Raw genomic sequence first — 1,153,433 nt, forward strand, 5'->3', positions numbered from 1 at the left:
AGTGTTTTTGTTTCCAACCTGATCCTGAGTCTATTTTTTCAATATATTCACTGTACACACTTTACTTCCGCGTTCGAATGTGAAAGCGTTGGTATGAAAGCGAACTAACGAAGCCAATTCCGGAAAATGACTCTTTCCTCCAGCAGCATGTGTGTACTCATTTAGATGTTGCAAAAATTTTCAGTATAAGACTTATTTACCTTTTAAGAAAATTTATGTTCGCCACTGATCAGTGCCGTAACAATGAACGGTGTATCGCACCGGGGCCCCCAAACCTAGGGAGCCCCGTCGAGCAGTGCTGTAGTCCTAAAATTTTCAGAGGTTATACGCTGGTTTGTGATTACTATTTTATAGTCTAAAAGCATTTCATGCTATTTTCTTCATGACGCTCCTTACTTAAATCACACCATTAATTACATAAAAGGAAGGTAAGGTATAAAGGAAGAACCAACTCACTCCGCGGAGAAACAGAAAAAATTGCGCTCGATGTGCCAGAAGTAAGAAAATTGTGCCCAAATTTAACTATAAAATCATTAAAACATGATTATTTTTCAATTAATATGTTCTGTATTGCTCGAAGTTACGTATTACCATTGGCGTGATATTGAAAATATTCATGCCTTAGTTTTAAAATATCGAACAGTTTGGTTCTCTTCAGCGGAGAACAAGGTTTTAAGGAACTGAAATATCACAGCCATCGACCTTCAAAAAGTCAGAACGAAAATGCGCCATTTTGCAATGATCTATCCAGCTGATCCTAAAACTAACAATTTTGGGTTTTAATTCTTTCCTGTATAATAACATCCAAATATTAGTAGCAAGTAACAACAGTAACAATGAAAACTTTCAATAAAATATAAGGCGTAACTAATCTTGATCTAGTTAATAACTAATCTTGATAACTAATAATTAACTAGTAAATTAAATTTTTAGGACTAAATATAAATGAAAAACTAACTTGGGAAACCCACGTAAAAGAAATATAGTAAAATTAAATTCCAAACTTTATGCATTCAGGATACTAAAAGAAACATTAAACACTAAAGCTTTGATCGAAGTATACTACAGGTCTATACACCCTATACTAAATTACGGCATCATTTTCTGCGGCAAATCTTCAAGCAGCAAAGCAGTTTTCATGAAACAGAAGCAAGAAATACGGATAATATTTGGTCTACACATGAGAACATCATGCAAAGATAAATTGAGGGGGCGAGCGCAACAGTGGTCTAACCAACATTTTTAAAAATGGAGAAAAATCAAGTTAAACACATATCGTTTTTTGTACAATATATATATGACAATGTATGACACATTCAACAATTTGTGGTTGCCTTTGGTATATTGTACAAAAAGCATATCAGTTTAACTGATTTCTTTTTTTTTTTTTTCATTTTAAAAAATGTGTCTTAGACCACTGTTGATCTCTGACATTAGTACCGGTTACTGTTTAGTTCCAAAATGATCACTATCCTCTTAGGTATTGATCAACGCCAATATCATCTCTCTATGATGACTTAAAGTTCCCGAAATATAACTCCTTAAATCTCCCGAAATCGGAACTTTTTTGGCCAATATCTCTGGAACTACAAGAGTGACGTGAAAAATTCCATCACTTTCTCAGATAGTTTCTGATGCTTATCGAATGGAAAGCTCAGAATTGAAAAAGTCGCAAATAACAGACACACACACACATACAGAATTCAGTAATGAACTTTTTAAGTTCGTTGAAAAAGTGATAGTCATGGTCCGATTAAATAAATACAAATGAAACGAAAGTAGAAAAATATACGGAAGGTACACTCTAATAACTAGGATTAAGCAGACGGTATACGGCGTATACCGCCGTGTGCTCTCGACTCCAGCTAGGGCTGTGCGATATCGCCATTCGATATTTTTCTGATATCTATATCGATATCGACAATATCGATATCCAATATCGACAATATCGAATATCGATATCGACATCAAATATCGATATCGACAATATCCAATATTGATAACGATATAATCAAATATGGATATTCAACATATTGATTGGTCTTGAATATTAATGTTGATATAGACAATGTGGTCTCAAAAGGTTTCAATGGCGGATATCTTAGAATACTTTGTTATTCACAGAAAACAGACTTGTGTTCCTTCTAATCCATCACTCTTTCCTCAGAAAAAAAGTTAATGAAAATAGTCATTTAATTTCTTTCCCAGCTATCATATTGGTCATCATTGCGGAAATAATGAAAGTGAAACAGGTAACATAGAATATGTGTATTTTATTTGTGTGTAGGTGTTTATTTCTTGTATGTGTATTTGTGAATGTGCACGTGTGGCGGTATGCATTTCAGAGAGAGAGAGAGAGAGAAGCTCTTTCTATAACATAACACGTGCGTGCGTCCGTTGTATTTTAAGCTCACGCACAAACAATACTTGATCCAGATATGGACGATAGGGGCCGCGATGGCTCGGTTTCGGCAGCGAGGGCGATGGTGCGAGAGGGCGAGGACAAGCTTCGATGGCGAGGGTGACAGTGCGCGAGGGCGAGGAAAAGCTTCGACGAAGAGGGCGAGGGTGCGCGAGGGCGAGGACAAGTTTCGGCAGCGAGAGTAAGGATGCGCGAGGGCGAGGACAAGCTTCGATGGCGGGGGTGAGGGTGCGCGAGGGCGAAGAATTCAATAACGAACTTTTTAAATGAATTAAATGTAGACACCGTAAACTGATAACACGTAGTGTAATCCACTTCATCAAAGTCAGTTATTAGTTGATCAATAATTTTAATTGATCTTAAATTAGGATTGTCTTATAAATCACTACTGTTAATGGTTTAATTGAATTGTCAATTTTGTAAATAAAATCTCATTCTAAGATAATTACGTTAAGTGTAGATCGCAACTATCTAGGCCAGCCCACAAACTGTTTTTAATTGAAATCCTATCCGTTTTCCAAGTACCCAGTTACAAAACTATTAAGTCAATACTGAAAACTAAAAACGAAAATATTTATTGCAATTAAACGATTAACATGATTGGTATTATTGGACGGGAGCACATTGACTCACTGCTACAGCCAATCTCTGGTTTCAGGGGTCACTCGTTCGATCCCAGGCCAAGCGAGTTTGTGGAGGACGATAGCGTATACTTGGGTTTTCTCGGGATTTTCCCGTTTCCTCCCGTTTTCTCATTCCACCTATTCTTTCATCATCATTCACTTGCAATTCCATCAGTCACCTTTAGCCATCGATGGCATAACCGTTGGATGTTAAACCAAAGATTTATTTTTTTTATTTTATTTTATTTATTTATTTATTTATTTTTAAGATTGGTATCTTTGAAAGCGTTTTTAATATAGTGTAAGAATATGCAGCGCACAGTCTTGAAAAGGGAGACTATTTTGGGCGTCCAGTAGGCTTCTTTCTGTGATCTGTTACCCTTCATTATCGACGTTTTTATTATTTTTTTTTTCGCTAAATAGGATATTAAAATAGAATGATTTGGTTCTATATCACAAGTTTTAAAGCTCCCTGACAACTGATATTTAGTCAGCAAAGCATAGGAAAACTTAGAAATAAAGAAGCAAAACTACCTGAAGTATTCGGCTATGGTTCATCTAATCATGGTCGTCGTAACGAGGGGCTTGGGTGGTCGCGTTCCTCCCAGATTTTCGTCACACGTATGGTAAGCAAACTAAGAAAATAAAACCATATATTCAGGGGTGTAGTCGAGAGTATACGAAGGTGTATTGCTCAATCTTAGTCGTTTGCGCATACTTTCTGCTTCAAGGCGTGTAGTACTATATTCAAAACTAGCATGGGGCCGCGGTGGTTCAGTGGTAGAGCGTTTACCTCTGGTGCTTGGGGTCCCGGGTTCGATCCCAGCCCCCGCCAAGTGAACTTTGTGGTGGACAAACACCGTAACTAATGGCGACTATTAACATGTTTTAAACTATCAAATGCGTGACTGACAGACTGCTACGTCTTGCTTTTATAAGAACTAATTCATTTACAAACCCTCGGATCATCAAATGATTAGTACACTGAACCACAAAAGTATCTCCTCCTAAGTGCTCTAATTCCATTACTTGGGGTCCAGGTCATTTGCAGTTGTCAGAACGCCTAGACAGATGCAACCCAGCTTACACGTAACTTTTCTCGGCACTGACAGCAGTTGATAGGTGTTTATGCAGGTAAAATTGTAAAGTAGGTGAGTAATGAAACAATTCTCCATTCTAAGATGAATCTCTATGGTTCGGATCGTGTTTTCCAAAGAACACCATTTATTAATTTCAATATTGCTGTGTATATAATGTATTATTTCTTTATATACTGTATGTTTAGAGAAATAAAAATACTGACCATGCATGAATCAGGAAATGCTTGAAAGTAGCTGAAAATATCAAATTTAGAATAAATGCTGGGTATAAGTTTGCAAATGATTGCCTCCATTGAGAGACCTTCTCCAATTCTTCTCATTCCAACATCTTTTTCTTTCTGGAGGAGAGATCTTGCTTGTCACACTGAGTATGCATTGAAATTGAAACGTTTGAAAAAGTTTCAACCTTACTCGAACGCGGGTCCGCCGAATAGAAGTTCAATACGCTAACCACTTACCTACTGTAGAAGGCCGAGTGCCTTTCTCCTTCATCTGCATATCAAAATGCAGATGAGTGCACATTTGCATATCAATATTTAAATATATAGTAATTTGTGGTCAAATTTATTGCTTATTAATTAGCGTTTATGTTAAAGATTATCTTATTATTATGAATATTAATGGGTAAACACCGAGCGTAATACGAGAGTATTAATACAATATTGATGTATATTGTATGTATGCATGTATTTTATTTCCTTTATAGGCTATGAATCATTTATTTCCTGCGTGGATCTCATTAATGGGACATTTTATTGTATATATTACCTGTGTTAATGAAGTTATATAGTCATCATACTATTCTACATATAATTAATAAAAGGAGAAATCATATCATATGCAATGGATGCTTGTATAGAAGCTTGAACTTTGGGGCTACAGAGCTAGTTGGACAGAGAATTTTTTTTTCTTGGCGACACTATTCCGCCTTGAAACTGCATGTGAGGTCTATGACAACTCACGAGGGAAGAAATCCCTGAACGACCAAGGAAGATGACTCATTAAGTATAGGAAGTACACTGTTAACTTCCTCTTGTATAGCAATGATGAGGTGGATACATTGCTTACAGACGCTCTCCAGGCTTTGTTGAAAAAGTCGTAAAATTTTTAGCGTCAACATGATAGATTCTGAATTTCTAAAGGTGAGATATTCACACCTTTTAAAAGAATCTCACACGTCGCAAGCTCTTGGCTTCGCTTCACCCAAAATTCGTTACCCGTAAGCCAGCGGATCTAAGTATTTCTCCCAGGATGCACTGCACTTTTGAAAACATGTATTTTATTTTGACTCATTTTATGTGTAAAATATTAATATTAACGTATTACGCTCACTAGTTCTTGGAAAGACCGTTTAAAATTCATGACTATATTTGTCAACGTGTTTCCCTTCGTTCAAGACACTTAGTTCTTGTATATTTTCAAAATTAATCATAACCTAAGATGTTTCTTCTCTCTTCGATGAGGGCTACCGGGGTTGGTAGCAGACAGTTTTGAGGGAAGCCAGAGGAAAAGAGACTTCCTACAAATACTCAGAGAGATGACAGCTGTGTATATTATTACCAATGTATTCTGTATATTATTTACTTTATTTTTGTATATTTAATCATGTGTACCTATTATTCAAAATGTTGATTTCAGTGAAAATAGCAAATGTTTATAATGCTATTGTGATGGACTTCTGTTTGGTGCAGGAGCTTTTAAATCGGCCGCTCTCAAACGTGATGGCAGCACCTACCAAGAGGTGTCTGGTTAGGTGTGCAGGCAGAAGCTAGTTTCTGTGGTGCTGGATGTAGGAGACCACCCACGATATTTCGCCTGAAGCATCAAACCCTTTGTGGGAAAATTCTTAGAAGAGCGAGTCGACTAGTTTCTTAGAATTGTTGAGTTTAATAACCTGTTCATGTGCTGAGCAGGGGCAGTTGTTTCATAGACACAGAAGAGTTTCTTTCGTAAATATCGCGTGTGCAGTTTCAAACTTCTCGAGTATTTGAGAAGTAACTACCCAGAACATGTGTGAAGGTTCCGTTCTTCCCGAGGAGTTCTGTGATTTATATACATGTACCGACATGTATCGGGCAGCAATTCTTATTAGTGGACAGTGCTTACAACTATTAATTTTATTGTGGAATTACTACGAGTGCTACAGAACAGTGCTATTCTCCAAGATTGCAAATCACGTCAGGTGCGTTTGTTTCACCAAAATTCAATCTTTTCAAATATTGTCTGAACTATGGCTATTTTGGCTAAATCTAGGCCAGCATTGCTAAGTAGCAGGTATTTTGCCAGCAGAACTTATTAACAGTGCAGTGGCACTAGTCTAAATTCCTGGTATGGAATAGAAAATTCCTTGTCAACTCTCTATTTGATATTACTAGGCCTGTCACGCAATTCGGCAGTGCCATCCTTGAACATTTTAAAACAAGGAGACTAGCAGTCATTTAGTATTGCCACTATGCTGACATTCCTTGAGTCAGTACCACCGACATAGTGACCATCCAGTTGGTCTGCTCGCCACGAACATTCTCAATTTTAGTGGAACTTTTAGTGGAACTTTTGGAAGAAGCACGCCCAAAGAACTTAAAAGACACAGTTATGAGTATAAAGAGTGATAAACAGGCTGCTACCTGTTTGTTTTAAATTTTTTTATTAACCTTTGTTTGATGCTGAAACTCTTTATAAGTAGCTGCTAGACCGTAACTGTTGTCAGAGAATACCCTGAGATTTTTGTTTGTTTTTATTTGTTTATTTATGCTCTACCGACAATTAAACGTGGCAGTGGCGGCTTCTATAGGAGATCACTATTATTTCTCCAAACAGGGATGTACTTATGCAAACGCATATAATTTGCATTCTTTTTAGATTTACATAATTATTTAAATATCCCTAGCCACTCCACCATACTTTATTCATCATTATTGTGGTGGTTTTTCGTTGGTATGCATAGCTTTACTCTATAGCTACCAGCAACTCACACTACCGTGTAACTTCATCTTTTATCTAAAATTTAGCTAGTTAAAATTTACATGTAAGACTATACAAAATACTAATGCTCGTAAAGGAGACGTTTCTTATGAGTGTCACAATGACTTACTCGAGATTTTCTTCTTTAACTCAAAAACAAGTGATATACACCTTCGTCAATGAGGAAAATATCACGAAACGTTCTTCAAGTTGAGGCTACCTCATAGTTTTAAACTGCTCCCGATTTACATTACTACTATTCTTCCTCACAGTAACTTCTAATTTCCAAAGAAGAAAAGCCGGCAGCATTTTCACCGATCTCAAGAGTTTCAGTATACGCGCGCTACCCCAGCCTGCTGTTTGAAGTTGGTCATGTAAAATGTACAGAGAAAATTGGACAAGAGAACAGAACCTAACCAACCACTGCGGGGCTTCTAACCCGTTCCTATTATTATTATTATTATTATTATTATTATTATTATTATTATTATTATTATTATTATTATTATTATTATTATTATTATTATTATTATTATTATTATTGCCACTACTTTTACTATGGATCATTATAGTAGAACTGCAAGCTTATTTTAATGAAAAAGTGTTATGAAAATTTTAAAACAAGAAAAAAATCCTTGGCAGGGTTTGAACCCACCCGAAAACGATTTACATTGGCAGCATGTTGCGCTAGCACGCTGGTTACGAGCACCGACAGCAGTTGACCTTTACTTTTCACTATATGTAGATCATGACTCTTTATGTCCTATCTGTATCAGTCAATAAGATCAGAGGATACCTGAAACTCTTGGGACCCGCGAAAATGCAAGCCGACAGACATTATTTTCGCATTCTTTGAATTGCATCAACACGTGTAGAAAAAGAAAGTTCTATTTTTATATTCCGTAACTACTAGTTTATTGTTTGATATTTGTATGAGGAATTTGTGGTAGATTGACAAATTCTGAAACTCGTATGGCAGAGACAAGGGGTTCGACTCCCGTCCTGGCAATCATTTTTTCTTAACTCGAAGGTATTGTTTACGTAATTGATATTGTAATTCTATTATTCCTTATTATTATTATTATTATTATTATTATTATTATTATTATTATTATTATTATTATTATTATTATTATTATTATTATTACAGAAGGAAAGAAAGTCACATAGTCAAAGCTATTCATAGGAACAGAAAAGATATACCGGATTCTATATCTACGGGAAGTACCCTAAAGGTTTTCATGATCGTAAAATAGTAAGTGAATAAGTGATGACAGATGAGATCAATGAACTTTGCGTTATAACAACATTTAAAGTATCGGGTTGTCGGAAAAGTCATGATGTATTTCGGTAAAATATGACAAATGATGATTTGTGGATATATTAGAGTTATTCGGATTATGCAATAGTTACGCCATGAATAGTTAAGATGTTGCGAGTATTGTGTATCAATATTGCTCTTTGTATGGTTTAGTTTTACAGATTTAACCTGAGATGGCGTGGGTCAATGAAAACTTGACCCACGACGAACTAACCCACAATCCACCGTGACCCATTCTGAACCACGACCCACCATTACCCACCACTCACGGAGACCCACTCTGTCCCATGACACACCAAGACCCACCACCCACCGTGAACCGCTCCGGGCACCAACCATCATGAACCACTGAAACACCAAAACACATCGTTATCAACTCTGACACATTATCCACGGCCTCTTCTCTACCGATTAAAGAGTTTACACTTGTAATAAAACCAGGTTTTGAAATTTTAACTAATCGGAGTTTGAATGTGTACGGTCAATCGCTCAAGCATCGCTCTGTTACAATAACGATGGATCTGACCTTTTCGATATAAAATGCTAAAGTGCTTGTCATGGGCAAAATTGCGATGGTTTTCAATTAAATTATCATGATCTATTTCTTTGTTGAATTATCGATACTTTTCAGTGGAAAAACGGATGAAATTTGGAAGTCCCAAATTAAGGTAAGTAGACCAATGTACAGGAGCTTACATTACAAATTTTATGTCTATTTTTCGGATCCCCACTATCACTTAGGATATTATTATAATCAGTGGTGCCCACCCCCCCTCATGTCCATGACGCACCCCCCTCAATTGCCTATCCGTAGATGTTCTTCCGTGAAAAAAATTTTTTTTTCGATTAATTTTTACGCCCTGTCAAACATATTTATATAGATTTTTAACCCCCCCCCCAAATATTTCAATGACGCAGTTTGCGTCATAGCCCCCCCTTGTGGGCATCCCTGTTATAATATAAGCAATATGATAACATAACAGTTTGGACAAAGGCCCATTTACACACCCAAAGCCGTTTTATTTGACTGCAATTTGGGCGTAATGATTAGGCGCACACAGTTACATTCATTTTTATATAATAATTTCTAAATTACAGTGATTCAAAAATGTAAAATGTATTATTTCCAGTAGTTAACTCCTGTAAAAACTCACAGGCTGTGTGTCTTGAAAGCCAAGTAGTAGTGTAAGTCATAATGCTATTATTACAATCACAAAAATCAATATCCAAAAATGCCTTAAGTTCTTTTTTCACCTGGAGATACTCATCTCAGGCAAATAAACAGAATGAAAGTAAAACGTAAACAAATTCACCAGTGTTTAGAAGCATATTTTTAAATCATGCTCGACCTGCACATAGGAGTAAAATACACGGTTTTGGTTAATTGGAGTTATCCGTTTCTCGCCACGTAGCATAAATATAGTAGAAATGGAGTATTTGTTACTGGTGGTCTTCGTGGCCGAGCGTACTAGCGCAATGGGCTAGTGATTATAATTGCTTTTGGTGTGGGTTCAAACCCGGGCCAAGGAAAATGTTTTATTTTCTAAATTTTCATAACACGTTTTTCATTAAAGTAAGATGAAAATAATAGTCAAAAAGTGATTTACTTACTTGTGCAGTTTTGCTATACGAATCCACAGTAAAAGTAGTAGTAGTAGTAGAGAAGTAGTAAGAGTAGTAGTATGAACGGGTTAGAAGCCCCGCAGGGCTTGTTTTGTTCCACCTTGACTGACATGATATAAGTTTAACCTCAACTGCTTCTTCAATTTTCTTCTTTTATTCCAACAGTGACAATTTTATTCCATTACTACTATAATACACAATACATACACCAGAAGGTTTGGACAATCGCAAACTGCAACCAATCAGAAAAGTAATTAAAGTTTCTATGGCTAGAATCGAGGGTGAAAAAATATGGTGTTCAGAAGATGCTATCTGCAATTCAGTGATCAGAGTGGGTCAGAATGAGTGATGAGTCAACGTGGATGGTGGGACGCAGTGGGTCACGGTGGGTGATGGGTTGCAGTGGGTCACATCCCACTGACCCACTCAGAAAACTCGACACTTTTCACACACTGACCCAGCGTCCCACCTAAACTCTGGATTTGACAACACATAGAAAATGGAGGACCAAAAATTGCATTTTCACCATATGTTATTGTTTTACTTCAGGCAAGAAAAGAACGCGCAAATAGTGTTTGTGATTTTTACTCTTCTCAATGTTTCTGTGCTTTAGTTCCTGTTCATAAAGAGTTACTGGAAAAACTAGAAAAGTGAGTAAAACGCGTAAAAATAGGAAACATAAAGTACTCAGGAAAGGTCGTTAAATTAGTTAACTTTTTGAAAGAATAATGCAGTCTAATGAAACATTAGATTCCAATTAATATGAGTATCTGTGTCGTCTTAGAGTAGTAGCTTAATCGTTAGTCTCAACGTTGATGTCGTGGGTTCGATTCCGGTTGAGACAATTAAGGAAGTTTTTATAATTTGCAATATTGATACTTCTGATGTATACTAACGGGACGCAGACAAGGTTGGACGACGACAAGCCTGGACACTTAATTTTGGTCGCTCCCGACAAGGTTGGACAACGACAATGTTGGACGACGACAAGCTTGGACAACGACAAGCTTGGACACTTCTCAATTTATCCTCTTGCGCCAGACTCGAACGAATTCCTGAGGTGTCCAAGCTTGTCGTGGTCGATCCCGACAAGCCTGATCACATCTCATTTTGGGTCGCTGACGACAAGGTTGGTCGATGACAAGCCTGGACACATTCCTGGGGTGTCCAAGCTAGTCGTGGTCGACCCCGACAAACCTGGACACATCTAATTTTGGGTCGCTGACGACAAGGTTGGCCAACGACAAGCCTGGACACATAGTGTTATCAATGTACAAGGGCAACTGTTCCCTCTGATTATACTGCAGTGTTATTTTTATAACACCGTGATATTCATAAAAATCGTAAGAAGTACCACAGACATGATTATTCAATTACAATATCATATATCAATACTGAAAAATAAAACCCGGTTTAAATTTAAAAAAAAAAACGAGGACTAAAACCCAAAAATGCTTAGGGTTCAAACCTATTCAAGCCATCAGGCTTTGGGGCCGCTACGTTTCGACAACACCGTTTCGGCGCCAGCTCAGTTCGGCGAAAATTTTATGTACAAGGGCACACATCCCATTTGATTAACATAAGCGCCGAGCTGAAACGATGGCACCGAACTGAGCGGGTCCGTCAGGCTTTAACGCAGCACCTAGTCACAATTAACCGCACATGCATTTAATACAAAAGAGAACGCTAAGACTGCGGCTATTCGCCGTGAAAAGCAATCGCAGAAACTTTAAACGTGTTCCCCTCTAGTGTTTGTGATTGTATTACGTGGTGAACTTTTTGGAGTTCCAATTCAAAATAGAATCAATTTCCAACTAACGTATTCGTTGATTTTTCGCGTCTGAAATGTAGAATGGCGACGGTTTTCTACATGCTTTCAATTTATGCTTTAAATCATGTTCACTTTCACACGCGATCACCTAAGAAAATACAATGTTACGCATTTGATTTGCAAGATATCTTGATCAAAAGTTGTTAATACATTCTCCTATCCTTCGACAATAAGGATATAAAACTAAACTATGATCACTCTGGCGGTTTCTTATACATTTTTTGTCCGTGCGCATCTCAGAGCGTTTAGTTCCTAGACCCGGGCTTAGTAGGCCTATTGGGAAATCCGGGTCTGCAGGAACAGATAATGAAATCTAATTGGAAACTTTCGAAATGTGGGCATAGAGAGAAAGGTATCAGACAAAATATATAATGAAGGAGAGCAGAAGAAATTAAGTGCTGTAACAGCAATATTAAAAAGATGGAATTAAAGATAAGTAGAATAGGTGAGACTACGCACTAACTGAAGAATGTGATAGGCCAGGAGGAGCGAGAAAGAAGCTTAGTATTAATTCAGACTCTTTAGATCAAATCTGTACCACTTGTACGAAAAGCAAGTATCAGCATTTAGCTGCCCGTCTGTCTCATTTTCCTTGGATTAGAGTCATAAAACTATCCACTCTTTCATACACTGATATGAAGCAAGAGAGTTCCACACAGAATTTTCTCTACCATTCAAGACTACATCTGTATAGCTTAAACGATTGCTTCAATTTTAACATTGCAGTTTGGAAACCCACACTTGTAACATTGTTCTCCATCGAGATGGCGTCCGTAGAAAAACACACTGTGCGATAATGGAATATTCTTGGTTTATATTTCAAAATTGCTCATGTTCTCATAGTCCGAAAATAACATCAAGATTAGCACAAATACTTGTTGTCCTAGCCTAATGCTGCTATGACACTGTTAGTTTCCTTTATTGTAGTTACTGGTTTAAATAAAATACAGTGATGCACCAATGAAAATATCCTAAATATGGTCTATACCCTCCTCAAAATATTCTAAATATGGCCTATACCCTCCTCAAACCAATCCTGGGCACGGCCCTCTTCAAGACGAACCCCATTTTCAGCTTTTGAACATCTTACTAAGAGGCACGCAAACAAAAATGCCCTACATGGTCATAGATCATGATTTTTTTTTATATTCCTTGTTCTATCAGATAGTCTTCCAGAAACCAGATATACTTAATTTGCTTACGATTGCTCACCAGATGATATCCCCAAATAACTCACTTCCATATTGTTCATCAAAAAAGTCCAAATTTGTTTGCGAAGTGTAGGCCTACTCACGCTAATAATTGATTCACCTCCCGTAACGAAATAAGCGTTTTCACGAAAAGAAGTTCCTAACACTAGGAATTTAACCTGATCAAAGAAAGCATTTAACCTGATCGATGTTTAAGAACGCGCCCCTAGAGTCAGCGGTGCATGAAAACGTGGCTTTCACGGCAGAGTCACACGGTCCGTACTTACCATGATTTTTTGGGGAAACATTGCAACGATTGCTAAATACTGCTTGTAATTTTTTAAGTAAAACGAAAATGTTGTAAATAATAATAATCTCTTTTAATAAAAGATAAATAAATTTAAAATAATTCGAAAATCCTCTAGTAGAGGGCAGTAGCTGACTGGTGAGAAACAGCCAATAGCGATATAGATGCGAGCCATGCAACTCTATATTGAAGGGCATGTACTCGCATGCGCAAAAAAAAAAATTGCGCGTATACTGTAACTGAAGATTTTTCGTATTTATTCCATTTTCCTTACGTTTATAGGTAAAATTCAGTTATTAGTATGTGGAGATAATAGAAAGCAATCCATCTAAGGAGATATTTCCAAAAAATATAATAAAATAATAAAAATATAAGCAAAAAACAAAATTATGCTCGGTTTTGTGTATACTGGCAACGATGATTTCTAGGGATTTTTTCAGTAGCAGAGCATGGTTGCGGAGGGAATTCAGTAGGGGAGTCGAGGAGTTGGATCAAGGAACTAGATAGTGGACTAAATTGTTGCATTTATTGGTTAAAACCTAGTGTGTAGATTGCCTGCCAAATATAAATTAGCTTCTGTAACTAAGATGTACGAAAATATAGAATTAAACAGAAAAACTCTTATCTTAAGGTTCGAAGCGATACGGACCATGGTTATGAAGATTATTTCTTAAAAAAAAAAAAAAAAAAAAAAAAGCTAACACCACGTAACCTCCGTGGTTAGGTGGATAGAGTGGCGGACTTGTAGTTATTTCATTATTTTGACACCACATCGAATCCCATCCCATCCCATCCCATTTTTTTTTTACAAAACATTATAGGAAGTGTATAATTTTGATGTTAATAAGAACCGAAACAATATAATAAGGAAATAATTTATTGATAGTATCCTTTAATCGACGTATTTATTCTGTATTAGAATACGTGTACTATTGGAAACAGTTATTGTTTTCAGTTTATAGTCTTGTATGTTACTTCCCATTCTTGAACAGCAGACAACTCACTTCGGGTTTGTGTGTCTGGAACAGGAAAAAGAACATACGCGACCTTGACAGCCTATCCAGTCTTACCCCTTGTTACATCGACCTGATGTTAAATTATCGTTTATGTGTGTGTGTGCTTGTGTTTTTTGCTTTTTAGAGTATTGACTTTCTCTATCTATTTTTTTTTCATATCCACAAGTGCAAGAATGCTTTCGTTGAACGTAACTAAATTTTACAGATCTATGTATGCGGAACACGAATATTTCCAAAAGGTAGCATGAATATGAACGATAATCATACCATATTTCTACATTATATAGTAGCGTGAAAAATTGATATTAAAATGATGTAACAAACAGCCATAAGCTTTTTTTTCTAGCATGGCAACACATTAAACGTAACTCATTAAATTTTGGGAATTACAAATTATCACCTTACGTGTCATTGTATTCCTATTCTTTTTCACGTTCAAGCGACGAAAGAAGAAATTGTAGTAATAGTGATAAAAATCGAATTCGAGATTTCAATGACTTCAAGTTTCACGTCCCCACATATCGAAAAAGTTATTTTGATGTCTGTCCATCTGTTCGTTTGTCGGTTCGTCACGCTTTTACATGCATTCAAAAAGAGGCCATACTGTTCGACGTATCTGGACCGAATTCTAGACGAATTTTTTATAACACTTTATCGTTTCGAATTCTATATCCTCCGACACCTAAAAATAAGGGTAGTTTACTGATGAATGAAAATTTAAAATAATTAAATTGTTTCAAAAACAGCTGTAAAGATTTTGCTTATTTTTTTTTACAAGTATAGTATGAATCATTGCTCTGAAAAAAAAATACATAAGGTGTAATTTACTGTATGGGATGCGTTTTTTCGAACAATTTTCTCAATCACATTTCATAAATAATTGTATCATTAATAACCTAACAATATGACACAACTCGTTCGTCCTGTAAACATTCAGAAGGGGTAGTTTACTCTTCTCCGACGATTTTCCCATTAACGCCTGACGCAATTTTGTTCATATTTCATAAATAAATGTTACATAAATAACCTAACGATATGGTATAATTCCATCATCCTAAAAAGCTAGAAGTGGTATATTACTTTTCGGAGCAAGTAATTACCCTACGATTACCCTACGATTTTGTCGAGAATGACTCTGGCAATTTTGTTCGTATTTCATAAATAGCATAACTCGTTTATCCTAAAAAGATACACAAGGGATATTTTATTCTTCGGGATGACTTTTTTGACGATTTCGCAGAAAGTACTCAGACGCTTTTGCTCATAGTTCACATACAATTATTTCCTTAATAATTCTAATATATGGCATATGTTATTTCTAACAGAAATATGACCAATGGGTACTTTACTTTTGGACATAAGTTGCTTTGAACAAAGTTTTCCAAAACACATTATTTTATTCGCATTTCTCAAATAAATGTTTCAGTAATAGCTGCAGCCTAACACGAGTCACTTTAAGAAATTCGAGCGAGAAAAATCAGTGCGTTTCATCCGTACCCATTCTTAAATATGGGGTTCGCGGTGGCTCAGTGGTAGCCGGTGGGTGTAGCCGAACGGTCTGAGGCGTTAGGCTGATGATCGTAAGGTGAAGCCCATTGGGGGTTCGAGTCCCTCTGAAGAGCAAGGGCGGAATTTTAACTGTCCTCGATGTTTCTGTGTTCGTGTCCCTGTCGTGTCCAGTAGTCCTGAGAAGTGGTTAAAATAGAAAAAAATAGTCAGGAAGTTTAAACAAAAAAGTGGTAGAGTGTTCACCTCCGGTGCTTGGGGTCCCGAGTTCGATCCCAGCCCCCGCCAAGTGAACTTTGTGGTGGACAAACACCGTGCTCGTGGGTTTTCTCGGGGTTCTCCCACTTTCTTCATTCCACCATTTCACTCATCTCTCATTATCACCGTCTCCTTTAGCCTAATCGGCATAACCGTGGGACGTAAAACTCAAAGATTTCATTTCATTTTCATTCTTAAATATATTTTTAAATGTTACACCTAATCACAATTTTCCTAACAAAATCGAAACTTCTATTTAAATGTGCCTTGTTGTGGCCAAATGGTTCAAGTGCATTGGTTCTGGATTTGATTCCCGGTGAGAGTTAGTGTATTTTTATACAACGTTAAGGTATAGGTAATAAGTAGGTGCAAAGAGAAAAGTGTTTAAACAAGCTTAACCAAGCTAATGAATAATACAAAGAAATAATACAATATTACGAAATTATAGAAGAAACGTTGTTAATATTAGATATTTGCGTGTGAGATATCCAAACGATGACTGTCAACTCCAAAGGTAAAAAAGTGAAACATCCAATACCAGGTTAATCAGTGGTCTCTAGGTAAAGCTATCCTACTAGGAAGTGATTGAGATACCAAAAAATGTAATCGCTGAGAGACATGTTAGGAGCATACATTGGGTGAGAGACTTTAACTCATGAATAGTCTGCACCTTTTGTTGGTGTATTGAAGTGCGTAGGTGGTGTGTGTTTGGCACATCGAGTTCCTTTGTTGTTAGTCGCAGCTTTCTAGACCAGATGCAGTTATTCCCGGTAGAAAATACAAGAAAATATACATTTCTATTACTATTAAAGTAAATAATTACACTCATTCCCTCAATGTGACACTTGTTTGTTTAACTGTGTACAGACAGCTGATCCGTGGAAGAATCGTTCATAATAATAAATAAAATAAACTCGACAAATATTCTTGTAAATAATAGGTAAAAGTTTGCGTCACACTGTTCATTTTGCTGGGCACGCCAGTGTGCCCCGTTATCCGGCTGTGGCACACTGGAATATAGGGTATGGCTTTCTAATTTTTCCCAACTATTTTAACTGCTTCAATTGAAATGAATTTATAATAATAAGAGAGTGAATTTAATCTTCTTACCCTTCGATTTAGAAATAAGGTCCGCTAGAATTGTATATATAAAAATAATAATACTCAGAATTTTATAGAGTAGTTTGTTTTATTCGAAATGACATACTTCCTGCAACTGTTTGGGTTGGAATTATTTGAAGTCAAATCTTTAAGTTTTACGACCCACGGTTATACCGGCTAGGCTAAAGGACACGGTGATGAGAAATGAATGCAATGGTGGAATGAAAAAAGTGGGAGAAAACGGGAGAACCCCGAGAAAACCCATGCACATGGTGTTTCTCCACCACAAAATTCACTTGGTGCGAGCTGGGGTCGAACCAAGGATCCCATGCACCAAAGGTGAACGCTTTATCACTGAGCTACCGCGGCCCCTCTGAAATTATTTATAGGAGAGAGTGACTACTTTATAAAAACTTGATATCGAACACATTTGTTTAAAAATACCAGCTTTTTGAGAAATATTGCTTAATATTCAGAAAAACCTGTCAATAAAATAATAATAATAATAATAATAATAATAATAATAATAATTATTATTATTATTATTATTATTATTATTATTATTATTATTATTATTATTATTATTAATTAGCTTAAATTAAAAACTCTCTGGACCTTGTGCATTGGCACAATTCCACGAATTAAAAAGAATGTGTTTACTTCTCATGTAAGTGTAGAAGGACTTAATCCCGGTTGCTTTCAATATACGAAGAAAGAGTCCAACTTTCAAATGATATGCTACATAAAATGCCCTATGCAACATAATGTAGTATAGAGTCATCATTTCAGGTTGCCTAAAGAACACTTTCGTTTTAGCAAGAAAGGAAGAAAATAGAAAATACTGAGTTTTAACCTAATAGAAAGTTTGCAGATTTAAGGGAAAATGCACAGAGTTGTTGGATATAAAATGTAGTTCGGATTAATGGAGTAAGACACCGTAAATAGTTTATTGTTTGAAATATACTGGGAGTGACCAAGCCATTACATATGGAAATATCGAAAGAGATACGTTAATGGTGTTAGTTGCAAACTGTTTTAGAAATGAAAAATTTAAGGAAATCTCTAAAACTCTGATATCACAGATCCAAGTTGACTGACTAAGTAAAACTGCTAAATCTGAGTAAAGCAAAAAAAAAAAGTATTAATGACCTGTGGTACAGTTTCAGACATATCATTCTCATATCAAAACTACGATAGAAATAAATTATGAATAAAGGTGTATTCACAGTTCTGGAATACCAACAAATGATTTTGCTAGATGTAAATTTTCGGAAAACTTTTTTTTATAAGGCTTTAGACTTATTTTTTGTTTGTTTATTAGCTTCCCCATGCCGTAAACGTCGCCAACTCCTAGTGGCCCACTTGCCGGTAAATGGCGATCGTCGATATAGCGACGCGTCGAAGGATTGCCGCTAGTGTGCCACTAGTGGCAGGGTTTCGTCGAGTCAAAGCAGATATCTAGAATCGGGGGTATCGGGAGGAAAATATTTGCAACCCATCGCATTGACAGCAGAGGAAGATATCGAACTAACGGACAACGAGGAAGTTGAAACAATAATTAAGAAACTAAAAACTAAAAAACTCCAGGATTGGATGGTATAGTAAATGAGATCTACAAAAATAAAAAGGATATTTGGACTCCATATCTAACAAAATTGTTCAACACCCTACTTAAGAAGCAGATATTTCCCTCGTTGTGGAAAGAATCGAAATTGCTAATTTTGTTAAAAAGTCAGGATAAAGATTTAACAGAAGTGAGTTCTTAGCGTCCAATCTGTCTTTTGAGAAACATCTCAAAATTATTAGAAAGGATAATAGCAAATAGAATTCGACGAAAGCATAGAAATATCGAAGATGATAGTTTACAATATGGTTTCAGGAAGGGCAAATCTACGGAAGATGCCTTAAATGCATTTGTGTATCAAGTTAAGGAAAGTAGCATGGAAAGAAAATATGCACTGGCCCTGTTTTTTGACATAGAGGGAGCGTTTGATAACTTATGGACACCGTCTCTCATTGAAAGGTTAAAAGAGCTAAATTTATCACAATATTTAGTAAATATAGTTAGGGATTACTTCTTGAATAGACAGATCATCATCCATGAAAACCTGGAAAATATCAAAGTTACTGCACAAAAGGGATGTCCGCAAGGATCGATCTTAGGACCATTGATGTGGGATTTGGAATACCAGCCGTGTTTAGAAAGACTAAACCAATTAGAGGAAGCTGAACGAGTAATTGCTTTTGCTGATGATTTGGCTGTAATAATCTCAGCAAACTCTAGAATAGAATTGGAAAGAAAATCAGCACGAATTATAAACGAATTACTTGATTGGTGTGGAAAGTCTAAGCTAAAAATCTCTGAGAGGAAAACGAAATACATGATTTTTTGGAAGTAAATTATTAAGAGGACCAATAATTAAAATAGGCAACAGTAAGATCGAGAGGGTATCAGTATTTAAATATTTAGGGATTATGATAGACGATAAACTGAATTTTGGAGAGCATATTAATTATGTTACTTAAAAGGGTCATAAAGTAACTAATAAACTCATTTCATTGGCTCAAACAAATTATAGGCTACCGAGAAAATTAATTAAGACTTATCAGGAGGTAATCCTAAGCGCCTCGATGAACTATGCTTCCAGCGTATGGGCACATTGATTATTAGAGAATAACTCCTTAAAAGCAAAAATAAATCGCCCATAAAGAAACATTTTAATTCGGCTCATTGGCGCCTTCAGCACGACACCACACAGCGCGTTGTGTATTTTGATGGGTTTCAAACCAATGTATTTAACAGTAATCCAGAAAGCGGCAACATATTGGTATAAAAAAGGAAATTTAAATAAGACGAAAGAACTTTTAGGGACCAAAGCACAAAAACTCGATGAAATAGAAAGACAAATTCAACAAAAATGGACACAGGACTCGCAAGTAGACAAAACATCAAGAAGATTATTCACGTTTATTCCAGACGTTGGAACGCGACTCAAATGGAATTACTTCAATCCCAACAAAGGACTAATTCATTTCCTAACAGGACATGGTCCCTTTCCAACCCATCTTTATAGAATCAACAAAAAAGAACATGATAGCTGTGAATGTGGAGAACAAGGGACACCTGAACACAGTGTTCTGTGGTGCCCGTTCCTGGAGGAGTACTTGCGAATTCGTGACCAAATTAGACAGAAAGATATAAAAGCTATCTTGGAAGATGAAGAGAATTATAGAATCCTGGCACATGTAGCATAGGAATACTCAGAACTATGCAGAAAACATTTTACAGAGAAAACACAAACTAAATGAACATAAAATATGGAAAACAGAATGAATGAGGATTCCTCCCTCCTGGACCGAAGGAAACTTCTGGAAGCGCTGGATCTCCGCGCCCCCAGGAAGGAGGTTGAGCGATGGTGTGTGAGTGCCTAGAGCATTCTCGGTCTTTGACTGGTAAGGAACTCCGGATGCTCTGGGAGCGTATTTGTGATGCGATGGTGACGGAATGAGTGTTAAATCTAGAGCCGTGGGAATAAATATACACTAATATGTAATAGAAACAATCATATAAAAATATCCCAATTTTGACATGAAGACTCGGAAATAGAGCATCATCTCGAAGCCGCTTCGCGATTTGGTTACGATAGCGTGCGACTTTCGGTCCGTGGGTACGCGGTGGCGGACACAACTGATCAGGGCCCGCACTAAGTGCTCCGAGTGTGTCCTAGGCCTCATGTCGATACTCACGGTCCGTTTCTGATGTGTAGGATGAACCGAGATCAATGAATAATACAGCTACATCAACAAATACAGCCATAATCAAAATTTTTAAAAAATCAGTGAACCAACTTTATCGATATGACACTTAAATGCATTATAGAAAAGTTGTGTATTAGTGAAGTAATGTGTAGTGTAGTGTTTAGTGAAGTGATGTATATATAGTGATTATTAACCACACAGGGGAAACCGTGACACAGGAGAGGAACGCACATACAGGTGAAAATCATTTAGGTGAGAAACCAAGATTAGGAAGAGTATCAGCAGTCAGCAGTAAGCAGACACCGAAGTTATCAGAGTGTGATAACAGGAATTTTTCGTGTTATTTAATAAACTCTTAAAATCAATAAGACGAAAATAGAAAATGTATATTTTGGAAATATTAAACAATTGTCAACTTACTATATATGACAATTTAGGTAGTAGCTAGATAGCAATCAAATTTGTTACGTAATACGATAATAAAATTAGGTAGGAATTAGATAGTAATTTAATTCTTGTTTACTTAGTTAATATTGATTAGATAGCTCAAGTCCTTTTGTTTTTCTTTTCGTTTTTCTTTTTGTTTTTAAAATTTTGTTTTGTTTTATTTGTTGTTCATTGTTGTTGGATGTTGAGTGTTATGGTCTCGTTCTTCCCATCGTTTTCCTTGTTCCCTGTCTTCTTTCCAATTATTGCAAATAAAGGATGATGAAAAAGGCTAAAGAAAAACAAAACGCGATGATGATAGCCTGTTTCGGTTAAAGTCTTCAGATGCCGAAACTGAAGAGGCAGGTCTGAACATTAAAAAAAAAAAAAAAAAAAATAACGGGGGTATTGAAGTTACCACTACGTAAGAACGAGGACTTCATTTTGGTCCGCGCTCGTTTGATTTGTCACGGAGAATCGTAAAGGGGCCATCATGAACTATCACCAGTCATTTGCATGCGGTTATTATTATATATTATTTTTCGCTGGCGAATTGTTATTATAAGGAGAATACTTGAACTCCAGGGGTCAAGAGTAACTCCTGCCTTTACATCATGAAGTGAAAAATCTTGAGATGGGTGCGTATAATTGTATGAATTTAGTTGGCAACTATCGCCGATCACTAGCAAGTGAATATGGGAGAACTATGAAAAAAGTAAATAGACGCTTGCCATTTTGTTATAAAATTACATGACGAGTGCATTTGATCTGATTCCAAACAGTTATCTTCAAATATACATGGTTAAAGGAGCACTCTGATTAGAAATATTAAAAAGACTTCAACGATTTATCACTCTACAAGCTGTGTCTTCATAGTCGCTTCCGTGGCGAGTTCGGAAGATTACGCAACTAGTTACCCTAAGGTTGATGGTTCACGCCCAGCTCACGGCACTTTTGTTTTATTTTTTAAAAAATGTTTTTAGACACCTTGATGCAAAGAAATTACGCATATAGGCGATTTAACGTATTTTAGGGGAATAATTTTGTGGTTCGTTGGCGCCCCGTCGCTTCTCTGCCGGTGGTGGTATAATTTTCAAAACGGAAGTGTTACCAATTTTTGGCTGCGGGACCGCCAATTTTTGGGGACATGTCACTAGTTGCCTATCGGTGGTTCACCGACGCTTACGGCATGGGATTTTCCCAGGTCCGTTACCCCCCTCCCCCACATTCAAATAGTAGAATATTTTGTAGTCAGCTGTTATGTGCGTCTTATGTGCGCTTATGTGCGCCGAGTTTCAGCTTATGTGCGCACATATTTACACACGAAAATGATGATAGAAAAGCGCACTCCAGGGTAACGCCTGAGTGCAACATTCGAATTCAGACTTCAAATTTCTGTACCAAGTAGTATTCCATATGTGCGCTTATGTGCGCATAAAATTTCCATTTGTGCGCGCACATGAACGAAGAAAATCCGTAGACAAAAATGTACAGAAAATTCATGACTTTCTCTAAATCAAAGAATAACAACTTGAGATTTCTGCAGCAAGTAATACTCCATATGTGCGCCTAAGTGCACATAATATTTTTAGTGTGCGCACAAACAAACGCAAGATGTATCTTATTAAAAATTATAAATCAGTGAAGTTCAAAGAGCGCACTTAAAGCAATGAAATAAGATAACAACTTCCAACAACATTTGTTCTTTTGTGCGTCATATTTGCCTTTATGTGCGCTCAATATCATTTTCTGTGCGCACATACTAACACATGAAAACGACGATAAAAGTGTACACCATCAGGGAAACGCATAAGTATGATATTGGAATTACGACTTCATGTTTAGTTGTCAAGTAGTATTCCATATGTGCGCTTATGTGCGCATAATATTTCCATTTGTGCGCGCACAGGAACGAAGAAAATCCGTAGACAAAAATGTACAGAAAATTCATGACTTTCTCTAAATCAAAGAATAACAACTTGAGATTTCTGCAGCAAGTAATACTCCATATGTGCGCCTAAGTGCACATAATATTTTTAGTGTGCGCACAAACAAACGCAAGATGTATCGTATTGAAAATTGTAAATCAGTGAAGTTCAAAGAGCGCACTTAAAGCAATGAAATAAGATAACAAATTCCAACAACATTTGTTCTTTTGTGCGTCATATTTGCCTTTATGTGCGCTCAATATCATTTTCTGTGCGCACATACTAACACATGAAAACGACGATAAAAGTGTACACCATCAGGGAAACGCATAAGTATGATATTGGAATTACGACTTCATGTTTAGTTGTCAAGTAGTTTTCCATATGTGCGCTTATGTGCGCATAATATTTCCATTTGTGCGCGCACAGGAACGAAGAAAATCCGTAGACAAAAATGTACAGAAAATTCATGACTTTCTCTAAATCAAAGAATAACAACTTGAGATTTCTGCAGCAAGTAATACTCCATATGTGCGCCTAAGTGCACATAATATTTTTAGTGTGCGCACAAACAAACGCAAGATGTATCGTATTGAAAATTGTAAATCAGTGAAGTTCAAAGAGCGCACTTAAAGCAATGAAATAAGATAACAAATTCCAACAACATTTGTTCTTTTGTGCGTCATATTTGCCTTTATGTGCGCTCAATATCATTTTCTGTGCGCACATACTAACACATGAAAACGACGATAAAAGTGTACACCATCAGGGAAACGCATAAGTATGATATTGGAATTACGACTTCATGTTTAGTTGTCAAGTAGTATTCCATATGTGCGCTTATGTGCGCATAATATTTCCATTTGTGCGCGCACAGGAACGAAGAAAATCCGTAGACAAAAATGTACAGAAAATTCATGACTTTCTCTAAATCAAAGAATAACAACTTGAGATTTCTGCAGCAAGTAATACTCCATATGTGCGCCTAAGTGCACATAATATTTTTAGTGTGCGCACAAACAAACGCAAGATGTATCGTATTGAAAATTGTAAATCAGTGAAGCTCAAAGAGCGCACTTAAAGCAATGAAATAAGATAACAACTTCCAACAACATTTGTTCTTTTGTGCGTCATATTTGCCTTTATGTGCGCTCAATATCATTTTCTGTGCGCACATACTAACACATGAAAACGACGATAAAAGTGTACACCATCAGGGAAACGCATAAGTATGATATTAGAATTACGACTTCATGTTTAGTTGTCAAGTAGTATTCCATATGTGCGCTTATGTGCGCATAAAATTTCCATTTGAGCGCGCACAGGAACGAAGAAAATCCGTATACCAAAATGTACAGAAAGAAATAAGGAAGCACGTCTTAGTACGTAAGTTCAAACACATCCAATCCACGGAAGTCGCTTCACAAGTAAAAAGTTAGACATCTGTAGGATGTGACCTGAATACACAATACCAAATTCTAATAGGAAGATTTGTCGCAACACCCTCTCGATTCACATGAACTTGACATGATTTAATACACAAGATTCAGAGGTCGTCTGCACCTGGTCAGTTCCTAAAATCTCAAAGTTACGAACAATGCAGGATGCTTGAGGTCCAGTCGTTCCAGTCTGTCTGACGTCTAACAACTTGAATCCAACCCAGCTGAGTCAAGTAGGTTTTATTATTGTGGGTAAAAATAACGCTAAAAGTGGTACTCACAATCTTTTATTGCACCTAACAACTACCACGAATATCCGGTGTCTAGTCTACTCGGGGATCTGGGTTTCAGTATGTTGATCCGGCTTTTGGTTCAAAAGCTTTTAAGGGGTGCCGATAGATGGATAGAACACTCGCAGTAGCTCTAAGATTTTTCAATATGTCGCCAAAAATTAACTTATAATTACTATTATTAACCCTTTCGAGACCAGGCATTTTTTTCGCGTTTTCGTCGACTTTAAGTTAAAGAATGATAACTCAAAGACTATTTACCCGACTGATTTACATTTATAATACAAAGTTCAAGAAACCAAGAAGGTTTATTTTATTTGAAAAATAAAAAGTAACCTTTTCTGGGAGGGGCGATCGGGGCAATTGCTCCTCTGGATCCGCGCCTGGATGAAGCACATTAGTGTATGCAGCTCACCGGTTGCGGAACACTGGGCTTGTGTTGACGACTTCGGAAGCTTCAGAATTGACTAAGCAACATACTGGTATAATTCTAAATAAGTACTAAAGTCATTATCAAAACTCTTTTTAGTAAGAACGTTAATAATTATTCCTGAAATTAGCATATTAATAACATGTGATTTCCTGTCCCCGATCCCCCGCTCGAAAAATGTTTATGATGTAACAGTCAGAGGCGTAGCCAGGATTTCATTTCTGGGAGGGTCCAGGTCCCTTCCAAGAAAATATTTGGCAATGTGTAAACAGAAAACACAGTTTTTTGCTATATTTTAAGGATCCTTGCGAATTCGAGGGGTCCGGGGATCCTGCCCCATTTTGTGGGGGGCAATAAGTAGACTGCATATGCAATTTAATCCTTATTTTAACAACTTTTCAAAGTTTTGAGGATGTCCAGATCCCCCGGACCCTCCCCCTGGCTACGTCATTGGTAACAGTCTTTAGTTCCCCAAAGTTGATTGTCTAAATAAAACATTTCAAATTTCAAGTTAAGTTTATGCTGTACAATTCAGAGTAAAGTTCATCAGACAAAAGAAATAATACATTAGATTATCTTAAGCAAAGTTATTTGGAGGGCTCTACTCCCATATCTTTAAGATTGGGGTGACTCAGTACTCATCATTAACATTGGAGGAATCTCGGGCACCCCCAAGCCCCATGAAGTCGGCGCCTATGCTTTGGCTCAACCATATTTGGCATAGAAACAATCTTCCAAATATCTTAATTAATGTTCACACAGGAGAGGATTAAATACGCGCCAGGTCGGTCTCGTAAGGGTTAAGGCAATAAAAAATATATATATAAATCGCAGAGTCTACTTATCTCGTATAAAAAAGCAGCACCTTTGTACGGTAAATTGAAAGTCAAGTGAAATAAGTTGTTACAATTCAAACACAGGAACAACAAAATTTTCGACAGCAATGGGATCTTTATCTTGGAATAACTTATGTTTTTAGACTTATTGTGTAGCAGAGCAGACAACTACAAGACCAGCACTAGCCAATATATATAACTTTCTGAAGAGCGAACTTACGAGTTGCATAAACATACTGCAGAAAGGCGCCAATAACACTGCTCAACAAATTTTCACTTTTTATTTTTTACAGAAACGAAAGTAGCCAATCTTTATAGATTTCGAGGCGCTGAACACGAATATCACACTTAAAATTAGCTGGTAGATCAGGGTTGCCAGTAAATGTGGAATTTACCTTTAAATAATTCATGTTTTTCACATTTATTTTGTTAGGTTTTACTCAGGAACGTATAATTACGTCCCTATTTATCGTTGCGGAATGTGTTATACCTTTTTCTATTCATCGATGACAGTACTTTCTGAAAATTTAACAATCGTTCCGGTAACCGGTACCGTTGGGAAATTATATACCCATATATTCGAAAATATTCCTTTTCTAGAGCAAACTCCGATTTTTATTTTTACTGGCAACCCTGCAATAGTAAAATTATAATTTATATTTGAAAAACAACCTGTCAATATTGGGAATGTTTCCTGCAAATGTCGTCATGATCGAAGCGAGCCGAACTGTGAAAAAAAATATTATCCCTTCTACCGAAATGCCGAAATTTTCCCTACCTGTACAACATGTACATTAAAAATGTAATATTGACTTCCGTATGCCGAACAGAACTATAGGACAATACATTCTGACAATGTAACTATCATTTCGGTATTCTGTACTGGGATGGGGGATTTTATGTACTGAAATATTGCATGAAAAATTCCCTTTCTGCAAAATTCCGTCTTTTTCTGCCTACAGCTGGCAATCCTGCAATAAATAACTGGATAGAATACTGGAAAAGTTATTCTAAGACTGGTAACATTATGTGCCATCAAGAAGACCGAACAGAGAATAAATATTATCCTTTGAACTGAAATACCGCAAATTTCCCCTGTCTACTACATTTTTGTGTTTTCAGTTTACACATTGCCAAATATTTTCTTGGAAGGGACCTGGAACCTCCCAGAAATGAAATCCTGGCTTCGCCTCTGACTGTTACATCATAAACATTTTTCGAGCGGGGGATCGGGGACAGGAAATCACATGTTATTAATATGCTAAGTTCAGGAATAATTATTAACGTTATTACTAAAAAGAGTTTTGATAATGACTTTAGTACTTATTTAGAATTATACCAGTATGTTGCTTAGTCAATTCTGAAGCTTCCGAAGTCGTCAACACAAGCCCAGTGTTCCGCAACCGGTGAGCTGCATACACTAATGTGCGTCATCCAGGTGCGGATCCAGAGGAGCAATTGCCCCGATCGCCCCTCCCAGAAAAGGTTACTTTTTATTTTTCAAATAAAATAAACCTTCTTGGTTTCTTGAACTTTGTATTATAAATGTAAATCAGTCGGGTAAATAGTCTTTGAGTTATCATTCTTTAACTTAAAGTCGACGAAAACGCGAAAAAAATGCCTGGTCTCGAAAGGGTTAATAATAGTAATTATAAGTTAATTTTTGGCGACATATTGAAAAATCTTAGAGCTACTGCGAGTGTTCTATCCATCTATCGGCACCCCTTAAAAGCTTTTGAACCAAAAGCCGGATCAACATACTGAAACCCAGATCCCCGAGTAGACTAGACACCGGATATTCGTGGTAGTTGTTAGGTGCAATAAAAGATTGTGAGTACCACTTTTTGCGTTATTTTTACCCACAATGATAAAACCTACTTGACTCAGCTGGGTTGGACTCAAGTTGTTAGACGTCAGACAGACTGGAACAACTGGACCTCAAGCATCCTGCATTGTTCGTAACTTTGAGATTTTAGGAACTGACCAGGTGCAGACGGCCTCTGAATCTTGTGTATTAAATCATGTCAAGTTCATGTGAATCGAGAGGGTGTTGCGACAAATCTTCCTATTAGAATTTGGTATTGTGTATTCAGGTCACATCCTACAGAAGTCTGACTTTTTACTTGTGAAGCGACTTCCGTGGATTGGATGTGTTTGAACTTACGTACTGAGACGTGCTTCCTTATTTCTTTCTGTACATTTTGGTATACGGATTTTCTTCGTTCCTGTGCGCGCACAAATGGAAATTTTATGCGCACATAAGCGCACATATGGAATACTACTTGACAACTAAACATGAAGTCGTAATTCTAATATCATACTTATGCGTTTCCCTGATGGTGTACACTTTTATCGTCGTTTTCATGTGTTTGTATGTGCGCACAGAAAATGATATTGAGCGCACATAAAGGCAAATATGACGCACAAAAGAACAAATGTTGTTGGAAGTTGTTATCTTATTTCATTGCTTTAAGTGCGCTCTTTGAACTTCACTGATTTACAATTTTTAATAAGATATATCTTGCGTTTGTTTGTGCGCACACTAAAAATATTATGTGCACTTAGGCGCACATATGGAGTATTACTTGCTGCAGAAATCTCAAGTTGTTATTCTTTGATTTAGAGAAAGTCATGAATTTTCTGTACATTTTTGTCTACGGATTTTCTTCGTTCCTGTGCGCGCACAAATGGAAATATTATGCGCACATAAGCGCACATATGGAATACTACTTGACAACTAAACATGAAGTCGTAATTCCAATATCATACTTATGCGTTTCCCTGATGGTGTACACTTTTATCGTCGTTTTCATGTGTTAGTATGTGCGCACAGAAAATGATATTGAGCGCACATAAAGGCAAATATGACGCACAAAAGAACAAATGTTGTTGGAAGTTGTTATCTTATTTCATTGCTTTAAGTGCGCTCTTTGAACTTCACTGATTTACAATTTTTAATAAGATACATCTTGCGTTTGTTTGTGCGCACACTAAAAATATTATGTGCACTTAGGCGCACATATGGAGTATTACTTGCTGCAGAAATCTCAAGTTGTTATTCTTTGATTTAGAGAAAGTCATGAATTTTCTGTACATTTTTGTCTACGGATTTTCTTCGTTCATGTGCGCGCACAAATGGAAATTTTATGCGCACATAAGCGCACATATGGAATACTACTTGGTACAGAAATTTGAAGTCTGAATTCGAATGTTGCACTCAGGCGTTACCCTGGAGTGCGCTTTTCTATCATCATTTTCGTGTGTAAATATGTGCGCACATAAGCTGAAACTCGGCGCACATAAGCGCACATAAGACGCACATAACAGCTGACTACAAAATATTCTACTATTTGAATGTGGGGGAGGGGGGTAACGGACCTGATTTTCCCCTCACGAGTGAGGCAGATTGTAATCGACCAAGAGTGTTTTGGAAAAATGGGAAACATCTTCCGACTTCGACTTCTGAATAATACGTTTAGGATCAAGTCGAATCAAGGCTGCGCCACGGGAAGGTAGAACGAGTGAGGCAATCGTTCCAAGCACTACGCTCGAGAGCTTCCGTCTCATTCAAGACTTAGACTCTTCAGAAAAAGTAACAAGTTTATTACTTGTAATTCATTCTTTGAGTCAAAGTATTTTACAATAAACCATCGTTTTGTAAGATATTTTTACGATTGTATACTATTAATTTCGAAAATTGTACTCATAATATAATTTCCCATCATGGATTTCAAAAAATCAAAATTGGAACAAAGAAAGATCTTCGATCCACATGTCTCTTCATGTTTGATATGGAAGTCTCATCTTCATTATTGACCCTTAATTTATTTCAGTCCTAGGCAACGCGAATCGACGGGATGGCTCTAAGTGAAAACATTCATTTAGATGGTTAAGTAATCAGGAAAAAAACACAATTTTGCTTACCAGGGGGAGGGAGTAAATCATCTGCATACGTTTTCTTAACTAGGAAGAAGGCAAGGGCGCCGGGCCCACCCAAAGCTCATGTAGGCCACCTTTGTATTTATGAATATACAATATTTGGCATAATTTGAGTGTCATTTGTCTTAAAATCCTCATATATATATATATATATATATATATATATATATATATATATATATATATATATATATATATATATATATATATATATATATATTCTGCATTTGAAGCCCCCCCCCAAATTTACAGAGAAATTGGCGTCCTTGGAAGATCTAGTGAAATGAATAAAAATTTGATAACGTAATACTTGAATAACTCTATCTAATGGAGGAAAGTAAATTAGTATTCAACACTTCTTTCAATTTTAAGCATTTCAAAGATTCTCGTAATTTAGTAGCGTCCCGGATTTGTATTTTTGAAGTACGGGAACTTTATCTATACCTTAACGTGGGAATCGGTTTCGGACCATGCACTTAAGCCGCTTTGCCATAGAGGCACATAGGAGTTTTTCTTTCGATTTCCTTAGGAACATTGCGAATGGTATGACTTAAAACAATGTTTAAAAAAGAATACACATCGACACAATAAGATGATAATCTGATATCTAGGAAATATATTCAATTGTTTTTAATTTGTTCTCACGCTACCAAAACAGTACTTACGCTTTTTTTTATTCCAGCCTTTTAATATAAGCATTTCACACTATTGTCTGTTCTAGGATGATACAATTCTAGTTCATGTATATGCTAACTTTGGAAATACAGTAGAGTTTCGCTTATCCGACATAAACAGGCAGTCAGAACGCTGGATAATATGGATGTGTTAAGGAAAGACCTATTAAAAGTAAAACTTATGATATAATTTTACATATTACGCATCTAATAATAATGTTTTATAACAAATAACTGCACTGCACTGAATCAGGGACGTATCCAGCGTGAGAGCCTGAGGGCTGTCACTCTCCGAAACTCAAGCACTTTTTAATAAACTTTTTTTTAACCCTTTTTAGGTTCTTTTATATCAGTTTACTAGTAGTCAGTGTCCAAACTTTGGGCAATGTGCTGTTGTCTTGTTATAATTCTAAGAACATACCATAATGCCATTATACCAGGTGGAATTAAAAAACAGTTTTAAATAGGATTAACATTTCTTTTCCGTTCTGTTTTTAACTTTAATATATTAGAACGATACACTCAATGTCTTCTTGCTATTTTTGTTATGCGATATACGTAGCAGACAGTTTTCTTTAGTTACATTTTTCTCGAAAATATGTTTCATTTTGTTTGTGCTATAATGCAGTTTACAAAGTAAATGTAAAGTAAATGCGGTTTATAAATTAAGAGTAGGAAAAAGTTTAAGAGAAGTACAGAACTGTTGCATTATTATTATTATTATTATTATCATTATTATTATTATTATTATTATTATTATTATTATTATTATTATTATTATTATTGATATTGATATTTTTAAAACATTAAAATTACGTGCTTACGAGGACGTAATTCTACGTAATTAGAATCATACGTGTTGGGCCCACTCCGAATAGAAAACCTGGATACATGTCTGCACTGAATGATAGACGTATGAGTCAAGGTGTAGAAGGCGCGCTAGACGATAGACTCCAGAGCATGAAAAATAGATTAAGACCACAACTTGCAGTTCTTCTTGCCGATTGGTGCTATTTGCAATGATATATCGGATCATACGGTATGTGGAACAAAGGATGGTCGGATAAGCGAGACCATGGTGTATTGGTGTTTCACGCACCACCTAAATCTGTAAAATGTTTGTATAAACATTATCTTTCACTCCCTAGCTAAATTTGTGGGTATGATCACACACCTTGCCTCATAAAGTATAGTCTTATAAAGAAAAAAAATTTTTTAGCTAAAACCTAAACAAAAGCCAACTTCAATAATTTAGTTTTTTTTATAATAATGGCAAACTAGTCCATTTCATCACGATAAATCACTTTTGGTACTAAGATGTCTTCTTCTGTCCGTATATATCCTTCACACTTCGTTGGAGACAAAATTGTTCTTTCCCCAAGAAAACAGGATGAGAGAAGCTATACAACAGCATGAACAGAAAACAATAGCTATTAACAATAGTTCTCTAATCCTGGATAAATACGTCATTACAGCAAAATATCAGTAAGTTGTCCTTATTATATTGCTTCGGTTCTTATTAACATGAAAATTATAATGTTTTGTAAAAAAAAAGGAATGGGATGGGATGGGATTCGATGTGGTGTCAAAATAATAAAGGAAACTATAAGCCCGCCACTCTATCCACCTAACCACTGAGGTTACGTTGTATTGACTCTTTTTTTTTAAAGAAATAATCTTCATAGCCATGGTGCGTATTGCTTCGAACCTTAAGATAACAGTTTTTCTGTTTAATTCTATATTTTCGTACGACATCTTAGTTACAGAAGCTAATTTATATTTGGCAGGCAATCTACACACTAGGTTTTAACCAATAAATGCAACATTTTAGTCCACTATCCAGTTCCTTGATCCAACTCCTCGACTCCCCTACTGAATTCCCTCCGCAATCATGCTCTGCTACTGAAAAAATCCCTAGAAATCATCGTTGCCAGTATACACAAAACCGAGCATAATTTTGTTTTTTGCTTATATTTTTATTATTTTATTATATTTTTTGGAAATATCTCCTTAAATGGATTGCTTTCTATTATCTCCACATACTAATAACTGAATTTTACCTATAAACGTAAGGAAAATGGAATAAATACGAAAAATCTTCAGTTACAGTATACGCGCAATTTTTTTGCGCATGGGAGTACGTATGAACTGGAAACGCCTTAACTGGTAGAGTTTGTTTGAACAAACATTTCAAATTGGGTCGTTGACGACAAGCCTGGACACATTACTCAAGTGTCCAGGTTTGTCGCGGTCGATCCCGACGAGCCTGAACACATATCATTTTGGGTCGATGACGACAAGGTTGGACGACGACAAGCCTGGACACATTCCTGGGGTGTCCAAGTTTGTCGTGGTCGACCCCGACAAACCTGGACACATCTAATTTTGTGTCGCTGACGACAAGGTTGGCCAACGACAAGCCTGGACACATTCCTGAAGGTGTCCAGGCTTGTCGGGATCGACCCCGAGATGCTTTGACATATCTCATTTTGGGTCGCTGACGACAAGGTTGGCCAACGACAAGCTTGGACACAAAAAGTGTCCAGGCTTGTCGTTGTCCAACCTTGTCGTCGTCCAACCTTGGCGCGGTCCCATACTAACATGAAAAATATTGAATTTCTCTGGGTCTCAACTCTGAGACTACTTCCTTCACAGGTGAAATGCCAACAACACAAAATTACGTCATTCGTATCAACCTTGATTCATACTGTTTGGGAAGTAATGTTTTTGAACAAGAATTGATGAATAGATAAGGGCTAAACACATGCTTACTGCTGTGTTATGGGCCGAAAATGAGTTCCTAGCTGTGCACAAATTGCAAATACTGATCGAACTTACAACTCTAGTCACGAGAATGATCCTATTTAACATGCCACCACATTTTTCTGCCTAGAAGAAGGGCGAAACAAAATGCATTACTGGTATCAGCTAACAAATATTTATATTCCATTTCCTGTTGTCATAAAATGATAATTCCATCTGTAAATCCATAAATGTCATAAATCCATAAATGACATACTGTATATCTTTTCTGTTAATTTGAATAGCTTCGACTATCTGACTTCTTCTTTCCTTCTGTAATAATAATAATAATAATAATAATAATAATAATAATAATAATAATAATAATAATAATAATAATAATAATAATAATAATAATAATAAAGGAATAACAGAATCACAATACCAATTACATAAACATTACCTTCCCATATCGAAAAATTAATAATTGTCGCCACTGGCACCTAATGCCCTTTCGACATATTCCAAACATTACCGGACACGAACACAAAAATACCGAGGACAGTTAAAATTCTGACTTTGCTCTTCAGAGGAATTCGAACCCCTAATGGATTGCGCGTCATGATCAGAAGCCGAACGCCCGAGATCACTCTGCTAGTGCCACCAGCCCATTTTGCCACAAATTTCTCATATGAATATGAGAAAATAAACTAGTAGTTATGGAACATAAACATAGAACTGTCTATTTCTACACGTGTTGATATAATTTAAAGAATGTGAAAATAATTTCTATCATCTTTTCTTCTTTGGAAATTAGAAGTTATGGTAAAGAAGAAATGTAATGTAAATTGGGCCATCCCTGAAACTGATGACACAGCCTCAACTTGAAGAACGTTTCGTGATATTTTTCTCAATGAGGAATGTCTATATAACTTATTTTTGAGTTAAACAAGGAAATCTCGAGTAAGTCATTAAGATACTAACATAAGCATTAGTATCTTGTGCATATTCTTCCATGAAACGATTTTAACTAGGCATTAGTTGGGGTGGAAGCTGAAGTGGCGCGGTAGATGAGTGCTTAGCGCATTGAATTTTTATTTGTTAGACCCGGGTTCAAATTCTGACCAGGCTGCAAAGTTTTCAAATGTTTCACTTTAAATGCATACTCAGTGTGACAAAAAAGATATTCTCTTCCCTAGAAAGAAAAATATTTTGGAATGAGGAGAATTGGAGAAGGTCTCTCAATGGAGGCAATCATATGCAAACTTATATCCAGCAGTTGTTCTAGATTTGATATTTTCGTCTACTTTCAAACATTTTCTGATACATGAGTGATCGGTTTTTTTATTTCTTTGAATATACAGTATATAATGAAATAATACGTTACATACACAGCAATATTGAGATTAATATATGGTGTTCACTGGACAACACGCTCTGAACCTGAGCGATTCATCTCAGAATGGAGAAGTGATTCGTGCATCATCTACTTACAATTTTACTTGCATAAAGACCTGACTCAGTACTGTCAAGTGCTGTCAGTGCCGAGAAAAGTTACGTGTAAGTTGGATTGCATCTGTCTAATTGTTCTCACAACTACAAATGACCTGGACCCCAAGTAATGGAATTAGAGCACTTAGGGGGATATACTTTTGTGGTTCAGTGTACCACTGATGCCATTTGGCGTCAAGAAGTAGTTCTCATCTTAGATATTCTCTGTAAAGTGGCACGCAGGTACAGAGCTTTTATATTCTGGTGACACACAGTGTTGGCCTGGTCATTTTATGTATTATGCTTGGTTTCTGCTAGATGTGGCTAGTTTGTTACAAAAGGCTAAGTGTTGCAAAAGTGTAGGTGGCACATTGAGTTGGGGTACTGAAATTAGAGTGGCAGCAAAAGAGTTAAAAGGGTTTGACAGACTAAAATGTCAGGAAATACAGGCAACTCCTAGTGTAATCTATTAAGGACTAAATTGAACTGACTTTCATGATTTTCAGTCGAAATTTAAGTTCAAACTATTTATTAACTTTTCTCCAATCTTTTATTTTTATCTCTAACTTTCAAGGAAAGTGAAAGTCAGTATAGTTCATCTCTAAAGACCAGAAATTAGAGCAGAATTCTTTTTTCAGCATTGCAGCATGTGAATACACAAATATCTTTACAGTGCGTAGAATTAAAAAAAAAAAGTCGTTTTTTCTTAGAGTTTATGGGAATTTATTTTCCTAAAGTCCTGGAATATCCCTGGAAGATAGAATTTCCATTACCATGCAATCAGTTTCCAGTTGTTTCTTTAATATAACGTTATACTGTAATTCAGGATCGTGGGTTCAAAACCCAAACATGTCAGTATACCTTTTCAAATCTCACACTTCATCGCTAACCATTCTTTTTCTTTTTTCTTTTTTAAAAAAAAGACATTATGTGATTTGTTTAGGTCACACTTTTGGTTCATTAACATAGAGGAACACATTCTCATTTTCATCTTCCAACTAATTTGCATACGTAACGTCATATACAAGACCAGAACAGTGGCTCATCAGTCCACAAACAATTTTGGCACTAGGAACGGAGATTTCAATAGTGATGCTCATAAAACAAATTGTGGCAGTCAGCCTCACCACCGTAATAGAAAATTGGCTCCTGCAAAATCGAGTCGAACACCCCCACACAACTGCCTTTTTATCCTTTATAACTGCCCGTTGTAGCACGGAAATAGGGTTAGAAGTTCTCCCTTCTCTTTGCAACTTACGTTAGATAGAGAGGAGTTTTTTTTTCGCTCAGCTATAAAGATTGCAGCTAGATAGTCTATATTAGGTGAGGAGTAACCAGTTGAAAACTAATGTCTTCCCTTTAGTTTCTAATGGCCGGTTTTAGTGAATCAAGTTACAAGCGTAAGCTCTTGCCTTGCTTGTGTGATGCTTTCCCTTGACTTCTGTATTTTTGCGTATTTCTGACTTGGAATGTCCGCTTATGTAGCCAATCATCTTCATGGTGCTCGTGGAGACGTGTCGAAAGGTCTCTTCGTGTTCCGGCGGAGATGATAATATCCGTCATCTGCTTGCTAGCAATGGCGTTGAAGCACGTAGCTAGCTTTGTTTATCAATGAGATATGTGATGGTCAGTGTCAATACGAGGCGATATTGCATTAGCGTTTTCTGGGTCGCAGCAGGCACGTAGCCAGGATTTCGTAATAGAGGGAGTCCGTAGCGAAATACTGTGGTTATCACACCAGGGGCTCGATCATTCTAAACTATTTCACTGGCAACATATATTGGTTCAATCCAGGATTTCGTAATGGGAAGGGAGGCACGTGACATGAAATACTGTGGTTATACACCAGGGACTCGAGCAATCTAAACTATTTTGCTGGCAATATACCCATATTGGTTTGTTAGGACAATAAAATGAGGATATGTTAGTATTTTAATAACAAACTAATGTAAGAAGAAATCTCGAGTAAAAGATTTAAAAAGTATTGTTATATTGCGAGGTAATTTGAACTCGGTTTTTCTTGCCTTCTTTCTTCTTTCTCTTATCTTCGTTTAATGCAACAAGATCTCTTTCGGCAGTAAAGACATCCTATAAAATGGATTAGTGTTGCTGAAAAATTGAAAACATCTTTAACAAGTGTAAATGAATCTTCCAGGCTCATATTATTGGTGATTATGGACATTTCTGAAGTTCTACCTGAGAGTCTATCTGATCGAAACGGTTCTTAGATCGTCATTTGCAGTCCATAGGATTAGCAATGAGCTAGATGGAATTCGGAATGCCCCGATTACAATAATATCCATTTTTAACTTGACTTTCCCCCGTTTCCTCCACACAAAGCTCCTCATAAGAAAGAGTACCCAAACGTTTGCTTTAGCTTTTTATTTTTAAAGCTGGTTCTTCTTTTTATTTCATCCTTCCTTATTTTTTTAAATTTCTGGTTTCGAAGGGTGGGGGGTCCGGACGACTGTATAACCCATTGTCAGGAAGGAAGTTGGGGGTATGAAAAACTTGTCTAAAATGATCGATATTAGTGTCAAATTCATCGTCTTTAGCGTCACCGAGATGAATAGTAACATTTCTGATGCCGTTCAAATTTAATTTTAGCCCGGTTTGGTTTGTGGAGGAACAGGAAAATTCGGTGTACAGAAAATTCGGTGTACGGAAAACTCGGTGTGGGGAATGTTAGGTGTAAAGAAAGATTCGTTGTAGTAGGCCGTAGGATTTATTAAAAACTCAACTTTGAGGATAAATGAGTGTATTAGTTTGAAGTTCAAATTTTGTGTAGAACGTACTTTTACTGTCTACTATCATTTTTACTGTTCACTATCTACTTTATATTGCTTTATATTCAATTGTGTTCCTGAAATTATTGGAATTCTAGATTTCGAGGGATTTTAACATTTTATGGCCCTTACATGACGAGAAATTTGTCCTCTAATCAGACACTTTAGTCCTCAAAGTCCTCCAATCAGACACTTTAGTTTGTTTACCTTAAGGCAAACAAACTAAAGTGCCTGATTGAAGGAGAAGTCAACTATTTGTACAACTATTATCTGATAAAACCATCCTGCTTTACATTGCCCTTTCCATTAAGGCTTTTTTGATCAATACATTTTTGCATCTTACATATGTATATACAGAGTGATTCTTTGAAAACTCACGGATTTCATTTGGCTCTAGAATTTCTAACTGAAGTCAGATTTTCATGCGGTTTGCTGCAAATCATCAAGGAGAGTGGGAGATTTATGGGACTATGTTTACTGGTTTAAATTCATCCGAGGTAATATAGAGCAGGCCGCAAGAAAAACAGTAAATATTCGCCATTGTACGTTACAGTTCGAGTGAGATATTGGATATTTGAAGCGAAATCACATGTTGAATGGAGATTTCTTGAGTGACTTAGAGTCGGTACCTGACATCTTTCACAACACCCGCCAGCGAGGTCCGATGCCTCCCTGTCTTCCTCAGAAGCGATCCTGTTTCCTGCAATTTATTCACTAACGACCATATTATGTTCTGGGGCAGAACGTGACGCAAAGTTGCGTGTAAATGCACTTTGCGTAGCAATAACAGATCTCGTTCTCCAAAAACTTTTTAACGATAAAATCATGTTGCTCCAAAGAGTACATTATTGTAACTGTGTCCTGATCATATTGATACAGTAGCACAGCATAATTCTCAATACAACGGCCCAGTTTCTTGTTTCTTATTGACCGTCGCGAGGTTGCCATCTAACGAAGAAACTCAAATCTCCACACCGCACCTCACCTAATTCCAATTCGATACAGTGGCGAATATTTGCTGTTTTTCTAGAGGTGTGGCCGATATTACCCCAAATGAATTTAAACCAGTAAACATAGTTCCATAAATCTCCCAACGTTCCTTGATCATTTGCCACATACCGCATGAAAATCGGACTTCAGTTAGAAATTCTAGACTCAAATGAAATCCGTGAGTTTTAAAAGAATCACCTTGTATTTGTTCTATGATGTACTATAGGAAAGGTGTTTTTAGTTGTTCCTATAACTATTCTCTGAACTTATAATTGTTTTATTTCTGACAAAAAGTGTCAGCTTCATTGTGTAATGAAAAGTAGTTATAGTAATACCCCGCGAAAAACATGCAAGAGGTAGTGGACTGAAGGCAAAAAAAAAAAAAAAAAAAAAAAAAAAAGTTTGCTTTCCTTGAAATAGGAAATAACATTTTATTCGTTACATTTTATGGTTTTCGTTTTCACAATATGAAGTGTCGTAAGTTATCGTAAGTGGTAATATTCAATGTGTATTACACCGAATCTACCTTACACCTAAGTTTCCGTACACCGAATTTTCCTAGACCCGGCATCTGGTGTGTGAAAAAATATGTCCATGATGACAAATATTAGTATCAAATTTGTTTTGGGGGCTCACTGAGATGAATAATAACATTCCCGACGCCGTGCCGTTTAAGTCTAACTTAGCCCCATCGTCGGGAGGGGGTTGGGGGTTGGGAAGGTGTGAATAATATGTCCAGGATGACTGATATTAATATCAAATTCATAGCTTTCAGAGTCCCTAAGATGAATATTTACACTCCCCTCGGCGTTGAAGTCCAACTTTAGCTCCAACGTCAGGGATGCTAGGAGTCAGTGGCGGCCGGTGGATTGTGGTTTCGGGTGTTGCAGTACGAGCGATAAGAGACAGAAGATATAAAGTTGACTCATTGACTAATCAGCATAACTATATACGCACATGCTATGTGACATGTTAAATTAAATAAAATTCTGTTTTTAAAAAATAAAAAATGCAGAACATTTTATCCGATTAATCACCTTTAATTAGTAAGTTCATTCTCCTCTCTTTGATTGGAGCAAATCTGTCTAATACATGCTGGTTGAACTCTGGTATTCTTATTGTCAGGTCTTTTTCGATGGAAAGCATAACCAATGGTGATAACCTTTCTTGAGACATTCAATTCCTTGAAAGTGTCAATTCTTTCTCAAAAAACTTTTCGTCTTTTGCTGACGCCATAGGTACTGTTAATATTAATTTCAAAGCTTTGTAGATTTACTAAATATTTTTTCTAGATTATTGCGAACGATTCATTCTAGCAAACTCAGTACTTATGACAGTGATCCGAATTCCTCTTCAGCGTAGACTGAAGAGAGTTCGTAGCAGAGATTAGTGTTATAAAAAAAAAATGTACATTGAACACACTTTATTCACAGTTTATCCAGGAAAATTTAAAATAAATTGAGGAAATGTATCTGGTGCAAACAACACTACTGCATAAGATATCCTGTAAATTTAAACTGGATTTTTTTCCGAGCACTCTCCTGAATTGCCCTTTGCTTGTTTTGTCTAAGCCTTAATTGCAAATTTTCCTCAGTTGAAAGCTGGTCAATGTTTTTTTGTAAGTTATTTACAGAAGTCATGGTATACAATTCATTCAGAATTTGTAGGCTATTTACAGAATTAAAGCACACACAATAAAATTAAACCTAATAATTAAAAACCAAAACAGCTGATACAAAATAGGTACTGGTATATGAATTCCAAATGTCACATATTCATACATCAACACACACACATGTGCGTAAAAGAAAAAAACTACATTCCAAATTATCCGTCTTGCTTGTTACGCAATGCACGATGAACACAATATACTTCCACATGAGGCGAAACAATGCCTACCAATGTGATATGTTATGGAAAGGAAACCTCGAAACCCGCCAAATGAAGGTTCAGCATGTAACAGAAAAAAAAAAAAATCAAAGAACATCAAAACAAACAGCTGCCAGTTCTACACCCAGAAATGTTAACTGGGAGGGGTCCAAAGTATTTGAGGGAGGTCCAATACGTCTACATAATATGGAACCTGTGTTATACTGCACCGGAAAAGACGATAAGTAATTCTTACTTACTGTCATCTATATTTTTAGAAAAAAATGATAGAACGATTATTTTTATAAGAAAAGAAGAGTACATGATGAGGCGTAAAATAAAAAATTTAGCCTATATCAATCGTTTCTGTGTTAGAAAAGTATAGTTTATTAAGAAAGTCTACAAATGTTAGTCAAGTTTCAAAATTTTTGGGAGGTCCGGACCCGGTGTACCACCTCGTGGCTACGCCTCTGAGCATTGCTAATTAGTCCCAAATTCAATGTGGCGTTCCCCACCATAAAGTTTTATCAAGAGTATAAAATATATTTATTTTATAAAAGAAATACGTGTATACTAAAATAATATCCACAGAAAGGGGGATTCTACATACTGACTTATTAATATTTGATTCAAATTACTGTAGAAGAAGCCTTCATTATCAATATAAGCTAAGAATTAACTTGTAAATGTGGGTCTATTTTCATTTGTTTTCTCCTCTACTAGATATTTTCTTTCTTATTTTGTAATTTTACAATCACTTTTTTTTTTTGTCATTATATTGATTTGCTTCAGTATGGTCCCGTAATTTAAAAATATGAATGCATAAAAACAAATTCCATTTGTTAATTGCTAGTGAAAGAAAATTCAGAAATCTTATTTAGCGTAAAAAAAACCTTCTCGTTCACTGGAAATCGTGCTGTGTTGCAGAAGCACTGCAACGACCAGTCCCTTTAACTTTTGAGATAGGGAAAAGGAGACTTAACATTTGCTCCAATTCCCGCGCTGAAGGAATCTGGTCGTTGCATGCTCGCTGCAACACAATGTAAATTAGAGACTCTGTGACGGATTATTTTTCGTTTTTTAAAATGGATTAACGGAACGGACAGTTACAGAAGTAAAAGATAAGTCATTTAAAGTGTATATATGCAAGTATTAAAAAGTATTTTTTCTGTTCTTTACTACTATTGATAATATTTTTTTTCTTGAAATACTTTGGTCGTTGCGCAACGCTGCAACACTTACATTAGCCGCCAATGCTAGGAGTATGAAAAAAATGTCTAAAATAATCGATATTGCTATCAAATTCATAGTTTACGAATTCGCTGAAATGAATAGTAACACTTCCGACACTGTTCAAGTTCAATTTTAGACCCCATCGGCATAAGGGTTGGGGTGGCTGAAAAATAACGTGTCTAAAATGACCGATATTAGTGTCAAGTTCACAGTTTTCGGGATCACTAAGCTGATTGGTGACAATCTTGATGATATTTGAGTCCAAGTTTAGGTAATACGGGACATGGCAGCTGGTCTGCAAACTGACAATACCGTCTTCGGTATTTCCCTAATAGCAGAGAATGTGCTGGAAAAGTTCCGTGGATATCTCATGGGCGTCACAACATAGCTACATAGAATGTTCATGGAGCGTTCCAGGCATCTCTTTCCTTCATTCATATTGAGAGGGACAACGCCAAAGGCGTCACTATGTACTTATTTATTTCACTGATATTGACAGGGGATACGTCAGAGGCGTTGCTCTTGATTCCCCCCTGCTCATTTCCTTACCTTTATATATGATATATAGTACAAACCTTATCCTCCAGTGCGGAACTCCCTCGTGGCTAATAAGTGGTTAGCGTAGGCGCCTTTGCCATGGAAGACCCGGGTTCGATTCTCGACGGAAGCTCGTGTGATTCGGATTCCACGTTAAGCTGTAGGTCCACGTTTTATATACATTCGCTACTGAAAGGGGCGCTAAACTGAAAATCAAATCAAATCAATTATCCTCTCTGTGCGAAGAATGGACATTTCAATTAGTGTTTATAGTAATAGAAATACGCTGGCTACAGATAGTTTCGCTTTCAAATTAAACCGGATGCGTGCTATTAACCTGAAATGTTTCGCTACCACAACTCACCCTTTTTATGAAATGTTCTATCATACGATAAATTACCTTTTACAAAGATGTTATTTACGGGATGACCCTGTTTCAAATCAAATGTATGGCGGGATTTACTAGGCTATATAAAATCTTGTTATTATATTTATATGTACGCAAATATTAAAGAAAGACAGGATTACTAACCCAGTTTCACTTGATTTAAATTTTAAATTCGATGAGTATTAAAAAAATTAAAACAATACTGAGTAAACACATAGTATATATTAAGTGTTAGATGTGAAACGACTTAAGTTCTACACTTCACGCGTACACTTCCGCGTACAGTGTTTTTGAGTTTGGTTTAGAAGATATACGTACTAAGAAATATATTTTAAACAAATTACTAAACCAAGCTAAGTGTCAGTAAATCATTTTAGAACTGTTTTTGGGTGTAAGCATACAGACGATTGTTGTTGGTATTTGGATGCTGTGTTTTGATGGATTTGAAAGGAGTTTTTATTTGAAACTATAGGTATGTTGCATGTGAAATTTTTAAATTTTATATGTAAACACGTTTTTCATATCTCTCATGTAAAATATTTTTGAATTATATTTGGGATATACAGATTTTGATGGAAATGGTAAGTTTCACAATGAAAATATTAAAGCAATGTTCCTTCATGTTTCATGTGTAAGTGCATTTATCGCGCGTAGTGAAATTATGGTTCCTTGCACTTTATTGTCGAGTAACAACTATATGCAAATTAAAGAACTCTGTAATTTTCTGGGTAGAAGTGCAAAATCTTTCTAGGTGTTTCGTTTCTTAGTACAGTTAACGAAATAAAAATGGAGGAATTTGTAATGGAATGTTATGATAAAGAAAAGTACTAGTACAATTCATATGGTTGAGGAATGTAGAATATTGTTTTTGGTTTAATTGAGTGTTTGATTAGAAAAGAATAAAGCTACTTTCAAACTTCATGCAAATATGTAGCTACTATAGTAGAATTAGGCTCTAAAAATTCTTATAATCTTAATCTTTACTTGCGTATTTCGGTTTTACTTGCGTATTGGTATTCATATGGCGGGATATTACGGAAGGAGAAATAAGAAACATTAAACTAGATTCCGATAATCGATTTTAAGCTTACGTAATTTGTTTATCTTCAGATTACCTTGTTTATCGTCACATTACATGCAGCCAGCCCTCCCTGGGGGTCTGGTTACTATAGCGCGCGACTTTGGTGCATGAGATCCCGGCTTCGAATCCCAGTGAGCCTTGAAATTTGAACGCGTTCAGATTTCACCTTAAAACTGTAGGTCCACGTCTCGTATAGCCTCAGTGCTGAAAAAGGACGCTAAACTCTTAACCACCAATTTACATTACACTAATTGTTGTCCTTACGGAGACACGGAAAGTAGCGGTGATTTAAAAGTATTTTGCGACAGATTGCAGTATTGTATCTTTACAGATAAAGCATGCCCGGCACCATTGTGCTAATTTCCACTAATCTGTGCTAGGTGATTTCTACTAACTAAGGTTGCATTTAATCAGGTGCAGGGCGTGGCGAAACATGCAGGTCAACATTATAGCGTAGGGGTCCGTTCGTAGGGAGCAGGCGCGTTAGTGAAGTGAGATGCATATAGCCTAATGGAAGATTCTTTTGAGTTAACATCTGATACGGTAAGCCCCGCCGCGCCAAACCAGTGTATTAAGTAAGTAGACGAAACTAAATCAAATCTAACCTAACGTAACGTAACGTATTTATAAATCATTATTGTAATGTTGAAACATTGGCAGGGGTTAACGGAAGTTGTCTTTTTATGTGTGTGTGTGTGTTTTTTTCTTCCAACATTTTCTAATACGACTTGTTTGTTCTCATTTTTAAATGTAGTGCCATTGTTTGTGTTTGCGTAAGTATCCTACTAGAGCGGAGTTTGTAAAATTAGCCATTCCAAAGTTGGTCGTCCGTTTCTAGCAAAATTTTGAAAATTTACTGGGAAGAAATGGATAATTTGCTCGTTTGTGTCTCCTTGATAATATGCAAGGAGACCGGAAGTCGTGTTTATTTTTCTTTACAAGCAGTTATAAATATGGGACTATTTGGCAAGTGGAGGGAACTACTTTGTGCAAGATTACCACATGGTTGGATCATGAGAAAGTAACGAGCATATTGTATTCTCAACATGGCTGCAGGTGTACAGAGACGCTCCAGTTGGTATCCTTACGAAGCGACGAGGAATTACCCACTGTTAATTTTAAGTGTCCAAACTTTTAATCCCTAAGCTAACCTGACCCTACCCTACTTTATTACACCCTTTTAAAGCGGTCCTGCAAATTGATGATTTTTAAATTTTCGTAGCTGTTATTATGCTATTTGTCGAAAACCAGGCGGACGACGAACTTCGGATAAAAAGTCTAGTTTGTACAGCAATAACCCTTCGAAAGATTACATTTTGCTTTTTGCCATGAACGCATTTTAATACAATGGTATTTAGTATATCCCATAAAATTATCGACGGGCCCGAAGCTGGTACTCTGACTTCTAGCGAGCCATTATAAACGACCTCGTTTATGCGAATACTCATAGTCGCCGACGCGCCTGCTTTCTACGGGCGCACCCACTCGGTGTCTCTCGAGCCTCCCAACTGCGTTCGTGCTCCGACTCAGTTAGATACCATTCGTACTTTTTAGTGGCCACCCAGCACAAGTTGCTTCATGGTTTATGCATTGTAGTTTTTATGACGTACGTCGACAGTGTATTTATACTCATCACGATTAAAAATATATCGAATTGTAATCACTATAAAGTTAGCCAGAATCACCAGGAAGTGATTTTAAGAATTAACTAAATAATACCTCTTAAAGTTTGTTTTAATTAAGTGTGTGACTCACTTCATTTGGGTATTAAAGAGCAGATATTTCGCAAAATCCACTGCTTTCACATTTATGTAGACAATATTTTCAATGTTGTTTCAAAAAAAAAAAAAAAAAAAAAAAAAAGACGAAACCTTTAATCTCCGTCAGGCGCATATAATCTGTGGAATGAAGAGTAAACATTTTTATTTGCCAAACTTACAATTTTTCTGGGAATGGCACTGATTCCACTGAAGCTTCCGTTTTTGTTTCTCCTAGCGCAATGTAGTCTGCAGAAGTGAGTTTGTAAGCTTAAATATTATTTGCGCCCGATCGTGTCAGTTTTCAGTGTTTTTCTTTGAACTGATATACCATAATCTTGAGCACCAGAGCTTGCTCTGTGTCAAGCCTTTTGTGTGAAACTAATTGAGAGGTCTGAACGTGTGCTAAACATTTTGTTTAGTGATATGGCTTGTGAGCAAAAATTTTTTTACACTGTCCGACGCAACTAAATTAGCAACATTAATATTTGCTAATTTCACTTCTAATAAACTGAAAGAGTACTAGAAATATACCTTTTTTTCCTGAAATTATTTCTGTCGTGAAGAAAATGAAAATTGCTTGAGGTTGGTAACGATTATGAAAGACCAATTTTGAAGAAAGAAGAAGACAAAAAAGATTCTAACGGATGTTTTATTCTTCAGATTGGGTTAAGAGTTAAATTCCATTAAGTCCTGTCGCGGTTAATGTGTCATGATGAACCGAACAAAACCTAAACTAACCTAATCTAACGTGCGTTTTACAAGCTGGTGAAGATTAACGGGATTTCTGCTTTTATGTCTAATTTCTAATGTATAATTTAAATAGGCCTACATTTAATTGTGTTAGTAGCCTTTCAGCAGTGTTCCCAGCTACCTGGAAATCACTGAATACCATAAAATTTTAAGGGAATTTTAAGTTTGGAGTTTTACTTCTCAGAATTCATTTCTGTTTTTACCTTACCCACCTGTTTGGTAGAAGGTATTTTATAGGTGTGTAGGTAGGGAAGTTTTCTACCTACACATTCATTATACAGGGTAGTGTTGTAAATAGAAAAAAAAAAGTTCGTATTTTTTCAGAAATGTACGTTTTTTTTAGAAAAAAAACATTGCCTCTCGTTTCTTTTCTAAATTTCGTTTTTTTTTTTTTTTTTTTTTTTTAGTCATTTGTAATGCATCTTACGTATATTTAAGTATGAAATATTTTTATGTACGTGTAACAACCGTAAAATGCAACATAAATTAAACGCTAGATACTGATACGCTACAAATGTTTTACAATTTATATGAATAGCATACCTACTAACAATTCGGGTTTCAGCAGTTTTCATCAATATCAACTAAGAAATAAAAGTAGAAATTAAATTTTGTTTTTTCGGAAAAGCAGGCCTTTATTAAGTACGAAAATAATGTCACGAACAGTATAAAATTCAAATAAATTGTCTAAAGGTAAAACTATAGTCCAGAAGCTATAACGTCGTTAGCTTCCCGCGCTTGGACCTGCTCGTCACGGGGGATGTGGTAAGAGGGTAGCCATCACCACCAACCGTCTACTGCGCTCAGCGACCCACGAGTAAAGAAGCTGGCCACTCCCTATAAACGTCCTACAACTTTTCGCGGGAAGCCAACGACCGTATACTTTCCGTACTATAATACTAATTTCCCTACTAGTATTTTTTTTAAATGTCATATATAAATAATAAGTCGACTAGATATATATGATATGCAGAGCCGGCTCTACCATATGTGCAACACGTGCATTTGCATGGAGCGGCAAGTTTGGAGCTTCCGGCAAAATCTGCCATATGTATCTTATTTAAATTAAATATATCTTGTTGGAAACAGACTTCATGATGATAGTTACATTTACTAAGCTGACCTATTTGAATACTACTTTCATAAATTATATTTAGGTCGCAATTAGTTTGTCACATGGACAATGCTAAAGCAAATGGTCAAATAAATCCGAGCACAAATTGCTTGATTGTTGTCAAATGCAAGAATTCAATTCTCGAATAGTAGCGAATATCTGTTTCATTTAGTTAGTTATCACAGTTTTGATATGACAACTAGTCTTGTTTTTGTCACAAACAAGTTCCTTATCATTGAAGATAGAAGCAAGTTTTAATAAAATGTTAATAGATGCAAAAGAAAAATCAAGAAATAAAGATAAAAGAGCAAGTTGCACTGGAATTGCAAACTGATACATTGCGATTGAAGCTTGATATCGAATTCTATAAAAAGGATTACCATCTTTCATCTGCAGGTGTACTTGCTTTATCTTTCACTAACATATTTAAAGAAAACAACAGACACAACGAGATTGTATTTTTAGTTAGTATTTAAGCCTTTCTGAGTGCGACTGCACTTACCCTCAGTGTTCATGCTGGAGTAGCATACTTAAAATCATGACTTAAGATTTGTTCTTTTTGGAGAAAGGGGGAGGCAGCAAATTATGTCATTGCACGGGGCGACAATTTGCCTAGGGCCGGCCCTGATGATATGTATATAGAAGACATGAATATAGAATGACACAATTTGAAGTAATGCAGGGTGTTTCAAAATTAATATTAGGGTTTTGAAACTTGTAGTATCTATTACAATTAACTTCAATTATAAATATTATATCAAATGAAAGAGCAACTCAAACAGTTCTGTACGCTCGCATGCACATGCATTGTTTCTTCTGTTTGCCGTTAGAAAGAGCAAGTAGCAAAGATGGAGACTAGAAAGCAGAAAGCTTTTTGTGTTTTGATAAAAACTGAATCTGTAGTTACAGTGCAGCCGTCTGTGTGAAGAATATTAAGGAGACGCTTCCAACTACATCCTTATCATTTGCAGTTGCTACACATCTAAAGCCTACGGACTACGGTTTACGTGCCAATTTCGCAACTGAAATATTGCTGCATAACAATGAAGGTTTTCTGGATCGTGTCGTCTTCAGTGATAAATCGATTTCGCCTAAGAGCTAATGTGAACACTCATAATGTTCGGATCTGGCAGTCAGCAAATCCTCAGGAGATGTTACAGTTGAAACGAGACTCCCCTAAATTGAATGTGTGTCGTGTGACGAATGAATCTCACATCGAACACTTGTAGCAAAGACTGTTTGAGGTGCTCTTTTACTTGATGTATTGTTTATAATTGTACGTAAAAATGTAATAAGTACTACGAAGACTTAAAACCCCGATATTCATTTTGAAACACCCTGCATTTCTCACAACAGTGTTGGAACTAAGATGTAAAAAGGAGAGAAAATTTTCTTTACAAAGTTACTGTTTAGAACAACGATATTATTATTAGTCGAGACTATAACTACTACAACAACACGGGTTAGTAAACAAACAAAAAGAAAAGTAATCAAATGTGCACTCGTAACCCTTTCGGAGCCAGGTGGCCAAAGTGGCAAACATGGGTGTGTCAGTTTTTTAATCCGCTTCAATGTGAACACTAATTAAGATATCAGGATATTATTTTTGCCAAATATGGTTGGACCATAGTTAATCATATTAATTTCTTTTTCTTCTGACTGTCGAATTTCCTTCTCAAATTTCACCTGTCAAAAATTTTCGAATTTCCTTTACTTCTTTTTCCACTCTAGCTTCCTTCGCTGTAGAGAGACCTCCTTAAGACTTGCCAGGTAGATACCTCGGATGGTTACCTAACTGTTGACATCAATTGGACGGGCCTGCGCGCAGTGTTGCCAATTAGGAAAATTAAAATTCCCTAAATTTGGGCACAAAAATCGAAATTTTTGTTTATAAATCCATACCTATACGTTCGAGTGCAAGTCAACTTACGCCAGTCGAACATTTGTTCTTACTAAACAAACGCTGGTACAGATCGTTACAATGGGGTAATTAGAAGGCGCACGAAAAATTCATATTTAGGTTCTAACCCTTGATTTTTCTAGTTTTTTCCTACTTTTCTGTTTACTGTAATATATTTTTGGTAATTAGAAGCTTTGTTCATTAAATATCGCCATGATATTTGTAGTATATATTAGTGGTGTACCTATGTTTAATTTAAGATAGTTTGCGTCTGTCTGGTAACAGTGTTGCCAGCTACAGAAAATTTTAGTTCCAGATTTTAGGGAGAAATTTTGGAAAAATTTCCTTTTTTGTTTCTATTTCGCTCTTGTTAGCTACATTCGGACAAACGTATCAGTGTCTAAAAGCCTTGTCCTTAACCTACACAGCGCACCATAAAAAGTTTCACTAGAATAATTAAGGGAAGTACAGTTGAGGTTTATAATAAACCATGTTCTGTAAATGGTAAGAAATTGTGAATTTCTGAGGTAGAAAAGTATATATATATATATATATATATATATATATATATATATATATATATATATATATATAATATAATATAATTTAATTTTATGCTTTGTTAGATATCGCCAAGATTCTTGTAGGATATATTCTTGGTACCATGGTTTATTTCCAAATAGTTTTTGTCTGTCTGATGGCAGTGTTTCCAGCCAAAACAATTAATTCCCAAAATTTAAGGTGAAAAATTCGCAAAATTTCCATTTCCCCCTCTGTTATTTCCCTCTTGCTGGCTACATTGAAACAAACGTACCACTATCTGAAAGCTTCCTGTTTGGCCTACAGAACGCACTATAAAATGTTTCAATAAGATAATTAGAGAAGATGTAGCCCCGGCATATCTGCTGATTTTTGCTTCTGAGGCGTAAGCAAAAAGTGTCAAAATTTCATGTATATGATGACAGAGAATTTTTTCTTTCCCTCTTTGAATGGAAGCCAGCGACTTCAGGATTTCGCTGTACCTTGTAAACACACCAAAGATATTTTTTAGGTGACTTGAATCCATATGGTAGCAGTGGTGCTAGATACAAAAGTTTTGAAATTCGGTTAGGGATTCTTTTGTAAATTTTCACCCCTACATTTACCTCAATAATTTCCCACCCGTTGGCAACACTGCAATGCAACAAAAAATAGCCACATCCATTTTCTAAAGAAACAAGACCTTAACCATACCAATCGAATAAATGGTTTTTGAGCAATAAGTCACTAACTTAAAATGTAGGAAAACGACAAAAATGACCTGGGTCCGAAAGGAATAATCACACAATTTTGCCCGTATAGGTACAAAGAAACAAACGATTTGTAAGTTACGAGGGTTTCGACTCAACTTCTGTTGATTATTTCAATAATCAGCAACATAAATCAATAAATAATAGTTGCCAGAAAAAAAAAAAACAGACATTTGAAAAAAGCATGAAAAAGAACGATGTTTTTTATTAAAAAAACTTCACAGAAAAAAACGTTTTTTTTTTTTTTACAACACTAATAGAAGGTGTTTCAAAATAACCGACAACGTTCGGGAGGTGATTCCTGACACCAAAATAAGACGAAAAGTATAGACCAATTTGGTTGCACAAATGCTTCCTTTCTTAGTTATATGGTACTGAAATTATGAAAGAATGAACTTTAAAGGTTCATAGCTCCAAAATTATTGGACCTAAAGTAGTCGGATCCAGACTTTACTTACGAACTAATATGTGCCCTATCCGAAAATCCATGTTTCCGAATCCTGCGGTACATCAACAACAATTTTCACAGAGGTAGTTTGTGAGTACTTCAAATTACATGCCCGTAGCCAAACTCCCTCTATAAAAATTGTTGCGTGAGTATCGCAGGGTTCTGAAACATGGATTTTCGGATAGGGCACATATTAGTTCGTAAGTGAAGTCTTGACCCGCCTACTTTAGGTCCAATAGTTTTGGAGCTATGAACCTTTAAAGTTCATTTTTTCATGTTTTCGGCAGCCTATAGCTTCGAAAGGAAGCACTCGTGCACCCAAGTTGGTCTATACTTTTTTTCTTATCTTGGTGTCAGAATTCACCTTCCAAGCATTGTCGGTCTTGTTTTGAAACACCCTGTACACATACACATACATAGCAGATGAGAAACCCTCTGGCGGGGAAAAATATAGTTGCTTTTTTTTTAACGTTATATATATACTTGGAATTTTTGTAAATCGTGGCCAGGGAAAGTCAGAGAATTCGTGCTGCCAAATAAGTGGGATCCCTGTTCAATCTGTTGCAGTAAAATTATCAAATATTAATGTTAATCATGCAGATTAGCTGCCCCCGATGGTGTTACAATTCACATTACACCTGGCGGAAGATTGAATTTTTTTGCGCACAGTTTTGCGTTTAATGAGGACGTCAGTGAAATCAGATAGAACCAGTCAACTAAGATCAGGTCAGATGGTATGACTCTGAAATCATCAATTTGCAGTACCAAAATTCATTCAAGGTTTTCTCGTAAGGACAATTCCTACTAATCTGTTTGAGGTGACACTAAAAGGTGAGATTATATCTCACCGACACCAGATAAGATTCAATAAAGGAAAGTTTGTCAGTACGAATGAAACAAAGAGGGACAGTGCTAGGGTGCCGGAATTTGCAAAATTCGGAAAGAGCAGATATGAGAATGGATGTGGAATAGCCGCAGGTGTTAAGCCACAAAATACAGAGGATGGTAGCGTCCAGAACGCAGATGATGATGAAACAAATAGTAAGAAGCGAGCATTGTTCTGAAGATGAACTAGAAGAAAGAAACCTCTCGAAAGATAGGATTGCTTAAAAAAACAAAATAGTATTTCTTTTGGTCTGACGGGGGATGGACATTGGGGTAAAATTATCGGACAACGTATTGTTTTAGAGCTTTTAGTATATACTGTGATTGATTTAGAGTAGTGTTCGTTTTATCATGGGATATACTTATAAGTTGGCTTGGCAAATGATGATGCTTCACCCTAAGTAAAATCATGATGGATATCAAAGGATGGAAGTAAGTTATTCGTGTAGCCACAATATAAAGTTAACTCAAGAAAGATAATATATTCCAAATTGGGAAGAGTCGAATAGTTTTGATCGAAGCAGTTCTTTTGTGTTAACATGAGTAATAACTACGAAGGTATCTGAAGTGCAAGTGAAGTACTAGATCATTAACGTACAGCAGAGCAGATACAGGAGCTTAAATCTGAGATAGAATATTGTTGACTTCAACAACAAACATTGTGATACTAAGAATACTGCCTTGTGGGACACCATTTTCGTGCAGGAATCGCTCTGACAAGCAAGGGGCGCGATATCGAGACTCGAATTGCGCAATAAGAGTTACATATACTGAAAGAGCATCAGGTAGTTAGTAAGTTACCAAATTATTAGCTGCAGTCCGCCAGTAGGGAAAAAGTTATGGGACTGTAAAGTTCAGAGCCTGGCGTACGAAAACCACAGAAAACTTAGCATTTGGTTTGTTCCTCTTTGTATTGAGAAGAGATAATGAACTCTAACGTATTCCCATCACAGAACATGATGTTTGACATAAGAAAATCTGTATGAGAAGCATTGCCAGTGTTGCCATCCATAGAAATAACAGCGTTGCCCGAATAAGAATACCGCGAAAAGCTTGGTTTGCAGCGATTGATCCCGACTGGATGTACAGGCCTGGTGCAGCCCTTGGACGTGTACTTTTTTCCGTCCTTACAAGAACTTTGTCAAGTTCGTCACTGACACAATTGTCTTATCGCAGGAAACGAACATCTGGCACCGTGACAATTTCCTGCGTCTCCAGCAGTTCACGCTGTACCAATTCTGCGCTCCCCTGCGCCGCAACATGATTCGCTTTGCTTTCTATAAAGCGGGATACCTGGACATCGCTCCGGAAGCATTCCAGACACCAATTCAGTAGTTTTGACTCCCCTACCACAGAAATGTGTTATCACTGCGCGTGGATGGCTATCGTCCGATGCGCATATTGTACTAACTGTTTTTGATTGGATCACTCGATACTTACTGCTCCTCATATCAATTGTGTGGCTTAACTCTGTCATTTACATAGCTATCTCCCTTTCCCAAAATAATGCCATTTGCTATTGCACACACAAACAGGTTATTCTTCTGTTTGCCATAGTCTCTCATGTTCATTTTGCAGCCCCATAATTTTGCCCTACTGGCGGACTGTAGCTAATAACGTGGTCACTTCATGCTTGATGCTCTTTCAGAATATACTTTATAACCCGTATTGTGTAACGCAAGTCCCGATCACGTACTATTTGCTTGCAAGCTTTTCGAGGTATTCTTATTCTGGCAACACTGTAATTTCTATGGATGGCAACACTGACAATTCTTCCCATACAGATTTTCTTATGTCAAACATCATGTTCTGTGATGGGAATACGTTAGAGTTCATTATCTCTTCTCAATACAAAGAGGAACAAGCCAAATGCTAAGTTTTGTGTGGTTTTCGTACGCCAGGCTCTGAACTTTACAGTCCCATAACTTTTTCCCTACTGGCGGACTGCAGCTAATAATTTGGTAACTTACTAACTACCTGATGCTCTTTCAGTATATGTAACTCTTATTGCGCAATTCGAGTCTCGATATCGCGCCCCTTGCTTGTGAGATAAGAAGCCACGTGCACCTTAAAATAACGTTCAAGGAAAATAGGTCACGTGAATCCCTGGTGACGCACGTAAGGCAGAGTCGAACTTGAAAGTTGTGAATGAAACGTTATAATTCTCAATATTAGAGCCACGAAAATCTAACAAGTTCCGCTCGATACGAGTGCGAAAATGATTAAACTTCTCAGAAAAGGGTGCAGATTCAGAGATATGAGAAAATTGTTGGCCAAAAACATTGGCTGTATCTGTGGGGTTAGTCCCGAGAACTCCACTTATTGTAGAGCAGGCACACCAAGCGTAATACTTAGATGTCCGACCATTGAGGGACTATATGTAATCGTTGCAGCTTTGGCGCTTCTGTAACTTAATAAGTCAATGGGCACGAGCATGCATTGAATGCTGATTAAAATTGGCTAGAGCGTGGCGACGAGCAACGATATCCTCATGGATGTCTTCGCTATCGTAGACTGTTCCCTCCGCATTCTGGAATGGAACCTCGTGCAGCATATCTTACGTTCTTGTCAACTAGGCTTACACAATTAGCCATAGAGAGACCAGCAGGAGGATTAAATTCACTCTACTCCTGAAATTGGAGCGTTTACTATGATCCAGATAGGCAGCAGTTGCAGACCTGTAGTAAGTATTGGGAAATGATCACTGGCCACAGAGATCTGGATATATTCCAGCTTAATGAACCAGCAAGTTCCCTGGACTGTACAGAGAAGGGTCGTACATGAGTATGTGCCAGAACTAAGAGAAGTGAGTAGGACTGTCGTTGTTAAGAACAAACGTCCCACTATCAAGGAAATCAGTAACTGGCGACCACAGTCGCCGCAACATCACACCAAAGCGTTCATGAGAACTAACACTACTTCTCTAGCAATTGTGTAGGCACGCTCTCACTGAAAAATTAGCGTGAAGGGAACGTGGTCAAGGAGAATGAGAAGTGCACTAAACCTTCATCCCCGTCGACAGAACACATTAAACACACACATGCCCGAGAATAATAATAATCGATGAGAGGGGATAAAATAGAACAGGTGTCTAGTTTTCGATATATGGGTATTATTATTAGTAATGATATGAAGTGCGAACGTGAAATAAAAGCGAGGATAGGAATGACGAAAGAAGCCTTTAGAAGGAAGAAAAGTGTTTTGTGAGACCTTGAATAAAGAGTTGAGAAAAAGATACAAAATGCTTCGTATGGAGTATTGTGCTGTATGCAGAGATATAGACCTTACACAAAAATGATGAAAAACGAATGTAAGCTTTCAAAATATGTGTGTGGAGAAGAATGGGGGAAATAGTTGGGTCGAGCGGAAAAGAAATGAGAGGGTGTAGGAAATGGTGGGGGAGAAAAGAACAGTTTTAGATATTGAGAAGAGGAAGAGAAACTGGTTGGGTCATTGGCTAAGAAGGAACTGTATCATGAGGAACGCTAGAGGGTATGGTGGCAGGAAAGAGAGGGAGGGTTGAAGAAGGCTACAATTGATTGATGATATCAAAATAGAAATATCGTACATGAAGACGAAGAGGTTAGCAGAAAACCGTGTATCATGGAAGCTTTTCAATAGCGGCAAGTGACCTGTCAATAGTGGCAGAATAACATACATATGATGATGATGATGATGATAATAAAAATCATGATGATAGAAAAAAAATCTTGATAAAAACATTAATTAATTAAGTACAACACTTACAAACACAAAACAAGTAACAAATAAAATAGTGCTGATTTTTTTTAAATATTTTGTATTTTTATACATTTAAAAAAAATAGATTTAAAAGTTTTAAAACTTTATTAAAAAGAAATGAACTTACACAAAAGCTAGGACGGAATAGTGCACATCCATCTCTGACAGGAAGACACCCCCATTCCTTCCTCTATCAAGTCTCCCACCAACCACCCGCGAGTCCAGCAGCGACATTCATAACGGAGAGGACAGACAAATAAGAAGAGTGATAAAATGAATGATAAATGAAGCTGCCCTCTCAGCCCCCAATGATGAAGGGGGAATTCATAGATGATATGGTGTGAAAAATATGGTGGTTTCCTTTATTTATCCTATAATAACTATTAATTAATGTACAGAGATATTAACTTTCACAGATTGATATTCCTCCAGAAGTATGCTCACTGACTTTGTATATTTGAGAAGAAAAAAGGAAAAGTATACTATAATATGTGGTAAGTTAATTGAAAATTATTGTACGTTTTTATAATCTTTATTTTTTCATTTGAACACTAGTCACTTTAGCTTCATATCCTGAATTAATCTTTCTGTTACTGTCTTTATGTAATTACAGGTGCATAGTCTTTAGACGGAATGAGGAAGGAACAGTTTGACAAAGAAGCCTGGGGATGGGCTGACACCGTAGATCCATCATGCATTACAGATGAACATGTAGAAACTGCATATCGAGTAAAGTTCAAATATTGCAAGTTCCAATCGTGCAAGTAAGTTTCGTGATTGTTGTTTAAAGCTTTATTACAATGAATATCATTTTGTAAATGTAGAAAATTCAGTGTAAGTATAACTCGACTTGATCGCTGGCTAAGTTGAAATCACATCTAAGTATACCGGATCAAATTTTCACAAATACCAACATAGTAGCCAAGTCCAGCAAGTTTTGGGACAGAATGGTAAAGGAAGCCTATGTCATTGGAAAGTAGAAATTTCATAGACACAATGGATTCTATTCAGCCCTATCTGTCGACGCTTTTCAGGAACAAAAGCAGACATTCAACAAAGCCATTTCTTGTATCCAAAACAACAGCCAATCAGGAGGCAGCATCCCTCAGCCAATCAGAAGCCAACATTCCCTCAGCCAATCACAACGCCCCATTCATAGTTCTACCCCTAAATAGTCACTATATATATATGTCTGTCTGTCTCTCTTTCTCTGTCCCTCTTCATTACAGTCCCTGAAGATGAATGCAGTGTCTGCATTCGAAACATCGTATGTCAATATCTTCACCTGGAAGATAGCCCGAGAAGACTTATTAAAATTGTCACATAGTCAGATATCAAAGGCAATAGCTAAAATTGATTCATTATCAATGAACAGTTCTAAATAGATATCAATACAGTGCTGTGGTGGTTCCTGCAGTCTACTCCTCAAACATCAAGTTAGTTATTGCTGTCGAACTTATATGTTGATTTGATAAAATTGGGTAAATATTCAGAAACTGTCCGAATAGATAATAGTAGGGTGGATTGATTTAAATCAGTCTGATTTATATCAAGATTTAAATCATTTGATTTTTTTAAATAAAAATTGTTGATTTAAATCTAATTCCGAAAGAAATTAATTTAAAGTGAAAATAAGTAAAATCTCGTTTCTGTTCTGTTATTTCGATTATGGAAGTTTATAATCATAATACAATGAGACTCAAATGTACAGTAGTATGAAAATAAGTGTCATGCAGAAGATGATTAGGGAAAATCCCGTTTTGAACAGGTAACAGAGCAATCCTGCTTTCTTCTTTTCGTAACATTGGTTTTGGGGTTTAAAATCGTTAACTATTCCAACGGGGAAATCACCATCGGCATTTAAGACGAAAGTTCTTTTTTGTGCGTATTCGTTTGTTTGTTCCCAGATAATAGGGCGTATTTAGAGGAATCCTATTCCCTCTCTCAAAAAAAAAAAAAGTTAATTTTATAACTTTAGGCGAAATTTATGTATTTCATGCCACAAATTTATGTAGTTCTGAGCTTTTAAAAATAGACCTCTGCCAAATAGTAACTTTTGTGACAAAAAATGTCATTTTGATAAACGTTGCTGTACTTTTTCCTTAATGCTTAACCTTTTAAATTATATCACCTATTTTTAGGTGATAGGGTAGAATCTTCATTATTCGATTAAAAAAAGTACCAGTAAGGCTTTTTACTTCGTTTTCTTCAAGACTGGAGGCATTTTAGAACACGTTACGTATGCTTTCACGCCTTTCTGCATTGAGGCATAGTGTGTGATAACGTTATAAATTTAAAAAGATATTTTTTGTTATGATTTTTTGGCGGGTTAAATTTTGCATTCAGAAGACTGAAATTTTGCACACTCGTTCAGTGCACCCCTTAATAATTTTCAGATGTTTTCAGATCTCTGCGTGGAAACAGCGGGGTCCAGAGGGGAAAAAATGTTTTAAAAAAGGATTTTTTTTTAAACAAAAGATAGCTTTTTTCGTGATTTTCTCGCCTCAGATGGAAAATATAAATGGTACCGTTTGAAAGGCTGTTCTATTCTGAAGAAAATGATGTACGTACTAGGGTAAATAGGGATGTCTCAGGAAACTGTTATCTGAGATCCTGTTTTATACGGGAATCTGGGGTATTTGGGGTATATTATTTTTCGCGAGCTTACTTTTGCACCTACAAAATTGAAATTTTGCACATTTACTCAGTGCACCCCTCAGTATTTTTTTAAAGATTTGTTTCAGGTCTCTGCCTTAAAACAGGGGAGGGGTCCATAGAGGTAAAAATGTATAAAAGAAAGATATTTTTAACAGAAAATTCCTTTTATCGTGATTTACCCGCCCCAGATACATGATGGAGACATTTGAAGGGTACCGTTTGAAAATTTGTTTTATTCTAAAGAGAATAATGTACAAATCATGATCCTAGGATAAATAGGGATGTCTGAGGAAATTTTTATATTACGTCCGCGTCATCTGGGGCATTGTAGGAATGTTCTTAACTTTTTGTTAAATAGTTTCCTCATCCTTACTACTCAAGATAGAAGCTTGAAATTTTGTACACACATTTAGTACACCCCATAGTATTTCCCAGTTGATTTTGAGATCTGTGCGTTAACACAGGGGAATCCAGATGGGATCAACATTAAAAAAAAGTAAAAAAAAAATATCGATTTCTCTCAAAATTTTCCGCTTCAGGGACATGATACGGAAATGTGAATGTTACCGTTTCAAAAGCTGTTCTATTCTAAAGAGAGTGATGTATGTACCATGATCCTAGGATAAATAGGGATGATGCTGTAGTTGCTTGACTGAAAGTCTATAATTTACCTTTAAAAAGACCCATAGTTTAAAAGGGTTGAGAAACATTGTTTGGGATTGATATAAGTTAACGATTAGGGATAATTCAAAATTCAACCCCAATACTTTCACTTAAATGGGATAATTAGCATTTAATACTAATTTCTAAGTTAGCATTTAATACTAATTTAATGCTTTTTCTTCAGTTCGCGACTTGTATTATACGAGGAACAAGATTTGGTTTAAATAAATAAATAAATAAAAAAAATCAACAAAAATGTTTTCTTTCCACCCTGGATAATAGTAATGTTAACATTGAATTCGTGCTAGCACATTTGTCACATAGGGATTAAAATAGAAAACTTAACGATTTTCTTAATTTCACATTTAAATTACGAGTATGCTACTATGAGGAAAAATGTATTTACAAAATCACAGCATTGTGAAGAACTTCGTATCCTATATCGATAATTAAAATTGGAAATGGATGTAGCTTGCAGCGATTTTAGTGCGCTTTTGGCGCACGTGTTCCAGGTACAGTTCCCAGTTGAAGAACGTTCCGTCTCCTTTAGCCTAAAGGACATAACTATGGGATTTAAACTTTAATTTTTTTGTCTTAATTTCGTCAGTAATGAAACAAAACAATTAAATCATGTTCCTTAAAATAAACACGATTTAATTGCTTTGTTTCATTGGTGTGTTTGCCAGTTCTTCTGCACAGTATTTTAATTCCATCTAGAAACCTTGTCTTCCTATTACAACACTAGAAAGTTATTACATAATAGGTTCTTACGTATTTTAGTCCGCAAATACATATGATAAAAAGTAGATAGAATTGAGTGTGCTGAAACATTAACTAATGTGGAAAAGACTATATGTCCCGATGATCAGTTTCTGTACATATTCAAGAAAATTTAGGTCTACTAGAAGTGAAAACTAGTCGACGCGTAGTATATTAACTTTACTTATAAATCCTTCGATGCCTCTGCACGATGGGAACGGGTATCATTGTTTCGTAGAACGAATTCCGTTCGCTAGTTTTGGAAGAAAATTCAGTTACAAATTTGAGAACAGTGTGTCTAATGTATATGTAGAGTAAACTGAATGAAAACGTGAACTCCTCCGTGGCTAAGCGGTTAGCGTACGCGTCTTTGGCGTGGGAGTCCCGGGTTCGATTCCCGGCGGGAGCTCATGTGGTTCGGATTCCTCATTAATCAGTAGGTCCACGTCTCATAGCCTCGCTGCTGAACGGGACGTTAAACTCAAAATCAACTGAATGAGAACGAGTAGCATCCGGGAAGCATTGACAATGCCATCATAAAGGCGGTGAAATTAGCTTTTGAATGGCATGCTTTAGATCCAAAATGTAGATCACTGTGCAAAATAAATTAAGCTCATCCGTGAAGAAACCTGAGTTCCTGTTATCACGGCATGGCTCATCCTCAGGTCGCGGATCGAGAAGACCTCTAGATATAGAGGTTCGCTACGAATATATTGAATAAGCAGTTGCGGACGGACGCCAAGGGTGGTCCTCCATCTTAATAGTTTGGTGTGAGGCCAAGCAGCCTTATCCTGTAAAAAAGGTACTATTTTAGAAAGATTCCTAAGCTTCAGTCCAGGACTGATAACTTGACACGACCTCAGCACAAAAATGGACATGAGATTTGGAACGTGGAATATAAGAAGTCTTTATAAAGCCAGTGCGTTAAAATTCGTACCGAGCGAGTTAGAGAAATAGGATGGATCTAGTAGGAGTTCAGCAGCGGGTAGGAAAGTTAAATGGAAAGGAAAGAGAACAGTGCAGTCCGGAAATTTTGCGTTCTTTTATGGAGAAAGAAACAAAAATCACAACTAGGAACAAGGTTTTTCGTTCACAGATAAATAGTATCAACACATAAACGAATTGAATTTGTCATTGATAGACGTTCTTTTATTACTCTTCAAGGTCGGTGGTGCAATATTTTTCTCCAACAGAAGATAAGGATGGTAGTGTAAAGGGTAGTTTTTACGAAGAAGTAGAACATGTATTTGGTCAACTCCCGCGATTCATATGAAAATTCTATTAGGGGATTTCAATGCGAAGGTAGGGCGAGATGATATTTTCAAACCGAACAGAAATAGAAAGTGCTGTAAAGAAATTAAAGAAACACAAATCTCCCTGTGTAGACGAAATTTTAGCTAGAGGGGAAAAATTATCAAACGAGATCCACAAACTCATTCTTTCCATCTGGAACAAGGAGGTATTGCCAGAAGAGTGAAATAATCAATCATTGTTCCAGTTCACAAGAAAGGCGACAAAACTGATCGTAATAATTATCAAGGCATCTGTCTTCTGTCAGCATTCTATAAAATCCTCTGTTAGTAAGATTGACCATATATGCCGATCAAATTATTGGAGATTATCAGTGCGGATTTAGGCAGAATCGATCTACTATCGACCAAATATTTACCAATCATCAAATTCTCGAAAATAAATGGAAATACTATAAACCAGTACATCAATTATTGCCTATAACTCGGTTAGGAGGGAGCATTTTATAACATTCTTACGTAATTTAGAATACCGAAAAAGCTAATTAGATTAATTAAGATGTGTTCAAATGAGTCCCAAAGTAAAATCTGAGTAGAAAATGTTTGTACTTGAGCTTTCACGTTGAAAATGGTGTAAAACAAGCGGATACGTTCTCTATTTTGGTCTGGAATAGGTTATAAGAAAAATCAAAGATAGCAAACGTCCTAGATCTGAATAGTACTCACCAGATTATGGCGTATGCTGATGTAAATCTGTGGCTCCGCATAGTGTAGTCGCCAACGCTCTCCCCTTCAGTGCGAGCGGTCCTGAGCTCGATTCTGAAAGTGTTCGAGAATAAAATCCTGAGGCGAATATTCGGACCTAAGAAGGACGAGAATGGGTAATGGTGGTAACTTCATAATGAAGAGTCGCATAATTTATACCGTTTACCAAACATTCCTAGGGTCATTAAGTTTAGGTGGCTCAGGTGGGCATGTCATATAGCCAGAATGGAATAAACTAGAAAATCTTACAAAATTTTAACTGGAAACAATTGAAGAAAGACAATTAGGAAGAACCAGGCTCATATGGGAGGACAATATTAAGATGGATCTTGTAGAAATAGGAATATAAAATAGAAAATGGATCCACTGGCTAAAGACAGGAGTTAGTGGAGGGGTTTTGTGAGTGCGGCATTGAGTGAGTTAGTGAAGAGAACTGCAGAGATCATTCGTAATTATTCCTCTACCATCTGTAGCTCGCACGTCGGACACACTAACTACTGAACAGTGCTTCAGTAAGCCGACAGTTTCTATAACTCCTTATCTGCATGTAACGATTTTTGTTATCTCGAAGTGTACACTTGTTAGTAATGTGTAAAATGCCGAGAACATTACTTGTGTGCCTCTGATTTTCTTTGCAGTTGTAAACAGAAAGGTTTCGTGTGCGCTTAAATATTGAGTTGCGTTTGACTATACACTAGGATGAGAGTAAGCTACATGAAAGTTTGAAGTTCATGAATTTTTAAACTTCAATCTAAAATGTTAAGTTTACAGTTTTACAGTTATGTTCAGATAAATATATTTCTTTCCTTTTTTTCTCATAAATTATGGTTTGTATCAAAGTAGTGTTTTAACGAAGGCGTATAGACTTAGTTTAAATCCTGTGTAGTATCAGACTATAGTATAACATATATAGTATATATTATCAAACTATACTACTGCGGATGCAAATACAAAATTTTTAAAGGTAAGATGAGTGTTCAAGCTTTATTTGAACATTACTACATCTTATACATCTGTGTGGCATAAATATTGCTAAATGGGTTCATGCGAACTTCACGTGGTGGAGATAAAGTAATAAGCACTTGACGAAATGTGTTATGAAGTCTGTAGTATGGAGATATAAAAATTTTTCCATAAGTTTCTATTAGTTTTTATTAACGTAAAATTTATACTGACTACATAAGCACGTAAATGTTGCGAGAGATCAGTTATGACAATATTGCTAAACTTTTTTTTCATAACATATTTATTTAAAAAAATCTGTGGATTCAGTTCTTTTAAGGGAACTTTCGTTATTTAGATGTTGAAAATATGATAGTGGAGCTTAAAGAAATGTATATGAAGGCAGACGTTTGATTTTATTTCAGGCGGAATTGTAAAGGCAATCCTCACTGTCTGTCTGGATTAGGAGAGAAGAATTGGCTAGGCGATGTGCCTGACGAAAATTGGCACAATATGGAGGACCCAAATTTAGAAAGGAGACAGGCTAACGGTTTTGTTGGTTTAAAGAATCTTGGAGCAACTTGTTATATAAATAGTCTGTTGCAGCTTTGGTATCACAATTTGGCATTCAGGTATGTATTACACTGAAAAGTTTTTTCTCTGTCTCAAGAACTCTGATAGGTGAATATAATAGTATTGACAGTGGCGATTTCAGATCTGATTTTAGTTTTTCCTGTCACCCACAGTTTTGATGAAACAAGAGAAAGAAATGTGTACTGCGGTTCATGTAACTTGCGCATGCATGAAGGTGCATTTCCAATGAAAACATGTTGAAAACTTACGTTTAAAATGTTTGAATATATGATTTTCTTCTGTATTTGACGTCAGGAATATCCCTCTGCAAAGTTCAGGTATAATCAGCTTACATGGAGGGCATCCATTTTCCCTGGTGACGTTTCTCCATTTCCGCAATAGCATGATAAAACCTCTCACCATGCTCGTCATTCACAGCTCCAATGTTTGGGGGAAGAAGTCTATGTGGGAGTCCAAGAAATGAGTTGAGTTGATTTTAGTTTAGCGTCCCTTTCAGCAGCGAGGCTATATGAGACGTGGACCTACTGATTAACGTGGAATCCGAACCACATGAGCTCCCGCCGGGAATCGAACCCGGGTCTCCCACGCCAAAGGCGCGTACGCTAACCGCTTAGCCACGGAGGAGCTCAGTCCAAGAAATGAATTTTAAGGTTCATGTTGCACCCCAGTGCCTGATAGGCAGTTGCGGATCGGACACAGCGTCGCGGAAATTGTCGGACCTATGAGTCCTCAAGAAATATTTGCGTATTATTCTAAATGCCAGCCATGCATTTTTCTCGAGCTTATTAAGTTTGTCAACTAACTGCACATCACGGAACAGTTCCCTGATCTGAGGGCCTACAAAAATACTCTCTTTGATTTTAGCATCACTTATTCTGGGAAATTTAGTTCTTAGATATTGGAAACCCCTGCCAGTTTTGTCCATGCTTTTGACGAAGTTCTTAATCAGACCGAGTTTTATGTGTAGAGAGGGTAGAAAGAGTTTTTGAAGATCAACTAAAAGAAGATTCATGACGTTCTTTTCCTCTGGAGTCAGTGAAGTTCGTTTCGGCCATACTTTCCTAACACAGTGATTCTGCCTGTCCCGACTGTCCCATTCGCAAAGGAAGGACAAGAACTTTGTGTAACCAACATACATTCCTAGTACAAGTGCGACAACTTTCAAATTGCCACATGTATTCCACTGAAAGTCCTCATATCTAATCTTCTCTAGAATTAGTTTCATTGATTCATATTTTTCTTTTAGAACCACTGAAACTTCGGGTAACTTGTTACCATTGTGGAGTAGAACCGCTTTTAAACTTACGCGTGGGAGGTCTATGAAGAGGCACCAGTCGTGTGTATTAAAGTCATGGCAAAGTTCCATCATAATGGATTTTGTCATTACAAAACACAATACGATCTTCTAGAGAGAAGAAATCTTTAAAAGCACGTTCCCGATTGCGAAAAAAATAAACCTTTGTTTCAGGGTGTCAACGTTTTAACCGGGAGGCTAACAGTTCAGATTGCTGCTTGGAGAATTTAAAATCTCGTACGAGGTCATTAAAATCGGCCTGACTCAACAAATGCGATTCATTTGAATGCCTGCTTACATCATATGGTGTATCTGCAGCAATACTATCCTGCTGAGCATCATTTGCACCATCAGACTCATCACTCACCATCAGATTACTAGGGGTTTCGGGCACAGACAATTCTTTACTTTGAGGCACGGGTCTTGTGGCAGACGGTATATTTTGATATGTTACTGTGTGTTTCAATTTTGTTGTTATACTCTGAATATTCGCCATACAAAAATAACCATCTGTGGTGTGATTTGTTGTGGTTCCCTCCATACATTGGGACTGCAAACGGCATGTGACGATACCCTTTTGCCCATGCTGCGAAACGTCTGGAACATGACAGACAACAAATATGGGGAGATTACTAAGGTCTTGATCGCCTACTTTGCAACCAAAGTAATACTCGTAACATTTTTGAACGAACGGTGTCAAATTACTCCTTTGCGATTTGAATATCAAATCATCACATATGTAACAAAAGTTATTGGGAGTACTTATATTTACTCTTGGCATTGTCATGAGAGTAAGCAAAACAACACTTCACAAAACACACAGACATATATAGGTGTTCACTTCCACTGAGTGTCAATCCAACACAATTCCATTACGGGACAAACACTAGTATCTTAACAGTCTGTAATTGATACGGAACTTCTACGAACACACAGAACGGTTTGCGTGCAGTGTTGCCAGTTCTATTTGTGAAACTCCTGAGGGCCGTTCTAGAGGGTACAAAGTTTCCAAATGGGAGTTTTGTCAGACAATTCAGCGCGTTATCATCAAGTTCCCTGTGCACGTGCATCATGCACATATGCGCTGTGCGCATGGTGCCAGTTCAAAGTCTGTTTCATTCTGCAGAGAATGAGATACGAATCATGATTTTTGGATGAATAGTGCAGTATTAGGAAATGTTTCTGCCGTATTTATTCCTTATTTATATATGATATTTTGTATTGTCAACGAGGATTGCGAAATATTTTTCTTTCCCTCATAACGATTCAAGATACTGTAATGCAACTTGGTACACAAATTACTTCTAACCTATAGTATTTTTCAAGATACATCATATTTTGGTACCTGTAGCTGGGACAGATCCATAGGTGTAAACTTTACCAATAGGGATTTTTTTAAAAGCAGATTTCCCGCATTATCCTTAATTTCCTGTTTTGCGTACATCATGCACATATGCACATGATACCCTTGGAAAGCTTGTTTCATTCTGAAGACAATGACGCACGAACCATGACACTCAGATGGATAGTCCTGCAGCAGGTTTACAGGGTTAGTTATATATATATATATATATATATATATAATATACTGACTGACAAACTGTGGGTGGTGGATAAATTTCGAGTACGGATTCAGCTTCAGGAAGCAAAACTATATAAAAATTATTTAATTTCAGCTCTGACATGTGAGACAAAACCTTTGTTGACCAGTGTTATTTGTATTGTCTGATTGATGTGTCCGCGTATTAAATACGAGGGCTGTCTAAAAAGTATCCGACCTTTGGCCAGAAAAATAGTTGCGAATACCTGACAGATTTGGGACCCTAATCCCCTTCAAAGTAGGCCCCTTGTGCTTCCACACACTTAGCCCACCGATCCTTCCACTGCTGGAAACACCGCTGGAAGTCTTCTTTTGGAATGTTGTTCAGCTCCGTCGTCGTGTTCCGCATTATGTCTTCTCTACTCTCAAAACGGGATCCCTTCAGAGGCGTCTTCAATTTTGGAAACAACCAGAAGTCACAAGGAGCCAGGTCTGGAGAGTAGGGAGGTTGGCGAACGGTTGTAATTCCATGTTTGGCTAAGAACGTGTGGATCAATTGGGATGAATGTGCTGGGGCGTTGTCATGATGGACGTGCCAGTTCTTCGCTGTCCACATGTCTGGTCTTTTGCGCCGGACTGCGTCACGGAGTCGCCTGAGAACATCTTGATAGTACTCCTTTGTCACTGTTTGTCCTTCCGGTGCGTACTCGTGATGCACAATTCCACGGGTATCGAAGAAAACAGTCAGCAACACCTTGATTTTGCTTCGCACCTGCCGCGCTTTCTTCGGCCTTGGAGAATCGGGATGCTTCCATTGAGACGATTGTTGTTTTGTTTCTGGGTCGTACCCGTACACCCATGACTCATCTCCAGTTATCACGGAATTCAGATACCCAGGATCAGTGTTGGTGGTGTCCAGAAGGTCCTGTGCAACGTCAAAACGGGTGTCTTTTTGTTCCTGAGACAACAACTTGGGTACAAATTTAGCAGCCACTCGTTTCATGTTCAAATCGTCACGCAAAATTGCATGTGCAGAATCTACTCGCTCCAACATCTTCTGCAATCTCCCGCACTGTCAAACGGCGATCTGCCATCACCAAATTTCGCACCCGCTCAACAACAGCTGCATTCCGAGCAGTTTTGGGCCTGCCGCTACGCTGCTCACTCTCGACTGATGTGCGGCCATTTTTGAATCGGTTGAACCATTGTTTAATTTGTGTTACACCCATCGCATCTTCTCCAAACACCTGCTGAATCTCACGAATTGTTTGGCTTTGAGAATCACCCAGCCTTTGACAGAATTTGATGCAGTATCTTTGCTCAATTCGTTCAGTCATCTTGCGAGAAACACTAAATCCGACGAACACTACCAACAGCACCTCACTTCGCGACCACCAGCTCACGATTGGCACACGCGAACGCGGTGAAAAAATTCAAGCATGCGCATTAAGGTTCCTCCTTCCACTGTGCACGGTGGCGCCGCCTGAGAATCACTACTTTGCGTGGAAAAAATTAAGGTCGGATACTTTTTAGACAGGCCTCGTATCATAGTAACAAATTTGCCCCTTTATCAAATTTGGTCACTGTATTATTATTATTATTATTAGAAACAAAGTAGCAAACAAAACAATAAGTTTAAAACTTTCAAAATTACTATAAACTTTGTTGTGCATTCAGAAAAGAGTAAGATATTCTTCTTCTACGGTATTTTCTCTCTGGTGACAGCAAGGATTCGGGAATCTCGTACATAATTCTCTAATAATCACAAAACAGATGTGTAAGATCACATTTTAACTATGAACTTCGGCAAGACGTGGACATACAGCTCTGTAAGGTATGGTATCAATAATTTATCTCACAAAACTAGTTATAAAAAAAACTTCCAAATAAAAAAATATTTCCAAATAAAAAATTAGTTCCAAATAAAAAATAACTTTCTCTATTGTTTATCATTATGGGCTGTCAAACCTTACGATAAACAAAACCTCAGTGTTCTAGTGGCTAGCTCTTCTGTCGTTAATCTGCGGGTTTCCTGAGAGTTCGATTTTCATTGGGAAGCCTTGAAATTTGAACGCGTTACGGTGATTCGGATTCCACTTTAAACCGTAAATTCTCGTTTAATGTACCTTCGGTGCTGAAGAAACGATAAACTCCAACCAACCAAATCAAAAACGTTAGTATTTGTGAGCTATTGGAGTCAAATGCAATTTTCTTACTACAGTTGAAGTAGTGATTCCAAAACTAAGTTATTTTGGCCCTATATGCGCCAACAGTTTTTCTTGTCGTAAACGATACTATCATATAAGATTGTATATCTTTTTTGGACGCCGTGTACAGTTGATGAACGATAAAATTAAAATAATGCAAGGCTTTCCCTTGAATTGTTTAAATATTTGTTTTCAAACTTGGAGTATAATAGGAAATTTTTCATTATGGTTCCTGGATCTTTAAGTTCCTTAATCCATTTTGTATTCTTTTGTATTCATTCTTGTGTATTTTCCGTTTTCTTTTATCTTCCTGAATTTTAATGTAATATTTCTTTCTTCCAGGAAAGCAGTTTATTTATGGAATCCCGAAGAAGACCCAGAGGAATGCAATAACCCTACTTTACAAGCCGCGGAATATGTGCCTGCTACAAGTATTGCGCATTTACAGCTTTTATTTGCCTTGTTACAATTCGGAAATAGGAGGTAAGTTTTGATGACTTCATGTCATTCGGCAGCGAGACCGTTGAGTGGATGGTTTGAGTTTAATATCCTTTTTCAGCATCAAGATTATATGAGATATGGACTTCTGTTCTAGATGTGTCAGAAGTCAGATCGCTACATGTTTTCCTTCAATATTTTAAGTATAACGATGGCAATGAATCTCGTGAGACCAGTCATCAATTGAGGAGAACAGTAAAAAATATAACCCGAAATTGTAGAAGATAAAAAAAAAAAAAAAAAACTCAAGCTTGCATATTTTAACTACGACCAACAAAGCAAAAAATCAAAATCACAATACGTTTTAGTATGTGAGCCTCAAACAAAATTGTTTGGTAATAGTAATGATAAAAACATATCAAGCTTTTAAAATCATAAGTTTGTGAAGATAGGGGAATGCGCTGCAACAGCGAATTTATATTAGGAATTCTATTGTTGAAAACTATGTTACCTAAGGCATCAGCGTATGCCCCAGTGAATTAACAAAGAGGAATTTGGACAGACGCCAGATTTCATGTGCATTGTTGTTGATGAATGCACAGTTCATTGTATTTCGTAAGGCACCATTTTTTTTTTCTGTGATAAGGGGAATCCGCATTTTTATCAGGACATTGAAACACGAGAAGTGAGCAAGGCAGTGTACAAGAGTTAGTCATAAATATTGAATATTCTGGTACACAACATCCGCAATTTATTACACTGCAATGAAAGCAGGTTAACATTCAGAGTACAGCTCCTCGTGTTGGAGACACCTTCCTGCCTGTTCCGTCATTTTACGCCGATACTACGTCTTGCCCTGACAGACAAAGAAGCAATTACTACTGTTTCCACCTCCTGCTTGTTGGTGAAGCATCGTGGTTTCGTGGTTTGAGGAAGTGCACCATGAGCTGAAACAGGTGGTAATCCAAAGGTGCAAGGTCAGGAGTATATGCAGGGTGTGGTATTTGTTCGATGCCATTAAGTTGCTGAATTTTCTGTTGCGTTGCTGGAGTCGAGTGTAATTTGGCGTTTTGGCGTTATCCTTTTGGAGCAGGGCAAGCTTTCGGTTCACCAGTGCAAAATATTTTGTGCGTAATGTAGCATACATCCGCTCCAACTGTTTGGGACACAGATTACCATTGATGGTACGACCATTAGGAACAAACTCCAAGTGAATTATCCTTTCATAATTAAACCACATACAGAGTAGGACTTTATGTTCGAAACAGCCCTGTTGACTGGTTCGGAAGTTGGTAGAATAGTTAACTACTGTTTGTACACATTCGGATTTCGGAAAAAAACTCACTTTTCATCACATGTGACAATTCGTTTCACGAAACTCTCATTACGCATGTTGTGCACTTGTTGTCAGCAACTTATGTGGCACAATGGGGCAGCTTCTGGTAGTTTGCTGAACTAAGTAGAAGTGTCGCACTACAATGGACTGGGACATGCCGAGTTAGTTTGACAGTCGTGTGCTGGTGGATGGATTTGGTTCGTTGATCATGTACAACTTACCAGTGTAAAAACACGAAAGTTCTAAGAGCTACTAGAGCATCTTAATTGGCTGTAGTCAACCTGAGATCTAACGTGAAATCTGTCTGCAAACGGGAGAACCAACTCTTAAACAGTTGCCGAGAAGCCAGCAGCAGAACGACTACTAGCGATAAGAGCACCAATTAGAGGTAGTTCAATAACTCAAAATACAGTAAGCTCATACCTCTCTAAACCAATAATTCTCACACATATTACTCGAAGTTTTCTCTTTCGATGATTCTACTTATAGTGTGTTTCCTTTTCTTTTTGGTTTATATTGTTCAAAAAAAAAAAAAAAATGGTTTTCTTCATGAACACCACGGTTAACACCACCAGTGGAGACCTTGATTCGTGGGTTATTGATCAAAGTTGGGGTTTGGACTTCACCAGATTTTCACAAAATATTTCACTACTTGCTGTTTATACGCGATCGATGAAACTTACCCTATCGTGACCAAATTTCGCATCTTGGTGGACCTTGACGAGCATAGTACACACATGAAAAAGAATGGTGTGCAAATCTTTGGTTTCTGTTTTATTGGCCGTTAAACTTGGGATTTGATTTTACCAATCAGTTCAACGAAGCAAATACATTGTATACTTAAAGATTTGCTAAAAATTAACAAAGGACGATTTTTTTCTGCTATAGAGAAACTTGCTAGTATATCTAATATTTATTAATAGTAAAGATTATTTATGAAGTATAACATAATTACATTTGCATGTAATAAATATCTTCTTTAATTTGTCATTCGTATGCTTTATTTTTTATGGTCGTAATTTCTACATTGTAATTACCTATAAACGATACGATATATTCTGTATTCTTTTATCTTTTTCATATATGACACTAGGTGCAGGTAAAATCCCAGTTCTAGGAAACACTTGGAACATTCATGCTGCCTCACTTCTAAGCAGTGGAACGACGAAGGATACTTGTGATCTATAAAGATATGCTACAAGCTCGTATAAATGGAGGTTGACCAGCAAGTAGCTGAATGAAACAAAATTGGGACGTTAAATCTTTTTTTCTTTCTTTTTTACGCTTTGTAACATTAATCCAATCCGTTTTTGGTACGCATTACTACACCCATCTATGCTATATATCGTAAACGTCAAGTAAATAATTCAGTCTTACACTATCTCAGTGTTTATGAGAGCTCCGTCCCAGCTATATTGTTAAGCATACCTGCCTTCGGCGCTGGATAACCTAGTTGATTTTTGGTAATAACTCATGCGGTTCAAATGACATGTATGTCTACGTCACGTATAGCCTCGCTGCTGAAAGGGACGCTAAACTCTAATCAATCAATCAATCAAATGAATCCAGTCTTCATTTGGTTAGTGTGATTGTCCTTTACGTGGTGTTTAAAAAGAATAATACTTCGAATACGTGAAGAAAACAAAGTCCATTCATAGCTTAATTAATTCGTCTGGACTAAACTTTCAAATATTTTGAAGTTGTATATTGTGAATGGGGAGCCTTAATGGTACAAGTCTGTTCATATACTTTCCGGTAAGAGACATAACTAGTAATATGCAATACCAAAGCCTCCTGTATTTTGGGACAAAAGACTCTTAATGGCTATGTTCCCTTAGTTTTCTGCTTGGATTCCTTGACCTTTCGAAGATTATTCGATGAAGGTACAACTTAACATGTTTTAGCAACGTTAGCAGCATAGAAGCGCCTTGCTTCATTGCTGCTAGTAATAAGTAGTTTCATATCTTTGAAAAAATACATGATCCGCAAAAATTATACCAAATTAAGAAATTGATCATCACAAAAAGAGTTGGCCGAGTTAACATTTTACTGTTTGTTTCGTTTATATATAAAATATATTAGTGGTGGGCAGAAAAACCGTTTTTTTCTGTTTTTTTTTTGGAAAACCGGCTCGGTTTTTCACCGAAACCGGTTTCGGTTTTCTTCAAAATTGATTCGGTTTTTCACCGGATCCGGTTTCGGTTTGTGTTTAGTTGTTCTCCGGAAACCGATTCCGTTTCCACAGAAATAGTTTTATGTGTTTTCCAAAAGTTTTTACCGAACCGGTTTTGGAGAAAACCGGTTTCGGTAAAAATAGAACCGGTTTTGGAGAAAACCGAAACCGGTTTCGGTGAAAACCCGAACCGTTTGTTTTAGAAAACTGAAATGTTTTTTCTAGAAACCGGTTTCCGGTTTTTATAAAAATAGGTTTTACCCATCCCTAATATAATATGTATATATAATATATATACTAGCCTTCGGTTAGTCTCCAGATCTCCATATTTGCTTGGTCTACGGCCTCGTATCTCTTGTGTATCAGCGTTTACATCAACAGTGAATTTCCTGCATTTGCTCTTAATATTTCCTGAATTTGGCCAGGTAGGGGCTTCGTCCCCAGATCCCCGCCTTTGCACGCCTACGGCCTTGAACCTCTTAAACCCACAATTTTACCGAATTTCAACTTTATTTTCCTATTTCAACTATCTAAAAGTTAAGATTTGGTATCCCAAGAAAAAGCCTTTTAAATAACATGGGAATTTCTTCATCTCCCTTTAAACCCCTTAAAAACTAAAAAATATTTGCTTTCGGCAATTGTCTTGTGGGTCATGCCAAATTTTATCATTCTGATCCTGCCGAAATTGCCTAAACATTTTGGGTTGTAGAAGATGTTCTATATAAACAACATGGGAAAGATTTTTCAGTTCCCCATAAAACCAATACAAAGTTGATTTTTTAAAATTATTTTTGATGATTTATTTGGGTACTGCTAACGAAAACGTACAAGCATACTGAATTTTAAGTTTATACTCCCAATTCCAAGTACCTAAAATATGAGATTATAGATTCAAAAAGAGGCCCACTTAAAAAACGTGGAGAATTTCTTCATCTTCCCTTTGTGACAGTTGCATCATTACCATTTTTATTTAATTTTTAAATAAATCTTTTAAACCCAATTTTGCGTATAATTATGAACATTAGTGCATATAATTTTCATTTTCATTTTTGTTTGTTTAAAGAGCCAAAGAACATTCTCTTTATTTTCCCTTACTATCCGAGAAGTAACATGTTTTATTTTTTTTTCTGTATACCTGTCCGCGCGGCGAGGACAGTTGAAAGACCCTTCCATTGTCTCTCAATACCACTGCCTAAGCCACACACGTAGAAAAACACACACAGCAGAGTTCCCGGCGTGAACGCAAGAAAGAAGAACAAAACAGCTTTTAGCATCTTTTTGTGAAATTGAGAAAAATAATAAAGTCCTAACACGTTGAATAGAATCCAAGTAGAAATATAATATCTGCGAATTTGTCAAAATCACAGCATAGACCATATGTCGCCACTCAGAACCAAGATAAAATTTTAACATAGAACTGTGAAATGGTCCAAAACCACGCACGAGACGACTAGGTGCCAAATCAACTCTCATAAAAATTTTCGATATAACATGTGAAATTTGAAGGAAGCACGTACGTTAGAGAAACGACGCCCGAAAACCGTAAATAGGCGGAGACCAAGAGAATCAAAATTTAGGACACCAAAATAAGTTAACGAATAAGAGAGCAGAGACGAAATCGAAGACACCGTTAGAGGCGTATCCAAAAAGATCGGCCGGCTAAAAAAATTCAAAACTCCAAGTCAGTCGTAAAATAATTCTTCACCGGGAAACCACGTACCACCGCAACACAAAAACATACCCGGAACTTACACACACACTACATTCATAATCAAAAGTTAAGTTCACAATAACGATGTGCGGCTAAACTTACCGAAGCCGAGTGTACGAAATTACAATCTTTCCTTAGCATAGTAACCTACACATTGATCTTCTTCAAAATATATTTATATATATAAACATATATATATAAACTTTGTAACGCTGCTAATATATATATATATATATATATATAGATCGCGAAACGCCTACAAACATTGTTTTTGAGTGACAGAGTTTCGTACTTATAAACATAATCATGAGCTATTACAGACAATTAGAATAACCTACATACGCACCGAAAGCACTTGAACTAGTTTTTAATCATACATAATCAGTTTTGAAGTATTATACACAATGCTTAAAAACAATAAACACTGTTTATCCGTGTAACACTACACTTTTAACACCGAGAGTGATGTTGGTGCAGTGTGACGTCTGAAAGTGCTTTTAGTGAGAGTGCATCCTATCAGAAATGGACCAACAGAAGCCCCACCTTGATGGATCAGGAGACGCCCAAGAGCGACGCCCCTTCCAGTTTGAGAGGAGGACGCAGCGGGAATCGAAGAGAGGAACTCCGAATCCAGGACACTTCGCACGAAAGAAGGAAGCCAGTAAACGCAGGGACATCTGTATGTGTGTGCTGAGCTTAGTGGTGAGCTTAGTGGTGAGCTTGGTGGTGAGAGCAGTGTGTACGACGAAAGGTAGGACCCATCCAAATTATTTTTTGTTGATTCCAAAAGGGAAATTTTCGTCATTGAATAAAATGCAAGACGTTCGCGATATAAAGTCGGAACTATTTGAACACTGTTAATGTATTTACACCGCGTGGAGAAAAGATTTTCCAACTCGAACTGTAATTGCTAAACAATTAGATTTTTTTTTCTTTCTTTTTGAGCAAGGCTTATTAAAATAGAGATATTTTTTTTTAATGATACTTATATATAGATATTCTGTGACTTTAGTGAATATGTCGTTGTTTTTATTAAGGAGATAGTAGTTTAGGCCATCACTCTATTTGTCACTTAGATTTTTTTGATAACATATAAAGAAAGTTAATTTAAAAGTAGATCGAATGGCAGGTTGTAGACCTTTAACGATGAAAGAAGTACTTACTTTAACATATGGAAATTTGTATGAAATAAAAATGCATCATCTGCGCTATGTACATGTAATATGAGAACTGTAAGATAATTTTGAACAAGACATAATAGATATTCCTAGAAAATATATTCAAGACATTGTTTCAATTGTCCAAAGATTATAGTGTTTGTAAAGTAATTTTGCATAGAAGTGAACGTACTAAATGAGTCTATTTCGATCTATATACTAGTAAAACTCTACTAAATAATATTGTAATGAGTCATCAAAAATATGTTACGTAAGAGAGCTAAAGGATTAATTAGTAACTATGATGTATATGCGACTAGTCTCGCAATTAATCATTTTCTTGGTTGGAGATACGTAATCCATAAATAAAGCGGAACCGACATTAGTACAGTCAGGTAGAATACAGATGAAAAATACGAAGTAGGCTAAGTAAAGCCGCAATTATTACGTCAGTCTGATCCTCTAACAATCGAGCGATCAGACGTTTATGCGCATAAACTAGACGAACAAACATAGAGGAATACATGAAAATGTCCGGCCGTATACCAATCCTATTAATGATAAAGAGAAAAATCACGAAAAACTCAATATATTCAGATTAAAAATCTCGAGAGACGTCTTGACATTTATTATTAATATTCATATGTTACTTGATTTTTATGTATGTATGCATGTATTTACTTATGATTTTATATATATATATATATGTATGTTTGTGTCTATTAATTTTCTACTTGTGTTAATATGAGTATATATATGTAGCCTTTATGCATAACGAAATGGTAATGCTACGCTCATTGATTTTATGTATTTGATAGTGTATGCTTGTTAGGTAAATGTCCAAGTGCATATTTAGTGCACTTATTCTCATTCTCAGTTATTAATTTAAATAATTAGAAATGGTTAGCAGTCAGGCAGTAGGTTTATTCAACTCCTTTGGATCATTCTATGTTTCTTTCATACTTCCCACAAATCTCAAATCAAAGTCATGACTTGTTTCTCAATTTATTTTATTTTAGTTCAAGTTACTTCAACTCATTTCCACTTACTTCAACTAGTTTAACTCATTTTAAATCATTTCAATACTTAGCATGCGATGTCAAATAATTAGGTATTTTTCAAATACAAAATTGTAATTTAACCAGTTGGGTATGATATCTATGTAAATCAGGAAAGCTATATATATATATAAAATGTAAACAATGTAAGATTGCATCTAGCACTGGTTATAAACATCAATTCCACAGATTGTTTATTATTATCAGGTTAATGATAACAATTCATTCGCTACATAGTTCAATGTAATTTACTTAAATTGATTTTTTTTGTGTTAAGGCCTTATGCCTTATTCTGAACATTTGTTGTCAGAAAACCCAAAATTCAATATTAACCTTCAGCTTGCTTAATTTTTTTTTTTAGAAAACATTTTTTTGTTATTGTTTTCATTTGCTCATTAAAACTTTTATTACATTGTTAATCAAATTCGTAAGCTTTTTCTTTCATAAACAAGTTGTATCCCTAACCTTAAGCATAACATTGGTTTCCAAAGGATCTGTTAGGCAAATTAGGCAATATTAGCATTTCTCGACTATAGTGGGGATTAGACTGATTTTCAGAATTTTCAACTAAATTCTAAATTCTAGATATTCGTTTATTTTCTGGTTTTATTCTTCTTACTACTATTATTATTCAGTCCACTTGGAAAGTGAGAGTCAGTCTAGTTCGTTCACACAAACCAAACATTAGAGCAAAATTCTCTTTCAGCGTTGCAGCATGTGAATTCAGGATACGTATGCGAGTAATATCAAGTTTCATTTGCTTACACGGTTTTAGAGGGATCTTATTTCCCTAAAGCCCTGGGACACCGCGGGGAGATAGGATTTCCTAACCGTGAGATCAATCCTTATCGAGTCACAAACCATTTTAGTGCGGGGAACGAAGACTTTAACGGTGGTGCAAGGGAATAAATAGGGACAGACGGAATGTGAACCCAAAACCCGCTGTCTATTTTTTTTATTTTTATCACTACAAAACCTGGCGCTACAAGCGATCACCACCGGCATCTTTCTCTTTTCATTTTTCAAATTTTACACCTTTAGAGCCCCTAAAAATTAATATTCACTTTCGATAATTTTCCTGTGGATTACTCCCGAAAAGCTACAATTATGCCAAATTTAATGATTGTAGCCCTACAGAAAGTGTCTAATAATTTTGGGGTGTAGAAGATGTCCCATATAAATAACATGGGAAGAATTTTTCAGTTCCCCATAAAACCACTGTAAATTTAGAAATGTTTAGTGATTTTGTTAAATAATCGTATAGAAAACGTACAAGTATACCAAATTTCAAGTTTTTAATTCCAATTCCAAGTACTTAAAATACGAGATTATAGGTATATATATATATATATATATATATATATATATATATATATATATATATATATATATATATATATATATATACGCCCATTTAAATAACGTAGAGGATTTCTTCATCCTCCCTTTAGACCCCCCTAAAAATTAAAAGTATTCACTTTCAGCAATTTTTCTGTGAGGAAGTCCCGGAAAGCTATAATCATGCCAAATTTTTACTTCCCACGTGAATCGGAAGTATCATTTTATTTTATTTCAGTTATTTCATGTAGTTTTATGTATGAGTGAGTTGTAATATGTTCTGCTTTGTAGAATATTGCATACGATGATAATGTGTAAAGGAACGATGATGAAGGGAAGTAGCGAAATGAAAAAAATGAGGAAAAGACCACCAAGATCATGCGTTACTTGGAGAATCAGTATACAAATCAGGTGAAAATAAAGTCTTCAGAGGTCAAATTTTTAAGAATTGTTCAGAGGTTATCATCGGATCAGGAGGTTTAATTAAGACAATTTTGAATAGAAAGCTATATTAGAAAGTTTCTTCAATAAACTTATTTGAGATCGAAAATAAATTTTAAGAAAGGATCTGTTGTAACATGTGCATATTAGTGTAAATATTATTTGCGTTATTGTCTGCATATTTTATTTTCTTATATGATTTCCTATTCTTATTTAGCTATTACCTTGTTCTCTATTTACTTAGTAACAGTTAATTATTGAAAATATAATAAAATATTAAATTCCGTTAATCAATTATTATTATTATTTTAGGTACATTGATCCTTCGCCGTATGTTGGATCATTAGGAATTGACGCTATGATCCAGCAGGATGCTCAAGAATTTTCTAAGCTTTTTATATCAATGTTAGAAGCACGTTTGGTACATCAAAGTTTGTCACATGTAAGAAATATGGTCCAGGAACAATTTCGGGGTACCTATTCATACATCACAACGTAAGTACTTAAGTAAAATTTAAAGAAATGGTGGTAACTTTTTCACTTATTAAAATACCTCGTAAACAAGAGTAAAGCTGAATACGAATTCACGTAAGATTCGAAATGAATTTAAGGAAGTATATGTAATAAGAAATTTATTACATTTTGTGTAAGAAAAATGTGCAGCACTTATCTATCTTAAAATATTACCATTATTTAGGAGAATATGCACAATTCTCTTGCTTACATTGTTTTTGGTCAATTCTTAATCATGGTCACAATCCTACACCGTTACTACTTCTACATTTATCATTTAGTTATGGGGGCTGCTAACGTCCTCATTAAATATCCAAAAATCAACCAACCAACTATTTGGTTATATTGTTATGTAGAAATGCAAACAAGCCGGCTCTTTGGAATGGAGGGTTTTTTCTCTAAAAAGCTGGATTTTAAAAATGCTCATTTGGATTTTTGTGACTTCCTTATTTAAGTACCACCACTGTTTCCCTGTAGTAAACTTTGCAGTTTAATATGTGTTCTTTTGGTTAGTTCTGAAACACAATTCTTCAGTTTACTGCAAGAGTAAGTTGTTCAACGCAACATAAGTAGTGACACTTTGGTTGCCGAACCACGCTATCTTGTCATGTGTTTTACGGGTTGCCTAAAGTCAAACTGAGAGACAAGAAATAGTATATCATAAAACAAGAAACAGATTCAAAAGCAATGTAGTTTTACCACGTTTAGCTTCCATTTAGTTCTCTATTGGGAAACCATGTTGTGAGCTTTAGATATTCTATTATAACCTAACATAAGTTCATTTTATGAAATGAAAGCTGTTAGCTACAATTTGGGGTAGGATACTAATTTAACGGTAGTAAAAGATCATTATTTACAGAACTCTTCTTTTGTTAGTATTATATCGTGTCAATATGTTTGAAATAGGAAACTTGGGTATTGCACTTTAACCGTCTCAGGAAACTTGGGTATTGCATTTTTGACCGTCTCTCTCGAATAGCCTCAAATTAGCCCCCTCGTCGCTATGTGGATAGCATACGCGCCTGAGGCGGGAGACCTATATTCGATTCCAGAAGGGAGCCCATGGGATTTGAATGCTAAACTCGTATATATCATATAAATGATACCAGAATACAGTAACAGTGTTATTTAATGTTAAAGGTATTATTTGATGTAAACCAGCATGCATACCTTTGCCTTCTGGGTAACAGTGTTATCTTTTTACCTAATTTCATTAAGATTAGGATTAGGAATTATATTTCTGAGCGTTGGGCATATATGGCGATGTTAGCCCGTTATGTGTGGGAGTTGACGTCCCTCGGCAATCACACTACCCGGGTAATAGGGAAGGAAGAAAGGAATAGTGAAGGAAGGAAGCAACCTGGGTCCATTATGTTAAGGTACCATCCTGGCATGTGCCTGGTATGAATGAGGAAAACCTTACCCAAGATGGCTGGTTTGAAAAAAACTCGCTTTTTGGATCTTGTGTCCCCTCCGAAAATCGAACCCGGGACCTACTTAATTCCATGATGTACATGATATCTATATATATAAAAGAGAACGCACAAAATCCTTTGTCCGCTCATCACGCTAATACGGCTGAACCGATTTCTTTCATTTTTGGGGGGTTGTTAGGATTTGGACCCTAGATGGTTTTTATCATATCACTTTAATTTTCAATTACCAGTGTCTTGAGATAATTGACCAATCAGGTGTAAATACGTAGAAAAAATCCTTTGTCCGCTCATCACGCTAATACGGCTGAACCGATTTCTTTCATTTTTGGGGGGTTGTTAGGATGTGGACCCTAGATGGTTTTTATCATATCACTTTAATTTTCAATTACCAGTGTCTTGAGATAATTGACCATTCAGGTGTCCATACGTAGAAATCCTTTGTTATTAGTTCATCATAGGTATAAAAATAAACGTATTTATATGCAACCCGCATGACCCTGTGACTCGGCGGGTTAACATAACTAACAGGCGCTATAAATCACTTGAAAGCGAAAAAGTAAAAATTATCTAAGTAACAAAGTTTATTGCGTTCCGGGGTGACCGCAGCGAAGCGGGGTGAACGCTGCTAGTATATATATATATATATATATATATATATATATATATATATATATATATATATATATCAGTACTTCAAATGGAGCTCCCCTATAATACCATGTATAGAGCGATTGTTTGGGTGTGTGTACGTAAGTCTAAGTCATCCTGAGATTGCAATATTTCGGATACAAACACAACTAATATTCAAATTCTTTTAATAGAAGTTCTTGCCCTCCTTGACTTCGATGTTACTTGAAAGCGTGATACTTGATTACAAACAAAAGTTCTGCTCTTCAAGACGACATTGGATCGTACAAGGCCTGAAACAGTATCAAAGTAGGAACAACATGTTCAGTACTAGGCCTACAAATTCTTCGACTTAAAATCTGTTGAACATTTTTGGGAATATTAGGAACAGTGGATGGAAAGTTAACAGAGGCATTTATGCAGTCTGAATGAACACCAGATCTGGTGCTTTATGAGTTGTCAGAAGTGCTTGATATCTGCAACCTTCTAGAGCCTTTAACAAACATTATTCGTGTGCTTCTTAAGGCAGATAGCGGAGTAATTTGTTCCGGGTGTTAGGCTATATATATGTAGATATTTGTAAGTTAATTATGTAGTTACTATTAAAAAAAAAAAAAAAAAAAAAAAAAAAAAAATCCGAATTATGAGATCTTGTTTTTATTTTTACAGATGTGCCGAATGTTCGACAGAGTCCACATGTAACTCTACCTTCTATGAACTCGACTTAAATATCAAGGGAAATAAATCTTTAGAAGACTGCTTGAAAGAGTTTCTTCAAGAAGAAAAATTAGAAGGCGTTAACCAGTATCACTGTGCTATATGTGATGAGAAGCGGAATGCAACCAGGAACATTGAACTGCAGCACCTCCCGCCAGTTCTGAATTTGCAGCTGCTTAGATTTGTTTTTGACAGGTGAGTATTTTCTGTAAGTGTTGTAATTGTGTATGGAAGTGTGAAATAAATACTTTTCTGAAGAGGTCATTGGTTTGTATATATTATTAACACAGTTGTTCGAAGTAGAGGTTCCCCGATTTTCTGCGCTACCCTTATGTCATATTTTCCCTACGTCACTTTTTAAACAGAACATAATCACGTACATTCCTAGCTTGTATTATATTAAATACAAAAATACGACTTAGATTAAAATTATGGAACATAATAAGAAAGGTTTTTTAGTTTTACGTTCCAAAGTCTCCATTTCTCATAGTTTCCTTAGGTTAAAGGAAACAAATGTTTAGTACCGGTGACGGGCAACTTTTGCAGTCACCAGCCTAAGTACAACGAGTCAATAAGATGTTGATGAAATATTAATAGTTTCGTTGTATTAGTAGTTTAAAAAGTAGAGAGCCTTTTGCACATGAGAGAGCGTTAAGAGTCCCAAATTTCAGAGTATGTGACTCGCAGCAGATCAGACCTAAGTCATTAGACAACTATTAGCTAAAGCTAGTACATGCAGAAAGTGTTGGGAGAGCGATTTCATGTGAAATAAATAAATAAATAAATGAATAATAATAATAATAATAATAATAATAATAATAATAATAATAATAATAATAATAATAATAATAATAATAATAATAATAAAAATGAAATGAAATCTTTAAGTTTTACGTCCCACGGTTATGCCGGTTAGGCTAAAGGAGACGGTGATGATGAGAGATGAGTGAAATGGTGGAATGAAGAAAGTGGGAGGAAACGGGAGAACCCCGAGAAAACCCACGAGCACGGTGTTTGTCCACCACAAAGTTCACTTGGCGGGGGCTGGGATCGAACCCGGGACCCCAAGCACCAGAGGTGAACGCTCTACCACTGAGCCACCGCGCCCCCCTAATAATAATAATAATAATAATAATAATAATAATAATAATAATAATAATAAAACTCGTCGTCTCAGAATTTGATGAAACTTCGTGTATATGTAGGCCCCTATGAGAGATGATCATGCACCAAATTTTAGTCCTGTACCCCTTGTAGGTTGAGAGTACAGGGTGGTAAAAAAATGGACAAATTTGATGTTTTTTGTAGAACCTTGTTAGCTTCAATTGGTCGTATCTCCCATAAATATTGAGCTAGAGAGAAAAATAATATATCATTTTGAAGAGGAAAGAATAGGCTACAAGATAAGTGAGAAGCATTTATTTGAAAATCTAAAATAATTTTCGGCAAATTCAGGAAAATTTTTGATCAGTAATATCTCAGAAACTGCCCATTTGATTTCCTTGAAATAGGGTACCAAGGTAGCCCCATATGTCCGGTGTAAGTGTGCCAAATATCAACTTGGGCCAAGATGGCATAGGGTCTACAATCATTTTCGTGTGACCATGTCGGGAGAGAGACCTGGGATGCCAATGTGACAACTTGCCAATTTGTCTGTACTGGTGAAATAAGCTGTAACTGACCTAGCAGTAATGTTTTTCTGGCGCAGTCTGTAATTCAGTAATCATGTGAGGGTACTTGTAGCATTCCATTATCAATCATAGCACATTGCATTGACCTAAATATGTGAACATTCTGGGAGGTTCTCGAATCATCTGGAACATTCTAGAAAGTTCTAGAACCGTCTGGAACATTATGGCAGGTTCGTTACCTGTGTAAAAGCAGAGGACATTGACGCTGCATGCCAGTAAACTCTTAGCTCTTGACTGAACAACAAGTCTAGCTGGAAGTACCTATATAGTGTTCAGGCATAGCTAGTGAGATCACAGTGACTATACAGCACATTTCCGAGTGTCAGTAGTGGATAGTCCCGTGATCCAGGTGCAGCATTACTTGTAACTTTGTGCATTCAAAAGCTGCATTGCTGCGTAGATGATTCCAACATTGTCCGGTATGTCAACATTGCCACGTCTCTGCTGTGCCAATCCATTTTTCAGCCATAGCAATAAGGTGAGGGTTGGACTTCGCCCAGTGCAAGCGTGGATGGCAGAACTGGCTCTACAACTCAAAGCTCGGAATCTGAGCAAGGTATGCAACAAGTGCAGGATGGAACTAAGTACGCGCCGTTCCAGAGCAGCTGACGTACAGGCAAGTGATGACCAAGAATCGTCTGATGGGCCGTCTCTAAGTGCAAATCCTGATCAGCCTTTCATATCACCTAACGCAACAATTGAAGTATTGAATCAGAGACTTCCGGTACTTGGTGCGTCACCAATTCAGAAATAGAGGCTGAAGAGATTGGCACCCCAGGTCTCTGTCCCGACATGATCACACGAAAATCATTAGGACTCTGCCCATTCTTAGCCAAGTTGACATTTGGCACACTTATACCGGACATGTGGATTTCCTTGGTATTCAGTTCACCTCTGGTGCATGGGGTCCCGGGTTCAAACCCTGCTCCTGCCAAGTGAACTTTGTGGTGGACAGACACCGTGTGCGTGGGTTTCCACGGGGTTCTCCCGTTTCCTCCCACTTTCTTCATTCCACCATTTCATTCATTACTCATCATCACCGTCTCCTTTAGCCTAACCGGCATAACCGTGGGACGTAAAACTCAAAGCTTTCATTTCATTTTTCCTTTAGCCTAGCCGGCATAACGTGGGACGTAAAACTCAAAAAATTTCATTTCATTTTTTCCTTGGTATCCAATTTCAAGGAAATCAAATGGTCAGTTTCTGAGATATTACTGATCCAAAATTTTCCCGGAAAATGATACTTGATTTTTAGATAAATGTTCCTGACATATCTTGTATCCTATTCTTTCCTCTTGAAAATGGTATATTATTTTTCTCTCAAGCTCAATATTTAAGGGAGATATGACCAATTGAAGTTAACAAGATTCTACAAAAAATATCAAATTTGTCCATTTTTTACCACCATGTACTCTGAAACTACAGGGGTTACAGGGCTACAATTTGGTGCATGATTATCTCTTATAGAGGCCTACATTTACACCAAGTTTTATCGAAATCTGACACCATGAGGTTTTGGGCTTGGTTCATTTTACATGGTATGACCCGAGATTATTGTAAATAAACAAAGGTATTATTTGAAGTTGAGTGAGCGTTCTGCGAAACCCCTTCATTTCGATAGTTTCGAGTTTTATTTCGATAAAGGCGGAAATGCTGTGCAGACCTGTGAAGAAATTGGGGCTGTATATGGGCAAAATTTGTTATCGAACGCAACAGCCAAATCATAGTTCAGTCGCTGCCGTTGTGGAAATTTCGATATTCAAGATGCTCTTCGCAGGGGTGGCTAATCATAGCAAAAGTGGTCGTATTCTGGCAAAAGTCAAGCAAACAGTTACGCCATCGCCAATGGTGTAGCCATTCATCACCAGATAGTGTTAAACCATTTGGAGAAAACTGGCCACAAAAAGAAGCGCGAAATTTGGATGCCACATGATCTGATTCAGAAATATTTACTCGATCAAATTTCTATCTGCGAATCTCTACTGAAAAGTAACAATCTCGATCCATTTCTGAAACAGCTGATCACGAGTGATGAAAAGGTAATAATTTACAACAACAATGTGCGAAAGAAAAATAGTGATCGAAACGAGAAAGAGTTCCACAGCCTCTTCCAAAATTCTCACTGACTGTGCTGTGCGTTTGATGGAAGTGGAAAGAGGATCGTGCATCGCGAGCTTCTGCCGCGGGGTAGAACGATAGATTCGAATCTGTACTGTTGACAATTGGCGCAGGTGCACCTAAGAATTCAAAAGAAACGACCGAACCTTGTCAACAAGAAGGGTGTGTATAGTATGTTGATAACGCCAGATCACACACGTCTTTAACAATCGTCAGTAATTGAGAGAACTTGGCTGGGAAATTCTAATGCATCCACCATATACTTTTGACTTGGCAGTCAGTGAGTATCTCAGTGTAAGCACATATTTCGTGAATGATTGTCTACAGTCATCATTTTTGTCTTGTTTTAAGCAGAAATTTGTAAGGTACAGGAGAACTGTGAAGAATATTGTATGTAAAATGAAATACTTTGTACTGGAATATCTTCAGGCAAACTTAATAATGGTCTTTGTATCAACACCAGTTATTTACTATAGAAAATCCGTATTTTTTTTTTTTAATTGGGTTTGTCTACTTAAGGAAATCTATAGTAATGCATGTTAATTTTTCTTAATTTTTGTGAAACTTGCAATTTTTCATAAGACATATATTACATACGTGCTTTGTAAGCTATTCATTTGGATGTCGTGCAAAATCATTTGTATTGAAACAACACTGTTCCTATGCTTCTAATTTAAAATTCGTCTTTGGATGTTATTTAAACTGACAATTTGAAACTACTTGCAAAGAAATACAGAGAGCTGTTTTGCTTCGTGTCGGCAAAAGGGTGAACTAATAGGGTCCGTTGTCAACGAAACTTTTACTCATTGTTTACAGTTTTCAAAGTACTTCACTCAGTGACATTCTGGATATTTATGTGCACTTTTGTTTTATTCTTGCTCTGAAAGAATTTTGATTTTGAAAGACAATTGTGAGAATCACAGTAGAAGACAAACAGATTCATGTTGAGTATACACCTAGATCTTATTTCCTTCGTTTGGAAGTTAAAGATATTGAGTATGACAGAGAGGAAGAGAAATTAATGTGTGGAGCGTTGTGTAGTGACAGGCAAGATATATAATTACTACATGTAGTATTTTTCTTATATTGCAGAAATGATTTTTACTGTGTCTTATTGGTTAGATAATAATTAGTCACTGCATTAGTAATTGTTTTTAAAGTCCCACTGGTTTTGAAAGCATCATGTATTGCGAACGGAGAATAGTATCAACATGAAACAACTTATAAAAGAGCCCTTAAATTTCAAATTTTGACTATAATTTCCTTCAAGCGTGAAATTTTGACGAGACAATACAGCTATTCAACGCCCGTTCTCCAACTGTGCTCCATTGACGTTCAGACATACTTGCAGTCATTTCCTGAAGCCCAAAATCGAATATTGACCATTTTAATTTATAATCACTTGAATAATTGTATGAATTTTCTATTTAGATCATTCACATTTAAAGGTTTCTCAGCTAACACTTCTAACATTTTCTTCGTACAACCAGATGTGCAGGAGAGGGTCAGGGTGGCTCAGTGGTAGAGTGCTTACCTATGGCGCAAGGGGTCCCTGTTTCGATCTCAATCCATGTAAATTTTTGGTGGACAATACCATGACCGGAGGTCTTCTTGTGGCTCCCATTTTCTTCTACATTCTCATTCCAACAACTCCATCATTATCATTCACTTTTATTAATTATCCGTCTTCCTAAGCTTAAAGAGCATAACTGTAGCATGTAAAGCTAGACATTCATTTTATTTGAGAAGTCACAGGACTCGAGATCTGGAGATCGTGCGAAACAAGAAATGGTTACCTTTGATCAATCAACCTGTCATTAGTTCACTTGAAAGACGAAGTGAGAGGATTCCCCATGTTCTTGAAAATAAAGACCATTAGGTATGGTTCTCTCCGCCGGTCTACTGGCTAGTGCGTGCACCTTTAGTCCCAAATTCGGTTGTAAGTGGGAAGCACCAAAAATTTACTTTCACAATCATTCATTCTCATTAATTATCAGTCTCCTTTAGCGTAAAACTTTATACGTTGGACGTTAAACTAAAAGATAAAAGTTCATTTTACCATTGTGTATGCCTCTTCTCTGCTGCCACGCTCTTAATTTTGTAGACCTTGTTCTGAAAGATATTTTGGGACTTGGAGTATTCTTGTTGCCTGTTCAATCACTCCTTTATTGGCTGCCATTCTACCACTATGTGTTAAATCAGTGACACTTCAGTTTCCACGAAATTCTAAAACTACCTATTAATGTACCTGTCATCTCATTGGGTTTTTAAATTCAACAAGCACAGAACACACTGTACTTTTTCCTAAACCTTCACCATTTTGTACTCAATTTGACTGTTTGTTATTCGTGAGATGCTGACGTCACAATGTTGCCAATTCCAAAATTTTAAGTTATCACGTCCATTTTACAAGTTATTTCGTGTTGATATAACTCTTCACCCAAAATCTATGACATTAGCAAATTCAGAAGATGGAAAATACTCTGTGCATGTATTATGATATTAAATTTTTTATTCAAAACTCACTACTGTTTATAAATTGGGCATTGTCTAAGTTATCCACTTTTCAGTGATGCCAGTAGTGGTAAATTTCTCATATTAATTTGAGTTGTTTTGTTTTTCGTAGACAAACTGGAAGAAAAAAGAAATTGAACACTGGGATTATATTTCCAGAAGTATTAGACATGTCCAGGTACCTGAAACTTGCTGAAGGATCACAAGTATATAATCTAAGTGCGGTTTTAATTCACCGAGGGCCTACTGCCAATTCAGGACATTATGTAGGTATGTTGCTTAGAGATAAAGAAGAGATGTGATCAACATTGTGTTACGCAGTTTACCTTTTTACAGCGTAATGATATTTCAAAATTTTCGGCGTGACCAATAGAATATGATTTGGTAAAACTAGTGACAGTTCAATTATGTATTAATCTTACTATTATTCTTATTTTTTTCTTTTTTAAGTTTAATTATAAAGAAGACAAATTTTGTTGTGTGATTGGAGTTTCAACAACAGTTTTATATTATTCTCAAGTATGCGTGAGACGTGGACTTCAGTAACATGAGATTTGAACCTTATTTAAAGTTAGATTTTTGTAATATCTGGTTTCTTGTTAGATAATACAATTGAATCAAAATCAAACCTTCTATTTGAAGGTGGTGGCTTTAAGAGAAATTTAAAAGGTCAGTTTCTGAATCCGATTTTAACGGTATGCGGCAACACAATCAGTACTGAAATCACATCGTTGACATTTATTTATTTACTTATTTATTTATTTATTTATTTGTTGTACAACATATGACACATAAGAAATGTTATCAAATAGATATCAACTAATTGTTACTCAACATATGTTGTAAATTTAAGAGGAATCGCGCTTGTACATCATGTGTTCAACATGTTGACCCTTACTCGCACACATTCATCATAGCGGTCCTGTAGATTGAAGAACATGTTAGTGAACACATGTTGCTGGAACGACAAAACAAATGACTGAATCTTCTCTCCTAACTCCGGTACAGTGGTAGGGGATTATCTGTTCGGAAACATACTTCCTTCAACGTACCCTATATGTAGACATCTGGAGCCGTGAGGTCAGGGGAGTGGAAAGGATATGGAAAACCCGTTTCACGGGAAATCAAGCGATGTCCAAACTCGGGTGCAGATGGCCAAGTAAATCACTTATATTGTGGGCAGTAGCTCTTTCTTGCTTCATCCATTGTTGTAACGACAGATTATTGGTGCGCAAAAACGACGCAAATCCATCAAGAATCGGTCAATAATCAACTGTCGATTAATGTAGCGATCAAGGTACACATGGCTCATCATTGAACCATATATTGCTGATGAAATCTTCATCTTTGTTTCATAGCCTTAGAGCAATACAGTAGATGTACGCGCTCATCTGCTGCAGTGAGATGCTTCCCCACACCATATAAGTGGAAATAGTGCTCGACAATAAACATGTTCTCCTGTTGTGAGTAACATTATCTTTGCGCCAACTACACATACATACAACACATACAACTAAACACACATGTGGCACTCACAGCTCATAGCACTTGTACCTGTGCGCAATCCGTACGCGAATTTCAGTACTGTTTGTTTTCCCGCATACTGTATGTGCTCGGGAAATTGAATCCTGTTTTTCAGCACTTAAGACGAAAATGCTAAATGGGCACTGTACAGTCAAGAGGGAGCTCGTAAAATATCATGCCCTCGCAGTCAGTTTTTTCTTTTGTTGTTGTTTTCAAAGTAAACAACAAAGTATAGTATTACAATTCGGAGATCATAACATCCTAGAACATAGGAAGTGCAATGGAATAGACGGAAATCTTTACTTCGTGTACCTATAATACTTCGTTATTCTTCTGGGAACACCTGCCAGTTGTTTATTCGGTAAAGCAGTCAAGCTAAATGTGTGGATCAAATGCTTAACTAACAATTGAAGGAGGGAAAGCTGAGAGTTATCAAGCTCTTTAAGTCAAAATATCTGGTTGATGGGATTTTTAAACATGAGAACGTAAAATTCTCCAATGTAATATAAAAGTAAATCATCATTTAAATTGCTGTGATCTGTATTTAACTTGATATTTATAGATTTTAATAAAGAGCAATCCTTAAATTTTTGAAGTACGAAGTACGCTAACCTGTCGTATTAAATGTGCTGATGAACCGGAAATGATCATGTTGCTTCTTTTAGCATCTTCGTTATCTTTAATCTTAGCTATAGTATTTGTTTTTTGTCATCCTATACAAATTTCATCGCAACTGAATGTGGCTTTGTAAATGCCTGATGAAGAATCTGATTCTGGCGTTTGTATGTTTATCTGAGACTTGTAACCATTTCATGATATTGCTTTTTTACCTTGTTTTTTACCTTGGCAACTCAGTTTTAACTAAAACTATTTCTGTAATAAACAATGAGAGATTCATTACTCAGCTAAAGAAATTTGTTCATACGTTAACCCTTACATGATAAATGTTTGACTAAGACTCACATGTGTATTGCAGTCTTAATGTATAAATTCACATCACTTAGTCACACTTTCAATCAGAAATGCACCACACTTTTTGCTTAGCTCAGAGAAGTGACTATAAAATCGGAATATTACAGAAAAGCTTAGGTGTCCTTAACCTTTTATATATTCTTAAATTACTTTATGCATATTAACAGGCATGGGGACTCTATAACAGAGCACTCACCTTTGGTGCAAGAGATTATTTACTCGATCCTAATCCATATGAACTTGTAGTGAGTAACATCCTGTCTGAGAGTTTCCGGGTGATGTAGGTTCAGACCACATTTTTTATTAAACTAAGTGTTCCATAATCATTCAATTATGTTTATCGTTCACATCCTTCAGCCCAAAGTATAAAGATTTAATTTCATTTCAACTGTCTCAGTTTCTTTCAGTAGCCACATGTTTAATTTTGCGAGAACATAAAGTGATCGAGGCTGTACATTGCATTAAAATACGAGAATTTTTTTTTTTTTTTTTTTTTCATTATCACCAAGGTTTATATTTCGAAAGCATTAACAATATTATATTAATGAAGACGAAACAACCTATTTAAACGTATTTTTACATACCAAATCCTCTGTAGGTGCGAATTCAATAATATACAGAGTGAGAAAGTGCACGACTGAACTGGGACTCCAACCCGAGATCTTCGGCGTACCGTGACGATGCGTTAGCTACCACAGACTGGCTGTTATGCTTGGACAAATCTAGTGTCTATGTTCAGAACACCGCTGACGGTTATATTATCATTATATTAATAAAAGAAGGAAACAACTGATTTAAACTTATTTTTACGCACCAAATCCTCTGTAAATGTTAATTCAACAATACACAAAGAGTGAGAAAGTACACAACCGGGACTCTAACTCTGAATCTTCGGCGTATCGTGCTGATGCGTTAATCGAAGAGTGGGAGAGAAAGTGGCTTTCTGGGAACGGATTGGGTAGCGTAGTGATTCACGTATTGTCACGGTACGGCGAAGATTCCTAGTTCGAGTCTCGGTCCAGTCTTGCACTTTTTCACTCTTTGTGTATTACATTATTAATATATTTAAACGAATTGTTTGTCAAATAATAGTGAATACATAATCACACACACTGAAACGTATAGTATAAACTTTTCTACGAAGAACAACAGCGTGGGGGTGCCTTCTTCAAAGCCCTTTTTTCAATAACCAAAACCTGACAAGTACATTTAAGACATCGGAAGATTTGGCAAGGATGGACGAAAGGGGAATGAGGGACAACCAGTTTTATCCATCTTGCATGCCATAGAAATTCGAATAAAATTGCTGTTACTTTGTCAGATTACTTAAATTGTGAAAGTAAGCGTTTCTGTCGTACTATGTGGGATATGGAAAGGGAAGATTTTTCTCTTTCGGAAGTATACTTGAATCACTTTCGCATGGGTTGAATATGGGCAATTGACTGTAAACACTAAATCATTTACTATATGGAACTGAAAACTTTTCTCTGCATTCATTCATAGTACGCTCTTTGTGTCTTTTCTTTGATGAGTAACATGTGGCTTTGGGATCCTTTCTATCGTCAAGATAGCGCAGGCTTTATAATGGAAAGAAACCATTGCCATTTGCCGTTGCTAGGTACTGTTCACTAGACTTCACTGTTCACTGATAAACTACTCCAAAGTATGCTGAACTTTTCACTTTGTGATTCGGATTGTTTTTGCCTTTTCATGCTTTTGTCCTCTCCCCGGCATATTGCTTTGTGACTTCTTGTATCGTTTCGAAAGAGCATATTAGATTGCATATTTTTTTCATGCTATTCACAAACGTAAAGTAAACAATTATTATTATTTTAAAAATATTTTGAAGTTAAATATGTAATAATTTTGATTAACATTTACTAACTTATATATTTATAATTTATTTATTTATTTATGAATTTCAGCACACATTTGCGATAGCACCTCAGGGATTTGGTACAAATTTAATGATGAATTAGTAGAGAAAATGGGTGGTAAAAAATTAAATTTGGCAACTGAAGAGGAGATTGAAGGAGGTAGGTTTATTTCAAGTAGTCTATGCTCATCATTAGTAGGCATTATAGCCTATGATAAGAAAAATGAAGTAGTAGTGGAATCTCTTTCAGCTGACCATCAAAATTTTCTGTAAAATTGGTAGTTCAAAGGAGTAGTCTTTCTGAAGGGATCCAATGATATACGAGGTATTTTCAAAATCGGCTGCAAAACTCATAAGTGAGTTTAGTTACAGGTTTTATTGCAACAGGAAGGTTGCACAAGTTTTATTTCTTTTCATCTTATATATATATATATATATATATATATATATATATATATATATATATATTCATCTAACAACAAATGTTAATGGCAAGTTTTAAAAAAATAAATTTTTTAACGAATTGGTAGACGTAGTCTCCGCCAGACGGTAGGCGAAGGCTCCCCAATTAATTTCAAACTGAGTTGCTTTTGGGTTTAACGTCCTTTTCAGCAGCGAGACTATATGAGATGGGACCTACCGATTAACTGGAATTCGAACCACGTGAGCTTCCTTCGGGAATCGAACCCTTGTATCCCACGCCATGGGCGCGTACGCTAATCGCTTAGCCACGAAGCTCTTAATAAAATTAAGATACTTACAGAACTTACCGCTACAGGGTTGCCACAGACCTGGAAAGTCAGGGAAAGTCATGTAATTTGAAAGTGGTCAGGGAAAGTCATGGAAACAAGGTCAAAAGGGATGAAAGTCATGGAAAATTGTATGAAGATGTATGTTTTAAATTATTTTGCTGTTTTACTACTTTTTCACAGACTAAGTGGGTATCTTAGTAATGGTAATAGTACATAGTTTTTGTTTGTGTGACAATAATAATAATAATAATAATAATAATAATAATAATAATAATAATAATAATAATAATAATAATAATAATAAGTCTTCTTGAAATTACAACATACGAACAACCCAGTGATGACAGAAGAAGTAATATGACTTACTGTTTTGCTGAAAGTTAATGTTGTAATGCATATAAGGGTTAGGGGGTGTTCACGACGAAGAGATAAAACTCTGACGAAGAGATCGCTATGATATGGAAACGTTATAGCTATAATAAATATTTTTTTTTATTTAATTTTAGCTTTGATGGTTCTGAATTTTTTTTAAAATTATTTTGCTATTTTTTCACAGAATATCTTTTTTCAGAATGATTTACTTAATGTTTTTGTTGTATTTTTTAGTAACATCACAATGGAAAGAAAGAAAGAAAGAAAAAAAAAAAAAACTACATTCAGCAACCAGTGGCTGGAACCGTCATTATATCCTGCATTTGTTGGATGGCTGAAGAAATCAGAGGACATACATCATTCCTATTGCAGCCTGTGCAAAAAGGATGTTCTTATCTAACATGGGAATAGCTGCAATCACATCCCATGCAAAGGGATCGGGTTACCAAAAGATGCTTCTTCTCAAGTCATCACAACCGACCGTAGGAACTTTTTTCAAATCCAGGACTGACTGCAATAGTGGTGAAAACAGTGCTGAACAAAGTGCAGTTCAGGGTCCTTCGACGTCTACCAGTGACACAAACTCGCACAACGTTCTGTCAAGTGTTGCGCATGCTGATATAACTTTTGCGGAAATCCGATGGGCTTTGAAAGTAATGGAAGATAAATTGCCTCATAACTCCTGTGAAAAGATTAGTGACGATTTCAGGTCCATGTTTCATGATAGTGCAATTGCCAGCAAATTTCAGCTGGGTAGAACAAAGTGTTCATATGTTATAAATCATGGCCTAGCTCCATACTTTGATGCTGAACTGAAAGACAGATTGAGGTGCTGTGAGGACTTTGTGATTTGTTTTGACGAAGCCTTGAATAATGTTGTCCAAAAGACTCAGTTAGACCTGGGTACGAGGGTCACTACGAAAGTTTTGAGATGCGCATTGTTGTGGTACAGTATTTGGATTCCAACAATTGCGTTCGGTAGTGGTATCGAGAGCGAAGAAGCGAAGCAAGTTTCAACTCGCCTCACTTATTGGCGTGGCCATATCGCTTTCACTTGTTTGTTGATGTGAGCAGTATTCGGCTGTCTAGAATGGAGCTCGAAAGGGAACATTTTCGGGCAATGATCCTTTACGATTTCAAAAGTGGTTTGAACGAGACACAAAGCCTTGACCGTTTGCAGGGGCATTTGGGGACCTTGCTCCTTCCCGTGCTACAATTTTTCGGTGGTTTGGTGAATATAGAAGAGGCCGGACATCGCCTAAAGATGAACAGAGAGCTGGACGTCCGGCAACAGCTGTGTCAGATGAAAACATTGCCGCTGTGGAACAAATGATTCGAGAAAATCCTCGAACAACTTTCAAGGACATTGAATCTACAGTGAACATTGGATCGCCAGCAGTAACAAAAATTCTTCATGATCACCTTCGGCTCAGGAAGGTTTCATCTCGTTGGGTGCCTCACACTTTGACTGAACAGCAGAAGCGCATGCGTGTGGAATGGTTTGAAGAAATGGTTGCAAGATTTGATGGAGGAAATTCTCGACGCGTCTCTGACACTGTTACTGGTGATGAGACTTGGATCTATCAATTTGACCATGAAAATAAACGCCAGTCTACAGTTTGGATCTTTCCAGACGAAAACCCACCCACGAAAGTGAAGCGACCGCGAAGTGTGGGGAAGAAGATGGTCGCAACTTTCTTCTCCAAATCTGGCCATGTTGCAACTGTTCCACTTGAAGAACAAAGAACTGTTACTGCTCAGTGGTACACCACTGTTTGCCTAACAAAAGTGTTCCAGAAGCTTCGGGAACGGCTTCCAAGAACTGGATTGCGTGGGATTCTGCTTCATCATGACAACGTGTCCGCACACTCGGCCATCACAATTCAGTTTTTAGAATCTACGGAGGTCAAACTTATGACTGATCCGCCGTATAGTCCTGACCTGGCCCCGTGTGATTGTTTTCTGTTCCCCAGGATCAAAGATCGCATGCGTGGGAAGAGATTTTGCAGCCTTGAAGAAGCCGTAGTGGCTTACGAGAATGAAGTTTCAACGCTTGAAGAAAAAGACTGGCAACACTGCTTCCAAAAGTGGTTTTCGAGTATGCAAAAGTGTGTACAGTGTAATGGTGAATACTTTGAGAAAATGTAAGTGTTAAATTGATTTTAAGTATGTAAGTTATTTCACATCTCAAAACTTTTGTAGTGACCCTCGTATTAGGTATTTCGTCACTAGCAGGACCCTTGTGTATACACAATACTTGAACATCATATTTTTGAATAGAACCACAGCAGGTGACATTCTGGGAGCCTATACTCGTGGCATAGCAGATCTACCAAGAAGAAGTGTGTTGCAAGTATCCATGGACGGACCTAATGTGAACTTGAGTTTCTTGAAGAAATTGAAAGAGGACATGTTTGTGGAAGATCCACATGGAAAGCAGCTATTTGATATTGGCATTTGTGGGTTACATGTCATTCATGAGTGTATTGGTACTGGAATGCGGGGAGTTGGTTGGGAGGTGAACTTATTTATGAGAGATTTGTACTATATTTTTAATAACTCACCAGGAAGACGTGGGGAATATACAGCAGTTACAGGTAGTTCAATGCTCCCTATGAAGTATTGCGCAACAAGATGGCTGGAAAATGAAAAATGCACTGAAAGGGCATTGTAGATATTTGAGGATGTAAAAAAGTACATTCATGAAACAAAATCATTAAATTCTGAGCCATACAAAAGGGTTACTCAGCACATGCGGGACCCCTTTCTGAAGTGTAAATTGAGTTTCTTTAAGACCATCTCATGTGATTGCCAAGGCTTTTTGAGAAGATTCCAGACTTCGGATCCACTGTCGCCATATTTGTATGGAGAGCTTTTGTATCTGTTGAGGGTCCTTATGACTCGAATTGTCAAACCAAGAGTAATGGAAGAAGCTACTACTGTCAAGCACATGGATAAAGAGTCAGATGCCTTGCTTCTTGCCTCCAAAGTAGACATTGGATTCGAGTGTGAAAAGTTTCTAAAAGAAGTCAAAGATGGAAAAGATGTCAGTGTTTTACAGTTTCGAAATGAGTGTAGGACATTTCTCATGAAAATGGTGGACAAGTTAAAAGAGAGATGCCCCCTTCAATATCCTGAAGTGAGAGGAATGTCTTGGTTTGATCCAGCAATTATAATGAACGAACCTGATGTAGGGAAATCTAGAGCAAATGTTCTCCTTAAGAGGTTCTTCAGTTTAAACAGAGTAAGTGGGAAGTGTTGCAGAGAAGGCAAAGCATCAATATTTTCAACTATGTTTTGAGGCAAGCGGTTCTTTGAAGAACATATTCGAAGAACATGCTAATAAACCACAACGATTAGATGATTTCTATGTACGTATTCTTCAGGACAAGAAGTATGCTGAACTGTGGCAAGTTGTAAAGCTAGTGTTGATTGTTTCACATGGTAATGCATCTGTGGAGTCTGGATTTTCGGTCTACAAAGACTTCATGGTTGAGAATCAGAGTGAGTTCAGTATCATAGCACAGAGAATTGTTTGAGGCCATTCAGTTTCACGGTGGCAGAGAACATGTAACCATTACAAGTAAAATGTTCGGATCTGTTCGAGCAGCAAGACAGAGGTATGAAAGTTTTTTGGAAGAAGAGAGAAAGGTCATTAGGATGAAATCCCAGATAGAAGAGGAAGCAGTTGCAGAGAAAATCCGACGGTTGGAGAACAAAGGAAAACAGTGAACCACTGTTATTCATAACAAGTCACTTATTAATACATAACAAATCATTTAGACTTCATATTGAGCATTCAAGACAAGAATTTTTCTTGCTCTCACACAAAACTTATTGTATCCAGAAAAGTGAATTATTGTTATTCTTAAAACGCATGTTAAAACATATACTTAACGAATCATTTAGACTGCATAGTGATCGTTTTCTTTCTCTCACACAAAACATATTATATCCAAATGTTATATGCATGTAAATAAATATATTTTGTATAGTGTACAAAAGAAAGAAAGTAAATAAGGTGTGCGTTGGGTGGCTATGGGGATAGTGGAGGCCGTAAAAAAATATGTATTATTTTAATTTTTCATTTAGCGGTCATGGAAAATAAGTACAAAACAGCTGGAAAGTCATGGAAAATGATTGTAAAATTTTGTGGCGACCCTGCGCTACCACTTTATAAAATTCAACCTAGAGACACTGTGGGGAGACGGAAGGGACGATTAATCATGTATTATTTCAGTGTCAATTAATGTAAAAATCTAGAGACAGTATGGTAACAATTAGACATGAAAACGTGACACAGGGTCTATATTCATTAAAAACTTGGTTAGCGTAGAACAATGATAAAATCAATACGCAAATTCTTTTGTACCTACAAGAAAGAAAAAAAGTAGAACTCCTTGAAAAAAAAAAAGACTAAAAGAAAGAAGAAAAATATATTATTAAAACGTAAGAAAAAATTGGGAAAGTAAAAATTTACAATAAAATCAGGGAAGAATAAAAAAATAAAAGAGAGTAATAATAAAAGTACAGTCATAATGTAAATGGCGATACAAAATACTGTTTCGCGCCAATATAAAAGCTTTTCTTTCCTCTTAGGAAGAGAACTGGAACTGGAAAACAAGTCTCGCATTAGCTATGTCTGTTCTTTCTTGAATTTGAATGTTATTTAAATTTAAAGAATCTTTAGATTTATACTTCATCTTTCTACATGTGTTGTATATATTTATGATAACCGAAGGCTGAAATAATCATTGATATAATTTCGTGAGCGAGACAGAGTCAAAGAATTAGTCAGATTATAAGTACAAATAGTGTGCTTTTTCGTTTTATACATATACACACCGTGAATTCTTTCTAATTCGAAGTGCAAGGAGACACGAAAAAACTTCGTTTATCCAAAATTCAAACTATCCAAAAACAAGGATTTTTAGAAACCTAATAATAATAATAATAATATAATAATAACAAACATGCAGTAGATTTTATCTCCAAGTGATGATATCATTTGAGTGAGCCAATATCGCAAACAAACAATCGACACTTAGTCGCAAATAAATTAAGCCACATATACCATGGAAAATAAATTTAAGTACAGTATCACAAAATCACAACCACCTTAATTATCTGTTCACTTAGAGAAGTTTGTGATTTTCGTTTGATTTTGTTTTGGATACACGGTCAACAAAAATTTCAGTTTCATTTATTCATGAAATACGTTATTAGTATTATTTGGTTGACATTCAGTAATTTTCAAGTATACTTTGGTATATTTTCAAGTATTTCGAAAGCTTCAGGTGAGGTTGACACACGCTCTTCCTTTACTTCACCGGTGATCTCTTCTTCATGTTCTTTATCTTTATTATCGTCTTCATGTTCTGTTTCTTTTTCATTCTTCCTTTCTAATATCTCTGGATAACTGAAAACCAGTTGAAACTGTGTTCTTGTGTTTGCAATTTGTCCAACACTAAAAATTCTTCTACTCTAATAACTTCAATTTATGCAAACAGGAGGTTATTTACCAACGATTTTTACCACTGTTTTAGCACTGTATTTTTTTTCTTATCAGCTAGAAGCTTGCCGATTTTAAGCAGAGCAGCAGTAATCTTGAACTGCTTCCTAGAGACATCGGAAAGTTCGTTTAGATGAAATATTGCTTCTTCCACAAAATCAATGTGAACATTAAAATATCTATATAGCATTCATAGATAATTCTCAACAACCTTGTTATATCAGTTGAGGTTATTGAAATTTATAGCTAATCAGGTTTCACCAACTAGTAATTCTATAAATATCTGAACTGAAGGAGCACATACACATATGTATAGTAAAGTTGTCGTATAAAGGAATAATAATGATAAAATCTGCATTCACTGATCTAGAATAGGAGTGGTTTCATTTGATACAACTGAACTTCCTATCCCTGCTCATTGGTGTAGTGCACATGGTCCTTGGTTCAGTTCCCGGTGGAAGAGCAAGATGAAAGCGCGTAAGAGCAACGGCGATTGAAAATAAAGAAATCTGTCAAATAACGAAGAGCAATGCCTGTAGCGCTGCCGTCCCGTGGCTAGGCGTTATCTTGTCATTTTCAGGGCAACGCCGAGTGAAATGAATGAAGAAGACAACGCTTTTAGGCAGGGTTGGCTGGTTCAAACCAGCTTTTTTTTTTTTTTTTTTTTTTAATCAACTGGTTTAAACCAAAAAATTAAAAGAACGAAAAATGCGAATCGTGTGAACTTCATGGTGACGTTTCCACATATCAAACCATCTGCATTAGTTATATCTCCTTTTCACCTTTTAATCAAGATATCCATGTTAAATTCCCGGTCAAACCACAACCCTTCTTTCAAGTGTAAACCAAGTAGCGGTTCGGATGTCACTTTAAGCGGAAGTCTTCTTGATAACCTCGGTATTACGTAAGGATGTTAAGCCTAAATATACCAAACCATGGCGATTGAAAATAAAGAAACCAAATTGTATATTTCTGCTTGCCTGAGTGTCTGTGTTTTATAAAGAAGCCAAGGTTGCTTAAATATATTGATTGAAATTGGCAAAATTTATCGACTGCCTACGTTGCTTCCCAACATTAGCTTGGATTAGACTTTCAGTTTTAATTTTATTGGATGATATCTACATACTAAATTTGTAATTTAATACCTTAGTTTTAGCGTACTGATTATGATACGTTGACCTTAAAATTTTACATGCAAAGCAGTAACAGGATATTCCCGTTATTGTTTTGCATTTAAAGTAATGACAGGGTTTTCCCGATGGTTAAGGCAGGAGTTCCCTGATTTAAGAAATTTGCTGACCGGACTTCTTAAGCTTATGTGACCCCTTCCAGCATAACCCCGTTGTTGTATAACAACACTAAGGCCAAAGAAACTTATTTTTGTCCATATGTAATATAAATACATAGAGCAAAACATTAAAACCCAAAAAACAGATTTAAACTAAAAAAAAACCTGGTTTAACCCCCTCCCCCAAAAAAACAGATTTTTTTTTTCGAAAACAATCATAGTTTTTGCCAACCCTGCTTTTAGGGTTGCCCCCTTTAGAGAGAAAGAAGTGAACGAAATAAATAACGAAGAGCAACAACGTGGTTGTAGCTTCTGTCAATTCCCAGGCAAAGCCAAGTGAAATTAATTATGAAGAACACCACCACTCTCTGGAAATGAAATATGTGAAATAAATAACAGAGAGCTACACCTGTGGCGTTGCCGTCCCCAGGCCTTCGTGTAAGCCAGTGGTTCTCGAAGACGCGTTAACGACCCAGGGGACGTTCTTTTTCCAAAAAGTGCACTGGAACAAAAAGGGATGATTGGGGGATGATAGGCTACCTAGGGAGCGTTTGAGATTTCATCACCTGTTAGACTTTTTCTTATAATTGAACGAAAGCCATTGTGAATTTTACAGATTATCAAAAGTTTAGATTCTTTTACAATAATAGTACCAATAATTGCAGAAATAAAATATTCTTTCAGTTTATATATCAACCTTGAAGAATGATTCAGAGTTAGTTTTAAAAATTGAAGCTTTTTTGTGGTTTTTAGACTGCTTCGTTCGTTCAGCTTTATGCACGGGTGGATTGAGCTAAGGGGACGGCGGGCGCTCAGGTCAGGACAGTCGCAATCATGCAAGGGAGCATGACTTCAAAAGGTTGAGAACTACTGATGTAGGTAAAGAAGTGAATGAAATAAAGGAAAAAAAAGTAACGCATGCGTTGCTCTTGTGAATTCGTGTCATTATTGAATGAAATTAATAGCTAAGAGCAACAGCAATGGCCTTTCCCTTTAAAAACAAGGAGATGAGTGAATAAATAACGAACGTACGTACGTTTTTATATAGATATATACTCCCTTTCCCGCATTAAAACGGAAATTTTCAGAAACGCTTGGACATTTGTTCATTTATTTCTAATGAGGAGTTTATGTACAAAGTTTCATCTTCGTAACTTGAAGGACTCGTGAGATACTTAATTTTTCGCTTAAATCATGACACACGCGCTCCTCCTCAGAATATATATTTTAATTAATTTAATATCATATGATCCATGGAGGTGGGGAGTAGGATAAAGATGATAATTATGAGAAGTATCATTTCAATTGGTTATTGCTGTATATTAGCAGACAGAAACTCACTTTCGCTTTTATATAATATATATTTTTTATTAATGCCTTTATTAATTTGCATTTTTAAATCTTTCTCGTCAAAAATTGTTTATTTTTCTTTTTATTTATTATTTATTATTTTTATTTATTATTCCTTCACTCCTGCCGACTTGCCTGTTTCATTAATTTTTGTTTTCCTCTTCTAAACCTGATCTACTTGTTTCGCTACGTGCACAACTGGCATTCACCTGGACTCTGTTCAGCCTTTTCTGCTTTTAAGGAGCTTATTTACCAAAACTTCTTCATATGTTGAGTCTGTCTGCCTGTATGTGTGTGTTTGTTCAGAAGAGAAAAACTTTTCAAGAACTACATGATTGATCATTATCAATTTTCTGAAGCACTAGTGATTGGCCAAGGTGTAGAAAGTCGAAAGTTATGCATCGAATACGCTAATGGAAGTGGTATTTAAACCAGAAATCGTAGAAATGAAACTAATTCCGGTTTTAACATTGATCACCATAGAACAAAAACGGTTTCAACATTGACTTACGTAGAGGAAAAAATAAGGGAAAGTGTAAAGCTTTTTTTTTTTTTAAATCTATTTAGCGCTCTAAGAGTACCATCTTCTTTCCTAACCCTCTATTCAAACTATCTATTCACTCCTATGTGTTTTTCTTTTCTTTTGTCCTTACGTCTTCAACTCTTTATATGGCAGAAATAAGAAAACAAATTGCAATTAGCACAAGACACATAACTCAGGGCCATAAGATTATTTTCAGTGTCTATTGGTAAACAATAGACTGATACGTGGATTATTTGAGGCAAATAGCCGATTAATAAACAGGAAATATGAATTGAAACAGCTTTTCGGATAACATGCTTTTAAAGCATTTAAGATTCATAAGGTATTTCTTACAGCGGTTGAGTTGTAACATCTTGAAACATTCTGCTTATGCAAGTGATTGCGTGATTTAAATATTTTGTTGTAGTTTCGGAAATTCTGACTATAAACACAAAAATGGTTTTCGAAAACATGGGTTTAAAATCAAATAAAAGATGAATAAAAACCAAAACCATTAAGTTGTTACATGTTTATCTTTGCGAGAACTTTACAAACTGTAAAATGTTTCATTTCTTTTAACACGAAAACCGAAAGAAAGAAAGGAAAATCTTCTGAGAGTCATTAACTCATTTAGAAGTTCGACGAGAGTTGATTGTGACGCGAGCTATAAAAATGTTGATCATGAAAATACCGTTGGTTTTTTGGAGTTTAATGTCCCTTCTCAAGTCAAGTTTGCATGAGATGTAGACCTATATTTGAACGTGGGAATCGAACTGAAAAATAACATGTATTGTAGGGATTATGTACCTGTAAATATCTAAGTAAATATTTATACTAATGCAATTGGCAGGCAGAGATCATTGGTAATTTCTTTAAAATTTTCACATACCTCTCTTTTGTTGCGATTTGTCGAAAGCTTTCAAGAGTCTGGTATAAAGATGAAGGAGAACGATTTTTTGCGTCTCGTCATTCTTAATAGTGGTAATGTATTTTTTCCCCCGTAGTCAGTTTTGTTCTTAATTACTGATCGGGTTTTGACCTGTAGAAGTTATGATTGCTTATAAATATTAAGTGGAAGATATTTTTGTTACGTGAAACTTCTGTGTGTATCTCCGACTTTCAGTATGCGTTGTCCTGGTCTAAATTGTCTTGATTGTTCAGATGAGAAAGCGAAAATTGAACGCGTTTTGGAGAGAAAACTGAAATAAATTATTATCCTGAAAGGTCGAATTTTTTATTCTAGGATCAGGAAAAATATGGCAATACAAGCTAATAATAATAATAATAATAATAATAATAATAATAATAATAATAATAATAATAATAATGACAATAAAAATGGAGTAACATAAAATTGTTTTTGAAGTACGAAAAAAAATCATATCGACTTTTGTTCCCTCCAAACAGTCTTGAAGAATCGCTCACAAAGGCCATATATGAATGTAAAGAAACTTACATATAAATGACAAAGAGGAATATATTAACTAGATTTAAAGGAATACCAGGAATTCAAGAAATAAACGCAGCTATTTTACAATTTGCGAAACATGTATACAGGTTTTTTAATGGATTTAAAACACAAATTAATAGAGCTATTTTTGAAGCATATAATTTTAATGTGAAAAATTCTACACTAAATTTGGACCAGGGCAATCTAAACACAGGAGTTCAATGTAACACAAAAATCTTGAAAATAATATTTTAAAGCGTTCATCTTTATTCCAGGCTAAAATCTAATCACAAATTAAGGAGAACATAACATTCTTATCCTAAAAGATCAGATTGAAGAGGAAATTATTCCTCTGAAAATAGTGAATAAATAAATTATAATAATTCAGATTCAGTAATAATGATAATAATAAGAGGTATATTCAGTTTCTACCCTTAAGAAATTCCCTCAATAAAAACCGTTCTCTTTCATCTTCACACTCGACTGAAGGAAATAGTCATGTGTGTTGAAAGCTTTCGGACAGTTGAAGCTAACAACAGAGATGTGAGAAAAGAGTAATTAAGGTATTTTGTGTTAAGTATACTTTTTAAAAGAAATCTGTTTCTGCTTAGTTACAGAAAACACGAATTCCAAGAAATCAAAACAGCCTCGAGTTCCAAAGGGACACTTAAGTTCTAATAATGCCTATATGCTTGTGTATACTCTGAAGACACCTTCACCGAGTGATAACACTGCGACCGAAGAAACCTGGCAGATACCAGATAGGATCCAGGACTTAGTACAAAAAGAAAACTCAAAATTTGAACAGTGGGTTTCCGATGTCTTAGCGAATAGGGTAAGAGAGAAATATATTTCATTCATCTATAGGGTTGTAAACACTATGTGTAAAGATGTAACTTCGTGAATCAAAAATACAATTAAAAAATAAATAAATAAAAAATAACACTATGAATAATTTATGCGGTTATTTACACTGATATTGGCAAAGGTCCGTGACATCATATACAACATTTATTCAGTCGAAACTGAATTGTTTCAATTTCTTTTAGACGTTATCATAATACTTAAGTCAGTAGTCAGTTTTGTTCTAGAGCAGTGGTTCTCAACCTTTTTTTTTTGACTGACGACCAGTGGCGAAGCGTAATCCCACGACTAGGGTAGGCCCGACAAACTAACACAAATAACATTTAATGTACCATAAAATGTTTAAAATTACAGTCAAAATTCTGTTTTCCTTATTGAGTTAAAAAAATTCTCCCAAATCTACTTATTTTAAAGAATTTTCTTAGCTGTATTTCTAACACTGTTTAAAGTCGAGTTTATGTGCATGTATACATGGTAGTTTTGTTGTTGTTGTTGTGGTTTAATTTAACAAGAAAGAATGAATATATAAACAAACGTAGATGGAAAGTAGTCTATTATTATTATTATTATTATTATTATTATTATTATTATTATTATTATTATTATTAAACAAATATTTACATGAGGAAAACACACAATATGTATTAATGGTACATTCCCATTTAGCTCCACTACAAATATTTTGAAGCGCAGTCCATACTTTCTTCTGTTTGGGATTTGCAGGGGGGATGAGGGGAATTTCCACCTCACTTGCTATTTTCATTTCCTGCATATTTGAAAATGGAGGGAGAGAGAAAAAAGTACATTCTTACAGTTAGCTGTCGAATTTCTTGCATAAGCGTTTGTTACTTGCATCTCCCACTTTAAAGTAAGTACAATACTGCATTTAATTATTAATGCTTCACGTGATAATGACTTCACTAGAAATGTTAATTTAATGCTCAGAAGGAAATTTATGTGAATCAATGCAAGATATTTCATACCTACTGTATTCTACGGAGTGGCAAATTTAAAGAGGTGCTGAAGCACTCAACGAAATTTTATCGCAGCTTTTTATTGTTTTATATATATATTACAGAATTTTCATATTTCCAAGAATAAAGTTAGCAAAACCCTTCCGAAACAAGCAAACCCCCTCGAGCAAAAACGTAAATATTCCATCTAATTCTATGAAATGGAAACCTCAACTAAAATTACACACAAATATAATTATTTTATCCTGTACAGTAGCGTTTCGTAAATTTATACATATGTTTAATGTATCAGACTTATATTTTATAAGCTATTATGGATGAGGCCCCATGTAGGGGGAAAAACAGCTATTCTCAATAACTCCTGAGAGTGTATACCTAAATTAAACAATTTATCACTAATAGAAATACATAATTCAACACAGAAACTTCTTACTCTGTGTTAAGGAAATCATTTTATAACATATTAGCATTGAAAGATGCCTTCAACGCTAAAACTAAACTACCAGAGGCGAGCCTTCGCACCTTGCCAACAACGCATGCAATCCCCAGCAATAATAGCTTCGCTCCCTGAGCAGCATAGCCCGTAAACCTGTCTAGCGAGCTGGTGAGACAAAGACGGAAGGGACTCCGAGTGTTTCCAACCTACTATTTTGTTACCGAAAAAACCGAAATGTTGAAGTATTGACTGTATTTTATAAGAAATCAAAGACAAAGAAAATATACGGTAAAAAACAGGGTAGGCCCGGCCTCAGAGCCTCATGGTACGCCTCGCCACTGCTGACTACACACTTTACTGAACGTCCAGAACAGTGGCGTATTTACGATTTTGTTTCGGGAGGGGCTTTGCTAACTTTCGGGGGGGGGGGGCTTTGCCTGGAAATGTGAAAATTCTGCAAGATATTTCATTTAATTTACTATACTAAGTAAGATTTCGGGGGGGGGGGGGCTTAAGCCCGGAAGCCACCCCCCTAAATACGCCACTGGTCCAGAACATCGCAACACACTTGTTTGATATTTTTATTATAAATAATAATAATAATATTAATATCTATTATAATAGTGAAACCACTTAGTTTTTATAATGACTATGTAGCACTGAGCATTATTGCTATCGCCGGAGGTGTTGACTGGTACAGTCCGCAGCAAAAACCCTGCAACATGAACATGCAAGTTTATTGTGTAACGACGAAGTCTTTTGTTCCAAAATAAGTGTGCAGGGGAGGACGCCGAGGTTTCCACTGGCGTGATTCGTGCCACTTAGACGTCGCTATGTTGATTCCCTGGGCTGTTAGTCCAGTTTCACATCGGTTGAGAACCCTATGAGAGGACTAACGTTTCAGTTTGATGATTAAATATATTTGGCGTCTGGAGTGAATCAATCTCCTACCTATGCAGAGTTATGGAAGTGAAAGAATTATTTTCGGGTAATTAGTCAGACAAAATTTGTTTCGTAGTTCTGTTGCAAGAGCAGACATTGCTTTTGTCTTCAGAGTCGATATGAGGAGACAGATGAGAGTGTCGATTTATATAGACAATACCAGTGGTAGTTTTATGCAGTGTCATGTTTTTGTTTCAGTTATGTAATGTTTACCTAAATCGATTAATTTGTCTTTGGTCAAGTTACCTAATGAGAGAAACTACCATTGTTTCAGTTGATAATCAGTATCGTTCAGTTGCCACTGTATTGAAATGTCAGTTTTTCTTTATTGTCCTGCCTCAAGTTATCAGAGCATTTTGATATTAAATGACATTGGAAGATAATGCTTTTGTGATTCTTATGGTAAGCACTATGTAATGTATATCGAAAAAGAATACAAAGTTTCCACGTTCGAAAGAACAATAAGAAGCTTGCACTGATGTTAGCGTGGGGTGACAGTTACGAGTGAAATCTTGTCAAGAATAAAGACCACAGGTATTACAAAAGTGTGATTCAGTTAGTTTGTGTTGTATTCTTGGCTCTTTTAAGTGTCAGATCAATTTTCTATTGTTTGAAGTTTCAGACACACACGCATAATTTCTTTGCACTTCAGTTGAAATTCATAGCACAATAAGAGATTCCAGTTTCTCAGTCTCTTTCGTAATCAACTTTTATGTTTTTTCTTTCTTTCTTTTTTCCTTTCTACTGCTAATCTCCGTTTTCTGTTGGTAGAAGTAAACATTTTGCACAATGTTCGCTGATACATAGAGTGTTAAGGCACTTTTCTTCTTAAGGGTCCATATACAGTATTGGTTTATTCCTGAACCATATTGAAATTCTGGTGTGTGTTTTAAGAGGTGGGACTATGGATCATAAGATCAAGGATACTACACTTCGATAGTCATCCTTGAAGTTAGTATTTGATATGGAATGATAATATTGGAGGGCGCGTTTATAACTCCGACGCACTAGGCAAGTGAACCTGGGATTTAACTGATCGGGGCTAGCCATAACTAGGTCCGTGACTGACTAATAACGTATACCCCTTAGCACAACATTATACTTGATGCCCGATACAACGTACGTGGTTGCTGCTCACAGTTACGGAGTAAGATTCCTCGAATTCAGAGGTTCGAGATACGAGCTGCACTGATCGACTGATCAATGTTGGCAGTTCATTCTCAAAAGCACTCAGGTTAAATCACCTGTATGTACATGTAAATCGAATATGAAAAAGAATTAATGTTAATTTTAGTCCACTGGCCACGACGCAGAAGACATTGCGGTAATTTGATGGTAGGAACGTTCAAATAACGAACTGGTAAAGTGATGTGGCTGGCTCTGGTGCTCAGACACCTGGTGTGCTTTGGATCGCAGTATTTCCACTTAATTCAGTTCCAAATAACCATAGAACATACTCTTTACATATTAATAAGTCAGGAAGAAACGCTGAACACCTTCGTCGCTCATTAAAATGTTCTCACCACAAAGCAACGTTTTAAATATATATATGAATAAACGATAAAGATTTCTTTGTCCTGTTGCGTGGGAAGAAAAAGTTCCTATCGAAGAAAGAACTTATTTGCGTCGCAGAATAAAGTATAAATCGAAAAATAATTACTGTCTTTACGAAATATACAGAGCGTCCACGAAAAATATTTCTATAACCTGGTGACGGTTATAAGGCCCGTATGTAGTAATGAGGTATCATAACTGTTAGATATTCAGTATTTTCATTTTAATAATTTCTGTTTGATTGACTGATGAGTGGAATGATATGTTAATTCGGAGAATCTGGTTTATATTGGACTATGTCCGTAGGGTTATGTATGTCTAATTCACATATACACGACGGTACATTGGTTTTGTTAGAATTTTTCACTACATTAATTAATGATATACAATTCGCAATATATAACTAGAAAATGCATATTAAATGTTTATATTGACTTTTTAATGTTTGAGAACGATTAGTGCTAATAAATGTTAATGTATTTGCTCTGTCACACTACAAATATAATGATAAATCTTTGATCATGGCTGGGCTGCCAGCTTCCAGCCAATACTACACAGCGTCCACTTGCTGATTGTTTTCAGTTGGAATTTGAAAATATAAAAAACAAACTATCCCTAGCTGGTTCCTCCTTCTTGTCCATTATCCCTGCAGTAAAAAGAGAAAGTAGATGGAAGACGGTGAGAAGTTGAGGGACCGTTGGGGAGAACGAATGTCTAGAGGTTTCTTGGTAACACAACAAATACAACACACGAAAAGTACAAAGAATAAAAGTACAGAAATATGAATGTTATGCACTATTTATCCTCAGACATTAGATCCCTCGACTCTTCTGCGCATGACCGAAGTAGAAGAGTCCATTACAAAAGATGGGTATGTGTATGTACGTACAACGAGTTTTCATTTTCTCCTCTGGGAGCGAGAGAAAGAAGGTTGAAAGTTTAAACATAGTTGCCAGCCTACGTAAATTGGTTCCAGGTCAGCAGTACAATCTGGTCAGGCGATGATGTCACGTAGTGAACACAGCGCGCGCATTTTAAATGCAGCCTAGCATTGTGTTTGAAATAAAATTTTTAAGTTTTACGTCCCACGATTATGCCGGTTAGGGTAAAGGAGACGGTGATGATGAGAGATGAGTGAAATGATGGATTGAAGAAAGTGGGAGGAAACGAGAAAACCCCGAGAAAACCCACGAGCACGGTGTTTGTCCACCACAAAGTCCACACGGCGCAAGCTGGGATCGAGCCTAGCGTTGTGTTTTTAGGGGCTTCAATATTCGGTTGATTGCACTAACAACTTGCGGGAGGACATAAGTTATTGTCTTTCTCTACAGTAGACATACGTTTGTGCAGTTTACTGTATTTTTCTAGTTCTTTCTCTTATTTGTTTCGTGTTTATGCTTGCGTGAGCGTATGTGTATGTGTACGTGCGTCGTTTTGTATATATTTTATTATGATGGAGCCAATATAGTTAACCAATGATCAGTGGCGGCTTTAGCGGGTAGGCTACCCACAAATTTTGAAAAATATATAAACGCTAAAAGATATAGTAAAGAGTAAACATATTTTCCACTATTTATATTAATGGTAAATAATTATTTAACAGGTAGCATCAACCACTTTTGTAAAAGTAATTTCCTACTGTCATTATCAATCAAATTTGTATATGTATCCATAAGCGAAGGAGCAGGCCTACCCAAAATTAAAATCCTAAAGCCGCCCCTGGCAGTGATAGTAAAATCTTAGGCAAAATATTGTGCTTATCTCCTCCTTCAGATTTTGGATTTCTTTATTGTTTCTTTATCTTTCATTTCATCTTGCACCGTAGATCCCCAGTCATGCCCTACAGACAATAATAATCGATTATCGTGCTTTCAGTAATGTAGGGCCACTTGGATTTCATTCTCATATTATTATTTATAAAATCTTATCAGCTATAGATTTACTGTGCCGGATTGGTAACACTGTTCAAACAATACCTTTACCGCCGACGCGAATAACCAACTCCTTCCTTCCTTTTTTTCTTACATTTTTTCCTTTCATTAAGATAGGCTATCCTTGGCAGTCTGCCAACTAGAGGTCCCAGCCGAATGGTCAGACAGTACATGAACAATTTCCCAAGAATGAATTTGAAAATATGTCACATATACGGAGAGAGAGAGAGAGAGAGAGGGGGGACTAGATAATAAACGAACAATTTGATTTCAATCTGTTCGGCTTGTTAATTAGTATTTTATCAGTTTTTGAGAATACGAGTAGGATATTCGTTGTAGTTGATAAAGTTTATGTTCCAGGTTACTTGTTTTGTTTTTCCTAACTTTTTTTTTTTTTTTAATACAAATTCCGTGCTTTTTCTTTACTAATTTCTTCTTGTAGGACAAAATCGTTGAAGTTGGGAAAGCAAGGCAAGCCCAGATAAAGAGCTTGTATGAAATGCTACCTGCAAATACTGAAGAGAACTTCGATTTCATTACCGTTAGTTGGCTGTCCAAGTGGCTGACAGGTGATGATGATGAAATTTTGATAGATAATAAAAGCTTGCTGTGTAGACACGATAGGCTGAACCCAGAACGAATGTGTGAAACAAAATGTATTAGTTCTCAAGCGGTAAGTAACATAATGCAAAGATTTATTTACTTCGCAATTATGGTTATGACTAATATGCATGTTTTCTCTCAGTGGTCAGACATTTATTTACTAATGTCATAGTCCAATGTTGGTTGAAAGTTTCTTCATCATCTCTCTCATTCACTTTTCTTTGATTTTTTTCTTTCTTAATTCGAAGCTGTGGCATTACAGTATGATGTTTGAATGTATAAAATTCGAATTTGTGGTGGAGTAAATCGCACATATATATAATAAATGGTATACATATTGCATATCATTAAATTATACATTTATCATCTGTATTGTCAACTTTAGTTTATAACGTTTAGGCAAATTGATGCTTATTAACTGGGAATCCAACTAATTTAAAAGAGAATTACATAACAATATTTTTATATTTCAATTTTCTCATGGCATTGAAGAAAGTATACTTTCGTTGATTTGTTTATATACAAGTGTCTTTCTCTTGGATTTTTAATACAGTATAAACATACATTCTTTGTATTCTGTGTTCAAATTAATGTATTTCGATTTCAGGATAATAATATATAATATAACAGTATCAGTGTTATAATATTCATTATTCAAAATGACTGAAAATAATACGGCCTACTATTAATATTCTTTTCGTCTCTTTTCTCTACACCTCATGTGCAAGTCTTTCGAGACTTAATGCTAAGCGTTTCTATGTAGTGCTTTTTTTTCTGCTGTAATTAACCATACAATAATCTATAAATAAGAGAATAAATAATTTTCACGTACGTGCTTATGTTTCTTTTAATAAAATACTAATATTTCGATACCTATTTCAGCGTCACTGGATCTTCTACGGAGGACGTACCCTTATAGTGTTAAATCAATTTGATATTCACATAGTGCTTTTCACCATTGTTTGACGAACGCAGCTTCTCAAGGCATTGCAATATTCCCTCGAACTTACATTTTTACATATAAAATGCACCCGAAAACTTCTGAAAATAATAGAAGTATTTTCTTATACATGTATTTACAGATTGAACTTACTGTAATTCAGAGTTGTCAGTCACTATATTATAATATTACTTATAAAGAATTGCTAAAAATGTTCTTGTAAATATGAAAAATCTAAGCATATACTCAAAACCAATATAGTTGGTTACTGTTTGTGGCGTCACATAGCATAATGATATAATTCCAACTTTTATCCAGCGATTCTTGATCAAGATTTAGTTCCAGCTTCCTAGTCTTAAGTTAACGTAGTGTGATTCATAGATGGATTTCCGATTTGTGAGGAAGTCTTAGGGAGCAGCTGAATCATGTTAATGATGTGCTTGGCTGAAGACAAATGTTTAGGTAATCCTAATATCACAAGATCTTGATCCTTGGTCTCTTACTGTTATTTAATTTTCACAGGTACATTTCATTTTATCATTCCGACATATGTTTGGTTACCAAATACGTGTTTGAAGAACTTTGATTATCCACATAATAGCTTTTGTATCCCATGAAGTCACTTTCTGATTTCATCGGTGATTTTAGCGCTACACTGAAGCCATACTTGTTAGCAACTTTCCTTAGTCTGTATGAAAATTGAGGCCAGAAAGGGAGCGAAATCCATTTTGTTGAGTTACCATGACCCGTTGAATTGTTTATATGTAGATTTGTAACGCTTTTAATTTTCATTTTTCTAACGTAACCCTGGAGTATCCGTTTAGTAGAACAGTTTTAAATGGTTCTGTTTGTGAATGTTTTAGCTGTTCTAAGTTTTCTTTCGATGACACTTATCTGTATACTCTATGCATTGGCTTTGATGGTTGATCTATGGTTGGCTTTGATGTTAAACGGGTAAGCTGATTTGTTGTGAATATAAAGAGACTCTTAGTTTCCTGGAAATGCATGTATGGAATTTTCCTTTCCTAACGATTATAATATCTGAGAAAAAAAAAAAAAAAAAAAAAAACAAACTAATTGGTTATCTTTTTCGAGTTTCACTTTGAATCTTATTTTGTTTTGTATTTTATTTAATTCCTCCGCTAGAAATTTCAAATCTCTATCCTTTTTGTAAATCAGTTACGTATCATCAGCAAACCATAATATCTTACGTAATTAAGATCTTCCCTTTTAAGAACTTGCGTGTCGAAATAATTTATGACTATATTTGCAAGAAATATAGACAGGAACTACCCATCGCGTAGCCATCAGTTCGGTTGTAGTATTTGTCTTCCATTAGAAAATAGTTTATAGCAAAGCTCAAGTATTTTTGTGAAATTGTAGATCTCCAAATCACGGATTTTATTATCCTCCAACCAATGCTAGGCATTGATATAAACCCAATCATATCCAGCATATCGATTGAATCTTGTTTTAACTTGTTAGCATTTGCTGACGTGCACAAATTTCTCTGTAATTCATAGCTGTTGTTTATGGAAAATTTAAATTTTGTCGGAATTGACTAACTATTTAGCGATTTTGTAAGTCGCATGAGATTTACGAGGTACTATCATTCTTAACGGAACATTAGCTGTGTACAATTTAGATTATCCATATGTAATGAGTAGACTGGATGGATCTAAAGTCGAGACATTCTATTGGTCCCCAATAGGCTTCCTTTGTACTCAAGCAGAAAATTTACCCTAACTGCCTTCATAAATAACACTCCAAAGAAGTCATAAACGGCACGTGTTTGGTGTCGAGGTGATGCGTTATTGCCATTGCTAAACTTACCTTAACGATGGATACTTAAGTGATAATAATAATAGTAATAATAATAATAATAATAATAATTAATAATAATAATAATAATATCACTAACATTACAATCATTAAAGGAATCCTATATAGTAGTATGGACAGGGACGCTTCAAGGACGAACTTCTGGGAGTGGCAACGAAAGATTATATTTTTTCTCATCGGGCTTTTGCAGCACTGGTGCCTTACGTGGGGGGGAGAAGGGACGAACAACTTTTAACATGTTTGGTTCGTACAAGCGTTATCGTTATGGAAGTTACACAATATTAGCAATATGCTATATTTAAGAGTAAAATAAGCACACATCATGAAACTAATTATTGATTTCGTTTTTCATTACAACATATCCAAATTGAACTGAAATGAAATGAAATATTTCAGTTTAACGTCCTACAATTATAAACTTTAAGTTAAGGGAGACTGAAGGAGGAGGATGCAACGGAAACAAAAGTAACGAAAAAAACTAGATATAATAAAACTTGAAAAGCAAAAAGCACACACGCACAGTCTTTCATGCGAAGACTACTAAAGGATCACTAAACAAGAGGGTGAAAATTGCAACATCGCTTTCTTTTTCAGCAGCTCAACTGGAAGGTCACCCTCAACTGGAAGGACTTGTTGAAATATCCCTCTCATGTAACAAAGAAACATGGTTTTCTTCAGTTGTGTTCCGCTTCCTTTAAAGCCTCCTGAGGACGGTTTGGGCGATTTTACTTTATGCGAATGTGTTTAGCTATAGAGTCGCCAATCAATCAAGATTCTTCAATTAGTATATTCGTCTTACGTAGATGTTGGGTAAAGAATTTGTAGTTATTTTTACATAATTAGAGCTCTTAATATTTAGTTTTTTTTTTTTTTTTTTTTTTTGTTTTCTTAAATAATTATCCTTATTCATAGTTGGGAATGAATTCCTTTCATCTGCTTTCATAAAGTGGTAATTATTATCTTTAAGTTGTTTTTTAAACACATGAACTATTTTTCGCGATTTACAGTTAACTAAGTAATTCCCCAGTGTAAAAACATTCGTATTTACATTCGTTAGTAAAAGTTACTTTCTTTTTAACTTCTTCAATAACGTAAGCCGTTTTTTCGATAAAGGAAATAAAATCCGATAATGTATTCGTGAAATCCGGTATAAACAACCCACAAAGCTATCGTAAATGTTCACGATAATTCAACAAAATGAATTACGCTCCTTTTATTGTTTAAACTTTCATTCAGACTACGGAAAGCTACTAATAAGTATAGTTTTAACATAGTGCTAAAATCAGCGATGAAATTTGAAAGCAATTAACCAAACACATATCGGTATGACAAAGAGATGTACTTACGAGAATTAAATAACATGTGAGACACATCAAGGATATGAAGATCGTGCGGTGTCAAGATTATGTTAATATTTGTCTTCAGCCAAGCAGATCTTTAACAAGATTCAGTTGCTCCATATGACTTCTTCACAAATGGGAAACACCATCCACATATCACAGGCTAGGGAGTCGGAACTAATCTTGATCAAAAATCGCTGGATAGAAGTGGGAGTTACATCATTAAACTATATAATACCACAAAAATAACTAATTATATTAATTTCGAGTTGAGTTGAGTTGATTTTGAGTTTAACGTCCCTCTCAGTTGCGAGACTCAATGAGACGGGACGTACGGATTAATATGGAATCCAAACCACATGAACTCCCGGTGGGAATCGAACCCGGGTCCCTCACGTCAAAGGCGCGTACGCTAACCGCTTAGCCACGAAGGAGCTCAGGTTAATTTCGAGTATACGCTTAAATTTTTTGTATTTATCAGAGAACTTTTTAGCAATTCTTCATAAGTAATATTCTCTTACAATGACTGGCAACTCTCAATTACAGTGGCGAGTTGATTTTGTAAAAACATGTGTAGGAAAATATTTTACTATTCTCAAAAATTTTCAATAACTGATAATTTAACTTCGAGAAAAAAATTTAGGAATAACTGAGAAGTTGTGCTCGTCAAACACTGGTGAAAAGCATTATATGAATATTTACTCGATGTAATACACTAAATTTATGTCCTCCGTAGAAGATACGAGTGATGCTGAAAAAGATATTGAAATTATTAGTATTATATTAAATGAAACACGCAAGATATTTGGAAATGATTTCTCTTATTTATACATAGTTACGTATAAAAATGAGTGCTTTAATGTTTGATTTTCATATTTCCACGCTGAAGCTCCTTTTTTCTAACTGATATTGTATCGGCAATAGATATGTCGTTGTAATCAGTAGAAATCTCGGACGAATAAGACAGATGATTGATGCCTTTGTTTTGGGTACTGATCATCTTGGGATTTGACTTTCAATTAAAGGATTGTTTCGAGGGCAAAATTTCGAAACTTAACAGCTATTTCAGAAATAACGAGATAGGTATGAGATTATCTTTTAATAAATATAATATGATCTTAGATTATTACCTCCTTGCAGATCTTCTAATCATAATAAACTTTGTTTCAGGCGAATGTATTATATGAAAAATACAGTGGTGGTCCTCGTCTTACTCGTGAGGCGATGTGTCGTGACTGTGTCCGAAATAAGTGCATTCGGAGACAACTGGAAATTAAACTCTCTGAAGAGAACAAACACATTTGCAATATATTGAAATCGAAATCAGATTCGTAAGTATTCCTGATTGAATATATCATACGTAGTCTTTTTACATTTATAAATCGAATTGACATTTCCTCTCTTTTCTTTTTCTTCCTCTCTCTTCCTCTGTCATACATCAAATTGATGTTGGAATTGCTAGTATACAGAAGTAATAATAAGCGGCGTAGCATCTTCGTCTAAATATTTGTGAAAAATATACAGGGTGGAAGATAACAACACCGAAAAACTTTGTGAGGTGATTCCTTATATGAAATGAAAGAAAAAAGTTCTAATAAACATGGTTCGAAAAACATCTTCTTTCAGAGTTATGAACCGTCGAAAATTCGAAAAAACCACGTTTCAAAATGCCCTGGCTTAGAAACTATAGGACCTATCCCAAACGGTTTAAGGAATTATACAGAAACTAGTATGCGAACTATCTAAATATCCATGTTTTACCATTGCTATTCCTCAGCCCGCCCTCTCTCTTCTTTCCTATCCATCCGCCACCTTTTATCCACAGGAGTAACAAGTAATGTTGGAAGAGAAGCTTAAGCAGGAATCTTGCTTCTTTAGCTCTCTAGGGGTATGTTAAAGTAATAAAAAAAAGTAAAAAAAAAAGAAGCCAAGATTCATAGATTACGGGAGGAGTGCCTCCCCCTTCGTCGCTTCTCCAGCCTATCAAGGAAAAAATTTATAAACATAAACTAAGGTCAGCAAAAGAGTATCAGCTTAAATAAAAACATGAAATTGCCCTGGCATAACTCTTTATTGACTAGTTAAAACAAAGTATCTGTACCGTGAGGTTACTCGCTCTGTAACCGCAAGCTCTCCTAAAGGCAGAGACCTCCACTATTAGGCCTGCTGTCTCCTAACAAGATTCTCTAATTTCTCTAAAGAACCTTAAATCATTATTATGGACTCGAACAGGAACTCAAGCCTCACTCCAGCCTTCGTGAATTCCCGGGCCCTTAAAATCATCCGAGAACCTCATTAAAATTCTCATCCCGGCGAGCACCGAAAAGGTAACTGCCCAAGTCACTCTCTCAGACAGAACCAGTGCCAGCATTAAAATCTAAAGAGAAACCCTCAATACGGGCTTCTCTGGCCTATATCCCTATTTTATATATATATATATATATATATATATATATATATATATATATATATATATATATATATATATATAAAATAATAATAATAATAATAATAATCTAGCTATCATTTACAAAGTCGCAGGCTTCATCACTTAGAAACCTACTCAAAACTATCAGGAGCAGCTCATTCCGCCCGCTCCGTCCAAAAATTACTTAAAGTAAAAAAAGTACTTTATTCACCTATCTCTGGACATAGAGACAACTCTCTTACCGGAACAAGAGAGTCCCCGAAGAAATTCTTAAAAGAAATGAATCCTGGAAGAAGGGGTGGGTTGACTTATATAGTCTCAAGCCTCTCGCCAAGTGGTCAGCTTTCCACACAATCTCCCCCTTCTTCCCTGTAAAAGAAAAAGCAAAAATAGAAAGCGAAGATTCCCACGGCGTATAGGGGAGTCAAGTCCAGAGCTCTTTTCGTAACTTTCTAAAACTGCTTAAAAAAAAAAAAAAAAAAAAAGAGGCATAACAAGAATTCATTTACACAAAATTCATTACATTTTAAAATACATAAAGCAAAGCAAAAAATTCGCACTATATACATAAGTACCTTGGCCAAGGATTTTTTTATACTATTAGAACAATACTAATATTATATTAAATACTAATTTAATTACAGAAAAAAAATATACATATGAAACAGCTATACACCAAGGGTGCTATAGCATACCTCCTTAAGAAAAAGGAGAAAAAAAAAAAGAAAATTCTCTGTATTATAGTCCAAAGTCCTTGAATTCATTCTCAATTGTTCATTATTTTAAATAATTTCTTTTTCACTGTCTTATTCACTGAAAAAAAAAATGTATATAAAAATAATAAAACACTCGAACTAATACACTTATCAACTCAGTAATTGTTCAAAGTCTGATTCAGTTCTATATTTCACTACATTCTTATCTTAATTTCAATACACACATACACTTAGATAATTGTTCCTACTGAACACAGTCACTAACACCACTGTAGAGTCCGTGTAGCAGAGATTTTCCCGGAGTCAAAATTTCAGTTTCCTTCTAGCCGGAGAATCAGTTATAGGGACATCTTCAACGTCAATGTCACGTCCTGGAGTTAGTGGAAGAAAATCTTCGTCGAAACAGAGGCAAAGAACATCGTCGTTCCCTGCTTCGTGGTCGTGTGAAGGAACTCGACCGGGGGTCGAACCAGTTCCCTCAGATTCCGGAGTCGGAGCCGTATCTTTTACAGTTTGCAGCAACCTAATCTCCTGCAGCGAACATGTCGACGGGTCTATTTTCTGGATCTTATGGTCGGGGTTATTTTCATCTGATCGTTTTAATCTTCGCTTATTGTTCTTGTTAGAGTCCACATTGAACAGGAGTATAAATTCTATAGGATTAGCAGGATCCGGTCTGGCTGCGCAAAATACATGTCTAACAGACTTTTTCGGTTTCTTAAAATAATTCTTCTTCTCCATATTTAGACTGAACTCGGAGAAGAATCCTCAGGGTTTATCTCGGTCAGACGTAAAAGCAAATATGTCCAGTTTTCTAAGTTCACAATTCTTATATCACTTTTTTTTCTTTAAAAAAAAAAATGTGGAAAAAGGGGGGACCACAACAAAATCAAAGAAGGCACTGTACAACGAATGTCCACCCAACATTAGAAAGTTAAAAAAAAAAAAAAAAAAAAAAAAAAAAAAAAAAAAAAAAAAAAAGAAACTATTTCCCACTCTTTCCTATTCAAGCTTAGTTACTAATGACAATTGACGGCAAACTAAAGTAGTGAACAAAGAAAAGAACTATTTTGACGCCAATAACGAATTATAGATGTGGAAAGTTTGTCTTTTCAATCCCTATATATACTTTTGTTCCGGGACTTTCAAGCGCGTGTGTCCCTCACAACTATTGTTAACCTTTTTCCTCGGCACATGGTAGTCTTCTTTCTGTTCAGGAAGATGTCTTGCAAAGGCCGGGGGCTCATAAAATTTCTTAAAGAAGTCACAATTGACCCTTATTTCCTTGTTGTCAAAGACATTCCTGACTAAATAAGTGTTTTCTGCAAGCTTCGACTTTATTACGTAAGGACCATCGTATTTGGGTAAGAACGACTTCGTAACAGATTTCGCTAGGCAAGAAAGCCTGACTGATTTCACCCACACCTTTTGTCCGATTCTGAAGGGGTTAGGCAAGCGCGACCTGTCATAAAACCTTTTCTGAGTGGCGTGTCTCTTCTTTTGAATTTCATTTGCACGCTCAAAAGCCCGTTTATCCCTAGACTTAATTTCCCACGCATAGCGGGGGTACGAATCCTCGCTCTGTTCTTCACTTTCAACTGGAGACAAAAGTGGGTCCAAGGGAGAAGATACACTGCGACCATAATGCAATTCAATAGGAGTATATTGAGTGGCCACACATGTTCTCGAGTTTAGAGCAAACTCAATAAATCTCAGATCTTTCGCCCATTGGTCATGCTCTTCATTATACATGGCCAACATCATCTTGCAATCCTTAACTTTTTCAGATTTATTCCCCTTTGGCCTGTATAGAGAAATCTTAATGCTCTTCGACCCTAATATACGTAAAGTTTCCGTCCACAATTTCCCAGAAAAGCTTCGATGGTTGTCACTGATGATCTTTCGGTATACACCGTGTCTGCAAAAAAATTCCACCAAGCACGACGAAACCGCTTTTGCTGTAATCTTCCTTAATGGAAATAAATTCACATATCGGGTGAAGCTGTCAATAACAATAAGGCAATATGAGAAACCTCCGTTAAAAGCGAGTCACGGGTCCAAATGTATCTACATAGGCCGTACGGCCGGCCACACACTCCAGTGTACTGGACATTAAACCAAATTTACGTTTGCCATAGTCCTTGTACTTAGCGCATACCACGCAACTTTTACAAAACTGCATAATATCCCTATGCATTCCCAGCCAAAAATATCGTTTTCTAATTCGAGAAAACGTCTCCCTGGGATGAGGGTGTCCGGAAAATTCAGCGTTGTGGGCTCTATCACAAACTAGGGCTCGCAGTGAAGCGGGGACCCACACACACTGAAACTCAATTTCATCAAAAAGCATCTTCCTAATTAAAATTCCCTCGTCCGATATAAAAGTTCCCTTAGACCAGTTTTTAAATTTCTTCATCTGCTTCTTGGGAATAGCATTTCTTTCACCTCTAATAAAAGACAGCAATCTTTTTAGAAAAACATACTTTCCCTGATGCTCGACTAATCTCGCAGGAACAATAATGTCCTCGCAATTGAGAGAATCGTTTCTTTCTTCGTCGTCCCCTTCTACCTCCACTATAAGACAGAAAGGTAAGACAGAAAGCATTTCTCTCTTCTCCCTGGGACTAACTTCTATGTGCCTAGGAAGCGTCCTCATACTATCCCTCTTTCTTTCTCTGAGTTTCCTCTTAACCTCCTTAATATCTTTACTAACTTGCTTGTCGATGATAAAAATCTCCTCACTCTGGAGATCTTCTGCATCAACAAGCCGTCCATCTTCACCTAACACTTTTAAGAAACCAGCGTCGGTCTCACTTTGAAGTGGCAAGAGCTCATTAGAAATTTCTGAACCTTCAAAGTCTCCTGGTTCGGTAAAACCGTCTTCGATGCGGCTTAAATAGTCGACATAGTGTTTGGCGCCTTTTACAAATTTGAGTACCACCGGAAATCTAGAAATTCGAGTAACCCACCTAGTAATCATAGGTCGTTTTTAGAAGCGAAAGAAGCGATCGATGATCTGTATGGACAACTACCATCGGACTGTGCATAATATAAAGTTCGTGACGCTCTAAACCAAGAAGTATTCCAAGTAGTTCACGATGAGACGTGCTATACTTCATTTGTACTTCATTGAATTTGCGTGACCCAAATGATACAACACAAAGTTTTCCATTTTCATCCTTCTGTGCCAAAACATAACCGGCGGCAGTCCCGCTCGAATCGACGAACAGATGAAAAACTTCGTTAATTCGGGGCAATAAAAGCTTCCTATTCTGCGCAATCTCCCTTTTTAATGCATTTAGTGCGTTTTCATGCTTAGCTTCCCATTTGAATACACTGTTTCGCATTAAAAGGTCGGTCAACGGGCTTACTATTTTTGCCATGTTTGGTATCTGAAATCTAAGATATTGGCAAAACCCAAGAATTGACTGCAGTTTCTTAACATTCTTAGGCCTCTGTAGCTGTTCGGCCATTTTAATTTTCTCATCAGTACATGATATTCTTCCGTGATAAACACGGTAGCCAAGAAACTGAATTTCTTCCGTAAACAGTTTCGTCTTAGATGGACTGAACGTTAAGTTTGCTCTCTTAAATCTTTTTAAAACCTCCGAGAAGAGTTCTAATAACTCCTCCTTATCATTCGAACCCAGGATTACGTCATCATAATATGTTATGACCTTCGTATAATACAGTTCCTTAAGAACATCTTACATCAATCGGTTCAAACTAAACGGGAGGGAGCTTAACCCGTAAAATCCTCGAAGAAAGTGGTAAGTCCCGAAATGAGTTAAAAAGGTTGTGTATTTTTGACTGTTCTGTGCTATAGGAAGCTGAGCAAATGCATAGCTGAGATCCGTAGATATCCAGTACTTTTTATCACCTAAATAAGAAAGATCCTCCATCATCCCCGGAATTCCCATTGTAACCCTTTCCGTTGCTCTGTTCAAGGATCTGGAGTCCATTTTTAAAAGTTCCATTTTTCTTCTTGTGAAGAATGGGATTGCTAACCCATCGAGAGTTATTACATTTCTTAATGATTCCCTTTGCCTCCATGTCATCAAGGAGTTCCTTCATAATCATCTTCTTCTCTTCCGAAAGAGGGCGTAACCTTGCATTAAAGGGACGGGTATCCTTCAACACAATTTCGTGTTCCAACAAATCAGTTAGACCGGGGTCCTCTGAAAAAACTTCTTTGTTATCATAAAGAACTTCCTTCAAACGCTCAAAGAGGTCTGGTTCCAAATCTACGCTCTTAAGCATTTCAGCTATTTGATCAATCTCCGGCTCTAAGGCAGCGACTTCCGAGCATTTTTGTACGTTCTCAGCCTTAGGAATGTCAAATAAACAAATAGAATCCTCGCCGCTACTGATTGACCATCCGGATTCCAAAATATGAAGAGCGATTTTTGCGTTAGACAAAAAATCTCGGCCAGTTATGAGGGGTCTTGTACACGAGGAGAGGACGTGAAACTTTTGTCTCACCCTGTACTTGCAGAAATTAACATATACAATAACGTAGCCTTCTGTTTCCGTCGTTCCAGAGGCAAGAGCTATCTTTAAAGGTTTTCTCTTCAATTTAACGCCTTTATTTATCCATTTATTTGCTATCTCCTGTGATACTACACAGATAGAGCTTCCAGAATCCAAAAACGTTAGATATTCATCCCCTAGGATCTTACATCTTAAAAGAGGCTCTCTTAATTGTGCTTTCCCCCCTCTGCAAGCGAGGAGAGAGTTCGTCCGTTTTTTTGTATTTTCTTGAAAAATTGTCTTTTCCCATTTCCTGGTCTGGGGCGACCTGTTTGTTCGTTTCTTTCTCCTTCCCCCTCTTTTCCTTGTGAGGGCCTAAAATGAGCTGTCTGGGTAGCTTCCCTCCCCGTGCTTTTTATGACTTTCTTCTTGGCCGAGGGACTCGACCCAGTAACTCTGTTTTGACTATGGTTAGTATTTACAAGGCTTTTCTTGCTTGCTTGTATCCAGCCTACTGAAACTGGAGGCAACCAGTTTTTCTTTTCCTCTTCTCTGGGAAACACAAAGGGTGTTAGGAAATTTTCGTCTTCGAATTTCCATGCACGTTCCCTCAGAAAAAGCGAAATACCTGCTTTTGATAGTAGATCAAAACCTACAATAACCGGCAATGCCAGACTTTCTAAAACGTAAAAGGTGTGGACAAACCGCTTGTTCTTGATGCAAAACGGGATTGTAATCTTTCCGACGCAAGTAGCCCTTCCGCTTGCTAATTCCACCGTTAAGTTATCCTTCCGTAGCTTGGCCCCCCGTTGAATCCACTTAGAAGCAGAATTTTCATCTACCAAACTAATAAAGCTGCTACTGTCCAGGTACATGAAGGTCTTATTTCGCTGTATGTAACCATACAAAAACGGTTCCCGGTTTCTTTGGTTTAGAGGGGTGATTTTCCTAACAGAAGCTGGAACTTTCTTCTCGTCTCTTCGTTCTCTCTGTGCTTTAAGACATTGTTTCCGACGGTGACCATAGTTACCACATGAAAAGCATTGAATCTGCTTCTTCTCCTCCCCCTTTCCTTCCTTGTTTACTTCCTTCTTACCGGAAGCGCTTATTTCAGAAGTCCGGCGAACGAACCCAGGGTCCAGAGCTTTTAACGTAACTGGTGGTATTCCATTTTCGTTTTCCTTTGCTTTTTCAAACCCAGTAAGCGCTGCGACTGAATGCTTAATTGACTTGCTTTCCTGAATGTTATACTTCTGGGTGTACGTAAATTCAGACAATAGAAGGGACTGAATCTTCAAAGATTCCCGTTCTAATTCCTTCAACGTATCAAAGCTCTTTTCGAAAAGAAACTTCTTGTAACTCGGATGTGCCTTCTCAACAATTTTCGCCACTTGTTGTTTCTCAGGCAAAGGATCTTTTACACGAGAGAACAAAACGGCCATCTCTCTGATAAAGAATGACAGAGTTTCGTCTGGTGATTGGACCCTAGAGTTAATTAACGACTCTATTTCTGATTCATAGGTGAAACTAAAGAATTCTTGCAATAAACTATCTTTAAAATTACTAAAATTGTCGAACGGCTTTTTGAAATTATACCAGTGGTGCGCATTATCTGTCAAAACTCTGGGAATAACGAACTCGAGTAAATCATCCAAACTAAGATTCTTTTGCTTCGCATACTCAGTTATCCCGTCTAAAGACTCAAAAGGTAACTCCCCTTTCTTGCCAGAAAACGTGGGAGGTGCCAGTTTAAGCTCCGGCAGATCTAAATTGCGCCGACACCTGCATTTGGAGGCGCTGTCATCGCTTCCACGTGAGCTGTTCACTTTCAGCCTCCTAATAGCTTCTAACAATTTTTCAGTACTAGTATTCTCATCTCCTTCCAAGCCTAACTCAGAGCTTAAGGCACTTAGATCAATCTGACTCGCCATTTTTTGCCCTCTTGTTTTACCTGACCTTAAAATCATAGGCTAAAGAAAACAACCAAATATCAATTAATCGAAAAACACTAAAACCCACAAGAAACGAAGGAAGAAAATAAATCTTCAAATCTTAATTATAACTGCGAGGTTATAATCCCGGAAAAGAGCCCACACTTCTATGCTATTCCTCAGCCCGCCCTCTCTCTTCTTTCCTATCCATCCGCCACCTTTTATCCACAGGAGTAACAAGTAATGTTGGAAGAGAAGCTTAAGCGGGAATCTTGCTTCTTTAGCTCTCTAGGGGTATGTTAAAGTAATAAAAAAAAAGTAAAAAAAAGAAGCCAAGATTCATAGATTACTGGAGGAGTGCCTCCCCCTTCGTCGCTTCTCCAGCCTATCAAGGAAAAAATTTATAAACATAAACTAAGGTCAGCAAAAGAGTATCAGCTTAAATAAAAACATGAAATTGCCCTGGCATAACTCTTTATTGACTAGTTAAAACAAAGTATCTGTACCGTGAGGTTACTCGCTCTGTAACCGCAAGCTCTCCTAAAGGCAGAGACCTCCACTATTAGGCCTGCTGTCTCCTAACAAGATCCTCTAATTTCTCTAAAGAACCTTAAATCATTATTATGGACTCGAACAGGAACTCAAGCCTCACTCCAGTCTTCGTGAATTCCCGAGCCCTTAAAATCATCCGAGAACATTAAAATTCTCATCCGGCGAGCACCGAAAAGGTAACTGCCCAAGTCACTCTCTCAGACAGAACCAGTGCCAGCATTAAAATCTAAAGAGAAACCCTCATTACGGGCTTCTCTGGCCTATGTCCCTATATATATAAAATAATAATAATAATAATAATCTAGCTATCATTTACAAAGTCGCAGGCTTCATCACTTAGAAACCTACTCAAAACTATCAGGAGCAGCTCATTCCGCCCGCTCCGTCCAAAAATTACTTAAAGTAAAAAAAAAAAAGTACTTTATTCACCTATCTCTGGACATAGAGACAACTCTCTTACCGGAACAAGAGAGTCCCCGAAGAAATTCTTAAAGAAATGAATCCTGGAAGAAGGGGTGGGTTGACTTATATAGTCTCAAGCCTCTCGCCAAGTGGTCAGCTTTCCACACAATCTCCCCCTTCTTCCCTGTAAAAGAAAAAGCAAAAATAGAAAGCGAAGATTCCCACGGCGTATAGGGGAGTCAAGTCCAGAGCTCTTTTCGTAACTTTCTAAAACTGCTTAAAAAAAAAAAAAAAAAAAAAAAAGGCATAACAAGAATTCATTTACACAAAATTCATTACATTTTAAAATACATAAAGCAAAGCAAAAAATTCGCACTATATACATAAGTACCTTGGCCAAGGATATTTTTTATACTACTAAAACAATACTAATATTATATTAAATACTAATTTAATTACAGAAAAAAAATATACATATGAAACAGCTATACACCAAAGGTGCTATAGCACCATCCTCCGTTATCGGCGAAACGAACGCGTTATTAGTACTTAAAAAGAGTATCCCTACCTCAATTTCCTTTTTACAGTTCAATTCGCTGATAACGGAGGATGGTAAAACATGGATATTGAGACAGAACGCATACTAGTTCCTGTGTAATTCCTTGAACCGCTTGGAATAGGCCCTGTAGTTTCTAAGCCAGGGCGTTTTGAAACGAGATTTTTCGAATATTCGGCGCTTCATAACTCTGAAAGGAGACTTTTTCGAACCATGTTTATTAAAACTTTTTTCTTTCATTTCATATAAGGAATTCTCTCCCAAAGTTTTTCCGTGTTGTTACCTTCCCCCCTGTTAATTGTGCAGTTGAATTTTGAGGGACGTTTGTATTCTTGGCAAACAGAGGTAGGTAACAAAGATGCAATCGCAGACTTAAAGGTAGTAAGCAGGTCCAGCACGTCCAAAACAGACTACCATAATGGTCAGATTAAATTAAGACTAAGATAACAATGAACAGTCGAGAGACATTTCAATCAGGTGAGCAGTTCAACGAGTGGTGCATGTTACATGAATTGCAATAGCTTAAAATTACTGATGATCTATAGGATAACGAAGTCCTTAAATGGTGTCTAAATGGTTTTCATTTTCCATAAAGAAGCATTCTTTTGCATTCTTCAGACGCATTTAGAAAGCCATATGTCTTTTACTTTTATTACTACTCTTTATCAGCTTTGAATGTCAGTTCGTATTCCAGGCGTAAAGTTCAAATAAGCGCTTTATATATATATATATATATGGTATTTCAAAACAACACCGACAACGTTTGGGAGGGGATTCCTGATACCAAGATGAGACAAACGGTATAGACCAACCTGGGTGCACAAATGCTTCCTTTCGGAGTTATAGACTGGTGAAAACATGAAAAAATGAACTTTAAAGGTTCATACCTCCAAAACTATGGGACCTACCGTAGTCGGGTCAAGATTTTATTTAGAAACTAGTATGTGCCCTGTATAAATATCCATGTTTCAGAATCCTCCGGTACTTCTGCAACAGTTTTTATAGAGGTAGTAGGAGAGTACTTCAAATTATATGCCCGTAGCCAAATTCCCTCTATAAATATTGCTTCGTGAACACCTTAGGATTCTGAAACATGCGTTTCTGGATAGTGCAGATATTAGTTCTTACGTGAAATCTTGACCCGACTACGGTAGGTCCTATAGTTTTGGAGCTATGGACCTTTAAAGTTCATTTTTTCATGTTTTCGGCAGCCTATAACTCCCAAAGGAAGCATCTGTGCACCCAAGTTGGTCTATAATTTTTGTCTTATTTAGGTGTCAGAAATCACCTCCCAAACGTTGTCGGTGCTGTTTTGAAACACGATATATATATATATATATATATATATATATATATATATATATATATATATATGTGTGTGTGTGTATGTATAATACGAAGGAATTACATTCTCGATTTTGTAATATTAAATCAGATTGCCTAAAGAGTATTGAGGCTTTGGAGGTCGAAATTGAGAATACGTTTATTGAGATTCGAAAATAACATTACAAAACCACATACGCACAATTTTGTTCGATGACCTTCTGCCGTTTTTCCGGCAATACCATAATATCTTCACTATAGGTACTCTTGTAATTTCTGGTAAAAAAAAAAAAAAAAAAAAAAAAAAAAAAAAAAAAAAAGCTTTCATAGGCCTCTTTTGAAACTAACTGAACGCATTCAGGGAGTCCTGCAAAGACCGAAACAAATGATAGTCTGGCGATGCAAAGTCCAGGCTATACCGTGGATGCGTTAAACGCCCCAACCAAGTTTTCTTAATTTCTGGAACTAGTATCAAAACTAAATCCGGAAATTAAACCCCGAAAACTGACAATCTATATGAAATAGAAGAAAATAATCAAAACAACGTAACAAGTACAGATATTAGAGTTTCGTGCATAACGTTTGGTACCACCTTTAATAATTGTCTTAATGAAGGGTCATTATGCTGTTTATAGTTTCAAAAGAGATGGAGAAGGCATGTAATTGCGCTGGAGTGAGCAAATGTCCTGCAAATCTAGGATTGTGCCGCCTTTTTAATTCTGTATGTGCGAATACCGTAAATTTGCTTTCCGGACTTGTTATTTTCCCTCCTGGTTACTTTAACAATACTTGTGAAGTACGAACCATAATATACAGTGCTGAAATTGGCGCAGCTGAATCACACATGCGCGTTTGTCGACTGGACAGAACTGCATCCGCAGGTGTTCCCAGTAATAAAAAGGAAATTTTGTTACGAGGTGTCGTTGGATATAGGTCTCTCGACGGAGGAAAAGGTGTTCATAGTTGAGATATTTTCGCTGATACGGAAGCGGTCGTTAAAAGGGACCGAGTTTGAAAAAGTATCACAACAATCCCGATAGAGGTTTTTTAAGCTGACACCAATTCTTCTGTTCTTATACCACCTGATGACTATTTCGGGGTATGTTAGACGAGAATGTGTTCAGCTGTTAAGATTCGACAAGAACTATACCTTCATTACACGAGAAAATCGTCTCCTTTTGTCAGAGTCGGCGTCAATTTATTCCGGAATATGTTTGGGGATCTGCGAGAACAATATGAACACTGTCTGTATCGAAGCGGTACACATTTGGAACACTTACATTATGCATATCGAGCTAAATAAACACGCTAATAATTTGTGTGTTAGTTACTGGTGTCTTTCAGGAGAAATAAGATCATAGATGACAACAACTTACTATTCTTCTTCTTTTCATTTCAGTACATATATATTTTGGAGCGAATTGTATTCTAAGCTCACCTGATGACCTTTTCGCAACGTGTTTCTTGATTTAAGATATTCTAACGTTTTTCTCACAAATCATTATTGGCAGCACTGGCTTATTTAGAATAGCAAAATTTAGCCGACAGAATGGTTTGTTGTTCTGTCTACGTAGGTTAATGTTTATTGGTAATTTTCGACAGGTAAACAGTATATTGTTTTCAGAATCGTATGTTTTCTGTATGAATTTAGCCTGTTCAGATTTTATTCCTTGAGGTACCGCAATCACTTGAGAATTTAGAGGGCGTCCAGGATTTTCGTTTCATGAGTTTTATCACCGTATATTACACCAGCAGATGTAGTTCAAGAAGAACGTTTAAATGAAACAACAGCATATCCAGCGGGAAAAAAACACCCAATTTTTTTCTATTATAACAAAACACAGCCACAGCTCTCGAAACGCTGCTATCCCAGCACACTTGAGGACGAAGATTGGATACGAATTTTTGCCTCATCTTCCATATTTACCAATTTAAACACCCCCATACTTTTTTTGGACCCCTTTCAACAAAGAAAAATTTAATTCTCGCGACTACGAAGTTTAATATTTATTTTAACGAATGCATTTGTGGAATTGGAAACTTATATGATCTAAGCAAATTTCTTTCTACCTTTCTGAACATTTGATGATCGTTGGAATCACCGTCAGCCTACGTCATTGAACATATGGTTAGGACATAAATTATAACGTCATTTTTAGATTACATAAAGAACTTCTACATTGTGAACTAGCTTTACTGGTAGTATATTTGCAAGATTTTATCTTCTAGCAAAATGTTGTTATTGCAATAGAAATATGAAGAAACATTTCTAGTTAATGTAGTTAATGTACTTTATATCTTTTTTTTTTAACTCCATGCCAAGAGTTATATGATTAGTTGTCAAACCAATGTAATGCATTTGAATTGAATTATAAAATCAATGTCAGGTGAACAGAATCGAGTTTTTACGTTGCCTTTCGTATAAGAACACAGATAAAGTTGCTTACCTGAGTGAATACACGACGGTGAAGGTTATGATTCATTATTTGAAAAGAAAGAACACTTTTCAGAAATAACTTGTTCAAAATTAGAATTTTATGCAGGGTAACTTTTTTTTAATGAATAAATTCAGGGAGCAGACTGGATAGCGTAGTGGCCAACGCACCGACACGGTACGTCAAATATCCCGGTCTCAAGTCCCGATCCAGTCCATATTTTTGTTACGCCAGAGGATGAAGTTCAAGAAGGACGTTTAAATGAAACAGCAGCGTGTCCAGTAAAAAATATGGGTGGGATATAAGTTACATAAAGAAGAACTACTATATTGTGAATTAGTTTTACTGGTAATATATTTGCACGATTCTATCTTTTAGTAAAAATGCTGTACTGTAACCACAATAAAAGCATGAAGTAACATGTCCAAGGTATTTTAGATTTTTTTTTTTAATCCATGACGGAGCTATATGATTAGTCGTTGAACCAATGTAAGAATGTACTTGGATTGAATTGTAAAACCAACGTCAAGTGAGAAAAAAAATCGAGTTTGTATGCTGCCTTTCCTATAAGAACTAATGTAAAGTTAACACACAAAAAGTGAAAAAATAACTGACTGGACCGGTACTCGAACTTGGGACCTCCGGCATACCGTGCCGATGTGTTAATCACACGCCACCAAGCCCGCTTCCCAGAACAGTCACTCACTCTCGAGGTTGGTACTCTTGTCTCTGACCGCATAGGTTGTAGCACAGACTCCTGCTGTAATTAGGCAATCCTGTGTCCGTATACCGAGCACCTTGTGATGGTTGTGATTTCAAATATACTAATGAAAAGAGGAAACAACCGATTTTCTTAAACACAGATCCTCTATAGGTGCGAATTCTAGAACACACAAAGAGTGAAAAAGTGAATGACTGGACCGAGGCTCGAACCCGGAACCTCCGGCATAACCGTGCCGATGCGTTAACCACTACTCCACCCAGAGATGAGAGCACCGACCTCGAAAGTGAGTGACTGTTCTGGGAAGCGGACTGAATAGCTTTGCCAGTTTTATCTAATACTCTGCTTCGGTAAGACCGTGGGGTTTCTCACAAATTATCTTACCAGTGCAATTTTCGACAAATGAGGTAAAAAAAAAAAAAAAAAGAAAAAAGAAAAAGAACTCAGTTCTCTAACTTGTTTGTCTGTGATGTGAGAATTAAGTTTCAGTGAAAAAATTTTTGGTGATATGATTTTCAGATACATTTTAATTCCAACAAGTTTCACCACCTTCATGTAGCGGACTGTCATCGTCGGGAAGGAGTGAAACTGAGAGTGCGTTTTCATTTGTCACACATGCATCACCCCTCATCCGCATGCCCTCTCAGCCGCGAATACCGCTACGGGACTTGCGGTTAGTCGGTAGGAGTCTTGGAAAGTGGATTGTTCGTGAACATCTTTTTCCATCTGGGATGGCGTGCACATATCCCGGCCTGCTGTTGTGTGCGTCCAGTGGTTGTGTTGTCCGGTGTGCTGACAAGGGATCTTGTTCTGGTGTCACACGAAATGTGGAATGAGACTATGGTCAATCGATTTGTGTTAGTGAACAAGAAAATCCATAGGCGGGATAAACCCTTGATCGCAACCGTTCTGTACTTATGCGGGGATGGGGAGTAGGGGCACTGGCAACGCAAACACGTGAATGAGACGAAATATGGACCGCGTTCGATGAAAATATGCATAGAAACCAGGGATGGCAAAAACCATGGTTTTTATTGAAAAAACAAAACTTTTTTTTTTTTTGTTTAAACCAGGCATTTTTGGTTTAAATAATTTGCTCTATGTATTTATATTACATAGAAATAAGTTTGTTTCGTCTTGATGTTATGCTACAACAGGGTTATGCTGGAAAGGGTCACATGAGCTTAAAGCGGAATCAAAATCACTTCTCGGCTTACATCCGAGAGAAAGTCCTCCATTTGGACTCGAAACCGGGACTAATCGGCCACAAATGCGGTAAGTCTACCGAATCACTCACGAAGGATTCCTGATAAAAAATACGTTGTACTGATCCTTACATACTTGTTAATATAATTGTCAAGAGTCATTTCAGAAGGACAAAAAGATAAAGTTGCACAAGTGAAAACACTATACAGAATTATAAGTAAATCGGGAAACTCCCGCCTTAGCCATTGAGAAAAGTCTGTTATTACTTCAAATGCAAAGCACCCCATTATTGCTTTGCATTTAAAATTTTAAGGTCAACGTATCATAATCAGTACGCTAAAACTGAGGTATTACATTACAAATTTAGTATGTAGATATCATTCAATAAAATTAAAACGAAGTCCAATCCAAGCTAGTGCTGGAAGCTACGTAGGCAGCCGATAAATTTTGCCAGTTTATATCAATATATTTAAGTAACCTTGGCTTTTTTATAAAACGCATTCAGGAAAGCAGAAATATACAATTGGGTTTCGTTTCGTATGTTTATGCTTAACATCCTTACCGACGTTACCAAGTAGAAGACTTTCACGTAAAGTGACATCCGATCTACACTTGACAAAAGGGTTGTGGTTCGACCGAGAATTGAACCTGGGACATCTTGATTAAAAAGTGGAAAGGATATAAAACTGATGCAGACGGTCTGATATGTGGAGACGTCACCATGAAGTTCACACGATTCAATGCATTTTTCGTTTTTTTTGGGGGGGGGGGCACGTAACGACAGAGGAGGGGGTAAACGTGGAATATAGCGTAGGGGAAAAGTTCCATAGACGGTATGAACATATACGAGCCGGACTTGAGGTGAAGAACATAGTAATATATCATGGGCATGGTCAAGTACATGGGTGGAGAGTAGAAAGGCGAGGGGCAACGGCCTCCCACCTTTCTGAACTGATCTTTCAATGTATAGCGGTGCATTAGACTTTCTCTGCCTTGCGCTCCCCCCTCATCAGTGTCAGCATTCAAATGCGGCCCTTCGTCCCTGCCACTGTAGCATCAAATCGCCAGCAGTAAACAATTAAGTCACAAAAATAGAATAAATCACAAACGATAGTCAGCCTAGAGACGATACTTTCTTATCAGACGTTATCAGAGCTATATACATGTGCACAGTGGTGTTATTTATCTGCAGTGCATTCATACAGGGGCGTATATTATTGTCTTACTTTCATGTCATCATTATCATCAGAATCAACCATTGTCGATCCACTGCTGGATGATCTCTTCAATACTTCTCTACAACCATCTATCGTGGGCTGTCCACACTAAATTGCACTACATTTCTTTGTATCCTATATTTTTAGTCATACTTCTCGATCATTCTTATTCATGTTCAACGTATACTTCAAACCAAGCACGTAGCAAGTCAGGACTTTAGGACGAAGGGAGGATCCTAGCAATATTGAGGGGATACACAGACCGTATCAAGTGTGAGTAAACATATGAAAGTGAATGCTTACATGTATACACATCGGACGTTACGAGGAGATGGGCTCCGGATTCTACGGACAACCCCTCCATAGCTCTCTTCCTTCCATTTCTGCTTCACGGTGTCGTTTCCAGGCTGTCTATAGTTTGTGATTTTTTACTTGACCATATATTATTACTGTACCATTCCCCTGACGTCTTGCTCTTCCGTTTCCCTAAATTATATGACCACTTTTACTTGCGCTTACCTGCCCCCTCGTCTGTCGTTACGTGCTATGCCTCTGCCCTCATTTGTTAGAGTATTGTCGAATATAATGTCACATTGTAGTATATGTTTAACTGCTCTTCTGTGCATATTTTCATCGAACTCAGTTCGTATTTCGTCTCATTATCCATACCGTGTTTGTGTTGTCAGTGTCCGTACTCTCCCTTATAAGTACAGAACGGTTGCGATCAAGAGTTTTTCTCGCCTATGAATTTTCTTGTTCACTAACATAAATCGATTGATCATAGCCTCGTTCCACATTTCGTGTGACACGAGAACAAAATCCCTTGTGAGTCTGAAGGTAACAAATAAAAATAAAAAACGCACCTTCTTGTTCTTTTGTGGGCTGGTGGGGATTTAGTTTTTCGTTTGACCAGTTTTCATTTCATTCCCCGTCTTCTGCGGGAGCCACATGCTTTTGTCGACGAAATGATTTTCTTGCACACCCAAGCAAGAAATAACGGCAACAAAAGGATTACTCTTGACCGCGTAGGCCGCACGCTGATCCTACGGTGAGGGCGTGCTTATGGGATGGCCAAGGAAGTAGCGTAAGTTCTCCTCGCAAGCGCCTCCGTTGTGAAGTTGAGGTATTCACAGACATTTTCTATTTATAAATGTATATTTAATAGCAACTTTTTATGGATACTAAAATTTAAAATCGAGTCCTAGCTCACTGTCTCGTAAAAAGCCCAAAACAAGCAAGAGCAAGACAAACTCTGAAGTTGTAGATAGTATGAAAAAGACTAAGCATCGCGACGCCTGTAGTCTGATATCTTGTAACTAAAGATAAAGATGCTGATAGTATGGATGATGAAGCTAATCGTCCGAGTGCTATTAAGGGCTTGTCCTCTTTCCTAATTAATAAAGTTGTTACTTATAACGCCGAACAAATTAACAATGCCAAGAAATAACGGAATGGCACTTAATTGGTGGAAACAGTCGACGAGAAGCAAACAGCGAAGCTACTCAAATTGACTAACATTTGACCACAGAACGTGTCGGTAGAAACCCTATCGTCTATTTAACGGCTCTCGCTGCGTGATATCATGTTGGTACTTCCTAAATGCCACCGAGGAGGAGATTAAATCGGAGCTGGCTGACCAACATGTTGTAGAGATAGTTCGCATCAAAAGTAAGAAGTGAGGTGAACTCGTCGCTACTCAGTTTCTGACTCTTACTTTCAGTTTACCTACACTTGCGGACTACGTGAATGCTGGTTATTATTAACTTAAGATCCTTTTCTATATTCCCAGTCCCCTGCGCTGTTTTAAATGTCAACTCTTCGGGCACACCAGCACGTCGTGCCATGCGAGTACTACTATTTGTGCCAATTGTGGCCAAGTTAGTCACGGTGCGGAGCACTGTACAGCGACCAAGTCCTTTTGTGTCAACTACAGTTGGTCAACGTGAGAAACGTATCCAAAGGCTAATGGCTGTTGAGAAGATCTCTGCTGCCGACAAGTGTCGCTTAAACGAAAGCATTGCTTCCTCGCTTTCTGTGACCTTTGCTACTATGCAATTACTTCTTGTAAATCTGTGGCAACCCGAACGTCTGACGCTTCTATCCAAAGAGATCTTATTCCCGATATAAAAGTCTAGCTATTCAGACCCCGGTCGCATTGACTAATGAATCCCCCCCTTCAAAAAAAATCCACATGTTTCTATTAGTGGTGGTTTCCGGCGAACTCCAGCTCATCACCACTCACCTTATATCGCCGGCCTAAAACTTAACCAGCATATACACTGGCTCAATGATACGGTTCTACGTGCAGTTTCTTTGAAATCTGACGTGATGGAAGACGACCTGGTGGATACTGAATGGACAGTACGTGGCCCACAAAGCACTTCTTCAGTTGAATCTCAATGACTTTAGTAGTCACCTTGAGTAATTAACACAACTTCTCTCAGGCCACTCACCAGTCCTTGTCTTTTTGCAGGAAACTCATTTCAAACCTATCCAGTCCTCTCTGGTTATACTGTTTATCTATGTGATAAGCCTGCTGCTGTCGGCATGGGCACGTGTGTCTCCGATTCTCTTCTTTCTTGAATGATTTACATAGTTTTCCGACTGCAAGCATTTGCGTTGCGAGTTTTCTTTCCTTGCCCGCTTACCATGTGTTCCTTATCCATTCTTCCATCTAAAGTCTTTAGGAACGCTGATCTGCTTCAGCTTTGTCATCAGCTTGAACCGCCAGTTTTGCTTGTTGGAGATCTTGATACCTATCACCGTCTGTGGGGCTCTGTTCTCACTGACGATTGTAGAACGTACATTCTTGAGGAGAGTGGGTTGTTCATCCTCAACGATGTAAATTCTACCAATTTCTCCACTGCCTATGGTACGTATTCCTGTATCAACCTCTTCATGTGCAATGCTTGTCTACCTCATTGACGTTGAGAATGCATCCTGTAGCAGTGATCATTTTCCGTTGTTCCTCGAAGGTCTCCCTGTTTTCCTCAGTTTCCTCTCCGGAGCTTCAATCTGAAGCGTGCTGATTGTCCTAAATTCCGTGAGAGCTCAGTTGTGAGTTTCACTGTCGTAATGATCTCCTTTTAGCTGTTGTAGTAGACGTTTTTAAGCAGACTCTTTTTAATGCTACCTTTAGTTTCATTCCAGAAAGCGGTGGCGACGATTCCTTTCGGCCAGTCCCTTGGTGGTCTGCGGAACTCCGTGAGGCTATCTGGGCTCTCGGTGAGCTCTTGATACATTTAATCGTCTCCATCTGACAAAAATCTTCAGTAATTATGGGTTCTGCATGCTCGAGTTTAACGCCTTGTAAAACTCTTGAAGCGTCTTAGCTGAAAAAAAAATCTTGTGTTGGTGTCCCTTCTTTATCTCTGGATGGTGTGTTAGAGACTAACCCTTCAGACATAGCTAATACTTTAGGCCACTACTTTGCCTATGTCTGCGTTTACGCACTATTCTCTTGCGTTTGCTCGTTTTCGGGCAAAACTAGAACGGAACCGTTAAATCCGTAACGTCAACAGAGAGCGCTCGTGGCTAACCGGTTAGCGTACGCGTTTTTGACGTGGGAGTCCCGCGTTCGATTTCCGGCGGGGGCTCATGTGGTTCGGATTCCACGTTAGTCAGTAGGTCCCGTCTCATATAGCCTCGCTGCTGAAAGGGACGCTAAACTCAACTCAACAATTCACCTTTCACGCTTGTTGAGTTTGATTCTGCTCTCCGTGAATCGTTCAATACTACTCCAGGACTTGATCGCATCTCCTATGATATGCTGCGCAATCTCTCCCGCGATACACAGCTTGCATCGCATCTGGCTAGAGGAATTTCCCACCTCGTTGGCTTGAGGCTATGGTTCTTCCCATCTTGAAATCAGGGAAAGTCGCAACTAGTCCCATGAGCTACAGACCTATTACGTTTACGAGCTGCGTCTGTAAGCTCTTTGTACGCATGGTAAATAAACGCCTGATGTGGTATTTGTAATCTAATTTGTTCTTGTACAACTGTCAGAGTGGATTTCGCTCTTGCTCTTCTCGAGGGGCAGATTCATGACACCTTTCTCGACTGGGGACATCTTGTTGGTATTTTTCCCACTTAGAAAAGGCGTATGCCATAACTTGGCGTTACGGTACATTGAAAAAAGTATATGACTGGATTCTTCGTGGGCATATGGCTCAATTTATTGTGAATTTTCTTCAATAGCGACATTTCAGAGTACATGTGCGATCTAGCCTTTCAGAGCGATTTGTCCAAGAAAATGGTGTTCCACAAGGTAGTGTACTTAGTAGTATGTTATTTGCTATTGCCATCGACAGTGTTCTTTCGCATTTCCAGGCTCCTGTCCATAGTCTGCTTTTTTGTGGGCGACCTTGTAATTTATTGTCGCTCCCGACACTTTCACGGCATTATTCGTCAGCTTCAGCTGATTCTACATGGTATTGCTCGTTGGCCGAACGAGACAGGACTTCACTTTTTCGCGGAGAAATCTCAATGCTTCTACTTCTGCCGCTAATCCACTTGGTCTTATATACCCGGACTTGTATTTGGATGGCTATAGTTTGTCGTCCATTGATACGATTTGTTTTCTGGGTCTGCTCTTTGACCATCGATTGACGTGGGCACCGCATTCGTTATCGTAAGTACTCTTTTTTGTCTTCCCGCTCTGAATCTCCCCGTGTCATAGCCTGCCGCACGTATCGTATTGTTCTGCTCTGTTTATACCGTAGTCTAATCCAGTCCAAGTTAGACTGGCTGTGTTGCTTATCCGTCTGCTCGCTCTTCTCTGCTGAGACAACTTGGCACAATCAATCACCTAGATATTAGATTAGTTACTGGCACCTTCCGTACCAATCCCGTTGCAAACCTTTATGTTGAGGCCAACGAACCTTCGTTAACATTTCGACGTGAGAGACTCCTCCTCGATTATTCTGCACATGTGCACTGTATTCTTTACCACCCCTGTAGATTTTGTCTCCGTGGTGGGCAGATTTGCGAGCGTCATGCTGCATGTCCTCGTGCTATACGTCCATGGTACATCCGTCAGTATGAGGGTTTTCTCTCTGACCATTTCATGTGACTCCCTCTCGTTGCTTCGGTTTTGTGTTATACCACTATAGAGGCTTTGTATACCGAGACTTAGTTTGCGTTTGTCTTTGTATTTGAAATAGCGCACCAATTCCCAGCTATACCGGCAGGAGTTTTCAGCATTGTTAGAGCGTATTCCGGTATTAATGTGTTTTATAGGGACGGTTCTAAGGAATGGGATTTTTATTGACTGTGCTTTTGTCACCAGCTGAATTCTGAGACCGCCAGACCTCCTCGTTTGCTTGGCCTATGGCCTCACACCTCTTAAACCCACAATTCTACCGAATTTCAAGTTTCTTTTCGTATTTCAACTATCCAAAAAATAAGATTTTGTATCTCAAGGAAACACCTACTTAAATAACATGTGAATTTCTTCATCCCTCTTTTGACCCCTTAAAAACTAAAAATATTTACTTTTGGCAAAGTTCCTGGTTAGTCCCGGAAGGCTACATGCCAAATTTCATCATTCTAATCCTGCCGAAAGTGCATAAACATTTTGATGTGTAGAAGATGTCCGATATAAATAACATGGAAATTTTTATTTTGGGGGATTTACTTAGTTAACGCTAACGAAAACGTACAAGCATGGTGAATTTCAAATTTTTATTCCAAGTATCTAAAATATGAGATTATAGGTTCTAAAATTGGCCCATTTAAATAACATGGAGAATTTTATTCCCCGTTTAGACTCCCTAAAAATTAAAAATATTCACTTTTGGCAATTTTCCTGTGAGTTAGTCTCGAAAAGTTACAGTCGTGCCAAATTTAATCATTGTAGCCGTACAGGAAGTGCCCAGTAATTTTGAGTTGTAGAAGATGTCCAATGTAAACAACATGGAAAAGAATCTTTAGTTTCCCAAACCACTCAAAAGTTTTTTTTCTTTTTTTTCTTTTTTTTGTGATTCACTTAGGTAAAGCTAATGAAAACGTACAAGCATACTGAATTTCAAGTTTTTATTTCTAATTCCAAGTACCTAAAATTTGGGATTATAGCTCCAAAAAAAGACTCATAAATAACATGAAAAATTTCTTCATACCCCCTTTAGACCCCCTAAAGATTACAAATATCTGCTTTTGGCAATTTTCCTGTGGGTTAGTCCGAAAAAGCTACAATCATGCAAAATTTCAACTTTCCACATCAACAGAAGTACCCGTTATTTTATGTCAGTGAGTGAATTCATGTAATTTTATATATAGTTAGGGTGTTGAATATGCTGTATTATAATGTATATTTACAGGTACCTGGTATTTTCCACTGTTAGATTGGATAGTGTGCTTGATTAATTAAAAGTACAATATTGCATTATTTCTCCTTTTTTCTTAATGTAATTGTGGGTATTAGTCAGCGTAAACTTTATGGACAATAGACAACCGTTAATGTCCCCTTTTAGCTTGTTAAAAGGAGGTTGAGTGTACGTATACTTTATTTTTCTTGACTTTGTTAGTACTAGTTCTTTATGAGTAGTAAATCAAAATAATTTATTGATAATTGTATATATTTTAGTTCCTTTAGGGATCAGCCTTCCTTCTGGGTAGGAAAACAGTCATTAAGATATTGGCGGCGTTTGATTCTTGAGGCTAGAGATGAAGAATTGTCGTGTAGTGCCAAATCCGGGGAACAGCGTAACTGTGATAGTGCGAGCGAAAGTGACAGTGAAGCGAGGACTACAGACAATGTAAATGGAGTGGGAGACAATCATATCCAGACTAATGAGATGGAAGTGACCAGTAATGAGAAAAGTACTGAGTTAAGTGATTGTCCTATCGATGTAGCTGAAATGGGAAGAAAATTAAGGCTACAGCTGCAGCGAGGTGCAGATGAAGATATAACTGTGAATAATGACGTAAAACAAGTGTCTAGTGAAAATTGTCAAAATTCTTGTGATCAATTGTGTAATGGTTCGACTAAGAAGGAAACAGATAGCATGAAAAGTGCAGATGAAGATGATGATGAAGAGCAACAAGGATTTAATGAAGACATTGTTTGTGAACACGGTAAGTAAGAATCTCTCGTATATGCTGCCTTGGATATTCTAAGTAATCTGAGATCTCGTGTTCTTGGAAGATAATAACGATGTGTCCGAAAACGGTAAATTTGTCATACTTTTCCGAAACGTTTTTCACACTTAAAAGGTCCATGATTAGATATTATACTCGACATCCCTAACTCTTGCATTAACCCACCATTAAGTTTTTAGCTTCCAACTGTGTCACTTTTCTGTGGTGTCTATTAGGTGGATGAAAGTTATTTAAAAGGCACGTGCCCAGTTGCTTTAGATTTATTTTTATTGGATATAGTTTTCTTTCTTTCTTTCTTTCTTTTTTTTTTTTTTTTAATAGGAAAAATTTTAGTTTCGAATCGTAATAAGTATTGTTAGGTTTAAGTCGTAATAAGTGTTGTGGTTAATTAGTAATCTTATGTTGAAATAAAGAGGAAAAGAGCTCTTAGAAGCCTTTAAAAAGAATATTAAATGGTTGAAGCTAATATTTAATGTTGCTTTGTTCTTGGTTACAAGTAGTAATAGTGTATGTTGTTGCCCATTGAGTATGCAAATTATGCCTTTGGATATATCATTTAGTGAAACAATCAACATATTAGCCCAAATGTAAAGCAGCTTTACAGTGGCCTTTACTGGTAACTTCTGGCCATGAGTGTATTAAAAATTCATTTTTGGACCACCTAGTCATCTAATAATCCAATTATTCAACTATCTGATTAATTAAACGTCTTAACTTCAATGTTTGATGATTTGATAAATGAAAGTGATGTTTAATTATAAACGACGGTATTACAGTTAAAAAGATTTGTTAATAGGAAATATTTTAGGGTCTTAATATTTCGGTGGTTGTATCCATTATGACTTCTGTTCAAAGAGATGTAAAGAATCGAAATATCGCACATTTAAGCATTGCGAACAAGCTACTTTTCCATAAGAAAAGTGCGGAGTCCTTTATGGTATTTGTTGTATATATATAGTGGTATTGTATTTCTGTTATAATATACAGAAGGTTATTTGCTTTATATCCTATCATTTTTGACGGGTACTTACCTTAAGAGATACTGCGCCGCCACCACCGATCATCTTCTGTTGGGCTCTCAGCATTGTGGACTATTACACGACATCACAGTTTCCATTGCAGCAAGCTCCGGAGCAGAACAGGCATGGGAATTCTGTCCCACTACTCCTTCACGCTTTCCATAGACCATCCAAGGTGCGCGGGCAGAGATGTTGAAGACGTCGTTTTGACAGTCCAAATGCGCAAAAATCCATTGAATTGGCATCTGGGCTTTTCACTGGAATGTCTTCAAGCGGAATGACACGAATTCCTAATTCCTCTGCCATTTTCTGATAAAAACGTATTAATCTGGCGGTATGACTCGTAACCTTGTCCATATGGATCATCAGCTGGTTTCATTCCATAAAATTGTGGGATGTATCTCTGATATATAAGTTTCAGAATGGACTCTTGGAAGCATCTTACATTCACCTTCACGTTTTTGTCCACCTTGCGTATCATCAAATTACCCTCATACCCGAATTCCGTAACAACCATAAAGCCACGAGGGAAACTTTCCCTATACTGACGAACAAAGTTGGTGTGCCTGTTGCCATCAATGTCACGGTATGTGATCGTCCGAATGCGACCACCAGCAGTGAGGTGGACATATGATTCATCTATTGTGATAATTTTCTTCCATTTGGAACTCGCCAGGTAATTTCATACAGTTTTCTGCAGTTCGTCTTACGTTCGGCAATGTAACGCGGTAGCAGGTAGTGTACACGAGCCTTCCGCACGTACTTCAATCTGAGAGCTTTCGAATTGTTTTGTTCACAGTTGACGGTGCGAGGCGTCACGTTGCGTTGGGGGATTTTCTTGGCACGCCAATCGATGGATCCTCCTTATGGCACGGGTGTCACTTTGCTTGCAGCTTTTCTGGTTGTTTTCGTGGGTGTATGTTTCGCAGGGGGAGCCTGTTGTGTGTAACGAGCCACAATAGCTTTCGCAGTCGTCACTCTGAGTGTCAGTTCATTCTCCCAACACTAACAATGTGTACGTGTACGAAAAGTTAGCATGGAAAAGGACCATTACGTAACCCTCCCAATACCGGTTGATTTTTGGCGCCATTTCATAACACACGCACCTACAAGGTCAGACACAACACTGCTTCCGCCAGCAAACCCATAGTTTCAGCATGATACCCATAGTTGGCAGCACTGAATCGAAAATAGACGGATAGACAGCGAACAACCTTTGTACACTAGAGGTTTGTTACATGACTATTTAGAAATACTACAACTTTGGAAATATAGCAATTTTGACCTTGAGAAATCAGTATGACGTTAAGCTGTCACGTGTTTCAATTAAAGCCTTTATATGTTGTGGCGAATCAAATAGGCGCTGGATGTTTCTGAGTAATCGTTTGCTACACTGCTTGTATGCGAGTCTATAAGACACCGTTGAATGATCGTGATTAACAAGATGCCGACTAACGGTGCCCCATGTTTGATGTGCAGCGAAACCGGTCGTTCCTTGAAGAAGACTTTCACTTCTAGGTATTATCTCGCTGAAATATGGTGTTCGGAGTAATCTCAGGAAAGAATATGACCTCGATCTCTGTATATACTAGTTGCCGCCAACCGAGATTACGAGCAGTTTTACACAACAATGTCCCACTCTTCACTCAGTTCAATGCTGCGAGATTGTACTTAGCACAACAACGTCTAACGCGTTTGCAGCTATTACTATAGGACAGCTTGAAGTGGAACTAATCTAAATCACGACCACCTGCTACTCAACGCGTGGGCGACGGTGTCCATGTTCTCAGTGGAAAGTAGTTTGTGATTTTAAGCGAGTTGAAGCGGACGCAAGGTATGCGTGCCACCAGTTTAGCGCTTACCACACGCCGTCGAACCGGTGGAGCAGACAGGTCCAGACCTGTTAACAAGTTTCAATGCGAGTTAACATTGTAGACGATGCTGCGGTACGGTTCGGCAAGCAGAAGATGATGTCGGTCATCCAGTGGTGTAGACAGTACGCGGTCCACTGCCTCTTCATCGCTGCGTTAGATCCTTTTCTATTCATTCCTTCAATACTCACATCACTTTCTTGGGGGCATGCTTTTTGCGTGAACCAATTTTGCGATACGAGAAGTCGCATTCCCGTATGCCGACCATGCGGTCCCATCGGGACTCAGTCATCTCTTTGCATTGCGTTCATTGACATCGACGATCCGTAGCAACGATTGCACACACTTTCCCTGTTCACTTGTCTATGTTTCTCTAGCTGAGTTTGCGTAAACTCCCCTCTCGTGGTACACCCCTGCACACCAAACCGAGAGCTCGACTCAGCTCACACAGGACTGGTGCCTATCGCTCCAGATTTACTGTTCTGCTCCCCAAATGTAACTTTCTCCCCCGAAATTTACCAATCTCCAGTTTAATTATACCATTTTCAATAATAAATTATACCCTCCCAAATAATCTCATAGGCGCAACCTGTGCCCTAAAACCCTCCTGTGGACTCCTATGAACTCACTCATGTGTCACTCCGCTAAAATTGTAGTCGTTGGTACATCTCTGCCAGACAAATCTTGTGAGTTTGGGTATATAATTCTGCTTTGACCTAAGCAAGTAATTTTCTGTATATCACTGAAAATAGTATTCCAATTGGACAATTCATTTGTAAGGTATTGATAAAAGAGCATGTTGGGTGTGCACGTAATTTTACTGGCGATTGTTCAGTTAAAGGCATTGTATAACCCTCTAGTTGAGCAATCACCAAAATCCTTTAGCTGAACCAAATTTAACGTTTATTTTTATCAAAAAATAAAATTTTAGATCTGTGCTTAGGAGACCTCGAAATTATTCTTTATTTTAAGTTTACGTTAAATAACTAAGCCAGTAGAAGGATTTGGAGTTTAAAATCAATTCCGAAGAACTTTCTTTGTACTGTTACCAGAATCCAACCGTGTACTACGGCATAGATATCACGTATGAAAGCTGCTGGACTATTTACTATTTCAAGTAATAAAACATACTAGAATGTTCGTTGTAGCCTGGCCTCTGAAAAGGTGAGATCTCACGAAGAGTATATAAAAATCACTCGATTCCACAAGATCTCAAATTCGAAATTGCTTCTATTAGTGCAATATCTGGAAAAGAATAGGTATTACCAAGTGCAAAATTTTCGTTCTTAATAATTCAAATTGCTGCTTCCAGGTAAGTAACTGAATAGAAACAGGATGCAAGAAGAAAGGACTTACCTTTCTTTGTTAGTAAGTCATGTGACTTCGCAAGGTGTGAATTCGGTAAGTGCTTCGTCATGCCTTTGTCTTTTCACAAAGACGCCAATAACAACTCAGATGTTTTCTCGTCCAAACCAGATAGTATATATTTCTACCGTCGTTCATTACCCAGAAGCCGAATAAGATTGCAAACTGTGTGAAAAATAAGTAACTGTTTCATTGTGTTTATTAGAAGCAAGAACTGTAGAGACCAAATTATAGTCGAGCCTCTTTAAACCGAATAATGGTTTTACCACATTCTTTAATAAGAGAGAGAATATGACCATGAAATTTTTATTTTATTTGTGAAGAGTCATTGATGAAGTCGAATATCATGTGATCTTGACTCCAGAGTGACACTTTGATATCTCTTCTCGGTACCAGGACCCAAAAAGCAACTCTTAGTTACATTTTACTGGTACTCTCATAATGAGACGTAATTTATAGTAATATTAGATGTAAAAAAACCCTGGTACCCTGGTTTTTGCTGGTAACCGGATTATATAATATGGTTTGCGTCTGAAAAGTGTTGCCGCGGAACAAATCCACTGAGCTGCCTTTCAATTATATAGCAGGCGTACGACTCGAAGATCCAAAGCTTTTCTATCAATGTAAGTGGTGGCTGTACTTCAGATAGTTCAATTAACAAATTATGCGGCAGCTGGTGAGTACCTTACTTCACTGTCACTGATCTAATGTCGAGCTGGCCCATAACGATGTCACCAAGCTACGTAGTGTTGAGCATCGTGACACTAAATATTTTTTCGTCGCTTCAATAACTCGGAAGGTGAACAGCGTTGTCCGCAGACGTTCACCAAGTTGTTCTCAGTCAGTCGGGTGAACCTAGGTTGAGAACCGTTCGCCTTGGGTGTGACTGACTCAAGAACGAAACGTTGTACAAAGAATAGAACTGAAGCCCAAGCGGCAGGATTTTAATGCTTGCAAGAAATTCAGAGGTTTTGACTTCAAAGGGTGGTAGACCAATACATCTGGATAGCAGTGGCATATGGTATAAGACTTCTTCAAGGATGCAGGAACGTTCTACTACGAAGTCTTGATAGACATCGGGTCAATAACAACCTGAAAATGATAGAACCAAGGAGTAATGTGGAACAAGGCTTTCTGTAAAGTTAGAGGAACAACATATAAGTGGCCACCGCAGTGGAAACTGAAGATTCATGTTCGACTACTTCAGCCGGCAAATGTTTAAGGCCCCATGAAGCTTAATGTCGGTCTCGCAAAGGATTCTCAGTCTACAATACGGAGGCATTTACGTAAGTCAGGGGGAGGGGTAAGGAAGGGGAGTCTGCGTTACAGATGGAAAGAATAATTTGGCTATGACAAAGAGATTTGGGAACTTGGACTAATTCACAGCCTACAGTATTGTACCTCGACTGTGAAAGAAGAAAGGAAGACACCTCGACTGTGAGAAAAGAAGCGCAGAGTATTTGGGTACGATTCACAAAGTACGAGTCAGAAGTGGAATTTAGGATAGTTATAATAGGAATCCGCAGCTTACAAATAGCTGTCACCGATAGTCTGATAACTAGTTCGCGATGCACAGATTCCAGGTGCGACTCCTGGAAATTTAAGCGCATTACGGTGGTTTGGTAGCCTTTGTGCTGAAAGGGATGGTAAACTGTCTGTTTAGTAAATAGTAAATATGGTCAAAAGTTTCCGGACAGCTCAGAAAACAGTGATATATTAAGTTAGGCTTGTAGTTGTAAATTATTCATTGTAGCTTTGGAAAATTCAGATTACTAATAAAATTCCAACTGATCAAAGCAGTATATATATTTTAAGATTATATATTTGTGTTAGATAGCAGAAACTGTAACACACATATATAATCTTAAAATATATATACTGCTTTGGTCAGTTAGTTTTATTAGTTACTCCAGGAAAGATAAGCAAAATATAGGAGTTGTATCGGACTAATTAAATGAAAGCTCAATTTCTCAGTATTGGTAGTTCATACTAAACCTTAAAACATACTAAAAGTCCCCATCGATCCCATGTCGGCTTCACTTTCAAAATGGCTTCTAAAGATGGCGGCACAAGAAGTCGTTACTCTCTCACATTTGTTCCTATATCTTGAACAAATATACATGTATTTTCATCTTTTAAACGTTTTTTCACTTTCGTTTTCTTTTTCTTAATTTTAAAGTCTACGTTCTAACTATAAATAAAGATTCACGTCACGGGAGGATAAGATTTATTGAATTTTTTGATTAACCCTTTCGAGACAGGGTGGCCTAAGTGTTACTAACGGTAGTGACACTTACTTAATCCTCTCCTGTGTGAACACTAATTAAGATACCGGGATGATTTTTTCTGCCAAATATGGTTGAGCCATAGTTTATCCTGATGGTATTTTTGTTTGAGTGTCGAATTTCCCTCTCAAATTTGAGCCCAAAGTCAAAAAAATCAAGATTTTTCGAGTTTGGAATTTTCCATTTAGATTTTTCATTATAACTTCCTTCGTTTTAAAGATCTACTTAGGACATGTCAGGTATATACCTCACATAAATATTTAATTTATAGACCAATTGGTTCAACTCACAATCAGTGTTGCGAACTAGGGAAATTTATATTTCCCTATTTTCCGGTCAAAAAATTCGAAACTTTTCGAAATTTATGTTCATAAATCCGTACCTATACATACGAATGCAAGTCAACTTACACCAGTCCAACATCAGTCCTTACTGAACAAAAGCAAGTACAGATCGTTACAATTGGGTACTTAGGGAGCGTACGAAAAATTCCAATTTAGGTTCTAAACCTTGATTTTTATTTTATTCTTTTCTTTACCATAATCTATTATTTTTAAAATTACAAGCTTCGTTTCTTAGATATCGACATAACAGTTGTAGAATATATTAGTGGTGTACCGAAGTTTATTTTAAGATAGTTGCGTCTGTCTGGTAGCAGTGTTTCCAGCCATAGAAAATTTTAATTCCCTGTTACAGGTGGAAAATTCGGAAAATATCCCATTTTTGTCTGTAATTTCCGTCTCACATTTGTAACTTTAACAAATATACATGGATTTCCATCTTGTAAACGCCTAATTACGCAAAGTAAAATGAGTTATCCAATGTTAATTATTAAATTAAGATAAATTTTTAAAAGAAATTATTTACTTTCCTTCAAACAAAAATCTTTTATTTTCTTTCTTTTTTGTTTGTAAATATAAATGTCATCTCAAAATTGTAAATAATAAATTGTAATTTCAAGTACATTTTCTAAATTTTTAGAAAGTTCGATATACTTGTTATGAATAGATATGTTTACAATAGCGCAGGATGTATTAGAAATGATTTAAGATAATAGTTCATAATTGCATGGAGCTACAAGTGTAGTTTATAAGACCGTCGAAAACTTCATTTGGTTCATCAGAAATAACTTCTTGATCATTAATGCAGGTCATTCCACTGCAGTTTTGCAGAATTTAGTACAGGACAGTCCATTTTTTGACATTCACATCTGGAACAATCACTACGAAGAGATATTTCACATTGGCAACTAATTTGATTCAAGAGTTCATCAGGTATCACTAGAAAAATTATTAATACTGGAACCAATTTTTCATTTTTCACGTATTAACCCCATTTTGTGAATTCGAGCTTATTTCCAAACCAAAACTGGATTTGAAGGTATGCTCTTAGCAAATGTTGTCTGCAGGGTTGGCTGGTTTAAACCAAGGTGGTTTAAACCAAGGTTTAAACCAGCTGGTTTTTTCAAAAAAACCAACTGGTTTAAACCAAAAAACAAAAAAATATTCGTAAAAGTGTAAATGTTTGTAAAATCTTGATGAACACACATTTGTGGGTTATCACGTTTCACTCCCGTATATTATTCGTATTATATTCAGACCTAAATTCCCCATTCATTACTCAAAAAGATTATACTACAAAAGCACCTTTTTTTTTTTTTTTTTTTACAAGTTTATAAATGTTTATTTTGTGATTTTTGTGTAGTTGTTATTATTGTTATGTAACTGCAATCAAAGAAAAATTCTAAATATTGTTTCGTTTCAATGTTTACTATTGACAAAATACATCGAAATGCCGTACTTTTTTTTGTGGGGGGTCATACAGGACCCCACGAGAGGTATTTAGTGAAATGAGAAGTATCTTTGGTATCTATTTATGTATAAATGAGTCTGAGCCAAAGTGGACTCAATTCGTATCTTTATTCACTTTTCTTATTGATATGCAGATTAAGTCGGTGTATTTCTTTAATTTGGACCAATAAAAGACGTCGTTAACTAACTTGAACTAAATTAGTTCTTCTGTACTCTGTAGTACTTTGAAATTGTTCATATGTAATTCTGTGTAATGGTTTCACTTGTGCAACTGTTTATCTTTTTGTCCTTCTGAAATGACTCTTGACAGTTATATTAAGAAGCATGTAAAGATCAGTACAATGTATTTTTTTTATCAGGATTCCTTCGTGAGTGAATCGGCAGACATATCACATTTGTGGCCAATTAGTCCTGGTTCTGAGTTCAAATGGAGGACAATTTCTCTCGGATGTAACTCGAGAAGCGGTTTTTATTCCGCTTTAAGGTTGTGTGACCCCTTCCAGCATAACCCGGTTGTTGCATAGTAACATCAAGGCGAAACAAACTTATTTCTGTCCATATATGATATGAATATATAGAGCAAATCATTTAAACCAAAAAAACCTGATTTAAACAAAAAAAACCTGGTTTAAACCAAAAAAACCGTTTTTTTTTTTTTTAAATAAAAACCATGGTTTTTGCCAACCCTGGTTGTCTGGCAGCTGCAGACTTTAGAGGCAGGTTCGCAAGATCAAAGGTGGATAACAACAACAGTCACCCAAAAGTGTTTTTGTATACCTATATCAAAGGGAATCAAGATTCTCACTTTCCTTACTGCCGTACAGACTCGCCAAGAATTTTTCTCCTGTAACCATTATAAGTTCAGTATCTTAATTTTTAAAATTAAAAAGAGTTAGAGAGTGAGCTAGTTCGTTATCTGTTTGAATCAGTTTGAGAGCAGACTTTTTTTCATCTTCTTGAAAAGAACTGATGATGAGTCACAGCCTGTTAATGCATGTAATGCAGGTATCGTCTGGTTTTGTACGTCCTATCATAATTACCAATAAATCCGTGTCTGTACCAACAATAGCAACTGACTGCTGTGTGACATTTGCTGTCGGCACGATCATTTCATCAGTATCTCCCTCCGCTTGCAAAACGTAAATATTCTGAGACAGCAGCAATGAAGTAAGTTTATCAATGAGACATGTCTTACACAGTGAATTGCAGAGAGTTTGTTGTCAAGATGTACATAAAACCACTCCATAGAGGGGTTGGAGACAATTAAGAAATGCATGCTTAACCATATATTGTGAAGAAACGCTAGCTTCTTAACATCAAGTTTGTCATATGTTCCTGATAATACATCCTTCATTCCCAGATTAACTCAGTTGGCCTTTTCTAGACTTTGATTGTTTCTTTACAAAGACTAGCAACATGTTCAGATTTGGGAACTTCAGTGATTCTGGAAATTTCAGTTCTTTCAACTACTTCTAGAGGTGTGCATAATTTTATTACTGCCATACTTTGAAACGTAGTGTGACAGTCAAGTATCATTGTATTAAATCCTGCATTGTCAAATGCGAAGTGAATAAATGAACTTATTTTTGTTGACTCTTCTGCATTTATTTTTGAATATTTGTATCGTCTTATCACTTGGTATGGGACAGTTATTCCAAGACTAGTTAACTAAATAACTTATTCCAATATCTGTTAGTTGTCTAGATACATAGTGACGCAGGCAGTGTACACCTGTCGTTAGTTTCAAGGGAGAAATAAGCTATTTAGGCCGACAATCTGAAATGATAAGCTGAGCTATCACCGAACGCTTAGGGTTAGCCTCTGAATTGTCATCGTTGTTCCTCTTTATTATTTCACGAATCAAAAGTTTTAAGGATTTAAGAACCAGTTCGTCACAACTTATTGTATGTTTATCCAAAAGTGTATAGTATTCAGTATTGTATGGTTGAATTTGGATGTCTTCTCTACTAACTTCTACTGCTTTTGCACGATTCGAAGAAGTTCTTCCTATTTTATTATTATTATTATTATTATTATTATTATTATTTAATTTGTATCGCTACCATGCTTCATGCATAGCCTCTAAATGTAAATATTACTTCTTTACCATATGAAGTCCAACCTTCTGTTATGACCAATCTCTCTCCGTAGTGATAAATAAGCTTTTTCTTCAACTGGTTGTCAGAGTAACCACACATGCATCATACTATCAATATGTTCAATCCAAGCCAAATATATTGAACGCTTGAAGTCTAATTTCATTTACAGGTTTCTTAACTTGGTTGATTTTCTCGCTAATAAAGAAGCTATTGTAACATATATGATTATATTTGGCCTCTGCTGCTACAAGATCAATGACACTTTCGACTCTTTCGATTACTTTTTGACCTTCACTGTCTTTCCGGGTTTTCGCCCGGAATAAAACACTTATCTGAAACTCGAGTGTTCGGAAATTAAAATTTTCCGTGGCTGGAAACACTGCTACCAGACACGCACACCTATCTTAAAATAAACTTTGGTACACCACTAATATATTCTACAACTGTCATGTCGATATCTAAGAAACGAAGCTTGTAATTTTAAAAATAATAGATTATAGTAAAGAGAAAAGTAAAATAAAAATCAAGGTTTAAAACCTAAATTGGAATTTTTCGTACGCTCCCTAAGTACCCAATTGTAACGATCTGTACTTGCTTTTGTTCAGTAAAGACTGATATTCGATTGATGTAAGCTGACTTGCATCCGTACGTATAGGTACGGATTTATGAACATAAATTTCGAAAAGTTTCGAATTTTTTGACCGGAAAATAGGGAAATATTAATTTCCCTAGTTCGCAACACTGATTGTGAGTTGAACCAATTGGTCTATAAATTAAATATTTATGTGAGGTATATACCTGACATGTCCTAAGTAGATCTCTTTAAAGCGAAGGAAGTTATAATGAAAAATCTAAAAGGAAAATTCCAAACTCGAAAAATCTTGATTTTTTTGACTTTGGGCTCAAATTTGAGAGGGAAATTCGACACTCAAACAAAAATACCATCAGGATAAATTATTGTTCAACCATATTTGGCATAGAAAAAATCATCCCGGTATCTTAATTAGTGTTCACACAGGAGAGGATTAAGTAAGTGTCACTACCGTTAGTGACAGTTTGGCCATCCTGTCTCGAAAAGGTTAATCGAAAAATTCAATAAATCTTATCCTCCCGTGACGTGAGATCTTTATTTATAGTTAGAACGTAGACTTTAAAATTAAGAAAAAGAAAACGAAAGTGAAAAAACGTTTAAAAGATGAAAATCCATGTATATTTGTTCAAGATATAGGAACAAATGTGAGAGAGTAACGACTTTTTGTGCCGCCATCTTTAAAAGCCATTTTGAAAGTGAAGCCGGCGTGGGATCGTTGGGGGACTTCAAGTATGTTTTAAGGTTTAGTTTGAACTACCAATATTGAGAAATTGAGCTTTCATTCAATTAGTCCAATATCAAAGCATATATTTCCTGGGCTAAGTAGGCTTGTAGTCAGGGGTGTCATTTAGAGTGGGCAGGGAGGGGCATTTGCCCCCCTCCTCTGAGTTTGAGATTTATATAGATTTTATCAATAGAGTAGTAATAAATGAGTGAAAAACGCGAAATTCTACTTATATCAAGGAGTTCCCTCCCCCCCCCCCCAAAGCAAAATCTGAAATGACGCTCCTGCTTGTAGTACAGTGTAATTGTGGACATAATACTTGGTAGTTCACAAACACAGTGGTAGTTTTAACAACAAAATAGCGTATTTACGCTGTTCAAGAAAAATCGACAAATTTCTTAAATGTTGTTCCCGTCAAAGAAATTGCCTCTCGTCGCTATCACACGCTACGTTAGAGTGTCAATCAGTCAGGGAAAGTCAGGGAATTTGTAGGGTCAGGGAAAATGTCAGAGAAAGTCAAGGAATTTCATTGTGTGTCAGGGGAAATCTTGCCCAGGATCTTTCTAATGGGAACTTACCTAAGGCTAGCTGGAGGGCCTTCGCTCCAAGAACCTCGCGCTAGCTCGGGCTACGGTCTCGCACCTCTTAAACCTACAAGCATGCCAAATTTCGTCATTATGGCCTACCGCAAGTACCAACATTTTGGGGGTGCAGAATATGTGTCACTTCAATAACATGTGAAAAATTTTTCAATTTCCCATAAAACCCACCTAAAATTGATTTTTTTTTTTTTTGTTGCTTGGATAACGCTATCAGAAACCCAGGCCTCCCATCTGTACTCTTTTCCTATCTTTTTCTATATTTTGGAAATTCGTGTATATTTGTCCTATATGTGTCCCATATTTTAATCTTGTCCTTTATTTCCTGTATTTTTCAATCATTGAATTATGAAAAATACAAGCGAAGGGCAGTTCTAGTGATGATTTAAATTGCTACATATTAGCAATATACTAAATGTGTCTTAGCATTTTTTTTTTTTCTGAGGACTAGTCACTAATTCTCACTATTATTATTTTTTTAAATTTGCTTTTCCTATCCTCCCATGTCCAATCTTTCTTTTTCTTTCTTTGTTTCCTATGTGCTTGTTCTTCCCCAGCGAATCTTAACTGAGGAACCTTGCCATGCTCTAGTTTTCTATAACGCAAGCTGTATTAGCGTTTTCTTTCACCAATGTTTGCAGCAGTAGTGGCTGGCCATTGATGTGTGTTGGTATTCACCAACTTTCCCAGCACCTTCCAATATTGCTGTACATAATTACAGCAGATGAAGTAAAGATGCAATACACATCTTTCCCCAACCTTGAAAGTTAATTTAAAGTCCTTTTCAAGAAAAGCAGACAGGTTAGATCAGTTATACTCACAACTACTCAAAGGCAAAGAGGAATTTTAAACAGCTGTATCGTTTTGAAAAGAAATGCCTTATTATATCTCATGAAAATGCCTCTGTTGAGTCTAGCAGTAAAGAAAGATATCTTATTACATAATTTTCAAGAAGTGTCACTTATTGCACAACATCTAGTGTATGATAGCGTTCTTAAATTGGGAGGCATTCTAAACATCGAAATAACGAAGCCCATGATATATTATATGCGAAATGCATCACAAAAAAGAAAGGAAGCATTATCAGAAAGTCATCATCAGAAGCAGCAACTGAAGGACGAACAATCAGAGCGAAAACGAACGGCTCAAAAAATCAAAGAACTTGAAGCGAAGAAAGCCAAACTTCAAGAAAACTCTGAGCAGGAGATTGCTAAATTAGACAACCAGATAGAAGTGTTGCAGAAACTGTAAAGAATCTGACCAACGTTTGTGAAGTGCATGTAAATACAGTTTTAAGGTGTATATTTGTTCGTGAACATTTAATACTACTCAGTGAGAGTTATGTATGTAAGTGGAAAATTGTATAACGTCTATAATAATGGGCTAAGTTAACCATCCGTGTAAACAAAAAAGTCATTGTATAGGAAAACCCATTTCCAAAAGTTTTTGCATTTAAATTCTATTATAGTGTGATGAATAAGTAATAAAAATAAATAGGAGTGGAAAGGGTGGCTGTGAGGGGTGAAGGGAAGCCACTAAAATAGTCATAAATTACAGATAAATGAATTGGTTCGTTTGTACGTTTGTAGAATATTGTACAAGCATATAAACAATGATGAAAACTTATAGTTCACTTTAAATATTATTTTTCAGGGAATTTGATTATGCTTGCTTGGCAGACACCCTCTGCACCAATTGGGTCATGCGGTTTAAAGTTTTTGCAGACACTCATCTGAAATATTATTCCAGATTTTCGAATATATCATCAGCAGATGTTGGATTGTCTTTTCGTACACTTTTGTCAAGCACTTCCCAGAGAAGTTCGATGGGGTTAAGATCTGGAGACTGGGGAGGCCATTCTATGATACAAATATTTTCTTTGGCTTGTTTCTTTTAAAGATGATTAGAACAAATTTTGGGTGTATGTTTTGAGTCATTGTCTTTGCTGAAAACTCAATCCGTGACCAATCAAACACAATCCTGAAGAAATAGCATGCGTGTTTAAAATAGAATGACAATCATTTTTGTTCAGATTTCCTTGTATCCTGTGAAGCCAACCAACTCCAGAATTTGTGAAACACCCCCAAACCATCACAGAAGACACTCTATGTTCAATAGTCGGGGTTACACAATCAGGATGCATCTTCTCTGTAACAGATTTTCGAACATCAACTCGACGTCGCTTTTCAAAAAGTTGAAAATTTGACTCATCCGTCCATGACACGCGTTCTCCACTGCTCTATTGCGCAATTTTTGTGCTTGAATGCCCATTGAAGACTCTTCTGGTTGTTTCTACGCCACAGAAATGGGTTTCTGTACAGTAACTCTTCCCCAGAGTCCAACTACCCTCAAACGTCATTTCACAGTAATAACTGAAATTTTTGTAGAGTGACTACGCGTAAATTCTGATTGGAGTTTCGGTAGACTAAACTTCCTATTTCTTTCGACAATAGTATGATCTTCAGCACGTGAAGTGATACAAGGCGTTCCAGGTCGACTTTTGTCCACGTCCTTTCGTGTTCACTGAAAACGTTTGATGGAATCAACAACAGTGGATGCAACCTGTTTCAGTTTGAAAGCTGTTCAGTTTGATAGAAAAGTCCGCATTATAAAGCGCAGTGACTTCAGCGCGTATCTCTGTACACTTTAGATATTACATCTGTCCATGATTTGTAACAATTACAGCAAAAAATACTCAGAAAAAAAAGAAAAAAAAATCACACGAACACCGTCCAAGACTTTTAACCGTACAGCATCTTATAATACTGTTCACTAATAATGTAAAATCCTGATAATTTTTTCTAACAGGGCACGTCTACCACAAGTATATTTCAGACGTTACTATAAAAAGGAATAAGTTGCTAACAATTAATATAGCTACTTCGATCAGACAAAGTTATTTCATGATCTTAATCACGTTATTTTAATTTTAAATAATCTCCAGTTTTACAATAATTCAATTATCTCTTTTTTCTGCTAGATGTAAATATCTTACAAAAGGGAGAGACATCCATTATCCTCCTGAGACATTATACAGACTTACACAAAGATAATATTTCAAATTGGTAGTTTTTCTTATCGAAAAATATGTTGATTAATTCATTGAAATGTAAGCTAATGCCCCTGTCCGGAAACTTTTGACCGGGAGTGTAGTGTATATATATATATATATAACCTGCTATTAATGAAAGAAAGAAAAAGAATGACTCTTCATTCTCTCTTGTGTTGTTTCTGGAGGTCGCGCCAGAGGTCAAATAGGGGACTATTACTTAAACGCATACCAAAGAAGTAAATATTAATACAATAAAACAGAAAAAAATGCAAAATTTCATGTCCGCTAAAATACGTCGGAGAATAATAATCATGGTTTTCGTTAATGGTTGAAGCTGTTTCTAACCATAGTGTATTGAAAGTTATTTGATAAATATTTTTAATCAATTGGATTAAAAAGTAATGAAGTTTTTGATGAATTAAATAGTTAATTTTTATTCCAGTCAAATATATATAAGCGTATAAATACACCGAGCGAGTGTGAGTTAGTGGTGAGTGTTCTTCGCAATTACAAGGTCCCGGCTTTGAATCTACTGATCGGCTGTTCTGACTTAGGTTTGCAGGTTTTTTTTTTCTATTTCCACCAGGCGAGTGCCGGGATAGTACCTCTAAATATACTGTAGGTTGTGTCCGACTTCCTTACCCTTACATGTTGTTTTATTTGACGTATTAATGTTATTGATTTTAGTGCAAATTGGTCGCGCAGCTGCATTTGGATGATGGTTAATAAAATATTATTTGTATTAATGTTAGTATTATTTTCATTGGGTTTTTCTACTCTTTCTTGCTTTTTTGCTAATATTGTAAGAGACTATAATCCAGCTTCAGAAGCTGTGAAATCTCATTTTTAGACTATACAACCAGTGAATATACTTACATCACACGGTATCTAATTGCTTTTCAGGGAACTTGTGTCTTGAAGTGAGTTTGAAAAGGAGGCTTGTGCCGGAAGAAACTTGGCTTTTGTTCAAAAATTACTTTCCAAACGCCCCTGAGTTTCCAGCTGAATCACCAGTATGCTCAGAATGTCAGGTATGTTAAGTGCTAACAACTGTCTTTAGTAGTGTAAATTCTTATTTTCTTACTGATAATTGTCATAAAAATAGTGTTAATTTATATCACTATACTTGATTTTCGTGCAGATGGTTATTAAAATAATGGAAGTATCTTAAGAAAATACAACTTATCTTATTAACGTCTGATTACGTCTGACTCGTCGTGAAACGAAGGCATTTAAGTTAGGAATAGTTTTTAGAGGAATATTGTACAATTTCTTATGTATTGCAGCACTGTCAGGGTATCTGCTCCCGATTCTGAGCTCCAGAATGACCAATTTTTCAATAATGTTGAAGTAAGGGGATTGTGCGAGGCAATGTGTTGTAGTTCATCCCAATGTTCATGAAAGTACACCTCAACTTGAAGTGTGACTGGACTCATTGTCGCATGTCACATATCACAGTGTTAGTGACATTTTCACAGTAGAGAGGAGACAGTTCGGAATATAAGCTTCTTTGGGCGTCCACTATACATAAACATAGGATGTTTTTGAAATATTTTGAATGACTCCTGAAGCCATTACTCATTACCAGTCATTGGTGGTTCACTTCGTATGTTCTCGATAGCGTTCTCTTCACGTTGTTAGCGATGATCAGTGGTTTGGAAATTGCAATCGGAGCGTGGATGTTCAGGGTATGGAGTCGAACTTCGATTGGCGCAATAGACTGTTTCAATTGCTGATTCAGATTCTTCATAACTTAACAACATTTGCTGTACGGTACTGGTTAACAATCTTTTTCATTGCTCAACGATGCTTGTCACTAAGGCTTCTTTTCTGTTCACTATTACTCTTCTCCGAAATTTTGCCATGAGGTCTGTAGACCGTCATCACCTCTGCCTGCTTCAGCACACGCCTCTGTTCTACTCCGCGTAACATACTACAGGCCATCAACTAATATATCACTTTAAAAAGCCCAGGCGATGCACACAAATTCTCAGTATTATGTGCTCACATATTACGTGTTCCTAACTACAGGTGTTTCCGTTATGTGATAACCATTTTATGATGTTTTGTTTTGTTTGTTTCAGATATTAATATACAGTTTATATTATTGTGGCTTTTAATACTTCTACATGCTGTACATGTGAAGAATTTTCACGAAAATTCAGATTAGGGAAAGTTTTGTGGTTTTATGTAGTAGATAATTGTAGATCAAAGTTGGGATTGTTTTCATATACTTAAAAACAGAACTATTCATTGTTTCACTCACTTTAAACCGTCCACACTATCATAGACAACAGTCTTAAGAAATATTATTTCTCATTTTTTTTTTTCTAGGCTGCATATAAAATATTTTGCACATCGCTGTTCAATTCTCAGTTTAGAATTACATGTTTTATGCAATATAAACTATAGGATGAAGTCAGAGTTTACTGTAGCAAATATGATAACATATACTGGGCATTGTGGTGGACAAACACTGTGTGCCTGGCTTCTCTCGTTTACTTCTACTTACTTTGTTCGATCACTGCGCCTCCTTAGCCTCGGAGCAAATCATGGGACGTTATACTAAAAAAGTGTACTACATACCGCAATCAGTTCTCTAGATAGTATTGACAATAGTAAACGTTCATAGTGTTTATTTGCTGCATCGTTCGTTTTCTGTATGTGCAGTTTTAGAATCTCAAAGGCTCGAGCACTCAAATAACGCGAAGATAACCTTCCCGCTGGTAAAGCCTATCCGGTAATGCGTTCTACGACGTTGCCGTATGTCTTTCCAATGTCAAGCAGGGTATGTTGCATAAAACGAGATCTGGTGATCAGTGGCTATTTTTCCGCTTCCTTTGTCAATATGTTTCCTTCTTTGTTTCACAGTACTCTTCTTGAAAATGCACCTGAAATAACGGTGTTACCTTTGGCAGTATTTATGGATTTGTAACATAAGAAAACAGTTTATAATAAAGAATTTAATAATTACCAAGTATATACAGTACATATCAGCGTTTTATGTAAGCGGTATCGCACCGAAGTGTGCTATACAATATCATAGAATTGCGATGCAAACAAAAAATTACATAGATTGCTTTTCGGAAACTAGATCACTAGCAAAATCATAAGATTCTACTGAAAATAAAATAAAAAAGGGCAAGTAGCATTTTGCTACAGTATAAGTTAGAAATATAGACATTTGTGTGAAATCGTGTTATTGTGTTTTTGCCATAATTACGAAGGTTCACTTCATGCATAATTTCAGTTCAGTTCATTTTTTCGTAAAGTTATTGCGGAAAAGTTTCATATGGATTCATTTGAAATCTGTTTAGACAATCTGTAGGACAAAGTCAATAGTTAGTTATTTACTTACTTACCTTCTCCTCTTTTTCTTCTTCTTCTTCTTCTTCTTCTTCTTCTTCTTCATAATAATAATAATAATAATAATAATAATAATAATAATAATAATAATAATAATAATAATAATAATAATATACTTCACTGCTGAAAATGCTACACAAACGTATGTGCAATTGCTGTGCAGATTTCACGGTCTTCTTTAGCCTAGCCGGCATAATCATGGGACGTAAAACTTAACCATTTAGTACTGTGCAGATTTAAGAGTTTCACTGTTTGCTCCGCAAAAAGCAAAACCTAAAATAACGCTGATATAACTCTTTGCTCGTAGCACAAAATTCATAGCTAGGCCTATTACTATTCTTATTTAGTGTGCTTCTGTTAAGATTACTAAATTTGGTGACACCTCCATCTGCAGTGTCTGCATCGTACAGCAACTGTACATGAGAATAGCGAACGAAATATACGTGTTTTGATGGAGGTGTGGACATTAGTTGAAGGTCTCACGTCAGCATTGCTTTATGCAATTGAAAAAAACTCAAAATTGAAGTTCTTTTTTTTTTTTTTTTGTTATTTTTATCGTAAAAATACGTAATGGAAGAAAGTTTTTCTCCTAAGAATACCTAATGGAAAGAAGTATTAACACTGTTTTTACTTCATAGATTTTGGCAGTGGCGAGTATTGGTGTGTGTGTAAGCGGGGGGAAGGGGGGGCTTAGGTATGTATGTCTCGTTGTCTTATATTTAAGCAAAGATATTCAGATCCTAGAGACCAGACATGGTCCCCGTTGTCCTCCCAAGGACGGATGTCCGTAGAAATAGGTGTTGTTGAATTTTATTTCTAGTTCATCTACATGTTACTTGATAATATACGCTGTTTTATTGTTTTGTTTTACTTATAGGCTTTAGCAAATGAAGGAAAAATTGCGAAAGAATCATTTCGCCAAATGGCAGTAAAGCAAAAGGAGGCATTGTATGATTTGTACCAAGAACGAAATCGACCATCGTGGACCAAAAGTATTGTTAATCGTGTTCACTTATTATCATCACAGTTCGTAAATGATTGGCGGAAATTCATAAGGTAAGTATCAGTTGTTATTTCAAAACTTTCGGATTAGTAGAAGATATATATCGGTTCCTAGACTTTATTGTAGTTATGTACCATTTATAAGTAGCAGGTTGTCGTATGCAGAAGACTGAACGAAGTTAAAAACAAAATTATTTAATTAAATAAGCCATATATTATTTGAAAAGGGAGTCCCTTTTTCGTTCTTGTCGAGTTGCAAATTTTTCTATTGTCTGCTGATTGAAATCTGGAATGATGATCAACAAGTCTCTGAATAGGGAGAAGCGCTAACGCAGATAATGCTTCTTCTGTCATGGTGTTCTGAAAGAGATCTTAGTTTTCTTTACAGCAGAGAAGCTCTTCTCTCCTCCGCTGATAGGAAATTTATATATATTGTTATCGCTGGTGTGGAAGGTCGCTTCTATTTATCCTTGTACTCAATAACCAATATACATTGTAAGTCTCCCAATCATCTTCCTCCACCGAGATACATAACATGCTTTGCCAACTGTCACTCAAATTTGGGACGATTTGAGTGAGAGTTGGTACGCAACGTGGTCGGACGTGTTCGAGCTATCTGTGTGTGATGATTAACACTATAAGTCCTCTTTTTACCTTTTGGACTTGGTGCGAGGGATAGCAGACTGCTCCTGCAAATTATCAGAAAGCACGTACCACAACCTACGTCCTCGCGATATGAAGGATTGTCAAGTTCAAAGCTAAATGATTACGTCAGTAATATATACATTTAAATGATCATATTTCAACTTCAAAATTATCTGAATTACGTATTTCTGCTTTAGATAAGTAACCTAACATACACATCAGAACACAATAAGAAATACATTTGACATTTTACAACAAGAACTACTCATTCGGCCGTGAGAAGTTTCAAAATAAATTCTGTTCTTCTAACTAAACTTTTTTCTTTTCTTTTTTTCTTTTTTCTTTCTTTCTTTCTTTCTTTTTTTTTTAATACTTAAAGATCGATTAAACCAAAATATGTAAATTCGACTCTCGAATCAGATGGCTTATTCGCAAGATAATGTGTATAATGAATCTTACTTTTTACTTTTGTTTTTCTTTTAACAAATTCGTAGTAGGCGTGCTGGCTATTTGAAGTGATTTTAGATCTTAAACAATTGAAGAAACATAGCTCTGACGAGGGATAATTCGCTGAATATTCCTGTCGCTGTCTCAGAACAAAATTGGCACTTTACTTACAATTGCATCCAGGTAAAATTCCATAGAACAACGTGTCCTGTCGAGAAGTACGATGAAATAAATGGTCCTCTGACGATTTGATATTCTCCCAACCCTCTTTGTACAATCACAAACGACTTATATTCAAAAACTACCAAAATAATGTTCGTCGTAACCTGTCGTTCGATTAAAGCACTTGACTTAATTGTCCACTATTAGTTTGTCGGGCTGCTCTCTACACAACCTCTTCGCTGTGGAGGTTTCAGTCTGTTGTCCGACTTCTTTCGCCCAATTTTTCCTCCCGTAATGGGGGCTTCGCTGTTTGTCGCCAGACTAACTTGTGCTTCTTTTGGTCACCGTGGGCCACGTGAATAGCAACCACTCACTGAATATAACATTGTGCACTATTGGTTGATGACCAAAAATTGTCCAATCACAAATTAGTTTAGATGTCACTTAGACACTTGGGGTAACTTGCTAATTTTCGTTCTCATGGGAACTGAAGTAGAAAAAGTCTCTCAGCAACTTTTCGAACAAAGGGTTATTGTTCTACGCACATACACATATAGAAATAAAGTTAATTTTGTCGTCTTCAAGTCGGGGTTGAAGATAGGACGGATCTCAATGTTTCCAACTAGCGTTCTATTCACTAAAATTAGCTGGAAAAACTTAATAAAATAAACGTTTTAATTTTCTTGCTTCGATGAGCGTCCCGCTGTCGATAGCAATATATATATATTTAAAATATAAATATAGGAAACAGAAATGTAATTTTCAGTGACCATGTATTTTTGTTTATTGTTTTACTGGAAAGAAGCACGAAATCTAAAGACTTTTTCCTTCGAGACTCATCTAATAAATATTAATATATGGAGCGATTACTGTTCTCAATCAATAGGAGTTTCCATGAATTGAAAAAAAAAAAAAAAAACCACTATAAATTTGATTCTGAAATTATTCTGAATGTAAGGACAGGTAAGAAGAACGACCTCCGGAATACGTAGCCCAATGAATGGTATGGGACTGGAAGGAAAACGAGCGCGAGGTCGACCAAATGAGAAGTGGGTAAATTGTGTGAAGAACGATATAGTGTAGTGTGGGCCACAGTGGATATGACACAAGGTAGAAATAGGTGGGGGACAGTGAGCCAACCCCAGCTATCTGGGAAAAGGATTTAGAAGAAGAAGAAGAAACTTACAGAAGGCATGAGAATTAACCATTCAGTTTATTTGAGAGATTTCTCAGAGCTTTGCTTTCAGCACTGATAGGCACAACTGCGTTATGAACACCAATTGGGTCGTGCTTGGTGGATGTATCTGCTGAACTGATCCCACACCGCAGTCTTGGACTGCATGTTATATCACGAAACACCTCAGAGGTCACCACATTTGGTCAAAGAGGGGTAAGAGATAATTGGTTTGTGTGTTCATGTTAAAATAGATAAACACACAACAGCAGTCAACTCTTTTTTTCTTGAATGACTTGGGACGATGTAAGCTAGCCCAAAAATTTCAGTCGCCAGAAATTTCTGAGATTAGAGTTTGCCTTATTGTATGTACACAAGAACTGTTCAAGAAATACAAGCTAAATGTTTTTTTCTGAACTGTTTGTTACTCTTACTCAGTGTTACCATAATCGTTTTCGTAGCACTCCCCATCCATCTTAATCCACTTATTACAGTATTCCTTGCAGACTGCTGTAACCAAACTCTTGGCATAAGTTTTTTTTTTTCCCAATATATTTGAGAATCGGCTTTTACATCGTTTTTACACTGCCATAGAACTGAAAGTGATGGCCACGTAGTTTCGCTTTTAATATTGGGAAGAGGAAGAAGATCGGGGTGTGAGGTATGTGTTACCTAACTTAAGGTATATTTAACCCTTTCGTGCATTACGTCCACTAGAGTAGACACTGCTGATTTGTTAGAATTGTGCTTTGTCAGAACTCTCCACTCGCAACCAAAGTGCGTTGTTTTTCAATAGAAATTACCTGGGTGGCCTGACGATTTGAATTTTTCTGCCACCTAGCATGAAACTTTGAAAGCAGGGCGTTTTTCAAGCCTCGGTGCATGCCTGAAATACGCAAGAAAGAGGCATGTCCAGTTCTTCTGGAATATCTTCTGACATCATGGAGAGTGTGACAAGCGATATTTTTTTTTCTTTTCTTTGTTACAATGTCTGAAACAAGCTGACATCATGATGATATCAGGTTTTGTTTTTTTATCTATAGAAATCATACAAACAGACATGTCCCATGTAGTGGACAGCTGCATTTGAAGCAGATTTGTCTGCAGCAATTTGTCCACTGTAGTGGACTTCATGCATCTAGTAAAGATATGATTGTTTTTGCAAAAAGTGTTACTTGCAACGTACCAAAATATAATTGGAGCCTGTGTAACGCAAGCTTACACAACCCCACATTATTTGAGGGAAGTGCCAAAAGGAACTGTGTTTAGGGAATGCGATTTTTTAACAAAAAAAAATTCTTCTGAAATAATAAATGAAATAAAAATTACATATCAAATGTAAGTGATATTAATAACTAGAAAATGTTGATAGAATATATCAATATTTAAAATTGTTGTGTATATTCACATTCCCTAGCTTTCGAACTAGTGGGTTCTTTTTTTATGGTCACTTGCCCCGTCAGTGACTCCTTCCAAATACATGGCTTACTACTGCCCACTGTATATATGGATGTCTTCCACCATCAGACAAATTTATATTATTAATTACTTTGATTCCCGGAAGGAAATCACACCTCCCATCCTGAAAGAGAGACAATACAGGATAAAAATCTGTACTTACCACACAGCCCGATGAAAAAGGATTCAAGAAAAAGAAATAATAATAATAACAGTAATCCTCTTTCCTGTGAATGACTACAAAATCACTTTTATTCTTGTTTATAAACCAATATGATTTAGAAATGCCCTACAAACGTCTTCTATCTGAAACTAATGTTTATTATTCACTTGTGATCACACACAACAAAACAAAAAAAGGTTTTTTTTTTTTTTTTTTTTTTTTTTAACTGTTCGTGCGCACTATAAATTGAAATGTTGGACATAATCCTTCTTGCAGTGTCTCAAAGAAATATAAATGGAAGTTCCTATAACCTGAGAGTTTATGGAGTAGAGTATTTGTTCAGCTAAACACACTTATTTTCGATTTTATCACACATATTAGACTTTTTATTTTATTTAGAAATATTTTTTTTTTTAAGTCTGTGATGAGTCCAGTTTCTGCAGAAATACTAACTGATGCTCTGCGACTAGTAACACTGTTTGTTAACTAATTACTCATTTTTATGTTTTGAAATATTCACAGTTTTTTTTTTAAAAGCACAAACTTTGCCACCAAGAACACAGGCATTATCCAGTTTTCTGAAGTCGCATTGCCCGTTAACTTTCACCATAGTCTGCTGGTCAGTTTTCTGTGAGGAGACCTCCCTCTTCACACTTCAAACAAAAACACACCAACTGACCCTCGTTTCTCCCTCCAGTCATTTCTTTCAAAACTGTCGCTCTCTCTCTTCCCCGCGACTCCATTCCAGATATCCTATTTTGGAAAGGGACGCTGTATGTCCGTTGGTTTCTTTCATGCTTTCTTAAAAAAAGAATCTTGTGGAAAACTTTAGGCTTTTCTTCCTTGCATTATTAGAATGTCACTTCTAAGTAAGTCACTCCACATACAGAAGTTCTATACTAATTGATATATATATACTCAATATACTCACTTCTATCTATTTGAAAAACATTTTTTTTCATTGTTTGTAGAAGTCCGGTTATTTGTTTTTTTTTTAAATTTGAACTAGGCACTGAATTTTCTGATTATATTTAGTTATATGTTTAAAAAAATAAAAATATTATAGAAAACATGTAAAAATACTCATATAGACTAACATAGCACATCTAAATACACCTGTTATCACTTGAAAGTGATTATTAGGTTGAATTCTTTTTCGGCTGGGTGGCATCGTTCACTCTCAGGTGAGAAGCACAACAGTCCTTCTAGATGCCAAAGTAATTACTTTATGAGATGAAATTGTACATTTACTTGAAATGAATGAGGGCGCGTAAGGGTAATATATATATAAGTACGGCAGTTCCAAGAGCATTTGGAAATTCATCTATTTAATTATATATCAAATAAAAGAAATATCAATACGTTAAATGCAAAATTAAAATATCAATAAGTAAATAGGCAAGATTTGCATATTGAAAAATAATAAAATTGCATATTATTATCAAATTGCACTTGGGAAAGGTGTGCCTTTCACAATCCCCCCTTTGAAATTTTAGAATATTATGAATATAATCTTATAGAATTTCACCATTGGTAAAATTAAGGTATTTTAAATGACAAAATAAGTTTTTGAAAATCTTATACATTCTTATAATATACACTGTAGTCGTATATCTCATATGCAATATAAATAAAGAAATTGTATGTAATTTTAAAATGAAAACACTAATACTGATAATAATAATTATTATTTTACTCATCATTAGAAATTGAAAAGTTACTTATTAAACTACACAAGTCAATTAATTAGCTTACAAATTAAATACCTAAATGAATATATCAACCATTGTTTTTGCTATATCTATGTAACTGAATTTTTTTTACTACTTAATGAACATATATACAACAATACTACTTAGACAATAGTAACAGTCCCTTCTTACTTATTACTATCCTTCCATTTCCATTTATTTCTTAATTTTCTTCTGCTTTCTCTTGTACTTCTCGTTGATCGTACTTTTTCAACAGGTATGCATTTCTTTTGATAGTTTCCTGTTCTTTATTAGGATTCATTAAAGTGTACACATTCGTATCTGTTCTGCTGACTATTTTCCAAGGGCCTGAATATAACAACATTAATTTCTTTGACACGCCTGCAAATGCATCAGATTTTGGAAAAACTCGTACCAGAATCAATTCTCCAATTTCATAGTGTTCAGTTCTATGGTGTGCATCGAAATATTTCTTCCTGGCCATCTCTATGTTTTATGAGGAGGGATACTAGCTTGGGCTTCTGAGATTTTGTCAAATTTTCATATGCATCAACGTGGTTAATTATATCATCGTCGGTGGCCTTCGTCTCGACTCTAAGCCAGTCAGACGGTGTCAAGACAATAGTCTCCAACTCAGAGGCGGTTGGGAATTTCCGTACATCCAACCTTTGTACTGGGGGGCTTTCACTTAACCTGTCCCCAAACGTACACAGGGCCACATTTTTAGTTTCTGTATGTCTTTCTAAAGCATACATATCATCATGAAATTGGCCTGTATCTTGCATGTTACCACCGTCGAGAACTTCTTCGATATTGCGTAATACAAGATCATGATTATCAATTTCCACATCTTTGAAGCTAACTTCGACTTCATAGGGTCGCTGCAAAACTAGAACCCCTCTCCCATAATCCAAGATGGCACTTGATTCTGCGAAAAATTGAGAGCCAATAATAAGATCTCTATTTAGACCACTGACTATTATCCCTACAGTCTGAAATGTTTTCCCATTAATGGTGATTTCTAGCATCGTTTGTCCTTTTATTACTGCAATTTTCTTACCAAATGCTGAGGTAACTTTCATATTGTTCGCCTTTAAATACGCAGGTGGTGGAATACAGTTCCTTACAGTGTCCCATAGCTTCTCACTGATAGCTGAAATCGAAGATCCAGAATCCAACAATGCATTAACTGAGTGAGCAAAGATTGACACGTTAATTTCTGGCAAAGTTATTATGTTATTTCTTGCTACTGGTTCATCTCTTGTATCTAAAAGTTCGTCGAAAATTCCATTAACATGGTCAAAAGTTTCTTTATTCAAAGGGACTCTCTTCCCATTTCTTAATATTAAATAAAGATCATTTTGTTCCGAGCTACATGATGTTTCAAAATGTCTCTTGTTCTTTATTTGTTCACACATATTACATTTTATACAACTTTCATCCAACGTGGACTCTACCTCTTTCATAGACGTTTCGTAACTTTTGACACCCTCATTTGTTTTTTCTAGCACACCCTGGGTTGAGTAGTTTGCCAGCTGGACATTTTGTGAAACACTCTGTACATCCGTATCCTGCTGTTCCCAAGCGTGTGCTTCTCTTCCTCACTGGTTGTTAGAAGAGCTGTTGCTGGAATTTCCGCTATTTGCATACACTTGACCTGTCTGGGACTCACCCTGTGAGTCATATGTTTCGAGTAACTGAATCTGCTCATCATCTCTATAGTCTCCTCTATTATTTTGACCCCTAAACCTATTTCCACGCTGATTTCCTCTCGAACCTCGCTGATAATTTCTGTTTGAATGTCCATTATGATTGTAACTAATATTATGGTTTCTTACAGTACGTCCACGGTTACTGGTACTGGCCTCAGAATTTTGCGTATGTGTTTCATTTCGTTCTGGTCTCCTATTGCTGTTCCGATTGTAGGGTCTATGATTATGTCTATCATTTCTTTCATATCGACGTGGTTTTTGATTTCGGTTCTCACGAGTTACTTGCATCATATTTAGACTCTTCTTTGACTGGCAGCTGTCACGTTCTCGATAGCTGGTTTGGATTTCGTTTACTACGGCAAGCATCTCAGATATACTTTTAGGTTTAGCTGCCACCACTATACGAAACATCCACTGGGGTAATTGTCTTGGAAGAATTTTAAGTAATGTTTCTTCATCCATTGGAGGATCCAGCACAGAATTTTGATGTAACAGATTCAACAAGTAATCAGAGGGTTGCTGCTTGTTGACCTTTGGATCATAATGGCTGGTAAGTATATTTGCCCTCAGTGTTGCCAGCCTCTCATGATTCAAGTACGTAGATTTGAATTGGGTAATAAACTCTTCATATGTTGTTATTTTGTTCTGCATTACCTTAAACCAACACAACGCAGAGCCCTTGAGAGTCCTAGGTATAAAAGTCAAACGTAATTCTGGAGCTACACCTGTTAACTCAAAATAATTATCCAAATCAATCATAAACCCATAAGTTTGAGCTTCATCTTCCATGCCTTTGTATACTGGTAAACTTAAGTCTCTGTGCATAAACGAGGACATGACTGATGTAAATTGGGCTAGATTGCTGTCAGTCCGTGTGACCGGTGATTCTGGCGGCGGAGTTACAAGTGAAGGAAATACATTTTCAGGCACAGTTCCAGAGCTTGACGGAACTGACTCATTTCTTGGTGTCGCTGACGTCACAGGTTGTGACACGGAACTGCTTGTACCTGGTCCCAGTTTCGTTGAAATTAAAACTTCCGTTTCCCTACGAATTGTTTCCTGAAATTTCGACATCGTATTATCGACATTACTATACAGTGCATCTATCGAGTCTTGCGTGTTGGAAGCAATATCTCTCATTCTGTTATTCATACCTTCTTCCATATCATTTAACTTTTCTCCTAATTGTTCTGATACTGTTGCCTGGGCAGTCAGAATTTCATTTCTGAGCTCATCGCGTAACTCGTCCTGACCAATGGTAAGCTCGTCTACTCGGTGGTCAAATTCGATTCGTGAACGCTCTAGCCTGGTCTGTAAATCGGTAGTCCGCTCATCAAGATTACCTAACTTAGTATTAAATTCTGACCTAATTTCTTTAATCGAATTTTCCAATGAGGTTTTCAACTCGCAATTGGATAACTCTAATCTCTCATGCACGTCATTCAATGAATTCCTAAGGTCATCCTGTAATTGTCGAGTAGTATTCTCTAAGGATTCTTGTAATTTATTTTCCAAATTTTTGTTGGAGTCACGCAACTTACTCTCTAAATCTGTACTAGTCGTTTGCAACTGAGCTTCTACTTTTACCAATGAATTTTTCATTTCAAGCAATAGGCCTAATATCTGATTCATGGTGGTGGTATTCGATTCTTCCGATCCTGACTCCGTATTTCCCGTTTCCTTTTCACTATTTCCCGCAATGCTGTCATTGCTAAACATACTTTCCGCATTAGTTGCGTTTTCTAAATCTTCTCCCCCCTCGGGACTGACATGCTGCGCGTCGTCTAGATTTGATACTTTTCCCTCCATTTTCTTCAACTGTAACCTAGTTGTTACCATAGAGCAGATCTAAGCTAGTTAGCTAAACTCTAATACTCTAAAAGCAAACGTTTTTTTTAAACATGTACTTGTAAAACTTTTTCTCTCCCCCCTTAAACTCTACTTGAGTTCAATAACTTCGACACATGACATAGGTGCAAAAATTTCCACTAAACACAGGCAAACATTCAAAACAATACATTTTTCAATAAACAAAAGCATGAAAATACACTACACCAATTTAGAGTAAATGCAAACCATCAAAACATACTAGAATAATTTCTCATGCTCTTGGAATTGAATTTAAAACGATATTCATAATCCTGAAAACTTAGGCCAAAACAATGTCTGATGGATTTTCTTAGCTTCACGCTAAGGGCGCCAAAATTTTTGTGAATGCAAGCTTACACAACCCCACATTATTTGAGGGAAGTGCCAAAAGGAACTGTGTTTAGGGAATGCGATTTTTTAACAAAAAAAAATTCTTCTGAAATAATAAATGAAATAAAAATTACATATCAAATGTAAGTGATATTAATAGCTAGAAAATGTTGATAGAATATATCAATATTTAAAATTGTTGTGTATATTCACATTCCCTAGCTTGCGAACTAGTGGGTTCTTTTTTTTTATGGTCACTTGCCCCATCAGTGACTCCTTCCAAATACTTGGCTTACTACTGCCCACTGTATATATGGATGTCTTCCACCATCAGACAAATTTATATTATTAATTACTTTGATTCCCGGAAGGAAATCACACCTCCCATCCTGAAAGAGAGACAATACAGGATAAAAATCTGTACTTACCACACAGCCCGATGAAAAAGGATTCAAGAAAAAGAAATAATAATAATAGTAATCCTCTTTCCTGTGAATGACTACAAAATCACTTTTATTCTTGTTTATAAACCAATATGATTTAGAAATGCCCTACAAACGTCTTCTATCTGAAACTAATGTTTATTATTCACTTGTGATCACACACAACAAAACAAAAAAAGTTTTTTTTTTTTTTTTTTTTTTTTTTTAACTGTTCGTGCGCACTATAAATTGAAATGTTGGACATAATCCTTCTTGCAGTGTCTCAAAGAAATATAAATGGAAGTTCCTATAACCTGAGAGTTTATGGAGTAGAGTATTTGTTCAGCTAAACACACTTATTTTCGATTTTATCACACATATTAGATTTTATTTTATTTAGAAATATTTTTTTTTTAAGTCTGTGATGAGTCCAGTTTCTGCAGAAATACTAACTGATGCTCTGCGACTAGTAACACTGTTTGTTAACTAATTACTCATTTTTATGTTTTGAAATATTCACAGTTTTTTTTTAAAAGCACAAACTTTGCCACCAAGAACACAGGCATTATCCAGTTTTCTGAAGTCGCATTGCCCGTTAACTTTCACCATAGTCTGCTGGTCAGTTTTCTGTGAGGAGACCTCCCTCTTCACACTTCAAACAAAAACACACCAACTGACCCTCGTTTCTCCCTCCAGTCATTTCTTTCAAAACTGTCGCTCTCTCTCTCCCCCGCGACTCCATTCCAGATATCCTATTTCGGAAAGGGACGCTGTATGTCCGTTGGTTTCTTTCATGCTTTCTTAAAAAAAGAATCTTGTGGAAAACTTTAGGCTTTTCTTCCTTGCATTATTAGAATGTCACTTCTAAGTAAGTCACTCCACATACAGAAGTTCTATACTAATTGATATATATATACTCAATATACTCACTTCTATCTATTTGAAAAACATTTTTTTTCATTGTTTGTAGAAGTCCGGTTATTTGTTTTTTTTTAAATTTGAACTAGGCACTGAATTTTCTGATTATATTTAGTTATATGTTTAAAAAAATAAAAATATTATAGAAAACATGTAAAAATACTCATATAGACTAACATAGCACATCTAAATACACCTGTTATCACTTGAAAGTGATTATTAGGTTGAATTCTTTTTCGGCTGGGTGGCATCGTTCACTCTCAGGTGAGAAGCACAACAGTCCTTCTAGATGCCAAAGTAATTACTTTATGAGATGAAATTGTACATTTACTTGAAATGAATGAGGGCGCGTAAGGGTAATATATATATAAGTACGGCAGTTCCAAGAGCATTTGGAAATTCATCTATTTAATTATATATCAAATAAAAGAAATATCAATACGTTAAATGCAAAATTAAAATATCAATATGTAAATAGGCAAGATTTGCATATTGAAAAATAATAAAATTGCATATTATTATCAAATTGCACTTGGGAAAGGTGTGCCTTTCACAAGCCTCTGTGGCAACCAATGAGCTTCATCAAACGTTCTGACTAATATATGTGAAATCCGGGTTCGATTTCTAGTTGATGTCTCTATATTTGACTCCAACACGTTATGGCAGACAAAATTAGTATGTTCAGAACACCTCCCAAAAGACCATCATTCCTGAAATCAGAACATGTAGACCTGTACACAAAACCTGCCATGAGCAAATCATGCCATTTAAATGTTAACTTAACATAAAGAATATATACCCAAGAAGCCGAAAGCTAGACGCTGAAAATTTTTGTAGGGCATGAAGTAGTGTTTACATGCACGATTTTGATGAATATGTTGACTTTTAACTCTTTATTACTTATACCAAAATCACTTTGGCAAGTTTTCTACCATATAGCGTTTATTCCATTTACTTTTAGTGGAATTTTCCAAACTTTGTGTGTCACAATTCAGAAATGATTATCTTACCCAAAATTCATGAGGTCCAATTAAGTGGACAGATAAAGATAATTATTAGAATCTGCAAGAAAATATCAATTTCAAAATTTTCTGTTTTACATATAGTACATCAAGAACAATTTGTAAGACAGAATCATCATCGTATGTCAGTGAGTACATAATTCATGCATAAAAGGGTTATTCAAATGTTCCGTTACAATATGTGATCCATAAGTCTCCCATTGTCTTGGTGAAGGCTCCATCCATTCCGATGAAGTTCTAGTCATATCGTAGAAGTGTGCTTCTTCAGATTCTCTAGAACCAACGTTTAATATTGTCCTGTAACTGTAGTATGTGGTGAAACTTTATGTTGGTAGATTATTCCTTAGTCAAAGAAGGTGATCACCAGTACTACCTAGAGGATGGAACAGTTTTAGCTTTTTTGGGTGTTGGAGATAATGATTTCCATCACTACTCTCTTTTTTGTCTCAGGGCAATAATGATACAGGAACGTCTCGTCACTAGTGATAACTAATTCCATCAATGCATCTTCTCTATTAGCAAGATAAACTCAATACCTCAGGGCATGTCTCAACTCGAACAGCCTTTTCCTCTGGAATCAATAACCTGGCATATATTTGACATAAACCCGAGTCACGTGTAGGTAATTCGTAAAGAATTGTAAAGGCTCTTCCAATTGGAATTCATGTGGAGCTTTCACGGACAATCACAGTTGTGTTGATGTTCTGAAGCTCTAGGTTCATCTTATTTCACTGTTGAAGGTATACCTTCTAACACAGAAGACCAACGTAGTGAGTGCATGTTCTTCATACGTTCATTGCAGCTTTTTACATGTATTGGTTACTGTGTTTTGAAAGGAGACAGAATTTTACTTCTGTGTACTGCTTCCGTGCCCCTCCAGTGTTGTTAGGCTTACCTGAAACAAGACAACAAAGTGCAAGAAATCACTACAAACAGCGGAAAACACGCACACTACCTACATGTACTAAAGCCCTTTTCAGATAAAACAGTTGCAATAGTAAAATACAGGGTGTTTCAAACAACACCGACAACGTTTGGGAGGTAATTCCTGACACCAATATAAGACAGAAAGTATAGACCAACCTGGGCGCACAAACGCTTCCTTTCGGAGTTATAGGCTGTCGAAAACATGAAAAAATGAACTTTAAAGGTCCATAGCTCCAAAACTATGGGACCTACCGTAGTCGGGTCAAGACTTCACTTAGGAACTAATATGCGCCCTATCCAAAAATCCATGTTTCAGAATCCTGCAGTACTTCAGCAACAATTTTTATAGAGGTAGTTCGTGCGTGCTTCAAATTTTATGCCCGTAGTTAAACTCCCTCTAGAAAAATTGTGGAAGTACCGCAGGATTCTGAAACATGCGTTTTTGGATAGGGCACATATTAGTTCTTAAGTAAAGTCTGGACCCGACTACGGTATGTCCCATAGTTTTGGAGCTATGGACCCTTAAAGTTCACTTTTTTATGTTTTCGGCAGCCTATAACTCCGAAAGGAAGCATTTGTGCACCCAGGTTGATCTATACTTTTTGTCTTATCTTAGTGTCAGGAATCACCTCTCAAACGTTGTCGGTGTTGTTTTGAAACATCCTGTATATATACGGAGTACTCCCAAAAAAACAGTATATCCTTTCTTGAATAGCTCTAATACATATGTAAGCATTTTTTCGTTAAATTTAGCTTGAGTTTGGTTTTAAAAGTTCAGGTTCCTTATTTTTTTAAATTTAAAAAAGAAAGTAGTTGATCATAAAAATAAAACATATTTCCAAACTACCTTTAACAAAATTATTGTTTTTAATAATAATTATTTATTACCATAAATACATTGATTTAAACCTATTTTGTAGGGTTCCAAGCTTACAATAAAAGATATTTATTGTAGACAGTAATTTTTATAACTATTGATTGTAAACTTTTTTTCTGCAGCCCCAAACTTGGAATGAAAGCTATACGTATCGTAGATAATAAATAGCTTTTAGAACTTTGCTTTGATTTTACTTTCCGAAATATATTGATTGTTAATACTTTCGATCCGGGGCAAATCAGACCATATTTATTCTAGAATTCGGGGATTTTTAAGCCTTTTTAAAAATTCATAGCACGTTGCTAAATAATGATAGATGCATGAGAAACATTGCAGTTAAATTTTTGGATTTTAGATGCTTTATGAGTATATCATTTGGTGTTGTAAAAAGGGGTGAGTTTGCTACACTGCTGGTTGAAATGTTTGGTTTTTGAATAATAGAGCATGCTACATACAAACGTAAAAGCTTAATCACAACACTCAATCTGCAAAACGTTCGTTGACTCTCCACTACATATCAGGCAGAGTGTTTCTCTTAGAAGTAAGCTTCAGTAAGTATTTCACACAACCGACACTCGACCGCATTACACAGTAAGTTACCTGGGGGCTATTACGTAAAAACCGAGTTAGACTCGGGCTTGGGCGTTTAGGAATAAACATAAAAACCCGAGTCTGACTCTGGCTTCGGATCGAAATTATTTTTTCTAGTTCCAGGCTTGCAGTAATACATATACTTACCGTAGACAATAGTTTTTATAACCAAACTTACTATACTTTTAATTCCTATATATATTAAGTTTGTACTATTCTTCTAGAGTTCTAAACTTACGATGAAACACATTTATCGCAGTCATTAGCTTTTACAACCAAACTCGCAGCACACTTAATCCGTCTACTTCGTACGAAATAGAAATAATCGTCCTCATGCTTCTTCTAAATATGTTATCATATTAAACTAGCTTTTATTCTGTATAGATATAATGTGATCTGAATGTTGGGAATATTGGCAAGATGGATTGAACTAATTGTATCATTATTTGGCAAGTGTGTTATTAGTGCCAGCAATTTTGGTACTTGGATAAGGAGTTGAGTCTGTTATTGATATTGATTTCCAAACTTGATATAATGGTTTTAGAGTATCTATATTGTAATTGGTGCGTGATTAGTGGGTTGGAATGTTATAGTGTACAAGTATTGTATTTATTGTGGAATAAACATATTGGTGCAGTGTTAGAAGTCATTGTACATTGTACTCCAGTATTGCTATTAAGGTTAACAGTATTATTGAAGAAGTCAAAATGGTCCAAAATGACACATCTGAATATATTTCAAGCCTTTAATGTGATTGAAGGTCGTATTCAGTCGTACATAGAACGTTTTGAACAGCGTTACATTGCATCTCAAATACCGGAGTTAGTGAAGGTACCAGCATTTTAAAGAATTAACGAAGAAGCATATGATCAACTGAAAGACATGCCGGCTTTATCGTCTTCAGAATCGTTTGATCAGCCTAGACTTCTAATGAAAGAATATTATGCTACAACTACGAATTATATTGCTCAGTGATACCACTGCCACTTACTAGAACAAAAAGAACATCAGACAATAAAAATGTTTGTATTGGATTTGCGGAAACAAGCATCATGTTGGTTAAAAGACAATATCAGAAACCAGATTGTTATCGGTATCCATTGCAGCTACTAGACGACAGTTGTTGAATACAGATCAGACATTGCAGAAAGCCATCGATATTTCAACTTCCATGGAATCTACCAATCAGCAATTGAAACTCTTTAATATAAATTCAGCGGACGAGTTAAATCTACTGTATTCCAAACCAAGAAGAACAAATTCTTCGTCGTCTACAGGTTTGCACGCTTCCTCGAGCAGTGTTTCCAAAAACCAGAAACAACAGGATGAATGTAACCTAAAGCACGCTATGGGAATATGTCCAGCTTGGAGGAAAACTTGCTTAAATGTTCCAAGTTATACCACTTTACATTAGCCTGCCCATCTTGGCAATCGTCAAGTTGGATTACGAGTTCCACATCAAATAATTCGATACAGAATAGCTATGAAGTGACGTCGACAGTACAAGTTTGTAATGATACCCTTCATTCGCAACATTTAATTCGACCTGAAGAGTTGGCGTGGGAGACCCGGGTTCAATTCCCGGCGGGAGCTCATGTGGTTCGGATTCCACGTTAATCAGTAGGTCCACGTCTCATATAGCCTCGCTGCTGAACGGGACGCTAAACTAAAAATCACCTCACCTCACCTCGACCTGAAGAGTTACAATGTATCGCTGATTTGATACAACTTTATTAATTTTTTTTTTAATCTCACAGAGCGAAGAATAACAAGAAGAGTGCTTAGAAAAAGCATCATTTGGATTATTAAGCATCTGGAATCAACATTATGCTCAAAACCAAGAAAACAATGTAGTTGGATTCAGCAGTATGAACAAGACAGTGGTGAAGCGTCTCAGGAATGTACTCGGCATGATAGCTTTGACATAAAGGAAAGTTTTGGTGTGATGTCGGGAATTAAATCGTCCAAGTAGGTAACTGAAGAGTTTCCTCTGTGAAGGTGAATCAACTAGGCGTGAGTCAATTTTATCTTTAGTAAAAAGAAAATCCAGTAAGATAGGCAGAGGCTTCCGAAAGGATAAACAAAAATCTTCGTCTGGTGCTTCGGACGAATCCGGAAAAGAAAATAGGAAGAGAATATTTCGAGGAGGAGAAGGAAAGGAGGATAAAGCTCATAGAACTAAGAATGGTGGAAGTATTAGAAGGGACGTCGATAATTTACAGCGAAACGAGTTTCTGAGAGATATATTCGGTAAGTTGTTTGAATTGAAACAGCTGTTGTATCAATTATTATGAAAAAGAAAGTTTGTATTGTGAAATAATAATAATAATAATAATAATAATAATAATAAGAATAATAATAATAAAATAAAAAAGTTGTGTTTTCTGCAGGCTCTTATAGAAGTTGTTCATTATTCAAGCTGTAGGGGAGTGAGTGTTGGGAATGTTGGCAAGATAGGTTGACCTAATTGTGCCATTATTTGACAAGAAAGACTATGTTATTAGTGCCAGCAATTTTGGTACTTTGGATACGGAGTTGAGTCTGTTATTGGTTTTGATAACCATACATGATATAATGGTTTTAGAGTATCTATACTGTAATTGGTGCATTATTAATTGATAAGTATGTTATACAGTAGTGTGTAAGATTGTATTTATTATGGAATAAACATATTAGTGCAGCATCAGAAGTCATTGTATATTGCACTTCAGTATTGCTATTAAGGCTAACGATGGTATATCATAATCATTATTTCCGGTTTCACTTATCACTGTGAAAAGACTTCAATACGTTAAGTTCAAATGCTCAGCTAATTGTAATTGCAATAAATGTTGTTCCCAGGACATTGGCATTCAGTTGAATTTTTTTATTATTATGAAAGGAATCTTTCTTCGGGCCTTTATTATTCTCAATATTTATATTTATATATTATTCTCAATTAGGGACTTACCAGAATTAAATCAGTGATGCATGTATCCTCATGTATGGTAATAATTTAGAATTGTAAAATTATCAGGTGTCTAAAAATTATTGAGGCTTTGGAAGTCAAAATTTAGAATACATTTGAAGGGTAAGGGAAAAAAACAACGATTGTCCATGTGTGTGCTTTAACGGGTGCTTTGTCTTATCTGTTGGTGACTCTTGGTACTATTTGACTGTATATGCCATACATGCATAGATGTAGAAATGTCCTCGTCAAAAGGAACCAAAGATTTGACTAACCCTATTCATTTTGCACGCGGTTTCAATATGAAAAAGTTGTTTTCTCGAAAATACAGGTTTGTGATATTCCTTTTTTCCCCTCCTTCTCTTCATTTATTGTTATTCGAAGAAAACGTTAGGAAACCACATATTCACCGTTTTGTTCGATGACCTGCCATTTTCTCAGCAACATCATAATACCGTCACTGTAGAACTCCTGTGGTTTCTAGTCAAAAAATGGGTTTCACAGGCCTTTATTGAAGCTTACTTAACACCATTCAGATAGTTCTGCAACGGCATTAGGTTGAGTCTATACGGTGGATGCATTAAAATTTCCCAGCCAAGTTCTCGCAATTTCTGACAGGTTGTTGAAACTGTATGTTTTCAGGTGTTATCTTGGTATACGACACCTTTCCGTTGATTAGTTCTGGTTGTTTCTTTTGAATTGCTAGGTGCGCTTGCGCTAATTGTTGACAGTACAGATCTGAGTCTCATTCTGCCCGGCGACATCAGCTCCTGATGCACGATGGCGTACTAATCCCTTCCTGTGCGTCAGTGTGAGCTTTGCGCATAGTGTGGATCATCCTCTCGCTTGGACCACGATTTTTTTTGGCACATTGTTGTCATAACTTGTGAGCAATTGCTTCGGAAATTGCTCGAGGTTATTACGTTTCAGTAGAGATTCGAAGATGAAATTTAATCGAGTAAATGTTTTTGAGGCAAATTATGCGATACCCCAACACCGAGTTTTTGTAGTCAGCTTTCTCCAAATAGTTTAACACTATTTGATGATGGATGTTTAAGTCCTTGGCGGTGTTATGACTGCTTACATGCAAAGCTGGATTTAGGTTTGGTGGGGCCCTTAGCTATTGAGGGTAATGGGGCCCTTTTTGTGTTTTGATGAACGTAGGCGTCCTCCTATATACAGAAATGAAGAAACTAGTGATATTTTAGGAAGAAGGCTAGCAGAAGGGAGCCTATTACTTGCATCATAGGACTTATACAACACGAAGCACTGTTGCTATATGTAGATTTTATCTTATTTACTGTTTGTCGTATATTTTGGAAATGTAAATACACTTTTTCCTTTATTTTTTGGGAGCCCCAAGAGAGTGGGGCCGTAAGCTATAGCTTGTTTAGCTTATACGTAAATCCGGCACTGCTTACATGTCAGTCCTATGTAGCACAGTTTTGCGGAAAGTTCACTTAACTTCACGGCGCAATTTCTTACTTCTGATTCTAAGAATTCCAGCACCTTTTCACCTCTTTCCTTCAGGCAGGGGTAAAAGTGAGGGGAAACTCTATTTCTTCCAGGAAATATCAATGGCGTCCTCCCACTGCCTAAAAAAATTACAATGGGCACAGATAGGTACAGGGCGCAGCGTGACGTTATGCATTCCGTTACCTTTTCATATCCGCTTTTACCCCTGCCTTCAAATATCAACTGTCAAATGACTTTAGGCCTGACTCGCTGCGACTCATACCGTGAGATTTGGGGCAATAACGACATCTCGTGCGCAAAAGTCTCAGTACTTTTAGATTACCTGATTTTTTTATGTATTATTACATAGATGGTCTTCAGAGCTCCTTAGATACAGTGGCCAGCTGGGCTAATCGTAAAATAACACACACACACACACACACACACACACATATATATATATATATATATAAAAGAGTCATGCACAAGAAAATGAAATTATAAGGTGATAAGATATTGTATAAATTGTGTAAATCTAGGAAAAGTTAAAAATATGAGACTTAGCATTAACATTTGACGTAAAGAATTCGCTTTAAGAAATGTTAAGTGAGGAAATGTGTAGAGGTACTATAAAATCTTTAAGCTTCTCTTAACTGAATAAAAGTTATAAGAGTATTGACACGTGCGACGTACACAAAAATAAAAATATTTTAGATATAGTAGTTATGGGTGCACACCCTGTACAATAATCTTAAAACTTCAAGTTTTCTGTGTGAAATATAAGGCTTCGGTTAAAGAGCAGAGAGAATTTGATTTTTTAATAATTTTGTAAATACAGGACCTTCGTTTCTAATAATAATTTATATAAATAAATTAATGGTATTTTTAATTTTTCTTTCACTTTTGCTGGAATGTGATATTGCTTTAACCAATTTATAGAGAAAAGAACGAAAAATTAATATCTCCTCTACAGAGAAATGAACCTCAACTGTCTTGTTGATAGGTGGACTCCTTATCAATTGCGCCACCAGGCTCTATATTTCAGTAAACCATATAAAAAATCTGTCCATCCACTCAAAGATTATTGGCAAATCATATTTAACAAGATAAATTATGAGTAGTAAATGCATTGTTTAGTTACGTGGTAAACCTTCTGTTGTATAAAACATACAGTTTTCATCTTTGAAACTTTACGGATACGAGGGTAAGTCAGTAAGTATCTGGAATCAACTTTTGTTATTTATCATCACAAGAGTACAACATTTTTATTCATATCGTTTTCCAACATATTTGCCCTGTTTTTCAATGTACCTGGTCCATCGGTACCCTCTGCGAGAAAGGGTTTTGGTTGCGCAGTAAGCCACGAATGCACCGCTTTCACCACCCGTTGATCGGACCTGGATCGACAGCCTCTGAGAGCATCTTTAAGTGGAGCAAACAAGTGGTAATCCGACGAGGCGAGATCGGGACTGCATGCAGGATGCTCCCAACACCACGTAACGCAGCGTTTAATGAATTTGACGGTGTGGGCGCCGGTATGTGGACGTGCGTTGTCATGCAACACAAGAACACCTTCCAAGAATCGACCTCTGCGTTTATAACGAATTGCAGGCTTCAGCTTTTTTACCAGTATATCACTGTACTTTTACTGTTTGTTGTTGACCCCTTTTCCAGGTAATGTTCCAGGATTGGCCCTCGTGAATCCCAAAACACTGTGAGTATCACTTTCCCTGCAGAAGGTTGACTCTTGAATTTCTCTTTCATGGGAGATCCTAGGTGCATTCATTCCATGCTCTGGGTTTGCTCTCTGATTCAGTGATGAATCCACATTGCATCTCCAGTGATGATTCACCTGAGAAACACTTCAACTTCATTAATATAACGGTCTAGTAGTGCTGACATATTCTCACACGGTTTCGCTTGTACTCTTCATCGATTTTTTTCTGAACCCGTCTCGCACAGACGTGAAAGTTGAGCCTGTTATGCATGATGTCATATGCGGAACCATCACTAATCTGCATATGGTTGGCCACTTCATCAAGAAACACTTCTATGTTATTCAGAATCAACTCACGGACTCGTTCAATAGTGTCATTAGTTGTTGCTGTAGCTGGATGTCCTGCTCGTTCCACCAGTTTTGAACTGTTAATCCACTGGTAAACACTTCACTGTGGCAATTGCATTGTCCCCGCATGTGTGCTGAAAGTCTTCTGTGGATTTTCACTCTGGGTACGCCTTCAGACCACAAAAAACGGATGATAGAACGCTGTTCTTTGGTGCACACAGTGTGTGGCGCGGCCGTCTTTACTTCGCAACAGCGCAAAGTGCACGGATGTGATAACGCTACACCCTATTACAGGCGAAGCCAACGGTGACACCTAGCGTCTTGTAAACACATAATCCCATAGAACTAACCTGAAAAGAAATAGAAAAATATTGCAGTTACTTATTGGCTTACCCTCGTATAATCACTAAAGTATTATAGTGTATTTAACTTGGAGCAGAAGACTTCTATAAATGATGGTCCTCTTAGTAGCAAATGTGTTTAGAGTGCACGCAAGCTAATGTATACCAAAGTTTGCTTATAACCGTGAAAGCGCTAGGGAACTGAATTTATATGTATGGAGTATAATTGTCAGTTTACACGTTGTTAAAATTTGCTGTTGTTTACAGTTCTTTTCTCAGTTTGTTTAAGAACGTGCCTTATATACGCTTATGAAGTTATATATTCAGAAACATCGTTGATTGCATGTGGTGATAGTAATTACTGTGTTGTAAACTAATTCGTGTGCATACCGTATGTTTGGTTACAAACCAGTCTAGTTGACCTCCGTACTCTTCGGCTTCTCAGTTAAGGCGCAGGTACCCTTAAATTAGGTACATCAGTCTGGCACACAAGGCGACGAAGTTTTTGTGTTAATTAAGAGACCAACTCCTTTCCAAAACATGTACACTTTTTCTCTCCTGAATGGCGACTTCGAAAAAACGGTGATAAATGGAAGCTTTCTTCAGACCGAACGAAGGAGTAATCTTTTTCTCACAGTTCTAAACGTTCTCAGAAAACCTATTTTTCTACTGCAGAAACTCTTAGTGTGTAGAAACTGAGCGCATAGGAAATTACTAGATAGATAACTGTTCGTTTCATACTTCAGTTCTTAAGCATTAGTTTTGACAGTAGTTTAAAGGAGGAACCTGTGTGTTCGCTGTGGTCTTGCACTTTTCAAAATGGGAAAACATACAACTATGACTAAACTTCTAGTACTTAGTCATTAGACGCTGGATCGCGTCAGTGCACACTTGATTGTTTCAAGCTTCCTTCGAGCATTCCGTATGAATAATTTAAAATTATTTCTTATGAGTAATTTTAAATTATTATTACTAGGAGCACTACTTTAAATTACAATCTGGATATTATGATACATTTCTAAGCTCAGGCTCTTTTTCTTAATTGATTGATGGGACATCATTTACTTTTATGCTAATTTCGATCCTGATTGATCAAGTCATTATATAAGAAGAGAAGCCCAAGGATGTACGGTATGATGGGAGTCTATAGTAACGGGAACCGTTAAAAGTTATATGAAGATGAATACATTCTATGGGCACTTAATTTGACCCCTCCCCAATCTCCATGAATTATTACTACAACGAACGGTCAATAAAATTATATCTAGGTTAACAAAATCTCGGAAAATACTGACCTGGTTATCGAAGCGTAATGCGACCTTGTCTCTTCAATTATGACCAATCGGTCAAATTACAATATACCGATCTGTCAAATTACATCCAGACAAACAACGTTCAAAAATACTGAACCAGGTAAACTACTAGTACATTATCTTCCGCTTTGCTAAATTCAGTTCTCTACTGTTTTATTTTAAGTGAGAGCATAGCTATTGTATTATTATGTGGAGCAATTAACATAACATCCACATAGGGGCCGCGGTGGCTCAGCGGTAGAGCATTCACGTCTGGTCCATGGGGTCGTTTGTTCGATCTCAGCTCACGTCAAGTGAACTTTGTGATGGACAAACATCGTGTGCATGGATTTTCTCGGGGTTCTCCCTTTTCTTTCCACTTTCTTCATTCCACCATTTCATTCATATTTTATCATCACCGTCTCCTTTAGCCTAGTCTGCATAAACGTGGGACGTGAGCTCCTTCGTGGCTGACCGGTTAGCGTACACGCCTTTGCCGTTAGAAATCCGGGTTCGTTCTCGGCGGCGCTCATGTGGTTCGGATTCCACGTTAATCAGTAAGTTCCGTCTCATATAGCCTTGCTGCTGAAAGGAACGTTAAACTCAAAATCAACTCAACTCAATAAATGTGGAAGGTAAAACTTTAAATATTCATTTGATTTTCATTTCGTAATATTCATATAGTATGAAATACAATGCTGTATGCCTCAGTTCCCGAGTCGGTGTCCGAGGCAATGTTGCCAAGTTGGAAACGAACAAAATAAGAAAACGAATATGTTTGTGGGGAAATTTTCAGTTTCCCTCGTGGGGAATATTTTTCCGAAATTTTATGGAGATATTCAAACTAAACTTATACCAAAGGAAAGACCACTGAATTGTAATTCAAATGAGACATAAATCCTCTATCTGCTTTAATTGGAAGTTATTTACCTGTCCGTGTGTCCGTCCATCCGCAAGACGAAAACATCTCAATGATTACTTGATTGATTGCCACCAAATTTGTTCAGTGCGTAGAGGGCCAAAAGTTAGGAAACAAGTTTCAATATTCAAACCAGCAGTAATGAGAGAGAAAAAAATTTCCGGTTTTTGTGTTGATCACGATCGAGCAAGAAGGGTAACTTACGGATGTGGAGAAGCGATTTTCTATAATGGATTAAGCATCCTAAGAATACATTTCATCTATATCCTTTGCTCTACTAAAACCTGAAGCAGTAGAAGTTCAGTACAACTTTCGGTTTCTGTATTGATCTACAAAGACCAAAAATGATAAAATATAGCGAGATTCGTTTTCTAAATTGATTTAGCGTTCTAAGAGTAGGAAACATATTTTGTTTTAACCCCCTTTTAGACCAGAAGTTTCAGATATATACTGCTTTCAGGTTTAACATTGATGTCAAAGAATAAACAAAAACGTAATAGATAGCGAAAAGTGGTTTCCTGTGGCACAAAGTTGACCACTTCCGGTTTTACGGTGACCGCTATAGAGTAAAAAAGCTGAAAGATACCAATTCGGAAAAACAAGCATATGTTTCTCCGTCAAGCTCAGTACGACCATACATTATAAAGTAATAGTGACACGTATATACCACGAAAAATAGTGGCACACACACACACACACACACACACACACACACACATATATATATATATATATATATATATATATATATATATATATATATATATATATATATATATATATATATATATATATATATATATAGACCGGATCCTGAATTGTCTGACAGGGGTTCACCAATAACTACCAAAATAACCAACCATACTGAAACTCTTCAAAGTAACATTTGACAATATTATTTATCCCTGACAACACTGATGCATAGAGAAGAAGAAAATATTTTAAAAAGGGTCGCAAGCGGAATGCAGAAAAAAAAAAAAATCTCTCCTCCTGCCTTCTGTTTCTTCCCTACTTGACAAATGTAATATTTTGCTTGGCGAATCCTTCAACCTTCAGAAAATCAACTTAAACTATTGCTTCTGCAAAGCTCTGCTTTCTTTTAAGCCCCAAACGGAAAGATGATGGCAGATAGTTTCGGATGTGTTGCTATTTTCACTTCTAGCTTCTCATTTTAGATAGTGTATATTTACAACGAGGGGGGGGGGAGGATGCACGTGCACCTTTGCACCTCCCTAAATCCGGCCCTGTATATATACAGTATGTGATGGCTGGGCGTATATAGATAAATTCATCCCTCCTGAAGAAAAATAATCAAGCCAATTAAAAGCCAAGGTTACAATTTTAGAGCCAATTAAAAGTTTACGTTTTGTAAAGAAAAAGTGGGCGTGTCTTGCATCCAGATTGTATATAAGCTGTCAAAATTGGATATTTCTCTCATAGTGTGTCTGAGGAAAACTATATTACATAGCTGAAACTGTAACACAAATATATAATCTTAAAATATATATACTGCTTTGGTCAGTTGGAGTTTTATTAGTAATCTTGAATTTTCCAAAGCTACAATGAAAAATTTACAAAAATAATCAATTCGCACTCTAGTTGTTCCTCATTTTTAAGTACTCGGACGTTATTCCAAACATTTTTAACTTTCAGTGAGTTCTTCCATTCTTCTCTCGGTCAGTTTAAATCAGTAGTTCGTGAAGTTTGTGTCGCTTTTCCCCGGTGCTTCTTGACAAGTTTAAGTAGACACCGCGAATTATGTAATTATGTTATTACAAACTTATACAGAGGTTGTTCAGCCTACATTAGGCCGATTTCATTCCTTCCCCCTCCCGGGCAGAATGGACTCACCTGGCTCCTGGCGTCGTGCAGTGTTGTGCTGTGGCTTCCTGGGAACGGAGTTGTTTTTCCGCGCGGACGACAATAATGCACAAAACAGGACCATTCTTGTGAGTGTTGTGTTAAATTTGTTTCCAAGTGTGTGAGTTTCCGCTCTGTGACTAAAATGCCGCCCAAACTAAGCCGGTTTTGGGAAGGCTATGTTGCGGCTCTTTATGACGCCCACTTTAGTGTTTCTTTCATTAGAAAACAATGCAAGAAGAATGGTTGCAACATCAGTTTAAGTGGAATAAAAAATGTTATTAAAAAGTACAAGGGCAACGAAGCTCCACCATTTGGATCACCAACGAAGTTGTCTAGGAATCGGGTATGCACCAAGGCCACCTCCACCATGCAGAGGAAATTTCGCAAAATGCCAATGCAAGAAAATCCGCCAACACAAAGGTGTATGGCTAATCGTCTTGACGTGTCTTTTGGGACTGTGAGTTGGACGTTACACCATCAACTCAAGCTGGAAAAAGCCATCAAAGTTGCGGCCATCTTCTCACGATTGCCCGCCAAAAGGAACGAAAGTGTAACGCCCGGAAGGTGTACGAACGGCATGTGGCAAAACAAAAGTGGATGTACGTCGTAACGCTCGATGAAGCATGGATTTACCTTTCCGACTGCGGGAAACCGAGAGCCATCACGTACCGAGAGAAAGGCGCCAAGAACTTCAGAAGGTGGGTCCGTGTCTGTAAAGAATCCTTCCCAAAAGGGTTCATGGTCGTTACTGGCTACTGTTACCGAGGTAAACTGAAGATTCGTAGGGTGGTGAAGAACTGCAAATAAATTCGCAGTATTTTCAGGAGCAGATCATACGGCCGATCTACGAGCATGAGATTCTAACAATGTACGGAAATGACGCCAATCTGGTGCGCATTCACATGGAGCGCAAGGCCTCATTACATACCTCACCATCGTCCCTCGCATTCTACAGGGAGATGGAGGAGGCAAGTGGTATACAGGTGATACCTTTCAATGAAGTACCTGTTAAATCTCCAGATGCAAGTCCTATGGACTATTGTGGATTTGGATTGCTGAAGCGGGCCTTGGGAAAACGGCGTGTGACAACTGTGGAAGGACTTTGGAAAGCTGTGCAAAGGGAATGGGAGATTCCCCTCCCAGTTCTTCAGAGAAGCCTATTACAGTGGAAATTATGCTGCCGGGCTATTATTAGGAACCAAGGGAAATACATCGAGCACTTAGGTACCTGGCGCCGTTGATTCTTCTAAAATTTTAGGTAAGTCGAAATTGGGCAAATGTAGACTGAACAACCTCTGTAATTAATATTTTTGACAAAGAATTTGTCAGTTATAACTAGTGTTCGCTTATTTTTAATGTTTAAACCAAATTAACCCATACCATACACTAGGCAGACTTGTTCTAGGTGAAAACCGCGCAAACAATAACAGCGATGGTCGAAAACAGCGCGTGTAAATACAGCGTGGGCAATAACCACGCATGAAGAAACACCGCACAAGGACGAAAACAGTGTATGCAAATATCGCGTGGACAAAAACAGTGCATAAACGAAAACCGCGCAAGGACAAAAACAGCGCATGCAAATACCGCGTGATTGAAAACAGCCCGTGGACGTTTTGCCCTGAACCATAGATGAACATTTGCACTAAGTTCGCTCGCGCTCGAGTTCACTCCCTTCAACTGGGGTCGCGATCACTTATCTCAGTGGGGCTCGCGCTCCCCTCTCTCGACTGGGCTCGTACTCATTCAGACTTGAACTCACACGATCTTGCACTCACTATTCTTAACTGGGTTGGTGCTCACTCGACCTCAAGTTCATTTCTCTCAGCTGAGCTCGCACTCACTCGGACTCCTGTTCATTTCCATCAACATGGTCGAGCTCGCGATCACTTCTCAACTGGGCTAGCGATCACTTCCACAAACGGGGCTCGCGCTCATACGAGCTTGGACTCAATTCTCTCGAGTGGGCTTTTCGCTGAATCGTAATTGGCTCGCGTTTACTCGGATTCGCGCTCACCCAGACTCACGCTAAACTCCCTGAACTGGGCTCGCGATAACTTCCGGAAACGGCTCGCACTCAGTTCTCTCCTATGGTTCGCTCTTACTAATCCTAAGTGGGGTCTCGTTCACTGGGACTCGCACTCACTCGGTCTCGTATTCATTTCTGTGGACTGGGCCCACGATCAGTCGAACTCATGCTTACTTATTTCATTGAGGCTCGGGCTCACACAGACTCGTGCTCAATTATTCAATCGGAGCCCGACTGAGCACGAGTTCCGAGCTCACGACCGTCGGGCTCGCTAGTTTGGACACTTATGACAAAAGCAGCGCATGCGTGGCCCGCAATGCTCATCCTTTCCCAAAGCAAACATTAAGGCAATAGTTGTAAGACTAATCTTTCAAAACACTAGTTCTTGCGCTAAATCTGCCTCTTAGCTGGATCGCGTTGACTTGCAGTATTTCAAACTTTACTATAGACTTCATTTTACTACTGATTCCTACCAGTCAGGACTATCTTAACAAGTAACACTTCCCAATAGTAACACTGATTTTGATCAAATTTGGCAGGTAGATACTACAAATAAAACAAACGAATACGTATTTTTGTAAAAATTTCTGCGTCAAAACGTTTCATGGAGCAAAAGCTCCCACCCAAAATTTTGAAAGTTGACGACCGGAAGGCAATAAGTTAACCAAAGTGAATGAAACTGTATACAGATATTGTAAACGTAAAATGAGGGAATATAGGTTTCGTATTTTCCACAAAAGAAAAAAAAAAAACGGTTGGGTGGGCCACAGACCTAAACCGTTGATTAAGATATCAAAAGTGTAAATAAGTATACGTCAGAAGTTCCTAAACGATATAGAGAATTGCAACGAAACTTCGTGTAGGGATAATTTGCAAAATAATAAACGAAACGTGTTTAAATTTGTGCGGAAAAACAGTGTTGGGGCCAAGGCCCCCTACGAAAAAAGTAAATATTACCGTATTATTGCAGGAAGGAGTGGACCAAAGCAAATGAAATTGTGTGTAGATATTATTATATGTAAAGTAAGGCCTTTCGTCTTTCTCAAATGTCCCTATCCAATTTGCTTCAAATTTGGCACATCAACAGAGAGGAGGAAATAAATTGACACGTGTTTTTGTTTATGCAGAGAAACATTGTAAAGGTTAAAGGCGTCTCCTGAAATACTATAAAATACGCTATACTGTTTGTGCTTACTGTTGATCTGCCAAATTTGAAGAAATCGGATCGGGACACTTGTGAAACACGGGAGGCCTTATTTTACATATACAATATCTACACAATTTCTTTCGCTTCGATGCACTCCTTCCGCCACCCAATTCTCGGCTCACCGAACAGTTCTTTTTTCTTTAGAAAATACGAAACACGTATTCTCTCAATTCACGTCTACAACATCTGTGCACAATTTGGTTCACTTCGGTCCACTTCTTTTTGCCTTTCGGGCGTCAAATTTCAAAATTTTGGGAGCGGCTTTTGCCCCCTAAAACCGTTTTTCCGCTGAAAGTAACTCGTAGTCGTTCATTTTTTTGCTTATGGTTCGTACACAAAGTTTTGTCCCAATTCTTGTCCTTTAGGCACTTCTGACATACTGTTATTAGCATTTTTGATATTTCGTGATCAAAGGTCTGGAGGGGTCCATGCTCCACAACCGTTTTAGCCAGGAAAATACGAAACACGTATTCCCTCAATTTACGTCTACATTATCTGTGCACAATTTCATTCGCTTGGGTCCACTTGTTTTCGCCTTTCAGGCGTGAACTTACAAATTTTTTGGTGCTGGCTTTGGCCCCTAAAACCGTTTTCCGCAAAAAAAAAAAAAAAAAAAAAACGTGTTCGTTTATTTCATGTGTTGTATTAACCTGCCAAATTTTATCAAAATCGGTGTGTTACACTTGGAAAGTGTTACTTGTAAGTCACGCGTTTCGGAAAATGGGACAAGTAGAGGATCCGAGATGTCAATGCGAAAAAATAGGCACACCAGACACGTATTACAGTGTCCATTACTGGAAGAAAGGCTAGAGGGTAGAGATCAAATAAAAAGGAAAGAAATAAACTAAATTATAGCTAATGAGGACTATAGGATATTAAGCAAAATAACGACTAATCAGAAGTAATAAGGGGACAGTATACTAGGACAAATGATTAAAATTGTAAACAAAACGGAGAAACACCGACATAGGAATGATGTTTATAATAGTTAGCTGAATGAATTTAAGAGTGACTGAATCTTGCTGGGCCGGAGGACTTCTCTAGGAACGTCAGCATTCCGCGTGTCCCAGAAAGAAACTATGCTTGCACTCGACATATCCCCGGGTAAAACCGAATACCAACTCCAGATATATCGAAAGAGTGTGTGTGTGTGTGTTGGGGGGGGGGGGCGGTGTCGGAAAGTGTGTTTTGTGCAAATATTAAATTTATAAATACCTTTAATGAAAAAATGTTTTGGGAACGAAAGCACAATCCAGTATCCACATTGCCCTATTCAAATGACATGCAAATCTCATAAGGAACACACATGAACGTGTCGTCTGGATATCCGAATCAAACCTAATCCATTCGATAAATATAACAAAATATGTTCATGCACAATGGAATAAGTCCCTCGAGCCCATTAATCCTGTTAGCATAAAATGTAGACTCGCAGTGAAGAAGATATTGCATCAACACCGTTCATTAAAAAGTTGTGCTTTATAGTTCATTTCTTCAGCATGAAACAAGTTCTCTAGAGATGGTATGTATTGGCGCCCATAACGTATTTGGAAACGGAAAATTGGGAAAAATTCCCTCCAAAAATACCATCAAATTTGCCCCTCTGGAGAGGCCCCAGGTACAATCACACAATCCAAATGTATCTTGAAAAATATTACAGGGGTTAAAAATGAGAGTACACGGTTTCGTTTTGATAGAATAGATATGAAGGGAAAGGTTGTATACCAATACGCTATGTATATACAAAACCGAACCGATGACGACCTGTAAAGGGAAGACAATATAAAAAGTATAAACGCAATACTATTTATTGAGATAACAAGAATTGTACGTTTGCTTTAGGAAAGGATGTGCATTGCGAGCCATGCATGCACTGCTTTTGCCATAGGTGTCCAAACTCACGAGCCCGACGAACTCGGCACTTGTGCTCAGCTCGGCTCGGGCTCAATAATTAAGCCCAAGCCCGAGCCTCAATTATATAAGTGAGCACAAGTCCGAGTAAGAGTGAAACCAGTCAAGAGATGTAAATGCGAGCGCGAACTCAGTTTGGGGAAGTGATCGCGAGCCCGAGTGAGCGCGAGTCGAGTTGAGAGAAGTGATCACTAGCATGAGCTCAGTCGAGAAGTGAGCGCGAGTTCGAGTAAACGCGAGCCCATTCAAGGGAATTTAGTGCGAGCCCGTGTGATCGCAAGCTCAGTTTGGGGAATAATCGCGTGTTCAGTTGAGAGAAGTGATCGCGAGCTCGAGCTCGTTTTAAGGAAGTGAGCGCGAACCCGAGTGAGTGCGAGCTCATTTGATAGAAATGAGCGTGAGCCCATTCGAGAGAAGTGAGTGCAAACCCTAGTGAGAGCGAGCTCAGTTGAGAAGTCAGCGCGAGTCCGAGTGCACGCGAGTTCATTTAGGATTAGTGAGCGCGAGTCCGAGAAAATGTAAGCTCACTTATAATTAGTGGTCGTAAGATCGAGTGAGCGCGAGGCCATTCGAGAGAATTGAGTGTGAGCGCAAACCCCGTTTGGGGAAGTGATCACGAGCCCAGTTGAGAGAAGTGATCGCGATCTCGAGCACGGTTGAAGGAAGTTTGTGCAAGCCCGAGTGAGCGCGAGCCCTGTTCAAAGTGTGCTCGAGAGCGAGCGAGCCTAGTGCAAAATGTTTATGATTTTTCTTCACGCGGGTTTTTCCTTGCTCGGTTTTTGGCCATGCGGTATTTGCATGCGCTGTTTTTGTAGACGCTGTATTTGTATGCGCTGTTTTTGTCCTTATATCTATTGAACTAGGAAGAGTATCTGTCAATTATGCAACCTGAAATTCAGTAAATACATTTGGATTGTCAAACTTAAGGGACTTCTGCTGTAATTGTTCCTGACATCTTTCCTAAGGATGTCTTTAAAGATTGTAAAGTCTTTGGAAGTGGTTCTCAACCTAATTCCTACCTTGATCCGCTTGTGTGAGTGCAAGCCCGAGTGACTACGAGCCCAGTCGAGAGAGGTGAGTGCGAGCTCAAGTGACCGCGAGTGGTTGCGAGAAGAGTCTAGCGATGCGGTCGGAAGCGCGAGCCCAATTGAGGTAAGTGAGCGCGAGCCCAATTGAGGTAAGTGAGCGCGAGCCCAGTTGCAAGAAGTGAGCTCGGGCGGAGCGAGCCTAGTGCAAAATGTTCATCTATGGTTTTTGTCCATGAGTTGCTTCCGCTCACACGGTATTTGAATGCGCTGTTTATGTCCTCTCGCGGTTTTTGTTCATGCGCTGTTTTTGTCCACGCGGTATTTGTATTCGCTCTTTTTGCCGTTGCACGGTTTTTGTCCATGCGCTGTTTTTGTCCTTATAGCTATTTAACTAGGATGAGTGCCTGTATTGTACAACCTGAAACACAGCAAAAACATTTGGGTTGTCAAACTTAAGGGACTTCTGCTGTAATTGTACCTGACTGATTTTTCCTAAGGATGTCTTTAAGAATTCTAAAGAGTCTGTGTCAGTGGTTCTCAACCTAATTTCTATCTTCACCTGTTCATGTGAGTGCAAGCCCGAGTGACTACAAGCCCAGTTGAGAGTGGTGAGTACGAGCCCGTGACCGCGAGGGCAAGTGATTGCGAGAACAGTTGAGGCAAGTGGTCGGAAGCGTGAACGCAATTGAGGTAAGTGATCGCGAGCTCGAGTGAGCGCGAACCCAGTTGAAAGAAGTGAGCTCGAGTGTGAGCGAGCCTAGTGCAAAATGTTCATCTATATTTTTTTGCATGGGCTTTTTTCGCTCACGCGGTATTTGCATGCGCAGTTTTGGTTCTCACGCGGTTTTTGGTCATGCGCTGTTTTTGTCCATGCGGTATTTGCATTCGCTGTTTTTGTCGTTGAACGGTTTTTCATGCGCTGTTTTCGTCCTTGCGCGGTTTTTGTTCATGCGCTGTTTTTGTGCACATGGTATTGGCATTCGCTGTTTTTGTCCACGCGGTATTTGCAATCGCTGTTTTTGTCCTTGCGCGGTTTTTGTTCATGCGCTGTTTTTGTCCACGCGGTATTTGCATTTGCTGTTTTTGTTCATGCGCTGTGTTTGTTCACGCGGTAGTTGCATTCGCTGTTTTTGTCCTTGCGCGGTTTTTGTCTACGCGGTATATGCATGCACTGCTTTTGTCCTTGCGCGGGTTTGTCCATGCGCTGGTTTGACCGGATACCGGCAGACCTATGTTGTGACTTTTGCGCACTGGTATTTTAGCACATTTACCAAGGTAGTTCAGTGATAGTGTGTTCACCTTTGGTCCATAGGATTCTTGGTTCGATCCAGTGTGCGAATTAGATAATCTATATTGGGGGGGATAAAATTAGGCCAAAGAACATAGTCTGAAAGTTCAAATTTCAAAATGAGACAGTAAATGCCTTACCCCCCATATATATATATATATATAATGTGTGTGTGGGGGGGGGTGACCTGTAATAAATGAGAGATTTATTAATTTAATAAATCTACCGACAATAACTATGCACATATATATTGTCTGACATACACACACCCCACTAAACCTTTCTGAACGTGTTTTAATGTTGTACTCACTCTTGTCCCCGTAGCTCTCTAAGGTTTATTAAGTTAATAATTCGCCTCGAGCGATGATCACAAGCATATGTTAATTTTTCCACTCATATTGAAAGCTTCCACTTTGCATTAATACATACAGGTTGCGAAAAGAAACCTACTTCAGTCTTGTGAAAACCACTAAAATTATCAGTTAAACCGGAAATTTTACTTTTATTATTATTATTTTTTTAAAGAAAATCTAGATATTAGCCTATCAAATAAGAAATGGATTGTTGCTGGTCCCGATTTCTCACATCAAGGTCAAATCGAAGGCCAAATATTTAAAATCTCTCAATTCAAATTTCGAGCTTGTGCTTTTACTTCCCGCTAAAGCTGTGCTCATCACGACTTTTTTTCTCCAAATATCGATTCCGTGATGGGCACGGAAAGTCAACACTTAAAAATTACTTTACTGTTAGGTTGAAGATGAGTTGATTCACTATGGGCTACGTTATTCAAATAAAGTAAAACATTACACTGAAGTTTTTCAGACAACATTAATTGCGTGGACAGCAAACTGTACAGCGAAAAGATGGAAAAATGAAGGGTTAACTTTAAAAAAACCCGCTCCAGTTGAAATGCTTATACAGACACGGACAATGACACGGAGAACCAGTCGTATTAACAAATGCTGAAACAAATCTTGAATTATTCGCTTATTCACCTAACAATCACCTTCATTAACATGTCTGCTCACTAGGAGCGTATCCCCCAGCGTGTACGTTAACATATACTTACGAGAGAATACCTATATCTCAGATTTTGAGTACAGTTTCAAAATTCCATTTCCTTAAACTGTAAAAGCAGAGATTACTATGCTAATTATCACAAATTAAATGCAACTTTTGAGTTGCATACACACAACCTACTAGGGAATGAAGACAATGTGCTAACAAAGAGTACACTGAAAATTAATTAACATGTTATAACAAAAATTAAAATAAGATGATAATCGATACAAATATAGAGGATGAATAAGACATATCCGAACTTCGCCAAGTGTGGTAGAAGAAGCTATTTGTTTACTTCTTTTTGGCCAACCGCTAAGAACATTTATAAATCTATATGTGGCTTTGTTATACGCAATTAGTACATTCAAATTCACAAACGATGACGAACTGAAGGGTACGAAGGTACAGTTGCAAGTAACAACCGTAGTCATAATAATATAGTTCTACTAAACAACGTTGAAAATAGTGGGTAATTAGGTGGTAAGTAGAAATGACCAAAACTGAACAGTTTACATCGATCATTTCGGAATACAGCTAGAAGATTAAATTTACAAGAAATAACAAAAATCAGTGAAATTTGGAGTTACACTAAGCATAGTTTGAGGGGGAAAGCGAGCATCCCCGGTGGGGATACTTCAGCTGGCTTCTTTGGGGGGAACAAAATGTGATTGAGGGGGAAAATCCCCCTCATCCCCCCCGGTAATTCGCACCCTGGTTCGATCCCAGTTCGCGCTAAGCTAACTTTGTGGTAGACAAACACCATGTGTGTGGGTTTTCTCGGGGTTCTTCATTCCACCATTTAATTCATTTCTCATCATTATCGTCTTCTTTAGCCTAGCCGGCACAACTATGAAACATGCAACTTGAAAATTTTATTTCATTTTCATTTACCAAGGACACCGGTGCTCTTGATACAAGGATCCTGCAGAAAGATCTAATATACTAAAAAGCACCTAAGGGTCAGTCCATATATAATCACCGATATTAGAAAAAAATCCCCAGTCGACCATCAGGGATTTTGATGAAATGTGACACACAAGTACCCATATCCCTCGTAAGAAAGCCTGTAATTTTTTATTCTCCTGTCTCTACCAGTTCCTGAGAAATTAACTTAGAAGCGAGGCAGTCCGCATCATGACTTGCCGAACACGCTGATCGTTTAAGTTTTTAATGAGCAAGAATTCGGTTATTAATTATGTTATATGGGTCAAACTTTTTCTACAATAAATATATGCATCGTTGTAATGCAGTAATATGTTGAAAGTGGCATGGCCGTTTTATATTCGGATATATAAACTGTCAAAAGTCAGCACTTTTTTACATTACCGTTTATAAAGCTCATATTTTAACATGTCACAGATTTCCTACATAAAACAACAAATGACTGTGTTTGTGTGTAGTACCTTACAGGGTTGTGAACTATATGTACCAGTAATGCAGAGGTCTTTACACTTTATTTACAGAATTTATGGGAGGTTAAATTTGGTATCACTGCACGAAAACAAATTTTTTGCTTATTTTCAGAGCTCTGTTTAACTATGTTGACAGTTGAATATGAGCGTGATATTTTGGATGAACATTGCTACTTATGTAACAAATAGCTTGTGTGAATTTCAAAACCCTGATGCATTTTCTTCCATTTTAAATCTTCGCCTTTGTCAACAGGTGTCGGTAGTCTTTCAGGTTGAAAACGAATATGGAGAATGGAAGTAATTTTATTTTCAGAGTCCCTCTCCACTCTGTATGAGAGCAAAATCAATGAGCTTCGTGTTAACCTCGTGCCAGGACCGAAGTTGTGCTGAACATGTGTTAGATTGCCAGTGCCAGAAACAGCAGTGATGATGATACTAAGTATAATCCTAGCTACACACCACACACTGTTCACTAGGAGCAACTAAACGTATCTCTCAAACCTGTAGGCTGCTCACCACTGAAAAATATGAGAGACAGAGAAGGACACAGCAAGAGAAAAGTGAAGCAGATAACAAATGTCGTACAGGAGAAAATAATAGATGTTCTTGGAATACCGAACACTACGTTTCTCTACTGAAAAGACATGTGACAGGTGTGCTGATTTCTCTATGCTTATACAGCAGCTTGTAGAAAAGTATCACAAAACATTTTCCTATAAACAGAAAGTCCAAATCTTAACACTTGCTCCTGCAACTTGGAATATCAGAAAAACTGCACAGTTTTAGGGCCTCATATTATTTAGTGCGAAAAGCAAAGAACTTAAGATGAGAAAGGAATCCTATCATTTCAAGAAAAGAAGCCTCGGAAAATAATTCCCCAGGTAACAGTGAATGAAGTAGTTTCATTTATGAAAGCGACGGATGTTTTAGAATCTGTCCTGGAGTGAAAGAATGTATGTATGTGCATACAGAAGAAGGTACAGTTCAAATTTTAAAAAAAGCTACTACTAATGAATATAAATGAAACATATGATGAATTCTGCTAACAGAAACCACAGTTTAAAGTTGGGTTTGCGAAATTTTTTGCCTTAAGGACGAAGTGGTGCATTACGGTTAAGGCAAAAGGCACTTATTCAGTGTGTGTGTGTGTGTGTGTGTGTGTGTGTGTCAATATTACCTAAACATGAAACTGATGGTCGATGCCCTCCCTGGATCAGGACACAACTACAAGACACTGCTGAACATTGCAGTGTGTGATGCAACGAACAGACACTGTGTGTTACATTACTGTGGCAACTGTGGAAGGAAGGAGGCTGTGCAAGATTATCTACTAAAACGCTTTGATGATCAGTTACTTGAAGGTGATGACTGTGTTAAATTTAAAAGCTGGGTTCACACAGACCGGTTGACATTACAAATCCTTCAGCTCTCTGTGAATGAGTTTTGTGACACATTGACTCAGGGAATCGATAGTCTTAGACAGCACCATTACATAGCCAAGGCTCAAGCTGCATAGCTGAGTAATATAAAAACTTCACTTCAGAAAGCACAGCTAATTGTTTTACTGGATTTTGCCGAAAATTACACGTTCGTTATACATGATGAGGTTCACGGGTACCATTGGGAGAAATCCCAGGCAACTGTGCATCCTTTCGTGGTGTACTTTAATAATAATGGAACCCTGCAATGTATCACTTTCTGCTGCATATCAGACAGTTTACAGCATAATGCTACTTCTGACTATATTCCTAAGGCACTTCATGATATACCTGACAAATCCTTCAAGATAGGTAGATAAATAAGGTAATTTACTCTAGTGATGGTGCTGGATCACAATATAGAAATTAAAAGAACATTTGCAATCTACGTCAGCATGAAACTGTCTTCGGAATCAAAAGCAGAATGGCACTATTTTCCAACACCCCACGGCAAAAGCTCATGTGATAGTATAGGAGCAACTACAAAAACATTGACAGCCAGAGCCACTCTTCAATCACCTACCAGACAGGGGATGTACGAATGGGCTGACAGTAACATTAAGTGCATACACTATTTTTGTGTGTTTGCTCGAGATATCTCGAGGGAAAGTGAATGCATAGAAAAGCAATACACAAAATTAAAGACCATTCCTGGAACTAGCTCTCACAATGCATTTATACCAACTGAGACAAACACAGTCCTTATGAAGATAATTTCTGCAGACGAGTTTGGTATCACAGTGTCTGGTGGAAGCAAGAGAAGAATGGCAACATAAGCTTCTTAGTGGTGTGTACGTTGCATGCATGTATGACAGAGGTAGGTTGGTATGGTCAACGAAGTGTCATGTGAAAATAAAGATGTACGTGTGAATTTCATGGTACCAACTGAGTCCTCTGTGCTGTCATGGCCACTGCGGAAAGATGAAGTCTGGATACCATTTTATGATGTTATCTGTACCCTGGAAGTACCTTTATTACAAGGTAGCAGTGGACGAACATACAGACTGGATGATAATAGTTACCAAAACGAATTGTATGTCTTAGAAAGTAAAGAAAGGTACGTTGTTTTGCAAAGTGTTAGTTCATATAAGTTTCCACAATTTGAAATAATTTATGTTTCACAACATGCACGTATCATTTGCTTACGTAACCTATTCCACAGGTTTCTTTTCACTTTGTGTGCATGTTTCTTTATTTATTTGAACGTTCAATTTCTTATTACTAATACTGAACTGTAATTTTGACCCACAGAATTCTACTATTTTGTAACAATTAATTTCATTATGTGGCAGATTGTTTCTTCTTATAGTCCCACAATATATGTTTTCAAGTGCCCAATCAGTGTAAATGATTTCCCCTTGCGCATACGTACTTCTTTACTTCCATTCTCCATATCCGTTTTAAACCTGAAAGACTACCGACACCTGTTGACAAAGGCGAAGATTTAAAATGGAATGAAATACATCAGGGTTTTGAAATTCACACAATCTATTTGTTACATAAATAGCAATGTTCATCCAAAATATCATACTCATATTCAACTGTCAACATAGTTAAACAGGGCTCTGAAAATAAGCAAAAAGTTCGTGTTTTTACAATGATACCAACTTTAACTTCCCATAAATCCTGTAAATAAAGAGTAAACAGCTCTGCATTACTGGTGCATATAGTTCACTATCCTGTAAGGTACTGCGCAAAAACACAGACTTTTGTTGTGTTACCTAAGAAATTTGTGACATGTTAAAATATGAGCTTTATAAACGGTAATGTAAAAAAGTGCTGACTTTGACAGTTTATATATCCGAATATAAAATGGTCATGCCACTTTCAACATATTACTGCATTACAACGATGCATACATTTATCGCAGAAAAAGTTTGACCCATGTAACGTAATTAGTAACCGAGTTCTTGCTCTTTACAAACTTACAAAAACCAGCGTATTCAGTAAGTCACGATGCGGACTGCTTAACTTCTAGGTCAATTTCTCAGGAACAGGTAGCGACAGGAAAATAAAACATTACAGACTTTCTTAGGAAGGATGTAGGTACTTGTGTGCCAAATTTCATCAAAATCCCAGATGGTCACCTGGGGACTGTTTGACGATTTATAATGGAATAACCCCTAACTAGATTTCTAGGTTGCCACCAAATGAAATCGTTTGCGGTCCTTGACGGATCTCCTTTGGAAGAATCGGTTCCAAATATTGAATTAGTTGCATCTATGGATAGCACTTTACAGGTCTTGAAAAATTGTAATTTGACTAGACAGCGTCGTGCTGTCTTGAAAAATTGTAACTTGACTAGGCAGTGTCGTGCTGCGAGTAGACCAAGGTGAGCATTTGCTCCAGATCCCGAGCTATATGGATTCGACGCTATAGGAAGAGGACTGTTTAAAAAAAAAGTAAAAATGTACTCTTTCTGATTTATTCTTGGAAATAAATAAATAAATAAATAAATTAGAGATGATGGACTTTGCAAGTGTTATACTATTAATATTGCGAAACGTACTCATGAAGTTTACATATTCTACCATAAAGATAACTGTGATACATATGCAATTTAACACTGCGAAAGTTTGTTAGAAACATCACGGTACTATATAAGAATTTGCAGATTATTGAACTCTAGATGTGGTTGTCCTGTATTCAATACAATAGAACTCTGCGTATAACAGTGTTTCTGCAAAGGAATTCACCGATAACTTACGTTACGTTAAGACTGGAACGATCGGTCCAATCATTGTCGCACCGAATGCCACAGCGCTTGTTATTGATCTTATATGATTTTTATCGTAGTAACATATAACAGTAGCCTGTCGGATCATTCTTACCATTTCTATTATTGCTGCATCTGGGGAAAGCAGTTTTCAAAGCTAATAATAATAATAATAATAATAATAATAATAATAATAATAATAATAATAATAATAATAATAATAATAATATCTAAGAACATACTTGAAGCATCATCACTTGAATGGACCGACTAATTTCTATTCAGAATAAAATAAGAAAGAAATCCACAGACATGAATTGGTGTAGGATTTACTTAAAAAGAAGATGACGACTACGACAACAAGTCCCTTTCTTTCAAGGTTTGGCCCTTTTGGGTAAAATAAACAGTACAGTTCATTTTTTCTTTTTCTTTTAATGAACAAGTAAGTTGAGTACGGTAGATCCAGAAACTACTGTGTGCGCAAGGAAAGGTGGCTTCTGACAGTTGGGTAGAGCACGTGGAGTATTGGAGGCGTTGTTGTCAGAGGCTCCGCAACAGAGACAGCATCTCTGCCAATAAACTTAAGATGTTTAACAAGTCGTTTCAACTACTGGCAACAGCGCGGTCAGTGACCTTCGTTGCCTAGAAACAGCGTGAAAAAATACTGCTGTGAATAATTCTTGGCGAATAATTCTCTCTCTCGTTTTGTTTGCAACATGTGCAGCTATCTGTCAGAGGGCCACCTTTCACTAACTCGATAATATGAACTTCAATATTAAAACCAAAAGTTGTATATTTATAGCTTCCGATTGCAATAGAGGGATAAGTTCAAAGATTGAACTTGTTCTTCACATGTTGAATCCGTACAAAAGAATTTTCTCTATCTATTACAGTTTTTGATCCAAGAGGATCAGTATTGAAACCAGAAGTTAAATAGATTGATAAAGTTTCCATTTTTTTTAAAATAAAGATAAGGGCGCAAATAGAACCCACATTCCTACGATGTGAGTCCATATATTCATTTTGTTTTAATTCGAATTGATCTGATGCAATGTAATAGGTAACGAATGCTGTTTAGCATATACAAAGTACTATGTGGTATTGTTTTGGGGATGTTGTTATAATTATTATTATTACTGGCCCTTTGTATTAAATATTTAGAGAAATATCATTGTATTTGGCATAAATATTTCAAGCTAGCACAAAACATTTATTCATGATAGATACAGAATTCTCACCTACATCATTGGCCCTATAATTTACGAATTTACTTTTACCTCAAGCTATGAAAAGGCATGATGAAGGAACAGTGTAAAAACAAAATAAAAAATAAAATTAAAAAAAAAAAAACTGTTATTGATTGCCTTTAAAAGAAGGATATGACTCAAAAAATCTCATCTTGATATGTCAATCGTTGAGGAACTACAAATTCTAATGTTACTGTGGGAAATTAAGTTGCATTTTTCCAAAAGTGTCAGACATTTGTTGATGATGAATTTCGCTCCAATATTAATCATGAAACAGCGATATCACCCATGTCATCATTAGAAAACATTGATGTCATCCATGACATGGTATTGCAGAATCAAAGGCCTTTGTCATTTTCGTATAAGAGGTTAACAATATCTATTGACGAATTGCTGAAAACAAAAATCTGTGGCAGAGCATGAGGAATATATCGGCGAAACAGGTTCCCAAGGGTCTGAATGCTGAACACAGTCGGCAGCGAGTTCAGTGTTCTTTCGAGGTGTACTTCGTCTCCTCTCTGCTCGGAATTGAAACGTCGCCCTACACCGGAGCTAAAATATATCAAATAGTGTCTAAGTATGGTCCTAACTAATTTTGATTTCTCCCCGGACAAACTTTTCTATAGAACATGAACGAGTGCTCACTTGTGAGCACATCATTTATCTTCATAAAAAGAATACAAGCAGGTTTAGTAAAATTCGTAATTCAGGATATGACTTACATTCACTATTTTGAACCTAAGACAAAACCAGTTTGAAAACAGTAGAGAACACACCTAATATCCACTCCCAAAATACTCATGTGAGATTGAATGGGTAAGTTGATGGCCGGTGTTTTATGGAACTCTGAGGACACTCTTATGATAGACTCTCTAGCAAACGGTGATACATAACTGTAGTATACTATTGAAAACTATTAACTCGTTTAAGTGAAAAATAATAAAATGTGAGATCGCCGTGAAAAACTCAAAAATCATTCTGATGCACCAAGACAACATAAAGTTTACAGGTGTAACAACAAACCGCGAAGAAATTTAATACCTAATTTGAATCGTTTTTCTTCCTAGCTTAATAATGATAAAGAAATACACTCTAGTAGTGTAAAAGAGTTATTATGGCTGATAGTGATTTCCTGAACGCTAGAACTTCGGATTTATTTGCAGGTTTACGAAAATCTTATGGATCGATGTAAGAAGTGATTTACACTAAGGAGAAATCATATAGGGATTTTTACTTCTGTGCGATTTATTTTTGGATATATTCGAAAGTTATCAATCATCCATGCATATACTATAAGACTGTACGGCACGAATAACTGAAAAGTTACAAAATATAAATAAATAAAATCACTCAGTGGGATTCGAATCAGGTTTAAAGTATTAAACCTCCACAAAACTATGAGTATCGAAACAACTACAAAACTTTCCTGACTTGTATGGATAGATAACGAGCTTCTTAACAATCTTCCTTGTTGTCTTGAACGATTTTTGTGATCGGAGACCGTGGGTGTTTTACCTAGGTCAAAATTTTCTGCATTTGCAATGTATTATTTTGTTCTTAAAGTATCATTACGTTAGGTAACCCTAGATAAGCAAAGTACAAAGAGCCAACAGTGAGTTGTATTCGGAAATGTCGTTATTTCCTTCTTCCCCTACTATTACTTCCAATACTTGTTGCCAAACTGACAATTTTAAGTGGACTTAGAAAAATTGATGCTCGCAATTGTATTTCGAAGAAGTGCACATTATGCGTCGAATAATGGGTTGGAAACGGGTGATTTAGACTTACAAATTTCTCTGTATTTATTTTCATTTCATTTTTTTCCATGTAAAATAACCGTAAGGGGTGTTTCCTCTCTCAAAAATAAGGGAAGAAGTTTGTTTCAGAGCTAGGGCTGTCCAAAATCGTGGAAAAGCGAAATTTCAACACACACTGTTTCTAATTCGAGAAATCGCGGAGTGGCAGTCCATAACTGCATAAAGCAAATCATACATACACGATTCAAAAATACGCATTTCAACAATGTACAATTGGTGTGCAGGGAATTCCCTGCAGGTTATAATTCCCAGATCTGCTCTGAGACAGAATTTTCTGGTATCTCAGACTTTAAAGTTTGTCCAAAGTACCAAAAGATACGCCTTGACAGTAGTAAATACTGAAGGCTTCCGCGGGAACTTGGATTAGGGACTGCCAGCACCATGATCTCTCATGTTGAGTATAACGCTTATTGCAATGTTTTGTTTCGCGCTTATAGATAAAAAAAAAAAAAAAGTGAAATATATCGTGGCAAAATACTTCGCAGCACGTGTTAAAAGAACAGGAGGAACCGTGGATCTGGTGGTTCCTAACACTTACGACGTCCCACTGAAACATTCTGTGTCCATAGTAGCTTGCCTTTTGCCTACGTTGGACCCATCTTGAAATCAAAGCATATCTGAAAATCCTGTCGAGAGCATTTCTGGGAATTTTACCTTGTAGCTTAGCTTTTCCACAATTTTGGCCAGCCCTAGCTCTGAAACTATGCACTTTCCCCATAGGTCCATCTGTATTGTCACGAATCACACCATAGCGTGTTGTTTACGTCAATCAGCTACTGCTACTCAAATTAATCTAGAACTCAATACTGCTGGTATCAAGCAATTTATGGCCTATTTTGTATTTACGATTTCCATTTGTTAAAATTGGCATTTTTACATACCTATAAATTTCTTAACTTGTTCTGAAGATCCCTGCTCATGAATTTATTTGGTTAAGCAATTGTTATTGCCGATGAGTAGTAGTCAATGACAACGTGTCACTTGAAACGTTTTACTAATTGCATTTCAATAGACGATAATGCGACAAGCAGCATTCCCAAATCCCACATACACAGAGGTGTTTATATGTTGGATTGTCAGATACAATTTGATCTTGTTCTTTTCGAAGCCGCGTCTACACCAGAATTCAGAAACTATTAAAAATATCGATATGAAATTTGATTCATGTTGTTTAAGATACTGATGATAGTGCTTAAAATTGATATTGTATTAATGAAGAGTTATTTCATGGTAACCATTTTTTAGCTTAAGAATTACCAATATGAAATACTACTATACAAGGCATTCAAAAACTCCGTAGATGATCGTTGTTGCAATAAACCTTCCATCCGGAATGTTGCTCTTAAGAGTCTTCATCCTGGCGAAATTAAAACACCGCTAATTTTACAGTAATTATGTGATATCTTCAAATAGATAAAAGATAATCGAAATGTGGAACAAGAGCGCCCTAGACAATATTATTTTACATAAGAAACCGTTATCACGACTCACTTATATGCTTTCGATTTCGAGCCATTTTGAAAATCGGCATTTATTTTCGCTTTTCTAAACAGCTGAAAACGGAAAGCCACTAGGTGACTTGTGATAACGGTACCTCACGCAAAATAATATTGTGTAGGGCGCTCTTGTTCCATATTTCAATTATCTTTTATCTATTTGAAGATATCACATAATTACTGTAAAATTAGCGGTATTTTAATTTCTGCCGGAATGAAGACTCTTAAGGTAAACCGTGTTCAAGTTGGTAACTGATAACGAATCAAATCCTAACGCCTAATCAAATCCTTCCTTAATTTCTCGACCTGAATTCTGTTGTTGTTAATTTAAATAGCTTCCAATTACGACAGAACAGTGGGTTAATCCCGAGGCCTTCATCGAGAATTGAACCCGGTAATCATAAATCTGGATCCGAATCCTAGACCCAAGATCTGGTTCTCGAATATGATTACAAATTGTTTCCAAATTCAATGCAATAAATTTTTAATCAATGATATCAGGCTTATTCGATAATACTCGACGTGACGTCATTTATTATTATTATTAGTAGTAGTAGTAGTATCTCCTGATAGATTAGATAGAAATATCCCTGACAAACCCTTCGGATGAAAATGACCTAAGCCAGTAGCAGTAGTATCTTCTCATAGGTTGGATAGAAATATCCTCGAGGGACCCTTGGAATGAGAATGACTTAAAAATCGTGTCCTTTGTGTAGGAAACTGGAATAGGAACTTTACAATTAAAGAGTTTAGAAAATCTAGATAATTTTGAAATCTGCAATCGTGTATAAAACATTCTAGAATAGAGATTATGTTGAAGTTTAGCATTCCTTTTTAGCTTTGAGGCTATGAAAGACGAAAATCTATAACAAAAGGTGGAATCCAAACCACTGTAATACGTTTAGTGCTCTCATCCTGAAAATTGAATCCTAGGACTGGCATCAAAGACACGAGGTAGCCACTAGAGCAGCAGAGGGAAGCGGGGCAGAGTAGAAATGATGTTAATAAAGAAGTTTTTTTTTTTTTTATTAATATCTTTCTTAAAATGTACTATATGACAATCAAAAAGGTTTTAAATTTAAGCGCTATAAACGATAAGATCAAACGACTGTAATTCCATCATACGCTAGCATTGCGTCATCCTTTGCTTACGCAAAGATAACTAAAGCTAAAAAGTCCAACTTGTACTATGTTCAAATGAGGAGGAGGAAATCGTATCCAGACACAGATCCAAGTCTCGATCCACTGACAACATTCGGGCGAATGTACTTACAATGTCACTACCTGCCCCTTGTTTATAGAAGCCATGAATAGAAATACAATAAACCTGGTATTTTTTAGGGGTGGATAGATGGAGGTTTTTCCCCTTAAAACCAACTTTTTCGAAAAATACTGAATGTTTTGCTTTTTTTTTTTTTGGCTGGGGTGGTGATGCTTTTTGATAAATTTCTTATTAAAGTACAAGCTTTTGTTTCCTGTCGTGAATTCTAGAATTATTATTATTATTATTATTATTATTATTATTATTATTATTATTATTATTATTATTATTATTATTATTATTAAAAGTGTCTACAATATTCAGTAGCTGTGAGTACTTCCCGGGTTCGATCCCAGCCTCCGCCAAGTGAACTTTGTGGTGGACAAACACCGTGCTCGTGGGTTTTCTCGGGGTTCTCCCGTTTCCTCCCACTTTCTTCATTCCACCGTTTCACTCATCTCTCATCATCACCGTCTCCTTTAGCCTAACCGGCATAACCGTGGGACGTAAAACTTAAAGATTTCATTTCAAAGCTGTGAGTACTATGCTCAGTTCAGGGCCATTAAGTGCCATTATGTGCCATTAAGTTTAAATTATGCAACCCAACATAATCAGGTGCAGGTTTGGTTGCCTAACAGCCTTATCAAATTGCTAAAAAAATATACATCTTGTAGAGTTGTCTAAATTCAAACTAGCAGGCAAGGAAAATATACCATAAACCAAGAAACATATACACATCCATTTTTGTTTTGGTATAAAAAATTTTGTACATCTCGCACTTTGGCCGGGAAACTGTTTATTGTGAGTTTCAGTTATTCTATTACAACTTAATGAGTACACTTCACAAAATTAAAGATATAAACGACCATTTTGGGTTCGATGTTTAACACAGTAGTAAAAGGTTTTTTTTTTTTTTTTTTTTGGTGTGTGTGTGTGTGTGTGTGTGTGTTGTAGAGTTTTAATTTGGTAAAATAAGCATTGAGTTTAGTAACATAAATATCAATTGACTACATAAACATTTCAATAATAATAATTCTTATATATAAACAAAACATAAATAAATGAGTTTTCCAGTGCTAAATTTCCATATGAACCTATTTACAAATTAAGACAGATGTCCATTTTCATTCCTTTAAAAAAAAAAAAAAATCGATGTCCATCACCATGGTTTTACAACCATGGGTTTTCACAGTACTGTTTATACTACTTATTTTAAGTAAAAAGAATTTTCCAGCTCTTGTGCTGATGGGAAGGATTTTAAAATGCTGACTGCCATTCCTGTCTGTATTGCTAGGCTTATTCGCTGTAGTAAATAGTGTTTGCTTCTTGGGTCGCCTGACTTCTTAATTAAAGTTGATCGTAATTCTTTCAAAAATTCACTGGCTTCTTTGCTAAAAACCCCCATCGTTTCTGTAGCAAAGGTAACAAAAAGATTATCTTATTTCAGTCTGGAATACTTTGTATGTTTTCGTTTAACGGCTGCTTCTGCTGTATTTCCTGCTTCCTCACAAGTTATGTATGTATGAAGGAGCGAAAGTATCAACACATATTACATCCCATACAAGATTCTGGCCCATTTTCCAAGGGATTAAAGTTACTCCGTCCGGTCGTTTACCATAATTTCGAAACAATCCTTGTGGCTCTATGATGCTAGGAACATCAATGCTGGTGAGTGCTCGTTTGGTTATTTGGTTTAATTCCGTGTGACGTGTGATTCTACCACCACTTCTAATGCAGCTCAAAGCATGTAAGTCTTTCTCGTCCACTCGATCTTGGCACGTACATGTGAATGGGTGGCAAACATTTAGTCCCAAGCGTAATGCTACACAAAATTTTGAAAATATTATCGTCTAAAAAAGTTCCGATTTTTTTTGAAGGTGTGACCAGGCGCCAGACTCTTATTTTCTGAAGTGCTTTTAGGCAAGCAACGTCAAATGTATTTTGTGAAATTACCTCCTTTCCAGCTATCTCGTTTAGTAGGATTTCATCCAATTTTCTTTGTGATTCTCTGGCCTCCGGAATGGCATTACTATTGATGCCTTTCCATAATTCCAATGCTTCCAACAGATGAGGGATTTTCACTTCAACTGAAATTTTCAAAATGTTGGAGACTAGTGACAACACCCCACACCAAGAAGACAGAAACGCAGGAAGGTTCAAACTGGATGCTCTTCGAACACCCAAACCACCGACCCGTATTGGCAAACTTGCCTGAGCCCATTGACTTTCATCCAAAATCTGATTTATTATTGATTGAAAGTAAAAGTTTATTATTCTGAATTCTTTACTGTTGTGTCAGTGTGTTTGAAATAGGAAACTTGGGGATAGTTCTTTAAATTTTCTCCCCTCGAAATTTAGTGATCTATACTTTTTCATTGTATGCTTCTACATAAAATGTGTCTTCAGCTGCTGAAAAGTACTACTGATTGAAGTTTTAGTTTATGCAAAAATTAAATGATAATTATGATTCACGAAATGTAGAGGATGATGCGAACTAAATGTTCGCTTGGATGTTTGGTGGGAAACTCACTTCAGCGTCACAGCACAGGGAAAGACTTACGCGTCTAACGTTACAAACTCGGTACACACACAGCAAGCAGGCTGGGGTACCCTGGCAGTCAGAAAATTATAGTGTAAATATTTTCACTACAGATTCAAACTGGGATACGAATATTCTGTACAACAAGAAGAAACATTAACAGTTCCTTTGGGCCAACAAAGGCGAATGAACGCACTATTAGGCTTTGGTTTGTAAAATTTCATTCCGGTGACACAACATTGCAAAATGAGCCCCGTCAGCACCGACCAGAATCATGTTCGGATGAGTTCCTCAGGGACACTGTGGAAACAGACCTTCGGAAAAGTGTTTGTGCTATTGTAGATGAGTTAGGCATACGTGTCGTTCAGCAGATCCTTGCAATTTGGAAGATGGACTCATTGGTGCCACATAAGTTTACCCAGACCAACAAGAATCGCTATCTGGAGGTGTACATTCTCTGAGTATAGTGAATAATCGGGAAATTTTCCCGTATCGGATTATCATTTCAAATGAAAAATTGATCTGCTATGACAAAAAAAAAAAAAAAAAAAAAAAAAAAAAAAAAAAAAAATCGGGAGAATGGATTGAGATCAACGTCTAAGGGAGGTTTCCTAAGCCATCTCTTCATCTATAGAAGGTGTTGTGGCTGCTGGAAGTAATCCATCTTGTCTTTCTTAGGTTAGTGAACTCAATGGAATGCAGGACAAGTACCGTGTGCGTTTGTTTTCTCGGGGTTCTCCCGTTTCCTCCCACTTTCTTCATTTCACCATTTCATTCATTACTCATCATCACCGTCTCCTTTAGCTTAACCGGCATAACCGTGGGTCGTAAAACTCAAAGATTTCATTTCATTTTTCAATGGAATGCATCGCAAACTTCCAGTAATGGTTAACAGACATGGTGTCGTGATGTTGGACAACAATGCTCGCAAAGGACTGTGGAGGCCCTCCATAACTTGGAGTATGAAAGTCTCTCTCATTCATCCGTCTCCCGCAATCTCTCTCCCATTGACTACCATTTCTTCTAGCATCATCATCACTTCTTAGGAGAGAAGACCTTCCCTGATTGGACGGTGCAATGTACAGTTGAGGACTTCTTCGTATCACAGAGTCCTAACTTGTTTTCTCCACGGAATCCAGTCGGCTGATGGATTACAAAAATTACAGTGAATATTTTGATTACCCAGGTAGTTTTTTAAAATTTATTTTTGGGAATACACACATGAGAAAACATTTCGTTCGCACCAACTTAATATTAGTTTCAGAACCATTATTGATAACACTATTCATCTCTCAACTACAGCATTTTCGTCGTTGAACATCATTCTACGAGGGCTATCCAGAAAGTAGATTACGTTTTGGAATAAAAAATCAACAAAGTATAGGAAACAAATTTTATTATATACAGATGAAAGCCACACACAAATACTACTTTTCGACATAGTCACCATTCAAATTAAGGCATTTATCGTAGCGATGTACGAGCTTGGAGATTCCTTCGTCGAAAAATTCGGCCGCCTGCGACTTCAACCACTTCGTTACCTCTTCTTGCAGCTGTTCGTCGTCATCAAAACGCTGCATAGCCAGCCACTTCTTCATTGCTGGGAATAGGTGGAAGTCGCTCGGTGCCAGGTCGGGACTGTACGGCGGATGAGGAAACAACTCCCACTGAAAAGATTCAAGAACTTCACGCGTGACATTTGCCGTGTGGGGCCGGGCGTTGTCGTGAATCAACAAGATCTTAGAGCTCAACATTCCTCTGCGCTTGTTTTGAATTGCTCTTCTGAGGTTTTGCAGAGTTTGGCAATACCTTTGAGCGTTTATTGTAGTGCCTCTTTCCAGGAAGTCCACCAAAATCACACCTTTTCTGTCCCAAAAAACAGTCGCCATCATCTTCCTTGCCGACATTGTTTGCATGCATTTCTTGGGTTTTTGGGGAGAACCTGTGTGCCCCCACTGCATTGATTGCAATTTCGTTTCACAGTTCACGTGTTTCACCCATGTTTCGTCACCAGTAACGATGCGATCGAGTAAAGAGTCACCATCCTTATTGTAGGCGTCCAAAAAGTGCAACGCTGCAGCCATTCGCTGATTTTTGTGGTCCTCTGTCAAGATTTTTGGAATCCATCTTGCACAAAACTTGTGGTAACCAAGCTTTTCGCTGATGATTTCGTGCAACAAACTTCGCGAAATTTGTGGAAAACTCAAAGAAAGTTCCGTTATTGTGAACTTTCGATTTTCACGGACTTTAACATCGACTTTTTCGACAAGTTCGGCAGTCACTTTGCTGGGTCTCCCACTTCGATCTTCGTCCTGAACATTGGTTCGGCCATTTTTAAATCTTATGACCCACTGTCGCACTCCACCTTCAGTGATAATGTTGTCCCCATACACTTCACACAGCTGCCGATAGATTTCTATCGGTTTACAGTTTTTTGCTGTCAGAAACCTTATTACTGCACGCACCTCGCAGCTCGCGGGATTTTCAATTAACGCAGACATTTCAAACCGTCACAGTATCTTAACGGAGCACAGCACGAACCTCTCACTAGCACGGCTAGATGCCGACTGAGCTGCGCAACGCTCTGACCCCAAGATGGCCGCGCTAGCCCCGCCCCTAGCGGACACAGACGAAAACGTAATCTACTTTCTGGATAGCCCTCGTAATACAGGCCTGTAGCCAGCCCAAAAATGTAGGGGGGGAGCGATCCAACCATATTATAGTTCATTTGCCTACCGTGAAAATTTTAGGGGGGGCAGTCAAAATTTAGGGGAGCCTGGCCCCCTAGACCCCCCTGGATACGGACCTGCTCTAATACCGTATACGCTCGCGTAATGTCCGCATTAAAAAAAAAAAAATACTAAAATCGCTGTGTCAAAATGCAGGTGCGGACATACGCGGGTCGTTCAATAAACGCACGATTTTCAGTCACATTTTTTTTCGAAGTAAATTTCATTTTGAACTTCCTTCATAATATCGGTAAATAATTAAATGAAAAGCAAATGAGGACCACTAATTGAAACAGATTTATGGCATTTAAAATCAGTATACAAATTATATCTTACCTTTATTTTCTCATCGAACATAATTTTCAACCACGTCAGCACACACTTGATAGTAAAGTCACAAACACTACGCGCCTTTGGCGTGAGAGGCCCGGGTTCGATTCCCGGCGGGAGCTCATGTTCGGATTCCACGTTAATCAGTAGGTCCACGTCTCTTATAGCCTCGCTGCTGAACGGGACATTAAACTCAAAATCAACTCAACTCAAAGTCACAAACACAAACAATCATACATGTAAAAATAGTAAAATAACTTGTAAGCAGTTTATTCCACTCGAAAGAAACAAATGTTAATAGAGGTCTTTTAAATACTTAGAATGTCTGGTGCCAGAAGTACGAAAATGTGCTTTTTTCTTTTCTAAAAAGAAATAAAACAACACGTTTTTATTATAGATATTATTATATGTCATATACTATCGGTACTCCAATTGTTATTCTAGAAATTATTATTAAGGTTGGATTCAAGGGGTTGACTCAAAATCCATAAAGAATATTTAGCTAGTACATAAATTATTTTATTTAGCTTAAAATTATATTTTACACAAAATAAAATAATCCACAATTATTTTGTATAATTTATTCTAAATTTTTAAACAGAGTGTCTGGTGCCAGAAGTACGAAAATTAGTACCGTATTAGAAATACCACAAGACGCAACTTAGATTTTTAAGCTGTGATTTTTAGGGTGCGGACATTACGCGGGTCACTTCCCCCCCAAAAAAAATATATCTCTGAAGTTGGGATGCGGACATTACGCGAGCGTATACGGTAGCTTTACAGATAACTCGTTGGAATTAGAAAACAAACCGATTTGTTTTTTTTTTCTCTCCTTCGTATCGAATGGCCAATTTCCTTTAATCTTTGAATCTATTCATGTTTTTTCTTGAGAAAACAATAACTAAGTGTCCTTTCTTGTTACATTGAGAAAACAAAAGCTGAAAGTACTATTATTTCTGCATTACAATTAAAATGTTTTAAGAAGTCTGAAATTTCCCAAGCAAAAAATGGAAATAAATTTTTATTTTTTTAAAGCCCTTACATCGAGACTCATAAAGTTCTCGGTTTGACTTACGTGAATATTACAGGATATATATTTCTGTCGTTATTTAGAGAAGTATCTGTTTAGTATTGGTTAAATTTTGCTAATCTTAAAAGACAGAAATAGTAACTTTCGGAGCCGATGCTCTGATTCATGCACCACTTAGTTGAACGGTCAAAGCCTTTCATAGGTTGCAGAGCCGTATGTATGGGGGAAAAGGAGAGGAGCCTGGTGTTACGACAATTTTCAAAAATCTTATTAAACAAGCCCAATAGAAAATTGATTCGAGTCAGTCCTAACAGCTTGCCTATTTTCATTTGAACAATCTATGACAGAAATACTAGAAGATTTGTAAAAGTCGAGGAAATTTGCAGTGACGCCATTAAAATAATTCTTTAAATTCTTGTTTTAGTTTCTGTTTTTAAAACATTATAATGTGTGAAAATTACTAATAAGGATACAATGAAACTATTGAAAATTGATTTATAAATTAATACATCTGGCCACCCTGCATAATTTTGGAGCTTGGAGGCCACTTGGTCATCAGGAGAACTTTCATCAGAAGCTGGAAAGAACGATTGTACTTCCGGCGAGCAAACGATGACACATCATCTCCCGCCTCCATTCCATGGGTGGAAGCTGTTTCATTCTACTCGTACCATAATGTCATTCGTGGTTACCTGATTTATGGCACCGCATTGCCCCGAGTATTAAAAATATTAAACTACTACCGTTTGGAGTTAAAAAGTTGAGATGAGACGGCATTTGTACTTTCAGGGCCCAGATGTCATATTTAGGTCCTTTGAAGGAAAAACAGCAATAAATTGGAAGTCTTTTTCTCTACTTTTCTTCTCTCGTCCCTTCTTTCCTTCCCCTTTTCCTTTTTCTTTGAGATTGCACTGAATCGTTCTCTCTCGCCCTCAACGTGCTTTTCTTTTCGCTACCTTCTTTTTCGACATCGACTTCTGGACCGTCATGTGATGAATGGTCTGCTTGATTCCCTGATGGAGGAGAGGGGGCTTGAGTTATAGCCAGCTTTGCGATTCACAAGATAAATCATGCCTTGCTCAGGCATAGTTGGGGTATGATCATTGGCCTTGGTTTTATCTCCCCCTTCTATAAGTAGTTGCAACTTCACATGTTTTTATGTTGATTGTTTATAATGGTAGCTAGTGTATTGCATCATTTGCTTTTTCATATACCATTAAACTTCTGTTTCAGTTCTGATAAGTAAAATTTATATTTGCAGTAATACAATTAGTCAAATAGAACTTATCTATTTTAATATAATCATGAATGATTAGATCGATACCAGGAAAATATGGTCCTGCATAGGTGATGTACTTTGACTGACTTTTCCATCTCATCAAAATGAAATGAAATGAAATTTTTCATTTTACGTCCCACGTTTATACCATGTAGGCTGAAGGAGGTGATGATGAGAAATGAATGAAATGGTGGAATAAAGAAAGTAGGAGGAAACGGGAGAACCCCGAGAAAACCCATGCGCGAGGTTGTCCACCACGAAGTTCACTTGGCGTCAGCAGGGATCAAAGGACCCCACGCACCAAAGGTGAACGTTCTACCGGTGAGCCACCGCGCCCCCTTCCATCACATAAAATAGAATGTAATTTTCAAAGATATTAGAGAACAGTGAATTACTTTATTGTCTATTTTTTTTGACTATTTGAATGATGTATTGAAAAATAAATACTTGAATGGTGGAAAGTTTTTTTTTAAATAAATAAAATAAACCGATAATAGTTTTTCGTGGATCTGTAAAAAATATTCACTACTAGTTTTCTGTAAGTTGGTATAATACGAGCAGCAGTCGCTTAATTGGGCATACAGTATGTTAGCTAATAACCTAAGGACGTATTTTCTTTGCATCATATCTCTTCATACAAATTTTCATATCATTCAATTTTAGTAATGCTGTTTTAATCGAACAAAGTTACGAGATAAATGAGTGCAGGACATTTCAGTGTGGCTGCATATCTTTACCTATCAGTATTTCTGTCGTGTATTTGTATTTTTACTCTTCGTATACCATCCCCATGTTAAAAATCCTCGTCTTAGAACTTCAGTGCACTAATTTTTCCGTCACCAGGGACGGGAATATCAGTCACGAGTTTCGTTACCGCCGCTTCATAGACGTCAATCCACTATTGAAAGTGAGCTAGCAAAACTTGGAAGAAGAAGGGAGAGAAATTTTGAGTACTTATGGAAGGTTTGAAATTCTGGCAAACGACCTTCTATTACTGCTGACGGAAATCCATTTACGGATTGGTTAGTGTGGTAGCGCGAAGGAGCTCTTGTATAAATACCATAGCCATATATTCATATTTCCTTTGAATTTTTCATCATTCAAATAACCAATAAAAAACTTCAATAATTCAGTTTTGAAAGCCAGGAATAACGTTACTAAGTTACTTTTAGGTGTTTTTCAAAATCCCTTTTACTGTGCGCTCAACGCAGGTGAAACCTTACTTAAATAGCTTGACGCTAGTATCGCTGCCTGTCATTTATAAAGTTCGCTTCTATCATTAGTAATTTTAATGCAGTTGGAGGCTAGTTATAAACAAAACTAATATTCTCTCTCGAGCAGGGACGCACATGGAAAGATTATTCTGCATTTTTATTTCACATTTTACTTTGTTGTCATATTGGATTGGGAATGGATGAAAAGGTACGCAAGTTTTTCTCGGTTTTAAGAATGCCTTGCCTATATGCAACCATCATTGCATCGTGTTGTGCGGGCTTACATAATAGAGGATACCCAGGCAATGAAATGGTTTTGAAGAATTTAAGATTTTTTGTTTTGATCTAGGTTCTGAATTCAGACTTGGCAGCGACGGGTGCTTACAGCTAGTACTAACTCACTCCCTCACTCTGTGGCCTTTGGAACCCGGATGTTCATTGACGCTCTCCACTGAATTCTATCCTTAGCCAACGTTATCCAGTTTCTACTTTGTATTCCTATTTCTGCGAAATGCATCTTAATATTGTCCTCCCGTCTATATTTAGGTCTTCCTAATGGCCGTTTTCAGGTTGGTCTTCCAGTTAAGACTTTGAAAGCTTTCCTACTCTCTTCTATCCTGGCTACATGACCTGCCTCTTAGACTTGATGACCCTTACGATGTTTGGTAAACCGTATAAATTATGTAGTTCCTCGTTCTGAAGTTTCCCCCATTCCCATTCGTCTTGGGTCCGAATATTCGTCTTAGGATCTTGTTCTCAAATACTTTCAGTCTATGTTCTTCCTTCCAAGTAAGTGACCAAGTTTCGCAACCATACAGAACAACAGGCATGATTATCATTTTATGTATTTTAACCTTCAAATTCTTCGACAGGATTCGGGACGACAAGAGATTTTGAACCGAATAATAACACGAATTCCCTGCTTTTAGTCGACATTTAATTTGTTCGTGAATATGGTTTTCGTCTCTTAATATTGATCCTAGATATTTAAAAATATCCACTTTATCAAAAGTATTATTCGATATTTTAATGCATCTATCATTTGCCGTAATTCGATCCCGACAAACTTCCATGTATTTAATTTTCTCTGCATTTATTTCTAAATCCACGTCCCTGCAAACGTTCAATAAGACTTCAGTTGGTACTACGTAAAAGAATTAAGTTTTGATATTGTAGCTGTTAAATCTTATTATTTAGGGACTGTAAATCTCGAGAAATGTTTTGATTTTTGAAAACAATATTTGGAAGCAAATTGTTTATATTAAAATGTTAAACGTCAGCAAGAGGGCTGGGGGAAAAATCAACCTTAGAAGTTGTAAAAGCAATTTCCAAAGGGACAGGAGGAACTCTTGGGATTGAATAATCTTCGTAAGTTGCTAAATTTATTTATTAATTTGTATCAAAGCGAGCTAAGTTTATGCTCAAACTAGTGTTTAAAAGAAATTATGTCCGACTACATTTGCTTAAGCTACTCTCAACCTGTACTCGTAACGTCGCAAGACGAAATCATCGAAATGAGCAACTACACCAAACGTGGTAAGTTTAATTTATTTCCTTTTCATATTATTGGATTGAATTTTCTGGTTCTTATGTTGTTGTCTCGACGGAGAAAAACGTGATGGATCGCTCCCGCTATAGATAAAATTGCCAATTATGGGGAGGGTTTTTTTTTTTTATAAGGCTTCCTGCTTAAACATGATTTGTAGGAAATATGTGTAACTTCCGGTAATGCTGTACAGAAACCTTGTTCGTCTATTCTACACATGGAAATGTGAGAAAAAACAATAGTCACAGAATAAAAAAAATAAAAACAAACAGTATTGCTGTTCCCCATATTAGGCTACCGGGGTTCCTAATATGGGAATGCTGGGGTTCCTAATATGGAGCTATGACATATAGATGCTTACATCAATATTACTTGCATAAAGCAAGGACACACAACCTTTCAGAGAAACTATTGTGATAAATACAGGAAAATGAAATAAGAAGAGAAAATATGAAGATATACAGTGGAGTCTCGTTAATTCGAACTTGGATAATTCGAACAGAAGTTTATTCCCCTTAAAAACTGTATTGAAAACAATAGTAAAAAATCGTGGATAAATCGAACTTTTGAACCTATGTTTTGGATAATTCGAAGTAAATACAGTTGAAAATTTTTAATGTTAGACAGATGTAAACAGAGAAATACAACGTGTTTCCAGTTATCGAGATGCTACCATGGGGAAGAGTAATACAAAAGATAAATAGAAGATCTATATAATGATAAAGATGAAGGTGAGTTTGGGAAGAAGTAAAGATAGAGAACGTGTGCCATCAGAATTGGTTGAAAATTTAAGATGAATTATTGATAAAGTCAACCAAGTGTTATTAATATCGTATTCCACGCAATACATGAAATTCAAGATTTATTGACCGTACAAAAACAATCAAATTTAAGCAAATGAGGTTTACGACTTCCTAAAAGTGAGAACAGAATATTCAAATTGTTATTGATGTTTAATTGTTTGGGCTATTCAATGTATGTTGTAGAGTTGTACGTAAATATATATTTTCCATTGTACACGTAGTTTGAATTATGTGGAGTCAATGTCGTTTGTTAGTTTGCGGTATTCGATCACGCAAATAATAAGCTGCTTTAAAGCTAAAGTCTACACCATATGAATATATTTTGATGCACAGTACTTTGGTTTCTTTGTTGTTATATATGTGAAAATAAATGTTGTTGGATAATTCGACTTTTGGATAATTCAAAGTTTTTTCGTGTCCCCTTGGACTTCGAATTAAAAAGAGTCCACTGTAATATGATTGTATTGACGTTATTGTTGATCAAAAATAAAATAGATCTACATTGTTCTAAAGCTGGAAAAACATTAGGTCTAATACAAAACGTTAATATAAATCACTATGCCTACATAAATGTGAAGAAAAATAATTTCAGGTGCAGAACACAATATCTTGGAACTATTTAAAGAAACAAATGCATTTATAATAAATGGTTGTTTGAAAATAGTTTTTTATAAAAAAGAAGTCTTTTTCCATTTCTCGTTTTCAATTAAATGATAGACGAAACATAAAAAATGTCTCTTCCTTTTTACTGAAGTTGGAAATCTAGAAAAACTTAAAAGCCTTATACTTTTTCACTCAAATTGTAAATCCACAAAAAAAGTCATCTTCTTTTCATGTATACTACTTAAATTATAAATCTACGAGAAAAAAAGAAACACTGTTTGCTTTGCACTGAAATTAAAACTCCACAAACCATAATTTTACTTAGAGCAACATCTTTCACAGACGAAAATGTCATCATCGACGCCTGCACAGAGAACATGATCCCACCGTGAACACACTACACATTGAATCCACTCTTCACCTTCACGATCTTAGGAAAATAGTCCATTGCAATAGAAACACTCGGCTTCTTCTTTGTTATCGTCGTCGGACAAACCGACAATGGACTACTGGAATCTTGTTGTGGCAAAGAGCTACGCTGGAATCGTTTACTTTGTAAATTATCCGCTTCTCTGCACTCTTTGGCTGTCTTCCTTGGCTGCTTCATCTTCTCTATTTGTCTTCCGAGGGATCCTCCTTTCTCGTCGATAGAAGAAATATTTTGCTTGAAGATGCCTTTCCTTTTCTTCGATGCTGAAGTTCCGCATTCTGTTCGTTTTTTCGTCTCTATTTTGGTTTCCCTTTGGCATTCTAAACCTCGTTTGTAAAGTGAACTTGTGATAATTTGGGCTGATCCAGTTCGAGATTGCTTGTAATTTTGTCGAACAGGACGTGCTAGAATAGGGGAAATATCATGTGCTGTCACAGTACATGTAGGTGATGGCAGTTGTACAGTTCTACTTGAACCTGGTGTGCTTGGCTCACAAGCAACGCACAGAACAAGGCACGATCAGATCCGACTCAAACTTCGCCCAGAGAACACATATAGAAAAGAAGGAAAAATGCCAAATTGGAGCTGCCCCCATCCAGAAACACCGGAGATATGCTCCGCAACATAACGCACCACGCGACAGTATAAGGTAAACATAGCAAGATACCAGTTTATGTTGGAAACGGAAAGGATGGGCAGCACCAGGATATCAAGATATTTGATATGCTATAACACTGACTTGGCGGCCATCTTGAAAGCCGCCATCTTGGATATAGCGTAAGGTATTGAAATGAGAAGCGGGGTGTATATCAATGTAAGGTAAAATGCAAAAGGAAAACCAATGATGTAACCGCGAAAAACATATGTGTAATGGTATGGACGGGACGAAGTGTAGAAGACTCGGGCGAAACAAACGTGTATTCGAAGGGCAGAATAATAGGGCAAGACCCCACGATAAATAGTACGCGACAAGTAACTGCAACAGTGTCTGTGCATGGAAGTGCATCTGCCTTGACAGATTATGCCTTCCGAAGATATTGGTGCCTTTCTCTGATATTGTGACTGTTTGGGACTGTCGTGAAACAGTGTAGCAAACCGTGCAAAGGAAAAGATACGTTCGTAAAGAAATGTAAGCTAGAACAGGGCTGGCCTTTCCCATCCGTACGTACTTTGTTTCAGATTGTGTTGTTTAAACAAACGTGGGCCGAAATGTCTCTTGTTCACACGAAACAGCAAGAAAATTGAACAAGAAACGTACAAAACGGTGTCCAGAAGTGGGCTTCAATCACAGGTAGGTCGCGCATTTGATCACCAATCCAAGATGATATGTCCTACACTCCGGAGTGAGGTGCCGAATTGCTGTTCCATAAGAGGTAGTCCTTTGTACAATATGTAGTCTCCAAACGGAATCCCAATATCCTCGGAAGGCATAATCTGTCAAGGCGGATGCACTTCCATGCACAGACACTGTTGCAGTTACTTGTCGCGTACCATTTATCGTGGAGTCTTGCCCTATTATTCTGCCCTTCGAATACACGTTTGTTTTGCCCGAGTCTTCTACACTTTGTCCCGTCCATACCATCGCACATATGTTTTTCGCGGTTACATCATTGGTTTTCCTTTTGCATTTTACCTTACATTGATATATCATACACCCCGCTTCTCATTTCAATACCTTACACTATATACAAGATGGCGGCTTTCAAGATGGCCGCCAAGTCAGTGTTATAGCATATCAAATATCTTGATATCCTGGTGCTGCCCATCCTTTCCGTTTCCGACATAAACGGGTATCTTGCGACGTTTACCTTATATCATATTGTCGCGTGGTGCGTTATGTTGCGGAGCATATCTCCGGTGTTTCTTGATGGGGGCAGCTCTAATTTGGCATTTTTTCTTCTTTTCTATTATATGTTCTCTGGGCGAAGTTTGAGTCGGATCTGATCGTGCCTTGTTCTGTACGTAGCTTGTCAGAAGGGTTTCGGGCCTCGATGGAAGTCCTTTCTGGTTCTGGTGGTGTGGTAGCAGATACTGACCTACATGGATCGGATGTGTTTGCTTCGGAAAGTTGCCCGTCCTCGATGGAAATCCTTTCCGCTTGGGACGTTATCGTAACAGCTACGGACCTACAACTATCACTTGGTGTTTCATATTGGAGGAAGTCATGAGTTCTGAAAATATGTCTATTAGTCGGAAATAGGGCTGCTCTTTTGAAACCACTGGCTGCATTTTCGGCTGTTGCTGCTCTCATGTACGCATTTCCAAATAATTCGCCAACCTTATATATAGTCACAACACGTCCTGGATTCATTCGCAACTAGCGTTCTATTTCTTGCCTGTAATAGCACTTTAATGGACCCCTAAATGTTAGATCCAAAGGCTGCACTTTATGGGTGGAACGTGGCGGTAGCGATATAATGGTAACATAGTTCTCGCGTCCTAGATTTATGACATCTAAGTTTCGTACATGCGAGAAATGGCCATTAAAACCAGAACCACTGGATCTTCTTCTGTAGGCTTGATATAGTTTATAAAATGTCGTAACCACTCTGTAAATATATCACTTTGTATCCAACCAGATTGGTGACATGCATAAATAGAACCAGGTGGGGTTCCATTCATCAGTTCAATTTTCATATTCTTCCGTGCGAGTACGAGTAGCGGTGGAACGTAATTTCCTGTAGGGCTCATGCATGTCACTACTGTGATAAGAGTGGCTCTTTCAGCCGACTGGAGAGCAGAAATCTGGCGTTTTCCTTTAAGAGCAATGACTTTGGTATGTTTACTTAGCACAACGGAAATGGCAGTTTCATCGCAATTAAACAATCTTGATAGAGAATGCTTGATTTTATCCATAGCCGGTTCAAATAAGTCAAAAAATTTATCTACTGCTTCAGGAGTAAATGATGTAGCTCTAGAATGTGAGAGACCTTGTGGCGTTCTAATCGATAGCTGAGGGTGACGTTTAAGAAATTGTTTCAACCATTTTTTACCTGCCATCTTCTCTGTCCGGGAAAGAGGATTCGGAATTTCATTTCTGACTGCCAATTGGCACGCCAAACGTCGTACATCCGTCATTGACAAGCCAAATAACTGTTTTTCCATACTAATCCAATGATTCACAAGGTCCTCTCCAATATGTAACGAGAGAACGTGCTTCCTATCTAATTTGGTTACCCTCGGCGCAGTATCCTGGCCTGATTCAATGGCTTGGGTTACATATCTTTCTAACGTTGTTTGTGGTACATTATAAATACGAGAGGCCTTGAAACTTCCCATTTCCTTCTTTATCACAGAGGAAACAGCTGCATTCATATTCTCTTGCTGCCATTGTTTCCTTTTCGGCATCTAAAACAGACAGAAAAGTATCCTCAATTTCCAGAATAAATTAAGGGTTCGTAATTTGGGAAGCCCCTTATGAGGAACTTCTCACCCCCCCCCCTCACAATAGGCAACTTTCGTTGACATTTTTCTCACGCATATATCAACAATTAGTAAATCTAGAAAACACGATATACACTATTTACTATGAGCTTCGTTTTCTACTCAAGCGCGTAAGATAGTGGAATTGAATATTTCTTACCTTTACAGCGACACACAGACGTTACTTCCGAGACGGTGCAAATTTTCTTCTGCACACCAAACACTTCCATTCGACTGAGACAATGAAACTAATTGCGACGCCACCTACAAGGTGTACAACTTTGCTTCCGCCGCTTTTCGGAAGGTGGCTACAACGGTAAGTAGCGGTCGAAATAAACAGATCGCAGACGTCAGGCAGTTAGCTTGGACCTCTGTCAACATAACCCCATTCAAGCATTAGTCGATTTGTGTGTGCATTGTAAAGTTATTCTCGATTGAAAATGTCAGGTTACGAGCCAAATTCTCGCTATTTGCGGGAGGGTCTTCTTTTTTGTTTTAATATGAAGAAAACTGCGGCTGAGTCTCATCGAATGCTCTCAAGTACTTATGGTAAGGACGCTATTAGTGAGAGAACGGTGACTTTAACGTCGAAGACCGGCATAGTGGTGGAAGACAGAAAGTTTTCGAAGATGCAGAATTGGAGATATTGCTGAGTGAAGACTCGCGTCAAACTCAAGAAGAATTGGCATGATCATTGGGAGTGACACAGCAAGCCATTTCAAAACAACTCAAAGCCATGAGTATGATTCAGAAAGAAGGAACTTGGGTCCCGGATGAGTTGAAACCAAGAGACGTTGAACGGTGTTTGTGTTTTTGTGAACAGTTGCTTCAGAGGCAAAAACGAAAGGGATTTCTGCATCGCATTGTGATCGGGGATGAAAAATAGGTTTATTACGATAACCCTAAACGCAAAAAATCATGAGGATATCCCGGCCATGCTTCCACGTCGACGGCCAAACCGAATATTCATGACTCCAACATCATGCTCTGCATTTGGTGGGAGTAGCTCGGCGTCGTGTACTATGAGCTGTTAAAACCAAGTGTAACAATCACAGGTGATCGTTATCCAACGCAATTAATTCGTTTGAGCCGAGAATTAAAGGACAAACGGCCGCAATACAGCCAGAGGCACGACAAAGTGATTGTGCAGCACGACAACGCTCGACCCCACGTTCCAAAAGTGGTCAAAACGTACTTGGAAACGTTAAGATGGGAAGCCCTACCCCACCCGCCGTACTTTCCAGACATCGCTCCTTCTGATTATCACCTGTTTAGATCAATGGCGCATGACCTGGCTGACCAACACTTCCGATCTTATGAAGAAATCAAAAAAGTGGATGGATTCGTGGATCGTCTCCAAAGATGAAACATTTTTGCGACGCGGCATTCGTACGCTGCCCGAAAGATGGGAGAAGGTTGTGGCCAGCGAGGGACAATACTTTGAATAATGCCTGGGTAAGCAATTTGTTTCATTAAAGCGTCATATTTTGGGGAAAAAACGGCGGAAGCAAAGTTGTACACTTTATAGCTTAGGCTATGTTGCCAGTTCGTGACACTAATTTACCGTTCACGCAATTTCTCTTCCACAAAATTCCCTCGTTTATGAGAAATCCCACCTCCCCATATATAGCAACTTTCCTCTAACCATATCAGCAATATCTGGGTGGAGGTGTGATTTTGGAAACAGTCGTAGACGTTGATCACGATCGAATCACTGTCCTGACCGTTTACTATTGTTGTAGCAGATCCATTTTTGATCAGAAGTGACAGTGCTATTGCAGGAAACCTTACCAGTTATTCCACACATTCAAAGAACTGCACACTTCAGACACCCGTTCTTGTTGGCCGGTATCAACTCATGTGGCATCCACAAATCCAGCCTTCTCCCCCCCCCCCCCCCCGATTGCGTGGAGCTGCGAACAAGAGTTGTACGGTGAATGGCTAACTCGTCTGCAGTTTCACGAACAATTTTCCGAGTGTCCGGTTTGATTCTGCTCTTGAGGAGTTCATCAGATGATAGCGCTGGTCAGGGGCATCGGTGCTCATTTTGCCTTGCGGTATATCACTAGCACGAAATTTCACGAAGGTCGTATGGTGCGTTCGTTCAAGTGCATGGACAGTCTGAAGGATGTCTCAGTTTGAACTAGTAAGGAAAAATCACTTCCAGTTGGTGTGTTCTTAATGGTGCTCTTTTATGTGGTCATGTTCAGTAACACAGTGCCACCTTGCTGTGTGGATTCCCATCCCGTTTTCTGAACCTGTAGGGAGATTGTAACGTCGTATGCTAAACTTCGGTCCATCCACTGAATGCTTTGCATAGGTGGTTTTTCACGGACAAAATAGACATTTCAATATTTATAATATTTACACTAATGCACTAATACAATATTTATAATATTTTGCAAAATAAAAACAGTAAATATTTTATGAAAATGTAAACGTAACATACAATCTTTATACGTTCGTAAAATAAATTTCGTTTCGATTTTTTCCGCGGCAGCGCTACGATCGCAGTTCAGCTCAATCACACTAGTTACTCTGATCCAAGCAGAACGAAATGATGCCATTTTGAAATCGCTCTGTGTTGTGTGTCGTTCGTAGTGATTGTTTATAATATCAGCGTTTGATCAAAAATCCTCTCCGACCACAAACTGTGAATGTGACCAAACAACTCCTTGAAAGCTATGGCTGCGACGTTCTTGGCCATCCTCCGTTTAGTCCCAACCTCGCTCCTAGCGACTTCCATCTCTTTCTGCGTCTGAAGTCTTTCCTTTGTGGTAAATGCTTCAATAACCATGAAGAATTGAAAGAACATGTTACCACATGGTTGACAACACAGGTGGCAACATTCTGTGACGCAGGAATACATAAAACTTATACTACGCTATGAAAAATGCCTGGAAAATTACGGGAGCTATGTGGAAAAATAGTGTAAATGTTATTGGTTTTTGTGCAATACATTGCTTTCTTTATCTGTACTCGATTTCTTTTTCTTTTTTTTTTTAAAAAAAATACCAAATGGAACTTTCAGAACGAACTTCGTATTTAGCGAAGAAAGGTGTTGGGTATATAGTTCTTGTTTCTCCCCTCCCACTCTTAAAATAATAGTATTCCAAGAATTTATTTTCTTCATAATATAGACAATAGTGTATCTTTCAAGATCAAAGTATATGTTGATCAAATGAAATCAGTGTTTCAGGATCAAATGAAATTTTTAGTTTAATGTCCAGTGGTTGTGCTCTATTAATGTGAGTGAGGGATTATGAAAGATTTGGTGGAATTACAATGTGGGAGGGAACAGGATAACTACCGAGAAAACAGAATGTTTTCCACCAGAAACTCGGTCTGGGATCGAGCCAGATTGAGCCACCGCGCCCCTAGGATGAAAGAATAATTCTTTCATATAATATAAACGTTGCTTATCTTAACCTTCTCACCAGTATTCAGTCTATCCATCAATTGGAAAATTGCGGTGGAACAATTGGCGTACTTGCGTTGAAAAGTCATGAGTCTTTATTTCTCTTCCTTTCTTGTATGTTGGCATTAATGGTTGGAGGTCTGAAATTCCTTCCTTCCCAAACGTCGTTTGTTCCTCCTCCTTTGTAAGATCACGCATTGGAATGCAAATTTGTGAAAATGAACGATGAATTAATGGAAGTTTTTAACTTCTTCTTAAGCACATTCTGTAACTTTCATTTGTTACCTGACAATGTAAGTGATTGATTTGATTTTAATTGTGATGTGGGCTTCCGACAACTGGAAAGGTGGTTTTCGCGCCAGTCCCTTGCCGAGGAAATGCCTGTTAGCTTTATTTTATTTCACATTCAAATTACGTGCTAAACAGCAAAACTTATTAGTGACTTGAATAAATATAGGTGACTTTGAGAAGACAGATGAGGAGGGCCTAAGGTAGTTATTTCAGCAGATAGGCTTTAGATGTTCTCTCTCTTTGCCAATTTTAATTTTATCCTCGCAAAATCGTTTTGTTGAAAGCTAATAAAGGTCTCGTGGGAATAATAGGCATAAAGCCACATTGCCACGTTAGAAGAACTTGTAGCTGTCATAAAAAAAATCTTGAAACCCTACCATATTTCACCATGTACACATAGTCTTGAAAGGGTCATAAAACATTTTTCCATCTTGCAAGGATTTGAACGATGCAACGATTTCCATCTTGCTTGCTACCTGCTATCGCCCTCCCGCTGACATAAAAGAAAGACCAGTTTCGCCGCTTCCGAAACAACGGATTCTTTTGGACAGGGAGGGGAAGTGCGCCAAATTACACGATTTTAATGAGGAGGTTCATTGTTTTTCCACTAGAGTGCAGTGCTGCATGTGTGGAGAAACATTTCTTGCTTTCAAGAAGTTGTAACATGTAAAGAGATCGGCTAACGAGTTTTAAAGAGTTGTAACATGTAGAAAGATCGGGTTGCATTTTTTTTATGACAGCTACAAGATTCATTTAACGTGGCAATGTGGCTTAAGGACTATTAAGATGAAACGACCTTGGGCAAAACCGGATTCTCTTAACATAGCCAAATTGAACAGTACCTGCACTCGTGTGCTGAATTATCATAAATTTCATTTTTACTAAAATGTAAACCTTTCGTGAAGTGTTTGGCTCACGAGGTTAGGATTTAGGATATCCTCTGTGATCACCACAAGTTCTTCTTTTAAGTAATATTTTAACATCTTAATCATAGACAATCCACGAATTTTGGAACAGATTTACAAGCCTCAGATACAAGACTTACGCTTGTTCAGGTATCATGTAAAACAAGAAAAAATATATATATATATATATATATATATATATATATATATATATATATATATATATATATATATATATATATATATATATTTTCCGTCGAAATTGAACGTGTAATTGTATAACCAACAGAATAAAGTGAAATAGATCGAATAGGATATTTATATTTTATATATTTGGTGCCAGTACATTGCATTCAGGATGGAAGAAAATCATTTTTGCTGATTTTTTTGATTTAAATCGATTTTTTAAAATTTAAATCAAATCTATCTTCTCGCGTAATACAAGTCACGAACTGAAGATAAAACATTAGGAATTAATATTAAATGTTAATTATGCCATTTAAGTAAAAGTATTGGGCTTGAATTTTGAATTGATTGCCAGTCGTTAACTTATTTCAGTCCCAAATAGAGATGCAAGGGTTCGAAAAAAAAACGTCTTTTTTTGGGGGGGGAGAGGGGGGAAACTCGTTTTTTTCTGCTTCGCTTTTTCGCTTGGGAAATTTTGGGCTTTTTTTTTTTTCCAAATTCTGCTTTAAATTGGTAAAGTAGGTTTTGTTCGCTTTTCTACAATACAAAAACTCATTTAAGAAGTAGTGGATGCAGATAATAACAAAACCTCGAAAATAAACATGAATTTCGAAAACATACTTCAAACAACTTTAATTTTTATTATGAATCCCAAAAGTTAATCCATGTATATAATAAGTTGCAGTTAAGTTTTAACTTTCATATGCAGTATAAGGTCATTTGACAAATGCAGGGCTACTGGAACTAAAAGGAAATGATTTCTGTTCTTGAATGCCAGAAATGTCGATTATAGAAACCATATGCTGACCGCACATCACGCAATTTGAGCTGACTAATGCTATAAAATTCGAATAATGGATTTTAGAATATTTGAACGGTATTCATTACTCGAACAGCTATTCGGATAACGAATAATTATTCGAATAACGGTTCACATATTCAAATATGGGAATAACAGCAGAAAAAATCGAATAATTTTAACAACGCTAGTCCTCACACAATTAACAAGCTCCCAGACCGGCCAGTCTTTTGCAGAATATAGTTCCTAAAGTTGTTAATAATGTTCAGTATTGAATATTAATGAAAATGCGATATTTTGATGACGGATTAATCACCGTTATTAAAATATTTATACCAGAAATCCATTGATATAGTGAATCTAGTCCGTTTGTTAGATAAACCTTACACTCCAAATTCCAATAGTCAAAGAGGACAGTACGATTCTTGCTGATGTTTGGAGTTTTCTTAAGTAACGATAGTGGTGATCACAGTCATTTTCTCCGAATCCATACGAATAGAGAGAAAAAGTAGATAGTTGAACTGGGCGGGGTGCTATTTTGAGGAAAAGACCTGAAAAAATGATACATATAAAAACGTTTCCTCCCGGCCCATGTAGCCCATCTGTCAATGCCAGGTCGGAAATAGTCATTAGAAAACTAGAACTGGTATGGTCTGCGTAAAAAGCGACGCCACCAACACTTCTGGAAGGAAAGAGTTTTCGAAGTACCGATATTCCTCAAATGGACGCACACTGCTATAAATTTTCTTGTGAGTTGTCTCTTCTTGCGCGGATACTTTTAATCCCATATGTGCCGCCCGGCTGGTCGAAGTCGACGCCGACGACTCTGGCGACAACTCGGTGTACTGTTGTGTTTTCCACCTCATGTTCTTGTGTCTTCTCTTCCCCTTTCGCCCTCTTAATCTATTTCTCTTTCTCTGTCCAACAAGAGTTTAATCAGCGCGAATGATAAACGTTTGGAACGAGGGTAATTTCATTTAGTGCAGCGACTCACAACTTGTGCACAAATACGAATCTAACGAGGAGTACTTCAGGGGAATTAGGAACTGAGTAGTCGGTTGTCCGAGCACTAGAACGAGATCTTCTCTTTGTGGTCAACGCTGCTGCAAGAAACACTGGACACTTGTGGGCTTGATGAGCTATAGGCAATTCCGTAACGAAGTCTTTTGAACGTGCCTTACGTACATCACAAGAATATACACGAGCTAGAGGGAGGGAATAGCATTACATTTTCTCGTGTATATTTAGTAGATGCATGGTAAAGTGTCTGTTCTGAATTATGATCCTGTTCAAGCTGATATACAATTGCAAAGCTATTTTTTTCCCTCAGACCTTTCGAGAAATTAGGTATCATGTTAATAATTCTCATCTTGGCTTTTGTGTTTTCAAGTAATATTTTGGTATACATTTTCGGGTGTCTAATAACATTAACAACAAGACTAGAAATAATACAGTTGACTTAGAAAGCATTACATTAAACGCCTCATGTTCATGCTCAGCAGTTTCCACTATTATTATTATTATTATTATTATTATTATTATTATTATTATTATTATTATTATTATTATTATTATTATTATTGGAATATAAAGTTTCCGGGAGCGCAATAGTTGAACAGTGTTATGTATTAGAGATAAACTAGCATGTTTTGTCTGTTTTATTTAGCAACTGCTTCACAGATCTTTGTAGTAAGAAGGTTGGTTTTATAATGTTGATCAGAAACAAGCAAGCAAACAAAGGCTTCTAAATTTGTATTTTTTCCCCCTTTTCCTCCATTCGTTTCCCATAGTTTTTAAATTTCAGTGGCAAATCAAAGGGCACGAGGAAGCGATATAGTAACTTCGCGCCTGATAGTACCGATAAAAAACATTCGGTGCAAGGGGTTTTGGAAGGAGTAAAAGTAGAGATGAGAGTCTTTTACTTTCATGAAATTGAGCACACGTTACCCATGATAATAACAACCATAGATTTGAAATGTAAACTATTTAGAAAGAGGTCTGGACTCCAAATCTCACTTGGCACTTCGTTTATGGTTGCAACATTATATAAGTGACACTACTGAATTATTCAGATCTTGAGTTTATTATTGATATCTATGTAGTTGACCATATGTGGCCAACCGTGTGAGATTGTGTACTTCTGGAAACACGAAAAAAAAAAAAAAATGTTTGGAAAGTAGTGCTCGGAAAATGGAATTGATTTTGGACTGCTCGCCCGTTGAATCGATATTGCACTATGAAACGGATTAACCCGTTAGACTCTTTTGCATCATTTGATCCGTTTGGACCGTTTAACCTATTTGGGCCATTTGATCCGTTAGACCTGTTGGACAAAACTTGTAAACCTATTGAATACTTTCTGAATATTGAAATTGAAAATTTTTCTGATCTTTTTAGTGACTGCAAGAATTTCAAACTAAAAAATTAAAAATTTTTCGAACTAAATATTTGAAAAGAAATTTTCCAACGAGAATTTTTCAAAGTTTTCAATGAGTTCAAAATATTAAACTAAAAGAATTTCAGTGTGTTAACCATAATATTCAAACTAACATTTTAGAAAATCTACTAGTTCAAAGATTTTCAAACAAAAAATTTTAATGAGTGCAAAAAATTCAGAGAAAAATTTCCAGGAAATGCAGAAATTTTGAAACTAAAAATTCAGCGAATGCAGAAAAATTAAGCAAAAATTTGCAACAAACTTCAAAACAGATTTTCGAACCAAAAATTTCAGTGCGTGAAAACCTTTTCAAACAAAAATAAGTGGAGGAATTTTCAGACAAAATTTGAAACAAAAATGAAGTTTTCTGTAACTACATAAACAGTTTAAGAACTCAACTACATTCTTTAGCAAAACATTGTCAAGGAGAAATATGATCAGACGCTTCACGGTTACCCGTCTAACTTTATCCGGTTTTCATCTCGTTGGCGAAAGTTACGAATTCCGAGCTTCTGATCTGTAGTACACTGCATTGGTCGCAAAAATATGAATGGTGGCCGTACTGGTGGTAGTTCCAGCATACCTGAGGTCCCACTGCAGTCTGGGATGCTTTCATTGTAAATTGTCTGGTCGATAATTATTCCAAATGATATTAGTCTGTGAGCTATTTGAGAAAACTGATGGGGGATAGTGTGCCTCTCTATGAGTAAATTTTTGTGACGTTCTTGAAATCAATTTTTTGTAGCTTTATCACTTCGATGGTCTGCATCTCCTTGAGTGTATATAACGCATGGGAAGGTTGGGTGTTTTTTCTTCTTCTGTTAGGTGGGGAGAAGGGGATTGCTGAATCTGCATACGTTAGATTCTTCTTTGTATGTAAGGTGTCTTCTGCCCTGTTGTTAATGTTCCATGCTGCTAAAGGCGGCTTTTAAGCCTAAATCTTTTGTATGTTTGTTCAGGAAGATAGGTATATTTTCTTTCGTCTTGAACGTTATTTTGAAGCAGCAGGGATTGTCTTTGTCGCCTGAGATTGTAAATTCAGTTGCTTGTTTGGTCATCTTCAGTTTTTTGTAAATGCCATTTTCAACCTTAACTACGTCCTCGTAGAAGTAGCCTTCTTTTGCTGTGTTGTTTATGAGCCAGGTTGTAGGGAGATCGAGCTGGTCCTCCATTTATGCTTCAAAATGGTCCTATTCTATGTATGATGAAGGGGCTCGCGCCAGGTTATAACTATCTTTACTCCTCCACTTCTGCGCAAGGACATCCCACTCAGTACACGCGGGGCATGTTCGGACATTTTCGGAACCGACATTTGCAGCATGTGCCTGGTACAAGTGTGAAATGATTACATTTACCGCTTTGAGCCATATATGACAGCACCACGAAAGCCTAACAAAGCTGAAACCATGGACGTCCAGAACGACTGCGACATTACGAAGCATGGAGAGATGAGTTCTTTAATTATGGGGTATGGTAAACTATCAATCTACAGTACGTTGCCAAAGCTTATTAACTATAGCTGAGAAAGGTCGCTTGTGTGCAATCCAGACTTACTCAATCGACGATAAGATGAACGCGCAGACCTAGAAAGGAGTGGGACATCCAGTAATAAAGGATGTTGTATGCCACGTGCGACCGCACTTTTATCTGTTGGAAAGTGACTCCTTATAGGACCTGCAGTAAAGGTTCAACATCTCATTACAGCTCAGAGGCCTGTCTGCATATTAGACATGAAGCAAAGAATCCAGTGACACCCGATAGCAAAACGTCCGTTATGATACTGCAGACAAAAGCAGTATTTCCCCTGGAACAAAATGTATCGTTTGGCTCAACTTACAGGGTCTTCACCAGTGCGCTCATTGCCACGTATATCTATGTTGTCGAAGTCAGACTATTCGTGGGAATACTAATCGTTGCTGCGAATAAATAAATAATATAAATAAAAAATAAAAATGTGTACCGTTGTTCGGGATTGGATGTCCAATGCACTGTAGCCATACAAGTATGTCTTCTCCGTCCATAGCATAATGTTGTCCTTGGGATACAGGATGTCGTTGTGTACTCCCTTTCTGCAATCATCGATTCCATACTTGCATTACTGTGGCTATATTTTGTCCAACACATAGAAAGATAACCCATAAACTAGGGTTATCGTTAACACCGTCAATTCTGGTGAAAATGTTTGATTTATTTCTTACCTTATATTATAATACGTATAATAAAAACTAAATAAATAAAAAACTATAATACCTGGTAAATCAAAAATTACAATGGCAAAAGTGTTCGGTCCTCGTCTAGAACTACACATTTTTTGCCATCTCTCAATCAACGATTAGATTTTGTGGAGAGGGACCTCTGGAGACTATGATGAGAAGAATGCATGTTGCACGCCCGATTATCAGGGAAGGTCTTCTCTCTCAATAAGTGATCGAAATACCAGAAGAAATAATAGTCAGTGGGAGAGACGTAACGAGAATACGGTGGATGAGCAAGAGTTCCATACTGCAATTCATGGAGAGACTGTAAGTTTCTTTGCGCGACATTTGCGCGTGCACTGTTATGCAAGGTGACTTCCCCGCCTTTTTTTTTTTTTCACAATTTCTGGATACTTACAGACAATGTTGCTGTGCTTGTCATGGTGTTCAGCATTGTAACGATCCACAGTGATGTTTTCGCTTTGACGGAAAAGGAGATGATGAATCAACCCGAACAAAAATCACCCTATGGTCAATATCATTTAGTTTTAGAACCCGTCGTGGTCTTTAACCAACTACTGTCCTGATCGTTTATAATCGAAGCAGATCCATTTTTCATTAAAAGTGATAATCCGATGTAGGAAACTTTATCGTTTATTCCTTAAACTGAGAGAATTGCACTCTCCACACGATTCTTGAGGGCCGGTCTTAACTCACGTACCACCCACAAGTCCAACTTTTCACTTTACCGATTGAGCGGAACCGTTGAACGACAGTAGCATTGTGCATGCTTAACTCATTTGCAATTGCACGAACACTTTTCTGGTGAATCTGCTTCCACGATGTCCCTGAGAAGCTAATTAAAACATGATATTGATTGGTGCCCACAGATCTCATTTTTCAACGCTGTGTCACCGGAACGAAATTTGGCAAGAGGCGTATGGAGTCCGCTCCATTGCATTTATATAACATTGATTTTAGAAAACGTTTGTACATACTGATAGCGGATTGAACTTCAGTCAGAACCAAGGTTCGCTGAAAACTGTGCTTTGAGCCAAATTTTCACCACTAATTTGCTTTGACAAGAAAAAAAGAGGAGGAAAAGCGTGCTTAGCCTTGAAGCTGATGCAAAGTCCCTGGGTTCAAGTAAGCTAGAACTCCAGTTTAGACATAAAAAAAAAAAAAAAAGATTTTTACTATTTTTTTTTTTTTTTGATAGGCCCGTCTTTCAGAACCGGTATCTGAAAATTAACACCGGCACGGGTTATCATCATTGCCTTCTATTTTTTTTCCTTTTTTTCATTTTGGTATTGGTAAAAGGGGATTTGGATAAGAGAAAGAAAACAAAACTACGAACAGGAAACAAAAAGACAAAACAAAACAGAATAAACTATGCTAAACTCAACTGTTGGCTAATATAATTTCCAAAGTGCCATAACCATTGAGCTTGATCCTAACATTCTAATACTAACTATGCAAAACTTAACTATCGACTAATTCAATTTCCGAGGATCCTAGCATATTTTAATATTAAATTGATTACAAATCAAATCAAAATTATCTAAATTCCATCTGATCTATCCTATTATTTCCTACCTTTGTTTGCTATTTTTATTTATTTAATCCTAATCCTAGAAATGTATAGTTAGTTACTCCTAACTATTTAGCTACTTCTATTTTTGGGGGGTATTTATATGCCTATATGTTATTTATATTATTATTATTATTATTATTATTATTATTATTATTACCATTTTTAAATTTATTTATACGTTGTTTCTTTTTTAACTTGGTTGAGTCCATGTTTATTGGCTATGATTATTATCTTTTAATATTTTCTTGTGCTTCATTTATTTATTGTTTCTTATTTATTTGTTTATTTTTGATTAGATGTTTATTTAGTGTTTAATTTTTATTATTATATAATTTTATTTATTTTTTGTCGACTTCTTCTATCTTCAGGCTTTCCCTGTATGACCTTGGTTTTCACCTGCTATTTTATGTTTCTTTCGTGTGATCATGTTTAATTCTTTCATTATTTATACACTGGTTTCCCCTGTATGTTTTATTTAATTTTGCCCATTTTGCACACTAAAAGCATTAAGAATACTAACTTGACACTTACTCCATATTCACCAAACCACACCAAACCACACTAAACCACACTAAAGTCTACACTAATCCTTAACGCGTTCCTCTTGATAGTCCTTTGGGTCTTCGTTTATTGAATGTTCTCGTGGTTGCAATAGATTTTCTCCCAGTAACACAGGTTTGAGGTCCAGGGCCCACTCAGAGTACTTAGTGTGGACCCTGGTCTGAAGTATCCTTCCACCTGTGCCGATTAGGGATCAATCTTTATTAACATGCCGTAATTGAGCCATTCACGAAGTCAAACTTGTCTAATATGGGAACACAGTCACAACCAACATGCACACGGTCACACCAGATCAACCCACCACCCGAAGAAAAAACACACTAGTGCGTCCGGAGTTCCGCTCCAAGGCATGTATACCTGAGGACGCACTAGCACAACCACACTCATCCTCCCAGATACGAAGTTTGTGGTGCATTTCGTGGAGTTTGTAACGATCTGAATTGAAATTTAACTTTGCCTGAAAAATACATGATGGATCATTCTCACCATAGATCACCATACCAGTAACAAGACCCTCGTTCGGTGAAGAGATGGTGTAGGAAATCGTGTTGAATGTAGATCTTAATCTAACCATTGTCTTATTCGTTTACAGTTATCATAGGGGATTCATTTTCCACCTAAAGTTACAATTTGATGCAGAAGACTCGGTTATTTCTTACAGTCAGAGAATTGTACACCACCAGACAGCGATTATTGTTCGCAGGTGCCAACTTATGTATCATTTTCAATTTTTTTTCATCTTAGTGATTGTACGGACTCGCGGAACGACGTTTGTATGATGTTTGCTTAACTCGTCTGCGGTGTCACGAACACTTTCTGAGTTCTGTCTCACTGAATTCTTGAGGAACTCATCCGAACATAAGGTCGGTCAGTGCCAACGTGACTCATTTTGTAATGTTGGTGTCACCAGAATGAAATTTAACGAACCAACGGCGAATGCTGCAATCATTCGTCATTCAAGGTTCAAATTCACCGTTAGTTTATTTATTTTTTTTACTTACTTACTTGCTGTGCACAATGCCCCGGTTTGAATTCGTAAAGCAAAATTACTCGTAATTGTGTGCAGGGATGAATTCAGGGGGTAACCCGAGGGGAATCTCCCCCCCCCGGAGAAACTCAAAAAATTTCAGCCACAAAATGTAGAAATTACTTCACCCAATTATTTGCTTTTCTTTCCGTGCACGTGCAGACGAAATCCGATCTCTCAATATACATATAAATGACGCAGACCCATTCTATATAAATATTAAACATGTAACATCTAAGATAGGATACCAAATAGTGAATAAAACCTGTATTTCTTAACGCTATGACGAGTTTGGCAGAACATGAAATCGTTAACTGTTGAAGAAAGGTTTGTATTTTAGTAGGTACTATACTCTCGCCCTATATTATATATTAGTAGGTAGCACTACCACAGATTGAGAAAGGAAAGGAAAGATAGAGAAGATCTTTCGATCATTCTATATGATCTCTGATGTCAGCAGACTTCAGTTCTTGAAAATGTACAGTTCTTGCATTATCTGAAATAGAGCGCCTAAGTCCCATTTCTCGCATCGGAAGTAACAGACGTGATGTGTTTTACGATTGTTAAAGTAAACACACTTTTCTTTAATTAAAAATAAGTCAGTTAAAGGGTGAGATTCAGAGGGCGTCATTGAGAGGGATCAGGGAGGAACAGTTATCCTTCCTGGGTTAGAGATTTATATAGAATTTATCAATATAATAGTAGTATATAAGTGAAAGATTGCTATTGAAGATCCTGCTCAATGCCGTGCCATGTGGGAGAGGCAAGCGGGGCGACGACCCCGGGCGCCGAAGTAAGTGCGATGTGGGCATGTGCACATACATAAAATGAAAGGAAAAAAGTAATGAAAGGTGCTCAAAATCAAGGAAAAGCAGGGTTTACTTTTTAAAATTTTCTTACCTTTCGCGGCTGGTCCGTCGACCCCACTCATATATACGGGGGTGCCTTCGTATATACTCGCGCCAAGCGCTGATTTTCCACGACACGGCACTAATCCTACTGAAGATTTCGTAAACTAAACTATTGATGTGTATGCAGTGAAGAAACCAAGGCTAATATGCTTGATTTAGAATCAGAAGTGTGAGAAAGAATGATAACTTTTTGTTAAGATATTCCTATGTATGTTTGTTTTAGGACAAAAAATATTTGAGTTAATTTAAATCTTTTTAAAAACTTCTACATTAGTAACAAACAGTAACTACTGAATATAGGAAATAATAACAAAAATAGCTACTGTAAATAGCAGTTAAAGTTTAGTCTAAAATATTTTTGCCAGTCCTTATTTAATGTTTTAGATAAAATTAAAGAATTGTTTTTTTTCAATTGTAATCTCACATAGAATATTTATCAGCAATTAGTCTCACAAGGTACATTCGCGAAGTGTCCCCTCGGGATTAATGTAAAACTGATTTAAATGCGGAGTTCTCCATGGCCTAATGTGTATTGTACTAATTTTAGCAGCCCATATGGGTAATTTGCATATTTATGAGCCTTTATATACCCGGAATTCAATCACACACTACTATAACGCTCGGTCACAAAATTGCTTTTAGTTTCTTTAGGTGTAACTGAACATGAATGTGGGCATATGGAAAACAAATAGGATCAAGTACTGCTTCTCTGGCACGTGTTATCCACACCGGCCGCCATCTTGGATCCGCAATATTGAGTTCAACTTTCGATTTTTCATGGGAATAGATGCATGTGATACATCAAATTCATATAAAATTTTCTCGGAAATTCATTGGTGTAGCGAGCTTTACGGTAGCTTGTACCATTTGCGAGATATTACATGTTAAATCCCTCTAGGCACTTCGCGAATAGACATTACAGAGTAATGCGAGTTACGCTTACGTTTTTGATGTTGACAAATCAAAACAATTTCTAACTGGAAAATACTGTAGGTATAAACAAACTTACTACAACATTGGTGTCATAATCTTACATTTCTGTGAATGATTGTTATTACTTCCATGTTATTCTACGAACAAGGAAGTATTGTATTACGAACATAATGCATAATGTAAATCTAGATACGACCTGATTTTGGTGAACATCTACCATATCCTATTTACGTCTGTGTGTCTGTATGTATGTACGTTCAGAAGACATTTCGTCAACAATGAATCACGTAAAAGATCACATATTCATACGAGGCCCTGCACAACTTTTTAATGGTTGAATTTGTGAAGTGCCTCACATTTAACATGCAATATCTTGCAAATGGTACAAACTACCGTAAATCTCACTACACCAATGAATTTCCGAGAAAATTTTGTATGAATTTGGTGTATCACATGCACCTATTCCCGTTTGAAAAAATGAAAGTTGAATCAAATATGGCGGATCCAAGATGGCGGCCGGTGTGGATAAAACCTGTCAGAGAGGCAGTACTTGATCCAATTTGTTTTGCATATGCCCACATTCATATTCAGTTACATCTAAAGAAACTAAAAGCAATTTTGCGACCAAGCGTTATAGTAGTGTAGGAATTCCGGATATATAAAGGCCTATAAATATGCAAATTACCCGTATGGGCCGCTAAAATTAGTACAATACATTTTGGACTGCGGAAAACTCTGCATTTAAATCAATTTTAGACTAATCCCGAGGGGACACTTCGCGAATGTACCTTGTCAATATTAGGTAAGATGTGCATGTGAATGGAATTGTTAAATATACTGCTTTCTTGCAAAAATATAGAAAAACAACCCTCCCCCCGAAGAGTTGACATTCCCCCCGGGTGAAAATGTCTGAATTCAACACTGATTGTGTGTTCACCATGGTGCACTTTCCAACAACACTGCCTGGGTACTTCAGGCTGTTTGTTGGGGTGAGTTTCCCACTAGACGTCAAGCGGACATTTCATTCGAACCAACCTAATAGTTGGAAATTCTATGGCAAAGAAACCTAATCCAAGAAGGTGGAAGAATAATATAAAACGAGGTATTAAGGATGTGAAAAATAATCGACTAAATTGGTTTAGGAGCATATGAATCAATGATGACATTTTTGATCAGAGTCGATAAGCCTTTAGTGGGCCTGTTACAGGCGTGAAGAGCAAGTGAGTGTAAATTAATAAGAGTCTTTCTTACTAATTCGTAATTTTCATTCTTGAGTTTCCATTGAAGTTGACAGTATCGTGGAACACGTGATAAATACCAGGGTATACCTTGACTTTCATCTCAGTTTTATTTTTTCTTTCTTGACGTAAGTATATTCATTTTCACTTTGTTTTTATGACGGTTTTTAAAATTTTTTTAAGTGAAGAGTGATTGTTAACTTGTGACCGGCACTGTATGCAGTCAGAGGATTTCAAAATACTAATACTGTGCAAGATAGTTACTATCCTGTTATTGTTTCTCGTTTTAAGGATTGTTTTGCTATCCCATCACCTTTGTGTCAAAAATAATTTCTCTTTTCTGTCTTTAATGGGTGTACACTTTACAGTTTTGAATGAAAGCCAGTTATGAAGCTTGCGGCTTAGAATGAGAAACTCGCGTGAAAGAGGCGGGGTCCTTTTCTGAGACTGGAAGCTGGTTTTGGCATGATGTCGATCACGAACTGTTCCGTAGCCCAGTTTCATTGTGCAGGACCGCATGGGAGCACCGCCTAATAGAGTGCATCATATTGTTTCCTTTAGCTAGGCTTGACTTTGCTATAACACGGCTTGTGATTAATTGTGGCGAAGTTGAGACTTGCCACAGCGCTTGCAGATCGGCTAATGACAGCCCCTGTCAGTTTTCTGTTTTTCCTTCTCCCATTTCCCTTGACGTACCACCCTCTTTCAACATTGTATTTACCACGTATTAATCATGCCAAGTGCTGTGTGCATTAGAAGCAAGAAAATTATTTCCGACTCCAGCATTTTATAGTTTAGCACTGAGGGTAAGCATGAAGTTCGTATCAAGAATTTTAAATCTAGTGTATGAAATTTAAAATAAGTTCTTTAGGAGGTACCTGTAAGTTAAGAAAAAAGTTCTCCAAGAACAGTTTCGTAATTTTACGATTTTAGTTTAAGTAGAGAACAGTACATCGAATCCACTTAAATAAAAGGGTTCATGAGTGGCAAGACGTGCGAGTTATCTGCAAAATATTAAAAAAGACACACGGCATTTCTATTCTTAATCCTTACCTCTTCTCATGAGTGATACAGATTTCACTAGTTAACTTTAAATATGTTTAGAGTTCAGAATTTTATTGCGAGGTAATTCAAGCTACACATATTTCGAATTATGGTTTCAGGCAGTGTAACACCCACATGCCAGCATTATGTATAAGGGAGAGTACTAGAGATATATAAAATATTCTTTTCAGACTCTTTCCGTTTAATTAGTATATAATAAAACTGAGTACGAAGAAGAAAAAAATGTATTCATTTATTTATTTAGTGCACCGAGAAGTTGTTCCATAGATTAGAGCCAATCCATAAAATTGTCCGAATTCCTTACTTACAAAACCCATTAGTTTTACTTTAGGTGCCTTCCATTTCAATTCAGGCAGAGCATGTACCATCACCATCTCAGATATTGTTGAAACTTTTTTTATAGCAACTAGACATGTTTTTAAGAGACCCATATTTTTTTGTTTTGTCGAAAAAAATTTTCCCGCCAAGTAATGGGCCATCAAAGACGGGGAGTACAATTTATGAATTGTAGAAGACATGGAAAATGGTCAATTTCGGAGCCTCACCATTCGACTATGGAGACAGGTAGAGTTATAATTCTTGTTGTGGTATGTACATAGGGATATAAATAAACTACATTTTATTATAGTTTGGTTTGCGCATGCGTATCTTTTTGTACATAAATTAACAAATGAACGTCAATTTATCTGAAAAGTCGAAATTTGCGATTTTTTTTCGAGCACTTCCGGTTCGAATTTTAAAATTCTGTTTTCACGGTTGGTAAGACCTAGTTACCCGCTTTCCGAAAAAAAAATTTGTATCGCTTCTGTGGTCAACCGTTTTGTCGCAAAAAATTCGAGAAATTGTAAAATTTTCAAAAATTGCCATTTTTGGGCGCCATTTTCTCAAAAACACCATTTTTTAAAATTCTGAAATTTTGTAAGGTGGTTCAACTTTACCTGAATAATAAACACACCAAATATCATTCTCGACCAATGCTTCATGGATTAACTGCAGCCTTTTAAAGTTAGCGAAGTTTCGCTAATTTTGATGTCACAGTTAGCAACACTGGGAACAATAAAAGTGCAATGATTTGATGATGTTTGTGGTTCATATTCATTAAATGAAGAATAGAAGGTTTTCTTGACTGTTTTTTTTATATTATTATTTTGAACAAAGAGGCTCTCTGAAATAGTAAAATGAGCCCCCCCTACTCCATTTTCTTAAACTGAAGTAATCTGAGGTGGAAATTACGATTACGAAACACACAAATTTTAAGTTTACTTGAAATGGCCATCCAATGAATTCTGATGATCTATAAAAGGCCTAAACTATTACCTCAGTATGTTTTGGAATGCTCCAGACAAAGTCTCAATTAAGTGCGATGTCATTACAGTGATCGAAAAATGACAAAAAGTTAAAAAAAAAAAAAAAAAATCGAAAGGTTTTCTTACGCGTTCCAAAGAAATTTACTGAATTTTTAAACAGAATAATCCCAGCATAAAAATGGGTCACTTGGAATTTTATAGTATTCGACTAAAGTGTGTCAGTCCGCAACCTGAGAGGGAAGTGTGTGTGTGTATTGTGCAAATTTTAAGTTAGCTGCTACTGCGTTGCTACAAATCAAAGGCGCAGCCTGTCATGAGTGACCTATTTCCTTTAGTAGTATGATCCGTAGAAAATGACAGCTGTCTTCTTCAAGAATGTGGTGAATGTCCTGGAGTGGAAGAAATAAGTGTGGTGTCTTTAATTATTGATCCTGATGAAAATGAAAGTGGTTACGTATGCCATATAAGAGAATAATGATCTCGTTAAAAAAAAAAAAAAAAACTGCCACTTTCTGTTTTCGTATCGTACATTGCCGGTTTAACTGTAAGAATTGTAATTCATGACTACATCAAGAGAATCAATTGCTACCGAAAACCGTATAAAATTTCAAGATACAAATTCTATTTTACTTCATGTGGACTTCGTTGAAAACTGGACTGTTATTCTGCAAAGTGAAATTCAGAGTTATCGCCGAAATATGAAACAATTGACAGTTTTCTTGTAATAAACGACGATAAAACACACGATTCGGCTCATGTACTCATAGTCATAGACAAGATTCTAAACATACTCGAAGAAAAGCAAAAATATATTTTATAGAAAAAGGTTTGAATACGTGAAAATAAGTGTCTACAATTTCCCAAACCGTGTCAGTGATTTCTGATGGTGCTGCATGCCACTTTAAAAATCGCTTTCAGATGTTCGAGATGCAGACAGGTCCGATAAAGCGGTTTTTGCAGTGAAACCGGCCATGCAAGGGTCTCTGTGACGGTAGTGGGGAAGGGGAGGGGGGGGGGCAAAGAATGTGGCAACGCGCCATAGCCTTAGGCTAAAACAGATACACAGTATTAAAACCGCAGAAGAAAAAAATGAAATGAAATCTTTAAGTTTTACGTTCCACGGTTATGCCGGTTAGGCTAAAGGAGACGGTGATTATGAGAAATGAATGAAATTGTGGAATGGCACGAGCTGGGATTGAACCAGGGACCCCAAGCACCGGAAGTGAATGCTCTACCACTAAGCCACCGCGTCCCCACTAAAACCGCAGGAGAATTCGTGAGTATAGTGCAAGCACAAACTCCGGGTATTACTCTCGTTTTGTTACCTGAAAATGAATTCGACGACTTCCGGAAGAAAAAAGGGAAAGTATGCGACCGGTAACTGGTATTCAACGAAGTTATCTTTGGCTTTCGGAAAATTGCGAAGTTTTTATGGCAGTAACGGGTCACAATGAACTAACTTCATACTTCCCCCAAAATCGAACTTTTGCAATTCAAAGTGTAGATTTAAGAAATCTGCAAAAAGGAACTTTTGTTATATACATATATGTATGATAACCAGTGGTGCGTAGCAGAAATATTATGAATAAATCATGAATTACGTGAAGTCTAAGTGCTGTTTATGCTTCCACATGAACCTTCAGCAGGATACAGGTTTCCAGAAGAGCATAAGAGAAGTGAAAATAAGTGTTTTGTGACTATCGACAATGTGCTACGCAGGGGCGGATCCAGGACGGACTTCTGGGGGGGGATTGTAATACTGCTACTTAGAGCTACTTTTAAGAGCTCCAAACTCTGGGATGGGTTTTATTTATATATAAATAAGAAAGTTTCTTCTTCTGGGGAGGGGGGCGGCAATCGTCCCCCTAGCTCCACTCCTGGATGAGTTATGAGTGAACCACCAACATCTATTGGAGCATCTGCACGGATACATGCTATTAGCAAAGAAGACAACAACCAAGCAAATAATTGGTCCATGTAACAAAAAAAAAAAAAAAAAAAAAAAAAAAAAAAGTGAAATTTTGTTTCCGAAGACCATTTTAAGTAAGTGAACTTGAAATTTGTGTGTTTCGTAATCGTAATTTCCACCTCAGATTACTTCAGTTTAAGAAAACGGAGGAGTAGAGGGAGGCTCATTTTACTATTTCAGAGAGCCTTTTTAATCAAAATAATAAAAAAAACAGCCAAGAAAACCATTTATTCTTCATTTAATGAATGTGAACCACAAACATCATCAAATCATTGCACTTTCATTGTCCCCAGTGTTGCTAACTGTGACATCAAAATTAGCGAAACTTCGCTAACTTTAAAAGGCTGCAGTTAATCCATGAAGCATTGGTCGAGAATGATATTTGGTGTGTTTATTATTCAGGTAAAGTTGAGCCATCTGACAAAATTTCAGAATTTTAAAAAATGGTGTTTTCGAGAAAATGGCGCCCAAAAATGGCGATTTTTGAAAATTTTACAATTTCTCGAATTTTTTGCGACAAAACGGTTGACCACAGAAGCGATACAAATTTTTTTTCGGAAAGCGGGTAACTAGGTCTTACCAACCGTGAAAACAGAATTTTAAAATTCGAACCGGAAGTGCTCGAAAAAAATTCGCAAACTTCGACTTTTCAGATAAATTGACGCTCATTTGTTAATTTATGTACAAAAAGATACGCATGCGCAAACCAAACTATAATAAAATGTAGTTTATTTATATCCCTATGTACATACCACAACAAGAATTATAACTCTACCTGTCTCCATAGCCGAATGGTGAGGCTCCGAAATTGACCATTTTCCATGTCTTCTACAATTCATAAATTGTACTCCCCGTCTTTGATGGCCCATTACTTGGCGGGAAAATTTTTTTCGACAAAACAAAAAAATATGGGTCTCTTAAAAACATGTCTAGTTGCTATAAAAAAAGTTTCAACAATATCTGAGATGGTGATGGTACAATTTTATATTTTTTTGCCTGAGTTGAAATGGAAGGCACCTTTAATCATTCTGCGGAAGATTATAATCATATTCCTTATTTTATGTTTCATCGTATTATATTAATGGGTAAGTAAAATAAAGCTGTTATTTTATTCACAGAACGTTTGTGTCATATAAATAAACAATGTAGTCTTGTAATTTATCACACACTTCGGTGCCTTATGTATTTAATTTATATTCGGAACATCAGCCAACAGTCTGGAATACATCTAAATTATGTCCAATAAAAATAATTGACTAGGCTTCCTTTCGCACGTGAAATATTATTGTAGTATTTATCCTTTCAAAATTCTGAACATTTGGTTTGTTATAACCTTTTTGAAATTATTAATGTCAGAAGTACACACACTAAACGGAAGAGTCGCTCAGCAGTTGTTGGCTACTCTCTTTTACACACTGGATTACGATATACTTTTTAAAAAATTATATTTTTCGTAAACAAATCCTTTTATTACCTCTCTCCAACATGGTAACCCATCCCGATGTGATATACCTAGCAACTACTCTTTTCCGTGGATTCTCTTCAGAAGGGCACATTGACGAAAAGTTTTGTTAAATCTCTTCTCCCGATATTAAGACAGCAGTTGGTTTATATATTATTAGTTGAGCTATATCTTGACTGTCAAGAGAATTGATCTCAAATCCTCGGGTCGAAATAGTGTATTCCAAATTTAGTATATAAATTAATAAATAAATTGCAATCCTCATCCCACCAGTTGACAACAAATTTAAGTTAATACTATTGGATAGGATGCAATCACCGAGACTCAGAAGAAATTTTGAAGGGATATTGATTTGTACAGAAATCAGGCTTGTTTATGAGAGTTTAGAACGGGGAAAAGCCTTCCTGTATAAAGGAGGAATTTCAAATTAAAATTGAATGTAATATATATTATACAGCTTTCATCTACGTCAGCGTTTCCAAACCTTTTTCAACTTGCGGCACACTACGGGTGTTACTTGGATTCTCGCGGCACACTTATAGATATTATTTGTAAATATAAAACACAGTGGTATTTTTTCTGTGATTATTGATCTCCTCCTCGCAGAGAAGAAAACTCTATCACTTGTTTTTCCTCTTGGTAAATCATTATGCTTATTTTCCATTGTAACTTTAAAATAGAAAACAATTGCAATGAAATATTGGATTCAGGTTTTTAAAAATTCTCTTTCTGTTCAAAAACTGTATCCAACCTTTTACTAAGAAGGAAGATCACTAAATAACGAACAAACAAACAAACAAATCTCTTTTACTTTTAAAACACAAATGTAGGTAATTTGTCGAGAGGATTGAATGATATTATGAATTTTCAAGTTACGAAATAGTCTGCAACAATAAAGAAGCAATAATGATCGTAACAATGATAAAAAATACTTTTTTTTTTCAACATTAGAAATGCAAAACAGTAACCCGGTATTCATAGTAGAGGTTCATAGTAATGTGAAATACAAATATACATTTTTCCCTACGTTTAGCAGTTTGATTGCTATAAAATTAATAATTTTGTTTCGATTCCTCACGGCACACCAGCGGCCCATTCACGGCACACTGGTGTGCCGCGGCACACCGGTTGGGAAACGCTGATTTACGTGATTAAATTTCTTGCTGGGCGAAGTAGTGAACAGGTAAAAGTAGAGATGCAAAAAAGCCGGCTTTTTTGAATCGATGGTTTTTTGCACATAAAAAGCCGGCTTTTTTGGGGAAAAAACGAGAATTTTGGAAATTTTGGCTTTTTTTCATTTTCATGATTTTTCTATTTAAATAGCTTTCTTATAGTATACTGTAAAGTTAAATAAGATTTCATGACTTAAATGCTATATTTCGCTCAGGAATTCACCATCATGATGGATAGAACACATGTTTTATGAATTAAAGTAAACATAAAGTACGTAGTATTTGAGGGCAACTGTAGAAGATATTTAACTTTATTTTAACTTCTGAGTTATCGACTGTTTCTTTCTTTTCTACATCATTTCTTTTTAGTCAACCATGTTTCATTTCCTAGAGATTAGTAGGCCTACTGTAGCTTCTAGGACATAAGTTAAACTTTTGTTTTTCAATATATTCCTCAGAGCGTACGTTTGTCAGTATATCTGTCAAAGCGTACTTCCACATTCTTGTTATACTGTAGCTGTGCAATGATTTAGCAATAATCTTCCGAATACAAACTTGAATACCATTTTATACAAATAATCAGTAGCGGATTAGAAAAATATTTTGGGAGGTGTTTCTCTGCTTAATGTTTGTTTTGTTTGTATATTAAGCAATAACCTTCCGGATAAAACCTTGAAGACCATTTTATACTGATAATCAGTGGCGGATTTAGAAAAATATTTTTTGGGGGTGAGGTATTATTGATGTTTAGTTTTTCTAAAAAAAAATACCTAATTTTTATTTGAGAAGAGCTTGAAGTTTATGAGTAAAGGCATAACAATTTTTTTTTTTAAAGAAATTCTGTAATTTCGGGGTACAAGCTTCACCCGTAAAACATCCCCACCCTAACCCCCTTCGCAAGTCCGTCACTGCTGGTAATTAGTAATAACAACGATTTATAAACGATAAGAAAGGAAGTCGGCCACAACTCACAGTACACACATTATCTCTACATTCACAGGTAAAATTAAGGAAAACTTTTGTCAAAATGGTCGAACGCGGGGTTGAATCCCGGACTTCCCGATAGAAGCGCAAAAGCTAACCACTCACTCATGGTTGTTGCAGTTGTGCTTAACTTAAATATATTCTCTCTCTCTATGGTCTATGGAATCCGAAGGTTCAATGCCGCGTTCACAAAGGCTCTTCACTGGTTTCAATCCTTAGCCAACTGGATCCAGTTTTTACTTTGTATTCCTATTTCTGCGAGATCCATTTTAATATTGTCCTCCCATCTGCGCCTAAGTCTTCCTAATGGACATTTTCCGATTGGATTTCCACTTAAAACTTTAAAAGCGTTCCTACCTTCTTCCATTCTGGCTGCATGACCTGCCCACCTGAGCCTCCTAGACTTGATGACCGTCACGATGTTTGGTAAACCGCATAAATAATGCAGTTCTTTGTTATAAAGCTCCCTCATTCCCGTTCCTCTTGGGTCCGAATATCCGTCTCAGGATTTTATTTTCAAATACTTTCAGTCTGCGTTCTTCCCTCAAGCGACCATGTTTCACAACCATAAAACACAACAGGCATGATTATCGTTTTATATATTTTAAGTTTTAAATTCCTCGACAGAATTCACGAGGACAAAATACTTTGAACTGAATAATAACATGAATTTCCTAATTTCAGTCGACATTTAATTTCTTTGTGGATATGATTTTGTACTGGTGATATTGATCCCAGATATTTAAAAGTATCCACTTTGTCAAAAGTATTATTTGATATTTTAACGCATCCATAATTTGCCATATTACGATCCCGGTGAACTTCCATGTATTTAGTTTTCTGTGCATTTAATTCTAAACCAATGTCGCTGCAAGCGTTTAGTAAGGACTCTGCATTTCTTTCTATTGTTCTCCTATCATCCCCTATTAAATTTACATCATCAGCACACGCCGTAACCTGGAGAATACAATTCAGCTCTAGGGCCTGGCTGCTATCTTTTTTTTTTTTTTTTTTTTTTATATATATAGCGTACTCCGGAACAAAGCTGAACAATAATGGCGATAACGCATCTCCTTGTTTCAGGCCATTCTCAACGTGGAAGCTCATGGACAAAAATTTTTCTGCTCGGACTTTATTTTGGGACTCATTTAAACACATTTTAATTAATTAATGTAACCAGCTTTTTCGGTATTCCGAATTCTGTAAGAGTGTTGTACAATGTTTCTCTCCTATCCGAGTCGTAAGCCTTTTTAAAACTAATAAACAGCTTATGTACTGGGTAATATATTCCCATTTCTTTTCGAGTATTTATCGAATAGTAAATATTTGGTCGATAGTTGATCGATTTCCTTAAATCCACAATGATTTCGTCTGCGTATGGAATCAGTCTTGTTAATAGAATGTTAAGAGAAATGCCTTGATAATTATTACATTCAGTTTTGTCGCCTTTCTTGTGAATTGGAACAGTGATTGATTCTTTCCACTCTTCTTAAATGTATCCCCCCCCTTTTTTTTTTAAAGTTTCGTAATATGTTGAATTCCTGTCGTTAAAAATTCAGAAACCTTCAAGGATGGGTAAACCGTGATGGTAAGTCTAGGAAACCACACGATCAGATGAACAGTCTATTACGCATATGACCCATTAACAGAAAATTTGGTACTTTCTCGATTCTGAACAACCTTAAGAAACAGTCAATGCATTATAGAATTCGGAATTTTACCGATTTTGCAGATTCCTAGCACCTGATAGGTGGTAACATTATTACGTATGTGATCAATGAATGAAAAATTTGTTCGAAATATTCATATAATGTATATGAAAGTTAAAACTTAAAAATTTCGAAAATGTACAGAACCACCCGAAACCAAGCTCTTGATGTGCAGCTTTTAAGATCATCATATAAATGTATTTCTCTCACGTTTTATTTTTTGTTTCAAAAAGAGGGTGTGTGATATTTTGAAGTAAAAATACTACATACAATCTTGATAGATATTTGTGTATCATTTTTTTTAAAGCACTTATTTTTGTGTATAAGAAGTTAAAAAATTATTATATTTATATTGGTTAATCCTTTGAAATTCATAATGTAAAGTGTTAAGAATTTAAAAAAAATCTTTTCGGAATTCATGGTTTATTTTAGAGGTTCTGTATTATTATCTACATCAACCACTAACAGGGTGTCTACTGGTCATGAAAGTCATGAAAGTCATGAAAAAGTCATATATTTTGCTTAGTGGTCATGAAAGTCATGAAAAAGTCCTTTATTTACCCAACTGGTCATGAAAATCTGAAATCTCAAGAGTATATTTTTATACTTCATACTTTTATACCTCATACTGCATGTACTGAATCAGTTGTATCAGGTCAGTAATTGTGAGAATTTTCCCCACCAGTTAGTGCTGGCTAACTGGTACTTTACTGTCTTCCTAGCTGCTCCCCATTTCATCTTCTAGTCTCTGTAATATAGTAACAACTTTTTACTGTCCAACTTTGTGATCTATTTCTTTACTTCTAAGAAATGTAAATTGTGTATTTTTGGGCCTTTAGACTTATGCAAATAATACTATTCGTTTGAGTTTGCAGATTTTAAATTTGATGATCTATTTTTTTAAAACGAATTTCTTTTATAATTTGTTTTGTCTTTGGGCAGTTCTCTGAGTGCTTAATTTTAGACAAATTTCTGCTAGATGGATAATTATACTCAGAATTAAAACTTAAAATACAGTATAGAGTGATTAACTGGTAAGAGCAGGCCCGTATTTAGGTAAGTGCTATTCTGTGCTCGAGCACAAGGCGGCAGAATTTTAGATTCTTTCTTTAAGATTCACAATAAGTGATATTTAAGACTAGCAACCCGTATAGTTCCGATGCACCACTGATGGTAGGGGTTTATTATTACTAATGGTAAATTTTTATCGCCATGGTCATGAAAATTTGAACAAAAATGTCATGAAAAGTCATGAATTTACTTTCTGGTATTCCAGTAGACACCCTGACTAATCAAATGAGTTCTTGTGCTGTAGAGAAGCGAAACAAAGTATGCTTTATCAATTTAAAGCAAAATTTTGAAAAAAAAAAAAAAAGTCCAAAATTTCCAAAGCAAAAAAGCTAAGCAGAAAAAACAGTTTTTTTCCCTAAAAAGCCGTTTTTTTTTCGAGCCCTTGCATCTCTAGGTAAAAGGATTCTGACTACCGTAAAAGGCCCCAACATTACGGGATTTTTTCATATATTTGCCAATACATTTTTGATTGAATACATTGGTGCTGACATTTGCTGTTCGAGAACATAGCAGACTACAAGTCTCACAATGTTGATATGGGACATTGACATACATATTGTAGTAGTGGTATATTTACTTACAAGATCATAACACTCATTATTTTTCATTACTATATTTATGAGTAGTTCAAAAATGGAATAAATACCACGTTCTGAAAATTTTAAGAGATTACGATTTGAACAGCCTGTCTCCCTACATAGTTGTATTTACATGTGGCATTTACATACAATAATAATGATTCTTTGTGAGACCAAGTCTAGTGTTTTTTATTTTCAGATTTTCGAAGAGTATATTCTCGAATATTTGTTACTCGAGGACTCAATTGTTAGAATAATAGTTCGAATAATTTTAACAACATTAAATAATCCGTATTTTATACTTTCACAAGGAAGGGTTAACATAAATTTTGAATTTAAAGAAAAGCTTCCTTAAGATTCTTTAAGTATTAAGATGTATTTATTCGTGCATACTACTTATTGTATTGTGTCTTTTTTTTTTTATTTTGTATTGTATCGTATAATTACGAAAGCCATATACCTATTTCTGTTGCACAGGAGTACCGGGAGACGTGAACCAGTTACAGATATTTGTAATAACGATCTTCTCTGTCCACACGGAGGCCTTCTGTTTGACCCAGAAGTTGAGACACTTGATGACTCCTCAGCGTGAGTAATTGGTTTATTTTTAAGTAGATTTTACAATGGAATGTAAATGCAGTTATGCATTATAACAGTTGAACTTGATTAATGCACTTTTAATGCATTAATATTAATTTTATTTTGTCACATATGCAAGTGACACACTCAGTCGACCACCCACCCATATCTTCCTAACTGTATTTTGAGTAAATTGAAATTACTAATTTTATAAGCATTGTGAGCAACATAGAGCTGACGATTACCAACCTAAGTGTGTGTTACCAAAAGTTAAGACAGATGTATCTCTGCCAGGGGAGTAGAAGAATTTTGTTTTGTCGGTAGAATAATCAGCATCTAAGTATACATTCAAAGATAGAAGTATATGTTACCTTCCAACAGGAACCTGAAATTTTGTATGATCGATCAAGACAACACACTTTCCCGTATATTTAAGAAAAATACCAAATGATTGAAAGACTATAGTGGGGGAGGCCAGGGTTATTTGAGTCAAACTAAGAAAAAAAAATACTGTGTGGATCAGAGCCATAAACTCCTTACTTCTGAATTCGTTGTACACATGTAACAGGTTAGTAGTTTTGTTATTCTCAATTTATTCAACAGTTGCGGGGAATGTGATTGTCTTTTTGTTGCAACACGTAATTTTTTGACCTTACGTAATCCTATATACGCAGTAGATAAATGTGCCGAAGCTGTGTGATTAGATATATTTACTCGAGCGTTTACATATGTATACGCGTATATCTGAATACTGCGCACGCAATTTCGGCACCTATCTCCATCAGTCTGTATCATTTTCTTATTGACAGAAGTAGATAACTCACAAGGAACGGATATGAACATGTCATCTGGACATCTGAATCAAACCTAGTCCATTCGATAAACATAACAAAGATATGTTCATGCACAAAAAAATAGGTGCTATGGACAACGGAGTAAGTCCCTGGGGCCCATTAACCCGGTTAGTGTAAGGAATATCGTAGACTCGCAGTGGAAAAGCTGTTACATCAACACTGTTCATTGGAAAGTCATGGTTTATAGCATGAAACAAGCTTTTCAGAGGTGCTTTGTATTGGGGCTCATAACGTACTTGAACAGGGAAAATTGGTAGAATGTTGCGAAAATTCTCTTCAGAAATCCCTCCCATCAACTTTGGACCCGTCTTGAGTGACCCCAGGTAAAAACATACAGTCCAAATGTATCTCGAAAAATACTATAGGGGATAAGAAATGTGTGTACCAAGTTTTGTATTGATAGACGGAATATATGTGAAGGAAAAGCTTCTATACCAATTCACACTTTCCCCTCATACCTATTCTATCTATCAATACAAAACTGGGTACATACATTTCTTAACCACTATAATATTTTTTCGAGATACATTTGGATTGTATGCTTTACCCGGGGCCACTCGAGAGGGGTCCAAATTTGATGAAATACATTTCTGGAGGGAATTTTCCCGACATTCTCCCAATTTTCCCTGTTCAAATACGATATGGACCCACGTAGAACCTCTGAAAAGCATGTTTCATGCTGAAGAGAATGAACTATAAACCATGACTTTCCAGTGAACAGTGTTGATGCAGTAGCTATTTCACTGCGAGTCTACGATTTTCTTTATACTAACAGAGTTAATGGGCCCCAGGGACTTACTTCGTTATCCACGTCACATAATTTTTTGTGCATGAACATATCTTGATTATGTTTATCGAATGGGCTAGGTTTGATTCGGATATTCGGATGACACGTTCATGTCCGTTCCTTGTGAGTTAAATGAGTTGTAAAACGGTGAGCCATATGGGTCAGATTTAAAAGCCTGATCTCTTCAAGCCTGATGCCAATTTTCAATATAAATATCTTTCCAGTAATGTATTTTCCACAACTGATTGTGTAGACTGTAGATTAGCAAGAACAGTCTCTTTTTGTACAAGTCGCTCCTTATAAGCAAATGCAGCATCTCCATTTCAAGTTACTTGGTAGCTGAAACAGCATCTATCCAACCTTCCCCACTAATCAAATACCGGTAACTAACGCACTCCTTTGGGGCACATGGTTTCGGGTTCAATTTCTAGTTGGAAATCATTGAAATGTGAACGAATCATTGTGGTTCTCATTCCCTGTAATAGGTCGAACCTTTAATTGTAGTAGGCTACGTCTCATACAGCCTCGGTGCTGAAAAGTGGCGTTAAGCTTCAATTAATAGAGTTACGTAGAAAAGAACTCAAAAAAGAACGAAGGCTTTTTCGTCAAGTTCGCGTCTTCTTCAGTTTCAACAACTGAAAAATGTTGGGAGCAATTTCCATAATCAACACCATTGTACTCAACATTGCCACTTTCTGAAGTTCTTCCTACTCCGACGAAAAGTATCAAAATATATCCAAGAAGAAGAAACAAACAAAACTTCCTAATGGTAAAAAGTATAAATAAATAGCCTAAATAAATAATAGATTAATAATAAGAGAACTAGACGAACTGTGGTAACCAATAATAGACATGGTGAATTTGTGTTGTTTTTGCGACGAAAATGAGTGAGAAATTTGCGTTATGTGATCTATGACAATTGAATATTACTCCCAGGGATCTGTATGGAAAGGTTTGATTCGCTGTCATGCATGTAAATAATGGTATCCTGAGATGTGTGTAAGCACTCACGGGAGTAAACAGTTTGTGCCTGACAAATTAGTTTAGCGTCTAAATCGAGCAATACTTAGGGGATGCAACTGATATATTTTCATTTATGGGCCCCTAGGGAACGTGAAACGGCCTGTTGGCATTCGTGAATTTCTAAAATTACGTCAGTAACCGCCATTTTGTAAAATGATGGCAGTTGTCAGAAATACGCTACTTTATCTTTAAATATACATGAAAGCCGTTCAATATATGCATATTTATTATATGCTTGTATGATATGAGGTTGTATAAGTTAGGATAAATTATTTAAAATGTGATACTAGAACGCATAAAATATATTTTCAATATGGCGGCCAAGAATTTTGAAAATGGTCGTTATGTTTTTGCTTGTTAACATAGCCACGTTTAATATAAAAAAATGTTTTAAAGGATGCAAAATTCAATGAAGATGCTTAGAATGAAGCAAAAAGCATGTGAAACAAGATTATGAATATTTGTTCATCAATTTAAAATTATGCACCCAGTTAAAGCTCTTATTACTGAATCAATTTCAAATAAGAGCCCTTCCTTCGAAATTGCTATTATAGCACTGTGTGATAATCGTACGCATAACAACAGTGAAATATTAATAACATGACTCAAATGAAAGCAGATACAGAATTTGCACTTAATAGTTAGTCCATATGTATAAATTGTCACTTTACGATTATATGATTTTAAAAAATGAAATGAAATTTTTGAGTTTTACGTCCCAGGGTTATGCCGGCTAGGCTAAAGGAGACGGTGACGATGAGAAATGAATGAAATAGTGGAATGAAAAAAGTGGGAGGAAACGGGAGAACCCCGAGGAAACGGGTGTCCACCACAAAGATTATATAATTATTTTTTAAATATTAAAAATTCTTTTTTTTTTTAATTTACTTGAACCAGCTATTGTTCTGTCTTCTAGAAAACGAGCTCATACATCTGTGAACTGGAAGAGATGCGTCATTTGCCAAAGTGAAACATGTAATGGTATTAGTAACACTGGCGCATACCCCGGGGGGCTGAGGGAGACATGTTCCCTGCAAAATGGGAACTGGGATGGACTGTCTCCCCAATAATCCGATTTGAAATATGTTTTCTTTTGGGGGGAAGGGAGAAATGTGATGATTTGTGTCCGATTGCCAGAAAGGAAAGTGAGATGAAATTGATGTGTCCGCAGAATAAGCCTCAAATTTTCCCGCCTTCCAATGTTGAAGACAACTCTGCTCCCCTGATCCTCCACAGCATTGTTTTCCAACTTCATAAATACTTTGAACATCGCTTAAAAAAAAAAAAAAAAATACGGAAAAGGTCTAACCCTCACCCCCCGAATGTTGAAGACAGTGCCTCTGCTTAGTAAGCTTGGGGGACAAGGTGTCCTGAAACTGAAAGAAGCTGTAAAGGATTGTATCAAGTACCAGAATCAGAAAAATGTGGGTATTTTGGATAGACTTGAAGAAATTGACTTAGAAGGAAAGTGGAATATCATCGTCGCTGCTACAACATATAACATAAATAACATATTATTTTTTACCATCGTCGCTGCTATTCTGACATAACCATCAAAATTAATATCAAGAAGAAAGCTCGAAAAATATCACAAAACACCACTAACACCTGCTACCTTAAAGGAGGCACGTATATTAGGAGTTTGTTTTATAATTTTAGGCATTGTTGGATTACAGTCCACAGAGTGTTTTCTTCATGAGCAGCAGCATTGATAATTGGCACACATCCCGCTATTGTTAATAACTTTTGGCCGATATAAAAGACAAAGCGTTGGACTCTGTCCACGAAGGAATCTCCTGGGCGTTTCGATCATTCATTCTGCAAGGTATCCAGGCAATGTCTTGTGCAAGTGCCTTATCAGCTTCCGCACTTCCATTAGTTGTGAACAGTGGTCGAAGTGAGATGGTATGCGGTGGTATGACATAACGCTTCTGATTTTTCAATAGTGAGGACATACCTTCTCTTTCTTTTCAGTGATCAAGAAAATATTTAAATAGCTGGTATGTTGAGCCAAAATCAACATAAGACATACCGCTTCTGCTTTTTTTCCACTTCGAACACTGGTTATGAACCAATCTGACTTTAGTACTCCAGGTGAATATACAGAAATTAGTCGGATTTGCCCCCCATAAGGTGCTTGTATTACTTGGTTAGGAAGCAGCTTAGGAATTTGGAAAGTTTTATTCAAACTGTCTTAAGTTCCTCCTGTTGTTCTTTTTCTGCAACAACTGAAGACTTAACATGATATGCTACCATCTGCGTTGCATTTGAAGTTCCCGCACCATCAAGAGTTTCCTCAGTATCAATATTATCTGCTGCGAAGTGTTCAAAATTGCCTGCTTGAAGATCAGCAGGAATTTCTATATTTCCATTCAGACCAAAGTTTTCACACTCTTTTTGTGCTAATGTTGTGCTGATTCACTGGACCTGATCGTAACTGATAGTATTTCCCGCTTTATGCATTAGCTCAACAAGTGACTTTGATTTAGTAGCTTGATGGACTGCCATGTCAAGGCCAATATGTTTTGCAGTTAATATATTACCTTTAGAAATATCCTGACACAGGCTGAGTAGGGTCTACACTTATATTATCTTTGGTGTTTGTAGTATCTTCATCCCATGCATCATATGTAAGAAGGGTATGAACAAACATGTATAGATTTTCAGGAATCACTTTCTTGGCTAGATTATCACTAACATGGTTATAATTATGATATGTTGGCAGTGGCGTATTTAGGGGGGTGGCTTCCGGGCTTAAGCCCCCCCCGAAATCTTACTTAGTATAGTAAATAAAGTAAATGAAATATCTTGCAGAATTTTCACATTTCCAGGTAAAGCCCCCCCCGAAAGTTAGCAAAGCCCCTCCCGAAACAAAATCGTAAATACGCCACTGTATGTTGGTAATGCTTGTACATCTGTTTTAATCTTGTTTGCACCATGATATACAGTGGGAAGGATTTCTGATTTGCAGTTGGTCATATGTGCTAGTTTTATGTGTTTGTTTGTTTGTTTGAGATTCTGTATTCCATATTTTTCATCTCTTAGTGCGAGGATGATTTGTGGTTCATTCTAATCAACCTGAGAGGCAAATGCAATCTCACCGGGCATAAGTTTCGGCAATTTTTCTTTGAAGCGGCGTTTCGAGTTTTTGTACATCCCTACTGTAATACCTTGCTTTGCCACCAGCGCCTCGTAGTATTTCCACACATTCAACAAATCGATACTTGCTCTCTTGCGATTCCTGCACGAAGAGAATTGACGACCTTGGGAAGACAAATTTCCTGTGGATTATTTAAGACAGCACTATTTTGGTACTGTCCGTTTTTCCTCACATAGCATGGAAGAATGTATCTAACGTCACCTGCGATCAAATCAAGAATTCCTGATAATCGACTATTAAGAGTTCCATCTCTTCTTGTTATTTCTAGTATTGTATCTGACATGGGTTTGGTCATAACAATTTTTGTTGGTTTCCCTGTGTCAGTTTGACAGAACATACACATGTATTTGTTAAACGGTTGAACATAGCGACGGGTAAATAGCTTCGGATCTTCTCAGTAACGTAGCTAGGATGTGTGTTTGGGGGGCAAGTGCTGTTATAGATACATATAGAAAAATTACAAACAAGAAAATATATAAACATAAAAATATATAAAAAAATTACAAACATCAAAGTACCAAAGTACATTGTCGGACCTCTTTGGGGGGCCCGGCCCCTCTGGGGCCCCCTTCCCTACGCCACTGGATCTTCTAATACATGTGCCTCCTTTGAGATAGCAGGTGTTAGTGGTGTTTGTGACATTTTTCGAACCTACTTTGTAATCTCTTGATATTAGTTCTATTAGTTATGTCACAATAGCAGCGACGGTGGTAAAACATAGTGTTATTCCACTCTGCTTCTAAGTCAACTTCTTCAAGTCTATTCTAATTATGTGCTTTTTTCTGGTCATGGTACTTGATACGAACCTTTATAGCTTCTTTCAGGTTCAGGACACCTTGTTCCGTAAACTTGCTAAGACCATTACATATTTCACTTTGGCAAATGACGCACCTCTTCCAGTTCACAGATGTATGAGCTCGTTTTCATGAAGATAGAACAATAGCTGGTTCAAATAAACTAAAACATAAAGAATTTTAATATTTAAAAAATAATTATAAAATCGTAAAGTGACAATTTATACTTATGGACTAACTATTCTATATCTGCTCTCATTTGAGTCATGTTATTAATATTTCACTGCTGTTATGCGTACGATTTCACACAGTGCTATAGTAGCGATTTCGAAGAAAGAGCTCTTATTTGAAATTGATTCAGTAATAAGAGCTTTAACTGGGTGCATAATTTTAAATTGATGAACAAATATTCATAATATTGTTTCACATGCTGTTTGCTTCATTTTAAGCATCTTCATTGAATTTTGCATCCTTTTAAACATATTTTTTTGATATCAAACGTGGCTAGGTTAATAAGCAAAAATACGACGACCATTTTAAAAATTCTTGGCCGCCATATTGAAGATACATTTTATGCATCCTAGTATCAAATTAAATAATTTGTCCTAACGTATACAACTACATATCATACAAACATATAATAAATATGAATATATTGAACGGCTTTCATGTATATTTACAGATAAAGTAGCGTATTTCTGACAACTGCCATCATTTTACAAAATGGCGGCTCCTGACGTAATTTTAGAAATTCAAGAATGCCAAGAAGCCGTTTCACGTTTCCTAGGGACCGCTTAAATCAAAATATATCAGTTGGCACTCGGTAATATGTTGTACCCCGTAACTCAATATTTAGGTTTTTCAGAAAACGCCGCCAGACTATATGCCTGTGTAGTAACTATTGTTAAACTTTCTTTTATTATGACTTCATTGCTATGCTGATTCTTAACTTTCTTTTGCGTAAAAGAATTATAATTTCAATTAACTATTCCTAATTCATGCAAAAATATTTTGCGTCTTAAACTAACTCGGTAATAAATTCGCAGTTGCTTTGTACTTAATTTCGTTTTCATTTATAATACTTCTATTTCAAACGTTAGTGTAGAATCTAAATGTTATTGCTATAATATGTGTTTTCCAACTAAAAACACGTTAGAATATTTTTTTTTTTTGCCTCCTGAACGTACGTATTGTTATTTTCCGATATTTTACATTTTTATTTCGAAGATAATAAGATCTCATAAGGTTCTAACTTTATATATATAAGACTTCTAATTGATAAGGAAATAAAAGCTAAAGAAAAGGTTAAAATTTCCTTGGAAACCTTTCTCTAAAATAAATGTTTATTATTATTTTGTAAGGTAGTGTGAGATTTACATCAAGGACTAAAAGTTGGTGTGAAGCCTAGAGTAGTTAGGGCGACATGCTGCTGTCTCACGCAGTCCCATAGAATGTACCGCGAAATTTTATAATGTGAACATTATGATTAATTTAATGATTAGTTAAAATCAGTTTTGAGGCAGACTAATAATCAACATCCCCAACGGCAGTGACAGTTTTCAGTACTATATAGAGTCGATACTTCATAGTAATTTAGGGCTTAAAATGCTGTCATTTGTAAAAAGGTTGGGAACCATTGACTCACAGCATAGCTCTCTCAGAAACTCATGTAGCCCCGTATTTTTTTGAAGTCCTATTTTAGGCTTTTTTCATTTTTATGTCGGTTTTGCAATAGAACTTCATTGTATGTAATTATATATAAAGCAAAGCTTGTACTTATGGAAAATAGAACTTCAGTTTTAGACTTCCAAACTATGCTATGCATAAGTGTCGGAAACTCTTTACAGAACGGCTTTGTCCGTCCGTCTGTCGACATGTATCGGAGCAAAAAGCGGTAAAAGATGTAGAAATTCTGGTTTTTGGAATCGATTAAGCGTTTTAAGGGTAGATTCCGTCTCCTCTAATTATTCTTCATTCAAAACATCAGTGGTTCAAAGTAGTCATTTCCGGTTTCAAAAATTATCGCCATAGAACAAAAACGATAACAGATAGCGAGAGTGATTTTTCGCAAAAGGTTTAGTGTCTCAAGGCAACGTACCACAACTATCCCGAACACTCGACCAATACCGGAAATGGCTCAAACTTAATGTTTCAGTTTGAATACTAATTTCCACAGAACAAAAGTGGCCAAAGTCATCGATATTTTTTTTCCACATTCGATTCATTGTTGCAAGAATAGGTACCATATTCTTCATTAATCTTCTACTCAATTCTGAAGAGGTTTAAGACAGCCATTTCCGGTTTCAACACATCATCGAACAAAAATGGTAATAGATACGTGCAGACGGTTTTCAAAAACGACTTTGAGTGTCAAGTGAGAATGTGACAATCCGGAAAACTGTACCTAAACCTAAGTGATTGAAATTTACTACTTCCGGTTCTAATACTATTTTTCATGTAGGAAGAAAGGTAAATATATCCAGATGCAGTATTTGCAATTGATTCAGGGTATAAAATAGCTTCCATCTTCTCCGTGAACCCTCTATTCAAACAGGAAGTGGTTCAAATCAACGATTTTCGGTTCCAACATTTTCGCCATACAACAAAAGTGGTAATAGATAGCTACAGAGGTTTTCTGCAGTTGATTCAGAGACTCAAGGGGACATACCATCACAACCTACAACACTAACAAAACCGGTAATGGTTGAAGTTTACTACTTTCGGTTTGAATACTGAGTTCTGCAAAGGAAAAAAAAAAAAAAAAAAAAACTAAGAGATATTGAGGTGTTTTCTGCAGTTGATTTTGCTTCCTCTTAGTTTCGATATTTATTGCCATAGAACAAAAGCAGTACATCATAGCAAGTAATGATTTTTTTGGTATGTATTCATCTTCCGAGAACAGGTTCTAGCTTTGATCTTAATAATCTGTTACAAGTAGTAGTTACAGTTGTACTATTTCAAGTTTGCGTACTCAGTTCTCATATTTTGAAGTCTACCATAGTTTCACACTGTGAAACGAAACATTTGTTTTAGACGCACAAACTATGCTATGCATACGAGTTGGAAAAATAATACGATTTTGTCCGTCCATCTATCTGTCGACAGGTAACAGAGCAAAAAAGCAATAGAAATCGAGAAACTTTTTTCGCAATCGATTCAGCGTCTCACGAATAGGTGCCATCTCCTGTGTTAACCCGCTATTGAAATTAGCATTGGTTCAAATTAGCAATTTTTGATTTCAACGTTTATAGTCATAGAACAAAAACGGGGGTAGATAGTGAGAAGAGGTTTTATGCAAACGATTTAGCGTCTCAAAGCAACGTACAATGAATAACCACAGCATTCTGCTAAAACCGGAAATCGTTCAAATTTACTATTACTTCCGGTTTCAATACTGAGCTTCACAGAACAAAAATAGTAAGAGATATAGAGATGCAGTTTCCTGCAATCGATTTATTGTCTCAAGAATAGGTTTCATGTTCTCCACAAACCCTCTATTCAATCCCGGAAAGAATGAAGTTAGGCATTTCCGGTTTCAACATTTATCGTAATAGAACACATATCATAAAATGTGTAAAGCGGTTTTCTACAATCGTCTCAGGATCTCAGGAGAGGATATTATGACAGTCCGCAACACTACCAAAATCGAAACTAATTGAAATTTACTGCAACTTCCGGTTTCAGTATTGATTTCTATAGAGTAAGAAAGGTAAGAGATAAGTTTTTTTTTGCCTTTGATTCAGGCTCTCAATAATAGATTTTGTCCTCTCCGTTATCCCCTTATTCAAACTGGAAGTAGTTCAAATTGACAATTACCGGTTTCAATATTAATTGCCATAAAACAGACAAGGTAATAGATAGCGACAGACGGTTTTCTGCAATTGATTCAGTCTCGGTTCAGACGAGCAGAAAAGTCTGCTGCGGGCCCGCGCGAGCCGGAAATACATTGGTTCTTATCATTCATGCCACACTAGCTGCAGACCCGCGCGATTCTGCTGTGGATCCGCAGCGGGCAAAAATTGAGTCCCCGCCAGCATTGCCAGCAATCCCCGCAAGGTGTACTGGCAATGAGTCAAGCCACACGAGCAGACTTCACCGCGCGTGTAGAAATGCAAATCGAAGAACTCTTTATAAACGAAATTCAAAAATATCCCGAGATAGGTATTTAAAGTGTGAAAAATACCGAGACAGAAATAAAAAGCGAGAAGCATGGAACAAGATGTGTGAGATCGTAGGCCTATGTGCAAAATTTAATGAAAAAACAAAAGAAAAAACTGCATTGATATGTATTATTATTACTTCTTAATGTAAGGATCTAATATTCATGTTGTGTTACTAGTGTCATAGTAACACCTTAAAACTAGAGGCAATATATCGTTAAGTCTTGTTTTGTTTTTCTTTTTGCTTTGTTTTGTTTTTGTTTATCAATCCCTGACCTTCCCTTCCCTTTCCTTTTTTCTCCCTTTCTCATTGAAACATGTTCCATTGTTTTTATGTAAGAGTTCATATTTGGAATTCACATCTTTAACTTAAGAGACTCTCACACTAGGGCGTGTCATTTTTGAGGGTGAAATATACTTTTCGCAATTTTTCATGATGAGGGGTCTTAAAAGTATGTTTTTAGGTATGAGAAATTCAAATCTGTACTTAGTTTTGCGGTTAAATAAATTTTAGCTAGGTAAATCAAGGTTTGAATATAGCACAAGAGCAGTTTTCGGAATTTCATACTGAAATACTTTCGAAAATGCTATGCAATGTTATAAAATAAATTATTTTTCCGTATGAAACATTTTATTAATCATCGAACATATTAATAAAGCTAGAGGTACAGTAAGAAAGAGTAATACTTTGAGAAAACACTCAATAAAATTTCTGCATACATAGATGTATGTACTGAAATACTGTATATTATTGCATTGCAGTTACTAAGAACAGAAAGCATTATTTTGATTACGTACTATTATACTTTATAATTGTTTTAGTAAAAACATGTAACATTCTCCATGTTTGAAGTGTGTAGCTTTTGTTACAAATCTTGAGAAACACATTTTTCATTGATTGTAAAAATACCTTACTCAACCACATTGACAAACTATTAATTTTCAATTATAATGAATTATTTTGTAAGTGCAGCATCGTACAGTTCATACACTTCTTACTTACTACTATAGTATTACTATATATATGCTACATTTTGTGTGCTGTCCTTGTTTTACTTAATACAAATGTATTCAAGAAACAGCAACGAGTAAGCAACACTATTAACGCACAAGTTATTCACAAAACAAGTTTCATTATGTCCTGTTTTGATTCGTTTTCGGACATCATCTGTGCACTTGCTTCTTGAACTCTCATGTACCCCTCACGTTTCTCATGCGTATAGACTTTTGCTGCTGCCTCTGAGACTTGTTTCGTACACCTTTCTATAGGTTGAGCGTGATATGACGACTGTGGTACTTTCATTGGAACGTCTACAAATTTCTTTACTACTACTGTTGAAAGTTTGCATGTCAAGGGAGGTTCATAAACACCTTTAGACCAGTCGATCATCTCTAGCACGAACGAGGCATTGGGGTCGATGACTCTGAGGCATTGGGGTGTTTTCTTCGAACGTACAGGGAGATTTCCTTGTGCTGCTTCACCTCTCAAGTTAAGTATCTTTTGAAGTACAGCATCCATAAAAATCTTCTGCATTTTAAGTCACTGCAGCTGAAACAAGATGTGGTGTGACCCTTTCTCCCAGCAATGCTTGACTTTGATATTGAACCAGCAGGGTAATAGACATCAACAATGTATTCCACTATCCACCTAAAATTTATGAGATATTTGCCGTTAAGTCCATGTTTAGAAACTCAGAAACGACGTAGTCTATTTGCTGTGGTCAACCATCTTGAATGACTGACTGGACCAATTTCAAGAAGTGCCAGGTCCCATGGAGGTTTTCCAGTAAGGATGGCCTGTGTAATCTGATATCCGTATGCTTGATCTGTAGATAAATCTTTTACGATATTTTCACTCATCGCAATAAGAGGCTCTCCAATTGGAAGTTTTTGCTATGAAGGATCAATTTCAAGCTCAGTAACTGCGCCTAGAATATCTGTAATAGTACCTTGCCACTGATTGCTAGATAAAATTATGCCATCCAGGGTTGTGATTAAGTATCGAAAGGCAACCCGTTGGTGTGAAGAGCGCACATTAACCAATTTAGCTTACGACCGAGTTTGACTTCTACCCAATGCATAGTACCACCTTCCCAACCAGTGTTGACGTTAGTAAAATCACCTCCAACTGCTTGTAAGATTTTATCAATGCCCTTCATAAAATGTACAAGATTATCTGCAAAAGTTTTAGCTTGCTTTTTATTGTCACAATCTTTCTGAGGAGTGAAATAAAGGTAGCGTCAACCTGGTTCGCTGTAAACAGAATAGTGGTGATTTGAATTTTCTGCTACCAACATAACGTTCGTAATACCTTCACGGCCGTCAAAGAAGATGCAGTCGACTTTATCTTGCTAACAAAACTCATCAAATTCTTGGTCCACGGATTTCATTACTTTTTTCTTGTGCTTTCTTCACTTTATTGTAATCAATCACAAGCCTTTGGTCTTTGCCAGTGATAAAGCCAACATCCATAAGGGCGGCATTAGATAAGGCAGCTGTGGCACGCAAGCCAACACCATACTAAATGCTCTGCGTGGCAACATAGCTTAATGACGGCAATTTCAGAGGGTAACAATTCTTTGCCGGTTCCAATCAAATTACTCATATGTGTAAATATATTAAGTATTGTTTTTGTCTTAGAAGTCATTGTAAAGAAACATCAAGAAACCACGATGTTAATATAAGGACTAGTTGAAAAAGTTTACACACTCAAATTTGAAGCTCTCAACCTTATACCCTTGGAGTTATTATTGCAGGTGTTCAGAAAGTAACTATGCATTGCCATATTATGGTGTGTTAAGTGATTACTGATATGATTGTCCATTAGTTATACAACATTTTCCATTGTTTAACATATTTGAACCCAATTTGACCAGGTATTTATATTTATTCAAGGTCCGGTTAAATTGAAGACCAACGTCTTGTGTGACATCATTGTGATCCAGGTCATGAACTGCATAATTACTTTCTGAACACCCAATATAATAAATGAAGGGTACGGGGGAAAAATAAGGAATGTCCATGTATGTGCTTTTTCGGGTGCTTTGTCCTAACTGTTGGTGACTCTTGCCACTATTTGACTATATATGCCATGCATGCGTAGATGTAGAAATGTTCATGTAAAAAGTGGCAAAAGATTTCATAATCCTATTCTTTGTACGCGGTTTTCAATATTAAAACGCCGTTATCTCGAAAATGCAGTTTTGTGACATTCCTTGTTTTTTCCCCTTACCCTTCAAATGCGAAAATTTTAGCACCCGTTCAAAATTGAAAATACATTTAATTTAATGATTGTAAAATATAAATTTAACATAATATTAAAACTGTAATTCAGGTGCAAATAGATAAAACTAATCTTAACAAGCATATATATTTCTGCTCAATAAATGAAATAGAACGCTGGCGCCATCTATGAACAACAATAGTAAATTTGTAATAAAAAAGAACGCAAATGACCAGATTTTGGACTGATATTTACCTAGCAAAACAACATTGTATCAAATTTGTAAATATATGCTTCGAAATACAATGTCAAGTCTCAACTTTTTAGCACCCCTCATTTTAGGATTTCGAAAATTGAAAAAATCGACACGCCCTACTCTCACACATGGCAGTGTGAATAAATAAAGGGAAATGTTAGTTATAAAAATATTCCCCTTTTCCCACCTTAGAAGTGGACTATTCGGAAACACTATTCCAATATTTTTATTTAAGAGTTTACATTCGGAATTTTACATCTCCAATTTAAGCGAATCCTCGCATTGAACACTTTCTCAGTGTATAAAGGGGAATTTCACTACTATAGAAATGAAATGAAATCTTTGAGTTTTACGTGCCAAGTTTATGCCGGGTAGGCTAAAGGAAACGGTGATGATGATAATGAATGAAATGGTAGAATGAAGAAATAGAGATAACCCAAGCATACGGTGTTTATCCACCACAAAACCCACTTAATGCGAGGTGGGATCGAACCAGGGACGTCTCGCACCAGAGGTGAACGCACTACCACTGAGCCACCGCGACCCTACTACTACAGAAATCCCCTTTCTCCTCTTCAAGAGAAAAAAAATCAAAAACGCTGGAACCGGGGGAGGCTGTGCTCCATTATTTTTATTTAGGGGTTTACATTCCGAATTTTACACCTCTAACCAAAGTGAATTCTCGCATTCGGCTCTTTGTGATAGCCTAGTATAACTAGGAGGTGAACCTGGACATAATTGTTGAATTTCCTAAATAAATGAATTGGCCTCTATTGGTAGAGTATCCACAATACTCTACCATTAAATTGCACACACCGGATGAAAAAAAATACCATTAGAAAACTGACTATATATTGTCGATCCAATGCCAAAACCGCAAATGTGCTAAATTTGACTTTGAGCTATAAGAATTTTAATATTCAACTTACTACGAAAAATGAGTATATAGACTTAGGTACATGTTTTAGGAATTGACGGTAACTTCTAATATACTCATATTTCATAAATGAGACTTTGATATTGGAATTTGTGTGCATCAAATATATATATATATATATATATATATATATATATATATATATATATATATATATATATATATATATATATATATATATATATATATATATATATATAATATGTATAATATATTGAAAAACCAATCTGCAAAGGAATTGACTGATATCGAAGAAATAGGAAGAGTGAACAATAAGTGCAAACTCTTGTCTCTCAATCTTATCAACAGTTCGTAAGAGTTGGTAGAAAATTGAAGATTCTCAGCTTGAATTTGATATCAATCATCAAATTATCGTACAGCCAGATCACCATCTAAGAAAACTTGTTATTGAGCATGAACATATACCCTAAATGATTGCTGCATTCTGGATGTCAGTTACTCCTAGCAGCACTAAAACACAGGTATTGGGCCCCTAATGGTAAAAATGCAATTAGTCAGTTATTAGAAATTGACTTACATGTCAAAAGATTAAAGGCATTTGTATCACTATAATTAATGAGACAATTACCAAAACCCGGGGCGGAAAGTTTAATTCCATACCTTTCACAAATTCTGAAACTCATTAAACCGGTTCAATTTATATCAAAACCAGCACCTGGAAGTAAAAAAATACGTAGCAGTATTTGTACGTCTAGTACAAAGCTGTCCAGCTCGAAATTGAGAGCTCGAATTTGAAAAGATTCATATCTCGTCGAGGTAGATGCAAGCATATCTATAGCGATAAAGGAGCTAGTTTATTATAGCCAACAAGGAACTTCATGAAGTCAGAAAGTTGTGGCATTCGGATGAACATCAGGAAAGGATTAGGATTTTCAGAATTAGTGAAGGTATTTAGTGGCATTTTATCCCTCTAACGTTTGTGGTCGTTGGGAAGCTGCAGTTAAAACCTTTAAATACCACTTACGAGGACTAATGGGAATGCCATACATACCTCACGTTTGACGAATTAACGGATCACACAAACAGAAGCTTGTTTAAATTCACGACCTATTGTAGGGTTTTCCAATGATCCAGGAGTATTAACTCAGTCATTTTATTATTGGTCAACCATTTACAGCATTGTCAGAAAGCGATTTACAAGAGAAAGTCAGCTTAGTTAAAAGATAGCAAAGAATCCAACAGTTTCAACACTTTTGGAGAAGATGGTACATGGGACATTTATTGCAACTTCAAGAAAGAAATATATGAAAGACAATCTGTGTCAACGTAAGCTCAAGTCAACTTGTAGTTCTTAAGGATGATAGTTTGCCATATCCAACGTGGGAGTCTTCAAGGAAGTACATCCAAGGCTTGATGATTTGGTTAGAGTGGCTATTTTTAAGACAGCTATATAAAGATGCAATTGAGTGACTTCGTGTGCTACCGAACAAAAATGAATCATAGTGTAATTCATGTTAGTGTTATTTGATTTCATATTAAAGTATTAGTATTTTTATTTGCTGTGTTATGTAAGATTTATTTGTTTGAAGAAAGGTTATTAGCCCTTTTCGGCGGGCAACATGTTAAGTCTTAGTAGGTTTAGTAATAGTTCTTGAGAACTGGAAACAGTGTATAGTTGGAATGCAGATTTCACTTTTTTATTATTTAAAAAGATGATTGCTCAAGAAAAGACGTGCATAAGGCACGAACAATGCAACATTTGCTCCAATAATAAATAGTTTTTAAGAAGTGCAACAAATATTAGTGAATTCATGATATTTCGTACTATGTACTCCTTCTTTACAAGCGATAATCAGGGAGTAGTGATTACAATAGGTTACATAGAGACATTCGAACTCTTCATTATTTAACACAGTCCACAGCCATTTAAAGTAGGTTATCGAGAACATATTATACGCTCAGATATATGAACTTTTAACTTATATGAAGGACGAAGATCGCAGTACCGTCCTGTCACGAAGAAAAGATCCGCAGTACTTGCGGTACTGCGCAATAAATTGATTATATAAATATCGAGTTTTGCTATGCAATGTTTTATTTTACATTATTTTGTACAGTTGTTTGGGAATGGAAAATTCCATTATCTCTTTAAGTGCATTTTGAGATATGAGAAGCATTTTTTTTTAAAAAAGAAAGCATCAATATTTAAATGGTAATGATTATTAGTAGCAAAAGCAAAATTGTGTTTTATCAATACTTTAGTTTTAGAATGAATGAAAAAAGTCCAGGTTTCTTCGTAAGGCCCGATTGTGATTCAGATTCTACCTGAGATTGCATGCTCATGTCTTATATAGTGTTAGAGTTGGAATGGAATGTTCATCCAATCAAAGAAAAAACACACATCGTCGTATTATAATATAGGCAACCCCAAATGATGTGTTGCACAGATCCGTGAATGTCTCGCAAAATTTTAGAATTAAAAAAAAAATAAATAAAAAATAACGCTGTCCATACTTTACTCAACTTATTTCATTTCTACCGTGATTCCTTGAATTATAAATTAAAATCAATTTTGAGATGAGAGTTTTCTATCTTAAACATGTGTTATGATGTCAGGGTTCAGTAAAGTGTGTCGTCAGTGATGAAAAGTTGGAAAGCATTCCCGTAATATCTTATTATAGTATAGGTAATAATTAGATGAAGAAACATTTCCTGCGTATGCTATTTATTGAGTAATGTTCTCACTTTTCTTTCGCGGCATAAGGGATATAAAGTATAATGAAACAACAAAGCATTTTCTATTCCTTGAACAAACTTCTTGTTCCTTCTCTCCGCCTAAGCTCTCGAGACGAGCAGGGAAGTATATCTCTCACATTGTCGCCCATTAATCTCTATCATTAACACATCTCCATTCTGTTCCCAGTCAATAACACAGGGCAGCCTCGTTTTCACCACCCTGATTTATAAGCCTCAAGAAGAAACTTATTTGCATGAATTATTGTGTCGGGGGACTGCTATCGATTCGTAATTATGTCTTATCATATTCACTTTAAATTTGCCATAAGCAGAAGTATTACCATAGTAATGCCTACCGAACGAGTAGTTCTGCTTTCTTCTCAGAATTGACACTGGTGCGTATGAGCTGCTTCTAGAAAGGTTTTGTCTCGCCGACTGATGAACGACTATCGACTTCGCCCCGAAATCTCTTCACACAATGAAGAGCTTTCTTACCGTAGCTTTCATAGCGACTTCACAGTTGAAAATGACATGTAGGTTTCGATATATATTATCTTTTCTTCGTTCAGTATTTGTGGCTTAGTTCTGTAGTATAAGATGCGTGTATAATTAAAAGCTATATTCAACTTTGTATATGTCTTAGGGCGATTTACGGATAAAAATAGAAATAGAAATTAAAGAAAAAATCATTTATACAGACAGTACTAATTAAGATGGATTTTTATAGATCTGCGTAAAATTAAGTTCGAGATTTAGTTTGAACGTTGATTAGTTCATTCTTGAGAAAACCTGTCACCCACCTCTCTCCTCCATAAGTGGAAATAAAATAATATGAATATTTTTGGCTATTTAAGATATTTATCTGAAGTCAGAATACAAACTTGTCTTAATACTTTTGTGTGTTTGAGTGTTTTTACACACACATACACACATGTATATATATGTTGCAGATAAGTGTGATGATTTGTTTCCGACTGCCATAAAGGAAAGTGAGATGAAATTTGTTTCTTTTGGCTTTTACATTTTTAATGAAATTGAAGGTGTGCGACTGTGCGTGACGTAACCTGATATGAAATCTTACATCCTCCTCTCCCCTAGGCCCTAGCACACGAAGAGTATATAGACTATCTCAGTACAACCCGCCTTTTCAGTAAATTCGCATTTCATCTATTTGTAGTATCAACCTAGGCATTTACTCATGCTTCGTAAGCTAACTAACTCTATAGCCTATGGAACCCGGAGGTTCAATGCCGCGTTCACAAAAGTTCTCCACTGACTTCTCTCCTTAGACAACTGGACCCAGTTTCTACTTTGTATTCCTATTTTTGCGAGATCCATCTTAATATTGTCTTCCCATCTGCGCCTAGGTCTGCCTAATGGTCGATTTCCGATTGGTCTAACCGCTAACACTTTGAAAGCGTTCCTACTTTCTTCCATACTGGCTATATGTCCTGCCCACCTAAGCCTCCTAGACTTGATGACGCTAATAATGTTTGGTAAGCCGTATAATTTATCTAGTTCCTTGTTATGAAGTTTCCGCCATTCCCCATTCCCGTTCCTCTTGGATCCGAATATTCGTCTGAGCATCTTCTCAAATACTTTCAGTCTATGTTCTTCCCTCAGAGTAAGCGACCATGTTTCGGAACCATATAGAACAACATATATGATTATCGTTTTATATATTTCAAGCTTCAAATTCCTCGACAGAATTGGCGACGACAAGAGATTTTGAACTGAATAATAACACGAATCCCCTGTTTTTAGTCGATATTTAATTTCTTCGTGAATATGATTTTCGTCTGTTAATATTGATCCTAAATATTTAAAAGTATCCACTTTATCAAAAGTATTATTTAATATTTTAACACATTCATAATTTGCCGTATTACGGTCCCGACGCACTTCCATATATTTAGTTTTCTCTGCATTTACTTCTAAACCCTTGTCCCTGCAATCGTTTAATAAGACCTCTGCATTTCTTTCAATTGTTCTCATATCATCCCCTATTAAATTTACATCATCAGCGTACGCATAACCTGGTGAACACCGTTCAGCTCTAGGCCCTGGTTGCTATCTTTGATTTTCCTTATAGCGTATTCCAGGACAAAGTTGAATAATAATGGCGACAACGCATCTCCTTGTTTCAGGCTTTCTCGGTAGGAAGATTTTTGGTGAAAGCTCGTGGCCAAAAATTTTCCTACCCGAACTTTACTTTGGGATCCATTTAAACATGCCGTAATTGATCTAATTAGCTTTTTCGGTATTCCAAATTCTGTAAGAATGTACAGTGGGGGACACTTCTAAATGGTACAGCCATATGGAGATTTACGGCTAAGGTGTACCATTTAGAAGTGTCCCCCGCTGTACAATGTTTCTCTCCTAACCGAGTCGTAAGCCTTTCTAAAATCAATAAATAGATTATGTACCGGGCTACTGTGTTCCCACTTTTTTTCGAGTATTTGGCGAATGGTAAATATTTAGTCGATAGTTGATCGATTTCGTCTAAATCCGCACTGATAATCTCCAATAATTTCATCTGCGTATGGGGTCAATCTTGCAAATAGAATATTTGAAAGGATTTTATAGGATGTTGACAGAAGAGAGATGCCTCGATAATTATTACAGTCAGTTTTGTCGCCTTTCTTGTGGATTGGAACAATGATTGATTCTTTCCACTCTCGTGGCAATTCTTCCTTGTTGTAGATAAGGAGAATGAGTTTGTGTAACTTGTTCCACAAGTTTTCGCCTCCAGCTAAAATTAACTCAGCCGGAATTTCGTTTACACCCGGAGATTTGTGTTTCTTTAATTTCTTTATAGCGATTTCTACTTCTATTCGGTTAACTAACTAACTAACTAACTCTATGGCCTATGGAACCCGGAGGTTCAATGCCGCGTTCACAAAAGCTCTCCACTGACTTCTATCCTTAGCTAATTGGATCCAGTTTCTACTTTGTATTCCTATCTCTGCGAGATCCATCTTAATATTATCCTCCCATCTGCGCCTAGGTCTTCCTAATGGTCGTTTTCCTATGGGTCTACCAGTCAAGACTTTGAAAGCGTTTCTACTTTCTTCCATTGTAGCTACATGACCTGCCCACCTAAGCCTCCTAGACTTGACGACCCTAACAATGTTGGGTAAACCGTATAAACTATGTAGTTCCTCGTTATGAAGCTTCCGCCATTCCCCATTCTCGTTCCTCTTGGGTCCGAATATTCTTCTCAGGATCCTGTTCTCAAATACTTTCAGTCTATGTTCTTCCCTCAGAGTAAGCGACCATGTTTCGCAACCATACAAAACAACAGGCATGATTATCGTTTTATATATTTTAAGCTTCAAATTCCTCGACAGAATTCGCGACAACAAGAGATTTTGAACCGAATAGTAACACGAATTCCCTGCTTTTAGTCGACATTTAATTTCTCCGTGAATATGATTTTCCTCTGTTAATATTGATCCTAGGTATTTGAAACTATCCACTTTATCAAAAGTATTAACTAATATTTTAACGCATCCATAGTTTGCTGTATTCCGGTCCCGACGCACTTCCATATATTTAGTTTTCTCTGCATTTACTTCTAAACCCATGTCCCTGCAAGCGTTTAATAATATCTCTGCATTTATTTCTACTGTTCTCCTATCATCCCCTATTAAATTTACATCATCAGCATATGCCATAACCTGGTGAATGCCGTTCAACTCTAGGCCCTGGTTGCTATCTTTGATTTTCCTTATGGCGTATTCCAGCACAAAGTTAAATAATAATGGCGACAACGCATCTCCTTGTTTCAGGCCATTTTCGACGTGGAAGCTCGTGGACAAAAATTTTCCTACCCGCACTTTACTTTGGGATTCACTTAAACATATCTTAATTAATCTAATTAGCTTTCTCGGTATTCCAAGCTCTGTAAGAACGTTGTATAATGTTTCTCTCCTAACCGAGTCGTAAGCCTTTCTAAAATCAATAAATAGTTGATGTACCGGGGTATTGTATTCCCACTTCTTTTCGAGTATTTGGCGAATGGTAAATATTTGGTCGATAGTTGATCGATTTCGTCTAAATCCGCACTTCGTCTAAGTCCTAACTTCTATTCGGTTAGGTTCTGGAATATACGTTTCTGCGGTGTGTATCTTCCTTTCTCCACGCACATTAGTTTTTGGCTGCGTGTTAAGCAAATCGTCAAAGAAATCTTTTCATCTATTTAAAATGCTATCTGTATCAGTGAGAACTGTTCCATCAGTTTTCTTTAATATAAGCACGAGGTTGATAGCCTTTCTTGAATTCGCCCTTTATACATGTCCCTAATGTTTTTATTTTTAGTATTATCTTCAAGTTCCTAAATTTTAGCTTTCAAAAAATCGCGTTTCTTTATATTATTATACAACAATTTTAACGTGGATCTTTGTGGATGCCTAATTAGAAACATACCAATTAAAAATATGCATGTATTGAGATTTCAGTGTTCACGGCAGTGATTTGTAATAATGTTATGTACTACTACTTCATCTACATCGCCTAATATATAATATACTCTACAACAGTTACTGAGATTCATCTACCGTAATATGAATTTCATCTCCCTTCTCTAGAATAACCTCAAATCTGCCCAGCTCCCAATGTTAAAGACAACCAATGGCATATTTAGGATTTTGTTTCGAAGGGCTATGCCCAACACAAGGAAGAAAGTGGGCAATTGCCCACCTGAGTTTGAGAATTAAATATATTTAATTTATGCATAAATTGAAGTTATAATGACAAGAATTGCAGTCCGATAAATCCTATATGATATGATACATAAATTTAGGAGTGAATCTAACTCTTGATTTTATTCATACAAGAAAAAGAAACATCCTCTTGGCCTTCCTTATTTCCCGGGCTAATTATTCCCCCGTTTTGATTTTCTTTAATTCAAACATTTCCTTCTTTTAAAAATAACGATAAACGATGTAATTTTTCCTTTGTTATAATAACTTAAGTTCTGTCATGTTGATATCCGCGCAAGTTGGTGTGGAACACCAGTTTCGTTTATCAACTCCTCTTAGTTTTGGTGTTACTGATGACGGCCGACTTGAATCACAATTGAGAATGGTCGATAAAGTATGATAGGCGAAATGAAAGAAAGTAACGCCAAGAAAAAGAAACAGAAAAGTAGAAAGGACCAAAGAAAGAACAAAAGGACGCAGTTCTTACATGGAATGAAATTTGACAAATACAGTATTATTTATGAACAAAGAGCATAAGAAAATCAATGACATTCTTAAAAATAGTAAGAAGTATTATTGTTGTACGTGGAATGCGAAAAACTAACAATTTATTTCGGGGGTAGCTTCTGCCCGATAGCCTCCTAAATACGCCACTGAAGACAATTCTACTTCCCTGATTTTTCACTTCATTGTTTTTCAACTTCATAAATATTTTAAACATCGCCGTCGCCATCGCATATATATATATATATATATATATATATATATATATATATATATATATATATATATATATATATATATATATATATATGTGTGTGTGTGTGTGTGTGTGTGTACAAGAATGCATAAAGAGACGTCAAGCATGTTCTATATACTCCTTAAATATTGAGTAATATAAGAAGTTGAGTTTTTGACCTAATATTGAAATTAAACACACCATATCGAAGCACCAACATTTACATATCATTCAAAAACTCGTTCTGTATTGTGTAGGTACTTGTTATTGTGACAAAAGTATTGAAACATTCACATTTTTCCTTGTTGATGTGTGTGTTATATTATGCAGATATCCGACACAAATAGGAATGAAGCTACACTTTAACTTTCACCTCAATAGAGACGTATACTTAGGCTTGCAATACGTCCCGGTTTGAGAGTGTAATCCCGGTGTCCTGCCGGGTTGCCGAAATGTCCCGGTCAGTGCAGAGAAGCTAGCTATTTTAGCCATGCAGAGAGACAAATCAAGTGCCACTGATGTTGCAGGTGCACTCCAAAATTTGGAAGAAAATCTGGAAGAAAGAATAAATTATAATTTTGTTCCTGATAGTGAGAACTTTGGGAGAACAGTTTTGGTGATGCCAATTACTTTGCCTGGATAAACATATTGTATATTGGCATGATATAGAAGAAAGCGCAGAAAAGATAAACAAAAATGTTGGTAAAGCTATGACGAAGTTGTCATTATTAAAAAATTTTGGACTTCTAATGTGGGAACCTGGGAAAGAGAAGAGAAAGGAAACAACGAAAAGGTATCGAGTGAAGAAGAATGGATGCAATTCTTTCAGCTATGCTAAGCAAAATGGCATCCCAATGGGCAATCTTCAGTTGATAGTTGAGGACATCTTTTGCCTTCCCGGAACATCAGCTCCAGTAGAGAGGGTTTCCTCGTTAATGAATTATGCTTGGGCAGATGACAGAGATTTGATACATGAACATGAGTCAATAGTATGCGCATTGATGCTGTGTAAGTAAATTTTGGACTTACTAGCAGTGAATTTTATAACAAAATAAAAACAAAAGAGGACATATTGAGAAAGGTGCAGTCAATTGAAAAATATAATTAACAAAAAAAAAAAAAAAAAAAAAAATGGTGCAGTCAATTGAAAAATATACTTAACAAAAAAAAAATCTTAATAGAATTGCTCTATTGCATGTATGTAGCCGACAGACAGATAGTCCACTCAAGCTTGCTTGAGTTTGGCCAAATGGCTGGCAAGCTCTTTGGAATTAGCTTTAGTTGAGGGGCATATTGTATAAATGTGCCCAATACTGTAATAGAAAAAAGCGGCAATGTAATAAACATTGTGGCGTATTTTAATCCCTCTTTTAGTGTCCCGGTTAGTCAACAAAAAATTATGGCAAGCCTACGTATACTGTACAATAAAGACTTCGCCTTAATATTGTTTAACTAGTTTTGCTCAAAGGTCGGGCAGAATTATGTTGAGTCTCAGTAATCAGTGATACGTGTGTCACAATGTTAACAATGGAGCAATAATTGTTGTTTGTTGTTGAACAAGTGTTTCGTGGGGGTGACAAATATAGAGAACACATGAAAGATCATTAATTCAAAAGTAGTTACATAGTATTCGTTGAACAGTACAGGATCGAAGTAAAACAATTAAAGCATTGAGGGAGTCTACCCTCTATAAGGTATATAAATTTATTGTTTATCAATCTTTACTTCGAATGTTCATAAAAATGTGTATAAGGATTGGCTTGTACCTTCAAGTTAATATATACGAATATATTAGGGGCGTACTATAATGATTTACACTTTCTTTTCTCATTCAAATTACATCGGACCATTGAAGTTGGGAAGGGAGTCACAGCAGGCCCGTATCCAGGGGAGTCTAGGGGGCCGGGCCCCCTAAAATTTTGGTGGCGCCCTAAAATTTTCGCGGTAGGCTTGCAAATGAACTATAATATGGTTGGATCGGGCCCCCCTACATTTTTGGGCTGGCTACCGGCCTCAGTCACAGACACATAGGAACTTCATATGCCAGTTGGGAACGTCACTGGAAAGAGGACGATTACAACGCCCTGTGCAACTCATTTCTTGAATCCCTGTGAGTGTTAGTAACGGACAACATGGGAGGTGATTATAGAGGACAGCGCTGGACATTGTGGTGCCTGTGGAAACTAAATTCACTAAATTGCCTGGTCGCTGTTGAAATCCATAGGCGATTTATAGCAGTGTGTGAAGAAGATGCACTGTCGCGGAAAACAGTATACAACTGGGTAGAAGGTTGGAAAGTGGGTAGCACCTCAACGAAAAACAGGAGCAATTCTGGAAGGAAAGTGACAATGACAACACCAGCCATCATCTCCGTGGTAGAGAGGATCATTCAAAAGGACACAAATGCATCACATTCTCTGAAACGGAAGGTGCCACATGGCTAATCAGAAACACCCTGCAGCACATCATGTACGATCACTTACATAGGTTGCTAGTGGTCTACTACTGCCACGCTTAGTTGCATGCAAGGAGAGCATGCCCGCGACCGTTCGGTCTATTTGATGGACGAGTCCCGCTAAAATGTGTCGCACCCCTCTCGTAGTTCCTCGATACTTTATTGTATCCACGTGCACGTGGTGCACCGTCAGAATTTGTCCCCTTATTCTGACTCGCCTAAGCGATGTAACCCCCATTCTCTGAGGGAGTTGGATACGTCCACTGCGCGGCTAGACCAAGTCCTGAGTGCCTACCAGTGAACGTACTGGTTGAGGCAGACTGCTAGCGAGCCAGTCCTACAATGCCCTGCAGGCATGGTGCCCGAGCGTTATAAGGCAAGCTCACCTCCCGCCGGTGTTCACCGTTATCCAGATTCCTGGGATTGGCTCCCACGATATGACCACAGCCCGGCAGAGTCCAACCCAATCCGGGAACCCCAGGCAATGCCCGAGGGGGCTCAAGTCCAGGCCCTACCTACCTCTATCGTTCAACTGGCAACCGCCTTGTCGTGTAGAGGTACCACGCACACGTCGAGATACTCCTGTATCTCATCCCGGACCCAATGGTACGTGTTAAGTCACCATTTGAGTTTGGTGCCGGCCCATATCCTACAGAGTTTCCTCCCTTTGTCGGGATCAGATCCGTTACCCAGATTCCTGGAATTGGCGTTTCCCCCACCTCCATTTGGTCCCCCAGCAGGCAGGAATCCGACACTCCCCCCTGGCAGGGTCGTTCAAACAATACCGAACTACCTCTTCTTCCGTGAGAGGTCAACCGTACATTACCAGATCCAGTGGCTGATGTAGACTGTCTACCTTTAAAGACAATGGCCATTTGGGAGCGACGGCTCCCCTGGTAGGGTCGTGGCTCCTGCACCCAGTGAATGTGCAAGCCTGGGACGAAGGAGTGGCTCACTTCCTCAACCCTGCTGAGGTACGAGTATGCGTTAGGATACTAGGTATCCCATCCCGGACCCAAGAGAACGCATTATACTCTCTTTGAGGGCAGTACCTACATCATCCTCCCGGTAGGGTGCTGGATCCGCCCACACTCTTGGCACACCAGCTACCCACTTTTTTTTTTTTTTTTTTTTTTTTAAAGCGTGTTGGGGTAGAGGCGGCAGTTGAAAACTACCTACCTCACTAAGGACGTGATCCAGATCCAATGGCACGAGTTAGTCGCCCAATTCGAAGGATACCCGAAGGCTCAGCTCCGCCGGTAGGTTACAATCACTTACAGTTGTAATATCATGCCAAATTTCATCATTCTAATCCTGCCGGAAGTGCCTAAACAGTTTGGAGTGTAGATGTCCCATATAAATAAAATTGGGAAGATTTTTAGTTCCCCATAAAACCTCTGTTTTTTTTATTTTTATTTATTTACTTAGGTAACGCTAACTGAAGCCTACAAACATATCGAATTTCATGTTTTTATTCCAAGTACCTAAAATATGAAATTATAGAGCCCATTTAAGTAACATGGAGAATTTCTTCATTTCCGCTTTAGACGCCCTAAAAACTAAAAATATTAACGTTTTTCAATTTCTCTGTGGGCTAGTGCTTGAAAGCTACAATCATGGTAAATTTCAAGTTTGCACGTGAACCGGAAGTACCCTTTTATTTTATATCAGTTCATATAGTTTTACGTATATAGAGGGTTATTATAAATGATGGACCCATTTTTAAAAATTCGTAGTAATTAAAGTACAAATCCAAAATGAACGATCTTTATACCAATGGAAAGAGGAAGGTTGAAAGTTTCGGTGGGCAATGAGGTTCCCGAAGCGGCCGGTAGAGTTCGCGCAGCAAAAGGCCACTATTCGTTGTGAGTGAGATGGCTACTGTGGATCACCAGGTTTTCTGCGTTCTTGAGTTCGCAAGAAGTGAGTCACAAATTGTAGTGCAGCGGGCATTTTGTACAAAATTCGGTATTGAACCACCACTAGAAAAAGCATTAAGGAAGCTGTTTACGTCCCACCTCTACCAATAACTCCGGACGATCTGCAGAACCGTCTCACAGCTACACTGCACTCAGTAACAGTAGATACACTTGCTCGTGTGTGGGACAAGTTCAGCTACCGCATAGATGTTTGCCGTGCAGCAGACAGTAGACACATTGAATATTTATAATATATTGCAAAAAAAAGTTTGAAACTTCCACTTTCCATTGGTATAAAGATTGTTCATTTTGGATTTGTACTTTAATAAATACACATCTTTAAAAATGGGTCCATCATTTATAATAACCCTGTATAGTTGGGATAGATGTAACGCAACCTAGTGAACATATTAACTTCCGTATCTGGGATTCAATCTCAATGATACATTGCTGATACATTTTAAGTGCCTTAATACCGCGGTCCAGTTCGACGATGGGTGTCGTAAGTGCAAGGGGGAGCTAATCCCGACCATATTGAGGTGGCAATGATCATGGAGCTATAAAGATGGCACTCGGAAGCTTTTGCACAACTCAATACAAATAAAAGTTGGCCTAATGCTGAACCATGCATAGTTTTTGAGATCTAGCATGAAACATAATCAAAACGTTTAAATTTTTCTGGACTACGACCAACGTCACGCACGTGCTTTCTTCGCGCTTTTACCATGTCCTCACTTCTTTCTCCATGTAATATCAGTCATGATTTTTTTTTTTTTTTGCAATACCTTATTCACATACAGAATTACTTTGTGCCCTAAGCAGCAATTTTTAGCACTTCGCCCTCCGGAGATATTACGCCCCAAAAAATAGCTTCAAAATCACAAACTTCAATTTTGGGACACCCATAAATCTACAGTGTCAGTAGTATCATATTTGTGGACATTTCTGCAGACTCTTTACATGCAATAGTATTCAGTCCAAAACTTATGAACCTCCAACTTTATGCCATTCCAAAATACAGTCCCTTTAAAGGTGTAATTTTCTGTAATTTTTCTGGTGATTTTATGTATTGGTTTGCAACTTTGCATATTTTTTTAGAAGCAAAAGTTTATATTCTCCGTGTACCTCAGTCTCACCTGTAAACATTTTGTGTGTGTGTGTGTGTGTGTGTGTGTGTGTGTGTATGTGTGTGTGTTCGTCTGAGTTGTATGTTCTGAGCAACTGTAGTTTTCGTAAACGCTTGGAAATGCAAAAATTGGTACTCCATCGACAACAAAGATGGCCGCCATACTGGAACACTTGTATATATGACAACGTGAATGTTATTGACCTTCTCATACACAAGGTTCGTCACATTCAGATTTATATAATTTTCGAAAATGTCATTTCCCCCATCTTTGGACCACTTCAGATGGATTGACCCAAGACTGAAAACTTTCGAAATGTTAATGTGGAGAAGAATGAAGAGAGTTAGGTGAGTCGAGCGGAAAACAAATCAGAGAGTGTTAGAAATGGTGGGGGAAAAAAGAACAATTGTAGATACAGGGGCGGATCCAGGACGGACTTCTGCACTGAAAAAAGCAAAGTCCAGATTTACGGAGAAAACGAGGACAACATGCTTTCTGTTGGGAACACCAAGACAAGACGTTGGGAACACCAAGACAAGACGGTGGTGTCTATCGTAATACTGGCTGAAACACCCTTATTTCGTGTATCGACGTACGTCAATAAGTGAAGCGGTGCTTACTGTTTTCATAGAAATAATTGGTGCTCTCGCTTACTGACGTAAGTCTCTATAGGGTATAAAGGTGTTTTAACCAGTATTAGGATTGACACCAACGTCTTGTCTTGGTGTTCCCAACAGAAAGCATATTGCCCTCATTTTTTCCCTAAATCTGGACTTGGCTTTTTTCAGTGGTTTGTGTGTGTGTGTGGGAGGGGGGAGTTATTTCTTACGTTTGTGCATTTATTGCCCTCCACAGCGTTACTGGCCCAAATCAGGAACTGCATTCGAAAACTCTTAAAAGAATAGATTATAGCTATTTGGTCTAGGAATTAATTCGTACGGTTTTTAATAAAAATTGAAGCTTTATTTCAAAAACAAAGTAAATGAATACGTTAATAAAAATATTGTCCATCGCTAGCCACTACTTTCTCCCATCTTTCAGGCAATTTACGGATTCCGTGTCGAAAGAATTCCTCATCTTTTGACGCAATCTAATCAAAGATCCATTTTTCGATATTTTCTGAAGAAGTGAACCGCTGTCCAATCAAATCGTTATTCATGCAATCGATCAAGTAGTAGTCAGACGGAGCAGTGTCTGGTGAATATGGCGGGTGGAGTAACACTTTCCATCCGACATTTTCCAAATAGGTTTTGACCGGTTTTGCGACATGTGGTCGAGCCTTATCATCTTGATAAATAAGTTTATTATGCCTGTTATTCCATTCTGGTCGTTTTCAGGCCAGAGCTTGCTTCAAACGCATTAATTGTAGTCGATAGCGGTGTCCATTAATAGTTTCACCAAGTTTCAGAAGTTCATAGTACACCACACGTTTCAAATCCCACCATATATACAGCATAACCTTTGCACAATGAATATCTCGTTTCGGTTGTGAAGGACCTGGTTCACCTTGCTTCACCCAGGCCTTTTTTCGTTTAGGATTCTCGTAATGAATCCACTTCTCATCACCAGTTACAATTCGATGCAAAAATCCCTTCCTTTTCTGTCTTTGAAGCAGCAATTCGCAAACGGTTTTTCTTCTTTCAACGTCTTTCTTTTCAATTCATGTGAAACCCAATAAGACATCTTTTGAATCATTCCTATGGCTTTGAGACGTTTGGAAACTGTTGTTTGCTCAACTCCAAATGCTTCTGCAAGTTCGTCCTGCGTTTGACACGAATCCTGATCAAGCAATGCTCTCAATTCTTCATCTTCAAATTCTTTTGGCTGTCCAAATTGCTTTTGGTCTTCCAAGCTGAAATCACCACCTTTAAACCGTGCAAACCACTTCTGACACGTTCGCTCAGCTAGAGCATGGTCACCAAACACTTCCACTAAAATATGATGACTTGCGGTAGCACTTTTCTTCATGTTAAAGCAATGAAGAATAACTCCCCGCAAAAACACTTTATCAGGCACAAAATGCGCCATTTTCAGTTGAAGAAAAAAAATGTTGTTGTTTCCGCTTCAAGCAACTGATATATACTAAACAAGATGCTCAATGACAGTAGTTTTCAACGCATGTTTGGATCAACGAAACTATGGGACAATAAGCTAGTTACGCCATCTTTTGTAAAACCGCACGAATTAATTCCTAGACCAAATATATGCATAGAAATTTAGTAACCAATAAGATACTGCTTTGGCTTATTATTAGTACTAGTTGTTCCCTCAATCTTCGACTCATCTGCAAATTATCTGAACGCTAGCGACATCTCGTGGGTGTCAGATAGTAGGAAACGCAGCTAGCAACAGCTACTAGCTTGGCTGAACTATTAGAAATTGGCGTGACTGACAGACTGAGGTGTCTTGGTTTTGTAATATGGATTAAAAGTATCTAAATATTTTCGTCTAGATGTTTATTCAACCCATACTTAAATGTTGTGTGGTTTTGAAGGATTTGATAATAAATTGCTTGTGAGGTAATGCGTGTTTTTGTCTTTCAAACACGCCTTTTTTGCCAATTAAGCACACGGCTCATTTAATTGAGTATGAACAGAGTTTCAAAGTGCGTCCTCTGTGGGTACATTTTTCCATACCATCATCTGACAGATATTATTCCAAATACGGCCTAAATATTTATCTGTTGCTTGTTTGTTCTAAGTTAACGCCTTTTTCAACTTGGAAGCTATGGAAGGCATGGATTTTAACGTGGAATTCAAATCACTTTGCTCCCACGCTCACCGCAATATACGACTGAGCAAATAGTACTGTTACATTAATTACCTACTAGATTTCCTTAGCACAGTATCTTTATCCTCCGTTATCTTAGAAGTAGAAAGATTAGTTACTGTAGATTGAGAAACTCAAATGTATTTTGATATGAAGGGTAAGGGGAAAAAAGAAGGAATGTCACAAAACTGTATTTTCGAGAAAACGGCGTTTTAATATTGAAAACCGCGTAAAAAAGAATAGGATTAGTCAAAACTTTTGCCCCTTTATACATGGATGTTTTTACATCTACGGATGCTTACATATACAGTCAAATAGTACCAAGAGTCACCAACAGATAGGACAAAGTACCCGATAAAGCACACACATGGACATTTCTGGTTTTTTCCCCTTACTCTTCATATACTCTTAAAACCGATTGTATTATCTTATTTTATTAAAAACATGTACTCGCTATTTTCTCTGCTGTAGTTCGTAAGACATTTGCACGGAAAAATAATACAGCTTTCTGGGCAGCGGTCATATTTGCCATAATCTTGTATTTTTGTACCAAATTTCACAATAGTAAATCCCCACGTCAAGCGGATTTACGTATCCAGGCTCGTAACTATGAAAACATTTACGATCACTCCAACCCCAATCATTTCACAGATTCAACCTGTTGCATATAAGTTATTTGGACGTAAAATTGAATGTAGTTTATACGAAAAAGACCTTTATGCATTGCAAGACCTGTAACGCCCAAATATTCACCACAAACTTATAGTGGTATCGACATAAACAAAAAAAGTGTGGAGCAGGAAACTACTTTACACAAAAGTCTACAGAAGCTCAGTGAAGAACGGTCAAGCGGTTTGGGTCAATAGTCTATCAATCGTAAGTTTATGTGTTTAGTCTATCAATCGTAAGTTTATGTGTTCAAACCCTGTAGGAAGTATTGTTTTTTTTTTTCTTTCTTAAAAGTGTGTTCCTATTTTCATCAGAGGACTGAAAACATTTCTTTGAATAAATCTTTGGCAACTACTTTTCTCTCAAATTCGATTAAAAGGGAACATTATATGAATTGCAAATCTAAAATCCAAAGCTGAAAACAAAATATTAAGTATGTTCAATATTTCATTATTATCCTTTGATTTGTAATGAAAAACTAATTATAAGCATTGATGATTTCAGAAGATTCTCCCCAGCTAATGGTCAATATATGAATGAGAGGAAATTGATAGAACATTATTAGTCCTTTTTGGGCATGATCGAAGATATGGCCACAAATTTATGTCGACAGGGTCTCAAATTCTCCCACAGGTCATGCCCTGAAATCATCACTATTTCACTATCATCATCACTTAACAAATACCTAGGTAGAATATTACATTTATTTCTCGTTCTACGTTTTGAAATGACAAAATCAATTTTAAAGATAATTATAATACGATAAGCATAAAGGTTTATAGAACTAATGAAGTAAATGTAGTGTTGTGTAAGTTATCGGTTTCTAATAGGATTAAAACTAGAATATTCGTTTGCATCACACTTTAAAGTAAATCCTCTCTCTATATAATTCTTACTGAAAAGAATGTTTAACTCCAATTACTTAATCAATATTTTTAATAATATATTTTTATTGTAATATTTTAACTATTCAATGTCGTATACACTTCATTTTCCAAAGCAAAATCTCGCAAATGTATAGTGGGCTAGTGAATATTATCAAATAAATTATCATTTAGTTTACGTAAATACTGCCTCGTTGTTTGGTCTCATGAACTTTCCTAAAATGTTAACCTTACACTGATGTTATGCTTTACTTTGCTGATAACTTGGAACAAATCGCCCGGAAACAGGCTTTCAGTTTCAGGAGAGAAACCCCAGATAAGCGAGTGGTTTTTGCTAAGTTTGCTTCTAATCGTGCATAATTGGCGCAGAATTTGTTGCTCAACGTTCAGGTGCTTCTTCTGTTTCCCAACTCAATTTCCTCTCCTCTGCGGAGTCTCTTCAAACCCCTTGATTAATTACTGTCTGTCCGGGCCACTTTATATCGGATTCAATGGCTAGTGTAGAAGTTGATGTTCTCCTCTGAGGCCGTGGGAAGACGAGTATTCTGTTTGCGGAATCCACATTACTTTTGCCTCTCACGTTCTGACCTTCCTTCTAGCCGAGCAAAACATAGTTTCTTGTGTGTTGGTTCGAATTGAGAACGAGAATGGACACAAGCAGTGCCTGGTCAGCTTCGTGGTCGTCCATCGTTCATCCTGTCGTTTGACGTTTGCTCACATCCTTCTAATGATAAAACAGTTTAGTTTCCATGTAATGTTTTGCGACTGTTTTTATACTTTGGTTGTATATTTCAAAGTGGAAGTTTGCTCTTTAGAGTAGCAACGTTTTCACATAAATTGTACGAATTGGGAATAAGTAGAGTTGTGTATACAGTTCTGATTATTTTATACACTTTTTGCTGTCTCGCTTTCTGCGAAGAGTTATACTAATAGTAACAATTTTATCAAGTAAAATGTCGGGAAATCTTTGATGAATTGTAGGTAATGTATAGTACATGTTTCACGTTTTATAATGTTAGTAGCCCATCCAAATAAACAAGGAATCTGAACGATATAAGCGTTACATGGTAGAATTTACATTTCGAGTGTATTTTTTTTTAAATCTACGATAACTTTCGTTAAAGAAATAAGTATTGCGTATATTGTGTCTGAGGCTTTCCAATCATCCCCATTAATTGGGTTTAAAATCACAAAGAATGATGGAGTGAATTAACCATTTCTCCATTTTAAAAATGTGTATCACGATGAATACAGTAAAAAAAAAAAAAAAAAAATCTCAATTAGGAAATGGGGTGAATTTACCCCTTTAAAAATAAGTGCACAATAACTGTCGTAAAACCAGATTTTTTTTTCAATATGGTGCATATTTTTTTTTTTTTTTTCTGAGGCTTACCACTCATCTCGACTGGTTGGAATGGAAATGGCTTAATATTAAGGGTGTGAATTTATCTTCCACATTAAAAAAAAAGTTCCGCGAAAATTTTATTTTTAAAAAAGTCAAATTTTATGAACAGAAGACCTCTTTCCCTAGCGGTTTCATCAGCACAACGCAAAATTTGCATTTTAGCTTGCAATAATCGGCGTAGTAGTTAAAATTGCGTATTGCATTTCTTGCGTTGCGGTACGTTGCGATTCGCAAGTTTTGCGAGGATTGATAGGAAATAATATGTGTGTGTGTGTTTTGTTTGAAATTACTTATTATTGCTGCTGTTTGGGTTGAAATTTAGTGATGAAAGAAAACATGTTAACGATAACTTTCCTTAAAATGACCAGATTTTCGTGAAACACTGCATACGCTTTCGTTTCCTTCGGATTCCCGATTAGGCCTATTTGTTATGGTTAGCATCACTCAAGAGCAAGGGAGCAAATTCAACCCAGCTTGGTAGGATCATATTTCAGGGTAACTGATTTTAATGAGTCGTAGCGTGTATTTGTAGGGAAGTTAAGAAGTGTTTTTGATTGGGATTTAAATTGAAGTTTAATGAGATATAAATGTCAGATAATAAGAATAATAGTAAAAACTTTCGCTGGCTTCTATAATACACGACCATTTTGCCATTGATGTTGACATCCATTACATGATCAAAAGTCGTTAAATAGGTTACAATTGCTTTATATTCAAATGTTCTCAACAGGGGGAGGCAGTGTGAAAATGGCTACTGCGTTGAAAGAGTGTACGTTAGGAGGGCAGGTAGTTTTAATTACTATTGTGTGAGTGAATAATCTTCCTGTGAACTAAATCTATAAAGAAGTGCTACCCGTCTCTGAAGAAAAGTGTTTGTCGCCACAAGTAATGCACAACTAGGTCACGAAGTTCACTGCAGAATGTGTGAAGTGTAGTGAACATCGATCTGGACGCCGAGTAGAGATTGCAACTGAGGAATCATTGCGGCAGGTGGAGGATATGGTTCATGAGGATGGAGATACGTTGACTCACCTCATTGCATCTACAGTTGAGTATTCAATGGATTAGCCTACAGCATAGTGGACAAACAGTTAATAGTATCGTTACAGGCAATGTAATATGGGCGCGTGATTCCTAGGCTGAAACAATGCGTGCACTAATCCAGTGGAGAGAGAGAGAGAGAAAAAAGTAAAAAGTTGTACTTACCATGTTCTAGGATCGAGAAGGCATTTTGTTACTTGTTCATTTACAGAGGTGAGGGGAAGGCTGTAGCTGCCGCATTGCACTGTGTTGTTGTGTTGCATCTTTGGGCCACCATTCACCGAAAGTATCCGGCACTGTTTATTCGATATATTGTTTCATCACAATGGCAAGCCTCATGTGGTCCAAACAACCCAGGGTCGTCTTGCTGAATTCGTTGACAATTTCTTCAACATCCTCCGTTTAGCGTCAAGGTATTTTCATCTATTTGATCTCCTGAAATCACACTTTGGCAGCACATATTTCGCTGATGCTTAGGAAGTGGAGCGGGAGGCATTTTTGCCGATCCCAAATGTTTCAGTATTCGCTCGCTACCCTGTATTATATTCGCGCGCTACCCTAGCCAGCTGTTTTAAGTTGATCATGTAAAGTATACAGAAAAATTTGAACAAGTCTTTAATTTGCCCATTTAATGTCAAGAACAGAATCCAACCAACCCCTGCGGAGCTTCTAACCCGTTACTACTACTACTACTACTACTAATCAACATAATAATAATAATAATAATAATAGTAATAATAATAATAATAATAATTATTATTATTAAAAAGTATAGTCAGAATTCTATTTTCCTTATTGAGTTAAACAATAAACCACACAATCTATTTACTTTAAAGAAGTTTCTTAGCTGTATTTCAAACACTTATTTGGAGTTAAATTTATGTGCATGTATACCTAGTACTGTTTTGTTGTTGTTTAACAAGAAAGAATGAGTATATAAGCAAAAGTAGACGAAAAATAGTCTTATTATTAATTAACTAATTAATTAATTAATTAATTTATATATTCATTTATTCAACAAATGTTTACATGAAGGAAAACACGCAATATGTATTAATGGGATATTACTATTTAGCTCCACTACAAATATTTTGAAGTGCAGTTCATATTTTCTTGTCTGGGACTTCCAGGGGGGTTGAGGGAAATTTCCTTCTCAGTTCCTCTTTTCAATTCCTGCATATATGAAAATGGAGGAAAAAAAAAAGAAAGTACATCCTTACACTTACCTGTCAATTTTCTTGGATAAGCGTTTCTGCATTTAATTAATGCATCACATGATAATGTCTCCACTAGAAATGTTTATGCTCCAAAGGAACTGCATTTGAATCAATGCAAGATATTTAATATTGTATTCTATGGAGTTACATATTTAAGGGGGTGGATTCCGCGCTTAAGCACTCACTGAAATTTTATCGAAACTTTTTTTTTGTTTTATATACATTACAGTATTTTCACATTTTCAGGAATAAAGTTAGCAAAGTCCCTCTCGAAATAAGCAAAGTCCCCCGAACAAAATCGTAAATACCCCGCTGATTTTATGAATTGGAAAACTCAACTAAAATTGCACACAAATATAATTATTTTATCCTGTACGGTAGCGTTTGGTAAATTCTTGTATTCTACAAGCTATTATGGACCAGGCTGCATGTAGGGGGAAGAAATACCTATTCTGAATAACTCCTGAGAGTATATACCTAAATTAAACAAATTACACTAGTCGACAAAAAAAAAAAAAAATCTCTGGCACACGTAAGAAAATACCTGATTCTAATAGAACTTTTCACGTAGAATTCGAATCTGCAATCAGTTTTCTTCAATCACCCTCAGTTTTCCTCAATCACCCTCAGTTTTCCCGTGACAGAAAGGTTTTCGGGAAATTTCCCTTTTTTAAAACTATTTTCATACCTGTAGCTCGGGTACCCTTAGGTATATAAACACACAAATTATATTGTATGTTAGCTTGATTTATACTTAGTAAGCCCTCTAAGTTTCATAAGAATCGCATTATTCTTTCTATAGAAATAAACATATTTATATAAAAATATGCTATGTGTACTGTTCATTTTACCATATTCATTAGTGCAGATAAAATCACATATAACTTCCACGAAAATTACAATATAAGCACGGTTTATACCTCATTGGATTTGAAATAAAACATATTTTCAATGATTTATACATCGTGTCACCATTTTTAGTATGAGGGAATTTCTAGAGGGATTTTGTGGGAAATTCCCTCCAAAAAGTAGTTTATAAGATTTTCTTGTCTTAACTTGCTATTTGTATATAGTGATACAGAAACAGGAACTGCACTAAAACAATTGTATGTCTACTTAATAAATAATACAAAAGAAGTGAGTGGTATCTTAATAAATGAACACTTACTTACCTTAACTAAAATGTTTTAATTGTCGACTTTCTTTTGTGTTTGGCTTCTGGAACATCTCTTTTGAGTTTCCAACAGTAATCTGCTAGCATTTGTGGAATTCCACTGTCCCTGGTATCTCTTCTCCATGGAGGAAATGTTCTGATGAAAACGTTCCCCATGCTCCACTAGCAGCACCAAGGTTTTCAGGAAAGAAATCCAGGTTGGAGTCTGGAAAGTGAACTTTAAGGGACATGTTGCGACCCATTTCTTTGAATGATTAGAGGAAATCACTCACAATTTCACGGTAATTTGGGGCTTTCTGGTTTCCTAAAAAATTCTTTGTTAAACATTTAAATGAATACCAAGCTGCTTTCTCAACCGGAGTTAAGAGATCCTCAAATTTTTGATCACGAATCAAACATCTTATTTGAGGGCCTACAAAAATCCCTTCCTTGATTTTAGCGTCACTAACCCGAGAAAAGTTTTCCTTGTAACAAAATCCTGCATTACTTTTGTCCATTGTCTTAACAAAGTTTTTGAAGAACCCCAACTTTATGTGAAGAGGAGGTAGAATTATCAGGGCTCACCAGTAAGGAATAAACAACATTCTTCTGTCGAGGAGTTAATACACGCTTTGGCCATTCCTTCTTGATGTAATGTACCGCTTTGCTTCTGCTGTCCCATTCGCAGAGGAAACAACAATACTTCGTATAACCAAGTTGCAAACCCATTAACAAAGAAATAATTTTTAAATCATAGCAAACGGTCCCCTTGTATTTCTCATACTGAATTCTTTCTAACACTATTTGATGTTTTCATAGGTTTCCTTCGTATTGGTTGTATAAGCCAAAGGCACTGAAGGAAATTTGTTGCCATTGTGCAAAAGGACAGCCGTCAAGCTAGTTTTGGAAGAGTCAATAAACAATCTCCACTCTGTACTTATATGTGCATGTCCGAGTGTATCTATCACAGCACAGACATTATTACAATACACTAAATCATTTTCTTGAGAATAGTAGTTTTGAAACTCTGTATGACAGTTTCGAAAAATACACACTTTAGTGTCACGATGGAGCAGATTCCAGCCTTTAAGTCTAGAAGCAAGAAGTTCTGCCTATATCTTGGAGAGTTTTAAATCACGTACGAGGTCATTTAGTTTACCCTAAGTTATCAGATGGGTACTGCGAAGTTCATGTTTCGTTCACCATTTCCCCACCCAGTCAGACATTTCACGCAAGTACAACAAATGTAGTGAGGAGCCCAATTCTTATCTTGGTCTCCTACATAGCAACCAAAATATAACTGATAACACTTCCTCACAAATGGAGTAAAACATCGACGTTGCGATTTAAATGTCAGCTCCCCACATACATAACAGAAATTGTCCGGGTGATTTACACACTTCCTCGGCATCTTGTATCCTGTAAGGTATCACACACACATACACACACGAATCTACTCTCCATCAATCATGAAGCAGCACAAACGTAATCTAACTCAGTGCATCACCACACAACACAATCTATTCGAACTCCACAATGCACAAACACTTCAACTTACACGCGGCCACATCTAAAACACGTCCAGCTTGGACCGTCACTCAACGCTACTAACAGTCATCAGGCTACGTGAGTCGTCAATTTTTTGTATGCATTGTTGCCAGATTAAAATATTAAAGAGTGACTTATTTTCCACAGAAAGCATGCGTGTGTTTGTGCTTGCATTTGAGTATCCATCTATGTGCCGACAATAATACGTCAACGTTAGGGTTTTGTGTTTGATAAAAGTCTTGCATAGTATATTGTTTATTACCTATAAATAGACACAATAGTTTATATCTCTAGACAGAATAATGTGATTCACATTAAATTAACATTATTTATTAAGTAGACATAAAACTGTGTTTTAGTGCAGTTCCTGTTTCTGTATCACTATATACAAATAGCAAGTTGAGACAAAAAATCTTATAAACTACTTTTTGGAGGGAATTTACCACAAAATCCCTCTAGAAATTCCCTCATACAAAAATGGCGACATGGTGTACACATCATTGAAATTATGTTTCATTGGAAGTCCAATGAGGTATATATAAACCGTGCTTATATTGTAATTTTTGTGGAAGTTATATGTGATTTTATCTGCACTAATGAATATGGTAAAATGAACAGTACACATAGCATACTTTTATATAAATATGTTTATTTCTATAGAAAGAATAATGCGATTCTTATTTGAGGGGAGCTTTTATAACATATTAGCAGTGAAAAATGCTTTCAACGCTAAAACTAAACTCCCAGCGGTGAGCCTTCGCACATTCCCAACAATGCGTGCAATTCCCAGCGATAATAGCTTCGCTCCCTGAGCAGCATAGCCCGTACACCTGTCTAGCGAGCTGGTGAGGCTCAGACGGAAGGAATTCTGAGTGTTTCCAACCTGCTATTTTGTTAACGAAAAAACAACCGAAATGTTGAAGTATTGACTTTATTTTATACGAAAACAAAGAAAGTATAGGTAGAAAACAGGGTAGGCCCGGCCTCAGAGCCTCATAGTACGCTTCGCCACTGAGTACAACACCGGGACCGTCCACTCGCCCTCAGTTTACTCAATTTGACTTTAAACGACAATGTATCTTTTGTGGTGAAGTAGCAGATGCAGAGGCAGAAAGGAAACTGTCATGGCAATATCGAAAAAACATCAGTAAAGTAACTCTTACAGATAAAGGAAACTTTCCATAAGTGGGCTAGTGTTTGTGGAGACAAGTAGGCAGCAGAAGTGCAGTCACGCTTTAATAGTACCGTCGATCTTGTTGCAGCCGGCGGATGATACCACCAACAATGTTAGAAGACATTCCTTAATCCTTATTCATTACCTCTACTATCCTTTTGAGTATCGATTAAGTCCTTGCAAAACATTGGAAGACCAGTAATGTCGGTAAAGCAATAACTTTTGAGAACCTGTGTCAGTTCATGAAAATTGAGGATGCGTGCCAATATTCTATGGATGAGTTAATGGAGAAGATTATTGAATTTGGAGGTGATAATTTGACGTACATTGAGAAGCAGCTGAAAAGGAAACTTATGGACTACTTTGGAGATCGCGTAATCATTACAAATCCAAGAAGAAGCATAATGACTGAAAGATGCAACAGCTAATATTCTGAACGATGCTTGATATTGTGAACGTAAAGCAGACCCTACGAAAGAAAAAGAGCGCATTATACTTATTGCGGTTCAACTTATTAGACAAGATATACAGGGATGTACATATTCAGTGGATAAATACCTAATAACTGACGATATGAAGAAAGGAGGCGCTTCATCCATCCCAGCCTGTCTTCACATATTTCTTCAAGAAATTGTAATGAAGACGAAAAAAGACAAGGCATCATGGGGAGGAAAATGCACGTCGATAGGCAATTGGATAATATAAGAAACCAGACCTCATTCATTTATATGCCCGCTGCTTCTTGCTATAAGAGTTAATGTTTATCGTCGGTACGCATTTCGCCAACTGGTAGACTTCCTTCACAGTATCGGTTTCAGTGAAGACTATAATGAAGTTATGAAGCATGAAACACCTGTTCTATCACGTCCTGCAGAAGTTCCTTTAGAACCAAAGACTTTTGTACAGTTCGTGTTTGACAACGCCGATTTTAATATCAGAACCATAGATGACCAAGGAACATTTCACAGCCTTGGTAAAGTTCAATGTATAACGCCAGGTAGTACTGTCAAGTTTCTTACTGATGTGGAGCGGACAAAACAAACACCAACTGCGGCAATTATTGGGGAAGTCGGTGCTATTCCGGTTTTTCCATACAAAAGTCCATGCCAGAAGAGAAATTCCTACTGTTGGCTCGCACTGATCATACGTCGGACACTTGTCGTTATTTCATGTATAAGAAACATGTAGCAAGCCAACAACTGTCTTCAAACGTCAGCATTGCCGCGCTTCCACCGAACACAGATGCAAGTAAACTCCACTTCTTGCGCATCTATCATCAAGTGCAGATGTGATTAGGGAACAATTTAAATCCAAATGAATGGGGATGAAAGAATGTGAATGGACAACTTCTTCCAGTTCCGCGCCTTCAACCGTTAGCTCCAGACTCTCGTAAATTAGTTTTTGTGCATACAAAACTACTGAATGCATACGTTGTTCATGTCGACGTGCAGGTCTTTTATGTACAAGTTTATGTACTGTCGTGGTATCACCTGTGGAAATTTTCATACCTACAATGAATCTGAGACGAAAAAATCTGATGATGAAGTCTGTGACGAAACAAATGTGTATTCAGAGAACGATCCCGACGTCAAGGGAATAAAGTTAGCTGTCCAGTAAGTGGAATATTCTTGATAACTCAATTTGTTGAATTGCTTTAAAGTACAATTTTACGAGATACTTTTGTTTAAGACAATATTCAAAAATAATCCAAATGTGTGAGCGGTCTGGGTGGCCAGACAGTTATTGATGAGGTCCGGAGTTCGACTCCGAGCATGAGGTGTTTGTGAACTTCAAATAAAAATGTTGTAAAACGGAAAAAGAGCCAGTAAGTTACATACCGAATTTCTAGTAACTAGAATGACCCATAAATATCACAGTTAATATTCCAATATAATCTATGAATGCATTTACATATGTTATCTTACTTCGACTTTTTCATTATTTTGTGACAACTTCTGACCAATGTGTACTTTAATAATATACTTCACCTCATGATAAGCTTTGATGTATTTGCTGAGAGAGAGACCCAGTATAAATGGAAGAAATAGCCCGATAAAACACAAAATTGGACGTCCCGTAAATGTGGTTGGCAGCCATGTTGGATTGACCATCGTACTGGATGAAGCAAGAGAGGGACAGGCACAATATTTTAATATGTTGTTATATACATATCTCTTGGGGACTCCGTGAGCAAGGTTTCACAAACTCAACAATTATATTCGGGTTCATCTCCCAATTATACTGGATTTTACGTGTGGTTGGCAGATCCGCCATATTAACTGAAGCAAGCGACGGGGACTTTTAATATGTTGTTATACATACCTTAGAGAGACTGTGTACAAAATTTTAGAAATTCAGCAGTTATGTCCAGGTTCACCTTCTAGCTATACTGAGCTATAATAAGATCAGAGGATACCTGAAACGTTTGGGATCCGCAAATATGCGAGCGGTCGGTTTGCAGGTGTATTCTACGATGACTAACAAACTTTTACACAGCAGTACCGGGACATTGATACTTTGATGAGGAAAATGTTTCGATATAGATGGAAATCATGTGTAAAAATGAAAGTTTTTTTTTTGGTGGTTAAAGCCCTTACTGGTACTAGAGAAGAAATAATTTTGCATGATTCATATTTTATGTGAATTAGACTTCTATCATTATTGAATCAGGCGATATCAACTCAAAACACGTGATGTAAGAATGGCCGGAATAGGATAAGAAATGACTAATATGTTAACACTTTCAACATAGGGAATTCGTTTGTTTGATAAGACTGGAGCCACTATTGCACACGATATTTCGTAAGTAGTAGACTCAAGGTAGACTTTAAAAAAAAGAAAGAAAGAAAGAAAGAAAAGAAAATAGCGGTGAAAACGGTTTCAAATTCGACGAGTGGCACATTCAAATCTGCAGATAAAAATAAACTTTTCATGAAGTATATGTTTCTATGGATTATCCATTCCTACTCTGGACTCACTATCAATGAAACGGAAGAATTGTGAACCGTAGAAAATAATTGATATTGCTTGAATTTTATTACTTTTAAACATATTAATCTTTTAAATTATTTAATCTTTATTTAATTTATTTATTGTTGATTGTTTGTTCAACCAACCGTTTTAAATGTACGTTGCTAAATCTATAAATTTAAACTTAACTTTTTCTTGATAGTTTCATTTTTTCAATTTGGTGATTTTTTTCTTGATAGTTTCATTTTTTCAATTTGATGATTTTTTTCTTGTTAATGACATTCTTTTAATTTAGTGTCTTTCACACAATGTTTGGTTATGTTGGGCTACCAATCTGTTACCAGTATCTAAATGATATTTGCATAATAGGATTTGATTTCATCGGCAATTAATAACAGCTTAGTACTGGAGACACATGTGCTTCACAATGTGTTGCCAGTGATTGTTATGTATGTTTGTGTGCTGTTGTGTAGAAGGAAGTCACTGTTTGTGGAAGACGATTAAATCTTTCTGATTTGGCGGCATTTGTTTTTATTATTTGATTTCATTTTTTTTTTAAATCTAAATTTTAGTAGTTGTCCTGGCCTCATCACTCGTTTGAGCTGTCTACATTGCTTATAAGTAAAGGCAGTATATCCAGACAAGAAACCTACGTAGTTAGTGTTTGCGTACCTCTTAATATGTAAATGTGTTTACTTATCCAGAATGTTGCGGAAAATTTATAACAGATTTGTGAAAGAAAATATGGGGATAGGGCTTCTATAAATATTCTCTCTCTCTCTCTCTCTCTCTCTCTCTCTCACACACACACACACTCACACATACACACAATAATATATACGATATATATATATACGTACAGGCGCGGATCCAAGATTGGCTATAGGGGCTATCTTCAGTATTATTGTATAATTGTATAGAAAATTATACGTTAAGAAAATACAAATAGTTGTTGTCGATTTATTTCGAAGCTATTCACAGAATATGTAATGCTGTAGATTTTGTAGTTATACCTTCAATATACATGATATACGTATAATTAATTGAAGGTTTCATCTAAGTTTCACGTCGCACGACAAGTGGCCAAACCTAATTACCCTTGTAGAGAGATGCAAAAAGGCTGACTTTTGGAACGAAGTTTTTAAAATAAAAGACGGATTTTTTAATACGGAAGTTTATTTTCCCATAAAAGCTAGTTTCTTAAAAAAGATAAAAACGGAAATTTCACCTTTTTTCGCGTAGGAACTTTCGAGACTTTCTCATTCAAGTACCTCTTTCGTTTCCCTGTAGTGGATTCTATAACAACACTATCCATAGCTTTGGATTGGATATTGTCAGAAACACTCACCAAAGCTTCAATACACACTATATTTTAAACTATAATGTGTTACAGTTTCGGATATCTAACATATCCTTCATCAGACACTATACAGACAGTGTTGAAGCTTCGGGTTCTATAATTAACAGAGTGCTTTTCCAACACACATTAATAGTGAGTTATGTTTTCAGTTCAGGATTGGTTATCTTGATTGATTTCCAAACTGGCATTTCTCCGGTTTCCAGCAAGTGTAAATTATGCAACCCAATGTATTACAAGTGCCAGTTTGGCTGCATAACTACGTCATTAAGTGTGTCGTTATACATCTTGTTATATCATCATAATCAATTGATGAATTTAAAATTTTGCGATTTTGAGTCGACTTGGGTACGTTTATGTGCTTTTACGATATCGATCGCTCTGCCTTCTCGTCAATTCGACATTTCAGAGATAAATCTTCCTTTGCCGCTGATTTTCATAATTCTTGCAGCGATCTGTAAATCTCGAAAACTCACGTCAAAACGGAAATTTTGAGATACACCTATTGGTTATGCCAATGATGTTTTACACGTTTTCTAAATTCAAACTGAGATACAAGCAAAAAGTGTCATAAACTAGGAAACAGTTACAAAAACAACTTAGTATTGATATAAAATTTTGCTTACATTTCGTTCTTCGTTGGGAAACGCTATTGTGGGCTTCAGATATTTAATTAGAAGCGGATTAAGTTTTTTAAAATAAAATATTAATGGATAATTTACTCGTTCCATTTAATTACCTACATAACATGTGTTCTTAGCTCTTAAAATCTTAGTAGCTGGGGTTTTAGTTTACATAAGTTGTAAACGATATCTTTGTTCTACGAAATTACTACATTTTCTGAACACTTATTGCTAACACCATTGAACTTTTTACTAAAACATTTTTGTTGTTCAGTATTACTTTAATAGCTCTACAAAAAATTCGTTCAAACTAGAAATCTCAGTGCTTTCATTGATTTGCGCTTTTTTCTTTTCTATCCAATGACCTTTTTTCTATGATTCTTGAACTTTTGTGTTCATTTTATTCAGAATAGAGTATCTGAATATCTTTTCTTGTTACAGGGGGAAAGAAAAATGGAACGAACTGTTATTTCTTCATCAAAACCAGAATATTAAAAAGCTTAAAATTTCTTAGGCAAAAGAGCCACAAAAAAGAATCACTTCATTTTTGTACCCCCTCGAAAAAAGTGTTTTTGAAGTTTTGCGTATTTTTGGTCAAATATTGCATGTAATTAAAATGGGATATGCTTCGAACCCGCTCCTTTTCTGTTTGATGAAAGAGGAGAAATTACTATGATTTGTCGGAACAAGATTATTTTTTTTTTTTCTTTTGACCTTTTGCTGTCAATATTTGCACCAGAGATAGGGATGCGCACGAGTCGAGATATGTTTCGAATCTCGACTCGACTTGAATGTCTCCAGAATATTTCAGAGTGCATCGCCCCCCTGCCCGGAGTTTACGGGAATTAGGTGACCTGCGTATGCACATGTGGTGCCAACTCTCTCTAGCTACCTACCAAGGATCATTGCGTTCATGCCAAATTCCCTCTCTCTAGCTACCTACCAAGGATCATTGCGTTCATGTCGAATTCGAGTCGAGTCGAGACAGAAACATATTTTCGAGTCGAGACCATTTTCTCGAGACGAGTCGAGACAAGCTTAAATATCAACTCGACTCGTGCGCATCCCTAACCACAGATAAATACGTTGTCCATGGTAGAGTATAGTCCCCCTCCCTCCAAATTTTTGTATACACACTTTATGCATATAAATGTTTTTTGCAGTTCATCAAATTTAAAGGACTACACTAATGTACATTATGTGCCGTCATTCTTTACCATAGCGAAGTTGTTGTACGCATCAGCAGTAAAGTAAGTAATGCGAAAACATTAGCAGATCATTTTAATAAGAAAAGGAGGGAATACCTTCCGCACATGTATTACAAATGTGCTTACCTCTTATAAATCTGCACGTGTTTTATGGTAGTGTGAAGAAATGAGTATAACAACAACACAGCCGTTTCGCTACAGTTTCACATTCAAAAATAATACGAAAGGTTTATAATATCGTAGTACGTTATCATATTTCTCCGTAAATATCACTAGTGAACTGAAAACTTGGAAATCCTTTATTACATATTAGATAATTATTTTTTTTCTGAATATTCTTGAGTATGAATATACAATATGCTTGATATGAAGTTCGCAAATGCAAGCATATTGTTTCTGTAGAGATTTCGTATTGATATGAGGTGAAAACACTCTGTTGCTCATTTGATCTCTCACGAATAAGTTCAGATCCATAACATAACTTCCATTCGGTATTACTATGGCAAGACACTCGTTATAAAGCTTTTTCCTTTCTTTCCTCTCCTTTTTTTTTTTTATAACCCTTACATCTCTACCCCTGAAAGACAAATTTCCTGGTGTTTGAAGGGGGAGGGGGAAGGCTAAATCACTACAAAATCAAATCGGAAAAGTTAAAATTACATTTACAAATAAGAAATAATGGGCTCAAATCTTAGGTAAAAGCGCTCCAGTTAGATTTGTTGTATTACACTTTCTTTGGTCTGAATGTTTCCAAATATTGACTGTTTTGATGTAAAAGTTTGAGTGTAAACATATGTGGAATTAGGATTTCTAAAACAGTTCTTTTTTTTTTTTTTTTTTTTTTAATTTTTCAACAAACTGACAATTACACATTTTTGTTTACAGTCGACTGGTGATGATAACAGATGCTGAATGGGATGCAATATGTAATCATTTCTGCGTAGACACCGATATAACTGTCGCTCGAGCTGATGATGGATCGCATCTTATGAGTAATCCAGGTTAGTACATTTTCATTTATTCACGGAATTATATTCGAGGGTTACTGCAAAAGTCATGGCAGTTTTTTTTTTTCGAAAGTGATAACTAATAAGAAAAATCCGCAATATTCAAATGGAAGGTTAGTCCATATGTAATCGTTAACATGTAGAGAGTTGGATGAATACATATATCACAATCACGATATAGCACGAGAAAATGATGCAAGAAATATTGTCGCTTCATACTTTTGCTGTACTGGCAACATTACAAACTACTCATATTACACTTACGAGTACAGGTTAGAAATACATACCCGTAACATGTTAGGGTCCCTCGAAGTAGTCTCCCAAAGAATCCACCACACACTGCCAACGCAATGAAACACACACACACACACACACACATATATATATATATATATATATATATATATATAATATTTCTTGTGCTATATCCTGATGGTATACGCTGGTGAAGTAAACGTCATTTCCGCTTCCTGTTCAGCTAGCTGGTTACAAACAAACCAGCTTTAAGCGGGTTATATGAAGAAGCTTACACGGTACTCGCCTATGAAAATGATTTGTTTCGTTTTCGGATATAACCATAACAGTTTAAGAGGTACATGCATTTTTTGTTTGCTTTCCCAAGAATGAAATTAGAAATATTGTACTATATAACATATTAAAGAGAAACAAAAACAAAGACACACTGTACAACAAGCGATATAATGATTAATTACTTATTGGGCGAACAGATATATCTCAATCTCTTTGAAGAACACTTTCTCTCCTTGCATATTCTGCCAGAAAGAAATTAAAATACACATATATTTAGCAAAAGCTCCCTTGCTCTATCTTTTTTTTTTTTTCGTTTGTTTGTGATATTTTTAGGCTAATTTCACTGTTTAATATATATTAATACTCAGAACACTGTAAAATCATTTCTTAGTAAACTGATAATTGAATCACACTTTTAAAGGCATACTATAATCTTCGACAATGCCTGTCCCAGCATGGAGTGGGATTCTTACCTGCCTCCGCTCTTTCCGATTCTCACCAGCGTAAGTTCGATAACAATTTTACCTTTGTGGTTACAAATATGTGTAAAAATTTGAAACTCTTGATACAATTGAGATTTACAGGTAATGGATGATTTTAAAATTGGTAAATGGCGTTACACATATATGTAAGACAACCGCATTTAAGTAATTACAAGCTAACCTAACCTTACCATATGAATGTTGGTACAGGTAATATAGTAAAGTTTAAACCGGACTTGTTACTTTGTCTCATCCCGTTTGATATAAAATATAATTGCTCGATCCTATCGATCTACGCTAAGTATGCATGAAAAATACAGGATCATTTTTGAAAAAGTATATGTAAAATTTGTCTAATCTACGAAAATACTTCTGTGCAAGAAAATTATATATGTAGAGGGAGAACATAGAGACAGCGTTAAAAATGTGCCATGGTTACTAAGAAATTGAAATACAAATCCACTTGTAGTGATTACTAGCCCTGGCTAGTGTACGCTTTTCGTACCTGTCTTTCTTTCACGCATATCCAACTTCACTGATCTACCTGATCCCTACAGATGCATCCTTATATCACTTGAGCTTCAAGCTGCTCTTAAATATCATAGATGTAGTGTTACGTGAAGTGACCACCCAACGTAAGTTGGTACGTATTCTCCTTATGAATTTTAATACGTGTATAGTCTGGAATGTTACAATCTGTACGCCGTTTGTGGTAGACGCCAAAAAAAAAAAAAAAAAAAAAAAAAAAAAAAAAAAAAAAAAAAAAAAAATATCATTAGGACATTATATAGGATAGTTAGAGAGTTATACCTTTTAAATTATTTCATTATTTCTGGTGACGCATTTCAACTTTAACAGTGCCAAACAAAGAATGGACATCCGCTAACAAAAGGATGAAGAATAAATTAGGAAATTATTTCCACGAAGATGCTAAGTTTCTGAGATTATGTATTCGTAATTGTATATTTTAAAATGCATTGGTTATTCTAGCGCTGCATTCCTTTGTTCCGAATATCTGATCACTAATTTTATAAAAATCAAGTTTCTTCCATATTAAACATTTTCACTGAAGCTAAACAAACAATATGACAGAAGTATATAGCATAACAATTTTCAATAATTTTAAGTGAACTCAATCTAAAATTATTATTAAGGGGCGCTCATATACATGCGTGGGATTCTCACTCACTTTTTGTCCAGCAAGTTATTGGCGATTGAAGGAATTAAAATGTAGAGCAATTTTGTTTCATATTATGATAAATACGGCCTTTCTGTAAGTATAAAGTAAATATATTCACTGCTATTCGTTAAATATGTAGCCTCATATTCATAATTTTAAGTTCGTCTTTCACAAGACTCACAACTGCCACAACAACGCCATTGAAACTGCCATAACAACCACCTTAGCAACGGATAGTTTGTAACCAATATGGCTGCGCCCAGTAAAATTCACAGCAGACGACTTCAGCAGCGTATTGTGTGTGTTCAACCAACTTCCTACATGTAATGATTACATATGGACATATGGAGTAATCTTCCATTTGGATATTTAAGATTTTTTATTCGTTACCATGTATATATAAAACAGTAGCTCATATATAGCAATAGACAGTGTACTACTTACTAGGAGAGATCGCAAATGTTTCTAACGCTGTTGCTGAAGGCACTTTTGTTTCGTATCAAAAGTCCAGAGCCATAGACCGGCTCTATTATTATTAGTAGAGATACGAAAATGTGGAAAGTTGTGGAAATAGATGGTTTCTAATCTAAAAAGGTGGATTTTTTTTCAATCTCAGTAGCCATTTGTACTTCATACTGGTAAGGAATTCTATGTTAAATGAAAACCATTGTTTTCACTTCAAGAGGCTGTTCGAACGGAACATAAAAGCGCGCAATACTGACACTTGAAACGTGCACATTGTTGTGTAAGGAAACCTAGATCACCCCGCACCCGCACCCCTGAATCTGTTTCCCAACAATGTATTGTTAGCATGGTAAGGGTCTAAGAGAACATTCTGCTGGACTGACAACGTTGCTTATTCATTTAGCGTAGGTCACTTTACTAGTGTGGAGCTTTTTTGCACTTTCCACTTGAAACTTTCATCTTAAGCCCTTAAAATAATATAACGACATGTTAACGCTTTTCACTTCTCCAAAAAAATAATTTCCATTCTTTTCATACTACTAACTCAGCGTTCAGTAAGTCCCGGGAAGGTTGTGGACTAACCCGCAGATGGCGTTAGTAATATCAACTCGACTTCGTTCCTCGAAAGAAGTAACCTTCAAATGACACGTGTCTGATTTTCACGTCAATCGAACCATAAACAGCAAAGCTACTGTGCTGAAAAGACGCTACGTGTGCATTTGTAAAAAGGAAAAAAAGAAAGAAAGAAAAAAAAAACGAATTTCGTGTGTTGATAAAACATTGCTATTTAATGGGAAAAAAATACGTGCAAGTTCAGCAATGGATTGAAAAATGTTACCCAGACTGCTCCATCAAAAACAACGATTTGCCGGTGGTATGCTGATTTTAAGGGCGGTCGCACGGATACAAATGATGTGGAACGCTCGGGCAAGGGAACGCCGATTTCTCTGTAAATTTGGAGGGGGGAGGGGAGAAGCATTCAGATGCAGAAGGTATATATATATATATATATATATATATATATATATATATATATATATATATATATATATATATATATGAAGATTTTAAGACAAATTGCACTCAAATTATGCCAAATATTGTATAAATACAATAGTGGGCCCACATGAGCTTTGGGGGGCAGGTCCCCCAAGGATTGGCGCCCTTGCGCTCGGGTAGGCCAAATGAAGCAGTTACTCCGGAAAATGTGAAACAAGTGTTGAAAATAGTGATGGATGACCGCAAAGTGAAAGTTCGTGAGATTGTAACATCAACAGGAAGTGTGTGTAAGATTTTACACGAACAATTGGGCATGAAAAAAGTCTTTTCCAAATGGGTGCCGCGTTTGCTCGCAATGGAACAAAAGCAACAACGAATCGACGATTGAGAGAGCTGTTTGTCACTGTTTACTCACAATAAACACGATTTCTTGCGTCGGTATGTGACAATGGACTAAACATGGATTCACCATTTCGCTCCGAAGTCGAAGCGGCACACAGTGTTAAATGTCAGCAATCTAGGTAGAAAAAAATCAATTTTAGTAAAGAATAGCCTAGTCGACTTTCCAATGTTAGAAATATGGTAGTTGTGACACTAAAAGGAGCTTTGGCAAGGGGTTTTCAGTTTAATACAAAATGAAGAATGTAATATGCTTACTACATACGTTCATTGAAAATGATGGTGAATTACACGTTTGTGGGACCCCAGAGTGCCTAAATCATAAAAGACTGTTGTAATCAAAACAAGTACGAAATGCAAAAGCAGCAAAAATTCCTGACAAAAGTAGGTACTGATTTATATGTGGGAAACTTCGGAGACTTGCTGTATATACAACTAAGGTGTAAAGGAGTCGATTGATTAAGTCCGTGTTTATACTCACTCTAGAATTCGCGTAAACCTTCTTCTTCTTGAAATTTCTTGCTTCTTGGGTTTCTTCTGGAAATTTTCGTATTGGCAATACACGTATCGCAAGTATCTCTCTTCCTTGCAATAATATTTTATCCAGGCTCACAGGGATTGGGTACCAGGTGTACTTTTGGAGGTATAGGTCCATAGTATCTTTAGCAAATCATTGAAATTCGCCAAAATTAATTTTCCTATCAGAATTTATGCACTCGGGTATAGTGCTTAAACGCTTAATGAAATCAAGATTCGCTCTAGTGACTTGCAGCCTGCTCGAGATTTCTGAAAATAAATGTTGCCATCGCTTGTGTTGCCACTTCGTTGCTTAGGCATATCAACTAAAAGACCTAGTTCTTTTTTTCTACAGCTTCTCTTGAACTTCTTCCTTCTTCATGGTAATTTTGATCTTATTTTCAGAACCCCTTTCTTGCCACGTTTTAATATCTAGCCGGTAAGATATATGGAGAATGTATTCGAAGAATATAATCCAAATTTAAAGAGGTGATATACCGATCGAAAGGAATTCGGTTCGTACTTCTTTTCTTGTGATCCCATCCAACTTATTCATTTCACTTTGTTTTACTCCGCATAGATAACACATTTGAGTGGAAGACATGCGGACACATCATTACACATTTATCCATCCATCACGCAGAAAACCAAATTTAGCTTTAGGATTACTTCCGTACAGTTAAGAGTGATTTTAGTGTCGATCAGTGTATCTGTTTGCTGTTTGATTTTATCAACTTCTGTGATAACTAAGTTAGCCGATTCCTGTACAAAAATAAATTTAATAGGGAGCACTAGTTAGTAAAAGGCATGGCAGGATTTTGCCAGAAGATCGTGTCTGAGGCGTTTGTACCATCACACATTTGCAAGGGAATCATAGAAATGCTAAACAGATTTGCATCACTGAATGTTCTTCAGCGAACTACTGTTTGTACCGACTCTAGTTCAGTCCGTTACATTCCCACTTGAATGATCATGTGAAAAGCAGAAATTGTAAATAGATGTGATTTCTCACTGACCTCTCCAGTTTGACACAAGCGAGAAACCATGTGATTGATGAATGACTATAGAGGTACTTCCCCTGAAATTTCCGTAGTAATAATGTCTCCTGGATAGCACAAGTGCTTCACCTCCTTAACTCTATGATCGAAGCGAATATAATTTAGAACCCACCTTTTCGGCTTGCTCGCTAATTCATCGATACTGACGAGTAAATAAATTAGTGTCTGCCATTAAGGCGATAGCAGTGATCTGTGTTGACGACGCTGGCTTTTGAAGCAAGGATACTCGAGCGTTCTTAATTATAGTTTCTCTGTTCAGAGATACAGTGAAGAGTTCTTTGACAACAGCCGCACGATCACGTCTGCCTTCTTTCCTTAATTGTACTGCAATAGCGGTACCAAGTTCTTCAATGGATGACCGTACAAGATGTTTGACTTTAATCGTTCTAGCCTTAGGACCACACACAGAAAAAGGTTTTCTTGACCGACCAGATCCTACCGTGGACGTTCGTCATGTGCTAGGAACATTGTTAACAATGTCATCGGAAATAGTGACGCACCAACCAAGGCACCGGGAATGACAATGTAGAAAACGTTGTCTACGTCTTTTTACCTTCTCCCATTTGCGTCTGATTTGCTGACACAGATTTATTTTGTAGTGTTTAGGTAAGTACTATCATGTTCAATATCCACTTTATTACCTATTTCTTGCAAGACATGAGTAATAAAATGGTCAAACTTTGCCTCCTTTGGACCCCTATTTCAAATCAGTTTCTCTCGGGGAAGCCAAAGTGTTATTTTGGAAGAAACAAACTAAAGAAGCAAGTTCGCAAACATTCGCAAGATCTATTTTGATATATAGAATCATAAGTGTCCTAGCTATAATATTAGCACAAACACACAGCTGAATTCAGATAAATTAAAAAGTAATACCTGTGCAGCAAAATATCCCTTATGACTCATTACATTGCACACAAAATATACCTTTTTGACGAACCTTAACAAGCCGAAAACTTCAACTTCTGTTCATCTAAACACACCACTAGCTAAGTAAGTGTCACAGATTCACACAACAACTGTTTCAAGTTTTAACACTCAACAGACAAGGAACACAGGTGAAGCAAACTCTTTGCTCTAATTATACGCGGTTACAGCTGCCTGGAACGCAAAGATGTTAGTGCATGTTTGGCACAAGTGCGATGTGCTTGTAGTACTTCGTCTGGTCGGTATTCGGCGAACTAACATCGTTTTATTGAGCATTGGATATCCTAGAAACAAAATATAACGCTCACCAGAAGTTCTCATTAAGTAGATATTTTGAATTTTTTCCATCTAGATTGCTGAAATTTCACACTGTGCGGCAGTCAGCTGAGTGGCGTGCAGCCGGTGAAAGCCGTCTGAAGCGTCCGAAAACGCAACAGTCAGCTGGCAAAATCATGGCGTCGATTTTTTGGGATGCCCAAGGTACAGTTTACATCGACTACCTAGAAAATGGAAAATCTATCAATAGCGACTATTATATTGGGTTATTGGTGCTTTTGAAAGACGAACGACTGCACATGAAGAAGAAAAAATCATCTTTCATCAAGACAATGTACCGTGCCACAAGTCAATGAAAACAATGGCCAAATTGAACGAGTTGGGCTTCAATCTGCTTTCCCGCTCACCATACTCTCCAAATCTAGCCCCCATCGACTACTGACTGTTTGCTGATCTCAAAAAGATGCCCCAGGGAAAAAGATTTGACTCGAATGATTAACTCATCGCTTCAAATGAAGCTTATTTTGAGGACAATGACAAATCGATTTACAAGCATGGTATCGAAAAGTTAGAAAAGCGTTGGAATGATTGTATAGCTCTTGAAGGTTATTATGTTGATGAATAAAAATGAATTTTGCGAAACAAATGTTGTTTCCTTAGTCCTGAGACTTATTGAACGATGTGTTCTGTTATGTAATAAAAGAGATCATCATTTTCTGTCGATTAATGAATTGTATTCGGTTTGGAAGACTAGCCATTCTTCGCTTGGGTTGAACGGGTTTATTGAAAATAGTATTTGAGATCTATTTCCCTTTAGGATACCCATTTCAATATAACTATACTTTTAGAAAACCTATTAAGATACCATATTTTGAAATAAATTTTGAATTGCCCTATTGTTTTGATGATGATCAAGATGAGAGATGTTGAAAAAAAATAAATAAAAAAAACGTAAGTTAGGTATTGTTGTCCAAAATTAATTTCAAATGGGTTAGCAGGTTTCCGTGATGTGATCGCAAACAACAATGTGAATCCAAAATTAAAAAAAAAAAAAAAAAAAAAAAAAAAGAAATACCGCTCCCTCTTTAAAACCGAAATTGTTTTAAATATTGGGTAAAATGTCTGGTTATTTGCAATGAGTAGTTTTATAGAATGTCATCTTCGGAACTTAAAGGTCCGTAATATACTTTACTTTTTCAGTAATTCTGAGCCCCTTATGATACGATCTTTAAAAGTCAGTGATGTTCCAATATTCATTTCAAAGTTTTTTTTAAGCCGCCTTACCGCGATGCGACCATAAACACCAGACAACTTCGCTTGCAATGCAGAAAAAGAAATGTCCCTTTCCTTTTAAAACGGGAACTTCAGGGATTTATGTGGTACTCTATTCTGGGTAACACACTTAAATCCCCATTACCTCCACTAGCATGCGTATTCGCAAAAATCTTTTTCTTATTCATTGGTGTTCTAACAAAAGAAATCTTCTGTCCAAATATCATACTTTTAGATGTATTTGTATCAGAGTTGTTGGAATTTTCCCCAATGGGGGTAAAGCCCACATAGAAAACCAACAATAAAACCTAAAAATCCCACCTCGAAACCTATTACAAAACTTTGATTGGAATGATAATGTTTATAATTACTCTTATACTTTGAGTTTATTTCTTGGTACACTCCTAGTTTCAGAATGGCTTACGTGTATTTAAGAGATCATCATCAAAACAGAATAAATTAAAAAAAAAAGTGTTTGGGAATCACACATAACAAATTTTGTCAGCGCTTGATCAAATTTACTGTAATACGGTTCAACTATAATTCGTTAGTTATATAAAAATAAAAAGGATCTTGTTTATGATCGCATCTCGAGGAAACGGTTAAACTCTTTTATGTGAACTTTTGGATGTAGTTATCACGTATCAACCTGTGTTTTTGTCATGTTACTTCGATTAAAATGCGCATTCTAAGGAGGACAGAGTGTCAAAATCTATGCGAAAAATTTAGTATCTCATGATTCTTTCAAGTTCGGAATTTCATTAAAAAGTTCAGGTTCATTAATAATAAATAGACCCGTGCCCCAGCGTTTTTGAGAATTCCCAGGCCTTTTAGCTAGTCTGGAAAAGAAAGCAGTGTGACTACATTCCCCTTGTTCTTGTAGTACAAGTTGCGTTTATATGCCAGTTACTTACAAAGCGAAAACATTTCACTTAAGAAAAGGAAATTACTATAAAGATATACCTCTATCTTCTCAATATTAACGGTAATCAAATCGTTAAACTTGCGAATCCTTCTTGTGTATGTGGTGGAATGTGTGACGTATAGTATAATTATCTCTCTATAGTATAGTTACGTTGTAATTCTCTTGTGTTATAAAGGCATTTTTATGTAAAATCTATATTAACAAAGCAAATTAGTGATTAAAAATGGGAATAATAATAATAATATTTCACTTCTTAAAAAAACTATATTTTAAGAAAAAAAAACATCAATTTGATAAAGCGGTTTTTTAAATCTGTTCCTGAATTTGAGACACTATCCCAATATTTGCCTAGCATGTTTTGATGACAACTAAAGAAATCACCAGACAGCTGGCTCAGGGATTTGAATTCGGAGCGTAATAGGGTATTTTATTCCTCTTTCATGTTACGTAGAATTACCCACCTCTTTGTTGCTGTACATACACTCCATTTGATACAGCTAGTCCTTTCTAACAGTTGCTTTTCTGTTTTTTCCTTCTTGCACGTGATCATAACAATCAGACAAGAAGAACTGTTTTTATGGCAACAGCACGTTCAGCCAATTGTAGTAGCTCACTTCTCTCGCTCTGCAATGGTATACATTCCACCTTTTGCACGTTGCCAATTTGAATATAAACAAATGCACGTTGTTTTAGTAGAATGCTAACTTGAGTAGTGGACCTGCTGCTTATTGAGAGCATTCTTTTTAGTTCTTTTTTGTGTTATTTAGTTTTATAAAACTGAAATTTACTTGCAGTGAATAATTTCGTGTTTCAATACCCGACGCAAAAGCTGGCAACACAGCATTGAGCACCACGTGCGCGCAGCGAGCTGTCAGAAAGGACAAGTAGTATCAATTGCAGTGTGTCTACTTCGTTCTGTCTAGAAATTGAAAATATGAGCGAGTGTCAGTGATGCAAATTGTGCCCTACAGAGCGTGGATAGTGCCTCACGTATTTTCTTGTGCGACATTCCCCCCCCCCTTTTTTTTTTGTTAGTTTTAAGTTCAGTTCAATTTCGCACGCTTATGCACCGAGGCTGAGGGAGATAGTAATAAGATGGATGGTAATGGTGGTATAAAGAAAGTGGGAAGAAACTTGAGAACTCCGAGAAAACCCACGAACATGGTGTTTGTTTATCACAAAACCCATTTCATGGGAGCTGGAATCGAACCAAAAACCCGCGCCAGAGTTAAACCACCGTGGCATGCTTATGTGTACAATAGAGTATGAATGCTGAAATGATAGTTTGAACAGAAGTATGGTTTTCAAAATACGTACAAAATGTAACGAAACCCAGTTTTACCTAATAAAACCCACTGGGCTGGGTTTTTCACAACCCTAATTAATATGGCCTGGGCGTTTATCAGCGAGTCACTGTAATATTGCTCCCTTTTTCCCCCTTTCAGAAGCAGAAATTTCAAAAATGCTGCAAAAAGTATTTCATTATTATTATTATTATTATTATTATTATTATTATTATTATTATTATATAAGAGTATTTATACTGTTTTTCAGATCTCAAACTTGAACTTAAACGAATCCTCATATTGGGCACTTTCTCAATAAAGGAACATAAATTTGAAAAATGAAATGAAATGAAATCTTTGAGTTTTACATCCCACGGTTATACCGGTTAGGCTAAAGGAGACGGTGATGATGAGTGATGATTGAAATGGTGGAATGAAGAAAGTGGGAGGAAACGGGAGAACCCCGACAAAACCCACGCACACGGTATTTGTCCACCACAAAGTTCACTTGGCGGGGGCTGGGATCGAACCCGGGACCCGAGCACCAGAGGTGAACGCTCTACCATTGAGCCACCGCGGTCCCGAGCTGAAATTTGAATATTACAGAAATTACTCCTTGTTTCTTCATTAGGAACAGAATTTTCGAAAAGGTTGAGACACGTGTTCCATTACTTTTATTTGGTATTTTGTATTACAATTTCACATCTTCAAAGAGCAATGATATGATTAGCGTACGCGTCTTGGCGCGGGAGACGGGATTTTGAGTGAGATCTCTTGTGGTTCGCATCCCTCGTTAAGCTGTAGATCCACATACTATACAGTTTCATTGCTGAAAGAGACTGGAAACTCAAATCAATAACATTCATGTATCTCCAGCTTAAGAGAATTGCCACATTTGGCAGTTCGTGAATAAATAAAAGAGAAATTTCAGTATTATAGACTTTGCCTCTCTTTCTCTTTTGGAGCGGAATTTTGATGAATGTTAAAAGATGTATTCTCTTATTTCAAATTTAAGAGTTCATCTCTTCAGCTTAAGCAAATCCTCATATTGGGCACTTCCTCAATAAAGAAAGGACCTGTAGATATATAAAAATTATATATATTATAGAAATGATACTCTTTTCCCCTTAGGAATGTTTTATTCAAAGCACTGAAATACATATTCTCTTATTTTAGTTCATATAACCGCGTTAGAACAGCGTTCCGTAATCCGGTTTTTGAGCAGTGAAGATGTGAAACCAATTGAAATTCATCACAGGATTGCAGCAAAGTATAACGATTCGTGTTTGTCCGTACAGGAAGTATACGAATAGCGTAGTAAGTTTAAAAGTGGCATATCATCTGTGGAGGATGCTCCGGGACTGACCGCGTAGTGACCGACAAAAACATTACGTTAGCGGAACAGCTTGTAAAGGAAAACAGACATATTACCCTGAAAGAAATCGCCACAATTATGAATATTAACTTTGGTTCAGCTCAACAAACCGTGCATAATGTTCTGCATTTCAATAACGTGTGTGCAAGATGATGATCCATGTCAGTTGACTGGTGAATAGAAAGACCTTTTGCGTCGTGGAGAACTTTTGCGTCGTTTCAACGCCGAGGGTGATGCATTTCTGAACAAGATTGTTACAAGCGATAAGACCTGGGTTCACAATCATCAACCAGAAACAAACAAACAAAAACAAGAAGAGCAAGGAATGGCGGCATAGCTCTTGGCCGAAATCAAACATAAAATTCCACACTCAACCATCCCTAGGAAAGGTCATGCTCAGTCTCTTCTGGGATGCAAAGGAAGCAATTTTGGAACAGTAGACGGGAAAGGGAGTGACAGAAACCAGTACTCGTATTCAAATCTGCTGAAAAATGAAGTTCGTCGTGCAATCAGGCGTAAACGACGAGGATTTCTGTCCTCAGGTGTCCTACTGCATGATAACGACCGACCACATACTGCCCGTTTGATCGTTGAGACTATCGATGACATCAAATTTGAGTCCACATACACCAGACTTGCCCCCAGTGACTTTCATGTGTTTGGATCACCCTGAAGAAGCGATGGGAGGCAAGCATTTCAATAGTGATGAAGAGGTGAAAAACGCAGTGCAGGAGTGGCTGCAATCACGACCAAAATAATTCTTCCAACGTGGTGTCCATACACTTCCGATGCGGTGGAATACTTGCATTTAACATCAAAAGGACCGTTGAAAAATAAGAGGTAAGATTTCTTTTTCATTGTTACATTCCAAACTGTATTGCACTTTCAAGGTTTACATTTGATTCTCCCTCGTAGTTTGCCCTTATGTTAGAAAATTTGTCGTTAATACTCCAGAAAACGGAAAGCATCACCTTGGCTGCAGACTTCTGCGCCCGTTCCTATTTAGGTATGGGGGAGGAGAGTGTTTCCATCGTTTATTTGTTTCTTTTGTTTCTGGCTCTTAAAGATGAACCCAACTTTAATGCATTGTCACTAGTCTACCGAAAAAGTCCTCTTCATCCACCCCAAAGCGATGCAATTTTTCTTGCAGCGTTCTCGCGATTTCTCTTCTGGAAAGGTGTGAACAGTCGTAGTACTCACCGTGCTGATACTTTCTGAAGATGCAGCTGGTTGTGAATGATATTCCAAGCAGACGCATAACTCATACCTATTGCACACATTACACTATCAGTGGTTATTCTGCTGTCTTCCATTTTGATCTTCCCAACTTTCTCTGTCAAGGAAGCATCATCAATGAAAGATGATCTTCTAGATCTAGAGGCGTTCGCGATCATGTGTCCAGTTTGGAATTGCTGTTTTCACTTAGATACCATCTCATAGGTAGAGCTTTCTTTCCCATAAACTTCTTTCGTCTCTTCTTCGATCTGCTTTGCTGATTTCTCATGAACATGGAGGAACTTAGTGACGCTCCGTGTCTCAAGCGTAACTCACTATAAAATACATGTTCAAAGAGGTTCGTAGTTCGTCACCTCCTAGGTGATTGCACGAACTTTTTGATAATCGCTCGTATTTACTGTGTATCAAAAACTATTATACCAAATTTTCATGCATTATGTTCACTGCAGAATTGTTAAAATTTGTACAAGTGAATGTTCGTTAGGATTAGATTTCTGGGCTTTCGGCACCTATGGCCATGATAGCCCATCACACGTATGAGGGATGACGTTCCTCGGCGATCACACTACCCGGGCAGTTGGAGAGGAAGAAATGAATGGGGAAGGAAGGAAGTGACCTGGGACTATTATGTTTGGTACCATTCCGACATTTGCCTGGTGTAAATGAGGAAAACCCTGGAGAAACTTCCTTCAGGATAGCTGACCTGAAAAAGGTGTTACGCCTATTCGACCGAATGACCCCACTGAGAATCGAACCTGAGACCACTCGCTCCAAAGACGAGAGCGTTAGCGACTACGCTACACCGGACCATCGAATGTAATGTTCTTATCGTGTGTATCAAACTCTTTATGTACCAATTTTTGTGCTTTAATTTGCAGTGTAATAACAATAATTTTAAAAGTGTATATTATGTTTTCCTCATTTGCTGTCTATATTTTTGTAGCGAAATTTCCGAAAGATATACAAGTGAAGGACTAGTTCGTATTCGGTGAATGAAAAAGCTCACATATATCATATATAGTGTTTTGCGGTTCGGAAAAAACTTGTGATGATAAATCAGTAGCATCATATCAGATTTTGCTAGAAACAGGGGGATGGGAGGGTGGGGATGGAAAGGAAGATGCACCATCGACATAAGAATTTCGATTTTCTATTACTATTGGTATACATCGATTAAAAAGTATGAACTTCTTAAACTCATGGCGTGGCAATTACCCCCCTGCCCTCTCCAAATTACGGCTCTGTAATAAATAAGTTCTTCTAGCATTTTCAGGTGAAATTTTCAAAATTTGCGGTTCGGCAGACTGATGTTCACGTATTCTGAACGAAAAACTATATCGGTTTTCATTCGTTGTTCCACTGATTCAGGAAAAAGCATTTCTCTCCTTTCTGTCAGGCATATGAAATTCGTGAATGATATATTTCTATTCTCTGAAGAAAGATACACCTTATATCAAATTTCGTACTTTTGTGTCCAGTGATTGAAAAGAAACGTGTATTAATATTGAAACTGTCCACGTATTAGCGCACTAACACCAACTAATACGTGGACAATTTCAATATTATTACGTGTTTCTCCTCAAAACTTGTTCCACTTTGTACACGAGTTGACAGTTCGATGTAATCATAGTGATGTTAGTTATATAACCATTCCAAGATTACAGTGAAGAAATTGATGAAGGTTTCTTTGAAACTCTTCCCCTTCACCTCAAAATTTCTGAGACTTTAAACTTCAAGTATACATACGAGCACATACATGTACCGCATGCGTTAAGAATTACTTTGTATTAATATAGGTACGAAACAGCAGAGTAACCAGGGAGATTTCTGTAAGGAAGTTCTACCGTAATTCGAGGGACATGTGTCAACGGTAGAAAAGAGAAAAGAGAAATTTAATTAATGGGGAATATTAAAAACCTTACGTCAAGACGTAGATAGTGGTGGTGCCCCAAAGTACATTGAAGTTGCTGATTTGGGACGATAGAATGCATACGATGATGTGATTTTAGAATAGTAGTTGTCCTACTTTATTATTATTATTATTATTATTATTATTATTATTATTATTATTATTATTAAGAAAACTACATTACTTTGTGGTTTAAAATCTGTTTATTTTTGGTATTGTGAGAGATATGTCTGGTTACTTTAAAATAGGGAAACTTGAAATAATCACAGTGCAATAATAAGGATTCTACTAATGAAGTCATCAGAATTTTTCTTTATATAAAAAAGTAACTTTCGTACATTGTCTTTCAATTTTCATTCTTTATTTGAAAGCGGCGTTTTTGTCCAGTAGTTTTGAACTCGAGTACAGATACGAATAGTCAAATCTTTAATGCAAGAATGCCTATACCATTGTAAAGTGTGGTTTACGGTTTGAACTCGAAGAGTGTTTTCCATGAAGATAGCATCTGAATTATTGCGCACCTCAGATAACGTGAGCTGCAGCTTGGGGATGGGATAATCTTCTCTTCGCTTGGCCAAGCTCTGTTCTGGTGACTGATGCTTCGTAATGTCCGACCCGCTCACTAATGACAGATCGGATGAACCGGTGAGAAGATTCCGGTCCAGATCGCCGACACAAGCAACGAAAGAGGGAGATGGAGTGAGAGAGATGCTGACGATGTACGCCCATGAATCACAGTGCACCTGCAAATGATGTGTGTCTTGCTCCGTTGAAGGATGTGGCCATTAACATGATGAAGTGTTTTTCTCCTCCACCCATGAGTTCCTGTCCTGTCTGTGTATTTCTTACCAACTTATCATCCTTTTCACTCTTCAAGTTTTGGTCTTTCTGGATATCGTCTTTTCTTGTGCTGGTGTCTTGGACCGATTCGATTTTGAGTATTATTAATAAGTTTACAGTTAAAAATACAGTTGAAACTACTGTATATTTTAATATTCTTTCCAAATAACTTCCTTTTGAGAGTGCATGGCTTTATATGCTACTTAAAAGTTTTAATTCGATTCTCTTTCCTATTGATTTTCTTAGCTACTTCCGTCTTGAGTCTGCATGCTTTTCTGGTATAATCTTAATTTGGATATAATGATATCTCGTTGTTTCTGCAATAATCTGAGTGGATTACCGTAATACTTGAAGGACACCTGTTTTCCTACTGACAGTGATTTAAAATACATTGAATACTATAATGTAGAAAAATAAATTATGTGCTATAGATGAAACATCATCATCATCATAGGTATCTCGAAGGTCATTTGCTGCAAATTGAGAAACTTCCATGCATTGCTGTTCGTAGCTAACCTCTTCATCTTCACGGAATAATTTTATGTTTTAATATCGTGCATTAAATGTGGCCTCTTTCGCCTCTTTTCTGTATTTTCCTTCACAGTACTTTGTGTCACGTCCCTCATGATTCAGTTCTTTCTGAGGCAATGTCTCAAACGGTTTCTTTTCCTCTTTTCAATGAAATTTAATATTATTTTTTTTTCATACTAATCCTAACACTTCATTCGTTTTCTCTTATCCGGCTTTCTCCATTCTTCCCCACGTCCACATTTCGAAAGTGTCCAGACATCAGTTCTGGAACATGTTTCTGTCTCGTGGAGTACAGTACTCCAAATGTAATGTTTCATGTGTCCTTTTCCGAACTTTATACAAGGATTCAGAAAATTGACTTTCCGTTAAATAGTTATTTCGCAATTCCTATTCCTTGTTTTTATTTGATACTCACAGTTTATTCAGTCACTATTAATACGACTCAAGTACCGAAAATTACTAACTGTTCTATCTTAATCTTTCAACTTTTGAATTTGTTGCAGATATGTTCTTTCCGATCACCAATGCTTTTTATCTTTCTAACGCTCATTTTCATTTCTCCTTTCTTATTCCCCTTCTAATTGCGCTCAGGTTTAAGTTTGTTGTTCGTGTGAAAGAGTGGTGTTTTCCTTATCCAAAATTTATTCAACAGTTGCTGAGAATGTGAATATCTTTTTAGTAAGGTAATTTGCAACACCTGTTTTCTTGGTCTGATGTAATGTTGTTGTAGTAGTTAACAAGATGTCAAAGCTGCGTAAGTGCATATATTCACTGAAGGGTTTGTATGTGTGTAAGACAATATTTATATATTTTGGATGACATTTTGGCATCTTTCTCCGCCACGTCAGCAAGTGATACTTCCTTGTTCACAAATATAAACAATGAGGCTATTGGAATCAACCGAACTTTGAGAAAAAACATGAGATTGAAATTTTTTGTTTACCACTGTACGGTGCTCACGAGTTACAAACATTGGCGAGACCAGTTTTTAAACCAATAAAAAATTCAGGCACTAAAAGGGTAGAAAATAGTTTCTCATTATCAACATTCAATTTGCATGTAAGACGAATTGCGATTTTTCTTTTCTTTTCTTTTTCTTTTTCTTTTTTTTAAATATCTAATATTATATTGGGAAGAGTAAGAGGATATCTCGAAGACAAAGAGAATGTATTAAAAAAGTCCCTAGACAATCTGTGTCAACAAATAATATCCACGACGAATGTTACGATGTAAATCCTAGAAAGAAAAAAAAAAAAAAAAGAAATTGTAATGCGAACTGTAACTTGATGTAATTACCCAGATTTCGAAAGTAAGCGGAAAGCTACCTGGGAATATCTTTGATAAATTGTCAGAAAGTATTATTGGATTCGTTGCCAAGCATGTAAATGATATCTTGAGTCAAAACAATTTGTGACAAATGCTTATAAAGTGAGCATTTGTTTAATATCTTTTAAGCTCTTTCGGTTCATAACTTTCGTAGTACGATAATTTTGATTTGTAACTTACTATTTCGAAAAACTTCTAATTTTGATAATATACCGTTCTATGAAATAATTACTCTCATGTAGTTTCACGAAGTAACTAACATGAGATCTAGAACGCAGTTTTTAAAAATTAAAATAAAATATAAGCAAATTCAGTAATGACTCAGAGACCCAAATAGTAGCTACTTTAGTATACTAAGAGATTTTTGCATGATTTGCGTGTTTTTTTTGCAAGATTCATTTTCCGCCATTTTCACTTTGAGAGATATATATAAGGGATGGTCAAAATTTTTCGGAATCGGAAACTTAACTTTCCAGAATTCGGAAAATTTCCATAATTTTTCCGAATTCCGCAATTTTCCCTCCGAATCGAAGCTCGAAATATGATCTTAAAAAATACGAAAACTGTAGATGTAATGAGAACCAATGAGAAGTGATAGTGAAGAATACTAAGTAGTTAAAAAAGGAAAATGAAAAGAAGCTGGCTTAGGGTATTATTTGAGCAGACATGGAAGGTATGATTGAAAGATTATAGAGGAAGGTGTGATGGAAAGTGAATGAGAGAAGAGAAAAAGAATACAAAAGATAGCTGTTATGAGGTCAAAATTAAAGAACCATTGGAGAACGGTAGTAGAAGAATTTAACTTGTGGTAGGTGATCGATTTTCCAGTGGTGATAAAACACTTATGATATGATAATGACTAAAATAAACAATCAATCTGTATGATTATAGAAGCAAATTCTGACTGTTGTTGAGTTAGGAAAGAAGAAACATGACCTCTTAATACGTAAGGAAATTCGTATATGAAGTACCGTATTGCTAGTTAACTTATAAACAGTATTGGATTATATATATATGTATCCGAATATTTCCATGTAATACCATGAACGTTTTACCGAGTTTACACCTTCGTGCTGCTTCTATTTTTTTTTTTTTTTTTTTTTTTTTTAATACGATGAAGTTAAATATAAAAGCTTGGTTTTAGCTTAATAATAATCAGAGAGCGAAAAATCATGTTCTTCCCCCTATTCTAGTGTGACTATGTGCGAGTAGGTAGATCTTCATGAGTGTAAATAGTAATAATATTTATAATGTTAGTTACATTTTTTAAATCATTAGCAGCGACATAACGTTAATTTATATTTAATAATAAATAGGAAGTAATATGGTTGTAGTTGGCAGATGGAATAGATTTCACTTTACGCACTCCCATTTTCTCCCGGTAATAGCTGAAATATTAACTTAGTCACCATATGTTCGTCTCTGTGTTATCTCGACTTTGATGCTTTCCAATCTGCTATTGAATGTTTATTAAACATTTTTATTTAACTTTTTTAAGATATAGCTTTATTTCCTTTTGCATATATTGTTTCTGCTCCGAGAGAGAGAGAGAGAAAGAGAACATTTCACGTTAGACGTGTAGAAAGTTGTCGTTATTTGATATAGAAAAGTTTTAATGCACTTTCATGTGTTGGCATTCAGTAGTTGTTTCAGAGAAGAATTGGCATTGTTTTGTCTCGGTTCCGCCAAGTCTGGGTGTCGTCTTCCGGAATATCGCCCTAAAGGGGCTGTTGGAAAGTTTCGACCTTCCTAACGTGCCCCAGAAGTGCTGTACTTTTACGGCCTAACAACTGCTAGACGAATTGGATTGTAACATATTATTTGTGTGGAGGAGTCGGGAATCTAGTTTCTGGTATGCTTTAAATAACAGAAAAACAAACACGGTGATTTGTGTGTGTGTGTGTGTGTGTGTGTAAAAGAGAGAGAGAGAGAGGATGGAAGAAGACAGAGGGAAGGAAGAAGAATAAGAAAAAAAAAAGAAAGTATTGGATAGAGGTAAATATTTGGTTTGTTAGTGCAGTTTTTTTAAAAGATTTTCATGAATCTCTCTCTCTTTCTCAGTGTAATACAATTCAAACTAGCGAGTTAACTTGTAGGCGGGTGTATGTTGAAAAAAAAAAAAAAAAAAAAGACCACGATATTAGATTATTATTTTGTCCACATACATAATAAAAGCATGTAACTTGGAGTTTTACTAACTCTTAATCATCACACTTATGAGGACACTACCACTGCCATCACTACTGGTGTCAGTTCAGCACTGGGTAATCTATTCAATTCTTTTCGATAGTTATCTGTCTTGGATAGTTGTTTTTCACGTTACTCCCTTTGCTTCTAAATTTCATTCATGCATTTTGTGAAGAGTTTCTGAAGTTTCTTGATGTATGTTGATTTCCAGTCAAGGATTGCTTTTGTCCACCAATCGTTGTTTCTCTTGGAACATGCGTGTCCCACTGTCACTTCAATATTTGTAGTCATAGAGATTCCAGATTTTCAGACAAAAAAATAAAATAAAACAAAACAGAACTATGAAAATTTATAGTTTTACACCTGGTTTTAGCTGAAATATCAGAATTAATAGGTCAATAGTCTCCGAAAGCCAGTGACAGAGAGTAGATTATTAGTTAGTAGTTGAGTATCGAGTAAAGTTGTTCCTATTAGTTGAGTGACAAATAAAAGTGATTTAAAAAAAAAAAAAATATCACACGAATGATACTAAGTTTTTGGAGAAAACCGGAACATTTGGAGCTTTAAACAATTTGTGAGGGGAAGGAGGTAGTCGATGTGAAGCCTGGTCTTTTCCGGTTAAACCGGACGTTTGGGAGTCCCATATGCCCCTTTCCTATCTTTTGTGTGATCTATGTAATTCAATTTGTATGTGTATGGGTAATACCCAGGGGGTGCTCTTAACCTATGTTCCGAGCCTCTAGTTTCACGCTCTCTTCACAGTGACGTCACCAGCGAGGAACTTAGAGCTTGTCGTCTGCTTGGCGCGCGAAGATTTGCTAGTAAGACCACAAACAATTATTTATTTATGTTGGGTTTTTGCTTTGTTGAATTGTGTTGCTTTCTTTTCTAGTGGTGTACGTGGACGAATATTATTTAAGAGAGAAAAGGTCTATATCTCGGAAGATTTCTTTGCGTGGGCTTGGCTGTACAGACATGCAATATTGCAAGATAGTGTGAACTTGAGTACGTGTGTACTAGTACATATGTATTTTTACGTGTATTTGTCTTTCATCTCCAAGTGTTCCACATTATAGAATTAGGGATGTACCGATATATCGGTATCGGTAATATCAGCCACTTTTGGGAGTATCGGTATCGGCATTGGCAAATAAACACCGATATTTACCGATACATTTTTCAAACTATTTTCAGTTTGTTTATATTAACAGTGACACTTATACTTCATCGGTTTCTTTTAGAGTTAAAAGTTGTTCTAAATTATTATCAATAGTACAATCAATCTATTTCTTTATGCATGTATACAGCTTTGATTTGCACTATTCATACTTAACTGATAGTTTTAGTCCCTCCATGCCAAAGTAGTGAAGAAAAGACAAAGGTCCTCAGTCAGGATCATAGGCACCCGAAGAAAATTTTCTAGGGGGAGCCGATTTCCCGATTTTAAAGTAAAATAAAGTAAGTTTATTTTTCTTATTCATTTTCATAAATTTCTATGTATGCATGAAGTTCATAATTTAAAATTAGTTTTCGATATTTTTTTCTGCTTATTGGTCCTCTAGATGTTTATTTGAGTTAGAAATCAGAGTAAAACTCCGGGACGTCGTGTGGGTAGAACAGGTGGGGCTGTTGCCCCACGCCTTGCACCACAGAATGGAAAAGTTTGACCGTTGAGGAAAACTAGCAAGTTAACTATTTCTAATTCATTGTTGATATTAGTGTTGTCCACGAGACGAGACCGAGGCGAGAAATGTCTGGTCTCGTCTGCAATTCGGGACGAGAAGAATCTTTTAAATTCGTTTAAATTTAGAAATATGGGAGTTCTCGTCTCGTTTTCGAGGCAAGATGAGAAACTTCACGAGTCCCATTGGCAACACGAGTTCACCCAAGTATTAAACCTTAAACACTGATTTAGTGTTGCATGGTTCATTGTTTAAAAAAACGAACTATAAATTGATAAAGCGATTGTAAGAACACAATGAAGAGCATTCAAAGATACACAAGTCATTACACAATATACTCCAATAATAGATATGATTTAAATGATGTTATATCTCATCCTTCGTGGATCTTTCAGGACTTCAGGAAGTCAGGACAAATTTTGTACACAAATTTATACAAGAGGCTAGAGAAACTTCTAGGCGAGAGGAAAAGAGCTTTTTTTTTTTTTTTTTTTTTTTTCGAAAATCGATTCTATAAGACGAGAAAACCTAATTTCTCGTCTCGTTTCGATTCCTAACACTAGTTAGCATACACATATTTAGATATAAACCAAATATATTTTTCCGGACTGTGTACTATTAATGTCACGAAGTGCAATCATAGCGTCAACAATGGTTACATTAAATATAATCTGTGGTGGATAGTCGACATGACGTTTAACACGGATGGGTTCCGTTTTAATGATCATGTGGAGAAGATATGAATTGGCAATTTTAAACTTTAAGCCTGAGTGCAATATATTGAACAAAATAAATTGCTAGGCATCAAAGGGCTTCCTCAACTGAATGCATCGACGATCTATTATTATTATTATTATTATTATTATTATTATTATTATTATTATTATTATTATTATTATTATTATTATTATTATTATTATCCATGGTTTTAAGTATTTATTGAGATATTCCTATCAGTAACCACAAAATAATCTATTTATGCCGGGTGTGGAACTCACCTTATCATTGGTTCCGCAATTACTTTAACTCCAGGCACCGGAAATTTTAGAGATTGCCCTGGTAAAACACATGTTTATCTGCAACTTTGCCTAAATACATTCACAGTAACATTTCAGATATAAATACATTTAAAATGTAATTATAATTCAACAATTATCTATCTCATCAAAAAATAAATAAATGATCATGCAACACAGGTACATCGTTAATTTTCCATAATATAAATTTCGTTAAGAAGATGTTCTATTTATTGCTGGCTTATTTATTTATTTATTTATTTATTTATTTATTTGTAGTTTGTGTGTAGGAGAATGTTGTGACAGCGAAAATGTTATGCATAAAGAAAGAAAAAAGACATTCTGGCTGCTTCGTACACCTCTATACCTACTTGCTGCTCCTCGCTGGTGACGTCACGCAAAACGAGGAGCGAAGCGTCTGTGCGTATAGCCCAACCTTTCCTTCTAGTAACCTTGGGTAATACCTATCACACTTCTCTCCATCTCCGGGTAGAGAGAAGTAATCAGCAGTAGTAGTCAGCAAAATATGAATGCCTTTATTGTTAGTAGACATGTCTACATTTAGATATAGTACCGATCCATAAACAGACGTTTTTAAGTCGAGATGGCACCGAGACAGACATAAATCGAGACGAGACCAAACTGTCTAGAAAGTGTCGGTTTCATCTCGAATATTGATAAAAATATCCAGGTTTTTTACATTTACTCAAAATGCGTTTCGTCTGCGTTCGTGCATGCTCACATGTAAGATGTGGAACGTTTACCTGAGGAATACAGGAGTCATGGATGAGCGCACGAGACCGAAATATTGGAAACCATTTTCTACAACGCACAGTTTCGAGCTGGCATTTATTTATACAGTACCGTAAGACGGAGTTAACTTTGCACAAGATTTAAGCAATTTTAAAGAAAATCGCATGTAACTTACAAACGTAATGATTTAGAACACTGTATTTGAAACATATAATAGCTAAATATATAAGGAAAACATTAGTGCAAGTTCATTAATAAACATTCATAGGACCATACTTAATGAAATATAAACTTTGGTGCAAAGTAACCGCATTGCTGAGGTTACTTTGCACAACGCACAAAAAAGTATGTTCAGCATACGAATATAACGTTTCTGTGCAATGTTTTCCCTTCAGTATTTATACATTTTACTTTCTACACAAAACTGCATGCAATCTACTAATATTGATAGAATGATGGTACTGGTATCAGTGCTTAGTTTGAATTATCGATATTTGTAAAGGAAATTATGTATTTTCTGGTACCGGCACAGGAACCGCATTCTAATAGTTTAGCATATGTCCCACAAAAAGGCCAACTCAGGAACAGAAAAAAAAAAAAAATCCCCGTGAATTGATTTGCCTTGGTTATTCCTTACCTATGTCCAGGAATATCATCCCAACCGTAATCAGTGGAAGATTTATGGAGTTTGGGACTTTCAGGCTGAAGCCAACCCAAATTGCATGATTTTTTTTTTAATCTGATGTTTTTCGTTCCCATGCGCATAAGCTGCAAGCCCCTGGCCCCCCCAAAAAAGGTCTAGTGATTTCTAATAAAAGAACGAAACCTTTGTGAGTGAAGCCCCTCTCAAACTACTTTTCTGAATCCACCACTGTTCATAATTTATTTACCAACAAGAAATTCATTCCGGCATCTACCTAAATAGGAAATTTACCTAAATTTAGAATGCAGGAGGTTCCGGTAGTAATAATTTCCTATCTAAGCGGTATTTTGGATCGGTGCAAAGTAACCCTGAGTAGAGGCTGAGACCGCCTTCTTCCAGTTTTATTTTTTATGACTTTAAAACATTTCACATTTCAATTTCAACTATTGCATCAAAGTCCCATTATACACAGTAGTATTCTACGAAACTGACTTAACTTTGATAGAAATTCTTGTACGTGATATCTTTCAAATTTTGGTGGTCTATACAGTGACTGCTTTCCATACGGCTACAACAAAGAACCCACCCGGTAATTAGAACTGATGTTAACCGCGAACATTATAGCGATAGCCAAAATACAGTTAAATGTTGTATCTTACGGTGGCAGTTGAAACTTCCTCTTTACTGTTCATGGTTTTACCGACAGAGGGCTGTGAAACTGTGAAACTTTTTTTCATATTTTGTGCATTGTCTTACGGTAGTTATTATCTTTCCTGTTATTGTAATTATCCATAAAGGTTGGGCATTATATTCCTAATCTGAGTTTGTGAAGGAAACACAGTTCAGAAAGCTCTTTATTTCGGGTTCGGCTCTGTCTCTCTAAGGAATTACAAAGGGCACTAGGAAAGTTTTGCAATAAAACAGAACGGACCATCACAGGAGTTTGCACTTTAGTGCGTGTTTAGACATGTTCAAACATGCACTGAAGAAGCTCTAGTCATTGTCTTAGTGTCAATTGATTCTCAGCTGTGGTAGTGAAATGTCGTCGTGGTCAAAAACTGAATACCGGGCAATTTTGCGCTACAGTTTTGCACATAGTTTAAGCGTTGATCAGTGTTCAGAGAAAATGTCTTCTGTGCTTGGAGAGAATTGTCCTCATCGTACATGATATTTAGGTGGTACCGAGAGTTTCAAAAAGGAAATTTCAGCCTTGAGGTCGGTCCAAGGTCAGGTCGGCCATATTCATCCGTGACTGAACAAAACATTGCTTCAGTAAGGAAAGTGGTTGAAACAGATAGACGGGTTACATACCATCAAATATAGGCATGCTTGGACACGTTCTTGTTACAGGTGACGAAACTTGGCTGTATTACTATGACGTCCCGACCAAGGCTCAAAACAGTGTGGGTGTTCGAAGATGAGGATATCCCGTGGCTGTTCGAAAGTCCACATCAATGAAGAAGAGAATGGAGGCGGTACTTTTTAGTGTGTGGGGAATTGTCTAGTAAGTTGTGTTAGAAACACAGAAGACAGTCACAGGAAAGTGGTATACCGAGAATGTCTGCCTCCAGTTCTTACAGCTCCCAAACAGTTACGTCCTAACTCAAGGATGGGCGCATGGTTTCTTCACCACGATAACCCTCCAGCGCACCGTTCGAAAGTTTGCTCAGAGTATTTGACCAGCACTGGACTAAAACTGTTAGAGCACCCTCCGTACAGTCCAGATATCGCTCCCTGCGACTTTGCACTTCCCTCCACGTGAAGACCAGACTGAAAGGAAGGAGTTTTACAAGCGATGATGCCCTATTAAGGGCTTGGGACGATGAGTGTGCCCAGATCTCTGCTGAAAGATCACAGAGTTTCTTCGACGACTGGTTTCGAAGAATGAAAAAGTGTGTAATGTATGGTAGAAAGCACTTTGAAAAAATGTAAGAAATAAGGTCGTTTTACAAAACTTTCCTAGTGCCCTTTCTACTTATTTAGAATATTTATTTCACTACAGTCATTTATGTGAGTGGTGGTACCGAATTACCATTGAACTTACGGCACAAACTTCAGATTAGAATTACTATTATTTATACGTTTTTGAGTTCTACGTTCTACAGTTCTGGTCTTCAGGCATTACAAATGACAAGAAATGAACTGTGATAGATCAATATATATCACTCGTGCTGGAACCCACAACAGGCAGCTCCTGTGATCACTAATCTAATTCTTTACACCATCTCACCATGCCACAGACTCTGAATAGAATGGGAGCGAAATATTGATTGCTGTTATCATTGGAATAATAAGATATAACGTTATGATAGTGGAAGTACTGCTTCACAGAGTAAGTACGAATAAGAATAGCAGTATATAAGCAGTCGAACATGATTATTACGTGAAATACAGAAAGTTTATAGAGAATAAGTAAAATATAAATAAGAAATATCTTAGCTAATGTGATAAAGTAGCAATAAAATATCGAAATTTAGGTTGGCATGTGCTATTGGTTTTATGGAATTATCTCAAAAGATCGTATTCTTCTAACGAGGGAACCTATCCAAGTGTAACTCTGACTTCGAGTCGAGACTATGGCCGTTGGATACCTCGTCCCAAAAGAACACAACACGAAAAGGGATACATCCTCGATCGCAATCGTTGCGGAGATATAAGCGTGAAAAGTTAGAAATTGAACTCCATACTATACATTACAAAGTCAGATTCCGGGTCAGATTTTTCGGAAACTCAGCAAATACCTATCAAATTAGTGTGGGGAGCACAGCACCTTTTGAATGAAAAATTTATTGTCCCCGGGGCACTCGCAGGGTTCCAGGCAGGGTCCAACTCAAAATTTGCAAATGGAACCGGGGGTCAAGTAGCATATTGTATGAAAGCTATTGTTAAATAAAAGAAGAGAGAACAAATCTCAATTCTCTACGATAACCTTGTGTAAACGAGCAACTGGTCAAAATGTCAATACAACCTACATCAGAAAATCTATGGCCACGCTTCTAAATCGGTTAAGTTACGACTTTAACAAAACAGAAAAACACGTTTAAAGTGCAAGATATTGAAGTAAAGCAAATTGCTGCAGAGTCTCTCTCTCAAAAGCACCCTCCGATATATTTTATTTCTATACCATTATTCCAGTTTTCTCCAACCCCACTCCTCTCCAAGTTGCCTCACAGTTTCAAGGTTATTCCTTTTCGTCTTTACCATCATGTTTCTCGTTCAGCAAATCCCCGATAGAAATTTCACAGTGCAATCTGTGAATTTGGGGTCCCGATGCGCGAAGCATATACTGTTCCCTTTTGACCTTCTCACCCTACACGACGATTGCGATTGACAATGTATCCTTTCTCTTCTAGGACACGAAATTCAATGGTCATGGTTATTCTATGGTTCATTGGTCATTCGAAGTCACACTTATACTTGGATAAGGTCCGTTGTGCGACTCTGTGAGAGACTCTGCAGTAATTTGCTTTATTTCAATGCGTGGCCAGATTTTCTGATGTAGGTTGTATTGACATTTTGACCAGTTGCCCGTTTGCACAGGGTTATCGTAGAGAGTTGAGATTTGTTCTATCTTTGTATTTAACAATGGCTTTCATACAATATGCTACTTGACCCCCGGTTCCATTAGCAAAATTTTGAGTTGGACCCCGCCTGGGACCCTGCGAGTGCCCCGGGAACACAAATTTTTTATTCAAAAGATGCTGTGCTCCCCACACTAATTTGATATGTATTCGCTGAGTTTACTTACTCGACCGTTTCCGAAAAATCTGACCCGGAATCTGACTTTGTAATGTATAGTATGGAGCTCAATTTCTAACTTTTCACGCTTATATCTCCGCAACGGTAGCGATCGAGGATGTATCCCTTTTCGTGTTATGTTCTTTTGGGACGAGGTATCCAACGGCCATAGTCTCAACTCAAAGTCAGAGTTACACTTGGATAGGTTCCCTCGTAAGTGTTGGGTAGGTGAAAAAGGTTTTATATAATGCACGTACTTTGTCAGGTAAAGGGTAGTCTGTGACTGACTAGGGATGATTCTATTCCGGGACCAAGTACCTGGAGAAAACCTATATATCGTGTGAAAGCTCTTGCCATGAGAAGTACGAAACAGTTTTCAAATCACGGGCAAACCCGCAAACTGACCCTATATGAAGGCAGTTTGTTGGTGTTTGTGTCCTTATGTATAGTATATTCGACAGAAATAAAAATGAATGTTACGATGCATCACACGTAAGCCCCTGAGCATATCATGTTCCTGTTTAGCTCACTGCTAGAACGTGACTCGGGTAAAGGTTTAATAATGTCACTTTGCACCCAAACATACCCATTTCGTCAGTGTTGCCAACGAATTCTAAATACAACGTGGCAGATGGTTTCTGTACCACTCGATGTATATCCATGAAATGTATAAACATAAACATCATTCGTCACTAGAGAAAATATATGTCGGACATATTCCTCTCCCAAAGACCCCAGTTTGTCAGTGTTGCCAACCAAATATAAAAATAAAAAACTGTAAAATAGGTTCCGTTCATACACCAAGCTTGACAGGAACATCACACGAACTATAACAAAGATGTTGAGTGTGGCCATCTCCCAACCATTCTAGGTTGTCAGTGTTGCCAAAAAGTGTAAACATCACAATGTTGAAGTGGCGTGAATGTCATTGAACGAATATATGACAAAAAAGATAGAAGCAGCATTGGACAATGGAAAACATAGTGTGAGTGTCCCCGTCTCCCAGGCATCTCAGTGTCGCGGGTATAATTAGACTGTGACCCATACTAGGTTTGTAGTATGTTAGTGAACCCACAAGTACCCATGTTGTCAGTTATGTCCGCCGAAGGGGTAAACTTCATGCGAAAATCTTGAATGTTCGCATTGATTGGCAACACTGCCACACTGGGGTGCTTGTGAGACGGGGACATACACTATGTTTTCCATTGTCCAATGCTGTTTCTGTCACATTTGTCATATATTATTTCAATGTCATTCACACCATTTTCAATATTTCTATATATTTACACTTGTTAGCAACACTGACAACCTAGAATGGTTGGGAGACAGCCACATGAACATCTTTTTGCTATAGTTCGTGTGATGTTTCTGCCAAGCTTGGTGTATAAACGTCTCATCGAACGGAACCTGTTTTACAATTTCTTATTTTTATACTTGGTTAGCAATACTGACAAACTGGGGTCTTTGGGAGAGGAATATGTCCGACATATATTTTCTCAAGTGACGAATAATGTTTATGCCACGTTTCATGGATATGCAATGAGTGGTACAGAAATCATCTGCCACGTTGTATTTAGAATTCGTTGGCAACACTGACGAAATGGGTACGTTTGGGTGCAAAGTGATATTATCAAACCCTTACCCGAGTCACGTTCTAGCAGTGAGCCAAACAGGAACATGATGAGCTCAGGGACTTACGTGTGATGCATCGTAACTCATTTTTATTTCTGTCGAATATACCATACATAGGGTCAGAAACACGAACAAACAGTCCCCATATGGGGTCAGTTTGCGGGTTTGCCCGTGATTTGAAAACTGTTTCGTACTTCTCATGGCAAGAGCGTTCAAACGATATATAGGTTTTCCTCAGGTACTTGGTCCCGGTATGGTATCATCCCTAGTGAATTGTTTATTGTGATTAATTATGAAGATTCATGTAATTTAGGTATCAGAATATGTAGAATTGAAGTAGTGAAATAGTTGTAACAAATTATATTCTCGATATATGTTTGAGATTTTATAAACTAATTAAAAGGGTGTCATATCAGGTCCTCGAAAGGGTGAACTCGAAAAATGGATTTTTTTTACCCTTCGCATCAGACAGGTCTGGTCAACACATAGATACAGCGTTTTGCCGTAGTTCGTCCTTAGTATTCTCACAGTTACAAGATAAACAAAGATTCCTCCTTGCTATCTTAATGTACTTGCAAAACTTTCAGCTTGATTTCTCAACACCCTGCTTTCAGGATTCGCCCTTTCTCTTCCAAGGTCTTAAGACAAATTCTAATTAGTGAGTATTTGATATTAAATACTATTCGGTATATTTGTGTTCATATTGAAAATTAAAGTAACTCGACTATTATGTTCAAATAGTATGGTACCGGTACAGATTAATTTTAAAGTACCATCCTAGCTAATGAAGTATAATAATATTAAGGTTATAAGTAGAGGCACGAGTTTTTCGCAATGCGCGATAAAATGAAATGCGTCAGAATTAAGTAATTTTCAGTTTCTTGACGTTTTATGATATTCTATGTGTATTTTCGTTGGTTTCTGTTACGCGATAAAACGCGAAATTGGCAGTTTTGCGCGAAATTTCTAACACGCAAAATGACACGAAATTTTAAAAATATCTATTCATTGATTTGAAAACGCCAGTTTTCCGCTGACGGAACGGTAGAACGTAGCATGAACGGTGCATTTTGGGTGATTCAAACATGGCTATAGAGAACATATTGTACGTTAGCTTTCATCATCGCAGCTGGATGGAGAGGAGCCATTTTAATTAGCTAGCCATAAGCGACAAACGTACAAGGAGGAAAACGTGGAAAAATTATCATGCTTATGTTTAATGCTTAAATGTAACTTGTGTGTTTTCAGAATACAACAAAACTTTCCTATTCACAGTAAGTTTAGTTATTGATTATCCTTCAGTTTGATTTAAAAAATATTACTTTCTATAAGTGAAATTTACAATGTCAAATTAAATATTCAGTGTATTTTGTTTTTAGGTAATTAATAGTTTATTTCTGTACTGATTTATGAATAAAAGAAACGATTGTAAAAATATCAGGGAATATCTTTTCTACAAGAGCTACAAAATGCGGAACTTTATTTGGAAAATGCGACAAAACGCAAAATATGAAAAACGAAACGCGAAATTTTCAAATTCTTAGTGCGAAAAACTCGTCCCCTGGTTATAAGGTTATTGGTGTAACTTTTATTCTTTTTTACATTAGATTTTGTATTTATCAATTATTGACATCAATCAGAGAATGTGTGTGGCTAATAATAAAATATCATGAACAAATTCGTTTCTTAATGCGAGAGATATTTAGGTATGTTTGGAATTCAAAAGTAGTTGTGATCGTTATTAAATACTATATACCACCAGTAAAATAATTAGACCTATTTGTAAGTAATATTTCTATTTGGATTTTATGCTTGTTACTGCTTTTAACAGTTAGGCTCATATCTTTATTTAAAGAAGTTGCAGATAAAGTAATAAGATCTCGTTATGCTTAGTACAGCAATATTGGGGGTAGGAACAATGTCTGCTAAAGTCTTTGTTTAAATGTACCATCCGAACATTCGTCTTGTGAAATCACCTTATAAACATTCTGAGTTGCCACCTGTGGGATTCGAATAGCAGAACTTGCGAATTGAGAATCCTAACCATTCATCGAGGCATCATCAATAAAATCGGTATGTTAGATTATCAGTGACGTTATATGGGGGTGTGGTTGAAAAATTCGACAACCCTTATTGTAATCTTCTATTTACTTTATGCACTTTCCTCGAAACAGTTTCATCCTCGTAACATTTATTTACAATTTAGGCATGGATAGTCACTGAATAAAGATAAATTAATAAGAAAAGTTCGACTAAGTGGCTAGAAGGCGCGAATTAGTATATTGATAAATTACTTCAGTCACATTTACCCAGCAATTTGTTTCTTCGGGATTATCAACTTTTTCGACCACAACCGTAAAGTATCTGCTATGCCAATTAGAAATCAAAGTGACGTCCTATATTGAAAGTTTATCGTGTGAATACATTTTCTTCTTTTTTTTCCCCTACCTAACTTAACTTTTAGCCCCTTAAAATCGCAAGAAGTAGGCCAAAGACAAATTTTTTTCTGAGTCTCTCATTTTCCTCGTTTCCTTTGCCACGCTTTCAATGCTTGCATTTTGGAAGTTTTAGAAAAGTTCACGTAAAATGACAAAATCAATAGAGTGCGTTTCCGTCGTGGGGAACGAAGACACAGAAGGGTGGCAGGCCCCATTTTTCACGGGCCAACTTAGTGAATCGGGCGACGAAGAGAAATGGAAGCTGGGCGAGTGCGACGAAACGTAAAGATTGCGAAGACGCAGCAAGAAACGCAACCACTTCTTTTATTTTCTCTGTTCCTCTTTCCACCGGGACAACTGAAAACCGTCAGATAATGAAACAAAAGAGAGCATCGTGGGATGAGCGGAACTGGGCAAGGAACCAAATGTGACGCATCACAGGAAGTGCAAGGATTTCTTTTTGTGAATTTCTCTTTCCCTCGTTTAGTTTTTCCTTTCTCTCTCTCCGAATGTATCTTTAGAAATTTGTTCTGTGTTCAGTAACTAATATGAAAATATTTGAAGGAAATAACATTAATATGGCTACGCTAAGATTTGTATAGTATGTATTATAATTAAGAAAATAGTCAGTTATAAGCTCACACTTGACACGCGTGTTACATGGTTCGATTTTCAAGATAGTTTCTATTACGTAAAGAAGGGATGCATACTTAAAGATTCATTTGAACAGAAGGGTGCTTACTAAAGTCTTGTATGTAAGAAATACAATTTCGATCAGTTAATATTAAAATAGGTGCATGTATGTGCATATTTTAAATATTATAATGTGCAAAAATAATACTTCATCGTTTATTCAGTGTTTAGTCATATAAGATATAACTAATCGAAGAGAAAGTAGGATAATTAACTGATGACGTAAAATATTGAAAATTAAATTCCACTATTTAACTAACTCCATCGTCTGTTTTTTCGTTGCAAATATGCATGTACTGAATTTCTGCTCTTGAAGTTCCCAATGCTGTTAGTGTAAAAATACATTTTTAACTTATTTACTTTCTTCTGAAATGTTTCCGAGAATATAAAGAGGTTCAGGTACCATTAATTCATTTCTAAAGGTAAACGCTTATGCCGCAGCCGTAACTTTCGATTCTTATCCATCCTTTGTCATCTCATTATATATTACATAATGGTTCTTCCTTTTGAAATGAGATATTTTCCCTCACCCTCTGAGCTTCCCAACAGTTTTCCTTCAAAATGCAAGAAGATAGATATCCTGTCACAAAAGATGCTGAATGAACTTAATTCTTCTGTTCCTAATTACAATTTTTTTTTCTTTCTGGATTTCATGTCTGTAGTGCTTAATTGGGTTTCATTGCATCAACTGGTCCTTGTAAACTTTTTCTGTCCATTTTTCTCCTAGAGACACATCTGTATAATAATATACTGCGCACGAGAGTTTTAAGAAATTTCTTCACATTCTCAACATTAATGGGATAGTATTTAAGTGTCAGTAATATTTTATTTAAAATTTTAGCATTTTACTTAATTCTTTGTTGGAATCTGGTATGAATGCCATATCATCAGCAAAATTAGTGGGGTAAATTTATTAGCAATCAATTTATTAGCAATTGTTTCTTTATCTTTTATTAAGGATGTTGTCTCTTTTATGAATAAATGAAATTATATGATAATGGATAACCTTTGTCGCACTTCCTTTAGTATTTTTGCTTCTTCTTTGTGCCAATTTCTCGGTCGCTTTCTTCCTCAATCAAGCCCTAATATGTGCATTGCTTGAAACAGGCTATTTACTAGTCACTATCAAACGACTCCTGTTAAGTTCTAGTTATGATCAAAGTCTCTTTTGGCTGTATGATAAACAGTTATGTGCGGGAGACTCGGGTTCGATTCCCTATAGGAATTCGTGTGGTTCGACTTTAGGATTAAGCAGTAAGTCTATATCTTGTATACCTCGATGCTGAAAAATTACATCCATCAATTCCGGGATGAATACAAACAATGTTACAGGCTAAAGGTTGTCTAACACCATATACATGCAGTGTATTAAGATATTTTATAACGATATTCTTCTGTTAAGACTGAAGTTAATGTGGATACAATGCACCCACTAAGTGGCTGCCTATGATTAGAGTGATCCCACACGTGACTGGAAAATATGTAGAGGATAAAAGGACGGTAAAATGATCAATAATTAAGCTTCACGGCACATCCCGTGCGCTAGCCTTGCCCTCCGGAAACTGCAACTGGAACAGGCCAAGGTGGTGATTTTATTAGTGGCCATGTGGCTGGATGGTTCACCTATGCATCGTCGCCGAGTCCAAAGGCAATTTCTGCAAGTTTCTGCCTTTGGCCGCGGAAGAATTGGGCTATATCGGATTTGCTGATTACCCTTCGGAGACATTGTATCCATTTTAGGTAGAATACTGCCAATAGTAATGCTAATATGAAATCGATGATCCGGGAAGTCAATACACAAGAAGTGCAGGATCACAATGTCTGCATTAAGCCTCCGTGAACAAGGATAAATTTACTGTGACGGATTGGACAGTCATTCAAAGAGAACTGCAGCAATTTCAGATTGTTGCGCAGGGACCACCATTCCCATGAGCTGTACGACATCGCTTGTTGAGCCGGATCACATGTCAATGGCGCATATTGCTGCGGCTCATTTTTACTGCATAACATAGGTGTGGCTGTAGATGTGGTGCAAACATCGCGTATGCAGAACCGAATGACTATCATCTTAGATAATGATGTGGAGAAGCGGGATTTATTATGAAAATTTATGTATTTTTTGATTTCCAAATATCTTAGATCTTAATTATTTTGATTGTTTTTAACTAATAGCTGACGCAAAGAAAACAAAATAACCCTATCTTTTTATGCGTTGTTTGTAAACAGTAGCATGAAGCAGTTGCCTTACTGAAATTTTAAATTCAGTATTGTGACTTCAATAATGTCAACAGGCTAGATGACATCTGCATTCTAGTTCAAGTGTCATTAGATTTTTTATATCCTCACATGTAGTGCGCACGATACACCACTGAGGTTTTGGATCTGATGTGATCTATTTAGTGCAGGTTCTACATAGTTTCCAACAAGATTACACGCGACCGCATACAGCATACATGATTCGATACTTCCTGGATTACACAATTCAAGTTCCATCGTCGGTTCATTCACATGATATTTCTCGAGGTAAATACGTCTAAACCATGGTTTCACAACTTCTCTCAAACCAGAGACATCCTTAAGCTTAAGTTAACTAACTTTCGCAGCGTATTTGCTTGCTATATCAAAGGAGGACATTCTAGGTCTCATCTTCTCTATGTCTTCTCGTTTCGTAGGTTTTCTTTACTCCTATGGTGAATCCACATACAATCGACGTCTAGAATATCTGCTAGCCTGGGCAGTTACTCATACCATACGATGGGAAGTGTAATCATTTCACACTTTCACCATACCGAATAGTATTAAGGACCACTTTGAACTCTCCTTGTAATTCATAGATCTGCTGCAATGTGGCGTTTGTATTGCACCAGGATCAACTCTAATGGAGTTAGCAAAGGTCAGTCAGCTACACGAAAATATTTAGTTTTTTTTTGTCATAATAACCAAATGGCTTTCTACAAATTATACTCATATAATGGAAAGAAGTTACGCTGTTGAAGAATGATGAAAATTTGTGTATTATTTGATTTTCAAATATTTGAAATCTACATGATTTTCATTATTTTCTTGTAATGGGTGGCACAAAGGGAAAAAATCCTCTTTATTTAATGTATGTAAACAGTAGCATGCAGGCAACATGCCACAGCCGTTTCATCCCACTTTGCCTAATTCCCGTTTCGCCGAACACTGTCACCTGTCATTCACAATTAAAAATATTGTCCTCCATTTAGGCGAAGTGGACATTCCCATTTCGCCTAATGATTTTATTAAGTGGAAACTTCATCTACAGAGAAGTATTAACAGTGTTTCTACAGCATTTTATACTATATCCTTACTCTCTGTTTATAGTATATCCTTACCCTCCGCTTACCGCTAGTCATAATTGTAATCCTGAACCATTCAATTACAAGTAAAGTTTCACATTATCAATTAACAACAATATCAGCTACAACCATTCTGGCTATCGCCATGATTTCCCACCTCCAACAGCTGCATGATTCTCTCGTTTTCGGCCTGTTTTATCTTCATTAGTTGAAGGGAAAAGAAAATATTCGGATGATGCAGTGTAAAGTGGTTGTTCCATTTATGATGCCATCCCTCTACCTTGTTCGTCATTATCTGTTGGCCACTCTCGAAGTGATTTCATATTTCTCTAAAGTAATAAATAAACAATGCCGGGACAACGTCAGTTCCTGAAGAATATCCAATTAGATTTTTAAAGTAAAGATAAATGCAGTACATCTTTACGTAACACTTTGAAGTAATCAGGAGGTTAACGCAGACACAGCAAGCTAAAATGTAATGCTGACTCTTGATGTACGAGCTCTGGAATACACAACATGCTTTTCCAATATCATGCACTTTTTCAAGATGAAAAAAACAATAAATAAATAAATAAAAACAAAAAAGAAAGACTTGCTAAAATAGACAGTCACTTAAGATTAAAACTTATCATTGACAAATCAAAATGTTTATGAAAAAAGGTTAACATTGCAAAATATCATGGCCATTAAAATATAGTATTCTGCATAACCCTAGGCTAAGCCTAGTAATGTGCTGGTAATAATAATAATAATAATAATAATAATAATAATAATAATAATAATAATAGGATTACTTACGGCGAAAATGTTGCATCTGCATTATCAGTCCAAGCTCTCACAATGTAGTCATGGAAATCTTGCTTTTTAAAAAATTATTTATTTGTGGCATTTCAGGAGCATTTTAATGTCGCACAAGGAGATTTATCACCCACCGATTTGAATGAAACTTTGCACACTTGTAGAACATCGAAAAATAATCGACACGTATTTTTTTGTTTCGGCAATGGTGAAGATTTAAGGATAGAAACCACCCTGTGAACGTTAGGGGTGGTCTCCAAGCATGGACAAAAAACAATCATTTAATATAGAAGAAAACATACTGCCAGGAGGATTTTAGGACAGCTGATTCAGAATCTGACGTCAAAATTACAAAATTCAAAATGGCGGATCCATACGAATACAAAATGCCTTCTGATTTGAATTTTTTTGCACTTAGCCAAGAACAATTATAGTTAGCAGGGGTTACTATGAGAAGGTTGCAAACCGATTTGAAATCTCTTTCTATTGATTTTAAGCCCTTATATTTTAACGAAACGCTTGATTAAAGTGAGTCTCTACACCTCTCTCTATTCGGGGTGTTATATATAGTGAGTTCCTTCGCCTCTCACTATGTCAGAACATCACATATCCTCTATTGTTATAATTACGAATGTATTGAGGAAACGCTTTACAGGAATGATATTTGGTTAAAAAAGAAGTGTGTGATGCATAAACATTGTTTACACCAAGCTCACCTTATAACTGTGACAAATCGCAAAATGCAGCACAATCTTCTTCCAAATAACTGTCCACGCATATCTAGTAAGATTTGCAAATCTGGGAGAAGAAAACTGATTATGAATCAGTTATCGGGATCTAAATTATATTATTACGGAGATGAAAATTTATGTTATAGTTGTAGAGGACAATATCAGTAAAATGTCTCAAGAAGTTTTTCCACGGCCTAAAGACGAACACATCAAGAGACTGAATTCTACTAGTTGTTAGTGCCGAATGGTTTGTATTTTGAGGTACTCATTTGTTCGTAAAATAGGTTGAAAAGTTGATTGTGACCACTCCACGAATCTAATAACAAAATAGACTTTGCATTAGACGCTGAGAGAAAAACCTCTCGAAACCATGATCTCACAAGACATGTTAATTTTCCCGAATTTGATGCTTTCACAAGGACACTTGCAGATTAAAAGAGGTTGTTTTGGACTATAGGGCCAAGTGTTCCGTTATTTTCCTGCAAAATAATTAACAACGGTGATAACACCATTTTCAGAAATTAAAGACTGTATAGTGTAGCTGTGAGTCATAGATTTATTAACTGTGCCACACTTTCTACTGTTTGTGTCTCTGTAAACGCTATAGTGAGAGATGCAGAGACTCACTTTAATCAATCATGCCATTAAAATGAGTACAGAAAGGTCTTTCAAATTGGTCTGCAACCTCCTCGCAGTAATCTCTGCCAGCTATGACTAACTGCAGAGAATTTCAAATCAGAAAACATTTTGTAATTGTAATCACTATATTGGATCCACAATTTTGAATTTTGTAATTTTGACGTCAGATTCTGAATCAGCTGTCCTATTCCCCCCTCCCCCTTTCAGTATGTGTTCTTCTAAATTAAATCGTTGTTTTTGGTCTATTCTTAGAGACCACCCGTAACGTTCAAAACGTGGTTTCCACCCTTAAATCTTCACCATTGCTGAAACAAAAGAATACATGTCGATTATTTTTCGATGTTCTACAAGTGTGTAAAGTTTCATTAGAATCGGTGAGTGACACTTCCGCAAGTCTTCTTGTCAGTTCTACTTTTATTTCTGATTACAATATTGATTTAATAGAGTAAAAACGTTGAATGCTATCAAGATGCGGTTTCTTGAATCGATTCAGCGTCCTAAGAGTAGGTTCCCTCTCCTCCGTTAACTCTCTATTCAAACCGGAATTAATTGAAATCAGCCATTTCCAGTTTCAACTTTTATTGCCATAAAACGAAAACGGTAACAGATAGCAAGATATCGTTTTTGCATACGATTTAGCGTCTTAAGACAACATAACATTAACTACAACACTTTACCAAAACCGAAAGTAGTTCAAATTTACTATTATTTCCGGTTTCAACGTTTATTGCCATATAACTGAAATGGTAATACTTAGCGAGAAGTTTTTTTTTTTTTTTTTTTTTTTTGCAACAACATATCATGATTATTCACAACACTACCGAAACCAAAAATGGTTCAAATGTACTATTTTTGGTTTCAGTACTGATTTCTGTAAAGCGAAAATGGTAAAAGATATCAAGAAGTGTCCCAAGAATATGTGCTATTTCTTTCCTTAGCCCCCTATTCAAACTGGAAGTTGTTGAAATAAATGATTTTTTGTTTGAACCTTTATCACTATAGAACAAAAACAGTAACAAATAACGAGTAGAATTTGAAAAAGTTTGGACAATTGTACATTCAGTCTTACCAAAGTAATAGGAACGCCTGAAAGAAATGCAGCTTATCTGCTTAATATGGAGTGGGACCATCGTTAGCCTTCATAACATTTCTCATTCGTCGCGAAGTGTAGGCATTATATCATGAATTGTTTCATGATAGGAAGGAGACTCTTTGGAGCATAAGCTTTTGTAGGCATTCAGTATTCCTAGATATAGTTTGCTATTGGAAATGGATACGGTAAAGCAGAAGTAACCAGACTATTACGCATTTTCAGTCACCAGTAGTCCACTTCATATGTTCTTAGTGCCGTTTACTTCACACTAAAAGGGTTGTTGGCGTTGATCAGCGATTTGAAAATGGCAACCTGATCGCGGATATTCAGGTTGTGTAATGCGCGTCAAATTGCGATTGCCGCATTAAGCTATTCCAGATGTAAATTGAGTTCGGCAGTGACTTAAGCCACTTTTGCCTCACGATCGTTGGTTCACTTGGACACAATTCCTCACCATTCGTCTAACACACTAGCCACCTTAATAGGGAAAAGTCACCAAAGTCGGACCCGTCTTTTGTTTTTGAACCATATCTCTAAATAGTATGATGTTTTTATTTGCATTTCATTGGAATAACAACATTAGACATTAGGCAATTCAGCATATAGGTCATAAGATTTTGCTAGAGAATTATTTAATGTAAAATGACAAAAATGGCGTTTATGAAAAAGGTCTCGAAAGTCGGACGCCCCGTAGTTGCTGACATGAAAGTTACAAATAAAGTATCAAAATAGCACAAAACTTTATTTTACAAATACGATATAAATTCCTGAACAATAGAAAAATACACGGTACACGAAGTCAAATGGAAAACAAAACAAACCTCATTAGTCGTTCCCTTTACGACAAAAGTCACAAATGTATACTTCACGGTCATTTCCTGTGCATGCATCGTGTGCCCACATATTTACACATTGCACACTGTGCCCATAATTCATTCCTTCCATAGATAACTTCTCCCCACAGAACAAGCAGTCAGCATCATTATCGTTTGTCACTCCTGCTTGTAGAATATCCAAGTCGCTTTCTCTGCCAGAAATGAACGAAACGTGGCCACTCTCTCAACTGTCGTCGTCCCAATCACGAACTGTCCACGTAAGATCTCTAGTTCGCTTTCTACATCCTCGTGCTTATAGTGCGTTGTCTTGAGAAGTGTTGCTTCTAATAGCATTGCCTTTTGTTTGGGACATAAACAATATGTACAATGGCTTTGGTAACACGCTGCAATCCTTCGCTTGCAATACTGGGATGTCTTGTACAAAGAAATCTGGGACCCAACTTTGGACATGATATGGGGTCCGACTTAGGCATTTCCCTCGACATTTAACCAGTTTCAACTGTATGTACTGCCGAACAGACAGTACAGTTACAAAGAATAGTACTTTCTAAAGATTAAACTGCAAAGTCTGTCCACTAACTTTCTAAAAACTTTCCCAAATGACAGGTTTCTGCACAGACGTCAGAACTTCCCTCCACACCAAAACAAAGAATACCTCAACTTAGTGGGTGTTAGTTGCAGTTTAGTGCTCCATCCTTCACATCCGACTTACGGGACGGGTCCGAATATGGTGACTTTCCTCTATACTTTTAGAAACTAATTGCTTACCCAGGGGACTTTTGCTTTTGTATTATGGAGTATATCATAATTTTTAAACCCTCGTTTTCCATTCTAATATCTGACTACGATAATAAAATGCACTGGATTTCGACTGTTAAACTTAACAAAATATTTCAGGAACATTATTCATTTAGGTTTACTTCACTGTAATATGTGTGGACTTAAGGGAGAGTATATATTTTCATCAGTAAAGTGAAATGGCTATCTAGAAAGAAAAAAATATACACAAGTATCTATCATGAAAATAAGATCCAATTAGTACAATGAGCGAATTTTGGAGAATGATTTCACTTCTTTAAAACGAACTTGCACTGATTTCAGAGATTACGTGATAAATATGTTCAGATATGCATATTAGAGAATATGCTTACTCTTTAACATATTTCATATTGTTGTTGTAAGTTACTTTCTTACTGTTCTAGAGGATCTAGATTATCTTAGTTGTTGAAGGAGTAGACGCCTCAAAATAAATCCGGATTTGTGTAATTAAAGGCCTGGAATTCTCTTCTTCGTGTTCTAGAATGAAATTTACAGCTAGTAATAAAGGAAGAAGTGAGCGAGCGACTATTTAGCCGTCAGAAAGAAGTCCTAATGGATATGGATAATGCGCCGCTCTCGTGTTGCAGTGACAGTAAGGAACATTTAAATTTGTTGTTGGTCAAGTAGTGCTATGTGTTCACTGTTAGAGTTTTGCTAATCTCATTTGGACAGAGATTGAAAAAGAAAAATAAATTTTTACACAGTGGGTTAAACGCGCACTGATGTGGATCCATCGCTGTGTATATTTGTAATGTTAATTTCTATTGTGTGACAAACGCAGAAAGTTCATAGTTCATAGTATAGAGTTCATAGTTAATGAATACGATTAAGTCAAAAATAAAACTCAAATAGAAATTATTAATGAAAGATAAAACACAATTTGTTTCGTCAAAAGTTTTAGGTTAAGGGCTTTCATTATGCCGCCCATCACTTTTCAGAATTTTAGTGAGTAACTTTAAAGATGAAATGGATACTATCTCCAGAAATCGACTACATAAGCATATATTTGTTTTCAAGTTTTTCTTATAGGTCAGAAATTTATAGCAATATTTGTCACGCATTCAAATTTCTGCGCAATATGAAAGACTTCAAAATAACTATTCCATTTAGTTAGTATTAAATGGTGTATTTTCCAAAATTACAGTGCTGTTATCTATTTTTGTGTGTGTGTGAAGTTGGGATCGTAGGTAAGATCATTAATGTAGTTTCGATGTGTAAGATTAAGGCGGCAAGTGATTGTATGAGAGTTAGTGAGGTGAGAAAGTGCAAGGAAACACGAAAATGCGCAGAAAACTTACGGATAAATCATTATCCATAAGTTTATATGCGTTGATATAAGCGCTATGACCAAAATGAGTATTCTGTCTCTGATACATCATAGTCCCAACATTATGTGGTTTGCAGATCTAATAAAAAAAAAATACCCACTTCAGCGATTGTAAAACTTTCTAATAGTTACATAGTTACCTTGGTTTGCTTAGTCCCTAATTCGTTGTTAGATCGGGTACCGATTCCATAATAACGCCACATGGATGAGCACTTATCATTTCACTAAGTCTACAGTGGCTCAGTGGTAAAGCACTCACCTCTGGTGCGTGAGGTCCCTGGTTCAATCCCCGGCCAAGTAAGTTTCTGGTGGACAACATCGTGTTGGTGGGTTTTCTCTGAGTACTCACGTTTCCTCCCACACTCATTCCACCAATTCTTCCTTCGTCATTAACTTACGTAATCATCCGTCTCCCTTAGCGTAGAGGGCATACTCATGAAACGTTAAACTGAACGATTTCATGTTTTTCCTTCATTCAACCATCAATCGAGATTTGTGATTTTGTATTCATTTTGAAGAAACAATAACTGAAAACAGTAGTATTCAGTTGGTCTATCAGTTCAGGTAAATCAGCATTTCGAATGGAAAAGGTTCGACCAGAAATAAAAATGGGTGAAAGTGCTCAGAAAAGTGCACCGTATGATAAACGAAAAGTCCCAGGATATGCCAGCTGTGGAAGATTTTCTGTGACGTCATCATCATCAATATGACGGTCGCTGTCAAACTAGTTACCCAGATAAATAACAATGTCTCAGTTACAGTTCAACGTAGATAAATAATGTTGGTATCAGACATGGCGTGAATCAATGAAAACTTGAACCACGACCCACCACTCACCATGATCCACTCCGACCCACCAAAACCCATCGTCACCAACTTTGACCTATGATCCACTCCCTCTTCTCTACTGACTAAAGAGTTTACACTTGTAATAAAATAAGGCTGTGAAATTTTCACTAATTGGAATTTGAATCAATCGCTCAAGCACTGCTCTGTTACAATAACGGTGGATCTGACCTTTACGATATTGTATTATTATTATTAGGTATTCTGCCTTTTGGCAGGTCCTGGGACTAATGAGTTTTTTTTTTTTTTTTTCAATTTTAGATTTGGGCCTGAAAATGTTCCTTCCATTTCCATTTTCAGCTTCCTCTTTTAAATCTCAATATTGTCTCCTATCTTTCAAATTATCGATCAGCTGTGTTCTTCTTCTTCCTATTCCTCGCTTCCCTTCCATCTTTCCTTCTATGGCGGTGTGAAGAAGACAATTTCTTCTCAAGATGTGACCAATCCAATTGGCCTTTCTACGAAGAATGGTAGAGAAATGTCCTCTTCTCTCCTATCCGTTTTAAAACGTCTTCGTTTGTTGCTCTCTCTCTCTCTCTGTCCATTTTATCTTCTCCATCTTTCTCCAACCCACATTTCGAAGCTCTCCAAATATTTCTTCTCTAAATTCCGTAATGTCCAAGTCTGAATCGTACAGTCCAATGCTCCATATATAGCACTGGACCAAGTTCTTAAGTCCAATATTAAACCTGCTACTTAAGAGTGATTTTTTTTTTTTGTTTTGTTTGTTGTTGAATGCTTCTTTAGCTATGGCAATTCTTGACCTGATCTCTTCGGTGCAGTAAGCCTCTCTCGTCAAAATACTTCCCAGATACTTGAAATTATCGACCTCTTCAAGTTCTCTTTGTTCTATTCTGATCCGTAAGGGCGTGTTTCCACGGGATATTGCCATGACTTTCGACATTTCGATGTTAATTTGCATTCCATACAGTTTTCCAGTGTCAACTATTTTGTCAATCATCTCCTGTTGTCCTCCTTCGGTTTTAGTTATTATAACCATATCATCTGCATACCTGATCTTGTTAATGATCTGTCCTCCAATCTTGAAGTCTCCAGTTCGTTCCCATTAATGCTTCCTTCATTAAACATTCACTGTAAATGTTGAATAATTGGGGCGACAAACTACATCCTTGTCTGATTCCTCGTCCAATCTCCACTATATTGGTTTCACCTTCATTCAAGCGCATCTTCACTTGTTGTCCTATATGCAGGTTTTGAATGAGTCGTCGATCTCTCTAGTTGTCTCCGATTTCTTTAAGTATTTTCAGAAGTTTTATCCAATTGACTCGGTCGAAAGCTTTTCGCCAGTTGATGAAGCACAAACACAACTCTTTCTTTACATCAAGAATTGTTTCTGATATAATTCTCATCAATCCAATAGCATCTCTGGTGCCTTTTCCTTTCCGGAATCCAAATTGATCTTCGAACCTTCCATCTATCTTGCTTTCCAGCCGCCTGTTCACTATGCGTGCAGTGATCTTTCCAGTGGGGGGAATCAGGCTAATGGTTCTGTGATCACTGCACTTCTTTGCTTGATTTTTCCTGGGCAATGCAATCATTGTGACATCAAGAAAATCCTTTGGCCATTCTCCACTCAGGTAGATCTTGTTAATAAGTGGGGTCAGTATTTTCATTGCATTGTCTCCTAATTCCTTGAGCAAATCTACTGGTATGTCATCGTCTCCAGTGGCCTTTCTCTTCGTATGTCTTTGATTGCTTGTACTACTTCACTTTTCAATATACTGGGTCCATTTTTATCATCATCCACATCTTCCTCTGCTTCGATCGCAATATCTTCGGGGCTGTTCTTCTAATCATACAGATCTTTTATGTATTCCTCCCAAATTCTAAGGATTCTTTGATGGTCAGTGGTTACATTACCTTGTTGATCTTCGATGCCGAACGTTCGTATACTTTGGTTAGCTCTCTCTCCTAATTCTTGTGCTTTCTGGTACATCAGATCATATCTGCCGCGCCGTTGAAGTTCCATTATTTCTTCACATATCTGCTCCATGCACACTTCTTTGGCTTTGTCCGTTTCTCTTTTCAGTTCATTATTTCAGCCTTCTGTATTCATTGATGTCCGTGTTTTTTACTCTTCTGCGTTCCTCCATCTTCTTACGCATTGCTTCAGTTATCCATGGTTTTCTCGGTGCTCTTTCCATCCTACCAATATTATTGTGGAGTGTGTCAAGTAGAATCTGTTTAACTTTTCCCCAACTATTCTCTATATTGTCAACCATATCTCCCATTTCACAAAATTCTTCTTCAATCGCTCTATATTGTCAACATATCTGCTCCATGCACACTTCTTTGGCTTTGTCCGTTTCTCTTTTCAGTTCATTATTTCAGCCTTCTGTATTCATTGATGTCCGTGTTTTTTTACTCTTCTGCGTTCCTCCATCTTCTTAAGCATTGCTTCAGTTATCCATGGTTTTCTCGGTGCTCTTTCCATCCTACCAATATTATTGTGGAGTGTGTCAAGTAGAATCTGTTTAACTTTTCCCCAACTATTCTCTATATTGTCAACCATATCTCCCATTTCACAAAATTCTTCTTCAATCGCTTCTTTCACATCATCGTCGATATTTCTTAGTCGCTCTAAGTTCCATTTTCGATTTCTCCTCCCATTTTTCTTGATCGATTTTAACCAGGTTTGCACTTCCGCCACCAGTAGATTGTGATCCGAATCAATGTCCCGCTCCTGGCAGTGTCTTTACGTCTCGTACACTATTCCTAAAACGTTGCTTCACAAGAATGTAATCGATTTGGTAGCGTTTCTTATCTCCTGGACTTTTCCACATGTACAGCGTGGTTTTTCTTTTCCTAAACCACGTGTTCATCACCAGCATATCATGTTGCCTACAGAAGTCGATCCTCGTTCGTTTCCAAACGATCCCGCTACCTTATTCTCAGCTCCTTCTCCTACTACGCTGTTGAAGTTTCCCATTACTATGGCGTTGACCTTACCTCTTCCTTCCTGATGTAATATGTCACTGATCTGATCATACATTACTTCTACTTCATTATCACCATGGTCGGTTGTTGGCATATCACTTGTATTATCACAATATCCACTAGTTTTGCATGTAGTTTTAGAAACACCAAGCGGTCACTGAAGTATTCCACTTTCGTTAAACGTCTTGCTACTTCGTTCTTCATTGCTATCGCGACACCATTCTCGGCCTTATCGCCACCCGAATAGTATATTCTGTAATTTCCCGATACTATCTCATCTTTCCCTGGCCATCTCACTTCACTCAAGCCCACTATGTCCACTTTACATTTGTCCATTTCCATCAAGTTTTCCCTCACGTTGTAGAGTTCGTATGTTCCAGGTTCCCATGCTGAAATGAAAGTTACTATTTTCTCCTCTGACGATTCTTCCGGGAGTAGTTCCCACCCGGAGATCCAAAGAGGGACTATTTTATCTCTGGAATTTTTTACCTAAGGAAGAACCAGGGTCGGATTTAGGGGGGGTGCAAAGGTGCACGTTTACCCCCCTTCGTTGTAAATATACACTATCTAAAATGAGAAGCTAGCAGTGAAAATACCAACACTTCCCGAAACTTTCTGCCATCATGTTTCCGTTTGGGGCTTAAAAGCAAGCAAAGCTTTGCAAAAGTTTAAGGAAAAGGGTTTTCAAAAGGTTGAAGGAAAAGGATTCACCAAGCAAAACAATAGTGTTTGTCAAATAGGAAAGAAAACAGAAGCCAGGAGGAGAGAAGAAATTTTTTTTTCTTGCATAACACTTGCGACTCTCTTTAAAATATTTTCCTCTGTTCTGTGCATCAGTGTTGTCAGGAGTAAAGAATAATGTCACATGTCACTTTGAAGAGTTTCAGTGTGATTGGTTATTTTGGTAGTTGTTGGTGCATCCCCCTTCAGATAATCCTGGATCCGGCCTTGGGGAGAACCATCATATTTATTTATTCTCTGGTAAAATGTTTGCCATAGTCCAAATTACGATGAATTTCAATTAAATTATCATGGGATAATTATTTCCTTGTTGAATTAGGGGCCGCGGTGGCTCAGTGGTAGAGCGTTCACCTCTGGTGCTTGGGGTCTCGGGTTCAAACCCTGCTCCCGCCAAGTGAACTTTATGGTGGACAAACACCGTGTGCGTGGGTTTTCTCGGGGTTCTCCCGTTTCCTCCCACTTTCTTCATTCCACCATTTCATTCATTACTCATCTTCACCGTCTCCTTTAGCCTAACCGGCATAACCGTGGGACGTAAAACTCAAAAATTTCATTTCCTTTCTTTTTCCTTGTTGAATTACCGATACTTTTCAGTGAAAAAAAGAATGAAAGTTGAAAGTCCGAAATCACGGTAAGTAGACAAACGTAAAAGAAAATAGTGTAAAATTTTCCATATAATTAAGCGTACTATACACATTTAAAATTTTCATGTAATTAAACGTATAGTAAAAATTTTATGCCTATTTTTCTCACAACTTTATGGGTTAATTGCCTTGTGCTCTAGCGCTCTATACAATAAACACAAGCTCCAGCAATTATTATAGTGGAAAGTAGTGGATATATAAAGCGAAGCATTGTATTTTTTGTTTCTCAATTAATAATTGTTTCTAAATTTGTTTCTCAACTAATATCGATCATTTTCGATTACTTTTACAAATTAACTCACTAACAATTTCCCATATATAGAAAGTGACCCCCCCCCCTCATTAAAAGGGAATTTAAAAAAGTGCTAGGACGTGTTCTATTTATTTTTAATAAAGAGTTAATATATTGAATTTCAGCTGCCTAAGCCGAATGGCTTGTGAGATACTAGATTTTTTTCGCGAAAATTCGGACCCCTACTATCTCATTATATTATAATGAGAGCGATATGATAACATCCCAGTTTGGATTAAGGCCTAACTATATACCAAAAGTCATTTCATTTGACTTTGCAATTTGGCCGTAATGATCAAGCACACATAGTTACATTCAATGTTTTATACAATACAGGTAAATATATATAGGATTCAAAAATGATTTTTTTCTAGTAGTTAGCTCCTCTAAAACATCACAATCGTGTGCCTCAAAAGCCAAGTAATAAGTACTGTTGCTAATATTACAATTACAATTAATATCAATATCCAAAAGTGCCTTAAGTATACAGAAACAAAATGAAACATTTAATGAAAAACGAAGAGGCCTTGAAAGTAAAATGTGGACAAGTTCACCAGTGTTCATAAGGTGTTGAGTGCAATGCACTGAGTAGGTCGGTAGGTCAGAATCGGTCAGTGGGTCACACCCTGTTGACCCATGGCCCACTCTAAAATCTTGACTTACTGACCCACTCCATCTCTAGTTGATAACACTCTAGAAAACATAGACAGGAGAGTATTTTATGTAAATACACAATTTTTCATAAGACAGATACACTTAGAGATATTTAGGTCTAAATTTTAAACTTCAGAAAAATGAGAAAAGCAAGAAGGCTAATACTCACCGCAAAAGATATATAGTTGAGTTTTCGGTGAGTATTAGCCTTTTTGCTTTTCTCATTAAATATCATTACCGCTTGCAATACTGTGATATTAAGAAAGATAATTTACCTCTTCTATTTTCAACTTTAAATTTCTCATAAACGTCGAGAAATATAAAAATTCGACTTGAAATAAACCTAGAAGTACATTATATAAGTTTTCGAATTTATGTCCATTCCTGAGCTTCTTGGCTAAGCGGTTACGTACGCGCCTTTGGTGTGGGAGACTCAGGCTTGATTCCCGGCTGGAACTCATGTGGTTTGCATTCCACGTTAATCAGTAGTAGGTCCACATCTCATACAGCCTAGCTGCTTAAAGGGACGCTAAACTCAAACTCACCTCACCTCGATTTTATATCTAACGATTTGTGGTCGAATGTGGTAAGGAATCAGACTAATTCAGGACTAGTTCCGTGATAAAAGAGTGATATCTCCATCACGATTGAATATAAATAAATTATGTTGGTGTCATTTTAAACAACAAAGAAAGGACGATATTTTATATAGAGATTAAAGTTTTCATATACGTCATAGGTTTAGAGATATTTAGCTCTAAATCGTAGAATTAAAAAAAAATATCTCTTGTTTCAACTTTCAACTTTAAATTTCTCATAAACAACGGGTTTATAAAAAAGTCTTCAAACAAACCTATAGGAGAATTATATATGCATTGTTATACAGAGGTTGATTCAGTTATATGGAGCCAAATTCAATATGCAGTGTACCGCGTATGCACAACCCATCGCCGTGAGATTGCCACGAGGCAAGCAGCAGTATCTCGTTAGTGACGCAATAGAGCAGCGCGGCGATCGTAATCTGATACCACCTATACAGAACAGATTCTGGGGGGGGGGGGGGGTCATTGTGACCATTTCCGATCCTAAGCTTACGGCGTTGCGCATCGTATAATGTGTGAAAGCGTAAGTTTTGTGTAGGTCGTGCCACTGTGAACTGTATTATGCGTATTATAGACTCCTGGGCCCACCTCACCGACCCGAGCAGCTAGAACCGTTTTCAGAAGTGTTCATGATTGTGGCTGGTTTCTCGTACAGGGGCAAACTGCGTTTCCTTAAGATGAAGCGAAACGTCAAAATAAGTGCTATGTACTACCAAACTCATGTCCTCATTGAAAAGTACGAGCATTGTACGAACAAGAATTGAAAACCAAGTTGAACTGCACCAAGACAAGGCTTTCAGCCATACGGCGAAAACCTCGCTGGAACTCTATCCTCATATGAAACAGGAGTTTCGACAATTCCCTTCTCTGGCATCCCTGTATATAGTCCAGATGACAGTTCAATGAACTATTGTGTTTCCGGACTCCTCAAGCAGTGCCTGTCCCCTCGTCAATTTCTCACTGTCTCCGACCTGTAGAAAGCCTGTAAAGAGGAGTGGGATGCAGTACCCATGGTCCAGCTGCAATGGAAACTTCGATGCGAAGCAATAGTTAGTAGAGGTGGCCTGCAATTTGCAAATTAAACACATCCGGTGGGAAACAAAACATTTAGTAGGTAAGAAGCACATTCCAATTCGGCTCAATATAATTGAATCAATCTCAGTACTTTATAAATTTACTCCCTCGTCTGTTTATAAAGGACACCGCACAAAAAGCATGCATTTCCTCGTCTGTCCAATTTTTGGATACGTTGTAGCTAAGAATCTCCCAGTCAATTGTTTATATGGGGCCAACTCCCTATCATCAACCCTGTGACCTCCAGAGGTCACCAAAGGTCACACCGTACAAACAGGATTGCATTTCCTCGTCTGTCCGAATTGGGAGATTTTTGTGTATGTTGTAGCTGAGGACCTCCCGGGAAATTGTTTATATGGGGTCAAGTCCCTATGACCAGCTGTGTGTCCTCCAGAGATCACCAAAGGTCACACAGTGGGTGTTGGTAGAACTGGTTCAAACTTGGCATACAAAAATTAGTTGTGTGTTATACTGGGTTACGGCAAATGAGGACAGTCCATGTAACGGTGTGACTTTTGGTGACCTCTAGAGGTCACAGAGAGTTGACCCCACATAAACAATTGACCCGGGGGTCCTCAGCTACAACATATCGAAAAATCACCCAAATCGGACAGAGGAGGAAATGCAATGCTTTTTGTCTTGTCCTTTACTCCCTCATCCGTACTTCCATATTACCACGTATTAAAGTTTACTTGAAAGTGATCGAGAGTTTTGTGTGTGGCTGGGTGAAATGGATATTTTGACCAGAAGCATTATTTACGAAGTTGTTATTATTCTACTTTTTTTTTCAATCTTTAGCCAACCAGACCGGTAATAATCTGCTCGCTTCTTCTGTATGCATCAGAAGAATGCGCAGTCCATATGCGTTGTAACATTCGACCAGTTGTTTTTGTTTTATGGCGATCAACGTTGAGATTAGAAATGGTTATATGTTACAACTTCAATTTGAATAAAGGGTTAACGGAGATATAACCTATTGTTGGACAGTTAATCAATTCTAAGAAACCATATTCGCTGTCTCTTACTGTTTTTATGGAGATCAGCACTGAAACCAGAAGCTACAGTAAATTTCCTGTTTTAGTAAAGAGATGCGGGTAAAGATGCTTTTTTCTTAGTTTCTTTCTTTTGTCAGACACTGAATCGACTCCAGGAAACCGCTTGTCGCTTTCTGTAAAAGATTTTGTTCTATGGCGAGCAACGTTGAAATCAGAAATGTTTACTTTCTACCTTTCTCTGGTGTCAGAGGTTGCTGGTTTTATGTCCGCGCACGTGAGGTTGTGCTGGATAATATCGCATCACTAAGTTTTCTCGGGTTTTCTTTCTTTCTTTTTTTTTTCTACATTCTTATTCCACAAGTTACTTCATACTAATTCGCTTTCATTAATCATCCTAGCTTTCATCAAATGAAATTGTTGTGAACAATCACTGGGTGCGTTACTCGGGGCTCTTATGGTTCCTTCCACTTTCTTCATTCCGGCATTATCATTCATCTCATTATCGTCTTGCTAGCCTCGGAGCATAATCGTGCGACGTTAAATTAAAAACGAAAGCAATTAATTTATCATCCATCTTCTTTAGCCTAAAGGGCATAAGCGTGGTATATAAAACAAGATATTTCTTTTTGTTTTGTGAACGCTTCGTTTTATGTTGCGGCGACCACACACAATTTTTTTGTTCCATAATGTTTCATCTAAACACCTATAAGTACATTTATATGTGTAAAAAATCCGGGCTCACTCTCTCGTAAAAAGCCCAAATATATTTGTAGAACCCAGAATGGTACCATATTGGTTATAACTTGAAGCTTTTCCGTCGTTTTGGCATATGATTAGCGTCATACTAAAGGTCTGACTACTCTAGGAAACATATGTTAGTCGAATTCTTTAGTATGACACTAGGGTGGGTCGTTTTGCCACTTTTTGTTCGGAACGAAATGTAATACCTGGCAAAAGTGGCCCACCCACACGGACATTACAGGTATAGATTTTTTTTTAAATCAGATAATATCTTCTGTGAGAACTATTGCCTCAAAGTTTCAAAATTTCACTGAAAATTACAAAAAATACCAAAATTGTTCATTATTTTTAGTTATGTTAAAGTAAACATATTTTTGGATTTATACATGCCAGATGCTATGAAAACTGACATTCAAGTCTCAAAATGCCAGTTATATGCCCCTGCTTTGGGATAGGGGTGCCTCCTCTGGGGCCGACAAAGGGGGCAAATTCAGTACAATTAAGCGTTTCTACAGCTATTTTCGTCCTTGCCTTTTCCTTCTACTGGTGGTTCATAGTGGTAGCAGAGCATTGCTATTTTTCTCCGTGACACTCCCACCCCTCCACCTCACAATACTGCAACGCCCTCTCCTGTCCCGATCTGCGTAACTCAGCGTCACTATCAGGAACGAATCGGATACGCTTCAAATTGGGCGACGCTATATTTGGTTACTGTTGCCTTAAGCTTATATGAATTGGCCGTTACAGATAATAGTTTGCTAAACACTATTTTAACAGAAAATTCTGTATTTCTTTTTAAAAAAGTCAATATTATTTATTATATCACAAAAATGACTTCAGTGACAATCATGCAGACCTTGAAGAGAAAGCAGAGGAAAGCTCTTCTGAGGAAGAGACCAAACCCAGAGACAGAACATCTAAACCGAAGCTAGATTTGATTGAAACTGCTATTATTGCTTAAAGACACAATGTAAGCGAAAGTGCTGCGGCACATATAACATCAACTTTGCTTCAGGCAGCTTTAAAGGCTGAAATTATAACTACATAACAATCTAGCAACATAACTCTGCTGTAATTGTGGACAGGAGCAAAATAAGGCGTGCGAAAATTAAAATTTCTCGGAATTTAAAAGAAAGTTCTAGAAATGATGATCCCATTAAAAGCCTATACTTTGATGGTCAAAGGGAATGCACTAAAACACACGCAGGCATCGTTAGAGAAGAGCACTTATCACTTGTTGCTGAACCTAACTCTCAATACGTTGGTGACGAGACACCATCCTATGGCTCTGGCAATGACGAGGCCACGGCTATTTTCGAGTACATCATGAACCAAATCGTAGGTAGCTTTGATGAAGTTGAGGTTCTTGGGTGTGATGGAAAAAACATTAACACTGGTTGGAAGGGAGGTATTCGTCGAAAATTAAAGGAACTAACAGGCTATTTGTCCCTTGCATTTTAATGAACTGCCTTTCCGAGCTCTCTTCACGCACATTGGCGCTAATTCAAGCCTCTATTCTTACACAGGTCCCATAGGTTCAAAAATATCTGACTGTGAAAAGCTTCCAGTGGTGTCATTCAAACCAATAAAATGTGACATAGTCAGAAGAGTTCAGAAAACTCAGTAAAGACCTGAGATACTTATCTCAAGTCTTCCATTGCTAATGGTCCTCTTCACGACTTTAAGACCATTCATAGGTCTAAATACTTACCAAATGAATACCAGGCGGTAATCCGTTCATCCATTCAGACGAATGTATTTCTCGCACTTCCAGAGAATGTTCTTTTCGCCATGATGACTGATGGTCTACTTGCTGTCCGACAAGATGATTTACATAAGATTCTTAGTGCTCGAAAACACGAAGCAGAGAATCTTCATAACACTATTAGATATATCATCATTCATAGACTGAATTTTGAGGCGAAAGATTACACTGAAATGATCTTTCGGGAAAGCACTGATGTTTCAATAACTGTACCACCAGTTCTAAGGAGGGTATCAAACAAATATCTCATGGACAAACTTTCACTTTCTGACAACACTGTGCCAGAATAGTCCTTCACCGTCTATCCATGCCACACGGTGGCAGTAGAACGGATAGTGAAATTAGTCACTGAAGCAGCCTCTCGAGTATGTGGCAGTGATGCTAGGGACGCGATCATCAGGTCAACCTTACTTTCTAGGCAAGCTGTGTCTAAATTTCAATCAAAGTTCCAATTTGTGACAATTTTTCCTGACAGTGACGAATTGGATTAGTTCATCCGTCCCTATCTATGGTTAGTTGGTTGGATAGGGCTGGCTCAGGAGGGCCTAGGTGCAGCCGCCTCCACGGGGTAGACTCTGGGACGCTTGGACAGGCTATATGACCAGATGAGCGAGGACCTGCACAACCGCTTAAATGTACTGAATTGGCCCCCTTTTCTGGCCCCACAGGAGCCATTTCTATCCCCCCTAAGGGCACATAACTGGCATTTTTATACTTGAATATCAGTTTTCTAAGCAACTGACATGTATTTAACCAAAAAATGTTTACTTTAACATAACTAAAATTCATGAAGAACTTTGGTATTTTTTGTAATTTTCAGTGAAATTTTGAAACTTTGAGGCAATAGTTCTCACAGAAGATATTATCCGATTTGAAAAAAAATCTATACCTGTAATGTCCGTGTGGGTGGGCCACTTTTGCCAGGTATTACATTTCGTTGCGAAAAAAAAGTGGTAAAACGCTGCACCCTAGTATGACACTAATCACGCATCAGAACGACTTAGCATAAGGCCTTCTATGTCTGTTTACGCGATATAACGTTTTGAGGAAACAGTGAAGTCCCAAGTGAAGTTGACTGGCACGAAAATAAAATCTAAGTTCTCGATTACAGAGTTAAAAGTTCGAAGTATAGTGCACTGTGTTAAAAAAAAAAAAAAAAAGTTCAGCATTATAAATTGTTATTGGATGATATTGTTGGAGAATGGAGATAGTTTATATCATAAAAGTATACTCTATAAGAATAATAAATGTATCTATCTTGGAAGATAAAATTAGGAAGTTCTTTTCTTTATTGGATAACATTGTTGGATATATTGTAGTAATGTATGCATCTATCTTGGAAGAGAAAATTAGAAACGGATAATAATTTTTAGACAAAAATCTTTCATTACTTTTCTCTTCTTTTCCTGCTACACAAGAGAAGTGCAGTGAAATTGGTGAATGAATTAATAGTGTATTCTTAAGTTGTAAGTGTCCAGGGACCGTAATTTGTGACAGCTTTTGCTTGGAACTTTACATCTCAGAGTGTCATTTATTTAAACTTGAGTGTCCAATTCTCTCTTTTCTCACGCGGAAACAAGAATAACTGTAGGGAAGTGATCGGTTAAAGTAATGTTGTTAGTGGCAGGGGGCATTGTGTATGGACGAGGAACGACCTCTTGGAGGAAAAGGTCTGGAGGGAAAGCTTAGAGAGTATGTGTTTGCCTCGACCTTAATTAATTTTCGCCGTTAATCACGGCTTGTCGTATGGGTTACATCCCCCATTAGATCTTTAGTAGTGGTGATAGTGCTACTACAATCGTGGCACTGGACATCTCAGAAGAGCGTAGATGTTCATGAAATATGACTCTTCTTTTTCTGCACTGTGTAAACAGGCCAGAACGATTAGTACGTAACTTGCAGCCTCGCGGTTATCTGTAGATTTATAGTATCCATTTATGTTATTTCGCATGTAATATTAATCACAACAAAACGCACTTTTAATGTTGAGTAAGACGATATTGTACGTAGTGTATCTTCTGCTAAACTCACTGTACCGTTTTCTTTTTCTTGTTATTCTTGCCAGTTGCAAAATACCGAGATATTATATGAACTTTAATAGCCAGTAAATTTAAACTTTCTCGCAAAATTTTGTTTTTGAATTTTGTGATATAAAGGTGATTTGGTTTAAATAAGGAAAGCAGGTACTATAGTTATATATATATATATATATATATATATATATATATATATATATATATATATAGTTATATATAGTTATATGTATTATGTATAATATAAGAAGTTAATTGTTACCAGTTCGTTTTTACTAGTAAACTTAGTAGACCTAATCATACATTTTCAAAAGTATGCAATATGGTATTCAAGGCTGCAGTTGAGAGGTTGCTTTGAGGCAGCTTTTTCTTTTTCTTTCTTTTTTTAAAATCAGTATTTGAATTTAAATTAATGAACTAAAGCCGCGAGGGAAATAAGATTTCAATTCCTGATGGAAGTGGAATTTATTTTCCCTTTTTACTCTCGTCTAGTGCAGTTTAGTGTTCATCTAGCCTCTGTCAAGTTAGTACAGGGAAAATACAGGAGGCATATGCGCCCGGAATGTACACACCACCTCTTCTGTATACCGCGAGCTAAGAAAGTGGAGACTTACCTCAACACTTCTCTTGGGCTACATTTACCTTGCTGGATGGGATCGGGAGACGACATTTATATACAGAGTGGCCCAAAAGTAGGTATACAACCCTGTATTGATCAAGTATGATATTTTAGTTTACTAAGATGAGTTTATTTAGTTCAGTCTATTTCGAGTTCAATGTATGAATGAAAAGAAATTAAAAACAAATAATAAACTAAACTTGTATGGATAACAATAAGTAAATTATATAAAATGCCATGGGTCGGTCAATATGGGACTGTATATATATACTTTTGGACCACCCTGTACAATAGTACTGAATCCAGGTATTGTTCGTATTGTTTCGTCATGTCCTTCCTTTTCTGAAGTTCTTAGATATTATTTTACTTACGAATAAAACTTTCTTAAATAATAATAATACAAATAGGAAACACAAAATGAAGATCGATGTGTATTTACGTGAACGTAATCTGGAAACTAAATGCCATTGAGTTTGGTAGTTTGCAATTGTTAAATTAGAGTTGAACGTCTTCTAGCACCGATACTATTTGAGACGCATACCTATAGTTTAAATTGGAATTCGAACCACGATAATTCGTTCATATTTTAAGGCTCTCTAACCGAGAACCGAGCTAGGGACCCTGTGCACCAAAGCTGCGTGCACTAGCTACTAGACCAGGCAAGGGGATCGTGATTTGAAATGGTATACGTGTTAAAGTGCAGAAGTAGGGTACACTTCAATATTCATAAATACTAGTCTTGCAGTTGGTTGGTTAATTGATTCAAATATCATTTTCCTTTTCATCACGAGACGGTACCTACTGTTTAAACTGGAATTTGAACCACTAATCGAATTTGCGTCTGAGGCAAGTATTCCAGTGGAAATCGAACCCGGGACCATGTGCTTTAGCCATTCGGGCACGAAGGGGCACTTGTTCATATTTCACGTATTGGAGGAATATACGTATCTAAACTTCCGTAATGACTCCCCTTCGTTATGGATAGATAATGGGTTCCCAGCAGAAACAGTAATTGGTACGAAAGTTTAACCAATTTTTTTATTGGTTTAAACATAGATGCTTAATTTTGGGGAAGACTTTCTATTTAACAATAGTCATGTAATAATAGATATAAATTATGTAATGTAATAAGCAAAGCGAAATTAATTTGTTGGAACATCAATTTGATGACAGAGAAGTGATAATAAATACCTAGGTTTGTAAGCTGAAGTTTTACCAAGATAGCATTGAGGTTGGCTCATTGATACGTACTTTCTTGTGATGGAAGAATGGAATGACTACAGAAGAAAATCTATCCTATCAGTATGTATACTTTGAACCATATATACTTCCTCTTCTGAGCCTTTTTTTCCCCCTCCAGTTAAGTGGGGTCGGCTTTTCGGATCACTGTTCTCCACCTGTTTCTATCTGTGTCATATCCGCTGTGACACCACACTGCACCATATGTTTTTTTTTTTCTTTCTTCTAACATCCTCATTTCTTTCGCCGGCCTCGGGCTCGTTTCCCATTCAGTTCTGTAGCATTTACTCGGTGAGCTACGTGCACAAACCATCAAAATCTGCTTTCTTGCATTTTCTATACTACCACCATTTTTTAAAATAAATGTTTTCTTTTCTCTCTCTCTCTCTCTTTTTTTTTTTTTTTTTGTGCCCAACGACGAGAATAGGTTTATGGGAAGTATTAGAAGTCCTTCGCTCTTAGGATATCTAATTCAATGAAAGTGTAATGATAAAAATCCGTAAGATAATGTATTCTTGGCATAAATTATAAATGGGTCAGCTATGTTCCTGTGATGCGATCACAAACAACAGATAATGTCGATTTCAATGCAGCGGATGAGATATAGAAAATCTCCGTTTCCTCTTCCTTTAAACGGGTAATTTCAGAAACGCTGCACTTACTTATTTTGAATGAGTTTATAGGCATATACCGAGTTTGATGTTCCTAGTTTAAGGGGATCGTGAGATCCTTTACTTTCCGCATATGGTAGACAAACACCGTGTGCTTGGGATTTCTTGGGGTTCTCCCGTTTCTTCCCACTGTATTTATTTTACCATTTCATTCATTTCTCATCATCACCATCTCCTTTAGCCTACACGGCATAAGCATGGTACATAACACTGAAAGATTTCATTTTCCCCATAAATTTTGACCCCCATATATCCTCGAAAGAATGAGACCTCGGATCAAAATAACACGAATAAAATATGACTCGAGGTAGTTACGAGGGTAATCCGAAAACTAAGGTCTCCAAAGCGCTGGGGACGCAGCAAAACTGTTCATGTTGCTTTTGACATCACTAATGTGTTTGTTGTTTTCCCCACTTCCAAACCAACCTGCGTGTACCTAGCTGGGACACTTACTTGGCAGCCGTTTGTAATGGATTTTGCGCTTGGCTCTACCGCCAAGTTCAAAGTTCGCGCAGTTATTCGGTGCAGAACGCAAAAGACATTAAACGGTTGAAATTTATCGCCAATTTACTGAAATGTATGGTGAGTCGTGCATGGATGTTAAACATCTGCAAGTGGTGTAGGAGTTCTCGTATGACAGAAGTACGAGACCATAAATTTTCGACGAGAACAGTGGCCAAGTTTGAGCAGCTATTTCCCAACCTGAAAGAGCATTTGGCTTCAGTTCACTTTAGCAACGACGACAAGATGAAAGATGAGGCTCAACGCTTCCTCAAACAGAAGGCGGCGAGTTGATATGACATGGGCATGCAAAAACTGTTACAGCTCCTTAAGAAAATACAGCGATCGAAATTGTGATTATGTAGAAGAATAGGTTGTAATTGAAAACATTATTGAAAATAAATGTTTCTTTGTATTAAAAAAAAAAAAAAAACTTTTGAGATTACTCTCACTCTATGCTCCAAAATAAATTTCAAAATGTTTCGTGTAGTTTTCTCGTGATGCGGTCACAAACATCAAACAAACTATTTATTTTTTAATGTAGGGAAATATATACAAAAAATGCCTCCCTTCTCCCCTGTAAACTTGAAATTTTATAAACGCTGAGACACATATTCTTTTAGTTTGCAGTGAAGAGTTTATATACCGAGTTTCAAGCTTCTTAACTTGACATTTTCGTGAGATTTTTTTTTTTTTTTTTTTTTTTTTTTTGCGTAAATTACGGCCACTTGTTCCCTCCTTAAGATATGCATTTTAATCAAATTGACTTGGAAAAAGCCTAGTTCGGGCAAGTGATACCTATACTCAAAAATTCATTTGAAACGGTTCAGCCATTTTCCCGTGATTCAATCACACTCTAGCTCATTTTCATTTTTATGTATTAGATTAATTTGGTACGGCCAGCTTAGGAGTTGATTCTTCTAACAAACAAGCAAACGTATCGAGAAGGGTATACGAGAGTATACGGAATATATCCTGCTAATTTTTTATAGTTAAGCATATATTTACTTAATTGAGAAATGTAATGGAGGAATAAGGATGGATATAAACTATAGTTTTGAAAACGGTGGAGCGCATACCTACCAAAAATTTTAGCAGTACAGAGCTGATGGAGATTATGCAAAAGAAATAATAAATACTAGCTAACACATTTATAAATCGAACAGAATAAGACCATACAACACTTTTTTACTTTTACTACTTCGAAATACACTGAGAGAATAATGTGTCGGCGCATAAAGTACAATCTCTGAAGTAAGTTCCGTTCCCCTTCCTAAAGAAAAATCCTTTCCTTTTATTTTATTTTATTTTATTTTTTTAAAAGAAGTGCTACAGCTGGACGTACATTACTGCAAATACTAATATTCGTCTTTTTCTATCTTGCATGTGTTTAAGGTGAATGCTGAAATAGAAAAATCAGTTCCAAAATTTCTTTTCTCACAATACAGAAAGTAAGATTTTACCAATGTAGCGTTGCTACCAAGTACAGTATGTTTTAATTGTCTTGAAAAATCAATTAAAATTTAATTTTGTTTTGCGTTAACTTAAGAATCTCTGGGGAAGGGTTCTAAATCTCCCATTCTCCTCGGTATGACCTCGGAAAGCCGTGATTTTGTTTATTCCATTAGTTTATTTTCATTACAAGAAATTGATATAAAAAGAAATGTAGATAACTGATTGAAAAAATAAGTTATATACAGGGTTGTAAATGCTCACTTTTGAAACGAGTTTAGCTCAGCTCAAACTCAGAAGGTAAAATGTGAGATAGCTCAAGCTCAAACTTACGGTTTTTAAAAGGAGCGCGCTCAGCTCTTGCTATATTTTTATTTAAGCTAGCTTGACTCTCAACACAAGGAAAATAATAATAATAATAATTAAAAAACTGTCCGATGATTTAATAACTAAAAATATTTATAATTGTGCATATTGAGAACGATCCAGCACACAAATAGATATTTTACGGTAAAATATAAATTACTTTACAAATAAAACATAATAAGAAAGAATGTTTAAGAAACTAACTTATGCAAGCGACAAACAGCAACAAGGTAGAAATACAATAGACTATATTAATCTGATCACCAATATGACTCAATAAAGAAAGCAACCCGCACATTATGTGTATACCGACACTGAATATCCGTGTCTAAACTATTGTCTCTGTGACTTTGAATACTGAACGCCCATTCACATTCGGCGCCCTTACAATGTAAGTCGGAGACCGGACACGCTTATTCCAATGTAATTATATTACAATTTTGAATTCATTTTGAGCAATTGCTGCATTTGAAAGTGCTGATCAAGCAGTCAAGTGTGCGATTGTGAGATGATACCTTTGGCGGTTGAAAAGAATTAATTATTCAGCCCATAACAGCCCTGTCAACTTTATTATTCACTCAAAATTTTCTCTCAGACATCTTCCAATGTTAATTGTCTACTTTGCGGAATCTTTGTTTCTACATCATTTTTTCGTTTGCATTCCTTCCAAGGGCGCCGATCCTGGGGGGGGGGAAAGCGAATTGTATTTATGAATACAATATTTGACATAATTTGAATTCAATTTGTATTAAAATCCTGGTATATACCTTCTGCATCTGAATGCCTCTTCCCCCTCCCAAAGTTAGAGAAATCGGCGCCCTTGGTTCCTCTCTGTATTTATTTAACTCCTGGATTTTGTTAGGATGCACACTCTGCAAAGAGTTAACTAAAGTTACTCTTTATGATTTCGGTATTGGCGTAACATCACGAACGAATGTTCAACTTAAATTCGTTATTATGAATAAACTTGCAAAAGAACAGTGTACACTAGACTCTCTAAGCTGGCCTTTAATTCCAAACAGGAATGAGGATATTTGGGAGAGTCTGAAATTTAGTTTAATAGATACAGTACTATACTTTATTAAATCGAAAAATACCTATATTATAGAAAAAAATAGAAAAACTTAGGCCTTGAGTTTGTACATAGAGTATGAAAAATGTCTTCCACAATGAAGATGCTCGACAGCGAATGCTTTGACATGCAACTGCTTTACAACCAACAATGAAAGGAAGTCACAATAGTACTGTATGTATTTATACGCAGTTACAGTATAAACAAATATATCGTTGACAGATCGTTGCGACGTTTTGCAGCAAGGCGGGACGGACGACTGAGGGCCGGATTAGCGAGAGTCTAGTGTAATACATTTTTATGTGTTTTAAGTAGTTCTATTATTAACATTAAAAACCCATCTCTTCTCAAAATATCGCTGAACTACCCTATCAGGTTTATGAAGAGGAGAAAACGTTACGAAAAAAAAAAAACTTCAAAAATATGAATTAATGAAACCTTTTTCTAACAATCTAAAATAAATTTTATGGAACAGCATCCGTTCTTTATTTATTCGTTTGTGGTATCGTATATTATTTTTCGATACAGAAAAGTTTGTAAAAGAATTATTACTTCTGGAAATCTTTAAAACCTCATTATCCGTACTTTAACTGCGGAACGAAAATGTGAACTGTAACTCCTTCAAAGTTACTATGAAAACCATTATGGTACAATCTTATTTTCAAAAACGCCGCAGCTATACTTTTAGCAATAAGGGAATTAGATAAAAATGTTCTAACAGCTCATCAATATCCAAGCGTTAAAAGCACTTCTTAGCATACAGGTATGTACTGCAACTTTTATTTTAGTTACTTAACCTTATCAATTAATGCAGTGGTTTCCAACCATTTTTGAGAGATGGCACACTTCACGGACATCTATGACTTCATGACACACTTAGTTGATTGTTATTATCAGTGTTGAAAACCGTAGCGGAATTCCGCTACGAGTAGCGACTTTTCGTTGCCCTGGCAACAAAGCGGCGACGAACTAAAAATCCGAAAAATGTAGCGACTTTTGAAAACCTATCTTAACACTTTCAATTTTCCCCCCATAGCTTGAAAGATGTGAAGAAATTACGTTACAAAACTATGTTAGGTTACAAAACATTTATGTTAAGTTAGAAAACATGTGACAAAATTTAATCAATTCGGGCCTTATACAGAGCCGTTCTGACCCTCGATTAGTGCCATACTAAAGAGTTCGACTAACAGATGTTTCCTGCAGTAGTCAGGTTTTTAGTACGGCGCTAATTATACGCCAAAAATACTCTGCATAATGTCAAATCTATCTTGTGTATTTAATGCTTGTCCAGGTCTTAATCAGAGTATTGTTTTGGGGAGATAGGGTTCACTTGTTGTAAGGTAGAATTACTGTTGGGACAAAAGTATAGAATTTTTTATGAAGTTAAATAGTATTTTATAATAGTTTCTTAGGGGGAGACATTTAAGAAATAGCATTAAACGAAAAAAATAACATTAGACAAAAAAAAAAAATAAATAAATAAAAAACTTTTTTCTTGAAAGTAATAGTAACGATACATATTATAAACTTTATATTCGATACATGTATCAACATTATTTGCAAGGTAATCTTTGTTTAATTTATTTTGAAGTGACATCATTGCAATTATTCTTACAATAATGTAGAAATTATTGTACGAAGTTATTGTAGTAACGAATAAATTATATACCGGGTGATTCAATAAGAACGTACCAGGCCTATATCGCAGCTAATACTGCACGTAGAGCCTTCAAACAAAAAATTGCAATAATAAATCGTATGTGTAGAATGCAATAAAAATAATAGCGAGACCAGTGGCGTCTAGTGAATATCTCCAACGGGGGGCAACTTCAACATTTGCAATGGAAAGTGGTATAAGTGTTGGGATCGTTCGAAAGGACATTAAATGTAATGCAACTTTTAGAGGACAAACTTTGTCATATCCTTTCCCATTTAGCCGCTAGAGGCGTTGTTGCAGACTTGTATCTGACTACCCGTGGCAGGCCTTTATCTCAGCAAATAATGCACATAGAGCCGTCAAACAAACAATTGAACTACCAATTCGTATGTGTAGAATGCAATAAAAATAGTAGCGACACCAGTGGCGTATCGTCAATATCTCCAACAGGGGTCATGTGCAAAATTTGACATGGAAACAGTGGTTGGTTGTGTATCCATTGAAACAAGCGCACAATGGGAAAAACGTCGAGAGAAAACACCTTGGCATATTTCTTCCTCGTTGGCAGCAACACTGTCGCATTACTAGGTGAAAGTCAGATGGTGTAAGGGTGTTTCCTCTCGACGTTTCTCTCGGCTGTGCGACACACTGGTTGGGAACCACTGAACTAACGTATGTAATGGGACGTGCTGTTTATGTGATTAAGTATACCTTCGTGAGCATGAACTTTGCAAAATTGATTTTTCGTCACAATACATCTCTATATATGTCTTATATAGCTTTTTAATTGAAACATTTGATAATTCCTGTATTAAGCACAGATTGTGTTCCAGGATACCACCAATAACATGTATATGAAAATTCCAATTTTGTCAATCAGTCTAGCTTTTAGTAAAACTATTTTAAGTTACCCATATGTACGACAAACCTCCTACTGAATATAAATGTAAGGAAAAAACATATACAAACTTGAAATAATCCAAACAATCACTACAAGCTTTTTTGTATTTACAGACGTGTTCAAATTATTAGACTCACGCTTGAAAACTGCATGCAATTTAATGGTTAAACCACCAACATAGGATCCTTCATTGCTTACTGTACGGTTGAAGTGGTGATATCGCCATTGAACAGCAGATGGAAATAGTAGAGGGGAGGGAGTCCTGAAAGTGGTATTTCAGTTGTAGACAGCTATTGTGGTTTCTATTAATAAGTTACAATCCGAAGTATTGTGGTTGCACTCATAAGCAGTTACGACATTCAAAGCGTTCAACAGTTCAAATGGGCCAGTTTAAAGTGACCGTGACATGTTTTGTGTATTAATTTTTTATTCTGTGAAGTCCTGCAATTGCGGCATAATGAAAAAAAAAAAACAGATACTTTTCTCCGCGTAAAATGGAAGTTGTCAAAACATTTCTGGCGGAGGGAAGATATACACAACGACAAATTGCTAGTAGAGTTGAGGTAGGGCAAAAATCTATGAGTAAAATCTCCGTTGCGATGAGCAAGACGCAAATGTATCAGCAAAATAGGGTTGGGAATTGTGGGCGAAAACCAAAGCTATCCCTAAGTGGTATCAGAAAACTAAAAAGAAACAGAAACGTAATTTCTAGAGACTTAAGCATAAAAATGGCTGAGTATGGTGTAGACATTTCGCCTGAAAATGTTCGAAGGATTCTTTGTGCTGAGGGAATAAAATCATTCACGCCAAGAAAGAAAGCAAAAATTACTCCAATCATGGCAAAGAAGCGTCTCGAATGGGCACGAGGCCTAGAACATTGGACTGCTGATGAGGATAGGTATTTGAAGAATAGGTGTTTCAGTGATGAATCGTGTGTCTTCGTGTCTAATTAATGTTCACAATATGTGCGATGTCGACCTAGGGAGGAATTCAAGTTGGAATGCCTCCAATACACTGTGAAGCATCCTACTTCAGTCGTGGTCTGGCGTGTGATGTATGTCTTCGGGCCTGGGAAATTGTATATAAAAGAGAGACCAATGAAGCATGATCAATACCTACAAGTTCTCCAAAAAGAACTGCTTCCTCAGACTGCAGTCTAGTTTGATGACACACACTCCATCTTTATGCGTAATGGAACCCTATGCCACTGGGGCAGAACTGTGACAGAATTCTTCGAGAACAACGAAATTAGTGTTTTTCCGTGGCTGGGCAATAGTTCTGGTATGAATCCGATTGAAAACGCTTGGAGCTAAAGAAGAAGTATATTACAGCTAAACAAGAATTGATCGAGAACATCAACAATTTGTGGTATCATGATGCTAAATTGAAGTCAAAATGTGCTAAATTCGTATATAGCATGCCACAAAGGATAAAATACTTAATTAAGAATAACGGATTTCATACGAAATATTAATCTTGTGTGAGAGATCATTTTTTTTTGTAAGTATTTCGTTTCATTTTTTTCAATTTAGATACACACACTGTGTAGTATTTATATTTGAATATTACGTACTCGTTTGTTTTATTGATATTGAAAAAGCATGTGCCATGACCACAAGAAATTAGAACAGAGTTACAGAACAGTAATTTGGAACAAGTTCAAACGCGTTTTCTGACTTAATATTGTAAGGACAGCAAAATATCCAGAAATTGAATGTTGAGTCTATTGTAAGAACAGTAAAATATTCAGAAACTGAATGTTGAGTCTAATAATTTGAGCACGTCTGTAATCAGTCCGGGCATAATGAGGCTATGGGCAAACGTGATATGTGGCGGGATATCTGTACAAGTTGACACGACAGCGATAGAGGGTCCGCGGATAAATCACTTCCTACAACTCGGATCCGCAGTGAATCTACATACTTAAATTGTAAACTTATGTTCCATACATAGCCTATCTCAGTGGCCATGTTTCATATACATGAGATTCTTAATTTAACGTCACACATTTGAGTCCTTAGGCAAGATAGATGATTAAAACAATTGATGGAATGAGATTATGGGACGAAATTAAAAAAAAAAAAACACGGGCAAGATGTTGTCCACCACAAACTCACATGCCTTGGGATCTAACTAGCAACCCCCAGACTAGAGTTAAACGATCTGCCACTGAGCCACCGTATCTCCTAGTTGGGTTTCAAGCCCATTAGTTTTGCCCTGCCCTTACTCAGGCTACAATTGTTCATTTTAGTAGTAACCTAGCACAGGTTGGTTGGTGTTTTTGCGCTGTCGTTTTTACGGTATATGCTCGCATGCTATATTTACACCTAGAATAGTTAAACCCTTCTTAAGTGAATATGCACCCAGGAAAGCAATTCCTCCCAAAAGAAATAGCTAATTCATAAGGTACTGGGGTGGATTTCTTAATGAAAGAACTACACAATTCATGAATTCATACATGGACTCCTAAACTAGGACATTAGCAAAATATGTTTCTTCTTTTCAACCACGTAGTCAAAATTCAAACCTTTTTTTTTTTTTTTGTTTCATTTTCAATGTGTGCGTTATACGCTTCAGAATTTCAATAAATGAATTTGGCACAATACATCATAATATTCGAAATCATTATAAGATTTTGCCATCATTTGCAGGTAACAAGCTGCAAACTGAAACACATAATGGTACTCAGCTAATCTCTTTACTATTATTATTAGAAAAAAGCAGATCAGAAATAAGTTAATAAAATTATATATAACGTTATTTATATGACGGTACATATTCATTTGTGAAGTCTTTGATACTGAGATTATTTTCGCATCACCAAGTTTACAGGTAATAACGTTTCCATTTTTCTTCATTTCTTTAAAGATTAAGTTTCTATTATAAACAAGCCAAAGTATTTCTTCTCTCTTTGGATCACACACAACTATCTTGTTTACACAAACGTGATATAAACACATCAGTTTCTTGACAAATTCTATCTAAACGAGATTCTAAAATGTACTTCCTGTTGCCTTGTGGAGCTATTTATAGCGCTATTCTTCTTGACCGTGCACCCGACACTATTAGAATATTAAGTCTCTTCTTAGAGATCGAACAAGAACAAACTTACATATGGTTGATTACAATATTTTGTGAAAATAATAATAGTCGGAATTGAGCGTAATTTTCGCTCAAACTTACCTATATTCCGAGTTAAACTCTACGTTCACATTTTCAAAACGAGTTAGCTCATGATATAACTCACGAAAAACGAGCGCACTGTAGTGAGCTAGCTCAAATGAACGTGCTCATTTACAACCCTGGTTATATACTACTATATTCTTCTATTTTAAATTGCAGCAGTTCATTCTTTAATTCTGTTTAAACCGCCACATTACTGCAAATTAGTCAACAATAGCTTCAACGCTGCTCGTGCAAATCTTGATTTGAACGTCAGGAAATCGCAGTTCCTCCCCTCAGCTACCAGCACTTTCCGTCCTTACTATAATACACACACAACAGTCTATCACGCTCGCTGCTCTGTTTTGAACATGGTGTGGTGATGGAATGCATATACGCAAGGAGTAAAGCAAGCTGAGAGTAGAAACGAAACGACAATATAATAATATTCGAAATATTAAATATATTAAGAAGCAACAAACAGTGCACCATATTTAGTGGTTCACGTGCTCTTGCGAACTGCACAAGGCGACGCTACTGCAAACAAGTGAGTATCGTTTCACAGTGTGAGACTAAGACTCCCAAACTATGTGAATTTAATACTCAAACTTGAAGTAGTGCATCTATAAGTATTGATTGCAGTAATAAAGGTTGAAATCAAAAATAGTTTATTTTAACCACTTCCAGTTTGAATAGAGAGCTAAGGAAGGAGATGAAACCTGTTCTTGGGACGCTGAATCCATTGAAAGAACTGCATCTTGATAGCATTTACAGTTTTTGCTATATGGAAATTGGTATTGAAATCGGAAATGACTAAATTTAAATCACTTTCGGGTTCGGTAGGGTGTTCTGGATAGTCCGTGATATGTTTGTTGTCTTGAGACGCTGAATCGTTTGCAGAAAACCGCTTCTTGTCGTAAGTTTTATGACGATAAATGAAACCGGAAGTTATTAAATGTTAACCATTTCCGGTTTGAATAGAGGGTTAACGCAGCAGATATAACCTATTCTTGGGACGCTGAATCGATTGCAAAGAACGCCTTAATAGCAGTACCGTTTTCGCGTAGGGAGATCAATATTGGAACCGGAAGTAATAGTAAATTTGAACCACTTCCAGTTTTGGTAGCGTATTCTGGATAGTCATGATATGTTATCTTGAGACGAATCATTTGCAAGAAACTGCTTCTCGCTATGTGTTAACATATTCGTTCTATGGCGATAAACGTTGAAATCGGAAGTGACTAATTTTAACCACTTCTGGTTTGAGTAGAGCGTTAATGGTGAAGGGGAACGTATTCTTGGAACGCTGAATGAATTACAAAGAATCGCATCTCAGTATCTATTACCGTTCTGTATAAACCAGTATTGAAACCGGAAGTTATATCAAATTTGAACCACTTCCGGTTTTGTAAAGTGTTCAGGATAGTTATAGTACCTTGCCTTAAGCTGCTGAATCGTGTGCATAAATTCACTTCTGTTACCGTTACCGTTTTCATTTTATAGCGATAATTGTTGAAACCAGAGGATTACTAGTAATTTGAACTATTCTGTTTCAGAAGAGAGGTTGATGGAAATATACTTGTCAGTTTTTTCAGAAACCACAGTAGCGTTAGTTATTACAGAATAATGCTGTAGACATTTAGAAATGTGACATGTCTTACACATGGATTACAAGATGATTACACATGGAAAACCAACTAGGTATTGGACCTCGATAACGTGAGACATTATACGAATATTGTTGTTTCGTGCTTACAATGTTAGAGGAAGTGAAGTCCAATTTTGTCATATTGTGACTTTAGCTGTTTCTCAGTTTAAAAAAGCAGTTATGGAGCAGAACTTTTGACTCATCAAGTCATAATGGCTTGTGAAAGGTTCTTGTAATTCCGGAAGAATAATCCTGAAGATATGTAAAAAATAGCAGGAACACTGGGACAATTGAAGTTGATACAATAAACAATACTTCGAGAAAGATGATTACTTTGATGATTAAGATATTTATCGTTATTTTTTCTTCTTTTAACTCTTTCTGAGTTGTTTTGGGACATGCTTTGTACTATAGTTTTAAGAACTTCAATGAACTGTATACTAGTTGAATATGCCATCTGTTTTTGTTTTTCTTATGTCAATGAATGTTAAACTAGAGTAGTTTAAATGTGAGTGGAAGTGTTATAAAATAGGGTCTCCTTTTCTTATCACCACTTGAGTAATACCATGCATCCAATATGCTCTAACTCTCTCTCTATTGTTGTAAAAACAATAGACCTTTGATGTAGGAGACCCGGGTTCGATTCTCGGCGGAAGCTCTTGTAATTTGGATCCCACATTAAACTGTATATTCACATCTCATATAGCCTCGTTGGTGGAAGGAACGCTAAACTCAAAATCTAACTAAAAACCACAGCAACCATGATAAACCATAATTCAATTGCAGCTCCCTATTGAGTTTTGTTCGCTGATTTCAAATCTTTGATAATGTTTAAACTCTTTGAAGATTATTTACTCCTGTACGACAGATTTTAGTTTAAAAAAATTTGGGCAGTTGCCTTAAATATGTTGTTATATAATATGTGGAAATAAGATCTGAATAAACAAATCTGTTCTGGCTATTTCCAGATATTTTTAAAAGAAATGTTTTGAGCTGAATGTAACTTTCCTACATTTATTTGTTTCACATATAAATATCTTACATAATTGAGTATCAAATTACTATATCTTATGAACCCAACAGTTTAGATAGCTATTAAATTGTGATTAAACATGCGAAACTAGTCGTAGTGTTCTTTATTTCTCTCTTAGAAGTCTGCAGTTTTTTTTTTTTATTCTCTTCAATATTTTCGTAAGGAGTAGTTTTTCATAGTTGAAATGAAAAGGCAAACTTAAGTATGTACAGTGCGTCCACGAATAACACTAAGGCCCGTCTCCTGAAGAAACCAAGGCAGATAGAAACATGAAATCTTTTGTAATCTTCAAGGGACATATAAGACAACATCATGCTGATAAGAAGAATTCCCCATGGGGGGGGGGGACCCAAGGGGATTACGAGGGCTAACTACAAAGGTTCAAATAGCAACCCCATCGTGTGATATCTTGTTTCAGAGGAAATCACATGTAGAGACCAGTTCTGGAAACTGCATGTCTCTAGCGTGTCCCTAGCCAACATGGCGGCCATCCGTAATGTACGGTCGAAGTGCGTTCCACGCATAACACTAGGCCCCGTCTTCTGAAGAATCCAAGCCAGATAAAAAAAACATGAAAAACTTTGTAAGCTTCAGGGACATAAAAGGTAACATTATGCTGATAATGAGAATCCCCCCATGAGGGAGGCCTAAGGGGGTTCAGGAATAACTAAAAATGTTTAAAAAGCAATCACCATCGTGTGGTACCCCGTTGGAAAGGTAGTCACGTGTAGAGACCAGACCGTGTTCACAACCAACTCTATAAAGTCTAACGTAGACGTAGTTCGGAACGAACGCACAATACACGTGCCACACACTGTTTAGCAATGTAACAGTATTGCAAATACAAAACATACAAATTGGACTGAAACGGATAGAAAAGAGTGTACCATAATATTAACGAAAGAACCCTCTGAGGCTCGAACCCCGGACTGCACATGTACTGAACGCTCGAATTACCACTGCGCTACTGTCGCACTGCTACTTTTGCGGCCGAGGAGATGTAGTTCATGAAACGAGTTGCCCATGGTGGTGCTTTGGTGTTGGACACACGTACTTGAGCAAAGTCAGTCTGTTTAGTCGTGCACCACTATCAGATGTGGTTTCCGACCAACAGTGCGATACATTTGAACCCGGAGCAGTAGGTCTGAAGACCGTACACGTGTGTTTGTGCTGGTGCGTTTGGCCCTCCTACATTGCAGACATAATGTGGTCTGTTGAAGAGAGAATTGAAATTGTGTTATTCTTTGGTGCTACGAATCGTTCGTACAGTGTGCAACAGCTCGGTTGTTCAATGAACAAGACGTGCGCAACCCGATTAGTGTTTCTTCTGTACGCCATTTATTACTCAAATTCTTTACGACAGGAGTGTGACCAATGCCCCATAGCCACGAAACCCTAGTGTTGCTACGGAGGAGACAGAGATACAAGTGTTGGCGGACCTGACTGTGCATCCTTAACAGCCCATAACAACGGTGGCTCAAACATGCGGTGTGTCACACACGACGACACACAGAATCTTTTTTTTTTTTTTTTTAAATACTTTCCATCCATACAAATTACATATGATCCAGGAGTTAAGTGAATATGATCCCGATATGTGTATCAAGTTTTATGAGCAGATGTGTGAGGCAGTGGCGCGTGGGACCACTGTGCTGACAAATATGTGTTTCAGCGATGAGAGTACGTTTTACTTGAATGACAAGGTCAACAGGCATAACTGCCGATACTGGTGTGACACAAATCCTCATGTATTTCGTGAAGGCAACACACAAGATCCATAGTCGCTAAATGTCTGGGCGGGTATCTTTGGTAATCACATAATCGGACCTCTCTTCATCGATGGAATCTTAACAGGTGAGAAGTACCTGGCGAGAGCTCCTTCGTGGCTAAGTGGTTAGCATACGCGCTTTTGGCGTGGGAGACCCGGGTTCGATTCCCGGCAGGTGCTCATGTGGTTCGGATTTCACGTTAATCAGTAGGACCACGTCTCATATAGCCTCGCTGCTGAACGGGGCGTTAAACTCGAAATCACCTCGCCTCAAGTACTGGCGATGCTGCAAGACTTGATTGTACCGTTGATTGTGGAGGCAAGAATTTAGAGAGGTTCCACCTGTTTTTCAGCATGACGGCTGTCAGGCCCATTTTCACTATCTTGTAAGTGACTATTTAGACGGTGTGTTTTCGCGACGATTGGTCGTCGCGGTACAAGTCAGTGGTCAGCACGTTCGCCAGATCTTGCTCCATCAGGCTTTTTTCTCTGAAGCTATTTCAAGACTAGGGTGTACCGCACAGAGCCCAACAGCATTGCTGAGTTTCCCAACGCATAATTGATGCCTGTCATTCCATACCAGTAATTTCTTTTAACCGTATTCGAGAGGAGTTCGTCCAACGTATACATTACTGCCAGGGGGTGGGTGGTGCACACTTCGAGCATCTCCTGCATTAATGTGGTATGTCCCAAACGGTACCATGTTTCTCACTGCTTACCAGAGTTGGCGTGGGTCAATGCAAACTTGACCCACTGTCCCACGACCCACTCTGACCCACCACCCACCATGAACCACCCTCATCCACTTTGACCTACTCGGACTCACCAAAATCCATCGTCATCAACTCTGAACAAGATCCACGGCCTCTTCTGAACTGACTAAAGAGTTTACACTTGTAATAAAACAAGACTGTGAAATTGTCACTAATCGGAGTTTGAATTTCTAGTCAATCGCTCAAGCACCACTCTGTTACAATAACGGTAGATCTTACCTTAACGATATAAATTGGTAAAGTGTTTGCCAGTGAGGAAATTGAAACAGTTCGAGGTGGGGGGAAATTAGTGTGCCTAAAATATATTTGTACTAAGAGAGTATTCTTGCAAGTGTTAATTTCTGAACGCAATCCACAAGAAATTTCGATTCATAGGAAAATACCCCTGTACAATACGGAAAAGGTTATGGTTTCTCAGTTCACAGTATTTTTCTCACAAAAGACTTGAAAAATCAGTTGTTCATAGGGTATAAAGGTGCTCGGGTACCCTATGTGAGAGCATCTCCATAAAGTATGCTCATAATTGTAATTTGTGTAATCACTAAAACACCACGTTAAATCTAAGTTACAAATATGCATAATTGCAATTATTATGAATATTTATTCCAAAGTAGTTTACCTAAAGCAAAGAAGAGACTTACTAAAAAGTAGGTACAAAGTTGAATAACACAAATAAGCCATTAGTAATACAAATACACATTTTCTGTAACTGGTAATTTTCCACCTTAAAACAAATCTGAAATCGAATTATTTCCTGTTGGTAACTTTTTGGCGGTAAATCATCCGCAGTGGAATGGTGTCCATCCTTCAGCCAAGAAATAACTAGCTCTTCTACTTTGAGCTTGTCTAGCGGTGGGCCATTAACATTGATGAACATCAAGTTAGACACTGTTTGAGCACTTAATCTATTTCTAATATCAGTCATCTGTAAATTCATAAGGGGAAATCCTCGTTCGTACTCTGTCGTGGAAATTGATAATACTTCTACCCGATTTCTGCAATTTCTCATCGACAATCTACTTGTTAGACTTAAGTCTGGTAACGATTTTTCTTGGTCAGTTTTGAAATACTCAGCAAGAAGTATCATCTCTCTATCACCATACAACATCTTTTCCATATCGACCATGTCAGTTGGAAATGTCGACCCATGTAGAATAGAAACTTCATCTACCACGCCTTTAATAGAAAATCTTGTGAATAAATTATCAATTAAAGCCTGATAAACTGATGATTTCTTATTTGTTTATAAATTTAATTTTTGTAATTACACATGAAGGTTTGATACCATTACCAAGTTCCCTCCCCCGTCTAGAAAGCGAAAGCGAACGTGGTTTCTGGAAAGCATTCAGAGGTGAATGGAATTTCCCTCCTTCTTCAACTTCAATTACCACACTGCTGTTTGCCATGTGCCAAATTACGATGATTCTCAATTAATTTATCATAATATAATTATTTCCTTGTTGAATTATCAATACTTTTCAGTGCAAAAAAGGATGAAATTTCAAAGTTCCAAATCAAAGTAAGTATACCAACGTAAAGGGAAAAAAGTGCAAAATTTTCCATACAATTATGCGTACAATCCAAACTTCAAATTTCCGTGTAATTAAGCTTACAGCACAAATTTTATGCCTATTTTTCTCACAACTTTATGGGTTGATTGCCCTGTGCTGTGAGCGCTCCATATAATAAACATAAGCTTCAGTAATTATTATAGCAGAAAGCAATGGATATATGGAGCCAAGCACTGTATTTTTTGTTTGATTTTTTTCTTAAATAACATCGATCGTTTTCGATCATTTTTACAAACCAACTCACTACCAATTTTCCATATATAGAAAGTCCCCCCCACACACACACATAAAGGAGAATTTAAAAAATGCTAGGACACATTCTGTGTATTTTCAATAAAGAAATACAGGGTTTTCATAAAGTATGGACGAATTTAATTCGCTTATAATTTACATAAAAATGCTCATATTGAAATCAAATAAAGTGCAAACGGTAGCGGAAGGATTACATTTTTACCTGTAATCTGCACCAGCTCAGTTCATTCTCCGCCACACCTCGAACTGAGCGCCATTTACGTCCACACATTCGCGTAGGCGGCGCTGGAATCCACTCACAGCGTTCCGCCGTGTTTGATCCGAAATGCCAGCCACAGACGTCCTGATTTTGTCTAAGTTCTCCAAACCACTTGGCTTCTTTGCATAAACTTCCGTTTTCACATGACCCCAAAGCCAGAAGTCGCAGGGGTAAGGTCGGGTGATCTTGGCGGCCAAGCGGTCGGGCCACCGCGGCCAATCCATCGGTTAGGGAATTTCTCGTCAAGGAACTGTCTCACCTTGATTGCATAGTGAGGGGGTGCCCCGTCCTGTTGGAACACAATGTCGTTCTGGATTCCACGTGCCTCCAGTTCCGGAATGAGGTATTTCTGCAACATATCCAGGTACGAATCTCCATTCACGGTCTCCTCTTCAAAAAAGAACGGCCCAATCAGATGATCATAGGACACAGCGCACCAAACGTTCACTTTAGGGCTATCTCTCTCATGTGTCTCAAATTCCTTTGGGTTTTCTGTGCCCCAAACGCGACAGTTGTGTCGGTTAACCTTCCCGGAGACATGGAAGGTTGCCTTATCTGAGAACATGATGTCTGAAAGGAGAACGTCGCCATGTTCCAACTGCTTGAGCATGGCGTCACAGAAGTTGAACCGGATGTCCAAATCTTTATCATGCAGATCCTGAACTATCTTGATTTTGTAACCTTTGGCCTTAATTGCCTTCTTGGCTATCTTAAACACGGTTGTCTGTGGAATTCCGAGTTCCATGGACCGTCTAGGAATCGACTTCTGTGGGCTGTTGATGATGCTTTTCCTTACCCTGCTCACTGTTGCAGGCGATGTTGGCGGCCTCCCACTTCGAGGACGGTCCAGGACGCTTCCTGTCTCCAAGAACTTAGCATGCCACTTTCGGATTGCACTCTCAGTCGGTGCCGGCTTTTTGAACTCTTTGGTGAACTTTCGACACACCAGAATTGGTTATTTTTAGCTCTGCGTACCACAGAACACATTGCGTTTTCTCTTTCACCGACGCCATCTTTGATACGGTAAAGAAATTAGTCTTCTGAGAGGAGTTTTTCATTTATTTATTTCTTTAAAAGACACACACACCAATACAGCTTACAACTTACTTTTAACAGTCAACATTGAAACAACAATGAAAACAACAATGGATGGAATTTGGTAAGAAACTGACCCTTGCCCTCCCTCTCTCAACGTGTTCAGAGTTGCCGCTTATCTAACAGTGTTGCCAACTAAAAATTTAATCCTTCCGCTACTGTTTGCACTTTATTTGATTTCATTATGAGCATTTTTATGTAAATTATAAGCAAATTAAATCCGTCCAGACTTTATGAAAACCCTGTACACTGAATTTCAGCTCCGTAAGTTTAACGGCTTGCGAGATACTCATTTTTTTCCCGCAAAAATTCGGATCCTAAATTATAATAAAAGCAATATATCCCAATTTGGATTAAGGCCTAACTATATACCAAAAGTAATTTCATTTGACTTTGCAATTTGACCGTGATGATCAGGCACGCATAGTTACATTCAATTTTTTATACATAATTTATATATTACAGTGATTCAAAAATGTATTTTTTCCAGTAGTTAGCTCTAAAAACCCACAGGTCTCGAAAGCCAAGTTGTAGTGTAAGTCCTATTGCTATTATTACTATTAAATTTCAATATCCAAAAGTGCCTGAAGTTCTTTTTTCACTTGGTTAGATATACTCACCTCAGGTAAGTAGACAGAAACAAGTGGAAAAGAAAGGGAAATGAAGGTCTTGAAAGTAAAACGGAGACAAATTTACCAGTCTTCAGAAGATACTCTCTACAATGCAGTGAGCAGAGAGGGTTGGTAGATCATACTAAGTCGGTGGGTCACGGTGGGTCGCAGTGGGTCATGGTGGGTGGTGGGTCGCTGTGGGTCATGATGGGTGGTGGGTCACAGTGGGTCATGGTGGGTGGTGGTGGGTCACATGCTGTTGACCCACGACCCACTGACCCACTCAGAAAACTTGACCCACTGACCCACTCCATCTCTGCTGCTTACATCTTTGCAATGTAGCGACCATACTTTACGGATGGCCGCCATGTTGGTTAGGGACACGCTAGTGACATGCAGTTTCCAGAACTGGTTTCTGCGCTTGATTACCTTTGAAACGAGGTACCACACGATGGGAATTGCTATATGAAATTTCGGAGTTACCCCCTGCAACCCCCTTGGGTCCCCCTCATAGGAGATTCTCCTTATCAGCACGATGTTGTCTTTTATGTCCGTTGAAGGTTACAAAAGGTTTCATGTTTCTATCTACCTTGGTTTCTTCAGGAAACGAGCCTTAGTGTTATTCGTGGAATGTACTGTATAGTCGTTGTAAAACGCCAAATACACTTTCTTCGCGTTAATTATATGTGAAAACATTGCCAAGTTCGTTTAAATTTTAGAAGTGAGAAATATATTTTCCAATATGATTTATGTGTTATTTTCTCCTTAAAGAGAAAGCTATTATTATTTAAGTAATGACATACAGGTACCTTTTTGAATTACGCAGCAATTCATCTCTCTTCTAAATGGTGTTTCAGCTTAAGGTTTCAACCATTCTGTTTCGTAAATTACTTACACTAATTCTCTGGACATAGTTGGCTCTACGTTTGCATATTATTTGTAGGCATATTTCTATAAACCATATTGAATGATAATTCACATTTTTGTATGTTTATTTTCGTAACTTCTATCCTTCTGAGCCATTGAATTGTATACATTAGTGTCGACGTCTTTGGAGAATGCCTCTGAGTTTTACTTTAGATCATATTGATCCTGCTCGTCCCAATTACCGAGCAAACAGTACGGGATGTTATCAGCCGCGCTGCCCATTTTTTACCCTAGTGAAAATCTCGTTTGGGACCAGACCTTAATTACTTTCCCAATAAAATGCCACCACGGCCATTGTTCTCGTAGCGTGGACATGCCCACCCTCACTGTCCTTACTGTCGTTTTCTTCGTTTCTCTTTGGGTTCAAGTATTTCTAAAGGGGTACACTAAATGGAAGGAGACAAAAGAATTTCATAGAATAATAACAATTCTTATATAGAAAAAATGTCTTCTACAAAAACAGGGGTCTTTGAGTCCCGCTGGAGACTGCAGTCTCTTGTTCTGTATTCAGGAACAGTGGAGCGTGAAGATCGCTTGTCTTGTGTAGATGTGTATGAGTGTGTGCTTTAGGGAGTTAAGGGGATAGAGGGTGAGAGAAGGTTGTTTCCCACAAATGGAAACATCGCGTTTTTGTTGCTTTTAGTTCGACGATCTCTCCGTAGATTTCGCTTCGAAATTGGCGCGGTTAGGAGCCGAAAGAGAAATACAGTGACAAGTAAAATCTACTGTCATTGCCTTTGAAGTGTGTCTTGCATACTTCTCATATCGTTTATATTGCTTTAGCTTTTATCTATTCTGTTTCAATTGGCATGTTAGACATCAAAACACAACTACCTGGGATGCTTAGTTAATTTATTTTTGAGAAGAAACTTTTTTTATTTACTTTTTTGCATGTATATGTGGGTTTTAGGAATAAGTAAGAATCGAAAATAGCTTAATGACAAAATATCAATTGAACCATGAGTCCGGAGTTAGTATTACAGCTAGTCCATGATCAGATTTTTTTGTTCCCTGTTGACGAATGCTTTTATTTAATATGAATAGTATATTTAAAACTAAATACAAGTTCTTCAGAACAGCTGTACTATGTGAACAATGCATTTGCTGTAAGATTTTGTCCAATACAAGAAATTAACCAAGTTTGAGAAGGAAGCTTGCTCCTTACATTGGCAAGAGCAATTTAGGAAGGTAAAAGGAAAATTCCAGTTTCTGACGTTTAAAATTTGTGTGTAGTAGGATAAAACAAGGGATCCCCGTACGTTAAATGTAATTATAAAATATAAAATAATTATTTCTGGTCACGGGCGTCTCTGGTAGGAGGTACGAGGGAAACGCGTCCCCTCAATATTTTGAAGTACAATTATCCAATATTTTATTCTAATTTAATTTATTTACTAACGACAGAATATCATATAAATAATAATATTTATTTGGAATATAATATTCAGGCTTTGAAGCGATTGTAATCGAGTTCTTGATATACCTGAGGGGGTCCGTGAAGGTAAGCAGAAAGGTAACAAATTGAATCGAAGTTAATAAACAGGTTGGGCTAGGTAGTATAATTTAAATCACTTTATTTGATGTCCCCCCCAAATTTTACATGCCAGAGGCGCCAGTGTTTCTGGCACATACCATGAGCCATGTCAGAACATTAATCTTTATTTGATGGACATTGTTTTTTGTGCTTTACATATGTTGTTGGAGAAAGTGACACTTGAGTGTAATAAGGAAATGAGCTTTGAGTCATATTATACCAAGGGCAAACGTATATCCGCATACATATTATCTGTCACAGTAAAAAAAATCATATCATTTGTATATGTATTTCTTATTTGTATATAATAGTGAAACTAACACATGACGATCTATCTGAAAACAAATTAGAATCACTTAAGCGGCGCATAAGACCTTAAGAATCAAACTTAGAAGGTTAAAACTTGTTAAAACGTAATATGTATAGATTTTCTGAAGTATCAAGAAAACTAAAAATAATCCACGTATGGGTATATGGTTAAGGTTGGGAGCTATACAACATTACATGAAAATAAGGAATTCTTTGCTACTACGGAAATTACTTTCTCTAAATTAGATCTGTTCTCTATTTTAGAATCTTGAAAGAGACTCAAGACCTCACCTATAAAAGCTACTTCTCCTTACCACGAGAAGATAGCCACCTAAAGCTAACATCAAATATCAGAACAATCTGTATTAATTTCTGTATAATTTACAGGGAACTATGAGGTCACTCCCTTTTTCGTGGATTTCCAAGACAGATGCAGCTGTTAATTTTTAAAGGTCAGCTTCATCTTTTAAAACGAACCGTGATATAGCATCTTCAAGCTAAAATAACTTTTATGAAGGATTCCAACTGATTTTTTTTCTTTACGGAACAAGGTTAGGTTAAGGAAATGCAACAAACACTGAAGAGGTTTCCTAGTCAGAATACGATGAGGGTATGGTGCTCCAATGTAATTGTTGTTTATGGCCGAGCCAAACTCCCTTCCATTTAATAGGACGCACTCGGCCTTTCTCTGACACGAAGGTTGCTTTCTTACCTGCATTTAATGAAGGACGCTAGTTCAGTATATGAATGCCACTCATTCTAGCTTTGGAACTTCTTGTATAAAATAACAGACAAATTCTGACCAAAGCATATATTAACTAATAAATAATAGCGTTACAGTTTCGGCAAATTAACTTTGCCTTCATCAGACACATTATGAAATACAATTTCTAAGATTACAGCTTATATACTTCTTAAAGTGAGAGGAGGTATTCCGTGAACCAATCACCTCTTCTCACTTTAAGAAGTATATAAGCTGTAATCTTAGAAATTGTATTTCATAATGTGTCTGATGAAGGCAAAGTTAATTTGCCGAAACTGTAACGCTATTATTTATTAGTTCATATATGCTTTGGTCAGAATTTGTCTGTTATTTTATACAAGAAGTTCCAAAGGTAGAATGAGTGGCATTCAGATAGAAGTACCTCCAAGTCTGAATAGGAGGATAAACGGATGGAAGGACAGGAGAAGGAAGTAGATTTCTAAGAGACAACAAATAAAATTCTTAAGAAAATGTTTGGAGGAAAACACAACACCAAAAGGACTGAGGATTGTTAAAAAAGGTGTAAAGTATGAAACAAGGAGATATAAACAGTTAGTGAGGAAAGTAGAGAAGCAACTTGTATGGGATTTAATTAGAGAGAAGACAAGGGAAGTTCAAAAGAGTGAAATAGTGACAAAGAAGATAAAGGAAGAAATTGAAGATGCATTGTTAGTGTTTGTGAGAGAAGAAGTATTGAAAAGCCTAAGTGAATGGGAAATTAGGTTTGAAAAGAAAGAGTGGCAAAGATTGGAAAAGAAAGGGAAGAATTTAGGATGGAGAGAAAGAAAAAAGGGAAAAGCAAATAGAGTTGTGAAGATAGGAAACGTAATACTAAAGGAAGAAGAAGAAAAGTGCCTTGATTTGGGATACAAGTTCAAAGTGAAGGAAGAAAAGACGAATACAAGGGAATTAGTTTTTTCAGTTGAACAAGCAATTATGGACATAAAAGAAGAGGAAGAAAGGAACACGATAAGAAGAAAAGCTGCTGCTATAGTGAGGCAGAATATGAACAAGCAAATAGGGAATCTTACGAAAGAATAGAAAGAAGGATTTAAGAGCTTGAGACGAAGGAAAGACATTGTTATACAACAAGCCGATAAAGGAGGAGCAGTAGTAGTAATGGAAGAAAAATGGTACAAAGATAAATTAGATGAAGTATGCGACGAGACATACGAGGTGATAGGTGAGAGAAAGATAAAAGAAGAAGTAAAAGAGGAGATAATAAAGAATGCGAAGAAGGCAGGCTTTAAAAAGTTATTAGACGAAAAAGGAAGAATTCCGGATATGAAAGGATTCCCGAAGATACACAAAAAAGAAGTAAAGTTGAGACCAGTAATGGATTGCAGAAAGAATATCTTTCAACCATTAGAAGAGGAAATAAAGATAATAGCAGAGGAAATAAGGGAAGAACAAGTAAGTAATAGAGTTAAGAATACAGAAGAAGTCAAGAGGATGATAGAGAAAGTAGGAAGAAGAAATGAGAGAACACTGATGTTTAGCGTAGATGTCAAAGCAATGTTTCCCAGCTTAAGAAGGGATTATATTTTGAAGGTATTGGAAGAAGAAATGGAGAATAGAACAATAAGGAAATGGAAGAAAGATAAAGTGATAAAAGCATTAAAACTGATATGGGAGAACAGTGTGTGTACGATAGGAGAAAAATTAGTGAAAATAAAGGAAGGACTAAGTATAGGATCGAAACTAAGCCCAGTGTTATCAGAAATTGTGATGAATAAATGGGAACAGAAAGTTAAGGAGGAAGGAGGCGAAAGACTGATTATGTTTTGCAGGTATGTGGATGATTGTTTAGGTATTTGGAAAGGAACGAAGAGACAATTCGAGCAATTTGTGGGAAGGATAGAAGATAAAGAAAAAGGAATAAGCCTGGAGGTAGAATTAGACAAAGAGGGGAAAATAAACTTTTTACATATGACAATAAGGAAAGTAGGAGGGAAATTCGAAACAACATGGTATAGAAAACAATGTTCAGCATGTGTTTACTGCCATAGAGGAAGTGATGTAGATGAAGGAACTAAAAGGAACTTTATTAGAAACATGGAGAGAAGGATAAGAATGATAGACAGTGATGACAAGAAGAGAAAAGAAGATATAGAGCAATTTCACAGTTTATTGATGCAGAATGGATATAGTGAGGATAGATTGAAGAAGAATAGCAAGAAAGAAGAGGTCAGAAGGCAGAAGGAAGTGAGAGAAGATAGAGAAGAAGAAAAGAAAAGATGGTTCGGGATAGAGAGCATAGGAAAAAAAACGGAAGTCTTAAAAAACTTATTGAGAAAAGGAGGAGTAAGAACGTACAGAAAAGGTAGCAGAAGAATGTTAGATGCGTTGCGAACGAGGAAAAGGAAGGTAACAGAGATCCAAATAAATGATGAAGGGGTTGTATATAGAATTAAATGCAACGAATGTAATATGAGTTATGTAGGGGAAACAGGAAAGAGGTTACAAGAAAGGATTAAACAGCACAGGGACGACGTTCGATTGAAGAGAGATAGTATATATAAACATGTAAGGGAGACAGGACATGAAATAGACTGGGAAGGCATAGAGGGGCTGGAAAAGGATAAAAGAAGTATTATAAGAAAATGGAAAGAGGCAGAATGGATAAGAAAGGAAGGAAGCGAGAAACTTATGAATTGGAATAGCGGACTAAATATACATGATGTATGGAGAAAGATATTGGATAAAACAGAGAAGAAAGAAGAGGTTAAAAAAGGTGTATTGAACAACGGATAGACAATTAATAGTTTATGTTTTTCAAAAGTGAAAGTTATTCATACAGAGGTGTGCCAATTAAAAGTTTAGCTCTTAAGTGAAAGTTGATCATTAAAAGTTTCATTTGTATTAATTAAAAATTGTTAAAGGAAAGGACGAATATGATTGGTTCATGGAATACCTTGTCTCACTTTAAGAAGTATATAAGCTGTAATCTTAGAAATTGTATTTCATAATGTGTCTGATGAAGGCAAAGTTAATTTGCCGAAACTGTAACGCTATTGTTTATCAGTTAATATATGCTTTGGTCAGAATTTGTCTGTTATTTTATAGTTCAGTATAGTTGAAATTAGTGGTGGGCACAAAAACCGGTTTTTGAAGATTTTCAAAAAACGGTTTTGCTTTCTCTCAAAACTGGTTCGGTTTTTCAGCGAAACCGATTATCGTTTTTTCCAAAACCGGTTCCGTTTTTCACCTGATCCGATTTCGGTTTTCTTCATAACCGGTTCCGGTTTTCCCCAAAATGTGTTCTATTTCTGACCAGAATAGTGTTTCGTTGTTCTTGGAAGCCAATTCCGTTTTCACAGTAATAGTTTTGTGTTTTCCAAAAGTTTTCACCTAAACCAGTTTCGGTGAAAAACCGAACTGTTTTTTTTTTTGAGAAAACCGAAACTGGCTTCGCTGAAAAACGAACCGGTTTTGGAGGAAAGCGAAATGTCGGTTTTTCGGTTTACGGTTTTTCTAGAAACCGGTTTACGGTTTTTATAAAAAAACAGTTTTTCCCATCCCTAGTTAACATTTTCTACGACTCCCATTTAGTGAACTTTATTGCAAGAGAGCCCAACTCAACGGTTCTAAAACCTAAATACCAAGTCTATTTATAGGAGTAGGGTCAGTAAGTACCTTGAAACAATTATTTCTATTGTAAACGTAACTTCAACAAACAGCCTATTACAGGAGAAATTTGCACCCTAACTTTAATGCTCACACTACTATGTCAAAAGTAAAATTTAAGGTAATGGCAAAACTAGCGTTCTTTGGAACCTAAGAGTAAATTAACTTGCCAGCTAAAACTCAAGAGCTGTAAACGACTGAAATGTGTTATAGTTCTGTATTTCTTTCTTGTTTCTGTTTTGGTGTAGGTGATCTATTAAAATATAATAATACCTTGTAAGAGGTTGTTCGTCTGTCCAAGGTGTGATGTGTTTAATGAAGATCATGAGTGCGGATGTCAGGTGCCTTATCGACAATCTTAGACAACTTTTCTAAACGAGTCTCTTCAAAATTATCGCGTCAGTTCTCTGAACGTAGAGTGACTGGCCTGTAGTGGAAAATAGATGGAGAACTCAGCTTCCTTACGTAGAAAATTAATTTTCGTCTTAGTTCGATGCATATTGAGAAGTGTGAAGCCGTAACTAATCAATCTTGTCAGCACAGATTAATGATTTTTAACACAAAATTTCATGGATATTTTAGATATGTGCACGTGACTTTAATCTGGTTTTAATAAATAGTGTATTTGCGTTTTTATGATGTGTAGTATCTCATTTGTAGCAGTAATGTTCTGTTCTTGTTAAGGAATAATTAAAACGCGTTTCCTTGAAAAGTAACACGTAGGAAATCGGTTAGAAGAGTAAGAGTTGTCTGTGAAAGATGGATCGGATACCCGCACCGTTGTTAACTGATAGGTGTAATTAACTGCAGTAGGGAACAGATGGGTTGCAGCGGGACGTAGAATAGATGCACTGTCAATGTCATCCTTGTGCCACCAGATGGAAGTGACTTTGCTAGAGATGTTAACACATCTAGCGTACTTTACACCACCATCTTCACTTGACATCTAGTTTCTTTTCCCTTTTTGTTTTTTTTTCTCCTTCCGCTGTTTTTTTACTTTCTGAAAAAGAGAGAAAGATTTATGTGGTAACTCGACTTGAGGTAGTTTGTAAGACTGTGCACAAGATGCTTCATTTGGATGAAGTGTTACATTTTATTTCCAAACAGAAAAGTATTTCTTTTAGCAGTGGTTCCCCTTCCGCTTTTTTTGTCTCCTGTATGACTTTTTCTTTACACTTAAAAAGATACATTTTTGGGAGGCAAATTTAGTTTACGTCTTCAGAAATGTTTTTGGTCACACTTCATGCTTGTCAAGACCAATGAGAGATACACAGATAGCAGCACTACAATCTTTCCTTTTTCTCGCAGCGGTTTAACGAAACTCCTGTTCCATGAGCAAAAGTTTCAGAATTTTAAAAGTACATACTGAATATTGAATAAATACTGGTAGAGAAAAATCAAAATGCAAATATCTGTTTGTGTGCTGGACAATGTTTGTTTTATTGAAGTACAGTGCTGTTTGTGAAAACAATACCAATAGCCCAGTCAATGAAGGTCAAAAAACATCAAAGTTCGGAAAAAATTTGGGTAAAGCTGATTTTCTCTCAAGTGATAGACCACTATGAGAGGAACATTTTCCCAAAAGTCCCCGCCCCTCCCCCTGGAGCTTCTCCCCCCACGCCCCCTCAAAGTTAAAAAATGGGCGTTTTAGAAAAAAGGCCATATCTTCAAAACTAATGGACATATTGACATGCATCTTTCTTTCTCCTAATCTGTGAAATGTGCTCTACAATTTTGTATTCCTTAAAGTTTTTCATAAACCTAATGGTTTCTTGGCAATTTTAACCTAAAGAGTAAAAAATGAAAAAAATCGCCCGCGCCATTTTGTTTTTCCTCTTATATTTCCTTAGTGAGTTGTGATATGGAAAAATGTTTCAAATAAATCTTAAAGAACATAAAATTGTCTTTCCAACGGTGTATATATTGTGGGGATTACTCTTAAAAGTAGCCATGTAGCGAGGTAAGTTTGAAGACGAACGGGATCAAATTTTCGCCTCAAATATCATGGATAAAATGCATAACACTAAGTAAATGTGTTAAAACAGAAGTGGAGGTGAAGCGAACTCCGTTGGGGACATTTAATCCTGAAACTATTCGTATTCTTTCGTATGCCAAAAAAAGTCACCACAGTGGGCTCTCCAATATTTTTGTGGAAGATTTTAATGACTTGAAAGTTACCAGAGGAATTGAATGTCGAACGGTACACCCCATATTTCCAATGAATGTTTTGTGGATTGCAGGCGCAAATATGCAGCCTGGGTGGAATGGATTCATGACCTCCGTAATGAGTAGAAGAGAAGATTGTGAGGATACATATATATTAGGAATTCCCTTTATAAACATGGATCCTAGCAATCCATCAACAATTTTCTCTGCTCTCAGTTATGCTGCAGAACAATGTCAGAAGCAACGCCGTGCCTGTATTGTTACGTTCGATCAACCATTGTTTTTAAAGGCGGCTGAAATTATAGCGTCAGCAAATCGCAACAGTGAAGTGTCAAAAATTATTCTAAGGCTAGGAGGATTCCATCTAATAATGTCTTTTATGGGTGTTATTGGAAAGATAATGGAGGGGAGTGGTTTGGAAGACCTATGGGCTACAGTTTACGGTAAACTGACTGTGAACCACATTTGAATGGTCACGCATACGCAAGAGCTGTCCGTGCATATAGCCTTTCTGCTTGTGCGATTGTTAAAGTGATGAAGAGCAGTTTTCCTGAAATAAATGGCTATCTTGCATATTTGGAAAATATTTCTAAAGATATTCTTGAAAAGAGTTTTAATGAAGAAGATGTTCTAGAAGAACCAGCTGTTAAAGAAGCTTTGAGCAAATTTAACGATTTCTTGCAGGAAATTAGAACTTTAAGCAGAACAATTAAGCTGTGGGTTAATCTCCTTAGGTGCATTGACCTTATAATGCTGTTTATCTTTGCAGAAAGATCAGGAAACTGGGATTTACATCTGAATACAACAATTCAAATGCTCCCATATTTTCATTCTGCCGGACATCTCCCCTATGCCAAATCCGCCCACTTGTATGCACAAGAGATGTGCAAACTTGAATCAAAACTCACAAATCAATAACTAGTCCTTTTTAAGGAGAAAGGATTCTTCACTATTAGGCGGAAAGGCAAGTACTGGTCAGGAACGTGGTCTGATATGTGCATAGAACAAGATTTGATGCGACCCATGAAATCTGTTGGAGGACTGACACATGGCCGTGGCATTACTGACAATACTCTTTCAAAATGGGTACTTGGAACACCATTCTTTCTCAAAGTCCATGAGGCTGTAGAAGATTTTTTCGGAACAGCAATGCAGTTTAGCGAACAGCACGTGTAACTACGAGAATCCAGAAAGAAGAAAGACTTGTCAGACTTACAGAAGTTTACAGCTTGGTTACAAGAGCACAGTCCTTTTACAAAGTTGTCTGGTGAACTGGTCTCTTTGGCCACTGGGTTTGTTTGTGATGATTCAATAAACTGTGATCAAGCATACGATGTCGGTTTGTCTACCATGAACAAAATTAAATGTAAAAATTTCCAAGAACTCAAACTGCACAGAAAAGGTGAAGACACAGGCAGCACAGAAGTCAGCAAGAGTAAGATCAAAAGAAGTCAATATCAATTCTCAACAGCTTTTTAATCGGATATTGTGTGCCTGTGCGCCAGCAAATTAAAGACATATTTCGAATATGAATTGGCAGTACGCCCACCAGCTCTGTTTGACGAAGTTTCTCTTCGAAAAGGTACAAAATCATCCTTGATGAAAGTTTTTGAAGAAGGAATCATCGAAGAACTAGATGTAAAGGATGCAACATATATTGTAGACGGAGGGTTTCTTCTTCACCATCTGCCATGGCCAAAAAATTGTACCTTTGGAGCTGTCTTAGAGAACTATTGTACACATGTTCTTAATAAATATGGTCAAAAATCTATCGTTGTTTTTGATGGTTACCCTAGTGAGCCTACCACGAAAAATGAAGAACAAAACAGGAGAGCGGCGAAAAAATCTTCACAAGACATAATTTTTTGTCAAAACACAGTCTGTGCTACGGGAAAAGACAAGTTCTTAGGCAATAGAAACAATAAGAAGAGATTATCGTTGGCTCTGGGGCCTGAACTCGTGAAACGAGGATTGACTGTAATTACAGCAGAGGAAGACGCAGATGTTGACATTGTAATGACGGCCATTCAACAGTTGAAAACTGCTTCAAAAGTTATTGTTGTAGGATCTGATACTGACCTGGTAGTCTTACTTACTGCTTTGTCTCCTGAGAAAGAAAGTGCTTCTGTTTACTTCTGTAAAGAGAAAGGTGGTGTGACTCCGAACACACGGTACTTCAGGATCGAAACATTGATTGAAAAGTTTGGAGATTGCCGGCAACTACTTTTGTTCTGTCATGCGTTTACAGGATGTGACACGACATCGTGTTTTTATGGTATGGGCAAATTAAAAGTAATAGATATGCTCAAATCATCGGAATTTCAAAACTGGGCCAGAGTGTTTTTGGATATTTCAAAATCTAAAGGGGAAATATTATCTACAGGTGAAGAATTAGTTTTGGCTTTGTATGATTTGGGAAAATACTCAAATTTGAATGAAGCCCGATACCACAGAATTTTGTCTTTCACAAAGAAAAGTTCACTAAGATCTAACTTTGACCTGGCCAAATTACCTCCAACTTCTGAAGTGTGTAATGAACATTCCCTCAGAGTATTTTTGCAAGTACAGAAATGGTTAGGAAATAAACTTCCTGACACAGAATGGGGTTGGAGGATAGAATTAATTAAAGAAAACGGATGCTCCAAAAAGACATTGAAACCTATTCCCACATGCAAGCCATTTTCACCAGACGAGCTTCTGTACATAATATCATGTTCGTGTAAGCAAGGATGTAGGCAATACTGTAAATGAAAAAAAAAAAAAAACTAAAATAGATTGCTCTGCAATGTGTGAGCACTGTATGGGCTGTCTTGCCTAAACTCACATTTCTATTCCGAGGAAGAACTTGTAGAATCATCATCCGAAAATTAAATAGTATACTGTATAGCTACGGAAGATTAAGTTGAAAATACTGCAGTAAGCATAGCGGACACGTTCAAAATTAAGATGTAAACATAAAAAATGTTATAGATATAATTTCATACGCTAATTGACTGAGGAGCTCCAAGGCAAAAAATAGGGAAAGGAAGGGCAAACCAAAATATTTCAAATTTTTATAGTTTATTTGTTTATCTAGAAATTTTTAGATTTATAAAAAAATAGAAAATAAAATAAAATAATTTTATCACTTTTTAAGAATAAAACAGAATGTGAAAATTATCACTGTGTTGAATAGTTTTGGAGATAATACCTTTTGTCAGAAACGCTTATTTTTAAATTTGGAATGGTAATGGGGATAGAGTGAGGGTTAAAGCTTCACAGGGGAGGCAGGACTAAACAAAATTGCTTTTCTAACATGCAGTGGTTTATTATTTGAAAAAAAAAGCTTTGTTATTTTTTTCTTTCGAAATGAAACAGTGACTGATATTTGAGGCGAAATTTTGATCCCGCTCGTCTTCAAACTTACCTCGCTACATGGCTAATTTTAAGAGTAACCCTCACAATATATACACCGTTGGAAAGATAATTTTATGCTCTTTAAGATTTATTTGAAACATTTCTGCATATCACAACTCATTAAGGAAATATAAGAGGAAAAACAAAATGGCGCGGGCGATTTTTTTCATTTTTTACTCTTTAGGTTAAAATTGCCAAGAAACCATTAGGTTTATGAAAAACTTTAAGGAATACAAAATTGTAGACCACAGTTTACAGATTACGAGAAAAAAAAAGCATGTCAATATGTCCATTAGTTTTGAAGATATGGCCTTTTTTCTAAAACGCCCATTTTTTAACTTTGAGGGGGCGTGGCGGGGAAAGCTCCAGGGGGAGGGGCGGGGACTTTTGGGAAAATGTTCCCCTTATAGTGGTCTATCACTTGGGAGAAAATCAGCTTTACCCAAATTTTTTCCTTGCAAAAACCTTTATTGACTGGGCTACAAGAAGAAGTGACAGTAAACGCCCAACCTATTGGATTTTTCATGACATGGTACACGAACGAGCGTTAATTCAGCGCTAACGGTACGGCTCTCGGAAAGTGTTGCGAAAGGGCTGTTTATGCAGGACTCACGTAGTGGACGCGGACAAGCGAGCAGGAAGCTTGTTGTCAAGCTTCATCATGTCTCGTCGATCTCAAAGTGTGTAATACTAACTTACTTAAGACGTTTCGTACGACGGAATTCGTGCACATTTAGGACAAACCACTGCAGTCGTGATGCGTGTGTAGATGGAATGTGCAAAAGAAAATTTTATGTAGCAACGATTGTCAGTAGACTGTAATGTGTTTACGCCGCGTGAAACAGATATCTTTTTCGCATAGCTTGTCATGGGGGCTTAAACCGTTCTTAAACGGAATCAAGAGTGTCACTATTTATCTAAGTAAACCTGAAAAAATAGATTTGGCACTAATATTAATCATTTTCGATCATTTTAAATGTCTCCCCTCCCGTCCTCTCTCCTCCTAGGATTAATAGCGATCTTACCTCCACTGAGAGCTGACCTTTGACATAAAGGGGGACAAAACTATCACAATCAAGTTAGAAATCCCGGAAACTGTGGATTCGACATTAATATCGGTGATTTTACTTGACATTAATATCGCTAATATCGGTAAGTGTACTCTCAGGAGTACAAAGGAGGCTAAATTTGGATTTAAACGGATTTTCAGCGACCTCGCAAACTACGGATTTGACGATAGTCATATCGATCGTTTTCAATCATTTTTATATTTCATCATTCCTGCTCCTCTAGGTGTGCTGGGGTCTTACCGCCACGGGGAGAAAGAGTGAAATTGGACTTGAAGGGAATCGGAACCGTTAGGAACCAGCTCATGGATCTTGGAAACTGGATTCGACACTAATATCGGCCATTTTCAACATTTTTGTTCCCCTTTCCCTCCTCCTAGATGTCCTAGGGGAGTCAAACCCGGCTGTACCTACTAACTAGGGAAGGTCGCGGGGAGAACTCTGACTTCATATTCATACTGTGCTCAGTCGACGCCGTTTTGCATATGAAACAATTAGGCAACCGGAGAAATCCTCAACCGCAAGTATGATCGAATTACGAGCGTTTAAAGTTCAAAATTGATACTTCTTAAGATAGATGCTTCATTTTTTGTATCGGGGGTTCCTTTGGTAACGCAGTGTAAGATCAACACGTACGCATTTTACAAGATAAGGGCACTTATTGGGGATAGGGTGAAGAGTAATGGTGTCTTACAACTTGCAAATTGCCTCCCATTTGGCATACTGGGTCAGTAGGCTAATAAAATGTATTTGCTACCCCTATTCGACTATATTGTCATTCAAATATCACTTAGTGTGGCCAGTTTCAAATTGAACAATAACATTTGTCTCGGAAACGCTTTGCCAGACATGCGAAATTCAATGAAAAACGTCGTCGTATTCATAATTAGATTTTGATTATGTAGATTGTGATTTTCTTCCCATTCCATAGTTAGGAGTGAGACCAATATTTTCTCAAAAGGCTTTGTCACTAATGTGTTGTTTTGACCGGATTAGCTGTTCAGCAAAAATTTTGCACATCATAGTATCATATGTGGAAAACAAAAATCAGGTTATTGTTGAAATGAAGTTAAACCAAATAAACTATTCAATAAATTATTATAAATTATTCAGTAAAAAAACGAATGTTAGTTTACATCACGGATATTTTATTTTAGTTAATCACTAGACTTCAGATTTTAGGGTAAATGCCTATTTTGTTTCTTTCACAGTACGGCAATAAAACTTTGGATCGTTACGGATTATAAAAATTTTAATGTTTTAGTGACCTAAAATGTCTTAAAAGTTAGCGCGTATTTTTGCCTTTTTGTCCTTTAAAATCCTAAAATAACCTAAAACAAGAAAATATAACTTTTTTCACGTATTTTCTTAACAATTAAAAAATAAACAAGTCTTTTATTTATATGATAGCTTTTGTGAAAGCTGTATATCAAATACAACATAAAATGATTCATCTCATCTCTGTTCAATAGCCCGTCAGAAACTTGTCACAGCAGAAGATAAACTTATTCTAGCTAGTCTGAGAAAGTAGGAAGGGGTTTGGTTGCTGTATGATTTCCCATGGGCTATTTTTGTTCAAGATTCACATACCTGTAGGTAAAGGGTATGTGTTCTGACTATGTAAACAAAGATTTACAATTGTTATATCTCGATGGTATGGATGATTCCAAAGTTCTTCTCTCTACCGACGCTGCCTCTTACATGATTGCTTCCTCTAAACATCTGAAAACCTTCTACCCCAACTTAATTCATGTTACCTGTATGGCACATGCTTTTCACAGGATTTTAGAAACCATCAGAAGTGAATTCTCTGAAGTAAATCACCTCATTTCAAACATGAAGAAAACCTTTTGTAAAGCTCCATGAAGAAATTGCCTTTTTCAGAGAAGAACTTCCCGACATTTCTCTTTCTCCACAACCTGTTTTAATACTCTGGGGAACATGGATTGAGGCAGTCAGGGGCGAATCAGTGGGTGGCGATCGGGGCGATTGCCCCCCCAGAAAAGGATTTGTTTAATTTTATTTATAAATAAAACTCATCACAGAGTTTGGAGTTCTTAAAAGTAGCTCTAAGGAGCAGTATTACAACCCACCGCTCCCCCCCCAGAAGTACGTCCTGGATCCGCCCCTGGAGACAGCTCTACACTATTGCAGCTGCTTGGATGCTATTGCTCCTGTTGTTGAAGAATTTCCTCGTGAGGGTAGTAGTGCGTGTCTCACAGCTTTGAAGGAGCTTGTGAAGGACGCAGTAGTAAAGAGAAATCTTGTGTATATAAAGGCAAATTTTTCATTTTTGCCTGTAACAAACAGTTGCCAAATTATAAGGTAAGGAAAGAACACTTGTTGAGCAGGTGAAAGCGGTAAAGGAAGCAGAAAGAAAACTTCAAAGTGCTACGGAAAAAGTTGGGAAAAAAGTGAAGTGTAAATGGGGAAATTATGATTGAGAAAAACCGAGGATTTGATGTGTTGGATTGCATGGCAAGAGTGTTGATGTGGGAGAACGAGATGCTTCCGGAAGAAGTACTTCTATCAAATGCAAGCAAATTAAAATATGCACCTATAACACGGCGCAAAATTTCAGTCAGACGCACTCGCCAATCCATAAATGATGGTCGCCAATATCTCTCACGTACAATTATGAGAGCCTCCTCCACACACACACACACACACACACACACAGCCTTTGCTTTGACAAAGAAAGAGATTACATAAGGGCATAAAATTTTAAAAACCGACAATGAAATTCAGGATAATCAATTTGAATTGAACAACTCATATACATGTTGAAAAGTATCTTACCTTAATACTTCACGTTTGTGTAACGCTCTGCCTCTGCACAGTAGTACCAGTTGTCGATTGCAGTTTTCGGATCAAAGTCCTTAAGTGAAGGGACACTGATGAAAATTGTAAGCAAATCATCCAGTGTGTCAGTCTTAAGTGGATTCCTGTAGGTAGTCTTAAACTCTGTTGAGACTGCTGAAGCGTCTCTCACATGAAGCAGTACTCACAGGTAAAACTGCACAAAATGTGACCATTTCAATTGAGGTTGGGAAAGGAGGGGCGAATTACAACGTTGTGAAGACTGTTTTCCATGTCCGTTGTGAAGACTTCACACTCCGTGTTTTCTCCCACTCAGTGACAATTATTTTTGTGCGAAACATAAACTGCACAACTATGAGTTTAGGCAGAAATCATTCCTACTGAACACTGATCGCCAGCTCTTAATTTCTAGTCGCCAATGGCGACCTGGCGACCGGAAATTTTGCGCCCTGACCTATAACATCGGTTCAGTTAGATCATTCTCTGCAGCGAAAGTGATTTTAACAGAAAAAAGATTGACTGTAGAAGACTTTTGTTCATTTACTGTTCCGTGAACTATGAATAAAATCTTCCTATTATGACACAAATAAAAATATTTGGGAAATTTACAGTTGACATTTTAGAGCCTAGTTTTTAATTGTTAGCACCTATTTTCGTATTTTAAGGGCCTATTTAGACACCTAAAACGTAAGTTTTTTTGCCTAAAATTCCGAAGTTATTAATCACGGGGAATTGGCGATTCAAACAGCTCGCGCAGCTCTAAAGAGACCTGCTGCGGTACTAACTTGAGCGGTACCCCGAACCCTGTCGGCCTATAATTATGCATCGTGGAATACAGTGTTCTAATACATCATCGCTAACCATGTTTTTAGTTTTCAGCGAATTCGAATGTCGATTATGATAAAATATTGGTCAAACTCCCCGGAATATTTGAAGATTTTCAACAACAAAATAGACCGAAAAAATAAATAATAATAACAATAATAATAAAATGATTAGCGGGAATGTGCGCTCAAGGCTGTGAACTAGGTGGCTTTTATTCTCGAGAAAATTACTGTTTGCATACATCATCACTAGCCTATTGTTTGTTTTTTGGCCACATTTCTTGCCGAATACGGTAGAATATTACCTGAAGTTTGGCCATTATTTTCCAACCATCGCCATTAAAATCCGGTGATAAATTAAAAAAAATGGCTAGCAATGAAATATTGAAACACCGTTTTCCACAATGCATACTATCGTGTTAATGGGTTTTCTTGGAATACTCCCGTTTCCTCCCATTTTCTCATCCCACTAATTCTTCCATCATCATTCACTTGTCTTAATCATCATCTCTTTTACCCTATCCTAGGACGTTAGACTGAAAGATTTCATTTTTCCCCACAATGCGTAAACAGAGGCCGGCTGGATTGGGACGTTCAAGTTAGTTCCGCGGCAAAGCGTTTCAAAGATAAATGTCGTTGTTCAATTTGAAGGTGGTCACACAGGAAAGTGGCAGTTGAATGACGATATAGTTGGATAGGGGTAGTAAATATGTTTTATTAGCCTATTGACCCGGTGTGCCAAACAGGAGGCAATTTGCAAGTTGTAAGACGCATTACTCTTCACCCCTTCTCCAGTAAGTTACCGTATCTTGCAAAATGCATACGTTTTGACCTGATCATTTTGTTTAGCACACAAGAAAACACCCAATACAAAAATCAAGTGTCTATGTAAAAAATAAATAAATAAATAAAAAATAAAATAATAAATAAAATTGTTCCTTCAAACTTTTTGCAAAAATTGTTCAATTTTGAAATTATACGCTCATAATTCGAACACGATTGCGATCGAGGATTTCCCCGGTTGCCTAATCGTTTCATATGTTAAAAAAAAAAAAAAAAAAAAAACGACTGAGCATAGTATCCATACAAAGTCAGAGTAAAACACCGCGACCTTCCCTAGTAAGAAATATGTGTACCAAGTTTTGTTAAATTGTTCCAGGCGTTCCAGAGCTACGCTGGAACATACATACATATACACACCTACATCGATATATATACCGGTATATACAGGGTGTTTCAGATAAAACGTCCAGTGCTTATAAATCCGAAATGGCTGAGAATAAAAAGATGAAACAAAAACTGAGATAGGAAAATGTCATAGGGCGCATCACATGGTGTTGTTGTGGTGACCCCCCAGGGCCCTCCTTCAAGGGGGCCCAGGGGCCAACATCAAATTTTCAAATAGGAACATGTATTGAATCATACCTCATCCAATAGTACTTGAAAAACGAAACAACTTTTGTAGGAAACAATTTTCTATTTGGGCCACCGTTTTTAAATGGCCGCAAAAAGTGGGTCCTATATCAGATAAAACGTCCAGTGCTTATAAATCCAAAATGGCTGAGAATAAAAAGATGAAACAAAAACTGAGATAGGAAAATGTCATAGGGCGCATCACATGGTGTTGTTGTGGTGACCCCCAGGGCCCTCCTTCAAGGGGGCCCAGGGGACAACTTCAAATTTTCAAATGTGAATAATCATTGAATCATATCTCATTCAATAGTACTTGAAAAACGAAACAACTTTTGTAGGAAACAATTTTCGATTTTGGCCACCGTTTTCAAAATGGCCGCAAAAAGTGGGTCCTGTATCAGAAAAAACGTCCAGTGCTTATAGGCCTAAATCAGAAACGGCTGAGAATGGTGAGATGAAACAAAAACTGAGATAGAAACGATGATAAAGCATATCAAGTGGTGTTGTTGTGGTGACCCTCAGGAAACTCCGTGATGGGGCCCCAGGTGCCAACTTCAAACTGATACAGAACTTTTTGCGGCCATTTTGAAAACGGTGCCCCAAATCGAAAATTGTTTCCTACAAAAGTTGTTTCATATTTCAAGGACTATTGAATGAGGTATGATTCAATACATGTTCCCATTTGAAAATTTGAAGTTGGCCCCTGGACTCCCTTGAAGGAGGGCCCTGGGGGTCACCACAACAACACCATGTGATGCGCCCTATGGCATTTTCCTATCTCAGTTTTTGTTTCATCTTTTTATTCTCAGCCGTTTCGGATTTATAAGCACTGGACGTTTTATCTGAAACACCGTATATATATATATATATATATATATATATATATATATATATATAATTATTACTGATCTTCTATGATAATAATAATCTCTCAGTAGGAAGTACATCATTTTTAGTTTGTTGTCCATTAAGAATATCACACAATAGGTTTACAAAAAATGGAAATATTTTTTTTATCACTAAGATTTTTTTAAATATACACAGTTGTAATAATAAAATTTTAAATAAAACTAGTCTTTTCTTCTGAAAATTTCAAAGTTTTAGCTCAGTATCCAGTTACTGTACAATTAATGGATGCAGAATGTACATCGCTCTATCGCAAAGAATATCTTACCGAAAACCCGCAAAGTGAGCCGCCGATAATTGGAAACTCATAATATGGACGGATTTCTCCCCTTTCACTCTATTTCCAATCACAAGCCGTGTTTATGTATAACAGGTGTCCAAAGAAACTTATGCCATCTACTTTGAACTTTCTGCGCCCTATCTTCAAATATGGCTGTTGCTCTGTGATGGTGTGGATCGCAATTTCTAGGTATTTGATGAGTCCGTGATTACAGATGCAGAACGCATTACTTCCAGTGATTGTGCTGGCATTGTAGATTCAGACTTGCTTCCTATGATTCAAATGTTCCTGACCACTGATGCAATTTTTCAAGAGTGTTGGAGCTTGACGCTAATTCACACTGTTGGAGTTTTGGGGCCGTGTTTTCATGAACACCCGGGTGAGCTACACCACCTTCAACTAATACTGGCTGTTGTCAGTTCTGGAGCTGACGCTGGAGGTAGTTTTTCTTCATCCTCGTTGACGAAACTAAGTGTATAGTGTGTGACTAATAGTACTTTTTTTTTTTTTCTGTGAAAGCATTCCAACTTCCGTGCCTCCACTGTACGACAAAACACGTGTTCTGCAAGCTAACGATGGTCCCATATTGTACTAAGGAAATAAGTAGCATTTTCTTGAGGTGTTTCAATTATTTTGATAAGCAATTTTGTGTTAGGAAGTAAAAGACGTACAAGGAATTGAAACGTAGTGAAGATACTGAATAACCCTTTTCCATATTTTAATGTCCAGTTCATTTACTATGCAATTCTTACATTACTCCTTTTTTAAAGATCTTAAATATAAAGGATTTTAAAAAGAAACAAAAGAAGAGAAAAATATTGATTTTTCCAGAATTATAAGGCCAGTGAAAGTAGTTCTGATTAGGAACACTCATGACCTGAAATGGAGCTCTCAATGTTCGTTCACACCCGCTCCCCCACCATAGAAACGCTTACACGGAGCCAATTAAGTGTCCTCCTCAAGGGAAGGAGAACATGACTTTTTATTCCACCAGTGTCCCTCCCATGTGAATTTATCACTCTTGTTCCATTAATCTCCAACAGTCTCAGAGATTCATTTATTACTGGTGGTCTACAAGGAAATGCTTTATTTCCACGATTTTTTTCCTCTACTATGTCACAGCTCTCTTATGTCCTTCCAGGTTATTAAGATTTATCGCACAATGAAATACATTGATATTGTTATCGGTACTGCAACAGACAAATGCTTGAAATTAAACTCTCCGATTACAATAGTAGGTAACGTATTTACCCTTTCCGACTTCACAAAAGTACGACAAATTGATGGATGTGCTTCGAGTGCTACTTGGGTTCAGAGGAAACACCTGTAATTTTAAAGAATAATGTTTTCAATTTTATATTGGATAAAAAATGGTAACGGTATTATTATTGAACGATGCTAAATTGTATATTATAATAATTAGGTACAGAAGCTCTCGAAAGTTCAGTAAATGCATTCATATAGCGTAGCGCGGACCTGACTTCCGTCTTTGAAAGTCGAATAGTAAACAGGCGAGAAAGCTTGAGTGGACGGGGAATGGGATACGATGTCAATGAGAAATGTAAAAGTTAAAACACCTTCCATGCTCTTCTTAAAAGTTCGATATTATTCACCATCCATATATTGATTTTAACGTTCAGATAAAGATTTCAAATTTTACAGGGTGGCGCGAAGCAGACTTCCACATTTGAAAGCTGAATATTGCGCAGGTGCGAAAGTTTGGAGTGGGTTACGAGCGGGAAATGGGAAGAGAAAGGACATCATTTCATAAGGACACCATAACAGTTACAGTGGACTTGAACATTGTTTTCTGTATTCGTAGTTATTACGAAACTAAGTCAGTTATTCAAATGCAGCGGTTATACCACAATATTTTATTGGTAATCGACAATTCAACGATGGTGCATTGTGACTGTTACAGTATTATTATGAAATTGCGTCATGTCCTCTTCCCATTCTCCACCTACAACCCACTCGAAGCTTTCGCACATGCTCAATATTCGACTTCCAAATGTGGAAGTCGGCTCCACGCCACCCTGTATAAAGTTAATAGGATATTACGGAGCTGAAGTAAAGGAATTGTTTGTAAAATGCATTAAGAGTAGCGCACATATACAAATACTAAGTAGGTGTAGTTTCATTGTACAGATACTAATCTGCAGTGCCAGTTAACCCTTTGTCTACCATTTTTTTTTAAATGTGTATATAATTTTATATGTACATGTACGACTCCTTCAATGTGGGATATTCCTGACGTACACAGTTTTGGAAACTAAACACAGTCTCCTGGTCACATCTGAACCGATGGAAGAACATCATTTTTTTTTTTTTTTTTTTTAAATTTTGTAAAATAAATTCCCCACGGTGGTTGTTTGTTGAAATCGTTCATTAAGCCGTTGACGAGCTCTGAAGGTTTTACGGTGTGGAGCAATAGATAAACTTGTGATAGTGAAAGATATCTGTATGCAATGTGAACGTGAAGCTTGGGAGAAGAAAGCGGTGAAATCCGTTTTCAAATCGGTTCGGAAATAGTGCTAAAATTACCAAAAACTGATTTGGTTTTAAGAACAGAAGCAAACATATACATCTTTCAACAATGGATACTAAATTAACGGTTGATTTTATTTTTAAAAACATTGCCATCATAAGTTAATTAAAATGTATATAATTGAAACAAATTTATATAATAAACTTAAATTAATGGAATCATCAAGTGACGAATGTGCTTCGTAAGCTGGAAAGATGCCAGCTTTTACAAACAGTGATTCAGTGCCAAGTGCTAGCAATGGTAGCTGTTTCTTTGATGCTTCTAAAAGTGCTAATGCATTGCCTTGTCCTCATTGCGGAAAGCATTATGTGAGTGCAAGAGGTTTAGCTATACATATTGGTAAGAAACATCGGGTTGCGTGTGATGATGATGTTTGCTCTGATATCACCTTTAATGCCTGCCTTCAGAGTAAAACTGCAAATGCTACCGACACTAACAGCAGTAACAACACAAAAGTTTTGACGATTTCTAACCTCCTGGGCAAGATATTACTGTCACTAAGGTGCTCGACACATATATTAAGACGTGTTCCAAGAGGTGCTCGATCAACGGTGGCTGACGCACTCGCAGAGGTGTTAAACCATATAACAATTTCAGATGATACAAAAGACTGGATCAACCTTTGCCTATTTCCATTTGTTGCTTTAAGTGCTCCCAAACAATCAGATAAAGTTAAGAATCTGACTACTTGGGTGAAGCAGCGAGTTCGCCTCTGGTGCAATATTGACCATGGCGCCTTAACCTGGCCTTCAACGAAGATGAACAAATCTCGATTAAACCATAAATTTTCTAATTTGAAGGTTGTAGAGAATAAACTTGCCGATGGTGACATCCGTGGAGCAGCACGTCTTTTAATTTCTGATGATACGGTTGCGGCTCCGGATACCTCTGTATTGGAGAAGCTGTTGGAGAAACATCCTGCCCACCCTGGGAATTTCATTGCGCTGGATCTTCCTGATGGTCAACACACTTTTCAAAGAGTTTCGACTATGGAGGTTCAAAAAGCAATTAACTCCTTTCTGTTAGGCAGCGCGGGAGGTCTAGATGGGCTTCGTCCTTCAATTCTTAAAGACCTTCTTTCTTGTCAAATACTGGAATCGAAGGAAAAACTCCTAAAATCCTTATGTGATCTATTTAATTTAATCATTTCTGGAAAAGTACTAACGGAAGTTCGCTCACTGTTTTTCGGTGCCCAAACTTACAGCGCTAAGAAAAAAGGATGGTGGTATTCGACCCATAGCGGTTGGGAATGTTTGGCGCAGAATATCGGCAAAAATTGTATGCTTTAGAATACGAGAGCCAGTTAAGAACTTTTTATCCCCCCATCAGCTTGGTGTTTGTGTTCCTGATGGTGCCGAGGCAGCTGTTCACGCATCCCGAGTTTCTCTTCTACTCACAGTGCTACTAAGGCGGTTGTAAAATTGAATTTTCCTAACGCATTTAATGAGCTTCGCCGGGATACTATGTTTGCCGCAGTGATGAATAATTTTCCTTCAATTTATCCATATGTTTATCAATGTTATGCTCAACCAAGTGACCTGTTTTTCAACGAAAACACTATTTCTTCTCAGAGAGGTGTACAACAAGGTGATCCCCTGGGCCCAGCACTTTTCGCTTGATTAACTAATTTGATTTTCTTTTTTAAAAAAACTTTTAAAATATATAAAGTTTTCGAATTCCCAACGATGTTTGAATTATTCGTATGGGACACATGTATCCCGTTGATAGTCAAAGGGTTAATATTGCCCCGATATAAGAATTTCTAATTTCTTGTATTCATGAAGCCGGATGCTTAACAAAAGCCCTCAAAGTGTTGATGAATTATACTATAACATATATACATAAATAACATAAGTAACTGTCTGAACATATTATTCTATGGCTGAATTATGTCCGTGTATTCCAAGGCGAGCATATTCGAAACTTTAACAAATAAGTACGGTAAGATGTGTATAAATAACGAAACTGATACATTAAGTAAACTTTAAATGTATTTCAATTCTAGTGCTTGTTTTCTTCAGTATAGTTCCGATTTGCACTTTAGACCGATATTAGCCTTGTTTTCCATGATTGAAGGTGTGCCAGATTAGTTTCTGTTAGTTGCTGCAACAAAGCAACGATCGGTTTCGTATTTATTGCAATCGATTTACACAATATCGTGGTATTAACCACACTCCAGGTTTTCTCATAAGTGATATTATTATTATTATTATTATTATTATTATTATTATTATTATTATTATTATTATTATTATTATTATTATTATTATTGGTGTTGGCATTAAACTGCTGCTGCAACATGTCAGTACTCAGCATAAATTTCCGTTCGTTTATTTGTTCTGAAAACTTTTGAAATTACCTTGACAGAAACTTTTTCGTTTGAATACTGTGTTGATGCTGTCATCGAGCAAGTATTTTTTTCTATATTTTTCCCCGTTCTTGAAGTGGAAATTTTTCCATGCGTTCGTCATCCACACTTAGACATCCTTGACTGTATCGTTTGTGCCATTTAAACGCACTTGCACGAGACTTGAAGTCTTCTCAGTATGTTGAAAACATTCTTTCGGTGTGCTTTTTAATTTGACTGTTCAAAAATTTTAAATTGATACGTTGCCTAATTGTAAACGCACTATTTCGGAACACAATTTCTCGACCACCAGTTGAGCGGCCGAGAGTATTGATGTTTTGACATGAAGATTCATGTACATCAAAGTTACCGCCAGAGATATCATAATCAATTTTCACGGATTTCTCTAAGAGGTAGAAAGAAAGTCTAGATTTAATGGACATACTCCGCATACCAGAATTCGTACCTGTGCCAGCACTGTAATAGAAAGATCAAAGTACTGTATTTTTGAATGAGACTATTATGTAATGAAGATAGTTTCGTAGTTTTCTAATATCGAGGGAAAAGAAATGTATGCATAAAGTTAGGTTACCATGCTGCAAGTATCTTGTAGCTGTCATTAAAAAATCTTGCAACCCCTTCTTTCTATTTTCTGTTGACACAATACAACTGTCTGAAAGCAACAAAGCTATCTCCATCTATGCAGCACTGTACTCTAGTCGACAAATAGTGAACCTCTTAATTACATGGTTCTGCTTGGATGACAGATGGTGTCTACCTGAATGACATCTGCCTATATATTATTTTTCTTCACGTGTATGTAGCTTTCAGTTGTTATAAGTGCCAGTTCTTTGCAAGGTTAGGATAAGGTTTAGCGAATATAAAATCGGAACCTTGAATATTATTAAAGTGCCGCTTTTCACATTCAGAAAGAGGAATTTTAGAAAATGCTGAAACATGTACTCCCTATTTCTACACCGTAAACTTGCGTAAGGACAGAGTGAACATGGGACCTCCATAGAGTGTCATAAGGGCGTATATGCTTTACGAGTTCAAACTGGGGTCAAACGCCGCTGCAGCGGGGCGGAAAATATGGCAAGCCTTTGGTGAGGGTGTCGTGACTACACAGACAGTGCAGCAGTGGTTTAACAAGTTTAAGGAAGGTGACGAAACACTAGAAGATGCACCACGTTCCGGACAAAATGGAGATCTTCAGGCAGCAATTGAGACGAACAGTGGCCAGACATGTGAGGAACTGGGACTACAATTCAATGTAAGTGGAGAGCTCATTTGGCAGCACCTCCATCAACTTGGGAAGCACTAGAAGTTGGATCGATGGGTCCCACATGATTTGGCTCCGGGCCAGAAGGCAACGCGAGCATGCACCTGTGTTTCTTTACTGTCTTGTCTGAGGAAGGAGCCATTTCTAGACAGGGTGTTGACATGTGATAAGAAGTGGGTTCTGTACGAAGCTCCACAGCTTCGTCATCATTGGTTAGCATCCCATGAACCGGTTCCAAAACAGCCAAAACCAGCATTGCACCAGAAGATCCTCCTATGTGTTTGGTGGACTGCTTGCGGCATCGTGCATCGGGAATTGCTACCAGCTGGTCAGAGCATCAAAACAACTGTGTACTGTCAGCAGTTGGGCCGTGTTCAATAAAAACTCAAAACTCTGCAACCAGCACTTCTGAATCGCAAACGGGTTCTCCTGTTACAGGACAACGCTACGTGGCTAGTATGACACAGGACACCATTCTACGCCATGGATGGGAAACACTATTGAATCCGACATACTCCCCGGACATTGCACTCTCCGGTTATCACCTGTTCCATTCCTTGGACACTCATCTTAGAGGACACCAGTTCAAATCCCTAGTAGAGGTGCAGAATGCACTTGATACTTTCTTCGCTTCATGGCCCACCAAGTTCTAACACTATGGAATCCATGGCCTTCCACAACCTTTGCAGAAGGTCGTTGATATTGATGGTGACTATTTTTGATCTTCCAGGTACATCTTACGTGACATCGATGTTCGAAGGTGGTAGCTGAAAAAGTGACAAAACTTTCTTGGTTACCTTTACATATTTGATAGTAAATTGAACCAAAAGAAGTTTGTTTAAATATGGGTCAAAGAAGTAGAAATTTAGATACTAGAGTTGTTAACGACGACAGTTTTGCAGATCTTAACTTTGAAAGAAATGTACAGAAACGAGAGCAACTAGGCGCCAAACGAATAAAAATTAAATCCAACATATTGAAACAAAATATGTTATTTAATTAATTCATTATTGACTGTGATATTGTTTCGTAAAAGAATAATACGTTTTTTTTTTACTTTTTTGTCGTGCTTAGTCCACATATATAATTAACGCTGCGGCGGGAGAAGCTAAATGGAAAAGAAGACATAATAGGAGGAATAATTTTACGAATAAAATTTTCTTTCTTTTATATATATATATATATATATATATATATATATATATATATCATTGTTAATACGTTCACGACTGAGTTAAAGGTGCACCGAACAGTTACTGACAAAGTTTTGCACAACCATGACTTCGGAACTTATTGTATAGCAACCTACGTAGGATTGCCTTATTTCAAAAATGAAAATCCTGGACGGAACTAAATTACGAGAATCTTTGAAATGCTTAAAATGAAAGAAGTATTATATACTAATTTAAAAATTAAAAGACAAATTATGGCCAAAGCATATATTAACTAATAAATAATAGCACTACAGTTTCGGCAAATTAACTTTGCCTTCATCATACATATTATGAAATACAATTTCTAAGATTACAGCTTATATACTTCTTAAAATGAGAGGAGGTATTCCATGAACCAATCATATGCGTCCTTTCCTTTTTAACAATTTTTAATTAATACATATTCAACTTTTAATGATCAACTTTCACTTAAGAGCTAAACTTTTAATTGTCTATCCTCTGTTCAATACACCTGTTTTTACCTCTTCTTTCTTCTCTGTTTCATCCAATATCTTCCTCCATACATCATGTATATTTAGTCCGCTTTCCAATTCATAAGTTTCTCGCTTCATTCCTTTCGTATCCATTCTGCCTCTTTCCATTTTCTTATAAGCTTCTTTTCTCCTTTTCCAGCCCCTCTACGACTTCCCAGTCTATTTCATGTCCTGTCTCCTTCACATGTTTATATATAGTGTTACTATCCCTCTTCAATTTAACGTCGTCCCTGTGCTGTTTAATCCTTTCTTGTAACCTCTTTCCTGTTTCTCCTATATAACTCATATCACATTCTTTGCATTTAATTCTATATACAACCCCTTCATCACTTATTTGAATCTCTGTTACCTTCCTTTTCCTCGTTCTCAACGCATCTAACATTCTTCTACTTCCTCTTCTATACGTTCTTACTCCTCCTTTTATCAATAAGTTGTTTAGGACTTCCGTTTTTCATCCTATGCACTCTATTCCGAACCATATTTTCTTCTCTTCTTCTGTATCTTCTCTCACTTCCTTCAGCCTTCAGCTCTCTTCTTTCTTGCTATTCTTCTTCAATCTATCCTCACTATATCAATTTCGCATTAATAAACTATGAAACTACTCTATGTCTTCTTTTCTCTTCTCTTCATCACTGCCTATCATTTTTATCCTTCTCTCCATGTTTCTAATAAAGTTCCTTTTAGTTCCTTCATCTACATAACTCCTATGGCAGTAAACACCTGCTGAACATTGTTTCCTATACCATGTTGTTTCGAATCTCTCTTCTACTTTTCTTATTGTCATATCTAAAAAGTTTATTTTCCCCTCTTTCTCTAATTCTACCTCTAGACTTATTCCTTTCTCTTTATCTTCTATCCTTCCCACAAATTGCTCGAACTCTCTCTTCGTTCCTTTCCAAATACCTAAGCAATAATCCACATACCTGCAAAACATAATTAGTCTTTCACCTTCTTCCTCTTTAACTTTCTGTTCCCATTTATTCATCACAATTTCTGATAACACTGGACTTAGTTTCGATCCTATACTTAGTCCTTCCTTTATTTTCACTAATTTTTCTCCTATCGTACACACACTGTTCTCCCATATCAGTTTTAATGCTTTTATCACTTTATCTTTCTTCCATTTCCTTATTGTTCTATTCTCCATTTCTTCTTCCAATACCTTCAAAATATAATCCCTTCTTAAGCTGGGAAACATTGCTTTGACATCTACGCTAAACATCAGTGTTCTCTCATTTCTTCTTCCTACTTTCTCTATCATCCTCTTGACTTCTTCTGTATTCTTAACTATTACTTACTTGTTCTTCCCTTATTTCCTCTGTTATTATCTTTATTTCCTCTTCTAATGGTTGAAAGATATTCTTTCTGCAATCCATTACTGGTCTCAACTTTACTTCTTTTTTGTGTATCTTCGGGAATCCTTTCATATCCGGAATTCTTCCTTTTTCGTCTAATAACTTTCTAAAGCCTTCTTTCTTAGCATTACTTATTATCTCCTCTTTTATTTCTTCTTTCATCTTTCACCTATCATCTGGTATGTCTCGTCGCATAATTCTTCTAATTTCTCTTTGTACCATTTTTCTTCCATTACTACTACTGCTCCTTCTTTATCGGCTTGTTGTATAACAATGTCTTTCTTTCTCCCTAAGATCTTGAATTCGTCTTCTTTTGTAAGATTCCCTATTTTTTTGTTCATATTCTGCCTCACTATTGCAGCAGTTTTTCTTCTTATCTTGTTCCTTTCTTCCTCTTCTTTTATGTCCATAATTGCTTGTTCCACTGAAAAAACAAATTCTCTTGTATGAAATAGACTGGTAAGGCGTAGAGGGGCCGGAAAAGGAGAAAAGAAGCATTATAAGAAAATGGAAAGAGGCAGAATGGATACGAAAGGAAGGAAGCGAGAAACTTGTGAATTGGAATAGCGGACTAAATACATAATGTATGGAGGAAGATATTGGATGAAACAGAGAAGAAAGAAGAGGTAAAAGCAGGTGTATTGAACAGCGGACAGACAATTAAAAGTTTGTTTCTCAAAAGTGAAGGTAATTCATTAATAATACAGGTGTTCCAATTGAAAGTTTAGCTCTTAAATGAAAGTTGATCATTAAAAGTTGCATATGTATTACTTAAAAATTGTTAAAAAGGAAAGTACGAATATGATTGGTTTATGTAATACCTCCTCTCATTTTAAGAAGTATATAAGCTGTAATCTTAGAAATTGTATTTCATAATGTGTGTGATGAAGGCAAACTTTAGCGAAACTGTAACGCTATTATTTATTAGTTAATATATGCTTTGGTCAGAATTTGTCTTTTAATTTATACAAGAAGTTCCAAAGCTAGAATGAGTGGTATACTAATTTACTTTTTTCTATTAGAGTTCAAGTATTAGGTAATCACATTTTTAGTTATTTTAGTAGACCTTGTATTTCCTAGTTAAGCAAACGTAAGCAGATGATTCTCCCCCTTCTCGGGTAAGTAACTTTATATATATATATATATATATATATATATATATATATATATATATATATTTCTGAGGATCTGTTGTTTCATGGCTTTCAGAGTCTGTTTTAGGTCATTCAGATATGATGTTTCCTTTCAATATATTTTTCTTCGTGAATGGTCAGCGGAAAATTACCAAAAAATCGGTCAGGGATTATTGATTAAAATATTTCAAAAGCAAGATGGAGATTGAAACAGAGTACTGAAGATAACAGTAAGATTGAACAGTAAAACCTTTTGTCCCTGGCCCAATGAAACGAAAGCTTCGTTCAATGTCAAAGTTGTTAATTTGTGAACTTAATTCAGTCCGTGTGTTATGTATTCATTTTTTAAAAACTTTTGAATTGTCATACTCAGAAGTTGAAGAGAATAATTATATACCTAATCCTGTGAAAAAACCTATAATATTCCCTTCCTTTCTTCTTCACTGAAGTCCGGGACATTTAAGTGTCCCGAAAAAATATTTTCGGGACACCGGGACGCAGATTTCGATTCCGAGACGAATGGCAACTCTAAACCGACGTTTATTAGTTTGGTTTTATTAGTTACTTCGCAGGTTTTCTTCTTACATTCACTGTGTAACACTAGGATATAATGATTTGCAAGATATCTTACAAAGAGCATTTCTGGCTGAAAAGTTCTTGCTTTATACTTTGCCATTTTCAGTCTTCACAAACAATATTGTTTTTACTGTCCGTTTTCTAAAAAAAAAAAAAAAAAAAAAAAAAAATATATATATATATATATATATATATATATATACTATGTTCGGATCGTGAAAGTAACAATTCGCTTCGTGAATAATTCAGGGGAGAACAATGCGGTATAATATTTGTGTAAACTACGTCTTTTCCACTTGGTAAGCTCTTGTTATGTTGGATTTGCGTCTGATTCGTTTGTGTCATTTCTTCCTTGATAGTTTTCCTCATGAGCGATTTTCTTAACAAGCTAAATGGGTCTTCGGAAAAGAAAAAAAAAAAGTTTTCTTTCTAAAGGATCGAGTTAACAAGACATTTGTTGAATGTCACAAATCTCTTTTCTTTAAAAAAAAAAAAAAAAAAAAAAAAAAGTTCGGGTGCAGTTTCTTTGAACAGTCAATCCGTTTTATTCTACAGTAAAAGAAATTCGACTTTTCTCTTGTGGTTTGGTGTATTTTTACTGCGACAGGTTTGTACATAGTTATCAAAAATATCTAACGTTTATTGTATAACTGAAATAAATATTTAATAATATTGTAGTTGAGTTGAGTTGATTTTAGTTTAGCGTCCCGTTCAGCAGCGAGGCTATATTAGAGATGGACCTACTGATTAACGTGGAATCCGAACCACATGAGCTCCCGCCGGGAATCGAACCCGGGTCTCCCACGCCAAAGGCGCGTACGCTAACCGCTTAGCCACGAAGGAGCTCTTAATAATATTGTAGGACCTCTCTGCTATTCATAGAAATTTTCAGATTTCCTACTGCTGTTGCAAGAGCAGGAGATGACGAATGCAAAAAATAGAAATAATAATTGAGTTGATACTAAAATAGGAGGAGCAAGAATGAAATAAACTATACCTATTGTTTGTTCTTTACAAATTGCACTTGATTTGAGCTCAATCAGATTGTGATAAACGAAACATGATCTATCTAAGTGACTGGAAAAGTTGGGTCATCGTGTACAGAAGTGTTCATAAATAGGATTGGTGGTGTGTCAATGCAAAGAAAGTTTTTCGAATGATTTTATTTATACTGGGTTTTGCTACAGAGGGGAGCTCAAGGTACGTAAGGTCGAAAAATGTCAAAATCAGTGCTGCATATTCCCAAGAACTCCTATTTTCAGTTTAAAACTACAAATATCAGCATTATAAAGAGATTATATCGAATGGAACTGCAGCAGGACATAGCTTTTGATGACAGCCAAATCATCGTTCACCTTCGACCGATTTATGGTAGGTGCAAATGATGTCCATTAGGTCCGTTAACGTGGATTTCTTAGAAACAGATTCAAACAAAATGTTTACCAAAATTTTGTGCAGTTTTGTGCACCAAATCTCGAGTTTTGCTACCTTTAAAAGACCGAAAATTTTTTAATCAACTTTTTTAGCTGTATGCCACACCTGAATTCGTCCAACCGAAAAGTTGGAAAATGTATACCAGTTGCTTGACCGAGTTTTGTACAGTTTTGTGCACTACCTCTCAAGTTTGGTGCACTTCAGCTAACAGAGATTAGCCCATGGGGTAACATCAGGTAGCCCATTGAAAATAGTCCTTATGCCAGACACTGGAGTTCGCTTAACACCGATTCCAGCGAAAGTTATATCAATTGTTAGAATTCATTTTGTGCACCATCTCGCGACCGCGTATGCCAGGCACCGGAGTTTGCATAACACCGGCAATTGTTATACCAAACATTAGGGTCTACTACTCATTCTGGAGAATTTTGTGCCCCATGTGCCGAGTTTTGTGCACAATTCCCTAAGTGCATACAATGCCGACAAGCACCCACACAAATAATCTTCTGGGTGCGCCACGCCCACAAGATTTTTAGTTTGATAGAAACAAAATAAATATTTCTCACTTGCCATTATAAAAAATAATAAGCAGTTGAAACATTGAGATGGAAGTTAAAATTTCTAACTTCTAAAACATAATTGTTTGTTTCAAATGTGTTTGTGGAAACGCAACCAAGCAACACACTCACCCCTTTCTTGCCTGTCTTTGGCCTAGTCAGAGGCAGTTTCCACAACAAAAAATGGGACTATATTATGGAAATTTGAACTAAAAGGAAATCAATCAAAAAGTATCGTTTCTCCCCTTAAAATATATAACACGCGTCCCACCATTGATATGCACCCACATACATTTTGGAAAATTGGCACCGTTGCTGATGTATATAATAAATACTATGTATCCCGAATGCCGTATAAAGATGACCAAGGTGATTATTATGTCAGAGACATTCATTTCTTGCAATTTTGTGCAATTGTTGCTGTTTTATGGTCCTCTTTTAAGATGGGTGTAACGAACTTAAAATAATGTGTATGCCAATCGTTCAAGAACGTAGAACGCGGAGCACAACGATTGTTACGTCAAATTTCAGTATATTGTTTTTTAAGTGAAATATAACACAGTGAAAATAGTGCGTGTGGAATTACACAGAATGAATATAAAGCTTATGATTGATTATTATTACCTTAAACGTTTTAAGAAACCATTATTTCTATTTTTTTAAAAAAATATATTTTCTTTAATATTTACTCGTTTGATAGATACACTTGTTTCTGTATACTCAATACGAGTATGTTTATTCCTGACTTATTATTTGATTTGTAATAAATGTTTAAGCACATCTTAGTTAATAAATGCCTTTCCTTTTTACTTCATTTGGTTTTGTGGTTTTCGTTTTGATGAAGTGACAAGTTTTTACCTTATCAACTTGAGTAGTTATTGATTTCAAATAAGAATAAAACTGGTAGGCTATGTTGCACACACACACATTGGCACTGTAACTAAATTATTTCAGCAGATGCTTGAATCCCTAGATGAATGGTAAGGGAAAAAAAGAAGGAATGTCACAGAACTGCATTTTCGAAAAAAAAAAAAAAAAAATGCGATTTAATATTGAAAACCGCGTAAGAAAAATAGGGTTAGTTACATCTTTTGCCCCTTTTTACATGGACATTTTTACATCTACGTATGCATGGCATATACAGTCAAATAGTACCAAGAGTCACCAACAGATAGGACAAAGCACCCGAAAAAGCACATGCATGGACATTCCTTGTTTTCCCCCCTTACCCTTAAGATAGTCTCTTTAAATAAGATTATTATTATTATTATTATTATTATTATTATTATTATTATTATTATTATTATTATTATTATTATCCACTTAAAAGTGAAAATGTGATCACAGGCATTCGTTCATTTTTTATTTTTCCCGCACCTTAGACTAGCTCCAAAACTTTTCATTGTTGTTGGGTTCTTTTCTAACACCTGGCTCTGAAATGAAAATTTGAAGCATTATTACACTGGGTTTATTATTAATATTATAGAAGGTAAGGAGAAAATATCAAATTTCTGTTAGTTCTCAACAGTTTCAGCGACGGGATTCGAGAAAGAATCGTGAATATCAGGTGCAGTGCATTGACGAACCTACACTTCAATTAATTATTTAAATTTTCTGAGTAAAGAAGAAGTAGAGCTTTATTTAAATATATGAGCAGGAACTTTATTTAAGTTTAAGGCGCTATATCTCTGTTATCTGAGGGTTAGCGTACGCGCCTTTGGCGTGGGAGACCTGGGTTCGTTTCCCGGTGGGAGCTCATGTGATTCGGTTCACGCGCAGTTTTCAAGTTATTTTATCTCGCTTTCTCTGAATTGCAAAAAAACTTCTTAAAATGAATGCTAACGATTGATATAACTTTTGCCGAAATTCAGTGCCAGTCATTCGTATTATTTTTAAGTGGCTATATTTCTGTTATTTGAGGTGCACAAAACTCGGGAGATGGTATACAAAATTGCACAAAATGAATTCTAACGATTGATGTAACTTTTGGCGGAATCGGTGTTAGATGAATTCCAGTGTCTGGCATACGCATCATTTTCAGTGGACTATATCTGTTATCTGAGGGACACAAAATTCGAGAGGTGATGCCCAAAATTGTCTAGAAACTGAAATATATTTTTCCTTTTTTTTCCGATTGGTCAAACTCAGGCTTGGTATACAGATGAAAAATTTAAATTTGAAAAAAAAAAAAAAAAAATCGCTTTCTTAAGGCGCACGAAACTCGAGATTTGTTGCACAAACTGTGTACAGAATTTTAGTATACGTTTTTTTTAAAAATCGGTTTCTGACAAACTCTAAGTTAACTAATCTGTATTCATTTTATCCCGTTCAAGGATATTCCTATAATGCTAGTTCCATAAAATTCTGTGCTTTGGAGTTATCAAACAGCACCTTTCATCGTGTCAGGTTCACACGGTATGTGTCCTCTGGAAAGCGTGGAATTACGAGTGGAGTAGTATACCTTCAGTACAGCTGCAGCGAAGTCTCCTGCAGTATCGTACAATGATCCGTACTGGAGGTTATCAAATCGAGCATGATCAGCGGTAACGAAATGGAATACCTTCTGTAAGGAACAATTTCAGTTTGTTCCGATAGAGACGAGTCGGCCTGTATTATTATTATTATTATTATTATTATTATTATTATTATTATTATTATTATTATTTAACATTTGCTGTGTTGTTGTAATCTTACTTAGTTCGTTATATTGAAAGCATTCATGGAAATTCATTATTTCCTTTTCAAATTAATTTTTATCGAATTTGTTAGTAAAAATCTTTTAGTTACTTTTTTGTTCAAGAAGTTTCCAATTCTATGTTAATTAATCAAAGAACAATATAAATTGTTGCAGCTTGCTAATATATATAATGGTAATATCAATTAAGTTCTGTAAATAATGTTTTGCGTCCTCTGTTCTATTGTAGAGGATTTTAAACGTAATCCTATTAGAATGATAGATTACGAAGGAACTGAGAAGAGCCTAGAGGAGTTCGAAGTGAGTGGAGTCTCAATTTAAGAGGCAGTTAATCGTATTAAAGAGTGTCTTTCTTGTAACTAACTGAAGAATAATTTCGTTTCGAAACAAAATCACTGCTAAGCTGTTTTTAATCATGTTTCTAAAACTTTTCAGAATGATATTTTTTCAGTAATGATTTTTTCTATATCAAGTCAACTTTGCATAGATGTGCTTTTTGGAAGCACTATTTCATATTAATAGTTATTGTTTCGCGTAAACATTTATCTAAATGATTGTTATTTAAGATGTGAATTATGTAGGTTATATGTACAAGTCTTGTACTGTTGTTTCGGAGATTAAATATCAGGGGAAAAAGTACCTTCAAGGGAATTGTTACATCAGTAAAAAAGAGTTTTGGTTATATATGTTTGTCAGATATTACAAAAATGAGCTTATGTGAGGATAAATTTCACATCTCGACCCACCGTGCACAACCCAAAGCCCAATCAATTTGAATGAGTAAAATTCGCAATCAGCTTCGCTTCTGAGTTACAAACTCTACAGTATATATTAGTACAGTAGAAAAAATTGTGAACCCGGAAAAAAAATGGTACAAAAACGATTTATGGCTTGTTTGAAAGGTTTATGTTTGTACTTCAACATAACCAAAATCCCTCTCGGGAATATCAAGATATGACGTCATCAAAATGGCCACCCGTGAATTCCACCTGAGCACATTGAAAAGTGCATGAAACCTCTACCGTTCATTAGAAAAGTTACATTTTCGGTTCATTTCTCAGGGAATACATCAGAAAAGAATTCCTGTGAAAAATATCTTGCCTATATACCACCATTTCTTAAATATGGTGTTTTAACAATAAAATAAATCGACTTTTCTAAGTGTGCTTTATATAAGGAACATTTCTTTACAACGCTACTTACTGCAGAAACCCTTATATCAGAAATTTAGTGGAAAATTCTACGTAATTTTTCTGTTCGTCACCCCCTAGCGCACACGTTATTTAACCAGCATGATCGTATGATAAATTTCAAAATGGCGAAAGTTGGAACTTTTCAGATATTCGTAATTTTCGCAATTCTTAACCTATTACGCAATTATTAACGAAACCAAACTTAGCATACAGATATATATAGCCTATACAATGTCTCAGTTGTGCGTTAAAATCAGCAAGATTCTGCAAAATCTTTTAATGTGACAGCTGTTTAAAAGAAATAGAGTTGAGTCCCGCTAATCAGAACTAATTGGGACCGAACCCTGTTCGGATTACGTGATTGTTAGGATTAGCCGGAATAACAGTAAAATCGCGGTTTGAAGTGGGTGAATGGGTCTATTGTGTTATAATACATAGCGTATAGTATTTCAACACGTTTTCTGACTACTGTATATGTACTGGAAAATGTTGGGAAAACTTGATGCCTTTGTTCTGTTTCAAACTTTGTTAATTGTCGTAACGTGGCTTAAGGCCTAAATACAAGCATTAAAGAAAAAAAACAGTATTTAACGAAAGTTTACTTTGTTTTCTACAAAAGCATGCACACATTTTCATCCTTTAACTTATTAATTTTCTAAAACCACGTATTTTTGCCAAAACAAATAAATAAATAAAATTTTTCCTCCCAGACCTGTTCGGATTACTGTGACTCCACTGGTTAGCTTTTTTGTTCTTGCGGCTTTGTGTCAAAAGGTTTAAGGAAAATTAACGGAAATATCTACAGTAATTCTTCATCTCTACCCGGCAAAATGATACATAATCAGCGTACTTACTATCTCTTTCTGTAAGTAGCAGTCTCAAGTTGGGGTAGAGAACTACCGGTTGCAATTATCTTCATGTATAGTTTAAAACGCAGGACACTGAAGGAGTCTACGGAGCTAAAACCATGTAATTGAACGAGAAATTGGAGGTCACTGGATGCAACATTTTCTTGGGTGGAGTTAACTTCGATAATCTGTTCACTGAGGATTTGTTGATCCTTTAATGCTGCGAGCATTTTTACACAACTTCATTTTCCACATCCAAAGAGAGTGGATGTGGTATCACATCTAGTCATTACATGGATGAACAACAGATACGACTGAAGAATTTCTCCCACATTGTGTAACATATGACGCACTCTAATATGTTTAGTTACACTAGTAGACATTTGACATTTCCGATTTTAGATGATTAAGTAGCATAGTGGGAATATCTGTATCATCAGCAACTACGGTCACTTCATGACCTTCTAAAGCTATCTGAAGTGAGGCTGCAACGATTTCTGTGTCCGCATCACCAGAAGCTTGGATCACCTCGTGGTCATTATCTGAAAGATGCTTGCAGAGTATGGAAATGAACTGTCGTTTGTTGTATGGATTTGCGAGAAAGCATTTTGGTTTGTTTGGATTTTCGTGTCTTCAGTAACTTTTACGTTGGCTGAAATGACTTTAACAGAGCCCCGTAGATGTTTATGGTCTTTAATGGAAGACTAGTCACCGTAGCCATCAAATACTCTATAATTTCCTTGAACCTTCCATATTTGCGAAAAAATGTGCTGTCTGTACTGATGTCTAAGTATGTTCCAGTTTTAGACCATTGAATATGATGAAAATGAACTATATAATCCAACACATATATGTCACACATTTTAGGTTGTGGAGCATCAGCCATATTCTTCATTAATATTATTAGATTAGCCTTGTCGGGCTTTCTGATGTAGACGTCTTTGAACAATGCTGCAGGCTCAGCAGTAAAAGCTCATATTTGAGTTGCTCAGCCACATTTCCATTTCGTTCAGCAATGGTAATAAGTCACAAAAACAGTACGGACGGATCAATGTGGAGCACTGTGTGGCTAACATTGATTCCTTTCTGCAAAGTTCTTAGCGTTTGAACTTGGTCTGCTTTTCGAATTGATTCTTTGCACACTTTCTTGTTGTAAAACCTCTTCTGTATTTTTGTGCCAACATCTTCAGCGTCATCGCATTTAATCCCATCTTCCAAAAGAGCACGAGTACCTGATGACAAATTTCGAAGTGATTCGTCACTGATGTCAAATGGATTGTGAACTTCAAACCACTCAGATACCTGATTTAAATTAGCTGCATCACGGTTCCTTCTAGTCGACCTCATTTCAATGTGTTGTTCTCCGAGCATGTGACAATTTTCACTTAACGAAGTCATAGCTTCGTGGACAGCGGAGCACATATGCATTGTGTGGACCCAAAGCGATTTTACATTGACAGAGGATCCCCATCTTTGAGTCAGACCCTCTCTTAATTAGCGTTTGTTCAATGACAAGGTCTGGCCAAAACAAGCCCATTCATAACTCGATCGACGGATTGTACAGGCATTTGATATGAACTGTTCATATAACCAGGGATGAAATGCCGGAAGTTTGTACATGAATTGCAGGTACAGGCGAGCATATTTTGCGTATTGTATTTGTCCAGTTGTTGCAAAGAGATTGAGCATACGACTGACAGCAAACAAGTACAAGTGTGAATCCCAATACGCTCAACATTAACAAATAATTTCACAGTTTTCATATACTCGAGATACTGCAGCCACAATCGTCATGTCCGGGAATTTACTGCAAAAAATTATTTGTACTTCTGCAGATGCTGTTCCACTACTAGTTCCACTGTACTTTACTGAAGTCATATTTGCTTAATATTTGAAACGAGAAAATACACCTTGCACTATGAAACAGGTTACATCTCTACCATCTTAATGGCACTGGGCTCGTTTAAATGTTCATGACATACTCAAATCTTGATATAAATACATTTGCGCATATATATGAAAGTCTTAAAGTTATTTACCATTAAACATTGTAATGCACTTTATTAAAGTCGATTTCTTTTATTGTTAGACGCCACATTTAAAAATGGCGGCAATATATGCATGGTATTTTTCACATAAATTCTTCTCTGATGTATTCTCTAAGAAATTAACCGAAAATTTAACTTTTCTAATGAACGGTAGAGATTTTATGCATTTTTCAATGTACTGAGGCTAAATTCCTTGTCCGCCATATTGATGAGTCATATCTTGATATTCCCGAGGGGGATTTTGGTTATATTGAAGTACAAATATAAACCTTTCAAACAAGACATAAATCATTTCTGTACCAATTTTTTTCCGGGTTTCGCCTAAATGAAGGGTTCTGCTACTGTACTATATATTTGAATATAAATAAGTAAATAATAATAGTAAAATAAAAAAACTTCATATTTTATCCTAATTTTATCAAAATAAGAGAAATACAGTCCCATATAAATCTATTCAAAATATGCATTGCTAATATACGTTGTCTGTAACTATAACGTATTCTGTATAAGACACGGAATTCGGCATGTCAAGGGAAAGCATGTTTGTGACAACAAATCGAAAATTAATTTATTGACGTATAAGATAGCAAGAACCTCTAGTGGTATGGTAAAGCGAGTAAGTCGCTGGAAAAAACAGTTCAGTTTCTACAGTTCTCCAAAGATGACGTTAGCGGTAAGTGTAAAATTTTCGGCACAAACGTTTTTTTTTTTGTTTGTTTGTTTGTTCTGTAAAATTTGTTTCACAGTGAAACCTCTCTAAAGCGGACAGCCGCGGGGAATCAATAATTGTCCGCTATAGAGAGGTGTCCGCCTTAGAGAGGTTTCAATATTTTCTTACGTATCAATTACTAAAGAAGATAATATGCAATTAGAAAAAGATATTTTCGCATGAATCATGTATTTACGAATATTACAAAAATGTTACTGTACTTGCATTATCCTCCGCCATTCAATACTCTATGTTGGAGACACAACATGGAAATAAGATGTTATAGTTTTCTGCGCTTTTCACTTATGGTTATCGCTCCTTACTAGTTTTCATTATGTCGCTTTAATTTGTGGGTTAATTGTAGCCCAGTAGTGTCTTTTTTCACGATATGCGTACACGCGGGCAAAAAATACCAAACTCGTCTTCTGCTTGGTTGGAGATTCCAGCGGGACAGTAGCATTATGTGTCATTCCAAACGGCGAGCAACTGTCAATCACTTTTGTGTCTAAAACAAGTTGGGTGGTAGTGGAATGCAGGCAAAGGATATGAGAGTGTTTTTAAACAGAGATTTCGTCTGGGTTGCTGAGTAGACAGTTGAGGAGGCAAAATGTTGTCACAATGATTCCTTGATGACACATGTATGAATTATTGAAAAATGTACTTTTACTGTACTTTTCAACTTGTTTCTAGAGAAAGTGTCCGTAATACGGAGGTAAATAATACCTATAAAAGACAGAAAGGACTATCCGTGTCCGTACTAGAGAGCGTCCGCTTTAGAGAGGTTCGCCAATATATTTTTTCCTGTTATAGTGTTTGGAGATTACAAAATATGTCCGTTGGGAGAGGTTTCCGTTTTATAGAGGTGTGCGTTAGTAGAGGTTTCACTGTATATTACTTTCATACTTTTCCACGTAAATGCCTCTGTTGCAGGACACTTATGCTTTCTATCGTTAGATGTTTTCATATTTTCTGAATAAAAAAAGAAAAGTACTAGTATCCAATAAACCTTGAAAAATTAAAACTTTTAGAATGAGATATTAAATTCTTACATATAATCTCACAAATTGCTGCGCGGAGTATCTTAGACGCGGTAGTATTTTTCGAAGGAAAACTGTAAACTACCGTATTTAGTACATGAGCAGATATTCAAATAATCATTCCAATACAGCCACTATATGCAGTCGTATATGCAGTGGTGGAAAATAAAACATGATCACTTTTAAAGAAGCGACATAGAGACCCCATATTTTCGTGGGTTACTGATAAGAGGGATGAACATGTCATTGTTTCCCGCGCCGCATTGTGGATGCAATAGGAAGCGAGTACTTGCTGTGAACACCTCGAACAGCGTCAGTAAGGAGAGTCCGTTAAGTGAGTTGAGTTGATTTTAGTTTAGCGTCCCGTTCAGCAGCGAGGCTATATGAGACGTGGACCTACTGATTAACGTGGAATCCGAACCACATGAGCTCCCGCCGGGAATCGAACCCGGGCCTCCCACACGTCCGTTAAGTGAACTGAGTTTGAGCGATGGCATACCACGATTCAAACGACGGGAGGTCTTTCTTCAGAATTGCACAACCGATTGCACTGGTAGTGCCTGCTGCAAGAATGTTATAATTTAGGCATACTGTGCATCAGTGTTGTCACTGTTGGTTCGAAAAAGGTACGCACATACGTCCAATCGCGGATGGCATCATCATACGGATGATCCCTAGACCAGACGAGCTGCCTTTGCATATCTAACGGCGACCGCGTCGCAGATTTGAACCAATGTTGCACCCTAGGATTCAACATTTTGCTGGTTGCTGTTCGTCATATTTCTCTTAAGCATCGCAAAAATCCAGACCTCCTACAGTGCTGTAAAGTAGGCGAGTAACGGTATTTTAAGTATTTTCCACAAATACACCATTTTCAACAGTGTTGCGAACTTAAACTACTGACTTGCTTGCAACAGTGGCCTGGTCTTGCGGAAGTAAGTTGTGAATGTGTTATTGCGGTAGAAGGGTTTTCGATTCCAAAAGTACAACTTTATGGGAAGTTAGGGACCTATAATTCGTGAGTGCTATTATGCAAGTGTTAGTGTTAGTGTTTGTGTGTGTGTGTGTGCATTTCGTAGGATGAAAAACGATATAAATAGTTGTTAGAGCTTCTAACGTCAGATTGAAATATCCTTTTCATCACATGAAATATGTGATGAAGAAAGGGCGATTGCAAATAGTATTTTCAGTTTAATTAAGAAACTTAAAGACGCCACCATCACTGAAATCCTGGATGATGAATTAGTGCAAATGCCTTCCGAGTGTACTGAAACAGCCAGTTTATGAAACTTTTGTGATGGTATGGCTAACGTTTGTGTTCCTTTTGATTACGTCAAAAAGGTACTTCAAGCTAAAAGCAGAGGATAGTCACTGAAGGCAATCATGTACCAATTTAAGAAAGTGAAGGATAAATTTTGAAGCCCCGTAGCTCCTATCCTTCTGATCCATAGCACCTTAAGTTTTGCTGATTTTAATTTATCATGATGCTCTATCAGGTATACTATGTGGCAATCAAATTTCAGCGACAACTTGTGGGAGCCTTCCGTGTTAGAGCATTTACTGTATGTAATTAGAGTACCAAGAGTGTAGGTAGTTTCAAGGTCAAAAGTGGACTATGAATGCAGATACTTCTACTACCCGTTTCCATAGCTACAGATAGTACTAATTTGTGCCCTGAAATGTTGTGCAGTGCATCTTTCAATATGTGATTTGACAGTTACTAAGACGAATGCGGGAACTTACACTTAAGGAGTTCGAATTTAGCATAATGTTACGGAAGCAATCCGAAACACTTGAGAAAGGAGAAAGGGTATTTCATTACAATACACCAACCAGATGAAGAAAGAAATCGTTCGGGTTGCAAGAACCTGGCGAATCAACCAAGGTCAAGCAGACCAAAACTGTGGATTCCGAGGATATGCATATACGCCAGACTATAGAGGCAAATATCAGACGATAAGTACTCGGAGATTGTCATTGAGAGCCTGGTATCGAAAAATCTCACATTACAATGTGGTTCACCATCTTCACGATTTCGGCTTAGACATCCGGATCCGCCGTACGAATTGACTCACGGTCAGCCACAGAGGCAAGAAGATGTGTGCATGAAAATCTGGAGCGCCCGAGTGTTCTGCCTTAGGAACGTGTGACAAAAAGTGATTTTTTTCCGAAGTTATAACGTACATAACAGTAGTTAAACTAGAGCTAGGTGCCGAACCTGTTTCCAAACATGGGCATTTTGAACGCAAGGTGATGCTCAGCTTCTGGTGGAGTATTAGGGGATAATTCACTGTGATCGTTTTGGATTGTCAAACCGTCAATACCCAACGTTTACTCCAAAAATTTGAGCGGATGTTTGTCATTGTGTGCTAGAAATATCTAGCCCTTCTGTAGCAAGACAAAGCTGAACATCGTACCTTTGGAACGACATGGAATAAACTCCAGGAATTGAAGGAACTGAACTAATGTCCACCTAGCATATAACCAAAGCTGTAGCTACGGGGGAAGCAGGGCCATCGCCCCGGGCTCTGATAACAAGAGGGTACCGAACGAGCAAGTGAAAAGGAAAAGTGTTGGAAAATAGTAAACGACGGGACGTCTAGTAAAAGTATTGGTGCTCAGTTATTTCTATATTGTTGTCGGTTTGCAAGGAAATATATTTTTTTAATTTTCTTGCTCACTCCGCTCGCAACTCGAACGTTTCAGTAAGTCACAACAAGCTTTCAGTTATTACTTAAAAAAGAAAAGAGTTGTTTTATGTGATTTTTTAATGACGATGTAATATGCAAGGTGCCGAGTAATGACATAATGTACGCAGTCGCATTTTCAAAATCAGAAACAAAGTCTGGAATACGTGGTCACGTTTTGATGGTAAAAAGTTGGTTAATTAATCCCGCTTTTCTACCTAACGAATTAATCACGACGATCAGAATCAAGATATGAAGATGAGAGTGGTGAAGAGACAGGCAAGCTACTTTGCGCGGGAATATTAATAAAGATAGACAAGGCGAATAATAACATTTTCAACTTGAAGCAGTTGTAGAATAGGAATTTAAGGGGGTCAAAACTTAACTAATTTCATCTTTTTGAAAGACTGATCACTACCTTTGATTTTTTTTATTCCGTCGACACATGATACGCTTCTAATCTGAAAGCATTTATTGGGATCGTTTCTCCATCAGCTATTTGTGACGCCAGAATATTCTTATATATAATACCGTGTGTGTGTGTCTTCGGGACTTTTTAATATGTTAACTAATAAGTAACCTTAAATTCAGAAGTTTGTCATTGAAAAATTAAGTAATTCCTGTAATTTCAAAAATATGTAATAGTTAAACTAAATTTTGGATTTTAAATACAAACATTAAATATATTCTTCAGCTATGTTGATCAATATTGAAAAATTCGCCGAAAAAAAAAGGCTCCTGAATTACCGTTACATTTCACGAAATATTTTTACCATAAAAGAATCGAAATTACGATAAGATGTTATGTTCGATGTATGTTCGTAAGATGGTATTTGTGTGATCACATACAAAATAAAATTTCAAAAGTTTTCAATTATTACTGGAAATTAATGCTGTCACCCATTGAACATTGTAAAAGCACATAGTTTCTAATATATTGAAATTTCATTTCTTATCGATAGTATGAAAAGTAAATATCTGTAACTGTTTTGCAAGTGTATCTGTATACTAACCAAAGGTAGTTCTGTCAAGTTTAACAAAATGTCCAAAATAAGCCTTTTGAAAATAGCTCTCATTTGGAAAAGAATACATAATGATGGCTTTTGCCTGTTGCAGCTTGATAAAAAAATCAGCGTAATATAACAACAAAAGCTGCTTCCCGGCAGAAGGAAAGCTTGCTGAGATGAGTGTAGGGGACGCCGAATTCTGCTTCGCCCCGTGAGACGAAATATCTAGCAACGGCTCTGCATATAACCCGAACGATGCATGATTTTTGGTTTGCCATATACGTAATTCCACATTGTATGTTACATAAGTGCTGTTTCTTACAAATCAATTTCCTTCACATTTACAGATGTTTGCCAGTCTTGTGTTTTGGCACGCCAACAGAGTGAACACGAAGAACTTCTTAAATATGAAAGTGCCAAAATATTTATTCGGCGAGTTACAGATCAAGATCAGGGATCAGTAAACTCATTTCAGGAAAAGGAAGACGATCCCGAATATCAGGTAAGAATCCGTTTGTTCTGTACAGCTTTTAAGTAATGATTTTGTAGTTCTGGTTCTTGAATACAGTATAGTTCATAACTACGTATTAATGGGGTGGGTTGCCAGTAGTGTTCTTATTTCGTATTTTGGAATTGACAGCTGAGATTTACGTTTCTATAAAATATAACGAAGTGGGAACATTTAATTTAGATCAAGACTTTTATTAGCAGCATTGCTTTTTTTGACCCGCACTCAGTGGATCTTTTATTGTAAATTATAAGCTTCGTTGGAAACCTAAATAGCAGCCATAATATACTGTTATTAGATAAATATAACAATATACGAAGGATCTTTTAGTGTTTCTCCACCACAAAGTCTACCTGACGGGAGCTGTGATCGAACCACGGATTTTACGTTTCAGAAGTAATCACTGTCCACTAAACCACCCCTCTTTCATATAATTTCAAGTGTTTCTATACATATTTTTTATATAGTAAATCTTCGTTTTTTTGCATAGTATCTCGCCCAAGGGAACGGGGATTAAAATCCCGAAACCCCTTGCATAAACCACTGGTTGCACTTTATTATTTTTGAAAAATATGTTTGGAAGCCCCTGTGTTTTTCGATTAAAATTTTCTGTTTCCTGTTAAGATTGTAAACATCTTTCTCCCTTACACCTTTTTTTGAAGGGGAGGAGGGTGTTGAGGACAGAAAGAGTAATGGTTTATTGCACATGCACTCATCTAAAAAAGTAAAGAAATAGTTGAAAAAAGAGATGTAAATGGCGATGATCTTTCGAAAGAAAGTTTGTTACTAAGGAGAAATGTATTATGGCTTGTGAAGTAAACTAATAGCTAAAAACAGAAGCCTGTTGATTTAGGTTAGTTACCAAGTAGGTAAGGGAATGTTTTAACTAGTAAATAAACATTTAACACATTTCAATAATGAAACTTCGAAATTTGGTGAAATATACCCCCCTTCTACCAACTTATTTTTGACCAGTTTCAGCCACAGCTACTTGGGATGACAGGGATTCACTAAAGAAAGTATTCACTACGTGTTATTGAATGCAAATAATTTTTATGCAGTTTCTAACATAAAATGGTTTTCTACATGTTAAAAATTGCGGCCTAGGGTGAATTTTATTCAATTTTACTCCCTTACTCTTAACGGATTCTTGCATGATAAAACAATGTTTTTTGTTTTCCCTGCTTTTTTTTTTGTTTTGTTTTCCCTGCTTCTTACACAATTCGTATTGTGTTGCATAAACTAACTGTATTTGCTAACCTAATATATTTTTATTTTAGTAAGATTCATGGTTTTAAAGGATTTAATAAAATCAGTTAAACGATTAAGTGAACTGATTTTCATATACATAGGCGCCGACTTGAAGAAAATATTGTGGGGGCCAAACAATGAATAAATATATCATCATATTCAGCCGTTTTCTATCAACTGATTGATGAAGGGCTCCCCTCCCAGGATCTCGGTCCGCTGCATCCGCTCCGCTGCGAAATTCTCAACCTGAATCAAATTTGCCTAATGGCATTAAAACAAATTCAAGTTCAAAATTTCGGAACTTCGCTGCAAGTTTGCGCACAACATTGATCTTCCCTTGTCATATCAGTGCTGCCATAGTGTTGGTTGAAGCTTCAGTGCTCTATTAAACACAGCTTTGAAAGTGACGCTTTTTATTGAATAAGAAGGCTATTCCTAATATTGAATTAAAGGTACGACCAAGTTTACGACAGAAATTCTTACTCCTCTTTGTTAATTTTTTCTCAAATGAATTATATTGGGGGGCGAGGACCCCACCTTGAAATATTTGGGGGGGGGGCAAAAGTGTCCTGCCCCCCAAAGTCTGCGCCTATGTTCACATACCTTCTGTTGGTACAAGAAACAGAAGATATTATCTCGCAAAAAATATGCATTTTTATTGTTGCAAATAATACGCAGTAAACAATACAGTAATTATTTATTTTCCCATAATATATTGCTCAAGAGAGATTTAAACCTTGAACCCTATTCCGTACGCCACTGGTTCCACAATGTAAAATATCCTTGGAAAACGTAAGATCTGTGAACCCTGAAGTGCATTTCAATCAGTCATAACTTTTAGTATCAAAGAAGAAAATAAAGTAGGTCTATTTCTTGAATGCAAACATCTGTACTTTGCAGCACGTACTTAATATGCTGCACTGTAGTTTGCAGCATATTAAGTAATGAGACTGATTTTATTATAATGAAACAGTGAATCTAATCCACAAACCAATATGTGCGTTCGAAAGAGTAATTCCTCCTCTACAATCTGGCAACACCGCATTGTCGCAACGAAGCATGACGGAAATTACGACGCCATTACCAGCAGTCACTGAGAGGTCGTAGTCACGGTAGCAGTGTGGAGCAGAGAGCGAATATAAAGTTCTGTTAAACTGGGTAAAAGTGCCACAGAGACTGTTGATTTGATTCTATGTCAGAAGGGCCCGGACAAAAGGGCGAGGACAGAAAGGCCCGAGTCAAAACGGCCCCGCGACAAAAGGGCCCGAGTCAAAAGGGCCCCGCGAAAAAGGACTTGAGTGGAAAGGGCCCGCGTAGAAATGGTCCCAGGGCCAGAAACCCTGAAATCAAAACAGGAGTAGAATCAAAGATGCACGAGGGGATAGTGCCCCCTTAGTAAGTAGAAGTGATTGTCCAAACAGAAGGAAGAATATCAGTGCTTATTAGAGACAAAAAGGAAACTTGAATGGTGATCTTAATATTGTTTCGTTGCTGTTTCTTCTGCAACAATCCCTATCGCTTAAGTCGGTTCTCGATGAAAGTTTGCTTTCAACCGCGTCTCTCTGAGTTTGTAGACGTGGGAGACCCGGGTTCGATTCCCGACTTGATCTCATGTGGTTCGAATTCCACGTTAATCAGTGGGTCCACATCATACAACCTCGCTGCTGAAAGGGACGCTAAAGAGAAAATCATATCATATCATATCTCATCTCTGAGTTTGTATTCTCGAGACATAGCCCAATCAGACTTTATCTATTAATGACTGTTCTCTTAGTTCTAAAATTCAATTTCTGCCCCTGAATCAAAGTACAAAGCACGTATTATATAAATAATATTATCTTGAAAACGTTTCTTTAATTTTGTTGTAAGAACATACACATGAATCTCCATACAGGGTTAGTCAAAAGTATTGGGACAGAACAATAATAACGACACGCGTGGACGGAGGAAAAACAAATGTTGTAATTGGTATTATTGCAAAAATTGCATTGGCTTGGAGTGTGGTCACCGTAGAAGCCATTTTGAATTACACTATATTGCGGATCGCACATTTTTTAATGGAAAAGGCTATGATTTTACACATCAGTTTACACTTTATATTTCCATGTGAACCCTTTTTTTTTGACACATTACCACTTGTTTATGAGACAGGGTGTTTGACATATGTATCTAATAGAAAAAAGTATCATGACAGGGCGGGGACAAAGACAAAGTAAATGTTTAACGCAGTTGGTGTTAAAACTGCGTTAAATGATCATGGCACCCAACTTGAATTCCGCATATTATACACCATAAAATATTTTCAAATAGACAGGGGTACTTGTGTCACGTAAATTTAGGCTAGAATCTTGCTACAAACGATAATCTGAATTAGGGATGCGCACGAGACAAGATTTGAGGCTGTCTCGTCTCGAAAATGTACTGTAAATGTGATGTCTCGACTCGAAAAATGTACATTTTTCTATTGGAAAAGCTGTGTCTTGGCTCGAATTTTCTCAGGAAAATTCCTGAGAAAACTCTGTCTCGACTCGTGTCGTGCGCATCCCTAACTGAGTCGACTTTTGACCGACCTCTTCATTTACGCGATAGTGTGTGGTAAGTTTCTAGTAGAGAAAGTATTTAGACAGGCAAGTAATAAATAGTACTTCATTGTGTCCTTAACGTTTCCGTTCGTTTGCTTGCGTTTGTAAAATATTGTGAAGTTACCACATACGTTAATAGTAAGTATAACATATTTTAATAGTAAGTATATTTGTGATTAATTTTTACTTTACGACTATAAAGCAATATAATTCTTTTAATGTGCAGTTTCGAATATTTGGTAGAGCTCAACTACTTCGTTCAAATAGTAGTGGGTGATAACGATGTTTCTTCTGGTTAGTGTATTGTACCATGTAGAGTTAATACGGGAAGGATATAATGGTAGAATTGCTAGAAAGAAACCATGTATTACCCAAATTAAGAAATATAAGATACTTAAATTTTCTACAGCGTTTGAAAATAAACCCAAAACCTGGTGGGAATGTGTTTTTTTATCGACGAATTTAAGTTAAACCTGCATGAATATTATGGTAGAATAATAGTTTTTCGACAAGTAAATACAGAAATAAATGTCAAGAACTTCCAGTCTACTGTAAAATACAGAGGAGGAAGTGTAATGGTTTAGGTTATATATGTTCACCAGACGTTGGAGAGTTAGTGTGTATTGATGGGATTCTGATAAAAGAAATATATCTTAATGTTCTTAGAAGGACTTCTAATTTTATCAAGATATTGGTCCCAAACAAAGTATATGTTGTAAAGAAAAGATTGCTTTAAAACTGCCCAAAAGTGCGCGAAACCACACCCCACAGTACCGACTTTAATCCCATGAAGAATCTGGAACGAATTGCAACTTAAGGTCAACATATACGAGTTACAGTGAAAGAAGGTTTGAGAAAAGCATTAAGTACAACGTGGAACAATATTTCCCCACATTACACCAGGAAAATTATAACAACGATGCCAAAATGCTTAAAGAAAGTTATAAATCGTTGTGTGTTTGCTATTAAATACTAATTGTATTAACTTGGAGGGATAAAGTAATTTTAGAGCACATTTTATAGTAGTTTGTTTAATAATATCTGAATATTTATGTGATCAACAGTGTCCACATCCCCATTCAATGTAGTTTTTGCAACAACACACACTTGCAGCATTAGCTTTTCCTCCGCTATATTATTATTTTTTTGTCCTGACACTTTTGTCTACTACACACAAAAGTCAAACATAGCACACTTTCCTCGTAAAAGAATAAGGATTAGTAAAGAATGAATCATATTCTCGTTTGTGGGAAAATTCAGTCCTAAATTGATGTGCCAAACATACTCTTTTCCATTTAAAAATATGTGATATCCAAGATGGCTTTCATGCCCACGCCCTCACTCAGTGCAGTTTTCGCATCAACACACCTGCAACCTTTTACTTTTCTACGTCTACGTGTCTCTTTGCCTGTCCAGATACTTTGGTCTAATAGATACAAATGTCAAACGTAGCACCCTATCTCGCAAACGAATGAACAGATTTTTTTTAAAAGTGAGTCCTTTTTCTCATGTGTGGGAACATTCTAGCCTAAATTGATGTGTCAAACCCACCTCTTTCCATTCAAAAGATATTGTGTGATATCAAATATCGCAGAATCCAGAGTGTTTGCCATGAAGTCCATACTCCATTCAATGTAAAATAGTTTTCGCATCAATACCCACCTGCAGTATTTACTTTTCGTCCGTCTACGCGTATCGTTATTACTGGTCTGTCGTAATATTTTTACTAACCTTATATTTTTTTCCACATGTATGTTCTTTCAACGCAAATAAATCGTGTATGTCCACGTAATATTTTACATCTAATATGTATTTTTATACTTCTGAAGTTTTGCAGGCTATATCTCAAATTTCTTGACGTGGGGCCTTTTTGTCACGGGGCCCTTTAGACTAAGGCCTTTCTGTCCTCGCCCTTTTGTTCCGGCCCTTCTGACGTGACACCGGTTATAGGATAGGAAGAGATCATATACAGAGGTACAACAGTTATTTAATGCTACATTTTCCGAACGTAACCCAGTTTCGAAGTCAACTGCCTAAGAGACCATTCAATGTTTTGCAGAAAGGTACCGTATGCGATCAGGAAGGCTGAAATAATGTTGCAATTTGGCAGTTTCTTTGAATTTACAATCTTCTGTAGAAATTCCGCAGTCATTGATAACCAGAGTTGCTAACAAGCTAGGTGTTTCCCAGAGTTCAGCGCAGCGAATTTTTGTACGCTATGAGCCTTATGTAAAGTCATTCTGAAGTATGATTAGTACCATACTAAAGAGTTTGATTAACATGTTTCCTGCAGTTGTCGAACCTTTAGTATGACGCTAATCATACGTCAAAGCGACTCTGCATAAGGCGGTAGTGCATGAAATAATGGAAGACGACTTTGATCACCTCATTGAATTTTGCGAAGTAATGATATGAAAAAATCGATGACAGCAATATTGTCGTAAATGACAATGTATTCTCTAGTAACTTTCAGACTTTCAGTTTAACGTCCTACATTATGCCCTTTAGGATAACGATGATTAAAGCAAGTAAATGGTGATGAAAGAACGGGTGAAATCAAAAGGAAACGAGGGTACCCCGGGAAAACTCACGGATACAATATTGTCACCACAAACTTACTTGGCCGGAAATCGAATCAGTAGTCCTACACACCAGAGCTAAGCGTTCTACCACTGAACCACCGTGCCCCTCCCTCCGGTATTCTTTGATAAAGCTATATTTACCTTATATGATCTGGTGGACCGAAAAAATTATCACTATTGGAGCGATGAAAACCCACATTGATGGGATGTTATTTCCAAGAACAGAAGTGCAGAAGCTACTGACAGAAATAAATTACATTCTTAATTAGAAATATTACGAATGATATAACAAAGATGTTAAAGTAGAAATACAAAATATTTTTTGAATACGAACTGTGGTTTAATTAGGAATACAGCTGGTACATAATAATAGTGGACTACAAAGGTATTCAGAAGTCTTGCTGGAGGAAATATAAATATATTGGGATTATTATTATTATTATTATCGAATTGAAAATTCAATGGTGCATTTGAAATCAGGTAAAAGATCAGAAAAAAGTACGTATAACCAACAAGCGGTAGGAAGTGTGTGAAGTATTAAGGGCTTGCGAAGAGGGTGCCAGGTAAACATAATTGGGAGCGACTATATACGATATTGCATTGAGGACGACCCCTTCTGTGCACCTCGTTCTTTGTCTGGGCCTTATTGACGTTGAATCAAATAAAAAATAATGAAACAAGTATATTATAAACAAAAAATTCTTACTAAAACTATTATATATATTTTCTCAAATTATATATATATATATATTAACAACTTTACTTCGGGGAACATTACATTATTCTTATTATATATTAACGGTGCTAACCAAACACGAAGCCTTATAATGTTTTAATAACGGCTGAAAAACAAATGGCAAACAACACAAACAAATAGGATTTGTTTATATTTTCTATTGCATCTGATCAGATTTTATACATTTATAATTATTTTACATTAGAGTATATTTTTTTGAACAACTTTGATTAACATTACATTATAATCATTATATTTTAGAAGTACCAATGTTGCGTAAAGCCTTACAATAAGATAAATAGAGTGAAAAACAAAAGGCAAACATTACTAACAAAAAGTATTTCGAGATAAAGATTATATTACATTTATTATATTTGAAAGGTACTTAACATGAATCCACACGAAGAAAAATCTTCATATCTTGTCGATTAAATTTTATATATATATATGTGTGTGTGTGTGTGTGATTTGGGTCTAAAAGGGCCAATGTCACTTTTTGGCAAAAAATGATATGTTCGTCAAATTTTAATGCCTATAAATGGATATTTTCTTTTGCAAGAAAAGCAATTGGCTATTTGAATAGTATATATACTCCAAACTACTTCCTGTTGACATTAGCCCTTTTAGTCCCAAGTCGCAAAAATATAAAGTATGTTTACTTTCATTGAAAAATTCTGGCTACTTTCATCTGTTCTCAAATTCTTCCAACTTATATTGGACATAAGATTATTATCATTTTTGCTTAACTTTCCAAATGCCAAATACAGGGTGTCCGAGAAGTCCTTCCCTGATTACAGAAATTGATAACTCAGGCTAGAAATAAGATAGAAATATGAAACTGGTGTTGAATTGTTTACAAACTATAAAAGTTTTGGTCACATCAGTACACTTCCACATAAGCACCCTTGGTAGCACGTAGCACATCTAGGCGATATGCAATTTCCATCCACATTTTAGCCAACATCACTGGAGGGATCGATGCAACGACTGTGGTTATTCGTTGCTGCAGGGTTTCAAGATCTGGTACACGTGTTCGGTAGACCTCATCCTTGACATAACCCCATAAAAAGAAGTCTAATGGGGTTATGTCAGGAGAGCGTGGAGGCCAAGCTGTTGGTCCATCACGACCAATCCATCGCCCAGGAAATGTCCTATCGAGATAGGCACGCTCGATTGAGACTTGGTAAAACAGAACAAACCTAACACAGACAAAAACTTTTATAGTTTGTAAACAATTCAACACCAGTTTCATATTTCTATCTTATTTCTAGCCTGAGTTATCAATTTCTGTAATCAGGGAAGGACTTCTCGGACACCCTGTATGATTGACATTTGTCTCAAAGTGCTTACGTGGATTGCAAATTAAAATTGTGAGCCAAGCCACGAAGATAGTTTTCTAAAAGTCTTTGAGCATACTCCTGTACAATAGTACGTACTCGACCTGCAGTTAGTCTGTATTTTTTCTGACGGTGGCCAATACTTGTCTAGCAACTTCTTTTAATTTGACCAACAGAGTGCTCCTTCAATCGTTTATAACTGTTTGCGATAAGATAAAATGCGTTCGCCATATAATTTTATGATAAAATTACGCTCATATCTTTACTTTATTTCATAGTTCTCCCATATTCACTTTCTAATATTCGGCGACACTTGCCATCGAAATTCATACGATTATACGCATAATAATAATAATATCAATTACGCAAACTATCTTCGAAAAAAATAAATGTCACGCTTGGATTCGAACCCTGGTCACTAAAATGGCAGTTCTCTGCTTTCACACTTGATAGAAAGATTAGAAAATAAAGTAGTAGCTATGTTAGAACTAGCTTAAACTTATATTCGGCGGACCTGCGTTCAAATCCCGGTCAGGTTCTAACTTTTTCAAATGTTTTGATTTCAATTTCAATACATACTCAGTGTGACAAGCAAGATTTTCTCTCCTCCAGAAAGAGAAAAATGTTGGAATGAGGAGAATTGAAGAAGGTCTCTCAATGAAGGCAATCATTTACTAACTTATTTCCAGCAGTTGTTCTAGATTTGATATTTTCAGTTACGTGATCAGTGTTTTTATTTCTTTGAATATACAGTATATAGTGAAATAATACATTACATACACAACAATATTGAGATTAACATATGGTGTTCATTGGACATCACGCTCTGAACCAGAGAGGTTCATCTCAGAATGGAGAAATGTTTCATGCGTCATCTACTCACAATTTTACTTGCGTAAAGACTGGACTCAGTGCTACAAACTGCTGTGAGTGCCGAGAAAAGTTACGTGTAAATTGGGTTGCATCTGTCTAGGCGTTCTCACAACTGCAAATTACCTGGACCCCAAGTTATGGAATTAGAGCACTTAGGGGGAAGATACTTTTGTGGTTGGGTGTACATAATTTTCCTAACATGAGTAACACTATCTGCTATTGATCTAAAATATTCCAAGTAATTTCTCTTCTTTCTTTTTCTTTCCTTCTTCCCTTTTCTTTCTTACTCCCGAATTTTGCACCACCTTACTTCGGCAGCGAGCGCCGTTGCCCTGCTCACCCGCACCACGAAACGCCACTGATCAATACCTACCTGCAACACTTTTCTCTTTTCACATGAATCATTGTAACTGGGCTGTCGTAATAACTTAACACTGTATACAGATCCACATGTACGTTCTTTCAACACGAATCAGGTGGTGTCCACTGAATACTTTTAATCTAATAAGCATTTTTTATATTTCTCATCCTTTTCAGGCTATATCTCAGGCTTTTTTGACGTGGGGCTCTCTTATCGCAGGGTCCTTTTGACTCGGGCCCAATTTGGCGCAGGACCATTTGACTCGCGCCCTTTTGCCCGGGGCCCTTTTGACCCGGTACCTTTTGACTCGGGCCCTTTTGTCGCGGGGCCGTTTTGACTCGGGCCTTTTTGTCCTCGCCCTTTTATCCGGGACCTTCTGACGTGTCTTGATTTGGTGCGGAAAATGTATGGCAATACGTGGGAATACTGAGAATCTTCGGCTTCAGAATTCAAAAGGGAAGACAATGTTTCTGTGTTCCTACGACAGTAAGGGTATCATTCATCATGAATTTGTACCAGAAGGTCACAGTGAATGCTTAGATTTATTTAAGGTCTTGTAGCGTTTCGTGAAGAGAATTCGTCTATTCGGCCTGAATACTCATCCCCAGGTAGCTGGTTCCTTATCCATGACAAGGCACCCGCTCACCGGGTAGTAGTTGTTTAGGAATATTTAGCCAAAAAACAAATGTGATGCAGCATCCCCCTATTCTCCAGATGTATCCCCCTGTGACTATTTTCTATTCCCTACACTGATGTTACCCATAGAGAACGACTTTTTTTAAAGAACATTGAAGGCATCCAAGTAGCTGAGACAACGGCATTACTAGACATTCACGAACTGCGCTGCAGAGGTCGTTCTACTTGCTTGATCGTGTCACTCGCTGTATTGAAACAGGAGGGATGTACTTTGAATACTAGACCTGTATTATTACATTATCTCTGTTGGGTCTCAATAAAATCAGTCTCATTATTTAATTGTCGGACGGGTAAGATGGTTACACTGAGGAAGCATGTGCAGCGCCTTGCCGTTCGTAGTGATGTGTAAAGTAATTCCCCATAGTACGTGAGATGATTTGGAATGGAAACATGGGTTAAAATGAGCAAACGATAGTGATGGAAAGTGAAAGACTTTTCTGAGTTTCAAAAAGGTCAAATAGAAGGTATGGGGTAAGTAGACGTAAGTGTATCTGTGGTTGGAATTACGTTAGGTATGTGCTAGGAACAGTTTCCGAAGGTGACGAAGACCTACATAACTCAAGATAAAATAACATAAGCGAAAGATAATAGTGGACAAAAGAGATGTTTCTGTGACAGAAATCGTCGAGCATTTCAAGTTTATTGCCACCAGGGACCATAAAGCGAATGCGGCACAATGACTGCCGAAATCAGTCAGCACCTTAACTAACAAATAAAGGTCCATACACTATCAGTTTTAACTGATCAGTCCAACTGAGCTAGAAACTGACTTAATCGATCGTACGATGAACTGAACTGATAGTGTGTGAAGTACCGTCAGTTAATCGAGTTCAGTCCTTCAGTTCAGTTGCTTCAATTTTATCAGATGTTCTGTGGAGTACAGTTCTTATACAAGTATTGCCGTCTTGTATACACCTTCCCAGCAAGTAGAGATTATTGAGTATCACGTGTCGCCTAAAGTTCCAATTCTTTTAATTTTGTAAGTAATACATCATATGCCTCCCCTCTTTTATACCTATTCGCACAATGCACATGTTCGTGTCCCAAAATTCGGGATGATCACGGTACGCTTCAGTAAAAGCCAACAGTGCCTCTCTTTTACTATCTGCCATGATGACAGGACCTGAACTAAGAGAACTGAACTGAGACAAATGTGTATTTCCTTCAGTTAATAGTTACCTAGCAAAACACGGTTCGTTTGTTTAGTGCAAAATAACCGTTCTTCAGTCCAAATAACAGCATGAAAAACTGAACGAATTCCTTCAGTTCGCACAGTGTTTCCTTTGGTTCTAACGTCATGATCAGGTTTTTCTTCAGTTAAACTGATAGTGTATGGTTCTTATTACAACAGTCATAATCTGAACCCAAGTTGCATAACTTGAACATAGTCAATTTGCAATTTCCACGGTGCACTCGCATCCTTAGTATTACCACCTCTCAAATCGTACGTGTTCCAAAGTACTAGTGTTTTCATTATTTTGGTAACTATTTCTATATCGATTTATTGCGATAACTGACAATTTATGTTCATTACACGACGAATCAGAGCTGTTCTGCAAATTAAAGGTGATTCCACATCGTGCTGAACATGTATGTATGTTGTATTTTCTTCAAGGTTTGCATTATTCTGATAATTATTTGTAAATAAAATATAAAATGAGTAAGAGTGATGAATACTGTAACATTGTAGTACTAAATCTTGTTCCTCTATTACATTGACAACTGATGGTGCAAATGAAACAATAAAAAACCTATTACGTAAGACATCATTTTAATTTGTATTTGACAAGCACTATATTCAGAGATCAATCGAAAATTTCTCTCTCTTATCAGGGTTCTGCGGCGAAGCGTCCAAAATTATCAGATAATGAGTTGAGAAGAAGTACGAGGCATAGGCGGACACGAGACGAAAAAGAAATTACTGTGTCATCTGATCAGTTACTTAGGGATTTGAAAGTTATGGTGAGTTACATTTCTTTTCTGCTAAATTCAGTGTTTTCTTGCAAGGTAGTGCTAGCAGTGTTATGAAATATCATACATACAGACGGATAAGTACGACGGTAATTAATACTGTTAATTTATCATTTTACTGCCTGAACGGGTGGTAAAAAGTGCTTGGCCGGAATAAACAAGAAAACACGAAGCTTATTATGGTGTGCTTATAGAACATATTAACATCTATAAACGAATTACCTTCGGATTAGGGGGGCAGGGGACGGGAAATATTTAGACCATTCCAGAATGTAAAAATCAGTGGTGAATCTATTTAAAAGTGCGGTGTGATGTTGAAATGAAATTTTTAGGGTGATAACACATTGTAGGTACATTTGTTTCCCTTGTGCAAGTCTCTCTTCAGAGTTAAGTACATACTTCAGAGTTCAGTCATCTTTTTTTTTTTTTTCTTCTAAACCTCTCGTCTTGAGTGAATGTTACTACGTTCAAGTTTCTGCATATGCAAATGCATAGAAATATCCAAAAAAGAAAAAAGAAACGAAAAAGAAAGAAAAACGGAAAAATAAAAAAAATATAGTTTATGTAAGAACTGAGATTGAAAAAAGAAATGATAACTTACGCTTGCAGGGAGCACCCACAAAAATATACTAAGTTTTAAGAACAACTACAATTACTTCATGTTATGTTGTACGAGAAGTAATCACAAGGTTTACGATTAGTAATCACAAGTGAAGACTACTCTGTACTCTCCAGCGCAGTCAGTATGACAGCACGCATTACACGAGAGACACTACATCCATTCTTCTTAGTGATGAGCGCAAGAGTCTTGGTCTTGCAGTTTTTTCAAGTCTTGCATGCAAGACCAAGACCAAGACCAAGAATCTTGCACAAGTGCCGGCTCAGTGGTAGAGCGTTCACCTTTGGTGCTGGGGCACATGGTTCGATCCCAGCTTGCACCATGTGAGCTTTTTTGGTGGATAAAGACCGTGTGCGTATGTTTTCTCGTGGTTTTCCCGTTTCCTCCTCCTTTCTTCATTCCACCATTTCATTCATTTCTCATCATTACCATCTCTCTTAGCCTCGGTGCATAATCGTGGCACGTAAAACTAAACATTACATCATTTCAAAACATATTAGTGGTGTTCTTTTTCTAAAACTAAAGAGAAATGTGGTATTAAACATTGGTAATTCCGCACACCATAGGTGCCGACTATATGGGTATGGCCTTGGCTCCAAGGATCAAGTATCCGTTAGAAATTTTTAATGTGTGCTCAAAAAATTAATATCGAAATAACATTTTCATGACATTGACAAAAACTTATATGTAACCGCAAGTTTGCTTTCATGGGCGGGTGCTTATACGTTGAATAATTGTTTATCAATATAACTTTTAGCCTCCTCAGGTATATGGCACACGAGGATTGAGAGATATAACATTATACAACAATAAATTATCCATATTCACAAGTGAGAGTGATTTTATACAGTTATTTCAAATAACTTGGAGTTCGATGCTGTGTTCTTCTATTTCTAGTGTAGGTCAAAGTATTTGTGTAAGTTGAGTTTACACAAAGACATGGACAGTTGAGCCGTTTTCAGTTTTTATTCAAGTTATACTAAAATATTAAGAGGTTTTGATTTTAATCGTTATTATTTTAATTTTTGTTTCTCTTTTTTGGTCAATATTGCTAACATATCATCATCATAGCTATTCTGCCATTATTGGCAGGTCACTTGTTGCAACTCAGAAACTTCGATATACGGTGGTCCTCAGCTAGTCTCTTCCTGTTGACGTAGCAATTTTCTGTTTTAATACCTTCCTCTGCCCCCTCCCTCTCTTTCCTTCCATCATATTCTCTAGCACGTCCCTCATAATACAGTTCCTCCTCACCCAATTCTCAACCAGTTCCTTTTCTTCCTCTTAATTATATATAAAATTCTTCTTTTCTCCCCTACTGCTATTATTTCTAACACCTCATTCGTTTTCCGTTCAATCTAGCTAATTCTCTCCTTTTCGATAAATGCCAATAATATTTATCGAAAGCCTCCAATATTTTTTTCATCGCTTTTGCGTAATGTCAATGTTTCTGTTCCACAGAGTATATATTGGAATCAGTAAAATAAAATCTCAATATTTAATTCGAAGTTTGTTTAATACAAAGATTAGCTAATATTAGTTGAAAATAAAAAAAATATCTGATGCCTTTAAAGTGTAAAAATAATTTAGCAATTCATGGTATTTCAGTAATCTGTGCCGTCTTGATTTTCTTTAATGCGTCTCCCCAATTTGGGAACCAGTAGAGTATTGAATCTGTTAACAAATATAAAAAGATTACAAAACGTTGTAATTTATCTTATAAGTAGTGAAGCGTGGGGACCCATTAAAAAAAAACAAATGTTATCACCTATGTTGTATACTATCATCATACTTACACAAAGGTGAATTATATTTTATTTAGAAACATACATTGTATTTCCGTTACTATTTTCGCATTGTAGAATTTATCCAGAGTAAAATTTACCTATGAAAAGCTTAATATTTCGTAAAAGCAAAACTTGCAAGACTCCTGCAGCAAAACCAAGACTGGATGTGCAAGACCAAGACCTAGACCAAAGTTTCCAGTGCAAAATCAAGACCAAGACCACCCGGGTCTTGGTCGTGGTCTTGCATTTGCTCATCACTAATTCTTCTCCTAATTTGTCCTCGGAAAATTTCACACAGTAAGTACACTGAGAGCATTATTATTTGCCCTTCCGACATTATCACTTTGGTGTGACAGTCATCGGGTTTCGCATCCTAAGATGGACATGGGACATCTCGCTGTTCGGATGTAGTGAATTTTTCCGCATTAGCAATCGTTTTCTAGGCTTAAGATTCATCTTCAGATTGTTCTTGAAACTTGACAAAGTTATCACAGCTGCAGATGATTTGAGCTATACCTTTCCCCGCCATGTTGGTATTTGCACCCCGCGTTTTCAGCTGATCGGAAGAATTCCTATCAAACATTAATAATTTCTTACGTCCTACTTTCCTTCCTTACAACAATAATTATGACGTACACTCTTGCACAAGAAGTAACACTACAGAAATGAAATTTTCATATCGTCAATAGTCTAATCTTGTTTTCTTTTGCGCTACAAGCTATTGTGAGCTATGGCATCCTTAAACGCCCATTACTCATAGGTCTTTCCCGACCTTCTTGTGTATCGTTCTTTCGCTCTCTCTGTTTCCCTACATAATATCTTGGTTCTAATTAGTTTTTCGAATTTGTGGTAACATTTGTTGTAAACCTGGTCTATTTGGTCTACTGTGCTTCTTCCAGCGCTGAATCTGGATTGATACTCTCCAACTTTCTCTTCAGCCACTTCCTTTATTCTATTGAACAGTACAATATTTTAAATGCTGTATTGAGTAGGATGATCCTTCTGTAATTATGGCAGTTAAACCTATCGCATTTTTTGGGAATAGTGAAGGTAACTCCGCATTCCCACCTTTCCGATATTTGTTCCTTTCTCCATATTTCCCCGATTAGCGTGTAGATGTTAGTTCTTCTACTCCTGCTTCAATCATTTTACTTAATTATATCTTCTGTGCTTATTCTCTTCACCGTATTGATGATTTTCTCTTTTTCCTATCTGATGGGTACTTACAGTTATTCTCTATGTCGTCGATGATTTCATTGAGTTCTGTGACGTTTTGCTCCTCCACATTCAAAAGTTCTCTAAAGTATTCGACGCATATATCTATGCATTGCTCTCTTGATTCTATTATCTTGCCACTTTTGTCTTCACACATCTACATCCTTGGTGCAGAACCACTTGCTTTGTCCTTGATTGTTTTGTACAGTCTCCTTGTATGTTGTTCTGTCTTTCACTCCTATTTTTCTCACTTCCAAACACACTTTCTTCTTGTTTCTCCATATTGTGTGTTTTCTTTTCTTCTCTTTTTGTATTCCTGGTACTGCATTCTCGTGTGTTGTGGTACTTTGTTCTTTTTCTCTGTAGCTTTTTTGCATTCTTCATCGAACCGCTCATTTCTTTTTTCATATTTCTTTTACCCTAGTATTTCTTTTGTAACACCTACAACAAATTTTCCTATTCTGTTCCACATTTCATCAATGTTTTCTGTACTTTGAGTGTTTTATAGTTTCTCGCTCATGGTTTTCTCGTGTGCTTTTCTATTGTCATTTTATTTTAGTTTATCAGTGTTCCACGTAGTTTTCTTTTTTCGTTTGATTATTGCTGTGTTGACTAATGTTTATCGTATTATAGCTCTCACCAAACTATGATCGCTGTCACAGTTTGCCTCTCGAAGTATTCGTACGCCATTTTTTGAAGTTGTGTGCCTGTGGCCAATTATTATATGATCAGTTTGGTTAACAGTATTATTACGGTAATTTCTATGTTTCTTTAGTTATATTTTTTCTTTCGAAGAGTTTCCTGTAGATATTCATTTTATTTCTTTCGCAGAATTGTACGTGTCTCCATCCATTCTCGCTAGTTACGAAGTCTCCTGCTATTATTGTGATGTCATGTCCGCTAATTCCTTTTCTGATTGTTTGTAGTTAGTCATAAAATTCTTCTCTTTCTTTGTCATCATCGTCTTCTGTTGGAGCTTACATTGAAACTGTCGATATGTTCTGAAATTTTCCTTTCAATCTAACTTTGCACATCCCTTCATTTACTGTAGAAAATGTTAAGCAACGACTTCCTACATCTTCCACTAATAAATCCGATACCCTTAGTTCTTCTTTTCTCTCCCCTACTAGAAACAAGAGTGTATCTCGGTAATGTGGTTTATCGATTCTTTCATACCATCTTAACTCATCTTTGCAAGTATTTCAATGTTATATTTCTGCAGTTCTTAGGCTATCTCGTGCATTTTTACCAGATCTCCAGCATTCCAAGTTGCTAAACGAATATCGTCCTTTTTACATTGCATTGTCTGTTATTCCTTGTTTTCCGTCCAATTCCAAGGCTTAGTAGGTTTTTGAACAATGCTCTTTGTACGAGGATAGGTTGTTGACCTATCGCTCAACCCCCAACCTGGAGGACCAGGTCTACTTCTTTCGGTCCCTTACCTTCCACAAAGGTTTTATATCCTGTCTCCTGTAAGAGTTGATAGCAATACCACGAGAAGGTGAAGAAGGAGTTGGTTAAGAGGGATGAGAGACTTTATTTCTCAAAAGTGTCATTCGGTGCACTTTGCCACCCAAAATGACTCCACAGAAGTTTAATATTCCTCACAAATTACATTTTCTTCTCGCAATGCTGGAATTAATAGAGCTATATCAAACTTCCATGGCAGCCTACACTACGTTTTGACGCTGTACTACAGAACACTTCTGTAGAGATCACTCAGTGCAAGCGCTGAAATACTGGTATTCTATATCTCCCGATGTATTCCGCAATACCCGACTTTACTCTTCTCTCTCGCTATATATCAGCGTTTTTAGAAGTGGGTGTCGCATCGCATCGCGATTCATCTTTGATTGTTAATTTATCACTGAAATGAGTTTTTTTTTTTTCATAACAAGAAAACATAATATAGTTCTTTTTTCATTAGAGGAGGATTCATTTTTTATCTTATAGTTGATAAACCTCCCTCGAAAACCTGTCTTTTCTCTTTAGATCTCTTTTGTTCTCAATAATACATACCAATCCACCCTGGACTACACACTATATTACTGGAGAGCTGGCCGTAGAATTGACAAAGAGACTTTGTGCACTTTGACATTTTACAGCATATGGACATAAAGTGGCTCAGTGGGCTTTCGGAATGCGAAATCGATTCTTTATGAGTACTCCCTTTGCTGTCCTGTTTTTCGTCGGTATTAAGGGTAGTCGGAATAGTCACTTCACCTAAAATAACATACATACAATATAAAAGAGATTAATGTGATAGGTTCAGGAAAAACAAAATAATAATAATAATAATATTAATAATACAAGAAAAACAACGGGAGATTAAAGAATCATTCTGTATTCATAAATAAAGTCAGCTTTAAATTTGGATTCTGGCAACATTGATGAAATCTGGCTACCTACTTTAGATGTATATTTTGGATCTGGCAATAGTGACGTAGCAAAGACTTCGCGCTTCTTTCAACTCTGCTCGTTCTTTCTTTCGTCCACTGTTCTCTGCTCGTTGTTTTTAGTATCCATCTTTTACGTTAAATTTGTTTGGTGGTAGGTATTCCTTTTTCCATACCATAATTCTCATCCATTTTTTATCCTTGTTATCTTTACCACTGAAAACGGAACTAGCTTGTTGTTCTGATATCTTTGGAGAATATTTAGTTTTCCCATGGGAACATATTGGTAAGTGACCATTTTCTGTTAATTTCAATCATCCTCTCATGCGCCTACATAATTTTATCAAATTTTTCACTTTGTGGATTGCCAATTTCCCTTATCGTGATGAGATACGGATATTCAAGAATCATCTATTACAAAGCTCCATATGGACATGTTCAAAACCAGATACCATTTTAGGTAATGAATGAGAAAGTTAGTACTTGAACATATCTTCCTGTATATCCATTGATTTCAATTATCAGACATGTTTGTTACATAGAAAATGTTTATTAATACATACTATGGGAAAACAGTAAAATAAATAATTTCAGTTTTCTTGCTGTCGAAAATGCGATACGAAATTTATAAATTGCGATGTAAATTTAAATTTGTTAGCAAATTGCTGCGCAAGCCACAAAAAGACTGATTTTATATAAAATATGATTCTCAGACCTTATACAAGTTGGCTGGGAAACTAGGGCCCTGCAGAATTGTTTCCTTAATTTCTAAATCAACCAATGGTTGCGCATAATACACTTCGGAGGGAAGGTGCATTTAAAGATAATTGTTTGATTTGTAGAAATACTTCCGTAAACCAATGAGTGTTTAACATTGCCCCGGCTTTTGTTTTCGATGGGGCACAGTAAAATCGTTGTTCGAGTAGCATGAGCAATTCGGAAGTCACTTGAATTAAAAGGTAATGTATTCTAATCTTAGAAACCAGAAATTGTCTGGATGTCGATGCATCGGGCGCGCATTGTGCAGTTCATGCCTGACAATAATTCTTCGTGTTCTTTTGCACCTGAGATTTTACGTAAGATTAAATTATATTGTAGCTATCACATTTGAATATTTGATACTCAAGATCGGAATAGTTTCCTTTATCAAAGTCCCTCTTACTTCAGATTATACAGATTTGGCTAGTAAATGAAGAGAAGTAATGCAGGTATACGTAATTTCACCACGTTTTTAATTTCGCGATAAACCAGTATTGTGAAAATTTGAGAAGTGATGAGTCAAAAGGCGACATTATTTAGTTCAGCCAGTTCATGCAATCTACATGAATCTCTTGGCCAGGAAATTGAACGAACATGAACCTATTATTCGGACATCCGAATCAAACCTAATTCATTCTATAAACATAACAAAGATATGTTCATGCACAAAAAGTTAGGTGCAACGGAATAAGTCCCTGGGGTCCATTGACAACGGGGGGCGCGGTGGCTCAGTGGTAGAGCGTTCACCTCCGGTGCTTGGGGTCCCTGGTTCGATCCCAGCTCGCGCCGTGTGGACTTTGTGGTGGACAAACACCGTGCTCGTTGGTTTTCTTGGGGTTCTCCCGTTTCCTCCCATTTTCTTCATTCCACCATGTTATTCATTTCTCATCATCACCGTCTCCTTTAGCCTAACCGGCATAATCGTGGGACGTAAAACTAAAGATTTCATTTCATTTTTTCCATTGACAACGGAATAAGTCCCTGGGGCCCATTAACCCTGTTAGTATAAAGAAAATTATAGACTCGCAGTGAAATAGCTATTGCATCAATACTGTTCATTGGAAAGTCATGGTTTATAGTTAATTCTCTTCAGCATAAAACAAGCTTTCCAGAGGTGCTATGTATTGAGGCCTATAAGATACTTGAACAAGGAAAATTTGGAGAATGTCGGGAAAATTCCCTCCAGAAATCCCTCCCATCAACTTAGAACCTCTCTTAGAACCCCGGGCAAAGGGACATAATCCAAATGTATCTCGAAAAATACTATGGAGGATAAGAAATGACCGTACCAAGTTTTGTATTGATAGATGAAACAGATATGAGGAAAAATCTCTTATACCAATACGCGCTCTCCCCTCCTACCTATTCGGTCTATCAATACAAAACTTCGTACAACCATTTCTTATCCCCCATAGTATTTTTTCGAGATACATTTAAATTGTGTGTTTTTATCCCCCGCCACTCTGGAGGGATCCGAAGTTGATAGGAAGGATTTCTGGAACTAATTTTCCCAATTTTCCCTGTTCAAGTACATTATGGGTGTTGAGTGTATTTTTTTCTTTCACAATATATTTAGTCTGAACAGCTATAACGTAACAAAATAGATGTCAGGCAATGGTCAGTGTCCTTGGCTCCCTTCGCTCTTGGAGGGTGGTGTTTTTTCTCCCCCTTTTTTGTAAAAAGTGAACATGAGTCGCCACGAAGAGCAGAGAGTGTGTGTTTTTTAGACAGTCGAAACGTGTGTCTTGGGTCGAACTATTGTGGTGCAATACAAACATTCAGTGAGAACTTCACAGACAGTACATACCTGTGTCCGCTAGTGTATATTAAATATTTTGTTAATTAAATTAGCTATATTTTAAGCAGGTTACGATTCATTTGTGCAAACAAACAAGTAGCGAGGCGCAAGGAAGGTTCAGTAAATAATGGGAAATGCTTTCGTGCATGCATCCCGAACATTTGGTCCTCCTAGTGAAGCCGGATTTTGCTCTTACAAAAAATTGTAAAGACTTTAAAGGCAGAGCAATATTTTGAACTGTGAGTCTATATGTGTACTGTCTTTTTAGCAGTGTTTCGAAGAAGAAAGAAAAGTGAAATTGTAAAGAACACCAGCGTAATTTGTGGAACCACTGAACTGTCTGTGTCTCGCCCCCCCCCCCCCACGTTGTTTGTTTAGCCGTGAAGTGAAAAGTGGCCAACAATGGAACAATTACTTGCTTCCAAAACTGTCGCAAAACGCGAAATAACGCGTTTGGAGAATAAAATAAACAGTGAGTCATTCAATAAGGCATTAGTTAATACTAAGGCAAATCAACTAGCAGATGACTGTAAAAAAAACTTGTGTTAGATCTTACAAGAACTTGTGATCAACAGACATTTGATACGTAAGACAAAGAAATAGAAACAATGCAAGACAGAGTGGACGAATTAATTGAGAAAATGGTGGTAATGAAGCAATCAGAAAGTGTTCCATCAACATCAAATGAAAACGTAACCTCTTCAAAACTGAGTGAAGTGCGATTACCGAAGTTGGAATTACCAACATTTGATGGTTCCTTAAAAGATTGGCTGTCGTTTCGAGATCTTTTCGTGGCATCCGTGGACAGTAATGCATTATTGAGTGGAGCGCAAAAGCTTCAATATTTGAAGGCATCTTTGCGTGGCGAAGGCATCTTTGCGTGGCAATACTTGTGCAATCATTGTCGGTGACCGATCAAAATTACACAGAGGCGTGGGAAATAATCAATGCTCGGTACCAGAATAAACGCGAACTCGTAAATGATACAATAAAAAGACTGATTCGTCAACCGTGTGCAGTAGCCGATTCACCAGCTTCTCTAAGACGGCTTGTGGATACAACTAATGAATGTGTACAAGTTCTAAAAGTGTTCGAAATTCCTGTGGAGCATTGGGATGCCATATTAGTGTACCATATAACTGAAAAACTGGATAGCGATTCACGAGAACAATGGGAGCTATCAATTAACTCGAACGAACTTCCAACTTTCGCAGACTTATCGCAGTTTCTCAACCAGAGATCGCGCGCACTCGCGGCTTCCGCGACAAGCAAATCAAATAAACCTCAGGCTCATAAATCGGCAAGTTCGTCCGGAAAGAGCAGGACAGTGGCGTATCATGCTTCGGCAGATGTGACATGTGTGAAGTGTGGACTACAACACGTATTGCATAAATGCAAGGATTTCATTCAAATGTCAGTAGACGACAGACATTCCTTTGTAAAGTATAAGCTTTTGTGCTTCAATTGCCTAAAAGGAACACATTAACCTGCTCAGTGTAAATCAGGTGGATGTCATCGCTGTAGAATGCTGCATCATACGTTACTACATTTTGACAGGAAGCCCGAAGGTGATTCGTTCTCTCACAAGGGACATATTTCGGTTCGAACGCGAGGATCAACATAAAACTTGGTAGACATATACAGGACTAAGTACTGACCACTGTAGGGGAAGTCATTCCCGTGTAAAATTCGTTTTCCGCCGACAGCGCCACCTATCCTTCGAAACACTAGCAGTTAGATTCCGCGTTGTAGGCGCTGAGTGAAGATCAGTTAGGTACGTCAGTGTGTGGTAGTAAGCTCCAATTAGTATTAGGTGTGGTAGTCAGTGTTGAAAAATGGTGCGGGCTGTTGGCATTAACTCCTTTCCTGTAGTTGAACTGTTAGAAAAAGCAAACTAAGGCGCAAAATTATTGAATCAAACGTCAGTTGGAGCGGAAAATGAGTCATTTGAGACATTTTGTGCACTTTAAGTATCAGTGAGTACGAAAATGAATTAGAAATGATATACAAATCGACACTCTACGGATATTATGAAGAAAATGGCAGGGCACAGGAAGACATCTATGATAGCAGTTCAGAACGGGAATAAGACAGTATTCCATAGCAGGAACAAGACAGTAGTCAAAGCGAATACATGTCTCCAGCACGAAAACTGAAAATACAGATTTTTTTTTTTTTTTTTTTTTTTTTTTTTTGCAGTTTACGGAAGAGAAAATCCGGAGTATCTACAAAGATTATCATGAAGGAGGATACAACTCGTATAGGAAGTTTCTGGAACAACATAAGAAACTTATTTCGTTAAATAACTGCAAAAATATTTGGATTATGGATACGCGCTGTCTACGGACTTTGTTTCATTCAAAGTGGATCGGGAAATCAAACTCCTAAAACTAAAATGTGAAGTCATCAGAGAGAATGGTGTATCAGTACATTACTGGCATTTCCAGTGCTGGGCTTTCCAAGCGGCAAAAGAAGTTGGCTTATCGGAGTTCAAAATATCGCCTACTTTCATTGAAAATCTTTAGAAACAAGCAAGAATTATATCACGAACAATTCATAATATCTGTAGAGTGTCGATGTGTATATCATTTCTAATTCATTTTCGTACTCACTGATAATTACATTGCACAAGAATGCCGCAAATGACTCATCTTTCACTCCAATTGACGTCTGATCCTTAAATTTGCGCGTTAGTCTGCCTTCTAACAGTTCAACTACATGAAAGCGGTTAATGCCAACAGCTCGTCCCATTTTTGCACACAGCCTACCACACCTAACACTAATTGGAGATTACTACCACACACTAACGCACATGACTGATCTTCACTCCGCTCCTACAACGCGGAATCTAACTGCTAGTGTTTCGAAGGATAGGTGGCGCCATCGGCGGAAAACGAATTTTACACGGGAATGACTCCTCCTACAGTGGTCAGTACTTAGTCCTGTATATGTCTACCAAGTTTTATATTGATCCTCGCGTTCGAACCGAAACATGTCTCTTGTCATTGCACTCAAGATGTGTCTTCCCACGTAGCAGCTGATGGGGGAACAATATGTCCTCAAGTGTTGCTGTCCACAGCAGTGGTAAAGGTTAGAAACAACAGAAGGCAATTTCAGTCTTTTCGAGCGTTACTTGACTGTGCATCAGAGGTAAGTTTTGTATCTGTACGGTGTGCTCAAGCGCTGGGACTCCCAAAACGTAGTGCAAATATAACTATTTCGGGAATAGCTTCCAGTAATGCGTGCAATTCACGTGCAGTTGTAGATCTTGCTTTTAAGTCAAGATACAATAACGATGAATATTCAACAACAGCAGTGGTAGTGAGAAAAGTGACCGGAGATATGCCCAGACAAGCGCTTACTAGGGTTAATGAGTGGATCCATATCAAGGATTTAGATCTGGCTGATCCGGAGTTCTGCAAAACAAGTGGTGTGGACATACTACTCGGTGTGGACGTGTTTCCATTACTCGTCCAAGGAGGCAAACGCATGGGCCCTCAAGGTGCGCCCATCGCATTGGAAACGGCACTGGGTTGGGTGTTATCAGGGAAAGTGAATTGCAGTGGTTCATCGCTAGTGTCCGCATTTCATGTGTGCTGTGATCTAGATGTCTCATTGAGGCGATTGTGGGAGATCGAAGAAGTACCGTTTGTGCGTCCCTTAACAGTAGAAGAAAGGGAATATGAAGAACATTTTGCAGTGACGCATCGAAGAGTTAATGGTCGATATGAAGTTAGCCTACCGTTTAAGACCAATCACTCTGACCTTGGCTATTCTCGTGATATAGCAGTAAAACGACTCCATCAACAAGAGAGAAAGTTTGTACGGTGGCCTGGCTATCAGGAACAATATTGCAGGTTTATGGCAGAATATTTAGAACTCGGTCACATGGAACCTATTTCACCAAGTGAAGACAACGTGTCCCCAACAACAAGTTGTTACCTTCCTCACCATGTCGTTTTAAAGGAGAGTAGCATAACTACTAAACTGCGTGTAGTGTTCGATGCTAGTGCAAAAACCACGACAGGTGTGTCACTGAATGAAACTCGCATGGTCGGTCCAAGATTGCAAGAGGATCTCACGTCTATTGTGCTGCGTTTCCGTACTCACCCGGGGGCCCTATGTGCAGACGCAAAAATGATGTTCAGGCAAATTTGCGTGAAGCAAGAAGACGCAAACTTTCGACGCATTGTGTGGAGATCGGATCCGAAACAGCCTATTCAAGACTACAGGTTGCTCACAATCACATATGGAACCGCATGTGCACCATTCTTAGCAACAAAATGTCTCCAGCAGCTGGCCTTCGACGAAGGACACAACTTCCCGTTAGCATCACCAGTTGTGCTTAACGATTTCTACATGGATGATTGTCTGACTGGGAGTAACTCGGTTACAGAAGCAATTCATCTGCATTCACAACTTGTACAACTGTTAGAAAAGGGAGGGTTTGAATTGCGCAATTGGGCGAGTAATGAACCAAGTGTTTTAGAGTCCATTCCAAGTCATTTAAGAGAAACAAACGCGATAGCCCTTGGGACGATAATGATGCTATCAAGGCATTAGGAGTACAGTGGTGTCCGTCTGAAGATACATTCTGCTTCAAAATCACCGTACCAAAGACTCGTCATTGTGTTACGAAGAGACAGTTATTGTCTGACTTGGCCAAACTATTTAATCCATTGGGGTGGCTAGCTCCTACTACCATAAAGGCCAAACTCCTCATGCAGGAGATCTGGAAGCTAGGAATTGGCTGGGATGACCCTCTTCCAAGCAACATAATCAATCAAACAATGCCATGACTATTGCGATGAACTTTCACTGCTGCAGAAAGTTCCACACGATACAAAGGAAGTCCATCTCGTTGGGTTCTCTGACGCGTCAGAGGCTGCGTATGCTGCTGTAGTGTATGTGAGATGTGTGCGTAATGACGGAAGCATTGCAGTGAACATGCTAAGTGCAATAACAAAGGTGGCCTCTATCAAAAGACAAACACTGCCATGTCTTGAACTATTTGCCGCAGTGCTCCTGGTGAAAGTATTGGACTTTGTGTCTCAATCCCTTATAGTCGAAATAGTCAGTACGAGTGCCTCTTCTCATTCGACGGTAGCCCTTGCTTGGATTGCGTCATGCCCAAGTAGATGGAAGACATTCGTAGCAAATCGAGTAAGTGAAGTGCAACAACGAAGTAACATCAAGTGATATCACGTGAACAGTGAGACCAATCCTGCAGACTGTGCTAGTCGTGGTGTTAAACCTTCCGAGCTGATCAATCATCGGTTGTGGTGGACAGGTCCAGTGTGGTTAGCAGCAGAAACAGTGCCAGCTGTAGAGGTTAACGATGAAACCTCAGATGCACTTATTGTTGAACAAAAGACGTCGGTTACTACAATGCACGCCAAGGCAGATATTAGCCTTCTCTCAAACTACTCTTCGGTAGCAAGATTAAATCGTGTGACAGCTTGGTGCAAACGATTCATAAATAATTTTAGAAGTAAACCTGATGCAAGGCTACATGGACCCTTGACGGCGAGTGAGTTAGAGGAAGCATTGTTTTGCTGGATTCGGTTGGTACAAGAAGAGGAATTTTCTCTAGAGCTGAAATGTCTTAAGGTAAACGGTGACGTACCAGCACAAAGTAAATTATTTTGTCTGCATCCATTCATAGACAATAAAGGTCTGCTTAGGGTAGGAGGAAGGCTGCAAAGGGCACAATTAGACTTTGACGAGAAGCATCCTATTCTACTGCCACGGAAACATACTTTAACCGAACTCATTGTGCGTGACGAACATGTAAAAAATGTACATGCTGGTCCACAGCTACTTATGTCAGTTCTTCGACAGAAGTACTGGATACTAAGAGGAAGAGATGTAGTGCGCCAGATCGTGAGACAGTGTATAACCTGCCACAGATTCTCTCGAGCTAATACAACTCAGCTCATGGGCCAATTGCCTGCTGGACGTGTAACTTCAAGTAGGCCGTTTAACCAGTGTGGGGTAGATTACACTGGTCCAGTGTTGTTGAAGAACACAAAGGGGAGGTCTGCCAAAGACATATAAGGGATATATTGCATTGTTTGTGTGCTTCAGTACAAAGGCCGTGCATATTGAATTAGTGACCGAAGCATCTACTTCAGCCTTTCTGGCTGCGCTTAAACGTTTCGTGGCGCGTAGAGGAAAGCCAAGTGACATATACAGTGACTGTGGAACAAACTTTGTAGGTGCAAACCGTGAGCTGAAGGATCTTTTGACAATAGTGACGCCGACAGAGTTTCAAATTCAACAAGTGATTATTTGAGCTCACTTGGAATCCAGTGGTATTTCAACCCTCCAGCCTCACCCCATTTTGGGGTGAGTGGGAATCCAACATAAAGTCGATGAAGTATCATTTGAAACGCATTTTGAAGAATGCAGTACCGACATACGAAGAGATGATAACTGTGCTAGTTCAGGTGGAAGGATGTCTTAATTCGCGACCACTAACTCCCATGTCAGCTGATCCTAGTGATCTTAGGGCCCTCACACCCGGTCATTTTTTAACTGGCGACGCATTGTTAGCTCCACCGCAAGCGCATTTCATAGGTACAACGGTGAATCGTCTCACAAGATGGCAACTGACTCAACCACTAACGCAGCACTTTTGGAGACGGTGTTCTTCCGAGTATTTGTCGCAACTTCAACGAAGACCAAAATGGTGCAAAGAAACTGCCAACTTCAAACCAAATGACATGGTGATCCTTCGCGAGACCAACCAACCCCCACAACTATGGAAACTTGGCAGGATCGTTGAGACTCACTAAGGAAAAGATGGTCTCATGCGTACGGTAACAGTGAAAACATCTGACGGACTCTACAAGAGGCCGATAGTGAAGTTGTCCCTATTGCCTTTCGACAGTTCAACAGTTCAATCTGAAGACCAGTAATTGATCATTTAGCATGTTTATTCTAACATTTTTTTGTGTAGTATTGTAAACTTTAGTATTTTTATTTCATCAGTTGTCAATATTAAGATCTTCGATACTGAGATTTGTGTTGAAATATGGATATTCCAAGGTGGGCGGCGTATGTTGAGTGTATTTTTTTCTTTCACAATATATTTAGTCTGAACAGCTATAACGTAACAAAATAGATGTCAGGCAATGGCCAGTGTCCTTGGCTCCCTTCGCTCTCGGAGGGTGGTGTTTTTTCTCCCCCTTTTTTGTAGAAAGTGAACATGAGTCGCCACGAAGAGCAGAGAGTGTTTTTTTAGACAGTCGAAACGTGTGTCTTGGGTCGAACTATTGTGGTGCAATACAAACATTCAGTGAGAACTTCACAGACAGTACATACCTGTGTCCGCTAGTGTATATTAAATATTTTGTTAATTAAATTAGCTATATTTTAAGCAGGTTACGATTCATTTGTGCAAACAAACAACAAGTAGCGAGGCGCAAGGAAGGTTTAGTAAATAATGGGAAATGCTTTCGTGCATGCATCCCGAACAATGGGCCCCAATACGTAGCACCTCTGGCAAGCTTGTTTCACGTTGAAGAGAATGTACTATGACTTTCTAATGAATAGTGTTGATGAAATAGCTGTTTCACTGCGAGTCCACGAATTTCTTTATACTAACAGGGTTAATGGTCCCCAGGGACTTTTTTCGTTGTCCATGCCACCTAATTTTTTTGTGCATGAACCTATCTTTGTTATGTTTACCGAATGGACTAGGTTTGATTCGGATGTCCGAGTGACAGGTTCATGTCCGTTCCTTGTGAGCAGGGATAGAAGGTAGTCATTGTTTGCCTTCGTTGTGACGCTAATCTAATATTGTGAGTTAGAAAAGTTTTCTGATTATGCCATATATTCAAGTCTAAATGTGTTCTTGGTTGGTCTAGGGACTAGCACATGTGTCTTTGCTGTAATTTGAACTCGTATGGTGGTTCGCATTCCACCTTAAAACTATAGGACCACTTGTCATATATAGCCTTAGTACTGAAAGGGACACTGGATTTAAATTATACCAACGACCAGTCTAAACCAGCCATGTGCAGCAACGAGCCTGCGGCCAGTCCCGGCCCACTGAAGTCTTCATCCGGCCTGCCTGACACCTTATTGAATATATACTTCTTACCTAATCTTAAAATGAATTGAAAATATTTCCTGGAAAATTAATTTCCACCTTGGAAAATATCATCAGCGTTGGAACATCCAGTGTACCACGGAACACTGAGAAACTAGTTCAGAACATGAAGAATCAAATTCTCCATTAAATTGATCCGTAAGTAGATTTTTCTGTTTTTGTTTAGTTAATAAATATTTTAGTTACTGTTTTAAAGGATTTTGTGTTCCTGTGATGAGAACGAGTTTCTCCATTCAATATGGTCATTCCATTTGTATGAAAATGTTCTACATTGTCTCATACGTCCCTCGACCTCAGTAAGTCCAAGAAAATGGTCAACTTCGAGAAAAAGGTCAACTTCGTGAATCGAGATCAGACAAGAGTCCTACAAAAATTGAGGAAGGTTTTCTACTTTCGTGGTCTATCATATTTATTATTGAAGTATATTATGTAATCATTTGCATATCTTCAAATGTTGATGAATGCTCTTCATTGTGTTCGTACAATCACTTTAATAATATATGGATTTTTACTATGAATTGTGTAATACTAAAACACTGAGATCTAAGACTTGAGTGAACCAGTGTTGCCACAAGACTTGGCCAAATATTTTGTCTCAAAGATTAGACTGGAATTGTCATGTTTGTACGCTCGTCTCTAATTTGAACATACACTTCTCGCTTCTTTTCCAAGAAACTTCTGTATCGTGGATAACATTACTTTTGAGTTTCTCCAAGTACTGAATTTCTCAGTCATCTTTGTCACTTGTTAAATTCAGCTTATTTTTTAAATATAATTTCTTCCTAATCAGATTTCTGTAAAGTTTCGTCTCGCAAAGGCGAGGACTATATCTTGCAATACGCCGAAAACATTTTCTTAAGTGCAAATAGCTAATAATAACAAGCAGAAGTGGTAAACGCCTTGATCACCGTACCACCTGGATGACGTGGAAAGGAGGGAATAATAATAATAATAATAATAATAATAATAATAATAATAATAATAATAATAATAATAATAATAATAATAGAGGAAGAATAATTAATACTAGTGATTAACTATTTATTAATCGACTTTTATTTCCTTGGTATAACAACATTAATTTCTAACAGGTTCATGGTGCCTCAGTGGTAGAGCACTCAAATCTGTTTCGATCCCAGCTCTCTCGAAGTGAACTTTGTAGTGTATAAATATCGCATGGATGAGTTTCTTGGAGTTCTCCCATTTTCTTTACTCCACCATTTTGTTCATTATCATCATCACCGCCTCCATTAGCCTAGGATCACTATTGTTAGTGTAAAAAAAAAAAATGAAACTAATCCCTAGCAAGCCTACCACACCTATAAAGTACGTAAAAGAAAGCACTTCTGCGTGCACACTAGTAATACATTTAAATGTATTTCTAATTGCCAAATATGCTCTCGAAAGATTTCCATGCTTCGAGTTTGTTTCTCCTGTAGTTTTAAATGTTTCTAACCTATTATTCTGTTGAAATTTCTATGTCAGAAATATAGTACTGAAGAATAATATGTTTCTTATTACCATTATCCTCCCGATAATAACAATCTTAATTTGATTAATCAAATTTGTACGCCTCTCTTCTTATATATAAATAAAAAAAAAAACCTTTTTGCAAAACAACTTGCTTTTGGCTCTCGCGAGAGCTGCCCAACACACTGCGCCTGCCTGTCCCTACTTTGTGTGACGTCATTCGCTACGACGAAGGTCTTCTGTTATTTCGAAGGCCCTGCTATAGCCCCCTAAGATCCCCTTAATGCGGCCCTGCTTGAGTAATAGGAGTGTGCACGAGAAAAACCACGGAAGTTCAAAATTGCTGAAGGTCACAAAACTCGTTTAAAAGTTGAAAACTCTTTCAAAACCACTATTACCTGAACATCTTTCGTTATTAATCTCCCGTTATTTCAGAACACTGACTTAAATACTGGTTCTAACTGTTCTACAATTCTATTACCTGTACTGCCTTGTTCAAAAATTATATGTATTTTCCCTGGACTCCTTGTAGAAGTGTTGTAGAAGTACTGTTGCCTTCAAATTCAAGAATAAAAAACATAATACAACATCGAACCTCAAAATTCTGCCGTAGTGTTTCTACCATAGAGAAGTTGCATACAATTTAATATGTCTAGTGTTGTAAAAGGTCGCGAAAGATTGGCAATCTTGAAAAGAAAACAGTTATTTACCAAGACCAGAAAGAAAAAAAAAAAGAAAAATACGGAAAATCTGAAAAAAATTAAAAATGCTTATCCTACTGCACATAGTTGCATACACACATATTATCGCCAGGGGACGAAATTCGCTGTCAGCTTCCATCCCTCTTCGAAGAAACACATAAGCAAACACATTCAATCAAAAGAAAAAATATTCTTGGGAGTAACGATATTTAATAACTGAGGCCTAATTATTTCCTTTGCACATTAAAATTGACTAACTGGCATAACCGTAGTCTTTGCTAATGAGCTCTTAGAGACATTATATCTATCATTCAGAATATTTCTAACAGAATGGAATGATTCTTTTTATATACACTTACTGATTTTTTATAAAAAAGAAAAAGAATTATCCATTTGATGTGTAGCGGTATGGATAGGCTAGCCATAATATTTTGTTGACTAACCGGGACACTAAAAGAGGGATTAAAGTACACCACAATGTTTATTAGATTGCTTTTTTTTTTTTCAGTATTGGGCACATCTTTTCAATATGCCCCCCAGTTAAAGCTAATTCCAAAGAGCTTGCCAACCATTTGGCCAAATTCAAGCAAGCTTGCAGTAGACTATCTGTCTGTCGGCTACCTACATGCAATAAAGCAGTTCTATTAAGATTGTGTTTTTTTTTTTTTTTTATTATATTTTTCGATCGACTGCACCTTTCTCATGTCCTCTTTTGTTTTTATTTTGTTACAAAATTCACTGCTAGTAAGTCTAAAATTTACTTACGCAGCATCAATGCAGGTACTATTGACTCATGCATCAAATCTCTGTCATCTGCCAAACATAATTCATTGACGAGGAAACCCTCTTTACTGGAGCTGATGTTCCGGGAAGGCAAAAGATGTACTCAACTATCAGCTAAAGATTGCACATTGGGATGTCATTTTGCTTAGCATAGCTGAAAGAGTTGCATCCATTCTTCTTCACTCGATAGCTTTTCGTCGTTTTCTTTCTCTTCTCTTTCTTAGGTTCCCACATTTGAAGTCCAAAATTTTTTAACAATGACAACTTCGTCATAAAGTTTATCTATATTTATCGCAGCTTTACCAACATTTTTGTTTATCTTTTCTGCGCTGTCTTCTATATCATGCCAATATACAATATTTTTGTTTATCCAAGCAAAGTAATTAGCATCAGCAAAACTATTCTCCCAAAGTTCTATCTAAGATATACACCGATCATAGAATGCCTTGAAGTCATTTTGTATGGGCGACTTTTTGCACCAACAGGAACAAAATTTTAGCTAGTTTATTCTTTCTTCCAGATTTTCTTCCAACTTTTTGAAGTACACCTGCAACATCAGTGTCACTTGATTTGTGTCTCTGCATGGCTAAAGATAGCTAGGTTCTCTGCACTGGCCGGGATATTTCGGCAACCGGTCGGAACACCGGGATTCCACTCTGAAACAGGGACTGTCCCGGCCAAACCGGGACGTATGGGAAGCCTAGCTATGGAGGGTGTATAAACGACTAGAGTTTCAAAAATCGAGAATATTGCTTGTGGCCGCCAGAGGACAGTAATGTCAGGAGTACGGAATTCAGTTCTGTCGTGTCAGTCAGTTATGAAGAATGAGAGAATGAGTCAGCACAGTGCAGGAAGGTCAAGAAACCTACCATAATGCCTCATCGTCTCATTATACAGCATTACCAGCGTTGGACGATGTTCAAAAGGAGGCGTATCGTGGGATTGCATAAAGCCGGATGGGCGTTTCGTGCGATTGTCATACATGTGAAGCATTCCGAAATTACTGTGGTTCGACGTTGGGGTCAGTGGGGTCAATGTACCAATGCACGACTTGAAGGTTTCGGTAGACCACGATAGACCACTAAAATAGAAGATCGTCGCATTGTGCGCGAAGTACTACGTAATTATGTGACAAAAGTAGTGGATTCTCTATAACACAGTGTGTTATTCCATAGTGTCTTGATGGGGTCTAGGAAAATTCGGTGTACGGAAAACTCGATGTGGGAAATTTAGGTGTAAGGTAGATTCGGTGTAATACATTTGAATATTACCACTTACGATAATTTACGACACTTCATATTGTAAAAACGAAAACCATATATTTTAACGAATAAAATGTTATTACCTATTTCAAGAAAAGCAAATTTTATTTATTTATTTATTTATTTATTTTTGCCTTGAGTCCAATACCTCTTGCATTTCTTTTGAGGGGCATTACTATAAACTACTTTTCATCACACAATGAAGCTGACACTTTTTATCAGAAATAAAACAGTTACAACTATACGTTCAGAGAATAGTTATAGGAACAACATAAACACCTTTTCTATATAGTATATCATAGAACATATACAAGGTGATTCTTTTAAAACTCACGGATTTCATTTGGGTCTAAAATTTCTAACTGAAGTCCGATTTTCATGCAGTTTGTGTCAAATGAGAACGTTGGGAGATCTCAAGGAACGTTGGGAGATTTATGGAACTATGTTTACTGGTTTAAATTCATTTGGGGTAATATCGGCCACGCCTCTAGAAAAGCAGCAAATATTCGCCGCTGTACCGAATTGGAATTAGGTGAGGTGCGGTGTGGAGATTTGAGTTTCTTCGTTAGATGGCAACCTCGCGACTGTCAATAAGAAATAGGAAACTGGGCCGTTGTTTTGAGAATTATGCTGTGCTACTGTACCAATATGATCAGGACACAGTTACAATGATATACTCTTTGGAGCAACGTGATTTTATCGTTAAAAAGATTTTGGAGACCGGGATCTCTTGTTGCTACGCAAAGGGCAGTTACACGCAACTTTGCCTCACGTTCTGCCTCAGACAGGAACATAATATGGTCGTTAGTGAATAAATTGCAGGAAACAGGATCGCTTCTGAGTAAGGCAGGGAAGCATCGGACCCCGCTGGCGAATGTTGTGGAAGATGTCAGTTATCGACTCTTTAAGTCACCCAAGAAATCTCTCTGTCTTTGTAGCGAGAAACCAGCTATTCAACATGTGATTTATGTGTGTTACCACTAACACTTAATTTGTATTTTTCAATTTCGCTTCAAATATCCAATATCTCGTTCGAACTGTAACGTACAATGGCGAATATTTGCTATTTTTCTTGCGGCCTGCTCGATATTACCCCGGATGAATTTAAACCAGTAAACATAGTCCCATAAGTCTCCCTCCCTTGATTTGCAACAAACCGCATGAAAACCGGACTTCGGTTAGAAATTCTAGAGCCAAATTAAATCCGTGAGTTTTGAAAGAATCACTCTGCATATACATATGTAAGATGCAGAAATATATTTATCAAAAAAGTCTTAGTGAAAGGGCAATATAAAGCAGGATGGTTTTATCAGGTAATATTTGTACAAATAATTAACTTCTCCAATCAGACACTTTAGTTCGTTTGCCTTAAGTTAAGGTAAAGAAGTACTGCAACCCTATTGACTCCTTATTGACTTCTCCAATCAGGCGTAGATACTTTAGTTGAGGCATTGAGTAACATAAATAAACTATGTCGTTTTTGAAGAATTTAGATTTAAATATTTATTTATAAAATAGACATAAAATCGTCAGAACATTTTTGAAAAATCTACAATTTGCAACTTTACCCGTCCAGTAACCTACATTTTTTTTTGAAGTAGAAAATTCTAGGAGACATCCTCCAAAACAGCATAAAAACTTAAGTTTTAAATTAAATGTCGATTGGTAGCGATGGTCGCTTCGCTAAATCACACGAACGTACATCGAAAAACAAATTTCTCGTCATGTAAGGGCCATGAAATGTTAAAATCCGTCGAAATCTAGAATTCAAATTATTTCACGATCACAATTTTTTAAAATTTGGTATACTAGACAGTAAAAGTACGTTCTACACAAAGTTTGAACTTAAAACTAATACGCTCATTTATCCTCATAGTTGAGTTTTTAATAAATCCTACGGTCTACTATAACGAATCTTTCTTTACACCTAACATTCTCCACACCGAATTTTCTGTACACCGAGTTCTCTTACACCGAATTTTCCTGCTTCCGTCTTGATAACTGGTATCAGTTGGATTGCGGATGCACCGTTTCCTGCGTAGGTTCTTATTAACACTAGTGTAAAAACGACAACGTATGGAAGGGTATTGCATTCGGGCAGTATGGACTCCTAATGAATGGCACCGGATCGTATTCAGTAATGATTCTTGAACATTACAACAGATTACCGTCACGTGCACATGTGGTGGCGCCAAGGGGAGATGTCATATCCAGAAAATATTATGGAACAGCACACCAGCGTTACTCCTAACATCATGGTATGGGGAGCGATCGCGTATGACTTTTGGTCACCTCTTGTTGCAATTCGCGAAACCTTCATGTCACAGCGATACTTGGGAGAGATTTTGTGTCCACATGTTTTTATTCCTCCTATGAGAGCACGCTGGTACAATCTTTCAACAAGATAACGCTCGGCTATACATGGAGCGCCTGTCTATGGACTGTCTACGTCATGTTGAGGTTGTTCCTTGACCAGCAAGGTCATTTGATCTCTCCTCAATTGATCATGTGCGGGACCTACTCGGACGCCAACTTCACGCCACTGCCGATCTGCAAAATCTCGAGGCGCAGTTACAGTAGCTATGTATTGATTTGCCTCAGCCAACGGCATTGCGACCCTCTGACTCACTTCCAAGCCGCATCAACGCATGTATCCAAGCCCGAGGTGGTGCTACCACTTACATATATGCAACACGATTCAATTTTGTTCCAACATTCGAAAGTTCTGTAAAATAGTAACTTTCTGCAATTATTAGGCTTATATTCTTGAAGAGTCCAACACATTATAATTACTTAACTTTGGAATGCAGTCTTGCAAAAGAAAAAAATCCAGGTCGAATTTTTGTAGGTCGCATACGATATATATTGATACTATCCTTAAGATTGATTTTTTAAAACAGCAATCAAATGGAAGGTTAGAAGAGTTACAATTATAATTCTGAAGTTTATAAAATACTGAATATTCGTAATATAGAGTGTGCCTTAATGATCTTCACATCTAGTTAGTTATAAAATAACTAGCAGATTGCCTGATTTTTGCACAGGAAGAAATCACATTTATGGAAGTATTTGAAGGAAACACATTTCGTTCTTTCAGAGACGGGGTTGATGCAAGTTCGACTTCACTGGAGTTACGTGAACACTAAGTCTGTTTTCTCTCCAGGGGTCACATTTCGTAAAACTCCATCATACCGTCAGTCTAGACAGAATAGATGGGAAATATTTAGTCAAAATTTCTAAATTCTACTCCTAATAATTTCGGAGATCTGGAGAACAGCAGAAAGAGTTTGAAGCATGCGCGCCGACTACTTGGGTGCTCCGGGGCTCCAAGCACTCATAAAATTTTTAGTTTGATTGATAGAAACAAAATTACACAAATATTTCTCACTTGACACTGTGAAAAAATAATAAGCAATTAAAACTTTGAGATGGAAGTTATAATTTCTAACCTCTAAAACGTAATTGTTTGTTTCAAATGTGTTTGTGCAAAGGCAACCAAGCAACAAACTACCCCTTCCTTGCATGTCTCTGGCCTAGTCAAAGGCAGTCCTCAATGACAGTGTTCAGAAATGATTTTAACTTTATCAAAAATAAATAAATAAATAATATATATATATATATATATATATATATATATATATATATATATATATATATATATATATATATAAACAAGACTCCTCTGAAAACATATAACTCGTCCTGCCATTGATACGCATCCACATAAATTTTGGAAAGTCGGCGCCCTTGGTTTGAAGTCCCCTTTTCCTCCTTTCGGAGTATAATGTCGCAAACTCCCGTCTTATCTACTATTTAAGGTACACGGAGATTATTTCTGCGGAGTTTAAAATTTTATTCCTAATAGTTTTGGAGATCTAGTTATGAGTGATTCAGTATATTATTCTTATAGATATGAAAGCTTTATCAAAATCTTCCTATCTTTATACAATTCTATTATTATTGGCTAGGAGCACTGCATATATCATAATTGTCGTATTTGAGGCAGTAGGTATTATATTTACAAGTTCACTACAGATAGTGCTCATTGGGAGAAATTATATACGAATAAAACTTCAAAATTTTCCAATCTTTTCGAAAAAAAAAAGAAGTTTTTTCCATTGGTTCAAAGTTTCTGCAAAATTTATATCTATCAGCATCGAGTGAAAAAATTAGAATGAAATGCGAGCTTAACCAATTGTATGCGTATTATCGCAAAAGTTTGTAGTTTTCTTAAACGAAAAAGCACATCCTTAAATAAGAAAAATTCTGCTTTTGTTTTAGTTTTCTTCCTATAATTGCTTACCAATGAAAGGGTAGACCTACGAAAAGAAAAAAAACTTTCCGGTACAATCAATATCTTTTTTTTATTAATTGTGTAAATTTATTTTAAAAAAAGTTCAATTTTAGAAATCATAGAAAAGTATTAAATCGGACACTCGCGTTTCTTTTAAAATCATTTTAATCGCTTGTGTTTCATTTTTTGGTGTTAGAATTCTACACACAGGAGTTTCTGAAAGAAAGGTCGGTGTGTTTTTCTGCCTTTAACTTGATTGTATGTAAAAATTGTTTCTGTTTTTCTATCTGTTTCATGTATACTGTATAGATTGTATACAGTGCGTTCCACGAATAACACTAAGGTCCACCTCCTGAAGAAACGAAATCAGATAGAAACATGAAACCTTTTGGAACCTTCAAGGAACTTAAAAGGCAACATTATGCTGAGAAGGAGAATCCCCCACAAGGGCGCTAAAGGGGGTTACTGGGGGTAACTCAAAAATTTTAAATAGCAACCCCCATCGTGTGGTACCTCGTTTGAAAGGTAATCACGAGTAAAGACCACTTGTGAAAATTATAAGTCGCTAGCATGTCCGTAGCCAACATGGCGGCCATCCGTAAACTATGATCGAAGAAACATTGCAAACCTGTAAACAGAGAGTAACATAGTATGATTTGGAACATACCTCATTAATGCAGGAGATGCTCGAAGTGTGCACCGCCCACTTCCTGGCAGTAATGTAAACGTTGGACGAACTCCTCTCGAACACGGGTAAAATTCATTACCGGTATAGAATGACAGGCATCAACTATGCGTTGGCGCAACTACGCAATGCTGTTCGGCTGCGTGCGGAACACTATAGTCTTCAAATAGCCCCAGAGAAAAAAGTCGGGTGGAGCAAGGTCTGGCGAACGGGCTGGCCATTCAATGGTGCCGTGACGACCGATCCATCGTACCGGAAACTCACTATCTAAATAGTCACGTACAAGGCGGTGAAAATGGGCAGGACAGCTGTCATGTTGAAAAACGGGCGGAATCTCTCCAAATTCTTGCGGAGTCTCTTCCATTGCCTCGACAATCAACGGTGCAATAAAGTCTTGCAGCAGCGCCAGGTACTTCTCACCCGTTAATATTCCATCGATGAAGAGGGGCCCGATTATGTGATTACCTAAGATACCTGCCCAGACATTCAGCGACTCTGGGTGTTGAGTGTTGCCTTCACGAAATACATGAGGGTTTGTGTCACACCAATATCGGCAGTTATGCCTGTTGACCTTGCTATTCAAGTAGAACGTACTCTCATCGCTGAAACACATGTTTGTCAGCACAATGGTCCCACGTGCCAGGGCCTCACACATCTGCTCACAAAACTCGATACGCATACCGGGATCATGTTCACTTAACTCTTGGACCATATGTAGTTTGTATGGATGGAAGGTATGTTTTTTTTAAGATTCTGTATGTCGTGCGTGACACACCACACGTTTGAGCCACCGTTGTTATGGACTGTTGAGGATGCACATTCAGCTCCGCCAACACTTGTATCTGTGTTTGTTCCGTAGCAACACTAGGGTTTCGAGGCTTTGGGGCATTGGTCATACTGCCTGTCGTAAAGAATTTGATTAATAAATGGCGTACAGAAGAAACACTAATTGGGTTGCGCACATTTTGTTCATTGAACAACCGTGCTGTTGCACTGTACGAACGATTCGTAGCACCAAAGAGTAACACAATTTCAATTCTCTGTTCAAGAGACCACATTATGTATGCAATGTAGGATGGTCAAACGCACCAACACAAACACGCGTCTACGTCCTTCAGACCTACTGTTCCGGGTTGTAATGTAGCGCACTGTTGGTCGGAAAAGCACATCTGATAGTGGTGCACGAGTAAACAGAGTAGCTTTGCTAAAGTACGTGTGTCCAACACCAAAGCGCCACCACGGTCAACTCGTCGTCATGAACTACATCTCCTCGTCCGTAAGAGTAGCAGTTCGACAGTAGCGCAATGGTAAAGTGTTGGTTCAGTACACGTGCGGTCCGGGGTTCGAGCCTCGGAGGGTTCAGATTTTTCAATAATAGTATGGTACTCTCTTTTCTATCGGTTTCAGTTCAGTTTGCATGTTTTGTATTTGCAATACTGTTATAGTGTTAGTTGTGTGGTATGTGTATTGTGCATTCGTTCCGTACTAGACCTACGTTAGACTTTAGAGTTTGTTGTGGACACGGTCTGGTCTTTACTCGTGATTACCTTTCAAACGAGGTACCACAGGATGGGGGTTGCTATTTAAAAGTTTTGAGTTACTCCCAGTAACCCCCTTTAGCTCCCCTTGTGGGGGATTCTCCTTCTTAGCATAATGTTGCCTTTTAAGTTCCTTGAAGGTTCCAAAAGGTTTCATGTTTCTATCTGCCTTCGTTTCTTCAGAAGGTGGACCTTAGTGTTATTCGTGGAACGCACTGTATAATGCCCTAAATTGGTGAATATACTTTTATGTAATATTTCAGTTTGATCACTACTTGTTATTAATAAATCTAACATCCAGTTTTTAGTAGTCACCATGACATCATTAATTTCCGTAGTTCTTTATTATTTGTAACCTCTTTACATTATCCTCCACCTTCTACATTCCAGTTGACCTATCTGAAGCAGATAAACCTTCAGTGTAAGGGAAAATAGCACATATAGTTGGTCATTCTCTCGACAATTTTCAAACTTTATACAACCAGAAGTAACCGCAAGGCTTGTAGACCAAGATAAGTAACCTCTCAACTGAACATTTGAGAACAAATGACGGGGAGGTTTCCCGCATGCTTTCCATCATTAATATGGAGTCCGCACATGTATCAATGTCCCCTCTGGTGAAACAAGGAACCACCATGTCCTTAGGAATTTAAGTGATATTTATCATAGTGTGTATGGGAATGCTAAAGGTCGCTTTGTTCTTTTATTAATGTTTTGTATATTTCTGTCAAGAGTGCAGATATTCTACCCATTTCAAGTTTTGAATACAATGACTTTACACACTATACAAGTGATAATACAATTTTTAGAGTACACATTTTTACCCCCCAAAAAACTTAACATTTTTTTTTTACTTTAAACTTTTCTTTTTCTTTGCTTTCTTTTTTCCCCTTTCAAAAAAGTTCAACATTTCTTCTCAAGCCGAGGCTCTGTATGTAGCATTGATCTATACTTCTATGTGGGGCCCGAATCACAAATACTCCTACTGGGAATTGAAGCTGGTATTTCTGCCCCAATGAACGCTACGCCAAGAGGCTAGGACGGTTTCCTTCTTGCATGAGCAAGTGTTATCAGCTAACCAAAATAATAATAATTATAATAACATATATAAGTTTTCAATCTTTCAACTTGCAGGCCAATGAGTGCGTATGAGATAACACAGAAGTATGAATTTAGAAACGTGTGTGTGTCTGCTCTATGAGTCAGGGTTGATATGTTTTAAACATGTTTGAAACGAGAGCTGTTGTTTTATTCAGTTTGTTTTAAACGTTTTAAACAGATTATTTTAAACGTTTTTTTTTTTCGATAGTGGTTGAACATGTTTAAAACAACTAAAATCTCAGATTGAAGAAGCTATTTTAACTTTCTAACAAACAACCCATCCTCCGCAGGATTTGTGTTTGGAGTAAATTGCAAGCAGAGTTATATTCTTATTATAACGGCAATTACTGAACGAAATTCTGCACATCAATGTGCGTATAACTAAACCAACACAAATTCAAGTGAATTATTTGAACATTTCTTAATTTCTAAGAATAACGGAGCTTAAACACACTATACATTATTCTAAGATCGAAATTCACAAATTCAAAACTTGAGTACTTTTTGATCACAATCACTTCCATAATAATAAACAGTTCTCACATAAGCTAGAAGAAATACTATGAACAATACAATACAACTAATAGGAAAGAGCAGTGACTAGCCTACAAGGAGAAAATGACATTTTAGCTAAACAGTTTTCAAGATACATCTCTATCTGCAACATGGATAGCTAACAAGGATTAGTGTCTACGGCATAACAACACAATTAACCTTTAGACACCCGCCAGGGATCTTAACAAAATGGTAGACTCTCACGTTGGGGGTTCTGGTTACCCCCCTAATTAATCCAGAGTTATGATTTATACACCGTTGGGAAGCTTATAGACCACAGATTCCAACGAGGTAACATTCGTGAAATTTCCGCGGTATTCGTAGAACAGACATAAAATTTAAAAATATGAAAATATTGATTTTGCGGGGTCTTGGCAACCCTTGCAGTCACCCTACGCTGACAAAATTATGCTAATGTGTAGGCCAAATACTTGTAACAATAATATAAGAAATTGTAGCCATTACGTAATGAATTCGTTTTATGTAAGAAATATTTTTTTTATTCAATTAGACGTTCTTCCCCCTCCCCCACCATTGTACCACGTCCATTCGCACATCAATTTTGCTGCACACATCATGTATACGAAGAAGAATTATGCTTCTAGACCACTTCAGTGAAATATATCTTGTCTTATATGGAACTGTCTTGAAAATAAATGTAAATAAGCAACGTTTGACCCTCTCTGTCTCTATAAACAGCAGGTACACATACAGGTTACTATCATGTAGGGGACTACTTCATTGCTTTACATACCAATTTTTATGGATGTACCACTAAGAGGGGAGGAATCGCCCCCAAAATCTGATTAAAAAATTTGATGAAAAATTTAAAAAACGAACTTCACCCTCCCTTCCTCGGCCGTGGTACTCCCTGCATACATGAAATGCATACTGGCGGGGAAAGCTTCATCCCTCAGGAATGCTTTGGTACCAAATCATCTTTCTAGCTTAACTAGTTGCTTCGGTATTGATGTTTGTTGTAGAAATAAATGTAATTTACGTCAAAAAACTGAAACTCCAAAAATTGCCCAACTTTGCCCCCTCCCTGCGCCACCATGTAAGCAAGAAGTACAAATACACGATATTACCGTGTAATGGCGTATTTCATTGCTTCACGTACCAATTTTTATGAGTGTACTCTCCCAGAGGGAAAATGGCCCCAAAAACAGTTTTAAAAAAACACGATCTTTACCCTCTTCTCACCCCCACGTGGTATTCCTACATACATTAAAAATGTGATAAGGGTGGCCCGAAAGTAGGTATACACCCTTGAATTCATCAAGTATAACATTCTAGCGTATAGGTTTATTTCATTCTGCTGTTCCGAGCTTAAGTTATAAGTAGCAAGACATTAAGAAGAAATAATAAAAAAAAACTAAGTCTACCTGATAGATAACAATAAGAAATGATATAAAAAGCAATGAGTTGATCAATAGAGGGCTCTATACGTATTTTCGTCCACCCTATGTATATGCCTATTTAGATTATTGTTTTAAACAAAATAACCATTTTAAACGTGTTTTTTTTTTTGTGTTTAAAACAAAGTACTTTGTTTTTAACTGAAAACTTTTTAAACAAAAAACATGTTTAAAACATGAAAAACGTTATTTTTTTAAAAAAAAAACAAAGAAAACGTGTTTTTTTTTTAAACCCTGCTATGAGTACAAATTGAACATAAAAGCGGTAATGCTATAGCAGGTCAAAACTATATATGTAAGGCGTTTGAGGAGAATGCAGTAAGTGTAAGAACTGTCTAGAAATTGTTCAGCAAATTTTCGTCAAGGCTGAAATTCATACAAGACGAACTTCTTTTAGACGATCGCTAACAATTAGCGATTATACGTTGGAAGCAGCGATTTAGGTAGATTCAATTCAGACCTGCAAAAAGGTTGCAGCAGTGCAATGAAATTGGCCTTTTCAAAGTATGGAAGCTGTCCAAATAGTGCCCCATGATCGGACACCAGACAACGACTTTCATCATTTCAGCGTATATTCTCCGCTACTCTTCCGTCTTGACATACTTTTTTGTTTCCTGTATAGATTTTTAACGTGCTATGAGAAATAAGTGTTTACGGAAATTTCAAGCGGTCATATCAATATTTAACACGATGTATTGTTTTGCAAACTTAAAAGGCCTTCCGGGGGGCGCGGTGGCTTAGTGGTAGAGCGTTCACCTCCGGTGCTTGGGGTCCCTGGTTCGATCCCAGCTCGCGCCATGTGGACTTTGTGGTGGACAAACGCCGTGCTCGTGGGTTTTCTCGGGGTTCTCCCGTTTCCTCCCACTTTCTTCATTCCACCATTTCACTCATCTCTCATCATCACCGTCTCCTTTAGCCTCACCGGCATAACCATGGGACGTAAAACTTAAAGCTTTCATTTCATTTCATTAAAAGGCCTTCCCCAAAAACCGGCACCATACACATCAAAACCTCTATTGTACCCAAAGGTGTTTTGTGTGCAGTGAACAGGAGCGGAGACTTCGTTGTCTGTGGAGCTTCCTCCTGGTTAAGAGGTTAGCGTATGCACTTTTGACGTCGGAGATCTGGGTTCAGTTCTCGCCGGGAGCTCATGTGGTTCGGATCCCATGCTAAGCGGTACGTCCACGTCTCACTACAGGAGACGCTGAACTTAAATTACAGTAAAATCACGATTATCCGAGGTTCTGTGTTACCCGAGCTTAATCCAAACAAATCAACCTTAGTCTGATTAATAACGATAAGTAGTCGTCAGGCTTTTGTTTCAGCAACAAATCAAAACGTATCAATATCAAACCTGCATTTTATTTACTGTATTACGGTTAATTTCTTACGTGTGTTTGTATGCACTATATTATATGTCCAATAAAAATAATAAATACAGTAGTAAATAATTTAATAAAGAGAAATAGTCAAAAATAACAGTAAGAAATGCTGTAAAAAAATTCTATGTATCCATCCATGTTAACCGAGTTTTTGCTTATCCGAGTTAAGTACGGCCCACATTTGCTCGGATTATCGGGACTCTACTGTAAATCCGTTCTCTGTATTTTTCAGACATCTTAACCGAAAGGATGAAATTTCCGGTCACCATTGACGACCATATCTTTTAGTTTGGTGACTGGCGTTTCATCTTTACGTCGTTTGCTTAACAGAAAATGACAAAACTCTCCGACATGGGTACTGGGTTCAGACGTGAAATAACTAAGTGATTATTACCTTTCCGTGTAGTTGGATAACCATATGAGGAACAAATTATTCAATGTCAGAAATGATCTGAGCAGTGAGGCGTCCGTCTTCAGCTTCAAAAATGCTTTATTCTCCGGAAGGGCACTGAACTGCTTGTACCTCTGCAGAAGTTTGTAGAATGCGCAGGGAATTAATTGCAATGAATAAACGCTCAATTGTCAGCAAAGTAAGAGCACCTTTTAGATACACACGAACTTCTTCTTCTTCTTCTTCTTCTTCTTATTATTATTATTATTATTATTATCTGATACATTCATATTTAAACAGGTTTCTATATCACCAAAACAGTGTTTATATTAGTGATTTACTACAATAATTAGAAGTAAATTCTCAATTAAAGAAGTTTCAGATACAATCAGTATGAAGCCATTTTGCACTGAAGTCGTTATAATGTGAAGTGATAAGGAGCTTTTAGATGAAAGTCGGCGGGGATCTTTCTATGTAATAAAGATACCAACCCAACTTTCTTCTAATGAGATTAGAAAGGCATCAGAATGTCCGTCTGATTTGTTCAGAATGGTCGTGTGTATAAAATAAATTTGGAAACTACATTACGAGCGTTAACTGTTCGTCCACGTCTGCATTAAGAACTTCCATGTAGCTGTTCTGCTTGGGCAGACTCTAACCTATTGACCTAACGGAGCTAGGGATCATAATTTGTTCGATACGTACACTTGATTGAACCTAGACATATATATACTACTTGGAATGAAAAGTTACTTGCATATCTCGAAAAAAAAAAAAAAAAAAACGAACAACAATAGTAACAATAAAATATTGTAATAGTTAATAATAGTGATCTCAACAGGTTGACTGCCATGAACATCATATGTGGTGCTCACCTTATTTCTCTGTGGGACCATGAGCATCATAGATGATGCTCATGTTTGATACCACAAATTACTAACCTATCCAGGTTCTTGAGCATCATATATGATGCTCATTGTCACAAATTACTGTGAGAGACCATGAACATCACATATGATGCTCGGCTCCCATTGGTACGTTTTCGGGAGAAACAAAATATCGCGACAAAAATGTGATATAACTATCCATAAATGAGCCAAAAATAAGAAGAAATTGTATGGCTTCCTGGGACCAGTACCCTCAAATCACCTTGGCAGTCAACTTGTTAGTGACAATACTCACACTGTTTGCTGACAGCGCAACCGAAAAGTAATACGCAGTATTTTAAGATATGGCATTATCCCTCAATCATGGTTTCACTAAATAGTAGCACTTATGGAAAATTAATTAATTTTATTCTTGATTATTATTAGGTAATCCTTCTCCTTGAGTGCTGTTGTGATATCTTCAAGGCTGGTATCAGTTGAGGAGTTTGATGTAATAAGGGCGTAAGCGAGTTTACGCCCTTTTTGCATCAAACTCATTTGTGCCTTTTGCCATGCTTGTTTAGCCTCCTGGTAACATTTCAATTCAATATCGGAATAAAAGTGCTCCATATTACATTGTTTTATGTAGAGATGCAAAAAAGCCGGCTTTTTTGAATTGATGGTTTTTTGCACATAAAAAGCCGGCGTTTTTTGGGGAAAAAACGAGAATTTTAGAAATTTTGGTTTTTTTCATTTTCATGATTTTTCTGTTTTAAATAGCTTTCTTATAGCATACTCGAAAGTTAAATAAGATTCCATGTCCTAAATGCCATATTTCGCTCTGGAATTCACCATCATGATGGATGGAGCACATGGTGTATGAATTATAGGAAACATAAAGTACATAGTATTTGAGGGCAATTTTAGAAGCTATTTAACTTGATTTTAACTTGTGAATTATCGACATTTTTTTCTCCTCTAGATCATTTCTTTTTAGTCATCCGTGTTTCACTTCTTAGAGCTTAGTACTCTAGCTTCTAGCACATAATTAGACTTATACTTTTCAATATATCCATCAGAGCGTATGTTTTTCAATATATCTGTCAGAGCGTACTTCCACATTTCCGTTATACTGTAGCTATGCAATGATTTAACAATAATCTTCCGGACACAACCTTGAATACCATTTGATAGAAATAATCAATATCGGATTCAGAAAAATATTTGGGAGGGGTTTTCTGAATAATGTTTTTTTTTTTTTTTTAATTCCTAACTTTTATATAAGAGGAGCTTAAGTTTATGAGTACAGGCATAACAAATATTTCGTTTCGTTTGTATATTCAGTTATAATCTTCCAAATACAACCTTAAAGACCATTTTATACTGATAATTAGTGGCAGATTTAGAAAAGTATTTTGGGAGTGCTTTTCTTATTAATGCTTAGCTTTTCTAAACATTCCTTTTTTTTTTTTATTTGAGGACAGCTTGAAGTTTGTGAGTAAAGACAAAACTAATATGTAGTTTGTTTTAGAAATTCCGTAATTTCGGGGTAGAGGCTTCAATCCGAAAGACATCCCCACCCTAACCCTCTTCGCAAATCCATCACTTCTGGTAATTAGTAACAACAAAGGTTTAAAAACGATTATAAAGGAAGTCGGTCAGGACTCACAGTACACGCACTATCTCTACATTCACAGATGGAATTAAGAAAAACTTTTGTCAAAATGGTTGAATGCGGGGTTGAATTCCGGACTTCACGATAGAATCGCGATAGCTAACCACTCACTCATGTTTGTTGTGCAGTTGTGCTTAATTTAAATTTATTCTCTCTCTCTCTCTTTCTCTATGGCCACAAAAGCTCTCCATTGACTTCTGTTCTTATCCAATTCAATCCAGTTTCTACTTTGTATTCCTATTTCTGCTTGTCCTCCCATCTGGGCCTAGGTTTCCCTAATGGACATTTCCCGATTGGATTTCCAGTTAAAACTTTGAAAGCGTTCCTACTTTCTTCCATTCTGGCTACATGACCTGCCCACCTGAGCCTCCTAGATTTGATGACTAACGATGTTTGGTAAACCGTAAAATTATGTAGTTCCTCGTTATGAAGTTTCCGCCATTCCCGTTCCTCTTGGATCCAGATATTCGTCTCAGAATATTATTCTCAAATAATTTCAGTCTGCGTTCTTCCCTCAGAGTAAGCGACCATGTTTCACAACCATAAAGCATAACAGGCATGATTATCATTTTATATATTTTAAGCTTTAAATTCCTTGACGGAATTCGCGACGACAAAATATTTTGAACTGAATAACAAGAATTTCCTGATTTTAGTCGACATTTAATTTCTTTGTGGGTATGATTTTGGTGTGGTAATACTGATTCAAGATATTTGAAAGTATCCACTGTGTCAAAAGTATTAATTGATATTTTAACAAATTCATAATTTGCCATATTACGATCCTCGTGAACTTCCTTGTATTTAGATTTCTCTGCATTTAGTCACGTCTCTGCAAACGTTTAATAAGGCCTCTGCATTTCTTTCGATTGTTCTCCTATCAGATTTACATCATCAGCATACACCATAACCTGATGAACACCATTCAACTCTAGACCCTGGTTCCTATCTTTGATTTTTCTTATAGCGTACTCCGGAACAAAGCTGAATAATAACGGCAATAACGCATATCCTTGTTTCAGGCCAATCTCGACGTGGAAGCTCGCCTTTTTCTACTCGGACTTTACTCTGGGATTGGTTTAAACACTTAATAAATCTAGCTTTTTCGGTATTCCAAATTCTGTAAGAATGTTGTATGTTTCCCTCCTAACCGTGTCGTAAGTCTTTCTAAAACCAATAAACAGTTGATGTACTGGGCAATATATTCCCATTTCTTTTCGAGTATTAGTCGACTGGTAAATATCTGGTCGATTTCGACTAAATCCACACTGATAATCTCCAATAATTTCATCTGCATACGGGGTCATTGTTATTAATAGAATGTTAAGAGAAATGCCTCGATAATTATTACAATCAATTTTGTCGTCTTTCTTGTGAATTGGAACAGTGATTGATTCTTCCACTCTTTTTAAATGTATTCCATAGTTTTTCTTTTTTGAAAAAAAAAAAAAAAGTTTCGTAACGATATGTTGAATTTTCTTGTTAAAAATTCAGAAACCTTCAGGACTGGGTAAACCGTGGTGGTGGTTATGTATTCTACAGCCTAGGAAACCATACGCCCAGATGAACCGTCTATTACGTATATGATCCATGAACAGAAAATTCGATACTTTCCCGATTGTGAACAAGCTTAAGGAACAGTCAGTGCATTACAAAATTTGGAGCTTTACCGATTTTGCAGATCCAAAGCGTCTGATAGGTGGTAACAGTTTATTACGTATGTGATTAATCAGTGAAAAATTTACAGAACCACCCAAAACGAAGCTCTTGATGTGCAGATTTCTCTCATGTTTTTCTTTATTTTGCTTAAAAAAGAGGGTGTGTGATACATAGTACTTGTATTTTGAAGTAAAAAATGCTACATACAATTTTGCGTTATTTTTGTCATTTTTTAAAGTACTTATTGTATATAAGAGGTTAAAATATTATTACATATACGGTATTGGTTAATCCTTTGGAATTCATCATGTAAATATGTTAAGAATTTTAAAAAAATCTTTTTGAAATTCATGGTTTATTTTCGAGGTTTCATATTATTATCTGCATCAACCATTAATTAAATGAGTTTTTTGTTGTAGAGAAGCGAAATAAAGTCTGCTTTATCAGTTTAAAGCAAATTTTTCAAAAAAGCCCAAAATTTCCCAAGCAAAAAAGCGAAGCAGAAAAAAAACGTTTTTTTTTGTTTTTTTTTTTTTTTTTTTTTCAAAAAAGCCGTTTTTTTCGAGCCCTTGCATCTCTAGTTTTATGTAAGAAAAACACTACTTAAATTTTCAACATCGTTTTTCTCCAACTGCATGTTTCAAATTTACACTCTTATTGAATCAAACTCCTCAATTGGAAGATGGCGAATAACTGCTTTGATGGTCTCAGTTGGTCTGTTTTGTTTTTGATTTCGGTAGCATATTGTAGTTGGTGGTGAGAACAAATGTTGTGCACGACAATGTAATCATCTTGAAGCTCGCACTTAATTTTTGTGTATCCTTTCATGAATAGTAAAGTAACTTCTTCACTGAACTATTTAGTTATTAATTGTTGTAATTCATAGCCTTGGGTAGGAGGCCAATCATATATGTCTATATCCAAGTAATTAATATTTTTCTAACCAGAGTATGCATTTCTTTATTAAAAATAAATTATTTCGTAACAGTTTCCATAACGTAACATTATCTTCCTCAGACGTTAATATGTATGTTCAAATTAATGTAGGTAATACAGACATCATAATATTATATTGGTGATATTCATTGTTGCTTATTATATAATTTTATGTAACAATACGATGTTATAATTTACCGTTTCATTTAATTTCTTATATATTATAACTTTTTCTATTAATGTATATATATTCACTATTATTATATCATTTTTCTCTTTTCTTCTTATTCCCAAATATTTAGTTTCCTGATTTCCGTGAATTTTTATTCTTCAATTCTTTCTAACAACCTATCCCATAATTCATGAATTTGAAGTCCATTAATTCAGTTCATTAATCTTTCTCTTTTTTCTCTCTTAATCCATCTTGCTTCCTTCCATTTTCTTATTAATTTATATAGTTGATATTCATTGTTGCTTACTACATATTTTAAATTTTTCTACATATATTTTCTTTAACATCAATTAAATAAAATTATTAAATATACAGCTATTATGATTATTACTTTGTCCAGTTAATGTTATTCACAGAAATGGAGCACTCGTTCAGACTGTTTTTAATTCAATATAATTCTCCAGGATAATTCCCACATGGAGAAAATGCTTTACATAAAACGGTATTATAAAGCAACTTATCCACCATTTTGACACAAACGGTTGTTTCATTCATCCAGCAGATCACTTCATCGGTCTTCATCAGTGTATAATCCAACCAGTGTTGCCAGACCAGTCAGTTGGAAAAGCAGTAGATTCGAAGATAAAAAAAACAGGAGAAAGAAGTAGACACATACAGTGGTGGCGTTTGAATGTAAATCCGAGGGGGCAATAAAATTTGCCATTATTAAGAGGGCAGTAGTCAAAACAAGCAATCCAGAATTCATTTCCGATGAACTACGTTGAGCAAATGAAAGTGAAAAGTCCCGATTTATATTAATATTTTTTGATACAAACATGTGTGAAGTAAAACGTAGTGAAAGAGCAAAGTGGAGTGGAAAAATGTCTTTTCGTGCACGTAGCGATAACGTAGCTATATTGTGCAGTCACACGTGACCGTGGCGTAAGACGATTTCTTGCTGACGATCGCGGAGAAACGATCTAAGCCACTCTTCCAGCCCAAGTTCCAATGTAAACAACACTTACTTGTAAGTCTTACAGAAAGTCATAAAAACGCTAACCATAATGCATATAGAGAATGACGTACAGTTGTATTCTTTGGATTCATATTATATAGAGTAAAGCTCTATAACTATATGCTCTACAGAGCTTTGTGTATTATAACAGAGAAATATCGTCTTTTTATGTGAGGAAACATTGAAAATTCAATATTAATAATAATATATTCCTTCAACTTCTCGAAGTAAGGAAAAAGCAGGAGATTGTTCACTTGTCATTTTCTTACGCAGTAGATCAGTAGAACGGAGAAAAAGCAGGAGATCTCCTGCAAAATCAGTAGATCTGGCAACACTGAATCCAACTGAACTGTCTAAACCGGTCTGAACTAAACTGACCGTAACGTATTGTTTATGGAGAATATAATTATCAAATAATATACATTATTGTGATAAGCTTTGCAACAGCACGTTCAAACTTTCGTCGAGATGATTGCAGTTCCTTACCAGAGGTTAGTGTTCCCGAAACTGATGCAACGTTCCCTCTTTGTACTGCCATACTAATGCGTTGCAATAGAAAAGAGATGGCTCTAGCGCCTCCTGACGATAAATAAATTCGGTGTCCGACTTCTTTTAATAAAGTTAAGACCTTCGGGACCCCAGGAACCACCTGATTCGATAGCTATAGTGACAAAATGATATTTCTGAAGTAAATTGCTGTACTTCTTGCGTTTTTCTGTTTCGCGGCGAGCAGCCTCGTTGCCAGCTTGTGCTGAAGAAGAATGTAGATTTGATGGGGCGAAGGTATCGGAACAAGTAAAATCCCATAAAAGGGCTTTTCCTTTCTTCCACGGAATTAGGGTCATGCCATCTGGCCTCTTACCGTCTGCACGACTGCATCCCAACGGTTCGCGTATAGAAGGAACGCCTGCTGAAATTAGTGCCCTCATGATAATGTCGTTGACGCTGGAGTGGCGTGAATGTTTGTCCGCGCTATTGGTACAGGAGAATCCGTGAAGGCCCTTCTTGTTTACGACACTTCTACAGGCAGGACATCTGTGTTGTTCGCAAACATCTGCTCCCAAACGCAGTGCACTGGCAATTCGAAAACTGTCATTGGGATAGCATGGAGCCAAGCGCCTGCTTCAGGAGATTATGTAGCTAGGAGTCTGACCTTGTCTTCTGGGTTATCGGACGACTTAAGTAGAGAAGAAAAGTGATGATTTATAAGGGGATCGTCCCAAGAGGATTGTAATCCTCTTTTATCAAGATCAGGGGGATCTGATCCCACGATAAATGACCATTTAGAACTGCTGTCGTTGACATTCGAATCCATTACAAGGCTAAGATCTTGTTGGAGAATGGTCTCGATCAATAGCTTAGCGCCATAGAATGAAGACAGAAAGGATGAAATAGCCAGGTTCATGATGCGGCAAATGCCAAGACCTCCGTGTTAAGACGCCTACAACCAAGAGTTATTGTTGAGTGAGCAATTCAGGATAGATTCTAGACCGGTTTTTAAGGTGTTGTCATAGCATTCCAGAAGATCAGCATCCCACCAAGATGGAGCACACCTAAGAAAGTATAGCAGCCTTGGCATGGACAATGAGGCGGCTAGTAGGAAAAGGCGGTGTGTGCTGAAATCAAGGAAAGACGTATAAAGAAGAATTCTAATTTAGAAATTTTGTCTTTTAATATTGTTCGTCTTGCCTCATTAGATAATGCTGCTCCTAGTAAGTCTGCGTTATCTGTCGAAATTCTTTGAATCCCAGGCGCGGATTAGTCAAACAGCTTGAAGAGGTTATTAGCCTTCTCATTGGAGACTCCAAGAAAGCTGACCTCACATTTGGAGAAATTCATTTGCAATCCGATCTCCTTAGCCTGTCTACGGATCATTTCTAATGTCTCCAGCTACAGTCCCGTCATACAAATACATATGTTCAGTTCCGTATTGATACTGTTAACGATGGATTGTAAAGTTAGTGCGAACAAACCAGGGCCTAGAGGGTCACCTTGCTGTACGCCACGCTGAGAGAGGATTATTTCGTCTCCTAAGTATAAGTTCCTCGGTTGCGAGTAACACTGATGGACGGTTGGATAAATTGACGGAAAATGTTTTTTACCTGTATGAGCATAGAATCACGATTTAGCTCGTTAAATGCGTTTCTAAAGTCTATATTCAGAAACACTTTCTCCTGATGGTGTGGAAAAGAGTAGTACATACGAGCAGCGTGGACTGCTGCTTCTGCTCCATGTGGGACGCAAACTCCCAGTTGGTGTGGGGATAGAAAATGTGTTAGAGGTTCTCTAATTCTACGGCAAATGATTTTGGCTGATAATCTCCTCCACACATTGCCTACTGCGATGGGACGAATGCCACCACTTTTCTTCCTCAAAGCGATTAGTGATTCTCCAAAGAAAATAGGTCTAATTTCCGTGGGCACATCACCCGAAATAATCAGGTGGAGAAAATCACAGATGGCGTTAGTTAGGTGGTCTTTAGCTTTGCCGGCTTGGGATAGTAGGGGTCCTTTAATATTGAAGGACGGAGACTGTCCATACCTCCTGATGACTCGGAGGGAAAGGATTTAAGTGCCTTCATAAACTCGTCAGCTGATACTCTAGGTGCTACAATACTGGGCTCAATGAGATCGGGAGGTTCAAATGGGTGGCTGTGAGCCGGATGTTTCTCTTTTAATGCTTCTAATACAGTTCCATTCGGAGAAGCTATAGTATCTTCTGAGATGAGGAGCCGTACTGCGTGCGGACATCACCGTCTACTAATTTGTTCTCGACACTCTTGATGTTAAAAATGAAATTTGCTAGTCGTGTAGCTTTGTAGGATTTTTTACTGTGGTTAGGAAGGGCTTCGCAGCGAGAATCAGACCAACATTGCGCTCTTTGTTTAACCCATGATGTTAAATTATTCACTTTGGCAGCTTTTGATAGAACGCACAGTGTTACGTAAGGAAAAAAGAAGAGATCCATCCAAGCTTCTGAGTCGTTTGTATGTACTATTTGTTGCAATACCTCGCACAAAAAGTCTGCCACTGTAGCTCTAGCCCCTCGAGGTACCCTGCGTAACATTGGAGTAGAAGATTTTTAATCTTGCTAGAAGCTTATTGCATTTGGAGATCAACATCTTTCTTGGGTAATCGACATTATCAATGAATGATTGTGACTTCCGTGAAAGTGAGCATGGTTTGGTTTTATTGATTTCATAATGGCACCTGCTATTGTGAATTGCTAAGCCTTTAAACTAACACACAATTTGTTACAAAGCGTACAGGTAGTCTCATTAGGCCTGTTTGAAAATCCAATGCTCTTGTTAAAAGCGGTATCATTTTGGGTTTTATTTTTTGGCTAAATTTTGACTCTGATGCGTTGCCTACATGGGAGATATCAGCATTTATGGACTTGCAGTCTTTATTGATGTCATCACCAACAACAGGTAAAGGAGTATTGATATCGATAGAAGAATCACGATCATCTTCCATAGTTATTATAAAATTTTAAATTTAAATTACACCCAACTACATTTTTGGAAATGGAATATTGTTTGAAAATTAAAAATGACCATCAATTAAAAATAACAAATTTTCAGTCAGTCATCTGAATTACTGAAGCGATTCGAAAGCGGACTTCACCAAAAGACCAATCAAAACTTTAACCACACTTCACCTCGAACCAAAGAGCACACAACTTCATTTGACCAACACTAATTGAAGAGAATTGCGCGGAACACGAAGACACGTCTGCTTCTAATTACAACAATTACAATAACATCATCATCATAGATATTCTGCCCTTACTGGCAGGTCACTTGCAGCAGCTGAGAAGCTTCCATGCTCCACGGTCCTCCACTAACAATAACAATACCATATTATTAATTTATATATATATATATATATATATATATATATATATATATATATAACTTATAAAAAATTAAATGAAACGGTAAATTTCAATAATATGGTATTGTTACATAATATAAATTTAAAATTGTTGTACCTGGAACATGTAACTCTATCTGGAATAGTTAATACTCAGAGTCTATATTATTGTGCAATAATTTCATTAAGAAAATCAAGAGTTGGGTGATACGTCTTTCTTCAAGAGATGAGGTATCATGCTTGCGAAGGAGGTCGGTATATTTTTCGAATTTTGGGTACAGTCCGGTTTCCTTATAAGTTAAGTACTTCACAAAACGAGATTGAATCGCTTCAAGACGTGTTTTGTTTTTCTGACTGTTGGGATGCCATATGATTGAGGAGTACTCAAGTTTGGATCTAACGTAACTATTGAACAGGGTTTTAAGAACATTAGTATTTGAAAAGTCAAAGCCAAGTCTGATTACGAAGCCAAGGTTTCTGCAATTGATATGCTTATTGAAGTAAAAGCTGGAGCTAATAGTGACCCGTAAGTCAGTTACAGTGTCAGCTCTTTGTACAGGAGTGTTGTTTATACTGTAATTAAATTTTAGATTATCTATTTTCTTTGTAAATGTAATAGCGTTACATTTTTTTAATATATTAAGTTCGTTCGATATACACAAAGTATGTAGTGCGCTTAGATCTTCTTGTAGTGCGAGAGCATCGGACGGTTGTGAAATTCTTCGATAGAGTTTTACATCATCAGCAAATAATAATTTAGTACAATTTGATAGCTCATTTGGGAGATCATTTATAAAAATTAAAAATAATAATGGACCAAGATTTGAGCCCTGAGGGACCCCTGACGTTACAATGAAACTTGTAGTTGTTATGTTTTTATATATTATATGTTGTCTGCGATGAAAGAGATATGACATTAGAAATTGTCTAGCTTTGAGAGTGAAGTTGAATGAGATAAGCTTGTTCAATAAGATATCATGATCCAGTGTATCAAAAGCTTTACTGACATCCGTTTATATTGCATCGACTTGATTTCTACTGTCAATTTGCTCCGCAATGAAGTGTATGAATTCAACAAGATTAGTTGTTGTAGATCTCTTCGGCAGAAAACCATGCTGATGTGAAGATATTAAAGGATGAATATGGTTAAAAATTCTTTGATAAACGATAGATTCAAATATCTTAGCTGGGGCAGACATTAAGGCAATGGGCCGATAATTTTGAACGTCATGGTTGTCACAGTTGCTTTTTGGTATTGGTAAAATATTCGAAATTTTCCACTTAGATGGGAACAGGGATGACGATAGCAATTTATTAAATATAGCTAGTAGTGAATATTTTAGGATTTCAGCGCATCCTTTTATTACGTATGGAGGCACATTGCCCGGGTCAGGGGAGCTTCTAGGCTTGAGATTTTTAATTGAATCTTACACTTCGGTCAGATGTATGGGGTGAAAGTTTAGGTTGTCAATTATTTCAGAATTTTCAATATTTGAAGTATTTTGTGTGTCATAAGTAAGTGACGAGTTGCTGACGATTTTTTGAAAGTGCTGTTTAAAAGCATTTGCAATTTCTAAATTATCTTTTAAAATATTGTTTTCAAATCGAAGAGTGTTATGATCTGATTTTCTAGTTTTGTTTTTTACATACGACCAGAAGGCTTTTGGGTTTTCTAGTATATTTTGTTCACAGTCGTGTACATATTTTTTATGAGCTTCGTTGATTTCTCTGTTAAGGCAAGCTATAATACTACAAAATTTTTCGTAATGATATTCTGAAAAAACTCCTCCACGTTTCCATTTTTTATGGTGGTATTTCTTACTTTCACAAGTTTAATTATATTTCTAGTGAACCACATGGGATAGTTACGAGAATATCTTTTTGATGGAACACATTTATCCAAGAATAAGTCATTTCATGAATATAAGTATATTTATTGGCTTGCGTAATATGACGTACGTATATCCTCACTATACAGTTGATATGAGTATCTAATGCAACAATAACAATATTAATAATAAGTTGAAATAATAATAGTAATAGTAATTATAGGGATATTCCATGTGAAATCAACCAATGAAATGACAAAATCTTACCTGACGATCTTAGATTTTTGCAAAAATTGGCGCACAGCTTTATTACAGTGGGAGATGAAAAATCACAAATATTACCACTCTCCTTCTGAAAGTGTCGTAATACAGGGTGTTAAAAAATTAAAAATGCCATTTTTTTCAGTTACAGTGATCATTAAAAATTGTCATACAATGATTAGTATGTACCCTAGAGACATGAAACAAACACCATTGGAAAGCTTAAAGATAGCTCTACAAGTTGTACTATATTGAAAAAACCTGTACAATAAAAAAAAATAACACTTCAAAAATTCAAATTAAAATTTGAATTTCGCACAGAAATGTCCCAGTGAATTTGTTCAAAATTGTCCAGATTGTAATCTCATATGTGACTAAAACACCACAAAGTTTCATTTTAGGCACTCAATGGGATCCGATTCAAAATTCAACATAAACCAAACATTGCAAGATATTGACCATGTGAATATCTGGGTTTAGATCGATAACCATTTCTCAGTAGCTGTTTACCTGAAGCATCAAAGGAATTTATATTCAACTTCATTTATTTCTTGATATATTCATTTGAATTTACACAATTATCCATTTTTCGAGTTATTTAGACAGGTATTACGTTTCCGAACAGTACTCAATACAGGTCATTATTTTTGATAGTCAGTATGAATGTTTCTAAATTTATATTGGATACATTGATACATGTTATTTTCATTCCCTTGTTTGAGGATTGCTGTTACCGAACTTATTATGAAAGGGAGGGATATATTTCTCTCTAACAATATTTGTATTAAATGTGTTATGAAACAGTGACACTGTTCACAATCTCTTCACACACTTTCAGCACAAACAATTAGTCAATACATTCTTTTTCCTATTTCAATTATGAACTTTCACATGTCTGTAACAGCAATCCTGAAACAAATGAATGAAAATAGCATGTATCTATGTAGCCAATGTAAATTTAGAAACATCCATACTGACTAACAAGATTAATGACCTGTATTGAAGTAATGTTCAAAAACGTAATTCCTGTCTAAAGACATCGAAAGGTGGATAATTGTGTAAATTCAAATGAATACATCAAGAAACAAATGAAATGAATATAAATTCCTTTGATGCTGCAGGTAAATAGCTACAGACAAATGGTTATCGATCTGAACCGGTATTCACATGGTCAATATCTTGCAATGATTTAGTTTATGTTATTTTGAATCAGATCCCATTGGGTGCCCAAAATGCAACTTTGTGGTATTTTAGTACACATATGAGATTACAATCTGGACAATTTTGAACAAATTCACTGGGACATTTCTGTGCGTAATTCAAATTTTAATTTGAATTTTTGAAGTGTTATTTTTTTATTGTACAGGTTTTTTCAATATAGTACAACTTGTAGAGCTATCTTTAAGCTTTCCAATGGTGTTTGTTTCATGTCTCTAGGGCACATATTAACCATTTTATGACAATTTTTAATGATCACTGTAACTGAAAAATGCCTTATTTGAAATTTTTGAACACCCTGTATTAGGACACTTTCAGAAGGAGAGAGGTAATATTTTCTGATTTTTTCATCTCCCACTGTAATAAAGCTGTGCACCAATTTTTACAAAAATCTGAGATGGTGAAGTCTGATGACTTGTTGATTTGAGTTGATTGATGAGTTGATGTTTCAGTTTAAAGCACAAACAAGAGTTTTTGCGCTATAGGTACATTCCATGTTAAATCAACAAGTCGAGCTCCTTCGTGGCTAAGCGGTTAGCGTACGCGCCTTTGGCGTAAGAGACGTGGGTTCGATTCCCGGCGGGAGCTTATGTGGTTCGGATTCCACGTTAATCAGTAGGTCCTATCTCATATAGCCTCGCTACTGAAAGGAACGTTAAAAGAGACTTTTAAATAAAGTTTCGCCAATATTGTGCGCAGTTGCCAAACCAAATTTTATTGAAATCGAAACATTATTTCCTGAGATGTGGTCTAATCTGTATATATATATACTGCGCTACGGGGGCCATGTTGGATCACCCCTTCCCGGCCCCAGATGCGCTCATTATTTTTACTAATACCTGTCCCGTAACCTCCTGAACGTTCTCAATGACTGCACTAATTGCAATGGGAATACGTAAGGAGACACACTATAAGGGAATTAGTGTTCAACGGGCAGAACAGCTTCTGTTTCTATGTCTAATGTTCTTGTAAATGTAATGGGTTGTATTTAAACCAACTATCTTGAAGACATGTGATAAGCTATGTGAATAATGGAGTATGGATACGTTAAAAAAAAAAAAAAAGGTTCACCGAGAAAAATACATTGTGTTGAGAATAAATGAAATGCTCATTCATCTCTTAGCTCAGCTAAACGTGTGCCTGTCTGATACAGTAGAAATAATTGAATGTATGTGTTCTTGCGGTGCTTAGATATCACAGTGAAAGTTTCTATGGGAGTCAAGACTTCAGTATTCCTACCGTTTCTGTATTAATTTGAATGGCATAGCACACGAAATGAAGATTGAAAGGGAGAAATATAACACTATTGTAGCAATTACTTATGGTTGCCCACGTTTTATTCTGTAAACTTGTTTATAACTGTTAGCTTAGGTCTTTATTGGTTATTTCATACTTTCCTCTGTTTATTTGTTTAACAGTTCCGTCTTTATGTGTAACTTTGGTTCATGATTAGGTGTGTAGTAGCAATATTCTGAACATATTTGTATTCAGAGGCGAAGAACTCCTTTCAGACTAATTTGTTCTGGACGCAGTGTTTATAAGAGGCCACGCCGAGGTCGAAAGGTGACACACTATCATGTATTAGTGTGCGCCACGGGAGTTAATAACCATCACGCGAGGAGAAAAAATTTCTTGTCTACTCTACATTTAACATGAAAGATATTGAGAAAAAAATCAACAGAAAGCTGTATGTAATAATGTAACTGTAGTTAGTTTAATACATGTATGGTTTGAGTGTCATACTTTGACCTTTCGAGCAATTATTCACGATACTCCTATACATTAATGTCCTAGTTAGAATCAGCTTGTGCTGGCTGCGCTCTTAACTCTTGGTATACACACTTTAACTTAAAATAAATGTGTGTATGATATTCGTTAGTACTTGAAACTAAATTCAAATGTAGTAAAAAATCATGATCAATTAGACATAAGACTAGTTTCTTAATTTTAGCATCGACTTTTGGATGTCGGATCAATTATGGAACCTTATAAAATAATGCGTTTACGTGGCTTTTCGTCAATTAATGATTTTTAGCATTTGATATTCATTCAGAGTTATGAGAATTACTTCAGTTAAGAGATAATTAATTCAAAGCGAAATAGGGTAAAATGAATCGATACACCTGCCACTAACAACACCTCAGCAAACAAGGCATGTGGCCTGGAAGGACTCCTGTTATGCAGCTAAAGGGTTCTTCATTAGGTATTTGGTAATGTAATTAAAAGGATGGGGTTTCCGACGCTCAAATTTCAACAAGATACCAATATACAGAAAGTATCACAATAATATTAGAAGAGAATATTAAAATGAAAATAAAAGTTGACCGAAGCAACTACTTTTAATTACTAATCTGTATTACAGTTTCGACATTATATCATTACCTTCGTCAGGCACATCAAACACATTATGAAAGGCAGAATTGTAATACAGATTATTAGTTATAAGTGGCTGTTTTGAACAGGTTTTATTTTTAATTTAGTTTAACATAATTCCATAATCAAAATGACCAGCATTCAGAAGAGGATATTTGCAGCTAATGATAAATGTATCTGTCAGTTAACTTTCCAACTTGTCAGTTCATTTATCTCAAGTTTGCCGCAACAACGAAAGAATCACAACCATCATATACTTCACGGTCACTTGTCAGTTGTGTAGCTAGATATAGCGAACTAAATCTTCGTTTTGGATATCCCAAAATTCTTTAGAACAATGAATCATCTATTTATAGCAAAAGCAAAAAAGAATAAACAACGCAAAGGAAAAAACGAGGGCCAGAAACAAACCGAATTTTCTAAATATGAAGGCACTTAACATTTGTGTAAGTTATTTAGCTTTACCTCTTTCAAAATATTTATCTTTTCTGTTGATACATCGTTCCCGTGCGTAAATTGGGGAATATAAAGAAGTCTTCACGTGCCAAATCAGACGAGTAGGTTTGTTGGGATACAATATCGCATTGTTCGCCAAAAAACTTCCTAATGAGGAGCTCCAAATGGTCCGGTCTCTTCTTCCTCAGACTTCTAAATAATACTCTTTGTTGATGATTTAACGATGTGGGACATACGCATATTGAACAATACCGAAAAAATCAAAACTATAAACTCTTCTAAAGATAATACAGAGTTTGTCCAAGAAGTAATGAGACTGGCCGCCGCACAGTGCTCCAGTCGCCACCAGAGCGCTCTCAATGGGTGGTATAGGTGGTGAGGATCTTACCTAAGCATCGCACCGCGCGGCAGACGCTTCTGAGCAGGGATAGAATGAGGATCGATCGTTGCGGAAATTGTATTTTTTCATTTTGGTCACGGAATAAAAAGCGAAAAATGGAGCGAGCAATAGAGCAGAGATACGCCATCTTTATTCTGCGTTTGCTTGGGCAAAACTGCTTTAGAGACTCTTGCCTTGATTGAGCAGGCCTAAGGAGACAGTGCCATGTCGATAGCCCAGGTTTTTCGCTGACATAAGGACTTCAAAGACGGGCGGGAGACAGTTAAGGACAATGAACGATCTGGACACCCTTCGACGAATTCTTGGACTCTGACCGTCGATTGAGTCTGCGATTAATAGCGGAAGAACTTGTGCAAGTTAACGGTACACAACGTTGTAACCGAGAATTTGAACATAAGAAAAGATTGTGCGAAATTGGTACCAAAAGTGTTGAGTGATGAACAAAAACGACGACGAGTTGACGTATACCGTGAAATGGTGGAGGTTGTGGAAGATAAAGCAGACTTTTTCCTGTTCCCCACAGTGAAAACCGCCCTCAAAGGTTGCCGTTCTGATGACGTTGCCACCATCCAGAAGACCATAATCAAACCTTTAAAAAGCATTTCGGAAACTTACTTCCAGGGAGCATATAAATCATGGAAATCGCGCTGGCAACTGTGCATCAACGCCCAAGGGAACTATTTTGAAGAATTTTGAGGAGTTGTTAAAATCGGATGAATAAATTCCTATTTATAGACTCAGTCTCATTACTTCTTGGACAAACCCTGTATAGAGGATCAACCGAAACGCACATTATTCTTATATAAAATATGGACAGTCACCGTTAAAGTTACCCTTACCCGTGAATATATTAATGGATTGACTCCATTAACGAACTTTGTCGAGATAGTCACTCTATCCTTCTATTCCTTCGTGGCTAAGCGGTTAGCGTACGCGCCTTTGGCGTTGGAGACCCGGGTCCGATTCCCGGTGGGAGCTCATGTGGTTCGGATTCCACGTTAATCAGTATGTCCACGTCTCATATAGCCTCGCTGCTGAACGGGACGTTAAACCCAAAATCAACTCAACTCAACTCTAGCCTTCTATTGAAAAAAAAACAACTAAAATGTTCGCTTATCATAACCATACACTTGTTTCTCATCATTTATTGTAGTGTTTATTAAGAAGCTATTAGTTTCGTTGACCTGATTCAAAAGATCTTCACTGAATTCCACACGTGTCTCTTTTCTTATTGTTCTGTTAGCAATCGTGGAACTAATTTTGCAGCAATACGATGCACGTCCAAGTTTTCAACAAAGATCATATGACAGAACGATTTACTCATCATTTCTACTTCCTCGGCTACGAGTATTTCGCAGACAGTCAAACAATGAATTTTCCGTTGCACCCTTAGGTAATGTTTCTGCGGTCTATGCAATTAGTACCATCCTTTTCCAGCATTTCGGTTGAAGTATTCAGTTTAACATAGAAACATTTGATTACGCCTTGTTGCTTCTCCTTTGTAGATTTACTAAAACACAACACGCGACATTTTTGCGGCGTTGACCACAGTTCTTCCACCAAGGCAACAGAGAATAAATTTTAAATTAATCAATTGCCAGCTTGTAACCTGCGACTTTTCGATAATAATTTCGTATTTGTAGGGATATGAGGTTAATTCTTGTCATGTTTTATATGATTGTTAGTGTCTTTTTAATAACAAGTAATCTGATTTTTATTTTGTTTGTTTTAAAACAGATAATGAAGTTGTTTTCCGTGGCGCCGTATGATCAACATCTGTCTCTTAATGGTTGTGATCTTACGGATGGCAGCGCAACCCTCGGATCGTTGAATATTATGCCAGGCTCAGTGATTTTGCTGCGGGTAAGTACTGTGTTCACGAAATAATTATGTATTTAAAATTAAAATCAAGAATAAACGTTTGTTCATTGTAGCACCACTCAGTATCATAGATGTTCATTTTACTTCGACCTCACTCACCCTCGCCCTCGCAGTAGCAGTTGGTCCTCGCCCTCGTTCACCCTCGCCCTCGCGAATGGAATTGTCCATCGCCCTCGCGCGCCCTCACCTTCGCTGTCGAAACTTGTCCTCGCCGTCGAAGCTTGTCCTCGCCCTTGCGCACCCTCACCCACGCCATCGAAGCTTGTCCTCGTCCTCGCGCACCCTCGCCCTCGCCATCGAAGCTTGTCCTCGTCCTCGCGCACCCTCGCCCTCGCCATCGAAGCTTGTCCTCGCCCTCGCGCAATCTCACCCTCGCTGTCGAAGCTTCTCCTCGCCCTCGCGCACCCTCACCCTCACTGTCGAAGCTTCTCCTCACCCTCGCTGTCGAAGCTTCTCCTCGCCCTCGCACACCCTCGCCCTTTTCGTCGAAGCTTTTCCTCACCCTCGCGCACCCTCACCCTCGCCATCGAAGCTTGTCCTCGCCCTCGCGATAGGAGTTGTCCATTATCCTCGCTCGCCCTCGCCTTCGTGCTCAAAACTTTTCCTCGCCCTCGCGCACCCTCGCCCTAATATCATTGAGGACGAGGGTAATTGAGGGTGAGGAGGCCTCGAGAGGGCCGCCTTCGTGAGGATCAGAGCATCAATTATTCAACCTATTTGTTGAATTATTTCCTTATCGTCAGTGGCGGATCCAGGAAACTTCTTTATTTTATATATACAAATGAAACGCACCCCAGAGTTTGGAGCTCTTAAAAGTAGCTCTAAGTAGCAGTATTACAACCCACCACCCCCACCAGAAGTCCGTCCTGGATCCGCCCTTGCTTAACATACGTCCTAAAGAAAGGAAACTAAACATATCATCGTATAACTTACTGTGGAACACCTAAAATGGAACAACTGTTACAATGGAGATCTCGGTCGATAGTGACGCTTACATCATTTATCAACAGTATCCAATGCCTTTACTTCAAAATGTTCCTTGAACTACGATGCAAGCATAAGTATTCAGCCATACAAGGGCGGCTCTCATGAGGGTGAGGGTGAAATCAAGGTTTGATGAGTGGCGGTAGAGTGACTGCTGCGGACTATCTGTCAGAATTTGACAGTCAACACGTTGGCCATCCCTGATGTATGTAGCGTAACTGAGGAATTTGAACAAATTCAAAGGGAAAGATCTAAAGAGCTTAATTTTGAAACTCCGTCAGCAAACAAATAAAATACTTCAGAACACTATTGTTGAATTATCACTCGGAAATATATACCCACTCTAACCTATAACATGAATGACTTCATTGATTTGAATGTGAATCTAAGTTAATTGATATTTTAAAATATAAACTGAAATGTGTCAATGTGCTTGTAAGGTGGCTCAAATATTGTTAATATTCACCACTAATAGAGATACATTTGTCCTACCTTAGCAATGTTAAAATTTTTAATTTTTTTTTCAATAATTGCCATAAATATGAAACTTTGTCTTAAGAAACTACCCTAGGGGCCAATTTGTGCACTTTATCACTTTGATCTTGGTTCATTTTTGGCAGCCATCATTGTTGGAAAGTTTATTTTCTGTAATTCCCACAATTATGAAATGATATCTTTCAAACGTTGTCTCAAGGATTCCTTACACTACAAATACGTAAAGGCAAATGAAAAATGAAATCTTTAGTTTAAGATCCCACGATTATGCAAGCTAAATGCTGAAGGAGACAGAAGTGAATGATGAAAGAAATAGTTGAATGAGAATGTGGTAGGAAACTGGAAAATCCCCAGAAAACCCACGAACACGATGTCCTCCACCACAAACTTACCTGGACGGGAATCGAACATGCGACCCTTCGAACAAAGGTAATTTCTCTATCGCTGAGCCACCGTTCCTCCCTAAATGGCACGCTCAGAGCTTAGCGCCTCCAGGGGCCTTGGAAAGATTATCGAGCCTAAAATAATTTAGCACTGACTTTTATAAATCCACCAATTCAACAATTAATAATGTCGTGCGAACTTTAATACGTGCAAACTTTAAGATTGTAGTAATGAAAGAAAAGATGAAATCTTTAGTTTAGCGCCCCAGAGTTATGTAACTGCTAAAGGAGATGGATGAAATTGCAAGTGAATGATGATGAAAGAAATGGTGGAACGGGAAAGTAAGAGAACAAACCTTTATTTTCTTTAGCACAAATAATTAAATGTGTAGATTAATTGATTTCCAGAAATTTTATTATAATTAGCAATTAAAAACTGAAAGGGCGATCACAAACTTTTCTTGCCCAGGACCTCACAACAATTTGTTACACGCTGCTATACATCATTAAAACAGGAGTAGAGTGACTGAATTATTTTGCTCTGTGGTTGAAAAGTGACAATGCAAAACAGACAATTATTGACTTGAAGAGATAGGATAGTTTAAAAATTCTGACTGGGGAATAAAATCTTCACTTTTACGTCCTACGTTATCGCAGTCTTGTAGCCAACCTGGAACGAAAGAGATTCAGCCCACTGAAGATTCTTTGCGAATGTCATTTCAATGTGAATTTCGAACAAAGATCTAAGATTACCTTCATGCTTACGTTACGTCAAACAACTAACATATAAGGTGGAAATTATGCAACTTTTTTCATAAGATGTAATCCAGCTGACTAATTAAAATTTTATAAGCTTTATATGTTATATGTTGATTGATTAAATGTTGCACCTGATAATATGTAGTCGTTACTGCTTGTTACATAGTATTAGCGTGTATAATGGTTGTATGGGGGAGAGGAGTATTTAAACGTTAATATTCTAAAGTGAAATATTTACATAAAAATGAGGATAATTAAACATTTTCAATAACTCCCTCTTAGACTTCGACTCTGGTTATAGGTCGATTACCGGTGATTACTGAAAGTTAATGATATTGAAATATACAAAGGAAGTTAGTATAGTGTCTAGCAAGCATGTCTGCTTTGCAGCAAGTCTCAGGTTTGATTCCCTTGAGTGAAGTTTGAACGCATTATGGTGGTTCGGATCCTACCATAAACTATAGATTCACGTACCATTTAGCATCGGCATCGGTGATGAATTATACAGGGACATTAACTCTAATACGTCAGAATACAGACAGATCGACTGATTCCCAGATATTCATAAGTAAAACTTATACGAGTATTTTCCAAAACAGCAAATTACGTTAGTAGAGTGCTATTTTTTTCTAAATATAGATCATGAACGGTTTGAAATTATGTTTATTCTGTTGTGTGAGAACGTTTCTCTATAGTTAGAATTGAGGACATCTTCGAAAGTTCCCCTTCGGGAGGATGAACACTAAGAATCATGAAATTATAGGTGTAAACCTTAATGCAGTTTTACCCACTTATCTCAATAGTAATCTATGTTAATGTAAGGTCACTTGACAGGTTCAAATGTAAGGTCACTTGACCAAAGGCGTAGATAATGTCCCCACAACCTCCACGATGCGGGGCCACCAACTCCAGGGATGTAAAATATATAGAAAATGTTTAGAAAGTAGAGGCGAATAACTAGGGGCTGCAGCGGGCAGGGGCTGTGTTGCAATAATAGACTATCAAAAACTTCCTGCTCAAGTCCTAAAATTTCACACGGCGTACACCATAGTCTTAAAATTTTCACAGAGTATACGCTAGTCTTAAAAATTTCACAGGTTATATATGCTAGTTTTGAATATAGTACTACACGCCTTGATGCAGAAAGTATGCGCAAATGACTAAGATTGAGCAATACACCTCCGTATACTCTCGACTACACCCCTGAATATATGCTTTTATTTTCTTAGTTTGCTTACATACGTGTGACGAAAATCTGGGAGGAACGCGACCATTCAAGCCCCTCGTTACGACGCCTATGATTAGATGAACCATAGCCGAATACTTCAGGTAGTTTTGCTTCTTTATTTCTAAGTTTTCCTATGCTTTGCTGACTAAATATCAGTTGTCAGTGAGCTTTAAAACTTGCGATATAGAACCAAATCATTCTATTTTAATATCCTATTTAGCGAAAAAAAATAATAATAAAAACGTCGATAATGAAGGGTAACAGATCACAGAAAGAACCCTACTGGACGCCAAAAATAGTCTCCCTTTTCAAGACTGTGCGCTGCATATTCTTACACTATATTAAAAACGCTTTCAAAGATATCAATCTTAAAAAAATAAATAAAAAAAAAATAAAATAAAATAAAATAAAATAAATCTTTAGTTTAACATCCAACGGTTATGCCATCGATGGCTAAAGGAGACTGATGGAATTGCAAGTGAATGATGATGAAAGAATAGGTGGAATGAGAAAACGGGAAAAAGTCCCGAGAAAACCCAAGTATACGCTATCGTCCTCCACGAACTCACTTGGCCTAGGATCGAACGAGTGACCCCTGAAACCAGAGATTGGCTGTAGCACTGAGCCAACGTGCTCCCGTCCAATAATACCAATCGTGTTAGTCGTTTAATTTTATTTTTTATTTTTATTGTATTTATTTAAAGAAGAAGAAAATTAATATAAATAATTGCAATAAATATTTTCGTTTTTAGTTTTCAGTATTGACTTAATAGTTTTGTAACTGGGTACTTGGAAAACGGATAGGATTTCAATTAAAAACAGTTTGTGGGCTGGCCTAGATAGTTGCGATCTACACTTAACGTAATTATCTTAGAATGAGATTTTATTTACAAAATTGACAATTCAATTAAACCATTAACAGTAGCGATTTATAAGATAATCCTAATTTAAGATCAATTAAAATTATTGATCAACTAATAACTGACTTTGATGAAGTGGATTACACTAAGTGTTATCAATTTACGGTGTCTACATTTAATTCATTTAAAAAGTTCGTTATTGAATTCTTCGCCCTCGCGCCTTTGCTTTTCTTCGCCCTCGCTCACCCTCACCCCCGCCATTGAAGCTTGTCCTCGCCCTCGCGTATCCTCACCCTCGCTGCCGAAACTTGTCCTCGCCCTCGCGCACCCTCGCCCTCTTCGTCGAAACTTTTCCTCGCCCTCGCGTACCCTCACCCTCGCCATCGAAGCTTGTCCTCGCCCTCGCGCACCATCGCCCTCGCTGCCGAAACTTGTCCTCGCCCTCGCGCACCCTCGCCCTCTCCGTCGAAGCTTTTCCTCGCCCTCGCGCACCCTCACCCTCGCCATCGAAGCTTGTCCTCGCCCTCGCGCACCCTCGCCCTCGCTGCCGAAACTTGTCCTCGCCCTCGCGCACCCTCACCCTCTTCGTCGAAGCTTTTCCTCGCCCTCGCGCACCCTCACCCTCGCCATCGAAGCTTGTCCTCGCCCTCGCGGCCAAAACTTGCCCTCGCCCTCGCGCACCCTCACACTCGCCATCGAAGCTTGTCCTCGCACCCTCGCCCTCGCGGCCAAAATTTGTCCTCGCCCTCGCGTCACTGTGGGCGAGGGAACTTGAGGGTGAGGATGCCCTCGAGAGGGCCACCCTCGCGAGGGTGAACATCTCTGCTCAGTATTCGATTTGAAGGAGAGAGAATAGTTGAGATTTCCTCCCTTCTCGAGATCTTTTATGGCCCCGTTTTTCGAGAATTGTCTAATTCCAGGAATACTTATTGGTAATACTGACGCATGCCGGTCAGTAAACGGACATAGTTTTATGGTAATTTTGTGGCAGTAGCTCAAGAAGTTAGATGGAAAAGAAAGGGAACTGAACAGACTACAAATTTTACTTCCTTTTTTTAATAAATGGGCAAGGAAATAAATATTACTAACTGGGATCTGGGTTTTTCATTCACGAGCTAATATGATCAATTAAACGTGTTGAATTAACTTCTTTAGAATTTGATTAACTAAGATTTTCAAATTAACTTTCTTTTATTATGCATAAGGGCCAGTGATGCGATATTATTGTTGTAAATGTGCATGTCTCAGTAGAAAATAAGGATAAACATATAAAGGGCACTTTTCATGAAGAAGCAGAACCTGTATTTGACAAACTCCCACGATACCGCATGAAAATTCTGTTTGCGCTTTCAATGCAAAGGTTGAACAAGAGTATGTTTTCAAGCATATGATAGGAAGCGAAAGTGTAAAAGTGTAATGACAGCAGCGTTAGACTCGCAAACATTGCAACATCCAGAAACCTTGTCGTGAAGAGTGTAAAATTCCTTTTTTTGTGGTACCTATAAATATAGCTGGACCTCACCAGATGGAAAAAACACATCAAATTGATCACGTTTTAATAGATGAAAGAGGACACTCTAGCTTATTTGATATTTAGTCGTTTAGAGGAAATGACTATGATACTGACTCGGCGATTATCAAAGATTAATTTGATGGTTTAATTTGATGAAATTAAAAAACGGTTAAGTGAGAGGAGAATAGCAGATTAAAGTGTTGAATAGATTCTCGGTTTTAGAAGATTCGGAATGCACTAGTATTCAGGATATTTAGGTTAAAATTAGGGATAATATTAAAATTTTAGTAAAAGAAAAACTGGGGCACATGGAAACACACAGAAATAAACCATGATTCGACCAGGAATGCACTGAATTAGCCGAGTATAGCAAAACAAAAGTGCATTGATTACAAAATCCCAATGATAGTACTGTACAAAATTTCATTAATATCAGGTGGGAGATTTTCAAAATTTTTAGAACAATGAAGCGTAGATTTTTTGAAAGCTAAAGCTACTGAAATTCAAGATAAGAGTAAAATCAGAAATATTCGGAATGTACCTCGCCTTTATATATTAAAGAAAGGGAACGGGGCAATTGTCACGGATACAGCCAGTGTTTTAAATAGGTGGAAATACTTTTTTTTTTTTTTTTTTTTTTTTTTTTTTGACAATTTGCTAAGTACACAGATAAAGTATAATGTTCGTGGAAAAAGTGAAATGTATACAGCAGAACCATGAACACAAATCTCTGAGTGTAGATGAAATTCGTGCTGAATTAGTTTTAGCTGGAGGGGAAAATAGTGGAACGTTTCTTATATGGAACAAGGAGGAATTGCTTCAAGAATGGAAAGAAACAGTCACTATTCAAATTCACAAGAAAGGCGACAAAATCTAGTGTAATAATCATAAAGCCTTCTTTCTTTTGTTAATATCCTAGAAATCCTCTCAAACGTTCTCTCAGCAAACTTGGCCCCATATGCAGATAAAATATTGAAAATTATCAGTTTAAATTTAAGCGAAATCGATCAACTGTTAACTAGATATTTACCATTTGCCAAATACTCGAAAAGAAATGGGAATACAGCATCCCGTATATAAGTTATTTATTATTTATTGATTTCGGACAGAGCTACGACTTGGTTAAGAGGGAAGCATTGTATAACATTCTTATAGACCGCCAAAGACCGGAAAAAAAAATAATTCAAAGGGCAAGGTCAGGGCTGTATGCCGGGTGTGGTATCAGTTAGATGCCATCAAGTTTTTGCATTTTGTGTATGTTTTCAGAGCCAAGTATAGTTATCCGTTATCACGTTGCAGCAGGGCGCGCTTTCGATTAACCAATGCCGGATATTTTGGCTTAGTGCAGTATACATACGCTCCAACTGTTCGGAATAAAGAAGGCATTGATGGTACGTTAGGGCCAATTTCAAGGTGAATTACCCCTCATAGTTCCAGTACACACAGAGCATAACTTTATATATGCTCGAAACAGCACGGTTTCACGACTGGTTCTGGAAATTGGGCCTTGTTCAACCACTGTTTTTGGACATTTGGATTGTGAAAACACATCCATCATTCGTTTTAAGAAACGGACATCACGCGGATTTTGCAGAAGTGTCGGCACTTCCTGTGAGCCTTAGTTGGGGCCAAGTTAAATGGCACAATGCAACAGTTCCTGATGTTTTTTCCGAGTTGGTGAAGGTGACACACTACAATGGACTGGGATATGCTGAATTTTTTCACAACCAGCATGTGCTGGTGGATGAGGTTTTCCCCAATGGTATGCCATATGACCTCCGAATATGTTACCGTGAAGCAACCGAATATTGACTGATCTTCGACAGTTTTACAATGTGTGCGATGTTTTTTGAATCAACGAGTTGCGATGGCTCACTGCATTTTCCCCTTTCGCGTCACAAATGTTTTGGTTTGCTGCCGCAGCGTTATGCCCGAGTTCGATCTCATTCAATAGCAGTTCACATTATTAGACGTTGTTGAGCACTCATCGTCACTGCCGCTAAAACTGACTAAAGATAATGACGGAGTGGTGATCGCCGTGTTAAATAGTTAGCATGCCACACTACTTCTTGGGCCAGTTTGACCTTGTAGTTATAGTATGTCACGGCGTATACATATGACTGCTGTTTGGATTGTGGAAATATTCCAAGACTTACGACGTACCCTTGTATTACATCGGCTTTACGGCTTCTGAATATCGGCTTTACAACTTAAACTAAATTCATTGAAAAGAAATACACTCGGAGATTATACTTTGTGGTAGTAAAACCATTGGCCTTTTTGTTTTGACACACTTTTTGACTAGAAATTTGGGTATGCGTTATAAGTTCAGACTATACAATATGTTATATTTAATGATTTTAAGAATCGGGTTAAGTAAATAATTTTGAAGTGATTATGTTTAAAGTTTTTTTCCCCAGAATTTTTCATTCACTTCGTGAAGAGTTATGAATCTGTGTTTATGTAAGACAACTAACTCTTCACAAATATTCGTGGTATCAAGTGCCTGTTGTATAAATTCGATTACGAACCCGTATTGCTTCTCTCTTAAAGCGAATACTCTGGCAGAATTCCTGGACTAACATTGCCATCGTCTTAGTTTTCATTATAATGTATAGTACTTTTGTAGTTAATGCATTGAATTATTTGACGTGGTGTCTGCCTCATCCTCTACAACCCAGTTTCGCCTCCTACTCATCGTGGATCTCGAAACTGCTATCTCGTACTGACAAAGATTAGCAAGCAAGCGTCTCGCCTTATCTGCCGGTTACAAATGTACGCAGACCAAAGTCAGCGGTTATCGGCGTCGTGATCTTCATTGTAAATCCCAGTATCTATGCTGCTAATTGCAGCCTTGCGGTGAGCTCTTGCTATTGTGCGGGAGACCATGTGATTTGAATGTGGATGCGCGGGTGGCACCTTAGCGTTTAATTACGACACTTCAGAGGAGGCCCATAACTCTCTGTTCCCCAGTAAATGCTGCCTTTGCTGTATTCCAAAGAGATAGAACCAAGAGGGTCTTCCCACTTCCCTGTCTTCTTCTTTCTCACACCCTTTCTCCAAGTACTTCAACGAAGTGGACAAACCTAGCATTCCCTAGAGAACACTGCAAGATCAAAACCGTCGTAAACATATAGTTGCGGCAGGGAAGTGTGATTCATGTAGTGTTCTAAATTTTATTCCTATGAGATTCTGAAAGTTGTATTCAAAACTTATCAGATAATAGTGAACTATGGATTTCTTAGGTCAGAGTTAACAATCAATTCACATGTTTTGGGTAGAATAATTTAAGTTTCTAAGTTCTGCGAGGTAACTGAACAATACCAGGTACATTGTGTGAATTAGTGTAATGAATTTATTTCATATTCTTGTTGATGTTAATTTTATGTACAATCGTACTTTAAAAATATTGTAATCTCATGTAAGTATTGAGAACCACATATATATCTTATTTCTTACACAAACTTACTTCAATTTTACTGTTCATTTTTTGCACACTTGTTAATTCTTAGACAGGAAAATGTCTTATTATTTTTAACGTGACTTTACATCCTTCTAGAAATGATATGAATGCAGCTCTTCTTGTCACGTTATGAAAATGATGGCGTAGTTCTTATAACCCTATTCCATTACAGATCATATCATGAAACTTTAAAAACAATAAATAATTATGCAATCTCGACTGACTTTCTGACAGTATTTTAGTATTATCTCTAACAATAATAAATCACTATTAAACTTAACAGTACAAAATATAAATATCCTGGTACAGTGGCGGCCGGTGGATTGTGGTTTCGGGTGTTGCAGTGCGAGCGATAAGAGACAGAAGATATAAAGTTGACTCATTGACTAATCAGCATAACTTTAGATGCAAATGCTATGTGACATGTTAAATTAAATAAAATTCTGTTTTTAAAAAATAAAAAATGCAGAACATTTTATCCGATTAATAACCTTAATTAATTAGTAAGTTCATTTTCCTCTCTTTGATTGGAGCAAATCTGTCTAATACATGCTGGTTGAACTCTGGTATTCTTATTGTAAGGTCTTTTTCGATGGAAAGCATAACCAATGGTGATAACCTTTCTTGGGACATTCAATTCCTTGAAAGTGTCAATTCTTTCTCATGTGGAAAAAAAACTTTTCGTCTTTTGCTGACGCCAGAGGTACTGTTAATATTAATTTCAAAGCTTTGTAGATTTACTAAATATTTTTTCTAGATTATTGCGAACGATTCATTCTAGCAAACTCAGTCCTTGACAGTGATCCGAATTCCTCTTCAGCGTTGACTGAAGAGAGTTCGTAGCAGAGATTAGTGTTATAAAAAAATGTACATTGAACACACTTTATTCACAGTTTATCCAGAAAAATTTAAAATAAATTGAGGAAATGTATCTGGTGCAAACAACACTACTGCATAAGATATCCTGTAAATTTAAACTGGATTTTTTTTTCGAACACTCTCCTGAATTGCCCTTTGCTTGTTTTGTCTAAGATTTAATTGCAAATTTTTCCTCAGTTGAAAGCTGGTCAATGTTTTTTGTAAGTTATTTACAGAAGTCATGGTATACAATTCATTCAGAATTTGTAGGCTATTTAGAGAATTAAAGCACACACAATAAAATTAAACCTAATAATTAAAAACCAAAACAGCTGATACAAAATAGGTACTGGTATATGAATTCCGAATGTCACATATTCATACAACACACACACACACACACACACATGTGCGTAAAAGAAAAAAAAAACTACATTCCAAATCATCCGTCTTGCTTGTTACGCAATGCACGATGAACACAATATACTTCCACATGTGTCGAAATAATGCCTACCAATGTAATATGTTCTGGAAAGGAAACCTCGAAACCCGCCAGATGAAGGATCAGCATGTAACAGAAGCCAAAAAAATAAAGAACATCAAAACAAACAGTACTGCCAGTTCTACACCCAGAAATATTAACTGGGAGGGGTCCAAAGTATTTGAGGGAGGTCCAATACGTCTACATATCGTCCAATACGTCCAGTGATTTTATATATTGGACGAGACATTTGGGCTGTACACTCTTTATGTGCCCAATGTTAAATGAAAATGCAACGTTGCCATTTACCTGGACTCACAACATAAGTGAATGAAGTTGCTGTCTTTTACGCTAACGTGTCGAAGACCAGCCCCCATTTCATACAATAACTTCATTCACTTATGTTGTGGGTCCAGGTAAATGGCAACGTTGCATTTTCATTTAACATTGGGCACATAAAAAGTGTACAGCCCAATGTCTCGTCCAATATATAAAATCCCTTCACTTTAGGTTGAAAACATCATATTTGGAGATGTTTTTTCCTCTTACATTTTGTTGTAACTCTAATAATAACAGAGTTACCCTATGTCAAGGGACTTTTAAGACACACTGTATATAAAATTGTACCTATGTGTATATGTATGTACGTCTGTGGTGTTTATATGTATGTATGTAATTTCTGGAACTCCTGGAACAGTTTAAAGTAAACTTGGTGCACGCATGACCTATAGCCTGAAAAAAAAAAATTGTGACTGTAAGATATCCGTAGCATCTGTAGGGGTAGGCTGGAGAGGGGTGATATGTATAATTGAACATAATTTAACATAGTGTCGAATACATAGTTTTCAGGGTCGCTAAGATGAATACTGACACACTCGATGTTGTTTAAATTCAAATTCAGTTCCATCGTCATAGAAATGAGAAGCGGTGAAAAATATGATGACTTTCGAATCCGTAATTCTTGTGGTCACTCAACTGATTGATGACAGTCTCGATTATTTATTCTCAAGCTTTGTCGAATAGAACTACAGAGAATTGTAATGAAAAATGTTGTTTCTGTTGTCTAATTCTAAGGAATTCTGCTAATGAGCCTTATAAGCAAGGACTATTTTATTTTACCGCATGGGCGTTCTAAGGCTCTCTAACCAATAAAATCAAACAATCACCACGTGTATTTGTTTACATGAGGTACTGAACGTTCCTTGAATAAACTTTAAGTAATGGTTTTGTCAACTGAAAGCAGGGATTTCGTGTTATTATTCAGCAAAAAATTCTTTTGTTGTCGCGAATTCTGTTGAGGAATTTGTAGCTTAAAATATAAAACGATAATCATGCCGTTTGTGCTGTATGGTTGCGAAACATGGTCACTGACTGAGGGAAAATCGCAAACTGAAAGTATTTGAAAACAAGATTCTTAGACCAATATTCGGACTCCAAGAGGAACGGGAATGGGGTATAGCGGAAACTTCATAACGAGGAAGTTCATAATTTATATGTTCACCAAACATTGTTAGGGTCATCAAGTCTAGGAGGCTCAAATGGACAGGTCATGTAGGCAAAATAGAAGAAATTAGAAACGCTTTCAAAGTTCTAACTGGAAATCCAAATAGGAAAACAACCATTAGGAAGACCGAGGCACAGATGAGAGGACAATATTAAAATGGATTTTGCAGAGATTGGAATATAAAGTAGAAACTTGGTCCAGTTGGCTAAGGACAGAAATCAATGGAGAGCTTTTGTAAATACGGCCCTGTGTCCATAAGTCATAGAGATATATTAAATTATTGATATATTTAGCTCCTTTTCATTTGACAGAAATGTTATTACAGGAACTAAAAAGATTTTCTCTAGTAAAGAGGATTCCGATTCGAGGTTTCCATAAATTAGTTACTTACGTTAATACTAAAAGAAATTTATTGGTGATTTTGATATAAAATGGCACCCATACTTTCTTTCAAAGTATATATATATATATATATATATATATATATATATATATTTGGTCAAGGAATTAATTTGTGCGGGTGGACAAGAGATGGCGCAACGAACAGAGCGTCCCACAGTTCCGTGTATCCACACATGTGTTGCAAACCCCTGTCATCGCGTATCGTTCGTAGTATAGGGCAGTGGATTAAAGCGTCAACAACACCAGTTTGTAGTTAAGTGAACATGGCGCAATTTGTGCCTGATAAAGTGTTTTTGCGGGGTGTCCTGCTGCATTACTTTAACATGCAGAAAAGTGCGACTGAAAGTCATCGTATTTTGGTGGAAGTGTATGGTGACCATGCTCTAGCTGAGCGAACGTGTCAGAAGTGGTTTGCACGGTTTAGAAGTGGTGATTTCGGCTTGGCAGACCAAGAGCGAGCTGGACAGCCAAAAAAATTTCAAGACGAAGAATTGACAGCATTGCTCGAGCAGGATTCGTGTCAAACGCAGGAACAACTTGCAGCAGCATTATGCGTTGATCAAACAACAGTCTCCAAACGCTTGAAAGTCATGGGAATGATTCAAAAGATGTCACATTGGGTTCCACATGAATTGAAAGACAGAGACGTTGAAAGACGAAAAACCATTTGCGAATTGCTGCTTCAACGACAGAGCAGAAAGGGGTTTCTGCATCGAATTATTACGGGTGATGAGAAGTGGATCCATTACGAGAACCCTAAACGAAAAAAGGCCTGGGTGAAACCAGGTGAACCAGGTCCATCACAACCAAAACGAGATATTCACTGTGCAAAGGTTATGCTGTGCATATGGTGGGATATGAAAGGTGTGGTGTACTATGAGCTGCTGCAACCGGGTGAAACTATGAATGGAGAACGTTATCGACGACAATTAATGCGTTTGAAGCAAGCTCTGGCCAGAACACGACCAGAATGGGAGAACAGACATGATAAACTTATTGTTCAACATGATAACGCTCGCCCACATGTCGCAAAACCGGTCAAAACCTATTTAGAAAATGTCGGATGGGAAGTTTTACCCCACCCGCCGTATTCACCAGACGTTGCTCCTTCGGACTACTACTTGTTCGATTGCATGAACAACGATTTGATTGGACAGCGGTTTACTTCTTCAGAAGATATCGAAACATGGGTCTCTGACTGGATCGCTTCCAAGGATGAGGACTTCTTTCGCCACGGAATCCGTACATTGCCTGACAGATGGGCGAAAGTGGTGGCTAGCGATGGACAATATTTTTCTTAAGGTATTTATGTATTTTGTGTTTGTACTACAGCTTCAATGTGTGCGTACCAACCGCACGAATTAATTCCTAGACCAAATATATATATATATTCGTGTATGGGCGCCCTTTTAGTAGACCTGTCCACCGTCCTAATTAGCATCCCAGCACGGGCCTGTTAGAAATATAACCAATTTTGTGAAAAACCGGACGGTTTTTGAAGAAAACTTAAACCGAAACCGGTTTCGGCAAAAACTGTTTTTTCGAAAATTTTCAAAAAAAAAAAAAACCGTTTTTTCTGCCTATCGCTAGTACTTCCATTCAGTGGTTCCAGCTTAAACATTGTAAAATCCCATTTTGAGATGTAGAAATTTTCACTCTGCTCTTGAATTTCCCACGCTGTACAAAGTTTTCCAAATTTATAAAATATGAAAAGTGAAGCTACTGTATGTCACTGCTTTCTTCAACATATGAGTGAATTCAGATCTTCTACCCAAATAAAACAGTTTATGAATCAGTAATAAAGAAAGAGAGAATTGAAAATGTTGATGAAAAGAAGTATCTTTTGTTGCTAGAAATTAGTATTTGCATCATACATTTGTGTCGTAATCTTCGATGGAATGTAACGAAACTAGATAACAGAAGTTTCATTCTCCAATAATTTCATTTGGAACGTTTTGAAGATGGTTGGTTGCTTCTCGTTTTTTTTTGTTTTTTTTTTTTTTTTTTTTTTTAACTAGAGTTGTTAATATGTTCCATAGTGATTAATAATCACCATGGAACTTACTATCAACTCTAGTATTTTATTATTATTAGATTCTCAAGTCACTGTATAAACCATTTCCATACTAGCATGCATTTTATAATAACAAAATTTGATAACTAGCACTGATTTCACGTTTGTTAAAGACTCATTACTTTACTTCCCGCCCATAGAGAAATTTATTGGCATCGATGAAGTAAATGTATGAAAAATCCCATATATCCTGCCAATTTCTTACGAAAATTTCTATTCTACGAAATGTGTCAAAAATCCCACTAAGTGGGATTTTTCCCACGGGCTGGCATCACTGCTTCTATTAACTGTAATTCTTCCAGTAATATCTTGTGCGAACTTTACTACCCTGAGAGCGACGTTCGATTCAGTTTTCCAGAGCCATCTAGTGTAGGAATGTACCAAATTTCACATAAGGAAATCCCCAAGTTAAGTGGGTTTGCATACATTTACGCTCACTCCCATCTCAATCATTTCATGAATTCAATCTGTTTTTCGTATGTTATTTGGACGTAAAATCGATTCTACTAAAATCGATTCGATGTGATTTATTCTAAAAACATTTTTATACATTGCAAGACCTGTAACGTCTAAATATTCACCACAAACTCATAGTCGTACCGACATAAGCAAAAACTAGTGTGGAGCAGAAAACCACTTTACACAAAAGTCAAAAGAACCTCTGTGAAGGCATACGAGATGGTCGAGCGGTTTGGGTGAATAGTCTGTCAATTAGAAGTTTGTGTTCAAACCCAGTAGGAAGTTTTTTTTTTTTTTTAATTTTTTTAAGTGTGTTAATATTTTCATCAGAGGACTGAGAACATTTCTTTGAATAAGTCTTTTGCAACTACTTTTCTTTCAAATTCGATTAGAATGGAACATTATATGAATTCTAAATCTAAAATCCATAGCTGAAATGAAAATATTAAGTATTTTCAATATTTCATTATTATCTTTTGAATTGTAATGAAAAACTATTTATAAGCATTGGTGATTTCAGAAGATTCTCCCCGGGGGATTGTCAATATATGAAGGAGAGAAAAACTGTAAAAACTACTAAAAAACTGTCGACTTTGAGCATGATCGAAGATATGGCCAGGAAGGGAAAATTTCTTAGGTCGACAGGATCTGAAATTCTCCCTCCCCATGAAATCATCACTGTTTGAAAGGTATTCTTAACAAATAGAATATAACATTTATTTCTCGTTCCACGTTTTGAAATGGCAACATCATAACTTAAAGAGAATTATAATACGTAAAAGCATAAAGAATTATAGAACTTATGAAGTAAATATTATCCTGTAAGTTATCGGTTCCTAGTTGGATTAAAACTCGAGTATTCGTGTGGATTGCACTTTAAAGTAAATCCTCTCTCTATATAGTTCTTACTGGAAAAGTATGTTTAACTCCAATTACTTAATCAATATTTTTAATAATATATTTTTATTGTCATATTTTTACTACTCAATGTTGTATACCTACATTTCCCAAAGCAAAATCTCGCAAATGTATTGTGGACTAGTGAATATTATAAAATAAATTATCATTTAGTTTACGTAAATGCTGTATCGTCTCATTTTAAACTTCGTACTTTAACTAATAATAATATCATAGTCTTATCTATATAAGGGGGCGCGGTGGCTCAGTGGTAGAGCGTTCCGGTGCTTGGAGTCCCTGATTCGATCCCAGCTCACGCCGTGTGGACTTTGTGGTGGTTTTCCTTCCACTTTCTTCATTCCACCATTTCATTCATTTCTCATAATCGCCGTCTCCTTTAGCCTAACCGGCATAACCGTGGGACGTAAAACTTAAAAATTTCATTTCGTATCTATATTAGAATTTGTGGCTTAGTCAATAAATGAAGTCAACGTGGTCTCTATTCGAAATTCTATTTAATCGAATCCGATAGAAACACAAAAAGAAACTTCGAGAACAGGTAAAAGAAAAACGTTACTTTGGTGGGACTCCAACTAATCTTCAAGTGATCTACAGGCAAACGCCTGAGACCACTTTTTTCTTTTCTTTAAGTTAACTGATTCACTGAACGTATCTCAGTAACTTGTCTCTATTTTCTACTCAGTTATACACGTTTTACAGTTATTTCCAGTAACCTTGAAGACAGGGGTACGAACACAAAAACATTGAGGACAGTTAAAATTACAAACTGTCTCCCACCGGGATTGTAACACAAGGCCCCGTACACCGAAGGCACACATGTATTCACTAGACCGGCGGAGAGAGCAAATGAAATGTATTTTGTAGTGTCTGAAGTTAAGCTTATTTCGTCTGAAGTTAAGCCTATTTCGCCCTGATGTAATATGTCTATTGATCTTTTTTTTTATTTTTACCGTATTTGTTACTTTCAGGGATGCACGCGAAACGAGACGAGACGAGAAATTGAAAAGTCTCGTCTCGTCTCGCAGCATCAAATGTTGGTCGCGTCTCGTCTCGTAAATGTGAACTCTCGTCTCGCGTCTCGCATGGTCTCGCATATATTCTGGGTCAGAATTTTCCAATGTGTTATTCTATGGCTGTTAATGAATGATGATGTGATATTCTGTCCGAAGGCAGGCATTTGACCTAAAAGTCCCTTGGCAAGGTGAACCCATGGTGGTTTGCCATTGCTTTCCACGGGATGAATGTTCATAACATCCTAAGGAGACGGAACCTAGAGTTCAATATGGTATCCGAACTTGTGTCCCCTCCGCTACAAATTAAAAGAAAAGTTGTGCTGGAATTTGATTGCAGGACCATTAATTTTCGTCAAATTAATAGCATAATTTACAGCAAAACCAGCATAAATTGTTGCTGGATCGAACATTGTTTTCCGGCTTAGAGGTCTCCAGCAATATTTTCCAGTATGCCATGCGGGTACATTTTTGCCCCGTAGAAAAAGTTGCCAATGTAATTAGGATATAAAGAATATAACGTTTCCGTATATGTTTTTCTGAACTCATTGAACCAAACCCGGATTCTTTTACTATATCTATATGTAAATTTCTTTGTCTTTATTTAACCGGATTTTAACCTTATCTTTGCCTGCTTCTACACTCTGTAAAGAAAAAATAGCGACACCTCAATTCTCAAGGCATCTTAGACAGAAAACCATATGTACAGCTCGTTAGAAGAGGAATAGAAGGAAATGGTGAGTGGTATAGTTCATATGCATTATCTGTGACACCTATGGTGTACAACGGCGCTTACTTATTGTTTATATATCGATAATATTCTCGCCAGATGGCACTGAGAGCATCTCGTAAGTTATTGGTGTGAGAATTCTGCATTCCATTTGTGATATGTAGGGCCAGGTAAATAGCATTTTGTGATTGTTCTTTTTTTATATTGTTTATACAGTGTCAAGTAGCAATATTGTTGTTGTGCAGCATTGTTTTTTATGAAATTGCTGCTACATGTGAATTGTAAACAAGTAAGATGAGTAAGAAATGTGACTTTTCGCCATGTGAACAATACATAATTCTTGCTTTGCATAACTAAGTTAAACCTGTAAGGGAGATGGGTGGAATACCCAAAATCCACCATTTGACGGCAGGAAGAGTAATTCACATCCAAAAACAGTATAACAAATCATCCCTTCGTCAACAGTATGATAGAAAAAAGAAGGCATCACCCAGAGCAGATCGCCAAATAAAATCAATAGCACTGCATAATTAAGGAATGATTTCCCCCAAAATCGTTTCTATAATTTGAGATGATCCTAAAACTGAAGTTACTCGTACAACTGTATTATATTGAATGTATGAAGAGGATATTACGAAGAAGAAACCGCATAGAAAGTCGAAACTAACAAAAACACAGAGGATTTCAACACAGGTTTGAGAGGTGATATGCAACTTGGATTTATGACAACTAGAAACACGTAGTTTTCTCCGTGGAAAAAAGTTTAGAATAGTGGAAAAGGATGGCGGTATGAAGTTGTGGATACGAACGAGCAAGAAACTTGATAAGAATTTTGTTTAAGAAATGCAAATATTCAGTTACTAAGTGATGGTATGAGTTTGCTTCATCGCTAAAGACGTCAGAATACTGGATATATGTGAAGGATCATTTGATGCACGAAAATATCTTCATATTCTGGTACATACAGTTCATACAGCAGCTAAAGATTACTTTTTTGAAGAAAATATGGACTACTTCGTTTTCCAGGACGATAATGCTTCATGTCACCGAGTGAAAATTGTTAACATGTGGTTCAAGAATATGACTATTCAAAGACTCGTGTGGTCTCCAAACTCATCTGACATGAATCCAATTGTAAATTTGTGGATCAATATGAGCAGAAGACTCGACAGACAAATACCTCTAATAGAAAGAAACTCGCGGAATACATAATCCGGGTGTGACTCCATGAAATCAAGGTTGTATTTTGCAATAGCCTTGTTACTAAAAGGCCTCGATGATACCCTACACTTCCTAAAGTCCATGGTGCACATAGAAAATACTAGTTTCATGTACTGTACCTCCCGATGTTCGTATACATTGTATCTTACCCTTAAGAAAGTTCATATTTTGTTTTGTATTATTATTGTTGATCTTTTATACTTTTATGTATAACTCTTTCTATAGACAAGTTTGCTCAAATACACACACTGCTACTAATATATGGACATAAATTCATTATATTCATATCAAAAACTTGAAACTGTTGCGCAAGTATTAAGAATGAACTGCTCATTAAGAATATTCATTGTAATATTATCAGCAATTCATGAAAAAAAAAAAAACTCATATTGGTTAATGTATGTAGTGAAAACCATATTTGAGCAAATGTCGCTATTTTTCTTTACAAAGTGTAGTCCGAGGAATGCTCTAACGTCACAATATCCTAAATTGACACGGATTGTTCCGTTAGAACAGGTTTGAACTTTCTTTTCAGAAAGTTTAAACTCTCTAGCATTAAATTTGTGGAAGCAGCAGAGAAAATATAAAAATACGTTACTTGTGTAGGAGAACAGTGCTGCCATCTATTGTCGCCTGTTTCCCTTTACACCAACCACCAAGGAATAACATTACTTGTGTCAACTGACTTGTGGATAACATATACTAATATACTAACCTAAATAACTGATATACAAATAATTATGTTATATACTAGTAATAATTATATCAATGGCTCGCAACCGGAGTGCCGCGGGGAATAGTGATAATTAATTTTCAACACTTTAGACACTGTCAAGTATGCTATGCACTTACCTTAGTTCCCTTCTTCTGAGTGAAATATATTGTTATATCCTCCTTCCTCCAGCTACTCTTCTGATATTTGTCGCTGTCGGGGTAAAGAATCGCGTACTCTTTCTTGTGAATGTTTTGCAAGTGTTTCTTCAGCCCCGTTATATTACGAGAATGCATTTTCAATTCTATCTTCTTAGGCTTACATAATTTACAAATAGCCAACTCAGCATTCGTCGCAATTTCAAAGTAATCCTGGAACTTACTTTTACGCCCTGCTGTTTTGGGTGGATCAAGACTCGAACTTGCAGAAACAGTACCTGAGTCCGTTTCACTTTCACTGGGTCCCCATTTGGCTCTTCTAAAATATCGTCGCCACTATCAACATTTGCACGTTTTGGTCATTTCCTTGAATGGTGATTTGCCATTATAAAGATGTTTTTATACCACCAAAAGCGCTTGTAGACAACAAAAGAACTCCTCACAACACAATACGACCCAATTCTTTGGTTCGTTCGCGCTTGTAGCAATGTTGCATTATCGCATTTTATCAACTTTCGCTTTCAACTTATATAATGTTGCCAGATCTAGAAAATAAAATTACTGACAGATATAGGGCCATCCTACCAAACCAGTGTTTGAATTAAACTTCCGAAGAGGATGTTTTTGATAAATACATAGAAAGAAAATACTTATTCCCTGTAAAAATATCATGTTATTTCTGCGAGCCGGACCGGGGATAAACTTTGACGAGAGGGGATTTTTCCGCCATCCCCCAACATTAATCGCTAGTAGTAATATGAAAAAGACAGAAACAAGATAAATATCACATTTCGCAGCAATAGGTAGTCTTATTCGCTTTTCAGACCAAAAACAGAAGTTCATGTATACGTGCGCGCCCGCGTGTATGTGTTTGTGTCGCAAAATAAAGTCCTAAATCGATGCTGTAATAAATTTCCAATTTACAAAGCTTTTCCTTTTTAATGATGTTTAGAAACTAAAGAAGGCTTTAATTCTGAAAATCAACCTTGAATAATAATAAATCTCATAAAATGTCTATTGCCCCAATCACTTTTTAGTTCCTGGAGATATTAACGCTCAACTTAGAAAACTCAATAAATGTATAATTACTAAATATACAATTAAATGTAATTCATAAATGTTGTGAGACTGCTAGAAGTCTCGCGAGACTTAACCGAGTCTCGTCTAGCGTCTCGTCTCGCATTAGACGAGACGAGAGGAGACGTCTCGCTTGCATCTCTAGTTACTTTGAGGAATGATATAGGTTCTGCTACATATTCGCCCATAAATATTATATAAATTACCAGAATTATTCATGATCTTTCGTGGAAATTCACTAGTGCATGCGCAATAGAAACAAAAGGATCCAGTTTACTGATAGTAGTCAGAATGAATATTTCTAATAGACTGTCAGAATGCCTCAATGGAAAGCACTGGTTCCCAACCGGGGGAGCGCAGCTTCCTCCTGGGTAGGCGTGAAGAGCGAGTAAGGGGGCGAAAGCTACTGGCACAAATGAATTGTGAAATGAATAAAGCACCACTTACAATGACCCTTTAAAATTTACCTTGAAATTTTATAATGAGCATTTAAAAAAATAATACTGCACTAAGAGGGTATGCAAAAGTCTTGCTGGAAACAAGTATATTTTCCTAAGATGATGATGATGATGATGATGATGATGATTATTATTATTATTATTATTATTATTATTATTATTATTAGTCTCCCACTTCTTGGCTGAGATGTGAAACATTCACCACCTTCTTCATACCGTTAAGTCAATGTCTTCACTGTTTTCTCGTCACAGCCCAAATTCCTAGCGTTGTGAAGGACAGTTTATCCCACTTTTACTCAACCTATAATTCCCCTTGCAGAGTAACAGATAGTTCTCTACAGCCTTTAGAGCGAGGCATTTTGACAGCCTGTACCTAGTTAGAAGTTCGCATTGGGATTTGTATTAGAAATGTCCGTAAAGTGGAACTTTCTGTTTCTACTGTGCATCATCAACATCTTTATCATCAGAAGTATTCGTGATACAATTTCTTTTTCTGAAATATGCCTGTTTCATGAGCAATTATGGGAGGAATGTTGAAATTTCTCCTCTTTGCAGTTATTTATCCAATTTCCTGATTTTGCTCGAAACGTTACTAAAATTCTGCGATCTTCAGTAACAAACTTTTTTTAATCGTTTATTTAAATAAAAACAAAAGCTATATGCAAAGAGAATATTGAGCTCCTTTGCAAAAGAGAAATACAACTAATGAACTAACTATCTTTTCGTATAATTGTACTAATTGAGGAATTAAATTCTTCCATAATGAGATTTTAATGTCGGATAATATGGGAGCAAGGCTCTGAATATTGGGTCACGATGCTGTACCACATCACCGGAGTAGTCTGCCGCTGTTATGTTGGTAATGAACGCTTGACATAGTGGATATTTCAACTACTACTACTTGATTAGCAGGTGTTTAACGTTACCGCAGGGTATATGCTTGTGGAGGGAGGCATTAGTACGGCGCCAGTATTAATTGCTGATTTAGATGAGCCGACAAGACTGCAGAGTATCTTGCATGAAAGTATCCATTCATGATAACATGTTACCAAGTGCTACCATCAATGATTAGTGTCACACAAAGATGAGTGAATCACGATTGAGTAATTAGTTACTCACTGTAGTACTGAACAACACTGTGAGATTTGAATCATTGTCACCTTTCTTTGGAGACATTAACACATCCGCTGCTGTGCTGAAATACTAGAAGGATGTTAAGAAGTATGTAGCAATTTATGTTGCCTTGTTTCGTGATTTGCAACGTTTAAGTAATTATCTTTTTAATGAGCTTCTGTTCTTATTTAATAGAGCAGAACTTGTAGCTGAACATACTTGGTAGAAAAAAAAAAGTTTACAGATTTTGAGGCGGAACGAAAATTCACAAAAGACAGCCTCCAAACGAGATATAAAATACATTGTTTCCGTCGTAGTCTTATATCGAACATGTTTTAACACATCAGCATTGACTGTCATGATGTTCCTTTGTACTTTGTATTAAGTTCAGTTTGTTTTCGGATAAAATTAACTGACCGTGCACTCATATATAACGAATCATTTGTGATTCTGGATTCATCTTAAATAACTTAATATTATATATGGGTAATTCTCAAATTAGCGGCAGAATTGAGGAATAAAAGTGCTAAATATATATATATATATATATATATATATATATATATATATATATATATATATATATATATATATATATATATATATATATATATATATTTTAAATACCATTCATTTTTTTCACTAAGTTCAGATACAGTTTAGAAGTATGTTTTGATACTAAGCACAGCTTAATCTGTATAAGTTTAGTTTTTAAAAAATATTATTTGTTTTCACGTGAAATATTAATCCATGCTAATGACATATTTTCATGCTATTGACAAAGTACACACAATAGCCGATAGAAAGTGGTGTGCTATGTGATTTTGCAAATAGTAATAGTTAGAAATCTACTCTTTGGTTAATTATGGTCGTAGGTGCCAATTTTTGTTGTAATTTTTATATTTCTTTGCTGAAGTTTAAGTTAAAAATTACAGCAAAAATTCACATACATGACCGAAAACAACTAGAAACTGTATTTCTTACTACGACTATCTGCAAAATCAGAAATAAATAAAGTTTGATATTAAGGCGTAAAAAATATACAGGGAGATACTTGATCTAAAAACAAGGAAACAAACTTTGTCCAAAATCTCATAGTTTTGAAATTAGATGCTCCCTGAAGGGTGGGAAAATGTATCTCAGAGACCTATGTTTTAAACGCTGTCAAACATACGGAGTGCTGATTAATAAATCACTTAGGAAGCCATACCAATTCGATTTAAAAATGGATTTTCCAACTGTGCGATGTGTGCGCAAAGGATTCCCCAAAGGAATGGTGAACCAACAGTATTTCATTATTGGTTATTGTTGCAGGAACCTCTTGTACACGCATCGAACAGTTTTGAAAGACGCATTTTTAAATATAACCTGTAGGACTTCCTAAGTGGTTTATTAAGACGCACTCACTATGTTGGATACTTGTTTAATAAAGGGGTTTCTAAAATTCATTTTTCTTATGCTTTCGGGAGCCCAAATCTCCGAAACTATGGGCTTTTGGCCAAAGTTCCAGACATTCTTCTTTTAGCATCATGTATTTGCCCTTATTTTGTTTGTACATATTAATACGCTATGTATTTTTAAACATATATCATCACTGCATTATCTATTAAAGTTTTATCAGAAAGTAGAAGATTAGTGTTAAAGGTTCTTCGGTTAATAAAACTCGCTATAAACTTTCAAAATTTACATTGACACTCATCAGAATTAATTTTTCGGAACACACTATTTTATACTTTTTGGTTTGTATTTCTCATTTTGGCTTTTAACTATGGTTTTTACTGTCCATTTTTTTCAGGAGTCAAGTTGTCAAGTAGCGAAATTTCTTAGGAACAGGCATTGTATCGGTCATAATTTATTATTTTGTTTTTCTCACTGTCACTTCGGTAATTATTTCTTGCTGTCTGCAAGACAATGATATTCAATAAATGTACAAGGGTATGGTACACAAAAGAAGGAATCCGAGTTGAGGAACTACTACTAGCACATGCGGCAGTACAATAATTACACGGTAGGAGTATCAAAAAAAAGCCGTAGCAAGACGGCAGTGAATATACCGCACAGAGCTGGAGTGGGTCAACAAAATCGTGACCCACGACCCACTGATCCACGATCCAGTCTGACCCACCATGCCATATAAACGACTGACCTAGTCTGACCCACGAATTTAATATGTACGAGTGGATCAGTTGTCGTGATGTCATGGGTTATTGTGGGTTGCGTCATTTCTCTGGTTAATGTTAGTCCGTTGTGATTCGTGGGTCATAGAAGGACTTGTCTGACGTGACCCACAGCCAGTGACCCACTCCAACTCTCCGCACAGACAAACACAAATGATTCTGGTTAGGTGCATGTTGGTCTACTTGAAATTATGCTAATGTATCACGAAAGGTACAGACGACGTTTATCGTGTGTATCGACAAAAACAAGTGATGCAGTTATTTTCTCACTCAGCATAATAGCTGTGAACAGATTTTTTGTTTGAAATAAGACAAACACAGGGAGAGTAAGTAAAGAGCCTGTAGACTGCGTGCCGTCGACACCAACAATAGCACGAATGTAAGCATGCCCTCTCTTCTGCAGTTCGAAAGATTCTCGTGTCTACCGCAGCAGCTGTCAGTTGCCTGTGAGGTGTTTCGTCAAATGCGGTTAATAAAACGTATTTTGAGTTGGTTAGTGTTGATAGACTGGTGTGGTGTTCGTCCGGTTGTAGTTTGTATGAATTACCTTTTCAGTGCAATAGAGTTTGCGTTTGACGCGTTCTGAGATATAATTTTTACGTATAGAATGGCGAGTGGAAACAGTCTTGAAGCGGAGAGGTAATATCGTGCACAATTTTCGCAAAGGAGACATCCCACGCGTTCCATGTTCTCTCGCGTTTTCAGCGTTTGCGGGAAACAAGACAGTTGCTACTACAATTTCACGATCGCAGGGGCCACAGAACTACCAGGACGCCTGCCTTCGAAAAAGAAGGTGTTTGCGCGTGTGGAGGAGCAACCTTCAACAAGGACTCGGGCCATAGCACATGTGAGTGGCACACAGCACTGTATGGAAGGTACTACATGAGGAGGAATTGCATCCCTACCGTCCACAAAGAGTGCAAACACAAAGTGAAGCTGATTTCAACTCTCGTGTCATATTTTGTGAATGGATAGTGCAGCGCTGTGTGGCCGATCCTCAGTCTCATGCCTCGGTATTGTTCACCGATGAAGCCTGTTTTACCAGAGACGGTGTGTTTAGTAGTCGCCGAAAACTCTCACGCAACAATTGTACGGAGCCATCAAGAGAAATTTGCAGTGAATTTGTGGGCAGGCATCGTTGGTGACTACTTACTAGGCCCCTATCTTATTCCTCAACGCTTAATTCCACCAGTATACTCGATGCTTCTGCAGCATAGGCTTCCAGAACTATTAGAAACTGTCCGCTTGTTCGACATCAAATGTGGTTTCAGTATGACAGAGCACCAGCCCACTTCGTTGCTGTTGTTCGTGCTTATCTCAATGAAACATTCCCAGATAGGTGGATCAGGCGAGAGGGTCCTGTTGCATTGCCCGCTCGTTCACCGGATTTTACCCCGCCTTATTTCTTCTTGTGGGGCTACATGAAAAACCTTGTCTACAAAACTCCTGTAGAGAGCGAGGAGGACCTTCTGGCACGCATACGCGCTGCCAGTGACATCATCCGAACCACTCCAGAGATATTTTCGTGTGTACGACAAAGCTTTCTCCAACGCTGTTATGCATGCATCGACGCCAGGGGACGTCATTTTGAACATCTGTGAATCTGCACATAGTAAGTACAGTCTCTATGTTTTATGTACATTACGTTTACGATGTTTACACGGTAGAGTTTATTTGGCTTTGTCTTACGAGCAGTGTCTAATGGCTTTGTTCTGTGCTGTGTGCCAAACCTATTCGCCTTTTCCTGTACGATACCCACGGATTTTGCGGTCATCTTTCTTTGTCGTCTCATTTTACGTTCCCTGCACACATATGATGTCCTACACCGAACCAGCTTCCCAGAATCATTTGTGTTCCTTTGCGCGAGCCGTCCTGCTACGGCTTTCTTTCACACTCCTACCGTGTAATTATTGTACTCTCGCATATGCTAGTAGTAGTTCCTCAACTCAAATTCTTTTTTTCCTCACACTCCGTCTCCATCTTTCCCACGTGCACAGTCACCATCACGTACATGCCTCTTTCTCAGCATACTACTGTGTGCACCTCATAATTAAGCTAGTGGCAAGTGGCATCATGACTGTCCGAAACATTTGCACTGAACACAGTTACCAATTTCTCGTCGCATATTTGTTGCAGATGTTCGAAAATCCTATATTTCTTTGGAGGCCACCCTTGTGCCGCTCCTGCTTTCAACCCATTCCAACACTAATGAAATCTGCAGGTCAAAATAATGCACACTACCTTTGACCGGACCTTAATCCGATATTTCCTTCTCGAGTTATGGCCAATTTTGTACCACTGTGGCAAATTGTCGGAGTCGTTCCTATCCCTAAATTGCTTCTTTTGGCATCATCTTTCAATCCTCTGAGTTTTGCACAGCATCACGGAAACACCCTGTATATTCATTTACATGAGGTATAAACATAAGTTGATTAAAGAAATTATTCCGATATGGCTGGATCTTACGGTCCATGCGAAGCACAGTATCATGAGTCTGAACATACGTTCCGTGCATCCTACAAGAAAAATACCGCCCAACATAAGTATGAATATACTTTCATATCTATATTTTCCGTAGTTTTGTGTATACGGAATTATAATGTGTCACTGTTTCTTGCCGGACGTTTTTTCACTGTGAATGTCCAAAGAACATCGAAGTTCATTAGTTAGCACTGCTTGTAGGTTTAGTTCACATATGCTCAGGTTCACTGTAAACTCACACTTGTATTGATGACGAATGAGCGGCAACAACATGTATCTCGTTAAAATTTGTATGGCAGACCTGTTTCATCGACCTGAAACAAATTGGCCAAGTGCCAACATTGCATGAATTAGGCTGCACAGTAACTCCACCAGTCATCTGGCGTTGTCTGTTACTTGTTCACAACCTAGTCCCGAAAACATACTGAAGCATGTGACCCACATCTTCAGATTTGCCTTTTGCACTGCTTCTGTACTATGATGACACAACTTGATGGATAAATTTTTCTTATTAACTTGTCTGCATATCAGCTGTATGCTATGCGATCTAGAAGCGCTGTTGCAGCCTTTAGTGAACCCATAATTTATTACAGGGTCTTGTATGCTAGGACATAAAATTGAACAGAGCGGTGCTCATCCTCTCCGTTTTTGAATGCAATTTCCCCAAATACCAATCTGCCCCCTCCCGCCTCTCAAAAGAAAAGACAGTTAGTAGAGGGCACCGAAGCTGGTTATACAGGGTGTCTCAAAAGTCCCCTGACATAGGGTAACTCCGCTATTATTGGAGTTACAACAAAATGTAAGAGGGGAAACGTTCTCCAAATATGATATTTTCAATCTAAAGTGAAGGATTAAAAAAAAATTCAGACGAGCCGTTTAGACTGTACACTCTTATGCGCCCAATGTTAAATGAAAATGCAGCGTTGCTGTTTACCTGGACTCACAATAAATTAATGAAGTTACTGTATTTCAAACTAATGTGTCGATGGCCAACCCCCATTTCAAGCATACCCCCTTTCACCATACTCTTACAAACTTTATCCATCCCCTCCCGCCCCGCCCTCGACTCCCCTAGCCCCTCTATTAATGGCAAAGTTGCATTTTCATTTAACATTGGACGCATAAAGAGTGTATAGCTCAAACAGCTCTTCCAATTTTAAAAATTCCTACACTTTAGATTAAAAACATCATATTTGTAGACGATTTTCCCTTACATTTTATTGTAACTCTGATAATAAGAGTTACCGTATGCCAGGGGTCTTTTGAGACACCCTGTATAAAGTTAACCAAGAGAGTTCTGTCGCTTTCTGTGCAGGTCTGTGTTTCATTGGCCCTCATACCGTGAGTTGAAGGCGAATGGAGGTAAGGTGAAGGTCAGTTGTTGGTGTGGATATATTCAACATACTACCTAGCTGTGGCAGTTAGTTACACCGTAAACTTGTGTGAGGACAGAGTGAACATGGGACTTCCACAGAGCGTCATAAGGACGTGTATGCTGTACGAGTCCAAACTGGAGTTAAACGCCGCTGCAGTGGGACGGAAGACATGCCGGGTCTTTCGTGAGGCTGTCGTGACTACGCGGACAGTGCAGTGGTAGTTTAACAAGGATATAGACGGTGACGAAACACTCAAAGACTCACCATGTACCGGAAGACCAACACGTACAAAATGAAGATCTTCAGGCAGCAGTTGAGGCGACCAGTGGCCCAGACATGTAAGTAACTGGGACTACAATTCAGTGTGAGTGGAGAAATCATTCGGAAGCATCTCCATCAACTTAGGAAGCACTACAAGTTGTGTCGTTGGATCCCACATGATTTGACTCCGGGACAGAAGGCAACGCGAGCAGACACCTGTGTTTCTTGGCTGTCTCGTCTGAGGAAGGAACCATTTCTGGACAGGGTGTTGACATGTGATGAGAAGCTCCACGGCGCCGTCATCATTGATTAACATCCCATGAACCGGTTCCAAAACCAGCAGTATACCAGAAGAAGGTTCCCCTGTGTGTTTGGACTGCTCGCGGCATCGTGCATTGGTAACTGCTACCAGGTGGTCAGAGCATCAATGTAACTGTGTACTGTCAGCAGTTGAGCCGTGATCAAGAAAACTCAAAACTCTGGAGCCATGCTCTTCTGAAACTCAAGGGGGTCCTCCTGTTACACAGAAACACTAAGCCCCACGTGGTTAGGATGACCTGGGACACCATTCTACGCCTTGGATGGAAAATAATTGCATCCGCCATACTCCTCGGACACTGCACCGTCCGATTATCACCTGTTCCATTCCTTGGACAGTCACCTTAGAGGACATCGGTTCAAATCCCTAGTAGAGGTAAAATGCACTGAATACCTTATTCGCTTCACGGTCCACCAAGTTCTACCGCGATGGAATCCATGGCCTTCCAGAACGTTGGCAGAAGTTAGTTGATCCTGATGGGGACTATTTTTTGATCTTCCAATTACGTCTTAGGTGACATGGGTGAAAAAGCGACAGAACTTTCTTTGTTACCTTTATAACAAAATCAAGATTTTACCTTTGTCGACTAAAGTTTATTCTCTGGTATGATAATTAATTAGTTTAAAATGTTATTGATACTGAGTTCTGAAGTTAGAGTTCTTAAGATCTTAATTATTGTATAATTAAGGTTAAATTGTGTGATTTCAATTAAAAATCCATCTTCCTTTCCCCAGAGAACTCATGAACATAACCTGCGCCCTTCGAAATACATTTGTCATTCGTTCTTAATAGGTTCGAACTTATTATTTTTTTCATATAATTTATATTCTGTGCAACTTCTAGTTACTTCCCCAAAATTTATGACGCGCACATTACTTACTCGTTGATGTGTGGGTGTCTCCCAAGGTACAAAAGCGTCCAAAATAACGAAGAAAAAAGGGTGGAACATGGTGTTCGTCATGTTAACATTTTGTATGTTGAACTAAAACTCGAATTGTTGAGAATGTAAAGTCTTTCCAGTAATAATCTGGAAATAATACTCTTCATGTTTTTCAGATAGTACATTTTTTTCATATAACTCATTCATAACAAAACCTTCCGTCATTCTAAAAGAATACATCGTCGGAAGTGATTCTTGCAATATCCAGAGTTGAAGTAGTTAACACATATCAGTAAGTCGGAAATAGTAAAGTTCGCTGCGTCTTCGAAAACCGCTATTTGTAAGATTCATGATTTTATAGGAATGAGAAAAAAACGAATGCATTGTTTATTAGGCCGCAGGTAGAAAATCATGTATGTGTCATTTTCACTCTTTTAACCTAAAAGTATCTATGGGTGTTTGAGAATACTTACCGGAAAATGATAGGAGCAATTTGACCACACTATCATATGGCAAGTTCTGTTCTGAAGCCACATAAAGGTCTTTGTTCATATATACTCCTTCCACATCAAACTACTTCTACATTTGTAAAAAATGCGTTTTGAACAAAAATTGCACATAGCCTATTTTATCAGAGCTTATTTGTTAGTGGAGTTAGAAAAATCAATAACGGACCAAATTTGAGATTTAAGTACATTAATATTTCAATTAATTTTGCGATGGAGTACGAGTTCCTTCCGTAGTTCCCGAATCGTTAGGGGGTTAATTGTATTTAGGCAATGAATCAACATGTTGGAAACATTTTAGGTATTTGCATACGTAAGTAGAAAATTGTGGATCAAGAAATACAGAAACGGTTTCAAAATGAATTGAACTATAAGAATTCTTTTTATGAGCGTTGAAACTCGACCAACGTTTAAAATTGTTTCGAAATACTTCTGATAACATTTTCAACCTTTGTGTGGCACGATCGTAGTAGTATGAAATTCTTTAACCAGGTGGCAGAGTGAAAGTTGTAAGATAGCAGATTAAAGATTTTGCGTCCTGCAATTTCACGTGATTCGATTTGCTGCAATCAAGGTTGTAATAGAAAATTCGTCTCTGCCGGAGCACTGGAACGTGGATGGATAATAGAATCAAGAGCACAATTTAAAACTGAAATCAAATTGTGAATGTTTATGCTAATATTGTACAGTGAAATAATACATAACAGAAACATCCATAGCATATTTTTGCTAACTCAGATTTTATTGTTATTTACCAGTTCCTCTTTTATGTGGAACTACTGAATACATTTATGTTTTGTATCGATGTTCTTAAAAACACCTACTTTTTATTTTAAGAAAATGAAGTTCAAACATTACATTTCGTTTGAAAACATGTAATTCGAGGTTTTTACTTGTATAAAAATCTTATATTATGTTGTAGGTATTAAAAAGTTTAAACTAATTTCAATTATCATTCGGATTTTAGAAATTTGAAATTCTAAATTCGAGTCAACTTACGTTTTGTGCTAACGTATCTTTTCCTGATTCTGTACCGGAACGTTGCTTGCCTTAAAAGCTATCTCAGTCTGCACTGCACCCCTAGTTACTGGTGTTCAACGTGAATTTTGTACAAAGAACTAAAGATCTGCCAGTAGTAAAAAGTCACGACGCTTAGATAGTTATCTGATTGCGCTTCTTATACGAATTCGAGAATTTTGAATCCAATGAAACTATTTTAAAACATACCGTCTATGGTGTCGCAAGAAAAATTACCTCCACTGTTTGATTCATGATTTCCAAGTAAACTTTTTGTACTAATTTGTGGATCTTGAGCCCAGTGAAACTATTTTCATACATACCCGTCCATGGGGTAACATTAAAACTTACTTGAAAGTTTCGGTATTTACATTTATTTATATCCCAAACTTAAGATAACTTTTCTAGCCGCCCATTGGTCCGATACACTTAAAAATAATTTTGTCGGATTCAGCATCCTGTAAGTAATATAAAAGAGCATTAGAAATGTATCGAAGTGTGGGCACTTTTACTATTGGCTTAAGCGATGCTTCAGTGATCCAGGTTTGAGAACATTTTTCTCGTAACCTTATGGACGAATATATTTTAAGATAATTCCATTGGATCAGCGTCCTCAAATTAGTGTGACAAGTTCAGTTAAAAATTTATCCAAGTGTGGACACTTGTACCGTTGGTATAATAGGTACTTCAAATATACCAGTTTTGAAGTAATTTTCCTCGTGACCCTATGGAGCATCCTCAACAACTGTATGACGCGTAGTACGTAGGTGGTTAGAAATTTTCCGTTGGAAATGCAAATATCGAGTACAGTTGTTACATTTAATACCTAATAATTACACGTTTGGCAAGGATTTTGTCAGTCATTTACAAAAGCTGTGCAGTGACGACGATTTTTTGAACAAACTGTGTTTCAGTGATAAGTCTGTGTTGAGTGGGACGTGAAGAATGAACAAACAAAATGTCCCAATCTGGGGACTGAGAAGTCTCATAAAATCGTTGAAATTGTGCGTGATTCACCAGAAACATGTATTTTGCACGATTTCATTTTCCAAAGTGTATGGTCCGTACTTCTGTATCGAAGAAACAGTGACTGGAGAAACATTTCCATACTGGTTACTGTGTGGGTTATGGCACAACTTGGGCAATAGTGCAATCTTTACCTGTCAGCTGGATGTAGTTGCTGGATTGGGCCAGCTTCTCACAATGATCAACAGCTTTTACGTTGACCACCAAGATCACTGGCTTTTAGTCTCTTCGATTTTTTCTCTGAGGACATCTCAAACGTATTGTTTACGAATCACCTCTGCCCCAAGCTGTCCGTGAACTGGAAGAGCGAATTACTGCTGCAGTAGATCACTATTGATGAAAACATGCTAAAGCGGGTCTGGGATGGTTTGATTACCGAATGTATATACAGCGAGTAACGAAGTGGGCTTACATTGAGGATTTGTGAGGTTACTGTATTGCAGGTTTTACTATAAAACTTCGAGAGTTATAGCACTAAGGTGTAAAATTTTAAATAATTTGACAATTAATAAAAATATATATACGGAGTTGAAATTATTCAAATTGTTTTGAAACACTGTATGTGCTTCACATATACAAAAACATGAATTCTTATTTTATAGTCTAATGTATTTAATATTCTATGAAATATTGTGTATTTTTAATGTGCTGTTTATTCCACAAGCTTCCGTTAAAGCTATTCCTTTTCCCTACCTTTACACCTATATTTTTAGTAATTTTTTTTTTTTTTTCTACAGAAGAAAGTTCTAGTCATGGTATGTTCTAGACCGTTTTTATTATGTATACAAGTTAAGGGTTGTTTGGCATTCAATACCTCCTTTTAGTCACCGAGACTATGTGTAGCATGGACTTAGAGATTAACATCGAATCTAAACCAGATGAAATTAAATGCGGATCTTCCGTACCGAAGGAATCAATTAGCCACAAGCAGACTCCTGTACGAGGACAGGGACTGTATTGATTCATAAGCAGTAAAGTCGGAATTTATCTTCCTCCTTAGTTACGAATTATTGTATCGTAAATTTCTGTTTGTGAATATTGATATTAGTCATTGAATTAAGGAAATAATTGATTATAACTCTAGTACTAATTATTTGAAGTTTCGACATGCGTTCATCTATTTTCACTTAGATGATCTTTGCTTTGAATGGAAAATAGCAGAAAATCAATATCTCACTTTATTGGCGTAATAGAGTGTTAATTCTGGAGGTTCTGTAAAACTACTAAGGAGCTTTGTGATGAGTCAGACTTTAATTACTCCTTCGCTTGTTGAAGATTTTACAAATAACTGTATTATTAAAGTTGAAAGAAGGTTGTCTACTCTGTTTTTGGAGTCAACAGGGATTAAATTCTCCTTGGCGAGAAGTGTGAAAAGCGTGCGGTCAGCGTCCATTGGTATTATGTAGCTTAAAAGGTTACCATGCAATATTAATGTGTTTTCTTTGATCCTATTATGGGAAGATATAAGCCTCCTTTCTTGTGGCTCTTCATATATTATTCCCTATGAATCGTCCAGTACTAGTTTTGGTCTTCGCTTATGCTTAAAGATTCAAGCATATCAGTAGAAGATCTATGGTATTTTATAATTTTTGTTAACTGTTGTGGAATGATTTTATTCTTGCAATTGAAAAAAATATGCGTACTTACGAAATATGTGAGAAATTTGTCTTAATAGCTTTTAGACTTAAAACTGAATTAAATATACAAATATGATGTAAAGAGATTATGAAAGAGAGAAAGCACTGTTTTGTGAATATTTATGATTGACATAAAATACATACGTGACAATAGGGAGAATATTTTATTTTAAAAATTGACAATATATAACATATACCTAGTTATATCATAAATACTGTCACAAAGTTTGGAGTGGCACTGTAGGCATCCGGAGTGGCATAGTGCTGCCATCTGTGTATAAAGCGGAAGATACATGTAGTGTGTGTTTGTTCATGACATACGTTGATATTGTACTGAGTTCTGATGGTATGAGGAGATTACGAAAATCGTGTAGCAGTAATTGCACTACACAAGGTCGGGAAGACAACAGGTGAGATTTTCAACCTCCTGAAACCCCTACAAATCAGCAAGAGATCTTTGTATTGCGCCATACAGCGATACACCGAGACTGGAACGGCAGGTGACCGCACAAGAAGTTGCAGACCACGAACGGTACAAACCCCGCAGGTCCAGAAAGCAGTCGCAGCAAGAATTCTAAGAAATCCTGTTCAAACACAAAGTGTGATGGCTGCTGAGATGAACATCAGCAGAAATTCCATGTCTCGTGTGCTCAGGAGTGACCTACATCTACGGGCGTATAAAGCGGCCCATACACGTAAACACATGCCTGAAGAAACAGCCCGACTTGTATGAAAAATGATAAAACCACAGGCAAGTTGATCGTGTATGGACTCGTTCATTCATGTTGAAAGTTTTCAAAATCTTCTGAAAACATGTTTGATGTTTTTGCCGTTCTGCATGCATGTTTACCGTGTATGGGCTCGTTCATGCAAGGGGGCTGTTTTATATTTAGGTCCGCCAATCACGACAGCGGAAGAAATCACGTGAGTCTCTCCTCCGCGCATGCCAAGGTCGTGCAGTTGCAGAAAGAAAAAGCACGCGTTTCCTCGTCCTCCACATTTCTCAAACTACTTTCGGTATGTTGGACAGCACGTTGGTACGTGTGTGGTCAAAATATTCTTTCAAGATGCATGCTGAAAGAAACCTTTCATACATGTTGGTAATGCAAGTGCGTGCGTCTATGGCGCGCTTAAGAGGTGGACTTGTATTGCTCCTCTTTTGCATACGCTCAATCACGTGTTGCCATTCCCGTGTTACACAAACACGTGACGCTACGGAGAGGGATGATCATCGGATTACAGATTGCTGGTAAGGTGCATGACGTAGGAAAGCCATCGAAGGAAAGAAAAGTGAAGATGGCCATATGACATCAGGAATGATGGAGCACAATGCGTTATAAACACAAATATAATAATTTAATTCACACTTTCCTTTATTATTCGTTGCTATTTTAGATATTTATTCCAAATGTTGACATTGGTCAGTTCACATCTGCAACTGCACAAACAATTAGGTAACGTACTTCATATATTAACGTATATATTATCATGATATACATTCTGAGACCAATTCATCATCTAGAGCTCTGCTTCCAAGAGACCGATTCCCAAGCATATAATATTACTCATAATTAATACAAAACAAATGCTAGAATTTCATAACTCAATTAATTATTTTCAAATAATAGTATTTCATATATTCTCTGTTTTGTCGTACACTATTTCGCTGGGATATCATTAGTCGGCAGTACAGAATCATATTACAAATATGATTAAAAGCCTATTAAAGTACGCACCATTTGTCTGGACATATAAATGCAAATATGTATAACGAGTGTTGTTTTTAATATATTAAGCCATCGTACCCTGACTTGTTTGTTATAGATCTAGTGGAAGATAGAATATAGATCCAGTCGCAGAATTATTATGGATTTTGGATTATAATGATTAGTACATCATATCTACAATTACATTTCACACACAGAAAACCAATATTTATACTTCTAATATTTCACCAAATTATGGTATTAAAGTTACATGTTGACTACTTAATTTACATCGAATATATTTGTAGATGTTACATATTGAAACTTTTTATCTTGATCTAAAATCGTTATATCTATCATGTCGAAGAAAACAGGCTGTAAATTACGAGCCGTTAGCGCCACTACATTTTAGGACGCAGATTCAGAATGTCCCGTTTCTAACTAAACAGTAAACTACTGTTAGCGGATGAACAAGTTGAATAACAGCAACATATACCTGTAAACACACAAAATAAGGACTCACAAAAGATAACATTAAAAGAAACTGTAATGGAGACAAACGGGTCCATTACAGATTGGTCACTTTCTGACCCAAATATTAATGTCGCAGAGGATCCTTAAATCAAAGAGACTGTTGCGGCGTTACGCCAACAATCTCCACAGAAAGATTCTGTTCACTGACGAAAAGGTGTTCACAATTGAGCAGACCTACAAGGCCCAAAATGACGGTGTGTATGCCACGTCATCTGCTGCAGCTGCTGAGGCAGCTCCAAGGGTTCAGAGGGCACATCATCCTGCCTCAATGATGGTTTGATGGGGAGTGAGCTATTCAGCTGCATTTTTGCGAACAAGATGTTAAAATATCTGCCAAGGTGTACCTGTGCACAGTGCTAACTACTATAGTGAAACCATTGTCTGCTACCATGTTCCCTGGAGAAAGGTGGACCTTCCAGAAGGATCCAGGCCACAAAGCCAAAACAACCCAGGACTGGTTGGCACGAAACGTCCCCGACTTCATTTCTACTGCTGATTGGCCTTCTAGGAGCCCGGACCTTAACCCGTTGGACTACAAACTTTTGGCATTTCTTCAGGCAAAGGTCTGCCATAAACGGCATCCATCTGTCGACAGTCTTAAACAATCTTTGACCCGAGCAGTGAATATTTTTCCATGGACGTGGTGCGTAATGCCATTGACCAGTGGCCGGACAGATTTCGTGCTTGCATTAAGGCCAAGGGGGGACATTTCGAAAAATTATTCGTGCGTCAGGTGTACAACATATCAATGTAAAACATGACCAAAATAAATTGCCTTGATGTTAATACTTTCTGTGTTATTCACATTCATACTTGTGACAGTATTTATGATATAACTAGGTATAATAATTCCATTAAAATATGAAGGCTGAGACACTGTTCCATAGTCTAAAAGCCTTTTTTGCTATTTTCTTTATAATTTTCCTTAGTCACTCCATTAATAACATAAGTGGGTATACAAATATAGTAGAAACAAATCCACTGCGAGAAGGAACAGATAAAATCGCGTGCGATGTGTCAGAAGAAATTAAGAAAATTGTGGTGAGGAGTAGGGTGGAAATATATATCACAGTTAAACAAAACTTTCATACTGATAGCCACTGATCGAAACAACACGAACTTCGACAGAGACAGAATTCACGTTATTTTTCTTTCTTTCGTTTTTGCTCTTCCTTTATTTCTTGTAATCCTCCTGTGTGACTATGTGGTTAGCGTACGCGTCTTCGAGGCGGGAGTCACGTGTTCGATTCCCGAAGTGAGCTTATGTGGTTTGGATTCCACGTTAAGCTGTAGGTTCAAGTTCCATGTAGCTTTGATGTAGAAAGAGATGCTAAACTCGAATCAGATCTTCTTAATCTCTTTTGTGATTGTATAGGAATGAGAAAAATTGATTTTTGCGCATGATCGATCAACAGCAGCTGAGAATATGTTTTTTGATTGATTTGATTTGGATTTTAGCGTCTCTTGCAGCAGTGAAACTATATGAGGCGTAGATCTACGGCTTAACGTAGATCCGAACCACAGAAGCTCGCGTTGGGAATCGAGCCCGGGGGCTGAGAGTTAAGTTGATTTTAAACTTAACGTTCCTTTCAGCAGCGAGGCTATGTAAGACGGAACTTAACTAATTAAGGTGGAATCCTAACAACATGATCTCCCACCGGGAATCGAACCCCAGTTTGCCATGTCAAAGGCGCGTACGCTAACCGCTTACCCACGAAGGAGCTCCCCGGGGTCTAGGAATAGAATAAAAAAGTGATATAGTCATTTTATCATTTGACCCATGAACCTATTAAATAAATAAGTTTAAAAAAATTAAATGGAACAAAAGTATAATGTCTTAAGCAGAAGCTGTACGGCGTGTAATGCCTTATACCCACGACTACAACCCTGAATATACCCACCTTATACTTTTACAGTCCATCACATACTCATCGTAAATTTACGGAAGAACGAACGTATTACGAAGATTGGTGTGCGGTATGTTTTTTTAAAAACGGTCGAGCGTATATCTACCAAAAACTACCTCCCCCCGTCGGACATAAAACTGATAAGATTTCATAAAATGATGTTTGCTGTTCTTTGTGATGCAACGATATTTTTTGGTATTTAAATCATACCGAAATCAATATATAAATCTTAACACCCGAACAGTACTATCGGCATATGATAACGAGAAATACCTTCCCTTTTGAAAGCCAAAGAAAAATTAAAAAAGGCAAGAAAACTTTTTGTACTTAATCAAATTTTAAGAAATGAAGTTTATTTAAGTACCTGTTAATATTTTTTTTTTTTTTTACGATTGAAAATGTTATCTTTCTTGTTTCAATGCAGGAAACATAGTATTTTTTTTTTTTACTTTAGAAATAAACAGAACTTTAATACTTTTCTCGTATTTATAATATAATATCCTGCATGGTTGTGTTTACAAACACCCAACATATGCTTCTCTTTACAAACACCAAACCATGTGCTTTTTACTATGGATTACTATGGCTGCAGATGACAGAGAGAACTGCGACACCACTAGTCACATGACGACGAGGAACAGCAGTCCCACCATCTAAACGAGCGAAAATCCAGAGTATAACCCAGAGAATTTCAAGGAAAGACATCAGGCTGGAGTTGGTCATGCCTCCTCTAGCTTGATCTGGAACTTTATCCCAGAGCCTTTAGTTTGCTTTGGAACTGTAAGCTTCCCATCCACCCTCTTAGCTTGCTTGGAGCTCTGCGACTCTTAACCCCCTCACTACTTGCGCGGAGCATTGAGGATCCAAAAATCCAGTCTATCTAGCTTGCTTCGGAGCTCTGTGAAGATCCTACTCTAGGCTGCTCGGGTCTTTGATCACCCGTGTTCACCCAGTATTAGAGAATTTACATTATAGTAATATTTTGTCATATACTGTTTATAGTGGATTTTGTTATAAAAACCGGTAGTAGGAAAACGATTTCGGACTGTAATTTGCTCTTATGTTCTACCAACACCTGCAGAAACAGAACTTTGCAGTAAACATGTTTTATCGGACTTTGACTTTTTCCTCATAATTCAAACCTCGTGTTCTTCTTTGGAGAAAGAGCTCTGTGTATTTACTGACAGCAAATGGCAGTTGCAAAAGATGAAATTTCAACACACTGCTATAAATATTGGATTAAGTTAGGCGTGACATTTGGTACTTTATAGATATTAGGGTTGCCGGGCAGTTCCTTCGAAATCATCACAGGTGTTTTCTCTCCTATGAGAATGAATGCCTACAATTCAGTGATTCCAAGGGGTGGCCGGGGCGGAAATCAACTGGAAACTACGAAATTCACCCCCAAAGAATTTCTCCGATCGCATTTAACCTGAGTTACTTTCGCAATACTATTTTCTTTCTCAGGAAGAGATCTTCTGAAATCATCACTACTACATTTAATCACACGAACTAAGCCTACATATTAACACTTTGAGTGCTAATCACCTATATAGACCTATACGGAGTGGTCAAACTTTTGAAGACTCTGTATTAACGTGTTTCTGTTCAGAATGTATTTTATCGGTTTCCTTTTATACTTGTACGGAGATAGCAATCTTGAACTATTTCCTGGATTTCATAGATTGCAATATTATCACTGGATTATGTACCAATGCTCTTTACTGTTGGGTCACTAGGTCAAGTTTTCTGAGTGGGTCGTGGGTCAACAGCATGTGACCCAGTGACCCACCACCTACCGTGACCCACTGCGACCTACCACCCATCATAACCCACTGCAACCCACCGAGTCAGTCTGATCTACCGACCCACTCTGCTCATTGCATTGTAGAGAGTATCTTCTGAAGACTGGTAAATTTGTCTTTGTTTTACTTTGAAGACCTTCATTTCCCTTCCTTTTCCATTTGTTTCTGTCTACTTACCTGAAGTGAGTATATCTAAGTGAAAAAAGAACTTCAGGCACTTTTGGATATTGAAATTTGTAATTGTAATAATAGCAAAATGGCTTATACTACTACTTGGCTTTCGAGACCTCTTGAGTTTTTAGAGGAGCTAACTGCTGGAAAAAATACGTTTTTGAATCACTGTAATATATATAAATTATTATATAAAAAATTGAATGTAACTATGTGTGCCTGATCATCACGATCAAATTGCAAAGTCAAATGAAATTACTTTTGGTATATAGTTAGGCCTTAATCCAAACTGGGATGTTATCTTGCTTTCATTATAATGCATAATATCCTAAGGGGGTAGTGAGGATCCGAATTTTTGAGTATCTCGCAAGCCGTTAAACTTATGGAGCTGAAATTCAGTGTATTAACTCTTTATTGAAAATAAACAGAATGTGTCCTAGCATTTTTTTTAAATTCTCCTTTACGGAGGGGGGCACTTTCTATATGTAGAAAATTGGTAGTGAGATGGTTTGTAAAAATGATCGAAAACGATCGATATTAGTTAAGAAGAAAAATCAGAAACAAAAAATATAGTGCTTTGCTTCATATATCCATTGCTTTCTACTATAATAATTGCTAAAACTTGTTTATTATATGGAGGGCTTACAGCACAGGGCAATCAACCCATAAAGTTGTCAGAAAAATAGACGTAAAATTTGTACTGTAAGCTTAATTACACGGAAATTTTAAGTTTGGATTGTACGCATAATTATATGGAAAATTTTACACTTTTTTCCCTTTACGGTGGTCTACTTACCTTGATTTGGAAGTTTCAAATTTCATCCTTTTTTCCACTGAAAAATATCGATAATTCATCAAGGAAATAATTATACTATGATAATTTAATTCAAATTTATCGTAATTTGGCCCATGGCAAACAGCAGTGTGGTAATTAAAGGGGAAGAAAGAGGGAAATTCCCATTCACCTCTGAACACTTTCCAGAAACCTCGTTCCCGTTCGCTTTCTAGAGGGGGGGAGGAAACTTCGTAACGGCACCAAACCTTCATGTGTAATTACAAAAATTAAATTTATAAACAAATAAGAAATCATCAGTTTATCAGGCTTTAATTAATAATTTATGCACAAGTTTCCCTATCGAAGGTGTGGTAGATGAAGTTTCTGTTCTCCATGAGTCGACATTGCCAACTGACATGGTCGATATGGAAAAGATGTATGGTGATAGAGAGGTGATAATTGCTGAGTATTTCAAAACTGACCGAGAAAAATCGTTATCAGACTTGAGTCTAACAAGCAGATTGCCGATGAGGAGTTGCGGAATCGGTTAGAAGTATTATCAGTTTCCACGACAGTGTGCGAACGGGGATTTCCCCTTATGAATTTACAGATGACTGATATTAGAAATACACTAAGTGCTCAAATATTGTCTAACTTGTTGTTCATCAATGTTAATGTCCCATCGCTAGACAAGCTCAAAGTAGACGAGCTAGTTATTTCTTGCCTGAAGGATGGTCATCATTCCGCTGCGGATGATTTACGACGAAAAAGTTCTGGAGGCCAACAGGAAATAAACCCGATTTCAGATTTGTTTTAAGGTAACAAATTACGAGTTATGGAAAATGTATACTTGTATTACTGATTACTTATTTATGTTATTCAACTTTGTACCTAATTTTTAATAAGTCTCTTCTTTGCTTTAGGTAAAGTACTTTGAATAAATATTCATAATAATTGCAATTATTCATATTTGTAACTTAAATTGAACGTGGTGTTTTAGTGTTGTAGTCTCACAAATTACAATTAGACCTATAAGCATACTTTATGGAGATGCTCTCACTTAGGGTACCCGAGCCTTTATACACTATGAAAAACTGGTTTTTCAAGTCTTGTGAGAAAAATACTGTGAACTGAGAAACCATAACCTTTTCCAAATTGTACAGGGGTATTTTCCTGTGAATAGATGTTTCTTTTGGAATGCGTTGAGAAATTAACACTTGCAAGAAAACTCTCTTAGTACAAGTATTTTTTAGGCACACAGTAATTCCCCCCTCCCCCATCTCGAAGTGCTTCAATTTTCTCACTGATACACTTTACCAATTGGTATCGGTATTTTAAAGGTCGGATCCACCGCTATTGTAACAGAGTGGTGCTTGAGCGATTGACTAGAAATTCAAACTCCGATTAGTGACAATTTCACAGTCTTGTTTTATTACACGTGTAAACTCTTTAGTCAGTACAGAAGAGACCGTGGATCAGGGTTTGAAAAAACCCGGGCTTTTTTGAAAAAGCCCAACCCACCTGGGCCCATATGGGTTTTTTCGGGTTTAATTGGGTTTTTTCGGGTTTAATCGGGTTTTTTCGAAATATTTCAATGTCTTTGGGGTAAAAGTGTTAAAATGTGATTTATATTTCAAGATTGTCATTGTCACAACTTGCAACAATTTTCTACTAGCTGTAGTTTTGAAAAAAATAGCCGCCATTTTGAAATTTTACATTCAATCGCCGAGAAAATCTATACAGCAAATTTAGCGTATCTCGTGCTTCCACCGTCAAAATTTCAACTTAAAAGACTGAAAATTGCTCTTCGTAGCCTGGATACTCACTGGTTTGAAAAAATGGCCGCCATTTTGATATTTTACGTTGGTATGCCGCCAAAATCTATACAAGAAATTTACAGTGCCTCGTGCTTGTACTCTGAAAATTTTAACTTAAAAGGCCGAAAATTGTACCCTGTAGTGTGTGGTAGAGGCAGACAAACGAGTTGAGTTGGTGTTTAACGTCCCTTTCAGCAGCGAGGCTATATGAGACGGGACCTACTGATTAAGGTGGAATCCAAACCACATGAGCTCCCTCCGGAAAGCAAACCCGGGTACCACGCCGAAGACGCGTACATTAACCATATAGCCTGAAGGAGCTCGGCAGAGAAACGAACAAATGTAGATCAAGTCATCCAGAAGCCTGACTGACGTTCGCCAAATATGAATGCCAAAAGGGATCTATGAATTTAAAACAAAGATACATACAATTCATGTTGTATGAAATAAATTAATGGTTTAAAATGTCTTATATGAAATTAACATCTTACAGCGTAAATACACCTGCCATATTTTCTCCATGAGAATACGGGACACCTCAGATTCCCCTCCTCCCCCCTGAACTTTACAACACAATGCAATTAACTGTAGTCTGGTTATGAACAAAAGTATAATAGGCCGCGATGATTCAGTGGTAGAGCGTTCACCTGTAATGCATGGGGTTCTTAGTTCGATCCCAGCTCGTGCCAAGTGAGCTTTGTGGTGGACAAACACCTTGTGTGTGGGTTTTCTCGAGATTCTCACGTTTCTTCTCACTTTCTTCATTCCGTCATTTCATTCATTTCTCATCACCACCGTCACCTTGAGCATAGCAGGCATAACCGTGAGACTAAAAGATTTCATTTTATTTAATTTTTTTTTTTTCAAGAATATAATAGGCGAAAGTTCACTAAGCAGCAGCTGCTTTTCTCTGTTCGTGTTACCCTGCAATTAATTGTACAGACTGAAGATGCTTAAAAACTTAAGATGTGCTATAAAAATGCTTTACAGGAAAACAATAAGCAAATTATTTAAACCAGTGGTACAATCTACCGTCAATATTCTTCACGCGTTTAGCAATATTTATTTACATGGCTGTATTTCCCAAAATTACGTTCGTTAGTTTAATCTGATGAAAAACTGATTTTTCTCCTTGTGTCGTGTGTAATTGTCAGGACCAGATTTACATTTTTCTAAGACCTGGACCAAAGCACAATTCTATGCCCCTAACCTCTGAAAAGGATTATAATTCTTGTTAACATATCTAATGTGTTGCTGGAGAAAAATTCAGTCATCTTCCCTGTGTTTGTAAATGTAAAAACACTCAAAGTCATCCTTTTTTTTTTTTTTTTTTCGGAGTATATTCGAGTTTCCATCAAGTGCAATGGAAAAAATAGCATTGCAAATTTCACTCGCTATCAAGTCGAACAGGATGGTGTAATAACTTCTTCGAAACTGTTGCATGCAACAGCGTACTGTTCATGCATTAATTACAGGATTCCCAGCCAATGTCAGAATTTTTTGTTTCACTTTTCGAATAAGCTGATATTGATATCAGAAATGGAACGGAGTTAAAATACGGGACATTTCCCTGTCCCGACTAAATTTACGGAGACGCGGGACACGGACCTAAAGCGGGACTGTCCCGTTTTTTACGGGACGTATAGCAGGCTTAAGCGTAAAATAAATCGGTTTATTGTTGAAGTATTTATTTCCGATCCTTTTGCGTTTAATTCGGGAATTTCCCGAGCACTTCTTTCACGGCGTGTACATACAATCTTCCACTAGTACGGAAATTTGAACTCAGCACTTGAAATAGTAAGCGTTACGTAGTCTTCGGAACCCCGAGCATTAAGCTTCTTAAATTTGACAAGAATTCTTACGCTATTGATGGTGTTGATTCTACAGAATGCTTATTTGAAGAGTAGCAACAAATGACTGAACTAAACTGTTATTGTTGGAAAACCAAATTTTAGTTGAAGAAACTTCTGTTTTACATCAAAGGAAGAAATAATACTAATAGTTTTACTAATGTATTTACATATGTACTATTAGTACCGGCACTTATGACCTTAAACCCGTCAAACGTATGAGTGATAATGTCATTCGGTTTCGCCAAGTCGACGAGCACACTAGTCTATTCACGGAAAATATTTTCTAAAGTACAAAATTGCTTATTTTACTTCAAATAGGCTATAAGCATAATCCATACATTAATTTGTTGTATAACTATCTCAAGCTAAGGTATGTTTTTTTTTTTTTTTTTTTTTAATCATTTAGTGCATTCAGAACTTTATAAAGGTCTTATGTTGAATGTTGTTGTATACCTTAACGTGAAAGCCTCTAATTCGCCCAAGGAAAGTCTAAAATCTGATAAAAATCATACAATGTGATCACCTTAGTTGTACCAATAATATTCTAACAAATAGGTCAAAAACCCAGGTGGGTTTTAAAGTGGGTTTTTTCAGGTGGGTCCAACCCGAAAAAACCCGCGGGTTTTTTCGGGCTGGGCCCACTTGGGCAAACCCTGCCGTGGATAGTGTTCAAAGTTGATGATGGTGGATTTTGGTGAGTCAGAGTGGGTCACAGTGGATGAGAGTGGTTCATGGTGGGTGGTGGGTCAGAGTGGGTCATGGTGAGTCGTGGGTCAAGTTTTCATTGACCCATGCCAACTCTGGCTCCGGTACTCCAACACCCTCTAGAACTTTCGAGGGGTCGCTCAAGCCTCACAAGAAAGAGTAAAAAAGAAGAGAGCAGCTCTATCGCATTTCGTGAATGAAGTAGGGCCTATATTTCCAGAGAGCAGAGAGGGGTTGATAGAAAGTTTGGACACTTTTACCAGGGACAATTCCTAAGTTTAGGCACGGAGCATTTTTTAGACGTCAGATTGAACGCGAGTTTTTCCGTTGTATTTTTTGCTACTATTTTACACTAATTATATCACAAATAGTCGGCGTTCCGAACGGAGACGAGAACTTAGATCGTGGTTAAAATCTTGGAATCTCCATAGTTAAACGCCGTCATATTCTTACCCAAGAGTAGTGCTCTAAAACTGGTCGGGTCAGTCGGGTCAGCTCGGGTCGGGTTGTCGTGTCAGGCTACTTTGGTCGGGTTATTCGGGTCGTGTTGTCGGGTCAGTTCACTTTGGTAAACTGAGTTTAGGTTGAGTTTAAACTCGGCTGGAGTCGAAAGCTGCTGTTTTGCACTAGCTGCCTAATTAAAAATAGTAATTTCCAATTGATTTTATAGAAACCATAAATCTATTTTGAACACTTGCAGTGAGTGTTTTTATAGTAAATGATTAATTTTGTACTTGTGTGTACCTTAATTTTTAAATGTGGAAGATTGATTTTACGAATCGACTATAATATTAATATCTACGCCAATATGGAGTCTGGATTTAGAACAAAGCTAGAAGTTGTTTAAGCAAGGCCAAAAGAGAGATTGGATATGGACGTCCAAGCCCAAGCAGGGCCGCGGTGGCTCAGTGGTTGAGAATTCATCTCTGGTGCATGGTGTCCGTGGTTCGATCCCAGCTTGTGCTAAGTGGGCTTTGTGGTGGAGAAACGCCGTGTAGTGGGTTTTCTCGGGTTCTCATGGTCACCATACAGTATCCCTTAGCCTCGATGCAGAATTGAGGGACCTTAAACTGAATGTTTCATTTTATTTCACCAAGCCCAAGAACATCGATACAAGAAGAAGATAAAGATTGGATATGCAAGAAGAAGTGCATAGTAATCTTGCGCTTGGCCTTGTTTTGGTGATCACCAAGTAGCGATGAGCATATTTTCTTGCTTTCCGTATAGTATGAAAGACCATAATCAAAATCACACTTGGTCTTCATTTGTACCGATGAGGCGAGTATTCTTGGCTCTTGTATAACATGAAAGACCACCAAGACTACGAAATGCAGAACCAAGACTTGACTGTGCAAGACAAAGAATAAGATGCAGTATTGATGACCAAGACCGAGGGTGCGAATTGTTTGAATTTCATTTGTTGGGCTGAAAGTGATGAAATAAAATTAGTACTTTATAATTAATTATCATATTGTATTTTTAAATTTTGAATTACAAAATTCATAGTATGTATCTTCTTACTTGCAACTATATATACTGTAAAATTGCCGAGAAAGAAAAATGAAAGGAGCATGGGTCCCGGAATCATAAAAACCTATTTTGGAATGAAAGTTTAAGGGTTGGAAAAAATCACAGGTGTTCTCCCGTTTCCTAAACCCTTATTATTGTAGTTAAACAATTTCCTTTTGTCTCCACCAAGAGACTCTTGCTACTGCCTTCCGAGAACACCCCTGCCTTCCGAGCAGGTGAGAACACTGACCTAGAAGAAAAATTCCGTCACATAGAACTAAAACAAGATAAAATAAATAAATTTCTCCCACGTCGGACATTGGTATCAGTTATAAAAAAAATAACCAAACCTCAACAGTGCCAAATATTCATTAAGATGCATATACAAATCCCCCGCTTGATCTAGCTAGTGGTTAACGTGTAAAACTTCGGTACACGTCATCCGGGTTTAATTCTCAATTGGAGTGCATTTTGGCGTTCACCCAGTGTCGTGACATAGTGCTCCTCAAACGGGTTGTCGGGTCAGGTTACTCGGGTCGGATTGTCGGGTCGGGTCAATCTGGTCAGCTCGGGTCGGGTTGTCAGGTCAGGTCAGTTAATTCGGGTCACGAGTTGGGTCAGTCTTCAACGTGACCCGACCCAACCCGTTGAAAGCACTACTCATTAAAAATGAAAATAAACACGGACAAAAATCCACTTTAAGTTGAAAACACGGAAAACTGCATTTTCAGGAGAAACAATTTTTAATTTTGTAGAGAAGGACTCCCACTGAGCCTGAATAGTATTCCTTATCCCGATATTTCCTCTTGTGAACTGTGAGAGCAGCCCCACTGAGTTTCAAAACCAGGAGCTCTTGCTAACTGTTCTGTTGGTTTCTTTGTCTGAATGCAATGTGCATGTTGTTTTATGTCAAAAATGGCGAGAAAATGTCTATGTGGTAATGTCATACACCTCAATTTGGAAATTTTTTTTTTAGCAAAAATGCTAGTGATCTTTTAGGTGCACAAGTATTTCATATGTTTTTAATGCTCTGGTTAATTCTTCCATACTGTGCAACAAAGCTACCAGAAACACCTCTAGAAGTCATGAAAAATAGTTCTGAGCTACTGATTGTGTAGAGAGAAGAGGACCCACGCAGTGAACCTCCAAACTCTGGAGGTACTTATCTGACCCGAGAAAAACACCTTTTACACAAAATTCCATAACAAAAGTCGTACATTGTGAAGAACCCTGCTTCGATTTTTTTCATACACTGTAGTGAAGTGAAGTTGCTGAAAATGTAATCCAAAGTTTAAAAAAATATATAAATACAGTAAGTAAAATATATTACACATGCTTCTGCACATTATATGTCTCATCAACCTTTTATTTTTTGTAAATTTTATTCAATACTGCCATATATATTTCTATTTCCAATATTGCCTTATTTTTGGAATGTAAAATATGATACACCAACACAAAGAGGAAACGACAAACTTTCCAGCATGTATGATACTCATTTTTGCATGTCTAGGTTTCGAGATTTGATTATACATAGTGCAGCAATTTGAAATCGAGACTGGAGCCGTAGGGAAAAAAAGAAAGAAAGAGAGAAAGAAAGTGAACATAGAAAGTTTCTTACCTTAGATCAGTCAAACTACGACCTTCCTGCATCCATACATTGTTGTGCCCTAGCCATCAATGCATAGGATTGCTGGAAGTATTTCGTGAAAAGCTGTTAAAAACCCTTGCCGTAGCTCTCTTTGTGGCCGTTACTTCATCAAAGTACGAACTTTTGAGTGCAGACTTAAGAAATAGAACTGTGAATGATTGTGAAATTATTTTCTCAATCTCGGTAATCTAACCAAAGACATATGCGCTAGCGACTAGACCAGCGGGAATATATATCTGTCTCAAAAGTCCTCTGATATAGGGTAACTGTTATTATCAGACTTACAACAAAATGTAAGAGGGGAAAACCGTCTCCAAATATCACGTTTCCAATCTAAAGTGAAAATATTTTTTTTTTTTTTTTTTAAATCGGACGAGCTGTTTGGGCTGTACACTCTTTATGCTCCCAAGGTTAAATGAAAATGCAACGTTGCCATTTACCTGGACCCACAACATAAGAGAATCAAATTTGTCTTTTACACTAGCATGTCGAAGACCAGCCCACATTTCAAACAGTAAGTTCATTCACTTATGTTGTGGGTCCAGGTAAATGATAACGTTGCATTTTCATTTAACATTGGGCGCATAAAGAGTGTAGAGACAAAACGGCTCGTCTGATTTAAAAATCCTTCACTTTAGATTGAAAACATCACGGACGGACTTTGGACACGGTTGTTGTAACTCTGATAATAACAGAGTTACCCTATGTCAGGGACTTTTGAGACACCCTGTATATATCGCTTTGACATTTCCCCAATAATAGAGTCTTTTATCTTGACTCAATAATAAAACTCACATCAAGAAATGAAATGAAATCTTTGAGTTTTACGTCCCACGCTTATGCCGGTTAGGCTAAAGGAGACGGTGATGATGAGTAATGAATTAAATGATGGAATGAAGAAAATGGGAGGAAACGGGAGAACCCCGAGAAAACCTACGCACACGGTGTTTGTCCACCACAAAGTTCACTTGGCGGGGGCTGGGATCGAACCCGGGACCCCTAGCACCAGCGGTGAACGCTCTACCACTGAGTCACCGCGGCCCCCAAAACTCACATCAAGAGTGGAATTGGAAACGTAGTTAGTTACGTCTAAAAGTGACATGTTTCGTCGCATTGTGTTTTATGATATAAGCACTGCCCACATTACCATAAACAACTGCATGATGTATATGAATGTGATATGCAAATAGACCAGTCAGATCAGTAAAATTTAACTAACATTGGGAAGTCATATTCCAACAAGAAATATTTTAAGTGATATTTTTTATACCTAGGCATATTTTGCTAGCTATCCAGGACTTTGGTATTTCAGTAGCGTTCTTTATTTCAGGTTTTCGGTATGTCGACATTTTTCGTTACTCAAAAGATTCTAAAATCGGCATTTATATCTCAATACCGAACACCCTTACTTCTATACCACAATTAAGTAGAGGCTACTTAACGAGTCCCACTTCTAATGAAGTATACTTACTGCTCTTTCTTTACCCATGGTTAGTACGGGCGCAGATCATAGATGACAGCTTACACTGGAGTTACACATGCGCAACATAGAGAAATGAAATCTTGTACTATCGATGGTTATTGCTAAAAATGTCAAAGTTGGAAAGTGTTTTGTGAAGTGGATACATCTTTGCATAAAAGATACAGTGTGTCCACAGATTCCAATATTCCAAAGAAGCAGTTATATTTACAGCTGTGAGAAACGCATCCATCAAATCTTTTCCGATGTCAGTACACTTCCGCTTGTGCGTCATTTGTCGCTGCATTACGTATAAACATTTGATGGTTTGCAATACTTCTGGGATTGGTTTAGCAATAGCGTTAGTTATCTTTTTTTCCATTTCCAATGTGTCCATTGAGGTACACCTATTGCACAAACTCTCTTCTTGACAGAATCTTTCCCACACACAAAGTCAAGATGAGTTATATCTAGCGTTCATGATGTAAGACCATGATAAAATGCATATGTAAGAACCCCTTCTAAACTTTTTTATGCAAAATGATTTATGCCGTATTATACGATTCCTAATGCAATGCAAGTAGTATGTACGTCACTGGTACAGTCGGCAACAAAAAATCTGCAACATCAACATGTAAGTTTAATGTGACACTACGCCTAACAGCGCAGGGAATCAACATAACGTCTAAGTGGCACGAATCACGCCACGAGAAACCTCGGCGTCCTTCACTGCACACTTATTTTGGAGCAAAAGACCGTCGTTTCACAATAAACTTACATGTTCATATTACAGGTTTTTTGCTGCGGACTGTACGAGTAGGTATACGTGTGACCATTCGGAGATTACAAACTACATACAATAGATTGCTAGTTAACAATGCATTTTTTACGTATACAATAAATAAACCATCTTTTCAAGCAGAATAGAACCTTGGCAACGAATGGCTTTAGTGTCGTCCGTGCAAATAATTTTTCTCGAAAACTATGTATCAGAACTCATGCTCAATCATATCATTTTGCTCAACTCAAAGTCTTCTGTTGGTTTATATATATATATATATATATATATATATATATATATATATATATATATATATATATATATATATATATATATATATAGGCTGAATATAGTTAAAATCCGTGCTAAGTGCCAAAATTGGACATGTTTGGTTTAATGTAAAAATGTGGCCAATGTGCCTAACACAGTTGTATTCGCTTGGAAGTAGTTCAAATAATCCCTGGAAGAACGCACGTGCCCATGTGTCCCATCAGTTTTTATGTAACATCTCGGCTGTTTACTCTATATTTTTGATTTGGCACTTAGCACGGATTTATATATAATCGCATTTGTGATGTAATCATAATGAATCTTATACAGTATAGTCCTTAGGTTGCCTGACTATGATATTGACAAGTGTGAACAGGTCATAACAGGCAGTGTACGACTAGTGTAGCTGAACGCAGGGTGTGTAGTGATCAGTAGCCGCAACTTCACAGATCGAGCAACGCGCAAACATCAAGTTCGTGTGCAAATCGAGAAAATCTGATTCAGAAAATTTAATACCGTCAAATGTTTAACTTTCAAAAGTTAAAAAATGGGCCTTTTCCGTTTCGCCAACGTAGAAGAGATCAAAACTAACGCGACGGCTGAACTTCGGAAAATACCAAAAGAGGCTTTTCGTCGGCAATTGAGGCGAACAGTGGCAAGATATGTGAGGAACTGGGACTACAATTCAGTGTGAGTAAAGAAACCATTCGGCAGTACTTCCATTAACTTGGGAAGCACTACAAGTTGGGTTGATGGGTCTCACATGATTTGACTCCGGACCAGATGGCAACGCAAGCAGACACCTTTGTTTGTTTGCTGTCTCGTCTGAGAAAGGAGCCATTTCTGGACAGGTGTTAACATGTGATAAGATGTGGGTCATGTATGAAGCTCCACGGTACCGTCATCATTGGCTAGCATCCCATGAACCGGTTCCAAAACATCCGAAACCAACACTACACCAAAAGAAGGTCCTCCTGTGTGTTTGCTAAACTGGTCGCGGCATCGTGCATTGGGAACTACTATCAGCTGGTCAGAGTATCAATGAAACTGTGTGCTGTCAGCTCAGCAGTTGAGCTGTGTTCAAGAAAACTACAGGACACCGCTAAACCCCAGTGGCTAGGATGACCCGGTACACCATTGTACGCCTTGGATGGAAACACTATTGACTCCGGCGTTATCCTCGGACATTGCACCGTCCGATTATCACCTTTTCCATCCCTTGGAAAATCGCCTTCGAGGACGTCACTTCGAATCCCTAGTAGAGGTTTAAAATGCACTTGATAAATGCTTCACTTCACGGCCCACAAAGTTCTACGGCGGTGGAATCCATGGCTTTCCAGAACATTGGCAGAAGGTCATCGGTGGTGACTGGGACTATTTTTGATCTTCCAGATACGTCTTAGGTGACACATCCATGTTCAAAATTGGTGAGTTAAAAAGCGACAGAACTTTCTTGGTTACCTTTATGCTTCACTTTAGAAGATAATGGAATATTTATTTATAAAATATAAACAAGTTTGTCTGATTCGTTTTTAGAAAAAATCGCCCGAGATAACTCATCCCTAAGAGTACACAACACCTTCTAATTTTTTTTCAGGGAAAGTATTTATACCACGGTATATGGTTGTTAATGAAATATTGATTTATGAAGAACAAATAGAATCGGTAGATCTATTTTCGGGAAAATCACATTTCTTTTTAGTTTTACTATACTTATATTTCGAGGTAGAAAGAAAATTTTAAAACCTTTCCTGGAGAATATTATAAAAATCGTAACTATAAAATTTTGCCCGGATGCGTTGAATGGTATGGCTTCTAGGCGAGTAAACATGAAGCATAAGAAACAGATGGACAGACATCAAAAAATAAATTGTTCGATATGTGTGAGCAATGAAATATGTAAATCCGTTGAAGTCTCTAATTATTTTTTTTCTTTCGTCATGATCACAAAAATTTCTTCTATTCTCGTTCGAAAGAAGAAAAGTATGCTGTGAAATTGTTTTCTTTATATTGATTTTATTGGAAGTATGTATGGTTAAAGACAATATTTTGATGCAACAGGCTTCAGTTTTAAAAAAGATGTCTCTCCTATATTGTATTTTGCTTCCTAGTATTTATAATAACAGATAATGACAACAACAACAATAAACTTTCTTGGCTTTATATCATTTAAAATGCTATCGTTCCTGTATTAGAAGTCTAAAGCAGAATAAACTAAACCGTTGACGCGTTTACAGCTTGGTTTCCTTTCTCATTTATCGTAGAAAAGAAGCCTGGTGTGTGACTAATGATTCAATAAACTAGCACTCAAATTTGTTGTATTACAAATGAAATCTGCAGGGTGCCTTCCGTTCCTCATGTTGGTTCTAATTGAAATTACCAGCTGCCTTATGACCACACGCGTTTGATGTACCTGAGTTTTTGAATGAAATATTACTTCCCTTTTAGTGTTTGTTTTTATTTTCGTAGTGCTGAGCCTATTAGAGCTTGCGAATACATAGAGCGTTTCTTGCAAGGATTAGTCCATCATAGGTATATACAGCTGAGACCACTCTTCAACCGTCGTAGAAGTTTTAAGCTATGAACAAGGTTTGTCCTCATTTACCTTTGTGTTTTTGATAAGGACATATATAGCACACAATCGCTTATGAAAGAGAAAACTTAAATGCCACCTCAAGATTATGAGTAGGCCTATTCATCCAGTTCCGTTCATTTTGTGGACTTTGTGGAGGATGATAGGTAAACTTCTAAGATTACGTGTTTGCGAAATGTTATGTATTGCTGAAACTAACTTTCAAACAAGATTATTCAAACCAAGCTACCACATATTTGGATTGATATTCATGCATTTAGTTATACGAGGTAACACTAGTGGATTCTTACAACTCCTAAATATCCTACCCGCTTTGGAAAGCTCTGATTTTAGGGTTGTACTCTAATTATATGCCAATAAGAAATTTGCTGAAAGGTTCTCGTTTTCCCTTCTTTTTAATACATAAACGGTTGAAATATCAACTTTGTATACCCAACCACAAAAGTATCTCTCTTTCTAAGTGCTCTAATTCCATTACTTGGGGTCCAGGTCATTTGTAGTTGTGAGAACGCCTAGACAGATGCAACCCAACTTACACGTAACTTTTCTCGGCACTAACAGCCGTTGGTAGCACTGAGTGAAGTCTTTATGCAAGTAAAATTGTGAGTAGATGACGCACGAAACATTTCTCCATTCTGAGATCAATCTCTCTGGTTCAGAGCGTGTTGTCCAATGATCATATGTTAGTCTCAATATTGCTGTGTATATAACGTATTATTTCTTTATATACTGTATATTCAAAGAAATAAACACACTGATCACACATGAATCAGAAAATGCTTGAAAGTAAACGAAAATATCAAATCTAGAACAACTGCTGGGAATAAGTTTGTAAATCACTGTTTCATTGACAGACTTTCTCCAGTTCTTCTTATTCCAACATCTTTTTCTTTCTAGGGAAGACAAGATCTTGCTTGTTACACTGGGTATGCATTGAAATTGAAACTGAAAGTGGAACACTTGAAAAAGTTTCAGCCTAACCATGATTCGAACCTGTGTCTACCGAATAGAAGTTCAATGTGCTAACCACACACCTACCACGTCACTTCATCTTCCATCTAAACTATCAGGTAGTTAGAAGCATTGCAGTAAGACTATACACAAAATACTCGTACTAATACTCGTATAAGAAGACGTTCCTTATGAGTGTCACAATGACTTACTCGAGATTTCCTTTTTTAACTAAAAAACAAGTGATACAGACCTTCGTCAATGAGGAAAATATCACGAAACGTTCTTCAAGATGAGGCTACCTCATCGTTTGTAGCTGACCCCGATTTACATCACTGCAATTTTTTCACGCCGTAACTTCTAATTTCTAAAGAAGAAAAGCCGGCATACATTATTTTCGCATCCTTTGAATTGCATCAACACGTGTAGAAATAGTGTGTGCTATGTTTATCTAACATAACTACTAGTTTATTTTCTTATCTTTGTATGAGGAATTGATGGGAAAGTGTAAAAGACGAGAACTGCCATTTCACTCACCCGGGTTCGAATACCGGCGTGACATTTATTTTTTCTTTATTGGAAGGTATTGCTTATGTAATTATTATTATTATTATTATTATTATTATTATTATTATTATTATTATGCGTATAATTGTATGAATTTCGATGGCAACTATCGCCGAATATTAGAAAGTGAATATGCGAGAATTATGAAATAAAGTAAATAGATGCGCGTAATTTTATTATAAAATTATATGGCGAACGCGTTGTATCTTATCCCAGCGGTTATTGTCGAATATACACGGTTAAAGGAGCACTGTTGGTCAAATTCAAAGGACTCAACGATTTATCCCTCTACAAGGATACGTTGCTTATGTGAATATCACCATAACTTACTCGAGATTTTTTTTAAACCAAAAAAAAAAAAAAACTATATAGACGTTCCTCAATGAGGAGCATATCACAAAACGTTCAAGTTAATGCTACGTCGTAGTTTTCAGCGATGGTCCCGATTTACATTACAATTCTTTAGGTATGGGCACGAGTTGAGCTAATAGTCGACTCGACTCAAACACGAAGCGAATTCGAGTCGAGTCACTGTTCTGAAGTCTAGTTCCAGTCGAGTCGAGTTTGAAAAGTGGCTCGCTCGTTTTAACTCGCTTTGAAATCATTACCTGATTAGACTGGAAAGCGAAAGCTATGAGAAATGTAAGCAGTAATGTGGAATATTTTTAGTGTTGCTCATGAGATGGGACATTGCTCACATCTCGTCTCGTCTCGATTAACAAGGCGACAATGGATTTTTATAACGAGACAGCCTCAAATGCCGTAAGCACTAATATAAGTACAGTGGTTGTTCAGTCTACATTTGGCCAATTTGACTTACCTACAAATTTAAAATAATCCATGCCGCCACCACCGTAAGTGCTCGATGTATTTCCCTTGGTTTCTAAAATAGCTCGACAGTGTAATTTCCACTATAATAGGCTTCTCTGAAGAACTGGGAAGGGAATCTTGTCCCATTTCCTTTGCACAGCTTTCCAAAGTCCTTCCACAGTTGTCACACGCCGTTTTTCGCGAAGCCCACTCCAGCAATCCGAATCCATAATAGTCGATAGGACTTGGATCTGGAGATTAAACAGGTACTTCATTGAAAGGTATCACCTGTATACCACTTGCCTCCTCCATCTTCCTATAGAATGCGAAGGACGATCGTGAAGTATTCGATGAGGCCTTGTCCATGTGAATGCGCAGCAGATTGGCGTCATTTCCGTACATTGTTGGAACCTCATGCTCGTAGATCGGCCGCATGATCTGCTCCTGAAAACACTGCGAATTTATTTTGTAGTTCTTCGCCACCCTACGAATCTTCAGTTTACCTCGATAACAGTAGCCAGTAACGACCATGAACCCTTTTGGGAAGGATTCTTTACAGACACGGACCCACCTTCTGAAGTTCTTGGCGCCTTACCCTCGGTACATGATGGCTCTCGGTTAGCCGCAGTCGGAAAGGTAAATCATGCTTCATCGAGCGTTACAACGTACATCCACCTATGTTTTGCCAGATGCCGTTCGTACAGCTTCCGGGCGTTACACTTTTGTTCCTTTTGGTGGGCATCCGTGAGAAGATGGCCGCGAGCTTTCATGACTTTTTCCAGCTTGAGTTGATGGTGTAACGTCCGGCTCACAGTCCCCAAAGACACGTCAAGAAGATTAGCCATACACCTTTGTGTTGGTGGATTTCCTTGCATTGCCATTTTGCGAAGTTTCCTCTGCATGGTGGAGGTGGCCTTGGTGCATTCCCGATTCCTAGGTAACTTCTTTGGTGAACCAAATGGTGGAGCTTTGTTGCCCTTGTACTTTTTAATAACATTTTTATTCTACTTAAACTGATGTTGCAACCATTCTTTTTGCACTCTTTTCTAATGAAACACTAAAGTGGGCGTCAGAAAGAGTCGCAACATAACCTTCCCAAAACCGGCTTAGTTTGGGCGGCATTTTGGTCACATAGCGGAAACCCACACACTTGGAAACAAATTTAACACAACACTCACAAGAATGGTCCTTTTTGTGCGTTATTGTCGTCCGCGCGGAAAAACAACTCCGTTCCTAGGAAGCCACTGCACAACAGTGCAGGATGCCACGAGCCAGGTCGGGTAACTGTATTCTGCCTGGGAAGGGGAAGGAACAAAATCGGCCAAACGTAGACTGAAGAACCTCTGTATATACTGTATTTCTTACAACCAAGGCTAAGACCTGCACGGTCGAAGATTTGAGCTGAAGCAGCCCAACCCTGGTAGTGATGTTAACCGACTCAGCTCGGTTCAACTGAGCGAACAGCTCGAGCCGACCCGGTTGAGGTGAGGCACCTAGTCAGCTAGAGCCAGCTTGGTTGGGGTAAGCCATCAGCTCGGGTTGGTTCAGCTCGAGCCAACTTGAATGGGTGTGCTGCTGGCTCGGTTCGATAGGGAATGAGCTGTGAACTGATCCGTTCGAGTCGTTGAGAACCCTAAACCCGGGTAAAGCAGTTTTGAGCAAGTTTGTCCGGCACCCTCTTATTTGTAAGGATTTTTGGTTTGAGCCCGGATGCTTGCTTCTCCGAACTCAAATCCAGATCCTCCTGAACGATTTCCTTGCCTCCTAGACTTCACGACTACCGAGGTCAGCAGTCAATTAGTGCTTAGTGTTCTGATATACCTATTTTTCATGTTTATACATCGTGTTGTAATAATAAGTAGAAGAAGTAGTAGTAGCATCATTGGTAATAATTATATTGTTTATGTAAGATACTTGAAGAAAATACTTGAAACTACACATATCATTTGGGTCGATTTTCCTCGTTTTGACTCTGACTCGAATCGAAATTCCAGTCAAATTCGAGTCGAGTTAGAGGAAATTTTTCGAGTCGAGTCAAGTTTGAGTGAAAACTCGCTCGAACGCGCTCGTGCCGTTCCATACAATTCTTTACCTTCTAGTTTCCAAAGAAGAAAAGAAAATATAAATTATTTTCACATTCCTTGAATTATATCAACATGTGTAGAAATAGTGTGTGCTATGATTATCTAACATAACTACTGGTTTATTTTCTTATCTTTGTCTGAGGAATTGATGGCAAGGTGTGAGAGCAGAGAACTGCCATTACAGTGACCCGGGTACGAATCCCGGCGTGGCATTTATTATTTTTTCTTTATTGGAAGGTATTGTTTACGTAATTGATATTGTAATTCTATTATACCTTTATGATTATTATTATTATTATTATTTTGCAAAGTCGAGACGACTATATATTTTATATTTTATAAATTTTCTGATTGGATTTCACGCCTTTTTGTTGAATAATCAACACACTCCGCTCAAAGGAACGAAGAAGGCTCGTTAAATTAGTTAACTCAAAAAAATAATCCAGTGCCCTGAAACACCAGATTCCAATCAATATAAGTATGTGTCCAATGTTGTGCCGTGAAAAATTAGGGCCCGAGGCGAGAGCATACTGAAGCGCCTCCGTACATATGAGTTGTCCATTTAAAGTTGACTTCTTTGGACTATTCTTTCTGCATAATACTTTACTATGTTATCATGAGTGAAATCAGAAAGTTTCAGCATTATTACCCTGGAATCGTAAAAGTAATTACTGAATTCACTGTAGCTCCATTTTTCCTTCTCCCAGAACAGTGATGTCTTAGAGTAATGGCTTAAGCGTTAGTTTCATACTGTTGGGGACGCGAGTGCGATATAGGATGGGATAATTCAGGAATTTCTTATAATTCGCAATACTGATACTTATGATGTATACTAACATGAAAAATATTCAATTTCTCTGGGTCTAAAAGTTGAGACAATTTCCTTCACAGGTGAAATGCCAACAACACAAAATTACGTCATCCGTATCAACTTCATTCGTAACTGTCTGGAAAGTAACGTGTTTCGACAAGAATAGATGAATACATAAGGGCTAAACAGGTCCTAACTGCTGTAGTATGGGCCAAAAATTAGTTCAAAGGAATTGTTCCTACATAGGTTATTTAGCCTATACTTGGCCGATTTCGTTCCTCCCCCTCTCGGGCAGAATGGACTCACCCGACCTGGCTTGTGGCATTCTGCAGTGTTGTTCAGTGGCTTCCTGGGAAAGGAATTGTTTTTCCGCGCGGACGACAATAACGCACAAAAAGGACCATTCTTGTGAGTGTTGTGTTAAATTTTTTTCCAAATGTGTGGGTTTCCGCTATGTGACCAAATTGCCGCCCAAACTAAGCCGGTTTTCGGAAGGTTATGTTGCGGCTCTTTATGACGCTCACTTTAGTGTTCTGGCATTAGAAAACAGTGCAAGAAGAATGGTTGCAACATCAGTTCAAGTGGAATAAAAAAAATGTTATTAAAGAGTACAAGGGCAACAAAGCTCCACCATTTGGATTACCAAAGAAGTTACCTAGGAATCGGGAATGCACCAAGGCCACCTCCACCATGCAGAGGAAACTTCTCAAAATGGCAATGCAAGGAAATCCACCGACACAAAGGTGTATGGCTAATCTTCTTGACGTGTCTTTGGGGACTGTGAGCCGGACGTTACACCATCAACTCAAGCTGGAAAAAGTCATGAAAGCTCGCGGCCATCTCCTCACGGATGTCCAACAAAAGGAACAAAAGTGTAACGTCCGGAAGCTGTACGAACGGCATCTGGCAAAACAGGTGGATGTACGTTGTAACGCTCGATGAAGCATAGATTTACCTTTCCGTCTGCGGCAAACCGAGAGCCATCATGTACCGAGGGTAAGGCGCCAAGAACTTCAGAAGGTGGGTCCGTGTCTGTAAAGAACCCTTCCCAAAAGTGTTCGTGATCGTTACTGGCTACTGTTACCTTGGTAAACTGAAGATTCGTAGGGTGGCGAAGAATTGCAAAATAAATTCGCAGTATTTTCAGTAGATCATGCGACCGATCTACGAGCATGAGATTCCAACAATGTACGGAAATGACGGCAATCTGCTGCGCATTCACATGGACAAGGCCTCATCATAATCTCACGATCGCCCCTCGCATTCTACAGGGGGATGGAGGAGGTAAGTGGTATACAGGTGATACCTTTCAATGAGGTACCTGTTTAATCTCCAGATCCAAGTCCTATCAATTATTGTGGGTTTCGATTGCTGAAGCGGGCTTTGGAAAAACGGCATGTGACAACTGTGAAAGGACTTTGGAAAGCTGTGCAAAGGAAATGGGACAAGATTTCCCTCCCAGTTCTTCAGATAAGCCTATTACAGTGGAAATTACGCTGTCGGGCTATTTTTAGGAACCAAGAAAACACATTGAGCACTTACGGAGGTGGCGCCATGGATTCTTCTAAATTTTTAGGTAAGTCGAAATTGGCCAAATGTAGACTGAAGAACCTCTGTAACATTATTGCGTTCATGTGTAAACCTAAAAAAACATCTGACATACTGTATATCTTTTCTGTTCCTATGAATACCTTCAACTACGTTACTTTTTCTTTCCTTCTGTGGTAATAATAATAATAATAATAATAATAATAATAATAAATAATAATAATAATAATAATAATAAAGGAATGACATAATTACAATACTAATTACATAAACATTGTCTTCCCATTCAGAAAAATTAATAATATCCACGACGGGATTTGAGCCTATATAGCAACAATGGAAGTTTCCTGCTTTCACAATGTTTTTTAAACAAATCGCCCAACTGGAGTATTGTTCGCCCCTGGCAGCTCATGTCCTTTCGATGTATTCCAAACACTACAAGGACACAAACACAGAAATACTGAGTACGGTTAAATTTCGACCTTGCTCTTCAGAGAAATTCGAACCTCTAGTGGATTGCGCCTCATTATCAGGAGCCGAACACCCGAGATGACTCGGCTAGTGCCACCGGCTCAATTTACCACAAATTCCTCATATGAATATAAGAAAATAAACTAGTAGTTATGGAACATAAATATAGAACTGTCTATTTCTAGACTGTTGATACAATTCAAAGAATGTGAAAGTAATTTCTGTCTTCTTTTCTTCTTTGCAAAATAGAAGTTATGGTAAAGCGAAATGTAATGCAAATAGGAACCATCGCTGCAACCGATGACCAGCGCCGTAACTTAGATTTTTTCTGTGGGGCTAAGCATTAATAAGCTTATGTGGGCCCCCTAGAAAAAGTATTTTTTTTTCTAATTTTTGAGCTCCTCTTTCCAACTTTCTCTTAATCTTTATTCCCTCCGCCGCAGCGTGTGGGCCCTCCCGCACGGTATGGTCTGCTTTTCCGTTAGTTACTCCCTGGGCCCATTCCATACATGAGAAAATTATTAAGGGAACTATATTGATAAATCTCAAAGCCATACGAATAAATGTTATTTCTAGAGCCCCTAATAGTAGACTTTTTTTTTTCTTTTTACTGAAATGGGTCCACGACTCATTTTTGTTCTATTTAACTTTTGTGTGTGCTTCATTTCTAATTTCATGTTAGTATCGTTTGTGGAGTAAGAAAATTTTGTCTCAAACTAGGCCATCTCGAACGGCAGGGAGGTTCTCTGGGGGGCGGTTGCCCCCCACAAGTTACGGCTCTGCCGATGATGTAGCCTCAACTTGAACGTTTTGTGATGTTTCCCTCATTCAGCAACGTCTATATAACTTGTTTTTGAGTTAAAGAAGAAAATCTCGAGTAAATCATTAAGACACTCAAACAAGTTGCTTATATTTTCTTGTTTATATTTTATTTATATTTTGTTCATATTTGTTTGTTTTTGTTATATTTGGGTATCTTGTTTATATTTTTCCATGAAACGATTTTAATTAGGTATTAGTTTGGGTGGAATGTTAAGTGGCGCGGTAGGTGAGTGGTTAGCGAATTGAACTTCTGTTCGGTAGACACGGGTTCGAATCCCGGTTAGGCTGAAACTTTTTCAAGTGTTTCTCTTTCAGTTTCAATTTCAATGCATAATCTGTGTAACAAACAAGATCTCTTCCCTAGAAAGTAAAAGATGTTGAAATAAGGGGAATAGGAGAAAGTCTGTCAATCGAGACAGTGATTTACAAACTTATTTCCAGCAGTCGTTCTAGATTTGATATTTTCGTCTACTTTCAAGCATTTTCTGATTTATGTGTAATCAGTGTGTTTATTTCTTTGAATATACAGTATATAAAGAAATAATACATTATATACATAGCAATATTGAGATTAACATATGATCATTGGACAACACGTTCTGAACCAGAGAGATTGATCTCAGAATGGAGAAATGTTTCGTGCGTCATCTACTCACAATTTTACTTGCATAGACTTCACCCAGTGCTACCAACGGCTGTTAGTGCCGAGAAAAGTTACGTGTAAGTTGGGTTGCATCTGTCTAGGCGTTCTCACAACTACAAATGACCTGGACCCCAAGTAATGGAATTAGAGCACTTAGGGACGGGGGATACTTTAGTGAGTGGCTGTACATACAGGTTGTTAGCAAAATCATTGAAACTCATTTTTGCAACTATATGGAGGTGGTAACATTTAGAATTCTTCCAACACTAGAACAAAGACGTCGTATGAGTGATTTATTACGTATTCATTCAGCAAGTAGATGAATGTAATTCAAAATATTTTGGACTATCCTGACTTAATTTCTTCATTGAATTTTCATGTTCCTTCATTAAAACATGTAAAAACACTGACCTCTATTACTGTAAAAAAATCAAAGACCAATATATTGATGAAATCACCAATCTGGAGAACAACAGCTTTTTATAATAGAATGTGTGCAAATAACAATGAATTGGATATATGATACATGTCGCCTAAAAATGTAGAAATACCGTTATGAGTATGTACAGTCATGTCCAAAATGATTGTCGCATATCTATAACTGCCTTCTTGTAAAAATACAACTTGAAAATTTTTTTGCAGGGTATTTTTAACACTGATACAATGTGTATAATCGGAAAATGTTTATTTGTGGCTAATTTCATAGGAAAAGAATTATAATTACGAAAATTAGAATGACTAACACAAAATGTTGTTAAATGGACAAGAAAGTTTTATTTTTGTTTTATTGTTCTTATTTACTGCTCCTTTGACATGAAATTTGCCACATGCATGTCTTAACGATTATACACATACTAACATTATAAGAAAGACCGCGTGAATTCGTTATCAAATTATATTCGTAGAACAACATATTTATAGACATGCGACAATAATTTTGGACATGAGTGTACCTAGGTAATTATGTAGTTCTCAACACTATAATTGAGCTATAGCCTGTTTTGTTAATAAATAAATAAATACATCCATTTTTACTGGAGCGTTATATGATCATCTGAAGGATACTAGATAGGTATAGAATGGAGCCGTGTGTACAAGCGAGCAATTGGCTGTAAGCGAAATGGAAACCCCTTTCAAAGAGGCGAAATTTTGGGTAAACATATAGTGGGTGCAAATTTATTTAATATGTCGCAGTAGACTAGAGTCGTGAAGAAATATCGAATGTTATGACGGCCTAGAAACTAGTAGCAAAAAAGTATCGGTGAAGAGCAATATCAACGGAAGAGTAGCATAAGTGACAGGAATAGTTCATTTGATAGGATTGTCATGAAGGACCATGAAGCGAGTGCGTCAAAAGTGACTGTGGAGCACAACTATTATCTGCAACAGTATGATACAACGACAGTCATGCATCAAACTTATGCGATCGGAATGAACTCGGCATAGTGGTAGGACTTTAGCTACTATAAAATCATTGAAATATTACGTTTTGCAAGTTTATCTGTACTCTAAATATATATGTTACTTTTCTCACAATGCAAGTTTAAAAGGGTAACACTTTTTCTTCTTATTGCTTCTTCTCGTGAAATCATTTTAAATGAAGTAAAGTAATTTGGTTTATGGAAAAATACCATCGAATTTAAAAGTATTGACCAGTATGATTGAATAATCTTTATTATATAATTTTGTTATTAATATTCAACAATTCTTCTTTTGAATAATAGGTGTGGATATTTTATGTTTTGAAGATAACAGTTATTACCTAGGAACGTTCTTATGCTATGTAGTATTAGCTGAATGCTGCTAAATTATTTGTTTTATTGCATTATATTGTGAAGATACAAATTTGAAGTCATAAGTATGAATAGTATGGGATCAGGAAAATCTTCATCAGTGATTATATTATCATTGCCTCCAGAACTCCTGGAAAATATATTTAAAAGATTATCGTTTAGTGATGTATGTGTGATTAGAGCTGTTTGTCGAAAATTTTATAGTGTTGCATGCTGTGTGCTAAAAAGTGGATATGAAGATGCTCTAAATACAATTAGACGGTTAATAAATTTGACAAAAAATGAAATGATAATGCCCAAAGGGATAGACGAACAACTTCAGTTATTACCATTTTGCAATAGCATCAGAATTCTCCAATGTGAGTTCAAAATTTTAAAGGCTATGAGCTGGCGATACGTACGAAATAATAATTACTGTTTTTTCGGAGGAGATATTTTAGATGGAATTCTTGAACTTCGTTTGGAGTTTCAAAAGGAACGCAAGGATTGGAAAACTCTTGTGCATATAACAGAGAGAGTTATTCATTTAACAGGGCATTTTATTAATTACTTCGAAATTGAAATTGAATCAGATCTTTCTTATGTGACTCCTTTTGGCACTAAGGTAATCGATATTTTGGATTGTTGGCCTGTATCAGAATATTACCTAACTTTAAGTTATGATCACCAGGCATTCCACCTTGCAGGAACATATAAAATGAAAAGCATTGATGCTTTTAGTACAATGGATTTCGGAAAACGAAATTATATTACAGATAACAATTATCTGAAATCATTGTGCCAATACCTCAGGAATACAGTCAGGTGGAACAACATGTTTTTGCCATTCACGCAGTTAAATGATGATAATGACTTTAAAGAACATCTAAGTGATCTTGAACAAATTAGTCCTCGTCAGTGTACAGAAGAAGTTCTTGAGCTTGGTTGGAAGAAAAAAATTTTCCGCAGAAGAAGTTGGGAGGGTTCAAAAACTTCAGGTTTTACATGTGAATTTCAGTTACGTTGTTTAAATGATAATATTCCACTCGAATTGGAGGATCATCTGTCAATGGATACAGATGCCGAAAAAAGTGAAACATCGCTTACTTCCGCATTGACAGCCCTAGAAAATACTCCTACTAACTACCTTGAAGGAATTGGTGAGAAATATCAATTTCAGATGAAAATCATACTAAGTTCCGCAGATAATAATCCTGAAGAATCCCAGACCATTATTTCTTTAACTCACACATCCTCTAGATTGACTTTCTTTTGAAGAACGATAAAATACTTAGAGAGTAACTGATCAGTTGTAGAATGTACAATTATTACTGTTAAATGCCAATGTTGTATCACAAAAAAAGCTCCTTTTTCTCATGAAAATGTATTAAGGTTTTTTGGTTGTAATGTGTTGAATTAACGCTGAATCTTCTGATTTTGAAGTTTTCTGAAGTTTTAGCATAATCGATTATGGGCACTTCACGGCGGTTTGCTAATCATTTGCATATCACACTATATATATAACTAAAATATGGAAATACCTGGTATAAAAGAGGTATCCATTTCAAACACGATTAGCGTCTGAATGGTAGGTGTCGCTTTGGTCACTGGCACATTCTGTGAAGTATACAACCTGACCAATCAAACGGATGGTCCAGTTACACTTCAGCGACCGGTTCATACAGGTTATCATGAATTATGTCTGAGCTAAACGAGTTTTGAAGAGCACAAATTGTTGTTCGCGTATGATGGAAGCTTCCGTGACGAAAGTAGCGGTGGTGTACCAGGAGGTACAGTCTCGAAGATCATAACTGCCTACGAGTATTTAAAAAAAAAACGCATCAGCGAAGCACACGCGTGGATGAAACTATGTGGCGCGTGACAGAGACAGACGCACATTGGATGGGATTGTGACTGAGTAGAAGATCACCACTGCACCAAAAGTCACAGCTGAGCTGAATACAGTGCTTACAAACCCTGCTAGCGTCAAAACCGTCAGAACTCCACAAGCAGAGTATTCGTGGCAGATCTGCAATTCCCAAACCACTCGTTACTGTTGACCGTGCTGCTATACGGATACAATGGTGCATCGCCCATAAAATCTGGACAGTGCAGCAGTGGAAGACGGTCATTGGTCGGATGAGTCTTCCATTACATTGTTTCCAATTGCTGGCCGAGTTTACATGTGGATAACACGAGCATGTTATACAGACTGTCCATTACCAAGAGTGAAGCATGGGTGGTTCAGTGATGATTTCGGCATCCATATCCTGATATTGTGCCGAACCCATCACCACCCTGCATGTTACTACCAAGAACTACGTAACCATTTTGAGTTACCAGTTGCATCCCATGGTGCAAACTTTGTTCCCATATGGTAATGCCGTGTTTCAAGATATAATCTGGTGTAACAAAAATACCGTGTCATATTCCAATTTTGTTATGATTGCAGATAAGGATAATGTAAAGATAGCAAAATTACTAGTAGCGATAGGTTTTCAATCTAAAATATTGGAATTTTTTAGTCGGTCTAGTAGTATTTGGCTTTACACTGGTAGTCGCCCCAATGGTAATTAAAAAAGCAACGTTTCCAGTCATATTACAATAGGAGCATTAGTGTCAGTTTTTCATTACCATAGTGGTTTAGTTAGATACTTAAACTGGCTCAATCCCATCATGCTATATATAATTGAAAGGAAAATAAGCAAAAAGTTAGGCCGTATAGAAGATATAACAATACTAGAAATATCGGTTGCAGTCATTAGCATTATGAAGTACTGGCGCTAGCGGGGTAAGGGGGATGAAATTCTTAACGAGTTGAAAATAGGTTGTGAAAATCGTTCGTAATACATAATGCAGTTAAACTACATCTGATACTGTTGCTTATAAAGTTTATTGAATAGACTACGTGTTACTCAAAATAAATTTACATACGTTCGTAATACATAATGCAGTTAAACTACATCTGATACTGTTGCTTATAAAATTTATTGAATAGACTACGTGTTACTCAAAATAAATTTACATACCTCATGCATGGACAATACACGATTCCGCACATCAGTCTGCGATACTACTGCAGCAAGTGTTCAAATGAGCTTTTCACCTGCTGGTAGCACATATGGATGTAGTCTCGTACATTACCAAACACACACCGCAGTGTTTTAATGTTATTTTTGTACACGTACCTGATATTCTCCTTTAGGCGATCCACTGTTCTGGGTCTGGACAGATACATAGCTGACTTCAGGTACAAGTAAAGTAGTGGCGGTAGGTCAGGTAACCTGAGTGTCCATCCCGCAGGATACCTGGAACCAATCCGTTGAGCTGGAGATATCTCGTTTAGCCACCATCGTACTGTACGGCCGTAATATGGCAGTGCTTCATTGTGCTGGAAATAAACACCTGAATGCCAAGGGCATATAATCCAGATACGGCTAAAGTGTTCTTTCCAAATGATTCAAAATAACGGACATTAATGACAGATTCATTGTTTTCTGGATCGCTAACCTGATTGTTGACGGTCTCAATAACAGTTGGGCCCAAGTTTAGGCAAGAACGGACATGGCAGTTGGTCCGGGAACTAACAGGGGCAACGCCATGTGTGTTCATTCTCATTTATTTCTTATTTATCTCTTTACTTTCAAATATGATATATTCCATAAGCCTTATCCTCTGTGCGAAGGACGAGCCGATTTATAACTCTGTTACTAGCTGGTACAGAATACACGTAATGTCCTGTAGCTAAACAATGTAATTTGATGACTTAAGTGTAGCATTCAAGTACTACTTTTGATTGATATTTTTCTTTACATTCATTGATATTTTTCATTGCGTTTTTATGGCCCACGGAAGTTTAGATGGACGGAATCTACGATCAGGTTATGTCTGAGTCGTGCCGTATTTACATCGGACACAATTTGTGAAGGTACAGATCACCATTGATCACTTTGCACAGAGCAGGTTCTTCTGCACCACTTTGTCTCGCTTGCTACAATTGTATGAGGGATATATCTCAAAGTACATGTATGAGCTGTGCACCAGAAAGTTGCATCATCTTTGGCACATTCAGTTGTGAGGTGTAGTTGTGCGTGTCAGGACGTGTTTCAGTGCTTCTGCGATTTGTCAAATGACTTGACGTTAAGAAGCAACGGATTTGCATCAAGTTCTGTCAAGTTGAAGAAAACTGTAGCCGAAATTCACCGCATGCTGAAAGAGGTATTTGGTGCGAGTGCACTGAGTCAAGCAAGGACGTTTGAGTGGTTCAGGCGTTTCAAAGAAGGCCGCAAATCTGCGGAAGATGACATTCTGTTTGTCCTTCAACATTCTCAACACCTGAAATGATCATGACAGTGCGTGATGTAATTCGCGAAGACACAAGGCAGACAATTCACAATGTTTGTACCAGACTTCGACTGTTTTACGGTACATATCAAGAAATTCTATCCGATAAACTGAACATGAGACGAATTGCAGTGAAGTTTGTCCCTCGCCTTCTCAGCATCGACGAAAAAAACCTCAGGATTCAGACGTGAACTGGTCTGCAACAAAGAGTTCGAGTGTGTCCAAACTACCTATCCAGAGTCATTACAGGTGATGAATCTTGAGTCTATGGTTATGACCCGGAAACGAAGCATCAGTCATCACAATGGAAGACGCCATCCTCTCCAATGCCGAACTTGGCATTTAATTTGTTTTGTGGGATTATTGTCATGTAACGTATGGGGCCAGTCAATGCAATGGATGTGGACCTTTTGAAGGAAGATATTCATGAAATTTACGCGATGCATGCTTATATAATGGTCATCGAGTATGAACTTGGCGCCGACAATGATAGCTGAAGGGATGAACAATGGCGTGGAAGACTTTTCTTGCACTGCAGTATACTTAGCGTCCCGTGGTTAGCGATTAGCGGCATTCGAGATCTCATAACGCTGTACAAAAACAGCATAGAACTATCATTTTCCTGGATTCGTTAGAGCGAGTACCTGAGACGCGCTGTTATACAACTCCTCCATAGTCTTCAGTGCCTGCGGTCAGACGTCAGACATATCCTGCATCTGTAGGTGAGGAGGTGAAGTGATGCCATTGATTCTGATACACAATTCCTAATTGAGAATGCATTGTACGCATACGTTGTTATTAGCTGGGTATTATCGGTCCTAAAAAGTGTTTGTTTCTTGATGGAATACTGTCGAGTCCACTCTACCTACGAGCAACTACCCGTAGCGGTATCTCTTGTTGATGACACGCACGATACACGCAGCTCAATGACTCAATAACTTTCGGAGGTGCAGTATTGAGCTGTTCACGATACTCTTACTGGGATCTGTTATTTCAGTGGTAGAATCAGATTCCTCTGCTGGATGGTCTCCTGTGCCCTTTGATCCTGCTTTGTCGCATTTTGAGCAGATGGCCTTACGTACTTCAAAGCGTATGAACTTGACCGCAAATCGGATTCAACATACAGCGGGGATAACACATCACGCGCACGCAGGTCAAAGATGGTGGAAAACTTTTTCTAATGTGTGGTTATTCATTTGTTCTTATTTGAATATTTTGTGCCCTCACATAAATATATATAAGCAAAAAGTTAATATGAGGCCGAAAAGAACTGTGAGTTCGGTTTTCGATATTGGAAACGATGCTTCAAAAATGGTTATGTTATTTCCATGAGTCTGTGTTACGCTTACATCTTATTAGTGTTAAACGAGATACTTGTAATAGTCGGCTTGTAGCTTATGTTTTAGGGTATTGTGATTTCATCTTTGGATCTCATTAAACGTGTAGTCTTCTATTTGATGTTTCATGAGACTTCTTTACGATCTTCTTTGCATTGAATACGAGTGTATAAAGTAAAGGTAACTTTTTCTTCATTATCTTGATATATACGGCCTCGTGGTATTACCTGGGATTGGTGTTGCTCTTAAGAGCAGTTTTATAGTCTAGTTTATTTCATCGAAAACAAGGTTTTGGTAATTGTGTCGTGTTTCTCTTGGTAAAGAAGCCGTATAAAAGTAATCCAAGTAGTTTAGGTTGCAAAGGGATGTTCGTGTCCAGAGCGAAGAAACTCAAATAGTTTTTTGTTGGCAGGTGTTCTATTACAAGGTAAATTATGCATTGGCGTAGTATTAGCAGTTTGTTGAGGGAATAGATTCTGTAAATTGTGAAGTGTAAATTGTTATGATCGCTCAGATCAATATTATATATAATTATAAAATTCTTTTCAATTAAAAAAAATAGTAAAAGATGAATGTATGTACGCAATTGAAACAGTTAGGCATGTTTTATGATTTTGCATTTCTTGGAATAGTAGAATACTTGTAAGATTTTCATTTTAATAAGAACTCCAACAATATAACAAGAAAGTAACTTATATTCTTCCTTTAGTCTATGTATCTACTCAGAAGCACAGTGCTTTGAGTAACGTCCTTTGTATACTTGCTCCTTCCGTAACCTTATTGCAAGTTCAAACTCATAACCAGAGAAGAAGAATGAGTCACAGGCACAGACACGACTCACTATACAGGATCGTTCGCAATCTTACTACAAAGTAACCAAAAATTCTTGCCATTTTTGACGTCCCATTAATCATGCGGTCACAGAGAAAAAACGAAACGATACATGTGCCTCCAAGCAATCAGAGTTGGCATCGACCATTGACCTTCAGTAATACGATATGTTGCAGACACATAACAGTCATAGCTCGTCCAATATCGAAGATAAAATGGAGATATCGAAACAGCTTTTTCACGTGGGTTCGTTGTATGACTTTAAAGTGAACGTATCAGCTGCAAGGCCGCTTATGCTAGGCATTTTAGGGGGAATGACGTGAACGAAAGCGTTACCAGGCATTGGTTCCAGAAATTCTGTTCTGGCGATAAGAGCCTTTCGGATGAAACTCGCAGTAAACGACCACATGTGTTGGATGACGAGGCCCTGAAAACAACCATCCAACAGGTCAGTGATGAACTTCCAGAGAAGTTCCATTTTCCGCTGAAACGATCTAGTGCAGGAGAAATACGGAAATATAGGGTGATACCTAGAACAAATTGGAACAGAAGAGATATTTGGGCACAATATACTAATATGCTTTCCCTATAACATACACAAAATCCGCCAAAATCCGTTCACGGGAAATGTCCAGAAACGTCGACCGAATATAACCGTCGAGATGCTCCTCAATTTCCTTAGATATAATTATACAATTTCTATTATTTAATTGTAACATCATTTAGATTATTACAAACTCGTAAATTTTATTCACCTAATGAATCAGTATTTAGATTTAGCTCTTTGAAAGCAAAATTGTTGAGTTTACCAGTTTATAGTCAAATGGACATAAACAGAATGAGTATATAGTTATGAACTTTTATTTTCGTTTACATACCAGTAAATTAGTGGTGGAGTTTCAAGACTTAAGCTGATCTTTTAATGAACAGAACTTACTTTTCTACGTAATATACAAAAATAGGCTGACCACAAAAGAAAAAAAGAAAAAAAACACACAAACAAATTAATAAAACGTTACTTGAACTTGCACCTCTATTCAATGTCTGAGTCTTCCACATCACTTTCTCTCAGCTGTTCTTGAGGACAGTTTTCACACTCTGTTTCTTGGCATTGGCCACATACATCACTGCAATGTAAACCAACGCTTCTGCAAGTACAATGCAAGCTTACACAATTTTTAGTGCATTTACAACGGATAATAGATAACAAAGAACTCGGTGCTGGGGGTAAATCACTCAGAACTGGATAGTATTGATTATCACTCAACTTCCACCCCCATGAACATGGATTTTCACCTGTATGCTCTTCTTTCCACACAAGTGTCTGATAATAACATCTAAATGAATGGTATTTAAGTGCTGAATCTGTTGGAGGTAGGAGCTCTGGTTTTACAAAACACTTAGATGATGAAACTTTTTCCTTAAAGATACGAGTTCTAAACATTTGTACTGTTTCATTTTTCTTGCCACGCATGAACATCAAAAGTGCTTGTTGCCCAGCATTTTCTACTTCCTTTTGCGATTTGTTCTTTGTGCAGAAAGTTTTGGCAATTTGTCTTAAATCACTATACTGTAGAAACTTGTTAAATGCTGTGGTTTTGCCAAGACCATAGATATGCGATGTACTGTCACAGCCTGTGAAAGAATGTAAGAAAAGTAGGCATTCACATACTTCTTTTCCTAGCACACCCTGAATGGAATCTATATCATACACTTGAGTTTCACTTTTTTTGCGATTGACGTCACTCCGAAATTCTAATGAGAAGTCACTATTAGAAGCATAATATAAAAGAAGCACGAGCAGATCAGTATCTTCTCCTACAACTATTGTATTTGAATGTTTTGAGGATTGAACTGATTCCTTGACAATAGTTACATCAGCATCACCGTCCGCTATGATAACTCTACAACCTCTTTCAATCAACTTATTGGATATGAGTTTGATCATTTGTGATTTATTCTAAGAATTCTGAAGAAACTTTTCTTTGCTGCCTATGAATGTAGTATTCTGTGTGAATTTAACCAATGGGCTGAATCGTGACTTCATGCCTCTCCTCCGATGTTCACAATCTTTGATTGAAGGAGTAGTAGCTTCATAACCATCAAACACTATAGTAGCTTTCCCATAATTCCTGATCGTAAATTCTGCGTATGTTGTTGCTATAGTGTCAAAGGTGTCAAGGGTCTTCCAAGGTATTCTATAAAGCAGTGAACCGCCATCAAGGATATATTTTTTACTTTGCGCATGGGTTTGTGGGAATGTCTCTATCTGAGACGTTTTATTCGATGTATTTTGTAACTTATTTCTAACATGTACATTTATTGCATGAGCTAGCTGAGATTTTTGTCCTTTTCGCAGGAGATTTGGTGATTCAAACAGGGATAGTGGGAAAGCACAGAGTTCGTACTGTAGAACATGTTCAAAATCCATTTCAGTATTGGTAGCAGCTACGATAAACCGCTGGAACAAAAGAGCAGGATCTATGGCAATTTTCTCCTTTTCGTCAATTGTAACTTTTTCGTGTGAACTTAGAGTAACAGCTTTATCTCTTCGAATTGAATAAGAAAACACAAGCTTCCCAGCGAGTTTTTCAACAATTTTGTTCCCTACTTCATTTAGAGCATGAACGTTTACTACCTTTTCATCAACTGTGACCCCAGTTACGATGTTCCTAAGCGATGGATCTGTAGTGAAAGGAGAGAACTGCTGAAGAAATTCAAGTATCTTTCTACCATCAGATCTATCTTGCAGAATCCTTGATGTATGCATTTCTCTGTGCTGTTCGCTTCTTGATGGTGCGATTCTTGCTAGATTCTGAACAACCATGCTGTACTCACAAGTTGTTGGCATTGAAAGTACCCAAATTGCTCGCTGAAGTTATGTTAATCCACTTCCTCTTGTGAGACCGCCAGTGGTCTTTAGTGACCTCATCAAGATTTGTTCAATAGCTAGATCACATCCAAGGCCACACCATGAAGTACCTGTCCTATATACAACAAATTCTCCCTTTAGAAATGCATTGTATACATGTAATTGCTTCTCAGAAAGTTTCAGCATTTCCTGTAAGTACAGATGGACAGATTTCAGATAGTTAGTATGACCTGCTGCTCCAATTATTGGTAGACATTCCTGAACAGCTTCCAAGTGCATCAACCACGAGCCACTTCTGTCTGCTTGTACCAGCTTACGCATTGTACTTATCATTGACTGATATTCTACCCACAACTTACTTGTCAATGAGGTTTCACATAAATCACACTTTTTCCGTTTCAGCAAGTTTTGAAGTCTAGATAGAGTTTCGGACTTTTCGATTTCATGTATGGGCCTTGTATTTGATATAAGCTCTTCATATAAGTTTAAAATACTTGCACCAATTTCAGATTTTGATTCTTCCCCTTGTTCATTCAACACTTCAGCAAGTAGCAGAGAAGTCAAAGAACAGTCAACTAACATGTGACCTCGGAAAGTTCTTGAGACAGCTTTGCCAGTCATCACGTGTCTCACAGTATTTTCTCCATAAACAACTTGGAAAATGTAATTTAGACCAGAACCTTCCATTAATGTGCCAATCGCACCTATGATATTCATTAACAAGTGAAACGACCCCAACATCAATACTGTGTCCGCAAATTCAGTTTTGTATCTACTATCATTCACGATAATCGACGCTTTCCAGAATAATGGCTGGTCAAAGGTGATCACTGGGGTGAGCTTATGAACTCTACATAAATTGCCAATGTATGTCAAAGTAGACAGAATACAGTTCATGTTACTTGGTGACATATCTATGATGAGAAGTATCACTACAGAAGATTTCTTAACCTCGCCTGAAATGCGAATTCCTTTCATTGTTCCTGACCAGTTTGGGGTACGTGGATTGAGATGCCACGCTTCCTTCCATAAGATGTCTATTTTTGAGGTTTTCTCTTGGAGCTTAGGTAATTCTTCAAACAATAAACATGACGATATGTTGGTCTTGATAAACTCACACATGTTAACTGTTGCCATTTCTTTCACGCCGTCATCTGAAATATTCTTTCGTGGAATTAGTCGTGTCTGTCTTTTATTGCTTGGTGTTATTGAAGCCATCATTCCCATGCCATGGAATGTATCTTGACCTCTTAAAGTTTGCTTGTTATGATCAACATTATCTGCCGCAAATATAACTGTTTCATTTCCATTTAGTTCAAGTAAATTTTCTCCTGTTGCTACCGCTGCATTCCGTTCAAACTTTTTGACTTCATCGTACGAGGAGCAGAACCCAAAACGGTGTAATACATAAACAAGGAGTCGTGAACGATAATGGGTATGTAGCCAAATTGCGAGTGTTAATTGTAATGGAGCTAATACAGTTCTAGGCCTACAGGCTTGTATTATGTATTGACCAACAGTAGCAATCTTCAACTCATTATCTCCAGTAAATATTTTAGACAAGTATTTGTAGGCTTTGAGGCAAAAAATCCTGAATGTTCTCAGTATTTATGCTGCTAGCAGGAGGGTAAAATTCTTTGTTATCAACGTTCATTGTTCTTATATCACTTACTATAAGTCTTGCTGCTGTTTCAATAATTCTTATCTTCTCATTTTCATCATCCACACAGCGGTTTCTTTCGTAATGATCTCTTATGATTGACTTCACAGATTCCCTAATAAGTACAATGTCCTTATTACCTTCCATCTCACAAAAATATATATATTCTCCAAAGTGATCAATTAATTTAGATTTCATGTACTTAGGAGAGTATGCTTTTTCACTAGAATCCTTTAAATGTTCTTCCATCAATGCTACTAAATCTCGTACAGTAAACTGATTATCCTGATGTTCTTCTAAGAAAAGACATACTTTGAGAAATGCTTCTGTTAATTTCTCATTTTGTGGTCTTCCAGGTACTACTACTTTTTTGCTCCCAGCATCTGTCTTTTTTCTATATGAGTAAGGAATATACTTACCGGATCGGAAATTAGAACTACAAGTATTGTGATATACACAGTCTGCGGCAAAAAGATCATTGCTGTAATATTCTAAGCGTCCTTGTACTTCAAGAGACCAATCATCTTTCCGTTAGTAGGGGTCATATGTATGTTCTGCCCCACTTTCCCCCTCCAACCCCTAACTATTAAAAATTTATGAACCCGCCCCTGACTATTGTACTTTAACACAGAAGGATAGTGCAAAGTGAGATTGAATATGCTTTTATGACATTTAAAATCATAAAAACTTACATCTAAAACTTATAACTAAAACTACACTACATATAATTACATCTACTCCTCTTCTATCTTATAATGTCCCCAAGGCTAACGTATTTACACCATCTCGTAGTATATATATTTTATCGTCTGAGGAATCTAATGCTAGCTTATGAACGGTTATACTATATATATCATGCTTATAACTTCTAATAAGGTTTATGTCTTTATACGTTTTAACATTTTTAAATAAGCTTTCTTTATAATCATCAAACTGCAACTCCTTGGCAACTACGCATTTAGTTACTCCTTTAGCTTTTTTCTCTTCTTTATTTTCTACTCTATAAGCATACATTTTTGATCTCAATCCAATAAACTCTGTCATTATCTTACCTTTATTCTCATCTTTCATCTTACCTATTACTTTTTTGTTTATTAGTGGTAGTCCATATATGTTATTTTCCTTGTATTCACTCGTGTCAAACTGGTCAATTATTTCTGCTATATCTTTGTAAAAGTCTTCAGTCTCAATCTCATATATAAAGCTATCGGTATCCATATAACATAAATCTATATTGTTTCCATATTTCGGCTTCATCGTGTTATAATGAAAATCATACATTAACAGTTTTGATAGTTCTAATACACTCATACCAACATATATTGGCTTATTAAACGTTAATCGCTCTTTTTTCATATGTATAGCACACAAGTTCTCACTAAATATTGTTCTGTAGTCAAAGTTAGGTTTAGCAATTAATGCTTCTACCCTCTTAGGATCACATTCTAATTGTATGGGCTGTCTTTTTCGAATATTTTCCATTGTTTTCCCGAATACTGAGTTATTCATGAGATTATAAAAATCTTTTTCGAACTCATTTTTAGCTTGTGTCCTCATCTCTGTATTTAAATCAATGTATTTCTTTAGCCAGTTTTATTGTTTAAACTCTAATACCCTATGCACTTTCTTCAATCTCATTCCAAGTGACATATAAAGTTTTAAGTTTCTATAGTGAATTACATATCTTTCCTTATTGTAAAGCGTTGTTAATAATTTCGATTGTTTTGAGCCGGGTGGACACATGTTCTCTGGAGCTAATGGTAAATCAGAATGCTTGTTATGTAAATGCTTTGGATATTCTAAATCTACTTCTAATATGTAGCCATTTTCTGAGTCATCTGGAATGTTCTTTATATCTATGTAAGGTTTAACCCACTTAAAGTCTTTATAAGGCATGCATTGACTCATAGCCCAACCATACAAATTATTTGCATCTAGATATGTTAAATATGTTGAACACTCATCTTTATTATAATTTGTCATGTATTTGTTGTTAGCTTTTACATATCTTTTACTACACTGTGAGATTCCTCCTCTTATACCCTTTTCTAACATTAGTATTTTATCATAATCAGTTAACAATTCCAAATTAATTTTAGTCATTTTTAACATTGAATCCCATGATAGACCAGGAGCTGTATAATACCAAGCAGGATCTAATCCATACGCTTTTAAACACACATCTCTAAAGTTTTCAAATATATCTGCTAATTGAAGGACATCTGTTTTGTTGTAATGATCAGTATAATCTTCCACTAACTTTAGATTGAATTCTTTACAAACTTTTACATGATGCTTATAACGCTCAGGACTCATTTTTTCTCCTGTTAATCTGTTTGTAAATTTGTCTGGAGATAATGGAACAGGTTCTTTTAATTTTTCAAATGAGTCAACAAAATCATAAGGATAATCACCTTTAGTAGTAACTAGATCAAGCTTATCAATTGGAAAGAACTTTACTGTTTCTCGAAATTGCTCTCGTTTTAAATTTTTCGTTAATGCCGCTAAACTCTTTGACATAAATCTAAATGAATCAAGAAATCTTAAATTTATTCCATCTTCTTCTCCTACTTCTATATATTTTTCATATGTTATGTACCTTTCTTCATTATTTGCAATCAGTTTAATTTTGTTCGTATCATAAGCCAACTCCTTAATAAACAAATGCGTATCATAACCAGTTAAGTTGTGAAGAAATACTGGAACAAACTTGGGATTTTTATAGTTCAAGTTACAATAACTGTGAGCTGCACCTCTAAACTTTCCAGTTAAATGATCATGATCTCTCACCTTAGCTTTGTTTTTAGTTATCTTATATAGACATTTTCTTAACTCATGCTTCCATTCTTCTACTTTTTCACTCATATCATCTTTATCTTTGTAAAACTGTATTTTCTTCTTTAATACACCTATCTTCTTCTCAACTGCTGGAGGTAAGTCATTCAAGTTTTTCTCACATATATGACAAGTATCCGAACTGTTATAAGCTTCCATTTCTTCTTCGGTAAGGGGATTCATATTAACTATTCTTTTATATATTTTCTTAATTTCTATTGCTTCTTTTTGTAACATTTCAATAAATACTTTCGCAGCATCTGGACCTATATAATTAACAGGGGCTTTGTAGTCTCCATTTGAATACTTGACATAGTAACAAAAACTCATTGGTTCATGCTTTTGATATTTTACTGTTTTACTACAATTGTGTTCTATATTTAATTTACATAAGATACATTTAAAATCAGCATATATTACAAATGGAACTCTCAAAGATCGATTATAGTTTTGAAATTCTATTTGATTGTCGTATGGTTTTGGAAGTTCTATTCTGACAGCCTCATGCTCTTTACAATATAGCTCATGGTTTTGCAACTGCTTCTCATTTCTAAAGTGTCTTGTTAAACATCTGTCGCAGAAGTATAACTTTTCAGTATGTTTTGTCACTTGACTTCTTATTAATCGTGATAGGTCTTTTATCCAACAAAAATGACTGTTTTTTTCATCTTTTACATATAATAAATTGATATGAGTTTCCTGCTTATTTTTTGTGATTTGAAGTGGATATACATTATAGTTCTTGTCATAGCTGTGAACATTGATGGAGATATTACTTCTTTTTTCAAATTTAACTATATCTTTTAACTGTACGGGAAACTCAATAACATCACAATATTTCTTTTGTAATTCATTAACAAGTTGTTTATAATGAGAGGGTCTTTGAGGATTTTTTGAAACGGTTCTATCAATAGGTTTTAAATAACTTGCAATAGAATATAAGAAACATTTATTATCTTTATTTTGAATATTCATTACCGCTTTCTTATCTTTAATCTGCTTTGGAAGTTCAATATAGGAAGAAGCTCTTAATGGTACATACTTATTTAATCTGATTTCTAGGTGTTTAATTTGATGTAACGTCCATCCTGATCCTCGGCCTTGAAATTCTTCCGTTTCTCTACGAAGTTTTTGTTTTGCATGATGTATATATTCACTTAAGTCAGTTGATTCTAATATTCTCTCGTTTGATGTTTTGAAATTGCGCTCTTGTATTTCTTTATCTTTAATATAGTCACAAATGAAAACAAGGTTAACTTTAACAGGGTGAAATTTTAATTCCTCTTTGATTTTGTTAATAGCAACTCTTCCACTTGTATCAAAATTTTATTGGGTCTTTATATCCTCCTGTGTTTTTAACTTTAATGGTTTGTAAACGCTTCTTGAATGCTGTTTCTTCTAATTCTACTTTGATGGGTATACGTGCTGGCTTCGGTTCTTCAATTACTTCTTGTTTAAATGGTGAATATATTTCTAATCTGCCTCCTGCTTTGTTCATCATCATGTTGTTTAAGAAGGTCTATCAGTTCTGCTTTTCTTAATCGGGAATATCTTCTGATTCCCCTCTCTTTACATTGGCGTCTTAACTCTACTACAGTAAATTTACTATAATTACTCATCTTATTTATTATATAGAAAATCTTCAATTTTTATCTTCACCGGGTTATTTCAGTTCATTTTCATTTGTCCTAGTACAACGCTTAACATTGTACACCCCTGCCATTGTCTACATATTACGCGTTGTATTAGAACACGGCTTTCATGGGAATAACCCATCAAAGTCACATATACACATATTAAAATTAAATCATTTTTGTAAACTTACTCATCATCATCATCATCATAATCATCACTACCATATTTATATTCATCATCACTACTCAAATCAGATGTTTTTTGTTGCATTATTAATAATTCTTTTTCCTTCAACAGTATTTGCTTCTCTAGTAGTGCTGCTAAGAGTTTAAGATCATGATGAATTAGTTTAAGTCTATCATGTAATAAATTAAAATGTGCCTCCATATTTGTTATATAGAAAACCATAAAAGTTGTTACCTTTACAAATATCTAAACACACAACTTATTGTTAATTGTCTCTTATACTCAAAAACAAATCAACAACAAACTCATCGTCGTCTTCTTCAATATCCACGTGACAACCATACGAAACAACACAGCTGTATTTTTCTTTGACTTTGTTTAGGAGGTTGACTGAGTTTGGATCTTTGGTTTCTGATAACACTGACATACTTGGGTACTTTTCTTTGAGACACTGAAGTCTTGCTTTGATGTTTCGCTGCTGGACCCTTCCAACCCAATATTTGTATGACTCGATAGATAGATTATGTATTAAAAAGAACGGAGTTTCAACATTTTCTGATATCAATCGACTATGAAGCTCTATAACATAACTCCGTTTGATGAAGTTAAGCTCTTCTTTCAACATAGCAATATCTTTTCTCACAACTGTATTATTTAACTCTGATGACATTTTAACATTACCAAAGATATCCATATTTATTATATAGCAAACGTCTTTAGGAAAGCTCTCTTTCTATGTACATTACAACAAACAATAATTGTCCTTCTTCCATAGCAGAATTTTTATTTGGTTTAATCGTAATTATATCGTTCTTCTTAAAGTCAAAAGGTATCTCTTTAACCAAAGTATCACCCAAATATATATCTAGAAAGTATTTATCCAAACTTAATTCCATATGCATTATTTTTCCATTATAGAGAAATTTGTAACGATTAGAAAGATTAAATATTCTAAAGATTGGCTCCTTAACGTTTTTAGCTCTTAATCGATATAGTAGAGGCATGGTTTCTTTCTGCATAACCAATTTAGTAGTATCCATTCTAACCTTTTGAAAATCTTTCTTTATGTATGTGTCTTGTAACGTTTCTAATGCATTTTCAAATCGTTTTCTATCGTTCTCTAATTGGGCTTCTATTGATCTAAGTTGACTTACGCTAACAAGATCATTTAAATTCTCCAACAATTTTAATTTTTCTTCACTAATATCAACATCACCTTTTCTATCTTTAACATTACCAAATATATCCATACTCATTTATTATACAGAAAATGCCCATCCTAATTTTTCAAAACATTTCTTTAACATCTCTATTTGTCTAGGTGAGCGTTTAAAATCGATATCAACATGAACATCGTGCTTTTTCAACAGATGGTACAATACACATTTCAAGTTAATAAACAATGCTCTTTCCGGATACAGCTCCCTAAAGACCTCGTGTAAGTTTTCGAACTCATTTATAAGTGTTTCCTCCATATGTTGTAGTTTTAATGGTTTTTGATCGGTAAGGTGATAGTGTATTAAATAGACATCATCATAATATTTTGTGTATTTGTTTTTCTTCAGTACTTCTAGAACATCTTTTGTTGATATTAAATCTCTTGGTATATCTCCAAATTCATCATTTAACACCTTGAACACCTCTTCGGGAATAATTCTATCCTGTAAAGCTTGCAAACGAGATAACTGTAACTTAAATCTTTTTGTAGTATCGTACCACGGTTTTCTCGCACAAGCAGCTTTCATTCCTTCATTAGTATCGTAAACCCAACCACTCTCTACAGAACAATCATTACAAATGTATCTACTCATACCTTTTGTTAATGACTTACTACCACAATTACTACATTGTAATGGTCTAGAACTATAATTTGTCAACAACTCCTTTAAGGTAATTATTGGTCGTAACTTTTCCAACTCTTCTTCCGTGTACAAACATTTTGGTATTAGCATTTTCCACAAATCAATAACATCATATACGTTGTTTTTATCTTTTAAGTCTATCTCACTAACTTGTTCAAAATACTGATAAAAATTATAACTAACTAGTGGATCTAGTTCATCCTCATGCTTCTCAAAATAATCTAAAAATCTATTGTGTATAGCTTCCATATTTATCTTAAAGAAAAACTTTTATGGATGTAAACCATAAAAGCACTTAATCATTTTTAATCATATACATAACATCACTAAAAGAATACCCTTGATTTAGAATATTTAAAACCTTAACACAAAGATGACCACATATAACTGAATTAAAGTCTTGTATTCGTTCATCATTGTAAAAGAAGTATCCAATGAGTACCAATGTTTTCTGATTTATCAAGGTTAACTACACCACACTCATGTACATAGGGTTTTTGTGGAAGTTCATCACTCATAAATACACCTCTAAATCGTTTTATCTTTAGTTCTTTAGCCAACCTCTCTATATCAAAGTTGGTAAATGGTTTTAGTTTTTTGACTTCTTTGGTTTACCTGCTCCCTGCTTTTCTTCCATAGCCATATTGTGTCTTTTTTGTTCTTCAAGTTCTTGTTTATTCTTCTTAGTAAGTACAGTTTTAGTAATTGCTCCTGCACCACCTGCTAATGAGCCAACTGCTCCTAAAGCTGCTAAAATGGCTGGAATTGTAAAGATAAAACCACCCATATGCTCTTTCTTAATCTTTTTCATTTGTGCAGTAGTTAAAGTTAAATCCATTCCTTTACCTTCTTTAATTTTCTTAGATTTATCGTTAAGTTGTTTCTTTGTTAATACATGATCAATATTTAAATCCTTTAGTTCACTGTAAGGAACACTAAACATACAACCTTTAATAGAACACATCTTCCTATTTATTTAAGAGAAAATCTTGGTTTGCAAAAGTACAGTTGTTGCTCCACCAAAATCAATTAAGGAATCATTCTCATCTGTTATCCTTATCTCAAAATTATCAACCTTGTGTTTGGATATAGGGAAAAATAATGGATAAGTAGGCTCGTAAATAATACTATGTTTGAACTCAGCATCTGTTTTAAATGATGCTAAAATTCCTGTTTCTCTATGTGTGTATTCTGTATCTTTAACAAATATGCCATCTGCTATATTACAGTGAACATTTATAGTATCAAACGGATGAAACTTTGGCAACTTACTTCCAATATGTGTTTTGTTCTTTTCTAAAACTTCAAAAACATTAAACCCGAGGACAGTGCCTATACTCCCAATTGTAACATCATTACTATCAGTTTCAATTTTAACTCTATTTCTTAAATGATCTTCTGATAATGTTATGTTGATGGATTGAGATTTTAAATATTCATTAAGACTGTTTAAGCTGTATTGCCCTTCTGGTATAAAAACTTGTCTATCACCATATGAGAAACTGTTTTTTTGTGTTGTTATGTTTGGTGTCAAATATGTACTGTAAAACCCAACTAGTCCTATACTTAAATAGTTGCTCCTGTTGTCTAATTCGTAATGGAGTTTCTTCTTTAAAACAGAAGTATCACTCGTTAGCTTAAATACCTTAGCCATTTATTATATAATAAATGAATGAGTTTCATTTACCTAGAGATATTCCAAGAGAGAAAATAATCAAATTAATAGAAGATGTCATTCAAAAGTTAGAATACAGTTTAAAGAAGAAAAAGAGAAAACTACAAATTGTTAAATATGCATACTACACTTTGATCACGTTATCAGTTATTCTTTCTGCAACAACTGGGTTTATTATTTTTATACCTGTAACAATTTACTCGATATTAACAACGTCTCTTGCAACTGGAAGTGCTATAATAACAGGTTTGTCTTCGAAGTTAAACATAAGCAAAAGAAAAGACGAATATAAAACCATTGTCACTTGTATTAACTCATTTAAAGAACAGTTAGAGATGATAATAACATTGAATGGTGTAATGGATAGCGAATATATAAAAGATACGTTGCTTAAGATCAGAGAACAACTTAAAGATATAAGATAGGCTATGTAAAGACAATGTAACACCTGGAGACTACAAATGGTGTCCGCATTATGGACACCCTTCCAAATGAACAACCTCACACAACAGGCATATAGAGATTTTAAGGGTGAGCAAAACGCTCACCCCCTTTCAAACATGCAACCTCATACAATTTTCGTTAACGAGCCTGGTCTCTACTCATTCTTAACAAGCTCCAAAAAGCCTAAAGCAGAACCGTTTGCAACAATTTTAGAGTACAAAGACACCAAGAAGGAAGCCCAGACTCATTGATGAAGATTGTATCTGGATGTGTTTTTGGTAAGGGCGGTGAATTGCCGCCCTTAACTTCTGATTTTTTTCTTATCTTCTACATGATCTTGAATGGCGTTTCTATGTGGATTAACGTGGGGCATTGAATTAATGCTCCTAACTTCTGAAAAATTTTTCTTATCTTCTTCGTCTACATGATCTTGGATGGCGTTTCTAGGTTGTGAATACTCTAAGACAAGATCATAAAAGGTGATGATTTTCTCTATAATAAATGAGTAAGAAAAGAAATGGAGAACTTATACCTGATGATATTCGTTGTCTTATCGTAGGTTCGTCGGGGTGTGGTAAAACGTTTTTGCTATTTAACTTCTTATTACAGCCAGGTTGGTTAAACAATAATTACTTCTACATATATTCTAAAAGCATGAATCAGCCAAAGTATGAGCAGTTAAAAGATCGATTTAAAAAGGCAGAACTAAAGTTTAAGAAGCAAATAGCAACGTTCTTAAGCGGTAATGATTCTATTGTACCTATTGATGAATGTGAAGAATACTCTGTTGTTGTTTGACGATTACATTTTAGAGAATCAAGATACTGTTAGAAATTACTTTACAAGAGGTAGGCATAGACATTTAGACTTTCTATCTTGCACAAACATATTCAAAAGTACCTAAACAGCTTATAAGAGATAACGTTAACTTCCTATGCATATTCAGACAAGGTGATACTAATCTTAAACATGTGTATAATGAGTTTGTTGGGGGAGATATGTCTTATGATAAATTTAAAGAGATGTGTTCAAAATGCTGGCAAGAAGATTATGGTTTTATAGTAATTGATATGACAAGGAAGGTAAACAATGGTAAGTATAGGAACAAGATAAAACACTTCTTAAACGTTTGATGTTTATTGACGTTTTACGTTTTAACGTTTGACGTTCTTTGACGTTTATTGACGTTTTTTCACGTTTATTGACGTTCTTTGACGTTCATTGACGTTTGTTCGTTTGCTATACAATAAATGGATGAGAAAGAAATTAATCAGAATATCAAGTTAAAGGAGTTCTTGATAAAGGGCTTCAAATCTTGGAAGAAAGAAAGAGCAGGTATATACGATAAATTTAAAACACAAGAGCAACCTGTAATTGATGCTATTCAAGACTTGGGAAGTGAGATCAAAGAAGTAGCAGAACAAAATAAAAATCTAATAACTGAACTTGTTCCAGTTGCACATAAGACGGCTTCAATAGATCATAGTCTACTAGAAACACCTAAAAAGATAACTTATGATAGTTCTCCAAGTAGTAGTGATACGCCTATAACGGGAGAAATAAAACAAATGAGGAAACAAATTAAGGACAAAGTGGAAGGAGTAGAACCTTTAACAACAGCACAATCATTTGGTAAGATTGCAACGAAATATTATAGTAAAAGAAATGATAATGTATTTGGAATAAGAGCTGCAGAAGATGGAAAAATAATAAATAAGATAGGAAATTTGGAAGTTAAAGTGAATGGTGATGATTTGATAATTAATGGTAAAACTTATAAAGGAACAGGTCTATGGGAATTGTTAACGATGAATACTAATAAAACCATTGAAGATTATGATGATGATGATTTTGAACAGTACAAGGAAATAATTATAGAATCAGATGCCGCCTTCCAAAAATATAATCGAGATAAAAAAAAGCATCGAGTAGAGGTTCTAAGTACATTAATATTATCAAGCCTATTTGGGATAATTATATTAAACCATCTTTACCTCCAACACCACCAAGAAAGAAAACACCAAAGTCTGGGGAAGGAATTAAACAATATACCGAGATACCTAAAGAATATGTATGGATGGATGACGTGAGAAAGTTAATTGATCGGTTAATAGTTATAGATGGAGAAGAAAAGGCTGGAAATGATAACTTTTACAATGAGAAAGTAGGTATAGTGAGTATGATTAATAATAAGCTTTCACAATTTATTCCTAATGATCCAAAAGGTATAGGTTATTTGATTAAGATCTTAAATACATTACCACCACGATTCTGGAATGATGAGAAGCTTGGGAAAGGGTTAGTAAATGATTTGATTAATAAACTTCCAGTTGAATTACATATTCCAGGTTTTAGATTTTGCGGGCCTGGGACTAAGCTTCAAGAAAGGTTAGAGAGAGGTGATGAAGGTATTAACCCATTAGATGAGGCTTGTAAAGAACACGATATATACTACAGAGACAATAAAGATACAGAGTCAAGACATATTGCAGATAAGGAACTAGAAACTAAAGCATGGAAAAGAGCATTTAGTAGTGACGCATCAATTGGTGAACGAATAGCTGCTTTTGGGGTTGGTACTGCTATGAATGCTAAGGTTAAGTTGGGATGGGGATTATAAGTTTTTGACTGTTAATAGGCCCTTCACATGTGAAGGACCAATGATTCTTTTATGGGTATATCCCATCAAAGCGTTGTTTCAAGATTTTCTTTATAATAAATGGATAGTGTTGAAAGTTACGAGATACAGAGTTTTAAAGCTAACACAAGAACATTTAATAATTTGAATGAAGCTAACAAAGATATTGAGTTTGATTTCAATGTGGGCGATGGGTTCATACATCCACACAAAGCAGATTGTCATATGACTTTTGAAGTTGTTGGTGCATCAGTTGGAGGAACATTTGGTGCAAATGATACTATAAAACTTGTAGATAACTTCTTCCCATTCTTCTTTTCTCAAATTGAGGTTAGAAAGCATGGAGTTGTTATAGATAAGATTGAGCTACCAGGAATAACATCTACAGCTATTGGAACATTAAAGTTTTCCAAACCAGAAGTTGAATATTTAAAACAAGCAGGATTTGAAACAGATGATAAACTTGGTCTGAGAAAGGACTTTAGTGTTTTGTATCCATAAGATTAATTCCAGGCTTTTTAAGTGATTATAAAGAGGGTATGTGGAAAGGTGGATAGAGAATAACATTTACAAAAGCTAACAACAATAACGATGTTTTGTACAAATGGACTGGATCAGGAGCAGCTCCTCATGATGGAAAAATAACAATAAAAAGTATGGAGATAAGAATGCCTATTGTTGAATACGAATCTAATTATGAAAACAAGTTAAAGTTGAATATTCTTAAAGAACCCAAAATCATGTTTTCATTCCATACTTATCAATGTGTTCAAAAGACTGTTGTAGGTTCTTTCTTGGAGTTTGATGTTACTACTCAATTTAATTCTAGACAATTTGATATGCCTGATTTCGTAGTTGTAATGTTCCAAACTGATAGAAGTGGCAAACAAACGGTAGATGCAAGTAAGTTTGATCATTGTAAGGTAAAGAATATCTATCTTAAGAATGGGAGGAATGAGGTATTTCCAAAAGAATCAAGAAACTTAGATATTGCTAACAAGGATTATTTTAAGATGTACGAAGATTATACTGCATTTAAGAGAATAACATGTGGCAATACTGAAATGTACTATGACCCTAAAAAGTTTATAGATAACAGACCAATGTATGTGATTAATTGTAGTAAGAGGAAGAATGTATCGGTAAATGAGAGAACAAACATAAAGATCGTGGTAGACTTTGCAGAAGCTGTGGCTGCTGATACTATATGTTATGCGATTTTAATTGGGCGAAAGAACTTTACATATGATCCCAAGAATGAGAAAGTAGTAGAAGAGTTTTAGATAGTTAACAAAATATCAACGGATATATAGAGATTTTAAAGGTGAGTGTTTTGTTCACCTTACGGTTCAAGGATCTAAGGGCTACCAGCGCTGGCCCTTTATCAGTTAGCCATAGGCGACCATGTAAGAGAAGAATATCAAAAAACAGTATTCGACTTTAAAGGGTATCGAAAAGATACCCTTGCATCCTCAAACTGTTTTCATTAACGATTGTTTTATGGAAGTTTTTCCATAAAACGAAATTGATAAAAATGATTAAATATTTTTTGTTGAAGATAAAAATTGAAGAGTGTTCATTGATTTTCTATATAATAAATACGATGGCAAAACACGTTGATTTTTTAAACAAGCTTGGAAGTCTTAAACAAAAACAGGTTATTGGATTAAGAGAATTAGAATTAAATACGGAATATAAAATTGTAAAAATGGAAAAGATTAAAACTAAGTTTGGAAAGAGCATTTTGGTCGAGTGTGAGGAGTTCAAGGTTTTTCTTCCACCTAGATTTACGAAACACTTAACAGATAAAATGATTGATGAGATCGTTAAAGATGGAATAGAAATCAAATACACTGGTCTAAAAGAAAACTATCCAACTGTTGAGTTCTGTATGTAAATCCAAAAAAAATGAACAAAAATATGCCGTTAAAAGTAAAAAATGGAGTGGTTAGAAATGGATCCTCAAAAAAAGTTCATTCTTACTAATATAATGTAATTGTAAAAAATGTGCAAACCGAAGTTCAAGTTGTTTTTGATACTAACGGCTGTCTATTCAGCTTGAATTATGATCAGTAAACAGAGTTTAAAAAGTCATTGTTTCCTATTGAGAACGAGGTTAGCAGAAGGCTCCATTATCAGTATCCGAACTTGTAATTTTAAGTATGTGTTTAACTGTATAAGTGTTTTTATAGTATCAACACTATAAAAGCTAAGACTTTTGGGCATACAAAATACTATGCCGTTCAAATTTTAAAGATACATGTATAAATAAGAAAGTTATTTTAATTTTTGTAATTATATCCTTAGAGTTATGCAATTTATAAGACATTCGATAGATAGGAAATTTATTTGTCTATTGATTGTCGTTTGAATTTTGAAAATCGGTTAATATTTGACGAAGTTGTAGCCAATTCAAAATTTCGGTAAATTTCAGGAATTTTTTGCGGGTTTATTGTTGAGTTTTCGGAAAAATGTTATTCTTTAAAAAGGTCTTAGAATTTTGTGTAGATTATGCCAGTATTTTTTATTTTTCAAATATCTGAATTTTTATTTTTGCAGTGTATACCAACTCTTTTTTCTGAAATTTGCCAACTTTTTTATTTGATGAGTTAGCACATTATAACTATGGGGACGTAAAACTACCCTATTAAAAATATTTTGGGTAAACACTATATAATTGGGCAAGTGAGTTGGCAACACTGACATTTTTTCTTTTTTTTGAACATTGATCTTTTAGCTATATTTGCTAGCTAGGTGGACATTCTAAGAAGTTACTCAGTTACTCAGTAGATAGTGCTGTATATCGTGTAGTTTGTCACTTTGCTAATAGATGGCGTTGCTTGTAGAAGTATTTGTTCATATATAAGGACGAATTTTCACTTGATTTCTTGAGCGTAGTGTTAGCCGAGCTCGCTCGCTTGCAGTCTGGCCAGCTGTAAGTAGTTATCGGCGTGGACGTCGCAGGTTCGAGTCGCCTCCAAGCCAGAAGAAGGATTTTCACTCTCTCATCTATAAGCAGCAAATCAGATTGAGTTGACGTGAATGGAGACTAGCGCTAGTCGGGAAAAGAAAACGGAGGCACAAGAGAAGCAGCAACAGAAAGAAAAACAAACAGAAAAAGGAGCCTGAGAGGCAGCCAAAAGCAAACCAAACAAACAAATAAGAGAAAGGCGTAAGTCCTCTCAGGTCCACCTGTGCACAGGTTTTGCTACTTTTTACTTTGAAAATTTATTTATGTTATAGAGTTTTTATGATTTTAAATGTCATAAAAGCATATTCAATCTCACTTCGGGTTATCCCTCTGTGTTAAAGTGCACAGTGGCGGCTTCATAGTTTTTGTTAGGGGTGGAAGGGGGAAAGTGGGGCAGAACATACATATGTCCCCTACTTCTGTTTAACACAAATATCACTTATTGTTTTAGAGAAATTGTATGTTTTCACAGTAAAGCACTCTGATTTAGGTAAATGCTTAAAATCAACAACTTGTCCACAGAATATACAATCAGTCTGGCTGTTGAAAGCTCCCCCACTTGTACGACATCGTTTCTTAACTGCAGGTTCCACATCATCAGAAGATTTTCTTAAATATACTTCAATGTCTTTTTTATCCGTAAAACGTTTGCGGCAGGAGGCGTGAACAAAACTATTATCTGAGGCATTGATAGTCAATCCTCGTAATTTAGCAGCCCTATTAATTCCTTCATCACCTTTCTTTGTTAACTGAATTAGTTTGTCTGCTTGTTCTTCACTTTCACATACAATACAAACATTTGTAATTGACTCCATTTCTTAAGTGGTTTGGAATAACTTAGTAATTTGGATTTCTCAGTGATCTACATTTTATTAATTTTTATTGATACCTGAAACACAACAAAACACAAAAATTAATTATTATAATGACTTTATTTAAATGAAATGCAACAAAATGTATCACATTATATAGAAAAAAGCAAAATAAGCAAAGAAAATTAGCTTTAACCCGGATTTCTTTACTATAGAAAATTATAATTGAGCCACTCCCAAATGTTGTCTCTTTCCGCGGCAGCCATTTTGAAAATGGCGAAAATAAATATGTTTCCGTGACTGGATTTTGGCAGATTTTTAGTATGTTGCAATTTAGCATGTTATAGTTAATATACAACACCAGTCGTCTATGTTCCAATTTGTTCTTGGTTAAATGCTAATTCTCCTGCACTAATCAGGCATACAAGTTAAGCAAGTTAGTACCCCACACATTGTTGGAAGCCAACAAGAAACAAGTGACAACCCGTTTACCTGGCAGCTGAACACACCCATCTTTGATCACTTCGTGATTGGTGATGAAAAATGGGTCCCCTATGACATTTTCAACCGTATCAGACATTGGTTATCACCACGTGATCTTGTTCCTCACACCTCAAGACCACCTCTCCACCTACGAAAGGTTATGCTCTCTGTATAGTGGAATTGTCAGCAAGTGGTGTATTACGAACTCCTTCCACCTGGTCAGACCATCACTGCTGACCTCTACTCTCAACAGAGGGTGCATCGTGCATTGCGCAGAAGGAACCAGCATTGTGAATCACAAGGGTGTGTTGTTCCTGCACGAGAGTGCTCAGCCACATGTGCCAAAGAGAATCCGGGAGACTCTTCAGCAACTTGACTTGGATACACTGTACCGGTCACCATATTCACCTGTCCTGGCGCCAACAGATTACTTCCTGTTTTATACCTTCTGCAACAACCTTCGTGGGAGATCCTTCGCAGAGGGAGACTTGCGGAATGCACTCAGGGACTTCTTTGCATCCACGATCGCCGAGTTTTATTACTAAGGTATTGTGCAATTGCAGGAACATTGGTAAAAGGTTTTAGATGCTGATCGAGATTACTTCGAAACCTAAATGTGCATACCATGCACTGCGTTACTCTTTGTTTATCACTGCTCTAGAACCGCAGTAACTTTTTTGATTATCTTCTACAAAAGATGTTGTACAAGGGTCTTACAATTAATGATATATAAAAGGTTGTTATTTTCAAACCAGCCAATGGCATATTACTCCAGTTATACTTTTCAAATCGTCAGTATGGTTAAAAATATTTTTTGTTTGAGAAATAATACTAAGCATAGAGTGCGATTACAACCAGAAGTTTGACTAGGAAGAGAAGAAGAATTTTAAAAAAATTACATAAATGTGTAGGTATAGGTGAGTGAAACACAAGCACTTCGAAAGAATAGCATGGTATGTACCAAAACTACACTATTCTAAAACAGATAGTACTGTGAAATACTGATATTAAAAGACCATAACTAAATGTTGTAAGCAACTTTTTTTCTGCTGTGAAAACACAATCATATTTTATTAAATCTCTTGAGTTATGAATTACAAACTTTGTTGGTGCGTATGGCTATTTGCAATATGCTGATGAAATAGAAACTAAAAATTCCATGTTCCTTTTTTCTGGTCAAGCGACGAACGTTTGTGATCGCGGTTTCTGATGGGAAATAATTTGATTTGATTTTCAGTTGGACGTTTTTTTGCACAGAAAAAAGAAAGCTTTGTTTGCAAGTAACAAGAAAAGAATTATTGGTAAACAAACAAGTTTATTTAAATAGGGACCAAAGAAATGATTATTTCTGACGGCCATATCAGTTTGTTTAAACGTGCGTGTTTACCAGCAATGGGAAGCTTGTTTACAGAACCTAAAAATCGGTTTGTTTACTGTATCCAAACGACGGACTTTGTATGTATTTAACAAACTGCTGTTTGTTTGTTGGTAACAAACGTTTGCGATGGGACACCAATTGCCATTTAAACAAATGTTTGTTTAAAAGTGATTAATGTGATTTGTTTGTCAGAACAAAATGAATCAAAAATCACTGTAATTGCTGCAGATTCTACTCTAAGTGATAAATTACTTCAATATATTACTGATTCTCATTTTCTACAAATGATACATTTTCTTAAGGAAATCTATGCATTAATTGTAATTTTTAGTTATATCTTTATTTATATCATTTATAGAAAATAAATAATCAGTAATATATTGAAGAAAATCATCACTTAAAGTAGAATCTGCGTGACATAATAATTAAGAACTATTTTGCTATTGCCATTGTTGTTACATAATACAAAGGAATTTACCACCTGATAAGTCATAAACATAGATCAGTTAGAAGCATACGTTGCTTCGTTGTAGTTTTTTTTTCTTTTTCTTTCTTCCGGAGACCACCGGCTCCAAACCCCTTCGAAAACTTCGTAAATATTTTAAAATATTTTCTCTTGTGTTTTGTCTTCACCAGATAAGCACTGACCAAGAGTTCACCAAGTTCAGACCTAAATATTTCTGCATGTGCATCTTCTATACAATCAAAATACTCTATTATGAAATACAATGGAAGTGAGTTTTATGATGCACAAACACCGTGTGCGTGAGTTTTCTAGGTCCTCCAGTTTTTACTTCCTTCACGCCATCTTTTTTTATCCATTTCATCATCGCCGTCTCCTTTGGCTTCAGTGCATAATCGTTGGCCGTTAAAAAAAAAAAAAAAGAAAGAAAGAAAAGCACTTCCAGCACTTCTTGAGTCAGTTTAACTTTCTTACCTGTGGAACATCAAGATGTGTATCACACCTAGAACTTACCGTGATTTTCAAGCAGTCACAAAGCACAAAATAATTTAAAATAAATTTCATAGCACTTAAAAATCTTAAAATATTGAAGGTTGGAAGAAAATGAGTCCCTATTGATTTTTTTTATAATAATATACTTCCATATCACAAAATGTATTTTACTTCTTAAGTTTTAGAAAAGTTTAACCACATTCTTATGTTTTACAATTATTGTGTTACTTTATTTTTATATTTCAAAATGCCAATTTGCTATATTTTCAAGAAAGATAAACTAGGGATCAGAAATCTTATTCTATACTTAAAATATCGCCATCACAGATTAGAATATTGTATTTTTAAATGTATAGAGAATGGATGCTGTAGGTCATTCAGTCTTCTGGTGTCTTCAGTCGTCATTTACGAAACAAACATAAATGTCTATAGAAAAGTATATCCCTGTGAGAAGTACTCGAACCACAGCACGTGATCCTCTTTGCACTACGAATGACAGTAGTAATGTCACTACCCCAAATACAGAAATAAGTGAAAATCGCACTTGTATTAGTGATAATATGCCGTTAAATGAGGAAACAGTTTGTAGTAATTTCAAAAGTTTCGTAGGAAAGAAAGTGGAGCTACTGATTGCAAAATTGTATAGTAATCCCTTGCTTACACAGTCTATTGTTCAAGAAATTTTCCCTGATTTTAGTGAATTTCTTCACAACATTATAAATTCAGATTTGAAAAGGGAAATCTTAAATATTGAAACAGGTACTGGAACAGACAGAAACAGTAAGAATGTGTTGGCAATGTTAGGGTCCCTAGAAAGTTCATTTTCAATATGCTCCACAGAGTATATGCGTTTTTCGAAATTGAAAGAAACTGGATAGTTTGTTCATCCAGTTATTTAAGGTGCAGCAAATACAAGCAGAAAAGTAATGGCAGTGCCACTGTAGTGCGTAAGGTTGTCTCTGCTCATTATGTTTCTTTAAAAGACACTATGAAAATGTTTTTTGAGTTATCAAATGCTTTCCAAATTTGTTCGCAATATATGAGCAAACTGGAAACCCAATCGTCAATCATATCAAATTTGAAACAGGAATCCTCTTGGCGCACGTGCCGGTGTACATAAGTTGGCTGCTATATACGTTGCTTTTCCTTCTTTACCCTCAGAATTGCGTTCTTTGACGGAAAATGTTTTGTTAACATTATTATTTCATTCAAATGATAGAATAAAATTTGGAAATGAGGCGGTTTTCCAGAGTTTAATTAAGAATACCATTGAACTACAAGAAAATGGAATCGATATTGTAGCCTATTAACTGACACATAACAAAAAGTGTACTTCATTTTGGGTGCTATCCTTGGAGATAATTTAGGTTTCGCCGTAACGATTTGATTTGTAGTACAAATGTTACTATTGTCATGCGCAGAACCAAGAATGATTACGAGAGTGCTGTATTGCTGAATAATGTAAGTGAAACAGGTGTAAAAAGTGAATTAGAATCAAATACCAAATTTCCATGTTGTTGAAAATTATGCGGTAGATATAATGCACGATGTCCTAGAAGGTGTATGTAATTATGAATTATCTTACATGTTAAGATACTACGTAACGGATAGACATTTATTTACATTGGATTTCTTAAATAGCAGAATACAGTTCTTTGATTATGGGGATAAGAAAGCAGCAATAAACCTCCAAAAATATCAGCAGAACAGTTGACAAAAGGCTTTCTACGTGTTATGCCCCACAATTATTCTTGTCTATTCTTTTTGCTTTTCATGTTGTTTGTTTATTTGTATCTTTGCTTTCCTTGTTTATATTCGTGTTTGTCCATTATGTAGATTTTATTTGTTATATGTTTTGTCATATGTCAACTTAGTTCTTGGTCGGTATCCGAAATTAATCTTTGAAAACTAAATTTAATTTATTAAATATTAGAGGAAGAAAAAAGAGATAATAAGATTAATAAGTGAAAGAAATGTAATTGTGATTGGTAATTGTGAATCCGTTAACTTCTAACTGCAAATTTAACGAAAATAATAATTTTCATAAGTTATTAATGTGTTTGAATCTTCATCTGCTAAAAGTTATATAATTTAATTTGTAATTACTCAATTTTAAATGTGTTGTGGATATTTTAACGGTGCCAGTAGAGTAATGAATATGCAGAGTTAAATACTTTCTTCTGGGGCTTAGGCCCTTACTCTTCCATACCGCCACATCATCTTAAAATTGTTTTGATGTAAACTATTGTGTAATCTGCAAGTATACAATCCAAATTTTAGTAATCTTCTACAATGTAATTAATATAAATCTCATTTGAAATTAGTTATTTGTCTCGGCACGACTTTACAATAATCATAATGTCTATTATGTTACTGAACCTTTATCTGCATGACTGAATGTCATATGAATCCGCGTAGCATTAAACATAATCTATTCCATTGTATAAACAGAGTTAGTCAACGAAGTCTGAATATTGAATTATGAAGTTAGGTATCATATATAGCAATGCCAAAACGATTATTATATATACAGAGGCTATATAAAAGGGATAAAAGAGATAATTATAAATATGAATATTTAAAGATAAATGTATTTATGGAAGATAAATGTATTTATGGATCATAATGTCTATTATGTTACTGAACCTTTATCTGCATGACTGAATGTCATATGAATCCGCGTAGCATTAAACATAATCTATTCCATTGTATAAACAGAGTTAGTCAACGAAGTCTGAATATTGAATTATGAAGTTAGGTATCATATACAGCAATGCCAAAACGATTATTATATATACAGAGGCTATATAAAAGGGATAAAAGAGATAATTATAAATATGAATATTTAAAGATAAATGTATTTATGGAAGATAAATGTATTTATGGAAGATTTAAAGAATGTACTTAATATATGACAGAATTTATATTTAATATACGTTGCCTTTGTGGAATTAATGAGCTTTGGGTAATGCTGATTATATAAATAGTAACTTCAGAGTCATAACAAGATAAACTCTGATCATGGAAATGCTAGATGCGGAAATTCTTAATTAAGTTCGGTAACCAAACAGTATTATTGATTTGTCTTAAATTTAGTTGTGGAAATCCGAATTTTACTTGAATATTTCCATACATTCAATCAGTTAGTCACGGTTTCTTTTCATATCGCACCGTGCAATGTGATCATATAGGTCTTCATGGTGTTACTTACTTCCGAAATCAAGGATCTGGAACTAAATACGATTTTCCACGTTTTGCGGAAACGTGGTGGCGACTCAGTTTTAGGGCTATACATAACTCCAAAATAAAAGTCAGATTTGCCAAAATATGGAGCGGTGCCGAGCATAAAAAGAATTTGGCGACCCATCAGCCAGGATTGGATAAAGGAGTCAAGTCGTCGTGAAGATTTTAATAAATTGCTGGAGCGAATGTATGATATATGAAGGAATTTTGTTGAAATCCCCCCCCCCAAATATTAACTGTGAATACGAGAAAGTAAATATGGTGAGTGTGGCGAGAAAGAAGAAAAGGTGCTACGGTCCTAGAAACTATAAATATTAACATGTCAAGTATTGAAGTTGAAAAAGACTTTTTTAAGTGTTGCCGAGAAGTAGTTCCGACAATAAAGAAAGGAGGCAAGAGGAAACTTAATGCACGAGATAAAGCAATTACCTGTGGTAACTGCACAAAATTGTTTCACCAGCGATGTGTGGGAATCATGGAAAACCCAGATGATCAAGATATTGAATATTTTTCGAACTGGATCTGTCAAGACTGCCAATCGAAAGAAAGTGATAATTATAATAAGACAGATAGTGAGGATGATTTTGAAGATACAGAAGAAGACAAAGAGAAAGAAAAGGAAAGAGAGCTGAGAAAAGAAGAAGCTCAACGGAAAGAAATACAAAATTCAAAAGAAGAAGAAGGAGTGCCAAACGAAGAAGCTAGACAGGAAGAATTGCAGAATTCGAAGGAAGAAGGAGAAATTGAAGAAAAAGCACAGGCAGATAAAACAAAAGTTGTTTTACACGAAGCCAAGGAACAACCGAATGTGCCATTATCAGAGCTAAGTGATCAAGAAATGTTTACATTGCTTATGCAACAATTATCCCTATTTCGATTAGAAGTTACCAATAATATCACAACATTGGCTAATAATATGCAAACATTCGGAAAAGAGTTGAAGGAAGAAATACGTGAGGATTTGAATATAGTTATTGGAGATCTGAAGAAAGAAAGTGTATATCAAGAAGAACAGCAACCTAGTGACAGTTTGATAGAAAATAGTCAGAAGAACACCACTGAGGGAGTAACGAAATTTATGGAAGATATTAGTATGTGTGCTGAAAGAATAGAATATGAAACTTTCTCATGTAGAAGTTCGAAAACTTCGAATTTGCTAATTGAGAAACCTTCTAAGAAGTTAAGAGAATCAAAAGAAGAAACCAAAATACGACCGCTGGGAAAAGCAAATATGAAAACATGCAAAGATAGAAAAACAAATATGAAAATATGCAAAGATAGAAACTGGAGAAAAAGAAAGACGAAAAGGCAAAGCAGAAGCAGGAAAAGAAAAAGAAGAAAAATCACAATGGCAGAAATTGACACCAGAGATCAGAAAAGGAAGAGAAAGAATTCCGATAAGAAAAGTTATTTGAAGAACAGGCCGAAGAAGAAGTCACGAAGAACAGGATGTTCGAACAGAAAGAAATCTAGAAAGAAGCCTAGAGAGAAGTACTGGAAGAAGAGGAGCACAAAATCTCAAGAAAAATTATGGAACCTCCAGAAAAAGAGGAAGAGAAGAAAGAAATTTGAACTGGACAAGAGATGGAAACATCATAGGAGGAAAGACAAGAAAGGAAAAAAAGAAATAAGTGGGAAAAACAAGCATAGAAAGAAAGAAAAAAGGAAACAGAAATATAAGGAAAGAATAAGTGATGGGAGAAGATGGAAAAGAAAGAGAAAAGACAACGATAAATGGATGATGGTTGTTTTTCGTTCTTGTTATATGTTATTGCCATTGTTCTTTCTGTTATTTTGTTTATTGAATCCCTAATTACACACTTATATTTTAGTTGACTGGTCCCTATATAATAACCGAATTCTGAAGAAATTATGCTGCTTTTGAAACCTAAAAATTGACGAAGCCAAATAATTTGCAATTCAAGAAACTTTTCAAATGTTCACCTGAATAGAAAATTATGCTATAGAGGCGACTCAAAAGTAAAAAAAAAATTATCACTGATAATTTTTTTTCTTGAAGAGGGGGAAAGTTGTTATGCCCCACAATTATTCTTGTCTATTCTTTTTGCTTTTCATGTTGTTTGTTTATTTGTATCTTTGCTTTCCTTGTTTATATTCGTGTTTGTCCATTATGTAGATTTTATTTGTTATATGTTTTGTCATATGTCAACTTAGTTCTTGGTCGGTATCCGAAATTAATCTTTGAAAACTAAATTTAATTTATTAAATATTAGAGGAAGAAAAAAGAGATAATAAGATTAATAAGTGAAAGAAATGTAATTGTGATTGGTAATTGTGAATCCGTTAACTTCTAACTGCAAATTTAACGAAAATAATAATTTTCATAAGTTATTAATGTGTTTGAATCTTCATCTGCTAAAAGTTATATAATTTAATTTGTAATTACTCAATTTTAAATGTGTTGTGGATATTTTAACGGTGCCAGTAGAGTAATGAATATGCAGAGTTAAATACTTTCTTCTGGGGCTTAGGCCCTTACTCTTCCATACCGCCACATCATCTTAAAATTGTTTTGATGTAAACTATTGTGTAATCTGCAAGTATACAATCCAAATTTTAGTAATCTTCTACAATGTAATTAATATAAATCTCATTTGAAATTAGTTATTTGTCTCGGCACGACTTTACAATAATCATAATGTCTATTATGTTACTGAACCTTTATCTGCATGACTGAATGTCATATGAATCCGCGTAGCATTAAACATAATCTATTCCATTGTATAAACAGAGTTAGTCAACGAAGTCTGAATATTGAATTATGAAGTTAGGTATCATATATAGCAATGCCAAAACGATTATTATATATACAGAGGCTATATAAAAGGGATAAAAGAGATAATTATAAATATGAATATTTAAAGATAAATGTATTTATGGAAGATAAATGTATTTATGGATCATAATGTCTATTATGTTACTGAACCTTTATCTGCATGACTGAATGTCATATGAATCCGCGTAGCATTAAACATAATCTATTCCATTGTATAAACAGAGTTAGTCAACGAAGTCTGAATATTGAATTATGAAGTTAGGTATCATATACAGCAATGCCAAAACGATTATTATATATACAGAGGCTATATAAAAGGGATAAAAGAGATAATTATAAATATGAATATTTAAAGATAAATGTATTTATGGAAGATAAATGTATTTATGGAAGATTTAAAGAATGTACTTAATATATGACAGAATTTATATTTAATATACGTTGCCTTTGTGGAATTAATGAGCTTTGGGTAATGCTGATTATATAAATAGTAACTTCAGAGTCATAACAAGATAAACTCTGATCATGGAAATGCTAGATGCGGAAATTCTTAATTAAGTTCGGTAACCAAACAGTATTATTGATTTGTCTTAAATTTAGTTGTGGAAATCCGAATTTTACTTGAATATTTCCATACATTCAATCAGTTAGTCACGGTTTCTTTTCATATCGCACCGTGCAATGTGATCATATAGGTCTTCATGGTGTTACTTACTTCCGAAATCAAGGATCTGGAACTAAATACGATTTTCCACGTTTTGCGGAAACGTGGTGGCGACTCAGTTTTAGGGCTATACATAACTCCAAAATAAAAGTCAGATTTGTCAGAATCATGAAGCGTTGTCGATGAGCGTGACATACGTATGAATGCTTAGCAGATGCTGTGCTTGGTGCGGTACCTTGGTTTGTTTATTGGTGACTTAATTCCTTGTAATGATGAAGTGTGGGAACTATACTTGATTTTGAGGCAAATCATTGACATAATAACATATAGTGGTTATCAAAAAGGTTGTGAATTGCTTCTGGAAAACCTAATAGTAGAGCACCACGAACTATGGACACTCATTAAATCCTAAGCACCATCACGTGTTAAATTATCCCTTGATCATGAAAATGGCTGGTCCACTCCTTCTCCTCTGCTCTATGCGGTTTGAGTCAAAACATAAATTACTGGAAACTTTTGCTACTGTTACCTCTCTTGTAGAAAAAATATTACCTACACCTTATCACTGAAAAATCAACTTCAAAATCTCAAACAATTTATGACTATGATTTCTTTAATCCGTGAAATTATATTTGGATCTGGAGAGAAAAAAACATATCGACTTGCAACGTACCTACAACTTTAAAAAAAAAAAAAAAACATATCTCAATAATGAATAAAGAGAGTTATGTAACGCCATGGGTCAAAGTTAGTGGAACTATATACAAAAAGTATATGATGGTGTGTTTTTCAGTTGAAGATATCTGTCCTGTTTTCGGTGAAATGTGCCATTATGTGTTCTGATATTATATCTCATAATCAAAAAGGATACTACCGAATATTTCAATAGGCACAATCATACTTAAGCCCTTACGGAAGACAAAAGCTATTTGTTTATAGAAATGAGTAAACTTATATCTCCATATCCTTTGTTGAAGATATCTTGTGCAGATTTATGTCTTTGTGTGTGTGAAACGCATTTTTTAGAAAAGTTCAAAATTCTGTTTCGTAAATGATAGGTAGATAATACCAAACACAATGAAAGAGAATTTACGGAGTTGTCGATAAAACGTGGTTACTTTCATTGCGATCTTCTATATACCAGATGCTTTTTCCTCGAAATAATTGAATCATCGTAACAATTACTAACAATTTAATAAAAAAATTAAATCTTTGAGTTTTACGTTCCACAATTATACTGTGTAGGCTAAGGAGACGGTGATGATGAGAAATGAATGAAATGGTAGAATGAAGAAAGTGGAAGCAAACGGGAGAACCCCGAGGAAAGCCACACACACGGTGTTTGTCCACCACAAAGTTCAATTGGCGGCTGGGATCGAACCCGGAACTCCCAAGTACCAGAGGTGAGCGCTCTACCACTGAGCCACCGCGGCTTCTCAATAATAATAATAAAAGAAAAAATCATTCCAAAAATCTTAAAAAGGAAATTTTAGCAGGTGGTTGGAAGATGCGATTTTACATATGAACTTTGCCTCAATCGATTTATGCAACCATTTTATCAAACTCTTCGAGCACACCCCTCAGTCTGCTTTGATTCCAGGTATTTCTCGTATAAAATTTCAAAATTTTGTATGCTACTGATATCCTAAAATATTTTCTGAGAAGAAAGTTCAATTTCTTAATAATTTGAATAATGTGAATGCAAAGTGAAATGGTAGATTCTTTAACATTTGGAAAATAATACAAAATAACTAGGGATGGTACCGAGACCAAGACCGAGACGGACTTCTAAATACCGAGACAAGACCGATCTCTATAAATCGAGACGAGACCAAGACGAGACTTAAGTCAGTCTCGAAAGTCTCGGTCTCGTCTCGAATATTGATATTAATAGATACTAAAATTTCCTTCACTCAAAATTTGTTTCGTTCCTGTGTTAGATAATATGAGAACGGTTGACTGATGTACATTGGCGCATTTACGGGGTGGTTATCGCGCTCACCCCCCTCCCCCCGAAATAAATTTGTGATAATTTTTTGCATTGCACGTACAACGCAAATGTTTCTTACTCGTTCCTCGAGCCTCTCCGCAAACAAAATCCACTGCTGAGGCAAATAGAATTTTCTCTTTCTGCTGTCTGTGTCTCTCTCCCTCTCTTTTATATATATATATATATATATATATATATATATATATATATATATATATATATGGTCCGCCCTTCATAGGTTCCCGGGGCCCAATTTTAATTTTAAATGGAAGCAAGGGGTGAGTAGTACCTCGTTCGATAGACCTTGAGAAACTAAAAAGCGTTGTGGCAAAAGATCTTTCATATCGGGCACTGTATTCAAAATGGCCGACAAGACATGTTGCCTCTATCAGATACAGTAAAACGTGCAGTACCACTAATATGAAAACGGTTGAACATAAATGACCGAACAAAAACTCAAATAGAAAATGTCATGTGGCACATCGATTGATATTGTCGCGGAGGCTCCCATGGCCACCCTTCATGCGGGCCCAGGACGCAACCTCAAATTGTAAATGGAAACATGGGGTGAGTAATACCTCGTCCAACATATCTTTAAAAACTAAATAGTGCTGTTGCTAAAGCATATGGGTCACCGTTTTCAAAATGACCACCAAGGCATGGTACCTGCATCAGGTAAAACGTCCAGTATCACTAATATGAAAACACCAGAACAAATATTCGAATAGAAAATCACAGAGGGTATTTATCATTCTATAGCTCGGGAATGTTGCAACAGTCGAAAAGATGATTAGTGTGAAAGTGCCATAATGGAAAGGAAGAAATCTCTATAGCTCGGGAATGTTGCAACAGTCGAAAAGATGATTAAAGTGAAAGTGTCATAATGGAAAGGAAGAAATCTAACTCCTAGAAATGTATTCTAACCTCACTCCCTACGTGAGTGAAGCGGGAAGGATCGGTGAAATTGCAAATGAGAGCCTTAGTTTTTGCAAATGGTATCTACGAAACAAAGTTATTTGAAATGTGTTTTTATAAGAGATAAATGTCTCTGTAATGGGGTAAAGTATGTAAAATTCATGTTAAATGGTACCTTCTATTTTGATTGCGGGCAATGGTTTGATGCAAAAATGAATCAACTGAAATGCGAAGCCAATGTGTCGAACAATGCAATTTTAGAACAATGTTTTCAAACGTTGGTTTTGTTCAACAGTCGTCTGCATGATATTGGTTCGCTTCTTTTCTTTCTATGTCTTCTTGCATGTGATAGAATATGAGTTTCACTGAGATGTCCACAGTTACATTCCGAATAACTTTCAACGGTAATTTCAGTTGTGATCTTTAGTAACGAAACGGTACATACTGATGCAGATATGTCCCAAAAATGTTGCACACATTGCGTTAAATTATCAGGGGCAAGCAAAATGTTGTTAAATTTGAATTTCACCTTATTTTTATTCATCTTATTTCACTTTATTTTTATTCATTATAGTACCAGTCATTTGTACACACAAGTGTTTCAGACAAACCATATGTATTGCAAATAAAAGTGAGGTTCTCATTCGAGTTTACCATTCATTCCCGCTTCACTCACTTACGGACAGATCGGAAAGATAATTTTCTATCATTTCCTCTTTTGCATCATGTTAATTATACTTTAATAATCTCCGTTGCATTATACTCAAGCCGTGGAATGATAAATACGCTCTGTGCTTTCCTATACGAGTTTTATTCTGTTCATTTTTCTCCAACTATTTTCATATTAGGGGTCAAGTGGTACTGGACGTTTTATGTGATACAGGTACCATGTCTTGGCGGCCATTTGGAAAACGGTGACCCATATGAAAAATCTTTTGATACAATACTGTTTAGTGTTTCAAAATGTATCCAACAACGTATCACTTGACCCATATTTCGGTTCAAAATTTCTAAGTTTGGCCCCTTGAAAGGCAGCCGTGGGAGCACTGCGAGAACATTACTCGACGCGCCACATGTTTTTCCTGTTTCACTTTCTGACTGTTCGTTTATCTCCAACTGTTTTCATATTAGGTTACTGGACGTTTTATCAGACACAGGCACCATGTCTTGGCGGCCATCTTGACTACGGTGACCAATATGAAAAATATTTTGCCACAACGCATTTTACTTTTTAAAGATCTATGGAACGAGGTATTACTCGCCCCATGTTTCTATTTAAAATTTTAAAGTTTGGCCCTGGTACCCCATGAAGGACGTCCCCGGGAGGCACCGCGACAACACCATTCGGTGTGCCCCATGGCATTTCCTATTTGAGTTTTTGTTCGGTTAATTAATTTCAACCGTTTTCGAGATATCTCCGTGGAAGGATTAGAATGGGCCAAAATAGGCTATATATATATATAGCCGCGGGCCCAGTATATGATCAAGGGAGGGGCTAAACCATGGTTTGCCGCTTTATCCAGTGTAAAGAAAGTAGGATTGAAACCCATTTTATCCAGTGTATGCCTGAGCGTTAAGAGGGCTAAAGTCCCTATAGCCCTCCCCTATTATGTGATATATATATACGAGGGTCATTCGGAAAGTAAAGAACGTTTTGCGCTAGCGCGTGCGCGTGTTCCCCCACCCCCGCTGCCGCTGGGTTATTGACCTGGGCATGCTTTAGCCTCAGTCTGGCATCAGCTGCGATCCGCTACGGTCCGTTATTGCTTCACTGTGCGACTGTAAAATGTGCGATGCAATTACTGATCCCGCCAAGAGTGAGGTTCGTGGTGTGATAAGATTTTTGAATGCAAGAAAAGTGCGTCCGATTCACTTCGCCGCGCGATTCAAAACAAAAGGCGCGGATTGCTGACCAGCGGCGTCATCCTCCTCCACGACAATGCCCGTCCTCACTCCACGGCATTGACGAGGGACTTGCTTCAGCAGTTTAAGTGGGAAGTTTGGGAGCATCCACCCTATAGTCCAGACTTAGCCCCCAGTGACTTCCACCTATTCCCAAAGTTAAAAGACTTTTTGGGTGGAAGCCACTACGGCAGTGATGATAAACTTAAGGAAGCTGTTAGTGATTGGTTCAACAGTTTGGCGGCAACTGTGTATGCCGAAGGCATAGAAAAACTTGTACCACGGTATGACAACTGTTTAAATTTACACGGTGACTATGTCGAAAAGTAACTTAAGTACCACATAGTATGTAACACAAATTTCGCCTTTGTATATCAATTAAAGTGTTTATACAAAAACGTTCTTTACTTTCCGAATGACCCTCGTATATATATATATATATAATATTAAAAATGCTGAAATTTTGTACCAAGTTGGGAAATTCTTCTAGATAGGGCCTACTCAGCAATATCACTAGATAAACAATGTTGCTAAAAGCAAAATAAAGTTGTATTTTCTCAAATTGCGCTACGCAAAGTATTACATAATTCTAATTTAGTTATTTAATAAAACCACAATAGCCCATACATTATTTAGTGTAACAAAGGACAATACAGTATCATTAACATCAACAATTTTAAAATCTCTAATAACTCAAATGGCATGGACGGTGCAATGCGCATCAACTGTATCTTAGCGTCAAATACTGTGATCATGGTATAATATATTTCGAATGAATGAGGGAACAAAGTTACAAGAAACGGAAAATTTAAATGTTTCTAAAGACTTTACTTCGAAAACGCGCTGACATATCAAGTCTCATCATGCAGATGCTTCCAAAAGACTTAAATGCTTATAACGCCATTTACAACAATTGTTATTTCAAATCGTTTCGGAGACACCAAACACATTGGTAGTGATTGTTATACTGCGTAAAATGACGTATTTGTATTAAATTTTTATAATGATTATTGCTTTCCTTTGCTTCTATAACATTACAACAATGGTTTTTGGTGGTTTTAATTACAAGTGGCAGTTACATTATTTTAAGCAGCGTTGCCCACTTAAATAAATTGCTAAATATTATATTATTCTAAATATGTGCAAATAACGTAGATGAACTGCAAGATATTTTAAAATTACTCGTAGTTTGTTTTATGGTGCAAGAATGCTTTCAAGAGAAGACGTTTTTCATGGTCTTTGGGCTACTTATGATGTTAATGTTTAAGTCTTCGTTCCAGCAATAGATGTAAATGCAAATTGTAACTGAAATTAAATGTAACTGATACATTTTCAATAACACTAGTTGTTCCCCCTAAGCCTTAGGCCTGGTGTACTCTTTAGATTAAGACCGTGCTTAATTAAAAGGTCTAATTACACATTAATTATATTTCACTTCCTTTAGTTTGACCACCGATCACCTCAAACTCGATCCATACCATATAGCTATATGCAATTATTCAAGGACTTACAGTTAGTAATACACAGTGTTCACTTTTCTTTTGTTTTGTTTTAGTTTAACGTCCCACAGTTATGCTAGGGCGGCTAAAGGAGATGTGGAGCAAATGATTATACTGGAATCCGAACCACTTCGGTCGTTCAACTTTACCCCTACCGGAAATCGAACTCGAGACCACGCGAACCGAAATCAAGAGTGCTAGCCGCTAGACCAAATGGGGGTTCTCACATTATGTTGATTTAAGTCATTCAGTCAGTGTTGCCAGATCCGAAGATTAAAAAGTAGCGTGTCTGTACACCGAAAGTAGCGAATTCGAATTATTTGTAGCCCAAATATATAGAAATGAATACTGATTATGCTAATGAAATAATTTAATATGAGCTGGAAAATGTGCTGGACGTATTGCAAGAAGAAATTATGAAAGACGGACGAAAACAATTCTATACTGGACACCACAAGACAAAAACAGCCTAGTAAACCTCCGCACACAAGAAGGTGTGACGAAATAAAGAGCCACTGAGGAGTAACCTGGAAAAGAATTGCCCAAATTAGATAGTTGTGAAGACTTGGAAAGACCTTCATCCAGCAATGGATTGATAATGATTGATTATGATGATGGTGATGATTTTATTATATCTATACCTCGGAGGTAAACTAAACCAAGTCATAATTTCCAGCGGCGTAGCGTAAGGGAACGCCGGTATGCCCGGCATCCCCTGTTAATAAGAAAAAGTACGTATTTCATTTTATATAAATTGTTTGCTTGTAATTATCACAATTATTTCCACTGCAATCTTCTGGCGCGCTCTCTCGACTTACTTTGACAAGAGGAACCTACGCATGCGCGTCACTCAGATACACATTTTCTGTCTCTCCTCCTGTCGTATGCTATTTTCCTCGGGCTTCCAGGCCTACTGAAAGCATCGGGGTTTTCGTCTGCTTTCTGTTGAATGCGCATGCGCAATACTACCCTTCTCACTCCTCCTCATCCCTTGCAACCCTACATTTGCTTTAGATGTACGCTGGCATATTCAAGTATTTCCAACTGTATATAGTTTGAACTAAGCTATAGTTTCTGAACAGAACGTACGAGCCCTAATATAAAGGATATAGAACAAAACGGAAATGGTTAGTTCAACGCATTTTTGAAGCATACCGGTTATGTAAATAATAGTATTAAAATAGTTATGTCTTAATCGTAACTAAATGCAACGTAATTGTAATCTTCATCGTAAAGGAGCTCACAGACACAGGCATAAATTTAAAGCATTCTGTAGAATTACGGTCACCGATCTGGTAGGACAAGAGAGCCACCACTCCCCGTCACTCGCAGAGATTGTGCCAGGGCCCTTCAGTCACTGGCACAAATCTCGGGGACATAAGGGAAACATGTTCCCTACAATCTGGTCTACCCCCCCCCCCCCCCAATAATCCGATTTGAGATTGTGATTATGATGATTTCTATCCGACTGCCACAAAGGAAACTGATGTTCTTTGACTTGTTTCATTTTTAAAAAAGAATCGTATTCTTTAATATTTCATTGTCATTAATTATTAGTAGCCTATTTTCAACTATTTGTTTAATTCCTGTAACAATTCCTATAATGCTATTATGGTAATCATAATTTTGCTCAGATAAGAGTATTGTTGCGCCAAATATAGACCTGATTGATTTTCTTTCATAGTTTTGGGGAAGTCATTATTTGTATTGTTATAAAACAAATGTCCTAAAATTTTAATGTGGATCATTGTGGATGCGTAAGTAGAAACATGGCAATTATTATTATGCATATATTCAAATTTCAGAATGTGCTCACGGCACTGAGTTGTAATAATGATATGTACCACTATTTCATCTACATCATTTGGTATATAATATACGAACATATATTGTTCGAACATACGAACATAATATTTTGAACATCGTTAAAAAAAGGAAAGGATTATGGGAACAGTCTTACCCATCCCACGAACGTTGAAGACAGATTTAGGCTCTTGACTTCAGTATCTGGATACAGAAACAGGCCCCCAGAGTTGGTTTAAGTGCTTTGTATTTACATCTTCAAATGATATATACACTCAGGCCCATATTCACGAACGGGCGTCTGAGTTCCGGACCCAAGATGACAAATTTCTTAGGGGCGATTTTTTTTTGGGGGGGGGAAAGAACGAGATTGACGTGTAGTATGTGGAGAAAGCCGCCAACGAGAAAGAAATGAAGGGAACGATACTGGACAATGTTCATTCAAAAGTGGAGCCTAGTTTTCTCGTCACAACGGTAGTGGCAAGAAGGAGCTGAGACAATTGGTTATTAAATTCTAACGTAATCCACGCATTCGCTTCTCTATGCCCCACTAGACCTCCAATTAGGGGGCTTCCTCCTAAACTTTGTATAACCCTATATTTCCATTCGGAATAGCTATGTATTGCTGCTTGCAGTAGTACTATATCGCAGAAATGACTAACTTTGGCATCCCCCTTTCGGAATATCACGCTACGCTACTGATAATTTCGTAATTATACAGAAGCGAAAAACCGGTTCCTCAACTAAGACTAAATATATAACTTTTACTAGGTAAGGTAGGGTTAAAATGGATCCAAAATTTAATGAAAATCATAGAGCGAAAAAAATATTTTTGACTATTCAATCTATCATGTTGCAGAAAAACTACGAAAATTAATACAAAAGAAAACTATGAAGTTAAGAATCACTTGTTTTGGCGAGTGAAAAAAAAAATAGATACAGATAACTCGAATTACCTATATACTTATATAATATGTATGTCCATGTTTCGCAAGTAATTTTTAATCAATATAAAATTTCAACGTAATGAACGCAAGATTAGTTTTCTCGAATAAAGATTGAATGCACGTTGAGAGCTCAGGAATAAGATTAATCTATGTTACGGCACTGCACTGGATATGTGCTTACGTAATGCATTACGACCTTACGAACTTGTATAAGAAACAGAATGCACTTAAAATGAGACGCGAATTATGCGAAATATCGGACTTTGAATCTAACTTGTTTTGTGATCCAACTCGAGACCTCATATAGCAAAAATGAGTGTAGTAGCTCCCACCACAAGGTTCAGGACGTTCGTGTTATAAAGTGTCAATTAAACACGGAGATGTGAAATGGTAATAAAGCATTTCATCAATTTCAAACAAAATACATATATTATAGTAATAATTTACCCTATTAATAATTTACCCTATTTGTTAAGATAATGAACGTTATATTCTGTTTTTAAAATAACAGTCAAAGCAAAATGTATTGAATAATAAATAAGAAATTGTAAAGTTTCAATTTCGGTACAATTAAATACATTCGTGCTGCTATGTGTTGTGTTATCCGTTAGGAGGTATTGAACAATTCTGATTCAAAGGAAGGAAATAAACTACTGTATAGTACTGAAGTTAATTTAATAGGGTTTAAATGTATAGGCAGTTCTGAGGCTATATGATACAAAGTCTATTGCTGAAAGTGAAATATGGGTTCTATTAGGGCTTTAGGGTGATATACCCATGATCACTGAACCTGGACTACGCGCATGGAAATCATTAGCACTAGCAAGTAAGCTATGAAGAGGTACACCATACCATAATTCTAAGTCAAAATGAAAGGAAAAAATAAGCGGAAACGACAAACTGTACGAGAATAATACTTTCATTATTTTAGTTTCACACTATTTATTTCGAGACGAGACCGAGACTTGGTACTCGAGACCGAGATCGAGACAAGCATCTGTTGACCGAGACGGTGATTTTTTACTCGAGACGAGACCGAGACCGTTATTTATCAATCGAGACGAGACCGAGACTGTACAAAGTCTCGTCTCGTCTCGATACCATCCCTAAAAATAACAGGTTATGGTTATTTGTTTACAATTATTTGAATAATACGGAGTATTTAAATCAACCAATCTACATATACCCATTTTATAGTCGTGTCTCGAATTGGTGCTACTACGAAATCGGCACTAATCATTTTTAAACAAAAACATTTTATATACTACAGTACCTGGTCATTCTCAAGTCCTACATCTATATCCACAGGTGAAACAGAGATCTCTTATAGTTTTCATATTTGTTGAGAAATTTTGCTCTTTGTCCAATCTTCGGAAACAAACTTTCTATCATTGTATATGTAAGCAAGGGAAATGCCTCATCATCAATTTCTTGTTCTGTAAAATGATAATTCCTCTAGTAAATTTCTCAGTTACCAATTAAACTAAACACAACTTCCTTGAATGAAACGGTCTGGAATGCACTAAGAAGATTGTTTTGTTTTGGTTATTGAAGTTAAGCACCCTTTTTCAGCAGCGAGACTATATGAGCGGTGGGCCTACACTTTAAAGTGAAATCCCAACCACCGCAAATTGAACCCGGGATCCCGTGCTCCAGAGGCACACGTGTTAGTCACTCGACGAGCGGGAAGAGCAATGCACCTGAAAAGAATGTGGTGTCATTGGAAATCGAAGTCTGGACACCTTGATTAAGAGGTAAAAATTAGATGTAATTAACACATGCCGTTTGGAATATGAGCAAAACTTCACCATGAATATCAGCGAACTGGAGATTTTTTGCTTCAACCTCTTTTTAAGCTTATCAGGCTTAAATCAAACAACCCTGCTGGTAAGGCACCCTATGTTTAATAATACACTACACTGGCAGTACAGCATGCTGTTCCCTATCAACAATGCAGCGTTATTGAAAGACGTGACTCCATGTATTTTTCTAAGTTTCCTCAAACAAAAATCTGCAAGTTGACCGTGTCATTTATGTTTGTTCTTATATCCCGTCTGAACAGCCTGCTGCACTGGAAATGATGCTTCGCCATTTAAAATAGAGGGCTCCTTACCGACGTAACTCAAAGGATTTGTGCGCCTGCAAAAGTTCTACCATTTGATGCTGCTTTTCAGAGTTTATTTTATAAGAAATGAATTGACTGCTGAAAACTAGGGTTGACTTGTTGAAACCAACATAGTTTAAACTTTTTTTTCTCAAGAAAGAAATTGGTTTAACCTCTCCCCCACAAAAATAATAGTTAGAGCCCGACTGAATTCAAATGATTAATATCGTTATTTACTTCTCTTACTGATATGCGAGTTAAACTACATCGCTGTATTTTTGGCTCGGTGATCTAACTTGGACTTAATTAGGGGTCAGTCCATATCAATTCATCCAGGTCATGAAACCCATAGTCTCAGAATGGCATGAAGATTTTTCTGTTTACTCGACTTGCCATCCTTATTGATCACACCAAATTTTAATTTGATATTTTATATATTTTTGTAGTTAAATCTTTTTGTAGTTTGGTAAAATATACGTTTTTGTTGTTGCCGAGGATTAAAAAGATTACGACATTGATATACTAAAAAGATCATAACTTTTTTAATTCTCATCATATCACAATGATTTTTTCACTAAAATGATCACAATAAGATACAGAATAAGCTAAAAATACATTCAGCTACTTGTACTTGAATTGTTGTAGTAAATATTAGCTCAAACCTGGATATTACAATTTTCTTAAAGAAAAAACATAAAATTTTAAAATACATTAAAAACTTAAAGGCACTACATAAACGAAAGTATTTTATATGTATTTATAAGCCTAAAGGCATGAGCTAATGTGTTCTGAAAGAAAAACTGTGGGTTTTTAACTGCAAATATTTTTTAAACCATTTATCTTTAGAGTACGGCCAGGTATTTCAAGAAAATCGTAGACCTTCACATTGGCAGCCCTAGCGTTGTCCCTAATTGTCACGGGGACATGAACCATATCTCGTTACAAAGCTTATGGAACACAGATTCCAACAAGGTAACTTCTGTGCCCCTTGTTTCCAACCCACAGAAGAAGAAAAATGTCTTCCTTTAAAAAAAAATATTTTGTCGGACTCTGGCAACACTGTTCATTGTCATACGCAGGAAAAAAAAATTCTCGCATACACACCAGACATTGAGTGGAATCATATAAAAAGTAAAGGGCGTAGGTGCAATAGCTTGCGAGATAAAAATTCGAAACCTCGTATATAATATGGTCAACCTGTATATATTTTACGAAGGAACTGTGGTCTACCCTCAGGTTGGCAACCCTGGCGACTTCCCTAATTGTCACAGAGACGCGAATGATACCTCGTTGCAAAGCTTACGGAACACTGGTTCCAATGAGGTAACTTTTGTGCCCCCCCTCCCCCCCGTTCCCAACCCACAGAAGAAGAAAATAGCTCTTCACTATGAGTTTAATGAATTATACATATTCATCACATACAACAGATTGAATATAATCAGTGAACGAAAAAGAATTTACCAAATCTTAAAGTCCTGAAGTGGTTCATTTACTATTTACACCATTGAGGTCCTGAATTGGAATTACAGAAAATGTTTAAATAAAACACTAACAACATTTTATTTCTGGGCTTGCATTTGTTTCAACATCTTGTTGCACTGAAGATTGATCGAACCTATTTCCTTTTCGGAAAAACAATACATTCTTCCGGATGCTTTTGTGACTTGGGGGGGGGGGTGTTACACATTAAAGTATGTTATTCATAAGAATCCAGCAAACATCTTCTTTTGGGGACTAGTGAAAAGATGGAGCAGGCCCATGGGGATGCATAAATTTAACTTTAACGTCGCCTTTATCTTCATGGTTTGACAAAACTAATCGAAAATACCACCGGTCATCATAAAGGCATGCAATGTAATTGTGCACACCCACATGAGGCATTTTCACCGAATGATTTTCTCCAGAAAAGTTGAATATTGTGCAAAAGTTGTCATCTAAACTTACTCGTTTTGTTGCAGTGGAGTCTTCAGATTTGGGCTCAAAGTGATGAAAACTACGTGTTCCAGGTACTATCCTGGCTTCAGTAGAACGCTAAGTTTTTTCGTGCCTCTATCAATGTTTCTTTTCTAATCATTGTGAACTTTATATTTTCTATATTTTCCTTGCAAAAATCAATAAAAAAATCGGAATTATCAATAGCATTACCATTACTACGTTGGAGACTTGCTTTTGTCACGATGCGCTTGACAGTGCCACCTATACCGTCACAAGGAGACTTCATATGGCTGGTGGCAAAAAAACACCATGTAGCTTTTAATCCAAAGTCTTTTTCATGAACCTGAGGGCTGTAGGATTCGCACTCCTCAAGATACCGAACGAAATTGCTAACTAAACTGATATAAGATACCAACGAACTGTTTTGATTTGTGAAATACTTTGTGAAACAATACATTAAATATATTTTTAATTTACTAAAAACTAAGACAGTTATCGAAAGCGCTTATGAGTAAAAATAATAAAATTATATTTTGGTCATTTGATTTTAAAGTTTACTGTAAAAGCTTATGCGCAGTTGTATTAGTTCTAGAACATTAATTTACTGCAGCTTAAATAATTTGACATCTTCAGCTTGATTAAAATGTCATAATTTCATTACGCCTTACATGTAAATCATTCAATGAGTATTTCAGAAAGTAAAATGTGCACTATTTTAACCCTTAGAAGATGCCTGGCTCATCCCTTTCTCTTAGCGCCAGTACTTCAAACCTCTGTTGCTCGGCTCCTAATGAACCTAGACTGTGCCTCCCCATGCCGAATCCGTAGAAGAAGAAGTATCGGTTGTCAAAGTCCCACAAAAGTCAAAGATGATTTTCATCTTCTTTTGTGGGTTGGGAACCGGGGGAGGGGGGGGGGGACCAAAAGTTACCTCATTGGAACCAGTGTTCCGTAAGCTTTGCAACGAGGTATCATTCGCGTCTCTGTGACAATTAGGGAAGTCGCCAGGGTTGCCAACCTGAGGGTAGACCACAGTTCCTTCGTAAAATATATACAGGTTGACCATATTATATACGAGGTTTCGAATTTTTATCTCGCAAGCTATTGCACCTACGCCCTTTATTTTTTATATGATTCCACCCAATGTCTGGTGTGTATGCGAGAATTTTTTTTTCCTGCGTATGACAATGAACAGTGTTGCCAGAGTCCGACAAAATATATTTTTTAAGAAAGCCATTTTTCTTCTTCTTCTTCTGTGGGTTGGAAACAAGGGGCACAGAAGTTACCTTGTTGGAATCTGTGTTCCATAAGCTTTGTAACGAGATATGGTTCATGTCCCCGTGACAATTAGGGACAACGCTAGGGCTGCCAACGTGAAGGTCTACGATTTTCTTGAAATACCTGGCCGTACTCTAAAGATAAATGGTTTAAAAAATATTTGCAGTTAAAAACCCACAGTTTTTCTTTCAGAACACATTAGCTCATGCCTTTAGGCTTATAAATACATATAAAATACTTTCGTTTATGTAGTGCCTTTAAGTTTTTAATGTATTTTAAAATTTTATGTTTTTTCTTTAAGAAAATTGTAATATCCAGGTTTGAGCTAATATTTACTACAACAATTCAAGTACAAGTAGCTGAATGTATTTTTAGCTTATTCTGTATCTTATTGTGATCATTTTAGTGAAAAAATTATTGTGATATGATGAGAATTAAAAAAGTTATGATCTTTTTAGTATATCAATGTCGTAATCTTTTTAATCCTCGGCAACAACAAAAACGTATATTTTACCAAACTACAAAAAGATTTAACTACAAAAATATATAAGATATCAAATTAAAATTTGGTGTGATCAATAAGGATGGCAAATCGAGTAAACAGAAAAATCTTCATGCCATTCTGAGACTATGGGTTTCATTTGATATTTTAGCTGGATGATTTGAAATGGACTGACCCTTAGATGTTCTGTACTCTGTAGTGTTTTGAAGTTCCTACTTATTTTAATAATGTGTATAACTATGTACAGTGATGTCACTTGTTCAGTTGTGTATTATCCTTCTGAAATACAGTAGAGCGTCGATTATCCGAACGTCGGTCAACCGAACGACCGCTTAACCGAACTGTGTACTCGCTCGCACCTGTTACTCTCCCACCCTACCGTCCATCATCCCCCTCACTCCCAAACCAAGTTTCCCACAGTAGTCGCCGCACTGAGCCACCGCTGGCGGAACATTGCTTCTAATGGGGCCTTCATAAGGCGCTGCTGACCGGCCAAGCCGCCAGTCGCTGTGTTTCAACAATCAGCACACTTCTGTCGGTTTGGCACTGGCTGTAGAAGTAGCGGCAGTATCAAAGCTGTTCACAGCAACAGCTGCGCCAGCTTAGAGTTCTGGCGTGCCGCCCCGCGCATGGCAAATAAACATGTACAGTTCGATTATCCGAACACCCATGTCCCCCAATTACTTCGGATAATCGACGCTCTACTGTAACTTAAAATATTCATAAGTATGCAAGATCAGTACAACGTATTTTTAAAGTGTCCTCTGTGGAAGAGATTGTAGCTGGTCGCCTTTGTAATCAAAGGAACCTAAGTTCGAAAAATGAAATCTTCGAGTTTTACGTCCTAGAGGTATTCCGGGTAGGCTAAAGGAGACGGTGATGATGGGAATGAGTGAAATAATGGAATGAAGAAAGTGGGAGGAAGCGGGAGAATACCGAGAAAACCCCCGCACAAAACGTGAAGTTCCAACACAGCCACTGCCGCCCCAATCCAGGATTCGAGTGAAGATGAAGGAGGATTTCTGTATGTGCAAAGAGTAGTGGTTCATATCCCCTTGAAGCTGCAGGTCCCGCCCTTCATTATCTCGCTGTTGCATGAGGGCGTTAAGGTTAAACGAAGATATATATATATATCAGTGGCGGCTGGTACTATATGTTGCATGGTTGTGCAACCGGATATTTTTTTTAAATACTAAAAATATTTTTAAGTGTTAAAGTAGTGTATCAGTAAAAAATAAACCTTTGTTCTTGAGCGCAAAACAGTATTGATGCATTTCTGAAAAAAGTCAATTAAAAAACGGAAAGAAAGAAAGAGATTTACCTTTCCAGTGGCAGCGAACGTTGCCACTGGAAGCAGTAACATTGAGCATATGGCAGCGAGCTCCTATCTCTTAACATGGGGAAGTGGATTTATTCTTGCAACGCTCCTATCTTCCCGTATTGGTCCTTTACGGTTGCATTTTTTCCGCAACTGGTCAGCTTCTGTAATAGTTACGAATTCTTCCGCTTAGCAGCGCTTGACTCAGTTGATAGGGTGAGGAAGATACAGACGCGTGGAAGAAAGAAGTTATTCACAAAACAAACTCGCAAAGAACAAATATAAGTCTGGTGGTAGCAGGGACGGATCCAGGCTGAAAGTTTGGGGGGCGGTCGTTCGAAGTCAATAGATTTTATTTAACATTTATAATACAAAGGTGAAAATTCTTGGGATAAGATTTATTTTTAAAAAAATCCTATTCTGGGGGGGGGAAGGGGGGTCAATCGAGTCTCCAAGAAGAAAATGTCTTACTACGGGTCTAATTCCTAGCTCTGTGTCCTTCGTGCACATGATTCCGTGTTCGATTTCCGGCGGAGAGCATAAATTAATATCAAATCATTCACTTCCAATACTCATCTGTCTTCTTTAGCCTAATTTGCTGGAATGTTAAACTATTTTTTTTTTTTTTAATTTTCAAAGGAAAACATCTTAGATTTCATGCTTCTTTACAGACAAAAAAAATACGTGGTTTCTGAAAATGGACTTTTTGTTCCGTATATTTATACAAAGAAATGCTAACAAAATGCATATTGTCGGAGGAGAGAGGTGTTCCTGGACCCCAAAGAAAATAAAGCGGAAAATATTTGCGGTAGCGATGCTTTCTATTCAGAGAAACTTGGCGAGCAGCATTTCAGATTTCAATAAAGTCATAGAAAAATTTGAAGCCCGAAAGATCGAAGAAAGACCTTCCATTCTAAAATAATGCATAGTTTATATAATTAAATAATTTTGTTTAACTGCGTGCATGCAATTTTCTTGCTTTTTTTTCTTCTTTTCGGATTAACGCCATCATTCATGGCTTACAGCACATACTATATATTCGATTTATCTCGTGTCCAATAACATGAGTGTAGAGGTTTTGTATATAAATAGTGTATAAACGTACATTGATAGGGTTGTTTGAAAAAAATGAAATAGCTTATATATTAAATTAATATTCGAGAAATAATTTAATCAATAATATACAAATATAGCTTAAAAGACTTTCCTCTTCGTATTTCCTGAATATTTCTTGGATAGGACTCAAGAATGCTGGGGGAGGGGAACACTTGCGCGTACCTACATACCTTTGATATTTCAACATTGCAACCGGTGCTTGTACAGACTACGAGCCGCTACTGATATATATATATATATATATATATATATATCTGTCAGTGTGTAACATAAATGAATGAAGCTGAAATCCGGTACTTAGAAACAACATTTTTATTCACCATAGTACAAACAGACAAAGTACAGTATAGCAAAATATAATACGTGTTTCTGGGTACGTAACTTTCTATACGTACAACATAACAACGTAGACAAGTCTCGGCTTAATTGACTGCCTTAGTAATTGTTCAGTGTAAGAATGGGCCAGCACACATATTGTGAACTCCAAGGTGCCTTTTTTATATATATTTTTGAGGAAACTTTCTCGTAATGTGTCATGGTTCATTCGTGAGTTTTCTAAACATGCTCAGAGCTCCTCGTGGGTATATAATCAGCGTACCTGTCTCCAGCGAGGGAGACAAGGGTTCGATTCGTAGTAGGAGTTCCTGTGGTTCGGATTCCTTGTAAAGCTGTAGGTGCAAATCTCATATAATATCACTGCTGAAAGAGATGCTAAACTCACACCCAATCCGACCACTGGTGAGCACAGGAGCCTCAGACAGCGAAGGCAGGTAGATATCATGGAGGAACTCATTGAGCCTTTAATACTTAGGCAGTGTAGGCGTATGTACACCTGCGATTCGGGGGACAAGGGGGCAGTTGCTCCCACTTTTTCGTACCCCCAAGATTAGCTGATCATTTGGTTGCTGTGATTTCTTTCAGATATTTGACCTTATGCCACATTTTGCCCCCTCCAGTATTCACACACAATCGCCACCACTGGTACACTATATACTAGCTTAGTGGGGATTACATCAGTTATGCAATATCTTCTTTGCTACTATAATTACAATTGCATAATTAAGCTCCTGGGAACTGAGACTGAGTTACGATCTTTTACCGATTACATGTTCCAGCCAATAGTAGAAAAGTACGATTGAGTGTAATAGTCTCCAGTAATTCACGTTGCTCACTGCGAATGTATGTTTTGCTTTTCTCCTCACTTGTCTTAATTCACATTCAGACTTTAGACAGCGTTTTCCATTAATAAGGCAGTTCTAAGTGCATTTACTTTATTTCGCATGAAGTCCTTAGAACCGCCTTCGTCAGAGAAGCGATAGTTATTCTGCTACTGGTGACTGTACTTGCGACGGACCTCAATGTAAACCTCATGTAGTTTGGTTACAGAAAATAAATGTGCTACTCTAAATTCCGTTAGTACGCTACTAGTAATTACTATTACTGCTACAATCCTAACATCTTATAAATGTATGTGGTAATTTTCCCTGTTATGCAATATCATGCACTGGAAATCTGGCGCCCTTTTGCAACACAATAGCCGATATTAATAGTAGTATGTTAGGTTAGCTTAAGTTACGGTACGGGGTAGGTTACGTTTAGTTAAATAACCGCGGAGGATGTTAACAAAACTTCACCTCTCGAAAAGTAGTATAATTGCTATAGCCTAGGAGCGGGCTATTTGTAGGTGACCCTCTGACTTGAAACAAACAAACACAAAAATTTAAGTTTTATGAAATACATATACTATTTCAGGTAATGCTAACGTTTATAAGGAACTTGTTTACACATGCAAAATGTAGGGGTAAAGTTCCGTACTGGCACCCGCCTTTCCGAAATGCCTCTTTAATGGAATAGTGACCACTTTTATTTAACAGAACAGAACATACACTAACGAAGACAGAAAACAACGTGCCCTGCGGGGCTCTAACACACCTTCACTCGCTAACTCTCGCTCGCCAATACTGTCTGAATTAAGTGTTATTAACCTAACCCAACCGAATGTGAGTAGAATATCGGAAAAAAGTCGGTTAACCTCCCTCCCCAAAGCTAAACAATAGCCATAATCAGATACAAAAAACATGCACACAGTGTATACATGACTGTCATACGCACTACAGATTACAGGAACAAAATACTTTAACATCTCGGATTAATTCGTTCAAGGAATCTTACATTTCATGGTTTCAAATAGCGTCTGTCAATTGGTCCTATAACTCTGTGGTGTTCTTAACTGAGGATTATTAAAGAAATGCCATGATATGTAACTATACAAAACGGCAAACGTAGTAGACTTACCTTGCGGTTCAACATACAAGGACATATGAGTTATATACCGTTCACACGCAGTACATAATTATACACGAGCTACCATATAAAGAACTTACGCCAGACATTTTAAAATATTCTTAATTGTTTTTACGTTGTACCAAAATATACAACAGCATAAGGATACAGCATATGATTTGTTATAAATACTTCAATATTACATACATATTCCTTCTACCTGCAAACTTTGGTATTGCCTCTGCTAATCCCCAGGATCATAGTTTTCTTGCCACCAAATCGTTGCTTTCACTGCAAACCTTACCTTCTTCATTAAATATTGGGAGTTGAGTTTCTGTTATTCCAGTGAACGCCGCCATTTTGATTTGTTTGTACGAACCAAACGGACGATTTATTAACCCTTTTAAATTTTGGGATTTTTAGGTAATTTTTAGGCTTACAGCCAAGCAGCTACAGTACCAACACTATTGACGGTTCGTACCTAGGTTTTTTTTTTTTTTTTTTGGTAATGAAGCAGAGTTTCCAACTGCGTGCGTCAAATTTCCCTATTACGTACCAAATGCGAGAAATTCCCGCTCAAAGTTGCGGAAAAGGGATGTTTTGAAAAAATCCTCTTTTATCGCGAATTTCTCCACTCATGTATATGACACGCATATGCAAATGGTACCAAAAAAAACTTTGCTTCATTGTGAAAATAATGAGGAACGAAGAATGTACAGGGAAAAATAATCTTGACGCTATCAGATTTACCAATTTTCCCTCCATAATACATTTTAATTCAATTTCTATCCAATCCGTTTCAGCATTAAGACTAATCATTGTAGGAACATGAATCGTACATAGTCTTGCTCGGCATGAATCGGCCTTTCGAACGGTATAACTTGCATATCCCTATCGTGCACCTGAGGGCAGAAAATTCCCCCAAAAGGGATTTTTGTAAAAAAATCCCTTTTCTCAATTTTGGGCCCCTCTGTGCGCTCCGGGTGGTAACGCTCAGGGCCCAAAATACTTCGAAATATACTATATAGTGCATGTACCGGTAATAACTGTACGAAATACCAATTTCATATCTTGAAAGCTAAGGGCGAGAAAAATATTGCGCCCATGTCTCAACAATGTGCATGTTCCCCTATAGCATGAAAATACGCCGAATTCTAGATAAAAATTTCCTGATACATCCCTAACCCTTTCGGGATCCTGGGTTTTTGGGGGTATTTTTTAGACTTTCAGTCAAGCAGCTACTGCATCGTCACTATTTATCCTAGGATCATAGTTCATACCTCATTCTCTTCAGAATTGAGCTGGCTTTCAAATGGTACCACTTGCATGCTCATACCATATACCAGAAGAGGGAAAAGTGATGTCAAAGGGAAAATTTCGAGGGATTTTTTTTACAATTTGGGCCCCTCTGGGACGGCCCTGTGTGAACGTAGAGATCTCAAAAAATCTGATAAATAATACTTGGTATACTGAATGTGTGTGCCAAATTCCAAGTATCTATCTTGAATACTAAGGGCGGGAGAAATTTTATCAAGAATTCCCACAATGCCCCAAATTACCTTAAAACACCATGATCTCAGGTAAAAAATTTCCTGAGATATCTCTATTTACGCTAGGACTATAATCCGCCAATCATTCTCTTCAGAATAGAACTGCCTTTCAGGCGGTACCATTCACGTGTCTCCATCATGTATGTAAGGCGGGAAAATCCCGAAAAAAGGGATTTTTTTGGTATAAATATCCTTTTTTTTTAACTTTTAGCCCCTCTGGACCCCCCTGTTTTAACGCAGAGATCTAAACAAATCTGATAAATACTACTAGGTGGGCTGAATGTTTATGCACAATTCCAATTTTCCAGGTGCAAAAGTAAGCCCGCCAAAAAAATATATACCGACCATGTCCCATATTCCCGTATACAGAGGGATATTTTTAAACATTCCCTCAGACATCCCTAATTACCCTAGGATCATGGTTTGCACATCATTCTCTTCACAATAGAACTGTCTTTCAGGCGGTACCATTCACTTGTCTGAATCATGTATCTAAGGCGAGAAAATCCCGTGAAAGTGAGTTTTTGGTTAAAATTTCCCTCTTTCAACTTTTAGCCCCTCTGTTCCCCCCTGTTTTAACACAGAAATACGAAAAAAATTGTTAAATACTCCTCGGTGGACTGAATGTTTGTGCACAATATCAATCTTCTAGATGCAAAAAAAAAAGCCCGCAAAAAATACTGAAAATGTCCAAAATTCCCCTATACAGGAGTATATTTTGATAAAAATTCCCTGACACTTCCCTAATTACCCTAGGGTCATGTTTCGCCCATCATTCTCTTCAGAATAGAACTGCCTTTCAGGCGGTACCATTCACATGTCTCCATCATGTATCTAAGGCGGGAAAATCCCGAAGAAAGGAATTTTTTTGGCAGAAATATCCATTTTTTCAACTTTTTGCCCCTCTGGATCCCCCCTGTTTTAACGCAAATCTAAAAAGAAATTCTGGTAAATACTACTCGGTGGACTGAATGTTTGTGCAAAATTTCAATCTTCTATGTGCAAAAATAAGCTCGCCAAAAAATAATGAACATAGACCCGCCAAAAAATAATAAAAGAAAATATATATATTTTAGAATTATGACGTCATCACCTCCTATGTCTCGACGCAAGAAGGTGTGAAACCATACGTAAGGTCTTCTACAATGCCTGTGGACTTGAAAAACAAAAAAACAAAAAAAAAAACAGAGCAAAAAGCTCAAATAGGAGAGTTATAACGCAATGTACCATGAAACACCCGTATGGTACAAATTGTACCATGGGTTCCCCAAAGGGCTAATTGTCGTAGGGACACGAATCATACCTTGTTTTCTTTGGCATAAATTGGCTTTTCGAATGGTATAGCTTGCATATCCGTATCGTGCACCTGAGGGGAGAAAATTCTCCCAAAAGGGAAATTTTTATTTAAAAAAAAAACGTTCCTTTTTTCAATTTTCAGCCCCTCTGTGTGCCCCGTGTGGTAACGCTCAGCGCCCAAATTATTTCGAAATATACTACATAGTGTATGTAATAATTGTATGAAATACCAATCTCATACCTTGATAAGTAAGGGCGAGAAAAAATATTGCCCGGTGTTTAGCCACGTTCCTCTTACATGGATAGAACGTAAAAGCCTCCCTTTTTTTCCAGCAAGAAATGGGCTGTAGAAGCTTTTTTTTCTGCATTCTACGTTACTAGCAGAGGGAAGAAGTGTTTGTGTTTTTAGTCACTCTCTCTCCTCTCCCCATCCACTTTCTTATTGCTTACAAGAAGTTAAAATACGCACGATATGGCAACTACGCATCCAATATCAATGAAATCTATTTTTAGACTTGTCTAAGCCTATACGAGTTTCATTTCTGTCCAGTGTCCTTTGTTGATACAGCGTAGTTGACTGAGTGAAGTTGTTAGGAGTGTAGTGTCTAGAATTTTTTTTGTGTGTAGTTTGCAAAGTAACAGTGTTTGTACTTTGTATAATAAGCAGGAAAAATGTGTTTATTGGTTCGAGTTATAGGTAGTATTTTTGGAAACTTAGCATGGCGCTTTCCAGCTCTCCGATACGTGAACTACTTCTGATATGAACTGATATGACACCGACGACGAGCAAATGGAAAGTGAGTTTGATCTGGAGAATGAGGATGATTTTGAAGAGAATTCAGGGGGAAGGGGGTGATGATTTTTCGGATGAGAATGAGGTAGACGGGGAGGATTTAGATGATGGAAATGCTGTTTGGCATGTTTCTGAAAGAGAGAACGATGGATGATTCTTCAGACGATTTGCTCAACATTCCACCAGCAGCGCCCTTCCGCGTAAAAGCAAAACAACTGGTTGAAAGTTGATGAACACAGTCGACAGAATGTTGTTACTCCCCAGGTTCCCTTGTTTACTGGAAACCCGGGGGTGACGAATCGGTCTCTCTCTCATGGAGATGTACGGCCTGGAACTTATATATGGATCAGTTCTTCCAAAGGGCTAGAAACCGTGCAAGGTCGTCACATGAACAACTTTTCTCGATGGAGGAGTTCTGTGTTTTTCTCGGTGTATGTCTAACAATGGGCTTGAATCGCCGTAATAAATTGGTAGACTATTGGAAGACAAAGGGATTTGATTACACTCCATGGTATGGCAATACCATGTCTGTAAACAGATTCCTTTATATTCTGAGGAGCCTACACTTTGAGGATAACACGCAGAGTCCGGATCGTAATTCTGCAACATACGACCGCTTGTGGAAATTCAGACGCTTCTTTGACAAGATAAATGACAATTTCTCGAAAGAATACGACCCAACACAGTGTGTATCTATCGATGAGGTTATTGTGTTGTTCGAAGGAAGAGTCTCTTTGAAACAGTATCTACCTAAGAAGCATAAGCGGTTTGGAATAAAAATATTCCAAATCACTGATGCTTTAGATTATACCCACAAGATGAAGTTTTATCTTGGTAAATTACGAGACGTGACTCGGAAAGAACACTCTGTAACCCACAACCTAGTTGTGAGGTTGGCAGAAGAGCTGAAATATGTTGGCCACAATATGTATATGGACAACTTTTTCAGTTCTCCTGCCTTGTATGAAGAACTTGAGTCAGTGGGAATTCGAGCATACGGCACAGTTAACTCTAGAAGGAAAGGGATACCACTTCTTTTGGTCCAAAGCGATTGAAACTCAAGAAAAGTGACATGGTCTCTTTCCAGAAAGGCGAACTGGCTGCTGTATGTTGGAAGGACAAGAGAGAGGTATACATGTTGTCGAACATACATGTTCCTCGTATCACTGGGAATTACCGTAATCAGAGTGGCAACTGCCCCAAACCTGACATGGTCGCAGACTGTAATCTGTGTATGGGGTTCGTTGACAAATCTGATCAGGTGTCAGCGACATTTGGTATGAAGACGAGAACGGCAAAATGGACGACCAAGCTCTTCTTCCATTTGGTCGACGTAGCAGTCGTCATTTCCTACGTCATGAACGACACGTTGAAAGAGCGAAGTTCCATGACGAGTTTCGAAGAATTTTGCTGTATCAGTTAGTGGAATTCGGAAAGGCTGGTATGGTTGGTCCGTCAGGGCGCATGGCCCTCGTACATCTGGGAGTAATTTCCCAGAGGCTGCAGAGCATGTGCCTGTGAAAACTAAAGTGCAAAGGAGGTGCAAACTTTGCTATAAGACAAAGCAGAGATCACGCAAGCAGGGTGAATTGATTTAAATCAAGATTTAAATCACTTGGTTTTTTAAATAAAAACCGTTGATTTAAATCAAATTCCGAAATAATTTAAAGTGAAAATAAGTAAAGTCCCGTTTCTGTTCTGTTATTTTGATTATGGAAGATGATAATCATAATACAATAAGACTGAAATGTACAGTATGTACAGCATAGTATGAAAACAAGTGTCATGCAGAGGATGATTAGGGAAAATCCCGTTTGAACGGGTTACAGGGCAATCCTGTTTTCTTCTCTTCGTAACATAGGGTTTATATTGTAAATCGTTAACTATTCCAATGGGGAAATCACCATCGACATTTAAGACGAATATTATTTTGTGTGCGCGTCTATATATCTGTTCCCAGATAATATGGCGTATTTAGAAGTGTCCTATCCCCTCTCCGATTTTTTTATTTTATTTATTTATTTATTTATTTTTTAGATTTTATAACTTTAGGCAAAATTTATGTATTTCGTGCCGCAAGCTAGTTACAATTTCTTTAAAAATATGCCCCTACCAAATATCAGTAACTTTTGTGCAAAAAAGTGTCACTTTGATAAGCGTTGCTGTTCTCTTTCCTTAACGCTTAACTTTTTAAATTACGGTATATCACCTATTTTTAGGTGGTAGGATAAAATCTTCATTATTCGAATTTAGAAGTATCAATAAAGGTTTTTACTTCATTTTTTCAAAAGTGAAGGCATTGTGGAGCACGTTATATATGCTTTCACGCCTCTCTATGTCAAGACATAGGGTGTGATGACGTCATAAATTTTAAAAAGATATTTTTTGTTGTGCCTATTTTTATTATTTTTTGGCGGGCCTACATTTTGCATTCAGAAGACTGAAATTCTGCACACTCGTTCAGTGCACCCTTAGTATTTTTCAGATGATTTCAGATCTCTGCGTGAAAACCGGGTGTCCAGAGGGGCAAAAATGTAAAAAAAAAAAAAAAAAAAAAAAAAAAAAAAAAAAAAAAAAAAAAAAAGCTTTCTTCGCGATTTTCCAGCGTGAGATGGAGACATATGAATGGTACTATCTGAAAGGCTGTTCTGTTCTGAAGAGAATGATGTACGAACCATGACCTTAGGATAAATAGGGATGTCTCAGGAAACTGTTACCTGACATCCTGTTTTATACGGGAATCTGGGATATTATTTTTCTCGGGCTTACTATTGCATCTAGAAGTTTGAAATTTTGGACACTCATTCACTGCACCCCTTAGTATATTTCAAACTTGTTTCAGATTTTTGCCTTTAAACAGAGGCGGTACAGAGGGGGAAAAGTAAAAAAGGTGATATTTCTTAACAGAAAATCCCTTTTTTCGTGATTTTTACAGCCCCAGATAGACTACACTATGGAGACATTTGAATGGTACCCTTTGAAACGGTTTTATTCTGAAGAGAATAATGTACAAATCATTATTCTAGGATAAATAGGGATGTCTGAGGAAATTTTTATATTACATCCGGGTCATCTGGGGTATTGTAGGGATGTTTTTCGCTCATTGTTAAATATTTTTCCCGCCCTTACTATTCGACAGAAGCTTGAAATTTTGTACACACATTTAGTACACCCTTAGTATTTCCCAGTTGAATTTGAGATATGTGCGTTAACACAGGGGAGTCCAGAGGAGATCAAAATTTGAAAAAAAAAAAAATAAGAAAAAATCCCGACTTCTCTCAAAATTTTCCGCTTCAGGGACATGATAGGGAAAATGTGAATGTTACCGTTTTAATGGCTATACTATTCTGAAGAGAATGAGGAATAAATCCATGATCCTAGGATAAATAGGGATGATGTTTAACTGAAAGTCTATAATTTACCAAAAAAAAAAAAGCCATAATTTAAAATTGTTAAGAAACTGTTTGGGATTGATATAGGTTAACGATTAGAGATTAATTCAAAATTCAACCCTAATACTTTCACTTAAATGGCATAATTGGCATTTAATACTAATTCGTAATGCTTTTTCTTCAGTTCGCGACTTGTATTATACAAGGAAAAAGATTTGATTTAAATTTTAAAAAATCTATTTAAATCAAAAAATCATAAAAAATGATTTTTTTAAAAAAATCGTTATTTTTTTCTCCACCCTGCACGCAAGACATACCACATGTGTTTGGAGTGCAAAATCTACTGTTGCGTGTCAGAAGATGGAGCATGCTGGAAGGACTTGCATCGAGCTCCATAAAGCAAGTACAATTTGCTGTTTCATCTAATGTTATAATTCTGTTGTGCATGATTTTGAAAAGTTTTTTTTTTTTTTCACAGAGAATTTCTATCTAGAATTTTTTTCATGCTATAGGGGAACATGCATATTGCTGAGACATGGGCGCAATATTTTTTCTCACCCTTAGTTTTCAAGATATGAGATTGGTGTTTCGTACAGTTATTACATACACTATGTAGTATATTTCGAAATATTTTGGGCGCTGAGTGTTACCACCCGAGGCCCAGAGAGGGGCCCAAAATTAATTTATTTTCTTTTTGTACAAAAATTTCCTTTTGGGGGAATTTTCTCCTCTCAGGTGCAAGATACGGATATGCAAGCTACGCCGTTCGAAAGGCCGATTCATGTCGAAGAGAACGAGGCACGATTCATGATCTTAGGATAAATAGTGATAATACGGTAGATATTTTACTAAACTAAATGACTAAAAATGTGTAAATAAAGCAAGAATTCAAACATTGGAAAATTTCCTGGCATATTTCTATTTACTTCAGGATCATGATTTCTATCTCGCTTTGTTCCAATTAAGAGTAGGTTACCAACGGTACCACTTGTAATATGTCCCTGAGGGAGAAATTTAGAAAAAAAGGGAAATTTTCTCCTGAAAAATCCCGTTTTTCGATTTGGGCGGGATTTTCCCGCTTCTGGTGCATAATAGGGAAATTTGAGTGCTACATTTGGAAACTGCTTTATAACGAATCTAACGAGGTACAAACTATGTTTCTAAGATTAATAGGGATGCGTCACGATTTTTTTAAAAAACCTCTAAAATTTAACCTTTTTTAAAAGCCGCCTTCGTTGTTTGTCACGTCACTGCCCCCAGGCATCGCACACGTAACTGCAAAATGCCCATAAAACATGTTCTTTGATGCTTCCATACTTTAATAAGTGCAAAAAAACCCGGTGTGAAAAGCTTTACTAGAGATTTATAAAGCAAATTCCGAAGGTCCACGTCATGGCCTGTACACAGGCCAAAAAATTTAAAACGGTTAATAGAGATTTTACGTATTGTTAGAACGCTAAATCAATCGATTAAAAACAAGATGTTTTTCACAATCTCGTATAGTTTTTGTTATGTATAGTGTCTTATTGAAACCGGAAGTTAAAGCAGATTTCTACTATTTCTGGTTTTAGTACAGAATTAAGGACAGAAATGAAGTGTATTCTTGAGATGCTTAATCAATTGTAGAAAACTGTTTCTCTCTCTCACCATCTATATTGTAACGTTCAGCGTTTGAAACATAAGTGGTTGATTTCTGCCACTTCTGGTTTTGGTAGAGAGATTAGATGAGATAAAGTATATGCTTAAGACGCTTAGTTGATGATAAAAACATATACTTCTGGTTGTCTTTTACGATTTTTATTCAATGGCGGTCAATGTTAAGGCCGGAAATGGCTGGTTTCTACGGTTTGAATACGGTTTTAAGATTGAAGTTGGTTTATTTTCGTAGAATACTAAATCGATTCCGAAAGAAAATGCTTCTCACTATCTTTTAGTTTTTGCTCTGTATAATGTAGTTGAAACTGGAAGTTGTGGTGAATTTTACCGCTTCCGGTTTTAGTACGAGAAGGATGGAGATTAAATGTATTATTCAGACGCTTAATCGATTGCAGGAAATCACTTCCTTGTACTTTTTCTATTACCGTTTGTGCTCTATAATTATCAGCATGAAAACCCGAAACGGTTCATTTCTACTACTTCCGGTTTTAGTATCGCCTCCAAAAACTAACTTAGTTCCTAACTTTTGACCTCTGTACTCTGCCTTAGTTTTGTGGTCTATTCAGTAGTTCTTGATTTGTTTCTTCCAGATGGAGAGATGGACAGAGTAAATATGTAGAGTTTTGTAAAACAAGCTCCTTAAAAATAATTCAAGCTATAAGCGAATAAAATCAGGGAAATAACATTTTGTGGAGAAATTTTCAAAATTTCCTTCTGTTATTTCCCAGTGTTCGGAGTAATCAAACTAGAATTATACCGACCAAAAGGCCACTTAACTACAATTCAGTCGAGGTATATAGATCGTGTACTTCAGTTACCACGTGTATAAATTAATAAAAGTTATCTACCATTTTGTTAAATTCAGTTTTCTACTTTTTATCACAAGTTTTTTTTTTCTTTCAGATAGTGTTGAAGCAATAAACACAACATTCTTACAGTATTTTTTGAAAACAAATTTGATATACCTCAATTCTTGTTTTGTTTGTCTCCAAGGTACTGTCGCTAAGTTATAATACAACCGAAAAAAAAAAAAATGTGGCTGGGATAGTAATTTTGTGTCCGTGGGCTTCCTCGGGGTTCTATCTCTTAATTTTGTCAGTTCTTTTATAATCATTCACTTCTGCTAATCATTCGTGTCCTTCAGCGTAGACTACAGGACATGTTCATGAGGCGTTAAAGGTTTCATTTCTTTTCTCTTTGTTGTCATTCGTGGAAGTTTTAATTTCAGAAAAATGTTACAAGATCGCGAGAGAGAGCTTCATCATGATATTGGGTCGACATACAATGATTCTTGGATGGATGGAATCTCTAAATCTTGAAAAGGTTGCTCTCAGGTTTTCTTAGTTTTGACAGTAGGCTACTGGAAGATTAAACGGACAACAAATGCCTACAAAAATAATAGTCATCTTCTGTAATCGTTCAATGTTCCATATGTTGTTACATGAGTAACATCTTTCGATTACAGGAAGACTGTGTAAATATTCAGAGAACATTTCTTCCCCCTTTTTTCTGCAACGGATAGAAAAGACTGTCTCCGTGTTGTATATCCTTATATTATCCTATTTCATCCAAACTCTTTATATTTGCTTTATTTATTTATTTTTTTAACATGTCTTGCCAGCCGAGAATACATAATCTTCACATCCATTCGAAGCTTTGTTCATTTGATATTTCATATTCATTTTTGTTTTCGGTGTACTAATGTACTTTAACGAAGAATTTCACTTCGGCGAAAATATGTAGATCCGATTCTCGATTTCATTTCTCTTGACACAGCACTACAACTGAAACCTGTGACTTAAGATTTTATGTTATCTGCCTCGAAAGTTAAGTAGTTAAATTCACACATTACATTTTAATATGCATTTACGTTTTATTGGATGTTGAAACTGCTTCATACGTAGTTTTTCGTATAATGTGAAAGTTGTCTAGCAGTGTCAAAGTATGCCCAATCTTTCTAATCCTTTTAATTCCATTAATTGCGGAGTGTGAGTGGCCGAGAAGAATGTACATAGGTGTTGATTGTGTATAATGGTTTCCTAGAAACATGTGTTTGTATATGCACTTCTCTTACAGCTATTGTTTCAACCCCAGGTACACGTGTATATAACGGCAAAAAATGCGGATAATCTGCGAGTGAATCTCATGTAATACAGTAACATCACTCCATGTGAATGCTATCAGCAGTGGCAGGAAATTTAGTTCAGTGGTCAACACCTGTGGCTGCACACATATCCCCTATTTCTCCTGTTCTCTCAACCGTTTTTATGCTGCACCATATCACTCACTCCCTACTGCACCCCTTATTTCCCCTTCATGTCTCATCGTACGTTCTGTCACGGCTCTTCTGTAGCCTGTATATTTATATTGACACTAGGTCGAGATGACAGAAAAAAGTTCTTTTCGAGTATGAAAAGTCCCAGGGGCCTTCTGATTCAACATCACATTACCGTTGAAAGCGGAAGACTTTGTGTACCAAAACACGAGGGTGGATAGTGAGGAAAATTTGCAGCAAACACATTTAACTTCTTTATGTTACGTGAGGCAGTTCAGAAATAGTTAAATATTTTTCATCATGTACACATGTACACGTCTCGGTGCAAAAATTAGGTTATGAACGAAACCACTTCATTTATGTAAGACATAGGTTTAGAGAATGAAGAGATAAATTCTTTAATGTAATGTAAAGTAGTTAGACTGTCCTCATACACAGTCTTTGTAATTAATCAAAGGAATTGTCAAAGTATTAAAATTAAGAATATTCAAGTATTAAAATAATAAAATCTTCATGGTAATAATAATATCAAGTATTAAAATAATAAAATGTTCATAAAGTGCAGTGTTCAGTAATTAAACACTGCATTTACCAACATTAATTCCGGCGTCATTCTCAACCGATTTAGTAGATTCACGGGTGGCATACGATATCTTATTAAAAAAAAAAAAAAAAAAAAGTGTAGTACAAAAATGGTATAAAATTCATCATTATAGGCTTAAAAATTGTTACTTTGTCGTTAAGATTGTTATTATGAGTACTTACTTGTGGTGCAAACATGATGTGTACCCAGGAAGTTTTTCTTGGGGGAACCTGACTTTTTCAGAGGCAGATATTTACATAATAAAAGCAAACCGAAAGCCTTGTTACAGAATGTGAAAGCATTAATAACTCACCATACATAAACTGCATACTTTTTATTATTATTGTTATTTATAGTATAGACATGGGTTTTAACAAGGTGGGAATTCAGGATCACGGTTCCCGTAAACTCTATCTTTAACCCTACAAGATTTCTACAGATTAGTTATATTGTATTCTTCATCTTTTGTGGGCTGTAGCGCAAGGGAGTTTAGTTTATTATTACGTACCAAAGATCTTCAATATTTCAATACCATGATACTAAAGAGTAATCTTTTTCTTACTCGTCTCTTCTACAATTTGTCTCACTTCTGTGTACTGAAACAAAAAATTTAACTTCGTACACAAGAGCTCATGAAGTAATTTGGCCGTCCTATGGTCCACATTTCAGCCGTAGGCGCCACATAATGCTTAGTGTAGGGCCTATGTATGTCTGTCTTTGCAAGCACATTTCTTCATAATGATAATTATTAGCGCCTTGCATGATGAGTTTCTGGCTATACCAGTGATCAGTATTGCATTTGTAAAGTTCGTAATTATTATAACATGTTGATGAGGTTTACAGTTTTTTCTCCTTCATATTTTTATAGATATGAAATATCGTAGAGGTGGTTCACTATAGCTAGAAACATAAAATTTGAACCGCAAACTCCTTTTGCCATGAAAACAAGGGGTAAGAAAAAATTAAAAATAGTATCCTAAGGAGGGTAAAGGGAGTTCAAATCTTTCCTTTTTAAATAAAATAAAGTATCTCATGTTAGGAAGATGAAACTTCATATGAGCTTCCAATTTTCCGAAAATGGGACAATTTCTATCTTACAAATTTCGACTCGTTATTCTGAAACTGACAAAGTGACAGTTTACTCAGGGTATATGTGTGTCATTCGATATTTAAACTCTTAATTGAAAATTCCGACGTTTTGGACAATTCCGCCTGTAATAGAACTCCGATCCTACTAGAACTATTAAATTCATTATAAACTCCCAATTTAAATAATTCAGAAACGTGTTACAGCCTTTTCAGATGTTCGACTCGTAAAGGAGACAATTTATAGTATTAAAATTTTCGATATTTTGTTCAATAAAACGTCCTGGATTCGCTTGAGTTGGAGATATGAAGCTGAATATACAAACTCGTAATGAAAAATAGGTGAACATGTGTCGCGCCGTTTTGGAAAATTCTACATCTAAATGGGAAAGAGAACTTTTTACATTTTCAAATTTCCGGTTTTATATTCATTAAACCTTATTCTTCCTGTGCGAAAAATAAGCACTTGAACTTTTCCTAATATAAACACTCTTCATTTGTACTGAAGTAAACATGTTTAAGGTTGATGTAAATGGAAAAGTTTTGTCAGTAGATGTCACTACAGTATTCGTATCTCTCTCAGGTATTTTTTACCTTTTACAAAAATTTACAATTTATCTTATAAATTTCAACCTGGAGACTTGAAAATTTTAGAAAAGAAACTTCGTAACCTATCGAAAGCAACAATCCGTGCCGATTTTTTATTTAGAATTTTCTTCGTTGTTAAAACAGCTCCATTGTTAAAGATATGGATATTCATTTCTACAATCAAACCATTTCAACAATGAAGAAAATTGTTATCAAGAAAGATAGTTTTCGTGAGTGCAGATTTTATTGTATTTTAATACATTGTGCTTAATTCTCAGTTTTAAGTGTAATCTTAATTTGTGTTTAAGTAAATGTATAGTGAAAAAGTTAAATTTTTCGACTTGTTCTCAAACAGAAACAAGATTCTGAAAGAAGAAAAAAATCCGGTAGAATTTCCAGCCTTCCTTCCAGGTTTGGTAGAAAACAGTTGTCTTTTTTTCTTTTAACGCCAAGACAATATATATAGGAGATTGAACTGGGTAGACTTTTATGTAAACGAGGTTCTTTCTCTTCAACTTCCGTTAAGTCGCCGGAGAGGAACCACAGGACAAGACACGTCCCCCCCCCCCTATACCACTACTCTGCCATTCAATCTTGTGAAGTAGAGAATGTGAGAACATATTAAGTGCAGTCGAATCTTCGCCAAATGTAATCTTTGCTTTGTCTTATCCCTATTTCTTAATATCACATGGTTCTCCTCTGGTGACAACTCAGGTTGAAAGAAATAGCCCTTGCATATTGTAATATCCTGCACATAAATCTGTTTACAATCAACACATGCTTGTATTTCTAAACAACAACACATGCGTCCTACTACAAACTACTACGGTGGGAGAGAACAGGAACATCAGCGCTACCGCCACATTGGAGAGCTGTAAAACCAGGACGACTTCTATATTTGGTATGAGTTTACGGCTGGACAGCTCCACTCTCTCAGCTTGCTTGGAGCTCTAAGACTCCTATCCTGTCCACGTAGTTTGCTTAGAACTGTGTGCGATTCCTAACCTTAGCAACCCAGCGTGCGTAGAGCTCTATAGCGTTCGGCATCTTTCTTACCCGGTTATTATAGTGGTTATATATAATAGTGATTTATATATAATAGTAATTTTGTATCACACTGTTTATAATAGGAAGATTTTGTAACAAAATTTGATAGTAGGAGAAAACAATTCCCGAGTATAATTTGCTCTATCTTTAACCTGCATAAGTAGAACTTTACAATATACATAAAAAAAAAAAAAAAAAAAATCATATTTGTGAAGAAAATTATGTGAGAGTACACTAGGGTGGCCAAATTGTCAACTAGAAAAAACGGGACAACTTTTTACTTTTGGATAGGTTGATCCCCTAAATATATATATTTTTGTCTCTCCGTTCTCTTTCTCTCTCTCTCACACACACACACACACACACACACACACACACACACACAGAGGGCAAATTTACACTTTTCGTTTTAAAACCTACGTATTGAAAAGGTTGTGGAATTAATTAAATAACAAGTAACTACCAGCAACTAACGAAAAATGAAATTTTGAAAACATTACTAAAATATATGAAACATTCATCAATATCTGTCAATCAACAAAATCGGTCATCGGCAGAATTTATAACGGACTACTCTCAGCATCGGATTTAAACTCCATTTATTTGCTTTTTCTTACTCTTAAACATTATTTCACTTACAACTATTTTTTTTTTTAACTTTAACTTTTATAGTTCAATACTTTTGTTCCCCTTTCGTAAATGACATATGTTACATCTTAGTCAAATCACGGAAACACTGTACTGTACTGTAGCGCCTCAGCCTTCCACCGCCCGAAACAGTTTGTTTTTCATAAGACTTTGAGCCCCTTGCACTGTCGTGGAGTGGGAGTCTTGGATGGGGAGGCCTAGGAGGAAATACAGTGCAGCCACCACATCCAATATCGCAAACGTCGTAATGACGTTGCTCAGTAATTAGACATATTCCAATGTAATCACATAGCTTAGAAAATAATAATATAAATTAGGAAATTTTAGATTAGAAAGTTTTTTGTGCCTAATGAACGTAAATACGGGACATTTTGGCGTCCCGGGAAAATTTTTCGGGACACCGGGAATGGTAGTGAAAAAACGGGACAATCCCGTTTTTACGGGACGATTGGTCACCCTAGAGTACACCAACCGTATCTGTTTAAATGAAATGCCGGTCCCGTCCCACGGTTATGCCGGTTAGGCCGAAGGAAACGGTGATAATGAGAAATGAATTAAATGGTGGAATGAAGAAAGTGAAAGGAAACGGGAGAACCCCGAGGAAACCCACGCACACAGTGTTTGTCCACCACAAAATTCACTTGGCGCGAGCTGGGATCGAACCAGGGATCATATCTATTTATTATCATTTAATTGAATTCAGTAACTGCAGCTTCTTAATTATGTTTTAAGGTTTCCAATACCAGTTACCTTTTTCAGAAGAGTGTACCTGGTGAAGATATTTCGAATGATTGTCAGTGCTTGTGTGTTAGTAAACTTCAGAGCAGTTTTTTTAGGTGATGCTGCACTGAATGTTAATAATAATCCCTAATGAATGACAAACTTGTTTTTCTGGTCAATCCACTGGACATTGATCAGTGAGAACACTTCTTCAATGTTAGCTTTATGAGTTGGAAGAGGAAAGTACGCTTAAGGCTGTACCTTCTCTCCGAATATTGTTCTTCTGAGACATAGCTTTTAATAAAAGCTACCCCGTGTTGATTTGCCACAAAATATTGATGTCTGTTTGATCATTAACAAATGTCTTCAATTTAGCAATTTGAGCAGAGGTTATCTTCATTGAAATGGTAATCATTATTTTCAAGTTGCCACTAAACTGTACATTCTATTTCATACCGAGAAATTGATACTGTTGAAGTAGACTACCTATTCAAAATGTTTGAGCTCAGAGAGGGACTTACTCTATTTCGCTAAGTAACTGATAGTATTGTCTTAAAGTGTCTTACATTCATATTTGAAACTATAAACTTGCTTTCAGGTAAATTTGCTAACGGTGTATTTACTGTCGGTCTAACTAAGACTTACATTATAAATCTCTAACTATTCTGAAATTCATTTAGCGGGATTTTCCCGTTTGGCGTTTAGTGGGATATTGTGTGCGCTTGACGCCAGAATTAAGAGAAAGAATGGAGAAGACTTAGTGCAAAACTCTCTTTTAAAAATCTAAGATTTCTGCTAAGCTGCCCCGAACAACCCCTTTATATTTTATTTTATTTTATTTATTTAGTTTTTGAGAGAGGGACGTATACTAATCCTATGTAAATATGATAAAACTATGCAGTTGTCGAAACATAATACGAATATTTTGATTTTTTTCCCCTTACTGGAACTTCTCATGGTTGTTAATACGTGTAATACCTTCGTTCCTACTTTGGTCAAAAATACATTAAGCGGTTTTGTTGTATGGAACTTCTCATGATAACTGAAAGTAGAACAAATAATATAAATTGTCACTTTCACAAATCCTCGACTTACCAGTTCTATCTTTTAAACCAAGACCTCGCTTTACTTAATTATCTCGTATTTGTAAACTCACAGCATCTCAGCGGGAATGTTGAGAGATGAAGGGAACAATTCGAGGGAGAGAAAGCATAAAAAAAGTCTTGTTCCTTGGTTGACGATTTAAATGGCACCAAATTCAGCTTATTACATTGGTTGGGCGAGGACAAATCAAGCTTCTAATGTCTTGTGACACTGATACAGACCGGTAGCGGAAAAGAAGCAGGCAAGTGTCCGAGGAAAGGAAACGGCATATACACAAAATGGGAATAGGACATTGCGCAAAAGGGAGAAATGGGAATGAAGAAAGGAAGAGGGAAAGATTGAAAAAAAGGAAAGAAAGCTCGCTTGGTTCGTCTCTGAGTCTTCTCCGGGGACGATCTGTCGCCAGGGCATAAGGAGGGGGGAAAGAGGCTCCGCAATTCGGTTCTTCTGACAAAGATGAATTTCTTCCCGGGGTGATAAACCCGGCCTCTCAGCATCAACTAAATGCAGTGGCACAGAGCCGAGGATGATTTATTTAGAGGCGGACCGATGTCGGGGATATAACTCCGTGGCCGAGCTGCTCACTCCCCGATCAAAACACACGAAGATAAACCAGGAGCCGCGTCTCAACGGCCCCAAGAGAAGGGAACCATTTCCTCACAGCCTTCTCAGCTATTCAGTTCCAGTCGCCAAACCCGCCAGATAAACATGAAAACTAATATATCAGTGAAGGAATATGTACCCCCTCCTTCTTGTAGCATCAATTCAAAGAGGCGAGTGAAGAAATTTTAAAATGTACTTCAGTAACTAAATTTTTCAATACGTTGTGTGGTAGAAACAAGATGAGCACCAATGCAATATTCATTTTCGTATCAAAATCGATACTAGAATACTCGCCTTTTAGATAATCCAGGATTTTGCATGTCGTTGTAAGTACAAAGGAGAATGCCTTTGAAGATTAGGTTTCATACAAGAAAATACCTTCATGAGAGCATGCCTGTTTGCAAAGATAGAGCCTCCTTTAATTCTAATTAATTATAATGTTGAGTACTATTGCGTATCCATATCGTTTAAAGTTGTGATGTTCCATTTTATTCATCTGATTGAGCATAACGATAAAATGCTTCAGAGGTAGTTAGCAGAAAAATGTGATGTCTACGTTTAGTAAATATGGAGAGTAGTTATATCAAATGTAATTCTTAAAAGTAAAATTGTATGAAATTTGTGAGTAGAATAACATTGAGCGTGCAAGGTAAAAGGTACCAGTGTGTGTCTGAATCATATATTCAAAACAGACAGAAGCAGATAGAAGAATTCCGTAGAAGACAACGGTAGCTCAGTGGTAGAGCGCTCACCTCTGGCCCGTAGGGTCCTTGATTCAATCTCAGCTGCCACCAAGTGGGCTTTGTAGTGGACAAACACTGTGTGTGTAGCAGGGGCGTCGTTTGGGGAGGACAGGAGGGAACAATGCCCCCCCCGAAGTTTTAGAAACACATGCTTTTTAATAACTTGTATATTAAAACACTAACAAATAACATGGAGCTCTTATGTAGATGAACACTCCTGCCCCCTCCTAGGAAAATCTGAAATGGCGCTACTGGTGTGTAGGTTTTCTTGAGATTCTTCCATTTTCTTCATTCCACCATCACCTCCTGCCTTAGCCTCGGTGTATAATCGTGGCACATTAATTAAAAAAAAAAAGTACACAAGTAAGAGCCATCCTTATTCCACCTAGTAATCTCGTAAGTTCTGTCACAATATTAGTTGCGTAAAGCAAGAAGAAAAATAAGTATATCTGAGAAACTCGCCACTCTTGATTTCCTAGGATATTCCGAATACACTACACTATATTTATTCGAAGTGACCTCTGGCTTTTGCACGTGCCTTCGAACGACGTAGACGGTTATCAATCGCAGCATGTGTGACACTCAGGTCTAAATTGTTCATTGCTCGCTTTACTGGGCGTTTTAGACTGTCCAAATTCCGGCTTCTTAAGGAGCGAACTTTAATCTCCGAAACATTCCACAATTGCTTATAATCTATCGTCATGACATCGAACTTACGAATGTACGGTATTTGTGCTGAATGAAGTCGGACACGTAGTCCTTAAAACGTTTTCACATGATATCGATGTACAAATGCGGAGTTCTACTGGAATATTCAATGGTCATTTCGGAACAGAGTATGGTTAAAAGGTTTTACAACCTGCTTTAATATTATTTTTGTACACATCACATCTGTGTCACGAAAGTGTTCCTTTGTTGCACTACGATATGACTTACCATAACAGAGGAGAGTTGGTATTGCGATCGATTTTAAGCTCTTACCTTCGGGGGGGGGAAGGGAACTATTTTTTTCATCCATTTTGAAAGTGACTAAGTTGGCACCACTGATATCTTATCCTTTTGCTATTTTGAAGACCGATTGGCATTGAAAGTGAAAAATACTCAATTCTGTGCGTATGCAGAACAAAGCCCTAATTGTTAAACTAATATAAGAATGGTCTTTAGCGTACAGTCACACAGTCCCAAAAATATCACGCAGTTTGCCTTTACCTTTAAGGATCAAAACCCACTTCCGATTGGACAGTGCACCCTACATAACCAACCACAACCTTTCTCGCTATTGAACACCCTTTTCGACGGTCAATTGTCTGTAATGTATGCGAAGTAACGTCGAAGTGGAAGGATCGTCTGAAGAAACACTGCAGCTGATTCAAAGAAGTTCATAGGGTAATACAATGATGTCAGTAACTAAAATAAAACAGCTGTAAGTTGTATGAAATCAACAGATTTATTATATTCCATATACATGCAATTTTTAGTCAAGTTTCACTATATATCTTAGTATCTAAATTAATCAAAAGAAAAATGTGATTTTATTTTAGTTTGGATAAAATGAGTTAGTTTTAAATCGTATGTTGTGTCATATGTCTCATTTTGACCGAATTACAACTTAATTGTACATCTAGTACCAAAAAACGGAGTATTTCCTAATGGAAATAGTAGATTATCACTCGTACTAGGGGGGAAAAAAAAGTGACAAATATTTTATTAGTCATTAATAGCCTAGACGTAACCAAACAAGTTACTACCAATCCTCATTCAAATCTCCCCAAGGTTGGATGACAATTGGCAATGCATGTTATTACCGTGTTTGGAGGGATGATGGGAAGTATCGTATGAAGTGTCTGTGTTATGTTATAAAAGTTGGTTTAACTTCACTTCGCTGGTCAAACGAGACGACGTTTCGCTTTTCTTCCGCATAATCTCAATGTGTTGGCACTTCTTCCGCCAACGCTTTGCCTTGTTAACCTGGACTTGTATCTCGATGGGACTCGTCTGTCGTTTGTAGATACGGTGTGCTTTTAGGGTATCATTGTCTCCGCGCTCTGAATATCCTTCTTGTCTTTTCCCGTCGCACTTTTTGTACTGATCGTACTACTCTGTTACGCTTACATCATAGTTCCATCCGCTCCACGGTAGACTATGGTCGTATTCAGGGCCGGATCCTGGATTTTTTGAGGGGGGGGGGTGCACCAATAACTATCAGTACATTTGAATCAATTTTTTTTTTTAAACATACCTTTAGGCATCTGTGATGTGTATGAGGAATTCACTTAAACTATTGTGTTTATCAAAATCCCGCGTTATTTTAAGCCCGAAACGGAAATATGACATGAAATTTTAGGAAAGTATTGTTGTTTTCACTGCCATTTTCTCACTTTAGATAGTGTATATTCAGAACGGAGGGAGGGGGGTAGACGTGCTCCGGTGCACCCCCGTAAATTCGGTACCCTTGTTTATTCGTCTGCTCGCCCCTCTGTGCTGAAGCAACTCGACACGGTCTACCATCTGGATATCCAACTAGCTACTGATACCTTCCTTATATATCTCGTTGCTAGCGTTTACGTTGAAGCACACGAACCACTGCTAGACTATTCGAGGTACAAAATTTATTTTGTAATCTAAATTTTGATATTCACATGTACTGAAACAATATTCTTTCAGACTGTACAATACAAGACACACTTCTATGTTCATGTGCCTAGTTCTCACCTGACGAAACGGAAATAGTCTCTCTCCAAGTGCTATAAGGATATACAATGAACTCCCTGTATTTATTAAAAGAAAAAAAGACTCAAGGTTTTGGTAAGACTCTTAAGAAGTATCTTGCCGAGCAGTGTTTCTATTCAGTTTGCGATTTCTTTGCGTAATAATAGCCTTGAACTGACAGTTTTATTTTTTCTCAAATTAATAATTTTGAGCACACATGTGATTTATTTAAATGTTTTTGAAAGCCTAGTTATTGAAACATTTGCAAATCTTATTGTATTGACATGGCCGATTATAGTTAATATTTATGTATATGTATGCAACACTACATTGGGGAATAAATACATAAATAAATATTATTAGCTTATTATGCGTTCTTACATTCGCAATTACACTATAATATAGTAGTAATGAGAAATTCAACAGGGCTAATTGGCAAAGAAAAGCAGTGAAGTGCACAAGAGGAAAGTCAAATTTTACCTTTTGTCGGGATAACTTTGCAAAATATATAACTAGGAATGCAATGGATATACCAGATTGCAATGAAATGAGCTGAGCGAGCTTAAACTACGTAATCAGGAAGCGTTTTTCGGTGATTATTCCTCGATGGTACATCGGATTTTTGATTTCGACCTATGTTGTCACTCAGCACGACATACTCTATCAGCGTGCTAAGTTTGGTTGAGATCGGCCAAACGGTCTAGGAGTAAGCGTTTTTCGGTGATTATTCCTCGATGGTACATCGGATTTTTGATTTCGACCTATGTTGTCACTCAGCACGACATACTCTATCAGCGTGCTAAGTTTGGTTGAGATCGGCCAAACGGTCTAGGAGGAAGCGTTTTTCGGTGATTATTCCTCGATGGTACATCGGATTTTTGATTTCGACCTATGTTGTCACTCAGCACGACATATTCTATCAGCGTGCTAAGTTTGGTTGAGATCGGCCAAACGGTCTAGGAGGAGTTCGCGGACAACCAAACGGCTAACCCGAGTATAAGAGCTTCGCTTCGCTCAGCTCAATAATTCCAGCAATCTGTGTGAACTGCAACATATATATATATATATATATATATATAATACAGTGGCGGATCCAGGGGGGCTGTAGGGGTTATAGCCCTCCCCTTGACGCTCAGGTATACACTGGATAACATGGGTTTCAGTCCTGCTTTACACAGGATAAAACGGCAAACCATGGTTTGTCCCCTCCCTTGTTCATATCCTGGATCCGGCACTGATTATATATATATATATATATATATATATATATATATATATATATATATATATAATGAACTTATCACTTGTGACGCTTCTGAAAACAGTCATAAATACAATACAAGAAGTAAAAGTACTAACTAGCCTATGACGTGTCACATGTCCGCATTCGACTAACTAGGGATGATACCATATCGGGACCCAAGTCCCTGGAGAATACCTATATATCGTCTGAAAGCTCTTGCCGCGACAAGCACGAAACTGTTTGCAAATCACGGGCAAACTCGCAACTTGATCCAATTAGGGGCCAGTTTGATGGTGTTTGAGACCCTATGAAAGCATAGTCGACAGAAGTAAAAATGAATGTTACGATGCATTACGTGTTAGTGCCGTACCCTATCATGTTCCCTTTTGGCTCATTGCTAGAACGTGGGCAGAGGTTTGATAATACAGTAAAACTTCCCTAAGGCGGACAGCCTTGGGGAATCAAAAATTGTCCGCTATAGAGAGGTATCCGCCTTAGAGAGGTTTCAATATTCTCTTACGTAAATTAATAAACAAGGTAATATACAATTAGAAAAAATATTTTTGAATGAATCACGTATTTATGAATATTACCAAAATGTTACTGTACCTGCATTATCTTGCGCCATCCAATTCGAGGCACAACATGGGAATAAGATGTTATAGTTCTCTGCACTCTACATTTATCGCTACTTACTACGTTTTCGGTGAGTTGCTTTAATTTGTGAGTTAATTGCAGTCCAGCAATGACTTTTTTAAAAGACAATATGCGTACCAGTGGTCAAAAGTACCAAACTTGTCTTCTGTTTGGTTAGAGATTCCAGCGGGACAGTAGAATGATGTGTCATCCCAAACAGTGGGCAACTGTCAATCACTTTTGTTTCTGAAGCAGGTTGGGTGGGAGTGGAATGCAAGCAAAGGATATAAGGGTGTTGTGAAACAGAGATCCTTCCTCTGGGTTGCTGAACAGACAGTTGAGGAAGCAAAATGTTGTTACACCCACATGTTCTTCCTTTGTGACATACGTATGAATTACTGAAAGTGAAAGTACTGCACTTTCCAACTTTTTTCCAGAGAAAGTGTCCGTAATACGGAGGTAAATAATACCTATAAAAGATAAGAAAGACTGTCCGTGTCCGTATTAGAGAGTGTCCGCTTTAGAGAGGTTTGCCAATATGTTTTTCCCTATTACAGTGTTTGGGGATTACAAAATATGTCCGTTATGGGAGGTGTCCGCTTTATAGAGGTGTCCGTTAGTAGAGGTTTCAGTGCCCTTCAGACATGTTGAATTATGCACCGAGATATCTTTATTCAGTACGCGTAGCAACCAGTTGAGTGCAAGCGTGTGTATGTCTTGGCGGATTTGTAAGTGCGCCAAGTGGATGAACAATTGGAACAACGCATTTGTGTGAAATTTTGTTTTAAAACTGGGAAATCTGCTTCGGAGACTCACGAACTCTTAAAAACAGCTTTTAGAGACAAATGTCTAAGCCGGTCAAACAGGTTTGTTTGGTTTCACAGATTCAAAGATGGCCGCGAGTCAGTAGAGGATGACCCCCCAGTGTGGCCGCTTTTCAACATCAAAAACTAGCGAAAACATTGCGAAAGTTGGCGATTTAGTGCGCTCAAACCGTAGACTTACAATTAGCGAGATGGATGAAGTCCTGAATTTGTTTCTTTGCGGTTCAGTCAATTTTAACTGATGATTTGAACATGCGTCGAGAGTCCGCGAAATTCATTCCAAAAATGTTGTCACACGAGCAGAAACAACACAAACTTGAAGTGTCCCAAGAACTGTTTAATCGAGCCGAAATGGACTCACATTTCTTGAATAGGGTAATAACAGGTGATGAATCATGGGTTTATGGGTATGACCCGGAAACAAAGGCCCAATCTTCTCAGTGGAAGAGCCCAGATTTACCAAGACCAAAGAAAGCGCGACAGAGTCGGTCGAATGTGAAGACAGTGTTGGTGTTATTTTTTTTATTATTATTATTATTCTAAGGCGCATCATGAATTTGCCCCTAGGGGGAAGAAGGTCAACCAGGAATACTACAAAAGTGTCCTTCAGAGTCTGCGCGAAAGCGTGCGGCGGAAAAAGCCTACCCTCTGGAAAGAAAAGAATTGGATTTTCCACCACGACAATGCACCAGCTCGTTGTGCGTTCTCGATCCAGGAATTTTTGCCCAGATTCAACATTCCTGTGCTTCCACAATCCCATATTCCCCAGATTTGGCCCCGCCGACTTCTACCTCTTTCCTAAATTAAAATTGTCATTGAAAGGGAAGAGATTTGACTCAGTTGAGAACATTCAAGCAAATACGGAGAGAGAGTGCTTCACACCATCACGGAAAATAATTTTCAGGAATGCTTCCAGAAATGGAAACACCGTTGGAATCGGTGTTCAGCAGGTCCATCACAATAGCCTGTAAGTACTGCCATTTTGAAATTAGAAGCCCAGTCTTAAAACTGTCTAATCACATCTCGTATAGTCTAGCTGCTGAAAGGGACGCCATAGTCTAGCTATTTACTCAACTAAATCTTTTCCCGTAATTTCATAAGTGGCCTAAATAATTGCTGATCATCGTTTTTATAATATCCTAATTTACAATTGAGAGCAGAATAATTCTACATGTTGAAAATAATAGGCGTATAGCACTGCTAATTATTATTACTCCGTAGCTTTTTAAACTACACAAGAGTTTAAAAAATCATTTTCGCACACAGACATACACATACACACACACACACACACACACACACACACGCATATATATATATAGATAGATAGATAGATAGATATAGATATAGATATATATATACAAATGGTCATGCATATACACACGCACGCACCAAGAAAGTAAACAAGTATAATGATACAAGTAGTTTTACCCTATTTCTACTGTAATAGAAAAGCAAAAACTACTGCATATCCATCTACAGAGACGCGCGCGACATCTGTTCAGAGTGGACCACGGATAGTGCTCGAAATTTTCGGGGAAACGGATACTCGCCCGCCCGCTCGTTACCCGATTGAGTCTACCCAAGCTCAAGTCAGGACCTTTCGACTCGCATGATTCGTTTTTTGTTTGGCCCATATGACTGGTTAAAACCAATATACTTATTACTATACTGCAAATTGATACTACTTGTCCTTTCTGACAGCACGCTGCGCGCACGTGGTGCTCAATGCCGTATTGCCAGCTTTTGCGTCGGGTATTGAAAGAAAATTATTTACTGCAAGTAAATCTCAGTTTTATAAAATTAAATTATAACAAAGAGAACTAAAATGAATGCTCTCTATAACCAGTAGGTCCACTACTCAAGTTGACATTCGACTAAAAAAATGTGCATTTATTTATATTCAAATTGGCAACGTTCGGAAAGGGTGGAATGTTTACTATTGCAGAGCGAGAGAAATGATCCATATTAATTGGCTGAATGTTCTGTTGACATAGAAACAGTTTTTCTTGCCTGATTGTTATGACCACTGTGGGAAGGAAAAACCAGAGGAAAGCAACTGTCAGAAAGAAGTTGTATCAAATAGACTGTAATACCTGTTATAATCAGTTATTTACTGGTTACTTACAACAGCAGCTCTCATAGCGAGTCACTTTTTTTTTTTTTAACTAAAAGTTACTTTTTTTTTTCAAGTTGGTCACTAAAAGTTTTTTTTTTTTTTTTTCAAATTGGTCACTAAAAGTTCCTTTTTTAGGAAGTAAAGTGACTTTTTCGTGAGATTTATGTTTTGCATTGGCAGTTTTCTAAGAAAAATATTATAAAAATAAATTGGAAAAGGCAGAAACTTGTTACTCATTACTCTTCTGAAAGCTTCAGTACTTGCTGCCACATGTAAAATAGTCAGCTTTATTCTCACTTCAGCTTTTATTCTTTCTAAAGCACAGTGGATGCTTAAGCTCTCAAGGTGGGGTTGAGAACCCTTCTGTGTCTATTCTTTCTTCTATCATAATCTTTAAGTTTTCTCTCGTAATAATTAACGCTCCGCCCAACGTTGTGTGTCATCATGTTCGTCTTGTATTATGCTTCTTGTATGTTGTTCTTAAGAGTAGGTGATGAATTTGAATATTTCATGGCTTTGAGAACTCAATGCTAAGTTAAATATAATGTTTGGGATGAAGAAATTCGGAAATATGCCGAACTTGTTCCACATAATCAGAAACTTCGTACATCTGATAAATGTGCTTACCGTAACTAGAAAGCATACTTAGAAAACCTAAGAAAGAAGGAGGCTCAAAAAGAAGTAAAGAAGAAAAGATGAAACAAAACAACAAACAAAGAGAGAGGTGATGGAGAAACTGACAAAGGAAAAAAGGGGCATTGTGAGATTTTGGTCACTTTTCAATTATTTACAAGAGACCAGACCACTACGAGCCTGTAACATGTATCGGTTCTAACATTGCCTCGTGCTGAAAAGGAATGTTACAACAAATATAATCAATTTTCAAAGTATTGGTACCTAGGGTGACTGGTTAGTCGGGCAAGCGAGCAATTTCTCGTTACGCCTTCTCCCTTTATGGCGCCCCACCAATAAATTGACTAAATTTCTCTCAAATATTTACATTTTTTATATAAAAAGAATTCATGTATTTTGTGCATTTTTGTTGGTAGTAACTTTTCAAGGTAGTTGAAAATCATTTTTCACAATTGTTATGCCAAATTTTAACATAAGAAGCTATTTGATATATTAATCATCGTTGTTAATTATCTAATAATACAGTAGCTTTACTATACCTTTTTCTGAATTTCTGTAAAAGTTTCTAATAGGTCAGAAAGCTTTTGTAAACTCTAAAGGCAGAAAGAGCGGAAGATCCAACTTGAATCAGTTGCTAGATTGGCAAGCAGTCTTTCATAATCGTATCGGTAGTTAAGGTGATATTGTTGATTACTACTTTGCCAATACTAGCCTTTGTTGAAAAATCAGAAATGCATAGAACATATAGTTTTTTTTTTTTTCTTTTTCTTTAATGAATCTGATGGTTAGATGTTCTACTATGCTTCTCAGTTTTGATTTGTATACTTCTTACTCTACTTTCCCGCATCATGCTTTTTTTTTTTTTTTGTGTGTGTCACTAAATATGCTTAGTGTTCAATAGCCTATACCAGATTACTTGGATAAAAACATTTCTTTAGAAATACATCTTCTGCAATATCATTTCTGCCTTAAAAATGTACACAACTTCGTAACAGTAAGTGCAGTATTAGACTGGGAGATGTTTGTAACAGAAAATTCAAACCTATTTTTGACATCTTCGTAGCATGTATCAATCACCTAACCATCTTCCATTACAAGATTCACCTGTATATGTTTTCGAGCTATTGTGTATCTTGGGGCGTACGACGGTGCGGTAGAATGCGGCACAGAAAACCAACAGAACACTCAGGAAAGCTATTTTCTTGTGGCCTTCTCCAGCATTCCTTTTCGCAATCCACTCTAAGTTCTTCTGGCTGTGGCACTCTCCCGCCTCTACTCGTTATTTATGTCACATCCAAAATGTAAACCGCGATATTATCCTTCGGACGTTTTAATATCACCCGATGAATAGTATAAATTGCGTCTCGCGCAAGCATGGTTCGTGGCCCTCCCCTACTTACATGAATAATACGGTGACAAAAGCAATATTCATAAAGGCATTGTGGTCTCCGGCTTAATTGACTTTTTGCTCAAGGGTCTCCCGGATGATGAACTGAGAAGCGCGTTACTTAATTGTTGTAATTTATGAAGACTCGGCTACAGTTTAATAATGAGGCGTGTAGTATGGATCGGCTTACTCAGCTCAGAAAAGGAACTCAGAAAAGAGGGAAAGCCAAGAACTTTCAAGACAGTGCACCATAAAGAATGCGGTGCATTCTCAGAAATTCGAAACAACACAAGTATAATGTATTTCTCCTCTTGTATCAAAAACAAAAGAAAACTAAGATAAAAAGAAAAAAAAACATAATAATAGTGAAAACACAATCACATAATTTAATTCAGTTTTATAGTGTTTATTATTTGGGTGATTACTCAAAATTTTTCTTGTGTTTATATGAAATATAGCATAAAACTTCATTAATTTGTGCAGATCCTAAGTGTGTTGTTTTTGGCTTCTTATTGCAAATTTCCCTATATGAGATCAGTGATGATACAGTACAAGGTTCGTGAGTGCGTTTTCTCCTCAACCTGTCATTCTAATCAACATTTTACCATCATTAACTTTTGATACCTATATGTATGCTGTAAACTCACGTAGCGTTCTTTTTGGAGCTATTTCTAACAGAAAGTTAAGATTCTATACTAGAGCCTAAATTTAAATATCATTTTTCTCTTGTATTATAGTAGAAAAGACTAAGGTTAAAATTTACTCTCACAATGATGCGTGATACATTTTTTATGAATCTACGTTCAGTTAATTTCCTTTAAGATAATGTATGTGTATAGGTAAACCGTGATGACTCAATCACTGGGAGAATCGAGAACTTGGTTAAAATGCCATAAAAAGCAGTATATCGTCAAATATAGAAGACAGTATCTTTGTAGTATGATTGATTCTATATAGATAATCTATTTTAACTAAATACCAACAGCAGCGAACTTCTGTCTAGACAAAGCAGGTAGTTGCCAAAGGTCCTAGCTAGGAGACGAAATGGTACACGTTAGGAACGTAGAACACGGAAAATAATTCAGTCTGTGGACTAAAGTCAGCCTCTCTCTCTTTCTTTCTTCATTTTTTCTTTCTTTCTTTCTTTCTTTTTCTTTTTCTTTCTTTCTCTCTCTTTTTTTTTTCAAAGGAGAAAAGTTCGTTGCCAGGCCATATAACCGTAAAAATTATGTGTGAAACAAAAGTATAGTTTCTATTTGCGTACTTCATTTTTAAGTGTGGTTTTCTATATTGTAATGCTGCATCGCTACATCGAGTCGACACTGAGCGTTATAGTGTGGTGCTGTTGATACCCGCTCGCATATAACATGAACCTACAGATCATTACCAGCCAGCGGGTACATTAATGACGTGTTGGACCTGGACGTGTTCCCTTTTCTACAGGTCCTGTATGGATCTAATGTAGTTTGTCACTCTTTTTATTGCAGATTTATCAGATATTATTATGAGGATTAATACATACCTGATGCAATACGTAATGGTTGTCAGACATCCATATTTTTATCCCCCGTGACTAGTGGTAAGCGTTTCTCGCCTTGGGAATCCCGCCTCATGTAACCTGACTGCTGAAAAGAAATATTAAATTCCAGACAAACGCAAAGCATCTTTAATTTCACGATTGCTTCATAAATTGACAAAATTGTTACTATTTCTTCTCGTAACAAAGTCCTTAATACTGCCTTCTGTTATATAACGCTCTATTACATTATATTATGCGATTAAAGAAGTAAGGTTTCTGTAGTTAAGAACTGTAACAACATAGTTCGTGCCATCGCAACAGTTGCGGATCCACAGGGGAAGTTGGGGCAGCCTCCTCCCCTCCTAAAGGCTGCCCTAGGCTCAATTGATTTTGCACTCTAAGGCAAAACATACAGGATTATGTATCAAATTGGATTTATATTATTTATCGGCTGGTTTTCGGAACCGGCGCTTAAGTAACGAGAACTTTTTTTTTTTTTTTCGATCACCTTCAGAATATAGTGTAAGAGATTGATGACAAGCCTTGCTACTCAACTAGATGTGCTATCTCTGTAACTCTGGTCTTTAGTTTTTCGGTGATAAGAAATCCAAGATCGTCAGTCTTGTCACCGCCAGGTTGTAATGTACTTCACCTCGATTAGTTCATTTTCTTTTCCTCTTATTTCATTTAATCCGCCAATGTCCCAGTTGATCTTACGTATCCTCTTGCTTCTGATGACAGAAATTTCATATTATATGTAGCAGTGATCAATTTTAAGTAGCAACGTAGTCTGTGACTCTTAAGTATTCTTACCATCGTCTGCCTGCGTGTGATTGTGAAAGTTGCCTTACACATTCACAACTCAATTCCAGGAGAATGAGGAACTTCATCACAGTGCTGCCAAGCTTGGTGATAGCACTTCCTATGTGCTTTCTTATCGTTAGTTAAACCTGTAAGTTTCATAATGTAATGGAAAGTTATTTGGTGGTGGATTCGGCTGGTTTCACACATCTTCAACTGATTTTTTAGCATTTGTTCTTGCCAATCCATTGCAAGCTGCCACAACACGCCATTCAGAAGAGAGAGTACAAGAAAATAGGGAGTTCAATAACAGAGAATGTAATTATGTAAATATTATAATGGGGAAACTTCAACGCCAGAATAAGGCAAAAAGAGAGAAATGAAAATCAAAATGAAATTTTGAAAGTGGCGGTAAAAGCAAATGTAGACAGCTCTAAGTAGGATTCGGCGAAGCTGGAAAGTACGTTATGGTTTTCCTCCAGGAAAAGTCCCCCCTCGAAGAAAAAAAAAAGAGAGATGATGATACAATCCTAAAAATCGTGATAAAATACTGAAGAAAATTTAACTATTCGACAATAAATTGCATTCAGACAATGACGCGGAAGTGAAAGAAAGCGAACATAAAGAAATGGAGATACCCCCAGAGCTGAAAGAGAAAGGTTGAATTCAGCATAAGAAGTATGAAACAAGGAAAGGTACCAGAGATTAATGTATTCGACACAGTAAACTGACGGAGAAACGAAAAAAATAAAATCAAGTATAGCTTTATACAAAATGACTATGAATGTTGAGTTTTCTGAAAGTGGAGAAATACGTACAATAATCATATGCTGCATAAGAAAAGAATACAAATTATACCTACGAACTTAGATTTTCTTTCTGACATTTACATAGTTTTTTTCTTTCGTAATGACGCTCCTATTGGATAAAGTAAAACCTCACCTGACCAATAAGCAGGCTGCATTTAGAGGTGTTGCAGCACAGGTAATGTTCAGGTAATGAGGAAACTTATAGAATGGTCAAATTTGCATTAATCACTGTTATGAGCTGCGTTCATTGACTATGAGAAATTTTCCAATTCCATGAAGACCTTTATTCACACCTTTAAAGCAAGTGGTGTCGAAGCAGCTTATGTAAAAGTTATAGATAATATCTGCTAACAAGCTACGACAAATATCCAACTGTTTGGTTGTAGAAATATTATAAGGACAGAGAGAGACGTACCTCAGGATGATACTATTTCTCCCAGGCTTTTCCACAGACAAGCTTCAGTATGATTCGATCTCTGAAGTGTAAGAACTGGGAGATAAATGTAAAGGGAACATCTCACCCACCTTCGTTTCGCTGATGACATCGTTTTCTATACAAAAAGTAACAGATCTGCAAGATATGGTATTTTGAAGAGCAAGAAAGTCGGGCTGAAAATGAATATAGAAGTTCGAAAATTCTCGTGTAGCAGTGGATTGACAGACTTCTTTGAATATATATATACAGAAAATTTTGTTCTGACGTAGACGCCTGTTTTCAGTACTAGCTACCAAAATAACACATCCAATTTAATACATTGGCCCATATACAGTGTATTTTGCAATTTAATTATTTAGGCGCCAAGCTCGTATTTCCAGTTGCCGTGGCGACTCAAAAGTTTTCGAACACCCGGATTTTTGTAAACATCTGCTGTGGTTCTATTATTTTGGCACGAGAACGTGACCGCTCTGCATCGAAGTTACTCATGCTTGTAGCATCAAATTTGACGACGGTTGAATCGAGGTCTAAGTGTGGAAGATGAGGCAAGATATTAGTTTCGTTTGTAAAGTGTTGACATAGAGGGTCAATGCGGTGAGAAAAAATTGAAAGAGAAAGTAGTCTTCCAAATTTTGCAGTTCTTTATAGCTTATTGATGTGCTAACGTTTAAAACGCCGAAAATAATAATATTGTAGTAGTAGTAGTTAGTAATGTCACTTGTTCACAATTGTTCTTACTTGACATGGAATTTTCACTTATATCATTTGTTTTGCAATTTAGTTTCGCTTCAGGCGCCGCGAATCGACGGGACGGTTCTGACTCAACTTCAGCAAACTTCAGTGTTGACACAGTCCTGGCTCTGGAGTGGGCTGAAAAATAGTACCAAATTGAAACAAAAAGGGCTGAATTCATTATTTTATATCAGTGTAATACATGGCTCTATAACATGAAACTAAAAGAGGGTAAGTTCTAAAAGATCGCCCCCTCCCCCGTCTTCTGAGTCCAAATCAAGAAAGTGCTTTTTTAAAATTTACTTTTTAAAAACATTCAAATAGGAGGACCCCGAACAACCGTGGAGGTGGATGAAACTTTTCTCGCACGAGGGAGTATAACAGATGCCGCAAATTAAAAGAGAAAACGGTTATTATCATCGGTATGTATTGTAAGAAAACCAAACGCCCCTCTATTTCAAACTGGCCAATAAACCAAAACAGTATTATGGCCATATATGACAAAATATAAAACGAGGAACAATCTGAGTTCATGTGTAAACAAAACGTTACAATAAAATATTAAAATTTAAATTATTGCATTTTATTCTTGCTTATTTCCCGACCGAGGGAGGATAATAACTGTAAGAAGAATATTATGCTACTTTTTGTTTTCAAGATTTCAAGCTAAAATTCCCACCGCACTGTTTCTTCGTCGTCTTTTTCATGTGCGGCGCGGATACGCCCATCTAGCGTAATTTGTTTCTTGACATAGTTCGAATTACGAATTATCCACACAAAGTTCGTAGCGTTATGCAGTGTAATGCCACAGAATGAACGTTCAACAGGGTTTTCTAAGAGTCCAACACATAGTATGAGTAACGTGAGGTGTAAGAAAAGTCTTACTGACACTTTTAAAAGCATTTATTAAATGGGGCTGAATTGGGTAAAATTGTACCAATTTTCTCACAAAAGGGGCTGAAAATGCCAGCGTGGTACCAACGGGCCGATCAACGACAAAAAGGGCTGAATTTGGTACAATTGTACCAAGTGTGGCAACACTGGCAAACTTATATACTGCGTTAACTGCAGAGTAGTGTAGTAATACGATGCTGTATTTGTTATCATATGTATCTTTTTTGTTTATAATAACGGGCATGACTATTGTAGTATAGTCATCTGTCAGATCTTTAGCTCAAGTGTTAATTATGTATTAGTCTTCACGACGATGAAAGAAAATAGATTATCAACAACAATATTGTGATAAATTGCACAAAAATCTAATTGTGGAAATCTGCACGTAATCCCTGCATGAAGTCACTTTCTAACAGGATAAGCGCGACCACATGTGTCACGTAACATCGTATATTTCTTTGATGAGCACAGTTTCCACTGCTTTCTTGATTGGCATGTTCGTTAGGTAGGCACTTGTGGTCAGTGATTCCGAAACGCTTCGTGCGCCAGAGATTAGTTAATGAGCTTTGACAACGTGCACACAACTTGTCATACATCACTGAGACGTCCATTGTCATGTGGCAATCGTTCTGCACACTGTAAAAAATCGTTGTGTTATTTCAACGACATGCCTACGTGTTAACACGATTGTGTTAAAATATAACACAAACAGGTGGTTAGAACAACTCTCCATTTGGAATTGTGTCAAATGCCGGTAGTTGAAATGACACACAGCCTATAACACAAGTGTAGAATCTTCGGTGTTGTTTTCTGCGTGATTGCCAAATAGGCCTATGTTGGGCATCTAATTGTAACGGCATATGAATTGAAGCTACAGAGAAACACAGTAGAAAGAAATATTTAAACAAATCCAGGTATACGCAAAATTTCAACATGCAAACCGCGTGATGTGTTTTCAATTGTTTTACATAATGTTTCTGAAGAAATATGCCAACAGCGAGAAACAATATCGTGTTACTGTGTCACTTCTACACTGCACTAGAGCTCACGAGTCAACGGGGACTGTGCTTCAAAAATGGAAGAAAACAGATAGAATCACGATTAAGAGGCAAACGTATTATAAGGATATTGGTAAGAGTTTCCTATCATTCTTGAACAAGATGTTGGTGAAGGTTGAGGTTCGCACCATTAAAAAATACTTCATAATAAATGTTGGGGAGGACGGAAAAATTTTTATGAAATTTTTTTTTTATATGAAGTGTTCTGTAGTTTACTATTCTTATTTTTAAATTGGGGGCACGGTGGCTCAGTGGTAGAGCGTTCACCTCCGGTGCTTGGGGTCCCTGATTCTATCCCAGCTCGCGCCGCGTGAACTTTGTGGTGAAAAACCACCGTGCTCGTGGGTTTTCTCGGGGTTCTCCCGTTTCCTCCCACTTTCTTCATTTCACTCATCTCCCATCATCATCGTCTCCTTCAGCCTAACCGGTATAAACGTGGGACGTAAAACTTAAAGAGTTCTTATTTTTAAAATTAGAATGTTCGGTAAGCGTAAGCATGCACACCTCATGGTTTTCCAACACAGAAAAATGGTTACATCAACACCACACACGGAGTTATTTCAACACCGAAATAGGTGTCATATAACACAGAAGTGGAATCGAACTAACACCAAAAATGGTGTTAATCTGGTGGTCTGATCTTGAATTTTAACACAGGAAGTGTTGAATTAACACCGAAACGGTGCTACTTACACGGCGTTGACCTTGAATTATGACGGTTATTGAATTATTGTGTGTTAAAATAATAAAATGATGTTGAAGTAACACAGAGACTGTGTTATATTGATACTTGACATGGTGTAATATTAACACAAAGTAATTAACCCACTACACACTGTTACTTTCTTCGTGTTGGTGCAACACCGCCACAAGTAACACTCAACACTTTTCTCCACACTGCCGACCCTGACATGGTGTCAAATCAACACCGAAAATACTATAAATAACACAGATCCGAATTTAACACCGCTCAACACCGGTTGTGTGTTAAAGACTTAACACACCCCCTGTGTTAAACGCCAACACCGTGGGGTATGTGTTGAACTACCAGCGCATAGTACGCGGTGGAACCACTGCCCTGTGTTAAAATTGAGTTGAATTAACACAACCCTTTTTTACTGTGCACGATCATTTTCAAACCTCTGTCTCGCATTCTATAGAGTTCTAAGTATAATAATTTCACACTTGTACCTTAAACCATTGGTTCCCAACCAGTGTATCGCGTAGTTCCACAATGTGTGTCGTGGTAAAGTTTCAGAATTTGAAAAACATGAAATATTTCATAATTAGTTACAATCAGTTTTGAGACAGACTGTACCAGTTATCGCCTCCAGTGGCAGCAACAATGCTCAGTACTTTATAGTCACTACTTCGTAGAAACATATATGCTTATGCTGTTATAATTTATCTTGTTAATAATAAAAATCAAACAAGTGTATAATGATGACGTGGGTTCAGCAAAGTTTGTCGCCAATCCAAAAAGATTGGAAACATGCGTTAAGCTATGTGCAATATTTGGAACTGCTGCTACTTTTCTTCTTGGTGATATATTTTTAATATCCACCGTGCTCGTGGGCTTTCTCGGGGTACTCCCGTTTCCTCCCACTTTCTTCATTCCACCATTTCACTCATCTCTCATTATCACCGTCTCCTTTAGCCTAACCGGCATAACCGTGGGACGTAAAACTTACAGATTTCATTTCATTTCACATTTTTAATATCCATCAGTGTATATTTTTCAAGATACAAGGAAAACATTGGGAATAGTTCGTCTATCTCAAGTAATGCAGATGCCAGGTGTACAGCTTCATATCGTAGTAATTTAGTTTGAAAGATGAAAGGACGAAGTTGCTACCGGATAGAGGAAGGTGGCGTTTCCTGTACCTTACAAAGTCTGTCTTTTCCGAAATGTCAAAGTATCATCGGTAGAAAGGAAGTAATTAACTACACTGAAGTGCTTTATGCAGCTGCAACTATATCAGAAATTAAAATATGTTCATTTTCTTCTTTAAGTACTTGGAAGTAGGAGTTCATAACTTAGACCCCTATTTCTATTAGCGATTCTAAAAATTGTTGTTTGATATCTTAGGAGGCAGTACGTGATATTTTATTTGTTTTGTTGGCAAAAACAATTGTTAAATTAATTAGAACGAATGATTATGGCAAGAATAAAATGTCGACCCCTAATCAGAATAGTTTGTTCAGCTGATTATTGTGTGGCATATAGATGTTAAATGTTCAGTTAAGTAATCATTGGGTGCATAGATGAATAGATCAGTTATGTTGGGGTGCATAGATTGATTCAACAGATTCAGTAACATGCTGTTAGTATGTTACTGAAATTGATATTATATATTATGTGTGTGTTTGTGAGAGAGAGAGGGGGGGGGTTAATGAACTATACCGATAAAGTTCATATGGAACTGTGGGGAAAAGTACATATTGTCAAAGCTAGGGCTGTCCAAAATTACGAAGAAGCCAAATTTAAACAGGCCCTATTCCGAATTCGAGAGACTGTGGATAGTAGTCCTTACCAACGTAAAGGAAGTTACGAATACACAACCCAAAAATGCATATTTCATTAATGTTCAATTGGTGTACAGAGTATTCCCTGCAGGGTGAAATTCCCAGACATGCTATCAACCGAATTTTGAGATATGCTCTGACGCTATGATTGGTTCAGAGTAGGCAAATGATAATCCTTGATAGCAGAGAACACGGAATAATTTATCGCAATGTCTGAAGTGTTAAGGATCGTTTGCAGCACGGTATCTTGTACTCGTGAAAACGCATTCTGCGATTTTTTTTTTTTTTTTTTTTTTTACACTTATAAATTAAGAAAACGTTAAATATACCATGACTAAATACATCGCATCACACGTTATTCCGAACACAAAAAATATGGAGCTGCCTGTTCCTAATACTTCCGACTTCCCTTCCAAGCATTGGATGTCCAATGTTGTCAAGGCTTTCCTTTCCTTCCTGCTTTGGACCCTCCTTGCGATCAGGGTATATCTGAAAATTCTATTGAGAGCATATCTGAGAATTACAACCTTTAGGGAATACCCTGTACACTTATTGAAAATTGATGAAATATGCACTTTTGGATTGTGTATACGTGGCTTCCTTTACGCTGATAGGAACCACCATCCACAGTTTCTGGAATTCGAAATAGTGCATGTTGAAATTTAGCTTTTTCGTGATTTTGGACGGCCCTAGCTCTGAAACTATGCACTTTTCGCCATAGGTCCATATGAACTTTTTCTCTTATTTTGATGTGAGGAGTCACCTCTTACAGTTTGTCGGTATAGTTCTTTAACACCCTGTATAGATAGATAGATAGATAGATATAGATATGTGTGCATGTCACTAAATTACTTTAAAATAATTTAACATGATTCTGATACGTAAGTAATTTCTGTAAATTTAATCAAAAATATCTTCTTTTTAAATACACTTATTGGCTGATTTGATGATATTGCAACAGAAACAGTCTAATGTGTTTCGAAGTATTTCTTAGCTGTAGGTAATCTTCTCCTGGATCAGCAAAGTGTACAGTGGAAAATGTTTATAAATGCAGGATGTACACTCATGTCCAAAATGATTGTCGCATATCTATAACTGTCTTCTTGTAAGTAATATAATTTGATGATGATTCTGCAGGGTACTTTTAATATTGATACTATGTGTATAATCGGAAAATGTGTATTTGTGGTAAATTTCATAGGAAAAGAATTATAAATACGAAAATTAGAATGAGTAAAACAAAATGTTACTAAACGGACAAGAAAGTTTTATTTTCGTCATATTATTCTTATTTATTGCTCTTTTGACATGAAATTTTCCACATACATGTCTTTGCCGATTAGACAGATACTAACATTATAAGAAACACTGGGTGAATTCGTTTTCAAATTATATTCCTACATCAACATATTTATAGACATACGACAATAATTTTGGACATGAGTGTACATTTCTGAGGGGGTTTCATTATACTTTTTAGTGGTACATAAATTTAATTAAAATCTTCTGGTAGAATAGAAGCGTATCTTGCTGCGCGTCTGAGTGAGTATCTGAAGAGGCTTGTCATATTTGTGAATTGTTCTGTATGGAGTATAATTATGGGCATTACGGAACAGTGGTGGGAAGCAACAAAGATCTTCGAAATGTAGGTAAGAAGCAGGCTATTAGTTATATGGAACAAAACACCAACAGCGAAGGAGTTAGCGTAAGCGCCTTTGGTGCGGGAAACTCGGGTTCGATTCCTGGCAGGATTTCATAGTTATGTGGATCCCACGTTATAGTGTAGGTTCATGTCTCATAGGCTCGCTACTAAAAGAGACTTAAACCCAAATCAAATAAAAAAAAAACAATGATGAAGAATTGGAAATAATAATAATCGCAAGCACATTGCTGGTGTCTTTAATTTAGAAGGGTGAATCATAAATCCTGCAATATTTCCATGACCCAAGGAACAGGCGCGTGAATAGCGTGATTTGTCGCAAGTAAAAGGTCAAACTGGCCCAAGAGGTAGTTTGCAAGCAGTATCTTGTCAATTTTCAGTGACATTTACGATGAGTGCTCAACAATGGGTAATATCAGTAAAAATAAGTAACTACTCCTGAGAAAGTCCTGCTCGAGAATCGGAGTAACTACACCTGGAGTAATCTCCTCCCTCAATTTCGTATCAATAAAACAAGCCACTACTCAGGTCTAGTTAGCTCCAGATTTATGAACGTTTACTCGCGCTTCCTCTGCACGTAGCACTGAGTCGTATCAATAAAAGAAGTAGTTACTCATTTCTCCCATCTGTTGGGCGGTCATTTCGTTGTGGGTAACTTCTGGCGCAGTATCCTAAACGCCATGGAAGGGACTAGTAGCAACGACAGTTTCAATTAAACTGCATTTGTGGATATTATAAAACAAGAAAGTAATACTGAAACCACGGGAACGAACCTCTTGGAACTGATGGATGTTGATTGGAATCCAGCAATATCAAGATTAGCACGATAAGTGCATATCACGTGTTGTCCAAGGTCTTTTGGCTTTAAGAACGAAATCAGACACTTGGTCCCTTTGTTTCCTTTTTTTAAATAGTCCAGCCAGTCACGTCGTAAAGCACGTCCATCTGATTGCGTTTTCCACACCATACGTGTCCCCTTTCACCTTGGCATAAAAAAATATACATTCTCATGTATACACCCTTCCTATCAGCGTTGAGTTGAGTTGATTTTGAGTTTAATGTCCTTTTCAGTAGCGAGGCTATATGAGACGGGACTCACTGATTAACTTGGAATCCGAACTATATGAGCTCCCGCCGGGAATCGAACACGGGTCTCTCATGCCAAAGGCATGTACGCTATCCGCTTAGCCACGAATGAGCTCTTCCTATTAGCGTATTCGTTTCCAAAATACTAGGTTTCTTTATTGCCACGTGTTTATAGTTAAGTGCTCCGATAGCACCCGGAAATGTATATTGTTCTTGCCACTCTGCCTTTGCTGTTTGAATATTACACACACCTCCGGAAACAATCAATTTTCAGATTTCGCAATAATCGCATCCACTACACTTGTAGTAGTCATAGACACAGTACTTTGAGCCACAACAGAATCCCCTGACATTCAGTCCTGGAATCCCGGATCACTCACGTAAAGCAAGAAAACCCGCATCTTTTCATCATTAGGTAGTGCATCACCCCAAATTTCCGTTGATTCTCCTAAAAAATGTTGTGCTAACTACTCTACATTTTCTTTCATGAACCTATGTTTTTTGTAATCTCCATTTGCAACATTTCTATGCAATTTTTAAATTTTGCTACATAGCAAAACAATCATATACTCTGCCATATTTCGCACGGAGTCACCTATTTAGCTTGCTCCACAAATTTGGAGAAGTTACTAGCATCACAGAAGATTCTTTGATTTTTATTGATATCAAACGCGGAGTAGTTACTCCGCTCGAGAATAGAGGTGTGGTTACTTCAAAAGGGCGGGGCTTCTTCGAGGTCAGCCGAGACGACTAGTGCTCAGTTCTCTTTTTATTGATACCAATGCGAGTAACTACTTCAAAATTGGGCGTAATGAGTAACTTCTCCGTTTTATTGATATCACCCAATGTTTGATAAATGAACTGTTACTGTATGAGGTCGAACTCAGGAAAAATGCTGCGGCAGCTATCCAAAACATTTGTCATGCGAAAGAAGAAGGTGCATTGAACCACAGTATGGCAACTTGTTGGCTCCAAAGGTCAGCCAAGCCCGGTAGCCCCAGAGTAACAGACTCTGACATCATATGACACGCCATTGAAGAAAATCCATCCACCAGTACACGACGAGTGGCAAACCAACTCGGCATGTCCTGGTCCAAGGTAGTGCGTCACATTCACAAACTCGGGAAAACCATCAGGAGCTGCCGCATTCTGCCACAGGAGTTGACTCCAGGTTATGCCCAGAGGAGAGTTCATGTGCACCTACAACTGCTGCAAAAACCCGCGTGATGTGCGTTTCCTGAAACGAATTGTCACATACGACGAAAAATTGGTATTTTTCCGAACTCCGAAAGTGTAAAAGCAGTAGTTGGGTAAGAGCCAACTTCCAGGACCGGTAATCAAGCAGGTTTATTTCGAGCATAAAGTTTGGCCCTGTGTGTGGCGAAACAACGAGGAGGTAGTTCACTTCGAGTTCGTTCCTAATGTTCGAACCATCATTGACACCCATTATTAGTTCCTAAATCTAATGCACTTATCTGTCAAAGTAATCATCAATTATTTTTATATAGAACAATTTAAGTGGATATATACTGCACAACACACACAAAAAAGTATCCTGTTTTAGTGGACCGAAAGTGTGCTCTACTGCAACAGTAAACGGAACGCGACATTCGGGTCGAAAAACGCAATAACAAATCAGGAACTTGATGTCATCAAACTGGTGCCACACCCGGCATATAATTTTGACCTTGGCCCTTGGACTACTACCTGTTTTGGTTCATGGCGCACTTCCTGAAATGATGTTTCACCAAACAGCAAGAGATGGAAACAGCAGGTACTGGCAATATAATGTTTCGTCTCTTAAAAATATAAAGGCTTAACTTCTCTTTAATTAATTTGAACATTAAAGAATACAAATAAATATTAATATGAACATTACTGAATATTACTATGAGAATATTTATGTATATTGAAATGAAAGGGTTGAAAAGAAGGTGTTAGCTAACAAATTTATTGCTTGACATTAAAATAATAACACAGTTAATAGATTCCGTGTACAGTTATTTTAAAGCACAAAATATTCATTCCTGTCAGTAAGATCAGTGCTATTAATTAGCTTATACAGAAGTCTATATACACATTGAAACAGCAAACAACATTATGATGGGAGGCATTACAATTTAATCAGTCTAAAGCAGTCTAAGCTAATCGGTAATGATAATGGTGTATCAAATTAAATATGCCTGTTTATGGAAAACCTAACCAACAATCTAAGACAGCAATAGTCATCATAACAAATCAGAAGGAGAGAGGAAGATTACTTACTGGCCAGGAGAGTGTGCTGCCATTGAAGAAGTTTTCGATTTAGAAAAGCCAATCCAAAATTCAGCCTATCCAATTCATAACTTGTTATTGAGAGTGAGGCTTTATACGAGGGTCACTACGAAAGTTTTGAGATACGCATTGTTGTGGCACAGTATTTGAATTCCAACAATTGCGTTCAGTAGTGGTATCCAGAGCGAAGAAGCGAAGCAAGTTTCAACTCGCCTCGCTTATCGACATGGCCGTATCGCCTTCACTTGTTTGTTGATGTGAGCAGTATTCGGCTGTCTAGAATGAAGCTCGAAAGGGAACATTTTCGGGCAATGATCCTTTACGATTTCAAAAGTGGTTTGAACGAGACACAAAAGCCTTGACCGTTTGCAGGGAGCATTTGGGGACCTTGCTCCTTTCCGTGCTACAACTTTTCGGTGGTTTGGTGAATTCAGAAGAGGCCGGACATCGCTTAAAGATGAAGAGAGAGCTGGACGTCCGGCAACAGCTTGCCGCTGTGAAACAAATGATCCGAGAAAATCCTCAAACAACATTCAAGGACATTGAATCTACAGTGAACATTGGATCGCCAGCAGTAACAAAAAATTTCCATGATCATCTTCGGCTCAAGAAGGTTTCATCTCGTTGGGTGCCTCACACTTTGACTGAACAGCAGAAGCGCATGCGTGTGGAATGGTGTGAAGAAATGCTTGCAAGATTTGATGGAGGCAACTCTCGACGCGTCTCTGACATTGTTACTGGTGATGAGACTTGGATCTATCAATTTGACCCTGAAAATAAACGCCAGTCTACAGTTTGGATCTTTCCAGACGAAAATCCACCCACGAAAGTAAAGCGACCGCGAAGTGTGGGGAAGAAGATGGTCGCAACTTTCTTCTTCAAATCTGGCCATGTTGCAACTGTTCCACTTGAAAAACAAAGGACTATTACTGCTCAGTGGTTCACCCCTGTTTTCCTAACAAAAGTGTTCCAGAAGCTTCGGGAACGGCGTCCAAGAACTGGATTGCGTGGGATCCTGCTTCATCATGACAACGCGTCCGCACACACGGCCAACATCACAATTCAGTTTTTAGAATCTACGGAGGTCAAGCTTATGACTCATCCGCGGTATAGCCCTGACCTGGCCCCATGTGATTTTTTTCTGTTCCCAAGGTCAAAGATCGCATGCGTGGGAAGAGATTTTGCAGCCCTGAAGAAGCTGTAGTGGCTTACGAGAATGAACTTTCAACACTTGAAGAAAAAGACTGGCAACATTGCTTCCAAAAGTGGTTTTCGAGGATGCAAAAGTGTGTATAGTGTAATGGTGAATACTTTGAGAAAATGTAAGTGTTAAATTGATTTTGAGTATGTAAGTTATTTCACATCTCAAAACTTTCGTAGTGACGCTCGGACACTGTTTTGGCAAGACACTTTCCCTTTCACCAGAAGTTGTTTATGTTCTTTTACAAAGCTGATGCAAACCTCTGACGTATTAAAGAATATTGCTCTTGCTTTTGTTTTATATTTTTAAACTTTGAAAATGTGACTTACAAGTTTTAATTATACTCAGATCAATTCTATAAAATTTTCATTAAACAACACACAGCCCTGCTTGCTTGAAGCGTGTTCTTAGTCATTGTCATAAGGACATTACTGTTGAAAGAACAGCTTTACGAATTTTAATTATACACAAAGAAATACAAAGATGGTAAAGCAAAAAATAAAAAATAAATAAATAACTGCGAAGTGGCTGTGACTAACGCAATACAGTGCAAAACAAGTGCAAATGGATGCTACAAATGGTTGCAAACATTATTTAAAATTTTACTGAATACATAGGTATAAGAGAAAAGCGAGCAACCAAAATATATTTGAGTATCAGCAATCAAATGAGTGCTGAGTAAACATAAGTAAAATAACAATAAAACTAAATACAAATGAAAATATTCACGTAAAATGGAATGCCTAAGTGAAGTCAAAAATGGTGAGCGATACATTATGTTTTAAAATAAATGTAATAAGCTGGAGAGAGAACCTGTGTGTATATGAAAAGGATTTGCCAGGAAAGAAGGATGATTCGTCAAAACATCATAGTTGGTTGGACAGAGTCTCACAGGAATGTTGAATGGCAGGCATCGATGAGATTATGTCTTCATGATGAGCATCAATGAGGGATGCCATTGTAGAAGTTTTCGATGTAGAAAAGCTAATCAAAAATTCAGCCTATCCAATTCATAACTTGTTATGACGTATTAAAGAATATTGCTATTGCTTTTGTTTTATACTTTTAAACTTTGAAAACGTGACTTAAAAGTTTTAATTATACTCAGATAAATTCTATAAAATTTCCATTAAACAATAAGGCTACGAGTAACAGGAGAAGGAGCTACTTCTTATTGTACCCTTTTCCTTATTTCCTTTCGGTGTTATTTGTGCATATTAATATCTAGAGTGGAGCAGGCAGGGCACGTACTCTGGGCGCAGGTGCTAGAGGGGCGCAAAATTGTCATATCGTGTGAGAAGACATATCAGTTAGGCTCCACATCAGCAACTTCATGATTATCAGTACGATTTGGTACATAACTTTTACACTGCGGTCAGGTTCTTCTGTATAGTCCTTTACCTTATCACATTTGATTGACTTCACCTCCTCATGTTCATTGTTGCTTGGTGGCGTTCGTTGTTAATTGAAAGCTTACTGTCTGTCGCCCGTAATAACTCCCAATAATACACCAAAATGTTAAACACATTGGCAGCTTGTCTAATCTCTCATTTATTGCGCTGATGATAGTCACAGAACATGACGAAATTTACATTACAGATTGCCGGTCCCAATGTGACAATCCTGCTATGATGGCAGGACACAGAAATAACTGTTAATCAAAGAATTATGAAAAACAATATCTCATAATGCCTGTGAACTGTGACAGTACCATTTACTCAACATAGTTGGTATACATGAAGGATTATCATTACGCATATTGAACAAATACTTTTAATTCTTCAGGTCATGACAGATGAGAGCAAAACCAATGAAACAAGAAATAACACAGAACGAGAATACAAAATCTTGTTGAATTACATATTAGGGTGGATCGAAAATATCGAAAGTTGTCCAATTAAATAGCACTAGTGTCAAAAGTTGTGTATTGACTAGCATAAAATTCGTGAATTTTTTTCATAATTTTTGTACTTCATCTTCATTCCATCAAGGGCCTCAAAATTTTACAATTTTAATGAAAATACTGTTGTTTTTTTTTAAGCTGTCGAATGAAATCGAACTAGGTGTCCAAAGTGGGCATGACTAGATTGACTACACCACTCATGATTTTTAAAATAAATTGCATCTTCATTTCCCGCAAGGGCCTGAAATTTTGCAGGTTTTATGGTAAATTTTGAAATTCTACTTAAAATATTTAAAAAGTTTTAAAATCCGCGAAATCACTTCACACTTGTTTAAGAAAGAGTTGTGTTCACTACCATAACATCTATGGTTTCGAAGTAATTTTTGTGCTTTATTTTATTACCAACATAGGCGTTAAAATTTTGAAATTTATACAGTAAATCTCAAAATTCATTGAAGACTTGACAATTTTAAGAATTGTCAAATAATATCCTATTAAGTTTCAAGCCTTGTGAGTGACTAGCATAATTTCGATGATTTTTAAAAATATTTTTCCTTCATTTTCGTTACCTCCAACAAGTTATAAAATGCAGTTTTACAGTAATATCTAAAAATACATTGAACATAATATTAAGATACATTCTGTAAATTTAGTAATTTTGCATTGAAATTATTTTTGATATGCACCTCTTTGTTGGTTCTCAGAAACACCCAGAACTTAGCACGAGGAGGTGGCTGCATATAGAAAATGAAATGAAATCTTTGAGTTTTACGTCCCACGATTATGCCGGCTAGGCTAAAGGAGACGGTGATGATAAAATACTGGAACGAAGAAAGTAGGAAGGAAACGGGATAACCCCGAGAAAATCCAAGCACACTGTTTGTCCACCACAAAGTTCACTTTGCGCGCGCTGGGATCAAACGAGGTACTCCAAACACCAGCGGTAAACTCTCTGCCACTGAGCCACCGCTGCCCCCTGGCTGTATATCGAGTTCTGCCCATCCTACCTTTGGAAATTATCTCTTTAGCTCGTTGGTTTGTATTCAGATTTTGTTTCCAATGTCGGCATAATTGACATATCCAAAAGTCTTTCTCTGATAAATCCATCTCGAGCTAGGACACCATACGCTTCAGACAAAACTTCGGTAACAGTTTTGACGCAACTCTTGATTGTTTGGGTATGACATGGCAAGTGGAAAACAGGCGGAAGGACAGATGAACCTTCTGTTACACATTTCTGTAGATCCTCCTCCGACATGTCTCGTCAGGCATGGCTCGGTTACTTCGCCTTCCTGCAAGTTGATTAGGTCAATGTAAGCCTGAGCATTAAAGTGGATTGCTGGAATACTGAACTTTCGTACAGGAAGTATTTGATTTGCCTTGCGTCAAGGATTTTACGCACAACTAGTTCTCGAATATGCTTTCGATCATCGGCGATCAGAGATACCAGTAAATTCTCCGGATATGCGAAGAAACCTTTGGCTGAATTGTCCCATCTACAATGAGCTTCAGTTTATAGCTTAAGTACCGTGAGGAGGCTATAGTACGATATAAGTTCACAGGAGCATCGTTGATAGTAGGGTTACATTTAATGTAAAACCACATCGGAGCATACACTTTCATGATGAATGTAACGAGCTTAAAGTTTGAAGATGGATCAGTAGTTCTATGTACACTCTAAGCACTACGTTAGTAGTAGTGATCCATCTTGCATGGGATAATTTTCCGAGACTTCTTGATGCAAGATTCGGTGAACACTCACCAGCAGAGATTACTTTGCAAATATCCCACATGTATTTTTGGTCTGCGCTACGGTTTGACGTAGTTTTCTTCCATGGCTGGGAAAGTTCCTTCATTCGTTTGAAAATTAACGACTGGTAAATCCTCACAATTGGTAAAACTTTCTCATATAATTCGCGAGAACTTTTGAGAACCCACTGTTGTGCCATCTAAATGCTGTAGAATATGCCTTAGAATATACCATAAAACTGCAAGGCCCTTGCGGGGAATAAAGATGCAAGTTATTTTTAAAATCATGAATGGTGTAGTCAATCTAGTCATTATCCAACTTTTGACACCTAGTTCGATTTCATTAGGCAACTGTAAAAGAAATGTTAATATTTTTTTTAAAAAAAATCAAATTTTCATAAGAATTGAAAAATTTGAGGCCCTTGTGGGGAATGAAGATGAAGTACGAAACTTATGAAAAAATTCACGAATGTTGTACTAATCAATACACAACTTTTGACACCTAGTACTATTTAATTGGACAACTTTTGATTTTTTCAATCTACCCTATTATATCTCTCTATTTTCATCAAGATTTTTGAAAAAGGCACTCATTTCAATAGAGCGAGTTGAAAATAAACTCCAGGGAACTTTGGATATAAACGGTCTCAAAGATAATTTTTAAACAGTAAGAAAAACTTTAGTCTGTAAGTATCTGGATGAAGGATTTGATCTCTCATAAATGATATGTTGGAATTGAGAGAGATCAAAGAAAAAGGAAATGCCCAGTGAAATCTCGAAAGAGTAGGAAGTAATCACTAAAGAAAACATCAAAAAAGTAATGAAAAGGATCATTTTACCGTATTCTCATGTAAATGATTAAAGAACTAACGACTTAAACAACAAATGCAGAAGCCTCGACGTATCCTACAGTTGTGATAGTGATGCACAGCGGTCACATGATATTTTTATCTCTAGAATGTTGCTCGCAACTCGCGCTGCGAAAATTCAAAACTTGAATAGTTTCTCAATTTAACTGTATGCGATGGAGTTGAATGTGTGTCAATAGCCAATTTGCGAATAGCTACCTAATTGTATTAACTACTGCTATTTTAATTCTCCATAAACAATTAGTAACTTTATATGCTTGGTCATTGAAGGTCCACAAATGACTCACAACCATAAATTCAGCCCCACTATTGAACTGAAGACAGGATGCTCATTGGGTTGACAGCTCTGAGAGATTATTTATCACATGAAGGCAATTCTTTCGGAGTTTATTCTTTCCACGGTTCAAGACAGCCTAAACTAGTATATTCTATTCTTTGCCGAGGAAGAAGTTTGAGGAGGACATTCAAGTTCCCAGCAGTTATCACGAGAAAAATAGCATTGTGACTTCTGTATGGAAAAGTATGGTAATCTTAGTCAAAAGTGCGAGATGTTAGAAGTTTCTTCAGATTTTTCCACCATCATTCTTCAGTCATTTTCTTCAAGATATTTAGATCTTGTAAAAAGATTTCTAAACTTAATAGCGTATTTTGAATAATGAAGAATCCTTTTTCTGCATTATTATAAAGCAAAAACTGATAAGTCTGTGAGTAACGCTAATATGCAAACTTCAAAACGTTCAAGGGTTGCGGGTTGTAAAAACGCTAGACGTAAATATGTAACTCACTCACTCACCTTATGGCTTATGAAACTCGAAGGTTCAATGCCGCGTTCACAAAAGCTCTTCACTGAGTCCTATCCTTGGCCAATCGGATCCAGTTTCCTCTTTGTATTCCTATTTCTGCAAGATCCATCTTAATATTGTCCTTCCATCTGCCTTCCTAATAATCGTTTTCCAGTTAAGACTGAAAACGTTCCTACTTTCTTCCATCCTGGCTACATGACCTGTCCACCTGTCCACCTGTCCTAGACTTAATGACCCTAATAATGTTAGGTAAACCGTATAAATTGTGTAGTTCCTCGTTATGACGTTTCCATCATTCCCCATTCCCGTCCCTCTTGGGTCCGAATGTTAGATGGAAATATGAATATATTCTTAATCATTATTATAATCAAGAGCCTGTCTGTCAGTAACGCTAATTCCCAATAGTTCACAGTCAAGCTGGTAACCAGTATTTTCCGTCCGAAAGTTGTATAATATATTTAAGTATAGGAAATTGAATATGCTTGAGTATATTTCTTATACATCAGGCATGTTAACTACTTCAAAGATTTCGCAGATACTTTTTGTATAAATTGATTGAAATAATATTGAGAACACATAAAAATAACCTCCGCTAGTTGCTAGCGTGCAAGCAATTTGCAGACGAGCCGAAGGCTTGGTAGAACAATTATTCATGGTTAATAAATTAATACAAAGGGGAAGGTAATTGAGATGATGCAGTGGGAATAGGGGTAGGAAGAAAGGAGTACAATTTCCGCCTTTGCCCTAGGCGCTGGATACGCAGCTGATTTGTTGTCTATGTGCGTTTAATCACACAGTTCTAGGGATCTTATACTGTATTGCACTGTATTTTCTTGAAAGCTGAAATACACTACGAGTATATATTTTATAAATTAAAACCCATAGTTTCAGGTTCTTGATTTCTTTAATAATCACAGTTGGAGAATAAGCTTACTGCTATGAGCACTAATCAAAGTGTTTTCAATATTATTTCAATCTGAATTTATCGTACCGGCTGTAATCATCTCTGATCTGAAATGAACCCATACAACAAAGACAACCTACATAATCTTCGGAGAATTTAACATGTGTGATGCTTAAGAAATATGCACAAGAAGAATCTCTTTACTATACCTAAATAAAGAGACTTAAAAAGTATTATCCACTTTCATAGGCTCAAAGTAGGGGATTGTGAATTACATTCTGTTTGTTGAATGTAATGTTGAATCTTTCTAGAACGCAAATATCTAGACTATCATATCCTAAATTATTTGAGTTTAGCGTACGTCGATTCGCCCCTTAGATATCAGATAATTCGTCGGTAAAATCACGTACAGGCATATTTGAATGTTTTTAATTTTACAGGAAAGCAATTTGAAATTGTTCGTATAACGTTATACCTAACTACTCATTTCATTTTCAACACAATGTAGCGAGAGATTGTACCAAGAAAGTTTTGATTTTAATGTTTCTGAAGGTAGTATTAAAGACTGATCACGTTGTATCTTTGGCGGGAAAAAATGTGCCTCAATTAGGTACGCCCTTCCACTTTTAAAGAAAAGGTTTAAGTTACGCCCTTGAGAAATTAAAAATAAGATACAGAAATAGTGTTCAGCGTTCAAGAATACACTGATGACTAGGAATGAAGTCGAGCCGGGGCGCGCCTGGGCGAAGCCCTAGTACTTTTCTTACCGCCAGGACAGCGCCCCGGTACGTTTTCAGATACTGGTATATCGTTCTAAACATTCTTTTGCGAGAAAATTTGTTTTCATGTTCTGCTTTTTGAACTCAGGAAGTATGGAAGTGCCACAGTGTATGTGGCCATTATTATTATTATTATTACTAGTAGTAGTAGTAGTAGTAGTAGTAGTATTAACAACAACCACAATAAAAATTAAAAAATAACAATAAGAATAAGAATACCCGTGGTTGGGATCCCCGGTATTTTCGTAATCACCACTGCCGTACATCACTGCTGATGACACTCCAATGTGTTTGTAATTATGGCCAGGAAGTAGTACTGTCCCTGATATACGTAAATGTGCTGTTTCTTTTGAAAGGAACATTAAATTACCAGTAAGAATGTTTTCTTCTCTCACGTTATATTTTAAATAAAGAATTTTGTAGTATTATAATCATATCTTGAACTCAATGAGACTGTATCTATTAATTTGCAATTGGTGTTACACAATAAGAATACTGTATAACAAAATAAGGATTCTACAGAAAAACATTGTTTCTAATTCAATTTGGTAAACTAATCCTGCGCATTGGAATTGCTAATAGTACCAAGTGTAATGCGATGTCCATTATTTTTTTGGGAACATTTAAATCATATTATTATTATACACCTAGCAAAACAGGAAACTGTTTTATATTTCAGCGTGCTACAGGATGATTTTTTTAAAACTCACGGATTTCATTTGGGTCCAGAATTTCTAACTGAAGTCCGATTTTCAAGCGGTTTAGCAAATGTTCAAGGAAGGATGTGAGATTTATGGAACTATGTTCACCAAACTAAATGTTATAGAAAATAATGATCATAGCATGAACTAACTTGACATCAGAGCATGTCATAGGTCCTTAAGAATAGAAAAGTAGAATCCCTAACACTGTATTAGGGTATTCTGCAAAGATTTTTAAATCACAAGGAACTAATCAATGGGCGAATAGCTATATGTTAGTTACGCCTCTTCGCAGGTGTTTTTAGATGCTTAATTTCAAAATACACCATTTGTAGACAACTCATATCTCCATTCTTATAAGGAATTGAGCTCTGAAAGTTTTATGGTTGAGAGAGCAGGTTAAATAAGCATGCATGGTGCTCATAACTCACTCACAATTTTGCAAGTTACGCCCCTACGTGCATTTACCGGCGAATTATGTTAAGGCAAAATAACAGGCATAAAACTTAGTTATGTGTGTTTTTGTTTTAATATTTTTTTATTTAACGCCTCACGTTTATACACCGAGATTGAAGGAGACAGTGATGGTGATGATAATTAATGAAATGGTGGACTGAAGAAAGTGGAAGGAAACGGGAAACCCCCGAGAAACCCACGCATACGATGCTTGCTCATAAACACATCTTATTGTTGAAAATAGAAAAAAAAATACAAAATCTTTAGTTTAACGCCCACGATTATTCCCTTTTGGCTACAGAAAACAGATGATTAATGAAAGTAATGCTTATGGAATACTTGGTAGAATTTAGAACATAGGAGATTTAAAAAACACGGACACGATGTTGCCCACCATCACCTCATTGTCTAGAATAAAACCAAGAACGCCGAACATAGAGGTGAGCGTGCTACCATTGAGTTACTATGCCCCAATAACCTGTTGTCCCTAAGAATACAGAATCAGTTGTGTCTTACGAAATTTAATTACTATTTCGAAATAATCATCAAACAAATTAACACGTAAATATACTTATTTTTCAGTACGTGTAAGTAATGGAAAAAATCGGATAAAAGTACAAAAATACCATTGAGCTGAGTGACAAAATAAGTTTCCGTCTTCTTCACTGCGTATAACTCGATAACCGACAAATCAACAATGTGAAAAGTTTTAGTGATAGTGGACATCTTTGACAATATGTTTGAGTAATGCCTTTGTGTAATAATGACCCAGAGCTGCTCCACATGATTAACGGTGAAATATGTACTTCCACTGTTTGGCAATGTCAACAGGGGACAGTCAAAGTTAGTATTGTAAAAGCTTTATCTCCTACGTTCCGCGAAAGTTATATATATATATATATATATATATATATATATATATATATATATAATATTTGTGGTTTCGTGCTCTATAGGAAAATATTTCAACGAAACTGTAATTACTAAAAATATTCTTATGATATTGTACCATAATAGGGCAATGCTGCTCGGTAGCTATACATAAGACCTATTTTATGGCAGTGTTGCTTTGAAATAAACATCCTGTATTTTGTAACCAAAGTACAAAAATATTTTAAAAATTACGAAATTATGATCAGGAAGACAGGTTCGACCATAAAAGTAAACTAAATATTTTAATGGTAATGCTATCAATGCTTGCCCATTAAAGGGTTAATTTTGCATCTCAAATGACATTATCAAGTTATTGTGAATTGTTGAAAGACTGAAACTACAGTTCGTAAGATACCATTTCAAAAGTAATAATCAACCAGGAAATTCAGTAGAAACTGAAAATTACGTGTACTGAATGAAGCATTTTTTTTTAGCTTCCGTGGCAACATTGAATGGGGGATTAATTAACTTGATCAAAACAACCACTTATGTTTCCAGGTAATGGCTCCGATTGGAATACAGTAGTGTTGTTTCTATTCTAGCAAAATAGCGAAATGTTGATGAATAGTAGATATCACTGTATTATAGAGTACGACGTAAAAATGTTTTTCGTGCTGAGAGAAGAGTTGCGGAGGAAGGAATATAATGTATACGCGTACTACATAACTGAGGTGTAATAAACAAAATTGGAAGGTGGTAAAGGGATTCTTCTCCAACCTCTGTAATTCGTTCCGACGTAATCACTTCGTACTCAAAGACGCCGCAGCTTAGTAAAGTGTGAATTTGTTTTATTGGAAAACGTGTGCACTTCATCGCTTCAGAGAATATAACAGATTTGACAACAAATGAGAGGAAGAGTGGGGAGATCCAAGGTACGCCAATGGGAAGGACTGTGACGAATAGACTGATTTTACTGTTACGAAATACTTGTATCGTGTTCCTCTCAACTCATTGTGCAGAAATTGAGACACTTAAGGTACCTTAATGCTACACATGTGACTACATAAAGACTTATTGATGTAAAGTATTTCCACTTGAAGACTTATTATTAGGGTTAGGATCTTGATGATTTTGCATCTTTTTTCTGGATTAGTATAAACATTGCTCGTTGTGTTATAAATTCTGTTTTATTAAAAAGAAGTAATTTAAGACAAACTTGTTTGTGCATTTTTTTTTTTTTTTTGCATTTTTTGCCCATTTCTGTGTATAAGTGCATTTTTTAAAGTTTTTGGGCATTTTACGTGCATATTTAGTATTTATTCTTACTTTTATCTGCATAATTCTCATTTTTCTTATAAAAACAATAAATTGAAGTAGAATACTTCCGCCTACACGATTCTAGTTCGAAGATTCGTTGGAGCAGGCGTGGCCAATGTCCGCAGACTGCAATTTCTGGCGATTAGTAACATGAAGCCAAGGAACGAGAGTTCAGTGACCTTGGCATTCACTGTTTTGGTGAGCTGTTGGTAGACGCCTAATTCTGCAGTTTATCTGGTTAAAATGCCGAAGATAAAAGAGAGTAGTGCTTCCAAGCTTAAACGATTTGTGAGTGAATTTGGAGCTGAAAAAGTATTTACAACAGATGGAAGTGTTCTCTATGCAAGGTGTGCGATATGGCAGTTTCAGCCGAAATTTTGGATTTCTACCAGGTGTAATTACTTCTTTAGATAAATCTGGAGAAAAGTTGACTCAATCAAAAATGCAGCAACTGCATTAGAAAGTGTTCCTGCGGAACTATAACTTGTACTGTCAAGAAAAATGCAGATATATCGAAAAACACTCAGGTTATCATGTTTTGTGTGTGATAGTGGACATTTTTTCAGGCAGAAATTTTGTACTGCCCAAATTAGAAAGTGACCTAGGAATTAGTGATATGGTCTATTTCGAATATGCTACGGTGGTTTCTGTAGAAACTGAAAGAACCTTTTCAATGTACAAATCGTTATTTGCAGACAACCGCCATGCATTCCAGTTCGAAAACCAACCTTCATTTTTTTGTTGTTGTTGTTTATTGCAACTCAGTGTTAGGTGCAATTTTTGAGAAAAACACAACAGAGTAGAACCAGGTATATATATAATGCACTAATAAATAGTAACGGATGATTCTCTGTGAAAGCATTTTTTTTCAAATTATAGTGCATTTTTTAGATTTTTAGTGCATAATTGCATTTTTTATTTTGCATTTTCCCCGCATTTATAGTGCAATAAAATCCTAACCCTACTTATTATTATTACTATTATTTAATGAACACACTAACTTCTATTGGCTTTACGTTTAACAGTAAGAGTAGTTGAACGAAAATCAAATCACATTAACTCTCCCACCCATTCCAGAGCAGGGGCGTCATTTAGGGGGGCAGGGAGGGGCATTTGCCCCCCCTGAGTTTGAGGTGTATATAGATTTTATCAATAGAATAGTAGTAAATCAGTGAAAAACGCGAAATTTTACTTATATCAAGGGGTCTTGCCCCCCCCCCCAAGCAAAATCTGAAATGACGCTCCTGTTCCAGAGGCTTTTGTTTCTGTTTGTTCCATAGTGTTTCACTGAATACGATCCTATATCAATGGCTTTCGACACCTCCAGCTATGTTACTTACAAATAATCTTAATGTTTACTACTGCTATTGGAGTTCAGTACGTACCGATTATGTTGGTCGCCAGATCATGTATTTTCTTGAAGCAAGTGAAACTCATTTCTAATGACAACAAGCCCACTCATTTTTCCACTGGTTCTAATACGTATTCTTGTTTAGATGTTTTCCTTGTGCAGTGCTGCTCTCCTGGCATGAGTAACATAGCTACAGAAAGTTCATCGGGTTATATCCCACCGATTTTCAAAGTGTACTTGTCCTATGAGAAGCCGTGGCTCCATTGTTGGTTGTGTTTTATTCAACCACCAGCATTATAGACTATCGCCCGACATCGCAATGTTCATTGCAATACAGTAAGTTGGAACACACGCATAGAAATTTAATCCCGTTTCTCCCTGCAAGTTTTCCATAGTGAAGGTATGTTGTAGATGTCATTTCAACTTCCGAAATGCGCAAAATGCATTTGAGTGACGTCAGAGCTTTTCACAGGAATATAATGAAAGGGAATAACACTGATTCTCGTTTCCTATTCCATGCTTTGAAGTAACCTAAGGGGTATAGCTTTATCCTGTATCCACACCTAGTTGAACGATAGATTGAGTTACGATGGGTTCCTGAAGTACTTGTCATTCGCCTATACGTTTTCGTTCACCTTACATAACTCCAACGTCTTACCTTCGTAATCGTATCCGGCAACATCACCATTCCCTCTGAAAAACTTACTCTGTACTGGCAGTGAAACTTGGTACGTTCCTTGCCAGAGGTGTCACAGTACGTAAATGCCTGAATGTTACTATTACATGTTACATAAATGTAGATCTCATCTCATGTGACAGTCATCTTCTATTTTTACCCCGCTAAGTGTTTCATATTGTTTGCCTTACATTCAACAATATGATACGGGAGGAGGTTGTAAACCTGCTCTTGTGTACGCATTGCAGGCCAAGGGTGTGTGAAATGATGTAGCTGACAGTACACTGCACCAGTTGTAATCTCTGAACCATGCCACATTGGTGTGATAGACTCTGCTGCTCAAACGAAGGAACATATCACTGCTGCTAATGGGGACTGTTTCTGGTTTCAAGTCACGTGTTGTTTTATTCTAGAGTTAAAATCCGACGGAACATTTACAGTGTCTAATATACAGTTATTGTGGCATTTGATTTGTTAAATGAGTCATCATTCCAAGAATTCCCATATACTTTTAGTTTATTACGGATATTCGTACTCACTAATAGAAGTATCATTCTTAATACCCGCGAATATACAGGTTGGCCCAAAAGTAGATATACACTCATGTATTGATCAAGTATAGCATTCTAGCGTATATTCGTGTATATAGGTTTGTTTGCTTCGGCTATGGATAACAATAAGAAATGATATAAAATGCAATGAGCTGATCAGTACGGTACTGTGTACCTACTTTTGGGCCACCCTGTCATGGGCGGCGATTAGGGGGGGCAAAGGGGGCAGTTCGCCCCCCCCCCCACTTTTTTGAAGTAACCCAGTAATGTATTTAGTTTCATTTAGAAATGTAAGTTTTTGTATGTATTACTGGTTCATAGAAAAAATGGTGCCATATATTTGCCGTTCCGTGAGTAGGTATTGGTTGTCTTCCCGTGGAGTAAAGAAAACTACAGGAATTGCGTTTTAATTGCCACAGAAAATAACCCCAAAATTGACCTATTGGAGCACAACAATTTCAGCATACTTTCACTTCTTACAAGGACTCGATGTATTAGTCAGCCGCTTTGAAACTAATTCAGAGAGCATTTCGCAAAGGAAAAAAGTCTTTCACAAGTTATTTTTTAATTGCACAAAAATTGACAGTTCCTAAAATGTCTTTTCTTTCTAAAGTAAGGGGGGAAAAGCGTAATAAGAAACAAACCTTTTCCATTGTTTTGTAGTGTAATGTATGAATGAAGTGGTGTGTTAGAGGTGTACGAGTGTATATACAGTTAAATTTAGTGAATTCAACGTAATTCTAGGTTTTAGTGTTATTTTGTATAACTGGAGTATGGAGTGATTCTGAGTAGTGTTGTGCTTTGATGTGCTCCAAGAAAATTAAAACTGCACCTAATGGCAACGAACATATTTCGGGAAGTTGCAAAAGCAAATATTTCTTTAAATGTCGTAGCATATGCTTGTAGTATTTACTGTCTTTCATTTTCTAAGAATAATAATATACACTTAATAGCATGTGTGGAATTAAAAATTAAGTTGTTCATTAATCCCTGCTTCAATATGACTTTTGCAAAACAAACATCATTATTAGAGGCACGAGCTTTTCGCATTGCGCGACAAAATGAAATGCGTCAGAATTAAGTAATTTTCAGTTTCTTGACGTTTTGTGATATTCTATGTGTATTTTCATTGTTTTCTGTTACGCGATAAAACGCGAAATTGGCAGTTTTGCGCGAAATTTCTAACAATTGGCGATATAACGCGAAACTTTAAACGTACGTTTTCATTAATTTGGAAATGCCAGTTTTCCGCTGTCGGAACGGTAGAACGTGGCATGAACAGTGCATTTTGGGTAATTCGGATAGAGAACATATTGCAGGGCCTCTTTGGTGGAAAACCTAAAGCACACTTACGTTTGTTACGAAGTGAAAAGGGGCTAGTGTTGAATGTGACTTTTTAAAAATGTGCATAAAAATCACCCTTGAAGCCTTCTTCGCAAAGAGAAGACTCCAAAACTATAGAAGTATATGATGCCTTGGGAAAGCTATTTGATCCTTCTGTAATTGTATGTGGCAGTGAACCAGACATTGTTACGTTAAGGAAGTTTTTTTTTAAGCTTGGCCTTCATTTAAAAAAATGAAAGCATCTGATTATGAAGTACCGCATTTGGAGTTTTACAAAGCACCCTATGAACTCTTGACAAGTGATTCGTCTGGAAAGTACAGTGTAATGAATATTTTGAATGGACAAAAGTTCTGTAGTGATGATTGTTTGAAGTTTGTTGTAAACGCACTTATATATGTGTAGCTTCCAACAAGCAATGCCAATTGTAAAAGTTTTCTTTCCCCAAGTATGGACTGGTGATAAGTGGCAAACGTACAACAATGAAGGAAAATGTGGAAATGTTGAACATGCTTATGTTTAATGCTTAAATGTAACGTGTCCCTATATATTTCATAAAACAGCAACACTTTCCTATTCATAGTAAATTTAGTTACTGATTTTCTTTCATTTGGTTTTTAAAAAATATAATTTTCTATAAGTGAAATTTACAATGTCAAGTGCAATATTCAGTGTATTTTGTTTTTAGGTTATCAATGGTTTATTTCTGTAGTGATCTATGAATAGAAGGAACAATTATAAAAATGTCGGGGAATATCTTTTTCACAAGAGCTAAAAAATGCAGAAGTTATTTGGAAAATGTGACAAAACGCGAAATATGAAAAACGAAACGCGAAATTTTCAAATTCTTAGTGCGAAAAACTCGTGCCCCTAATCATTATTTATTACTATGATTAATATTATCCTTTCTATTTATTTGTTTTGCAAATTTGTTATTCAATAATCTGATCACACAATTTTCCAGACAGAATTTTAAGATGTTCATGAGCAAGGAATCAAATCTCTTCTTACACTTTCGTTGTTTAAGAGTACAAAGGGCTACTACCTACTGGCGTTACTCTTGTCAATTTACTTAATAAAATATGAAATATTATATACGGTATTTTAACTGAAAAAGATAGTATCCTATTTGTTATACAACCTTTCGTCAAATAAAATATTAGAAACAAACAGGAAAACTAACATTTATATGCAGATATTCAGATCATGTCTTGCCCCCCCCCCCACTTTTAACGTCCAACCGCCGCCACTGCACCCTTTGTACGAATAATGTATGATTAGTTCCCCTTTTTTATCCGTCCTTAAAATTGAGGTTCTCAGTTTGACATATATATATGTATAGCTCTGCGCGATTATCTCGAGACCCGTTGGTTATAATCGTATTCCGATGCAATTTTCATCATTCGAATGAGCTATTCCGAAGGAAGATTTATGTATATAAAAATATTAAAAGGTTATTTTTTATAAAAATGAAATAATCTCCATAACGCCTATGAAAAGCCTATTCTAAAATCTACTGCAATCAGAAATCGACTAAGTAAGACCGGTTGCATAGAACCAAGGGGTAGGAACACCCGCTAGCTTTATTCGAATGGTTTAATACTGATGATAGATGTTTAGGTCATTGGCGATGTCATGACTGATTACATGCCCGTTTTTCTCAATTTTTGCCAAAATATCATGTATTTTTTCTGTGATTGGTCAAACACTGCGACAAGCATCTTGGAGATCGAAATTTCCAGAAGGGAACGACGAAATTACTGTTTTACTGACTTCTGTGTTGTTTCCTGTTTGATGTGCCTAAATATTCGCAGCGTACTAAAAACAAACCTATAGGGAGTCAGATAGCCATTAGTATAGAGACTCACATCTGGCTTCAAGAGTCGGACGTTTGATCCTAGGCCATGTGAGTTCGTTACGGACGGTATTGAGAGAAAGCGAGAGGAGGAAGAACATTCAAATATGGGGAAAGAGAGGGATACATTCACGTATGAAAACTTAGAATTGAAAAAAAAAAAATATGATTGACAGCATCCATATTCTGAGGAAAATTGTGATTTTCTGAACCATAATGAGAATCATAGGTTCTCAGTAAAACTTGTGAACATCACACGCGCAGTTGTCGAATTAAGGTGGAGAACTTTCTTTTTAGTGAGAGAAAGATCTTAACCTGTGGAGAATGAAGAATAAAAAAATTATAACTTTGAAAGATAGGTTTCGGAAAAAGAACGTTTCAGTTATGAAGTCATGAGTTAACCACAACCCATGTTTTTCTTGTATATCCTGTTTGAAATGCCTAAATATCAGGAACCTACTAACAGCGAAGCTATAGGCAGTCACGATAGTACACTCTTGTCTAAAATGATTGTAGCATATCTATAACTGTCTTCTTGTAAGAATATAATTGGATAATGATTTTGCAGGGTACTTTTAATACTGATACTATGTATATAATCGGGAAATGTATATTTGTGGTAAATTTCATAGGAAAAGAATTATAAATACGAAAATTAGAATGAGCAATACAAAATGTTGCTAAACGGACAAGAAAGTTTCATTTTCTTTTTATTGTTCTTATTTACTGCTCTTTTGACATGAAGTTTGCCACATACATGTCTTTGCCGATTATACACATACTAACATTATAAGAAATACCGGGCGAATTCGTTATCAAATTATATTCCTACAACAACATATATATATATAGACACGCGACAATAATTTTGGACATGAGGGTACATTGGTAGTGCTTGCATGGTTTTAAGGGTCGAATATTTGATCCCAGGCCATGTGAATTCGCGACGGACGACATTGAGAGAGAGAGAGAAAAGGGTAAGATTTAAATATGGGGACAGAGACGGATACATTCACATATGCAAGGTTAGAATTGGGAAAACAAATAATCGGACAGCATCCGTTCTGAGGAAAGTTGTGATTTTGTGAAGCGTAAAAATCAAAGTTTCTCAGTTGAACCTCTGAGCATCACACCCGCAGTTGTTGAATTAAGGGGAAGAACTTTCTTTTCTAAGCATCAGATGATTGCGCAGTGAAAGATATATCTTAATATATGGAGAATGAAGAATTTTAAAAAAATAAAGCTTTCGAAGACGGGTTTCAACCAGGAACCTTCCGGTTTGAATGCACGGCATCGACCACTCAGCTATGAAGAATGCTACTTGACGAACCATGTTCTTCTTTCATATCTCAAGAACTTTTTTGAGGTATGAAAATTGATAATATACTCCTATTTCGATTAGGAATGGTTATTTATTGTAAATACTCAAACATTACAATGTGTCGATAAAACAATGTTTAAGGTGCATAGTAGGCGAGAAAGTTCAGCGTCTGAAGTACTACAAGGTCTCACAATCAAATGTTGTTACTGAACAATCGAGTATCTAGACATAGTATATATATATATATATATATATATATATATATATATATATATATATATATATATATATATATATATATATATATATATATATATATATATATATATATATATATATATATAAGTTGATTTCGTGTTACGATACGCACACCCGCGAAATGTATTTTATGTGACCGTAAACACGCATTAGAGAAATAGCAGTTCCATACGAGAACGTTAACCCGTGCCGATCTGACGACAAAGTCATGAAATGACATTTCCACGGTAAAATTTAGAATGTCCAACCGTGATAACGGAGAAACCAAAAGGGACAGAAAAACAAAACTGCACAAAGCAACTAGAGGGAGGACACCTGCCCGTGTGTTGACGAACATCACCGGGTGAACAGTATTGCCAACCCAAGATAAAATTATGTTTTTGTGAATCTAATTACCTAAGTTGTATAACATTGGGAGGAACAATGAATATAAACACGCATATCATTGTGGCAAACTTTTCGAGAACTAACGTGAAACACGTGTTAAATGCAAACACTTTTGACGCAGACAGGGAGTGAGGTACTAACGTTTTGTACACCTTAAATTAAATATTGACAAGAACTGTTTACGCTGACTTCAAGTCTAGAAGAGTCCGTTGAACAGCGTTGCCATCGGCAGAAGAGAAAAGTTGAGTTTGGAAAAGGTACAATAACTCGGAAAAGATAATTAGTGCAGTATGAATTAAAATCTATAATGCAAGGCAATAGAGCTTGAGGAGCAGTAATGTGGTTATGTGAGATCGATAAGTCACGTACTGACTGAGATATTCGGTATTTTGTTAAAGCTGAGAAATGTGGTTTGTAAAGGATGGGTACGCTGCGTTTGTATTTAACATATGTTTCACGTTATTTCTCGAAAAGTTCGCAACACTGATATGCGTTTAGCATGTCTTTTGTCTTAATTTTTGTTGTTGCTTCCAATGGTCATATCCAGTTTAGGTCATTCGATTTACAAAAATATAACTTTCTCTTGGGTTGGCAACACTGTTCATCCGGTGATGTTCGTGTCTTTCTTTCTCTAGTTGCTTCGTGCAAAGTTTCGTTTCTCTGTCTCTTTTGGTTTCTCTGTTATCACTGTTAGACATTCTAAGTTATATTATAATGTGGAAACGTCATTTCATGATTTTGTCGTCAGGTCGGCACGAGTTAACGTTCTCGTAGGGAGCTGCTATTTCACTAATGAGTGTTTACAGTCACACAGAATACATTTCGCGGGTGTGCGTATCGTAACACGAAATTACCTTATATGAGGGACACCCTAATATTTATATACAGTGGCGGATCCAAGGGGGGCTATAGGAGCTATAGCACCCCCCCCCCTTGACGCTCAGTATACACTGGATAAAATGGGCTTCAATCTTGCTTTACACTGGATAAAACGGCAAAATATAGTTTAGCCCCTCCCTTGATCATATCCTGGATCCGCCCCGATATATATAAATAAATAGGGCCTATATATATAAAATATAGTATGGTTTCGTACTATACTGACCTAGACTAATAAAATTAAGATGTAGTTTAGTTGCCACCTTAAATTCTACTACTTTTATTACATTCCATGTAACTATGTTGAGTAGGAAGTTAAAATTAGTTTTTAAACGTACAGACACAGAAAGCGAGAGAGAAATGCTATTGATTGTTGTATAATGTGCTGCCCCCTAGCGTTTACGCCCTGAATCACTTCAGTTTTGAGTAGGCGGAAAGAGATCCTCATATGTTGTACTTCATGTCAGCAGATAAACCACAGCTGCAGACCTTAACTTAGGAGCTGCGTTCCCACGCCTTCAGCTGATATATTACGAATACTTTGGATCAAGTAACAGCTAACTCTTTCGACTTCGAAGTCTTTAAAAAGATCAAATGCTTGCGTTGATAGATGAATGACAGCACGACCAGAAGTTTCAAAAAATTACTACAATCCTCAACAATCTCAATGGTTTTACAAATTAATATATTTCATGTGCTTTTGACCGAGGTATGGATCATCATTGACTAATAATAATGTTGTAAACTTCATTACTATAGTTACTAATATAATTAACTTCTTCAAAACAATATAATTTGTTAGTAAATAATTAAAGAGTTGTTTTATCAATATAAAAATATGGAAGTCAACTACGGTAAATAACATGCTAATTGAATTTATATATGATAAAATTGTAAGAAGTTAGGCAAGTAACATCTGTATGAGAGTAAGTAATTTCAGATTTGAACGAAGCCCCGCACTGCTGATTAATGTTGTCAGGATCCTAGGTACAGATTTGGACGCGATTTAACGTATGTCCAACTCCTCAGCAAGGTCGAGAATAGTTGATCTTCGATTTTGGTTGTCTTTAACTCATCATTTTTTTGGGGGGAGGGGGTTCGTGTTCAATTTTTGTAGACTGCCTACCCGCTTTATTTTTCAGCAACATCGTTAAATTCACATAACAAGCTATCAATTATGTAATTATTCTACAAAAATCGTTCTCTATAAAATTCAGTGGTCCATTATTTCTTGAACTCCGATTTGAAACATCTCAGGTCATCTTTTAATTCATTGTTTGTTTTTTTCTGCCTAAAATTGAGTTATTTGGAGGGGGGATCCATATAATTTATTTCTTGTTTAGAGAACGTAAGCAGCCAAACAATTTTCTTCTGCTAATTTTCGTAACAATTTCTTCGGTTTCTGTGAAGAAATTAAGTCACGTAATAGCGTTATTAGGCTACTTTCGAAATAGGGCCATTGGATGCGAGAAATGTTTCTTTGCTAATACTTTGCAAAAGGTCTATACTATAGTTTGAGCCAAAATTTCTTTTTGACACATGCTTACACTGTGACCAAAACACTGTTAGTCGTAAAATTCTGTTTTATTTTCATATGCTTAATTTAATAGAAAAAATATGTGTATATTAACTTGAAATATTTTATTCTAACTTTGAAATATAGTGAACACTTTCGTCTTCTAACTCCATTGCAAATCATCATAACACACGAAGCATTAACATAGTCACCAGCTGTTGGTTGGCAGGCGCTCAGCAGAAAATCGTTCAGTATACATAACTGAATAACCACTACTGTAGCTTCTCTGTTGGTATGATTTGGAAAAGTTGACTGTCATATGATAACATTATTAACCTAAAACAAACAAGATTTAATTTATCCTGAATTAGAATTTTTGGTTTCGAATTTTGGTCAGCATTTCAACTGAAATACCCCACCGTCTGTTGGTTATCTCTTAGATTAATACACAAACCAAATTTGAATCACACGAGCACGCGACCGTCCATCAGTTTTTGATCACAAGCTGGGGATGAGAATTCTCTGTGCGCAGTTGGCACCGAAAAATGTCAATCCTGAATAAAAGTACAACAGGGATTGTGTGTACCGTGATATTTTGGAGTGGACAGAAAATGAATCAGATTTTTGGAAACAAACCACAGGTGACGAGACTTGATCTTTGACTACCATCCCTAAACGAACCAACGAAGTAGACCCCCTATATAGCCGAAAAAGCAAAATCCAAGATCACCAGTGCCGAAAAAGCAGGAATGAGCAAGTCTTATTTGCTTTTCTGATAATATAGAATTGTCCATAAACATTCTTGTCTCACGGTCAAACAGTCAATAAACATTTATACTGTGAAGTTCTTGAACGACTGGGAAAATAAATTGACAGCATGCAGCAAGACATTTCAAACGCTTAGATGCTGCATCACGACAGTGTTCCTTGTCATACAGTGCTTTCGGTTGTGGAGTTTTCGGCATGGAAAAATATTTCTGACGTTTCTCAGCCTCCATATTCGCTTGACATGAGTCCCTGTAACTTCTTTTTCAAATTATGTAAACACATCTTAAGGCCATTCCGCTTCCTCAATTTTAACATTGTTATGAAGACTGGAAGGAACGTCTCCATCACTACGTGGCTTTCCAAGGAAACTATTTTGAGGACGACAGAGTGCAAGTGGAGATATGTTAAAAATAAAGATGACTTTCGAAAAGGTCTCATTACTTCATTTGCGCACCTCGTATAACTGCATTTTTCGGTACCAAATTGATATTTTGATATATGCAGTTTGTTACAAAAAAATCTTAGAAATCCGATGCAAGCGAAAAATTGTACCGCAAAGTGCGATGCATCTGTGATCATAGTTTAATATCGAAGTGGGCACTTTTGCAACATAAATAGTTTTTGTTTCATGACAGAACAGTTCTCTTTCGAACATACATACAGTCAGACCGGTAGCCAGCCTAAAAATGTAGGGGGGGGCGATCCAACTATTATAATTCATTTGCAAGCTTACCGTGAAAATTTTAGGGGGCCAGTAAAAGTTTAGGGGGGACCGGGTCCCCTAGACCCCCGTGGGTACGGGCCTGCATACAGTTAAAGCTCAGTGATGAAACTTCGAAAACCCGACATTCCCTAATCTACTACATGCTACAAACCAAATTGCTGGAAACTGTCCATGAAACTGACAACATAGACCATATTCGCTTCGACACTTCATTCTATTTTAAAGAAAGCGGCTCAATGGGGTCTCTTGAAATTCAAGACCCGAGCTTACGTTTTGGAAACTAAATTACTTTTTAAAACATGGAACACTCCTTTAGCCACTATCTTTTCATAGTTCTTTCATAGCATTGGCCCACAAATATAATTCGTTGTGCACTGAATGCACTTCTGTTGTGCAGTGAAATAAAATAAGAAAATTAGTGTTTGGTTTAAATCATTTAATAAAATGACTAAACTGAATTCGAGTAGTAATTGACTACAGTATGACTTAGGAGATGAACAAACATTTGTGTGAAATTAAGCTATTTTGTTTTTATCGTAAAAATGTAGGTTCACCTCGTGAAATGCGGAATTCCAGTTTCTTGTTTGTTGAAGTCATTACGGTTTTAAAACTTAATCCAAAGTTCTATACGAACACATTCTAAACAAGCTACGTCTTTAGACATGTAATATAGTATCGAAATTACATTTTAAAAATGTAATTGCTGGATCTATAAAAATACAAAAAATATATTTTTTAATATTTTCCTTTTTCCTTATCATCCTGATTTTTGATGCACAAGAAATTCATTTCTTGTTATGTTACAAGAATAAAAATATTTTCTTTCGCTGCTGAAAATGGGACGCAAAACTTAAAAATTATGATACAAATTAAAGTTTATTTCGCAGTTTGCTATGCAAAAAGAAAATATTTTTAAGAAACGTTGATATTATATATATTGTACGAGATTGTTACCGAGTTGAGATCTCTCTCTCGTATCTGGAGTTACCTACATCGCAATTCCATTCTTAATTAAGGAGCTTCCTTCCTGCTCCACCATAGCCATAACTCTTCTATCTTAAAGGAGTTGAACCATGTGATTAGAGTTCTTGTTAGACAAAAGACACTGTGATATCGATGAAGTTGACCGAGCTCAAATGAAACAGTTGACTAGGCAATTAGCCGACCTCACATCTGGGTTTGAATTAAAGAGCGTGATTATCTGCCTTTCTCTCAAATGGCATCAATTCCAGTTTTCTGCTAATCCAAAGTAACTTACAACTTGGGCCACGGAGAATTTATGAATAACTTCATAACGAACAATCTTTAGCGTTATACTTGTTTGAGGAAATTGTCGATTAAACATTCTCAACTTTTCTCTTTCAAAGTATGCTTGCACAATTGTGAATATTTTTTTTTCTTTATATATAGTGTCTCAGGGAATTTTTACAAAATATCCTTCTGTATACGGGAATATGGACATTGTCGGTATATATATATTTTTGGCGGGCTTAATTTTGCACCTAGAAGATTGAAATTGTTCACAAACATTCAGTCCATCGAGTAGTATTTAACAGATTTTTTTCAGATTTCTGCGTTAAAACAGGGGGGTCCAGAGGGGCTAAAAGTTGAAAAAAGGGATATTTAGACCAAAAAATCCCTTTTTTCGGGATTTTCCTGCCTTAGATACATGATGGAGACATGTGAATGGTACCGCCTGAAAGGCAGTTCTATTCGGAAGAATGATTGGCGGATTATAGTCCTAGGGTAAATAGAGATGTCTCAGGAATTTTGTAACCTGAGATCATGGTGTTTTGCGGTAATTTGGGGCATTGTGGGAATTCTTGATAAAATTGGTCCCGCCCTTACTATTCAAGATAGAAACTTGGAATTTGGCACACACATTCAGTATACCAAGTACTATTTATAAGATTTTTTGAGATCTCTACGTTCACACAGGGCCGTTCCAGAGGGGCCCAAAAGTGTGGAAAAAATTTCCCCCCGAAATATTCCCTTTGACATCATTTTTCCCTCTCCTGGTATATGGTATGAGCATGCAAGTGGTACCATTTGAAAGCCAGCTCCATTCTGAAGAGAATGAGGTATGAACCATGATCCTAGGATAAATAGTGACGGTGCAGTAGCTGCTTGACTGAAAGTCTAAAAAAAATACCCCAAAAACCCCGGATCCCTTAAGGGTTAAGGAGATATTCAACTTTGTTAAAGTATAAAAAAATCATTTTATACTAATAACTTTTACTGCATATGCCATTACAAAGAGCAGAGTTTAAATTTTACGTTTGTGTAGCTCACATAGGAAATCTTTTATAAATAATTACACAGGTAAAAGAAAATACCAGAAACTCTAAAATAACCAGTAGTCAGCCTATGAAAACCAAAGGTCAGCCATTACTTTAACCAGTACTCAGCCACACTATAGAATCGACTTTTTAAATGGAATTTAAGACTAATTCCCCAGTTATCAAATTAAGACAATTATATTGCACTCAGACTTCCTACAGAAAAAAACTACGTGGAAATTGTACTGCGATATAGGAAAAAAAAAAGACTTCTTGTACTTACCATAAACTAAGAAAATGTGCCTCGGCCTAGACTGGCCTATTTAATATATAAGAACTTAGTACTATTTATATTTACATTGATATTTATACTTAGCTATGACATGAATTTTTTAATATGAAGTTCATTAAGCACATTCAGGACATACAAACAGTTATTTAGTAGCTTCTCCGTACGGCAATTCACTGAGGCACGTGCATTTCAAGTGGCACCAGTGATCACAAAAATCACACCCCATATATTTACGTGTGTCGCCCTCAATGTCACTTATGAATTCTTCTTAGGCCTTACACTTAACACGGCTTTTAACAACTTGTTGCATCTCGTTTTCCGAACTACTAGTGCTACTTGGCTTGACAGTCTTTTCTTTCTGTTTGATTTTTTGCAGATTTTCCTTTCTTTTTTATTCTGTCCCTTTTTCGTTTTAGATGTTCCTCTTCTAGTTTTCTTTTCTTTTCATTTTTTAACATCTGATAATTTCTCCATTCTTGGTAGGATATCGCACTTGGAACTTTTTCTCTGGGCACATTTTTGATAGTTTTGCTTTTGATTGGAGCTGGCCAGAAAAGATACTGATCAAAGGCAAATGATATGGAAATGTTTGACGAAGATTCTCTGAATTTCTTCTGAGATCATATGAAGTTATTTATGACACTACCGATTGTAGAAACCAAAGCAGACCTTTCACCTTGCGTCGTTTCAGCATAAGATGCCACAACGGCTGTGTTGGCTTCCTGGTTTGAGTCAGACGTAACATCTATTTCCGATATCGCAGATGTATTTGTAGGTTCTAGAAGTCCAATTTAGGAAATCATGGTCGAATTTCATGAACATGTGTCGAATTTCTTCCTTCGACCAAAAAGTGTTAACGTAAACCACGGGCGTCTCTGGCGGGGGGACAGGGGGAACGCGTCCCCCCAAATATTTTGAGTACGAGATAAAAGGATCAATGCTGGAAGCATTTAGATCTGTGCGGAAGAAGTAAAAACATAGGCAGAACAAATTAAATTTGTCTGTTCTTAAACATTAGGTTAATGTGATCAGAATGTCCGCCTGACGTGTCACTTTCAAAGGATTTTTTTAAAGTTACGCTTCTTGGTTAGTCAAAGTAGTATCGGTTGCAGGCACACAATTTTCTCATTGCTTAATCAGCAACAATTGGTTTCCATGACGAAGGGAGACCGGAGAAGGGAGGGAAAGGATGCAAACTGCGAATTAAAAAGGGAAATCTACAAAGACAGGGAAATATATAATAGAAGCGAAGATGACAAGAATTTAAAAAGATAGAGAAATTTGAATATTATATATGATAGTAAATTTCATGCGAATACCGTAAAAGGGCAGCAAGGGACAACTATTATGATAATATAGAAACTAAAATAGAAATGAGTGTTTAATGAGCGAATTGAGTGTGAGGAAGATGGAAAGAATGGATTGAGGAGCCGGATGTCAGCAAGAATAACCTGTACATTTTAGGCATTAAAACGGAAAACGAAGTAATAGAGGATGGTTCATTGGACAAGTTCAAAAACATAGAGCGAAATGAAGAACAAAAACGTAGATAATATACGGTTTGATTTTTTTACAGAATACAGAAGAAGAATGAAAATCAAAAATTCGAAATTCGCAATCAAATGAAGTATCATCATAAGACTTCTTTCAGAGAGTTGAGATTTTGTTAGCTATAGAATCGAAATATATGAGGACTATAAAACTACACTGTTGCAAATGCTTTAAAGAACACTGAGTAGGAATTCACCGGGAGGAATGTGAAGGTGAAGAAATTACCTAAGAACCATATTTTATATATAAACTTTTTTCCGGCAAGTAGTCTATGGACCAGTGATGGAAGAAAATTATGATGAATTGCGTTGGTAAAGGTAGAAAGAGCGAATGCCATTAGTAAAGTAGATTCCAGTTCACTCATAATTTTGACATAACTTTAGTTGGGGTCTACTAGCATTCTAGTCGTCCCCGTCCCCCCAATTTTAACTTGCCAGAGACGCCAATGACGTAAACTATTTCCAAATGTTAAAACAATGAAAGAACAAGCGTCGAAGTTGTCAGAAATTGCTTTTAGAAGAATTGAATCGGTGAGTAGAAAAAAGAGAACATTCCAAAAATAAAGGATAACATTCCACGTTAACAATTCCTCTATAACTAAATATCCAATCCCATTACGTTTTTAGAATTTTGGGAAATGAAAGGTTTAAACATACGCTACAAATCTCTTATACAGATACTTTTACGTAAGCAATGGTATTTCCGGTAAACAGTTTTACTTTTCATTTTTCAAAGGTAACGTGTTGCGGAATATTCTCCTTTTTCTACGCACCGATTCAATTGTATTCTAGAATTTTTTTAAAATACGAGAAATCTTGCATCCAAGGGCGCCCATCAGGGGGTGGGACAAGGTGGGGCGCTCGACCCTCCCCTAGAGAAAATTGTACTTCAGAATATCGAAAATTCAATAGAATTTTTACATTAGTTACAGCAAAATTTGAAACTATTTTTGAAACGTCGCTTATACTTGCCCCCCTTCCCCTGGAAACCACAACATGGGCGCCCTTGCCTGCATCTGCTGAGGAAACAGTATTTGAATGCCTGTTCGCTAATAGTTAAGTAAAGTTAAGTAGTCCCAATGTTGGTTCGTTGCCGCTGTCTAAAATATTTCAGAAACATTCGGAATAGGAGTGGAAAACTCTATAAATTAAAACATTTTATGTTTTGTGTTAGCTAACAATTTTCTTCCATTTTAAATAATCGTGGAGATATTTTCAAGATTCGTTCATTCAGTTTATGTATATAGGTACATAAACAGTGAGTCATTTCTCTCTTTGAAATGTAGTGTGCTTCAATATTTACATTCTCTTTGAAGTCCATTGCATTTGAATGAATCTGTCTGGAAACCGAACAGGAACGCAGAGGAGTTGACGTGTTATCTCTCCTTTATGTCATCATCTTTGCATTAGATCGTCCATTGAAAAGTCAGCTTTGTGAAATAGCTATCTCAGATCAGCTCTGCTTCTCGAGAACAGCCTGAGGCTACATGTTCTGAATCCGGGAAGATACGTTATCGTTTGCGAGGAACCAATGCTTCCTATGTATCAGTCCTCTCTAAATGTTGCCTAGACGAGAGAACATTATCAAAGCTCTGAATAACTGATTAGGGCGAGGTGGTAGGAAAAATGTCTATTGATGAGAAGGATAGTTGAATTAGATGCGGTCGTCTTGTAATTCTTTTAAGTACACTAGTCATTGTCATCATGTTTTCCGCTTGTCTCAAGTAATTATTTAATATATATATATATATATATATATATATATATATATATATATATATATATATATATATATAAGATTTCTTAGTTAGTTTTAATGTATGCTAACTTATTAACTAGTCACTATTTCAGGAGCGAAGCGTTTTCAATATCTTTTGATGTACTTTTATCTTCTTACCTGTCCAATGTGAATATAATGTCCTAAGATAATGGTACTAATTTGCAGCACACACTTATTTCAACATAAGAAAACAAGATTTTTATAAGAGAAGAGAAAGTAGATAATAATGGCTAAAGAAAACGAAGGCAATAATTCAACACAGAAATTTGTGACATATGCAACATTAAAACAAATCCTAACTATATATAAAACTACATTAACTGACATAAATTAAAAGGGTACTTCCGCTTGACGTGGAAAGTTGAAATTTGGCATGATGGTAGCTTTCCGGGACTAACCGACAGGAAAATTGCCAAAAGTGAATATTTTAAATTTTTAGTGGGTCTAAAAGGGGGATGAATTTCCCCATGTTATTTAAATGGTCTTTTTTTGGACCTATAAACTCATGCTGTAGGTACTTGAAATTAGAATATAAACTTGAAATTCGGTATGCTTCTACGTTTTCGATCGCATTACCTAAGTAAATCAGTAAAACTAAAAAAAAAAAAAATCCAATCCAACTTCAGAGTGGTATTATGGGGAACTGAAAAATCTTTCCCATGTTATTTATATGGGACATTTTTTTTTTTTTTATTTTTTTTATTTTTTTTTTTTTTTACTAAATTTAATTTACTAAAATCTTGAAGGTATACAGGCGACGACAAGGAACAACAAATTAAAACTGATTGATACAAATAGATTTGGGGATCATTCCAATTATTTGAAAATTAACAATTCTATAAGGATTTTTTTTTTTACATTTTTTTCCCACTATAATCACTTTATTCTGCACACATTGTTTCCAGAAATCTAAAGTCATTAAATACACAATAATATTTTTTTTTTTTTTCGAGAGTTTGGGACATCTTTTACACCCCCAAAATTATTGGACACTTCCTGTAGGGCTACAATGATAAAATTTGACATGATTGTAACTTTTCGGGACTAACCGACAGAAAAATTGCCAAAAGTAAATATTTTTAATTTTTAGGGGATCTAAAGGGGAGAAGAAATTTCCCATGTTATTTAAATGGGCCTATTTTTGGACCTATAATCTCATATTTTAGATACTTAAAATTGAAATTGGAAACTTGAAATTCGGTAGGCTTGTACGTTTTCGTTAGCGTTATTTAAATAAGTCAGTAAAAATAATAATTTCAAACTTTAGAATGGTTTTATAGGGAACTGAAAATTCTTTCCCATGTTATTTATATTGGACGTCTTCTACACCCCAAAATGTTTAGGCACTTCCGGCAGGATTAGAATAATGAAATTTGGCATGATTGTAGCCTTCCGGCACTAACCCACAGCAAAATTGCCAAAAGGAATATTTTTTAATTTTTAAGAGGTCTAAAGGGAGATGAAGAAATTCCCATGTTATTTAAATTGGCATTTTCTTGGGATACAAAATCTTATCTTTTAGATAGTTGAAATAAAAAAAATAAACTTGAGATTCGGTAGAATTGTGGGCTTAAGAGGTGCGAGGCCGTAGGCCGAGCAAAGGCAGGGTGTCCCAGCTATGCAAAGGCTGATACATAGTAGACGCAAGGCCGTAGGCCGAGCAAACATGGGGGCCTTGGGGCGGAGCCCCCAGCTAGCCAAATGCTAGTTTTAATCTAAAATTATACAGAAATTCTTATTCTAATATTAGACTTTAAAATACAATTTTGCTGTTCCGATAGTTCAGAACTTGTTTCTAATCATCAAGTTTAGTAGAACCAAAATTGTTTCTTCGTGAGTTCTCAAGACCACCATCGCTTTGGATACTGTTCCTTGTGACACACTGGCCACCTTATAGTCTTTCGTGAACCGCGCATCCACAATTTAATTTTTTTGAATCTCAGGGGATATACCCCAGTTTGTATCATCACCACCTGCTTGCTTCAACGCATGCTTCTATTCTACCCGGACGTACTACAGACAATTAGACCTACCTAACACACCACTAACAATAACCAAGTGCTACACGTATCCTGTGTTACCTCATACTTGTTTAAGTGATGCAAACTACAGTATTTCTGTCATTTCGAAAAACATTTCTGTATGTACACAGTCTATCGGGTGTACATAAAAGAAGTCAGGGTTTAAAGCTAGGTAAGATCACTGATCTTCGATGTATAGTTATGAATCGCACATAAAATGAAAGAATGAAAGTTAGTGTCTTTTTTTTTTTTTTTTTTTCTTGCAAATGTTCAGTGAAAGTACTTTTTGTCTTGCGGCATACATCTCAGCGATAGGATAGTTCTTCCCTTATTTTAATCAGCATACCATGGAGTAAGGGAAGCGATAACTGCTGTATACCGCCCCTAATCGGGTAGGTCAGTAGGTAGAGGAGGCACATACGTATGATTCTTTATGAAACTCCAAAGAAATAAGCAAACGAAGTCAGATCGAGTGGCCTTCTATACCACGGCAAATACTGTCATCCAATCCATGCGACCAGTTAAGCAGCTGGTGACTATATCACTTAACTACTCCGTACAGAGACCTTCCAGTAAGAGAACATACCGTAATTGTTATCAAATAAAGTTTTCTGGTTCAAATTGCTGCTGAAGAGTCATATCCAGTGAAGCGACTTCTGTTACCCTTGTTTAATGGAAAGGAATAGCCCGTAAATCGGGTATTGCACAAAACATATTTAAATTTATGGAGTCTCGTTCGCATTGTAAGAAGTCGTGGGGATTTTCTAAAGGTCATATAACGGTCATCATATGTGTTAATCTTATCCACTATGATGAAATGTCGATTCATCACTGATTAGAATTCGATCAAGAAAATCTTCATTCTACAATATGTTGAATGCAAAGTTCGCACACTTAGAATGTAGGCTACTACACTTAGTTGTATGTAGGCTTCAAAGCTTGTAACCTATAAACTATCTGAACTAAGCGTCGCACCGGTATTGTTAGTTCTTTGCTGGCCTTCCCGAACAGATTTTCTTAGGACTCCCTGACCAAAGGTATCCAAACTCATGAGGTCGGCGCTCCTGAGTTCGGAACTCACGCTCACTCGACCTCAGCCTCACGAAGTGAGCGTGAGGCCAGATTGCTTATGTGAACGTGAGGTCAGACTGGTGATGTGAGGTTGAGAGAGTGTGAGGTCAGACTAGTGAGGTGAGCGTGAGGTTGAGTGAGCATGAGGTCAGACTGGTGATGTGAGCATGAGGTCAGACTGGTTATGTCAGCGTTAGGTCAGACTGGTAATGTGTGTGTGAGGTCGAAATGAGTTTGTGAGCGTGAGGATGAGTGAGGTTAGGTCAAAGTGGTCACCTGTGTCCCTGACACATTCAACACTCTTCAGTCAATCTTGGCTGTCGCATACTGCTTCCCTTACAGGACATTCAGTGATTTCTGCTTAATTATATCATCGACGAATGTTATTGCCACTTGTGGAATCGCAAACTTTCTACAGAAAGCTCGTTAAACTGCTAAGGTTTCCTGTTCAGAGTCGCTATCTTTACTACTATCGCTGTCAACTAGAAAGACAGGGAAACAGTCTACATTCATTCACACAATAAAAACACTCTTTTGGATATTGACAGTGAATGAATGTTGTACACCTCATTTAAGAGACATTACAACAAATTGAAATCCTGATATTCTTTTATGTACACTGTACTGTTACATAAAATCGAGTGCTCGGTACTGTAGTGTTCAATGTCAACAGAAGTAGGTAGAAGATTAGAGTTTCTCGCTTTACAGTCAAGAAGTCTGCGGTTCGAATCTTTCAGTCTGCTGTCTTGACAACTTTCCAGGCTTTTTCCTAAGTCACACGGTACAAATGCTGAGATGGTATAGGTCCTAACTCATTCCTTCAAACTTGCATCTTTGTCACTTCCGTGGTAAAGTTGATTAATATCAACTAGAACTTTAAGAAATTATATTTATACAGAGTGGTCAATATAAAAGAGGCCCCGTATGATACTGAACGTGAAATTTGCAGCTTTCTGCAGTCTCATTACTACTTAACGTTAGTGCGACGCTCGAGCGGGGTCACTGAAGTCATGTGATGTCGAATGGCTGTTCGTGATCAGTGCTGCGTATTCAGTGGTTAGTTTGAAGTTTCTGTGTGTGAATACAGTTATGCAGAATGCCTTTTTCAATCGAGCGCAGAATGTTTATTCTTGAAACTTATTTTGCATGTAAATCGTTTAAAACGTTAAATGAAAGGTTCACGATAAAATATCCAGAGACAGCTGCTCCTTCAAAAAGTGCTGTGCAGAAATTGATCACTAAATTTAGAGCAACAGGTTCAGTCGCTAATGCCAAACGTAACTGTGCAGACAGCTTATTTGCCGGAAAATATGAAACGTGTACAAAAGAATATGGTAAGAAGTCACGAAAATCAACTAGACATGACAAACTAGACCCTTTGAGCTATTAACCTATTAAATGTTCAGTACGTTGCTCTTGATATCTGTAATCTGTATTTACAATGAACGAATTACAAGACATGGGGCCTCTTTTATCTTGGCCATCCTGTACTGATAACTTTTGTCTGAGAATCCAACTGTACAGATGGAGTAGACCAGTACTTCTCTCTTTTGTATTGACACTTTGCTGAATATTCACGATATCGTGATACACTGCTCCATAAAACTTTAGCAACTCGAAGAAAGTGGCAGAAAATACAACGACACGATCACTGCGCCAAGTATAATGAACAAACAGACGGTCCAGATGCACAAGCAACACGAGTGAAGACGAACAATACAGTTAGGATGTACAGAGTGACCAAAAAGTTCAGCACAACGATACCTCAACAGGTGAAGCTAGATTGTGCGAGGGCATAGGCAGTCAATATGGCGTGTGACCACCACGAACAGCTATACAGGCACGACATCTGGCCTCCATGCTGCAAATCAGAGTATTGAACAAGTCTTGCGGCAGATGGCGCCTTTTCTCGAGGAGAGCTGTTTGCAGATGAGGGAGAGTGCGTGCTGGTGGACTGCGCTGCGCTATTCGCCGCCCAAGAGCATCCCACACATGCTCGATGGGATGCAAATCCGACGAATATACACGCCATGCAATACGCGTAATGTCTTCGCTCTCCAGATACTCGGAGACAAGATGTGCACGGTGTGGGCGGGCATCGTCATCCATGAACAGGAAGTCTGGGCCAAATGCTCCGCGGAAATTGCGTACATGTGTATTGAGAATTTCATCCCGGTACCGTTGTGCTGTCAAAGTGCCATGTTGCACAATATGGGTCCGTTTTCCCATCCAGCATAGTTCCACCCCGTACCATAATGGAACTACCGCCATAGAACGGCCGTTCAGCAATGAAGTTTGGATGATAGCGTGTTCCTGACTCTCTCCACACTAAAGTCCGATCAGAATATGACGACAGGCTGAATCTCGACTCATCAGAAAACATGACACGCTCCCACTGGTGTTCCCCCCATGCAACATGTTCCTGACACCATGTGTAACGCGCACGTTTGTGCTCCAGTTTCAATGGCACACACTGCAAAGGCCTTCTTGCATACAGTCCTGCTCTATTGAGCCGCCGACGAACAGTTTCACGACTCACGCGTTGTCCTGTAGCCTGAAACAACTCATTGGCCAGTTGAGAGCATGAAGCTTGATGGTTACGTTTGGCAGAAATTGTGAGAAATCGGTCCTCGACGGCCGACGTCTTCTTCGGACGGCCTCCTCCATGACGTTTACTAACTTCACCTATTTTGGAAGCGACTCCACAGCCTCAACACAACCCTTTTGTTCACGTTGAATTCCTGCGCCACTTCCACTTGCGACCGACCCAATTCCAACCGCCGAGTTATTCGCCCGCGGTCAAAGTCACTCAAATGTCGTCTACCAGCCATCGCAAGGTGTGTACCCCACACAAGAACCACTAACTCAATGCTTGGATCCTCGGACACTACTGGACTGTGGTGTACGCCTCATGGCATAAGTTGTTCGCCGCGCTTGCAACGGTGCTGCTTATGCGATAGAGTGGGTGCTCGCCTTGCCTGTTTGTGTATGTGCATGCCACTAACCAGTGTTGAATGGGCCCCACACGTCACTTATACTAAGTTCTCTCGGGTTGCTTAAGTTTTGTGGAGCAGTGTACATTCAGGCTTGGTGAGGTCGTTATCTTAATCATTGTTGTAGGCGTTGACTGGTACTATCTGTATCAGATTTGATTTTAATGTTGTATGATTCATGTAAAAAAAAAAGAAATGTTTTGTAAATCCTAGATCTATAGGATACCGTAAAATTTATTTTTAAATTCTAAATTTCGCTACATATCTTACGGGGCTGCGCGACACATTGATTGGGAAAGCATACATTAAGCTCTGTGTGTTGCGAAAGTTAATTTGAATTCTCTTTTTAATTCACTGTGATTGGCCTCTTATCCGCTTGCACTATTGGAGAATACTGCTGATGTTTTTTTTTTTTTTTTTTCATATTTTCATATTTTTCTAATCTCCAATGTAAAGAATTTCACATATAAGTATGTAGACGCATTGTTGCAATGGAGCAAGTATGCATGCTAATGTGGGGAAAAAATGAAAAGCTTGACTTTCAGTGACATCATTAGTGAATCATTTGTGGACCATTAAAACACATTCTTAGAAAACAGTTTGGACATTAAATTCCGAAGAATGAGTATAAAATATGTGTGGTACATAATGGTGGTATTGTAGAATTCATTGAAATTCATTTCTCCATTTTCCTCCTTTGAAACACGTCAGAATTTCTCTTTTGTTTATACTTTCACTACATTGAAAGGATTAAACGCTATAATTGGCTACACCACTTGTTCCAGTTTGAAAAGAAAAACTATAATACTCATAACATTTTTTTTATTTTTATTCATTTTTAACACTGTTTATGAATTCTCATCTGACCCACGTTTTTCTTTTATTTATAGGCTGATGAACCATGTGAAGATCCAAGTACTGTAATGGAAGATTTCATCACAAATCAAGCTCCAGAAGAAGGATTCAAAGGTACGGAATGTATTTTGTGTTGCAATATCCATTTTCAAATTGCAAAAGTTGTGTTGTCAGTCTCAAAATAGTCAAGTTAGATCAAAAGTTAACATATACCAATCGACCTCCTCCAAATTTCGTGAATGTATATAGTAGTTATTCCTTCTTGAGGCACGATTACCTCTTCTTCTTCTTCTTCTTTTTTTTTCCTAAAGTACATTTTCCAAACTACCTGCTTCTGCACCGTATACAAAAGCACGTAAAAGTGATATTTTAAAATGAATACTTGTGCAAAATTATGGAAACTTTAGTGCTGATCGTGAAGCACTGAAGCACACTCTTAACTCCTTCCGAAATGTGTAGTTGTAACCAAGAAAGGAAATTAACCAGAAACATAAGAGGAGTTGGTAATTTTTTGAACCATGTTTATATTTTCTCCAACCAGAAAATACATTATCAACTAAACACCGTCGTACATAGTCTCAATAGAAGACGGATGAGTCCAATCAATCTTACCAACAGTTTTATGTTACGGGTGGTGCTCACTGGATCGATGTCACATCCGCGAACGACTGTCATTAGCACCAAAATAGAACCGTCTTTCAACACTAAACACAGTAAATGGTCGTCTTTATATTGTTGTATTCATGACTCTATTCGAACTCGTATGTACACTGGCGAGGCGTCAGCGAAAAGGACCAGCGGTACCAGTGATCGTAGTCCTGCATCCAGCAAATGGTTGCAGGTGGTCTTAGGTGATACTTCAGATGAGTCAGTAACCCTAATCATTGATAAGGTCACCGTATGTCAATACAGCCTGGAGAGTCGTTGTTTGCATGTTCACTGACTTGAACATCAAATACTTTTCATGGAAAGTGTCACGTAATTCTGCTGAACGACCATCGGGCCCCCCAGTGGTGGATCTAGGCCGGGATCCTAGCCCCCCTGTTTTTTGAGTGACAAAAATAATTTAAGCCGTTATTTGCATTTTTTTTTTTAAGTATAGTAAATTCATGATATTGCTATCGTAGTCTGCGTTCTGCCCAACCCCAGATTTTACCTTCTAGATCTACCACTTTGGGCCACGCCTAAAGCCCACGATACACCCACTTTGAAACTCGTTTAACTGCATAAACTGAACTCATCTACATCGTTATGACATGGCTAAAACTTTCACAATCGAATTGAAGCACTGTACGGTGCAGAAAACACTCAAAACCATCCTTTTAACAAGTCAGCAATAGGGTGGAGCGAAAAAATCAAATGTTCGAGTATTAAATTCTAATAGGGCTCAAAAGGTGCGTATTTGCGTGCTAATCAATGGGAAAATAACGAAAATAATCACATTTTGGATCTTGAGTTTACACAAACGCCCTAAAGTTAGAAAACAAATGAAATAAAACACCAAAATTTACCTTTATGCAAAAATCTCAGATTTTCTACTATCGAATTCTAATAGGGATCTAAAACTGAGTACTTGCGTGCTAATCAATGGGATAATAAGGGAAATAATCACACTTTGGATATTCAGTTCGCGCAAACGGCGTAAAGTTTGAAAAAATGACCAAAAAAAAAAAAAACACCAAAATTCACCTTTATGCAAGAAATATATGGATTACTTTCCATTTCATTTCAATAGCGTCCAAGTACTTTATTTTTGTTTTGTGAGGTCATGTTTGTTAATACCTGTAGTTTTTTAATGTGAGTGATTTTATACATTTTATTTTTATAATGATTTTCCAGCTCTTCGCCCATTTCTCAACGTTTTTTTCCTTGAACTCATCACGCGGAGGTGGCTGCAATTCGAGTTTCACCAACACTCTACACAACTCTCCAATCAACTAGAGTGTGCTAAATTATGTTGATTTAGTCAGGAATTTTTGTCTTAAATTCAGATTTTTAAAGTTAAATTTTGGCATTGTGAGTATTGAGAGCAAAGTTGCTCTAATGTAGCCATCTCTGTTTTCTTGTCTGCACACTTTTCCTGCAGACTCTGTGACAAGTTTGACACAACTTCCAACTTCCTGAGTATGACATGGAAAATTTAAGAAGTCAAACTCACGAGTGAATTTGTCATGCATAAGCTTTCGAGCATTGATGGGGGCCACAGCTTACATTTGCTCCAATCTATCAGCTCACTGTAGTCCGTGGTGCCATAAAAGTTCTAACAGATTTCCCCTTCGGATCTTGATTTCTTGCCTCTAGCACTCTTCAGAAGCCAAACTCTCTTACGCGTTCTCTCTCATCCACTGTCTTAGCCAACAATATGTTCTCTGGATAACAGAAGAACGCGTTTCTCTCAATCACAGAATCGATTATTCTTTTAATGTTGTTTAGCAAATGTTTAATTGTTTGAACTACCTTTAAAATATGTTTAGATCAATATTTCACTGATTGATATCTCTCTATGTCGAATCAGACAGGAGCATATTTCTTTATAGTGTAGTTTACAAGCGCTTTGAGTTCGTTTGTAGGGTTTGTTTGAGAAACGTACAACCGTAAGACCCGGTTTGCACATACCAGCCATCAGAAGTAACTGACAGGTCCAGGATCTCTTATAGCCACATCTGAGCACCCTACTCTGTCTAGAACTTGTATGGCACTTTCAATAAATTTTCATGCCACGGACTACAGTGAGCTGATAGATTGGAGAAAATGTAAGCTGTCGCCCCTCCAGTGCTCGAAATTTTAGACAACATACACTAGCTTATAATTTATGCATGACAAATCTACTCGTGAGTTTGACTTCTTAAATTTTTCATGCCATACTCAGGAAGTTGAAAGGAGTATCAAACTTGTTACAGAGTATGTAGAAAAAGTGTGCGGACAAGAAAACAGAGATGGCTACATTAGTACAACTTTGAGAAATGGGCGAAGAGCTGCAAAATTGTTATAAAAATAAAATGTATAAAATCACTCACATTAAAGAACTACAGGTATTAACAAACATAAACTCACACAACTAAAATAAAGTACTTGGACGCTATTGCAATGAAAAAAAAAAAGTAATCCATATATTTCTTGCATAACGGTAAAGTTTCGTGTTTTTTGTCATTGTTTTCAAATTTTAGGCCGTTTGCGCGAACTGAAGATCCAAAGTTTGATTATTTTCGTTATTTTGTCATTGATTAGCATGCGAATACACAACTTTTGAGCTCTATTAGAATTCGATACTCGAAAATTTTATTTTTTCGCTCCACCCTAGTCAACAATTATTGCAGTGAGCTCGAATTTTAAAAAGACCAGTACTCGCTTCCTCGTGCATCACACGCAAATATAGTGTGTCTGCGTTACTGGCTTCTTAGTATTTGTATTTCATTTTCTTTCAGTATTATCTGACGCAAAAAGGGATTAAAAAAAAAAAGTTTAGCGTAACGCGTAACTTTATGATAGGTATAGGTCACCGAAAGTCGTAATCCGGAATTTATGCCCACCACTAGTAATAATCCTGACTGGATTGGATTTTTACAGAATAAAAGATTTTTATTCACAAGAGAGTTCTCTTTTTCTTTGTCATTGCATCTGTACTTTAAATATGAGACTAGCAATTAAAGAAGAGGATCGAATTTTGAATTGTACGGTTGTGCTTTGTTCTGTAAAGGTGTCGTTAGTTAGTAACTACAAATGAAGGATATTAAAATAATTAGGATAATGATAATAGAATGAATAATAACAGTAGTAACCCGAAATAATCCAGAGACAGGGTGTTTCATTTAACAATTGTAATGTAATGTATGAGTCAAAACTTGGTGGATTTTGCTACAAAATGACAACAAAACCATGTCTGTAGATAAATAAATCAATCAATATGAATTTTCAAAGTTGTAAAGTCCTTTTTGATACACCCTGAAGTGGCAACAAACGACATTCCTTTTAGCACATAAAAGATAGTTTTTTTTTTTTTTTAACTAATCAGAAATTTAACATATTTTGTTCAGCTTGATGTGATCTATCGACTGATAAATGTATCAACTTTGAGCATTAATTTAAACAGAAGTTAAAGTGTAAGAGTTAATGAAAACTTCGGGCTGTCTTAATAACCATACTATGTACTATTATCTTGTTAGTACCTAGATGAAAGGTTTAATGAGGGTATACTCAGTATCAGTTTCACTGTAATAGATAACGCGATTCTCATATAGCACAAGTTTTTAGGTTTAGAAACAAATTCATTTTACTTGATTTTCTCGAAAACTACGCATAAGCGTTTACGCTCACCTATATCATTTTATTTTAGCTTATAGATTAGCATATAACTTCTGTTTTACAACCCTTTTTGTTAAATATTAATAATATTGTAGACTTTAACTCTTGTCACGCGAATTCTATCGAGGAATTTGAAGCTTAAAATATATAAAACCCGATAGTCATGCCTGTTGTTCTGTATGGTTGCGAAACATAATCGCTTACTTTGAGGGAAGAACATAGACTGAAAGTATTTTAGAACAAGATCCTCCAAGAGAAACGAGAATGGAGAAAACTTCATAACGGAGAACTACATAATTTATTCGGTTTACCAAACGCAGTCTTGGGAAGTAACGTAACGCAAGTAACGCGTTACTTTTTAAGTAACGTTTCCTAGTAACGCGTTACATTTTTCCAAAGTAACTAACGGTAACGCGTTACAAATTTTTAAGTAACGTACCTAGTTTGCGTTACTTTTTCGCGTTACATTAACTACAATATATGTATATTTTTTTCGGAAACAAATGTTTCTTTCCTGTAAGTAAATTTCTCAGAATGGAACAATGGAGCATGAACGATGTCAGTGACCGACAATTCCTGCACTGTTCGACTTTTCCCGTTTCGCCTTATGACCTCTAGCAATGAAATTAGCATGTAAAACCTGTTATCACTTTTCATCTTAATGCAAGGCGGAACGGGAAATCTCGATGTGCATTTTCCCGTTTCGCCTTACGAACTTTACGTTGGTAGACTTGCAAATACATTAATTTGTTTATTTACATAATCAAAATATAGTGCCACTTGCTGCTTTTGGAAGATGAGGACAGCCTCAGGGAAATCACGTGTACTGATTACAAGCACCTGGAAGATTTTGTCTTAGATTTTGACAGTTCCAAATCAATACATTCAGTGAGTCAACTACGAGTGCAATGGTACTGGTAGTCTATTTTACTTTGAATGGTGTTGTTTTTATAAAGATGGAGAACGAAAATATTTTATCGTTCGAATATTTGAAAGAATACTTTTTCTTAAAAGCTGAAGATGATGAACAGCAGTGGCGTATTTAGGGGTGGGGCTTCCGGGCTTAAGTCCCCTCCCCGAAATCTTACTTACTGTAGTAAAGTATATAAAATATCTTGCAGAATTTTCACATTTTCAGGCAAAGCCCCACCGAAACAAAATCGTAAGTACGCCACTGCTGAACATAATTTAAAAAGTAAAGTGGTGCCCCGGCGGGAAATATTTATCAACAATTAGGGTGCCATAATGAACGGTATTCAGTAAGGGTTTAATATGAATAAACGGTGTTCTGATGAGCAGGCCTACTTTATTGATGTAATGTTGATGGTATGTAATATTAGGGTTCTTTTAGATCAGTTTGTATATCCTAAAGTCCCGTTGATTATAGAGTTTGGAACAACTAGCTTTAAAAAGCATGTATTGATTTTAAAGTTATTGGCAATTTTGATTCACCCCCAGTTCATGTGATCTCATTTCGTCAGTTGTAGTGTAATGTTTCTCTATATTTTGTATTTTTAATTTTACATAGCAACACTGTTATTATTATATAATTAGTTTAGCAGACTAATAATAAGCAACCATTTTTTCTAACGCATAGGGATGGGCACGAGTCAAGCTAAAACTCGACTTGAATCCAAGTCGAGTTTCGAGTCGAGTCAAAAGTAATATTCTCGAGTCGAGTTCCGAACCGATTCACTGTTTTTGGCGTCGAGATTCGAGTCGAGTCGAGTTTGATAAGTGGCTCGCTCGTTTTAACTCGTTTTGAAATCATGGGCTGATTACACTGGAAAGCGAAAGCCATGAGAAATGTAAGCTAAGCAGTAATATGGAATACTTTTAGTGTTGCTCACGAGAGGGGATACTGCTCGCATCTCGTCTCGTCTCGATAGCGAGACTACAAGAGATTTTTTATAACAAGCTTAGCTCGGCTCGGCTTAGCTAAGCCGATAGCTCGAGCCGGCTCGCTTGGGGGGAACTATCGGCTCGAGCTGGCTTGGTTGGGATAAGCCATCTGCTCGGTTCGACTAAACTGAGCGAAGGGCTCTTGCCGACTCGGTTGGGTGAGTTGTTGGCTCAGCTCACTTCTCGGTTTGAGTCGATAGTGAATGAGCTGTGAGCCGATCTGCTCGAGTCGTTGACAATTGTAAACCCGGGCCGAGAAGTTTTGAAGATATTTGGCCAGTGCCCTATAACTTTTAACAAGGTTTGGCTGGAGCCCGAATACTCAACCTAGACCCTCAACCCAAATTCAGAAGCTCGTGAACAATGTCCTTTACTCCTAGACTTCACAACTACCGAGGTTGGCAATCAACTACTTTCTTAGTATTCATATATAAACCGCCTATCTTTCATGTTTATACACAGTGTTGTTATAATAATAATAATAATAATAATAATAATAATAATAATAATAGCGGTAGTAATAGCAGTACGGAAAACTGAAGTAATAAGATTTTTTCCACATATTCAAAGTTTCGGACCTAAAAGTAACGCGTTACTAACGCGTTACATTTTAAGAGAAAGTAAAGTAACTTGTAACGCGTTACATTTTTACAAGTAACTTACCCAACACTGACCAAACGTTGTCATCAAGTCTAGGAGGCTGAGGTGGGCAGATCATGTAGCCAGGATGAAAGAAGGTAGGAACGCTTTCAAAGCCTTAACTTAAGGACCAATCGGAAAACGACCATTACGAAGACCTAGACGCAGATGGGAGGACAATATTAAGATGGATCCAGGGCCGTGTGTGTGTGCGTTATAAATTAATTAATGTCTTAAACATCCGGAGGTGTTTCCTGTCCCCGAGATAAAACGGAAAGTATAGACCAACTTGGGTGTAGAAATGCATCGGAGCTATGAACACCCGAAAATTTTCGGAAAAATGCAAAAACAGCCATACACGGGAACAAAATGTCGGATTGAAATTGGGCAAAAGAGAATGTCCATTATATTTAATTGTAGATTCCATTAGTGTACAATCGGGTGTAGTACAATGGTGATGTAAGGGTGACTCCCAAAGAAATTGCAGTATGCCTTCGGGTATTTTAGCAAACATTGAATGAGGAAATGTACAACAATCAAGTACAAGATTTCAACAATCAAAAGTAATAGTACAGAGTTCAAATTAGAACACTTAGAGTTCGAAAGAGAAATACACATATGTGATTGAGCTATTTTGTCTCTGCACGAAATAAGCTCTCGGAAGAAGAGTTTAAATGAAAAGAAGTCTTTAACGTATCGCAGTTATATCTTAGGCTAATAGTAACGGATGACAAATTTACTGCTTCCAGTCTAACGTAAGAGTGTGTGAAAATGGAAAAAATTACTTTGATCCAGATCAGATTTATAACGACTGTGCATAAGACAGTCAGGCAGCAAAGATCATGTATGATGAACGAGAGTACAAGGGATTCTTCATATCATAACAGTGATTTATCACAAACTATGTCAACACAATTAGGGCGAAAGTAATCTTATTAAAAGGTTTCCTTCTTGTAATACGTAATTCGGTGAAAGATAATAACTCCAAGCACAGAAGAAATGAAACTCGACGAAACACAAGCTGTTGCGTGTGTTGCACAATGATACAAAGAAATACAGTTTCAAACTACCGATTTATTTTGTTTCGTACAATGTGTACACGAGACAGATGTGAATAATAAGAGTTCACAGTCTGATATTGTGGACCATTGACCGTATTGCAAAGATGATATCGGCGAAGAAATTTTTTCTGCATGCGGTGAAACACACCTGAAATTTCGGAGATGACTGCCACAGCTATATTAATTCGAGCAACAAGTTCTTCGGGTGTCGTAGCTGGTGTTGCATACAAAACGCGTTTCAATCACCCCCTTAAAAAGGAATCAAAGGGGTGTGAGGGTGTTGGTAGGGTGAACAAAATCGTCATAACACAAGCCCCCATGCCGTAAAAGTTACCAACACCTAGTGGCCCAATTGCCAGTAAATGTCGATCGTCGATATAGCGAAGTGTTGAAGGACTCCCACCAGTGTGCCCTGGCGGCAAGGTTTCGTCGATTCGAAAGAGATATCTAGAGTTGGGTGTTGGAGTTACCACCGCGTAGCAGCGAGGACTTCATTTTGGTCCGCGCTCCTTCGATTCGTCGCGGAGAATCGCGAAGGGACCAACACGAACAATCGCCAGTCATCTGCATGCGGTTATTATTATATATTATAACCAAATTCAACTGCCCACATGGTGCGATCCGATTTCACGTAGGGGAAATTGAAGAGACCTTATCTCTCGAATGCTAATATGGCCGCGTGGAAAAAATACAAGAAAAATTAGTCTCCTTTGAGGGCGACGGTCACGATATAAACGAATCGCCTCTGGGCTATATCTTTTGCCTCTCCATAAATGAGGTGCATATCTGCCAGCTCATGAATAGCGTAATCTGCCATTGCGCAGGCACGTACAGATTAACACAATCAATTTTACTTAAACACCAACGTCTACACTTTTATTCGACCGTGAATACCTAGACACAATCCTCTAACGTTGAACGCATCACTTCCTATTCTGTTATACAGCAATTCCATCGGACTATGTATATCCCGATTGTGCTCTTTACCTGTTCTCCCTCAATAGCAACTATGAATGCATAATACAAAACTAGTACACAGATGAATTTTAAAAAAATATTTGTAATATGATATTTCGTAGGCCGTCTTTTATAAGGGCGAACTATACCCTTCGCAGGTTCTTTACCAAGTCACTATATGAATTTACTATACTGAAATGGTATGCTACAGTACAACTAAAGCCACTAATTTATAAAGTGATATTTCGCAGGGCGCTCTGTGCGCAGGGTGCACTGTACCCTTCAAATGAGTCTTAATCAACAGTAAAAGTATGTATTCATTGTACAGAACTGTGCCATACAGAAGAATAAATAAAACCGTTTATGCTTGATCTGGTTTCGCAAGGGCGCCTTATGTAAAGGGTGCAGTGTCCCTTCACGGGTTCTTTACCAACAGTAAAAGTATGTATTCATTGTATAGAACTGTGCCATACAGAAGAATAAATAAAACCGTTTATCTTTGATGTGGTTTCGCAAGGGCGCTTTATATAAAGGGCGCAGCGTACTTATCACAGGTTCTTTACCAATAATAACTGTAAGAATTTATTATACAAAAAAACTCGTACCTTTATTTATAATGTGATGTTTCGGAGGGCGCACCGGGACATGTCCCGGTGGGCCAGCACGGGCCTGGATGGATCTGGGAGAAATAGGAATACAAAGTAGAAACTGAATCCAGTTGGCTAAGGATAACAGTCAGTGGAGTGATTTTGTGAACGTGGCATTGAACCTCCGAGTTCCATAGGCCATAGAGTTAGTTTCTTGTACGTAATTTATTAACTCTTATACGTAATTTTATTTATCTGAGTGAGGGGTTTGTGATAATTTTAATGCTTAATTTAATAGATATATTTTTAAAGATACACTTTGTCTAACACTTCGAAGATACCGTAATGGGTGTCATATTTGATGTGATCTGATAAATATTGATATCAATCCCATATAGATGCTGTATCTCTTTAAGGGAACGGTCATTTGAGGAAATGAGAAAAAAAAGAAAGAGAATTATTCATATTTGCATCATGAATGATGTTTCATTATCTGAAGATTTTTGTGCAGTAAAGGCGAGAGGAAAATATTCCAATTTATTCTTCTGTATTTCTTCGAGCGAGGGAGGTGTAATTACCCAAAGTATTTAAACAATGTTGCTCATTACCCGCTAAAGTAATTACACTAATGTTTCTAATTAGATCAGGTTCAGAATTGCGAGTTTCTTCTTTTATCGCTTCGTGGAGTTTCTGTTCTCCCCTTCTTCACACGTTCTTCCCTCTCCTCTGTTCTTTTCCCTTGCGATGCCTAAGAAGAATGTTATTTTTTTTTCCTTTTTACTACTTTTCTTAACGCAATTTTAAAATGTAGCTCTAGAATTATTGTTGACTACCGCTCTTCTGTTGTACTTTTCTCGATCTTAAGCGTTTTTTTTTTAATTCAAATTTCGCGAAATATTTTCCCACATAACAATGGTATTAATTTGGGAGATTAGTTAAGATTAGCTATAAATTAACGTATTTCAGTGTATTAACCGAGAGTATTTACATTATAAGTCTACTAGGTATGGCCTAGAGGTGGCGGCAGGTTTTCGATAACAACTTTTGCTACTATTACAGTAACTCTTTCAATATTTAGATTCAAAATTTTTAATTGAGCCTTTGAAATAGTTTAAACCTGCGAAGACAGTACACTTATTTTTAAATACATAAATCGGAATCCTTGTTTTATATAGAAGTATTCAAGATCTACTGAGAATAAACTTAGAAATAAATAAAACAAGAAAAATCCGCCATTGATATAGTGCTGCTGGCATTTCCTTAGGACTGCAGCTTCATTGGTGAAATTCAAGAGCCACACTGAGAGTCTAAATATTATCATTGTAGCGATTGTTTCTGATCTATGGTAACGAAACTAAACGTGACTTACGAAATACCATGCCGTACCATCAGCAATGTTCGTTGTTGCCTTGAGTTCAGGCTATCATCAGAGTTTCTATTGTAGCAACTTAATGCGAAGTAGAATTTTGTTGAGATTAGTCCACTTCTACTTGGTAGTATTTCTAGTCACCGTCCGTAGTGCAAGGTTGTCGGCGTCCAAGTCCCCTTTTCAACAACCTAAAGATACAAGCGAAGTGTCAAGTGACTGAACATGGACGTCTCTTAAAGGATGGAGTGTATTCCCGTTTTGCACTTTGTATACGTTAAAATTTGGCGTGTGAAAGCAACTGTAGCTTGACGTTTTATACTGATGCAGACACACCTTATGAAAAAATCTGGATCACAGAGAGCTGCCAATTTTGTCCGAAACTGTAGGATTAAGAAGCACTGATAATAGACCTAGTTGACCTTGTCGTTTTTAGTTTGCCATTGTAACTAATCCTGCAAAGACTAATGGAACTTGGGGAGGGGACTATCCACAATTTTCTGATACCATAGTTCGAAGTGTCTTCCTATCCGTGGATGGAAATAGATTGCCTGGACTTTGAGGCAGTCACTCGTACACTCGTATGCATCATCTAAGGTGTCCACAAACTTCTACCTTTCACCGGCAAGGTAGCGTTCTTACAGTTTGTGGCTGTTCGTGGCACATTCAGCAATGTACTGTGGCAGCAACTTGTAAACTTGATTTCCACACCACTTGTTAAATTTAAATTCTAGTTAATAATGATGTTCACCATTTTCAATGTGTGGTCCCCAATTCACTTCAATGGCTCTGTGTTGCTGAATTCGGGCCTGCAACAAGAGTCTTAACATAATGTCACCGTAGTACAACCCACTATGGGTTGTGCATTTCACTGTTTCTTGCCCTCTAAAAGCAGCCCCAGTTTACAGTTGCCTTTTTGAGTTAGTACACAGGAAATGCCTTTCTTATATATATTCAGAAACAACACTTCTTGCGCTGCTTTATGATCTGGAAATAGGAATACTTTGCATTGGCACCCTTCCCTGTACAGTGGTATTCGCTGCTTAATTTTACAAACTGTACATTTCGGAAGAATCTGTCTCACTGCTCTGTGATTCAGTTAGCTTCCACACGTTTCTCCGTGGTGCTACATGCGCACGTCAAATTCGTTAATATAGATCGGTAAAAACCTCTGTATGCGAATGCCAAATAGTTACGAAAATCTGATGCCAGATGCTGTAGGATTCCATTGTCTGTGCTGGTTCCAAATGATGACCTGGCAACATAATTTCCACTGCAGACGACTCAATTGGAGAACAACGAGAGGATTTTATTCCATTCCTTTTTCACAACTTTTCCCGCGTCCACTCACAGTTATTACACGCCTCTCGCCCAAAGCACTTTCAAGCAATCAAAATCCACAGAAGTTCATTGCGTTTGGAGACAACAGATATTTTGTTAAAAGGTATGGCCTGTGTTCCAGTAGTAGCCTCTTCCATGTTTTTGTAGAATGTGAGGAATGATCATGAGACGCATGATTAAGCTTTGGCTTGATTGATGCTGACTGTGTTATCTTTCCGTATTTTCTGGTAATTTCTGCTCTTAGATCGGCCTCAGGATTTCCTGGTAATACTGCGAGTTGATCTTCACACCGCGAATCTTTAGTTTGCCTTGATGACAGTATTTAGCAACCACGATGAACCCTTTCAAGAATGCGTCTTGGAATGTCCTGGTATTCCCTTGCCCTTTCCCAGCTAACATTAGTAAATCGTCTCTATCATGATACAGGTGTTGGCTTCTACTTTCTTATGTATTGCCTGTCCAGTATAATAAGTCGATTCTTCGCAATCACTTTGTAAGAAAAAAAACTTTGTGGTGAACGGGATTTGAACCTATGTTAGATAACTGTATTATTCATAAGGCCATTGCTTTACCCTTACACTATCGGGCCACCGGAAATTACAAGCCAAATATTACTTAGTATAGCCCTGATCTTTGCAACGAAACGGCTTCTTCGTGTAACGTTATTTCCACCAAAGTGCACAACGAAATTAATTGATTGGACGGCCTATAGAGAAATTAATGCCCACTAATAAAAAAAAAAAAAAAAAAACATAATATCGAGGAAAAATTACAGAAATAAAACATATTTAAGAGTAATTTCGCCGTGCAAGTTCAAAAGTACGTGAGTAATCATAATAATAATAAATGTTCACATTCACAGTAGTTGTCTATTATTATTATTATTATTATTATTATTATTATTATTATTATTATTATTATCTATTACCCGCTTCGTTGGGTTAAACTGAGAGAAAATAGTATTATGTTTCGTTACCTACTAGGAAAGTACATGAAGTGGTACGCGGGGATCTTTGTGTGTTATATCGTTGGACAGGTCACACCGAGTATACCTCACATTTGAAATATCTCCCTTGAATGGGGCCTTTTATGGGGCGTGGCGACCATTTGAAGATCAGAAAAAGGCACGCTCCGAAACACCAGAAAACATGGACAAAATAGGAAGCTATGATGTAATTGTTTTGAGACGCGGTATATATATGTTTGAAAGGTAGCTGAATAAGAATCTAACATCAAATGTTATAAATCAAAATGGCGGATCCAATATGGCGGACACAAATTACAAAAAAATAAGGTATGGATCTAAAATTGGATATATAGACACGTGACGTTGCTATATATGAATCGGATACCGAAAAGTGTAAAATTCAAAATGGCGGACAAAATGCTAAACACTGCTATAGAAGTGAAATTGGGTATATGTTTTCGTGGTCGCTGAGTACGAATAGAACGTAAAAAGTGCAAAATGGAATATGACGGATCCAATGTGGAGGACGAAAAATGAAAAAAAAAAAAAAATGTACAGAACGGACATATGTTATTCTTAGACACATAGTAGAAAAATACCTATAGTACATAAGGGGGCAAATAGGGGCAAATGATGTTTTACAATAAACAGGGAACGTGTTTTCTTATACAATCGTGCCAAAATTGAGGCACAAAATGCAGGGCAGGTTTTGTAGCGCATATGAAAGGTTTATGATACGAACGGATTGCAATCATAGAAAATAATTATTTTACTACCAACTCCCTCCCCCGCCCCCGAAGAGATGTGCGAGGATCGGCATGTGTTATATATCGTTGGAAATCTCATATCGACTATACTTTACATCTGTAATATCTCAAGAATGGCGCCTGTAGGGTACGTTGGGACTATTGGCAGATATCCTCTGAAGATCCGAACAGTGACAGTGAAAAGTGCGTGTTTAAAATATCGTTATGCTTCCATAACTGTCTTTCCGATTTCACATTATGCCGTGTACACTTCTGAGAAATATGTATGACAAATGACCACTCTCCCTAGTAGGGATGTTACTGACATCGAGAGTAGTTTCGATCTTGTCTCGGTCTTGTCTCTAATTCGAGACCGTGATGTGCTTTTCTAAATCGAGACGGACCCCAGGTTCGTCTCGATACATATACGTCCATTCTGTAGTTTTGTACATTTTGTCCGCCGTATGGGATGCGTCATATTGCATTTTGCACTTTTAGCATTGGATTCGTACCCCGCGACGACGAAAATCTTTATATACTTGCTTTCAGTTCCATAGCAGTGTTTTGCATTTTGTCCGCCATTTTGAATTTTATATTTTTTGGTATCCGATTTATTCATAGCGACTTCGAATATATCTATATACCCAACTTTAGATCCATAGCTTGTTTTTTGTAATTTGTGTCCGCCATGTTGGATTCGCCATTTTGATTTGTAAACATTTGATGTTAGATTCGTATTCAGCTACCTTTTACACCTATATATACACCGCGTCTCAAAACAATTACATCATAGCTTCCTATTTTGTCCATGTTTTCTGGTGTTTCGGAGCGTGCCTTGTTCTGATTTTCAATTGGTCGCCACGCCCTGTACAAGCCCCATTCAATCGAGATATTTCACATGTGAGGTATACTTGGTGTAACCTTTCCAACGATATATAACACTTGCAAATCCCCGCGTACCACTTCATGTACTTCCCTAGTTAGTAGAGATGCAAAAAAGCCGGCTTTTTTGAATCGATGGTTTTTTTCACATAAAAAGCCGGCTTTTTTTTTAAAAAAAACGAGAATTTTGGAAATTTTGGCTTTTTTCATTTTCATGATTTTTCTATCTAAATAGCTTTCTTATAGTATATTCTATACTTAGATAAGAATTCCATGACCTAAATGCCATATTTCGCTCTAAAATTCACCATCAAGATGGATGGAGCACATGTTTTACGAATTAAAGCTAACATGAAGAATGTAGTATTTGAGAGCAATTTTAGAGGCTATTTAACTTTATTTTAAATTCTGAGTTAGCGATTATTTTTCTTCTCGATATCATTTCAGTTTGTCGTCTGTTTCATTTCTAAGAGCTTAGTACTCTAGCTTCTAACGCAGAAGTTAAACTTACGTTTTTCTATATATCCGTCAAAGCGTACGTTTTTCAATATATCTGTCTAACCGTACTTCCACATTTCTGTTATACTGTAGCTGTGCAACGATTTAGCAATAATTTTCCGGATACAACCTTGAATACTAATTTATACAAATAATCAGTAGGGGATTTAGAAACGTACTTTGGGACGGGTTTCTCTGATTGTTTCATTTTCTAAAATCTCCTAATTTTATTTGGGAGGAGCTTGAAGTTTATGAGTACAGGCATAACTAATTCTGCATTTCGTTTCGTTTATATATTTAGCGATAATCTTCCGGATACAACCTTGAAGATCATTTTATACTGAGAATCACTGGTGGATTTAGAAAAGTATTTTGGGAGGGTTTTTTTCTTACTAATGTTTAGTTTTTCTAAGCATTCGTAATTTTTATTTGACGGCAGCTTAAAGTTTATGAGTAAAGGCATAACTAATAGATATTTCGTTTGTTTTAGACATTCCGTAATTTTGGGGAACAGGCTTCAGTCCGAAAGACCGCCCCCTCTAACCTTCGCAAAACCGTCACTGCTGGTAATTAGTAATAATAACGATTTAAAAACAATAAGAAATGAAGTCAGCCAACTCACAGTACACGTACTATTTCTACTTCATAGATGGAATGAAGAAAAGTTTTGTCAGAATGGTCGAATGCTGAGTTGAATTCCGGACTTCTCGATAGAAGCGCAAAAGCTCCAGTCAATCATGTTTGTTGTGCAGTTTTATTTATCTTAACTTAAATATATTCCGTAGTCCTTTTTTTTGTGTGTGTGTTGGTGGGGTGGGGAGAGTTCCATAATGATATGAAGGGTGTGAGCCAAGAACATGGTAACTAACAAATTTTCAATTGCTGAGTTACGCAGCATCAGATAGGCAGCAACGCATACCTCTTCGTTTAATCCCTCGTGTATAGACTTATGTGAAAAATCAGCTTTCCGACTTTCAAAATGGATTGTGCAGCAGAAAATTTCTAATTTCATAAAATAGTAAAATTATGGGTTACCATGTTCTTATCTCACACCCTTCATGTTCAATCCCTCTTGTTAAAAATACAGAAAACTTGAGGACTGAATAAACCGTGATGGTGCTTATATAAAACTGTAGAATTTCAAGAATATACAAAACCAAAAGCTCTAGGTGTGCAGCCTTTAAGTGTATCATACAAATCTAAGTATTTTTCTTATGTTTTATTTTAATTTTATTTTGTTCCGAAAAGAGGGTATGGAATATTTTGAAGTAAAAATACTACATAGAATTTTGCTACTTATTTGAGTATTTTTTTTAAAAGAAGTATTTACTTTTAGGGTTGGATAGTTTACACCAGCTGTTTTTCTTCTTTTTTTAAAAAATAAACAACTGGTTTAAACCGAAAAAAAAAAAGGTACGAAAAATGCGAATCGTGTGAACTTCATGGTGACGTTTCCATACATCAAACCATCTGCATTAGTTTTATTTCCTTTTCACCTTTTAATCAAGGTGTTTCATGTTCAATTCTCGGTCGAACCACAACCCTTCTTTCATGCGTAAACAAAGTAGCAGTTCGGATGTCACTTTAAGCGAAAGTCTTCTCCTTGATAATCTCGTTATTACGTAAGGATGTTAAGCCTGAACATACGAAACGAAACTAAATTGTATATTTCTGCATGCCTGAATGCCTGTTGTTTTATAAAGAAGCCAAGGTTGCTTAAATATACTGATATAATTTGACAAAATTTATCGATTGCCTACGTAGCTTCCAACATTAGCTTGGATTGTACTTTCAATGATATGTACGCACTAAATTTGTAATTTAATACCTCAGTTTTAGCGTACTGATTATGATACGTTGACCTTTAAATTTTACATGCAAAGCAATAACAGGATTTTTTCCGTTATTGTTTTACATTTAGAGTAATGACGGGATTTCCCCGATGGCTAGGGCGGGAGTTTCTCAATTTAAGAAATTTACTGACCGGTCTTCTTTAAGCTTATGTGACCTCTTCCAGCATAACCCCGTTGTTGCATAATAACACCAAGGCGAAACAAACTTATTTCTGTCAATATGCAATATAAATACATAAAGCAAAATATCTAAACCCAGAGAAAACCTGGTTTAAACCAAAAAAGCCTAGTTTAAACTCCCCCCAAAAAACGGGTTTTTGGCATTTTCAAAAAGAACCATGGCTCTTGCCAACCCTGCTTACTTTTGTATGTAGGAGGTTAAAAGAAAAATCTTATTATATACATTGGTTAATCCTTTGGTATTCATAATGTAAATATGTTGAGAAGTAAAACTGTTTGAAATATCTTTTCGAAATTCATGGTTTATTTTCGAGGTTTTATATTATTATCGTTATCAACCACTAATTAAATAACTTTTTGTGTTGTAGAGAAGCGAAATAAAATCTGGTTTATCAATTTAAAGCAGAATTTTCAAAAAAGCCCAAAATTTCCCAAGCAAAAAAGCGAAGCAGAAAAAACCTAGTTTTTTTTCCAAAAAAGCCGTTTTTTTTTTCGAGCCCTTGCATCTCTACTAGTTAGTCACTGTTTAATATTACTAAGGCGATCTTTGATATCGGTTATTGTCGATGAGTTTTATATATCCTCTTCCCACCCTATGGTTTGAGGTACGGCATCTGCAGTGTCGTTGGTGCCTTCCATTTCAATTCAGGCAGAGCATGTACCATCACCATCTCAGATATTGTTGAAACTTTTTTTATAGCAACTAGACATGTTTTTAAGAGACCCATATTTTTTTGTTTTGTCGAAAAAAATTTTCCCGCCAAGTAATGGGCCATCAAAGACGGGGAGTACAATTTATGAATTGTAAAAGACATGGAAAATGGTCAATTTCGGAGCCTCACCATTCGGCTATGGAGACAGGTAGAGTTATAATTCTTGTTGTAGTATGTACATAGGGATATAAATAAACTATATTTTATTATAGTTTGGTTTGCGCATGCGTATCTTTTTGTACATAAATTAACAAATGAACGTCAATTTATCTGAAAAGTCGAAGTTTGCGAATTTTTTTCGAGCACTTCCGGTTCGAATTTTAAAATTCTGTTTTCACGGTTGGTAAGACCTAGTTACCCGCTTTCCGAAAAAAATTTTGTATCGCTTCTGTGGTCAACCGTTTTGTCGCAAAAAATTCGAGAAATTGTAAAATTTTCAAAAATCGCCATTTTCTCGAAAACGCCATTTTTTAAAATTCTGAAATTTTGTCAGATGGTTCAACTTTACCTGAATAATAAACACACCAAATATCATTCTCGACCAATGCTTCATGGATTAACTGCAGCCTTTTAAAGTTAGCGAAGTTTCGCTAATTTTGATGTCACAGTTAGCAACACTGGGAACAATGAAAGTGCAATGATTTGATGATGTTTGTGGTTCACATTCATTAAATGAAGAATAAAAGGTTTTCTTGGCTGGTTTTTTATTATTTTGAACAAAGAGACTCTCTGAAATAGTAAAATGAGCCCCCCCCCCTACTCCTCCGTTTTCTTAAACTGAAGTAATCTGAGGTGGAAATTACGATTACGAAACACACAAATTTTAAGTTTACTTGAAATGGCCATCCAATGAATTCTGATGATCTATAAAAGGCCTAAACTATTACCTCAGTATGATTTGGAATGCTGCAGACAAATTCTCAATTAAGTGCGATGTCATTACAGTGATCGAAAAATGACAAAAAGTTTAAAAAAAAAATCGAAACGTTTTCTTACGCGTTCCAAAGAAATGTACTGAATTTTTAAACAGAACAATCCCAGCATAAAAATGGGTCACTCGGAATTTTATAGTGTTCGACTAAAGTGTGTCAGTCCGCAACCTGAGAGGGAAGTGTGTGTGTGTGTGTATTGTGCAAATTTTAAGTTAGCTGCTACTGCGTTGCTACAAATCAAAGGTGCAACCTGTATTGAAGCTCTCATGAGTGACCTATTTTCTTTAGTAGTATGATCCGTAGAAAATGACAGCTATCTTCTTCAAGAATGTGGTGAATGTCCTGGAATGGAAGAAATAAGTGTGGTGTCTTTAATTATTGATCCTGATGAAAATGAAAGTGATTACATATGCCATATGGGAGAATAATGATCTCGTTAAAAAAAAAAAAAAAAAAAACTGTGCCACTTTCTGTTTTCGTATCGTACATTGCCGGTTTAACTGTAAGAATTGTAATTCATGACTACATCAAGAAAATCCAAAGAGAATCAATTGCTACCGAAAACCACGGTATAAAATTTCAAGATACAAATTCTATTTTACTTCATGTGGACTTCGTTGAAAACTGGACTGTTATTCTGCAAAGTGCAATTCAGAGTTATCACCGAAATATGAAACAATTAACAGTTTTGTTGTAATAAACGACGATAAAACACACGATTCGGCTCATGTACTCATAGTCATAGACAAGATTCTAAACATACTCGAAGAAAAGCGCAAATATATATAATAGAAAAAGGTTTGAATACGTGAAAATAGGTGTCTACAATTTCCCAAACCGTGTCAGTGATTTCTGATGGTGCTGCATCCCACTTTAAAAATCGCTTTCAGATGTTCGAGATGCAGACAGGTCCGATAAAGCAGTGTTTTTGCAGTGAAACCGGCCATGCAAGGGTCTCTGCGACGGTAGTGGGGAAGGGGGGGGGGGGCAAAGAATGTGGCAACGCGCCATGGCCTTAGGCTAAAACAGATACACAGTATTAAAACCGCAGAAGAAAAAAATGAAAGTTTTGCTTTCCTCGGTTATGCGAAAGGAGACGGTGATTATGAGAAATGAATGAAATGATGGAATGCAGAACGGCACGAGCTGGGATTGAACCAGGGATCCCAGACACCCGAAGTGAACGCTCTACCACTGAACCACCGCGTCCCCACTAAAACCACAGGAGAATTCGTGAGTATAGTGCAAGTACAAACTCCGGGTATTACTCTCGTTTTGTTATCTGGAACTGAATTCGACGACTTCCGGAAGAAAAAAGGGAAAGTATGCGACCGGTAACTGGTATTCAACGAAGTTATCTTTGGCTTTCGGAAAACTGCGAAGTTTTTATGGCAGTAACGGGTCACCATGAACTAACTTAAACTTCCCCCAAAATCGAACTTTTGCAATTCAAAGTGTAGATTTAAGAAATCTGCAAAAGGGAACTTTTGTTATATACATATATGTATGGTAACCAGTGGTGCGTAGCAGAAATATTATGAATAAATCATGAATTACGTGAAGTTTAAGTGCTGTTTATGCTTCCACATGAACCTTCAGCAGGGTACAGGTTTCCAGAAAAGCATAAAACAAGTGAAAATAAGTGTTTTGTGACTATCGACAATGTGCTACGCAGGGGCGGATCCAGGACGGACTTCTGGGGGGGATTGTAATACTGCTACTTAGAGCTACTTTTAAGAGCTCCAAACTCTGGGATGGGTTTTATTTATATATATATATATATAAGAAAGTTTCTTCTTCTGGGGGGCGGCAATCGTCCCCCTAGATCCACTCCTGGATGAGTTATGAGTGAAGCAACATCTATTGGAGCACCTGCACGGTTACATGCTATTAGCAAAGAAGACAACAACCAAGCAAATGATTGGTCCATGTAAAAAAAAAAAAAAAAAAAAAAAATCAGTGAAATTTTGTTTCCGAAGACCCTTTTAAGTAAGTGAACTTGAAATTTGTGTGTTTCGTAATCGTAATTTCCACCTCAGATTACTTCAGTTTAAGAAAACGGAGGAGTAGAGGGAGGCTCATTTTATTATTTCAGAGAGCCTTTTTAATCAAAATAATAAAAAAACAGCCAAGAAAACCTTTTATTCTTCATTTAATGAATGTGAACCACAAACATCATCAAATCATTGCACTTTCATTGTTCCCAGTGTTGCTAACTGTGACATCAAAATTAGCGAAACTTCGCTAACTTTAAAAGGCTGCAGTTAATTCATGAGGCATTGGTCGAGAATGGTATTTGGTGTGTTTATTATTCGGGTAAAGTTGAACCATCTGACAAAATTTCAGAATTTTAAAAAATGGTGTTTTCGAGAAAATGGCGCCCAAAAATGGCGATTTTTGAAAATTTTACAATTTCTCGAATTTTTTGCGACAAAACGGTTGACCACAGAAGCGATACAAAATTTTTTTCGGAAAGCGGGTAACTAGGTCTTACCAACCGTGAAAACAGAATTTTAAAATTCGAACCGGAAGTGCTCGAAAAAAATTCGCAAACTTCGACTTTTCAGATAAATTGACGTTCATTTGTTAATTTATGTACAAAAAGATACGCATGCGCAAACCAAACTATAATAAAATATAGTTTATTTATATCCCTATGTACATACCACAACAAGAATTATAACTCTACCTGTCTCCATAGCCGAATGGTGAGGCTCCGAAATTGACCATTTTCCATGTCTTTTACAATTCATAAATTGTACTCCCCGTCTTTGATGGCCCATTACTTGGCGGGAAAATTTTTTTCGACAAAACAAAAAAATATGGGTCTCTTAAAAACATGTCTAGTTGCTATAAAAAAAGTTTCAACAATATCTGAGATGGTGATGGTACAATTTTATATTTTTTTGCCTGAGTTGAAATGGAAGGCACCCGTTGTTCATCTCAGCGAGCCGGAAAACTAGAGATGCAAAAAAGCCGGCTTTTTTGAATCGATGGTTTTTTTCACATAAAAAGCCGGCTTTTTTGGGAAAAAAACGAGAATTTTGGAAATTTTGGCTTTTTTCAACTTCATGATTTTTCTATCTAAATAGCTTTCTTATAGTATATTCTATAGTTAGATAAGAATTCCATGACCTGAATGTGATATTTCGCTCTGAAATTCATCATCAAGATGGATGGAGCACATGTTTTACGAATTAAAGCTAACATGAAGAATGTAGTATTTGAGGGTAATTTTAGAGGCTATTTAACTTTATTTTAACTTTTGAGTTATCGACATCTTTTTTTCTTCCCTAGTTTGTCATCCGTGTTTCATTTCTAAGAGCTTTTAGTACTCTAGCTTCTAGCGCAAAAGTTAAACTTGCCCGTTTTTCTATTTATCCGTCAAAGCGTACGTTTTTCAATATATCCGTCAAACCGTACTTCCACATTTCTGTTATATTGTAGCTGTGAAGTGATTTAGCAGTAATTTTCCGGACACAACCTTGAATACCAATTTATACAAATAATCAGTAGCGGATTTAGAAAAGTACTTTAGGATGTTTTTTTCTGATTGTTTCGTTTTCTAAAAAGTCCTAATTTTATTTGGGAAGTGCTTGAAGTTTATGAGTACAGGCATAACTAATATTTCGTTTCGTTTATATGTTTAGCAATAATCTTCCGGATACAACTTTAAAAATCATTTTATACTGAGAATCAGTGGCGGATTTAGAAAAGTATTTTGGGAAGGGTTTCTTACTAATGTTTAGTTTTTTTAAACATTCGTAATTTTTATTTGACGGGAGCTTAAAGTTTATGAGTAAAGGCATAAATAATAGATATTTCGTTTCTTGCAGACATTCCGTAACTTTAGGGAACGGGCTTCATTCCGAAAGACCGCCCCCCTAACCTTCGCAAAACCGTCACTGCTGGTAATTAGTAATAATAACGATTTAAAAACAATAAAAAAGGAAGTCGCCCAACTCACAGTACACGCACTATTTCTACATTCACAGATGGAATGAAGAAAAGCTTTGTCAGAATGGTCGAATGCTGGTTGAATCCCGGACTTCCCGATAGAAGCGCAAAAGCTAATCACTCAGTCATGTTTGTTGTGCAGTTGTATTTAGCTTAACTTAAATATATTCCGTAGTCTTTTTTTTTGGGGGGGGGGAGTTCCGTAATGATATGTTGAATCCCTCTTGTTAAAAATTCAGAAAACTTGAGGATTGGGTAAACTGTGATGGTGGTTCTATAAAACTTAACTGTAGAATTTCAAGAATATACAGAACCAAAAGCTCTAGATGTGCAGCCTTTAAGTGTATCATATAAATCTAAGTTTTTCTCTTGTTTTATTTTAATTTTATTTTGTTTCAAAAAGAGGGTATGGAATATTTTGAAGTAAAAATACTACATACTATTTTGCTTTGCGTATTCTTTAAAAAGAAGTGTTTACTTTTAGAGTTGGCTGGTTTACACCAACTTTTTTCTTTTTAATAACTGGTTTAAGCCACAAAAATAAAAAGAATGAAAAATGCGAATCGTGTGAACTTCATGGTAACGTTTCCAGATATCAAACCACCTGCAATAGTTTTATTTCCCTTTCACCTTTTAATCAAGGTGTCCTATGTTCAATTCTCGGTCGAACCACAAACCTTCTTTCATGCGTAACCCAAGTAGCGGATCGGATATCAGTTTAAGCGAAAGTCTTCTCCTTGATAACCTCGGTATTTCGTAAGGATGTTAAGCCTAAATATACGAAACAAACCAAATTGTATATTTCTGCATGCCTAAATGCGTGTTGTTTTATAAAGAAGCCAATATTGCTTAAATATATTGATAGAAATTGGCAAAATTTATCGATTGCCTACGTAGCTTCCAACATTAGCTTGGATTGGACTTTCAATGATATCTACGTACCGGTACTAAATTTGTAATTTAATACCTCAGTTTTAGCGTACTGATTATGATACGTTGACCTTTAATTTACATGCAAAGCAATAACAGGATTTTCCCGTTATTGTCTTACATTTCAAGTAATGACGGGATTTCCCCAATGGCTAGGGCGGGAGATTCTCAACTTAAGAAATTTACTGACCGCACTTCTTTAAGCTTATGGGATTCTTCCGGCATAACCCCGCTGTTGCATAATAACATCAAGGCGAAACAAACTTATTTCTGTGAATATGTAATATAAATACATAAAGCAAAAAATCTAAGTCAAAAAAGCCTGGTTTAAACCAAAAAAAGCCTGGTTTAAACATCCCCCAAAAAAACGGGTTTTTGGCATTTTCAAAAACAACCACGGTTCTTGCCAACTCTGCTTACTTTTGTATATAGGAGGTTAAAAAATTCTTATTATATACATTGGTTAATCCTGTGGAATTCATAATGTAAATATTTTGAAGAAAAATTGTTTGAAATATTTTTTCGAAATTCATAGTTTATTTTCGATGTTTTATATTATTATCAGCATCAACCACTAATTAAATGATTTTTTGTGTTATAGAGAAGCGATACAAAGTCTGTTTTATCAATTTATAGCAGTATTTTGAAAAAAGCCCAACATTTCCCAAGCAAAAAAGCAAAGCAGAAAAAACCGAGTTTTTTTCCAAAAAAGCCGGTTTTTTTCCGAGCCCTTGCATCTCTACGGAAAACTATGAATTCGACACTGATACTGGTTATTTCGATCAGTTTTTGTCTCCTCCTCCTTCAAGTTGCGGGGCTGAATTTGAATTTAAACAGCATCAGATGTGTCACTGTTAATCTCACCGACTCCAAAAAATATAGATTCACCACTAATACCGGTCATTTTTCGTTCTTTTTTAAATGTCGCTTCCTCTCCCACCTCTTAAGTTACACCGTCAAAGTGATATGACAGAAACCATTTCAGGTTCGAACTTCATGTAGGTTGAAAATTTGATCCAGATTTGTTTGGTGGTTCAAGAGTCATTAAATTTTATTTATTTTTATACATCTCCCTCTCCCATTTCTCTCCCCAAGTTCTCCCGTGAAAGTGAAATAATAAAAATCATCTCAGGTCCGAACCTCACCTATGTTAAAAATTTGATCGAGATTGATCCTTTGTTTCATGAGTTATCAAGTTTTATTTATTATTTTTAACTCCTCCCTACCTTCAACCCTAAGCTAAATCGTCAAAGTAAATAGATAAATACCATCTTACGCCCGAACTTCATCTATGTTGAAAATTTAATCGAGATCGGTCGGGTGATTCAAGAGTGATGAAGTCACAAAGACAGTCATTTTCATTTTCATTCTTTTACATATATCTCCCTCTCTCCGGCCCCTACATTGCACCGTCAAACTGAAATGATAAAAGTCGTTCCAGATCCAAACCTTATCTATGTTGAAAGTTTGATAGAGATCGGTCTGGTGGTTCAAGAGTTGTTAGGTTTTATTCATTTTTATGTATCAACCCTCTTCCTCCCCATAAGTTCTACCGTTAAAATGAAATGGTAAAAAAGCTTCCCAGGCCCGAGATCGGTTGGGTGGTTCAAGAGATTAGTAGCCACAAACATAGTTACTTTCAATTTTATATTGTAGGTTATTATTATTATTATTATTATTATTATTATTATTATTATTATTATTATTATTATTATTATTATTTGCGTACTTTGTACTTGCACAGCGAAATTACTGCAAAATATGTTTTATTTCTCAAATTTTTCCCCTGCATTGTATGTTTTTCCTTTAGTAGTGGGCATCAATTTCTCTATAGGCCGCCGAACAAAATGAATTTCGTTGTGCACTTTGGTGCAAATAACGTTACACGAAGAAGCCGCTTCGTTCCAAAGATCAGGGCTAAACTAAGTAATATTTGGCTTGTAAATTCAGGTGGCCCAATAGTGTAGGGGTAACGTGATGGCCTTATGAATAATACAGTTATCTAACATAGGTTCAAATCCCGTTCGCCACAAAGTTTTTTTTCTTACAAAGTGATTGCGAAGAATCGACTTATCATACTGGAAAAGCAATACGTAAGAATGTGGTCGCAAACACCTGTATCATGATAAAGACGATTTACGAATATCGGTTGGGAAAGGGCAATTGAATTACCAGGACATTCCAAAGACATCATTGATCTGCAGTATACACTTTTCGTGTTATCGTTCTCAGAAAGAAACACTATATTTGCTAAACAAAGTTTGGCTAAAGCTATGGGTGGTGTAGTGGTAGCGTGTTAGACTTCTAAATGGAAAATCTCGGTTGGATTCCCCATCAGGTAGTTTGATTTTTTTCGCATAAAATAATGGCTGCAAACAGATTTATCTTCTGATGGAGAACTTACAAAGCATCACTGGCGATAATTTGAGTAAACAGTTTGTGCGTTCTACATCATACACTGCAATGATAAGTATGTTTCATATTTAAATTCGCCCCCTCCCTCCCTCTTTTTCTTGACGTTTCATTATCCTGCCTTTGCATCTTTCACTTCTCTCCCCTCTCACGCACACACGCACTTTATGTTCTAAAGTTAAAACGAAGCAAGAGCGCAATATACCTGGTCTGGAGAATCTAATTAACTGGGAACTTCGGCGGTGTTTTTCGTGCTCTGTGCGTGACATCTCCAGTCCTGGTGATCTCTGACAGAAATATTGCTTAAACACACGGAAATAAGTAAAATCTCTCTTTTATTCCCTGGGTTACCGAGTCTCAGTCGAATTACCGGGTCACTACGGATTTGAATCCTCGACGCAGTGGTGGTCTACATCATCCGACTGACACGATTATCTGTTTGAGCTCTTAACGTGTTCATTCTATCAGTGCAAATTACGTTATATTCGGAAGAGATGAAATCAATGGTGGATGTTCGGAAAAGACTAGAAAATGGTAACCTCTTTGGTTATTTGAAAACAGAATTTTATTTATACTAGTTCGACACGAAATTTGTTTCCATCCTATAATTCAATGTCTTTTATTCACGTTCAAATTTGAAACATGCTAAATCTAAGAGGAACATAAACTTTTCCTTTCGAACATTTGCAAGTTATCATTACGATACAGTTTGGACTTTTAATATAGGGTATTTCTGATAGAAGTTTACCAGTAAAATAGCACTCTTGAATTTTCTCTTTGTTTTCGTTTCGTTTTTCTTTCTTTCTTTCTTTCTTTCTTTTTTTTTTTTTTTGTTCAGTTTTCATTAGTATTCTGAAATGGAGGATATGACTAACGCTATCTATTGGGTATATTAGAATGTGTTTTGGATCAGTACGTCCAATGAACACTACCGAATTTGCAATGGAACCACACGGAAACAAAGCATGTGTTTTAAACTTTTGACATTATCCTAAATGTGTCTCCGAGATATACAGTTGTACTGGAAATTGAATATGCTATCCATTATGAAAGTGACATAATGAATGTTTAAAGCATCCTCTATATTCGAATAGTCCTGAAAAAAATATGTGAAAATAAACGTTATTTCTATATTACTGTTGGATTTCTGGAAACGGAAATTTATGTTAGGTTCTTTTCTTATTATTTTGAATTCCACAGTTTTATCTGTTCTCCCTTTTCTTTTTCTTCTCTCTCTCTCTCTCTCTGTTTCAGTTTTGAATCTCTGTGTAATAGACATCCATTGGTTTCAACTTTTCATTGTGTGTGTGTTTCAGCTTCTCCCTACATCAACTTATGAATCTTGTTTCGCCTCGGTTTTGTTATTTAATTTTATCTAAACTAATACATGTGTAGTTTGAAATCAGAATTGCACTCGTGTTGTCAGCTAATTTTAGTATAGGAGAGAAGAAAGGAGGAGAGAGGGTCTCTTTACCTGACACGATTATGGGATAAGAAGGTGTATATTGGGTGGCGTAGATGCACGGCGTTAGCTGTCGCAGTTTTTTTATGCGGAGTATACCATAAATATACCTGGCCGCAGAGGCCTACAAACAACGCAAAACAATAATTAAGTGTGGAATAAGGCAGTATGAACGAATCCATAGTACACTTTGATTCCTGTAATCCGTATTCTCTCCAGAATTGTAGATTTTAATGTGTGTCTTGGGATGTATGTTGCTGGGAGATATGTAGAAGAGTTTTGATGGTGCTTGTCGTATACTACTATTAATTCAATTCAATTTCAGGCGCATTATGGCAGTTTGAGCTTGTTCAACATTCTGCATTAATATTGAGTGCAACAACCCAACTTACTTTTAGTTGATGGAAATCATAGTTGATGAGTTTTAGATACATCTCGGATTTATGATAGAAATCTCGCATTAATTTCCATTTCTTTCTGTTATTATTTAAATGAAGTGATTTAATAAAATTAAATTGTGTTGTACACTTTTCAAATTAGTGTAATCCGTTTTTAAAACTAGTTCTGCTGGTAAACCTATTAATATAGATTATAAGATGTAGCGAGTTCAATAGATAAATAGACTCAGAAGTTTATGCAGCATATTTGTTGTTTTCAACATGTTGGATACTAAATTCTATTAATGTTTTACGAATTAGTAGATTCTTCTGAGTCGATTGGTCTATACTGGGAATCCAAATACAACACAAAAAAGAGGAAAGCAGCATCTTTGGAAGCGAGCTCATACCCTCCAAATAGCCCAGGTGCTATCTTCACTGAAACTCATCAACCACATAATAGGTTATTTCGCTGAACGATCCACACCATACTTCTAAAACTACTGTCCATATAAGGCGTAGACAGGAAAATGTCCAAAAAGAATTTCCTAATTTCTGTCCTTAGCTTCTATGGGTACGTTGTGAGAATTTCCTGAATTCTGTTTGAGTTCAACTAATACGAAAGGAGAGACTGTGAACCTAGAAAGCAAACAATGACAATAAAGAATCTGGACGGCAGAAGGATATATATATATATATATATATATATATATATATATATATATATATATATATATATATATAAAGAAAGGAGGAAAGAACAACTCACCGAAACATTCGTTATTTTTGTATTATCAAGATTCGAGTATAAATTTCCCTTTTCTTCACTTTTGCTTTTTACGGTATCGGAAATCTACCGCTTATTCATTTTTCTCTGGGTACATACATACAGGCCCGTAGCCAGCCCAAAAATGTAGGGGGGCCGACCCAACTATATTATATTCATCACCATATTATAGTTCATTTGCAAGCCTACCATGAAAAATGTAGGGGGGCCGGCCGCTCTAGCCCCCCGTGGATACGGGCCTGCATACATTTAATATCAATGAATGTATAAAAATGTTCACACCTTAGATTAGAATACTTCATTTCACATATTATTTCTGTATTACAATATCTTTGTTCTTCTGCGTACTATCTGATGGCTCATGCATTACTCTATTGGCGTCACATAATTATGTGTGTCAGCGTAAGAAAACACAGTTGTATGAAACATCAGTCATACTGTATATATGAATTCCAATGTAATTTTTGAAATATACCTCGATTATGGAGTATCTAATACGAGCACAACGTAATTAGCTCTTTTGACTGAGTGGTTAGCACTTTCCTTTTGCAGCTGCTTCCAGGTTTCGTTCACTTACATACTGCCAGTATTTATTAGCCTGTAGGAACCTAATGAGCGTAAAAATAAACAAAGAATGTACTCTTATATGGTTATGACAGTGTGTTTACTTTAGAATAAGTATAGAACACTAAAAATGAATTTTTAAATGCTAGAAAAAGGGATGTTGTCAAATTAGTAGTTAGAAAATATCGTCCTCTTAATGTTAATTCAAGTTTATTGTAATTATCTAGTTCAATAGTTAATTTCTTTCTTTTTTCTTTTTTAACTATACATAAGACACGTCAAGATAGGAATAAGCAAAACCAACAATCCGATATGTCAGGCATCTTTGAAGGAAACCAGTTAATTCAACAACTGGTGCTGCACATCTCTTCTTTCTCGTACACTTCAGTTAAAGGGAAAAAGCTATCCTTGAATTTAACGTATTGATTAACAACACTCTCCTTTTCAACTCTTTTATCTTACTTATCTTCATCAAACTATAAAGCACAATGACAGTGGGACAAACATTTGCATGAAACTGCACTTCTGAATACTACCTTTCTACCATAATGCTTTTTCATAACATCTGTTAGCCCGTCAGTTTCTCGTTATTACTGTCAACAGACTACCGAAGTGATGATGTAATCGTTAGTGTAAGACAGTTTCGTATGTTGATCGTAACCGTATTATAGTTCGGTGTCCCTTCGATTTTGATACGTTATTTTTTTGCCAAAAAGTTCTTTGAAAGTTAGAAAGTGGATAGAAATATTCAGATTCTGTTATAAAGTTTGAGTGGAGGAGGATGTCTTGTGCCGTTCACTGCATCATCGTGGTAAAAGATCACATGGAGAGATATTATTGGTATTGTTCCAGAATCTTTCTAGCAAATATTGTCTTGCTGGTGTCGTTTAGTCGCTGTATCCCGCGAGTGATATTGAGTCGTTCGTTTAGGCTGTAAAGCAATCCATGACGATGGCTTGAAGAGCAGTAGGGATAAAAGACAAGGGAGAGTTAGTTTTCATCCTCAGTGAGGGGAAAGGAAAATGAGAAATACTGTGTTTTGTTTGGAGAAAGCCAAAACACATATTATACTTTGTGACCTGTGTGCATTTATAATTTTCAGACACAACGAACCATAGTCCAGTTGTTCCCAACCTGGGAAGGGGCGTGAAGAGCGATCAACGGAGTGCAAGCTGCTGATAGAAATAAACTATGTTCGCGATTACAAATAGTACGAACCTTGTAAAAAAAAAAGTGTTAAGCACCGTTCAAACAAAATAAGTATTGAGTAAAAGCTGGTAAAAATAAATAAATAAAATGATACTGCACTACAATGGTATGAAGAAGCTTTCCTGGAGATATAAATATCTTTTTATTCATATTATTTAAGGATTTGAGAAGTTAATGTTGCATCTAAAATCGCAAAAGGGAATCAGACCAACAAGCAGTAAGGAGGGGCGTGACGCATACAGCTTGGGAATCTCTGTTTTAATCTGTTATTTAAATTTACTATTTAGGATTTCGCGATATTTATTGAAATTACTGTACCTTGCTAGCAGATATTAGGCCAGATTTCATAACGATTTGCATTACCGCAACGCAAATTGTGCGTTTTAGTTTGCGGTAATGGACGTAGCGGTGAGCAATTACAATTGCTTATTGTATTCATGCGTTGCGATCCACAAATTTTGCGAACATTGACTGAATGAACCCCATACATTGTTTGAATATTTTCAAAATATCACTTACAACGTTAAGAATGTTTCAATGGTAAAACATCTTGTTAACAAATCTAGTGATAAACAGTTGCTTGAAACTAGAGAACTGTTTTTTTTTTTTTTTTCACGTTTACATTTATTTTTAACACGCTAACAGACTTTAAAAAATGCTCCGAAGTATACAGAAAGGAGGAAAAGAGAGCCACAGAACTCTGAGCAAGCTAAGTAACTGAGGTTGTGAATCCCGACAGAGCTCCGAGCAAGCTAAGCGGGAAAAAAGGAAGCCTCGAAGTCTGAAGCAAACCAGAGACTTTGGGTTGGTATCTCCTAGAGCTCCTAGCAAGCTAAAGGAGGGATTATTGACCAGCCGAGACTAACAGCTGTCCATGGAATCCTCTTTTTTATATAGGCGCTCCAGTATGGCGGTGGCTCTACTGTTCCCTCGTCGTGTGACTGGTGGTGTCGCTGTTGTCTCCGCCGTCTACAACTTTAGTATTCCTTAGTAAAATGCACGTGGTAGGTTACAATATTCATAGCCCATATCTCATTAGAGTCAATCCATACGAAGTGGTTCGGAGGCGGTTGCTCGACCATCTCCGAAATTATAGAAATTGGAGTATGATAAACCTTGTGTATGAGAAGGTCACTAACGTCATTCACATTGTCGTATGTACAGCGGGGGACACTTCTAAATGGTACACCTTAGCCGTAAATCTCCATATGGCTGTACCATTTAGAAGTGTCCCCCGCTGTACAAGTGTTACTGAACGGTGGCCGTCTTTTTTGTCGGCGGAGTGCCAATTTTTGCGAAAACTACAGTTGCTCAGGACGTACGAATCAGACGAACACACACACACACACACAAAAAAAAAAAAAAAAACGAATGTTTAGAGGAGAGACTGTGGTACACGGAGAATATAAACTTTTTCTTCTAAATAAATGTACAAAGTTGCAAACCAATACATGAAATTACTAGAAAAACTACATAAAGGTACACTTTTAAAGGAGTTTTTTGAATGGCATTAAGTGGGGGGTGGTCATAAGTTTTGTGCTGAGTACTATTGCATGTAAAGACTGTGCATAAATATCCACTGCTGGCATCGTAGATTTATGGTGGTCCGAAACTTGAAGTTTGATTTTGATACCATGTTTGGAGCGGAAAATTGCTCAGGAGGGAAAATTGCTAATTAAAAAAAAAATAAATAAATAAATTGTTGCTTAGGCCACAAAGTAATTTTATATGTGAATAAACTATTGCAAAAGAAATCATGACTGATATTACATGGAGAAAAAAAGTGAAGGCATAGTAAAAATGAAAAGAAATCACGCAGGTGACGATGGTTGTAGTCCGGAAAAATTTAAATATGTTGATATATTTCTTGCTAGATCTCAAACTACGCATGGTTCAGCAATTAGGCCCGCCTTTGTTTGTGTTCAGTTGTGCAAAAGCTTGCTAGTAGTGTTTGTTCCATTATTCTAGCTCCATGATCATTGTCACGTCTATAATGTGGACCATTTATCTTGACCATCCGCTATAACGGACAAACCGGAAGAGAGAAAAGTGAAACTTTGCACGAAGCAAGTACGAGAAGGGGGACATGTATGTATGTATGTATGTATTAAACAGAAAGACCCCCAAAACAGTGCTGCCAACCCAATATAAAGTTATATTTTTTCAAGTGGCACTACGTCAGATTATTATATATTTCAAATCAACGTGTCGAACGTAAACTTAAAAAATCATTGTTAGTATTCAGTGTTGCAAACTAACGATGCTATAGTATCACAAACAGCTGAAGTTCGGAAGCCTCTAATGCAAATACAGCATAACGGAGATGCACAGGGTAATGCACATCGAAAGTACTTTAGTGTTGAATACCATGGTCATGGTATGACTTATTTCGAATGAATAGGAACGAAGTTACCAGGGCTTAAAACTTTTTTGAAAGCTTTTATTTCGAAAAAAAAAAAAGTGTTGAGATAAGTATCATATTTAGTTACTTGTATGGTTTGTAATGAATATGTAAATTATTTTGCCGTTTACAGCACTTCTATATCTCAAACCGTTCCGGGGACATGATAAACTAGCTGAACTTTGCAACACTGCTTAAATCATGTAATTGCGAGAACTTGTAATTACAGCTACTAAAAGCTATTGCTGTAATACTATAGAAGAGAAAGGAAACAACAGTCATTTTAAATAATTTTTACAAATACACCATTTTCAACAGGATGGAATAGATAGGTGTAACGCAATCTTGTGAACACATTAACTTTCATAACTGAGATTGGATTTCAATGATACTTTGCTGATATAATAAGTGCCTTAATACAACGGTTCAGTTTGACCATGGATGTCGTGGGTGCAAGGTGGAGATAACCTCCTTACCATATAGACGTGGCAATAATCATGGAGCTAGAAAGACGGAATAGAGGCCACTTGTAAGCTTTTGTGCAACTGAACACAAACAAAAGCTGGCCTAATTGCTGAACCATACCTAGTTTCTGAGATCCAGCATGAAACATATCAAAAAAATTCCGGGCTATGACCATCGTCACGCACGTGCTTTCTTCGCGTTTTTACCATGTCCTTACTTTTTTTTACCATGTGGTGTCGATTTTTTTTTTTTTTTGCAATAGTTTATTTACATACAGAATTACTTTGTGGCCTAAGCAGCAATATTTAGCACTTTGCCCTCCTGAGATATTACGCTCCAAACATGGTATCAAAATCTCAAACTTCAACTTTCAGATCCCCAGTAAATCTATGGTGCCAGTAGTATCATAGGTGTGGACATTTCTGCAGACTCTTTACATGCAATAGTATCCAGCACAAAACTTATGAACCTTCCACTTTATGCCATTCCAAAGTAGAGACCCTTAAAAAGTGTAATTTTCTGTACTTTTTCTAGTGATTTCGTGTATTGGTTTGCAACCCTTCATTTTAATTTAGAAGCAAGAATATATATTCTCCGTGTACCTCAGTCACTCCTCTAAACATTCGTTTTTGTTTAGTGTTCATCTAATTCGTACGTTCTGAGCAATTGTAGTTTTGGTAACACTTGCAAATACAAAAATTAGCACTCCAGCGGGAACAAAGATGGCCGCCATTCAAGATTACTTGTACATACGACAGCGTGAATTAGTTGACCTTTTGACCTTCTCATACACAAGGTTCATCACACTCCAATTTGTATAATTTTCGGAGATGGTCGAGCAACCATTTTCGCCATCTTTGGATCACTTAAGATGGATTGACCCATTATTGAACGCGAATATTTTAATTATGCTTTTGCGACAAATAAGTAGATCGATTATTTCGATTGAGCTCATTAATGGAAATAATGCGTAACATAACGGATAACGTTGATTTTAAGTGTAGCTGTCTATAAGCCATATCTTATTGACTTATTAACGGATATCGGCGTCGTTAACGGTGGCTATTTTTATCCCATATTCCATACGTGTAATCGCATTTTTATATTACTTTATTATTATTATTTTGCAGGAGGTAGCTAGATCATCTCGGTCTTATTCCTTAATAGAGTCTGTTAAGGAGACTATTTGTAGCCCATATCCCATACATGTCAACACAATTTTGAATTCTGTTTTTGCACGCACCTTATAAGCGCTCAATCACTGATCCACCATAACCCCAAGCCATGTCTTCCACTTCCAAATCGAGAGTTGTAGCCATTTATTTACGACCGAGGAATATCTCTCCGTGGAAAATAGTGGAAGCTGTTAAGAATCGATTTCCTTTGTTTGTGTGTGTGTGGACATAGTGAAAAGGAAACAGCATAGTACATTCCGGTTGATTAACTAACTGTGTTTAATATCTTTTTTTTGGTCTTATGTGTATAAGAAAAGAGAGGAAATTTAGAGGAAAGCAAATCAAAGTTTTTAACGAAGATTGCATCCAAAATTGTCAAAATACGAAACTCGAAAGCGTCCACCTCTTCAATCATACAAGAAAAGAGTAGTGGCCAACAGCCGGAGACATAAGAAGTACAAAAGGCACACAAAGCTATTTGTATATAACCTAGCTGGAAGGTAAGTCCATAAAGCTACAAGCAATGCATCACGTATCCTGCAGTATCTTATGAAACTATTACCCTTGGACGCATACAGTGTTGCAAAACTATTTTGAGAATGAAAATATCTATCTCTGAAAAAATTAAATATTTCAGTTTAACGTTCCACGATTATGTCTTTTAGGCTAAGAAGACGATGATTAAGGAAAGTGAATGATAATGGAAAACTGGTGAAATGAAAAAGTGGGAGTGCCGGAGAAAACCCAAGGACACAATGTGTCCACCACACTTACTTGGCCGGGGATCTAACACAGACTCCACACACCAGAGGTAGGCGCTCTACCACTGAGCCATCATGCCTCATCTACCACTTCGAAAGTATACACGACTCCAAAAGAGCATTATCACCTGCAATTCTCCTTTCCCTGCAATAGTAGGCAACCCAAAAAGCTCGGAAGTTGGGTTGCTTGAGAATACGAAAGGCGTTGGATCAAACTTCAATTTTGTTACAAATATATCAGTGTGGCAAACTGCAAATAAGAGAATAAACCAGATTGTTAAGAATGACGGATTTATTATTGTTAAGGAAATGGATGACAAAAAGGTTACAAAATAATCTTACTTAAGCAGTTGAAACAAGATGAATGGTAAGAACAATTTCCTTCCTTTTTCAAAGAAAAGTCGTAAGAAAGAAAATAGGTTACATAATGTAAAGGTTTAATATAAACGACGAACAGCACAACTACAAACATCGGAAACGGAAAGAGAGACAAACACAGACTAAGGGACACCATTAGCGTAGTAGATTTGTGGGTCTCCCATGCAAGATAAAGAGACAGGACCCTGCTTGTAAACCAAATTGTATTATTATTATTATTATTATTATTATTATTATTATTATTATTATTATTATTATTATTATTATTATTATTATTGAAAACCCGTTTCCTTTCCAAATCTTTGATTCTGTCTAAGAGCATGTCTGCATATAGCGGTTATGTGTGAAGTTTTTGTCAATGAGCGGTTTCAAAGGCCAAATGGGATGGAAATCTCCGAGAGAGAGGAACAAAAATACTTCCTTATGAAGAATTCTAGGTCAAAGTTCGAAGCACTTGCTTTCGACAGGTGCTTTTTTCTTTCTTTTTTCGGGAAAAGTTTTGGCGCCTAAGAAATTACAGTATGTACTGCAAATTTGCAAGTGGATTTATGTACATTGCTATTTGTGGTAATAAAGAGATTGTCATTGGAAAACATTATTGTGAAAATTAAGTTTCGTTTCGTCTCCCATCTCAAGTCTTAGGAGCACCCTATGCCTCGTCCCCCCCCCCCCAAGATCGATATCAAAAACTTAGCATATATATAAACGTTCATATATTTGCGATATTGAATGTCGATGTCAATATTGACATATCGCACAGGCCTAGATCCCAGAAATGATACTTCAAATATACTGAAATCAATAATCAAAATCTAAATATGTTCTTGCATTCCGTATCCAACGTTGAGGGGAATGGGGGGTGAACCCGAACAAACATTTCAAGCCAAAAAATTGTTAAAAATAGTTATACTTCCTCCTCAATAGAAAACTATTACTGTAATTTGTTTTACCTCTGTTTCTGATTTGTCATCAGAAATCAGCGACATTGCACATACTTTACATAGTATAGCAATACAGTTCATAATATTTCAAAACTAAGAAAATCGGAAGATGAAATTCTTGTCATAAAGTGGAATGTTCTACAAAATAATCATTATTCATTCAGTATTTCTCTTAGTAATTTTGACAGACTCAGAACTACAAGATTAATGGAACTAGAAATGAGAGATTTAATTCCCTCTCACACACTAAAAGACGTCTGCAGTTTGCTGAGATTGTCATTTTTTTAATATATGTCCCCTGTCCCGGGGTTTCGAGGAAATCGGTACCGCAAAGTAAAGTTTCTCGACTCTCAGATCTCGATAGTTTGTTAAAACAGATTTCACAATTCACGTTATTTCTTCGTTACAGAAACACTTCTGATTATATTCATGGTGAATTACTGAACTTATACATTCCACATAAAAAAAAGCGACAGCTAACACCTTCCAGCTAGGCCGTCCAATATATACTTTCTTATCCACAATCGTGTCTGGTAGAGAGACCCTCTCTCCCTTTATTCTCTTCCATATTAAAATCAGCAACATGAACACAATTCTAATTTCAAAAAATACATGTATTAGTGTCAATAAACTGAAAGAATAAAAATGAGAGGAAACGTGAATCGTAAATTGGTGTGGAGAGAAACAAACATCTCAATGAAAAATTGAAACTAATAGATATCTACCAGAGGTACGGAAGTAAGGCAGAGAGAGAAAAGGAGATAGAGGAAGAAAAAGAAAAGGGAGTTAGAAGAAGATAAGGAAAAGGGAACAAAAATAAAATATTGGATTTAAATATAGTAAGAGAAGAACCTAACATTATAAACTTTCGTCTCCAGAAATCGGACAGTAATATAGAAATAACGTTTGCTTTATAAAAAGAAATCTCAGAACTATTAGAATAAATACGTAGAGAATGCTTAAAGAATTCATTAAGTCACTTTCAAAATGAATAACAAACGTCAATTTCAAAATGAATAACAAACTTGGTAATCAAATTAAGTACTCAATTTCCAGTGAAACTGAAAAGTTATCAGACACATCTAGGATCATGCCTGTCTTGCCGCGTGGTTCGGTTGCAATTTCGATAGTGTTCATTAAACTTATTGATCTGAAATATTGTAATAAACCTTGTTAGCGTAGGTCATACCTTCCATTCCAGACTAGTAATTCAAACTGAACAAAAAAGAAACAAAATATAGAAAATAGACAGAAAGAAAAATTGAAAGAGTCGTATTTTACTGCTAAATTTCTAACAAACAGCCTATATTGAATGTGCGAATTTATCATAATGAAATGTTACAAATGTGTAAAAGGAAAATTGGATGTTGTTTCCATATAAACGTAGCAAATCTTGCATATTTCTCATTTCATACATGGTAAAACAAATTGTAGAATTATAGGATGGAAGCGAATTTTGTGTCAAATTAATCTAAATTAAATCTCTCTTGAAATAACCCAAAAGTGAGCCATTTTCTAGTCATTTCTGAATATTTGTCTGTTCCGAACATCACTTGATTCTACCTATTGCGGATATAACGTAATTCGCAGTGATAAAATGTACACACTAGAACTGAAACGGGTCATCCCAGTGACTCGGTGATTCGATTAAGACTCAACCCACATGTGCGAATGCTTTATAAAAAAGTATACCTGATAGGGATTCGAACCCAGATTTTCCGTTTGCAAGTGGAGGACGGTACCAATACACCAACGGTTACTTTACCCGAAACGTATTTAACGAAAGGTACAATGTTTCTTTGTAAGAACAATAACATGAAAAGTGGACACTACAGACCAATTCATTGTTACGAATTGTCCTGGTAGCCCCCATAATTTTATTTGCCCTTTTCCAACCAACATTTGTAAATCGTCTCTATCATGATACAGCTGGTTCGTTCCACATTCTTACGGATTGCTCGTTTAGTTTCAGAAGTCACTTTCCGATTCTTCACGATCACATTCTGAAAAAGGACCTTTGTCTTGACGAGGATTCGAACCCACGGTTTGAACCTATACTACTCGTGAGGCCAGGACGTTACTGCTACCCTACTCAGCCACCTGAAGCTATAACTAAAATGTTACTAAGTTCAGTTCTGGTCTTTGGAATGAACCGGATTCTTTCTGTAAGGTTATTTAGACCAAAGTGCCCACCGAAATTCGCAGAAGTAATAAATACTGTGCAGTAATTACGCCGTGCAAGTTCAAAGTACGCTTATAATAATAATAATAATAATAATAATTATTATTATAACAAATATTCAGCTTCACTGTATAATTGGCATTTAAATGAATAATAATATCAATAAGCGGAGTGAATGTAACGAACATTCTTTGAAGATTAGGCAGTTGTTCATTTATTCTTCCGTTTCCCGAAAATCTACCCACGTGGTGTTTATCCACCATAAAGTCCGTATGGCATTAGATGGGATCGATCTTAAGTATACATAAAAGTCGCGACCATTACTACACATGTTATTGTCGAATAACTCAAGCTTGTGTGCAGCGTTACAAAAATATGTACTTACGTTTTTGCGCGTGGACATAGGTTCAAGTCCGTTAGGGAATAGAACACAGTGGTTTTTACATACTTTAGCCAGAGGTGTAAGTCCCGTCGTTAGGAGCTCAGCCATTCGTTTTAGTCTTTCGTAGTAATTATTATTGATAATGTTTAGTACCGGTAATTGCTTTTGTGTTTTACGTATTGTTATTCTTTTCTCTATTTTAAAAATATATTCAAATAAATGCTATCTTAATTACTGTTATTTTGTATAAACGCCATTTACAATTGATAAACAACAAAAATTTAACTTTCCGACGTAGCTGCAGAAAAGTCAAGAAACAAAGGTGGAATTATTGGGGTTCGAACCCATACTCATGGACATCAAAAGTATTGCAAGCAGTTGCCGGAAACCGCTTGACCGTTATGATTACGCTTAGTAACACACACTGTATTCAAGTTATGTAGTACCCTTTTTGTGAGCATGCGTTCGAACCCCAGAACTTCCACATTTTCCTTTTTTTTTAAATTTATACAGCTACGTCGGAACGTTAAATGTTTGTTCTTTATCAATTGTAAATGGCGTTTACATTCAAAATAACAATTATGGTGGCATTTATCTAAATGTAATTTTAAAATAAAGAAAATAATAAAAGCAATACGCAAGGACAAAAATTACCGGTCAATAATATTTACTACGAAAGACTAAGACAAACAAACAGCTGAGCTTCTAACAATAAAACTTACAATTCTGGTTAAAGTATGTAAACGTCCACTGTGTTGTATAGTTCGCAATAAACTTGACCCCATGTCCAGGCGCAGGGCTTCGGAACCGGGGGCAAGCGGCCAGCTGCCCACCTGAAATTTTCATGGAGGTCAGGATACTTGTTTTTCTCCTCCACTTTCAGACTGTAAAAACATCACATAAAAGTGAGTATTTGAATTAAATTTTGTTTCTTTATGGTAACGTGAAAAAATTCTCTATTCCAGGTTCAACTTTCTCTTTGAGACATGAAAATGGGCGTTTTTCTCACCCTATATTAGACAAAAAGATTTAGAAGAAAGAATTGAAAATACTCTTTCCATTGGTGTACACTCTGAAAACACAAAATTCTTTAAGAATTGTTGTTTAAGTAATCGTAAGTTTGCAGTATGAAACGAGTCGTTGAGCGAGATTTTAAAGTTTAAAAAAGATAGTTTAAATGCGTGACAGAACATTTAAATATATTTTCTATAAATTTAAATTATTCTTACAAACAATATGCAGAGTACAGTAAGTTTTATAATGAGGAATAATATATCCCTTTTGAGCGCAAACGGATGACAGGACGTTCTTGCTTGAAGAGGGGTCAGGGTGGGGACACGTTCACAAAGGTTCCTTTCTGTTCTGCCTAATGACCCTCTAGCACTCTGTAACATAATTTTTATCTAATCTTATCTTTAGGCAGAACAGGAATTCCTGTTCTGCCTAGTTCTCGCAAAAAGGGTTATTTAAATTTGAGGGAAATTTATTAGTACCTATTTTCCTTTGAGTTTGAAATGCCATTCCACAACCCTTTAAATTAAATTTTCTGAAATGCGAATATACATACTGTAATTCATTATGAAAAAACAAGTCATGCAGTCATGTTCAAAAACTTTACTTCCCATAAGCTCTATATTTAACATAAACCTTCCGTGGAAGAACATCCTCAAAACTGTTCATTGTAACATAAGTTTTGCAGTAAAAACAATCTCAACGAGTCGTATAGTATGGTGCAGTACCTATGAGTGTAAAATAAAAAATCTAGACTTTGCTTTATTTCAGATGCTACTATATTATCGTATACCAACTCATATTCAGTAAGATTTTTCTCATATGGCTCATGTGTCTCATTTTATTCATTTTATGACCATGAATGCTATAAGTAGAAAACTAGCATAACAAAGCTCTTTCTTATATATGACTATCAACAAAAAGGTAAATTCTATTTGAAATGCATCTACATTGGCATGTACTTTATTATGGAAAGCCACTTAAAAAGTAATGGGCCTATTATTTATAAAATAGCTCCGATTAAATAATATAAATAATTCAATTTTCGTAGCTTTTGGCAGCTAGAACAACTGAAACTGAGGCCTATAATGCCTCCTTATTTTAAATAACCAATTTAAGTTTCAATGTGGAAAAATGATTAACCAATTACGGTCAAGAATTAGTTGATATCTAGTTTCGGCCAATCAGAAGCAAGTATTTGTTGCTGTTTACAGCTACTTCGGCGAGTAAACTGAATGTCAAAGAATTCTTGCATGTAATAGGCCAGATATTCCTCCACATTTTAAATTAGAATTGTTCAATGAATTACGTAGAATTCTCTAATGGCTTCTTTCCACTATAACATGTACACCATACTTATTGTGAATTTCAAACATAATTTACTGTCTTTGGTGTTAGTAACGTAAGGGAAGTATTTATAGCTCATTATAGGTACTGCATCATAATGTACGACTCCTTAGAATTGCTTTTACTTGGAAGCTAACGTTACAACTAATAGTTTAGCCAGTGGTTTTCCTCGAGACAAACGCATTTCTTCAAGTTCGATATTATAATACTCCTTGAAAAATAACCTTTCACAAAAATACCACCTTTATTAAAGGAAGTACATTCAACTTGGGTAATTCAGGATTAATCGATGGAATCCTAACAGTTCCATACGGCCGCAAATAACGTGTCTATCTAAAGAACTTTTGGATACAACTATCAATAGCCGCATCTGAAGCCCTTGAACAGGGATTCTTTTCCCTGGACGCAAATCACGCTCAACCGTACACTAAGAAAGGTGCATCAGCAGTAAACGAAATAATGGCAAACGGAAAAAAATAATACTGAATAGACTATGAAGAAAGTATATCATTCATCACGTAATCATGTCAATCATACTCAATAATTTGAAGTGAGATACGGCTGTTTCAGTGTATAGCGTTTCGATGTAAGACATTTCGATATAAAGACGTTTAGGTGTGAAGCTGATTTGGTGTAAAGTTTCGCTGTATTCGAAACGCCCTATAAAATCACAGCATTCAAAATAGTTTTTTTTTTAAATCAGGTTTTATTTTATATTTTCTATGTGAACTAATTCTTCCATTTTCTCATTATGAGTATATAATTAATGCTCTCAAATATCTTTTATACCGAAACATCCCTTACAACCAAAAATCCTCACACCAAAACGTTCTACATAGCATTTGGACTATATTGTAATAGAATCGATATGCATAAGAAAAGAAAAAAAGAAGAAATTCAACAAACATTGCTAGAGTACTAATGTAATAAACAGCACATGACGTATGCAGAGACCAACACATATTCATTCAGGGATGTAGTCAGCAAGTTGTTCTATAGGAGGACATGACTCAGTATGTTACTAACGGAGAAACAAGAAAAATGAAATGAAATTTTTGAGTTTTACGTCCCACGATTATGCCGGGTAGGCTAAAGGAGACGGTGATGATGAGATATGAAAGAAATGTTGGAATAAAGAAAGTGGGAGGACACGTTAGAAACCCACGCACACGGTGTTTGTCCACCACAAAGTTCACTTGGCGAGGGCTGGGATCGAACACCAAGAAAGAAGAATGTTATATTTCAACTCTGAGTACAGAGTAACATAGTTATTGGAAAACTGTTAACTAAACAAATTTGCATCAAATGAAACAAAAGATACAAATATGTCTACAAGTTTCATTTCAATATCGTGAACAGGGTGACTTCAACTTTCCCCTATTCAACATTCGTCTAATAACCCCAGGCAATGGAATTTACAGATGTTAACTCAAGAGGAAGTGTAGGCAAAACTTGAATTCAAGATTTGCCTAATGCGAAATGATGTTGGTAGTACTGTCAAGGGGATTTCAGTGCGAAGGTAGGACGAAAGGATATTTTCAAACCGATTATAGGGAACGAAAGTCTGCATAAGGAAAATAATGACAACGGTATTAGATTCGTGAATTTTGCAACATCCAAAAACCTAATCGTGAAGAGTGCAAAATTCCCACATCGCGACGTTCATACACTTGGACATCACCAGACGGAAAAACACATAATCAAATTGATCACGTTTTAGTAGATAGAAGAAGGCAATCTAGCATAATTGATGTCCGGTCGTTTAGAGGGTCTGATTGTGACACTGATCACTACCTGGTAGCAGCGATAGTATGAGAGAGATTATCGTTGAATAAAGGTAATATTCTATGTCCGAAAACGGAGAGATTCAATTTAAAGAAATTAGAAGAGAGCCAGGTAAGATAGGAATACCAGATTGAAGTTTCGAATACATTCTCGGCATTAGAAGATTCGGAGTGTGCTAGTGTTGAGGATACCTGGATTGAAATTAGAGATAGCATTAAAATTTCAGCAAAAGAAAAGTTGGGACACGCGGAAATACGTAGCAACAAACCATGGTTCGACCAGAAATGCATTAAACTAGCAGAGAAGAGAAAACAGGCAAAATTACGCTGGCTACAAAATCCGAATAAAATAACTACACAAAATTTCGCAGATATCAGGTTGGAAACTTCCAAAACTTTTAGAACAAAGAAACGCGATTTTTTAAGCTAAAATTAAAGAACTTGAAGATAATAGTAAAAAGAAAAACATCAGGGACATGTATAAGGATATCAGTGAATTTAAGAAAGGCTATCAACCTCGTGCTTATATATTAAAGAAAGCTGACGAAACAGTTCTCACTGATACGGATAGCATCTTAAATAGATGGAAAGATTTCTTTGACGATTTGCTGAACACGCAACCAAAAACTAGTGTACGTGGAGGAAAGGAGATACACACCGCAGAACCGTATATTCCAGAACCCAACCGAATAGAAGTACAAACCGCTATAAAGAAATTAAAGAAACACAAATGTCCGCGTGTAGATGAAATTCCGGCTGAGTTAATCTTAGCTGGAGGCGAAAAATTGTAGAACAACATACACAAACTCATTCTCCTTATTTGGAACAAGGAAAAATTGCCATAAGAGTGGAAAGAATCAATCATTGTTCCAATTCACAAGAAAGACGACAAAACTGACTAATAATTATCTAGGCATTTCTCTTCTGCCAACATCCTATAAAATACTTTCAAGTATTCTATTAGTAAGATTGACCCCATACGCAGATGAAATTATTGGAGATTATCAGTGCGGATTTAGACGAAATCGAACAAGTATCGACCAAATATTTACCATTCGCCAAATACTCGAAAAAAAAGTGGGAATACAGTACCCCGGTGATTCAACTATTTATTGATTTTAGAAAGCCGTACGACTCGGTTAGGAGAGAAACATTATACAACGTTCTTACAGAACTTGGAATACCGAGAAAGCTAATTAGATTAATTAAGATATGTTTAAATGAATCCCAAAGTAAAGTCCAGGTAGGAAAATTATTGTCCACGTGCTTTCACGTCGAAAATGGCCTGAAACAAGGAGATGCGTTGTCGCCATTCTTATTTAACTTTGTTCTGGAACACGCTATAAGGAAAATCATAGATAGCAACCAGGGCCTAGAGTTGAACGGTATTCACCAGATTATGGCATATGCTAATGGTGTAAATTTAATGTGGGGTGATAGGAGAGCAACAGAAAGAAATGCAGAGATCTTATTAATCGCTTGCAGGGACATGGGTTTAGAAGTAAATGCAGAGAAAACTAAATACATGGGAGTGCGTCGGGACCGTAATACGGCAAATTGTGGAGGCGTTAAAATATTAAATAATACTTTTGATAAAGTGGATAGTTTCAAATATCTACGATCAATATTAACAGAGGAAAATCATATTCACGAAGAAATTAGATGTCGACTAAAAGCAGGGAATTAGTGTTACTATTCGGTTCAAAATCTCTTGTCGCGAATTTTGTCGAGGAATTTGAAACTTAAAATATACAAAACGATAATCATGCCTGTTGTTCTGTATGGTTGCGAAACATGATCGCTTACTCTGAAGGAAGAACATAGACTGAAAGTATTTGAGAACAAGATGCTCAGACGAATATTCGGACCCAAGAGGAACGGGAATGGGGAATGGCGGAAACTTCATAACGAGGAACTACATAGTTTATACGGTTTACCCAACATTGTTAGGGTCGTCAAGTCTAGGAGGCTTAGATGGGCAGGTCATGTAGCTAGAATGGAAGGAAGTAGAAACTCTTTCAGTCTAGTGGAAGACCAATCGGGAAACGACCATTAGAAAGACCTAGGCCCAGGTGGGAAGACAATATTAAGATGGATATCGCAGAGATTGGAATACAAAGTAGAAACTGGATGCAGTTAGCTAAGGAAAGAAGTCAGTGGAGAGCTTTTGTGAACGCGGCGGCATTGAACCTCCGGGTTCCATAGGCCATAGAGTTAGTTAGTTAGTACTGTCAAGAAATTACTTAAAAATTTGTATATAAATTTTAAAAAAATGTACATTTAAAAGACACATATTTAAAAAGTTTAAGCACGATTGCAGTATATGACTAGACTATGACAGTATATGACTGATGTTATATATTTGACATCGAAATATGAATATGTTAGATGAAGTTACAGGATTACTGCAAAAAACTTACGCACAATTACGGTATATGAGTAGATAGTATATATATATGTGTACGCTTGACATCGAGCTGTGATAATGTTACACGAAGTTACAAAATGTCTTACGGAAAACAAAACATAAAATGAAGTTATAGAAATTATACGAAAGTTTGCATAAATCATAAAATAAACAAAGCACCAAGAATCACTAGTCTCACACAAATGAAATGTAGTGAGACACTGCAGCATCAGAGTGCTGTATTTCGACTGTATTTCTTGTGATCCAACCCTTCTTTTGAATTCCACAATACATCGATAAAGGCATCACCACTTTGCTTTCTTTGATTTAGCGACGTGTCCCGTCTGTAGTTGATACATTGTCATTTCATTTTCTGCTTACTCCTGCTTCATAAGATCTACAAATCTGTATATATTCAAGCCGCCACAGTGTATAGAACAATCATGTTTTCCTTGATTTCTTACCTTAGGTTCAATTATACGGTCTTCGAGCTGGTGTATTGTAAATGTAAAACCCTTAAACCCTTAGTTCAACTGTTCTTGTTCGAGGTTGTTTTACTCAGACATGTGCATTAATTGTAGGGAAGTCACATTTTGGAAATCAAATAACAAGATGAAAGTGACGTGTTAGCGTTATCTTAGTGTTGAACTACCCTCGAATTATACATAACTTTTATGAATCTTTCGATCGAAGATCCTTCTTTTTTATTCTTTTTAGTTTTTCAGTGTAATTGATGCCTTTCCTGTTCTGAAAGAAGCAGAGTTTATTATATGAAACCTAAAATATTAGAACATAAATGCTCTCCTTAAAACGACCTTTTTCATCTGAAGCAGCAGTAGGTGTTATCCAACCGAACCGTATCGTCCATGTCCCAATAGTGCACAGTGTCAAGGATTGGTTAATTTTTGTGTCTGTTATACACTATAGGTTATGAATGAGGTGCAGGACTACCAACATATGCGAGCTAAACCAAGGTTTAAGAAAAGTTCAACTTTCGCCTAATAAAAATTAGCTCTGTGTCATCGTTTTGATTGACGTTTGCATAGCTAGAAGGTATTAGGCGAAACTTGAAGCCCCGGTGAACAGACATTCCACCAATCAGAGATAAGGATTTGTTTACATTTTCCACTTTTGTACAATCACAAACAAACTTATGTTTACATCTTTCAAATGGAGATTCTTTTACTGTTGAAAAGTATGTTTTTTTTTTCTCTCTCTCTCTCTCGATGGTAAAATAATACATATTATAACACTTAAATTCCACACAACTGAAGAGTTTTTGTATACAGCACCTTACTGTGTTTATAGTAATAATTGTTATTTAGACTACGGAGAGAGATCCGTAAAGTAACCATACAATAAAAGAATGGCTGTCCGTAATTGCTTATATAATATGCAACCTAATCTGTTAGGTTCTATTGTTCCAATTTATATATTTGATACTATTATTCTTAATATTTCAATTTCTGTACGAGGAAATGTTCATTGAATTACTTTCATATCAAGTCTTTTTTTTTTTAATATAAATTTTCTTATTATTTTAAAGAATTTTCCGTCATGAGAAAGTATCAATCCACGTTTTCGTTATGGTAGTTATAATAGAACCTTTAACTATGGTACTGTTCAGTTAGTTGCAATTTGGTTACGCGATATCCTCGCAACCAGTAGGATAAGATCTGGCTGAAGTTGTAGATGGCCAGCAGATATCGCGTAGATATACTCGTAGTAAAATAATGGTGGCGTATGATTGCTAATTTAATTTCAGAGAAGCTGAAACGATAAAAGAAAATCAAGAGGTCCTGAAAGCGACTGGAATTGTAGGGAAAATAATTAGTATTAAATTTCCCGTAAATCTATATATCCTTTTTTGCGTTAATTAGGCAGAACAGGAATTCCTGTTGTGCCTAAAGATAAGATTAGATCAAAAATGCGTTACAAAGTGCTGGAGGGTCATTAGGCAGAACAGGAATTAGGCATAACAGGAAGACACCTTCACAAACGTCAGCAAGGGCACTTCCGACAGGGATGTATGCGGGGGTGGGCGCTAGGGGTCCGGACCTGCCCCGAAATCCCGACTATTCTGTATATTGAACTAAAAGAAACAAGAGGGTAGGAATCAGAAATTGCCATTGCATACGCATATATAGTACAGATGGTTTTAAAAGAATATCGTAACATTCAGGAATTATTCAGTACAGTATACATGTTCGTAGTTAAATTAGTGCACGAACCGCGTTGGTGTAATAATACTGTTTGTTTTGGTGTTTCTCTTTCATGAATTTTGTTTTCTCCATGTTTGTGTGCCTTTTTTATGCAAATACGGTATAATGTTTTCAAGCATGGAGTGTCCCATATCTAACAATTAATTTAATTTCTTCATATTACAACAGGGGTAAAATTGGATCTGGGAAGGTAGGGGCGGTAGGTAGCGGCATGACGTCACGACGTTCCCTGCCAATCTTTGCCCATTGTTTTTATTTTATTTATTTATTTATTTTTTTTTTAGAAACTGGGGGACGCCGTACATATTTTTTGGAGGTGAGATGGCGTCCCCTCGCGTTCCCCCTACTTTTATCCCCTGAAAAGACGCATCAACAACATTTATTTTTAAAACAAATGCGACAGCTCTTCTAAATTTTAAAACAAGATAGAAACATTTTCTTTATGTCTAATTTCTTGGATTTAAAATCAAAATATAGGTATTTCTCTAAATAGTTTTCTGTTTGCTGTGAACCCAATGATAGAATATTGCAAGCATTATTATTGTTAGTTTATCAGCCCCATAAAGTCAATAACGAGCAGCCGTGCCGCAGTGGTAGCCTTACGGCTCCGCATTCGGAAGGTACAGGGTTCGATCCCGAGGCCAGCCAACGTGACAGGTTATTTCACCGTTTCCCTCAGGCAAATGCTGGGAAGGTACGCTCTTTAGGGACCGTGACTTCCTCTTCTAATTACTTCTTCCTTTCCTTCGTCTGTTCCTTTTTCCGGGTTGTGTGCTCGCCGAGGGACGTCATCCCTTAGACACATGAAGGGCTGATATAGCCAAACTTGCTGAAGGGCCCATAAAAATTCAAATCCTATCCCATCCACAAAGTCGATGGTCTAATTACTAGTTGGTGAAGCTTTGCAACAATTTTTCAGCGCACAATTATTATTTACAGAGTTAAAATTTTGGTTCAGGTGATATTTGTGTTTGGATTCTTTTATCATTGCTTTACCAGCACAACAGAAAGCAAAATGAACACTGCTTAAGTTCTCGGAAGGAGCACTGAGTTTACACATTAACGATCGCTTGAATCCCCCTAACTAATCACCTAACGTTTACTTAGACCATGTAAGAGAGAGTGCTGAAACCTGTAAATCAGTCTGACATTGAAATAAAAGAGTTAACTTTGCCTTTCTAAATCGTTTGCTGCTTATGTAGGGATGCAAGGAAATGCATACGTTATACATGTGTTCCTTACTTTATGTCTAACCGAAAAAGAACCCTTCTTGACACATGGTTAACATCATCAGCAAAGAAAGTATCGAAAAATATGTCTTCCTGGTGTTCATGAAAAAACTTCACCAACAACAAGTGCCAGCAAGTTCACAACGAAATACATCTCAGAATTCTCTGCAATGTGCCTGACTTGAAGTACTGGATTCCACGAGCACCTCCAAACTGCAAATTGAGCAAAGCGTCAGGCAAATTACGTCAAATTCCCCCAACACCCCCACACATAACTTGCCTAAAGAACTTGATGAAAGATCTTGTGTAACCGATCAAGGGGAAAAGTTCGAAATTTCTGTTTTAGAAAATAAAACTCAGCCGACTAAAGATTTCAATTTTTCACGAATTGCATTGCCAATCTTGTCGCGAGGAATGGTTTCATACATTCCCTGGTTACATTATGATATAGTCAGAAATTATGCTTTGTGTTTTGATTGTGAAAGTCTTATCATTTGATAGATAAAATGCTGATACAAGGAGCTGAATTTGTTTTTTCTCGTCATAGGGTTCAAGAACTGGAAAAAGGCCACAGACAAATTCAGAGCACATTAGAAAAGCGGACTCCATTGTCCGACTAATGTCCATGTGGGCATTTCCAACACAGTTAAAAATATGTATATAAAATTGTAACCAGTTAAGAATGCTCCAAGAGCATTGCTAGAACGAACTTAAAAAGAATGGAAATGGAGCGGGAAGGATAACTGTCATTGTTCCTAGATGTAAAAGTAAATCTTTTTATCCGCACCTTCTTGTCTTTCTCGCAAAAATTAACAAAATATCATCTCTCTATGACTTACAGTTCTCTAGATATGGCTGCTTATATATCTAGAAATTCGAACTCTTTTGGCCAATATTTGGGGAACGGTGGCCCGTTGACCAGTAGACAGTTAATCAGTGACCATCGGTTACTATTTGGTTAAAAAATGTTTACCATCCTCTAAGGTATTGATCAACATCAATATCATCTCTCTACAACTTATGGTTCCCGAGTTATGACTCCTTAAATATCTAGAAATTGGTCATTTTTTGGCCAATATCACGGGAACGGTAAGTCATAGAGAGATGACATTGGTCTTAATCAATACCTAAGAGTATGGTAAATATTTTGGTACCGATAATAATTGGTCGCCACTGCCAACTAGCCTTTGGCGAAACCAGTGGCAAGTTGGACACTGGCTATCGGTTACTCTTTGGAAGCAAAATATTTACCCCTCTTAGGTATTGATCAACATCAATATCATTTCTTTGCAACTTATGGTTCCCGAGCTATGGATCCTTAAATATGTAGAAATTGGCCATTTTGGCCAATATTTCGGGAACGGTAAGAGTGACTTGAAAAATTTAATCATTTGATCTGATAGTTTTTGATGCTCTTTGAATGCACGGTACAAAATTTAAAAAAAAAATCACAAATAACAGACACACACACACAGACAGAATTCAGTAACGAACTTTTTAAGTTCGTTGAAAATTGTAGTTACAAACAGGCATTTGTAGTTGCAGACAGGCGTAAATAGTACAATTTTTACTATTTTATGTTTTTAACTGTGATTTAAGTGGTTGAAAATGTTTGCATCATACCAGAATCCAGCACAAAACTGGCACTTGATTTATTAATCTTAAAGATGTAAATTAACATGCTTCTCGTAGATAGAAATTTTACCTCACGAAACTGTTTACAACTGCATTGTATTATTATTATTATTATTATTATTATTATTATTATTATCATCATCATTATTATTATTATCATTATTATTATAACCAACCATGTTACATTACGAACATAAATTCGTATTATCTTACCTATGTCGCTTTCGCGCGTCTATTTTCAAGACAGCAGTTCGAAATCAGTTTGCCCCCCAGCTGAAAAATACTTCTGACGCCACTTTCCACGCTCACAAAACGTGAGTAAATATTTCTGTAACGTTGCGCACAAGCTTGAGTTATTCGACACTGGCATGTGTAGTACTGGTCCCGACTTTTATGTATACTTAAGATCGATCCTATCTAATGTCATACGGACTTTATGGTTGATAAACACCACGTGGGTGGATTTTCGGGAAACGGAAGAGTAAATGAACAACTGCCTAATCTTCAAAGAATGTTCGTTACATTCACTCCGCATATTGATATTATTCGTTGAAATGCCAATTATACAGTGAAGCTGAATATTTATTATTATTATTATTATTATTATTATTATTATTCGTACTTTGAACTTGCACGGCGTAATTACTGCACAGTACTTCTTATTTCTGTAAGTTTTCCTGGATTGTGTTATTTTGTTTATTAGTGGGCATTAATTTGTCTCCAGCTCGTCGAATAAATGAATTTCGGTAGGCACTTTGGTCTAAATAACCTTACAGAAAGAATCCGGTTCATTCCAAAGACCAGAACTGAACTTAGTAACATTTTAGTTATAGCTTCAGGTGGGTGAGTAGGGTAGCGGTAACGTCCTGGCCTCACGAGTAGTATAGGTTCAAACCGTGGGTTCGAATCCTCGTCAAGACAAAGGTATTTTTTTTCAGAATGTGATCGTGAAGAATCGGAAAGTGACTTCGGAAACTAAACGAGCAATCCGTAAGAATGTGGAACCAAACACCTGTATCATGATAGAGATGATTTACAAATGTTGGTTGGAAAAGGGCACATAATAAACTATGGGGGCTACTAGGACAATTCGTAACAATTGGTCTGTAGTATTGACTTTTCATGTTATAGTTTTTAGAATGAAACACTATACCTTTTGTCAAATATTTCGGTAAAGTAACCGTTGATTTATTGGTACCGTCCGAGACTTGCAAACGGAAAATCTGGGTTCGAATCCCCATCAGATATACTTTTCTATATACAACATTCGCTACCAACATTGGTTGGAGAAGTTACAAGACGAGAATCCAAATAAACAGTGTGTGCAGCCTTCATCATGCAGAGTAATGATAAGTAGTTTTCATATTCATATCCGTCTCTTTTTTCTCTCTATTCATGTTTCTTGACGTTTCCTTATGTCTTGGATCTTTCTGTTCTCTCTCTCACACACACACAAATACATTATGTCAAGGTAATAATAGTCTTTTTTTTTCCTGTGGGTTACCCAGTCTGAATCGAATCACCGTGTCACTGCGAATTACAACGTTATATCCGCAATAGGTGGAATCAAGAGTGGATGTTCGGAACAGACAAATGTTCAGAAATGACTAGAAAATGGCCCACTTCTGGGTTATTTCAAGAGAGATTTAATTTATATTAATTTGACACAAAATTCGTTTCCATCCTATAATTCTTTAATTTGTTTTATCCACGTATGAAATGTGAAACATGCAAGATTTGCTATATGGAAACATCCTCCAATTTTTCTTTGTCTATTTTCTATATATATTTTCTATTTTCTTTAACGTGGGTTCCTGTCACCACGGCATGGCGCGTCCTCAGGTTGCGGATCGAGGAGAAGGCCTCTAGATATAGAGGTTAGCTGCGAATATACTGAATAAGCAGTCGCGGACAGACGACTAGGAGTGGTCCTCCAGCTTGGGGGTTTGGGTAAGGCTAACACCCTCATCCTGTAAAAAAGGTACTTGTTCAGAAACATTCACAAAAGCCTCGGACAAGGACTGATAACTTGGCACGACATCAGCAAAAGAAAATGGACATGAGATTTGGAACATGGAATATTAGAAGTCTTTATAGGGCAGGCGCGTTAAAATCTGTAACGAGTGAGTTAGAGAAATACAGGATGGACTTAGTAGGAGTTCAGGAAGTTAGGTGGGAAGGAAATGGATCTGAGAATTCCGGAAATTTTACGTTCTTTTACGGGGAATGAAATAAAAATCACCAGTTAGGAACAGGGTTTTTCGTTCACAAACTAATATTACCAGCAATTAAACGGGTTGAATTTGTTACTGACAGACTTTCTTTTATTACTCTTAAGGGACGGTGGTGTGATATTATTGTTTTAAATGTACATGCTCCAACTGAAGATAAGGGTGACGATATAAAAGATAGTTTTTACGAAGAAGTGGAACGGATATTTGACCAACTCCCGCGATACCATATGAAGATTCTATTAGGGGATTTCAATGCGAAGGTAGGACGAGAGGATATTTTCAAACCGATTATAGGGAACGAAAGTTTGCATAAGGAAAGTAATGACAACGGTGTTAGACTCGTGAACTTTGCAACATCCAAAAACCTAATCGTGAAGAGTACAAAATTCCCACATCGCGACGTTCATAAATACACTTGGACATCACCAGACGGAAAAACACATAATCAAATTGATCACGTTTTAGTAGATAGAAGAAGACAGTCTAGCATAATTGACGTCCGGTCGTTTAGAGGGGCTGATTGTGACACTGATCACTACCTGGTAGTAGCGATAATACGGGAGAGATTATCGTTGAATAAAGGTAATATTCAATGTCCGAAAACGGAGAGATTTAATTTAAAGAAATTAGAAGAGAGCCAGGTAAGAGAGGAATACCAGATTGAAGTTTCGAATAGATTCGCGGTTTTAGAAGACTCGGAGTGCACTAGTGTTGAGGATACTTGGATTGAAATTAGAGATAGCATTAAAAGTTCAGCAATAGAAAAATTGGGACACGCGGAAATACGTAGGAACAAACCATGGTTCGACCAAGAATGCATTAAACTAGCAGAGAAGAGAAAACAGGCAAAATTACGCTAGCTACAAAATCCGAATGAAACAACTACACAAAATTTCGCAGATATCAGGCGGGAAACTTCCAAAACTTTTAGAACAAAGAAACGGAATTTTTTGAAAGCTAAAATTAAAGAACTTGAAGATAATAGTAAAAATAAAAATATTCGGGACATGTATAAGGGGATTAGCGAATTTAAGAAAGGCTATCAACCTCGTGCTTATATATTAAAGAAATCTGACGGAACAGTTCTCACCGATACGGATAGCCTCTTAAATAGATGGAAAGATTTCTTTGACGATTTGCTGAACACGCAGCCAAAAACTAATGTGCGTGGAGAAAAGGAGATACACACCGCAGAACCGTATATTCCAGAACCCAATCAAATAGAAGTGGAAGCCGCTATAAAGAAATTGAAGAAACACAAATCTCCGGGTGTAGATGAAATTCCGGCTGAGTTAATTTTAGCTGGAGGCGAAAAATTGTGGAACAAGATACACAAACTCATTCTCCTTATCTGGAACAAGGAAGAATTGCCACAAGAGTGGAAAGAATCAATCATTGTTCCAATTCACAAGAAAGGCGACAAAACTGACTGTAATAATTATCGAGGCATTTCTCTTCTGTCAACATCCTATAAAATCCTTTCAAATATTCTGTTAGCAAGATTGACCCCATACGCAGATGAAATTATTGGATATTATCAGTGCGGACTTAGACGAAATTGATCAACTATCGACCAAATATTTACCATTCGCCAAATACTCATAAAGAAGTGGGAATACAATACCCCGGTACATCAACTATTTATTGATTTTAGAAAGGCTTACGACTCGGTTAGGAGAGAAACATTATACAACGTTCTTACAGAACTTGGAATACCGAGAAAGCTAATAGATTAATTAAGATGTGTTTAAGTGAATCCCAAAGTAAAGTCCGGGTAGGAAAATTTTTGTCCACGAGCTTCCACGTCGAAAATGGCCTGAAACAAGGAGATGCGTTGTCGCCATTATTATTTAACTTTGTGCTGGAATACGCCATAAGGAAAATCAAAGATAGCAACCAGGGCCTAGAGTTGAACGGTATTCACCAGGTTATGGCATATGCTGATGATGTAAATTTAATAGGGGATGATAGGAGAACAGTAGAAATAAATGCAGAGATCTTATTAAACGCTTGCAGGGACATGGGTTTAGAAGTAAATGCAGAGAAAACTAAATACATGGAAGTGCGTCGGGACCGTAATACGGCAAATTGTGGAGGCGTTAAAATATTAAATAATGCTTTTGATAAAGTGGATACTTTCAAATATTTAGGATCAATATTAACAGACGAAAATCATATTCACGAAGAAATTAAATGTCGACTAAAAGCAGGGAATTAGTGTTACTATTTGGTTCAAAATCTCTTGTCGTCGCGAATTCTGTCGAGGAATTTGAAGCTTAAAATATATAAAACTATAATCATGCCTGTTGTTCTGTATGGTTGTGAAACATGGTCGCTTACTCTGAGGGAAGAACAGAGACTGAAAGTATTTGAGAACAGGATCCTGAGAAGAATATTCGGACCCAAGAGGAACGAGAATGGGGAATGGCGGAAGCTTCATAACGAGGAACTACATAGTTTATACGGTTTACCCAACATTGTTAGGGTCGTCAAGTCTAGGAGGCTTAGGTGGGCAGGTCATGTAGCTAGAATGGAAGAAAGTAGAAACGCTTTCAAAGTCTTGACTGGTAGACCCATAGGAAAACGACCATTAGGAAGACCTAGGCGCAGATGGAGGACAAGATTAAGATGGATCTCGCAGAGATAGGAATACAAAGTAGAAACTGGATGCAATTAGCTAAGGATAGAAGTCAGTGGCGGTTCCATAGGCCATAGAGTTATATATATTGTTCAGTTTGCATTAGTAGTCTGGAATGGAAGATATGACCTATGGTAACTACTAGGTTTATTATAATGTATTTCTGATCAGTAAGTTTAAAGAACACTACCGAAATTGCAACCGAACCACGCAGAAGGACAGGCATGATCCTAGATGTGTCTGGTAACTTTTCAGTTTCACTGGAAATTGAGTACTTAATTTGATTACCAAATTTATTATTCATTTTGAAATTGACGTTTGTTATTCATTTTGAATGATTTAATGAATTTTTAAAACATTCTCTACGCATTTATTCGAATAGTTCTGAATTTTTTAAAAAAAAGAAAACGTTATTTGTATATTACTTTTGGATTTCTGGAAACGGAACTTTATAATGTCAGGTTCTTCTCTTACTATGTTTAAATCTACCATTTTGATCTTTGTTCCCTTTCTTTTTCTTCTTCTATCTCCTTTTCTCTCTTTCTCTGTTTTACTTCCGTACCTATGTCAATTTTTCATTGAGATATGTTTGTTTCTCTCTGCATCAATTTACGATTCTTGTTTCCTCTCATTTTTATTCTTTCAGTTTATTGACACTAATACATTATATTTTGAAATTAGAGTTGTGCTCATGTTGCTGATTTTAATACGGAAGAGAGTAAAGAAAGAGAGAGAGGGTCTCTCTACCAGACACGATTGTGCGTTAAGAAGATATATATTGGACGCCCTAGCTGGAAGGTGTTAGCTGTCGCTTTTTTATGCGGAATGTATAAGTTCAGTAATTCACCATGAATATAGTCATTAAGAAGTGTTTCTGTAACGAAAAAATAACGTGAATTGTGAAATCTGTTTTAACAAACTATCGAGATCTGAGAGTCGAGAAACTTTACACTTTCCAGTACCGATTATCTCGAAACCCCGGTAGCCAGAATTAACCCGGGATAGGGGACTTATATGTTAAAAAATGACAATCTCAGCAAAATGCAGACGTCTTTTGAAGTGAGAGGAAAAAGGAATTAAATCTCTCATTTCTAGTTCTATTAATCTTGAAGTTCTGAGTCTGTGTCAAAATTACTGACAAATACTGAATGAATTATGATTATTTTATAGAACATTCCGCTTTATTTTCACATATTATCACTAGAATTTCATCTTCCGATTTGCTTAGTTGTGAAACATTATAGAGTATGATGCTATACTATGTAAAGTATGTGCACAGTCGCTGATTTCTGATGACAATCAGAAACAGAGGTAAAAGATAAATTACAGTAATAGTTTTGTATTAAGGAGTAAGTAGAAGTATTTTTATTTTAACAAATTTGGTTGGGCTTAAAATGTTTGTTCGTGTTCACCACCATCCCCCTCAACCTTTGATACGGAATGCAAGAACATACTTAGATTTTGATTATTGATTCCAGTATATTTGAAGCATCATTTCTCGGATCTAGTCCTGTGCGATATGTCGATATATCGATATCGTCGTTATCGATATTGATACATATCAACATTCGATATCGCAAATATATGAACATTGATATATCTTAAATTTTCGATATCGATCTTGGTGGGGCGAGGCATAGAGTGACCCTAAAACTTGCGATGGGTGACGAAACAAAACTTAATTTTCACAATAATGTCTTCCAATGATAATTTCTTTATTACCACAAATAGCAATGTAAATAAATCCACTTGCAAAATTGCATTATATACTATAATTTCTTAGGCTCCAAAACTTTTTTCTCCTCCCCCCTGCAAAAAAAAGAAAGAAAAAAAGCACCTGTCAAAAACAAGTGCTTCGAACTTTGACCTAGAATTCATCATAAGAAAGTATTTTTGTTCCTCTCTCTCGGAGATTTCCATCGCATTTGGCCTTTAAGACCACTCATTGGCAAAAACTGCACATAACCGCTATATAAATACATGCTCTTAGACAGATTAAGTGATTTGGAAAGGAAAGAAGTTTTCAATAATAATAATAATAATAATAATTATTATTATTATTATTATTATTATTATTATTATTATTATTATTATTATTATTATTATTATTATAACAATTGAGTTTACAAGTAAGATCCCATCTCTTTATCTTGCATGGGAGGCCCGCAAATCTACTACGCTAATGGTGTCGCTTAGTCTGTGTTTGTCTTTCTTTCCGTTTCCTGTGTATTGTTGTCGTGCTGTTAGGCGTTTATGTTAAACCTTTACAGTATGTAACCTATTTTCTTTTTTACGAGTTTTTTGGGAAGGAAATTGTTTTTTTGTGATATCAATTTCTTACCATTCATCTTGTTTCAACTGCTTAAGTAAGATAATTTTGCAACTTTTTGTTTCATCCATTTCTCTCAGAATAATAAATCCGTCATTCTTAACAATTTATTTTATTATATTATTTGCAGTTTTCCACACTGATATATTTGTAACAAAATTGAGGTTTGGTCCAACGCCTTTCGTATTCTCCACTAAGCCAACGTCCGAGCTCTTTGGGTTGTCTACTATTGCAGGAAAAGAATTGCAGGTGGTAATGAACTTTTGGAGTCTTGTACACCTGTATGGCAAGGGGTACCACTTTTCATCCACAACCAAGTGAGTTTGTGATGAAGAATGTTGTATCAATTGTTCTTTTTTATTTATTTATTTATTTATTTATTTATTTATTGCCGGGAATAGTCCCATTTTCTGACAAATGCTCATTTCACCATTTTTTTTTTTTTTTCAAAATCTTCTTTAGCACACAGATCATGTTTGTAGATCATGAACCTGCAGATGTAACTATTTTATTTAATTTCATTTTATCCGTTACATTCAGTCTCTGCTGTAGTTTTGCACCCACGCGTAATACGCCAAAAAATGTTTTATACCATCTTGATTCTGTTCAACATATCCATGGCCTATTAACCCTTTCAGTCACCTCGTCCTATAAATAGGACAGTGGATTTAAACCTTCTTTATTCTTTTATATTTTCGTTCCACATGCTATTTTTTATCCCGTTGTATATTTAAAAGGTCTTTGTTTTAGTATCGAGAAGTTCCGACAACAATTATACAAAATTGTAATTCTTGTCATGAATATTTAGATGGCGGGTTTCATTAAACAATGAAGTTGAAGAAGTGCTCACCTAAAAACAGGTCGAGAGCTTTAAAACAAAAGAAAATTCGCAAATTTTATTTTTTTCCTGATAAATTAGATACAAAATATATCAATTAATTAGTTTTGAGAACTTTATACTCTAAAGGTTTCATTCAACGTGCTTTTAAAAAATCGTGCTAGATATAGGACAATGTGACTGTTACTACCGTGATCGGTTCGGAATCAGAAAATGATTCACACGTGAATAAAGCATTGTGTACGCAGTACGCTAAGCTTCATGCTACACGTTTGACGCGTTTTATCTTCGCTCGTTTAAAAATGGATGAAGAATACATCAGGTGTTGTGGAAAAGGTAAACCAGGAGTTAGAGCAAACAGAAAGAAACTCAGTTGTGATTTGATTCTGTCTTTGATCGAAAATGGCAATGTATCAGATTTAGAAGATTTATGTGACGAAGAAGGTGACGAGCTCCAGGATTTTAGAGATGATTCTCCAGGTGAAGAATCTGAATTGCTATTGGACGACAGTGAGTTGCCGCCTTTATTCGAAGAATTGGAATCAAATCCTGTTCGAGACAATGATCCGAGTTTCGATTTGCAGCCAAACAATTACCTTGCTTGTGTGAACGTAAATAGTAACCAATCTGTTAGCGAGAGTGTTACCTTCCATACGTGCCTAACTGAAAAGGAATTTCAGAAACAGTATTTTTGTAACAAAGAACTAACCGTGAAAAAGGATATAACTTGGATTCAAGGATCCAGCTTTGAGACACCGCCTATGGAATCTTTTGTGAATACATCGGATGATATCGTGGAGTTACGAAATCCAACCCAAATTATTGAAAGATATTTCACTGCTGATCTTCTTGAAAATATGGTTTATGCAACAAACTTGTACGCAGTACAAAAAAATGTTGCGAACTTTCGTTTTACGAATATTGATGAAGTTAAAACCTTTATTGGAATACATCTTGTTATGGAAAACTTAGGTCATCCTCGGGTTAGAATGTACTGGGAGCCAGGATTTCGGAATGGACTTATAGCAGATAACATGACACTGAACCGATTTTTTAAACTTCGCAATAATTTCCATGTTGTGGACACTTTTAATAAGAATTTAAATTTAACCGATAGATTCTGGAAGATGAGACCAATCTACGACGCTATCAGGAAAAGATGCAAAGAACTTGCCATGGAAGAAAATTTGAGCGTAGACGAACAAATGATTCCGTTCAAAGGGACTCTGAATGTGAAACAATACATTCGTAACAAACCTTATAAGTGGGGTGTAAAAGTTTTCGTTTTGTGTGGTGAAAGTGGTATGATGTATGATTTCATAATATACCAAGGTTCTACTACAGAAATAAAGACAGAATATGCTCAATTTGGATTAGGACCCACTATTGTGATGCAACTATCTGAACGGATCTCAATTAGAAATTGCAAACTTTTCTTTGATAACTACTTTAGTTCATATTGGTTATTTCAGTGGCTCAAAGAAACTCAAATATATGCAGCTGGAACTAATAAACTAGATAGATTTCATAAGCCTCTTTTGGATTCAGATTCAGATATAAAGAAAACTCGCACCCGTGGCTTTTCTCAAGAAGTTGTAAGTACAGATGGAATAGTTCTCACCAAATGGTATTATAATTCGTGCGTAGTTCTTGCTTCCAACTTCGTTGGAATTGGAAATGAAGACACGTCCAGAAGATGGGACAAGAAAACAGACCAATATGTTGAAGTTCCTAGACCAAAAGTGATAAAACGCTATAACATGAGCATGGGAGGAGTGGACAAATTTAATTTTCTAATTGCATTATACCGTTCCTTCATTCGCTCTAGGAAATGGGCATTACGTTTGTTTGCGCATGCGGTGGATATGGTCATTACTAATTCTTGGCTCGAATATCAAAGAGAAGGCATGCACTTAGAAATCCCAGAAAAGAAGATGATGGATCTCATTCACTTTCGCCAGTATGTTGGAGAAGCTTTCATTCTATCTAAAAGACAGGATTGTAGGAAGAGGGGTAGGCCGTCGCACGAAGAAGTCGTATCGGATATTCACCTAAAGAGAGTACCCGCTACTCGTCCAATAGAAGACGTACGTTTTGATGGCTTCAACCATTTTCCAGAGTACATTGAGCAGAAAAGCCAATGGAGATGTAAAAGAGAGGGTTGCAAAGGTAAAACATACATTGTGTGTTCCAAGTGCAAAGTAGCGCTGTGCATAGCTAAAGGCAAAAACTTTTTCTGTTCTTTCCATACAAAGTAATGGAATAAAGAGGATTTCTAATTCATAATATGAATATGATAGAAAGTTTTGTGCTTTAGTTTATGTTTAATTATATATTTGTAACGCATTACGGAATAAAAAAGCATAATATGAGGTACAAATCAACTTCATTCTCATTTGATACCATTCTGTAATATTAGATTTTACTGTTACTACTAGTCACGATGTCCTATATATGGGACTACCCGAGGTAATTGTAGTCACGATGTCCTATATATTGCACGGTCCGAATTTCGCAAACTACAAAGTAAAATTTAAAACTTTCGTTTATTTTATGTTTAATACGTCCAAATAACCTAATATAACAAGCTTATAATTTTTTTTTTTACCATGTAACAAAAATTCATGACTGAAAGGGTTAACGATTTTCTATTACTTGCTCGAACGTCGTTCCATCTGTCATAAATCATACCCTCTTACCTAACGAAATATCCAGGACACCCTACTTCTTGCGGGGTGCTTCAGTGCGCAGTCACTTAACGATTCAGAATCATGCATTTTTGGATAGAGCAAATCGCAAGTCTAAGACAGTAACATGCTACCTTAGCTCAATGGTTAATAGTTTTGGAGATATTCACCTCCCAAAGTTCATTTTCCCATGGTTGTGGACAGCCCTAGCTCTGAAACTATTTACCTCTGATTAAAGATACATATGAATGTTTTTCGTTATTTTGATGTGAGAAATCACCTGTTTCAGTTTGTCGCTCTAGTTCATTGACACCCTGTATATAGCACCCTAACATCCTGTGTATACGGTGTGTATGTATGTGTGTGATTATTTTACATTTTATCACTGTTACACAATTTACAGTCCATATTTCACGATTCTAATGTCCGTGACATTAAGAAATTAATACCAACTTGCATTTGTAATTGTAGTTTGTGTTATTAGATTATTTTGCTTAGGGAAGTGTTCTGAACAAAACAACTAAATTCTGTTCAGTACAAGTGGACATTCCAAACTTAGAAGATTAACGTTGAGATAGGGTACAGATAATTTACCGCAAACGACCGAGAGAAGTCGTATTTACCAGCTGCATCAAAATGTTCTGTTTTGAGCAGATTTAGTGCAGAAAAATTAAACGTTTACAAATTATCATTATGCAGTGTCCTTCGTCTTGTTGTTATTAAGATGTATGTACATTTCCTCTTGTAGTTCTGTGATGTTTCTTCTGGTTTCAAGATAAGTGGAAACAATAGATGATCCTGCTTGGTTGGAAAGAAAAAAAAAAAAAAACAGAAGCGGGAAGGAACATCCCAAACTAGATTCACATGAATAATTGTATGCTTCTGAAAGCAGATGCGGATATAGTTCCACTGTACGAACATATCTCAGGAACAGAAATATCTGCGTCTACTATTACTTCCAGCAGAATTGTTTTTGCATTAGTTTGTTTCCTTCATTTCCAACTGTAACTCTGCTTTTTGTTGAAATAACTTGTCTCTGCTGAACAAAACTTTATCGTACTTCTTCGTTTAAATATTAATTAATCGCGCTAGTTCTTATCGTGAAGAAACCGTTTAAACATTGTTCTATTTACCACAGGAAATTTTCATAATGTTAAAAACACGGCTTGCAAATCGCATTTTCCTTAACTCAGTCCTTTGTTGAGTTGTTTCATCTGCGTCCAATACCAGTATTTATGAAACGTTGCTTGAAAAACGCAGAAAAAATTTATCACTGGACTATCTGGAAATTTAACATCGTTCAATACTGTGAAAATAAACTAATCAATTTAAAGTTCAGTGTCATTTAAAGTAGAAAAATCTTCATTTTAAAATAATTATTCACTCGCAGTCCTTCGACAAAACCTTTGTCACAAATTGTTTGACGTAATGAAACCCGAGGAGCAATTAAAAAATTATTTGCGTTGGTAGCTCATCTAGTGTGTACTCGTAAAGCATGAGACCCAAGATTGATTCCAAAAAAAGAAAAATTTTTTGTATGCTATTCCAAATATTTTTATTGTACTGTAAGTTTGAGCTTTTATTTTGTTCACTCTTACAACTATTCTAGGGAGAACATTCCAGTAATGTTCTAAAATGAAGTTGAATTGAATACAGTGAAACCTCTCTAAAGCGGACAGCCGTGGGGAATCAAAAATTGTCCGCTATAGAGAGGTGTCCGCCTTCAAGAGGTTTCAGTATTTTGTTATGGAAATTAGCGAGCAAGGTAATATACAATTAGAAAAAAATATTTTTGCATAAATCACGTATTTACGAATATTACATGCATTATCCTCTATCATCCAATACTCTATTTCGAGGCACAACATGGAAATAACATGTTATAGTTCTCTGCACTTTACACTTATCAGTACTTCCTTCGTTTTCAGTATGGCGCTTTAATTTGTGGGGTAATTGGAGTCCTGAAGTGTCCTTTTTGAGACAATATACATACCTGAGGGAAAAAGTACTCAACTTGTCTTCTGGTTGGTTAAAGACTCCAACGGGACAGTAACATAACGTGTCATCCCTAACGGCGGGCAACTGTCAATCACATTTGAGTCTAAAACAGCTTGGGTGGGAGTGGGATGCAAGCAAAGGACATAAGAGTGTTGTTAAACAGAGATGCTTCGTCTGGGTTGCTGAGCAGACAATTGAGGGAGTAAAATGTTGTCACAATGCTTCCTTGGTGACACATGTATGAATACTAAAAATGTATTTTAACTACACCTTTCAACTTATTTCTAGAGAAAGTGTCCGTAATACGGAGGTAAATGATACCTATAAAAGACAGAAAAGACTGTCCGTGTCCGTACGAGAGAGTGTCCGCTTTAGAGAGGTTTGCCAATATGTTTTTCCCTATTCCAGTGTTTGGGGATTACAAAATATGTCCGTTAAGGGAGGTGTCCGCTTTACAGAGGTGTCCGTTAGTAGAGGTTTCACTGTATTTAGTGCAATACCCCTAGAGTCCGTATTATTTCAATTTCAATTGAAACTAAGAATTTTCGACTCTGGTTGTAAATGATGAAAGTTCATCTTTTAAATTTAATGACAGAATTGTTTGGGTATGCAATTATAAAGTTCGGTAACCAGTCATGTACTTTTTCTATTATATAACATTTAAGCTGGCTGTAGAAACAAAAATTTAGGGTTTTAAAAAGTTCTAGAAATATTTCATTTCCTTCCGAAAGCAAAAGTAATATGTACTTATCATTGTATTTTCGTAACTATTTGGTATATTTTACAAAGATGGCTGTTAGATTATAATTCCAAATGTTAAAGCTTACCGTACGATTGGAAAGAATAAATGTACAAGTTCTTGTTCAGCGTCATTATTGTCCCCATGAGAGACAAAATTCCGGTGACAGTACTAGTCCCATAATATTAGCTTCGATTATCACTTGGTGGAGTAACTATTTATTGTTATTATTATTATTATTATTATTATTTTAAACGTGTTTTATTTTTATTTGTAAATATAAAATAGAAAGTCTAGTTTAACCTCCTCCTCATACGGTTCTGAAGTTGACAGATACAAGTGAATGAAGGTGAAGTGCTTGTGGAGTGATTGAATGTGCGGGAAAACAGAAATAGGTCCTATTATTAAAAATAAATAATAAAATAATACGAGGTCTGGGACCAAGCCTAGCGTTCCACCAGAAGTTTAACTTCTATCTTCAAAATTATTTCATTGTGCACAGGATAATTAAACCAAAGAAAGACATTAATGAAAGTTGCTGTAAACATGCGTTAGAGGTTAACATATGAATAATTACCTTTTTCTTCGTATAATATTACTATTTTATTTATATTAGAATATATTACACACTTTTAGGTGTAATGTAACTGCTTTTAATATTCTAATATTGGGAGACATTTCGCCGGTGGTTACTTTAGAGTTCTTTATTTCAAACAGTGAGTGGTCTTGATGGTGGATATTGGTTATCCTAGTGTCTTACCACATCATAGACGTGAAGAAGAGGGAATGTGAGTCGTGTGTGTAGAAGATAGGAAATAAAACTTTCGCAAAGCCTTTGTTGAATACCACGATGTATGATCTTTAAAGCATGCTTTATCATGTTTCGTGTAGTATCGCTTGACCATGTTATGTAAAATGAGATCCCTCTTCGACCAACCGCAAAGGATGATAACTACCTTTGTCTGTAGTATGTCTTCTATATATGTATCACAGATTATTCTAGACAGAAACAAGTTCGAAATTGAAAACCTGAAGCAAGAAGTAACAATAATCACGATTTTGAAAGTTTTTCTCTTAAAAAATTTTGAATCAGAAGCTCATGTTGGTACGTTTTATTTTTGAAAAGTGCAGAAACGAACTTATTTAGACAATAAAGATTTCTGAGAAATACTTCTTCACCCAAAGTATTTTTTTTTATCAGGCAGTTACACGGTTGAAAAGAAATAAATACAATTTATACTTGTGTAATGTATGCGTACAAAATGTAAAATATTTTTTATTATTGGAATTATTGAAGAATTTTAAGGAATGAAAAAAAAATGGTCTAATTTGAGATCAGAAATCTTGGTTCTGGAAACTCAATCAAAGTTGTAGTAAGTTGTGGTGAGTTATTTATTTATATTGATGTGCTTATGAAATTCGAAGATCATGGGGCGCTAAATATTTTATTTAATTCTGAACTACACAATTTCACTTTCCCATTTAGATTCATCCTCTTAGCATTATAGTTAGTGTCTCAATTTTCATTCGTATAATAAATATTTATTGCACTGAGAAAAAAAATTGTAGGTGGCGTACTTAAAAAGATAGGTTACATGCGTAATTCCTGCAGTTTTTGGACTTAACGTACAGCAGACGTATAACTGAAAACGCATGTTTTATAATACTTTCTGTATAAGTGCTCCATCTATACGTACTTCCTGTATGAAACAATGTAGGCGGTCAGGATCTCAGATACAAATGGACGTACATAACATATAGCTGACGAAGGTAACATAAGTATATACATGTGATATACGGAAAACTGTTAGATGTCAGACATCCTACAACGGCATGATGTAACATCTAAGGGCAGTGCCTATGTAGCATACGGATAACGTATGCTCGGTACTGATATTTATAGTAAGCAAGAGGATACCGTATATTTGTACAATATACCGCTGTCCGGAGAACGGATTTTTCTCTGTGTGGAAAAGTGGAACTAATAATAAAACGGAAGAAGTTAAAAGTTCGAATTAACGGGAGGAAAAAAGAGACATTTGATTATGTGAAAATCAGCTTTTAGTAAAATGCTGTTTTAATCTAATTAGGATTATTATAGCCCTCCTTTAGGATTCAGTTTTATATTGTTCTTCTATCTTCTTAAGACTGCCTTCCCCAATGCTTCCCGACTAGTATTCGATACGTCCTGTTCATTTTAAATTCTCCGTTTGAAAATCGGCAGCATGTCTTTGTTGATAAATTCGCTATTTTTACTCCAGTTACTCAATTTTTGTCCATAAATACTTTATGTAAATATTTTGTCAAGAAATTATCGACATTGTCTTCGAAAATCCTTAGCCTGAGTTTCACACAACTACCACATTTAGGGGATACAACATGAAAAATCATACATTTATATATTTTTAATGCTTTGGATTTTTATTTCTTAGTTAACTTCGGTCTTTATTCACGGCCATGTTTATTTTTTAAGTTTATACGTCCATATATATAATATTACTATCCATGTACGGGTTTTACCTCCAATGATTTCAACTTGTTACGGTACAGTTTATCTTCCATGCCTCAATCTTGATACGTTGACAAAGATAATAAGAATTTTTCTTACATGAATCTCATCATCTCGACTTAGTCTTACATCGTCAACATATAGAGTTTACGAGGAATTATTCAAGCTCTGTCACATGTTTAATTGTTGTAATATTCCTTTGAGACAGTTTTGCTCGAATAGTGTGAAAATACATTATAGTCACTTTTTAGTTGTTTATAAATTCGGGAACAACAATAATAAAATAGCCCGTAAAAATGACTATCAACAATATATTAAATGATTATTTTGTTTCTGAAAGTAGAGAAATACTAATAGAAATATTAAGATTTCATATTTGTGCAAGTATTTGAAGATTCCTCTGTTCTATGTAGTTTCCAGTTTCATTTGTAAAAAATACACTGTAGCTTGTTCATGAATACCCCAACCGCATTTTTTTGCTTGGCGAGCTTAATAACCGGCTATTATTGTTGTTATTGGCAACCCACGTTTCCTCCGTGCAATTGTTTAAAGCTCATATTCACACATGTTCGTGGTTTACCGACAAATACTACTCGCTATCAGTCATGGTTCGTCACTCCTCAGATGCGAGCAAACGTTTGAGCCCAGGGCGGAGTCAAGCAGGAAACCACAAGCATCATTATTAAGTTACGCATTACGTGTGTATATATGTGTGTGTCATGTCATTATCTCTGCTTAATGTGGCAGCGAAGGGCCGTATTGAACCACGCCTTCACTCCGCCCCTGCTCAAAACACAAGTGTAATTCATCCAGTCATATGCAATGACATTAACTTCCAAGGAAGTGTTTGTATTTTTCTTTCTTGTCTTTGGATAGTATATGTGTAATATATATGTACACCTTTATTAATTAATTACTTTTACACCCTCCATTCCAAAAAAAACCGAACGTTTAAAAAAAACAAAAAAGCAATGTACATTTTGGAACAAATCATTTTTATTAATCAATGTATTCCCCTTCTGCATCGATACACATATTTGCACGCTCCAACAAGTTGTCAAACGACTTCTCCATGTCCTTTATTGGAATGGTCTTTAGGACGGCGGTCGTCGCCTTCTCAATGGCATCAATCGATGCGTGCCACTTTCCTTTCATCGCCAAATGCAGTTTCGGGAACAGATAGAAATCGCACGGAGCGAGATCTGGTGAATAGGGTGGATGATGCAACCGAATAATGTGATTTTTGACCAAAAATTCAGTTACAAGTCGCGAACGATGTGATGGTGCATTATCGTCCAAAAGAGTCCAACTGCCGATTTCGCGATATTCGGGCCGAATACGACGAATTCTTGCCAGCAAACGCTTCATGACGCCCAAGTAAAACTCTCCAGTGACTGTCTGGCCGGGCTGAACAAATTCTTTGTGGATAATTCCTTTTGAATCGTAAAAACAAATCAGCATCACCTTAACTTTTGACTTCACCAAGCGACTTTTTTTTGGGTGTTCCTTCATCCGGCGCTCTCCATTCAGCACTTTGCCGCTTTGTTTCTATCTCATATTCAAAACACCACGTCTCGTCACCAGTTACAATCGATTTCAAGAAGTTTCGATCCTGCCGAGCACTTTTAACGATGTCTTTGCAATGCGCAAGTCGATCAACTTTTTGGTCTTCGGTGAATTTGTGTGGTACAATCCGCGCCAAAAAACCTGCAACATGAGGATGTAAGTTTATTATGAAACTACGCCTAACAGCACAGAGAATGAACATAACGTCTAAGTGGAACGAATCACGCCAGGATAAACCTCGGCTTCCTCCCGTGCACACTTATTTTGGAACAAAAGACTTCGTCATTTCACAATAAACTTATAAGCTCATGTTGCAGGTTTTTTGCCGCGGATTGTACAAACCGCGAATTAACCTTCTTAAGGCCTAAAACTTCGGTCAAAATGCGGTATGCGGTTGTTTGAGGAATGCCTAATTCCATTTCAATAACTTTCACCGACGATTTTTTGTTATGTTTGATGAATTCACGCACTTTTTCGATGTTTTCTTCCGATAATCCGGTTCTGGGACGGCCTGATCTTTCGTCATCATCCAGCGTCTCTCTACCCGATTTGAATCGCCTGAACCACTCGTAAACTTGCGTACGGGATAGACACTCATCACCATATGCATTTTGTAGCATTTGGTGCGTTTCACTAAAAGTTTTACCCAGTTTAACACAAAACTCAATTGCAGCTCGTTGTTTGAAACTCATTTTCCGACCGATGTACACAACACACTGACAGTTGAAACGCAATAACTTTGTTGCCGTGCATCCAAATGTCATGACATTTATACCAGTTGTCAATGAGGGACTACGCCATCTACCGGTAAAATATTACAACAGATGGCACTAGTGGTACTATTTGTTTTCAAAAGTTCGGTTTCTTTTGGAATGGAGGGTGTAGAAATATACTCCCGGTAATTTTGTCTTCTGTTGCATTGTCTTATTTTGGTTTGTTAAACAAATTAAGTTATTCATAGTATGGACTTTTTTTTAAAAAATTACACTCTCTTTTGTAAATTTTGCAAATGGTAGTAGCTATGTTGGTCTAGCACTATCCGAGCCTTTGATTGATGTAATTTCGAGTTGAATTTCAAATTTGCAAAGCACTTTAATAATTGTTCACCTTTACTTTCTCATAGGTTAGAAAACACTTGTATAGGATGATGATAGGAGTAATGTAAGGATGAACAAAATATTAATAACAATAAATTTTCGCACTGTCCTACAGAATATCCTTGCATTCCAGTTTAGAAGTGAAAATTGATTATAAAGTACTAATGTGCACTTCTGTATGTACAATCCGCGTCATAAAACCTGCAACATGAGGATGTATGTTTATTGTGAAACTACGCCTAACAGCACAGGGAATGAACATAACGTCTAAGTGGAACGAATCACGCCAGGATAAACCTCGGCCTCCTCCCGTGCACATTTATTTTGGAGCAAAAGACTTCGTCATTTCACAATAAACTCATATGCTCATTGCAGGTTTTTTGCCGCGGATTGTACAAGTTTTCGCGACGAGTAGGTCCTACTCATTGAAATCGACACCTTCTTCTTGGCTAAGCGGTTAGCGTACGCGCCTTTGGCGTGGGAGACCCAGGTTCAATTCCCGGTTCAATTCATATGATTCGGATTCCACGTTAATCAGTAAGTTCACGTCTTATATAGCCTCGCTATTGAACGGGGCGTTAAACTCAAAATCAACTCAATTAATTGAAATCGAATCAAGTAAGTACGTACTTGCTTTGCCTCTTTCAGACATTTTTTGTACTTGCTTTGCCTCTTTCAGACATTTTTTGACACTCTCAGATACTGAAGATCAGTACCTGCAGTTTTTAAACGAAAGGGACTGATTATGAAAATTCAATTTACGTTGATATGAAACCTTAAGTGCATTAGACGAGCTTGTCTAGAGTTATGAATATGAAATACTGCGTTATTCGATTGGGTTAGATAATCGCTCTCACTTTTGGATTAAATTCTTATATATATATATATATATATATATATATATATATATATATATATATATATATATATATATATATATATATATAACCTCAGGTATACACATATTCACCCGATCTTTCTTCAATATAATGTTCATATTGCATTAAACCGAAAGTAAGTAACTTCAAAGATGCATTTAAAAAATACTTTAACATTCCTAACATTGCACGTACATTACTTGGTGTGGAAACTATATGAGGTACAACATCCATAGTTAAGTAAAAGTCAATGCTTATATTAGAATCCATATCTGTAGAAAAATACATTGAATATATATATATTCATCACTTCAGATATTCGTATCATTATTTGCTCCAGTGTGTTTTGATGTAGCATTATTATAGCTCTTTAATCATAGGTCTATTAGTTTTATTAATATATTAGTGAATTTAAAAAATAACGAGCGTAGGCTAATAGTCAATGTTCTTCCGTCGTTATCTGGAATTTTCAGGCTTCTGGATACATATATTGTAGTAGGTAGTTTTTGTTTAATTAAAAGATTTCATCAGTTCTGCGTAAAACAAAGAACTGATGAAATCGTTTAATTAAACAAAAACTACCTACTACAAGATTATATATGATTTAACACTGAAATTAAAATACTACTGTCATAAAATTAGTATCCTAGAAAGCTAGCTAGATTAATATGTTTATATTAAACTTATGGCACTAACTTTTTTTTTTCGTTTTTGTCAACTGATTTTTGGTTCATTACATATTTTTTAATGTGTTGAGCGGTGGAATAGTCATGGGAGCGAAGGGGCTTCAAGTCTATATTTGTGATGGTCTTTACAAGGAAAAGTTTCTTGTCCTGGTATCGAAATAACACACTTTCCGTTTTGCTAAGGGACTTTTTTTTTCGCTCACAAGTTTTTAAACTTTCGTAAACTCATCCCACAGGCCGCTGCGATAGTTTCTGTTTCGTGTAGTGATGTCAACCGGCTCAGCTCGAGCTTCGACTCGGCTCGGCTTGGCTCAGGTGAGCCATCGGCTCGGTTGCGATAAGCCATCGGCTCGGTTCAGTTCAGCTCAGGTAAGCCATCACTCGAGCCGGCTCAGTTGGGGTAAGCCATCGGCTCGGCTCGGCCCAACTGAGCCGAGGGCTCGAGCTGGCTCAGTTGGGTGAGCTGTTGGTTCGGCTCACTTCTCGGCTCGGTGATGACTGAGCCGTGAGCCGAGCCGCTGGAGGTGTTAACAACACTAAATTAAAGTTGCTATCTATTTGCTACGAAATGTTAAAACAAAAGCCCAATTTTCAAAGTTAGATTACATAAAGACAAACAAAATATTTTATATTTGAGTTTGTAGACACTAGTTTGATCTCTGTTGTAAATATCATTCAAAAAATCTAATGAAATAATAGTACAAATATATAAAAGTTCGAGTACGCCTACAACTATTATTGTTAAGGTCGTGTAACAGCAGCTTGGCCATGCTGGTATTCCAGGGAACGAGCGTGCTGACCGTGTTGCGAAAGAAGCTGCCTTTACAGGACCTGAGTATCCGTCACCGCTCCCCAGCTCTGATCTTCGTCCTGTAATCAACCATCTTCTTCTTCAGCGCTGGCAGACACACTGGGATGAGCACCTTCAGAATAAATTGCACGCTGTCAAACCGCGACTTGGTGTTTGGGCCACGAGTTCTCGTCCTTCAAGACTGGAAGAACGACGATTGGCACGCCTACGTATCGGGCACAGCCATCTGACTCATGGCTACCTGTTACGTGGGCAGAACCCGTTTTCCTGCACTCATTGTGGTGCATTACTGACCATCTTGTGGAATGTGTTCCTCTTGCTCCTGAGCGAGCTCGCCTTGGCTTACCAGCTGATATGTCTACCTTGCTTGGTGACTGATGTCCAGATGATCCAGCAAGTTTTCACCTACTTGCAGCTTGTGCACGTCTTGACTGATTTGTGAGTGCATTTCTCACGATTCTTTTAATTAATTTATTTCCTATTTTATCTACTGTTTCTCTGTTTTTTCATGGATGTCCAGATGATCCAGCAAATTTTCACCTACTTGCAGCTTCTGCACGTCTTGACTGATTTGAGAGTGCATTTCTCACGTTTCTTTTAATTAATTTATTTCTGATTTTATCTACTGTTTCTCTGTGTTTTCATGGTGGTTTTATGCTTGTCATAGCATTTCCTTGCCTTTATCTTCTTTACTGCACTGTCAAATTCATTACTAATTTTGAGCTGCCGCACGTGTGGGCACCTATTGCCGAGCTGCCCCGGCAGAGAAGATTAACATGCCGTTGTGTACTAACCCGTCCTTGTGTATTGTGTATTGAGTTTGCACATTTCTTCAATGCTATGGCATTTTAATTCATAAATGACCGAACACCTTTTACGTCCTCCAGACTTCGCTTTTAATTTATTATATCTGCGATATTATGCTTTTTTGTTCTTGGGTACTTCGTTTTTTCCTGTCAGAGAAGGGTGCAAAAGACCTCGATGTCGACGCGCCATTCAAACCCTTTCAACCAATCAATCAATCAATCGTGTAACAGCATCTATGTAGTTTATTAAAGGAATCCTTTGTGTTTATTTAGACTTGTTTTGTTTTATTACTTCCATCTATTTATCAATAACTGAAGAAATATTTCTAGGCGAACTTGTATTTTCTTTTGTTGTTAATCAGGACGATGCTGCGTCCAACCAGGTCGGCTCGATCCCTGAGCTATCGGCTCTGCTCGGCTCGGCTGAGCCATCGGTTCGGTTCAGCTCAGCTCAGGTGAGCCATTGGCTCGATCCGGCTCGGTTGGGGTGAGCCATCGGCTCGGCTCGGTCCAAATGAGCCGAGGGCTCGAGCCGGCTCAGTTTGGTGAGCTGTTGGCTCGGCTCGATGGTGACAGCCGTGACCCGAGCCGCTCGATCCGTTGACAACACTAGTTTCGTGATCCTTCACGTAATCTTTAAAATAAAAGAGCCCAAAACTGACACTATTTTCCTTGGTAAGTGTGTAATTGGTGCAGTGGTAAGAAAATAGTATCTGATTAATCTATTTTCCGAGTCCAAAATCGTCGTTACTTTTTCAAAAGTACAATACGAACAGGAACGTCTTAAAATACAAAACTGTCCGTATAAAATTCTCGCATTGGCAACCCTATTCAAATCTCGCATCTACAAATCCGAATGAATTTCATATTTTAGCAGACAGACAGAATAGTGTGTATCCAAAGCTTCTTAATGTCGAAAACCATGATCATGATATGAAATATTTAGAATAAATAGGAAAAAAAAGTTCCAAAGATTTAAAATTTGATTTTTCTTGAAAGGCTTTATTTTGAATAAGTATATTTTCTAATCATGCAGATAGTTTTCAATTGATGTAAAAATTGTAATGTCGTTTACACCAGTTTGATATATCAAACCTTTCTGGAGATATCGAAAAGTGTGGGAAGAGATAGCTATAATCATGCGCGCCGACTACGTGGATGCTCCGGGGCTCCGGCACTCACACAAATAATCTTGCGGGTGCGCTAGTTAGAGAGTTTAACCCATTTGTCTTGCGTTTAAGTTAGCCGTCTTACCGACTGAGCTAGAGCAATCCCAACTTATCCTTATAGTATCGGTATGTTTTATCATAGCACAACCCTTTATGGTAATGTTCATAAAAGACCTTAACTAAAAATAAATAAATCAAATATCGAGACTTCCCTGAAAACATAGGGTCTATAGGATAACACGACCCGCCCTTGATATGCACCCACATAAATTTTGGAAAGTCGGCGCCGTTAGCTATAATCCTTAAAGTGGGGCATTTGTGGAATTTTTTAAAACGATTTTTGCTTTCGTTTCTTTTTTAGGCATTACAGCAACAGTTTTAGGTAGTTGTAAACAAGGTTGTGAAAAAAGAAGCATGTTTTTCTAATAAAAACCAAAAAAAACTTAGATTTATTTTCTTTAAATCAGTTTTGTTTTATTTATTTTAAAAACTTGTTTTAAAGTGAGGTATTTATTAGAATAAATTATTTCTATTTCAAATTAATACAAACAGGTGGGTGTCCACGACCTTCACATTTATAGGTCCGCATAACATATGTATTCATATATATGAGTAATTCCAAAATATTTTGGAAAATTAGGCATTGGAGGAGATGGTAGAGTCGACGACAAAAGTAGTTGAACCTCTGACTGCTATAACTATTAGGTCCGTTCCAGTACTTTTGCTATCACAAATACCTGGACAAATGCAACCCAACTTCCTACATGTAACTTTTCAAGCAATTGGTAAGCCTGTGGAGCACTGAAATAGACTTTCGCTGTTCAAATGGTGAACGAAAACAATTGTCCACAAAGATATACGTGTGTCTGTTGTTTGGAGCGGGTTGTCCACTCAGTGCCATATCAAACACATTATAACTCGTTGTGTGTATAATGCAGCGTTTCCCAACCTTTTTCAACTTGCGGCACACTACAGATGTAACTTGAATTCTCGCGGCACACTCATGTAGATATTATTCTTAATATTCGTAAATATAAAATACCGTGGTAATTTACTTCTGTGATTACTGATCTCCTCACAGAGAAGAAAGCTCGATGACTGGTTTTCGGTAAATTATTATGCTTATTTTTCATTCTAATTTAAAAATAGAAAACAACTGCAATGAGATATAGGACTCAAGATTTCCTTTTCCGAACTTTTTCGAAAACTGTATCCAATATTTCACTAAGAAGGAAGATCACTAAATAACGAACGAACAAACAAATCTCTTTTACTTTTAAAACACAAATGTAGGTAATTATGTATGCATGTTTGCTTTGTCGAAAAGATTGACTGATATTACGAAACAGTCTGCAACAATAAAGAAGCAATAATGGTCATAACAATGGTAATAAATATACTTTTCAACATTAAAAATGTACAGAAATGTAACCGAATATGAAAATTAAAATTGTAGATTCATAGTAGAGGTTCATAGTAATGTGAAATACAAATATATTTTTTCCGCTATGTTTTGCAATTTGATTGCCATGAATTAATAATTTTATTTCGATTTTCTCGCGGCACACTGGCGGACCATTGGCGGCACACCAGTGTGCCGCGGCACACCGGTTAGGAAACGCTGGTATAATGTATAGTATTATGTCATGTTGAGGTTCTTAAAAAATGACGACTTCAGGGACAGGATAGTCTTCAGTGGTGAGGCAACCTTCCATATTAAACAGCAGGCAGTCAACAAGCATAATGTTCGAATCTCGGGTTCAGAACACTCCTGGCCAATCATTGAGCATGTCAAAGATTCTCCAAAGGTGAACATCGGTGCTGCCATATGCAGAAGAAGCTTTATAGACCATTTTTCTTTGCAGAAAGAAATGTAACGGGACACTTATATCTCGACATGCACCAGATGTGATTCATACCTTAACTTGAAGAGGACTCCCGAGATTTCATCTTCCAACAGAATGGAACTCCACCCCACTTCCATAATGAAATAAGAGGGAGGGTGAATCAACATCTCCCACAGTGTGGGATAGGTCACCCTGGTCCTGATAATGCAGCATTGTTGAGATTGCCTAAGTCTCCGTACCGCATGTTATGTAAGAGGAAAGGAAAAAATACTGATCATATATGAGTTTAAAAGTTGCTTAAATAAATTGAAAATATTAAATCTGGAACAATTGAAAATCCCGGGGGGATGAGGGGCGTCCCCTCCAATCTTGGAACTGGGCGGGACTGTCCCCCAATAATCCGATTTGAAATGTGTTTTTTGGGCAATGTGATGATTTGTGTCCGATTGCCACAAAGAGTTGAGATAAAAGCCTCCAGAATAAGCCTGAAAACTGCCCGCCTCCATATGTTGAAGACAACTCTGTTCCCCTAATCCTACACAGCATTGTTTTTCAACTTCATATTTTGAACATCGCTTTAAGAAAAAAGGCATATTTTGAACATCGCTTAAGAAAAAAAAAGGAACGGTTTTATCCGTCCGCTCCCCCCCTTCAATGTTGAAGACGGATTTGCGTCGCTGATCTCTTAGTCTTACTCCAATTTCCCGTCATTCTAACACCTCTTTCTTTCTCCACATATCTTCGTATCACATTGAGTATTGATTGAAATTGAAATATGTTAAAAGTTCGCATCTGTCGGGACTCGAACTAGAATCATCTGCTTATAAATCCAATACCTTCAGCACTCATCTACGCTAATCAATTTCCTTGAGTTTACAGGAAAAAAAACTGTTAGCGAGTTAGAATCATTTCACGTAAGTTCAGATGAACCACCAAGGCCCTGTGAAGAGATAATCATTAGTTACTTAATTTTCTTCATCATTTTAGTATTTTAGGTAATTATTATTGCAGTTCTAATATTTTTTTTTCATTAACGATCATAGCAACCAACCCCTGTCATTTCACAGATTCAGTCTGTTTTACATTAGTTATAATGACGTAAAAGAAAATGTGACTTGTACAAAAAAAAAAAAAAAATACGTTTGTACGTTGCAATAGATGTAATTTCCAATTATTCGCCAGAAATTCAGTTCTATCTAATGTGAAACAGAAAAACACTTTACACAAAACAAATCTGAAGGTACGAAATAATCGAGCAATTTGGGTGTACAGTTTGTTAATCATGTATTCGTTTGCTCAGATCCTGGAGTAGGTCCTAATTTTTTCCTCCTTAACTTCCACTCCTCCTAGCTGCTACGGAGTTGGTCATCACTTACATACTCTCCGGGGATCAACTTTGATTAGGGTCCGCCCCTTCATTAAAAAGTAACACTTATGTGGCTTTCACTTTCACTTTTTAGCTGCACACGTTTTCAATTAAAAGTTTACTTTTTATGCTGGATACATTCTGTCCTCTAATTATCCTTATTTTCCTTATTAATTTTTCCTTTCTTCTTCCTTTTCATTTCTTCTTCTTTAAGTAGAATCTTCTCCCACTCTTTATTTATCAAGAATTCTGCATTCAAATTCATCACCTTGTCTCCTAATTCATCCTAATGTATCCAGCGAAAAAAGTAAACTTTTAATTGGACACTTGTGCAGCTAAAAAGTGAAAGTAAAAGCCACACAAATGTTACTTTTTTTCATGAAGGGGCGGAGCCTAATTAAAAGTTGATCTCCGGAGAGTATATCAGTGATGACCAACTCCCTAGCAGCCAAAAGGAGTGGCAGTCTGATGAAGACACAGTTATTGTATTGAAACTGTTACGTGATACTGATTTTGACATATTACCACATAGCCTTGCTCAGTGTGTTATTGTATATGCTGAAAATGCACATTAAATCTCAGTTAATTTATTAATCAATCAAGCTAAAACAATAACAAATATGGTACGTGTGTTGTAGAAAAATAAGAGGAATCTCTAGTATATGTAAGTTAGGATTTGATAATATCAGATTGTCCAAAAATTATTCAGTATTTGAAGGTCAAAATTGAAAAGATATTTATTGTAATTTAGAAATGATATGAAATCACATATACACCATTTTATTCGGTGACCTGTCATCGTTGCGACAATACAATAATTTCATTGCTATAGAATTTCCGGACGTGTAATACACCTGTTATATATATTCATGCAGGAAAAGTATATTTTCTTGGAATCTTAAGAGTTACTTCTGCCTGTTGGAATTGAGATCGGTAAAGGGTAAGGTGAAGAACATTAAAAAACAAACTTCTACGATGAACAGCATCAATACTTCCTACTTTTTTTCTTGTAATACTTCTTCAACTGTCCACTCTTATATATATATATATATATATATATATATATATATATATATATATATATATATATATATATATATATATATATATATTGTCATTATTTTTAATATCCTGTCGTCACCTTCTTTTAATAATTTTCTATTAATATTTTTGTATGGACGTCTGACGAAATTTATTTAAAATGTGTTTTTATCTTAGACATGACAGTTTTTTCTACATCCATTTTTTGTTCAGCCTTCATCTGCGTTTTTCAAAAAATACATGGACTATCGTACGGGATGTACAGAACCTCGTTTTTAACTGAAGTTAGCATGGAGTTACACCTTAGCTTGCTTAATACGTGTGACAGATATTTTTCTGTTCAGATATGTGATTTCCAAATCATTGGCCAACGAATTTAAAGTTTGGATTTGGTCATATTTTCGAAAAAAGGAAGTCGTAATTGCTAAATAGAACACGAACTAGGGGAAAGCAAAATACGTTAATCAAACATGTTAAACGTTAAGTAAATGCAGTTTGTATTTATAATAAAGATTTGCTAAAATCTATGGTACCATTTTTCTCGTAATCTGTGAACTCATTACTAGTTTTCTATTTCTGTTTGCTGAATTATTTGGATCTTAGTCAAATTTGCGAACATTGATTTGCATTTTCATTAACTTTTATAATTTACCCTTCCCTCTTTTGTAAAAATTCAGCGGAGATAATGGACTTTCGTTACAGGTGAGTATAATATATTTGGAACTTCGCATTTTTATCGAAATTTGGCAAACCTAAAAGGTCTAAGTTTACACTACTATATATAAATATATATAATTGTAAGTATCTTTTTCCACAGAAGACCGAAACAACTCGATTCAAATAGCTGAATGAGACGTCGGTAAATTCATCGAAATCTTAGGACTGACACTAATATATTGCGTCACGTAAAATTCAATATCACGTACAATAAACAACTTATTTTCAAAGTACATTCTCCATAGAACTTGAAAAGGCTTGGTAGAATTTGATAAATGATAATCTAGGTGGTTGGTGTATGTAAATATTATTTTGGGATTTTCCTTTAAAATTATAATAAATGAGTACCTTATTGCGTTAAAAATCCAAAATATTTCTTGAAAATGCTTAAGGAAATATAATTTTTACTCAGTTGAATTTGTTCATTTCAGAATATTGAAACTACAGTGCTTCAATTTAATTTCTGTTTTCTAATTTCATGATTCATGAGTGTTTCGTGATATCCTTTATAGTATTCTAGTATGTGACTTAATCGTTATATGATCTACTGTTTGTCCTTTTGTGTTAATGCTAAGACTGTTATAAATCCTAGTGAGAATTTTCGTAGATTAGAAGGGACTCTTCCTAACTTAGCAGATATTGATCACTTTTTTCATCATCGTCGCGTGAAGATAAAAAGAGAGGAAACGGGGTATGTGTTGGGAGACATGGTCTAGGAATGGGGATACCCTCCGTAGTTTTGTTCATTTATTTTTCACGGGAACTTGTCCTGATTCTCACTTTGACATTTTGTTTTCATTTCTCAAGAAAGCACTGAGCCAAAAATTTCATACGATGCAATTTAGCGGAAGGACTTTCATTTTTCAGACTCATATAACTTTCTTGAAAAGTTGAGAAAATCAAGAAGAAAGCATCTTTGACAAGAAGGGTGGAGTGGTGAGCTTCCTGTTGTTAGAAAAAAAAATGTAGTGAAAGAAAATGCCCTTCATCCTCTTAAATTTTACCAACAGACGTAAACGCCTGTTTATCGAATTCTACAATGATTAAATTGCCACGACCAATTATTCGTTGATTTTGCTTCAACAAACGATTTCGGAAGAGCACGTAAAGCTATAATGTAAAACTGTCCATAACATAAGTAAAACTAACCAAAGTGACCATAAGTAAAACCAATAGTAAAACTAACATAAGTAAAACTAACCAATAGTAAAAAGAAATCTATTGATTGCCTTTCACTGTCGAATATAGCACGATTCTTTACAGATAGTGTGTTTATATAATTAACCCTAAATAAATTTCCTTGATCAGAAATTCCCGCGAGGAGTGAGCTACATTGCCATTAGCTGCCGAACCTCGAATTCAACTGACTTAATTATACACGAAATTGTTTTTAACGTGACTTGACGTTTTAATCTGACGTGACAAATGTTCTTAAAAGTGATGTTTTACAACGTATGTTAAATTCTTTAATAACAACAGTGTAATGTATTGAAGTGTTCTTCCAAGTTCTGTTAAGTTTTACTTCTTCCAGTATTAGTGTGCGTGCTGAATTATCACGGGATGCTGGTCTACAGAAATAGCCAAGTTCGTCTGACTGCACACTATTCAGTCGAATTTAATCGTTTTCGTTCCTGTATCGAGAAGAATAGTTTAAATTTCCGTAACTCCAGTTTCGTGGAGTATAGCTAATGTTCCCTTCACGGCTCTCGAACTCGACTCTGACTAACATGAGTCTTCAAGCACCGTTCCAGAAATTGATAGTATAACCTACAGTATTTTTGCAACATCTCTCCCAAATTGCAGCGGTTCAGTCGCATCTAATCGTAGGAAGCGTTCCCACCATGATGGCTCTGGTACTTTCCATCTTAAAACCAGAGAGAGCCGCAACAATAGCCACGAGCTATAGACCGTTTCCTCTAACGAGTTGCGTTTGTAAATTTTCTGAGCGCATTGTTAACAAGCGTCTCATTTGGTCAGACTCTGTTGAGCTAGTTTCAATGGGGCTTTCAGTCTTTGCGTTCCATCACTGACAACTTTGCTAATCTCAAAACCCATTTAAGAAGCCTTCTTGCATGGTTAGAATCTTGTTGCTATATGTTTCGATCTGAAGGCTTATTACACTACCTGACATTGTGGAATTTTCGAAACAGCTTATGATTAGGATTTCCGAGGCCACATGGCGAAATTCATATGATATTCCTGGGTGAACGTAATGTGTGTATTAGTTCCAGACTCCCAGAGCGATTTCTTAAGGAAATGTGTCCCCCAAGGCAATGCACTTAGTGTCATACTGTTTACTCTCGCCGTGAACAGTGTTCTGTCTCGGATCCAGTCTCTTGTCTGTAGCCTGCTGTATGTTGATGATCTAATTATTTATGCCAATCCAGATTCCTTCACGGTATTTCACACCATCGTCACATCTCATCATCACGCTGATCGGATGAGACAGGATTTCGGTTTTCTGGCCAATGAACTCGGTATTTACATTTCTGTCTTCAAGTGCGTGCCTTGTTAATCCAGACTTGAGGAGACATTCTTGTGTACGAGCCATGAACTTACTTCGAGTACTTTCCACCGTACCAGGAGTGCTAATCGTATTAATCTATTGCGATTATATTGTGGTCGGATTTGGTCGGTTGTATTGCTTATTCTTGTACTGATTCCTCTCTGCTGAAACAACTTGATACTGTTCGTCACCTGGAAATTCGGCTAGCTGTTAGTTCTTTCCGTACTACTCGTGTTGTTAATCTATGCAGAAGCAAACAAACTACCGTTAGTCTATCGTCGTAAGGAACTTCTAAATTATACATTCCATATGCGTTGTATTTCTGACCATCCTTGCGGCTTTCTCGTGCGTTGTGGCCAGCTGACGAATTTGAGTCGCCATCTCTTTGTGTGCTGCGTAGCTGTTCCGTTTCTCCATGACAGTTGATCCTCCAAGGCTTAACCTTCGATTGTCATAACACCAAACAGTACAAAAGCACCCAAGAATACTAGCAAGAGGTTGGGGCTTGCTACAGCATTTTCCCGATTTTAATACGTTTTATACGGACGGTTCAAAAAGTGAGAATTCTGTTGGTTGTACCTTCAACACAGACGAGGAGTGAACCTGACACGCTTGTGATCGGACGCTCTCGTCTCAAACACTCATATTTAATGCATGGCGTTAAGTGTCCCTATTGTGAAGACTGTATTGTCCCACTGAGTATCCGACACATTGTTGTATATAATACCAGTTTCACTCTGCGTCAAGAACTTAGAAGAGAAAGTAATTACTTAAGTACAATATACATTTCCGCAGAGTGTGCTAATCGAAGGTACTAAGAAGGAAAAAAATAGGGATGCGCACGAGACGAATCGAGACAGGATTTTCCTGACAAAATTGGAGTGGAGACACATCTCTTCCAATAGGGAAATATACATTTTTCGAGTCGAGGCATCACTTTTACAGCACATTTTCGAGACGAGACAGCCACAAATCTTGTCTCGTGCGCATCCCTAGGAAAAAATATGAGGTAATTGTGTTCTTTTGCTGGTGACTTCAAAACTGACGTAAGAAAATAAGTTACATTTCAAGATAAGTTACTGCTGGTAACTATCTACTGTATGTTGTTAATTTCTATTTTCTATACACCTTTTTTTCCAGTGTTGGGCAAAATCAATTGAAATCAATTGAAAGTAATTGCTCTGAAAATTATTGCAATTCATTTCAATTTGTAATTGACAATTAATTTCAATTGCAATTGAATTCAATCATAAAATTTGCAATTAAATTTTCGTCAATTGTTAATTGGTCACCAGGCAATTGAAACATTTAATTGTTAATTGCAATTGAAATCAGCAATTAAAACTGACGATAAGAAGATGTGTGTGTGTGTGTGTGTGTGTGTGTGTGTGTGTTGTGTTGTCCACTTGTTACTGTTTTACATATTTCAAATAAGATACTTATAAGAAATGCTGGATAAATACAATTCCTTCGCCCCCCTGGAAAGAAAGCCGTGTAACTAAGTATTTTTTTAAATATATTGGGCCTTGGGCAGAGTCTTTTTGATGTATGATTAGCGTCATACTAAAGACCTGACTACGGCAGGAAACATATGTTAGGGAAACTCTTTAGTATGACACTAATCACGAATCAGAACGACTCTGCATAAGGCCCATTATGTTTATGGTTCTACCCCTCTCGAAAGAACTCTACTGTATATGCCCGTCATGCATACAATAGGGATGGGCACGAGCGAGTTTTCTTTAAAACTCAACTCGACTCGAAGCAGATCTTTGAGCTTGACTCGAGAACTCGGCTCGAAAAAATTCCCCCAACTCGACTCGAATTCGGATCGAGTTTCGAGTCGAGTCGAGTCAATTCGAGCTAAATTCTTTGTGTAGTTCCAAGTACTACTCTCTTCAAGTATCCTACATAGACAATTTAATTATCAATGATACTACTACTACTACTACTACTATAATTAATTATCATTATAACACCGTGTATAAACATGGAATATAGGCGGTTTGTATCAATACTAAAAATTAATTGACTATCGATCACGGTCGTCAAGAAATCTTCAGGAGGGAAGGACATCGGTCACGAGGTTGTAGGTTTGAGTTTAGGAGGAGCAAGCATTCGGGCTCGAGCCAAACATGTTCAAAACTGCTCGACCTGGCTCTAGGGTTGTCAACGATTCAAGCAGCTCGCTCACAGCTCATTCACTTATTGAGCCGAACCGAGAAGTCAGCCGAGCCAACAGCTCTCCCAACCGAACCGAACCGAGCTGATTGCTTACCCCAACCGAGCCGGTTCGAGCCATCGGCTCAGTTTAAATGACTCGAACCCAGCCTATGGACTCGTTTCAACCGAGCTGGTTCAAGCCATTGGCTCCAATCAAGCCGAGTCGATGACTCGTCTCTACCGAGCCGGCTTAAGCCATCGGCTCAATTGAGCCCAGTCGATGGGTCATCCCAACCAAGTCAGTTCAAGCTGTTCGCTCAGTTGAACCGAGCTGAGCCGGTTGACATCACTATCCCTGTTGGGCTTCTGCTTTGGCTAAAAAATTGAACCGTGCAGTTCTCAGCCTTGCTGGTAAAAACTACAGTATATACTTATATTGGTAGTCACGGCGTCAGTAACTTGTTCTGCCACCAACGAATTTCGAAGTACTGTGTTTTGCATCTTTTGTGCGTATTTTGTGTCGCTTTGTGCGCCTATTTCCACAGTTTGTGCGTCAACGGAAGAGGGTCAAAATGGGCCTACAACTATGGCGGAACAAGTTATTGCTGTTCCGCCACCAATGAATTTCGAGGTCGTATCCTTCACGCCATTTTGTGCGTCTACTTCCACGTTTTGTGCGTCACCGGAAGGTGGTCAAAATGGGCTTACAAGATGGGATGAAAATGACAGAGTTCCGCCACTATCGACTTTCGAGGTCGTTAATTTCACATCGCGTACCCTTTTGTGTGCCTATTTCGACGTTTTGTGCGTCACTGGAAGAGGGTCAAAATAAGCCTCGAATATAGGAGAAAATGACCCACTGCTCCGCCAGTACCGAATTTCGAGGTCCTTCCTTTCGCATCGACTAGTGAATGTTTCGTGCCCCTATTTCCACGTTTTGTGTGTCACCAGAAGTGTGTCAAAATGGATCTACGAATATAACGAAACAAGTTAATGCTGTTCCGCCACCAACGAATTTGGAGAACGTTTCCTTCACATCGTTTAGTGTGTATTTTGTACCATTCTGTTCGCCTACTTCCACGTTTTGAGCATCACCAGAAATGCATCAAAATGGTCCATCAAGGTGTGAGGAAAAAGAGCCATTATTCCGCCACTGTCGAATTTGGAGGTCGTTTCTTTCGCATCGTATAGTGCCTGTTTTGTACCGTTTTGTGCGCCTACTTCCACTTTAGTGCGACAACGAAAATGGGCCAAAATGGCCTACAAGTATAGCGGAATAACTTAATGCTGTTCCGTCACCATCGAATGTCAAGGTCGTTTCTTTCACATTTTTTTTGCGTGATTTGTGTCGCTTTGTGCATCAGTGAAAGTGGGTCAAAATGGGCTTTGAAAGTGGAATCAATATGTCTTTTTCTGATATATTTGTAGGTCCTCTTTGACCCACTTTCGGTGGCGCATAAAGCGTGAAAATATGCGCAGGAACGGTACAATACATGCACTAAACAATGCGAAAGAAGCGACCTCGAAATTCGATACTGGTGGAACAGTGGGTCATTTTTCTTCCCACATAGAATGCCCATTTTGACCCGCTACCGTTTATTCACAAAACGTGGAAATAGGCTTACAAAACGTTAGAAAACAGGCACAAGACGATGTGAAGGAAACGACCTCGAAATCGTTCCTGACGGAACAGCATTAACTTGTTCCGCTATATTTGTAGGATAACATTGACCTATTTCCGGTGACACACACTGAGAAAAAAAATTGTAGGTGGCGTACTTAAAAAGATAGGTTACATGCGTAATTCCTGTAGTTTTTGGACTTAACGTACAACAGACGTATAACTGAAAACGCATGCTTTATAATACTTTCTGTATAAGTGTTCCATCTATACGTACTTTCCGTATGAAACAATGTAGGCGGGCAGGATCTCACATACAAATGGACGTATATAACATCTAGCTGACGAAGATAACATAAGTATATGCATGTGATATACGGAAAACTGTTAGATGTCAGACATCTTGCAACGGCATGATGTAACATCTAAAGGCAGTGCCTATGTAGCATACGGATATCGTATGCTCCGTACTGATTTCTATAGTAAGCAAGAGGATACCGTATATTTGCACAATATACCGCTGACCGGAGAACGGATTTTTCTCTGTGCACAAAACGTGGAAATAGGCGCACAAAACGACACAAAAATGGCACTAAACGTAGCGAAAGAAATTCGATAGTGGCATAACAATGGGTCATTTTCGTCCCACCCTGGAGGCCCATTTTGATCCTCTTCCAGTGACTCACAAAACGTCGAAATAGGCGCGCAAAACGCCGCAAAACAAGCATGAAAGGATGTGAAATTAAGGACTTCGAAATTCGAATGTGGCGGAACTCTTGGTCATTTTCGTTCCATCTTGGAAGCCCATTTTGACCCACTTCCGGTGACGCTCAAAACGTGGAAATAGGCACACAAAACCACACAAACCAGGCACTAGGCGATTTGAAGGAACGACCTCGGGAGTTCGTTGGTGGCGGAAGAGCATTAACCTCTTCCGAAATATTTGTAGGCCCATTTTGATTCATTTCCGGTGACGCATAAAACGGCAGAAAGCACGCACAAAACTATGCAAAAGAATGCACCTCGAAATTCGTTGGTAGCGGATCAAAATGGGCCACCATTGTTCCACCATGGTGGCCCATTTTGATCCGCTTCCGATAATACACAAAACGTAGGAATAGGCGCACAAAACACGCACAAAACGATGTGAAGGAAACAACCTCGAAATTCGTTCCTGGCGGAACAGCATTAACTTGTTTCGTTATATTCGTAGGCCCATTTTGACCCACTTCCGGTGACGCACAAAACGTGCAAAACAAGCACTAAACGATGCGAAAGAAACGACCTCGAAATTCGATAGTGGCGGAACAGTGGGTCATTTTCTTCACGCTTTGGAGGCACGTTTTGACACTTACGGTAACGTACAAAACGTCGAAATGGGGGCACGAAATGGCACAAAACAGGCACTAGTCGATGCGAAAGGAACTACCTCGAAATTCGGTAGTGGCGGAGCAGTGTGTCATTTTCGTCCCACCTTCCAGTGACGCACAAAACATGAAAATACGCGCTCAAAACGGCAAGAAACTGGCAGTAAACGATGCGAAAGAAGCGACCTCAAAATTTGTTGGTGGCGGAACAGCGGGTCATTTTCGTCCCACCTTGGAGAGCCATTTTAACCCACTTCCCATGACGCACAAAACGGCACAAAACGATGTGAAGGAAACGACTCTAAATTCGTTGGTGGCGGAACAGCAATAACTTGTTCCGCCATATTTGTAGGCCAATTTTCGACCCACTTCCGGTGACGCACAAAAAGTAAGAATAAGCGTACAAAATAGCACAAAACGATGCAAAGGAACTACCTCGAAATTCGTTGGTGGCGGAAGAAGTTAATGACGCCGGTACTCACGGCATTTGACGTTGCCTCGTTATAAAAGTCTATAGTCGTTTCACTATCGAGACGAGACAAAATGCAACCCTGTCGTGAGCACCATTAAATGTATTCCACATTACAGCTTACATATCTCATGGCTTTCGCTTTCCAGTATAATCAGATCATGATTTCAAAACGAGCTAAACGAGAGAGCTCAAACTCGGCTCGACTCGAAACTCGACATCAATTTATGGAGGTAAAAATAAACAGAACGTGCCCTTGCATTTTTTAAAAAAAATCTCTTTTATGGAAGGGGAACTTTCTATGTATGGGAAATTGGTAGTCGGTTGATTTGTAAAAAATAATCGAAAACGATTGATATTAGTTTAAAAACAAATTGAGAAACAAAAAATACAGCGCTTTGCATTATATATCCACTGCTTTCTATGGTGAAGCATGTGTTTAGCGTTCAGAGCTCAAGGAAATCAAGTTGTGAAAAAAAGAGACATAAAATTTGCACTGTAAGCTTAATTACTTGGGAAATTTGAGTTTGTACGGTACGCTTAATTATATGGAAAATTTTATACTTTTTTCCTTTACGTTGGTTTATTTTAACTAGATTTGGTACTTCCAAATTTTATTCTTTTTTCCACTGAAAATTATCTATAATTCAACAAGGAAATAATTATCAATGATAATTATAATAATTATCTATATAATTGAAATCATTGTAATTTGGTCCATGACAAACACTACCATTTCGTACTAGCTGTTATGCCCGTTCTTCGCACGGATAAGATAAAATATCAATGTAAACAAATTGAACAACGGGAGAACAATATGAAACATTTCTAAAATTGGATATATTTTGTGTGAATATATATCCAACAACGTACATGTGTTTTCATTGGGAAGGCCGATGGGGCTGAATTTGAACGTAAACACTATCTGAGCAACCCCTATAAATATGGATTCGGCACAAATGTTGGCCATTTTCTACTACTTTTACATGTCTCGGTAAACGTCCCCTGAGACCCCCTTGGTTCGAATTGTGAAAAAAATCTCCTCTGGCCCCCAGCCGATACCGCGAAAACTATGAATGTGACATTCGTTTAAATGAAAAAAAAATAAATGAATGTGACATTAACATCTGCCATTTTCTTCTATTTTTTACATATCCCGATAAAAGCCCCTATGATCCTCTGGTTCCAATTTTGAAAAAGCAACGCCTCTGGCCCGCAGCCGATGGGGGCTGTATTTGGAAGTCAACGCCTGTGGAAGTATCACCATTTATTTCAGCTACAGCGAAAACTATGGATTTGACACTAATATCGGTCATTTTCCATTAGTTTTACATGCCTCGGAATTCCCCATCCCTGGTGACTCCCGGCCCGCAGGGCCGGATTTCCCGGTAGGCCCGGGCCTATGGGCGCAAGCTCCCAGGGGGCGCACGGCCGAGAGAAAAATATCTAGAAATAAAAATAAATAGCCATAACTTAACATATTGGCCTGATAATTTTTTAATATGGGTTTCTAGGAAAGTAACTTTAACCAGACTAGGGGGAGGAAAAAATTATTGGGCCTAGGGGCGCCAAATTGCTAAATCCGGCCCGCATACAATGGTGGCAAAATTTGAAAATCATCGCTAATGAAAGTATCACCATTGATCTCAGCAATCGCGAAAACTACGGATTTGACACTAATATCAGTCATTGTGGATTATTTTTACATGTCTCGTGATCCCCTTTATAATGCCCCCGTTCCTTAGCTGATGGGAGCTAAATGTGAAAGTAAACGCGGTCTTGAGTTTCACCATTGAGGTCAGCAACCCCGAAAACTATGAATTTGACATTAATATCGGTCATTTTCGATTATTTTTACATGTTTCGGAATTCCCCCCTCTGGTGACCCAAGGCCCGCATACAACGGTGGATGAATTGGAAAGTCATCGCTAATGGTAGTGTCAACATTGATCTCAGCGACCGCGGAAACTGGATTTGGCACTAATATCGGTCATTTTGGATTACTTTTACGTTTCGGTACACCCCTTCTCCCCGTAGACCCCTAGGGTGAATTTGGAAGTTAATGCGATCGGAGTTTCACCATTGATCTCAGCGACCGCGAAAATTATGAAATCGACACTAATATCGGTCATTTTCTACTACTTTTACATGTCCCGGTAAACGCCCCCCTGAGACCCCCTGGTTCGAATTTTGTCAAAAACGCTTGACCTTGGTGTGGGACCTGGACCAAGGTATTCGTGACCAAAATTTGATAACCCTCGGCCAACTTGTCTGCTTCCCAGGCCGGTCCCGGTAAACGTCCCCCTGAGACCCCCCTAGTTCGAAATTTGAAAAAGCTCTTCGTCTTGATCTGGGGCCTAAACCAAGCTACCCGTGACCAAATTTTGAAAACTTTCGGTCTACTCGTCTAGTCCACAGGCCGCACAAAGATAGACAGACAGACAGAAACAAACTCTTTATTTTATTTATATTAGAAAGGTCAGATCCACCTTTATTGTAATAGAGCGGTGCTTGAGCGATTGATCGTAGAAATTAAACTCCGATGAGTGATAATTTCATAGACTTGTTTTATTACAAGTTTAAACTTTAGTCAGTAGAAAAGAGGGCATGAATCATGGATCAGAGTTGATGACAATGGGTTTTGGTGGGTCTGTGTGTCACAGTGGGTGAGAGTGGTTCATGGTAGGTGGTGGGTCACGATGGGTGGCGAGTCAATTGGTCGTGGCTAAAGTTTTCATTGCCCCACCCCCTCTCTGAACTACAGTGTTGAAAATTAATCAGTGAAAATCAATTGCAATTGATCAATCAATCGAAGGTAATTGTTGTGGAAATCAATTGCAATTGAATTAATTGCCAGTTAATTCAATTGCAATGATCAATCAATCCAAAGTAATTGTTGTGGAAATCAATTGCAATTGAATTAATTGTGAATTAATTTCAATTGCAATTGAATGACTAAAGTCAATTGCAATTACTTTCAATCGATTGATTAATTGCAATTGATTCTCCATTATTAATGGCCAACTGTAATTAACAATTAACCATTACTTACTTCAATTGTTAATTGCAAATAACAATTAAATTTACAGATTAATTTTTAATTGTTAATTCAATTGAAATTTACCCAACACTGCTCTTTTCCTTCTCAAATTCCCCATCCAAGTGCATGCGTAGCTTGCCCTATCAGTTCTGTGCTGTCGGGCATCCACCGCCTTACTTATAATGAGCTGAAACTAATACAAAAGAATACTATAAGTCAAAATTAATGATTCTGTACAATTTTTCACTTTAAGTTCTATATAGGTTGTGAAACCTCAGTGCATTTATTTCAATACAATTAATCTTTCGAAAATCGGAAATACTCAACAATGATACTCATACTTCGATTTTTAGGTAAAAGTTGTACTCATAAATCCATAGACTTTATTAAGAGGGCAGAGAAGGGCAGTTGCCCCTAAATTTGATATATTAGTCAATAATATATAATAATATACTAATGAAAATCATTAAACTCAGTGCATATTGTTAGAGAATATTTATCCCCTTCCGCTCAAAGCAAAGCGTTAATTGACGCTTCTGAACGAATCGTAAGCGGGTCACCTTTCTGGACTGGTGACAATAGCTTCAGCTTGAGATCTTTGATCATAGCAACCAATAATGCCCTATTACTGCACTACTTCTATACGACGTGTACGGTATACGTATAAATGTGAATTTTCGTTGAGGTTTATTTATCCACAAACAACTTCTTTGCTTAACGTGTAGTTAACACATACTAACATTAAGGAAACTATATTAACTCTTTTAAATTTGTAGCATGTAACATATGTGTATTATTTGTTAAAGGACTTCGGTTCATTATTTTTTGAGCAACTCGATTGTAATTTTTTTTCTTGTTTTTATTTCAGGAACAGAGTTGTTGAAGAATTAAAATTCCTCGGTATGGATGGACTTAATCTTATGGTGAATTACACACTGCAAAGAAGAATACTAGCACAAATAAATTCGTTATCTTGTGAGATATGGGTCCAAGACTTACCAGAAATTGTTATTGTTTTTCGTGCCAGTGATAATTTTGTAGAAACTAATATACACTGAAAGTTTCAGATACAGTACATCACAATAGTGAATACAAAATTGATTGAAAGTGAATTTTCAAGAAAAGAGAACGCAGTGAATCATCGCCTTATCTATGTGGAATCATAACTAAGTGTACATAATACTTGCATAACTTTGATGGATATATGAATGTCATTTTGATATTGGAGTTTAGCAGACCAATTCGTACTGTCGAGTATTTTATTTATTTATTTATTCTTGTCTTCGTATGCTTTAAATGGTCTAAAAGTTTGCTAGTATATATGCTTATATATGTCATTTTCGGTTCAGCTGATAGTGATATTTCACAAAAATGAACATTCTCCTAATTTATTTGTTCTATTTCTTAATGGGCAGTTTTGAAGGATGGAGGAAGTCATTTGTATAATTAAGTATACTCGAAAATACATTCGAAACTTTTTTCAGTGTTGATTTCATTTGTGTATTCCAACCTTTCATGTATTTCAAATTTATTTATTAATCACTTCCTGGATTGATTCGAGTTACTTTTTGTTTCTCGATTAATCCTATATTCACGAATTTACTTATGTCTACATTCTTTTGCCATTCATTTTAGATTTAGTACACTATTAACAATTTATGAATATCTTGCCTGCTGGGCTCTATTCCTAAAAGTAGAAAGTTTTGTAATATGTTTTAAAAGTCGTAAAATCATGAAGCAGAAATACCAGACTAATAGTAATAATCGTATCTAAATACTAATATCTCTAATTTGTCTTGATTTCATAGTAGTAGTGGCCCCGTTATGGCTCGCCGAGTCAGCAAAAATTTTTGTGACGTCATAGGTCAAAGGTCAATGACCTTGGCCCGGGGTCAATGACCTAGGGGTACCTAGGACCACCCCCTCTAAATTTTGGCAGGGGTACCTTGGCCCACCCCTTAAATTTTGGCAGGGGTGCCTAGGACCACCCCCCTTAAATTTTGGAAATTGCCAAATCTAAAAATTTGGTATGGTAGCCTAGGACCATAGTATGTACCTCTATCAGTATTGGGGGTCTATGTCGTTCCCTTTCATGGGTAAAAAATTACCAAAAATTCAAATTTCGGGGTTTTTTGACCTAATTTATCCCCTTGGATGAGGTGTTATTACCCTATATGGTTATATGGGCGTATACAGGGGTTCATTACCTTTCATAAGACATGGGTACATTAATGCACCCCTTGAAAAATTTGGGAGGGGTACCTTGGCCCACCCCTTAAATTTTGGAAATTGCCCAATTTAAACATTGGGTATTTTAGTACTGGACCCTAATATGTATCATGATAAATTTGGGTGGTCCACCTCGTTCCCTTCTAGGGGTACAAAATTGCCAAAATATAAACGTAAGCAATACGTAGTACCACGTGTTTGGTTTTTGGTCGATTTTATCCCCTTTGATGACGTGTTATTATCCTATATAGTTATATGGTCATGTATAGGGGTCCATTACCTTTCATAAGATATGGGTATATTTGTGCACTCCTTTAAAAATTTGGGAGGGGTACTTTGGCCCACCCCTTAAATTTTGGAAATTGGTCATTTTATATATTTGGTATTATAGTACTGGACCCTAACATGTATTATAATAAATTTGGGTGGTCCACTTCGTTCCCTTTTAGGGGTACAAATTGCCAAAATATAAACGTAAGCAATACGTTGTACCACGTGTTTGGTTTCGACCCAAGTTATCCCCTTGGATGAGGTCCTATTACCTTATATGGTTATATGGTCATGTATAGGGGTCCATTCCCTTTCATAACATATGGGTATATTGGTGCACCCCTTTAAAAATTTGGGAGGGGTACATTGGCCCAACCCTTAAATTTTAGAAATTGACCATTTTACATATTTGGTATAATAGTATAGGACCCTAATATATATATATATTACTATAAATTTGGGTGGTCCACCTCGTTCCCTTTCATGGGTACGAAATTGCCAAATTGTTAGTACAACCACGTGTTTCGTTTTTGACCTAATTTATTCCCTTGGATGAGGTCCTATTACCTTATATGGTTATATGGTCATGTATAGGGGTCTATTACCTATCATAAGACATAGGTACATTTGTGCACCCCTTTAAATTTTTGGGAGGGGTACCTTGGCCCACCCCTTTAATTTTGGAAATTACTCATTTAATATATTTGGTATTTTAGTATAGGACCCTAATAGAGATTACTATAAATTTGGTTGGTCCACCTCGTTCCCTTGTAGGGGTACAAAATTGCCAAAATATAAACGTAAGCAATACGTTATACCACGTGTTTGGTTTTTGGTTGATTTTATTCTCTTTGATGAGGTGTTATTACCTTATATGTTCACATGAGCGTATACAGGAGTCTATTACCTTTCATAAGACATGGGTATATTGATACACCCCTTTAAATTTTTGGGAGGGGTACCTTGGCCCACCCCTTTAATTTTGGAAATTACCCATTTAATATATTTGGTATTATAGTATAGGACCCTAATAGAGATTACTATAAATTTGGTTGGTCCACCTCGTTCCCTTCTAGGGGTACAAAATTGCCAAAATATAAACGTAAGCAATACGTTATACCACGTGTTTGGTTTTTGGTTGATTTTATTCTCTTTGATGAGGTGTTATTACCTTATATGTTCACATGAGCGTATACAGGAGTCTATTACCTTTCATAAGACATGGGTATATTGATGCACCCCTTTAAATTTTTGGGAGGGGTACCTTGGCCCAACCCTTTAATTTTGGAAATTGCTTAATTTCATCATGTGGTGTCATAGTACTGGATCCTAATATGTATCATGATAAATTTGGATGGTCCACCTCGTTCCCTTTTAGGGGTACAAAATTGTCAAAATATAAACGTAAGCAATACGTTATACCACGTGTTTGATTTTTGACCTAATTTATCTCCTTGATGAGGTCCTATTACATCATATAGTTATATGGTCATGTATAGGGGTCCATTCCCTATCATAAGACATAGGTACATTTGTGCACCCCCGGGAGGGGTACAATGGCCCACCTCTTTAATTTGGAAATTGCTCAATTAAACATTTGGTATTACAGTATAGGACCCTAATATGGATCACTATAAATTTGGGTGGTCCACCTCGTTCCCTTTTAGGTGTACAAAATTGACAAAATATAAACGTAAGCATTACGTTGTACCACGTGTTTGGTTTTGACCTAATTTATTTCTTTGGATGAGGTCCTATTACCTTATATGGTTATATGGTAATGTATAGGTGTTCATTCCCTATCATAAGACATAGGTACATTGATGCACCCCGGGAGGTGATTCGGTATCATAGTACAGGCCTCAACATGTATCATGATAAATTTGGGTGGTCCATCTTGTTCCCTTTCATGGGTAAAAATTGCTAAAATATAAACATAAGCAATATGTTGTACCATGTGTTTGGTTTTTGGCCCAATTTCTTCCCTTTGATGAGGTTCTATTACCTTATATGGTTATATGGTCATGTATATAGGTTCATTTCCTATCATAAGATATGGGTACGTTGATGCATCCTTTAAAAATTTGGGAGGGGTATCTTGGCACATCCACTCGGTTTTAGAAATTGTTTAATATAAGCATTTGGTATCATAGTACAGGTCTTCAATATGTACCACTATAAATTTGGATGGTCCACATCGTTCCCTTTTCATAGGTAAAGAACTACCAAAAATCAAATTTCGGAGGTTATTGACCCCTATTTAGCACGTTATATGGTTTATTACCTTTATATGTTTATGTTCCCTTTTAAATTTGGGAATTATCGAATAACAAAATTCGGTAAACGTTTTCTAGGACCCGTTGGTATTCCTCTTATGGCCAAATATTCAAAATTTAAAGGTTATTGACCGGCTTTATTATTGAATAAGTACAGGATTTATTACTTTTTTCATAAGACACAGGTGTATTTGTGTACCAATCTTAAATTTTGGGAGGGGGTACATTTCTTATTGTCATATCAATAATTGGTAAATGTTCTTTGGGTAAATCATTGTGATCACGTGATCAGTTATTGACCTATGATGGGATTAGGAGTCCAGGACATTGGTACATTGAAACTTTGTAGGATAATTTGAGAATGCGTCATTGGTATTGATTATTACAGCCAAATATAAACGTAAGCAAGACGTTGTACCACGTGATTGACCTTGATGAGGTAGTGTACAGGGATACATAGCTAACCTTATTGAAACTTATGACTCATAGTCTTAAGGGAATACATGCTACAACACTGGCAAAGTTATTGTTGATGCAATTTGATTGGCTGATCACTATCTTTCGTGCAATCTGATTGGTTGATCACTATCTTTCGTGCAATCTGATTGGTTGATGAGTTTTAAATCTTTGCTGTATTCAGTTTTTAAGTTTTGTTTTACATTTAAAAATCTTGTTTTTGTTCAACATTTTGCACTCAATGATAAATATGATCAAAACCGTTTATTTGTTAATCGAATAGTTAAAAACCGGATAAAGTTTGACGGTTAACCGTGAAACGTAAAAATTTTTTAGTTTGAAATTTTTTTTGCTTGAAACATTTTGTTTGAAAATTCTTGCTTTCAAATTTTTTGTTTGAATTTTTTGTTTGAGAATTTTGTTTGAAATTTTTTTTGACAACTTTTGTTTCAAAATTTTTTGTTTAAAATTTTTTTGTTTGAAATTTTTTTTCGTTTCAAAATTTTGTTTAAAATTTTTGTTTGAAATTTTTTCGTTTCCAAATTTTTTGTTTGAAAAAATTTTTGTTTGAAATTTTTTTCGCTTCAAAATTTTGTTTGAATTTTTTCGTTTGAAATTTTTTGTTTAAAAATTTTTTCGTTTGAAATTTTTTCGTTTCAAAATTTTGTTTAAAATTTTTGTTTGAAATTTTTCGTTTCAAAATTTTGTTTGGAAAATTTTGTTTGAATTTTTTTCGTTTGAATTTTTTTTTTCGTTTCAAAATTTTGTTTCAAAGATTTTTGTTTGAAATTTTTGTTTCAAAGTTTGAGTTGACATTTTTAAAAGTTTGTGCACCTATTAGTAAAGAACCGGAACTGTTTAGAACTAAAACCTCTGGCAACATTGTGGTACACATCAGAACCTGGGGTTGTACTTGAAATGAAAAAACACAATTCATTGAAATGGATCATTTTATTACACTCCACATACATCCATACCAGATAGTGGTTCTGGATATTGTCGATACAATGTATTTTGAACTTCTTGCACTAGTTTGTCTTTAGCATATAATTTTAATTTCAGTTGAAGTCTTTTAAGGTCTAATGCAATATCAATTGGTGGAAACTCAATGTCCATTTGATCACAAATAAACTGTTTATCAATACAGGTATGCACTAGCCGGAACTGATTGGAACAAAAACCTCTGGCAACATTGTGGTGCACGTCAGAACATGATAATGCAACGTCATCAGTTTTGCATCATATATAAGTATCGTTCGAGTTAGTTAGTATTCATGATAACGTCATCATGGCTACTTGTCTGCAGTTTCTAAACACACGTGATGTGATGAAATCATTTACCAAGATTACTGATTTACAACAGAATGTACCTTATAGAATCTTAGCTAGCCAAATGATCCCTACAAAGTTTGGATTAAGAATCGTAGTGAAGCTTGAAAATGATAAGAATATAATTTTACCAGCAAGATATTTACCCATGGAAGCATCAAAACAAGAAGAACTGCTGCGTTTCTTAAATACTGGATCTGTATCTTTATGTTACAAAGGATTCTTGGGTCGAAGTCATCAATTTGAATTTAGTACACAGCCAGATTCGTCAGCAAAATCATGAATCAGCACATTTCTTTCCAATGACGTCAGCTGTAGTTGTATGAATGTGGTTGGTCGGCATGACGTCAGCAACTGTGATGAAATCATGAATCAGCACATTCCTTACCAATGACGTCAGCAATAACTATAAACCAGCAAATACAGTGTCATTCCACGAAATCATTTGAGCAAGTGCTTTTCAGGAGGAAAGATGTGTACTTCTAACGATAAAGAGTTCATCTTCGCAAGCTATTATCCAATAAACAAAACATGTGATGATTGGTATCAGTGCTAGAACATTTGAACCTGTGATTCGATTGGCAAAAGCAGAACAATTTGGTGTACAACTGACCTGTGAAGAATGGCACGAATCGACCAAATGAACGATGAGCTAAATGTGACCATAGTCAAATCATTAGGCTCAAATCATGAAGTGGTGCTACGTACAGTCCTCGAAGAGAAGATGGTGCTGTTACGTAAAAAGAGTACATTCCATGTCCCTCGCAACATGGTGTATCTAACACAAACGGAATGGAACAAATTTATCAGCATATTTCAGTGTGTGAAACATGCAGTGGAAGTGTGCAACAAAACTAGTATATTCCTGAAAAAGTACTATTTTGAAAAATGTGTTATGCATATTGTACAACATGTATCTAGATATTGTGATGGTTGTCAACATCGTTCGTGGGTGCATACCTGTATTGATAAACAGTTTATTTGTGATCAAATGGACATTGAGTTTCCACCAATTGATATTGCATTAGACCTTAAAAGACTTCAACTGAAATTAAAATTATATGCTAAAGACAAACTAGTGCAAGAAGTTCAAAATACATTGTATCGACAATATCCAGAACCACTATCTGGTATGGATGTATGTGGAGTGTAATAAAATGATCCATTTCAATGAATTGTGTTTTTTCATTTCAAGTACAACCCCAGGTTCTGATGTGTACCACAATGTTGCCAGAGGTTTTAGTTCTAAACAGTTCCGGTTCTTTACTAATAGGTGCACAAACTTTTAAAAATGTCAACTCAAACTTTGAAACAAAAATTTCAAACAAAAATCTTTGAAACAAAATTTTGAAACGAAAAAAATTCAAACAAAATTTTCCAAACAAAATTTTGAAACGAAAAATTTCAAACAAAAATTTTAAACAAAATTTTGAAACGAAAAAATTTCAAACGAAAAAATTTTTAAACAAAAAATTTCAAACGAAAAAATTCAAACAAAATTTTGAAGCGAAAAAAATTTCAAACAAAAATTTTTTCAAACAAAAAATTTGGAAACGAAAAAATTTCAAACAAAAATTTTAAACAAAATTTTGAAACGAAAAAAAATTTCAAACAAAAAAATTTTAAACAAAAAATTTTGAAACAAAAGTTGTCAAAAAAAATTTCAAACAAAATTCTCAAACAAAAAATTCAAACAAAAAATTTGAAAGCAAGAATTTTCAAACAAAATGTTTCAAGCAAAAAAAATTTCAAACTAAAAAATTTTTACGTTTCACGGTTAACCGTCAAACTTTATCCGGTTTTTAACTATTCGATTAACAAATAAACGGTTTTGATCATATTTATCATTGAGTGCAAAATGTTGAACAAAAACAAGATTTTTAAATGTAAAACAAAACTTAAAAACTGAATACAGCAAAGATTTAAAACTCATCAACCAATCAGATTGCACGAAAGATAGTGATCAACCAATCAGATTGCACGAAAGATAGTGATCAGCCAATCAAATTGCATCAACAATAACTTTGCCAGTGTTGTAGCATGTATTCCCTTAAGACTATGAGTCATAAGTTTCAATAAGGTTAGCTATGTATCCCTGTACACTACCTCATCAAGGTCAATCACGTGGTACAACGTCTTGCTTACGTTTATATTTGGCTGTAATAATCAATACCAATGACGCATTCTCAAATTATCCTACAAAGTTTCAATGTACCAATGTCCTGGACTCCTAATCCCATCATAGGTCAATAACTGATCACGTGATCACAATGATTTACCCAAAGAACATTTACCAATTATTGATATGACAATAAGAAATGTACCCCCTCCCAAAATTTAAGATTGGTACACAAATACACCTGTGTCTTATGAAAAAAGTAATAAATCCTGTACTTATTCAATAATAAAGCCGGTCAATAACCTTTAAATTTTGAATATTTGGCCATAAGAGGAATACCAACGGGTCCTAGAAAACGTTTACCGAATTTTGTTATTCGATAATTCCCAAATTTAAAAGGGAACATAAACATATAAAGGTAATAAACCATATAACGTGCTAAATAGGGGTCAATAACCTCCGAAATTTGATTTTTGGTAGTTCTTTACCTATGAAAAGGGAACGATGTGGACCATCCAAATTTATAGTGGTACATATTGAAGACCTGTACTATGATACCAAATGCTTATATTAAACAATTTCTAAAACCGAGTGGATGTGCCAAGATACCCCTCCCAAATTTTTAAAGGATGCATCAACGTACCCATATCTTATGATAGGAAATGAACCTATATACATGACCATATAACCATATAAGGTAATAGAACCTCATCAAAGGGAAGAAATTGGGCCAAAAACCAAACACATGGTACAACATATTGCTTATGTTTATATTTTAGCAATTTTTACCCATGAAAGGGAACAAGATGGACCACCCAAATTTATCATGATACATGTTGAGGCCTGTACTATGATACCGAATCACCTCCCGGGGTGCATCAATGTACCTATGTCTTATGATAGGGAATGAACACCTATACATTACCATATAACCATATAAGGTAATAGGACCTCATCCAAAGAAATAAATTAGGTCAAAACCAAACACGTGGTACAACGTAATGCTTACGTTTATATTTTGTCAATTTTGTACACCTAAAAGGGAACGAGGTGGACCACCCAAATTTATAGTGATCCATATTAGGGTCCTATACTGTAATACCAAATGTTTAATTGAGCAATTTCCAAATTAAAGAGGTGGGCCATTGTACCCCTCCCGGGGGTGCACAAATGTACCTATGTCTTATGATAGGGAATGGACCCCTATACATGACCATATAACTATATGATGTAATAGGACCTCATCAAGGAGATAAATTAGGTCAAAAATCAAACACGTGGTATAACGTATTGCTTACGTTTATATTTTGACAATTTTGTACCCCTAAAAGGGAACGAGGTGGACCATCCAAATTTATCATGATACATATTAGGATCCAGTACTATGACACCACATGATGAAATTAAGCAATTTCCAAAATTAAAGGGTTGGGCCAAGGTACCCCTCCCAAAAATTTAAAGGGGTGCATCAATATACCCATGTCTTATGAAAGGTAATAGACTCCTGTATACGCTCATGTGAACATATAAGGTAATAACACCTCATCAAAGAGAATAAAATCAACCAAAAACCAAACACGTGGTATAACGTATTGCTTACGTTTATATTTTGGCAATTTTGTACCCCTAGAAGGGAACGAGGTGGACCAACCAAATTTATAGTAATCTCTATTAGGGTCCTATACTATAATACCAAATATATTAAATGGGTAATTTCCAAAATTAAAGGGGTGGGCCAAGGTACCCCTCCCAAAAATTTAAAGGGGTGTATCAATATACCCATGTCTTATGAAAGGTAATAGACTCCTGTATACGCTCATGTGAACATATAAGGTAATAACACCTCATCAAAGAGAATAAAATCAACCAAAAACCAAACACGTGGTATAACGTATTGCTTACGTTTATATTTTGGCAATTTTGTACCCCTACAAGGGAACGAGGTGGACCAACCAAATTTATAGTAATCTCTATTAGGGTCCTATACTAAAATACCAAATATATTAAATGAGTAATTTCCAAAATTAAAGGGGTGGGCCAAGGTACCCCTCCCAAAAATTTAAAGGGGTGCACAAATGTACCTATGTCTTATGATAGGTAATAGACCCCTATACATGACCATATAACCATATAAGGTAATAGGACCTCATCCAAGGGAATAAATTAGGTCAAAAACGAAACACGTGGTTGTACTAACAATTTGGCAATTTCGTACCCATGAAAGGGAACGAGGTGGACCACCCAAATTTATAGTAATATATATATATATTAGGGTCCTATACTATTATACCAAATATGTAAAATGGTCAATTTCTAAAATTTAAGGGTTGGGCCAATGTACCCCTCCCAAATTTTTAAAGGGGTGCACCAATATACCCATATGTTATGAAAGGGAATGGACCCCTATACATGACCATATAACCATATAAGGTAATAGGACCTCATCCAAGGGGATAACTTGGGTCGAAACCAAACACGTGGTACAACGTATTGCTTACGTTTATATTTTGGCAATTTGTACCCCTAAAAGGGAACGAAGTGGACCACCCAAATTTATTATAATACATGTTAGGGTCCAGTACTATAATACCAAATATATAAAATGACCAATTTCCAAAATTTAAGGGGTGGGCCAAAGTACCCCTCCCAAATTTTTAAAGGAGTGCACAAATATACCCATATCTTATGAAAGGTAATGGACCCCTATACATGACCATATAACTATATAGGATAATAACACGTCATCAAAGGGGATAAAATCGACCAAAAACCAAACACGTGGTACTACGTATTGCTTACGTTTATATTTTGGCAATTTTGTACCCCTAGAAGGGAACGAGGTGGACCACCCAAATTTATCATGATACATATTAGGGTCCAGTACTAAAATACCCAATGTTTAAATTGGGCAATTTCCAAAATTTAAGGGGTGGGCCAAGGTACCCCTCCCAAATTTTTCAAGGGGTGCATTAATGTACCCATGTCTTATGAAAGGTAATGAACCCCTGTATACGCCCATATAACCATATAGGGTAATAACACCTCATCCAAGGGGATAAATTAGGTCAAAAAACCCCGAAATTTGAATTTTTGGTAATTTTTTACCCATGAAAGGGAACGACATAGACCCCCAATACTGATAGAGGTACATACTATGGTCCTAGGCTACCATACCAAATTTTTAAATTTGGCAATTTCCAAAATTTAAGCAGGGTGGTCCTAGGCACCCCTGCCAAAATTTAAGGGGTGGGCCAAGGTACCCCTGCCCAAAATTTAGAGGGGGTGGTCCTAGGTACCCCTAGGTCATTGACCCCGGGCCAAGGTCATTGACCTTTGACCTATGACGTCACAAAAATTTTTGCTGACTCGGCGAGCCATAACGGGGCCACTACTACTTTCATCATATACATTTTCAATTGTACAGTCAGTGCTGTGAGTCTCGATTCTTTGGCAAACTTGAATATTGCTCTCTGCATAGATCAATTTTGGAACAGTTTCTTTTTACAAAATTAAACTGGAAACTGGGTAATCCCCACTACTAAACTTCTCATCACTTCTCTTGTATCAAGTGAAGTAGCGAGAAACGTCATGATGTAAAATATTGGTATCTTCAGTTTTCTAAATGCTATTACCTTTATGTAATTTTATGCTATAACGTGGTTCTACATGCTGTTTAATATTAGTTTATTGTATAAAATAGGGAGACTATTACAAAAGAAGTTCAACAAAGGAATATCTTGTAATTAGTGTGTTCGTTTAACAATCGTGTAACATCTCATTTTGGTAATGATTATGGAAAAGGAGTGAAGTACATTCCTTGTCAGCATAAAACGAAAACCATGTTTCTTAAAAAACAGAAAACTTTATAAATGCGAAACGATATAATGTTGTGCGTGAAAGAAACTGTTGTACCTGTGGTTTAGTTAATTATCCTGCTTGACATTGGTAGGCTTTTACTTTTTCTCAGGGAGTGCTAAATATCCAGAGAATTTATTTCTTCTTAGTATCTTCAATAATATGCTTTTACTATAAGCTATCTGACTATACAAACATAAAAAAATAAAGAAAAATAGTAAAAATTTTAAAAAATCAATAAATATATCTTAAATAAGTTGTCTTATGATTGTTGAACTAATATTGAGCCACCCTTAAAACTCATACAGTATATACGAGTATATATATATCTTGGTCCCCTACATATTCGCTTCAGGCTTGATCAACATTATTATTATGTACTTCTCCAACTTGTAGAGAAATAATTTCAATAATATAATTTGTTGAAAGGTAAGGTAAATACCACATGCTTCCCATTATTGTAGAACTAAAATAAAACTTTATACATACTAAAGACTGATCAATAGAATAATTAGCTAATAACGCCCCAACTCACAGGTCCACTACACTGAAGAGTAAAGCACCTATTTTCAAATATAAAGGTAACACAACACAATTAACAGTAGGAAAGATTAATCAACTTAATCTTGCACCCCTAAAATTGCCATCGTACTAATCCTAACATACCCTTAAATATAGTTCACCCCTCCTTGTCTCTAATAGCCCCTCCAAAGCCCCTGCCTGTCAAATAAAATCGTAAACGTACAGAATAACATACAGTTAATTGCGTAGAAAAAATAAGAGGAAAAAACTACATTAATCAAAGCTAAAGAAAAAATTTCTAAAATTAAGTCCTTAGAGTAAAACCCAGCTAAAAATGGTATGCCACATAATGCCAAGTTAGCTACATTCAAGCATGACAAAGTAAGAGGTATTTATCCTACAAGTGCACCTATTCTACGGGTATCTTGAGTATTTCCTACACCATGAATAATTAGTCCTGCTCACGAAAAAGGAACGCTTTAAATAAAGCATGGATCATGGTGATGGCATGAAGACCAATTGACTCAAAGTAGACAATGCAATGATCTTCATAATTAGCTCCAATACCGGCTATAAATATAGTTAAGCCCGACAATAGTAATAATACATCTCCTCCATACACATTTGATAAAACATCTCTAAAACGAATTAATAAATAAACACCAACAGTTACGAGTGTGGAAGAGTGAACCGATGCAGATACTGGAATTGGTGCAGCTAATAGCTGCTGGTAGCCATGCAGAAAAAGGAATTTGGGCACTCTGTTATAGCAGCTAAAATGACTAAACTGGAAATAATTATCATTTCATTCTTACTTAAAACTGTATGCGAAAAAAAAAAACGTAATTTCAACTACCATAATTCAACATTCAAGCAATAGCTAACAAAATTGAAATAGGGTCATTTGCCCAAGTGTCTATTTCCTCAAGTCTCTAAACCAGAGTCATTTCCTAAAGTGGTTATCTTTCTTCTTAATCTGATGATCATCAACCGAAACAGAAGGGACACCTGCTGCATTCTTGGCAAATACCAGAAAGGGGATGGGTGGTTTCGCTGCAAGCTATTATGAAATATCTCCGATAGACATGGTTGCAGAGTGTCTCATAAAATTGTGTTGCTTTTAAAAATATGGTAAACTAAGCATAGTTGAAACTAGTTCAACTGAAAAAGAAGCATAAACTAAGACTTAACAATATAAAATGTCTGTTTTACAATAAATTCACTGAACTTTTCTTTAAAAACAAATCACAACCTAAAAGTACTGACTAAATTATCTCAATGTGAAAACGAAGCAAAAACAAGAAGTTATATTGATTAATTATCGAATTTCTATTGACGCCGTTATTTTATTTTTTAGCCTAACGACTTATGATTATGCACCGAGGCTAAAGGACACAAGCATGAGACGGATCACAATGCTGGAGTAAAGGAAGTTGGAGAAAACGGTAGGATCTGAGAAAACCAACGCACACGGTGCTCACAACAAAGCCTACTTTGCTCGGGCTGGAATTGAACCAGGGACCCCACGAAGCAGAGGGTTCACGCCGTTAGGACCAAGTTTTCAAATATATGCTGAATAAGTCAGTTTAATTATTATTAGGCCTATTATTATTATTATTATTATTATTATTATTATTTCGAAAGAGATGTTCAATTTTAATTTAAAGTTACGTTCTTTGGTCAAATGCTTTATTATCCTACGTACTAGGCATAACTCTTACTAGTAGTTCTATCAAAATTTCCTTCAATCTTAATTAAGAAGAAAAGACAATATTAAAATAGTATCGGGTACATAGTTTGTGCTGTACTTACTAATCGCAAGATTCCGAGTTCAAATCCCGAGTCCGTACATCCTGGTTAGGCCATCCAGGCAAGCGTGGATCCAAGGGGGGGGGATCGGGCGACTTGGATTGAACTTTAAATAAACAAATAACGGGGAGAGGGAATATCGGGATTTGGTATTTGGAACCTGAATATCAGGGAGAGGAGAAAACGTATGAAGAGTACAGGGTTTGTCCGGGAAGTAATAGGACTGATTTTATTCCGCCATGACTGTACTTCGGAGCGCGCGCGCATCGACTGGATCCGGTAGAGGGCGTTCCTAGGTAACGACCGAGCTGCTGGTCAGTTGTCTCCGAGCACACGGAGAGTCAGGATAGGCTTTTTCGCGCGACGTGTTTCTGTGAGTGGTGCAAGCCGAAAATGCAGCGTTCGTTAGAGCAGAGGTACGCGATTAAATTCTGTGTTAAACTCGATAAATCTGCGAAAGAGACGTTTGATATGATCAAGCAGGCTTATCCAGATGATGCTTTAGCAAGAAGTGGTGTGTTTCGGTGGCACAAGGCCTTTTCGGAGGGCCGGGAAGAGGTCGCCGATGAAGACCGTGCTGGAAGACCTTCGACTTCGACAAACACCGACAATGTGACTCGTGTGCGCGAAGTTTTGAACTCAGACCGTCGACTAAGTATTCGTTTAATTGCCCAGATGCTAAATTTACCAAAAACTGTGGTTCATGAAATTGTGACGGAGCATTTGAACATGCGCAAGGTGTGCGCGAAGATTGTCCCAAAAGTGCTCACTGAATACCAGAAATTGCGGCGAGTGGAATTGTGCCAAGAAAATTTGAACATGTGTGAAAGTGACCCCCAATTTTTGAATAACGTAATCACAGGTGACGAATCATGGATCTTTGAGTATGATCTCGAGACAAAGAGGCAATCTTCCGAGTGGCACAAAACGGAAGAATGAGCAAATCCAAAGTGAAAACGATGCTCATTGTCTTTTTTGACATCAAAGGCATCGTCCACCATGAATTTGTTCCTCCTGGACAAACCGTCAACGCCAAGTTTTACGTGGAAGTGCTCAAGAGACTCAAACGAAGGGTCAATCGGGTCCGACCAGACATCGGAGCCGACTGGAAGCTGCACCACGACAACGCCCCGGCTCACACCGCCTTTCTTGTGAACAGCTACGTGACCAAGGCCGGCATCCCAACGCTTCCGCAGCCGCCCTACAGCCCAGATGTGGCCCCCCGGACTTCTTTTTGTTTCCTCACCTGAAACGCACGATGAAATGCAAGAATTTTGAGACGACAGAGGGGATCCAAGCAGCTTGCACCGCGGCTCTCAAGGCTATTCCGGAGAATGACTTCAGTGACGCCTTCAATGCTTGGAAATCGCGCTGCATCGACGCAGAAGGAGCCTATTTTGAAAGTTTTTAAAGAATTGTAACGATTGGCTCAATATATATATATATATATATATATATATATATATATATATATATATATATATATATATATATATATATATATATATATATATATATTTTAAAATCGACTCAGTCCTATTACTTTCCGGACAAACCCTGTAGGCCAAAAGAACGATGAAAATCAATTTTCAATTTAAAACAGTTAAAAAAAAAAGTCTCAGAAATGTGAAAATATGATTTTTATCGTTCGTCTCACGTACTCTTCATATTTATGTGGAGAGGGGGAGTATCGGGAAGAAAAGTGAACATGCGCTCTACGAAACACAATAGGAAGATATTTTTATTACAGTTATTACATATCCCCTCCCATCGAATATTTCTGCCAAAGCCTATGTAGTATATAGGCCTATAGTCAAATTTAACTTCTCTCAATTACGCTCAAAGGCTATAGGAGACATTGATGAATGAAAGAATGAAAGAAACATGCCATAATTAGAATTTATATATAAAAAATATGGTACATTTGAAAATAATGGGGTATTATGCGAAAATTTCTATAAACTTGTTTAGCAAATAGTCCGAAGAGAAAAAGTTATTTAAGCAAAATTCAGTTTTTTATAAACTATAAAAGTATCTATAGTACATAAAAGACACATAAATTAACCAATCTCTGGTAAGGTGCACTGCTGGGACATAAGCGATACAGTTGAGTTTGATCAGACCCACTGCTGCTTCAAATGGAAAAAGTTGTTGAAACGACGAGTTAGTAATTTAGGTTTCATATAATAAACTCTGCTTCTTTCAGAACAGGAAAGTTACCTATTACTCTGAAAAATTTAAAAGAAAAAGAAAGAAGGAACTTCGAAAGATTCATAAAAGTAACGTATAATTCGAGAGTAGTTCAACACTAATATAACGCCAACATGTCTGAATAAAACGCCGACATGTACAGCGGGGGACACTTCTAAATGGTACAGCCATATGGAGATTTACGGCTAAGGTGCTCCAGCAACTGAGTCCGAAGCATTTGCCGGGGAGTATGCAACCAAATTAGCTGTAAAGGAAGGCGGGTGGCACAATCGCCAGGCACTGAAAATTCCCATACACTTGGGCGAAATTCCCACTACCGTCTACAGCATCATTTCTCCAAAATGAAATAAATCTTAGACGTGTAGTTCTTATGGCAAACATATTACTTGATATTTGTCCTATTTGTGGAGATAAATTGAAACAAAATAAATAAATAAAGTCCAATCCTCTTGCTGTTGGAATGAACACTCCTTCATTCGATTGTCTGAATTAACTTTGCAGAGTCTGAATTAATATTCTGTCACTTCAAGAGAGTAGGAAGAGCGGATACCCCCTCCCCTCCATGAGTGTAAAAACACATACATTTAATCAAATGCTTAGTGAGAGTGAGCCCATTGGTATAGCACTATTATGATTTCAAGTTTTGTTCCAAACTCATCTTATGTCATAGCTGATGACAATGGAGAACGAGAGATGCAAATATGATGAAAGAGAGAGATAGTCACATGCGCAAATTTAGAATTTGAGACAAAATGATCAGATAGCATTCATATTTTGTCGAAAATTTTGATTTTGTAAGAAGACATGTAAAAGCTCACCCGAACCTGAGTGCATCCCACTACCAATTGTTGAATTCAAGTGGAGAACTCAGTTGAGAGTATCAGATGATTACAGAGGGGGAGAAACATCATCAGATATGGGAAACAAACAATGAAAAAATTGAGCTGGCCTGAGCAGGACTTGAACCATCAACCTCACTATTACGAAGCAACGACTCTACTCACTCATCCATGGAGCCACACAGAAAGGTAGGCAGTCATAAGTCAGACACAGAACGTTTGTTACTTACGAAACGTTTATTTCTAAGGGGGAAAGCTAAGCAAATTCCCCGTGTCTAGTTTTTCTTTCCCTGACACTAGCTTAATTACTGTTGTTCCAGCCTGGGAAGAATATTTTCCACCCCTTCCTAAACTTTCCTAACAATTTTCATACATTTATATATAGCAGCACAAAACATTTATCTATGTCTGTTCTGCACAATTATACATACACAAAACAATTACTTCCAATTCTATTAATTCCAGTACCAATGAACAGAAATACTGGATGTAAAATTCTATATCTGCCAATAGTCTTGCATAAAATATCCAAATTCAATTTTTCTATTTGGAACAGGGGGAGCATACACGCAAGTTGCGCCCATGAGATTTGTTTTGCGGAGGAGGGGACAGAAATTTACATTGAAAATGGCAAAATCGCACGTTTAATTATAATATAATTTTATTTTTAAGAACGCCAAATGCGAAGGAGAACGAATGTATTCTCTTTGGCTTGAAAGAATAAAATTACGGCTGAAGGCGGAAATGAACACAGACTGATGATGTTTACGAAGAATGCATGCTACCAAGCAGTGGCGTAGCCAGGAGGTCTAGAACCTCCGACATTTGCACAAGTTTTTAAAATAAGGCCCAAGGGTAGAAACATACCGAAGAGACCTCGGGATCGAGGTCGAGGTCTCACCCTCGATACTGGCACAAAACATGGATTCAAATGGGTTGAGTTGAGTTGATTTTAATTTAGCGTCCCTTTCAGCAGCGAGGCTATATGAGACGTGGACCTACTGATTAACGTGGAATTCGAACCACATGAGCTCCCGAAGGGAATCGAACCCGGGTCTCCCACGCCAAAGGTGGATTCAAATGGGTATGCTCATGCGGAATATGTACGCTACATCACGACCTAGAGGTCGACCGCGAGGATGAATCAGTGGTCGCGATTATAAACAACCGAGTAGGTTTTTACATCGATGTTCAGCGGAAGCATTGCTGTGGCTCATGTTCTCTTTTGTTCTCCCTGAAGCGCTGCAAGGAATAAAGTCTTAATTTATTTAAAATTTTGTCTGCAGAGGATTCTTTATGTCTATACTCAAGAGGTTTTGCTGCATTGTTAAATTTGATTATGAAAGTCATATTAATAGAACTAATGATGAATATTCCAGCAATATGGGATAAGAAACACAAAAACATAACAGACACGTAATAAATACTGAATGGAAAAAAATAGCAACTGAAATGTGACTGTCAGGTAAGTTATTCATATTTATTTGAGAATTATACTGTTGGTTATTATTATATAAAGCAGTGGCGGTTACAGGAAGGGGGCTTTTGCGCTGAAGTCCGTAAATTGTGGAATTTCTAAAGAAAAAAAGAAGCTACTGCTAATTATATCTATGTTTAAAAACTCCACTCCTCTCCCCCAATTCCGAGATTAATAAAAAAGGTTTCTTCTAAATTCATTACTGATATAAGATAAAGAAATAACTGTAAAGACATGCACATATCCATAGGGAGAAAATGTCGGATAATGGAATTGCAGTGACGAAACTTCATTTGCTACATTTAATACCGCCTCCAAACCGAAACCTGAAGACATAACTGTTTTTTTCAAGCACCTGGAGGGATGGCTACCCCTGGCCCAGGAGGGAAGCCGCAATTTTTAAGGTGTGAATAGCTAGCCAAGAGTATAAGTTTTTCCCCTCCAGAAAATCAGTAAACAAAACACTACTGTGTTAGTTAAGTTTTATTTGGAAGAACCGTCTGCTAACAACTATTACTAAATAATCAGACTTAAAGCTTAGCTGATATTCAGAAATGTTCGAAACATATGATATTTGTGAAACATAAGAGAGAGAGAGAGAGAGAAAGGGAGAGAATTAGAGCTGCAAATAATAGTGTCCCTCGGTTATAATTTTAAACAAAGGAACATTTTCCGTTAGGTTTCTTAGATGAGTGGCTAGCGTACTGGACTTTTACATATAGGGTCACGAATTCTGGTCCACGAAAAGGACATTGTTTTTTAGTAACATTTATTCTGATCATTCTACAAGTTCTGTTAAGACTTATATGTAGTCTCAGGCAGTTTGAGCCGAATTTATTTTCAAATATGAGACTTCTTATTATGTTTTTCTTTTACTTGCAATATTACAAATTTCATTTCAAAACTTACAACGTTAATTTCACTAATTATCTCCGTCAGATTATGATGAAATTTTGCACAGCGACGGCAGTCGGGTGGTACTATAATATTTGATTCTTACTGTGATACGTTTAAATATAGTGCGGAAACGTAACTAAGAAAAAAAGTTTGTTAGCTCGTACGATACACCATAGACCCCTGGAGGAATTTCATACAAATTTAGCATAAGTATATATTACCAAGGAAATATTTACTGAAGTGGTAAAACACTAGAAGCATCTCTGGGAGCAGGGGATAACCAGGGGAAGGGTTCGGGGTGTGTGGACCTCAAACTTTGTAAAAATATTTATAAGAATTGAGGTAAGGTTTTGTTGCACTTTCTGTCTTGAGACTAGTTCCGAGACAAATGGATCAAAAATTCACAAATTCCGAGGGAGGAGTTTATAACAAATACCTCAAAGTGCCAAAATGATATTGAATTAATATTATAATCAATAATAAGAATCTGTGAAGCAACAACACTTGAATAGCTTAGGCCTGCCTACGGAATTAGCATAAACAAAGGGGAAAAAGTGGGACCATGGCTTCCCACAGCGGGGGTCGAAGTTGCCCCCACTCTGGATTTACAAACCAATTTCGGTTCTTTCTAGATACGTGTCATAACACATTAGATTTACTTAAATACTATAGTATTGAACGTATTCACTGTAGTTATGCAATGTGCTTAAATAATAGCTTTTTCACATTAAGTATTGCGGGCCGCTATGGCACAATGATACAGCGATCATCTCTTGTAAGTGGGGTTTTTAGTTCGATCCCATCTCGCGCCAAGTGGTCTCTGTAGTAGGCAAGCACGGTGTGGTGGGTTTTCTTGGGTTCTTCCGTTTCCTCTCCCTCCTTTGATTCCATCATTTCATTATTTTCATCAACACTGTCTCCCTTAGCCTACACGGCATAATCGTGAGACGTAAACCTGCAAGATTTCATTTTACATTAAGTATTATGTGATTCAAGGTCTGTGTATTCGCTACTTAGGATACGTTACGTTTCTCAAAAATGCACTTTCAGTGACCGTATTTCCTAATTCATGCCTCCATTGAATTTCATGAGAGAGATATGTGCATCACAGTAAAACCAAGTGAAATTTCACCACTCAATTGCAAAAAGGATAAAATAATAAAAACTCGAACATGGGACTGCTGCATGGAAAGCAAGGAGTTTTCCAATATGCCATTACGACACTTCGCGACACATTTAATTTATATTTGTTATAATTTGTTAAAAATAGCGTACTACTTTCCCACAAACATAATCACATGACTTGTTGCCTCCAAATTGAAATTCACGTGAAAACGTATAATATTTTTTCCCCACAAACATGAACAATGTCAGAAACGATTAGGGAAAAAAAACCGGAAAGACCCACACCCAAAATAGAACCTAGCACTTTCGTAATTTAAAACAGCCACTCTAACCACACGACTACGAAACAACTGCTTCATAGCGCCCATATTCAATTATTTCTAGCAACTATTTCCAACCACAAAATTATCTATTACACGTAACAAACAGCGAGGGATCATTTTACAATCACCTTGTTAGCGATTTTATCATACTATACACGCGTTCTGTTAGAACACTCTGAATTCTGCTGCGAGAGAAAAATACGAAACAGTAGTAAAGAAACAGAATTGTCATCAATCTGGGCAAAAATAAGGGAGAAAAACCGTCTTCAAAAGTTTTCTACTCGCCATATATACTGTTCGACGCGCAAGTATATCAACGGACGGCGTGGCAGAGTGAGTAAAGTGTGCAACTTGTATGTAAAGCCACCCGGGTTCGATTCCCGTTGGAGTCAATCCTCCTTCGATTTTTACTTCAACTAATAAAGTGACCGTTTGTAACTATAAATAAAATATTAAGTCACCATATGTTTATAATGAATAAAACAATAGAAATTTTAAAATCACTTGTAAAATCTTTCGATGTTCCATGTAAACTAGCAAGAAAATTTAATCTATTCCGTAAATATACCGATGTCACGATTGTATTATGATTACAATAGTCAACGGCGCTGATTTCTCTGTAAATTTTTTGGGGGGCGCATTTATAAAAAAAATACATACAACAATACATGTAACAATAAAAAATACATATGAAAATACATATTCATAAAAATACATGGGGCCCACATGAGCTTGGGAGGACGTCCCCCATGATCGGCGCCCGTGACGACAGTCGTTGTGTAATAAATGTTCTTGACGCTTCGTGTCTACGTCTGTTGACAGTGTGCGATTTACAAAGAAGTTTAGGGGGGAAATCCCCTTTGCTAATACTGGATGTTGCTATAACCAACGCAGATTTCCCCCTCATTTCCCTTGTAATTCTCACACTGACAACAGATGTAGACACGAAGCTTCAAGAACATTTTTTACACAACGACTGCAGTAACAATAATATTCACGGAAGAGATTAAATTTTGTTCCTAGTTAAAATGGAACATCAAAAGAATTTACAAGTGATTGAAAATTTATATTGTTTTATTCATTATAAACATATGGTGAATTAATATTTTACTTTTAGTTACAAATGCCTACTTTATTGGTTGAAGCAAAAAAAGTTTGACCCGAACAAGAATCGAACCCGTAACCCTTTGCACCTGAGTCACTGATTCTTCTCACTCTGCCACGCCGTCGCTTGATAATTTTGCGCGTCGTACGACGAGTCGCTCGGGAGAGTAATATTTCCGAAAGTACGTTTTTTCGCGCGCTACTCTAGCCAGCTGTTTTACGCGCTATACTAGCCAGTTGTTTTAAGTTGGTCACAAAATGTATATCATGGAGTACAAGGGAAACAAAACGAGCCCTATATCATGGAGTACAAGGGGAACAAAACAATCCCTGCGGGGCTTCTAACCCGTTCCTATTACTACTATTACTCATCTGCACAAAAGTAAGTAAATCACTTTTTTGATTATTCTTTTCATATTATTTTAATTTAAAAAGTGTTATAAAAATGTAAAAAAATGTAATAAAAAAACTTTACTCCGGCCGGGTTTGAACTCACGCCAAAAGATATTTTTATTACTAGTATATACCGCTAGTCCACTCGGCCACGAAGACCGACAACAACAATTGTTTGATTTCTGCTATTTAAATGCAACGTGGCAAGAAATGGATAACGCCAACCAATCAGAACTGCGTTTTTCGTTCCTACTTCCGGGAGCATTACTCTCCTGAGCTAGTCCTGTCGTACGATATATGCGTCGAGTAGAAAACTTTAAGACGGTTTTTCTACGTCATTTTTGCTCATTGCGCTCTTCGAGTTTGTAATATTAACTCTTTAAATGTGCACTATCACCTCGCAAAAAATAGTTCTGAAGTTCACTTACCAAAATGTGCCTTCTCCTTTTGAGTGAGCTATTACTGGCCTCCTGTCCAGTTACTTCACCAATAAAGTAAAAATGACATAAAATGAGCGGAGGCAAACAGTACTTTCACGTCATTTATTTGTCCATGTTTTCTTTGTAGAAAAGTAATTGGATAGTTGGCTGTAAACAATATTATCCACATAGTTTGAAATAATTTGATCAGTCCGTCATTGTAGTAAAGGGCCTAGTGGAATAAGCATGTGAAACCTGCCCCCCAGCATATCTAAACCAAATTTACAGTATCGATTAACATTTACGAGGAACTAACTCAGTTTCCAAAATTTTCAGCCCCTCAAGCGCTCTTGGAGGGGTGTTAGGATTGGGGAAGGAAAATTGAAATATTTTTTCCTCCTGAACTGCTCAACCGATTTTCATGAAAAAAAAGTGTTAGGTGTTCTCAACAAGAGAAAAGTCGGAAAATATTTTTTTGAAATTTTTGGGGGTTGAAAATTGAAGTAAGAAAAATGTTTGTAAATTTTCAAAAAAAAAAAAAAAAATAGTGGAAGACTAACTGGGACACCCACAATTTTATGCCAGTTTTGTCTTCAGAGAGTCCCTAACAACATATATTGTTTTCATTTTGTTTGCAAGTGTACCTCATAGTGAAAAAGGCAAATGTATCGTGGCCGACATAAATCTTTGACCACGTAATGGTGACTGCTTTTGCAACAAATGCAGAGTATAAGAATTAAATCTGCCATATCTATAGTTTCGTGTGGAGAAGAAACAAATTTGTGAACCAAAAGTTTAAGAACAACTCATGTTATTAATACAGTGAAACCTCTCTAAAGCGGACAGCCGTGGGGAATCAAAAATTGTCCGCTATAGAGAGGTGTCCGTCTTAGAGAGGTTTCAATATCTTCTTACGTAAATTAGTAAAAGGTATTGTGCAATTAGAAAAAATTTTTTGCATGAATCATGTATTTACGAATATTACCAAAATGTTACTGTACCTGCATTATCTTGTGCCATCCAATATTCTATGTTCGAGACACAACATGGAAATAAGTCTCTGCACTTTACACTTATTGCTACTTACTACGTTTTCGGTTTATTGCTTTAATTTGTGAGTTAATTACAGTCCAGTAATGACTTTTGAGACAATATGCGTACCTGCGGGCAAAAAATACCAAACTTGTCGTTTGCTTAGATAGAGATTCCAGCGAACAGTAGAATGACTTATCATCCCAAACGGCGGGCAACTGTCAATCACTTTTGTGTCTTAACAGGTTGGGTGAGGGTAGAATGCAAGCAAAGAACATGAGGATGTTGTTAAACGGAGACCTTTCCTCTTGAGCAGACAGTTGAAGAGGCAAAATGTCACACCCCATGTGCTTCCTTGCTGACACACGTATGAATCACAAAAAATGTATTATTTTTTACTGTAGTTTTCAACTTGTTTCTAGAGGAAGTGTCCGTAATACGGAGGTAAATAATACCTATAAAGACAGGAAAGACTGTCCGTGTCCGTACTAGAGAGTGTCCGCTTTAGAGAGGTTTGCCAATATGTTTTTTCCTATTACAGTGTTTGGGGATTACAAAATATGTCCGTTATGGGAGGTGTCCGCTTTATAGAGGTGTCCGTTAGTAGAGGTTTCACTGTATAAACTTTGCCGAAGATTATTATCTTATATCATCATAAAAGAAATACGAGAGATTTTTTAAAAGGAAGAAAAATAACATACAACTTTGCAAGCGGAGGTAAAGAAGGCAAGGTTCTAGATTACTGGTCCCCCTTCCCATTGAGCAGTAATAAAGGCAGAAAACAACGTGCCCTGCGGGGCTCAAACCTGTCTTCATTCGCTAACGCTCGCTCGGCAATACTGTGTAAATTAAATGTATAAACTTTAGTACAGAAAGAAACCAACCCAGCTACTAACCTACATGGGGGACCAGTAATCTAGAACCTTCCCGGCAAAGAAACCTAAAGTAACCAGACTAAAGACAAATCATTTCCACTGTAATGATCGTGGTTCAGTGGGCAAGGCGCTTGACCAGTAATCTGGAACAGTTCTTGGATTGAATCCACGTCGGGCATTTTTTAATTTACGTAAGCAATTTTGATGGTTATTGATCAGCAATGACACACGTTTTATTATATTCAGATATTTGAATACTCGGATGTTTCAGTACTTGAACAATCAAATCTTCAGGAATAATAATAGTGATAATAATAATAATTATCTCGTAGAATATTAAAAATTAGAAACTTATTATCGCTCAGTTCATACCATTACAAACAGAAACGTGTTATTAGGCAAAATATTTCGGTTTAGTTTAATGTTGCCCATGAGAAGAGGAATTTCTCATCTAGATTCTAAAACAAACCAAACAAAATCTGGATAAGACTTAACATTTTACATTCGAGACAGGACAAGGCTAACTCAAATTATCGTCTCGCTTTGGAGATGAGAATCGAGACGAGGCGAAAAGTATCGTAAATATTTCTCGTCTTATCTCGATTCTCGAAATAGTGTATGCCACTCTTTCAGTAACAATTGCTCTGTAGACTTAATCTTATACGTTATTTTGTTACATTCTATTTCAGAGCTTACCGAATTACGGTCTGTGTATATATTGTTGTAGCAAAGTTTTTTTAATTACATCTGCATATTCTACAAGTTAGTTTATTATTAGTTTAAAACTTTTAATACCGTTATTAATATCAATAATAATAATAATAATAATAATAATAATAATAATAATAATAATAATAATAATAATAATAATAATAATAATAATAATAATAACTATTATTATTATTATTATTATTATTATTATTATTATTATTATTATTATTATTATTATTAATTATTATTATTATTGGTCTCTCACTTCTTGGCCGAGATGTGAAATATTCACCACCTTCTTCATGCCACTAAATCAATTTCTTCACTGTTATCTTGTCACAGCCCATACCCCTAGCTATCTGAATGGCAGTTGGCCCCATAGTTACTCGACCTATGATTTCCCCTCGCATAGTAACAGATAGTTATCTACAGCCTTTAGAAATTTGCATTGCGATTCGTATTAGCAATGACAGTAAAGTGGATCTTTCTGTTTCTACTGTGCATCAACAGCATCATTATATCAGAAGTATTCCACTATTACCAGCAGGTCACTTACCGCGGCTGAGAAGCTGCCATGCTCCACGATATTCTGTTAACCTTTGCATCTTCACATACGATGTTTCTGTTTTGATATCGCCAGTAGTCTAATTATGTGTATATATAGTCTAATTCGACCCCTCCCTATCTTTTCTGCCACCATACCCTCTAGCACATCCCTCATGATACAGTTCCTTCTTAACCAATATTCCAACCAGTTTCTCTTCCCCTTCTTAATAATATTTTTCTCCTTCCATTTCTAACACCCTCTCATTCGTTTTCCTCTCGACCCAGCTATTTCTCTCCATTCTTCTCCACGCACATATTTCGAAAGCCTTAAATTGTTTCTAATCATTTTTGCGTAATGGCCATGTTTGTGCCCTATAAATACAGTAAAATACAGTACACGAAGAATTTTATGAGTCTTTTTTTTTAAAAAATTCTTTTCAAGGTCCCATAAAATAGTATTTTCTTCATCCTAAAGGCTTCTTTCGCCATTTCTTGCTTTTATTTCACGTTCGCATGTCGTATCATCACTAATAATATTACTCAGATTTCGCTAACTAGTCAATTGTTGCTTTCTCCCGCTCCTAATTCTATATTTGACACCGATCGCTTTGTTTCAATCACCATGGATTTTGTCTTTCTAAAATTTATTTTCATCCCATATTCTTCACAAAGCCTTTTCCAAGTTTTCTACATCTTATTAATTTTCTTTTTAGATTCTGCAACAACAACCATATCAACCCCAAACCGTATACACCTCATCATTTTGTCTAGTACCGAAATTCCATCTTCATTATGTAGACTCATTTTCGCTATCTCTTCTACATAGCTATTAAATAATGTCGGCGAAATACATAATCTCTCTTGAACTCACCTTCCAATTACACTCTCTGTATACTGTGCATGCACCAGTAAATTTCCATGAAAGATCATGAATAATTCTGATACTTTATATAATATTTATGGACGAATACTTAATAGAACCTATATGAATAGCATATATCATTCCTTAAAGTAACGAATAAGGTAAACAAACAAACAAAAAAAACATCAATAGACATAATTATTACATCAGGGCGAAATAAGCATAAGCTTCAGACACTTCAAACTACATTTCACTCGCTCTTAACGCTGGCCTAGTGGCTATGCATATGTGATGTTTCTTAAAACTGCTTGTAAACAATTTTCTGTAAATGTAGCTCACAAATATTTTTCAAATTATTTACGTATACTCTGTACTGAATATCTGTCCTAAGCTGTTTTAGCTTTATGTAACTCTTCTGCAAATGGCAAATTAAAAAAAAAAAAAAAAAAAAAGTGGCTAGCACGAGTACCTTTGATGTACGGGGTCCCGGGTTCGATTCCTGGTAGAAGAATTTTAGTTGTTGTAGATGTTTTTGGATTCGTGTTCCTGGCGTTCAAACTTAAAGGAAATTATTGTGAAACGTGTATAATCGAGCAGAAAATAGAGACAAGTTACTCAGATACGTTCAGTGAATCAGTTAACTTAAAGAAAAGAAACAAAGTGTCTAAAGCACTTGTCTGTAAATTGTAAAGAACTCTTAAAGCTTAGTTCCAGTCCCACCAAAGTAACATTTTTTTTACCTGTTCTCGAAGTTTCTCTTTGTAATTCTATCGGATTCGAATAAATAGAACTTCGAGTAGAGACCACATTGAATTCATTTATTGAGTAAGCCTGAAATTCTTGCAAGATATGGCTATGATTTAATAATAATAATAATAATAATAATAATAATAATAATAATAATAATAATAATAATAATAATAATAATAATAATAATAATAATAATAATAATAATAATAATAATAGTAGTAGTAGTAGTAGTAGTAGTAGTAGTAGTAGTAATAGTAGTAGTAGTAGTAGTAGTCGTCGTCGTCGTCGTCGTCGTCATATCTTCGATCATGCTCAAAGTGGACTAAAAATGTTTTATCAATTTTCTCTCATTCATATATTGACTGTTACCCGGGGAGAATCTTCTGAACTCATCAATGCTTATAATTAGTTTTTCATTACAAATCAAAGGATAATAATGAAATATTGAACATACTTAATAGTTTGTTTTCAGCTGTGGATTTTAGATTTGCAATTCATTCAATTTTCCCTTCTAATCGAATTTGAGAGAAAAGTTGTTGCCAAATATTTATTCAAAGAAATGTTATCAGCCCTCTGATGAAAATAGGAACAGACCTTTAAGGAAAAAAAAAAAAGCATACGAATACTACCTACAGGGTTTGAACACATAAACTTCTGTTTGATAGACCATTGACCCAAACCACTCGACCAATTCCTACGTCTTCACGGAGCTTTTTTTTACACTTGTGTAAAATGGTTTCCTGTAGCACTTTTTTTTTTTTTGTTTGTTTGTTTGTTTGTGTCGATACGACTATAAGTTTGTGGTGAATATTTGGGCGTTACAAGTCTTGCAATGCATAAAAGTCTTTTTCGTATAAACTACACTATATACATGTTGACTTGAGACGCGGGAAGTTTCGTTGTTATATTATAAACTTACGAAGCTTTTTCATTGTGATTTGTATATTGTGATTTATGACAATTCTGTTTCTTTACTACCGTTTCATTTTTTTCCCTCTCGTAGCACAATTCAAAGTGTTTTAACAGAACGCGTGTATAGTATGATAAAATAGCTAACATAAAATTGCTAACAAGGTGATTACATTAAATATTATGTATGTAAGTGCCCAATAAACAAAATGATCCCTCGCTATTTGTTACGTGTAATAGATAATTTTGTGGTTAGAAATAGTTGCTGGAAATAAATGAATAAGGCTACAAAGTAGTTATTTCGTAGTCGTGTGGTTAGAGTGGCTCTCTCCCCGATCCCAAGGTGCTATGTTCGATTCTGGGTATGTGTTTTTCTGCTTTATTTCCTAATCGTCAAACGTTTTTGATGTTCCTATTCGTGAGAAAAGATATTATACGTTTCCACGTGAATTACAATTTGGAGGCAAAAAGTCGTGTGATGTTTGTGGGAAAGTAGTATGCTATTTTTATCAACTTAAAACGAATATAAATTAAATGTATCACAGAGTGTCGTAATGGCGTATTGGAAAACTCTTTGCTTTCCACGCAGTAGTCCCACGTTCGAGTTTCTTTCTATTATTTTATCATTTTGCAAATGAGTGGTGAAATTTCACTTAGTTTTACTGTGATGCACATTTCTGCCACGTGAAACTCAATGGAGGCATGAATTAGGAAGCATGGTCACTGAAAGTGGTCTTTAAGAAACTTGACGTAACCTAAGTTGCGAATACACAGACCTTGAATCACATAATACTTAATGTAAAATGAAACCTTGCAGGTTTTCGTCCCATGATTATGCCGAGTAGGATAAGGAAGACAGTAACGATGAAAATAATGAAACTGTGTTTGTGCCAGTATCGAGGGTACGACCGCGATTTATACCTCAACCTCGATCACGAGGTCTCTTCGGTAACATTTTACCGATATATGAACATTTTCATATAATGTAACAATGTTAAAATGCCATACTGTGTTGTTACTCATAGGGATTGGACACAAGTGAGTTCGAGCGAATTTTCTTTGAAACTCGATTCGACTAGAAACAGACATCTTTGAGCTCGAACCGAGAACTAGGCTCGAACAATTTCCTCCAATTCGATTAGAATTGGGGTCGAGTTTCGAGTTGAGTCGAGCCAAATCCGGTGTGTAGTTTCGAGTACATTCTTCAAGTATATTACATAGACAGTATAATTATTATCAATGACACTACTATTACTACAACTTATTATTATTATTATTATTATTATTATTATTATTATTATTATTATTATTATTATTATTATTATTATTATTATTATTATTATTATTAATTATAACAACTCTGTATGTAAACATGAAAGATAGGCGGTTTGTATTTGAATACTAAAAATTAGTTAAATGAGAACCTCGGTAGTCCTGAAGTCTAGGAGTCAAGAACATTGTTCACTAGCTTCTGAATTTGGGTTGAGGGTCTAGGTTGAGTATTCGGCCTCGAGCCAACACTGTTAAAAGTTATAGGGCACTGGCCAAATGTCTTCAAAACTGCTCGGTCCGGGTTTAGAATTGTCAACGACTCGACCAGCTCGGCTCACAGCTCATTCACTATCGAACCGAACCGAGGTAAGCCGAGCCAACAGCTCATCCAACGACTCGGCTAGAGCCCTCGGCTCAGTTGAGCCGAACCGAGCTGATGGCTCATCCCTACCAAGCCAGCTCGAGCTGATGGTTCACCCCAAGTGAGCCGGCTTGAGCCATCTTCTCAGTTGAGCCGAGCCGAGCTGAGCTTGTTTTGAAAAATCTCTTGTGGTTTCGCTATCGAGACGAGACGAGATGCGAGCAGTGTCCCCTCTCGTGAGCAACACTAAAAATATTCCATATTACTGTTTAGCTTTCATTTCTCATGGCTTCCGTTTTCCAGTGTAACCAGGCCATGTTTCAAGACGAGTTAAAACGAACGAACGATTTATCAAACTCGACTGAACTCGAGACTTGACGCGAAAAACTGAATCGGCTCGGAACTCGACTCGAGGTTATTACCTTTGACTTTACTCGAAACTCAATTTGAATTCGAGTCGAGTAGAGTTTTAGCTTGACTCGTGCTCATCCCTATGCGTTAGAAAAAATTGTTGCTTATTATTATTCTGCTAAACTAATTATATAATAATAACAATGTTGTTATGTAAAATTAAAAATACAGAATATAGAGAAACATTACATTACAACTAATAAAATGAGAACACGTGAACTGGAAGTGAATCAAAATTTGCCAGTAACTCTAAAATCGATACATGCTTTTTAAAGCTAATTTCAAACTCTATAATCAACGGGACTCTAGGATAAGCAAACTGATCTGAAAGAACTCCAATATTACATACCATCAGCAAACTATTTTCTAGTTATAAAGTAGGCCTGCTCATCAGAACACAGTTTATTCATATTAACCCCTTACTATAAATCGTTAATTATGGCACCCTAGTTGTTGATAAATATTTTCCGCCGGGGCAGTTCAGACTGTTTACTTTTAACTTCTGTCCACCATCATCCTCAGCTCTTAAGAAAAAAGTATTCTTTCAAATGTTCGATCGGTAAAATATTTTCGTTCTCCATCTTTATAAAAACAACACCAATCAAAGTAAAATAGACTACCAGTATCATTGCACTCCTAATTCACTCACTGAATGTATTGATTTGGAGCTGTCAAAATCTACGACAAAATCTTCCAGGTGCTTGCAATCAGTACACGTGATTTTCCTAAAGCTGTCCTCATCTTCCAAATACAGCAAGTGGCACTACGAACTTTATAGCCAATGCCCTCAATTTCCTTCGTGCAGTTGAAACTGATTTTCCTGCGAGCTGTTACACAACGACAATTAGTCTAGTTATCTACGTGTCGAACTGCTGAGCCAAAGGACGAGGGATCGAATCTCGGAGAAGGACATGAAAATTTTATAACTTACAGAATTATACATTTCACCCATAATAAAATAAGCATTCAAACAGTTTATGTTTCCGTGGAAAAGTAAGAACTTACTTTAAGTTAAACTTGTGAGTAGTGAAGCAAAACGCATTGGGCTCATGGTTGTCCGAATACCTGACGATTTGAATAAATCGTACGACACGCCTTTAGTATGGAGTTCTGATACGTATAAAGAAATTCCACTGACCTAAAATCCATTACGAAATAGGACCTACGAGAAGCTTCAACACCTTCTGCGTCACTTCGGTGAACGCTGTATCAAAACTTCCTATATGAATTTCACTCACGTGACGTCTAGTCAGTTGATCGTTCTTGGTTTGTTAGCTAACTATATTGAAGGGATATAGACGAAAAATATGCAAAATCCATTTTTCAATTTTGTCAGGAAACAAAGAAAATGTGACGCCTTTATGTTTCAGAATTGTTGAACTTTTTTGGGGGGAGGGGGGTAGATTGCACTCATCTGCTGTAAGTACTATCCGCATCTCAGGAGGTTGCAAGTCTACGGAATTCGATCTTCGCGACCCTTCCAGCTGAGTTTCTCCACCCACTCCCGGCTGTGAAGATTTTTTTCAGGATGGCCAGTCTTATATATACAAACATAATACTAACTCTATTTCTTGAAATGGAAGGGTCTTGGAGAAAACGAAGCAAAGGAAGGGTAGATAGTGTTAGGTGTGTGCATTGTTCATTCTCAACATGACACTTGACACAATCTGTTTCACATTTATCACATGGCTACTGGTTCAAATTTGTAAAGAATACTCTCATTTCACGATAATTTAGAACTCGTTTTAAGTCCTCCCAGTGAACTTTTTAAAGTGTGTATCCATTCGTGCTTCAAGATAAAGGATTATCTTCTCACTTATTGACAATTCATCCATAGAAAGTATCCTAAAATATAGAAAAAACTAAGAATACTAACTGCAACTTTTTCGTTTCATTTGACCGAGATCCCGCCTATATGTTGGATACCAAATGCCCAAACTCTTCCTGTTTTCCTTTTTCATATCAGACAAATACTGGGACCGACACCTAGAAAAGCTTGAACCACTTTCTCCCTCATTTTGTCATAAAATGTAAGCAGGTATTTAGACTTGAGATAAAAGTATACGTGCAAGATGCCAACAAAGGAAACAATGTGAAGTTTAGTCTAGTGGCATTTTGATGTCCAACAATCGCAAGTTTTCTCACCTTTCTACATATGAACTTATACATAAGAATATTAATTAATAATAATGTCGTCAGCTAAATCTATTATCCATAAAAGCATTATGACGCAATTGAAATAGATAAATGCAAAACATTTTCTAAGACACCCCCCCCCCCAAAGAAAAGTATATCTTGATCCCGGTTGTGTGGTAAGAAAGTTCTTTAGAGAACTCTTTTTATTGCACTTATTAGACATAGCTGTCCGTCAGATCGTTGCACGGGTTTTGCTCTATCGTAAGTTCTTCTTAGCTATTTTACACTTATCCAAGGGGGTCTAGGAGGGCCGGACCCCTAAAATGTTCACGGTAGGTTTGCAAATGAACTATAATATGTAGATGAACTATAATATGGTTGCATCGGGCCTCCGTAATTTCTACCGCCCCCCTACATTTTTGGTCTGGCTACCGGCCTGGCCTTTCCCTTTAGTTATGATTTAGTCTAGAGTTGAAGAACTCTTTGGTTTTATGTGAGCCGCAAACTGAAACAACATAACCTAAAAAGATGAACTCGAAAAAGTTTTCTAATAACTTTTCATTAATCATCAATAAAGCACCACTCCATAATCGAAAAAAGTAGTGTATATTATATTTAAGATAAAGAGGCATATATTTAAGATATGATGGCTGAAATTAAAGATTTTTTTATTGATGCGGGTGGGGTAGTTATAATGTATTTAATTGCTTGCATTGTATTCCATTTTTAATCCTTAATCCTTCTTTGTTCATCCTTTAAAAAGTGGGCATTTTTAAAATGTACTCTTAATTTGTAATTTATTTCTTATATCCGAATGTTAGTAAATAGGGCCTATATAGTTTGTACGTTAAAGGGCATATATTTAGTGTATGAACAGAAATATCATTTGATTGTTACCTTTCTGTTTCTGCTCGAGTTTTTTAATTTGTTTTTCACTAATCTTTCAGAATGTCTCATTCCGTTTATTACTAAATTCTACTGCTTGTTTGTATGCCTGATAAGTATTTCTATCAATATGTATATAATTTTAATCAGTGTGAAATTTGTTCAGATTCCGAGTCAAATCTGATCAAGTGCCCCTAAATTTGCCCTTATTAGCCAAGCATAACTGCAACTGAAATGGATAATTTTGGATCAAATCGCTCACGTTGGTAAGTTGTTGGATAGTTGTTTCATAACCGTAATTACAAGTATTTCGATCCGATACTAAAAAGTAAATGAGGTTATATTTTAACTTTGAGTAACCATTGGCAATTAGTTATTGAAATTTTGTTAACAAAACAAACTATTTAAAAAATGTTTGGAAAAACTTCCTCTAAAAACTGTAGGCAGCTGTTAGACGACAAGATAAAGATTTGTTGACAATTTCCTGTTTTGACCAATCAAAAGCAAACATTTGCATTCATGTTTCAACTACATACTATATGTATCCCAGTAACTACCCTTCAGTTTTGTATAAATTATCCCGATTTGCATTTCGATCATTAATGTTCGTAAGTGCTGTAAGAAAGTTTTGGGAACTGTAAGAATAACAGCTAATTCCTTTAGGTAATAAACCATGATGATATTCTTCTTCAGGAAGAAAGCTACGAAATTAACAAACGGGTAATCACCAAGAAGGACAGTAATCACAGATCCTGTCAAATTTTTAAGTTTAAAACTACGTTAAACCAAAATATGAGATGATGATAATAATAATAATAATAATAATAATAATAATAATAATAATAATAATAATAATAATAATAATAAAGTTGTTCGAGTCGATAATGAATGCTAGCTGCAAGAAGTATAAATTCAATGGTGATGCGAGGTAAATTGATTTATAATTTTATTTTCTGATATGGAAGTATCGAGACTGAAAAAAGTGTCAAATAATTTGTATTTATTTTTTTAAACAATTTCTCCAAATTAAACTAGCGAAATGAGTAGCATATTTAATCTCAAATACAATATATTCATTGATGTTTTTCAAACGCTTTTTTTTTCTCCTTCATTTTAAAGACTGACAGGAAGACGGAATTTCTCTGCTCTTTAACTGCTGGCTAGCCATGTGTCAAGTGTCACTGAAGCTTAATTTACAGCATCTCCTCCCTCCAAATGATCAGAAGGGAACATTTCTTTGGATTTCTACACAAACATGGCATTCACCATATACCTGGCAACTCTGAAAAAAAGTTTGCTTTTGGAGAATAATAAACTATCGTAAAACTTTTCAGAGGGCAACAACTATACCCTCTGCTCTCCGCTTCCTCACCCCGCACTTGTATTCTCCTCTGAAGGGGACAGTAGTAACTACTGCTGTTAACCATTGCTTTCTTTAATTTTTCATTTACACATCCTATCAGGCACGTAGCCAGGATTTCGCGAAAAGGGAGGGGGGGGGGCGTGACATGAAATACTGTGGTCATCACACCAGGGGCTCGATCCTTCTAAACTATTTTACTGGAACATATACTGGTTCGTTTAGCCAGGATTTCGTAACGGGGGGGGGGAGACGTGACATGAAACACTGAAGGCCCGATCAATCTAAACTACTTTACAATCAACATATATTGCTTTGTTAGGACAATAAAATGAGGATATGTTACTAAGTATTTTAATAACAAACTACGAAGAAATCTCGAGTAAAATAATAAAAAAATGTATTGAAAATGATTTTACAATATTTACGTTCTTCCTCTGAACATTCAAATATGACAATTTTCCTTTCATTACGATCTCAACTATTATAAAAAGTACATATTCACTATTATAAAAAGTACACTCATGTCCAAAATAATTGTCGCATATCTGTAACTGTCTTCTTGTAAGAATATAATTTGAAAATTATTTTGCAGGGTGCTTTTAATACTGGTACTATGTGTATAATCAGAAAAGGTATATTTGTGGTAAATTTCATAGGAAAAGAATTATAAATACGAAAATTAGAATGAATAAAACAAAATGTTGCTAAATGGATAAAAAAAAGTTTAATTTTCGTTTTATTGTTCTTATTTACCGGTACTGCTCTTTTGACAAAATTTGTCATTTACATGTCTTTGCCGATTATACACATACTAACATTGTAAGAAATACAGGGCGAATTCGTTATCAAATTATACTCCTACAACAACATATTTATAGACTTGCAACAATAATTTTGGACATGAGTGTACAAACTCAATAATGTCTTGTAAAATATTTTACAATATCTGCGTTCCTTTCTCTGTTGAATCAAATGTTAACAGAACTTTCTTTTTACATAATTTTTTTGTTTTTATTATTCCTTCAACTATTGTCTGTTCCAAATGACAGGTTAAAGGAGTAGTAGAAAATGTTTTTGAAATAACATGTTTGATACTGCAAGGATGCGATGACGAGAAACTATTATCAAAAATGTCCACGCTGTTACACAACCGGCATTATGCTTTCAGAAGCTTGAAAGCTCCCTGACTAGTAGCAGAAATTCTAAGAATTGCGTAACTTCCGGAAATTTCAGATTCCATGACTCTTCCAGGATATCCCACTCACCTCGCCACCATGTATTGCAAGTAATACAAATTTCTTCATAAGAAAGAGTAACCAAAAGCTTTCTGTAGTTTTTTTTTTTTTATTTTTAACACCGATTCTTCTTTCTTCATTTCATTTCGTTTTATCCTTTCTTAATTTCTTTCATTTCTGGTCTCGAAAGGGGGGGGGGCCGGACCCCCGGACCCCCCTTGGCTACGTGCCTGATCCTATCCTTTTTCAAGTTCAGTTCCACATGCCATTCCATTTAGTTTCATACATTCTGTTCGATTACATACACATTCCTCAATCCCTTATAATATGTCCAAATTAACAAAACGGTTCTCTTGCTTTCTTTCTAATAATGATGATTTAGATTTCAAGAAAGTTAATTTTAAATAAACATGCAACCAATTTGTTAATTGCTACGAGCATTGTGTGTTAATATATATTCTTCAGTGTTTACATTCTAATAAATATTTATGCCAAACTTAGATATAATTGCATTATACGAAGGTTAAGTGGGTAATAAACCAGTTCAAACCAATATCTTACTTCAATCTCTATCGTAGATTACAATTATCGTTAAAAGAAATTGAATATTCGTATCCAAAATTGATTTTATCTAGGTAGGATGGATAGGGATGCGCACGAGACAAGATTTGAGGCCATCACGTCTGGACAATATGCTGTAAAAGTGATGTGTCGACTCGAAAAATGTATATTTTTCTATTGGAAGAGCTGTGCTTCGACTCGAATTTTGTCAGGAAAATTCTGTCTCGACTCGACTCTATGCATCCCTAAGGATGGACAGTTTGAAGAGCCCAGTGTTCCAAAGCTGGCGGGGTAACCAACTACACCATTACGCAACATCTATTTCACATACAACCATTATTATACACTTCATTTTCACAAGCTTCTTCTTATAATAACTATATCGATTCCCTACTTAAATTCAATTATAGATAATTGTTTCTTACGTAGCAGCTAATATTCATGCTATACAGTATAAAACAAGTACACATTCAATGAAAATAAGTAAAAATGTAAGATATTACAGATTACTGGCATTGCGATTTAATCCGATTTTAAGCAGTACATATTTTCTAAATAATTGTTCAAATTGCTTTATAAGAATCCAGATTATGAGGTACCCTAAGGTTTTGTAATGTAAAAAAAACATACATGCATATATATAGGTGTATTTCAGGGGACTTTCGGGCTTGATCCCCCCCAAATTTTATGTTTATTCAAATAAAATATTCTAAAGTGAATGAAATATCTTGCAGAATGTTCACATTTTCAAGAATGAAGTTAGCAAAACCCCCCGAAATATATATATGAATAATTTTCATTTTGGACGTGTGGTTTTAGGTATTCAACTGTGTTTACACTTCTAATTTTTAGCGTTTTCGTATGTGAATTATGGACATGGCGGGCTAGTAAATGGGACAGGGATTTGAAAAGTGACAGTTTGTCGGATAATTTGTTTCCAACCACTTCACAGTAGAAATTTATATTTATAAAAGGTTCTCATATATTTAAAAAAAAAAAAGGAAGAATAACTTTAACTTTCCGCACGGAGGCTCGAACCGTCGCCCTTCGTTTCAGAAATGTGAATAGCAATACTAAACCCGCTTGACCAGAGACGCAACTTGCAAGAGCTTGTGTTATAATATTGATAATAGAATCGCTCCAGCACAGGTTTTTACTTGGATGTTTAAATATCCATTTTCTGTCGTTTTCAGCAATTTCTACTTAAGATAATGGTTGATTTTGCATATTGGAACTGTGCATGAGGTATGCAATCAATGTTAATCTAAAAAATAAGTAGTTTGGTTTTGTTTTTACATTTTCACATCGATCGGATGGCAATTCACATCGCTGGAATTAATAGAATTGGAAGTAATTGTTTTGTGTAAGTATAATTGTGCAGAACAGACATGGATAAATGTTTTGTGTTGCTATATATAAATGTATGAAAATTGTTAGGAAAGTTTATGGAGGGGTCGAAAATATTCTTCCCAGGCTGGAACAACAGTAATTAAGTTAGTGTCAGGGAAAGAAAAACTAGACACGGGGAATTTGCTTAGCTTTCCCCCTTAGAAATAAACGTTTCGTAAGTAACAAACGTTCTGTGTCTGATGTATGACTGCCTACCTTTCTGTGTGGCTCCGTGGATGAGTGAGTAGAGCCGTTGCTTCGAAATAGTGAGGTTGATGGTTCAAGTCCTGCTCAGGCCAGTTCAATTTTTTCATTGTTTGTTTCCCATATCTGATAATGTTTCTCCCCCTCTGTAATCATCTGATACTCTCAACTGAGTTCTCCACTTGAATTCAACAATTGGTAGTGGGATGCACTCAGGTTCGGATGAGCTTTTACATGTCTTCTTACAAAATCAAAATTTTCGACAAAATATGAATGCTATCCCATCATTTTGTCTCAAATTTTAAATTTGCGCACGTGACTGTATCTCTCATCATATTTGCATCTCTTGTTTTCCAAGGTCATCAGCTATGACATAAGATGGCTTGGGAGCAAAGATTGAAATCATAAAAGTGCTATACCAATGGGCTCACTCTCACTAAGCATTTGATTAATTTTCACACTGATGGAGGGGAGGTATGCGCTCTTCATACCCTCCTGAAGTGACAGAATATTTATTTAGACTGTGCAAAGTCATTTCAGATCAAACGACAGAAAAAGTGTTCATTCCAACAGCAACAGGATTGGACTTCAATTTTTTGTTTCAATTTATCTCCACAAATAGAACAAATATCAAGTAATATGTTTGCCATAAGAAGTAGATCCATTCCATTTGGAAAAATGATGCTGTAGACGATAGTGGGAATTTCGCCCAAGTGTACGGGAATTTTCAGTGCCTGGCGATTATGCCACCCGCTTTCTTTTAAAGTTAATTCGGTTGCAATACTTCCCGGCAAATACTTTGGACTCAACTGGTGGAGCACTTTAGCCGTAAATCTCCATATGGCTGTACCATTTAGAAGTGTCCCCCGCTGTACAATCTCGAAGATTACTAACATAATAGTTGGATTAAGTACATGAGAGTATTACACTTGCAATACACAAGCTTCAGAAAAAAAAAAGTTTGGTGCTTGTGTGTCCAAACAAGTAATTGAGTATATTCTTCATTTACTCCTCCGATCTACAATCAATTGCTGGAATATCTTGCTCTAGTCAAGTTTTCTCCTGATGGTACACCTTCAATACGTGTCATCTGCTCGAACTTGCTCTTATAGGTAAAAACTGAGGAATGGGTGACTGGTGTGAAATAAATCTTTTGTATACGAAATATAGATACAAAGCCAGTGCGTTTTCATCATACGATGCACAAAAGTGTAATTGGAAATGTTATTTCGGATTCGAAGTACATTTGTTGAATATACTCACAACTTATTGCAATTAACTATTTCCCAAGTAAATTCTAACAAATCTTGTTCTCTTTCTGGAACAGAGACAAAGTCGTGTCACTTCCTGAAAATTAATGTGAAAAGTATCACATCACCCATACTTCCTCCTGTCATTTCATGTATTTATACATTTTGACTGGTTGATGAAATCTGCCTTCTTTATGAAAGAGTTTTAAAAAAATCAGAAAACTATTCTTGAAAGAAACAGACACAAGCCTAGTCTATCATTTGTAACTTCATATCTACCTAACCTACAGAAATGTATTATATATCAAACTAAATGAAATTTTACTTCCAAAATATTTTGTTATAACTTTCAAGACCGTAGAATTGAACGTAAAGTAAGAAATCAAGGAAAGTATCATTCTTCTATATACGAAGGCGGCCAAATTAGGTATGGCAGCCATATTTGCTGAAGCTTAAAGTGCACTTCCAGGATATGCCTATACTTGATGGAAAGAAGCTGCCCTGCAAGTTTAATTAAGTTACTAATTTTTTTTCGAGTTCAGACCCCTACATACTGGACTAAAAAGTTTGCACTTAATTAAACTTCTCAAATATATATCAACCCACAGACCAAACTGCTCAAACTATAAACTTGAAATTTGGACAATATGTAAGATTTATGACATAGAGTACTACTAAAAAAGAATTTTTGGAAATTCGACGGGGAAGGAGGAGAAATAGGGATGGAAATTAATTTAATAAGATGGCCATATCTCCGAATTCTTTAAAGTTACAGACTTGAAATTTGGTATTGAGATTTCTCATTTAAAATAATGTAATACGTTTTTTCAGCGTTTTCTGATATTTTACTAAAAGGGTAAGAAAAGAAATGGAAAGAGAAAAAGAAGTGGGGGTTGCAATTATTATATATTGATATTTCGAATCTCTGAAGGTTAGAAACATCTGATATTTTAGTAAAAAGAGGAAGAAAAATGGTGGGGGGAAAGGTAGGGAATGCAATTATTATGATAAGATGTCACTCTATACGTATTTTTTACATCTGGCTTAGAAGGAAAGAAAAAAAGTGAGAATCACAATCACAATAAGATGTTCATATTTTTGGATCCCTGAAGATTAGAGGCATGAAACTTGGTATTTGAACTGAAATTCGGTACTCTATAGGTTCATGGGATGTAAACCCGTAGGCTGGTCGAACGCAGGTTTGGGGGCAAAGTCGGCAAACTGCAGAAGTCCTAAACTGCAGAAGTCCTAAAATTTAGGTCTAGTGCCTATATTTTTAGGACTTCTGGATGTCACCCAAGTCGCCTGGTACTTGAAATTATCAGTGTATTTCGGCATTCAGGACGGTTAGAGAAATGAAAGTTAGTATTTGAACTGAAATTCGGTATGCTTGTACGTTTATGAGTGTGCGAGACAGTAGCCTGAACAAATGCAAGAGTCTGAGGGCGAAACACCTAGCTAGTCGAAGTATTACAATTATTAGGATCACGTAGTGGTACTTATAAGATTACAATGTTAGTACAAACGTCCGTTACTCTACACGATAACTTTTGAACGAATGCGAATTTTTAAATTCTGTTTTTTGCCATAGATAGATAGAGTGGTTATCTTGAGGGAGTTCGTTGATGGACGTGATTTGCCTACCGGAAGTAGTAGAAATGAGCCATTTCCGGTTTCCACATTTATCATTGTAGAGGAAAAACGGAAATAGAGATAAACGGTTTTCGGAAATCAATTACAAATTTCAAGGACAACTTTCATCTTCATCCTTAACACCCTAGTGAAACCGCAAGTTGTAGAAATAAGGCACATCTTGTTTTATCGTTGATCACTATATAACAAAAACAGTAATATATAGCGAAAACCTGTTTTCGTAATTGATTAAACGTTTCAAGGACAACATTCATCTTCATCCTTAACATTCTAGAATAACCGGAAGTAGAAATTATTCTCTTCCAGTTATAATGTTGATCACTATAAATTAAAAATGGTAATAGATAGCGAGAAGCAATTTTCTTTAATCAATTAAGTGACCCAAGAATAGCCTATATTCCATTTCAACACTAATCTTTCTACTCAAACCGGAATTGAAAGAACCATACTACAACTTTCAAATTCAATATTAAATGATAAAATATTACGTAATCCTATTTACGGATTATAATAGTACATTCATATCTAGGGATCCCGAAAGTTAGAAACATGAAACTTGATGTTTGAACTGAAATCGGTATGCTTGCAGGTGTATGAGGTGTGAGGCCGTAGGCCGAGGAAACACGGCAATTTCTGGGCGAAGTCCCCAGAAACCGAAGGCTAGATATTAAATACATATCGTATTCTGATTATACGTACAGTAGCAGAAGTTCCTGTTTTCCTTACAGGAAGAGAAGGTGTAATAAATATAATACCGGAAATGTAAATTGTCACACTCGGCACTTTATGTATAAATAAAAGGAATTTTCAATATAATAAATATGACTTTCTTTTTGCTCTTGAGGCATGTGTTCCCTTATTTTTAATTTAAAATCTATGTACTGAATTCCACATCTCCAACTTAAGCGAATCTTCACATTCGACAGTAGTGTTGCCACGAGACGAGACGGGACAGAACCCTCTTAGACGAGACACGAGACGAGACAGACTACTTGTCCCGTCTCGAAAACGACACTTGAAATGTCTCGTCTTGTCTCGTGTCTCGAAAATGAAAACGCTGGCGGGAATGGCCAAGATTGAAATTGCCAGTGGTCATATAGATTGCAAAAGGAAAATCCCCTTTGTGAGAAAACATGTTGAAAAGCCTTCATAGCAAAATGTCCTCTGTCTATTGAATGAAACAATCGTGATACATGAGCTTCCAGGAATATCATCCTTAATGTCTTGTCCCCAATTCCCCTTGCTGTAAACTGAGGAATTCTCTTTTTTTTATTATTATTATTATTTCTGGCTGGAATGATGACAAACAAAATCAAAGACAGGGAAGATTTTTACAAGGTCAAGAAACCGAACTACCACTACCATCTATTCATTTTGAAAACTGGGTAAGGTCTACACTTGTCTTTATTCTCTGCTGGCGGTATTCTTTTGCTATATGAACCGAAAACGGCAATTGAAGTATTTCATCTTGCAACTAAAATTTTGTCTTCTCTCTCTCTTCCTCTCTCTCTCTCTCTCTGTCTTCCTTTCTCTCTCTCTCTCTCTCACACACACACATACATACACACACATAAAAACACACTTTTACCATTTTACAAATCGCTCGCTTATTATACAGCAGTCATGTTGTAAAATTCACCTCTTCGTTTGGAAGGCGGGCGGACGACAAAGGAAGCAAAGATATTATCGACGAACCCTTCAAATTGTTTGCTTTCAGCAAATTTATGATACTAATAATAACACTTTAGGTAAAGAAGTTTTACAGGGGGACCTTCGTTTTGTTACGCGGAAATGTTTGATCTGACCAGAGTGCGAAATTGCCCTCTGCTTCCATGTTCAGAGGAGGGGAATACTTCCCTTTCCTAGTGAATAATATTCATTAGGACCTGAATTATCTTCAGAAATTGTTTCTTACAGGCGCATAAAACCTCTCGAACTTGATAAGTGTAAAGAACATTTGGTATAATATTCATGGAACTCCGTTGAAAGCAGAAAATATCATGAGAATGATCAAAATTCGAACATTGAAGAACATAATTAACAAAAATGAAATAGGATACCCAAACCATATTTTTAAACCTGCTATAAAATGTATATCCTATAATGTATATCCTATATGTACTAATTCCTTAATCTCATGAAAGTATCCTGGGGAGGATATTCTCTCCATTTTTTTCAGACTGAAATCCTTTTATCCCGTACGATCCCCCCCCCCGACACAGAACGAAAAAACAAATGTTGTTAAAATCCATACACATGACCCTTCCGGGACTCAACCCGTGGCCTTCAAGCCGATGGTCTATCGCCGCAGACCGCTAGGCTTGGTATGAAGATGTACATTGTATGATTGAGAATAGATCCCGACAATATAAGGAACTTTAATCCAAAATTGCCACCCAAAAATCAACCTTTTTTTTTTAGACATTAGCTAATCTGGGTGTACTGTCATGAGTTTGTTACACAAACGGGGCAAGCACCACATAGTAGCACACACCCCGCGGTTATGGGAACAGATTTGAACCATAGAGGTGAAGACTGGCCCCAAGCATTGTTTCGTCCGATGTGTCGTTCAGCTCCCATTACTATGGCACTTTAAGTAGAGCTTAGTATGCAGTAACATATAAAATTTCAATCAAATACTTTCCATTACTCAATAAAATTATTTGGTTCCGAGCTTTTTTTTTTTTTTAAAAAAAATAATAATTGCAACAAATCTAAACATGCTAAAATGGAAAGTAGTTTTTGGATTGTTATGGGTTAACACTGTGAAACCTAAAGGCTGGAATATATGAAATCAAAGTGTACACACATATCTATCTCTCTATCTATCTGTATATCTTTCCATATCTCTCTCTCTCTGTATATATATATATATATATATATATATATATATATATATATATATATATATATATATACAGACACTATACAGCAAGTGGGCTTATAGTATACGATAGTGTCGGGGATGATGACACCTTTACATCGAACTTTGCTTGTCGTGTAAACATTATTTAACATTAGTGTCTTCATCTTCGACGTACCTATGAGCAATTTACTGTATATTCGTGTATTGAAACTGGTGAAACAAATTTCAATGTTTTAGAATGTAATAAAAAGAAGCCTCAGACAACTAACAGCAGAGATATATTATCTTGTAAACTATTTATCCTTGCCTTGTGAGCTTATTTGAATTTATTTTTAAGCCCTTTAGGTAACTTTGGCCGAATGGATGATAATGGGAAAATTAGTGGAATGAAGAAAGTGGTAGGATACTAGACAACTTCGAAAAAACACACACATTCGAAAAATGAAATGAAATGAAATGAAATCTTTGAGTTTTACGTCCCACGGTTATGCCGGTTAGGCTAAAGAAGACAGTGATGATGAGTAATGAATGAAATGGTGGAATGAAGAAAGTGGGAGGAAACGGGAGAACCCCGAGAAAACCCACGCACACGGTGTTTGTCCACCACAAAGTTCACTTGGCGGGGCTGGGATCGAACCCGAGACCCGAAGCACCAGAGGTGAACGCTCTACCACTGAGCCACCGCGGTCCCCACACACATTCAATGTTTGTCCACCACAAAGCTCACATGGCACTAACTGAGATCGAACCGACTACCACATACACCAGAGGTGAAGGCTTCACGGTGTAGCTACCGTGACATTTCTTGTCTTGTGTGTTCTGGGTAATACTTGTAACTTACAAGGGAAGAGAGGGAGATTATCTATCGAAGTGGAAGATGGTTTATATACCAATCGAAAGCACTAATGACGCCTATTACAAAACTGTAATAAAAATTTTCCGAATGCATATACTATGCGAGTTATATGGATATATAGAGTGTCCAGATAAGCCGTTACCACCCCTTGAAATCGCAAACGATAAGACAGATGCCAAAACTGGAAAACATGTGTTTGATCATTTTAAAAGTACAACGTATCAAAGCAAAAATTCTTGTCACAAGGCCACCCGCAGTGTACTGGGCGGGGTCCAACTCAAAAATTACAAAAGGTAAGGGGGTCAAGTAGTATATCGTTCGAAACTTCTTGGGAAATGGAAGAAGACGAAACAAGTCTCAATACTCTAAAATCACCTTGTGCAAATTGGCGGCCGGTCAAACTAGTGACCTTTTCTGAGTTATTGTATCTCTTCCAAACTCGATTTCTCCCTTCTGTTGATGGCAACATCGTTCAGCGGATGCTTCTAGACTAAGAGTCAACGCCAACAATTCTTGTCAACATCTGATTTAAGGTGTACAAATCGTTAGTACCTCACTCCCTGTTTGCGCCAACACATCACACATTTATTGCTCGAAAAATTTGCAACACAGATCTGCCTTCACAATCTCTTTTGTCTTTATTTTCATTGCTAATTCTAATGATGATATTCAATTTAGGTCATTCCATTTACAAAAACACAACTTTGTCTTGGGTTGGCAACACTGTTCATTCGGTGCTGTTTGTCAATACACGAACAGATGTCGCCCTTTTTCTAGTTGCTTCGTACAAAGTTTCGTTTCTCTGTCTCTTTTAGTTTCTCCGTTATCACGGTTGGAAATTCTAAATTATATTATAATGTGGAAGCGCCATTTCATGACTGTCGTCAAGTCGGCAAGGGTTAACGTTCTCGTAGAGGGCTGCTATTTCACTAATGCGTGTTTATGGTCACATAGAATACATTTGGGGGCGGGTGCTTATCGGAACACGAAATTACCCAAAATAAGGGCCCTCTAATATATATAATGTGTGTGTGTGTATGTGTAATAGAAAAGGAGATCCCCCTGAAGGCCTAAGAGCTACAATCTTTCTTGACTTAGCGCTCATGCAGTTGATGTTCTCAGTACCAAGTGCATGTGACCTCAACCTCACGAATTGATTGTGATCTTATTGAGCATGATGTCAAGATCATGATGTATAAGATCGAGTGAGCGAGATCGAAGGATTTTAAGTGTGAGGTCGAATGTGACAAATGCTAATGTTGTGAGCATGAAGTTAAGTGTTCGTTTGATCGAAAAGGTGTGAGCATGATGTCGATTGTCGAAATGATGTGAGTGTGAGGATGAGTGAGCGTAAAGTTGAAAGGGTGTTGTGAACGTGACATTTGAGTTATGTTGTAATCATGATGTTGAGTGAGCGTAATGTCGAAATGATATCATGACTTAATGCGTGTGAGGTCGAGTAAGTGTAATGTCAGATTAATTACGTAAGTATAAAATTAGTAGTATTGACACGATACTCACGGAAATAAGATTTTCTGGTCTTGTCTGGTGAAAGTGTCGTCTCTTGAAGTGTCGTCTTGTCTCGATTCGCAAAGTTTTTTCTCGTCTAGTCTCGATCGATTCTAGAAAAACTTTTCTCATTCTCGTAAACTTATACAAGCTCCTTCGTGTCTAAGCGGTTAGGGTAATGAATTAAATATAATAATAATAAAGGTTTAATGAATTAAAGTGGATCACCATCTGGAAGTCAGTACAGGTTTTAGTTCATTCCCTTAACTACTGTGTACTGAAATGATACATATTATAAATATTACATTATAAAAATATAGTGATATTTCAGTTACATCACAAGTTACCGATTCATTCGATTAGGTATTCTGATACCGAAAAAGAAGATGATAAATAAAAACTTTATTTAGTTTTACAATGATAAATCAGATGGCATTTGCCGTTAGAAGTTAGTAGATCTGTACTCAGTGAAATGTTTATTTGTATGTGAAGTATTTTAAAGTAACTATCTCATTACGAAATAGGTACGTTTTCGACCGGTTTTCGTGTTTCATATTTTATGTAGATATTAATCTATATTTAAGGAAATAGATTTTGAGAAGAAACTTGCTCAGAACACCATCATGATAATGCGTCGTTGCCAAATTTGTATTTTACTGTGGCAGTGACGGTAGAAAAGTTTCTTGTTTGTAACGTTGCAGTTCGAGAGGCGGAACGTACGAGTTGGTCATTATTCCATATCAATTCAACACAGTGATTTAACCTCACCATCTCAGATTTTAATGAAATTTGGTACATAGGTGCCCTCTAAATAGACTAAGAAAAATAACAAATTTCAACTTTATATATCAACCGGTATTGAAGATATGGCTATGTAAAGTTTGGAAAAAAAATGCCCAAAATAGCATGGTCAATGTATTTTGAAATTGGAATTGCAGCTCTCCTAATTGAGCTTGCGAGCTGGTTTAGGTGTCATTTTACAGCGTTTCTCATGCCCTTTCCTGTGGTGTACAACATCATATTGGCTAATACAAATTTTTATTTTCAAAATCAAAATCAAACTTTTACTTCATTTTTTTCAAAAAGTACATAATTGTGAAATTAATTCCATGAATAGATAGTATCGTTGTAAAGCACCTGGCAAAATATGAATTTGGGATGATAATGGGTTCATTGATTTAAAAAAATTCAAAACTAATACTTATTTTCAAGAATACTCTGTACGTAGGGTAATAACACAAGAATACTGTTTTACACTTCTGTGAAAATAAAAATGAACACTAATCTGAAGAAAGATTACAAATGATTTCTTAATAAAACTTTTCAATAAGTAATAAGGTATGTTTATCACTTGAAATTTGAAAAAGCTACATTTGTTCGGCATACATCACTTTCAAGGAGAACATAACTTCTTTCATCGGGAGTTACAGGATTCACTTTTGTCAGAACATCCACTACAGACATCCACAGAACATCAGCGTTTCTTGGATATGAGAATGATGAAAATGGCCAGGTGGATGAGGAAAAGTTATTTTTACTTCATCAAGTTCTTCATTTTTCTGTAAAACATACCCGAAACACCAATTTCCTTCATAGACAGCAGTGACATAGCCTGATACATCTTCTAATTGAAGTTTATTTGGAGATTGTGACAGTTTTCCCAATCCTGCAAACCATCTGAAAAGTGTCTCACCAATAATGTTGATGTAATTTTGGGAATGAATGCATCATATTTCTGTGTTCCTTTGATAGTCAATGCTTGATCGAAGCGATTTTCCAGGAACATTTCAGCTTCAGTATATTCCTATTGGGTTGATTAGACAAAATTTATTTTGATAATGTTTTCTACTGCCCACTCAAAAAGTTGTCATGGGGGTTTGAATTTGATTGTCATAGGGTCCTTGCAAACTAGCACAAACTGCCAGTCTCTTTAGTGAAGCGCCTACTCCATCGCAAGGCCCTTTTCCATGGGCTATAGCCGAGAAGTACCACCCTAGTTTCACTTTAAAAGCTGCCTCATGAAAGTACAGGTTCAAAAAGAGTTTTTTTTTTTTAATTTTTGTATTGCGCGGTAGACCTGTTGAAAATTTTTTAAAAAAATCTTGTTTGGAAGTTTTTTAAATTTGGATGTCAGAAATTATATTTTTAAAAAAAAGTGTAAACAGCAACTGTATTGTGCTCTACGCAATCGGAAACAACTACATATTTAACATATTCAACTTTGTTTTCCTGTTTGAAATATAAAACAAAAGGATGGAGTATGACCTGTTAGCTTGTCCAGTGGTAGCTCTATGCTTCATTTTGTAGCATTGTGTTATAATTTTCAGAAAAATCACAGATGACAGCAAAATTCTGATTCTTTGAGATTTTCTGTTGTGTAGTTAAGGAAGGCTCCGTGTTGCTTGGGAATGAACTCATGCCTACCCGCTAAAGCTGCTTCAATTCATTTGGTTTGTTTACACTTAACGTCCTTACGTAACTAGGAGGTTATGAAAGATTGGACATATTACTTGAAGTGGCATCTGAACCACTACTCGGTTTCAACCTGGGAGAAATTTTGTGGGCTCATCGGGCTTCTTAATTACAAGACAAAAATTAGATTCAACTAACACAGATGATTCGACATACAGGGCCGGATTTCCCAATAGGCCCGGGCCTATGAGCGCAAGCTCTCAGGGGGCACACGGCCGAGAGAAAAAATAATCTAGTTTTACTTTAAAACACAGTTTTTGTGTCACGTTATCAAAATACTTCATGTAAGCTGTGTTTCTGAGATTACAACTATTTTATAATGTATTACAGAATTTTTTTTTATTTATTTGCCCAAGTGGCTAAATTGAACAAAACCAGTTATTCACCAATCTTTTGTTAATATTTATACATTAACGGTATTTTGTTAAGCCCAGAACCAAGTAAATTCCTCAAAAAACTTGCAATGATAAAATTGCATCGTGGAGTGGTGTTTAAGCAATTAACATATAGGCCTGATATAATTTTTAAATAAATGTTTTTAGGAAAGTAACTTTAACCAGACTAGGGGGCGGAAAAAATTATTGGGCCTAGGGGCGCCAAAATGCTAAATCCGGCCCTGTCGATACATGTGAAAACGTGACTATGAAATTCACGTGGCATTTGTGATTACGATTTGTGTCATTTTTGCATTGTTTTTTACACCAACAGTTTTTTCTATAAAAAAAGACCTAGTTTAAACCAGCCAACCCTGCTGTTGTACCAGTGCTGTATGTATACTTTTTACAAAACCACGTTTATCTATAGTAACATTTTTAATTGTGAAACTTGTATTAATATTATTTTTAAGTTCAAAAGTATCAGCACTTTAACTTGCTTAAAGTTAGTTTTTAAAGTATGAGGTAATAAGTAATAAGTATAGTCAGTAGATTACAAGTCGGTATGATATGTTTTAGACCCATTAATGTTCAGATTTATTCCCACAAGTTAAAAAAATAAATAAATGAATTCATGTATTTTTCAGCTAGGTACAGAGTATTAATGAAAACTCTAGTGTTAATTTTGAATTTTTTAACAATTAACCCATTATCATCCCAAATTTATATTTTGCCAGGTGCTTTACAACAATACTATCTATTCATGGAATTAATTTCAAAATTTTAAAATGTGTACTTTATGAAAAATTTTGAAGTAAAATTTTGATTTTGATTTTGAAAATAAAGATTTCTATTAGCCTATGGTGTTGTATACCACAGGAAAGGGCAGCATGCAAAATGCTGTAAAATGACACCTTAACCAGCTCGCTAGCTCAATTAAGAGAGCTGCAATTCCAATTTGAAAATAAATTGAGGATGCTATTTTGGGCATTTTTCCAATACCGGTCGATATATAAAGTTGAAATTTGGTATTTTTCTTAGTCTATATGAATAGTACCCCTGTGCAAAATTTCATGACAATCTAACATGGTAAGGTAAATTTTGTTCTCAAATTGTGTTGATTTGACGTGGAATGGCTCGAGTGGAATCCAATAAGATATCTACCTAAACAGGAAGGAATGCATATAGGATTACCTGGTCATCATTGTTTTTTCGACGTAGTCCCCATTGAGCTCTATGCAGCGTTGCTACTTTGTGGGCAGCGAACTAATCCCAGAGAAAAATATTGTCACTGAGTGCAACCACTGCAAACCACTTGGAAATAGCCTGTTGGACCTCGTTATCCCACGAAAAACGTTCCCGCAGGTGTTCCTTCAGGTCTCGGAAGACGAAATAGTCACTAGGGGCCATGTCCGGACTATAGAGAGGATGATTCAACACTTGGAAACCACAGTCAGCAATGACAGCCTGAACCCTCATGGTTGTGTGCACTGGCGCGTTGCGGAGCAAGAGGATCCCTTAGCCAACTTTCCCGGACGTTGTTCTGCAATAGCATTTCTCAAACAATACATAGAGGCAGCATAGACATCACCCGTGATTGTCGTCTTGTGAGGCATGTACTCCACCAGCAGAAAGCAGAAGACCCTTAGAAACCCAGAAGATGGTCGCCATGATCTTCCTCGCAGAAGGCTGTGTGCAGAACCTCTTCGGGGGCGGGAAATCGTGGTGTTTCCACTGCATGGACTCCTACTTGCTCTCATGATCCCAATGGTGGATCGAGGTTTCGTCCCCTGTCAGGTTTGGTGTGGGTATATCCAACATGCTACCTGGTTGTGGCAGTTCAGTTACGCCGTGAATTTACGTAAGGACAAAGTGAACATGGAACCTCCACAGAGCGTCATAAGGGCGTATATGCTGTAAGACTTCAAACTGGGGTTAAACGCCGCTGCAGCGGAAGGTATACCAGGCCTTTGGTGAGTGTGTGTGACTACACGGACAGTGCAGCGGTGGTTTAACAAATTTAAGGATGGTGACGAAACACTCGAAACGCACCACTTGCCGGAAGACCAATCCATGTACAAAATGAAGATCGTCAGGCAGCAATTGAGGCGAACAGTGGCCAGATATGTGAGGAATTGGGACTATAATTTAGTGTGAGTGAAGAAACCATTCGGCGGCATCTCCATTAACTTGGGAAGCGCTACATGTTTGGCCGATGGCTCCCACGTGATTTGACTTCGGGCCAGAATGCAACGCGAGCAGACACCTGTGTTTGTTTGCTGTCCCGTCTGAGAAAGGAGCTATTTCTAGACAAGATGTTGACATGGATGAGAAGAGTTCCCTGTATGAAGCTCCACGGCGCGTCATCATTGGTTAGCATCCAATGAACCGGTTCCAAAACAGCCGAAACCAACACTGCACCACAAGAAGGTCCTCCTATGTGTTTGGTGGACTGCTCGCGGCATCACACATCGAGAACTGCTACCAGCTGGTAGAGCATCAATGCAACTGTGTACTGTCAGCAGTTGAGCCGTATTCAAGAAAAACTCAAAACTCTGGAACCAGCACTTCTGAATCGCAAAGGGGTCCTGTTAAAGAACAACGTTAAGCCCCATGGTGGCTCGGCTGACCCAAGACACCATTCTATGTCTTGAATGAGAAACACTATTGCATCTTCCATAGTCCCCAGACATTGCACCGTTCGATTATCACCTGTTCCATTCCCTGGACAATCACCTTAGAGGACGCCAGTTCAAATCCCTAGTATAGGTGCAAAATGCACTTGATACCTTCTTCGCTTCATGGCCCACCATGTCTACCGCGATGGAATCTATGGTCTTCCAGAACGTTGGCAGAAGGTCGTCGATGCTGATGGGACTATTTTTGATCTTCAAGGTATGTCTTAGGTGACATATCGATGTTCGAAGATGGTAGGTGAAAAAGCGACAGAATTTTCTTGGTTACGTATATATTCTAGAAATCACCCATTTCTGCTTTTAACTTTTTCACTTCATCTATTGCACAATACCGCCAGAGTGTATGATGATTATGACACGATATATTGTGTCTACGGAGCTCATTTTGCAATGTCGTGTCAATGGAACTAAATATGACAAACGAACGGTGAATGGTGCGTTCATTCATCATTCCCGTCCGAAACGCACTGTTAATATTTTTCGCAGTTGGTGTGCAAAATATCCAAGTTTGAATATGTGTGTTCTCTTATAGTGCCCGTTTCCATAACGTCTCTTGCCCATTTTACAAAACTTTCGTGAAATAACTTTTTTATATTAATCATCTTCACCTGAAATTAAGCAAAATTAGTTTTGTAATTTGTCAAATAACACCGTTCAACAACGAAAATGTAAATTGAACAAAATCAGCTAATTCTTATTGATTTTGTGGTGCTGATCACGAATTTCAAAGTTATTTTCGAATATTAGCTCTACTTTTCGTTTTACAGGCATGTCTAATAATAACGCTTTAAAAATAAATATATTCGCTTCGTTTGGGATAAAATGTTACACTGATCCGGCAACTCTGGAGAAACTATGAACGCTTGGTTTCATTGTGTTCCTTATCTCAGTAGTGTTCATCTATTGTTAGAAAAGACAGGTTTAGTGCAGTTATCAGCGTTTTGGGTGTGACGTTTGTGTAGTGCAGGACATAAAAATACAACTACAAGTACGCAAAAATACTGGTATTTCGAATGTATATTTTTAAATAGTTGTCGGAACTATTTCAAGTGACATTTTGAGGATTTCAATAAACAAAAATGCCGCGAAATTGTGTAAACAGTGCGGATAGCTTCTGCTACGTGTGTGGGGAAGTGACATTTTCCTCACAAAAGCAGACTATAACACCACTAATAAGAAAAGCCTATCAATATTACTTTGGTTGTAAAATTGGAGACCAAGATAAATCTTGGGCAACCCACATTGTGTGTAACACTTGTGCCAGCAATCTCAAAAATTGGATTAATGGGAAGGGGCGCTCAATACCTTTTGCAGTGCCCATGATTTGGAGGGAGCCAAGCGACCACATCAGAGACTGTTATTTTTGTATGGTTCCTTCCGTCAAGAAAGGAATTTCCACGAAGAAGCGGGCCTTGATCTATCCTAACATTCCTTCTGCAATGCGCCCTGTTCCACATGGAGAAGGACTACCTGTTCCTGACCCACCTAAAGAATACGATCTTTTTTTCTGATGATGAAGAAGTTGAAGCTCCTGAATCAAGTACTTCGAAGGACCCTACGTTTGTTGTAGAAGAACCTCCATGTGAACCACATAGACTTACTCAAGAGGAACTAAGTGATCTAATCAGAGACTTGGACCTCTCGAAAAACAAAGCCGAAATTTTAGCGTCACGCTTAAAGCAATGGAATTTATTGCAGGAAAAAGTAAATATTTCAGTGTATCGGAATTGGGAGATGTTCACTTCATTTTTTACTATGGAAGACACACTTGTGGCATGTACAGATGTAAATGGTCTCATGAGGGCACTTAAAATTAATTACGAACCTACGGAGTGGAGGCTCTTTATAGATTCGTCCAAGGTGAGTTTAAAGGCAGTGCTTTTACATATTGGTAATGAACTTCCTTCAATTCCTGTAGGTTACGCAGTTCATATGAAGGAATCTTATGAAAACTTGAAACGTTTACTTCAAGCCATTAAATATTACGATTTTCAGTGGCTCATTTGTGGTGACCTTAAAGTAATAGCACTGTTGCTAGGTATGCAGTTAGGGTATACAAAGTATTGTTGCTTTATATGTGAATGGGACAGTAGAGATCGTGGATCTCATTACCGCAAAAGTGATTGGAGTACCAGAGAAACTCTCCAGCCGGGAGTGAAAAATGTGCAGCATGAACCACTGGTAGATCGTAACCGAATTTTGCTTCCCCCTCTAGATATTAAATTAGGTCTTATGAAAAGTTTTGTTAAGAGCATGAACCAAGAGGATGAGGCCTATAAGTACCTAAGAGGACAATTCCCTCGATTAAGTGATGCCAAAGTTAAAGAGGATGTTTTCATAGGGCCACAGATTAGGCAACTATTCAAAGATCACAAGTTCGACGAAATTCTCCAAGGTGAGGAGAAAGCTGCGTGGGAAAGCTTGAAGAGTGTTTGTTCACAGTTCTTGGGAAGACACCGAGCAACAAATTACAAACAACTGGTAGCAAAGTTGTTATTGTGCTACGAAAATCTTGGTTGCAATATGTCTCTGAAACTCCACTTTCTTCATTCACATCTAGACTTCTTTCCCGAAGATGGCGGAGCAGTAAGTGACGAACATGGCGAGCGTTTCCATCAAGATATTGAAGCCACGGAGAAGAGATATGAGGGAAAGTGGAGTTCTAACATATTGGCCAACTACTGTTGGACTATTGCAAGGAATGCTCCAGATGTAACCTACAAAAGGCAAGCCAAGCGAAGACGCTCAAAATAAAATAAACATAATCCTGTACAAGGGATCACTTGAAACTTTTGTCTACATTGCAGTGTAGTTCTTGCACAAAAAGGTCTTTGTACATATTTTTCATGTTTTGATGTTAATACTGATTTTTATTACGGAATTGTTAATGTTTAACTTGACCACGGTTACTTTATTTTCTGTATCGCTGTGAAACTGGTATTTGCGCAATTTTGAAAAAGGAAGTACAAGGGGTATAGAAAGCTATAGGTTAGGGTACTTCTTAACTCCCCAGCTTATCACATCACAGTGAAATAGATTTAAAAAAAAGTGAAATGTAGGTTTTTACAAGGATTTTGCTTAAATGTTCTATAAATATTAATACATTTGTATATATACAGCTACTGTTCTACAAGGGCGTTTTTTTTTTTCACAACCTGAGCTAAGAAAATTTTTCTATTATCATTTCCTTTCATATTATGCTTAAATGAATGTAAAAATCGTAATTTCAAAGAATTTACATACTTTCGATCAAAATTTGTTAAACAGTGTAATTACCTGAACACATTTAATAGAATAAATCGTTTGAAATTAAGTAGTGGTAAATAAAAAAAATGAAAAAAAGTCATTCCAGAGAAATGAACAAGAGATGTTTTGGAATTGGATGGCATATACAGGGTTTGTATGATAAGTAATGAGACCAGGTCTGGAAACATTGTTTTATTGATCTGATCTGTACAGGGACTTAAAAGCTTTCGAAGTACTCTCCTCTTGCGTCGATGCACTTCTGCAATCGATGTTTCCACGCTGCAAACGCCCCCTGGAAGTCAGCAGCCGGCATGTCCTTTAGAAATGTGGTCACGGCTGCTTGGATGGCTGTGACGTCTGCAAAACGGGTTCCTTTCAAGCGTGGCTTCAGCTTCGGGAAGAGGAAGAAGTCGGCCGGGCTCACATCTGGGCTGTAGGGTGGTTGTGGAAGGACTTCCACCCCAATCCGGGTCAAAAAGGAGGTCACTAAGAAGGCGGTGTGGGCAGGGGCATTGTCGTGATGCAACTTCCACCGGCTAGCGATCGCCGGTCTTTTCCGCTTGACGCTCCTGTGCAGTCTCTCAAGGACTTGTTTGTAGAAGGCGGCGTTGACGGCTTGTCCTTGGGGTACAAACTCCTTGTGGACCACCCCCACATTGTCAAAAAAAAACAATCAACATTGTTTTCACCTTTGACTTCGACATTCTGGCCTTCTTGGGGCGCGGGGACGCAGGAGTGTGCCACTCCGCGCTTTGACGTTTCGTTTCAGGGTCGTACTGGAACACCCACGACTCGTCACCTGTTATGACGTCATCTTCAAAGTTAGGGTCACTGTTCATGAGGTTCAACAGTTCCTGACAACAATCAACACGTCGTTGCTTTTGTTCGTCAGTCAACACTCGCGGCACCAGTTTCGCACAGATTTTTCTCATTCCCAATTGTTCCGTCACAATCTTGTGCACTGTTGTGTGGTTCATATCGAGTTCATCAGCAATCAATCTCAACGATAATCGACGGTCTGAGTTCAGGAGATCCCTCACTTTTGCCACAGTTTCGTCCGTAGTCACTGTTGTCGGGCGTCCAGCCCTCTCCAGATCCTCAACGCTTTCCCGGCCGTTCCGGAACGCACTGTGCCAACGAAACACCTGGGCTTTGGATAGGGCTTCCTCTTTGTAGGCCTCCGTGATGAGAGAAAGCGTCTGAGTAGCCGTTTTCCCCAGGCGAACGCAAAATTTGATCGCATAACGCTGTTCGATGGAACCCTCCATGTTTGTTGATTTTCCGCCGTGACAAGAATGTTCACAAGGGCTTTGTCCAAGGCTTGTCCGCGCTCCACTAAGGCTCGGAGCCAACTGACGCGCGGTGCGTTGCTTTGCTCGGACCCCCCCCTACATCCTCCATCACCGACAAACCCGCTCCAGCGACACGCGCGCCGCGGCGCGGCGAGTCTCATTACTTATCATACAGACCTTGTATGACCCTTCGGACTCATATCGAGTTGGGTGACTCCTTTTCTTCACACTTCGATTTTGTTTTATGCAGATCATCATCAGCATAACTGTGTACATATTTTCTTAATGTACTTTCACTAGGGACTGTTATAATGTTAGTAGATGATTGAATACAATTTTTGAACTTTTCATGTAAACATGGATACCAGCTGCATGCAGTAGCCGTATTCTTGATATTTTCTTGATTGGTGCTCATGCGCCACAACAATTGAGTGGCCAAACTATTGCCGCTGCTTCCTCCTTCATCATTTTGTGCAGTTTTCCGTAAGTGGTGTTTCGAAGAAGAAATGTAGTTGGTCAGTAGATTTCTCATATTTAATGAATTCAAAACGAAGAGTTCAAAATAAATTACCACCTTCTACTTTGAAACGGTCAGTTGGGAATTCTGCTACTCTCATAAATGCATATAGTTTTGATTTTTGCATCTTGGAGTATGCACAACCAGTCTTGCCTGCCTTTTAACACAAGGTGAGGAAACAAAAAATGACATTTCTGAGCAGAAGGTACAGAGAGAGAAGCAATTGGAACTTTCCATTTTTACGCGTAACGGCAATTGGCAGTTGATTTCTATTGTGGCTTTGATAACAGCCTTCGTTGATCATTTTTTTCCCTTGACAAAAAATATATTAATATATTTTTCTTTGTTGTAACATACACAGGGTTCTGAAATAAAAAGCATTAAGCATTATGCTTTATACTTTATTTATGTAAATTATGCTTTGTTATGCTTATAAGACTAGCAAATTTGGATATGTTACTAACCATAGGTGGATAATTCCATTATGCTTTTTATGCTTTATGGTTGCCCTAGTTATTTGTTAGCATGATATATTTGTCCTTATTTGTAAGTTCAACTTAATAGTTTGTGTTTTACGTAGTCTTTCTTAACTTTAGGAGGAAATTTCAAGAGTTTCAGCGTGAGCGAAGTATGTTATATTTTAAAATGTATCTTTGGTTAACACACACAAGTTGAAAATTTTGGAGTAATTTATCTATTGAAGAAGGGGAATTTTCTTTTCTGTAGGGGCATGGATGAAACACAATTGAAAAAGATTGTCTTCCGTTAGACGATTAAGGATTCTTAAACGAAAGAATTTATTTTGAAAGAGCTACCCAACAGAATTGAGATTCTACCACGCACGCACACACACACACACAACCGGTTTGCGTCAACGCATGTAAAATTCGCATTTTAATTTGCGATAGTCGTCATAACAGTAATAACTATTTGATGAATTGTTTGCATTGGGTTGCGATCAGGAAATTTTGGAAAAACCGCTACGGAATGTGACTCTAGGGATCATATTGCATGCATCAAGGTGTTGCTATAAGACTGGACAGGGAGTATCACAATAATGTCAGGTAAGTATAGCTCTTGATTATAGTGCTAAAAATATCTATAATAATAATTTCACTCTTGCTACAGCTTTGACATTAATTATACTTGAGATATGTACCCCAAACTAAACTCATGCGTCCCTGCTTTCAGCTGCTATAAGGTATTATTATTTACTTGAGCGAGAAACATAGGACTACTAATATATAATAAGTTAATAACGTAGCCTATGATAATGAGGATTGCATATTAAGTCGTATTTTACAATATTTGCTTTTTTCAAAGCATTTTTCGCAATGAATTTTAAACATTGATAATGTAAAATTAAACCAATATTTCTTCAGTAAGTATCCAAGCAGAATTCCATTATTACTTCCTGGTGCCTGTGAGCAGGGCCGTTGCGTGGGCGGGGCAACCGGGGCAATGGCCCCGGGCGCCGTGACGAAGTTGGGCGCCGGGACGACAAATCATCAAAATTCAAGGAACTCAGATTATGTTGGTATTTTTTAAAAATGTAATGTTAATTCAGATATTTTAGTAATGATCAGGTCACGACTAAGTAAAATTACCGGTAATGTAAAACTTCTAGGATTATTTCACGGAAACTCTCCAGCCTTCTGTGAAAAGACTTTATTTTGGAAAAACCGACAAAGATCTGCTATTACTTATTTCTTATCCATATGACAGTTTGGTACAAACTGAAGAAATTTTAGTAGAATTCAATAAGATTTCTTTATTCCTATTCTATCCAAGAAATGCTCGTGTTTATTAACTATCAGGGATGTAGGCATAAAGAAATCTTAATGAAATTCAAATTCAGGCTATTCTATATTGGTTTAAACTGAAAACAGTTTTTGAAAATGCATACAATGTAATTTCAAGACTTAAGTTTTTACAAAAAGTTTCGAAGGGTACTACCGGACCTCGTGTACTCAGGGAGGGGAGTATTTTTAGACACCCTTTCCCGGAGTCCCCAAATCGAAATCCTGGCTGGGACCCTGTCAACTATTACAATGTCAACACAAATCGTCGTGTCCAACAAACATCTATTTAAAAAAAAATAATAATAATTTTCTATTTTTTATATTTAAGTAAAAATGTCTGTCCCGTTTAGTAAGTTAAAGCTAATAAAGACGTATTTACGCTCAATAATGGCCCAGGAAAGACTTAATTCATTGGCCATAGTAGCATATGAAAATAATGAAGCCAGAAAGATTTCAAAGAAATATTGTCCATATTTGCTCACAGAAGAGTCAGGAGATTGCTATTTAATGTTTGAATAAAGTATGTGTATGTCATTATGCAGTTAATTTTGCTCTCTTATATTTTAATTTATTAGTATTTTTATGTTACTATTATATGATCTAGATTACATGTTCTGGAACAAGGTATCGTTAACATCATCTTGCAGAATACACATTAATAAACCATACATTTTGATTTTGAACATAAATTATAATTGTAGGATTGAGTTGAAGCAAATGCAAATAATTACAAACGTCACCTGAAAAAGTTACTTTAGTATTCCAACGCTATGATAAATTTACTGAAAAATTTATTTAATCCCAAGGAAAGAAAAGTTTATTTTGTTTTTTTATAGCAAAAGTCAGATAATTAGTTTTTCTTATTACTTACCCATTGGGCTTTAATATTTGTATATCTATGCTATTACTATGTTGATGTGTATCAAGTTCAAAATAAACAAGAATAGCACTCGATTTCAAGAATTCAAAATCTGTTTCCATTAACTTTTATGTTTTAAGTACAAAAGCCATTCACTTTAAAAAAAAAATGACATGATACCAGCTTCTTTTGTCTTACGTTATGATCTTAACATTCCATATTTAAGTTATATCTAAGAGTACAGAATAAACTCGGGTGTTTATTCTGTACCCACTTGGAGGGGGGCGCATTTGAATTCTCGCACAGAGCGCTTACAACACGCGCGACGGCCCTGCCAGTGAGCACTCAATACTATCTGGCAACGCCGTACTATGCCTGCAGTGTTTAGCACTGAGATCATCTAGCGATCCACCTTAAAAATCGAAATTTTGAATATCATAGAAATTGACTCCCTTTTTTTCTCCTTAGAAGCGAAATTCATGAAGACGCTAAAACACTTTTTCCCTTAATTTTAGCGAAAAGTTGAAATCGTGAATTCAAACAAATGGAAAATTTAATATTATTAAAATTGCCTCGATTCTTTCTTTAGACGCGGAAACTGTATTTCCATATTTTTAATTAAGAGTTAATAATATGCAGAGCGAATATTTCAACGCGTATCAAGTTAGACCAGCCACCAACACTAAAACGACCGGAACATATCTCAGAATTATGGGCTATTTATGGGCTAATTGGTTGCTCTAATCCCAATTTTTGGGCTCCTACTGTTTAGCGGGAAATCGGAATCAAAATGGGCAAGTCTAGCTTGATATCAAGCTAGAACCCCCCATATGGTTACAATGGTCCGATTGAAAAAACTCAAACGCCAGAATTATGGGCTATTTATGGGCTAATTAGTTGCTCTAATTCCAATTTTTGGGCTCGTACTTTTTAGCGGGAAATCGGATTCAAAATGGGCTAGCCTAGCTTTTCATCAAGCTAAAAAAACGTACGGTTACAATTGTCCGATCCTAAAACTTCGAAAGCTAGAATTATGGGCTATTTATGGGCTAATTAGTTGTTCTAATCCTAATTTTTGGACTTCTACCTTTTAGCAGGAATTATTTATCAAATTTTGAGATTAGTTTTAACTTCTACCTATAAACCTAGGGCTATAATACTCCGATCAAAAGAATTAAAACGTTGGAATTATGGGTTATTTGCATGCCTAATTGTTGCTCTAATGTCGAGTTTTTTCTTCTATCGTTAGCAAGAAATCTCATGCAAGATTGGTATTGATTTTTAGATAAGGTGGGATGACAATTTCAAAGTTGCAGTGAGAAAACATCGATGTTTATTGACTGAAAATTGATTTATTTGCACTCTCCGCAAATGTAAATCTATATCTGTAAATGTAAATCCATGAATTCTTTCTTCACGTGTTTAAGTTCATTATGTTTGGAAGTAAGTAGTGTATATATAGAATTTATATAGTGAAATATCATTATATTTTAAATATTTTTTTTGCAATGGAAATGCCACTTCGCCGTTGCTGGGGCCGCAGTGGCACAGAGGTAGAGCGTTTACCTCTTGTGCGTGTGATCCCAGGTTCGATCCCAGATCGCGCCAAGTGTTTTTTTTTGTGGTTGACAAACATCATGTGCTTGGGTTTTATCGGAGCTCTCCCATTTCCTCCCACTTTATTCTTATGAATATAATGAACATAAAAACGTGAAAAGACAATTCATGGATTTACCAGTAGAGATATATATTTGCATTCGCTGTGGAATGCAAATAAATCAATTTTCAGTTAATAGACATCGACCTTTCCTCACTGCAACTTTGAAATTATCATCCCACGTTATCTAGAAATCAATACCAATTTTGCATGAGATTTCTTGCGAACGATAGAAGAACCAAAATCGACAATAGAGTAACTAACTAGCACACAAATAACTCATAATTCCGGCATTTTAATTATTTGATCAGAGTATTATAGCGCTAGGTTTATAGCTAGAAGTTAAGCCGAATCCCACAATTTGATGAAGAATTCCTGATAAACGGTAACACCCCCAAACTCGGAATTAGAGCAATAATTAGCCCATAAATAGCCAATAATTCCGGTGTTTGAGTTTTATTGGATCGGAACATCGTTACTGCATGGGGGTTCTACCTTGATATCAAGCTGGACTCACCCATTTTGATTCCGATTTCCCGCTAAACAGTGAAAACCCAAAAATTGGGAGTAGAGCATTAATTAGCCCATAAATAGCCCATAATTCTGGCGTTTGAATTTTTAGGATCGGGCAATTGTAACCGTGCGTTTTTTAGCTTGATGACAAGCTAGGCTAGCCCATTTTAAATCAAAGTTCCCGCTAAAGAGTACGAGCCCAAAAATTGGGATTAGTGCAACTAATTAGCCCATAACACTGGAGTTCGAATTTTTTCGATCGGACCACTGTAGCCATATGGGGGGTTCTAGCTTGATATCAAGCTAGACTCGAGCATTTTGAATTCGATTTCCCGCTAAACAGTATGAGTCCAAAAATTGGGAGTAGAGCATTAATTACCCCATAAATAGCCCATAATTCTGGCGTTTGAATTTTTAGGATCGGGCAATTGTAACCGTGCGTTTTTAGCTTGATGACAAGCTAGACTAGCCCATTTTGAATCAAAATTCCCGCTAAAGAGTACGAGCCCATAAATTGGGATTAGAGCAACTAATTAGCCCATAAATAGCCCATAACATTGGCGTTTGAATTTTTTCAATCGGACCATTGTGACCGTAACCGTATGGGGGGTTCTAGTTTGATGTCGAGCAAGACTCGCCCATTTTGATTTCGATTTCCCGCTAAACAGTGGGAGCCCAAAAATTGGGAGTAGAACAACTAATTAGCCCATAACACTGGCATTTGAATTTTTTCGATCGGACCATTGTAACCGTAATCGTATGTGGGGTTCTAGCTTGATATCAAGCTAGACTCGCCCATGTTGAATCCGATTTCCCGCTAAAGAATAGGAGCCCAAAAATTGGGATTAGTGCAACTAATTAGCCCATAAATAGTCCATAATTCTGGCGTTTGAATTTTTTCAATCGGACCATTGTAGCCATATGGGGGATTCTAGCTTGATATCAAGCTAGACTCGCCCATTTTGAATCCGATTACCCGCTAAGCAGTAGGAGCCCAAAAATTGAGATTAGAGCAACTAATTAGCCCATAATTCTGAGATATGTTCCGGTAGTTTTAGTGTTGGTGGTTGACACGCGTAATATTTCACATCTGAAAATTAAGCAAATCCTCACATTAGACACTTCCTAAATAAAGAAATAAATTTTAATATTTCAAAAAGTGTTTCATTTTCCCTTACGAGTGGAATTTTCGAAAACGCTTAAATACGTGTTCCCTCATTTTTAATTAAGGGTTTATATACAGTATTTCAAACCTTTAACTCAATCGAATCCTGACATTGGTTATTTTCTTAACTAGGAATCGGAAATTTGAATATTTTTTCTATTATATAAATTATCCCCTTTTTTCCTTTAGGAGGGGAATTTTCGAATACATTGGAATATGTATTAATCTGTTTCTATCAAGGATTTTATATACCAAGTTTCGTCTCCGTATCTAGAAACTCATGAGATATCTTTATTTAAAACAAGAAAAAAATTGAACCCTTTTTACCCTTTTATGATACTATTCCAAAAACATCCCTCCTGACCCCTTGCGTTCGTGATAAGAGGAGTTTATGTCTACAGTAGTACGACTTGAGTGTTAAGTAATGAATCACTTTTATACATTTATGTAATAGTAATAGTGCAGATATCCTTACGAAAATAGCTACTTTGATATTGACTAAGAAAGAAAGAAATAGTAGCTCACTTCATGCAACATTAGTATCCATAATAACATTCTTTTTACCTTTTTCTTTTCCATCAGCGTTTAGAAGTTATTGAATGCGAATGGATTTTTTTATGTTATTCAACTTTATTTTTTCTGAAGACAATTCGTACTTCAGCAAATAACCGCTATATTAAGACCTGTTGTATTTCCCGGTGTAAAATCATTGTGAAGCAAGCGCTTCTTGACAATGAACTACAGAAATAGTGCAAAATCCTATATTTCTCTTCTAAACCCTACCTTTCACTATCGCTCTCATAACTTTCACGAATGCTAGCGTAACTCAGCTTCATCTTCTTCGTCGCTTTGTTTCAAATTTGTATATTGCTCTCAATAGTTTCTTCTACTGGGAGCGATGACGGAATTATTATACCTCTGCCCATACTCATGTGCAAAAGGTAAGGCTATGGCGGACTATGTTTGAGGCCTTAAACTTTGAAAGCTTCTGTTGCTTTCCTTGTGTTTATACAGCGCATTATAAAATAAATCGTAAATTAATAAGTTCACATTGGGAATAAGTTCACATAAATATTTTGGTAAGATTAGCTTTATAGCTTTAATTGATCCTACGTCCCTGCTTTTCTCTTTACTGACAGCATCAATTTCGCTATGAATTTGAGGTTGCAATCCTCTTTTAGAACGTTGAAATAGTAATTCTACTTTCTTGTGATGTGTGAAATGACAGCTAAGACTTCTTGTTTAACACTAGCATCAATGTTCGAAACTTCAGGTTTAGGTTAGGTTTCAATTGTAAATGATATTGTCTATTTTTGTTTGCTGAATGATACTGCTTATATAGCCTATACATATGGCATTAGTTCAAGAATGCGTTCATCTACGCAACCATATACTAAGTTTATTAGATTCTCCTAAGGACATTGAAGAAATAAGTACGAGAAAATCTTGGATTGAAATATATTGAATCCTTTGATGCATTTTTGCATCAGTGCCTACAAAATTTTTGAACAGCTCCTAAATCGAGTTTTCGTATTTTTACGGAATAAGCACATCATACCGAGTTAAGTGATAGTTTGGGTTTGGCTACACTCTATGTAGTTCTCCAGATATAAGGCCTACAAGAAAATTTTTGATTGAAATATATTGGATCCTCTTTTGATGCATTTTGGGATCAGTGGTTACAATATTTTTGAACGACCTCTAAATCGAGTTTTCGGTTGTTTTTTTTTGTTTGTTTGTTTGTTTGTTTGTTTGGAAAAAGCACATCACACTGAGTTAAGTGATAGTTTGGGTTTGGCTACATTGTATATAGTTCTCCAGAGATAAGGCCTACAAGAAAAATTTTGCCTGAAATATGTTGGATCTTTTGAACCAAAAATGAAGAATACAGAATAATGTGTTGAAATCATAAGTAGTGTTAAATTTAGAACTTGTAAGATTTTTGAACATGACTGTACATTAATTCTTTTGGCGATAAGTTATTTAATAAACATTGTAACATCGGGATCACAAATTGAACATACTGCATGCAAGTAGAATCATTTTCGGTAATACTGTACTAACGGGGAGGAGTGAGCTTGGTCAAATCTCCCTAGTTTATGCCACTGTAACGGTCTAATAGATATAAAGTACCATGAAACGAAGTGGTTAAGATCTGAGATATCATTGCATAATTTTTAACTACCGTGAATCGTTGCAGAATGGAAATTCTCTGTATATTGGAACAATTTAAATTTTGTATTTAAATAGAAATGGGTCAAAATTGAGAAACATTACCACAGTAGGTATAATTTGATGATTTTTTTTTTAAATGTCTGACTGAACGATGTCTTCCTGTTCTGCCTGAACACCCTAAATGTTGTAGATAGGAAAGAAGCTGAAGGATCAGGTGATTTATCTTCTATACGTGAATCTATAATACTACATACAATATATCATATACATATACTTATATTGTAAATGTAAATACTAGCAATACTAAATACCACATGTCGTCAATATAGCTAATACAATTTAAAACAAGATATCATAAATGCTCTAAATAAACAGTATGCAACCGCATCTACGTAAGCTGAAACGCCCCTCTCTCTTCGTCACAGCGATGGAGTCACATGTTCTGCTTTGAAGCAAGTTCGTTCTGTAATGACACTAGAAGATGTATCAAAGAAGAACATGTGACTCCATCGCTGTGACGTCTGTTTACGGATTTCTTTCTCTCTTCCTATTGCGCAACAAATTTACTTTGATACAGTTTCGCGACGGGCGACATGGGCATGGGCCGCGAAGCTGTAGGCACATGGTCGCCATAGAGGTGTATCCTCTAAATGTGATAACGCATCCGATATTGCATCCAAGTCCTTGAATTCTAGAGAGGCATGATGAAATCTAAGTATATCACAACGCACGGTGGTGAAATCTTTGAATCGTGACGTAATTGGAATCAGAAGTTAGTAGTGATCTGATAATATAGAGTAAATTACAAGTACATAGCACATGAATTAAAATTTAAATAAATTGTCAAGAGAATTTTGAAACAGAATGTATTCAGTCCAAGAACAGTATTTGTATTCAGTCCAAAATAAATTGCACTAACAACATGCAACTGTAGCATTGAGATCCCACAACATGCGTATATGACAGATAAATAATCCTAATTAACATAAGTTGGATTGATTAGCTTTTATTCAAGTTAGAACACCATATGCAGAAGTTCAAAGCATGCATAGAATAGTTGCAAGTTTATTTCAGAGCAAACAAAATGATGGAAGTAGATAACCATAACTGTAAACAATAGATCTTGCTAGATATATGTTAGATAGAAGTAGGTTAATGATAAGAACGTCGTATCTCATCTTAACGTAAGTACAATAGTATTTAGTATTTGTTTATTACAAGATGACGGTGGAACAAATCATTCTTGAAACGAATTGAATGTGACCACGTAAATAAAATTGCTTATATATTGCGCTTAGCATTATTTTCTTTTAACAACATTCGTACTATGTTCATATAGATTAATTCATCATCACTTATTCTCATTAATAATAACAATAACTAATACACTTTACATAAAACGTTCCACTGGACTTTACTTTCGAATAACTACAATTCCTTTTACCGGTACATATTAATTCTAGTTCCTTACGTTCATGTTATCATGCGGCATCTGTTCCAGAAATGACGTACCAAACCATCGTACCTTACTTGTATAAATCTAACAACATTAAAGACTTCTACTGTGATTACTTTGCTCTTTATTCTCATATGTTACTATAGTGTTAGAATAAATTTTCTTATTGTACATGTAAGTAATATGAAGTTTTACTGAACCAACTATTTGGTCTAGGAATTAATTCGTGCGGGTGGACAAGAGATGGCGCAACGAACGGAGCGTCCCACAGTTCCGTGTATCCACACATGTGTTGCAAACCCCTGTCATCGCGTATCGTTCGTAGTATAGGGCAGTGGATTAAAGCGTCAACAACACCAGTTTGTAGTTAAGTGAACATGGCGCAATTTGTGCCTGATAAAGTGTTTTTGCGGGGTGTCCTGCTGCATTACTTTAACATGCAGAAAAGTGCGACTGAAAGTCATCGTATTTTGGTGGAAGTGTATGGTGACCATGCTCTAGCTGAGCGAACGTGTCAGAAGTGGTTTGCACGGTTTAGAAGTGGTGATTTCGGCTTGGCAGACCAAGAGCGAGCTGGACAGCCAAAAAAATTTCAAGACGAAGAATTGACAGCATTGCTCGAGCAGGATTCGTGTCAAACGTAGGAACAACTTGCAGCAGCATTAGGCGTTGATCAAACAACAGTCTCCAAACGCTTGAAAGCCATGGGAATGATTCAAAAGATGTCACATTGGGTTCCACATGAATTGAAAGACAGAGACGTTGAAAGACGAAAAACCATTTGCGAATTGCTGCTTCAACGACAGAGCAGAAAGGGGTTTCTGCATCGAATTATTACGGGTGATGAGAAGTGGATCCATTACGAGAACCCTAAACGGAAAAAGGCCTGGGTGAAACCAGGTGAACCAGGTCCATCACAACCAAAACGAGATATTCACTGTGCAAAGGTTATGCTGTGCATATGGTGGGATATGAAAGGTGTGGTGTACTATGAGCTGCTGCAACCGGGTGAAACTATGAATGGAGAACGTTATCGACGACAATTAATGCGTTTGAAGCAAGCTCTGGCCAGAACACGACCAGAATGGGAGAACAGACATGATAAACTTATTGTTCAACATGATAACGCTCGCCCACATGTCGCAAAACCGGTCAAAACCTATTTAGAAAATGTCGGATGGGAAGTTTTACCCCACCCGCCGTATTCACCAGACGTTGCTCCTTCGGACTACTACTTGTTCGATTGCATGAACAACGATTTGATTGGACAGCGGTTTACTTCTTCAGAAGATATCGAAACATCGGTCTCTGACTGGATCGCTTCCAAGGATGAGGACTTCTTTCGCCACGGAATCCGTACATTGCCTGACAGATGGACGAAAGTGGTGGCTAGCGATTGACAATATTTTTCTTAAGGTACTTATGTATTTTGTGTTTGTACTACAGCTTCAATGTGTGCGTACCAACCGCACGAATTAATTCCTAGACCAAATAGTTGACACTTTAACCACAAAATGGAAAATCAGCGGAACAAGCAGCTTACTTGAAGTTACCATTAATTTTGAGATTTAAATGTAAATATAAAATGCTACATGAATTTGGTGTTTTGTCGTTATTCCGGATTATTAGAGAAAGGGGGACGGAGCCCCTAAACTTACTTTTACAGACACATAATCTGCTGGTATTTTCTCTCCGTCATGAAATTAATAGAATAATACACACAATTATATAACAGGAAGTTCTTTTGTAAAACTACTAATATATTGTGGTTTTTCTTCTTCTATCAGCATTGATTTCTGTTATAGTCCAGACCATATACAAAATCCCCTTAACGCAGCTTCGGTAACTATATTGAGAACAAGGTATCTTCAACAAAATTAACATGAACTTCATTAAATATTTTAGAATAATAACAAGATTGTAATGTCCATACCGAAAGGAGCAACGTGATTCCAGCCTTCTCAATGATTTGATTTTCTGTTCAAGTCGCCTATATTTAAGCTTTGTTTCCTTTGCCTTCTATCCTACGTACAACATTTACATAGTAGCTTCATTTTCACCATTTCTTGTAAAAATTGCACAAATATAAAAATATTTGGGTGTTCTTTTGTCCGGTTTCCATTTAACTTAGACTGCCGTCCCTCGACAATATTAGTTGTTCTTTCTTCAATATGGCCATAATGATTCCATATATCTTTCAGAAAGAGAGAAACATTAATTACATAAAACAAATCAAAGCTTAATAAAAGGCATTCAGCAGCGATTGGAGATTTCACTCAGCATAGTGTCAATGATTGGTTGTTAGTACCATGTTAAATTTATAGATATTAAGCTTTGTAATCATTACTCACTACTATGGGGTTAATTTCATATCTCTGGTATGAGCAGGTTAAAATTTCGTATTGATATCCTGATCTCTAACATGAATGGTTATGGAATGAGAATAATAATTACGATTATTGTTCTCCATTAAATACACTATCTATCATTTTCTACCCAGAAACTTATGATCTCACAATTGTAGAACACATTAAGCAATACAATAATGCCAAACGAAACTAATGGAAAAAGTACCTAATACTAAATAAAGGGCTAAAAAGACTGAGTGAGTACAGAATGAAATGCTAATCACTGTTAACGTAGATTTCGTTTGTTTTGAGATCGTTTCTGTTACATTGTCAAACGGCTTTCTTACAACTGAGTCAATCAACTTTCCATTTCCCTATAGTTATTTTTTCTTTAAATTCACATTCATTTTTACTAAAGTAGATGTGAATAACACTGCTAATAACAGAACTTTATCCTAGTCATTTTTTCCGAGAAGAACAAGTAGAATAACATCTAAAGTTTACGATGAAATTTGAAGATATAGTTATTCTTCGTCCAGAATCTGTTAGAATTACTAAACAAATTATTATAAATGTAGGATAAAATCCAAGAGGACAAAACTCAAGGAAAATTCCGACAAAACGGACAAAATTCAAGGGGCAGAATCATTGGCGCAGCCAATAAAAGGATGATTATTTTTACTTCAACTGTCATGCATCTTAAATGTTATCTGTAATGTTTCACTTTATTGAAATAATATATTTTTAAATGCTGAAAACCCAATAAAACACGTAAGACCGTTATAGTAAGTATGGGTAACCAGGGCAAGAGTGAACGCCAGGGCAAGAGTGAAAACACTGTTTATGGAGAAGTGGCAACGTCGGTAAATAAGTGAATGTTCGGCATGGCACATATCAGAATGGAAAAGGAAAGGAGCCGAAGTGCATCAACTAGAAGAAGAACGCCGGCACTCGGGACCTTATGAGGGCCACGAGAGCCAGGAACCAGAAGACCCACACGAAGATAATGTTGCCCATATAGAGAAATCTGAAACTGCACCAATCGATGCAGGAACTGTTGAATAAACAATAGATGACAACTTCCAAGTTGTACAAAAAGGGCACAAAAAGAAGAAAAACATTGGTGAGAAGCCATCAAGTCAAGAAGCCAGCATCAATCCCACACAGGAGAGAGCCAAACTCACACAGGGGAAAACCAATAACACACAGGTAGAAACCAAGCACACACAGGTGAAAACCAAAAGTTTCGGCTCTTACCAGGACCAAGGCAAACGTACAGCTACCAACCGCGAGACATCAACCAACCAATCAGAAGACAGTGCAGGATCCTATAACCGCCATCAGGGAAGCCAATCAGAAACCAGATCCTCTTCAAGCTATCAACCTTCAATCAAACAATCAGGCCAGCACAGTTCCAAACAAGCACCAACAAAAGAAGTCACTTAGCACAAGCAACAAGAAGCAGGCTATGTTTACATGCGTGATAAAAGGTTTTCCCGCCAACAAACACCTGAAGTATCTCGAAGAAGAGCTAAATAGACAAGATATTCAGTTTAGCTCACTAACTAGAATAAAGCCTCAAAATGGCCCAACACCACTTGTTCGGCTATTTTCAACGAATTCAGAAGAAATAAACCAATTGATCACACACGGACTGAAGACTGCATCCAGAACATGCAGAGTAGAACAATCGAAGAATCAAGCGCGCCCTCTTCCCTGTTGGAACTGCTACACATATGGCCACCTGAAACACCAATGCACAAATCGGAGAGTTTGCCACAGGTGTGGTGATTCCCATAACGACCCATGCACTTTACCAATCAATAGGAACTTCTGAGCCACCTGCAAGCAATCTGGTCACAGGACAGGGAGTGGAGAGTGTCCTGAGCGACCAAAGGCTACTAACCAGAAGCATATACCAAGGATAATCACAGAAGAAAATTTCAAGAAATCCGGCCCTTATCAGAGACAGGGCCAAAACAGTAACCAACAAAACAACAGAAGCATACAGGAACAGGAAGAAACCATCCAGCCACCACCAATAGTTGCAATAGAAGAGGCAATAGAAAGAGCAACACAAAATCAGAACATGGGTCACTTCAATACTGACGGTCACAACACTAGCAACAGCCAGATCCAAACTTACTCAAACAATAACTAACAGCCACAAAGAAAATCTTTCACCTAACAATAAACACTCTAACCACAACGAATGGTCAGCTGTACATCACCAAGCCAAAATCAGTAAATCAGAAGCCAAAAAGCAGGGGGAACAGCGAGAAAGCAGAGAACCATTGGAGAAGATGACGTAAGACGCTGTGACTACTGCACACCGAATACGACTAAGCGAGGCCAAGGAACAAGACTAAAGACTTGCATGCTTAAAAAATAACAGATGCCCCATTAACAAAACACTCTTCCAATACAGACAACACAGATTTGCATTAAAAATTAACAGATTTCAAGCTAGGTTTGCAATATAACAGATAATTTATTAATTTATTACTACAGATATGTTTACATGGATTTTTACCACCCCTTCACAGTGTTGTTTTACCATGTAAATCGCCTATTGCATGCAGCATGACGACAAAGGCTTTTTCCCCCTGGTTTCCAGGTTTTTTTTTGTCCCTCTATCAAACACAAATAACTCTTCTCTCACGCTTTCCTATCTTCTTGTTTACCCTTCTTTCCTTCTATTTCACACAATGACAAATTCGCGTGTAAATGTCTCTCGTTAAAGATAGAAACCGCGGCACACATCTACACCCGACAGATGCTTTAGTGTACTAATTGCATGTGAGGAGAGGCATGTAGATAGATGGTTGATGCCTTACTGTCTTCAGGACGCGGGCTTTCCTGAGGGGCGTCCTTATTTTAACTTTTCTGTTTCTGTTTCTGTGCAGTGTGAAGAGCAGTAGAGTGGAAAGTTTGTTTTAGAAGGAAAGCAGTAAAAGATTCGTAGGTCGTGTCACAGTATGTAATGTAGTTTCAGTTGAAGGTACAGGACTGAAAATATTTCATGGAAAAGCTGTATCGGTTCGTATTTCTTATCAGTAGCACGCAAGAAGAGAAGTGCTTAGACGGGGATGGCGGTCAATGATTGGAAGATGCCTGAGGCGGGGCAAGAGTGTACGGAGCAAGCGTGAACGTTCACTCTTGCCCTTTGTGCTATAGTTGGGTAAAGAAAATATAGGAGCCAACATGTAACATTGACTAAAAGACATTTGCAGAGGTAAGTGAAATTGGCGGCCATAGACTACTAACAAAACGTTTGCATTATCGTTTAGAATTTCACAGCCTGAGTACATGCCATACCGCATGGGAATGTCGACAGGCAATGTTACGCGGGAACACAAAGTAATTCCCATCAAAGTCATCCGACCAACCACAAAGCACTCATCAGTCAAATATACCTGTACCGGAAGACATGGATATGCCCTGCCAATTCTGTGGGAAACTGTTTTTCAGATACCCCAAACATTGAAATGTAGATTTCCTGTATCATATGCAGTGAGTGGTCTCACGAACAATATTCCAATTTTAAACAAAGGAAGTCTGTGTACGTGTGTGACCACTGTGTACGTATGTAGCACCACACGTAACATTCTTGTGACGAATGTTCAACTGATTCCTCCTATTTTCATATTTTGTCATTACAACATGTATGATATATTACTGTAACTTTTGTTGGCAGTTCCATTTGACACTAATGTGTTTGGTATTTTATAACTTCCTGTAGGTCCATGTAACGAGTACATACACATCTATGATTCAATATGTTTCTTTGTGTTTATGTCTACGCTTCTATGTTTTCATTCGACTGTACACTGTTGCTCCAACCGTTATTTACTCTTACCCCACCACATGGGGCAAGAGTAGAAATTTTTCCTTCGCCAAAACTATGTTATTCCTCTGTAGCCTCTGCTTGCTTTGTCACAATTAGACTGTATATGTTATTAGAGATAACAGGCTTTCACATCAAAGAGATATTGCGTCTTTCGCTGTCACCATTACACCGCAATTCTTTGATTTACAAAAAGTGTTCACTCTTGCCCTGGTTGCCCATATGTATTCCACATTTTGATATTTGCTTAAAAAAAAATCTTGATCAGTATTTCAAAATTAAAATAAATAAATATTTATACAACAATCAAAATTAAAAAAGAAAAAACTGCTTTATGTTACCTCATAAGTTTTTTTTTTAATCAAATAACATCACAGTTACTTTTCGTAATTAAAAACGCGTTTGGATTTAAGCATTTCGGTGTTGTATTTCCCTTAAAAAAAACCCTCCCCACATAAAATTCCCTGCCTCCAAAGATTATTCCTGTTCTGCCTAAAGATTAAGATCATTGAAAATATTTTGTAAAAAGTGCTGGAGGGTCTTTATGCAGAACGGGAATGAATCGACTGAACTGATGAGAAAACATTACATTGATCTGTAACTTTGGTACCATAAAATTTTCTATATGGATAATTTTTAACGTAAATTGTTCATCCAAATAGAAGTAAATGATATTAGACTGATGTGTTTTGCATGTTTATTATATTTTGTTTTGACTACACACTATATCTAATAAAAAATTATTTATTTATTCTTTCTTTCGTTTTAATTTTTATAAAATTATCGCATAAGATTAAATTCACATCACTAAATATTTATTCTTACTGTTGCACTATGGCACGCGGACGTGGCTGTGAGGAGTTGACAGATTTCCCCGACGTCTCAAAATTGGATGCTGGGAGTGAAGTATAAGTCAGCATATCATCAGTGTTATGATGCAATAGTTAGGAATACCGTACCGTTAGCAATAGTTAATAGGGTTGGAAGAATAGTACAGTTCAAATGGGATGGAAGAACACACACAAACCCAATATCGACTCGAGCGGGTTGTGTGTGAAGCGTGTGGTTGTCCGGGTTGCAAGAACTCAGCGATTTAAATCTGCCAATGACATCAGTGTCAAGGTTGATCTATCCGCACAAATCATCTTACAGTGTTTCTGTAGAGTAGGTACGGATTATCTGGGTCGTAATTTGGAAGGGGATTTAGTAACCTCATTTTGTACGATGGGTGCATCAATGTTGAGAAATACAACGAAGTAGTACTACAAGATTAATCGCTCGCCACCTTTCTTTGAAACAAACTATGTAACTACCGCGGCATGGCACACAATTCATGGATGATGGAGCACCACATCATAAGGCTACCACCACCAAAAAAGGCAAAATCTGGCTCGAACTCTGCCCTAGCCTAGACACGAACCCTATAGAAAATGTCTTGCATCTCCTAGAACCAAAATTGCATAAACGGAGATGAAGACCCGAAAATAAACAACAGTTACGAATTGTACCACTTGTAACAGGTTCTCCTCAACGACATACTTGATACCGTTCCAAGTAGGGCTGAAGATTTACCTGATGGGGACTCTATCAACTCAGGTCGGTAGCCAGCCCAAAAATGTAGGGGAAAGCGATCCAACCATATTATAGTTAATCACCATATTATAGTTCATTTGCAAGCCTACCGTGAAAATTTTAGGAGGGCCAGGAAGAATTTAGGGGGGCCGTCCCCCCTAGACCCCCTGGATACGGGCCTGCATCAACTATTAACTGTAGCATTAGGAATGGTTCCTTCTGTAGGGTACACTAGTCTGTAGCAATGGACTAGGTCGTTTTGAGTATTTATTTCTGTCAGAGCAGTGTATTTAACACTGACATTTTGGAAATCCTATTAGAACGCCTGGCTCAGAATAATCAGCTTTATAACCTCTTGGAATTTCCCAGATTCTTCGTAAGATGCCCTATTTGTGAAAAAACATGCGGTGCCTGGAAGTGTAGCACAGTTGCAGACATGTTCCACAATTGGCAGTGGTAAGTTGTGTCTTGCGTTATCTTTAACGAATGGCATTGAACGCTGTCATGGTGGTCTTCTCTCCTATGATAAAGATAACTTTTCTTTTGTTATATTTAAATGCATTTAATTCCCGGTAGACTGAATTCTATGCATAAGGGTAATTATTTTGTAAAATCCTAATGTATAGCTCTGCGGTGAATTAATTTCGAATTCAATGAAGCGAGAAATGGATATTTGAAAGAGTCCATTAGAGATAATACCGTAAGTTGCATTAGTGCACTGGGCTTCCCATTTTACACTATATAAAATTGTTAAGTACTTGTTTATTCAACATCTAGTGACAATTTACGGATGCTATGAATGTAATTATCAGGTACTATGAGTTATCAAATATGCACGTGTAATATGCAAATTACACACAAATAAAAAAAGAAAAGAAAGAAACAAGTGAAAATTCCTATTGGTAAGTGCTAATTAAAATATCCTACACTATATATTTAATAATTACAAGTAGTATGGGCGTCACTGTTAGAAGAAATAAAGAGAACAAGAGATACAATATGTTACTAAACAGTTCATATTTTTCTTATACAATAAATAAATAAACAAAATAAAAACTATAAATTGCATTAGATTGGGAAAGAACATTTTTTTTTTTGTCATAAAACTTAGTTTCTCTTCATTTTCTCAATAACTGCATTTGAGAATTCATCTCGAAGTATGTCCGTTTGTTCTTCTCGATATGTATTATTTTTGCATAGTAATAAACAAAAAATAAAGTTTATCATGTTTTGGAGTATATCTCATTAACTGTACCATATCCTGTCCTCTTGCTAGTGACTCAGTGGTACCTTCTGGTGTGTGGGATTCCTGGTTTGATCCCTGGCAAAGTAAGTTTGTGGTTTACAACATAGTGTACGTGGGTTTTCTCGCAGTACTCCCGTTTTTCTTCCACTTTCTCATTCCACCAATTATTCCGTCACCATTCACTTGCCTTAATCATCGTCTCCCTTAGCCTAAAGGGCATAACGTGGGACGTTAAACTGAAATATTTCACTTTTTCATTTATCATATCTAATAGAAAATGAATGAGTTGGTCCTCTATCACTGTTAAAAAATTAGACGAATTCTGTAATTGTAATGCAGGACTATGGACATTTTGATAGTACTGCTGTGTCAGTTTTGTATAAGAGTATTTTGTTGCGAAATTTCTTTCCGAGTGAATATTGATTTTCCGTATCAGTTAGCCTCAACAGTGGACTTGAAACAGCTGATTTCAAGAACAAAAGAGAGAGAGGAGGTTGTATGGTACCGTGAATAATGGTACTGTTTTCTTGCGGCACAAGATCAAAGAACGCCCAAGGTGGGAGGCATAGAGGAGTTTAAAAAAAAAAAGACCTTTGGTTGAGAATAGTTGCGAGAAAATGCTGTGAAAATGATTTTTCGCCTCTATAGGTGTGGATCAACTCTGCAATTGACGGGGAGATGTAGTTCATAGAGATTTCCTCTCTGGGCTTCCATTAACTTAGATTTATTTAACTTGCAACCTTGAATTTAGTTTTACAATAAGAATAAAACAATTATCCACACTCAAGAAACTCATCTTACGTATTTATTTGTTATTGTTGGCAGGTAAAATGCAGAGATTAATCCATTAGGAGTGATACAATTTCGATTTTAGCTCCTTCACTAGGTGTAACATAGAGATTGATAGATCTCAGGATCTCAGTCACTTTCTGCTGAATCGGAATCTCGAGACTACTAGATTCAGTCTCTGATTTTCGAAATTGCTGAATAGTATAACTACGTAACCTCTTTACTTTCAGGGGCCGCGGTAGCTCAGTGGTAGAACATTCACCTCTGGTGCATGGGATCCCTTGTTCGATCCCAGCTCGCGCCAAGTGGACTTTGTGGTGGACAAATACCGTTTGCGTAGGTTTTCTCGTGGTTCTCCCTTTTACTTCCACTTTCTTCATTCCGTCGTTTTATTCATCTCTCATCATTACCGTCTAGACTTGCATAACCGTTGGATATAAAACTCAAAGATTTTATTTTTTCATTTTTCTCTTTACTTTCAGAATCTCCAAAAGGAAATGAAATATTTTTCATCTCCTTGTTTGTTACTAGGAGTACTCCATCGAACGAAACTCGTAATCCCAGAATTACACTTACTATGTCATCATCAAATAGGATTTTTTAAAGGTTCCTTTTGAGGACTATTCCTGTGTATAGGTTAATATTTCTAAGAAAAGTGAGATGCGTAAATTGTTCAAATCATAGTGTCGTATTTTAAATATTTATATATCTAACATAGAAGCCTTATTGCAAAGTTATGATTTGAACCAGTTCTTGACCAGTGATCAGAGGGTAAAAGTGAGGGGGAAAACGGGCTGATGTCGTTCCCATACTACCAAAAAATATCTATGGCGTCCCCCACTTTCTAAAAAAATACAATGTTCAAAGATAGGCACGAGGGACGGCGTGACGTCAATCGTTCCCTTACCATTTCAGACCCACTTTTACTCATCCCAGGATTATCTCACGAAGGAAAGAGAATCTAAATCGTTCCTTTTTGGATTATCCAACGTGTGTTTATGATTATTTCAAGCTTCAGGAGCTGTCAATATATAAAACGAAACTATGAATATACATGATCCGAAAAATTGTTCGAAACATTATATTGAAACTAGGACAAATAAAGTTTTAAGACCTGGGAGTTCCATTTTCTTTCCTCATTTTTGGTTCAAAAGATCCAATACATTTTAGGCAAAAAATTTCTTGTAAGCCTTATTCCTCGAGAACTATATATAGTGTAGTCAAACCAAAACTATCACTTAACTCAATATGATGTGCTTATTCCGTAAAAAATACGAAAACTCGATTTAGATGCCGTTCAAAAATTTTGTGGCCTCTGATCCAAAAAGATCCAATACATTTCATTCAATCAAAAATTTTGTTGTACGCCCCATATCTGGAGAACTACATATAGTATAGCCAAACCCAAACTATCAGTTAAGTTGGTATGATATGTTTATTCCGTTAAAAAAAAAAAAAAAAAAAAAAACTATATTTCGGGGCCGTTGAAAAATTTTGTGACTCCTCATCCAAAAACTAATTATTGGCCAAGATCGCAATCTTTTGATCTATTTTTGGAGCATTCCTAACATTCTTGTTTGTATATTAATTTTCTTTAGTTGTTCTATATTACGTAATAAATCCAGATATTGAAACGCTAATATTTAAGTTTGAATTTATGTGTATTTTTTTTATTTCATATTGATATGTACTTCAGGCTCAAAGTTATATATACTTCTTTCATTTTTAGCTCTTTAGCACAGATGAATTAGTTATCTCTTAGATTGACCTTCTATTTAATAATTTTTAAACTAAAATGAGACCATAGTAGTGGCTATAATTTAGAGAAAAAGTTTTCAGCAAGTCTTGTTGCGAGGCTAGGTTTGGTTTCTCCCGCTTTCTCTTCGTGGTTCCAATGTTTATTTTGCTGTTTCCTTGTAGTTTTGAAATAAAGGATTTTTTGGAAGCTCTTTTGATAAAAGGCGTTGGAGAGAGCAGATGGAATATCAGATCCGGTTAGAGCTAGTAGTGCTTTGAGTGCTTTGAACCTCAGGAGAACCTTAAGAGTCTTCATCCCGGCGAAATTAAAATACCGCTAATTTTATAGTAATTATGTGATATCTTTAAATAGATCAAATATAATTGAAATATGGGACAAGAGCGCCCTAGACAATATTATTTTGCGTGAGGTACCGTTATCACAAGTCACCTAGAGGCTTTCCGTTTTAAGCTGTTTAGAAACGCAAAAATAAATGCCGATTTTCAAAATGGCTCGAAATCGAAAGCAGATAAGTGAGTCGTGTTAACGGTTTCTCATGTAAAATAATATTGTCTAGGGCGCTCGTGTTCCACATTTCGATTATCTTTTATCTATTTGAAGATATCACATAATTAATATAAAATTAGCGGTATTTTAATTTCGCCGGGATGAAGACTCTTAAATGCCAAATGTAGGCTCACCTTTCTTTCTCGTCTTAGGTACAGGATAAATAGAGATATTAGGATTTTCCAGAGGCCTGTTTGGTCAGCCTACTAGAATCTAACATTGGTATGTATTGAATTTTACAAATCATTTACTTCTCAGGCTGTATATCTTAAGTCTAAACATGTTTGTCCCTTCATTACATAGCGTTTACTTTATTTTTTATTTATTCATATTTTAGTTCTGTTATCGAAACCCGAAATCATTATCGCATGTTGCAATTTATAAAAATTTAAGATCATAGTCAATTAGAGGGAACAATAAATATCATAGAAAGCATAATCAGAGTTGGCGTGGGTCAATGAAAACTTGACCCACGACCCACTGACCCACCACCCACGATGACCTACTCTGTCCCACGACCCACCATGAGCCACCACCCACTGTGACCCACCACCCAAAATGACCCACTCTGACCCACCACCCATCGTGACCCACCACCCACCATGAACCACTCTCATCCACTGTGACCTACTCTGACTCACCAAAATCCATCGTCATCAACTCTGACACATAATCCGCAGCTTCTTCTCTACTGACTAAAGAGTTTACACTTGAAATAAAACAAGACTGTGAAATTGTCACTAATCGGAGTTTGAATTTCTAGTCAATCGCTCAAGCACCACTCTGTTGCTTGGTGCTGGTGGTGTCTGATCCCAATAACGGTGGATCTGACCTTTACAATATCAAATGGTAAAGTGTTTATCAGTGAAGAAATTGAAGCACTTCGAGGTGGAGGGAAATTAGTGTGTGCCTAAAATATACCTGTACTAAGAGAAAATTCTTGCAAGTGTTAATTTCTCAACGCATTCCAAAAGAAACTTCTATTCACAGGAAAATACCTCTGTATAATATGGAAAAGGTTATGGTTTCCCAGTTCACAGTATTTTTCTCACAAAAGACTTGAAAAATCAGTTTTTCATAGTGTATAAAGGTACTCGGGTACCCTCTGTGCGAGCATCTCCATAAAGTATGCTCATAATTGTAATTTGTGTAATCACTAAAACACTACGTTAAATTTAAGTTACAAATATGCATAATTGCAATTATTAGGAATATTTATTCAAAGTAGTTTACCTAAAACAAAGAAGAGACTTATTAAAAATTAGGTACAAAGTTGAATAACACAAATAAGCCATTAGTAACACAAGTATTCATTTTCCATAACTCGTAATTTGCCACCTTAAAACAAATCTGAAATCGGGTTTATTTCCTGTTGGCCTCCAGAACTTTTTCGTGGTAAATCATCCGCAGCGAATGATGTCCATTCTTCAGCCAAGAAATAACTAGCTCATCTCCTTTGAGCTTGTCTAGCGATGGGACATTAACATTGATGAACAACAAGTTAGACAATGTTTGAGCACTTAGTCTATTTCTAATATCAGTCATCTGTAAATTCATAAGGGGAAATCCCCGTTCGCACACTGTCGTGGAAAATGATAATACTTCTACCCGATTATACAACTCCTCATCGACAATCTGCTTGTTAGACTTAAGTTTGATAACGATTTTTCTCGGTCAGTTTTGAAATACTCAGCAAGAAGTATCAACTCTCTATTACCATACATCTTTTCCATATCGACCATGTCAGTTGGCAATGTCGACTCATGTAGAGCAGAAACTTCATCTACCACACCTTCGATAGGGAATCTTGTGCATAAATTATCAGTTAAAGCCTGATAAACTGATGATTTCTTATTTTTTAATAAATTTAATTTTTGTAATTACGCATGAAGGTTTGATGCCATTACCAAGTTTCCTCCCCCTCTAGAAAGCGAAAGGGAACGAGTTGAGTTGATTTTGAGTTTAACGTCCCGTTCAGCAGCGAGGCTATATGAGACGTGGACCTACTGATTAACGTGGAATCCGAACCACATGAGCTCCCGCCGGGACGAAAGGGAACGAGGTTGCTGGAAAGTGTTCAGAGGTGAATGGGAATTTCCCTCCTTCTTCCCCTTCATTACTACACTGCTGTTTGCCATGGGCCAAATTACGATGAATTTCAATTAAATTATCATAGTATAATTATTTCCTTGATGAATTATCGATACATTTCAGTGGAAAAAAAGGATGAAATTTGAATGTCCCAAATCAAGGTAAGAAGATCTACGTAAAGGAAAAAAAGAAAAGAGTAAAATTTTCCATATAATTATGCGTGCAGTCCAAACTTAAAATTTCCGTGTAAGTAAGCTTACAGTACAAATTTTATGCGTATTTTTCTCACAACTTTATGGGTTGATTGCCCTGTGCTGTAAGCGCTCCATATAATAAACATAAGCTTCAGCAATTATTATAGTAGAAAGCAATGGATATATGAAGCAAAGCACTATATTTTTTGTTTCTGATTTTTTTTTCTTAACTAGCATCGATCGTTTTCCATCAATTTTACAAACCAACTCACTACCAATTTTCCATATGTAGAAAGTGCCCCCTTCCATAAAGGAGAATTTTTAAAAAATGCTAGGACACATTCTGTTTATATTCAGTAAAGAGTTAATACACTGAATTTCAGCTCCGTAAGTTTAACGGCTTTCGAGATACTCATTTTTTTCCGCAAAAATTCGGATCCTCACTAACACCTTAGGATATTATGTATTATAATGAAATCAATATAACATCCCAGTTTGGATTAAGGCCTAACTATATACCAAAAGTCATTTCATTTGACTTTGCAATTTGACCGTGATGACCAGGCACACACAGTTACATTCAATTTTTTATATAATAATTTATATATTACAGTGATTTAAAAATGTATTTTTTCCAGTAGTTAGCTCCTTAAAAACTCACAGGTCTCGATAGCCATGTAGTAGTATAAGCCCCATTGCTATTATTACAATTATAAATATAAATATCCAAAAGTGCGTGAGGTTCTTTTTTCACTTGGTTAGATATACTCACCTCAGGTAAGTAGACAGAAACAAATGAAAAAGGAAGGGAAATGAAGGTCTTAAAAGTAAAACGAAGACAAATTTACCAGTCTTCAGAAGATACAGTCTGCAATGCAGTGAGCAGAGTGGGTCGGTAGATCAGACTGAGTCGGTGAGTCGCAGTGGGCCATGATGGGTGGTAGGTCGCAGTGGGTCATGATGGGTGGTGGGTCGCAGTGGGTCACGGTGGGTGGTGGGTCACCGTTGGTCACATACTGTTGACCCACGACCTACTGACCCACTCCATCTCTGGGCATAATGCAACGCTCACCTATGGTATAAAGGGAGTCTGATTCGATTCCTGGTCACGTTAGTTTATAAGCACCGTGGCTATGGATTTCCTCGGAATTCTCAAATTCCTCCTACATTATCATTCCCAATTCTTTCGTAATACTTCACTTTCATTAATGATCCGCCTCGTTTAGCCTGAAAGGAGTAACGTTGGACGTTAAACTAAAAATATATTAATTTCAATAAATATAATTCTGTGACTTGGATCTAAAAGGTTGCAGGGCTAATCCACGCCAAATCGTACAGCGAAAATGCAATTTTACACCCGACCATCTCCGATTGCAATGAAATTTGGTATACAGTATCTTTAGACAAATATAAGAACCCGTATTTTTTATTTTGCCCATATTCGCTCTGGTTTGGTTTTGACAGCCTTCGAAAGAGAACTCTACCCGATGATTTTGTGTATGCTGCGATAAATGAACGGTACGTCACTCGGAACTTCAACTGAGCACCGTAAGGCCACGTTTGACTCAAATGTATTCAAATTCACAGACTAAATGGAAATTGCATGAGGATTTTACAAATCAGGTCCAAAACGGCATAATGGTATTTCCAAACCATGAAATTTAGTTTCAAAATGGCGGAATAGAATTTTTCGAAGGTACTTATTAAATTACGCATAACTTTTTTCTCTAAGCGGGGAATTGAATGAGTAAACGCCGGTTAAGGGAGTACATAATGCTCTATTAGGAGAATAAAAAAATATCCGTGGGTTTTGGCTTATAACAGCCTACAGAGCGCCTAAGTCAATTTATGACCTTAGGTTTGAGAGTACGAGTAATACACCATAGATGTTACAAAATATTGCATTTCGTAAAAGAAGCACGGCACTTGGTAAATGGGGTAGTAGTTTCCAACAGAAACTATTTTAGTACGAGGCCCCATGAAAATATACCTTAAAAACCAAGATGGCGTCATTGCAAAATGGCGGCACATGGTAGCTAGTTTTGCGTCACACAAATACAAATTGACGTAGGGCCATGTAACAATATAGGCAACGTAAATATTCATACGAACGCTATGAATACAAAATTACCAGACCACAAAGACATTGAGAATTCAAGATGGCGACCTTTCCTAAATTATTGTTTTGGGATCTATGTACTGCAAATTCCAAAAGAAATGTTCACTGTATTTAGCAAAAAAGTATACCGCTTGAGAAAGCATACCTAGTTAAGTTATTTTAGAACGAAATCCGACAAGAAAACTTCCGTAGGATCCAAGATGGCGGCCTCTCCAAATGTCAGCATGTAAGTAATGGTTTCCTTATATCTACACTACCAATCCAAGAAGAGGCATATAACTTCTGCAGAGGAAAATATGTATTCACATTAATATTTAAATATAACACCTTCAGAAGATACATTTTAGGTTTCAAGATGGCTGCTGTTTCGAAACTATGTTTAGTAATTTGTCACAACATCCTATGTGTACGTAAGTTGAAGTAAATAGAACGTCAAACAATCATACATGAAGTACTAACTTGAAATACTTAACTTTGAGTTATGCTGAGAGTACATTTAATTTCGTTTAGTCCATGTTGCCTGAATGTCCTTAACACTCTTTGCAGTGAGTTTGTATTGCAGCCTTCCGAACTGCGTGATAACGTCAGGAACTTCTATCACACATAGAATATTCGCAAGTGGAACCCAGCACTTGTCTTCTCTGCCGTGGTTTTTATCCTCTGGCCAGTACAACCTCCTTGAAGGCCAATGAGGATGCATAAATTTGATCCATACATCGTTGCTGTCGTCGTCAAGTTCAAATATCATCCCAATATAACACTGTTCTTCGTATACACAACTAACGTAGGAACTAAGTTGAAGTTCTCTGAATCTTTTCACCTGTGAAAAGCTGTACCTCAGAAAAAAATTTTCATCGTTGCTCATCCTCTTTGCAGCAATTTCCGTTGTGAAGACTGGCTTGAAATAATGGTAGGAACGGGTTCCTGGTACAGTTTTATGTTTTGAAAAACGCAAGTTTAGATTAGCCACCACGGCAGTAACATCCTGTTCCTTGATAAACTGGATGGTCACTTTAGGTGCAAAGTGTTCACTGCAAAACTGTAACAGTTGCTGCACTGTACATATTTGTTCTTTGTAAGGTCTCTGCAAGTTTGCATGCGTTACACTTCTTTTGACAGTTCCGCCTATACCATCACAAGAAGACTTGCCGGGATAATTGAATGTTTTGTACGTGGTAAGGCAGCAGTGGTGGCTCGTGACTGATCTGGTAGAGCTAACAATGACAATTTGTAGTTTACCGTGGTCAATAGGATATTAATTACCGTGGTCAATAAGATATTAATGGAGAACTTATGCTGAAATGAGTAACAATGTAATTGCATTACTGTCAGCTGACACTCTAAAATCGAATACCAATGAGCACTTGTATTGCAATATACAGTGCATACGATCCCAAACAAAGTCGTCATCTTGAATTCTCAATGTCTTTGCGGTCTGGTGATTTTGTATTCATAGCGTTCGTATGAATATTTACGTTGCCTATACAGTGAAACCTCCCTTAACGGACACCTCTATAATACGGATAGATTTTTTGTCCCAGCAAAACTATATATGTTCTCTTACGGAACAAAACCCTCCCTTTTACGGACACTCTCAGATACGGACGCGGACAGTCCTTTTTTACCCCCAAACATTTCAATAACCTCTTCATAACAGACAGGAATTATTCTTGGTTCTGCGATATTTGACAGTAGACAGAAAAGTCTTTTCCCCACAAGTGTATCTATCATCAAACAGTACAACTTCAAGCTGAACTTGAAATGCTTCTTTTTTTCTGCCCGCAATAAACTGCTTTCTGGTGGAAATCCTAGAAAATCTTCAATAAGCACTAACACTCATGCTGGATTAGTCGTATGGTCAAGAATTCTATGCAGATCTTCCCTTCCCTAACAAATTTAGTGCTTTTTCCTCTGAGTCTTGCATCTTTCCCGACAATTTCATAGATAACAAAAGAAACATGGTTTATTTTGCTATAACATTTTTCAACAAGCAATGTTTTCTCTCTTACTTTTTTTAAAAGCGAAATTTTTCTTTTGTACAAATTGGTGTGTCGAACAGTTGAACAATTAAAGAAATTTGCCATTAATCGCGGTGAAATAGAAGTTCTCCAATTGATCCAACAGTTGCAAGCAAATTTCGAACAGAAACTAGTGTCCGTAGGATGTACACGGCAGACAACTACTGCAGACTTTTCCCCAAGAAATTTGGTGAGTTTCTTCTCCATATTTTCAGTATTTAATAATAATATTGCATACTTTTTAAAGCTATTTTTACTTTTAATATAGGCGGTAAGTGAATTAATGGATTTTTTACAGGGTGATGACATGTCCTTAAGAAAATTACCATACACGCATTATCATTTGCAGTATACGAACATATTAACACATTCCCCAACATAATATTATTTAACAGAAATGAATTTCTCCTTCATCCGTCCCAGTAATTCAAATAATACTAAGTAGAGTATTTTCATATTGAATTTTACGTATTTACGCACATACATAATGTATTTACTGTATATTACTACATACAATTACCGTTGAGAAAATTAAATTTTTGTAACCTCTCTGTAACGGACACCTCTCAGTAACGGACGAAAATTCCCATCCCATTGGTGTCCGTTATTCAGAGGTTTCACTGTATTGTTACGTGGCCCTATGTCAATTTGTATTTGTGTGACGCAAAACTAGCTACCATGTGCCGCCATTTTGCAATGACGCCATCTTGGTTTTTAAGGTATATTTTCATGGGGCCTCGTACTAAAATAGTTTCTGTTGGAAACTACTATCCCAGTTACCAAATGCCGTACTTCTTTTACAAAATGCAATATTTTGTAACATCTATGGTGTATTGCTCGTATTCTCAAACCTAAGGTCATAAATTAACTTAGGCGCTCTGTAGGCTGTTACAAGCCAAAACCCACGGATTTTTTTTATTCTTCTAATAGAGCATTATGCACTCCCTTAACAGGCATTTACTCATTGAATTCCCTGCTTAGAGAAAAAAGTTATGCGTAATTTAATAAGTACCTTCGAAAAATTCTATTCCGCCATTTTGAAACTAAATTTCATGGTTTGGAAATATCATTATGCCGTTTTGGACCTGATTTGTAAAATCTTCATGCAATTTCCACTTAGTCTGATGAATTTGAATACATTTGGGTCAAACGTGGCCTTATGGTGCTCAGTTGAAGTTCCGAGTGACGTACCGTTTATTTATCGCAGCATACACAAAATCGTCGGGCAGAGTTCTCTTTCGAAGGCTGTCAAAACCAAACCAGAGCGAATATGGGCAAAATAAAAAATACGGGTTCTTATATTTGTCTAAAGATACTGTATACCATTTTTCATTGCAATCGGAGATGGTCGGGTGACACCCCTGTACGATTCGGCGTGGAATAACCTAATCTCAATGTCAATTTCTGGCAAAAATGAGATGTTCTTCAATTTTAATGGCTATAAATGGATTTTTTGTGCAAGAAGAGCAAATATCAACATGAAATAGTTTGGAATATATACAATTTATATTAACATTTGCCTTTCTTGCACAAGAAAATATCCATTTATAGGCGTTAAAATTGACGAACTCATTTTTACCAAAAAGGTGACATTAGCCCACTGAGATCCAAGCCACAGAATTTTGGAAATGAAGTGAAATGAAATGTTTCAGTTTAACGTCCCACGGTTATGCCAAGGGAAACGAATGATTAAGGAAAGTGAATGATGATGGAAGAATTGGTGGAATGATAGTGTGGAAGGAAGCGGGAGTATCCGAGGAAATCCACGAACAGGATGCTCTCCACCACAAACTTACTTGGCCGGGGATAAAACCTGGGACCCCGCGCACCAGAGGTAAGCTCTCTATCTCTGAGACACCATGCTCCCTAGAATTTTGGAGAGATTCTATAAGTACATTTTATATATATACGTGGGACGGTTAGATCTCGGTTCGTATTCGGAAGATCCCAGTTTCAAAACTCGCAGCCGGTTGTCGGTGTTGGGTTTTTCAAAAAATATCTTATTTTCTCCTCACATGTATTCGGATGCTCCCTCCAGGCCGTAGCTCACTTACTTCCGAAAAAAAAAAAAACTTTTTATTATTAATATTACATTACTGATTTTTCTAGTGAAAAATTAATTCAGTTTCATTTCGAACGTTAAGTTATTAAGACATAAGCAATACCCTGGAACTGAAAATGTGTGCCTTAAGAAAATACATTAAAAGATTTTCTTAATAAAGTACACATATAATGTAATCCTTATTTAGCTCATTTACTTTCTTCTTTATATGAGCTTGATTCTTGTGCTTTCAACTCATTTCCATTTCTTCTTTTTATCTGTTGTTATTTAGTTAAATTTAGTTACAGCAACGTTTTCTACAGAGAGAATGTAGTAAAACTAGTATATACACGTATACACGATTAGAAGGATATTTTGTCTAAGTTTCTCTTATAAATTGATTTAAATTAATGACAATGATATTCTGCAAGTTCATAAGGTAGATACGTGCTCTAAGTGACAAGTGAAAAAAATAACTTTTACCGTCGTTCAAATTATGAATACTAAAAGTTTCGTGAATCTTGGCGTTGGCACCGTTTGAATGACACCCAATGGTTTTCTTTTCATTTTCCTTCTAAAGCAAATATTCTGATGTATGTATTTTTTCTTCTTTGTGTGCATGCATATGTGTGGTGTGTTAATCCATTGTGTGATGTGTATCACTGAACCATTTTTTTGCACAGCGTCTGTACTTACCTTTGGAGTCTACATATATAGTGAAACCGACAACTAAGCAAATATTGAAACAAAACAAAACTACCAATTCTTCCCATTACAAAGTTTTTCTTTTAGATTTATATATGGCGAAAATTAAACAAAACACTAACAAATATTTGAATGAATACCATAACAATATAAAACCTCTTGTTCAAAGTTAAACACACAATATATACATTAAGAAGAAGAAAAATACCTACACACATCAGCTATGCATTATGTACGTTTATTTTCTCATGGGTCGTGTGTGGTATTCGTAGCTCCATACGTAGAGCTTTCTCTTCATGTTCTCTTCGGAGGGCGGTGGTATGAGACATGCAATATCCAACGTTCAATAATCTCCGTCTCCCTAGTACTCGATATTTAACCTTTGAATTACGCACAATTGAAAGACCTAAATAGTGATATGAAGACAGGAGAATTGTCTGTATGTGTATCACGCACCACACGATATTTAATTTTTTTCTTATCTCTTGAAAAGTTAACATTTAATTGATCTTAATGTTTACAAAAGAAATAGGAATAAATTTTCCATGTCAGCTTTCCTTATAAAAACAGTAATCAATTTTACATCTCACATTCTAATGGAGGTTTTTAACTCTCTTGAAATTAATGATGAAACTAATGAAACGATTATATTATTGGAAGCAGTTGTAAAATATACAAGCACAAAATATACAGAAAGTTATATATGCTAAGAAAGGGTTGTAGACTTTTCTCGAATTTGCTCAAATCTTAGTTCTTTATTAAATGATCCTTTATGCATTATTTAGATATAAATAATGAAACATGATAAATATATGCTCAGCAACACAAATGATGTATGATAGTTATTTTGGATTAATCTGTAGTTGACTCATAGTTCCGTATCATGTCTACACCACTAGTGCTTTGCATCATTTCTCTAGAAAAGGAATTTTTGTTTCGGATTTAGAATGATAAACGGATGAAAACACTTCTCCCCTGACTGAAAGTACAAATGCAACGAAGCACATATGCAAACCGAATACTTTTTTGTAGTTATTAGATCTCTTTTATTCGCATGAGTTCTCTTTTTTGAGTTTCTTTCTCCATAAAATATGAAAATGCCCTCTTTTTAGGAGTACGAGGTGTGTTCAAAATGAAACCGAATTTTTGCTGTAACACCTTTATTGCTCATTGTACATTTTAAGCGTTGTTCCCCTCTACTAGCGTACATCATTTCCAACGTTTCTTCAATTTTTCGAAAGCCTCTTGGAACGCACTTTCTGGAATGGTGCGCAGGTTTCTTGTCATATTGGCCCGAATATCGTCTATAGTTTTAAAACGACGTCCTTTCAAGTGATTTTAAGTTTACGAAGAAGGAAAAAGTCTGCTGGGGCTAGGTCCGGAGAATATGGTAGATGTGGCACAACGTCTGTCTGTGGGAGTCTGAAGTTTTGCCAAATAACTACAGATGAGGAGTGAAGCGCGCACGATGAACTATCCAAGTCTGATTTTCCTATAATTCAGGCATCTTCCTGTGCACAGCATCCCTCAACCGCATTAGAATGTCCTGGTTAAACTGCTTGTTTACCATCTGACCACATGATACAAATTTACGATGGACAATCCCTTTCCAATTAAAAAAAAATAAATCACTTGAGACCTTTAATGAACTGAACGGCAATTGAAATGTCTTTGTAAACGTTTCGTTAAGTTTGTAGCAAAATGTCACATATGCACGTTGTTTTTCAAGTTGGACGAACAGCTTGTGCACGTGCTCACTTCAGCGGTTGTAGCTCGGACACTAACGGCAATAGCGAAACAAGGTAAATGGCAGTTTATTGTCTAAACCTGCCACTAGGTACGATCAGTAGTCAAAACGCGCTCCCTCTGCCGGTTAGCGTGCTATTTCAGAAGTTCGGTTTGTTTTTGAACAAACCTCGTATTGCAAACAGATTTAATATTCTGCAACAAATGTTCAGTACTATAAAGTCTATTAAAGACATTAGGAATATAATGCAATATAATTATAAGACACTTTTGTACAATTTCACGACTATTTGTTCTTAAACCAGAAGGTTTTAGTAGATATTAGGTCCTCAAGAAATATTTAAACGTTTCAGATTCAGAACTTACTGATAATGGGATAAGTGATTAGTCGATAAGCCCTTTCCCTGTTTTCCATGTCTCAGACAATTAATGTATCATTTCAAGGTGAAACATTACACACTTTTTGACAATTAAACACCTGATTCGAGACCTGCCAATTAAACTGAATCTTAACATGTTGACCCTCAAAAGTTACGTATCCCCACAAGTTTTCTATTTTTTGGCAATTTTATAAGCATTCAAGGGAACAAAAGGAGCAAATGCCGAAATTAGTCCTTGATCATGGCAAATATTGAGCCTGATCTTTGAGCCCCCAAATTTGAGGGGGCTCCTTCATGTACCATTTCTCTATGAAAGACAAGACATATCCCCTCCAAGTGGACATTCATATTCTTCTCTACTCGATGATATAACGATATAAGGTAATAAAACCTCATGAAAGAGAATGAAATAGGTCAATACCCGTCAAATTTTATATTTTTGGTAATCTTGAGGAATGAGATGAACTACTGAAACAGGCAGTGGATCCTAGACATCATTTACTACTTTTTTTTAACAAGTATCAAATTTAATAGGGACGATCCTAGATACATTTTTGTGCGTCCGTTGCGGGTCCCTGTTAGGGATGCGCACTAGTCGAGACAAGTCTTGAATCTCGACTCGACTCAAATTCGAATCGAGACACACTTTGTAATATTCGAGACGAGTCGAGACAAACGTATTTCTCGACTCGAATTTTCGAGTCGAGACAATTCATAAAAATCTCGACTCGACTCGAAAATCTTTCTATAATTTTTAATATTATTTTGAAGAAAGTATTCTCTCAGAAACAGCCTTGAAACCAATTCAAGTGAGCATCCATCCATAGGCGTAACTTAGGGGGGCGAGCGGGCGTCTGCTCCCCCAATTTTTTGAAGTTTATTACTATAGTCATCCAGTGTTATCTATGAACTGAGCTGAAGCGAATACGACACTGTTTTGCTTAATTTTAAGTTTTTGTTTCACTGTATTAAGGTCTTTAGGCTACTAACCAGGCCAAGAGAAGGGAGGGGCAAGGAAGTGAAAAGGCAGCGACCCTGGCCTGACAAAAGGTACCAGGTAAAATCTCAGTCACTCAGTAAGGATGGCCGGTCGGAACAGAGTTCGTGGTCATGCTCCACCTTTGAAATGCTGCTGGTTAGGCATACACATTAAACAGCCAGGGCTTCAAGTGGCTTCAATGAATAGTCGCCTCGTCAGAATGCTTATCTACAGTGATTTGCGAGAACGCAGTCAATAATGAAATTAAATAATCCCTGATCTATGTTCCCTGATCTGGTTTGATAAATCATATTAATAATCGATTCATAGACGAAACCAAAATATTAATTAAAAATTAATGCGCAATGTTTGTAAAGTGATAAGTGTTGCACACGAACTAAATTCCGACAGGAGGTTGATTTCCCGGAACGTAGTGCCGGTGTGTTCCGGCTCACTTTAAGTCCTAACACTGCTTCTCTACTACTGGGTAATTGTCACTCACTTTTGATGCATATGATCTGAATTGGTTCACACCTCACTGTATTGCTTTAATTCGTTTTCAGACATAACATGTTCCTTTCCGACGGTAATAATACTTTATAAACTGTAGTGTCAAATTCAGGATTTCTTTATTTTTCTGTTACATCAGAAATGCTTGTAATTTGAATAAAGATAGGACTTATTCTGAACATGTTTTTTTTGGGGGGGGGGGGGAAAGGATCATAGAAACAGTGCAAAATTGTGATTGAATTAGGTCTATATCTAAAAATAATTTGCTCATGCTCAGAGATGTTCATACACCTTCTCAAAAATTTTGTCTTATGTATGCTGGTATTATTATAAAATGTTCGACTGCAAACTGTCTTTAAGTCTGAAAAAAGTTCTAGAATAACAACGGGAATGGAATTCTGATTTTAACCACATCTATAATCTATTATTACCGTCGTAAAGGAACATGTAATGTCTGAAAACGAAATAAAGCAATACAGTGAGGTGTGAACCAATTCAGATCATATGCATCAAAAGTGAGTGACAATTACCCAGTAGTAGAGAGGCAGTGTCAGGACTTAAAGTGAGCCGGAACACGCCGGCACTGCGTTCCGGGAAATCAGCCTCCCGTCGGAATTTAGTTCGTGTGCAACACTTATCACTTTACAAACATTGTGCATTAATTTTCAATTAATATTTTGGTTCCGTCTATAGGTCAGTGAACTTTGAGTGTGCTGGAAAAAGGGGTTGCGGTGTACGTTGATGGTCAAAGGAAATACAGGTCTGTCTGCTGTCTGTGATACAGAGTGTGTTTTATAAGGATAAGCAGAGACATACATAACTCGGCTCTTTGTCGGAAATGTTGTGATCCTAACTACGAAAGATATTTTATTGCATTCCCTGTAAGTCACAAAAATAGAAACATCTGGTACTGTTGTAAAATGAAAAGGAAGAACTGTTCGGTTTTATTGGTCAAAAAGTTGGGGAGCAATGCCCCCTATGCCCCTCCATAGCTCCGCCTATGGCAGTGAACAGTTCTTTTGCAGCATTTTTTTTTTCTGTATATATAGCCTTCACGTGTATCGGTGTATAGTGGTTTCATTTTTTATATTTTATCTGTGGTACTTGAACATTTCTTAAGTTTCACAGGAAGTTGTTGTGACTAATAATCAGTGCTTAAAAAAAGAAAAAAAGAAAAGAAAAGAAAGCTTTGTTGGAATATTTTAGTAAGAACACGGAAACAGCAATGTTGATTACCAGCGGAGATAATGAAATAGTGACTAAACAATCTACTTCTTCAGAACAGATTCTTCAGAACTTCTTCAGAACAGAAGATAAAAATTAAACTGCTAGTGTGAAAACAGTGCCAGAAAATGAAGTTTCAGAAGATAAGAATTCAAATGCCGGTACTACTGTGGAAACAACGTCATAAGATGAAATTTCAGAAGATCGTGATCCAGTCAAAGGTTGTGGAAAGGCAAAGACATTTCTGGCTGTAAGTCTAGGTTCCTTTCAACCGCAATTGAAAACGTACCCCAATAAAAATGGCTGCCGCTTCCGATCTGAGTGGTATAAGCAATTTAGTTGGTTAGAATATAGCGTTTCTCGAGATAGTGCTTTTTGCTTTTATTGTCTCGCATTCTCCGAAAATATTCCGAAATCTGAAGACACCTTTACTAAGTAGGGTTTCCGTAACTGGAAGAAGATCGTAGATAAATTCGGTACTCATGAGGCTCATAAGACTTGTATTTGTAAGGATGAGGAATTCCGAAACGCACACTATTGCACGGATCAGTTGCGCGTAAGTTAGATTTGCAGACGAACCAAATAGTCAACGACAATATATTATATTTGGAAGCACTTCTAGATAGTATTTTGTATTGTGCTCGACAATGTGTTCCTCTTAGAAGTCATAGGGAAAATAACGTTCGAACATTGTCATATTATTAGAGTAATGAGTCAGGAAGAATGTATTTTTTTACGGCTACTAATGAAGCTAAAATCTTGACACCTCACCTGGATCTTTGGTATACAGTATCATTTTCACCTAATCAGATACTGTTCCTATAGCGACAGTGTTTCCACTCAAGAACAGTGCAACATTGTTTAAAAAAGGGAATTTTATAGATAAATTCAAAACAAATCCCTCAGCTACTTCCCTCTTGTATGCAATACTGGAACAATTTGTATACCATCTGCAAGCCTGTTTCATTAGCTTTCAAAGGATGTATAATATGTAACACAATCCCAACTACAGGGCCTGCTAGAATGTTCCAAACGAAAATCGGCAAGTGCAAGAGAGAAAAAGTTACCCCCCCTATCTCCGGAACGAGGGGGAATAGACCCTATGTTCACATAAGCATTTTTGCTTAGAATGACCTCCCTATCACCTCCCAAAATCTTTGACTTTCCTCATCGCACACCCTATATATATATATATATATATATATATATATATATATATATATATATATATATCGGGTGTTGCAAAATAAGTGTTACAACTCTTGGGAGGTGACTCCTGCCATTAAGACAAGAAAAAAAGTTCTCTTGACCTTTCGGCTATCGGACATAGTTTCGGATCTACAAGGTGCCGAAAGCGTGGGAAAATGACTTTCAGACGCCAATAGTTCGGAAACTATCCAACGTAAAGAAGGCGGGTAAAAAATTCACTTAAGAAGTCATACCTGTTGTATTGAATTTTGCATGTTTCACAATCCTACCATGCATGCGCAAAGGATTCCCCAAAGGAACGTAGGGAGTCCCGGATAATCTGCGAAATGAAAAGTGGTCTAAATGGATATGCATTGATAGAGTTTCTACAAGGTAATAATAATTCGTTTGTATTAAAACGATATCTGGAACAAATACAAAATGGCGGACACCTTCATACACGTTGTGTGTGGTTGCATAATCGCCAGGTACGGAAGCTGGCCAACAGTGACGTTCTGATTATTAAGTGTAGCGAATTTGTACTCAAATGCTCTATAAAGACATTTAGGGTGTCGGTAGAGCACAACAGATGAACAGGGTGACTCACATGTGTGGAAACACTTAACGGAAAATGCCCAGAAATGCACTTATACTCAGTAAACGTGAGCTCAAAGTGTCGGAAATGTAAGGAATAGCATCAAGAACATGAAGGACATTGCCAATTCACGAATAATATTCCCTCAATCCGATGCAATATGATACGCACGGTTGCATACCAATAAGGATGCAATAACTGAGGCCAAGTTGAAATTGTTCGAGGGGACTCACAAAGAAACTGAGTAAAGTAAAGGAATGTCACTAGTGGGATCGCATGATCACTATTGAAATATGGCCAATGTCTGTGTTGATATCAACATGTAGCTAATACACAAATGTCAACATGTCCAACATGTCTCACGTGCGAAAAGTAGGAAAATAACGTTGTACATTATGCTGTTACATCTGGTGCATGTTTCGGTAGAACGTAACTAGAACACGATTGTATCAATGTCCAACTTTGTTTGGGACATTGTCCCACAGTCGACACATATGAAAAGAAATCTCTTAATCCATGGTTCAATTTCTGATATAGCGTGAAAATAACAAACTTTTATCATGTCCTACGTCTTCTGGGGCATATGACGTACTCAAAATATAGGAAAATACCTCCAGAAATTCGTATCTTACACACAGTGCACATGCCAAGACAAATACAAAAATGAACAAATTTGGCACATGTAACACTACAGCTGGAATACCATACACATGGAAAATAAAACGACATGAGAAATAGGAAGAAACGTCTTAAAGCTCTGATTGTTTACAACTGTACAGTAGGAGTAACAAAATGAAACACACAAGCATGTCGGGAGGCTGTACAAGAGTGCTTGCCAAACAAAGTGGGTACTCCTCTAAGAAATGAATACAGAGAAAGTGAGGCTCCCTCGAGCCTCAGGGCTAGAGCGCTCGCTTTCGCTCGCGTGGTCGCAGTTTCCAATCCTACTGGGAGCCCACGGCTTCAGATTCAAGACCCGAGTAGTTATTTTCCTATTTTTCGCACGTGGGACGGTGTTCCAGCAGTAGTGGGACATGTTGACATTTGGCCATTAGCTACATGTTGATATCAACACACACATTGGCCACAGTTTAATATCGATCATGCGATCCCACTAGTGACATTCCTTTACTTTACCCAGTTTCTTAGTGAGTCCGCTCGAACAATTTCAACTTGGCCTCAGTTGTTGCATCCTTATTGGAATGCAACCGTGTACAACATATTGCATCGGTTTGAGGGAATATTATTGGTGAATTGGCAATGGCCTTCATGTTCTTTACGCTAATCCTTACATTTCCCAAGCTCTGAACTCACGTTTACTGATTATGAGTGCATTTCTGGGCATTTTCATTAAGTGTTTCCACACATGTGTACCACACTGCTTCATCTGTTGTGCTCTACCGACACTCCAGATGTCTTTATAGAGCATTCGAATACAAATTCGCTACACTTAATACTCAGAACGTCACTGTTGGCCAGCATCCGTACCTGGCGATTATGCAACCACACACAACGTGTATGAATTTGTCCGCCATTTTGTATTTGTTCCAGATATCGATTTAATACAAACGAATTATTGTTACCTGGCAGAAACTCTATCAATTCATATCCATTTAGACCACTTTTCATTTCTCAGATTATCCGGGACTCCCTACGTTCCTTTGGAGAATCCTTTGCGCATGCATGGTAGGATTGTGAAACATGCAAAATTCAATACAGCAGGTATGACTTCTTAAGTGAATTTTTTACCCGCCCTCTTTACGTTGGATAGTTTCCGAACTATTGGCGTCTGAAAGTCATTTTCCCACGCTTTCGGCACTTTGTAGATCCGAAACTATGTCCGATAGCCGAAAGTTCAAGAGAACTTTTCTTCTTGTCTCAGTGGCAGGAGTCACCTCCCAAGAGTTGTAACACTTATTTTGTAATACCCGATATATACAGTGCGTTCCACGAATAACACTAAGGTCCACCTCCTGAAGAAACGAAGGCAGATAGAAACATGAAACCTTTTGGAACCTTCAAGGAACTTAAAAGGCAACATTATGCTCAGAAGAAGAATCCCTCACAAGGGGGGCTAAAGCGGGTTACTGGGGGTAACTCAAAAATTTTAAATAGCAACCCCCATCGTGTGGTACCTGGTTTGAAATGTAATCACGAGTAAAGACCACTTGTGAAAATTGTAAGTCGCTAGCATGTCCGTAGCCAACATGGCCAACATGGCGGCTATAATCTTTTGAATCAACAGCAATATCTTTCTGGGTTCGTGAGATATTTGGCATTTGTGATATAAACTTTTTTCCTACTTTTCCAAGATCTCTCGTGTGGAAACGGTGCCGCTATCAACCCATTTCATTAAACATTTTTTCCTTAATTTAATGTCTATTTCAGTTTGTCAGTGCATTATTGTACCGCCCTGTATAGATAGTGAATCGTGTTACGTAGTTTTCTAAAAATTTGGAAGGAAATTCTGAAGCTCAAGACTCATGAAACAAATGTTCTCACATATATCTGAAAGTAAAATGTGACATTTTTATTGGGTCTCAGATTGTGTGGGATATTGCAATCAAAAGAAGCTGATTCATATGAAAGGTACATTGACTCATGATGAAAGCAATGTCTGCGGAGTTCTAAAACAATAATGCAATTCTGGGAATTCTTGAAAGAAAAATTAAAAATACATAGACTGTTCGAGAATTTCTTATAGAGTGTATTTGGATGTAAAATTCTGTCAAAACTCATAATTTACTCTTCTAGATTGACTTCTTCCTCATGAGGATATTCATTTTAGAGAATAAAGATACCAGGGGCTTTATGATACAACTATGATGCAGGATTGCATATGGAATTTACTATTGTAAGACTTTCACATAAACAGAAAGCAGTTTTCATGTATATGTTTTTTTTTTAATAATGACATTGTAATATTGTTAATTCAATACCAATCAGTATTTCTATGCCTAGACTAACCAGTTTCTGTATGTTTGCACAGAGCGTTCAAAAAGTCTTTATACACCTGAATCGTGGCAAGTCAAAGTCGCATTCAAAGTCACATGAAATAAAATTTTATGCGAAGGTTTGCAACACTGCTATATTATCGCCTTGCGTGAAGTTCCTTTCTTAGATTCCAGTCGGCAAAGTGACGTTGAAGTGATTGTTGCATCTAGTTAGCGGTCTCTGAAACAATGGTGTTAACTTTGGGACAACGAATATTCCTGGTTGAACATGTGTTCCGTGAACAACGTGAATACAAACAGACAGTCAAAGATAAGTTTGCAGCTAGATTTCCGGATACACCTGTTCCGAATCGTCACACTGTAAGGGCACTGATCGATAAATTTAGAGACATTGGAACGGTAATGGACTATGATCGAAGTGGTAGACCGTCAGTGCTCGATGAAGAAAAAATGCTACATATATCGGATGCAATGCAACGTAGCCCCCATAAACCACTTCGAAAACTTGCCCAGGAAGAAGCAATAAGTGTTGGTACGGCACAAAAGGCGGTTCGTAAGAAACTGTGTCTTATCCCGTATAAGGTGAGAGCGGTGCAGCAGTTACTTCCTCCCGACATTGTAAAAGAGGCCTGGTTCCATTTATCAGGTTACGTCAATGCCCAGAACTCACGTTTGTGGTGTGCAGAAAACCCACGTGTCATGCATGAAGTTTCTCTGCATGACCAGAAGGTAGGGGTGTGGATTGCAATATCCAGAAGAAGAATAGTCGGCCCCATATTTTTCAGACAAACAATAGATTCAACTCGTTATTGTGAAATTATTCACCAGTTCATGGGAGAACTAACGGAAGACGAAATTCGTAATGCTTGGGTACAACAAGATGGCGCTACAGCACATACATCTCGCCAATCCATGAGATTACTGCAAGAAGTTTTTGGAGATAGAATAATTTCAAAGGGATTGTGGCCACCTCGGTCTCCTGACTTGTCTCCTCCGGATTTTTACTTCTGGGTTTATGCAAAGAATTCTGTTTATAAAGGGAACCCTCACACGCTACAAGAACTCGAAACAGCTATTCGAGACTTTGCTCATAGCATTCCACGTGAACAACTTGTGAGAGTATTTAAGAACAAGAAGAAACGTGTGCAAGCATGTTTGGAGGCTCATGGGGGACATTTCCAACATTTGCTGTGAAAATGTGTGTTAAAATGTGTGTGTATATTCTACGCCCTGTACATAGTGCTTTTATGCCATAAAATATTGGGTCTAATAAATTTTGAGTAAAATAATTTTCTCGTTGCTTTGAATATGTGACAATTCAGGTGTATAGAGACTTTTTGAACGCTCTGTACATTAGATTTCATTATATGTTCATATCATGTTAAGAATGTACAGTATGTTATTTGCACTTATTGGTTCAAAATTATATTATGGGAAAACATTAGAATCAAACACATCACAAAATTAAGGAAAAATATTAAGAAAGCAAAATAAACAAGAACTTGATCAAATTTTGCTACCAAGTGTAATTTTTGGAAATCAAATTTTATCTGCATTTATATTTAGAAACAATGATAATAACAAATGTTCCATTTAATAGTGCTACTTATCCTATTTCGTTAAAAATCGAAAGAAATTCAATACAAGCCAATATTATCTTTCAAGTTCAATTTGAGTGGCCTCTTTATGTAAATAGTCTACATAAAATTGTTAAGCTAACGCAAAACGTTTTCATGAAATTGGGTTAAAGGTGTTAACACTTTTTTCAAATATAATACTTTGTCTTGTAGTGTATTTTTCCGTCAGCTGATTTCATAAAAAGCCAACAGTAATATATTTTCCATTTTTCAAACTCGTGTAGAAAATTCGAAAAAAAAAGCTATAAAGATGAAATTTAAATCAGCATGTTATTCTACTAATTTATTCTGCGAACAATGCTTATTTTGAGATATATGTAGGTATTGTAGATTTTAAATCGAAAAGTTACATGCAAAAAGTGTGTCGGTCTCTTCTGGATTGTTTATACCATTTAGCGTTTATTCATAGTAATTGTTTCAGGAGATAATATGTCATCAAGACTATTGTAATCACTCTTCAAGTAGCATCAAGTAAATGCGTTTGGGAAGAGATATTTCATCCATCCAAGTCAAAGGCGATTATATATATATATATATATATATATATATATATATATATATATATATATATATATATATATATATATATATATATATATATATATATATATATATATATATATACCACTTTGAGTTAACTTACTATCATGCCTTCTCCCTTTCCCCTCTCATTTCCTACTAGAGCTACAGGCGCCAGGCTGCCCCTGTGATCTAGTAGCTGAAAAATCGCCCCACTTTCCAGCTTCTGTTTTATCCGGGAAAAAGCCTCCATTTGCACGAGACCTGGTGCTCGTTGAAACGTCGGAGAAAATCTGGTTTTACAAATATCTACCATCTCCGCTGAATTTTCTCGTATCCATCTGGAAGGGCAGTGAAAGTGTGGGTGGGTTGAACATCCTAATGTTCGAATCTTGGAGAACTAAACAAATCTACAATCTCTCTGTCTGTCTTTCCATCCCTTTCCCTCCGTTTTCCATTAATGTCCCTTCTCCATTCAAACACATCAGCCGCTGTTAGACATGCGAATCTTTTCTGCAGAGAAGGGATTCTGTAGCTGAAAGCAGTAAATGGCTATAGTGTCCAGTGTACATTTAAGTCAGCATCTGATATGGGCTCTTTGTTGAAAGAGGGTTTGTAAATTGGTTCTGTTAACAGAAGTCTAGATTGATTTCAATTGTTCGTCTTCTGCTTTTAGTATTTCTTCTCATCCTAAACTCTTCAATTTCGAACGACACCGTTTACGTATAATTTATACAAAGTTTAAAATGCTCTATTTAATAATTGCATTGTATGTTACACACTCTGTAAAACTCATCAGTTAAACTCAAATATATTTAAACAAAATACTCTCATATTTAATTAATGTACACTCTTTATTTTACTACTTTTTTCGTGGAAAATAATCTAAATATAATATAAAATAAATAATATAATATAAAATTGTGGCCATCTGCAAACTCACCAATCGTTGGTGCGTATTTAGAAAGTATTTTTTTTCTGATACATGTACTTGTATGTCTACACCGAAGTAACGTTTGAGTTGAGCTAGAGCTTACAAGGGAACCTTCCGAAAATGATAGTTGCAGTGAAAGATGTGACCTATGCCAATTGAAAGAGCTGTAACAGAGATGAGCATTCCCAAAAAATTAGCTGCCCATAGCAAGAGGTTCAAGAAATATAAGGGGTGGAAGTTTGGGAAACAGCAAGGTTGGACAAGGTGGGAAAAAGTGCAAATTCAAAAAAAAAAAAAAAAAAAAAAAAAGTGGGACACGGCTAAATACAATACTCACAAGTGATGTATAGAAGGAGACTTGCCACAATAGGGAACAAATGAAGGCCACCAGTGGGGTTAACAGTGTTGCCAACTGCATTGAAAAGTACATATTTTGCAAAGAGCACTATATGAAGTGAGTGCAATATTCAGTGTCAACCTGTCATGTAGATCATAAGATATGACGTGTATAATCAGTGGTACAATGTAACAAAAGAAAATACGGAAAAGACGGAATTGGCCAGAATGCGCCACATTTGTAGAAAGAAACCTAACTGATGTTGTGCTACTTGTTGAAACTTGGACAACGAACAAAGACACCAACTTGCTTTATGAGCATGTACCATCTGGACTGAATTTCAAAGTTGAGCTGATCCCTCCTGGTTGTACGGGTCTGATACAACCAGTTGATGTTTATTTTTTAGACCATACAAGAACTTTGTGCGCTACGTTACAGAGCTTGTGTTATCAGATACTCACTTTAAAATTTGGTCCCGCGAGAATTTTCTGAAACTTCAAGCCTTAACTCATTACCAGTTTACGGCATGTTTATTCAAGCCTTTGATTAGGTATGCTTTCTACAGGTGTGGATACGTGATAGAAAGACCACCAAAGGTTCCGACACCTCTAGAGTACTGTTTCGAGACATGCACAGGCGACCATTGTGCCATGTATGACGGATTGGCAGTATTCCGCTGTGCTCACTGCAAATGTATCTTCTGTTTGGACCATATCTCACCGAACAATTGCACGTACAATGTTGACCCGCATGCACAAATGATGCGAAGGCTAATACCTGTTGCCGGAATTTTCTTTTTGTGAAGCGAGTGGCCTAACTATATTAGAATTGTCTGGATTTTCATAGGCAGTGTTACCAACTTTGGAACTCGTTTTTCTTTTCGACTCTAGGTACGTCAGTTTCCTGCATAGTTGGTGCTTTCTTGTTTTGTTCATTCTAATATGCACAGGTCGTGATCAAATATGGCGCATTATAGCTAACTCCGTCTTTTCCGTATTTTTCGTACTTCTGGTTTTCTATTTTCTTTTGTTAGATTGTACCACTGATTATACACGTCATATCTTATGATCTACATGACAGGTTGACACTGAATATTGCTCTTTGCAAAACATGTACTTTTCATTGCAGTTGGCAACACTGTTAATCCCACTGGTGGCCTTCATTTGTTCCCTATTATGGCAAGTCTCTTTCTATACATCACTTGTGAGCAATGTATTTTGCCGTGCCCCCCCTTTTTTGCGAAATTTGCACCTTTCCCTCCTTGTCCAACCTTGCTGTTTCCCGAACTTCCACCCCTTATATTTCTTGAACCTCTTGCTATGGGCAGCTAATTTTTTGGGAATGCTCATCTCTATTACAGCTCTTCCAATTGGCACAGGTCACATCTTTCACTGCAACTATCATTTTCGGAAGGTTCCCTTGTTAGATAGGCCGCTACTTGTGACGAACTAACACGCTTTCTCTCAAAAGCATTTTTAAAAGAAGGAAGTCAAATAGGGCCTCTAGAAACAATCACGATTTAAAAAAAAAATCAATATTATACACTGAGAAAAAGATGTAGTCCTGATTGCTAGGAGAGAATAGTTCTATCCAGCTATGGTAGGATTCCGGCTTAAACTGCGATGAATCATTCGTTGTCAGTATTCAACACTAGTTACAAGGTAAACCTCACATTATGCCTATGTCATGTATGAGAGCTTTGCCAGAATGCGGTTGGTATGAACGGAAGACGTATACAGGAAGTTCATACGGAGAAGGGTGGCCCAAAAGTAGGTATACAGTCCCGTCACGTATTTTATCATTTTTTATTGTTATCAAAGAGGTAGACCTAGTATCTTTATTATTTGTTCTTAACGTGTTTTTACTTTTAACTTAAGCCAGGAACAGTCGAAGCAAATAAGTCCATAAACTAGGATGTTATACTTGATCGACGTAGGGGTGTATACCTACTTTTGGGCCGCCCTGTATCTGCAGCATACAAAACTTCCGGGCAGAGTGACAAGGAACGCGAAATCCTGATTAGCCAGAAAAAAAAACGTAGGAAAACCTCCGTTCTGGACGTAGCCCACCTCTTGTGGCAGGTAGCTGCCTACAGACAGTTGTGTCAGCCCTCACTGCTTCTCGCTGTTACTATTTTAATAGGAAACACACCCCTCTTCCAGTGTGATTGTGAGATTGCTCTTGGCACACAGGTGCTCATTTGGTGTTTGCCTGTTGACGAGTGACTATTTGCCGTATGCAGTCTAGGACAAATGTATAGACATTTCTAATACTCATTACAGTATTGTGTTCTGTAACATGTCACTCTGTTAGATATTTTAAAGAAGAAGTAGTAACATCTTTCAATTAGTCTCAATTGATTCCATATGGGGTCATTGGTTTAATATTTTGATTGTCAATTTTTTTTATTATAGCGCCTCTGGCGGATTCACCAGGTTATGGCGTATGCTGATGAGTAAATTTAATAGGGGATGATAGGAGAACAATAGAAAGAAATGCAGGGGTCTCATTAAACGCTTGCAGGGACATGGGTTTAGAAGTAAATGCAGAGAAAACTAAATACATGGAAGTTCATCGGGATCGGAATACGGCAAATTATGGATGCGTTAAAATACCAAAAAATACTTTTGATAAAGTGGATTCTTTTAAATATCTTGGATCAATATTAACAGACAAAAACCATATTCACGAAGAAATTAAATGTCGACTAAAAGCAGAGAATTCGTGTTATTCAGTTCAAAATATCTTGTCGTTGCGAGTTCTGTCAAGGAATTTGAAGCTTGAAATGTATAATCATGCCTGTTTGTGTTGTAGACTGAAAGTGTTTGAGAACAAGATCCTGAGACGAATATTCGGACCCAAGAGGAATGGGAATGGGGAATGACGGAAACTTCATAACGAGGAACTACATAACACTGCTCTACAAAATGAAACTTTTTAAAAGCTGTTTTTGATTTGACACCTGATTTTATATAATTTGAGGTTGCTAATTACGAAAATGAAATTAGTTTTCCCACATCACGTCAGGTTTTTTCACAAATCGGAAAACATGATTGCGTAAATTGTGTTATTTACACAGCAACGCTGCTAATATAGAGTAACATTATGAATATATATTTCTAACAAAGGAACATTATTTTGCGTCAGAAGTAATCTGAACATCGATATTCTAAATAATTAAGGACATCAGTGACGTAACTAGGGGGTAAACGGGGCTTGTGGCCCGGGCGCCGGATTGGGAGGGCTCAAATTGGGCAACTAGCGTATTTACGTCGCTGAAGGTCATTGATAAACAATTTACCGAATTTTTGTCTCTGTTTTTTCACTTGGAAGCTCCTAAAACTAGACTTCCTTTTGTGAGTAGTTTGTGAATCTTCACGTACCAACGTTCCAACAGTAATCCGCCAACATTGTTGTTCTCTAACGTCCCTTATAATGGAATTCAATTGCTTTGATGTCCTGGTGAAATCTTTCATAATGTTCTTCACTTTAATCACCGAAGTTAGAAGGAAAGCTGTCTAAATGTGAATACAAAAAATAAATCTTAAGACTCATTTTGTACCCTAAGCTTTTAAACTTCTGGAGCATATTAGACACAATGTACTTGTAATTTTCGTCTCTGTTGTTCCCGAGAAAATTATGATACACGTCCCCGAATGCACTTCATGCTTCCTTTTCAACACTTGTCATACAATGTTCAAAGTCTGACTGATCTGAGGACCGATGAATATTCGTTCTTTTAACTTAGCACTTGAAAGTTGTGGGAATTTTGTCACTAGATACTAGAAGCACTACCCATCTTTATTCAGACCTTTAACAAATTGTTTCATTAGGCACAGTTTAATATGCAAGGTGGTAATATGACTTGTGACGGGTCTACGAGGCAGATGTTTTTCAAATTTTTACTTCCTATATTGCGGCTTTCGCTGACAATCAATTTGAGTCCAGTGTTTATTGCGTTCTCTGCTGTTGCATTGCTCAAAATGTGGCATGGATATTTGGTGTACTCTTACTGCTGTCCAAGAAGCATACATATCACCTTCAGATCGCCGCACAATAACCAATGATGATCCTCCTATTTAAAAAAAAAAAAAAAATCCATATTTTCGTAAATCTCCTTTAAATGTACAGAATGAATAATGGGTATACAGAGGGTTGTTGATTGCTGGTGTGAAGAAGCAGACCGTTCAAACTTCTCTTGTTGGAATCAATGAAAAGCCTCCATTCCTCTGCATTATAGTTCTCGCAATCATAGCTTACACAGCGCTGTTATTGCGTTCCCAACGTGTAACGCGTTGTAATATCATTCAGTACTACCTGATACAGTACGTATTTTTTCAATGTTAGCAGAATAAGTAACTGCACGTCTTTTATTACAAATTAAAAGATAATCAGAAGGCTATGGCATCGAAAGTATATTTTTATATTTGTAATTATAATCAGTACTTCTTCCGAAATATACATTTATACGGTTATTTTCCTCTCCCCCTCCCCTCTATTTTAAGAGAACTGTACGTGATAGAGCAAAACTAACTACATTTTTGGATATCTCAGGTCAAAAACATTAAGAAAACTTTAATAATTTCCAAACAGCAAAATCATTGTAGAGCAGTGTAATTTATACGGTTTACCAAACATTGTTAGGATCACCAAGTCTAAGAGGCTCAGGTTGGCAAGTCATGTAGCCAGGATGGAAGAAATAAGGAACACTTTCAAAGACTTGACTGGAAGACCAATCGGAAAACGACCATTAGGAAGACCTAGGCGCAGACGGGAGAACGGTATTAAGTTGGATCCCGCAGAACTAGGAATATAAAGTAGAAACTGGATCCAGTTGACTAAGAATAGAAGTCAGTGGAGATCTTTTGTGAATGCGGCATTGAACCTTTGGGTTCCATAGGCCATGGACCTAGTTAGTGCCTCTGGTGGCGACTTTCTGCGATATTAGCCAGCATTTCAGCCTAAGCTGTTAGATGTGTAATGGAAATATCGTACTCGACGAATCTTTAATATTGTAAAATGTTTCGTATATAACCTACGAAATAATAATATAGTTAAATTATAAAATTGTTCTATATTGTGAGAAAAACTTGTGACCTTATATTGGAATTACAAGCTATGGTTGCGTTATACACTTATTATATGGGTTAGTTATATAATTTTCTTCCATTACTTTAACGAGTCTCTACATGTTTTAATGGGGTCATTAACTATATACTGAATGAGATATAAACTGCTTTTGGGTTTTCAAATTAGTGACTTCTTACCAATTTATATATTTAAGAAACGCGATAGCTATTTTTCTAATTATTTTAAAATCATTATATATTTCATGGTTAAACTGATTATTAATGAGCTACAAAATTAAATTCACGTAGCGTACTGATTTAAATGAGGAAATTACCATTACACGCTTTCCCCTGATACCTTTTCTGTCTACCAATACAGAACTTGGTACACGCATTTTCTTATCTCCTATTCTATAATACGTATTTATCGAGATACATTTGGATTGTGTCCTTTTACCCGGGCCACTTCAGATGGGTCCAAAGTTAATGAGAGGGATTTCTGGAGGAATTTTCCCGACATTCTCCAAAATTTCCCTGTTTAATTACGTTATGTGCCCCAATACATAGCACCTCTGAAAAGCTTGTTTTATGCTGAAGAAAATGAACTATAAACCATGACTTTCCAATTAACAGTGTCGATGCAATAGCTATTTCACTGTGAATCTGCGATTTTCTTTATACTAACAGGGTTAATGGGCCCCAGGGACTTACTCCGTTCTCTATGGCACCTAACTTTTTTGTGCATAAACATATCTTTGTTATGTTTATCGAAAGCACTATATTTGATTCGGATGTTCGGATGACACGTTTATGTCCGTTCTTTGTCAGAAATGTACATCTAATTCCCTGCATTGCACGATTACTTTCAAATGATAACTTAATGCTATTATCATAAGTTGAAAACATTAAATCTACTTACAAAAGAAAAGATGCTGTTGGAATATACCTCTGTTGTTTTATACCTCTACAAAATAATATGCAGTTTGGACCCAATAAACTTACTTATACAGTATGGCATATCAAACAAATAATAATACAAAATATTATTTCCTTCTGTAGAGAATTCAGATCTTTCTATGAAGGGTTGAGACCGGGTTGATGATTTGCGTTTTACTGCTTGTCCTCAATTCGTAGGTATTTTGTCTTCAGTGTTGGGGGGGTACGGTGGCTCAGTGGTAGAGCGTTCACCTCTGGTGCTTGGGGTCCCGGGCTCGATCCCAGCCCCCGCCAAGTGAACTTTGTGGTGGACAAACACCGTGCTCGTGGGTTTTCTCGGGGTACTCCCGTTTCCTCCCACTTTCTTCATTCCACCATTTCACTCATCTCTCATTATCACCGTCTCCTTTAGCCTAACCGGCATAACCGTGGGACGTAAAACTCAAAGATTTCATTTCAGTTCATTTTGTCTTCAATGTTTTACTATTAGACTACCTAACTACAGTATTATAGTACGAAATGACTCCTGTTCGGAACAACCGTTGAGGCAGTTCACTCCGCTCGAATTACTCGATATGATGTTAAAACTATCGAATTGGCAACCCTGACAGAAAGTTACTTTCTCATGGTTTGGTGTGCCAGTTTGCCTGTTCAAAGTTGTTCATGGAAGCCTACTTGGTTGTGTAGAGTCTGATGCCCTGTAAGTAAGTCAGTCAGTAGTATTTTTCACAGTTCATCAAAGGAAGTGGGTAAATCCGCTTATCAACAATGTAAACGAAATTATTTTCATAATATTTATACCTTATCAAAATAAAAGTGATTTTTTTTTATCGTTTTCATTATGTAGAAAAAGTAGAAATAAAAAATACTAAACTATCACATGTACACTCATGTCCAAAATTATTGTCGCATGTCTATAAATATGTTGTTGCAGGAATATAATTTGATAACGAATTCGCCTGGTATTTCTTATAGTGTCAGTATAATCGGCAAAGGCATGTATCTGGCAAATTTCAGGTCAAAAGAGCAGTAAATAAGAACAATAAAACAAAAATAAAACTTTCTTGTCCATTTAGCAACATTTTATTTTACTCATTCTAATTTTCGTATTTATAATTCTTTTCCTATGAAATTCACCACAAATATACATTTCCCGATTATACATATAGTATCAGTATTAAAAGTACTCTGCAAAATCATTATCAAATTATATTCTCACAAGAAGACAGTTATAGAAATGCGACAATCATTTTGGACATGAGTGTACCTTTCCGAAGTTAATAAATGCGTCTACTGTACATTTGCTCATCGCTTTTATTGGCGAAATCGTCACTACCCAGCAGCAGCATCGTGAAGTATATCGGCATAACCAGGACTTGTTGTTTTAGTCTGAGTTGATGTGTTGCTCCAGTTGCCCAAGTACCACATAACGGATGCAACACGCATACATGAGCCAATGATTCTTACTCCAACTTTGCACTGACAAAACAATTCCATAGTTGGATTATGACCTCTGACTGTTCGTATGCTCCCAGTGTTTTCTAGATTGTTAATTACAAAGTTCACTTGGTGCTAAAATTAGTTTATATACCGAATTTAATCTTCCTAACATGAGATGCTCGTGAAATACTATATTTTTGCCATAAATTTTAAACCACCTCCTCCCCTTTTATGACTCTTCCTCCCTCTTTAGGACACGCATCAAAAAAAATCCTAAATACCCTACAGTCTTTTCCAGACTTCAGTATCTTCAATACAATTTTTAGAAGTGTACTAAGTCAATGGAGTAGATTAGTATATCAGACAAACATTCATTTTTAGATATAAGAACAGTTTTATATATAAGAAGCTGAGTGATATACTTAGTAAGTTGAATAGTTGATATATATATATGATCACTCATCTCTGTTTAACTCACTTCCGTTAAGTGCAATTAATTTTCTTTCTTTTTAAAATGCTATAAGGTTTCGGAAAGAATATACTGTAAATGTATAATTCACACTAAATTGTTATATGAGAATGTTCAAATAGAGTCAAAGAGTTAGAAGCACATCCTCAATTGAGTCACTTTCTCTGTATTGATTCTGTGAAGAAGTTAAATATCTTTTGTGCCTGCATACAGTCAAGAAGAGAGAGAGAGAGAGAGAGAGAGAAAATGAGTTTGCTCGCTACAAAATCTCTTGGTTAATTTTTCACCGGACTCCAAAACAAATTAACGTAAATAGCCTGCTATTTCTTTCCAAGGTTTTCTTTAAAATCCCCGCTCCACACAACTTAACAGAGGGTTGGAGTTGGGATGTGGTGTGATATTTTGAAAAGCAAGAATAGTGCAGTAGCAAGAGAAAAACATCTAAAAAAGGAAATGCAGAATACAGCTAATCTATCCAACTGTGTTCTTATTTTTTCGTTACGTTTCTTTTATACTCGTAAGCCCCTCTCTTCTATTTCCCCCCATTTTTTGTTATATACTTCGGAATGGTTTTCCTGCCCCCGTTAATATCCTTATCCATTCTAAAGTTATACAAATGAAGGGCGAATTCTTAAGCAAAGCTGTTCGTCTCAGAAAAAGAAGTAATTGAGACGCAATTAAGTGTAAAATTTTTCGTTCTCATTTCTTGTCGTTCCTGAGCAAGACTGGAAAAAAGGAAATAACAGGAAAGGATAGTTCACAAATGTGAGAAATGAAGTCTTTAAAATTATCGATCGATAGTGAAGGAAAGGTCGCTGTGACTTCTTCAGCAAATGCAATTTACACATTGCGCTTTTTTCTGTCTGTCTTTCTTTCTTTCTTTTCTTTTTTTTTATTTCCACTTAGAATGTAAGCGAAGCAAAGTGATACCAATAATTGGAAGTGAAGTGAGACCCAGAAGATACGAAAAACAAAAGTTACTCGATTTCCCCGCATTCTGCTGCCTGTGTTGACGTAAATTAAGTTTGCCAAAGCCATTTCGTTAGATGACAAATGAAACATAACATGAATTTGATATGAAGTGAAACAAGCATATTTATTTTATGTATAAATTTGCCAAGACTGCCAGTACTGTAAATTTGAATGCATTTGTAAAGAGATTGGAAGATGCAGCCCTCAAGTTCGATACATGTATTGCCACCAATCTAATTTATAAATTTGAAACTTCCAAATGCAAATGTTTTGTTCTCATTCGATTAAATTAGATATTATTTTGAAAAATGATTTCTTACTATTTAGTGTCTAATTACGTTGAATATTTTGAGGTATAATATTTAACATTTAATGAAAAAATGTCCAAAGATGGGACAAATGACAATCGATTGATCTCATTGAGCTCAACAAGGTGATATATGTCAGTTTAAAATCTCATGCGCAGTTTTTGAGGAATCGAGAATTTTTTTTGAAAACCTAAAAATTGATACTGTGCACATTGAAATCACATCACCTGTTATAGTGAGACTGGTACTGAAATCTAAGCTCATTAAGCTCTTCGTTATGGCAAATTATGGTTAACTCTTATATTTTATTTTCTCTATAACCAAAATATTTTCGGAAGATAAATACATATTTTAGTTGATAGGTTACATAGAACTTAACAAAGTGACATACCTGAGGGTAATTTCTGATTTGTAGTTTCCAGGAAAATCGAAAAAAACATTTTTGGCGCCAAAAAGTATACTATGTAGCTTGTTGCCAATAATAATTGATACCTCTCTGAAATAGATTGTTTATAGCTTTATTTATATATTAAGTAGTACTGTCAAAGACCAAATTGTGCCTTCTCCCACCAGTGACATACATACTTCTAACAGCTACGAATATACTATTTTAATATCGCAACATTTGATAATAATTTAATTCAACTTTCACCATGATATTCACCAATGGTCGTGTATCATTCACAAAACTAGAAATCTATATAAATAAAAATGAAAGTGACTATGTTTGTGACTTAACAATTCTTGAACCACCCGACCGATGTCGATCAAATTTTCGACATAGATGAGGTTCGGGCCTGGGATGGTTTTTGTCATTTCACTTTGACGGCACAACTTAGGGGAGGGGGAGGGAAAGATTTATAAAAATGCTTGATATTAGTGTCGAATCCATAATTTTCGGGGTGGCTGAGATGAACTGTGACATATCCGATGCCGCTAAATTCAAATTCACAAACGTTTGGAAATAGTCACTGCTGATGTTTGTTTGTTTAATCAAGTTTATCGTTCCTTTTTCAGTACCGAGACTCTATGAGAATTGGACATACAGTTTAAGGCGGAATCAGAACTACAGTAATGCTTTCAGATTTTAGTGCTTTTCCACTTAAACAGAACTCGAGATCAAGCCACTTTTCAGTTAGGATGTAAGTTCGATAGCATTTTCATGAATATATGCCGAATGCGATCCTCCAGCTGATCCACAATTTGTGGTTTGATGCGATAAACATCTTCCTAAACCCTATCACCCAGAAAAATTCGCAAAGAATAAGGTCAGAAATCTGCCGGCCACTCAGGTGGACCATGGCGACACATTCAACGTCCATAAAATCTTACCAACTCCGTGGAAGAATTCCTTTGGCCTGCCAGTTAGAAAATGAGGACATAATACAGTATCTATCTCAACAAGGTGGGTAATTACATAGGAACAAATATTTCTATTCCTTTTAATGGTTCAATAACACGCTTTCTATGGAGAGAAAATGGCCTAAAACAATAATGACTTTGTTCAGACTTGTATTCATGCAAATCTTAGGATCTCTGTTAATATTGAAGCATCATGAATAACCCGAAAATTTCACTTCAGTGTTATATCATCAAGTTAGTTTTTCAAATAGAATTGCTTGTATACGCTCTCACTCAATTATCCAAGTAACAAAAACGCTTAGTAAGTAGCCAAATGATCGGCACACACTGGGTAATATGCGTTGTCACTAGTTTGATTTTCGCTTGGGGTCCGTTCATTGCTATATAGCAGGTTTCTCAACCTGTTGGTCGGAATCTCCAGAAGATCATGAGAGGAACACATGGAGATCGCGAAGGGAGGTGAAGGAGATAAAAGTAAATATAATCTAGTAGCGGAAAATTTAAGATTCTTAATCAAATAAAGAATCTTAAGAACAATTGGAATAAAGAGGAATAAATCTGGTTAAACATTGCACATCAAAATGCAAGTAAAATAGAAAGCCAACAAGAACTGAATATTGAAATTAAATTCAAAATGAAGGCTAGCTCGAAACCTGAGATTTCATTATATTTTACAAGCAACAATAAAAATGCTTTTTACAAACTGGAAGTTATGAAAATCAGTGAGAAAAGAATGGGATGAAAGAGGGTCGTGATGTGAAATAGGTTTAGAAAGCCTGCGTTGGCGTGTGTCTTTTGTGTGTAAACTAAGGGCGAAGCCACACTAGGACGACACCGACACCGACAGATGTGTTTGGCTTGTGTCTGGGAACGAACGACTCCGACAGCGAGAACGGCATGTCCGAACTCAGTTACAAGATGGATGTCGAAGAGTTAGCATTGACTTTACATTTGGAATGAAAGTATGTTAAGCGGAAGAAGAAATACTTGTAGTTACACAAATCTGACTTTTCTTTCTCTGTAGTGCACTCTACGTCGCCATACAGCAGTGTAACTTCCTCTCATTGCTGTTTCTCAATGTCCTGTTCATCTAATCGTCCGATGACATGTCTCACAGATAGGGTTGATCCTTAACCAGATATATAAGTTTTTCAGCATCAAATTCAAACGGCGACATTTTCGCTTTGTCCGAATGAATCACCAAACAACGAAACATTTCACTGCGCACTAAGTGTAGCTGAATGTGTCTAGCGTCGTGCCGCTGGTAGTGTGCGTTCTCTCATTTGCGAACACTTTACTTGTCGCTCCGCAGTCTGGTCTGGCATTCTGTCGGACGCGGCAAGACTGAGTCCCGACCGTTCCACCGCAAACTTCTCTGGCCGTTGTCGTAGTCGCTGTAGTGTGCATTGCTCCAATTGAATGCAATGTTCTAACGGTCGTTTCGTCAGTCGTTGTTGGTGTCGCTGTCGGTGTCGTCCCAGTGTGCCTTCGCCCTAATATGTGAAAGTTAGGAAGTCTTCAGTATCTTTGCACACAATATTGATTTTTCTTGCGTTGGATAGGTGATCTGGTATCTGGTGTCAAGATGCGCCCATGCCATATTGACTGTGAAGATCTTCTAATCGATCTGCACATACAGAGAACTTCGCTGTGTGTACCCTTTTATTAACGACACAAGAACAACTTTTTGTATTTCCAATCTATCGAAAAATAGAAATATTTCCAGTATCACAAGAATACACTATGAAAGTAATATATGTTAATTTATTCGATGCTCCTATTCAAAGCTCTTGCTTTAGCATGGTAGCTCAATATTAAAGACTTCAATCAAATATGGCGTTAGCCTCATATGTTTATTCTATTTAATTTCGCTTTCATTTTATTATATCACTTTGTTCTCTTTCTTTGAATTTTCAGAATTCCTAAAGACAACCATATTCAAAGATTCAAGAATATTCTTTCTCGTCCAAGCTTTCTTATTCTAACCCCTTAATTTACCCTACCATTATCTCCCCAAGACATCCATCTCTTTCCCCCTAAGATGGAAACAGGGGGTTTGTTTGCCTTAGAAATATCTTGTTTCATAGAACCCATTGTACTTAAATTACTTTGTTTCAAAAGCAGTAATTTATAATGCCCCCTTTGTTCTCTTTATGTGCGACTGAAATATAGTAAAGACACTAATTATATAATAATCTGACTTAGCTCAACCAAATATTATCCACTGTTGCTAAAGAAGTACGTTACTTTCAGTTTGAAATGGCAACACAAAATTCTTCTTTGAGTCTTATTATTTTGGATTTTCTCTTATTGTCAAATACCATACTAAAGCAATACAAAAGACATGGAATCACCATTTGAAGAATTTGATTCTGATTCCAAATGCGAGACAATTTGTATAGGTGCTTTGGTTTACAGATGCTAACATGCAACATGTTTGTAAGATTTTATTTGAGATGTGAGTTGCATAATCCGTGCAAAATAAAAAAAATAGTTATATTCTGTAGACTAGAGGCGATACATAGTTTTTCTTTTTCTTTTCTTTTCTTTTCTTCTTTTTTGTAGTTTAACTTCACATGGTTATTCTCGGAGGCCAAGTGAGACAGTGATAATGCTAATGAGCGAAATGATGGAATGAATTTTACTCTGTGAATTAAGAGTTACCAATTCTAGACAAAAATGTTAGAGTACTTAGTTCTGCTAGTGTCTTCCTCTGGTGTGTCTTTTTTTCTACCATTGTTTCGTATTATGTTTGTTGTTTCTTTCAACCATCAGAAGCTTGATTGTAGTACATGTTAGTAATTTTTCTTTGTTTACAGGTCTCCTCAGAAACGATATGAGGATCGTAGCTTAACTAATTTTATCTAGGAACTTCCAAATAAGTATATTTCAACTATTCAACAGAGATTTGCTGTATGCAGTTGCAATATCCACGACTAATATCTGCTTGAAAGATCATTGGACTTCTTGTACACCTGAAAAAAAAGAACAATATATTATAATTCATTTAACACTAACTAGGAAGTCTGGTGCAGGCAGATGTTGGTTGAAAGCCCCTCAATCTCGTCAGGGTCTCAGTAGGTAGTTACCATCTTTTCGCCACAAATAAATATTCATAAGTGGCGATAATTTTGATATTGTAAAGTTCTTAATGATATGTTGTAGTTATATACATGGGTGGTCCACAGTGAATAATTGATATACCTTCCTCCGCATATTAATGATCTTCTAATGACACAGAAGAAATACGATAATATATGCAGCTATAAATTTCTAAGCATACGGATGTTGCATATAGAAAAAGAATGTCACGTATAATAAATGTTTTCCGCTTGGAGAAATGCTAATGTGTCAAGCAGAATATACATAAAAGACCTTTAGAAAGTGAAATATGCAGATCACACACATATAACAAGGTAATATATTGTTGTTTCATTTATATGCATGACATGTAACACGGCAGCGGATGTTGGTCGTTGGAAAATATTCTGGAATTTTGGTCGTTGGAATGGGGGAAATATTCTGGAAGTTTCCAGGTGGCTCTCAAGGGTATTAGAGTTATACTGTATAAATACCGATTCATTTACATGATTCGTATAACGTATAAGAGATAAGAAGCGCAAGTATAGTGTTGGAACAAGAAAATTGACACGTAGAAGGCACTGGCAGTGAAAATTATTAGTGGGTACTAACTTTGTAGTTTTCTTGTTTTAAACTGTTCATTTTTATATGGGAAGTGACATTGTAAATGAAATACTTGTAAAACATATTGTAATTGTCGGGAGTATAAGGTAAAAGAAGTGTTTGTTTTAATCGTGAATTGATTGCGGATTTCCGGCATTGAAAACCATATGACTCGGTGTACTTTTATGGAATTATAACTTGACTCAGATATAGTATAATGTAATATGAAGGCTACAGAAGAACAACATTGTTAATTGCACCGGAACTCGAACCAGGATTCTCCCACGTGCAAAACCATACGCTAAATCCTTTGCTTCCAGTGCGGAGTTTTAATTATAAATGTCATAAATTTTACTGTGTATGAACAAACTTATATTGAACAGGAAGTCAGCAGAGTCCGCGCCGGGAATCGAACCAGGGCTTATCCACGTGGAAAACCGTACAACAAACCTTTTACTTAGCAGGTTTTGTTACTTATATGTAGCTACGAATTGTGTAAGACTTGTAACAGGTATATATAAATTATATGTTAAGAAGGAAGTTATATTGGACAGGGAGCCATGACACTGCCTGGATTTGAACCAGAGATTTCCCACCTGGAGAACCGTACGCTTATCTCCTTTTTATGCTCGCACTGGAGACGTTTTTAGTTATATGTAATTATAAATGGTATAAACGTTATAAGAACAAACTTACATGGGACAGGTAGTTAACAGAATCCGCACCGGGAATCGAACCATGGCTCTATTACATGCGAAGCTAATATAGTTGGGAACGTTAGTGCTACATGGAATATTATATTTTATGTTTTTGGTAATTTAAATAGTCGCAAAACGGTAACTGCAGTTTTTTCTGTTTTAGGTGTTGAAGCAAATACAAACAGTTAGAAACAAAGGATAAAGCAGACAGCGACAGAAGATGTGGATTTTAACTGTAGTATTACCTAAACAGAAATAAACCAACATTTGATAAGTATTATTATTATTGTAAACTTTTGTGTTCCGTTTCATAAACGCTAGTGTAACAACGAGGTTTATGGGGACAGAACGTTTAACGTTACCTCAGATCGAACTTAAGGTTTTTCGTGCCGAAAGCTAATGCAATAAAAATAGACCCGAGATTGTTTGAACATATTACCCAGGATGAAATGTAGTAGTAGTGATTAAAATATAAAGTTGATAGAGAAACTTTATACTTATATTTTGTAATTAAAAAAGTAATACAGAAACTAACTAATTCTCAGTTTGTTTTATTGTTTTTTTAGGTTGTGAAGGAAATAAAAACTTAATAGAAACACTGGAGAATAAAGCTTAATTTCGTGAAACTATAACTCCTTCTCCACTAATGTATATTAAACTATATAAAACTTCGTATTTGTATGAAAATATATCCCAACTAATATATATGTTTCCAGTGTCTTCGGTTGTACGGTAACCACTGGCAAAATAACTTTTCTTTTCTCTCGGTAAAATATCAATGCTTTCAATTTGGGCTGTAAAAACTGTTTCCGGTAGCAAATATTTCGGGCTCACCTCTGGTAATGTTGAAAACTCTGTCGCTGCCAAAATAAGGAGTCTGTGAAATCACTTTCACCTCTTGTACTAAGATTCAAAGCTTTCAGTTAATCCATGTTTTCAAACCAATCTATAACTCATTTAGCCTAAAAATACCGCTATATTTCAACAGCAAACAATTCACGAAAATAAGCTCTATTCTCCAGTGTTTTTATTAAGTTTTTTTTATTTCCTTTACCACCTAGAAACAACAGTAAAACAAATTGAGAATTAGTTAGTTTCTGTATTACGATTTCCAATTACAAAATATAAGTATAAAGTTTCTCTATCAACTTTATATTTTAATCACTACTACTAAATTTCATCCTGGGTAATATGTTCAAACAATCTCGGGTCTATTTTTATTGCATTAGCTTTCGGCACGAAAAACCTTAAGTTTGAGATCTGAGGTAACGTTAAACGTTCTGTCCCCATATAACCTCGTTGTCACACTAGCGTTTATGAAACGGAACACAAAAGTTTACAATAATAATAATAATAATAATAATAATAATAATAATAATAATAATAATAATAATAATAATAATAATAATAATAATAATACTTATCAAATGTTAGTTTTTTCTGTTTAGGTAATACTACAGTTAAAATCCACGTCTTCTGTCGCTGACTGCTTTAGCCTTTGTTTCTCACGGTTTCTATTTGCTTCAGAACCAAAAACAGAAAAAAACTGCGGTTAGTTACCGGTTTGCGACTTTTCAAATTACAAAAAAACATAAAATATAATATTCAATATAGCACTAACGCTCCCAACTATATTAGCTTTCCATGTAATAGAGCCACGGTTCGATTCCCGGTGCTGATTCTGCTAACTACCTGTCCCATGTAAGTTCGTTCTTATACAGTAAAGTTTATACCATTTATAATTACATATAACTAAAAACGTCTCTAGTGCGAGCATAAAAAGGAGATAAGCGTACGGTTCTCCAGGTGGGAAATCTCTGGTTCAAATCCAGGCAGTGTCATGGCTCCCTGTTCAATATAACTTCCTTCTTAACATATAATTTATGTATACCTGTTACAAGTCTTACACAATTCGTAGCTACATATAAGTAACAAAACCTGCTAAGTAAAAGGTTTGTTGTACGGTTGTCCACGTGGATAAGCCCTGGTTCGATTCCCGGCGCGGACTCTGCTGACTTCCTGTTCAATATAAGTTTGTTCATACACAGTAAAATTTATGACATTTATAATTAAAACTCCGCACTGGAAGCAAAGGATTTAGCGTATGGTTTTGCACGTGGGAGAATCCTGGTTCGAGTTCCGGTGCAATTAACAATATTGTTTCTCTGTAGCCCCCATATTACATAATACTATATCTGAGTCAAGTTATAATTCCATAAAAGTACACCGAGTCATATGGTTTCGAATGCCGGAAATCCGCAATCAATTCACGATTAAAACAAACACTTATTTTCCCTTATACTCCCAACAGTTACAATATGTTTTACAAGTATTTCATTTACATTGTCACTTCCCATATAAAAATGAACAAGTTTAAAACAAGAAAACTACAAAGTTAGTACCCACTAATAATTTTCACTGCCAGAGCCTTCTACGTGTCAATTTTCTTGTTCCAACACTATACTTGCGCTTCTTATCTCTTATACGTTATACGAATCATGTAAATGAATCGGTATTTATACAGTATAACTCTAATACCCTTGAGAGCCACCTGGAAACTTCCAGAATATTTCCCCCATTCCAACGACCAAAATTCCAGAATATTTTCCAACGACCAACATCCGCTGCCGTGTTACATGTCATGCATATAAATGAAACAACAATATATTACCTTGTTATATGTGTGTGATCTGCATATTTCACTTTCTAAAGGTCTTTTATGTATATTCTGCTTGACACATTAGCATTTCTCCAAGCGGAAAACATTTATTATACGTGACATTCTTTTTCTATATGCAACATCCGTATGCTTAGAAATTTATAGCTGCATATATTATCGTATTTCTTCTGTGTCATTAGAAGATCATTAATATGCGGAGGAAGGTATATCAATTATTCACTGTGGACCACCCATGTATATAACTACAACATATCATTAAGAACTTTACAATATCAAAATTATCGCCACTTATGAATATTTATTTGTGGCGAAAACATGGTAACTACCTACTGGTCTCTACCTCTGTGAGGGCCTACTTTTGATTGGGGATGGACGTAAGTTCATATGCACCATACTTAAGTAGGATCTTATGCCCGAGAACCAGATTCTAGCAAATTCCTCGATATTTCACTTAGGAAACCCTTTGGAATTCCTTTAATTCCAAAGATTTTGCTGCGATACTTTACTAAAAATTTGTTATTATCAGAAAAAAAGGGGAAAGAGAGTGATGGAGTAAATAAATGCTAATATATATATATATATATATATATATATATATATATATATATATATATGTGTGTGTGTGTGTGTGTGTGTGTGTGTGCGTGTGTGTGAAGAAGATTGTTGAAGATGAGAAAGTAAGGAAATTTGAAGGAAAGTGTTAAATGTAAGCCCGAAGAAAATGGAAATAAAAGAATGGAGTGCTGTTATGCTTATAGAAGAATATAGTTACAAAAGTACATGTAGTTTTCAAATATTAAATTATCTTTATCCGAAATTGCTTAGCTACTTTTTGACTGTATTACAGTCAAACATTCGATGATGTAATTATCTTGTGAAGTTATAATAATTGTCTGTTTACCCTGCTGTTAGCAACTGTCACAATTGCATTAAAAAATCTTCCGAGGTATACCAAATATTCTCATTTCTAACGAAATAATTTCTACGTGTTACAGGCAAATGTTGGCAGGAATACCTTAACAAGTGGCTTTAAATTTTGTTCTTCATGCCCTTATAAAGGGTATACCATAAAGCACGCAACTTTTGAAATGCCCGCCATTTCTGTTCTAGTAAGTTGGTAGCACGGAACGTTACACAATTTTCATCAGTTGCCTTTGTGGTTATATAGTCAGCCTTCTCTCCTGGCCTAAGTTAAAAGGTAAAAGCTCACTCATATCTTCAAATACGAAAGTCGTGTCCTATCTCCTTTATGTATCCCTGTATGTTTATATATTGCATTACTATCCCTCTCCAATCTAATGTTCTCTCTGTACTGTGTAATCCTTTCTTCCAACCTCTTTCCTGTTTTTCATCTAAAACTCACAGAACATTTTTTGCTCCTTCATCACTTAGTTAAGTCTATGCTACCTTCCTTCTCAATACATCTAACATTTTTCTACTTTATTGTCTGTCTGTTGTTACTCCTCATTTTTTCAATAAGTTCTTCAGGACTTTCGTTTTCTCTCCTATGGTGTCTATTTCAAACCGTCTTTTTTTTCTTATGTATGTTCTCTCACTTTCTACTGTCTTCTTCCCTCTTCTTTCTTGCTATCCTTCTTCAATCTAGCTTCACTATAGAATGTGTATAGTAGATGGTAGAAATGAACAATAAGTGGGTCAAAAATGTACAATGGCAAGAAAGACCTTGTTTAGAGTGTCAGACAATAATTATTGATTTAAAAATAAGAACGTTTGTTGGTTAGTTGCTACGGAGACATGTTATTAAATGATATAGTATTTGAATGCTTTTATGGAAGAACCGTATGTAGAAAGTGCTTAAAAGAACGTTCGAGTCCCATTTGTAAGTTGGTGTAAGAAATTGTATGGAAAGTGTACTGAATAAATGAGTGTGATTGGAGATAATGTTAGTTCTAAACGGTAATGGTGGTACGTATGGAAGGCCTACACTACTTGTTGTAATGATATGAGAGTGATTTAATTATTATGTCATTAATTCTAATCTGAATTAGTATCTTTTCGGAAACGTTATGTAACCTAGTTACAATAGTATCAATTGGCAACGAGCTTTATAAGAATCTACTAAATACAGGATAGCAGAACACAAGTCAACTTGATATTTTAAACCACTAGATATAGACGAACCGGATGTGGAAACGTATATTGATCGATATGAACAATATTGTTTGCCTAATGATGTACCGTCACAGAAGAAGGTACAGTACAAACCCTCAAATCCGAACCCCGGAAATCCGAAAACCCGGCAAATCCGAACACGTTCTCAGGAAAAAAATTAACTACAGCTGGAAAATAAAAAAAAATAGATTTAATCACACAAATTTGGTTTTTTTAAAGGTTTTAACATTTTTGGATTTAATGCTGATTCAAAACGTTATAAAATACAGTTAAGTTTAGATAAAATAGGAAATAGTTTACGTCTACTTACGTATTTCAAAAAATCCAAAACAATGAAATCATTTTAGGTTAACTGGATTACGATTCACACGAAAAATTACAACACAAGATTAAACAAACGCTGATTTTTCACTTGAAATCAGTTATCTTTAACTGTCGAAGATTAGAAAATCTTCCCGCGGAGGCAATTCCAAGCCAGCGTCGCATGAACATCACGTCGTTCGGAGTAGCTGACGGGTGTTGTTCCACAAAGCGTAGTGTAACGTCAAGAGCAGAAGCAGCCTCTGTGTACATCACGACGTCCGTAGGAGCATCCTCTCCCTCACTGTCACTGCCACCTACCTCGCCGTCACGCTGTCCCTGCACCATGTTTACTAAATCCTGGTCACTATATTCTTCGTTCACATCAGCTGTTGCCCACTCTTCTAAGCAACATTCTCCTTCATTCTCACAGCCTGGGACTTGCTGCACAAGATTAAGGAGCTCTTGTTGTGTGACAGAGTAGGGTCAGGTGCGTCTTCATACTGGAGATCAGGCCAAAACTTCTTCCAACTTTTACGCAAAAACTTCTCGCTTGTGTTTTCCCATGATTCAACTAACCAGTAAGTAACGTCTTTAATTGTTATTTTTTCAAGTTTTCACGAATAGAGAGAAAGTCATTTTCAATTAAAAAACGAAGGAGCTTCTTCCTATAGTTTAGTTTCACGTGGTTGAGAATCCCTTGGTCTATTGGCTGCAGAAGTGACGTAACATTCGGAGGCAGGAAAATCGCTTTTATGTCCCCGCACACCAAGTCGGACGGATGGAAAGAGGCATTGTCGATGAGAAGAAGTGCTCGTTGTGGCAGATCATTTTCTTTATTGAACTTCTTCACTGACGGAACGAATTGCTTATAGAAGCACTCCTTGAAAAGAGTACTTGTCATCCATGAGTTGCTCTGATTTCTATAAAATACTGGAAGTGAATTCATATTTAAATTCTTCAAAGCCCTAGGTTTGGCAGATTTTCCTATCATCATTAATGGCAGCTTGTTTGTTCCTGTGACATTACTGCAAGCTAAAACTGTAAGCCACTGTTTGTTCATTTGGAAGCCTGGTGCTGGGGATTCCTCTTGAGAAGCGAGACTTTTTGTAGGGAGAGCTTTAAAATTCAAGCCTGTCTCGTCTGCATTATAAATTTGCTGAGGCGAATAATTTTGCGATGACACTATTTCACCAAATTCTGTAATGTAATTTTCAGCAGAAGCTGTCAGTTGACAGCTTTTCTCCACAAATCGATAGCTGTCTAATTCCATGCCGCTTTTTCCATCGATCCAACCATTCGTTGCTCGCTGAGAAGGATGAATCATCGTTTATCAATTTTTCAGATGCAACGCTTTTTCCTGAATCAATGGACCACTACTTGGCACGCCTTTCTGTCGTTCTTGCGAAAACCATTAAAAAATTGCTTCATCGATTTTTTGATTGACAGACACTGCAGTGTGATGGCGTTGTTTTAATGCCTTTTCACTTCTGGTTGCAGAACACTGTTCGATTTTAGCACGTTTTTTGTCACTTATTGTTGCTTTTCCAACTCCGTACTTCGCCGCTAACTTGGTGAAACTTTCGGCGTCGTCTAAACATTTTAAGGCTTTTAACTTTTGTTCCACGGTAGACGAACTGTGTTTCCGCTTACTCGACTCAGCCATTACAGTACGTACTTTCAAAAAGTCAATTCAAGCTGTTTATTAGAATACTTAAACAAATATTAACCGCACAAACGCTTAGACACTTAACACTTAACTAACGCCTTATTTATACGCACGATCCGCACTATTCAGCAGGTGAACGCTCACTAGATAGACGAAATAATTACATCAATAAATACAGTAAGAGGAAGTGGTAGGGGTAGTGATAATAGGCTATTTTTAGCACACGCTCGCCTAGCAATATGGCAGCTCACCGGACGTACACCCGCCAGTCAAGGTCACTGCCATTTCGACCACAGGGCCACCCTGTCTAACCTCAGTCGTTGTTTTACCGCCAATTCAGTGACGAAATAAGTACGTAATATTATACCCCGGGTAATCCGAACCCCCCGAAATCCGAACAGGCTTCAGCCCCAATTAGTTCGGATTTGAGGGGTTGTACTGTATGCATTTTGCTGTCATTGATAGGAAGCTTGGTGTATAAAATACTAAAAGAGTTGGCAGCACCAATAAGAGTTCCAGAATTAAACTGTGATACTATTAAAGAGCTTCTAGTTACACATTTCCAGCAAACAACAAATTTCATAGTGGAAATATATGAATTCCAAAATATGAAACAACAACCTGGTCAATTGTGTCAAGATTACATACTTCAACTAAAAAAGTAGGCCATCCAGTGTAAATTTGGACAATTCAGAGAAGACACCCTGAGTAAAATGATGTTTTTTTCGTCAAAGGAAAGCCGCGCTTGTATAAACTGTTACCTTTAATGGTTTGAACATGTTAACTTGGTATAGAAAGCGTTGTCGTTGTTAATTGAGTGACGTTACAGTGGTCTGACTCTCCTGCAAAAGTTGAATAACATTAGATGTTGTAAATGACACTTGACGTCATTAGGACCATTGTTCCTGGCTTGAGAATGGCCCCTGGGTCCCCATGGATCTCCTATAGTGCTGAAGAGTGTCCCTGGGACCTCAAAAATTGCCCCTGAGCACTATGTGTGTGAACGTAATTATTTGTTTTTTCGCTTCGATACGAAGCTCGTTGTTCCCTGACTTTCCAGGTTTGATACAAGGTACTGTGTAAAAACTAGTTGTTAAAACTTGATTCCTGTAGCCCTTGGTCGCCATGGACCTCCTATAGTCCTGAAGAGTGCCTCTGAGCTCTCAAAAATATGCTCGTGAACACTATGTTTGTGAACGTAATAATTATTTGTTTTTTCGCTTTGATACGAAGCTCATTGTTCCCTTATGTTCCAGGTTCGATACTAGGTAGTGTATAAAAACTAGTTGTTAAAACTTGATTCTTATGATCTCTGTAGCCCTGTTTTATTTCATTTGTATTATTTATTTTCAATTGGATCATTTGCTTTTGCAATTTCAGAACACTATTTGTGAAAGTTTAAAAAACTAGTTATTAAAGTGGTCCCTGCCCTCCCAGGACCCCATACGTGAAAGGGGTGCACAGTAAGTGCCTAGCCATGGCATTAGAAAAATTGTTTTGTACGAATAAAAAAGAATAGGAATCGAACCCGGGACCCCCTATGTGAAAGACCTGCACAGTAAGTGCTTACCGAAGGCATTAGAAATTATTTCGTATGAATAAAAAGAATGGAATCGAACCCTGGAATTGTATGTGAAAGGCGTGCATAGTATGCCATGGAGGAGAAAATGTGGAGGAAGGAAGAAAAGGAAGGGAAAGAACATTTCTTTATGCATTCATTTCATTTCAGTGTACATATGCTTGGTGCTGGTTTATATACTGTATACAGAACATGGTGTTTATACGTCCTTCTTGGTTCAACTCAGGAAACTAAGTAAACTTTTTGCGGGCTTTTGAAACCCATATGGATGGATGAACGGAAGTGAAAGTTGGTGATGTAGGGTAATGATCTTAATGCTACGTCTCAGCACAGAATACTTCTGATGTAATAGATAAGAAGTTTGGCGCCACGGTGGGTACCCATGAGAAAATACCGGCGATGAATAAAAAAAGAAGTTCAACATCACAGAATATTGATGTGATAATAGGAAAGTAGTTTGGCGCCACGATGAGTAGACCTCAGAGAATAGTGGTGGGGAATAAACAGCAAGTTTAACGTCTCAGAATACGAATGGAGAATAGAAAAGTAATATTACATTGCGAAGGATAGACATTAGAGAATATTAACTTGGAATAGAAAATGTGTTTTATATTGTTAAAGAATTTGTTAGTAGAATATTACTAGTAAATAACTTATTTGTACCTGAATAACATTAACGTTGGAATAAAATAACAGATTTTCTTTTGAAAATATGTAAACCATTTTTTTGCAAATGGCGGACATTTGAATGATCACGTGAATAACATTATTGATGAAATGTTGTTGTAATAGAAGATGTGAATGAACGGTATATGATATGATTACCTGAATTACATTAATGAAGGAATGTTCTTGTAATAGAGTAACATGAATTTCTTTTTGAGAAGATGTGAATGACCAGAACATGATATAAATAATATTATTGATGCTATGTTGTTGTTTTCAGAGAACAAGTGAATGCCCTTGATCACGTGAATAACATATGATGACATGCTATATGATTTTCCGTGTATCCTATAGTTATGAAAATTGTATAGAGAATTGGGAAAGGGAAAGTGGTTTGTGTTGAAAAATATTCTAAATGTAGTAATAGGGAACCGTTTAAAAAAGTGTTTTTAAAGTATCACGTGCTATGATGTCGCTAATAAAATTTTCTTTATATATGGGCTTTGAAGAGAAGATGAGCATAGAATCGTCATGGAGTCTTTCAGTCAAACACAACGTGAAATAGAATTTTGCGCTGAAATCGACTGGGATTCTCCCTTTGACTTTGCCGAATCTCCAAAGAAAAAGTTTTAGGTTTCACCGAAGTCTCCCGACATTTTTATAGAAGGAGAAGATACGTATTTTTCACCAGCATTACAAGATATTATTATAGATACAGAAATTATAGATTTAAGAGAAGAACCAGTATAATCCCGATATCAGCAGTAGGATCACGAGGAACATCATCATCATCATTATTATTATTATCTGTAGATAGTCAAGCAAATGAAGTGGTCTCAGTTAAACGTCTTCTTGAAGCAGTGGTTGCAGTTAAAGACCTATTGAAGCAGTTGTTCCAGTTAAATGACCTGTTGAAGCAGTGGTTCCAATAAATGTTGTGGTTCCAGCAATAGTAAAATTCCCACAATGAGATGGAGCTTACCGGAAAGACCATCATCTCCGGATCTATTTAGTGAAGGAGATGAAGAAATTCTTCAACTATTTGAGGAGCTGGATGAAATTAAAACAGCTTCAATATTTTCACCATAACATTTTCCAATTGACTTGCTAGCTTGACGGAAAAATTATCCTTTGGACTTATCAGTGCTCTCGCAAGAAAAAAGTGTGATTGTTCATGGGACTTTAAACGAAAACTGCATTAAAGATTGCATTAATGAATGAAATCCTAATAACGTTTTACTGTGTGAGGGGTGCGTTTATGATTCCACACGCCAAATGTCACATAAGTGTCTTTATGTTGACATTGAAACATTGGAAACTGAGACATGGTCCATTATGGCAAAAGACAATGTGAAAAATGAACTGTTTGATATATGTGTGAAATCACACACAAAATACAAATAGAAATGTATTTGACGAAAAATATTTTAAAATTATAAGAAACCCTGGTTCTATTAGCAAAAGATAAAACATGTTAATGTATAATTTTGCGATTTCATATGTATTTAATATTTTGGCTCATGTTTTGTCTTTTTTGTCTTTATATATATATAAAGTTGATTATTATTTTCTATACTTGTATATATATATATTATGTTGATTATTATTACTTTATGTTTTGTGTACTTGTTTGTTATATGTAATTAAATATATATAGGAAATTTTATTTTTGATTTTTATTTAATAATAAAAACTTTTCCTGAATAAAAAAAGTAACATTGATATTTTACAAGGTGAAACTTATATTTAACTTTATTTTTTATACCCTTAAATTTATGGTACAGGATTTTATTCCCACCTTTTCACAAATTTGATATTTGATGTGTGTTTTTACTACTACTACTTTGGATTATTTTAAAGTTTGATGGGTCTTGAAAATTTTTACTACTATTACTAGTACAATGAATTATTTTAAAGTTTACATTTTCCACCAGTATCCGATAACTAGTTTATTTTTTATAATAGAAAACGAATTTTGAAAGTTCACAATATTTTAGTATTTTCGAAATACTTTAACAACGAGTATGCCTTGGTATACGATCCAGCATATATGCTGAGCTTCATATCGAAGCGAAAGAATAAGTAATTAAGAACGAGTTTGTATAATAAACGATAGAATACATAAGCAGAGGTTGTGTAACAATTATTTGACGGATCACATTCAATTTTGACAACGAAGTTCTTCCAGAACTGAATGAATAATATTAAGAAAAATAAGATGAGCTTCTGCAAAAATTATTTGACGGATCACACTCTATGAGTGTTCTGTTAAGAAAAAATGATCAGTTATCAAACCTTACAATGTACTTACATTATAAAATGTAGAAAGTCATTTGTCATATACACACACAAGTTAAAGTTTTGTTGCAAGAAGTAATTCTTTTTTCCATAGAATTTTTAAGTACTATATTGTAAATTGTATTTATACATAAGAACATTTTTAAAAATCATGTAAGGTAATAATAAAAACAAATAATATATAAAATAATATTTACAAATTTCAATATCATATTCCTTAAAATATTGTTTAATACAATCATTATTTATAATGTCATATGTACAATTATATGTTGGCCAACTTAATGCTGAAAGTCTTTTATCACTTTCTTCGTTAACTTACACATTGTTTTCTAATTGATTTACAGGAGAGTTTTTATTTTATATTATTATTATTATTTACAACTTTTAAAAGTGCATATTATATTATAAATCCCCTTGTAAAAATAAGTCCGTAATCAATTGAATATTTTCCCTTCTTAACAATATGTTATATAATGCATATGTAAATGTGCAATCACCAATTTCAATATCACAATGTACTGTTGCAAATTTTTCATGTGTCATCAAAGGTCTGCATATTAGCCATAGCATGCTATGTATTATAGGATAGCATATCATAGTCTAAAGTAATGCGTTAATGTTCATCTAAAATACTGCAATTTGCAAAACACCCTTAACATAAAAGTTTACGTTGTGGCTTCCATCTTGCAATACATAGTAACATGCATTGTTTATCTACAGAAAAAGAAGTATACTGATATTCACAATCATTATATGCATTAAGGGTAACACACTGATGCTCACACTGAGGATTGTTGAAACATATTTGTCCTATCCAAGATACGCTTCCCTTAAATTAGAAATATGATAATCATTAAATGAAATTTCTTGATATGCATAGTTAAATTTGTTTATAAGTTATGGTATAATATTCACTTCTATATATTTTACATGCGTTTTCAGATACTGTTTTAATATTTAATCTCGTGTTGATTTTTTAATAGTAAAATTTCACACACCACTATTTAATTCTTCATCAGTTTCAGTTAGACATTAGTGAACACAACCTTCACAAAGTAGAGGTTCAGAAAGTTTATAATTTTCTAAAAATTGTTTTACACGAAGTTCACTTACTTCATTAGGTTACATCACACTTCGGTTCATTGAGAATTGGAACGTCATTTGAAATTGTATTTCGATCTTTTACTTCCTCTTCAAAGGGTATTCATATGAATATCGTAAATTTCGTCTATACACAGCATCGCGTATTATATCTTGCGTAGGGGGCCGCGGTGGCTCAGTGGTAGAGCGTTCATCTCTGGTGCTAGGGGTCTCGGTTTAAAACCCTGCTCCCGCCAAGTGAACTTTGTGGTGGACAAACACCGTGTGCGTGGGTTTTCTCGGGGTTCTCCCGTTTCCTCCCACTTTCTTCATTCCACCATTTCATTCATTGCTCATTATCACCGTCTCCTTTAGCCTAACCGGCATAACCGTGGGACGTAAAACTCAAAATTTCATTTCATTTCATATCTTGCGTAGGGTAAATAAGTTTAAATGAGACCTTCTTCAGGAATATCAGGATCATTTGGATGTACAAGAACAATTTTCTTTTGTTTTTGAAGTTCAAAACGTTTTTCACGTGGTGAAATATGCTTAGAGTTTACACGTTTATTTTGCGATAAGGAAAGGTTAGTTTGGCTCTCACCTTTGCTTTGCTTACTATGGGAAGAAGACATACTGCATGGTATCTTCAGTTAAGACAATTGATTTATGTAATAAGGTCGCAGCGAAAGTACTAGTTGTACCTATGAACTTAACATGACCAAGTTTTGAGTTTTGTGAAACTACCTAATACAATGATTAGCACATTAATTTCAAGTAGAAGATACAAAATTTTGAGAATAAGTATATATTATGTGAACAGTTGAAACCCATATCCGGGCATTATTTGATTTCATAATGACCCACACATTAAAGGATGTTGATAAGAACACCAATGCTGGTATTACTATCGAGAACATTAATTCAAAAATAAACAAACCAATCTATCTGTGTTGGTACAGAAATTTAGAATTGATCCCGGGGGTCCTCTTCTTGCGAGAGAGAACAAACTCAATTTAAATAAAAAAATATTTGTTTGGAGGTAGTGTGATCAATATTGTTAACCTATGCAAAGAAAAATGTAAAAATCAACTGAAGACCTTCTTCAAAACAGTAGAAAATATGCTTAATAGTAACAAACACTTTCTTTTTTCTTTTTTTGATGTGCACATTGTAAATCCTTGCAAGGGGGAAGAGGTAAGATATGTTGTACTATTAAGTAAGTACGTTGATCTAACTATGCATCGAAAACAGAGTAGCATTCCACTAAACAAAGATGTATACTGCTTCCCAAAGAACATTATTCTGAGTACTGGTTAAAGCAGATCATAATTATAGACAGGTATATGAATTAAAAAGTCACCCTGAAGAATTATGAAACAAGCCATAAAAATAACCACTGACGCGGATGTTAACATCTAAGAATAGCTATATACGAACAAAACATCCTGAACTGAGAATACCATATTATTTATTCTTAAAAAACAAATCATTCTTTATGAAAATGGTTACTACAATTTAATTACGTGTATCGCAGCTCTGATGGGTAAAGAGATGTTGTTGTAAGGACTGTGAGATGGAATTTATCATATGCATGTGTGTGAAACTTAACTTTTGAGAATGTATCATCCAGAAACATACTTGGATTAGGGCTAACAAGATAATCACAATTTTGTTCTTTGATTTTCAGTACATATAGTAAATATATATATTCTTTTATACGTATTTGTATATTTGTACGTACTTTTATACGTAAGACATTATTAATAGTATTTATTGAATTTGATCCCTCTCCGTAAAATATATAAACACTTATTTCTTGTTAACTGTAATAATAATAATAATAATAATAATAATAATAATAATAATAATAATAATAATAATAATAATAATAATAATAATAATAATAATAATTTTTATTCGATCGCTTCCGTATGTACAGCGGGGGACACTTCTAAATGGTACAGCCATATGGAGATTTACGGCTAAGGTGTACCATTTAGAAGTGTCCCCCGCTGTACAAGTTTACAGTTTTTCGTACATTATTTATCCCTCCTCCTCATCCTTCATAAGAGCTACCCAGTATTATTGTACTGTAGAATAATCATTTTAGACAGTTATAACAGCAAGAATCACTTGTTATCAGTTGAAGTAAAATAATGGAAATAGTCACTTGTACGTAATTTACCCAGCCCCTCCTATTCAGAAGAAGAATTATTTAATATTACTGGACACTAATCATTTTTAAAAATTTCTTAGACAGCTATAACAGCAAAAATCACTTGTTAACAATTTTACGATCGCAAAGCAGTTACCATCAGCCATTAAAACAGTTTTATCAATTGAAGAATTTTTTTCAATTGTAAACACAGTTCATAGTTTAATCACTTTGGTTTCTAATCACAAACAATATTCTCAAGTAAAAACTTTTTAAAAACTTTTTCTAAGAATATTTTTATCAGTCGTTTAATAAATGCGTCATTATTAATCGCTTGTTCATAAATATTGAAAAATTGTTGTACCATTTAAATGTCTTTCCGTGTGTCTTTTGAAATTCTCGGAGCACTTCATCCTGAATATCAACATCGGTAATAATACTTATTACGTTTGTTTTTAAAATATCTCTATAAATAATCATACATTCATGATTGACAGATTGTTTATATTCTTTTGAATATCTATTGCACAATAATAAACTTCTTGTTTTCGATTGCCATAAATGGAACGTATTTATTAAAAATTGAGTGCTTGTATCATTTTCATTACAATAACAAATCAATACATTTTGATCGCATTTTCTTGTGTTCTAATCACCAACGCGTACAAAAAAGAGCAATTTCTTTTCTTTTTCTTTTTATTTACATGTATATACACGAGTACGAAGAAGAAAAAACCGACTACAAGTACGAAATTATTTATATATGTACAGCAAACGAAGAAATATTCTTCAATGACCAGAACACACTGATTTCTTCCTTTTAACTGCAGTATTTATATAGTTTCAGTGGTTCCTTTATTCATTTTAATTGAAAACACCCACCTAAAAAGAGGCTTTCAACAGGCAATAATTTTCTATGCAACAACTAGATTTCATTCTTTTTATGCGTGATTTAAGAATGTAACCTTACGTTTTGTTTTATGTACTTTTTTCTAAAATCTGTAGCACATTTATCATCGAAATACCAACAATATCGCTTTCACACACACACACACACACACACACACACACACACACACACACACACACACACACACACACACACACACACACACACACACACACATACACACACACACACACACACACACACACAAGGATTCTGCTAATCGGAAAAATTAAATTACTTTGGCTATTCCTCATTAAAAATGCAATTCAGATTCTTGATGGTATGCATTCTAGCACTACTATAATGCCATACCAGATTGCCTAACCTCATACGATAAAGTCGCAGAGAAACTATATGGTTATTAAATAAAGTTCAAGATTGAGTCTTATTTTAATAAATTATATATTATGAGTACGTCTTTTCTCTATAATCTGAGCTTCGTTTCGAAGTGAAATAACAAATAATTAGTACGATCACACTTGTTATAAGTAATGATCAACCACTTTATACTTCCCTTTTCTAGTTCTTGTTTAGTACATTTTAACTAATTAACTCTATGACATGGAATCCGGAGGTCCTATGCCGCGTTCACAAAAGATCTCCACTAACTTCTATCCTTAACCAACTGGATCCGGTTTCTACTTTGTATTCCTATTTCTGCGAGATCCATCTTAATATTGTTCTCCTATCTGCGACTAGATCTTCCTAATATTTGTTTTCCCATTGGTCTTTCAGTCAAGACTTTGAAAGCGTTTCTACTTTCTTGCATCCTAGCTACATGACCTGCCCACCGAAGCCTCCTACACTTGATTACCCTAACAATGTTTAGTAAACCGTATAAATTATTTAGTTCCTCGTTATGAAGTTTCCGCCATTCCCCATTCCCATTCCTCTTATGTCCGAATATTCGTCTCAGGATTCAGAGTAAGCGACCATGTTTCGCAAGCATATAGAACAGCATGATTATCGTTTTATACATTTTAAGCTTCAATTTTTTTAAAAAAAATTTACTAAAACATATTCTGAACTGAATAATAGCATGGATTCCCTGGTTTTAGTCGACATTTAATTTTTTCGTAAACCATTCTTGAGTCATCCTAACAGTCATTTTCTTACTTTCTGTCTTTCCTAGTGTTTATTTTTCTAGTTTTGACTATCACACATTTTAAGAAATATAATAATAATAACAATGTTTACTGGTATTTAATAGTCCAACTTCATGCTTTTACTGTATATGGTGATATCAATTCCAGATTTACAGCAAGTATTTATGTCTTTGATAAAATCATTTTCAGGTTCAAATCGTTTACAACTGATAAATGTCCGAATATTGTCTATTCTTTATTCATATCTTACTTCAGAATATGTAGTATGACTTCAGCATAGCTAATGTATTCTTAAATGGTGCGATCACGAGTTTGATTCTCAGTAGGCACAATTTATTGAAACAAGTGTAAAACGCATTTTCAGACCAACCATCTCAAGTAAGATTTTCCCGGCTTTTCGTCTGTTACAGCATGTAAATATGGATGTGGTACCTAACCTATAGGTTCCAGACAGGTTCCTTCCTTCCTCCCTCCCCTAACCTCTTTTTGCTTTTCTTTGAATTATATACTCAACAATGGACATCATCGCTCATACGTGACGGGTCATAGGTACTGAAAACTCAGAAATTTAAATCCTAAATATTCTTAAATGATAAAAAAGCTCAAATGAAAATCTATTTCCTAGCAATATCTTAGTAAACTGTGTAAAATATAAAAGTTTCCAAGTTTACCACCTACCCCTTCTCCTTTCTCAGATGTATGAATAATAGTTTCATAAAATTGGAATTTATTTTACAGACAAAATCTTCTTTCTATGCATTAAATGAACATCTACTTATTGAAATACCTTTATATGTATATGTATACGTAATAGGTTGTGCATATCCAACGTAATGGTCTTTAAGTCAATCACCAGACACACTCATATGTTCCTTCATTTTATTTATGTATTCTTTATACTAGCTAAAAAGTCAATGATTTCAGTTCAAATATAACTTCCGAGTGCAAGTGTTTTCAAACCCTTTATCTTGCCACCTGCGATAACTTGAGCCATATTACATACAATATGCAGTAATAATGTTTGTAGTGCTTACTAGGGATGGCCAGACGGATCCGGATCTCGGATATCCGGATCCGGATCCTATAAGATCCGGAATTTCGGATCTTGGATCCGGATCCGAAGTTTTGTATCTTGAATCCGGATCCGGAATTTTGGATCTTGGATCCGGATCCGAAGTTTCGAATATTGGATCCGGATATTCGGTTCCTCTATCCACACCCGAAATTTCGAAGTTCAGATTCGGACTCCTGATTTGAATATTTTAGGCCTTAGATTGAAACCCAGAACTAAAATATCCATATGTATAAAATTGACTAGGTGAATTTTATCTAACTCAGTGGGAAGACAATTCAATTTAAATGACAAAAGATTACATGAAAATCTCATTTTCACATTTTTCGGGGTTAGACCACTGTTGCGCACACCCCATCATTTAGTCTTTAGTATATCTTTAAACGTACTACAAGTATGCCACTTTCATCTCAAGTCAGTAATTGTATAGATCTGCCTTTTGTTATATATTAATCGAGTTAGGATTAAAACTCGATTGTTTGTGAGACCTATTATAATATTTTCAGAATGAGTTATAACGTTGAAAAACTGCATAGTAATGCTGCATATTTTCTTTGTGCCACATTGGAATGTAATATAGTCTATCTTATACAGTCGGCTCTTATGATTAATTCAATGATCTGAACTCCTGCAGCATTACGCTAAAATCATGGATGTCTTTGAATTTTCGTCATTATTTCTATTTTTTATTACGAGCAAAATAAATATCATAAGCGGCATTTTACATAATACATATAGACAGGGGTGCCCATCCCCCCAAAGCTGATGGCGCACTCCCCCCAATAATATCTTCCCTCCTCAAAACTCAAGTCCTCTAAAAACAATTGCCCAGTGTAGCAGTAGTTTTTATAGTACTAGTAATTGTTATTTTTGTTGTTGTTTTTATTTCCTGTAGTAGTATTATAGAATGCTTGTAGTAGTATTAGGGGCAGTAGTAATTATAAAAATGGCATTACTTTTATTAGTAGTCTTGGTAGTGTACTATACTAAATATGTTCTATAAGGATATTGAAGGGTATAAAAACTTCTACACACTGTGTATGGCACAGGTATTCATTTTTTACAATTAGTAGTATTATTTTTTCTTTACAAAATATTGATATAATTCCCTTGTACATGAAAAGTAAGACGCAAGTTTCAAGTTATTGAGTTTGATATCCTCGAAATTAGCCTACAAAAAGAAGTGATATCCAACAAAAAACATTCCTGTAAAAGAGCCAAGTACGAGTGGCCTTAAAAAGAATTGAAATCACAAAAATAGGCGCCAAGTTCTGGTGGACAACAGTTACAAATATTCACTGGCTCACTTCAAACTTAAATTTGAAACTTGGCTGTTGTCTGTATGGTTACCACTAGCTCACAATTATGTCAAACTACTTTATAGTTTTCAACAGACAACATAGGCAAGTTTCAAATCTAAATTTGAAAGTGATTCCTTGAGTGTTTGTAACTGTTGTTCACCAGAATTTGGCGCTCATTTTTGTGATTTCTCTTCTTTTTAATTAAGTGGAAAATGTAATCGCACAAACAGAAAACTATACAAAATATTATCATTAATTCATTTATTATACATCATGTAGCAATTGAACAGCATTACTTATTAAGTGTCGTACATAGTATAAATAAGAAATAAATAAATGCTCCCAGCAGAAAATGGGTAAATTACCTACAGAAAGCAATAAACCGACCAGCCCTTTCATATAGCAACTTGCGCGGTACTTCATTCATAGAGTTTCTAAGCAGGGGGTAGGGGGATTCATTCTCGAGATTTAAAAAAAAAAATCGCATCGTGTTCCAATGTTATTCTGACGACAGCAAAATTACTTATTCGACATTAGAGTAAAATTCTTCCCCAATTTTTTTATTCCCCCCAATTTTTTTCTCGATGGCACAACTTGCGCCATTCATCCCTCCTGTGGGCGGCCCTTCTCTCTTAAAACGAACCAACCTTTTCTTTCATACGACTACTTGCGCGGTACTTCATTCATCGAGTATCGAAGCAGGGGGTACGGGGGTTCACCCCGGAAAATTTTTGAAAATTAGCTTCAAGATCGTGTTTTAATGCTATTCCGATAGTAAAATTGCTAGTTCGAAAGTAGAGTAAAATCCCCCCCAAAATTTTTCTCAATGGCGCAACTTGCGCCATACATCCCCCCTGTGGGCGGCCCTGCATATAGATGCAGTTCAGTCAGTTGATTGCTTAAAGTTTATAGCAAAGCTATTACATTTCTAAGACACTGGCGGCTTTAGGACAAAATCCATGGCTTTCCCATAAAATCTTAAATCTCTCTATATAAAAAGGGCAAAGTCCTGAGTGAGTGAGTGACAGATCACCGTACAGGCCAAATCGCTTAAGCTACAAACGTGAAATTTGGACAGTTTATAGGCTTTGTGACGTAGGATACTACTAAGGAAGGACTTTGGGAAATTCGACGAGGAAGGGGGGAAATGGGGTGGAAAATAATGATGATTCTTGACGTTTCTCATTTGGTATTTGGGTTTCTCATTGAAAATAATTTGATATTTGTTAAAGTGCTTTTTGATATTTAAATTAGAAGGGACAGGGAAGATGTAGAAAGTAAAAGAACGGGTGGTAATTGCAATTAGTATAATAACATGCCTATATCTTGGAAACTTAAAGGGTTAGAAACATGGAATTTGGTATTTGGACTTCTCACTTAAAATAATTAGATACGTATTTCAACGTTTTTTTGATATGTAGACCAGAAGGGAAGAAAAAGGACGAGAAGAAAATTAACTGGAGATTAGAATTATTGTATTAATATGTTCAATCATTTAAGGTTAGAGACTTGAAATTTGGTATTTGCATTTGACGTGGTTTTAGTAAAAAGGAAAAGAGAAGAGATGGAAAGGAAAGAGGGTGGGGATTGTAATTATTATAATAACATGTCGATATCTGGGAACCTTCAAAGGTTAGGAGCATAGAATTTGGTATTTGGACTTTACATTTGAAATAATTAGGTATGTACTTAAGTGTTTTTTGATGTATGTCTTAGAGGGGAAGAAAAGGGGCGGGGAGAAAAGACTTTTATATCTCGGAATCCTGGAATGTTAGAGAAATGAAACTTGTTATTTGAACAAAAATTCGTTATGAAATGAAATCTTTGAGTTTTACGTCCCACGCTTATGCCGGTTAGGCTAAAGGAGACGGTGATTATGAGAAATAAATGAAATGAAGAAAGTGGGAGGAAACGGGAAAACCCCGAAAAAACCCACGAGCACGATGTTTGTCCACCACAAAGTCCACACGGCGCGAGCTGGGATCGAACCAGGGACCGCAAGCACCGGAGGTGAACACTCTACCACTGAGCCACCGCGCCCCCTTAAAAATTCGTTATGTTTGCAGGCGTATGATGTGCGAGGCCGTAGACCGAGCAAATGTGTGGGCTGGGGGAAAGCCCTCATGTACTCGCACTGAAATTCGGTATGTCTCGGGATACCGGAATGTTATTACATACAATTTGATATTTGAACTGAGATTCGGTATGGTTGTAGGTTTACGAGGTACGAGGTCATAGGCCGATCACATTAGATATCAGAGGGTCTAAGGGCAAATCCCCAGACATTTCTTTTTAAATTGATTAGAGGCTTTAGTGGTGCGAGGCCCTAGTAACGGGGGTCTAGTGGCGAAGCCCCCAACTAGCCGAGGTCTATTAAGTACATAAATGTATTTGCGTAATGACTGGAAATTGCATGTATGCCTGTGGACAAAATTGCATAAGTAGCCACGAGAAATGACAATCCTTTAAGATAAAAATTTTAAAAAGCTACCAAAATGTACTCTTGAATGAGTTGTATATTATGTTTGCGCAGGGCCGAATCCAGAACGCACTCCTGGAGGGGGCGGATGGATTCTTAGGGGGCGGTTGGGGATGCTAGCAGTGAAAAATTACTTAGATGATCTGAAATTGCCACAAATTACTACTAAAGTACACTGTTAATGGTGGCGCTGGGTAGAGGCGGACGACTTTTCGCCCTCCCCCTGCATCCGCCTATGTGTTTACGTGAATGATATAGCTCCTTATACAACCTATGCAGAGTTAATAGTAGTGGATTACTAATTACAAAGATACGTGTTACTGCTCGAGGCTCCATATGGTATTTTGTATACACATACAGTACATTAATACATTGATTTTGATACATTAATTGCCATTTAGAACTTCATCTCTACTACAATTCTTAATTCTAACTGGAGTGGTACGGTCACAGAGAAACGTATTTTTAAAGAAAGAAAAAAATCTCATCAAGAGCAAGAAAAGGAAGTTGCTCCTTAATTTGATTTGATCTATATTTTATGGATTGTTCTATTAGCAATGGCCTAGCCCATCACGACTAGGAAATGGCCTCATTCAGTGACCACAATAACTCAGAAAGAATTAGAAAAGTAAGCAGCCTGAGTCTAATGAAGAAGCTTGGGCTTGAGACTAAGGTTTCATCCCAGCATTTGACTAGTGTTACAGAAAACAAAGGACAAATTTCCATCAGGACGACCGCTTTAAAAAAGATTTACTACCTTTTCGGTCAAGTATTCCTACTAGAATCGAATCTGACAATGAGATTGCTCTCACCTAAGTCGACAGTTTTACTCAATCAAATTTGGAGTAATTGTGACATATTAAGGCACGAAAACCAAATATCAACAGAATGAAGAGAACGCAAGGCTGTCACACGATCAGATACCAAAAGTGTCTTAAAATCTTATTTTAAGCATAGGAATGAAAATCACTTTGTCAATAATTTCGAAAATTTTGCTGATTCGGAACACCCGAATTTTCTGACACGGAGTTTCGAATCCGGATCCAAGATCCGGTTTTTCAGGTCTGGATCCAAGATCCGTTTTTTCGGATCCGGATCCAAGATCCGAAATTTCGGATCCGGATCCAAGATCCGTGTTTTCGGATCCGGATCCAAGATCCGTTTTTTCGGATCCGGATCCAAGATCCGTTTTTTCAGATCTGGATCCAAGATCCGAAATTTCGGATCCGGTTCCAGTGTCCGGTTATCCGGATACCGGATATCCGGACCCAAATGGATCCGGATATCCGGATCCAAAAATATCCGGATCTGGCCATCCCTAGTGCTTACCCAACAACAACATAGTTTTTTTTACCTGCAACATCGTGTTTTAAAACGTTCGTTAAAAATTTGAAGCTACACAAATTTTGAAATTGTTCCTAACAGTTATCCTAAGAATTGTTTACAAAACCTATTAGCACGTTAGGTATTGGTCTGTATTAGTTTAATGAATTTATTTCTTATTTTTTATTCATTCAGAAGCTCATATGAACACCTGCGGTGTGAACCGTTAAATATTTCGTTTTCATTAATGACAGCTCAGCTTATGTATTAGATCGTATCTTTTTATGGATCAGTTCCGTAACAATTTTAGTTAGTTCGTTTTTTATGTAAACTCCTAAGAGCAGATTTCATTTGCGAAGATGTAAATAAATCGTTTGTTACACAAACTCGTTTTAAAAAAATGTTAGGACCCAATAAATTATACAGTGTGAACAAATTGTTGTTGGGAAAAGAATTAAAAATTGTAGAGTGCATTGGTTCAGTGATACCTTTTATGCATGTGTTGTGAATCGAATTCATTTTGTCAGCGTTATCCGTCTCTCTCTCTCTCTCTCTTAGCTTAAAAATATATTCAATGGGATAGTCGAACATAGTCGTATGGTACTAGTATCGTATTATCAAAGTATACGAATTCAATTCCTTCGTTTCTTTCAAGGTATGTTATCTTAAATGAAGTTTTTCAGTCCTATCAAGTAAATGCGTGGATGGTACATACTAAAACAAGTTCTGAGCGATACCTTCCCAATTGTTTTGTCGTTATTAGATATCCAACATGACAAATAAATGAATAAATAAATAAAAGATTACTTTTGCCTTTCGTGCTTGCAATCCCAAGGTTCAAAAGACTTACAAGTCATACAAGTTATAGCTTACATTCTTTCTTTCTTTCTTTTACACCGATAGTATCATTTCCAACACTGTTCACGTATATATTTCAAACTTCTTGCTTAAGCATAGTACACTTTTGGTGTATGGTATCCCGGGTTTGATCTCGGTCCCTCAAACTAATTCCTTTAAATGTTAACAGTAGCAAAAGTTTATTTGTATTTGTTCAAGTATAGTACACCTTTGGTGCGTAAAGTCCTTGGTACGATCCTCTGTAAAGTGAGCTTGTGCTGAACAGCATTGTGCCCGTACGTTTTCTCAGGGCATTCCCGTTTCCTCAAACTTTCTAATTCCACCAAACCTTTTATCTTCTTCCACATCCTTTAATCATCGTCTTCCTTAGCCTGAACGGCATAACGTGGGACGTTAAACTGAAAGATTTCTTTCTTTCCTTAAAGTATATTATATTTGATACGAGTTTTTGAGATATACCAATAGTGGGTATACTAAACAAGCAGCAGTAACTTAAATTCTTATCATCGGACCGCGGTGGCTCATTGGTAGAGCCTTCACCTCTGGTGCTTGGGGTTCCGGGTTCGATCCCAGCCCCCGCCAAGTGAACTTTGTGGTGGACAAACACTGTGTGCGTGGGTTTTCTCGGGGTTCTCCCGTTTCCTCCCACTTCCTTCATTCCACCATTTCATTTATTACTCATTATCACCGTCTCCTTTAGCCTAACCGGCATAACCGTGGGACGTAAAACTCAAAGATTTCATTTCATTTTTTAAATTCTTATCAATAGTTTACTACTACAAGAGAAAAAGGAAAAAAGAATTTGCAATGGAAAAATAATGTTTTAATTCTTATTGAAGTAATATATGAATCGGACTTCCGCTTTATACACCATGCTTTCGTATAAAAACTCATTTTAAAGCTGTAAAAGAAAGAAACAAAAAATCCACTAAGTTCAGATTTCATTTTCAAAAATATTTACCGAGCTCCTTTATGGTTAAGTGGTTAGTGCAAGTACCTTTGTCATGGTTTTTTTATTCCTACGAAACATAGTTTCCCTTTATGAGATTTCATTGAAATCGATCCGTAAGAAAAACACAAAGTGTTCGAATAATTATGAGGGAACTAATTTTAATAAAAAAGAAATAATACCAAAGCAGAGCTTGCACAAGCGAATATGTTAATAATTGAAGACAAATAAGAGGGTTCAATTCCCTGTGAGAGCTCGTGTGAACCACGTTAAGCTGTGGGGCAACGTCTCGTGTAGTCTCGTTGCTAAAATCACTACGAACAAAGTCTTTGGACGATATACAAAAATATACCCTTAGTTTTGAAACGAGCGATAAACTCAAAATTCATCTACCCCATCCATTCGTCCGTCCATCAAAAATACTTACCATGATTGTAAGTAAGGCTACACTTTGTAGTCTATGAAAGAAAAAAACCTATGTCTCGTGCGTAGAATGAATTTTCATCACACATTATTTCACACTATTATCTAAATACCTCAGCATTGTTAAGTAACTCAATCAAAGTAATAAAGCTGAATAATGGTGTTACGTTAGGTTTTAAAAGAGGTATAAAAATCAAAAGAAAAACAAAGTTTCCTTGCCCAAAACCAACACCAGTACATAATTTTTTTTTACAAAATATGTATACGAATATTTTCGTCTATTTACACCCCCACAACCACTTCACCCCCTTCGAATCCTCTTCATCCACCACTTCCATCTCTTCTTGTTCTCCTCGCTCTTTTTCTTTGCACTCCCACCCCTCCAAATCCGACGGTTTTCCTAAAATTTATTTTACCCTGATTTCTTCTTCTATTACTTCTTTTATTATCAGACTCTTTATATCGAGGTTTGCACATATATCGCACACATGCCATTTTTGACAACCTTTGTTTTTGAGCATTCATACGTAAAATATAGAATTAGTCTAAATTCCTTAAATTCACGTTCATCACAATAATAATAACCGGCGTTATAATCTTGAAATACATATTCAATGAATGATTCTCCTTTTCTTCAAATCTTCTCACTCGTTCACCTTTTCCTTCTCCTATCAGATCTAATAATCCCTGCAGGGCTTCTTCAAATTCGTAACACGGTCTTCCTGCTCCATCGTTTCTAAAATCAAATAAAAAAGTGTTATTTGTACAACATATTTTTCCACAAGATAGTACAAATTATAATTAATGTTTTTTATGTATACAATATGAAGTTAATACATATAAAATTACCACAGTAACACTTGTTAACATTAATCTTCCATACACCCTTGTTACTTTTAAAAAAAAACATATTGAACGATTCTAGATTATTAAAGTTTTTTCTTTGCTTTCTTTATAATCAGCATACCTTTTTACCGTGGAAGCCCGCTGTTTATTTTTTGGTAAAACCTGCATAAGAAAAAAACTAAATTCTAAAACTTCTGTGAAAAAAACTAAATTTGATTCCTGGTAGTACTTCATACGGTTCGGATTATATCTCCACGAGCAATGTTTTTGTGAGAACCTACAAAAAATAACCCCACTCATGAACATTACGTTAAACTCACAACTTAACTTAGTCCCAACAAAAAGTTTCGCGATCGCGATTGTGAGTTTAACGTAATGTTCATGAGTGGGGTTATATATATATATATATTTCAACCCTAGTGAAAACTCATATAATTCTGATTGTATCCTCACGAATAATATACAAGATATAGGCTCGCTGCTGAAAGTCAAATCAACTTAGTCTCAACAATGAAACACGGATGTTTATGATATGCTTTGATACACAATTACCTAATAACAAATGGTGTAGTGAAAGAGCATTCACTTAATATGATTGCAGTTCTTAGTTCGATCCCAGCTTCCAACAAATATTTTAACATATTTAATAAGAAAACATGTCTCGGATTTTGTATAAATTGTTGTGATCAAGCATCGTATGCGTGATTTCTTAGTTCTTCCGCCTCCTTCAACATTCTTCTTCTTCATATAGTGTTTTCAAGAGCTTTCATAAAACCGAAACCACAAAAACCGTCACAGTCTCCTTCAGCCTAACTGGGGACGTAAAACTCCCCATATTTTATTTTGGTTAATGTCTTGCAACATAGTTACCCGGAACAATGTTATGTTGTTTACCAACAGGACTATATTTCGTACTTTTTTCTTCGTATACCCGCAACATTTTTGAAATAATGTTCACTTTACTGTGAAATGCCGTTCAGCTAGGATGTTCGTCTGTGTAATTACCATGTTAAGGTATGTAAACTACTTCTATCCTAATGTCCATTTTTAAAATTATTGTAAATAAATAAGCATTTAAAACAAGTACAGGGATTTAATAATGAATGCCCATTGCGTGTCGTACCACCACCAGTCCCGGGGCTCTCCCTCTAATCGCATACAAAATTTATTATATATACAGTTTTAATGGTAGTGCTATAACATTCCACATAGGATCATGCTTATTTTTTAGTATTTTCGAAACGTAGTTTCTCTTTATCGACCAACTATTTACCATTCGCCAAATACCCGGAAAAAAAGTGGGAATACAATACCCCGGTACATCAACTATTTATTGATTTTAGACAGGCGTACGACTCGGTTAGGAGAGAAACATTATACAACATTCTTACAGAACTTGGAATACCAAGAAAGCTAATTAGATTAATTAAGATATGTTTAAATGAATCCCAAAGTAAAGTCCGGCTAGGAAAGTTTTTGTCCACGAGCTTTCACGTCGAAAATGGCCTGAAACAAGGAAAATCAAAGATAGCAACCAGGGCCTAGAGTTGAACGGTATTCACCAGGTTATGGCATATGCTGATGATGTAAATTTAATAGGGGATGATAGGAAAACAATAGAAAGAAATGCAGTGATCTTATTAAACGCTTGCAGAGACATGGGTTTAGAAGTAAGTGCAGAGAAAACTAAATACATGGAAGTACGTCGGGACCGTAAAACAGCAAATTATGGATGCGTTAAAATATTAAATACTACTTTTGATAAAGTAGATAGTTTCAAATATCTAGAATCAGTATTAAGAGAGGAAAATCATATCCACGAAGAAATTAAATGTCGACTAAAACCAAGGAATTCGTGTTACTATTCGGTTCAAAATCTCTTGTCGTCGCGAATTCTGTCGAGGAATTTGAAGCTTAAAATATACAAAACTATAATCATGCCTGTTGTTCTGTATGGTGGCGAAACATGGTCGTTTACTCTGTGGGAAGAACATAGACTGAAAGTATTTGAGAACAAGATCCTGAGACGAATATTCGGACCCAAGAGAAACGGGAATGGGGAATGGCGGAAACTTCATAACGAGGAACTACATAATTTACACGGTTTACCCAACATTGTTAGGGTCGTCAAGTCTAGGAGGCTTAGAGGAGCAGGTCATGTAGTTAGAATGGAAGAAAGTAGAAACGCTTTTAAAGTCTTGACTGGAAGACCAATCGGAAAACGACCATTAGGAAGACCTAGGCGCAGATGGGAGGACAATGTTAAAATGGATCTAGCAGAGATTGGTATGCAAAGTAGAAACTGGATGCAGTTAGCTAAGGATAGAAGTCAGTGAAAAGCTTTTGTGAACGCGGCATTGAACCTTCGGGTTCCATAGAGTTAGTTAGTTAGTTTCTCTTTATGAGATTTGTATCCAAGCGATCCGTAAATAATTAGTATGCTCACACTTTTTTTAGTATTTCCGAAACACTTTTAATACGATCACACTTTTTAGTAATTTCAGAACTTTTTATCGGTTCACACAAAGTGTTCGAAAAAATTATGAGGAAACTAATTTTAATAGCATTTTCTTACTTCACTTATAATATTGGACCCCTTCTAACAAATATTTTACTTATTTCCTCTCAAAAGATTCAGGGTAAACAGTGATTACGGGGTGGGGTACCCCTATACGTAATCTGAGCTTCGTATCCAAATGGTCCGTAAAAGGCACAAAGTGGTTAATATACGCGTCTTCTGCTTTAAAAAAATATGTTTGAATCCCAACTAAAGCGCCTATCCATCGTGTCTTCTGCAGTAAAAGATTTAAGTTTGAACCCCGGCAAAAGGGTCTGTTCATCGCGTTTTTGGCGTTGAAAACCCAATATCGAATCCCGGCGGAAACATCTATATCGTAAATCGATCCCCGGCGCGTACGGGACGCATTTGGCGTTAAAACCCCGGGAATAATTCATATCGTTTCCGCCTCTAGTGTACGAAACCCGAATTCAAGCCCGAGCAAAACCGTCTTTGCCTTAAAGATCCGACATGAAATCCCGAATCGGACCTGGCGCTGTACCGCAAGCAATTTGCGGCTTTAACGTTAGAAGGTGCGTTTGGCCACGTGCAGTAAGTCATATAGTTCACACGTCTAGTGTGAAATGATCCAGACACAAACCTTAAATAGCACAATTATCTGGTTCGGATTGTTGGTAAAATGGCTACGAAAAGTGTTGTCTGAATATACAAAAATATAGCATTCTTGCCTTTGTCTTAACTATGCAGTTAGCTATTAACAAATTGAAAACTGTCCGGTAAAAAGTGCAGGTCCACGTTTCATACATCCATGGTGTTGAAGAACATATAACAATAATTCAACTTTTGGTTCCTGAATTCTGCCCGTTACTTTTTCATAGAAGGTAAAATACTGTAAATATAACACGGTTCTCAACAACTTAGCTTTATACTATACAATGGGGTTGTCCTCGTCAGTCTTCTCGGAGTTTTACCGTTTCCTCCCGTTTCCTTTTACATTCACATTCTATCATTTTTCAAACATGATACCTTATTACTACAACTTTTCAGTATGTAAATGTATACACGACTCCAAAAGTGGATTTTCACCTGCAATTCTTCTTTTCCTGCAATAGCAGGCAACCCAAAAAACTCGGCGGTTGGCTTGGTTGCGAATTCGAAAGTCGTTGGACCAAACCTCAAATTTGAAACAAATATATCAGTGTGGCAAACTGCAAATAAGAGAATAAAACAAATTAAGAATGACAATTTTATTATCGTGACGGAGTTGGATGACATCAAAAGTTACAAAATGATCTTACTTAAGCAGTTCAAACAAGATGAATGGCAAGATACAGATATCAGACGAAAGCATTTCTCTCCTCCCCCCAAAAAAAGAATCTCATAAAAAGAAAAAGTTACATAATGTAAAGGTTTAATATAAATGCCCCACATAAATTTTGAAAGTTGATACCTGAAGGACAAGAACAACTGAACCGAAGTAAATGAAAGTGCACAGATATTGCAGACGTAATATGAGTGAATGCGGGTTTTGTATTTTCCTGGAAAAAGCGGTTGGGTGGGGCACAGATCCCTCCAAACATAGTAACAGTATGTCAGATGTGTGTAAAGGACATGAAGAATTGCAACGAAAGTTTACGTATGGACAGTACGCAAAAAATAAACGAATACGAGTTTTTTATTTTCTGCAAAAAAAAAACGGTTTTAGGGGACAAAAGCCCCCACCAAAATTTTTAAAGTTGACACCCGCAAGGGAAAAAGAAGTGAACCGCAGTGAATGAAATTGTGCACAGATATTGTGGACATAAAATGAGGGAATACGGGTTTCGTATTTTTCTGGAAAAAACGGTTCGGTGGGGCACGGACCCCTCCAAACATTTGATCATGAAATATCAAATGTGCTAGTAACAGTATGTCAGATGTGTCAAAAGGACATGAAGAATTACCAAGAAACTTTGTGTATTAACAATAGGCAGAAAATAAACGAATACTTTTTTTATTTTCGGGGAAAAACGGTTTTAGGGGACAAAATTCCAGATCCAAAACTTTGGAGTTTGGCCCCGAAAGTCAAGAAAAAGTGGACCGAAGTGAATGAAATGTCCATAAATATTCTAGAGGTAAGATGAGGGAATACGTGTCTCACATTTTGCTGAAAGAAAAAAAAAAGAACTTGAATGCACAGAGGCGTTGAGTGTCGAGAGAGTGAACCGAAGCGAATGAAATTGTATGTAGATATTAGATACGTAAAATATGGCCTTATATAATATCTACACAGAATGTCACTTGCTTCGGTCCACTCCTTTCTGCGATATTACGGTAATATTTACTTTTTTTTCGAATGGAGACTAAACCCCAACACTTTTTACCGCATATATTAAAACACGTTTAATTTATTGTTATACAAATTGTCCCTATACGAAGTTTCGTAGCAATTCTCCATATTCTTTACGAAATTCTGACGTATGCTTATTTGCACTTTTGATATTTCGTAATCAACGGTTTAGAAGGTCCGTGCCTCACTAAACAGCTTTTTTCCAGAAAAATACGAAACCCAATTACTGTATTTTGTTTTACGTCTACAATATCTGTGCAGGATGTCATTCAATTCGGTGCAGTTCTTCTTGCCTTTTGGGCCTCAAATTTCAAAATTTTTGGTAGGGGCTTTTGCCACCTAAAACTTTTTTCCGCAGAAAATAAAAAAAACGTATTCGTTTATTTTTGTGTATTGTCCCTATTAAATATGTCGTTCCAATTCTTCATGTCCTTCCAGCACTTCTGACATACTTTTATTAGCACTTCTGATATTTCATGATCAAATTTTTCTAGGGGTCTGGGTCCCACCTAATTGTTTACTTTAGGTAAATAAGAAACCCGTATTCCCTCAGTTTATGTCTACAATATCTGTGCACAATTTCATTCACTTCCGCAGAAAATAAAAAAAACATATTCGTTTATTTTTTTGCGTATTGTCCCTATTAAATGTGTCGTTCCAATTCTTCATGTCCTTCCAGAACACCTGAAGTACTGTTACTAGCACTTTCAATATTTCAATATATATAATGAAAGTTTTGGAGAGGTCCGTGCCCCACCTTACCGTTTTTCCAGGAAAATACGAAATATGTATTCCCTCATTTTATGTGTACAATATGTGTGTACAATTTCGTTGACTTCGGTTCACTTGTTTTTTGCCTTTCGGGCGTCAACTTTCAAAATTTTGCGTGGGGGCTTTTGTCCCCTAGAACCTTTTTTCCGCCAAAAATAAGAAACACGTATTAGTTTCTTTCATTTGTAGTATCTACCTGCCAATTTTTTTTTCCAAAATCGGAGTGTTACACTTCGGAAGTGTTACTTGTTATTAACTAATATTTATTTAAAATTTTATGAACAAATAGTGGAAACTAAGGATGATATAAGCGTAAAATTGAGATCAATTGCAACTTTCGGCTCCTTTCCAACATTGAAAGAAATGACAGCACATATATTTGGATTCAAGGAAGACATGAAATTTGAAACTGAGATTTCATTATATTTCTGTCATTTTAATGCACACTGCAATGTTCTTAAATGCGAATTAAGCCAGTATTTTACATCCAAATGAAGTTGCAACACAATAATTCTTGTTAGAAAACCCCAATCGGCAATGCGAATTTAAGATTAGCACATACTTTAGATAACATAGAAAAAGGGTGAAGAGTGTAACCTAAGTGTGTGGCCAAGTGGGTTGCGATTCGATTTAATAAATTGCATGTCTTCTACTCCTCAGAGTCCACCTCAACCGCTTCATTTCGTTTTAAAACAAAACATTTTTATCATGATTTACATTAGCACACACTACATGAGTGACAATTTATATTATGATAGAATATACTATGAGCTTTAATAGAAAAAGCGCAGACACTCGATATTTATTACGTAGTAAGATTTCGATAGATTCAGTAGGATGTTAATGTGTGGTCAGAACTTGCTCTTCGAAAAGCCTCAAGTTCATATATGATAAAATAGTATTTCTGCTTTACGCACCTTTTAAAACTATTTTCAATATTTGTATGTATCTTCAGACAAACCCTCCTCGAAAAGTTTGCTTTATTGGATACTGTATTTCTGACGATGCTTCCATTATCAAATACAGTAAAAGCTCTTTATTCGCGAGGTATATGTTCCATAAATATGCCTCGAATACAGAAACCGTGAATACGGAATGGTAATTTATATGGGATTATAGGGGATACGTTCCTAGGTGACAAAATAAAAAAACAAATACATATATAAAAAAATCAATTTACTGTAATTGAAGTTTTTGACCATATTGATTAATTATTATCTTCAGGCTTAGCCAATGGTTTGAAGAATTTTGTAATTTTTTCTTGCGTGGACGTTTTTAAAAGCTCCTTCAATTCAGACTGATATTCAGCAGTGGCATTAGCAATTTACCTCTTAAAAATAAGACTTCGTTCCATAGACAGATCAATTTTCATAAAGAAATCACAAAGCTCATTTGCCATTCTTAAACCTTCACTAAGATTTTTCAAATTAAATGTCACGTTTCCAGTGCTTGTTGAAGCCTCTTCTTCAATGGGCTGTGAATTTAACATTTCCTCCAAGTTGGTTTCAGTCAAATCTTCATCTTGCGATTCAAGCAATTTCTGAATGTCACTTGATTCTATCTGTTCGAATCCATCTCGTCCTATTCCATTCGCAATTTCGGCTATGTTTACAGTCAAAGTTTGAATTTGCGCACATTCTTTGTCATTTTCCGCAGTCAGAGCAGGCCACAGTTTTTTCCAGCATGATTTCAATGTGTGTGGCTTCAGTTCTTCCAATGATTCTTTTATGTTTACGATGTTTGCATTTTGCTATGTCAAATTTCTTCCAGCATTCCATAACATTCATATCAGGATTACATTCCATATTATCCAATACGATTTTGAAGGTTCGTCTAATGTAATACAGCTTAAAGGCCTGGATTATTCCTTGGTCCATAGGTTGAAGCAAAGCCGTCGTGTTGGGAGGTAAAAATGTCACTTTTATATTTGGATGCATAGTTTCAAGTTCGCGAGGATGACCTGGTGTATTGTCCAAAACTAGAACTGCTTTAAATTCTAAATTCTGTTTTTTTAATAAGTTTCAACTTTAGAAACAAAACAATTCCGGAACCAGTCACAAAAAATAGCGCTTGTAACCCACGCTTTCTTATTAGCACGCCAAAACACTGGCAGGTCGTCCTTATTTTGATTTTTTAAAGCCCGAGGATTACTGATGATCTGTAAAGCATCAGTGGTTTAATGACACAATCTCCAGATGCATTAGAACATAGCAGCAGTGTAACTCTATTCTTTGCTGCCTTAAATCCAGGAGCAGACTTTTCGCTTTTAGAAACGAATGTTTTGTTTGGCATTCCCTTCCAAAACAGTGCAGTTTCGTCTGCATTAAATACTTGCTCAGGTTTGTATCCTCCATCAGCTACTAAGTTTGCAAATTCTTCTGGGTATCGTTCTGCTGCAGCAGCGTCTGCAGATGCAGCTTCCCCAACGATTTTAATGTTATGCAATGATTGTCTCATCTTAAATTTATTGAACCAACCTTCCAATGCTTGAAATCCTCCATTTGTACATTAACCACTACAACTACCACCAGGTTCTTTAAAATGGGCGTAAAGACGCTTTGCCTTCTCCCGGACCATTGGACCACTCAGGGGTACCCTTTTTTGGTTGCGGTCTTCGATTCATAATGACAACGCCACTTTCATTTTTTCTATTACTGGATCACGAACAATTTTCGCTAACAGTGAAGTTGAAGCTACAGACGACCTTATTTTATCTTCGGATTTTTTTTTATCGATCATACAGTTGATTCGATGACATTGAATGAGCGTGATATGGATGCAAACGACTCTCCAAGCCGTAAACGATCAAGCATTTCTATTTTCACTTTAAGCTGTAACCCAGATTTTTTTCGTGTCGAAACTTGTTTCTCACTTTTTTAAGTTGACATTACTGTATAAATTAGGAAGACAGCGGTAGAGACATGTTAGTTGATCACAATTTTTGTAACGAATGGAAAGACGAAACAATAAAACACGCAAAGCGGCTCTTACCAAAGGACAGAACGTCTAATAATGTGGCGGCATTTAAAAATAAACTTTATTCATCGACTAATAAGGTTGCTTTCATTCTGTTTGTTTACATTCTCAAGAACACCGATCGCGGCGAAAGCGGCTTATGTCGAAGTCCGAACCAATACAGCGGCGATATCATTTAACAACATACTTTAGGCAAAGTTGTAATAAGGTCTATTTTACATTTTATTAGTTCATTTGACGGCGTTTACAAAGGATATTGGGTTGGATACCTATTGGAATCATTTTTATTATTATGTATGTACGTATTGATTAGATCCGCGAATAAAGAAATCTTTAGCCGCGAATATAGGAATTGGGTCGCATTTTTTTAATTCGCGAATAGTGAAAACGCGAATGAAGGAAGCGCGAATAAGGAGCTTTTACTGTACTGTATGTAGTTTTATTTAACATAGAATTGCATGCGCTAACGTCCCTTTCAGCAGTGAAGCTATATGAGACGTGGACCTACTAATTAACGTCGAATCCGAATCACATGAACTGCCACCGAGAATCGAACCTGGGTCTTCCATGCTCTAACTTACTTGAATTTGGACTCGGATTTAAGAGGGTGCACTTGCTACCCCTGAGTGTTTCAATGAATGCATTTTTTAGTAATTATAGTAATTTTACTTTTGGAAAGGTGTAACCTCTACGTTTTTTAAATTTAAAATTTAAGTGCCTAAACGACATGAAGAATTGGAACGAAACTTTGTGCAGGGACAATACGCAAAAAATAAACGAATAAGGGTATTTTATATTTTCTGCGGCAAACAGGTTTTGGGGCAAAAGCCCCCACCCAAAATTTTGAAATTTGACGCCCGTAAGGCAGGAAGAAGTGGACTGAAGTGAATGAAATTTTGCACAGATCTTGTAGACATAAAATGAGGGAATACTGCTTTCGTATTTTCCTGGGAAAAAACGGTTGAGTGGGACACGGAATTTCTAACCCGTTGATTACGAAATTTCAAAACTGCAAATAAGTATACTCAGAAGTTCCTAAAGAATATGGAGAATTGCAACGAACAATTTGTATAGGGACAATTTGCATAACAATAAACGAAACGTGTTTTAATTTGTGCGGAAAAACAGTGTTGGGACCTAAGCCCTATCAGAAAGAAAGTAAATATTACCGTAATAGCACAGGAAGGAGTGGACCGAAGCAAATCAAATTGTGTGTTGATATTTATATGTAAAATATAGTCTCGTGTTTCTCAAATGTCCCTATCCGATTTACTTCTAATTTGGCACATCAATAGTATACAGAAAATAAATCGACAAGTGTTTTTGTTTATGTAAGGGGAAAACATTGTAAGGGTTAAAGGTGACTTCTGAAATACTATAAAATACTATATATATTCTTTGTGTTTACTGTTGATCTGCCAAATTTGAAGAAATCGGATGGATACACTTATGAAACACCAAAGGCGTTATTTTACATTTCCAATATCTACATACAATTTCATTCGCTTCGGTCAACTCCTTGCGCCACCAAACGCTTCGGTCCACCCAATTTTTTTTTCTTTTCAGGAAAATACGAAACACGTATTCCTTCATCTTACTTCTACAATATTTGTCAACAATTTCATTCACTTCGGTCCACTTCTTTGTTCGTTTTGTGCTTCAGTGTTTAAATTTTTGGGTGGGGGATTTTGCCCCTAAACCGTTTTTCCGTAGAAAATAGAAAACCGCATTAGTTTTCTTTCTTCTTTTCTTTTCTTTTTTTTTTTTCATATTGTCACTACACAAAGTTTCGTTGCAATTTTTCGTGCTCTTGAGGCACTTCTCGCATACTGTTATTAGCACTTTTGATATTTCATGATCAAAGGTTTGGAGGGGTCCGTGCCCCACCGAACCATTTTTTCCAGGAAAATACGAAACCCGTATTCCCTCATTTTATGGCTACAATATCTGTGCATAATTTCATTCACTTCGGTCCGCTTGTTTTTGCCTTTCGGCCGTCAACTTTCAAAAGTTTGGGTGGGGGCTTTTGCCCCCTAAAACAGTTTTACCGCAGAAAATAAAAAAAAACACGTATTCGTTTATTTTATGTGTAGTATCTACCTGTCAAATTTTATCAAAATCGGAGTGTTGCACTTGGGAAGTGTTACTTGTCAGTCATTGTAGAATTATTTTTCCTGTTCCTCCATCAATAAGAAATTGACAAGTAATGGGTCCAAATGGATGAATCGAGTTGCGGGATGAGACGTAGTGCGACTGATAGAGGATATGGAAATACGTATATTTACACAGTTATAATGGCTGAAACGTAAGGGGTCAAAATTGATGGGAGAAGCGCTATGCTATGTTATTGTAATACATCAAATAAACTGTTGAATCGTGAAAATAGTGAAAGATAGACAATGCAAATAGTGGTAGTTTCACATATTGACAAAAGAAGAATGGGTAGAGTAGATCACGAATCTCCGGCGCCATCTCGAAATCCGCCATCTTGAAATCTGTGATAATTTTGGAAATGGAAAGGTAGTGATGTGATATATCAGTTAGGGCCAGCATGTTCTCAAAAGTCAATTATGAACTTTAGTGATCGTTATCTGTACTTATTTGGAAGATTTAGGACAATCTTCATAGTTATTTACGAAAATCTAGAAGACTGATACTCGTATGTTGAAAGTTTGGACTATCATGAAAACGCATGTATGTTGAACGTATTCAAAGCCAAGAAAACTAACTTCGAAATTTAATATCCAAGTTGCATATTATTACATTTCACTGTCGAATATCAAATTTCACTGTTAGTTTTCTTGGTTTGTAGATATGTGAGGTATTTCTTGTCCATAATGCGACTAATAATGTTAAAAGATTCACAAATCGAATTTAGTTCGTACTTTTAGCATTTCTTACAATGAACGTACACTTGTAGTTATCAGCCTTTCGAAAATTATGAGCCGCATAGACTCCTTCTTCCTTACAAATAATAGTATCAATTAATATCTTAACGGTAACCTACCGAAAAAACGTTAAGTAACCTCTGTAAAATGAAATGAAGTATTTCATTTTAACGAACATGATTATGCTCTTTAGGCTAAGGGAGACAATGATTAAGGCTACTGAATATTGATGGAAGATATGATGGAATGAGAATGTGGAAGGAAACTGGAGTATCCCGAGAAAACCCACACACGATACAATGGTGTCCACCACGAAGTTTCTTGGCTGAGGATCGAACCAGAGGCCCCACGTACCAGAGGCAAGCTGTTTACCACTGAGTCACCGTGTCCTGCCCCAATCCCTAAGAGACGCGGGCATCCAGTTAAGAATAACTGACATAGAAGAACGTATTTACCATTTTTGCACGAAGGAAACTTCACGAATCCTACATTCTGACCGTTTGTACTTCTTGTACGTTGGTTTATCACACACAATATTTGGTATATCCATACATCTGTCAGAATCAGTGTTTCCTCCAAAGTTGGGGCAAGGTGACTTAGTAATAGAGCACTTATTTCTGGTGCGGGATGGACCTCGTTCGATGTCAGACTATAAAAGTTTGTAGTGCATATCCGTGATATTTCTCTGGACTATCCTGTTTCCTCCTACATTCTCATTTCACAAATTATTTCCCAAAAATTAGCTTCCATCTATTATATCTCTCTATTATTGGATCGGATTTCAGTTTAGCACCCCTTCGGTAGAAAATTACATGAGATATGGAGCTACGGATTAACGTGAGATCTAAACTGCTTGCGCTCCCGCCGCGAATCGGAGCCGGGTCTCCTATGCGAAAGTCGCACACGCTACCCCATAGCCATGAGTGATCTCTCTGTCTTCATTAGCCTAGAAGGCATAACATTTAAACTTTATGGACTTTATATAATTTCAGTTCTTCCTCGATAGCAAATTCTATACTGAGACAAAGTAGATCAATCAAATATGTGCATCTTCCCTTTTTATAATTTTAACAATGTTTTTGTAACTTCGACCGTGTTCTAAGATTCCTGTTAGTTGAAATATCCTATTTAATTGTGGTTAACTTTCCTCAGTGAACGTTTCATAAAATATCCCAATAATTCTTTAATTTCTTTGTGTGTGACGTTTATGCTGCTCCTGTACCATATTGAGTTGTGCATTAATGGAAGCTATGGCTAAAAATAATGTACATTTCCTTTTCCCCGACTTCGATCCGACGTTTTCTTCTCGAGTTACGGCTGTTTTGGACATTTTTCCGACATGTTTTTGGCTGGTCATAGCGCCAAAAGGAAACATTTGTGCACCCAGATTGTCTTATCTTGGTGTCAGGAATCAGCTCCCAAATGTTGTCGGTGTTGTTTTGAAACAGCCTCTATATTTCTATCCTGTTTCTGATTAACTCCTGTTTGCCAATCAATTTCCAGTATTCCAGAAACAAACCAAAAATGAACTAAATCTACTAAATCGCCTTCCCGCTATGCTTTCTTCTTGTATAGTACTTATTATATATTTATACTGTAGTTGATAGAGATTGCCAATATGGATTAAAATATCTGGTTAAAATGCTAGTAGAGGAATTCCCTCTTTCGTACGAAAATGCCCTCCTTGCATCCTACCGCCATTTTAGGCGAGATGGGATTAGGTAAGATGAGAATTCCAATCTCGCCTAAAATTGCGGATATTCTTATCTTGAAGTTATAAGTGGCTGATGAATCGTTAGGCTAGGTGGGATTAGACGAGATGGGATGGAATAATCTGAAAAGCTAGAGGGACGGTAGGTAGCGGCATGACGTCACACCATCCTCCATGTCTGTTTACCCTTTGTAATTTCTTAGGAACTGGGAGAACGCCGCACACAGGGTTTTGGAGGTGGGGGATGCGGTCCCCCGCGTTCCCACCCACTTTTACCCCTGCTATTAAGTATTAATTCCTGTGAGAACTAACGAAAAATAATGTGATAATAATAATACCAGGACTACTACTACTACCACTACTACTACTACTACCACTACTACTACTACTACTACTACTACTACTACTACTACTACTACTACTACTACTACTAATAATAATAATAATAATAATAATAAAGGATCTGAATGACAAAGACATTTTTCAACTTTCTATTACAATTTCTGTGGGCTTCCGTGAATCTAGAAATATTGTTTTTATAAAGAATAAAGAGGCTTCAAACAATAATATGATTTGTATAAATGAAAAAAGCCTTATCAGTTGTTTTACAAAGAAGTAAGCAACTGACAACTGACCTTGTGTCTGTTTTTTAAACACAATGTTACAAGGCACAGAAGCCACGTCTGCGGGCAGCGTGCTTTTTTGCCTGAGGGCAGCTTCAGTACTAAATTAAGACTTTCATTCTGTCAATTTATGTGTGGCTATCAGTCAATCACACAGGCTCTTTGCAACGCTCAAATTTACAAGAAAGGTTTTCTTCATCGGGTAGGAAGCAAAGTCCATCGTATGTTGTAATTCCTTCCCCTCTTTTCCACACTGTGTGAAATTTAACTGTAGTGAGTTACAGAGTAGAGAATGCTATTTTTTTAAAAATGGCATTATCAATTAAGATTGACCATTATCACATCATATTCCAGATGAAAAATATTCATTTAACTGTCGTCGTACTTAGTTGTCTGCAGTGAAATTCCCATAATGTGCTTTCTTCTTTACTAATATGAGCTCCGAGCGTTGGCTAAGTGATTAGCGTACGCGCCTTTGGCGTGAGAGACCCGGGTTCGATTCCCGGCGAGAGCTCATGTGGTTGGGATTTGACGATTAATCAGTAGGTCCCGTCTCATATATCCTCGCTGCTAAAAGGGACGATACAATCAACTCAACTCATATTGAGCACCATAGGAGATATAACTCCGAGGGGAATTTTGTCCCTGGAAAACCTCTCAAAATCATCAACGGTTCGAAATATGTCTGCAATGTAACATATCAATCATTTCCAACTCTATGCTCTGTGACCTAGTTTACTTTTTATGTTTTCACTAAACTAGACATACAAAAGGAAGAATAGAGGTTTTCTCCCAGAAAATTGTGTTCGAGGGAGGCTCGTATCCACGGGGAGTCTAGAGGGCCGGGCTCACCCTAAATTTTTACATGAGAATGAAATATCAGCATTAAAGTAGTCAGCCATTAGGATTTTTTGTTAGAATGATAGCATATTCGACTCCTGGTGTAAGCTCAACTTTCAGTCCTATGTCATTTGCAGGTCTGGTCCCATACAGATTCGTTGAAAAACCTCTAAACATATGCTATAAGTAGTATGCCAACTAAAGATTTTTTTTAGCAAAAGAGATAAATTTCTTGCTTTAGACTCTGCCCTGTAATCCAGTTTTCCTGGAGGCGAGATAGTAAGGTTGGAAACGACCTATCAGATTCAAGCTCCGAACCCACATTAAATAGACCGTCCTTTATAATCTTGGTGTTGTATAAGGACGAAAAACAAAAATATACTGACAACTCCAGTATCAGATATTATAGGAAAGAGATTTAAAAATAGATGGTTTTGAGATAGAGATAGGACAGTACCCGAGCTTTATTAGTATTACAAGCATATATTACCCGCTTCGCTGGGTTGAAATGAAAATTTAAATGCACAACTCCGTATTTCATGTGTTTAATACTCGTGAAATATGCTGTTTTCGTTTCTAATGGCATCGATTTAAACAGCATCGGAAAGATCATTGATCATCTCGGCGACCCCAAAAATCATGGATTCGACACCAATATTGGTCATTTTCGGTCATTTATATGTATATTTCTCCCTCCCCCATGTTGCGAGGCATGGCATCGAAAGTGTCACTGTTTATCTCAGCGAGCCCCCAAAAATGTGGATTCATCACTAATTATCGGTCATTTTCGATCATTTTAAAATATCTCTTCCTTCCCCTCCCCCAAGTTGTGGGGGTTGAATTTGAATCATATCTCTTTCTCCCCTTCTCGCAAGTGGTGGAGCTGATTTTGCATTTAAACCGGATCGAAAATGTCACAGTTCATCAGAATGATTCCGGAAACTATGGACTAGACACTAATATTGGTCATTATCAAATATATATATATATATATATATATATATATATATATATATATATATATATATATATATATATATATATATATCCCTCCCCCTCCTCCGTGCTGCGGCACACGGCATCAGAATTGTTACTGTTAATCTCAGCTACTGCAAAACTATTGATTCGACACTAATGTTAGTCATTTTCGATCATTTTAATTGTTTATCCCCCTCCTCTACGTTGTACTCTCCCCCTCCCCAACCATCAGGGCTGAACTTGGATTCAAACAGCATCAGAAGTGTCACTGTTTCTCTCATCGATCCCGAAAACTATGGATTTAACACTAATATCGGTCATTTTTTATCATTTTTAAATTTTTCTTTCTATTTTAAATAATGTTAAATTTGCGTACCAAATAAATTAATTTTCACTAAGATACAGACAATCTAATAATTACACAGAAGAAATCAGTACAATCATAATCTTGAAATTCCGTCTCGTTTCGGCTCAAAAAGTGAAATATTTTCCCATATAAATCAATGGGGAACACTCTAAAAATGGCGGCGGTATTCAGTTCTCTTAAGTAGGAACTGCCGCCGATCATTAGAAAGTTAATATGGGAGAACTATGAAACTATGAAATAAAGTAAACAGACACGCGTCATTTTGTAATAAAATTACATGGCGAGTGCATTTTATTTGATCCGAAGCTGTTATCGTCGAATATACACGATTAAAGGAGCTCTAATTGGACAAATTAAAAAGACCTCAGCAATTTATCCCTCTACAGGCGAATTTTTCTTCATCGCCATCGTGGTGAATACGGGTTTCTTATTTTCCTGAAAAAAAGAAAAAAACGTTTAGGTGAGACACAGACTCCTCCAAAACTTTAATCGTGAAATATCAAAAGTGCTAATAACAATCAGAAATGCTTGAAGGAGATGAAAAATTGGAACGACACATTGTGTAGGAAGAATTCGCAAAAAATAAACTAATACCTTTTTTTATTTTCTGCGGAAAAACGGTTTTAGGGGGCAGAAACTCCCACCCAAAATTTTGAAAGTTGAGCCCGAAAGGCCAGGGGAAGTGAACCGAAGTGAGAGAAATTGTGCACAGATATTGTAGACATAAAATGAGGGAATATGGGTTTCTTGTTTTCCTTTACAAAAAAAAAAAAAAAAAAAAGTTTAGGTGGGACCCAGACCCCTCCAAAACTTAGATCGTAAAATATCAAAAGTGCTAATAACAGTATGTCAGAAGTGCTTGAAGGACATGAAGAATTGGAATGACACATTGTGTAGGGACAATACGCAAAAAATAAACGAATACTGTGCGGAAAAACAGTTTTAGTGGTCAAAAGTCCCCACCCAAAATTTTGAAATTTGAGGCCCAAAAGGCAAGGAGAAGTACACCGAATTGAATGACATTGTGCACAGATATTGTAGACGTAAAATGAGATAATTAGGTTTCGTATTTTCCTAGAAAAAAACGGTTGAGTGAGTCACGGACCTTCTAAATCGTTGATTCGGAAATATCAAAAGTGCAAATAAGCATACGTCAGAAGTGCGTAAAGAATATGGAGAATTGCAACGAAAATTCGTATAGGGACATTTTGCTAAATAATAAATTAAACGTGTTTTAACACTTGCGGATAAACAGTGTTGGGGCCTAGGCCCCATCCGAAAAAAAGTAAATATTACCGTAATGGCGCAGGAAGGAGTGGACTGCTGAAGCAAATGAAATTGAGTGTAGATATTATATAGTTTCTATGTAAAATAAGACGTTTCGTGTTTCTCAAATGTCCCTATCCGCTTTGCGTCAAATTTGGCAGATCAATAGCAAACTGGACATAAATCGACACGTGTTCTTGTTTCTGCGCAAAAACTTTGTAAGGGTTAAAGGTGCCACCTGAAATAATATAAAATACGCTATACTGTTTGTGCTTGTAGTTGATCTGCCAAATTTGAAAAAAAATCGGATGGAGACACGACACTTGTGAAACACGAAAGGCCATATTTTACGTATACAATATCTATATGCAATTTCATTCGCTTCGGTCCACTCCCCCCGTCACTCAACGCCTCGGTGCACTCAACAGTTTTTTTTCCTTTCAGGAAAATACGAAACACGTATTCCCTCCTGTTACCTCTACAATATTTGTGCACATTTTATTCACTTGGGTCCACTTCTTCTTGACTTTTTGGACAAATTCCAGGGCTACAGGAATCAAGTTTTAACAACTAGTTTTTATACATTACCTAGTATCAAACTTGGAAAGTCAGAGAACAACGAGCATTTTATTACGTTCATTCACATAGTGTTCAGAGGCATATTTTTGACGGTCCAGGGGCACTCTTCAGGACTATAGGATGTCCATGGGGACTCAGAGGCCATTCTCAAGCCAGGAAACATGGGCCTAATGATGTCAAGGGTCATTCACATCATCTAATGTCATTCAACTTTTCCAGGAGACAGTCAGACCACTGTAACGGTCAATCGATTAACACGACAACGCTTTCTATACCACGTTAACATGTTCAAACGATTAAAAGTAAGTTTATACAAGTGCGTCTTTGCTTTGACCAAAAAAAAAAAAAAAAAACATTCTACTGCCCTGAAAGACCAGATAATTTTCGGAATAGCAAGCAAAGTCGCTTGGAAGAAGATGCTGTCTACCTTAGAATTAACTATGAGCACGGCAGTAGATATTGCCAACCAAATTGAATTATTAGAAAAAGATGTCACAGTATTTTATAGAACTGATACGAGGTTAGTGCAACTAAAAACAACAACCAATTGTCTTCCAGATTCAAGATTAGAACAACAGCACCCAACAATAAATCTGTGTTGGATTATGTGTGTCACTTTTAAAAGAAATCAAACACCAATAGATACGATTTACTACGTAACACAGCTCTATCTTTTTTCACATAAACTAACAAATAGTCGATTTTAGCAGAACGATCAAGTGCACCAGATTGGAAACGAAAGGAATACTTTTTAACGCCATACAAGTTCGTTATACGTCAACTACACATTATGATTTTACCCTTATGCACTCATTTAGTTCAGCATGATGCCATTTATCGATTGATATGCCTCATTTTTGGACAGTGCTATACTTAAACAACAATTAAAGTTAAAGAGTTAATTTTAGGCTATCTCATTACCCATGCTTTGTACTGTCATGTTGATAGAGTCATAATGAAAAGCTTAATGAAAGAATACCTAAGAGTCATTTCATTTTAATAAGTGGTATGGTAATCGTACAATATTAAGTTGATTTTTTTTTAGCGATTTTCTCGAAACTACGCATGAAGACTTACACACATCAAAATCATTGGGTTTTGCTCAATTAGTTCTATCGATTCCTCGATTGATATATCCTCATATTTGAACTTTTTTTATTATTATTATTAAATGCTAGTAATATTGCAGAAATGTTGAGGTCGATTTTCTTTCTATTTAATTTTAGAAACACTGTATTTATAGTCATTTAACTCTTTTTTTTAATATTTAATTTATAATGCCAACTTTCTACCTTATGGAAATAAAGCAAGCATTATACTATTTTGTGTGTGTGTGTGTGTGTGTGTGCATGTGTGTCGTCCTCGTCGTCTCCGCCGTCGTTGAATTCTTCCGAAAACATTTTGTTTGAAAACTGTAGCGGCATGTTTCCTTCGTCATTTAACTTCCACTTAGGGAGAAAGGAAAGAAAGAAAGAGAATAAAACAAAAAATTGCCTTCGGTCAGTACAACATGCAATTTCCATCTGATTCCGTAACATGTTGGACAAGTGGCTTTCATTGACGTGGAGTGGAGACCGCTGCCACGCCGTCGTGCGGGAGCAACTCCCCCGTGCGTGACAGGGGGTGTGGTAGAAGGCGATTCCCGGTTTCCACAGGAGGAAGGCAATTATGCAATTAGCTGCGTGTTGAACGGACGCAATTATCACTTGTTGTGGCAAGCCAGAGGTTGGGTGAGATTCCCACAGATCCTCTGCTTACAAGACCACAATACCCGCCTGTTTTACCCACAAGTAGGCCCAAATATTAGTTATTTTAAACACTTACCAGACCAAAAAAAAAAAAAAAAAAAAAAAAAGTGAGGAAAGCTCATTATTTAGATTTTATCATAACTACTCATGCTTCTCGTACATTCTAATTAGTAAATGCTAAATAAAAAGTTGTCCTACAGACCCAGTATATTCTATTTCTGTTTCTAAATACAGTTATGTGCATTCTATGTCAAATCGTTCTTATAAGTACCTGTATATGTAATTTGACTACAAAGAATCGTGTACCTACCCCCGCCCATTGGCTAGTACGTGTGATTTTTGTGCAGTGGTTCTGGTTCGATTCACATTAGGACAGCGCTTAAATTTGAACATTATTGTGATTCGAATTCCACCTTAACCTATAGTCCGTGTCTTATATAGCTTTGGTGCTGAAAAGTGCTGCAAACTTAAACAAACAACATATCAGTTAACTACGTATTTCTTTTTATTGGTGGAAGAATAACTCAAAAAATCTCAACATTTAGTGAAAATGTGTTTGGCTTATCAGTAGAGTGTTTGATTCACAGATAAAATGATGTGTGTCGTGGATTCGAGACCCTGTTAAAAAGCAACTAATTTTTAGGCTTCTCCTTTTATCTAGTGACTAGCGCGTGCGTCTTTGATGCATTTAACTTTGAGTTCTTTTGCCGGTGGGAGACCATTAAAAACTTTGAATCTATCACGGTGATTCCGTTTACAGCAATGGTTCTCAACCTTTTTTGACTGACGACACACTTTAATGAACGTCCATTACATCGCAACACACTTGTTTATTATTACTATTACTATTATTATTATTATTATTATTATTATTATTAATAATAATAATAATAATAATAGGCCTAATAATAATAATAATAATAATAACATTAATAATAATATCAATTATAATAGTGAAAACAATTAGTTTTTATAATGACTCTATATAACATTGGGCATTATTGCTACCGCTGAAGGCGTTGACTGTTACAGTCTGTCTCGATTTTAACTAATTATTATTAAATTCTTCATGATTTTCAAATTCTAAAATTTCGCGACACATCATAAAGAACAGCTAAGTGGTGACACCCAGTGTGTCGCGACACATCGGTTGAGAATCACTGCCTTAAACTGTGAGTCCACATCTCATATAGCCTCGGTACTGGAAACGGGTGCTACATTTTGAAAAACAAACAACGTTCATTGAGTTTATTCAATCTACTTCTTTTTTCATTATTTTCAAATTAAAGAGACTGAAAAGGGTACATTACGTTTAACGAATGAAGATAGACACATAGATAGATAGATATAGATATTAAATAACACGTAGTCAGGTGGTAAGTGCAACGGTGATCTTTCTTCAACACTGCAACAAGTCTCGCTTCAGAAGCTAGAACTCAAAATTACTTTTACTAATATTCTGGGATTTAGTATCTTCAATCATACGTGGTGACGCAAACTTCAATAACAGTTTATTATTTAACTGAAGTAAGAGAAAAATACATTGAATAATACAAACTCTAGTCGTATAACGCGAACTACATGTTCGGAATTTTGACTAATATCATACAAGACATAACTCTAACTAACTAACTAATTAACTCTATGACCTATGGAACCTGGAGGTTCAATGCCGCGTTCACAAAAGCTCTCCACTGACTTCTATCCTTAGCCAACTGGATCCAGTTTCTACTTTCTATTCCTATTTCTGCGAGATCCATCTTAATATTGTACTCCCACCTGCACCTAGGCCTTCCTAATGGTCGTTTTCCGATTGGTCTTCCAGTTAAGACCTTGAAAGCGTTCCTACTTTCTTTCATCCTGACTACATGATCTGTCCACCTGAGCCTCCTAGATTTGATGACGTTAACAATGTTCGTTAAACAGTATAAATTATGCAGTTTCTCGTTATGAAGTTTTCGCCACTCCCCATCCCCGTTTCTCTTAGGTCCGAATATTCGTCCCAGGATCTTGTTCTCAAATACTTTCAGTCTATGTTCTTTCCTCAGAGTAAGCGACCATGTTTCGCCACCATACAGAACAACAGGCACGATTATCGTTTTGTATATTTTAAGCTTCAAATTCCTCGACAGAATTCGCGACGTCAAAAGATTTTGAACCGAATATTAACACGAATTCCCTGCTTTTAGTCGACATTTAATTTCTTCGTGAATATGGTTTTCGTCTGTTAATATTGATCCTAGATATTTGAAAGTATCCACTCTATCAAAAGTATTATTTGAGTTGAGTTGAGTTGATTTTAGTTTAGCGTCCCTTTCAGCAGCGAAGCTATATGAGACGGGGACCTACTGATTAACGTGGAATCCGAACCACATGAACTCCCGCCGGGAATCGAACCCGGGTCTCCCACGCCAGAGGCGCGTACGCTAACCGCTTAGCCACGAGGGAGCTCAAAAGTATTATTTGGTGTTTTAACGCATCCATAATTGGCGGTATTACGATCCCGACGAACTTGCATATATTTAGTTTTCTCTGCGTTTACTTCTAAACCCATGTCCCTGCAAGCGTTTAATAAGACCTCGGCATTTCTTTCTATTGTTCTCCTATCATCTCCTATTAAATTTACATCATCAGCATACGCCATAACCTGATGAATACCATTCACCTCTAGGCCTTGGTTGCTATCTTTGATTTTCCTTATAGTATTCCAGGACAAAGTTGAATAATAATGGCGACAACACATGTCCTTGTTTCAGGCCATTCTCCACATGAAAGCTCTGGACAAATTTTTCCTACCCGTACTTTACTTTGGAATTCATTTGAACATATCTTAATTAATCAAATTAGCTTTCTCGGTATTCCAAATTCTGTAAGAATGTTGCGCAATGTTTCTCTCCTAACCGAGTCGTAAGCCTTTCTAAAATCAATAAATAGTTTATGTACCGGGGTATTATATACCCACTTCTTTTCGAGTATTTGTCGAATGGTAAATATTTGGTCGACTTCGTCTAAATCCGCACTGATAATCTCCAATAATTTCATTTGTGTGTGGGGGTCAATCTTGCTAATAGAATGATTGATAGGATTTTATAGGGTGTTGACAGAAGAAAAATGCTTCTATTACAGTCAGTTTTGTCGCTTTTCTTGTGAATTGGAACAATGATTGATTCTTTCCAGTCTTGTGGCAATTCTTTCTTATTCTAGATAAGGAGAATGAGTCTGTGTATCTTGTTCCACAATTTTTCGCCTCCAGCTGAAATTAACTCAGCCGGAATTTCGTCTGCACCCGAAGATTTGTGTTTCTTTAATTTTTTTTTATATTGCGATTGCTACTTCTATTCGGTTAGATTCTGCGGTGTGTATCTCCCTTTCTCCACGCACATTAATTTTTAGCTGCGCGTTAAGCAAATCGTAAAAAAAAAAAAAAAAATCCATCTATTTAAGATGCTATCCGTATCAGTGAGAACTGTTCCGTCAGATTTCTTTAATGTATAAGCACGAGTTGATAGCATTTCTTAAATTCGTTGATCTCCTTATACGTGTCCCGAATGTTTTTATTTTTTATTATCTTCAAGTTCCTTAATTTTACCTTTCAAAAGATCGCGTTCCTTTGTTCTAAAAGTTTTGGAAGGTTCCTGCCTGATATCTATGAAATTTTGTGAAGTTATTTTATTTGGATTTCGTAGCCAACGTCATTTTACCTCTTTCCTTTTTTCTATTACTAGTTGAATTCATTCCTGGTCGAACCATGGTTTGTTCCTACGTATTTCCGCATGTCCTAATTTTTCTTTTGCTGAAATTTTAATGCTATCTCTAACTGCAACCCAAGTTTCCTCAACACTAATGTATTCCGACTCTTCTAAAACCGAGAATCTATTCGACACTTCAATCTGGTGTTCTTCTCTTACTTGACTTTTTTCTAATTTCTTTAAATTAAATCTCTCCGTTTTCAGACATTGAATATTTCCTTTATTCAATGATAATCTCTCTTTTATTATCGCTACTGTCAGGTAGTGATCAGTGTCGCAATCAGCCCCTCTAAACGACCGAACATCAATTATACTAGATTGTCTTCTTCTGTCTACTAAAACATGATCAGTTTGATTATGTGTTTTTCTGTCTCGTGAGGTCCAAGTGTATTTATGAATGTCGCGGTGTGGGAATTGTACTCTTCACGATAAGATTTTTGGATGTTAGAAAGTTCACGAGTCTAACACCATTGTCATTACTTTTCTTATGCCGACTTTCGTTCCCTATAATCGGTTTGAAAATATCCTCTCGTCTTACCTTCGCATTGAAATCCTCTAATAGAATTTTCATATAGTATCGCGGGAGTTGGTCAAATATCCGTTCCACTTTTTCGTAAAAACTGTCTTTTATATCGTCATCCTTATCTTCTGTTGGGGCATGTACATTTAAAACAAAAATATCACACCGCCAACCTTTAAGAGTAATAAAAGAAGGTTTATCATTAACAAATTCAACCCGCCTAATCGCTGATATTATTCGTTTGTGAAAGAAAAACTCTTTTCCTAATTGGTAATTTTTATTTCCTTCCCCATTCGCAGCTAGCCTCTATATCTAGAGGCCTTCTTCTCGATCCGCAACCTGGGAACACGTCATGCCGTGGTGACAGGAACCCACATTATACAAGCCATACCTTTCATGTTATAATTTGATAGTCATCAATGTTACTTATCACTTAATAAAACTCAAAGTCTGACATTCAAAGTCCCGTGAACAGACCTTGGTGCTACTTTATGCAACAGACAGAAACATCAAAGCATTAAAAACAGGGCGATAGTTATGACGGTCCTGGACAAAGAACTAACCCGAGATGGCTGAAAAGATCACTATAAGTTCATAATTTACTTTTTGAGAACATTCTTTCCCTAAATTGATATATCACATGACTACCTTTCCATTTCAAAAAATATCACAGATTTCAAAATGGTGGATTTCAAGATGGCGGTGGAGATTCGTAATCTACTCTGCCCATTCTTCTTTTACTAGTATGTGAAACTACCACCGTTTGAGTTGTCTATCTTTCACTATTTTCATGATTCAACAGTTTATTTGATGTATTTGAATAACAGCATAGCCCCTCTCCCACCAAATTTGACCCCCTTCCCCTTCGTTTTTTATGGCGCTCAGTCGATATAACTTTACATATACATATTTTCATATTCTCTATCAAGCGCACTATGTCTCATCCCACAACTCGATTTATCCATTTGGACCCTTACTTGTCAGAATTTTGTTTTATCTCTTACAGGAATTCCTTTTTTGGCCAGAGAAAACAATAACAAGCTTGGTGAGTCTTACACTTGAGCTAGAGGCTTTTCATCGATTTCACACACACTCTTTCCCCTTTAGGATTGCTACAAAATTAAGTATGAGCTATAGGTGTAATAATCACAGGAGCTCGCAACGGAGTTAAACTCAAATGCCAGAGGCTTGTAACTCAGACACTCATTCTGATCGATTGTCCAAGAGACTAAATTGTTTTGAGTGATATTTCCCTTCCATTCCTGTGATACTTCTATTTTCTCATGACGAGAACCCAGAAAAGTGGAAATCTAGGTGACTGTAAATATAATTTCGACTTCCATCAGCTGCTACAATCGTCTGTAAGGACTTCCTGACAAGTTAGTAAATAGACTAAATTCCTATTCTTTTGTAACAGCGGTCTCAAATCCTTTACATCATGATTATAGTATTATCATGATTATAGTATTACACGGGTTCGAGAACGTGACAATAGCACGCAAAATTGACACATAACAATAGCGCTCTTCCTTTGCAACGCTGTATCCGTAATAGCGCTGTGTCCTACGACGTAGATCTTCTGCCGAAAGTATCAGAAGATGAATTATGGTGGACTGTGTAACGTAAAGAGTGCGGCTTAAAAAAGCTCTTTTGATGTCGTACCTACTCTATTTAAATATGCATGTTTTAAAACCATGTACTGCGTGTACAAGGAATTCCATAAAGGGACGTAGTGTTGTTCCAAATAAATATGGGTCTAAATAGGTATGGATGGACAGGTTTCCCACCTAGTAATAACAATTCCTTTGTATCAAGTCGATATCTCCAACAGATACAAAATGGTGAACACTTTTATACCCGTTGTATCACCAGGTACTGATGATGGTCATCTATAATGTTATGAATATGAAATGCAGTTAACACGAGCCGAATGATTGTAGAGAGAGACACCTAAAGTGTAGGTATAGCAAACACATGGAACAGAATGTTTCACAAGTCTGGAAATACGTAATGAGAAACAAAACCGATGTGGAACCAGAATGTGGTGGTCAACATAGGTGAGAATGTTTCCGGTAAACAGAGCGTACACTCTCAATTGTTGTAAGAATGAACTGGCAACAGACGTCATTAGAACATCAGCAATGAGATGGTGTTAAAGATCTTACTAGTGTAAAGATGGTGGGATGAAGTGCTACGTTGCATAACATCAAGTCAGCGTAGGTGAAAGACACATAGGATTAAAAAAGGAAGTATATCTAATAAATATGAATATTGGTTTGTCATTGGCACATTATGTTTTAAATTTTGTTGGTTCGGCGTAGTAATTAGCTACAAAACGATATACCATATTCTTTATTCTTTTTCTTCTTCCACCTGTGACGGTAGGTCTAGACAAGATTGTCAGTTCCACGAAATACTGAAGACACCTATACTGTTTGACTCTTCTTAGTAAGGAAACACCATAAGTGACCGTGTTGTGCATTTGGAAATAGCTATTAGTGTGTGTTGACCAGCAAGCAGGGAAACGAAATAGAAATATCCTGTTATCTGATTTTTCTTTCTATTTATCACTTTGCAACATGAATCTGATGGTTATTTGCTGTCAATTCTCGATAGTCCCCAGAACGATAAGTTCCTTTCTTATACTGTCTTTTTATTTCAGTCATACAATTTCTAGAAAACCAATCTAGAGATAATAATTTTTTGTGTTTTCATTTTTTTATTTAAATTTTTAGAAACTTCAAAAATGTACTTTGATATTAACATGAGTTCTTCTGTTCTTCACTGTACATAATTTCTGAAACTTCAAGAAATGTATGTATGTAGGAATAATTATGCTTGTGGTTTTCAATATTATTATTATTATTATTTTAAATAATTTTAAGAACTGAAAATTGAAAATATGACTGAAATAAAAACACAGTTTAAGCAATAAGCTTTCCATTAATTTTATTACCCAAAATATGGGCGGCGTAAGATCAAATTTTATTGCTCTTTTTCTGTAAATCTACATTAGAAGCTAATCTTAGCACTTCTAAACACCATTTTGTTTCTATTTGGTTTTAGAGACATTTTTCACGTTTGTGTAAAAGAAAAACTGGTTTTAGAGAAAATGGTAACTCGTGAAGTTTTCTTAAAAAATCATATATATTTTTTAAAATAACATATTCTATTTCTATTTACATCTCTATGAACAACATAACCGACCGATGAACAATTCTAATCATTAACAAGAGAGGATAAAGAGTATTGTAAATACGGATACGGAAATGATTAAAGAGTGATACGTGCACGAATTCAATATGAATTATGCAGACAGTACGAGAAGGGGAACATAAAAAAAAAAGTGGGGAGATGTGACAGTAAAATATAAAGTTTATGTAAAGAATATATCTGCAACTTTTCCAAATGATACAATATACGTGCTATGAATATAGCAATTTCAATGAATTTATCATGAATTGTAATATTTAAATTGTTCAATTCAAAAACAGATCTGTTCCATTCAATAAAAACGAAAAGCAAACAGAGAATGCAAACAGAATGAAAAATATTTTTTTTTGGTTATTTAAATGAAATATGTATAATGCAAATGTATTTATTAGAAACGCATGTTGAAAGAAAAATCATTCTTTTGCTAATTACTGTAAGATAATTAAATTAGTTTTTTTGTAACAGCAATGGAACTGGTTAAGCAAAAATTATAAATTGAAAACGTTTTAAACAAAAAATAATAAAATTATTAAAACGTAAATGAGTTTATTCTTTTTGATTTTTTTAATTTTTATATAAATACTTTGTAGAATATAATTGCACAGTTTTTGAGGACATATCACTCAGTAAGATCAGTTTCATAACCAAATCCTCAACTTCAATAATGCTCTCAATCAAGCTAAATTGGATAATTAACGAAGGCATTAAACTACCGTAAGGTTTGACAACAGTCACTTGCTATAATTAAAAAATATCTTGCTATAATTGTATTTGGTGTTAATAAGAGAAATAAATGTTTAAAAACGCTATTTTTTAATGTAGTAGTATGCAGTATTGTTTTAAGAAATATGGAAACTAGGGATGACCAATTCCGGACTTTTTACTTTCCGAAATCCGGAAAGTAAAACGGAAATATTCCGGAATTCTGAATAATTTCGATATCGGAAAAATTACGGATTTTTAAAAATTTCATGAATTAGGAAAAATCCTGAATTTAAAAAATTTCGATTTGGGAAAAATTTTCCGAATGAATTTTCCGGAATCTGGATTCCGGAAAATGTTGACCATCCCTAATGGAAACCATAATTCAGCATCATATCTCTCTAATTCCTTCTATATGTAAAGTTATTAAAACTCCTGAAGAAAATCCAACATTAATCTGATTACTAATTGCAGTGTTATTTGACGACATGTCACTCAGTAGAATAATTTTCCTAACCAAATTCTCAACTTCAACGATGCTCTCAAACAAGTTAATTACCTAATTATTGAAGACATTAAACTCGCGTAGAGTTTGACAACAGTCACTTGCTGTAATTAAAGAACATCTTGTATAGTATACTTGGTGTTAATAAAAGAAATATATTTTTTAAAAAAACACTATCTTTATAGTGTACCATAGTATGCAGTATTGTTTTAAGAAGTACTGAAACTGTAATTCAACATATCTCTCGTATTCTTTCTGTATGTAAAATTATTAAAACTCCTGATGGAAAAACAATCTTAACCTGATTAATATAGCGTAGAACCAGTGTGATGTAATACTAGAACTTTTGGAAAGTATACACGCCACCGTTTCAAAAATATAGTATTGTCGCTAGTATGATGTTCTACGGTATGAGTGATCCATCGTGTTTTTTTCTCTGTCAAGACGAAACTATCACTATGGATCGCTACCGTGCTAAACTCCATAAAAATGTACCACATACTTGTTGGTAAACATCAAGCAATAGTCAGTAGACGTGGTGCCCTCATGTCGCTCAAAGAATGGTGCAGAATTTCCGTAAGTTGCAGTATGAAATCCTTCCTTATCACCATGTTCTCTTGATATCACCGACTAAGACCTCTCCGACATTTCGATCACCTCTTATAAGATAAGAATTTCCCAGATGATCAGATGATGCGGGGGAGGACTTCTCTATACAGCGGACTCTGTCGTCATGGGATGCAGTTGTTGGCTGGAGTTATGTCAAAATTATGTGCCTATCGCCGGACACTACTATGTTTAACTAGGTATTGTAGACTTTTTCCAAACATTTGAAAGTAATAAACGTTTTCAGACATTTCTATTACACTAATCTAATTCATACTTACCTCAGAAGCCAGAAACTAAGCTATCGATACAGTCACACTACTCACAGTGCAAATGACCAAGGTGTGGTATGGCTTTGTGTCAAGTAACGCTTCTGTTGCGAAGAGACGCAGATTTGGTAATATACCACTTGTGGTGAAAAATTTTCTGTCCGTGTTTCTCTTTTTGTTAATTTTTCTCTCTCCCACTCTATTCCTCAAATTCTTTTTTCACTATACACTTGCATTAATCATACAACTGCAAGACAGGAATGCTAATGGAAATTAAAATTTAAAAAGACTCAAAACAAGGGTTTTTTCCTTTGTAGCTCCTGATAGCTGAAACGCCCGTTCTTCGCACCAGCAGAATAGGATTTTGGAAAGTATTTGAACCTTCTTCCGTTCCTTAGGATATGTGTTTCAATGAAAGCGTAATGATGAAAGTCCGTAAACTCACTCCTTTCTACCTTATCCCTCACTCCTTATCAGCGACCCGGAAAACTATGGATTGGATATTAATATCGATCGTTTTCGATTATTTTTGTATGCCACTCTTCCCACCCCATCCATCATGTCCATTAAGGTGGGGAATGAATTTGGATTTAAAGGGCAACAGGAATGCCACTATTCATCTCAATGATACCGGTAACGATGGATTGTATACTAACATGTGTTGTTTTTGATTATTTTTACATGCCACCAACTTCCTCCTTCACCCTCCTGTAACCCCTTTCCCCTTAGGATACCCATTACAATGAAAGTGTAATGATAATAATCCGTAATGTCGTTCCCTTTTCAACTCCAATCCTCACCCTCTGATGCCGAAGGAGGTACGAATTTGGTCTTAAATGAGACCGGAAGTGTCACTATTCACCTAAGCGACTCCGAAACCTACGCCGTGAGCACTAGTATCAGTCGTTTTCGATTCTTTTTATATGTCGTCAATTTTTCTTTCATAAATTATGACACCTTGCTTCTACCTTAGGATATGAATTTTAATCAATTTAATACCATAAGCTGTTTGGGATTGCTAAGGTTGTCAATTATTATTTTAATTGGTTCTGTAGTTATTGGGTAATTTGATTTTTCGTATAAATTATTATTCCCCCTCCCCCTTAAGAGATACATTTAATTAATATAATATAATATCATACATTGAGACAATAACCTAAGGTTGATAATTGTGACTAGATTCATTTTAATTGGTCCGATAATTATTGTGTGATGCCATCAGACAGAAACTCACATTCATTTTTGCCTAGCAGATGAAGTTTATTTGTTTTCTACATTTATATTAGACATCCCTTTCCCTCCCTCCCAAAATGTTTCGTTTCTGATTTTGGCTACAAACAGAAAGATAATAACATTGAAATAAGACACGCCTGAAAAATAAGAACTTAGTCCTCATCAGTACTTTCTTCAATGTTCGGGAAGACTCATGGTCTCACGGTGATAAAACTTAGCGAAACATGAACCAAAGAAGTCACCAGCGCATGCTTAAGCTTCTCTTTTATCATCTCTGTGAATTCTTATCAAGAAATAAAGCAAGTGGTAATCTGGAAGTACAATGTCCGTGGAATAGAGGTGTGCATTAGCGTTTCCAAAATAAGTCTGATAATGGTGCTATATTGGCTTTAGCTACATGTAACTTTGCGTTATTTTGAGGCAGAATAACGCCACCGCAATTCACGAGTACTAGTGCTACGGGTTTCAATTTTTCTTGCACATTTTATAATTGCTACGAGTACGGAATGTATCGATCATCTGACATGTAGCAGTAGATCCCAATGTATGATATACCGGTACTCCATGTATACTCCCAACAGTCAATCAACCTCAGATTATAACATTATGTTGATGTAGTGGATTTATGTTGTTTCAACAAGTGGTTCCCATCTCCCCAAAAAGCTTTGACACAACCCCCGAAATTATCAATTTTCCCCAAATTTGCCATTTTCCCCGAACTTTACCTTTCTCCCTCCCACATTTACCATTCTGCCCCAAATTTGTCTTTCTCACCCACAAATTTACCATTCTCTCTCTAATTCACTGTTCTTCTCCCACAATTTTTCATTACTTCCCCCCAAGTGCACCTTTCTACTCCAAAAATTTAACATTTTCCAGTTTGATTGTATCATTCTCAGTGAAAAATATGCCCTCCCAAATAATGTCATGGACTCAACCTGAATACTAAAACCCGCCTGTATGCACCCTTGGTTCCAATTAATGACGACAATGTTGTGAGTATCGTAAGAACTTTTCTTTCGTCCTTCATCAGTTTATTAAAAATGGATCTTTCGCCTGATAATACAAGAAAGAAACATAAGAATTCGCTCTTGTCTCACTCTGATCCGATATTAACTCTATGGGATCCATTGTCCTGCCTATCAAGATGCTGGAGGCATTGGCAAATGTTTTTTTTCACTGTTTTTGAATGTTTCAAATCCTAATGTGACTTGTTATTATTTACCTGACTAGCTGCCTCGAGTGAATCGTTCTTTATAGCCTGTGGACGTGTCTGACTTCTATATGAATTTATCGTTGTTCTTAAAGTGTTAAACTATAGTTGCTCTGTCTGCAAATTTACGACGTGGCTGCCGAATACCCAGCATATTTTATTTCGCGTTTTCCTAGCATTTGTTTCCAGTTTAAACTAGTAAAGCATTCAAACTTGTCTCTGACGTCCCCATTTAATCGCAGCTATCGCAACCAACAAGCTACAAGTGGAAACACACACTAACACGTTACTGATACTTCCTTTCTTCCACCTCAAAATAAAACAGTGGGCACAGTGAGCCGTGTGGAAATCAGACAGGGCTGTTTTGGATACTTGATAGTTAATGTGATGTTTTGTTCTTTGTAAATTACACCAATCATGAATTATTTTACATAGAACTTTTTAAATCTCTTGCTTTTCCATTTATTTCTGAACTCGAGATGGTGGTTACTATCACAGCATTTGGCTAATACGAATTAAAAACAATTGGGAATATGACTTACTAGTTAGAATGACTGAGATCGGGAATGAATACAAGACCTTACTATCACTGTGCTATTTCATCTTACTTGGTTTAAAAGTTACATTGATTCATTTACTATAACAAAGGCTTAAGCTGAGGAGTAGGGACTAAAAATTTTCCGCAATATTGTATTTCTTGTGCAGTAAACTTATTTATGCAAAACATAATGTTTTAAGTAAAAATGAAATGAAATTTTTGAGTTTTACGTTCCACGATTATGCCGGTTAGGCTCAAGGAGACGGCGATGATAAGAAATGAAAGAAATGGGGGAATGAAGAAAGTGGGAGGAAATGGGAGAACCCTGAGAAAACCCACGAGCACGGTGTTTGTTCACCACAAAGTCAAAGTCAATACGGCGCGAGCTGGGATCGAACCAGGGACCCCAAGCACCGGAGGTGAACGCCCTACCACTGAACCACCGCGCCCCCTAATGTTTTAAGTAGTTGTCACTTACTTTGTCTACTAAGGTGTAACATACCATTACTTTGATTTCTACCATCTGTTTCTATAAGATTATCTATGTGGAGTGGGTCATTTTTATCTCTTTATCTGGTAGATACGCATAAGCAAATGTTTTGTCTCTTTAAAATATATTGTCTATGTAAATTGATTTATTTTTACATTCTGTATTTTATGGATAAAGAACATTAGTGAATGAATATAACAAAACTATAAAATACATCAGAACTATGTAATATATAGTAGTACATTAGTATACATGTTTACCTAAAGAAATCACAACTTCTTCTTTTGTTTCTAATATAAACTCTTGGACAGAAAGCAACGTACAAAAATGTTCATCTTGCAAACTAGTACTCTGGGTTTTAAGCGTTGCACGAATCGTTATGTATGAAAATAATTCGCTACTGAGTTATTTCACTAATATTAATACAATGTTAAATATAAACACTGCGTTGTAGTAATACCTGACACACCAAGGTTTCATAATCTGTCACATTATGTTCTTATCAGTTTTAAAAGGGAAAATCAGAGTTAAGTCCATTGGAAATAATAATATAAAAATATCACATAGAGCCTTGTTTATAAAGACTATAAAGACTATCATAGTGTAAGTACATCACTCTAAGATGCTGATTATATTTATTAGATACATATATAGCGTGAAAGTAATCTCAGAGAGCATACACGAGTATATAAATAGAACATTTGCATGAAATGAAGTGAAATCTTTCAATTTTACGTCCCACGTTTATGCCGGCTAGGCTAAAAGAGACGGTGATGAGGAGAAATGAATGGAATGGTGGAATGAAGAAAGTAGGAGGAAACGGCAGAACCCCGAGAAAACCCACGCACACAGTGTTTGTTCACCAGAAAGTCTACTTGGCGCGAACTGGGATCAAACCAAGGACACCATGCACCAGAGGTGAACGCTGTACCACTGAGTTACTGCGGCCACGAACATTTGTATTTACAATTGAATATGATCCATTCTTTTAGTCAGTCAGTTAATTGTTCCAAATGAATAATTTGCTCTCAATACGCCACGATTAGAAGTACGACTTTCTATCAGATATAAGGTAGGCACACACTTATTCAGGTTCCATTCTGTTTGTGATTCCTGTCCTTTCTTCGAATCTCCGCACCGCCCCATTGAATTTGAGGCAAGGTCAGGTGATCATTGAGAAGGAGTGGCAAGTTTTGATCATGTGACGCTCAATAGAAGTTTCTGTTGGTCCAGAGAAGATCGGAAGGTCGATTATCATTGAATTTTGGATGCTTATGGGTGGGCTTTCTGAATCCGTTTTGAGAGACAAGCAACAGGTGCAGCACGGCTGCGATGAGGAGTAGCCTACTTCGCAGTGAAGGTATGCTAAGTTCTGACCTCTACTGAGTTACAGTAGCTTTGTTTCTTCATTAACTTTTTTGTAGTGGTGCAACAAGAAAGAAATGCGTAATGAAAAACACACTTGTGAATATACTGACAAGTAATATTTAAAGACTCTCTTAAAGCTACGTTTAACTCTTTAAGGATGTGAAATTGTAATCAACTTGCTGCTTAATAGTTTGCATCTCAGTCTTCGGTACCGGAGATTTGGATTTGAATCCCGTTAGAAGTACATATGATTTGGATATCATAAAGTCTTATAGAACTTTGATGCTTAAAAAAATAAATAAAAAATAAAAAATCTTAACTTCTAACAAAACAAGTTTAGTGTTAATGCTCGTTTATCTTTATACATTGTCCCGGATTTTCTTTGTGGAGAGGGTACTGGCCTCGACTAGTGGTTCTGACTTGAGAGTCTCACACGGTCTTATTATTGAAATAGAACGTTAAAAGTAAGTAATTAATCAAAGCCGAAGAAACCAAGTGCACGTTTGTAGCCTAGGTGATAATATGTCTATTATTGAAGTATGTAGTTTCCGAGTTCAATCCCGAGTTTCCTCGTGGCTAAGCGGTTAGTATACGCTGCTTTGGCATGGGAGACCCGAGTTCGATTCCCGGCGGCAACTCATGTAGTTCAGATTTCACTTTAATCAGTAGGTCCACGTCTCATATATCCTCGCTGCTGAAAGAGACGCTAAACTTAAAATCCAATCCAAGCCGAGTTCAATTCCTTATAAAGCACAAGGCCTCAAATAAAAATAAGCTGGTTAAACTTAAAGCAACACGCTCATTTTTATACAATCCCGAAAACAGAAATTAAATTAGTTGCTCGTTGTTTATGGCCTGAAAAGATCCCATACGCGATGAATCATGAAAGGATTCATCGACATTAATATGTTAAACCACTAGTAGCGCACGCAAAGGAGATTCCCAGTTCTAATCCCTTTTCTACAAGATATTATGGAAAAAATGCAAGTTTATCATATTAAAATATGAGTGAAAAATCTCTTATGTCCTGAAATATGAACTTGAGTGCTTGAACGCCCCATCGACAACAGTAGCTTGAATCTCACATTGAACAATAAGTCCCGCTTCATCTACCATTGGCGTTGAAATAAGAGGTTAAACTCAATCCAATCAGTGAGTCATCAAACCCACGCCTGATGCAGATCCCATATAAGAAGGAGATTCTTAAATACAAACGTCCAGTTACTTTAAGAAGCGGAAAGTAAAAAGCATAATTCGGTAAGAAGTTGGTTAGTCTAGATATTTCGTGTACACTCATGTCCAAAATGATTGTCGCATATCTATAACTGTCTTCTTGTAAGAATATAATTTGATAATGATTTTGCAAGGTACTTTTAATACTGATACTATGTGTATAATCGGGAAATGTATATTTTTGGTAAATTTCGTAGGAAAAGAATTATAAATACGAAAATTAGAATGAGTAAAACAAAATGTTGCTAAATGGACAAGAAAGATTTGTTTTCGTTTTATTGTTCTTATTTACTGCTCTTTTGACATGAAATTTGTCATATACATGTCTTTGCCGATTAAACATATACTAACGTTATTAGAAATACCGGGTGAATTCGACATGCGACAATGATTTTGGCCATGAGTGTACCACATCATCACTTCTTGAGGGCGAATTTGAACAAATAGATGTCAGAGTGGCTGATTGCGAGATTCGAACGCAATACCTCTTGTTAACTAGGTGAGATGTTGCCAGCTCCTCTCTTCAGTTTTTAAGGTATATTTTAATATAATGACTTGTCTACTGTTGTACCCCATTCTTATGTTAGGTTATAATAATAATAGTTGTTCTTGTCGCAATATTGTGGTGATTATCAGACTAATTTTTAATTACTGTATATGTTTTCTACATGAACTATTTTATAAAACTTTCGAGATACAAGTGTGCTTGCCATCGTTTATAACACGAAAGATAAAAAATCATGAATATATATATATATATATATATATATAGGGTGTGTCAAAACAACACCGACAACGTTTGGGAAGTGATTCCTCACACCAAGATAAGACAAACAGTATAGACCAACCTAGGTGCACAAATGCTTCCTTTCAGAGTTATAGGCTGCCGAAAATATGAAAAAATGAAATTTACAGATACATAGCTCCAAAACTGTGGGACCTACCGTTGATCAAGACTTTATTCATTAACTAATATGTGCCCTATTCAAATATCCTTGTTTCACAATCCTAAGGTACTCACGCAACAATTTTTATAGAGATATTTTTGGGTACTTCAAATTATATTACCGTAGCCAAACTCCATCTATAAAAATTGATGTGTGATTTCCTTAGGGTTCTGAAACATGGATTTTTGGATATTGCATACTAGTTCCTAAATAAAGTCTTGACCCGACTACGGTATTTCTCATACTATTGTAGCTATGAACCTTTAAAGTTTACTTTTTTTCGGCAGCCTATAACTCGGAAAGGAAGCATTTGTGCACCTAGGTTGGTCTATACTGTTTGTCTTATCTTGGTGTGAGGAATCACTTCCCAAACGTTGTCGGTGTTGTTTTGACACACCCTATATATATTCAGGTATTAAATGTCCAACTCAAATGTCATTTTACTGTGAGTTACGTCAAGCTTTTATAAGTTTCTTTTCGATTTATAACTACTTTTAGAGCAGCATTATTCTTTTATTGTAATTGTATTAAGGAATTGTAATTGTAAAGTTTAGTATCACAAAAATATAGTATCAATAAGTACTACTTTTCATGAGTAAACATACTCTGTGATTAAGTTATTTTTCTTTCGGCAGTTAGCAACTCTGTCGAACTATCTTGCGCGTGTTTTGTGGCCTTGCTTGTCGACAAGTGTCATTCTAGTTTACACCGCTCAAGGGGAGAAATATCAAATCTAGAAAATGAAATTTCTTCCGTCCCACGATAATGTCCTTTAGGCTAGTGGAGATGGATGATTAACGAAAATAGTTATGAAAGAATTCGTAGAATGACAACGTAGAAGGAAACGGGACAGCTCTGCCAGTTCCTACGAGAAGAAAGTAGCGGCTTCCTATAGAAGATATTGATCCATATATCTTTGTGCACTGGAAAGCACCTTTACAGCGGAAAAGTGTTCATGCAATCGGAGACGATGCGATCAAACAAGCAACTGTTCGGGCAAGTGGCCGGTCGTACAGATGTTGAATGCCTGTCTGCACTGTGTGGTATTTAGCCTTTCTATACCGACAGAAGAGCGAGTGTCAATGGCAAAAACTACAATAAATACTTGTGTTTTTCTCGTATGATTGCTCCTGATACCGAGAACGTCCTCGGGGCAGTCCGGAGAGATTCTAGTAACGAAGCGAATAGTAGGATTACCATCTGTCCGGGTTTTACCCGAACATTCCGGGAAATAAACTATTCGTCCGGAGTCCGGAGCAACATCTATTCCGAACGCCAAATGTCCGAGAATGTGAAAATTTATAGCCCAAATCTATGTTTCATATCTGTATCATAATACGTAAGCCGTAGTGGTTCAAACAAACACTACCGAATATTTCCATAATTCTTGTCCATTAATTTCTGCTTCAGAAATTCTAAATACCACTAGCTATTTTTATAATTAATGAACTGTTTTGTACTTTATTCGAAGGTTTATTATGTGGTTGGGACCACTGACGCAAGCTCGAAATAGGTTATTTTTCGTTCAATTTTATGCCACAACGAAACCTACTTTTCATTATTGATTGTAATCGGCAGAAACAATGAACCGGCAATTTATGTCATTTTTCTAAACACGAAATCCTTCAAAACACGTCACTAAATGACGTCAGTGTTAAGATAATAAAATAAATCTGTAATTGTAAGAAAATATAGTTCTTTATGTAACATTTGAAGTGACTTGCATAGTAGGCCTACTGAGGGTGATAGATGAGACGGATAGTTTGTTCAGGTGTTCCTGAGTTTGTGTAAAGTACGATGAAAAGTGTTAACAAAGATTGGAAGACTACTATTTAACCGTTGTTTGTTTTAAATGTGTGTCCTGATGGTAAAATTGCTTCAGTGAAACTACTGTTGAAATTTGGGCTTCTAATTAGATATATGTCTTTCAGTGAACAGCAGTAGGCCTATTAGTACATCTTGTTCACGATTTATGTAATCTTTTGCATATCTATCCTTTAACTTGGCCTCAATTCTCGATATGTCCGGGATTTCTCTAGATGAAAGGTGGTAACTCTACCGAATGGTGAGCATTGGTACTCGACCGACTGTAACGGTCTCCGTGGTCGCGTCGATAGGCATGCAGGTGAGCGGAATATACAGCACATGTTTGCACTCGTCACTCAATATACCTGGCTTCACGTATGGGTACAATAAGGTACACATCATACTCATCTTTGGTCTTTCAGGGAACTATAACGTTGCACGTTATACATACATACATATTTAATTACCTTATCCACTGACTTTATCTAAATATTTTGCAGGATCTCATGTTCTATAAGACAACATACATGTCTATACTGCAATGGAACCCTACTCTATGTACGCATTATATCCTGCCCTTCCATATCTTTGGACCTGTTAACCACATGTGAGATATGATGGGAAAATGTCTAACCGCCAGCTGACAACGACCATTACCCAGCTACTTGAAGATCTACAGCAAGTATGAGGTACCGAACACTGCAGACAGTCATTCAACATCTGTGCGATCGGCTACTTGCTCGAACAGCTGCTTATTTGGTCGCAGTGATGTTTCATCTGTGATTGCATGAACACTTTTCTGATGATCCGCTTCCATGTTGTTCTTGAAGAGCTCATCAAAACATGCTATTGGTCGGTATCGAAGTTTTACTCTACCCTGTTCAACAACACACTGCCTCCTGATTGACAGGGCACTCCAGCCTGTTGTTGAGCATGCACATCTGAATCCATTGTTGATTGCGTTATGGAGGACGATTTCGCACACATGAAAATGCGGACACTTCAATTGCATCAACTATTGAGTCTGTTAGCAGCAATAAACTATAACAGATATACTCTGTTACTTAACCTGAAGTTGCACTCGAACCAAGGAGGAACCTATAGTATGAAGATTGGAAACGAAGTCAAACAAGGACATGGCATGTCACCCCAATTGTTCAACATTTACAGTGAATGTTTAATGAAGGATGCCCGTGGAGATTTCAAGATTAGAGGGGAGATCATTAAGAAGATCAGGTATGCAGATGACATGATTATTATAGCTAGAATCGAAGAAGGACTACAGGGGAGGATGGACAAAATAGTTGACATTGAGAAAATATATGGAATGCGAATCAACATCCAAAAATCGAAAATCATGAGAGTATCCCATCCTAAGCACCTTACGGGGCAGAGTAGAACAAAGAGAACTTGAAGAGGTGTTAATTTCAAATATCTGGGAAGTATTTTGACGAGAGACGCTAACTGCGTCAAAGAAATCATGTCAATAATTGCCATAACCTAAGAAGCATTCAACAAGAAAAGATCACTCGTAACTAGCAGGCTTAATATTGGACTAAGGAAGAAGTTGGTCAAGTGCTATATATGGAGTATTAGACTATGGCTCAGAGACCTGGACATTACGGAAGTTACAGAAGAAATGTTTAGAGGATGTGGTGTTGGAATAAGATGGAGAAGATAAAATGAAGGAGAGAGTAATATGATTTAAAACGGATAGGAGAGGAGAGGGTGCTTTTAGTCAGCATCCTTTGTAGGTAGTCTTCGGTTGGATACATCTTGCGAAGAAATTGTCTTCTTCATACTTCCATGGAAGGAAAGATGGAAGGAAAGCGAGGTGTAGGAGGAAGAAGAACACAACTGCTCAATGATCTGAAAAATATAAGAAAATATTGGAAGTTAAAAGAAAAAGCTGAAGATCGAGAAATGTGGAAGAAACACTTGCAGGCTCTAATCTAAGAAAGAAAGAAATTAAAATCTTATTAGTCCCAGACCTGCCAACTGGCAGAATAAATAAATAAATAAATAAACATTATATGCTTCTTATGTACAGTACGTAAATAAATCAATCTTTTCGGCCAGAATAAAAACTATCAATTTCATCAAATTGGCAGCGAACGACATAATTTTTAACATTATACAAATTCGTTTTTATCGAACACTACCCTTGAGAATTTACTTTGCTTTAATGTAATTTGTTGGTTGCTGTCTTATTTTTGGATAATATTGAACTTGAAGAGTTAATCATAATTTTGAGCTTATCACATTAACCATACTAGGGATGATAACATTTACCGGAATCGGAAATTTCACTTTCCGGATGCAGGAAAAATTACCGGAATTCAGAAAAATTCTTTAGTTCAGAAAAATTCAGAATTCCGAATTCTTGATTTTTTCCGAATTTCGGGATTTTCCGATTTTACTTTCCGGATACCGGAAAGAAAAATTCCTTAATTTGCCATCACTAAACCATACTATGTACAATCACCTTTCTACTGTCATAATGTAAAGTTTAATGAGAGTATTCTGCAGTATTTGTTTCATCTTAATAGGTGGCATGCTTATTGTGCAATATTAGTTTTTAGGTTTACAAAGAATTCAATTTGCTGAAAAACTATGATGAGGATTTAAACTCACCGATATGATTTTGGTCATTATGATTAGATATGTCGATTGATGAAATCTCAATAATTAATATTTTGACATTTTCAGTTGATCGTAATGTCGCAAGTCGCAACTGTCACGTAGATAAGATGGGAGTTTGTGAAATGCATAATCTAAGAGGGGATAACGGGATTTGAATGAAATTTTTGCCATTTGCCGTATCTCCTAAACTACTAAACGTAAAATCTTAAAATTTAGTATAAATTTCTCCTTGCATTTAAGCTGTAGACAAGACGGGATTTTGGAAACGTGACCCTCAGAGAGCATAACGGGGCTTGAATGATTTTTTTCCCGTTCATCAGATCTCCAAAACGATTAAGTGCAGAATATTGTAATTTTATGAATATTTTCCTTGTATTCTAGGCTTCAGATAAGACGGAACTTGTCGAAATTTTGCTTCTTAAGGGGCATAACGGCGTTTGAGTAATGTTTTGCTGTTCGCCACATTTTCGAAACTATTAGGCATAGAACAATGAAATTTTGTACAAGTGTTCCTCTTGGACATTTTAGCTGTAGATAATACAAGCTTTTAATTGAGGCCCGTAAGAGTGGATAAGAGGACTTAAATGATCATTTTGCCCTTCGCCAGATCTTTGGAACTATCAGACGTTCAAACTTAAAACTTTGTACAAATGTTTCCCTTGCAGTTTAAACTGTAGTTAAAACGGGATCTTTTGAAATAGGGTCCCTAAGGGGAATAACGGACTTGGAATATTGTTTTGCCGTTCGCTACATGTTCGAAACTATTAGGTGTAGAATCTTTCATTCTTTTTCTTTTTTAAAGTGCGGATATGGAAGGAAAGGGAGGTTTGAATGACGTTATCCAGATCTCAGAAATTATTAACAAAGAACCATGAAATTTTGTATATTTATAAATACTTCCCATGTATCCTAGACTAGAGAGGTAAAGAAGGTTTACAGGTCAATTGAATATTTTCTCGAACTTTTACCAGATCTTCGGAACCCTTGGGCACACGAACTTGAAATTTTGTACAAATGTTCTCCTTGAATCTTAAACTGAGGGTGATGTAGAGTATTACGAAATGGAATTCCTACAAGGAAGAAGGGGACATTAAACCTTTCTTTCAAATTCTACCATTTCTTTGAAACTCTTAGGTGTAGAATTTGAATATTTGCACAAATTTGCTCATTGAATCAGGTTGAGGATAATTGGAGTTTTACGAGAAATGAATCTAAAGGTGGAAAGCAGGCTTGTATTGTTTCTCGCTATTCATCTGATCCACAATCAGTTGAGTATAAGTAATTAACGTTTTGTAATAGTGTTTTCCTCAAATCATAGGACGGAAAAAGGGGAAACCTATTCTTGATCTTGGAAGTTGAAATTTTCTAAGACGGAGTTTTGAGTAATTCTATTCCGAGGCGTAAATGGATTTATTGAAAAGTTTTAAATTATTATTGCGAATTTCTTTTGAGACGTTCAGCATACAGCTATGAAATTTTTACTTATACAATATGAATATCTCATACAAGAATGCAATTTAGTTAATTATCGACATTGAGAAAAGATTTTAAGTTGATTTTTCGGAAATTTAGTTTGAAGAACATGACTTTAATTAAAAATTTCCACGAAACGGAAAAAAAATCTTCCGATTTCGGGTGTAAGAAAGCGATTTTACAACATAGCATTGACGAAATAGACGCCTATATATATATATATATATATATATATATATATATATATATATATATATATATATATATATATATATATATATATATATATATATTTCGAGATGACGGAAATTGACTAAAAATTTGCCCAACGATGGATTTGAGTGAATCCACTATTTCTGTATGCGAGAAAATAACTTGGCGCAGTGTAAAATATAGGAGAAATTTAGAGAGGGCTTGTGAACATTGTTTCAATGAAATTAAACTTGCATTGGCAAGTATTTGACACCAGAAAAAAATTGTATATAGCGTTCATATATTTTCCATAAACCTTCTCTTCCCATGCAAAGAACGTGCATTCTACTAGTGTTCTATAATTTTCGGCATTGACATAGAACCATATATTATTAATAATAATAATAATAATAATAATAATAATAATAATAATAATAATAATAATAATAATAATAATAATAATAATAATAATAATAATGAAAATTTTTAAAACTTAATGGAATTATAAAATGCACATTGAAACGTTTTGGTAAAATTTCGTATTGAACACATAAGTAATAGTTAGATCCTATACCTGTGGTGTTGACAATACAAAAATATTTTCTCTTTATGTTACTCGTTTCAGCTATACGCATCTAGAAGTCCATTTCGTATTTTTATTTCAGTTCCAAGTAAATAACCAGAAAGAGAAATTAAAGTAACAATTTTGAAGAGCTGAGCAGGTGGTTTGGCGCCGCAAGATGCAGTACGGTGGCTGAAACAGGAAGACTGCACGTACGCTCATTCAATAAATTTGAAGGAAATCATTAATTTAAAAGTATTGTGTATATGGCACAGTATGAGCTGTTTGTTTCGAGAGGTTTAACAGGTAGTGCACGTAGTAATTAACTTGATTCGGAGCACCTGCCAGGAGAGTGTTACACATGCATGTAATGACTACGTTTGCTACTTCTGGTATTTCCGACCTATATGTTAGAGAAGCATATTTCTTTAGCTTTTGGATTAAGCCTTTTCACGAGAACAGGATTACATTTGTTTTAAACGTATAGACAGTTCTTCACACACATGCTACACTTACGAAGTGCATGTGCTTACACATACATACTCGTACACTTACAAGAATCCAAGTGCATACAACTTGCTTTTGGCATGCGTGGCCATGACCTCGATCTTCAACACGAACATTTACTTACATCCCTAGGTATATTGTAGCTCGGTTTCATGGATATTCACTGCTAGAAAGGTTATATTAAACTGTAAACCTATACAGAAATACTCGCTTTTTTAGATAAAACTCGCCTGTTCTTCAAGGAATAAGTTCCTCAATTTCCTCCTAATGCAGAGTTAACTCCGAAAGTTTTATGTGACTACCAGCAATTGGATCTAAAATTTATTATTCGCAGGTACTCATAGAACACTATATGGATGAAAGTGAGTATTCACTTTTACTGCTTCCTGTGTTAAAACGAGTTTGTTGTAGAACATTCAGTTTAGAATGCAATTTGTGAATTTGGGATCTAGACGTTCCATCTCGATATATTTTTTTAAACTGGATTACAACTATCACATTCAACATTTTCATGAACTAAGTTTCATTTTCTGTCTCTCTCACCCTTCTATCAATTGATTTCCTCTAGAAGAATTTAATTTTCCTGACGATGAACATTCTTTTCTTTCTTATTTTAAAGATGTAAACGTTTAATTAGAAATATCAGGCACGAAGTGTTTGTAAAATGAAATGAGGAGCGTTTTTTCGAAACTCGATAGAGCTCAAAACATCATTTTTACAGGAATTTCATTTTTCTTATTATTGTACATAACCTTTCATTGTAAGTAATTGTAGGTAATACTAGATATTATATCGTGGAACAAGTACAGACAACGTGAATTTCCTAGAGAATACATACTATATATTTGTCATAGAATTGGCTACTTAAAAATGCACGTTTTTTCAAAACTCGTTAGAGTACATGGACAGGAAACAAAGGAATACGACTGAACCTGAATTTGCTGCTAGTATTATTGTTTTTATACTGTTATACTGTTATATTACTATTGTGATTTTAGTTTTATATCGTCATGATATATTCTTTATTTAGTTTTTTATTAATATTTTGTTTTGTTGAGTTAGTAATGGGTTACTTCTGTAATGGGTTACTTCTACATTGTTACACGATTGAAAAAATTATATACATTATGGAAAATTTCAAAAAGTAACACCAGAAGGTAAGAATACACAGTATTTAAAATAGCAAGTAATGAAGCATACCTTTGCGTTGTAGTTAACAGTCCCTGAGAACATCTTCATAAAATCCACTTGCTTCTTGCGGCATTTCGAAGAAGTGTAAGAGTTTCTTTACACCTTTCCTTCTTCTCACTGGACACCATATGTTCATCTTCTGTAGGCATCAGGATCTCAGCATTTCTTTGTGACATGTTTTAATTTCAGATTTGAAAATAGAAACCTCCACAGGTATACCAATTTAAGTGTACTGGACACTTTCAGTAACAATACATAGGTTTGTAGGATATGACATGTTGCATCCCTATGTGAAATGGCAACTTTGCTTTCAGAATCTTCTGAGGTCTACTTCAGTGTTTCGATTGGTCAGTTCCTGTTAAGAACTTTGGCAACTCCACGGGATCGCAGGATTTGGTTGTATTCAACAATGTGCTGTATCGAGTTTTGAGAAGTCAACTCCCTGACTACTTAAAAAATGTGCATGAGCTCTATCGAGTTCTGGCAAAACGCTCATGATTCAGTATGCTATACACACGACACATATCGAGATTTGCCAATTCTGATTTCACAGCTCGATTGGTAGCATAAAAAGCATATCTATATCATATATATATATATATATATATATATATATATATATATATATATATATATATATATATATATATATATATATATATATCTTCGTTTCTAAAAATTTGTGCTTTATCGAGTTTTGAAAATAAAGCTCCTCATATCTAAACTGGCATTTTTGTTTGGTTTAAAATAAAAATGTTCATTTTACATCATCGTCAGCGCAAGTGTGTATGCAATTTCTACAATTCTTTGGCCAATTGCTTTGGAATTCTTTACACATTAACTTCCACCATGGATGAAAATGAAATATTTCAATTTAACATCCCATGATTATGCCCTTTAGACTATGGGAGATGATGATTAAAGCAAGTGAATGATGAGGGAAAATTGGTGGAATGAGAAAGCGGGTGAAAACGGGAGTACCTTGAAAAACTCACGGACACGATGTTGTCCACCACAATCTTACTTGACTCGGGTTTAAACCAGGGGTCCCCACACCAGAGGTAAGCGCTCTACCACCGAATCACCGTGTTCCCCTCCACCATGGATGAGATTCGCTCAACATAGAAACGTTAATTGTGCATAATTAAGGAACTACGCAGCGAACAAGAATATCTGATAGACCAAAAGAGCATTTAACCATTAATTTTAGATGTTAAATTCATATAACATGACTTGAAAATAATATTCTTTAGGACTCCGATCGAATATTGTCAAACAGTAAAGCTGGTAACAATAAATGTATTTAATCCAATTCAGTGGCGTTTTCTGGAAGTTGAAAAACCGTTATTACGTACAATACTGGTCGAGTTCGTATCAGTTAAATCATTGCAAAGTTATTGAAATAAAAAGTGGGAAAGCACTTCTACTGTGTACTATACAAATTGTCAACCTACGAAGTGTAAACATACAACCAAACTAAACTTGCTACTTATTTTATTTAACCGAATTAAATAAAATAAAAATTGACCTGTGTCCAAAGGTGGGTAGGTATATGCACGATGGTGTGTGGAGAACAGCGGGTTTTCATTAATCGAATAAGTTATTCCCAAATATTCCCAAACAAAATATACAGAGTTCTAAAATGTCCTTCCTTTCTCTTAAGTATACAGGCTTTTTTCGCTTTTAGCTTTACCGGGGTTTGAGTCCGACCGGAGTCAAAGCCAGGTTCCACTGAAAACGTTACAGATGCGAGGATTCGTCCGCTGGGCCGCCAAAATATTACTTCACCTCCTACTTCACTCCAAGACCAACCCCTCTCCGAACAAATTCCAGGAATTTGGAGAAAGGAAAGTCTTAAAAGTGGAATTTAAAGAAAACGTAAACGCTAAATAAAATGTCTTGCTCCGTCTTCTTTCAAATGCTGCATGGCTGAAATACTGTATAATCACGCTAATACAATTCGATTGGGATAGCCTAGCTGACCATCTTTCAAGAAGCAATTTAATTCTTAGATTTAAGAATTCAGTTGCTGCCTGATGCAATTTTAGACTTTACTAAAAAAATACTTTAAAAATCAAAATAAAACCTAGTATTTAAATGTGACTTTGGTGAATGGCGTGAGTGATAGCTCAACTGTCTCCAAAAACACTAATATTATCGAGTCAAAAAATAAATAAAAAAAGATTACTGAGTTAGCAAAGGTAAAGAAGTTACAGTTGTTTTACATAAATGACAACAGTTAGAAATTTGATAACGGAAATAAATTTTAATGACTAAAGAGAAACTCGAATGTGAATATTAAATGGGTTAACAATAATTTTGATTTCCTTTTTCTTGAAACAACAACAAAACAGGAGCTAAAAATAAATATGGTTACATAACAGGACTTTTGTTTTAGAAATAACTATTGTGACTGAAAATGGTAGTAACAATTACATTCTTGCAATCTGTTTGTGTAATTTGCCAAGAAAAATGAATTTGTTATCTTGTTTCAGTACAAGAATATTATTCCAACTACATTCACAATATCAGGCATTAAAAGTCCTTTTCGACACCTTATTGAGTTGAATTTACTTTGATCGACTTTTACGAGATAGCACATTGATACATAGGTAATCGAGTTACACGTAAAATGATTTATTTTAAACGAATACCATTTATTTAAAAAAAAATATTAAAAAGAGAAAAATGATGAAAGCAGAAAAATACTTGAGAATTTAGAGGTTGTAGATACTTCTGAATTTCTATGCAGTCATGACTTGCTAAATGACCAAAAGCTCGAAAATATATGAGGGATGGATAGAATAGAAGTGCACTTACAAAGTTTAGAATAGGTGAAATTAAGTTTGTATATGATCATATAAGTAAATACATCTACACAAATTAAACATCCGAAATAATCATTAATATTATATATATATGTATATCCTTAATACCAAATAATTTTCATCTTCAAAATAATATATACATATATGCAAAGCACTTGATACACAAAACTGCGTCTACACAGAAATATTCATACTTGTAAATAAAAAAAATATTGAAGTTTATTTATTACTTAGTGATATTTATAATACCGACATTTATTTAATGAAAATTGACTCATGCACAACCTTTAGTGATCTTAGTCCTGGTAATAGGCTTAACGTCGTATTTCCCTAACAGTAAAAATTTAAATGTTAAGAATACATCTGACTTGATGTCTGATAATGATATAAATCATACGATATTAATTGCTACTCTGATTATAGCAATCTTGGATGAACTGACCATTGTATTAATCTTATGCATCCTACGATGTTGTTAATAACCTAAGTGATAAATAAAGGAAGCGAATTTATAATATTTGTGAATATTAATCTACAAACGGTCTTAAGTTATGGAATACATATCTAGTATTTAAATTATAGCCACTAGCAATCTTAAATCATTAGAAGACCGATGTAAGTAACAGCTTAATTCAATCCAACGAAAAAAAAAAGTTATTGTTATTTTTCATTTGATCATAAGGATAGTTTTTATTGCTGGAGAAATAAAGTTTTAATTTCGCACACACAACAAAAATATGAGTCACATCTCCGTTCGGGAACTAAACATATATTATCGGTAAGCTTTCAAAATGACGAACGTTGAAATTAAAGTTTGTTGGGATTTCCCCCAACACAGAAGCTATGAATAGGTGCCGCAAAAGGTAATGAAATGGATGATAACCACAGTGGCCATAGAACCGTGATCCATCGTACATTCAACACTCTGATTTTTACCAAAAGATTTAAACAGCCTACCTCAGTTTTCGTGTGTGAAAATCTTTTACTTCACTGACACACACTCGAGATTGGATTAAGAGGCTGGGGGCTGATTCCTCTCCTTCCCTCTGAGACAAACAACCCGTAAGTTCTGGTACTGACATCTCATTGAAGCTTACTCGCCAAGCCATGTTACTACACACAAATACACTGTCCAACACACACATCTTCGAAATAAGAGAGAATCTAGATAATAAAGGACGTTCGGCACATTGACAACGACGACACTGTCGTCGGTAAATTTATGTATGCATGATGATATTTAAAATGATACAGAAAAAAAGGTGTGCACTACGAACGAATAGAAGGCGCTATCCACAGTGGTGTCTGTTCCAGTTCTTCCCTACAACTGGCTTAGCTTTTAAAATTTTGCCTTTCACTCTTTTCTGTTAATTTTGAAATTTATGTGTGTGTGTGCGTGTGTACACCACCCGAGGACAATAAACTGTGGCGAAGCGTAATCCCACAAGTAGGGTAGGCCCGACAAATTAATAATACAAGTAATATTTAATGTATCAAAATGTTTAAAATTACAGTAAGAATTCTAACTACTTATTGAGTTTAAAAAACTACCAAATCTATTTATTTTAAGAGATCTTTCTTAGCTGTATTTCTAACACTGTTTAGAGTTTAATTTATGTGCATGTATACATAGTAGTTTTGTTGTTGTTTAATTTAAAAAGAAAGAATGAATATATATGCGGACAGAAATTAATCTATTATTATTATTATTATTATTATTATTATTATTATTATTATTATTATTATTATTATTATTAAACAAATATTTAATAATTCGAGTAAACAGTATGTGCGTTCTACATCATACACTGCAATGATATGTATGTTTCATATTTATATTCGCCTCCCCCCTCTCTCTTTCTTGACGTTTCCCTATCCTGTCTTTGCATCTTTCACTTCTCCGTCTCTCTCTGTCTCTCAGGCACATATGCACTTCATGTACCAAAGTTAAAACGGAGCAAGAGCCCGATATACATGGTCTGTAGAATCTAATTAACTGGGAACTTTGGCGTCTTGGTTTTCATGCTCTGGGGATAACATCTCCAGTCCTGGTCATCTCTGACAGAAATACTGTTTAAACGCAAGAGAATAAGTAAAATCTCTTTTTTATCCTCTGGGTTACCAAATCTCAGTCGAATTATCAGGTTACTACGGATTTGAATCCTCGACCCAGTGGTGGTCTATAACCTAACCAACATCATCCGACTGACACGATGATCCGTTTGAGCTTTCACCGTGTTCATCCTATTTGTGCAAATTACGTTATATCCGGAAGAGATTAAATAAATGCTGGATGTTCGGAACAGATAAATCTTCCCAAAAGACTAGAAAATGGTAACCTCTTTGGTTATTTGAAAACAAAATTTTATTTATGTTTATTCGACACAAAATTTGTTTCCATCCTATAATTCAATGTGCTTTATTCACGTTGAAATTTGAAACATGCTACAACTATGAGGAACATAAAGTTTTTCTTTCGAATATTTGTAACTTTTCATTACGATATAGTTTGGACCTTTAATATAGGGTATTTCTGATAGAAATTTAGCAGTAAAATAGCACTCTTCAATTTTATCTTTCTTTCTTTCTTTCTTTCTTTCTTTCTTTCTTTCTTTTTCTTTTCGTTTCGTTTCTCTTTCTTTCTTTCTTTGTTTTTTTGTTCAGTTTGCATTAGTAGTCTGAAATGGAGGATTTGACCAACATTATCTACTGGGTATAAAAGTGTATTTTGGATCAATATGTCCAATGAACACTACCGAATTTGCAATCGAACCACGCGGAAACAAATCATGTATGTTAAACTTTTGACAGTATCCAAGTTGTGTCTCGGAGATATACAGTTCTACTGGAAATTGAGTATGCTATCCATTATGAAAGGGACGTAATGAATGTTTAATGTATCCTCTATATATTCGAATAGTTCTAAAAAATATGTAGAAAGAAACGTTATTTCTATATTAGTGTTGGATTTCTGTAAACGGAACTTTATAATGTTAGGTTTTTTACTTACTACGTTTGAATTCCACAGTTTTATCTTTTCTCCCTTTTCTTTTTCTTGTTCTCCTCTCGTCTTCTCTCTCCCTTTCTGCCTCATTTCCGAATCTCTGTCTAATAGACACGTATTGTTTTCAATTTTTCATTGTGTGTTTCAGTTTCTCCCTACATCAACCTATGAATCTTGTTTCGTCTCGGTTTTGTTATTTCATTTTATCGAAACTAACACATGTGTAGTTTGAAATCAGAATTGCACTCATCTTGTTAGCTAATTTTAGTATAGGAGAGAAGAAAGGAGGAGAGAGAGGGGATCTCTTTGCCTGACACGATTATGGGATAAGAAGGTTTATATTGGGTGGTCTAACTGCACGGTGTTAGCGGTCAAAATTTTTTTGATGCGGAGTGTACCAACATATGCTCTTACTCCCAGAATGCTATGTCTGAAATTTTTAGGTTATTAATTTAGAAAATAAGGAGTACAAAAGATCTCCATCAGAGTCATCCACGTTGCAAAATAAAATATTTAATAATTCGTGCAGTTCCCAAAGATATTTAGTACAGATATATGCAGATATTTGCTAGTAATAGTGGCTGCTAGTAGGCCTGCCTCTTCTAGCAGAAGACAGTAGAAATTTACCTCAAAATTCTAGGCCTGTTTTTCCAGTCAGCCGAAATCAATACTTTCCGTTAAAAAAAAAAAAAATGTGAAATAGTTTTCAATCATGTGAGAAGGTGCTGCATTGTCCTGTCATTTTGCTGTGTAGTTACTTCCGAGAAAGACTAGGTGAATACAAAGGACACATAACGACTATCTGATGCCTGGAACTAGTAGTACAATCAACTTACTAGTAACTTTATGTTAAGGTTCATATATATTGTTAACGACAATGTTTCTTCGTATCTATATACTCTCCAGTAGGTATATCAAAGAAAAAATAAAAGCTTTCTGAAAGAAAAATAAATAATCTGTTTTCAGTTAAGTTAGTATTTCCACTTCTAATATTTCACTATGATATTCTTCTATAAGATTCTTCATCTTCTGCTATTAAAATACGTGTAGTCTTTGTATGATTAAGTGTTCAATTATGTTGCTTCTCATCATATACTGGACGTTCTACATAATCCATAATCAAAGCCAGTTTGAATACAGAATACATTTCATAGACTAGAATCATTTATATATTTGCAGATATGTGTACTTGAGCAATTGATATAATTTTTAAACATATAAAAGGTTGAAATAGCATACGAAAATGAACATTGCAAGCAAATGAAATATCTATCTGGAAATTACCTCTATTTATATATACGTATGCAACTATCTAGAGTGTCAATCTTACTGTTCACAGAATACAGCTAGCACTTGCGCCAAGATAGGCTTTTATCATTCCACTTTGATCGAAATGAGTATTCCAAGGGGTAAAGGGGTTTAAAATTTTCGCAAAGAATAGTGCCATAAATGTATTCTCATCGTGTGAAGTGTAGAAGCAAAGGTTGAAACATGAGGTACAAGGCTGTAGACCGAGTAAATACGGGAATCTGGGAGCAAAGTCCCCAACTAGCCGAAGGCTAATTACTTATACATTAAAAAAGATAACGCCTAATAGAAAAAACTTTTCCTAAATTATGCAGCAACCAGATAATCAATGAAGTAAGGTCGATTGCACATAACCAAGTGATTAAACTCTTATTGTAGCCAGCTTCCTCCAAATAGCCAGCTTTTACAGGCTGAGGATAAACGTAATAGTTCCAGTGAAACCTTTAGCACCAGAAGTAAAATGGACTCCTTGCTTCATACGCGGACAATTCTTAGCAGCGAGAAAAATGTTTGAGGACTTGAAATGTGTTCTGGATGAAGCTACAAAAGTTGTTGATTTGACTAAATCACGTTCTTTAAATTCCTATCTTTGCGCAGTTTTATGTGAAGAAATTGGCAGTGTACACGCTCAACTTTTCTCACATATCGAAGTACGTTGGTTATCGAGAGGAAAATTCGTATCTCGCATCTTTGAGCTGCATGATGAAGTGCGCTTGCTTCTTTTACAGACAGGCAACATTCTTTTTCAAGTCAAAAATTGTTGATTTCAATTGGTTGTGTAAAGTTGCCTATTTACTAAATATTTTTTCCTTTTTCAGCGAACTTAAGTGAAGTCTGAAAGGAAGAAATGTGAATATCTTCCCGGTGAAGAATAAAGCTGAAGCTACAATAGCTAAAGTTGAAGAAACAATGAAGCAAGAAACTGTACCTGTAGGCAGTACGAGTACAACACAATAACTGTTCATAATTTCCAGGGCTTAAGGACTTATTGATTCTTCAGGTGAAAACTCTGCTAAAGTGCACAAAGCACTGACAGGACGCTTGACAACATTATCTAAAAGTTTTCGAGAATATTTCCTGTTCTACAACCTGGAAATGGTTTTTGACAGAGAACTTAAGCAAATTATTGGAATTGCGCTACAGCGGTTCATGGAAGAACGTTGTCAAGTAAAATTAACTTTGTAATTTCTGGTTGCGTGTGCATTATGAGTATGGAAAATTGTCTAAAAATGTACAGCAACATTTGATGTCTTTCCTTACAACTTACTTATATAACTGGTCTTAATATGGAATCGAACCTAAAACTGATTATGACAAAACTTATTCCAGATTTCAATAAAATTATGGGAAAGCACAAAAAATTTCATTCCTCATATAAATGAACCCATATTTGAAAACACTGTTTATTAACCATTATTATTATTATTATTATTATTATTATTATTTTTATTATTATTATTATTATTATTATTATTATTATTATTATTATTATTTAAAAAAGTAAGCACATTGATTTTTAGTCTTGAAAGTAACGAGTAACCAACCTATATTTTCAACTGTAATTTCGTTCATTTGGCAACAATTAAGTATCTTTAGAAGAAATTACTTATTACATGATTTTTTTTTGTCACTGATAATTCTAATTACTATATTTTCTTATTGCCATGTGACATTTCAAATAGCATTACAACGAGGTCGCAGATCACTTTTCAAATGAACAATGGGTTTGCGAAAAGTTTGAAAGTCACTGACTTAGCCAATAGTCATAATTATGGGAATAATAATGCTTTTTCATTTTATAACATAGCAGTCAAACAAAGGATACCTTTACCGCTTCTATTTTGTCCATAAGTTGTTATGCCCCACTACTGGCCCTAACAGTTTTGTCTTATTTGTCAATTGTGATATCATTATTATTTACAAAAATAGTTCACAAGTTAGTGTGTTTATATTTTGCAGTTCATAATTCAGGATGATTTATTATTTGTTTAATTTTTTAAAGCTGGAATTTTCTCATTTATTTAATTGGTTCTGCTAATATTTATCTGCACCGGAAAATTAGTTATTTATTCAACACTAATTATTAAAAGATTTAACTGTCCGAATAATAAGAAGAAAGATTTAAGATTTAAATCGATGAAAGAAAGATTTGTAAATGTTTTGAATATGAATCGAACCAATGTGAATTATTAGTGATAAATAGAACAAATTTTGAAGCAAATTTAATATAAAAGACCATCCAGAAGTTAATTTTCAGATCGTAATCTATAGGTTGTCTATTTATGGTTATAAATTGATTATTAATTGTGATGATAGGCCTAACTGCGGTCAATATGTCGTATTAGAAAGTTCCTTCTAAAAAAAAAGTCCATTCAACGAACCTTCTGATCCAGAAGTAAACATTGCAGAATGGTATTACTTCGCCAGTCATCGGATGATTAGCTATCGGTCAGCGCTTCTTTCGAGAACCACGTGCTTGTATCCTGTCCGTGTTTTACATACTTCCATATTGTCAACTGTGATTCGCGCGTAAGATGGGTCAAAGCCACCTTCTACGCATGCGTATTCTCTTTTATTGCATTAATTCAATTTAGTTCTTAGATACAATGTTGTTTCTGTTATTTAACTGTAAGGAAATTGCATTTCTGATAATGAGCCTTATAAGCAACAAAAACATTAAAAAACAGCTTACTTAACAATGGACTATTTTTTCTGCCACACGGATGTTTCAAGGCTCTTTAACCAATAAAATGAAACAATCACCACGTGTATTTGTTTACATGAGATATTGAACGTTCCTTGAATAAACTTTAGGGGCTTAGGCCCTTGTCTTTACCGTGGGCCACCCAAAATTAAAAATGTCGAAATAGTAATCAATATATACATATAAAACTTCAAATCAAAATTTTAGTGTTCTTCGGCTTCTGTTTATGTACGAATACCACCTTTTACAATGAATAGAGCATCTGTATATTTTCTCCATGTAATGGTTCATTCTAAAATATGTACATGTCGGCCTGGTATATATAATAAATATTGAATATGTTAAAATAGCTGCCTTCATCATGAAACATCTTATCTGCTTTACTATCAGGAGATTCTTTTATTTACTGGTGCTAAACATTTTGTTTTATTCGAATTAACATGTGAAGTTTGGGCAAGGTTATATTGCTTTAAAAATGATTAATATGAAGGGTATATTTGTTCTAAGTGTTTTACCGGGGTTGTATCTATCTTAGAACTGTTTTCCCAGGGGTATATCTGTCCTAGGTCTGTTTTACCTGGATTATATCTGTCGTAGAACTGTTTTACCAGTAAGTATGTTTTCCTGGGGACATACGTATCTATCCCGTTATAGAGGCAATCTGATGCGAGTGTTGCCAACAAGTATGTTAGTGTACCACGGGTACGCTGAACAAAAGAGGCTGTGTAGTGACAAGAAAAAAAAAGTTGAGAATCACATTTTTAGCCTCGGTCATCTTAACAGATTTATTACAACCAGTGGCGTAGCAATAGGATAAGCAGGGTAGGCATTGCCTTCAGGCGCAGGACGTTTAGGTATATTAAAGGGCGTCCCAGATTTTTAATTTAAAAAAAAAGAAGCAAATTATGAAAATGGAGCCCCAAGTTTTTCGTGGCTTTCATTTCTGAACATGACAAGAATAAAAATTCCTACTCACTTTGCTCGCAGTTTATTACATTTGCACATCAAATTATTGACGTTACTGTAAACTCGCCGAGATTATAGTACTGTATAATTAAGCAATTAATCCTCCTGTATTAATACGATATCAGTTCTATATTATATGTACTGAGCTTACTAACTTTAAATAAAATTCCCCTGCGCAACAGGCTTTCAACAATAATGACAAATTTTATGACCTATAAGATCGGGGCAAAATTAGTTAACAAATGTTGCCATGATAATGAGTCACAGCACAATTGCCAGATACTGCGGCTACACACAACCAATCATAAGCACCAAGGGTCGCGACAGGCCGCAACTAGAGGGAGGCCAGGGGAGCTGGCCAACTAAACTTTTCATATGGCTCCTCCAGACCTCAATACAAAATGCTATTATTAATACAAAAATCACAATTTAGATATTTGTAAGAGAATTTTTAACAGTTTGCCCCCCTATCTTATCCATGTTCCCCCTAACTTCTGGGTCTGGTTGCGGGCCTGGGTCGGGTAAACCGGGCAATTGCCTGGGACGCCAACGAAAGCAGACGCCCAAATGAGCACCCCAAAATAAATTTTCGAACGTATTTTCTAATATTACTGTAGTAAAATGTAAAATATAAGCCAGGACTGGATGGGTGGGTGGGGGGGCGCAAAAAAGACACCTATTCTTCATTTCTCACAGTTCGAAATTGTAGAAAGCTTCCTTGGATTTTATGATATGGACGTACACTGTGCAGAAAATTATGAAGATTTAATAATAAAAATCCTATTAGAAAATGAGATTGACATTAAGAAGTGCAGAGGGCAAGGTTACGATGAAGCAGCAGTAATGAGAGGTCGTATTTCTGGTTTGTAAACGTGGGTTCAAAAACATGCCAAGAATGCCATATATGTTCACTGCACAGCACATGATCAGAACCTTGTGTTATCGGATGCTGCAAAAGTTAACACAGAAGCTGTTAATTTCTTTGCCACTCTACAAGATATATATATAACTTCTTTGGTAGCAGCAGGAAACGCTGAAAGGCTTTAAAAGACTATTCCCAAGGATACATCTCCGGAAAATGAAACTACACTGAAGAAACTCTCTCAAATACGCTAATTCCGTGTTCGCACTAAGAAAGAGGTATACGGACGTTATGAAATGTCTTAATGTCATGTGCCATATTGAAACAAAAAAGAACGGACAGAAGCAGCTCATTATAAACGAAAAAATGGAAAAGTTTGAATTCGTGATAATGCTTGTGTTGTGGGAAAATGTTCTAAGAAGCATTAGTCTTGTGTCAAGAAAAGTGGCAGATTCCTAGTATGTGCTCGTCAGTGTCAACGAAAACTAAACTAAACTAAACTTTTAAAAAAAATGCTGTACAGTGGTGTAAGATCTTAGAAAGAATGTACTTCAAGTATTCTAGGAAGTCAGTGCTTGTGCGCACAAATTTATGTTTCAGATAAGTTTTAAAGAAGGAAGCCAGGGCCAAAAATATTCGTTGATGAATTGGGACAAGATACACAATTTACTGACCCTGTCAAAGAATTCGAGAGCAAAGTTCTATTACCTATCCTCAATTCCGTAATAGTAAACATATGGGTAAGCTTCGAATAATGAGGGAACTTTGTGAAAGATTTTCGTTCTTATATCCGTCAATGTTACGAACCACTCCTGAAGAAGGGGTCACCAAGCAGTCTTCTGACTTTGCGCTTCTGTATGCAGACGATTTATACAGTGACTTTTCACGAGAAGTGTCGACATTCAGAGACACTTTTCAATACATTACTTTAAAATCTTTCAATCCAAGAAGAGATTCTTCATTTCATTACCAAATCTGACGGCTCAGCATTTTCAAATCTGATGACTGTGCTTTGTTTATATGTAACTCTTCCTTTACAGCTGCAACTGCTAAGCGATCATTCTCACGACGTTAATCACGAAATATCCCAGAAACAGTATGACCCAAAAACGCCTTTAGAGTGTGGTCGCGAGTAGTAGAAAATGGATCGATCTGGCTCATAATAGGACAACATCAATCAACTCAGGAGCCCCTGGGAAATTGACCACCGTACACCGTGAGACCACGGTCTTTTACGACCTCCATTTTAGGGGTGAATTTATTCCCTTTTATGACCACTTTTTAGGGGGTGTATTCGTTCTCTTTTATGACTACTTTTTAGGGGTGAACTCGTTCCCTTTTATGAGCATATTTTCCAACCCCTACGAACACATAACAGAACATAAGAGTACGTAACACACAGCAGAGCAGATTGAACTCGTTCCCTTTTATGAGCATATTTTCCAACCCCTATTTTAACATAGCAGAAATTACACTGAGACTATGAACATACAGCAGCACAGCTAATAAAAGAGCATGGCTTATTTTCCAACCCCTATTTTAACATAGCAGAAATTACACTGAGACTATGAACACACAGCATTTTAAGGGTATACTCGTTCTCTTTTATGAGCATATTTTTCAACCACTATTTTAACATAGGAGATAACACATAAGATTACGAACACGTAGAAGAGAAGATAACACATAACACTACGTAACACACAGCAGAACAGATAACACAAAAGAGTACGTAACATAACAAGGGTGTACTCGTTCTCTTTTATGAGCATATTTTTCAACCCCTATTTTAACATAGGAGATAACACATAAGATTACGAACACATAGAAGAGCTGATAACACATAGCACTATTTTAACATAGCACAACATAAGACTACGTAACATAGCAAGGGTGTACTCGTTCCCTTTTATGAGCATATTTTTTCAACCCTTATTTTAACATAGCAGAAATTACAGTGAGAACACATAGCACAGCATAAGACTACGTAACACACAACAACCTCCATTTTAGGGGGTGTATTCATTCCCTTTTATGAGCACATTTTCCAACCCCTACGAACACATAGCAAAGCAAGGGTGAACTCGTTTTCAACCCCTTAGCATAAGAGTATGTAACATAGCAGTTACGAACACATAGCAGAGCAGATAATAAACACAACAACCTCCATTTTAGGGGGTGTATTCATTCCCTTTTATGAGCATATTTTACAACCCTTATTTTACCATAACAGAGACTACGAAACATAGCACAGGGGGTGTATTCATTTTCTCCACCCCTAATTGAACATAGCAGAAATTACACTGAGACTACGAACACACAGCAGACCAGAGAATACATAAAATTCATTCCCTTTTATGAGTATATTTTAAGGGGTGTACTCGTTCTCTTTTATAATTACTTTTGCAACCCCTATTTTACCATAGCAGAAATTACATAAGATTTTTTTCAACCTCTATTTTAAGACAATGAATACCTATATAACATAGCGATTCGATACGCTCTTTGAACCGATTTGGATGAAACTCGGCATATGGGGGTTTTCGACCATGCTGAGTACGAATATCATACTTATTTTTACCTGGGTCCTATAGTTTATGTGGCATACGCCCTTTGTATGACACTTAAAACCCAATAACTCGAAAACGAAGCAACGTATTGAGGTGCTGCTTCCACATTTAGTAATTGGTCATCAACCACTGCAAGTTCCAAAAATAATGACCATCGAGGTCAAAGGTCAAAATACTTAAAACCTAATAACTCGAAAACGGATCCACATATTGAGATGGTGTTTCCAAATTTAGTAATTGGTCAACAGGTACTACAAGTTCCAAAATAATGACAATCGAGGTCAAAGGTCAAAATACTTAAAACCTAATAACTCGAAAATGGATGCACATACTCAGGTGCTGTTTCCACATTTAGTAATTGGTCATCAGGTACCACAAGTTCCAAAATAATGATCATCGAGGTCAAAGGTCAAAATACTTAAAACCTAATAACTCGAAAACGGAGCCAAATATCGAAGTGGTGTTTCCATATTTAGTAATTGGTCATCAGGTACCACAAGTTCCAAAATTAGTGGTCATCGAGGTCAAAGGTCAAAATACTTAAAACCCAATAACTCGAAAACGGAGCAACGTATTGAGGTGCTGTTTCCAAATCTAGTAATAGGTCATCAACTAGTGCAAGTTCCAAAATAGTGACCATTGAGGTCAAAGGTCAAAATACTTTAAACCTAATAACTCAGAAACGGAGCCACATATTGAGATGCTCTTTCCACATTTAGTAATTGGTCATCAAATACTACAAGTTCCAAAAATAATGACCATCGAGGTCAAAGGTCAAAGCTCGAAAACGGAGCCAAATATCGAAGTGGTGTTTCCACATTTAGTAATTGGTCATCAGGTACTACATGTCCCAAAATTAATGGTCATCGAGGTCAAAGGTCACAATACTTAAAACCTAATAACTCGAAAACGGAGACACATATTGAGGTGCTGTTTCCAAATCTAGTAATAGATCATCAACTACTACATGTCCCAAAATTAGTGGTCATCGAGGTCAAAGGTCAAAAAACTTTAAACCTAATAACTCGAAAACGGATCCACATATTGAGGTGCTGTTTCCAAATCTGGTAATTGGGCATCAGGTACCACAAGTTTAAAAAATAATGGTCATAGAGGTCAAAGGTCAAAAACTCGAAAGCGGAGCCAAGTATTGAGGTGTTGTTTCCACATTTAGTAATTGGTTATCAACTACTACAAGTTCCAAAATAATGACCCTCTAGGTCAAAGGTCAAATATTTAAACGCAAATAACCCTTAAGCAGAGCAACGTATTGAGGTGCTGTTTCCACATTTAGTAATTGGTCATCAGGTACCACAAGTTTAAAAAATAATGGTCATCGAGGTCAAAGGTCAAAAACTCGAAAGCGGAGCCAAGTATTGAGGTGTTGTTTCCACATTTAGTAATTGGTTATCAACTACTACAAGTTCCAAAATAATGACCCTCTAGGTCAAAGGTCAAATATTTAAACGCAAATAACCCTTAAGCAGAGCAACGTATTGAGGTGCTGTTTCCACATTTAGTAATTGGTCATCAGGTACCACAAGTTTAAAAAATAATGGTCATTGAGGTCAAAGGTCAAAAACTCGAAAGCGGAGCCAAGTATCGAGGTGGTGTTTCCAAATCTAGTAATTGGTCATCAACTACTACAAGTTTCAAAAATAATGGTCATCGAAGTCAAAAGTCAATCTCGTAAATGAAACCACATATTGAGATAACGTTGTGTGATCTATTCAATTTTGTACAAAGCAGAAAAAAAAGTGAAGAAGGAATAAATTTGAGTGGCTTATTTACTTTTGTATTAATGAGACAGAAATAAAAGGAGCACAGAATTTCTGTACCTTTTTGGGCTATTCAAATGGATTAACAAGAAAGAAAGCAAAGATATGCCGTATTAACTAGCTATGTATTATTTAAGCAAAACGAAGGGCTAAATTTGAGAAAGCGAACATGGACCATTTTACTCAAATTTGGATGGAGTATTTATCTTTGTATGAACCAGAAAAAAAATGAAGAAGATCCGTTTTAACTAGTTCAATATTTCTGTACAATTTTGTACTACTCAAATAAACGAAATTTTATTTTTTGTACCAATCACAAGAAAATCAAAGAAGGGTCATTTTATACCTTTTTTGTGCTATTCAAATAATAGAGGGAACAAATTTCAGTGGTCTATTTTATTTTTGTACCAATCAGAAGAAAAGCAAAGATATACCATTTTAACTATTTAAACAAATGAAAAGATAAATTTGAATGACCTATTCAATTTTGTACCAACGAGAATTGCCATTTTGTACTACTCAAATAAACAAAACAACCGAAGAAGGATCATTTTAACAAGTTCATAATTTAGATGTTCTACTTTTTATACCAACGAGAAAAAATATGAACTAGCTGAATATACGAAAGAATACATTTAAGTGACCTATTCAATTTTGTACCAATGAGAAATGTCATTTTTAACTGGTTCAGAATTTTACTACTCAAATAAACAATGGAGTATTTAGTTTTGTACCACCAAGAAAAAAAAAGAAATTGCACCATTTTGGAGTATTCAAATAAACAAAGGACTTATAATTTGTGTCAACTCTAAAATCAATTAAACGAAGTAATGCATTTGACTGAGCTATTTAATTTGAAAAACCGAAGTTGAGTATTTTATACCATTTTGTATTATTTCAACAAACAAAGGAATAAGCAAAAAAGGATCATTTTATATCATTTTAAACTAGTCTAATAAACGAAGGCATAAATATGAGTGAGCTATTTAATTGTGTAGCAACCAAAAGATTTTCATGAAAGAACAAAATTGTACTAATCAGAAAAAGCGAAGAAGACCCATTTTAACTAACTGAGAATTTCTGTACCTTTTTGTACTATTTAAACAAACGATGGAATAAATTTGAGTGGCCAGAAAAATCGAAGAAGGTCCAATTTAGCTAACTCAGAATTTATATACCTCTGTACTAGCCCAATGAACGAAAGAACAAATTTGGGTGTTCTACTTTTTTATACCAAACAAGGAAGAACCATTTTAACTTGCTGAGTATTTTATACCATTTTTTACTATTCAAATAAACGAAAGAAAAAGCGAAAAAAGACCTTTTTAACTAGCGCAGAATTTCTGTAACGCAAAAATTAATTTGGATAGAGTAACAAGAAAGAAAGCAAAGATATGCCATATTAACTATTTAAATAAACGAAGGGATAAATTTAAGTGATCTATTCCATTTTGTACCAAGGAGACTTAGAATTTCTAGAGAACAAAATTGAACTAACCAGAATAAACCGAAGAAGGCCCATTTTAACTAACTGAGAATTTCTGTACCTTTTTGTACTATTTCAACAAACGATGGGATAAATTTGAGTGGCCTGTTTTTTTGTACCAACCAGAAAAATCGAAGAAGGTCCAATTTAGCTAACTCAGAATTTATGCACCTTTATACTAGTCCAATGAACGAAAGAACAAATTTGGGTGTTCTACTTTTTTTATACCAAACAAAGAAGAACCATTTTGTACTACTCAAATAAACGAAAGAAAAAGCGAAAAAAGACCATTTTTAACTAGCTCAGAATTTATATACGTTTTGTACTAATCAAATAAATGAAGGAATATTTAGTTTTGTACCAAGCAAAATAAGAATAAAATTTGGATGGACTATTTTCTTATATACCAACAAAAATGGAGCAAATTTGAGTGGCATACATACATACTTTTGTAGCAACGAAAAAAACAAGAAACCGAAGGAGGAATAAATCTGAGTGACCTATTCAGTTTTGTACTAAAGCGAGAAAGGTAAAATTTAAATAGCTCAGTATTTATGTACATTTTGTACTATTAAACGAAAGAATAAATTTGGATGTTCTACAGAAGAAAACGGAGAAGGGGTCATTTTATTTAATTTTGTAGTACTCAAATATACAAAGGTATAAATCTGTGTGACCCATTCAGTTTTGTACTGAGCAGAAAATTTGTTGGCTTTTTTAGAAAGACCATTTTATCTTTTGTATTACTCAAATAAAGAAACCTATTCCGATTTGCCGGCTACTTTTTTTCGCTAATCATTTTTTGTGCTCTAAAGCAAAGAGAGACCATTTTTAACTAGCTTAGAATGTATGTGCCTTTTTGTAACGAAGGAACAAATTTGAGTATCAATCCTGCTGCGAGTAGATCAATTAGTACATAAATTAAAAAATAAAACAGTATGGCATTGTTGCGACTTTCATTTCCGAATACATACGGATTAAACCACTATGGCAAAAAAAATACTACTTTCTCCTTATGCTTATTTGGAGTAGACTTAAGAGGATCAAGCATTATTTTAAACTCGTAATCTAGCCAACAATTAGAAACCCACTAGTAGAGTGTCAATTTATCGTTTGCAGTAAACCTGTTATGTTTTAGAAAACAAAATCCATATTGGAGTATACCTTTTATACAACAAACAAGCTTCTTAGACTCACTCCAGAAATTAGAAAACAATTTTTTTCTTCTACGGTCTTCGGCATGCATTTTAGACCAAGAGCAGCAAAATTAATATTTGTATTCCCCTGCTGAATAGAAATTCGATACTTGGAAATTGACCTAATAAGCCTCTGTTAACTTTATCCATATCTGTAAAATATTCTTTGGTGTGTAAAATTAGTTCTAAACAGTCTTGTATTTGATCCACTCATCAGTATAGTAAGTGAAAGATAATTGCTTCCAATCTCGTAATACCCTTTAAACGCTTGTCTGAACAATGAACAAAATTTGGCAAATCAATTTGTTGTAAATTTTAATGGAAGAATTACCTGTAAGACATCTAAGACAATCTACACCCACGGAATCATCGTTGTTACAATTAGTGTTAATAGGCTTGTCCTTCCATTCAAAAATTAAAATACCTGCAAAATCTTGTGTAATATTCTGTTTATGTTCTAAAATTTTTCTATTAGCACATCCTAGTACTTCTTAGTTATATCTCCCAAATACTTTTGCACAATTTGTTGTACACCTCTTCTCCATTTAATTTAGCCTTAAATCTGAGAAATTAAATGGTATAAATGTGTTCGGAACATTGTCGCAGAACGGTGGTTCAATTGTTATCGGGTAAGTTTTATCTTTACCTAATAATTTTCTCAGAGATCATTATTGTTGGTACACTACAATACACCTTTAAAACCTACTCTCATTCCAAAAATAAACTGCACTATTACAGATTATTATTATATTATAAGTACAGTGCAATACCGCTATTAATTGGAAATTCTTACACAATGTATCGTTTTTGAAAAACCTACTATTAATCGGGGAATTATTGTTATCAAAGTATAATGTAATGGCACCTAAATTCTCTTAAGCCTACTCCAAATAAGCATAAGGAGAAAGTAGTATTTATTGATGTTTAATATAGCCCTTTTATGTCACTTTTTTACATATAGCTTTATTGTGAGAAAAAAAAAACATTTTTTATTCTTTTTCACCAAGTTTCCAAATACTGGTTGGCTAGATTACGAGTTTAAAATAATGCTTGATCCTCTTAAGTCTACTCCAAATAAGCATAAGGAGAAAGTAGTATTTTTTGCCATAGTGGTTTAATCCGTATGTATTCGGAAATGAAAGTCGCAATAATGCCATACTGTTTTATTTTTTAATTTATGTACTAATTGATCTACTCGCAGCAGGATTGATACTCAAATTTGTTCCTTCGTTACAAAAAGGCACATACATTCTAAGCTAGTTAAAAATGGTCTCTCTTTGCTTTAGAGCACAAAAAATGATTAGCGAAAAAAAGTAGCCGGCAAATCGGAATAGGTTTCTTTATTTGAGTAATACAAAAGATAAAATGGTCTTTCTAAAAAAGCCAACAAATTTTCTGCTCAGTACAAAACTGAATGGGTCACACAGATTTATACCTTTGTATATTTGAGTACTACAAAATTAAATAAAATGACCCCTTCTCCGTTTTCTTCTGTAGAACATCCAAATTTATTCCTTCGTTTAATAGTACAAAATGTACATAAATACTGAGCTATTTAAATTTTACCTTTCTCGCTTTAGTACAAAACTGAATAGGTCACTCAGATTTATTCCTCCTTCGGTTTCTTGTTTTTTTCGTTGCTACAAAAGTATGTATGTATGCCACTCAAATTTGCTCCATTTTTGTTGGTATATAAGAAAATAGTCCATCCAAATTTTATTCTTATTTTGCTTGGTACAAAACTAAATATTCCTTCATTTATTTGATTAGTACAAAACGTATATAAATTCTGAGCTAGTTAAAAATGGTCTTTTTTCGCTTTTTCTTTCGTTTATTTGAGTAGTACAAAATGGTTCTTCTTTGTTTGGTATAAAAAAAGTAGAACACCCAAATTTGTTCTTTCGTTCATTGGACTAGTATAAAGGTGCATAAATTCTGAGTTAGCTAAATTGGACCTTCTTCGATTTTTCTGGTTGGTACAAAAAACAGGCCACTCAAATTTATCCCATCGTTTGTTGAAATAGTACAAAAAGGTACAGAAATTCTCAGTTAGTTAAAATGGGCCTTCTTCGGTTTATTCTGGTTAGTTCAATTTTGTTCTCTAGAAATTCTAAGTCTCCTTGGTACAAAATGGAATAGATCACTTAAATTTATCCCTTCGTTTATTTAAATAGTTAATATGGCATATCTTTGCTTTCTTTCTTGTTACTCTATCCAAATTAATTTTTGCGTTACAGAAATTCTGCGCTAGTTAAAAAGGTCTTTTTTCGCTTTTTCTTTCGTTTATTTGAATAGTAAAAAATGGTATAAAATACTCAGCAAGTTAAAATGGTTCTTCCTTGTTTGGTATAAAAAAGTAGAACACCCAAATTTGTTCTTTCGTTCATTGGGCTAGTACAGAGGTATATAAATTCTGAGTTAGCTAAATTGGACCTTCTTCGACTTTTCTGGCCACTCAAATTTATTCCATCGTTTGTTTAAATAGTACAAAAAGGTACAGAAATTCTCAGTTAGTTAAAATGGGTCTTCTTCGCTTTTTCTGATTAGTACAATTTTGTTCTTTCATGAAAATCTTTTGGTTGCTACACAATTAAATAGCTCACTCATATTTATGCCTTCGTTTATTAGACTAGTTTAAAATGATATAAAATGATCCTTTTTTGCTTATTCCTTTGTTTGTTGAAATAATACAAAATGGTATAAAATACTCAACTTCGGTTTTTCAAATTAAATAGCTCAGTCAAATGCATTACTTCGTTTAATTGATTTTAGAGTTGACACAAATTATAAGTCCTTTGTTTATTTGAATACTCCAAAATGGTGCAATTTCTTTTTTTTTCTTGGTGGTACAAAACTAAATACTCCATTGTTTATTTGAGTAGTAAAATTCTGAACCAGTTAAAAATGACATTTCTCATTGGTACAAAATTGAATAGGTCACTTAAATGTATTCTTTCGTATATTCAGCTAGTTCATATTTTTTCTCGTTGGTATAAAAAGTAGAACATCTAAATTATGAACTTGTTAAAATGATCCTTCTTCGGTTTTTTGTTTATTTGAGTAGTACAAAATGGCAATTCTCGTTGGTACAAAATTGAATAGGTCATTCAAATTTATCTTTTCATTTGTTTAAATAGTTAAAATGGTATATCTTTGCTTTTCTTCTGATTGGTACAAAAATAAAATAGACCACTGAAATTTGTTCCCTCTATTATTTGAATAGCACAAAAAAGGTATAAAATGACCCTTCTTTGATTTTCTTGTGATTGGTACAAAAAATAAAATTTCGTTTATTTGAGTAGTACAAAATTGTACAGAAATATTGAACTAGTTAAAACGGATCTTCTTCATTTTTTCTCTGGTTCATACAAAGATAAATACTCCATCCAAATTTGAGTAAAATGGTCCATGTTCGCTTTCTCAAATTTAGCCCTTCGTTTTGCTTAAATAATACATAGCTAGTTAATACGGCATATCTTTGCTTTCTTTCTTGTTAATCCATTTGAATAGCCCAAAAAGGTACAGAAATTCTGTACTCCTTTTATTTCTGTCTCATTAATACAAAAGTAAATAAGCCACTCAAATTTATTCCTTCTTCACTTTTTTTTCTGCTTTGTACAAAATTGAATAGATCACACAACGTTATCTCAATATGTGGTTTCATTTACGAGATTGACTTTTGACTTCGATGACCATTATTTTTGAAACTTGTAGTAGTTGATGACCAATTATTAGATTTGGAAACACCACCTCGATACTTGGCTCCGCTTTCGAGTTTTTGACCTTTGACCTCAATGACCATTATTTTTTAAACTTGTGGTACCTGATGACCAATTACTAAATGTGGAAACAGCACCTCAATACGTTGCTCTGCTTAAGGGTTATTTGCGTTTAAATATTTGACCTTTGACCTAGAGGGTCATTATTTTGGAACTTGTAGTAGTTGATAACCAATTACTAAATGTGGAAACAACACCTCAATACTTGGCTCCGCTTTCGAGTTTTTGACCTTTGACCTCGATGACCATTATTTTTTAAACTTGTGGTACCTGATGACCAATTACTAAATGTGGAAACAGCACCTCAATACGTTGCTCTGCTTAAGGGTTATTTGCGTTTAAATATTTGACCTTTGACCTAGAGGGTCATTATTTTGGAACTTGTAGTAGTTGATAACCAATTACTAAATGTGGAAACAACACCTCAATACTTGGCTCCGCTTTCGAGTTTTTGACCTTTGACCTCTATGACCATTATTTTTTAAACTTGTGGTACCTGATGACCAATTACCAGATTTGGAAACAGCACCTCAATATGTGGATCCGTTTTCGAGTTATTAGGTTTAGTTTTTTGACCTTTGACCTCGATGGTCATTATTTTTGGAACTTGTGGTACCTGATGACCTCTTGCTAAATGTGGAAACACAACTTCGATATTTGGCTCCGTGTCCGAGTTTTGACTTTTGACCTCGATGACCACTAATTTTGGAACTTGTGGTACCTGATGACCTATTGCTAAATGTGGAAACACCACTCCGATATTTGGCTCAGTTTTCGTGTTATTAGGTTTTAAGTACTCTGACCTTTGACCTCGATGACCAATAATTTTGGGACATGTAGTAGTTGATGATCTATTACTAGATTTGGAAACAGCACCTCAATATGTGTCTCCGTTTTCGAGTTATTAGGTTTTAAGTATTGTGACCTTTGACCTCGATGACCACTAATTTTGGGACATGTAGTACCTGATGACCAATTACTAAATGTGGAAACACCACTTCGATATTTGGCTCCGTTTTCGAGCTTTGACCTTTGACCTCGATGGTCATTATTTTTGGAACTTGTAGTATTTGATGACCAATTACTAAATGTGGAAAGAGCATCTCAATATGTGGCTCCGTTTCTGAGTTATTGGGTTTAAAGTATTTTGACCTTTGACCTCAATGGTCACTATTTTGGAACTTGCACTAGTTGATGACCTATTACTAGATTTCGAAACAGCACCTCAATACGTTGCTTCGTTTTCGAGTTATTGGGTTTTAAGTATTTTGACCTTTGACCTCGATGACCACTAATTTTGGAACTTGTGGTACCTGATGACCAATTACTAAATATGGAAACACCACTTCGATATTTGGCTCCGTTTTCGAGTTATTAGGTTTTAAGTATTTTGACCTTTGACCTCGATGATCATTATTTTGGAACTTGTGGTACCTGATGACCAATTACTAAATGTGGAAACAGCACCTGAGTATGTGCATCCATTTTCGAGTTATTAGGTTTTAAGTATTTTGACCTTTGACCTCGATTGTCATTATTTTGGAACTTGTAGTACCTGTTGACCAATTACTAAATTTGGAAACACCATCTCAATATGTGGATCCGTTTTCGAGTTATTAGGTTTTAAGTATTTTGACCTTTGACCTCGATGGTCATTATTTTTGGAACTTGCAGTGGTTGATGACCAATTACTAAATGTGGAAACAGCACCTCAATATGTTGCTTCGTTTTCGAGTTATTGGGTTTTAAGTGTCATACAAAGGGCGTATGCCACATAAACTATAGGACCCAGGTAAAAATAAGTATGATATTCGTACTCAGCATGGTCGAAAACCCCCATATGCCGAGTTTCATCCAAATCGGTTCAAAGAGCGTATCGAATCGCTATGTTATATAGGTATTCATTGTCTTAAAATAGAGGTTGAAAAAAATCTTATGTAATTTCTGGTATGGTAAAATAGGGGTTGCGAAAGTAATTATAAAAGAGAACGAGTACACCCCTTAAAATGTACTCATAAAAGGGAATGAATTTTATGTATTCTCTGGTCTGCTGTGTGTTCGTAGTCTCAGTGTAATTTCTGCTATGTTCAATTAGAGTTGGAGAAAATGAATACACCCCCTGTGCTATGTTTCGTAGTCTCTGTTATGGTAAAATAAGATTTGGAAAATATGCTCATAAAAGGGAATGAATACACCCCCTAAAATGGAGGTTGTTTTGTTTATTATCTGCTCTGCTATGTGTTCGTAACTGCTATGTTACATACTCTTATGCTAAGGGGTTGAAAACGAGTTCACCCTTGCTTTGCTATGTGTTCGTAGGGGTTGGAAAATATGCTCATAAAAGGGAATAAATTCACCCCTAAAACGGAGGTTGTTGTGTGTTACGTAGTCTTATGCTGTGCTATGTGTTCTCACTGTAATTTCTGCTATGTTAAAATAAGGGTTGAAAAAATATGCTCATAAAAGGGAACGAGTACACCCTTGCTATGTTACGTAGTCTTATGTTCTGCTATGTTAAAATAGTGCTATGTGTTATCAGCTCTTCTATGTGTTCGTAATCTTATGTGTTATCTCCTATGTTAAAATAGGGGTTGAAAAATATGCTCATAAAAGAGAACGAGTACACCCTTGTTATGTTACGTACTCTTTTGTGTTATCTGTTCTGCTGTGTGTTACGTAGTGTTATGTGTTATCTTCTCTTCTACGTGTTCGTAATCTTATGTGTTATCTCCTATGTTAAAATAGTGGTTGAAAAATATGCTCATAAAAGAGAACGAGTATACCCTTAAAATGCTGTGTGTTCATAGTCTCAGTGTAATTTCTGCTATGTTAAAATATGGGTTGGAAAATAAGCCATGCTCTTTTATTAGCTGTGCTGCTGTATGTTCATTGTCTCAGTGTAATTTCTGCTATGTTAAAATAGGGGTTGGAAAATATGCTCATAAAAGGGAACGAGTTCAATCTGCTCTGCTGTGTGTTACGTACTCTTATGTTTTGTTATGTGTTCGTAGGGGTTGGAAAATATGCTCATAAAAGGGAACGAATTCACCCCTAAAAAGTAGTCATAAAAGAGAACGAATACACCCCCTAAAAAGTGGTCATAAAAGGGAATAAATTCACCCCTAAAATGGAGGTCGTAAAAGACCGTGGTCTCACGGTGCACGGTGGTCAATTTCCCAGGGGCTCCTGAGTTGATTGATGTTGTCCTATTATGAGCCAGATCGATCCATTTTCTACTACTGTCGCGCTGAGTATTGAGCGAAAAAAGTTCATGAATTGGACATCTCTGATAGGGTAAAAGAGTTTGCAGAAACAAAAATGAGAAAGAAATCCTTCTTTTGTGTACAGTTCGTCGATGAAAAAATGAAAATAGAAAAAAAATACTTATAAGCGGTTTCACAAATTTTATTATTTATTTTGTAATTATGTAAAATCATAACATATTATATATATATATTCATTTAAAATCCTTTAGGTAATACTGGTTGATGCATTATTGTTTATTTACACTACAACTTCAAACAAAGTCCTAATTTTACATGAGCATATTTTTAATGAGCAGGGCACTCTGTTTATTTTACTTACTTTAAGACGTACCGCAAACTATAAAAAGAAAAACGGTCAATACTCTCCCACTGAAATTTTGACTTATGCCGTTTCTGCACGTACGCGTAAGTTATAGATGATCATGCACGAGGCTTATCCGATGGATGATGGGGGAGCCACTAAGAATTTTGCCTAGGGGCACCAAAGTCCATTGTTACGCCACTGTGCAACCAGATCCACATTTGTGATTGTTCTATTTCTATTACATCATGTAATAATTAATGTGGCAAGCTGTAAATATTTTGTATAAAGAAAGATTATAGTACTATTTTAAGTAGCAATGTACCTTGTTTTATTACTTGCTGTACAAAATACTATTGCTTTTCTGAGGGAAATAAATGATGTAAAGAAATGTACAAGAATACCACAAAATCTCATAACAGAAACCACACAAACTTTAAACTTGCCTTCTGTAAATACCTTGTTACTTTTCCTTTTCATTTCTTTCTTTTCTTCTTCCCTTTTCTCTTGAATGATCACATCATTTCATGAAGACCTTCAGTTTTATTTGGGTTAACTTAAATGTGAATTTTATGTACTACCAGGCAATTTTAGCCTTAACATTTGTAAAATTTCAGACAAAGAAACTAATAAACAAATACATTCCATATTGACTATCTGAGACAAGGTTTACAACATAGCATCCATAGCAGGAGATACTTTAATTACGAACTTGATGAGCTAAGGTCTTGTATAACGTCTTAAAATTTCTTTTCCGCGGACACATTCGACATAGTTATTTATGATAAGACCAGTTGACAAATGGCATTTACGAGTTCTGCACAGAAGATCTAAGTGCATTAAAGTTAGAGCCGTTGCCGGGGGATAATGGGTTTTTCTACTAAATGATAATTAAAATGGTTGTCAAACTGCAACTAAGTAGTAAGATCTAGTTTAAGTACACAGAATTGAGAGTCTCTGGTAGATTTATATATGATGTCATGTGGTTAATTGTTGTGTGTTGGCGTGGGAACCGAACAAACTTTTCATCAATTAAGATTATGATGAAGTGAGAAAAAATTGAGTTTAACAAAGTGTCTTACAGGATCCGTTCTGCAAACTTTGTAAGTACTACAAGTGTTTTCTACAAGTCATAAAAAGCATGAAGCAGAAACGTTATATTTATAGTAGACCTTTCGACTGGTCTAGTGGCTATTGCACGCGCTCCTTTGGACCACTGGATCTATATTCGATTCCTAGTGGAATAACATTAAATTTTAAATGCATTACAGTGACTTGGGAGATATAAAACATTAATTTTCTTTGAGGTCCAAAGTTACAGTGGATAAAATTATATTTCTATGAGCATTTACCAAAAACCTATGAGGTAGTGCCCACCTTCAATTCTCTCTTTGCTATATTTTTTGGACTTTCCATGTTAATTATAAGTATCGGAAGTCTTATAGAACGGCTTAATCCATTAGTTTGTCTGTTGACGGATATAAGAGAGAAAAAAGATGAGATATCAAGAAGCAGTCATTTGCAATCGATTCAACATCTCAAGAATAGATTCCATCTTCCCCGTGAACGTGTTATTCAAACCGGAAGTGGTTAAAATTAATCATTTTCGGTTTCAATTTCTTTTGCCGTAGAATATAAAAGGTAATAAATAGCGACAAGCAGTTTTCTGCAATCGATTCAATGTTTCATAAAATATATCGTCGCCATCCGCAACACCTTGCCAAAATTGGAAGAGGTTGAAATTTACTACTATTTCCGGTTTCAATATTGATTTCCACCTACAGAAACGGTAAAAAATTTTGATAAGCGGTTTCTTGCAATCGACTTAGAGTCCCAAGAGTAGATTTCTTATTCTAGGCTAACCCTTTATTCAAACCTGAAGTGGTAGAAATCAACCATTTCCGATTTTAACATTTATCTTCGGTAATAGATACCGTATTTTCCAATCGGTTCAGTATCTTCAGAAAACGTATAATCACCACTTGCAACACTACCGAAATCACAAATGATTGAAGTCAACTAGTACTTTCGATTTCAATGCAGATTTCCATAGATCAAAAACGGTAAATAATATCCAGAAGCGAATTCTTGCAATCGATTCGGTCTCCCAAAATTAGGTTCTATCTCCTCCCTTAACGCGTTATTGAAACCAGAAATGGTAGAAATAAGCTGTTTCTGGTTTCACTGTTCATCGCTATAGAACAGAAACTTTATTAGGTAGCAACAAGTGTTTTTTCTATGTTTTACAGGAGCCGCGGTGGCTCAGTGGTAGAGCGTTCGCCTCTGGTGTTTGGGGTCCCGGGTTCAAACCCTGCTCCCAAGTGAACTTTGTGCTGGACAAACACCGTGTGCGTGGGTTTTCTCGGGGTTCTCCCGTTTCCTCCCACTTTCTTAATTCCAAAATTTCGTGCATCTCTCATCATCATCGTCTTCTTTAGCCTAACCGGCATAACCGTGGGATGTAAAACTCAAAGATTTCATTTCATTTCTATGTTTTACAGCTGGTTCAGCGTTTCAAGAGAATAAGAAGAAGAAATCACGATGTGAGTGTCTAGATTTGTACGCGATATTCTTGTGTATTCTAGTATTAATTTCGTTTTTTTATTTCAAGAAAATATTAGGAACTGAAATGTAAGTACTCCAGTCAATACTAAACATTCAATCATTGTTACGTTTAATTAGTTAGGCGAAAACTGATAAAATAAGGTGCGTTGAAAGAAAGTAAACAAACCGTATGCAGTATTGCAAACTCACAATTGTAAGTCAGTAATATCAAATCGTGTATAATAATAATTTTTAATGTGATTAGGAACTTACTGATCTCTATAAAGCAAATACCGAACAGTTAAAAAGACACCACCAGAAGTATACGCTTCAATTAAATGTTTAATGGACAAAGATTGTCTGCTCATTTGTAACGAAATGAGAATTTGTAGCAAGTGTGCAAAAGTCGTACCTCTATAAGACAGTCACCACAAAGTACCACCATGTTAAAAAAAGATGGCACGTATACTGTAACTTACAATTTTCCGCAATTACTTTGTTTTCGTAATGTATTATTATTTCTGTGTGTGTTCATGGGAGAAAGAAGTTAGTAACTAATATTTCTTTAAAATTTTATGCAAAAATAGTGGGAAATAAAGTTGATATAAGCGAAAAATAGAAATCAATAGCAATTTTCGGCTCTTCTCGGCCCTAAAAAAGAAAGAAAGAAAGAAAGAAAAAGAAAAGAAAAGAAACTAACAACTAGTATGATTTACCAAAAGCAATATCTAGATACCAACAATTTAATTGCTACAGATTTTGCTAAATACTTTAAAAGTATCTATCCTTAACATCCGGCTAATCATAATGCATCCGATTTGGTTAACTTGGGGGTGTCTCAGTGTCTAAACGTAAATTTTTTCACTGAAGAGGATTATGTAAAAATCAATTAAAAAATTAAAACAGTCTAAATCCTCCGGACCTGATTCAATACATGTTTATATATCTAAAGGTTTTGGTGAGGTATTGGTGAAACCCTTTTGTTATATATTAATCATCTTATATTATGAACACAAAACTTTCTTGAAGCTTGGAAGATTAATAAGATCTGCCCAGTTCATAAAAAAGGTAACCTGTCTGAAGTTGGAAACTTAGACCAATATCATTAATCTCTGGTCATCTAAAATTTGAACAGATTTTTGATTCCGAAATATATAATCATGTGAAATCATATATATAACGTACATGAACAGGGAAAATTGGGAGAATGTTGGGAGAATTCTCTCCAGTAACCCCTCCAATCAATCTTGGACCTCTCTGGAGTTGTCCTGGATAAAAGCACACAGTCTATACGTATCTCGAAAACTACCATAGGGGATAAGAAATGACCGCACCAAGTTCTGTATTGATAGACAAAATAGGTATGAGGGGAAAGCGTGTATTGGTATACAAGCTTTTCCCTCATATCTATTCTGTCTATCAATACAAAACTTGGTACAGTCATTTCCTATCTCTTATAGTATTTTTCGACTACAATTGGGACTACAATTCAGTGTGAGTGGAGAAACCATTCGGCAGGACCTCCATCAACTTGGGAAGCACTACAAGTTGGGTCGATGGGTAACAAATGATTTGACTCTGGGCCAGAAGGCAACGCGAGCAGAGACACCTGTGTTTCTTTGCTGTCTCGTCTGAGGAAGGAGACATTTCTGGACAGGGTGTTGACATGTGATGAGAAGTGGGTCTTGTGCGAAGCTCCACGGTGCCGTCATCATTGCTTAGCATCCCATGAACCGGTTCCGAAACAGCCGAAACGAGCACTGCACCAGAAGAAGGTCCTCCTGTGTGTTTCGTGGACTGCTCGCGGCATCGTATATCGAGAACTGCTACCAGCTTATCAGAGCATCAATCCAATTATGTACTGTCAGCAGTTGAGTTGTGTTCAAGAAAAACTCAAAACTCTGGAGCCAGCATCGCAAAGGGGTCCTGAATCGCAAAGGAGTCCTCCTCTTACAGGACAACGGTAAACCCCATGTGGTTAGGATGACCCGGACAGCATTCTATGCCTTGGATGAGAAACAGTACTGCAACCGTCATACTCCCCTGAAATTGGACCGTCCGATTATCACCTGTTCCATTTCTTGAACAATCATCTTGAGAACGCCAGTTTGAATCCCTAGTAGAGGTGCAAAATACACTTGATACCCCCTTCGCTTCACGGCCCTCCAAATTCTACCGTGATAGAATCCACGGCCTTCCAGAACGTTGGCAGAAAGTCGTCGATGCTGATGGGAACTAGTTTTGGTCTTCCAGGTAGTTCTTAGGTTGCATATCGAAGTTCGAAGGTGGTGGATGAAAAAGCTACAAAACTTTCTTGGTTACCTTTATATTTTATATTCTTTCAGGTTTCTGTCGTGTTGGTTATAATAAGGAGTCCACACCATCGACGCATATTCTAACTTACTACGTACTAGGGTATTAAACAAAACCGTACAGGTTCTTATGCTAGTAAATTCACTTGTAATTCTAATTAAAAATCCTAAACATTTATATGTAATATTATTCATTTTAAGTATATGCTGATTAAAGCATAGTTTAGAATCTATAAGGACTCCTAAATTATTTACATGTATAACTCTATTACATTATTCATTGAGTAATTAGAGTCAAGTTGGGTTAGCTTTCTCGAGAATGTTATTACCGAACATTTGTTTATATTAAAGGGTAATTTATTGTTATGTCAATACTCCAACTGTAACAGCTATCGAAATATATTTGTAACTTGATTACATCATCGTTGTTCTTTATTTCTTTATAAAGTTTCATGTCGTCTGCATACAACAAACATTTGGAGTAGTTTATAACTCGACGTAAGTCATTGATAAACAATAAAAGAAGATAAGAAGAAATGGTCCAAAATTTGAACCTTGTGGTACAGTAGGGCGTGTCATTTTTGAGGGTGAAATGTACTTTTTGCAATTTTTCATGATGAGGGGTCTTAAAAGTATGTTTTTAGGTATGAGAAATTCAAATCCGTACTTAGTTTTGTGATTAAATAAATTCTAGCTAGGTAAATCAAGATTTGAATATAGCACAAAAGCAGTTTTCGTAATTTCATACTGAAATACTTTCAAAAATGCCATGCAATGCTATAAAATAAATTATTTTTCCATATGAAACATTTTATTAATCATCGAACATATTAATAAAGCTAGAGGTACAGTAAGAAACTGTGTATAACCAATACTTTGAGAAAACACTCAGTAAAATTTCTGCGTACATAGACGTACGTATTGAAATACTGTATTTAAACTTTATATTATTGCATTGCAGTTACTAAGAACAGAAAGCATTACTTTGATTACGTACTATTATACTTTATAATTGTTTTAGTAAAAACATATAACATTCTCCATGTTTGAAGTGTATAGCTTCTATTACAAATCTTGAGAAACACATTTTTCATTGATTTTAAAAATATCTTACTCAACCACATTGACAAACTACTAATTTTCATTATAATGAATTATTGTGTAAGTGCTGCATCATACAGTTCATATACTTCTTACTTACTACTATAGTATTACTATATATATATATGCTACATTTGTGTTACATTTTGTGATAAAGCTGTCCTTGTTTTACTTAATACAAATGTGTTCAAGAAACAGCAACAAGTAAGCAATAGTATTAACGCACAAGTTATTCACAACACAAGTTTCATTATATCCTGTTTTGATTCATTTTTGGACATCATCTGTGCACTTGCTTCTTGAACTATCATGTACCCCTCACGTTTCTCATGCATATAGACTTTTGCTTTGCCTCTGTGACTTGTTTCATACACCTTTCTATAGATTGAGCGTGATTTGGCCACTGTGGTACTTTTATCGGAACGTCTACAAATTTCTTTACTATTATTGTTGAAAGTTTGCATATCAAGGGAGGTTCATAAACACCTTTAGACAAGTCGATCATCTCTAGCACGAACGAAGCATTGGGGTCGATAACAGATGTTTTCCTCAGACGTACAGAGAGATTTCCTTGTACTGCTTCTCAAGTTCAGTATCTTTGGAAGTACAGCACCCACAACAATCTTCTGCATATTAAGTCACTGCAGTTGAAACAATATGTGGCGTGGCCCTTTTTCCCAGCAATGCTTGACTTTGATGTTGAACCAGCAGGGTAATAGACACTAACAATGTATTTCACTATCCGCCTAAGATTTATGAGATATTTGACGTTAAGTTCATGTTTAAAAACCCACAAACGACGCAGTCTATTTGCTGCAGTCAACCATCTTGAATAACTGACTGGACCAATTTCAAGAAGCGCCAGATCCCATGGAGGTTTTCCAGTGAGAATGGCCTGTGTGATGTGGTATCCGTGTGCTTGATTTGTAGATAAATCTTTTACGATATTTTCACTCAGCGCAATAAGAGGCTCTCTAATTGGGAGATTTTGCTATGAAGGATCAATTTCAAGTCCAGTAACTGCGTCTAGCATATCTCAAATAGTACCTTTCCACTGATTGCTAGACAAAATTATGTTATCCAGTGTTGTGAATAAGTGTCGCAAAGGTAACCCGCTGGTGTAAAGAGCACACACTAACCAATTTAGCTTATGATCGAGCTTCACTTCTACCCAATGCATAGTACGACCTTCCCAACCAGTATTGACGTTGGTAGAATCACCTCCACTTGCTTGTAAGATTTTATCAATGCCCTTCTAAAATCTTCAAGATTATCAGCAAAAATTTCTGCTTGCTTTTTATTGTCACAATCTTTCTGAGGAGTGAAATGATAAAGATAGCGTTCACCTGGCTCGCTGTAAACAGAATAGTGTTGTTCTCATATAATCCCAGGGAACTGGTGATTTGAATTTTCTGCTACCAACATAACGTTCGTAATATCTTCACGGCCGCCAAAGAAGATGCAGTCGATTATACCTTGCTGATAGAACTCATCGAATTCTTGGTCCACGGATTTCATTACTTTTTTTGTGCTCTCTTCACTTTATTGTGATCAATCACAAGCCTTTGGTTGTTGTCGGTCATCAAGCCAACATCCATAAGGGCGGCAGTAGATATGGCAGCTGTGGCACGTAAGCCAACACCATACCAAATGCACTGCATGACAACATAACTTAATGAGGGGAAGGTCTGAGGGCAACAATTCTCTGCCGCTTCAAATCAAATTACACCTATATGTAAATGTATTAAGTTTGGTTTTTGTCTTAGAAGTCATTGTAAAGAAACATCAAATCACAATGTTAATATAAGGACTAGTTGAAAAAGTTCACACACTCAAATTTGAAGCTCTTAATCTTACACCCTTGGAGTTATTACATAATAAATGTGAAAATTTTAGCACCCGTTTAAAATTGAAAATGTATCTAATTTAATAATTGTAGAATATAAATTTGACATATTAAAACTGTAATTTAGCAATGCAAAAATAGATAAAACTAATCTTAACAAGCATGCGTTTCTGCTCAATAAATAAAATACAACGCTGGCGCCATCTATGAACAACAAAAACAAATTTGTAAAAAAAGATCGAAAATGACAAAACTTTGGACTGATATTTACCTAGCAAAACAACATTATATCGAATTTGTAAATATATGCTTCGAAATAAAATGTCAGGTCTCAACTTTTTAGCACCCCTCATTTTAGGATTTTGAAAATTGAAAAAATCGACACGCCCTAGTGGTACAGCCAAGAAGGTCCTATGATGTGACGAACTTAATTAATTATATGATACATTGTGTTTGTAAGGTGGCTTAGTGGTAGAGCGCTTACCTGTGGTGCGTGGTGTCCCTGGTTCCATTCCCGGCTAAATAAGTTTGTGGTGGACAACATTGTGTCTGTGTGTCTTCTCAGTGTACTTCCGTTTCCTCCCACTTTCTCATTCCACTAATTATTCTATCATCATTCACTTGCTTTAATCATTGTCTTCATTAGCCTAAAGGGTATATCCGTGCGACGTTAAACTGAAAGATACAATCAACTGTACAGTCACATTCTATACGATAATATACTTTCTATGTATCGATACAAGGGCTAGCAATTGACGTAACTGATGTGAAAAGGAATGCAGAACCTTTGGGTATCGAATATGGAAATAACTACACTATAATACTTTAGTCGATCGAATATGGCCGAGTACAGTATAATACTTCAACACATTTAGTTAAGTTGAATTTGTATGTAATTACAACATCGCTTCTTTTCCTTTTTTTTCATTTTAGCCTATGTCTGTATTATACTAATGGCTAGCGTTGTAAAACCGACCTTTTCCTGTTCAGTATAAATAGAAGCGTTTGAAATTGAAAGCTGTTGTGTGGTAGCTAAGTGATCATTACCCGGGTCAAGTAGAACCTTCATTCATAATGCGTTTTTTGTTGCCTTAGGAAGCCATCTTACACACGACTAAGCAGCGGAAAAAGGCCATTACCTTTGAAACATTGAAGGTGAGAATAAAACTCTTTCGTTTCTCTTACTTAGTGGAAAATTAGCTTAAGCATTTGAAACTTTGTATCCTGAACAACATTTCCGGCAATGCTCTGCGACGTTAGTTGTGGTGGATTAACCTTACTGAAAATTACGTTAACTTCCATCTCTCGTATATGGAGAGGTGATCGCGAGTGATACTGGTAACACTATTCTTTCAATGTTTCTCTGATGGACTGCTTATAAAGACTGATAAATACCGTAATTAACCTATAAAATCTTGTGGTGGCAATAACCTGTGCACCGCCTCTCTCTCTCTCTCTCTCTCCCTCTCTCTCTTAAGACTAAATGGTATATTTATATGAATAGCAAACCAAAGAAAAGAAAACAAACGTGATAATTGTTGAAACCAAACAATTATTGGACTGACTGAAAAAAAGCAAATATCGGTAGCTATCACTAAGCTATGAATAATAGGCTAACTTCTATTTTCGTTGAATATTCTTCAAACCCTAATTAAGTAGATAGTTTTAGGTAATTATTTTGTACATATAATTCCTCGTATAAATTCTTTTATGCATCCTCTAAGTTCTAGTGGTTAAAGGTTCGATTCTTTGTAGATGCACAAAATATTTCATGTTGTTCAAGATCATAGGATGATCGAGGAATTCATCTTAAGAGACGACATAACTTTCAGTCTTGAAAGCTAGAAATTAAGGTAGTGAAAACCGATGTATAGACCACCAGAAGCGGATGTTTATGTTAGTGATATGCGTAAAAAACCGGCTTTCCAGTTTTCAGAAAAATCGAAACCAGGTTTCTAAAGCCTTCGTAAACCTGTTTACTAATATCGGTTCGGTTTTCTTTCAAAACTCTCTTGCTTCTTTGTTTACTTGTTTGAAACTGAGTATACTATACAAGAATAGGAACGGATACCAGCTTCGGTGAAAATCAACTGGTTTCAGTAAAATCTCAAAACTCTTTTGGAGGTAACAGAAAACGGCTTCGGTGAAAATTGAAACCGGTTTCAATGAAAACCCGAACTGAAAACCCGCAGTAAAAACCGTGCCAGCTTTGAAGAAAACCGAAATGTCGGTGTGTTGGTTTTACTAGAAAGTGGGTTTTATAGAAAACAGTTTTGTCCATCCCTATTTTATGTACGACTACCAAATGTAAAGATCCGTTGGTGTAATTGGTAAAGCGTCTACCTAGCAACAGGATAGCCCAAGTTCATTCTTTGACCAGGGCAAGATCCATTTTACTTTCGTTGCAACGCGGCTCAGAGATTCATCCAGCCTTTGTAAAATGGATACCTGAAGACACCTAAGGAGTAAAACTGATCGAAGCGTAGTATTGGCCACATCACCCGTATACGTGCTGAGGTCAAGTAAGTGGGGGAGCTTGATCCTCGGTGCTCAGAGCCCTTAGTGACCTATCCCGAATGGAGAACGTACCTTTATTAGCAATTGTCATATATCACTCCGCTAGTCAATATATTCCGGTCTTTTATCTGTATCACCATATTCAATTTGTGAAGCAAATAATACATTCATATTTTCGGAAACAAAACGTCCGTAAATATCAACTTCCATGCCGTTATACCTAATGATTCAAAATAGTGATAAGAACTTTTTGTATTTCAGATCTTTGTTTATTCTATTCTTTACTTTTTATTTTATTATATATACTATGATAATATTCTTTATTAGTAACAAACTGCACAATAATTTTCGAATTGTGTAGAGTGAAACGTAGATATCCAATGGCCATTTTCCGGATAATTTTGATCCAAAAATCCGAAAAATTTTCAGACACAGAAAATATTTAATTGTTTTAGAGCTGTGACCATATAATTAATCAGCAACAGATGCTACACGGCGTTTGACATGAGTTATGTAGCAAATAAAATTCCTATTGATATTCTTTTTGAAAATTTTAACTCGAAAAAATACATATTTTCTTCCAAAAAATATCCATAATTATCAAAGATAAGTTTAATTAATGTCTGTGTTTCCCACACCTATGTTTCTAGAATATTATCTGTTGCATCGTAAGAAATTTGGCTTTAAATTCTCTAAATTATGTTATTAAAAAAAAAAAGAATCCTTCTTTTTATAAGGAAAAGTCTAAAAAAAATTCTCCAATACATAAGATGCATTTTTTCAATGCACTTTACATAAGTATTATCTCATACCCTTTATTATAATAATCAAATATTTGAACATTGTTTGCTTTTAAGAATTATATTTGGTCGGAGAAAAGCGGACAGGAAACAGTGGCGCTGTCTCCATAGCTAGGTGCGGTTTGAGGGATATAGGAGTTGTAGAAAGGTAGATGGACCTTTTACAATTTTTTGTCTATTTTGGATTGAATTATTTAAATAGAAGCGGGAACTTAACTCTCGCAGCCCTGTAATAAGTAGGTATATTAATACTTTTTAAGGCACAGTTCATTAAGAACGAGCATTTTAAAAAAAAAAATCTCCAGGAAGAACTTATTCGGTTTACATAACTGTTCATAAAAATATATAATAATATTGATTAAAATTTAGGTTCTGAATAATCTCTTTAGTGTTGAATTTTGCAAAACACTGTCTTATCCAGAGTTTTGTGCAACATGGGAACGTTTATTTATACAAAAATTCAAGTTCCTAGGCTCGAAAATTTTGAAGACCTCATGAATGAAGCAGTAAGTCAATTGATTTACTCTTTTATAGATTACTTAGAAGTAGAGATGCAAAAAAGCCGGCTTTTTTGAATCGATGGTTTTTTTCACATAAAAAGCCGGCTTTTTAGGGAAAAAACTAGAATTTTGGAAATTTTGGCTTTTTTCATTTTCATGATTTTTCTATGTAAATAGCTTTCTTATAATATATTCTATAGTTAGATAAGAATTTCGTGACCTAAATGCCATATTTCGCTCTAAAATCCACCATCAAGATGGATGGAGCACGTGTTTTACGAATTAAAGCTAACATGAAGAATGTAGTATTTGAGGGCAATTTTAGAGGCTATTTAACTTTATTTTAACTTTTTAGTTATCGACATTTTTTTCTTCTCGGGATCATTTCAGTTTGTCATCCGAGTTTCATTTCTAAGAGCTTAGTACTCTAGCTTCTAGCGCAAAAGTTAAACTTACGTTTCTCTATATATCCGTCAAAGCGTACGTTTTTCAGCATATCCGTCAAACCGTACTTCCAAATTTCTGTTATACTGTAGCTGTGCAATGACTTAGCAATAATTTTCCCGATACAACCTTGAATGCTAATTTCTACAAATAATCAGTAGCGGATTTAGAAAAGTAATTTGGGAGGGGTTTCTCTAATTGTTTCGTTTTCTAAAATGTCCTAATTTTATTTGGGAGGAGCTTGGAGTTTATGAGTACAAGCGTAACTAATATTTCGTTTCGTTTATACATTATCAATAATCTTCCGGGTACAACCTTGAAGATCATTTTATATTGAGAAATAGTTGCGGATTTAGAAAAGTATTTTGGGAGTTTTTTTTCTTACTAATGTTTAGTTTTTCTAAACATTCGTAAGTTTTATTTGACGGGAGCTTAAAGTTTATGAGTAAAGGCATGACTAATAGATATTTCGTTTGTTTTAGACATTCCGTAATTTTGGAGAACAGGCTTCAGTCCGAAAGACCGCCCCCCTAACCTTCGCAAAACAGTCACTGCTGGTAATTAGTAATAACGATTTAAAAACAATAAGAAAGGAAGTCGGCCAACTCACAGTACACGCACTATTTCTACTTCACAGATGGAATGAAGAAAAGCTTTGTCAGAATGGTCGAATGCTGAGTTGAATCCCGGACTTCCCGATAGAAGCGCAAAAGCTCCACTCAGTCACGTTTGTTGTGCAGTTGTATTTATCTTAACTTAAATGTATTCCGTAGTCCTTTTTTTTGTGGTGGGGGTGGGGTTGGGGGGAAGGAGAGTTCCGTAATGATATGAAGGGTGTGAGCCAAGAACATGGTAACTAACAAATTTTCAATTGCTGAGCTATGCAGAACCAGATAGACAGCAACGCATTCCGCTTCGTTTAATCCTTCATGTATAGTCTTGTGTGAAAAATCAGCTTTCCGTCTTTCAAAATGGATTGTGCAGAAGAGAATGTCTAATTTCTTAAAATAGAGAAATTGTGGGTTACCATGTTCTTGCCTCACACCCTTCATATGTTGAATCCCTCTTGTTAAAAATTCAGAAACCTTGAGGACTGAGTAAACCGTGATGGTGGTTATATAAAACTGTAGAATTTCAAGAATATACAAAACCAAAAGCTCTAGATGTGCAGCCTTTAAGTGTATCATATAAATCTAAGTATTTTTCTTATGTTTTATTTTAATTTTATTTTGTTCCAAAAAGAGGGTATGGAATATTTTGAAAAATACTACATAGAATTTTGCTAGTTATTTGTGTATTTTTTAAAAGAAGTATTTACTTTTAGGGTTGGCTACTTTACACCAGCTGTTTTTTTTAAAAATAAACAACTGGTTTAAACCAAAAAATAAAATAAAAAATAAAAAGAACGAAAAATGCGAATCGTGTAAACTTCATGGTGACATTTCCACACATCAAACCATCTGTATTAGTTTTATTTCCTTTTCACCTTTTAATCAAGGTGTCCCATGTTCAATTTTCGGTCGAACCACAACCCTTTTTTCATGCGTAAACAAAGTAGCGGTTCGGATGTAACTTTAAGCGAAAGTCCTCCTTGATAACCTCGGTATTACGTAAGGATGTTAAGCCTGAACATACGAAACGAAACCAAAATTGTATATTTCTGCATGCTTGAATGCTTGTTGTTTTATAAAGAAACCAAGGTTGCTTAAATATACTGATAGAAATTGGCAAAATTTATCGATTGCCTACGTAGCTTCCAACATTAGCTTGGATTGGACTTTCAATGATATGTACGTACTAAATTTGTAATTTAAAATCTCAGTTTTAGCGTACTGATTATGATACGTTGACCTTTAAATTTTACATGCAAAGCAATAACAGGATTTTTCCCTTATTGTTTTACATTTAGAGTAATGACGAGATTTTCCCGATGGCTAGGGCGGGAGTTTCCCAATTTAAGAAATTTACTGACCGGACTTCTTTAAGCTTATGTGACCTCTTCCAGTATAACCCCGTTGTTGCATAATAACACCAAGGCGAAACAAACTTATTTCTGTTAATATGTAATATAAATACATAAAGCAAAATATCTAAACTCAAAAAACCCTGGTTTAAACCAAAAAAGCCTAGTTTAAACTCCCATCAAAAAACGGGATTTTGGTAATTTCAAAAACAACCATGGTTCTTGCCAACCCTGCTTACTTTTGTATGTAGGAGGTTAAAAAAAATCTTATTATATACATTTGTTAATCCTTTGGAATTTATAATGTAAATATGTTGAGAAGTAAAACTGTGTGAAATATCTTTACGAAATTCATGGTTTATTTTCGAGGTTTTATATTATTGTCGGCATCAACCACTAATTAAATGACTTTTTGTGTTATAGAGAACCAAAACAAAATCTGGTTTATCAATTTAAAGCAGAATTTTGAAAAAATCCCAAAATTTTCCAAGCAAAAAAGCGAAGGAGAAAAAAACCGAGTTTTTTTTTTCAAAAAAGCCGGGTTTTTTCCGAGCCCTTGCATCTCTACTTAGAAGGGTTAACCTTCAAATTTCTCTCTCTAGTCGTTAAACTCATGACCGAGTATCGTGATCCAAAGATTTTATCGACCTGGATATTAATTTCCGCCATTCTTTTCTGTCCTATCTTTCTAAATGGAAATCTGGCAATGTCACGAGTTTGATCTATCCATCTTTTCGCTTTTCATCCATGTACTCTCCTGCCATTAACTTTACCTTAAAAAGTTGTCATTCTTCCTTCTCCTGATGTGTCCAGAGCATTGTAGGATTCTTGCGTGAACTAGGGTGCTGAAGTAGGTTTCTATCCTCAGTTCTATCCATTTGTTTTCCTATCAGTTTAGGATCCTTAACATCTTATGCCATCACTACGTTTCAAAATCATTGATACCCTCTCTGTTTTTAGCCTTTGTTCCCCAAGTTTCGTCTGCACATACTCACATAAATGTTTAACGAAAATTATTGAAATATGTAATTACATGGTAAATCTCCAGATAATTAGATGCGAAAATTGAGGAGTTTGATGTAATAAGGGCGTAAGCGAGGTTACGCCCTTTTTGCATCAAATGCATAACAGTGACTTTTATCATGCTTGTTTAGCCTCCTGTCAAAATTTCAACTCAATATCTAGAGTCTGGAGGTCAGGGCAACTCTTTGAATGAAGAGCAATATCAGCCAGAGTAGCGTGAAAACATCGTTTATCAACTGATAACACTGTTTCTATCCAACCAAAAGCTGTTCATTTCCCTCCAAACACCACAATGCAGTCGTGCATCGTCTAACAACGGAAATAAAAAGCTGCTGCATATTATATTATTTTATGTAAGAAAAACACTACTTAAATTTTCAACATCGTTTTTCTCAAAATGTATATTTCAGACATGCGCCCTTGTTGCATCAATCTCCTGAATTGTCGGTTGTTGAAAAAAAAGGTTCTTTCCCACTGAAAAGAATCTCTTTCCAACACAAGAAATAATAGATACTTGCTTTAGCAAATGAAATTGGTTGGAAGAAATGTCTTCAGGACAATATTTCGAAGATCCGACACACTTTCAATAACTTATCGTAACCCGACTTGATTTACAGCACAGTATAAGGCCTAAATTCTACTAAACATATCCTCATAGATTTAGAAAGAAAAAAAATAGAAAACGATAAAATACGTAGTATTTGGCGAAATATAAAAATACGAAATTTGAATATAAGAACAGTGCTGCAAATATATTTGCTTTTGACTATTTTAAGCAGATGTTACAGAAAATGAGGGAGAGGAAGATGTGGAAACAGGTTGAAACAGAAGAGGACAGAAAAATGTACAGAAAGTTAAATAATGAATTACGAAGAGAAACAGACAGAGCGAGGGAAGAGTTTTACAAAAGAAAATGCGAGGACATAGAAGAATTAGAAAGAGTTGGGAAATATGAGGAAATGTACAAGGAGGTGAAATCTATGGAATTTCGGAGGAAACAAGGGGGTATTATGATGGCAGTAGAAAATAAGAATGGGAAGGTAGTCAGCGAGAGAAATGAGGTCATAGGAAGGTGGAAAGAATACGTTGAAGACTTATATGAGAGTAAGGATAGACCGTACAGCCTAAATGTTGAAGTAGAAAATGGAGTAGGCGAGGATGATAAAGGATTTAGTATTCTTAGGGATGAGTTTGAAAAGGCTATATCTGAGATTAGGAATGGAAAGGCAACCGGAATAGATAACATACAAATCGAATTCATTAAAAATATAGGAGACAAGGGAAAGGAAGAATTGTTCCGACTATGCAATGAAATATATGAAACAGGAGAATGGCCAAAAGACTTTCTGAAAACGACCATGATACCGATGGCTAAGAAATCGAACCCAAAGAGATGTGAGGATTATAGAACTATTAGTCTCATATCTCATGCAGCTAAAATTCTGCTCCGAATACTGAACAGAAGGTTATATGAAAGAACAAATAAATAAAGAAGTTGAGGAGGAGCAACTTTGGTTCAGAAGAGGCAAGGGCACAAGAGATGCAATTGGATTATTAAGGGCGATCGGTGAAAGATTTATAGGAAAAGGGAAAGAGGTGTATGTTATATTTATTGATCTAGAAAAGGCTTTTGACCGCGTTGTTGGGAATTGTTGTTGAGAGTTCTAACGAAGATAGGGTTGGAATGGAAAGATAGAAGACTCATAAGAAACTTATACATGAACCAACAAGTAAGTGTTAGGATAGGGGAAGAACTGACGGAAGAGAGTGCAATTGGAAGGGGAGTTCGACAAGGATGCTCCCTCTCGCCAACACTATTTAATGTCTATCTAGAAGAGATAGTGAAAAAGAGTTTACATGATGATGATGGCATTTCGGTAGGAGGTAGAATGATTAGATGCATAAGATTTGCAGACGACATGGCGCTTGTTGCAGAATCTGAAAAGAAAATCAATAAAATGTTAGAAAAAATGAGAAAGGGCTTTGAAGAATATGGGATGAAAATAAATGTTAGAAAGACAAAAGCCATGGTGATTGGAACGAAGGGGTCGGTGTCAAATATAAAAGTAGGAGGGGAGAAAATAGAACAAGTGAATAGTTTTCGATATCTGGGTAGTATTCTTAGTAATAACGTGAAGTGCGAACGTGAAATAAAAGCAAGGATAGGAATGGCGAAAGAAGCCTTTAGGAGGAAGAAAAGTCTGTTTTGTGGGACCTTGAATAAAGAGTTGAGAAAAAGACTCATAAAATGCTTCGTGTGGAGTGTTGTACTGTATTTGGCAGAAACGTGGACATTACGTAAAGATGATGAAAATCGACTGGAAGCCTTCGAAATGTGGGTGTGGAGAAGAATGGAAAGAATTAGTTGGGTCGAGCGGAAAACGAATGAGAGAGTGTTAGAAATGGTGGGTGAGAAAAGAACACTTTTAGATATTATTAGGAAGAGAAAGAGAAACTGGTTGGGACATTGCCTAAGAAGAGATTGTATCATGAGGGACGTCCTAGAGAGTAGGGTGGCGGGAAAGAGAGGGAGGGGGCGAAGGAGACTACAATTAATGGATGATATAAAAACAGAAAGATCATACGCGAAGACAAAGAGGTTAGCGGAGAACCGTGGAGCATAGAAGCTTCTCAGCTGCGGCAAGTGACCTGCCAATAAAGGCAGAATACCTATGATGATGATGACTATTTTATATATGAACTAGCTGAACTTGCGCTCTCTACACAGCGCATCATTCGCATATAAGCATAAATCTCCTCCTCATTCCTCGCAACATCTGTACATGTCCCTTTACAGATACAAGTGAAAGACGTCTTGAAAAAAAAATCGGCAAGGGGTATCATAAAGGGGAGATGTTTTCGATAATTTTTTTCTCAATATCTCGCACTGTTTGCAAGATTTTAGCCTATTTCCGGGTGGAGTTTCTAATTCATGTATGGCCAGTGTTTTCTTTCTTCTTGCATGCAGTATGTAATAAGCAAATACATTACATACACAATTAATTACAATGTCAGTTATATACCGGTATGTTCATTGGGCAAAATACTCAAAAAATAAAGATTCATCTTGTATAAAAGTAATTTGCCTTATTTATTTTATTATTTTTCAAATACTAGAATTGTTCCTATAAATCTTTATTCTAAATCTGTGCACCCTGCACTCTCTGCTTCACACAAATCATAATTATAATTCCACTTCTAGACCAAATTTCTATGCTCTAAATATTCTTTGTTACACATATCAAACAACATATTTGAAACATCCGACATTATGAACTACAATCTTTACACATCCGGCTTCCCTAACAACGTAATGGCCATTCGCATATTAGCGAGCACTTTTCGCCCGAACATATTTCCCAACACATCTTAGACTGGAGAAATGGTTATCCTTCCTTTTTATCATTATTTGGCCGTGAAACAAACGCCTGAGACCTATACAACCCCAATATACAACTGTGTGGTGTTGGAATGTTTAATGCATAGGATGTAGTGCTTTAATCTTTTTTAAATTTGAACACTTCCAGTGTAGCTGTAAAATTGTAATAAAGAAATAATGGCCATATTTTTTAAATATTCAGTTAGAACTGGACAATCTACGCAAAATTTGCAATCGATCAGTGAAAACGTCATCTTTTTAGAGCCTGTAGTTTAGGAGATCCCATTGTCAAAAGGCTTGGCCACAAACATATAAACGTCCACAAACACATAGTCTAAAAGAACTCTAAAGATGGCAACACGATTTATTTACATTGATTTTGGAGAAGGCTTATTAAAATACAAAGACTTTGAACAATAATTTTAAAACATAAACTTTATGAAAAAGATCTATTTAAATGATTTATTTAAAGTAGACACAGTTAAAATGTTTGTCTTTGTTAAACGTGAAATCACATATAACCGTAAATGAAAGATTTGAAACCCAAAGTTATAGGTTGGAGCTCAGACGATTTTAATTGCTATTGTAGCATTTTAATAGATAGATAAGTATATGAATCAATGCTGCACTAATCACACATCATTCGACTAAAAAGTGTCTCTGGCCTGCCATAGGTCTTGGTAGGCTGACACGCCGGAAACTTTAATCTTATATTCTGTAACTATTTTTAATAAGAATTAGGTACTTGAGTAGTGTTGCTCTATTCAAACTGGAAATGGTAGAAATCAATTTCTTCCTGTTTCAACGTTGATTGCTATAGAACAAAACCGGTGATAAATAGTAACAAGCAGTTTTTAACATTAGATTCAATGTCACAAGAGAGCATACCATCATCACCCCCAACATTGGGTCACAAACAAAAGTGGTTGAAATTTACTAGTACTTTTGGTTTTAATACTGATTTCCATAGAGCAAACATGATAAGAGATATCGAAAAGCATTTCTTTTTTTACTGAGATTCAATGTCCCAAGAATGAATTCTGTCTTAATTTTTATCTGTCTGTTGGAACCGGAAGTGGTGAAAATTACGAGTTACGATCGATCACCATTAGACAATTATCGCTGTAATTAATTTCTGTGGATCAAAAAAAGTAAGAGATAACGAGTAATGGCTTTTCGATGTGGATTCAATGTTCTAGGAGCACTCTCTAGTTTTGATCTTATCCTTCTGTTGCACCTGTGCTTATAAATGTACTACTTCTAGTTTGAGTATTAAATTTGCATTATTTGGAAGTATACCGTAGTTTCTCACTGTGAAATTTAACTCACTTATTTAATATAATTTCGTTTTTACTCAACAAGAATCTTAGAAGAACGGAGTTCGATTTCTCTGCAATCCAGTGTTAAGAATTGTCTGTTTTACTGACATTGTTTCAATCTAACTGATGCGGAATTGGGTTTTATAAATGTAATATTGTTGTACTATATAAGATGGAGCACAGACATCACGCAGGAGGTGACTCGAGAGAAAATCCTCCTCTAAGGTACCAAATGTTCTCCAAGATATATTTCCAATCGTGTTCAACCAGGATTACCAGAATTTTCATAGTACTACACTTTCATGTATTGAAATTATCCCACCAGGAAAAAACCTGAATTTTCCACTGATGACAACCTCTCGTAACACTTTGAACAACCTGTTGTGACCTGAGTTTTTTTCCAGTGCCACATTAAGCCAAAATGTTACTGAATTTATATCCAAAGATCGTGATAAAACTAAGTTAAATTAATTAATAGAACTATTTGGATCCTCTTCAGCAGCGAAATTATGTGACATACAAACCGAATCTTCCTCAAGAAAGGCACAAATACTATTGAATCAGGAGGAAATTCTATATAAACTTGCAGTACACAGCATTTTGATGTCTCTTGTTTTCCCGAACTTTGTTGTGTACTTCTATTGTAAATGTTTTTCAAAAATATTTTGATTTGTGGATTGCAACAGCTAGTGTTATTTTACTGTGTTTCGAATTATTAATTTGGAAGTGATTAATGTTAATGAATTTTAATTGATAACAGGAATTGCAGTTGATTTGAAATAACTCGAAGTGTTTTATAAAGTATGTTTAGTACACATTTTCGATGTCATACGTTTGTATGGAACCAGTGGCTTACGCAAAGGGAATTTTCATGTTTTATTTCCCCTGAACAAAATATTACGGAAAAATGAACATTTGACTTTAGTCCAATACATGAAGGTGAAAAATTAGGCAAGCCCGGGAAAAAAATTTATATAGGCAAGATACTTGTAGAAAGTTCCCTTATGATATTGTACTGCTCCACTCATTTGAACCAGGGCTGCTGTGGCTCAGTGGTAGAGCGTTCACCTCTGGTGCTTGGGGTCCCGGGTTCGATCCCAGCCCCCGCCAAATGAACTTTGTGGTGGACAAACACCGCGTGCGTTGGTTTTCTCGGGGTTCTCCCGTTTCCTCCCACTTTCTTCATTCCACCATTTCATTCATTACTCATCATCACCGTCTCCTTTAGCCTAACCGGCATAACCGTGGGACGTAAAACTAAAGTTTTCATTTCATTTGAACCAGCACAGTTGCTATTTTATCATTACATTACAGTTTGTTATTGTGTGTTGATATTCAAGTTTACTTTTTAATTTCCATTTTGTTTCTTTAATTTTCATGTTTCAGCTATTTTAACTTTATTTCAATTTATACCAATGAATTCACAATATTTTCTGTTAACCATTTTCTTTGAAATTTAGGTGACGCAGTGGAACTGCAGCACCTGAAAATACTACTACTACTACTACTACTACTACTACTACTACTACTACTACTACTACTAATAATAATAATAATAATAATAATAATAATAATAAACCCTTTTTAATTTATATAAAAATGAAAGTGACTATGCTTTTGACTCATTCGACTCAAGTCTTGAATCACTCGACTGATCTCGATCAAATTTTCAAAATGAACGAGGTTTAGGTCTGGGATGGTTTTAATTATTTCAGTTTGACGGTACAATCTGGGGTGGTGGTGAAGGGGATATATATATATATATATCTATATCTATATCTATATATATATATATATATATATATATATATATATGAAAGCGACTTAATAATTCTTGAACCACCCCACCGATCCCAATCAAATTTTCAACATAGATGGGGTTCGGGCCTGGGATGCATTTTATCATTTCACTTTGATGGTGCAACTTAGGGGAGGGAGTGATACCAAATTATCGAAAATGACCGATATTAGTGTCGAATCCATAGTTTTCGGGGGTGCAAAAATGAACAGTGACACTTTCGATGCCATTTAAATCTAAATTCAACTCGGCAACTTGGGGGATATATATATAAAGGCGGATCCAGGAAGGGCTATAGGGGCTATAGCCCCCCTTGACCCTAAGGTAAACACTGGATAAAATGTACTTCAAACCTGTTAATCCTGTTTTACACTGGATAAAGCGGCAAACTATGGTATAGCCCCTCCCTTGATCATATCCTGGATCCGCCACTATATATATATATATATATATATATATATATATATATATGGAATTGATTAAATATGACCGATATCAGTGTAGAATCCATAGTTTTCGGAGTCGCTTTGATGAACAATGACACTTCTGATGCAACCCAAATTACCAGCTAATTTTTCTTATTTTAAGAGGCTGCCTCACTAAAAAATAACACAACATTTACAATTTTTGTTTTGTTTGTTTTCCATAAGTAAAAGGATATAATAAAATGCAACTTACCACAATTATAGATAATATTTTACTATAACAGAAAATATGAACCTGAACAATTTTCAGCGTTGCCATCCATAGAAATTACAGTGTTGCCAGAATAACAATTTCCCTAATATCTAAGTTAAGGCAGCGACTAGAGGAACGAACTCAACTGCATTTGATTACGTATCATATTGTTTTGGTTTCCTGTGGACTACTTTTTAAATAATAGTTGTATTTAGTTTGTAATAAACAAAATAGTTTTAACATACAGTTATTAAAACTAAATTATAATGCTATTTAAAAAGTAGTTCGCAGCAAACCAAAGTAACACAATATGTAACCAAGCGCAGTTGAGATCGTTCCTCTAGTCGCTACATTATCTTAGATTTTAGGGAAATTGTTATTCTGGCAACACTGTAATTTCTATGGATGGCAACACTGAAAATTCTTCAGGTTCATATTTTCTGATGTAGAACAACATTATCTATGATTGTGGTAAGTTGCATATCATTATCTCCTTTCACTTATGAATAAACAAGCAAAAGAAAAATGGCAAATTTTGCATTATTTTTAGTAAGGCAGGCTTTTAACTCAGCGAAGCGGTTAATTGACGCTAGTATAATATATACAGAAAATTTACCATCAAATGGATTAAGTGTAAATAATTTAATAAATGTTTAACTTTATGAGATATACATATTTAAGTTTTTTTCTTTAACAAAGAAAGAACAAGGACCGTATCGTAAATTAATCTTTAAATTCTTATTCAAGTGGGTCTCATAAGTACGATAGCACAGAACTGAGGAACATTACAACGGTAACTTTGGATTTCAGTTTTGATTTATTTGTTAGTTTCGAAAGGAAGAAGTCAAATAATAATGTCAAGCTAAATATTTGAATCCTTTTCGGGAGGTTTCATCTATTCAAGCTAAATAAAGTGAAAACGAAATAAGTAGTCACACAAACTAATGAATATTATGCCTACCTTCCATGCTGAAAATGTCATTTATGTCTCTAGACTGTTCATGTTTTGGTACACCGAAAACATGTTGATTGTCAGCTTTACCTATCTGCTTGAAGTAAGTGGCTCCGCGTAGCGTAGTGCCTAACGCTCTTGCCTTCGTTCGATTCCCGGTGGGGTCACTCGGTCGAAAAAGTATCAAACGCTTTTTCAGGCCAGCCACCCTGAATGAGGTTTTCCTGGGTTTTCCTCATTCACACCAGGCAAATGTCGGGATGCTACCTAACTTATAGGTCCCAGGCCGCTTCCTTCCTTCCTTCATCCTTTCTCTTTCCCCGGATAGTGTGCTCGCCGAGGGACGTCATCCCTCAAAACGTGAAGGGCTAAATGGCCTTAGATGCCGAAATCCCAGAAATCTAAATCCTAACCTAACCTACTTGAAATAACATCCTGTAACACATTCGCTTATAAAGTAAATACGAATCTTGAAATTGATGCGTATACAAATCTTGTTTTGTTATTAAGAAATGAATTTGAATGGAATAATTTGCATGATATATGTGCTATTTATTTACTATTATGTCCATTCTGTTTTTATATGTTAACGTTGTTCATGCAATATATACCTGTGTCAAAATATATTCAGTGGGAGATCTAGAAGGTAAAAACTGCGGGGATGGGGGGTAGCAAGAACCCAGACTATGGTAGGTACAGTATATCATGAATTTACGCAGATTATTTTAATTTGAAATCCGTTTACACACTTCGTTAACAGGAACTAAGAATATCTAATGTTTCAAAAAAATTCTAATAATGAATAAAAGGCAACGCTTAGTATAAACTTTCAATATTCACTCAATATTCAGCAATTTTTTTCACTCAAAAAGCTGGGAGGGCTCCGGTCCCAGGCTAGATCTACTGAATGTCATGTTTACTATCCCCTAATAGTTCTGTTTAGCTGCCATGTTGTAATTCATATTATATATGTATTTTAGTTGTTTTCAATGGTCACAATGTTCAGAATACACTTTGATACAGAAACCTTACAAAAAATATTGTAAATTCTGTTTACTTCTAATTCGTCGACACATGCCTCTGGTAAAGCTTTCGTGAAAATCCTGTTTATTTGATACGGATATTTCTGAATTCTGATGAGTCGTACAAATCTTCTAGAGCTTAGAGCTTATAATTCGGTTGTTCGCCATTCGACGGACTCAAAATAAATTTCTTTCCGGAGAGCAGTCTGGTGGCAATCTATGGGTCGCGTTTGATATCTATAGTTCCAGCAATTGCGGAGAGAGGACATCGAACAGATAAAGTTCACTGTTGTGTATTTTTTCAACTACCACTTCCAGTCTGATATAATGTCACACGCCTGTCAACGTTGGTAATTAATGATTTTTGGGGCTGCAGACCTAGAATTGGGAGCCAGTGCTTGCGTGACCAGCATTACGGCCAGTTGGGGTAGGACAATATCATTATGCCAAAAATCCCCAAAATTCATATGTTGTCATCTTGGAAAACGGCAGATTTTACTGGAATTTTATAAAATACGAAATACCTTTCTTACTAATTGACTTATTATTATGAAGTTTCTACCAAATCAAAGAAAATACGAAATCTGATAATAATAGCTTTATTCACATATTTTGTTTTAATAAATAAATTTTTGGAACGCTCGAAATTATAATATTACGAAATAGCTCTAATAATGTGCAAAAAACGAGGATTCAGTAAATAGTATAAACGATTGGTGGAGAACAATACTTTCATTAGACACGAGTTTGGTCACAATATGACAAACCACATGCAAGATATAATCCCTTTTCTTGAAAAAAGAAATGAATATTGCTTTGCGAGTTGCATAACCAGTGATATGAAAACTTTAGTTGTTAAAATTTGTTATAACGTTCTTACAATTAAAACATTTTGATGAAAATTTCGCTACTCTCATCAGAATTATATAAGAAAACTGAAATTTAAACGACATAATGGACTACTTAGTAAGTTACTTGTTTTTAAAAAATCGCGAGTATTCGGGAATGATATAAGCCACGACGGAGGGTCCGGGAACATATTTGAACCTCCTATATGAAATTCTGCGTATGCCACTCCATGGAAGCGCTTCAATTTACAACAAAAATGGAAAATACATGGAAACAGAAAAATGCATTTAAATATGCTGTAAATACTTCTACGAGACTTAGTCAAATCAAGTGACTACGATAATTGATACATCAATCACAATAATTCAATTATACCTTACAATTAGGAGGAACCTCACAAGGAATTCTTTAATTACTTCAGAAAGGTTTTTGTTAATTGTTTTCTAGTGTTTCGTATGTGCGTGTTAAATATGAAGGTAACTTGAAAGCATTTGGTCTAAGGTTGTTGCCTCCTGAAAATCTTGCCCTCATCCTTCAGTTTCAAAGTCAAATCTACTCCACTGGCCACTGTGTAGTCCTATTGTATAAGATAGTAGACTCGTTGTTAAGTACAATCTGAGACATTAATATGAGGTAACGTGTTTAAATAAAAGTCTTCGTGCATATCAAGGTCGAGTAGTTTGTTTTCTTGTCAAAACAAAATGTATCGTACCACACAAGAGCATGGTAATTTATCATAATTGCAATTAGTTCGTCGTTCAACTCCCTTAACGTCGACAGCGCCACGTTACGAAGTCTGTTTGTGTATGGGAAGTGACTTGATGACTTTTCACCCTGTGGATTTTTCCCTTGAAAAAGCTAAAGAAGGAGTTTCTCCGAGGGAGGACGTAATACAGTAACCATGCATTGCAGCAAGCAGGTGGTGCCTCCGTGTGATGTTGATGGATGATACTTTGTACGTAAACTAATTGCTCTCCAACTGCCTGCTGGGTATCTTCTCCATATTAGGCACCTACGGGCTCTCATTACAAATTATGAAATGCCGCTTGCAGTGCTTTTAACTTCTACAAAATGTAGATGGTTCGTTCCGTTTCCTGTACTTAAACCGTCAGTGTCATTATGATTGGATCGAGGAAATCATAATGAGTTGAGAAGAACTAGAGAAAGAAAGATAAAGACACGAATGAGCTGTAAAAGGCGTGAATTATAATTGGTAATTCATAAAATCCTCCACCCTAAATCTATTTATAACGTGGAAAATCTAGCCTTCTCCATATTTATGATACTATATTATATTATGTACGTACAAATCTGTTTTGCTTTAGCGGAACGCGTGCATCACTTATATTAATAGTATATACAGGTGGAAAGATCATTCTCCGTGTAACGTTAATATGTAACACGAGTATTTATATAAATCCTGTTTCTCAGCTTCTGCTTCTAGCAACTTCAGTAAAGATTTTTTAAAACTAATTTTTATATTTTTAAAAATATTAAATTATTCAATACATATTGTGCTGTGATAATATTAGAAGACTTCTAATAACTTTGTGTCTTTGATAGAGAAGAAACGCCAAACAAAGAAGGGAATAACGTTATATTAAAATTACTAATATTACATCCTCTTCTGCAATCATGATATAAATGCTAATGAATGTAGATCTATGGAGAATTATGTACTATTATCTTATTATTATATTGATGGCCTTCAACATAATTTTCAGATAGGAATCGAAATGTCTGACTATCGTTTTTCTGAATTTGCTCACAGTTTCATGACATGTATGGTTTATAACTAGGGGATTTCTAATTTACTTTTAACAAATGGAATTTCTACGTTAAATTACGTTTTTGTGTAAATATGTATTATTGGAATTATATAGTGTAGCATGTTTGAACTGTGTACTTGGTTTTAGAAATATCCACCACTATTGTATTGTATAAAAAGATCTTGACCGTAGCTTATGGAGCATGGAGTAATCTTTCCTATCGTGAATTAATTCAAGCGTTCAACGTTTGAGAATGGAGTGTTATAGAAATAATTCATATGAATTTGAAAAATCGTATATTGGACAAGCGGGAAGAATCATACAAGAAAGAGAAGTCAATGTGTTATATCAGTAAAATGTGTATATTCCCGAAGACCAGCTACAACAAAATATTCCTATTGAAAGGAATAGTTTGTGCTTAGAAACTAGGTGAAAATCCCGTTCTTCTCTCGGTAACAGGTAATATTAATCGAAAACCATTTGAAACGTGTTCATTCATATCTATAGCTTCTGAATCAACAAACTGTCAAAAAATGAGACTGGATTTACTGCAGTTTTGGAACTACCTACATCCCATCCATTCAATCCAGTGGTTTAAAAATATATTCTGCTCCCTGTGCGCTAGCAACATTGAATTTACCTTGAATTGTCTTGAATTTTTCTGTAATTATACTTAGTTTCAGTTGGAAGCCTATTGCTATCGAAAGTAGAGTCATGACTTTTTAAAAATCACTCTTCGTTTCTTAATTTCTTATTTTAAAAAACGGTAGAGAATGGAACCAAATTGAAAAATGTAAATTTATTTTTCCTATCTTTTTCTTTTACTCACCAATAGAAAGAGGAAAGAAATATATGTAACAGGGAATAGATCGTGGCTAAGTAAGTGATAGTCCAGTACAAAATCCTCTGGATCATACAGTCAAATGAATGATGGGCTGCATACCCTATTAGTATGGTACTAATCGACATTTACTTATTTTTATGGAAATAATTTATTTAACAACTTACTATTCCCTTCTTTTGTTCTTGTCATAGTTTCTTCTGTGAACTGCAGAAATAAAAATAATGAATTTAGTCGGTAACACACCTTCTGGAGCTTCATTATTATATTAGATTTTAGTTAAATGAAAGTGTGGAAAGTTATGTCTATGAATTTCATACTCAAACTAAGGGACCCTCAGATTCAAATCTGCGATGAAACATGTGTGTATGTGTGAAAGGTAAATTATATGATTCGAATTTCACATTAAATTGTTCATCCATTGTCTCAACAGTCGTAGTGTTCAAAGGGACATCAAAATTACAAAAGAAACATTTTTCTACCAAGGAAGAAGAAATTTGCATTTAAGTTTTTCTTACTCCCGTATGAAGTACCGGTACCTATTATTGCATATTTTAAATGCTTCAGGTTCGCAAGAGCAGAAAAATTTACCTTTAAGTTGCTCTTCTTTTTCAATATCATTCGGCAACCCTTTTACAAACCTTGCTTTTGAAAGTGCTCTTGCACTTCCTTTGCAGTATATTTTGTGGTGTTAAATGTTTCAATCTGTTTAAAAAGCCGAAATTGATGAAAGATGTGTGGAGTTGAAGAGGAATTTAATCTCGTACCTAATCAGCAGAACACAAAGTAGATTACATAAGTAGAGCTACGAGTCACGAACGCTAATAGAAACGCAGAGCATGTCTTTCATACCACTCGTTCACCTCTACAAAGGCTATCATTGAAGGCGCAGTGATGAAGAAAATTGCAAACTCCTCCTGAGCTGCATAGCATCAATAGGATCAATCATTGGCAACGTAGGAAATAAAGTTCTTTTGATGAAATAATTAAGAGACACGTAACGTCCTTATTTTCTTGATTTATGAGCATAGTTTATGCATTGCGGATGCATCGAATCATAAAAGGTAAGTAACAACCAGCATATAGTATCTTATGTAAGAACAGCTTTTTTATTGTTTTTTGTTTGCTATTTCCTTCTCCAAGCCCAGAATTTTCTTGGCCAATTTCAGGTGATGACAGGTGGAATACAAGCAAATGCGTTTTCTACCTGCATCTCATCCCACTAAAACTATGGCACACTTGAAAGAATATTGCCTTAGTGAATACCCATAAAATACTTATTTATGGCTTGAAAGACTTCATCCTATATTTTGCTTGTTTGTTTATTCGTTGTACTTACAACGATGCGAAATTTAACTATGCTATTTTCTTTTCTCAGTCGGTCTTCCTGCAACCTGACCTTATGAAATTTTGCATAAAAGAAAGGGAAAAAAGAATAATGAGATGGGGAAGACTTAAAAACGAAGGAGAAGAAGTAACGGAATACTATGCAATTGCGTTTTTAGTCTTCTTTTAATTTTACACACCATATTAACCTGATATGTAAATTTTTCTCTTGAATTTTCCCCAAGTACCTCAATCAGTGTCAAAAATTGAACACATTAACCTAAAATGTAAATTTTCTTCCCCTAATTTCCCCCAAGTACCACATTCACTGTCAAAAATTGAAATATTGTAAGTCGGTTAAAATAAATATTAGGATAGGATACGTTAGTGTAATGCGGATGTGTTTCCAACTCTGATTAACGTCTAAACGTAATGAAAAGTTGCAAAAAGCTAATTGAGGGGAATATTTGCTTTGTAATGATTTCCTATATTTGGGAAAAGCAAACCCTAACTAGTAAGGAAACGGACTGAAATTCAATATCTATTATACGGTTAACAAAACTAATATAATCCAAAATGCCAATTTAATTTCTTTCTTTTTCTTTTCTTTTATTTCTTTTTTTCTTTTCTTTTCTTTCTTTTCCTTTTTAAATCTTCCAGAATAGCGCTTTCTGTACGTTTTCGTTTCACGGTGCCTTTAGTGTTCCACCATATTTCAATGGAGCCCCAATCAGAACATAGGTATGCTTAGGACTTACTATACTGTATCTAGATATGATATGAAATGAAATCCTTGTTTTACGTCCCACGCTTATGGGACGGTGGTGATGATGAGGCGGCAGTAAAAGGAGGCTAAAGGAGACGGTGATGATGAGAAATGAATGAGATGGTGGAATGAAGAAAGTGAGAGGAAACGGGAGAACCCCGAGAAAACCCACGCACACGGTGTTTGTCCACCACAAAGTCCACACGGCGCGCGAACTGGGATCGAACCAGGGACCCCAAGCACCGGAGGTGAACGCTCTACCACTGAGCCACCGTGCCCTCCTGTATCTAGATATGTATAGGCCCTATACGATACATGGTTAAAATTGGTAATATTGTGTTATAGATAATACCCTGTATTAGGCTAACAGCTATTTTGACATAATTGTGCATTGAGTTGAAAGGTTTATACATACCATCTAGGTAGTAGTTTTCGTGTAAACTATCCAATTACATGCACAGTTAAGTCGTGGTAGTTACTAATCTAACGTACCACAATATTATCTATATCACGTATTACCACTCTTCACTCTACATAAAAATATCATAAATAGATATTCTAAACTCACCAATAATTCAGAAAAAAAAAAAGCGTGAACTAAGTACAAGTTTTGAGAAGACATACAATAGATCAGTTAAAGCATGATAGACCTCGAAAACAACTGTAGACTAGGCCTAAGTATCATTTCAGTGAAATTTTTCAGTGTCTTCTGTGGTGTACAAACAAACAGAAACAAGAAAAGAGGACATTTCACTAAAACTCTCATTAATTTTTTGGTAAAGTATACGAGTATTCCGTAAAAGTAATCACAAGTTAGAAAGTGACAAAACGAATATTTTCCCTAATTAAAGAACAAAACACAGAAACGATGTACTGAAAAATATATACAGTAGGACGTCGATAATCCGAACTTCAAAAATCCGAAACGTCAAAAATTCGAATGTAGTCCCTTCAGGCTGTTTACAGTTTTTCCAAGCGCTAACGATAAACAAACAATAGGGTTGTCCGTCGCCGTTGTGTGCAGTCAATTTTTTTACAACAGTTCATTCAAATGTAATTGTTTGTCATATATATTTTTAATTTTATTTTCCCTTAGGCCTATACAAGTTAAGCTTTAAGTGTGAGTTACAAGAACACTGTAATTTAGTGTACGAACAGGTTCTTCCGAAACATTAAATGTAAGTAGCTTTACGTACAGTATTGCAATTACTGTATGTACTGTATAACCACTGTATCCATAAAAGAGCATGCCGTACAGTATATTTAAGCCTAAATGGCGTTTTCTCGGTCTTTTTCGAAAATCAGAACAATTTGAAAATTCGAATTACCTGTGGTCCCAATTAGATTGGATTTTCGACTCTGTATTTTATAAAACATATAACAAAAATGTCAATGCTAATAACCTACCAATAGCACATTAAAATTTTGCTTCCATACATTGGGGTATTAATTCATTTATTATGGAATCTTCGGTCGTCAAATCGTAGAGTTGTTACAGCGAATGATTTCATTACAGATGCAAAATTTAAAGCATGCTCCAGTAGAAGAAAACTTATTTTTCTTCTTTCATATTTTGGTAGTTTTCCTTATGGCAAATTGTTAGGACAAATGCAGAAGTCAAACCTCAATCGAACTGACCATTTCCGAAAGTCGACCTCAAGATTTCGCATTCACTATGTATCCGTAATTTAATTCACTGCGTTGGATGCTGCAAAATACAGAATATAATAAATGTTGTGAAATCTCTAGTAAATAACATGAACATTCAATTTCAAATTAAAAGATTTAACCTCATAACAAATAAACATTGCTTTTACTTTATCCGTTTGAGAAAGCGGAAACCCATAGTTTATCAAATACAAAAATTAGCTTCTAACAATCCTTACAGGAGCATTCAGTCGTAGTATATTAGTAATGCTTTTGTACTTTACTAAGATTTATTCAATTGTTTATCCGGTAAATTAAAAAGAAAAGAGAAAAAAGAAAGAAGGAAAACAAATTAGGCGATAAGGTATCACATTTCAGATAAAAAAAAAAAAAACAGGTATTCGAGCATGGGAACTTGTTGCAACAGGTGTATGAATCATATTTTTTCCTGCTCTTCCCTACTCACATTCTTGCAACTAAATGTAATCTCATATGTGGCTCCATAACCTCTGGAATCACATATGCGACCAAGCTTCATGACCTGTCTACACTCTGAAATCTCACATGTGTTACTGCCATGCAAAGGAAATAGGGGAAGTGTTTTAGATGAAAATTTATTTGAGAGGGGTTGCTTTGGGAAACCAATTATATGCATCACATACAGGTTTGTTAAATATTTTCCCTTCGAAAAAAGTAGCAAAGGTAATAGGAAGATGCTAATACTTAATACACATTTATACATTTTTTAAATAACTATATTCTTGTCATTTTAAATAATATAAAATTGTGTAAAAATGACAAAATGCAACTTCAATATAATCATAATTTACCTTGTAATGTTATCTCAATACACCTAGGTAAATTTATTATTATTATTATTATTATTATTATTATTATTATTATTATTATTATTATTATTATTATTATTATTATTATTAGTAGTAGTAGTAGTAGTAGTAGTAGTAGTAGTAGTAGTAGTAGTAGTGATAATTCCAATTCGTATTATGTACGAGGTCCCCGATTTGATTTCGGTGAAAGAACATTAAAATTTGAACGTATTACGATGGCTTTGGTTCCACCTTAAACTGTGGGTCTACGTCTTATGTAGCCTCGGTTCTGCAATGGATGCTAAACTCTAATTCAACCATCCAAATTTAATTTGTACTGCAAATAATTAGTAACATTAATGGTCTTACTACTTAATAGCGAGAAATGAACAATATTACTCCTTACTATTTTTTTTTATCACCGTTAGTAACATCGAAGGAATTACCAGTGAAAATAAAGAGACATAATTTTGTTTGTTATGTTCCATGTATACAAAAATTGAACCACATGGATAGGTACAGGTTGAAAATTTTGAAATATTTTTTTTTATTTATTGCTTTGGCGAGGTTCCTACACTGAGAAAGATCCGTTATTCGAACAGTGGTATATTGTACAAATATGCGGAAACCATATGTTTACTACGGAAATCTGTACGGAACAAATGTTATCCATATTGTCCGTTTTTTTGCAAAGTGTCGTATCTAAAAAAATCGATTTTTTGAGTTAAGACCAGTCCCGAATTCCCCTTTAGGAGCTCTATAATTTTCTTTAATAGCTGTGTCTAAATTCCTAAATATAACTGTGGAATAAGCAGTTTGACGTTCGTCGTATCTCAGTTGTAGAGAACTAAATTTCTTTCATACTGCCGTAACTCAAGATACGACAGTTTGCAAGAAAAATTAAAGATAAGTTTCTATTGTTCACACAGTTTGACTCAAATGACTTTCTATTTGTGTGTGTGTGTGTGTGTGTTTGTGTGGGTTCACTTTAATGTGTAATTTGTTTTAATATGTTGATTAAGCAAGCAGGAAATATTTATGTACCTTCACAATTGGTCCCTGTGATCAAGCTGGCTCGTAGAAAATAGCCTTTTAAGGTAGTGGAACTACAGCATAGTGACTTCGTCAACTTCAAGCAGCTCTCCAAAGAACTTAGAATTCTACAAATTCGAGAATCAGAGGGATGCAATGTAAAAGATGTAAACTGGAAGAACATGATGGAAGTAAGAGTTTTGAAGAGGTCACCGACAACCAGGATCGCAACCAGGCTAGTTATCACCCGGGGCAAGAATTTGCCTTAGCGCCCCCCTCTGATCAACCAATCCAAAACGCTCCTCAACTACACATGATATTGGCATCACACAGAAATTCTCCTATTTCATATTTTCTTCATGTGGTAAAGCTTGATTTCAAAATTGCAGTACATAATTTAATTGTTGGTACAAGATAAAACACAAAACTAATTAATATTTGATTGCCAAATGATCTGAGAGTAACATGATTGACGCATTCTTATAGTCTTATCATAGTAACTGCAAACCAGAATGTTTCTGGAATTATATCGGGATGTGCATATGTGTAGAATGAATCAGCAGTCTGTTGCTTCAGAACAGAATATTTAATTATAACAAACAATCAAGCTGTTGTCTCAAGTATTATACTCAGACGTTTCACAAATCTCTTAAATCAATGTAAGTTAGATGAAAACACAAAAAGCTAGAACTACAATTTAACTTTTCTTGCTCTTTTGGCTGCAGAAGTTTTTACAATGTCCTCAAAAGATAGTTTTGAAGTTAACATAGGCTCTATGGATACGATCCTAAGGTTGGTGAGTCATTGTTGTCCTGTTAAGTTTCTGAGGTACTTTTTTGATGATCTTTAGTTTGCTAAAACTCCTTCCCTTGCCTAATAGTGAAAATAAATATTTGCCCAGTTTTGCGCCCCCCATAGGGATGCATTCGAGTCGAGTCGAGTCGAGATTTAAGCCTGTCTCGACTCGTCTCGAGAAAATGTTGTCTCGACTCGTGTCTCGACTCGAAAATATGTTTCTGTCTCGACTCGTCTCGAAATTCGAGTCGAGACAAAATGTACGAGTTAAAATATACCCACACATCAGCCAGACCATCATGACTACCTACCTAATTGTCAGTATGTCGACTTTTGGCATGGATAAAAACAGCGACACGTCTTGGCATATACGCAATGATCCTTGATAGGTCGCTGGAGAGAGCTGGCACCACATGTGCTCACTCAGATCACCTAATTCCCCTAAATTCCGGGAAGGGCGGCGATGTGCTCTGACGTCACGTTCAATCACATCCCACAAGGGACATCACTCAAATGTCCGGCTCCAATTTCAACGAAACTTTTTTTTTGCTGATAGAAGGCATGTATGCACCATTACTTGTGATGACAAATTTTTGCCATGGTGCATGTTTTCTATTTTTTTTAAAATAACTTTTAAGAGTTGTGATGTGGTTATTAGAGATTACTACAGAAGTCCCTTACTACCCTTTGTAAACGGAGCGTTAATGAAGAAAAGTGAAGAAAAACCATGTGGATACATATAAGTCCTGGGGGGAAGTCGTATGGTAGATATGACCTTGATGGCAGCCATCTTGAAATCCGCCATTTTGAGTTAAGATCAAGTTTCCAAATGGGAATAGGGTAATATGATACATAATTTCGGGCTAGAATTTAATTAGAAAAATAATGGTGAGGTTAGTTTTAAGATACACGTATTTGGGGGAAAGTTACAGGCATATTAATTGTTTTTACTTACTGTGTGCGTAAATCCCTTCTTACTTTCGTCTCAAGACCTGTAAATCGATCGCAACGGCAGAGCCCGGTTTTGCACTAGTGTTTAGAAATCTTTAAACTCACTTGAGGCAATATTTGTGGATTATTGTATTGTATTTTGCCTTTAATTAAATTTGAACCCACTTCATGATCTTGTGTAAAGTATCACTAAAAGAGAATTTCTGTTTTTATGGAGAACGTAAGCATAGCAATTATAAAAGGTGAGTAAGGTGCGTATGTATTTATAAGAAAGTTTATTTTACGAGTCTTTTGTGGTTCCGCCAACCTATTCTTTAGTTGTTTTTTTTAATACTCATATCTCATAAATAAAAGAGCTATTATAAAATCTCTTACCACTATTCTTTAATACTTATAAAATTTTATTTATTGTAAAAGCACTGGCGAGATATTTCTTATCGCCCACTAAAATTATGGTGGAGCTCCTTCGTGGCTAACGGTTAGCATACTTGCCTTTGGAGTGGGAAACCTGGGCTTGATTCCCGGTGGGAGTTCATGTAATTCGGATTCCACGTTAATCAGTAGGTCCACGTCTCGCATAGCCTCGTTGCTGAACGGGACGTTAAACTCAGAATCAATTCAACTCAAAATTATGGTTTTGACTTTATTATGATGTAATTAGTTTAAACGCCCAACTGCCCAGTAATTATAAACATTGACTACATTATAAAATTGTAATTTGTGACGACTAAAATATCAGAAATTAAAGATTATTCTTTGGGTTTTGGAACATTTTGAAAAACGTGAAAAACTGGTACTGCACCGATACAACACACATTTTGGATTGGTCATTGTGTAAAGTGATAGAAACTAAAGAAGAATTACAACTTTATGAAATTGTATTAGGACTTATTATTTAGAAATAAACACCAAATAAGTGTAATAGTTCATATCCGTATCAAATACCAAGTTTATGATGAATCATCTACACAAAGTAGGATCCAAAAACGCTCATTGCAATTTGTTCCATCCTTCAGTCGAACCAGGAACTGAAACATAAAGAGTGACATTTTCTTTTTAAAGATACTTTCTCCAGCTAAGTATTGTGAAGGTTTATGTCAGTAGAAGGAATTGCATTCCATTATACAAGCGCAATTTCACAACTTTATGTACACATTACTAAATATCGAACACCCTTGTCCATATGATTAGCGTACGCGTCTTTGGTGCGAGAGACCTAGGTTCGATTTCCGATGGGAACTCCTGTGGTTCTGAACCCACGTTAATTTGTAAGTTCACGTCTCATATAGCCTTGATGCTGAAAGGGACACTAAACTCTAATCTAATACTAAATACAAATATTTCAAGAAAAATGATGACGCACCAAGATGACGTGAATTTGGCTATCAAATCCATTTTGTGTTTTCAGTTATTTTCTAGTAGTATTTTTTCTAGGCATCCTTTCAAAAGACAGTGATGCAAATTTCGTAACTGCGGATTCCTGTTAGAAGCCATGAAATTATCCGATTAGATGCAAAATTTCCCGTCCACTGAAATAGATACCGTAAATTTACAATATCTAGCAATAAATAATTTTGAAAGATATCGCTTTCGAGGCAAAAATGAAGTGAAATCTTTGAGTTTTACGTCCCACGGTTATGCCGGTTAGGCTAAAGGAGAGGGGTGATGATGAGAAATTAGTGAAATCGTGGAATGAAGAAAGTGGGAGGAACGGAAGAACCCCGAGGAAACCCTGCACACGGTGTTTGTCCACCACAAAGTTCACTTGGTGCGAGCTGGGATCGAACCAGGGTCCCCAAGCACCAGAGGTGAACGATCTACCACTGAGGCACCGCGGCCCCGCTTTAGAGGGGCCATGACGTATAGTTGAACTCATTCTCGTAGTATGAAAGGCATTATTTATAATTATGCATGATAGGATCACAAACAAAATTTAAAAATATTATGTGCACTTTCTTTTAACAAACATTATATTGTCTTTTATGGTGTGGAAGGGAATGTTATGTTCGAAAAAAGTCCTTAACACGATTCTTGTTGCTACACACTGCATGTTCCTAGCCACAGAAAAGATGCAGCGATAGGTAGGCTATTTTTCAATTGCTTTACATTAGCTTGATGTTTCAAGTCTTTTATGTGTTTCTGAAGGTCACTTTTACCACAAAAGAGCTCAATATTAACATGTCTTACATAGCTTTGGTTCGATTCTCAACACGGACTGCAACTACCCGTTAAATTGTGCATCCGAAAGGCACTCTTTGTTAAACCTCGCTTATCACCGCTCATCTTAATAATATATATAACTTCACCGCGAAGCAAATGTTGCATTTCTCTCTTTCATTCTAACACAAAACAAAACTAACCACAGCTGTGACACGAAGGAGCTATTTCGAAAAGAAACAAGCTGTGCTTCATAGAGATGTGTACCAAATGATAGAAGTATAAAGTATTGTTTTCTTTCCTGTTTATTGATATCAGTTGGTGTTCTTAATGAGTTTACTCATTAGTTTAGAAAGAGTATATATGGAATTTGGACATATGTTGTACGTATTCTCCTGAGAAATTGATGAGACCAGAAAAATTATAAGGACAGATGGAATAGGTTTAAGCGCATCTACGTGACTTTATCAAAAATTTATTCTCCATAATGGTACCACGCGGAAAACTTGGTATAGGCCTACTTTTATCTTTGCCTCCCTCTGTTAGCTGTTTTGTATCATATATATCGGATGTTTTTGATATTTCTTCTGATCATTAAAACAACAATGGTACCTCTGTGCGTGCAGAAATGCAAAAGCACAAGGTAACTTCCTATTTGTTTTGGAAACAACAAACCCATTTCACGTGTGCGAGAGAAATTGAGCACAGCGAGATCGGGTGTTTACTCACGGTCAGTTCGCAGCAGGAGTCCATGGTAAAAGATTTGGCTATCTCGAAAACACTCGCAAAACCTTACAAATACAAAAGACTGCGCTTCAAAGAAAGTTTAGACACAGATGTTTCAATTTTCTTTTAGCATCTTTTTTCAGCGAAAGAGTTGGTTCATTGTATTCGAAAAAGGGAAGGGAGAAAGGGTGAATTTATATTTTATGTGGGGAGTAACGTTGTAAGTAGTATACATACCGCTTCCAACTCTGTACTGAAGCACTTCCTTTAGCGGTATATCACTAGATCTATCCTGACCCTCATCCCACCTCAAGTTGTAAAGTAGAAAGGGACAGAAGTATTCAACATGACTGCGTACTTGAGTTTCAGTTCACAATACTAAAACCAGTGAGCAAGTAAACAGTCTTTTGTAGGATCGTGTTTTACTTATTGAATTTATTTTTGAACATTTCTGTGAATTCAACAACAGAACGCAGTAGAAATACGGAAGTTTTTACTCCAACCATTGCTTTCGCTCCAACCCACGGATGCCACATTTATGATTTCGTACTAGATTTAGTGATTTTACTATTGAACTAGTGATCTAGTACGTACTTTGGGTAAATAGGCACATTCTAGTGATTTTTTTTGCATTTTTTTTCTGATGCAGACAAATGGGAAGGAAATGGTTCTTAAAATAAAAGGAAGAAGTATATTGCAGTTCAAAACAAATGTAGAAACCTTAAATTATTTTTTCTTTTCCCTCTGACTGAATGAAATCCCTGCTGTGTAACGACCTTAGGTAAACAACGGCTATCTTTGGTCCGCTACCTCCTTTTGTTAGCCGACATGAGATGGGTTACTTTTTTTCTGGAAGAAAGTGAAGAAATAATTATCCAGTACATTTACGTTCTGTCAGGCACACAGGCGCAGTCTGTACTTGTTTCCTAACGAATTTTAGCAACATAACATAAATGAAACATATGTACCAGAAAATAGAGGCAGTACAAACGGAAATTTTCATCTGTGGCACATTTGATGAGAAATATAGTTAGATGTCACGTGCAAGCACTCTAAACATGTCCTATCCTGTAATTCTCTTCGTATGTTTATGTAGGTGAGACTGAGAAATCAAGAAACAATAATAACTGGTTTTCTTCCAGGGGAAAAATCTAAATGTGAAGGCGTGTTACACTGGGACTTTAATTGCGTCCTAAGATTAACAAGTGATAGCAATTTTTTAATTTATTTTAGTTCTTGGGGAGAGGAAGATGGAAGCGAACCCTCGTAAGGACCTCTGCAAGGAAACATGAATACTATGTTTCACAAAATAGTTTTACATTACACAAAATAGTTTTATATATATATATATATATATATATATATATATATATATATATATATATATATATATATATATATATATATATTGAGTTTTAGTCAGGGTTTTCATTCTGCAGGAGAGGGGGGGATAGTAATACCTGACGAACATTTTCTATTCTCAGAGTGTTGCAATGCTAGCATTTCCTCCATTATAACTTGGCCAAGCTAGTTGCATTATATGTAAGAATTAAGTTAGCCTAAAAAGCTTAAATTTCTATGGCTGTTTTACTCTGTACCCATGTTTCTCATTTTCGGTCTACGGGACTCTGTGTCCGGAAATTTTCGATGGCTTCCAAGTCGGAAAATAAGTGTATCAAAGGCATATATATTATATCTATGGTTATATGAGGCATGGATCTACAGTTTAAAGTGGGATACCGGTAACAACTTCATGAGCTTCCACCGTAAATCGAACCAGAGTCTCCCGCGATCAAGGCGTATGTGTTAACCATACAGCCACGAGGAAATTCACATAAGCACACACACATATATATTGTTGAGTTGATTTTGACTTTACCATCTCTTTCAGCAGCGAGGATATATGAAATGTAGACCTACTGATTAACGTATAATCCGAACTACATGAGCTCGCGCCGGGAATTGAACCCGAGTCTTCCACGGCAAAGACGCGTACACTAGCCGCGGAGTTCACACACACACACACACAGAATCAGAGTCCTCACACACCAAGGGTGAGAGCTGTGCCACTGAGTCACAGCGGCCACGGGGCTAGGTCGAGTCCACTTTACGTTCATAGTTTCTTAGTACATAAATGTTACGATTATGAAATAGATTTTCCTTAATGAGCTGCATAAAAACAAAAGCTTTCGAAATGCATTAAACAATTAGCTCGATTTGAGTGTGAACCTAAAGTTATATCAGAGTGTAAATACGGATACGCACCAAAGCTCGAAAACTTAATACACTATTTCTCCTATATAGTCAGCATGTATCAAGCAATCGTTCAGCTTTCATTTGAGAGGATGGATATCGAAGGCCCCTGAACAACTATGTTACTAATGTGCGGAATGTATTTATCTTACAGTGAACTGCTTTGATGCCAAGTGGCCTAACTCCAAAATTGAAATTTTCCAGGAGTGAAAGTTGAAGTTCAATATCTCATGAACAATTCATATTTCTTTTATGTTGGGGACCAAAAGCATAACTACTGTATGTAGTTCATTGTTTTATAATTTAGTGTTTACAAAAATCCTTTTAAAAAATACCTATTCATAGAAGTGAATGGTACTTATCTGTACTAGTTCTTGGCATCCAAGCAGTCCATTTATTGTAATACTAGCTTAATATACTCATTCTTCGCATGGGGGCTGTATTTGGAAGTCAACACCTGTGGAAGTATCACCATTCATTTCAGTGACCGCGAAAACTATGGATTTGACACTAGTATCAATTAATATGGGCTATTTATACATGTCTCGGTATTCCTCACCCGCTGACACCCGGCCCGCATACAGTAGTAGCTGAATTTGCAAGTCATCGCTGATGGAAGTGTCACCATTGATCTCAGCGACCGTGAAAACTATGGATTTGACACTAATGTCGATCAATTTCGATTACTTTTACTACATGTCTCGCTAAACGCCCTCCTGAGACCCCCTGGTTCCAATTTTGACAAAAGCGCTTCGCCTTAGACTGGGACCTGGACCAAGGTATCCGTGACCAAAATTTGGTAACTCTCGGTCAACTTGTCTGCTCCCCAGGTCGGTCCCAGTAAACGTCCCCCCCCGAGACCCCCCTGGTTCGAAATTAAAAAAAACGCTTCGTCTTGATCTGGGGCCTGGACTAAGGTACCCGTGACCGAATTTTGGGAACTATCGGTCCACTCGTCTGGTCCCCAGGTCGCACACAGACAGACAGACAAACACACAAACAAACTCTTTATTTTATTTATATTAGATAAGATATACTATGTAAAATAGTCTCGTATCATAATATGTGATGTACAACAAATGTTACATTATATATTATCCGTAGCTCGTGATATGCTGCAACATATTAAAGCCCAGTGGCGTAGCACACTTTTGCGGGCCCACCCGCAAAGTATAGAGAAGGGGCCCCACTTGTAAAGCCGACACAAGTAAGGTGGAAGTTCTACTTCTTTAAAACTTTATTCATCGCAAGACTTCGGGGCCCCTATACATCGGGGGCCTCCCCGCACTGCGGGGGTTGCGGGGGCAGCTGCTACGCCACTGTTAAAGCCTCAGAATAGTTGGGCAAGCGAATAATCCAGAAGTTACGTAACCCTATTGTGTTCATGGGAACGAAAACACAATAATTATAACTATGCTAAATTACTATAGACTACCAACTGCTCATTCAGAGAATTTATGAAGTTCACTTTATCGCAATAGTTTTATACAAACTAGATATAGACTACGGATAATAGTTTTATACAAACTATATAATCAATTATTATTATTATCATTATATTTGCAGTACAACCAAATACAACGACATTAACTATTAGTTCTAATTAACTGAATTGAGCTGAAAATTAAATCTTGATCTTTAAATATTAACTATTAATTTTATGCGTTCTGTACCTTTCTGAAGGAATAAAAGCTGGAATTGGTTTCAAGGCTGTTTCTGAGTGAATACTTTCTTCAAAATAATATTAAAAATTATAGAAAGATTTTCGAGACATTCGAGTCGAATCGAGATTTTTAAGAGCCGTCTCGACTCGACTCGTGCCAATTACTAAAGAAAAAAGTTCGCTTTAAGAATGAGTTATAGAGTTAATTCTATTATACTCTAGTTTAGTAACGATAATTTATTTTTAATTTCATTCTTTAGACCCTGTCTTGAATTTCATTCTTCTTTCATACAGTTTCATATTTACTTAGTAGTGTTAAATTGTAGTATTAATTTCATACCACATTGCTTCCTTTTTAGCTGAAAGATCATAAGCCTTATTAGTTTGTTCTTTTACTATCAATTTCATAAACATGTTTAATTAATTAATGAAAGAAATATGACTTTTGGTTCTATCGTTTGTTTACTATTTTTTATAACTTACTCATATCAAAAATAAATACAGCAACTTCGATGCACACAAATGGAAGAATTTACAGTTTTCCAACTTCAATTTGTCATTATTCTTATATCTCAAGAACTATGGACAGTGACGTAACTCATTCTTAAAACAAACATTTTTTTTTTTTTTGCTAAGTAACGTATCTCAAATAACATATATTTTATGGTTTAAAACTACAATATTATATAATTTGAACATGTGGTATTAATGAATGTACTTTTGGCTACATTGTGCCAAAAATTGGTAAATATTTGCGGGTAAACACGAGCGTAATAGAAAAGTGAAATAGCTGCAGAATTTCAAATCACTCTCCTGAAAAATTAGAAAAACTGAGATAAGACACTGTGCAAACAAAGGGACGATTTGCTAAATACGTACTGCCTTTTTGCCGCTTAGATGTTACATCATGACACTGCAGGATGTCTGACATCTAACAGTTTTCCGTTGTTACATAGGTATACGTATCTTACATACGTCAACTGTATATTTCATATGTCCATCTGTATGTGAGGTCCTTACCGCCTATATACAGTTCTTTTACACAGAAAGTACGTATAGATGGAACACTTATACAAAAGGTACACGTTTTCGGTTATACCTTTGTTGTTGGATGTTACATATAGGCGTATGTTAAATCTACAAACTACATGATTTACGCGTGTAACCTACGTTTTTACGTACGGCACTTTTTTCTCTGTGTAATACATCTATGAAACCATTTGACAGTCAACTATTAAAGCTCTCAAGTGACTATATTTAACGTGCTTACCTTTGTCATGGGACACCCCCGGTTCAATTCCTAGTCGGAGCTTATGTAGTTCGGATTCCACTTTAAGAGGGTTCTCGACGCCGAAATTAAATTGCCGCAAATTTTAAACGTTTTCCTAAATATTTCACAAACTTATAAAGAGGATAAAAATTGTAAGTTGTTGTTCTTTTAACAGTGTGATTTTCCAAATGATAGTGTATTTACAACTCCTCTGAATGTTTTGGTTATGTAGAAAGCTAGGAACGAATTGTTTTTTCTCGATAAAACGTTGATTTCCTAACTTTCAAACAACGGAAAAAAATTCAGAGAAGTTGTAACTACGCTGTCATTTATAAAATCATATTGTTAAAAGAACAACAACTTGCAATTTTTCTCTGCTTTATACGTTTCTGAGATATTTACGAAGAAGTTTAAAATTTGCGGGCAATTTAATTTCGGCGTCGAGAGCCCTCTTAAGCTGTATGTCTACATCTCATAGCCATGCTGCTGAAACGAATAGTAAACGGCAATCCAACAAAGGTCAGCTATTAGTAATAAAACCTGATAAGTAAATCTAACATTAAAAGTCTCATATGTTGTATGTATACTAAAATACGATCCCAGCAAAATACGATGGTTTGATTAAAGAATTAAGAAAGAAACAAATTGGGAAAATTTCAGTTACGATAGCCAACCACGGGATTCGAATACGATACTTACGTTTGCGATGTGATAACGGTAACTGTATCCTCTATACACACTCATTAAATTACGGCAAGATAGGTTTCTGTACAGGCAACATCTGTTCTGAGCGAGGCAACATAACAGCGATAACGACAGAACTTGCAGACGTGCCTACATGTGACAATATTCACCGGCGGTTTTAGGATTCGTGAACAAGAGGCACAATAAGCAAACGAGCGCCTCCCAACATTTATACAGAATGAAATCAATTACATAGCAAACATTAAATGAAATATTTAACGTCCCACGGTTATACCGGTTAGATTAAAGGAGACAGTGATAATGAGAAGTGATTGAAATGGTGGAATGAAGAAGGTGGGAGGAAACGGGAGAGCCCCGAGAAAACCCACGAGCACGGTGTTTGTTCACCACAAAGTCCACACGGCGCGAGCTGGGAACGAATCAGGGACCCCAAGCACCGGAGGTGAACGCTCTACTACTGAATCACTGCGTCCCCTATTAATTACATAGAATCACCACGTCTTAATGTACAGGGTGTCCGAGAAGTCCTTCCCTGATTACAGAAATTGATAACTCAGGCTAGAAATAAGATAGAAATATGAAACTGGTGTTGAATTGTTTACAAACTATAAAAGTTTTTGTCTGTGTTAGGTTTGTTTTGTTTTACCAAGTCTCAATTTTGTTTGTTTTAGGTTTGTAGTACGTAAGTAAGAAGCCCAAGAAGCCATGCCAACCAACCAGGAGAAGGCACAGTGTGTCCTGTGGTACCATGAGACACGATCACCAACCACAGTGCAGAGACAGTTCCAGACAACATTTGGGAGGACTCCACCTGATGTCAAGAGCATTAAAGCCTGGTATGAGAAGTTCAAGAACACAGGGTCGGTTGCTGACCTTCCGAGGTCTGGTCGACCAAGAACCTCAGCAGACACGGTGGAGGCTGTGCGGCAGTCTTTTCTGAGAAGTCCTAAGAAATCGGTGCGCAGGGTCTCACGTGAATTACAGATGCCTAAAAGCTCTATCCATGACATTTTACACAAACGTTTATTGTTTCGTGCTTACAAAGTGCAACTCGTTCAGGCCTTGTTGCCCGACGACGGTACACGTCGATATGACTTTGCGGTCGAAATGCTATCACGTATTGCGGACGATAATTGGTTATCTCAGACGAATTGCCTTTTCCGACGAAGCGACATTCTTTGTCAGTGGAGTAGTAAATCGCCATAATGTACGCATTTGGGGTTCAGAACCCCCCAGGGAGGTCAGGGAGTTCACCAGAGGCAGTCCAAAGGTGAATGTTTGGTGCGCGTTATTGCACGATCGTATTATCGGGCCATTCTTCTTCGCTGAGGATACCATCACATCTGCAGTGTACCTGGATATGTTGCAGCTGTATGCTGTTCCTCAGCTGCTTCAGTATCGCCCCGATGTCGTTTTTCAGCAAGACGGTGCACCACCTCATTGGGGTTTGGACGTCCGTGCCTATCTCGATAGGACATTTCCTGGGCGATGGATTGGTCGTGATGGATCAACAGCTTGGCCTCCACGCTCTCCTGACATAACCCCATTAGACTTCTTTTTATGGGGTTATGTCAAGGATGAGGTCTACCGAACACGTGTAAAAGATCTTGAAACCCTGCAGCAACGAATAACCACAGTCGTTGCATCGATCCCTCCAGTGATGTTGGCTAATGTGTGGATGGAAATTGAATATCGCCTAGATGTGCTACGTGCTACCAAGGGTGCTCATGTGGAAGTGTACTGATGTGACCAAAACTTTTATAGTTTGCAAACAATTCAACACCAGTTTCATATTTCTATCTTATTTCTAGCCTGAGTTATCAATTTCTGTAATCAGGGAAGGACTTCTCGGACACCCTGTATATATATATAAAATCACAATACCTTTACCAAATGATGTGACGCAGGTACAATTTAGTGCAAAAGCAATCCTATTTTTAAATAAGTTTGTAACCTATTGAAATTGAATTTCAATTATTGACTTATTAAAATTTCCTGGCTTTCCGTCGATACATAAAATTTGTTTGTGACTTTTTCTTCTAGATATCGTATAGTGTTCTATATTTTTTCTAGCCTGCCTAATATGGCCACCTTTGCTCGCAAGAGAGTAGCAATGGGATTTGACATGGAAGCAATCAGATATTGCGTGGCTGGAGGCATTGCACGTTGAATCTGAATATATAAGTTATTTAATATATGTAGCTTCCGCTGATCATTAATAACGTTTTGCCTAATCAGTGTACCTCTATAGGTAGTATTTGTATTACAACTTCTTTTTATGTAACTTTAATAATACAGTATAATTAGCATAAGAACTTTTTTGAACTGTAGTTTGTACATACAGCACTAGTAGGAAACGAACTCTCTAACGAAACTATTATTACCATTAATACGCGCGTAATTTTCGCCCTCGCATAATTTTCGCATCCCAATTTTGAAGGGCATTTTCTGTATATTTTATTTTCCTCGCGTAAATTGCGCACGCGGAAACTTTTTGTGAAACAGCATTTTTCCAGGAATCAATTACGGTAGCTAATGAACAATTGGCAACGCAGCAAAGCCATTGTTGTAAGGTAAGAAACTACACGACGACTTCTTAATTTTTTAATGTTATTTTTCTACAAATTTAGAATTAGTTGTTTGTTGTCAATTCTTGCTACAAAGGAAATGTGTACCGGTATTTTCGTGTTATTTTGACTGGGGAAAAAATTAGATGATGTTCACTGATGTGGCTAATTTTTTCCCCGCATAATTTACGCACCCTTGTTTCAAAACAACTCTTTTCGTCTAAAAAAAAGTGCGAAAATTACGCGAGTAAATACGGTAATTCTATATTGTTAATTTCTTTTGTATTTATTCGAGTAAAACGTGGTATATGGTACGAGCTAGTACATACTATATCCTTTTCAATATGTCTGCCAAAAATGACATTTAACTTATGATCGAATATTACCTCTAAATAATTTGTTTTGTCCTCCTTTCCAAAATATTACCATTTATCTTAATCTTACACAGGGCCGGATTAACCAATCTGGAGGTCCAGGGCTAGAAACAATGTGGGTCCTGCTGACGTCACCTAATACATTTCTGTGAAAGTACAATAGGAAAATTAAGGGACGTAATTCTACGACATCAACCATGTCATGCATTAGGTGATATTATTCCTAATGGAACTTTCCAAATGCATAAAAAACAAACAGTTATTCTATTATAGAAAAAAATATAAATGTAATAAATAAAAAAATGAATACCTCAAAAATGTATTTTCCTAGCGAAGTCCTTTACCACATCCTGATTACTGCACAAATGTGTTTGAAGTAAACCGTTTATTATTATAGTAAAAAAAATTCTATCCGACTCCACGCATGCAGAGTTTATGTACAGACAGAACTTGTTAACATAAAAGGAACATAACCTATTGTGCATTTATGCAGTGACTTAATTTTTCTGATGGATTGGGACTGGATATTCTGTAATTACATGAGACTACAGAACACTTCTATTCAACGAGAAAATATGAACCACGATTCTCATGCACTAGATTCCATCTTCTTTTTTAAAAAATGATTTATGCTAATTTATTAAAATGATAGATGTAACAAACGAAGAAATTTGTTTCATATTTTTGGTCATATTTTATCTTATGATGATGATTGTTATCTTGTATGATTCTTTCTAGACAGCTACTCCTTCGTAGCTAAGCGTTCAGCGTACGAGCCTTTGGCGCGGAAGACCCGGGTTCGCTTCCCGGCGGGAGCTAATGTGGTACGGATTCTACGTTAACCAGTAGCTGCACGTTTCATATAGCCTCGCTGTTGAACAGGACGTTAAACTCAAAATCAACTCTTTTTAGACAGCTAGTTGAGATTTAAATCTGAGTGGAGACTTCCGTCTACCTGAAGGCCCGGAGTCTCCAGTCCCCCTAACCCCCCCTTAATCTGGCCCTGATCTTACACCCTGAATAGAACAAATCTATCTTTCTTTTGTAGCGCCGGCGCCTTAAAGTTTATTTAATTTTCATGTATTTGTACTGAAATGTTTGTGCATGTTAAAGGAAACCAAAGTTAATAGTCGAGTTCACAATAGAAGCCTATGAAACCCGTATGATTTGAATCTATCAATACAATCCGAAATAATAACATTTTTGTACGTATTAACATATCCGCTCATGTTCTGCCTTCACGTCGCTGCGGTATTCGTGAAACAACCAGGGTACGGTGGCATCATGGTACCCCTCTTAAAGCCACTGGTGATAATATTTTTTAACTTAAAAAAAAAAGATACAAGCGGACAATGTTTTTATGTGTAGCTTAGTACTTCTTTCTATCCTAGCTTGAAGCAGGGTTTAAGTTATCCTCATTTACAAATGGTGAGTACATCCATTTTCTCTATAATCAATTCATTATGTACAGCTATTCGAGATCATTTTCTAGATGAGTAATAAATACTACTTTATATTTTCGTTTTCACATTTTGCAGTGTATACTACTTGAAAGATACACATCCCTTCTTTTTTCTTAGTAGGGATGCGTACGAGACGAGTCGAGACAGGATTTTCCTGACAAAATTCGAGTCGAGACACGGCTCTTCCAATAGAAAACTATACATTTTTCGAGTCGAGACATCACTTTTACAGCACATTTTCGAGACGAGACAGCCACAAATCTTGTCTCGTGCGCATCCCTATTTCTTAGTCCATCTATAATTTTACTTCCTTCCTTGGTTGTAAAGCTAGTCATGACTCTGCCTTAGAGTTATAAATTTATTGTAGAGTAGCAACTTTAATAACTTAGATGAATTATTACGATTTAGAGTTATCCTTTTGCAATCCTGTCAAAGATGAAATATAGGTTACCTAAATACGTAATAATCATATATGAGGATTAAGATTATAACACAGTAAAGCTAAGAAAAGAACAGCACTGGGCGAAAATGTCCATTTACACTATTACAAAGGTTTTACAGAATAATATATATCAGTAGCGGCTCGTAGTCTGTACAAGCACCGGTTGCAATGTTGAAATATCAAAGGTATGTAGGTACGCGCAAGTGTTCCCCTCCCCCAGCATTCTTGAGTCCTATCCAAGAAATATTCAGGAAATATGAAGAGGAAAGTCTTTTAAGCTATATTTGTATATTATTGATTAAATTATTTCTCGAATATTAATTTAATATATAAGCTATTTCATTTTTTTCAAACAACCACTATCAATGTACGTTTATACACTATTTATATACAAAACCTCTACACTCATGTTATTGGACACGAGATAAATCGAATATATAGTATGTGCTGTAAGCCATGAATGATGGCGTTAATCCGAAAAGAAGAAAAAAAAGCAAGAAAATTGCATGCACGCAGTTAAACAAAATTATTTAATTATATAAACTATGCATTATTTTAGAATGGAAGGTCTTTCTTCGATCTTTCGGGCTTCAAATTTTTCTATGACTTTATTGAAATCTGAAATGCTGCTCGCCAAGTTTCTCTGAATAGAAAGCATCGCTACCGCAAATATTTTCCGCTTTATTTTCTTTGGGGTCCAGGAACACCTCTCTCCTCCGACAATATGCATTTTGTTAGCATTTCTTTGTATAAATATACGGAACAAAAAGTCCATTTTCAGAAACCACGTATTTTTTTTGTCTGTAAAGAAGCATGAAATCTAAGATGTTTTCCTTTGAAAATTAAAAAAAAAATAGTTTAACATTCCAGCAAATTAGGCTAAAGAAGACAGATGAGTATTGGAAGTGAATGATTTGATATTAATTTATGCTCTCCGCCGGAAATCGAACACGGAATCATGTGCACGAAGGACACAGAGCTAGGAATTAGACCCGTAGTAAGACATTTTCTTCTTGGAGACTCGATTGACCCCCCTTCCCCCCCAGAATAGGATTTTTTTAAAAATAAATCTTATCCCAAGAATTTTCACCTTTGTATTATAAATGTTAAATAAAATCTATTGACTTCGAACGACCGCCCCCCAAACTTTCAGCCTGGATCCGTCCCTGCTACCACCAGACTTATATTTGTTCTTTGCGAGTTTGTTTTGTGAATAACTTCTTTCTTCCACGCGTCTGTATCTTCCTCACCCTATCAACTGAGTCAAGCGCTGCTAAGCGGAAGAATTCGTAACTATTACAGAAGCTGACCAGTTGCGGAAAAAATGCAACCGTAAAGGACCAATACGGGAAGATAGGAGCGTTGCAAGAATAAATCCACTTCCCCATGTTAAGAGATAGGAGCTCGCTGCCATATGCTCAATGTTACTGCTTCCAGTGGCAACGTTCGCTGCCACTGGAAAGGTAAATCTCTTTCTTTCTTTCCGTTTTTTAATTGACTTTTTTCAGAAATGCATCAATACTGTTTTGCGCTCAAGAACAAAGGTTTATTTTTTACTGATACACTACTTTAACACTTAAAAATATTTTTAGTATTTAAAAAAAATATCCGGTTGCACAACCATGCAACATATAGTACCAGCCGCTACTGATATATATTATCATTTAGGTATAAGTGATGTTTTCTCGCTTGTGTTCGCTCATGTTATTGCTGTTCGCAATACAGATAAAAATCATGAACTATTAAGAGTTTTATGTGCTGAATATAATTCTTCTGGTGACTCAACTAAACATATCTGTCTTAGATATTAAATACCACTACTCGACCATTTATGACTACGTTACATCCATTAAAGATTATACTTACATATGGGAGTATTTATCATGGATTACATTCTCAGAAGACTCCCCAGCAAAAGAAAAAGAAACAGTTATTATCCTTTTTTTAAAAAAAGAAACAATGAAAGTGTTCTCGAATAGAATAAACAGTCAACAAACCAGTGTTATTTTCTCCTTCTCTTTATAATTCTTGGCAGATCCAGATTGCAAGAAGAGGTTCAGAGAAGAAATGCCCGCCCGCACAGACGCTACAACACTTCAAATGACAGCTCCTGCAGAGCAAATATGTCTGCACGTAAACATGTTGTAAGTTAATCCATTAGAAGCACCTTAGCATCTCTGGTCGCTTTTTTTCCTTTCTTTTAAATTTCTTCCCGCGGTTGTTATTTATTATCTGCGGCCAAGAACAACATGAAAGAAGTTTGAAGGAAAAATTGGTGCAGTGGATCTGCCAGGAGATAGAGCGACTAATAGATATAAGTAAAAAAGAGTCCGACAGATTACAACAAAGCCCATATGTTTGTTATATATGTGTCCGCGAGAAGGTGAGGGAATGATGAGAAATGGATGCAACTTAAGACCTTCTATTGTGTGCTCCCCGTTGATATGAAACCTGCTCAACAAGAAGAATAAGAATAAAAACGTTGCCAAAAGATTTGAACCGTCTTGTTTGGTCCTGTCGGTTCGTGTTAACAACGCATTTGCGCACACGACGATTTCACGCAACAAGCAGAGTTGATTTTACATGAAATTAGATTCCTACTTATCTTATACTTTATAAGTAGGAATCTTGAACTTTATATACACACACATATTAGTAATATTAGCCATCTTCTTATAAAGAGCAAGATGACCTATCTGGAACCACTCTAATCTTATGCTTGGAGTGTTTGGTATCGACTTTTGATATTTTCTGAATACCGGAAAATATTGATATTTCGAAATAGCAAACGATATCGAAAATACCGAAATACCAACGATACTGTAAACCGAAAATATTAAATTACCGAACAATACCAAAATACCGAAAACCAAAATACATAGTACTTAACTATACCGAAATACCAATAATACTACACGATACCGAAAACCGAAATATCGAACGAAGACAGATGACTAGTAAATGATAAGAGTTAATTCTTTTCCCTGCTTGACAGTAGCCACGGCTAGCTCTACCGTACGTGCAACACGTACATTTGCATGGTTTGGCAAAAAGGCTAGCGTAAAGTAGGCAAAATTGAAATATACAGTATCTACATATGAAAAATAAATTACTTAAAATAAATATTTACTTTGGAACTTATCTTCACGATGATGTTAGTTTAATTTACTAATCTAATCCGTTTATTTATATATTACATTTATATATCCTATTTACGTAACAATTGTTTATTTTCGGGTGAGCAGAGTTAATCAACGGGACAAAAAAACAGGTCATTTATAGACGAAATTAACTACATTTCATATTCCATTGTTAACGCGAGCTTCACCCTTCAGTCAAGTTAAAAGAGAGCCTATTATTAGCAAAGGCATCATTGATTTTTCAGAATTTTCCAAATAAAAGATGCTGTGTTCATACAAAACTGTGTTTATTGGACACGTTTCTTTAAAAATAAACAACGTTGTTCATATGAAAATACGAAAATTCATGATTTTGTTGACATCGACACAAATTTATTGTGGAGAGCTAGCTACTTGGCAATAAACAGGTAACTAATAAACAGACAGACAATTAACGTAATGTTTAGTTTGATGATGGAGCATTTCAACAACACCTAGTGGTGTGTGTGAACTTTTTTCAATAGTTGTATCTTCAACGAATAATTGTGTATGTACTATTCAATCGTGTCGTAATATGATCAAAATGAATGCAAAACTGTGGCATGCGATCTTACTGATTTCATTCGCGTGAACCAATTGAATAGTGTGTGTAGAACATAAAAATACGAGTCGAAACAAGTGTTCAAGTGGTTGTTCTTAGTGAACAGAGTGATTCTCTACGAAAAATGCTCAGTGTATCGGGCTCTTGAAAGATAGTCACAAAAGTGGTGTAAATATTACAAGGAAACGCACTGATCGTCCAAAAATAGCAGCTACTTTCAAGGACAAGTTCACTGGAAAAACAAACAAATGGAATAGACGTTAAGCGCTCCAGATTAACCAATAAATCTATGGAAAAGACACTTTCATTCAGTATCAAATAGAATGGTGGCCTAGCGCCTTCAGATCTATGGTCTTGGTAGTAGGGTTGCGGTAAAGAAACCATTTCTTTAAGAAGGAAACATTTCATAAAGTTACTCCTGGGACAAAATAAAATAAAGATTGGAACAATGAACAATGGAAGAGGGCACTCTGAATCGACGAACCTAAATTCCAACTTTTCGCCTTCCAATGCTAGAAATTTGTGTATCGTCGTCTCGAAGAGCGCTTTCATCCCGATCATGTAATCCTACAGCAAGGTACGGAGTAGGTAGCGTCATAGTATGGGGATGCTTTACCTACTACCAATTTGATAATTTAGTTCGAATTAATAGCATGATAGACAGAATCGTGTTTCACACAGTTTAAGTGAATGGAATTCCATGAGGAACGCGCATTTGGAGCAGCAACTTTGTACTACAATAGGATTATCATATCATCTCAAACACACTTCCAAATTATGCAGTAATTATCTACAATGAAAAGAAGACGCGTACATCACCAACAAATGGATTAGTCGCCACTATTACGGCATTTGTTACCCATCTAACTTTTGTAGGATAATGCTATTATTACTTGATTGAACGCAAATGTACTCAATTAATTTCCCTCAGTTCAAACAGGACCTATGTTTTAGTTTCTTTACATGAAGGATGATATCTATTTTACAGAACAGGTCCAACAAACTGAGTTTTGTGTGGTTACTGGTATTTCTTTAAAAAAATAATAAAAATGAAAAATCAGTATTATACAGTAGTAGTTGTACAGTAATTGTACAGTAGTATACAATACAGTACAACTACTACTGTATAATACTGATTTTTCATTTTAATTATTTTTTAAAGAAATACCAGTAACCACACAAAACTCAGTTTGTTGGACCTGTTCTGTAAAATAGATATCATTCTATATATACTTCCTCGCTGGTCTAATGACTAGCTCTTGTCCAATGTTCGATTGCCGTAAACACAAAAATAATTTTATAAGCATTCACTTTCTTTAATTACCCTCTCCTTTAGCCTAAAGGCCCTAACCGTAGGACGATAAACTAAGAAAAGTCATGTCATGTTAGTGTCATTTCTTCTTGAGTTTGTCGTAATTGGTAAGTTTTGCTGTTTAAATAGTACGTACAGTACATAGCTGTTTATAACGAGGTTGCTAAAAATAATCGATTCAGAAAGAGAAAATAATAGCCATATGCTAAAGGAGGAAGAAACCATACAGCTTACGTTCTGTTTTCATCACAACAATGTTTTGTCAAATATTATCTTTATAAACAAATAAGCAAAAAAAAAAAAAAAAAAAAAAAAAAAAAAGCATTGTGTACTCCTTCCAACCCTTATCAAGTTACTCCAATATTGCTTTTCATATATATATATATATATATATATATATATATATATAAGGATCGAATAGAACCAAGGGTCACGCACATTTAGGTCACCAACGTGGCAATTTGGCTAAACAGGATCTAACTACTAAGAAAATAATTTGAACTTCACTTTCTTTTCAATTGCTACCTATTTGCACCACAGATGGTAAATTTTAATGAACAAAAAAAAAAAAAAAAAAAAAAAAAATCTTACGTCTGGTTTAAGCTAGAGCTTTCGTGATAAATTATATATAATCACTGTCAAAAGTCTGAGCACAGTACTGCTTTTTTAGAATTTTGCATAATGGAAAAAGAAAAAGAAAATATATTCATACAAAATCCAATTTCTTGGAATTGTTCTCTAAAACAAATATCATTGTTCATATAAAGAAATTAAAACATATGATTCTGTTTCCACTCAGATTTATTGAGTATGTTTTCGTTCAATGAAATCCCGACCCTTATCCTTGATAAGAGCAATACAAATTCCAGGCATTTGTTTGATTAATTGATCCAACTTTTGTGAAGCGATGCAACTTCCGTAGCTGTGAAGTCTTCCATAGACCTTCAGTTCAATTTGTTGATGATGTAAGCGTCTTCTTTGCACTGTAGATAATTACTCCATAGCTTGGAAGAACGTATGAGATTGTAATCCTATTGTAGTACAAAGTTGCAGCCCTAAATCCGCATTCCTTGTGGTATTCCATGTCTCACTTAAACGTTGTGAAACATATTTTTGTCCATTATTCTGTTAATTTCAACTAAATTATCAACTTGATAGTCTGCAAAGCATCCCTAAACAGTGGTGCTACTTTCTCCGTATCTTGCTATAGGTATTACACGGTCAGAATGAAAGCGCTCTTCTGGACGAAGATGCACAAACTTCTAGCGTTGGAAGGTGAAAAGTTAAGATTTAGATTCGTTAGTCCAGAATGCCATCTTCATTGTTCATAATTCCAGTTTTTATTTTATTTTATTGACTCAGGAGTAGTGTTGTGAAGGCCTGGAAGAAAACCGGAATTTTTTTTTTTAAGTTTTTTACGGTTTCATCCCGAGCTTGAAAAAGCCAGAAAGTTTGGGAAAAATTGAAATTTTGGAATATTTTACTATATTATGCTTTTAAAATGAAAACTGTTTTATAGTTACTAGTTTACAGTTAAGATCATTGAGTACTTATTATTATTATTATTATTATTATTATTATTATTATTATTATTATTATTATTATTATTATTATTATTATTATTATTATTATTATTATTATTATTTTACATTAGAATAGGAAAAGTTTGTGCCAACAAAAATAATTGCTCAAACTCTTTAAAGTTAACACCGTGATAGAATGGAGTCATGGCTACAAAACAAACTAAAATATAATCCTAGTTAGCTTAATTAATATAGACGCATAAAAATTATCTTAAGGAATCTTATGAAGTTCCCGCTTAATGGCAAGGAAGTGTTAAAATAACAGAGACAGAATCATTTTAGTTAATACCGGTAAGTTAAAATCAAATATATATATTTTATAGATATATCTTCCTTGTGCTGTGTTAAAATTCCGTAATTTTGAACCCATTAGAAAAAAATCTTTTGTTCGGAAATATTGGCAAAAACCGGAAAATATAATTTAAAAACTATTTCGTCGCTTTAGTAAACCCAATATTTTACTTTTTAGTTTTCTGATTTCTGGTAAAATTCTTCTTCATCATTTGTATATTTTTCGAACAACTCAAAAAGAGGTATGATCCTTTTTACACATATGAAGATTGAATATGTGAAACTTCCGTTCGTTATTATTACAGACTTGCAAAATAGCCGTTCTTCGCACAAGGAGAATACGTTTCATTTTGAACATACTGTCACCAATCAACTTCGGACCCCCAAAACTCAGTTTGGATTTAAACGGCATCGGAAGTGTCACTCTTCATCTCAGCGACCCCGAAAACTATAGATTCGACGCTAATGTTTGCCATTTTCGATCATTTTATATGTTTCTCCATTCCCTCCCCTAAGTTGTGCGGCTGAATTTGGATTTAAACGGCATCAAAAGTATCACTGTTTATCTCAGTAACCCCGAAAACTATGGATTCGATACTAATATCTGCCATTTTCGATCATTTTTATATGTCTTCCACTTCCTCCTCCCTGAAGCTGTGGGGCTAAATTTAGATTTAAACGGCATCGCAAGTGTCACTGTTCATCTTAATGATCCCGAAAACTATGGATTTAACACTAATATCGGTCATTTTTGATATATCTCCCTCCTTCTCTTCCCACAAGTTGCACTTTCAAAGTGAAATGATAAAAACCATCCCAGGTTTGAACCTCATCTATGTTGAAAATTTTCGGTCGAGCGGTTCAAGAGTTATTAAGTTACAAACATAGTTATTTTCATCTTTATATACATAGATTTGTCGCATTAGAAAACAGACATTTGTTTACATACAAGATTTTGTACATAAAGTTTATAAAAAAGTCTATATTAGAATATTAAATAATAGTAATTATATATTTTAATGCATGAATATTAGTGAACCTATTGATCTCTCTTTTAAAAAGTAATTTGGCTAAAATTAATAAAACTTCACCAGATCAAAGAGCATATTAAGACCTCAGTTTCATTCAAGAGCTCTATTTGTTGCAACAAAAAAGCTTCATGATGGTAGACTTGTATGTAACTGTAAAAGTTCCATAATTAATGCATATCCACGAATAAACGACAAAAAACCACATAAAGGAAATAAGTGAAGACTAATAATTTTCAAGAGTAATTGAAACAGTTTTATTTTCAGTTCTTTTATATATATTCGCAAAATTGAAATTTCTCAATTTACATTTTTCACGCGTTCAAAAAGTACAATTCCATTACTAGTAAAATTAATTTAATAGAAAGATTCTTTTTTCAATTTTTCCAATTTTTCTGGAAAGAAACCGGAAAAACTCCTTTTTACCAACAGGTTCAAAATTCCCGGAAATTTTACAATAATACTCATGAGTATTTTTATGTAATGTTTCCTACTTAAAAGAATGATTTCTTTACCTCAACCATCTTTACCTTTGAGCTGAACCCAGCCTCTCTTACAACCGTTAATCTGTTAGCGAGGATCAGGTGTAGCACACGCACTTGTGAGCATCGCAGACCTACGTTGTTTAGAGGATTGACGAAAGTTAACACTTTCGGAGGGTCGCTTATATTTTTGAAATATCATCATCTTTCTCATTATTTTCTTTCACTTCATTTCTCATACTAGTAAAATCACACGGATAGGTTGTGCTGGTCTTGGGACCAATGCACAAAAACCTACCCCCCTACGTGGGGCCACCGGCTCTTGGTTCTTCTGTAGGAGACCGTGAGAATATATCTCGCTCCGGTCGTACCAGGCACCTTTCATGGGGTAGTCAAACCAGTTCTCGAGTAACTAGACCCAGAGATCGTACTGATTCTGGTGACTCTGCTCACTCCAGTAAACGGCCTCGTGATAGATCTCGGTCTCCTGTTCTAACGACCAACTTAGACTCTGCAATGGACACTGCTAGCGCTTCATCTTCAAATATTTACAACACCAAAGAACCAATATACACGTTTCTACTAACGGATTTCGATACAAAATACACCCATCCTAAGATGGTGTTTCTACAAATCATCAAGTACCTACCACGAGCTAGCATGGAAAATATTGTTAAAACTCGGAATGGATTTATTATTCGTTCTAAAGACCCGAATTTCGGTACTACACTCCGAAACAAAGCATCTTATGATATCTTTGGCAAAACTGCAAAACTAGTAAAACAAGCCGATAGGAAAATCAAACAACCACCACCTCCTCGAAAACCACCCGTTTTCTGTAGTTATCAGAGGAGTGATACCTGATATAAGCGACGAAGAGGTTCTAGAAGAACTCAAACAAGAGGGAATCGACGTTAACAGGTGCATTCGTATTAAAAATAGCAATGGCCCCACTTACATGGTTCGCGTTCTATCGCAAAATCAAACTTCCTTAGACTATCTCCTAACTCATGGAGCTCCTATCTATAAGAAACTCCATCGTGTTGAACCTTCCAAGACAACAGGGCCTCTACCAATCCGATGTGAGAAGTGTCTAACCTATAATTCTCACTTTACACAGCAATGTCCAAACACATCTAAATGTGGGTACTGTAGTGGACCTCATGAAACAAAATCTTGTAAAAGTCAGCAGCAACCACCAACTTGCTCTGCGTGTAACGAACATCATCCAACCTACAGTTATCGCTGTAAGGGTAAACCACAAGCACAACCTGAACATCCAGAACTCACAGTACCAGTACAAAGCCTCGACAAATCCACGCCACCTACTCAGTCTCGGCTCAGCCTCTCACTGTCGAAGATCTCCTTCGTTACATCACCATAGTACTCCAAAATGTTTTTCCATTCCAACGCGAGCACATTCTTCGGGTTGCCATTTCAACAGCTAAAACTTTGTTCAACTTACAGCTACATATTCAGGCAATTATGTCCACTTCCACATCGCACCTCTAGAAACAGCAGTCTGAAAACCAGCATGGCAGTATACATAATGGCTTTGACTTTACTCTTTGTAAACATTCGATCTTTTCATCAACACAAAGTACTTCTAGAGCCACTCCTGCTAGAAGAGAGAGTTGATATTGTAGCTCTCAATGAAACAGCTTTAAAACCAACCATTTCTGCGCGACTTTCAGGGTATCAAATTCAACGATGCGATTACCATGATGCACATGCGCGCGCTCAAGGAGGATTACTGATTGGCTTTTCTCCAAAACTTCCTTATCGGCAATACAATCCTCCGGCATTTGCACAGCTACCTGAACATCTCTTCTACTCCATATACTATCCTTCTCTCACAGTAAATGTAGCCACTATATATATCCGCCTTGGGCATCCAATACCATTTTCTTTTTTCGATTATATAGCCCGTAATTTTAAAAACATAATTATCATGGCCGACGTAAACATTCATAGCAGAAGTGCCAGGGAAAGAGAACGGTTTACGGAATTTATTTCAACCACCCTACAACTTTATATTCACAACCTTCCTGATCCCACTCGACCAGCCAGTCAAACAACTACAGATGTGGTAATCACTTCTTTATCGCTTGTAAATGACTGTGAATTGCAGGTTCTCGACACAATCGGAAGTGATCATTGTCCGATCAAACTGTCCATTAACAAGGGTCGTTCCTCTGTAAAGCAGTTACAACCTCATTTTATTCCCCGTTATGATAAAGCCAACTGGCCTCAATTTCGGCAGTTCATACATACCCAGGTCTCAACCCTTCATCCACCAACTTCTGAAAACGAAATGTATTGCACAGTCAACCAGATTACAAACATCTTACATACCAGTGCTCTACAAACCATCCCTGAGGAGAAATTTTATCCTTCTAAACCTAAATTGCCTCCTCAATATCTGTCTTTAGTACAAAAATCACGCCAGAATTTCCGAGAATACAAACAAACCGGAAACGAGGAATGTCTTCGTCATCACCAGCAATGGCATCGCACAGTAACTAATTATCTCATAGCATATAAACGTCGAAGCTGGATCAGCGCCTGTAATAAATTAAACGATGAAGCATCTCCAAGCCGGTATTGGAAATCTTTCCATAGACTCACAGGCAGAAATACTAAAATTTCGTATCCACTTTTGGACAATAGTGCTCCTCTGTTTACTGACCTAGATAAGGCCAACGCTTTTGCAACACAATTGCAGACAGTTTTTACACCTGCAATATCTCCTCATTCACGTAACCGTATAGACTTGGCTACTATTCCTGCTCTACAGCCGTCACTTTTACACATAATCGATGAGGAAGCCCCTCTTACATCACCAATCACTACTCATGAACTTCAACGTGCTCTCCATAAGAAACGCAATACTGCACCAGGCATTGATCGTATTTCCTACCGGCTACTAAAAGAGGCTCCGCTTTCTTTCCTTACGTTACTTGTTGCAGTATACAACTTTATTCTCCGTACCGGCTTTTATCCTGTCGATTGGAAAGTATCCAAAATCTGCATGTTTCTCAAACCTCATAAACCGGCACATGATGTAACGTCTTATCGCCCTATCCAGCTCACATCAGTCTTTAGTAAACTGTTCGAAAAAGTCCTGGTACAAAGGCTTCATATATATATATTCAAGAACATAACTTATTACCTACACATCAAACAGGCTTTCGACCCTCATTTTCTATTAATGACCAGTTACTTCGTCTTTCGACGATTATCACCAATCAATATAACAAAGGTCTCCCATCATGTCTCGTCTTAATGGATCTGGAAAAAGCTTTCGACAAAGTTTGGCACTATGGGCTCATACGAAAGTTGCAGAAACTTAACCTTCCGATCAGTTACTTACGTTTTATATATACCTTCTTAACTAATAGAATCGGATATGTTTACATAGGATCTGCCATCTCCCGCCCTATTTTTCCATACTCCGGAGTTCCGCAGGGTTCTGCACTCAGCCCACTTCTCTATATACTGTACGCCTCCGATATCCCACAACCTACACAGAATGTGTACTTATTTCAATATGCAGATGATACGGCATTCTTAGCTTTGGGCAAGACCATGCAACAGATCAACATAACCTTGCAATCAACTCTAAATAATTTTATGCAATGGTGCAACACTTGGCGACTAACTTTAAGTGACGCCAAAACACAAGCATTGGTATTTCTACCTCCTAAACGCCGCTCCAAGGTTCAACGTAACCCTCGCAACCTTAATATATCTCTACAAGGCCATCCACTTCGACCAACACCTACCGCTACCTATCTCGGGGTTGTTTTCGACTCTAAATTAAGTTGGAAAGCTCATTTAGAGAAAATAACACAAAAGGCCACTTTGCGGCTCAATCTTCTACGGCGTCTAACAGGAACTACTTGGGGTTTAAACGCACCTCTCTTAATCAACACATACAAAATGTTCCTCAGGCCCATTTTAACATTTGGCCACATTGCTTGGTGCAATGCTCCAACAAAGTTTTACGACCGATTATCGATACTAGAACGCCATGCTATTAGACTTGCATATCGCATAAAATTACCATACCCGAACTTCATGACATACGAACACATCAACTTTCCTCACCTTATTCAACATCTTGCAGACCTCCGTTTGAAATATATACTGTCTCGCCTACCGGTCTCCCACCAATTACTCGTAGATACTTTACAAGCTGATGCTGAAACTGATGCACCGCATAAATATCTGCATACACCGTTAAACGTTCTCCTCATGCTTTACCTCAAATCTATACATCCTACAGCTGAAGAACACGACATATTTCATATATATCTTATACCAGATCTTCTTCATCATTTGTTTCCATTTTAGCACTATGTCTCAATTCACTACTAACCTTGGGCTTTCCCCGTGTTTCCATCAGTCTCGAGTCGCCCCGAGACAGAAGAACTAACATGCATTCGTGTATCTAACACTGATCTGAAGACTCTGGGCCGAAGTCCTATTTGGTTAGAAATGGATTTCTATAGTTCTATTAGTTATTCCGGAGCGGTTAACGTCTATTCCATTTCTTTGTTTTTCCAGTGAACTTGTTAAGAGAAGCTGTCATTTTTGGACGATCAGTGCGTTTTCTTGTAATATTTACACCACTTTGTGACTATTTTTCAAGAGCCCGAAACACTGAGCGATTGATTTTTCGTAGAGAATCACTCTGTTCTTCCAGAATAACCACTTGAACACTTGTTTCGACTCTTAGTTAACAGCTTTTGTTCCTCATTTTACAGTATTTGCATGTTCTACCCACTATTCAAGTGGTTCACCCAGATGAAACCAGTAAGATATCATGTCACAGATTTACATTCAATTTTGATTATATTACGGCACGATTGAATAGCGCATACACAATTGTTCATTGAAGTAAAGAGACAACTACTGACAAGAGTTCATACACGCACCACTAGGTGTCGCTGAAGCGCTGCATAACCAAACTAAACATGACGTTAATTGTCTATTCATTAGTTATCTGTTTATTGCCAAGCTGCTCTCCTCAATGAAATTGTTTCAATGTCAACAAGACCATTATTTTTCGTATCGTTATATTAACAATGTTATTTAAGTTCAAAACCAAGTCCAATAAACATGGTTTGGTATGGACACAGTGTTTTTATTTGGAAAATGCTGAAAAGTCAATAGTGTATGGTAGTCCGGGTTTTATAAACTTTCTTACTGTAAACGTTACATAAAGCATTCGATTCCAGTATTAAAAATTATTATACTGTCTATGATGAAATATAGTAAATCGTTTGCAAAGTTCTAGTGCATGCAATTGTTACAATTTATAAGCGCTGGTGGCCACATATTTCATGCCTTTTTTACGAACACATTCATTTGAAATGCATTAGTTTACTTAGAAACAACCCGGTGTTAATTTGACGGGAAAACAGGTGCCATAATGTAGGCTGAACCTGTCTACACGAGTCAGTGCAGCTTTCGAGAATATATTTTATAAAAGGGGGAAAGGGAATGGGTTGGAAAAGCCTTATGCGTAACGGAAATATAGCTCTTATGACAAATGATCTTCATTTGAAGAAATGCTTCACCCCACAGCTCTCTGTCATAAATTAATATGTATATACAATGCCAGCTGCAAGCTAGGTAACAGGAATAATAACAAAATTTAACTAGAAGAAACTTTTTGTTTTGTTTCTGTCTATCATAGCTATTGAAATAATTATTAAATTGATTTACATTCTTTGCAATGCTTCATGTATTTGATTAATTTTCATGCTAAATATGCTAATGCACTATTCCAACTTGTGTGTTCCCTTACTTTCCTTTAAAATATAATTAGAAGAAAACGATCTTACGAAGTCACTAATTAATGATTACGAATAAATTACATGGATTGTACGAAAACATTATGTAGATTTTGTATTGTTATGCAGTTTTACACACGTTCATATTTCCTTCAGTTCTCCCCGCTGGTGAGCTCTTTCGTGGCTAAGCGATTAGCATACGCGCCTTTGGCGTGGGAGTCCCGGCTTCGATTCCCGGGGTAGCTCATGTGGATCGAATTCCACGTTAATCATAAGGTCCACATCTCATATAGCCTCGCTGCTGAACGAGACGTTAAACTCAGAATCAACTCAATTCTACCCACTGGCCTAGTGGCTAGCACTTGTGCCTTTGATGGACTTGGTTCCAGGTTCGATCCCTGGTGGGATAGCACAATAAAAGTAATGTCACTTTCATTAATCATTTACCTCTTTAGCCGTATACAAAAAAAAAAATCATTTCATTGTTGTTGTTTTTTTTTTTTTTAATTTCCTTCATATTTCCTATTGATTCCTTGGTCTTTCATATTTGATCCTTGAGGTAAGTTATATTTAGTTACCTGTTTTCATTACAATATTTCGGATTTATAGCTGAAAGGAATGTGAGCGATGGTTTTTTGGCTCATCTCACAGGATTTGTCTACTTTGATCGTCACAAGGACTCTGCTGATTTGTAGTTTGGCTAAAAAGAATTTTAAGAGATTGTAGCAGGACATGAAATGTATACTCAGTATATTTTAAAATTTAGTAAAGTACAACGTTCTATCGTCTTCTTCCGTGCTTCTATCTGTTTCCGTCCGAAACCATATGATTATAGTCTGAAATGAAATCTTTAAGTTTTACGTCCCACGGTTATGCCGGTTAGGCTAAAGGAGACGGTGATTATGAGAGATGAGTGAAATGGTGGAATGAAGAAAGTGGGAGGAAACGGGAGAACCCCGAGAAAACCCACGAGCACGGTGTTTGTCCACCACAAAGTTCACTTGGTGGGGGCTGGGATCGAACCCGGGACCCCAAGCACCAGAGGTGAACGCTCTACCACTGAGCCACCGCGCCCCCTATTATAGTCTGGGGTATACATGTTGTGACTGGGTTTTCTCATGGTTGTTTCGATTAGGCTGGAATCGTTTAAATTACAAGTGTTAGATAACTAGCTCTAATCAGTGGCATAAGTACAGGGTGGCTGGAATTGTCAAAAGGCCAGGAGCTCACAAGATAGAAGCGGCCCATCCGTGACCTGGTACATTTGTTTACTTATTTTATTCTTATTTAGCCTATCCAAAAAAGTATTTTTAATGTAAATGAAAATTAAACATATGATATTCACATATATAATTATTATAAGTATGCTATTCTTAAATCTTAAAAAAAGAAAAGAAATGAAATAAGATCTTTACGTTTTATGTGCCACGTTTATGCCGGCTAGACTAAAGGAGACGGTGATGATGAGAAATTAATGAAATGAAGAAAGAGAAAGGAAAGTGGAAAAGCCCGAGAAAACCCACATGGTGTTTGTCCACCAGAGTTAACTTGAAACGAGCTGGGATCGAACCAAGGACCCTACGCACCAGAGGTGTACGCTCTACTACTGAACCACTTAAATCATAATTTATTACCGTAATGATCACTGAAAACTTCAGTCAGTGTATAGCAGGTAATGTCACAATCAAATAGAGCTAAATGTTTTCTGAGGACATCATACGTTCAGCAGCTTTTTGTTCGCGACAAAAATATGACAAAAATATGACCCTGAAGAAAGTTAATTCAACAAGATGGACCAGAAAGTATGGCAGTTTTTCCTCTAAAAGTGAAATTTCAACACATTCTAAAGACTTCTTGTAAAAACCATTCTGAGTTCGTCTGAGGGAGCCATTTCTGGACAGGGTATTGATATGCGATGAGAAGTTGGTCTTGTAGGAAGATCCACAGCGCCATCGTCATTGGTTAGCATCCCATGAACAGATTTCAAATCAGCCGAAACCAGCACTGCACAAGAAAGCAGATCCTCCTGCGTGTTTGGTGCACTGCTCGCAGCATCGTGCAACGGGAATTGCTACAAGCTGGTCAGAGCATCAATGCAACTATGTACTGTCAGCAGTTGAGCCATGTTCAAGAAACACTCAAAACTCTGGAGCCAGCACTTCTTAATTGCAAAGGAGTCCTCTTGTTACAGGATAACACTAAATTCCCATCTGACCCAGGACTAACATGACTAGTGGCTAACATGACCCAGGACACTATTGTACGCCTTGGATGGGAAACACTATTGCATCCGTCATACTCCCCGGACATTTCACCGTCCGATTATCACCTGTTCCATTCCTTGAACAACCACCTTCGAGGACGCCAGTTTAAATCCCTAGTAGAGGTGCGAAATGCACTTCATATTTTCTTCGCTTCACGGACCACCAAGTTCTACCGCGATGAAATCCATGGCCTTCCAGAAGGTTGGCAGAAGGACGTCGATGCTGACGGGAATTATTTTTGATCTTCAAGGTACGTCTTAGGTGACATATCGATGTTCGAAGGTGGTGGTGGAAAAGCGACAGAACTTTCTTGGTTACCTTTATATATAACTTTTAGTAGGTAAGGTAGAGTAAAAATGGATCCAAAATTTATCGAAAGTCGTACAGCGAAACAAATATTTTTGACTATTCAATCCTTCATGTTGCAGCAAAACTACGAATATTAGTGCAAAAGAAAACTAGAAAGTTGAATCACTTGTTTTGGCGAGAGAGAGAAAATTGATACAGGTAGCTCGAATTACCTATATAATATGTGTGTCCAGTTTTGCAAATAATTTTCAATCAATGTAAAGTTTCAACGTAATGAACGCATTTGATTAGTTTGTAACAAAATATACTGTAGTAATAATTTACCCTATTTGTTAAGATAATGAACGTTATAATCCATTTTTAAAATTACTGTCAAAGCAGAATGTATTACATAATGAATGAGAAATTGTAAAATTTCAATTTCGGTACGATTAACCCTTTTAGGATTTCCACTTTTTGAGGTATATTTTACACTTTCACTCAAACAGGTACTGCTTCTTTACTACTTATCGTAGAATCATGGTTCATATCTCGTTGTTTTCAGGACAGAGCATGGTACCATTTGCTTATCCTTATTGTACATTAAAAACGGGAAAATCGAGAGAAACCGGAAGATTGAAAAAAAATCGAAATTTTTGCGCCACTTTGGTCCGCGCGTGGGTTCACGTATGGATCAGATTTTTTAAAAAATACATTGTTATGTTCATAATACGTGTGCAAAATTTCAATCTTGTATCTTGAAAACTAAAGTCGGGAGAAATTTTTGAAAGTGTGAAGGTGACTTATTTTTCATATATATATATATACAGTTGTGGATCCAGGATATGATCAAGGAGGGGCTAAACCATAGTTTGTCGTTTTATCCGTGTAAAGCAGGATTGAAGCCCATTTTATCCAGTGTGTACCTGCGCATCAAGGGGGAGGACTATAGCACCTATATCCCCTTGGATCTGCCCCTGTTTATATATATATATATATATACTTCAAAAATGTTCTGCGTCATTACTATTTGACCTAAAGTTATGATTCAAACACCATTTTCTTCAGTTGAACTAGCCATTTCCAACGGCACTACTGCCATGTCCATACACCTGAAGCGGAAAATTCGGGAAAACCCGGGATTTAAAAAAATCCCGCTAAAAAATTTTGCCCCTCGCGCCCAGGTCTGAGTTCACGTAGGGATCTCAATTTTTATATTAAAAAAATACGCTGTTATGTTCATAATACGTGTGCAAAATGTCAATCTTGTATCTTGAAAACAAAGGGCGAAAAAATATTAAAAGTCTGAATTTAGGCCCTATATATTTACATATACACATATATATACATTATTGTAAAAATTTACTGCGTCATTACTGTTTGGCTTAGAGTCATGGTTCAGACGCCATTTTTTTCAGTATAAGGAGTATTTCCAACAGTGTCACTCACATGTCTGTATCATACACTTGAAACGTAAAAATCGAGAAAAACCGGATTTTTAAAAAATGAAAAAAACACCTAATTAGAACATTTGGGCCCCGGTTTCACGTAGGGATCTCAAAAAAATTGGGAAATACCCAAAGGTACATACAATCCGTATGGAAAGTTTCAATATGATACCTTGAAAACTAAAGGCGTTATTTTTTTTTTTTTTTTTTTGAAATTTGCCTTAAGAAAAAAACAAATAAAGTCACGCTTTTCCGCCTCCACTTGGCTCCGCTAAGTTGACCATCCGGCTCCAAAACGCATCTGGGGTGTTCTTTGGTTCATTCCTGACTTGAGCAATAAAAAACGGCTCAAACATCTGTTATAGAACCTAAATAAGCTGTTAAAGACGATACTACGCCGTGATAACAAAAGTTACCAAAAATCCTAAAAGGGTTAAATATATTGTTGCTGCTATGTGTTGAGTTATCCGTTAGGAGGTATTGAACAATTCTGATTCAAAAGAAGGAATTAAACTACTGTATAGTACTGGAGTTGGTTTAATAAAGTTTAATTGTATAGCCAGTGTTGAGGCTATATGAGACAAAGTCTATTGGTTACAAGTGAAATATGGGTTACTGTTAGGTATGATAGGCATGATATACTCACTGATGACTAAACCTGGAACACACGCATGGAGAGCATTAGTGCTGGCAATTTAGTTATGAAGAGGTACACCATACCATAATTTTAAGTCAAGAATGAAAGCAGAAAATAAGAAACGGAAACAGCAGACTGTACGATAGTAATACTTTCACAATTTTAATTTCACACTATTTATTTCGAAACTTTCGAGACGAGACCGAGACTTGGCACTAGAGACCGAGACCGAGATCGAGACAAGCATCTGTTGACCGAGACAAGACGGCGATATTTTACTCGAGACGAGATCGAGACCGACACCGCCATTAACAACCAAGACGAGACCGATAACGTACAAAGTCTCGTCTCGATACCATTCCTACGAAGAACAACTTGTTTAGCTGGCAACTTTGTTTTTCAATTAACATGGGGCTTCTTAACAGCATGAAACACAAATGGCTGGTACGACTGAAAAGAATTCATAAGTTTAGACTGAAAACTACCTATTTCCAACAACTTTCCACATTTTCCATGTTTTGCTGTCTTTATAGACAATAGGGTGGGGTCTGCAACTTTTGATACATCCTGTTTAAGTATAGTAAATAACGACTTACTTTTAGTTTCCTTAGTTTTTTTTTTTTTTTTTTACCGCAACCACAGGTTAGTTACAGTTTTTCTGTTTAATTTGTATTAATTCTTTTAGATAAAACATCCATATGTGACTATAAATTATTTATTTTAGTTACGAACTTTGCAAGAATGAAGTAACAAAGACTGTATAAGATAAAAACAAACAAGAAACTGAGTGTTTAAGGAAGATGGGGACATCTTCGCGTCCTGATTTCGGTTGAAAGAAAAAGGTGAAAAAAAAAAAAAACTGTTCTGACTAAATTAGGAGGTCTGGTATCCTTAATTATAGTCCTATAGTAAATTTACAGTAGTTAATAAAGTCACACAATGTGGGTAAATTTTTTTTTCTTTACGTGAAGTATCATGAGGTCTCATGTATCATTGTATTTGTATCGCTTGAACGTTGGTCTTTCGCCTCCCCCTTTGGAAAATAACTCTGCGAGCGTTCCTTGTTATCGGTAGGATCTTCTATATAGGGAGTACCGCAGTTTTTTTTTTTTTTCAAAAGGGAGCGAAAGATTGATTCCAGGGGAGAGCGAAAGGTAAAGAAGCACTACAATTAAATGGACCCCTCAAATTTTCAAATGTCCCTTCCTCGTTTATTTGAATTGTACAAAAAAAAAAAAAAAAAAAAAAATTGTTTGTGGTACAAAAATATACAATAATTGTACAAAATTCAGAGCTAGTTAAATTTCGAATTTGAAGATGTCAACACAACTAAAAGGGGCCCCCAAATTTTGAAACAGGGCTGCTTTGTTTATTTGAAGAGTACAATTTTTTTTCTTAGTGGCAAAAAAGGTACAAAAATAGTACAAAATTCTGAGTTAGTTAAAATTAGAATTTGAAGATGTCGCACTACAACTATTAGGATCCTCAAATTTTGAGATGGCCCTGCTTCGTTTATTTGAATGGTACAAATTTTTTCTTGGTGGTACAAAAGGGTACAAAAATAGTATAAAATTCTGAACTAGTTAAAATTTGAATACGAAGATGTCGCACTACAGGTGATCGAAGTAACCAAATTTTGAAGTGGATCTCCCTCGTTTATTTGAATAGTATACATTTTTATGGCACAAAAATAGTACAAAATTCGGAGCTAGTTAAAATTTAAATTTGAATATTTTGCACTATAATCAAATATACCTATAGAAATTTAATAGGTAATTACATTTCAATTGTTTAAAATATAACTTACTAAGAACAAACAGTTGTAAGAGTTAGTTTATTCTTTATGACAATAGGACTCATAGTGAAATTCTGGTATGGATTTCACTGTATTTCCCTGAATTCCCAAGGTTAAGTATATTTTCCCTGGCCCGCAACACTACGAACACCATCATTTATGGTTAGGTTTATTTTTTAAAAATCTTATTTTACTCTCTATTTTTTATTTTTTAAACACAGTATAAACTTACTTTCTTACTGTAAATATTTAGAGTAAAGGAGGCTGATTCCGATCGTTTTGGGGACAAACAGCTCTGAGCTGAATATAAGGAATGTAATTTACAAAAACAAATTACGATGACATACCTTGATATGCCCTCCAAAATTCCCGGGTAAAAAAAAATATATATATATATATATATATATATATATATATATATATATATATATATATATATATATATATATATATATATATATATATATATATATATATATATATATATATAAAATTGTAAATACCGGTACCTATTGTCGATCGGAAATACCCGCCTTGTGCGGGTGATTCCGTCACGTAGGACGGTGATTTTGATCGCTATAAACAAAATGAAAAATGCTAAATTACTATGTTTAATATTATGCATATAACATGGAAATATCATAGAGCAAACAAGTAATGAAAGTAATATCATAGAACACACAATAAATAAAAATGATACTATAGAACATGTAAACAAACACAATTTGTAATTTGCTAATAACAGACGTAACTGGAGAAGAAAATTATCGTGAAATGTCAAGACCGTTTTTAGATTCAACATTTACCGCAAATAAATTATTTATTTATTTATTTATTTAACAATTACCAGATACAGCTCTGAGGCCATTTTATACTGGATATATAATAATAACAATAACAATAACAATGGAAAGGATTTGGGAAAGTATCGGCCAGGGCCTGTTTTAGTAGGTATCCTCGTCGCCATAAGTGCCTTTACATCGCAGTGACGGGTATGTGACCGCGCAGTACTCCAAGGAAGGGATGGTTGTATAAGAATTTTTGATTAATTTTGAAGAGTTTTTATTTTGACTAGGGAATTAACGTAGGCATAGGGAGTAAAGACACAGATTTGAAGCATCAGTGCACGAAAAGATTCGTATTCTCAGTTTTTCTATTTATTGTTTTATATGTTAAGTTAAACACCACAATATGTATCACTGATATCGCAGATCGTATTATTTTGTAAAATCGTGTCTGTAACCTATTGTCAAAACATTCATCTCAAGACATGATGTAGAGAAAAGAGAAAGAGATAAGACATCTGTAATATATGTATAATTACTCAATAAGTAATTATAAGTAAATTAGACTCAATAAGTAATTGTAGAAATTAGTTAAAGGACACGTAAGAGAGCGAAAAGGAGGTCTAGAAGTCTGAACTTTTTACAAACGTCCTAGATAGGTGAAAATATAGTTAAAAATTTCAAAAGGTATCATGTAATTTATCTTTCTTTTCTTATATCCTAGTATACTTTTTTCTTTCACATGCAAACATCTCTATTCAGAATTACGAGATGTTTGTGAAGAGAGGTGAAGAGAGAAACATTTCCATCTCAAGAATTATATCAGAAAAAAATCTTTTGACTTAGGCGAGATTCGAACTCGTAACCCTTGAAGCCATAAGTCTGCGCTCTACCGATTGAGCTAACAATTGCTGTTGCAAAAGCCTGATTTCTACAACTACCGGTTGCTGAATGGTGTGTATTAACGATATTGGCCGAGATAATTGCTTCATATAGCTATTGCAATAATAATAATAATAATAATAATAATAATAATAATAATAATAATAATAATAATAATAATAATAATAATAATAATAATAATAAAGAAGATGAACAAAATTTAAAAAGTCGCATTGTTAAAAGTTTGGTGTGCGAAGTTAGTCCTAATATGAGATTTTATTAATTATATATAATAAATGTAAGCGTGGTTTATTCGTGCGTGCTACTCAAACTGCGCAACTCATAAGGGTTGTACGCGTATGGTACAGTAGTCTTGCGTCCTCCAACCGTGAAGAAAGATTCGGTTTTGAACCTATGCGTGTCCTAAGAGGAAGGAGGAGATTCAAAGAAAGAGAAGTGGTTTAGAAATTATGCAAAAATAGAATATCTCACGAGGTGAGGTGATATAGAGTTCAGCGAGTCTTTCAGCTGTGACTCTATACAAGATATGCATCTATGACGTAACGTGGAACCCGAACCACATGACTCCTGCCGGGAATCGAAACACATATCACCTCTAGCTCTATCATGGGAGACACAGGGACATGTAAAAATAACCGAAAATAAACGATATTAATGTTAAATCAATAGTTTTCGAGGTCCTAAAAATTCCTAATTGAAAGATATGAGTGTCTATTCAATAGTTTTCGGGGTCGCTGAAGTGAATAATGACACTCCCGATACCATAAAAGCCCAAGTTTTTATTCTTCGTTAGCGGCAAGTTAATTCATTTGCTCCTGCTGGAAATGGATCCGTACTATTTCATTCCGATTCAAATATGTATTCTACTGGGAAAACTAATCTCAAATATATCTTTGAAATATAAACCTATTCTTCCCGTGCAACGCCGGGTATTTCAATTAGTAAATAAATAATTTAAGAAACAATGAATATATTTAATGGAAACAGACATATGTATTTTTGAATGTTGTATATGAATTGCAAATTCATACTTTATCTAGTAGAAAATGATGCATCCATTATATATTCTGAAGCAATAGGGAGAACTATTGGAGGTGTATTTTATTTATCTACTGTCGAATTTAGTGTGGAATAATTTCAAATAATTTATTTCGAAACTATCGAGACGAGACTGAGACCGCTATTTGTCGGTTGAAAGGAGACTAATACTGTAAATAGTCTCGTATTGTCTCGTTTTGATACCAGTCCTACTTTGGGGTTTGTTCTCTAGTAACTGGTTGCGTAGTGCACCTACAGTATATAAGACGTCGTATATTTAAATGTTTGAGAACTTACCCCACCTCAAGTTGACGGATCATTCTATCTAAAACTACCAGACCGTTTATGTAATTTTTCGTTTAAGTACAGGTCCTATCCTTATGTCAATTATTTTCTTGCAACAGAGAATGAAAAATGTAACAGTTATAATGTTGATCTCGCATAATCCTGTATAGATAAAAGGCACTTTATAGAGTGTCGAACTCCGTGGTGTAAATACAGTAGTTATTGGCTTGGTAAGTTCATCACTGAACGCGTTTCCGTCATATCGTGCAATGACGTCACCTTTGACACATGCTCGGGACAGGACCACAGCAGGAGTAACGCTGTTGTTTGCTTACTCGGTGCTGTTTATTCTCTTTGGAACCTGATGTGAAATTACTGCTTTCTCCTTACTTTCAGCTGTTTTTGCTATTTCTAATTTTGATGTCTATTATATTAGTGGAATTTTATTCCATCATGGAAATATATTTTATTTCTTTTTAAATGTAAATAAAAAGAAAAGTCTATTTGGACAAGTTTCCCCACAACTCTAGAGGTATTGTCTTGGGTGCGCTTTTATTTTCTTTTCGTTTAGGGCCGCGGTGGCTCAGTGGCAGAGCTTTCACCTCTAGTGCTTGGGGCCTCGGGTTCGATCCCAGCCCCCGCCAATTGAACTTTGTGGCGGACGAACACCGTGTGCGTCGGTTTCCTCGGGGTTCTCCTATTACCTCCCACTCTCTTCATTTCATTCATTACTCATCATCACCGTCTCCTTTAGCCTAACCGGCACAACCGTGGGACGTAAAACTTAAAGATTTCATTTCATTTCTTCAACACAAATGCAATTAAAACCTGACTCTGAGAGCGCAACAATGTTATCTTGTTCGAAGGTTCAGTGATTTTGTGTCGAAGGTAATGTTACGCGAAGAGACAGGCTGCGCGTGGGCTTACCTCGTCTTACGTTTGGCAACATTGCTCTTGGTCAAGTGGCCTATTGCTTATGCCTTTAGGTATTTGCCCTAAAGCCATACAACGAGCTGTGTGCGTTCTGTTACTCCCTCCCTGCCCCTCGCGGTGTTTGCGAAAATATTATTTGCTTTTCATGCATTGAGTTAAGGGGTAAGACATACCTTGGGACAGGAAGGGAGTCGAGGTCGCTGAGATGATTAGGCGTAAAGCTATCAGCTATTTTCTGTTAGTGGTTTCTTCATATACGTCTACCAAGTTAACGAACCTTGACTTATCCGCGTACAGTAGTTGGTTAGTGTGTCCTCGATGGCTATTTTTACTTTTTCCATGATCATCCCATACCATACAGTATTTTTTATGTTTTGATAAAGCTTGATTTTATCAATTCGTTAAACAACAATGTTTCTTTTTTTCTAACCATGTTTCTTAGTATTATCCTCTTCATTCTAACTAATTTAAATATTTTCAATAATTCAGAATTTTGACTAAAAAATGTTACAATGATCAAGATTTGTATAAGAAGAGGAGCCTTTATTTCTAATCATTGTCATAAACGGAAGGGAAAACTTATAAAAAATTGAAATAACTTGGTAGACGTAGAAAATCGATAGAAATAATGAACATCAACTATTAGTTGACTGTTAGAAGTATAGTAGATATAGTTCTCAACCCAAGTAGAAGATGCACTCTTTGCTTCATGAAAATAATAAACATTTTTGAAAAATAATTACAGAAAAGTAATTTGAAGACATTTACTGAGCGAACGAAGGGTACTGGTTAGTGTTGACGCTTCGTAATTGAGAGTCTCCCGGTTCAAATTTCGATACGAGGCATCCTGACTAGTGATTTTGCAGTACCACTGGGCGAATACCAGGGTACCTTTAATACATAAGCTTTGGCAAATTTTCTTGAAATCTTTGTTCTTATGTTGTTAATGTTTCAGTGTGAAATGGCATTTTGCTGCATGGAAAATATTTTTAGTAAACAAAATATAGTAGATGAATGGTTAGTGCAAGGAACTCCTACTTGTATGTCTTAGGTTCAAATCCCGACTGTTCTTATTGATTTTTTCTTTTAGCTACGCTCATATGTTGCACTCCAGAAGTTCAATTTTGAATTAAATGTAGTCGCAGCTAGTTTAAACTGAAATTATTTTCAAAACTATTTGCTATTACATGTTTTTGTTTTACTTGCGATGTTTCAACTTTGATATTAGATCTTAGAACCCTAATGTAACTCATTTCCCTACGTCATATCATGATGAATGCTTTCACAACAACGATAGTCGGGCGGTAATACAGAATTTCATTGTTACTGCAGGGCCGGATCTTGAAGCCTGCGAACTACGCGTTCGCAGGAGGCGCCAGGTGAACAGGGAGCCAAATTAGAAAAATGAATTTTGTTTTAAATGTAAATATTTATTTAAATAAATGTTATGATGAAAAATTTTCCTCATATAGCTTCAAATAAATATTGTACAGACTGAGATACAGACAAAATACATCAAAAGGACAATAAAGTCGAATCTTTGCGTGGTTGGCTGTAAAACACCCTTTACAAATGAAATGGACTCGTACATCAATTGATGCCAATACCACACGCACAAGTGATGCCAGTTTGAGGAAAATTTCCACGGCACAGGATAGACTTTTTTAAAGAGGGAAAAGGGATATTTTACGAATATGAGATAAAATGAAGGTAAATTTAGCTTTCCAATAGATGTTGTATTAAGCACTATGACCGTAGAGCTAAAGACAGTGGTATAGTTTCCACAATCCCACCATATGCACAAAATACAAATATAACAGACTCTTCATTCCTTCCTCAACAATCCTTCCGACACCTTGCAAGAGAATATCATTGCCAAATATGTCTTTAAAATCCGAATGGATCAACAAACCTAAGGAATTCAACGCAAGTATTGTTTATGGATTGGGTGGCATTATCACAGTAGAAAGAAATGTCTCCAAGGGTGCTCCTCCATCTTGTCTTAAACAGTGTCTTCGCATAGTACTTTGGTTCAATGACCTCAGTTAAGGGTTGAGAAAGATCACCGTAAATGAAATTCACATTATAAAAGTTGAAGCAAGCATGGGCGCCCAAAAGGGGACGAGGGGCCGGGCCCTACCTGGCTTACGACAAGTATAATATATATGTATAATTTCTTAAGATTTTCTTAATACAAATAAAAATACCAAACGTAATATACCAACCAGGAAGATGACCCCTCTAAAAAATTCTTCGGGCCCCCATGGAAGCAAGTAGGCTTTTCTTGTCCATTCGCCCAGGGAGTGGAGCGAATACTAAGAAAACACGGGCGGTACAAATGGAATTTTTAAAAATCATTTCTGAGGGAAATTTTAACTTAAGTTCCTAATGGCTCAAATCGCTGTCCACTGCTTAATGCTCACTTGGTTTAATATCTATTAGTTCATTTGTCGTTCGTCAAGATTTTCATTTCTATCCTGTCATTTCGTTTTTGTTTTATTTTTTAAATTTATAATGATGTGTGCTTTCACTTTTTAATAGTACTTTGTTTTTCATATAATAATAATGAGCAACGATATAAAACCAAGTGAGCATTTTATCGAAAAAAAAAAGCTACAAAACATGAAAGAAGATAAGAGGCAACCGAAGGCTCTAAAAGGTTTCTTTCGCGTTCTGGACAAAATCATACAAATGTTGAGGTGGGGAGTTGTCAATACCAGTCACTGTTAACGAAGCATTTGCAGGTCGACATTCTTTTGAAACTGTAAGGTTATTTTACCTGATTGCAGTAGTTTAATTGTTGAATTAAAATGGGACGATACGGTCATTTCTGTTACCGGTCTGAATTAAATTTCATGTATTTCAAAATATGTTTGAATACAATTAGTTTTCACGCGGCATATAAGTATATAACTTGAAAGGATATAATCGAAAGCGATGAAAGGTCATTTGGATGACAAGTAGTTTTTTTTTAGTACTCTCACTTTCAATCACAGCAGCATATACAGATGCTTGTTTTATTATAACAGTATAACAATAATTATTAATCCATTCTCTGTTATTAAATTTAGATGGAGCGATATTTTAAATTAGTAATAATTCTAATGCAAAGTAGAGTTTTGATTATTAGTTACTTGTGTTCAGGGATGCACCGACATAGGTGCTAGGGATGCGCACGAGACGAATCGAGACAGGATTTTCCAGACAAAATTCGAGTCGAGACACGGTTCTTCCAATAGAGAAATATACATTTTTCGAGTCGAGACATCACTTTTACAACACATTTTCGAGACGAGACAGCTACACATCTTGTCTCGTGGGCATCCCTAATAGGTGCAGTGTTCCTTTCAGAAAAAAATCTTCCGGGGGGGTACACTTAGTATTCAGAGGGCCACTGCTGCTACTCTTTTATTTGTTATGATATTACAGACGTATTATTTTGATCTCCTCCCGGGGGAAAGTGGCCCCCTAAAAATATGTGTGGACGAAACACTGCACAGGTAGTCTGAGAGTCTGGATCCTTCAATTAGCACAATTTCAGGGGCAGATACACAAAATTATTTGCATTTGTAGGCTATTCCGAAAAATCTTCGAACCCGAAAGAAAAATCTTGGGTGCATCTTTGCTTGTGTTTACATTGTGTTACTGCCTGATTTCGAACGTTTATGTTGGAAAGAAACATGAAAGAATTGAATTGTTCTATAGGCCTAAAGGGCCCTGAAAAGAATTTTTGCGAAGGAACCTTATTTTAAAGTGCTGCCACTGGATCGAGGACAAATTAAATATCAATTAAGACACACACTTTTGTCATTTGTTGTGTATTGAACTAGTTTAACTAAAATTAATAAAGAATTATTTGAAAGCAAGTATATCTCAAGAACGATTAAATGGACTAGCTTTGATGGCCATTGAAAATTACATTCTGAATGAAAGTGATATTGATGCAGTAATAAGAGATTTTGCCAAATTGAAAGCCAGAAAAGTGTCTTTATAACATGAACTTTACAGTAACAAACAAAACGAGAAATTAAGCAAACTACAATATTTGTATCACTGGAAAACACTATTTAAATATGCTTTTAATGAAGTGTAAGAGCATATCTCTTTGTCAAAATCAAACCTGTGATAATGTTAAACTTAAAGCTCATTAGTTTTATTCTATTTCGACTTTTATGTTTCAACTGTATTTGTCAAAATACATCTTAGGTATACATTTTAGTTGTTTCCTGTGCTTATTTAATAAAAAAAAATATAAAATTATTAAAACTGGAACTTTGGTCATGTTTCATCCACAGTTAATTAGGTTTAATTTCGCCATTTTCCTTTAATACTCACAGGAAGACTGAATTATTATATATTGAAGAAATTTGTAATTGTAACAATTATCTGAAGAATTTTTGTCCATTACAGCATTCTATTCTTTTATTATCATTTAGGCGGGGGCGACTAAATACTGTTTATTTACACTTACAAAATGTCTACAACCGATCCTGTTACTGTTTTATATATATTCATTCAAAGCATATTCATTAAAAGCATATTTAAATAGTGTTTTCCAGTTATATAAATATGGTAGTTAGCTTAATTTCTCGTTTTCTTTGTTACTGTAAAGTTCATGTTATAAAGACACTTTTCTGGCTTTCAATTTGGCAAAATCTCTTATTACTGCATCAATATCACTTTCATTCAGAATGTAACTTTCAATGGCCATCAAAGCTAGTCCATTTAATCGTTCTTGAGATATACTTGATATATATATATATATATATATATATATATATATATATATATATATATATATATATAGAGAGAGAGAGAGAGAGAGAGAGAGAGAAAGTTTTGATTCAGAAAAAAGTACAGTTGAACGTACGATGCAACATGAGGAACATGAGGAACTGTTCTGAAATCTTCACCGGTTCTCTCCTCTGAAACCGCATGCGAATGGGGCCAACCTTGGTCATATACCACATCTGGAATATTACCGTTTATGTCAGAGATCCCGAAAAATATATATTCGACAAAAATAAAGGATGTTTTCGATTTTATTTTATTTATTTATTTATTTATTTGCCTGTCACCCTCCCACTCTGACCTCCATGCCAACCAAGGCTTAACTTGAACTTAAGCAACATCGACAGCGTCACTATTCATCTGCGATCACGAAATCTAATACCATAACGATTTCGATATTAATATTGTTCATATTGAGTACTTTTACATGCCACTTGCCCCCTTATTACGGATGGCTTCAGTGTCTCGCCCCCACAACTATGGAGCAATTTCAACAATCTTACGTATAGCTATAAACCACCATCTGTAAAATAAATGTACGGGTGACCTTTTTCGGGGAGGAATTCATTAGCTACTTTTCCAATATCAATGTGGTGGCTTTTTTCTCTTTCCATGCTAAAGATTGCCGAAGAGCTCAACTGCATTTGCACCACTGTCCTATGAATATAGATTTTAATGGCATTTACTTTACTAAGTGCTTGCTTAGGTGTTACAGGAAAAGTGAGATTCTGTTATAAATGAGTAGGGGTCTAAACAAATACGGAAAACTATTAGCAATGACACTACTCGAAATGAGTTTGCGCAATATAATGGAACAGTATTTTATTCGAATGTGAAGGAAATCATTGCATAAATTGGCCCTTCCCCTCCTTAGAAGTCTAAGCTAAAATACGTATCTAATAATTTTGAATTAGAAAAATATGCATCGAGTTTCATATCCTTAACTTTAAGGTCTCCTGAGTTAAGTAAATGAATAACCTTCCTGCTAACGAAAGAGTAAAGCTTTGGGCTTTAATGGTATCTGGAGTGTAATTATTCATTTCAGCAACCCCGAAAACTATTGAATAGACACTCATATCTTTCAATTAAGAATTATTAAATTTTCACCCCTCCCATTAAACCTCCATGCCGATAATGCTAAACTTTGATGTGAACGATATAGAAGGTTTCATAATTCATGTACTCAAAAGCTATGGATTTAACATTAATATCCTTTATTTTCGATTATTTTTGCATGTCCCTGTGTCTCCAGGGGCGCCCATTAAGGGAGTAAGACGGAGCGATTGCCCCCTCTAGAGGAAATTATACTTTGCAAGATCGAAAACCCAAAAATTGTTTGAATATTTACCCCAAAATTTGGAACTATATTTGAAATGTCGCTTATACTTGCCCCCTTTGAAAACCACAATATGGGCGCCCTTGTGTGTCTCTCATGATAGAGCTAGAGATAATATGGGTTTCGATTCCCGGCAGGAGTCGTGTGGTTCGGGTTCCACGTTAAGTCGTAGATGCACATCTTGTATAGAGTCACAGCTGAAAGACACGCTGAACTCTATATCACCTCACCTCGTGTGATATTCTATTTTTGCATAATTTCTAAACCACTTTTCTTTCTTTGAATCTTCTCCTTCCTCTTAGGACACGCATAGGTTCAAAACCGAATCTTTCTTCACGGTTGGAGGACGCAAGACTACTGTACCATACGCGTACAACCCTTATGAGTTGCGCAGTTTGAGTAGCACGCACGAATAAACCACGCTTACATTTATTATATATAATTAATAAAATCTCATATTAGGACTAACTTCGCACACCAAACTTTTAACAATGCGACTTTTTAAATTCTGTTCATTTTCTTTATTATTATTATTATTATTATTATTATTATTATTATTATTATTATTATTATTATTATTATTATTATTATTGCAATAGCTATATGAAGCAATTATCTCGGCCAATTTCGTTAATACACACCATTTAGCAACCGATAGTTGTAGAAATCAGGCTTTTACAACAGCAATTGTTAGCTCAATCGGTAGAGCGCAGACTTATGGATTCAAGGGTTACGAGTTCGAATCTCGCCTAAGTCAAAAGATTTTTTTCTGATATAATTCTTGAGATGGAAATGTTTCTCTCTTCACCTCTCTTCACAAACATCTCGTAATTCTGAATAGAGATGTTTGGATGTGAAAGAAAAAAGTATACTAGGATATAAGAAAAGAAAGATAAATTACATGATACCTTTTGAAATTTTTAACTATATTTTCACCTATCTAGGACGTTTGTAAAAAGTTCAGACTTCTAGACCTCCTTTTCGCTCTCTTACGTGTCCTTTAACTAATTTCCACAATTACTTATTGAGTCTAATTTACTTATAATTACTTATTGAGTAATTATACATATATTACAGATGTCTTATCTCTTTCTCTTTTCTCTACATCATGTCTTGAGATGAATGTTTTGACAATAGGTTACAGACACGATTTTACAAAATAATACGATCTGCGATATCAGTGATACATATTGTGGTGTTTAACTTAACATATAAAACAATAAATAGAAAAACTGAGAATACGAATCTTTTCGTGCACTGATGCTTCAAATCTGTGTCTTTACTCCCTATACCTATGTTAATTCCCTAGTCAAAATAAAAACTCTTCAAAATTAATCAAAAATTCTTATACAACCATCCCTTCCTTGGAGTACTGCGCGGTCACATACCCGTCACTGCGATGTAAAGGCACTTATGGCGACGAGGATACCATCCCGGCATTTGCCAGGTAGGATTGAGGGAAACCCTGGAAAACCCCAATCAGGATGGTCGGCAGCGGGAATCGAACCCGCGACCTCCCGAATGCGAAGTCAACGCTCTACCACTTGAGCTACTTCGCTACTTGAGCTACTTGGAATTTTACCCATAGATTCCACACAGTCTTCGTGGTATCATTCGCGTCCTTTGCCTTGACATTGAATCCAGTCCACAAGTTTAGCACATCATGGATCAGAGTATTGTAATAAGCAGAAGTCGTAGAAATCCTGTGCAGGTCTCTGTTGCAAAGACGCAAATGTGGACTTCTTGCCAGGTAGTTCGTACGAAGAATCAGAGTCGTTGTCTGTGTCATCAAGGGTGTCTATAATCCTCTGTTTTGCCGCACTAAATCTGTTAGGGATGTCATTAGCTACTGCAGAAGCATATGCAGCTTTCCTGATGTCCTTTCTTGTAAGACCACACCCAAACTTCGCCAACCTGATTATGCGTTGTTTCAACGTTTTCTCTTGATCAACTGTAAACACTTGCATAGTCCCAGTCTTTTCACGTTTTCTATGTTTACGACCTGTGCAAATCTATTCTGGAAGTAGTATAAGGAACATGGAACTCCTGGCAGTTACCTTTAGTGCCAAGCCACCCGGCACGGCTTGAAAGGCTTCCTTCATATCGTCGTCACTTCAGCGTTTTTCTTTTTTCCTGATGCACTTTCCCATCTGCAACGAGAAAATAGATTTCCCCGTGTAGTACTTACGATGGAATAGTCTATTCCAAGAGAACAATTGTACAAAGTACTCCGTACACGCGATCGAAATCACCCGCAAAAAGTCGATTGGAATCGCCCGACATTGATAAATACTTTTGAACACTGAGTTGGCAACACTGGATCAGGCATTGCATTATGCGTCATATTGCACATTGTTACACAAGCATCACTGTTTTCGAATATATCACTTCTACTCGTATCACAAGGCGTATGTTATCCCAAACTACTTCCCATGGTCTACAAGATCATATTTTCTGTCAATTGCTCCTGTCTCGGAAATAATGCCCACTCACGCCTAAAAGTTACTGACGATGGACAGTCCACTCTACACTGACATTGTATTCAATCTCACTCAGATGGCAGCATTTGTTTCCAAGTTATTGCTTCTGATTGGAATGAGCAAATGCAAGACCAAGACCAAGCCCACCCGGGTCTTCGTCTTGGTCTTAGTTTTGCACATCCAGTCTTGGTCTTGGTCTTGCACTGGAACCCTTGGTCTTGGTCTTGGTCTTGCACACCCAGTCTTGGTCTTGGTTTCGGTCTTGCTTGCAAGAGTCTTGCAAGTGTTGCATTAAGAAATCTTATGCTTTTATAGACAAATTTTACTCTATATATAAGGGATGATAAATTCTACAATGGGCCAATAATAACGGAAATACAATGTATGTTTCTAAATACAATATAGTTTACCTTCGTGTAAGTATGATGATAATGCACAACAAGATAAATCACAACGTTTCGTAATCTTTTTATATTTTTTAAAGAGGTCCATTACTCGACTGTTTCTCAAACTAGAGAGGCTAGAGGCTACCCCTGAGACGCATGAAAGAAAATCAAGACGGGACAGATTACTGAAATACCAGATTTTTTTCCAACTTCGATTAGCTAATCTTTGTATTGAACAAACTTTTAATTAAATACTGAGATTTTGTTTTACTGATTCTAATATGTACTCTATGGAGCAGAAACGTGGACATTATGCAAAAGCGATGAAAAAATTGGAAGCTTTCGAAACGTAGACATTGATAAAAAAAAGAAGAAGAAGAGAATTAGCTTGGTTGAACGGGAAAGAAATGAGAAGGTGTTAGAAATAGTAGCAGTAGGGGAGAAAAATGAATTTTCGATATAATTAACAGCAGGAAGAGGAACTGGTTTGGACATTGGCTGAGGAGGAACTGTATTATGAGGGACGTATTAGAGGGTATGGTGAAAGGAAAGAGAGAGAAAGGCGAAGGAGATTGTAGTTGAAGAAAGATATTGAAACAGAAAATTACTACGTCAAGATAAAGAGACGATGAGAACCGCAGTTGGAGCAAGTGACCTGCCAATAATGACAGAATAGCAATGATGATGATAATGATGATATGGTTAGCAATGTTGCCAAAAAAGAGAGAGAAAATTAAAACAATATTGATTATAATCAAACCAGGTTTAAAGAAATCTTCAATATTTTGAGTTTACTGCTGTTTTAATGGAAATTATTCCTGCGCTTCGTTCCTATGCACTGATAAAAGATGTTTTTTTTTTTTCAGTCCTGAAGTGTTTCTGTTTTTCATTTTTATTGCCACTTTATTCTTCGATGTTTTTTGCATAGTTTGAATAACCCATAGGGATGCTCCCCACTTCCCGCAACAACTTCGAAGTACGCATGAAATTTACTTTTTACGCTCGCCACTTGAGGTTTTTATTTTGCAAATTCCTTCTTACTGGAATTGGTTTGTGGCGTTTCGTCAGCAGACTGCCTGAGGCAAAGCAGTTCAAATCCCTCTTTTGCTATATTTATCGCAGGACGAGCCGACAAACTTTATCAGCTCGAAGGTCAAAGATTTAAGTTTATTCCAGATAACACACACACGTAGAGTAGTGCCTGATTTCCCGTTTATAATCAATGTTTAAAAACGCAGAAATGCATCGTAATCCAGCACCAATGACACATTTCTTTGTGTGCAACATACTTTGATTAGAATGGCACCTGTGTGGCTTGAAAACGAGTAATAACTACAGAAAACACGAACAGAAAACGTGTGATTCAGAAAACGACATACTGTAACTATGTGCTACAGGGGCAGATCGACTCACACGGATTGCATAAACTACTGAGAACACATTCACTCCAGCAGCATTTTCACTGAAGCCAAGCAATTCAAGTGAATGATGTAATGATTTTTCCCTTTTTACATACTATAAAGAAAATTCAAGTAGTACTGGTATTTGTGCAAGACTCTTGCGCAAGAGTCTTGGTCTTGGTCTTGATCTTGAAGGTATGGTCTTGGTCTTGCACCCCTTGGTCTTAGTCTTGGTCTTGCATCGGGATACCTGCTCTTGGTCTTGGTCTTGTTCTTGCATGCAAGACTCTTGCAAAAAATGCAAGACCAAGACTCTTGCACTCATCACTAATTGGAATCACTCGCCCTCCGAAATCGATCGGAATAGCCCACTTTTACTCTAATATGAAAATATGAAAACCAATAGTACTGAACAATAATTGTACATTGTTAAGTCCTTAATATCTAGTATTCTGAATACAGTCACAAAGGAGTAAACAGATATAATTTGTCATTTCACCTGATATCTTTGGTGCAGTAAGCGTTCCTCGTCAAAATATAAAAGGGTACAAATGAAAAAATCATACGATCGTGATCAATTGTTTACTTCGAAATGGATCAGCAAATAGCATCTTTCCGAGCATCTAAAAAAAAAAAAAAAAAAAAAAACTATATTCAGTGGTTTTCTCCAAAATGGATTGACAGTTTATAATCACTGCAGATTATATTTTTCTTTTGTAGGTGATCCAAGAGGTGCTATTTGTATAGAAAAGAATACCTGAAACGTGTGTGTTTGAAGGAAGGTACTTAATGAGAGGCCCAAGATTACTTTCAACACAAATTTCGTAAATCTTCTCTCACGAGGGCTAATGTCAGACTGCTAATACAGAAATTCAGAACTATAGGCAGTGTGTAGGATGTGAACACTAGGGTAGGCTCGGAGCGTCAGCTGACACTGGTAACGGGTAGAGAATACAATTACCGGAAGCTCGAAAGCATCAACCAGGAGGCTGACTTGGGAGTTGGGTATACCGCAACAGATAGTCTGGAAGATTCTCCATTACATCTTGAAAAAACACTTACACCGGCTCCAAATTAGTGGCATATATTGGTATGACGGCTTGGACTATCACTGATCTTGATAATGCGTTATTATTATTATTATTATTATTATTATTATTATTATTATTATTATTATTATTATTATTATTATTATTATTGCTATTATTATTATTATTATTATTATTATTATTATTATTATTATTATTATTAGTAGTAGTAGTAGTAGTAGTAGTAGTAGTAGTAGTAGTAGTAGTAGTCGTAGTAGTAGAAGGAGGAGGGTAATTTAATAATAATACAGAAAATATCCATAACAATGAAAAAGTAATGGTTAAAATGTTTTTCTTGAAGTTTTATTTTCAGTTTTATTTTTTTAAGTTTAAGGTCACATAATGTACCGATGCTAAGGGTGATAGTGGTAGAATGATGAAAGTGAGAACAAACTGGAGGAAATTGAGAAAATCCATGTGCACCATGTTTGTCCACCACAAATCACACTCGGTTACAGGTGGGATAGAAGGAGGAACCCAACGGGCCATGTGTGAGCGGTCTACTGCTGAGCCACTGGCGTCAGAACGCAAACTTTGTGTTTTGTAGTCTCGTATCTTTTTCAAGTTTATCACATGGATCCCATTCACTATACAATTCTTTAAAAGAAGTTGGTGTATGCGTCTTTGCCGCGGAATAGCCAATTTCGATTTCCGATGGGAACTCATTTGGTTCGAATTCCTCTTTAATCTGTAGATCCAGGTCTCATATAACCTCACTGCAGAAAGAGACAGTAAACTCTAATGAACCAACCAACAAACAAGTCTCTAAAAATGGTTTGCATTACGTTGCAGTCTGCAAATTTTGTGAAGTTTGATACAGGAAAGAGGCTCTATGTTATTTAATGTTAAATCTATAGTTATTGCCCTTTCTTTTAGGCTTACAAACGAACCTTCTGTTATTACTCTTCTCTGTAGCAAAAATTATATATATATATATATATATATATATATATATATATATATATATATATATATATATATATATGACACTTTTCTTTGTAGTATTTTATTTTCCCGCTAGATAGTACCCCATATCGCTCAGCAGAGTAATTGGATCTCGTTTGCATAATACCAGCCCATTCTCCAATCGATTCCGATTTGCTGGTTAAGGCATTTCTCATATAATATCTATTTACTCTGTCGTTCACTTCCATATCTAAAAAGAAGGATGAAAAATACCTTGACTTTTGAACCAAACCCATGGATTCCGATAAACTTAAAGGCAACTAGACCCATAGAAGAGTATATGTATCAGTGATTAAATTGCCTGCCAGTACGCTGTTATAACCTAGCAAAGGTAAATTGGAATACATACAACTGATACGATTCTTGCCATGGAACCAATAGCAGTGCTTTCTGCAGCACTGCCACTTCATGAATCTCCTAAAAAAAAGCGAGATGGATTGCACACGGAGCTTATAACTGTCGTGTCTTACAAGGTAGGGTACCTCGATGTAACACACCGATTTTGGTAAGGTTGCACAGACATAGAGAACATCGAAAAAGAAGCGACACATATTTTTTTATATCGGTAAACAGGCACATTGAAAGGGTCAAATAGGGGCATAAAAATGGGGTCAAAAATTAGATTATGTAGAAAAAAGCGAAAACGAAAAGAGATATCGGAAAATGTTAAATGTACGAAATACTACCCATAGTCCACGCAAGGCAATGAGGTAGAACACACCCATATGAAAAAAGCAGAACATCCGGAAATGGACCATTCACGTGTACAACATTGTCACAATGTGCTATGGAAATGAGTGAAGAGGGTGGCAAGGAGCAGGAGGAAAAAAGAAACGAAAACAGAAAATATGTGTTTTTGTTTAGGTACATACGTCGCCCGTATGCGAAAGATACACAGATTCATCTCAATGTACGAAGATGAGAGAACACACAGAAAGGATGCAAACGCCGTTTGTATAGACAGCCACCGAGACAGTACTGCGCAGTAGGTTGCATATATCGCGTAATGGGAACAACGATGAAATGAATGTTGGAAAGGAAAATGTATGTAGGCAGTAGCAACACAAAAACAAAAATGTTACTATTTCTGTTACGATGTACGGGTACTTTCGTAGTAATGTTATGTTGATACTCACACTCGCGACTGATATTACTATTGCTCTTTATCTTACGTTATGTGGACAATCAGCTATTACATTCTACTGTGCTATGAATTTTTGTTCCCATTATGCGAAATATGGAACCCACTGCGCAGTAATGTCTCTCTGGCTGTCTATACGAACGGCGTTTGTATCCTTCTGCTTGTTCTCTCATCTTCGTGCATTGAGATACGTCTGTGAAGTAGTCCCTCCCACCTAACGAATTTTTCTTTTTCTTTTCCACATCGTTAGTTTACGTTAGTTTTGCTAAAATTATCGTTAGTTTCGAAAAAATAAAACTTTTATTCATAAAATAAATGGGCAGGCTAACTTCACATTTCCCCACCCACAAACGAATTTTAAAAGTTTTTCATATCACATCGTTAGTTTATCGTTAGTTTACGTTAGTTTTGCTAAACTATCGTTAGTTTCGCAAAAATAACGATTTTATTCTAGAAATAAAGTTTCCAGTCAACTGTGAATTAGCCCGCCCATATTGAATTCTCATAAAATTCCAACTCATATTGTTAGTTTATCGTTAGTTTCCGTTAGTTTTGCTAAAATTAAAGTTCGTTTTGCAAAAATAACGATTTTATTAAACAAATAAAGGTTCCCGCCAAATGTAAAGATAGCCCGCCCATAAAGAATTACCATAAATTCCATCTCACTTCGTTAGTTTATCGTTAGTTTACGTTAGGTATAATAAAATTATCGTTAATTACGCAAAAATAACCATTTTATTGGAGAAATAAATGGGCAGGCCAACTTCACGGTTTCCCACCCACAAACGAATTTCAAAACTTTTTCATATCACATCGTTAGTTTATCGTTAGTTTACGTTAGCTTTGCTAAAACTATCGTTAGTTTCGCAAAATAACGTTTTTATTCGAGAAATAATATCGCCGCCAAATGTGGTAAGCCCGCCCGTAAAGAATTGTCATAAGTTTTCACCTCACATTGTTAGTTCGCGATAGTTTTGATAAAACTGCCGTTAGTTTCGCAAAAGTAACGATTTTATTCGAAAAATAATTTTCTTCCGTCAAGTGTGAAATTAGCCCAACCATAAAGTTTTCCCATAAATTCTCACATTATAGGCCTATTTTTAGTTTATGGTTAGTTTTGCTAAAAGTGCCGTTAGTTTCGCAAAAATTACTATTTTAGTCGAGAAATAAAATTTTCTTCCTAAGTATTAAATTATCCTATCCATAAACAATTTAAATAAACTTCCATATCATATCATTAGTTTTGCTAAAACTATCGCTAATTTGGCAAAAAGAACAATTTCCAGAAATGAAGTCTCCCGCCAACTGTGAAGTTAGCTTTCTCATAAAGAATTTACATAAATTTCTACATCACATCGTTAGTTTACACTTGTTTTGCTAAACTTATCGCTAGTTTCGCAAAAGTAAGAATTTTATTCGAGAAATAATGACTCCCGTCATATCTGAAGTTAACCCGCAATTTCATTTTCAGAGACGTGCGCTACAAAGAGACAGGTTTGCCTAGTCTTAGAAAATTACGTATTTCTATTCACACCAGTAACTTCAATTACGCAGACGTGCCAAAATATATTTACTTGAGGTCCGCAAGCGTTCCGCGGGCCGTATGTTGTGCAGGCCTGGTGTAAAGGTACTACTTTTCTATGTAACAAAGTGTTGTAAATAGGGTAACCAAAGAATAATTTTAGAAGAATTTGCTTTCTACCAAGCCTGTCAGAAGCTATTTTAACGTTTTATCCTGTAATTATTATTTTCATAATAAGTGTAATTTGACAGTTGAATTGTCTTAGGCGTTTGTCCTCCAATTTTAGTTTAAAAAGATAAATATTACATTTTGGCTATAATATAGTTTATAGACAAGTGAAATTATATAAAATATGTAAGTTGGAATGAAAAATAAATGCCAGAAGTCTTTTTTTTTGTTGTTGTTTTTGCGAGGGGTAATCAGAAAGTAAGGTTATAAAAGCCTGCTGTGAAACGTGTATATATTATTTCATACAACCAATACAGCCAACAGATAGTACATACATTAGGTTATTTTTTGACATAGTCTTCATATCAGTTAAGACACTTATCTGTTGTGGGATGAGTTGGAAGTTTTCCTCCTGGTAAAAGTCGTGTCCTTGCGTGTTCAGCCACTAAGTGTTTCACCTCCTCATCTGAAGAGAAGCGTCAGCCTACTAGGTACTCTTTCAGGTGGCGGAATAGGTGAAAGTCGCTTGGAGCGAGATCCGAGCTGTGGAGAGCATGGTCGATGGTGTGAAATCTGTTACAGTAGCCGCGGTTACATGTCTCGCCCTTAAAAATCGAATAACTGAGCGGACTTCTTCGCGAGACTATTTTTCGAAACGAGTCGACATTTGTGTTTCCCTACAACTAGTTCTGTAGATGATGGGTGGCTGAAACTCTACACAGTTCACAAGTCCATATATTAAAATTACCGCATACTTTTCATTTCTCTATAACAGACGAATTTCCAGAAATATCAGCCTTGTAATCTTAGTTTCTTATTCTCCCTCGTACATCCATTTTATACTTTCATAATTCATTTTATAATTCATTTTATACTTTCATGAGTTCTCCTTATTACAGAAAATTATTTACTTTTTTAATTTACTGTAATTCAATCTGAGAGCTGTAAGAAATTTTATTTCATGTTCATTCTAAAAATATCTTAATTATTTAATTTATTATAGCATCTTTTAATGTGTATTTATTGAGAAAAGTATACTCTGATTTCTTTTGACGATCTGGACGAATGTTAGAGGCTGTGAAAACTAGTTGCTAATGTCAAGGTGGCAGCAAATTCTAACAGTTATATAAATACCAGAAATGTATACTCCATGTGTTATTGTCATAGAGAGTCGAAGATGCTTTACTATCTCTGATAACTTGCACGTTTATTTTTGAATAAAAAGTACATTTAAAAGAAACCAATGATACTTTCAATAAACCCGAAATAAATTTATGATATGGGGTGAAAATTTAGGTGATTTCTTAATTACGGGTTAACTTCAGATATGACGGGAATCATTATTTCTCAAATAAAATTCTTATTTTTGCGAAACTAGCGATAGGTTTAGTAAAACAAGTGTAAATTAACGATAAGCTAACGATGTGATTCGGAAATCTATTTAAATTCTTTATGAGAAGACCAACTTTACAATGGCGGGAGACTTCATTTGTGGAAATTGTTCTTTTTGCGAAATGAACGATATTTTAATAAAACTAATGATATGAGTTAGAAGTTTATGTAAATTGTTTATGGGTAGGATAATTTAACACTTAGCACAAAACAACTTTATTTTTCGAATAAAATAGTAATTATTGCGAAACTAACAACAGTTTTAGCAAAACTATCGTGAACTAACGATATGAGGTGGAAACTTATGACAATTCTTTACGGGTGGGCTAACTTCACATTTGGCGGGGATATTCTTTCTCGAATAAAATAGTAATTTTTGCGAAACTAACGATAGTTTTAGCAAAGCTAACGTAAACTAACGAAAAACTAACGATGTGATGTGAAAGAAATTTGCGGAGTCTGGACCCAGAAATTTTTAAAAGTTGTAAAAATAAAACAAAAAATTGCATTTCTAGTCTATATATTGCCAAAAATTTTCCGCGGTAGGGCCCCCTGGATCTCCCAAATTTGTAAGAGTCCTTAAAATATAGCTTAAAATTGCGTTCCCAGTTTACAAATTGGCAAAACGTTTCTTGGAAGGGCCCCGGCCCCGAAAGAAATTCTGGCTACGCCACTGTCGAAAACATTGTTTGTCGAATAAATTCGTAATTTTTGCGAAACTAACGACAGTTTTAGCAAAACTAACGTAAACTAACGATAAACTAACGATGTGATATGAAAAACTTTTGAAATTCGTTTGTGAGTGGGGAACCGTGAAGTTGGCCTGTCCATTTATTTCTTGAATAAAATTGTTTTTGCGTAATTAACGATAGTTTTAGTAAAACTAACGTAAACTAACTAAGTGAGATGGAAATTTATGTAATTCTTTATAGGCGGGTTAATTTTACATTTGGAGGGAACCTTTATTTCTCGACTAAAATCGTTATTTTTGCAAAACAAACGTTAATTTTAGCAAAACTAACGTAAACTAACGATAAGCTAAAGATATGAGTTGGAATTTTATGAGACTTCAACATGGGCGGGCTAATTCACAGTTGGCGGGAAACTTTATTTCCAGAATAAAATTGTTATTTTAGCGAAACTAACGATAGGTTTAGCAAATCGAACGTAAATTAACGATAAAATAATGATGTAATATGAAAAACTTTTGAAATTCGTTTGTGGGTGGGAACCGTGAAGTTGGCCTGCCCATTTATTTCTCGAATAAAATCGTTATCTTTTGCGTAATTAACGATAGTTTTAGTAAAACTAACGTAAACTAACGATAAATTGACGATGTGAGGTGGAAATTTATGATAATTCTTTATGGTCGGGCTAACTTTACATTTGGCAGGAACCTTTATTTCTCGAATAAAATCGTTACTTTTGCAAAACAAACGTTAATTTTAACAAAACTAACGTAAACTAACGATAAACTAACGATGTAGGTAAGAAAAAAATCGTTAGGTGGGCGGGACAATTTCACAGACGTTATTGAGATGAATTTGTGTATCTTTCGCATACGAGGCGACGTATGCACCCAAAGCAAAAACACGTGTTTTCTGTTTTCGTTTCTTCTTTCCTCCTGCTCCTTGCCACCCTCTTCACTCATTTCCATAGCACATTGTGACAATGTTGTACACGTGAATGGTCCATTTCCGGATGTTCTGGTTTTTTCACATGGGCGTGTTCTACCTCATTGCCTTGCGTGGACTATGGGTAGTATTTCGTACATTTAACATTTTCCGATATCTCTTTTCGTTTTCGCTTTCTTCTACATAATCTAATTTTAGATCCCATTTTTATGCCCCTATTTGACCCTTTCAATGTGCCTGTTTACCGATATAAAAAAATATGTGTCGCTTCTTTTTCGATGTTCTCTATGTCTGTGCAACCTTACCAAAATCGGTGTGTTACATCGAGGTACCCTGCCTTGTTAGTACATATTTACGTTTATGAAAAATTTAGGGGAAATTGTACAATTAAAAGAAGATAAACTATAAACTTATTAACGTAAATGAGAGTGTACTTTTTTTTTTCAATGTTGTAGGGCTACCGCCGCGCTGGTAGGCTCGGTAGCGTAGATAATACCCCACTGGAAAATATGCTATTTAACGATTAATCTTCCTTTCACACATGCGACAAGGTCAATCGACAGAACTGCAGAGTGTGAGTGTATAAACAGCCAAATGAGATCCTCACATAAAAAAAAAAAAAAAAAGTCAATGTATTTTTAGGAACGATAAAGACAAAGGTGAATATATTATTCTTCTTCGCAGAATTTACAGTTACAGGCATTTTGTATTCCGATATGCTGAGACGTTCCTTCAACCACAGTCAGAGCAGGACGACGTATTGTAAACGGGGGTGTTCCAACAGAATGAAGCCCCTCATTTCGCACTGCCTGTTCGCCATGTGTGGCTGGAACACACATTTTAACGTAGATGTAATAGTATGGGTTCATGCCACCTTTGGGCAACACGTTATCCTGATCTATCTCTTCTTGATCTCTTTGTGCGAGATACGTGAAGTCACAAGTGCACACAGTCAAAATCAATCCCACTGCCCATCTTGCCCATCTACATGTAGATGGGATTATCGGGCATGCGAATGAGGTGTCCAACGTTGCACTTACAATGCTACAATAGGCGTTTCGTGTAGCAGGGCGTCGTTGGGAGTTCTTTGTGAAACTATACGGTGTACATAATTCCCATATATCATAACGAATAACGAATTACTACTTTCTGGATATCTTCCTCAGAAATCTACTGCCTGTAGTGCTAGCGAATTATTCATGGTAATTTTACTTCATCAGCATTTAAACACTTGCACCCAAGATCTGATGACAACTACAAATTCTATAGGGCTATTATCCTGTTTTCGTTAATTTTGATATCCAGAGTTGGCGTGGGTCAATGAAAACTTGACCCACGACCCACTGACCCGCCACCCACCGTGACTCACGACCCACTGACCCACCACCCACCATGACCCACTCTGACCCACGACCCACCGTGACCCACTCTGACCCACCACCCACAATGACCCACTGTGACCCACCATGACCCACCACCCACCATGAACTACTCTCATCCACTATGACCTATTCTGACTCACCAAAATCCATCGTCATCAACTCTGAACACGATACACGGCCTCTTCTGTGCTGACTAAAGAGTTTACACTTGTAATAAAACAAGACTGTGAAATTGTCACTAATCGGAGTTTGAATTTTTAGTCAATCACTCAAGCACCACTCTGTTACAATAACGGTGGATCTGACCTTTACAATATCAAATGGTAAAGTGATTGTCAATGAGGTGGGGGAAATTAGTGTGTGCCTAAAATACACTTGTATTAAGAGAGTATTCTTGCAAGTGTTAATTTCTGAACGCATTCCAAACGAAACTTCTATTCGCAGGAAAATACCCCTGTACAATATGGAAAAGGATATGGTTTCTCAGTTCAGAATATTTTTCTCACAAAAGACTTGAAAAATCAGTTGTTCATAGGGTATAAAGGTGCTCGGTTACCCTCTGTGAGAGCATCTCCATAAAGTATGCTCATAATTGTAATTTGTGTAATCACTAAAACACCATGTTAAATTTAAGTTGCAAATATGCATAATTGCAATTATTATGAATATTTATTCAAAGTAGTTTACCTAAAGCAAAGAAGAGACTTACTAAAAGGTACAAAGTTGAATAACACAAATAAGAAATTAGTAATACAAGTATACATTTTCCGTATCACGTAATTTTCCACCTTAAAACAAATTTGAAATCGGATTTATTTTCTGTTGGTAACTTTTTGGCGGTAAATCATCCGCAGTGGAATGATGTCCATCCTTCAGCCAAGAAACAACTAGCTCGTCTACTTTGAGCTTGTCTAACGGTGAGCCATTAACATTGATGAGCAACAAGTTAGACAATGTTTGAGCACTTAGTGTATTTCTAATATTAGTCATCTGTAAATTCATAAGGGGAAATTCCCGTTCGCACTCTGTCGTGGAGATTGATAATATTTCTACCCTATTTCTGCAACTTCTCATCGACAATCTACTTGTTAGACTTAAGTCTGATAACGATTTTTCTTGGTTAGGTTTGAAATACTCAGTAAGAAGTATCATCTCTCTATCACCATACAACATCTTTTCCATATCGACCATGTCAGTTGGTAATGTCGACCCATGTAGAACAGAAACTTCATCTACCACGCCTTTGATAGGAAATCTTGTGAATAATTTATCAATTAAAGCTTGATAAACTGATGATATCTTATGTTGTTGCTGTTGACCCACGACCCACTGACCCACCCAGAAAACTTGACCCACTTGACCCACTGAACCACTCCATCTCTGTTGATATCAACAGTCTGAACCAAATTGTCAGTAATTATATATTTTCGACCAGACTGATGTTTTTCCTACCTTCCTTTAACAATGTGATCAATAATGGGACTGTGTTCTCACGATACACCTTACACATTTGGCAATAAATATTCGCAGTTGTTGTGTTTCTGTTAGGAGGAATCGAATGATTGACCGTATTTAACAGCCAGTGTTTCGCTTATTGTTATTATTAATGAAAAAATACCATACAAAAGTGAAAAATGGCACTGTCGATCATCTTGGGGTTTCAAAATTTGGATTCTCTCTCTCTATATATATATAAAAAAATGCATCGAATCTATTCCCTGCGGTCCGGTACACAAAACTTTTGTTTATTTATTAATTTATATATATATATATATATATATATATATATATATATATATATATATATATATATATATATATGTGTGTGTGTGTGTGTGTGTGTGTGTGTGGCTGTGTTAGTTATCTTTTCACGTAACACAGATATTCCTTACAGTTACGCACATTCGCCTACGTTGCCCAAATTAATTATTTTTTGATTCCATATATTAAGCCAAGGCTGTGCCAAGGTAGATATTAAGGAGGAACTCAGGTCTGAATCCTACGAAAATCTCATGTTTATACGGAATAAAAGATCATTTTGACTCACTTTCAAATGCTTGTAATATATATATTTTTTATTATTTGTAAATTATTTCCTCATTTTCTACGTTTTGCCTTGCAGTTTGAGATACAACCCAATGAATAAGCTATTTACTATTTCGTTTGCAACGAGAGATTTTAACTCCATTCACAATTTGTTTAAGCCCGCAAGTAAAATAACAAAAAAGTAACGTCTGAGCGTTTCTGAATTGATCACGTAATAATAACATACGTAGAGTACAATGGGCCAAAAGCAAAGTAAAAGAAGATTAAGAGAGAAAGAGAGAATGGGGCAGTTGGATAGGACAGCTACAGAAGTAGTAAATGAAAAGAGTTAGTTGACTGTCCGTGGTCAGAAAGAGGCGGCTAAAAATAAAAAGAAAATGCATTAAGACTCACTACTACTAAATCTCCAGCACAAAATAACCAAAAAGAAGTTGAAAGGATATAAGAGTCACGTGACTTAAAAGCATGAATAGCAAGTCGGCATCTTTAAGTCAAGCGTAGAACAAAAAGGCGAGAGAAATTATAGAGAGTTAAAAAAAAAGAAAGGGAAAAAAGGTACAAGAACACAGTAATTGGTTTGACAAAGACAAAACGAACGTATTCTCATGTAATTGCTTTGTTTGAGAAAGAGAATTGCTCCATCTTGTCTTCTTTCTTTTCTATTTAACGTAAACTTAATTCTCTCGTCTTATTTGGAGTCTTTTTCCTTTTTAATTTTGTAAGAAAAACTCCATATATTCTTTGTGCACACACACACACACACACTCAGAGAAAGACAGACACAGACACATGTATATAAATCCGATCTATGTATGAAAAGAAATTAAGATAACAAGCTTGCTTTCCCATTGTTGTGTCAATGATACCAATTAAGTTCTGTAGAGGCAATTAATTATCTCGCTTAACACAATGTATACATGCATATCATAAAAAAAAAAAAAAAAAAAAAAAAAAAACTGTACGCTACTAAAACGGATCCCCTTACGGCTCCCTTGTTGAGTATAGAATGGAGAAACAGTAGCACTAGAGATTCAGGTGATATGCCGTTAACTTATATTATTCTAATTAATAGACATACTTTTAATTTGTATTTGAAGAACTTCGTTGTGATCCTTGCAGAAGGTTTAAAAAAAGAAAGAAAACTAAATAGAAAAAGAAATCAAATAACTAAATTTTAAACCCTTTTGGATTCAGCTCTTTATCCCCATGAATACGCCTAATTCTTCATTACGCTTTCCATCGTAAGTAAAAGGTCACCTTGGTGATTTACTATGGCCTGATCCGCAAATTTAAACACTGGCAGATGAAGCCGCAGTTACTTTTATAATAAGTATGTCTAAACATATGGTCCCATGCGGTGGCGCCGATTTTTTGTATAACTTTGGAAGGCCCGTTAGATATGTATATTTTGTTATCAGAGATGCAATTAAATATATTCAGATCCTAGATCAGGAGGCAAGCAAAATTTGGGGGTGACAAGGCCCCTAGACTCCCTAGGGTCGGCGCCCATGATCTCATGTGGAAACAGTAGTACCAAACGGACTAATAGTTCCCTGAAATGGCCAGGTGAATCTCTTAGTGTGATTTGCAAGCGGGGACAATCCCTTAAAGTAGATTGTTGCAAATCTCCCTTGTGATTGATTGAAAACAAGCGAGCAGGTATTTATGTTTGATTTTAGCTAACGCAGTGTAGGTCTTATTCGATAAAGTTGTTTGCTACTGTACTGCTGGAAGTTCAGCATAAAAATATGTGATCGAACGAACGAGGGCGGAATATTATGGGAAACTTCCTAATTAGAAAATCGATAACGTAGTTGGATCGTTCTGCTTATTCACTCGACTTAGCCGTATATGATTTCTAGTTGACAATAATATACGCTACGAAAATAAAGATTTTTGTGACATCATTGATGTCCGCATAATGAGATATAGTCCGAATTCTCATACAATTACATATTTTCTTTCATACATGAATTCGTGAGATGCAAAAGATATTGATAGTTGACCTTAATAGAGTTCTTGTACTGAATTTAAATATTACATATGTTCACATGTTTTATCCAATATTACATATCTTTATTTCATTTACATTGGGAGAAATACATTAAGAACACATTTACGGGCCTGGTCAAAAGTTGGTACACAAGAACAATATGATACCCAGGAGACGTCTCGAACTTTGTAGTGCTCCACTACGTGCGTTACAACAATTAATTCTATGGCTTGATGTGCAATCCACAGGTCATTTTAATGTTATGAAAGTTTGTTTTAAAACAGTTGAGAAATTTATATTGTTTAATTAATTTTATCAGTAGTACCCAGATTATATATCTGTACTTAAGTTAATTTGAAAACATCATTATAAATAGACCATGAACACTCTTGAAGAAACTTATTCTCGGAAATGAAAAAAAAGAAACATTATTCTGTTATTGAAATAAATACGTTTTATATTCTGCAATTTATAAAATTTGTGCAGATAAAGAATCACAATAGTACAAATTATTGAGGAAATTCTATTCTTCAGTGTGGATTGAAGCAAATAGCATTGCCCAAGTAAGAATTGAGTGTTTTATAGTAGAAAATATGCCAAACACAATGATAGCTTAAATTTTTAAGGCTTGAGGGTTCCATTCCCTCAACACCACCGAAGCCTTCAGACATGATATAATCTTCATATGGATAATTCTGTCAAAATTATCAGTACTAAACATGCAATAATAGTTGATAAAATTCCCGTATTTCAATAAGTATTGCAGTATGTATTTTAAAATGATGGTAAGTTTTCTGATTATTACTGAATACGTCTTTCTTTTACCTGGATCTTTTGCAATGTATATCAGGTCAAGAAATATTGGATGTGCTGCGGTGATTCATGGGTATCGAAGCGAATATATATATCTATCGAGGAATTTCATAGTTATTCTCCAGATTTTCTTAAGGCTATCTAAATAGAACACAAATATGTCTTCTTCGGCTTTTAAAAGTGTATTAAAGGTGAAGTTAAATATTACATAGTAAATATGAAGTACGAATGAATTACTTTGATATGACCGCAGAGGCATATCGCATCTTGTATGAATAGTAGATATTTATTGTATTTTGTGTTTCGTGGAGATAGTCATGCCTATTAACTTATGGAGAATAGGGACTGATTTACTAACGGTGTGTATATTATTGTTCTACATCGTATTTTTGTTCGCTATCGACTTTAATAGCCCACTTGGATCAACAATGATAAACTTATAATCACTCATCATCGCGCTTCTGTTACTGATAATATCTACCATCCTACTTCAAATACTGCTACTGATGTTATGTATCATGTTATGAAATCTAATCTCACATAATCTACCTTTTTATTTTTTTCTACTAATATTCATAAATTAAATAAGAAGTATGGAAATTTTATACAAATTGAGATTCATCATAGAAGATACATACCGAAGTTGTCCATAGCCAAGAATTACATCAGAAATCCTGGATTATTTTCATTTGTTTTCTTTTGTATCTGTTTCTTGTATTAATATTAGTTTGGTGATAATATAATACCAATTCTATTCTAAATTTTGGTTATTGTCTATTAAGATCTTTATTAATAATTTGTCAATAACGTGTCATGCTGCCTTCTGGATGTTGGCTCCAGTATGTCGTCTTTAAGTCCCAATCCGACGTGTCACACTCGATATCAACGAATCAGGAATGAAATAATCTACAGATGCGTGTTCTTATGATCCCTGTCAAATAGAAGTTTATCCGTTGCGCAATACTAGATATTTCGAAAGACAGGAGCTACATACAGTGTGATGAATAGTGCTATTACAACTTGTTATACGGAGCGTTCAAAAATAAATAATACATTAATAGCATGTGTAATCATCCTCAGAGGCCACACAAATGGACATTTGGGGAAATAGACACAATTAGATACTGAATGTCTGTGTGGGGTAAATATGTTAGTAATGGAAGTTCTGCATTACGGTGTTCTGTAGGTGGAAGGTTCTGATATCACTCTAATGATGATGTTTTTTGGAGTGAAAAGAGAATTGATATTCTATACTTGATTTTAATCTTGGCGTTGATCGTTGATAGTACCTTGTAGTTTACGAATACTCACTGGTGATGAGGCGCTATACCCATGTTCCACACGTGCTCGATAGTGCTGATGTCAGGAGACCTAACAGGCCATGGCTAAAGTCAGATACCGAGTAGAGCATGCTATAACAGATGACTAATTTTCGATACTTAGCTAGTATTATTAGTCGTGTTATGAAGTGCGAACGTGAAGTAAAAGCAAGGATAGGAATGGCGAAAGAAGCCTTTAGGAGGAAGAAAAGTCTGTTTTGTGGGACTTTGAATAAAGAGTTGAGAAAAAGGCTCATAAAATGTTTCGTTGGAGTATTGTACTGTATGGGGCAGAAATATGGACATAACGTAAAAGTGATGGAAGATGATTGAAAGCTTTCGAAATGTGGGTGTGGAGAAGAATGGAGCGAATTAGGTGGGCTGAGCGGATAATGAATGAGAGGGTGCTAGATATGGTGGGGGGAGAATAGAACAATTTTAGATATTATTAAGAAGAGGAAGATGAACTGGTTGGGAAATTGGCTAAGAAGGAACTGTCATGAATGACGTGCTGCACGGTATGGTAGCAGGAAAGGGAGGGAGGGGCGAAGGAGGCCACAATTGATGGATAATATCAAAACAGAAAAATCGTATGTGAAGACGAATAGGTTAGCTGAAAACCGTGAAACATGGAAGCTTCTATGATGATGATATATACACATACGAAAACGAATTTACGTGATTTGTTTTTTACACTTTCGATTACACTTTTTAGAGCACTTTTAAAAACATCATAGGGCATTTTAAAAATATTTTAGTAAATAAGTGCATTTTTATTCTTATAAGGGTTGCCAGCAGAAAGTGTTTGTGTTTCTGTGTGACGTTTTGTGTCAGGAAATATCAAATTGAATAACAATTTTACAATCGATTCATATTAACATCCCGGGCGAGTAGTTATTCAGTTTGTGAAGGTAAAAGATTTTGATGGGTCGGAATTTAATGCTGAATGAAGAATGTATATGTAAATGAGTAAATGTCACTCAGTATAGTATTTAGATGCGGTGTCTGAGGTATAAGGTTATGGCAAGATGATACTCACGATGGGAAGTCCTCAGTCGTCCTTTTTTTCATGATTTTATTAATGACTTGCTGAAATACCCATTCTTCGCACGTAGGCTGTATTTGGAAGTCAACACCTGTGGGAGCATCGCCAATTATCTCAGCGACTGCGAAAACTATGGATTTTACACTTATATCGGTCGTTTTGCATTATTTTTACATATCTCGGTATCCTCCCCCATCGGTGATTCCCGACCCGGAGCCGAATGGCGTAAATTTGGAAGTTACTGCGATCGAAGTTTCACCATTGATTTCAGCGACCGGAAAACTACGAATTCGACACTAATATCAGTCATTTTTTTTTTTTACTACTTTTACATGTCCCGGTAACGCACTCCCCTGAGACACCTCTTGTTAGAAATTTTAAAAAAACAAAAAAAAAAAAAAAAAACGTCTTGGTCTCGGCCAAAACCAAGGTACCCGTGACCCAAATTTGGTAACCCTCGGTCCATTCGTCTGGTCCCCAGGCCGCACACAGACAAACAAGAAAACTTTATTTGATTTATATTAGAGTAGTTAAGATGCTAGAAATAACAAGTAACATAGCTTCCTATTTAAATATTTCAAGTCCCACCCCAGTGTTTTATAATGAAAGGTCTGTGGGAAAAACAGTATTCACTATTCAATGCTTCCTATGACATTTCTCTATCTTACTTTTTGTTTCGTCTTTCTACCTTCAGGCGTTTATAATTTATAAACACTGGAAGTTTTATCTGATACATCCTATGTATACACGTACAGTATATAAGGCTGGTTTTAAGAATTGAAGCCTTTCTCTGGTTTTCAGGCAGCTTCACCCAACCTTGTGAGTGGGTGGATTGGGTTCAGATGGCGGGGTCTTTTAAGATAATCGCATTCATCCATGAGGACGCTAGAATCAAAACATTGAAAACCTTTATATTTACCATGTGCACTTACAATTTTCAAAATGAATAAAATCAATAAGGCAATCTCACATTTGGGTTTCATGATAGTTAGTATTGTGGTCTTCAACCCGTGGCTCCTGGGCGACATGCCGCGACCGGCCGGGGATGGCTTAATTCTTGTGACACGCTGAAACACGTAATGAAACAATGAATTATTAATTAAAACAATGCAAGTGACTTAAGTAAACTAAAGTATGGGAACACTACGCAGCAGCATATGTTAATTACAGACAGAGTTTTTCAAGATAAATGAACTAATACTTTTTCTTTTATTTTTCTTTTCTTTCTTTTTTCTTTTCTTTTCTTTTTTTTGTAAAAGTGAAAGATAAGTCTTTGTATTTAATTTGTGATGAATCGTTGTCTTCTATTAAGAAATAGAACCAGAATACATATTATTAAACGAAATGGCTTCCAAATTACAGAAATATGTAGATTTGAAGAAAAAACTACGAGGTCAGCAGCTCATATTTACAAGAAGTAATTCCGAGCGTGATTCCATTGGAAATTAACAAATGGTATCCTATCACTGCATTCCGAGCTAGAAAATTGTGTACAAAGGTGTGGGCTTCTATGAAAGTTCCAAATTCCAATCTGTTTTTAGCGATACGAAGGCAGAATACGGTGATGTGCTCTACAGAAAGTCATTGGATTGTTGCAGATAGGGATGGGCACGAGCGAGTTTTCATTTAAACTCGACTCGACTCGAAACAGACATCTTTGAGCTCGACTCGAGAACTCGGCTCGACAAATTTCATCCAACTCGACTCGAATTTGACTCGAGTTTTGAGTCGAGTCGAGCCAAAACGAGCCAAATGCTGTGTGTAGTTTCAAGTACTTTCTTCAAGTATCCTACATAGACAATACAATTCTTATCATACTACTACTACATTATTATTATTATTATTATTATTATTATTATTATTATTATTATTATTATTATTATTATTATTATTATTATTATTATTATTATTATTATTATAACAACACCGTGTATAAATATGAAAGATAGGTGGTTTGTATCTGAATACTAAAAACTAGTTGGCTGCTGACCTCGGTAGTCGTGTAGTCTAGGAGGCACGGACATCGTTCTCGAGGTTCTGCGTTTGAGTTCCGGAGGAGCAGGTATCCGGACTCGAACTAAAAATCGTTAAAAGTTAGAGGGTGCCGGCAACACATATTCAAAACTACTTGGTCCGGGTTTAGGGTTCTCAACGGCTCGAGCGACTCAGCTCAGAGCTCATTCTTTATCGAGCCGAGCCAACAGCTCACCCATCCAAACCGACACGAGCCGAAACAAACCGAACTGATGGGTTACCCCAACCGCGCCGGCTCGAGACGATGACTCACCTGAACCGAGTCGGTGCCTCATCTCAACCAAGCCGGCTCGAGCTGTTCGCTCAGTTGAACCGAGTTAAGCCGAATAACATCCCTACACGGGTTGGGCTTCTGCTTCGGCTCAAAACTTTCACCATGCAGGTCTTGCCCTTGGTGGTGAGAACTATACTACTTTCGACGTTTGAGGCTGTCTCGTTATAAAAATCCATTTTCGTCTTGTTAATCGAGACGAGGCGAGATACGAGCAGTGCCTCACCTCGTGAGCAACACTAAAAATATTCCACATTACTGCTTACATTTCTCATAGCTTTCGCTTTCCAGTCTAATCAGGCAATGATTTAAAAACAAGTTAAAACGAGCGAGCCAGTTTTCAATCTCGACTCGACTCTAAACTCGACCTCAAAACAGTGACTCGGCTCGTGTTTCTAAATCTCCGGTCACACACCAACATGTTTCAAGGATTCTCCACTCCAATCCTTTCATTGTATATATCAAAGATGTACCAGGCAGCATTCAAATGGAACTTGCTGAATTGCACTATAATACTGAACTCAAAGAAAAATTTACCAGTGTGGATGTGTGTGTGAGAGAGCGAAAGAGAGAAAGATAGAAAACAAGTGAAAGAAAAGGAACTCCCTATTCTACATGATCACGCACTTTTCTATTGTATCACTATTCAGTACCACTTACGAGTAGTGATGAGCAAATGCAATTCGGTCTTGGTCTTGCACATCCAGTCTTGGTCTTGGTCTTGCACTGCAACTCCTGGTCTTGGTCTTGCACACCCAGTCTTGGTCTTGGTCTTGGTCTTGCTTGCAAGAGTGTTCCAAGTCTTGCATTAAGAAATCTTATGCTTTTCATAGGTAAATTTTACTCTATATAGACTATAAGGGATAATAAATTCTACAATGCGCCAATAGTAACGGAAATACAAGGTATGTTTCTAAATACAATATAGTTTACCTTCGGGTAACTATGATGATAGCGTACAACGTAGGCAATGACCCTTTTTTAATTGTTTTTTAAATTGATTTCCACGCTTCGCTACTTATAAGATAAATCATGTTTCGTAATCTTTATTATATTTTTTAACAGATTCAGTACTCGACTGGATCTCAAACTGGAGAGGCTACTCCTGAAACGCATGAAAGAAAATCTAGACGGCACAGATTACTGAAATAGCAGTTGTTGTTGTTGTTTTTCAAATTCGATTAGCAAATCTTTGTATTGAACAAACTTCCAATTAAATATTGAGATTTTATTTTACTGATTCTATGTACTCTATGTGGAAGAAACATGAACATTACGCAAAAGCGAGTAAAAAGTTGGAAGCTTTTGAAACGTAGGTATGGAGAAAAAAGGAGAGAATTAGTTTGGTTGAACGGAAAACGAATGAGAAGTTGTTACAAATAATAGCAGTAGGTTAGAAAAAAAGAATTTTAAATATAATTAACAGGAGGAAGAGGAACTGGTTTGGACATTGGCTGAGGAGAAACTATTATGAGGGACGTGTTAGAGGGTATGATGAAAGGAAAGAGAGGGAGAGGTAAAGGAGACTGTAGTTCAGGAAGGTAATATAACAGAAAATTGCTACGTCATGATGAAAAGACTACCTGAGAACCACAGTACATCGAAGTTTCTCAATTGGAGCAAGTAACCTGCCAATAATGACAGAATAGTTATGATGATGATGATGATGATGATAATATGGTTAGCAATATTCATCAAAAAAGAGAAAAAATTAAAACAATATTGATTATAATCAAACCAGGTTTAAAGAAATCTTCAATAGTTTGAGTTTACTACTGCTTTAATGGAAATAGTTCCTGCGCTTCGTTCCGATGCACTGATAAAAGATGTTTTTTTTTTCAGTCCTGAAGTGTTTCTGTTTTTCATTTTTATTACAACTTTATTCTTCAATTTTTTTTGCATAGTTTGAATAACCCATAGGCAGGGTTGGACTAACCCATCTGGAGGCCCGGGGCTAGAAAAAATAATTATGTGGCCCCTGCTGATAACACCTAATATATTTCTGTAAATGTTTCATATTTTTGGTCATATTTTATGATGATGATTGAATCTTCATGATTCCTTTTAGATAGCTAGTTGATATTTTGATCAGAGTCGAGGTCCAGGTCCACCTGGAGGAAAGAGGCTATAGCCCCCTAAGACCCCTTAATTCGGCTCTGCCCATAGGGATACTCCCCACTTCCCGCAACAACTTCGAACTACGCATGAAATTTACTTTTTGCGCTCGCCACTTGCGGTTTTTATTTTGCAAATTCCTTCTTACTGGACGTTCTGGAGTTTCGTCAGCAGACTGCCTGAGACAAAGGAGTCCAAATCCCTCTTTTGCTATATTTATCCCAGGACGAGGCGACAAACTTTACCAGCTCGAAGGTCAAAGGTTTAAGTGTATTCCAGATAACATATACGTAGAATACTGTCTGATTTCCCGATAAGTAATCCTCATTGTTTAAAACGCAGAAATGCATCGTAATCCAACACCAATGACACATTTGTTTATTTGCAACATGTTTTGATTAGAATGACACCTGTGTGGCTTGAAAACGAGTAATAACTACATAAAACGCGAACAACCGATTCAGAAAACTATAGCTTATGTGCTACAGAAAACTGTAGGACAAATCGACTCACACGGATTGTATAAACTACTGGGAACACATTCACTCCAGCTATGTTTTCACTGAAGCCAAGCAATCCAAGTGAAAGAAGTAATGATTATTCCCCTTTTTACATTCTATAAAGAAAATTCAAGTAGTGCCGCTATTTGTGCAAGACTATTGCGAAAGAGTCTTGGTCTTGGTCTTGGTCTTGCAGGTATGGTCTTGGTCTTGGTCTTGGTCTTGGTCTTGCATGCAAGACTCTTGCAAAAACTGCAAGACCAAGACTCTTGCGCTCATCACTACTTACGAGCATTTGTATGTATGTGAGAAGCTCTTTTTCAAAATGAAGAATGTGAAACCAAAGATAAGGAATCGGCTTACCGCCACACATCTTGACAACTATCTGCGTATAGTATTATCCAATTCCAAATCTAATTTTAACTCGGTAGTAAAAAAGAAAATTAGAAAAAAAAACGCAGTTATTGAAAGTGTAAATGACAGTCATTTTTTGTTGTTTTAAAGATATAATTTTAATAAAGCAGTGAATGCTCGTTGCGTATGTTACACTTCTCACACAAATGTTAATATTAATTCAGAATTTGATATTGTTCTTTTCAACGGTTACGAATGTACTTACAATTTGTATTTGAATCTAATGAATAACATAAACAAGATTATTCAAGTGTTTAATATTCTGCAAAATTTATAACATTCTTCTTATTAACAGGTGCCTACACACTTCCAGACCAGCAAGATACTGGGTGCTGATAAATGCTAGAATCACAGAACGATAAGCTTTCCTTTCGCATGGTTAAAAAATATGAGAAAGATAATTTATAGAAGATTGGAATCCAAGATAGAAGAAGCACTAGCAGATGGCCAGTTTGGATTCAAAAAGATAGCAGGAACAAGAAAAGCAACACTTGCATTAAGAGAATTGATAGAAGAAAGAATTCGAATGGGAAGAGTATTTGTGGACCTGAAAAAGCGTTCGATAATGTAAAATGGAACAAACTGTTCAAAATTTTGAATCAAGCAGGAATCAATTATAAGGAGCAAAGAATGATATATAACCTGTACAAAGAGCGGACGGCAACCATTGATGTAGAAGGACAAGGCAAGGAAGAAGCAATTCACAAAGGGATTAGACAAGAATGCACAGTGTCACCAATTTTGTCTAATTTCTACATTGAAGAAACAATGAAAGAAATCAAGGACATTCGCAGCATAGAAATGACTGTTCATAGGCAGAAAATACACACGCTTAGATTTGCGGACAATATCGTAAAGTTGGCAGACAGTTAGAGAAAATTAGAGACAGGTCTAAACGGTATGCAACAGCTACTTAGCAGCAAATTATTCAAGATGAAAATTAACAAGAACAAAACAAATGTTATGAGATACACTAGAAAACAAACAAGAAGAGAAATGAAGATCAAAATGCAAGAAATTAGAGATCAAAATACGTAGAAAATCACTTGGCGGAAGAAGTAGAGGAAGTCTTAGGGAGTAAAATAACGAGTGATAACAGGTGCAAACAAGATGTAAGATCCAGAATAGCCTAGGTGAAGAAGACATTCGAAGAGAAACGGAAACTTCTACCCGGAAGCATCGGAATAGTCATGAAGAAAAGGCTGATGAAAGCATATGCATGGAGTGTGGCATTGTATGGATGTGGGACATGGACACTAGGAGAAGAGGCAAAACAGAGAATGGAAAGCTTTGAAATGTGGTGCTATAGAAGAATGATGAAAATTAGATGGGCGGGAAATATATCAAATGAGGGAGTGTTGGAAATGGTTGAAGAAAAAAGGTGTATATTCAAGAATATTTTGAAAAGACTAGATAGGACAATTGGATACGTTATTTAAAGTGGAGGAATCATGTTAGTAGCAATGGAGGAAATTGTAGAAGGAAAAATACCTGGAGAAAGGCCACTATTGAAATATACGAACCAAATAATAATATAGAGAAGAAAAGCTACAAAGAAATGAAAACTTTGGCCCAAGATAGGGAAGGGCGGAAAGCTGCTTCAAACCACCCAGAAATTGCTGATCTCAAGTGATGATTAATCTTTATTTATGTTTAATCTGAAAAACAAACAGTAAATGTATGTTTATTGGATCGTGTTTGAATTATTATGCCGTACTGTACCTGTCTATATGGACTTGACCGGACTCTTGAGGCTTACTAGTCCTCTATGGAACCATGGGAAAAAATCTGTAATTTAAATTACCAAATATCAATGTAAAATCATTTACTTTCATTTTGTAAGTTGATATACATTTCCTTAAATTAAATTAGAAAATTTGCTGTTTTTTTCTTTTTTACAAATTTACAATAAACTCATAAGAAAATATGATATTTTTATTGATAAAAATGTAATTTTACACCATTTCACATTAGTAATTATACTTTATAAGTGTAAATTGATTTACATAGAGGCTTGACAAAGAGATTGCCAAGTTTTTTTTTTGTAAATTTACTTTTTTTTTTTTTTTTACAGTGAAGTGACAGTGGCTCAAAAAAGGAAAAAGGTTTGAGACCACTGGCCTAGTGCTTATACTTAGAAACTGCTATGAAATTATATGGCCATTGTCTCTTTCGTAATTTGACCGTAGTATGATGCAGTAATCAATGTCTTACAGACACTGACCACTTTGTTTCATAGCACTTTTTAATTACTAAAGCACTATGTAAGTCAAATTTTGAAAGTTTTTCTGAGTTTTCATTACTTTCAGTATACCTTTAAAAATAGCACAGAGCTACAAACCTAAAGCCTGTGACAAACATTTTGGCATTTTACCTAAACGAATAAAACGCAAGTCTGACGCGACGTTGCCAAGTGCCAAAGGGGTGTGGACTATGGCTTAGCTAAACAGACGAACTACAGCGCGATCAGGTGGCAGGAGATAGACTAAAATGAGTTGTACAAAATAAACGTGGCAATACCGCAGTCCTCTCATTTGCTTGCAGCATTTAAAGAGAACTTGGAGCGCCGCCTTCAAATGCCAAGATGTTTGTCACGCCGTTTAGGTCCTTTTTATTTGGGGCACAAATAAAATAATTGAAATTATAATCAAAGTACAAACTATGGTTTAAGTGACTTGAAATATTATAGCTTCTTCCACCTTTCTAAATACATATTTCAATCATTTTAAACTGGGATCAATAAATTTTCTTCTTTTATGTAAATTGATCTAGAAGCACGTGCTCTGCTACAATGTGTCAATGTGTAACCTCGTATTTTTTTTTTCGGAGTGCAAAGGTGTTCAGTTACATGGTAGGTCATTTGAAAATGTTCACCCTTTCTCTCTCTTGAGTAAGTCTTCTGGTTTTGGTGTTGAAGATTATTCTGATCACGTATGGCTGGTGGTTTGGGTTTTGGATGAGGAAAGAAGTTGAGGAGTTGGTTCTGTTGCAGGGAGACAGTGGTGGTCAGTGGTCCCGGCGTTGTCAGGTGGTTGTTATGCATACATGAGTTTTGACCAGACTTTGAACGAGAAGCGTTTGAGATGGGGGAGATCAGATACATATTGAGCTTCCCCCAATACATCTCATCGTCTATTTTTAAGTTCTACGTGTTAGTGAACCACCTTAAAGGCTACAAACAATCTCCGCCCACTTTGTTTTTGTTTGGTTTCCTGACAGGTCTTTATCACATTTTCATGCATATAGGTTATTATTATTAAAGGAAGAAGGAGTTTTAATCTAGCCGCTTCCGCGTGTCAAAAAGTACATAAATTCTACAATGACAAGAATCTAAATACTGTACGATATCTTGTTACTTGTGAGGAGCAAATATTGACATTAAGCCGTTTCTGGCTGTGCTATGAATTAACAATAAAACTTTCGTTATTATTACTATTAAGCATTCTGCCTTTTGGCAGGTCCTAGGACTAATGAGGTTTTTTTTTCTCTTCATTTTCAGTTTGGGCCTGGAAAATGTTTCTTCAATGCTTTACGATTTTTAGTTTCGTCTTTTAAGTCCCAATATTTTCTTCTACTTTTCAAATCATCGATCATTTCTGTTCTTCTTCTTCCTATTCCCCGCTTTCCTCCCATCTTTCCTTCTATGGCTACATGAAGAAGACAAGTTCTTTGCATGATGTGTTCAATCCAATTGGCCTTTCTACGAAGGATGGTGGCTAGAAGCGTTCTTTTCTCTGCTATTCGTTTCTAATCATCTTCGTCTGTTATTCTTTCTGTTCATTTTATCTTCTACATCTTCCTCCAACACCACATTCCAAGCTCTCTAAATATTTCTTCTCTAACTTCCGTAATGTCCAAGGCTGAACAATAAAGTCCAGTACTCCATATATAGCACTTGATCAATTTCTTCCTTAGCCCAATGTTAAAGCTGCTAGTTAAGAGTGAACTTTCCTTGTTGAATGCTTCTTTAGCTACGGCAATTCTTGACCTGATCTCTTTGGTACGGTAGGCGTCTTTTGTCAAAATACTTCCTAGATATTTGAAATGATCGGCTTTTTCAAGTACTCTGTTCCTGTAAGAGCGCATTTCCACGGGATACTTTCATGACTTTCGATTTTTCGATGTTGATTTCCATTACATATAGTTTCCCGATGTCAACTATTTTGTCAATCATCTTCTGCAGTCTTCCTTCTGTTCTAACTATAATAACCGTATCATATGTATGCCTAATCTTGTTAATGACACTATAAAATTCAATTGGTATGCAGCAAATCGTGAGTTCGTATTTTGTATAAAAGTAGATTTTCTTCCCTTCTTTGTTACTCTCTCTCCCGCTTTTTAATACGCCGTATATATCCTGGTTTTATCATCTACGATAGTCCTCTTATTTACACCATTACCATCCTGAAGAGTGCATTAACACATTTAGTATGATATTTTCAGCAATAATGATCGTTGACATTTTAACGACCAGTATGGAAATTAAAGACTAGGAGATTAATTTTTGAATTTAGAAATGAAGATGGCTTTTTAAGAAATTGAACAAACTTGTTAGAATAGAGAAAACAAAACAGTGTTGTTTGTTTATTTATTAAAGTTTAGCGTGACTTTTCAGCACTGAGGCTATATGAGACGTGGAACAGTTTAAGGTGGAATCCGGACCCCTGTAATGCGTTCAATGCTCTCTCAGTGGGAATCGAATCCGGGACACCGTGCACTAGACCAGAGGGTAGGGCTAAAAGAAGCATTGGATTAAAATGATAAATGAAAGAAGGAAGGTCCGAAAAAATATTAAATTCACGGATGGCGTCCCTCAGCGATCACACTGCCCGGGGAATTGGGAAGGAAAAAATGAATAGGGAAGGAAGGAAGCTGCCTAAGAACATTATGTGAGGTACCATCTCAGCATTTGCCTGTTGTGAATGAGGAAAACCTTACTCAGGACAGCAGGTCTGAAAAAGCTTTTACAAGTTTTTCGAACAGTGTCCCCACTTGGAATCGAACCCAGGACCGCTCGCACCAAAGCGAGTGTGTTAGCAACTACCCTACGCGAGGCCACTATGTAATGATGGAACCCGGAATGCCGCGTTCACAGAAGCTCTCCATTGACTTCTGTCTTTAGCCAAGTGGATCCAGTTTCTACCTTCCTGTTTCTGCGAGATCCATGTTAATATTGTCCTCCCCATCTATGCTTAGGTCTTCCTAATAGTCGTTTTCCGATTAGATTTCCAGGTAAAACTTTGAAAATGTTCCTACTTTCTTCCATTCTGGCTACATGACCTGCCCACCTGAGCCTCCTAGACCTGATGACCCTAACAATGTTTGCAGGTGTTTAACTTCGGATCTTCATTATTTCTTATCTAATCTATTTATAGGAAGAAGTTAAGTATTCAGAATGTACAATGTATTCAAATGATGTTAATTTACAGATGTGTTCAAATTATTTTACTGTTCTTATCAATATTACGTGAAAAAATATGTTCGAACTTAGTCCAAATTACTACTTTGTAACTCTGTCCTAATTTCTAGTGGGTGTGGCATACGCTTTTCAAAATCAATAAAACAAATGCGTACGAAAATTTAAATATAATTACTATAAAGTGTGTATATCTAAATTGGAAACAAAAAATGAAATGGAATACTTACAAGAAAATTATCTCTCACAAAGATTAATATTTCTCATGAAATCCCTTATTCTTTATTAAGTCTTTTATCCTTTGTGCCATCCTATGTACGAGTTTAGCACATGAATTTTGCCTTCAATTCAGCATCGTGATATCACAAATTGTTGATCTCCTTTGCAAGTGGACATTTTCATTCCACTTACTTGATATATGATAATTGTATAAAGATATCTGAGTTAAATATATACATATATAATCTAATAAGTGAAGGTTCATTAATTCCAGGCCTGGATTATTATTTAAATGCACTTATATTTATATAGTTTATAAGGAGTTCTAATATTTATTTAATTTGTATAATTTATCTGTATATTATTTGTATAATAATTTGCATTTTCTAAAAAATCTATATGGCATATAATCTTAGAGAAATTGATTTTAAAGTTTTACTTCTTAGCTAGAAACACTGTTCCATTTGTTTCTATAGTTTAAGAATCGGGCACGTGCTGATGAACTGAGAGAATTTCAAAGGCGGAGGTTGATAGCGTCGGTTTTTTTTTAAATTGGTAACGAACTTTCTTTATTTTAGCTGGAGATCTTTTCGTTCTTGAATGCTGCCACTTGTGAGCAGAATCGTATATAAACCGAGCTGTTTCGCTTGGTAGTAATTCTTCTAACACTCTGGACCACATGGTTACGTTCGACCCAAGGTCCTAATGTCTGTTGGATCAACCATTTTTTTTTAAAGCTATGCTGTGGATAGGGAATAGGAACTTTGGTAGGTAACTAAAGTATTTTTTTCTGGGAAGAATTCTTTTTTGTTTGTTAGGTTTTGATTTTTGAGTTGAGTTGAGTTGATTTTGAGTTTAACGTCCCGTTCAGCAGCGAGGCTATATGAGACGTGGACCTACTGATTAACGTGGAATCCGAACCACATGAGCTCCCACCGGGAATCGAACCCGGGCCTCCCACGCCAAAGGCGCGCACGCTAACCGCTTAGCCACGGAGGAGCTCAAGTTTTGATTTTTAATCCCGCCGAGGACGTGGGGATATGCATTAAGCAGGTTTTGAATTTTGAGATACGTTTTAATCTTTTGGATAGGTTTATTAAGGAATTCTATTTTCGAACTCCAATGGTTTTGGGTTCGAGGCCCCTCTGGTTCTAAGTTGATTGTCTTTTGTTTCCCTGATCCTAATCCTATATTACTGATTATCTCTTGGAAAAGAGGTAAGTTTCTGGTCTCTTTTAGAGCGAGACCATTATTAGGGCAAGGCCTAATTTTTGGTGGCCAGTTTATTGTCTCGCAGAGAGAGACTCGGTTAGGGCAAGGTCCACTTTATGGGCCAGTTTATAGCCTCATGAAAGAGACTTTTATTCTGAACATAACCTCTCATCTTGTAGTGTTTTTAGTCAGGTATCCTTTTCAGAGGTTCTCTTGAGTTCTGGAGTCCTGTGCAGATAGGCCAAGCATTTTCTTTTTAGTGAAGGAATTGCTTTTTAAAGTGAAGGCTAAGTGGAGCTGTGCCACAGGACCCTTAAAACGTAGAGCATACTTTAGCATATAATTGTATCTAGTTAGGGAGTGATGGGTTCAGTGTTCGATCCTTCACAAGTAAAGTTTTCTGAGTTTTAAACGAGAACTCTTGCTGCATTTCATAGAGAGCTTTTCGTCTTGCCTCATATCTAGTTTTTGAATAAAATATAATAAAAGATCAAGATAATGTTGCGTTCACTTCTGGTGCTTGGGGTTCCGGGTTCGATCCCAGCCCCCGCCAAGTGAACTTTGTGGTGGACAAACACCGTGTGCGTGGGTTTTCTCGGGGTTCTCCCGTTTCCTCCCACTTTCTTCATTCCACCATTTCATTCATTACTCATCATCACCGTCTCCTTTAGCCTAACCGGCATAACCGTGGGACGTAAAACTCAAAAGATTTCATTTTTTTAAAGATAATGTTTCGTCCTTTAAAATAAAAACTTCCCTGTACCCGGGTGTAGTAAGAATATTTATAATCATACCCCTAGCGTTTAAGTTTTTGAGTGGAGTCAGTAAAGAATGATTAATTGAACATAACATAACTCTTTATAGTAGTGCGGTACTAGACAGCGAGTCTCGCATTCGCTGGCCCATAATATTTTGGCCATTATATTATTTTTAATACTGCATATCTGTGGTATTTATTTTGCATACTACACCTTGATCAATTGAGTTTGGTTCTAATCTGCTTCTTCTCTAGCTTTTCTTTAATTAAGCTTCAAAAGTTTTCAATCTTTTTCATATCAGGACTAGTGCCTGGCCACGGAAGAACACTAATTTTGTTGTCCTCGAAGAATTTTGTCACAGCTTTGGCCCAGTGGCATGGGGGTCCATCATGCATAAAGTTGAATTTTACGTCACCAAACCAGAGTGCAGTCTGGGAAAGCAGTTCTTCTTGAAGAACTTGTAGGTATTAGTCGTGCTTCATTGTCCTCTCTACTATATGTCTTCCAGGCCCGAAGACAGAGATCACACCCCAGACCGTGACTGAAGTAGGATGCTTCACGGTTTATTAAAGACATTCCAACTTAAATTGCTCCAAGGTCAACGTCGCATATATTGTGAACATTCATCAGACACAAAGATACATGATTCATCACTGAAACACACTATTCTCCAATCGTCAGCAGTCCAATATTCCAGGCCTTGTGCCCATTCGAGGCGCTTCTTTGCCATGATTGGAGTAGACTAATTTCTGTTTTCTTTCTTGACCGTGTGCTTTTATTTCCTCGGCACAAAGAATCCTTCGAACACTTTCAGGCCAAATGTCTGGACCATACTCAGCCATTTTTATGCTGAAGTCTCTTAGAAGTTGCACTTCTGTTTCCCAGTGCCATCTTTTAGTTTTCTGATATTTCTTAGCGATAGCTTTGGTTTTCGCCCACACTTCTCAACCCTATTTTGGCTATTTCAACAGAGATTCTACTCACAGATTTTTGTTCTATCCCAACTCTACTAGCAATGTATTGCCGTGTATATTTTATTTCCACCAGAAGTATTTTGTTAACTTCCATTTTACGCGGAGAAAGGTCTTTTGTGTCCCATTATGCTGCAATTACAGGACTACACAGAATGAAAGATTGATATACGAAACACGTCATGATCATTTTAAATTGGCCCATTCGAACTGTTGAACGCTTTGAATGTCGTTAAGTTCTTACGACAGCAACTACAACACTTCAGACTGTAACTTGTTGGTAGGAACCACAATAGTTATCTACAACTGAAACACTACTTTCAGAATCCTCTCCCCTCACTAATGCCATCTGCTGTTCAACGGTGATATCATTACTTCAACTGTGCAGTAAACAAATGAAGGATACTATTTTGGCGATTTAACCATTAAATTAAATGTTCTAGAACTCTGAAATTAGGACTCCTACATCTGTTTTGCATTTTTCGAGCGTGAGTCTAATAATTTGAACACGTCTGTATATATAGGTTTCATCGTGTAACGAATTCCTTAACTCTAAACGTTGACAAATTCTCATTCATCTCGAATCTTGTCTCGTTTTCGAGACGAGACGAGAAGTTGCTCATGTCGTGAGCAACACTACTAGTAACGACTTCAAAAGACGGGCCCGTGAGGAAATATTTCCTATATATAAATATTTGGACCAAAAAGATGCGAACAGACGTACGTGCGGAGAAAGATACCCAATGTAGAACTCCAAGGGAGACATTTAGGAACAGCGGCGCACAATTTCAATTGAAAAGCTTTTTGTTAGACAACAAAAACATCAAAGAAAACATAAAATAGGATCTTAGTAAAGCAGGAAGTTGGATATCAGCAATTCTAATTGTCATGGCTTGACAAAGGTTAGACATCTATTGTGGTCTTCTGTTTCTACGTTGATAAACTTTTGGTTTTCTCATGCCATGGGATTAGTCACTTTGTAGCTCACGTATTAACGCTATTAATTATTTTATTTGTAAGGAGAAACAATTAAGAACATTTGTCCAGAGATTTTTGTGCTAAGCATTATAAAGCTTCCGAAGAAAAGTTGTATCACCTGACTAATTCTTTATCATTAGACAATGTTATATTATCCAATATCAGTGTTTTACATTTCAAACACACAGTCGGCTGTTTCCAAAAATAGAATGTCAGCTGCAACTTTATTTCTATTTATAGTTCGTTCTTTCAAATTAAATCAATCACTTTGTCTATCATATCGCTTTCCAGCTTCTCACAGTCTTATGGACATTTATATTTGAAACGATATTCTAGCTAAAATGCTCAGAAGATAAAATCGGTTTCATTCTGTGGTCATTACTGAAATAAAACACATTGTTTGGTATATAATTGGATTTCTTAAACAACTCTAACCTAGACAAATTTTAATTTTGTTCGTTATTTTACAATTAATTTACAAGAAATAAAACGGTGCGAATTTCACTTTGAAATGATTGAATCAGCGAGGTGAAAAGTTCCAAAGTAAGTTTGACAACCTTATCATTGCTTGCTCAGCTCAGTAGCGTCTGAAAATATCCGTAGACTTATTACTCCAGAAAAAAAATGTTAAAGGAGAAGGTTGATTGCTTGCTTTTATGACGTTAAAAGAAAAAAGAAAAACAGATTGGAGCAACAAGCATGCTCTGATTAGCAGGGAAGGTCCATGTAACAGGATTCGGATGTTCTTTCGGGAAGCAAATGCCAGTAGTACCTTTTGTTTAGCTCTAATATTTAACTGACATTTCTTTCTAATACGAAAGGTAGGTTGATGTACTAGTATTCAGTATTTCAATTTCTGAATTCTTGATATCTGAAAATTGAGACCCTGATCTTGTTACAGATAACTTCTTGCTCTACCAGTATTACATAAGCTTGTTAAAATAAACATGATTAGATTCTTTATAGCTTCACTGATACCAGTTGATCGGATTAATCTGCGGTGCAAGTGATGTGCTTTGTTTTCGTAAATGAAGGCTCTTTCTCAAGGTGAAGTCTATAAAAGTCTTGAACTCTGATGGCTTGGGTGGGTAACAAGAGTATAAGATTTGTCTCTTCTTCAGCGGATACATGCTTTTTTTATAACTTCTTTGTAACTTTTCCTCCTTGACTTGGCTTTAATGGAGGAACCAGAAAGGGTTGTTACAAATTATGCTCACCAAGTCGTTAATCTTCCTTTACACATCTGTCAAGATTTACTGACAGCCCAAGTTAGCTGCATCCTGGAGAATGCTGCTACCTTCGAAAATGGTGGTTATCATCTTCCGGTGTGTTTTTAGAAACAAAAGTTTTCTTTCCCTTCACTAGTTCTTCTTGTACTTAACTTTTGGTCATATTACTTGCTTCTGTCGTCAGGTGTCATTGAATGTACTCTACATGTGTTCAGATAGCGTTTTGACGACCTCTTATATCCGTCATACTTTCAAGTACTTGTTTTCTGTGGTTAGTTGACAGGTAAGGTGTCGCGAAGTAATTTATCTTGGAAGGACCACAGAAAAATGCAAGACAGGATTACAGGTTCAATTTGTCTTAACTCATTACTTACGATGTTCTTGTTGCAAATTTGTAATAGATATTATTCATACATATATCAGGATACTATGGAAATCTTTATATATACTTACTTTTACAAATATTGACCTACTGACACACTAAATTCTTGATTGTCAAACGATTTTTCTAGTTCATATTCTAACAGGGAACAGTTACGAAAAGTCAATATGGTTCTCCCAGAAATTTTATTGACATTTTATAAAGTTTCTTCAACGCCGATTCCATGCTTAGATTATGTTTCTATCAAGAATATATATTTTTTCATTATCCTTATGTAGGTGAATTTTACTTTTTTTCTTTTTTTCGTGAAGAAATTACGCATTATCTACTTCTTCTAAAGTACTATGTCGTATTGCTGGTAACCACACACGAAAATAATCGAATAATAGCGGACTTGGTCAATATTACGAAATGAAACTGGTAATCATCATCTTGTTGCTTTCTTTTCGAAACATTATTCTCAGCGCTTGTTAGTACTTCGGGATAGCCAGATAAAAGCGCTGTTTGCAGAAAGCCTTTTATGAGAAAATATGTCGTCTTTAAGATGTTTGATCGAGAAGATCAAACAATTAAATTTAGGAAGACAACATGAAAAAAATCATGGACGTTGATATCAAATTCTATGGTCAAAAATTAATAGTAATAATATGATTCTAATATTTATCAACATACTGGTTCCTTGTATATTCTTTTACATTTTTGTCCCAGATTGATTCATATATGAGTCATCGTTACAGGAAGCACACAATATACAATTTGTAGAATCTCACACTGATGTTTACATCGTCTGCAAGCTGACTGAGTGCTTCCAGAAAATTTTTTGATCATTCCCGTTGATTTGTCCGTTCGACAAATTGAAATAAACTTTTATGTGCGGACACACATGAAATAATGGTGACTTTCAATCGCTTATTTGAAGAGTTATCCACACTGGTTCATCAGCTCTAGCAACCAGTTTTTTTTATGAATCTGCATGCGAACTTTAGTGACGTATTCAACAGTTTCCAATAAAAGAAATAGGCGGGAAATGTGGTAAATAACATGATAGTATAAGAAGAATTTTCAACAGTAAGATGTTGACAACTTAAAATAATACTTTTTGCTTGCACGGCACTACTAGTTTGTAAAAAATGATTCGACGTTATTAACTGAACTAATCTAGTCTACTATCATATCTTTTCGCGTGGATGGAGGCACTGAGCTAATTTCTAAGTTAATTCGAAGTTATTAGTTATTGTCCCTTAGGTTGCTGCATCAAACTGTAATTTGTTTCTAGCCTGCATATGGCAATCCAACTCCCTTGAAAGAGGTTTGTTTGATGGTAAAAGTTCAGCATCTGTTTTCAGCATCGACACTATGAGACATAAACCGTGTAGCTGAAAGTGAATCCGAACCACCATAATGCATTCTATATGCTCCTACTGGGAATCGAACTCGGAACCCCATACACCAAAGATGTATGACCACTGCACCGGCGCGAAAGGTCTTTGAAAGGAGAAATTTTGTGCCGCAGAAGTATCTATTGTGTTAAGTGGGGTTAAACCACTTTTTTTTTTTTTTTTTTTTTTTTAATATCTGAAAATAGTTTTTCTGCGGTAGTATGTGCACACTAGTTTACACTTCTAATTTATAGAACATTTCATCAGCATGAAAATTCCTTGCAATAAAATTCGTCACTGTACGGGTTATTATAGTAAATTATCCTTTTGTAGTTACTCGAGAGTTTTCGAGGTACCACATTATCACTTCTTTCATCAATATTGAAGTATCTACATTTACCCCAAAGAAGGAAAAATATGTTGATTTTAATTAAAATAAAATGTGAAAGCAGCAGACTAAGCTCTCTTGCTCCAATTTCTTAAACTAAATCATGTTATGCTCCAGTTATTACTGAAACATTTATTTGTGAAATACGAGCAAAATTATAAGACGTTTCGGAAAACTTCATCCCAAGAGAAAACATACCCTAAAATAAGTTCTCCATTCTGGATTTTTTTAAAATTTGAAATGACTTATGTCGTATATTAGGGTTATCAATGTTGTTTGTTATCAATGATATTTGTTGATGAATTGTCAACAAAATTTCATGAGTCATATTTGAATAAATTGTCAAAAAGGAATCAAAACAACCCTTTGTAAATAGTAAATAACCAATAGTAGACAACCCTTTGTGGATATTTTCACAAGAAGTGATTTACGCTACATTATAGGATTATTAATTAATATTCATTTATGAAATATTAACAGAATTTCCTGAGTCGTTTTTGAGAAAATTGTCCCCCCCTCAAAAAAAAAAAAAAAACTTTAATAAAGTCGAACGAAAATACTCACCCTAAAGAGTAAACTATCCCGTCTATATTTTTGCTCAGAGAAATGACACACCACAATATAGGGTTGTTACTGAAATATTGATGTACGAAATATGAACAAAATTGTTTGAGCCATTTTCGAGATAATGGCAAATTTTGGTTTTCACTCTTCAATAAATTACCCTTATTTTTAGAAGTACGAAGAAAACTCGAAACCTTCCTGGAGAATCTTATAAATTAGCTTAAGTTTAAAATTTGACGCTCTGTTACATTCAACGCCGTATAGCAGACACTCATCCGATTCTCCTTGAACTCTTAGACCAGACCCCAGCTCTACCATTTTACGCATATTGACCATTAGATCACCTTCTCGTTGTTCATGAACATGATCAGGTTACCGCTCTTTAAAACCCCTATTGTCGTATAGGAAAGGGGGGCAAGAGTACGCAAATTTTAATTAAACTTATATATTTTGGTAAAAAATAGTTACAACGGAAAACTTTTACATGGAACACAAAGCTTGAACTCTCCTTTACGAAATGTGAACTCAACTTTTATACACCCCTATTCTTAGAGGAAGTAGAACTGATAGAATGAAAACATTCAAATTCGTACTTTTGCCCCTATATGTGGGGCAAGAGTACGAAATCGAAGGGGCAAGAGTACGCACCCAAAAGAGCATTAACAACCGTTCATGGCATCGTGCGCACTTGATCCAGTCTTCTATTGGTGGATCACTGTAGATGATATTGCATAATGGACACTCGTACACTACTTCCTCACTGACCTGAGGAGTTGTAGCTACAACTTCGGTTGTAGCTTTCCTGGTGCAAGATGATGTTTGCCTTTGCTCTTTGGAGGGCGCCGTTTCGAAAGTAAGTTCTGCTTGAAAGGAGAGGATGTCAGAATCTCTGATTGACTTCGAGAAGATCAAGATCTACTGGTTGAGTGCTTGGTAGCAGTTGGAGGAGGACTGACAACCACCAAAGGAATGCATGGTGTAAATGGTCCACATGGGCCCCTGCTTACCTCCAGTTAAGATCTAGTTTACTGGTTGAAAGTTTGGTAACCGATGAACTAGCAGTCAGCAGAGAAGTGTTTGATGTGGATAATCCGCATGAGCTCCTGCTTGCTTCTAGTGAGAATCCAGTGTTACTGGTTGAAGGTTAGGTAACAGATGAATGAGAACGAGCAACCGGCAGAAGAGTATTTGAAGTGGACAGTCCGCATGAGCTCTTGCTTGTTTCTAGTGAGGATCTAGCGTTACTGGTTGAAGGTTTGGTAACAGATGAATGACAACGAGCAACCGGCAGAAGAGTGTTTGAAGTGGACAGTCAGCATGAGCTCTTGCTTGCTTCTAGTGAGGATCTAGCGTTACTGTTTAAAGGTTTGGTAACAGATGGAGGAGGACGAGCAACTGGCAAAGGAGTGTTTGATCTGGATGCACCGCATGGGTCCCTTTTTACTTCCAGTGAATCATCCGATGAACGATTTTGGACTCTATTCAGGTCTGATGCTTGATTTTTTGCTTCAGGAATGCTTTCGTCTTCAGACCTGGCTTCTACATTTAAGTCTATCACATCCACAATAGAAGGAAGAAAATCATCTTCAGTGAACACATCTGGATTCAGTAGGACAATTCCAGATTCTTGAAGGCTGGATACCAATGGTTGCAACGTTGTAGTCATCATCATCATAGGTATTCTGTCTTTATTAGCAGGTCACTTGCCGCAGCTGAGAAGCTTCCATGCTCCACGGTCCTCCGCTAACTTCTTCGTCTTCGCGTATGATCTTTCTGTTTTTATATCATCCATTAATTGTAGTCTCCTTCGCCCCCTCCCTCTCTTTCCCACCACCATACCCTCTAGGACGTCCCTCATGATACAATATCTTCTTAGGCAATGTCCCAACCAGTTTCTCTTCCTCTTCCTAATAATATCTAAAAGTGTTCTTTTCTCACCCACCATTTCTAACACTCTCTCATTTGTTTTCCGCTCGATCCAACTAATTCTTTCTATTCTTCTCCACACCCGCATTTCGAAGGCTTCCAGTCGATTTTCATCACCTTTACGTAATGTCCACGTTTCCGCCCCATACAGTACAACACTCCACACGAAACATTTTATGAGTCTTTTTTGTAGTAAGCCTCAGTAAACAAACTCGCAACTTGGAATTATGTGGGATGGATGATTCCTCATCCATTTATCACACACAGTTGAATACCAGGATTTCATCGGGTCAAAAAAGGAGCGATCGAATAGTTTCAAATTATGACTGGGATTTGGTGGTAAACTCAACATCACTATCCTATTTTGCCTGCAGAAATCAATCGCTTGGATTGAAATGTGACAGGTCTGATTGTCAACAAGTAAAAATACCTTTTTCGAAACCGAATTTGATCGCACATGTTGGTGTAAATAATATAACCATTCTACGAAAAGTTGTGAGTTGATGAACCAGAATTAGATATTCCCACAGAACCTGGCGGCGAGCCATCGAATAATTCTTGTTTCATTTGTTTTGTGGGAAATATCTGGGGAATAAAGGAACCAGATGCACTCACCATGAAACAGCTGTTATGTTAACTCCAAAATCACTAGATACAGTTTTATTCACAACTGATTTTTAGTCGACCTTTGGAACTTTATGAGGAACCGTATTTATTCCAGTTTCGTACATGTTGTAGATATCCAGTGGAGAAAAGCCGTTTTGTCTTACAAGATCTTTTAGACAATTAAAAAACATTCAACTTGTGGCTTGCAAAAACCACGAGCTCTCCCCAGACCAGTCTTTGAAGGCTGTTGCAAACCAATTGTTAAATGTCTACGACGGAAAGACTCTGTCCAACCTCTTTCTGCCATTCGATTCACACGACTAAAGGATATGGGTCACCTAGTTACGTTCAGCAAAATTGTATGCCATTCTTCTTAGATCTTTTAAAGTTAATTCGTAGAAGAATTGATCCAGTAATGTGATATATTACACTAATTCGTTCTCCATTTCTTCGGTAAATAGGCCTACTGGCTTTATTGTACCTAAAGACGTTGCAGATTCTCATTCAAGAAAAGAAAAGAAAAATCCTTAATTCTCCTTATATCAGTAATGGAAATGCATAGGATACAAAAACAAATCAGATAATATTTAGACCCTTTATAAAAATATATTTCCAGCTTATTCCATCAGTTACAGAATGCTTGTCACCTACAAGGGTAACTTGAAAACTTCTCGATCTATCCTTGATGAAGCTACATATTGTCAAATGTTAGGTTAGGTTAGCTTCATATATCTTTATAGAATCCCATACCAATCATTGGACTGATACCACCTTATGCAGAGTCGTTTTAACGTATGATTACTAAAGGACTGACCACTACAGGAAACATACGGTAGTCGAACTTTTTATTATGGCACTAATCACGCGTCAGAACGACTCTGCATAAGGCCCATTGAAATTTATTACTGAAGACTACTGACATTTAAGATAAAAGAGGACAAAGCGTAGTATTTCTGAAATCTGAATAAAATAAGCAAGCGTAACGTTATTCAATAACTGCAAATGTCACTATCTCACACGTTTATCTGTTTCGAAAACTCAAACACCACCTTAGATACTGTTATGTAAGGAATAGTATTTAGAATAAAAATTTATCCCTCGTACATAAGAAAATATCAGGATTCTTCAGAATTCTTAACGTTAGAGGCTACATATGGGAACCAGTATTCGTAAAGTTTGCCGTCACTCTCTATTACAACGGAATCTACATTATTTTTTGATTGTTAGTTCTAAATCAAATTGGATTCTTTTTCATAGAACAGAAGGGGCAAGAGTACGCACGCGTACCCTTGCCCCGAAGGTATCTGCGTACCGTTGCCCCCTCACTACACAATTGACTTTCCCATGATGTTGTACAGCCAACTGTTGGAAGAAAGTCAATTTACTCCATCCTGTCAAACAATGGATATGTTAGAAACTAACGCTTTATAGTACTTTGAAATCGTTATAAAATTGTGTAAGTTATTCATTAACTACTTATGTCCCAATATTATATCAAACCATTAGAAAAACATAAATAATTACCGAGATAGCTTGTAGTTTGCCGCAGCACACTCAAACTTGTTTAGGTTCTAGACGCTATTAACATCAAACTCCACGTGACGCATTATTGCCATACGCGAATATATTCACCTGATTTTAGGGAATCGTATCCTTACCCCCCACGTACTCTTGCCCCCCTCTACTCTATATATTATCACCATCCATTGCATATAGTATCATCAACAAACTCCTTTGTTTTCTAATCAACAGGGTTCCAAATGTTTGAAACCGCTCTGAGTAGCCCCAGAGGAGAAGATTAACACCCTCATCGCAACTAACATAATATATCCTTGTGTTCTGTTACTACACTTCATTTCATGATATAAATTACATACCGTGTTCGGGTCACCTTCTTCTGTATGCCAAACCAGATAAATATATAAATAAATAAATAAATAAATCCTTATACTCATCCCTCAATTATACCACCAATACCGTAAATGAATGATCATGGCCCCCAGAGAAAGGATTACCTTCTACGGCCGCCCATCTTCGGATGAGAGTGAAATTGCACATTAAAAAAAAAAAAAATGGTGTGGATACGCTGAACGATATTGCTTCTAGACATACTTTAGGACGAACAAATATCAAAAGTAACTTTTTTTTTGGCATATAGAGGCCATGAAACGTTAAAACTTCAGATTTAACATTTTTCACGATCACCATAGTTTCTTCTCTCTTACCGTCCTCGAAAGTTGAAAAAGAAAGAAAAACAAACAGTTTTCCTCTCCTTTTAGGGATTCGAAAACCGATAAACTAAATAAAAGTTTTGCTTAATTTTTCTTGCCTCAATTAATTAACTACCAATTAATAAATGAAAAGTTACTCATGTATGTACTTTACTTAAATTGTGCATCTTTATCGGAGCACCTTCTCAAGTTTTATAGTAAAATTCCATTGTTATTTAAATAATTTAAGTAATTCCCTTTTCTACCTTGATAATCATTCCATTGTATGGCGGAATGTGCTCTCTTTTCTTCTGTCAACCCGAACATGGCAAACCACCAAGAAAGAATGTATAGCTCACAATCTGATCATTGTACTACATCATTACGAGAACAAAATCGAAAGGAGAGAGAAAAAAAATAAACATCTGCAGGTATAGGATCATTGAGAGTCGGCCATTTTATCCGTTAGGAGATAAAAAGACAACTGGGAAAAATATGTCCAAAGCCTTTTTCAATAGCCCTCTCATTGAAGAATGCCGACGATCTGGTGGCCGCGATATTATGATAATGACGATGCTTGATGAGAAAGAGATAAGGAAAATGGTATAGGCTCAGGGTCTTCGCGACAGGTGATTTGAATATATGCAAATGAGCGACCAGTTAATACCCAACCCACAGAGCCACTTCTGTCGATAAGACAAATGTAATTTTCTTGTTGTGTTTCTCCTGTGTGTATGTGTTTGTGCGTGTGTGTTTGTGTGTGTGTATGCATCTGATGTGTGAGAGAGAGAAAGAGAAAGGAAGAGTGTGTATATGTGCAAAGCCAAACCAAGTTCATCAATTGAGTCTCGAGATGGAGTATGATCACTAATCTATTCACGATAGGAAATTATACACCCAATATTTTAAAGTGATAAAATTACATTATACACAGTGTAGTAGCTATATATAACATATTGTTTTTAGGCCATTAGTTGGATTTTCGTAAGGAGGAAGGGAGTGTACACAGTATCTGGGAGAGTACTATTAACCTCTAATTCAATAGTATATATAATTAGACTAGTATAGTAGTAATATATATATATAATGAAACTAATATGACCTTTTCCTAGGTATCGGTATTTTACCCATGAAGGGTAAACTTAATGCAACAATCAATAAATAATTATACATTTAAGTTTAATATTCAAAATATATTCCTGGAATTATCTATTGATATGAGTTGTGGTTTCTCGATATACATTAAGAGTATCCAGGTTCGAAAATGGTGAAACTTTAATAAACTTTATGGATTGGTTGCTATTACATTTTCTATGGAAGAGAGGTGTAAAACTGTTTCTGAATCGTTAAAAGAAAAATTATATCTGAATTTTTTAAATGTACAGTACACAGTTTCTCGTTAAGCTTGACAATCACATGGGAGCACACTGAGTTTGTGCGACCCTTACCAACATATCTCATCAGCAGTTAGTATAACGAAGTTACTGTTAAAACAACACACTTACTGGTACTTCAAGTAACGCAAACAAACTATTTGCTGAGCAAAACAATATATTCACATAAAAAACTACATGCGTGTTACAGTTTCGCCAACTAACATTTTGGCTTCATCAGACACTATCTGTCTGATGAAGCCAAAATGTTAGTTGGCGAAACTGTAACACGCATGTAGTTTTTTATGTGAATATATTGTTTTGCTCAGCAAATAGTTTGTTTGTGTTTAAGTATATACAAAGCAAAGCTTCTACTTATGGATAATATTCAAGTAACGATAATGTTTTCTGGTACTTCTTTCACGAAAAATCAACTTCCTTCCTCGTTCACGTTCGTTGTTATTTTAATTAACTTAGAGACACATTACACGATTTCGTATTCTCTCCTGTGCAACCTATTTAAGAAAACCGTGATTTCATATTCTGATTGAGAACATGAAACTATAAAATATACTACTATTATAATGTGACTTCAACCGTAATTACTTCCTCTCATAGCTTTAAGGCTCACCTAGGTATCGGATGTATTAGAAATACGTGTTAGCCAGCCTACTACGGAAGAACAAATACATTTATATGAGAGTAAAACAAATTTTAAAGAGAATGACAAGTTTTGAAAAATATGATTGGTGTATAAAATTTAAAATCTACGAAATAGCGCAATCTGGTTTCGAGAATTCAACTATGTAAAATACTATGACTCGAAAAACGCATACCATTCTCAGTAATTAATTTCTTTTCTTACTACTCTGCTTTTTGTTCTTACAAAATGTTCCGTGAGACAAACTATTTTTTTTTAATGAAGTAAAAGAGAGTGTTATATGGTAGGCAGTCAAACTCATTTCATAAGAACAAAAACCATCTCAGCTCTTCTTCTGAATTAGTGCTCTGTTACACTAGTTGAACGTTAGTGGACATCGTTACGGTGTTGTTGAGTAGTAACAACTGTGTTATTTAACTAGCAAGCCGCGAATACTTTGATATGTATCGATAGTTTCAGCATCATCCGTTTTATGCAGTGCTGTTCAGTAAGGTGGTTCGAAAAAAAATATTCTTTTTTATTTCCGGAACGCTATAGTGCCCAAAAGTTGCCGTTGGTATGGGCAACAAAAAACCCAAAAAGGAAAACTTTTATTTACAAATCTTCCGGTCGCGCATCGCTGTTGAAATTTAAAAAATCCGGTAAAAACAATAATTTTTCAATATTTTTCTAAAACGAGTAAAGAATTTAGGATGACGACCATATAGGGCTTAAAGGTTTCTTGAAGTATGCAAAATCAACATTAAAATAATAAACTATATTTACATGGTATCTTCTGGTCGGGCATCGCTGTCAAAAAATTGCAAAATTTTCGAATTTAGCAAAATTTGAGAGAGTAACGTTTTCTAAATTTCCTTAAAATAAGTAAGATAATGACGCTACTCACCAAAGGGGTGGCTGCACATGGAGTTCCACTCACATCCTACCCAACCAGCCATCCAATAATTGGAGTGTATTATTTGATTTTATATAATTCGTTCCCTATAAATTTGTTTTCCCCTTTACTTTGAAACTTGTTTTCCCCCTATTAATGACTTTAAACTCTGATTTATGTGAAAATGTAGTCATGGCTGATTTTGACAATAGTGTAGCTCTGATAAAACCGTCTCTACACGTTGTTCACACACACTGTACCGGAAACTTCCGTCACAAGCTTAACGTATCTTTTGACAGCTTGAGTATGACATGAGGACTTCTTGAAATTAATAACGGGCTTAGAGTCTCTGCTTATGAATTCTTATTTCGTTATTAGTCAATTCTCTTAACAAAAGAGGAGAAGTAATATTACAAGTATTCCATTGTATTATTTCGGTGTAATCTTTAACTCTAAAGTTCAGGTTTGGTGGCATAAAATGTCTAATAGGGTCACTTTCAGAAGCTGCTTGCCTTGCCTTCAAAAATCGTCTGTACTTAAGCTCTCGAAGGTGCCGTAAAACGGGGCTACTTTGACAGGTTTTGGACTAGTTTAGAGGTGTACACGGGACACTTTCTGCAACCAATGAATGATACTGTTCTCATCATAACAATAGGTATCTAGGCTATCACATCCAATATTAAACCTAAGTTTCTAGTAGTAAGTTTTGGCGGGAAGAAATTAAGAAATACCGGTCAAAGTAGCCCCGGGGGTGGGGCTACTTTGACATCTTATGTATTTGCTACATAAGGTCAAAGTTACTCAACGTATGGAGTTATTTTGACATGGAATTTATGTAAAGTGTATAAAACACTGTTTTGGTCATATGTAAAGTACGGTATGCTGTATACTTGATAAGCACGAAAATCTTTATTTTCTTGTGGTACATCATTATACACCACTATACAAGTTTTTCTAAAGCTTTACTTTTAACATCTTTTACTTTGAACATACACGGTGCTTTACCTTACATTGTTACTTTATTTTTTACTCTACATTATTTTTTTTACTTTACTTTACTTTTAACATAATTACATATGTATTGGTATGTTATCTTTACATGTAACAATGGAAAGAAAAACCTTAGTCGTCAACATCACAGTCGTAACAAGCATTTTGAGAATTTTTTGATCCACCATTACAAAACCCATACACCCATTTTTTGCACAGGACACATTGAATCCACTCTCTATATCGTCAGAGTGCGAATTAAATTATTCATTTTTTAGGGGAATAAACAGTGGCGAATCTAGAAGTCCTTATACTATATATTGGGGGGACAGGGATATTGAGAGGGGGTAGAAATACAATGGGAGAAATCCCTCATCCCCTCCGGCAATTCGCACCGTGGACACTATATCAACCTTTATCTATGAAAGCATATGCAACAATTCTCACAGGAAGCACGAATTGCTCATCTGTCAAAGTAGCCCCACTCTATGTCAAAGTAACCCTAAATGTCAAAGTAGCCCCGTTTTACGGTGGTTTCTGTCATCAATAATCATCGCCAAAAGCAAATTTTCGAGATGAGCAAAGTAACCATTCCGTTCTATAATGGGGTCTACAACTTATTTTATCCCTTCTGGCAAATATCGCCTTTTCTGAATGGTCTCGTAAACATGTTGTGGACCTTTGGTCAAATTGTTGCTCAACTTAATTGCAAACGACATAGGCATATATATGATTTTGAAGATAAACGTGTCAATTTGCCTCATTATCTGAAGGACTTTCCACATTAATATAGCCGCAGAATTCTATTAGCTGTAGTGAACCATCTTAAATGTGACAAAGGGCCATGGTCACGAACTGGAGTCTCCAGAGCAGTGCCCTAACTGGATAACTTTTGATATGTCTAGTAAATACAGTTGGTCTTTGCTGAGTATCTGCCTGTCTACTTCAGGAATCACACAATTGATAGGTTCAAATTCAATAACTCGTAGAATGTGTGGACACAATGATAAAAATAGCTTCATCAGAGCTACACAGTATTGTCAAGATCATCCATGCCTACACATTCGCATAAATGAGAAAAATGAAATCTTGAAAAATGTATTCTGCTTTGCGCTACTCTTGCGGGTGTTTACAGCATCTTGCAGAAAAACGGACATCACTGTTTGTTTCCGGGGTGCTAACAATACACATGCTTTCCTTTTTGTGCGTATTCACCCGTTCGAGCCCAAGTACTTTCCTTGTTAGTATAGACCCTAGTTTGGAAAGCAATACTATAGGTCTTAGTTAAGGAACCGGATTTTCGCTTCTCCTGTATATTTACGAAATTATCTTGGTTTGGTTTACCTCTAAGGTCCAGATATAATAAAATCATCACCAACCATCATCATAATCAACCATATTATAGCTTTTACAAGGTAAGGTGGGTAAAAATGGATTCAAAATTTAATGAAAATCCTACCAAGTAAAAAAATATTTTTGACTATTCAATCTTTCATGTAGCATCAAAACTACGAAAATTAATACAAAGGAAAACTAGAAAGTGAAGAATCACTTGTTTTGGGGGGAGAGAGAGAAGATAGATACAGATAGCTCGAATTACCTATATACTTATATAATATGTATGTCCATGTTTCGCAAGTAATTTTCAATCAGTATAAAATTTAAACATAATGAACGCACGATTAGCTTTCTTGAATAAAGATCGCATGCGTCACTGAGAGTTCAGGAATAAGCTTAATCTATGTTACGTCACAGGATATATGCTTATGTAATGCATTACCACTTTATGAACTTGTAGCTATAAGAAACAGAATGTACTTAAAATGAGACGCGAGCTATGCGAAACATCGGACTTTGAATGTAACTTGTTTGTAATCCAACCCGAGACCACACATAGCAAAGATGAGTGTCGTAGCTCCTTCCACAAGGTTCAGGAAGTTCGTGTTATAAAGTGTCAATTAAATACGGAGATGTGAAACAATAATAAAGCATTTGGTCAATTTAAAACAAAATATATTGTAGTAATAATTTACCCTATTTGTTAAGATAATGAACGTTATATTCTGTTTTTAAAATGACAGTCAAAGCAGACTGTATTGGATAATAAATAAGAAATTGTAAAATTTCAATTTCGGTACGATTAAATATATTCGTGCTGCTATGTGTTGCGTTATCCGTTAGAAGGTATTGAACACTTCTAATTCAAAGGAAGGAAAAAAAACTACTGTAGAGTACTGGAGGTAATTTAATAGAGTTAATTAGTATATTCAGTACTGACGCTATATGAGACAAAGTCTATTGCTGAAACTGAAATATGGGTTACTATTCGTGTTTTATCCCAGGTATGATATACCCACTGATGATTTAACCTGGAACACACGCATGGAAAGCATTAGCGCTAGCAAATTAGCTAAGAAGAAGTACACCATACCATAATACTAAGTAAAAAAATAAAGGCAAAACATAAGAAGCGGAAACGACAGACTGTACTATAATAATACTTTCACCATTTTAATTTCACATTATTTATTTCGATACTTTCGAGACGAGAGCGAGACGAGAACGAGACTTGATCCTCGAGACGGAGTCCGAGATCGAGGTGGGGCGATTTTTGACTCGAGATGAGTCCGAGACCGCTATTTATCAACCGAGACTGTACAAAGTCTCGTCTCGTCTCGTTTCGTCTTGATATCATCCCTACTTTGGGAGAAATACACAAAGGATCTGTATGATCAGAAAAACCACCCCATAGGTATTACGATCAAAGCAGATGAAGAGGTGGATGATGAAGAAAAAGAACCCAGCATATTGAAAAGTGCAGTAGAGCAAGCAATCAAATACGTGAAAAGAAGAAATGCAACTGAAGACGAAGACACACCAGTAGATTTGCTCAAGGAATTAGAAGATAATGCAATGAAAGTACTTACTTCACTTATTAACAAGATCTACCTGAGTGGAGAACGGCCAAAGGATTTTCTTGATGTTATAATGATTGCATTGCCCAAGATAAAGCAAGAAATTAAGGGTACCGATCACAGAACCATTACTCTTATTTCTCACACTGGAAAGATTATTGCACGCATAATGAACAGACGGCTGGAAGTAAGATAGAAGAGATGTTAGAGGAAGATAAATTTGGATTTCAGAAAGTAAAAGGCACCAGGAATGTTATTGGGTTGATGATCAGAGCGGGTTGTTGATGTAAAGGAAGAGTTGTGTTTCTGCTGCATCGACTGGCAAAATGCTTTCGACAGAGTCAAATGGACGAAACTTCTGAAAATAGTGAAAGAAATTGAGGTCAACTGGAGAGGTCGACGACTCATTCAAAACCTGTACATACAGTGAATGTTTAATGAAGTAAGCATTAATGAAAATTGGGGATTTTAAGATTGTAGGACAGATCATTAACAAGATTAGGTTTGCATATGATACAGTTATTCTAGTTAGAACCGAAGAACGACTACAGAAAGTAATTAAAAAACAGTCGACACGGGAAACTATATGGAATGTATATTAACATCGAAAAGTCGAAAGTTGTGATATGAGAATATCCTGTGGAAAGGCACCATTTCGTGTCAGAGTAGAACAAAGAGAACTTGAATGGGTCGATAACTTCAAGTATCTGGGAAGTATTTTGAAAAGACTTCAGAAATATTATTGGGTTGATGATCAGAACGGGCTCTAGATGTAAAGGAAGAGTTGTGTTTCTGCTTCATCGACTGGCAAAAAGCTTTCGACAGAGTCAAATGGACAAAACTTCTGAAAATACTTAAAGAAATTGGGGTCAACTTAAGGAATTGTTAAAAATATATAATAGTAAATATACTCTGTAATTCGAATATATACTTCTGTAAACTTTGTTGGTTTGTTTGGTTTTTAATATTTTTTATCATTTATGGGTAAAAAAATCAAATTCAAAATTTGGATGTTTTTGACATATGATTTGGATGTTTTTTGATAAGATTTTAGTGTAATTTAGGTATATGTTTATATGTATAGATTAGTGCAGAGGTATATCACTTTCATAGGATGCGGATACATTGGATTTTTCCAATTAAATTTGGGAGGATACGTCTTAAATTTTTTAATTGTCAAGTATATATATATATTGGTATATGTTCTCTAGGACTCAAATGTATATTTCTTTCAATTTAGTTGGTCCTGTTGATTATTCCCCTTTTATGTACAAAATTGTCAAAAATTATTGTCAAAGTAACACTTTATATTTAGCGGGAAATTTGAATTTTGGACGGAAAATTGAATTAGCATGCGGCGGAAAGTTGTGCTAAAAGCTTACTTAGATATATTGTAACATATAGATGAGTATAGATGAGTCCCATTGTCTTCCTTAAATATGAGTACCTTCAGACCGGGAGAAGTACATTTGACCCTCATTAAACTTTGAAATTGTTAAAGATAAATGAAAATTCGCAGTTGTTCTCTAGGTCTTGTGGCATGCCTTAGTGGCCACAAGAGGTGGAAATAATTTTGGATAAAGATTGGAGAAGAAATGGTTGTATTTACGAAAAGTGTAAATTTTTAACTTGTTGAGCTCTTTTTGTTAAAAGGAAATTCGAGTTACTTATAAAATTAGAATTTTGCTCGTTAATGAAACTCTGATTTGTTGTTATTGTTGAAATTTCTATTTAAAGTTATTAAAAAATAAAATTATAGAATTGTTTATGTGAGTTTAGTATTCGAACTTTCAACCATATATTCTGTTCTTTTGCTTCACCTGATAATTTTGAATGAAAGAGGTTCTGTTAACTTCATCGTTAGGTGGGAAAGAAAGGTAAAAATAATTGGTGTTTCTTAGGTATGTTTGACCAATTTAGAAGCTGTGTTGGATCTACAATGCTTCCGTTTAATTTGTGCCATTATAGATTGGTTAGTAGTCGTTACATTGCGGATTCCAAATAAGTGTGGTAGCGTTGCATCAGTCTGGAAAATTTGGATAATCTAACTTTTGTCCATTCATGAATAAAAAATTGCCAACATTCAAATTTGAGGATGGTGACCAAATTTAACATCTTAACACTTTGAAATTTAGGGATAACTTAGAGTCTAAGGTTGCTGGTGAAAAATTTTAGAGCTTGCAACCTGATAACTAATTATTAACATTGATTAGTATAAAACAATGACAATTTCATATTTTGAACTTTGGTCACAACTCTTAGTGATCACTGTGGAATGTTATCTTTGTTGATATCTGATTGGTTGATCCCTACCTCTAGCTTCAAATTTTAGGTGTAAAACCGGGTACACAATTATGGTAACTTATTCATATACATTAACAATTTTACACTCTGAACCTTAGAACGTAGTTACGATTCAAAGGCTAAGGTCATTGGTAGAATAATTGTTCGAGATGCAGTCCGATTGGTTGACCACTTTCACATGTGTGTTTAATTGTCTTTAACGTTTTGGAAAGTTTTGTTTAAATTTTTAGATCACTTTTTCAAAACTTTTTCTTTTAGTTTGAACATTTTTGAACTTTAATATTATAGTTACGACTTACAGTCCAAAGTTTAGACTGCTAGTCGTAATTATAATACTAAGGTTCAAAGTTTTTTTTTTTTTTTTTTTGAAATTGATATACAACCACAATTTTACACATTAAATCTAAGGACTCGCAGACATAACTCATAATCTAAGATCATAGATGTAATTAAATAATTGAAAACCGGATAAAGCTTAATATTTATCCGTGAAATTTGTTTCATCACAATATTTTTTCTTCTCAATGTTTGTTTTACTAAATAATGTAGTAGTTGAGTTTTTCAAATTGAAAGTTTTTGTAATACCTCTTAGGTACTTATTAAAATCGATTGATATGCACAAATTACAGGAACTTTACTTACAGCTCATAGTCTAAGAACATTGATGGAAAGCTGTTCTTGATGCAATCTAGTTAATTACTTTAAAATATATGTTTTATTAAAAAAAACTTTTGTTTAAAATCTTAATTCTGAATTCAGTATTATAATTGAACGAGTGAGTTGAAAAAGATACACATTCCAGAAAATAGGCAAGCTAAACCGGGATGGTTATATTCATTTTATATGTACCTACACCGCTTGAGAAGAACAAGGAAGGCATTCATTAATTTTACGTCCTCTTTACTGAAGTCTACGGGAACGTATGTGTGAAAAATCGAAGATATTTCTGGAATGTGTTCATATTTCCACCCATGTTTGAAAGTTGAGGTTTTTGGAATATGTCCCCTTTTCAACTCACCCATTCAATTATGATTTATAGCCTAAGGTGGGACGCAAAGTTATTCTTGATACAATCTGATTGGGTGATCACTTTCAAATTTATGTATACATTTTTAAAAACATTTCAAATGTTTTTGGTCAACATTTTTCGGTCACTGTCTGAATTTTTTATTTTCCGTTTGAATACTTTATAATTTGGAAATTTGGTTTTAAATTTTTAGTTTGAAAATTTTGATTTCAATTTTTTTTTATTTGAAACATTTTAGTTTGAATATTTTATTTTCAAAATAAAATTTTGGTTTGATTTTTTTGATTTAACATTTTGTTTCAACTTTTGGTTTGAACATCTTTATTTAATTTTGTCAAGTTTGAAAATTTGCACTCATTGAAAATTTTATTAAATGTTTCTTTGTACTTGTTGAAAAGTTTTGTTTAAAGTTTCAAAATTTTCAAAATTTTGTTTAAAATATCACTACCTAACAATTTGTAGATTATTGAAGCAAATGCAAGTATAAGAAAATAATCTGAACTGTTTAGAACAAAAGGATCTGACAATACTGATTGTACAAGTGAAAGAAAAGTATATGAACGGTTTCGAATTAAGAAATATGACAACACTGTACACAAGAATTACATTATCATGATGCAATAGTACATGTCAGAACAATTTTATTCAACGTCAGCAGAATTGTATTCTTGTTTGTAATTGCTTTGATACCTTTTGGTTTACATGAAATAAAAAAAAAAACATAATTTAAAAGTTAATTTTATTATTTTTCTTTAATTATAAACACATACACATTGGTTGGTCAATCACATACATCCATGTCAGAAAAAGGATTAGGATATTGTTTGTATAGTTTATTTTGCACTTCATGCACCAGTATGTCTTTAGCGTATAATTTCAATTCAAATTAAAGTCTTCTCAGTCCACGACAATATCTATTAGTAAACCAATGTCTAAGCTGTTACAAATAAACTGTCTATCAATGTATGTATGTATCCAGAACAGTGTCGACAGGCTTCACACAGCCTATATAAGTGTTGTACGATATGCAGAAAACATTTTGCAATATAGCACTTTTTCAAAAATATGTTTGTCTTGCAACACACTTCAACATGATGTTTTACACACTCCAATATGCTTGTAAATTTATTACATTCAGTTTGTGACAGGCACACAATATTGCGAAATACATGCGATATACTTTTCTTATGTAAAACACCATTTTCTTACCAAATATTGTACGTAGCACTACTTCATTGCTTATATCTAATGATTTCACAGTTTTCGCATCCAGTTCACCATGAAAATAATCACCAATATGGACGACTAGTGTAAGTAATATTTTTCACTCATCAATGTTTAATTGCACACCAAATTGTTCTACTTTGCCAAATCTTGTGACTTCAAAGGAAGTTGCACCTAAACTAATAATCACATGTTTCGTTTAGAATGTATTTGCTGGATGGTAGTTTTGAAACACGAATTCTTCGTAAACTTTAACGTTAACGTTAGCACATCTTTCCAATCAGAATGCTCTTGCTGGAATAATTTAATCATGAGCCAGAGTCTTACTTTAATGTTGATGATATCATTCAAACGTAGTAAAATATGTCATTGAAATAAAATGTTGCAGATGTAAGATCCAGTGAAGATAAAAACAAATTCACTAATCATTAAAATGTGAAAACATTTAATGAGATTATGTATTAAATCGGAGTTGATGACACCTTCCAACTATTCCTTCGTAGAATAAGTATTTAGATCTATGGTTTAATAATCTTAATAGTTCTTCTGGTTTTATGGATTTCATGGGTGAAATTGCAGGTGAAATAATATTTTTATACTTTTCAAGGATCATAGTAATCTTAATCCAAACTTTGTAGAAAAAATTTGAGTATATAACATTCTACAAGGTACAGTCTGTTGTAAATTGTTAATTTTGGTAAATGATTTCACCACATCATGTGTGTTTAGAAACTGCAAACACGTAGTCATAATATCGTCATAATGAATACTATTTCGAACGATACTTGTATATGAGAATAATAATCTTTATATCACAAATAATGTGATACAATTCTTCTGACTTTGCATAAACTTGTTATGATATGTACTATTGCATCATGATGATGCAATTCTTGTGAAGTCTAACCATAAGTCATATTACTCACAACCTCGTAAAATCCTTAAGGCCCTAAATAGGATTTACTATCATCCAATCTTTTTAACATTAATATGATTATGACAGATCATTAATAATTAAAATGGTTTAAGGTGCTTACTTAAAGCAAATTGTTCGATAATAAGGTTATGAGATGACTAGATGATCCAAAAATGGGTTTTTAATACACTGGCGTCTATAAATTAAGAACATCATAGGAAAGTGACACATGAAGTAAGAGGAGGAACCGGAACCTATCTGCGAAATTGAAATGTGGGAGAGGTAGTAGGGGACTACACTGAATATCATATGACACAAGGTTCAATCCGCTAGCACATCAAGTAATAAAAATGTGAAGTCATGGAATATACCATCATATCACACAACGTCCGATGATGCGTGCCACATTTTGATCTTTGACCAATAAGGTAACTTCGGCAAATAACGCTCCCAATTCAACGTATTGCTCTGGTACTCAGGTAGTTTTATTTCTAGAAAGTATAATTTACATAGATAAGAGAGTGAACCTTTCGGAATAATGCAATAAGGAAACGTAAACAAGAAAGACAACACTCCGCCAAAATTTTGAGTGAATATGAGAAGGCATTATAACCAGACATGTCGGGGAAATAACGCCACTACGTTCTTAACCACAAGGAAAATGTGTTATTGTCTTTAGTAATTGTATTTTCTTATGAAAACTAAACAGTAGCCTTGCCAATACGTTATCAGTTTAAATGTTATACGGAATTGAAAACACGTGGCTGAGTAAACATTGAAAGATAACTGTCTATCACATGCATCAGTTTTCGTCAGACTCACACAAAATTGCATAATTGGCATGACGTTATGTATACAAATCACTTTTAAGAATGCTACCTGGATGACAACTTTCTTGAAACCAAGGTTTTTATTCAGTTCACTGAATGCAATTATGACTCCTGAGATCACAGTGATATCTCCCACAGTTCCCGCAAAATACGTAAATCTCTATTCTTCTTCTTTATTGACAATTTGTACTTCTCTGTGCTGGAAAAAGTGAAAAGGCCAGTTATTGCGTTCATGGCATATTTTACCAATACTTCCTTGGCATTTAGAGAAAGACCGCCTATAGATCTACTTCTATTTCTTTTAAGTGTCGGCAGCAGAACTTACATACATATTCTGTAGATGACCTCACAAAAGTGTTTTCTGGTTAAACCAAATCTAACTCACTGAAAATAAAATCCCTGTTTTTAATTTTATTTCAAATTTAACGCACAACTGCAATCATGTTTTCCTATGTTTTTTCGGACCTTTTTTCTTATGTGTTCATGCTAGCAGGATGTAAAATTTCAAATGGAGTTATTACTTAATTGGTGATATTTGCCAAAATTACCTTAGAGATAATATGTTGGGTTCTTTAGTTGCGTAAATGGCAAATATCACGAAATTTATTGTATATCAACTAATTCATTTGTTGGAAATTAAATTAGTAACACTGAACAGATATCCAATAAATTTAAGAAATGACAGAAAAAAAAACTTTGATGAATTGAAGATATCCATGGGGCTCTGGACGCATTCCTTCCTTCTGAGACAATTCTTCGTTCCCTAATGGTAATTACATTTTTGGATAGAAACTGTCTGTTTCTATGGATTTGTATGAGACGAGGTCTCGTCTCAGAAACGAGACGTCACATGTTTTCTAAGATTGGAGATAAGATACAAGACGAGACGGTTCGTGAGATGTATCCTTTCTTCTGCAATATCTTAAGTTTAATTTTTTAAACTTATTTCGAAAGAAGTATTTACTTGAAAAAAAGCCATCTGTCTCGAACCAATATTTGCATCATTTATTACTGTAAAGGATAATAATAATACTCGTAAATGCTTAATTATTATTATTATTATATTTAAAAAATATTATTGACTGAAATTTGATGTCCGAAACGCCCTTCGATAAAATTGTACAGTATTACTATTATTACTGTTATTATTAAGTTGGTAGGTCCTAGGACTAATAGGAGATATGTTCCTTAGGTTAGGATCTGGAAATACTTCTTCCACGTTCTTCGATCTTCAGCTTCCTCCTTTAACTCCCAATATTTTCTTCTATTTTTTCTTTTCAAATAATCGACCACTTGTGTTCTTGTTCTTCCTACTCCTCGGTTTCTTTCCATCTTACCCTCTATGGAAGTATGAAGAAGGCAATTATTTGGATGATCTGGATGTGTCCAATTCAGTTGCCCTTCCTACGAAGGATGTTGAATAAGAGAGTTCTCTTCTCTCCTACTCGTTTTAAGACATCTTCGTTGATTACTCTCTCTGTCAATTCTATCTTCTCCATCTTCCTCCGACATCACATTTCGGAGCTTTTTAAGTATTTCGCCTCAAAGTTCCGCAATGTCAAAGTTTCTGAAAGATTTCATCCCATGCTCTATACATAGCTTTTTTCTTAGTCCAATGTTAAGCCTATGAGGTAAGAATGAACTTACCTTATTGAATTCCTTTTTTGCTACAGCAATTCTTGACACAATCTCTTTAATGCAGTAAGGATCTCCCATCAAAACATTTCCCAGATATATTTGAAATGATCGACCTCTTCAAGGTATCTGTTTAAATATTATGCTTAAGGGTGTGTTTCCAAGGAATATTCTCATGACTTCTGACTTTTCGATGATATTTCCATTCCATATTGTTTCCCACGGTCAATTATCCTGTTCATCATCTCATGTAATTCTTTCTCAATTCTAGTTACAATAACCGTGTCGTAGGCACACCTCACCTTGTTAATGACCTGTCCCTCAATTTTGAAATCCTTGATGCTTTCTTCATTAAGCATTCATTGGAGACGTTGAATAACTAGTGCGGCATACTACATCCTTGTCTGACTTCTCTTCCGGTTTTCACACTGTTGGTTTCTCCTCGGTTCAGGCGCAACTTCACTCTTCTCCTGTGTAGGCCTACAGGTTGCGAATGAGTCGACTATGCCTACAGTTGCGCCTGTCGCGCAATTGGAGTCTTTGGTCCAATTGACTCGGTCTAAAGCATTTTGCCAGTCGATGAAACACAAACACTACTCTCCTTTTACTTCGAGAATTCATTCTGATATAATTTTCATCAACCCGATAGTGTCTTTGGTGCCTATTTCTTTCCAGAATCAAAATTGATCTTCCTCTAATATCGCTTCTATCTTACTTTCAACCGTTTGTTCAATATGCGCGCGATAATCTTTCCAATGTGGGTTTTGGGTTCTGGGATCACTGTACTTCCTTGCTTGCTTTTTCTTAGGCAATGCAACTTTGTAACAACTAGAAAATTATTTGGCTATTCTCCACTCAGGTAGAGCTTCTTAATATGTGAAGTGAGTACCTTCACTGCATTGTCTTCTAATCCTTTGAACAAGTCGCTGGTATTTCGCCGTCTCGAGTGACCTTCCTGATCCTCATAGCTTTGATGGCTTTACTTTTCAATATACTAGGTCCCGTTTCTATTTCATTCACCTCTTTCTCGTTTTAAATACGATATATCTTGGGCGATTATTATTATTATTACTATTACTATTATTATTATTATTATTATTATTATTATTATTATTATTATTATTATTATTATTATTATTATTATTATTATTATTATCATTATTATTATTATTAAGTATTCTCCTTGTTGCCAAATCCTGGGACTAATAAGTTCGTTTTCTTTCTTAGATTCGGTCCTGGAAATGTTTCTCCCAATATTTCCTATTTTTTTTTTAAATCTTAGACAAAGTAAACGCTTACACTGTAAAAAATCATTGTGTTATTTCAGCGACATGCCTATGTGTTAACACGATCGTGTTAAAATATAACACAAACAGCTGTTTAGAACAACTTGCTCTCCATTTGGAGTTGTGTGTCAAATGCCGGTAGTTGAAATGACACACAGGCTGTGTGTTAAATTAACACAAGTGTAGAATCTTTGTTGTTTTCTGCGTGATTGCCAAATATGTTGGGCATCTAATTATAAAGGCTTATGTACTGAAACTACAGACAAAAACAGTAGAAAGAAATACTTAAACAAATCCAGGTATTAGCAAAATTTCAACGTGTAAAGCGCGGGATGTGTTTTCAATTGTTTTAAATAATATTTCTGAAGAAATATGTCAACAGCGAGAAACAACACCGTATTACTGTATCACTTCTACACTGCACTAGAGCTCACTAGTTAACAGCGAAGGGGGGGAGGGGTTCGAAAATGGCGGAAAACAAGTAGAAACATGATTGAGAGGCAAACATACTATAAGGATATAAGTTAAGAGTTTCTATTATTCTTGAACAAGATATTGGTGAAGGTTGAGTTTCGCACCATTAAGAAATACTTCACAATAAATTTTTGGGAGGACGACAGAAAAGTTTATGAAGGTTTTCTAAATGAAGTGTTCTGTGGTTTACTATTCTTATTTTAAAATTAGAATCTTCACTAATCATAATCATGCACACCACAAGCTTTTCCAACACAGAAAAATGGTTACATCAATACCGTACACGGAGTTATTTCAACATCGAAATAGGTGTCACAGTAACACAGAAGTGAAGAACTAACACGAAAAATGGTGTTAATCTGGTGGTCCGACCTTGAATTTTAACACAGGGAGTGTTGAATTAACACCAAAACGGTGTTACTTATACGGCTTTGACCTTGATTTATGACACAGATTGTGTGTTGAAATAATAAGAAAATGATGAAACAACACAGAGACTGTGTTATATTGGTACTTGACATGGTGTAATATTAACACAAAATAGTAACACATTACACATTGTGTTACCTTCCAGAGATGGAGTGGGTCAGTGGGTCAAGTTTTCTGAGTGAGTCAGTGGTTCGTGGGTCAAAAGCATGTGACGCACTGTGACCCACCACCCACCGTGACCCACTGCGACCCACCACCCACCATGACCCACTGTGACCCACTACCCACCGTGACCCACTGCGACCCACCGACTCAGTATGATCTACCGACCCTCTCTGCTCACTGCATTGTAGAGAGTATCTTCTGAAGACTGGTAAATTTGTCTCCGTTTTACCTTCAAGACCTTCATATCCTTTTCTTTTCCATTTGTTTCTGTCTACTTACCTGAGGTGAGTATATCTAACCAAGTGAAAAAAGAACTTCAGGCACTTTTGGATATTGATATTTTTAATAGTAATAATAGCAATAGGATTTACACTACAATTTGGCTTTCGAGACCTGTGAGTTTTTAGAGCTAACTACTGGAAAAAATACATTTTTGAATCACTGTAATATATAAATTATTTATGAAAAACTGAATGTAACTATGTGTGCCTGATCATCACGGTCAAATTGCAAAGTCAAATGAAACTACTTTTGGTATATAGTTAGGCCTTAATCCAAATTGGGATGTTATATTGATTTTATTATAATGCATAATATCCTAAGGAGGTAGTGAGGATCCGAATTTTTGCGAAAAAAATGAGTTACGGAGCTGAAATTCAGTGTATTAACTCTTTATTGAAAATAAACAGAATGTGTCCAAGCATTTTTTAAAAATTCTCCTTTATGTGGGGGGGGGGGACTTTCTATATATAGAAAATTGGTAGTGAGTTGGTTTGTAAAAATGATCGAAAACAATCGATGTTATTTAAGAAAAAAAATCAGAAACAAAAAATACAGTGCTTGGCTTCATATATCCATTGCTCTCTGCTATAATAATTGCTGAAACTTATGTTTATTATATGGAGCGCTCACAGCACAGGGCAATCAACCCATAAAGTTGTGAGAAAAATAGGCATAAAATTTGTACTGTAAGCTTAATTACACGGAAATTTGAAGTTTGGATTGTACGCATAATTGTATGGAAAATTTTACACTTTTTTTCCCCCTTACGTTGGTCTACTTACTTTGATTTGGAACTTTGAAATTTCATCCTTTTTTCCATTGAAAAGTATTGATAATTCAACAAGGAAAAAATTATACTATGATAATTTGATTGAAATTCATCGTAATTTGGCACATGGCAAACAGCAGTGTGGTAATTGAAGTTGAATAAGGAGGGAAATTCCCATTCACCTCTGAACACTTGCCAGAAACCTCGTTCCCTTTCGCTTTCTAGACGGGGGAGGGAACTTGGTAATGGTATCAAACCTTCATGTGTAATTACAAAAATTAAATTTATAAACAAATAAGAAATCATCAGTTTATCAGACTTTAATTGATAATTTATTCACAGGATTCCCTATCAAAGGCGTGGTAGATGAAGTTTCTGTTCTCCATGGGTCGACATTGCCAACTGACATGGTTGATATGGAAAAGATGTTGTATGGTGATAGAGATGATACTTCTTGCTGAGTATTTCAAAACTGACCGAGAAAAATCGTTATCAGACTTAAGTCTAACAAGTAGATTGTCGATGAGAAGTTGCAGAAATCGGGTAGAAATATTATCAATTTCCACGACAGAGTGCGAACGGGGATTACCCCTTATGAATTTACAGATGACTGATATTAGAAATAGATTAAGTGCTCAAACATTGTCTAACTTGTTGCTCATCAATGTTAATGGCTCACCGCTAGACAAGCTCAAAGTAGACGAGCTAGTTATTTCTTGGCTGAAGGATGGACATCATTCCACTGCGGATGATTTACCACCAAAAAGTTACCAACAGGAAATAAATCCGATTTCAGATTTGTTTTAAGGTAGAAAATTACGAGTAACGGAAAATATATACTTGTATTACTAATCGCTTATTTGTGTTATTCAACTTTGTACCTAATTTTTAGTAACTCTCTTCTTTGCTTTAGGTAAACTACTTTTAAATAAATATTCATAATAATTGCAATTATGCATATTTGTAACTTAAATTTAACGTGGTGTTTTAGTGATTACACAAATTACAATTATGAGCATACTTTATGAAGATGCTCTCACATAGGGTACCCGAGCAACTTTATACCTCATGAACAACTAATTTTTCAAGTCTTTTGTGAGAAAAATATTGTGAACTGAGAAACCATAACCTTTTCCATATTGTACAGGGGTATTTTTCTGCGAATAGAAGTTTCTTGTGGAATGCGTTCAGAAATTAACACTTGCAAGAATACTCTCTTAGTACAAGTATATTTTAGGCACACACTAATTTACCCCCACCTCGAACTGTATCAATTTCCTCACTGACAAACACTTTACCATTTTATTTCGTAAAGGTCAGATCCACCGTTATTGTAACAGAGTGGTGCTCGAGCGATTGCCTAGAAATTCAAACTCCGATTAGTGACAATTTCAGTCTTGTTTTATTACAAGTGTAAACTCTTTAGTCAGTTCAGAAGAGGCCGTGGATCGTGTTCAGAGTTGATGGCGATGGATTTTGGTGAGTCAGAGTAGGTCGAAGTAGATGAGAGTGGTTCATGGTGGGTGGTGGGTCAGAGAGGGTCACGGTGGGTGGTGGGTCAGAGTAAGTCACCGCGGCTGGTGGGTCACGGTGGGTCGCAGTGTGTCATGCTGGGTGGTGGTGGGTCGTGGGTCATGGTGGGTGGTGGGTCAGTGGGTCGTGGGTCACGGTGGGTGGTGGGTCAGTGGGTTGTTGGTCAAGTTTTCATTGCCCCACGCCAACTCTGTGCACAACAATATAATATATATGAAAAATGACATATGTTATATTGTTGAGATGTTGCCTAACAACATATTTATACCAAATAGTACATTTTGAAGAAAATTGAAAAAAATAGTGGTTGAAGACATACTTTTTCTACTTAGGATGAGTGTCACGTGGTCTCATCAATCCTGCAAGGGTTAAATTGCTTCATGTATAACAACAGGTACTAACTTCATTTTTTAAAAATTTTTTGTTGTAATGTATAGATTTTCTTTCCCCTTTATCATGTGTGCAACACTTAGGTAGTATATTTGGTAGTTTTATGGAAAAAAATATACAGGGTGATGCGGAATTCTAACCCGTAATAGTATAAAAAGTATTATTTGTTCTTCAAAAAATAAAGAAAATGCACCAATTAGCGAATGCGCTGTATGTAGTTCTGAATGCTACATGTTGTTATTCCTCGATTGTCATTCGTCAGCCATATTGTTATGAGGCAATGAGACATATCATGGGATAAAATATGTTATATTCTATAAAAGGAGTTAAACAGTACCAAATATGATATATACAAGGTAACTTTCCGTCTACGGTAGGGGACTCTGGTTGCACTCAGATCATAAAGAGGGCACTGCTCTTCAATTTGAGTTTTATTTCATTAAAATATGTTCAGAAGTTTCGGAGATATAGCTTTTAGTATATAGTAGTTAGGAACAATGCACAACAGTATAATATATATGAAAAATGACGTATGTTATATTGTTGAGATGTTGCCTAACAACATATTTATACCAAATAGTACAGGTTTGAAGAAAATTGAAAAAAATAGTGGTTGAAGACGTACTTTTTCTTCTTAGGATGAGTGTCACGTGGTCTCATCAATCCTGCAAGGGTTAAATTGCTTCATGTATAACAACAGGTACTAACTTCATTTTTTAAAAATTTTTTGTTGTAATGTTTAGATTTTCTTTCCCCTTTATCATGTGTGCAACACTTAGGTAGTATATTTGGTAGTTGTATAGACAAAAATATACAGGGTGATGCGGAATTCCAACCTGTAATAGTATAAAAAGTATTACTTGTTCTTCAAAAAATAAAGAAAATGCACCAATTAGCGAATGCGCTGTATGTAGTTCTGAATGCTACATGTTGTTATTCCTCGATTGTCATTCGTCAGTCATATTGTTATGAGGCAATGAGACATATGGGATAAAATCTGTTATATTCTATAAAAAGAGATAAACAGTACCAAATATGATATATAAAAGGTAACTTTCCGTCTACGGTAGGGGACTCTGCTTGAACGCAGATCATAAAGAGGGCACTGCTCTACAATTTGAGCTTTATTTCGTTAAAATATGTTCAGAAATTCGGAGATATAGCCTTTAGTATATAGTAGTTACGAACAATGCACAACAATATAATATATATGAAAAATGACATATGTTATATTGTTGAGATGTTGCCTAGCAACATATTTATACCAAATAGTACAGTTTGAATAAAATTGAAGAAAATAGTGGTTGAAGACATATAAGGTCTTCATGGTGGGTCGTGGGTCACGGTGGGTCGTGGGTCAGTTGGTCGTGGGTCAAGTTTTCATTGACCCACGCCAACTCTGTTACCTTCTTCATGTTGGTGCAACACCGCCACAAGTAACACTCAACACTTTTCCCCCACTACCGACCCTGACATGGTGTCGAATAAATACCGAAAATACTAACACAGATCCGAATTTAACACCGCTCAACACCGGTTGTGTGTTAAAAATGTGACACACCCGCTGTGTTAATCATCAACACCGTAGAATCTATGTTGAATTAACACCGTATAGTGGTAGTCACGCTGGAACCACTGCCCTGTGTTAAATTTGAGTTGAACAAACACTACTATTTTTTACCGTGTAAAATCGAAAAAAAAAAAAAAAAACGCAAAATGACGGCAGCTGCTACGTCGCTTTGGGATGTTGTAAAATAATAATTAATTGTGGTTTTGAAGTACCCTGATATAGGATATACATTCATGAAAAAAAAAAAAAAAATTTGGAGATGGTCGAGCGGCACATGCATGATCACTTAGAATGGATTGACTCTACTAGTAAATCCATCGTTGTTTTATACGGGCGTCCACATCAGATTCTATTTTGGAACATTCCTATGCTGGCGCCAACTACCGCAGAACAACGGAACCACCTGCAAATAGAAGAGAAAGGTATAAGCATTAGCACTACACTAACGACATCTGGCACATACACCCAATCATAAAAAAAAAAACAAAAAAAAAAAAAAAAACAAAAAAAAAACGGAGGCATTATTTTCGGAATAAGCCTCGTAATATAACTCAAACTATGCATAACAATGAACAAATAATAATCAGAAATAATATCTTTGAAATGGTCTTGTGTTTTTAGTGTGTTTTTTGATACACCATCGCTACAGACAAAAAGGCAATACTGACTTTACTCTTCCATTTTTAATTACTTTAATAAAAATTTCCCCAACATACTTGTGGGGCACAAATCTTTATCCTACTCTTCCAGAACTACTCCAAAGTAGAGTTACAGTTTATGCAATATATTTATCATAGGTGAGATTACCTGTATATTTCTTGGAAAAGTAAAGCTTCCACAAATCTAAAAAAAATTGCAGGTACGGGGAAGAAATGAAATACCTAGTTTAACGTACCACGATTATTCAATGAGGCTAAGGGAGAAGGTGATAATCGAAATGAATGAAATGGTGGAATGAATAAAGTAAGAGAAAACGGGAGAACCCCGATAAAACCCAAGCACACGGTGTTTGTCAACCATAAAGACCACTTCGCGCGAGCTGGGATCGAACCAGGAATCACACACAAAAGACGTAACGCTCTACCACTGTGCTACTACAGCCCTCAGCAAGGCGAAGAGGCATTTCCTTTAAACAAACAAACAAAAAATAAAATAAAATAAAATAAAATAAAATAAAATAAAATAAAAAATAATATGATATTTCAGTATATAAATTTTATATATACACTACTTACTTCCAAACATAATGAACATAAACACGTGGAAAGAGAATTCAAGGATTTACTAGTAGAGATATATATTTACATTTGCGGAAAATACAAATAAATGAATTTTCAATTAATAAACATCGATGTTTTCTTACTGCAACTCTGAAATTATTATCCCACTTCATCTAAAAATCAATACCAACCTTGCATTAGATTTCTTGCTAAGGATAGAAGAATAAAAATCGACATTAGAGCAATTTATTAGCACACAAATAACCCATAATTGCGACATTTGAATTCTTTTGATTGGAGTTTTATAGCCCTAGGTTTATAGATAGAAGTTAAGTAAAATCCCACAATTTGATAAAGAATTCCTGCAAAACGGTAGCAGCCCGAAAATCGGAATTGAAGCACTGCTATTTATGAGCATTAGAGCACGGAATCATCGGAATGCTATTTATGAGCATTAGATCCTAAAAAAAGCCCATAATTCTGGCGTTTGATTTTTTTTCGATCGGACCATTGTAACCGTAAAGAGGGTTCTAGCTTGATGTCAAGCTAGACTCGCACGTTTTGATTCCGATTTTCCGCTAAGCAGTAGGAGTCCAAAAATTGGGATTAGAGTAACTAATTAGCCCATAAATAACCCATAATTCTGGCGTTTGAATTTTTTCGATCGGACCATTGTAACTATGGGGATTCTAGCTTGATGTCAAGCTAGACTCGCCCATTTTGATTCCGATTTCTCGCTAAACGTTAGGAGGTCAAAAATTGGGATTATAGCAACTAATTAGTCCATAAATAGCCCATTATTTTGAGATATGTTCTGGTCGTTTTAGTGTTGGTAGTTGGTCTAACTTGACACGGGTGCTATATTTAGAATCTTGATATCGACACTGAGAGACCTCGTGATTATATGGTTACCAAGCGATTCGCGTTCGATTCCTGGTGGTAGCTCACGTGGTTTGAGTCTCATACTAAGCTGTAGGCTCACATTTTATATAGCATCTGTGCTGGAGGAGACGTCCAAACCAACCAAATAATCGATTTTCAAACGAAATTTTCAGGTAAACGAAATTTCTAGTTGGGGCAGTGCACATATTTAATTATTAATTTTCCTCTATTGTATTCATTTAATATTTCTTTACTTTCATACAGAATTTAATTAAATCATTGGTTTAGCCATACACATACTCTGTCTGTTCTATTTATTTTTGTACCCTATTCAGGGCCGGCTCGTCCATATAGACAACTTAGGCGGCTGCCTAGGGCGGAAACATTTAGGGGCGGAATAGCAGGCATTTTTTTACTTGCGGTTTATCAACATTAGCCAAAACGTACATGCGCCAGCGCCCTAAACATTTAGGAAGAGAAAGTTAACGAAAAGTGGGATCACCCAAGGTCCATCATCACTGCTCACCTATATGGAGCGGGGGATAATCTATCTGGCCATAGGGCGTTTCCGTGTTCTCATTGTTCATTCTATGATTAAAGAAGATCTCCTGCATCATGTGATATATCCAGACTCCGGATGCTCGCAAAAATGCCACTCACCTAAAGTTTCAACATAAAGTAGTTAATGAGAACTTAAGGTCTGAAGCCCTACTTCAAGAATGATCCCTTCACATTTCTACCCTGTAACACCAAATACCCACCTCTTCCACCTTTCCCGCCCTAGACTGTCTATTATTCAAAGGTTTTTCTTTCACAAAGAACCAAATTTATATAATCAGACAACAACTGACGTGGAGATTTCTAAATCTACTCAGCATTTGACAGAATAATTACACAAATTTAAAATAACTAAAAATGAATTAAGAAACTTCATCTTGCTTTGTCCAGAGGCAATTGCCTCCCCCAGAAGAGGAAACTTTCTTATTTCATACATATAAATAAAACCCATCCAAGAGTTTAGAGCTCTTAAAAGTAGCTTTAAGTAGCAGTATTACAACTCACTGCCTTCCCCCCAGAAGTCCGTCCTGGATCCGCCCCTGGCTTTGTCTTAACCATCTTTTCTTTTATATTTACAATGGACATCGACAAGGTTTACATTACAATAAAACTTTAATTTCCTGTTTTCCTGTGGTTATATTAGTAAAATTTCATTCCAAATAGCACAGCAATATTTTTTTTAATGGTAACAATATGGTGATGTGGTAAAAATGTCAGTGGTGACAAGGCTTCACTTTGGTTTGGGTTCGAGGGAGGAGATTATTGGGGCACAGACATGTTTTTCGCCTACGGTATAAAATATCCTAGAGCCGCCCCTGACCCTATTCCTTCCAGAGTGTAAATAAAATAAAATAAAAAGTAAAAATCCCAGCTCCCCTCCGTCCTGATGTAGCTCTCTTATCCTCTGTCCACTAAAAGGATAATGTTTCAGATGGACACACATCCACACCATCGCATATCTCTGTACTAATTGTCTAAATTCAATTTTAAGACGTTTAAATACTTTACAATCAATAGACACAAGGGTGGTATTGCCTTAGCAGTCTTTTATGAAGGGTGGTCCAACTACAATGCACGATGTTAATTGTAAATAAAACGCAAAGTTTTCAGAGAATAATCTTAATATTTTTATTATGATAGAAGAATCTATGAAAATTATGTGTGAAACAAAATATCGGCCAAATGCTCGCCACGGCTTCGGTGGCAGACTTCTATCCGATGGTCCATATTTTCAATGACTCTGAGACTACACGGCCATTGAATTTTTCGCGCAAAAGAGCCTATGTTTCGTTGGCTGTGTGGCACGTGGCACCATCCTGTTGGAACCACATATCGTCCAGGTCCATATCCTCAATTTCTGGCCACAAGAAGTCCGTTATCATCTCGCGATAGCGAACACCAGTCATGGTAACTGCTTGGCCGACCTCATTTTGATTTGAACGTCCATTTTCGTAACAGGCTTCAATAACCTTCACGCGTTGCTCAATTGTGTACCTCTCCATGGTTGAATTTGCCAAACCCTCAAACAAACAAATGTCAAATTAAGTTGGGCAAAAACCTTGACGTTACGGTGTGACACATAATTAACATCGTGCATTGTACGTACAGCGGGGGACACTTCTAAATGGTACACCTTAGCCGTAAATCTCCATATGGCTGTACCATTTAGAAGTGTCCCCCGCTGTACTTGGACCACCCTTTATGTTTAAAAAAAATGTAAACGAACTAACATAATGGAATAGATCGCAAAAGGTGAAGATGCTAGTACCATGTTTTAAGACACTAACTATATTGTCTGATGAGATGGCAATTTTATTATTTCCCAAAATGTCGAGGTGCTTAGGATCAGTATTAAGATAACTATTGAGAAATGACAAGAATACTAATCTGTCACATGCATTAGATGCTAAAAATGTAATTATGTTATAAATAGTACTTTGAATAGTGATATCAGATTACAAGTGTGCGACAGCTATCTTAATTCAGTGACAAAGAGACTCCTTACTCAGCAAACAATAAATGTCAAGTATTACCGTGTGAAAAATTGACGTATAATACCGTGGTCGAAGTGAGAGTATGCGGTGGTATGCCATACCACCTCTGGTTTTTCAGTGATCAAGACATACCGTCATTGGAGATAGATGATAAAATATATTTAGTAAATTCATTTTTATACACAGTAATTGACGAACAGCTTTGCACGTAAAATATTTCTTATGTAGAAATAATTTCTAAGTTGACAACACCGCCATTTTTGTTATCTTTTTACTACCTTTTGTTTTTAAAAAGTGGTGTCTTCAAAGAAGTGCATTATTTTATATTTTGATGTGCAATATTGAATTGTTTCTTTTCACACAATAACACACTGAACAAGGCTACGCGATAATATGTAAAAAAAAAAAAAAAAGTATCATGTAACAGTTTCAACACAATAACTGTGTCTTCATCAGACTTCCACTCCTTCTGGCTGCTTGGGTGTTGGTTATCATTTATATACTCTCCGGAGATCAACTTTTAATTAGGCTTCGCCCCTTCATTAAAAAGTAACACTTGTGTGGCTTTCACTTTCACTTTTTAGCTGCACACGTGTCCAATTAAAAGTTTACTTTTTTTTGCTGGATACATTCTGTCCTCTAATTATCCTTATTTTCCTTATTAATTTTCCTCTTTCTTTCTTCTTCCTTTTCATTTCTTCTTCTTTAAGCAGAATCTTTTCCCACTCTTTATTTATCGAGAATCCTGCATTCCAATTCATCACCTTGTCTCTTGCCTTCATAATCTTCCTGGCTTAGTTACATTTTCTCACCAAAGTTCTGTTCTCTACTTCTATGACCTCTTCTCCTTCCCACTCTATCCTGTGGTTTGTCTCATCTGATGCTTGTATATCGCATTGTTGTCCCTTTTCAATCTTACATCATCCTGTTGCTGTTTAATCCTTTCTTGCATCTTCTTTTTTGTTTCTCCTATGTAAATTTTTTATCACACTCCGCGCATCCTACTCTATATATTACTCCCCTTTGATCTTTGTCCGCTATTCCTTTTCTCTTGGTTCTTCTGACTAGTTCAATTATTCTGCTTCCTCCTTTGCTGTATGTCCTAATTCCTGCTTTCCGAAGCATTCTCTTTATCTTCTCTGTTTCTTTGCCTAGGCCTTCTATTCCAAACCATTTTTTGTTCATGTCTTCTTCCTCTTTCTTTCTCTCTCTTGCTATGTCTCTTGTGACCTTATTCCCTTTGTTGTATCCATTTCTTCTTAGTTCTATCCAGAACCTCTTTAAATCTGTTTTCCTCTGTTCTTCATTTGTGATTAGGTATCCTATTCTTTCTTCCATATCTTTTATGAAATTCTTCTTTGTACCCTCATCCACATCATTTCGTTTGTGGGAATACACTCCCGCTGCACACTCTTTTTGGTACCAGGATGTAATAAACTCTCCTCCTTCCGACTTCTTTATTTTCATATGTAAATAGTATATCTCCTTGTCTATTTCTATTTCATTCTCTAGTCTAATCCCTTTCTTTTCATCTTCTACGTCTCTTTGAATTTCCCCAGCTGCGTTTTCATTCCCTTCCATATTCCTAGACAGTCATGAACATAACGGCAAAAAAGCAGTCTCTCTCCTCCTCTTTCTATTGTCTCCTTCTCCCATCGATTCATTATTATATCTGATAATACTGGACTCAAACAAGATCCTATATTAAGTCCTTCCTTCATTTTAACGATCCTGTCTCTGATTATACAGTATCTATTCTTCCACAATGTCTCTAATCCTTTCTTTACCTTCTTACTGTCCCAATTTTCTATTTTCTTTTCACCCATTTTCTCTTCTATTATTCTCAATATTTCTTCTCTCATAAGGCTCGGGAACATACTCTTAACACCCAGACTAAATAGCACTGTGCTCTCATTTCTTCTTCCTAATTTATCTATCGTCCTCTTAACCTCTTGCGTATTCTCTATTCACCTACTTTCTTGTCCTTCTCTCAATGCCTCGGCTATCCTCTTAAGCTTTTTCTACAAAAGTTCTAACATAATATTCCTGCACTTAATCACCGGCCTCAACTTCACTACTCAACTTTAAAACATCCACAAAGAAGTACTGAACCCACCAGTGTTTAGAGCGAGTAAGTGTTCACTGACTTGGGAATGTAGATCAAACAAAAGGACAACAGTCTCCTGCATGAATTAAAACAAGAATAATCATGATTGAATATCATTGGTATAGGAAACAACAAGAGCAATGAGTACTTACGGATTTTTTGTAAAGTGTCTATTTTGACTTTCCTTGCGTTCTACTGGTAGCGGTATTCTTCACCAGTGCCGCTGTGCGTTTGATAAGACAGTGTTACAACTAGAGGAAAGAAACGAGCTTGAGAGCCTTGACTGGACTAACCATTCATCATATTTTATTTTACTTCACAACAACGAATTTCCAGTTGAATTTATGAACAAAACACCTCCTAGAGTATGACGTCATTAATTAATAATTTGACCCCCTTTGCTCAAAAACACAAAACGAGTTTCCTTGTGAGTTCTGATATACTAAAGGACTTATTTCCAAAATTTCAGATTTTTTTTATCCAGGCCCATTGGAGATATAGGACAGTGAAACATGCCAAATTGGCATCATTTCCCAACTTTACGATTTTTTCTAGGCCTTTGGGAGGAGCAGCTACAAGTTTGTAAGTTTTTGTGTATTAACTTATGACCCCGGACTACATGCTCACACAAATTCAGACCTCTACGTCAGTTGTTTCCTCTTCCCAAACATGTCTTCAATGTCTAAAAATGTTGCTACTATAGGCCCTAATTTCACCCCATTTAAGTGATTTTAGGCAGAAATGTTAAGAGATCAAAGTTTTAGCTCTGCACGAGTTGAAGAGGTCCAGTAATTTTCAATTTGGTATATTTGTCCTACATGTACTTGTAGGACAAATACATGCTGAGATATTCAAAACAACGTAAACGCCTAAAATCGAAAAAACGCAAAATGGCGGCTGCCGCTGCGTCGCCATAGAATGTAAAAAGTAATTAATTGTGTTTTGAAGGACCCTGACATAGGATAAACATTCATGAAAAAGTTAGATTTTTTGAAAAGGTCGAGTGGCAATTTTCCTTTTTTCTCGATTACTTAGCATGGACTATCCCAGTAGATATATATTTACATTTGCGGAGAATGCAAACAAATCAATTTTTAGTTAATAAACGCCGATGTTTTCTCACTGTAACTTTGAAATTATCATCCCACGCTATCTAAAGATCAATACTAATCTTGCATGAGATTTCTTGCTAACGATAGAAGAACAAAGATCCACATTAGAGCAACTAATCAGCACACAAATAACCCATAATTGCGGCATTTAAATTCTTTCGATCGGAGTATTAAAGCCTTAAGTTTATAACTAGAAGTTAAGCCAAATCCCACAATTTGATAAAGAATTCCTGCTAAACGGTAGTAGCCCGAAAATCGGAATTAGAGCACCAATTAGCCCATAAATAGCCCATAGTGCTGGCGTTTGAATTTCGTCAATCAGGCTATTCTGAGCGAATGGAAGGTTGTACCTTGATGACAAGCTAGATTCGTCCATTTTCCGATTTCTCGCTACAGTAGAAGCCCAAAAATTGGGATTAGTAGCCAATAAATAGCCAATTATTTTGAGATATGTTCCGGTAGTTTTAGTGTTGGTGGTTGATCTAACTTGACACGGGTAAATATAGCAATGCCTTGTTAATAATTATATTGATTATATGGGGTATTGCAAAAGTTGGCGACAAGAGCATATAACATAATAAGCGTACTCGGATTCAACTTATTTCCATAAAACAATCTGACTTGGGCGCCTTTATAGCAACTTATGCCTTATATATTCCAACCTTAGGTCCTTATCGGTTGCATCTGGAAAATTAATATAATTTATCTGCGTAATTTCCTAGAAAACAAAAATACTACTTGTTAAACAAACCAATGGGTTTCAGATTTTCTTTTTTCTAGCTTAGTTCCTACACAACAATATCCTAGAAGGGGGCTAATTAAAATGGTATTCTGAGTATATCCTTGTCTGTGGGGCAAGACAGGCTCTGGGTAAGTCCCTGCGGGAGGAAGATTTATTTCCTGGGCGATAGAAGGGGTTGAGGTGGTCCTGGAAAGTGGAATAACTCTTTTTGCTGTTTGAAACATGATCTTACACGATTGTTTAATCGAAATTTTAAAACTTATATTCAAATTAAAGTTAAAATATGTTTCAGATCATTATAATTCAACTATATGGCTTAAAACGCGATCAATAGCTCTCACAAGCTTTTTCTCTTTAATTTAATCGAAAAATAATTATTAATTATGACCCTACTAAAACATTTAATCTGATCCGACAAAATGACGACATTCATTTTAATTTAATTCGTTTTCATTAAAATTATTTACCCCATAATAAATTACTTGAACATTTATGTGAGCGTGCTAAAATTGTTCCGAAAATATTTAAATAGTATGATTTTAAGGGATTGTTTTTTCGTTGGTTTTACTACGTAAAGTCCTAAGATGAGCTACGCTATGAACTTAGAAAAAATCCAATGAAACTTGTAAGAAGAGCTACGCAATGACTTTACAAATAATTTGAGTGTTAAAATGTTGCGAACTTTGAAATTTTTTTCTGAAAGTTGAACACTACGCGTATGCGTGCTAAAACGTCTGAAGAGAAATAACAGGTTCAAGAAAGGGAAGAAAGGAAAGGAAAGGAATGAATATTTATTTATTTATTTTAAATTTTTCCGCTGTGAACGACTTCGTTTTGGTGCGTCTTCCTTCCAGCCTTGCTCTGTGAACTGACAGAATCCTCCGCTACAGAAACAGATTATCCTATCTTCTTTGTATGATCGGTTTTTCCCAACTAACAGCCCACTTTCTCAGCTCGTTCTGTATAAATAGGCCAGCCAGCCTATCTCTGGTAGCGCCTGCATTGTTTAGCCACGCCCCATCATTACCTGATGTTAAGATAGACACATGTCAATCACTTCCTCTCAATGCTCACAGATTCATTGTTGTGGACAGGTAAACCCCACCCTCTCTTTCCTCTTTTCCGCTGGGTGAGCACACATTTCTTGTTGCGAATGGATTTTTCCCGCAGAAGGATGTCTTTCTGTCTGGGGACAACCCTTACTGCGAGTTGAAGTTTCCCCCTATCTGTTCTCTGCCGTAAAAAGGAGTGAATGGGTTTCCCACTGGTTGTTTTTTGCTTGTGTGCTCTTCGCTGACAGCTAGCAGGATGCTGAAGGGTTGAATTTATTGGTTCCATATGTCTTTTTTCGGTGTCATTCAGAGTATGGTTACTTATTTTCTTACCACCTGCCTTCCGGGCGACCAATTGGCGGCCATTGAACAGTGTTTCAGATAGTTTTATCTTTTATTGAATGGGTTTATTGGTCTTTGTGTATTCAGATGCAAGATTTTCTTTTCAGCAAAAATACAAGTTGCTTTGGTCCCTAATAATAAATTTAAAGAGTATAAAACTGACAACAGTTTTCATTTTTCATTGAAATGTATGGATTATTAAATTTAAATTAGTAGCTGGATACTGAAAGAAAATTGGGACTAAAAGCCCACCTTAACAAGCTTTTAGTCCTTTGGAGATTTCAGCTTGAATGTAGAATGGTCCACCTTCAGCTCATTAAGAGCGACAAAATGTCTCATGTTGATAGACTTGGTCGCTACGATTTCAGACATACTGGGGACTACGAAATAAATTTATCTCGACTACAAAATTTACTCACACTGTAAAATTGTTTAATAAACTGTTATTATTTTGAAGAAATTGATATTTAATGAGCAGCTACTTCCATAGGAAAGAAATAAAATTGTATATCTTTGAGTGTATTCTTTGAACTGGTCAGTATAGATCCGACAATATGTCTTTAAAAGAAATATCCTTTCTTTTCCTCGTTGTACATTAACACTTACTACCGATGCGGCATTTACACAAGGACAAACGAAAATAAAAGATACAAATCAATGTATGGCATATTCCACCCCTCTCATGTTATTAAATAAATATACTATATATATATATATATCTCCACAGCGCCGGCAATATCTAAAATAAGTTTAATGTCACGATGTGGTTAAGTTCAGTTTTTTCTCTAACGTTTTTTATTCTGCATATTTTTCTGTTTTTTCTCAAGAGAAGATATCAAATTTAAGTAAATTTTTCATTATTATTATTATTATTATTATTATTATTTTGATATATTTGTATTGAGAGAGGGAACCCCTAGAAAATCTGCATATATTGTATTTGTCCACCACAAACTTATTTGCACAAGGATCGAAGCGGGAACCTCCTAGAAAATTGAGACACATCTTATGAAAATAATTAACGCAGGGTAGAATAGAACTATGAACTACCAAGCACCATTAATCCATTGTGTTTCCCCAACGCAGAAAACCTCTCCAGTTCAAGCTAGTCCCCACGATTTAGAGTATTATTGACTCACCATGCTAGCACGAATGAGAGATATTTGCTTTTTGAAAAGATTGGTTGAGAGTGGTACAGGCCCCGTCGTGGCTCCTTGTATTTTGTGAATATTTATTTATTTATGAATTGTTTTATCCCTAACCAAATTATCGTTTTGAAGAGTATGAGTCTGTCTCGTCTCGTCTCATCTCATAGGCAATCCAAACACTACATGTTTGAACACTACATGCTTGGGCAAACCAAAGCTTTATATTAGTGCGTGTTTCGTCTCGCCTTATAGGGAGGCCTAATATTAAAGCTCAAAGAACGAAACTATTATTACGGGTGTACATATTTCCATGTGTGTGTATTTCTAAACATTTGAAACAATGAAGGTGGGGAGGAGGATATTGATCATTCTCTTATAACTAGGAATATGTGAGAATCTAAAACTTCATTATACTTATGATACTTTTTCAAGAATATCAGACTAGTTACGAAAAGAACTCAGTCAGTCTTTTTAGAAAATGCTTTTCAATGTCGCTTAAGAGCCTCCACTGAAGGATGAAAATGATTTAGTACTGTTTGTAGTTCATAGTTTACTGCAGAAACAAGTGTGGAATTTCTTGTGATTTTTATAAATGAAAGCGAGATTAAACAGAATTGGCTATTGCTCTATACTTTTGATTTTTCGTAGATACTATCTTATATCATTTTGTGTGAACTATTTGTCGAGAATCTGACCATATTGGGAAGTGTTTCCGGAAAATTAGCAGTTTACACATAAAGAACACTTTGAAACACACAGATAGCAATATTTCTCAAGGACATATGTAGTAAATATTGTTTTATTTACTGTAGAGTATAATAGTTAACTTCAACAGAAAGATTGATTTGTCTTGCTTGTATAACTACAATGAATGGAAAGAAAAAATATAACAAAAATATATTACGTAGTATTTGAAAAATAAATTAGTATTAAATGTTTAAAAGTGTTCAAATGTGTTCCTAAACTGAAAATGTAGATATAAAGCGGTTTCAGCTTACGGTGGGGCAGTTTTACTGAGATAATTTGATTATCGCAAAAATTACGTTTGCGTTGCTTATTTTAACTCGTGTGGGAAGAAACAAATAAAGAAAAGAGGTTTCAGTGTGTAGTGGACAGTTTCCCGAGATAGATTGCACATCGCAAAAATTGTGTTAAGATATTTTAAAGTAGATGGGAAGAAGCAAATAAAGAAAGCGGTTTCACTGTGTGGTGGACAGTTTCCCGAGATAGATTTGATTATCGCAGAAATTGCGTTGCTATTTTCTACGTAGATGCCCAGACTTTCCAGTAGATGTGTGGCACTTCTGTTCAGTTAGATTTGTAAGAAAGAAACACGATCGTTTAGTTTTAATTATGGAAGTGCGCGGGACTCTCCCCCTTTGGTTTGCGTTGGAATAGTATAGGCGTCGCAAGTCTTGCGAAAGGTAATAAACTCAGACCAGTTCCTTGGCTACCGCAATGCTAATTGTAAAAGTTGAGAAAAAGGGAATTAATAAATTTTTGTTTTAAGACGCAAGAAATATTGGTTTGTATTTCTATGAGAAAAATTGTTGTTAGATGTTGTTTGTCTTTGGACAAGCACTGGTGAGAGCCCCTCTGAAAAATGTAAGAAATACGGACTTTAAGCACATGAATTCTTGTTATGGTTGATTTTAGGATATGAAAGTAATCGCAAGAAGAGTATGCATGCAGCGCTGAAAGACAGGGAGACTTTCCCTAGACTTTCGGCAATATTGAGCGCTATTTACTCCATCATTTTGGTATATAATTTTAAAGTGAGCATTTACAGCAACAGTGCTAGAGGGAGCTATGCGGGTAGGGTCCCCCAACTAAATAGACTAAATAACTTTACTTTGCTGAAAGAACGGGCTTATACCCATATTCACCCAAATAGTACAACTTCATGTTAAGTTTACTCATACTTGTATTGATTGCCAATAGTTCAACTGAGTATTAAGATCACCAGAGCATATACGCCTATGTATGGGAGTATTGAAAATGTTTGAATCATATGGTTGAGAGAAAACGTAACGCATGGGAGACATGTTTTGCTTCTGTTAGTATTAACTAATGCCTCACATTAAGAATGAAATAGCGTTAGATCTTTATCACGCAATGAAAACATATGTAATACAAATATACTATACTCGCCTTAAAATATTTATAAATATACGGGACAATCGCGCATATACGTTTGCACTGAAGAACATCCACCGCTCAACTAATCTCTAATTTAGAATTTTGCCGCTAGGTGTCACTGGTAGTAGTGGTGCCGCAATACATGATACGACATAATATAATGTGCATTTGGCGTGTGCGGGCATCATTTCCTTTCACGTCAGCGTACGTTGAAGATCGAAGACGAGTTCTGTTCCCTACTAACCTTATTTTAATTAAAGTATATAGATATAAAAATTAAAAGAGAAATAAAGAGCTAACATTCATTGAAGCTTATTGTATTAGAGATAACGAAGCCTTGGCGAACCCTGAGTGGGGTACCAACAGCAATAAGAACAAGCATTTATCTTGGCTTTGAACAGCAAAAGTATTGACGTAGAGTCGACATTTCTTCCTTTTCGTGTTTTTTAAAGATCAACTAAGGCTTAAGAGGTATGTATATTTCTTATACTTACTAATTTTTTAAAAGAAAGAAATCATACATATTCTAATTGTTCCTGAGTTTTTTAGCCATTGTTAATGAACAGACAAGCGTTATGTGGATATTTTAAAAGAATAGTTTACAACTAAATATAAGGGGAATTTACTTATTCCTCTTCGTAAATTAAGCAGATTGCTTTCTTTCACATATCATTATTTAACTATAGCTTGAAAACAAGTGAATATTTTCTCTGTTGCCTATCATTATAATTTAATTATAGCTTCAAAATAAGTAATTGTTTTTTCTTTCGCATATTTAACCAAAGCTTGAAAATAATTGATCAGTCTCTCCTTTTTATTAAAGTGATATATTAAAGTGAAGATGATCTCAAAATGTTTTTTTATTTCTTTCAGATGGATTTCATCTGCCCAACTGAAGAACTTAATATAATTGATGAAATCTACTTGCAAGAACTAGGGCGCGGTTTCAACGACTACCCGAGGGTCTTCAGTATCTAGAAAGCCATAATGGAAGTATAGCGACTAGGACATCAGGTGTCGGAGAGATGCGATGCACTTCTACGCGCCCTTCGTGCCTTTGAAAGTAATGGTACACTAATTTTCCAGCATTGTGTATTCAGTGTTCATGTAGTAGACTTGTTTATGTATGGGTTTTTCCGTACTAATGAAAGTTATAATGAAACTCAGCAGAAACTTATGTATTTATTGTGTTGTGGGGAAGGTACGGTGGATAGGATAAAAGATACAGAGTGATCGAACATTTTTGATTTCGGCATGCTGTGGTTATAACCACGCAACAGGTCGAGGGAGAATATCCTGTATACGATACCCCTCAACATTGTGTACAGGATAATGATGACTATGGGAACCAAATGTTTTTCTCTCCTCAGCCTGGCTCCTCATATGCTAGTGCCAGCAATGGTTGGACATGGCAACATTGACAATAATAGTACAAGTGGTACTACTAGTAGTGCTAATAGTGGTATACAAGTGGTGGTAGTAGTGATAATAATAATGACGGGCATAATCAAAGAAATAGTAATTTCGAAGTTGCAAGAGAAAGCATACAAAGTATTTTAAGTTTCATCTTACGGACCATGAAATTGCCGTTAGACCTGTGGGTGAACGGAATTTTAATAACCCAGCACCCTATATCGAAAGATTAATTAATTTTGCATTGGAACATGTGATCTCCAATGCACGCCCCTCGTACTACATTGGGCTATACATAGACAGTAGCAACAGTACCAACAATAAACCAGTGTATATGCCTTGGAGAAGAAAAAGCAATTTTCTTCTGCGAGGTCTGCGAGGACAGTCCTCACTTCAACGAACATGTACTAAATTCGAATGAGGTGTTCCTTTTGGGACAAGAAGTACTGTTTCGATTTCATATAGCCGGCAGTATGCATGGGTAGGGGAGAAACACTACAACAACTGCCGTTGCAAAATATTCCCAATACCAAGCCTATTTGGAGAAGCGTTTAATAGGCATTGAAAATAAAATATTTATTGTCTCCCTCTGGCCATAGTATGGGGCCAAGTAAAGCCCCACGACACAAAATATGATTTGTAGAATTTAAAAAGAACAGATCGCGATACATGACTTCTTAAAGCAGAAATTCTCGGCGAGATGGCAGGATTTAATGTTCAAAGTAGGGGAGGCTTTGAGTTTTCAGATGTTGATGTTTTCCCGTCACATTCGAAAGGGGAGTATGAAATCGCGGTTTAAGAGGTGCATGAAAAAATATCCACGAATATATAATTCCTTACCCGAGAGAACCAACAGAAAATATGGTCTTTATCCACTATCAAAGAGGTAACACTGTTGGTCATTTCGAGCCCATTCCAAACATTAGAAATTTCCTCAAGGCACGGAAGTATTGTTATTATTGTTTAGAAGCTTATGATGAAAGGTCACGTAAACACATGTGTAAAACTCGTACTTTTTGCGAACACACACACGAGCAGGATTATACTGCAAACAAAATTAAATGCAATGCATGCAATACAGAGTTAGCTCAGGGTGTATCTTTTGAGAATCAGGTGTAGCGAAATATAGCGGCTAGATCTGTATGTGAAAATGTAAAGGTCTGCAACGATTGTTTTGTCATCTTTGATAAAGGTATAGAAAATCTGATCACATGTGTGGTGAACATTTGTGTTCAATGTGCCGTGCATATGTTGATACAAACCACACATGTTTTGTTCGGGGACAGCGGCCTGTTCATACGAAAAGTTCATGTACATCACCTATGATGTAGAGACGATGTTGAGGGCACCGAATGAGCGCGGAGAAAGAGAACATGAAGCTGCACTGGTCTGTTGTCATCATGTTTGTCACGCCTTTATCAGGAACGTTATCGATGAGCCTTGTAAAACGTGCGGTGACGATGTTGGAACTCGTTCGTTTTTGAAGACAATGATGTTCTTTATTAACCAATTGTGTTAATAGAGCGTCCTGTCTTTCTGCAGATAGTAACGATCGCCCATAATAGTAGTCGTTACGGTGGCCTCTTCTGCCTTAGGACTCATAGAAGACCAACATATTATTCCTTGTGTACTTATCTAGGGTCAAAAGATTTTTAATATCAGCATCGGTAATCATATCTTCTACCGTGATTCTTTCCATCTTCCTTGGCGTTAAATTATCCAAATTACCGAAAACTTAAGGCCTTAGTCAAAATTTAAAGAAGGGAGATTTCCCGCATTTGTTTAACACAGAAGAGAATCAAAATTATGGCGGTCTTTATCTTCCTCTTGAGTACTATGACGCTGAAGCGCGGAGCACTGAAGAAAGAAAATAATTTGAAGCCTGGCACGTGCGGTAAGTGGCGAGGAGCGCAACCTGTAAAAGCGAATGCTGGCTTATTGTGAAAATGACGTTAGAATTGTAACATAAGCAGTCATCAAATTTAGCGATATAATCGAAGATAAAACGGAGGGTTTGGAATGTTTCACCACTTCATCCACCATTGCAAGTCTTGCGATGCGGACATATCGTACCTTGCACTTACCGGAGACTACTATTCCTGTAATTCCCGTGTTCGGTTTTCATCATAAGACCATGTATAGTACTAAAGCTATGCAATGGCTTATATATATATGGAAGACCAATTAGGGATAGAATTCCAGCATGCTACGAGAGGTGGGGAAAAGTATATTGGTAAGTACAAGGTCGATGGATGGCACGGATGACTCAACGCTGCCTTCGACTTTTACGGGTGATATTTCCATGCCTTTAGGTTGTATTTCCCTTTTAACCGTGACGCCATTCTACACGATGCTCAAGACTCGTACAATACGATGGAGAAACGATATGAGCTAACCATACAGCGCCGTAGGTACCTGAAAAGTATAGGTGTAAACCTATACGAAATATGGGAATGTTCTTGGGACAATAAGGTAAAGACGGATAAGGAAGTACAAAGGTTTATTCAAGATCTGCCTGATTTTCTTATTCCTAAGAACTGTTACAACGGTGGTGGCACGGAGGTCTTTTGATCCTATGTCAATTGTGCGAGTGATGGGCGAATCAGGTATACTAATGTAACAAGTCTATACCCATGGGTGATGGCAAATAAACCTATGCCGGTTAAACCACCTAAGATTCATACGGGGCTGGACTTTCCAGATGTGGGAATTATTCACGGTGTAGTTAAATGCTGCATCTTGCCTCCGAAAGACCTATTTTCCGACCTTACCGTACGTTGTGGGAGGTCGATTACTCTTTGCTCTTTGCCGCACATGCATGGAAGAGGAAAACACTAACGATTCTGCCCATAGTGACGTTGAGTATGCTCTCACAGGAACATTTTGTACTCCAGAATTACACCTTGCTGTACAAAGAGGTTACAAAATAATTTATATACATGTGTGAACTCTTATAGCCTGAAGAGGGGAATTCAGGTGGGCTGTTCCGGACATATGTGAATTCCTTCTCAATTGATTATGGCCATCTCATTCTCACGTACAGAGACATTGAAACTGAAAACGTCTCGTTAGAGTTTTCCAATGTAATAATAGTCGTATTTATTACTTCGTGAGCTAGTCTTAGACTGTACGAACTACTGATAACTGAATGACCTGGCAGAGCAATCTACTGTGGCATTGACAGTATCATGTATCTACAAAAAAGACGAGGAACCCTTGATACCGCTCAGAAACTATTTGCGTGATCTGATAGATGAAATTCCAGAAGGTTGGGAGTTTACAACCTTTATGGGTTTAGACACCAAAAGTACGCTATGAAGCTAAGAAATGCTCAAGAGGGTGTTCGGCATATATTCAAAATTAGGGAAATAACGCTAAACGATAGATCCTCTCAGAAAATTAACTTTGAGAGATTCTATAAATTAGTGTCTGAACCATTAGTCCACCGTAAGAGAAAATCCACATAGCATCGTGCGTAGACCAGGAAAGATAGACCAGGACTCTATCTTTAGCTGTAGAGTGACAGAGACACACCGTGAGGTCAACAAAAAACGAAAACGTATTGACAAACATGACGTGACTGACGATGAACGTATACGAAAACGTGCAAGTGTACTTACGGTTATAGGCCCACGTATGAGTGAATGTGACTTGTATGAATGTCCCTTTTCGTTTTGTGAACCCTTTAAATTATTCATTCTTAATTTATTCCTTATTTATTTTAATGCATTTTTAATTTATTCTTAATTTATTTTGTATTAACCGGTTCGTTTACTGTGTAAACGTCGAACAAACTTTGATTGCCAAAATATTTAAAATTCTTATAAAAACTCGTTGTTAATTATTTATTCGATTGGTTTCTGTCTTTTACTTATCGTTTCTTATAGAAACTCCTTGTTAATTATTTATTGATCGAATGCATAGCATACTCAATAGCTTTAATATTCTTATATCCAAGTGTTTTTTGTTAGATCGTTTCCTAATGTTTGAGTGTGTGTATATAAAGCAAATGCTTTATTGTATGCATTCATTTGAGTACATAATGTTAAAGCTTCAACATACCTCTACTATTTTAATCGCTGGTCCTTCAAGGCCTGGTAAAACTTGTATTGTAAATCGTTTACTTAATGAAAGTGATCAAATGTTTAGTATAAAATTTAATGATATTGTTTGGTATTATGGCGCAGTAATATCAAAATGAGGTGCAAATGCAAAAAACGTTTTGTAGAGCCGTTCCTGACAATCATAATTATGAAATTAAATTAAATTCATTAATACGAGTACTTGATGTTTTAATGTCAGAAACTAATGGAGATATTGCGAATTTATTTACAAGGCATGCACATCATAAAAAGTTAACTGTAATATTTATTATTCAAAATCTATTTCCAAAAGGAAAACATGCACGTGATATTAGTTGAAATGCACATTATATTATAGTATTTAAAAAACTACGTGATGAATTTTCTTCTTCGAACACAGTCACTATTTCTTTACTATACCGAGACTTAATTTGCCTTGCTAAATATTGTAAATACAATATTTAGCAAGGCAAATTAAGTCTCGGTATAGTAAAGAAATAGTGAATGTGTTCGAAGAAGTAACACACGAGCCTCACACTTATTTATTATTTGACTTGACACAGAAAACAAACAATGCATTGCGAATACGTACAAATATTTTTCCAAATGAAATCATGTATGCGTACGCTAACGTAAAAGACATGCATACAGAAATTTTTGTTTAGTGTGAATCAAGATGTTGAAGGTGAAACAACTTACAACACGCTCCGTGCTCTGTATAAACGCAACAATAGAAAACGAAAACAAATTTTACAAAATACTTTAAGTGATTTCATAAGAAACATTTCTCAAGTAGCTAAAAATCAATAAAAGGAAACATTCCTTTAAATTCTCGTCAGAAGCAGCGTTTACGTAGATATAAAAATATCTTACGTGCTCTATCTCAGCAGCGTACTGCATTGAAGAAAAAGAAGTTGTTACCACAAAAAGATTGTGCTCTTCTAGCATTAATCTTGGGACCATGTCTTTGCAGCAGTAAGAAGTAGTATTTTTAGTCGATAAGTATGTCAGAATTACGTAAAATGATTTTAGTTCCTGAAAATGCTGTACATGAAATTCAATCGAATCTTAAATTCAAAGATTCACATCAGTCACGTTTAGATGAAGAAATGAATAACATTTCAAAACGTCATGATCTTAGTGTACAACGATAGTGTTAATTATATCAACAAGCTTTGCATCGTTATTTAAAGTATACTTCATCTCCACATAATCCTATTGCTTTACCTGTCATACAAGAAGAACAAGAAGAAAAATCATCATCATGAACTTTCAAACATGATAACAGTACTTCTATTTTACCATTTGTATAAGATATTTTATAAGCAGTACCTAAAACGCTTCGTAGGAAAACAGATCTATTGTTAAAACAGCTAACAAGTTCTGATAAAAATCAGTGGGATAAGTCTGGTATAGTATACGTATTCATGGAAAAACAATATCTGGTTCAAATATTATAGATTTAGTAAAAGATGTTCGTAGAAGAAAATATTCAGGAAATCCTATAGGAATTCATGAATTTAAAATTATTAGATCTATAATATTTTCTTAAAGAATTTATTGCTAAATCTATTAGCACACCAGCATCAAAAGTGAATAATAATAGTAGTAGACAACGTATTCGTAAAGTAAGAAAACCACCTAGTCCTGCAATAGTAGCTAATTTATTTAAACATTCTAAAGAATATAGTATGTAAAATGACAAAATTATCAAAAATATATTTGATTATTCAAACCCTGATTCTTTATCAAGTATACAAACATTACAACGCAGAACAAAATTATCTGAAAAGAAAATTAAGAAATGTTTAGCTTCTCAAGATGCATATATATTACATGCACCAGCTCGTTAAGTTTTTGAACGTAGAAAGTAATATGTTAGTGAACCAAATGAAACATTACAAACGAATTTAGCAGATATGCAAAATATTGCAAACTATAATAATAATAATTATTATTATTATAAATATATATTATGTAGTATTAATATTTTTCACGTTATGCATATTGTGTTCCGTTAAAAAACAAAGAAAGGCCCTGAAATGGTAAAACAGTAACAAGTATTTTGAAAAAATTCAAATTGCCCATGTTTAACTTACAAACAGATATACGTCGTGAATTTTATATTCGTCATGTAAAAGAATTGTTTACAGAATATGAAATTAATCATTATAGTGTTCATTCCAAAATTAAATGCGCGTTAGCAGAACGTTTCATACGCACATTAAAAGAAAGATTGTATCGTTATTTTACTGCAAAGAATATTTATCGTTATATTAATGTATTAGATCAAATTGTAAATAATTATAATCATTCATATCATTCAAGTATTAAAATGACACCTGCACAAGTAAATGATTTCAATGTGAATAAAGTGTGGGAAGCATTACACGGAAATTAAATGAATTAAAAGAATATAACTTGTAAGTTTAGTCCGGATGATTATGTTCGTGTTAGTAAGTATAAACATATATCAGAAAAAGGATATTTACCTAAATGGTCACAAGAAATATTTGTTGTTGATAAATGTATTAAATGAGATCCGGTCAATTATAAATTAGAAGATTGGAATGGTGAAGAAATTAAAGGAATATTTTATACAAGAGAATTACAAAAAGTAATTATAAATTCGAAGAAAACTTATGTAATTGAAAAAGTATTGACACGTAAAAATGAGCGGATGTATGTAAAATTGTTGGGATATCCATCAAGTATGAATTCGTGGATTAGCTCAGATTCTGTTTAGTCTGCAAAATGAATTCGTACTTTACACCTGACTTTTACATTACTCTTCCTTCAAATGCAGGTAGCAATCTTTTTGATAATAATTCTACATCATCATTTCCAGTTAAATTAGCACAACCTATTGATTTAAGTGAGGGTGAATGGGGTGTTACATTAATACAAATTAATATTCCGTGGAATTTTGTAATGTTGATGAAAATGAAGAAATCATAATTACTACTGTTATCCATGATAAAGTTGAATGTGATGTTCCAATAACACCAGGATATTATTCATCAAACGAATCTATTCTACAGTTGATTCCTGCAAATGTTCGTATGTTACATTATTTATAAAATAAAAATCAAATTGTTATTAAACATTCTTTAACATTAGAAGATCAATGTATGATTGGTATTACACCAGGATTACAACATATTTTTTGATTTATTAATGAAAATACACTTGATATTAAAAATGCTGTATACAAAAAAGTTAGAAATGTTGATTTAATATTAACTCGTGGAAAATTTCCATGTGATTTAGATTATAATATTCCAAATAAATTAATATGTACGTTGATATTGTAAACCAACAACAAAATATAGGACCATAAGTTCGAAAACTTAGTGTATATAATGTACGTACAACACGGTCATTTAAAATCTTTTCTGTTTCACACACCGCATTATTTTAAAGTTAAAAGAAATATTTTGATACGATAGAAGTAAACTTAAAAGACGAACAGGGGGTAAAATTACCATTTCGTTTTGGAACTTCAAACCTAACACTTCACTTTAAACGAAAATGATTTCTGAAAGTATTGATGATAGTTTTACATTACATTAATTTCAAATGATAGTGCTGATATATGTCATACAAATAGTCCAACGCATTTTATTAAACAATTAAAAAATAACACTCGTTTATCAGAATCCGATTGACATGTAGGATTAAGTGAAGTACATATACCATTAACATGTTATAATGTTACCGAAGGTGAAAATGTTATATGGTAGAAATTTAAAAATGCAGTTCCTATGAAAAGTAAAATTATTGTTGGATATTATCCATCCATTCATTATTTACTAGAAGAATTAAACGCAATATCAAGTTTTATAAGATTTAGTTTTTCAAATGTTGTACATGTTGAATGTGATAAAGGTGTAGAATCAGTTACATTGTCGTCTACATTAGCTTTACAATTAGGTTTTACTGAAAAATCAGATCTTGTTAAAGAGCCTCGTGAATTCGAACAATCATACGTAGATATCGGATATCCACATCAAATTTTTATTTATACATATATTATACAATATCAATTTTTAGGTGATACAAAGGCGCCATTATTACGTATAGCAACAGTTTCTGATATTAAATACGGAAAAGTTCAAACTATTACCTTTGAAGATATTCATTATAAGCCACTTACAAAATTTTATTTAACACAATCGAAATACTATTAAAAGATAATGCAGTGCGAAATTTGCCATTTCGTTCTGGGACACTGAATCGTAACACTACATTTTAAACGCTCTCCTGCATCTGTTAAATAATAATAGTAAAGAGAACAAACCGTATTATTTATCATCGTGAACGTGGCATACCGTATTTTTCAGGACCTGTATATCAAAGGGGACATGGGATAGGTAGTTTCTTTAAAGCGTTATTTCGTTTTGCTTTACCATTTCTTAAACGAGGTTCAAAAACTACAGAACGTCAGGCATTACAAACGGATATACAAGTTGCGGGTGATGTATTAGAAAATCGTCCATTTGAAGAATCTGTTCGCGCGCGTGTAAAAGAAGCTGGTGATAGTTTAAAGACAAAAGCCATTAATAAAGTCGGACAGTTGCTAACTGGTGGCGGGAGGAGACGGTCACGCAAGAGGAAGGCTCCTGCAATTGTAGAGTTTGGACCACCAACAAAACGTAAACATATAAACGATATCTTTTCATAATGGCACTCCTAGATTCAAATAGTTCTGAATGTCGTACCAATGAATTTCATTTCTTTTCTATACCAATGACACAAACAGCTATTGAAGCAACTACAAATGCTGAATATTGTCCTATTTCTGCATTAACCTCGGAAGGACCTATTGAATTTATTATTCCTGCAGAAACAGGGGGATTTATTCATCCTGCATATCAATATCTTTATGTACATTGTAAAATTACAAGCATTGATGGTACAACTTTAACTCAAGATGATACTGTTGCACCGGTAAAAAATTTCTTACATTCACTATTTCGTCAAAATTATATTTCATTAAATGATAAAATAATTAGTTCTTCATCAGGATCTTATCCTTATCGTGCATACATTAAAACATTATTAAATTATTCTTATGATGCTTCTGAAACACTTTTAGCATGTGCCATAAAGATACTGCAAAACATTTTAATAAATTAGATAATACAAATGCTGGTTTTCAAAAACGTGCTAATAAGGTGAAAAATTATAAATCGTTTGAAACGTATGAATATCTTCATACTGATATTGTACGTTTAGATCGTATGCTTCTTAACAAAGTAAGTTTATGTGTAAAATTACACCGTAGTAAAGATAATTTCGCTTAACGTCTCCTGAAAATACAAGTTATGAAGTTGCATATGAGGAAGTTATTCTTCACGTACGCAGTGCAGTGATGTAGCTGCAGATTTAGCTATGCAATTAAATACGCGAATGGTTTCGGGAACGGCCAAGTTACCTCTGACAAGAGTGGAGAGAAGATCTTATACTATACCTGCACAAGTAAAATCTTACAACATTGATAGTCTCCTCTGGGGTAATGTTCCTAAAGGCCTGGTTATTGGTTTCATCTCCAACACAGACTTCAATGGGAAGTCACATCTTAATCCCTATGAATTTCGAAACTTTAACGTTAACAAACTGCAATTACAAGTTGGCTCAAAATCATTTCCTCTCAACCCCGTCAACCCTGATTTTAATAACAATTTATATCTTCTAAGTTGCTATACTTTGATTTTAGGTACTGGTGTATATTATCAAAATTATTCACATACTGTTACTTTGATGAATATCCAAACGGATATGCTCTGTATGTTTTTATTGTATCTCCAAGAGGAACTTTAGATGACAACACATGGGATGTAGTATGCGATTCCCCTGTAAATTTTTCATTTTTAGAAACTCTAACTGAACCTGTTACATGCAATGTGTATGATTAATTTGATTCCTTAGCACAAGTAGACAAAGATAGAAATATTTATTCTGATAACACATTCTAGTTTATTCAATTGGGTACGATGAGGGTTGTTGTACACTTCTCTGCCTATCACGATAATGATGAGTTTATTGTAAGCAGCTAGCCATTGTAAATCCTGACGTTCCCTTTCTTCAAAATTGGATTTTTAAACCACAATTTCCCTTAAATAAGTCTGCTGAGCCGATCATAACTACAAACAAGTATCTAGGTGAGGTTGCATTATCTGGCACGAAGGCGATGTAGAATATTTACATCTTAAGAAGATACTTCAAACATATTGTTCAAATAGTACAACCATATACACATACGGAATAACTAAAAATTGTTTTCTTCAAGAAATTCTTCAAAAAGGTGTTATAAATTTAGAAGAAATAAACTGTCCAAAGTATACTGCTTTAAGTTTTCACGTTCATAGGTGTGCACATAATAAACATCGTTTCGGACAATATAGGTGCAGTGTTCATGAAGCATTACTGTGTAGTGAATATGTGAAAGTGCATGACTATATGTTACATGTGAATAAACAGTGATAGTTACATACTTACTACGATTAAAAATAATAATAATCATGTATACTGACGAATTGTTAAAAGTGTTACTAACTGGTAAAGGATTTGGTGCAAGACTTCCTGTAACGGTAGAACCTCCTTCTGTACTTGTGATTAATCTCGATACATCTGATTCGACCGGATCGCATTGGATTGCAGTGTATGTCGATGACAAAAAACATGGCTATTACTTTAATAGTCTTGCTATGGA

The 1,153,433-nt window shown here is 36.4% G+C and overlaps 1 protein-coding gene across 2 annotated transcripts; it reads left to right on the top strand.

The window, feature by feature from the left end:
• The first annotated feature begins 43,248 nt into the window (after positions 1-43,248).
• On the top strand, positions 43,249-770,872 carry LOC145671207 (ubiquitin carboxyl-terminal hydrolase 48-like). 2 transcript variants are annotated; one of them, XM_081740066.1, is made up of 21 exons: positions 43,253-43,488; positions 56,598-56,748; positions 63,447-63,653; positions 68,999-69,139; positions 78,621-78,803; positions 81,554-81,796; positions 88,037-88,194; positions 92,346-92,456; positions 104,155-104,378; positions 110,687-110,917; positions 116,140-116,300; positions 139,510-140,000; positions 156,345-156,472; positions 159,685-159,863; positions 249,288-249,398; positions 297,127-297,242; positions 418,665-418,819; positions 431,077-431,205; positions 481,957-482,082; positions 679,359-679,437; positions 770,258-770,872. In XM_081740066.1, the coding sequence occupies exons 2-21, from the start codon at positions 56,618-56,620 to the stop codon at positions 770,278-770,280; spliced, it is 3,327 nt and encodes a 1,108-aa protein (XP_081596192.1). In that variant the 5' UTR covers positions 43,253-43,488; positions 56,598-56,617; the 3' UTR covers positions 770,281-770,872. The 2 variants fall into 2 exon arrangements, with proteins under 2 accessions (XP_081596193.1, XP_081596192.1); XM_081740067.1 differs by lacking the exons at positions 418,665-418,819; positions 431,077-431,205; positions 481,957-482,082; positions 679,359-679,437; positions 770,258-770,872 and adding an exon at positions 332,233-332,416 and having other exon boundaries at positions 43,249-43,488.
• Positions 770,873-1,153,433: the final 382,561 nt, after the last annotated feature.

The sequence above is a fragment of the Thermobia domestica genome, chromosome 15 (assembly GCF_964235325.1).
Source record: "Thermobia domestica chromosome 15, izTheDome1.hap1.1, whole genome shotgun sequence".
Classification (NCBI taxonomy): Eukaryota; Metazoa; Arthropoda; class Insecta; order Zygentoma; family Lepismatidae; genus Thermobia; species Thermobia domestica.

Excerpts from the sequence above, each read along its gene's own strand:
- LOC145671207 (XM_081740066.1), top strand. The coding sequence starts at position 56,618 with ATGAGGAAGGAACAGTTTGACAAAGAAGCCTGGGGATGGGCTGACACC. Across the intron at positions 69,140-78,620 it reads TTACAATTCGGAAATAGGAG|GTACATTGATCCTTCGCCGT; the intron begins GTAAGTTTTGAT and ends TTATTATTTTAG. Across the intron at positions 249,399-297,126 it reads ACACTTGATGACTCCTCAGC|TCGACTGGTGATGATAACAG; the intron begins GTGAGTAATTGG and ends TTTTGTTTACAG.